Source organism: Macaca mulatta, chromosome 11 (assembly GCF_049350105.2).
Source record: "Macaca mulatta isolate MMU2019108-1 chromosome 11, T2T-MMU8v2.0, whole genome shotgun sequence".
In the NCBI taxonomy this organism is placed as follows: domain Eukaryota; kingdom Metazoa; phylum Chordata; class Mammalia; order Primates; family Cercopithecidae; genus Macaca; species Macaca mulatta.
In genome coordinates this window covers 39,826,958-40,980,390 of record NC_133416.1, presented here as the reverse complement: position 1 = coordinate 40,980,390, position 1,153,433 = coordinate 39,826,958, and positions in this window count along the sequence as shown.

The following is a 1,153,433-nucleotide window of genomic DNA, read 5'->3' as shown; positions in this document are numbered from 1 at the left end:
ACCATAGCCCTCTATGGGCTTCCAAATATCACTTTGCCAATTACACAAGAACTGTCTTAGCGAAAGGCTTCTTGATGGGAAAGCTGTAACTCTGTGAGATGATTTCACAGAACACAAAGAAGTTTCTCAGAAAGCTTCTTTCTCTTTGTTATCGGAGGATATTTCCTTTGGGCCTATAGTCTTCAAAGGGTTCCGAAATATCTGTTCTCAGATTCCACAGAAATAAGGCTAGCAAAGAGATCTACGAAACACAGATGTAACTCTGTGAGATGAATTAACAAAACACTAAGCAGTTTCTCAGAAAGCTTCTTTCCAGATTTCATCTGAGGATATTTCCTTTTTCACCATAGCCCACTAAGGGCTTCCAAATATCACTCTGCCAATTCCACAAGAACTGTCTTAGCGAAAGACTTCTGGAGGCGAAAGGTGTAACTCTTTGAGATGATTTCACAGAACACAAAGAAGTTTCTCAGAAAGCTTCTTTCTCTTTGTTATCGGAGGATATTTCCTTTGGCCCCATAGTCTTCAAAGGGATCCGAAATATCTGTTCTCAGATTCCACAGAAATAAGGCTAGCAAAGAAATCTACGAAACACACATGTAACTCTGTAAGATGAATTCACAGAACACTAAGCAGTTTCTCAGAAAGCTTCTTTCCAGATTTCATCTGAGGATATTTCCTTTTTCACCATAGCCCTCTATGGGCTTCCAAATATCACTTTGCCAATTCCACAAGAACTGTCTTAGCGAAAGGCTTCTTGAGGGGAAAGCTATAACTCTGTGAGATGATTTCACAGAACACAAAGAAGTTTCTCAGAAAGCTTCTTTCTCTTTGTTATCGGAGGATATTTCCTTTGGCCCTATAGTCTTCAAAGGGATCCGAAATATCTGTTTTCAGATTCCACAGAAATAAGGCTAGAAAAGAGATCTACGAAACACACATGTAACTCTGTGAGATGAATTCACAGAACACTAAGCAGTTTCTCAGAAAGCTTCTTTCCAGATTTCATCTGATGACATTTCCTTTTTCACCATAGCCCTCTATGGGCTTCCAAATATCACTTTGCCAATTCCACAAGAACTGTCTTAGTGAAAGGCTTCTTGAGGGGAAAGCTGTAACTCTGTGAGATGATTACACAGAACACAAAGAAGTTTCTCAGAAAGCTTCTTTCTCTTTGTTATCGGAGGTTATTTCCTTTGGCCCTATAGTCTTCTAAGGGATCCGAAATATCTGTTTTCAGATTCCACAGAAATAAGGCTAGCAAAGAGATCTACGAAACACAGACGTAACTCTGTGAGATGAATTCACAGAACACTAAGCAGTTTCTCAGAAAGCTTCTTTCCAGATTTCATCTGAGAATATTTCCTATTTCACCATAGCCCTCTAGGGGCTTCCAAATATCACTTTGCCAATTCCACAAGAACTGTCTTAGCGAAAGGCTTCTTGAGGGGAAAGCTGTAACTCTGTGAGATGATTTCACAGAACACAAAGAAGTTTCTCAGAAAGCTTCTTTCTCTTTGTTATCGGAGGATATTTCCTTTGGGCCTATAGTCTTCAAAGGGTTCCGAAATATCTGTTCTCAGATTCCACAGAAATAAGGCTAGCAAAGAGATCTAGGAAACACAGATGTAACTCTGTGAGATCAATTCACAGCACACTAAGCAGTTTCTCAGAAAGCTTCTTTCCAGATTTCATCTGAGGATATTTCCTTTTTCACCATAGACCTCTACGGGCTTCCAAATATCACTTTGCCAATTCCACAAGAACTGTCTTAGCGAAAGGCTTCTTGAGGGGAAAGCTGTAACTCTGTGAGATGATTTCACAGAACACAAAGAAGTTTCTCAGAAAGCTTCTTTCTCTTTGTTATCGGAGGATATTTCCTTTGGGCCTATAGTCTTCAAAGGGTTCCGAAATATCTGTTCTCAGATTCCACAGAAATAAGGCTAGCAAAGAGATCTACGAAACACAGATGTAACTCTGTGAGATGAATTCACAGAACACTAAGCAGTTTCTCAGAAAGCTTCTTTCCAGATTTCATCTGAGGATATTTCCTTTTTTAACATAGCCCTCTATGGGCTTCCAAATATCACTTTGCCAATTCCACAAGAACTGTCTTAGCGAAAGGCTTCTTGAGGGGAAAGCTGTAACTCTGTGAGATGATTTCACAGAACACAAAGAAGTTTCTCAGAAAGCTTCTTTCTCTTTGTTATCGGAGGATATTTCCTTTGGCCCTATAGTCTTCTAAGGGATCCGAAATATCTGTTTTCAGATTCCACAGAAATAAGGCTAGCAAAGAGATCTACGAAACACAGATGTAACTCTGTGAGATGAATTCACAGAACACTAAGCAGTTTCTCAGAAAGCTTCTTTCCAGATTTCATCTGAGGATATTTCCTTTTTCACCATAGCCCTCTATGGGCTTCCAAATATCACTTTGCCAATTACACAAGAACTGTCTTAGCGAAAGGCTTCTTGAGGGGAAAGCTGTAACTCTGTGAGATGATTTCACAGAACACAAAGAAGTTTCTCAGAAAGCTTCTTTCTCTTTGTTATCGGAGGATATTTCCTTTGGGCCTATAGTCTTCAAAGGGTTCCGAAATATCTGTTCTCAGATTCCACATAAATAAGGCTAGCAAAGAGATCTATGAAACACAGATGTAACTCTGTGAGATGAATTCACAGAACACTAAGCAGTTTCTCAGAAAGCTTCTTTCCAGATTTCATCTGATGACATTTCCTTTTTCACCATAGCCCTCTATGGGCTTCCAAATATCACTTTGCCAATTCCACAAGAACTGTCTTAGCGAAAGGCTTCTTGAGGGGAAAGCTGTAACTCTGTGAGATGATTACACAGAACACAAAGAAGTTTCTCAGAAAGCTTTCTCTTTGTTATCGGAGGTTATTTCCTTTGGCCCTATAGTCTTCTAAGGGATCCGTATTATCTGTTTTCAGATTCCACAGAAATAAGGCTAGCAAAGAGATCTACGAAACACAGACGTAACTCTGTGAGATGAATTCACAGAACACAAAGCAATTTCTCAGAAAGCTTCTTTCCAGATTTCATCTGGGAATATTTCCTTTTTCACCATAGCCCTCTAGGGGCTTCCAAATATCACTTTGCCAATTCCACAAGAACTGTCTTAGCGAAAGGCTTCTAGAGGGGAAAGCTGTAACTCTGTGAGATGATTTCACAGAACACAAAGAAGTTTCTCAGAAAGCTTCTTTCTCTTTGTTATCGGAAGATATTTCCTTTGGGCCTATAGTCTTCAAAGGGTTCCGAAATATCTGTTCTCAGATTCCACAGAAATAAGGCTAGCAAAGAGATCTACGAAACACAGATGTAACTCTGTGAGATCAATTCACAGCACACTAAGCAGTTTCTCAGAAAGCTTCTTTCCAGATTTCATCTGAGGATATTTCCTTTTTCACCATAGACCTCTACGGGCTTCCAAATATCACTTTGCCAATTCCACAAGAACTGTCTTAGCGAAAGGCTTCTTGAGGGGAAAGCTGTAACTCTGTGAGATGATTTCACAGAACACAAAGAAGTTTCTCAGAAAGCTTCTTTCTCTTTGTTATCGGAGGATATTTCCTTTGGGCCTATAGTCTTCAAAGGGTTCCGAAATATCTGTTCTCAGATTCCACAGAAATAAGGCTAGCAAAGAGATCTACGAAACACAGATGTAACTCTGTGAGAGGAATTCACAGAACACTAAGCAGTTTCTCAGAAAGCTTCTTTCCAGATTTCATCTGAGGATATTTCCTTTTTCACCATAGCCCTCTAAGGGCTTCCAAATATCACTCTGCCAATTCCACAAGAACTGTCTTAGCGAAAGACTTCTGGAGGCGAAAGGTGTAACTCTTTGAGATGATTTCACAGAACACAAAGAAGTTTCTCAGAAAGCTTCTTTCTCTTTGTTATCGGAGGATATTTCCTTTGGCCCTATAGTCTTCAAAGGGATCCGAAATATCTGTTCTCAGATTCCACAGAAATAAGGCTAGCAAAGAGATCTACGAAACACACATGTAACTCTGTAAGATGAATTCACAGAACACTAAGCAGTTTCTCAGAAAGCTTCTTTCCAGATTTCATCTGAGGATATTTCCTTTTTCACCATAGCCCTCTATGGGCTTCCAAATATCACTTTGCCAATTCCACAAGAACTGTCTTAGCGAAAGGCTTCTTGAGGGGAAAGCTATAACTCTGTGAGATGATTTCACAGAACACAAAGAAGTTTCTCAGAAAGCTTCTTTCTCTTTGTTATCGGAGGATATTTCCTTTGGCCCTATAGTCTTCAAAGGGATCCGAAATATCTGTTCTCAGATTCCACAGAAATAAGGCTAGCAAAGAGATCAATGAAACACACATGTAACTCTGTGAGATGAATTCACAGAACACTAAGCAGTTTCTCAGAAAGCTTCTTTCCAGATTTCATCTGATGACATTTCCTTTTTCACCATAGCCCTCTATGGGCTTCCAAATATCACTTTGCCAATTCCACAAGAACTGTCTTAGCGAAAGGCTTCTTGAGGGGAAAGCTGTAACTCTTTGAGATCATTACACAGAACACAAAGAAGTTTCTCAGAAAGCTTCTTTCTCTTTGTTATCGGAGGTTATTTCCTTTGGCCCTATAGTCTTCTAAGGGATCCGAAATATCTGTTTTCAGATTCCACAGAAATAAGGCTAGCAAAGAGATCTACGAAACACAGACGTAACTCTGTGAGATGAATTCACAGAACACTAAGCAGTTTCTCAGAAAGCTTCTTTCCAGATTTCATCTGAGAATATTTCCTATTTCACCATAGCCCTCTAGGGGCTTCCAAATATCACTTTGCCAATTCCACAAGAACTGTCTTAGCGAAAGGCTTCTTGAGGGGAAAGCTGTAACTCTGTGAGATGATTTCACAGAACACAAAGAAGTTTCTCAGAAAGCTTCTTTCTCTTTGTTATCGGAGGATATTTCCTTTGGGCCTATAGTCTTCAAAGGGTTCCGAAATATCTGTTCTCAGATTCCACAGAAATAAGGCTAGCAAAGAGATCTACGAAACACAGATGTAACTCTGTGAGATCAATTCACAGCACACTAAGCAGTTTCTCAGAGAGCTTCTTTCCAGATTTCATCTGAGGATGTTTCCTTTTTCACCATAGACCTCTACGGGCTTGCAAATATCACTTTGCCAATTCCACAAGAACTGTCTTAGCGAAAGGCTTCTTGAGGGGCAAGCTGTAACTCTGTGAGATGATTTCACAGAACACAAAGAAGTTTCTCAGAAAGCTTCTTTCTCTTTGTTATCGGAGGTTATTTCCTTTGGCCCTATAGTCTTCTAAGGGATCCGAAATATCTGTTTTCAGATTCCACAGAAATAAGGCTAGCAAAGAGATCTACGAAACACAGATGTAACTCTGTGAGATGAATTAACAAAACACTAAGCAGTTTCTCAGAAAGCTTCTTTCCTGATTTCATCTGAGAATATTTCCTATTTCACCATAGCCCTCTATGGGCTTCCAAATATCACTTTGCCAATTCCACAAGAACTGTCTTAGCGAAAGGCTTCTTGAGGGGAAAGCTATAACTCTGTGAGATGATTTCACAGAACACAAAGAAGTTTCTCAGAAAGCTTCTTTCTCTTTGTTATCGGTGGATATTTCCTTTGGGCCTATAGTCTTCAAAGGGTTCCGAAATATCTGTTCTCAGATTCCACAGAAATAAGGCTAGCAAAGAGATCTACGAAACACACATGTAACTCTGTGAGATGAATTCACAGAACACTAAGCAGTTTCTCAGAAAGCTTCTTTCCAGATTTCATCTGAGGTTATTTCCTTTTTCACCATAGCCCTCTATGGGCTTCCAAATATCACTTTGCCAATTCCACAAGAACTGTCTTAGCGAAAGGCTTCTTGAGGGGAAAGCTGTAACTCTGTGAGATGATTTCACAGAACACAAAGAAGTTTCTCAGAAAGCTTCTTTCTCTTTGTTATCGGAGGTTATTTCCTTTGGCCCTATAGTCTTCAAAGGGATCCGAAATATCTGTTCTCAGATTCCACAGAAATAAGGCTAGCAAAGAGATCTACGAAACACAGATGTAACTCTGTGAGGTCAATTCACAGAACACTAAGCAGTTTCTCAGAAACCTTCTTTCCAGATTTCATGTGAGGATATTTCCTTTTTCATCATAGCCCTCTAAGGGCTTCCAAATATCACTTTGCCAATTCCACAAGAACTGTCTTAGCGAAAGGCTTCTTGAGGGGAAAGCTGTAACTCTGTGAGATGATTTCACAGAACACAAAGAAGTTTCTCAGAAAGCTTCTTTCTCTTTGTTATCGGAGGTTATTTCCTTTGGCCCTATAGTCTTCTAAGGGATCCGAAATATCTGTTTTCAGATTCCACAGAAATAAGGCTAGCAAAGAGATCTACGAAACACAGATGTAACTCTGTGAGATGAATTCACAGAACACTAAGCAGTTTCTCAGAAAGCTTCTTTCCAGATTTCAACTGAGAATATTTCCTATTTCACCATAGCCTTCTATGGGCTTCCAAATATCACTTTGCCAATTCCACAAGAACTGTCTTAGCGAAAGGCTTCTTGAGGGGAAAGCTATAACTCTGTGAGATGATTTCACAGAACGCAAAGAAGTTTCTCAGAAAGCTTCTTTCTCTTTGTTATCGGAGGATATTTCCTTTGGGCCTATAGTCTTCAAAGGTTTCCGAAATATCTGTTCTCAGATTCCACAGAAATAAGGCTAGCAAAGAGATCTACGAAACACAGATGTAACTCTGTGAGAGGAAGTCACAGAACACTAAGCAGTTTCTCAGAAAGCTTCTTTCCAGATTTCATCTGGGAATATTTCCTTTTTCACCATAGCCCTCTAGGGGCTTCCAAATATCACTTTGCCAATTCCACAAGAACTGTCTTAGCGAAAGGCTTCTTTAGGGGAAAGCTGTAACTCTGTGAGATGATTTCACAGAACACAAAGAAGTTTCTCAGAAAGCTTCTTTCTCTTTGTTATCGGAAGATATTTCCTTTGGGCCTATAGTCTTCAAAGGGTTCCGAAATATCTGTTCTCAGATTCCACAGAAATAAGGCTAGCAAAGAGATCTACGAAACACAGATGTAACTCTGTGAGATCAATTCACAGCACACTAAGCAGTTTCTCAGAAAGCTTCTTTCCAGATTTCATCTGAGGATATTTCCTTTTTCACCATAGACCTCTACGGGCTTCCAAATATCACTTTGCCAATTCCACAAGAACTGTCTTAGCGAAAGGCTTCTTGAGGGGAAAGCTGTAACTCTGTGAGATGATTTCACAGAACACAAAGAAGTTTCTCAGAAAGCTTCTTTCTCTTTGTTATCGGAGGATATTTCCTTTGGGCCTATAGTCTTCAAAGGGTTCCGAAATATCTGTTCTCAGATTCCACAGAAATAAGGCTAGCAAAGAGATCTACGAAACACAGATGTAACTCTGTGAGAGGAATTCAGAGAACACTAAGCAGTTTCTCAGAAAGCTTCTTTGCAGATTTCATCTGAGGATATTTCCTTTTTCACCATAGCCCTCTAAGGGCTTCCAAATATCACTCTGCCAATTCCAGAAGAACTGTCTTAGCGAAAGACTTCTGGAGGCGAAAGGTGTAACTCTTTGAGATGATTTCACAGAACACAAAGAAGTTTCTCAGAAAGCTTCTTTCTCTTTGTTATCGGAGGATATTTCCTTTGGCCCTATAGTCTTCAAAGGGATCCGAAATATCTGTTCTCAGATTCCACAGAAATAAGGCTAGCAAAGAGATCTACGAAACACACATGTAACTCTGTAAGATGAATTCACAGAACACTAAGCAGTTTCTCAGAAAGCTTCTTTCCAGATTTCATCTGAGGATATTTCCTTTTTCACCATAGCCCTCTATGGGCTTCCAAATATCACTTTGCCAATTCCACAAGAACTGTCTTAGCGAAAGGCTTCTTGAGGGGAAAGCTATAACTCTGTGAGATGATTTCACAGAACACAAAGAAGTTTCTCAGAAAGCTTCTTTCTCTTTGTTATCGGAGGATATTTCCTTTGGCCCTATAGTCTTCAAAGGGATCCGAAATATCTGTTCTCAGATTCCACAGAAATAAGGCTAGCAAAGAGATCTACGAAACACACATGTAACTCTGTGAGATGAATTCACAGAACACTAAGCAGTTTCTCAGAAAGCTTCTTTCCAGATTTCATCTGAGGATATTTCCTTTTTCACCATAGCCCTCTAGGGGCTTCTAAATATCACTTTGCCAATTCCACAAGAACTGTCTTAGCGAAAGGCTTCTTGAGGGGAAAGCTATAACTCTGTGGGATGATTTCACAGAACACAAAGAAGTTTCTCAGAAAGCTTCTTTCTCTTTGTTATCGGAGGATATTTCCTTTGGCCCTATAGTCTTCAAAGGGATCCGAAATATCTGTTTTCAGATTCCACAGAAATAAGGCTAGCAAAGAGATCTACGAAACACAGATGTAACTCTGTGAGATGAATTCACAGAACACTAAGCAGTTTCTCAGAAAGCTTCTTTCCAGATTTCATCTGAGAATATTTCCTATTTCACCATAGCCCTCTATGGGCTTCCAAATATCACTTTGCCAATTCCACAAGAACTGTCTTAGCGAAAGGCTTCTTGAAGGGAAAACTGTAACTCTGTGAGATGATTTCACAGAACAAAAAGAAGTTTCTCAGAAAGCTTCTTTCTCTTTGTTATCGGAGGATATTTCCTTTGGGCCTATAGTCTTCAAAGGGTTCCGAAATATCTGTTCTCAGATTCCACAGAAATAAGGCTAGCAAAGAGATCTTCGAAACACAGATGTAACTCTGTGAGATGAATTCACAGAACACTAAGCAGTTTCTCAGAAAGCTTCTTTCCAGATTTCATCTGAGGATATTTCCTTTTTTACCATAGCCCTCTATGGGCTTCCAAATATCACTTTGCCAATTCCACAAGAACTGTCTTAGCGAAAGGCTTCTGGAGGGGAAAGCTGTAACTCTGTGAGATGATTTCACAGAACACAAAGAAGTTTCTCAGAAAGCTTCTTTCTCTTTGTTATCGGTGGATATTTCCTTTGGCCCTATAGTCTTCAAAGGGATCCGAAATATCTGTTCTCAGATTCCACATAAATAAGGCTAGCAAAGAGATCTACGAAACACACATGTAACTCTGTGAGATGAATTCACAGTACACTAAGCAGTTTCTCAGAAAGCTTCTTTCCAGATTTCATCTGAGGATATTTCCTTTTTCAACATAGCCCTCTATGGGCTTCCAAATATCACTTTGCCAATTCCACAAGAACTGTCTTAGCGAAAGGCTTCTTGAGGGGAAAGCTGTAACTCTGTGAGATGATTTCACAGAACACAAAGAAGTTTCTCTGAAAGCTTCTTTCTCTTTGTTATCGGAGGTTATTTCCTTTGGCCCTATAGTCTTCTAAGGGATCCGAAATATCTGTTTTCAGATTCCACAGAAATAAGGCTAGCAAAGAGATCTACGAAACACAGATGTAACTCTGTGAGATGAATTCACAGAACACTAAGCAGTTTCTCAGAAAGCTTCTTTCCAGATTTCATCTGAGGATATTTCCTTTTTCACCATAGCCCTCTATGGGCTTCCAAATATCACTTTGCCAATTCCACAAGAACTGTCTTAGCGAAAGGCTTCTTGAGGGGAAAGCTGTAACTGTGTGAGATGATTTCACAGAACACAAAGAAGTTTCTCAGAAAGCTTCTTTCTCTTTGTTATCGGAGGATATTTCCTTTGGGCCTATAGTCTTCAAAGGGTTCCGAAATATCTGTTCTCAGATTCCACAGAAATAAGGCTAGCAAAGAGATCTACGAAACACAGATGTAACTCTGTGAGAGGAATTCACAAAACACTAAGCAGTTTCTCAGAAAGCTTCTTTCCAGATTTCATCTGAGGATATTTCCTTTTTCACCATAGCCCTCTAAGGGCTTCCAAATATCACTCTGCCAATTCCACAAAAACTGTCTTAGCGAAAGACTTCTGGAGGCGAAAGGTGTAACTCTTTGAGATGATTTCACAGAACACAAAGAATTTTCTCAGAAAGCTTCTTTCTCTTTGTTAACGGAGGATATTTCCTTTGGCCCTATAGTCTTCAAAGGGATCCGAAATATCTGTTCTCAGATTCCACAGAAATAAGGCTAGCAAAGAGATCTACGAAACACACATGTAACTCTGTAAGATGAATTCACAGAACACTAAGCAGTTTCTCAGAAAGCTTCTTTCCAGATTTCATCTGAGGATATTTCCTTTTTCACCATAGCCTTCTATGGGCTTCCAAATATCACTTTGCCAATTCCACAAGAACTGTCTTAGCGAAAGGCTTCTTGAGGGGAAAGCTATAACTCTGTGAGATGATTTCACAGAACACAAAGAAGTTTCTCAGAAAGCTTCTTTCTCTTTGTTATCGGAGGATATTTCCTTTGGCCCTATAGTCTTCAAAGGGATCCGAAATATCTGTTCTCAGATTCCACAGAAATAAGGCTAGCAAAGAGATCTACGAAACACACATGTAACTCTGTGAGATGAATTCACAGAACACTAAGCAGTTTCTCAGAAAGCTTCTTTCCAGATTTCATCTGATGACATTTCCTTTTTCACCATAGCCCTCTATGGGCTTCCAAATATCACTTTGCCAATTCCACAAGAACTGTCTTAGTGAAAGGCTTCTTGAGGGGAAAGCTGTAACTCTGTGAGATGATTACACAGAACACAAAGAAGTTTCTCAGAAAGCTTCTTTCTCTTTGTTATCGGAGGTTATTTCCTTTGGCCCTATAGTCTTCTAAGGGATCCGAAATATCTGTTTTCAGATTCCACAGAAATAAGGCTAGCAAAGAGATCTACGAAACACAGACGTAACTCTGTGAGATGAATTCACAGAACACTAAGCAGTTTCTCAGAAAGCTTCTTTCCAGATTTCATCTGAGAATATTTCCTATTTCACCATAGCCCTCTAGGGGCTTCCAAATATCACTTTGCAAATTCCACAAGAACTGTCTTAGCGAAAGGCTTCTTGAGGGGAAAGCTGTAACTCTGTGAGATGATTTCACAGAACACAAAGAAGTTTCTCAGAAAGCTTCTTTCTCTTTGTTATCGGAGGTTATTTCCTTTGGCCCTATAGTCTTCTAAGGGATCCGAAATATCTGTTTTCAGATTCCACAGAAATAACGCTAGCAAAGAGATCTACGAAACACAGATGTAACTCTGTGAGATGAATTCACAGAACACTAAGCAGTTTCTCAGAAAGCTTCTTTCCAGATTTCATCTGAGGATATTTCCTTTTTCACCATAGCCCTCTATGGGCTTCCAAATATCACTTTGCCAATTACACAAGAACTGTCTTAGCGAAAGGCTTCTTGAGGGGAAAGCTGTAACTGTGTGAGATGATTTCACAGAACACAAAGAAGTTTCTCAGAAAGCTTCTTTCTCTTTGTTATCGGAGGATATTTCCTTTGGGCCTATAGTCTTCAAAGGGTTCTGAAATATCTGTTCTCAGATTCCACAGAAATAAGGCTAGCAAAGAGATCTACGAAACACAGATGTAACTCTGTGAGATGAATTAACAAAACACTAAGCAGTTTCTCAGAAAGCTTCTTTCCAGATTTCATCTGAGGATATTTCCTTTTTCACCATAGCCCACTAAGGGCTTCCAAATATCACTCTGCCAATTCCACAAGAACTGTCTTAGCGAAAGACTTCTGGAGGCGAAAGGTGTAACTCTTTGAGATGATTTCACAGAACACAAAGAAGTTTCTCAGAAAGCTTCTTTCTCTTTGTTATCGGAGGATATTTCCTTTGGCCCCATAGTCTTCAAAGGGATCCGAAATATCTGTTCTCAGATTCCACAGAAATAAGGCTAGCAAAGAAATCTACGAAACACACATGTAACTCTGTAAGATGAATTCACAGAACACTAAGCAGTTTCTCAGAAAGCTTCTTTCCAGATTTCATCTGAGGATATTTCCTTTTTCACCATAGCCCTCTATGGGCTTCCAAATATCACTTTGCCAATTCCACAAGAACTGTCTTAGCGAAAGGCTTCTTGAGGGGAAAGCTATAACTCTGTGAGATGATTTCACAGTACACAAAGAAGTTTCTCAGAAAGCTTCTTTCTCTTTGTTATCAGAGGATATTTCCTTTGGCCCTATAGTCTTCAAAGGGATCCGAAATATCTGTTCTCAGATTCCACAGAAATAAGGCTAGCAAAGAGATCTACGAAACACACATGTAACTCTGTGAGATGAATTCACAGAACACTAAGCAGTTTCTCAGAAAGCTTCTTTCCAGATTTCATCTGATGACATTTCCTTTTTCACCATAGCCCTCTATGGGCTTCCAAATATCACTTTGCCAATTCCACAAGAACTGTCTTAGTGAAAGGCTTCTTGAGGGGAAAGCTGTAACTCTGTGAGATGATTACACAGAACACAAAGAAGTTTCTCAGAAAGCTTCTTTCTCTTTGTTATCGGAGGTTATTTCCTTTGGCCCTATAGTCTTCTAAGGGATCCGAAATATCTGTTTTCAGATTCCACAGAAATAAGGCTAGCAAAGAGATCTACGAAACACAGACGTAACTCTGTGAGATGAATTCACAGAACACTAAGCAGTTTCTCAGAAAGCTTCTTTCCAGATTTCATCTGAGAATATTTCCTATTTCACCATAGCCCTCTAGGGGCTTCCAAATATCACTTTGCAAATTCCACAAGAACTGTCTTAGCGAAAGGCTTCTTGAGGGGAAAGCTGTAACTCTGTGAGATGATTTCACAGAACACAAAGAAGTTTCTCAGAAAGCTTCTTTCTCTTTGTTATCGGAGGATATTTCCTTTGGGCGTATAGTCTTCAAAGGGTTCCGAAATATCTGTTCTCAGATTCCACAGAAATAAGGCTAGAAAAGAGATCTACGAAACACAGATGTAACTCTGTGAGATCAATTCACAGCACACTAAGCAGTTTCTCAGAAAGCTTCTTTCCAGATTTCATCTGAGGATATTTCCTTTTTCACCATAGACCTCTACGGGCTTCCAAATATCACTTTGCCAATTCCACAAGAACTGTCTTAGCGAAAGGCTTCTTGAGGGGAAAGCTGTAACTCTGTGAGATGATTTCACAGAACACAAAGAAGTTTCTCAGAAAGCTTCTTTCTCTTTGTTATCGGAGGATATTTCCTTTGGGCCTATAGTATTCAAAGGGTTCCGAAATATCTGTTCTCAGATTCCACAGAAATAAGGCTAGCAAAGAGATCTACGAAACACACATGTAACTCTGTGAGATGAATTCACAGAACACTAAGCAGTTTCTCAGAAAGCTTCTTTCCAGATTTCATCTGAGGATATTTACTTTTTCACCATAGACTTCTACGGGCTTCCAAATATCACTTTGCCAATTCCACAAGAACTGTCTTAGCGAAAGGCTTCTTGAGGGGAAAGCTGTAACTCTGTGAGATGATTACACAGAACACAAAGAAGTTTCTCAGAAAGCTTCTTTCTCTTTGTTATCGGAGGTTATTTCCTTTGGCCCTATAGTCTTCTAAGGGATCCGAAATATCTGTTTTCAGATTCCACAGAAATAAGGCTAGCAAAGAGATCTACGAAACACAGACGTAACTCTGTGAGATGAATTCACAGAACACTAAGCAGTTTCTCAGAAAGCTTCTTTCCAGATTTCATCTGAGAATATTTCCTATTTCACCATAGCCCTCCAGGGGCTTCCAAATATCACTTTGCCAATTCCACAAGAACTGTCTTAGCGAAAGGCTTCTTGAGGGGAAAGCTGTAACTCTGTGAGATGATTTCACAGAACACAAAGAAGTTTCTCAGAAAGCTTCTTTCTCTTTGTTATCGGAGGATATTTCCTTTGGGCCTATAGTCTTCAAAGGGTTCCGAAATATCTGTTCTCAGATTCCACAGAAATAAGGCTAGCAAAGAGATCTACGAAACACAGATGTAACTCTGTGAGATCAATTCACAGCACACTAAGCAGTTTCTCAGAAAGCTTCTTTCCAGATTTCATCTGAGGATATTTCCTTTTTCACCATAGACCTCTACGGGCTTCCAAATATCACTTTGCCAATTCCACAAGAACTGTCTTAGCGAAAGGCTTCTTGAGGGGAAAGCTGTAACTCTGTGAGATGATTTCACAGAACACAAAGAAGTTTCTCAGAAAGCTTCTTTCTCTTTGTTATCGGAGGATATTTCCTTTGGGCCTATAGTCTTCAAAGGGTTCCGAAATATCTGTTCTCAGATTCCACAGAAATAAGGCTAGCAAAGAGATCTACGAAACACAGATGTAACTCTGTGAGATGAATTCACAGAACACTAAGCAGTTTCTCAGAAAGCTTCTTTCCAGATTTCATCTGAGGATATTTCCTTTTTTAACATAGCCCTCTATGGGCTTCCAAATATCACTTTGCCAGTTCCACAAGAACTGTCTTAGCGAAAGGCTTCTTGAGGGGAAAGCTGTAACTCTGTGAGATGATTTCACAGAACACAAAGAAGTTTCTCAGAAAGCTTCTTTCTCTTTGTTATCGGAGGTTATTTCCTTTGGCCCTATAGTCTTCTAAGGGATCCGAAATATCTGTTTTCAGATTCCACAGAAATAAGGCTAGCAAAGAGATCTACGAAACACAGACGTAACTCTGTGAGATGAATTCACAGAACACTAAGCAGTTTCTCAGAAAGCTTCTTTCCAGATTTCATCTGAGAATATTTCCTATTTCACCATAGCCCTCTAAGGGCTTCCAAATATCACTTTGCCAATTCCACAAGAACTGTCTTAGCGAAAGGCTTCTTGAGGGGAAAGCTGTAACTCTGTGAGATGATTTCACAGAACACAAAGAAGTTTCTCAGAAAGCTTCTTTCTCTTTGTTATCGGAGGATATTTCCTTTGGGCCTATAGTCTTCAAAGGGTTCCGAAATATCTGTTCTCAGATTCCACAGAAATAAGGCTAGCAAAGAGATCTACGAAACACAGATGTAACTCTGTGAGATCAATTCACAGCACACTAAGCAGTTTCTCAGAAAGCTTCTTTCCAGATTTCATCTGAGGATATTTCCTTTTTTAACATAGCCCTCTATGGGCTTCCAAATATCACTTTGCCAATTCCATAAGAACTGTCTTAGCGAAAGGCTTCTTGAGGGGAAAGCTGAAACTCTGTGAGATGATTTCACAGAACACAAAGAAGTTTCTCAGAAAGCTTCTTTCTCCTTGTTATCGGAGGATATTTCCTTTGGCCCTATAGTCTTCTAAGGGATCCGAAATATCTGTTTTCAGATTCCACAGAAATAAGGCTAGCAAAGAGATCTACGAAACACAGATGTAACTCTGTGAGATGAATTCACAGAACACTAAGCAGTTTCTCAGAAAGCTTCTTTCCAGATTTCATCTGAGGATATTTCCTTTTTCACCATAGCCCTCTATGGGCTTCCAAATATCACTTTGCCAATTACACAAGAACTGTCTTAGCGAAAGGCTTCTTGAGGGGAAAGCTGTAACTCTGTGAGATGATTTCACAGAACACAAAGAAGTTTCTCAGAAAGCTTCTTTCTCTTTGTTATCGGAGGATATTTCCTTTGGGCCTATAGTCTTCAAAGGGTTCCGAAATATCTGTTCTCAGATTCCACATAAATAAGGCTAGCAAAGAGATCTACGAAACACAGATGTAACTCTGTGAGATGAATTCACAGAACACTAAGCAGTTTCTCAGAAAGCTTCTTTCAAGATTTCATCTGAGGATATTTCCTTTTTTACCATAGCCCTCTATGGGCTTCCAAATATCACTTTGCCAATTCCACAAGAACTGTCTTAGCGAAAGGCTTCTGGAGGGGAAAGCTGTAACTCTGTGAGATGATTTCACAGAACACAAAGAAGTTTCTCAGAAAGCTTCTTTCTCTTTGTTACCGGAGGATATTTCCTTTGGCCCTATAGTCTTCAAAGGGATCCGAAATATCTGTTCTCAGATTCCACAGAAATAAGGCTAACAAAGAGATCTACGAAACACACATGTAACTCTGTGAGATGAATTCACAGAACACTAAGCAGTTTCTCCGAAAGCTTCTTTCCAGATTTCATCTGAGGGTATTTCCCTTTTCAACATAGCCCTCTATGGGTTTCCAAATATCACTTTGCCAATTCCACAAGAACTGTCTTAGAGAAGGGCTTCTTGAGGGGAAAGCTGTAACTCTGTGAGATGATTTCACAGAACACAAAGAAGTTTCTCAGAAATCTTCTTTCTCTTTGTTATCGGAGGTTATTTCCTTTGGCCCTATAGTCTTCAAAGGGATCCGAAATATCTGTTTTCAGATTCCACAGAAATAAGGCTAGCAAAGAGATCTACGAAACACAGATGTAACTCTGTGAGATGAATTCACAGAACACTAAGCAGTTTCTCAGAAAGCTTCTTTCCAGATTTCATCTGAGAATATTTCCTATTTCACCATAGCCCTCTATGGGCTTCCAAATATCACTTTGCCAATTCCACAAGAACTGTCTTAGCGAAAGGCTTCTTGAGGGGAAAGCTGTAACTCTGTGAGATGATTTCACAGAACACAAAGAAGTTTCTCAGAAAGCTTCTTTCTCTTTGTTATCGGAGGATATTTCCTTTGGCCCTATAGTCTTCAAAGGGATCCGAAATATCTGTTCTCAGATTCCACAGAAATAAGGCTAGCAAAGAGATCTACGAAACACAGATGTAACTCTGTGAGATGAATTCACAGAACACTAAGCAGTTTCTCAGAAAGCTTCTTTCCAGATTTCATCTGAGGATATTTCCTTTTTTACCATAGCCCTCTATGGGCTTCCAAATATCACTTTGCCAATTCCACAAGAACTGTCTTAGCGAAAGGCTTCTGGAGGGGAAAGCTGTAACTCTGTGAGATGATTTCACAGAACACAAAGAAGTCTCTCAGAAAGCTTCTTTCTCTTTGTTATCGGAGGATATTTCCTTTGGCCCTATAGTCTTCAAAGGGATCCGACATATCTGTTCTCAGATTCCACAGAAATAAGGCTAGCAAAGAGATCTAGGAAACACACATGTAACTCTGTGAGATGAATTCACAGAACACTAAGCAGTTTCTCAGAAAGCTTCTTTCCAGATTTCATCTGAGGATATTTCCTTTTTTAACATAGCCCTCTATGGGCTTCCAAATATCACTTTGCCAATTCCACAAGAACTGTCTTAGCGAAAGGCTTCTTGAGGGGAAAGCTGTAACTCTTTGAGATCATTACACAGAACACAAAGAAGTTTCTCAGAAAGCTTCTTTCTCTTTGTTATCGGAGGTTATTTCCTTTGGCCCTATAGTCTTCTAAGGGATCCGAAATATCTGTTTTCAGATTCCACAGAAATAAGGCTAGCAAAGAGATCTACGAAACACAGACGTAACTCTGTGAGATGAATTCACAGAACACTAAGCAGTTTCTCAGAAAGCTTCTTTCCAGATTTCATCTGAGAATATTTCCTATTTCACCATAGCCCTCTAGGGGCTTCCAAATATCACTTTGCCAATTCCACAAGAACTGTCTTAGCGAAAGGCTTCTTGAGGGGAAAGCTGTAACTCTGTGAGATGATTTCACAGAACACAAAGAAGTTTCTCAGAAAGCTTCTTTCTCTTTGTTATCGGAGGATATTTCCTTTGGGCCTATAGTCTTCAAAGGGTTCCGAAATATCTGTTCTCAGATTCCACAGAAATAAGGCTAGCAAAGAGATCTACGAAACACAGATGTAACTCTGTGAGATGAATTCACAGCACACTAAGCAGTTTCTCAGAAAGCTTCTTTCCAGATTTCATCTGAGGATATTTCCTTTTTCACCATAGACCTCTACGGGCTTGCAAATATCACTTTGCCAATTCCACAAGAACTGTCTTAGCGAAAGGCTTCTTGAGGGGCAAGCTGTAACTCTGTGAGATGATTTCACAGAACACAAAGAAGTTTCTCAGAAAGCTTCTTTCTCTTTGTTATCGGAGGTTATTTCCTTTGGCCCTATAGTCTTCAAAGGGATCCGAAATATCTGTTCTCAGATTCCACAGAAATAAGGCTAGCAAAGAGATCTACAAAACACAGATGTAACTCTGTGAGGTCAATTCACAGAACACTAAGCAGTTTCTCAGAAAGCTTCTTTCCAGATTTCATGTGAGGATATTTCCTTTTTCACCATAGCCCTCTAAGGGCTTCCAAATATCACTTTGCCAATTCCACAAGAACTGTCTTAGCGAAAGGCTTCTTGAGGGGAAAGCTGTAACTCTGTGAGATGATTTCACAGAACACAAAGAAGTTTCTCAGAAAGCTTCTTTCTCTTTGTTATCGGAGGTTATTTCCTTTGGCCCTATAGTCTTCTAAGGGATCCGAAATATCTGTTTTCAGATTCCACAGAAATAAGGCTAGCAAAGAGATCTACGAAACACAGATGTAACTCTGTGAGATGAATTCACAGAACACTAAGCAGTTTCTCAGAAAGCTTCTTTCCAGATTTCAACTGAGAATATTTCCTATTTCACCATAGCCTTCTATGGGCTTCCAAATATCACTTTGCCAATTCCACAAGAACTGTCTTAGCGAAAGGCTTCTTGAGGGGAAAGCTATAACTCTGTGAGATGATTTCACAGAACGCAAAGAAGTTTCTCAGAAAGCTTCTTTCTCTTTGTTATCGGAGGATATTTCCTTTGGGCCTATAGTCTTCAAAGGGTTCCGAAATATCTGTTCTCAGATTCCACAGAAATAAGGCTAGCAAAGAGATCTACGAAACACAGATGTAACTCTGTGAGAGGAATTCACAGAACACTAAGCAGTTTCTCAGAAAGCTTCTTTCCAGATTTCATCTGAGGATATTTCCTTTTTCACCATAGCCCTCTATGGGCTTCCAAATATCACTTTGCCAATTCCACAAGAACTGTCTTAGCGAAAGGCTTCTGGAGGCGAAAGCTGTAACTCTGTGAGATGATTTCACAGAACTCAAAGAAGTTTCTCAGAAAGCTTCTTTCTCTTTGTTATCGGAGGATATTTCCTTTGGCCCTATAGTCTTCAAAGGGATCCGAAATATCTGTTCTCAGATTCCACAGAAAGAAGGCTAGCAAAGAGATCTACGAAACACACATGTAACTCTGTGAGATGAATTCACAGAACACTAAGCAGTTTCTCAGAAAGCTTCTTTCCAGATTTCATCTGAGGATATTTCCTTTTTCACCATAGCCCTCTAGGGGCTTCCAAATATCACTTTGCCAATTCCACAAGAACTGTCTTAGCGAAAGGCTTCTTGAGGGGAAAGCTATAACTCTGTGGGATGATTTCACAGAACACAAAGAAGTTTCTCAGAAAGCTTCTTTCTCTTTGTTATCGGAGGATATTTCCTTTGGCCCTATAGTCTTCAAAGGGATCCGAAATATCTGTTTTCAGATTCCACAGAAATAAGGCTAGCAAAGAGATCTACGAAACACAGATGTAACTCTGTGAGATGAATTCACAGAACACTAAGCAGTTTCTCAGAAAGCTTCTTTCCAGATTTCATCTGAGAATATTTCCTATTTCACCATAGCCCTCTATGGGCTTCCAAATATCACTTTGCCAATTCCACAAGAACTGTCTTAGCGAAAGGCTTCTTGAAGGGAAAACTGTAACTCTGTGAGATGATTTCACAGAACAAAAAGAAGTTTCTCAGAAAGCTTCTTTCTCTTTGTTATCGGAGGATATTTCCTTTGGGCCTATAGTCTTCAAAGGGTTCCGAAATATCTGTTCTCAGATTCCACAGAAATAAGGCTAGCAAAGAGATCTTCGAAACACAGATGTAACTCTGTGAGATGAATTCACAGAACACTAAGCAGTTTCTCAGAAAGCTTCTTTCCAGATTTCATCTGAGGATATTTCCTTTTTTACCATAGCCCTCTATGGGCTTCCAAATATCACTTTGCCAATTCCACAAGAACTGTCTTAGCGAAAAGCTTCTGGAGGGGAAAGCTGTAACTCTGTGAGATGATTTCACAGAACACAAAGAAGTTTCTCAGAAAGCTTCTTTCTCTTTGTTATCGGTGGATATTTCCTTTGGCCCTATAGTCTTCAAAGGGATCCGAAATATCTGTTCTCAGATTCCACAGAAATAAGGCTAGCAAAGAGATCTACGAAACACACATGTAACTCTGTGAGATGAATTCACAGAACACTAAGCAGTTTCTCAGAAAGCTTCTTTCCAGATTTCATCTGAGGATATTTCCTTTTTCAACATAGCCCTCTATGGGCTTCCAAATATCACTTTGCCAATTCCACACGAACTGTCTGAGCGAAAGGCTTCTTGAGGGGAAAGCTGTAACTCTGTGAGATGATTTCACAGAACACAAAGAAGTTTCTCAGAAAGCTTCTTTCTCTTTGTTATCGGAGGTTATTTCCTTTGGCCCTATAGTCTTCTAAGGGATCCGAAATATCTGTTTTCAGATTCCACAGAAATAACGCTAGCAAAGAGATCTACGAAACACAGACGTAACTCTGTGAGATGAATTCACAGAACACTAAGCAGTTTCTCAGAAAGCTTCTTTCCAGATTTCATCTGAGGATATTTCCTTTTTCACCATAGCCCTCTATGGGCTTCCAAATATCACTTTGCCAATTACACAAGAACTGTCTTAGCGAAAGGCTTCTTGAGGGGAAAGCTGTAACTGTGTGAGATGATTTCACAGAACACAAAGAAGTTTCTCAGAAAGCTTCTTTCTCTTTGTTATCGGAGGATATTTCCTTTGGGCCTATAGTCTTCAAAGGGTTCCGAAATATCTGTTCTCAGATTCCACAGAAATAAGGCTAGCAAAGAGATCTACGAAACACAGATGTAACTCTGTGAGAGGAATTCACAAAACACTAAGCAGTTTCTCAGAAAGCTTCTTTCCAGGTTTCATCTGAGGATATTTCCTTTTTCACCATAGCCCTCTAAGGGCTTCCAAATATCACTCTGCCAATTCCACAAGAACTGTCTTAGCGAAAGACTTCTGGAGGCGAAAGGTGTAACTCTTTGAGATGATTTCACAGAACACAAAGAAGTTTCTCAGAAAGCTTCTTTCTCTTTGTTATCGGAGGATATTTCCTTTGGCCCTATAGTCTTCTAAGGGATCCGAAATATCTGTTCTCAGATTCCACAGAAATAAGGCTAGCAAAGAGATCTACGAAACACAGATGTAACTCTGTAAGATGAATTCACAGAACACTAAGCAGTTTCTCAGAAAGCTTCTTTCCAGATTTCATCTGAGGATATTTCCTTTTTCACCATAGCCTTCTATGGGCTTCCAAATATCACTTTGCCAATTCCACAAGAACTGTCTTAGCGAAAGGCTTCTTGAGGGGAAAGCTATAACTCTGTGAGATGATTTCACAGAACACAAAGAAGTTTCTCAGAAAGCTTCTTTCTCTTTGTTATCGGAGGATATTTCCTTTGGCCCTATAGTCTTCAAAGGGATCCGAAATATCTGTTCTCAGATTCCACAGAAATAAGGCTAGCAAAGAGATCTACGAAACACACATGTAACTCTGTGAGATGAATTCACAGAACACTAAGCAGTTTCTCAGAAAGCTTCTTTCCAGATTTCATCTGATGACATTTCCTTTTTCACCATAGCCCTCTATGGGCTTCCAAATATCACTTTGCCAATTCCACAAGAACTGTCTTAGTGAAAGGCTTCTTGAGGGGAAAGCTGTAACTCTGTGAGATGATTACACAGAACACAAAGAAGTTTCTCAGAAAGCTTCTTTCTCTTTGTTATCGGAGGTTATTTCCTTTGGCCCTATAGTCTTCTAAGGGATCCGAAATATCTGTTTTCAGATTCCACAGAAATAAGGCTAGCAAAGAGATCTACGAAACACAGACGTAACTCTGTGAGATGAATTCACAGAACACTAAGCAGTTTCTCAGAAAGCTTCTTTCCAGATTTCATCTGAGAATATTTTCTATTTCACCATAGCCCTCTAGGGGCTTCCAAATATCACTTTGCAAATTCCACAAGAACTGTCTTAGCGAAAGGCTTCTTGAGGGGAAAGCTGTAACTCTGTGAGATGATTTCACAGAACACAAAGAAGTTTCTCAGAAAGCTTCTTTCTCTTTGTTATCGGAGGTTATTTCCTTTGGCCCTATAGTCTTCTAAGGGATCCGAAATATCTGTTTTCAGATTCCACAGAAATAACGCTAGCAAAGAGATCTACGAAACACAGATGTAACTCTGTGAGATGAATTCACAGAACACTAAGCAGTTTCTCAGAAAGCTTCTTTCCAGATTTCATCTGAGGATATTTCCTTTTTCACCATAGCCCTCTAAGGGCTTCCAAATATCACTCTGCCAATTCCAGAAGAACTGTCTTAGCGAAAGACTTCTGGAGGCGAAAGGTGTAACTCTTTGAGATGATTTCACAGAACACAAAGAAGTTTCTCAGAAAGCTTCTTTCTCTTTGTTATCGGAGGATATTTCCTTTGGCCCTATAGTCTTCAAAGGGAGCCGAAATATCTGTTCTCAGATTCCACAGAAATAAGGCTAGCAAAGAGATCTACGAAACACACATGTAACTCTGTAAGATGAATTCACAGAACACTAAGCAGTTTCTCAGAAAGCTTCTTTCCAGATTTCATCTGAGGATATTTCCTTTTTCACCATAGCCCTCTATGGGCTTCCAAATATCACTTTGCCAATTCCACAAGAACTGTCTTAGCGAAAGGCTTCTTGAGGGGAAAGCTATAACTCTGTGAGATGATTTCACAGAACACAAAGATGTTTCTCAGAAAGCTTCTTTCTCTTTGCTATCGGAGGATATTTCCTTTGGCCCTATAGTCTTCAAAGGGATCCGAAATATCTGTTCTCAGATTCCGCAGAAATAAGGCTAGCAAAGAGATCTACGAAACACACATGTAACTCTGTGAGAAGAATTCACAGAACACTAAGCAGTTTCTCAGAAAGCTTCTTTCCAGATTTCATCTGATGACATTTCCTTTTTCACCATAGCCCTCTATGGGCTTCCAAATATCACTTTGCCAATTCCACAAGAACTGTCTTAGTGAAAGGCTTCTTGAGGGGAAAGCTGTAACTCTGTGAGATGATTACACAGAACACAAAGAAGTTTCTCAGAAAGCTTCTTTCTCTTTGTTATCGGAGGTTATTTCCTTTGGCCCTATAGTCTTCTAAGGGATCCGAAATATCTGTTTTCAGATTCCACAGAAATAAGGCTAGCAAAGAGATCTACGAAACACAGACGTAACTCTGTGAGATGAATTCACAGAACACTAAGCAGTTTCTCAGAAAGCTTCTTTCCAGATTTCATCTGAGAATATTTCCTATTTCACCATAGCCCTCTATGGGCTTCCAAATATCACTTTGCCAATTCCACAAGAACTGTCTTAGCGAAAGGCTTCTTGAGGGGAAAGCTGTAACTCTGTGAGATGATTTCACAGAACACAAAGAAGTTTCTCAGAAAGCTTCTTTCTCTTTGTTATCGGAGGATATTTCCTTTGGGCCTATAGTCTTCAAAGGGTTCCGAAATATCTGTTCTCAGATTCCACAGAAATAAGGCTAGCAAAGAGATCTACGAAACACAGATGTAACTCTGTGAGATCAATTCACAGCACACTAAGCAGTTTCTCAGAAAGCTTCTTTCCAGATTTCATCAGAGGATATTTCCTTTTTCACCATAGACCTCTACGGGCTTCCAAATATCACTTTGCCAATTCCACAAGAACTGTCTTAGCGAAAGGCTTCTTGAGGGGAAATCTGTAACTCTGTGAGATGATTTCACAGAACACAAAGAAGTTTCTCAGAAAGCTTCTTTCTCTTTGTTATCGGAGGATATTTCCTTTGGGCCTATAGTCTTCAAAGGGTTCCGAAATATCGGTTCTCAGATTCCACAGAAATAAGGCTAGCAAAGAGATCTACGAAACACAGATGTAACTCTGTGAGATGAATTCACAGAACACTAAGCAGTTTCTCAGAAAGCTTCTTTCCAGATTTCATCTGAGGATATTTCCTTTTTTAACATAGCCCTCTATGGGCTTCCAAATATCACTTTGCCAATTCCACAAGAACTGTCTTAGCGAAAGGCTTCTTGAGGGGAAAGCTGTAACTCTGTGAGATGATTTCACAGAACACAAAGAAGTTTCTCAGAAAGCTTCTTTCTCTTTGTTATCGGAGGATATTTCCTTTGGCCCTATAGTCTTCTAAGGGATCCGAAATATCTGTTTTCAGATTCCACAGAAATAAGGCTAGCAAAGAGATCTACGAAACACAGATGTAACTCTGTGAGATGAATTCACAGAACACTAAGCAGTTTCTCAGAAAGCTTCTTTCCAGATTTCATCTGAGGATATTTCCTTTTTCACCATAGCCCTCTATGGGCTTCCAAATATCACTTTGCCAATTACACAAGAACTGTCTTAGCGAAAGGCTTCTTGAGGGAAAGCTGTAACTCTGTGAGATGATTTCACAGAACACAAAGAAGTTTCTCAGAAAGCTTCTTTCTCTTTGTTATCGGAGGATATTTCCTTTGGGCCTATAGTCTTCAAAGGGTTCCGAAATATCTGTTCTCAGATTCCACATAAATAAGCCTAGCAAAGAGATCTACGAAACACAGATGTAACTCTGTGAGATGAATTCACAGAACACTAAGCAGTTTCTCAGAAAGCTTCTTTCCAGATTTCATCTGATGACATTTCCTTTTTCACCATAGCCCTCTATGGGCTTCCAAATATCACTTTGCCAATTCCACAAGAACTGTCTTAGCGAAAGGCTTCTTGAGGGGAAAGCTGTAACTCTGTGAGATGATTACACAGAACACAAAGAAGTTTCTCAGAAAGCTTCTTTCTCTTTGTTATCGGAGGTTATTTCCTTTGGCCCTATAGTCTTCTAAGGGATCCGAAATATCTGTTTTCAGATTCCACAGAAATAAGGCTAGCAAAGAGATCTACGAAACACAGACGTAACTCTGTGAGATGAATTCACAGAACACTAAGCAGTTTCTCAGAAAGCTTCTTTCCAGATTTCATCTGGGAATATTTCCTTTTTCACCATAGCCTTCTAGGGGCTTCCAAATATCACTTTGCCAATTCCACAAGAACTGTCTTAGCGAAAGGCTTCTTGAGGGGAAAGCTGTAACTCTGTGAGATGATTTCACAGAACACAAAGAAGTTTCTCAGAAAGCTTCTTTCTCTTTGTTATCGGAGGATATTTCCTTTGGGCCTATAGTCTTCAAAGGGTTCCGAAATATCTGTTCTCAGATTCCACAGAAATAAGGCTAGCAAAGAGATCTACGAAACACAGATGTAACTCTGTGAGATCAATTCACAGCACACTAAGCAGTTTCTCAGAAAGCTTCTTTCCAGATTTCATCTGAGGATATTTCCTTTTTCACCATAGACCTCTACGGGCTTCCAAATATCACTTTGCCAATTCCACAAGAACTGTCTTAGCGAAAGGCTTCTTGAGGGGAAAGCTGTAACTCTGTGAGATGATTTCACAGAACACAAAGAAGTTTCTCAGAAAGCTTCTTTCTCTTTGTTATCGGAGGATATTTCCTTTGGGCCTATAGTCTTCAAAGGGTTCCGAAATATCTGTTCTCAGATTCCACAGAAATAAGGCTAGCAAAGAGATCTACGAAACACAGATGTAACTCTGTGAGATGAATTCACAGAACACTAAGCAGTTTCTCAGAAAGCTTCTTTCCAGATTTCATCTGAGGATATTTCCTTTTTTAACATAGCCCTCTATGGGCTTCCAAATATCACTTTGCCAGTTCCACAAGAACTGTCTTAGCGAAAGGCTTCTTGAGGGGAAAGCTGTAACTCTGTGAGATGATTTCACAGAACACAAAGAAGTTTCTCAGAAAGCTTCTTTCTCTTTGTTATCGGAGGTTATTTCCTTTGGCCCTATAGTCTTCTAAGGGATCCGAAATATCTGTTTTCAGATTCCACAGAAATAAGGCTAGCAAAGAGATCTACGAAACACAGACGTAACTCTGTGAGATGAATTCACAGAACACTAAGCAGTTTCTCAGAAAGCTTCTTTCCAGATTTCATCTGAGAATATTTCCTATTTCACCATAGCCCTCTAAGGGCTTCCAAATATCACTTTGCCAATTCCACAAGAACTGTCTTAGCGAAAGGCTTCTTGAGGGGAAAGCTGTAACTCTGTGAGATGATTTCACAGAACACAAAGAAGTTTCTCAGAAAGCTTCTTTCTCTTTGTTATCGGAGGATATTTCCTTTGGGCCTATAGTCTTCAAAGGGTTCCGAAATATCTGTTCTCAGATTCCACAGAAATAAGGCTAGCAAAGAGATCTACGAAACACAGATGTAACTCTGTGAGATCAATTCACAGCACACTAAGCAGTTTCTCAGAAAGCTTCTTTCCAGATTTCATCTGAGGATATTTCCTTTTTCACCATAGACCTCTACGGGCTTCCAAATATCACTTTGCCAATTCCACAAGAACTGTCTTAGCGAAAGGCTTCTTGAGGGGAAATCTGTAACTCTGTGAGATGATTTCACAGAACACAAAGAAGTTTCTCAGAAAGCTTCTTTCTCTTTGTTATCGGAGGATATTTCCTTTGGGCCTATAGTCTTCAAAGGGTTCCGAAATATCGGTTCTCAGATTCCACAGAAATAAGGCTAGCAAAGAGATCTACGAAACACAGATGTAACTCTGTGAGATGAATTCACAGAACACTAAGCAGTTTCTCAGAAAGCTTCTTTCCAGATTTCATCTGAGGATATTTCCTTTTTTAACATAGCCCTCTATGGGCTTCCAAATATCACTTTGCCAATTCCACAAGAACTGTCTTAGCGAAAGGCTTCTTGAGGGGAAAGCTGTAACTCTGTGAGATGATTTCACAGAACACAAAGAAGTTTCTCAGAAAGCTTCTTTCTCTTTGTTATCGGAGGATATTTCCTTTGGCCCTATAGTCTTCTAAGGGATCCGAAATATCTGTTTTCAGATTCCACAGAAATAAGGCTAGCAAAGAGATCTACGAAACACAGATGTAACTCTGTGAGATGAATTCACAGAACACTAAGCAGTTTCTCAGAAAGCTTCTTTCCAGATTTCATCTGAGGATATTTCCTTTTTCACCATAGCCCTCTATGGGCTTCCAAATATCACTTTGCCAATTACACAAGAACTGTCTTAGCGAAAGGCTTCTTGAGGGGAAAGCTGTAACTCTGTGAGATGATTTCACAGAACACAAAGAAGTTTCTCAGAAAGCTTCTTTCTCTTTGTTATCGGAGGATATTTCCTTTGGGCCTATAGTCTTCAAAGGGTTCCGAAATATCTGTTCTCAGATTCCACATAAATAAGCCTAGCAAAGAGATCTACGAAACACAGATGTAACTCTGTGAGATGAATTCACAGAACACTAAGCAGTTTCTCAGAAAGCTTCTTTCCAGATTTCATCTGATGACATTTCCTTTTTCACCATAGCCCTCTATGGGCTTCCAAATATCACTTTGCCAATTCCACAAGAACTGTCTTAGCGAAAGGCTTCTTGAGGGGAAAGCTGTAACTCTGTGAGATGATTACACAGAACACAAAGAAGTTTCTCAGAAAGCTTCTTTCTCTTTGTTATCGGAGGTTATTTCCTTTGGCCCTATAGTCTTCTAAGGGATCCGAAATATCTGTTTTCAGATTCCACAGAAATAAGGCTAGCAAAGAGATCTACGAAACACAGACGTAACTCTGTGAGATGAATTCACAGAACACTAAGCAGTTTCTCAGAAAGCTTCTTTCCAGATTTCATCTGGGAATATTTCCTTTTTCACCATAGCCTTCTAGGGGCTTCCAAATATCACTTTGCCAATTCCACAAGAACTGTCTTAGCGAAAGGCTTCTTGAGGGGAAAGCTGTAACTCTGTGAGATGATTTCACAGAACACAAAGAAGTTTCTCAGAAAGCTTCTTTCTCTTTGTTATCGGAGGATATTTCCTTTGGGCCTATAGTCTTCAAAGGGTTCCGAAATATCTGTTCTCAGATTCCACAGAAATAAGGCTAGCAAAGAGATCTACGAAACACAGATGTAACTCTGTGAGATCAATTCACAGCACACTAAGCAGTTTCTCAGAAAGCTTCTTTCCAGATTTCATCTGAGGATATTTCCTTTTTCACCATAGACCTCTACGGGCTTCCAAATATCACTTTGCCAATTCCACAAGAACTGTCTTAGCGAAAGGCTTCTTGAGGGGAAAGCTGTAACTCTGTGAGATGATTTCACAGAACACAAAGAAGTTTCTCAGAAAGCTTCTTTCTCTTTGTTATCGGAGGATATTTCCTTTGGGCCTATAGTCTTCAAAGGGTTCCGAAATATCTGTTCTCAGATTCCACAGAAATAAGGCTAGCAAAGAGATCTACGAAACACAGATGTAACTCTGTGAGATGAATTCACAGAACACTAAGCAGTTTCTCAGAAAGCTTCTTTCCAGATTTCATCTGAGGATATTTCCTTTTTTAACATAGCCCTCTATGGGCTTCCAAATATCACTTTGCCAGTTCCACAAGAACTGTCTTAGCGAAAGGCTTCTTGAGGGGAAAGCTGTAACTCTGTGAGATGATTTCACAGAACACAAAGAAGTTTCTCAGAAAGCTTCTTTCTCTTTGTTATCGGAGGTTATTTCCTTTGGCCCTATAGTCTTCTAAGGGATCCGAAATATCTGTTTTCAGATTCCACAGAAATAAGGCTAGCAAAGAGATCTACGAAACACAGACGTAACTCTGTGAGATGAATTCACAGAACACTAAGCAGTTTCTCAGAAAGCTTCTTTCCAGATTTCATCTGAGAATATTTCCTATTTCACCATAGCCCTCTAAGGGCTTCCAAATATCACTTTGCCAATTCCACAAGAACTGTCTTAGCGAAAGGCTTCTTGAGGGGAAAGCTGTAACTCTGTGAGATGATTTCACAGAACACAAAGAAGTTTCTCAGAAAGCTTCTTTCTCTTTGTTATCGGAGGATATTTCCTTTGGGCCTATAGTCTTCAAAGGGTTCCGAAATATCTGTTCTCAGATTCCACAGAAATAAGGCTAGCAAAGAGATCTACGAAATACAGATGTAACTCTGTGAGATCAATTCACAGCACACTAAGCAGTTTCTCAGAAAGCTTCTTTCCAGATTTCATCTGAGGATATTTCCTTTTTCACCATAGACCTCTACGGGCTTCCAAATATCACTTTGCGAATTCCACAAGAACTGTCTTAGCGAAAGGCTTCTTGAGGGGAAAGCTGTAACTCTGTGAGATGATTTCACAGAACACAAAGAAGTTTCTCAGAAAGCTTCTTTCTCTTTGTTATCGGAGGATATTTCCTTTGGGCCTATAGTCTTCAAAGGGTTCCGAAATATCTGTTCTCAGACTCCACAGAAATAAGGCTAGCAAAGAGATCTACGAAACACAGATGTAACTCTGTGAGATGAATTCACAGAACACTAAGCAGTTTCTCAGAAAGCTTCTTTCCAGATTTCATCTGAGGATATTTCCTTTTTTAACATAGCCCTCTATGGGCTTCCAAATATCACTTTGCCAATTCCACAAGAACTGTCTTAGCGAAAGGCTTCTTGAGGGGAAAGCTGTAACTCTGTGAGATGATTTCACAGAACACAAAGAAGTTTCTCAGAAAGCTTCTTTCTCCTTGTTATCGGAGGATATTTCCTTTGGCCCTATAGTCTTCTAAGGGATCCGAAATATCTGTTTTCAGATTCCACAGAAATAACGCTAGCAAAGAGATCTACGAAACACAGATGTAACTCTGTGAGATGAATTCACAGAACACTAAGCAGTTTCTCAGAAAGCTTCTTTCCAGATTTCATCTGAGGATATTTCCTTTTTCACCATAGCCCTCTATGGGCTTCCAAATATCACTTTGCGAATTACACAAGAACTGTCTTAGCGAAAGGCTTCTTGAGGGGAAAGCTGTAACTCTGTGAGATGATTTCACAGAACACAAAGAAGTTTCTCAGAAAGCTTCTTTCTCTTTGTTATCGGAGGATATTTCCTTTGGGCCTATAGTCTTCAAAGGGTTCCGAAATATCTGTTCTCAGATTCCACATAAATAAGGCTAGCAAAGAGATCTACGAAACACAGATGTAACTCTGTGAGATGAATTCACAGAACACTAAGCAGTTTCTCAGAAAGCTTCTTTCAAGATTTCATCTGAGGATATTTCCTTTTTTACCATAGCCCTCTATGGGCTTCCAAATATCACTTTGCCAATTCCACAAGAACTGTCTTAGCGAAAGGCTTCTGGAGGGGAAAGCTGTAACTCTGTGAGATGATTTCACAGAACACAAAGAAGTTTCTCAGAAAGCTTCTTTCTCTTTGTTACCGGAGGATATTTCCTTTGGCCCTATAGTCTTCAAAGGGATCCGAAATATCTGTTCTCAGATTCCACAGAAATAAGGCTAGCAAAGAGATCTACGAAACACACATGTAACTCTGTGAGATGAATTCACAGAACACTAAGCAGTTTCTCAGAAAGCTTCTTTCCAGATTTCATCTGAGGATATTTCCTTTTTCAACATAGCCCTCTATGGGTTTCCAAATATCACTTTGCCAATTCCACAAGACCTGTCTTAGAGAAGGGCTTCTTGAGGGGAAAGCTGTAACTCTGTGAGATGATTTCACAGAACACAAAGAAGTTTCTCAGAAAGCTTCTTTCTCTTTGTTATCGGACGTTATTTCCTTTGGCCCTATAGTCTTCTAAGGGATCCGAAATATCTGTTTTCAGATTCCACAGAAATAAGGCTAGCAAAGAGATCTACGAAACACAGATGTAACTCTGTGAGATGAATTCACAGAACACTAAGCAGTTTCTCAGAAAGCTTCTTTCCAGATTTCATCTGAGGATATTTCCTTTTTCACCATAGCCCTCTATGGGCTTCCAAATATCACTTTGCCAATTCCACAAGAACTGTCTTAGCGAAAGGCTTCTTGAGGGGAAAGCTATAACTCTGTGAGATGATTTCACAGATCACAAAGAAGTTTCTCAGAAAGCTTCTTTCTCTTTGTTATCGGAGGATATTTCCTTTGGCCCTATAGTCTTCTAAGGGATCCGAAATATCTGTTCTCAGATTCCACAGAAATAAGGCTAGCAAAGAGATCTACGAAACACAGATGTAACTCTGTGAGATGAATTCACAGAACACTAAGCAGTTTCTCAGAAAGCTTCTTTCCAGATTTCATGTGAGGATATTTCCTTTTTCACCATAGCCCTCTAAGGGCTTCCAAATATCACTTTGCCAATTCCACAAGAACTGTCTTAGCGAAAGGCTTGTTGAGGGGAAAGCTGTAACTCTGTGAGATGATTTCACAGAACACAAAGAAGTTTCTCAGAAAGCTTCTTTCTCTTTGTTATCGGAGGTTATTTCCTTTGGACCTATAGTCTTCTAAGGAATCCGAAATATCTGTTTTCAGATTCCACAGAAATAACGCTAGCAAAGAGATCTACGAAACACAGATGTAACTCTGTGAGATGAATTCACAGAACACTAAGCAGTTTCTCAGAAATCTTCTTTCCTGGTTTCATCTGAGAATATTTCCTATTTCACCATAGCCCTCTATGGGCTTCCAAATATCACTTTGCCAATTCCACAAGAACTGTCTTAGCGAAAGGCTTCTTGAGGGGAAAGCTATAACTCTGTGAGATGATTTCACAGAACACAAAGAAGTTTCTCAGAAAGCTTCTTTCTCTTTGTTATCGGAGGATATTTCCTTTGGCCCTATAGTCTTCAAAGGGATCCGAAATATCTGTTCTCAGATTCCACAGAAATAAGGCTAGCAAAGAGATCTACGAAACACACATGTAACTCTGTGAGATGAATTCACAGAACACTAAGCAGTTTCTCAGAAAGCTTCTTTCCAGATTTCATCTGAGGATATTTCCTTTTTTAACATAGCCCTGTATGGGCTTCCAAATATCACTTTGCCAATTCCACAAGAACTGTCTTAGCGAAAGGCTTCTTGAGGGGAAAGCTATAACTCTGTGAGATGATTTCACAGAACACAAAGAAGTTTCTCAGAAAGCTTCTTTCTCTTTGTTATCGGAGGTTATTTCCTTTGGCCCTATAGTCTTCTAAGGGATCCGAAATATCTGTTTTCAGATTCCACAGAAATAAGGCTAGCAAAGAGATCTACGAAACACAGATGTAACTCTGTGAGATGAATTCACAGAACACTAAGCAGTTTCTCAGAAAGCTTCTTTCCAGATTTCATCTGAGGATATTTCCTTTTTCACCATAGCCCTCTATGGGCTTCCAAATATCACTTTGCCAATTCCACAAGAACTGTCTTAGCGAAAGGCTTCTTGAGGGGAAAGCTATAACTCTGTGAGATGATTTCACAGAACACAAAGAAGTTTCTCAGAAAGCTTCTTTCTCTTTGTTATCGGAGGTTATTTCCTTTGGCCTTATAGTCTTCTAAGGGATCCGAAATACCTGTTTTCAGATTCCACAGAAATAAGGCTAGCAAAGAGATCTACGAAACACAGATGTAACTCTGTGAGATGAATTCACAGAACACTAAGCAGTGTTTCAGAAAGCTTCTTTCCAGATTTTATCTGCGATATTTCCTTTTTCACCATAGCCCTCTATGGGCTTACAAATATCACTTTGCCAATTCCACAAGAACTGTCTTAGCGAAAGGCTTCTTGAGGGGAAAGCTGTAACTCTGTGAGATGATTTCACAGAACACAAAGAAGTTTCTCAGAAAGCTTCTTTCTCTTTGTTATCGGAGGATATTTCCTTTGGGCCTATAGTCTTCAAAGGGTTCCGAAATATCTGTTCTCAGATTCCACAGAAATAAGGCTAGCAAAGAGATCTACGAAACACAGATGTAACTCTGTGAGATCAATTCACAGCACACTAAGCAGTTTCTCAGAAAGCTTCTTTCCAGATTTCATCTGAGGATATTTCCTTTTTCACCATAGACCTCTACGGGCTTCCAAATATCACTTTGCCAATTCCACAAGAACTGTCTTAGCGAAAGGCTTCTGGAGGGGAAAGCTGTAACTCTGTGAGATGATTTCACAGAACACAAAGAAGTTTCTCAGAAAGCTTCTTTCTCTTTGTTATCGGAGGATATTTCCTTTGGGCCTATAGTCTTCAAAGGGTTCCGAAATATCTGTTCTCAGATTCCACAGAAATAAGGCTAGCAAAGAGATCTACGAAACACAGATGTAACTCTGTGAGATGAATTCACAGAACACTAAGCAGTTTCTCAGAAAGCTTCTTTCCAGATTTCATCTGAGGATATTTCCTTTTTTAACATAGCCCTCTATGGGCTTCCAAATATCACTTTGCCAGTTCCACAAGAACTGTCTTAGCGAAAGGCTTCTTGAGGGGAAAGCTGTAACTCTGTGAGATGATTTCACAGAACACAAAGAAGTTTCTCAGAAAGCTTCTTTCTCTTTGTTATCGGAGGTTATTTCCTTTGGCCTTATAGTCTTCTAAGGGATCCGAAATATCTGTTTTCAGATTCCACAGAAATAAGGCTAGCAAAGAGATCTACGAAACACAGACGTAACTCTGTGAGATGAATTCACAGAACACTAAGCAGTTTCTCAGAAAGCTTCTTTCCAGATTTCATCTGAGAATATTTCCTATTTCACCATAGCCCTCTAAGGGCTTCCAAATATCACTTTGCCAATTCCACAAGAACTGTCTTAGCGAAAGGCTTCTTGAGGGGAAAGCTGTAACTCTGTGAGATGATTTCACAGAACACAAAGAAGTTTCTCAGAAAGCTTCTTTCTCTTTGTTATCGGAGGATATTTCCTTTGGGCCTATAGTCTTCAAAGGGTTCCGAAATATCTGTTCTCAGATTCCACAGAAATAAGGCTAGCAAAGAGATCTACGAAATACAGATGTAACTCTGTGAGATCAATTCACAGCACACTAAGCAGTTTCTCAGAAAGCTTCTTTCCAGATTTCATCTGAGGATATTTCCTTTTTCACCATAGACCTCTACGGGCTTCCAAATATCACTTTGCCAATTCCACAAGAACTGTCTTAGCGAAAGGCTTCTTGAGGGGAAAGCTGTAACTCTGTGAGATGATTTCACAGAAGACAAAGAAGTTTCTCAGAAAGCTTCTTTCTCTTTGTTATCGGAGAATATTTCCTTTGGGCCTATAGTCTTCAAAGGGTTCCGAAATATCTGTTCTCAGATTCCACAGAAATAAGGCTAGCAAAGAGATCTACGAAACACAGATGTAACTCTGTGAGATGAATTCACAGAACACTAAGCAGTTTCTCAGAAAGCTTCTTTCCAGATTTCATCTGAGGATATTTCCTTTTTTAACATAGCCCTCTATGGGCTTCCAAATATCACTTTGCCAATTCCACAAGAACTGTCTTAGCGAAAGGCTTCTTGAGGGGAAAGCTGTAACTCTGTGAGATGATTTCACAGAACACAAAGAAGTTTCTCAGAAAGCTTCTTTCTCCTTGTTATCGGAGGATATTTCCTTTGGCCCTATAGTCTTCTAAGGGATCCGAAATATCTGTTTTCAGATTCCACAGAAATAAGGCTAGCAAAGAGATCTACGAAACACAGATGTAACTCTGTGAGATGAATTCACAGAACACTAAGCAGTTTCTCAGAAAGCTTCTTTCCAGATTTCATCTGAGGATATTTCCTTTTTCACCATAGCCCTCTATGGGCTTCCAAATATCACTTTGCCAATTCCACAAGAACTGTCTTAGCGAAAGGCTTCTTGAGGGGAAAGCTGTAACTCTGTGAGATGATTTCACAGAACACAAAGAAGTTTCTCAGAAAGCTTCTTTCTCTTTGTTATCGGAGGATATTTCCTTTGGGCCTATAGTCTTCAAAGGGTTCCGAAATATCTGTTCTCAGATTCCACATAAATAAGGCTAGCAAAGAGATCTACGAAACACAGATGTAACTCTGTGAGATGAATTCACAGAACACTAAGCAGTTTCTCAGAAAGCTTCTTTCAAGATTTCATCTGAGGATATTTCCTTTTTTACCATAGCCCTCTATGGGCTTCCAAATATCACTTTGCCAATTCCACAAGAACTGTCTTAGCGAAAGGCTTCTGGAGGGGAAAGCTGTAACTCTGTGAGATGATTTCACAGAACACAAAGAAGTTTCTCAGAAAGCTTCTTTCTCTTTGTTACCGGAGGATATTTCCTTTGGCCCTATAGTCTTCAAAGGGATCCGAAATATCTGTTCTCAGATTCCACAGAAATAAGGCTAGCAAAGAGATCTACGAAACACACATGTAACTCTGTGAGATGAATTCACAGAACACTAAGCAGTTTCTCAGAAAGCTTCTTTCCAGATTTCATCTGAGGGTATTTCCCTTTTCAACATAGCCCTCTATGGGTTTCCAAATATCACTTTGCCAATTCCACAAGAACTGTCTTAGAGAAGGGCTTCTTGAGGGGAAAGCTGTAACTCTGTGAGATGATTTCACAGAACACAAAGAAGTTTCTCAGAAATCTTCTTTCTCTTTGTTATCGGAGGTTATTTCCTTTGGCCCTATAGTCTTCAAAGGGATCCGAAATATCTGTTTTCAGATTCCACAGAAATAAGGCTAGCAAAGAGATCTACGAAACACAGATGTAACTCTGTGAGATGAATTCACAGAACACTAAGCAGTTTCTCAGAAAGCTTCTTTCCAGATTTCATCTGAGAATATTTCCTATTTCACCATAGCCATCTATGGGCTTCCAAATATCACTTTGCCAATTCCACAAGAACTGTCTTAGCGAAAGGCTTCTTGAGGGGAAAGCTGTAACTCTGTGAGATGATTTCACAGAACACAAAGAAGTTTCTCAGAAAGCTTCTTTCTCTTTGTTATCGGAGGATATTTCCTTTGGGCCTATAGTCTTCAAAGGGTTCCGAAATATCTGTTCTCAGATTCCACAGAAATAAGGCTAGCAAAGAGATCTACGAAACACAGATGTAACTCTGTGAGATGAATTCACAGAACACTAAGCAGTTTCTCAGAAAGCTTCTTTCCAGATTTCATCTGAGGATATTTCCTTTTTTACCATAGCCCTCTATGGGCTTCCAAATATCACTTTGCCAATTCCACAAGAACTGTCTTAGCGAAAGGCTTCTGGAGTGGAAAGCTGTAACTCTGTGAGATGATTTCACAGAACACAAAGAAGTCTCTCAGAAAGCTTCTTTCTCTTTGTTATCGGAGGATATTTCCTTTGGCCCTATAGTCTTCAAAGGGATCCGACATATCTGTTCTCAGATTCCACAGAAATAAGGCTAGCAAAGAGATCTAGGAAACACACATGTAACTCTGTGAGATGAATTCACAGAACACTAAGCAGTTTCTCAGAAAGCTTCTTTCCAGATTTCATCTGAGGATATTTCCTTTTTTAACATAGCCCTCTATGGGCTTCCAAATATCACTTTGCCAATTCCACAAGAACTGTCTTAGCGAAAGGCTTCTTGAGGGGAAAGCTGTAACTCTGTGAGATGATTTCACAGAACACAAAGAAGTTTCTCAGAAAGCTTCTTTCTCTTTGTTATCGGAGGTTATTTCCTTTGGCCCTATAGTCTTCTAAGGGATCCGAAATATCTGTTTTCAGATTCCACAGAAATAACGCTAGCAAAGAGATCTACGAAACACAGATGTAACTCTGTGAGATGAATTCACAGAACACTAAGCAGTTTCTCAGAAAGCTTCTTTCCAGATTTCATCTGAGGATATTTCCTTTTTCACCATAGCCCTCTATGGGCTTCCAAATATCACTTTGCGAATTACACAAGAACTGTCTTAGCGAAAGGCTTCTTGAGGGGAAAGCTGTAACTCTGTGAGATGATTTCACAGAACACAAAGAAGTTTCTCAGAAAGCTTCTTTCTCTTTGTTATCGGAGGATATTTCCTTTGGGCCTATAGTCTTCAAAGGGTTCCGAAATATCTGTTCTCAGATTCCACATAAATAAGGCTAGCAAAGAGATCTACGAAACACAGATGTAACTCTGTGAGATGAATTCACAGAACACTAAGCAGTTTCTCAGAAAGCTTCTTTCAAGATTTCATCTGAGGATATTTCCTTTTTTACCATAGCCCTCTATGGGCTTCCAAATATCACTTTGCCAATTCCACAAGAACTGTCTTAGCGAAAGGCTTCTGGAGGGGAAAGCTGTAACTCTGTGAGATGATTTCACAGAACACAAAGAAGTTTCTCAGAAAGCTTCTTTCTCTTTGTTACCGGAGGATATTTCCTTTGGCCCTATAGTCTTCAAAGGGATCCGAAATATCTGTTCTCAGATTCCACAGAAATAAGGCTAGCAAAGAGATCTACGAAACACACATGTAACTCTGTGAGATGAATTCACAGAACACTAAGCAGTTTCTCAGAAAGCTTCTTTCCAGATTTCATCTGAGGATATTTCCTTTTTCAACATAGCCCTCTATGGGTTTCCAAATATCACTTTGCCAATTCCACAAGACCTGTCTTAGAGAAGGGCTTCTTGAGGGGAAAGCTGTAACTCTGTGAGATGATTTCACAGAACACAAAGAAGTTTCTCAGAAAGCTTCTTTCTCTTTGTTATCGGACGTTATTTCCTTTGGCCCTATAGTCTTCTAAGGGATCCGAAATATCTGTTTTCAGATTCCACAGAAATAAGGCTAGCAAAGAGATCTACGAAACACAGATGTAACTCTGTGAGATGAATTCACGGAACACTAAGCAGTTTCTCAGAAAGCTTCTTTCCAGATTTCATCTGAGGATATTTCCTTTTTCACCATAGCCCTCTATGGGCTTCCAAATATCACTTTGCCAATTCCACAAGAACTGTCTTAGCGAAAGGCTTCTTGAGGGGAAAGCTATAACTCTGTGAGATGATTTCACAGAACACAAAGAAGTTTCTCAGAAAGCTTCTTTCTCTTTGTTATCGGAGGATATTTCCTTTGGCCCTATAGTCTTCAAAGGGATCCGAAATATCTGTTCTCAGATTCCACAGAAATAAGGCTAGCAAAGAGATCTACGAAACACAGATGTAACTCTGTGAGATGAATTCACAGAACACTAAGCAGTTTCTCAGAAAGCTTCTTTCCAGATTTCATGTGAGGATATTTCCTTTTTCACCATAGCCCTCTAAGGGCTTCCAAATATCACTTTGCCAATTCCACAAGAACTGTCTTAGCGAAAGGCTTCTTGAGGGGAAAGCTGTAACTCTGTGAGATGATTTCACAGAACACAAAGAAGTTTCTCAGAAAGCTTCTTTCTCTTTGTTATCGGAGGTTATTTCCTTTGGACCTATAGTCTTCTAAGGAATCCGAAATATCTGTTTTCAGATTCCACAGAAATAACGCTAGCAAAGAGATCTACGAAACACAGATGTAACTCTGTGAGATGAATTCACAGAACACTAAGCAGTTTCTCAGAAATCTTCTTTCCTGGTTTCATCTGAGAATATTTCCTATTTCACCATAGCCCTCTATGGGCTTCCAAATATCACTTTGCCAATTCCACAAGAACTGTCTTAGCGAAAGGCTTCTTGAGGGGAAAGCTATAACTCTGTGAGATGATTTCACAGAACACAAAGAAGTTTCTCAGAAAGCTTCTTTCTCTTTGTTATCGGAGGATATTTCCTTTGGCCCTATAGTCTTCAAAGGGATCCGAAATATCTGTTCTCAGATTCCACAGAAATAAGGCTAGCAAAGAGATCTACGAAACACACATGTAACTCTGTGAGATGAATTCACAGAACACTAAGCAGTTTCTCAGAAAGCTTCTTTCCAGATTTCATCTGAGGATATTTCCTTTTTTAACATAGCCCTGTATGGGCTTCCAAATATCACTTTGCCAATTCCACAAGAACTGTCTTAGCGAAAGGCTTCTTGAGGGGAAAGCTATAACTCTGTGAGATGATTTCACAGAACACAAAGAAGTTTCTCAGAAAGCTTCTTTCTCTTTGTTATCGGAGGTTATTTCCTTTGGCCCTATAGTCTTCTAAGGGATCCGAAATATCTGTTTTCAGATTCCACAGAAATAAGGCTAGCAAAGAGATCTACGAAACACAGATGTAACTCTGTGAGATGAATTCACAGAACACTAAGCAGTTTCTCAGAAAGCTTCTTTCCAGATTTCATCTGAGGATATTTCCTTTTTCACCATAGCCCTCTATGGGCTTCCAAATATCACTTTGCCAATTCCACAAGAACTGTCTTAGCGAAAGGCTTCTTGAGGGGAAAGCTATAACTCTGTGAGATGATTTCACAGAACACAAAGAAGTTTCTCAGAAAGCTTCTTTCTCTTTGTTATCGGAGGTTATTTCCTTTGGCCTTATAGTCTTCTAAGGGATCCGAAATACCTGTTTTCAGATTCCACAGAAATAAGGCTAGCAAAGAGATCTACGAAACACAGATGTAACTCTGTGAGATGAATTCACAGAACACTAAGCAGTGTCTCAGAAAGCTTCTTTCCAGATTTTATCTGCGATATTTCCTTTTTCACCATAGCCCTCTATGGGCTTACAAATATCACTTTGCCAATTCCACAAGAACTGCCTTAGCGAAAGGCTTCTTGAGGGGAAAGCTGTAACTCTGTGAGATGATTTCACAGAACACAAAGAAATTTCTCAGAAAGCTTCTTTCTCTTTGTTATCGGAGGTTATTTCCTTTGGCCCTATAGTCTTCTAAGGGATCCGAAATATCTGTTCTCAGATTCCACAGAAATAAGGCTAGCAAAGAGATCTACGAAACACAGATGTAACTCTGTGAGATGAATTCACAGAACACTAAGCAGTTTCTCAGAAAGCTTCTTTCCAGATTTCATCTGAGAATATTTCCTATTTCACCATAGCCCTCTATGGGCTTCCAAATATCACTTTGCCAATTCCACAAGAACTGTCTTAGCGAAAGGCTTCTTGAGGGGAAAGCTGTAACTCTGTGAGATGATTTCACAGAACACAAAGAAGTTTCTCAGAAAGCTTCTTTCTCTTTGTTATCGGAGGATATTTCCTTTGGGCCTATAGTCTTCAAAGGGTTCCGAAATATCTGTTCTCAGATTCCACATAAATAAGGCTAGCAAAGAGATCTACGAAACACAGATGTAACTCTGTGAGATGAATTCACAGAACACTAAGCAGTTTCTCAGAAAGCTTCTTTCCAGATTTCATCTGATGACATTTCCTTTTTCACCATAGCCCTCTATGGGCTTCCAAATATCACTTTGCCAATTCCACAAGAACTGTCTTAGCGAAAGGCTTCTTGAGGGGAAAGCTGTAACTCTGTGAGATGATTACACAGAACACAAAGAAGTTTCTCAGAAAGCTTCTTTCTCTTTGTTATCGGAGGATATTTCCTTTGGCCCTATAGTCTTCTAAGGGATCCGAAATATCTGTTTTCAGATTCCACAGAAATAAGGCTAGCAAAGAGATCTACGAAACACAGACGTAACTCTGTGAGATGAATTCACAGAACACTAAGCAGTTTCTCAGAAAGCTTCTTTCCAGATTTCATCTGAGAATATTTCCTATTTCACCATAGCCCTCTAGGGGCTTCCAAATATCACTTTGCCAATTCCACAAGAACTGTCTTAGCGAAAGGCTTCTTGAGGGGAAAGCTGTAACTCTGTGAGATGATTTCACAGAACACAAAGAAGTTTCTCAGAAAGCTTCTTTCTCTTTGTTATCGGAGGATATTTCCTTTGGGCCTATAGTCTTCAAAGGGTTCCGAAATATCTGTTCTCAGATTCCACAGAAATAAGGCTAGCAAAGAGATCTACGAAACACAGATGTAACTCTGTGAGATCAATTCACAGCACACTAAGCAGTTTCTCAGAAAGCTTCTTTCCAGATTTCATCTGAGGATATTTCCTTTTTTAACATAGCCCTCTATGGGCTTCCAAATATCACTTTGCCAATTCCACAAGAACTGTCTTAGCGAAAGGCTTCTTGAGGGGAAAGCTGTAACTCTGTGAGATGATTTCACAGAACACAAAGAAGTTTCTCAGAAAGCTTCTTTCTCTTTGTTATCGGAGGTTATTTCCTTTGGCCCTATAGTCTTCTAAGGGATCCAAAATATCTGTTTTCAGATTCCACAGAAATAACGCTAGCAAAGAGATCTACGAAACACAGATGTAACTCTGTGAGATGAATTCACAGAACACTAAGCAGTTTCTCAGAAAGCTTCTTTCCAGATTTCATCTGAGGATATTTCCTTTTTCACCATAGCCCTCTATGGGCTTCCAAATATCACTTTGCGAATTACACAAGAACTGTCTTAGCGAAAGGCTTCTTGAGGGGAAAGCTGTAACTCTGTGAGATGATTTCACAGAACACAAAGAAGTTTCTCAGAAAGCTTCTTTCTCTTTGTTATCGGAGGATATTTCCTTTGGGCCTATAGTCTTCAAAGGGTTCCGAAATATCTGTTCTCAGATTCCACATAAATAAGGCTAGCAAAGAGATCTACGAAACACAGATGTAACTCTGTGAGATGAATTCACAGAACACTAAGCAGTTTCTCAGAAAGCTTCTTTCAAGATTTCATCTGAGGATATTTCCTTTTTTACCATAGCCCTCTATGGGCTTCCAAATATCACTTTGCCAATTCCACAAGAACTGTCTTAGCGAAAGGCTTCTGGAGGGGAAAGCTGTAACTCTGTGAGATGATTTCACAGAACACAAAGAAGTTTCTCAGAAAGCTTCTTTCTCTTTGTTACCGGAGGATATTTCCTTTGGCCCTATAGTCTTCAAAGGGATCCGAAATATCTGTTCTCAGATTCCACAGAAATAAGGCTAGCAAAGAGATCTACGAAACACACATGTAACTCTGTGAGATGAATTCACAGAACACTAAGCAGTTTCTCAGAAAGCTTCTTTCCAGATTTCATCTGAGGGTATTTCCCTTTTCAACATAGCCCTCTATGGGTTTCCAAATATCACTTTGCCAATTCCACAAGAACTGTCTTTGAGAAGGGCTTCTTGAGGGGAAAGCTGTAACTCTGTGAGATGATTTCACAGAACACAAAGAAGTTTCTCAGAAAGCTTCTTTCTCTTTGTTGTCGGAGGTTATTTCCTTTGGCCCTATAGTCTTCTAAGGGATCCGAAGTATCTGTTTTCAGATTCCACAGAAATAAGGCTAGCAAAGAGATCTACGAAACACAGATGTAACTCTGTGAGATGAATTCACGGAACACTAAGCAGTTTCTCAGAAAGCTTCTTTCCAGATTTCATCTGAGGATATTTCCTTTTTCACCATAGCCCTCTATGGGCTTCCAAATATCACTTTGCCAATTCCACAAGAACTGTCTTAGCGAAAGGCTTCTTGAGGGGAAAGCTATAACTCTGTGAGATGATTTCACAGAACACAAAGAAGTTTCTCAGGAAGCTTCTTTCTCTTTGTTATCGGAGGATATTTCCTTTGGCCCTATAGTCTTCAAAGGGATCCGAAATATCTGTTCTCAGATTCCACAGAAATAAGGCTAGCAAAGAGATCTACGAAACACAGATGTAACTCTGTGGGATGAATTCACAGAACACTAAGCAGTTTCTCAGAAAGCTTCTTTCCAGATTTCATGTGAGGATATTTCCTTTTTCACCATAGCCCTCTAAGGGCTTCCAAATATCACTTTCCCAATTCCACAAGAACTGTCTTAGCGAAAGGCTTCTTGAGGGGAAAGCTGTAACTCTGTGAGATGATTTCACAGAACACAAAGAAGTTTCTCAGAAAGCTTCTTTCTCTTTGTTATCGGAGGTTATTTCCTTTGGACCTATAGTCTTCTAAGGAATCAGAAATATCTGTTTTCAGATTCCACAGAAATAACGCTAGCAAAGAGATCTACGAAACACAGATGTAACTCTGTGAGATGAATTCACAGAACACTAAGCAGTTTCTCAGAAATCTTCTTTCCTGGTTTCATCTGAGAATATTTCCTATTTCACCATAGCCCTCTATGGGCTTCCAAATATCACTTTGCCAATTCCACAAGAACTGTCTTAGCGAAAGGCTTCTTGAGGGGAAAGCTATAACTCTGTGAGATGATTTCACAGAACACAAAGAAGTTTCTCAGAAAGCTTCTTTCTCTTTGTTATCGGAGGATATTTCCTTTGGCCCTATAGTCTTCAAAGGGATCCGAAATATCTGTTCTCAGATTCCACAGAAATAAGGCTAGCAAAGAGATCTACGAAACACACATGTAACTCTGTGAGATGAATTCACAGAACACTAAGCAGTTTCTCAGAAAGCTTCTTTCCAGATTTCATCTGAGGATATTTCCTTTTTTAACATAGCCCTCTATGGGCTTCCAAATATCACTTTGCCAATTCCACAAGAACTGTCTTAGCGAAAGGCTTCTTGAGGGGAAAGCTATAACTCTGTGAGATGATTTCACAGAACACCAAGAAGTTTCTCAGAAAGCTTCTTTCTCTTTGTTATCGGAGGTTATTTCCTTTGGCCCTATAGTTTTCTAAGGGATCCGAAATATCTGTTTTCAGATTCCACAGAAATAAGGCTAGCAAAGAGATCTACGAAACACAGATGTAACTCTGTGAGATGAATTCACAGAACACTAAGCAGTTTCTCAGAAAGCTTCTTTCCAGATTTCATCTGAGGATATTTCCTTTTTCACCATAGCCCTCTAAGGGCTTCCAAATATCACTTTGCCAATTCCACAAGAACTGCCTTAGCGAAAGGCTTCTTGAGGGGAAAGCTGTAACTCTGTGAGATGATTTCACAGAACACAAAGAAGTTTCTCAGAAAGCTTCTTTCTCTTTGTTATCGGAGGTTATTTCCTTTGGCCCTATAGTCTTCTAAGGGATCCGAAATATCTGTTTTCAGATTCCACAGAAATAAGGCTAGCAAAGAGATCTACGAAACACAGATGTAACTCTGTGAGATGAATTCACAGAACACTAAGCAGTTTCTCAGAAAGCTTCTTTCCAGATTTCATCTGAGAATATTTCCTATTTCACTATAGCCCTCTATGGGCTTCCAAATATCACTTTGCCAATTCCACAAGAACTGTCTTAGCGAAAGGCTTCTTGAAAGGAAAGCTATAACTCTGTGAGATGATTTCACAGAACACAAAGAAGTTTCTCAGAAAGCTTCTTTCTCTTTGTTATCGGAGGATATTTCCTTTGGGCCTATAGTCTTCAAAGGGTTACGAAATATCTGTTCTCAGATTCCACAGAAATAAGGCTAGCAAAGAGATCTACGAAACACAGATGTAACTCTGTGAGATGAATTCACAGAACACTAAGCAGTTTCTCGGAAAGCTTCTTTCCAGATTTCATCTGAGGATATTTCCTTTTTTACCATAGCCCTCTATGGGCTTCCAAATATCACTTTGCCAATTCCACAAGAACTGTCTTAGCGAAAGGCTTCTGGAGGGGAAAGCTGTAACTCTGTGAGATGATTTCACAGAACACAAAGAAGTTTCTCAGAAAGCTTCTTTCTCTTTGTTATCGGAGGATATTTCCTTTGGCCCTATAGTCTTCAAAGGGATCCGAAATATCTGTTCTCAGATTCCACAGAAATAAGGCTAGCAAAGAGATCTACGAAACACACATGTAACTCTGTGAGATGAATTCACAGAACACTAAGCAGTTTCTCAGAAAGCTTCTTTCCAGATTTCATCTGAGGATATTTCCTTTTTTAACATAGCCCTCTATGGGCTTCCAAATATCACTTTGCCAATTCCACAAGAACTGTCTTAGCGAAAGGCTTCTTGAGGGTAAAGTTGTAACTCTGTGAGATGATTTCACAGAACACAAATAAGTTTCTCAGAAAGCTTCTTTCTCTTTGTTATCGGAGGTTATTTCCTTTGGCCCTGTAGTCTTCTAAGGGATCCGAAATATCTGTTTTCAGATTCCACAGAAATAAGGCTAGCAAAGAGATCTACGAAACACACATGTAACTCTGTGAGATGAATTCACAGAACACTAAGCAGTTTCTCAGAAAGCTTCTTTCCAGATTTCATCTGAGGATATTTCCTTTTTCAACATAGCCCTCTATGGGTTTCCAAATATCACTTTGCCAATTCCACAAGAACTGTCTTAGAGAAGGGCTTCTTGAGGGGAAAGCTGTAACTCTGTGAGATGATTTCACAGAACACAAAGAAGTTTCTCAGGAAGCTTCTTTCTCTTTGTTATTGGAGGTTATTTCCTTTGGTCCTATAGTCTTCTAAGGGATCCGAAATATCTGTTCTCAGATTCCACAGAAATAAGGCTAGCAAAGAGATCTACGAAACACAGATGTAACTCTGTGAGATGAATTCATGGAACACTAAGCAGTTTCTCAGAAAGCTTCTTTCCAGATTTCATCTGAGGATATTTCCTTTTTCACCATAGCCCTCTATGGGCTTCCAAATATCACTTTGCCAATTCCACAAGAACTGTCTTAGCGAAAGGCTTCTTGAGGGGAAAGCTATAACTCTGTGAGATGATTTCACAGAACACAAAGAAGTTTCTCAGGAAGCTTCTTTCTCTTTGTTATCGGAGGATATTTCCTTTGGCCCTATAGTCTTCAAAGGGATCCGAAATATCTGTTCTCAGATTCCACAGAAATAAGGCTAGCAAAGAGATCTACGAAACACAGATGTAACTCTGTGAGATGAATTCACAGAACACTAAGCAGTTTCTCAGAAAGCTTCTTTCCAGATTTCATGTGAGGATATTTCCTTTTTCACCATAGCCCTCTAAGGGCTTCCAAATATCACTTTGCCAATTCCACAAGAACTGTCTTAGCGAAAGGCTTCTTGAGGGGAAAGCTGTAACTCTGTGAGATGATTTCACAGAACACAAAGAAGTTTCTCAGAAAGCTTCTTTCTCTTTGTTATCGGAGGATATTTCCTTTGGGCCTATAGTCTTCAAAGGGTTCCGAAATATCTGTTCTCAGATTCCACAGAAATAAGGCTAGCAAAGAGATCTACGAAACACAGATGTAACTCTGTGAGATGAATTCACAGAACACTAAGCAGTTTCTCAGAAAGCTTCTTTCCAGATTTCATCTGAGGATATTTCCTTTTTCACCATAGGCCTCTATGGGCTTCCAAATATCACTTTGCCAATTCCACAAGAACTGTCTTTGCGAAAGGCTTCTTGAGGGTAAAGCTATAACTCTGTGAGATGATTTCACAGAACACAAAGAAGTTTCTCAGAAAGCTTCTTTCTCTTTGTTATCGGAGGATATTTCCTTTGGCCCTATAGTCTTCAAAGGGATCCGAAATATCTGTTCTCAGATTCCACAGAAATAAGGCTAGCAAAGAGATCTACGAAACACACATGTAACTCTGTGAGATGAATTCACAGAACACTAAGCAGTTTCTCAGAAAGCTTCTTTCCAGATTCCATCTGATGACATTTCCTTTTTCACCATAGCCCTCTATGGGCTTCCAAATATCACTTTGCCAATTCCACAAGAACTGTCTTAGCGAAAGGCTTCTTGAGGGGAAAGCTGTAACTCTGTGAGATGATTACACAGAACACAAAGAAGTTTCTCAGAAAGCTTCTTTCTCTTTGTTATCGGAGGTTATTTCCTTTGGCCCTATAGTCTTCTAAGGGATCCGAAATATCTGTTTTCAGATTCCACAGAAATAACGCTAGCAAAGAGATCTACGAAACACAGGCGTAACTCTGTGAGATGAATTCACAGAACACTAAGCAGTTTCTCAGAAAGCTTCTTTCCAGATTTCATCTGAGAATATTTCCTATTTCACCATAGCCCTCTAGGGGCTTCCAAATATCACTTTGCCAATTCCACAAGAACTGTCTTAGCGAAAGGCTTCTGGAGGGGAAAGCTGTAACTCTGTGAGATGATTTCACAGAACACAAAGAAGTTTCTCAGAAAGCTTCTTTCTCTTTGTTATCGGAGGATATTTCCTTTGGGACTATAGTCTTCAAAGGGTTCCGAAATATCTGTTCTCACATTCCACAGAAATAAGGCTAGCAAAGAGATCTACGAAACACAGATGTAACTCTGTGAGACGAATTCACAGAACACTAAGCAGTTTCTCAGAAAGCTTCTTTCCAGATTTCATCTGAGGATATTTCCTTTTTCACCATAGCCCTCTAGGGGCTTCCAAATATCACTTTGCCAATTCCAGAAGAACTGTCTTAGCGAAAGGCTTCTTGAGGGGAAAGCTGTAACTCTGTGAGATGATTTCACAGAACACAAAGAAGTTTCTCAGAAAGCTTCTTTCTCTTTGTTATCGGAGGTTATTTCCTTTGGCCCTATAGTCTTCTAAGGGATCCGAAATATCTGTTTTCAGATTCCACAGAAATAAGGCTAGCAAAGAGATCTATGAAACACAGATGTAACTCTGTGAGATGAATTCACAGAACACTAAGCAGTTTCTCAGAAAGCTTCTTTCCTGATTTCATCTGAGAATATTTCCTATTTCATCATAGCCCTCTATGGGCTTCCAAATATCACTTTGCCAATTCCACAAGAACTGTCTTAGCGAAAGGCTTCTTGAGAGGAAAGCTGTAACTCTGTGAGATGATTTCACAGAACACAAATAAGTTTCTCAGAAAGCTTCTTTCTCTTTGTTATCGGAGGTTATTTCCTTTGGCCCTGTAGTCTTCTAAGGGATCCGAAATATCTGTTTTCAGATTCCACAGAAATAAGGCTAGCAAAGAGATCTACGAAACACACATGTAACTCTGTGAGATGAATTCACAGAACACTAAGCAGTTTCTCAGAAAGCTTCTTTCCAGATTTCATCTGAGGATATTTCCTTTTTCAACATAGCCCTCTATGGGTTTCCAAATATCACTTTGCCAATTCCACAAGAACTGTCTTAGAGAAGGGCTTCTTGAGGGGAAAGCTGTAACTCTGTGAGATGATTTCACAGAACACAAAGAAGTTTCTCAGAAAGCTTCTTTCTCTTTGTTATCGGAGGTTATTTCCTTTGGCCCTATAGTCTTCTAAGGGATCCGAAATATCTGTTCTCAGATTCCACAGAAATAAGGCTAGCAAAGAGATCTACGAAACACAGATGTAACTCTGTGAGATGAATTCACGGAACACTAAGCAGTTTCTCAGAAAGCTTCTTTCCAGATTTCATCTGAGGATATTTCCTTTTTCACCGTAGCCCTCTATGGGCTTCCAAATATCACTTTGCCAATTCCACAAGAACTGTCTTAGCGAAAGGCTTCTTGAGGGGAAAGCTATAACTCTGTGAGATGATTTCACAGAACACAAAGAAGTTTCTCAGGAAGCTTCTTTCTCTTTGTTATCGGAGGATATTTCCTTTGGCCCTATAGTCTTCAAAGGGATCCGAAATATCTGTTCTCAGATTCCACAGAAATAAGGCTAGCAAAGAGATCTACGAAACACAGATGTAACTCTGTGAGATGAATTCACAGAACACTAAGCAGTTTCTCAGAAAGCTTCTTTCCAGATTTCATGTGAGGATATTTCCTTTTTCACCATAGCCCTCTAAGGGCTTCCAAATATCACTTTGCCAATTCCACAAGAACTGTCTTAGCGAAAGGCTTCTTGAGGGGAAAGCTGTAACTCTGTGAGATGATTTCACAGAACACAAAGAAGTTTCTCAGAAAGCTTCTTTCTCTTTGTTATCGGAGGATATTTCCTTTGGGCCTATAGTCTTCTAAGGGATCCGAAATATCTGTTCTCAGATTCCACAGAAATAAGGCTAGCAAAGAGATCTACGAAACACAGATGTAACTCTGTGAGATGAATTCACAGAACACTAAGCAGTTTCTCAGAAAGCTTCTTTCCAGATTTCATCTGAGGATATTTCCTTTTTCACCATAGCCCTCTATGGGCTTCCAAATATCACTTTGCCAATTCCACAAGAACTGTCTTAGCGAAAGGCTTCTTGAGGGGAAAGCTATAACTCTGTGAGATGATTTCACAGAACACAAAGAAGTTTCTCAGAAAGCTTCTTTCTCTTTGTTATCGGAGGATATTTCCTTTGGCCCTATAGTCTTCAAAGGGATCCGAAATATCTGTTCTCAGATTCCACAGAAATAAGGCTAGCAAAGAGATCTACGAAACACACATGTAACTCTGTGAGATGAATTCACAGAACACTAAGCAGTTTCTCAGAAAGCTTCTTTCCAGATTTCATCTGATGACATTTCCTTTTTCACCATAGCCCTCTATGGGCTTCCAAATATCACTTTGCCAATTCCACAAGAACTGTCTTAGCGAAAGGCTTCTTGAGGGGAAAGCTGTAACTCTGTGAGATGATTACACAGAACACAAAGAAGTTTCTCAGAAAGCTTCTTTCTCTTTGTTATCGGAGGTTATTTTCTTTGGCCCTATAGTCTTCTAAGGGATCCGAAATATCTGTTTTCAGATTCCACAGAAATAACGCTAGCAAAGAGATCTACGAAACACAGACGTAACTCTGTGAGATGAATTCACAGAACACTAAGCAGTTTCTCAGAAAGCTTCTTTCCAGATTTCATCTGAGAATATTTCCTATTTCACCATAGCCCTCTAGGGGCTTCCAAATATCACTTTGCCAATTCCACAAGAACTGTCTTAGCGAAAGGCTTCTGGAGGGGAAAGCTGTAACTCTGTGAGATGATTTCACAGAACACAAAGAAGTTTCTCAGAAAGCTTCTTTCTCTTTGTTATCGGAGGATATTTCCTTTGGGACTATAGTCTTCAAAGGGTTCCGAAATATCTGTTCTCAGATTCCACAGAAATAAGGCTAGCAAAGAGATCTACGAAACACAGATGTAACTCTGTGAGATGAATTCACAGAACACTAAGCAGTTTCTCAGAAAGCTTCTTTCCAGATTTCATCTGAGGATATTTCCTTTTTCACCATAGACCTCTATGGGCTTCCAAATATCACTTTGCCAATTCCACAAGAACTGTCTTAGCGAAAGGCTTCTTGAGGGGAAAGCTGTAACTCTGTGAGATGATTTCACAGAACACAAAGAAGTTTCTCAGAAAGCTTCTTTCTCTTTGTTATCGGAGGTTATTTCCTTTGGCCCTATAGTCTTCTAAGGGATCCGAAATATCTGTGTTCAGATTCCACAGAAATAAGGCTAGCAAAGAGATCTACGAAACACAGATGTAACTCTGTGAGATGAATTCACAGAACACTAAGCAGTTTCTCAGAAAGCTTCTTTCCTGATTTCATCTGAGAATATTTCCTATTTCACCATAGCCCTCTATGGGCTTCCAAATATCACTTTGCCAATTCCACAAGAACTGTCTTAGCGAAAGGCTTCAAGAAGGGAAAGCTGTAACTCTGTGAGATGATTTCACAGAACACAAAGAAGTTTCTCAGAAAGCTTCTTTCTCTTTGTTATCGGAGGTTATTTCCTTTGGCCCTATAGTCTTCTAAGGGATCCGAAATATCTGTTTTCAGATTCCACAGAAATAAGGCTAGCAAAGAGATCTACGAAACACAGATGTAACTCTGTGAGATGAATTCACAGAACACTAAGCAGTTTCTCAGAAAGCTTCTTTCCAGATTTCATCTGAGAATATTTCCTATTTCACTATAGCCCTCTATGGGCTTCCAAATATCACTTTGCCAATTCCACAAGAACTGTCTTAGCGAAAGGCTTCTTGAGAGGAAAGCTGTAACTCTGTGAGATGATTTCACAGAACACAAAGAAGTTTCTCAGAAAGCTTCTTTCTCTTTGTTATCGGAGGATATTTCCTTTGGGCCTATAGTCTTCAAAGGGTTACGAAATATCTGTTCTCAGATTCCACAGAAATAAGGCTAGCAAAGAGATCTACGAAACACAGATGTAACTCTGTGAGATGAATTCACAGAACACTAAGCAGTTTCTCAGAAAGCTTCTTTCCAGATTTCATCTGAGGATATTTCCTTTTTTACCATAGCCCTCTATGGGCTTCCAAATATCACTTTGCCAATTCCACAAGAACTGTCTTAGCGAAAGGCTTCTGGAGGGGAAAGCTGTAACTCTGTGAGATGATTTCACAGAACACAAAGAAGTTTCTCAGAAAGCTTCTTTCTCTTTGTTATCGGAGGATATTTCCTTTGGCCCTATAGTCTTCAAGGGGATCCGAAATATCTGTTCTCAGATTCCACAGAAATAAGGCTAGCAAAGAGATCTACGAAACACACATGTAACTCTGTGAGATGAATTCACAGAACACTAAGCAGTTTCTCAGAAAGCTTCTTTCCAGATTTCATCTGAGGATATTTCCTTTTTTAACATAGCCCTCCATGGGCTTCCAAATATCACTTTGCCAATTCCACAAGAACTGTCTTAGCGAAAGGCTTCTTGAGGGGAAAGCTGTAACTCTGTGAGATGATTTCACAGAACACAAATAAGTTTCTCAGAAAGCTTCTTTCTCTTTGTTATCGGAGGTTATTGTCTTTGGCCCTATAGTCTTCTAAGGGATCCGAAATATCTGTTTTCAGATTCCACAGAAATAACGCTAGCAAAGAGATCTACGAAACACAGACGTAACTCTGTGAGATGAATTCACAGAACGCTAAGCAGTTTCTCAGAAAGCTTCTTTCCAGATTTCATCTGAGAATATTTCCTATTTCACCATAGCCCTCTAGGGGCTTCCAAATATCACTTTGCCAATTCCACAAGAACTGTCTTAGCGAAAGGCTTCTGGAGGGGAAAGCTGTAACTCTGTGAGATGATTTCACAGAACACAAAGAAGTTTCTCAGAAAGCTTCTTTCTCTTTGTTATCGGAGGATATTTCCTTTGGGACTATAGTCTTCAAAGGGTTCCGAAATATCTGTTCTCAGATTCCACAGAAATAAGGCTAGCAAAGAGATCTACGAAACACAGATGTAACTCTGTGAGATGAATTCACAGAACACTAAGCAGTTTCTCAGAAAGCTTCTTTCCAGATTTCATCTGAGGATATTTCCTTTTTCACCATAGACCTCTATGGGCTTCCAAATATCACTTTGCCAATTCCACAAGAACTGTCTTAGCGAAAGGCTTCTTGAGGGGAAAGCTGTAACTCTGTGAGATGATTTCACAGAACACAAAGAAGTTTCTCAGAAAGCTTCTTTCTCTTTGTTATCGGAGGTTATTTCCTTTGGCCCTATAGTCTTCTAAGGGATCCGAAATATCTGTGTTCAGATTCCACAGAAATAAGGCTAGCAAAGAGATCTACGAAACACAGATGTAAGTCTGTGAGATGAATTCACAGAACACTAAGCAGTTTCTCAGAAAGCTTCTTTCCTGATTTCATCTGAGAATATTTCCTATTTCACCATAGCCCTCTATGGGCTTCCAAATATCACTTTGCCAATTCCACAAGAACTGTCTTAGCGAAAGGCTTCTTAAGGGGAAAGCTATAACTCTGTGAGATGATTTCACAGAACACAAAGAAGTTTCTCAGAAAGCTTCTTTCTCTTTGTTATCGGAGGATATTTCCTTTGGGCCTATAGTCTTCAAAGGGTTCCGAAATATCTGTTCTCAGATTCCACAGAAATAAGGCTAGCAAAGAGATCTACGAAACACACATGTAACTCTGTGAGATGAATTCACAGAACACCAAGCAGTTTCTAAGAAAGCTTCTTTCCAGATTTCATCTGAGGATATTTCCTTTTTCACCATAGCCCTCTATGGGCTTCCAAATATCACTTTGCCAATTCCACAAGAACTGTCTTAGCGAAAGGCTTCTGGAGGGGAAAGCTGTAACTCTGTGAGATGATTTCACAGAACACAAAGAAGTTTCTCAGAAAGCCTCTTTCTCTTTGTTATCGGAGGATATTTCCTTTGGCCCTATAGTCTTCAAAGGGATCCGAAATATCTGTTCTCAGATTCCACAGAAATAAGGCTAGCAAAGAGATCTACGAAACACACATGTAACTCTGTGAGATGAATTCACAGAACACTAAGCAGTTTCTCAGAAAGCTTCTTTCCAGATTTCATCTGAGGATATTTCCTTTTTCACCATAGCCCTCTATGGGCTTCCAAATATCACTTTGCCAATTCCACAAGAACTGTCTTAGCGAAAGGCTTCTTGAGGGGAAAGCTGTAACTCTGTGAGATGATTTCACAGAACACAAACACGTTTCTCAGAAAGCTTCTTTCTCTTTGTTATCAGAGGTTATTTCCTTTGGCCCTATAGTCTTGTAAGGGATCCGAAATATCTGTTTTCAGATTCCACAAAAATAAGGCTAGCAAAGAGATCTACGAAACACAGATGTAACACTGTGAGATGAATTCACAGAACACTAAGCAGTTTCTCGGAAAGCTTCTTTCCAGATTTCATCTGAGGATATTTCCTTTTTCACCATAGCCCTCTATGGGCTTCCAAATATCACTTTGCCAATTCCACAAGAACTGCCTTAGCGAAAGGCTTCTTGAGGGGAAAGCTGTAACTCTGTGAGATGATTTCACAGAACACAAAGAAGTTTCTCAGAAAGCTTCTTTCTCTTTGTTATCGGAGGTTATTTCCTTTGGCCCTATAGTCTTCTAAGGGATCCGAAATATCTGTTTTCAGATTCCACAGAAATAAGGCTAGCAAAGAGATCTACGAAACACAGATGTAACTCTGTGAGATGAATTCACAGAACACTAAGCAGTTTCTCAGAAAGCTTCTTTCCAGATTTCATCTGAGAATATTTCCTATTTCACTATAGCCCTCTATGGGCTTCCAAATATCACTTTGCCAATTCCACAAGAACTGTCTTAGCGAAAGGCTTCTTGAGAGGAAAGCTGTAACTCTGTGAGATGATTTCACAGAACACAAAGAAGTTTCTCAGAAAGCTTCTTTCTCTTTGTTATCGGAGGATATTTCCTTTGGGCCTATAGTCTTCAAAGGATTACGAAATATCTGTTCTCAAATTCCACAGAAATAAGGCTAGCAAAGAGATCTACGAAACACAGATGTAACTCTGTGAGATGAATTCACAGAACACTAAGCAGTTTCTCAGAAAGCTTCTTTCCAGATTTCATCTGAGGATATTTCCTTTTTTACCATAGCCCTCTATGGGCTTCCAAATATCACTTTGCCAATTCCACAAGAACTGTCTTAGCGAAAGGCTTCTGGAGGGGAAAGCTGTAACTGTGTGAGATGATTTCACAGAACACAAAGAAGTTTCTCAGAAAGCTTCTTTCTCTTTGTTATCGGAGGATATTTCCTTTGGCCCTATAGTCTTCAAAGGGATCTGAAATATCTGTTCTCAGACTCCACAGAAATAAGGCTAGCAAAGAGATCTACGAAACACAGATGTAACTCTGTGAGATGAATTCACAGAACACTAAGCAGTTTCTCAGTAAGCTTCTTTCCAGATTTCATCTGAGGATATTTCCTTTTTCAACATAGCCCTCTATGGGCTTCCAAATATCACTTTGCCAATTCCACAAGAACTGTCTTAGCGAAAGGCTTCTTGAGGGGAAAGCTGTAACTCTGTGAGATGATTTCACAGAACACAAATAAGTTTCTCAGAAAGCTTCTTTCTCTTTGTTATCGGAGGTTATTTCCTTTGGCCCTGTAGTCTTCTAAGGGATCCGAAATATCTGTTTTCAGATTCCACAGAAATAAGGCTAGCAAAGAGATCTACGAAACACACATGTAACTCTGTGAGATGAATTCACAGAACACTAAGCAGTTTCTCAGAAAGCTTCTTTCCAGATTTCATCTGAGGATATTTCCTTTTTCAACATAGCCCTCTATGGGTTTCCAAATATCACTTTGCCAATTCCACAAGAACTGTCTTAGAGAAGGGCTTCTTGAGGGGAAAGCTGTAACACTGTGAGATGATTTCACAGAACACAAAGAAGTTTCTCAGAAAGCTTCTTTCTCTTTGTTATCGGAGGTTATTTCCTTTGGCCCTATAGTCTTCTAAGGGATCCGAAATATCTGTTCTCAGATTCCACAGAAATAAGGCTAGCAAAGAGATCTACGAAACACAGATGTAACTCTGTGAGATGAATTCACGGAACACTAAGCAGTTTCTCAGAAAGCTTCTTTCCAGTTTTCATCTGAGGATATTTCCTTTTTCACCATAGCCCTCTATGGGCTTCCAAATATCACTTTGCCAATTCCACAAGAACTGTCTTAGCGAAAGGCTTCTTGAGGGGAAAGCTATAACTCTGTGAGATGATTTCACAGAACACAAAGAAGTTTCTCAGGAAGCTTCTTTCTCTTTGTTATCGGAGGATAATTCCTTTGGCCCTATAGTCTTCAAAGGGATCCGAAATATCTGTTCTCAGATTCCACAGAAATAAGGCTAGCAAAGAGATCTACGAAACACAGATGTAACTCTGTGAGATGAATTCACAGAACACTAAGCAGTTTCTCAGAAAGCTTCTTTCCAGATTTCATGTGAGGATATTTCCTTTTTCACCATAGCCCTCTAAGGGCTTCCAAATATCACTTTGCCAATTCCACAAGAACTGTCTTAGCGAAAGGCTTCTTGAGGGGAAAGCTGTAACTCTGTGAGATGATTTCACAGAACACAAAGAAGTTTCTCAGAAAGCTTCTTTCTCTTTGTTATCGGAGGATATTTCCTTTGGGCCTATAGTCTTCAAAGGGTTCCGAAATATCTGTTCTCAGATTCCACAGAAATAAGGCTAGCAAAGAGATCTACGAAACACACATGTAACTCTGTGAGATGAATTCACAGAACACCAAGCAGTTTCTCAGAAAGCTTCTTTCCAGATTTCATCTGAGGATATTTCCTTTTTCACCATAGCCCACTATGGGCTTCCAAATATCACTTTGCCAATTCCACAAGAACTGTCTTAGCGAAAGGCTTCTTGAGGGGAAAGCTGTAACTCTGTGAGATGATTTCACAGAACACAAAGAAGTTTCTCAGAAAGCTTCTTTCTCTTTGTTATCGGAGGATATTTCCTTTGGCCCTATAGTCTTCAAAGGGATCCGAAATATCTGTTCTCAGATTCCACAGAAATAAGGCTAGCAAAGAGATCTACGAAACACACATGTAACTCTGTGAGATGAATTCACAGAACACTAAGCAGTTTCTCAGAAAGCTTCTTTCCAGATTTCATCTGAGGATATTTCCTTTTTCACCATAGCCCTCTATGGGCTTCCAAATATCACTTTGCCAATTACACAAGAACTGTCTTAGCGAAAGGCTTCTTGAGGGGAAAGCTATAACTCTGTGAGATGATTTCACAGAACACAAAGAAGTTTCTCAGAAAGCTTCTTTCTCTTTGTTATCGGAGGATATTTCCTTTGGCCCAATAGTCTTCTAAGGGATCCGAAATACCTGCTTTCAGATTCCACAGAAATAAGGCTAGCAAAGAGATCTACGAAACACAGATGTAACTCTGTGAGATGAATTCACAGAACACTAAGCAGTGTCTCAGAAAGCTTCTTTCCAGATTTCATCTGAGGATATTTCCTTTTTTACCATAGCCCTCTAGGGGCTTCCAAATATCACTTTGCCAATTCCACAAGAACTGCCTTAGCGAAAGGCTTCTTGAGGGGAAAGCTGTAACTCTGTGAGATGATTTCACAGAACACAAAGAAGTTTCTCAGAAAGCTTCTTTCTCTTTGTTATCGGGGGTTATTTCCTTTGGCCCTATAGTCTTCTAAGGGATCCGAAATATCTGTTTTCAGATTCCACAGAAATAAGGCTAGCAAAGAGATCTACGAAACACAGATGTAACTCTGTGAGATGAATTCACAGAACACTAAGCAGTTTCTCAGAAAGCTTCTTTCCAGATTTCATCTGAGGATATTTCCTATTTCAACATAGCCCTCTATGGGCTTCCAAATATCACTTTGCCAATTCCACAAGAACTGTCTTAGCGAAAGGCTTCTTGAGGGGAAAGCTGTAACTCTGTGAGATGATTTCACAGAACACAAAGAAGTTTCTCAGAAAGCTTCTTTCTCTTTGTTATCGGAGGATATTTCCTTTGGGCCTATAGTCTTCAAAGGGTTCCGAAATATCTGTTCTCAGATTCCACAGAAATAAGGCTAGCAAAGAGATCTACGAAACACAGATGTAACTCTGTGAGATGAATTCACAGAACACTAAGCAGTTTCTCAGAAAGCTTCTTTCCAGATTTCATCTGAGGATATTTCCTTTTTCACCATAGCCCTCTATGGGCTTCCAAATATCACTTTGCCAATTCCACAAGAACTGTCTTAGCGAAAGGCTTCTTGAGGGGAAAGCTATAACTCTGTGAGATGATTTCACAGAACACAAAGAAGTTTCTCAGAAAGCTTCTTTCTCTTTGTTATCGGAGGATATTTCCTTTGGCCCTATAGTCTTCAAAGGGATCCGAAATATCTGTTATCAGATTCCACAGAAATAAGGCTAGCAAAGAGATCTACGAAACACACATGTAACTCTGTGAGATGAATTCACAGAACACTAAGCAGTTTCTCAGAAAGCTTCTTTCCAGATTTCATCTGATGACATTTCCTTTTTCACCATAGCCCTCTATGGGCTTCCAAATATCACTTTGCCAATTCCACAAGAACTGTCTTAGCGAAAGGCTTCTTGAGGGGAAAGCTGTAACTCTGTGAGATGATTACACAGAACACTAAGAAGTTTCTCAGAAAGCTTCTTTCTCTTTGTTATCGGAGGTTATTTTCTTTGGCCCTATAGTCTTCTAAGGGATCCGAAATATCTGTTTTCAGATTCCACAGAAATAACGCTAGCAAAGAGGTCTACGAAACCCAGACGTAACTCTGTGAGATGAATTCACAGAACACTAAGCAGTTTCTCAGAAAGCTTCTTTCCAGATTTCTTCTGAGAATATTTCCTATTTCACCATAGCCCTCTAGGGGCTTCCAAATATCACTTTGCCAATTCCACAAGAACTGTCTTAGCGAAAGGCTTCTGGAGGGGAAAGCTGTAACTCTGTGAGATGATTTCACAGAACACAAAGAAGTTTCTCAGAAAGCTTCTTTCTCTTTGTTATCGGAGGATATTTCCTTTGGGACTATAGTCTTCAAAGGGTTCCGAAATATCTGTTCTCAGATTCCACAGAAATAAGGCTAGCAAAGAGATCTACGAAACACAGATGTAACTCTGTGAGATGAATTCACAGAACACTAAGCAGTTTCTCAGAAAGCTTCTTTCCAGATTTCATCTGAGGATATTTCCTTTTTCACCATAGACCTCTATGGGCTTCCAAATATCACTTTGCCAATTCCACAAGAACTGTCTTAGCGAAAGGCTTCTTGAGGGGAAAGCTGTAACTCTGTGAGATGATTTCACAGAACACAAAGAAGTTTCTCAGAAAGCTTCTTTCTCTTTGTTATCGGAGGATATTTCCTTTGGGCCTATAGTCTTCAAAGGGATCCGAAATATCTGTTCTCAGATTCCACAGAAATAAGGCTAGCAAAGAGATCTACGAAACACACATGTAACTCTGTGAGATGAATTCACAGAACACTAAGCAGTTTCTCAGAAAGCTTCTTTCCAGATTTCATCTGAGGATATTTCCTTTTTCACCATAGCCCTCTATGGGCTTCCAAATATCACTTTGCCAATTCCACAAGAACTGTCTTAGCGAAAGGCTTCTTGAGGGGAAAGCTGTAACTCTGTGAGATGATTTCACAGAACACAAAGAAGTTTCTCAGAAAGCTTCTTTCTCTTTGTTATCGGAGGTTATTTCCTTTGGCCCTATAGTCTTCTAAGGGATCCGAAATATCTGTTTTCAGATTCCACAGAAATAAGGCTAGCAAAGAGATCTACGAAACACAGATGTAACTCTGTGAGATGAATTCACAGAACACTAAGCAGTTTCTCAGAAAGCTTCTTTCCAGATTTCATCTGAGGATATTTCCTTTTTCACCATAGTCATCTAGGGGCTTCGAAATATCACTTTGCCAATTCCACAAGAACTGTCTTAGCGAAAGGCTTCTTGAGGGGAAAGCTATAACTCTGTGAGATGATTTCACAGAACACAAAGAAGTTTCTCAGAAAGCTTCTTTCTCTTTGTTATCGGAGGATATTTCCTTTGGCCCTATAGTCTTCTAAGGGATCCGAAATACCTGTTTTCAGATTCCACAGAAATAAGGCTAGCAAAGAGATCTACGAAACACAGATGTAACTCTGTGAGATGAATTCACAGAACACTAAGCAGTGTCTCAGAAAGCTTCTTTCCAGATTTCATCTGAGGATATTTCCTTTTTCACCATAGCCCTCTATGGGCTTCCAAATATCACTTTGCCAATTCCACAAGAACTGCCTTAGCGAAAGGCTTCTTGAGGGGAAAGCTCTAATTCTGTGAGATGATTTCACAGAACACAAAGAAGTTTCTCAGAAAGCTTCTTTCTCTTTGTTATCGGAGGTTATTTCCTTTGGCCCTATAGTCTTCTAAGGGATCCGAAATATCTGTTTTCAGATTCCACAGAAATAAGGCTAGCAAAGAGATCTACGAAACACAGATGTAACTCTGTGAGATGAATTCACAGAACACTAAGCAGTTTCTCAGAAAGCTTCTTTCCAGATTTCATCTGAGAATATTTCCTTTTTCACCATAGCCCTCTATGGGCTTCCAAATATCACTTTGCCAATTCCACAAGAACTGTCTTAGCGAAAGGCTTCTTGAGGGGAAAGCTGTAACTCTGTGAGATGATTTCACAGAACACCAAGAAGTTTCTCAGAAAGCTTCTTTCTCTTTGTTATCGGAGGATATTTCCTTTGGGCCTATAGTCTTCAAAGGGTTCCGAAATATCTGTTCTCAGATTCCACAGAAATAAGGCTAGCAAAGAGATCTACGAAACACAGATGTAACTCTGTGAGATGATTTCACAGAACACTAAGCAGTTTCTCAGAAAGCTTCTTTCCAGATTTCATCTGAGGATATTTCCTTTTTTAACATAGCCCTCTATGGGCTTCCAAATATCACTTTGCCAATTCCACAAGAACTGTCTTAGCGAAAGGCTTCTTGAGGGGAAAGCTGTAACTCTGTGAGATGATTTCACAGAACACAAAGAAGTTTCTCAGAAAGCTTCTTTCTCTTTGTTATCGGAGGTTATTTCCTTTGGCCCTATAGTCTTCTAAGGGATCCGAAATATCTGTTTTCAGATTCCACAGATATAAGGCTAGCAAAGAGATTTACGAAACACAGATGTAACCCTGTGAGATGAATTCACAGAACACTAAGCAGTTTCTCAGAAAGCTTCTTTCCAGATTTCATCTGAGGATATTTCCTTTTTCACCATAGCCCTCTATGGGCTTCCAAATATCACTTTGCCAATTACACAAGAACTGTCTTAGCGAAAGGCTTCTTGAGGGGAAAGCTGTAACTCTGTGAGATGATTTCACAGAACACAAAGAAGTTTCTCAGAAAGCTTCTTTCTCTTTGTTATCGGAGGATATTTCCTTTGGGCCTATAGTCTTCAAAGGGTTCCGAAATATCTGTTCTCAGATTCCACATAAATAAGGCTAGCAAAGAGATCTACGAAACACAGACGTAACTCTGTGAGATGAATTCACAGAACACTAAGCAGTTTCTCAGAAAGCTTCTTTCCAGATTTCATCTGAGGATATTTCCTTTTTTACCATAGCCCTCTATGGGCTTCCAAATATCACTTTGCCAATTCCACAAGAACTGTCTTAGCGAAAGGCTTCTGGAGGGGAAAGCTGTAACTCTGTGAGATGATTTCACAGAACACAAAGAAGTTTCTCAGAAAGCTTCTTTCTCTTTGTTATCGGAGGATATTTCCTTTGGCCCTATAGTCTTCAAAGGGATCCGAAATATCTGTTCTCAGATTCCACAGAAATAAGGCTAGCAAAGAGATCTACGAAACACACGTGTAACTCTGTGAGATGAATTCACAGAACACTAAGCAGTTTCTCAGAAAGCTTCTTTCCAGATTTCATCTGAGGATATTTCCTTTTTCAACATAGCCCTCTATGGGTTTCCAAATATCACTTTGCCAATTCCACAAGAACTGTCTTAGAGAAGGGCTTCTTGAGGGGAAAGCTGTAACTCTGTGAGATGATTTCACAGAACACAAAGAAGTTTCTCAGAAAGCTTCTTTCTCTTTGTTATCGGAGGTTATTTCCTTTGGCCCTATAGTCTTCAAAGGGATCCGAAATATCTGTTTTCAGATTCCACAGAAATAAGGCTAGCAAAGAGATCTACGAAACACAGATGTAACTCTGTGAGATGAATTCACAGAACACTAAGCAGTTTCTCAGAAAGCTTCTTTCCAGATTTCATCTGAGAATATTTCCTATTTCACCATAGCTCTCTAAGGGCTTCCAAATATCACTTTGCCAATTCCACAAGAACTGTCTTAGCGAAAGGCTTCTTGAGGGGAAAGCTGTAACTCTTTGAGATGATTTCACAGAACACAAAGAAGTTTCTCAGAAAGCTTCTTTCTCTTTGTTATCGGAGGATATTTCCTTTGGGCCTATAGTCTTCAAAGGGTTCCGAAATATCTGTTCTCAGATTCCACAGAAATAAGGCTAGCAAAGAGATCTACGAAACACAGATGTAACTCTGTGAGATGAATTCACAGAACACTAAGCAGTTTCTCAGAAAGCTTCTTTCCAGATTTCATCTGAGGATATTTCCTTTTTTACCATAGCCCTCTATGGGCTTCCAAATATCACTTTGCCAATTCCACAAGAACTGTCTTAGCGAAAGGCTTCTGGAGGGGAAAGCTGTAACTCTGTGAGATGATTTCACAGAACACAAAGAAGTCTCTCAAAAGCTTCTTTCTCTTTGTTATCGGAGGATATTTCCTTTGGCCCTATAGTCTTCAAAGGGATCCGACATATCTGTTCTCAGATTCCACAGAAATAAGGCTAGCAAAGAGATCTAGGAAACACACATGTAACTCTGTGAGATGAATTCACAGAACACTAAGCAGTTTCTCAGAAAGCTTCTTTCCAGATTTCATTTGAGGATATTTCCTTTTTTAACATAGCCCTCTATGGGCTTCCAAATATCACTTTGCCAATTCCACAAGAACTGTCTTAGCGAAAGGCTTCTGGAGGGGAAAGCTGTAACTCTGTGAGATGATTTCACAGAACTCAAAGAAGTTTCTCAGAAAGCTTCTTTCTCTTTGTTATCGGAGGTTATTTCCTTTGGCCCTATAGTCTTCTAAGGGATCCGAAATATCTGTTTTCAGATTCCACAGAAATAACGCTAGCAAAGAGATCTACGAAACACAGATGTAACTCTGTGAGATGAATTCACAGAACACTAAGCAGTTTCTCAGAAAGCTTCTTTCCAGATTTCATCTGAGGATATTTCCTTTTTCACCATAGCCCTCTATAGGCTTCCAAATATCACTTTGCGAATTACACAAGAACTGTCTTAGCGAAAGGCTTCTTGAGGGGAAAGCTGTAACTCTGTGAGATGATTTCACAGAACACAAAGAATTTCTCAGAAAGCTTCTTTCTCTTTGTTATCGGAGGATATTTCCTTTGGGCCTATAGTCTTCAAAGGGTTCCGAAATATCTGTTCTCAGATTCCACATAAATAAGGCTAGCAAAGAGATCTACGAAACACACATGTAACTCTGTGAGATGAATTCACAGAACACTAAGCAGTTTCTCAGAAAGCTTCTTTCAAGATTTCATCTGAGGATATTTCCTTTTTTACCATAGCCCTCTATGGGCTTGCAAATATCACTTTGCCAATTCCACTAGAACTGTCTTAGCGAAAGGCTTCTGGAGGGGAAAGCTGTAACTCTGTGAGATGATTTCACAGAACACAAAGAAATTTCTCAGAAAGCTTCTTTCTCTTTGTTACCGGAGGAAATTTCCTTTGGCCCTATAGTCTTCAACGGGATCCGAAATATCTGTTCTCAGATTCCACAGAAATAAGGCTAGCAAAGAGATCTACGAAACACAGATGTAACTCTGTGAGATGAATTCACAGAACACTAAGCAGTTTCTCAGAGGCTTCTGGAGGGGAAAGCTGTAACTCTGTGAGATGATTTCACAGAACACAAAGAAGTTTCTCAGAAAGCTTCTTTCTCTTTGTTATCGGAGGATATTTCCTTTGGGACTATAGTCTTCAAAGGGTTCCGAAATATCTGTTCTCAGATTCCACAGAAATAAGGCTAGCAAAGAGATCTACGAAACACAGATGTAACTCTGTGAGATGAATTCACAGAACACTAAGCAGTTTCTCAGAAAGCTTCTTTCCAGATTTCATCTGAGGATATTTCCTTTTTCACCATAGACCTCTATGGGCTTCCAAATATCACTTTGCCAATTCCACAAGAACTGTCTTAGCGAAAGGCTTCTTGAGGGGAAAGCTGTAACTCTGTGAGATGATTTCACAGAACACAAAGAAGTTTCTCAGAAAGCTTCTTTCTCTTTGTTATCGGAGGATATTTCCTTTGGGCCTATAGTCTTCAAAGGGATCCGAAATATCTGTTCTCAGATTCCACAGAAATAAGGCTAGCAAAGAGATCTACGAAACACACATGTAACTCTGTGAGATGAATTCACAGAACACTAAGCAGTTTCTCAGAAAGCTTCTTTCCAGATTTCATCTGAGGATATTTCCTTTTTCACCATAGCCCTCTATGGGCTTCCAAATATCACTTTGCCAATTCCACAAGAACTGTCTTAGCGAAAGGCTTCTTGAGGGGAAAGCTGTAACTCTGTGAGATGATTTCACAGAACACAAAGAAGTTTCTCAGAAAGCTTCTTTCTCTTTGTTATCGGAGGTTATTTCCTTTGGCCCTATAGTCTTCTAAGGGATCCGAAATATCTGTTTTCAGATTCCACAGAAATAAGGCTAGCAAAGAGATCTACGAAACACAGATGTAACTCTGTGAGATGAATTCACAGAACACTAAGCAGTTTCTCAGAAAGCTTCTTTCCAGATTTCATCTGAGGATATTTCCTTTTTCACCATAGTCATCTAGGGGCTTCCAAATATCACTTTGCCAATTCCACAAGAACTGTCTTAGCGAAAGGCTTCTTGAGGGGAAAGCTATAACTCTGTGAGATGATTTCACAGAACACAAAGAAGTTTCTCAGAAAGCTTCTTTCTCTTTGTTATCGGAGGATATTTCCTTTGGCCCTATAGTCTTCTAAGGGATCCGAAATACCTGTTTTCAGATTCCACAGAAATAAGGCTAGCAAAGAGATCTACGAAACACAGATGTAACTCTGTGAGATGAATTCACAGAACACTAAGCAGTGTCTCAGAAAGCTTCTTTCCAGATTTCATCTGAGGATATTTCCTTTTTCACCATAGCCCTCTATGGGCTTCCAAATATCACTTTGCCAATTCCACAAGAACTGCCTTAGCGAAAGGCTTCTTGAGGGGAAAGCTCTAATTCTGTGAGATGATTTCACAGAACACAAAGAAGTTTCTCAGAAAGCTTCTTTCTCTTTGTTATCGGAGGTTATTTCCTTTGGCCCTATAGTCTTCAAAGGGATCCGAAATATCTGTTTTCAGATTCCACAGAAATAAGGCTAGCAAAGAGATCTACGAAACACAGATGTAACTCTGTGAGATGAATTCACAGAACACTAAGCAGTTTCTCAGAAAGCTTCTTTCCAGATTTCATCTGAGAATATTTCCTTTTTCACCATAGCCCTCTATGGGCTTCCAAATATCACTTTGCCAATTCCACAAGAACTGTCTTAGCGAAAGGCTTCTTGAGGGGAAAGCTGTAACTCTGTGAGATGATTTCACAGAACACCAAGAAGTTTCTCAGAAAGCTTCTTTCTCTTTGTTATCGGAGGATATTTCCTTTGGGCCTATAGTCTTCAAAGGGTTCCGAAATATCTGTTCTCAGATTCCACAGAAATAAGGCTAGCAAAGAGATCTACGAAACACAGATGTAACTCTGTGAGATGATTTCACAGAACACTAAGCAGTTTCTCAGAAAGCTTCTTTCCAGATTTCATCTGAGGATATTTCCTTTTTTAACATAGCCCTCTATGGGCTTCCAAATATCACTTTGCCAATTCCACAAGAACTGTCTTAGCGAAAGGCTTCTTGAGGGGAAAGCTGTAACTCTGTGAGATGATTTCACAGAACACAAAGAAGTTTCTCAGAAAGCTTCTTTCTCTTTGTTATCGGAGGTTATTTCCTTTGGCCCTATAGTCTTCTAAGGGATCCGAAATATCTGTTTTCAGATTCCACAGATATAAGGCTAGCAAAGAGATTTACGAAACACAGATGTAACCCTGTGAGATGAATTCACAGAACACTAAGCAGTTTCTCAGAAAGCTTCTTTCCAGATTTCATCTGAGGATATTTCCTTTTTCACCATAGCCCTCTATGGGCTTCCAAATATCACTTTGCCAATTACACAAGAACTGTCTTAGCGAAAGGCTTCTTGAGGGGAAAGCTGTAACTCTGTGAGATGATTTCACAGAACACAAAGAAGTTTCTCAGAAAGCTTCTTTCTCTTTGTTATCGGAGGATATTTCCTTTGGGCCTATAGTCTTCAAAGGGTTCCGAAATATCTGTTCTCAGATTCCACATAAATAAGGCTAGCAAAGAGATCTACGAAACACAGACGTAACTCTGTGAGATGAATTCACAGAACACTAAGCAGTTTCTCAGAAAGCTTCTTTCCAGATTTCATCTGAGGATATTTCCTTTTTTACCATAGCCCTCTATGGGCTTCCAAATATCACTTTGCCAATTCCACAAGAACTGTCTTAGCGAAAGGCTTCTGGAGGGGAAAGCTGTAACTCTGTGAGATGATTTCACAGAACACAAAGAAGTTTCTCAGAAAGCTTCTTTCTCTTTGTTACCGGAGGATATTTCCTTTGGCCCTATAGTCTTCAAAGGGATCCGAAATATCTGTTCTCAGATTCCACAGAAATAAGGCTAGCAAAGAGATCTACGAAACACACATGTAACTCTGTGAGATGAATTCACAGAACACTAAGCAGTTTCTCAGAAAGCTTCTTTCCAGATTTCATCTGAGGATATTTCCTTTTTCAACATAGCCCTCTATGGGTTTCCAAATATCACTTTGCCAATTCCACAAGAACTGTCTTAGAGAAGGGCTTCTTGAGGGGAAAGCTGTAACTCTGTGAGATGATTTCACAGAACACAAAGAAGTTTCTCAGAAAGCTTCTTTCTCTTTGTTATCGGAGGTTATTTCCTTTGGCCCTATAGTCTTCAAAGGGATCCGAAATATCTGTTTTCAGATTCCACAGAAATAAGGCTAGCAAAGAGATCTACGAAACACAGATGTAACTCTGTGAGATGAATTCACAGAACACTAAGCAGTTTCTCAGAAAGCTTCTTTCCAGATTTCATCTGAGAATATTTCCTATTTCACCATAGCTCTCTAAGGGCTTCCAAATATCACTTTGCCAATTCCACAAGAACTGTCTTAGCGAAAGGCTTCTTGAGGGGAAAGCTGTAACTGTTTGAGATGATTTCACAGAACACAAAGAAGTTTCTCAGAAAGCTTCTTTCTCTTTGTTATCGGAGGATATTTCCTTTGGGCCTATAGTCTTCAAAGGGTTCCGAAATATCTGTTCTCAGATTCCACAGAAATAAGGCTAGCAAAGAGATCTACGAAACACAGATGTAACTCTGTGAGATGAATTCACAGAACACTAAGCAGTTTCTCAGAAAGCTTCTTTCCAGATTTCATCTGAGGATATTTCCTTTTTTACCATAGCCCTCTATGGGCTTCCAAATATCACTTTGCCAATTCCACAAGAACTGTCTTAGCGAAAGGCTTCTGGAGGGGAAAGCTGTAACTCTGTGAGATGATTTCACAGAACACAAAGAAGTCTCTCAAAAGCTTCTTTCTCTTTGTTATCGGAGGATATTTCCTTTGGCCCTATAGTCTTCAAAGGGATCCGACATATCTGTTCTCAGATTCCACAGAAATAAGGCTAGCAAAGAGATCTAGGAAACACACATGTAACTCTGTGAGATGAATTCACAGAACACTAAGCAGTTTCTCAGAAAGCTTCTTTCCAGATTTCATTTGAGGATATTTCCTTTTTTAACATAGCCCTCTATGGGCTTCCAAATATCACTTTGCCAATTCCACAAGAACTGTCTTAGCGAAAGGCTTCTGGAGGGGAAAGCTGTAACTCTGTGAGATGATTTCACAGAACTCAAAGAAGTTTCTCAGAAAGCTTCTTTCTCTTTGTTATCGGAGGTTATTTCCTTTGGCCCTATAGTCTTCTAAGGGATCCGAAATATCTGTTTTCAGATTCCACAGAAATAACGCTAGCAAAGAGATCTACGAAACACAGATGTAACTCTGTGAGATGAATTCACAGAACACTAAGCAGTTTCTCAGAAAGCTTCTTTCCAGATTTCATCTGAGGATATTTCCTTTTTCACCATAGCCCTCTATAGGCTTCCAAATATCACTTTGCGAATTACACAAGAACTGTCTTAGCGAAAGGCTTCTTGAGGGGAAAGCTGTAACTCTGTGAAATGATTTCACAGAACACAAAGAATTTCTCAGAAAGCTTCTTTCTCTTTGTTATCGGAGGATATTTCCTTTGGGCCTATAGTCTTCAAAGGGTTCCGAAATATCTGTTCTCAGATTCCACATAAATAAGGCTAGCAAAGAGATCTACGAAACACACATGTAACTCTGTGAGATGAATTCACAGAACACTAAGCAGTTTCTCAGAAAGCTTCTTTCAAGATTTCATCTGAGGATATTTCCTTTTTTACCATAGCCCTCTATGGGCTTGCAAATATCACTTTGCCAATTCCACAAGAACTGTCTTAGCGAAAGGCTTCTGGAGGGGAAAGCTGTAACTCTGTGAGATGGTTTCACAGAACACAAAGAAGTTTCTCAGAAAGCTTCTTTCTCTTTGTTACCGGAGGAAATTTCCTTTGGCCCTATAGTCTTCAACGGGATCCGAAATATCTGTTCTCAGATTCCACAGAAATAAGGCTAGCAAAGAGATCTACGAAACACACATGTAACTCTGTGTGATGAATTCACAGAACACTAAGCAGTTTCTCAGAAAGCTTCTTTCCAGATTTCATCTGAGGATATTTCCTTTTTCAACATAGCCCTCTATGGGTTTCCAAATATCACTTTGCCAATTCCACAAGAACTGTCTTAGAGAAGGGCTTCTTGAGGGGAAAGCTGTAACTCTGTGAGATGATTTCACAGAACACAAAGAAGTTTCTCAGAAAGCTTCTTTCTCTTTGTTATCGGAGGTTATTTCCTTTGGCCCTATAGTCTTCTAAGGGATCCGAAATATCTGTTTTCAGATTCCACAGAAATAAGGCTAGCAAAGAGATCTACGAAACACAGATGTAACTCTGTGAGATGAATTCACGGAACACTAAGCAGTTTCTCAGAAAGCTTCTTTCCAGATTTCATCTGAGGATATTTCCTTTTTCACCATAGCCCTCTATGGGCTTCCAAATATCACTTTGCCAATTCCACAAGAACTGTCTCAGCGAAAGGCTTCTTGAGGGGAAAGCTATAACTCTGTGAGATGATTTCACAGAACACAAAGAAGTTTCTCAGGAAGCTTCTTTCTCTTTGTTATCGAAGGATATTTCCTTTGGCCCTATAGTCTTCAAAGGGATCCGAAATATCTGTTCTCAGATTCCACAGAAATAAGGCTAGCAAAGAGATCTACGAAACACAGATGTAACTCTGTGAGATGAATTCACAGAACACTAAGCAGTTTCTCAGAAAGCTTCTTTCCAGATTTCATCTGAGGATATTTCCTTTTTCACCATAGCCCTCTATGGGCTTCCAAATATCACTTTGCCAATTCCACAAGAACTGTCTTAGCGAAAGGCTTCTTGAGGGGAAAGCTGTAACTCTGTGAGATGATTTCACAGAACACAAAGAAGTTTCTCAGAAAGCTTCTTTCTCTTTGTTATCGGAGGTTATTTCCTTTGGACCTATAGTCTTCTAAGGGATCCGAAATATCTGTTTTCAGATTCCACAGAAATAACGCTAGCAAAGAGATCTACGAAACACAGATGTAACTCTGTGAGATGAATTCACAGAACACTAAGCAGTTTCTCAGAAATCTTCTTTCCTGGTTTCATCTGAGAATATTTCCTATTTCACCATAGCCCTCTATGGGCTTCCAAATATCACTTTGCCAATTCCACAAGAACTGTCTTAGCGAAAGGCTTCTTGAGGGGAAAGCTATAACTCTGTGAGATGATTTCACAGAACACAAAGAAGTTTCTCAGAAAGCTTCTTTCTCTTTGTTATCGGAGGATATTTCCTTTGGCCCTATAGTCTTCAAAGGGATCCGAAATATCTGTTCTCAGATTCCACAGAAATAAGGCTAGCAAAGAGATCTACGAAACACACATGTAACTCTGTGAGATGAATTCACAGAACACTAAGCAGTTTCTCAGAAAGCTTCTTTCCAGATTTCATCTGAGGATATTTCCTTTTTTAACATAGCCCTTTATGGGCTACCAAATATCACTTTGCCAATTCCACAAGAACTGTCTTAGCGAAAGGCTTCTTGAGGGGAAAGCTATAACTCTGTGAGATGATTTCACAGAACACAAAGAAGTTTCTCAGAAAGCTTCTTTCTCTTTGTTATCGGAGGTTATTTCCTTTGGCCCTATAGTCTTCTAAGGGATCCGAAATATCTGTTTTCAGATTCCACAGAAATAAGGCTAGCAAAGAGATCTACGAAACACAGATGTAACTCTGTGAGATGAATTCACAGAACACTAAGCAGTTTCTCAGAAAGCTTCTTTCCAGATTTCATCTGAGGATATTTCCTTTTTCACCATAGCCCTCTATGGGCTTCCAAATATCACTTTGCGAATTCCACAAGAACTGTCTTAGCGAAAGGCTTCTGGAGGGGAAAGCTGTAACTCTGTGAGATGATTTCACAGAACACAAAGAAGTTTCTCAGAAAGCTTCTTTCTCTTTGTTATCGGAGGATATTTCCTTTGGCCCTATAGTCTTCAAAGGGATCCGAAATATCTGTTCTCAGATTCCACAGAAATAAGGCTAGCAAAGAGATCTACGAAACACACATGTAACTCTGTGAGATGAATTCACAGAACACTAAGCAGTTTCTCAGAAAGCTTCTTTCCAGATTTCATCTGAGGATATTTCCTTTTTTAACATAGACCTCTATGGGCTTCCAAATATCACTTTGCCAATTCCACAAGAACTGTCTTAGCGAAAGGCTTCATGAAGGGAAAGCTGTAACTCTGTGAGATGATTTCACAGAACACAAAGAAGTTTCTCAGAAAGCTTCTTTCTCTTTGTTATCGGAGGATATTTCCTTTGGCCCTATAGTCTTCAAAGGGATCCGAAATATCTGTTCTCAGATTCCACAGAAATAAGGCTAGCAAAGAGATCTACGAAACACACATGTAACTCTGTGAGATGAATTCACAGAACACTAAGCAGTTTCTCAGAAAGCTTCTTTCCAGATTTCATCTGAGGATATTTCCTTTTTCAACATAGCCCTCTATGGGCTTCCAAATATCACTTTGCCAATTCCACAAGAACTGTCTTAGCGAAAGGCTTCTTGAGGGGAAAGCTGTAACTCTGTGAGATGATTTCACAGAACACAAAGAAGTTTCTCAGAAAGCTTCTTTCTCTTTGTTATCGGAGGTTATTTCCTTTGGCCCTATAGTCTTCTAAGGGATCCGAAATATCTGTTTTCAGATTCCACAGAAATAACGCTAGCAAAGAGATCTACGAAACACAGATGTAACTCTGTGAGATGAATTCACAGAACACTAAGCAGTTTCTCAGAAAGCTTCTTTCCAGATTTCATCTGAGGATATTTCCTTTTTCACCATAGCCCTCTATGGGCTTCCAAATATCACTTTGCCAATTACACAAGAACTGTCTTAGCGAAAGGCTTCTTGAGGGGAAAGCTGTAACTCTGTGAGATGATTTCACAGAACACAAAGAAGTTTCTCAGAAAGCTTCTTTCTCTTTGTTATCGGAGGATATTTCCTTTGGGCCTATAGTCTTCAAAGGGTTCCGAAATATCTGTTCTCAGATTCCACAGAAATAAGGCTAGCAAAGAGATCTACGAAACACAGATGTAACTCTGTGAGAGGAATTCACAGAACACTAAGCAGTTTCTCAGAAAGCTTCTTTCCAGATTTCATCTGAGGATATTTCCTTTTTCACCATAGCCCTCTAAGGGCTTCCAAATATCACTTTGCCAATTCCACAAGAACTGTCTTAGCGAAAGGCTTCTTGAGGGGAAAGCTGTAACTCTGTGAGATGATTTCACAGAACACAAAGAAGTTTCTCAGAAAGCTTCTTTCTCTTTGTTATCGGAGGTTATTTCCTTTGACCCTATAGTCTTCTAAGGGATCCGAAATATCTGTTTTCAGATTCCACAGAAATAAGGCTAGCAAAGAGATCTACGAAACACAGATGTAACTCTGTGAGATGAATTCACAGAACACTAAGCAGTTTCTCAGAAAGCTTCTTTCCAGATTTCAACTGAGAATATTTCCTATTTCACCATAGCCCTCTAAGGGCTTCCAAATATCACTTTGCCAATTCCACAAGAACTGTCTTAGCGAAAGGCTTCTTGAGGGGAAAGCTATAACTCTGTGAGATGATTTCACAGAACGCAAAGAAGTTTCTCAGAAAGCTTCTTTCTCTTTGTTATCGGAGGATATTTCCTTTGGGCCTATAGTCTTCAAAGGGTTCCGAAATATCTGTTCTCAGATTCCACAGAAATAAGGCTAGCAAAGAGATCTACGAAACACAGATGTAACTCTGTGAGAGGAATTCACAGAACACTAAGCAGTTTCTCAGAAAGCTTCTTTCCAGATTTCATCTGAGGATATTTCCTTTTTCACCATAGCCCTCTATGGGCTTCCAAATATCACTTTGCCAATTCCACAAGAACTGTCTTAGCGAAAGGCTTCTGGAGGCGAAAGCTGTAACTCTGTGAGATGATTTCACAGAACTCAAAGAAGTTTCTCAGAAAGCTTCTTTCTCTTTGTTATCGGAGGATATTTCCTTTGGCCCTATCGTCTTCAAAGGGATCCGAAATATCTGTTCTCAGATTCCACAGAAATAAGGCTAGCAAAGAGATCTACGAAACACACATGTAACTCTGTGAGATGAATTCACAGAACACTAAGCAGTTTCTCAGAAAGCTTCTTTCCAGATTTCATCTGAGGATATTTCCTTTTTCACCATAGCCCTCTAGGGGCTTCCAAATATCACTTTGCCAATTCCACAAGAACTGTCTTAGCGAAAGGCTTCTTGAGGGGAAAGCTATAACTCTGTGGGATGATTTCACAGAACACAAAGAAGTTTCTCAGAAAGCTTCTTTCTCTTTGTTATCGGAGGATATTTCCTTTGGCCCTATAGTCTTCTAAGGGATCCGAAATATCTGTTTTCAGATTCCACAGATATAAGGCTAGCAAAGAGATCTACGAAACACAGATGTAACTCTGTGAGATGAATTCACAGAACACTAAGCAGTTTCTCAGAAAGCTTCTTTCCAGATTTCATCTGAGAATATTTCCTATTTCACCATAGCCCTCTATGGGCTTCCAAATATCACTTTGCCAATTCCACAAGAACTGTCTTAGCGAAAGGCTTCTTGAAGGGAAAACTGTAACTCTGTGAAATGATTTCACAGAACACAAAGAAGTTTCTCAGAAAGCTTCTTTCTCTTTGTTATCGGAGGATATTTCCTTTGGGCCTATAGTCTTCAAAGGGTTCCGAAATATCTGTTCTCAGATTCCACAGAAATAAGGCTAGCAAAGAGATCTACGAAACACAGATGTAACTCTGTGAGATGAATTCACAGAACACTAAGCAGTTTCTCAGAAAGCTTCTTTCCAGATATCATCTGAGGATATTTCCTTTTTTACCATAGTCCTCTATGGGCTTCCCAATATCACTTTGCCAATTCCACAAGAACTGTCTTAGCGAAAGGCTTCTGGAGGGGAAAGCTGTAACTCTGTGAGATGATTTCACAGAACACAAAGAAGTTTCTCAGAAAGCTTCTTTCTCTTTGTTATCGGAGGATATTTCCTTTGGCCCTATAGTCTTCAAAGGGATCCGAAATATCTGTTCTCAGATTCCACAGAAATAAGGCTAGCGAAGAGATCTACGAAACACACATGTAACTCTGTGAGATGAATTCACAGAACACTAAGCAGTTTCTCAGAAAGCTTCTTTCCAGATTTCATCTGAGGATATTTCCTTTTTCAACATAGCCCTCTATGGGCTTCCAAATATCACTTTGCCAATTCCACAAGAACTGTCTTAGCGAAAGGCTTCTTGAGGGGAAAGCTGTAACTCTGTGAGATGATTTCACAGAACACAAAGAGGTTTCTCAGAAAGCTTCTTTCTCTTTGTTATCGGAGGTTATTTCCTTTGGCCCTATAGTCTTCAAAGGGTTCCGAAATATCTGTTCTCAGATTCCACAGAAATAACGCTAGCAAAGAGATCTACGAAACACAGATGTAACTCTGTGAGAGGAATTCACAGAACACTAAGCAGTTTCTCAGAAAGCTTCTTTCCAGATTTCATCTGAGGATATTTCCTTTTTCACCATAGCCCTCTATGGGCTTCCAAATATCACTTTGCCAATTCCACAAGAACTGTCTTAGCGAAAGGCTTCTGGAGGCGAAAGCTGTAACTCTGTGAGATGATTTCACAGAACTCAAAGAAGTTTCTCAGAAAGCTTCTTTCTCTTTGTTATCGGAGGATATTTCCTTTGGCCCTATCGTCTTCAAAGGGATCCGAAATATCTGTTCTCAGATTCCACAGAAATAAGGCTAGCAAAGAGATCTACGAAACACACATGTAACTCTGTGAGATGAATTCACAGAACACTAAGCAGTTTCTCAGAAAGCTTCTTTCCAGATTTCATCTGAGGATATTTCCTTTTTCACCATAGCCCTCTAGGGGCTTCCAAATATCACTTTGCCAATTCCACAAGAACTGTCTTAGCGAAAGGCTTCTTGAGGGGAAAGCTATAACTCTGTGGGATGATTTCACAGAACACAAAGAAGTTTCTCAGAAAGCTTCTTTCTCTTTGTTATCGGAGGATATTTCCTTTGGCCCTATAGTCTTCTAAGGGATCCGAAATATCTGTTTTCAGATTCCACAGATATAAGGCTAGCAAAGAGATCTACGAAACACAGATGTAACTCTGTGAGATGAATTCACAGAACACTAAGCAGTTTCTCAGAAAGCTTCTTTCCAGATTTCATCTGAGAATATTTCCTATTTCACCATAGCCCTCTACGGGCTTCCAAATATCACTTTGCCAATTCCACAAGAACTGTCTTAGCGAAAGGCTTCTTGAAGGGAAAACTGTAACTCTGTGAAATGATTTCACAGAACACAAAGAAGTTTCTCAGAAAGCTTCTTTCTCTTTGTTATCGGAGGATATTTCCTTTGGGCCTATAGTCTTCAAAGGGTTCCGAAATATCTGTTCTCAGATTCCACAGAAATAAGGCTAGCAAAGAGATCTACGAAACACAGATGTAACTCTGTGAGATGAATTCACAGAACACTAAGCAGTTTCTCAGAAAGCTTCTTTCCAGATTTCATCTGAGGATATTTCCTTTTTTACCATAGCCCTCTATGGGCTTCCCAATATCACTTTGCCAATTCCACAAGAACTGTCTTAGCGAAAGGCTTCTGGAGGGGAAAGCTGTAACTCTGTGAGATGATTTCACAGAACACAAAGAAGTTTCTCAGAAAGCTTCTTTCTCTTTGTTATCGGAGGATATTTCCTTTGGCCCTATAGTCTTCAAAGGGATCCGAAATATCTGTTCTCAGATTCCACAGAAATAAGGCTAGCGAAGAGATCTACGAAACACACATGTAACTCTGTGAGATGAATTCACAGAACACTAAGCAGTTTCTCAGAAAGCTTCTTTCCAGATTTCATCTGAGGATATTTCCTTTTTCAACATAGCCCTCTATGGGCTTCCAGATATCACTTTGCCAATTCCACAAGAACTGTCTTAGCGAAAGGCTTCTTGAGGGGAAAGCTGTAACTCTGTGAGATGATTTCACAGAACACAAAGAGGTTTCTCAGAAAGCTTCTTTCTCTTTGTTATCGGAGGTTATTTCCTTTGGCCCTATAGTCTTCAAAGGGTTCCGAAATATCTGTTCTCAGATTCCACAGAAATAACGCTAGCAAAGAGATCTACGAAACACAGATGTAACTCTGTGAGAGGAATTCACAGAACACTAAGCAGTTTCTCAGAAAGCTTCTTTCCAGATTTCATCTGAGGATATTTCCTTTTTCACCATAGCCCTCTATGGGCTTCCAAATATCACTTTGCCAATTCCACAAGAACTGTCTTAGCGAAAGGCTTCTGGAGGCGAAAGCTGTAACTCTGTGAGATGATTTCACAGAACTCAAAGAAGTTTCTCAGAAAGCTTCTTTCTCTTTGTTATCGGAGGATATTTCCTTTGGCCCTATAGTCTTCAAAGGGATCCGAAATATCTGTTCTCAGATTCCACAGAAATAAGGCTAGCAAAGAGATCTACGAAACACAGATGTAACTCTGTGAGATGAATTCACAGAACACTAAGCAGTTTCTCAGAAAGCTTCTTTCCAGATTTCATCTGAGAATATTTCCTATTTCACCATAGCCCTCTATGGGCTTCCAAATATCACTTTGCCAATTCCACAAGAACTGTCTTAGCGAAAGGCTTCTTGAAGGGAAAACTGTAACTCTGTGAGATGATTTCACAGAACACAAAGAAGTTTCTCAGAAAGCTTCTTTCTCTTTGTTATCGGAGGATATTTCCTTTGGGCCTATAGTCTTCAAAGGGTTCCGAAATATCTGTTCTCAGATTCCACAGAAATAAGGCTAGCAAAGAGATCTACGAAACACAGATGTAACTCTGGAAGAGGAATTCACAGAACACTAAACAGTTTCTCAGAAAGCTTCTTTACAGATTTCATCTGAGGATATTTCCTTTTTCACCATAGCCCTCTAAGGGCTTCCAAATATCACTCTGCCAATTCCACAAGAACTGTCTTAGCGAAAGACTTCTGGAGGCGAAAGGTGTAACTCTTTGAGATGATTTCACAGAACACAAAGAAGTTTCTCAGAAAGCTTCTTTCTCTTTGTTATCGGAGGATATTTCCTTTGGCCCTATAGTCTTCAAAGGATCCGAAATATCTGTTCTCAGATTCCACAGAAATAAGGCTAGCAAAGAGATCTACGAAACACACATGTAACTCTGTGAGATGAATTCACAGAACACTAAGCAGTTTCTCAGAAAGCTTCTTTCCAGATTTCATCTGAGGATATTTCCTTTTTCACCATAGCCCTCTATGGGCATCCAAATATCACTTTGCCAATTCCACAAGAACTGTCTTAGCGAAAGGCTTCTTGAGGGGAAAGCTATAACTCTGTGAGATGATTTCACAGAACACTAAGAAGTTTCTCAGAAAGCTTCTTTCTCTTTGTTATCGGAGGATATTTCCTTTGGCCCTATAGTCTTCAAAGGGATCCGAAATATCTGTTCTCAGATTCCACAGAAATAAGGCTAGCAAAGAGATCTACGAAACACACATGTAACTCTGTGAGATGAATTCACAGAACACTAAGCAGTTTCTCAGAAAGCTTCTTTCCAGATTTCATCTGAGGATATTTCCTTTTTCACCATAGCCCTCTATGGGCTTCCAAATATCACTTTGCCAATTCCACAAGAACTGTCTTAGCGAAAGGCTTCTTGAGGGGAAAGCTGTAACTCTGTGAGATGATTACACAGAACACAAAGAAGTTTCTCAGAAAGCTTCTTTCTCTTTGTTATCGGAGGTTATTTCCTTTGGCCCTATAGTCTTCTAAGGTATCCGAAATATCTGTTTTCAGATTCCACAGAAATAAGGCTAGCAAAGAGATCTACGAAACACAGACGTAACTCTGTGAGATGAATTCACAGAACACTAAGCAGTTTCTCAGAAAGCTTCTTTCCAGATTTCATCTGAGAATATTTCCTATTTCACCATAGCCCTCTAGGGGCTTCCAAATATCACTTTGCCAATTCCACAAGAACTGTCTTAGCGAAAGGCTTCTTGAGGGGAAAGCTGTAACTCTGTGAGATGATTTCACAGAACACAAAGAAGTTTCTCAGAAAGCTTCTTTCTCTTTGTTATCGGAGATTATTTCCTTTGGGCCTATAGTCTTCAAAGGGTTCCGAAATATCTGTTCTCAGATTCCACAGAAATAAGGCTAGCAAAGAGATCTACGAAACACAGATGTAACTCTGTGAGATCAATTCACAGAACACTAAGCAGTTTCTCGAAAGCTTCTTTCCAGATTTCATCTGAGGATATTTCCTTTTTCACCATAGCCCTCTATGGGCTTCCAAATATCACTTTGCCAATTCCACAAGAACTGTCTTAGCGAAAGGCTTCTTGAAGGGAAAACTGTAACTCTGTGAGATGATTTCACAGAACACAAAGAAGTTTCTCAGAAAGCTTCTTTCTCTTTGTTATCGGAGGATATTTCCTTTGGGCCTATAGTCTTCAAAGGGTTCCGAAATATCTGTTCTCAGATTCCACAGAAATAAGGCTAGCAAAGAGATCTACGAAACACAGATGTAACTCTGTGAGATGAATTCACAGAACACTAAGCAGTTTCTCAGAAAGCTTCTTTCCAGATTTCATCTGAGGATATTTCCTTTTTTACCATAGCCCTCTATGGGCTTCCCAATATCACTTTGCCAATTCCACAAGAACTGTCTTAGCGAAAGGCTTCTGGAGGGGAAAGCTGTAACTCTGTGAGATGATTTCACAGAACAGAAAGAAGTTTCTCAGAAAGCTTCTTTCTCTTTGTTATCGGAGGATATTTCCTTTGGCCCTATAGTCTTCAAAGGGATCCGAAATATCTGTTCTCAGATTCCACAGAAATAAGGCTAGCAAAGAGATCTACGAAACACACATGTAACTCTGTGAGATGAATTCACAGAACACTAAGCAGTTTCTCAGAAAGCTTCTTTCCAGATTTCATCTGAGGATATTTCCTTTTTCAACATAGCCCTCTATGGGCTTCCAAATATCACTTTGCCAATTCCACAAGAACTGTCTTAGCGAAAGGCTTCTTGAGGGGAAAGCTGTAACTCTGTGAGATGATTTCACAGAACACAAAGAAGTTTCTCAGAAAGCTTCTTTCTCTTTGTTATCGGAGGTTATTTCCTTTGGCCCTATAGTCTTCTAAGGGATCCGAAATATCTGTTTTCAGATTCCACAGAAATAACGCTAGCAAAGAGATCTACGAAACACAGATGTAACTCTGTGAGATGAATTCACAGAACACTAAGCAGTTTCTCAGAAAGCTTCTTTCCAGATTTCATCTGAGGATATTTCCTTTTTCACCATAGCCCTCTATGGGCTTCCAAATATCACTTTGCCAATTCCACAAGAACTGTCTTAGCGAAAGGCTTCTTGAGGGGAAAGCTGTAACTCTGTGAGATGATTTCACAGAACACAAAGAAGTTTCTCAGAAAGCTTCTTTCTCTTTGTTATCGGAGGTTATTTCCTTTGGCCCTATAGTCTTCTAAGGGATCCGAAATATCTGTTTTCAGATTCCACAGAAATAACGCTAGCAAAGAGATCTACGAAACACAGATGTAACTCTGTGAGATGAATTCACAGAACACTAAGCAGTTTCTCAGAAAGCTTCTTTCCATATTTCATCTGAGGATATTTCCTTTTTCACCATAGCCCTCTATGGGCTTCCAAATATCACTTTGCCAATTCCACAAGAACTGTCTTAGCGAAAGGCTTCTTGAGGGGAAAGCTGCAACTCTGTGAGATGATTTCACAGAACACAAAGAAGTTTCTCAGAAAGCTTCTTTCTCTTTGTTATCGGAGGATATTTCCTTTGGGCCTATAGTCTTCAAAGGGTTCCGAAATATCTGTTCTCAGATTCCACAGAAATAAGGCTAGCAAAGAGATCTACGAAACACAGATGTAACTCTGTGAGAGGAATTCACAGAACACTAAGCAGTTTCTCAGAAAGCTTCTTTCCAGATTTCATCTGAGGATATTTCCTTTTTCACCATAGCCCTCTAAGGGCTTCCAAATATCACTTTGCCAATTCCACAAGAACTGTCTTAGCGAAAGGCTTCTTGAGGGGAAAGCTGTAACTCTGTGAGATGATTTCACAGAACACAAAGAAGTTTCTCAGAAAGCTTCTTTCTCTTTGTTATCGGAGGTTATTTCCTTTGGCCCTATAGTCTTCTAAGGGATCCGAAATATCTGTTTTCAGATTCCACAGAAATAAGGCTAGCAAAGAGATCTACGAAACACAGATGTAACTCTGTGAGATGAATTCACAGAACACTAAGCAGTTTCTCAGAAAGCTTCTTTCCAGATTTCAACTGAGAATATTTCCTATTTCACCATAGCCCTCTACGGGCTTCCAAATATCACTTTGCCAATTCCACAAGAACTGTCTTAGCGAAAGGCTTCTTGAGGGGAAAGCTATAACTCTGTGAGATGATTTCACAGAACGCAAAGAAGTTTCTCAGAAAGCTTCTTTCTCTTTGTTATCGGAGGATATTTCCTTTGGGACTATAGTCTTCAAAGGGTTCCGAAATATCTGTTCTCACATTCCACAGAAATAAGGCTAGCAAAGAGATCTATGCAACACAGATGTAACTCTGTGAGAGGAATTCACAGAACACTAAGCAGTTTCTCAGAAAGCTTCTTTCCAGATTTCATCTAAGGATATTTCCTTTTTCACCATAACCCTCTATGGGCTTCCAAATATCACTTTGCCAATTCCACAAGAACTGTCTTAGCGAAAGGCTTCTGGAGGCGAAAGCTGTAACTCTGTGAGATGATTTCACAGAACTCAAAGAAGTTTCTCAGAAAGCTTCTTTCTCTTTGTTATCGGAGGATATTTCCTTTGGCCCTATAGTCTTCAAAGGGATCCGAAATATCTGTTCTCAGATTCCACAGAAATAAGGCTAGCAAAGAGATCTACGAAACACAGATGTAACTCTGTGAGATGAATTCACAGAACACTAAGCAGTTTCTCAGAAAGCTTCTTTCCAGATTTCATCTGAGAATATTTCCTATTTCACCATAGCCCTCTATGGGCTTCCAAATATCACTTTGCCAATTCCACAAGAACTGTCTTAGCGAAAGGCTTCTTGAAGGGAAAACTGTAACTCTGTGAGATGATTTCACAGAACACAAAGAAGTTTCTCAGAAAGCTTCTTTCTCTTTGTTATCGGAGGATATTTCCTTTGGGCCTATAGTCTTCAAAGGGTTCCGAAATATCTGTTCTCAGATTCCACAGGAATAAGGCTAGCAAAGAGATCTACGAAACACAGATGTAACTCTGTGAGATGAATTCACAGAACACTAAGCAGTTTCTCAGAAAGCTTCTTTCCAGATTTCATCTGAGGATATTTCCTTTTTTACCATAGCCCTCTATGGGCTTCCAAATATCACTTTGCCAATTCCACAAGAACTGTCTTAGCGAAAGGCTTCTGGAGGGGAAAGCTGTAACTCTGTGAGATGATTTCACAGAACAGAAAGAAGTTTCTCAGAAAGCTTCTTTCTCTTTGTTATCGGAGGATATTTCCTTTGGCCCTATAGTCTTCAAAGGGATCCGAAATATCTGTTCTCAGATTCCACAGAAATAAGGCTAGCAAAGAGATCTACGAAACACACATGTAACTCTGTGAGATGAATTCACAGAACACTAAGCAGTTTCTCAGAAAGCTTCTTTCCAGATTTCATCTGAGGATATTTCCTTTTTCAACATAGCCCTCTATGGGCTTCCAAATATCACTTTGCCAATTCCACAAGAACTGTCTTAGCGAAAGGCTTCTTGAGGGTAAAGCTGTAACTCTGTGAGATGATTTCACAGAACACAGAGAAGTTTCTCAGAAAGCTTCTTTCTCTTTGTTATCGGAGGTTATTTCCTTTGGCCCTATAGTCTTCTAAGGGATCCGAAATATCTGTTTTCAGATTCCACAGAAATAACGCTAGCAAAGACATCTACGAAACACAGATGTAACTCTGTGAGATGAATTAACAGAACACTAAGCAGTTTCTCAGAAAGCTTCTTTCCAGATTTCATCTGAGGATATTTCCTTTTTCACCATAGCCCTCTACGGGCTTCCAAATATCACTTTGCCAATTACACAAGAACTGTCTTAGCGAAAGGCTTCTTGAGGGGAAAGCTGTAACTCTGTGAGATGATTTCACAGAACACAAAGAAGTTTCTCAGAAAGCTTCTTTCTCTTTGTTATCGGAGGATATTTCCTTTGGGCCTATAGTCTTCAAAGGGTTCCGAAATATCTGTTCTCAGATTCCACAGAAATAAGGCTAGCAAAGAGATCTACGAAACACAGATGTAACTCTGTGAGAGGAATTCACAGAACACTAAGCAGTTTCTCAGAAAGCTTCTTTACAGATTTCATCTGAGGATAATTCCTTTTTCACCATAGCCCTCTAAGGGCTTCCAAATATCACTCTGCCAATTCCACAAGAACTGTCTTAGCGAAAGACTTCTGGAGGCGAAAGGTGTAACTCTTTGAGATGATTTCACAGAACACAAAGAAGTTTCTCAGAAAGCTTCTTTCTCTTTGTTATCGGAGGATATTTCCTTTGGCCCTATAGTCTTCAAAGGGATCCGAAATATCTGTTCTCAGATTCCACAGAAATAAGGCTAGCAAAGAGATCTACGAAACACACATGTAACTCTGTGAGATGAATTCACAGAACACTAAGCAGTTTCTCAGAAAGCTTCTTTCCAGATTTCATCTGAGGATATTTCCTTTTTCACCATAGCCCTCTATGGGCTTCCAAATATCACTTTGCCAATTCCACAAGAACTGTCTTAGCGAAAGGCTTCTTGAGGGGAAAGCTGTAACTCTGTGAGATGATTACACAGAACACAAAGAAGTTTCTCAAAAAGCTTCTTTCTCTTTGTTATCGGAGGTTATTTCCATTGGCCCTATAGTCTTCTAAGGGATCCGAAATATCTGTTTTCAGATTCCACAGAAATAAGGCTAGCAAACAGATCTACGAAACACAGACGTAACTCTGTGAGATGAATTCACAGAACACTAAGCAGTTTCTCAGAAAGCTTCTTTCCAGATTTCATCTGAGAATATTTCCTATTTCACCATAGCCCTCTAGGGGCTTCCAAATATCACTTTGCCAATTCCACAAGAACTGTCTTAGCGAAAGGCTTCTTGAGGGGAAAGCTGTAACTCTGTGAGATGATTTCACAGAACACAAAGAAGTTTCTCAGAAAGCTTCTTTCTCTTTGTTATCGGAGATTATTTCCTTTGGGCCTATAGTCTTCAAAGGGTTCCGAAATATCTGTTCTCAGATTCCACAGAAATAAGGCTAGCAAAGAGATCTACGAAACACAGATGTAACTCTGTGAGATCAATTCACAGAACACTAAGCAGTTTCTCAGAAAGCTTCTTTCCAGATTTCATCTGAGGATATTTCCTTTTTCACCATAGACCTCTATGGGCTTCCAAATATCACTTTGCCAATTCCACAAGAACTGTCTTAGCGAAAGGCTTCTTGAGGGGAAAGCTGTAACTCTGTGAGATGATTTCACAGAACACAAAGGAGTTTCTCAGAAAGCTTCTTTCTCTTTGTTATCGGAGGTTATTTCCTTTGGCCCTATAGTCTTCTAAGGGATCCGAAATATCTGTTTTCAGATTCCACAGAAATAAGGCTAGCAAAGAGATCTACGAAACACAGATGTAACTCTGTGAGATGAATTCACAAAACACTAAGCAGTTTCTCAGAAAGCTTCTTTCCTGATTTCATCTGAGAATATTTCCTATTTCACCATAGCCCTCTATGGGCTTCCAAATATCACTTTGCCAATTCCACAAGAACTGTCTTAGCGAAAGGCTTCTTGAGGGGAAAGCTATAACTCTGTGAGATGATTTCACAGAACACAAAGAAGTTTCTCAGAAAGCTTCTTTCTCTTTGTTATCGGTGGATATTTCCTTTGGGCCTATAGTCTTCAAAGGCTTCCGAAATATCTGTTCTCAGATTCCACAGAAATAAGGCTAGCAAAGAGATCTACGAAACACACATGTAACTCTGTGAGATGAATTCACAGAACACTAAGCAGTTTCTCAGAAAGCTTCTTTCCAGATTTCATCTGAGGATATTTCCTTTTTCACCATAGCCCTCTATGGGCTTCCAAATATCACTTTGCCAATTCCACAAGAACTGTCTTAGCGAAAGGCTTCTTGAGGGGAAAGCTGTAACTCTGTGAGATGATTTCACAGAACACAAAGAAGTTTCTCAGAAAGCTTCTTTCTCTTTGTTATCGGAGGTTATTTCCTTTGGCCCTATAGTCTTCAAAGGGATCCGAAATATCTGTTCTCAGATTCCACAGAAATAAGGCTAGCAAAGAGATCTACGAAACACACATGTAACTCTGTGAGATGAATTCACAGAACACTAAGCAGTTTCTCAGAAAGCTTCTTTCCAGATTTCATGTGAGGATATTTCCTTTTTCACCATAGCCCTCTAAGGGCTTCCAAATATCACTTGGCCAATTCCACAAGAACTGTCTTAGCGAAAGGCTTCTTGAGGGGAAAGCTGTAACTCTGTGAGATGATTTCACAGAACACAAAGAAGTTTCTCAGAAAGCTTCTTTCTCTTTGTTATCGGAGGTTATTTCCTTTGGCCCTATAGTCTTCTAAGGGATCCGAAATATCTGTTTTCAGATTCCAAGAAATAAGGCTAGCAAAGAGATCTACGAAACACAGATGTAACTCTGTGAGATGAATTCACAGAACACTAAGCAGTTTCTCAGAAAGCTTCTTTCCAGATTTCAACTGAGAATATTTCCTATTTCACCATAGCCTTCTATGGGCTTCCAAATATCACTTTGCCAATTCCACAAGAACTGTCTTAGCGAAAGGCTTCTTGAGGGGAAAGCTATAACTCTGTGAGATGATTTCACAGAACGCAAAGAAGTTTCTCAGAAAGCTTCTTTCTCTTTGTTATCGGAGGATATTTCCTTTGGGCCTATAGTCTTCAAAGGGTTCCGAAATATCTGTTCTCAGATTCCACAGAAATAAGGCTAGCAAAGAGATCTACGAAACACAGATGTAACTCTGTGAGAGGAATTCACAGAACACTAAGCAGTTTCTCAGAAAGCTTCTTTCCAGATTTCATCTGAGGATATTTCCTTTTTCACCATAGCCCTCTATGGGCTTCCAAATATCACTTTGCCAATTCCACAAGAACTGTCTTAGCGAAAGGCTTCTGGAGGCGAAAGCTGTAACTCTGTGAGATGATTTCACAGAACTCAAAGAAGTTTCTCAGAAAGCTTCTTTCTCTTTGTTATCGGAGGATATTTCCTTTGGCCCTATAGTCTTCAAAGGGTTCCGAAATATCTGTTCTCAGATTCCACAGAAATAAGGCTAGCAAAGAGATCTACGAAACACACATGTAACTCTGTGAGATGAATTCACAGAACACTAAGCAGTTTCTCAGAAAGCTTCTTTCCAGATTTCATCTGAGGATATTTCCTTTTTTACCATAGCCCTCTATGGGCTTCCAAATATCACTTTGCCAATTCCACAAGAACTGTCTTAGCGAAAGGCTTCTGGAGGGGAAAGCTGTAACTCTGTGAGATGATTTCACAGAACACAAAGAAGTTTCTCACAAAGCTTCTTTCTCTTTGTTATCGGTGGATATTTCCTTTGGCCCTATAGTCTTCAAAGGTATCCGAAATATCTGTTCTCAGATTCCACAGAAATAAGGCTAGCAAAGAGATCTACGAAACACACATGTAACTCTGTGAGATGAATTCACAGAACACTAAGCAGTTTCTCAGAAAGCTTCTTTCCAGATTTCATCTGAGGATATTTCCTTTTTCAACATAGCCCTCTATGGGCTTCCAAATATCACTTTGCCAATTCCACAAGAACTGTCTTAGCGAAAGGCTTCTTGAGGGGAAAGCTGTAACTCTGTGAGATGATTTCACAGAACACAAAGAAGTTTCTCAGAAAGCTTCTTTCTCTTTGTTATCGGAGGTTATTTCCTTTGGCCCTATAGTCTTCTAAGGGATCCGAAATATCTGTTTTCAGATTCCACAGAAATAACGCTAGCAAAGAGATCTACGAAACACAGATGTAACTCTGTGAGATGAATTCACAGAACACTGAGCAGTTTCTCAGAAAGCTTCTTTCCAGATTTCATCTGAGGATATTTCCTTTTTCACCATAGCCCTCTATGGGCTTCCAAATATCACTTTGCCAATTACACAAGAACTGTCTTAGCGAAAGGCTTCTTGAGGGGAAAGCTGTAACTGTGTGAGATGATTTCACAGAACACAAAGAAGTTTCTCAGAAAGCTTCTTTCTCTTTGTTATCGGAGGATATTTCCTTTGGGCCTATAGTCTTCAAAGGGTTCCGAAATATCTGTTCTCAGATTCCACAGAAATAAGGCTAGCAAAGAGATCTACGAAACACAGATGTAACTCTGTGAGAGGAATTCACAGAACACTAAGCAGTTTCTCAGAAAGCTTCTTTCCAGATTTCATCTGAGGATATTTCCTTTTTCACCATAGCCCTCTAAGGGCTTCCAAATATCACTCTGCCAATTCCACAAGAACTGTCTTAGCGAAAGACTTCTGGAGGCGAAAGGTGTAACTCTTTGAGATGATTTCACAGAACACAAAGAAGTTTCTCAGAAAGCTTCTTTCTCTTTGTTATCGGAGGATATTTCCTTTGGCCCTATAGTCTTCAAAGGGATCCGAAATATCTGTTCTCAGATTCCACAGAAATAAGGCTAGCAAAGAGATCTACGAAACACACATGTAACTCTGTAAGATGAATTCACAGAACACTAAGCAGTTTCTCAGAAAGCTTCTTTCCAGATTTCATCTGAGGATATTTCCTTTTTCACCATAGCCCTCTATGGGCTTCCAAATATCACTTTGCCAATTCCACAAGAACTGTCTTAGCGAAAGGCTTCTTGAGGGGAAAGCTATAACTCTGTGAGATGATTTCACAGAACACAAAGAAGTTTCTCAGAAAGCTTCTTTCTCTTTGTTATCGGAGGATATTTCCTTTGGCCTTATAGTCTTCAAAGGGATCCGAAATATCTGTTCTCAGATTCCACAGAAATAAGGCTAGCAAAGAGATCTACGAAACACACATGTAACTCTGTGAGATGAATTCACAGAACACTAAGTAGTTTCTCAGAAAGCTTCTTTCCAGATTTCATCTGATGACATTTCCTTTTTCACCATAGCCCTCTATGGGCTTCCAAATATCACTTTGCCAATTCCACAAGAACTGTCTTAGCGAAAGGCTTCTTGAGGGGAAAGCTGTAACTCTGTGAGATGATTACACAGAACACAAAGGAGTTTCTCAGAAAGCTTCTTTCTCTTTGTTATCGGAGGTTATTTCCTTTGGCCCTATAGTCTTCTAAGGGATCCGAAATATCTGTTTTCAGATTCCACAGAAATAAGGCTAGCAAAGAGATCTACGAAACACAGACGTAACTCTGTGAGATGAATTCACAGAACACTAAGCAGTTTCTCAGAAAGCTTCTTTCCAGATTTCATCTGAGAATATTTCCTATTTCACCATAGACCTCTAGGGGCTTCCAAATATCACTTTGCCAATTCCACAAGAACTGTCTTAGCGAAAGGCTTCTTGAGGGGAAAGCTGTAACTCTGTGAGATGATTTCACAGAACACAAAGAAGTTTCTCAGAAAGCTTCTTTCTCTTTGTTATCGGAGGATATTTCCTTTGGGCCTATAGTCTTCAAAGGGTTCCGAAATATCTGTTCTCAGATTCCACAGAAATAAGGCTAGCAAAGAGATCTACGAAACACAGATGTAACTCTGTGAGATCAATTCACAGCACACTAAGCAGTTTCTCAGAAAGCTTCTTTCCAGATTTCATCTGAGGATATTTCCTTTTTCACCATAGACCTCTACGGGCTTCCAAATATCACTTTGCCAATTCCACAAGAACTGTCTTAGCGAAAGGCTTCTTGAGGGGAAAGCTGTAACTCTGCGAGATGATTTCACAGAACACAAAGAAGTTTCTCAGAAAGCTTCTTTCTCTTTGTTATCGGAGGATATTTCCTTTGGGCCTATAGTCTTCAAAGGGTTCCGAAATATCTGTTCTCAGATTCCACAGAAATAAGGCTAGCAAAGAGGTCTACGAAACACAGATGTAACTCTGTGAGATGAATTCACAGAACACTAAGCAGTTTCTCAGAAAGCTTCTTTCCAGATTTCATCTGAGGATATTTCCTTTTTTAACATAGCCCTCTATGGGCTTCCAAATATCACTTTGCCAATTCCACAAGAACTGTCTTAGCGAAAGGCTTCTTGAGGGGAAAGCTGTAACTCTGTGAGATGATTTCACAGAACACAAAGAAGTTTCTCAGAAAGCTTCTTTCTCTTTGTTATCGGAGGATATTTCCTTTGGCCCTATAGTCTTCTAAGGGATCCGAAATATCTGTTTTCAGATTCCACAGAAATAAGGCTAGCAAAGAGATCTACGAAACACAGATGTAACTCTGTGAGATGAATTCACAGAACACTAAGCAGTTTCTCAGAAAGCTTGTTTCCAGATTTCATCTGAGGATATTTCCTTTTTCACCATAGCCCTCTATGGGCTTCCAAATATCACTTTGCCAATTCCACAAGAACTGTCTTAGCGAAAGGCTTCTTGAGGGGAAAGCTATAACTCTGTGAGATGATTTCACAGAACACAAAGAAGTTTCTCAGAAAGCTTCTTTCTCTTTGTTATCGGAGGATATTTCCTTTGGGCCTATAGTCTTCAAAGGGTTCCGAAATATCTGTTCTCAGATTCCACATAAATAAGGCTAGCAAAGAGATCTACGAAACACAGATGTAACTCTGTGAGATGAATTCACAGAACACTAAGCAGTTTCTCAGAAAGCTTCTTTCCAGATTTCATCTGATGACATTTCCTTTTTCACCATAGCCCTCTATGGGCTTCCAAATATCACTTTGCCAATTCCACAAGAACTGTCTTAGCGAAAGGCTTCTTGAGGGGAAAGCTGTAACTCTGTGAGATGATTACACAGAACACAAAGAAGTTTCTCAGAAAGCTTCTTTCTCTTTGTTATCGGAGGTTATTTCCTTTGGCCCTATAGTCTTCTAAGGGATCCGAAATATCTGTTTTCAGATTCCACAGAAATAAGGCTAGCAAAGAGATCTACGAAACACAGACGTAACTCTGTGAGATGAATTCACAGAACACTAAGCAGTTTCTCAGAAAGCTTCTTTCCAGATTTCATCTGAGAATATTTCCTTTTTCACCGTAGCCCTCTAGGGGCTTCCAAATATCACTTTGCCAATTCCACAAGAACTGTCTTAGCGAAAGGCTTCTGGAGGGGAAAGCTGTAACTCTGTGAGATGATTTCACAGAACACAAAGAAGTTTCTCAGAAAGCTTCTTTCTCTTTGTTATCGGAGGATATTTCCTTTGGGCCTATAGTCTTCAAAGGGTTCCGAAATATCTGTTCTCAGATTCCACAGAAATAAGGCTAGCAAAGAGATCTACGAAACACAGATGTAACTCTGTGAGATCAATTCACAGCACACTAAGCAGTTTCTCAGAAAACTTCTTTACAGATTTCATCTGAGGATATTTCCTTTTTCACCATAGACCTCTACGGGCTTCCAAATATCACTTTGCGAATTCCACAAGAACTGTCTTAGCGAAAGGCTTCTTGAGGGGAAAGCTGTAACTCTGTGAGATGATTTCACAGAACACAAAGAAGTTTCTCAGAAAGCTTCTTTCTCTTTGTTATCGGAGGATATTTCCTTTGGGCCTATAGTCTTCAAAGGGTTCCGAAATATCTGTTCTCAGATTCCACAGAAATAAGGCTAGCAAAGAGATCTACGAAACACAGATGTAACTCTGTGAGAGGAATTCACAGAACACTAAGCAGTTTCTCAGAAAGCTTCTTTCCAGATTTCATCTGAGGATATTTCCTTTTTCACCATAGCCCTCTAAGGGCTTCCAAATATCACTCTGCCAATTCCACAAGAACTGTCTTAGCGAAAGACTTCTGGAGGTGAAAGGTGTAACTCTTTGAGATGATTTCACAGAACACAAAGAAGTTTCTCAGAAAGCTTCTTTCTCTTTGTTATCGGAGGATATTTCCTTTGGCCCTATAGTCTTCAAAGGGATCCGAAATATCTGTTCTCAGATTCCACAGAAATAAGGCTAGCAAAGAGATCTACGAAACACACATGTAACTCTGTGAGATGAATTCACAGAACACTAAGCAGTTTCTCAGAAAGCTTCTTTCCAGATTTCATCTGATGACATTTCCTTTTTCACCATAGCCCTCTATGGGCTTCCAAATATCACTTTGCCAATTCCACAAGAACTGTCTTAGCGAAAGGCTTCTTGAGGGGAAAGCTGTAACTCTGTGAGATGATTACACAGAACACAAAGAAGTTTCTCAGAAAGCTTCTTTCTCTTTGTTATCGGAGGTTATTTCCTTTGGCCCTATAGTCTTCTAAGGGATCCGAAATATCTGTTTTCAGATTCCACAGAAATAAGGCTAGCAAAGAGATCTACGAAACACAGACGTAACTCTGTGAGATGAATTCACAGAACACTAAGCAGTTTCTCAGAAAGCTTCTTTCCAGATTTCATCTGAGAATATTTCCTATTTCACCATAGCCCTCTAGGGGCTTCCAAATATCACTTTGCCAATTCCACAAGAACTGTCTTAGCGAAAGGCTTCTTGAGGGGAAAGCTGTAACTCTGTGAGATGATTTCACAGAACACAAAGAAGTTTCTCAGAAAGCTTCTTTCTCTTTGTTATCGGAGGATATTTCCTTTGGGCCTATAGTCTTCAAAGGGTTCCGAAATATCTGTTCTCAGATTCCACAGAAATAAGGCTAGCAAAGAGATCTACGAAACACAGATGTAACTCTGTGAGATCAATTCACAGCACACTAAGCAGTTTCTCAGAAAGCTTCTTTCCAGATTTCATCTGAGGATATTTCCTTTTTCACCATAGACCTCTACGGGCTTCCAAATATCACTTTGCCAATTCCACAAGAACTGTCTTAGCGAAAGGCTTCTTGAGGGGAAAGCTGTAACTCTGTGAGATGATTTCACAGAACACAAAGAAATTTCTCAGAAAGCTTCTTTCTCTTTGTTATCGGAGGATATTTCCTTTGGGCCTATAGTCTTCAAAGGGTTCCGAAATATCTGTTCTCAGATTCCACAGAAATAAGGCTAGCAAAGAGATCTACGAAACACAGATGTAACTCTGTGAGATGAATTCACAGAACACTAAGCAGTTTCTCAGAAAGCTTCTTTCCAGATTTCATCTGAGGATATTTCCTTTTTTAACATAGCCCTCTATGGGCTTCCAAATATCACTTTGCCAATTCCACAAGAACTGTCTTAGCGAAAGGCTTCTTGAGGGGAAAGCTGTAACTCTGTGAGATGATTTCACAGAACACAAAGAAGTTTCTCAGAAAGCTTCTTTCTCTTTGTTATCGGAGGTTATTTCCTTTGGACCTATAGTCTTCTAAGGGATCCGAAATATCTGTTTTCAGATTCCACAGAAATAAGGCTAGCAAAGAGATCTACGAAACACAGATGTAACTCTGTGAGATGAATTCACAGAACACTAAGCAGTTTCTCAGAAAGCTTCTTTCCAGATTTCATCTGAGGATATTTCCTTTTTCACCATAGCCCTCTATGGGCTTCCAAATATCACTTTGCCAATTCCACAAGAACTGTCTTAGCGAAAGGCTTCTTGAGGGGAAAGCTATAACTCTGTGAGATGATTTCACATAACACAAAGAAGTTTCTCAGAAAGCTTCTTTCTCTTTGTTATCGGAGGTTATTTCCTTTGGCCTTATAGTCTTCTAAGGGATCCGAAATACCTGTTTTCAGATTCCACAGAAATAAGGCTAGCAAAGAGATCTACGAAACACAGATGTAACTCTGTGAGATGAATTCACAGAACACTAAGCAGTGTCTCAGAAAGCTTCTTTCCAGATTTTATCTGCGATATTTCCTTTTTCACCATAGCCCACTATGGGCTTACAAATATCACTTTGCCAATTCCACAAGAACTGCCTTAGCGAAAGGCTTCTTGAGGGGAAAGCTGTAACTCTGTGAGATGATTTCACAGAACACAAAGAAATTCCTCAGAAAGTTTCTTTCTCTTTGTTATCGGAGGTTATTTCCTTTGGCCCTATAGTCTTCTAAGGGATCCGAAATATCTGTTCTCAGATTCCACAGAAATAAGGCTAGCAAAGAGATCTACGAAACACAGATGTAACTCTGTGAGATGAATTCACAGAACACTAAGCAGTTTTCAGAAAGCTTCTTTCCAGATTTCATCTGATGACATTTCCTTTTTCACCATAGCCCTCTATGGGCTTCCAAATATCACTTTGCCAATTCCACAAGAACTGTCTTAGCGAAAGGCTTCTTGAGGGGAAAGCTGTAACTCTGTGAGATGATTTCACAGAACACAAAGAAGTTTCTCAGAAAGCTTCTTTCTCTTTGTTATCGGAGGATATTTCCTTTGGGCCTATAGTCTTCAAAGGGTTCCGAAATATCTGTTCTCAGATTCCACAGAAATAAGGCTAGCAAAGAGATCTACGAAACACAGATGTAACTCTGTGAGAGGAATTCACAGAACACTAAGCAGTTTCTCAGAAAGCTTCTTTCCAGATTTCATCTGAGGACATTTCCTTTTTCACCATAGCCCTCTAAGGGCTTCCAAATATCACTCTGCCAATTCCACAAGAACTGTCTTAGCGAAAGACTTCTGGAGGTGAAAGGTGTAACTCTTTGAGATGATTTCACAGAACACAAAGAAGTTTCTCAGAAAGCTTCTTTCTCTTTGTTATCGGAGGATATTTCCTTTGGCCCTATAGTATTCAAAGGGATCCGAAATATCTGTTCTCAGATTCCACAGAAATAAGGCTAGCAAAGAGATCTACGAAACACACATGTAACTCTGTGAGATGAATTCACAGAACACTAAGCAGTTTCTCAGAAAGCTTCTTTCCAGATTTCATCTGATGACATTTCCTTTTTCACCATAGCCCTCTATGGGCTTCCAAATATCACTTTGCCAATTCCACAAGAACTGTCTTAGCGAAAGGCTTCTTGAGGGGAAAGCTGTAACTCTGTGAGATGATTACACAGAACACAAAGAAGTTTCTCAGAAAGCTTCTTTCTCTTTGTTATCGGAGGTTATTTCCTTTGGCCCTATAGTCTTCTAAGGGATCCGAAATATCTGTTTTCAGATTCCACAGAAATAAGGCTAGCAAAGAGATCTACGAAACACAGACGTAACTCTGTGAGATGAATTCACAGAACACTAAGCAGTTTCTCAGAAAGCTTCTTTCCAGATTTCATCTGAGAATATTTCCTATTTCACCATAGCCCTCTAGGGGCTTCCAAATATCACTTTGCCAATTCCACAAGAACTGTCTTAGCGAAAGGCTTCTTGAGGGGAAAGCTGTAACTCTGTGAGATGATTTCACAGAACACAAAGAAGTTTCTCAGAAAGCTTCTTTCTCTTTGTTATCGGAGGATATTTCCTTTGGGCCTATAGTCTTCAAAGGGTTCCGAAATATCTGTTCTCAGATTCCACAGAAATAAGGCTAGCAAAGAGATCTACGAAACACAGATGTAACTCTGTGAGATCAATTCACAGCACACTAAGCAGTTTCTCAGAAAGCTTCTTTCCAGATTTCATCTGAGGATATTTCCTTTTTCACCATAGACCTCTACGGGCTTCCAAATATCACTTTGCCAATTCCACAAGAACTGTCTTAGCGAAAGGCTTCTTGAGGGGAAAGCTGTAACTCTGTGAGATGATTTCACAGAACACAAAGAAATTTCTCAGAAAGCTTCTTTCTCTTTGTTATCGGAGGATATTTCCTTTGGGCCTATAGTCTTCAAAGGGTTCCGAAATATCTGTTCTCAGATTCCACAGAAATAAGGCTAGCAAAGAGATCTACGAAACACAGATGTAACTCTGTGAGATGAATTCACAGAACACTAAGCAGTTTCTCAGAAAGCTTCTTTCCAGATTTCATCTGAGGATATTTCCTTTTTTAACATAGCCCTCTATGGGCTTCCAAATATCACTTTGCCAATTCCACAAGAACTGTCTTAGCGAAAGGCTTCTTGAGGGGAAAGCTGTAACTCTGTGAGATGATTTCACAGAACACAAAGAAGTTTCTCAGAAAGCTTCTTTCTCTTTGTTATCGGAGGTTATTTCCTTTGGACCTATAGTCTTCTAAGGGATCCGAAATATCTGTTTTCAGATTCCACAGAAATAAGGCTAGCAAAGAGATCTACGAAACACAGATGTAACTCTGTGAGATGAATTCACAGAACACTAAGCAGTTTCTCAGAAAGCTTCTTTCCAGATTTCATCTGAGGATATTTCCTTTTTCACCATAGCCCTCTATGGGCTTCCAAATATCACTTTGCCAATTCCACAAGAACTGTCTTAGCGAAAGGCTTCTTGAGGGGAAAGCTATAACTCTGTGAGATGATTTCACAGAACACAAAGAAGTTTCTCAGAAAGCTTCTTTCTCTTTGTTATCGGAGGATATTTCCTTTGGCCTTATAGTCTTCTAAGGGATCCGAAATACCTGTTTTCAGATTCCACAGAAATAAGGCTAGCAAAGAGATCTACGAAACACAGATGTAACTCTGTGAGATGAATTCACAGAACACTAAGTAGTGTCTCAGAAAGCTTCTTTCCAGATTTTATCTGCGATATTTCCTTTTTCACCATAGCCCACTATGGGCTTACAAATATCACTTTGCCAATTCCACAAGAACTGCCTTAGCGAAAGGCTTCTTGAGGGGAAAGCTGTAACTCTGTGAGATGATTTCACAGAACACAAAGAAATTCCTCAGAAAGTTTCTTTCTCTTTGTTATCGGAGGTTATTTCCTTTGGCCCTATAGTCTTCTAAGGGATCCGAAATATCTGTTCTCAGATTCCACAGAAATAAGGCTAGCAAAGAGATCTACGAAACACAGATGTAACTCTGTGAGATGAATTCACAGAACACTAAGCAGTTTTCAGAAAGCTTCTTTCCAGATTTCATCTGATGACATTTCCTTTTTCACCATAGCCCTCTATGGGCTTCCAAATATCACTTTGCCAATTCCACAAGAACTGTCTTAGCGAAAGGCTTCTTGAGGGGAAAGCTGTAACTCTGTGAGATGATTACACAGAACACAAAGAAGTTTCTCAGAAAGCTTCTTTCTCTTTGTTATCGGAGGTTATTTCCTTTGGCCCTATAGTCTTCTAAGGGATCCGAAATATCTGTTTTCAGATTCCACAGAAATAAGGCTAGCAAAGAGATCTACGAAACACAGACGTAACTCTGTGAGATGAATTCACAGAACACTAAGCAGTTTCTCAGAAAGCTTCTTTCCAGATTTCATCTGAGAATATTTCCTATTTCACCATAGCCCTCTAGGGGCTTCCAAATATCACTTTGCCAATTCCACAAGAACTGTCTTAGCGAAAGGCTTCTTGAGGGGAAAGCTGTAACTCTGTGAGATGATTTCACAGAACACAAAGAAGTTTCTCAGAAAGCTTCTTTCTCTTTGTTATCGGAGGATATTTCCTTTGGGCCTATAGTCTTCAAAGGGTTCCGAAATATCTGTTCTCAGATTCCACAGAAATAAGGCTAGCAAAGAGATCTACGAAACACAGATGTAACTCTGTGAGATCAATTCACAGCACACTAAGCAGTTTCTCAGAAAGCTTCTTTCCAGATTTCATCTGAGGATATTTCCTTTTTCACCATAGACCTCTACGGGCTTCCAAATATCACTTTGCCAATTCCACAAGAACTGTCTTAGCGAAAGGCTTCTTGAGGGGAAAGCTGTAACTCTGTGAGATGATTTCACAGAACACAAAGAAGTTTCTCAGAAAGCTTCTTTCTCTTTGTTATCGGAGGATATTTCCTTTGGGCCTATAGTCTTCAAAGGGTTCCGAAATATCTGTTCTCAGATTCCACAGAAATAAGGCTAGCAAAGAGATCTACGAAACACAGATGTAACTCTGTGAGAGGAATTCACAGAACACTAAGCAGTTTCTCAGAAAGCTTCTTTCCAGATTTCATCTGAGGATATTTCCTTTTTCACCATAGCCCTCTAAGGGCTTCCAAATATCACTCTGCCAATTCCACAAGAACTGTCTTAGCGAAAGACTTCTGGAGGTGAAAGGTGTAACTCTTTGAGATGATTTCACAGAACACAAAGAAGTTTCTCAGAAAGCTTCTTTCTCTTTGTTATCGGAGGATATTTCCTTTGGCCCTATAGTCTTCAAAGGGATCCGAAATATCTGTTCTCAGATTCCACAGAAATAAGGCTAGCAAAGAGATCTACGAAACACACATGTAACTCTGTGAGATGAATTCACAGAACACTAAGCAATTTCTCAGAAAGCTTCTTTCCAGATTTCATCTGATGACATTTCCTTTTTCACCATAGCCCTCTATGGGCTTCCAAATATCACTTTGCCAATTCCACAAGAACTGTCTTAGCGAAAGGCTTCTTGAGGGGAAAGCTGTAACTCTGTGAGATGATTACACAGAACACAAAGAAGCTTCTCAGAAAGCTTCTTTCTCTTTGTTATCGGAGGTTATTTCCTTTGGCCCTATAGTCTTCTAAGGGATCCGAAATATCTGTTTTCAGATTCCACAGAAATAAGGCTAGCAAAGAGATCTACGAAACACAGACGTAACTCTGTGAGATGAATTCACAGAACACTAAGCAGTTTCTCAGAAAGCTTCTTTCCAGATTTCATCTGAGAATATTTCCTATTTCACCATAGCCCTCTAGGGGCTTCCAAATATCACTTTGCCAATTCCACATGAACTGTCTTAGCGAAAGGCTTCTTGAGGGGAAAGCTGTAACTCTGTGAGATGATTTCACAGAACACAAAGAAGTTTCTCAGAAAGCTTCTTTCTCTTTGTTATCGGAGGATATTTCCTTTGGGCCTATAGTCTTCAAAGGGTTCCGAAATATCTGTTCTCAGATTCCACAGAAATAAGGCTAGCAAAGAGATCTACGAAACACAGATGTAACTCTGTGAGATCAATTCACAGCACACTAAGCAGTTTCTCAGAAAGCTTCTTTCCAGATTTCATCTGAGGATATTTCCTTTTTCACCATAGACCTCTACGGGCTTCCAAATATCACTTTGCCAATTCCACAAGAACTGTCTTAGCGAAAGGCTTCTTGAGGGGAAAGCTGTAACTCTGTGAGATGATTTCACAGAACACAAAGAAGTTTCTCAGAAAGCTTCTTTCTCTTTGTTATCGGAGGATATTTCCTTTGGGCCTATAGTCTTCAAAGGGTTCCGAAATATCTGTTCTCAGATTCCACAGAAATAAGGCTAGCAAAGAGATCTACGAAACACAGATGTAACTCTGTGAGATGAATTCACAGAACACTAAGCAGTTTCTCAGAAAGCTTCTTTCCAGATTTCATCTGAGGATATTTCCTTTTTTAACATAGCCCTCTATGGGCTTCCAAATATCACTTTGCCAATTCCACAAGAACTGTCTTAGCGAAAGGCTTCTTGAGGGGAAAGCTGTAACTCTGTGAGATGATTTCACAGAACACAAAGAAGTTTCTCAGAAAGCTTCTTTCTCTTTGTTATCGGAGGTTATTTCCTTTGGACCTATAGTCTTCTAAGGAATCCGAAATATCTGTTTTCAGATTCCACAGAAATAACGCTAGCAAAGAGATCTACGAAACACAGATGTAACTCTGTGAGATGAATTCACAGAACACTAAGCAGTTTCTCAGAAAGCTTCTTTCCAGATTTCATCTGAGGATATTTCCTTTTTTAACATAGCCCTCTATGGGCTTCCAAATATCACTTTGCCAATTCCACAAGAACTGTATTAGCGAAAGGCTTCTTGAGGGGAAAGCTGTAACTCTGTGAGATGATTTCACAGAACACAAAGAAGTTTCTCAGAAAGCTTCTTTCTCTTTGTTATCGGAGGTTATTTCCTTTGGACCTATAGTCTTCTAAGGAATCCGAAATATCTGTTTTCAGATTCCACAGAAATAACGCTAGCAAAGAGATCTACGAAACACAGATGTAACTCTGTGAGATGAATTCACAGAACACTAAGCAGTTTCTCAGAAATCTTCTTTCCTGGTTTCATCTGAGAATATTTCCTATTTCACCATAGCCCTCTATGGGCTTCCAAATATCACTTTGCCAATTCCACAAGAACTGTCTTAGCGAAAGGCTTCTTGAGGGGAAAGCTATAACTCTGTGAGATGATTTCACAGAACACAAAGAAGTTTCTCAGAAAGCTTCTTTCTCTTTGTTATCGGAGGATATTTCCTTTGGCCCTATAGTCTTCAAAGGGATCCGAAATATCTGTTCTCAGATTCCACAGAAATAAGGCTAGCAAAGAGATCTACGAATCACACATGTAACTCTGTGAGACGAATTCACAGAACACTAAGCAGTTTCTCAGAAAGCTTCTTTCCAGATTTCATCTGAGGATATTTCCTTTTTTAACATAGCCCTCTATGGGCTTCCAAATATCACTTTGCCAATTCCACAAGAACTGTCTTAGCGAAAGGCTTCTTGAGGGGAAAGCTATAACTCTGTGAGATGATTTCACAGAACACAAAGAAGTTTCTCAGAAAGCTTCTTTCTCTTTGTTATCGGAGGTTATTTCCTTTGGCCCTATAGTCTTCTAAGGGATCCGAAATATCTGTTTTCAGATTCCACAGAAATAAGGCTAGCAAAGAGATCTACGAAACACAGATGTAACTCTGTGAGATGAATTCACAGAACACTAAGCAGTTTCTCAGAAAGCTTCTTTCCAGATTTCATCTGAGGATATTTCCTTTTTCACCATAGCCCTCTATGGGCTTCCAAATATCACTTTGCCAATTCCACAAGAACTGTCTTAGCGAAAGGCTTCTTGAGGGGAAAGCTATAACTCTGTGAGATGATTTCACAGAACACAAAGAAGTTTCTCAGAAAGCTTCTTTCTCTTTGTTATCGGAGGTTATTTCCTTTGGCCTTATAGTCTTCTAAGGGATCCGAAATACCTGTTTTCAGATTCCACAGAAATAAGGCTAGCAAAGAGATCTACGAAACACAGATGTAACTCTGTGAGATGAATTCACAGAACACTAAGCAGTGTCTCAGAAAGCTTCTTTCCAGATTTTATCTGCGATATTTCCTTTTTCACCATAGCCCACTATGGGCTTACAAATATCACTTTGCCAATTCCACAAGAACTGCCTTAGCGAAAGGCTTCTTGAGGGGAAAGCTGTAACTCTGTGAGATGATTTCACAGAACACAAAGAAATTTCTCAGAAAGCTTCTTTCTCTTTGTTATCGGAGGTTATTTCCTTTGGCCCTATAGTCTTCTAAGGGATCCGAAATATCTGTTCTCAGATTCCACAGAAATAAGGCTAGCAAAGAGATCTACGAAACACAGATGTAACTCTGTGAGATGAATTCACAGAACACTAAGCAGTTTCTCAGAAAGCTTCTTTCCAGATTTCATCTGAGAATATTTCCTATTTCACCATAGCCCTCTATGGGCTTCCAAATATCACTTTGCCAATTCCACAAGAACTGTCTTAGCGAAAGGCTTCTTGAGGGGAAAGCTGTAACTCTGTGAGATGATTTCACAGAACACAAAGAAGTTTCTCAGAAAGCTTCTTTCTCTTTGTTATCGGAGGATATTTCCTTTGGGCCTATAGTCTTTAAAGGGATCCGAAATATCTGTTTTCAGATTCCACAGAAATAAGGCTAGCAAAGAGATCTACGAAACACAGATGTAACTCTGTGAGATGAATTCACAGAACACTAAGCAGTTTCTCAGAAAGCTTCTTTCCAGATTTCTTCTGAGGATATTTCCTTTTTCACCATAGCCCTCTATGGGCTTCCAAATATCACTTTGCCAATTACACAAGAACTGTCTTAGCGAAAGGCTTCTTGAGGGGAAAGCTGTAACTCTGTGAGATGATTTCACAGAACACAAAGAAGTTTCTCAGAAAGCTTCTTTCTCTTTGTTATCGGAGGATATTTCCTTTGGGCCTATAGTCTTCAAAGGGTTCCGAAATATCTGTTCTCAGATTCCACATAAATAAGGCTAGCAAAGAGATCTACGAAACATTGATGTAACTCTGTGAGATGAATTCACAGAACACTAAGCAGTTTTCAGAAAGCTTCTTTCCAGATTTCATCTGATGACATTTCCTTTTTCACCATAGCCCTCTATGGGCTTCCAAATATCACTTTGCCAATTCCACAAGAACTGTCTTAGCGAAAGGCTTCTTGAGGGGAAAGCTGTAACTCTGTGAGATGATTACACAGAACACAAAGAAGTTTCTCAGAAAGCTTCTTTCTCTTTGTTATCGGAGGTTATTTCCTTTGGCCCTATAGTCTTCTAAGGGATCCGAAATAACTGTTTTCAGATTCCACAGAAATAAGGCTAGCAAAGAGATCTACGAAACACAGACGTAACTCTGTGAGATGAATTCACAGAACACTAAGCAGTTTCTCAGAAAGCTTCTTTCCAGATTTCATCTGAGAATATTTCCTATTTCACCATAGCCCTCTAGGGGCTTCCAAATATCACTTTGCCAATTCCACAAGAACTGTCTTAGCGAAAGGCTTCTTGAGGGGAAAGCTGTAACTCTGTGAGATGATTTCACAGAACACAAAGAAGTTTCTCAGAAAGCTTCTTTCTCTTTGTTATCGGAGGATATTTCCTTTGGGCCTATAGTCTTCAAAGGGTTCCGAAATATCTGTTCTCAGATTCCACAGAAATAAGGCTAGCAAAGATATCTACGAAACACAGATGTAACTCTGTGAGATCAATTCACAGCACACTAAGCAGTTTCTCAGAAAGCTTCTTTCCAGATTTCATCTGAGGATATTTCCTTTTTCACCATAGACCTCTACGGGCTTCCAAATATCACTTTGCCAATTCCACAAGAACTGTCTTAGCGAAAGGCTTCTTGAGGGGAAAGCTGTAACTCTGTGAGATGATTTCACAGAACACAAAGAAGTTTCTCAGAAAGCTTCTTTCTCTTTGTTATCGGAGGATATTTCCTTTGGGCCTATAGTCTTCAAAGGGTTCCGAAATATCTGTTCTCAGATTCCACAGAAATAAGGCTAGCAAAGAGATCTACGAAACACAGATGTAACTCTGTGAGATGAATTCACAGAACACTAAGCAGTTTCTCAGAAAGCTTTTTTCCAGATTTCATCTGAGGATATTTCCTTTTTTAACATAGCCCTCTATGGGCTTCCAAATATCACTTTGCCAATTCCACAAGAACTGTCTTAGCGAAAGGCTTCTTGAGGGGAAAGCTGTAACTCTGTGAGATGATTTCACAGAACACAAAGAAGTTTCTCAGAAAGCTTCTTTCTCTTTGTTATCGGAGGATATTTCCTTTGGCCCTATAGTCTTCTAAGGGATCCGAAATATCTGTTTTCAGATTCCACAGAAATAAGGCTAGCAAAGAGATCTACGAAACACAGATGTAACTCTGTGAGATGAATTCACAGAACACTAAGCAGTTTCTCAGAAAGCTTCTTTCCAGATTTCATCTGAGGATATTTCCTTTTTCACCATAGCCCTCTATGGGCTTCCAAATATCACTTTGCCAATTACACAAGAACTGTCTTAGCGAAAGGCTTCTTGAGGGGAAAGCTGTAACTCTGTGAGATGATTTCACAGAACACAAAGAAGTTTCTCAGAAAGCTTCTTTCTCTTTGTTATCGGAGGATATTTCCTTTGGGCCTATAGTCTTCAAAGGGTTCCGAAATATCTGTTCTCAGATTCCACATAAATAAGGCTAGCAAAGAGATCTACGAAACACAGATGTAACTCTGTGAGATGAATTCACAGAACACTAAGCAGTTTCTCAGAAAGCTTCTTTCAAGATTTCATCTGAGGATATTTCCTTTTTTACCATAGCCCTCTATGGGCTTCCAAATATCACTTTGCCAATTCCACAAGAACTGTCTTAGCGAAAGGCTTCTGGAGGGGAAAGCTGTAACTCTGTGAGATGATTTCACAGAACACAAAGAAGTTTCTCAGAAAGCTTCTTTCTCTTTGTTACCGGAGGATATTTCCTTTGGCCCTATAGTCTTCAAAGGGATCCGAAATATCTGTTCTCAGATTCCACAGAAATAAGGCTAGCAAAGAGATCTACGAAACACACATGTAACTCTGTGAGATGAATTCACAGAACACTAAGCAGTTTCTCAGAAAGCTTCTTTCCAGATTTCATCTGAGGATATTTCCTTTTTTACCATAGCCCTCTATGGGCTTCCAAATATCACTTTGCCAATTCCAAAAGAACTGTCTTAGCGAAAGGCTTCTGGAGGGGAAAGCTGTAACTCTGTGAGATGATTTCACAGAACACAAAGAAGTCTCTCAGAAAGCTTCTTTCTCTTTGTTATCGGAGGATATTTCCTTTGGCCCTATAGTCTTCAAAGGGATCCGACATATCTGTTCTCAAATTCCACAGAAATAAGGCTAGCAAAGAGATCTAGGAAACACACATGTAACTCTGTGAGATGAATTCACAGAACACTAAGCAGTTTCTCAGAAAGCTTCTTTCCAGATTTCATCTGAGGATATTTCCTTTTTTAACATAGCCCTCTATGGGCTTCCAAATATCACTTTGCCAATTCCACAAGAACTGTCTTAGCGAAAGGCTTCTTGAGGGGAAAGCTGTAACTCTGTGAGATGATTTCACAGAACACAAAGAAGTTTCTCAGAAAGCTTCTTTCTCTTTGTTATCGGAGGTTATTTCCTTTGGCCCTATAGTCTTCTAAGGGATCCGAAATATCTGTTTTCAGATTCCACAGAAATAACGCTAGCAAAGAGATCTACGAAACACAGATGTAACTCTGTGAGATGAATTCACAGAACACTAAGCAGTTTCTCAGAAAGCTTCTTTCCAGATTTCATCTGAGGATATTTCCTTTTTCACCATAGCCCTCTATGGGCTTCCAAATATCACTTTGCGAATTACACAAGAACTGTCTTAGCGAAAGGCTTCTTGAGGGGAAAGCTGTAACTCTGTGAGATGATTTCACAGAACACAAAGAAGTTTCTCAGAAAGCTTCTTTCTCTTTGTTATCGGAGGTTATTTCCTTTGGCCCTATAGTCTTCTAAGGGTTCCGAAATATCTGTTCTCAGATTCCACATAAATAAGGATAGCAAAGAGATCTACGAAACACAGATGTAACTCTGTGAGATGAATTCACAGAACACTAAGCAGTTTCTCAGAAAGCTTCTTTCAAGATTTCATCTGAGGATATTTCCTTTTTTACCAAAGCCCTCTATGGGCTTCCAAATATCACTTTGCCAATTCCACAAGAACTGTCTTAGCGAAAGGCTTCTTGAGGGGAAAGCTATAACTCTGTGAGATGATTTCACAGAACACAAAGAAGTTTCTCAGGAAGCTTCTTTCTCTTTGTTATCGGAGGATATTTCCTTTGGCCCTATAGTCTTCAAAGGGATCCGAAATATCTGTTCTCAGATTCCACAGAAATAAGGCTAGCAAAGAGATCTACGAAACACAGATGTAACTCTGTGAGATGAATTCACAGAACACTAAGCAGTTTCTCAGAAAGCTTCTTTCCAGATTTCATGTGAGGATATTTCCTTTTTCACCATAGCCCTCTAAGGGCTTCCAAATATCACTTTGCCAATTCCACAAGAACTGTCTTAGCGAAAGGCTTCTTGAGGGGAAAGCTGTAACTCTGTGAGATGATTTCACAGAACACAAAGAAGTTTCTCAGAAAGCTTCTTTCTCTTTGTTATCGGAGGTTATTTCCTTTGGACCTATAGTCTTCTAAGGAATCCGAAATATCTGTTTTCAGATTCCACAGAAATAACGCTAGCAAAGAGATCTACGAAACACAGATGTAACTCTGTGAGATGAATTCACAGAACACTAAGCAGTTTCTCAGAAATCTTCTTTCCTGGTTTCATCTGAGAATATTTCCTATTTCACCATAGCCCTCTATGGGCTTCCAAATATCACTTTGCCAATTCCACAAGAACTGTCTTAGCGAAAGGCTTCTTGAGGGGAAAGCTATAACTCTGTGAGATGATTTCACAGAACACAAAGAAGTTTCTCAGAAAGCTTCTTTCTCTTTGTTATCGGAGGATATTTCCTTTGGCCCTATAGTCTTCAAAGGGATCCGAAATATCTGTTCTCAGATTCCACAGAAATAAGGCTAGCAAAGAGATCTACGAAACACACATGTAACTCTGTGAGATGAATTCACAGAACACTAAGCAGTTTCTCAGAAAGCTTCTTTCCAGATTTCATCTGAGGATATTTCCTTTTTTAACATAGCCCTCTATGGGCTTCCAAATATCACTTTGCCAATTCCACAAGAACTGTCTTAGCGAAAGGCTTCTTGAGGGGAAAGCTATAACTCTGTGAGATGATTTCACAGAACACAAAGAAGTTTCTCAGAAAGCTTCTTTCTCTTTGTTATCGGAGGTTATTTCCTTTGGCCCTATAGTCTTCTAAGGGATCCGAAATATCTGTTTTCAGATTCCACAGAAATAAGGCTAGCAAAGAGATCTACGAAACACAGATGTAACTCTGTGAGATGAATTCACAGAACACTAAGCAGTTTCTCAGAAAGCTTCTTTCCAGATTTCATCTGAGGATATTTCCTTTTTCACCATAGCCCTCTATGGGCTTCCAAATATCACTTTGCCAATTCCACAAGAACTGTCTTAGCGAAAGGCTTCTTGAGGGGAAAGCTATAACTCTGTGAGATGATTTCACAGAACACAAAGAAGTTTCTCAGAAAGCTTCTTTCTCTTTGTTATCGGAGGTTATTTCCTTTGGCCTTATAGTCTTCTAAGGGATCCGAAATACCTGTTTTCAGATTCCACAGAAATAAGGCTAGCAAAGAGATCTACGAAACACAGATGTAACTCTGTGAGATGAATTCACAGAACACTAAGCAGTGTCTCAGAAAGCTTCTTTCCAGATTTTATCTGCGATATTTCCTTTTTCACCATAGCCCACTATGGGCTTACAAATATCACTTTGCCAATTCCACAAGAACTGCCTTAGCGAAAGGCTTCTTGAGGGGAAAGCTGTAACTCTGTGAGATGATTTCACAGAACACAAAGAAATTTCTCAGAAAGCTTCTTTCTCTTTGTTATCGGAGGTTATTTCCTTTGGCCCTATAGTCTTCTAAGGGATCCGAAATATCTGTTCTCAGATTCCACAGAAATAAGGCTAGCAAAGAGATCTACGAAACACAGATGTAACTCTGTGAGATGAATTCACAGAACACTAAGCAGTTTCTCAGAAAGCTTCTTTCCAGATTTCATCTGAGAATATTTCCTATTTCACCATAGCCCTCTATGGGCTTCCAAATATCACTTTGCCAATTCCACAAGAACTGTCTTAGCGAAAGGCTTCTTGAGGGGAAAGCTGTAACTCTGTGAGATGATTTCACAGAACACAAAGAAGTTTCTCAGAAAGCTTCTTTCTCTTTGTTATCGGAGGATATTTCCTTTGGGCCTATAGTCTTCAAAGGGATCCGAAATATCTGTTTTCAGATTCCACAGAAATAAGGCTAGCAAAGAGATCTACGAAACACAGATGTAACTCTGTGAGATGAATTCACAGAACACTAAGCAGTTTCTCAGAAAGCTTCTTTCCAGATTTCATCTGAGGATATTTCCTTTTTCACCATAGCCCTCTATGGGCTTCCAAATATCACTTTGCCAATTCCACAAGAACTGTCTTAGCGAAAGGCTTCTTGAGGGGAAAGCTGTAACTCTGTGAGATGATTTCACAGAACACAAAGAAGTTTCTCAGAAAGCTTCTTTCTCTTTGTTATCGGAGGATATTTCCTTTGGGCCTATAGTCTTCAAAGGGTTCCGAAATATCTGTTCTCAGATTCCACAGAAATAAGGTTAGCAAAGAGATCTACGAAACACAGATGTAACTCTGTGAGATGAATTCACAGAACACTAAGCAGTTTTCAGAAAGCTTCTTTCCAGATTTCATCTGATGACATTTCCTTTTTCACCAGAGCCCTCTATGGGCTTCCAAATATCACTTTGCCAATTCCACAAGAACTGTCTTAGCGAAAGGCTTCTTGAGGGGAAAGCTGTAACTCTGTGAGATGATTACACAGAACACAAAGAAGTTTCTCAGAAAGCTTCTTTCTCTTTGTTATCGGAGGTTATTTCCTTTGGCCCTATAGTCTTCTAAGGGATCCGAAATATCTGTTTTCAGATTCCACAGAAATAAGGCTAGCAAAGAGATCTACGAAACACAGACGTAACTCTGTGAGATGAATTCACAGAACACTAAGCAGTTTCTCAGAAAGCTTCTTTCCAGATTTCATCTGAGAATATTTCCTATTTCACCATAGCCCTCTAGGGGCTTCCAAATATCACTTTGCCAATTCCACAAGAACTGTCTTAGCGAAAGGCTTCTTGAGGGGAAAGCTGTAACTCTGTGAGATGATTTCACAGAACACAAAGAAGTTTCTCAGAAAGCTTCTTTCTCTTTGTTATCGGAGGATATTTCCTTTGGGCCTATAGTCTTCAAAGGGTTCCGAAATATCTGTTCTCAGATTCCACAGAAATAAGGCTAGCAAAGAGATCTACGAAACACAGATGTAACTCTGTGAGATCAATTCACAGCACACTAAGCAGTTTCTCAGAAAGCTTCTTTCCAGATTTCATCTGAGGATATTTCCTTTTTCACCATAGACCTCTACGGGCTTCCAAATATCACTTTGCCAATTCCACAAGAACTGTCTTAGCGAAAGGCTTCTTGAGGGGAAAGCTGTAACTCTGTGAGATGATTTCACAGAACACAAAGAAGTTTCTCAGAAAGCTTCTTTCTCTTTGTTATCGGAGGATATTTCCTTTGGGCCTATAGTCTTCAAAGGGATCCGAAATATCTGTTTTCAGATTCCACAGAAATAAGGCTAGCAAAGAGATCTACGAAACACAGATGTAACTCTGTGAGATGAATTCACAGAACACTAAGCAGTTTCTCAGAAAGCTTCTTTCCAGATTTCATCTGAGGATATTTCCTTTTTCACCATAGCCCTCTATGGGCTTCCAAATATCACTTTGCCAATTACACAAGAACTGTCTTAGCGAAAGGCTTCTTGAGGGGAAAGCTGTAACTCTGTGAGATGATTTCACAGAACACAAAGAAGTTTCTCAGAAAGCTTCTTTCTCTTTGTTATCGGAGGATATTTCCTTTGGGCCTATAGTCTTCAAAGGGTTCCGAAATATCTGTTCTCAGATTCCACAGAAATAAGGCTAGCAAAGAGATCTACGAAACACAGATGTAACTCTGTGAGATGAATTCACAGAACACTAAGCAGTTTTCAGAAAGCTTCTTTCCAGATTTCATCTGATGACATTTCCTTTTTCACCATAGCCCTCTATGGGCTTCCAAATATCACTTTGCCAATTCCACAAGAACTGTCTTAGCGAAAGGCTTCTTGAGGGGAAAGCTGTAACTCTGTGAGATGATTACACAGAACACAAAGAAGTTTCTCAGAAAGCTTCTTTCTCTTTGTTATCGGAGGTTATTTCCTTTGGCCCTATAGTCTTCTAAGGGATCCGAAATATCTGTTTTCAGATTCCACAGAAATAAGGCTAGCAAAGAGATCTACGAAACACAGACGTAACTCTGTGAGATGAATTCACAGAACACTAAGCAGTTTCTCAGAAAGCTTCTTTCCAGATTTCATCTGAGAATATTTCCTATTTCACCATAGCCCTCTAGGGGCTTCCAAATATCACTTTGCCAATTCCACAAGAACTGTCTTAGCGAAAGGCTTCTTGAGGGAAAAGCTGTAACTCTGTGAGATGATTTCACAGAACACAAAGAAGTTTCTCAGAAAGCTTCTTTCTCTTTGTTATCGGAGGTTATTTCCTTTGGGCCTATAGTCTTCAAAGGGTTCCGAAATATCTGTTCTCAGATTCCACAGAAATAAGGCTAGCAAAGAGATCTACGAAACACAGATGTAACTCTGTGAGATCAATTCACAGCACACTAAGCAGTTTCTCAGAAAGCTTCTTTCCAGATTTCATCTGAGGATATTTCCTTTTTCACCATAGACCTCTACGGGCTTCCAAATATCACTTTGCCAATTCCACAAGAACTGTCTTAGCGAAAGGCTTCTTGAGGGGAAAGCTGTAACTCTGTGAGATGATTTCACAGAACACAAAGAAGTTTCTCAGAAAGCTTCTTTCTCTTTGTTATCGGAGGATATTTCCTTTGGGCCTATAGTCTTCAAAGGGTTCCGAAATATCTGTTCTCAGATTCCACAGAAATAAGGCTAGCAAAGAGATCTACGAAACACAGATGTAACTCTGTGAGATCAATTCACAGCACACTAAGCAGTTTCTCAGAAAGCTTCTTTCCAGATTTCATCTGAGGATATTTCCTTTTTCACCATAGACCTCTACGGGCTTCCAAATATCACTTTGCCAATTCCACAAGAACTGTCTTAGCGAAAGGCTTCTTGAGGGGAAAGCTGTAACTCTGTGAGATGATTTCACAGAACACAAAGAAGTTTCTCAGAAAGCTTCTTTCTCTTTGTTATCGGAGGTTATTTCCTTTGGCCTTATAGTCTTCTAAGGGATCCGAAATATCTGTTTTCAGATTCCACAGAAATAACGCTAGCAAAGAGATCTACGAAACACAGATGTAACTCTGTGAGATGAATTCACAGAACACTAAGCAGTTTCTCAGAAAGCTTCTTTCCAGATTTCATCTGAGGATATTTCCTTTTTCACCATAGCCCTCTATGGGCTTCCAAATATCACTTTGCGAATTACACAAGAACTGTCTTAGCGAAAGGCTTCTTGAGGGGAAAGCTGTAACTCTGTGAGATGATTTCACAGAACACAAAGAAGTTTCTCAGAAAGCTTCTTTCTCTTTGTTATCGGAGGATATTTCCTTTGGGCCTATAGTCTTCAAAGGGTTCCGAAATATCTGTTCTCAGATTCCACATAAATAAGGCTAGCAAAGAGATCTACGAAACACAGATGTAACTCTGTGAGATGAATTCACAGAACACTAAGCAGTTTCTCAGAAAGCTTCTTTCCAGATTTCATCTGAGGATATTTCCTTTTTTACCAAAGCCCTCTATGGGCTTCCAAATATCACTTTGCCAATTCCACAAGAACTGTCTTAGCGAAAGGCTTCTGGAGGGGAAAGCTGTAACTCTGTGAGATGATTTCACAGAACACAAAGAAGTTTCTCAGAAAGCTTCTTTCTCTTTGTTACCGGAGGATATTTCCTTTGGCCCTATAGTCTTCAAAGGGATCCGAAATATCTGTTCTCAGATTCCACAGAAATAAGGCTAGCAAAGAGATCTACGAAACACACATGTAACTCTGTGAGATGAATTCACAGAACACTAAGCAGTTTCTCAGAAAGCTTCTTTCCAGATTTCATCTGAGGATATTTCCTTTTTCAACATAGCCCTCTATGGGTTTCCAAATATCACTTTGCCAATTCCACAAGAACTGTCTTAGAGAAGGGCTTCTTGAGGGGAAAGCTGTAACTCTGTGAGATGATTTCACAGAACACAAAGAAGTTTCTCAGAAAGCTTCTTTCTCTTTGTTATCGGAGGTTATTTCCTTTGGCCCTATAGTCTTCTAAGGGATCCGAAATATCTGTTTTCAGATTCCACAGAAATAAGGCTAGCAAAGAGATCTACGAAACACAGATGTAACTCTGTGAGATGAATTCACGGAACACTAAGCAGTTTCTCAGAAAGCTTCTTTCCAGATTTCATCTGAGGATATTTCCTTTTTCACCATAGCCCTCTATGGGCTTCCAAATATCACTTTGCCAATTCCACAAGAACTGTCTTAGCGAAAGGCTTCTTGAGGGGAAAGCTATAACTCTGTGAGATGATTTCACAGAACACAAAGAAGTTTCTCAGGAAGCTTCTTTCTCTTTGTTATCGGAGGATATTTCCTTTGGCCCTATAGTCTTCAAAGGGATCCGAAATATCTGTTCTCAGATTCCACAGAAATAAGGCTAGCAAAGAGATCTACGAAACACACATGTAACTCTGTGAGATGAATTCACAGAACACTAAGCAGTTTCTCAGAAAGCTTCTTTCCAGATTTCATGTGAGGATATTTCCTTTTTCACCATAGCCCTCTAAGGGCTTCCAAATATCACTTTGCCAATTCCACAAGAACTGTCTTAGCGAAAGGCTTCTTGAGGGGAAAGCTGTAACTCTGTGAGATGATTTCACAGAACACAAAGAAGTTTCTCAGGAAGCTTCTTTCTCTTTGTTATCGGAGGTTATTTCCTTTGGACCTATAGTCTTCTAAGGAATCCGAAATATCTGTTTTCAGATTCCACAGAAATAACGCTAGCAAAGAGATCTACGAAACACAGATGTAACTCTGTGAGATGAATTCACAGAACACTAAGCAGTTTCTCAGAAATCTTCTTTCCTGGTTTCATCTGAGAATATTTCCTATTTCACCATAGCCCTCTATGGGCTTCCAAATATCACTTTGCCAATTCCACAAGAACTGTCTTAGCGAAAGGCTTCTTGAGGGGAAAGCTATAACTCTGTGAGATGATTTCACAGAACACAAAGAAGTTTCTCAGAAAGCTTCTTTCTCTTTGTTATCGGAGGATATTTCCTTTGGCCCTATAGTCTTCAAAGGGATCCGAAATATCTGTTCTCAGATTCCACAGAAATAAGGCTAGCAAAGAGATCTACGAAACACACATGTAACTCTGTGAGATGAATTCACAGAACACTAAGCAGTTTCTCAGAAAGCTTCTTTCCAGATTTCATCTGAGGATATTTCCTTTTTTAACATAGCCCTCTATGGGCTTCCAAATATCACTTTGCCAATTCCACAAGAACTGTCTTAGCGAAAGGCTTCTTGAGGGGAAAGCTATAACTCTGTGAGATGATTTCACAGAACACAAAGAAGTTTCTCAGAAAGCTTCTTTCTCTTTGTTATCGGAGGTTATTTCCTTTTGCCCTATAGTCTTCAAAGGGATCCGAAATATCTGTTTTCAGATTCCACAGAAATAAGGCTAGCAAAGACATCTACGAAACACAGATGTAACTCTGTGAGATGAATTCACAGAACACTAAGCAGTTTCTCAGAAAGCTTCTTTCCAGATGTCATCTGAGGATATTTCCTTTTTCACCATAGCCCTCTATGGGCTTCCAAATATCACTTTGCCAATTCCACAAGAACTGTCTTAGCGAAAGGCTTCTTGAGGGGAAAGCTATAACTCTGTGAGATGATTTCACAGAACACAAAGAAGTTTCTCAGAAAGCTTCTTTCTCTTTGTTATCGGAGGTTATTTCCTTTGGCCCTATAGTCTTCTAAGGGATCCGAAATATCTGTTTTCAGATTCCACAGAAATAAGGCTAGCAAAGAGATCTACGAAACACAGATGTAACTCTGTGAGATGAATTCACAGCACACTAAGCAGTTTCTCAGAAAGCTTCTTTCCAGATTTCATCTGAGAATATTTCCTATTTCACTATAGCCCTCTATGGGCTTCCAAATATCACTTTGCCAATTCCACAAGAACTGTCTTAGCGAAAGGCTTCTTGAGAGGAAAGCTGTAACTCTGTGAGATGATTTCACAGAACACAAAGAAGTTTCTCAGAAAGCTTCTTTCTCTTTGTTATCGGAGGATATTTCCTTTGGGCCTATAGTCTTCAAAGGCTTCCGAAATATCTGTTCTCAGATTCCACAGAAATAAGGCTAGCAAAGAGATCTACGAAACACAGATGTAACTCTGTGAGATGAATTCACAGAACACTAAGCAGTTTCTCAGAAAGCTTCTTTCCAGATTTCATCTGAGGATATTTCCTTTTTCACCATAGACCTCTATGGGCTTCCAAATGTCACTTTGCCAATTCCACAAGAACTGTCTTAGCGAAAGGCTTCTTGAGGGGAAAGCTGTAACTCTGTGAGATGATTTCACAGAACACAAAGAAGTTTCTCAGAAAGCTTCTTTCTCTTTGTTATCGGAGGTTATTTCCTTTGGCCCTATAGTCTTCTAAGGGATCCGAAATATCTGTTTTCAGATTCCACAGAAATAAGGCTAGCAAAGAGATCTACGAAACACAGATGTAACTCTGTGAGATGAATTCACAGAACACTAAGCAGTTTCTCAGAAAGCTTCTTTCCTGATTTCATCTGAGAATATTTCCTATTTCATCATAGCCCTCTATGGGCTTCCAAATATCACTTTGCCAATTACACAAGAACTGTCTTAGCGAAAGGCTTCTTGAGAGGAAAGCTGTAACTCTGTGAGATGATTTCACAGAACACAAAGAAGTTTCTCAGAAAGCTTCTTTCTCTTTGTTATCGGAGGATATTTCCTTTGGGCCTATAGTCTTCAAAGGGTTACGAAATATCTGTTCTCAGATTCCACAGAAATAAGGCTAGCAAAGAGATCTACGAAACACAGATGTAACTCTGTGAGATGAATTCACAGAACACTAAGCAGTTTCTCAGAAAGCTTCTTTCCAGATTTCATCTGAGGATATTTCCTTTTTTACCATAGCCCTCTATGGGCTTCCAAATATCACTTTGCCAATTCCACAAGAACTGTCTTAGCGAAAGGCTTCTGGAGGGGAAAGCTGTAACTCTGTGAGATGATTTCACAGAACACAAAGAAGTTTCTCAGAAAGCTTCTTTCTCTTTGTTATCGGAGGATATTTCCTTTGGCCCTAGAGTCTTCAAAGGGATCCGAAATATCTGTTCTCAGATTCCACAGAAATAAGGCTAGCAAAGAGATCTACGAAACACACATGTAACTCTGTGAGATGAATTCACAGAACACTAAGCAGTTTCTCAGAAAGCTTCTTTCCAGATTTCATCTGATGACATTTCCTTTTTCACCATAGCGCTCTATGGGCTTCCAAATATCACTTTGCCAATTCCACAAGAACTGTCTTAGCGAAAGGCTTCTTGAGGGGAAAGCTGTAACTCTGTGAGATGATTACACAGAACACAAAGAAGTTTCTCAGAAAGCTTCTTTCTCTTTGTTATCAGAGGTTATTTCCTTTGGCCCTATAGTCTTCTAAGGGATCCGAAATATCTGTTTTCAGATTCCACAGAAATAACGCTAGCAAAGAGATCTACGAAACACAGACGTAACTCTGTGAGATGAATTCACAGAACACTAAGCAGTTTCTCAGAAAGCTTCTTTCCAGATTTCATCTGAGAATATTTCCTATTTCACCATAGCCCTCTAGGGGCTTCCAAATATCACTTTGCCAATTCCACAAGAACTGTCTTAGCGAAAGGCTTCTGGAGGGGAAAGCTGTAACTCTGTGAGATGATTTCACAGAACACAAAGAAGTTTCTCAGAAAGCTTCTTTCTCTTTGTTATCGGAGGATATTTCCTTTGGGACTATAGTCTTCAAAGGGTTCCGAAATATCTGTTTTCAGATTCCACAGAAATAAGGCTAGCAAAGAGATCTACGAAACACAGATGTAACTCTGTGAGATGAATTCACAGAACACTAAGCAGTTTCTCAGAAAGCTTCTTTCCAGATTTCATCTGAGGATATTTCCTTTTTCACCATAGACCTCTATGGGCTTCCAAATGTCACTTTGCCAATTCCACTAGAACTGTCTTAGCGAAAGGCTTCTGGAGGGGAAAGCTGTAACTCTGTGAGATGATTTCACAGAACACAAAGAAGTTTCTCAGAAAGCTTCTTTCTCTTTGTTATCGGAGGTTATTTCCTTTGGCCCTATAGTCTTCTAAGGGATCCGAAATATCTGTTTTCAGATTCTACAGAAATAAGGCTAGCAAAGAGATCTACGAAACACAGATGTAACTCTGTGAGATGAATTCACAGAACACTAAGCAGTTTCTCAGAAAGCTTCTTTCCTGATTTCATCTGAGAATATTTCCTATTTCATCATAGCCCTCTATGGGCTTCCAAATATCACTTTGCCAATTCCACAAGAACTGTCTTAGCGAAAGGCTTCTTGTGGGGAAAGCTATAACTCTGTGAGATGATTTCACAGAACACAAAGAAGTTTCTCAGAAAGCTTCTTTCTCTTTGTTATCGGAGGTTATTTCCTTTGGCCCTATAGTCTTCTAAGGGATCCGAAATACCTGTTTTCAGATTCCACAGAATAAGGCTAGCAAAGAGATCTACGAAACACAGATGTAACTCTGTGAGATGAATTCACAGAACACTAAGCAGTGTCTCAGAAAGCTTCTTTCCAGATTTCATCTGAGGATATTTCCTTTTTCACCATAGCCCTCTATGGGCTTCCAAATATCACTTTGCCAATTCCACAAGAACTGCCTTAGCGAAAGGCTTCTTGAGGGGAAAGCTGTAACTCTGTGAGATGATTTCACAGAACACAAAGAAGTTTCTCAGAAAGCTTCTTTCTCTTTGTTATCGGAGGTTATTTCCTTTGGCCCTATAGTCTTCTAAGGGATCCGAAATATCTGTTTTCAGATTCCACAGAAATAAGGCTAGCAAAGAGATCTACGAAACACAGATGTAACTCTGTGAGATGAATTCACAGAACACTAAGCAGTTTCTCAGAAAGCTTCTTTCCAGATTTCATCTGAGAATATTTCCTATTTCACTATAGCCCTCTATGGGCTTCCAAATATCACTTTGCCAATTCCACAAGAACTGTCTTAGCGAAAGGCTTCTTGAGAGGAAACCTGTAACTCTGTGAGATGATTTCACAGAACACAAAGAAGTTTCTCAGAAAGCTTCTTTCTCTTTGTTATCGGAGGATATTTCCTTTGGGCCTATAGTCTTCAAAGGGTTACGAAATATCTGTTCTCAGATTCCACAGAAATAAGGCTAGCATTGAGATCTACGAAACACAGATGTAACTCTGTGAGATGAATTCACGGAACACTAAGCAGTTTCTCAGAAAGCTTCTTTCCAGATTTCATCTGAGGATATTTCCTTTTTCACCATAGCCCTCTATGGGCTTCCAAATATCACTTTGCCAATTCCACAAGAACTGTCTTAGCGAAAGGCTTCTTGAGGGGAAAGCTGTAACTCTGTGAGATGATTACACAGAACACAAAGGAGTTTCTCAGAAAGCTTCTTTCTCTTTGTTATCGGAGGTTATTTCCTTTGGCCCTATAGTCTTCTAAGGTATCCGAAATATCTGTTTTCAGATTCCACAGAAATAAGGCTAGCAAAGAGATCTACGAAACACAGACGTAACTCTGTGAGATGAATTCACAGAACACTAAGCAGTTTCTCAGAAAGCTTCTTTCCAGATTTCATCTGAGGATATTTCCTTTTTCACCATAGCCCTCTATGGGCTTCCAAATATCACTTTGCCAATTCCACAAGAACTGTCTTAGCGAAAGGCTTCTTGAGGGGAAAGCTGTAACTCTGTGAGATGATTTCACAGAACACAAAGAAGTTTCTCAGAAAGCTTCTTTCTCTTTGTTATCGGAGGATATTTCCTTTGGGCCTATAGTCTTCAAAGGGTTCCGAAATATCTGTTCTCAGATTCCACATAAATAAGGCTAGCAAAGAGATCTACGAAACACAGATGTAACTCTGTGAGATGAATTCACAGAACACTAAGCAGTTTCTCAGAAAGCTTCTTTCCAGATTTCATCTGATGACATTTCCTTTTTCACCATAGCCCTCTATGGGCTTCCAAATATCACTTTGCCAATTCCACAAGAACTGTCTTAGCGAAAGGCTTCTTGAGGGGAAAGCTGTAACTCTGTGAGATGATTTCACAGAACACAAAGAAGTTTCTCAGAAAGCTTCTTTCCAGATTTCATCTGAGGATATTTCCTTTTTCACCATAGCCCTCTAAGGGCTTCCAAATATCACTCTGCCAATTCCACAAGAACTGTCTTAGCGAAAGACTTCTGGAGGTGAAAGGTGTAACTCTTTGAGATGATTTCACAGAACACAAAGAAGTTTCTCAGAAAGCTTCTTTCTCTTTGTTATCGGAGGATATTTCCTTTGGCCCTATAGTCTTCAAAGGGATCCGAAATATCTGTTCTCAGATTCCACAGAAATAAGGCTAGCAAAGAGATCTACGAAACACACATGTAACTCTGTGAGATGAATTCACAGAACACTAAGCAGTTTCTCAGAAAGCTTCTTTCCAGATTTCATCTGATGACATTTCCTTTTTCACCATAGCCCTCTATGGGCTTCCAAATATCACTTTGCCAATTCCACAAGAACTGTCTTAGCGAAAGGCTTCTTGAGGGGAAAGCTGTAACTCTGTGAGATGATTACACAGAACACAAAGAATTTTCTCAGAAAGCTTCTTTCTCTTTGTTATCGGAGGTTATTTCCTTTGGCCCTATAGTCTTCTAAGGGATCCGAAATATCTGTTTTCAGATTCCACAGAAATAAGGCTAGCAAAGAGATCTACGAAACACAGACGTAACTCTGTGAGATGAATTCACAGAACACTAAGCAGTTTCTCAGAAAGCTTCTTTCCAGATTTCATCTGAGAATATTTCCTATTTCACCATAGCCCTCTAGGGGCTTCCAAATATCACTTTGCCAATTCCACAAGAACTGTCTTAGCGAAAGGCTTCTTGAGGGGAAAGCTGTAACTCTGTGAGATGATTTCACAGAACACAAAGAAGTTTCTCAGAAAGCTTCTTTCTCTTTGTTATCGGAGGATATTTCCTTTGGGCCTATAGTCTTCAAAGGGTTCCGAAATATCTGTTCTCAGATTCCACAGAAATAAGGCTAGCAAAGAGATCTACGAAACACAGATGTAACTCTGTGAGACCAATTCACAGCACACTAAGCAGTTTCTCAGAAAGCTTCTTTCCAGATTTCATCTGAGGATATTTCCTTTTTCACCATAGACCTCTACGGGCTTCCAAATATCACTTTGCCAATTCCACAAGAACTGTCTTAGCGAAAGGCTTCTTGAGGGGAAAGCTGTAACTCTGTGAGATGATTTCACAGAACACAAAGAAGTTTCTCAGAAAGCTTCTTTCTCTTTGTTATCGGAGGATATTTCCTTTGGGCCTATAGTCTTCAAAGGGTTCCGAAATATCTGTTCTCAGATTCCACAGAAATAAGGCTAGCAAAGAGATCTACGAAACACAGATGTAACTCTGTGAGATGAATTCACAGAACACTAAGCAGTTTCTCAGAAAGCTTCTTTCCAGATTTCATCTGAGGATATTTCCTTTTTTAACATAGCCCTCTATGGGCTTCCAAATATCACTTTGCCAATTCCACAAGAACTGTCTTAGCGAAAGGCTTCTTGAGGGGAAAGCTGTAACTCTGTGAGATGATTTCACAGAACACAAAGAAGTTTCTCAGAAAGCTTCTTTCTCTTTGTTATCGGAGGTTATTTCCTTTGGACCTATAGTCTTCTAAGGAATCCGAAATATCTGTTTTCAGATTCCACAGAAATAACGCTAGCAAAGAGATCTACGAAACACAGATGTAACTCTGTGAGATGAATTCACAGAACACTAAGCAGTTTCTCAGAAAGCTTCTTTCCAGATTTCATCTGAGGATATTTCCTTTTTTAACATAGCCCTCTATGGGCTTCCAAATATCACTTTGCCAATTCCACAAGAACTGTCTTAGCGAAAGGCTTCTTGAGGGGAAAGCTGTAACTCTGTGAGATGATTTCACAGAACACAAAGAAGTTTCTCAGAAAGCTTCTTTCTCTTTGTTATCGGAGGTTATTTCCTTTGGACCTATAGTCTTCTAAGGAATCCGAAATATCTGTTTTCAGATTCCACAGAAATAACGCTAGCAAAGAGATCTACGAAACACAGATGTAACTCTGTGTGATGAATTCACAGAACACTAAGCAGTTTCTCAGAAATCTTCTTTCCTGGTTTCATCTGAGAATATTTCCCATTTCACCATAGCCCTCTATGGGCTTCCAAATATCACTTTGCCAATTCCACAAGAACTGTCTTAGCGAAAGGCTTCTTGAGGGGAAAGCTATAACTCTGTGAGATGATTTCACAGAACACAAAGAAGTTTCTCAGAAAGCTTCTTTCTCTTTGTTATCGGAGGATATTTCCTTTGGCCCTATAGTCTTCAAAGGGATCCGAAATATCTGTTCTCAGATTCCACAGAAATAAGGCTAGCAAAGAGATCTACGAATCACACATGTAACTCTGTGAGATGAATTCACAGAACACTAAGCAGTTTCTCAGAAAGCTTCTTTCCAGATTTCATCTGAGGATATTTCCTTTTTTAACATAGCCCTCTATGGGCTTCCAAATATCACTTTGCCAATTCCACAAGAACTGTCTTAGCGAAAGGCTTCTTGAGGGGAAAGCTATAACTCTGTGAGATGATTTCACAGAACACAAAGAAGTTTCTCAGAAAGCTTCTTTCTCTTTGTTATCGGAGGTTATTTCCTTTGGCCCTATAGTCTTCTAAGGGATCCGAAATATCTGTTTTCAGATTCCACAGAAATAAGGCTAGCAAAGAGATCTACGAAACACAGATGTAACTCTGTGAGATGAATTCACAGAACACTAAGCAGTTTCTCAGAAAGCTTCTTTCCAGATTTCATCTGAGGATATTTCCTTTTTCACCATAGCCCTCTATGGGCTTCCAAATATCACTTTGCCAATTCCACAAGAACTGTCTTAGCGAAAGGCTTCTTGAGGGGAAAGCTATAACTCTGTGAGATGATTTCACAGAACACAAAGAAGTTTCTCAGAAAGCTTCTTTCTCTTTGTTATCGGAGGATATTTCCTTTGGCCCTATAGTCTTCAAAGGGATCCGAAATATCTGTTCTCAGATTCCACAGAAATAAGGCTAGCAAAGAGATCTACGAAACACACATGTAACTCTGTGAGATGAATTCACAGAACACTAAGCAGTTTCTCAGAAAGCTTCTTTCCAGATTTCATCTGATGACATTTCCTTTTTCACCATAGCCCTCTATGGGCTTCCAAATATCACTTTGCCAATTCCACAAGAACTGTCTTAGCGAAAGGCTTCTTGAGGGGAAAGCTGTAACTCTGTGAGATGATTACACAGAACACAAAGAAGTTTCTCAGAAAGCTTCTTTCTCTTTGTTATCGGAGGTTATTTCCTTTGGCCCTATAGTCTTCTAAGGGATCCGAAATATCTGTTTTCAGATTCCACAGAAATAAGGCTAGCAAAGAGATCTACGAAACACAGACGTAACTCTGTGAGATGAATTCACAGAACACTAAGCAGTTTCTCAGAAAGCTTCTTTCCAGATTTCATCTGAGAATATTTCCTATTTCACCATAGCCCTCTAGGGGCTTCCAAATATCACTTTGCCAATTCCACAAGAACTGTCTTAGCGAAAGGCTTCTTGAGGGGAAAGCTGTAACTCTGTGAGATGATTTCACAGAACACAAAGAAGTTTCTCAGAAAGCTTCTTTCTCTTTGTTATCGGAGGATATTTCCTTTGGGCCTATAGTCTTCAAAGGGTTCCGAAATATCTGTTCTCAGATTCCACAGAAATAAGGCTAGCAAAGAGATCTACGAAACACAGATGTAACTCTGTGAGATCAATTCACAGCACACTAAGCAGTTTCTCAGAAAGCTTCTTTCCAGATTTCATCTGAGGATATTTCCTTTTTCACCATAGACCTCTACGGGCTTCCAAATATCACTTTGCCAATTCCACAAGAACTGTCTTAGCGAAAGGCTTCTTGAGGGGAAAGCTGTAACTCTGTGAGATGATTTCACAGAACACAAAGAAGTTTCTCAGAAAGCTTCTTTCTCTTTGTTATCGGAGGATATTTCCTTTGGGCCTATAGTCTTCAAAGGGTTCCGAAATATCTGTTCTCAGATTCCACAGAAATAAGGCTAGCAAAGAGATCTACGAAACACAGATGTAACTCTGTGAGATGAATTCACAGAACACTAAGCAGTTTCTCAGAAAGCTTCTTTCCAGATTTCATCTGAGGATATTTCCTTTTTTAACATAGCCCTCTATGGGCTTCCAAATATCACTTTGCCAATTCCACAAGAACTGTCTTAGCGAAAGGCTTCTTGAGGGGAAAGCTGTAACTCTGTGAGATGATTTCACAGAACACAAAGAAGTTTCTCAGAAAGCTTCTTTCTCTTTGTTATCGGAGGTTATTTCCTTTGGACCTATAGTCTTCTAAGGAATCCGAAATATCTGTTTTCAGATTCCACAGAAATAACGCTAGCAAAGAGATCTACGAAACACAGATGTAACTCTGTGAGATGAATTCACAGAACACTAAGCAGTTTCTCAGAAAGCTTCTTTCCAGATTTCATCTGAGGATATTTCCTTTTTTAACATAGCCCTCTATGGGCTTCCAAATATCACTTTGCCAATTCCACAAGAACTGTCTTAGCGAAAGGCTTCTTGAGGGGAAAGCTGTAACTCTGTGAGATGATTTCACAGAACACAAAGAAGTTTCTCAGAAAGCTTCTTTCTCTTTGTTATCGGAGGTTATTTCCTTTGGACCTATAGTCTTCTAAGGAATCCGAAATATCTGTTTTCAGATTCCACAGAAATAACGCTAGCAAAGAGATCTACGAAACACAGATGTAACTCTGTGTGATGAATTCACAGAACACTAAGCAGTTTCTCAGAAATCTTCTTTCCTGGTTTCATCTGAGAATATTTCCCATTTCACCATAGCCCTCTATGGGCTTCCAAATATCACTTTGCCAATTCCACAAGAACTGTCTTAGCGAAAGGCTTCTTGAGGGGAAAGCTATAACTCTGTGAGATGATTTCACAGAACACAAAGAAGTTTCTCAGAAAGCTTCTTTCTCTTTGTTATCGGAGGATATTTCCTTTGGCCCTATAGTCTTCAAAGGGATCCGAAATATCTGTTCTCAGATTCCACAGAAATAAGGCTAGCAAAGAGATCTACGAATCACACATGTAACTCTGTGAGATGAATTCACAGAACACTAAGCAGTTTCTCAGAAAGCTTCTTTCCAGATTTCATCTGAGGATATTTCCTTTTTTAACATAGCCCTCTATGGGCTTCCAAATATCACTTTGCCAATTCCACAAGAACTGTCTTAGCGAAAGGCTTCTTGAGGGGACAGCTATAACTCTGTGAGATGATTTCACAGAACACAAAGAAGTTTCTCAGAAAGCTTCTTTCTCTTTGTTATCGGAGGTTATTTCCTTTGGCCCTATAGTCTTCTAAGGGATCCGAAATATCTGTTTTCAGATTCCACAGAAATAAGGCTAGCAAAGAGATCTACGAAACACAGATGTAACTCTGTGAGATGAATTCACAGAACACTAAGCAGTTTCTCAGAAAGCTTCTTTCCAGATTTCATCTGAGGATATTTCCTTTTTCACCATAGCCCTCTATGGGCTTCCAAATATCACTTTGCCAATTCCACAAGAACTGTCTTAGCGAAAGGCTTCTTGAGGGGAAAGCTATAACTCTGTGAGATGATTTCACAGAACACAAAGAAGTTTCTCAGAAAGCTTCTTTCTCTTTGTTATCGGAGGTTATTTCCTTTGGCCTTATAGTCTTCTAAGGGATCCGAAATACCTGTTTTCAGATTCCACAGAAATAAGGCTAGCAAAGAGATCTACGAAACACAGATGTAACTCTGTGAGATGAATTCACAGAACACTAAGCAGTGTCTCAGAAAGCTTCTTTCCAGATTTTATCTGCGATATTTCCTTTTTCACCATAGCCCACTATGGGCTTACAAATATCACTTTGCCAATTCCACAAGAACTGCCTTAGCGAAAGGCTTCTTGAGGGGAAAGCTGTAACTCTGTGAGATGATTTCACAGAACACAAAGAAATTTCTCAGAAAGCTTCTTTCTCTTTGTTATCGGAGGTTATTTCCTTTGGCCCTATAGTCTTCTAAGGGATCCGAAATATCTGTTCTCAGATTCCACAGAAATAAGGCTAGCAAAGAGATCTACGAAACACAGATGTAACTCTGTGAGATGAATTCACAGAACACTAAGCAGTTTCTCAGAAAGCTTCTTTCCAGATTTCATCTGAGAATATTTCCTATTTCACCATAGCCCTCTATGGGCTTCCAAATATCACTTTGCCAATTCCACAAGAAATGTCTTAGCGAAAGGCTTCTTGAGGGGAAAGCTGTAACTCTGTGAGATGATTTCACAGAACACAAAGAAGTTTCTCAGAAAGCTTCTTTCTCTTTGTTATCGGAGGATATTTCCTTTGGGCCTATAGTCTTCAAAGGGATCCGAAATATCTGTTTTCAGATTCCACAGAAATAAGGCTAGCAAAGAGATCTACGAAACACAGATGTAACTCTGTGAGATGAATTCACAGAACACTAAGCAGTTTCTCAGAAAGCTTCTTTCCAGATTTCATCTGAGGATATTTCCTTTTTCACCATAGCCCTCTATGGGCTTCCAAATATCACTTTGCCAATTACACAAGAACTGTCTTAGCGAAAGGCTTCTTGAGGGGAAAGCTGTAACTCTGTGAGATGATTTCACAGAACACAAAGAAGTTTCTCAGAAAGCTTCTTTCTCTTTGTTATCGGAGGATATTTTCTTTGGGCCTATAGTCTACAAAGGGTTCCGAAATATCTGTTCTCAGATTCCACATAAATAAGGCTAGCAAAGGGATCTACGAAACACAGATGTAACTCTGTGAGATGAATTCACAGAACACTAAGCAGTTTTCAGAAAGCTTCTTTCCAGATTTCATCTGATGACATTTCCTTTTTCACCATAGCCCTCTATGGGCTTCCAAATATCACTTTGCCAATTCCACAAGAACTGTCTTAGCGAAAGGCTTCTTGAGGGGAAAGCTGTAACTCTGTGAGATGATTACACAGAACACAAAGAAGTTTCTCAGAAAGCTTCTTTCTCTTTGTTATCGGAGGTTATTTCCTTTGGCCCTATAGTCTTCTAAGGGATCCGAAATATCTGTTTTCAGATTCCACAGAAATAAGGCTAGCAAAGAGATCTACGAAACACAGACGTAACTCTGTGAGATGAATTCACAGAACACTAAGCAGTTTCTCAGAAAGCTTCTTTCCAGATTTCATCTGAGAATATTTCCTATTTCACCATAGCCCTCTAGGGACTTCCAAATATCACTTTGCCAATTCCACAAGAACTGTCTTAGCGAAAGGCTTCTTGAGGGGAAAGCTGTAACTCTGTGAGATGATTTCACAGAACACAAAGAAGTTTCTCAGAAAGCTTCTTTCTCTTTGTTATCGGAGGATATTTCCTTTGGGCCTATAGTCTTCAAAGGGTTCCGAAATATCTGTTCTCAGATTCCACAGAAATAAGGCTAGCAAAGAGATCTACGAAACACAGATGTAACTCCGTGAGATCAATTCACAGCACACTAAGCAGTTTCTCAGAAAGCTTCTTTCCAGATTTCATCTGAGGATATTTCCTTTTTCACCATAGACCTCTACGGGCTTCCAAATATCACTTTGCCAATTCCACAAGAACTGTCTTAGCGAAAGGCTTCTTGAGGGGAAAGCTGTAACTCTGTGAGATGATTTCACAGAACACAAAGAAGTTTCTCAGAAAGCTTCTTTCTCTTTGTTATCGGAGGATATTTCCTTTGGGCCTATAGTCTTCAAAGGGTTCCGAAATATCTGTTCTCAGATTCCACAGAAATAAGGCTAGCAAAGAGATCTACGAAACACAGATGTAACTCTGTGAGAGGAATTCACAGAACACTAAGCAGTTTCTCAGAAAGCTTCTTTCCAGATTTCATCTGAGGATATTTCCTTTTTCACCATAGCCCTCTAAGGGCTTCCAAATATCACTCTGCCAATTCCACAAGAACTGTCTTAGCGAAAGACTTCTGGAGGTGAAAGGTGTAACTCTTTGAGATGATTTCACAGAACACAAAGAAGTTTCTCAGAAAGCTTCTTTCTCTTTGTTATCGGAGGATATTTCCTTTGGCCCTATAGTCTTCAAAGGGATCCGAAATATCTGTTCTCAGATTCCACAGAAATAAGGCTAGCAAAGAGATCTACGAAACACACATGTAACTCTGTGAGATGAATTCACAGAACACTAAGCAGTTTCTCAGAAAGCTTCTTTCCAGATTTCATCTGATGACATTTCCTTTTTCACCATAGCCCTCTATGGGCTTCCAAATATCACTTTGCCAATTCCACAAGAACTGTCTTAGCGAAAGGCTTCTTGAGGGGAAAGCTGTAACTCTGTGAGATGATTACACAGAACACAAAGAAGTTTCTCAGAAAGCTTCTTTCTCTTTGTTATCGGAGGTTATTTCCTTTGGCCCTATAGTCTTCTAAGGGATCCGAAATATCTGTTTTCAGATTCCACAGAAATAAGGCTAGCAAAGAGATCTACGAAACACAGACGTAACTCTGTGAGATGAATTCACAGAACACTAAGCAGTTTCTCAGAAAGCTTCTTTCCAGATTTCATCTGAGAATATTTCCTATTTCACCATAGCCCTCTAGGGGCTTCCAAATATCACTTTGCCAATTCCACAAGAACTGTCTTAGCGAAAGGCTTCTTGAGGGGAAAGCTGTAACTCTGTGAGATGATTTCACAGAACACAAAGAAGTTTCTCAGAAAGCTTCTTTCTCTTTGTTATCGGAGGATATTTCCTTTGGGCCTATAGTCTTCAAAGGGTTCCGAAATATCTGTTCTCAGATTCCACAGAAATAAGGCTAGCAAAGAGATCTACGAAACACAGATGTAACTCTGTGAGATCAATTCACAGCACACTAAGCAGTTTCTCAGAAAGCTTCTTTCCAGATTTCATCTGAGGATATTTCCTTTTTCACCATAGACCTCTACGGGCTTCCAAATATCACTTTGCCAATTCCACAAGAACTGTCTTAGCGAAAGGCTTCTTGAGGGGAAAGCTGTAACTCTGTGAGATGATTTCACAGAACACAAAGAAGTTTCTCAGAAAGCTTCTTTCTCTTTGTTATCGGAGGATATTTCCTTTGGCCCTATAGTCTTCTAAGGGATCCGAAATATCTGTTCTCAGATTCCACAGAAATAAGGCTAGCAAAGAGATCTACGAAACACACATGTAACTCTGTGAGATGAATTCACAGAACACTAAGCAGTTTCTCAGAAAGCTTCTTTCCAGATTTCATCTGATGACATTTCCTTTTTCACCATAGCCCTCTATGGGCTTCCAAATATCACTTTGCCAATTCCACAAGAACTGTCTTAGCGAAAGGCTTCTTGAGGGGAAAGCTGTAACTCTGTGAGATGATTACACAGAACACAAAGAAGTTTCTCAGAAAGCTTCTTTCTCTTTGTTATCGGAGGTTATTTCCTTTGGCCCTATAGTCTTCTAAGGGATCCGAAATATCTGTTTTCAGATTCCACAGAAATAAGGCTAGCAAAGAGATCTACGAAACACAGACGTAACTCTGTGAGATGAATTCACAGAACACTAAGCAGTTTCTCAGAAAGCTTCTTTCCAGATTTCATCTGAGAATATTTCCTATTTCACCATAGCCCTCTAGGGGCTTCCAAATATCACTTTGCCAATTCCACAAGAACTGTCTTAGCGAAAGGCTTCTTGAGGGGAAAGCTGTAACTCTGTGAGATGATTTCACAGAACACAAAGAAGTTTCTCAGAAAGCTTCTTTCTCTTTGTTATCGGAGGATATTTCCTTTGGGCCTATAGTCTTCAAAGGGTTCCGAAATATCTGTTCTCAGATTCCACAGAAATAAGGCTAGCAAAGAGATCTACGAAACACAGATGTAACTCTGTGAGATCAATTCACAGCACACTAAGCAGTTTCTCAGAAAGCTTCTTTCCAGATTTCATCTGAGGATATTTCCTTTTTCACCATAGACCTCTACGGGCTTCCAAATATCACTTTGCCAATTCCACAAGAACTGTCTTAGCGAAAGGCTTCTTGAGGGGAAAGCTGTAACTCTGTGAGATGATTTCACAGAACACAAAGAAGTTTCTCAGAAAGCTTCTTTCTCTTTGTTATCGGAGGATATTTCCTTTGGGCCTATAGTCTTCAAAGGGTTCCGAAATATCTGTTCTCAGATTCCACAGAAATAAGGCTAGCAAAGAGATCTACGAAACACAGATGTAACTCTGTGAGATGAATTCACAGAACACTAAGCAGTTTCTCAGAAAGCTTCTTTCCAGATTTCATCTGAGGATATTTCCTTTTTTAACATAGCCCTCTATGGGCTTCCAAATATCACTTTGCCAATTCCACAAGAACTGTCTTAGCGAAAGGCTTCTTGAGGGGAAAGCTGTAACTCTGTGAGATGATTTCACAGAACACAAAGAAGTTTCTCAGAAAGCTTCTTTCTCTTTGTTATCGGAGGTTATTTCCTTTGGACCTATAGTCTTCTAAGGAATCCGAAATATCTGTTTTCAGATTCCACAGAAATAACGCTAGCAAAGAGATCTACGAAACACAGATGTAACTCTGTGAGATGAATTCACAGAACACTAAGCAGTTTCTCAGAAAGCTTCTTTCCAGATTTCATCTGAGGATATTTCCTTTTTTAACATAGCCCTCTATGGGCTTCCAAATATCACTTTGCCAATTCCACAAGAACTGTCTTAGCGAAAGGCTTCTTGAGGGGAAAGCTGTAACTCTGTGAGATGATTTCACAGAACACAAAGAAGTTTCTCAGAAAGCTTCTTTCTCTTTGTTATCGGAGGTTATTTCCTTTGGACCTATATTCTTCTAAGGAATCCGAAATATCTGTTTTCAGATTCCACAGAAATAACGCTAGCAAAGAGATCTACGAAACACAGATGTAACTCTGTGAGATGAATTCACAGAACACTAAGCAGTTTCTCAGAAATCTTCTTTCCTGGTTTCATCTGAGAATATTTCCTATTTCACCATAGCCCTCTATGGGCTTCCAAATATCACTTTGCCAATTCCACAAGAACTGTCTTAGCAAAAGGCTTCTTGAGGTGAAAGCTATAACTCTGTGAGATGATTTCACAGAACACAAAGAAGTTTCTCAGAAAGCTTCTTTCTCTTTGTTATCGGAGGATATTTCCTTTGGCCCTATAGTCTTCAAAGGGATCCGAAATATCTGTTCTCAGATTCCACAGAAATAAGGCTAGCAAAGAGATCTACGAATCACACATGTAACTCTGTGAGATGAATTCACAGAACACTAAGCAGTTTCTCAGAAAGCTTCTTTCCAGATTTCATCTGAGGATATTTCCTTTTTTAACATAGCCCTCTATGGGCTTCCAAATATCACTTTGCCAATTCCACAAGAACTGTCTTAGCGAAAGGCTTCTTGAGGGGAAAGCTATAACTCTGTGAGATGATTTCACAGAACACAAAGAAGTTTCTCAGAAAGCTTCTTTCTCTTTGTTATCGGAGGTTATTTCCTTTGGCCCTATAGTCTTCTAAGGGATCCGAAATATCTGTTTTCAGATTCCACAGAAATAAGGCTAGCAAAGAGATCTACGAAACACAGATGTAACTCTGTGAGATGAATTCACAGAACACTAAGCAGTTTCTCAGAAAGCTTCTTTCCAGATTTCATCTGAGGATATTTCCTTTTTCACCATAGCCCTCTATGGGCTTCCAAATATCACTTTGGCAATTCCACAAGAACTGTCTTAGCGAAAGGCTTCTTGAGGGGAAAGCTATAACTCTGTGAGATGATTTCACAGAACACAAAGAAGTTTCTCAGAAAGCTTCTTTCTCTTTGTTATCGGAGGTTATTTCCTTTGGCCTTATAGTCTTCTAAGGGATCCGAAATACCTGTTTTCAGATTCCACAGAAATAAGGCTAGCAAAGAGATCTACGAAACACAGATGTAACTCTGTGAGATGAATTCACAGAACACTAAGCAGTGTCTCAGAAAGCTTCTTTCCAGATTTTATCTGCGATATTTCCTTTTTCACCATAGCCCACTATGGGCTTACAAATATCACTTTGCCAATTCCACAAGAACTGCCTTAGCGAAAGGCTTCTTGAGGGGAAAGCTGTAACTCTGTGAGATGATTTCACAGAACACAAAGAAATTTCTCAGAAAGCTTCTTTCTCTTTGTTATCGGAGGTTATTTCCTTTGGCCCTATAGTCTTCTAAGGGATCCGAAATATCTGTTCTCAGATTCCACAGAAATAAGGCTAGCAAAGAGATCTACGAAACACAGATGTAACTCTGTGAGATGAATTCACAGAACACTAAGCAGTTTCTCAGAAAGCTTCTTTCCAGATTTCATCTGAGAATATTTCCTATTTCACCATAGCCCTCTATGGGCTTCCAAATATCACTTTGCCAATTCCACAAGAACTGTCTTAGCGAAAGGCTTCTTGAGGGGAAAGCTGTAACTCTGTGAGATGATTTCACAGAACACAAAGAAGTTTCTCAGAAAGCTTCTTTCTCTTTGTTATCGGAGGATATTTCCTTTGGGCCTATAGTCTTCAAAGGGATCCGAAATATCTGTTTTCAGATTCCACAGAAATAAGGCTAGCAAAGAGATCTACGAAACACAGATGTAACTCTGTGAGATGAATTCACAGAACACTAAGCAGTTTCTCAGAAAGCTTCTTTCCAGATTTCATCTGAGGATATTTCCTTTTTCACCATAGCCCTCTATGGGCTTCCAAATATCACTTTGCCAATTACACAAGAACTGTCTTAGCGAAAGGCTTCTTGAGGGGAAAGCTGTAACTCTGTGAGATGATTTCACAGAACACAAAGAAGTTTCTCAGAAAGCTTCTTTCTCTTTGTTATCGGAGGATATTTCCTTTGGGCCTATAGTCTTCAAAGGGTTCCGAAATATCTGTTCTCAGATTCCACATAAATAAGGCTAGCAAAGAGATCTACGAAACACACATGTAACTCTGTGAGATGAATTCACAGAACACTAAGCAGTTTTCAGAAAGCTTCTTTCCAGATTTCATCTGATGACATTTCCTTTTTCACCAAAGCCCTCTATGGGCTTCCAAATATCACTTTGCCAATTCCACAAGAACTGTCTTAGCGAAAGGCTTCTTGAGGGGAAAGCTGTAACTCTGTGAGATGATTACACAGAACACAAAGAAGTTTCTCAGAAAGCTTCTTTCTCTTTGTTATCGGAGGTTATTTCCTTTGGCCCTATAGTCTTCTAAGGGATCCGAAATATCTGTTTTCAGATTCCACAGAAATAAGGCTAGCAAAGAGATCTACGAAACACAGACGTAACTCTGTGAGATGAATTCACAGAACACTAAGCAGTTTCTCAGAAAGCTTCTTTCCAGATTTCATCTGAGAATATTTCCTATTTCACCATAGCCCTCTAGGGGCTTCCAAATATCACTTTGCCAATTCCACAAGAACTGTCTTAGCGAAAGGCTTCTTGAGGGGAAAGCTGTAACTCTGTGAGATGATTTCACAGAACACAAAGAAGTTTCTCAGAAAGCTTCCTTCTCTTTGTTATCGGAGGATATTTCCTTTGGGCCTATAGTCTTCAAAGGGTTCCGAAATATCTGTTCTCAGATTCCACAGAAATAAGGCTAGCAAAGAGATCTACGAAACACAGATGTAACTCTGTGAGATCAATTCACAGCACACTAAGCAGTTTCTCAGAAAGCTTCTTTCCAGATTTCATCTGAGGATATTTCCTTTTTCACCATAGACCTCTACGGGCTTCCAAATATCACTTTGCCAATTCCACAAGAACTGTCTTAGCGAAAGGCTTCTTGAGGGGAAAGCTGTAACTCTGTGAGATGATTTCACAGAACACAAAGAAGTTTCTCAGAAAGCTTCTTTCTCTTTGTTATCGGAGGATATTTCCTTTGGCCCTATAGTCTTCTAAGGGATCCGAAATATCTGTTTTCAGATTCCACAGAAATAAGGCTAGCAAAGAGATCTACGAAACACAGATGTAACTCTGTGAGATGAATTCACAGAACACTAAGCAGTTTCTCAGAAAGCTTCTTTCCAGATTTCATCTGAGGATATTTCCTTTTTCACCATAGCCCTCTATGGGCTTCCAAATATCACTTTGCCAATTCCACAAGAACTGTCTTAGCGAAAGGCTTCTTGAGGGGAAAGCTGTAACTCTGTGAGATGATTTCACAGAACACAAAGAAGTTTCTCAGAAAGCTTCTTTCTCTTTGTTATCGGAGGATATTTCCTTTGGGCCTATAGTCTTCAAAGGGTTCCGAAATATCTGTTCTCAGATTCCACATAAATAAGGCTAGCAAAGAGATCTACGAAACACAGATGTAACTCTGTGAGATGAATTCACAGAACACTAAGCAGTTTCTCAGAAAGCTTCTTTCAAGATTTCATCTGAGGATATTTCCTTTTTTACCATAGCCCTCTATGGGCTTCCAAATATCACTTTGCCAATTCCACAAGAACTGTCTTAGCGAAAGGCTTCTTGAGGGGAAAGCTGTAACTCTGTGAGATGATTTCACAGAACACAAAGAAGTTTCTCAGAAAGCTTCTTTCTCTTTGTTACCGGAGGATATTTCCTTTGGCCCTATAGTCTTCAAAGGGATCCGAAATATCTGTTCTCAGATTCCACAGAAATAAGGCTAGCAAAGAGATCTAGGAAACACACATGTAACTCTGTGAGATGAATTCACAGAACACTAAGCAGTTTCTCAGAAAGCTTCTTTCCAGATTTCATCTGAGGATATTTCCTTTTTTACCATAGCCCTCTATGGGCTTCCAAATATCACTTTGCCAATTCCAAAAGAACTGTCTTAGCGAAAGGCTTCTGGAGGGGAAAGCTGTAACTCTGTGAGATGATTTCACAGAACACAAAGAAGTCTCTCAGAAAGCTTCTTTCTCTTTGTTATCGGAGGATATTTCCTTTGGCCCTATAGTCTTCAAAGGGATCCGAAATATCTGTTCTCAAATTCCACAGAAATAAGGCTAGCAAAGAGATCTAGGAAACACACATGTAACTCTGTGAGATGAATTCACAGAACACTAAGCAGTTTCTCAGAAAGCTTCTTTCCAGATTTCATCTGAGGATATTTCCTTTTTTAACATAGCCCTCTATGGGCTTCCAAATATCACTTTGCCAATTCCACAAGAACTGTCTTAGCGAAAGGCTTCTTGAGGGGAAAGCTGTAACTCTGTGAGATGATTTCACAGAACACAAAGAAGTTTCTCAGAAAGCTTCTTTCTCTTTGTTATCGGAGGTTATTTCCTTTGGCCTTATAGTCTTCTAAGGGATCCGAAATATCTGTTTTCAGATTCCACAGAAATAACGCTAGCAAAGAGATCTACGAAACACAGATGTAACTCTGTGAGATGAATTCACAGAACACTAAGCAGTTTCTCAGAAAGCTTCTTTCCAGATTTCATCTGAGGATATTTCCTTTTTCACCATAGCCCTCTATGGGCTTCCAAATATCACTTTGCGAATTACACAAGAACTGTCTTAGCGAAAGGCTTCTTGAGGGGAAAGCTGTAACTCTGTGAGATGATTTCACAGAACACAAAGAAGTTTCTCAGAAAGCTTCTTTCTCTTTGTTATCGGAGGATATTTCCTTTGGGCCTATAGTCTTCAAAGGGTTCCGAAATATCTGTTCTCAGATTCCACATAAATAAGGCTAGCAAAGAGATCTACGAAACACAGATGTAACTCTGTGAGATGAATTCACAGAACACTAAGCAGTTTCTCAGAAAGCTTCTTTCAAGATTTCATCTGAGGATATTTCCTTTTTTACCAAAGCCCTCTATGGGCTTCCAAATATCACTTTGCCAATTCCACAAGAACTGTCTTAGCGAAAGGCTTCTGGAGGGGAAAGCTGTAACTCTGTGAGATGATTTCACAGAACACAAAGAAGTTTCTCAGAAAGCTTCTTTCTCTTTGTTACCGGAGGATATTTCCTTTGGCCCTATAGTCTTCAAAGGGATCCGAAATATCTGTTCTCAGATTCCACAGAAATAAGGCTAGCAAAGAGATCTACGAAACACACATGTAACTCTGTGAGATGAATTCACAGAACACTAAGCAGTTTCTCAGAAAGCTTCTTTCCAGATTTCATCTGAGGATATTTCCTTTTTCAACATAGCCCTCTATGGGTTTCCAAATATCACTTTGCCAATTCCACAAGAACTGTCTTAGAGAAGGGCTTCTTGAGGGGAAAGCTGTAATTCTGTGAGATGATTTCACAGAACACAAAGAAGTTTCTCAGAAAGCTTCTTTCTCTTTGTTATCGGAGGTTATTTCCTTTGGCCCTATAGTCTTCTAAGGGATCCGAAATATCTGTTTTCAGATTCCACAGAAATAAGGCTAGCAAAGAGATCTACGAAACACAGATGTAACTCTGTGAGATGAATTCACGGAACACTAAGCAGTTTCTCAGAAAGCTTCTTTCCAGATTTCATCTGAGGATATTTCCTTTTTCACCATAGCCCTCTATGGGCTTCCAAATATCACTTTGCCAATTCCACAAGAACTGTCTTAGCGAAAGGCTTCTTGAGGGGAAAGCTATAATTCTGTGAGATGATTTCACAGAACACAAAGAAGTTTCTCAGGAAGCTTCTTTCTCTTTGTTATCGGAGGATATTTCCTTTGGCCCTATAGTCTTCAAAGGGATCCGAAATATCTGTTCTCAGATTCCACAGAAATAAGGCTAGCAAAGAGATCTACGAAACACACATGTAACTCTGTGAGATGAATTCACAGAACACTAAGCAGTTTCTCAGAAAGCTTCTTTCCAGATTTCATGTGAGGATATTTCCTTTTTCACCATAGCCCTCTAAGGGCTTCCAAATATCACGTTGCCAATTACACAAGAACTGTCTTAGCGAAAGGCTTCTTGAGGGGAAAGCTGTAACTCTGTGAGATGATTTCACAGAACACAAAGAAGTTTCTCAGGAAGCTTCTTTCTCTTTGTTATCGGAGGTTATTTCCTTTGGACCTATAGTCTTCTAAGGAATCCGAAATATCTGTTTTCAGATTCCACAGAAATAACGCTAGCAAAGAGATCTACGAAACACAGATGTAACTCTGTGAGATGAATTCACAGAACACTAAGCAGTTTCTCAGAAATCTTCTTTCCTGGTTTCATCTGAGAATATTTCCTATTTCACCATAGCCCTCTATGGGCTTCCAAATATCACTTTGCCAATTCCACAAGAACTGTCTTAGCGAAAGGCTTCTTGAGGGGAAAGCTATAACTCTGTGAGATGATTTCACAGAACACAAAGAAGTTTCTCAGAAAGCTTCTTTCTCTTTGTTATCGGAGGATATTTCCTTTGGCCCTATAGTCTTCAAAGGGATCCGAAATATCTGTTCTCAGATTCCACAGAAATAAGGCTAGCAAAGAGATCTACGAAACACAGATGTAACTCTGTGAGATGAATTCACAGAACACTAAGCAGTTTCTCAGAAAGCTTCTTTCCAGATTTCATCTGAGGATATTTCCTTTTTTAACATAGCCCTCTATGGGCTTCCAAATATCACTTTGCCAATTCCACAAGAACTGTCTTAGCGAAAGGCTTCTTGAGGGGAAAGCTATAACTCTGTGAGATGATTTCACAGAACACAAAGAAGTTTCTCAGAAAGCTTCTTTCTCTTTGTTATCGGAGGTTATTTCCTTTGGCCCTATAGTCTTCTAAGGGATCCGAAATATCTGTTTTCAGATTCCACAGAAATAAGGCTAGCAAAGAGATCTACGAAACACAGATGTAACTCTGTGAGATGAATTCACAGAACACTAAGCAGTTTCTCAGAAAGCTTCTTTCCAGATGTCATCTGAGGATATTTCCTTTTTCACCATAGCCCTCTATGGGCTTCCAAATATCACTTTGCCAATTCCACAAGAACTGTCTTAGCGAAAGGCTTCTTGAGGGGAAAGCTATAACTCTGTGAGATGATTTCACAGAACACAAAGAAGTTTCTCAGAAAGCTTCTTTCTCTTTGTTATCGGAGGTTATTTCCTTTGGCCTTATAGTCTTCTAAGGTATCCGAAATACCTGTTTTCAGATTCCACAGAAATAAGGCTAGCAAAGAGATCTACGAAACACAGATGTAACTCTGTGAGATGAATTCACAGAACACTAAGCAGTGTCTCAGAAAGCTTCTTTCCAGATTTCATCTGAGGATATTTCCTTTTTCACCATAGCCCTCTATGGGCTTCCAAATATCACTTTGCCAATTCCACAAGAACTGCCTTAGCGAAAGGCTTCTTGAGGGGAAAGCTGTAACTCTGTGAGATGATTTCACAGAACACAAAGAAGTTTCTCAGAAAGCTTCTTTCTCTTTGTTATCGGAGGTTATTTCCTTTGGCCCTATAGTCTTCTAAGGGATCCGAAATATCTGTTTTCAGATTCCACAGAAATAAAGCTAGCAAAGAGATCTACGAAACACAGATGTAACTCTGTGAGATGAATTCACAGAACACTAAGCAGTTTCTCAGAAAGCTTCTTTCCAGATTTCATCTGAGAATATTTCCTATTTCACTATAGCCCTCTATGGGCTTCCAAATATCACTTTGCCAATTCCACAAGAACTGTCTTAGCGAAAGGCTTCTTGAGAGGAAAGCTGTAACTCTGTGAGATGATTTCACAGAACACAAAGAAGTTTCTCAGAAAGCTTCTTTCTCTTTGTTATCGGAGGATATTTCCTTTGGGCCTATAGTCTTCAAAGGGTTACGAAATATCTGTTCTCAGATTCCACAGAAATAAGGCTAGCAAAGAGATCTACGAAACACAGATGTAACTCTGTGAGATGAATTCACAGAACACTAAGCAGTTTCTCAGAAAGCTTCTTTCCAGATTTCATCTGAGGATATTTCCTTTTTCACCATAGACCTCTATGGGCTTCCAAATGTCACTTTGCCAATTCCACAAGAACTGTCTTAGCGAAAGGCTTCTTGAGGGGAAAGCTGTAACTCTGTGAGATGATTTCACAGAACACAAAGAAGTTTCTCAGAAAGCTTCTTTCTCTTTGTTATCGGAGGTTATTTCCTTTGGCCCTATAGTCTTCTAAGGGATCCGAAATATCTGTTTTCAGATTCCACAGAAATAAGGCTAGCAAAGAGATCTACGAAACACAGATGTAACTCTGTGAGATGAATTCACAGAACACTAAGCAGTTTCTCAGAAAGCTTCTTTCCTGATTTCATCTGAGAATATTTCCTATTTCATCATAGCCCTCTATGGGCTTCCAAATATCACTTTGCCAATTCCACAAGAACTGTCTTAGCGAAAGGCTTCTTGAGAGGAAAGCTGTAACTCTGTGAGATGATTTCACAGAACACAAAGAAGTTTCTCAGAAAGCTTCTTTCTCTTTGTTATCGGAGGATATTTCCTTTGGGCCTATAGTCTTCAAAGGGTTACGAAATATCTGTTCTCAGATTCCACAGAAATAAGGCTAGCAAAGAGATCTACGAAACACAGATGTAACTCTGTGAGATGAATTCACAGAACACTAAGCAGTTTCTCAGAAAGCTTCTTTCCAGATTTCATCTGAGGATATTTCCTTTTTTACCATAGCCCTCTATGGGCTTCCAAATATCACTTTGCCAATTCCACAAGAACTGTCTTAGCGAAAGGCTTCTTGAGGGGAAAGCTGTAACTCTGTGAGATGATTTCACAGAACACAAAGAAGTTTCTCAGAAAGCTTCTTTCTCTTTGTTATCGGAGGATATTTCCTTTGGCCCTATAGTCTTCAAAGGGATCCGAAATATCTGTTCTCAGATTCCACAGAAATAAGGCTAGCAAAGAGATCTACGAAACACAGATGTAACTCTGTGAGATGAATTCACAGAACACTAAGCAGTTTCTCAGAAAGCTTCTTTCCAGATTTCATCTGAGGATATTTCCTTTTTTAACATAGCCCTCTATGCGCTTCCAAATATCACTTTGCCAATTCCACAAGAACTGTCTTAGCGAAAGGCTTCTTGAGGGGAAAGCTGTAACTCTGTGAGATGATTTCACAGAACACAAATAAGTTTCTCAGAAAGCTTCTTTCTCTTTGTTATCGGAGGTTATTTCCTTTGGCCCTGTAGTCTTCTAAGGGATCCGAAATATCTGTTTTCAGATTCCACAGAAATAAGGCTAGCAAAGAGATCTACGAAACACACATGTAACTCTGTGAGATGAATTCACAGAACACTAAGCAGTTTCTCAGAAAGCTTCTTTCCAGATTTCATCTGAGGATATTTCCTTTTTCAACATAGCCCTCTATGGGTTTCCAAATATCACTTTGCCAATTCCACAAGAACTGTCTTAGAGAAGGGCTTCTTGAGGGGAAAGCTGTAACTCTGTGAGATGATTTCACAGAACACAAAGAAGTTTCTCAGAAAGCTTCTTTCTCTTTGTTATCGGAGGTTATTTCCTTTGGCCCTATAGTCTTCTAAGGGATCCGAAATATCTGTTCTCAGATTCCACAGAAATAAGGCTAGCAAAGAGATCTACGAAACACAGATGTAACTCTGTGAGATGAATTCACGGAACACTAAGCAGTTTCTCAGAAAGCTTCTTTCCAGATTTCATCTGAGGATATTTCCTTTTTCACCATAGCCCTCTATGGGCTTCCAAATATCACTTTGCCAATTCCACAAGAACTGTCTTAGCGAAAGGCTTCTTGAGGGGAAAGCTATAACTCTGTGAGATGATTTCACAGAACACAAAGAAGTTTCTCAGGAAGCTTCTTTCTCTTTGTTATCGGAGGATATTTCCTTTGGCCCTATGGTCTTCAAAGGGATCCGAAATATCTGTTCTCAGATTCCACAGAAATAAGGCTGGCAAAGAGATCTACGAAACACAGATGTAACTCTGTGAGATGAATTCACAGAACACTAAGCAGTTTCTCAGAAAGCTTCTTTCCAGATTTCATGTGAGGATATTTCCTTTTTCACCACAGCCCTCTAAGGGCTTCCAAATATCACTTTGCCAATTCCACAAGAACTGTCTTAGCGAAAGGCTTCTTGAGGGGAAAGCTGTAACTCTGTGAGATGATTTCACAGAACACAAAGAAGTTTCTCAGAAAGCTTCTTTCTCTTTGTTATTGGAGGATATTTCCTTTGGGCCTATAGTCTTCAAAGGGTTCCGAAATATCTGTTCTCAGATTCCACAGAAATAAGGCTAGCAAAGAGATCTACGAAACACAGATGTAACTCTGTGAGATGAATTCACAGAACACTAAGCAGTTTCTCAGAAAGCTTCTTTCCAGATTTCATCTGAGGATATTTCCTTTTTCACCATAGCCCTCTATGGGCTTCCAAATATCACTTTGCCAATTCCACAAGAACTGTCTTAGCGAAAGGCTTCTTGAGGGGAAAGCTATAACTCTGTGAGATGATTTCACAGAACATAAAGAAGTTTCTCAGAAAGCTTCTTTCTCTTTGTTATCGGAGGATATTTCCTTTGGCCCTATAGTCTTCAAAGGGATCCGAAATATCTGTTCTCAGATTCCACAGAAATAAGGCTAGCAAAGAGATCTACGAAACACACATGTAACTCTGTGAGATGAATTCACAGAACACTAAGCAGTTTCTCAGAAAGCTTCTTTCCAGATTTCATCTGATGACATTTCCTTTTTCACCATAGCCCTCTATGGGCTTCCAAATATCACTTTGCCAATTCCACAAGAACTGTCTTAGCGAAAGGCTTCTTGAGGGGAAAGCTGTAACTCTGTGAGATGATTACACAGAACACAAAGAAGTTTCTCAGAAAGCTTCTTTCTCTTTGTTATCGGAGGTTATTTTCTTTGGCCCTATAGTCTTCTAAGGGATCCGAAATATCTGTTTTCAGATTCCACAGAAATAACGCTAGCAAAGAGATCTACGAAACACAGACGTAACTCTGTGAGATGAATTCACAGAACACTAAGCAGTTTCTCAGAAAGCTTCTTTCCAGATTTCATCTGAGAATATTTCCTATTTCACCATAGCCCTCTAGGGGCTTCCAAATATCACTTTGCCAATTCCACAAGAACTGTCTTAGCGAAAGGCTTCTGGAGGGGAAAGCTGTAACTCTGTGAGATGATTTCACAGAACACAAAGAAGTTTCTCAGAAAGCTTCTTTCTCTTTGTTATCGGAGGATATTTCCTTTGGGACTATAGTCTTCAAAGGGTTCCGAAATATCTGTTCTCAGATTCCACAGAAATAAGGCTAGCAAAGAGATCTACGAAACACAGATGTAACTCTGTGAGATGAATTCACAGAACACTAAGCAGTTTCTCAGAAAGCTTCTTTCCAGATTTCATCTGAGGATATTTCCTTTTTCACCATAGACCTCTATGGGCTTCCAAATATCACTTTGCCAATTCCACAAGAACTGTCTTAGCGAAAGGCTTCTTGAGGGGAAAGCTGTAACTCTGTGAGATGATTTCACAGAACACAAAGAAGTTTCTCAGAAAGCTTCTTTCTCTTTGTTATCGGAGGTTATTTCCTTTGGCCCTATAGTCTTCTAAGGGATCCGAAATATCTGTGTTCAGATTCCACAGAAATAAGGCTAGCAAAGAGATCTACGAAACACAGATGTAACTCTGTGAGGTGAATTCACAGAACACTAAGCAGTTTCTCAGAAAGCTTCTTTCCTGATTTCATCTGAGAATAATTCCTATTTCACCATAGCCCTCTATGGGCTTCCAAATATCACTTTGCCAATTCCACAAGAACTGTCTTAGCGAAAGGCTTCATGAAGGGAAAGCTGTAACTCTGTGAGATGATTTCACAGAACACAAAGAAGTTTCTCAGAAAGCTTCTTTCTCTTTGTTATCGGAGGATATTTCCTTTGGCCCTGTAGAATTCAAAGGGATCCGAAATATCTGTTCTCAGATTCCACAGAAATAAGGCTAGCAAAGAGATCTACGAAACACAGATGTATCTCTGTGAGATGAATTCACAGAACACTAAGCAGTTTCTCAGAAAGCTTCTTTCCAGATTTCATCTGAGGATATTTCCTTTTTCACCATAGCCCTCTATGGGCTTCCAAATATCACTTTGCCAATTCCACAAGAACTGTCTTAGCGAAAGGCTTCTTGAGGGGAAAGCTGTAACTCTGTGAGATGATTTCACAGAACACAAAGAAGTTTCTCAGAAAGCTTCTTTCTCTTTGTTATCGGAGGATATTTCCTTTGGCCCTATAGTCTTCAAAGGGATCCGAAATATCTGTTCTCAGATTCCACAGAAATAAGGCTAGCAAAGAGATCTACGAAACACACATGTAACTCTGTGAGATGAATTCACAGAACACTAAGCAGTTTCTCAGAAAGCTTCTTTCCAGATTTCATCTGATGACATTTCCTTTTTCACCATAGCGCTCTATGGGCTTCCAAATATCACTTTGCCAATTCCACAAGAACTGTCTTAGTGAAAGGCTTCTTGAGGGGAAAGCTGTAACTCTGTGAGATGATTACACAGAACACAAAGAAGTTTCTCAGAAAGCTTCTTTCTCTTTGTTCTCGGAGGTTATTTCCTTTGGCCCTATAGTCTTCTAAGGGATCCGAAATATCTGTTTTCAGATTCCACAGAAATAACGCTAGCAAAGAGATCTACGAAACACAGACGTAACTCTGTGAGATGAATTCACAGAACACTAAGCAGTTTCTCAGAAAGCTTCTTTCCAGATTTCATCTGAGAATATTTCCTATTTCACCATAGCCCTCTAGGGGCTTCCAAATATCACTTTGCCAATTCCAGAAGAACTGTCTTAGCGAAAGGCTTCTTGAGGGGAAAGCTGTAACTCTGTGAGATGATTTCACAGAACACAAAGAAGTTTCTCAGAAAGCTTCTTTCTCTTTGTTATCGGAGGATATTTCCTTTGGGACTATAGTCTTCAAAGGGTTCCGAAATATCTGTTTTCAGATTCCACAGAAATAAGGCTAGCAAAGAGATCTACGAAACACAGATGTAACTCTGTGAGATGAATTCACAGAACACTAAGCAGTTTCTCAGAAAGCTTCTTTCCAGATTTCATCTGAGGATATTTCCTTTTTCACCATAGCCCTCTATGGGCTTCCAAATATCACTTTGCCAATTCCACAAGAACTGTCTTAGCGAAAGGCTTCTGGAGGGGAAAGCTGTAACTCTGTGAGATGATTTCACAGAACACAAAGAAGTTTCTCAGAAAGCTTCTTTCTCTTTGTTATCGGAGGTTATTTCCTTTGGCCCTATAGTCTTCTAAGGGATCCGAAATATCTGTTTTCAGATTCCACAGAAATAAGGCTAGCAAAGGGATCTACGAAACACAGATGTAACTCTGTGAGATGAATTCACAGAACACTAAGCAGTTTCTCAGAAAGCTTCTTTCCAGATTTCATCTGAGGATATTTCCTTTTTCACCATAGCCCTCTAGGGGCTTCCAAATATCACTTTGCCAATTCCACAAGAACTGTCTTAGCGAAAGGCTTCTTGAGGGGAAAGCTGTAACTCTGTGAGATGATTACACAGAACACAAAGAAGTTTCTCAGAAAGCTTCTTTCTCTTTGTTATCGGAGGTTATTTTCTTTGGCCCTATAGTCTTCTAAGGGATCCGAAATATCTGTTTTCAGATTCCACAGAAATAACGCTAGCAAAGAGATCTACGAAACACAGACGTAACTCTGTGAGATGAATTCACAGAACACTAAGCAGTTTCTCAGAAAGCTTCTTTCCAGATTTCATCTGAGAATATTTCCTATTTCACCATAGCCCTCTAGGGGCTTCCAAATATCACTTTGCCAATTCCACAAGAACTGTCTTAGCGAAAGGCTTCTGGAGGGGAAAGCTGTAACTCTGTGAGATGATTTCACAGAACACAAAGAAGTTTCTCAGAAAGCTTCTTTCTCTTTGTTATCGGAGGATATTTCCTTTGGGACTATAGTCTTCAAAGGGTTCCGAAATATCTGTTCTCAGATTCCACAGAAATAAGGCTAGCAAAGAGATCTACGAAACACAGATGTAACTCTGTGAGATGAATTCACAGAACACTAAGCAGTTTCTCAGAAAGCTTCTTTCCAGATTTCATCTGAGGATATTTCCTTTTTCACCATAGACCTCTATGGGCTTCCAAATATCACTTTGCCAATTCCACAAGAACTGTCTTAGCGAAAGGCTTCTTGAGGGGAAAGCTGTAACTCTGTGAGATGATTTCACAGAACACAAAGAAGTTTCTCAGAAAGCTTCTTTCTCTTTGTTATCGGAGGTTATTTCCTTTGGCCCTATAGTCTTCTAAGGGATCCGAAATATCTGTGTTCAGATTCCACAGAAATAAGGCTAGCAAAGAGATCTACGAAACACAGATGTAACTCTGTGAGGTGAATTCACAGAACACTAAGCAGTTTCTCAGAAAGCTTCTTTCCTGATTTCATCTGAGAATATTTCCTATTTCACCATAGCCCTCTATGGGCTTCCAAATATCACTTTGCCAATTCCACAAGAACTGTCTTAGCGAAAGGCTTCATGAAGGGAAAGCTGTAACTCTGTGAGATGATTTCACAGAACACAAAGAAGTTTCTCAGAAAGCTTCTTTCTCTTTGTTATCGGAGGATATTTCCTTTGGCCCTATAGAATTTAAAGGGATCCGAAATATCTGTTCTCAGATTCCACAGAAATAAGGCTAGCAAAGAGATCTACGAAACACAGATGTATCTCTGTGAGATGAATTCACAGAACACTAAGCAGTTTCTCAGAAAGCTTCTTTCCAGATTTCATCTGAGGATATTTCCTTTTTCACCATAGCCCTCTATGGGCTTCCAAATATCACTTTGCCAATTCCACAAGAACTGTCTTAGCGAAAGGCTTCTTGAGGGGAAAGCTGTAACTCTGTGAGATGATTTCACAGAACACAAAGAAGTTTCTCAGAAAGCTTCTTTCTCTTTGTTATCGGAGGATATTTCCTTTGGCCCTATAGTCTTCAAAGGGATCCGAAATATCTGTTCTCAGATTCCACAGAAATAAGGCTAGCAAAGAGATCTACGAAACTCACATGTAACTCTGTGAGATGAATTCACAGAACACTAAGCAGTTTCTCAGAAAGCTTCTTTCCAGATTTCATCTGATGACATTTCCTTTTTCACCATAGCGCTCTATGGGCTTCCAAATATCACTTTGCCAATTCCACAAGAACTGTCTTAGCGAAAGGCTTCTTGAGGGGAAAGCTGTAACTCTGTGAGATGATTACACAGAACACAAAGAAGTTTCTCAGAAAGCTTCTTTCTCTTTGTTCTCGGAGGTTATTTCCTTTGGCCCTATAGTCTTCTAAGGGATCCGAAATATCTGTTTTCAGATTCCACAGAAATAACGCTAGCAAAGAGATCTACGAAACACAGACGTAACTCTGTGAGATGAATTCACAGAACACTAAGCAGTTTCTCAGAAAGCTTCTTTCCAGATTTCATCTGAGAATATTTCCTATTTCACCATAGCCCTCTAGGGGCTTCCAAATATCACTTTGCCAATTCCACAAGAACTGTCTTAGCGAAAGGCTTCTGGAGGGGAAAGCTGTAACTCTGTGAGATGATTTCACAGAACACAAAGAAGTTTCTCAGAAAGCTTCTTTCTCTTTGTTATCGGAGGATATTTCCTTTGGGACTATAGTCTTCAAAGGGTTCCGAAATATCTGTTTTCAGATTCCACAGAAATAAGGCTAGCAAAGAGATCTACGAAACACAGATGTAACTCTGTGAGATGAATTCACAGAACACTAAGCAGTTTCTCAGAAAGCTTCTTTCCAGATTTCATCTGAGGATATTTCCTTTTTCACCATAGACCTCTATGGGCTTCCAAATGTCACTTTGACAATTCCACAAGAACTGTCTTAGCGAAAGGCTTCTGGAGGGGAAAGCTGTAACTCTGTGAGATGATTTCACAGAACACAAAGAAGTTTCTCAGAAAGCTTCTTTCTCTTTGTTATCGGAGGTTATTTCCTTTGGCCCTATAGTCTTCTAAGGGATCCGAAATATCTGTTTTCAGATTCTACAGAAATAAGGCTAGCAAAGAGATCTACGAAACACAGATGTAACTCTGTGAGATGAATTCACAGAACACTAAGCAGTTTCTCAGAAAGCTTCTTTCCTGATTTCATCTGAGAATATTTCCTATTTCATCATAGCCCTCTATGGGCTTCCAAATATCACTTTGCCAATTCCACAAGAACTGTCTTAGCGAAAGGCTTCTTGATGGGAAAGCTATAACTCTGTGAGATGATTTCACAGAACACAAAGAAGTTTCTCAGAAAGCTTCTTTCTCATTGTTATCGGAGAATATTTCCTTTGGGCCTATAGTCTTCAAAGGGTTCCGAAATATCTGTTCTCAGATTCCACAGAAATAAGGCTAGCAAAGAGATCTACGAAACACACATGTAACTCTGTGAGATGAATTCACAGAACACCAAGCAGTTTCTCAGAAAGCTTCTTTCCAGATTTCAGCTGAGGATATTTCCTTTTTCACCATAGCCCTCTATGGGCTTCCAAATATCACTTTGCCAATTCCACAAGAACTGTCTTAGCGAAAGGCTTCTGGAGGGGAAAGCTGTAACTCTGTGAGATGATTTCACAGAACACAAAGAAGTTTCTCAGAAAGCTTCTTTCTCTTTGTTATCGGAGGTTATTTCCTTTGGCCCTATAGTCTTCTAAGGGATCCGAAATATCTGTTTTCAGATTCCACAGAAATAAGGCTAGCAAAGGGATCTACGAAACACAGATGTAACTCTGTGAGATGAATTCACAGAACACTAAGCAGTTTCTCAGAAAGCTTCTTTCCAGATTTCATCTGAGGATATTTCCTTTTTCACCATAGCCCTCTAGGGGCTTCCAAATATCACTTTGCCAATTCCACAAGAACTGTCTTAGCGAAAGGCTTCTTGTGGGGAAAGCTATAACTCTGTGAGATGATTTCACAGAACACAAAGAAGTTTCTCAGAAAGCTTCTTTCTCTTTGTTATCGGAGGTTATTTCCTTTGGCCCTATAGTCTTCTAAGGGATCCGAAATACCTGTTTTCAGATTCCACAGAATAAGGCTAGCAAAGAGATCTACGAAACACAGATGTAACTCTGTGAGATGAATTCACAGAACACTAAGCAGTGTCTCAGAAAGCTTCTTTCCAGATTTCATCTGAGGATATTTCCTTTTTCACCATAGCCCTCTATGGGCTTCCAAATATCACTTTGCCAATTCCACAAGAACTGCCTTAGCGAAAGGCTTCTTGAGGGGAAAGCTGTAACTCTGTGAGATGATTTCACAGAACACAAAGAAGTTTCTCAGAAAGCTTCTTTCTCTTTGTTATCGGAGGTTATTTCCTTTGGCCCTATAGTCTTCTAAGGGATCCGAAATATCTGTTTTCAGATTCCACAGAAATAAGGCTAGCAAAGAGATCTACGAAACACACATGTAACTCTGTGAGATGAATTCACAGAACACTAAGCAGTTTCTCAGAAAGCTTCTTTCCTGATTTCATCTGAGAATATTTCCTATTTCATCATAGCCCTCTATGGGCTTCCAAATATCACTTTGCCCATTCCACAAGAACTGTCTTAGCGAAAGGCTTCTTGAGAGGAAAGCTGTAACTCTGTGAGATGATTTCACAGAACACAAAGAAGTTTCTCAGAAAGCTTCTTTCTCTTTGTTATCGGAGGATATTTCCTTTGGGCCTATAGTCTTCAAAGGGTTACGAAATATCTGTTCTCAGATTCCACAGAAATAAGGCTAGCAAAGAGATCTACGAAACACAGATGTAACTCTGTGAGATGAATTCACAGAACACTAAGCAGTTTCTCAGAAAGCTTCTTTCCAGATTTCATCTGAGGATATTTCCTTTTTTACCATAGCCCTCTATGGGCTTCCAAATATCACTTTGCCAATTCCACAAGAACTGTCTTAGCGAAAGGCTTCTGGAGGGGAAAGCTGTAACTCTGTGAGATGATTTCACAGAACACAAAGAAGTTTCTCAGAAAGCTTCTTTCTCTTTGTTATCGGAGGATATTTCCTTTGGCCCTATAGTCTTCAAGGGGATCCGAAATATCTGTTCTCAGATTCCACAGAAATAAGGCTAGCAAAGAGATCTACGAAACACACATGTAACTCTGTGAGATGAATTCACAGAACACTAAGCAGTTTCTCAGAAAGCTTCTTTCCAGATTTCATCTGAGGATATTTCCTTTTTAACATAGCCCTCTATGGGCTTCCAAATATCACTTTGCCAATTCCACAAGAACTGTCTTAGCGAAAGGCTTCTTGAGGGGAAAGCTGTAACTCTGTGAGATGATTTCACAGAACACAAATAAGTTTCTCAGAAAGCTTCTTTCTCTTTGTTATCGGAGGTTATTTCCTTTGGCCCTGTAGTCTTCTAAGGGATCCGAAATATCTGTTTTCAGATTCCACAGAAATAAGGCTAGCAAAGAGATCTACGAAACACACATGTAACTCTGTGAGATGAATTCACAGAACACTAAGCAGTTTCTCAGAAAGCTTCTTTCCAGATTTCATCTGAGGATATTTCCTTTTTCAACATAGCCCTCTATGGGTTTCCAAATATCACTTTGCCAATTCCACAAGAACTGTCTTAGAGAAGGGCTTCTTGAGGGGAAAGCTGTATCTCTGTGAGATGATTTCACAGAACACAAAGAAGTTTCTCAGAAAGATTCTTTCTCTTTGTTATCGGAGGTTATTTCCTTTGGCCCTATAGTCTTCTAAGGGATCCGAAATATCTGTTCTCAGATTCCACAGAAATAAGGCTAGCAAAGAGATCTACGAAACACAGATGTAACTCTGTGAGATGAATTCACGGAACACTAAGCAGTTTCTCAGAAAGCTTCTTTCCAGATTTCATCTGAGGATATTTCCTTTTTCACCATAGCCCTCTATGGGCTTCCAAATATCACTTTGCCAATTCCACAAGAACTGTCTTAGCGAAAGGCTTCTTGAGGGGAAAGCTATAACTCTGTGAGATGATTTCACAGAACACAAAGAAGTTTCTCAGGAAGCTTCTTTCTCTTTGTTATTGGAGGATATTTCCTTTGGGCCTATAGTCTTCAAAGGGTTCCGAAATATCTGTTCTCAGATTCCACAGAAATAAGGCTAGCAAAGAGATCTACGAAACACAGATGTAACTCTGTGAGATGAATTCACAGAACACTAAGCAGTTTCTCAGAAAGCTTCTTTCCAGATTTCATCTGAGGATATTTCCTTTTTCACCATAGCCCTCTATGGGCTTCCAAATATCACTTTGCCAATTCCACAAGAACTGTCTTAGCGAAAGGCTTCTTGAGGGGAAAGCTATAACTCTGTGAGATGATTTCACAGAACACAAAGAAGTTTCTCAGAAAGCTTCTTTCTCTTTGTTATCGGAGGATATTTCCTTTGGCCCTATAGTCTTCAAAGGGATACGAAATATCTGTTCTCAGATTCCACAGAAATAAGGCTAGCAAAGAGATATACGAAACACACATGTAACTCTGTGAGATGAATTCACAGAACACTAAGCAGTTTCTCAGAAAGCTTCTTTCCAGATTTCATCTGATGACATTTCCTTTTTCACCATAGCCCTCTATGGGCTTCCAAATATCACTTTGCCAATTCCACAAGAACTGTCTTAGCGAAAGGCTTCTTGAGGGGAAAGCTGTAACTCTGTGAAATGATTACACAGAACACAAAGAAGTTTCTCAGAAAGCTTCTTTCTCTTTGTTATCGGAGGTTATTTTCTTTGGCCCTATAGTCTTCTAAGGGATCCGAAATATCTGTTTTCAGATTCCACAGAAATAACGCTAGCAAAGAGATCTACGAAACACAGACGTAACTCTGTGAGATGAATTCACAGAACACTAAGCAGTTTCTCAGAAAGCTTCTTTCCAGATTTCATCTGAGAATATTTCCTATTTCACCATAGCCCTCTAGGGGCTTCCAAATATCACTTTGCCAATTCCACAAGAACTGTCTTAGCGAAAGGCTTCTGGAGGGGAAAGCTGTAACTCTGTGAGATGATTTCACAGAACACAAAGAAGTTTCTCAGAAAGCTTCTTTCTCTTTGTTATCGGAGGATATTTCCTTTGGGACTATAGTCTTCAAAGGGTTCCGAAATATCTGTTCTCAGATTCCACAGAAATAAGGCTAGCAAAGAGATCTACGAAACACAGATGTAACTCTGTGAGATGAATTCACAGAACACTAAGCAGTTTCTCAGAAAGCTTCTTTCCAGATTTCATCTGAGGATATTTCCTTTTTCACCATAGACCTCTATGGGCTTCCAAATATCACTTTGCCAATTCCACAAGAACTGTCTTAGCGAAAGGCTTCTTGAGGGGAAAGCTGTAACTCTGTGAGATGATTTCACAGAACACAAAGAAGTTTCTCAGAAAGCTTCTTTCTCTTTGTTATCGGAGGTTATTTCCTTTGGCCCTATAGTCTTCTAAGGGATCCGAAATATCTGTGTTCAGATTCCACAGAAATAAGGCTAGCAAAGAGATCTACGAAACACAGATGTAACTGTGTGAGGTGAATTCACAGAACACTAAGCAGTTTCTCAGAAAGCTTCTTTCCTGATTTCATCTGAGAGTATTTCCTATTTCACCATAGCCCTCTATGGGCTTCCAAATATCACTTTGCCAATTCCACAAGAACTGTCTTAGCGAAAGGCTTCATGAAGGGAAAGCTGTAACTCTGTGAGATGATTTCACAGAACACAAAGAAGTTTCTCAGAAAGCTTCTTTCTCTTTGTTATCGGAGGATATTTCCTTTGGCCCTATAGAATTCAAAGGGATCCGAAATATCTGTTCTCAGATTCCACAGAAATAAGGCTAGCAAAGAGATCTACGAAACACAGATGTATCTCTGTGAGATGAATTCACAGAACACTAAGCAGTTTCTCAGAAAGCTTCTTTCCAGATTTCATCTGAGGATATTTCCTTTTTCACCATAGCCCTCTATGGGCTTCCAAATATCACTTTGCCAATTCCACAAGAACTGTCTTAGCGAAAGGCTTCTTGAGGGGAAAGCTGTAACTCTGTGAGATGATTTCACAGAACACAAAGAAGTTTCTCAGAAAGCTTCTTTCTCTTTGTTATCGGAGGATATTTCCTTTGGCCCTATAGTCTTCAAAGGGATCCGAAATATCTGTTTTCAGATTCCACAGAAATAAGGCTAGCAAAGAGATCTACGAAACACACATGTAACTCTGTGAGATGAATTCACAGAACACTAAGCAGTTTCTCAGAAAGCTTCTTTCCAGATTTCATCTGATGACATTTCCTTTTTCACCATAGCGCTCTATGGGCTTCCAAATATCACTTTGCCAATTCCACAAGAACTGTCTTAGCGAAAGGCTTCTTGAGGGGAAAGCTGTAACTCTGTGAGATGATTACACAGAACACAAAGAAGTTTCTCAGAAAGCTTCTTTCTCTTTGTTATCGGAGGTTATTTCCTTTGGCCCTATAGTCTTCTAAGGGATCCGAAATATCTGTTTTCAGATTCCACAGAAATAACGCTAGCAAAGAGATCTACGAAACACAGACGTAACTCTGTGAGATGAATTCACAGAACACTAAGCAGTTTCTCAGAAAGCTTCTTTCCAGATTTCATCTGAGAATATTTCCTATTTCACCATAGCCCTCTAGGGGCTTCCAAATATCACTTTGCCAATTCCAGAAGAACTGTCTTAGCGAAAGGCTTCTTGAGGTAAAAGCTGTAACTCTGTGAGATGATTTCACAGAACACAAAGAAGTTTCTCAGAAAGCTTCTTTCTCTTTGTTATCGGAGGATATTTCCTTTGGGACTATAGTCTTCAAAGGGTTCCGAAATATCTGTTTTCAGATTCCACAGAAATAAGGCTAGCAAAGAGATCTACGAAACACAGATGTAACTCTGTGAGATGAATTCACAGAACACTAAGCAGTTTCTCAGAAAGCTTCTTTCCAGATTTCATCTGAGGATATTTCCTTTTTCACCATAGACCTCTATGGGCTTCCAAATGTCACTTTGCCAATTCCACAAGAACTGTCTTAGCGAAAGGCTTCTGGAGGGGAAAGCTGTAACTCTGTGAGATGATTTCACAGAACACAAAGAAGTTTCTCAGAAAGCTTCTTTCTCTTTGTTATCGGAGGTTATTTCCTTTGGCCCTATAGTCTTCTAAGGGATCCGAAATATCTGTTTTCAGATTCTACAGAAATAAGGCTAGCAAAGAGATCTACGAAACACAGATGTAACTCTGTGAGATGAATTCACAGAACACTAAGCAGTTTCTCAGAAAGCTTCTTTCCTGATTTCATCTGAGAATATTTCCTATTTCATCATAGCCCTCTATGGGCTTCCAAATATCACTTTGCCAATTCCACAAGAACTGTCTTAGCGAAAGGCTTCTTGAGGGGAAAGCTATAACTCTGTGAGATGATTTCACAGAACACAAAGAAGTTTCTCAGAAAGCTTCTTTCTCATTGTTATCGGACGATATTTCCTTTGGGCCTATAGTCTTCAAAGGGTTCCGAAATATCTGTTCTCAGATTCCACAGAAATAAGGCTAGCAAAGAGATCTACGAAACACACATGTAACTCTGTGAGATGAATTCACAGAACACCAAGCAGTTTCTCAGAAAGCTTCTTTCCAGATTTCATCTGAGGATATTTCGTTTTTCAACATAGCCCTCTATGGGCTTCCAAATATCACTTTGCCAATTCCACAAGAACTGTCTTAGCGAAAGGCTTCTGGAGGGGAAAGCTGTAACTCTGTGAGATGATTTCACAGAACACAAAGAAGTTTCTCAGAAAGCTTCTTTCTCTTTGTTATCGGAGGTTATTTCCTTTGGCCCTATAGTCTTCTAAGGGATCCGAAATATCTGTTTTCAGATTCCACAGAAATAAGGCTAGCAAAGGGATCTACGAAACACAGATGTAACTCTGTGAGATGAATTCACAGAACACTAAGCAGTTTCTCAGAAAGCTTCTTTCCAGATTTCATCTGAGGATATTTCCTTTTTCACCATAGCCCTCTATGGGCTTCCAAATATCACTTTGCCAATTCCACAAGAACTGCCTTAGCGAAAGGCTTCTTGAGGGGAAAGCTGTAACTCTGTGAGATGATTTCACAGAACACAAAGAAGTTTCTCAGAAAGCTTCTTTCTCTTTGTTATCGGAGGTTATTTCCTTTGGCCCTATAGTCTTCTAAGGGATCCGAAATATCTGTTTTCAGATTCCACAGAAATAAGGCTAGCAAAGAGATCTACGAAACACAGATGTAACTCTGTGAGATGAATTCACAGAACACTAAGCAGTTTCTCAGAAAGCTTCTTTCCAGATTTCATCTGAGAATATTTCCTATTTCACCATAGCCCTCTACGGGCTTCCAAATATCACTTTGCCAATTCCACAAGAACTGTCTTAGCGAAAGGCTTCTTGAGAGGAAAGCTGTAACTCTGTGAGATGATTTCACAGAACACAAAGAAGTTTCTCAGAAAGCTTCTTTCTCTTTGTTATCGGAGGATATTTCCTTTGGGCCTATAGTCTTCAAAGGGTTACGAAATATCTGTTCTCAGATTCCACAGAAATAAGGCTAGCAAAGAGATCTACGAAACACAGATGTAACTCTGTGAGATGAATTCACGGAACACTAAGCAGTTTCTCAGAAAGCTTCTTTCCAGATTTCATCTGAGGATATTTCCTTTTTCACCATAGCCCTCTATGGGCTTCCAAATATCACTTTGCCAATTCCACAAGAACTGTCTTAGCGAAAGGCTTCTTGAGGGGAAAGCTATAACTCTGTGAGATGATTTCACAGAACACAAAGAAGTTTCTCAGGAAGCTTCTTTCTCTTTGTTATCGGAGGATATTTCCTTTGGCCCTATAGTCTTCAAAGGGATCCGAAATATCTGTTCTCAGATTCCACAGAAATAAGGCTAGCAAAGAGATCTACGAAACACAGATGTAACTCTGTGAGATGAATTCACAGAACACTAAGCAGTTTCTCAGAAAGCTTCTTTCCAGATTTCATGTGAGGATATTTCCTTTTTCACCATAGCCCTCTAAGGGCTTCCAAATATCACTTTGCCAATTCCACAAGAACTGTCTTAGGGAAAGGCTTCTTGAGGGGAAAGCTGTAACTCTGTGAGATGATTTCACAGAACACAAAGAAGTTTCTCAGAAAGCTTCTTTCTCTTTGTTATCGGAGGATATTTCCTTTGGGCCTATAGTCTTCAAAGGGTTCCGAAATATCTGTTCTCAGATTCCACAGAAATAAGGCTAGCAAAGAGATCTACGAAACACAGATGTAACTCTGTGAGATGAATTCACAGAACACTAAGCAGTTTCTCAGAAAGCTTCTTTCCAGATTTCATCTGAGGATATTTCCTTTTTCACCATAGCCCTCTATGGGCTTCCAAATATCACTTTGCCAATTCCACAAGAACTGTCTTAGCGAAAGGCTTCTTGAGGGGAAAGCTATAACTCTGTGAGATGATTTCACAGAACACAAAGAAGTTTCTCAGAAAGCTTCTTTCTCTTTGTTATCGGAGGATATTTCCCTTGGCCCTATAGTCTTCAAAGGGATCCGAAATATCTGTTCTCAGATTCCACAGAAATAAGGCTAGCAAAGAGATCTACGAAACACACATGTAACTCTGTGAGATGAATTCACAGAACACTAAGCAGTTTCTCAGAAAGCTTCTTTCCAGATTTCATCTGATGACATTTCCTTTTTCACCATAGCCCTCTATGGGCTTCCAAATATCACTTTGCCAATTCCACAAGAACTGTCTTAGCGAAAGGCTTCTTGAGGGGAAAGCTGTAACTCTGTGAGATGATTACACAGAACACAAATAAGTTTCTCAGAAAGCTTCTTTCTCTTTGTTATCGGAGGTTATTTTCTTTGGCCCTATAGTCTTCTAAGGGATCCGAAATATCTGTTTTCAGATTCCACAGAAATAACGCTAGCAAAGAGATCTACGAAACACAGACGTAACTCTGTGAGATGAATTCACAGAACACTAAGCAGTTTCTCAGAAAGCTTCTTTCCAGATTTCATCTGAGAATATTTCCTATTTCACCATAGCCCTCTAGGGGCTTCCAAATATCACTTTGCCAATTCCACAAGAACTGTCTTAGCGAAAGGCTTCTGGAGGGGAAAGCTGTAACTCTGTGAGATGATTTCACAGAACACAAAGAAGTTTCTCAGAAAGCTTCTTTCTCTTTGTTATCGGAGGATATTTCCTTTGGGACTATAGTCTTCAAAGGGTTCCGAAATATCTGTTCTCAGATTCCACAGAAATAAGGCTAGCAAAGAGATCTACGAAACACAGATGTAACTCTGTGAGATGAATTCACAGAACACTAAGCAGTTTCTCAGAAAGCTTCTTTCCAGATTTCATCTGAGGATATTTCCTTTTTCACCATAGACCTCTATGGGCTTCCAAATATCACTTTGCCAATTCCACAAGAACTGTCTTAGCGAAAGGCTTCTTGAGGGGAAAGCTGTAACTCTGTGAGATGATTTCACAGAACACAAAGAAGTTTCTCAGAAAGCTTCTTTCTCTTTGTTATCGGAGGTTATTTCCTTTGGCCCTATAGTCTTCTACGGGATCCGAAATATCTGTGTTCAGATTCCACAGAAATAAGGCTAGCAAAGAGATCTACGAAACACAGATGTAACTCTGTGAGATGAATTCACAGAACACTAAGCAGTTTCTCAGAAAGCTTCTTTCCTGATTTCATCTGAGAATATTTCCTATTTCACCATAGCCCTCTATGGGCTTCCAAATATCACTTTGCCAATTCCACAAGAACTGTCTTAGCGAAAGGCTTCTTGAGGGGAAAGCTATAACTCTGTGAGATGATTTCACAGAACACAAAGAAGTTTCTCAGAAAGCTTCTTTCTCTTTGTTATCGGAGGATATTTCCTTTGGGCCTATAGTCTTCAAAGGGTTCCGAAATATCTGTTCTCAGATTCCACAGAAATAAGGCTAGCAAAGAGATCTACGAAACACACATGTAACTCTGTGAGATGAATTCACAGAACACCAAGCAGTTTCTCAGAAAGCTTCTTTCCAGATTTCATCTGAGGATATTTCCTTTTTCACCATAGCCCTCTATGGGCTTCCAAATATCACTTTGCCAATTCCACAAGAACTGTCTTAGCGAAAGGCTTCTTGAGGGGAAAGCTGTAACTCCGTGAGATGATTTCACAGAACACAAACAAGTTTCTCAGAAAGCTTCTTTCTCTTTGTTATCGGAGGATATTTCCTTTGGCCCTATAATCTTCAAAGGGATCCGAAATATCTGTTCTCAGATTCCACAGAAATAAGGCTAGCAAAGAGATCTACGAAACACACATGTAACTCTGTGAGATGAATTCACAGAACACTAAGCAGTTTCTCAGAAAGCTTCTTTCCAGATTTCATCTGATGACATTTCCTTTTTCACCATAGCCCTCTATGGGCTTCCAAATATCACTTTGCCAATTCCACAAGAACTGTCTTAGCGAAAGGCTTCTTGAGGGGAAAGCTGTAACTCTGTGAGATGATTACACAGAACACAAAGAAGTTTCTCAGAAAGCTTCTTTCTCTTTGTTATCGGAGGTTATTTTCTTTGGCCCTATAGTCTTCTAAGGGATCCGAAATATCTGTTTTCAGATTCCACAGAAATAACGCTAGCAAAGAGATCTACGAAACACAGACGTAACTCTGTGAGATGAATTCACAGAACACTAAGCAGTTTCTCAGAAAGCTTCTTTCCAGATTTCATCTGAGAATATTTCCTATTTCAACATAGCCCTCTAGGGGCTTCCAAATATCACTTTGCCAATTCCACAAGAACTGTCTTAGAAAAGGCTTCTGGAGGGGAAAGCTGTAACTCTGTGAGATGATTTCACAGAACACAAAGAAGTTTCTCAGAAAGCTTCTTTCTCTTTGTTATCGGAGGATATTTCCTTTGGGACTATAGTCTTCAAAGGGTTCCGAAATATCTGTTCTCAGATTCCACAGAAATAAGGCTAGCAAAGAGATCTACGAAACACAGATGTAACTCTGTGAGATGAATTCACAGAACACTAAGCAGTTTCTCAGAAAGCTTCTTTCCAGATTTCATCTGAGGATATTTCCTTTTTCACCATAGACCTCTATGGGCTTCCAAATGTCACTTTGCCAATTCCACAAGAACTGTCTTAAGGAAAGGCTTCTTGAGGGGAAAGCTGTAACTCTGTGAGATGATTTCACAGAACACAAAGAAGTTTCTCAGAAAGCTTCTTTCTCTTTGTTATCGGAGGTTATTTCCTTTGGCCCTATAGTCTTCTAAGGGATCCGAAATATCTGTTTTCAGATTCCACAGAAATAAGGCTAGCAAAGAGATCTACGAAACACAGATGTAACTCTGTGAGATGAATTCACAGAACACTAAGCAGTTTCTCAGAAAGCTTCTTTCCTGATTTCATCTGAGAATATTTCCTATTTCATCATAGCCCTCTATGGGCTTCCAAATATCACTTTGCCAATTCCACAAGAACTGTCTTAGCGAAAGGCTTCTTGAGGGGAAAGCTATAACTCTGTGAGATGATTTCACAGAACACAAAGAAGTTTCTCAGAAAGCTTCTTTCTCTTTGTTATCGGAGGATATTTCCTTTGGGACTATAGTCTTCAAAGGGTTCCGAAATATCTGTTCTCGGATTCCACAGAAATAAGGCTAGCAAAGAGATCTACGAAACACACATGTAACTCTGTGAGATGAATTCACAGAACACCAAGCAGTTTCTCAGAAAGCTTCTTTCCAGATTTCATCTGAGGATATTTCCTTTTTCACCATAGCCCTCTATGGGCTTCCAAATATCACTTTGCCAATTCCACAAGAACTGTCTTAGCGAAAGGCTTCTGGAGGGGAAAGCTGTAACTCTGTGAGATGATTTCACAGAACACAAAGAAGTTTCTCAGAAAGCTTCTTTCTCTTTGTTATCGGAGGTTATTTCCTTTGGCCCTGTAGTCTTCTAAGGGATCCGAAATATCTGTTTTCAGATTCCACAGAAATAAGGCTAGCAAAGGGATCTACGAAACACAGATGTAACTCTGTGAGATGAATTCACAGAACTCTAAGCAGTTTCTCAGAAAGCTTCTTTCCAGATTTCATCTGAGGATATTTCCTTTTTCACCATAGCCCTCTAGGGGCTTCCAAATATCACTTTGCCAATTCCACAAGAACTGTCTTAGCGAAAGGCTTCTTGTGGGGAAAGCTATAACTCTGTGAGATGATTTCACAGAACACAAAGAAGTTTCTCAGAAAGCTTCTTTCTCTTTGTTATCGGAGGTTATTTCCTTTGGCCCTATAGTCTTCTAAGGGATCCGAAATACCTGTTTTCAGATTCCACAGAATAAGGCTAGCAAAGAGATCTACGAAACACAGATGTAACTCTGTGAGATGAATTCACAGAACACTAAGCAGTGTCTCAGAAAGCTTCTTTCCAGATTTCATCTGAGGATATTTCCTTTTTCACCATAGCCCTCTATGGGCTTCCAAATATCACTTTGCCAATTCCACAAGAACTGCCTTAGCGAAAGGCTTCTTGAGGGGAAAGCTGTAACTCTGTGAGATGATTTCACAGAACACAAAGAAGTTTCTCAGAAAGCTTCTTTCTCTTTGTTATCGGAGGTTATTTCCTTTGGCCCTATAGTCTTCTAAGGGATCCGAAATATCTGTTTTCAGATTCCACAGAAATAAGGCTAGCAAAGAGATCTACGAAACACAGATGTAACTCTGTGAGATGAATTCACAGAACACTAAGCAGTTTCTCAGAAAGCTTCTTTCCAGATTTCATCTGAGAATATTTCCTATTTCACCATAGCCCTCTACGGGCTTCCAAATATCACTTTGCCAATTCCACAAGAACTGTCTTAGCGAAAGGCTTCTTGAGAGGAAAGCTGTAACTCTGTGAGATGATTTCACAGAACACAAAGAAGTTTCTCAGAAAGCTTCTTTCTCTTTGTTATCGGAGGATATTTCCTTTGGGCCTATAGTCTTCAAAGGGTTACGAAATATCTGTTCTCAGATTCCACAGAAATAAGGCTAGCAAAGAGATCTACGAAACACAGATGTAACTCTGTGAGATGAATTCACGGAACACTAAGCAGTTTCTCAGAAAGCTTCTTTCCAGATTTCATCTGAGGATATTTCCTTTTTCACCATAGCCCTCTATGGGCTTCCAAATATCACTTTGCCAATTCCACAAGAACTGTCTTAGCGAAAGGCTTCTTGAGGGGAAAGCTATAACTCTGTGAGATGATTTCACAGAACACAAAGAAGTTTCTCAGGAAGCTTCTTTCTCTTTGTTATCGGAGGATATTTCCTTTGGCCCTATAGTCTTCAAAGGGATCCGAAATATCTGTTCTCAGATTCCACAGAAATAAGGCTAGCAAAGAGATCTACGAAACACAGATGTAACTCTGTGAGATGAATTCACAGAACACTAAGCAGTTTCTCAGAAAGCTTCTTTCCAGATTTCATGTGAGGATATTTCCTTTTTCACCATAGCCCTCTAAGGGCTTCCAAATATCACTTTGCCAATTCCACAAGAACTGTCTTAGGGAAAGGCTTCTTGAGGGGAAAGCTGTAACTCTGTGAGATGATTTCACAGAACACAAAGAAGTTTCTCAGAAAGCTTCTTTCTCTTTGTTATCGGAGGATATTTCCTTTGGGCCTATAGTCTTCAAAGGGTTCCGAAATATCTGTTCTCAGATTCCACAGAAATAAGGCTAGCAAAGAGATCTACGAAACACAGATGTAACTCTGTGAGATGAATTCACAGAACACTAAGCAGTTTCTCAGAAAGCTTCTTTCCAGATTTCATCTGAGGATATTTCCTTTTTCACCATAGCCCTCTATGGGCTTCCAAATATCACTTTGCCAATTCCACAAGAACTGTCTTAGCGAAAGGCTTCTTGAGGGGAAAGCTATAACTCTGTGAGATGATTTCACAGAACACAAAGAAGTTTCTCAGAAAGCTTCTTTCTCTTTGTTATCGGAGGATATTTCCCTTGGCCCTATAGTCTTCAAAGGGATCCGAAATATCTGTTCTCAGATTCCACAGAAATAAGGCTAGCAAAGAGATCTACGAAACACACATGTAACTCTGTGAGATGAATTCACAGAACACTAAGCAGTTTCTCAGAAAGCTTCTTTCCAGATTTCATCTGATGACATTTCCTTTTTCACCATAGCCCTCTATGGGCTTCCAAATATCACTTTGCCAATTCCACAAGAACTGTCTTAGCGAAAGGCTTCTTGAGGGGAAAGCTGTAACTCTGTGAGATGATTACACAGAACACAAATAAGTTTCTCAGAAAGCTTCTTTCTCTTTGTTATCGGAGGTTATTTTCTTTGGCCCTATAGTCTTCTAAGGGATCCGAAATATCTGTTTTCAGATTCCACAGAAATAACGCTAGCAAAGAGATCTACGAAACACAGACGTAACTCTGTGAGATGAATTCACAGAACACTAAGCAGTTTCTCAGAAAGCTTCTTTCCAGATTTCATCTGAGAATATTTCCTATTTCACCATAGCCCTCTAGGGGCTTCCAAATATCACTTTGCCAATTCCACAAGAACTGTCTTAGCGAAAGGCTTCTGGAGGGGAAAGCTGTAACTCTGTGAGATGATTTCACAGAACACAAAGAAGTTTCTCAGAAAGCTTCTTTCTCTTTGTTATCGGAGGATATTTCCTTTGGGACTATAGTCTTCAAAGGGTTCCGAAATATCTGTTCTCAGATTCCACAGAAATAAGGCTAGCAAAGAGATCTACGAAACACAGATGTAACTCTGTGAGATGAATTCACAGAACACTAAGCAGTTTCTCAGAAAGCTTCTTTCCAGATTTCATCTGAGGATATTTCCTTTTTCACCATAGACCTCTATGGGCTTCCAAATATCACTTTGCCAATTCCACAAGAACTGTCTTAGCGAAAGGCTTCTTGAGGGGAAAGCTGTAACTCTGTGAGATGATTTCACAGAACACAAAGAAGTTTCTCAGAAAGCTTCTTTCTCTTTGTTATCGGAGGTTATTTCCTTTGGCCCTATAGTCTTCTACGGGATCCGAAATATCTGTGTTCAGATTCCACAGAAATAAGGCTAGCAAAGAGATCTACGAAACACAGATGTAACTCTGTGAGATGAATTCACAGAACACTAAGCAGTTTCTCAGAAAGCTTCTTTCCTGATTTCATCTGAGAATATTTCCTATTTCACCATAGCCCTCTATGGGCTTCCAAATATCACTTTGCCAATTCCACAAGAACTGTCTTAGCGAAAGGCTTCTTGAGGGGAAAGCTATAACTCTGTGAGATGATTTCACAGAACACAAAGAAGTTTCTCAGAAAGCTTCTTTCTCTTTGTTATCGGAGGATATTTCCTTTGGGCCTATAGTCTTCAAAGGGTTCCGAAATATCTGTTCTCAGATTCCACAGAAATAAGGCTAGCAAAGAGATCTACGAAACACACATGTAACTCTGTGAGATGAATTCACAGAACACCAAGCAGTTTCTCAGAAAGCTTCTTTCCAGATTTCATCTGAGGATATTTCCTTTTTCACCATAGCCCTCTATGGGCTTCCAAATATCACTTTGCCAATTCCACAAGAACTGTCTTAGCGAAAGGCTTCTTGAGGGGAAAGCTGTAACTCCGTGAGATGATTTCACAGAACACAAACAAGTTTCTCAGAAAGCTTCTTTCTCTTTGTTATCGGAGGATATTTCCTTTGGCCCTATAATCTTCAAAGGGATCCGAAATATCTGTTCTCAGATTCCACAGAAATAAGGCTAGCAAAGAGATCTACGAAACACACATGTAACTCTGTGAGATGAATTCACAGAACACTAAGCAGTTTCTCAGAAAGCTTCTTTCCAGATTTCATCTGATGACATTTCCTTTTTCACCATAGCCCTCTATGGGCTTCCAAATATCACTTTGCCAATTCCACAAGAACTGTCTTAGCGAAAGGCTTCTTGAGGGGAAAGCTGTAACTCTGTGAGATGATTACACAGAACACAAAGAAGTTTCTCAGAAAGCTTCTTTCTCTTTGTTATCGGAGGTTATTTTCTTTGGCCCTATAGTCTTCTAAGGGATCCGAAATATCTGTTTTCAGATTCCACAGAAATAACGCTAGCAAAGAGATCTACGAAACACAGACGTAACTCTGTGAGATGAATTCACAGAACACTAAGCAGTTTCTCAGAAAGCTTCTTTCCAGATTTCATCTGAGAATATTTCCTATTTCAACATAGCCCTCTAGGGGCTTCCAAATATCACTTTGCCAATTCCACAAGAACTGTCTTAGAAAAGGCTTCTGGAGGGGAAAGCTGTAACTCTGTGAGATGATTTCACAGAACACAAAGAAGTTTCTCAGAAAGCTTCTTTCTCTTTGTTATCGGAGGATATTTCCTTTGGGACTATAGTCTTCAAAGGGTTCCGAAATATCTGTTCTCAGATTCCACAGAAATAAGGCTAGCAAAGAGATCTACGAAACACAGATGTAACTCTGTGAGATGAATTCACAGAACACTAAGCAGTTTCTCAGAAAGCTTCTTTCCAGATTTCATCTGAGGATATTTCCTTTTTCACCATAGACCTCTATGGGCTTCCAAATGTCACTTTGCCAATTCCACAAGAACTGTCTTAAGGAAAGGCTTCTTGAGGGGAAAGCTGTAACTCTGTGAGATGATTTCACAGAACACAAAGAAGTTTCTCAGAAAGCTTCTTTCTCTTTGTTATCGGAGGTTATTTCCTTTGGCCCTATAGTCTTCTAAGGGATCCGAAATATCTGTTTTCAGATTCCACAGAAATAAGGCTAGCAAAGAGATCTACGAAACACAGATGTAACTCTGTGAGATGAATTCACAGAACACTAAGCAGTTTCTCAGAAAGCTTCTTTCCTGATTTCATCTGAGAATATTTCCTATTTCATCATAGCCCTCTATGGGCTTCCAAATATCACTTTGCCAATTCCACAAGAACTGTCTTAGCGAAAGGCTTCTTGAGGGGAAAGCTATAACTCTGTGAGATGATTTCACAGAACACAAAGAAGTTTCTCAGAAAGCTTCTTTCTCTTTGTTATCGGAGGATATTTCCTTTGGGACTATAGTCTTCAAAGGGTTCCGAAATATCTGTTCTCGGATTCCACAGAAATAAGGCTAGCAAAGAGATCTACGAAACACACATGTAACTCTGTGAGATGAATTCACAGAACACCAAGCAGTTTCTCAGAAAGCTTCTTTCCAGATTTCATCTGAGGATATTTCCTTTTTCACCATAGCCCTCTATGGGCTTCCAAATATCACTTTGCCAATTCCACAAGAACTGTCTTAGCGAAAGGCTTCTGGAGGGGAAAGCTGTAACTCTGTGAGATGATTTCACAGAACACAAAGAAGTTTCTCAGAAAGCTTCTTTCTCTTTGTTATCGGAGGTTATTTCCTTTGGCCCTGTAGTCTTCTAAGGGATCCGAAATATCTGTTTTCAGATTCCACAGAAATAAGGCTAGCAAAGGGATCTACGAAACACAGATGTAACTCTGTGAGATGAATTCACAGAACTCTAAGCAGTTTCTCAGAAAGCTTCTTTCCAGATTTCATCTGAGGATATTTCCTTTTTCACCATAGCCCTCTAGGGGCTTCCAAATATCACTTTGCCAATTCCACAAGAACTGTCTTAGCGAAAGGCTTCTTGTGGGGAAAGCTATAACTCTGTGAGATGATTTCACAGAACACAAAGAAGTTTCTCAGAAAGCTTCTTTCTCTTTGTTATCGGAGGTTATTTCCTTTGGCCCTATAGTCTTCTAAGGGATCCGAAATACCTGTTTTCAGATTCCACAGAATAAGGCTAGCAAAGAGATCTACGAAACACAGATGTAACTCTGTGAGATGAATTCACAGAACACTAAGCAGTGTCTCAGAAAGCTTCTTTCCAGATTTCATCTGAGGATATTTCCTTTTTCACCATAGCCCTCTATGGGCTTCCAAATATCACTTTGCCAATTCCACAAGAACTGCCTTAGCGAAAGGCTTCTTGAGGGGAAAGCTGTAACTCTGTGAGATGATTTCACAGAACACAAAGAAGTTTCTCAGAAAGCTTCTTTCTCTTTGTTATCGGAGGTTATTTCCTTTGGCCCTATAGTCTTCTAAGGGATCCGAAATATCTGTTTTCAGATTCCACAGAAATAAGGCTAGCAAAGAGATCTACGAAACACAGATGTAACTCTGTGAGATGAATTCACAGAACACTAAGCAGTTTCTCAGAAAGCTTCTTTCCAGATTTCATCTGAGAATATTTCCTATTTCACTATAGCCCTCTATGGGCTTCCAAATATCACTTTGCCAATTCCACAAGAACTGTCTTAGCGAAAGGCTTCTTGAGAGGAAAGCTGTAACTCTGTGAGATGATTTCACAGAACACAAAGAAGTTTCTCAGAAAGCTTCTTTCTCTTTGTTATCGGAGGATATTTCCTTTGGGCCTATAGTCTTCAAAGGGTTCCGAAATATCTGTTCTCAGATTCCACAGAAATAAGGCTAGCAAAGAGATCTACGAAACACAGATGTAACTCTGTGAGATGAATTCACGGAACACTAAGCAGTTTCTCAGAAAGCTTCTTTCCAGATTTCATCTGAGGATATTTCCTTTTTCACCATAGCCCTCTATGGGCTTCCAAATATCACTTTGCCAATTCCACAAGAACTGTTTTAGCGAAAGGCTTCTTGAGGGTAAAGCTGTAACTCTGTGAGATGATTTCACAGAACACAAAGAAGTTTCTCAGAAAGCTTCTTTCTCTTTGTTATCGGAGGATATTTCCTTTGGCCCTATAGTCTTCAAAGGGATCCGAAATATCTGTTCTCAGATTCCACAGAAATAAGGCTAGCAAAGAGATCTACGAAACACACATGTAACTCTGTGAGATGAATTCACAGAACACTAAGCAGTTTCTCAGAAAGCTTCTTTCCAGATTTCATCTGATGACATTTCCTTTTTCACCATAGCCCTCTATGGGCTTCCAAATATCACTTTGCCAATTCCACAAGAACTGTCTTAGCGAAAGGCTTCTTGAGGGGAAAGCTGTAACTCTGTGAGATGATTACACAGAACACAAAGAAGTTTCTCAGAAAGCTTCTTTCTCTTTGTTATCGGAGGTTATTTTCTTTGGCCCTATAGTCTTCTAAGGGATCCCAAATATCTGTTTTCAGATTCCACAGAAATAACGCTAGCAAAGAGATCTACGAAACACAGACGTAACTCTGTGAGATGAATTCACAGAACACTAAGCAGTTTCTCAGAAAGCTTCTTTCCAGATTTCATCTGAGAATATTTCCTATTTCACCATAGCCCTCTAGGGGCTTCCAAATATCACTTTGCCAATTCCACAAGAACTGTCTTAGCGAAAGGCTTCTGGAGGGGAAAGCTGTAACTCTGTGAGATGATTTCACAGAACACAAAGAAGTTTCTCAGAAAGCTTCTTTCTCTTTGTTATCGGAGGATATTTCCTTTGGGACTATAGTCTTCAAAGGGTTCCGAAATATCTGTTCTCAGATTCCACAGAAATAAGGCTAGCAAAGAGATCTACGAAACACAGATGTAACTCTGTGAGATGAATTCACAGAACACTAAGCAGTTTCTCAGAAAGCTTCTTTCCAGATTTCATCTGAGGATATTTCCTTTTTCACCATAGACCTCTATGGGCTTCCAAATATCACTTTGCCAATTCCACAAGAACTGTCTTAGCGAAAGGCTTCTTGAGGGGAAAGCTGTAACTCTGTGAGATGATTTCACAGAACACAAAGAAGTTTCTCAGAAAGCTTCTTTCTCTTTGTTATCGGAGGTTATTTCCTTTGGCCCTATAGTCTTCTAAGGGATCCGAAATATCTGTGTTCAGATTCCACAGAAATAAGGCTAGCAAAGAGATCTACGAAACACAGATGTAACTCTGTGAGATGAATTCACAGAACACTAAGCAGTTTCTCAGAAAGCTTCTTTCCTGATTTCATCTGAGAATATTTCCTATTTCACCATAGCCCTCTATGGGCTTCCAAATATCACTTTGCCAATTCCACAAGAACTGTCTTAGCGAAAGGCTTCTTGAGGGGAAAGCTATAACTCTGTGAGATGATTTCACAGAACACAAAGAAGTTTCTCAGAAAGCTTCTTTCTCTTTGTTATCGGAGGATAATTCCTTTGGGCCTATAGTCTTCAAAGGGTTCCGAAATATCTGTTCTCAGATTCCACAGAAATAAGGCTAGCAAAGAGATCTACGAAACACACATGTAACTCTGTGAGATGAATTCACAGAACACCAAGCAGTTTCTCAGAAAGCTTCTTTCCAGATTTCATCTGAGGATATTTCCTTTTTCACCATAGCCCTCTATGGGCTTCCAAATATCACTTTGCCAATTCCACAAGAACTGTCTTAGCGAAAGGCTTCTTGAGGGGAAAGCTGTAACTCTGTGAGATGATTTCACAGAACACAAAGAAGTTTCTCAGAAAGCTTCTTTCTCTTTGTTATCGGAGGATATTTCCTTTGGCCCTATAGTCTTCAAAGGGATCCGAAATATCTGTTCTCAGATTCCACAGAAATAAGGCTAGCAAAGAGATCTACGAAACACACATGTAACTCTGTGAGATGAATTCACAGAACACTAAGCAGTATCTCAGAAAGCTTCTTTCCAGATTTCATCTGAGGATATTTCCTTTTTCACCATAGCCCTCTATGGGCTTCCAAATATCACTTTGCCAATTCCACAAGAACTGTCTTAGCGAAAGGCTTCTTGAGGGGAAAGCTGTAACTCTGTGAGATGATTTCACAGAACACAAACAAGTTTCTCAGAAAGCTTCTTTCTCTTTGTTATCGGAGGATATTTCCTTTGGCCCTATAATCTTCAAAGGGATCCGAAATATCTGTTCTCAGATTCCACAGAAATAAGGCTAGCAAAGAGATCTACGAAACACACATGTAACTCTGAGAGATGAATTCACAGAACACTAAGCAGTTTCTCAGAAAGCTTCTTTCCAGATTTCATCTGATGACATTTCCTTTTTCACCATAGCCCTCTATGGGCTTCCAAATATCACTTTGCCAATTCCACAAGAACTGTCTTAGCGAAAGGCTTCTTGAGGGGAAAGCTGTAACTCTGTGAGATGATTACACAGAACACAAAGAAGTTTCTCAGAAAGCTTCTTTCTCTTTGTTATCGGAGGTTATTTTCTTTGGCCCTATAGTCTTCTAAGGGATCCGAAATATCTGTTTTCAGATTCCACAGAAATAACGCTAGCAAAGAGATCTACGAAACACAGACGTAACTCTGTGAGATGAATTCACAGAACACTAAGCAGTTTCTCAGAAAGCTTCTTTCCAGATTTCATCTGAGAATATTTCCTATTTCACCATAGCCCTCTAGGGGCTTCCAAATATCACTTTGCCAATTCCACAAGAACTGTCTTAGAAAAGGCTTCTGGAGGGGAAAGCTGTAACTCTGTGAGATGATTTCACAGAACACAAAGAAGTTTCTCAGAAAGCTTCTTTCTCTTTGTTATCGGAGGATATTTCCTTTGGGACTATAGTCTTCAAAGGGTTCCGAAATATCTGTTCTCAGATTCCACAGAAATAAGGCTAGCAAAGAGATCTACGAAACACAGATGTAACTCTGTGAGATGAATTCACAGAACACTAAGCAGTTTCTCAGAAAGCTTCTTTCCAGATTTCATCTGAGGATATTTCCTTTTTCACCATAGACCTCTATGGGCTTCCAAATATCACTTTGCCAATTCCACAAGAACTGTCTTAGCGAAAGGCTTCTTGAGGGGAAAGCTGTAACTCTGTGAGATGATTTCACAGAACACAAAGAAGTTTCTCAGAAAGCTTCTTTCTCTTTGTTATCGGAGGTTATTTCCTTTGGCCCTATAGTCTTCTAAGGGATCCGAAATATCTGTGTTCAGATTCCACAGAAATAAGGCTAGCAAAGAGATCTACGAAACACAGATGTAACTCTGTGAGATGAATTCACAGAACACTAAGCAGTTTCTCAGAAAGCTTCTTTCCTGATTTCATCTGAGAATATTTTCTATTTCACCATAGCCCTCTATGGGCTTCCAAATATCACTTTGCCAATTCCACAAGAACTGTCTTAGCGAAAGGCTTCTTGAGGGGAAAGCTATAACTCTGTGAGATGATTTCACAGAACACAAAGAAGTTTCTCAGAAAGCTTCTTTCTCTTTGTTATCGGAGGATATTTCCTTTGGGCCTTTAGTCTTCAAAGGGTTCCGAAATATCTGTTCTCAGATTCCACAGAAATAAGGCTAGCAAAGAGATCTACGAAACACACATGTAACTCTGTGAGATGAATTCACAGAACACCAAGCAGTTTCTCAGAAAGCTTCTTTCCAGATTTCATCTGAGGATATTTCCTTTTTCACCATAGCCCTCTATGGGCTTCCAAATATCACTTTGCCAATTCCACAAGAACTGTCTTAGCGAAAGGCTTCTTGAGGGGAAAGCTGTAACTCTGTGAGATGATTTCACAGAACACAAAGAAGTTTCTCAGAAAGCTTCTTTCTCTTTGTTATCGGAGGATATTTCCTTTGGCCCTATAATCTTCAAAGGGATCCGAAATATCTGTTCTCAGATTCCACAGAAATAAGGCTAGCAAAGAGATCTACGAAACACACATGTAACTCTGTGAGATGAATTCACAGAACACTAAGCAGTTTCTCAGAAAGCTTCTTTCCAGATTTCATCTGAGGATATTTCCTTTTTCACCATAGCCCTCTATGGGCTTCCAAATATCACTTTGCCAATTCCACAAGAACTGTCTTAGCGAAAGGCTTCTTGAGGGGAAAGCTGTAACTCTGTGAGATGATTTCACAGAACACAAAGAAGTTTCTCAGAAAGCTTCTTTCTCTTTGTTATCGGAGGTTATTTCCTTTGGCCCTATAGTCTTGTAAGGGATCCGAAATATCTGTTTTCAGATTCCACAGAAATAAGGCTACCAAAGAGATCTACGAAACACAGATGTAACACTGTGAGATGAATTCACAGAACACTAAGCAGTGTCTCAGAAAGCTTCTTTCCAGATTTCATCTGAGGATATTTCCTTTTTCACCATAGCCCTCTATGGGCTTCCAAATATCACTTTGCCAATTCCACAAGAACTGCCTTAGCGAAAGGCTTCTTGAGGGGAAAGCTGTAACTCTGTGAGATGATTTCACAGAACACAAAGAAGTTTCTCAGAAAGCTTCTTTCTCTTTGTTATCGGAGGTTATTTCCTTTGGCCCTATAGTCTTCTAAGGGATCCGAAATATCTGTTTTCAGATTCCACATAAATAAGGCTAGCAAAGAGATCTACGAAACACAGATGTAACTCTGTGAGATGAATTCACAGAACACTAAGCAGTTTCTCAGAAAGCTTCTTTCCAGATTTCATCTGAGGATATTTCCTTTTTTACCATAGCCCTCTATGGGCTTCCAAATATCACTTTGCCAATTCCACAAGAACTGTCTTAGCGAAAGGCTTCTGGAGGGGAAAACTGTAACTCTGTGAGATGATTTCACAGAACACAAAGAAGTTTCTCAGAAAGCTTCTTTCTCTTTGTTACCGGAGGATATTTCCTTTGGCCCTATAGTCTTCAAAGGGATCCGAAATATCTGTTCTCAGATTCCACAGAAATAAGGCTAGCAAAGAGATCTACGAAACACACATGTAACTCTGTGAGATGAATTCACAGAACACTAAGCAGTTTCTCAGAAAGCTTCTTTCCAGATTTCATCTGAGGATATTTCCTTTTTCAACATAGCCCTCTATGGGTTTCCAAATATCACTTTGCCAATTCCACAAGAACTGTCTTAGAGAAGGGCTTCTTGAGGGGAAAGCTGTAACTCTGTGAGATGATTTCACAGAACACAAAGAAGTTTCTCAGAAAGCTTCTTTCTCTTTGTTATCGGAGGTTATTTCCTTTGGCCCTATAGTCTTCAAAGGGATCCGAAATATCTGTTTTCAGATTCCACAGAAATAAGGCTAGCAAAGAGATCTACGAAACACAGATGTAACTCTGTGAGATGAATTCACAGAACACTAAGCAGTTTCTCAGAAAGCTTCTTTCCAGATTTCATCTGAGAATATTTCCTATTTCACCATAGCCCTCTATGGGCTTCCAAATATCACTTTGCCAATTCCACAAGAACTGTCTTAGCGAAAGGCTTCTTGAGGGGAAAGCTGTAACTCTGTGAGATGATTTCACAGAACACAAAGAAGTTTCTCAGAAAGCTTCTTTCTCTTTGTTATCGGAGGATATTTCCTTTGGGCCTATAGTCTTCAAAGGGTTCCGAAATATCTGTTCTCAGATTCCACAGAAATAAGGCTAGCAAAGAGATCTACGAAACACAGATGTAACTCTGTGAGATGAATTCACAGAACACTAAGCAGTTTCTCAGAAAGCTTCTTTCCAGATTTCATCTGAGGATATTTCCTTTTTTACCATAGCCCTCTATGGGCTTCCAAATATCACTTTGCCAATTCCACAAGAACTGTCTTAGCGAAAGGCTTCTGGAGGGGAAAGCTGTAACTCTGTGAGATGATTTCACAGAACACAAAGAAGTCTCTCAGAAAGCTTCTTTCTCTTTGTTATCGGAGGATATTTCCTTTGGCCCTATAGTCTTCAAAGGGATCCGACATATCTGTTCTCAGATTCCACAGAAATAAGGCTAGCAAAGAGATCTAGGAAACACACATGTAACTCTGTGAGATGAATTCACAGAACACTAAGCAGTTTCTCAGAAAGCTTCTTTCCAGATTTCATCTGAGGATATTTCCTTTTTTAACATAGCCCTCTATGGGCTTCCAAATATCACTTTGCCAATTCCACAAGAACTGTCTTAGGGAAAGGCTTCTGGAGGGGAAAGCTGTAACTCTGTGAGATGATTTCACAGAACACAAAGAAGTTTCTCAGAAAGCTTCTTTCTCTTTGTTATCGGAGGTTATTTCCTTTGGCCCTATAGTCTTCTAAGGGATCCGAAATATCTGTTTTCAGATTCCACAGAAATAAGGCTAGCAAAGAGATCTACGAAACACAGATGTAACTCTGTGAGATGAATTCACAGAACACTAAGCAGTTTCTCAGAAAGCTTCTTTCCAGATTTCATCTGAGGATATTTCCTTTTTTACCATAGCCCTCTATGGGCTTCCAAATATCACTTTGCCAATTCCACAAGAACTGTCTTAGCGAAAGGCTTCTGGAGGGGAAAACTGTAACTCTGTGAGATGATTTCACAGAACACAAAGAAGTTTCTCAGAAAGCTTCTTTCTCTTTGTTACCGGAGGATATTTCCTTTGGCCCTATAGTCTTCAAAGGGATCCGAAATATCTGTTCTCAGATTCCACAGAAATAAGGCTAGCAAAGAGATCTACGAAACACACATGTAACTCTGTGAGATGAATTCACAGAACACTAAGCAGTTTCTCAGAAAGCTTCTTTCCAGATTTCATCTGAGGATATTTCCTTTTTCAACATAGCCCTCTATGGGTTTCCAAATATCACTTTGCCAATTCCACAAGAACTGTCTTAGAGAAGGGCTTCTTGAGGGGAAAGCTGTAACTCTGTGAGATGATTTCACAGAACACAAAGAAGTTTCTCAGAAAGCTTCTTTCTCTTTGTTATCGGAGGTTATTTCCTTTGGCCCTATAGTCTTCAAAGGGATCCGAAATATCTGTTTTCAGATTCCACAGAAATAAGGCTAGCAAAGAGATCTACGAAACACAGATGTAACTCTGTGAGATGAATTCACAGAACACTAAGCAGTTTCTCAGAAAGCTTCTTTCCAGATTTCATCTGAGAATATTTCCTATTTCACCATAGCCCTCTATGGGCTTCCAAATATCACTTTGCCAATTCCACAAGAACTGTCTTAGCGAAAGGCTTCTTGAGGGGAAAGCTGTAACTCTGTGAGATGATTTCACAGAACACAAAGAAGTTTCTCAGAAAGCTTCTTTCTCTTTGTTATCGGAGGATATTTCCTTTGGGCCTATAGTCTTCAAAGGGTTCCGAAATATCTGTTCTCAGATTCCACAGAAATAAGGCTAGCAAAGAGATCTACGAAACACAGATGTAACTCTGTGAGATGAATTCACAGAACACTAAGCAGTTTCTCAGAAAGCTTCTTTCCAGATTTCATCTGAGGATATTTCCTTTTTTACCATAGCCCTCTATGGGCTTCCAAATATCACTTTGCCAATTCCACAAGAACTGTCTTAGCGAAAGGCTTCTGGAGGGGAAAGCTGTAACTCTGTGAGATGATTTCACAGAACACAAAGAAGTCTCTCAGAAAGCTTCTTTCTCTTTGTTATCGGAGGATATTTCCTTTGGCCCTATAGTCTTCAAAGGGATCCGACATATCTGTTCTCAGATTCCACAGAAATAAGGCTAGCAAAGAGATCTAGGAAACACACATGTAACTCTGTGAGATGAATTCACAGAACACTAAGCAGTTTCTCAGAAAGCTTCTTTCCAGATTTCATCTGAGGATATTTCCTTTTTTAACATAGCCCTCTATGGGCTTCCAAATATCACTTTGCCAATTCCACAAGAACTGTCTTAGGGAAAGGCTTCTGGAGGGGAAAGCTGTAACTCTGTGAGATGATTTCACAGAACACAAAGAAGTTTCTCAGAAAGCTTCTTTCTCTTTGTTATCGGAGGTTATTTCCTTTGGCCCTATAGTCTTCTAAGGGATCCGAAATATCTGTTTTCAGATTCCACAGAAATAAGGCTAGCAAAGAGATCTACGAAACACAGATGTAACTCTGTGAGATGAATTCACAGAACACTAAGCAGTTTCTCAGAAAGCTTCTTTCCAGATTTCATCTGAGGATATTTCCTTTTTCACCATAGCCCTCTATAGGCTTCCAAATATCACTTTGCGAATTACACAAGAACTGTCTTAGCGAAAGGCTTCTTGAGGGGAAAGCTGTAACTCTGTGAGATGATTTCACAGAACACAAAGAAGTTTCTCAGAAAGCTTCTTTCTCTTTGTTATCAGAGGATATTTCCTTTGGGCCTATAGTCTTCAAAGGGTTCCGAAATATCTGTTCTCAGATTCCACATAAATAAGGCTAGCAAAGAGATCTACGAAACACAGATGTAACTCTGTGAGATGAATTCACAGAACACTAAGCAGTTTCTCAGAAAGCTTCTTTCAAGATTTCATCTGAGGATATTTCCTTTTTTACCATAGCCCTCTATGGGCTTCCAAATATCACTTTGCCAATTCCACAAGAACTGTCTTAGCGAAAGGCTTCTGGAGGGGAAAGCTGTAACTCTGTGAGATGATTTCACAGAACACAAAGAAGTTTCTCAGAAAGCTTCTTTCTCTTTGTTACCGGAGGATATTTCCTTTGGCCCTATAGTCTTCAAAGGGATCCGAAATATCTGTTCTCAGATTCCACAGAAATAAGGCTAGCAAAGAGATCTACGAAACACACATGTAACTCTGTGTGATGAATTCACAGAACACTAAGCAGTTTCTCAGAAAGCTTCTTTCCAGATTTCATCTGAGGATATTTCCTTTTTCAACATAGCCCTCTATGGGTTTCCAAATATCACTTTGCCAATTCCACAAGAACTGTCTTAGAGAAGGGCTTCTTGAGGGGAAAGCTGTAACTCTGTGAGATGATTTCACAGAACACAAAGAAGTTTCTCAGAAAGCTTCTTTCTCTTTGTTATCGGAGGTTATTTCCTTTGGCCCTATAGTCTTCTAAGGGATCCGAAATATCTGTTTTCAGATTCCACAGAAATAAGGCTAGCAAAGAGATCTACGAAACACAGATGTAACTCTGTGAGATGAATTCACGGAACACTAAGCAGTTTCTCAGAAAGCTTCTTTCCAGATTTTATCTGAGGATATTTCCTTTTTCACCATAGCCCTCTATGGGCTTCCAAATATCACTTTGCCAATTCCACAAGAACTGTCTCAGCGAAAGGCTTCTTGAGGGGAAAGCTATAACTCTGTGAGATGATTTCACAGAACACAAAGAAGTTTCTCAGGAAGCTTCTTTCTCTTTGTTATCGAAGGATATTTCCTTTGGCCCTATAGTCTTCAAAGGGATCCGAAATATCTGTTCTCAGATTCCACAGAAATAAGGCTAGCAAAGAGATCTACGAAACACAGATGTAACTCTGTGAGATGAATTCACAGAACACTAAGCAGTTTCTCAGAAAGCTTCTTTCCAGATTTCATGTGAGGATATTTCCTTTTTCACCATAGCCCTCTAAGGGCTTCCAAATATCACTTTGCCAATTCCACAAGAACTGTCTTAGCGAAACGCTTCTTGAGGGGAAAGCTGTAACTCTGTGAGATGATTTCACAGAATACAAAGAAGTTTCTCAGAAAGCTTCTTTCTCTTTGTTATCGGAGGTTATTTCCTTTGGACCTATAGTCTTCTAAGGGATCCGAAATATCTGTTTTCAGATTCCACAGAAATAACGCTAGCAAAGAGATCTACGAAACACAGATGTAACTCTGTGAGATGAATTCACAGAACACTAAGCAGTTTCTCAGAAATCTTCTTTCCTGGTTTCATCTGAGAATATTTCCTATTTCACCATAGCCCTCTATGGGCTTCCAAATATCACTTTGCCAATTCCACAAGAACTGTCTTAGCGAAAGGCTTCTTGAGGGGAAAGCTATAACTCTGTGAGATGATTTCACAGAACACAAAGAAGTTTCTCAGAAAGCTTCTTTCTCTTTGTTATCGGAGGATATTTCCTTTGGCCCTATAGTCTTCAAAGGGATCCGAAATATCTGTTCTCAGATTCCACAGAAATAAGGCTAGCAAAGAGATCAACGAAACACACATGTAACTCTGTGAGATGAATTCACAGAACACTAAGCAGTTTCTCAGAAAGCTTCTTTCCAGATTTCATCTAAGGATATTTCCTTTTTTAACATAGCCCTCTATGGGCTTCCAAATATCACTTTGCCAATTCCACAAGAACTGTCTTAGCGAAAGGCTTCTACAGGGGAAAGCTATAACTCTGTGAGATGATTTCACAGAACACAAAGAAGTTTCTCAGAAAGCTTCTTTCTCTTTGTTATCGGAGGTTATTTCCTTTGGCCCTATAGTCTTCTAAGGGATCCGAAATATCTGTTTTCAGATTCCACAGAAATAAGGCTAGCAAAGAGATCTACGAAACACAGATGTAACTCTGTGAGATGAATTCACAGAACACTAAGCAGTTTCTCAGAAAGCTTCTTTCCAGATTTCATCTGAGGATATTTCCTTTTTCACCATAGCCCTCTATGGGCTTCCAAATATCACTTTGCCAATTCCACAAGAACTGTCTTAGCGAAAGGCTTCTGGAGGGGAAAGCTGTAACTCTGTGAGATGATTTCACAGAACACAAAGAAGTTTCTCAGAAAGCTTCTTTCTCTTTGTTATCGGAGGATATTTCCTTTGGCCCTATAGTCTTCAAAGGGATCCGAAATATCTGTTCTCAGATTCCACAGAAATAAGGCTAGCAAAGAGATCTACGAAACACACATGTAACTCTGTGAGATGAATTCACAGAACACTAAGCAGTTTCTCAGAAAGCTTCTTTCCAGATTTCATCTGAGGATATTTCCTTTTTTAACATAGACCTCTATGGGCTTCCAAATATCACTTTGCCAATTCCACAAGAACTGTCTTAGCGAAAGGCTTCATGAAGGGAAAGCTGTAACTCTGTGAGATGATTTCACAGAACACAAAGAAGTTTCTCAGAAAGCTTCTTTCTCTTTGTTATCGGAGGATATTTCCTTAGGCCCTATAGAATTCAAAGGGATCCGAAATATCTGTTCTCAGATTCCACAGAAATAAGGCTAGCAAAGAGATCTACGAAACACAGATGTAACTCTGTGAGATGAATTCACAGAACACTAAGCAGTTTCTCAGAAAGCTTCTTTCCAGATTTCATCTGAGGATATTTCCTTTTTCACCATAGCCCTCTATGGGCTTCCAAATATCACTTTGCCAATTCCACAAGAACTGTCTTAGCGAAAGGCTTCTTGAGGGGAAAGCTGTAACTCTGTGAGATGATTTCACAGAACACAAAGAAGTTTCTCAGAAAGCTTCTTTCTCTTTGTTATCGGAGGATATTTCCTTTGGCCCTATAGTCTTCAAAGGGATCCGAAATATCTGTTCTCAGATTCCACAGAAATAAGGCTAGCAAAGAGATCTACGAAACACACATGTAACTCTGTGAGATGAATTCACAGAACAATAAGCAGTTTCTCAGAAAGCTTCTTTCCAGATTTCATCTGATGACATTTCCTTTTTCACCATAGCCCTCTATGGGCTTCCAAATATCACTTTGCCAATTCCACAAGAACTGTCTTAGCGAAAGGCTTCTTGAGGGGAAAGCTGTAACTATGTGAGATGATTACACAGAACACAAAGAAGTTTCTCAGAAAGCTTCTTTCTCTTTGTTATCGGAGGTTATTTCCTTTGGCCCTATAGTCTTCTAAGGGATCCGAAATATCTGTTTTCATATTCCACAGAAGTAAGGCTAGCAAAGAGATCTACGAAACACAGACGTAACTCTGTGAGATGAATTCACAGAACACTAAGCAGTTTCTCAGAAAGCTTCTTTCCAGATTTCATCTGAGAATATTTCCTATTTCACCATAGCCCTCTAGGGGCTTCCAAATATCACTTTGCCAATTCCAGAAGAACTGTCTTAGCGAAAGGCTTCTTGAGGGGAAAGCTATAACTCTGTGAGATGATTTCACAGAACACAAAGAAGTTTCTCAGAAAGCTTCTTTCTCTTTGTTATCGGAGGATATTTCCTTTGGGCCTATAGTCTTCAAAGGGTTCCGAAATATCTGTTCTCAGATTCCACAGAAATAAGGCTAGCAAAGAGATCTACGAAACACACATGTAACTCTGTGAGATGAATTCACAGAACACCAAGCAGTTTCTCAGAAAGCTTCTTTCCAGATTTCATCTGAGGATATTTCCTTTTTCACCATAGCCCTCTAGGGGCTTCCAAATATCACTTTGCCAATTCCACAAGAACTGTCTTAGCGAATGGCTTCTTGAGGGGAAAGCTATAACTCTGTGAGATGATTTCACAGAACACAAAGAAGTTTCTCAGAAAGCTTCTTTCTCTTTGTTATCGGAGGTTATTTCCTTTGGCCCTATAGTCTTCTAAGGGATCCGAAATACCTGTTTTCAGATTCCACAGAAATAAGGCTAGCAAAGAGATCTACGAAACACAGATGTAACTCTGTGAGATGAATTCACAGAACACTAAGCAGTGTCTCAGAAAGCTTCTTTCCAGATTTCATCTGAGGATATTTCCTTTTTCACCATAGCCCTCTATGGGCTTCCAAATATCACTTTGCCAATTCCATAAGAACTGCCTTAGCGAAAGGCTTCTTGAGGGGAAAGCTGTAACTCTGTGAGATGATTTCACAGAACACAAAGAAGTTTCTCAGAAAGCTTCTTTCTCTTTGTTATCGGAGGTTATTTCCTTTGGCCCTATAGTCTTCTAAGGGATCCGAAATATCTGTTTTCAGATTCCACAGAAATAAGGCTAGCAAAGAGATCTACGAAACACAGATGTAACTCTGTGAGATGAATTCACAGAACACTAAGCAGTTTCTCAGAAAGCTTCTTTCCAGATTTCATCTGAGAATATTTCCTATTTCACAATAGCCCTCTATGGGCTTCCAAATATCACTTTGCCAATTCCACAAGAACTGTCTTAGCGAAAGGCTTCTTGAGAGGAAAGCTGTAACTCTGTGAGATGATTTCACAGAACACAAAGAAGTTTCTCAGAAAGCTTCTTTCTCTTTGTTATCGGAGGATATTTCCTTTGGGCCTATAGTCTTCAAAGGGTTACGAAATATCTGTTCTCAGATTCCACAGAAATAAGGCTAGCAAAGAGATCTACGAAACACAGATGTAACTCTGTGAGATGAATTCACAGAACACTAAGCAGTTTCTCAGAAAGCTTCTTTCCAGATTTCATCTGAGGATATTTCCTTTTTTACCATAGCCCTCTATGGGCTTCCAAATATCACTTTGCCAATTCCACAAGAACTGTCTTAGCGAAAGGCTTCTGGAGGGGAAAGCTGTAACTCTGTGAGATGATTTCACAGAACACAAAGAAGTTTCTCAGAAAGCTTCTTTCTCTTTGTTATCGGAGGATATTTCCTTTGGCCCTATAGTCTTCAAAGGGATCCGAAATATCTGTTCTCAGATTCCACAGAAATAAGGCTAGCAAAGAGATCTACGAAACACACATGTAACTCTGTGAGATGAATTCACAGAACACTAAGCAGTTTCTCAGAAAGCTTCTTTCCAGATTTCATCTGAGGATATTTCCTTTTTTAACATAACCCTCTATGGGCTTCCAAATATCACTTTGCCAATTCCACAAGAACTGTCTTAGCGAAAGGCTTCTTGAGGGGAAAGCTGTAATTCTGTGAGATGATTTCACAGAACACAAATAAGTTTCTCAGAAAGCTTCTTTCTCTTTGTTATCGGAGGTTATTTCCTTTGGCCCTGTAGTCTTCTAAGGGATCCGAAATATCTGTTTTCAGATTCCACAGAAATAAGGCTAGCAAAGAGATCTACGAAACACACATGTAACTCTGTGAGATGAATTCACAGAACACTAAGCAGTTTCTCAGAAAGCTTCTTTCCAGATTTCATCTGAGGATATTTCCTTTTTCAACATAGCCCTCTATGGGTTTCCAAATATCACTTTGCCAATTCCACAAGAACTGTCTTAGAGAAGGGCTTCTTGAGGGGAAAGCTGTAACTCTGTGAGATGATTTCACAGAACACAAAGAAGTTTCTCAGAAAGCTTCTTTCTCTTTGTTATCGGAGGTTATTTCCTTTGGCCCTATAGTCTTCTAAGGGATCCGAAATATCTGTTCTCAGATTCCACAGAAATAAGGCTAGCAAAGAGATCTACGAAACACAGATGTAACTCTGTGAGATGAATTCACGGAACACTAAGCAGTTTCTCAGAAAGCTTCTTTCCAGATTTCATCTGAGGATATTTCCTTTTTCACCATAGCCCTCTATGGGCTTCCAAATATCACTTTGCCAATTCCACAAGAACTGTCTTAGCGAAAGACTTCTTGAGGGGAAAGCTATAACTCTGTGAGATGATTTCACAGAACACAAAGAGGTTTCTCAGGAAGTTTCTTTCTCTTTGTTATCGGAGGATATTTCCTTTGGCCCTATAGTCTTCAAAGGGATCCGAAATATCTGTTCTCAGATTCCACAGAAATAAGGCTAGCAAAGAGATCTACGAAACACAGATGTAACTCTGTGAGATGAATTCACAGAACACTAAGCAGTTTCTCAGAAAGCTTCTTTCCAGATTTCATGTGAGGATATTTCCTTTTTCACCATAGCCCTCTAAGGGCTTCCAAATATCACTTTGCCAATTCCACAAGAACTGTCTTAGCGAAAGGCTTCTGGAGGGGAAAGCTGTAACTCTGTGAGATGATTTCACAGAACACAAAGAAGTTTCTCAGAAAGCTTCTTTCTCTTTGTTATCGGTGGATATTTCCTTTGGGCCTATAGTCTTCAAAGGGTTCCGAAATATCTGTTCTCAGATTCCACAGAAATAAGGCTAGCAAAGAGATCTACGAAACACAGATGTAACTCTGTGAGATGAATTCACAGAACACTAAGCAGTTTCTCAGAAAGCTTCTTTCCAGATTTCATCTGAGGATATTTCCTTTTTCACCATAGCCCTCTATGGGCTTCCAAATATCACTTTGCCAATTCCACAAGAACTGTCTTAGCGAAAGGCTTCTGGAGGGGAAAGCTATAACTCTGTGAGATGATTTCACAGAACACAAAGAAGTTTCTCAGAAAGCTTCTTTCTCTTTGTTATCGGAGGATATTTCCTTTGGCACTATAGTCTTCAAAGGGATGCGAAATATCTGTTCTCAGATTCCACAGAAATAAGGCTAGCAAAGAGATCTACGAAACACACATGTAACTCTGTGAGATGAATTCACAGAACACTAAGCAGTTTCTCAGAAAGCTTCTTTCCAGATTTCATCTGATGACATTTCCTTTTTCACCATAGCCCTCTATGGGCTTCCAAATATCACTTTGCCAATTCCACAAGAACTGTCTTAGCGAAAGGCTTCTTGAGGGGAAAGCTGTAACTCTGTGAGATGATTACACAGAACACAAAGAAGTTCCTCAGAAAGCTTCTTTCTCTTTGTTATCGGAGGTTATTTTCTTTGGCCCTATAGTCTTCTAAGGGATCCGGAATATCTGTTTTCAGATTCCACAGAAATAACGCTAGCAAAGAGATCTACGAAACACAGACGTAACTCTGTGAGATGAATTCACAGAACACTAAGCAGTTTCTCAGAAAGCTTCTTTCCAGATTTCATCTGAGAATATTTCCTATTTCACCATAGCCCTCTAGGGGCTTCCAAATATCACTTTGCCAATTCCACAAGAACTGTCTTAGCGAAAGGCTTCTGGAGGGGAAAGCTGTAACTCTGTGAGATGATTTCACAGAACACAAAGAAGTTTCTCAGAAAGCTTCTTTCTCTTTGTTATCGGAGGATATTTCCTTTGGGACTATAGTCTTCAAAGGGTTCCGAAATATCTGTTCTCAGATTCCACAGAAATAAGGCTAGCAAAGAGATCTACGAAACACACATGTAACTCTGTGAGATGAATTCACAGAACACTAAGCAGTTTCTCAGAAAGCTTCTTTCCAGATTTCATCTGAGGATATTTCCTTTTTTAACATAGCCCTCTATTGGCTTCCAAATATCACTTTGCCAATTCCACAAGAACTGTCTTAGCGAAAGGCTTCTTGAGGGGAAAGCTGTAACTCTGTGAGATGATTTCACAGAACACAAAGAAGTTTCTCAGAAAGCTTCTTTCTCTTTGTTATCGGAGGTTATTTCCTTTGTCCCTATAGTCTTCTAAGGGATCCGAAATATCTGTTTTCAGATTCCACAGAAATAAGGCTAGCAAAGAGATCTACGAAACACAGATGTAACTCTGTGAGATGAATTCACAGAACACTAAGAAGTTTCTCAGAAATCTTCTTTCCTGGTTTCATCTGAGAATATTTCCTATTTCACCATAGCCCTCTATGGGCTTCCAAATATCACTTTGCCAATTCCACAAGAACTGTCTTAGCGAAAGGCTTCTTGAGGGGAAAGCTATAACTCTGTGAGATGATTTCACAGAACACAAAGAAGTTTCTCAGAAAGCTTCTTTCTCTTTGTTATCGGAGGATATTTCCTTTGGGCCTATAGTCTTCAAAGGGTTCCGAAATATCTGTTCTCAGATTCCACAGAAATAACGCTAGCAAAGAGATCTACGAAACACACATGTAACTCTGTGAGATGAATTCACAGAACACCAAGCAGTTTCTCAGAAAGCTTCTTTCCAGATTTCATGTGAGGATATTTCCTTTTTCACCATAGCCCTCTATGGGCTTCCAAATATCACTTTGCCAATTCCACAAGAACTGTCTTAGCGAAAGGCTTCTGGAGGGGAAAGCTGTAATTCTGTGAGATGATTTCACAGAACACAAAGAAGTTTCTCAGAAAGCTTCTTTCTCTTTGTTATCGGAGGTTATTTCCTTTGGCCCTATAGTCTTCTAAGGGATCCGAAATACCTGTTTTCAGATTCCACAGAAATAAGGCTAGCAAAGAGATCTACGAAACACAGATGTAACTCTGTGAGATGAATTCACAGAACACTAAGCAGTGTCTCAGAAAGATTCTTTCCAGATTTCATCTGAGGATATTTCCTTTTTCACCATAGCCCTCTATGGGCTTCCAAATATCACTTTGCCAATTCCACAAGAACTGCCTTAGCGAAAGGCTTCTTGAGGGGAAAGCTGTAACTCTGTGAGATGATTTCACAGAACACAAAGAAGTTTCTCAGAAAGCTTCTTTCTCTTTGTTATCGGAGGTTATTTCCTTTGGCCCTATAGTCTTCTAAGGGATCCGAAATATCTGTTTTCAGATTCCACAGAAATAAGGCTAGCAAAGAGATCTACGAAACACAGATGTAACTCTGTGAGATGAATTCACAGAACACTAAGCAGTTTCTCAGAAAGCTTCTTCCAGATTTCATCTGAGAATATTTCCTATTTCACAATAGCCCTCTATGGGCTTCCAAATATCACTTTGCCAATTCCACAAGAACTGTCTTAGCGAAAGTCTTCTTGAGAGGAAAGCTGTAACTCTGTGAGATGATTTCACAGAACACAAAGAAGTTTCTCAGAAAGCTTCTTTCTCTTTGTTATCGGAGGATATTTCCTTTGGGCCTATAGTCTTCAAAGGGTTACGAAATATCTGTTCTCAGATTCCACAGAAATAAGGCTAGCAAAGAGATCTACGAAACACAGATGTAATTCAGTGAGATGAATTCACAGAACACTAAGCAGTTTCTCAGAAAGCTTCTTTCCAGATTTCATCTGAGGATATTTCCTTTTTTACCATAGCCCTCTAAGGGCTTCCAAATATCACTTTGCCAATTCCACAAGAACTGTCTTAGCGAAAGGCTTCTGGAGGGGAAAGCTGTAACTCTGTGAGATGATTTCACAGAACACAAAGAAGTTTCTCAGAAAGCTTCTTTCTCTTTGTTATCGGAGGATATTTCCTTTGGCCCTATAGTCTTCAAAGGGATCCGAAATATCTGTTCTCAGATTCCACAGAAATAAGGCTAGCAAAGAGATCTACGAAACACACATGTAACTCTGTGAGATGAATTCACAGAACACTAAGCAGTTTCTCAGAAAGCTTCTTTCCAGATTTCATCTGAGGATATTTCCTTTTTTAACATAGCCCTCTATGGGCTTCCAAATATCACTTTGCCAATTCCACAAGAACTGTCTTAGCGAAAAGCTTCTTGAGGGGAAAGCTGTAACTCTGTGAGATGATTTCACAGAACACAAATAAGTTTCTCAGAAAGCTTCTTTCTCTTTGTTATCGGAGATTATTTCCTTTGGCCCTATAGTCTTCTAAGGGATCCGAAATATCTGTTTTCAGATTCCACAGAAATAACGCTAGCAAAGAGATCTACGAAACACAGATGTAACTCTGTGAGATGAACACACAGAACACTAAGCAGTTTCTCAGAAAGCTTCTTTCCAGATTTCATCTGAGGATATTTCCTTTTTCACCATAGCCCTCTATGGGCTTCCAAATATCACTTTGCCAATTCCACAAGAACTGTCTTAGCGAAAGTCTTCTTGAGAGGAAAGCTGTAACTCTGTGAGATGATTTCACAGAACACAAAGAAGTTTCTCAGAAAGCTTCTTTCTCTTTGTTATCGGAGGATATTTCCTTTGGGCCTATAGTCTTCAAAGGGTTACGAAATATCTGTTCTCAGATTCCACAGAAATAAGGCTAGCAAAGAGATCTACGAAACACAGATGTAATTCAGTGAGATGAATTCACAGAACACTAAGCAGTTTCTCAGAAAGCTTCTTTCCAGATTTCATCTGAGGATATTTCCTTTTTTACCATAGCCCTCTAAGGGCTTCCAAATATCACTTTGCCAATTCCACAAGAACTGTCTTAGCGAAAGGCTTCTGGAGGGGAAAGCTGTAACTCTGTGAGATGATTTCACAGAACACAAAGAAGTTTCTCAGAAAGCTTCTTTCTCTTTGTTATCGGAGGATATTTCCTTTGGCCCTATAGTCTTCAAAGGGATCCGAAATATCTGTTCTCAGATTCCACAGAAATAAGGCTAGCAAAGAGATCTACGAAACACACATGTAACTCTGTGAGATGAATTCACAGAACACTAAGCAGTTTCTCAGAAAGCTTCTTTCCAGATTTCATCTGAGGATATTTCCTTTTTTAACATAGCCCTCTATGGGCTTCCAAATATCACTTTGCCAATTCCACAAGAACTGTCTTAGCGAAAAGCTTCTTGAGGGGAAAGCTGTAACTCTGTGAGATGATTTCACAGAACACAAATAAGTTTCTCAGAAAGCTTCTTTCTCTTTGTTATCGGAGATTATTTCCTTTGGCCCTATAGTCTTCTAAGGGATCCGAAATATCTGTTTTCAGATTCCACAGAAATAACGCTAGCAAAGAGATCTACGAAACACAGATGTAACTCTGTGAGATGAACACACAGAACACTAAGCAGTTTCTCAGAAAGCTTCTTTCCAGATTTCATCTGAGGATATTTCCTTTTTCACCATAGCCCTCTATGGGCTTCCAAATATCACTTTGCCAATTCCACAAGAACTGTCTTAGCGAAAGGCTTCTTGAGGGAAAAGCTGTAACTCTGTGAGATGATTTCACAGAACACAAAGAAGTTTCTCAGAAAGCTTCTTTCTCTTTGTTATCGGAGGATATTTCCTTTGGCCCTATAGTCTTCAAAGGGATCCGAAATATCTGTTCTCAGATTCCACAGAAATAAGGCTAGCATAGAGATCTACGAAACACACATGTAACTCTGTGAGATGAATTCACAGAACACTAAGCAGTTTCTCAGAAAGCTTCTTTCCAGATTTCATCTGAGGATATTTCCTTTTTCACCATAGCCCTCTATGGGCTTCCAAATATCACTTTCCCAATTCCACAAGAACTGTCTTAGCGAAAGGCTTCTTGAGGGGAAAGCTGTAACTCTGTGAGATGATTTCACAGAACACAAAGAAGTTTCTCAGAAAGCTTCTTTCTCTTTGTTATCGGAGGTTATTTCCTTTGTCCCTATAGTCTTCTAAGGGATCCGAAATATCTGTTTTCAGATTCCACAGAAATAAGGCTAGCAAAGAGATCTACGAAACACAGATGTAACTCTGTGAGATGAATTCACAGAACACTAAGAAGTTTCTCAGAAATCTTCTTTCCTGGTTTCATCTGAGAATATTTCCTATTTCACCATAGCCCTCTATGGGCTTCCAAATATCACTTTGCCAATTCCACAAGAACTGTCTTAGCGAAAGGCTTCTTGAGGGGAAAGCTATAACTCTGTGAGATGATTTCACAGAACACAAAGAAGTTTCTCAGAAAGCTTCTTTCTCTTTGTTATCGGAGGATATTTCCTTTGGGCCTATAGTCTTCAAAGGGTTCCGAAATATCTGTTCTCAGATTCCACAGAAATAACGCTAGCAAAGAGATCTACGAAACACACATGTAACTCTGTGAGATGAATTCACAGAACACCAAGCAGTTTCTCAGAAAGCTTCTTTCCAGATTTCATGTGAGGATATTTCCTTTTTCACCATAGCCCTCTATGGGCTTCCAAATATCACTTTGCCAATTCCACAAGAACTGTCTTAGCGAAAGGCTTCTGGAGGGGAAAGCTGTAATTCTGTGAGATGATTTCACAGAACACAAAGAAGTTTCTCAGAAAGCTTCTTTCTCTTTGTTATCGGAGGTTATTTCCTTTGGCCCTATAGTCTTCTAAGGGATCCGAAATACCTGTTTTCAGATTCCACAGAAATAAGGCTAGCAAAGAGATCTACGAAACACAGATGTAACTCTGTGAGATGAATTCACAGAACACTAAGCAGTGTCTCAGAAAGATTCTTTCCAGATTTCATCTGAGGATATTTCCTTTTTCACCATAGCCCTCTATGGGCTTCCAAATATCACTTTGCCAATTCCACAAGAACTGCCTTAGCGAAAGGCTTCTTGAGAGGAAAGCTGTAACTCTGTGAGATGATTTCACAGAACACAAAGAAGTTTCTCAGAAAGCTTCTTTCTCTTTGTTATCGGAGGTTATTTCCTTTGGCCCTATAGTCTTCTAAGGGATCCGAAATATCTGTTTTCAGATTCCACAGAAATAAGGCTAGCAAAGAGATCTACGAAACACAGATGTAACTCTGTGAGATGAATTCACAGAACACTAAGCAGTTTCTCAGAAAGCTTCTTCCAGATTTCATCTGAGAATATTTCCTATTTCACAATAGCCCTCTATGGGCTTCCAAATATCACTTTGCCAATTCCACAAGAACTGTCTTAGCGAAAGGCTTCTTGAGAGGAAAGCTGTAACTCTGTGAGATGATTTCACAGAACACAAAGAAGTTTCTCAGAAAGCTTCTTTCTCTTTGTTATCGGAGGATATTTCCTTTGGGCCTATAGTCTTCAAAGGGTTACGAAATATCTGTTCTCAGATTCCACAGAAATAAGGCTAGCAAAGAGATCTACGAAACACAGATGTAATTCAGTGAGATGAATTCACAGAACACTAAGCAGTTTCTCAGAAAGCTTCTTTCCAGATTTCATCTGAGGATATTTCCTTTTTTACCATAGCCCTCTAAGGGCTTCCAAATATCACTTTGCCAATTCCACAAGAACTGTCTTAGCGAAAGGCTTCTGGAGGGGAAAGCTGTAACTCTGTGAGATGATTTCACAGAACACAAAGAAGTTTCTCAGAAAGCTTCTTTCTCTTTGTTATCGGAGGATATTTCCTTTGGCCCTATAGTCTTCAAAGGGATCCGAAATATCTGTTCTCAGATTCCACAGAAATAAGGCTAGCAAAGAGATCTACGAAACACACATGTAACTCTGTGAGATGAATTCACAGAACACTAAGCAGTTTCTCAGAAAGCTTCTTTCCAGATTTCATCTGAGGATATTTCCTTTTTTAACATAGCCCTCTATGGGCTTCCAAATATCACTTTGCCAATTCCACAAGAACTGTCTTAGCGAAAAGCTTCTTGAGGGGAAAGCTGTAACTCTGTGAGATGATTTCACAGAACACAAATAAGTTTCTCAGAAAGCTTCTTTCTCTTTGTTATCGGAGATTATTTCCTTTGGCCCTATAGTCTTCTAAGGGATCCGAAATATCTGTTTTCAGATTCCACAGAAATAACGCTAGCAAAGAGATCTACGAAACACAGATGTAACTCTGTGAGATGAATACACAGAACACTAAGCAGTTTCTCAGAAAGCTTCTTTCCAGATTTCATCTGAGGATATTTCCTTTTTCACCATAGCCCTCTATGGGCTTCCAAATATCACTTTGCCAATTCCACAAGAACTGTCTTAGCGAAAGGCTTCTTGAGGGAAAAGCTGTAACTCTGTGAGATGATTTCACAGAACACAAAGAAGTTTCTCAGAAAGCTTCTTTCTCTTTGTTATCGGAGGATATTTCCTTTGGCCCTATAGTCTTCAAAGGGATCCGAAATATCTGTTCTCAGATTCCACAGAAATAAGGCTAGCATAGAGATCTACGAAACACACATGTAACTCTGTGAGATGAATTCACAGAACACTAAGCAGTTTCTCAGAAAGCTTCTTTCCAGATTTCATCTGAGGATATTTCCTTTTTCACCATAGCCCTCTATGGGCTTCCAAATATCACTTTGCCAATTCCACAAGAACTGCCTTAGCGAAAGGCTTCTTGAGGGGAAAGCTGTAACTCTGTGAGATGATTTCACAGAACACAAAGAAGTTTCTCAGAAAGCTTCTTTCTCTTTGTTATCGGAGGTTATTTCCTTTGGCCCTATAGTCTTCTAAGGGATCCGAAATATCTGTTTTCAGATTCCACAGAAATAAGGCTAGCAAAGAGATCTACGAAACACAGATGTAACTCTGTGAGATGAATTCACAGAACACTAAGCAGTTTCTCAGAAAGCTTCTTTCCAGATTTCATCTGAGAATATTTCCTATTTCACAATAGCCCTCTATGGGCTTCCAAATATCACTTTGCCAATTCCACAAGAACTGTCTTAGCGAAAGGCTTCTTGAGAGGAAAGCTGTAACTCTGTGAGATGATTTCACAGAACACAAAGAAGTTTCTCAGAAAGCTTCTTTCTCTTTGTTATCGGAGGATATTTCCTTTGGGCCTATAGTCTTCAAAGGGTTACGAAATATCTGTTCTCAGATTCCACAGAAATAAGGCTAGCAAAGAGATCTACGAAACACAGATGTAACTCTGTGAGATGAATTCCCAGAACACTAAGCAGTTTCTCAGAAAGCTTCTTTCCAGATTTCATCTGAGGATATTTCCTTTTTTACCATAGCCCTCTATGGGCTTCCAAATATCACTTTGCCAATTCCACAAGAACTGTCTTAGCGAAAGGCTTCTGGAGGGGAAAGCTGTAACTCTGTGAGATGATTTCACAGAACACAAAGAAGTTTCTCAGAAAGCTTCTTTCTCTTTGTTATCGGAGGATATTTCCTTTGGCCCTATAGTCTTCAAAGGGATCCGAAATATCTGTTCTCAGATTCCACAGAAATAAGGCTAGCAAAGAGATCTACGAAACACACATGTAACTCTGTGAGATGAATTCACAGAACACTAAGCAGTTTCTCAGAAAGCTTCTTTCCAGATTTCATGTGAGGATATTTCCTTTTTCACCATAGCCCTCTAAGGGCTTCCAAATATCACTTTGCCAATTCCACAAGAACTGTCTTAGCGAAAGGCTTCTTGAGGGGAAAGCTGTAACTCTGTGAGATGATTTCACAGAACACAAAGAAGTTTCTCAGAAAGCTTCTTTCTCTTTGTTATCGGAGGATATTTCCTTTGGGCCTATAGTCTTCAAAGGGTTCCGAAATATCTGTTCTCAGATTCCACAGAAATAAGGCTAGCAAAGAGATCTACGAAACACAGATGTAACTCTGTGAGATGAATTCACAGAACACTAAGCAGTTTCTCAGAAAGCTTCTTTCCAGATTTCATCTGAGGATATTTCCTTTTTCACCATAGCCCTCTATGGGCTTCCAAATATCACTTTGCCAATTCCACAAGAACTGTCTTAGCGAAAGGCTTCTGGAGGGGAAAGCTATAACTCTGTGAGATGATTTCACAGAACACAAAGAAGTTTCTCAGAAAGCTTCTTTCTCTTTGTTATCGGAGGATATTTCCTTTGGCACTATAGTCTTCAAAGGGATCCGAAATATCTGTTCTCAGATTCCACAGAAATAAGGCTAGCAAAGAGATCTACGAAACACACATGTAACTCTGTGAGATGAATTCACAGAACACTAAGCAGTTTCTCAGAAAGCTTCTTTCCAGATTTCATCTGATGACATTTCCTTTTTCACCATAGCCCTCTATGGGCTTCCAAATATCACTTTGCCAATTCCACAAGAACTGTCTTAGCGAAAGACTTCTTGAGGGGAAAGCTGTAACTCTGTGAGATGATTACACAGAACACAAAGAAGTTCCTCAGAAAGCTTCTTTCTCTTTGTTATCGGAGGTTATTTTCTTTGGCCCTATAGTCTTCTAAGGGATCCGGAATATCTGTTTTCAGATTCCACAGAAATAACGCTAGCAAAGAGATCTACGAAACACAGACGTAACTCTGTGAGATGAATTCACAGAACACTAAGCAGTTTCTCAGAAAGCTTCTTTCCAGATTTCATCTGAGGATATTTCCTATTTCACCATAGCCCTCTAGGGGCTTCCAAATATCACTTTGCCAATTCCACAAGAACTGTCTTAGCGAAAGGCTTCTGGAGGGGAAAGCTGTAACTCTGTGAGATGATTTCACAGAACACAAAGAAGTTTCTCAGAAAGCTTCTTTCTCTTTGTTATCGGAGGATATTTCCTTTGGGACTATAGTCTTCAAAGGGTTCCGAAATATCTGTTCTCAGATTCCACAGAAATAAGGCTAGCAAAGAGATCTACGAAACACACATGTAACTCTGTGAGATGAATTCACAGAACACTAAGCAGTTTCTCAGAAAGCTTCTTTCCAGATTTCATCTGAGGATATTTCCTTTTTTAACATAGCCCTCTATTGGCTTCCAAATATCACTTTGCCAATTCCACAAGAACTGTCTTAGCGAAAGGCTTCTTGAGGGGAAAGCTGTAACTCTGTGAGATGATTTCACAGAACACAAAGAAGTTTCTCAGAAAGCTTATTTCTCTTTGTTATCGGAGGTTATTTCCTTTGTCCCTATAGTCTTCTAAGGGAACCGAAATATCTGTTTTCAGATTCCACAGAAATAAGGCTAGCAAAGAGATCTACGAAACACAGATGTAACTCTGTGAGATGAATTCACAGAACACTAAGAAGTTTCTCAGAAATCTTCTTTCCTGGTTTCATCTGAGAATATTTCCTATTTCACCATAGCCCTCTATGGGCTTCCAAATATCACTTTGCCAATTCCACAAGAACTGTCTTAGCGAAAGGCTTCTTGAGGGGAAAGCTATAACTCTGTGAGATGATTTCACAGAACACAAAGAAGTTTCTCAGAAAGCTTCTTTCTCTTTGTTATCGGAGGATATTTCCTTTGGGCCTATAGTCTTCAAAGGGTTCCGAAATATCTGTTCTCAGATTCCACAGAAATAACGCTAGCAAAGAGATCTACGAAACACACATGTAACTCTGTGAGATGAATTCACAGAACACCAAGCAGTTTCTCAGAAAGCTTCTTTCCAGATTTCATGTGAGGATATTTCCTTTTTCACCATAGCCCTCTATGGGCTTCCAAATATCACTTTGCCAATTCCACAAGAACTGTCTTAGCGAAAGGCTTCTGGAGGGGAAAGCTGTAACTCTGTGAGATGATTTCACAGAACACAAAGAAGTTTCTCAGAAAGCTTCTTTCTCTTGGTTATCGGAGGATATTTCCTTTGGCCCTATAGTCCTCAAAGGGATCCGAAATATCTGTTCTCAGATTCCATAGAAATAAGGCTAGCAAAGAGATCTACGAAACACACATGTAACTCTGTGAGATGAATTCACAGAACACTAAGCAGTTTCTCAGAAAGCTTCTTTCCAGATTTCATCTGAGGATATTTCCTTTTTCACCATAGCCCTCTAGGGGCTTCCAAATATCACTTTGCCAATTCCACAAGAACTGTCTTAGCGAAAGGCTTCTTGAGGGGAAAGCTGTAACTCTGTGAGATGATTTCACAGAACACAAAGAAGTTTCTCAGAAAGCTTCTTTCTCTTTGTTATCGGAGATTATTTCCTTTGGCCCTATAGTCTTCTAAGGGATCCGAAATATCTGTTTTCAGATTCCACAGAAATAACGCTAGCAAAGAGATCTACGAAACACAGATGTAACTCTGTGAGATGAATACACAGAACACTAAGCAGTTTCTCAGAAAGCTTCTTTCCAGATTTCATCTGAGGATATTTCGTTTTTCACCATAGCCCTCTATGGGCTTCCAAATATCACTTTGCCAATTCCACAAGAACTGTCTTAGCGAAAGGCTTCTTGAGGGAAAAGCTGTAACTCTGTGAGATGATTTCACAGAACACAAAGAAGTTTCTCAGAAAGCTTCTTTCTCTTTGTTATCGGAGGATATTTCCTTTGGCCCTATAGTCTTCAAAGGGATCCGAAATATCTGTTCTCAGATTCCACAGAAATAAGGCTAGCAAAGAGATCTACGAAACACACATGTAACTCTGTGAGATGAATTCACAGAACACTAAGCAGTTTCTCAGAAAGCTTCTTTCCAGATTTCATCTGAGGATATTTCCTTTTTTAACATAGACCTCAATGGGCTTCCAAATATCACTTTGCCAATTCCACAAGAACTGTCTTAGCGAAAGGCTTCATGAAGGGAAAGCTGTAACTCTGTGAGATGATTTCACAGAACACAAAGAAGTTTCTCAGAAAGCTTCTTTCTCTTTGTTATCGGAGGATATTTCCTTTGGCCCTATAGAATTCAAAGGGATCCGAAATATCTGTTCTCAGATTCCACAGAAATAAGGCTAGCAAAGAGATCTACGAAACACAGATGTAACTCTGTGAGATGAATTCACAGAACACTAAGCAGTTTCTCAGAAAGCTTCTTTCCAGATTTCATCTGAGGATATTTCCTTTTTCACCATAGCCCTCTATGGGCTTCCAAACATCACTTTGCCAATTCCACAAGAACTGTCTTAGCGAAAGGCTTCTTGAGGGGAAAGCTGTAACTCTGTGAGATGATTTCACAGAACACAAAGAAGTTTCTCAGAAAGCTTCTTTCTCTTTGTTATCGGAGGATATTTCCTTTGGCCCTATAGTCTTCAAAGGGATCCGAAATATCTGTTCTCAGATTCCACAGAAATAAGGCTAGCAAAGAGATCTACGAAACACACATGTAACTCTGTGAGATGAATTCACAGAACAATAAGCAGTTTCTCAGAAAGCTTCTTTCCAGATTTCATCTGATGACATTTCCTTTTTCACCATAGCCCTCTATGGGCTTCCAAATATCACTTTGCCAATTCCACAAGAACTGTCTTAGCGAAAGGCTTCTTGAGGGGAAAGCTGTAACTCTGTGAGATGATTACACAGAACACAAAGAAGTTTCTCAGAAAGCTTCTTTCTCTTTGTTATCGGAGGTTATTTCCTTTGGCCCTATAGTCTTCTAAGGGATCCGAAATATCTGTTTTCAGATTCCACAGAAATAAGGCTAGCAAAGAGATCTACGAAACACAGACGTAACTCTGTGAGATGAATTCACAGAACACTAAGCAGTTTCTCAGAAAGCTTCTTTCCAGATTTCATCTGAGAATATTTCCTATTTCACCATAGCCCTCTAGGGGCTTCCAAATATCACTTTGCCAATTCCAGAAGAACTGTCTTAGCGAAAGGCTTCTTGAGGGGAAAGCTATAACTCTGTGAGATGATTTCACAGAACACAAAGAAGTTTCTCAGAAAGCTTCTTTCTCTTTGTTATCGGAGGATATTTCCTTTGGGCCTATAGTCTTCAAAGGGTTCCGAAATATCTGTTCTCAGATTTCACAGAAATAAGGCTAGCAAAGAGATCTACGAAACACACATGTAACTCTGTGAGATGAATTCACAGAACAACAAGCAGTTTCTCAGAAAGCTTCTTTCCAGATTTCATCTGAGGATATTTCCTTTTTCACCATAGCCCTCTAGGGGCTTCCAAATATCACTTTGCCAATTCCACAAGAACTGTCTTAGCGAATGGCTTCTTGAGGGGAAAGCTATAACTCTGTGAGATGATTTCACAGAACACAAAGAAGTTTCTCAGAAAGCTTCTTTCTCTTTGTTATCGGAGGTTATTTCCTTTGGCCCTATAGTCTTCTAAGGGATCCGAAATACCTGTTTTCAGATTCCACAGAAATAAGGCTAGCAAAGAGATCTACGAAACACAGATGTAACACTGTGAGATGAATTCACAGAACACTAAGCAGTGTCTCAGAAAGCTTCTTTCCAGATTTCATCTGAGGATATTTCCTTTTTCACCATAGCCCTCTATGGGCTTCCAAATATCACTTTGCCAATTCCACAAGAACTGCCTTAGCGAAAGGCTTCTTGAGGGGAAAGCTGTAACTCTGTGAGATGATTTCACAGAACACAAAGAAGTTTCTCAGAAAGCTTCTTTCTCTTTGTTATCGGAGGTTATTTCCTTTGGCCCTATAGTCTTCTAAGGGATCCGAAATATCTGTTTTCAGATTCCACAGAAATAAGGCTAGCAAAGAGATCTACGAAACACAGATGTAACTCTGTGAGATGAATTCACAGAACACTAAGCAGTTTCTCAGAAAGCTTCTTTCCAGATTTCATCTGAGAATATTTCCTATTTCACAATAGCCCTCTATGGGCTTCCAAATATCACTTTGCCAATTCCACAAGAACTGTCTTAGCGAAAGGCTTCTTGAGAGGAAAGCTGTAACTCTGTGAGATGATTTCACAGAACACAAAGAAGTTTCTCAGAAAGCTTCTTTCTCTTTGTTATCGGAGGATATTTCCTTTGGGCCTATAGTCGTTAAAGGGTTACGAAATATCTGTTCTCAGATTCCACAGAAATAAGGCTAGCAAAGAGATCTACGAAACACAGATGTAACTCTGTGAGATGAATTCACAGAACACTAAGCAGTTTCTCAGAAAGCTTCTTTCCAGATTTCATCTGAGGATATTTCCTTTTTTACCATAGCCCTCTATGGGCTTCCAAATATCACTTTGCCAATTCCACAAGAACTGTCGTAGCGAAAGGCTTCTGGAGGGGAAAGCTGTAACTCTGTGAGATGATTTCACAGAACACAAAGAAGTTTCTCAGAAAGCTTCTTTCTCTTTGTTATCGGAGGATATTTCCTTTGGCCCTATAGTCTTCAAAGGGATCCGAAATATCTGTTCTCAGATTCCACAGAAATAAGGCTAGCAAAGAGATCTACGAAACACACATGTAACTCTGTGAGATGAATTCACAGAACACTAAGCAGTTTCTCAGAAAGCTTCTTTCCAGATTTCATCTGAGGATATTTCCTTTTTTAACATAACCCTCTATGGGCTTCCAAATATCACTTTGCCAATTCCACAAGAACTGTCTTAGCGAAAGGCTTCTTGAGGGGAAAGCTGTAACTCTGTGAGATGATTTCACAGAACACAAATAAGTTTCTCAGAAAGCTTCTTTCTCTTTGTTATCGGAGGTTATTTCCTTTGGCCCTGTAGTCTTCTAAGGGATCCGAAATATCTGTTTTCAGATTCCACAGAAATAAGGCTAGCAAAGAGATCTACGAAACACACATGTAACTCTGTGAGATGAATTCACAGAACACTAAGCAGTTTCTCAGAAAGCTTCTTTCCAGATTTCATCTGATGACATTTCCTTTTTCACCATAGCCCTCTATGGGCTTCCAAATATCACTTTGCCAATTCCACAAGAACTGTCTTAGCGAAAGGCTTCTTGAGGGGAAAGCTGTAACTCTGTGAGATGATTACACAGAACACAAAGAAGTTCCTCAGAAAGCTTCTTTCTCTTTGTTATCGGAGGTTATTTTCTTTGGCCCTATAGTCTTCTAAGGGATCCGAAATATCTGTTTTCAGATTCCACAGAAATAACGCTAGCAAAGAGATCTACGAAACACAGACGTAACTCTGTGAGATGAATTCACAGAACACTAAGCAGTTTCTCAGAAAGCTTCTTTCCAGATTTCATCTGAGAATATTTCCTATTTCACCATAGCCCTCAAGGGGCTTCCAAATATCACTTTGCCAATTCCACAAGAACTGTCTTAGCGAAAGGCTTCTGGAGGGGAAAGCTGTAACTCTGTGAGATGATTTCACAGAACACAAAGAAGTTTCTCAGAAAGCTTCTTTCTCTTTGTTATCGGAGGATATTTCCTTTGGGACTATAGTCTTCAAAGGGTTCCGAAATATCTGTTCTCAGATTCCACAGAAATAAGGCTAGCAAAGAGATCTACGAAACACAGATGTAACTCTGTGAGATGAATTCACAGAACACTAAGCAGTTTCTCAGAAAGCTTCTTTCCAGATTTCATCTGAGGATATTTCCTTTTTCACCATAGACCTCTATGGGCTTCCAAATATCACTTTGCCAATTCCACAAGAACTGTCTTAGCGAAAGGCTTCTTGAGGGGAAAGCTGTAACTCTGTGAGATGATTTCACAGAACACAAAGAAGTTTCTCAGAAAGCTTCTTTCTCTTTGTTATCGGAGGTTATTTCCTTTGGCCCTATAGTCTTCTAAGGGATCCGAAATATCTGTGTTCAGATTCCACAGAAATAAGGCTAGCAAAGAGATCTACGAAACACAGATGTAACTCTGTGAGATGAATTCACAGAACACTAAGCAGTTTCTCAGAAAGCTTCTTTCCTGATTTCATCTGAGAATATTTCCTATTTCACCATAGCCCTCTATGGGCTTCCAAATATCACTTTGCCAATTCCACAAGAACTGTCTTAGCGAAAGGCTTCTTGAGGGGAAAGCTATAACTCTGTGAGATGATTTCACAGAACACAAAGAAGTTTCTCAGAAAGCTTCTTTCTCTTTGTTATCGGAGAATATTTCCTTTGGGCCTATAGTCTTCAAAGGGTTCCGAAATATCTGTTCTCAGATTCCACAGAAATAAGGCTAGCAAAGAGATCTACGAAACACACATGTAACTCTGTGAGATGAATTCACAGAACACCAAGCAGTTTCTCAGAAAGCTTCTTTCCAGATTTCATCTGAGGATATTTCCTTTTTCACCATAGCCCTCTATGGGCTTCCAAATATCACTTTGCCAATTCCACAAGAACTGTCTTAGCGAAAGGCTTCTTGAGGGGAAAGCTGTAACTCTGTGAGATGATTTCACAGAACACAAAGAAGTTTCTCAGAAAGCTTCTTTCTCTTTGTTATCGGAGGATATTTCCTTTGGCCCTATAGTCTTCAAAGGGATCCGAAATATCTGTTCTCAGATTCCACAGAAATAAGGCTAGCAAAGAGATCTACGAAACACACATGTAACTCTGTGAGATGAATTCACAGAACACTAAGCAGTTTCTCAGAAAGCTTCTTTCCAGATTTCATCTGAGGATATTTCCTTTTTCACCATAGCCCTCTATGGGCTTCCAAATATCACTTTGCCAATTCCACAAGAACTGTCTTAGCGAAAGGCTTCTTGAGGGGAAAGCTGTAACTCTGTGAGATGATTTCACAGAACACAAAGAAGTTTCTCAGAAAGCTTCTTTCTCTTTGTTATCGGAGGTTATTTCCTTTGGCCCTATAGTCTTCTAAGGGATCCGAAATATCTGTTTTCAGATTCCACAGAAATAAGGCTAGCAAAGAGATCTACGAAACACACATGTAACTCTGTGAGATGAATTCACAGAACACTAAGCAGTTTCTCAGAAAATTCTTTCCAGATTTCATCTGAGGATATTTCCTTTTTCACCATAGCCCTCTAGGGGCTTCCAAATATCACTTTGCCAATTCCACAAGAACTGTCTTAGCGAAAGGCTTCTTGAGGGGAAAGCTATAACTCTGTGAGATGATTTCACAGAACACAAAGAAGTTTCTCAGAAAGCTTCTTTCTCTTTGTTATCGGAGGTTATTTCCTTTGGCCCTATAGTCTTCTAAGGGATCCGAAATACCTGTTTTCAGATTCCACAGAAATAAGGCTAGCAAAGAGATCTAGGAAACACAGATGTAACTCTGTGAGATGAATTCACAGAACACTAAGCAGTGTCTCAGAAAGCTTCTTTCCAGATTTCATCTGAGGATATTTCCTTTTTCACCATAGCCCTCTATGGGCTTCCAAATATCACTTTGCCAATTCCACAAGAACTGCCTTAGCGAAAGGCTTCTTGAGGGGAAAGCTGTAACTCTGTGAGATGATTTCACAGAACACAAAGAAGTTTCTCAGAAAGCTTCTTTCTCTTTGTTATCGGAGGTTATTTCCTTTGGCCCTATAGTCTTCTAAGGGATCCGAAATATCTGTTTTCAGATTCCACAGAAATAAGGCTAGCAAAGAGATCTATGAAACACAGATGTAACTCTGTGAGATGAATTCACAGAACACTAAGCAGTTTCTCAGAAAGCTTCTTTCCAGATTTCATCTGAGGATATTTCCTTTTTTACCATAGCCCTCTAGGGGCTTCCAAATATCACTTTGCCAATTCCATAAGAACTGCCTTAGCGAAAGGCTTCTTGAGGGGAAAGCTGTAACTCTGTGAGATGATTTCACAGAACACAAAGAAGTTTCTCAGAAAGCTTCTTTCTCTTTGTTATCGGAGGTTATTTCCTTTGGCCCTATAGTCTTCTAAGGGATCCGAAATATCTGTTTTCAGATTCCACAGAAATAAGGCTAGCAAAGAGATCTACGAAACACAGATGTAACTCTGTGAGATGAATTCACAGAACACTAAGCAGTTTCTCAGAAAGCTTCTTTCCAGATTTCATCTGAGGATATTTCCTATTTCACCATAGCCCTTTAAGGGCTTCCAAATATCACTTTGCCAATTCCACAAGAACTGTCTTAGCGAAAGGCTTCTTGAGGAGAAAGCTGTAACTCTGTGAGATGATTTCACAGAACACAAAGAAGTTTCTCAGAAAGCTTCTTTCTCTTTGTTATCGGAGGTTATTTCCTTTGGCCCTATAGTCTTCTAAGGGATCCGAAATATCTGTTTTCAAATTCCACAGAAATAAGGCTAGCAAAGAGATCTACGAAACACACATGTAACTCTGTGAGATGAATTCACAGAACACTAAGCAGTTTCTCAGAAAGCTTCTTTCCAGATTTCATGTGAGGATATTTCCTTTTTCACCATAGCCCTCTAAGGGCTTCCAAATATCACATTGCCAATTCCACAAGAACTATCTTAGCGAAAGGCTTCTTGAGGGGAAATCTGTAACTCTGTGAGATGATTTCACAGAACACAAAGAAGTTTCTCAGAAAGCTTCTTTCTCCTTGTTATCGGAGGTTATTTCCTTTGGCCCAATAGTCTTCTAAGGGATCCGAAATATCTGTTTTCAGATTCCACAGAAATAAGGCTAGCAAAGAGATCTACGAAACACAGATGTAACTCTGTGAGATGAATTCACAGAACACTAAGCAGTTTCTCAGAAATCTTCTTTCCTGGTTTCATCTGAGAATATTTCCTATTTCACCATAGCCCTCTAAGGGCTTCCAAATATCACTTTGCCAATTCCACAAGAACTGTCTTAGCGAAAGGCTTCTTGAGGGGAAAGCTATAACTCTGTGAGATGATTTCACAGAACACAAAGAAGTTTCTCAGAAAGCCTCTTCTCTTTGTTATCGGAGGATATTTCCTTTGGCCCTATAGTCTTCAAAGGGATCCGAAATATCTGTTCTCAGATTTCACAGAAATAAGGCTAGCAAAGAGATCTACGAAACACACATGTAACTCTGTAAGATGAATTCACAGAACACTAAGCAGTTTCTCAGAAAGCTTCTTTCCAGATTTCATCTGATGACATTTCCTTTTTCACCATAGCCCTCTATGGGCTTCCAAATATCACTTTGCCAATTCCACAAGAACTGTCTTAGCGAAAGGCTTCTTGAGGGGAAAGCTGGAACTCTGTGAGATGATTACACAGAACATAAAGAAGTTTCTCAGAAAGCTTCTTTCTCTTTGTTATCGGAGGTTATTTCCTTTGGCCCTATAGTCTTCTAAGGGATCCGAAATATCTGTTTTCAGATTCCACAGAAATAACGCTAGCAAAGAGATCTACGAAACACAGACGTAACTCTGTGAGATGAATTCACAGAACACTAAGCAGTTTCTCAGAAAGCTTCTTTCCAGATTTCATCTGAGAATATTTCCTATTTCACCATAGCCCTCAAGGGGCTTCCAAATATCACTTTGCCAATTCCACAAGAACTGTCTTAGCGAAAGGCTTCTTGAGGGGAAAGCTGTAACTCTGTGAGATGATTTCACAGAACACAAAGAAGTTTCTCAGAAAGCTTCTTTCTCTTTGTTATCGGAGGTTATTTCCTTTGGCCCTGTAGTCTTCTAAGGGATCCGAAATATCTGTTTTCAGATTCCACAGAAATAAGGCTAGCAAAGAGATCTACGAAACACACATGTAACTCTGTGAGATGAATTCACAGAACACTAAGCAGTTTCTCAGAAAGCTTCTTTCCAGATTTCATCTGAGGATATTTCCTTTTTCAACATAGCCCTCTATGGGTTTCCAAATATCACTTTGCCAATTCCACAAGAACTGTCTTAGAGAAGGGCTTCTTGAGGGGAAAGCTGTAACTCTGTGAGATGATTTCACAGAACACAAAGAAGTTTCTCAGAAAGCTTCTTTCTCTTTGTTATCGGAGGTTATTTCCTTTGGCCCTATAGTCTTCTAAGGGATCCGAAATATCTGTTCTCAGATTCCACAGAAATAAGGCTAGCAAAGAGATCTAGGAAACACAGATGTAACTCTGTGAGATGAATTCACGGAACACTAAGCAGTTTCTCAGAAAGCTTCTTTCCAGATTTCATCTGAGGATATTTCCTTTTTCACCATAGCCCTCTATGGGCTTCCAAATATCACTTTGCCAATTCCACAAGAACTGTCTTAGCGAAAGGCTTCTTGAGGGGAAAGCTATAACTCTGTGAGATGATTTCACAGAACACAAAGAAGTTTCTCAGGAAGCTTCTTTCTCTTTGTTATCGGAGGATATTTCCTTTGGCCCTATAGTCTTCAAAGGGATCCGAAATATCTGTTTTCAGATTCCACAGAAATAACGCTAGCAAAGAGATCTACGAAACACAGACGTAACTCTGTGAGATGAATTCACAGAACACTAAGCAGTTTCTCAGAAAGCTTCTTTCCAGATTTCATCTGAGAATATTTCCTATTTCACCATAGCCCTCAAGGGGCTTCCAAATATCACTTTGCCAATTCCACAAGAACTGTCTTAGCGAAAGGCTTCTGGAGGGGAAAGCTGTAACTCTGTGAGATGATTTCACAGAACACAAAGAAGTTTCTCAGAAAGCTTCTTTCTCTTTGTTATCGGAGGATATTTCCTTTGGGACTATAGTCTTCAAAGGGTTCCGAAATATCTGTTCTCAGATTCCACAGAAATAAGGCTAGCAAAGAGATCTACGAAACACAGATGTAACTCTGTGAGATGAATTCACAGAACACTAAGCAGTTTCTCAGAAAGCTTCTTTCCAGATTTCATCTGAGGATATTTCCTTTTTCACCATAGACCTCTATGGGCTTCCAAATATCACTTTGCCAATTCCACAAGAACTGTCTTAGCGAAAGGCTTCTTGAGGGGAAAGCTGTAACTCTGTGAGATGATTTCACAGAACACAAAGAAGTTTCTCAGAAAGCTTCTTTCTCTTTGTTATCGGAGGTTATTTCCTTTGGCCCTATAGTCTTCTAAGGGATCCGAAATATCTGTTTTCAGATTCCACAGAAATAAGGCTAGCAAAGAGATCTACGAAACACAGATGTAACTCTGTGAGATGAATTCACAGAACACTAAGCAGTTTCTCAGAAAGCTTCTTTCCAGATTTCATCTGAGGATATTTCCTATTTCACCATAGCCCTCTAAGGGCTTCCAAATATCACTTTGCCAATTCCACAAGAACTGTCTTAGCGAAAGGCTTCTTGAGGGGAAAGCTGTAACTCTGTGAGATGATTTCACAGAACACAAAGAAGTTTCTCAGAAAGCTTCTTTCTCTTTGTTATCGGAGGTTATTTCCTTTGGTCCTATAGTCTTCTAAGGGATCCGAAATATCTGTTTTCAGATTCCACAGAAATAAGGCTAGCAAAGAGATCTACGAAACACACATGTAACTCTGTGAGATGAATTCACAGAACACTAAGCAGTTTCTCAGAAAGCTTCTTTCCAGATTTCATGTGAGGATATTTCCTTTTTCACCATAGCCCTCTAAGGGCTTCCAAATATCACTTTGCCAATTCCACAAGAACTATCTTAGCGAAAGGCTTCTTGAGGGGAAATCTGTAACTCTGTGAGATGATTTCACAGAACACAAAGAAGTTTCTCAGAAAGCTTCTTTCTCTTTGTTATCGGAGGTTATTTCCTTTGGCCCAATAGTCTTCTAAGGGATCCGAAATATCTGTTTTCAGATTCCACAGAAATAAGGCTAGCAAAGAGATCTACGAAACACAGATGTAACTCTGTGAGATGAATTCACAGAACACTAAGCAGTTTCTCAGAAATCTTCTTTCCTGGTTTCATCTGAGAATATTTCCTATTTCACCATAGCCCTCTAAGGGCTTCCAAATATCACTTTGCCAATTCCACAAGAACTGTCTTAGCGAAAGGCTTCTTGAGGGGAAAGCTATAACTCTGTGAGATGATTTCACAGAACACAAAGAAGTTTCTCAGAAAGCTTCTTCTCTTTGTTATCGGAGGATATTTCCTTTGGCCCTATAGTCTTCAAAGGGATCCGAAATATCTGTTCTCAGATTTCACAGAAATAAGGCTAGCAAAGAGATCTACGAAACACACATGTAACTCTGTAAGATGAATTCACAGAACACTAAGCAGTTTCTCAGAAAGCTTCTTTCCAGATTTCATCTGATGACATTTCCTTTTTCACCATAGCCCTCTATGGGCTTCCAAATATCACTTTGCCAATTCCACAAGAACTGTCTTAGCGAAAGGCTTCTTGAGGGGAAAGCTGGAACTCTGTGAGATGATTACACAGAACATAAAGAAGTTTCTCAGAAAGCTTCTTTCTCTTTGTTATCGGAGGTTATTTCCTTTGGCCCTATAGTCTTCTAAGGGATCCGAAATATCTGTTTTCAGATTCCACAGAAATAACGCTAGCAAAGAGATCTACGAAACACAGACGTAACTCTGTGAGATGAATTCACAGAACACTAAGCAGTTACTCAGAAAGCTTCTTTCCAGATTTCATCTGAGAATATTTCCTATTTCACCATAGCCCTCAAGGGGCTTCCAAATATCACTTTGCCAATTCCACAAGAACTGTCTTAGCGAAAGGCTTCTGGAGGGGAAAGCTGTAACTCTGTGAGATGATTTCACAGAACACAAAGAAGTTTCTCAGAAAGCTTCTTTCTCTTTGTTATCGGAGGATATTTCCTTTGGGACTATAGTCTTCAAAGGGTTCCGAAATTTCTGTTCTCAGATTCCACAGAAATAAGGCTAGCAAAGAGATCTACGAAACACAGATGTAACTCTGTGAGATGAATTCACAGAACACTAAGCAGTTTCTCAGAAAGCTTCTTTCCAGATTTCATCTGAGGATATTTCCTTTTTCACCATAGACCTCTATGGGCTTCCAAATATCACTTTGCCAATTCCACAAGAACTGTCTTAGCGAAAGGCTTCTTGAGGGGAAAGCTGTAACTCTGTGAGATGATTTCACAGAACACAAAGAAGTTTCTCAGAAAGCTTCTTTCTCTTTGTTATCGGAGGTTATTTCCTTTGGCCCTATAGTCTTCTAAGGGATCCGAAATATCTGTGTTCAGATTCCACAGAAATAAGGCTAGCAAAGAGATCTACGAAACACAGATGTAACTCTGTGAGATGAATTCACAGAACACTAAGCAGTTTCTCAGAAAGCTTCTTTCCTGATTTCATCTGAGAATATTTCCTATTTCACCATAGCCCTCTATGGGCTTCCAAATATCACTTTGCCAATTCCACAAGAACTGTCTTAGCGAAAGGCTTCTTGAGGGGAAAGCTATAACTCTGTGAGATGATTTCACAGAACACAAAGAAGTTTCTCAGAAAGCTTCTTTCTCTTTGTTATCGGAGGATATTTCCTTTGGGCCTATAGTCTTCAAAGGGTTCCGAAATATCTGTTCTCAGATTCCACAGAAATAAGGCTAGCAAAGAGATCTACGAAACACACATGTAACTCTGTGAGATGAATTCACAGAACACCAAGCAGTTTCTCAGAAAGCTTCTTTCCAGATTTCATCTGAGGATATTTCCTTTTTCACCATAGCCCTCTATGGGCTTCCAAATATCACTTTGCCAATTCCACAAGAACTGTCTTAGCGAAAGGCTTCTTGAGGGGAAAGCTGTAACTCTGTGAGATGATTTCACAGAACACAAAGAAGTTTCTCAGAAAGCTTCTTTCTCTTTGTTATCGGAGGATATTTCCTTTGGCCCTATAGTCTTCAAAGGGATCCGAAATATCTGTTCTCAGATTCCACAGAAATAAGGCTAGCAAAGAGATCTACGAAACACACATGTAACTCTGTGAGATGAATTCACAGAACACTAAGCAGTTTCTCAGAAAGCTTCTTTCCAGATTTCATCTGAGGATATTTCCTTTTTCACCATAGCCGTCTATGGGCTTCCAAATATCACTTTGCCAATTCCACAAGAACTGTCTTAGCGAAAGGCTTCTTGAGGGGAAAGCTGTAACTCTGTGAGATGATTTCACAGAACACAAAGAAGTTTCTCAGAAAGCTTCTTTCTCTTTGTTATCGGAGGTTATTTCCTTTGGCCCTATAGTCTTCTAAGGGATCCGAAATATCTGTTTTCAGATTCCACAGAAATAAGGCTAGCAAAGAGATCTACGAAACACACATGTAACTCTGTGAGATGAATTCACAGAACACTAAGCAGTTTCTCAGAAAATTCTTTCCAGATTTCATCTGAGGATATTTCCTTTTTCACCATAGCCCTCTAGGGGCTTCCAAATATCACTTTGCCAATTCCACAAGAACTGTCTTAGCGAAAGGCTTCTTGAGGGGAAAGCTATAACTCTGTGAGATGATTTCACAGAACACAAAGAAGTTTCTCAGAAAGCTTCTTTCTCTTTGTTATCGGAGGTTATTTCCTTTGGCCCTATAGTCTTCTAAGGGATCCGAAATACCTGTTTTCAGATTCCACAGAAATAAGGCTAGCAAAGAGATCTACGAAACACAGATGTAACTCTGTGAGATGAATTCACAGAACACTAAGCAGTGTCTCAGAAAGCTTCTTTCCAGATTTCATCTGAGGATATTTCCTTTTTCACCATAGCCCTCTATGGGCTTCCAAATATCACTTTGCCAATTCCACAAGAACTGCCTTAGCGAAAGGTTTCTTGAGGGGAAAGCTGTAACTCCGTGAGATGATTTCACAGAACACAAAGAAGTTTCTCAGAAAGCTTCTTTCTCTTTGTTATCGGAGGATATTTCCTTTGGGCCTATAGTCTTCAAAGGGTTCCGAAATATCTGTTCTCAGATTCCACAGAAAGAAGGCTAGCAAAGAGATCTACGAAACACACATGTAACTCTGTGAGATGAATTCACAGAACACCAAGCAGTTTCTCAGAAAGCTTCTTTCCAGATTTCATCTGAGGATATTTCCTTTTTCACCATAGCCCTCTATGGGCTTCCAAATATCACTTTGCCAATTCCACAAGAACTGTCTTAGCGAAAGGCTTCTTGAGGGGAAAGCTGTAACTCTGTGAGATGATTTCACAGAACACAAAGAAGTTTCTCAGAAAGCTTCTTTCTCTTTGTTATCGGAGGATATTTCCTTTGGCCCTATAGTCTTCAAAGGGATCCGAAATATCTGTTCTCAGATTCCACAGAAATAAGGCTAGCAAAGAGATCTACGAAACACACATGTAACTCTGTGAGATGAATTCACAGAACACTAAGCAGTTTCTCAGAAAGCTTCTTTCCAGATTTCATCTGAGGATATTTCCTTTTTCACCATAGCCCTCTATGGGCTTCCAAATATCACTTTGCCAATTCCACAAGAACTGTCTTAGCGAAAGGCTTCTTGAGGGGAAAGCTGTAACTCTGTGAGATGATTTCACAGAACACAAAGAAGTTTCTCAGAAAGCTTCTTTCTCTTTGTTATCGGAGGTTATTTCCTTTGGCCCTATAGTCTTCTAAGGGATCCGAAATATCTGTTTTCAGATTCCACAGAAATAAGGCTAGCAAAGAGATCTACGAAACACACATGTAACTCTGTGAGATGAATTCACAGAACACTAAGCAGTTTCTCAGAAAATTCTTTCCAGATTTCATCTGAGGATATTTCCTTTTTCACCATAGCCCTCTAGGGGCTTCCAAATATCACTTTGCCAATTCCACAAGAACTGTCTTAGCGAAAGGCTTCTTGAGGGGAAAGCTATAACTCTGTGAGATGATTTCACAGAACACAAAGAAGTTTCTCAGAAAGCTTCTTTCTCTTTGTTATCGGAGGTTATTTCCTTTGGCCCTATAGTCTTCTAAGGGATCCGAAATACCTGTTTTCAGATTCCACAGAAATAAGGCTAGCAAAGAGATCTACGAAACACAGATGTAACTCTGTGAGATGAATTCACAGAACACTCAGCAGTGTCTCAGAAAGCTTCTTTCCAGATTTCATCTGAGGATATTTCCTTTTTCACCATAGCCCTCTATGGGCTTCCAAATATCACTTTGCCAATTCCACAAGAACTGCCTTAGCGAAAGGCTTCTTGAGGGGAAAGCTGTAACTCTGTGAGATGATTTCACAGAACACAAAGAAGTTTCTCAGAAAGCTTCTTTCTCTTTGTTATCGGAGGTTATTTCCTTAGGCCCTATAGTCTTCTAAGGGATCCGAAATATCTGTTTTCAGATTCCACAGAAATAAGGCTAGCAAAGAGATCTATGAAACACAGATGTAACTCTGTGAGATGAATTCACAGAACACTAAGCAGTTTCTCAGAAAGCTTCTTTCCAGATTTCATCTGAGGATATTTCCTTTTTTACCATAGCCCTCTAGGGGCTTCCAAATATCACTTTGCCAATTCCATAAGAACTGCCTTAGCGAAAGGCTTCTTGAGGGGAAAGCTGTAACTCTGTGAGATGATTTCACAGAACACAAAGAAGTTTCTCAGAAAGCTTCTTTCTCTTTGTTATCGGAGGTTATTTCCTTTGGCCCTATAGTCTTCTAAGGGATCCGAAATATCTGTTTTCAGATTCCACAGAAATAAGGCTAGCAAAGAGATCTACGAAACACAGATGTAACTCTGTGAGATGAATTCACAGAACACTAAGCAGTTTCTCAGAAAGCTTCTTTCCAGATTTCATCTGAGGATATTTCCTATTTCACCATAGCCCTTTAAGGGCTTCCAAATATCACTTTGCCAATTCCACAAGAACTGTATTAGCGAAAGGCTTCTTGAGGGGAAAGCTGTAACTCTGTGAGATGATTTCACAGAACACAAAGAAGTTTCTCAGAAAGCTTCTTTCTCTTTGTTATCGGAGGTTATTTCCTTTGGCCCTATAGTCTTCTAAGGGATCCGAAATATCTGTTTTCAGATTCCACAGAAATAAGGCTAGCAAAGAGATCCACGAAACACACATGTAACTCTGTGAGATGAATTCACAGAACACTAAGCAGTTTCTCAGAAAGCTTCTTTCCAGATTTCATATGAGGATATTTCCTTTTTCACCATAGCCCTCTAAGGGCTTCCAAATATCACTTTGCCAATTCCACAAGAACTATCTTAGCGAAAGGCTTCTTGAGGGGAAATCTGTAACTCTGTGAGATGATTTCACAGAACACAAAGAAGTTTCTCAGAAAGCTTCTTTCTCTTTGTTATCGGAGGTTATTTCCTTTGGCCCAATAGTCTTCTAAGGGATCCGAAATATCTGTTTTCAGATTCCACAGAAATAAGGCTAGCAAAGAGATCTACGAAACACAGATGTAACTCTGTGAGATGAATTCACAGAACACTAAGCAGTTTCTCAGAAATCTTCTTTCCTGGTTTCATCTGAGAATATTTCCTATTTCACCATAGCCCTCTAAGGGCTTCCAAATATCACTTTGCCAATTCCACAAGAACTGTCTTAGCGAAAGGCTTCTTGAGGGGAAAGCTATAACTCTGTGAGATGATTTCACAGAACACAAAGAAGTTTCTCAGAAAGCTTCTTCTCTTTGTTATCGGAGGATATTTCCTTTGGCCCTATAGTCTTCAAAGGGATCCGAAATATCTGTTCTCAGATTTCACAGAATTAAGGCTAGCAAAGAGATCTACGAAACACACATGTAACTCTGTAAGATGAATTCACAGAACACTAAGCAGTTTCTCAGAAAGCTTCTTTCCAGATTTCATCTGATGACATTTCCTTTTTCACCATAGCCCTCTATGGGCTTCCAAATATCACTTTGCCAATTCCACAAGAACTGTCTTAGCGAAAGGCTTCTTGAGGGGAAAGCTGGAACTCTGTGAGATGATTACACAGAACATAAAGAAGTTTCTCAGAAAGCTTCTTTCTCTTTGTTATCGGAGGTTATTTCCTTTGGCCCTATAGTCTTCTAAGGGATCCGAAATATCTGTTTTCAGATTCCACAGAAATAACGCTAGCAAAGAGATCTACGAAACACAGACGTAACTCTGTGAGATGAATTCACAGAACACTAAGCAGTTTCTCAGAAAGCTTCTTTCCAGATTTCATCTGAGAATATTTCCTATTTCACCATAGCCCTCAAGGGGCTTCCAAATATCACTTTGCCAATTCCACAAGAACTGTCTTAGCGAAAGGCTTCTGGAGGGGAAAGCTGTAACTCTGTGAGATGATTTCACAGAACACAAAGAAGTTTCTCAGAAAGCTTCTTTCTCTTTGTTATCGGAGGATATTTCCTTTGGGACTATAGTCTTCAAAGGGTTCCGAAATATCTGTTCTCAGATTCCACAGAAATAAGGCTAGCAAAGAGATCTACGAAACACAGATGTAACTCTGTGAGATGAATTCACAGAACACTAAGCAGTTTCTCAGAAAGCTTCTTTCCAGATTTCATCTGAGGATATTTCCTTTTTCACCATAGACCTCTATGGGCTTCCAAATATCACTTTGCCAATTCCACAAGAACTGTCTTAGCGAAAGGCTTCTTGAGGGGAAAGCTGTAACTCTGTGAGATGATTTCACAGAACACAAAGAAGTTTCTCAGAAAGCTTCTTTCTCTTTGTTTTCGGAGGTTATTTCCTTTGGCCCTATAGTCTTCTAAGGGATCCGAAATATCTGTGTTCAGATTCCACAGAAATAAGGCTAGCAAAGAGATCTACGAAACACAGATGTAACTCTGTGAGATGAATTCACAGAACACTAAGCAGTTTCTCAGAAAGCTTCTTTCCTGATTTCATCTGAGAATATTTCCTATTTCACCATAGCCCTCTATGGGCTTCCAAATATCACTTTGCCAATTCCACAAGAACTGTCTTAGCGAAAGGCTTCTTGAGGGGAAAGCTATAACTCTGTGAGATGATTTCACAGAACACAAAGAAGTTTCTCAGAAAGCTTCTTTCTCTTTGTTATCGGAGGATATTTCCTTTGGGCCTATAGTCTTCAAAGGGTTCCGAAATATCTGTTCTCAGATTGCACAGAAATAAGGCTAGCAAAGAGATCTACGAAACACACATGTAACTCTGTGAGATGAATTCACAGAACACCAAGCAGTTTCTCAGAAAGCTTCTTTCCAGATTTCATCTGAGGATATTTCCTTTTTCACCATAGCCCTCTATGGGCTTCCAAATATCACTTTGCCAATTCCACAAGAACTGTCTTAGCGAAAGGCTTCTTGAGGGGAAAGCTGTAACTCTGTGAGATGATTTCACAGAACACAAAGAAGTTTCTCAGAAAGCTTCTTTCTCTTTGTTATCGGAGGATATTTCCTTTGGCCCTATAGTCTTCAAAGGGATCCGAAATATCTGTTCTCAGATTCCACAGAAATAAGGCTAGCAAAGAGATCTACGAAACACACATGTAACTCTGTGAGATGAATTCACAGAACACTAAGCAGTTTCTCAGAAAGCTTCTTTCCAGATTTCATCTGAGGATATTTCCTTTTTCACCATAGCCCTCTATGGGCTTCCAAATATCACTTTGCCAATTCCACAAGAACTGTCTTAGCGAAAGGCTTCTTGAGGGGAAAGCTGTAACTCTGTGAGATGATTTCACAGAACACAAAGAAGTTTCTCAGAAAGCTTCTTTCTCTTTGTTATCGGAGGTTATTTCCTTTGGCCCTATAGTCTTCTAAGGGATCCGAAATATCTGTTTTCAGATTCCACAGAAATAAGGCTAGCAAAGAGATCTACGAAACACACATGTAACTCTGTGAGATGAATTCACAGAACACTAAGCAGTTTCTCAGAAAATTCTTTCCAGATTTCATCTGAGGATATTTCCTTTTTCACCATAGCCCTCTAGGGGCTTCCAAATATCACTTTGCCAATTCCACAAAAACTGTCTTAGCGAAAGGCTTCTTGAGGGGAAAGCTATAACTCTGTGAGATGATTTCACAGAACACAAAGAAGTTTCTCAGAAAGCTTCTTTCTCTTTGTTATCGGGGGTTATTTCCTTTGGCCCTATAGTCTTCTAAGGGATCCGAAATACCTGTTTTCAGATTCCACAGAAATAAGGCTAGCAAAGAGATCTACGAAACACAGATGTAACTCTGTGAGATGAATTCACAGAACACTAAGCAGTGTCTCAGAAAGCTTCTTTCCAGATTTCATCTGAGGATATTTCCTTTTTCACCATAGCCCTCTATGGGCTTCCAAATATCACTTTGCCAATTCCACAAGAACTGCCTTAGCGAAAGGCTTCTTGAGGGGAAAGCTGTAACTCTGTGAGATGATTTCACAGAACACAAAGAAGTTTCTCAGAAAGCTTCTTTCTCTTTGTTATCGGAGGTTATTTCCTTTGGCCCTATAGTCTTCTAAGGGATCTGAAATATCTGTTTTCAGATTCCACAGAAATAAGGCTAGCAAAGAGATCTATGAAACACAGATGTAACTCTGTGAGATGAATTCACAGAACACTAAGCAGTTTCTCAGAAAGCTTCTTTCCAGATTTCATCTGAGGATATTTCCTTTTTTACCATAGCCCTCTAGGGGCTTCCAAATATCACTTTGCCAATTCCATAAGAACTGCCTTAGCGAAAGGCTTCTTGAGGGGAAAGCTGTAACTCTGTGAGATGATTTCACAGAACACAAAGAAGTTTCTCAGAAAGCTTCTTTCTCTTTGTTATCGGAGGTTATTTCCTTTGGCCCTATAGTCTTCTAAGGGATCCGAAATATCTGTTTTCAGATTCCACAGAAATAAGGCTAGCAAAGAGATCTACGAAACACAGATGTAACTCTGTGAGATGAATTCACAGAACACTAATCAGTTTCTCAGAAAGCTTCTTTCCAGATTTCATCTGAGGATATTTCCTATTTCACCATAGCCCTCTAAGGGCTTCCAAATATCACTTTGCCAATTCCACAAGAACTGTCTTAGCGAAAGGCTTCTTGAGGGGAAAGCTGTAACTCTGTGAGATGATTTCACAGAACACAAAGAAGTTTCTCAGAAAGCTTCTTTCTCTTTGTTATCGGAGGTTATTTCCTTTGGCCCTATAGTCTTCTAAGGGATCCGAAATATCTGTTTTCAGATTCCACAGAAATAAGGCTAGCAAAGAGATCTACGAAACACACATGTAACTCTGTGAGATGAATTCACAGAACACTAAGCAGTTTCTCAGAAAGCTTCTTTCCAGATTTCATGTGAGGATATTTCCTTTTTCACCATAGCCCTCTAAGGGCTTCCAAATATCACTTTGCCAATTCCACAAGAACTATCTTAGCGAAAGGCTTCTTGAGGGGAAATCTGTAACTCTGTGAGATGATTTCACAGAACACAAAGAAGTTTCTCAGAAAGCTTCTTTCTCTTTGTTATCGGAGGTTATTTCCTTTGGCCCAATAGTCTTCTAAGGGATCCGAAATATCTGTTTTCAGATTCCACAGAAATAAGGCTAGCAAAGAGATCTACGAAACACAGATGTAACTCTGTGAGATGAATTCACAGAACACTAAGCAGTTTCTCAGAAATCTTCTTTCCTGGTTTCATCTGAGAATATTTCCTATTTCACCATAGCCCTCTAAGGGCTTCCAAATATCACTTTGCCAATTCCACAAGAACTGTCTTAGCGAAAGGCTTCTTGAGGGGAAAGCTATAACTCTGTGAGATGATTTCACAGAACACAAAGAAGTTTCTCAGAAAGCTTCTTCTCTTTGTTATCGGAGGATATTTCCTTTGGCCCTATAGTCTTCAAAGGGATCCGAAATATCTGTTCTCAGATTTCACAGAAATAAGGCTAGCAAAGAGATCTACGAAACACACATGTAACTCTGTAAGATGAATTCACAGAACACTAAGCAGTTTCTCAGAAAGCTTCTTTCCAGATTTCATCTGATGACATTTCCTTTTTCACCATAGCCCTCTATGGGCTTCCAAATATCACTTTGCCAATTCCACAAGAACTGTCTTAGCGAAAGGCTTCTTGAGGGGAAAGCTGTAACTCTGTGAGATGATTACACAGAACATAAAGAAGTTTCTCAGAAAGCTTCTTTCTCTTTGTTATCGGAGGTTATTTCCTTTGGCCCTATAGTCTTCTAAGGGATCCGAAATATCTGTTTTCAGATTCCACAGAAATAACGCTAGCAAAGAGATCTACGAAACAAAGACGTAACTCTGTGAGATGAATTCACAGAACACTAAGCAGTTTCTCAGAAAGCTTCTTTCCAGATTTCATCTGAGAATATTTCCTATTTCATAATAGCCCTCTAGGGGCTTCCAAATATCACTGCCAATTCCACAAGAACTGTCTTAGCGAAAGGCTTCTTGAGGGGAAAGCTGTAACTCTGTGAGATGATTTCACAGAACACAAAGAAGTTTCTCAGAAAGCTTCTTTCTCTTTGTTATCGGAGGATATTTCCTTTGGGACTATAGTCTTCAAAGGGTTCCGAAATATCTGTTCTCAGATTCCACAGAAATAAGGCTAGCAAAGAGATCTACGAAACACAGATGTAACTCTGTGAGATGAATTCACAGAACACTAAGCAGTTTCTCAGAAAGCTTCTTTCCAGATTTCATCTGAGGATATTTCCTTTTTCACCATAGACCTCTATGGGCTTCCAAATATCACTTTGCCAATTCCACAAGAACTGTCTTAGCGAAAGGCTTCTTGAGGGGAAAGCTATAACTCTGTGAGATGATTTCACAGAACACAAAGAAGTTTCTCAGAAAGCTTCTTTCTCTTTGTTATCGGAGGATATTTCCTTTGGCCCTATAGTCTTCAAAGGGATCCGAAATATCTGTTCTCAGATTCCACAGAAATAAGGCTAGCAAAGAGATCTACGAAACACACATGTAACTCTGTGAGATGAATTCACAGAACACCAAGCAGTTTCTCAGAAAGCTTCTTTCCAGATTTCATCTGAGGATATTTCCTTTTTCACCATAGCCCTCTATGGGCTTCCAAATATCACTTTGCCAATTCCACAAGAACTGTCTTAGCGAAAGGCTTCTGGAGGGGAAAGCTGTAACTCTGTGAGATGATTTCACAGAACACAAAGAAGTTTCTCAGAAAGCTTCTTTCTCTTTGTTATCGGAGGATATTTCCTTTGGCCCTATAGTCTTCAAAGGGATCCGAAATATCTGTTCTCATATTCCACAGAAATAAGGCTAGCAAAGAGATCTACGAAACACACATGTAACTCTGTGAGATGAATTCACAGAACACTAAGCAGTTTCTCAGAAAGCTTCTTTCCAGATTTCATCTGAGGATATTTCCTTTTTCACCATAGCCCTCTATGGGCTTCCAAATATCACTTTGCCAATTCCACAAGAACTGTCTTAGCGAAAGGCTTCGTGAGGGGAAAGCTGTAACTCTGTGAGATGATTTCACAGAACACAAAGAAGTTTCTCAGAAAGCTTCTTTCTCTTTGTTATCGGAGGTTATTTCCTTTGGCCCTATAGTCTTCTAAGGGATCCGAAATATCTGTTCTCAGATTCCACAGAAATAAGGCTAGCAAAGAGATCTACGAAACACAGATGTAACTCTGTGAGATGAATTCACAGAACACTAAGCAGTTTCTCAGAAAGCTTCTTTCCAGATTTCATCTGAGGATATTTCCTTTTTCACCATAGCCCTCTAGGGGCTTCCAAATATCACTTTGCCAATTCCACAAGAACTGTCTTAGCGAAAGGCTTCTTGAGGGGAAAGCTATAACTCTGTGAGATGATTTCACAGAACACAAAGAAGTTTCTCAGAAAGCTTCTTTCTCTTTGTTATCGGAGGTTATTTCCTTTGGCCCTATAGTCTTCTAAGGGATCCGAAATACCTGTTTTCAGATTCCACAGAAATAAGGCTAGCAAAGAGATCTACGAAACACAGATGTAACTCTGTGAGATGAATTCACAGAACACTAAGCAGTGTCTCAGAAAGCTTCTTTCCAGATTTCATCTGAGGATATTTCCTTTTTCACCATAGCCCTCTATGGGCTTCCAAATATCACTTTGCCAATTCCACAAGAACTGCCTTAGCGAAAGACTTCTTGAGGGGAAAGCTGTAACTCTGTGAGATGATTTCACAGAACACAAAGAAGTTTCTCAGAAAGCTTCTTTCTCTTTGTTATCGGAGGTTATTTCCTTTGGCCCTATAGTCTTCTAAGGGATCCGAAATATCTGTTTTCAGATTCCACAGAAATAAGGCTAGCAAAGAGATCTACGAAACACAGATGTAACTCTGTGAGATGAATTCACAGAACACTAAGCAGTTTCTCAGAAAGCTTCTTTCCTGGTTTCATCTGAGAATATTTCCTATTTCACCATAGCCCTCTATGGGCTTCCAAATATCACTTTGCCAATTCCACAAGAACTGTCTTAGCGAAAGGCTTCTTGAGGGGAAAGCTGTAACTCTGTGAGATGATTTCACAGAACACAAAGAAGTTTCTCAGAAAGTTTCTTTCTCTTTGTTATCGGAGGATATTTCCTTTGGCCCCATAGTCTTCAAAGGGATCCGAAATATCGGTTCTCAGATTCCACAGAAATAAGGCTAGCAAAGAGATCTACGAAACACAGATGTAACTCTGTGAGATGAATTCACAGACCACTAAGCAGTTTCTCAGAAAGCTTCTTTCCAGATTTCATCTAAGGATATTTCCTTTTTTAACATAGCCCTCTATGGGCTTCCAAATATCACTTTGCCAATTCCACAAGAACTGTCTTAGCGAAAGGCTTCTTGAGGGGAAAGCTGTAACTCTGTGAGATGATTTCACAGAACACAAAGAAGTTTCTCAGAAAGCTTCTTTCTCTTTGTTATCGGAGGTTATTTCCTTTGGCCCTATAGTCTTCTAAGGGATCCGAAATATCTGTTTTCAGATTCCACAGAAATAAGGCTAGCAAAGAGATCTACGAAACACAGATGCAACTCTGTGAGATGAATTCACAGAACACTAAGCAGTTTCTCAGAAAGCTTCTTTCCAGATTTCATCTGAGGATATTTCCTTTTTCACCATAGCCCTCTAGGGGCTTCCAAATATCACTTTGCCAATTCCACAAGAACTGTCTTAGCGAAAGGCTTCTTGAGGGGAAAGCTATAACTCTGTGAGATGATTTCACAGAACACAAAGAAGTTTCTCAGAAAGCTTCTTTCTCTTTGTTATCGGAGGTTATTTCCTTTGGCCCTATAGTCTTCTAAGGGATCCGAAATACCTGTTTTCAGATTCCACAGAAATAAGGCTAGCAAAGAGATCTACGAAACACAGATGTAACTCTGTGAGATGAATTCACGGAACACTAAGCAGTTTCTCAGAAAGCTTCTTTCCAGATTTCATCTGAGGATATTTCCTTTTTCACCATAGCGCTCTATGGGCTTCCAAATATCACTTTGCCAATTCCACAAGAACTGTCTTAGCGAAAGGCTTCTTGAGGGGAAAGCTATAACTCTGTGAGATGATTTCACAGAACACAAAGAAGTTTCTCAGGAAGCTTCTTTCTCTTTGTTATCGGAGGATATTTCCTTTGGCCCTATAGTCTTCAAAGGGATCCGAAATATCTGTTCTCAGATTCCACAGAAATAAGGCTAGCAAAGAGATCTACGAAACACAGATGTAACTCTGTGAGATGAATTCACAGAACACTAAGCAGTTTCTCAGAAAGCTTCTTTCCAGATTTCATGTGAGGATATTTCCTTTTTCACCATAGCCCTCTAAGGGCTTCCAAATATCACTTTGCCAATTCCACAAGAACTGTCTTAGCGAAAGGCTTCTTGAGGGGAAAGCTGTAACTCTGTGAGATGATTTCACAGAACACAAAGAAGTTTCTCAGAAAGCTTCTTTCTCTTTGTTATCGGAGGTTATTTCCTTTGGCCCTATATTCTTCTAAGGGATCCGAAATATCTGTTTTCTGATTCCACAGAAATAAGGCTAGCAAAGAGATCTACGAAACACAGATGTAACTCTGTGAGATGAATTCACAGAACACTAAGCAGTTTCTCAGAAATCTTCTTTCCTGGTTTCATCTGAGAATATTTCCTATTTCACCATAGCCCTCTATGGGCTTCCAAATATCACTTTGCCAATTCCACAAGAACTGTCTTAGCGAAAGGCTTCTTGAGGGGAAAGCTATAACTCTGTGAGATGATTTCACAGAACACAAAGAAGTTTCTCAGAAAGCTTCTTTCTCTTTCTTATCGGAGGATATTTCCTTTGGCCCTATAGTCTTCAAAGGGATCCGAAATATCTGTTCTCAGATTCCACAGAAATAAGGCTAGCAAAGAGATCTACGAAACACACATGTAACTCTGTGAGATGAATTCACAGAACACTAAGCAGTCTCTCAGAAAGCTTCTTTCCAGATTTCATCTGAGGATATTTCCTTTTTCACCATAGCCCTCTATGGGCTTCCAAATATCACTTTGCCAATTCCACAAGAACTGTCTTAGCGAAAGGCTTCTTGAGGGGAAAGCTGTAACTCTGTGAGATGATTTCACAGAACACAAAGAAGTTTCGCAGAAAGCTTCTTTCTCTTTGTTATCGGAGGTTATTTCCTTTGGCCCTATAGTCTTCTAAGGGATCCGAAATATCTGTTTTCAGATTCCACAGAAATAAGGTTAGCAAAGAGATCTACGAAACACAGATGTAACTCTGTGAGATGAATTCACAGAACACTAAGCAGTTTCTCAGAAAGCTTCTTTCCAGATTTCATCTGAGGATATTTCCTTTTTCACCATAGCCCTCTAGGGGCTTCCAAATATCACTTTGCCAATTCCACAAGAACTGTCTTAGCGAAAGGCTTCTTGAGGGGAAAGCTGTAACTCTGTGAGATGATTTCACAGAACACAAAGAAGTTTCTCAGAAAGCTTCTTTCTCTTTGTTATCGGAGGTTATTTCCTTTGGCCCTATAGTCTTCTAAGGGATCCGAAATACCTGTTTTCAGATTCCACAGAAATAAGGCTAGCAAAGAGATCTACGAAACACAGATGTAACTCTGTGAGATGAATTCACAGAACACTAAGCAGTTTCACAGAAAGCTTCTTTCCAGATTTCATCTGAGGATATTTCCTTTTTTAACATAGCCCTCTATGGGCTTCCAAATATCACTTTGCCAATTCCACAAGAACTGTCTTAGCGAAAGGCTTCTTGAGGGGAAAGCTGTAACTCTGTGAGATGATTTCACAGAACACAAAGAAGTTTCTCAGAAAGCTTCTTTCTCTTTGTTATCGGAGGTTATTTCCTTTGGCCCTATAGTCTTCTAAGGGATCCGAAATATCTGTTTTCAGATTCCACAGAAATAACGCTAGCAAAGAGATCTACGAAACACAGATGTAACTCTGTGAGATGAATTCACAGAACACTAAGCAGTTTCTCAGAAAGCTTCTTTCCAGATTTCATCTGAGGATATTTCCTTTTTCAACATAGCCCTCTATGGGCTTCCAAATATCACTTTGCCAATTACACAAGAACTGTCTTAGCGAAAGGCTTCTTGAGGGGAAAGCTGTAACTCTGTGAGATGATTTCACAGAACACAAAGAAGTTTCTCAGAAAGCTTCTTTCTCTTTGTTATCGGAGAATATTTCCTTTGGGCCTATAGTCTTCAAAGGGTTCCGAAATATCTGTTCTCAGATTCCACAGAAATAAGGCTAGCAAAGAGATCTACGAAACACAGATGTAACTCTGTGAGATGAATTCACAGAACACTAAGCAGTTTCTCAGAAAGATTCTTTCAAGATTTCATCTGAGGATATTTCCTTTTTTACCATAGCCCTCTATGGGCTTCCAAATATCACTTTGCCAATTCCACAAGAACTGTCTTAGCGAAAGGCTTCTGGAGGGGAAAGCTGTAACTCTGTGAGATGATTTCACAGAACACAAAGAAGTTTCTCAGAAAGATTCTTTCTCTTTGTTACCGGAGGATATTTCCTTTGGCCCTATAGTCTTCAAAGGGATCCGAAATATCTGTTCTCAGATTCCACAGAAATAAGGCTAGCAAAGAGATCTATGAAACACACATGTAACTCTGTGAGATGAATTCAGAGAACACTAAGCAGTTTCTCAGAAAGCTTCTTTCCAGATTTCATCTGAGGATATTTACTTTTTCAACATAGCCCTCTGTGGGTTTCCAAATATCACTTTGCCAATTCCACAAGAACTGTCTTAGAGAAGGGCTTCTTGAGGGGAAAGCTGTAACTCTGTGAGATGATTTCACAGAACACAAAGAAGTTTCTCAGAAAGCTTCTTTCTCTTTGTTATCGGAGGTTATTTCCTTTGGCCCTATAGTCTTCTAAGGGATCCGAAATATCTGTTCTCAGATTCCACAGAAATAAGGCTAGCAAAGAGATCTACGAAACACAGATGTAACTCTGTGAGATGAATTCACGGAACACTAAGCAGTTTCTCAGAAAGCTTCTTTCCAGATTTCATCTGAGGATATTTCCTTTTTCACCATAGCCCTCTATGGGCTTCCAAATATCACTTTGCCAATTCCACAAGAACTGTCTTAGCGAAAGGCTTCTTGAGGGGAAAGCTATAACTCTGTGAGATGATTTCACAGAACACAAAGAAGTTTCTCAGGAAGCTTCTTTCTCTTTGTTATCGGAGGATATTTCTTTGGCCCTATAGTCTTCAAAGGGATCCGAAATATCTGTTCTCAGATTCCACAGAAATAAGGCTAGCAAAGAGATCTACGAAACACAGATGTAACTCTGTGAGATGAATTCACAGAACACTAAGCAGTTTCTCAGAAAGCTTCTTTCCAGATTTCATGTGAGGATATGTCCTTTTTCACCATAGCCCTCTAAGGGCTTCCAAATATCACTTTGCCAATTCCACAAGAACTGTCTTAGCGAAAGGCTTCTTGAGGGGAAAGCTGTAACTCTGTGAGATGATTTCACAGAACACAAAGAAGTTTCTCAGAAAGCTTCTTTCTCTTTGTTATCGGAGGTTATTTCCTTTGGCCCTATAGTCTTCTAAGGGATCCGAAATATCTGTTTTCAGATTCCACAGAAATAAGGCTAGCAAAGAGATCTACGAAACACAGATGTAACTCTGTGAGATGAATTCACAGAACACTAAGCAGTTTCTCAGAAATCTTCTTTCCTGGTTTCATCTGAGAATATTTCCTATTTCACCATAGCCCTCTATGGGCTTCCAAATATCACTTTGCCAATTCCACAAGAACTGTCTTAGCGAAAGGCTTCTTGAGGGGAAAGCTACAACTCTGTGAGATGATTTCACAGAACACAAAGAAGTTTCTCAGAAAGCTTCTTTCTCTTTGTTATCGGAGGATATTTCCTTTGGCCCTATAGTCTTCAAAGGGATCCGAAATATCTGTTCTCAGTTTCCACAGAAATAAGGCTAGCAAAGAGATCTACGAAACACACATGTAACTGTGTGAGATGAATTCACAGAACACTAAGCAGTTTCTCAGAAAGCTTCTTTCCAGATTTCATCTGAGGATATTTCCTTTTTCACCATAGCCCTCTATGGGCTTCCAAATATCACTTTGCCAATTTCAAAAGAACTGTCTTAGCGAAAGGCTTCTTGAGGGGAAAGCTGTAACTCTGTGAGATGATTTCACAGAACACAAAGAAGTTTCTCAGAAAGCTTCTTTCTCTTTGTTATGGGAGGTTATTTCCTTTGGCCCTATAGTCTTCTAAGGGATCCGAAATATCTGTTTTCAGATTCCACAGAAATAAGGCTAGCAAAGAGATCTACGAAACACAGATGTAACTCTGTGAGATGACTTCACAGAACACTAAGCAGTTTCTCAGAAAGCTTCTTTCCAGATTTCATCTGAGGATATTTCCTTTTTCACCATAGCCCTCTAGGGGCTTCCAAATATCACTTTGCCAATTCCACAAGAACTGTCTTAGCGAAAGGCTTCTTGAGGGGAAAGCTGTAACTCTGTGAGATGATTTCACAGAACACAAAGAAGTTTCTCAGAAAGCTTCTTTCTCTTTGTTATCGGAGGTTATTTCCTTTGGCCCTATAGTCTTCTAAGGGATCCGAAATACCTGTTTTCAGATTCCACAGAAATAAGGCTAGCAAAGAGATCTACGAAACACAGATGTAACTCTGTGAGATGAATTCACAGAACACTAAGCAGTGTCTCAGAAAGCTTCTTTCCAGATTTCATCTGAGGATATTTCCTTTTTCACCATAGCCCTCTATGGGCTTTCAAATATCACTTTGCCAATTCCACAAGAACTGCCTTAGCGAAAGGCTTCTTGAGGGGAAAGCTGTAACTCTGTGAGATGATTTCACAGAACACAAAGAAGTTTCTCAGAAAGCTTCTTTCTCTTTGTTATCGGAGGATATTTCCTTTGGGCCTATAGTCTTCAAAGGGTTCCGAAATATCTGTTCTCAGATTCCACAGAAATAAGGCTAGCAAAGAGATCTACGAAACACAGATGTAACTCTGTGAGATGAATTCACAGAACACTAAGCAGTTTCTCAGAAAGCTTCTTTCCAGATTTCATCTGAGGATATTTCCTTTTTCACCATAGCCCTCTATGGGCTTCCAAATATCACTTTGCCAATTCCACAAGAACTGTCTTAGCGAAAGGCTTCTGGAGGGGAAAGCTGTAACTCTGTGAGATGATTTCACAGAACACAAAGAAGTTTCTCAGAAAGCTTCTTTCTCTTTGTTATCGGAGGATATTTCCTTTGGCCCTATAGTCTTCAAAGGGTTCCGAAATATCTGTTCTCAGATTCCACAGAAATAAGGCTAGCAAAGTGATCTACGAAACACAGATTGAACTCTGTGAGATGAATTCACAGAACACTAAGCAGTTTCTCAGAAAGCTTCTTTCCAGATTTCATCTGAGGATATTTCCTTTTTTACCATAGCCCTCTATGGGCTTCCAAATATCACTTTGCCAATTCCACAAGAACTGTCTTAGCGAAAGGCTTCTTGAGGGGAAAGCTGTAACTCTGTGAGATGATTTCACAGAACACAAAGAAGTTTCTCAGAAAGCTTCTTTCTCTTTGTTACCGGAGGATATTTCCTTTGGCCCTATAGTCTTCAAAGGGATCCGAAATATCTGTTCTCAGATTCCACAGAAATAAGGCTAGCAAAGAGATCTACGAAACACACATGTAACTCTGTGAGATGAATTCACAGAACACTAAGCAGTTTCTCAGAAAGCTTCTTTCCAGATTTCATGTGAGGATATTTCCTTTTTCACCATAGCCCTCTAAGGGCTTCCAAATATCACTTTGCCAATTCCACAAGAACTGTCTTAGCGAAAGGCTTCTTGAGGGGAAAGCTGTAACTCTGTGAGATGATTTCACAGAACACAAAGAAGTTTCTCAGAAAGCTTCTTTCTCTTTGTTATCGGAGGTTATTTCCTTTGGCCCTATAGTCTTCTAAGGGATCCGAAATATCTGTTTTCAGATTCCACAGAAATAAGGCTAGCAAAGAGATCTACGAAACACAGATGTAACTCTGTGAGATGAATTCACAGAACACTAAGCAGTTTCTAAGAAATCTTCTTTCCTGGTTTCATCTGAGAATATTTCCTATTTCACCATAGCCCTCTATGGGCTTCCAAATATCACTTTGCCAATTCAACAAGAACTGTCTTAGCGAAAGGCTTCTTGAGGGGAAAGCTATAACTCTGTGAGATGATTTCACAGAACACAAAGAAGTTTCTCAGAAAGCTTCTTTCTCTTTGTTATCGGAGGATATTTCCTTTGGCCCTATAGTCTTCAAAGGGATCCGAAATATCTGTTCTCAGATTCCACAGAAATAAGGCTAGCAAAGAGATCTACGAAACACACATGTAACTCTGTGAGATGAATTCACAGAACACTAAGCAGTTTCTCAGAAAGCTTCTTTCCAGATTTCATCTGAGGATATTTCCTTTTTCACCATAGCCCTCTATGGGCTTCCAAATATCACTTTGCCAATTCCACAAGAACTGTCTTAGCGAAAGGCTTCTTGAGGGGAAAGCTGTAACTCTGTGAGATGATTTCACAGAACACAAAGAAGTTTCTCAGAAAGCTTCTTTCTCTTTGTTATCGGAGGTTATTTCCTTTGGCCCTATAGTCTTCTAAGGGATCCGAAATATCTGTTTTCAGATTCCACAGAAATAAGGTTAGCAAAGAGATCTACGAAACACAGATGTAACTCTGTGAGATGAATTCACAGAACACTAAGCAGTTTCTCAGAAAGCTTCTTTCCAGATTTCATCTGAGGATATTTCCTTTTTCACCATAGCCCTCTAGGGGCTTCCAAATATCACTTTGCCAATTCCACAAGAACTGTCTTAGCGAAAGGCTTCTTGAGGGGAAAGCTGTAACTCTGTGAGATGATTTCACAGAACACAAAGAAGTTTCTCAGAAAGCTTCTTTCTCTTTGTTATCGGAGGTTATTTCCTTTGGCCCTATAGTCTTCTAAGGGATCCGAAATACCTGTTTTCAGATTCCACAGAAATAAGGCTAGCAAAGAGATCGACGAAACACAGATGTAACTCTGTGAGATGAATTCACAGAACACTAAGCAGTTTCTCAGAAAGCTTCTTTCCAGATTTCATCTGAGGATATTTCCTTTTTTACCGTAGCCCTCTATGGGCTTCCAAATATCACTTTGCCAATTCCACAAGAACTGTCTTAGCGAAAGGCTTCTGGAGGGGAAATCTGTAACTCTGTGAGATGATTTCACAGAACACAAAGAAGTTTCTCAGAAAGCTTCTTTCTCTTTGTTATCGGAGGATATTTCCTTTGGCCCTATAGTCTTCAAAGGGATCCGAAATATCTGTTCTCAGATTCCACAGAAATAAGGCTAGCAAAGAGATCTACGAAACACACATGTAACTCTGTGAGATGAATTCACAGAACACTCAGCAGTTTCTCAGAAAGCTTCTTTCCAGATTTCATCTGAGGATATTTCCTTTTTTAACATAGCCCTCTATGGGCTTCCAAATATCACTTTGCCAATTCCACAAGAACTGTCTTAGCGAAAGGCTTCTTGAGGGGAAAGCTGTAAGTCTGTTAGATGATTTCACAGAACACAAAGAAGTTTCTCAGAAAGCTTCTTTCTCTTTGTTATCGGAGGTTATTTCCTTTGGCCCTATAGTCTTCTAAGGGATCCGAAATATCTGTTTTCAGATTCCACAGAAATAACGCTAGCAAAGAGATCTACGAAACACAGATGTAACTCTGTGAGATGAATTCACAGAAGACTAAGCAGTTTCTCAGAAAGCTTCTTTCCAGATTTCATCTGAGGATATTTCCTTTTTCACCATAGCCCTCTATGGGCTTCCAAATATCACTTGGCCAATTCCACAAGAACTGTCTTAGCGAAAGGCTTCTTGAGGGGAAAGCTGTAACTCTGTGAGATGATTTCACAGAACACAAAGAAGTTTCTCAGAAAGCTTCTTTCTCTTTGTTATCGGAGGATATTTCCTTTGGGCCTATAGTCTTCAAAGGGTTCCGAAATATCTGTTCTCAGATTCCACAGAAATAAGGCTAGCAAAGAGATCTACGAAACACACATGTAACTCTGTGAGATGAATTCACAGAACACTAAGCAGTTTCTCAGAAAGCTTCTTTCCAGATTTCATCTGAGGACATTTCCTTTTTCACCATAGCCCTCTATGGGCTCCAAATATCACTTTGCCAATTCCACAAGAACTGTCTTAGCGAAAGGCTTCTTGAGGGGAAAGCTGTAACTCTGTGAGATGATTTCACAGAACACAAAGAAGTTTCTCAGAAAGCTTCTTTCTCTTTGTTATCGGAGGTTATTTCCTTTGGCCCTATAGTCTTCTAAGGGATCCGAAATATCTGTTTTCAGATTCCACAGAAATAAGGCTAGCAAAGAGATCTACGAAACACAGATGTAACTCTGTGAGATGACTTCACAGAACACTAAGCAGTTTCTCAGAAAGCTTCTTTCCAGATTTCTTCTGAGGATATTTCCTTTTTCACCATAGCCCTCTAGGGGCTTCCAAATATCACTTTGCCAATTCCACAAGAACTGTCTTAGCGAAAGGCTTCTTGAGGGGAAAGCTGTAACTCTGTGAGATGATTTCACAGAACACAAAGAAGTTTCTCAGAAAGCTTCTTTCTCTTTGTTATCGGAGGTTATTTCCTTTGGCCCTATAGTCTTCTAAGGGATCCGAAATACCTGTTTTCAGATTCCACAGAAATAAGGCTAGCAAAGAGATCTACGAAACACAGATGTAACTCTGTGGGATGAATTCACAGAACACTAAGCAGTGTCTCAGAAAGCTTCTTTCCAGATTTCATCTGAGGATATTTCCTTTTTCACCATAGCCCTCTATGGGCTTCCAAATATCACTTTGCCAATTCCACAAGAACTGCCTTAGCGAAAGGCTTCTTGAGGGGAAAGCTGTAACTCTGTGAGATGATTTCACAGAACACAAAGAAGTTTCTCAGAAAGCTTCTTTCTCTTTGTTATCGGAGGTTATTTCCTTTGGCCCTATAGTCTTCTAAGGGATCCGAAATATCTGTTTTCAGATTCCACAGAAATAACGCTAGCCAAGAGATCTACGAAACACAGATGTAACTCTGTGAGATGAATTCACAGAACACTAAGCAGTTTCTCAGAAAGCTTCTTTCCAGATTTCATCTGAGAATATTTCCTATTTCACCATAGCCCTCTATGGGCTTCCAAATATCACTTTGCCAATTCCAGAAGAACTGTCTTAGCGAAAGGCTTCTTGAGGGGAAAGCTGTAACTCTGTGAGATGATTTCACAGAACACAAAGAAGTTTCTCAGAAAGCTTCTTTCTCTTTGTTATCGGAGGATATTTCCTTTGGGCCTATAGTCTTCAAAAGGTTCCGAAATATCTGTTCTCAGATTCCACAGAAATAAGGCTAGCAAAGAGAGCTACGAAACACAGATGTAACTCTGTGAGATGAATTCACAGAACACTAAGCAGTTTCTCAGAAAGCTTCTTTCCAGATTTCATCTGAGGATATTTCCTTTTTCACCATAGCCCTCTATGGGCTTCCAAATATCACTTTGCCAATTCCACAAGAACTGTCTTAGCGAAAGGCTTCTTGAGGGGAAAGCTGTAACTCTGTGAGATGATTTCACAGAACACAAAGAAGTTTCTCAGAAAGCTTCTTTCTCTTTGTTATCGGAGGATATTTCCTTTGGCCCTATAGTCTTCAAAGGGTTCCGAAATATCTGTTCTCAGATTCCACAGAAATCAGGCTAGCAAAGTGATCTACGAAACACAGATGTAACTCTGTGAGATGAATTCACAGAACACTAAGCAGTTTCTCAGAAAGCTTCTTTCCAGATTTCATCTGAGGATATTTCCTTTTTTACCATAGCCCTCTATGGGCTTCCAAATATCACTTTGCCAATTCCACAAGAACTGTCTTAGCGAAAGGCTTATGGAGGGGAAAGCTGTAACTCTGTGAGATGATTTCACAGAACACAAAGAAGTTTCTCAGAAAGCTTCTTTCTCTTTGTTACCGGAGGATATTTCCTTTGGCCCTATAGTCTTCAAAGGGATCCGAAATATCTGTTCTCAGATTCCACAGAAATAAGGCTAGCAAAGAGATCTACGAAACACACATGTAACTCTGTGAGATGAATTCACAGAACACTAAGCAGTTTCTCAGAAAGCTTCTTTCCAGATTTCATCTGAGGATATTTCCTTTTTCACCATAGCCCTCTATGGGCTTCCAAATATCACTTTGCCAATTCCACAAGAACTGTCTTAGAGAAGGGCTTCTTGAGGGGAAAGCTGTAACTCTGTGAGATGATTTCACAGAACACAAAGAAGTTTCTCAGAAAGCTTCTTTCTCTTTGTTATCGGAGGTTATTTCCTTTGGCCCTATAGTCTTCTAAGGGATCCGAAATATCTGTTTTCAGATTCCACAGAAATAAGGCTAGCAAAGAGATCTACGAAACACAGATGTAACTCTGTGAGATGAATTCACGGAACACTAAGCAGTTTCTCAGAAAGCTTCTTTCCAGATTTCATCTGAGGATATTTCCTTTTTCACCATAGCCCTCTATGGGCTTCCAAATATCACTTTGCCAATTCCACAAGAACTGTCTTAGCGAAAGGCTTCTTGAGGGGAAAGCTATAACTCTGTGAGATGATTTCACAGAACACAAAGAAGTTTCTCAGGAAGCTTCTTTCTCTTTGTTATCGGAGGATCTTTCCTTTGGCCCTATAGTCTTCAAAGGGATCCGAAATATCTGTTCTCAGATTCCACAGAAATAAGGCTAGCAAAGAGATCTACGAAACACAGATGTAACTCTGTGAGATGAATTCACAGAACACTAAGCAGTTTCTCAGAAAGCTTCTTTCCAGATTTCATGTGAGGATATTTCCTTTTTCACCATAGCCCTCTAAGGGCTTCCAAATATCACTTTGCCAATCCAAAAGAACTGTCTTAGCGAAAGGCTTCTTGAGGGGAAAGCTGTAACTCTGTGAGATGATTTCACAGAACACAAAGAAGTTTCTCAGAAAGCTTCTTTCTCTTTGTTATCGGAGGTTATTTCCTTTGGCCCTATAGTCTTCTAAGGGATCCGAAATATCTGTTTTCAGATTCCACAGAAATAACGCTAGCAAAGAGACCTACGAAACACAGATGTAACTCTGTGAGATGAATTCACAGAACACTAAGCAGTTTCTCAGAAAGCTTCTTTCCAGATTTCATCTGAGGATATTTCCTTTTTCACCATAGCCCTCTATGGGCTTCCAAATATCACTTTGCCAATTCCACAAGAACTGTCTTAGCGAAAGGCTTCTTGAGGGGAAAGCTGTAACTCTGTGAGATGATTTCACAGAACACAAAGAAGTTTCTCAGAAAGCTTCTTTCTCTTTGTTATCGGAGGATATTTCCTTTGGCCCTATAGTCTTCAAAGGGATCCGAAATATCTGTTCTCAGATTCCACAGAAATAAGGCTAGCAAAGAGATCTACGAAACACACATGTAACTCTGTGAGATGAATTCACAGAACACTAAGCAGTTTCTCAGAAAGCTTCTTTCCAGATTTCATCTGAGGATATTTCCTTTTTCACCATAGCCCTCTATGGGCTCCAAATATCACTTTGCCAATTCCACAAGAACTGTCTTAGCGAAAGGCTTCTTGAGGGGAAAGCTGTAACTCTGTGAGATGATTTCACAGAACACAAAGAAGTTTCTCAGAAAGCTTCTTTCTCTTTGTTATCGGAGGTTATTTCCTTTGGCCCTATAGTCTTCTAAGGGATCCGAAATATCTGTTTTCAGATTCAACAGAAATAAGGCTAGCAAAGAGATCTACGAAACACAGATGTAACTCTGTGAGATGACTTCACAGAACACTAAGCAGTTTCTCAGAAAGCTTCTTTCCAGATTTCATCTGAGGATATTTCCTTTTTCACCATAGCCCTCTAGGGGCTTCCAAATATCACTTTGCCAATTCCACAAGAACTGTCTTAGCGAAAGGCTTCTTGAGGGGAAAGCTGTAACTCTGTGAGATGATTTCACAGAACACAAAGAAGTTTCTCAGAAAGCTTCTTTCTCTTTGTTATCGGAGGTTATTTCCTTTGGCCCTATAGTCTTCTAAGGGATCCGAAATACCTGTTTTCAGATTCCACAGAAATAAGGCTAGCAAAGAGATCTACGAAACACAGATTGAACTCTGTGAGATGAATTCACAGAACACTAAGCAGTGTCTCAGAAAGCTTCTTTCCAGATTTCATCTGAGGATATTTCCTTTTTCACCATAGCCCTCTATGGGCTTCCAAATATCACTTTGCCAATTCCACAAGAACTGCCTTAGCGAAAGGCTTCTTGAGGGGAAAGCTGTAACTCTGTGAGATGATTTCACAGAACACAAAGAAGTTTCTCAGAAAGCTTCTTTCTCTTTGTTATCGGAGGTTATTTCCTTTGGCCCTATAGTCTTCTAAGGGATCCGAAATATCTGTTTTCAGATTCCACAGAAATAAGGCTAGCAAAGAGATCTACGAAACACAGATGTAACTCTGTGAGATGAATTCACAGAACACTAAGCAGTTTCTCAGAAAGGTTCTTTCCAGATTTCATCTGAGAATATTTCCTATTTCACCATAGCCCTCTATGGGCTTCCAAATATAACTTTGCCAATTCCAGAAGAACTGTCTTAGCGAAAGGCTTCTTGAGGGGAAAGCTGTAACTCTGTGAGATGATTTCACAGAACACAAAGAAGTTTCTCAGAAAGCTTCTTTCTCTTTGTTATCGGAGGATATTTCCTTTGGGCCTATAGTCTTCAAAGGGTTCCGAAATATCTGTTCTCAGATTCCACAGAAATAAGGCTAGCAAAGAGATCTACGAAACACAGATGTAACTCTGTGAGATGAATTCACAGAACACTAAGCAGTTTCTCAGAAAGCTTCTTTCCAGATTTCATCTGAGGATATTTCCTTTTTCACCATAGCCCTCTATGGGCTTCCAAATATCACTTTGCCAATTCCAGAAGAACTGTCTTAGCGAAAGGCTTCTTGAGGGGAAAGCTGTAACTCTGAGAGATGATTTCACAGAACACAAAGAAGTTTCTCAGAAAGCTTCTTTCTCTTTGTTATCGGAGGATATTTCCTTTGGCCCTATAGTCTTCAAAGGGTTCCGAAATATCTGTTCTCAGATTCCACAGAAATAAGGCTAGCAAAGTGATCTACGAAACACAGATGTAACTCTGTGAGATGAATTCACAGAACACTAAGCAGTTTCTCAGAAAGCTTCTTTCCAGATTTCATCTGAGGATATTTCCTTTTTTACCATAGCCCTCTATGGGCTTCCAAATATCACTTTGCCAATTCCACAAGAACTGTCTTAGCGAAAGGCTTCTGGAGGGGAAAGCTGTAACTCTGTGAGATGATTTCACAGAACACAAAGAAGTTTCTCAGAAAGCTTCTTTCTCTTTGTTATCGGAGGATATTTCCTTGGGCCTATAGTCTTCAAAGGGTTCCGAAATATCTGTTCTCAGATTCCACAGAAATAAGGCTAGCAAAGAGATCTACGAAACACAGATGTAACTCTGTTAGATGAATTCAAAGAACACTAAGCAGTTTCTCAGAAAGCTTCTTTCTCTTTGTTATCGGAGGTTATTTCCTTTGGCCCTATAGTCTTCTAAGGGATCCGAAATATCTGTTTTCAGATTCCACAGAAATAAGGCTAGCAAAGAGATCTACGAAACACAGATGTAACTCTGTGAGATGAATTCACAGAACACTAAGCAGTTTCTCAGAAAGCTTCTTTCCAGATTTCATCTGAGGATATTTCCTTTTTCACCATAGCCCTCTATGGGCTTCCAAATATCACTTTGCCAATTCCACAAGAACTGTCTTAGCGAAAGGCTTCTTGAGGGGAAAGCTGTAACTCTGTGAGATGATTTCACAGAACACAAAGAAGTTTCTCAGAAAGCTTCTTTCTCTTTGTTATCGGAGGTTATTTCCTTTGGCCCTATAGTCTTCTAAGGGATCCGAAATATCTGTTTTCAGATTCCACAGAAATAAGGCTAGCAAAGAGATCTACGAAACACAGATGTAACTCTGTGAGATGAATTCACAGAACACTAAGCAGTTTCTCAGAAAGCTTCTTTCCAGATTTCATCTGAGGATATTTCCTTTTTCACCATAGCCCTCTAGGGGCTTCCAAATATCACTTTGCCAATTCCACAAGAACTGTCTTAGCGAAAGGCTTCTTGAGGGGAAAGCTATAACTCTGTGAGATGATTTCACAGAACACAAAGAAGTTTCTCAGAAAGCTTCTTTCTCTTTGTTATCGGAGGTTATTTCCTTTGGCCTATAGTCTTCTAAGGGATCCGAAATACCTGTTTTCAGATTCCACAGAAATAAGGCTAGCAAAGAGATCTACGAAACACAGATGTAACTCTGTGAGATGAATTCAAAGAACACTAAGCAGTTTCTCAGAAAACTTCTTTCCAGATTTCATCTGAGAATATTTCCTATTTCACCATAGCCCTCTATGGGCTTCCATATATCACTTTGCCAATTCCACAAGAACTGTCTTAGCGAAAGGCTTCTGGAGGGGAAAGCTGTAACTCTGTGAGATGATTTCACAGAACACAAAGAAGTTTCTCAGAAAGCTTCTTTCTCTTTGTTATCGGAGGATATTTCCTTTGGCCCTATAGTCTTCAAAGGGATCCGAAATATCTGTTCTCAGATTCCACAGAAATAAGGTTAGCAAAGAGATCTACGAAACACACATGTAACTCTGTGAGATGAATTCACAGAACACTAAGCAGTTTCTCAGAAAGCTTCTTTCCAGAATTCATCTGAGGATATTTCCTTTTTCACCATAGCCCTCTATGGGCTTCCAAATATCACTTTGCCAATTCCACAAGAACTGTGTTAGCGAAAGGCTTCTTGAGGGGAAAGCTGTAACTCTGTGAGATGATTTCACAGAACACAAAGAAGTTTCTCAGAAAGCTTCTTTCTCTTTGTTATCGGAGGTTATTTCCTTTGGCCCTATAGTCTTCTAAGGGATCCGAAATATCTGTTTTCAGATTCCACAGAAATAACGCTAGCAAAGAGATCTACGAAACACAGATGTAACTCTGTGAGATGAATTCACAGAACACTAAGCAGTTTCTCAGAAAGCTTCTTTCCAGATTTCATCTGAGGATATTTCCTTTTTCACCATAGCCCTCTATGGGCTTCCAAATATCACTTTGCAAATTCCACAAGAACTGTCTTAGCGAAAGGCTTCTTGAGGGGAAAGCTGTAACTCTGTGAGATGACTTCACAGAACACAAAGAAGTTTCTCAGAAAGCTTCTTTCTCTTTGTTATCGGAGGATATTTCCTTGGGCCTATAGTCTTCAAAGGGTTCCGAAATATCTGTTCTCAGATTCCACAGAAATAAGGCTAGCAAAGAGATCTACGAAACACAGATGTAACTCTGTTAGATGAATTCAAAGAACACTAAGCAGTTTCTCAGAAAGCTTCTTTCTCTTTGTTATCGGAGGTTATTTCCTTTGGCCCTATAGTCTTCTAAGGGATCCGAAATATCTGTTTTCAGATTCCACAGAAATAAGGCTAGCAAAGAGATCTACGAAACACAGATGTAACTCTGTGAGATGAATTCACAGAACACAAAGCAGTTTCTCAGAAAGCTTCTTTCCAGATTTCATCTGAGGATATTTCCTTTTTCACCATAGCCCTCTATGGGCTTCCAAATATCACTTTGCCAATTCCACAAGAACTGTCTTAGCGAAAGGCTTCTTGAGGGGAAAGCTGTAACTCTGTGAGATGATTTCACAGAACACAAAGAAGTTTCTCAGAAAGCTTCTTTCTCTTTGTTATCGGAGGATATTTCCTTTGGCCCTATAGTCTTCAAAGGGTTCCGAAATATCTGTTCTCAGATTCCACAGAAATAAGGCTAGCAAAGTGATCTACGAAACACAGATGTAACTCTGTGAGATGAATTCACAGAACACTAAGCAGTTTCTCAGAAAGCTTCTTTCCAGATTTCATCTGAGGATATTTCCTTTTTTACCATAGCCCTCTATGGGCTTCCAAATATCACTTTGCCAATTCCACAAGAACTGTCTTAGCGAAAGGCTTCTGGAGGGGAAAGCTGTAACTCTGTGAGATGATTTCACAGAACACAAAGAAGTTTCTCAGAAAGCTTCTTTCTCTTTGTTATCGGAGGATATTTCCTTGGGCCTATAGTCTTCAAAGGGTTCCGAAATATCTGTTCTCAGATTCCACAGAAATAAGGCTAGCAAAGAGATCTACGAAACACAGATGTAACTCTGTTAGATGAATTCAAAGAACACTAAGCAGTTTCTCAGAAAGCTTCTTTCTCTTTGTTATCGGAGGTTATTTCCTTTGGCGCTATAGTCTTCTAAGGGATCCGAAATATCTGTTTTCAGATTCCACAGAAATAAGGCTAGCAAAGAGATCTACGAAACACAGATGTAACTCTGTGAGATGAATTCACAGAACACTAAGCAGTTTCTCAGAAAGCTTCTTTCCAGATTTCATCTGAGGATATTTCCTTTTTCACCATAGCCCTCTAGGGGCTTCCTAATATCACTTTGCCAATTCCACAAGAACTGTCTTAGCGAAAGGCTTCTTGAGGGGAAAGCTATAACTCTGTGAGATGATTTCACAGAACACAAAGAAGTTTCTCAGAAAGCTTCTTTCTCTTTGTTATCGGAGGTTATTTCCTTTGGCCCTATAGTCTTCTAAGGGATCCGAAATATCTGTTTTCAGATTCCACAGAAATAAGGCTAGCAAAGAGATCTACGAAACACAGATGTAACTCTGTGAGATGAATTCACAGAACACTAAGCAGTTTCTCAGAAAGCTTCTTTCCAGATTTCATCTGAGGATATTTCCTTTTTCACCATAGCCCTCTATGGGCTTCCAAATATCACTTTGCCAATTCCACAAGAACTGTCTTAGCGAAAGGCTTCTTGAGGGGAAAGCTGTAACTCTGTGAGATGATTTCACAGAACACAAAGAAGTTTCTCAGAAAGCTTCTTTCTCTTTGTTATCGGAGGTTATTTCCTTTGGCCCTATAGTCTTCTAAGGGATCCGAAATATCTGTTTTCAGATTCCACAGAAATAAGGCTAGCAAAGAGATCTACGAAACACAGATGTAACTCTGTGAGATGAATTCACAGAACACTAAGCAGTTTCTCAGAAAGCTTCTTTCCAGATTTCATCTGAGGATATTTCCTTTTTCACCATAGCCCTCTAGGGGCTTCCAAATATCACTTTGCCAATTCCACAAGAACTGTCTTAGCGAAAGGCTTCTTGAGGGGAAAGCTATAACTCTGTGAGATGATTTCACAGAACACAAAGAAGTTTCTCAGAAAGCTTCTTTCTCTTTGTTATCGGAGGTTATTTCCTTTGGCCTATAGTCTTCTAAGGGATCCGAAATACCTGTTTTCAGATTCCACAGAAATAAGGCTAGCAAAGAGATCTACGAAACACAGATGTAACTCTGTGAGATGAATTCAAAGAACACTAAGCAGTTTCTCAGAAAACTTCTTTCCAGATTTCATCTGAGAATATTTCCTATTTCACCATAGCCCTCTATGGGCTTCCATATATCACTTTGCCAATTCCACAAGAACTGTCTTAGCGAAAGGCTTCTGGAGGGGAAAGCTGTAACTCTGTGAGATGATTTCACAGAACACAAAGAAGTTTCTCAGAAAGCTTCTTTCTCTTTGTTATCGGAGGATATTTCCTTTGGCCCTATAGTCTTCAAAGGGATCCGAAATATCTGTTCTCAGATTCCACAGAAATAAGGTTAGCAAAGAGATCTACGAAACACACATGTAACTCTGTGAGATGAATTCACAGAACACTAAGCAGTTTCTCAGAAAGCTTCTTTCCAGAATTCATCTGAGGATATTTCCTTTTTCACCATAGCCCTCTATGGGCTTCCAAATATCACTTTGCCAATTCCACAAGAACTGTGTTAGCGAAAGGCTTCTTGAGGGGAAAGCTGTAACTCTGTGAGATGATTTCACAGAACACAAAGAAGTTTCTCAGAAAGCTTCTTTCTCTTTGTTATCGGAGGTTATTTCCTTTGGCCCTATAGTCTTCTAAGGGATCCGAAATATCTGTTTTCAGATTCCACAGAAATAACGCTAGCAAAGAGATCTACGAAACACAGATGTAACTCTGTGAGATGAATTCACAGAACACTAAGCAGTTTCTCAGAAAGCTTCTTTCCAGATTTCATCTGAGGATATTTCCTTTTTCACCATAGCCCTCTATGGGCTTCCAAATATCACTTTGCAAATTCCACAAGAACTGTCTTAGCGAAAGGCTTCTTGAGGGGAAAGCTGTAACTCTGTGAGATGACTTCACAGAACACAAAGAAGTTTCTCAGAAAGCTTCTTTCTCTTTGTTATCGGAGGATATTTCCTTGGGCCTATAGTCTTCAAAGGGTTCCGAAATATCTGTTCTCAGATTCCACAGAAATAAGGCTAGCAAAGAGATCTACGAAACACAGATGTAACTCTGTTAGATGAATTCAAAGAACACTAAGCAGTTTCTCAGAAAGCTTCTTTCTCTTTGTTATCGGAGGTTATTTCCTTTGGCCCTATAGTCTTCTAAGGGATCCGAAATATCTGTTTTCAGATTCCACAGAAATAAGGCTAGCAAAGAGATCTACGAAACACAGATGTAACTCTGTGAGATGAATTCACAGAACACAAAGCAGTTTCTCAGAAAGCTTCTTTACAGATTTCATCTGAGGATATTTCCTTTTTCACCATAGCCCTCTAGGGGCTTCCTAATATCACTTTGCCAATTCCACAAGAACTGTCTTAGCGAAAGGCTTCTTGAGGGGAAAGCTATAACTCTGTGAGATGATTTCACAGAACACAAAGAAGTTTCTCAGAAAGCTTCTTTCTCTTTGTTATCGGAGGTTATTTCCTTTGGCCCTATAGTCTTCTAAGGGATCCGAAATATCTGTTTTCAGATTCCACAGAAATAAGGCTAGCAAAGAGATCTACGAAACACAGATGTAACACTGTGAGATGAATTCACAGAACACTAAGCAGTTTCTCAGAAATCTTCTTTCCTGGTTTCATCTGAGAATATTTCCTATTTCACCATAGCCCTCTATGGGCTTCCAAATATCACTTTGCCAATTCCACAAGAACTGTCTTAGCGAAAGTCTTCTTGACGGGAAAGCTATAACTCTGTGAGATGATTTCACAGAACACAAAGAAGTCTCTCAGAAAGCTTCTTTCTCTTTGTTATCGGAGGATATTTCCTTTGGCCCTATAGTCTTCAAAGGGATCCGAAATATCTGTTCTCAGATTCCACAGAAATAAGGCTTGCAAAGAGATCTACGAAACACACATGTAACTCTGTGAGATGAATTCACAGAACACTAAGCAGTTTCTCAGAAAGCTTCTTTCCAGATTTCATCTGAGGATATTTCCTTTTTCACCATAGCCCTCTATGGGCTTCCAAATATCACTTTGCCAATTCCAGAAGAACTGTCTTAGCGAAAGGCTTCTTGAGGGGAAAGCTGTAACTCTGTGAGATGATTTCACAGAACACAAAGAAGTTTCTCAGAAAGCTTCTTTCTCTTTGTTATCGGAGGTTATTTCCTTTGGCCCTATAGTCTTCTAAGGGATCCGAAATATCTGTTTTCAGATTCCACAGAAATAAGGCTAGCAAAGAGATCTACGAAACACAGATGTAACTCTGTGAGATGAATTCACAGAACACTAAGCAGTTTCTCAGAAAGCTTATTTCCAGATTTCATATGAGGATATTTCCTTTTTCACCATAGCCCTCTAGGGGCTTCCTAATATCACTTTGCCAATTCCACAAGAACTGTCTTAGCGAAAGGCTTCTTGAGGGGAAAGCTATAACTCTGTGAGATGATTTCACAGAACACAAAGAAGTTTCTCAGAAAGCTTCTTTCTCTTTGTTATCGGAGGTTATTTCCTTTGGCCCTATAGTCTTCTAAGGGATCCGAAATATCTGTTTTCAGATTCCACAGAAATAAGGCTAGCAAAGAGATCTACGAAACACAGATGTAACTCTGTGAGATGAATTCACAGAACACTAAGCAGTTTCTCAGAAATCTTCTTTCCTGGTTTCATCTGAGAATATTTCCTATTTCACCATAGCCCTCTATGGGCTTCCAAATATCACTTTGCCAATTCCACAAGAACTGTCTTAGCGAAAGTCTTCTTGAGGGGAAAGCTATAACTCTGTGAGATGATTTCACAGAACGCAAAGAAGTTTCTCAGAAAGCTTCTTTCTCTTTGTTATCGGAGGATATTTCCTTTGGCCCTATAGTCTTCAAAGGGATCCGAAATATCTGTTCTCAGATTCCACAGAAATAAGGCTTGCAAAGATATCTACGAAACACACATGTAACTCTGTGAGATGAATTCACAGAACACTAAGCAGTTTCTCAGAAAGCTTCTTTCCAGATTTCATCTGAGGATATTTCCTTTTTCACCATAGCCCTCTATGGGCTTCCAAATATCACTTTGCCAATTCCACAAGAACTGTCTTAGCGAAAGGCTTCTTGAGGGGAAAGCTGTAACTCTGTGAGATGATTTCACAGAACACAAAGAAGTTTCTCAGAAAGCTTCTTTCTCTTTGTTATCGGAGGTTATTTCCTTTGGCCCTATAGTCTTCTAAGGGATCCGAAATATCTGTTTTCAGATTCCACAGAAATAAGGCTAGCAAAGAGATCTACGAAACACAGATGTAACTCTGTGAGATGAATTCACAGAACACTAAGCAGTTTCTCAGAAAGCTTCTTTCCAGATTTCATCTGAGGATATTTCCTTTTTCACCATAGCCCTCTAGGGGCTTCCAAATATCACTTTGCCAATTCCACAAGAACTGTCTTAGCGAAAGGCTTCTTGAGGGGAAAGCTATAACTCTGTGAGATGATTTCACAGAACACAAAGAAGTTTCTCAGAAAGCTTCTTTCTCTTTGTTATCGGAGGTTATTTCCTTTGGCCCTATAGTCTTCTAAGGGATCCGAAATACCTGTTTTCAGATTCCACAGAAATAAGGCTAGCAAAGAGATCTACGAAACACAGATGTAACTCTGTGAGATTAATTCACAGAACACTAAGCAGTTTCTCAGAAAGCTTCTTTCCAGATTTCATCTGAGGATATTTCCTTTTTCACCATAGCCCTCTATGGGCTTCCAAATATCACTTTGCCAGTTCCACAAGAACTGTCTTAGCGAAAGGCTTCTTGAGGGGAAAGCTGTAACTCTGTGAGATGATTTCACAGAACACAAAGAAGTTTCTCAGAAAGCTTCTTTCTCTTTGTTATCGGAGGTTATTTCCTTTGGCCCTATAGTCTTCAAAGGGATCCGAAATATCTGTTTTCAGATTCCACAGAGATAAGGCTAGCAAAGAGATCTACGAAACACAGATGTAACTCTGTTAGATGAATTCAAAGAACACTAAGCAGTTTCTCAGAAAGCTTCTTTCTCTTTGTTATCGGAGGTTATTTCCTTTGGCCCTATAGTCTTCTAAGGGATCCGAAATATCTGTTTTCAGATTCCACAGAAATAAGGCTAGCAAAGAGATCTACGAAACACAGATGTAACTCTGTGAGATGAATTCACAGAACACTAAGCAGTTTCTCAGAAAGCTTCTTTCCAGATTTCATCTGAGGATATTTCCTTTTTCACCATAGCCCTCTAGGGGCTTCCTAATATCACTTTGCCAATTCCACAAGAACTGTCTTAGCGAAAGGCTTCTTGAGGGGAAAGCTATAACTCTGTGAGATGATTTCACAGAACACAAAGAAGTTTCTCAGAAAGCTTCTTTCTCTTTGTTATCGGAGGTTATTTCCTTTGGCCCTATAGTCTTCTAAGGGATCCGAAATATCTGTTTTCAGATTACACAGAAATAAGGCTAGCAAAGAGATCTACGAAACACAGATGTAACTCTGTGAGATGAATTCACAGAACACTAAGCAGTTTCTCAGAAATCTTCTTTCCTGGTTTCATCTGAGAATATTTCCTATTTCACCATAGCCCTCTATGGGCTTCCAAATATCACTTTGCCAATTCCACAAGAACTGTCTTAGCGAAAGTCTTCTTGAGGGGAAAGCTATAATTCTGTGAGATGATTTCACAGAACGCAAAGAAGTTTCTCAGAAAGCTTCTTTCTCTTTGTTATCGGAGGATATTTCCTTTGGCCCTATAGTCTTCAAAGGGATCCGAAATATCTGTTCTCAGATTCCACAGAAATAAGGCTTGCAAAGATATCTACGAAACACACATGTAACTCTGTGAGATGAATTCACAGAACACTAAGCAGTTTCTCAGAAAGCTTCTTTCCAGATTTCATCTGAGGATATTTCCTTTTTCACCATAGCCCTCTATGGGCTTCCAAATATCACTTTGCCAATTCCACAAGAACTGTCTTAGCGAAAGGCTTCTTGAGGGAAAAGCTGTAACTCTGTGAGATGATTTCACAGAACACAAAGAAGTTTCTCAGAAAGCTTCTTTCTCTTTGTTATCGGAGGTTATTTCCTTTGGCCCTATAGTCTTCTAAGGGATCCGAAATATCTGTTTTCAGATTCCACAGAAATAAGGCTAGCAAAGAGATCTACGAAACACAGATGTAACTCTGTGAGATGAATTCACAGAACACTAAGCAGTTTCTCAGAAAGCTTCTTTCCAGATTTCATCTGAGGATATTTCCTTTTTCACCATAGCCCTCTAGGGGCTTCCAAATATCACTTTGCCAATTCCACAAGAACTGTCTTAGCGAAAGGCTTCTTGAGGGGAAAGCTATAACTCTGTGAGATGATTTCACAGAACACAAAGAAGTTTCTCAGAAAGCTTCTTTCTCTTTGTTATCGGAGGTTATTTCCTTTGGCCCTATAGTCTTCTAAGGGATCCGAAATACCTGTTTTCAGATTCCACAGAAATAAGGCTAGCAAAGAGATCTACGAAACACAGATGTAACTCTGTGAGATTAATTCACAGAACACTAAGCAGTTTCTCAGAAAGCTTCTTTCCAGATTTCATCTGAGGATATTTCCTTTTTCACCATAGCCCTCTATGGGCTTCCAAATATCACTTTGCCAGTTCCACAAGAACTGTCTTAGCGAAAGGCTTCTTGAGGGGAAAGCTGTAACTCTGTGAGATGATTTCACAGAACACAAAGAAGTTTCTCAGAAAGCTTCTTTCTCTTTGTTATCGGAGGTTATTTCCTTTGGCCCTATAGTCTTCAAAGGGATCCGAAATATCTGTTTTCAGATTCCACAGAGATAAGGCTAGCAAAGAGATCTACGAAACACAGATGTAACTCTGTGAGATGAATTCACAGAACACTAAGCAGTTTCTCAGAAAACTTCTTTCCAGATTTCATCTGAGGATATTTCCTGTTTCACCATAGCCCTCTATGGGCTTCCAAATATCACTTTGCCAATTCCACAAGAACTGTCTTAGCGAAAGGCTTCTGGAGGGGAAAGCTGTAACTCTGTGAGATGATTTCACAGAACACAAAGAAGTTTCTCAGAAAGCTTCTTTCTCTTTGTTATCGGAGGATATTTCCTTTGGCCCAATAGTCTTCAAAGGGATCCGAAATATCTGTTCTCAGATTCCACAGAAATAAGGTTAGCAAAGAGATCTACGAAACAAACATGTAACTCTGTGAGATGAATTCACAGAACACTAAGCAGTTTCTCAGAAAGCTTCTTTCCAGAATTCATCTGAGGATATTTCTTTTTTCACCATAGCCCTCTATGGGCTTCCAAATATCACTTTGCAAATTCCACAAGAACTGTGTTAGCGAAAGGCTTCTTGAGGGGAAAGCTGTAACTCTGTGAGATGATTTCACAGAACACAAAGAAGTTTCTCAGAAAGCTTCTTTCTCTTTGTTATCGGAGGTTATTTCCTTTGGCCCTATAGTCTTCTAAGGGATCCGAAATATCTGTTTTCAGATTCCACAGAAATAACGCTAGCAAAGAGATCTACGAAACACAGATGTAACTCTGTGAGATGAATTCACAGAACACTAAGCAGTTTCTCAGAAAGCTTCTTTCCAGATTTCATCTGAGGATATTTCCTTTTTCACCATAGCCCTCTATGGGCTTCCAAATATCACTTTGCAAATTCCAAAAGAACTGTCTTAGCGAAAGGCTTTTTGAGGGGAAAGCTGTAACTCTGTGAGATGATTTCACAGAACACAAAGAAGTTTCTCAGAAAGCTTCTTTCTCTTTGTTATCGGAGGATATTTCCTTTGGGCCTATAGTCTTCAAAGGGTTCCGAAATATCTGTTCTCAGATTCCACAGAAATAAGGCTAGCAAAGAGATCTACGAAACACAGATGTAACTCTGTTAGATGAATTCACAGAACACTAAGCAGTTTCTCAGAAAGCTTCTTTCCAGATTTCATCTGAGGATATTTCCTTTTTCACCATAGCCCTCTTTGGGCTTCCAAATATCACTTTGCCAATTCCACAAAACTGTCTTAGCGAAAGACTTCTTGAGGGGAAAGCTGTAACTCTGTGAGATGATTTCACAGAACACAAAGAAGTTACTCAGAAGGCTTCTTTCTCTTTGGTATCGGAGGATATTTCCTTTGGCCCTATAGTCTTCAAAGGGATCCGAAATATCTGTTCTCAGATTCCACAGAAATAAGGCTAGCAAAGAGATCTACGAAACACACATGTAACTCTGTGAGATGAATTCACAGAACACTAAGCAGTTTCTCAGAAAGCTTCTTTCCAGATTTCATCTGAGGATATTTCCTTTTTCACCATAGCCCTCTAGGGGCTTCCAAATATCACTTTGCCAATTCCACAAGAACTGTCTTAGCGAAAGGCTTCTTGAGGGGAAAGCTATAACTCTGTGAGATGATTTCACAGAACACAAAGAAGTTTCTCAGAAAGCTTCTTTCTCTTTGTTATCGGAGGTTATTTCCTTTGGCCCTATAGTCTTCTAAGGGATCCGAAATACCTGTTTTCAGATTCCACAGAAATAAGGCTAGCAAAGAGATCTACGAAACACAGATGTAACTCTGTGAGATTAATTCACAGAACACTAAGCAGTTTCTCAGAAAGCTTCTTTCCAGATTTCATCTGAGGATATTTCCTTTTTCACCATAGCCCTCTATGGGCTTCCAAATATCACTTTGCCAGTTCCACAAGAACTGTGTTAGCGAAAGGCTTCTTGAGGGGAAAGCTGTAACTCTGTGAGATGATTTCACAGAACACAAAGAAGTTTCTCAGAAAGCTTCTTTCTCTTTGTTATCGGAGGTTATTTCCTTTGGCCCTATAGTCTTCAAAGGGATCCGAAATATCTGTTTTCAGATTCCACAGAGATAAGGCTAGCAAAGAGATCTACGAAACACAGATGTAACTCTGTGAGATGAATTCACAGAACACTAAGCAGTTTCTCAGAAAACGTCTTTCCAGATTTCATCTGAGGATATTTCCTGTTTCACCATAGCCCTCTATGGGCTTCCAAATATCACTTTGCCAATTCCACAAGAACTGTCTTAGCGAAAGGCTTCTGGAGGGGAAAGCTGTAACTCTGTGAGATGATTTCACAGAACACAAAGAAGTTTCTCAGAAAGCTTCTTTCTCTTTGTTATCGGAGGATATTTCCTTTGGGCCTATAGTCTTCAAAGGGTTCCGAAATATCTGTTCTCAGATTCCACAGAAATAAGGCTAGCAAAGAGATCTACGAAACACAGATGTAACTCTGTTAGATGAATTCACAGAACACTAAGCAGTTTCTCAGAAAGCTTCTTTCCAGATTTCATCTGAGGATATTTCCTTTTTCACCATAGCCCTCTTTGGGCTTCCAAATATCACTTTGCCAATTCCACAAAACTGTCTTAGCGAAAGACTTCTTGAGGGGAAAGCTGTAACTCTGTGAGATGATTTCACAGAACACAAAGAAGTTACTCAGAAGGCTTCTTTCTCTTTGTTATCGGAGGATATTTCCTTTGGCCCTATAGTCTTCAAAGGGATCCGAAATATCTGTTCTCAGATTCCACAGAAATAAGGCTAGCAAAGAGATCTACGAAACACACATGTAACTCTGTGAGATGAATTCACAGAACACTAAGCAGTTTCTCAGAAAGCTTCTTTCCAGATTTCATCTGAGGATATTTCCTTTTTCAACATAGCCCTCTATGGGCTTCCAAATATCACTTTGCCAATTCCACAAGAACTGCCTTAGAGAAGGGCTTCTTGAGGGGAAAGCTGTAACTCTGTGAGATGATTTCACAGAACACAAAGAAGTTTCTCAGAAAGCTTCTTTCTCTTTGTTATCGGAGGTTATTTCCTTTGGCCCTATAGTCTTCTAAGGGATCCGAAATATCTGTTTTCAGATTCCACAGAAATAAGGCTAGCAAAGAGATCTACGAAACACAGATTGAACTCTGTGAGATGAATTCACAGAACACTAAGCAGTTTCTCAGAAAGCTTCTTTCCAGATTTCATCTGAGGATATTTCCTTTTTTACCATAGCCCTCTATGGGCTTCCAAATATCACTTTGCCTATTCCACAAGAACTGTCTTAGCGAAAGGCTTCTTCAGGGGAAAGCTATAACTCTGTGAGATGATTTCACAGAACACAAAGAAGTTTCTCAGGAAGCTTCTTTCTCTTTGTTATCGGAGGATATTTCCTTTGGCCCTATTGTCTTCAAAGGGATCCGAAATATCTGTTCTCAGATTCCACAGAAATAAGGCTAGCAAAGAGATCTACGAAACACACATGTAACTCTGTGAGATGAATTCACAGAACACTAAGCAGTTTCTCAGAAAGCTTCTTTCCAGATTTCATCTGAGGATATTTCCTTTTTCACCATAGCCCTCTAAGGGCTTCCAAATATCACTTTGCCAATTCCACAAGAACTGTCTTAGCGAAAGGCTTCTTGAGGGGAAAGCTGTAACTCTGTGAGATGATTTCACAGAACACAAAGAAGTTTCTCAGAAAGCTTCTTTCTCTTTGTTATCGGAGGTTATTTCCTTTGGCCCTATAGTCTTCTAAGGGATCCGAAATATCTGTTTTCAGATTCGACAGAAATGAGGCTAGCAAAGAGATCTACGAAACACAGATGTAACTCTGTGAGATGAATTCACAGAACACTAAGCAGTTTCTCAGAAATCTTCTTTCCTGGTTTCAACTGAGAATATTTCCTATTTCACCATAGCCCTCTATGGGCTTCCAAATATCACTTTGCCAATTCCACAAGAACTGTCTTAGCGAAAGGCTTCTTGAGGGGAAAGCTATAACTCTGTGAGATGATTTCACAGAACTCAAAGAAGTTTCTCAGAAAGCTTCTTTCTCTTTGTTATCGGAGGATATTTCCTTTGGCCCTATAGTCTTCGAAGGGATCCGAAATATCTGTTCTCAGATTCCACAGAAATAAGGCTAGCAAAGAGATCTACGAAACACACATGTAACTCTGTGAGATGAATTCACAGAACACTAAGCAGTTTCTCAGAAAGCTTCTTTCCAGATTTCATCTGAGGATATTTCCTTTTTCACCATAGCCCTCTATGGGCTTCCAAATATCACTTTGCCAATTCCACAAGAACTGTCTTAGCGAAAGGCTTCTTGAGGGGAAAGCTGTAACTCTGTGAGATGATTTCACAGAACACAAAGAAGTTTCTCAGAAAGCTTCTTTCTCTTTGTTATCGGAGGTTATTTCCTTTGGCCCTATAGTCTTCTAAGGGATCCGAAATACCTGTTTTCAGATTCCACAGAAATAAGGCTAGCAAAGAGATCTACGAAACACAGATGTAACTCTGTGAGATGAATTCACAGAACACTAAGCAGTGTCTCAGAAAGCTTCTTTCCAGATTTCATCTGAGGATATTTCCTTTTTCACCATAGCCCTCTATGGGCTTCCAAATCTCACTTTGCCAATTCCACAAGAACTGCCTTAGCGAAAGGCTTCTTGAGGGGAAAGCTGTAACTCTGTGAGATGATTTCACAGAACACAAAGAAGTTTCTCAGAAAGCTTCTTTCTCTTTGTTATCGGAGGTTATTTCCTTTGGCCCTATAGTCTTCTAAGGGATCCGAAATATCTGTTTTCAGATTCCACAGAAATAAGGCTAGCAAAGAGATCTACGAAACACAGATGTAACTCTGTGAGATGAATTCACAGAACACTAAGCAGTTTCTCAGAAAGGTTCTTTCCAGATTTCATCTGAGAATATTTCCTATTTCACCATAGCCCTCTATGGGCTTCCAAATATCACTTTGCCAATTCCACAAGAACTGTCTTAGCGAAAGGCTTCTTGAGGGGAAAGCTGCAACTCTGTGAGATGATTTCACAGAACACAAAGAAGTTTCTCAGAAAGCTTCTTTCTCTTTGTTATCGGAGGATATTTCCTTTGGGCCTATAGTCTTCAAAGGGTTCCGAAATATCTGTTCTCAGATTCCACAGAAATAAGGCTAGCAAAGAGATCTACGAAACACAGATGTAACTCTGTGAGATGAATTCACAGAACACTAAGCAGTTTCTCAGAAAGCTTCTTTCCAGATTTCATCTGAGGATATTTCCTTTTTCACCATAGCCCTCTATGGGCTTCCAAATATCACTTTGCCAATTCCACAAGAACTGTCTTAGCGAAAGGCTTCTTGAGGGGAAAGCTGTAACTCTGTGAGATGATTTCACAGAACACAAAGAAGTTTCTCAGGAAGCTTCTTTCTCTTTGTTATCGGAGGATATTTCCTTTGGCCCTATTGTCTTCAAAGGGATCCGAAATATCTGTTCTCAGATTCCACAGAAATAAGGCTAGCAAAGAGATCTACGAAACACACATGTAACTCTGTGAGATGAATTCACAGAACACTAAGCAGTTTCTCAGAAAGCTTCTTTCCAGATTTCATCTGAGGATATTTCCTTTTTCACCATAGCCCTCTAAGGGCTTCCAAATATCACTTTGCCAATTCCACAAGAACTGTCTTAGCGAAAGGCTTCTTGAGGGGAAAGCTGTAAGTCTGTGAGATGATTTCACAGAACACAAAGAAGTTTCTCAGAAAGCTTCTTTCTCTTTGTTATCGGAGGATATTTCCTTTGGGCCTATAGTCTTCAAAGGGTTCCGAAATATCTGTTCTGAGATTCCACAGAAATAAGGCTAGCAAAGAGATCTACGAAACACAGATGTAACTCTGTGAGATGAATTCAGAAAACACAAAGCAGTTTCTCAGAAAGCTTCTTTCCAGATTTCATCTGAGGGTATTTCCTTTTTTACCATAGCCCTCTATGGGCTTCCAAATATCACTTTGCCAATTCCACAAGAACTGTCTTAGCGAAAGGCTTCTGGAGGGGAAAGCTGTAACTCTGTGAGATGATTTCACAGAACACAAAGAAGTTTCTCAGAAAGCTTCTTTCTCTTTGTTATCGGAGGATATTTCCTTTGGCCCTATAGTCTTCAAAGGGATCCGAAATATCTGTTCTCAGATTCCACAGAAATAAGGCTAGCAAAGAGATCTACGAAACACAGATGTAACTCTGTGAGATGAATTCACAGAACACTAAGCAGTTTCTCAGAAAGCTTCTTTCCAGATTTCATCTGTGGATATTTCCTTTTTCAACATAGCCCTCTATGGGCTTCCAAATATCACTTTGCCAATTCCACAAGAACTGTCTTAGCGAAAGGCTTCTTGAGGGGAAAGCTGTAACTCTGTGAGATGATTTCACAGAACACAAAGAAGTTTCTCAGAAAGCTTCTTTCTCTTTGTTATCGGAGGTTATTTCCTTTGGCCCTATAGTCTTCTAAGGGATCCGAAATATCTGTTTTCAGATTCCACAGAAATAAGGCTAGCAAAGAGATCTACGAAACACACATGTAACTCTGTGAGATGAATTCACAGAACACTAAGCAGTTTCTCAGAAAGCTTCTTTCCAGATTTCATCTGAGGATATTTCCTTTTTCAACATAGACCTCTATGGTCTTCCAAATATCACTTTGCCAATTCCACAAGAACTGTCTTAGCGAAAGGCTTCTTGAGGGGAAAGCTATAACTCTGTGAGATGATTTCACAGAACACAAAGAAGTTTCTCAGGAAGCTTCTTTCTCTTTGTTATCGGAGGATATTTCCTTTGGCCCTATAGTCTTCAAAGGGATCCGAAATATCTGTTCTCAGATTCCACAGAAATAAGGCTAGCAAAGAGATCTACGAAACACACATGTAACTCTGTGAGATGAATTCACAGAACACTAAGCAGTTTCTCAGAAAGCTTCTTTCCAGATTTCATGTGAGGATATTTCCTTTTTCACCATAGCCCTCTAAGGGCTTCCAAATATCACTTTGCCAATTCCACAAGAACTGTCTTAGCGAAAGGCTTCTTGAGGGGAAAGCTGTAACTCTGTGATATGATTTCACAGAACACAAAGAAGTTTCTCAGAAAGCTTCTTTCTCTTTGTTATCGGAGGATATTTCCTTTGGGCCTATAGTCTTCAAAGGGTTCCGAAATATCTGTTCTCAGATTCCACAGAAATAAGGCTAGCAAAGAGATCTACGAAACACAGATGTAACTCTGTGAGATGAATTCACAGAACACTAAGCAGTTTCTCAGAAAGCTTCTTTCCAGATTTCATCTGAGGATATTTCCTTTTTCACCATAGCCCTCTTCGGGCTTCCAAATATCACTTTGCCAATTCCACAAGAACTGTCTTAGCGAAAGGCTTCTGGAGGTTAAAGCTGTAACTCTGTGAGATGATTTCACAGAACACAAAGAAGTTTCTCAGAAAGCTTCTTTCTCTTTGTTATCGGAGGATATTTCCTTTGGCCCTATAGTCTTCAAAGGGATCCGAAATATCTGTTCTCAGATTCCACAGAAATAAGGCTAGCAAAGAGATCTACGAAACACAGATGTAACTCTGTGAGATGAATTCACAGAACACTAAGCAGTTTCTCAGAAAGCTTCTTTCCAGATTTCATCTGAGGATATTTCCTTTTTCAACATAGCCCTCTATGGGCTTCCAAATATCACTTTGCCAATTCCACAAGTACTGTCTTAGAGAAGGGCTTCTTGAGGGGAAAGCTGTAACTCTGTGAGATGATTTCACAGAACACAAAGAAGTTTCTCAGAAAGCTTCTTTCTCTTTGTTATCGGAGGTTATTTCCTTTGGCCCTATAGTCTTCTAAGGGATCCGAAATATCTGTTTTCAGATTCCACAGAAATAAGGCTAGCAAAGAGATCTACGAAACACAGATGTAACTCTGTGAGATGAATTCACAGAACACTAAGCAGTTTCTCAGAAAGCTTCTTTCCAGATTTCATCTGAGGATATTTCCTTTTTCACCATAGCCCACTATGGGCTTCCAAATATCACTTTGCCAATTCCACAAGAACTGTCTTAGCGAAAGGCTTCTTGAGGGGAAAGCTATAACTCTGTGAGATGATTTCACAGAACACAAAGAAGTTTCTCAGGAAGCTTCTTTCTCTTTGTTATCGGAGGATATTTCCTTTGGCCCTATTGTCTTCTAAGGGATCCGAAATATCTGTTTTCAGATTCCACAGAAATAAGGCTAGCAAAGAGATCTACGAAACACAGATGTAACTCTGTGAGATGAATTCACAGAACACTAAGCAGTTTCTCAGAAATCTTCTTTCCAGATTTCATCTGAGGATATTTCCTTTTTCACCATAGCCCTCTAAGGGCTTCCAAATATCACTTTGCCAATTCCACAAGAACTGTCTTAGCGAAAGGCTTCTTGAGGGGAAAGCTATAACTCTGTGAGATGATTTCACAGAACACAAAGAAGTTTCTCAGAAAGCTTCTTTCTCTTTGTTATCGGAGGATATTTCCTTTGGGCCTATAGTCTTCAAAGGGTTCCGAAATATCTGTTCTCAGATTCCACAGAAATAAGGCTAGCAAAGAGGTCTACGAAACACAGATGTAACTCTGTGAGATGAATTCACAGAACACAAAGCAGTTTCTCAGAAAGCTTCTTTCCAGATTTCATCTGAGGATATTTCCTTTTTTACCATAGCCCTCTATGGGCTTCCAAATATCACTTTGCCAATTCCACAAGAACTGTCTTAGCGAAAGGCTTCTGGAGGGGAAAGCTGTAACTCTGTGAGATGATTTCACAGAACACAAAGAAGTTTCTCAGAAAGCTTCTTTCTCTTTGTTATCGGAGGATATATCCTTTGGCCCTATAGTCTTCAAAGGGATCCGAAATATCTGTTCTCAGATTCCACAGAAATAAGGCTAGCAAAGAGATCTACGAAACACACATGTAACTCTGTGAGATGAATTCACAGAACACTAAGCAGTTTCTCAGAAAGCTTCTTTCCAGATTTCATCTGTGGATATTTCCTTTTTCAACATAGCCCTCTATGGGCTTCCAAATATCACTTTGCCAATTCCACAAGAACTGTCTTAGCGAAAGGCTTCTTGAGGGGAAAGCTGTAACTCTGTGAGATGATTTCACAGAACACAAAGAAGTTTCTCAGAAAGCTTCTTTCTCTTTGTTATCGGAGGTTATTTCCTTTGGCCCTATAGTCTTCTAAGGGATCCGAAATATATGTTTTCAGATTCCACAGAAATAAGGCTAGCAAAGAGATCTACGAAACACACATGTAACTCTGTGAGATGAATTCACAGAACACTAAGCAGTTTCTCAGAAAGCTTCTTTCCAGATTTCATCTGAGGATATTTCCTTTTTCAACATAGCCCTCTATGGGCTTCCAAATATCTCTTTGCCAATTCCACAAGAACTGTCTTAGAGAAGGGCTTCTTGAGGGGAAAGCTGTAACTCTGTGAGATGATTTCACAGAACACAAAGAAGTTTCTCAGAAAGCTTCTTTCTCTTTGTTATCGGAGGTTATTTCCTTTGGCCCTATAGTCTTCTAAGGGATCCGAAATATCTGTTTTCAGATTCCACAGAAATAAGGCTAGCAAAGAGATCTACGAACACACATGTAACTCTGTGAGATGAATTCACGGAACACTAAGCAGTTTCTCAGAAAGCTTCTTTCCAGATTTCATCTGAGGATATTTCCTTTTTCAACATAGCCCTCTATGGGCTTCCAAATATCACTTTGCCAATTCCACAAGAACTGTCTTAGCGAAAGGCTTCTTGAGGGGAAAGCTGTAACTCTGTGAGATGATTACACAGAACACAAAGAAGTTTCTCAGAAAGCTTCTTTCTCTTTGTTATCGGAGGTTATTTCCTTTGGCCCTATAGTCTTCTAAGGGATCCGAAATATCTGTTTTCAGATTCCACAGAAATAAGGCTAGCAAAGAGATCTACGAAACACAGATGTAACTCTGTGAGATGACTTCACAGAACACTAAGCAGTTTCTCAGAAAGCTTCTTTCCAGATTTCATCTGAGGATATTTCCTTTTTCACCATAGCCCTCTAGGGGCTTCCAAATATCACTTTGCCAATTCCACAAGAACTGTCTTAGCGAAAGGCTTCTTGAGGGGAAAGCTGTAACTCTGTGAGATGATTTCACAGAACACAAAGAAGTTTCTCAGAAAGCTTCTTTCTCTTTGTTATCGGAGGTTATTTCCTTTGGCCCTATAGTCTTCTAAGGGATCCGAAATACCTGTTTTCAGATTCCACAGAAATAAGGCTAGCAAAGAGATCTACGAAACACAGATGTAACTCTGTGAGATGAATTCACAGAACACTAAGCAGTTTCTCAGAAAGCTTCTTTCCAGATTTCATCTGAGGATATTTCCTTTTTCACCATAGCCCTCTATGGGCTTCCAAATATCACTTTGCCAATTCCACAAGAACTGTCTTAGCGAAAGGCTTCTTGAGGGGAAAGCTGTAACTCTGTGAGATGATTTCACAGAACACAAAGAAGTTTCTCAGAAAGCTTCTTTCTCTTTGTTATCGGAGGATATTTCCTTTGGGCCTATAGTCTTCAAAGGGTTCCGAAATATCTGTTCTCAGATTCCACAGAAATAAGGCTAGCAAAGAGATCTACGAAACACACATGTAACTCTGTGAGATGAATTCACAGAACACTAAGCAGTTTCTCAGAAAGCTTCTTTCCAGATTTCATCTGAGGATATTTCCTTTTTCACCATAGCCCTCTAAGGGCTTCCAAATATCACTTTGCCAATTCCACAAGAACTGTCTTAGCGAAAGGCTTCTTGAGGGGAAAGCTGTAAGTCTGTGAGATGATTTCACAGAACACAAAGAAGTTTCTCAGAAAGCTTCTTTCTCTTTGTTATCGGAGGTTATTTCCTTTGGCCCTATAGTCTTCTAAGGGATCCGAAATATCTGTTTTCAGATTCCACAGAAATAAGGCTAGCAAAGAGATCTACGAAACACAGATGTAACTCTGTGAGATGAATTCACAGAACACTAAGCAGTTTCTCAGAAATCTTCTTTCCTGGTTTCATCTGAGAATATTTCCTATTTCACCATAGCCCTCTATGGGCTTCCAAATATCACTTTGCCAATTCCACAAGAACTGTCTTAGCGAAAGGCTTCTTGAGGGGAAAGCTATAACTCTGTGAGATGATTTCACAGAACACAAAGACGTTTCTCAGAAAGCTTCTTTCTCTTTGTTATCGGAGGATATTTCCTTTGGGCCTATAGTCTTCAAAGGGTTCCGAAATATCTGTTCTCAGATTCCACAGAAATAAGGCTAGCAAAGAGATCTACGAAACACAGATGTAACTCTGTGAGATGAATTCAGAAAACACAAAGCAGTTTCTCAGAAAGCTTCTTTCCAGATTTCATCTGAGGATATTTCCTTTTTTACCATAGCCCTCTATGGGCTTCCAAATATCACTTTGCCAATTCCACAAGAACTGTCTTAGCGAAAGGCTTCTGGAGGGGAAAGCTGTAACTCTGTGAGATGATTTCACAGAACACAAAGAAGTTTCTCAGAAAGCTTCTTTCTCTTTGTTATCGGAGGATATTTCCTTTGGCCCTATAGTCTTCAAAGGGATCCGAAATATCTGTTCTCAGATTCCACAGAAATAAGGCTAGCAAAGAGATCTACGAAACACACATGTAACTCTGTGAGATGAATTCACAGAACACTAAGCAGTTTCTCAGAAAGCTTCTTTCCAGATTTCATCTGTGGATATTTCCTTTTTCAACATAGCCCTCTATGGGCTTCCAAATATCACTTTGCCAATTCCACAAGAACTGTCTTAGCGAAAGGCTTCTTGAGGGGAAAGCTGTAACTCTGTGAGATGATTTCACAGAACACAAAGAAGTTTCTCAGAAAGCTTCTTTCTCTTTGTTATCGGAGGTTATTTCCTTTGGCCCTATAGTCTTCTAAGGGATCCGAAATATCTGTTTTCAGATTCCACAGAAATAAGGCTAGCAAAGAGATCTACGAAACACAGATGTAACTCTGTGAGATGAATTCACAGAACACTAAGCAGTTTCTCAGAAAGCTTCTTTCCAGATTTCATCTGAGGATATTTCCTTTTTCAACATAGCCCTCTATGGTCTTCCAAATATCACTTTGCCAATTCCACAAGAACTGTCTTAGCGAAAGGCTTCTTGAGGGGAAAGCTATAACTCTGTGAGATGATTTCACAGAACACAAAGAAGTTTCTCAGGAAGCTTCTTTCTCTTTGTTATCGGAGGATATTTCCTTTGGCCCTATAGTCTTCAAAGGGATCCGAAATATCTGTTCTCAGATTCCACAGAAATAAGGCTAGCAAAGAGATCTACGAAACACACATGTAACTCTGTGAGATGAATTCACAGAACACTAAGCAGTTTCTCAGAAAGCTTCTTTCCAGATTTCATGTGAGGATATTTCCTTTTTCACCATAGCCCTCTAATGGCTTCCAAATATCACTTTGCCAATTCCACAAGAACTGTCTTAGCGAAAGGCTTCTTGAGGGGAAAGCTGTAACTCTGTGAGATGATTTCACACAACACAAAGAAGTTTCTCAGAAAGCTTCTTTCTCTTTGTTATCGGAGGATATTTCCTTTGGGCCTATAGTCTTCAAAGGGTTCCGAAATATCTGTTCTCAGATTCCACAGAAATAAGGCTAGCAAAGAGATCTACGAAACACAGATGTAACTCTGTGAGATGAATTCACAGAACACTAAGCAGTTTCTCAGAAAGCTTCTTTCCAGATTTCATCTGAGGATATTTCCTTTTTCACCATAGCCCTCTTCGGGCTTCCAAATATCACTTTGCCAATTCCACAAGAACTGTCTTAGCGAAAGGCTTCTGGAGGGGAAAGCTGTAACTCTGTGAGATGATTTCACAGAACACAAAGAAGTTACTCAGAAAGCTTCTTTCTCTTTGTTATCGGAGGATATTTCCTTTGGCCCTATAGTCTTCAAAGGGATCCGAAATATCTGTTCTGAGATTCCACAGAAATAAGGCTAGCAAAGAGATCTACGAAACACACATGTAACTCTGTGAGATGAATTCACAGAACACTAAGCAGTTTCTCAGAAAGCTTCTTTCCAGATTTCATCTGAGGATATTTCCTTTTTCAACATAGCCCTCTATGGGCTTCCAAATATCACTTTGCCAATTCCACAAGTACTGTCTTAGAGAAGGGCTTCGTGAGGGGAAAGCTGTAACTCTGTGAGATGATTTCACAGAACACAAAGAAGTTTCTCAGAAAGCTTCTTTCTCTTTGTTATCGGAGGTTATTTCCTTTGGCCCTATAGTCTTCTAAGGGATCCGAAATATCTGTTTTCAGATTCCACAGAAATAAGGCTAGCAAAGAGATCTACGAAACACAGATGTAACTCTGTGAGATGAATTCACAGAACACTAAGCAGTTTCTCAGAAAGCTTCTTTCCAGATTTCATCTGAGGATATTTCCTTTTTCACCATAGCCCTCTATGGGCTTCCAAATATCACTTTGCCAATTCCACAAGAACTGTCTTAGCGAAAGGCTTCTTGAGGGGAAAGCTATAACTCTGTGAGATGATTTCACAGAACACAAAGAAGTTTCTCAGGAAGCTTCTTTCTCTTTGTTATCGGAGGATATTTCCTTTGGCCCTATTGTCTTCTAAGGGATCCGAAATATCTGTTTTCAGATTCCACAGAAATAAGGCTAGCAAAGAGATCTACGAAACACAGATGTAACTCTGTGAGATGAATTCACAGAACACTAAGCAGTTTCTCAGAAATCTTCTTTCCAGATTTCATCTGAGGATATTTCCTTTTTCACCATAGCCCTCTAAGGGCTTCCAAATATCACTTTGCCAATTCCACAAGAACTGTCTTAGCGAAAGGCTTCTTGAGGGGAAAGCTATAACTCTGTGAGATGATTTCACAGAACACAAAGAAGTTTCTCAGAAAGCTTCTTTCTCTTTGTTATCGGAGGATATTTCCTTTGGGCCTATAGTCTTCAAAGGGATCCGAAATATCTGTTTTCAGATTCCACAGAAATAAGGCTAGCAAAGAGATCTACGAAACACACATGTAACTCTGTGTGATGAATTCACAGAACACTAAGCAGTTTCTCAGAAAGCTTCTTTCCAGATTTCATGTGAGGATATTACCTTTTTCACCATAGCCCTCTAAGGGCTTCAAAATATCACTTTGCCAATTCCACAAGAACTGTCTTAGCGAAAGGCTTCTTGAGGGGAAAGCTGTAACTCTGTGAGATGATTTCACAGAACACAAAGAAGTTTCTCAGAAAGCTTCTTTCTCTTTGTTATCGGAGGATATTTCCTTTGGCCCTATAGTCTTCAAAGGGATCCGAAATATCTGTTCTCAGATTCCACAGAAATAAGGCTAGCAAAGAGATCTACGAAACACACATGTAACTCTGTGAGATGAATTCACAGAACACTAAGCAGTTTCTCAGAAAGCTTCTTTCCAGATTTCATCTGTGGATATTTCCTTTTTCAACATAGCCCTCTATGGGCTTCCAAATATCACTTTGCCAATTCCACAAGAACTGTCTTAGCGAAAGGCTTCTTGAGGGGAAAGCTGTAACTCTGTGAGATGATTTCACAGAACACAAAGAAGTTTCTCAGAAAGCTTCTTTCTCTTTGTTATCGGAGGTTATTTCCTTTGGCCCTATAGTCTTCTAAGGGATCCGAAATATCTGTTTTCAGATTCCACAGAAATAAGGCTAGCAAAGAGATCTACGAAACACACATGTAACTCTGTGAGATGAATTCACAGAACACTAAGCAGTTTCTCAGAAAGCTTCTTTCCAGATTTCATCTGAGGATATTTCCTTTTTCAACATAGCCCTCTATGGGCTTCCAAATATCACTTTGCCAATTCCACAAGAACTGTCTTAGAGAAGGGCTTCTTGAGGGGAAAGCTGTAACACTGTGAGATGATTTCACAGAACACAAAGAAGTTTCTCAGAAAGCTTCTTTCTCTTTGTTATCGGAGGTTATATCCTTTGGCCCTATAGTCTTCTAAGGGATCCGAAATATCTGTTTTCAGATTCCACAGAAATAAGGCTAGCAAAGAGATCTACGAAACACACATGTAACTCTTTGAGATGAATTCACGGAACACTAAGCAGTTTCTCAGAAAGCTTCTTTCCAGATTTCATCTGAGGATATTTCCTTTTTCAACATAGCCCTCTATGGGCTTCCAAATATCACTTTGCCAATTCCACAAGAACTGTCTTAGCGAAAGGCTTCTTGAGGGGAAAGCTGTAACTCTGTGAGATGATTTCACAGAACACAAAGAAGTTTCTCAGAAAGCTTCTTTCTCTTTGTTATCGGAGGTTATTTCCTTTGGCCCTATAGTCTTCTAAGGGATCCGAAATATCTGTTTTCAGATTCCACAGAAATAAGGCTAGCAAAGAGATCTACGAAACACAGATGTAACTCTGTGAGATGACTTCACAGAACACTAAGCAGTTTCTCAGAAAGCTTCTTTCCAGATTTCATCTGAGGATATTTCCTTTTTCACCATAGCCCTCTAGGGGCTTCCAAATATCACTTTGCCAATTCCACAAGAACTGTCTTAGCGAAAGGCTTCTTGAGGGGAAAGCTGTAACTCTGTGAGATGATTTCACAGAACACAAAGAAGTTTCTCAGAAAGCTTCTTTCTCTTTGTTATCGGAGGTTATTTCCTTTGGCCCTATAGTCTTCTAAGGGATCCGAAATACCTGTTTTCAGATTCCACAGAAATAAGGCTAGCAAAGAGATCTACGAAACACAGATGTAACTCTGTGAGATGAATTCACAGAACACTAAGCAGTGTCTCAGAAAGCTTCTTCCCAGATTTCATCTGAGGATATTTCCTTTTTCACCATAGCCCTCTATGGGCTTCCAAATCTCACTTTGCCAATTCCACAAGAACTGCCTTAGCGAAAGGCTTCTTGAGGGGAAAGCTATAACTCTGTGAGATGATTTCACAGAACACAAAGAAGTTTCTCAGAAAGCTTCTTTCTCTTTGTTATCGGAGGTTATTTCCTTTGGCCCTATAGCCTTCTAAGGGATCCGAAATATCTGTTTTCAGATTCCACAGAAATAAGGCTAGCAAAGAGATCTACGAAACACAGATGTAACTCTGTGAGATGAATTCACAGAACACTAAGCAGTTTCTCAGAAAGCTTCTTTCCAGATTTCATCTGAGGATATTTCCTTTTTCACCATAGCCCTCTATGGGCTTCCAAATATCACTTTGCCAATTCCACAAGAACTGTCTTAGCGAAAGGCTTCTTGAGGGGAAAGCTGTAACTCTGTGAGATGATTTCACAGAACACAAAGAAGTTTCTCAGAAAGCTTCTTTCTCTTTGTTATCGGAGGATATTTCCTTTGGGCCTATAGTCTTCAAAGGGTTCCGAAATATCTGTTCTCAGATTCCACAGAAATAAGGCTAGCAAAGAGATCTACGAAACACACATGTAACTCTGTGAGATGAATTCACAGAACACTAAGCAGTTTCTCAGAAAGCTTCTTTCCAGATTTCATCTGAGGATATTACCTTTTTCACCATAGCCCTCTAAGGGCTTCCAAATATCACTTTGCCAATTCCACAAGAACTGTCTTAGCGAAAGGCTTCTTGAGGGGAAAGCTGTAAGTCTGTGAGATGATTTCACAGAACACAAAGAAGTTTCTCAGAAAGCTTCTTTCTCTTTGTTATCGGAGGTTATTTCCTTTGGCCCTATAGTCTTCTAAGGGATCCGAAATATCTGTTTTCAGATTCCACAGAAATAAGGCTAGCAAAGAGATCTACGAAACACAGATGTAACTCTGTGAGATGAATTCACAGAACACTAAGCAGTTTCTCAGAAAGCTTCTTTCCAGATTTCATCTGAGGATATTTCCTTTTTTACCATAGCCCTCTATGGGCTTCCAAATATCACTTTGCCAATTCCACAAGAACTGTCTTAGCGAAAGGCTTCTGGAGGGGAAAACTGTAACTCTGTGAGATGATTTCACAGAACACAAAGAAGTTTCTCAGAAAGCTTCTTTCTCTTTGTTATCGGAGGTTATTTCCTTTGGCCCTATAGTCTTCAAAGGGATCCGAAATATCTGTTCTCAGATTCCACAGAAATAAGGCTAGCAAAGAGATCTACGAAACACACATGTAACTCTGTGAGATGAATTCGCAGAACACTAAGCAGTTTCTCAGAAAGCTTCTTTCCAGATTTCATGTGAGGATATTACCTTTTTCACCATAGCCCTCTAAGGGCTTCAAAATGTCACTTTGCCAATTCCACAAGAACTGTCTTAGCGAAAGGCTTCTTGAGGGGAAAGCTGTAACTCTGTGAGATGATTTCACAGAACACAAAGAAGTTTCTCAGAAAGCTTCTTTCTCTTTGTTATCGGAGGATATTTCCTTTGGCCCTATAGTCTTCAAATGGATCCGAAATATCTGTTCTCAGATTCCACAGAAATAAGGCTAGCAAAGAGATCTACGAAACACACATGTAACTCTGTGAGATGAATTCACAGAACACTAAGCAGTTTCTCAGAAAGCTTCTTTCCAGATTTCATCTGTGGATATTTCCTTTTTCAACATAGACCTCTATGGGCTTCCAAATATCACTTTGCCAATTCCACAAGAACTGTCTTAGCGAAAGGCTTCTTGAGGGGAAAGCTGTAACTCTGTGAGATGATTTCACAGAACACAAAGAAGTTTCTCAGAAAGCTTCTTTCTCTTTGTTATCGGAGGTTATTTCCTTTGGCCCTATAGTCTTCTAAGGGATCCGAAATATCTGTTTTCAGATTCCACAGAAATAAGGCTAGCAAAGAGATCTACGAAACACACATGTAACTCTGTGAGATGAATTCACAGAACACTAAGCAGTTTCTCAGAAAGCTTCTTTCCAGATTTCATCTGAGGATATTTCCTTTTTCAACATAGCCCTCTATGGGCTTCCAAATATCACTTTGCCAATTCCACAAGAACTGTCTTAGAGAAGGGCTTCTTGAGGGGAAAGCTGTAACTCTGTGAGATGATTTCACAGAACACAAAGAAGTTTCTCAGAAAGCTTCTTTCTCTTTGTTATCGGAGGTTATTTCCTTTGGCCCTATAGTCTTCTAAGGGATCCGAAATATCTGTTTTCAGATTCCACAGAAATAAGGCTAGCAAAGAGATCTACGAAACACACATGTAACTCTTTGAGATGAATTCACGGAACACTAAGCAGTTTCTCAGAAAGCTTCTTTCCAGATTTCATCTGAGGATATTTCCTTTTTCAACATAGCCCTCTATGGGCTTCCAAATATCACTTTGCCAATTCCACAAGAACTGTCTTAGCGAAAGGCTTCTTGAGGGGAAAGCTGTAACTCTGTGAGATGATTTCACAGAACACAAAGAAGTTTCTCAGAAAGCTTCTTTCTCTTTGTTATCGGAGGTTATTTCCTTTGGCCCTATAGTCTTCTAAGGGATCCGAAATATCTGTTTTCAGATTCCACAGAAATAAGGCTAGCAAAGAGATCTACGAAACACACATGTAACTCTGTGAGATGAATTCACAGAACACTAAGCAGTTTCTCAGAAAGCTTCTTTCCAGATTTCATCTGAGGATATTTCCTTTTTCACCATAGCCCTCTAGGGGCTTCCAAATATCACTTTGCCAATTCCACAAGAACTGTCTTAGCGAAAGGCTTCTTGAGGGGAAAGCTGTAACTCTGTGAGATGATTTCACAGAACACAAAGAAGTTTCTCAGAAAGCTTCTTTCTCTTTGTTATCGGAGGTTATTTCCTTTGGCCCTATAGTCTTCTAAGGGATCCGAAATACCTGTTTTCAGATTCCACAGAAATAAGGCTAGCAAAGAGATCTACGAAACACAGATGTAACTCTGTGAGATGAATTCACAGAACACTAAGCAGTGTCTCAGAAAGCTTCTTCCCAGATTTCATCTGAGGATATTTCCTTTTTCACCATAGCCCTCTATGGGCTTCCAAATCTCACTTTGCCAATTCCACAAGAACTGCCTTAGCGAAAGGCTTCTTGAGGGGAAAGCTATAACTCTGTGAGATGATTTCACAGAACACAAAGAAGTTTCTCAGAAAGCTTCTTTCTCTTTGTTATCGGAGGTTATTTCCTTTGGCCCTATAGCCTTCTAAGGGATCCGAAATATCTGTTTTCAGATTCCACAGAAATAAGGCTAGCAAAGAGATCTACGAAACACAGATGTAACTCTGTGAGATGAATTCACAGAACACTAAGCAGTTTCTCAGAAAGCTTCTTTCCAGATTTCATCTGAGGATATTTCCTTTTTCACCATAGCCCTCTATGGGCTTCCAAATATCACTTTGCCAATTCCACAAGAACTGTCTTAGCGAAAGGCTTCTTGAGGGGAAAGCTGTAACTCTGTGAGATGATTTCACAGAACACAAAGAAGTTTCTCAGAAAGCTTCTTTCTCTTTGTTATCGGAGGATATTTCCTTTGGGCCTATAGTCTTCAAAGGGTTCCGAAATATCTGTTCTCAGATTCCACAGAAATAAGGCTAGCAAAGAGATCTACGAAACACACATGTAACTCTGTGAGATGAATTCACAGAACACTAAGCAGTTTCTCAGAAAGCTTCTTTCCAGATTTCATCTGAGGATATTACCTTTTTCAATATAGCCCTCTAAGGGCTTCCAAATATCACTTTGCCAATTCCACAAGAACTGTCTTAGCGAAAGGCTTCTTGAGGGGAAAGCTGTAAGTCTGTGAGATGATTTCACAGAACACAAAGAAGTTTCTCAGAAAGCTTCTTTCTCTTTGTTATCGGAGGTTATTTCCTTTGGCCCTATAGTCTTCTAAGGGATCCGAAATATCTGTTTTCAGATTCCACAGAAATAAGGCTAGCAAAGAGATCTACGAAACACAGATGTAACTCTGTGAGATGAATTCACAGAACACTAAGCAGTTTCTCAGAAAGCTTCTTTCCAGATTTCATCTGAGGATATTTCCTTTTTTACCATAGCCCTCTATGGGCTTCCAAATATCACTTTGCCAATTCCACAAGAACTGTCTTAGCGAAAGGCTTCTGGGGGGGAAAACTGTAACTCTGTGAGATGATTTCACAGAACACAAAGAAGTTTCTCAGAAAGCTTCTTTCTCTTTGTTATCGGAGGTTATTTCCTTTGGCCCTATAGTCTTCAAAGGGATCCGAAATATCTGTTCTCAGACTCCACAGAAATAAGGCTAGCAAAGAGATCTACGAAACACACATGTAACTCTGTGAGATGAATTCACAGAACACTAAGCAGTTTCTCAGAAAGCTTCTTTCCAGATTTCATCTGTGGATATTTCCTTTTTCAACATAGCCCTCTATGGGCTTCCAAATATCACTTTGCCAATTCCACAAGAACTGTCTTAGCGAAAGGCTTCTTGAGGGGAAAGCTGTAACTCTGTGAGATGATTTCACAGAACACAAAGAAGTTTCTCAGAAAGCTTCTTTCTCTTTGTTATCGGAGGTTATTTCCTTTGGCCCTATAGTCTTCTAAGGGATCCGAAATATCTGTTTTCAGATTCCACAGAAATAAGGCTAGCAAAGAGATCTACGAAACACAGATGTAACTCTGTGAGATGAATTCACAGAACACTAAGCAGTTTCTCAGAAAGCTTCTTTCCAGATTTCATCTGAGGATATTTCCTTTTTCACCATAGCCCTCTATGGGCTTCCAAATATCACTTTGCCAATTCCACAAGAACTGTCTTAGCGAAAGGCTTCTTGAGGGGAAAGCTGTAACTCTGTGAGATGATTTCACAGAACACAAAGAAGTTTCTCAGGAAGCTTCTTTCTCTTTGTTATCGGAGGATATTTCCTTTGGCCCTATTGTCTTCTAAGGGATCCGAAATATCTGTTTTCAGATTCCACAGAAATAAGGCTAGCAAAGAGATCTACGAAACACAGATGTAACTCTGTGAGATGAATTCACTGAACACAAAGGAAGTTTCTCAGAAATCTTCTTTCCAGATTTCATCTGAGGATATTTCCTTTTTCACCATAGCCCTCTAAGGGCTTCCAAATATCACTTTGCCAATTCCACAAGAACTGTCTTAGCGAAAGGCTTCTTGAGGGGAAAGCTATAACTCTGTGAGATGATTTCACAGAACACAAAGAAGTTTCTCAGAAAGCTTCTTTCTCTTTGTTATCGGAGGATATTTCCTTTGGGCCTATAGTCTTCAAAGGGTTCCGAAATATCTGTTCTCAGATTCCACAGAAATAAGGCTAGCAAAGAGATCTACGAAACACAGATGTAACTCTGTGAGATGAATTCACAGAACACAAAGCAGTTTCTCAGAAAGCTTCTTTCCAGATTTCATCTGAGGATATTTCCTTTTTTACCATATCCCTCTATGGGCTTCCAAATATCACTTTGCCAATTCCACAAGAACTGTCTTAGCGAAAGGCTTCTGGAGGGGAAAGCTGTAACTCTGTGAGATGATTTCACAGAACACAAAGAAGTTTCTCAGAAAGCTTCTTTCTCTTTGTTATCGGAGGATATTTCCTTTGGCCCTATTGTCTTCAAAGGGATCCGAAATATCTGTTTTCAGATTCCACAGAAATAAGGCTAGCAAAGAGATCTACGAAACACACATGTAACTCTGTGAGATGAATTCACAGAACACTAAGCAGTTTCTCAGAAAGCTTCTTTCCAGATTTCATCTGTGGATATTTCCTTTTTCAACATAGCCCTCTATGGGCTTCCAAATATCACTTTGCCAATTCCACAAGAACTGTCTTAGCGAAAGGCTTCTTGAGGGGAAAGCTGTAACTCTGTGAGATGATTTCACAGAACACAAAGAAGTTTCTCAGAAAGCTTCTTTCTCTTTGTTATCGGAGGTTATTTCCTTTGGCCCTATAGTCTTCTAAGGGATCCGAAATATCTGTTTTCAGATTCCACAGAAATAAGGCTAGCAAAGAGATCTACGAAACACACATGTAACTCTGTGAGATGAATTCACAGAACACTAAGCAGTTTCTCAGAAAGCTTCTTTCCAGATTTCATCTGAGGATATTTCCTTTTTCAACATAGCCCTCTATGGGCTTCCAAATATCACTTTGCCAATTCCACAAGAACTGTCTTAGAGAAGGGCTTCTTGAGGGGAAAGCTGTAACTCTGTGAGATGATTTCACAGAACACAAAGAAGTTTCTCAGAAAGCTTCTTTCTCTTTGTTATCGGAGGTTATTTCCTTTGGCCCTATAGTCTTCTAAGGGATCCGAAATATCTGTTTTCAGATACCACAGAAATAAGGCTAGCAAAGAGATCTACGAAACACACATGTAACTCTGTGAGATGAATTCACGGAACACTAAGCAGTTTCTCAGAAAGCTTCTTTCCAGATTTCATCTGAGGATATTTCCTTTTTCACCATAGCCCTCTATGGGCTTCCAAATATCACTTTGCCAATTCCACAAGAACTGTCTTAGCGAAAGGCTTCTTGAGGGGAAAGCTATAACTCTGTGAGATGATTTCACAGAACACAAAGAAGTTTCTCAGGAAGCTTCTTTCTCTTTGTTATCGGAGGATATTTCCTTTGGCCCTATAGTCTTCAAAGGGATCCGAAATATCTGTTCTCAGATTCCACAGAAATAAGGCTAGCAAAGAGATCTACGAAACACACATGTAACTCTGTGAGATGAATTCACAGAACACTAAGCAGTTTCTCAGAAAGCTTCTTTCCAGATTTCATGTGAGGATATTTCCTTTTTCACCATAGCCCTCTAATGGCTTCCAAATATCACTTTGCCAATTCCACAAGAACTGTCTTAGCGAAAGGCTTCTTGAGGGGAAAGCTGTAACTCTGTGAGATGATTTCACACAACACAAAGAAGTTTCTCAGAAAGCTTCTTTCTCTTTATTATCGGAGGATATTTCCTTTGGGCCTATAGTCTTCAAAGGGTTCCGAAATATCTGTTCTCAGATTCCACAGAAATAAGGCTAGCAAAGAGATCTACGAAACACAGATGTAACTCTGTGAGATGAATTCACAGAACACTAAGCAGTTTCTCAGAAAGCTTCTTTCCAGATTTCATCTGAGGATATTTCCTTTTTCACCATAGCCCTCTTCGGGCTTCCAAATATCACTTTGCCAATTCCACAAGAACTGTCTTAGCGAAAGGCTTCTGGAGGGGAAAGCTGTAACTCTGTGAGATGATTTCACAGAACACAAAGAAGTTACTCAGAAAGCTTCTTTCTCTTTGTTATCGGAGGATATTTCCTTTGGCCCTAGAGTCTTCAAAGGGATCCGAAATATCTGTTCTGAGATTCCACAGAAATAAGGCTAGCAAAGAGATCTACGAAACACACATGTAACTCTGTGAGATGAATTCACAGAACACTAAGCAGTTTCTCAGAAAGCTTCTTTCCAGATTTCATCTGAGGATATTTCCTTTTTCAACATAGCCCTCTATGGGCTTCCAAATATCACTTTGCCAATTCCACAAGTACTGTCTTAGAGAAGGGCTTCTTGAGGGGAAAGCTGTAACTCTGTGAGATGATTTCACAGAACACAAAGAAGTTTCTCAGAAAGCTTCTTTCTCTTTGTTATCGGAGGTTATTTCCTTTGGCCCTATAGTCTTCTAAGGGATCCGAAATATCTGTTTTCAGATTCCACAGAAATAAGGCTAGCAAAGAGATCTACGAAACACAGATGTAACTCTGTGAGATGAATTCACAGAACACTAAGCAGTTTCTCAGAAAGCTTCTTTCCAGATTTCATCTGAGGATATTTCCTTTTTCACCATAGCCCTCTATGGGCTTCCAAATATCACTTTGCCAATTCCACAAGAACTGTCTTAGCGAAAGGCTTCTGGAGGGGAAAGCTGTAACTCTGTGAGATGATTTCACAGAACACAAAGAAGTTTCTCAGAAAGCTTCTTTCTCTTTGTTATCGGAGGATATTTCCTTTGGCCCTATTGTCTTCTAAGGGATCCGAAATATCTGTTTTCAGATTCCACAGAAATAAGGCTAGCAAAGAGATCTACGAAACACAGATGTAACTCTGTGAGATGAATTCAGAGAACACTAAGCAGTTTCTCAGAAATCTTCTTTCCAGATTTCATCTGAGGATATTTCCTTTTTCACCATAGCCCTCTAAGGGCTTCCAAATATCACTTTGCCAATTCAACAAGAACTGTCTTAGCGAAAGGCTTCTTGAGGGGAAAGCTATAACTCTGTGAGATGATTTCACAGAACACAAAGAAGTTTCTCAGAAAGCTTCTTTCTCTTTGTTATCGGAGGATATTTCCTTTGGGCCTCTAGTCTTCAAAGGGTTCCGAAATATCTGTTCTCAGATTCCACAGAAATAAGGCTAGCAAAGAGGTCTACGAAACACAGATGTAACTCTGTGAGATGAATTCACAGAACACAAAGCAGTTTCTCAGAAAGCTTCTTTCCAGATTTCATCTGAGGATATTTCCTTTTTTACCATAGCCCTCTATGGGCTTCCAAATATCACTTTGCCAATTCCACAAGAACTGTCTTAGCGAAAGGCTTCTGGAGGGGAAAGCTGTAACTCTGTGAGATGATTTCACAGAACACAAAGAAGTTTCTCAGAAAGCTTCTTTCTCTTTGTTATCGGAGGATATTTCCTTTGGCCCTATAGTCTTCAAAGGGATCCGAAATATCTGTTCTCAGATTCCACAGAAATAAGGCTAGCAAAGAGATCTACGAAACACACATGTAACTCTGTGAGATGAATTCACAGAACACTAAGCAGTTTCTCAGAAAGCTTCTTTCCAGATTTTATCTGTGGATATTTCCTTTTTCAACATAGCCCTCTATGGGCTTCCAAATATCACTTTGCCAATTCCACAAGAACTGTCTTAGCGAAAGGCTTCTTGAGGGGAAAGCTGTAACTCTGTGAGATGATTTCACAGAACACAAAGAAGTTTCTCAGAAAGCTTCTTTCTCTTTGTTATCGGAGGTTATTTCCTTTGGCCCTATAGTCTTCTAAGGGATCCGAAATATCTGTTTTCAGATTCCACAGAAATAAGGCTAGCAAAGAGATCTACGAAACACACATGTAACTCTGTGAGATGAATTCACAGAACACTAAGCAGTTTCTCAGAAAGCTTCTTTCCAGATTTCATCTGAGGATATTTCCTTTTTCAACATAGCCCTCTATGGGCTTCCAAATATCACTTTGCCAATTCCACAAGAACTGTCTTAGAGAAGGGCTTCTTGGGGGAAAGCTGTAACTCTGTGAGATGATTTCACAGAACACAAAGAAGTTTCTCAGAAAGCTTCTTTCTCTTTGTTATCGGAGGTTATTTCCTTTGGCCCTATAGTCTTCTAAGGGATCCGAAATATCTGTTTTCAGATTCCACAGAAATAAGGCTAGCAAAGAGATCTACGAAACACACATGTAACTCTGTGAGATGAATTCACGGAACACTAAGCAGTTTCTCAGAAAGCTTCTTTCCAGATTTCATCTGAGGATATTTCCTTTTTCAACATAGCCCTCTATGGGCTTCCAAATATCACTTTGCCAATTCCACAAGAACTGTCTTAGCGAAAGGCTTCTTGAGGGGAAAGCTGTAACTCTGTGAGATGATTTCACAGAACACAAAGAAGTTTCTCAGAAAGCTTCTTTCTCTTTGTTATCGGAGGTTATTTCCTTTGGCCCTATAGTCTTCTAAGGGATCCGAAATATCTGTTTTCAGATTCCACAGAAATAAGGCTAGCAAAGAGATCTACGAAACACAGATGTAACTCTGTGAGATGACTTCACAGAACACTAAGCAGTTTCTCAGAAAGCTTCTTTCCAGATTTCATCTGAGGATATTTCCTTTTTCACCATAGCCCTCTAGGGGCTTCCAAATATCACTTTGCCAATTCCACAAGAACTGTCTTAGCGAAAGGCTTCTTGAGGGGAAAGCTGTAACTCTGTGAGATGATTTCACAGAACACAAAGAAGTTTCTCAGAAAGCTTCTTTCTCTTTGTTATCGGAGGTTATTTCCTTTGGCCCTATAGTCTTCTAAGGGATCCGAAATACCTGTTTTCAGATTCCACAGAAATAAGGCTAGCAAAGAGATCTACGAAACACAGATGTAACTCTGTGAGATGAATTCACAGAACACTAAGCAGTGTCTCAGAAAGCTTCTTTCCAGATTTCATCTGAGGATATTTCCAATTTCACCATAGCCCTCTATGGGCTTCCAAATCTCACTTTGCCAATTCCACAAGAACTGCCTTAGCGAAAGGCTTCTTGAGGGGAAAGCTGTAACTCTGTGAGATGATTTCACAGAACACAAAGAAGTTTCTCAGAAAGCTTCTTTCTCTTTGTTATCGGAGGTTATTTCCTTTGGCCCTATAGTCTTCTAAGGGATCCGAAATATCTGTTTTCAGATTCCACAGAAATAAGGCTAGCAAAGAGATCTACGAAACACAGATGTAACTCTGTGAGATGAATTCACAGAACACTAAGCAGTTTCTCAGAAAGCTTCTTTCCAGATTTCATCTGAGGATATTTCCTTTTTCACCATAGCCCTCTATGGGCTTCCAAATATCACTTTGCCAATTCCACAAGAACTGTCTTAGCGAAAGGCTTCTTGAGGGGAAAGCTGTAACTCTGTGAGATGATTTCACAGAACACAAAGAAGTTTCTCAGAAAGCTTCTTTCTCTTTGTTATCGGAGGATATTTCCTTTGGGCCTATAGTCTTCTAAGGGATCCGAAATATCTGTTTTCAGATTCCACAGAAATAAGGCTAGCAAAGAGATCTACGAAACACAGATGTAACTCTGTGAGATGAATTCACAGAACACTAAGCAGTTTCTCAGAAATCTTCTTTCCTGGTTTCATCTGAGAATATTTCCTATTTCACCATAGCCCTCTAGGGGCTTCCAAATATCACTTTGCCAATTCCACAAGAACTGTCTTAGCGAAAGGCTTCTTGAGGGGAAAGCTATAACTCTGTGAGATGATTTCACAGAACACAAAGACGTTTTTCAGAAAGCTTCTTTCTCTTTGTTATCGGAGGATATTTCCTTTGGGCCTATAGTCTTCAAAGGGTTCCGAAATATCTGTTCTCAGATTCCACAGAAATAAGGCTGGCAAAGAGATCTACGAAACACAGATGTAACTCTGTGAGATGAATTCAGAAAACACAAAGCAGTTTCTCAGAAAGCTTCTTTCCAGATTTCATCTGAGGATATTTCCTTTTTTACCATAGCCCTCTATGGGCTTCCAAATATCACTTTGCCAATTCCACAAGAACTGTCTTAGCGAAAGGCTTCTGGAGGGGAAAGCTGTAACTCTGTGAGATGATTTCACAGAACACAAAGAAGTTTCTCAGAAAGCTTCTTTCTCTTTGTTATCGGAGGATATTTCCTTTGGCCCTATAGTCTTCAAAGGGATCCGAAATATCTGTTCTCAGATTCCACAGAAATAAGGCTAGCAAAGAGATCTACGAAACACACATGTAACTCTGTGAGATGAATTCACAGAACACTAAGCAGTTTCTCAGAAAGCTTCTTTCCAGATTTCATCTGTGGATATTTCCTTTTTCAACATAGCCCTCTATGGGCTTCCAAATATCACTTTGCCAATTCCACAAGAACTGTCTTAGCGAAAGGCTTCTTGAGGGGAAAGCTGTAACTCTGTGAGATGATTTCACAGAACACAAAGAAGTTTTTCAGAAAGCTTCTTTCTCTTTGTTATCGGAGGTTATTTCCTTTGGCCCTATAGTCTTCTAAGGGATCCGAAATATCTGTTTTCAGATTCCACAGAAATAAGGCTAGCAAAGAGATCTACGAAACACAGATGTAACTCTGTGAGATGAATTCACAGAACACTAAGCAGTTTCTCAGAAAGCTTCTTTCCAGATTTCATCTGAGGATATTTCCTTTTTCAACATAGCCCTCTATGGTCTTCCAAATATCACTTTGCCAATTCCACAAGAACTGTCTTAGCGAAAGGCTTCTTGAGGGGAAAGCTATAACTCTGTGAGATGATTTCACAGAACACAAAGAAGTTTCTCAGGAAGCTTCTTTCTCTTTGTTATCGGAGGATATTTCCTTTGGCCCTATAGTCTTCAAAGGGATCCGAAATATCTGTTCTCAGATTCCACAGAAATAAGGCTAGCAAAGAGATCTACGAAACACACATGTAACTCTGTGAGATGAATTCACAGAACACTAAGCAGTTTCTCAGAAAGCTTCTTTCCAGATTTCATGTGAGGATATTTCCTTTTTCACCATAGCCCTCTAATGGCTTCCAAATATCACTTTGCCAATTCCACAAGAACTGTCTTAGCGAAAGGCTTCTGGAGGGGAAAGCTGTAACTCTGTGAGATGATTTCACAGAACACAAAGAAGTTTCTCAGAAAGCTTCTTTCTCTTTGTTATCGGAGGATATTTCCTTTGGGCCTATAGTCTTCAAAGGGTTCCGAAATATCTGTTCTCAGATTCCACAGAAATAAGGCTGGCAAAGAGATCTACGAAACACAGATGTAACTCTGTGAGATGAATTCACAGAACACTAAGCAGTTTCTCAGAAAGCTTCTTTCCAGATTTCATCTGAGGATATTTCCTTTTTCACCATAGCCCTCTTCGGGCTTCCAAATATCACTTTGCCAATTCCACAAGAACTGTCTTAGCGAAAGGCTTCTGGAGGGGAAAGCTGTAACTCTGTGAGATGATTTCACAGAACACAAAGAAGTTACTCAGAAAGCTTCTTTCTCTTTGTTATCGGAGGATATTTCCTTTGGCCCTATAGTCTTCAAAGGGATCCGAAATATCTGTTCTGAGATTCCACAGAAATAAGGCTAGCAAAGAGATCTACGAAACACACATGTAACTCTGTGAGATGAATTCACAGAACACTAAGCAGTTTCTCAGAAAGCTTCTTTCCAGATTTCATCTGAGGATATTTCCTTTTTCAACATAGCCCTCTATGGGCTTCCAAATATCACTTTGCCAATTCCACAAGTACTGTCTTAGAGAAGGGCTTCTTGAGGGGAAAGCTGTAACTCTGTGAGATGATTTCACAGAACACAAAGAAGTTTCTCAGAAAGCTTCTTTCTCTTTGTTATCGGAGGTTATTTCCTTTGGCCCTATAGTCTTCTAAGGGATCCGAAATATCTGTTTTCAGATTCCACAGAAATAAGGCTAGCAATGAGATCTACGAAACACAGATGTAACTCTGTGAGATGAATTCACAGAACACTAAGCAGTTTCTCAGAAAGCTTCTTTCCAGATTTCATCTGTGGATATTTCCTTTTTCAACATAGCCCTCTATGGGCTTCCAAATATCACTTTGCCAATTCCACAAGAACTGTCTTAGCGAAAGGCTTCTTGAGGGGAAAGCTGTAACTCTGTGAGATGATTTCACAGAACACAAAGAAGTTTCTCAGAAAGCTTCTTTCTCTTTGTTATCGGAGGTTATTTCCTTTGGCCCTATAGTCTTCTAAGGGATCCGAAATATCTGTTTTCAGATTCCACAGAAATAAGGCAAGCAAAGAGATCTACGAAACACACATGTAACTCTGTGAGATGAATTCACAGAACACTAAGCAGTTTCTCAGAAAGCTTCTTTCCAGATTTCATCTGAGGATATTTCCTTTTTCAACATAGCCCTCTATGGGCTTCCAAATATCACTTTGCCAATTCCACAAGAACTGTCTTAGAGAAGGGCTTCTTGAGGGGAAAGCTGTAACTCTGTGAGATGATTTCACAGAACACAAAGAAGTTTCTCAGAAAGCTTCTTTCTCTTTGTTATCGGAGGTTATTTCCTTTGGCCCTATAGTCTTCTAAGGGATCCGAAATATCTGTTTTCAGATTCCACAGAAATAAGGCTAGCAAAGAGATCTACGAAACACACATGTAACTCTGTGAGATGAATTCACGGAACACTAAGCAGTTTCTCAGAAAGCTTCTTTCCAGATTTCATCTGAGGATATTTCCTTTTTCAACATAGCCCTCTATGGGCTTCCAAATATCACTTTGCCAATTCCACAAGAACTGTCTTAGCGAAAGGCTTCTTGAGGGGAAAGCTGTAACTCTGTGAGATGATTTCACAGAACACAAAGAAGTTTCTCAGAAAGCTTCTTTCTCTTTGTTATCGGAGGATATTTCCTTTGGCCCTATAGTCTTCTAAGGGATCCGAAATATCTGTTTTCAGATTCCACAGAAATAAGGCTAGCAAAGAGATCTACGAAACACAGATGTAACTCTGTGAGATGACTTCACAGAACACTAAGCAGTTTCTCAGAAAGCTTCTTTCCAGATTTCATCTGAGGATATTTCCTTTTTCACCATAGCCCTCTAGGGGCTTCCAAATATCACTTTGCCAATTCCACAAGAACTGTCTTAGCGAAAGGCTTCTTGAGGGGAAAGCTGTAACTCTGTGAGATGATTTCACAGAACACAAAGAAGTTTCTCAGAAAGCTTCTTTCTCTTTGTTATCGGAGGTTATTTCCTTTGGCCCTATAGTCTTCTAAGGGATCCGAAATACCTGTTTTCAGATTCCACAGAAATAAGGCTAGCAAAGAGATCTACGAAACACAGATGTAACTCTGTGAGATGAATTCACAGAACACTAAGCAGTGTCTCAGAAAGCTTCTTTCCAGATTTCATCTGAGGATATTTCCTTTTTCACCATAGCCCTCTATGGGCTTCCAAATCTCACTTTGCCAATTCCACAAGAACTGCCTTAGCGAAAGGCTTCTTGAGGGGAAAGCTGTAACTCTGTGAGATGATTTCACAGAACACAAAGAAGTTTCTCAGAAAGCTTCTTTCTCTTTGTTATCGGAGGTTATTTCCTTTGGCCCTATAGTCTTCTAAGGGATCCGAAATATCTGTTTTCAGATTCCACAGAAATAAGGCTAGCAAAGAGATCTACGAAACACAGATGTAACTCTGTGAGATGAATTCACAGAACACTAAGCAGTTTCTCAGAAAGCTTCTTTCCAGATTTCATCTGAGGATATTTCCTTTTTCACCATAGCCCTCTATGGGCTTCCAAATATCACTTTGCCAATTCCACAAGAACTGTCTTAGCGAAAGGCTTCTTGAGGGGAAAGCTGTAACTCTGTGAGATGATTTCACAGAACACAAAGAAGTTTCTCAGAAAGCTTCTTTCTCTTTGTTATCGGAGGATATTTCCTTTGGGCCTATAGTCTTCAAAGGGTTCCGAAATATCTGTTCTCAGATTCCACAGAAATAAGGCTAGCAAAGAGATCTACGAAACACACATGTAACTCTGTGAGATGAATTCACAGAACACTAAGCAGTTTCTCAGAAAGCTTCTTTCCAGATTTCATCTGAGGATATTACCTTTTTCACCATAGCCCTCTAAGGGCTTCCAAATATCACTTTGCCAATTCCACAAGAACTGTCTTAGCGAAAGGCTTCTTGAGGGGAAAGCTGTAAGTCTGTGAGATGATTTCACAGAACACAAAGAAGTTTCTCAGAAAGCTTCTTTCTCTTTGTTATCGGAGGTTATTTCCTTTGGCCCTATAGTCTTCTAAGGGATCCGAAATATCTGTTTTCAGATTCCACAGATATAAGGCTAGCAAAGAGATCTACGAAACACAGATGTAACTCTGTGAGATGAATTCACAGAACACTAAGCAGTTTCTCAGAAATCTTCTTTCCTGGTTTCATCTGAGAATATTTCCTATTTCACCATAGCCCTCTATGGGCTTCCAAATATCACTTTGCCAATTCCACAAGAACTGTCTTAGCGAAAGGCTTCTTGAGGGGAAAGCTATAACTCTGTGAGATGATTTCACAGAACACAAAGACGTTTCTCAGAAAGCTTCTTTCTCTTTGTTATCGGAGGATATTTCCTTTGGGCCTATAGTCTTCAAAGGGTTCCGAAATATCTGTTCTCAGATTCCACAGAAATAAGGCCAGCAAAGAGATCTACGAAACACAGATGTAACTCTGTGAGATGAATTCAGAAAACACAAAGCAGTTTCTCAGAAAGCTTCTTTCCAGATTTCATCTGAGGATATTTCCTTTTTTACCATAGCCCTCTATGGGCTTCCAAATATCACTTTGCCAATTCCACAAGAACTGTCTTAGCGAAAGGCTTCTGGAGGGGAAAGCTGTAACTCTGTGAGATGATTTCACAGAACACAAAGAAGTTTCTCAGAAAGCTTCTTTCTCTTTGTTATCGGAGGATAATTCCTTTGGGCCTATAGTCTTCAAAGGGATCCGAAATATCTGTTCTCAGATTCCACAGAAATAAGGCTAGCAAAGAGATCTACGAAACACACATGTAACTCTGTGAGATGAATTCACAGAACACTAAGCAGTTTCTCAGAAAGCTTCTTTCCAGATTTCATCTGTGGATATTTCCTTTTTCAACATAGCCCTCTATGGGCTTCCAAATATCACTTTGCCAATTCCACAAGAACTGTCTTAGCGAAAGGCTTCTTGAGGGGAAAGCTGTAACTCTGTGAGATGATTTCACAGAACACAAAGAAGTTTCTCAGAAAGCTTCTTTCTCTTTGTTATCGGAGGTTATTTCCTTTGGCCCTATAGTCTTCTAAGGGATCCGAAATATCTGTTTTCAGATTCCACAGAAATAAGGCTAGCAAAGAGATCTACGAAACACAGATGTAACTCTGTGAGATGAATTCACAGAACACTAAGCAGTTTCTCAGAAAGCTTCTTTCCAGATTTCATCTGAGGATATTTCCTTTTTCACCATAGCCCTCTATGGGCTTCCAAATATCACTTTGCCAATTCCACAAGAACTGTCTTAGCGAAGGGCTTCTTGAGGGGAAAGCTATAACTCTGTGAGATGATTTCACAGAACACAAAGAAGTTTCTCAGGAAGCTTCTTTCTCTTTGTTATCGGAGGATATTTCCTTTGGCCCTATTGTCTTCTAAGGGATCCGAAATATCTGTTTTCAGATTCCACAGAAATAAGGCTAGCAAAGAGATCTACGAAACACAGATGTAACTCTGTGAGATGAATTCACAGAACACTAAGCAGTTTCTCAGAAATATTCTTTCCAGATTTCATCTGAGGATATTTCCTTTTTCACCATAGCCCTCTAAGGGCTTCCAAATATCACTTTGCCAATTCCACAAGAACTGTCTTAGCGAAAGGCTTCTTGAGGGGAAAGCTATAACTCTGTGAGATGATTTCACAGAACACAAAGAAGTTTCTCAGAAAGCTTCTTTCTCTTTGTTATCGGAGGATATTTCCTTTGGGCCTATAGTCTTCAAAGGGTTCCGAAATATCTGTTCTCAGATTCCACAGAAATAAGGCTAGCAAAGAGGTCTACGAAACACAGATGTAACTCTGTGAGATGAATTCACAGAACACAAAGCAGTTTCTCAGAAAGCTTCTTTCCAGATTTCATCTGAGGATATTTCCTTTTTTACCATAGCCCTCCATGGGCTTCCAAATATCACTTTGCCAATTCCACAAGAACTGTCTTAGCGAAAGGCTTCTGGAGGGGAAAGCTGTAACTCTGTGAGATGATTTCACAGAACACAAAGAAGTTTCTCAGAAAGCTTCTTTCTCTTTGTTATCGGAGGATATTTCCTTTGGGCCTATAGTCTTCAAAGGGATCCGAAATATCTGTTCTCAGATTCCACAGAAATAAGGCTAGCAAAGAGATCTACGAAACACACATGTAACTCTGTGAGATGAATTCACAGAACACTAAGCAGTTTCTCAGAAAGCTTCTTTCCAGATTTCATCTGTGGATATTTCCTTTTTCAACATAGCCCTCTATGGGCTTCCAAATATCACTTTGCCAATTCCACAAGAACTGTCTTAGCGAAAGGCTTCTTGAGGGGAAAGCTGTAACTCTGTGAGATGATTTCACAGAACACAAAGAAGTTTCTCAGAAAGCTTCTTTCTCTTTGTTATCGGAGGTTATTTCCTTTGGCCCTATAGTCTTCTAAGGGATCCGAAATATCTGTTTTCAGATTCCACAGAAATAAGGCTAGCAAAGAGATCTACGAAACACACATGTAACTCTGTGAGATGAATTCACAGAACACTAAGCAGTTTCTCAGAAAGCTTCTTTCCAGATTTCATCTGAGGATATTTCCTTTTTCAACATAGCCCTCTATGGGCTTCCAAATATCACTTTGCCAATTCCACAAGAACTGTCTTAGAGAAGGGCTTCTGGAGGGGAAAGCTGTAACTCTGTGAGATGATTTCACAGAACACAAAGAAGTTTCTCAGAAAGCTTCTTTCTCTTTGTTATCGGAGGTTATTTCCTTTGGCCCTATAGTCTTCTAAGGGATCCGAAATATCTGTTTTCAGATACCACAGAAATAAGGCTAGCAAAGAGATCTACGAAACACACATGTAACTCTGTGAGATGAATTCACGGAACACTAAGCAGTTTCTCAGAAAGCTTCTTTCCAGATTTCATCTGAGGATATTTCCTTTTTCACCATAGCCCTCTATGGGCTTCCAAATATCACTTTGCCAATTCCACAAGAACTGTCTTAGCGAAAGGCTTCTTGAGGGGAAAGCTATAACTCTGTGAGATGATTTCACAGAACACAAAGAAGTTTCTCAGGAAGCTTCTTTCTCTTTGTTATCGGAGGATATTTCCTTTGGCCCTATAGTCTTCAAAGGGATCCGAAATATCTGTTCTCAGATTCCACAGAAATAAGGCTAGCAAAGAGATCTACGAAACACACATGTAACTCTGTGAGATGAATTCACAGAACACTAAGCAGTTTCTCAGAAAGCTTCTTTCCAGATTTCATGTGAGGATATTTCCTTTTTCACCATAGCCCTCTAATGGCTTCCAAATATCACTTTGCCAATTCCACAAGAACTGTCCTAGCGAAAGGCTTCTTGAGGGGAAAGCTGTAACTCTGTGAGATGATTTCACAGAACACAAAGAAGTTACTCAGAAAGCTTCTTTCTCTTTGTTATCGGAGGATATTTCCTTTGGCCCTATAGTCTTCAAAGGGATCCGAAATATCTGTTCTGAGATTCCACAGAAATAAGGCTAGCAAAGAGATCTACGAAACACACATGTAACTCTGTGAGATGAATTCACAGAACACTAAGCAGTTTCTCAGAAAGCTTCTTTCCAGATTTCATCTGAGGATATTTCCTTTTTCAACATAGCCCTCTATGGGCTTCCAAATATCACTTTGCCAATTCCACAAGTACTGTCTTAGAGAAGGGCTTCTTGAGGGGAAAGCTGTAAGTCTGTGAGATGATTTCACAGAACACAAAGAAGTTTCTCAGAAAGCTTCTTTCTCTTTGTTATCGGAGGTTATTTCCTTTGGCCCTATAGTCTTCTAAGGGATCCGAAATATCTGTTTTCAGATTCCACAGAAATAAGGCTAGCAAAGAGATCTACGAAACACAGATGTAACTCTGTGAGATGAATTCACAGAACACTAAGCAGTTTCTCAGAAAGCTTCTTTCCAGATTTCATCTGAGGATATTTCCTTTTTCACCATAGCCCACTATGGGCTTCCAAATATCACTTTGCCAATTCCACAAGAACTGTCTTAGCGAAAGGCTTCTTGAGGGGAAAGCTATAACTCTGTGAGATGATTTCACAGAACACAAAGAAGTTTCTCAGAAAGCTTCTTTCTCTTTGTTATCGGAGGATATTTCCTTTGGGCCTATAGTCTTCAAAGGGATCCGAAATATCTGTTCTCAGATTCCACAGAAATAAGGCTAGCAAAGAGATCTACGAAACACACATGTAACTCTGTGAGATGAATTCACAGAACACTAAGCAGTTTCTCAGAAAGCTTTTTTCCAGATTTCATCTGTGGATATTTCCTTTTTCCACATAGCCCTCTAAGGGCTTCCAAATATCACTTTGCCAATTCCACAAGAACTGTCTTAGCGAAAGGCTTCTTGAGGGGAAAGCTGTAACTCTGTGAGATGATTTCACAGAACACAAAGAAGTTTCTCAGAAAGCTTCTTTCTCTTTGTTATCGGAGGTTATTTCCTTTGGCCCTATAGTCTTCTAAGGGATCCGAAATATCTGTTTTCAGATTCCACAGAAATAAGGCTAGCAAAGAGATCTACGAAACACAGATGTAACTCTGTGAGATCAATTCACAGAACACTAAGCAGTTTCTCAGAAAGCTTCTTTCCAGATTTCATCTGAGGATATTTCCTTTTTCACCATAGTCCTCTATGGGCTTCCAAATATCACTTTGCCAATTCCACAAGAACTGTCTTAGCGAAAGGCTTCTGGAGGGGAAAGCTATAACTCTGTGAGATGATTTCACAGAACACAAAGAAGTTTCTCAGGAAGCTTCTTTCTCTTTGTTATCGGAGGATATTTCCTTTGGCCCTATTGTCTTCAAAGGGATCCGAAATATCTGTTCTCAGATTCCACAGAAATAAGGCTAGCAAAGAGATCTACGAAACACAGATGTAACTCTGTGAGATGAATTCACAGAACACTAAGCAGTTTCTCAGAAAGCTTCTTTCCAGATTTCATCTGAGGATATTTCCTTTTTCACCATAGCCCTCTTCGGGCTTCCAAATATCACTTTGCCAATTCCACAAGAACTGTCTTAGCGAAAGGCTTCTGGAGGGGAAAGCTGTAACTCTGTGAGATGATTTCACAGAACACAAAGAAGTTACTCAGAAAGCTTCTTTCTCTTTGTTATCGGAGGATATTTCCTTTGGCCCTATAGTCTTCAAAGGGATCCGAAATATCTGTTCTCAGATTCCACAGAAATAAGGCTAGCAAAGAGATCTACGAAACACACATGTAACTCTGTGAGATGAATTCACAGAACACTAAGCAGTTTCTCAGAAAGCTTCTTTCCAGATTTCATCTGAGGATATTTCCTTTTTCAACATAGCCCTCTACGGGCTTCCAAATATCACTTTGCGAATTCCACAAGTACTGTCTTAGAGAAGGGCTTCTTGAGGGGAAAGCTGTAACTCTGTGAGATGATTTCACAGAACACAAAGAAGTTTCTCAGAAAGCTTCTTTCTCTTTGTTATCGGAGGTTATTTCCTTTGGCCCTATAGTCTTCTAAGGGATCCGAAATATCTGTTTTCAGATTCCACAGAAATAAGGCTAGCAAAGAGATCTACGAAACACAGATGTAACTCTGTGAGATGAATTCACAGAACACTAAGCAGTTTCTCAGAAAGCTTCTTTCCAGATTTCATCTGAGGATATTTCTTTTTTCACCATAGCCCTCTATGGGCTTCCAAATATCACTTTGCCAATTCCACAAGAACTGTCTTAGCGAAAGGCTTCTTGAGGGGAAAGCTATAACTCTGTGAGATGATTTCACAGAACACAAAGAAGTTTCTCAGGAAGCTTCTTTCTCTTTGTTATCGGAGGATATTTCCTTTGGCCCTATTGTCTTCAAAGGGATCCGAAATATCTGTTCTCAGATTCCACAGAAATAAGGCTAGCAAAGAGATCTACGAAACACACATGTAACTCTGTGAGATGAATTCACAGAACACTAAGCAGTTTCTCAGAAAGCTTCTTTCCAGATTTCATCTGAGGATATTTCCTTTTTCACCATAGCCCTCTAAGGGCTTCCAAATATCACTTTGCCAATTCCACAAGAACTGTCTTAGCGAAAGGCTTCTTGAGGGGAAAGCTGTAACTCTGTGAGATGATTTCACAGAACACAAAGAAGTTTCTCAGAAAGCTTCTTTCTCTTTGTTATCGGAGGTTATTTCCTTTGGCCCTATAGTCTTCTAAGGGATCCGAAATATCTGTTTTCAGATTCCACAGAAATAAGGCTAGCAAAGAGATCTACGAAACACAGATGTAACTCTGTGAGATGAATTCACAGAACACTAAGCAGTTTCTCAGAAATCTTCTTTCCTGGTTTCATCTGAGAATATTTCCTATTTCACCATAGCCCTCTATGGGCTTCCAAATATCACTTTGCCAATTCCACAAGAACTGTCTTAGCGAAAGGCTTCTGGAGGGGAAAGCTGTAACTCTGTGAGATGATTTCACAGAACACAAAGCAGTTTCTCAGAAAGCTTCTTTCTCTTTGTTATCGGAGGATATTTCCTTTGGGCCTATAGTCTTCAAAGGGATCCGAAATATCTGTTCTCAGATTCCACAGAAATAAGGCTAGCAAAGAGATCTACGAAACACACATGTAACTCTGTGAGATGAATTCACAGAACACTAAGCAGTTTCTCAGAAAGCTTCTTTCCAGATTTCATCTGTGGATATTTCCTTTTTCAACATAGCCCTCTATGGGCTTCCAAATATCACTTTGCCAATTCCACAAGAACTGTCTTAGCGAAAGGCTTCTTGAGGGGAAAGCTGTAACTCTGTGAGATGATTTCACAGAACACAAAGAAGTTTCTCAGGAAGCTTCTTTCTCTTTGTTATCGGAGGTTATTTCCTTTGGCCCTATAGTCTTCTAAGGGATCCGAAATATCTGTTTTCAGATTCCACAGAAATAAGGCTAGCAAAGAGATCTACGAAACACACATGTAACTCTGTGAGATGAATTGACAGAACACTAAGCAGTTTCTCAGAAAGCTTCTTTCCAGATTTCATCTGAGGATATTTCCTTTTTCAACATAGCCCTCTATGGGCTTCCAAATATCACTTTGCCAATTCCACAAGACCTGTCTTAGAGAAGGGCTTCTTGAGGGGAAAGCTGTAACTCTGTGAGATGATTTCACAGAACACAAAGAAGTTTCTCAGAAAGCTTCTTTCTCTTTGTTATCGGAGGTTATTTCCTTTGGCCCTATAGTCTTCTAAGGGATCCGAAATATCTGTTTTCAGATTCCACAGAAATAAGGCTAGCAAAGAGATCTACGAAACACACATGTAACTCTGTGAGATGAATTCACGGAACACTAAGCAGTTTCTCAGAAAGCTTCTTTCCAGATTTCATCTGAGGATATTTCCTTTTTCACCATAGCCCTCTATGGGCTTCCAAATATCACTTTGCCAATTCCACAAGAACTGTCTTAGCGAAAGGCTTCTTGAGGGGAAAGCTATAACTCTGTGAGATGATTTCACAGAACACAAAGAAGTTTCTCAGGAAGCTTCTTTCTCTTTGTTATCGGAGGATATTTCCTTTGGCCCTATAGTCTTCAAAGGGATCCGAAATATCTGTTCTCAGATTCCACAGAAATAAGGCTAGCAAAGAGATCTACGAAACACACATGTAACTCTGTGAGATGAATTCACAGAACACTAAGCAGTTTCTCAGAAAGCTTCTTTCCAGATTTCATCTGAGGATATTTCCTTTTTCACCATAGCCCTCTAAGGGCTTCCAAATATCACTTTGCCAATACCACAAGAACTGTCTTAGCGAAAGGCTTCTTGAGGGGAAAGCTGTAACTCTGTGAGATGATTTCACAGAACACAAAGAAGTTTCTCAGAAAGCTTCTTTCTCTTTGTTATCGGAGGTTATTTCCTTTGGCCCTATAGTCTTCTAAGGGATCCGAAATATCTGTTTTCAGATTCCACAGAAATAAGGCTAGCAAAGAGATCTACGAAACACAGATGTAACTCTGTGAGATGAATTCACAGAACACTAAGCAGTTTCTCAGAAATCTTCTTTCCTGGTTTCATCTGAGAATATTTCCTATTTCACCATAGCCCTCTATGGGCTTCCAAATATCACTTTGCCAATTCCACAAGAACTGTCTTAGCGAAAGGCTTCTTGAGGGGAAAGCTATAACTCTGTGAGATGATTTCACAGAACGCAAAGAAGTTTCTCAGAAAGCTTCTTTCTCTTTGTTATCGGAGGATATTTCCTTTGGGCCTATAGTCTTCAACGGGTTCCGAAATATCTGTTCTCAGATTCCACAGAAATAAGGCTAGCAAAGAGATCTACGAAACACAGATGTAACTCTGTGAGAGGAATTCACAGAACACTAAGCAGTTTCTCAGAAAGCTTCTTTCCAGATTTCATCTGAGGATATTTCCTTTTTCACCATAGCCCTCTACGGCTTCCAAATATCACTTTGCCAATTCCACAAGAACTGTCTTAGCGAAAGGCTTCTGGAGGCGAAAGCTGTAACTCTGTGAGATGATTTCACAGAACACAAAGAAGTTTCTCAGAAAGCTTCTTTCTCTTTGTTATCGGAGGATATCTCCTTTGGCCCTATAGTCTTCAAAGGGATCCGAAATATCTGTTCTCAGATTCCACAGAAATAAGGCTAGCAAAGAGATCTACGAAACACACATGTAACTCTGTAAGATGAATTCACACAACACTAAGCAGTTTCTCACAAAGCTTCTTTCCAGATTTCATCTGAGGATATTTCTTTTTTCACCATAGCCCTCTATGGGCTTCCAAATATCACTTTGCCAATTCCACAAGAACTGTCTTAGCGAAAGGCTTCTTGAGGGGAAAGCTGTAACTCTGTGAGATGATTTCACAGAACACAAAGAAGTTTCTCAGAAAGCTTCTTTCTCTTTGTTATCGGAGGATATTTCCTTTGGGCCTATAGTCTTCAAAGGGTTCCGAAATATCTGTTCTCAGATTCCACAGAAATAAGGCTAGCAAAGAGATCTACGAAACACAGATGTAACTCTGTGAGATGAATTCACAGAACACTAAGCAGTTTCTCAGAAAGCTTCTTTCCAGATTTCATCTGAGGATATTTCCTTTTTCACCATAGCCCTCTTCGGGCTTCCAAATATCACTTTGCCAATTCCACAAGAACTGTCTTAGCGAAAGGCTTCTGGAGGGGAAAGCTGTAACTCTGTGAGATGATTTCACAGAACACAGAGAAGTTACGCAGAAAGCTTCTTTCTCTTTGTTATCGGAGGATATTTCCTTTGGCCCTATAGTCTTCAAAGGGATCCGAAATATCTGTTCTCAGATTCCACAGAAATAAGGCTAGCAAAGAGATCTACGAAACACACATGTAACTCTGTGAGATGAATTCACAGAACACTAAGCAGTTTCTCAGAAAGCTTCTTTCCAGATTTCATCTGAGGATATTTCCTTTTTCACCATAGCCCTCTATGGGCTTCCAAATATCACTTTGCCAATTCCACAAGTACTGTCTTAGAGAAGGGCTTCTTGAGGGGAAAGCTGTAACTCTGTGAGATGATTTCACAGAACACAAAGAAGTTTCTCAGAAAGCTTCTTTCTCTTTGTTATCGGAGGTTATTTCCTTTGGCCCTATAGTCTTCTAAGGGATCCGAAATATCTGTTTTCAGATTCCACAGAAATAAGGCTAGCAAAGAGATCTACGAAACACAGATGTAACTCTGTGAGATGAATTCACAGAACACTAAGCAGTTTCTCAGAAAGCTTCTTTCCAGATTTCATCTGAGGATATTTCCTTTTTCACCATAGCCCTCTATGGGCTTCCAAATATCACTTTGCCAATTCCACAAGAACTGTCTTAGCGAAAGGCTTCTTGAGGGGAAAGCTATAACTCTGTGAGATGATTTCACAGAACACAAAGAAGTTTCTCAGGAAGCTTCTTTCTCTTTGTTATCGGAGGATATTTCCTTTGGCCCTATTGTCTTCAAAGGGATCCGAAATATCTGTTCTCAGATTCCACAGAAATAAGGCTAGCAAAGAGATCTACGAAACACACATGTAACTCTGTGAGATGAATTCACAGAACACTAAGCAGTTTCTCAGAAAGCTTCTTTCCAGATTTCATCTGAGGATATTTCCTTTTTCACCATAGCCCTCTAAGGGCTTCCAAATATCACTTTGCCAATTCCACAAGAACTGTCTTAGCGAAAGGCTTCTTGAGGGGAAAGCTGTAACTCTGTGAGATGATTTCACAGAACACAAAGAAGTTTCTCAGAAAGCTTCTTTCTCTTTGTTATCGGAGGTTATTTCCTTTGGCCCTATAGTCTTCTAAGGGATCCGAAATATCTGTTTTCAGATTCCACAGAAATAAGGCTAGCAAAGAGATCTACGAAACACAGATGTAACTCTGTGAGATGAATTCACAGAACACTAAGCAGTTTCTCAGAAATCTTCTTTCCTGGTTTCATCTGAGAATATTTCCTATTTCACCATAGCCCTCTATGGGCTTCCAAATATCACTTTGCCAATTCCACAAGAACTGTCTTAGCGAAAGACTTCTTGAGGGGAAAGCTATAACTCTGTGAGATGATTTCACAGAACACAAAGAAGTTTCTCAGAAAGCTTCTTTCTCTTTGTTATCGGAGGATATTTCCTTTGGGCCTATAGTCTTCAAAGGGTTCCGAAATATCTGTTCTCAGATTCCACAGAAATAAGGTTAGCAAAGAGGTCTACGAAACACAGATGTAACTCTGTGAGATGAATTCACAGAACACAAAGCAGTTTCTCAGAAAGCTTCTTTCCAGATTTCATCTGAGGATATTTCCTTTTTTACCATAGCCCTCTATGGGCTTCCAAATATCACTTTGCCAATTCCACAAGAACTGTCTTAGCGAAAGGCTTCTGGAGGGGAAAGCTGTAACTCTGTGAGATGATTTCACAGAACACAAAGAAGTTTCTCAGAAAGCTTCTTTCTCTTTGTTATCGGAGGATATTTCCTTTGGCCCTATAGTCTTCAAAGGGATCCGAAATATCTGTTCTCAGATTCCACAGAAATAAGGCTAGCAAAGAGATCTACGAAACACACATGTAACTCTGTGAGATGAATTCACAGAACACTAAGCAGTTTCTCAGAAAGCTTCTTTCCAGATTTCATCTGTGGATATTTCCTTTTTCAACATAGCCCTCTATGGGCTTCCAAATATCACTTTGCCAATTCCACAAGAACTGTCTTAGCGAAAGGCTTCTTGAGGGGAAAGCTGTAACTCTGTGAGATGATTTCACAGAACACAAAGAAGTTTCTCAGAAAGCTTCTTTCTCTTTGTTATCGGAGGTTATTTCCTTTGGCCCTATAGTCTTCTAAGGGATCCGAAATATCTGTTTTCAGATTCCACAGAAATAAGGCTAGCAAAGAGATCTACGAAACACACATGTAACTCTGTGAGATGAATTCACAGAACACTAAGCAGTTTCTCAGAAAGCTTCTTTCCAGATTTCATCTGAGGATATTTCCTTTTTCACCATAGCCCTCTAAGGGCTTCCAAATATCACTTTGCCAATTCCACAAGAACTGTCTTAGCGAAAGGCTTCTTGAGGGGAAAGCTGTAACTCTGTGAGATGATTTCACAGAACACAAAGAAGTTTCTCAGAAAGCTTCTTTCTCTTTGTTATCGGAGGTTATTTCCTTTGGCCCCATAGTCTTCTAAGGGATCCGAAATATCTGTTTTCAGATTCCACAGAAATAAGGCTAGCAAAGAGATCTACGAAACACAGATGTAACTCTGTGAGATGAATTCACAGAACACTAAGCAGTTTCTCAGAAATCTTCTTTCCTGGTTTCATCTGAGAATATTTCCTATTTCACCATAGCCCTCTATGGGCTTCCAAATATCACTTTGCAATTCCACAAGAACTGTCTTAGCGAAAGGCTTCTTGAGGGGAAAGCTATAACTCTGTGAGATGATTTCACAGAACGCAAAGAAGTTTCTCAGAAAGCTTCTTTCTCTTTGTTATCGGAGGATATTTCCTTTGGGCCTATAGTCTTCAAAGGGTTCCGAAATATCTGTTCTCAGATTCCACAGAAATAAGGCTAGCAAAGAGATCTACGAAACACAGATGTAACTCTGTGAGAGGAATTCACAGAACACTAAGCAGTTTCTCAGAAAGCTTCTTTCCAGATTTCATCTGAGGATATTTCCTTTTTCACCATAGCCCTCTAAGGGCTTCCAAATATCACTTTGCCAATTCCACAAGAACTGTCTTAGCGAAAGGCTTCTGGAGGCGAAAGCTGTAACTCTGTGAGATGATTTCACAGAACACAAAGAAGTTTCTCAGAAAGCTTCTTTCTCTTTGTTATCGGAGGATATTTCCTTTGGCCCAATAGTCTTCAAAGGGATCCGAAATATCTGTTCTCAGATTCCACAGAAATAAGGCTAGCAAAGAGATCTACGAAACACACATGTAACTCTGTAAGATGAATTCACAGAACACTAAGCAGTTTCTCAGAAAGCTTCTTTCCAGATTTCATCTGAGGATATTTCTTTTTTCACCATAGCCCTCTATGGGCTTCCAAATATCACTTTGCCAATTCCACAAGAACTGTCTTAGCGAAAGGCTTCTTGAGGGGAAAGCTGTAACTCTGAGAGATGATTTCATAGAACACAAAGAAGTTTCTCAGAAAGCTTCTTTCTCTTTGTTATCGGAGGTTATTTCCTTTGGCCCTATAGTCTTCTAAGGGATCCGAAATATCTGTTTTCAGATTCCACAGAAATAAGGCTAGAAAAGAGATCTACGAAACACAGATGTAACTCTGTGAGATGAATTCACAGAACACTAAGCAGTTTCTCAGAAAGCTTATTTCCTGATTTCATCTGAGGATATTTCCTATTTCACCATAGCCCTCTATGGGCTTCCGAATATCACTTTGCCAATTCCACAAGAACTGTCTTACCGAAAGCCTTCTTGAGGGGAAAGCTATAACTCTGTGAGATGATTTCACAGAACACAAAGAAGTTTCTCAGAAAGCTTCTTTCTCTTTGTTATCGGAGGATATTTCCTTTGGGCCTATAGTCTTCAAAGGGATCCGAAATATCTGTTCTCAGATTCCACAGAAATAAGGCTAGCAAAGAGATCTACGAAACACACATGTAACTCTGTGAGATGAATTCACAGAACACTAAGCAGTTTCTCAGAAAGCTTTTTTCCAGATTTCATCTGTGGATATTTCCTTTTTCCACATAGCCCTCTATGGGCTTCCAAATATCACTTTGCCAATTCCACAAGTACTGTCTTAGAGAAGGGCTTCTTGAGGGGAAAGCTGTAAGTCTGTGAGATGATTTCACAGAACACAAAGAAGTTTCTCAGAAAGCTTCTTTCTCTTTGTTATCGGAGGTTATTTCCTTTGGCCCTATAGTCTTCTAAGGGATCCGAAATATCTGTTTTCAGATTCCACAGAAATAAGGCTAGCAAAGAGATCTACGAAACACAGATGTAACTCTGTGAGATGAATTCACAGAACACTAAGCAGTTTCTCAGAAAGCTTCTTTCCAGATTTCATCTGAGGATATTTCCTTTTTCACCATAGCCCTCTAGGGGCTTCCAAATATCACTTTGCCAATTGCAAAAGAACTGTCTTAGCGAAAGGCTTCTTGAGGGGAAAGCTATAACTCTGTGAGATGATTTCACAGAACACAAAGAAGTTTCTCAGGAAGCTTCTTTCTCTTTGTTATCGGAGGATATTTCCTTTGGCCCTATTGTCTTCTAAGGGATCCGAAATATCTGTTTTCAGATTCCACAGAAATAAGGCTAGCAAAGAGATCTACGAAACACAGATGTAACTCTGTGAGATGAATTCACAGAACACTAAGCAGTTTCTCAGAAATCTTCTTTCCAGATTTCATCTGAGGATATTTCCTTTTTCACCATAGCCCTCTAAGGGCTTCCAAATATCACTTTGCCAATTCCACAAGAACTGTCTTAGCGAAAGGCTTCTTGAGGGGAAAGCTATAACTCTGTGAGATGATTTCACAGAACACAAAGAAGTTTCTCAGAAAGCTTCTACTCTTTGTTATCGGAGGATATTTCCTTTGGGCCTATAGTCTTCAAAGGGTTCCGAAATATCTGTTCTCAGATTCCACAGAAATAAGGCTAGCAAAGAGGTCTACGAAACACAGATGTAACTCTGTGAGATGAATTCACAGAACACAAAGCAGTTTCTCAGAAAGCTTCTTTCCAGATTTCATCTGAGGATATTTCCTTTTTTACCATAGCCCTCTATGGGCTTCCAAATATCACTTTGCCAATTCCACAAGAACTGTCTTAGCGAAAGGCTTCTGGAGGGGAAAGCTGTAACTCTGTGAGATGATTTCACAGAACACAAAGAAGTTTCTCAGAAAGCTTCTTTCTCTTTGTTATCGGAGGATATTTCCTTTGGCCCTATAGTCTTCAAAGGGATCCGAAATATCTGTTTTCAGATTCCACAGAAATAAGGCTAGCAAAGAGATCTACGAAACACACATGTAACTCTGTGAGATGAATTCACAGAACACTAAGCAGTTTCTCAGAAAGCTTCTTTCCAGATTTCATCTGTGGATATTTCCTTTTTCAACATAGCCCTCTAAGGGCTTCCAAATATCACTTTGCCAATTCCACAAGAACTGTCTTAGCGAAAGGCTTCTTGAGGGGAAAGCTGTAACTCTGTGAGATGATTTCACAGAACACAAAGAAGTTTCTCAGAAAGCTTCTTTCTCTTTGTTATCGGAGGTTATTTCCTTTGGCCCTATAGTCTTCTAAGGGATCCGAAATATCTGTTTTCAGATTCCACAGAAATAAGGCTAGCAAAGAGATCTACGAAACACACATGTAACTCTGTGAGATGAATTCACAGAACACTAAGCAGTTTCTCAGAAAGCTTCTTTCCAGATTTCATCTGAGGATATTTCCTTTTTCAACATAGCCCTCTAAGGGCTTCCAAATATCACTTTGCCAATTCCACAAGAACTGTCTTAGCGAAAGGCTTCTTGAGGGGAAAGCTGTAACTCTGTGAGATGATTTCACAGAACACAAAGAAGTTTCTCAGAAAGCTTCTTTCTCTTTGTTATCGGAGGTTATTTCCTTTGGCCCTATAGTCTTCTAAGGGATCCGAAATATCTGTTTTCAGATTCCACAGAAATAAGGCTAGCAAAGAGATCTACGAAACACAGATGTAACTCTGTGAGATGAATTCACAGAACACTAAGCAGTTTCTCAGAAATCTTCTTTCCTGGTTTCATCTGAGAATATTTCCTATTTCACCATAGCCCTCTATGGGCTTCCAAATATCACTTTGCAATTCCACAAGAACTGTCTTAGCGAAAGGCTTCTTGAGGGGAAAGCTATAACTCTGTGAGATGATTTCACAGAACGCAAAGAAGTTTCTCAGAAAGCTTCTTTCTCTTTGTTATCGGAGGATATTTCCTTGGGGCCTATAGTCTTCAAAGGGTTCCGAAATATCTGTTCTCAGATTCCACAGAAATAAGGCTAGCAAAGAGATCTACGAAACACAGATGTAACTCTGTGAGATGAATTCACAGAACACTAAGTAGTTTCTCAGAAAGCTTGTTTCCTGATTTCATCTGAGGATATTTCCTATTTCACCATAGCCCTCTATGGGCTTCCGAATATCACTTTGCCAATTCCACAAGAACTGTCTTACCGAAAGCCTACTTGAGGGGAAAGCTATAACTCTGTGAGATGATTTCACAGAACACAAAGAAGTTTCTCAGAAAGCTTCTTTCTCTTTGTTATCGGAGGATATTTCCTTTGGGCCTATAGTCTTCAAAGGGATCCGAAATATCTGTTCTCAGATTCCACAGAAATAAGGCTAGCAAAGAGATCTACGAAACACACATGTAACTCTGTGAGATGAATTCACAGAACACTAAGCAGTTTCTCAGAAAGCTTCTTTCCAGATTTCATCTGAGGATATTTCCTTTTTCACCATAGCCCTCTAAGGGCTTCCAAATATCACTTTGCCAATACCACAAGAACTGTCTTAGCGAAAGGCTTCTTGAGGGGAAAGCTGTAACTCTGTGAGATGATTTCACAGAACACAAAGAAGTTTCTCAGAAAGCTTCTTTCTCTTTGTTATCGGAGGTTATTTCCTTTGGCCCTATAGTCTTCTAAGGGATCCGAAATATCTGTTTTCAGATTCCACAGAAATAAGGCTAGCAAAGAGATCTACGAAACACAGATGTAACTCTGTGAGATGAATTCACAGAACACTAAGCAGTTTCTCAGAAATCTTCTTTCCTGGTTTCATCTGAGAATATTTCCTATTTCACCATAGCCCTCTATGGGCTTCCAAATATCACTTTGCCAATTCCACAAGAACTGTCTTAGCGAAAGGCTTCTTGAGGGGAAAGCTATAACTCTGTGAGATGATTTCACAGAACGCAAAGAAGTTTCTCAGAAAGCTTCTTTCTCTTTGTTATCGGAGGATATTTCCTTTGGGCCTATAGTCTTCAACGGGTTCCGAAATATCTGTTCTCAGATTCCACAGAAATAAGGCTAGCAAAGAGATCTACGAAACACAGATGTAACTCTGTGAGAGGAATTCACAGAACACTAAGCAGTTTCTCAGAAAGCTTCTTTCCAGATTTCATCTGAGGATATTTCCTTTTTCACCATAGCCCTCTACGGCTTCCAAATATCACTTTGCCAATTCCACAAGAACTGTCTTAGCGAAAGGCTTCTGGAGGCGAAAGCTGTAACTCTGTGAGATGATTTCACAGAACACAAAGAAGTTTCTCAGAAAGCTTCTTTCTCTTTGTTATCGGAGGATATTTCCTTTGGCCCTATAGTCTTCAAAGGGATCCGAAATATCTGTTCTCAGATTCCACAGAAATAAGGCTAGCAAAGAGATCTACGAAACACACATGTAACTCTGTAAGATGAATTCACACAACACTAAGCAGTTTCTCACAAAGCTTCTTTCCAGATTTCATCTGAGGATATTTCTTTTTTCACCATAGCCCTCTATGGGCTTCCAAATATCACTTTGCCAATTCCACAAGAACTGTCTTAGCGAAAGGCTTCTTGAGGGGAAAGCTGTAACTCTGTGAGATGATTTCACAGAACACAAAGAAGTTTCTCAGAAAGCTTCTTTCTCTTTGTTATCGGAGGATATTTCCTTTGGGCCTATAGTCTTCAAAGGGTTCCGAAATATCTGTTCTCAGATTCCACAGAAATAAGGCTAGCAAAGAGATCTACGAAACACAGATGTAACTCTGTGAGATGAATTCACAGAACACTAAGCAGTTTCTCAGAAAGCTTCTTTCCAGATTTCATCTGAGGATATTTCCTTTTTCACCATAGCCCTCTTCGGGCTTCCAAATATCACTTTGCCAATTCCACAAGAACTGTCTTAGCGAAAGGCTTCTGGAGGGGAAAGCTGTAACTCTGTGAGATGATTTCACAGAACACAGAGAAGTTACGCAGAAAGCTTCTTTCTCTTTGTTATCGGAGGATATTTCCTTTGGCCCTATAGTCTTCAAAGGGATCCGAAATATCTGTTCTCAGATTCCACAGAAATAAGGCTAGCAAAGAGATCTACGAAACACACATGTAACTCTGTGAGATGAATTCACAGAACACTAAGCAGTTTCTCAGAAAGCTTCTTTCCAGATTTCATCTGAGGATATTTCCTTTTTCACCATAGCCCTCTATGGGCTTCCAAATATCACTTTGCCAATTCCACAAGTACTGTCTTAGAGAAGGGCTTCTTGAGGGGAAAGCTGTAACTCTGTGAGATGATTTCACAGAACACAAAGAAGTTTCTCAGAAAGCTTCTTTCTCTTTGTTATCGGAGGTTATTTCCTTTGGCCCTATAGTCTTCTAAGGGATCCGAAATATCTGTTTTCAGATTCCACAGAAATAAGGCTAGCAAAGAGATCTACGAAACACAGATGTAACTCTGTGAGATGAATTCACAGAACACTAAGCAGTTTCTCAGAAAGCTTCTTTCCAGATTTCATCTGAGGATATTTCCTTTTTCACCATAGCCCTCTATGGGCTTCCAAATATCACTTTGCCAATTCCACAAGAACTGTCTTAGCGAAAGGCTTCTTGAGGGGAAAGCTATAACTCTGTGAGATGATTTCACAGAACACAAAGAAGTTTCTCAGGAAGCTTCTTTCTCTTTGTTATCGGAGGATATTTCCTTTGGCCCTATTGTCTTCAAAGGGATCCGAAATATCTGTTCTCAGATTCCACAGAAATAAGGCTAGCAAAGAGATCTACGAAACACACATGTAACTCTGTGAGATGAATTCACAGAACACTAAGCAGTTTCTCAGAAAGCTTCTTTCCAGATTTCATCTGAGGATATTTCCTTTTTCACCATAGCCCTCTAAGGGCTTCCAAATATCACTTTGCCAATTCCACAAGAACTGTCTTAGCGAAAGGCTTCTTGAGGGGAAAGCTGTAACTCTGTGAGATGATTTCACAGAACACAAAGAAGTTTCTCAGAAAGCTTCTTTCTCTTTGTTATCGGAGGTTATTTCCTTTGGCCCTATAGTCTTCTAAGGGATCCGAAATATCTGTTTTCAGATTCCACAGAAATAAGGCTAGCAAAGAGATCTACGAAACACAGATGTAACTCTGTGAGATGAATTCACAGAACACTAAGCAGTTTCTCAGAAATCTTCTTTCCTGGTTTCATCTGAGAATATTTCCTATTTCACCATAGCCCTCTATGGGCTTCCAAATATCACTTTGCCAATTCCACAAGAACTGTCTTAGCGAAAGACTTCTTGAGGGGAAAGCTATAACTCTGTGAGATGATTTCACAGAACACAAAGAAGTTTCTCAGAAAGCTTCTTTCTCTTTGTTATCGGAGGATATTTCCTTTGGGCCTATAGTCTTCAAAGGGTTCCGAAATATCTGTTCTCAGATTCCACAGAAATAAGGTTAGCAAAGAGGTCTACGAAACACAGATGTAACTCTGTGAGATGAATTCACAGAACACAAAGCAGTTTCTCAGAAAGCTTCTTTCCAGATTTCATCTGAGGATATTTCCTTTTTTACCATAGCCCTCTATGGGCTTCCAAATATCACTTTGCCAATTCCACAAGAACTGTCTTAGCGAAAGGCTTCTGGAGGGGAAAGCTGTAACTCTGTGAGATGATTTCACAGAACACAAAGAAGTTTCTCAGAAAGCTTCTTTCTCTTTGTTATCGGAGGATATTTCCTTTGGCCCTATAGTCTTCAAAGGGATCCGAAATATCTGTTCTCAGATTCCACAGAAATAAGGCTAGCAAAGAGATCTACGAAACACACATGTAACTCTGTGAGATGAATTCACAGAACACTAAGCAGTTTCTCAGAAAGCTTCTTTCCAGATTTCATCTGTGGATATTTCCTTTTTCAACATAGCCCTCTATGGGCTTCCAAATATCACTTTGCCAATTCCACAAGAACTGTCTTAGCGAAAGGCTTCTTGAGGGGAAAGCTGTAACTCTGTGAGATGATTTCACAGAACACAAAGAAGTTTCTCAGAAAGCTTCTTTCTCTTTGTTATCGGAGGTTATTTCCTTTGGCCCTATAGTCTTCTAAGGGATCCGAAATATCTGTTTTCAGATTCCACAGAAATAAGGCTAGCAAAGAGATCTACGAAACACACATGTAACTCTGTGAGATGAATTCACAGAACACTAAGCAGTTTCTCAGAAAGCTTCTTTCCAGATTTCATCTGAGGATATTTCCTTTTTCACCATAGCCCTCTAAGGGCTTCCAAATATCACTTTGCCAATTCCACAAGAACTGTCTTAGCGAAAGGCTTCTTGAGGGGAAAGCTGTAACTCTGTGAGATGATTTCACAGAACACAAAGAAGTTTCTCAGAAAGCTTCTTTCTCTTTGTTATCGGAGGTTATTTCCTTTGGCCCCATAGTCTTCTAAGGGATCCGAAATATCTGTTTTCAGATTCCACAGAAATAAGGCTAGCAAAGAGATCTACGAAACACAGATGTAACTCTGTGAGATGAATTCACAGAACACTAAGCAGTTTCTCAGAAATCTTCTTTCCTGGTTTCATCTGAGAATATTTCCTATTTCACCATAGCCCTCTATGGGCTTCCAAATATCACTTTGCAATTCCACAAGAACTGTCTTAGCGAAAGGCTTCTTGAGGGGAAAGCTATAACTCTGTGAGATGATTTCACAGAACGCAAAGAAGTTTCTCAGAAAGCTTCTTTCTCTTTGTTATCGGAGGATATTTCCTTTGGGCCTATAGTCTTCAAAGGGTTCCGAAATATCTGTTCTCAGATTCCACAGAAATAAGGCTAGCAAAGAGATCTACGAAACACAGATGTAACTCTGTGAGATGAATTCACAGAACACTAAGCAGTTTCTCAGAAAGCTTCTTTCCAGATTTCATCTGAGGATATTTCCTTTTTCACCATAGCCCTCTAAGGGCTTCCAAATATCACTTTGCCAATTCCACAAGAACTGTCTTAGCGAAAGGCTTCTGGAGGCGAAAGCTGTAACTCTGTGAGATGATTTCACAGAACACAAAGAAGTTTCTCAGAAAGCTTCTTTCTCTTTGTTATCGGAGGATATTTCCTTTGGCCCAATAGTCTTCAAAGGGATCCGAAATATCTGTTCTCAGATTCCACAGAAATAAGGCTAGCAAAGAGATCTACGAAACACACATGTAACTCTGTAAGATGAATTCACAGAACACTAAGCAGTTTCTCAGAAAGCTTCTTTCCAGATTTCATCTGAGGATATTTCTTTTTTCACCATAGCCCTCTATGGGCTTCCAAATATCACTTTGCCAATTCCACAAGAACTGTCTTAGCGAAAGGCTTCTTGAGGGGAAAGCTGTAACTCTGAGAGATGATTTCATAGAACACAAAGAAGTTTCTCAGAAAGCTTCTTTCTCTTTGTTATCGGAGGTTATTTCCTTTGGCCCTATAGTCTTCTAAGGGATCCGAAATATCTGTTTTCAGATTCCACAGAAATAAGGCTAGAAAAGAGATCTACGAAACACAGATGTAACTCTGTGAGATGAATTCACAGAACACTAAGCAGTTTCTCAGAAAGCTTATTTCCTGATTTCATCTGAGGATATTTCCTATTTCACCATAGCCCTCTATGGGCTTCCGAATATCACTTTGCCAATTCCACAAGAACTGTCTTACCGAAAGCCTTCTTGAGGGGAAAGCTATAACTCTGTGAGATGATTTCACAGAACACAAAGAAGTTTCTCAGAAAGCTTCTTTCTCTTTGTTATCGGAGGATATTTCCTTTGGGCCTATAGTCTTCAAAGGGATCCGAAATATCTGTTCTCAGATTCCACAGAAATAAGGCTAGCAAAGAGATCTACGAAACACACATGTAACTCTGTGAGATGAATTCACAGAACACTAAGCAGTTTCTCAGAAAGCTTTTTTCCAGATTTCATCTGTGGATATTTCCTTTTTCCACATAGCCCTCTATGGGCTTCCAAATATCACTTTGCCAATTCCACAAGTACTGTCTTAGAGAAGGGCTTCTTGAGGGGAAAGCTGTAAGTCTGTGAGATGATTTCACAGAACACAAAGAAGTTTCTCAGAAAGCTTCTTTCTCTTTGTTATCGGAGGTTATTTCCTTTGGCCCTATAGTCTTCTAAGGGATCCGAAATATCTGTTTTCAGATTCCACAGAAATAAGGCTAGCAAAGAGATCTACGAAACACAGATGTAACTCTGTGAGATGAATTCACAGAACACTAAGCAGTTTCTCAGAAAGCTTCTTTCCAGATTTCATCTGAGGATATTTCCTTTTTCACCATAGCCCTCTATGGGCTTCCAAATATCACTTTGCCAATTGCAAAAGAACTGTCTTAGCGAAAGGCTTCTTGAGGGGAAAGCTATAACTCTGTGAGATGATTTCACAGAACACAAAGAAGTTTCTCAGGAAGCTTCTTTCTCTTTGTTATCGGAGGATATTTCCTTTGGCCCTATTGTCTTCTAAGGGATCCGAAATATCTGTTTTCAGATTCCACAGAAATAAGGCTAGCAAAGAGATCTACGAAACACAGATGTAACTCTGTGAGATGAATTCACAGAACACTAAGCAGTTTCTCAGAAATCTTCTTTCCAGATTTCATCTGAGGATATTTCCTTTTTCACCATAGCCCTCTAAGGGCTTCCAAATATCACTTTGCCAATTCCACAAGAACTGTCTTAGCGAAAGGCTTCTTGAGGGGAAAGCTATAACTCTGTGAGATGATTTCACAGAACACAAAGAAGTTTCTCAGAAAGCTTCTACTCTTTGTTATCGGAGGATATTTCCTTTGGGCCTATAGTCTTCAAAGGGTTCCGAAATATCTGTTCTCAGATTCCACAGAAATAAGGCTAGCAAAGAGGTCTACGAAACACAGATGTAACTCTGTGAGATGAATTCACAGAACACAAAGCAGTTTCTCAGAAAGCTTCTTTCCAGATTTCATCTGAGGATATTTCCTTTTTTACCATAGCCCTCTATGGGCTTCCAAATATCACTTTGCCAATTCCACAAGAACTGTCTTAGCGAAAGGCTTCTGGAGGGGAAAGCTGTAACTCTGTGAGATGATTTCACAGAACACAAAGAAGTTTCTCAGAAAGCTTCTTTCTCTTTGTTATCGGAGGATATTTCCTTTGGCCCTATAGTCTTCAAAGGGATCCGAAATATCTGTTTTCAGATTCCACAGAAATAAGGCTAGCAAAGAGATCTACGAAACACACATGTAACTCTGTGAGATGAATTCACAGAACACTAAGCAGTTTCTCAGAAAGCTTCTTTCCAGATTTCATCTGTGGATATTTCCTTTTTCAACATAGACCTCTAAGGGCTTCCAAATATCACTTTGCCAATTCCACAAGAACTGTCTTAGCGAAAGGCTTCTTGAGGGGAAAGCTGTAACTCTGTGAGATGATTTCACAGAACACAAAGAAGTTTCTCAGAAAGCTTCTTTCTCTTTGTTATCGGAGGTTATTTCCTTTGGCCCTATAGTCTTCTAAGGGATCCGAAATATCTGTTTTCAGATTCCACAGAAATAAGGCTAGCAAAGAGATCTACGAAACACACATGTAACTCTGTGAGATGAATTCACAGAACACTAAGCAGTTTCTCAGAAAGCTTCTTTCCAGATTTCATCTGAGGATATTTCCTTTTTCAACATAGCCCTCTAAGGGCTTCCAAATATCACTTTGCCAATTCCACAAGAACTGTCTTAGCGAAAGGCTTCTTGAGGGGAAAGCTGTAACTCTGTGAGATGATTTCACAGAACACAAAGAAGTTTCTCAGAAAGCTTCTTTCTCTTTGTTATCGGAGGTTATTTCCTTTGGCCCTATAGTCTTCTAAGGGATCCGAAATATCTGTTTTCAGATTCCACAGAAATAAGGCTAGCAAAGAGATCTACGAAACACAGATGTAACTCTGTGAGATGAATTCACAGAACACTAAGCAGTTTCTCAGAAATCTTCTTTCCTGGTTTCATCTGAGAATATTTCCTATTTCACCATAGCCCTCTATGGGCTTCCAAATATCACTTTGCAATTCCACAAGAACTGTCTTAGCGAAAGGCTTCTTGAGGGGAAAGCTATAACTCTGTGAGATGATTTCACAGAACGCAAAGAAGTTTCTCAGAAAGCTTCTTTCTCTTTGTTATCGGAGGATATTTCCTTGGGGCCTATAGTCTTCAAAGGGTTCCGAAATATCTGTTCTCAGATTCCACAGAAATAAGGCTAGCAAAGAGATCTACGAAACACAGATGTAACTCTGTGAGATGAATTCACAGAACACTAAGTAGTTTCTCAGAAAGCTTGTTTCCTGATTTCATCTGAGGATATTTCCTATTTCACCATAGCCCTCTATGGGCTTCCGAATATCACTTTGCCAATTCCACAAGAACTGTCTTACCGAAAGCCTACTTGAGGGGAAAGCTATAACTCTGTGAGATGATTTCACAGAACACAAAGAAGTTTCTCAGAAAGCTTCTTTCTCTTTGTTATCGGAGGATATTTCCTTTGGGCCTATAGTCTTCAAAGGGATCCGAAATATCTGTTCTCAGATTCCACAGAAATAAGGCTAGCAAAGAGATCTACGAAACACACATGTAACTCTGTGAGATGAATTCACAGAACACTAAGCAGTTTCTCAGAAAGCTTTTTTCCAGATTTCATCTGTGGATATTTCCTTTTTCCACATAGCCCTCTAAGGGCTTCCAAATATCACTTTGCCAATTCCACAAGAACTGTCTTAGCGAAAGGCTTCTTGAGGGGAAAGCTGTAACTCTGTGAGATGATTTCACAGAACACAAAGAAGTTTCTCAGAAAGCTTCTTTCTCTTTGTTATCGGAGGTTATTTCCTTTGGCCCTATAGTCTTCTAAGGGATCCGAAATATCTGTTTTCAGATTCCACAGAAATAAGGCTAGCAAAGAGATCTACGAAACACAGATGTAACTCTGTGAGATCAATTCACAGAACACTAAGCAGTTTCTCAGAAAGCTTCTTTCCAGATTTCATCTGAGGATATTTCCTTTTTCACCATAGTCCTCTATGGGCTTCCAAATATCACTTTGCCAATTCCACAAGAACTGTCTTAGCGAAAGGCTTCTTGAGGGGAAAGCTATAACTCTGTGAGATGATTTCACAGAACACAAAGAAGTTTCTCAGGAAGCTTCTTTCTCTTTGTTATCGGAGGATATTTCCTTTGGCCCTATTGTCTTCAAAGGGATCCGAAATATCTGTTCTCAGATTCCACAGAAATAAGGCTAGCAAAGAGATCTACGAAACACAGATGTAACTCTGTGAGATGAATTCACAGAACACTAAGCAGTTTCTCAGAAAGCTTCTTTCCAGATTTCATCTGAGGATATTTCCTTTTTCACCATAGCCCTCTTCGGGCTTCCAAATATCACTTTGCCAATTCCACAAGAACTGTCTTAGCGAAAGGCTTCTGGAGGGGAAAGCTGTAACTCTGTGAGATGATTTCACAGAACACAAAGAAGTTACTCAGAAAGCTTCTTTCTCTTTGTTATCGGAGGATATTTCCTTTGGCCCTATAGTCTTCAAAGGGATCCGAAATATCTGTTCTCAGATTCCACAGAAATAAGGCTAGCAAAGAGATCTACGAAACACACATGTAACTCTGTGAGATGAATTCACAGAACACTAAGCAGTTTCTCAGAAAGCTTCTTTCCAGATTTCATCTGAGGATATTTCCTTTTTCAACATAGCCCTCTGCGGGCTTCCAAATATCACTTTGCGAATTCCACAAGTACTGTCTTAGAGAAGGGCTTCTTGAGGGGAAAGCTGTAACTCTGTGAGATGATTTCACAGAACACAAAGAAGTTTCTCAGAAAGCTTCTTTCTCTTTGTTATCGGAGGTTATTTCCTTTGGCCCTATAGTCTTCTAAGGGATCCGAAATATCTGTTCTCAGATTCCACAGAAATAAGGCTAGCAAAGAGATCTACGAAACGCACATGTAACTCTGTGAGATGAATTCACAGAACACTAAGCAGTTTCTCAGAAAGCTTCTTTCCAGATTTCATCTGTGGATATTTCCTTTTTCAACATAGCCCTCTATGGGCTTCCAAATATCACTTTGCCAATTCCACAAGAACTGTCTTAGCGAAAGGCTTCTTGAGGGGAAAGCTGTAACTCTGTGAGATGATTTCACAGAACACAAAGAAGTTTCTCAGGAAGCTTCTTTCTCTTTGTTATCGGAGGTTATTTCCTTTGGCCCTATAGTCTTCTAAGGGATCCGAAATATCTGTTTTCAGATTCCACAGAAATAAGGCTAGCAAAGAGATCTACGAAACACACATGTAACTCTGTGAGATGAATTGACAGAACACTAAGCAGTTTCTCAGAAAGCTTCTTTCCAGATTTCATCTGAGGATATTTCCTTTTTCAACATAGCCCTCTATGGGCTTCCAAATATCACTTTGCCAATTCCACAAGACCTGTCTTAGAGAAGGGCTTCTTGAGGGGAAAGCTGTAACTCTGTGAGATGATTTCACAGAACACAAAGAAGTTTCTCAGAAAGCTTCTTTCTCTTTGTTATCGGAGGTTATTTCCTTTGGGCCTATAGTCTTCAAAGGGTTCCGAAATATCTGTTCTCAGATTCCACAGAAATAAGGCTAGCAAAGAGATCTACGAAACACAGATGTAACTCTGTGAGATGAATTCACAGAACACTAAGCAGTTTCTCAGAAAGCTTCTTTCCAGATTTCATCTGAGGATATTTCCTTTTTCACCATAGCCCTCTTCGGGCTTCCAAATATCACTTTGCCAATTCCACAAGAACTGTCTTAGCGAAAGGCTTCTGGAGGGGAAAGCTGTAACTCTGTGAGATGATTTCACAGAACACAAAGAAGTTACGCAGAAAGCTTCTTTCTCTTTGTTATCGGAGGATATTTCCTTTGGCCCTATAGTCTTCAAAGGGATCCGAAATATCTGTTCTCAGATTCCACAGAAATAAGGCTAGCAAAGAGATCTACGAAACACACATGTAACTCTGTGAGATGAATTCACAGAACACTAAGCAGTTTCTCAGAAAGCTTCTTTCCAGATTTCATCTGAGGATATTTCCTTTTTCACCATAGCCCTCTATGGGCTTCCAAATATCACTTTGCCAATTCCACAAGTACTGTCTTAGAGAAGGGCTTCTTGAGGGGAAAGCTGTAACTCTGTGAGATGATTTCACAGAACACAAAGAAGTTTCTCAGAAAGCTTCTTTCTCTTTGTTATCGGAGGTTATTTCCTTTGGCCCTATAGTCTTCTAAGGGATCCGAAATATCTGTTTTCAGATTCCACAGAAATAAGGCTAGCAAAGAGATCTACGAAACACAGATGTAACTCTGTGAGATGAATTCACAGAACACTAAGCAGTTTCTCAGAAAGCTTCTTTCCAGATTTCATCTGAGGATATTTCCTTTTTCACCATAGCCCTCTATGGGCTTCCAAATATCACTTTGCCAATTCCACAAGAACTGTCTTAGCGAAAGGCTTCTTGAGGGGAAAGCTATAACTCTGTGAGATGATTTCACAGAACACAAAGAAGTTTCTCAGGAAGCTTCTTTCTCTTTGTTATCGGAGGATATTTCCTTTGGCCCTATTGTCTTCAAAGGGATCCGAAATATCTGTTCTCAGATTCCACAGAAATAAGGCTAGCAAAGAGATCTACGAAACACACATGTAACTCTGTGAGATGAATTCACAGAACACTAAGCAGTTTCTCAGAAAGCTTCTTTCCAGATTTCATCTGAGGATATTTCCTTTTTCACCATAGCCCTCTAAGGGCTTCCAAATATCACTTTGCCAATTCCACAAGAACTGTCTTAGCGAAAGGCTTCTTGAGGGGAAAGCTGTAACTCTGTGAGATGATTTCACAGAACACAAAGAAGTTTCTCAGAAAGCTTCTTTCTCTTTGTTATCGGAGGTTATTTCCTTTGGCCCTATAGTCTTCTAAGGGATCCGAAATATCTGTTTTCAGATTCCACAGAAATAAGGCTAGCAAAGAGATCTACGAAACACAGATGTAACTCTGTGAGATGAATTCACAGAACACTAAGCAGTTTCTCAGAAATCTTCTTTCCTGGTTTCATCTGAGAATATTTCCTATTTCACCATAGCCCTCTATGGGCTTCCAAATATCACTTTGCCAATTCCACAAGAACTGTCTTAGCGAAAGACTTCTTGAGGGGAAAGCTATAACTCTGTGAGATGATTTCACAGAACACAAAGAAGTTTCTCAGAAAGCTTCTTTCTCTTTGTTATCGGAGGATATTTCCTTTGGGCCTATAGTCTTCAAAGGGTTCCGAAATATCTGTTCTCAGATTCCACAGAAATAAGGCTAGCAAAGAGGTCTACGAAACACAGATGTAACTCTGTGAGATGAATTCACAGAACACAAAGCAGTTTCTCAGAAAGCTTCTTTCCAGATTTCATCTGAGGATATTTCCTTTTTTACCATAGCCCTCTATGGGCTTCCAAATATCACTTTGCCAATTCCACAAGAACTGTCTTAGCGAAAGGCTTCTGGAGGGGAAAGCTGTAACTCTGTGAGATGATTTCACAGAACACGAAGAAGTTTCTCAGAAAGCTTCTTTCTCTTTGTTATCGGAGGATATTTCCTTTGGCCCTATAGTCTTCAAAGGGATCCGAAATATCTGTTCTCAGATTCCACAGAAATAAGGCTAGCAAAGAGATCTACGAAACACACATGTAACTCTGTGAGATGAATTCACAGAACACTAAGCAGTTTCTCAGAAAGCTTCTTTCCAGATTTCATCTGTGGATATTTCCTTTTTCAACATAGCCCTCTATGGGCTTCCAAATATCACTTTGCCAATTCCACAAGAACTGTCTTAGCGAAAGGCTTCTTGAGGGGAAAGCTGTAACTCTGTGAGATGATTTCACAGAACACAAAGAAGTTTCTCAGAAAGCTTCTTTCTCTTTGTTATCGGAGGTTATTTCCTTTGGCCCTATAGTCTTCTAAGGGATCCGAAATATCTGTTTTCAGATTCCACAGAAATAAGGCTAGCAAAGAGATCTACGAAACACACATGTAACTCTGTGAGATGAATTCACAGAACACTAAGCAGTTTCTCAGAAAGCTTCTTTCCAGATTTCATCTGAGGATATTTCCTTTTTCACCATAGCCCTCTAAGGGCTTCCAAATATCACTTTGCCAATTCCACAAGAACTGTCTTAGCGAAAGGCTTCTTGAGGGGAAAGCTGTAACTCTGTGAGATGATTTCACAGAACACAAAGAAGTTTCTCAGAAAGCTTCTTTCTCTTTGTTATCGGAGGTTATTTCCTTTGGCCCTATAGTCTTCTAAGGGATCCGAAATATCTGTTTTCAGATTCCACAGAAATAAGGCTAGCAAAGAGATCTACGAAACACAGATGTAACTCTGTGAGATGAATTCACAGAACACTAAGCAGTTTCTCAGAAATCTTCTTTCCTGGTTTCATCTGAGAATATTTCCTATTTCACCATAGCCCTCTATGGGCTTCCAAATATCACTTTGCAATTCCACAAGAACTGTCTTAGCGAAAGGCTTCTTGAGGGGAAAGCTATAACTCTGTGAGATGATTTCACAGAACGCAAAGAAGTTTCTCAGAAAGCTTCTTTCTCTTTGTTATCGGAGGATATTTCCTTTGGGCCTATAGTCTTCAAAGGGTTCCGAAATATCTGTTCTCAGATTCCACAGAAATAAGGCTAGCAAAGAGATCTACGAAACACAGATGTAACTCTGTGAGAGGAATTCACAGAACACTAAGCAGTTTCTCAGAAAGCTTCTTTCCAGATTTCATCTGAGGATATTTCCTTTTTCACCATAGCCCTCTAAGGGCTTCCAAATATCACTTTGCCAATTCCACAAGAACTGTCTTAGCGAAAGGCTTCTGGAGGCGAAAGCTGTAACTCTGTGAGATGATTTCACAGAACACAAAGAAGTTTCTCAGAAAGCTTCTTTCTCTTTGTTATCGGAGGATATTTCCTTTGGCCCAATAGTCTTCAAAGGGATCCGAAATATCTGTTCTCAGATTCCACAGAAATAAGGCTAGCAAAGAGATCTACGAAACACACATGTAACTCTGTAAGATGAATTCACAGAATACTAAGCAGTTTCTCAGAAAGCTTCTTTCCAGATTTCATCTGAGGATATTTCTTTTTTCACCATAGCCCTCTATGGGCTTCCAAATATCACTTTGCCAATTCCACAAGAACTGTCTTAGCGAAAGGCTTCTTGAGGGGAAAGCTGTAACTCTGAGAGATGATTTCATAGATCACAAAGAAGTTTCTCAGAAAGCTTCTTTCTCTTTGTTATCGGAGGTTATTTCCTTTGGCCCTATAGTCTTCTAAGGGATCCGAAATATCTGTTTTCAGATTCCACAGAAATAAGGCTAGAAAAGAGATCTACGAAACACAGATGTAACTCTGTGAGATGAATTCACAGAACACTAAGCAGTTTCTCAGAAAGCTTATTTCCTGATTTCATCTGAGGATATTTCCTATTTCACCATAGCCCTCTATGGGCTTCCGAATATCACTTTGCCAATTCCACAAGAACTGTCTTACCGAAAGCCTTCTTGAGGGGAAAGCTATAACTCTGTGAGATGATTTCACAGAACACAAAGAAGTTTCTCAGAAAGCTTCTTTCTCTTTGTTATCGGAGGATATTTCCTTTGGGCCTATAGTCTTCAAAGGGATCCGAAATATCTGTTCTCAGATTCCACAGAAATAAGGCTAGCAAAGAGATCTACGAAACACACATGTAACTCTGTGAGATGAATTCACAGAACACTAAGCAGTTTCTCAGAAAGCTTTTTTCCAGATTTCATCTGTGGATATTTCCTTTTTCCACATAGCCCTCTATGGGCTTCCAAATATCACTTTGCCAATTCCACAAGAACTGTCTTAGCGAAAGGCTTCTTGAGGGGAAAGCTGTAACTCTGTGAGATGATTTCACAGAACACAAAGAAGTTTCTCAGAAAGCTTCTTTCTCTTTGTTATCGGAGGTTATTTCCTTTGGCCCTATAGTCTTCTAAGGGATCCGAAATATCTGTTTTCAGATTCCACAGAAATAAGGCTAGCAAAGAGATCTACGAAACACACATGTAACTCTGTGAGATGAATTCACAGAACACTAAGCAGTTTCTCAGAAAGCTTCTTTCCAGATTTCATCTAAGGATATTTCCTTTTTCAACATAGCCCTCTATGGGCTTCCAAATATCACTTTGCCAATTCCACAAGAACTGTCTTAGAGAAGGGCTTCTTGAGGGGAAAGCTGTAACTCTGTGAGATGATTTCACAGAACACAAAGAAGTTTCTCAGAAAGCTTCTTTCTCTTTGTTATCGGAGGTTATTTCCTTTGGCCCTATAGTCTTCTAAGGGATCCGAAATATCTGTTTTCAGATTCCACAGAAATAAGGCTAGCAAAGAGATCTACGAAACACACATGTAACTCTGTGAGATGAATTCACGGAACACTAAGCAGTTTCTCAGAAAGCTTCTTTCCAGATTTCATCTGAGGATATTTCCTTTTTCACCATAGCCCTCTATGGGCTTCCAAATATCACTTTGCCAATTCCACAAGAACTGTCTTAGCGAAAGGCTTCTTGAGGGGAAAGCCATAACTCTGTGAGATGATTTCACAGAACACAAAGAAGTTTCTCAGGAAGCTTCTTTCTCTTTGTTATCGGAGGATATTTCCTTTGGCCCTATAGTCTTCAAAGGGATCCGAAATATCTGTTCTCAGATTCCACAGAAATAAGGCTACCAAAGAGATCTACGAAACACACATGTAACTCTGTGAGATGAATTCACAGAACACTAAGCAGTTTCTCAGAAAGCTTCTTTCCAGATTTCATCTGAGGATATTTCCTTTTTCACCATAGCCCTGTATGGGCTTCCAAATATCACTTTGCCAATTCCACAAGAACTGTCTTAGCGAAAGGCTTCTGGAGGCGAAAGCTGTAACTCTGTGAGATGATTTCAAAGAACACAAAGAAGTTTCTCAGAAAGCTTCTTTCTCTTTGTTATCGGAGGATATTTCCTTTGGCCCTATAGTCTTCAAAGGGATCCGAAATATCTGTTCTCAGATTCCACAGAAATAAGGCTAGCAAAGAGATCTACGAAACACAGATGTAACTCTGTGAGAGGAATTCACAGAACACTAAGCAGTTTCTCAGAAAGCTTCTTTCCAGAATTCATCTGAGGATATTTCCTTTTTCACCATAGCCCTCTATGGGCTTCCAAATATCACTTTGCCAATTCCACAAGAACTGTCTTAGCGAAAGGCTTCTGGAGGCGAAAGCTGTAACTCTGTGAGATGATTTCACAGAACACAAAGAAGTTTCTCAGAAAGCTTCTTTCTCTTTGTTATCGGAGGATATTTCCTTTGGCCCTATAGTCTTCAAAGGGATCCGAAATATCTGTTCTCAGATTCCACAGAAATAAGGCTAGCAAAGAGATCTACGAAACACACATGTAACTCTGTAAGATGAATTCACAGAACACTAAGCAGTTTCTCAGAAAGCTTCTTTCCAGATTTCATCTGAGGATATTTCTTTTTTCACAATAGCCCTCTATGGGCTTCCAAATATCACTTTGCCAATTCCACAAGAACTGTCTTAGCGAAAGGCTTCTTGAGGGGAAAGCTGTAACTCTGAGAGATGATTTCATAGAACACAAAGAAGTTTCTCAGAAAGCTTCTTTCTCTTTGTTATCGGAGGTTATTTCCTTTGGCCCTATAGTCTTCTAAGGGATCCGAAATATCTGTTTTCAGATTCCACAGAAATAAGGCTAGAAAAGAGATCTACGAAACACAGATGTAACTCTGTGAGATGAATTCACAGAACACTAAGCAGTTTCTCAGAAAGCTTGTTTCCTGATTTCATCTGAGGATATTTCCTATTTCACCATAGCCCTCTATGGGCTTCCAAATATCACTTTGCCAATTCCACAAGAACTGTCTCACCGAAAGGCTTCTTGAGGGGAAAGCTATAACTCTGTGAGATGATTTCACAGAACAGAAAGAAGTTTCGCAGAAAGCTACTTTCTCTTTGTTATCGGAGGATATTTCCTTTGGGCCTATAGTCTTCAAAGGGTTCCGAAATATCTGTTCTCAGATTCCACAGAAATAAGGCTAGCAAAGAGATCTACGAAACACAGATGTAACTCTGTGAGATAAATTCACAGAACACTAAGCAGTTTCTCAGAAAGCTTCTTTCCAGATTTCATCTGAGGATATTTCCTTTTTCACCATAGCCCTCTATGAGCTTCCTAATATCAATTTGCCAATTCCACAAGAACTGTCTTAGCGAAAGTCTTCTTGAGGGGAAAGCTGTAACTCTGTGAGATGATTTCACAGAACACAAAGAAGTTTCTCAGAAAGCTTCTTACTCTTTGTTATCGGAGGATATTTCCTTTGGCCCTTTAGTCTTCAAAGGGATCAGAAATATCTGTTCTCAGATTGCACAGAAATAAGGCTAGCAAAGAGATCTACGAAACACAGATGTAACTCTGTGAGATGAATTCACAGAACACTAAGCAGTTTCTCAGAAAGCTTCTTTCCTGATTTCATCTGAGAATATTTCCTATTTCACCATAGCCCTCTATGGGCTTCCAAATATCACTTTGCCAATTCCACAAGAACTGTCTTAGCGAAAGGCTTCTTGAGGGGAAAGCTATAACTCTGTGAGATGATTTCACAGAAAACAAAGAAGTTTCTCAGAAAGCTTCTTTCTCTTTGTTATCGGAGGATATTTCCTTTGGGCCTATAGTCTTCAAAGGGTTCCGAAATATCTGTTCTCAGATTCCACAGAAATAAGGCTAGCAAAGAGATCTACGAAACACACATGTAACTCTGTGAGATGAATTCACAGAACACTAAGCAGTTTCTCAGAAAGCTTCTTTCCAGATTTCATCTGAGGATATTTCCTTTTTCACCATAGCCCTCTATGGGCTTCCAAATATCACTTTGCCAATTCCACAAGAACTGTCTTAGCGAAAGGCTTCTTGAGGGGAAAGCTGTAACTCTGTGAGATGATTTCACAAAACACAAAGAAGTTTCTCAGAAAGCTTCTTTCTCTTTGTTATCGGAGGTTATTTCCTTTGGCCCTATAGTCTTCTAAGGGATCCGAAATACCTGTTTTCAGATTCCACAGAAATAAGGCTAGCAAAGAGATCTACGAAACACAGACGTAACTCTGTGAGATGAATTCACAGAACACTAAGCAGTTTCTCAGAAAGCTTCTTTCCAGATTTCATCTGAGAATATTTCCTATTTCACCATAGCCCTCTAGGGGCTTCCAAATATCACTTTGCCAATTCCACAAGAACTGTCTTAGCGAAAGGCTTCTTGAGGGGAAAGCTGTAACTCTGTGAGATGATTTCACAGAACACAAAGAAGTTTCTCAGAAAGCTTCTTTCTCTTTGTTATCGGAGGATATTTCCTTTGGGCCTATACTCTTCAAAGGGTTCCGAAATATCTGTTCTCAGATTCCACAGAAATAAGGCTAGCAAAGAGATCTACGAAACACAGATGTAACTCTGTGAGATGAATTCACAGAACACTAAGCAGTTTCTCAGAAAGCTTCTTTCCAGATTTCATCTGAGGATATTTCCTTTTTCACCATAGCCCTCTAGGGGCTTCCAAATATCACTTTGCCAATTCCACAAGAACTGTCTTAGCGAAAGGCTTCTTGAGGGGAAAGCTGTAACTCTGTGAGATGATTTCACAGAACACAAAGAAGTTTCTCAGAAAGCTTCTTTCTCTTTGTTATCGGAGGTTATTTCCTTTGGCCCTATAGTCTTCAAAGGGATCAGAAATATCTGTTCTCAGATTCCACAGAAATAAGGCTAGCAAAGAGATCTACGAAACAAACATGTAACTCTGTGAGATGAATTCACAGAACACTAAGCAGTTTCTCAGAAAGCTTCTTTCCAGATTTCATCTGAGGATATTTCCTTTTTCACCATAGCCCTCTATGAGCTTCTTAATATCAATTTGCCAATTCCACAAGAACTGTCTTAGCGAAAGGCTTCTTGAGGGGAAAGCTATAACTCTGTGAGATGATTTCACAGAACACAAAGAAGTTTCTCAGAAAGCTTCTTTCTCTTTGTTATCGGAGGATATTTCCTTTGGCCCTATAGTCTTCAAAGGGATCCGAAATATCTGTTCTCAGATTCCACAGAAATAAGGCTAGCAAAGAGATCTACGAAACACACATGTAACTCTGTAAGATGAATTCACAGAACACTAAGCAGTTTCTCAGAAAGCTTCTTTCCAGATTTCATCTGAGGATATTTCCTTTTTCACCATAGCCCCCTATGGGCTTCCAAATATCACTTTGCCAATTCCACAAGAACTGTCTTAGCGAAAGGCTTCTTGAGGGGAAAGCTGTATCTCTGTGAGACGATTTCACAGAACACAAAGAAGTTTCTCAGAAAGCTTCTTTCTCTTTGTTATTGGAGGTTATTTCCTTTGGCCCTATAGTCTTCTAAGGGATCCGAAATATCTGTTTTCAGATTCAACAGAAATAAGGCTAGCAAAGAGATCTACGAAACACAGATGTAACTCTGTGAGATGAATTCACAGAACACTAAGCAGTTTCTCAGAAAGCTTCTTTCCAGATTTCATCTGAGTATATTTCCTTTTTCACCATAGCCCTCTAGGGGCTTCCAAATATCAGTTTGCCAATTCCACAAGAACTGTCTTAACGAAAGGCTTCTTGAGGGGAAAGCTATAACCCTGTGAGATGATTTCACAGAACACAAAGAAGTTTCTCAGAAAGCTTCTTTCTCTTTGTTATCGGAGGTTATTTCCTTTGGCCCTATAGTCTTCTAAGGGATCCGAAATACCTGTTTTCAGATTCCACAGAAATAAGGCTAGCAAAGAGATCTACGAAACACAGATGTAACTCTGTGAGATGAATTCACAGAACACTAAGCAGTTTCTCAGAAAGCTTCTTTCCAGATTTCATCTGAGGATATTTCCTTTTTCACCATAGCCCTCTATGGGCTTCCAAATATCACTTTGCCAATTCCACAAGAACTGTCTTAGCGAAAGGCTTCTTGAGGGGAAAGCTTAACTCTGTGAGATGATTTCACAGAACACAAAGAAGTTTCTCAGAAAGCTTCTTTCTCTTTGTTATCGGAGGTTATTTCCTTTGGCCCTATAGTCTTCTAAGGGATCTGAAATATCTGTTCCCAGATTCCACAGAAATAAGGCTAGCAAAGAGATCTACGAAACACAGATGTAACTCTGTGAGATGAATTCACAGAACACTAAGCAGTTTCTCAGAAAGCTTCTTTCCAGATTTCATCTGAGGATATTTCCTTTTTCAACATAGCCCTCTATGGGCTTCCAAATATCACTTTGCCAATTCCACAAGAACTGTCTTAGAGAAGGGCTTCTTGAGGGGAAAGCTGTAACTCTGTGAGATGATTTCACAGAACACAAAGAAGTTTCTCAGAAAGCTTCTTTCTCTTTGTTATCGGAGGTTATTTCCTTTGGCCCTATAGTCTTCTAAGGGATCCGAAATATCTGTTTTCAGATTCCACAGAAATAAGGCTAGCAAAGAGATCTACGAAACACAGATGTAACTCTGTGAGATGAATTCACAGAACACTAAGCAGTTTCTCAGAAAGCTTCTTTCCAGATTTCATCTGAGGATATTTCCTTTTTCACCATAGCCCTCTATGGGCTTCCAAATATCACTTTGCCAATTCCACAAGAACTGTCTTAGCGAAAGGCTTCTTGAGGGGAAAGCTATAACTCTGTGAGATGATTTCACAGAACACAAAGAAGTTTCTCAGAAAGCTTCTTTCTCTTTGTTATCGGAGGATATTTCCTTTGGCCCTATAGTCTTCTAAGGGATCCGAAATACCTGTTTTCAGATTCCACAGAAATAGGCTAACAAAGAGATCTACGAAACACACATGTAACTCTGTGAGATGAATTCACAGAACACTAAGCAGTTTCTCAGAAAGCTTGTTTCCTGATTTCATCTGAGGATATTTCCTATTTCACCATAGCCCTCTATGGGCTTCGGAATATCACTTTGCAAATTCCACAAGAACTGTCTTACCGAAAGGCTTCTTGAGGGGAAAGCTATAACTCTGTGAGATGATTTCACAGAACACAAAGAAGTTTCTCAGAAAGCTTCTTTCTCTTTGTTATCGGAGGATATTTCCTTTGGGCCTATAGTCTTCTAAGGGATCCGAAATATCTGTTCTCAGATTCCACAGAAATAAGGCTAGCAAAGAGATCTACGAAACACAGATGTAACTCTGTGAGATAAATTCACAGAACACTAAGCAGTTTCTCAGAAAGCTTCTTTCCAGATTTCATCTGAGGATATTTCCTTTTTCACCATAGCCCTCTATGAGCTTCCTAATATCAATTTGCCAATTCCACAAGAACTGTCTTAGCGAAAGTCTTCTTGAGGGGAAAGCTGTAACTCTGTGAGATGATTTCACAGAACACAAAGAAGTTTCTCAGAAAGCTTCTTACTCTTTGTTATCGGAGGATATTTCCTTTGGCCCTATAGTCTTCAAAGGGATCAGAAATATCTGTTCTCAGATTCCACAGAAATAAGGCTAGCAAAGAGATCTACGAAACACACATGTAACTCTGTGAGATGAATTCACAGAACACTAAGCAGTTTCTCAGAAAGCTTCTTTCCAGATTTCATCTGAGGATATTTCCTTTTTCACCATAGCCCTCTATGAGCTTCCTAATATCAATTTGCCAATTCCACAAGAACTGTCTTAGCGAAAGGCTTCTTGAGGGGAAAGTTGTAACTCTGTGAGATGATTTCACAGAACACAAAGAAGTTTCTCAGAAAGCTTCTTTCTCTTTGTTATCGGAGGATATTTCCTTTGGCCCTATTGTCTTCAAAGGGATCCGAAATATCTGTTCTCAGATTCCACAGAAATAAGGCTAGCAAAGAGATCTACGAAACACACATGTAACTCTGTGAGATGAATTCACAGAACACTAAGCAGTTTCTCAGAAAGCTTCTTTCCAGATTTCATCTGAGAATATTTCCTATTTCACCATAGCCCTCTAGGGGCTTCCAAATATCACTTTGCCAATTCCACAAGAACTGTCTTAGCGAAAGGCTTCTTGAGGGGAAAGCTATAACTCTGTGAGATGATTTCACAGAACACAAAGAAGTTTCTCAGAAAGCTTCTTTCTCTTTGTTATCGGAGGATATTTCCTTTGGGCCTATAGTCTTCAAAGGGTTCCCAAATATCTGTTCTCAGATTCCACAGAAATAAGGCTAGCAAAGAGATCTACGAAACACAGATATAACACTGTGAGATGAATTCACAGAACACTAAGCAGTTTCTCAGAAAGCTTCTTTCCAGATTTCATCTGAGGATATTTCCTTTTTCACCATAGCCCTCTATGGGCTTCCAAATATCACTTTGCCAATTCCACAAGAACTGTCTTAGCGAAAGGCTTCTTGAGGGGAAAGCTGTAACTCTGTGAGATGATTTCACAGAACACAAAGAAGTTTCTCAGAAAGCTTCTTTCTCTTTGTTATCGGAGGATATTTCCTTTGGCCCTATAGTCTTCAACGGGATCCGAAATATCTGTTCTCAGATTCCACAGAAATAAAGCTAGCAAAGAGAACTACGAAACACACATGTAACTCTGTGAGATGAATTCACAGAACACTAAGTAGTTTCTCAGAAAGCTTCTTTCCAGATTTCATCTGAGGATATTTCCTTTTTCACCATAGCCCTCTATGGACTTCCAAATATCACTTTGCCAATTCCACAAGAACTGTCTTAGCGAAAGGCTTCTTGAGGGGAAAGCTGTAACTCTGTGAGATGATTTCACAGAACACAAAGAAGTTTCTCAGAAAGCTTCTTTCTCTTTGTTATCGGAGGTTATTTCCTTTGGCCCTATAGTCTTCTAAGGGATCCTAAATATCTGTTTTCAGATTCCACAGAAATAAGGCTAGCAAAGAGATCTACGAAACAGAGATGTAACTCTGTGAGATGAATTCACAGAACACTAAGCAGTTTCTCAGAAAGCTTCTTTCCTGATTTCATCTGAGGATATTTCCTTTTTCACCATAGCCCTCTAGGGGCTTCCAAATATCACTTTGCCAATTCCACAAGAACTGTCTTAGCGAAAGGCTTCTTGAGGGGAAAGCTGTAACTCTGTGAGATGATTTCACAGAACACAAAGAAGTTTCTCAGAAAGCTTCTTTCTCTTTGTTATCGGAGGTTATTTCCTTTGGCTCTATAGTCTTCTAAGGGATCCGAAATACCTGTTTTCAGAGTTCCACAGAAATAGGCTAGCAAAGAGATCTACGAAACACACATGTAACTCTGTGAGATGAATTCACAGAACACTAAGCAGTTTCTCAGAAAGCTTGTTTCCTGATTTCATCTGAGGATATTTCCTATTTCACCATAGCCCTCTATGGGCTTCCGAATATCACTTTGCAAATTCCACAAGAACTGTCTTACCGAAAGGCTTCTTGAGGGGAAAGCTATAACTCTGTGAGATGATTTCACAGAACACAAAGAAGTTTCTCAGAAAGCTTCTTTCTCTTTGTTATCGGAGGATATTTCCTTTGGGCCTATAGTCTTCAAAGGGATCAGAAATATCTGTTCTCAGATTCCACAGAAATAAGGCTAGCAAAGAGATCTACGAAACACAGATGTAACTCTGTGAGATAAATTCACAGAACACCAAGCAGTTTCTCAGAAAGCTTCTTTCCAGATTTCATCTGAGGATATTTCCTTTTTCACCTTAGCCCTCTATGAGCTTCCTAATATCAATTTGCCAATTCCACAAGAACTGTCTTAGCGAAAGTCTTCTTGAGGGGAAAGCTGTAACTCTGTGAGATGATTTCACAGAACACAAAGAAGTTTCTCAGAAAGCTTCTTACTCTTTGTTATCGGAGGATATTTCCTTTGGCCCTACAGTCTTCAAAGGGATCAGAAATATCTGTTCTCAGATTCCACAGAAATAAGGCTAGCAAAGAGATCTACGAAACAAACATGTAACTCTGTGAGATGAATTCACAGAACACTAAGCAGTTTCTCAGAAAGCTTCTTTCCAGATTTCATCTGAGGATATTTCCTTTTTCACCATAGCCCTCTATGAGCTTCCTAATATCAATTTGCCAATTCCACAAGAACTGTCTTAGCGAAAGGCTTCTTGAGGGGAAAGCTGTAACTCTGTGAGATGATTTCACAGAACACAAAGAAGTTTCTCAGAAAGCTTCTTTCTCTTTGTTATCGGAGGATATTTCCTTTGGGCCTATAGTCTTCAAAGGGTTCCGAAATATCTGTTCTCAGATTCCACAGAAATAAGGCTAGCAAAGAGATCTATGAAACACAGATGTAACTCTGTGAGATGAATTCAGAGAACACTAAGCAGTTTCTCAGAAACCTTCTTTCCAGATTTCATCTGAGGATATTTCCTTTTTCACCATAGCCTTCTTTGGGCTTCCAAATATCACTTTGCCAATTTCCACAAGAACTGTCTTAGCGAAAGGCTTCTGGAGGGGAAAGCTGTAACTCTGTGAGATGATTTCACAGAACACAAAGAAGTTACTCAGGAAGCTTCTTTCTCTTTGTTATCGGAGGATATTTCCTTTGGCCCTATAGTCTTCAAAGGGATCCGAAATATCTGTTCTCAGATTCCACAGAAATAAGGCTAGCAAAGAGATCTACGAAACACACATGTAACTCTGTGAGATGAATTCACAGAACACTAAGCAGTTTCTCAGAAAGCTTCTTTCCAGATTTCATTGATTATATTTCCTTTTTCAACATAGCCCTCTATGGGCTTCCAAATATCACTTTGCCAATTCCACAAGAACTGTCTTAGAGAAGGGCTTCTTGAGGGGAAAGCTGTAACTCTGTGAGATGATTTCACAGAACACAAAGAAGTTTCTCAGAAAGCTTCTTTCTCTTTGTTATCGGAGATTATTTCCTTTGGCCCTATAGTCTTCTAAGGGATCCGAAATATCTGTTTTCAGATTCCACAGAAATAAGGCTAGCAAAGAGATCTACGAAACACAGATGTAACTCTGTGAGATGAATTCACAGAACACTAAGCAGTTTCTCAGAAAGCTTCTTTCCAGATTTCATCTGAGGATATTTCCTTTTTCACCATAGCCCTCTATGGGCTTCCAAATATCACTTTGCCAATTCCACAAGAACTGTCTTAGCGAAAGGCTTCTTGAGGGGAAAGCTATAACTCTGTGAGATGATTTCACAGAACACAAAGAAGTTTCTCAGAAAGCTTCTTTCTCTTTGTTATCGGAGGATATTTCCTTTGGCCCTATAGTCTTCTAAGGGATCCGAAATACCTGTTTTCAGATTCCACAGAAATAGGCTAGCAAAGAGATCTACGAAACACACATGTAACTCTGTGAGATGAATTCACAGAACACTAAGCAGTTTCTCAGAAAGCTTGTTTCCTGATTTCATCTGAGGATATTTCCTATTTCACCATAGCCCTCTATGGGCTTCGGAATATCACTTTGCAAATTCCACAAGAACTGTCTTACCGAAAGGCTTCTTGAGGGGAAAGCTATAACTCTGTGAGATGATTTCACAGAACACAAAGAAGTTTCTCAGAAAGCTTCTTTCTCTTTGTTATCGGAGGATATTTCCTTTGGGCCTATAGTCTTCAAAGGGATCCGAAATATCTGTTCTCAGATTCCACAGAAATAAGGCTAGCAAAGAGATCTACGAAACACAGATGTAACTCTGTGAGATAAATTCACAGAACACTAAGCAGTTTCTCAGAAAGCTTCTTTCCAGATTTCATCTGAGGATATTTCCTTTTTCACCATAGCCCTCTATGAGCTTCCTAATATCAATTTGCCAATTCCACAAGAACTGTCTTAGCGAAAGTCTTCTTGAGGGGAAAGCTGTAACTCTGTGAGATGATTTCACAGAACACAAAGAAGTTTCTCAGAAAGCTTCTTACTCTTTGTTATCGGAGGATATTTCCTTTGGCCCTATAGTCTTCAAAGGGATCAGAAATATCTGTTCTCAGATTCCACAGAAATAAGGCTAGCAAAGAGATCTACGAAACACACATGTAACTCTGTGAGATGAATTCACAGAACACTAAGCAGTTTCTCAGAAAGCTTCTTTCCAGATTTCATCTGAGGATATTTCCTTTTTCACCATAGCCCTCTATGAGCTTCCTAATATCAATTTGCCAATTCCACAAGAACTGTCTTAGCGAAAGGCTTCTTGAGGGGAAAGTTGTAACTCTGTGAGATGATTTCACAGAACACAAAGAAGTTTCTCAGAAAGCTTCTTTCTCTTTGTTATCGGAGGATATTTCCTTTGGCCCTATTGTCTTCAAAGGGATCCGAAATATCTGTTCTCAGATTCCACAGAAATAAGGCTAGCAAAGAGATCTACGAAACACACATGTAACTCTGTGAGATGAATTCACAGAACACTAAGCAGTTTCTCAGAAAGCTTCTTTCCAGATTTCATCTGAGAATATTTCCTATTTCACCATAGCCCTCTAGGGGCTTCCAAATATCACTTTGCCAATTCCACAAGAACTGTCTTAGCGAAAGGCTTCTTGAGGGGAAAGCTATAACTCTGTGAGATGATTTCACAGAACACAAAGAAGTTTCTCAGAAAGCTTCTTTCTCTTTGTTATCGGAGGATATTTCCTTTGGGCCTATAGTCTTCAAAGGGTTCCCAAATATCTGTTCTCAGATTCCACAGAAATAAGGCTAGCAAAGAGATCTACGAAACACAGATATAACACTGTGAGATGAATTCACAGAACACTAAGCAGTTTCTCAGAAAGCTTCTTTCCAGATTTCATCTGAGGATATTTCCTTTTTCACCATAGCCCTCTATGGGCTTCCAAATATCACTTTGCCAATTCCACAAGAACTGTCTTAGCGAAAGGCTTCTTGAGGGGAAAGCTGTAACTCTGTGAGATGATTTCACAGAACACAAAGAAGTTTCTCAGAAAGCTTCTTTCTCTTTGTTATCGGAGGATATTTCCTTTGGCCCTATAGTCTTCAACGGGATCCGAAATATCTGTTCTCAGATTCCACAGAAATAAAGCTAGCAAAGAGAACTACGAAACACACATGTAACTCTGTGAGATGAATTCACAGAACACTAAGTAGTTTCTCAGAAAGCTTCTTTCCAGATTTCATCTGAGGATATTTCCTTTTTCACCATAGCCCTCTATGGACTTCCAAATATCACTTTGCCAATTCCACAAGAACTGTCTTAGCGAAAGGCTTCTTGAGGGGAAAGCTGTAACTCTGTGAGATGATTTCACAGAACACAAAGAAGTTTCTCAGAAAGCTTCTTTCTCTTTGTTATCGGAGGTTATTTCCTTTGGCCCTATAGTCTTCTAAGGGATCCTAAATATCTGTTTTCAGATTCCACAGAAATAAGGCTAGCAAAGAGATCTACGAAACAGAGATGTAACTCTGTGAGATGAATTCACAGAACACTAAGCAGTTTCTCAGAAAGCTTCTTTCCTGATTTCATCTGAGGATATTTCCTTTTTCACCATAGCCCTCTAGGGGCTTCCTAATATCACTTTGCCAATTCCACAAGAACTGTCTTAGCGAAAGGCTTCTTGAGGGGAAAGCTGTAACTCTGTGAGATGATTTCACAGAACACAAAGAAGTTTCTCAGAAAGCTTCTTTCTCTTTGTTATCGGAGGTTATTTCCTTTGGCTCTATAGTCTTCTAAGGGATCCGAAATACCTGTTTTCAGAGTTCCACAGAAATAGGCTAGCAAAGAGATCTACGAAACACACATGTAACTCTGTGAGATGAATTCACAGAACACTAAGCAGTTTCTCAGAAAGCTTGTTTCCTGATTTCATCTGAGGATATTTCCTATTTCACCATAGCCCTCTATGGGCTTCCGAATATCACTTTGCAAATTCCACAAGAACTGTCTTACCGAAAGGCTTCTTGAGGGGAAAGCTATAACTCTGTGAGATGATTTCACAGAACACAAAGAAGTTTCTCAGAAAGCTTCTTTCTCTTTGTTATCGGAGGATATTTCCTTTGGGCCTATAGTCTTCAAAGGGATCAGAAATATCTGTTCTCAGATTCCACAGAAATAAGGCTAGCAAAGAGATCTACGAAACACAGATGTAACTCTGTGAGATAAATTCACAGAACACCAAGCAGTTTCTCAGAAAGCTTCTTTCCAGATTTCATCTGAGGATATTTCCTTTTTCACCTTAGCCCTCTATGAGCTTCCTAATATCAATTTGCCAATTCCACAAGAACTGTCTTAGCGAAAGTCTTCTTGAGGGGAAAGCTGTAACTCTGTGAGATGATTTCACAGAACACAAAGAAGTTTCTCAGAAAGCTTCTTACTCTTTGTTATCGGAGGATATTTCCTTTGGCCCTACAGTCTTCAAGGGATCAGAAATATCTGTTCTCAGATTCCACAGAAATAAGGCTAGCAAAGAGATCTACGAAACAAACATGTAACTCTGTGAGATGAATTCACAGAACACTAAGCAGTTTCTCAGAAAGCTTCTTTCCAGATTTCATCTGAGGATATTTCCTTTTTCACCATAGCCCTCTATGAGCTTCCTAATATCAATTTGCCAATTCCACAAGAACTGTCTTAGCGAAAGGCTTCTTGAGGGGAAAGCTGTAACTCTGTGAGATGATTTCACAGAACACAAAGAAGTTTCTCAGAAAGCTTCTTTCTCTTTGTTATCGGAGGATATTTCCTTTGGGCCTATAGTCTTCAAAGGGTTCCGAAATATCTGTTCTCAGATTCCACAGAAATAAGGCTAGCAAAGAGATCTATGAAACACAGATGTAACTCTGTGAGATGAATTCAGAGAACACTAAGCAGTTTCTCAGAAACCTTCTTTCCAGATTTCATCTGAGGATATTTCCTTTTTCACCATAGCCTTCTTTGGGCTTCCAAATATCACTTTGCCAATTTCCACAAGAACTGTCTTAGCGAAAGGCTTCTGGAGGGGAAAGCTGTAACTCTGTGAGATGATTTCACAGAACACAAAGAAGTTACTCAGGAAGCTTCTTTCTCTTTGTTATCGGAGGATATTTCCTTTGGCCCTATAGTCTTCAAAGGGATCCGAAATATCTGTTCTCAGATTCCACAGAAATAAGGCTAGCAAAGAGATCTACGAAACACACATGTAACTCTGTGAGATGAATTCACAGAACACTAAGCAGTTTCTCAGAAAGCTTCTTTCCAGATTTCATTGATTATATTTCCTTTTTCAACATAGCCCTCTATGGGCTTCCAAATATCACTTTGCCAATTCCACAAGAACTGTCTTAGAGAAGGGCTTCTTGAGGGGAAAGCTGTAACTCTGTGAGATGATTTCACAGAACACAAAGAAGTTTCTCAGAAAGCTTCTTTCTCTTTGTTATCGGAGATTATTTCCTTTGGCCCTATAGTCTTCTAAGGGATCCGAAATATCTGTTTTCAGATTCCACAGAAATAAGGCTAGCAAAGAGATCTACGAAACACAGATGTAACTCTGTGAGATGAATTCACAGAACACTAAGCAGTTTCTCAGAAAGCTTCTTTCCAGATTTCATCTGAGGATATTTCCTTTTTCACCATAGCCCTCTATGAGCTTCCTAATATCAATTTGCCAATTCCACAAGAACTGTCTTAGCGAAAGGCTTCTTGAGGGGAAAGCTGTAACTCTGTGAGATGATTTCACAGAACACAAAGAAGTTTCTCAGAAAGCTTCTTTCTCTTTGTTATCGGAGGATATTTCCTTTGGGCCTATAGTCTTCAAAGGGTTCCGAAATATCTGTTCTCAGATTCCACAGAAATAAGGCTAGCAAAGAGATCTATGAAACACAGATGTAACTCTGTGAGATGAATTCAGAGAACACTAAGCAGTTTCTCAGAAACCTTCTTTCCAGATTTCATCTGAGGATATTTCCTTTTTCACCATAGCCTTCTTTGGGCTTCCAAATATCACTTTGCCAATTTCCACAAGAACTGTCTTAGCGAAAGGCTTCTGGAGGGGAAAGCTGTAACTCTGTGAGATGATTTCACAGAACACAAAGAAGTTACTCAGGAAGCTTCTTTCTCTTTGTTATCGGAGGATATTTCCTTTGGCCCTATAGTCTTCAAAGGGATCCGAAATATCTGTTCTCAGATTCCACAGAAATAAGGCTAGCAAAGAGATCTACGAAACACACATGTAACTCTGTGAGATGAATTCACAGAACACTAAGCAGTTTCTCAGAAAGCTTCTTTCCAGATTTCATTGATTATATTTCCTTTTTCAACATAGCCCTCTATGGGCTTCCAAATATCACTTTGCCAATTCCACAAGAACTGTCTTAGAGAAGGGCTTCTTGAGGGGAAAGCTGTAACTCTGTGAGATGATTTCACAGAACACAAAGAAGTTTCTCAGAAAGCTTCTTTCTCTTTGTTATCGGAGATTATTTCCTTTGGCCCTATAGTCTTCTAAGGGATCCGAAATATCTGTTTTCAGATTCCACAGAAATAAGGCTAGCAAAGAGATCTACGAAACACAGATGTAACTCTGTGAGATGAATTCACAGAACACTAAGCAGTTTCTCAGAAAGCTTCTTTCCAGATTTCATCTGAGGATATTTCCTTTTTCACCATAGCCCTCTATGGGCTTCCAAATATCACTTTGCCAATTCCACAAGAACTGTCTTAGCGAAAGGCTTCTTGAGGGGAAAGCTATAACTCTGTGAGATGATTTCACAGAACACAAAGAAGTTTCTCAGAAAGCTTCTTTCTCTTTGTTATCGGAGGATATTTCCTTTGGCCCTATAGTCTTCTAAGGGATCCGAAATACCTGTTTTCAGATTCCACAGAAATAGGCTAGCAAAGAGATCTACGAAACACACATGTAACTCTGTGAGATGAATTCACAGAACACTAAGCAGTTTCTCAGAAAGCTTGTTTCCTGATTTCATCTGAGGATATTTCCTATTTCACCATAGCCCTCTATGGGCTTCGGAATATCACTTTGCAAATTCCACAAGAACTGTCTTACCGAAAGGCTTCTTGAGGGGAAAGCTATAACTCTGTGAGATGATTTCACAGAACACAAAGAAGTTTCTCAGAAAGCTTCTTTCTCTTTGTTATCGGAGGATATTTCCTTTGGGCCTATAGTCTTCAAAGGGATCCGAAATATCTGTTCTCAGATTCCACAGAAATAAGGCTAGCAAAGAGATCTACGAAACACAGATGTAACTCTGTGAGATAAATTCACAGAACACTAAGCAGTTTCTCAGAAAGCTTCTTTCCAGATTTCATCTGAGGATATTTCCTTTTTCACCATAGCCCTCTATGAGCTTCCTAATATCAATTTGCCAATTCCACAAGAACTGTCTTAGCGAAAGTCTTCTTGAGGGGAAAGCTGTAACTCTGTGAGATGATTTCACAGAACACAAAGAAGTTTCTCAGAAAGCTTCTTACTCTTTGTTATCGGAGGATATTTCCTTTGGCCCTATAGTCTTCAAAGGGATCAGAAATATCTGTTCTCAGATTCCACAGAAATAAGGCTAGCAAAGAGATCTACGAAACACACATGTAACTCTGTGAGATGAATTCACAGAACACTAAGCAGTTTCTCAGAAAGCTTCTTTCCAGATTTCATCTGAGGATATTTCCTTTTTCACCATAGCCCTCTATGAGCTTCCTAATATCAATTTGCCAATTCCACAAGAACTGTCTTAGCGAAAGGCTTCTTGAGGGGAAAGTTGTAACTCTGTGAGATGATTTCACAGAACACAAAGAAGTTTCTCAGAAAGCTTCTTTCTCTTTGTTATCGGAGGATATTTCCTTTGGCCCTATTGTCTTCAAAGGGATCCGAAATATCTGTTCTCAGATTCCACAGAAATAAGGCTAGCAAAGAGATCTACGAAACACACATGTAACTCTGTGAGATGAATTCACAGAACACTAAGCAGTTTCTCAGAAAGCTTCTTTCCAGATTTCATCTGAGAATATTTCCTATTTCACCATAGCCCTCTAGGGGCTTCCAAATATCACTTTGCCAATTCCACAAGAACTGTCTTAGCGAAAGGCTTCTTGAGGGGAAAGCTATAACTCTGTGAGATGATTTCACAGAACACAAAGAAGTTTCTCAGAAAGCTTCTTTCTCTTTGTTATCGGAGGATATTTCCTTTGGGCCTATAGTCTTCAAAGGGTTCCCAAATATCTGTTCTCAGATTCCACAGAAATAAGGCTAGCAAAGAGATCTACGAAACACAGATATAACACTGTGAGATGAATTCACAGAACACTAAGCAGTTTCTCAGAAAGCTTCTTTCCAGATTTCATCTGAGGATATTTCCTTTTTCACCATAGCCCTCTATGGGCTTCCAAATATCACTTTGCCAATTCCAGAAGAACTGTCTTAGCGAAAGGCTTCTTGAGGGGAAAGCTGTAACTCTGTGAGATGATTTCACAGAACACAAAGAAGTTTCTCAGAAAGCTTCTTTCTCTTTGTTATCGGAGGATATTTCCTTTGGCCCTATAGTCTTCAACGGGATCCGAAATATCTGTTCTCAGATTCCACAGAAATAAAGCTAGCAAAGAGAACTACGAAACACACATGTAACTCTGTGAGATGAATTCACAGAACACTAAGTAGTTTCTCAGAAAGCTTCTTTCCAGATTTCATCTGAGGATATTTCCTTTTTCACCATAGCCCTCTATGGACTTCCAAATATCACTTTGCCAATTCCACAAGAACTGTCTTAGCGAAAGGCTTCTTGAGGGGAAAGCTGTAACTCTGTGAGATGATTTCACAGAACACAAAGAAGTTTCTCAGAAAGCTTCTTTCTCTTTGTTATCGGAGGTTATTTCCTTTGGCCCTATAGTCTTCTAAGGGATCCTAAATATCTGTTTTCAGATTCCACAGAAATAAGGCTAGCAAAGAGATCTACGAAACAGAGATGTAACTCTGTGAGATGAATTCACAGAACACTAAGCAGTTTCTCAGAAAGCTTCTTTCCTGATTTCATCTGAGGATATTTCCTTTTTCACCATAGCCCTCTAGGGGCTTCCAAATATCACTTTGCCAATTCCACAAGAACTGTCTTAGCGAAAGGCTTCTTGAGGGGAAAGCTGTAACTCTGTGAGATGATTTCACAGAACACAAAGAAGTTTCTCAGAAAGCTTCTTTCTCTTTGTTATCGGAGGTTATTTCCTTTGGCTCTATAGTCTTCTAAGGGATCCGAAATACCTGTTTTCAGAGTTCCACAGAAATAGGCTAGCAAAGAGATCTACGAAACACACATGTAACTCTGTGAGATGAATTCACAGAACACTAAGCAGTTTCTCAGAAAGCTTGTTTCCTGATTTCATCTGAGGATATTTCCTATTTCACCATAGCCCTCTATGGGCTTCCGAATATCACTTTGCAAATTCCACAAGAACTGTCTTACCGAAAGGCTTCTTGAGGGGAAAGCTATAACTCTGTGAGATGATTTCACAGAACACAAAGAAGTTTCTCAGAAAGCTTCTTTCTCTTTGTTATCGGAGGATATTTCCTTTGGGCCTATAGTCTTCAAAGGGATCAGAAATATCTGTTCTCAGATTCCACAGAAATAAGGCTAGCAAAGAGATCTACGAAACACAGATGTAACTCTGTGAGATAAATTCACAGAACACCAAGCAGTTTCTCAGAAAGCTTCTTTCCAGATTTCATTGATTATATTTCCTTTTTCAACATAGCCCTCTATGGGCTTCCAAATATCACTTTGCCAATTCCACAAGAACTGTCTTAGAGAAGGGCTTCTTGAGGGGAAAGCTGTAACTCTGTGAGATGATTTCACAGAACACAAAGAAGTTTCTCAGAAAGCTTCTTTCTCTTTGTTATCGGAGATTATTTCCTTTGGCCCTATAGTCTTCTAAGGGATCCGAAATATCTGTTTTCAGATTCCACAGAAATAAGGCTAGCAAAGAGATCTACGAAACACAGATGTAACTCTGTGAGATGAATTCACAGAACACTAAGCAGTTTCTCAGAAAGCTTCTTTCCAGATTTCATCTGAGGATATTTCCTTTTTCACCATAGCCCTCTATGGGCTTCCAAATATCACTTTGCCAATTCCACAAGAACTGTCTTAGCGAAAGGCTTCTTGAGGGGAAAGCTATAACTCTGTGAGATGATTTCACAGAACACAAAGAAGTTTCTCAGGAAGCTTCTTTCTCTTTGTTATCGGAGGATATTTCCTTTGGCCCTATTGTCTTCAAAGGGATCCGAAATATCTGTTCTCAGATTCCACAGAAATAAGGCTAGCAAAGAGATCTACGAAACACACATGTAACTCTGTGAGATGAATTCACAGAACACTAAGCAGTTTCTCAGAAAGCTTCTTTCCAGATTTCATCTGAGAATATTTCCTTTTTCACCACAGCCCTCTATGGGCTTCCAAATATCACTTTGCCAATTCCACAAGAACTGTCTTAGCGAAAGGCTTCTTGAGGGGAAAGCTGTAACTCTGTGAGATGATTTCACAGAACACAAAGAAGTTTCTCAGAAAGCTTCTTTCTCTTTGTTATCGGAGGTTATTTCCTTTGGCCCTATAGTCTTCTAAGGGATCCGAAATATCTGTTTTCAGATTCCACAGAAATAAGGCTAGCAAAGAGATCTACGAAACACAGATGTAACTCTGTGAGATGAATTCACAGAACACTAAGCAGTTTCTCAGAAAGCTTCTTTCCTGATTTCATCTGAGAATATTTCCTATTTCACCATAGCCCTCTAAGGGCTTCCAAATATCACTTTGCCAATTCCACAAGAACTGTCTTAGCGAAAGGCTTCTTGAGGGGAAAGCTATAACTCTGTGAGATGATTTCACAGAACACAAAGAAGTTTCTCAGAAAGCTTCTTTCTCTTTGTTATCGGAGGATATTTCCTTGGGCCTATAGTCTTCAAAGGGTTCCGAAATATCTGTTCTCAGATTCCACAGAAATAAGGCTAGCAAAGAGATCTACGAAACACAGATGTAACTCTGTGAGATGAATTCACAGAACACTAAGCAGTTTCTCAGAAAGCTTCTTTCCAGATTTCATCTGAGGATATTTCCTTTTTCACCATAGCCCTCTATGGGCTTCCAAATATCACTTTGCCAATTCCACAAGAACTGTCTTAGCGAAAGGCTTCTGGAGGGGAAAGCTGTAACTCTGTGAGATGATTTCACAGAACACAAAGAAGTTTCTCAGAAAGCTTCTTTCTCTTTGTTATCGGAGGATATTTCCTTTGGCCCTATAGTCTTCAAAGGGATCCGAAATATCTGTTCTCAGATTCCACAGAAATAAGGCTAGCAAAGAGATCTACGAAACACACATGTAACTCTGTGAGATGAATTCACAGAACACTAAGCAGTTTCTCAGAAAGCTTCTTTCCAGATTTCATCTGAGGATATTTCCTTTTTCACCATAGCCCTCTATGGACTTCCAAATATCACTTTGCCAATTCCACAAGAACTGTCTTAGCGAAAGGCTTCTTGAGGGGAAAGCTGTAACTCTGTGAGATGATTTCACAGAACACAAAGAAGTTTCTCAGAAAGCTTCTTTCTCTTTGTTATCGGAGGTTATTTCCTTTGGCCCTATAGTCTTCTAAGGGATCCGAAATATCTGTTTTCTGATTCCACAGAAATAAGGCTAGCAAAGAGATCTACGAAACACAGATGTAACTCTGTGAGATGAATTCACAGAACACTAAGCAGTTTCTCAGAAAGCTTCTTTCCAGATTTCATCTGAGGATATTTCCTTTTTCACCGTAGCCCTCTAGGGGCTTCCAAATATCACTTTGCCAATTCCACAAGAACTGTCTTAGCGAAAGGCTTCTTGAGGGGAAAGCTGTAACTCTGTGAGATGATTTCACAGAACACAAAGATGTTTCTCAGAAAGCTTCTTTCTCTTTGTTATCGGAGGTTATTTCCTTTGGCCCTATAGTATTCTAAGGGATCCGAAATACCTGTTTTCAGATTCCACAGAAATAGGCTAGCAAAGAGATCTACGAAACACACATGTAACTCTGTGAGATGAATTCACAGAACACTAAGCAGTTTCTCAGAAAGCTTGTTTCCTGATTTCATCTGAGGATATTTCCTATTTCACCATAGCCCTCTATGGGCTTCCGAATATCACTTTGCAAATTCCACAAGAATTGTCTTACCGAAAGACTTCTTGAGGGGAAAGCTATAACTCTGTGAGATGATTTCACAGAACACAATGAAGTTTCTCAGAAAGCTTCTTTCTCTTTGTTATCGGAGGATATTTCCTTTGGGCCTATAGTCTTCAAAGGGTTCCGAAATATCTGTTCTCAGATTCCACAGAAATAAGGCTAGCAAAGAGATCTACGAAACACACATGTAACTCTGTGAGATGAATTCACAGAACACTAAGCAGTTTCTCAGAAAGCTTCTTTCCAGATTTCATCTGAGGATATTTCCTTTTTCACCATAGCCCTCTATGGGCTTCCAAATATCACTTTGCCAATTCCATAAGAACTGTCTTAGCGAAAGGCTTCTTGAGGGGAAAGCTGTAACTCTGTGAGATGATTTTACAAAACACAAAGAAGTTTCTCAGAAAGCTTCTTTCTCTTTGTTATCGGAGGTTATTTCCTTTGGCCCTATAGTCTTCTAAGGGATCCGAAATATCTGTTTTCAGATTCCACAGAAATAAGGCTAGCAAAGAGATCTACGAAACACAGACGTAACTCTGTGAGATGAATTCACAGAACACTAAGCAGTTTCTCAGAAAGCTTCTTTCCAGATTTCATCTGAGAATATTTCCTATTTCACCATAGCCCTCTAGGGGCTTCCAAATATCACTTTGCCAATTCCACAAGAACTGTCTTAGCGAAAGGCTTCTTGAGGGGAAAGCTGTAACTCTGTGAGATGATTTCACAGAACACAAAGAAGTTTCTCAGAAAGCTTCTTTCTCTTTGTTATCGGAGGATATTTCCTTTGGGCCTATAGTCTTCAAAGGGTTCCGAAATATCTGTTCTCAGGTTCCACAGAAATAAGGCTAGCAAAGAGATCTACGAAACACAGATGTAACTCTGTGAGATGAATTCACAGAACACTAAGCAGTTTCTCAGAAAGCTTCTTTCCAGATTTCATCTGAGGATATTTCTTTTTTCACCATAGCCCTCTAGGGGCTTCCAAATATCACTTTGCCAATTCCACAAGAACTGTCTTAGCGAAAGGCTTCTTGAGGGGAAAGATGTAACTCTGTGAGATGATTTCACAGAACACAAAGAAGTTTCTCAGAAAGCTTCTTTCTCTTTGTTATCGGAGGTTATTTCTTTTGGCCCTATAGTCTTCTAAGGGATCCGAAATACCTGTTTTCAGATTCCACAGAAATAAGGCTAGCAAAGAGATCTACGAAACACAGATGTAACTCTGTGAGATGAATTCACTGAACACTAAGCAGTTTCTCGGAAAGCTTCTTTCCAGATTTCATCTGAGGATATTTCCTTTTTCACCATAGCCCTCTACGGGCTTCCAAATATCACTTTGCCAATTCCACAAGAACTGTCTTAGCGAAAGGCTTCTTGAGGGGAAAGCTATAATTCTGTGAGATGATTTCACAGAACACAAAGAAGTTTCTCAGAAAGCTTCTTTCTCTTTGTTATCGGAGGATATTTCCTTTGGCCCTATAGTCTTCAAAGGGATCCGAAATATCTGTTCTCAGATTCCACAGAAATAGGCTAGCAAAGAGATCTACGAAACACACATGTAACTCTGTGAGATGAATTCACAGAACACTAAGCAGTTTCTCAGAAAGCTTCTTTCCAGATTTCATCTGAGGATATTTCCTTTTTCACCATAGCCCTCTAAGGGCTTCCAAATATCACTTTGCCAATTCCACAAGAACTGTCTTAGCGAAAGGCTTCTTGAGGGGAAAGCTGTAACTCTGTGAGATGATTTCACAGAACACAAAGAAGTTTCTCAGAAAGCTTCTTTCTCTTTGTTATCGGAGGTTATTTCCTTTGGCCCTATAGTCTTCTTAGGGATCCGAAATATCTGTTTTCAGATTCCACAGAAATAAGGCTAGCAAAGAGATCTACGAAACACAGATGTAACTCTGTGAGATGAATTCACAGAACACTAAGCAGTTTCTCAGAAAGCTTCTTTCCAGATTTCATCTGAGAATATTTCCTATTTCACCATAGCCCTCTAAGGGCTTCCAAATATCACTTTGCCAATTCCACAAGAACTGTCTTAGCGAAAGGCTTCTTGAGGGGAAAGCTGTAACTCTGTGAGATGATTTCACAGAACACAAAGAAGTTTCTCAGAAAGCTTCTTTCTCTTTGTTATCGGAGGATATTTCCTTTGGGCCTATAGTCTTCAAAGGGTTCCGAAATATCTGTTCTCAGATTCCACAGAAATAAGGCTAGCAAAGAGATCTACGAAACACAGATGTAACTCTGTGAGATGAATTCACAGAACACTAATCAGTTTCTCAGAAAGCTTCTTTCCAGATTTCATCTGAGGATATTTCCTTTTTCACCATAGCCCTCTATGGGCTTCCAAATATCACTTTGCCAATTCCACAAGAACTGTCTTAGCGAAAGGCTTCTGGAGGGGAAAGCTGTAACTCTGTGAGATGATTTCACAGAACACAAAGAAGTTTCTCAGAAAGCTTCTTTCTCTTTGTTATCGGAGGATATTTCCTTTGGCCCTATAGTCTTCAAAGGGATCCGAAATATCTGTTCTCAGATTCCACAGAAATAAGGCTAGCAAAGAGATCTACGAAACACACATGTAACTCTGTGAGATGAATTCACTGAACACTAAGCAGTTTCTCGGAAAGCTTCTTTCCAGATTTCATCTGAGGATATTTCCTTTTTCACCATAGCCCTCTACGGGCTTCCAAATATCACTTTGCCAATTCCACAAGAACTGTCTTAGCGAAAGGCTTCTTGAGGGGAAAGCTATAATTCTGTGAGATGATTTCACAGAACACAAAGAAGTTTCTCAGAAAGCTTCTTTCTCTTTGTTATCGGAGGATATTTCCTTTGGCCCTATAGTCTTCAAAGGGATCCGAAATATCTGTTCTCAGATTCCACAGAAATAGGCTAGCAAAGAGATCTACGAAACACACATGTAACTCTGTGAGATGAATTCACAGAACACTAAGCAGTTTCTCAGAAAGCTTCTTTCCAGATTTCATCTGAGGATATTTCCTTTTTCACCATAGCCCTCTAAGGGCTTCCAAATATCACTTTGCCAATTCCACAAGAACTGTCTTAGCGAAAGGCTTCTTGAGGGGAAAGCTGTAACTCTGTGAGATGATTTCACAGAACACAAAGAAGTTTCTCAGAAAGCTTCTTTCTCTTTGTTATCGGAGGTTATTTCCTTTGGCCCTATAGTCTTCTTAGGGATCCGAAATATCTGTTTTCAGATTCCACAGAAATAAGGCTAGCAAAGAGATCTACGAAACACAGATGTAACTCTGTGAGATGAATTCACAGAACACTAATCAGTTTCTCAGAAAGCTTCTTTCCAGATTTCATCTGAGGATATTTCCTTTTTCACCATAGCCCTCTATGGGCTTCCAAATATCACTTTGCCAATTCCACAAGAACTGTCTTAGCGAAAGGCTTCTGGAGGGGAAAGCTGTAACTCTGTGAGATGATTTCACAGAACACAAAGAAGTTTCTCAGAAAGCTTCTTTCTCTTTGTTATCGGAGGATATTTCCTTTGGCCCTATAGTCTTCAAAGGGATCCGAAATATCTGTTCTCAGATTCCACAGAAATAAGGCTAGCAAAGAGATCTACGAAACACAGATGTAACTCTGTGAGATGAATTCACAGAACACTAAGCAGTTTCTCAGAAAGCTTCTTTCCAGATTTCATCTGAGGATATTTCCTTTTTCAACATAGCCCTCTATGGGCTTCCAAATATCACTTTGCCAATTCCACAAGAACTGTCTTAGCGAAAGGCTTCTTGAGGGGAAAGCTGTAACTCTGTGAGATGATTTCACAGAACACAAAGAAGTTTCTCAGAAAGCTTCTTTCTCTTTGTTATGGGAAGTTATTTCCTTTGGCCCTATAGTCTTCAAAGGGTTCCGAAATATCTGTTCTCAGATTCCACAGAAATAACGCTAGCAAAGAGATCTACGAAACACAGATGTAACTCTGTGAGATGAATTCACAGAACACTAAGCAGTTTCTCAGAAAGCTTCTTTCCAGATTTCATCTGAGGATATTTCCTTTTTTACCATAGCCCTCTATGGGCTTCCAAATATCACTTTGCCAATTCCACAAGAACTGTCTTAGCGAAAGGCTTCTGGAGGGGAAAGCTGTAACTCTGTGAGATGATTTCACAGAACACAAAGAAGTTTCTCAGAAAGCTTCTTTCTCTTTGTTACCGTAGGATATTTCCTTTGGCCCTATAGTCTTCAAAGGGATACGAAATATCTGTTCTCAGATTCCACAGAAATAAGGCTAGCAAAGAGATCTACGAAACACACATGTAACTCTGTGAGATGAATTCACAGAACACTAAGCAGTTTCTCAGAAAGCTTCTTTCCAGATTTCATCTGAGGATATTTCCTTTTTCACCATAGCCCTCTAAGGGCTTCCAAATATCACTTTGCCAATTCCACAAGAACTGTCTTAGCGAAAGGCTTCTTGAGGAGAAAGCTGTAACTCTGTGAGATGATTTCACAGAACACAAAGAAGTTTCTCAGAAAGCTTCTTTCTCTTTGTTATCGGAGGTTATTTCCTTTGGCCCTATAGTCTTCTAAGGGATCCGAAATATCTGTTTTGAGATTCCACAGAAATAAGGCTAGCAAAGAGATCTACGAAACACAGATGTAACTCTGTGAGATGAATTCACAGAACACTAAGCAGTTTCTCAGAAATCTTCTTTCCTGGTTTCATCTGAGAATATTTCCTATTTCACCATAGCCCTCTATGGGCTTCCAAATATCACTTTGCCAATTCCACAAGAACTGTCTTAGCGAAAGGCTTCTTGAGGGGAAAGCTATAACTCTGTGAGATGATTTCACAGAACACAAAGAAGTTTCTCAGGAAGCATCTTTCTGTTTGTTATCGGCGGATATTTCCTTTGGGTCTATAGTCTTCAAAGGGTTCCGAAATATCTGTTCTCAGATTCCACAGAAATAAGGCTAGCAAAGAGATCTACGAAACACAGATGTAACTCTGTGAGAGGAATTCACAGAACACTAAGCAGTTTCTCAGAAAGCTTCTTTCCAGATTTCATCTGAGGATATTTCCTTTTTCACCATAGCCCTCTATGGGCTTCCAAATATCACTTTGCCAATTCCACAAGAACTGTCTTAGCGAAAGGCTTCTGGAGGCGAAAGCTGTAACTCTGTGAGATGGTTTCACAGAACACAAAGAAGTTTCTCAGAAAGCTTCTTTCTCTTTGTTATCGGAGGATATTTCCTTTGGCCCTATAGTCTTCAAAGGGATCCGAAATATCTGTTCTCAGATTCCACAGAAATAAGGCTAGCAAAGAGATCTACGAAACACACATGTAACTCTGTAAGATGAATTCACAGAACACTAAGCAATTTCTCAGGAAGCTTCTTTCCAGATTTCATCTGAGGATATTTCCTTTTTCACCATAGCCCTCTATGGGCTTCCAAATATCACTTTGCCAATTCCACAAGAACTGTCTTAGCCAAAGGCTTCTTGAGGGGAAAGCTGTAACTCTGAGAGATGATTTCACAGAACACAAAGAAGTCTCTCAGAAAGCTTCTTTCTTTTTGTTATCGGAGGTTATTTCCTTTGGCCCTATAGTCTTCTAAGGGATCCGAAATATCTGTTTTCAGATTCCACAGAAATAAGGCTAGAAAAGAGATCTACGAAACACAGATGTAACTCTGTGAGATGAATTCACAGAACACTAAGCAGTTTCTCAGAAAGCTTGTTTCCTGATTTCATCTGAGGATATTTCCTTTTTCACCATAGCCCTCTATGAGCTTCCTAATATCAATTTGCCAATTCCACAAGAACTGTCTTAGCGAAAGTCTTCTTGAGGGGAAAGCTGTAACTCTGTGAGATGATTTCACAGAACACAAAGAAGTTTCTCAGAAAGCTTCTTTCTCTTTGTTATCGGAGGATATTTCCTTTGGCCCTATAGTCTTCAAAGGGATCAGAAATATCTGTTCTCAGATTCCACAGAAATAAGGGTAGCAAAGAGATCTACGAAACAAACATGTAACTCTGTGAGATGAATTCACAGAACACTAAGCAGTTTCTCAGAAAGCTTCTTTCCAGATTTCATCTGAGGATATTTCCTTTTTCACCATAGCCCTCTATGAGCTTCCTAATATCAATTTGCCAATTCCACAAGAACTGTCTTAGCGAAAGGCTTCTTGAGGGGAAAGCTGTAACTCTGTGAGATGATTTCACAGAACACAAAGAAGTTTCTCAGAAAGCTTCTTTCTCTTTGTTATCGGAGGTCATTTCCTTTGGCCCTATAGTCTTCTAAGGGATCCGAAATATCTGTTTTCAGATTCCACAGAAATAAGGCTAGCAAAGAGATCTACGAAACACAGATGTAACTCTGTGAGATGAATACACAGAACACTAAGCAGTTTCTCAGAAAGCTTCTTTCCAGTTTCATCTGAGGATATTTCCTTTTTCACCATAGCCCTCTATGGGCTTCCAAATATCACTTTGCCAATTCCAGAAGAACTGTCTTAGCGAAAGGCTTCTTGAGGGGAAAGCTATAACTCTGTGAGATGATTTCACAGAACACAAAGAAGTTTCTCAGAAAGCTTCTTTCTCTTTGTTATCGGAGGATATTTCCTTTGGCCCTATAGTCTTCAACGGGATCCGAAATATCTGTTCTCAGATTCCACAGAAATAAGGCTAGCAAAGAGATCTACGAAACACACATGTAACTCTGTGAGATGAATTCACAGAACACTAAGCAGTTTCTCGGAAAGCTTCTTTCCAGATTTCATCTGAGGATATTTTTTTTTCACCATAGCCCTCTACGGGCTTCCAAATATCACTTTGCCAATTCCACAAGAACTGTCTTAGCGAACGGCTTCTTGAGGGGAAAGCTATAACTCTGTGAGATGATTTCACAGAACACAAAGAAGTTTCTCAGAAAGCTTCTTTCTCTTTGTTATCGGAGGATATTTCCTTTGGGCCTATAGTCTTCAAAGGGTTCCGAAATATCTGTTCTCAGATTCCACAGAAATAAGGCTAGCAAAGAGATCTACGAAACACAGATGTAACTCTGTGAGATGAATTCACAGAACACAAAGCAGTTTCTCAGAAAGCTTCTTTCCAGATTTCATATGAGGATATTTACTTTTTTACCATAGCCCTCTATGGGCTTCCAAATATCACTTTGCCAATTCCACAAGAACTGTCTTAGCGAAAGGCTTCTGGAGGGGAAAGCTGTAACTCTGTGAGATGATTTCACAGAACACAAAGAAGTTTCTCAGAAAGCTTCTTTCTCTTTGTTATCGGAGGTTATTTCCTTTGGCCCTATAGTCTTCAAAGGGATCCGAAATATCTGTTCTCAGATTCCACAGAAATAAGGCTAGCAAAGAGATCTACGAAACACAGATGTAACTCTGTGAGATGAATTCACGGAACACTAAGCAGTTTCTCAGAAAGCTTCTTTCCAGATTTCATCTGAGGATATTTCCTTTTTCACCATAGCCCTCTATGGGCTTCCAAATATCACTTTGCCAATTCCACAAGAACTGTCTTAGCGAAAGGCTTCTTGAGGGGAAAGCTATAACTCTGTGAGATGGTTTCACAGAACACAAAGAAGTTTCTCAGGAAGCTTCTTTCTCTTTGTTATCGGAGGATATTTCCTTTGGCCCTATAGTCTTCACAGGGATCCGAAATATCTGTTCTCAGATTCCACAGAAATAAGGCTAGCAAAGAGATCTACGAAACACACATGTAACTCTGTGAGATGAATTCACAGAACACTAAGCAGTTTCTCAGAAAGCTTCTTTCCAGATTTCATGTGAGGATATTTCCTTTTTCACCATAGCCCTCTAAGGGCTTCCAAATATCACTTTGCCAATTCCACAAGAACTGTCTTAGCGAAAGGCTTCTTGAGGGGAAAGCTATAACTCTGTGAGATGATTTCACAGAACACAAAGAAGTTTCTCAGAAAGCTTCTTTCTCTTTGTTATCGGAGGTTATTTCCTTTGGCCGTATAGTCTTCTAAGGGATCCGAAATATCTGTTTTCAGATTCCACAGAAATAAGGCTAGCAAAGAGATCTACGAAACACAGATGTAACTCTGTGAGATGAATTCACAGAACACTAAGCAGTTTCTCAGAAATCTTCTTTCCTGGTTTCATCTGAGAATATTTCCTATTTCACCATAGCCCTCTATGGGCTTCCAAATATCACTTTGCCAATTCCACAAGAACTGTCTTAGCGAAAGGCTTCTTGAGGGGAAAGCTATAACTCTGTGAGATGACTTCACAGAACACAAAGAAGTTTCTCAGAAAGCTTCTTTCTCTTTGTTATCGGAGGATATTTCCTTTGGGCCTATAGTCTTCAAAGGGTTCCGAAATATCTGTTCTCAGATTCCACAGAAATAAGGCTAGCAAAGAGATCTACGAAACAGAGATGTAACTCTGTGAGAGGAATTCACAGAACACTAAGCAGTTTCTCAGAAAGCTTCTTTCCAGATTTCATCTGAGGATATTTCCTTTTTCACCATAGCCCTCTATGGGCTTCCAAATATCACTTTGCCAATTCCACAAGAACTGTCTTAGCGAAAGGCTTCTGGAGGCGAAAGCTGTAACTCTGTGAGATGATTTCACAGAACACAAAGAAGTTTCTCAGAAAGCTTCTTTCTCTTTGTTATCGGAGGATATTTCCTTTGGCCCTATAGTCTTCAAAGGGATCCGAAATATCTGTTCTCAGATTCCACAGAAATAAGGCTAGCAAAGAGATCTACGAAACACACATGTAACTCTGTGAGATGAATTCACAGAACACTAAGCAGTTTCTCAGAAAGCTTCTTTCCAGATTTCATCTGAGGATATTTCCTTTTTCAACATAGCCCTCTATGGGCTTCCAAATATCACTTTGCCAATTCCACAAGAACTGTCTTAGCGAAAGGCTTCTTGAGGGGAAAGCTGTAACTCTGTGAGATGATTTCACAGAACACAAAGAAGTTTCTCAGAAAGCTTCTTTCTCTTTGTTATCGGAGGTTATTTCCTTTGGCCCTATAGTCTTCTAAGGGATCCGAAATATCTGTTTTCAGATTCCACAGAAATAACGCTAGCAAAGAGATCTACGAAACACAGATGTAACTCTGTGAGATGAATTCACAGAACACTAAGCAGTTTCTCAGAAAGCTTCTTTCCAGATTTCATCTGAGGATATTTCCTTTTTCACCATAGCCCTTTATGGGCTTCCAAATATCACTTTGCCAATTCCACAAGAACTGTCTTAGCGAAAGGCTTCTTGAGGGGAAAGCTGTAACTCTGTGAGATGATTTCACAGAACACAAAGAAGTTTCTCAGAAAGCTTCTTTCTCTTTGTTATCGGAGGATATTTCCTTTGGGCCTATAGTCTTCAAAGGGTTCCGAAATATCTGTTCTCAGATTCCACAGAAATAAGGCTAGCAAAGAGATCTACGAAACACAGATGTAACTCTGTGAGATGAATTCACAGAACACTAAGCAGTTTCTCAGAAAGCTTCTTTCCAGATTTCATCCGAGGATATTTCCTTTTTTACCATAGCCCTCTATGGGCTTCCAAATATCACTTTGCCAATTCCACAAGAACTGTCTTAGCGAAAGGCTTCTGGAGGGGAAAGCTGTAACTCTGTGAGATGATTTCACAGAACACAAAGAAGTTTCTCAGAAAGCTTCTTTCTCTTTGTTACCGGGGGATATTTCCTTTGGCCCTATAGTCTTCAAAGGGATCCGAAATATCTGTTTTCAGATTCCACAGAAATAAGGCTAGCAAAGAGATCTACGAAACACAGATGTAACTCTGTGAGATGAATTCACAGAACACTAAGCAGTTTCTCAGAAAGCTTCTTTCCAGATTTCATCTGAGGATATTTCCTTTTTCAACATAGCCCTCTATGGGCTTCCAAATATCACTTTGCCAATTCCACAAGAACTGTCTTAGAGAAGGGTTTCTTGAGGGGAAAGCTGTAACTCTGTGAGATGATTTCACAGAACACAAAGAAGTTTCTCAGAAAGCTTCTTTCTCTTTGTTATCGGAGGTTATTTCCTTTGGCCCTATAGTCTTCTAAGGGATCCGAAATATCTGTTTTCAGATTCCACAGAAATAAGGCTAGCAAAGAGATCTACGAAACACCGATGTAACTCTGTGAGATGAATTCACAGAACACTAAGCAGTTTCTCAGAAAGCTTCTTTCCAGATTTCATCTGAGGATATTTCCTTTTTCACCAAAGCCCTCTATGGGCTTCCAAATATCACTTTGCCAATTCCACAAGAACTGTCTTAGCGAAAGGCTTCTTGAGGGGTAAGCTATAACTCTGTGAGATGATTTCACAGAACACAAAGAAGTTTCTCAGGAAGCTTCTTTCTCTTTGTTATCGGAGGATATTTCCTTTGGCCCTATAGTCTTCAAAGGGATCCGAAATATCTGTTCTCAGATTCCACAGAAATAAGGCTAGCAAAGAGATCTACGAAACACACATGTAACTCTGTGAGATGAATTCACAGAACACTAAGCAGTTTCTCAGAAAGCTTCTTTCCAGATTTCATCTGAGAATATTTCCTATTTCACCATAGCCCTCTATGGGCTTCCAAATATCACTTTGCCAATTCCACAAGAACTGTCTTAGCGAAAGGCTTCTTGAGGGGAAAGCTATAACTCTGTGAGATGATTTCACAGAACACAAAGAAGTTTCTCAGAAAGCTTCTTTCTCTTTGTTATCGGAGGATATTTCCTTTGGGCCTATAGTCTTCAAAGGGTTCCGAAATATCTGTTCTCAGATTCCACAGAAATGAGGCTAGCAAAGAGATCTACGAAACACCGATGTAACTCTGTGAGATGAATTCACAGAACACTAAGCAGTTTCTCAGAAAGCTTCTTTCCAGATTTCATCTGAGGATATTTCCTTTTTCACCATAGCCCTCTATGGGCTTCCAAATATCACTTTGCCAATTCCACAAGAACTGTCTTAGCGAAAGGCTTCTTGAGGGGTAAGCTATAACTCTGTGAGATGATTTCACAGAACACAAAGAAGTTTCTCAGGAAGCTTCTTTCTCTTTGTTATCGGAGGATATTTCCTTTGGCCCTATAGTCTTCAAAGGGATCCGAAATATCTGTTCTCAGATTCCACAGAAATAAGGCTAGCAAAGAGATCTACGAAACACACATGTAACTCTGTGAGATGAATTCACAGAACACTAAGCAGTTTCTCAGAAAGCTTCTTTCCAGATTTCATCTGAGGATATTTCCTTTTTCACCATAGCCCTCTAAGGGCTTCCAAATATCACTTTGCCAATTCCACAAGAACTGTCTTAGCGAAAGGCTTCTTGAGGGGAAAGCTGTAACTCTGTGAGATGATATCACAGAACACAAAGAAGTTTCTCAGAAAGCTTCTTTCTCTTTGTTATCGGTGGTTATTTCCTTTGGCCCTATAGTCTTCTAAGGGATCCGAAATATCTGTTTTCAGATTCCACAGAAATAAGGCTAGCAAAGAGATCTACGAAACACAGATGTAACTCTTTGAGATGAATTCACAGAACACTAAGCAGTTTCTCAGAAATCTTCTTTCCTGGTTTCATCTGAGAATATTTCCTATTTCACCATAGCCCTCTATGGGCTTCCAAATATCACTTTGCCAATTCCACAAGAACTGTCTTAGCGAAAGGCTTCTTGAGGGGAAAGCTATAACTCTGTGAGATGATTTCACAGAACACAAAGAAGTTTCTCAGAAAGCTTCTTTCTCTTTGTTATCGGAGGATATTTCCTTTGGGCCTATAGTCTTCAAAGGGTTCCGAAATATCTGTTCTCAGATTCCACAGAAATGAGGCTAGCAAAGAGATCTACGAAACACAGATGTAACTCTGTGAGATGAATTCACAGAACACAAAGCAGTTTCTCAGAAAGCTTCTTTCCAGATTTCATCTGAGGATATTTCCTTTTTTACCATAGCCCTCTATGGGCTTCCAAATATCACTTTGCCAATTCCACAAGAACTGTCTTAGCGAAAGGCTTCTGGAGGGGAAAGCTGTAACTCTGTGAGATGATTTCACAGAACACAAAGAAGTTTCTCAGAAAGCTTCTTTCTCTTTGTTATTGGAGGATATTTCCTTTGGCCCTATAGTCTTCAAAGGGATCCGAAATATCTGTTCTCAGATTCCACAGAAATAAGGCTAGCAAAGAGATCTACGAAACACACATGTAACTCTGTGAGATGAATTCACAGAACACTAAGCAGTTTCTCAGAAAGCTTCTTTCCAGATTTCATCTGAGGATATTTCCTTTTTCAACATAGCCCTCTATGGGCTTCCAAATATCACTTTGCCAATTCCACAAGAACTGTCTTAGCGAAAGGCTTCTTGAGGGGAAAGCTGTAACTCTGTGAGATGATTTCACAGAACACAAAGAAGTTTCTCAGAAAGCTTCTTTCTCTTTGTTATCGGAGGTTATTTCCTTTGGCCCTATAGTCTTCTAAGGGATCCGAAATATCTGTTTTCAGATTCCACAGAAATAACGCTAGCAAAGAGATCTACGAAACACAGATGTAACTCTGTGAGATGAATTCACAGAACACTAAGCAGTTTCTCAGAAAGCTTCTTTCCAGATTTCATCTGAGGATATTTCCTTTTTCACCATAGCCCTCTATGGGCTTCCAAATATCACTTTGCCAATTCCACAAGAACTGTCTTAGCGAAAGGCTTCTTGAGTGGAAAGCTGTAACTCTGTGAGATGATTTCACAGAACACAAAGAAGTTTCTCAGAAAGCTTCTTTCTCTTTGTTATCGGAGGATATTTCCTTTGGGCCTATAGTCTTCAAAGGGTTCCGAAATATCTGTTCTCACATTCCACAGAAATAAGGCTAGCAAAGAGATCTACCAAACGCAGATGTAACTCTGTGAGATGAATTCACAGAACACTAAGCAGTTTCTCAGAAAGCTTCTTTCCAGATTTCATCTGAGGATATTTCCTTTTTTACCATAGCCCTCTATGGGCTTCCAAATATCACTTTGCCAATTCCACAAGAACTGTCTTAGCGAAAGGCTTCTGGAGGGGAAAGCTGTAACTCTGTGAGATGATTTCACAGAACACAAAGAAGTTTCTCAGAAAGCTTCTTTCTCTTTGTTACCGGAGGATATTTCCTTTGGCCCTATAGTCTTCAAAGGGATCAGAAATATCTGTTCTCAGATTCCACAGAAATAAGGCTAGCAAAGAGATCTACGAAACACAGATGTAACTCTGTGAGATGAATTCAGGGAACACTAAGCAGTTTCTCAGAAATCTTCTTTCCAGATTTCATCTGAGGATATTTCCTTTTTCACCATAGCCCTCTATGGGCTTCCAAATATCACTTTGCCAATTCCACAAGAACTGTCTTAGCGATAGGCTTCTTGAGGGGAAAGCTATAACTCTGTGAGATGATTTCACAGAACACAAAGAAGTTTCTCAGGTAGCTTCTTTCTCTTTGTTATCGGAGGATATTTCCTTTGGCCCTATAGTCTTCAAAGGGATCCGAAATATCTGTTCTCAGATTCCACAGATATAAGGCTAGCAAAGAGATCTACGAAACACACATGTAACTCTGTGAGATGAATTCACAGAACACTAAGCAGTTTCTCAGAAAGCTTCTTTCCAGATTTCATGTGAGGATATTTCCTTTTTCACCATAGCCCTCTAAGGGCTTCCAAATATCACTTTGCCAATTCCACAAGAACTGTCTTAGCGAAAGGCTTCTTGAGGGGAAAGCTATAACTCTGTGAGATGATTTCACAGAACACATAGATGTTTCTCAGAAAGCTTCTTTCTCTTTGTTATCGGAGGATATTTCCTTTGGGCCTATAGTCTTCAAAGGGTTCCGAAATATCTGTTCTCAGATTCCACAGAAATAAGGCTAGCAAAGAGATCTACGAAACACAGAGGTAACTCTGTGAGAGGAATTCACAGAACACTAAGCAGTTTCTCAGAAAGCTTCTTTCCAGATTTCATCTGAGGATATTTCCTTTTTCACCGTAGCCCTCTATGGGCTTCCAAATATCACTTTGCCAATTCCACAAGAACTGTCTTAGCGAAAGGCTTCTGGAGGCGAAAGCTGTAACTCTGTGAGATGATTTCACAGAACACAAAGAAGTTTCTCAGAAAGCTTCTTTCTCTTTGTTATCAGAGGATATTTCCTTTGGCCCTATAGTCTTCAAAGGGATCTGAAATATCTGTTCTCAGATTCCACAGAAATAAGGCTAGCAAAGAGATCTACGAAACACACATGTAACTCTGTAAGATGAATTCACAGAACACTAAGCAGTTTCTCAGAAAGCTTCTTTTCAGATTTCATCTGAGGATATTTCCTTTTTCACCATAGCCCTCTATGGGCTTCCAAATATCACTTTGCCAATTCCACAAGAACTGTCTTAGCGAAAGGCTTCTTGAGGGGAAAGCTGTAACTCTGAGAGATGATTTCACAGAACACAAAGAAGTTTCTCAGAAAGCTTCTTTCTCTTTGTTATCGGAGGTTATTTCCTTTGGCCCTATAGTCTTCTAAGGGATCCGAAATATCTGTTTTCAGATTCCACAGAAATAAGGCTAGAAAAGAGATCTACGAAACACAGATGTAACTCTGTGAGATGAATTCACAGAACACTAAGCAGTTTCTCAGAAAGCTTGTTTCCTGATTTCATCTGAGGATATTTCCTATTTCACCATAGCCCTCTATGGGCTTCCGAATATCACTTTGCCAATTCCACAAGAACTGTCTTACCGAAAGGCTTCTTGAGGGGAAAGCTATAACTCTGTGACATGATTTCACAGAACACAAAGAAGTTTCTCAGAAAGCTTCTTTCTCTTTGTTATCGGAGGATATTTCCTTTGGGCCTATAGTCTTCAAAGGTATCCGAAATATCTGTTCTCAGATTCCACAGAAATAAGGCTAGCAAAGAGATCTACGAAACACAGATGTAACTCTGTGAGATAAATTCACAGAACACTAAGCAGTTTCTCAGAAAGCTTCTTTCCAGATTTCATCTGAGGATATTTCCTTTTTCACCATAGCCCTCCATGAGCTTCCTAATATCAATTTGCCAATTCCACAAGAACTGTCTTAGCGAAAGTCTTCTTGAGGGGAAAGCTGTAACTCTGTGAGATGATTTCACAGAACACAAAGAAGTTTCTCAGAAAGCTTCTTTCTCTTTGTTATCGGAGGATATTTCCTTTGGCCCTATAGTCTTCAAAGGGATCCGAAATATCTGTTCTCAGATTCCACAGAAATAAGGCTAGCAAAGAGATCTACGAAACAAACATGTACTCTGTGAGATGAATTCACAGAACACTAAGCAGTTTCTCAGAAAGCTTCTTTCCAGATTTCATCTGAGGATATTTCCTTTTTCACCATAGCCCTCTATGGGCTTCCAAATATCACTTTGCCAATTCCACAAGAACTGTCTTAGCGAAAGGCTTCTTGAGGGGAAAGCTGTAACTCTGTGAGATGATTTCACAGAACACAAAGAAGTTTCTCAGAAAGCTTCTTTCTCTTTGTTATCGGAGGATATTTCCTTTGGCCCTATAGTCTTCAAGGGGATCCGAAATATCTCTTCTCAGATTCCACAGCAATAAGGCTAGCAAAGAGATCTAGGAAACACACATGTAACTCTGTGAGATGAATTCACAGAACACTAAGCAGTTTCTCAGAAAGCTTCTTTCCAGATTTCATCTGAGGATATTTCCTTTTTCAACATAGCCCTCTATGGGCTTCCAAATATCACTTTGCCAATTCCACAAGAACTGTCTTAGAGAAGGGCTTCTTGAGGGGAAAGCTGTAACTCTGTGAGATGATTTCACAGAACACAAAGAAGTTTCTCAGAAAGCTTCTTTCTCTTTGTTATCGGAGGTTATTTCCTTTGGCCCTATAGTCTTCTAAGGGATCCGAAATATCTGTTTTCAGATTCCACAGAAATAAGGCTAGCAAAGAGATCTACGAAACACAGATGTAACTCTGTAAGATGAATTCACAGAACACTAAGCAGTTTCTCAGAAAGCTTCTTTCCAGATTTCATCTGAGGATATTTCCTTTTTCACCATAGCCCTCTATGAGCTGCCTAATATCAATTTGCCAATTCCACAAGAACTGTCTTAGCGAAAGTCTTCTTGAGGGGAAAGCTGTAACTCTGTGAGATGATTTCACAGAACACAAAGAAGTTTCTCAGAAAGCTTCTTTCTCTTTGTTATCGGAGGATATTTCCTTTGGCCCTATAGTCTTCAAAGGGATCCGAAATATCTGTTCTCAGATTCCACAGAAATAAGGCTAGCAAAGAGATCTACGAAAGAAACATGTAACTCTGTGAGATGAATTCACAGAACACTAAGCAGTTTCTCAGAAAGCTTCTTTCCAGATTTCATCTGAGGATATTTCCTTTTTCAACATAGCCCTCTATGAGCTTCCTAATATCAATTTGCCAATTCCACAAGAACTGTCTTAGCGAAAGGCTTCTTGAGGGGAAAGCTGTAACTCTGTGAGATGATTTCACAGAACACAAAGAAGTTTCTCAGAAAGCTTCTTTCTCTTTGTTATCGGAGGATATTTCCTTTGGGCCTATAGTCTTCAAAGGGATCCGAAATATCTGTTCTCAGATTCCACAGAAATAAGGCTAGCAAAGAGATCTACGAAATACACATGTAACTCTGTGAGATGAATTCACAGAACACTAAGCAGTTTCTCAGAAAGCTTCTTTCCAGATTTCATCTGAGGATATTTTTTTTTCACCATAGCCCTCTATGGGCTTCCAAATATCACTTTGCCAATTCCACAAGAACTGTCTTAGCGAAAGGCTTCTTGAGGGGAAAGCTGTAACTCTGTGAGATGATTTCACAGAACACAAAGAAGTTTCTCAGAAAGCTTCTTTCTCTTTGTTATCGGAGGATATTTCCTTTGGGCCTATAGTCTTCAAAGGGTTCCGAAATATCTGTTCTCAGATTCCACAGAAATAAGGCTAGCAAAGAGATCTACGAAACACAGATGTAACTCTGTGAGATGAATTCACAGAACACTAAGCAGTTTCTCAGAAAGCTTCTTTCCAGATTTCATCTGAGGATATTTCCTTTTTCACCATAGCCCTCTATGGGCTTCCAAATATCACTTTGCCAATTCCACAAGAACTGTCTTAGCGAAAGGCTTCTGGAGGGAAAAGCTGTAACTCTGTGAGATGATTTCACAGAACACAAAGAAGTTTCTCAGAAAGCTTCTTTCTCTTTGTTATCGGAGGATATTTCCTTTGGGCCTATAGTCTTCAAAGGGATCCGAAATATCTGTTCTCAGATTCCACAGAAATAAGGCTAGCAAAGAGATCTACGAAACACACATGTAACTCTGTGAGATGAATTCACAGAACACTAAGCAGTTTCTCAGAAAGCTTCTTTCCAGATTTCATCTGAGGATATTTCCTTTTTCACCATAGCCCTCTAAGGGCTTCCAAATATCACTTTGCCAATTCCACAAGAACTGTCTTAGCGAAAGGCTTCTTGAGGGGAAAGCTGTAACTCTGTGAGATGATTTCTCAGAACACAAAGAAGTTTCTCAGAAAGCTTCTTTCTCTTTGTTATCGGAGGTTATTTCCTTTGGCCCTATAGTCTTCTAAGGGATCCGAAATATCTGTTTTCAGATTCCACAGAAATAAGGCTAGCAAAGAGATCTACGAAAAACAGATGTAACTCTGTGAGATGAATTCACAGAACACTAAGCAGTTTCTCAGAAAGCTTCTTTCCAGATTTCATCTGCGGATATTTCCTTTTTCACCATAGCCCTCTATGGGCTTCCAAATATCACTTTGCCAATTCCACAAGAACTGTCTTAGCGAAAGGCTTCTTGAGGGGAAAGCTATAACTCTGTGAGATGATTTCACAGAACACAAAGAGGTTTCTCAGGAAGCTTCTTTCTCTTTGTTATCGGAGGATATTTCCTTTGGCCCTATAGTCTTCAAAGGGATCCGAAATATCTGTTCTCAGATTACACAGAAATAAGGCTAGCAAAGAGATCTACGAAACACACATGTAACTCTGTGAGATGAATTCACAGAACACTAAGCAGTTTCTCAGAAAGCTTCTTTCCAGATTTCATCTGAGGATATTTCCTTTTTCACCATAGCCCTCTAAGGGCTTCCAAATATCACTTTGCCAATTCCACAAGAACTGTCTTAGCGAAAGGCTTCTGGAGGCGAAAGCTGTAACTCTGTGAGATGATTTCACAGAACACAAAGACGTTTCTCAGAAAGCTTCTTTCTCTTTGTTATCGGAGGATATTTCCTTTGGCCCTATAGTCTTCAAAGGGATCCGAAATATCTGTTCTCAGATTCCACAGAAATAAGGCTAGCAAAGAGATCTACGAAACACACATATAACTCTGTAAGATGAATTCACAGAACACTAAGCAGTTTCTCAGAAAGCTTCTTTCCAGATTTCATCTAAGGATATTTCCTTTTTCACCATAGCCCTCTATGGGCTTCCAAATATCACTTTGCCAATTCCACAAGAACTGTCTTAGCGAAAGGCTTCTGGAGGCGAAAGCTGTAACTCTGTGAGAAGATTTCACAGAACACAAAGAAGTTTCTCAGAAAGCTTCTTTCTCTTTGTTATCGGAGGATATTTCCTTTGGCCCTATAGTCTTCAAAGGGATCCGAAATATCTGTTCTCAGATTCCACAGAAATAAGGCTAGCAAAGAGATCTACGAAACACACATATAACTCTGTAAGATGAATTCACAGAACACTAAGCAGTTTCTCAGAAAGCTTCTTTCCAGATTTCATCTGAGGATATTTCCTTTTTCACCATAGCCCTCTATGAGCTTCCTAATATCAATTTGCCGATTCCACAAGAACTGTCTTAGCGAAAGTCTTCTTGAGGGGAAAGCTGTAACTCTGTGAGATGATTTCACAGAACACAAAGAAGTTTCTCAGAAAGCTTCTTTCTCTTTGTTATCAGAGGTCATTTCCTTTGGCCCTATAGTCTTCTAAGGGATCCGAAATATCTGTTTTCAGATTCCACAGAAATAAGGCTAGCAAAGAGATCTACGAAACACAGATGTAACTCTGTGAGATGAATTCACAGAACACTAAGCAGTTTCTCAGAAAGCTTCTTTCCAGATTTCATCTGAGGATATTTCCTTTTTCACCATAGCCCTCTATGGGCTTCCAAATATCACTTTGCCAATTCCACAAGAACTGTCTTAGCGAAAGGCTTCTTGAGGGGAAAGCTATAACTCTGTGAGATGATTTCACAGAACACAAAGAAGTTTCTCAGAAAGCTTCTTTCTCTTTGTTATCGGAGGATATTTCCTTTGGCCCTATAGTCTTTAAAGGGATCCGAAATATCTGTTCTCAGATTCCACAGAAATAAGGCTAGCAAAGAGATCTACGAAACACACATGTAACTCTGTGAGATGAATTCACAGAACACTAAGCAGTTTCTCAGAAAGCTTCTTTCCAGATTTCATCTGAGGATATTTCCTTTTTCACCATAGCCCTCTATGGGCTTCCAAATATCACTTTGCCAATTCCACAAGAACTGTCTTAGCGAAAGGCTTCTTGAGGGGAAAGCTGTAACTCTGTGAGATGATTTCACAGAACACAAAGAAGTTTCTCAGAAAGCTTCTTTCTCTTTGTTATTGGAGGTTATTTCCTTTGGCCCTATAGTCTTCAAAGGGATCCGAAATATCTGTTTTCAGATTCCACAGAAATAAGGCTAGCAAAGAGATCTACGAAACACAGATGTAACTCTGTGAGATGAATTCACAGAACACTAAGCAGTTTCTCAGAAAGCTTCTTTCCAGATTTCATCTGAGAATATTTCCTATTTCACCATAGCCCTCTATGGGCTTCCAAATATCACTTTGCCAATTCCACAAGAACTGTCTTAGCGAAAGGCTTCTTGAGGCGAAAGCTGTAACTCTGTGAGATGATTTCACAGAACACAAAGAAGTTTCTCAGAAAGCTTCTTTCTCTTTGTTATCGGAGGATATTTCCTTTGGGCCTATAGTCTTCAAAGGGTTCCGAAATATCTGTTCTCAGATTCCACAGAAATAAGGCTAGCAAAGAGATCTACGAAACACAGATGTAACTCTGTGAGATGAATTCACAGAACACTAAGCAGTTTCTCAGAAAGCTTCTTTCCAGATTTCATCTGAGGATATTTCCTTTTTCACCATAGCCCTCTATGGGCTTCCAAATATCACTTTGCCAATTCCACAAGAACTGTCTTAGCGAAAGGCTTCTGGAGGGGAAAGCTGTAACTCTGTGAGATGATTTCACAGAACACAAAGAAGTTTCCCAGAAAGCTTCTTTCTCTTTGTTATCGGAGGATATTTCCTTTGGCCCTATTGTCTTCAAAGGGATCCGAAATATCTGTTCTCAGATTCCACAGAAATAAGGCTAGCAAAGAGATCTACGAAACACACATGTACCTCTGGGAGATGAATTCACAGAACACTAAGCAGTTTCTCAGAAAGCTTCTTTCCAGATTTCATCTGAGGATACTTCCTTTTTCACCATAGCCCTCTATGGTCTTCCAAATATCACTTTGCCTATTCCACAAGTACTGTCTTAGCGAAAGGCTTCTTGAGGGGAAAGCTGTAATTCTGTGAGATGATTTCACAGAAGACAAAGAAGTTTCTCAGAAAGCTTCTTTCTCTTTGTTATCGGAGGATATTTCCTTTGGCCCTATAGTCTTCAAAGGGATCCGAAATATCTGTTCTCAGATTCCACAGAAATAAGGCTAGCAAAGAGTTCTACGAAACACAGATGTAACTCTGTGAGATGAATTCACAGAACACTAAGCAGTTTCTCAGAAAGCTTCTTTCCAGATTTCATCTGAGGATATTTCCTTTTTCACCATAGCCCTCTATGGGCTTCCAAATATCACTTTGCCAATTCCACAAGAACTGTCTTAGCGAAAGGCTTCTTGAGGGGAAAGCTGTAACTCTGTGAGATGATTTCACAGAACACAAAGAAGTTTCTCAGAAAGCTTCTTTCTCTTTGTTATCGGAGGTTATTTCCTTTGGCCCTATAGTCTTCTAAGGGATCCGAAATATCTGTTTTCAGATTCCACAGAAATAAGGCTAGCAAAGAGATCTACGAAACACAGATGTAACTCTGTGAGATGAATTCACAGAACACTAAGCATTTTCTCAGAAAGCTTCTTTCCAGATTTCATCTGAGGATATTTCCTTTTTCACCATAGCCCTCTATGGGCTTCCAAATATCACTTTGCCAATTCCACAAGAACTGTCTTAGCGAAAGGCTTCTTGAGGGGAAAGCTATAACTCTGTGAGATGATTTCACAGAACACAAAGAAGTTTCTCAGAAAGCTTCTTTCTCTTTGTTATCGGAGGATATTTCCTTTGGCCCTATAGTCTTCAAAGGGTTCCGAAATATCTGTTCTCAGATTCCACAGAAATAAGGCTAGCAAAGAGATCTACGAAACACACATGTAACTCTGTGAGATGAATTCACAGAACACTAAGCAGTTTCTCAGAAAGCTTCTTTCCAGATTTCATCTGAGGATATTTTTTTTTCACCATAGCCCTCTATGGGCTTCCAAATATCACTTTGCCAATTCCACAAGAACTGTCTTAGCGAAAGGCTTCTTGAGGGGAAAGCTGTAACTCTGTGAGATGATTTCACAGAACACAAAGAAGTTTCTCAGAAAGCTTCTTTCTCTTTGTTATCGGAGGTTATTTCCTTTGGCCCTATAGTCTTCAAAGGGATCCGAAATATCTGTTTTCAGATTCCACAGAAATAAGGCTAGCAAAGAGATCTACGAAACACAGATGTAACTCTGTGAGATGAATTCACAGAACACTAAGCAGTTTCTCAGAAATCTTCTTTCCTGGTTTCATCTGAGAATATTTCCTATTTCACCATAGCCCTCTATGGGCTTCCAAATATCACTTTGCCAATTCCACAAGAACTGTCTTAGCGAAAGGCTTCTTGAGGGGAAAGCTATAACTCTGTGAGATGATTTCACAGAACACAAAGAAGTTTCTCAGGAAGCTTCTTTCTCTTTGTTATCGGAGGATATTTCCTCTGGCCCTATAGTCTTCAAAGGGATCCGAAATATCTGTTCTCAGATTCCACAGAAATAAGGCTAGCAAAGAGATCTACGAAACACACATGTAACTCTGTGAGATGAATTCACAGAACACTAAGCAGTTTCTCAGAAAGCTTCTTTCCAGATTTCATCTGAGGATATTTTTTTTTCACCATAGCCCTCTATGGGCTTCCAAATATCACTTTGCCAATTCCACAAGAACCGTCTTAGCGAAAGGCTTCTTGAGGGGAAAGCTGTAACTCTGTGAGATGATTTCACAGAACACAAAGAAGTTTCTCAGAAAGCTTCTTTCTCTTTGTTATCGGAGGTTATTTCCTTTGGCCCTATAGTCTTCAAAGGGATCCGATATATCTGTTTTCAGATTCCACAGAAATAAGGCTAGCAAAGAGATCTACGAAACACAGATGTAACTCTGTGAGATGAATTCACAGAACACTAAGCAGTTTCTCAGAAAGCTTCTTTCCAGATTTCATCTGAGAATATTTCCTATTTCACCATAGCCCTCTATGGGCTTCCAAATATCACTTTGCCAATTCCACAAGAACTGTCTTAGCGAAAGGCTTCTTGAGGGGAAAGCTGTAACTCTGTGAGATGATTTCACAGAACACAAAGAAGTTTCTCAGAAAGCTTCTTTCTCTTTGTTATCGGAGGATATTTCCTTTGGGCCTATAGTCTTCAAAGGGTTCCGAAATATCTGTTCTCAGATTCCACAGAAATAAGGCTAGCAAAGAGATCTACGAAACACAGATGTAACTCTGTGAGATGAATTCACAGAACACTAAGCAGTTTCTCAGAAAGCTTCTTTCCAGATTTCATCTGAGGATATTTCCTTTTTCACCATAGCCCTCTATGGGCTTCCAAATATCACTTTGCCAATTCCACAAGAACTGTCTTAGCGAAAGGCTTCTGGAGGGGAAAGCTGTAACTCTGTGAGATGATTTCACAGAACACAAAGAAGTTTCCCAGAAAGCTTCTTTCTCTTTGTTATCGGAGGATATTTCCTTTGGCCCTATTGTCTTCAAAGGGATCCGAAATATCTGTTCTCAGATTCCACAGAAATAAGGCTAGCAAAGAGATCTACGAAACACACATGTACCTCTGGTAGATGAATTCACAGAACACTAAGCAGTTTCTCAGAAAGCTTCTTTCCAGATTTCATCTGAGGATACTTCCTTTTTCACCATAGCCCTCTATGGTCTTCCAAATATCACTTTGCCTATTCCACAAGTACTGTCTTAGCGAAAGGCTTCTTGAGGGGAAAGCTGTAATTCTGTGAGATGATTTCACAGAAGACAAAGAAGTTTCTCAGAAAGCTTCTTTCTCTTTGTTATCGGAGGATATTTCCTTTGGCCCTATAGTCTTCAAAGGGATCCGAAATATCTGTTCTCAGATTCCACAGAAATAAGGCTAGCAAAGAGTTCTACGAAACACAGATGTAACTCTGTGAGATGAATTCACAGAACACTAAGCAGTTTCTCAGAAAGCTTCTTTCCAGATTTCATCTGAGGATATTTCCTTTTTCACCATAGCCCTCTATGGGCTTCCAAATATCACTTTGCCAATTCCACAAGAACTGTCTTAGCGAAAGGCTTCTTGAGGGGAAAGCTGTAACTCTGTGAGATGATTTCACAGAACACAAAGAAGTTTCTCAGAAAGCTTCTTTCTCTTTGTTATCGGAGGTTATTTCCTTTGGCCCTATAGTCTTCTAAGGGATCCGAAATATCTGTTTTCAGATTCCACAGAAATAAGGCTAGCAAAGAGATCTACGAAACACAGATGTAACTCTGTGAGATGAATTCACAGAACACTAAGCATTTTCTCAGAAAGCTTCTTTCCAGATTTCATCTGAGGATATTTCCTTTTTCACCATAGCCCTCTATGGGCTTCCAAATATCACTTTGCCAATTCCACAAGAACTGTCTTAGCGAAAGGCTTCTTGAGGGGAAAGCTATAACTCTGTGAGATGATTTCACAGAACACAAAGAAGTTTCTCAGAAAGCTTCTTTCTCTTTGTTATCGGAGGATATTTCCTCTGGCCCTATAGTCTTCAAAGGGATCCGAAATATCTGTTCTCAGATTCCACAGAAATAAGGCTAGCAAAGAGATCTACGAAACACACATGTAACTCTGTGAGATGAATTCACAGAACACTAAGCAGTTTCTCAGAAAGCTTCTTTCCAGATTTCATCTGAGGATATTTTTTTTTCACCATAGCCCTCTATGGGCTTCCAAATATCACTTTGCCAATTCCACAAGAACCGTCTTAGCGAAAGGCTTCTTGAGGGGAAAGCTGTAACTCTGTGAGATGATTTCACAGAACACAAAGAAGTTTCTCAGAAAGCTTCTTTCTCTTTGTTATCGGAGGTTATTTCCTTTGGCCCTATAGTCTTCAAAGGGATCCGATATATCTGTTTTCAGATTCCACAGAAATAAGGCTAGCAAAGAGATCTACGAAACACAGATGTAACTCTGTGAGATGAATTCACAGAACACTAAGCAGTTTCTCAGAAAGCTTCTTTCCAGATTTCATCTGAGAATATTTCCTATTTCACCATAGCCCTCTATGGGCTTCCAAATATAACTTTGCCAATTCCACAAGAACTGTCTTAGCGAAAGGCTTCTTGAGGGGAAAGCTGTAACTCTGTGAGATGATTTCACAGAACACAAAGAAGTTTCTCAGAAAGCTTCTTTCTCTTTGTTATCGGAGGATATTTCCTTTGGGCCTATAGTCTTCAAAGGGTTCCGAAATATCTGTTCTCAGATTCCACAGAAATAAGGCTAGCAAAGAGATCTACGAAACACAGATGTAACTCTGTGAGATGAATTCACAGAACACTAAGCAGTTTCTCAGAAAGCTTCTTTCCAGATTTCATCTGAGGATATTTCCTTTTTCACCATAGCCCTCTATGGGCTTCCAAATATCACTTTGCCAATTCCACAAGAACTGTCTTAGCGAAAGGCTTCTGGAGGGGAAAGCTGTAACTCTGTGAGATGATTTCACAGAACACAAAGAAGTTTCCCAGAAAGCTTCTTTCTCTTTGTTATCGGAGGATATTTCCTTTGGCCCTATTGTCTTCAAAGGGATCCGAAATATCTGTTCTCAGATTCCACAGAAATAAGGCTAGCAAAGAGATCTACGAAACACACATGTACCTCTGGGAGATGAATTCACAGAACACTAAGCAGTTTCTCAGAAAGCTTCTTTCCAGATTTCATCTGAGGATACTTCCTTTTTCACCATAGCCCTCTATGGTCTTCCAAATATCACTTTGCCTATTCCACAAGTACTGTCTTAGCGAAAGGCTTCTTGAGGGGAAAGCTGTAATTCTGTGAGATGATTTCACAGAAGACAAAGAAGTTTCTCAGAAAGCTTCTTTATCTTTGTTATCGGAGGATATTTCCTTTGGCCCTATAGTCTTCAAAGGGATCCGAAATATCTGTTCTCAGATTCCACAGAAATAAGGCTAGCAAAGAGTTCTACGAAACACAGATGTAACTCTGTGAGATGAATTCACAGAACACTAAGCAGTTTCTCAGAAAGCTTCTTTCCAGATTTCATCTGAGGATATTTCCTTTTTCACCATAGCCCTCTATGGGCTTCCAAATATCACTTTGCCAATTCCACAAAAACTGTCTTAGCGAAAGGCTTCTTGAGGGGAAAGCTGTAACTCTGTGAGATGATTTCACAGAACACAAAGAAGTTTCTCAGAAAGCTTCTTTCTCTTTGTTATCGGAGGTTATTTCCTTTGGCCCTATAGTCTTCTAAGGGATCCGAAATATCTGTTTTCAGATTCCACAGAAATAAGGCTAGCAAAGAGATCTACGAAACACAGATATAACTCTGTGAGATGAATTCACAGAACACTAAGCATTTTCTCAGAAAGCTTCTTTCCAGATTTCATCTGAGGATATTTCCTTTTTCACCATAGCCCTCTATGGGCTTCCAAATATCACTTTGCCAATTCCACAAGAACTGTCTTAGCGAAAGGCTTCTTGAGGGGAAAGCTATAACTCTGTGAGATGATTTCACAGAACACAAAGAAGTTTCTCAGAAAGCTTCTTTCTCTTTGTTATCGGAGGATATTTCCTTTGGGCCTATAGTCTTCAAAGGGTTCCGAAATATCTGTTCTCAGATTCCACAGAAATAAGGCTAGCAAAGAGATCTACGAAACACACATGTAACTCTGTGAGATGAATTCACAGAACACTAAGCAGTTTCTCAGAAAGCTTCTTTCCAGATTTCATCTCAGGATATTTTTTTTTCACCATAGCCCTCTATGGGCTTCCAAATATCACTTTGCCAATTCCACAAGAACTGTCTTAGCGAAAGGCTTCTTGAGGGGAAAGCTGTAACTCTGTGAGATGATTTCACAGAACACAAAGAAGTTTCTCAGAAAGCTTCTTTCTCTTTGTTATCGGAGGTTATTTCCTTTGGCCCTATAGTCTTCAAAGGGATCCGAAATATCTGTTTTCAGATTCCACAGAAATAAGGCTAGCAAAGAGATCTACGAAACACAGATGTAACTCTGTGAGATGAATTCACAGAACACTAAGCAGTTTCTCAGAAATCTTCTTTCCTGGTTTCATCTGAGAATATTTCCTATTTCACCATAGCCCTCTATGGGCTTCCAAATATCACTTTGCCAATTCCACAAGAACTGTCTTAGCGAAAGGCTTCTTGAGGGGAAAGCTATAACTCTGTGAGATGATTTCACAGAACACAAAGAAGTTTCTCAGGAAGCTTCTTTCTCTTTGTTATCGGAGGATATTTCCTCTGGCCCTATAGTCTTCAAAGGGATCCGAAATATCTGTTCTCAGATTCCACAGAAATAAGGCTAGCAAAGAGATCTACGAAACACACATGTAACTCTGTGAGATGAATTCACAGAACACTAAGCAGTTTCTCAGAAAGCTTCTTTCCAGATTTCATCTGAGGATATTTTTTTTTCACCATAGCCCTCTATGGGCTTCCAAATATCACTTTGCCAATTCCACAAGAACCGTCTTAGCGAAAGGCTTCTTGAGGGGAAAGCTGTAACTCTGTGAGATGATTTCACAGAACACAAAGAAGTTTCTCAGAAAGCTTCTTTCTCTTTGTTATCGGAGGTTATTTCCTTTGGCCCTATAGTCTTCAAAGGGATCCGATATATCTGTTTTCAGATTCCACAGAAATAAGGCTAGCAAAGAGATCTACGAAACACAGATGTAACTCTGTGAGATGAATTCACAGAACACTAAGCAGTTTCTCAGAAAGCTTCTTTCCAGATTTCATCTGAGAATATTTCCTATTTCACCATAGCCCTCTATGGGCTTCCAAATATCACTTTGCCAATTCCACAAGAACTGTCTTAGCGAAAGGCTTCTTGAGGGGAAAGCTGTAACTCTGTGAGATGATTTCACAGAACACAAAGAAGTTTCTCAGAAAGCTTCTTTCTCTTTGTTATCGGAGGATATTTCCTTTGGGCCTATAGTCTTCAAAGGGTTCCGAAATATCTGTTCTCAGATTCCACAGAAATAAGGGTAGCAAAGAGATCTACGAAACACAGATGTAACTCTGTGAGATGAATTCACAGAACACTAAGCAGTTTCTCAGAAAGCTTCTTTCCAGATATCATCTGAGGATATTTCCTTTTTCAACATAGCCCTCTATGGGCTTCCAAATATCACTTTGCCAATTCCACAAGAACTGTCTTAGAGAAGGGCTTCTTGAGGGGAAAGCTGTAACTCTGTGAGATGATTTCACAGAACACAAAGAAGTTTCTCAGAAAGCTTCTTTCTCTTTGTTATCGGAGGTTATTTCCTTTGGCCCTATAGTCTTCTAAGGGATCCGAAATATCTGTTTTCAGATTCCACAGAAATAAGGCTAGCAAAGAGATCTACGAAACACAGATGTAACTCTGTGAGATGAATTCACAGAACACTAAGCAGTTTCTCAGAAAGCTTCTTTCCAGATTTCATCTGAGGATATTTCCTTTTTCACCATAGCCCTCTATGGGCTTCCAAATATCACTTTGCCAATTCCACAAGAACTGTCTTAGCGAAAGGCTTCTTGAGGGGAAAGCTATAACTCTGTGAGATGATTTCACAGAACACAAAGAAGTTTCTCAGGAAGCTTCTTTCTCTTTGTTATCGGAGGATATTTCCATTGGACCTATAGTCTTCAAAGGGATCCGAAATATCTGTTCTCAGATTCCACAGAAATAAGGCTAGCAAAGAGATCTACGAAACACACATGTAACTCTGTGAGATGAATTCACAGAACACTAAGCAGTTTCTCAGAAAGCTTCTTTCCAGATTTCATCTGAGGATATTTCCTTTTTCACCATAGCCCTCTAAGGGCTTCCAAATATCACTTTGCCAATTCCACAAGAACTGTCTTAGCGAAAGGCTTCTTGAGGGGAAAGCTGTAACTCTGTGAGATGATTTCACAGAACACAAAGAAGTTTCTCAGAAAGCTTCTTTCTCTTTGTTATCGGAGGTTATTTCCTTTGGCCCTATAGTCTTCTAAGGGATCCGAAATATCTGTTTTCAGATTCCACAGAAATAAGGCTAGCAAAGATATCTACGAAACACACATGTAACTCTGTGAGATGAATTCACAGAACACTAAGCAGTTTCTCAGAAAGCTTCTTTCCAGATTTCATCTGAGGATATTTCCTATTTCACCATAGCCCTCTATGGGCTTCCAAATATCACTTTGCCAATTCCACAAGAACTCTCTTAGCGAAAGGCTTCTTGAGGGGAAAGCTATAACTCTGGGAGATGATTTCACAGAACACAAAGAAGTTTCTCAGAAAGCTTCTTTCTCTTTGTTATCGGAGGATATTTCCTTTGGGCCTATAGTCTTCAAAGGGTTCCGAAATATCTGTTCTCAGATTCCACAGAAATAAGGCTAGCAAAGAGATCTACGAAACACAGATGTAACTCTGTGAGATGAATTCACAGAACACAAAGCAGTTTCTCAGAAAGCTTCTTTCCAGATTTCATCTGAGGATATTTCCTTTTTCACCATAGCCCTCTATGGGCTTCCAAATATCACTTTGCCAATTCCACAAGAACTGTCTTAGCGAAAGGCTTCTGGAGGCGAAAGCTGTAACTCTGTGAGATGATTTCTCAAAACACAAAGAAGTTTCTCAGAAAGCTTCTTTCTCTTTGTTATCGGAGGATATTTCCTTTGGCCCTATAGTCTTCAAAGGGATCCGAAATATCTGTTCTCAGATTCCACAGAAATAAGGCTAGCAAAGAGATCTACGAAACACACATATAACTCTGTAAGATGAATTCACAGAACACTAAGCAGTTTCTCAGAAAGCTTCTTTCCAGATTTCATCTGAGGATATTTCCTTTTTCACCATAGCCCTCTATGAGCTTCCTAATATCAATTTGCCAATTCCACAAGAACTGTCTTAGCGAAAGTCTTCTTGAGGGGAAAGCTGTAACTCTGTGAGATGATTTCACAGAACACAAAGAAGTTTCTCAGAAAGCTTCTTTCTCTTTGTTATCGGAGGATATTTCCTTTGGCCCTATAGTCTTCAAAGGGATCCGAAATATCTGTTCTCAGATTCCACAGAAATAAGGCTAGCAAAGAGATCTACGAAACACACATGTAACTCTGTGAGATGAATTCACAGAACACTAAGCAGTTTCTCAGAAAGCTTCTTTCCAGATATCATCTGAGGATATTTCCTTTTTCAACATAGCCCTCTATGGGCTTCCAAATATCACTTTGCAATTCCACAAGAACTGTCTTAGAGAAGGGCTTCTTGAGGGGAAAGCTGTAACTCTGTGAGATGATTTCACAGAACACAAAGAAGTTTCTCAGAAAGCTTCTTTCTCTTTGTTATCGGAGGTTATTTCCTTTGGCCCTATAGTCTTCTAAGGGATCCGAAATATCTGTTTTCAGATTCCACAGAAATAAGGCTAGCAAAGAGATCTACGAAACACAGATGTAACTCTGTGAGATGAATTCACAGAACACTAAGCAGTTTCTCAGAAAGCTTCTTTCCAGATTTCATCTGAGGATATTTCCTTTTTCACCATAGCCCTCTATGGGCTTCCAAATATCACTTTGCCAATTCCACAAGAACTGTCTTAGCGAAAGGCTTCTTGAGGGGAAAGCTATAACTCTGTGAGATGATTTCAAAGAACACAAAGAAGTTTCTCAGGAAGCTTCTTTCTCTTTGTTATCGGAGGTTATTTCCTTTGGCCCTATAGTCTTCTAAGGGATCCGAAATATCTGTTTTCAGATTCCACAGAAATAAGGCTAGCAAAGAGATCTACGAAACACAGATGTAACTCTGTGAGATGAATTCACAGAACACTAAGCAGTTTCTCAGAAATCTTCTTTCCTGGTTTCATCTGAGAATATTTCCTATTTCACCATAGCCCTCTATGGGCTTCCAAATATCACTTTGCCAATTCCACAAGAACTGTCTTAGCGAAAGGCTTCTTGAGGGGAAAGCTATAACTCTGTGAGATGATTTCACAGAACACAAAGAAGTTTCTCAGAAAGCTTCTTTCTCTTTGTTATCGGAGGATATTTCCTTTGGGCCTATAGTCTTCAAAGGGTTCCGAAATATCTGTTTTCAGATTCCACAGAAATAAGGCTAGCAAAGAGATCTACGAAACACAGATGTAACTCTGTGAGATGAATTCACAGAACACAAAGCAGTTTCTCAGAAAGCTTCTTTCCAGATTTCATCTGAGGATATTTCCTTTTTCACCATAGCCCTCTATGGGCTTCCAAATATCACTTTGCCAATTCCACAAGAACTGTCTTAGCGAAAGGCTTCTGGAGGCGAAAGCTGTAACTCTGTGAGATGATTTCACAGAACACAAAGAAGTTTCTCAGAAAGCTTCTTTCTCTTTGTTATCGGAGGATATTTCCTTTGGCCCTATAGTCTTCAAAGGGATCCGAAATATCTGTTCTCAGATTCCACAGAAATAAGGCTAGCAAAGAGATCTACGAAACACACATATAACTCTGTAAGATGAATTCACAGAACACTAAGCAGTTTCTCAGAAAGCTTCTTTCCAGATTTCATCTGAGGATATTTCCTTTTTCACCATAGCCCTCTATGGGCTTCCAAATATCACTTTGCCAATTCCACAAGAACTGTCTTAGCGAAAGGCTTCTGGAGGCGAAAGCTGTAACTCTGTGAGATGATTTCACAGAACACAAAGAAGTTTCTCAGATAGCTTCTTTCTCTTTGTTATCGGAGGATATTTCCTTTGGCCCTATAGTCTTCAAAGGGATCCGAAATATCTGTTCTCAGATTCCACAGAAATAAGGCTAGCAAAGAGATCTACGAAACACACATATAACTCTGTAAGATGAATTCACAGAACACTAAGCAGTTTCTCAGAAAGCTTCTTTCCAGATTTCATCTGAGGATATTTCCTTTTTCACCATAGCCCTCTATGAGCTTCCTAATATCAATTTGCCAATTCCACAAGAACTGTCTTAGCGAAAGTCTTCTTGAGGGGAAAGCTGTAACTCTGTGAGATGATTTCACAGAACACAAAGAAGTTTCTCAGAAAGCTTCTTTCTCTTTGTTATCAGAGGTCATTTCCTTTGGCCCTATAGTCTTCTAAGGGATCCGAAATATCTGTTTTCAGATTCCACAGAAATAAGGCTAGCAAAGAGATCTACGAAACACAGATGTAACTCTGTGAGATGAATTCACAGAACACTAAGCAGTTTCTCAGAAAGCTTCTTTCCAGATTTCATCTGAGGATATTTCCTTTTTCACCATAGCCCTCTATGGGCTTCCAAATATCACTTTGCCAATTCCACAAGAACTCTCTTAGCGAAAGGCTTCTTGAGGGGAAAGCTATAACTCTGGGAGATGATTTCACAGAACACAAAGAAGTTTCTCAGAAAGCTTCTTTCTCTTTGTTATCGGAGGATATTTCCTTTGGCCCTATAGTCTTCAAAGGGATCCGAAATATCTGTTCTCAGATTCCACAGAAATAAGGCTAGCAAAGAGATCTACGAAACACACATGTAACTCTGTGAGATGAATTCACAGAACACTAAGCAGTTTCGCAGAAAGCTTCTTTCCAGATTTCATCTGAGGATATTTCCTTTTTCACCATAGCCCTCTATGGGCTTCCAAATATCACTTTGCCAATTCCACAAGAACTGTCTTAGCGAAAGGCTTCTGGAGGGGAAAGCTGTAACTCTGTGAGATGATTTCACAGAACACAAAGAAGTTTCTCAGAAAGCTTCTTTCTCTTTGTTATCGGAGGTTATTTCCTTTGGCCCTATAGTCTTCAAAGGGATCCGAAATATCTGTTTTCAGATTCCACAGAAATAAGGCTAGCAAAGAGATCTACGAAACACAGATGTAACTCTGTGAGATGAATTCACAGAACACTAAGCAGTTTCTCAGAAAGCTTCTTTCCAGATTTCATCTGAGAATATTTCCTATTTCACCATAGACCTCTATGGGCTTCCAAATATCACTTTGCCAATTCCACAAGAACTGTCTTAGCGAAAGGCTTCTTGAGGCGAAAGCTGTAACTCTGTGAGATGATTTCACAGAACACAAAGAAGTTTCTCAGAAAGCTTCTTTCTCTTTGTTATCGGAGGATATTTCCTTTGGGCCTATAGTCTTCAAAGGGTTCCGAAATATCTGTTCTCAGATTCCACAGAAATAAGGCTAGCAAAGAGATCTACGAAACACAGATGTAACTCTGTGAGATGAATTCACAGAACACTAAGCAGTTTCTCAGAAAGCTTCTTTCCAGATTTCATCTGAGGATATTTCCTTTTTCACCATAGCCCTCTATGGGCTTCCAAATATCACTTTGCCAATTCCACAAGAACTGTCTTAGCGAAAGGCTTCTGGAGGGGAAAGCTGTAACTCTGTGAGATGATTTCACAGAACACAAAGAAGTTTCTCAGAAAGCTTCTTTCTCTTTGTTATCGGAGGATATTTCCTTTGGCCCTATAGTCTTCAAAGGGATCCGAAATATCTGTTCTCAGATTCCACAGAAATAAGGCTAGCAAAGAGATCTACGAAACACACATGTACCTCTGGGAGATGAATTCACAGAACACTAAGCAGTTTCTCAGAAAGCTTCTTTCCAGATTTCATCTGAGGATACTTCCTTTTTCACCATAGCCCTCTATGGTCTTCCAAATATCACATTGCCTATTCCACAAGTACTGTCTTAGCGAAAGGCTTCTTGAGGGGAAAGCTGTAACTCTGTGAGATGATTTCACAGAAGACAAAGAAGTTTCTCAGAAAGCTTCTTTCTCTTTGTTATCGGAGGATATTTCCTTTGGCCCTATAGTCTTCAAAGGGATCCGAAATATCTGTTCTCAGATTCCACAGAAATAAGGCTAGCAAAGAGATCTACGAAACAAACATGTACTCTGTGAGATGAATTCACAGAACACTAAGCAGTTTCTCAGAAAGCTTCTTTCCAGATTTCATCTGAGGATATTTCCTTTTCAACATAGCCCTCTATGGGCTTCCAAATATCACTTTGCCAATTCCACAAGAACTGTCTTAGCGAAAGGCTTCTTGAGGGGAAAGCTGTAACTCTGTGAGATGATTTCATAGAACACAAAGAAGTTTCTCAGAAAGCTTCTTTCTCTTTGTTATCGGAGGTTATTTCCTTTGGCCCTATAGACTTCTAAGGGATCCGAAATATCTGTTTTCAGATTCCACAGAAATAAGGCTAGCAAAGAGATCTACGAAACACAGATGTAACTCTGTGAGATGAATTCACAGAACACTAACCAGTTTCTCAGAAAGCTTCTTTCCTGATTTCATCTGAGAATATTTCCTATTTCACCATAGCCCTCTATGGGCTTCCAAATATCACTTTGCGAATTCCACAAGAACTGTCTTAGCGAAAGGCTTCTTGAGGGGAAAGCTGTAACTCTGTGAGATGATTTCACAGAACACAAAGAAGTTTCTCAGAAAGCTTCTTTCTCTTTGTTATCGGAGGTTATTTCCTTTGGCCCTATAGTCTTCAAAGGGATCCGAAATATCTGTTTTCAGATTCCACAGAAATAAGGCTAGCAAAGAGATCTACGAAACACAGATGTAACTCTGTGAGATGAATTCACAGAACACTAAGCAGTTTCTCAGAAAGCTTCTTTCCAGATTTCATCTGAGAATATTTCCTATTTCACCATAGCCCTCTATGGGCTTCCAAATATCACTTTGCCAATTCCACAAGAACTGTCTTCGCGAAAGGCTTCTTGAGGCGAAAGCTGTAACTCTGTGAGATGATTTCACAGAACACAAAGAAGTTTCTCAGAAAGCTTCTTTCTCTTTGTTATCGGAGGATATTTCCTTTGGCCCTATAGTCTTCAAAGGGTTCCGAAATATCTGTTCTCAGATTCCACAGAAATAAGGCTAGCAAAGAGATCTACGAAACACAGATGTAACTCTGTGAGATGAATTCACAGAACACTAAGCAGTTTCTCAGAAAGCTTCTTTCCAGATTTCATCTGAGGATATTTCCTTTTTCACCATAGCCCTCTATGGGCTTCCAAATATCACTTTGCCAATTCCACAAGAACTGTCTTAGCGAAAGGCTTCTGGAGGGGAAAGCTGTAACTCTGTGAGATGATTTCACAGAACACAAAGAAGTTTCTCAGAAAGCTTCTTTCTCTTTGTTATCGGAGGATATTTCCTTTGGCCCTATAGTCTTCAAAGGGATCCGAAATATCTGTTCTCAGATTCCACAGAAATAAGGCTAGCAAAGAGATCTACGAAACACACATGTACCTCTGGGAGATGAATTCACAGAACACTAAGCAGTTTCTCAGAAAGCTTCTTTCCAGATTTCATCTGAGGATACTTCCTTTTTCACCATAGCCCTCTATGGTCTTCCAAATATCACTTTGCCTATTCCACAAGTACTGTCTTAGCGAAAGGCTTCTTGAGGGGAAAGCTGTAACTCTGTGAAATGATTTCACAGAAGACAAAGAAGTTTCTCAGAAAGCTTCTTTCTCTTTGTTATCGGAGGATATTTCCTTTGGCCCTATAGTCTTCAAAGGGATCCGAAATATCTGTTCTCAGATTCCACAGAAATAAGGCTAGCAAAGAGATCTACGAAACAAACATGTACTCTGTGAGATGAATTCACAGAGCACTAAGCAGTTTCTCAGAAAGCTTCTTTCCAGATTTCATCTGAGGATATTTCCTTTTTCAACATAGCCCTCTATGGGCTTCCAAATATCACTTTGCCAATTCCACAAGAACTGTCTTAGCGAAAGGCTTCTTGAGGGGAAAGCTGTAACTCTGTGAGATGATTTCATAGAACACAAAGAAGTTTCTCAGAAAGCTTCTTTCTCTTTGTTATCGCAGGTTATTTCCTTTGGCCCTATAGACTTCTAAGGGATCGGAAATATCTGTTTTCAGATTCCACAGAAATAAGGCTAGCAAAGAGATCTACGAAACACAGATGTAACTCTGTGAGATGAATTCACAGAACACTAAGCAGTTTCTTAGAAAGCTTCTTTCCTGATTTCATCTGAGAATATTTCCTATTTCACCATAGCCCTCTATGGGCTTCCAATATCACTTTGCCAATTCCACAAGAACTGTCTTAGCGAAAGGCTTCTTGAGGGGAAAGCTGTAGCTCTGTGAGATGATTTCACAGAACACAAAGAAGTTTCTCAGAAAGCTTCTTTCTCTTTGTTATCGGAGGATATTTCCTTTGGCCCTATAGTCTTCTAAGGGATCCGAAATATCTGTTTTCAGATTCCACAGAAATAAGGCTAGCAAAGAGATCTACGAAACACAGATGTAACTCTGTGAGATGAATTCACAGAACACTAAGCAGTTTCTCAGAAAGCTTCTTTCCAGATTTCATCTGAGGATATTTCCTTTTTCACCATAGCCCTCTATGGGCTTCCAAATATCACTTTGCCAATTCCACAAGAACTGTCTTAGCGAAAGGCTTCTTGAGGGGAAAGCTGTAACTCTGTGAGATGATTTCACAGAACACAAAGAAGTTTCTCAGAAAGCTTCTTTCTCTTTGTTATCGGAGGTTATTTCCTTTGGCCCTATAGTCTTCTAAGGGATCCGAAATATCTGTTTTCAGATTCCACAGAAATAAGGCTAGCAAAGAGATCTACGAAACACAGATGTAACTCTGTGAGATGAATTCACAGAACACTAAGCAGTTTCTCAAAAAGCTTCTTTCCAGATTTCATCTGAGGATATTTCCTTTTTCACCATAGCCCTCTATGGGCTTCCAAATATCACTTTGCCAATTCCACAAGAACTGTCTTAGCGAAAGGCTTCTTGAGGGGAAAGGTGTAACTCTGTGAGATGATTTCACAGAACACAAAGAAGTTTCTCAGAAAGCTTCTTTCTCTTTGTTATCGGAGGTTATTTCCTTTGGCCCTATAGTCTTCTAAGGGATCCGAAATATCTGTTTTCAGATTCCACAGAAATAAGGCTAGCAAAGAGTTCTACGAAACACAGATGTAACTCCGTGAGATGAATTCACAGAACACTAAGCAGTTTCTCAGAAAGCTTCTTTCCAGATTTCATCTGAGGATATTTCCTTTTTCACCATAGCCCTCTATGGGCTTCCAAATATCACTTTGCCAATTCCACAAGAACTGTCTTAGCGAAAGGCTTCTTGAGGGGAAAGCTATAACTCTGTGAGATGATTTCACAGAACACAAAGAAGTTTCTCAGAAAGCTTCTTTCTCTTTGTTATCGGAGGATATTTCCTTTGGCCCTATAGTCTTCAATTGATCCGAAATATCTGTTCTCAGATTCCACAGAAATAAGGCTAGCAAAGAGATCTACGAAACACACATGTAACTCTGTGAGATGAATTCACAGAACACTAAGCAGTTTCTCAGAAAGCTTCTTTCCAGATTTCATCTGAGGATATTTCCTTTTTCACCATAGCCCTCTTTGGGCTTCCAAATATCACTTTGCCAATTCCACAAGAACTGTCTTAGCGAAAGGCTTCTTGAGGGGAAAGCTGTAACTCTGTGAGATGATTTCACAGAACACAAAGAAGTTTCTCAGAAAGCTTCTTTCTCTTTGTTATCGGAGGTTATTTCCTTTGGCCCTATAGTCTTCTAAGGGATCCGAAATATCTGTTTTCAGATTCCACAGAAATAAGGCTAGCAAAGAGATCTACGAAACACAGATGTAACTCTGTGAGATGAATTCACAGAACACTAAGCAGTTTCTCAGAAAGCTTCTTTCCAGATTTCATCTGAGGATATTTCCTTTTTCACCATAGCCCTCTATGGGCTTCCAAATATCACTTTGCCAATTCCACAAGAACTGTCTTAGCGAAAGGCTTCTTGAGGGGAAAGCTATAACTCTGTGAGATGATTTCACAGAACACAAAGAAGTTTCTCAGAAAGCTTCTTTCTCTTTGTTATCGGAGGATATTTCCTTTGGCCCTATAGTCTTCAAAGGGTTCCGAAATATCTGTTCTCAGATTCCACAGAAATAAGGCTAGCAAAGAGATCTACGAAACACAGATGTAACTCTGTGAGATGAATTCACAGACCACTAAGCAGTTTCTCAGAAAGCTTCTTTCCAGATTTCATCTGAGGATATTTTTTTTTCACCATAGCCCTCTATGGGCTTCCAAATATCACTTTGCCAATTCCACAAGAACTGTCTTAGCGAAAGGCTTCTTGAGGGGAAAGCTGTAACTCTGTGAGATGATTTCACAGAACACAAAGAAGTTTCTCAGAAAGCTTCTTTCTCTTTGTTATCGGAGGTTATTTCCTTTGGCCCTATAGGCTTCAAAGGGATCCGAAATATCTGTTTTCAGATTCCACAGAAATAAGGCTAGCAAAGAGATCTACGAAACACAGATGTAACTCTGTGAGATGAATTCACAGAACACTAAGCAGTTTCTCAGAAAGCTTCTTTCCAGATTTCATCTGAGAATATTTCCTATTTCACCATAGCCCTCTATGGGCTTCCAAATATCACTTTGCCAATTCCACAAGAACTGTCTTAGCGAAAGGCTTCTTGAGGGGAAAGCTGTAACTCTGTGAGATGATTTCACAGAACACAAAGAAGTTTCTCAGAAAGCTTCTTTCTCTTTGTTATTGGAGGACATTTCCTTTGGGCCTATAGTCTTCAAAGGGTTCCGAAATATCTGTTCTCAGATTCCACAGAAATAAATCTAGCAAAGAGATCTACGAAACACAGATGTAACTCTGTGAGATGAATTCACAGAACACTAAGCAGTTTCTCAGAAAGCTTCTTTCCAGATTTCCTCTGAGGATATTTCCTTTTTCACCATAGGCCTCTATGGGCTTCCAAATATCACTTTGCCAATTCCACAAGAACTGTCTTAGCGAAAGGCTTCTGGAGGGGAAAGCTGTAACTCTGAGAGATGATTTCACAGAACACAAAGAAGTTTCTCAGAAAGCTTCTTTCTCTTTGTTATCGGAGGATATTTCCTTTGGCCCTATAGTCTTCAAAGGGATCCGAAATATCTGTTCTCAGATTCCACAGAAATAAGGCTAGCAAAGAGATCTACGAAACACACATGTAACTCTGTGAGATGAATTCACAGAACACTAAGCAGTTTCTCAGAAAGCTTCTTTCCAGATTTCATCTGAGGATATTTCCTTTTTCAACATAGCCCTCTATGGGCTTCCAAATATCACTTTGCCAATTCCACAAGAACTGTCTTAGAGAAGGGCTTCTTGAGGGGAAAGCTGTAACTCTGTGAGATGATTTCACAGAACACAAAGAAGTTTCTCAGAAAGCTTCTTTCTCTTTGTTATCGGAGGTTATTTCCTTTGGCCCCATAGTCTTCTAAGGGATCCGAAATATCTGTTTTCAGATTCCACAGAAATAAGGCTAGCAAAGAGATCTACGAAACACAGATGTAACTCTGTGAGATGAATTCACAGAACACTAAGCAGTTTCTCAGAAATCTTCTTTCCAGATTTCATCTGAGGATATTTCCTTTTTCACCATAGCCCTCTATGAGCTTCCTAATATCAATTTGCCAATTCCACAAGAACTGCCTTAGCGAAAGACTTCTTGAGGGGAAAGCTGTAACTCTGTGAGATGATTTCACAGAACACAAAGAAGTTTCTCAGAAAGCTTCTTTCTCTTTGTTATCGGAGGATATTTCCTTTGGCCCTATAGTCTTCAAAGGGATCAGAAATATCTGTTCTCAGATTCCACAGAAATAAGGCTAGCAAAGAGATCTACGAAACAAACATGTAACTCTGTGAGATGAATTCACAGAACACTAAGCAGTTTCTCAGAAAGCTTCTTTCCAGATTTCATCTGAGGATATTTCCTTTTTCACCATAGCCCTCTATGAGCTTCCTAATATCAATTTGCCAATTCCACAAGAACTGCCTTAGCGAAAGACTTCTTGAGGGGAAAGCTGTAACTCTGTGAGATGATTTCACAGAACACAAAGAAGTTTCTCAGAAAGCTTCTTTCTCTTTGTTATCGGAGGTCATTTCCATTGGCCCTATAGTCTTCTAAGGGATCCGAAATATCTGTTTTCAGATTCCACAGAAATAAGGCTAGCAAAGAGATCTACGAAACACAGATGTAACTCTGTGAGATGAATTCACAGAACACTAATCAGTTTCTCAGAAAGCTTCTTTCCAGATTTCATCTGAGGATATTTCCTTTTTCACCATAGCCCTCTATGGGCTTCCAAATAACACTTTGCCAATTCCACAAGAACTGTCTTAGCGAAAGGCTTCTTGAGGGGAAAGCTATAACTCTGTGAGATGATTTCACAGAACACAAAGAAGTTTCTCAGAAAGCTTCTTTCTCTTTGTTATCGGAGGATATTTCCTTTGGCCCTATAGTCTTCAAAGGGATCCGAAATATCTGTTCTCAGATTCCACAGAAATAAGGCTAGCAAAGAGATCTACGAAACACACATGTAACTCTGTGAGATGAATTCACAGAACACTAAGCAGTTTCTCAGAAAGCTTCTTTCCAGATTTCATCTGAGGATATTTTTTTTTCACCATAGCCCTCTATGGGCTTCCAAATATCACTTTGCCAATTCCACAAGAACTGTCTTAGAGAAGGGCTTCTTGAGGGGAAAGCTGTAACTCTGTGAGATGATTTCACAGAACCAAAGAAGTTTCTCAGAAAGCTTCTTTCTCTTTGTTATCGGAGGTTATTTCCTTTGGCCCTATAGTCTTCTAAGGGATCCGAAATATCTGTTTTCAGATTCCACAGAAATAAGGCTAGCAAAGAGATCTACGAAACACAGATGTAACTCTGTGAGATGAATTCACAGAACACTAAGCAGTTTCTCAGAAATCTTCTTTCCTGGTTTCATCTGAGAATATTTCCTATTTCACCATAGCCCTCTATGGGCTTCCAAATATCACTTTGCCAATTCCACAAGAACTGTCTTAGTGAAAGGCTTCTTGAGGGGAAAGCTATAACTCTGTGAGATGATTTCACAGAACACAAAGAAGTTTCTCAGAAAGCTTCTTTCTCTTTGTTATCGGAGGATATTTCCTTTGGGCCTATAGTCTTCAAAGGGTTCCGAAATATCTGTTCTCAGATTCCACAGAAATAAAGCTAGCAAAGAGATCTACGAAACACAGATGTAACTCTGTGAGATGAATTCACAGAACACAAAGCAGTTTCTCAGAAAGCTTCTTTCCAGATTTCATCTGAGGATATTTCCTTTTTCACCATAGCCCTCTAGGGGCTTCCAAATATCACTTTGCCAATTCCACAAGAACTGTCTTAGCGAAAGGCTTTTGGAGGCGAAAGCTGTAACTCTGTGAGATGATTTCACAGAACACAAAGAAGTTTCTCAGAAAGCTTCTTTCTCTTTGTTATCGGAGGATATTTCCTCTGGCCCTATAGTCTTCAAAGGGTTCCGAAATATCTGTTCTCAGATTCCACAGAAATAAGGCTAGCAAAGAGATCTACGAAACACACATGTAACTCTGTAAGATGAATTCACAGAACACTAAGCAGTTTCTCAGAAAGCTTCTTTCCAGATTTCATCTGAGGATATTTCCTTTTACACCATAGCCCTCTATGGGCTTCCAAATATCACTTTGCCAATTCCACAAGAACTGTCTTAGCGAAAGGCTTCTTGAGGGGAAAGCTGTAACTCTGAGAGATGATTTCACAGAACACAAAGAAGTTTCTCAGAAAGCTTCTTTCTCTTTGTTATCGGAGGTTATTTCCTTTGGCCCTATAGTCTTCTAAGGGATCCGAAATATCTGTTTTCAGATTCCACAGAAATAAGGCTAGAAAAGAGATCTACGAAACACAGATGTAACTCTGTGAGATGAATTCACAGAACACTAAGCAGTTTCTCAGAAAGCTTGTTTCCTGATTTCATCTGAGGATATTTCCTATTTCACCATAGCCCTCTATGGGCTTCCGAATATCACTTTGCCAATTCCACAAGAACTGTCTTACCGAAAGGCTTCTTAAGGGGAAAGCTATAACTCTGTGAGATGATTTCACAGAACACAAAGAAGTTTCTCAGAAAGCTTCTTTCTCTTTGTTATCGGAGGATATTTCCTTTGGGCCTATAGTCTTCAAAGGGATCCGAAATATCTGTTCTCAGATTCCACAGAAATAAGGCTAGCAAAGAGATCTACGAAACACAGATGTAACTCTGTGAGATAAATTCACAGAACACTAAGCAGTTTCTCAGAAAGCTTCTTTCCAGATTTCATCTGAGGATATTTCCTTTTTCACCATAGCCCTCTATGAGCTTCCTAATATCAATTTGCCAATTCCACAAGAACTGTCTTAGCGAAAGTCTTCTTGAGGGGAAAGCTGTAACTCTGTGAGATGATTTCACAGAACACAAAGAAGTTTCTCAGAAAGCTTCTTTCTCTTTGTTATCGGAGGATATTTCCTTTGGCCCTATAGTCTTCAAAGGGATCAGAAATATCTGTTCTCAGATTCCACAGAAATAAGGCTAGCAAAGAGATCTACGAAACAAACATGTAACTCTGTGAGATGAATTCACAGAACACTAAGCAGTTTCTCAGAAAGCTTCTTTCCAGATTTCATCTGAGGATATTTCCTTTTTCACCATAGCCCTCTATGAGCTTCCTAATATCAATTTGCCAATTCCACAAGAACTGCCTTAGCGAAAGACTTCTTGAGGGGAAAGCTGTAACTCTGTGAGATGATTTCACAGAACACAAAGAAGTTTCTCAGAAAGCTTCTTTCTCTTTGTTATCGGAGGTCATTTCCATTGGCCCTATAGTCTTCTAAGGGATCCGAAATATCTGTTTTCAGATTCCACAGAAATAAGGCTAGCAAAGAGATCTACGAAACACAGATGTAACTCTGTGAGATGAATTCACAGAACACTAATCAGTTTCTCAGAAAGCTTCTTTCCAGATTTCATCTGAGGATATTTCCTTTTTCACCATAGCCCTCTATGGGCTTCCAAATAACACTTTGCCAATTCCACAAGAACTGTCTTAGCGAAAGGCTTCTTGAGGGGAAAGCTATAACTCTGTGAGATGATTTCACAGAACACAAAGAAGTTTCTCAGAAAGCTTCTTTCTCTTTGTTATCGGAGGATATTTCCTTTGGCCCTATAGTCTTCAAAGGGATCCGAAATATCTGTTCTCAGATTCCACAGAAATAAGGCTAGCAAAGAGATCTACGAAACACACATGTAACTCTGTGAGATGAATTCACAGAACACTAAGCAGTTTCTCAGAAAGCTTCTTTCCAGATTTCATCTGAGGATATTTTTTTTTCACCATAGCCCTCTATGGGCTTCCAAATATCACTTTGCCAATTCCACAAGAACTGTCTTAGCGAAAGGCTTCTTGAGGGGAAAGCTGTAACTCTGTGAGATGATTTCACAGAACACAAAGAAGTTTCTCAGAAAGCTTCTTTCTCTTTGTTATCGGAGGTTATTTCCTTTGGCCCTATAGTCTTCAAAGGGATCCGATATATCTGTTTTCAAATTCCACAGAAATAAGGCTAGCAAAGAGATCTACGAAACACAGATATAACTCTGTGAGATGAATTCACAGAACACTAAGCAGTTTCTCAGAAAGCTTCTTTCCAGATTTCATCTGAGAATATTTCCTATTTCACCATAGCCCTCTATGGGCTTCCAAATATCACTTTGCCAATTCCACAAGAACTGTCTTAGCGAAAGGCTTCTTGAGGGGAAAGCTGTAACTCTGTGAGATGATTTCACAGAACACAAAGAAGTTTCTCAGAAAGCTTCTTTCTCTTTGTTATCAGAGGATATTTCCTTTGGGTCTATAGTCTTCAAAGGGTTCCGAAATATCTGTTCTCAGATTCCACAGAAATAAGGCTAGCAAAGAGATCAACGAAACACAGATGTAACTCTGTGAGATGAATTCACAGAACACTAAGCAGTTTCTCAGAAAGCTTCTTTCCAGATTTCATCTGAGGATATTTCCTTTTTCACCATAGCCCTCTATGGGCTTCCAAATATCACTTTGCCAATTCCACAAGAACTGTCTTAGCGAAAGGCTTCTGGAGGGGAAAGCTGTAACTCTGTGAGATGATTTCACAGAACACAAAGAAGTTTCTCAGAAAGCTTCTTTCTCTTTGTTATCGGAGGATATTTCCTTTGGCCCTATAGTCTTCAAAGGGATCCGAAATATCTGTTCTCAGATTCCACAGAAATAAGGCTAGCAAAGAGATCTACGAAACACACATGTAACTCTGTGAGATGAATTCACAGAACACTAAGCAGTTTCTCAGAAAGCTTCTTTCCAGATATCATCTGAGGATATTTCCTTTTTCAACATAGCCCTCTATGGGCTTCCAAATATCACTTTGCCAATTCCACAAGAACTGTCTTAGCGAAAGGCTTCTTGAGGGGAAAGCTATAACTCTGTGAGATGATTTCACAGAACACAAAGAAGTTTCTCAGGAAGCTTCTTTCTCTTTGTTATCGGAGGATATTTCCTTTGGACCTATAGTCTTCAAAGGGATCCAAAATATCTGTTCTCAGATTCCACAGAAATAAGGCTAGCAAAGAGATCTACGAAACACACATGTAACTCTGTGAGATGAATTCACAGAACACTAAGCAGTTTCTCAGAAAGCTTCTTTCCAGATTTCATCTGAGGATATTTCCTTTTTCACCATAGCCCTCTAAGGGCTTCCAAATATCACTTTACCAATTCCACAAGAACTGTCTTAGCGAAAGGCTTCTTGAGGGGAAAGCTGTAACTCTGTGAGATGATTTCACAGAACACAAAGAAGTTTCTCAGAAAGCTTCTTTCTCTTTGTTATCGGAGGTTATTTCCTTTGGCCCTATAGTCTTCCAAGGGATCCGAAATATCTGTTTTCAGATTCCACAGAAATAAGGCTAGCAAAGAGATCTACGAAACACAGATGTAACTCTGTGAGATGAATTCACAGAACACTAAGCAGTTTCTCAGAAATCTTCTTTCCTGGTTTCATCTGAGAATATTTCCTATTTCACCATAGCCCTCTATGGGCTTCCAAATATCACTTTGCCAATTCCACAAGAACTGTCTTAGCGAAAGGCTTCTTGAGGGGAAAGCTATAACTCTGTGAGATGATTTCACAGAACACAAAGAAGTTTCTCAGAAAGCTTCTTTCTCTTTGTTATCGGAGGATATTTCCTTTGGGCCTATAGTCTTCAAAGGGTTCCGAAATATCTGTTCTCAGATTCCACAGAAATAAGGCCAGCAAAGAGATCTACGAAACACAGATGTAACTCTGTGAGATGAATTCACAGAACACAAAGCAGTTTCTCAGAAAGCTTCTTTCCAGATTTCATCTGAGGATATTTCCTTTTTCACCATAGCCCTCTATGGGCTTCCAAATATCACTTTGCCAATTCCACAAGAACTGTCTTAGCGAAAGGCTTCTGGAGGCGAAAGCTGTAACTCTGTGAGATGATTTCTCAGAACACAAAGAAGTTTCTCAGAAAGCTTCTTTCTCTTTGTTATCGGAGGATATTTCCTTTGGCCCTATAGTCTTCAAAGGGATCCGAAATATCTGTTCTCAGATTCCACAGAAATAAGGCTAGCAAAGAGATCTACGAAACACACATATAACTCTGTAAGATGAATTCACAGAACACTAAGCAGTTTCTCAGAAAGCTTCTTTCCAGATTTCATCTGAGGATATTTCCTTTTTCACCATAGCCCTCTATGAGCTTCCTAATATCAATTTGCCAATTCCACAAGAACTGTCTTAGCGAAAGTCTTCTTGAGGGGAAAGCTGTAACTCTGTGAGATGATTTCACAGAACACAAAGAAGTTTCTCAGAAAGCTTCTTTCTCTTTGTTATCGGAGGATATTTCCTTTGGCCCTATAGTCTTCAAAGGGATCCGAAATATCTGTTCTCAGATTCCACAGAAATAAGGCTAGCAAAGAGATCTACGAAACACACATGTAACTCTGTGAGATGAATTCACAGAACACTAAGCAGTTTCTCAGAAAGCTTCTTTCCAGATTTCATCTGAGGATATTTCCTTTTTCACCATAGCCCTCTATGGGCTTCCGAATATCACTTTGCCAATTCCACAAGAACTGACTTAGCGAAAGGCTTCTTGAGGGGAAAGCTGTAACTCTGTGAGATGATTTCACAGAACACAAAGAAGTTTCTCAGAAACCATCTTTCTCTTTGTTATCGGAGGATATTTCCTTTGGCCCTATAGTCTTCAAAGGGATCCGAAATATCTGTTCTCAGATTCCACAGAAAGAAGGCTAGCAAAGAGATCTACGAAACACACATGTAACTCTGTGAGATGAATTCACAGAACACTAAGCAGTTTCTCAGAAAGCTTCTTTCCAGATTTCATCTGAGGATATTTCCTTTTTCACCATAGCCCTCTAAGGGCTTCCAAATATCACTTTGCCAATTCCACAAGAACTGTCTTAGCGAAAGGCTTCTTGAGGGGAAAGCTGTAACTCTGTGAGATGATTTCACAGAACACAAGGAAGTTTCTCAGAAAGCTTCTTTCTCTTTGTTATCGGAGGTTATTTCCTTTGGCCCTATAGTCTTCTAAGGGATCCGAAATATCTGTTTTCAGATTCCACAGAAATAAGGCTAGCAAAGAGATCTACGAAACACAGATGTAACTCTGTGAGATGAATTCACAGAACACTAAGCAGTTTCTCAGAAATCTTCTTTCCTGGTTTCATCTGAGAATATTTCCTATTTCACCATAGCCCTCTATGGGCTTCCAAATATCACTTTGCCAATTCCACAAGAACTGTCTTAGCGAAAGGCTTCTTGAGGGGAAAGCTATAACTCTGTGAGATGATTTCACAGAACACAAAGAAGTTTCTCAGAAAGCTTCTTTCTCTTTGTTATCGGAGGATATTTCCTTTGGGCCTATAGTCTTCAAAGGGTTCCGAAATATCTGTTCTCAGATTCCACAGAAATAAGGCTAGCAAAGAGATATACGAAACACAGATGTAACACTGTGAGATGAATTCACAGAACACTAAGCAGTTTCTCAGAAAGCTTCTTTCCAGATTTCATCTGAGGATATTTCCTTTTTCACCATAGCCCTCTATGGGCTTCCAAATATCACTTTGCCAATTCCACAAGAACTGTCTTAGCGAAAGGCTTCTTGAGGGGAAAGCTGTAACTCTGTGAGATGATTTCACAGAACACAAAGAAGTTTCTCAGAAAGCTTCTTTCTCTTTGTTATCGGAGGATATTTCCTTTGGCCCTATAGTCTTCAAAGGGATCCGAAATATCTGTTCTCAGATTCCACAGAAATAAGGCTAGCAAAGAGATCTATGAAACACACATGTAACTCTGTGAGATGAATTCACAGAACACTAAGCAGTTTCTCAGAAAGCTTCTTTCCAGATATCATCTGAGGATATTTCCTTTTTCAACATAGCCCTCTATGGGCTTCCAAATATCACTTTGCCAATTCCACAAGAACTGTCTTAGAGAAGGGCTTCTTGAGGGGAAAGCTGTAACTCTGTGAGATGATTTCACAGAACACAAAGAAGTTTCTCAGAAAGCTTCTTTCTCTTTGTTATCGGAGGTTATTTCCTTTGGCCCTATAGTCTTCTAAGGGATCCGAAATATCTGTTTTCAGATTCCACAGAAATAAGGCTAGTAAAGAGATCTACGAAACACAGATGTAACTCTGTGAGATGAATTCACAGAACACTAAGCAGTTTCTCAGAAAGCTTCTTTCCAGATTTCATCTGAGGATATTTCCTTTTTCACCATAGCCCTCTATGGGCTTCCAAATATCACTTTGCCAATTCCACAAGAACTGTCTTAGCGAAAGGCTTCTTGAGGGGAAAGCTATAACTCTGTGAGATGATTTCACAGAACACAAAGAAGTTTCTCAGAAAGCTTCTTTCTCTTTGTTATCGGAGGATATTTCCTTTGGCCCTATAGTCTTCAAAGGGATCCGAAATATCTGTTCTCAGATTCCACAGAAATAAGGCTAGCAAAGAGATCTACGAAACACACATGTAACTCTGTGAGATGAATTCACAGAACACTAAGCAGTTTCTCAGAAAGCTTCTTTCCAGATTTCATCTGAGGATATTTCCTTTTTCACCATAGCCCTCTATGGGCTTCCAAATATTACTTTGCCAATTCCACAAGAACTGTCTTAGCGAAAGGCTTCTTGAGGGGAAAGCTGTAACTCTGTGAGATGATTGCACAGAACACAAAGAAGTTTCTCAGAAAGCTTCTTTCTCTTTGTTATCGGAGGTTATTTCCTTTGGCCCTATAGTCTTCTAAGGGATCCGAAATATCTGTTTTCAGATTCCACAGAAATAAGGGTAGCAAAGAGATCTACGAAACACAGATGTAACTCTGTGAGATGAATTCACAGAACACTAAGCAGTTTCTCAGAAAGCTTCTTTCCAGATTTCATCTGAGGATATTTCCTTTTTCAACATAGCCCTCTATGGGCTTCCAAATATCACTTTGCCAATTCCACAAGAACTGTCTTAGCGAAAGGCTTCTGGAGGGGAAAGCTGTAACTCTGTGAGATGATTTCACAGAACACAAAGAAGTTTCTCAGAAAGCTTCTTTCTCTTTGTTATCGGAGGATATTTCCTTTGGCCCTATAGTCTTCAAAGGGATCCGAAATATCTGTTCTCAGATTCCACAGAAATAAGGCTAGCAAAGAGATCTACGAAACACACATGTAACTCTGTGAGATGAATTCACAGAACACTAAGCAGTTTCTCAGAAAGCTTCTTTCCAGATATCATCTGAGGATATTTCCTTTTTCAACATAGCCCTCTATGGGCTTCCAAATATCACTTTGCCAATTCCACAAGAACTGTCTTAGAGAAGGGCTTCTTGAGGGTAAAGCTGTAACTCTGTGAGATGATTTCACAGAACACAAAGAAGTTTCTCAGAAAGCTTCTTTCTCTTTGTTATCGGAGGTTATTTCTTTTGGCCCTATAGTCTTCTAAGGGATCCGAAATATCTGTTTTCAGATTCCACAGAAATAAGGCTAGCAAAGAGATCTACGAAACACAGTTGTAACTCTGTGAGATGAATTCACAGAACACTAAGCAGTTTCTCAGAAATCTTCTTTCCTGGTTTCATCTGAGAATATTTCCTATTTCACCATAGCCCTCTATGGGCTTCCAAATATCACTTTGCCAATTCCACAAGAACTGTCTTAGCGAAAGGCTTCTTGAGGGGAAAGCTATAACTCTGTGAGATGATTTCACAGAACACAAAGAAGTTTCTCAGAAAGCTTCTTTCTCTTTGTTATCGGAGGATATTTCCTTTGGGCCTATAGTCTTCAAAGGGTTCCGAAATATCTGTTCTCAGATTCCACAGAAATAAGGCTAGCAAAGAGATCTACGAAACACAGATGTAAATCTGTGAGATGAATTCACAGAACACAAAGCAGTTTCTCAGAAAGCTTCTTTCCAGATTTCATCTGAGGATATTTCCTTTTTCACCATAGCCCTCTATGGGCTTCCAAATATCACTTTGCCAATTCCACAAGAACTGTCTTAGCGAAAGGCTTCTGGAGGCGAAAGCTGTAACTCTGTGAGATGATTTCACAGAACACAAAGAGGTTTCTCAGAAAGCTTCTTTCTCTTAGTTATCGGAGGATATTTCCTTTGGCCCTATAGTCTTCTAAGGGATCCGAAATATCTGTTTTCAGATTCCACAGAAATAAGGCTAGCAAAGAGATCTACGAAACACAGATGTAACTCTGTGAGATGAATTCACAGAACACTAAGCAGTTTCTCAGAAAGCTTCTTTCCAGATTTCATCTGAGGATATTTCCTTTTTCACCATAGCCCTCTATGGGCTTCCAAATATCACTTTGCCAATTCCACAAGAACTGTCTTAGCGAAAGGCTTCTTGAGGGGAAAGCTATAACTCTGTGAGATGATTTCACAGAACACAAAGAAGTTTCTCAGAAAGCTTCTTTCTCTTTGTTATCGGAGGATATTTCCTTTGGCCCTATAGTCTTCAAAGGGATCCGAAATATCTGTTCTCAGATTCCACAGAAATAAGGCTAGCAAAGAGATCTACGAAACACACATGTAACTCTGTGAGATGAATTCACAGAACACTAAGCAGTTTCTCAGAAAGCTTCTTTCCAGATTTCATCTGAGGATATTTCCTTTTTCACCATAGCCCTCTATGGGCTTCCAAATATCACTTTGCCAATTCCACAAGAACTGTCTTAGCGAAAGGCTTCTTGAGGGGAAAGCTGTAACTCTGTGAGATGATTTCACAGAACACAAAGAAGTTTCTCAGAAAGCTTCTTTCTCTTTGTTATCGGAGGTTATTTCCTTTGGCCCTATAGTCTTCAAAGGGATCCGAAATATCTGTTTTCAGATTCCACAGAAATAAGGCTAGCAAAGAGATCTACGAAACACAGATGTAACTCTGTGAGATGAATTCACAGAACACTAAGCAGTCTCTCAGAAAGCTTCTTTCCAGATTTCATCTGAGAATATTTCCTATTTCACCATAGCCCTCTATGGGCTTCCAAATATCACTTTGCCAATTCCACAAGAACTGTCTTAGCGAAAGGCTTCTTGAGGCGAAAGCTGTAACTCTGTGAGATGATTTCACAGAACACAAAGAAGTTTCTCAGAAAGCTTCTTTCTCTTTGTTATCGGAGGATATTTCCTTTGGGCGTATAGTCTTCAAAGGGTTCCGAAATATCTGTTCTCAGATTCCACAGAAATAAGGCTAGCAAAGAGATCTACGAAACACAGATGTAACTCTGTGAGATGAATTCACAGAACACTAAGCAGTTTCTCAGAAAGCTTCTTTCCAGATTTCATCTGAGGATATTTCCTTTTTCACCATAGCCCTCTATGGGCTTCCAAATATCACTTTGCCAATTCCACAAGAACTGTCTTAGCGAAAGGCTTCTTGAGGGGAAAGCTGTAACTCTGTGAGATGATTTCACAGAACACAAAGAAGTTTCTCAGAAAGCTTCTTTCTCTTTGTTATCGGAGGATATTTCCTTTGGCCCTATAGTCTTCAAAGGGATCCGAAATATCTGTTCTCAGATTCCACAGAAATAAGGCTAGCAAAGAGATCTACGAAACACACATGTACCTCTGGGAGATGAATTCACAGAACACTAAGCAGTTTCTCAGAAAGCTTCTTTCCAGATTTCATCTGAGGATACTTCCTTTTTCACCATAGCCCTCTATGGTCTTCCAAATATCACTTTGCCTATTCCACAAGTACTGTCTTAGCGAAAGGCTTCTGGAGGGGAAAGCTGTAACTCTGTGAGATGATTTCACAGAAGACAAAGAAGTTTCTCAGAAAGCTTCTTTCTCTTTGTTATCGGAGGATATTTCCTTTGGCCCTATAGTCTTCAAAGGGATGCGAAATATCTGTTCTCAGATTCCACAGAAATAAGGCTAGCAAAGAGATCTACGAAACAAACATGTAACTCTGTGAGATGAATTCACAGAACACTAAGCAGTTTCTCAGAAAGCTTCTTTCCAGATTTCATCTGAGGATATTTCCTTTTTCACCATAGCCCTCTATGGACTTCCAAATATCACTTTGCCAATTCCACAAGAACTGTCTTAGCGAAAGGCTTCTTGAGGCGAAAGCTGTAACTCTGTGAGATGATTTCACAGAACACAAAGAAGTTTCTCAGAAAGCTTCTTTCTCTTTGTTATCGGAGGTTATTTCCTTTGGCCCTATAGTCTTCTAAGGGATCCGAAATATCTGTTTTCAGATTCCACAGAAATAAGGCTAGCAAAGAGTTCTACGAAACACAGATGTAACTCTGTGAGATGAATTCACAGAACACTAAGCAGTTTCTCAGAAAGCTTCTTTCCAGATTTCATCTGAGGATATTTCCTTTTTCACCATAGCCCTCTATGGGCTTCCAAATATCACTTTGCCAATTCCACAAGAAGTGTCTTAGCGAAAGGCTTCTTGAGGGGAAAGCTGTAACTCTGTGAGATGATTTCATAGAACACAAAGAAGTTTCTCAGAAAGCTTCTTTCTCTTTGTTATCGGAGGTTATTTCCTTTGGCCCTATAGTCTTCTAAGGGATCCGAAATATCTGTTTTCAGATTCCACAGAAATAACGCTAGCAAAGAGATCTACGAAACACAGATGTAACTCTGTGAGATGAATTCACAGAACACTAAGCAGTTTCTCAGAAAGCTTCTTTCCAGATTTCATCTGAGGATATTTCCTTTTTCACCATAGCCCTCTATGGGCTTCCAAATATCACTTTGCCAATTCCACAAGAACTGTCTTAGCGAAAGGCTTCTTGAGGGGAAAGCTGTAACTCTGTGAGATGATTTCACAGAACACAAAGACGTTTCTCAGAAAGCTTCTTTCTCTTTGTTATCGGAGGTTATTTCCTTTGGCCCTATAGTCTTCTAAGGGATCCGAAATATCTGTTTTCAGATTCCACAGAAATAAGGCTAGCAAAGAGTTCTACGAAACACAGATGTAACTCTGTGAGATGAATTCACAGAACACTAAGCAGTTTCTCAGAAAGCTTCTTTCCAGATTTCATCTGAGGATATTTCCTTTTTCACCATAGCCCTCTATGGGCTTCCAAATATCACTTTGCCAATTCCACAAGAACTGTCTTAGCGAAAGGATTCTTGAGGGGAAAGCTATAACTCTGTGAGATGATTTCACAGAACACAAAGAAGTTTCTCAGAAAGCTTCTTTCTCTTTGTTATCGGAGGATATTTCCTTTGGCCCTATAGTCTTCAAAGGGATCCGAAATATCTGTTCTCAGATTCCACAGAAATAAGGCTAGCAAAGAGATCTACGAAACACACATGTAACTCTGTGAGATGAATTCACAGAACACTAAGCAGTTTCTCAGAAAGCTTCTTTCCAGATTTCATCTGAGGATATTTCCTTTTTCACCATAGCCCTCTATGGGCTTCCAAATATCACTTTGCCAATTCCACAAGAACTGTCTTAGCGAAAGGCTTCTTGAGGGGAAAGCTGTAACTCTGTGAGATGATTTCACAGAACACAAAGAAGTTTCTCAGAAAGCTTCTTTCTCTTTGTTATCGGAGGTTATTTCCTTTGGCCCTATAGTCTTCTAAGGGATCCGAAATATCTGTTTTCAGATTCCACAGAAATAAGGCTAGCAAAGAGATCTACGAAACACAGATGTAACTCTGTGAGATGAATTCACAGAACACTAAGCAGTTTCTCAGAAAGCTTCTTTCCAGATTTCATCTGAGGATACTTCCTTTTTCTCCATAGCCCTCTATGGGCTTCCAAATATCACCTTGCCTCTTCCACAAGTACTGTCTTAGCGAAAGGCTTCTGGAGAGGAAAGCTGTAACTCTGTGAGATGATTTCACAGAAGACAAAGAAGTTTCTCAGAAAGCTTCTTTCTCTTTGTTATCGGAGGATATTTCCTTTGGCCCTATAGTCTTCAAAGGGATCCGAAATATCTGTTCTCAGATTCCACAGAAATAAGGCTAGCAAAGAGATCTACGAAACACACATGTAACTCTGTGAGATGAATTCACAGAACACTAAGCAGTTTCTCAGAAAGCTTCTTTCCAGATTTCATCTGAGGATATTTCCTTTTTCAACATAGCCCTCTATGGGCTTCCAAATATCACTTTGCCAATTCCACAAGAACTGTCTTAGCGAAAGGCTTCTGGAGGGGAAAGCTGTAACTCTGTGAGATGATTTCACAGAACACAAAGAAGTTTCTCAGAAAGCTTCTTTCTCTTTGTTATCGGAGGATATTTCCTTTGGCCCTATAGTCTTCAAAGGGATCCGAAATATCTGTTCTCAGATTCCACAGAAATAAGGCTAGCAAAGAGATCTACGAAACACACATGTAACTCTGTGAGATGAATTCACAGAACACTAAGCAGTTTCTCAGAAAGCTTCTTTCCAGATATCATCTGAGGATATTTCCTTTTTCAACATAGCCCTCTATGGGCTTCCAAATATCACTTTGCCAATTCCACAAGAACTGTCTTAGAGAAGGGCTTCTTGAGGGTAAAGCTGTAACTCTGTGAGATGATTTCACAGAACACAAAGAAGTTTCTCAGAAAGCTTCTTTCTCTTTGTTATCGGAGGTTATTTCTTTTGGCCCTATAGTCTTCTAAGGGATCCGAAATATCTGTTTTCAGATTCCACAGAAATAAGGCTAGCAAAGAGATCTACGAAACACAGTTGTAACTCTGTGAGATGAATTCACAGAACACTAAGCAGTTTCTCAGAAATCTTCTTTCCTGGTTTCATCTGAGAATATTTCCTATTTCACCATAGCCCTCTATGGGCTTCCAAATATCACTTTGCCAATTCCACAAGAACTGTCTTAGCGAAAGGCTTCTTGAGGGGAAAGCTATAACTCTGTGAGATGATTTCACAGAACACAAAGAAGTTTCTCAGAAAGCTTCTTTCTCTTTGTTATCGGAGGATATTTCCTTTGGGCCTATAGTCTTCAAAGGGTTCCGAAATATCTGTTCTCAGATTCCACAGAAATAAGGCTAGCAAAGAGATCTACGAAACACAGATGTAACTCTGTGAGATGAATTCACAGAACACAAAGCAGTTTCTCAGAAAGCTTCTTTCCAGATTTCATCTGAGGATATTTCCTTTTTCACCATAGCCCTCTATGGGCTTCCAAATATCACTTTGCCAATTCCACAAGAACTGTCTTAGCGAAAGGCTTCTGGAGGCGAAAGCTGTAACTCTGTGAGATGATTTCACAGAACACAAAGAGGTTTCTCAGAAAGCTTCTTTCTCTTAGTTATCGGAGGATATTTCCTTTGGCCCTATAGTCTTCAAAGGGATCCGAAATATCTGTTCTCAGATTCCACAGAAATAAGGCTAGCAAAGAGATCTACGAAACACACATATAACTCTGTAAGATGAATTCACAGAACACTAAACAGTTTCTCAGAAAGCTTCTTTCCAGATTTCATCTGAGGATATTTCCTTTTTCACCATAGCCCTCTATGAGCTTCCTAATATCAATTTGCCAATTCCACAAGAACTGTCTTAGCGAAAGTCTTCTTGAGGGGAAAGCTGTAACTCTGTGAGATGATTTCACAGAACACAAAGAAGTTTCTCAGAAAGCTTCTTTCTCTTTGTTATCGGAGGATATTTCCTTTGGCCCTATAGTCTTCAAAGGGATCAGAAATATCTGTTCTCAGATTCCACAGAAATAAGGCTGGCAAAGAGATCTACGAAAGAAACATGTAACTCTGTGAGATGATTTCACAGAACACTAAGCAGTTTCTCAGAAAGCTTCTTTCCAGATTTCATCTGAGGATATTTCCTTTTTCACCATAGCCCTCTATGAGCTTCCTAATATCAGTTTGCCAATTCCACAAGAACTGTCTTAGCGAAAGGCTTCTTGAGGGGAAAGCTGTAACTCTGTGAGATGATTTCACAGAACACAAAGAAGTTTCTCAGAAAGCTTCTTTCTCTTTGTTATCGGAGGTCATTTCCTTTGGCCCTATAGTCTTCTAAGGGATCCGAAATATCTGTTTTCAGATTCCACTGAAATAAGGCTAGCAAAGAGATCTACGAAACACAGATGTAACTCTGTGAGATGAATTCACAGAACACTAAGCAGTTTCTCAGAAAGCTTCTTTCCAGATTTCATCTGAGGATATTTCCTTTTTCACCATAGCCCTCTATGGGCTTCCAAATATCACTTTGCCAATTCCACAAGAACTGTCTTAGCGAAAGGCTTCTTGAGGGGAAAGCTATAACTCTGTGAGATGATTTCACAGAACACAAAGAAGTTTCTCAGAAAGCTTCTTTCTCTTTGTTATCGGAGGATATTTCCTTTGGCCCTATAGTCTTCAAAGGGATCCGAAATATCTGTTCTCAGATTCCACAGAAATAAGGCTAGCAAAGAGATCTACGAAACACACATGTAACTCTGTGAGATGAATTCACAGAACACTAAGCAGTTTCTCAGAAAGCTTCTTTCCAGATTTCATCTGAGGATATTTCCTTTTTCACCATAGCCCTCTATGGGCTTCCAAATATCACTTTGCCAATTCCACAAGAACTGTCTTAGCGAAAGGCTTCTTGAGGGGAAAGCTGTAACTCTGTGAGATGATTTCACAGAACACAAAGAAGTTTCTCAGAAAGCTTCTTTCTCTTTGTTATCGGAGGTTATTTCCTTTGGCCCTATAGTCTTCAAAGGGATCCGAAATATCTGTTTTCAGATTCCACAGAAATAAGGCTAGCAAAGAGATCTACGAAACACAGATGTAACTCTGTGAGATGAATTCACAGAACACTAAGCAGTCTCTCAGAAAGCTTCTTTCCAGATTTCATCTGAGAATATTTCCTATTTCACCATAGCCCTCTATGGGCTTCCAAATATCACTTTGCCAATTCCACAAGAACTGTCTTAGCGAAAGGCTTCTTGAGGCGAAAGCTGTAACTCTGTGAGATGATTTCACAGAACACAAAGAAGTTTCTCAGAAAGCTTCTTTCTCTTTGTTATCGGAGGATATTTCCTTTGGGCCTATAGTCTTCAAAGGGTTCCGAAATATCTGTTCTCAGATTCCACAGAAATAAGGCTAGCAAAGAGATCTACGAAACACAGATGTAACTCTGTGAGATGAATTCACAGAACACTAAGCAGTTTCTCAGAAAGCTTCTTTCCAGATTTCATCTGAGGATATTTCCTTTTTCACCATAGCCCTCTATGGGCTTCCAAATATCACTTTGCCAATTCCACAAGAACTGTCTTAGCGAAAGGCTTCTTGAGGGGAAAGCTGTAACTCTGTGAGATGATTTCACAGAACACAAAGAAGTTTCTCAGAAAGCTTCTTTCTCTTTGTTATCGGAGGATATTTCCTTTGGCCCTATAGTCTTCAAAGGGATCCGAAATATCTGTTCTCAGATTCCACAGAAATAAGGCTAGCAAAGAGATCTACGAAACACACATGTACCTCTGGGAGATGAATTCACAGAACACTAAGCAGTTTCTCAGAAAGCTTCTTTCCAGATTTCATCTGAGGATACTTCCTTTTTCACCATAGCCCTCTATGGTCTTCCAAATATCACTTTGCCTATTCCACAAGTACTGTCTTAGCGAAAGGCTTCTGGAGGGGAAAGCTGTAACTCTGTGAGATGATTTCACAGAAGACAAAGAAGTTTCTCAGAAAGCTTCTTTCTCTTTGTTATCGGAGGATATTTCCTTTGGCCCTATAGTCTTCAAAGGGATCCGAAATATCTGTTCTCAGATTCCACAGAAATAAGGCTAGCAAAGAGATCTACGAAACAAACATGTAACTCTGTGAGATGAATTCACAGAACACTAAGCAGTTTCTCAGAAAGCTTCTTTCCAGATTTCATCTGAGGATATTTCCTTTTTCACCATAGCCCTCTATGGGCTTCCAAATATCACTTTGCCAATTCCACAAGAAGTGTCTTAGCGAAAGGCTTCTTGAGGGGAAAGCTGTAACTCTGTGAGATGATTTCATAGAACACAAAGAAGTTTCTCAGAAAGCTTCTTTCTCTTTGTTATCGGAGGTTATTTCCTTTGGCCCTATAGTCTTCTAAGGGATCCGAAATATCTGTTTTCAGATTCCACAGAAATAACGCTAGCAAAGAGATCTACGAAACACAGATGTAACTCTGTGAGATGAATTCACAGAACACTAAGCAGTTTCTCAGAAAGCTTCTTTCCAGATTTCATCTGAGGATATTTCCTTTTTCACCATAGCCCTCTATGGGCTTCCAAATATCACTTTGCCAATTCCACAAGAACTGTCTTAGCGAAAGGCTTCTTGAGGGGAAAGCTGTAACTCTGTGAGATGATTTCACAGAACACAAAGAAGTTTCTCAGAAAGCTTCTTTCTCTTTGTTATCGGAGGTTATTTCCTTTGGCCCTATAGTCTTCTAAGGGATCCGAAATATCTGTTTTCAGATTCCACAGAAATAAGGCTAGCAAAGAGTTCTACGAAACACAGATGTAACTCTGTGAGATGAATTCACAGAACACTAAGCAGTTTCTCAGAAAGCTTCTTTCCAGATTTCATCTGAGGATATTTCCTTTTTCACCATAGCCCTCTATGGGCTTCCAAATATCACTTTGCCAATTCCACAAGAAGTGTCTTAGCGAAAGGCTTCTTGAGGGGAAAGCTGTAACTCTGTGAGATGATTTCATAGAACACAAAGAAGTTTCTCAGAAAGCTTCTTTCTCTTTGTTATCGGAGGTTATTTCCTTTGGCCCTATAGTCTTCTAAGGGATCCGAAATATCTGTTTTCAGATTCCACAGAAATAACGCTAGCAAAGAGATCTACGAAACACAGATGTAACTCTGTGAGATGAATTCACAGAACACTAAGCAGTTTCTCAGAAAGCTTCTTTCCAGATTTCATCTGAGGATATTTCCTTTTTCACCATAGCCCTCTATGGGCTTCCAAATATCACTTTGCCAATTCCACAAGAACTGTCTTAGCGAAAGGCTTCTTGAGGGGAAAGCTGTAACTCTGTGAGATGATTTCACAGAACACAAAGAAGTTTCTCAGAAAGCTTCTTTCTCTTTGTTATCGGAGGTTATTTCCTTTGGCCCTATAGTCTTCTAAGGGATCCGAAATATCTGTTTTCAGATTCCACAGAAATAAGGCTAGCAAAGAGTTCTACGAAACACAGATGTAACTCTGTGAGATGAATTCACAGAACACTAAGCAGTTTCTCAGAAAGCTTCTTTCCAGATTTCATCTGAGGATATTTCCTTTTTCACCATAGCCCTCTATGGGCTTCCAAATATCACTTTGCCAATTCCACAAGAACTGTCTTAGCGAAAGGATTCTTGAGGGGAAAGCTATAACTCTGTGAGATGATTTCACAGAACACAAAGAAGTTTCTCAGAAAGCTTCTTTCTCTTTGTTATCGGAGGATATTTCCTTTGGCCCTATAGTCTTCAAAGGGATCCGAAATATCTGTTCTCAGATTCCACATAAATAAGGCTAGCAAAGAGATCTACGAAACACACATGTAACTCTGTGAGATGAATTCACAGAACACTAAGCAGTTTCTCAGAAAGCTTCTTTCCAGATTTCATCTGAGGATATTTCCTTTTTCACCATAGCCCTCTATGGGCTTCCAAATATCACTTTGCCAATTCCACAAGAACTGTCTTAGCGAAAGGCTTCTTGAGGGGAAAGCTGTAACTCTGTGAGATGATTTCACAGAACACAAAGAAGTTTCTCAGAAAGCTTCTTTCTCTTTGTTATCGGAGGTTATTTCCTTTGGCCCTATAGTCTTCTAAGGGATCCGAAATATCTGTTTTCAGATTCCACAGAAATAAGGCTAGCAAAGAGATCTACGAAACACAGATGTAACTCTGTGAGATGAATTCACAGAACACTAAGCAGTTTCTCAGAAAGCTTCTTTCCAGATTTCATCTGAGGATACTTCCTTTTTCTCCATAGCCCTCTATGGGCTTCCAAATATCACTTTGCCTCTTCCACAAGTACTGTCTTAGCGAAAGGCTTCTGGAGAGGAAAGCTGTAACTCTGTGAGATGATTTCACAGAAGACAAAGAAGTTTCTCAGAAAGCTTCTTTCTCTTTGTTATCGGAGGATATTTCCTTTGGCCCTATAGTCTTCAAAGGGATCCGAAATATCTGTTCTCAGATTCCACAGAAATAAGGCTAGCAAAGAGATCTACGAAACACACATGTAACTCTGTGAGATGAATTCACAGAACACTAAGCAGTTTCTCAGAAAGCTTCTTTCCAGATTTCATCTGAGGATATTTCCTTTTTCAACATAGCCCTCTATGGGCTTTCAAATATCACTTTGCCAATTCCACAAGAACTGTCTTAGCGAAAGGCTTCTTGAGGGGAAAGCTGTAACTCTGTGAGATGATTTCACAGAACACAAAGAAGTTTCTCAGAAAGCTTCTTTCTCTTTGTTATCGGAGGTTATTTCCTTTGGCCCTATAGTCTTCTAAGGGATCCGAAATATCTGTTTTCAGATTCCACAGAAATAAGGCTAGCAAAGAGATCTACGAAACACAGATGTAACTCTGTGAGATGAATTCACAGAAAACAAAGCAGTTTCTCAGAAAGCTTCTTTCCAGATTTCATCTGAGGATATTTCCTTTTTCACCATAGCCCTCTATGGGCTTCCAAATATCACTTTGCCAATTCCACAAGAACTGTCTTAGCGAAAGGCTTCTGGAGGGGAAAGCTGTAACTCTGTGAGATGATTTCACAGAACACAAAGAAGTTTCTCAGAAAGCTTCTTTCTCTTTGTTATCGGAGGATATTTCCTTTGGCCCTATAGTCTTCAAAGGGATCCGAAATATCTGTTCTCAGATTCCACAGAAATAAGGCTAGCAAAGAGATCTACGAAACACACATGTAACTCTGGGAGATGAATTCACAGAACACTAAGCAGTTTCTCAGAAAGCTTCTTTCCAGATTTCATCTGAGGATACTTCCTTTTTCTCCATAGCCCTCTATGGGCTTCCAAATATCACTTTGCCTCTTCCACAAGTACTGTCTTAGCGAAAGGCTTCTGGAGAGGAAAGCTGTAACTCTGTGAGATGATTTCACAGAAGACAAAGAAGTTTCTCAGAAAGCTTCTTTCTCTTTGTTATCGGAGGATATTTCCTTTGGCCCTATAGTCTTCAAAGGGATCCGAAATATCTGTTCTCAGATTCCACAGAAATAAGGCTAGCAAAGAGATCTACGAAACACACATGTAACTCTGTGAGATGAATTCACAGAACACTAAGCAGTTTCTCAGAAAGCTTCTTTCCAGATTTCATCTGAGGATATTTCCTTTTTCAACATAGCCCTCTATGGGCTTTCAAATATCACTTTGCCAATTCCACAAGAACTGTCTTAGCGAAAGGCTTCTTGAGGGGAAAGCTGTAACTCTGTGAGATGATTTCACAGAACACAAAGAAGTTTCTCAGAAAGCTTCTTTCTCTTTGTTATCGGAGGTTATTTCCTTTGGCCCTATAGTCTTCTAAGGGATCCGAAATATCTGTTTTCAGATTCCACAGAAATAAGGCTAGCAAAGAGATCTACGGAACACAGATGTAACTCTGTGAGATGAATTCACAGAACACTAAGCAGTTTCTCAGAAAGCTTCTTTCCTGATTTCATCTGAGAATATTTCCTATTTCACCATAGCCCTCTATGGGCTTCCAAATATCACTTTGCCAATTCCACAAGAACTGTCTTAGGGAAAGGCTTCTTGAGGGGAAAGCTATAACTCTGTGAGATGATTTCACAGAACACAAAGAAGTTTCTCAGAAAGCTTCTTTCTCTTTGTTATCGGAGGATATTTCCTTTGGGCCTATAGGCTTCAAAGGGTTCGGAAATATCTGTTCTCAGATTCCACAGAAATAAGGCTAGCAAAGGGATCTACGAAACACAGATGTAACTCTGTGAGATGAATTCACAGAACACTAAGCAGTTTCTCAGAAAGCTTCTTTCCAGATTTCATCTGAGGATATTTCCTTTTTCACCATAGCCCTCAATGGGCTTCCAAATATCACTTTGCCAATTCCACAAGAACTGTCTTAGCGAAAGGCTTCTTGAGGGGAAAGCTGTAAATCTGTGAGATGATTTCACAGAACACAAAGAAGTTTCTCAGAAAGCTTCTTTCTCTTTGTTATCGGAGGTTATTTCCTTTGGCCCTATAGTCTTCTAAGGGATCCGAAATATCTGTTCTCAGATTCCACAGAAATAAGGCGAGCAAAGAGATCTACGAAACACACATGTAACTCTGGGAGATGAATTCACAGAACACTAAGCAGCTTCTCAGAAAGCTTCTTTCCAGATTTCATCTGAGGATATTTCCTTTTTCACCATAGCCCTCTAAGGGCTTCCAAATATCACTTTGCCAATTCCACAAGAACTGTCTTAGCGAAAGGCTTCTTGAGGGGAAAGCTGTAACTCTGTGAGATGATTTCACAGAACACAAAGAAGTTTCTCAGAAAGCTTCTTTCTCTTTGTTATCGGAGGATATTTCCTTTGGCCCTATAGACTTCAAAGGGATCCGAAATAGCTGTTCTCAGATTCCACAGAAATAAGGCTAGGAAAGAGATCTAAGAAACACAGATGTAACTCTGTGAGATGAATTCACAGAACACTAAGCAGTTTCTCAGAAAGCTTCTTTCCAGATTTCATCTGAGGATATTTCCTTTTTCACCATAGCCCTCTATGGGCTTCCAAATATCACTTTGCCAATTCTCAAGAACTGTCTTAGCAAAAGGCTTCTTGTGGGGAAAGCTATAACTCTGTGAGATGATTTCACAGAACACAAAGAAGTTTCTCAGAAAGCTTCTTTCTCTTTGTTATCGGAGGATATTTCCTTTGGCCCTATAGTCTTCAAAGGGATCCGAAATATCTGTTCTCAGATTCCACAGAAATAAGGCTAGCAAAGAGATCTACGAAACACAGATGTAACTCTGTGAGATGGATTCACAGAACACTAAGCAGTTTCTCAGAAAGCTTCTTTCCAGATTTCATCTGAGGATATTTCCTTTTTCACCATAGCCCTCTATGGGCTTCAAAATATCACTTTGCCAATTCCACAAGAACTGTCTTAGCGAAAGGCTTCTTGAGGGGAAAGCTATAACTCTGTGTGATGATTTCACAGAACACAAAGAAGTTTCTCAGAAAGCTTCTTTCTCTTTGTTATCGGAGGATATTTCCTTTGCCCCTATAGTCTTCAAAGGGATCCGAAATATCTGTTCTCAGATTCCACAGAAATAAGGCTAGCAAAGAGATCTACGAAACACAGATGTAACTCTGTGAGATGAATTCACAGAACACTAAGCAGTTTCTCAGAAATCTTCTTTCCTGGTTTCATCTGAGAATATTTCCTATTTCACCATAGCCCTCTATGGGCTTCCAAATATCACTTTGCCAATTCCACAAGAACTGTCTTAGCGAAAGGCTTCTTGAGGGGAAAGCTATAACTCTGTGAGATGATTTCACAGAACACAAAGAAGTTTCTCAGAAAGCTTCTTTCTCTTTGTTATCGGAGGATATTTCCTTTGGGCCTATAGTCTTCAAAGGGTTCCGAAATATCTGTTCTCAGATTCCACAGAAATAAGGCTAGCAAAGAGATCTACGAAACACAGATGTAACTCTGTGAGATGAATTCACAGAACACTAAGCAGTTTCTCAGAAAGCTTCTTTCCAGATTTCATCTGAGGATATTTCCTTTTTCACCATAGCCCTCTATGGGCTTCCAAATATCACTTTGCCAATTCCACAAGAACTGTCTTAGCGAAAGGCTTCTGGAGGCGAAAGCTGTAACTCTGTGAGATGATTTCATAGAACACAAAGAAGTTTCTCAGAAAGCTTCTTTCTCTTTGTTATCGGAGGATATTTCCTTTGGCCCTATAGTCTTCAAAGGGATCCGAAATATCTGTTCTCAGATTCCACAGAAATAAGGCTAGCAAAGAGATCTACGAAACACACATATAACTCTGTAAGATGAATTCACAGAACACTAAGCAGTTTCTCAGAAAGCTTCTTTCCAGATTTCATCTGAGGATATTTCCTTTTTCACCATAGCCCTCTATGGGCTTCCAAATATCACTTTGCCAATTCCACAAGAACTGTCTTAGCGAAAGGCTTCTTGAGGGGAAAGCTGTAACTCTGAGAGATGATTTCACAGAACAGAAAGAAGTTTCTCAGAAAGCTTCTTTCGCTTTGTTATCGGAGGATATTTCCTTTGGCCCTATAGTCTTCTAAGGGATCCGAAATATCTGTTTTCAGATTCCACAGAAATAAGGCTAGCAAAGAGATCTACGAAACACACATGTAACTCTGTGAGATGAATTCACAGACCACTAAGCAGTTTCTCAGAACACTTCTTTCCAGATTTCATCTGAGGATATTTCCTTTTTCACCATAGCCCTCAATGGGCTTCCAAATATCACTTTGCCAATTCCACAAGAACTGTCTTAGCGAAAGGCTTCTTGAGGGGAAAGCTGTAACTCTGTGAGATGATTTCACAGAACACAAAGAAGTTTCTCAGAAAGCTTCTTTCTCTTTGTTATCGGAGGTTATTTCCTTTGGCCCTATAGTCTTCAAAGGGATCCGAATTATCTGTTTTCAGATTCCAGAGAAATAAGGCTAGCAAAGAGATCTACGAAACACAGATGTAACTCTGTGAGATGAATTCACAGAACACTAAGCAGTTTCTCATAAAGCTTCTTTCCAGATTTCATCTGAGAATATTTCCTATTTCACCATAGCCCTCTATGGGCTTCCAAATATCACTTTGCCAATTCCACAAGAACTGTCTTAGCGAAAGGCTTCTTGAGGGGAAAGCTGTAACTCTGTGAGATGATTTCACAGAACACAAAGAAGTTTCTCAGAAAGCTTCTTTCTCTTTGTTATCGGAGGATATTTCCTTTGGGCCTATAGTCTTCAAAGGGTTCCGAAATATCTGTTCTCAGATTCCACAGAAATAAGGCTAGCAAAGAGATCTACGAAACACAGATGTAACTCTGTGAGATGAATTCACAGAACACAAAGCAGTTTCTCAGAAAGCTTCTTTCCATATTTCATCTGAGGATATTTCCTTTTTCACCATAGCCCTCTATGGGCTTCCAAATATCACTTTGCCAATTCCACAAGAACTGTCTTAGCGAAAGGCTTCTGGAGGGGAAAGCTGTAACTCTGTGAGATGATTTCACAGAACACAAAGAAGTTTCTCAGAAAGCTTCTTTCTCTTTGTTATCGGAGGATATTTCCTTTGGCCCTATAGTCTTCAAAGGGATCCGAAATATCTGTTCTCAGATTCCACAGAAATAAGGCTAGCAAAGAGATCTACGAAACACACTTGTAACTCTGGGAGATGAATTCACAGAACACTAAGCAGTTTCTCAGAAAGCTTCTTTCCAGATTTCATCTGAGGATACTTCCTTTTTCTCCATAGCCCTCTAAGGGCTTCCAAATATCACTTTGCCTCTTCCACAATTACTGTCTTAGCGAAAGGCTTCTGGAGAGGAAAGCTGTAACTCTGTGAGATGATTTCACAGAAGACAAAGAAGTTTCTCAGAAAGCTTCTTTCTCTTTGGTATCGGAGGATATTTCCTTTGGCCCTATAGTCTTCAAAGGGATCCGAAATATCTGTTCTCAGATTCCACAGAAATAAGGCTAGCAAAGAGATCTACGAAACACACATGTAACTCTGTGAGATGAATTCACAGAACACTAAGCAGTTTCTGAGAAAGCTTCTTTCCAGATTTCATCTGAGGATATTTCCTTTTTCAACATAGCCCTCTATGGGCTTTCAAATATCACTTTGCCAATTCCACAAGAACTGTCTTAGCGAAAGGCTTCTTGAGGGGAAAGCTGTAACTCTGTGAGATGATTTCATAGAACACAAAGAAGTTTCTCAGAAAGCTTCTTTCTCCTTGTTATCGGAGGTTATTTCCTTTGGCCCTATAGTCTTCTAATGGATCCGAAATATCTGTTTTCAGATTCCACAGAAATAAGGCTAGCAAAGAGATCTACGAAACACAGATGTAACCCTGTGAGATGAATTCACAGAACACTAAGCAGTTTCTCAGAAAGCTTCTTTCCTGATTTCATCTGAGAATATTTCCTATTTCACCATAGCCCTCTATGGGCTTCCAAATATCACTTTGCCAATTCCACAAGAACTGTCTTAGCGAAAGGCTTCTTGAGGGGAAAGCTATAACTCTGTGAGATGATTTCACAAAACACAAAGAAGTTTCTCAGAAAGCTTCTTTCTCTTTGTTATCGGAGGATATTTCCTTTGGGCCTATAGGCTTCAAAGGGTTCGGAAATATCTGTTCTCAGATTCCACAGAAATAAGGCTAGCTAAGAGATCTACGAAACACAGATGTAACTCTGTGAGATGAATTCACAGAACACTAAGCAGTTTTTCAGAAAGCTTCTTTCCAGATTTCATCTGAGGATATTTCCTTTTTCACCATAGCCCTCTATGGGCTTCCAAATATCACTTTGCCAATTCCACAAGAACTGTCTTAGCGAAAGGCTTCTTGAGGGGAAAGCTGTAAATCTGTGAGATGATTTCACAGAACACAAAGAAGTTTCTCAGAAAGCTTCTTTCTCTTTGTTATCGGAGGTTATTTCCTTTGGCCCTATAGTCTTCTAAGGGATCTGAAATATCTGTTTTCAGATTCCACAGAAATAAGGCTAGCAAAGAGATCTACGAAACACAGATGTAACTCTGTGAGATGAATTCACAGAACACTAAGCAGTTTCTCAGAAAGCTTCTTTCCAGATTTCATCTGAGGATATTTCCTTTTTGACCATAGCCCTCTAAGGGCTTCCAAATATCACTTTGCCAATTCCACAAGAACTGTCTTAGCGAAAGGCTTCTTGAGGGGAAAGCTGTAACTCTGTGAGATGATTTCACAGAACACAAAGAAGTTTCTCAGAAAGCTTCTTTCTCTTTGTTATCGGAGGTTATTTCCTTTGGCCCTATTGTCTTCTAAGGGATCCGAAATATCTGTTTTCAGATTCCACAGAAATAAGGCTAGAAAAGAGATCTACGAAACACAGATATAACTCTGTGAGATGAATTCACAGAACACTAAGCAGTTTCTCAGAAAGCTTCTTTCCTGAATTCATCTGAGGATATTTCCTATTTCACCATAGCACTCTATGGGCTTCCGAATATCACTTTGCCAATTCCACAAGAATTGTCTTACCGAAAGGCTTCTTGAGGGGAAAGCTATAACTCTGTGAGATGATTTCACAGAACACAAAGAAGTTTCTCAGAAAGCTTCTTTCTCTTTGTTATCGGAGGATATTTCCTTTGGGCCTATAGTCTTCAAAGGGATCCGAAATATCTGTTCTCAGATTCTTCAGAAATAAGGCTAGCAAAGAGATCCACGAAACACAGATGTAACTCTGTGAGATGAATTCACAGAACACTAAGCAGTTTCTCAGAAAGCTTCTTTCCAGATTTCATCTGAGGATATTTCCTTTTTCACCATAGCCCTCTATGGGCTTCCGAATATCACTTTGCCAATTCCACAAGAACTGTCTTAGCGAAAGGCTTCTTGAGGGGAAAGCTGTAACTCTGTGAGATGATTTCACAGAACACAAAGAAGTTTCTCAGAAAGCTTCTTTCTCTTTGTTATCGGAGTTTATTTCCTTTGGCCCTATAGTCTTCTAAGGGATCCGAAATATCTGTTTTCAGATTCCACAGAAATAAGGCTAGCAAAGAGATCTACGAAACAGAGATGTAACTCTGTGAGATGAATTCACAGAACACTAAGCAGTTTCTCAGAAAGCTTCTTTCCAGATTTCATCTGAGGATATTTCCTTTTTCACCATAGCCCTCTATGGGCTTCCAAATATCACTTTGCCAATTCCACAAGAACTGTCTTAGCGTAAGGCTTCTTGAGGGGAAAGCTGTAACTCTGTGAGATGATTTCACAGAACACAAAGAAGTTTCTCAGAAAGCTTCTTTCTCTTTGTTATCGGAGGTTATTTCCTTTGGCCCTATAGTCTTCAAAGGGATCCGAAATATCTGTTTCAGATTCCACAGAAATAAGGCTAGCAAAGAGTTCTACGAAACACAGATGTAACTCTGTGAGATGAATTCACAGAACACTAAGCAGTTTCTGAGAAAGCTTCTTTCCAGATTTCATCTGAGGATATTTCCTTTTTCACCATAGCCCTCTATGGGCTTCCAAATACCACTTTGCCAATTCCACAAGAACTGTCTTAGCGAAAGGCTTCTTGAGGGGAAAGCTGTAACTCTGTGAGATGATTTCACAGAACACAAAGAAGTTTCTCAGAAAGCTTCTTTCTCTTTGTTATCGGAGGATATTTCCTTTGGCCCTATAGACTTCAAAGGGATCCGAAATAGCTGTTCTCAGATTCCACAGAAATAAGGCTAGCAAAGAGATCTAAGAAACACAGATGTAACTCTGTGAGATGAATTCACAGAACACTAAGCAGTTTCTCAGAAAGCTTCTTTCCAGATTTCATCTGAGGATATTTCCTTTTTCACCATAGCCCTCTATGGGCTTCCAAATATCACTTTGCCAATTCTCAAGAACTGTCTTAGCAAAAGGCTTCTTGTGGGGAAAGCTATAACTCTGTGAGATGATTTCACAGAACACAAAGAAGTTTCTCAGAAAGCTTCTTTCTCTTTGTTATCGGAGGATATTTCCTTTGGCCCTATAGTCTTCAAAGGGATCCGAAATATCTGTTCTCAGATTCCACAGAAATAAGGCTAGCAAAGAGATCTACGAAACACAGATGTAACTCTGTGAGATGGATTCACAGAACACTAAGCAGTTTCTCAGAAAGCTTCTTTCCAGATTTCATCTGAGGATATTTCCTTTTTCACCATAGCCCTCTATGGGCTTCCAAATATCACTTTGCCAATTCCACAAGAACTGTCTTAGCGAAAGGCTTCTTGAGGGGAAAGCTATAACTCTGTGTGATGATTTCACAGAACACAAAGAAGTTTCTCAGAAAGCTTCTTTCTCTTTGTTATCGGAGGATATTTCCTTTGCCCCTATAGTCTTCAAAGGGATCCGAAATATCTGTTCTCAGATTCCACAGAAATAAGGCTAGCAAAGAGATCTACGAAACACACATGTAACTCTGTGAGATGAATTCACAGAACAGTAAGCAGTTTCTCAGAAATCTTCTTTCCTGGTTTCATCTGAGAATATTTCCTATTTCACCATAGCCCTCTATGGGCTTCCAAATATCACTTTGCCAATTCCACAAGAACTGTCTTAGCGAAAGGCTTCTTGAGGGGAAAGCTATAACTCTGTGAGATGATTTCACAGAACACAAAGAAGTTTCTCAGAAAGCTTCTTTCTCTTTGTTATCGGAGGATATTTCCTTTGGGCCTATAGTCTTCAAAGGGTTCCGAAATATCTGTTCTCAGATTCCACAGAAATAAGGCTAGCAAAGAGATCTACGAAACACAGATGTAACTCTGTGAGATGAATTCACAGAACACTAAGCAGTTTCTCAGAAAGCTTCTTTCCAGATTTCATCTGAGGATATTTCCTTTTTCACCATAGCCCTCTATGGGCTTCCAAATATCACTTTGCCAATTCCACAAGAACTGTCTTAGCGAAAGGCTTCTGGAGGCGAAAGCTGTAACTCTGTGAGATGATTTCATAGAACACAAAGAAGTTTCTCAGAAAGCTTCTTTCTCTTTGTTATCGGAGGATATTTCCTTTGGCCCTATAGTCTTCAAAGGGATCCGAAATATCTGTTCTCAGATTCCACAGAAATAAGGCTAGCAAAGAGATCTACGAAACACACATATAACTCTGTAAGATGAATTCACAGAACACTAAGCAGTTTCTCAGAAAGCTTCTTTCCAGATTTCATCTGAGGATATTTCCTTTTTCACCATAGCCCTCTATGGGATTCCAAATATCACTTTGCCAATTCCACAAGAACTGTCTTAGCGAAAGGCTTCTTGAGGGGAAAGCTGTAACTCTGAGAGATGATTTCACAGAACAGAAAGAAGTTTCTCAGAAAGCTTCTTTCGCTTTGTTATCGGAGGATATTTCCTTTGGCCCTATAGTCTTCTAAGGGATCCGAAATATCTGTTTTCAGATTCCACAGAAATAAGGCTAGCAAAGAGGTCTACGAAACACACATGTAACTCTGTGAGATGAATTCACAGAACACTAAGCAGTTTCTCAGAACACTTCTTTCCAGATTTCATCTGAGGATATTTCCTTTTTCACCATAGCCCTCAATGGGCTTCAAAATATCACTTTGCCAATTCCACAAGAACTGTCTTAGCGAAAGGCTTCTTGAGGGGAAAGCTGTAACTCTGTGAGATGATTTCACAGAACACAAAGAAGTTTCTCAGAAAGCTTCTTTCTCTTTGTTATCGGAGGTTATTTCCTTTGGCCCTATAGTTTTCAAAGGGATCCGAAATATCTGTTTTCAGATTCCAGAGAAATAAGGCTAGCAAAGAGATCTACGAAACACAGATGTAACTCTGTGAGATGAATTCACAGAACACTAAGCAGTTTCTCATAAAGCTTCTTTCCAGATTTCATCTGAGAATATTTCCTATTTCACCATAGCCCTCTATGGGCTTCCAAATATCACTTTGCCAATTCCACAAGAACTGTCTTAGCGAAAGGCTTCTTGAGGGGAAAGCTGTAACTCTGTGAGATGATTTCACAGAACACAAAGAAGTTTCTCAGAAAGCTTCTTTCTCTTTGTTATCGGAGGATATTTCCTTTGGGCCTATAGTCTTCAAAGGGTTCCGAAATATCTGTTCTCAGATTCCACAGAAATAAGGCTAGCAAAGAGATCTACGAAACACAGATGTAACTCTGTGAGATGAATTCACAGAACACAAAGCAGTTTCTCAGAAAGCTTCTTTCCATATTTCATCTGAGGATATTTCCTTTTTCACCATAGCCCTCTATGGGCTTCCAAATATCACTTTGCCAATTCCACAAGAACTGTCTTAGCGAAAGGCTTCTGGAGGGGAAAGCTGTAACTCTGTGAGATGATTTCACAGAACACAAAGAAGTTTCTCAGAAAGCTTCTTTCTCTTTGTTATCGGAGGATATTTCCTTTGGCCCTATAGTCTTCAAAGGGATCCGAAATATCTGTTCTCAGATTCCACAGAAATAAGGCTAGCAAAGAGATCTACGAAACACACTTGTAACTCTGGGAGATGAATTCACAGAACACTAAGCAGTTTCTCAGAAAGCTTCTTTCCAGATTTCATCTGAGGATACTTCCTTTTTCTCCATAGCCCTCTAAGGGCTTCCAAATATCACTTTGCCTCTTCCACAAGTACTGTCTTAGCGAAAGGCTTCTGGAGAGGAAAGCTGTAACTCTGTGAGATGATTTCACAGAAGACAAAGAAGTTTCTCAGAAAGCTTCTTTCTCTTTGTTATCGGAGGATATTTCCTGTGGCCCTATAGTCTTCAAAGGGATCCGAAATATCTGTTCTCAGATTCCACAGAAATAAGGCTAGCAAAGAGATCTACGAAACACACATGTAACTCTGTGAGATGAATTCACAGAACACTAAGCAGTTTCTGAGAAAACTTCTTTCCAGATTTCATCTGAGGATATTTCCTTTTTCAACATAGCCCTCTATGGGCTTTGAAATATCACTTTGCCAATTCCACAAGAACTGTCTTAGCGAAAGGCTTCTTGAGGGGAAAGCTGTAACTCTGTGAGATGATTTCATAGAACACAAAGAAGTTTCTCAGAAAGCTTCTTTCTCCTTGTTATCGGAGGTTATTTCCTTTGGCCCTATAGTCTTCTAAGGGATCCGAAATATCTGTTTTCAGATTCCACAGAAATAAGGCTAGCAAAGAGATCTACGAAACACAGATGTAACCCTGTGAGATGAATTCACAGAACACAAAGCAGTTTCTCAGAAAGCTTCTTTCCTGATTTCATCTGAGAATATTTCCTATTTCACCATAGCCCTCTATGGGCTTATAAATATCACTTTGCCAATTCCACAAGAACTGTCTTAGCGAAAGGCTTCTTGAGGGGAAAGCTATAACTCTGTGAGATGATTTCACAAAACACAAAGAAGTTTCTCAGAAAGCTTCTTTCTCTTTGTTATCGGAGGATATTTCCTTTGGGCCTATAGGCTTCAAAGGGTTCGGAAATATCTGTTCTCAGATTCCACAGAAATAAGGCTAGCAAAGAGATCTACGAAACACAGATGTAACTCTGTGAGATGAATTCATAGAACACTAAGCAGTTTCTCAGAAAGCTTCTTTCCAGATTTCATCTGAGGATATTTCCTTTTTCACCATAGCCCTCTATGGGCTTCCAAATATCACTTTGCCAATTCCACAAGAACTGTCTTAGCGAAAGGCTTCTTGAAGGGAAAGCTGTAAATCTGTGAGATGATTTCACAGAACACAAAGAAGTTTCTCAGAAAGCTTCTTTCTCTTTGTTATCGGAGGTTATTTCCTTTGGCCCTATAGTCTTCTAAGGGATCTGAAATATCTGTTTTCAGATTCCACAGAAATAAGGCTAGCAAAGAGATCTACGAAACACAGATGTAACTCTGTGAGATGAATTCACAGAACACTAAGCAGTTTCTCAGAAAGCTTCTTTCCAGATTTCATCTGAGGATATTTCCTTTTTCACCATAGCCCTCTAAGGGCTTCCAAATATCACTTTGCCAATTCCACAAGAACTGTCTTAGCGAAAGGCTTCTTGAGGGGAAAGCTGTAACTCTGTGAGATGATTTCACAGAACACAAAGAAGTTTCTCAGAAAGCTTCTTTCTCTTTGTTATCGGAGGTTATTTCCTTTGGCCCTATAGTCTTCTAAGGGATCCGAAATATCTGTTTTCAGATTCCACAGAAATAAGGCTAGAAAAGAGATCTACGAAACACAGATGTAACTCTGTGAGATGAATTCACAGAACACTAAGCAGTTTCTCAGAAAGCTTCCTTCCTGAATTCATCTGAGGATATTTCCTATTTCACCATAGCACTCTATGGGCTTCCGAATATCACTTTGCCAATTCCACAAGAATTGTCTTACCGAAAGGCTTCTTGAGGGGAAAGCTATAACTCTGTGAGATGATTTCACAGAACACAAAGAAGTTTCTCAGAAAGCTTCTTTCTCTTTGTTATCGGAGGATATTTCCTTTGGGCCTATAGTCTTCAAAGGGATCCGAAATATCTGTTCTCAATTTCCACAGAAATAAGGCTAGCAAAGAGATCTACGAAACACAGATGTAACTCTGTGAGATAAATTCAGAGAACACTAAGCAGTTTCTCAGAAAGCTTCTTTCCAGATTTCATCTGAGGATATTTCCTTTTTCACCATAGCCCTCTATGAGCTTCCTAATATCAATTTGCCAATTCCACAAGAACTGTCTTAGCGAAAGGCTTCTTGAGGGGAAAGCTGTAACTCTGTGAGATGATTTCACAGAACACAAAGAAGTTTCTCAGAAAGCTTCTTTCTCTTTGTTATCGGAGGATATTTCTTTGGCCCTATAGTCTTCAAAGGGATCCGAAATATCTGTTCTCAGATTCCACAGAAATAAGGCTAGCAAAGAGATCCAGGAAACACAGATGTAACTCTGTGAGATGAATTCACAGAACACTAAGCAGTTTCTCAGAAAGCTTCTTTCCAGATTTCATCTGAGGATATTTCCTTTTTCACCATAGCCCTCTATGGGCTTCCAAATATCACTTTGCCAATTCCACAAGAACTGTCTTAGCGAAAGGCTTCTTGAGGGGAAAGCTGTAACTCTGTGAGATGATTTCACAGAACACAAAGAAGTTTCTCAGAAAGCTTCTTTCTCTTTGTTATCGGAGGTTATTTCCTTTGGCCCTATAGTCTTCTAAGGGATCCGAAATATCTGTTCTCAGATTCCACAGAAATAAGGCGAGCAAAGAGATCTACGAAACACACATGTAACTCTGGGAGATGAATTCACAGAACACTAAGCAGTTTCTCAGAAAGCTTCTTTCCAGATTTCATCTGAGGATATTTCCTTTTTCACCATAGCCCTCTAAGGGCTTCCAAATATCACTTTGCCAATTCCACAAGAACTGTCTTAGCGAAAGGCTTCTGGAGCGGAAAGCTGTAACTCTGTGAGATGATTTCACAGAACACAAAGAAGTTTCTCAGAAAGCTTCTTTCTCTTTGTTATCGGAGGTTATTTACTTTGGCCCTATTGTCTTCTAAGGGATCCGAAATATCTGTTTTCAGATTCCACAGAAATAAGGCTAGAAAAGAGATCTACGAAACACAGATGTAACTCTGTGAGATGAATTCACAGAACACTAATCAGTTTCTCAGAAAGCTTCTTTCCTGAATTCATCTGAGGATATTTCCTATTTCACCATAGCCCTCTATGGGCTTCCGAATATCACTTTGCCAATTCCACAAGAATTGTCTTACCGAAAGGCTTCTTGAGGGGAAAGCTATAACTCTGTGAGATGATTTCACAGAACACAAAGAAGTTTCTCAGAAAGCTTCTTTCTCTTTGTTATCGGAGGATATTTCCTTTGGGCCTATAGTCTTCAAAGGGATCCGAAATATCTGTTCTCAGATTCCACAGAAATAAGGCTAGCAAAGAGATCTACGAAACACAGATGTAACTCTGTGAGATAAATTCACAGAACACTAAGCAGTTTCTCAGAAAGCTTCTTTCCAGATTTCATCTGAGGATATTTCCTTTTTCACCATAGCCCTCTATGAGCTTCCTAATATCAATTTGCCTATTCCACAAGAACTGTCTTAGCGAAAGTCTTCCTGAGGGGAAAGCTGTAACTCTGTGAGATGAATTCACAGAACACAAAGAAGTTTCTCAGAAAGCTTCTTTCTCTTTGTTATCGGAGGATATTTCCTTTGGCCCTATAGTCATCAAAGGGATCCGAAATATCTGTTCTCAGATTCCACAGAAATAAGGCTAGCAAAGAGATCCAGGAAACACAGATTTAACTCTGTGAGATGAATTCACAGAACACTAAGCAGTTTCTCAGAAAGCTTCTTTCCAGATTTCATCTGAGGATATTTCCTTTTTCACCATAGCCCTCTATGGGCTTCCAAATATCACTTTGCCAATTCCACAAGAACTGTCTTAGCGAAAGGCTTCTTGAGGGGAAAGCTGTAACTCCGTGAGATGATTTCACAGAACACAAAGAAGTTTCTCAGAAAGCTTCTTTCTCTTTGTTATCGGAGGATATTTCCTTTGGCCCTATAGTCTTCAAAGGGATCCGAAATATCTGTTCTCAGATTCCACAGAAATAAGGCTAGCAAAGAGATCCACGAAACACAGATGTAACTCTGTGAGATGAATTCACAGAACACTAAGCAGTTTCTCAGAAAGCTTCTTTCCAGATTTCATCTGAGGATATTTCCTTTTTCACCGTAGCCCTCTAGGGGCTTCCAAATATCACTTTGCCAATTCCACAAGAACTGTCTTAGCGAAAGGCTTCTGGAGGGGAAAGCTGTAACTCTGTGAGATGATTTCACAGAACACAAAGAAGTTTCTCAGAAAGCTTCTTTCTCTTTGTTATCGGAGGATATTTCCTTTGGCCCTATAGTCTTCTAAGGGATCCGAAATATCTGTTCTCAGATTCCACAGAAATAAGGCTAGCAAAGAGATCTACGAAACACACATGTAACTCTGTGAGATGAATTCACAGAACACTAAGCAGTTTCTCAGAAAGCTTCTTTCCAGATTTCATCTGAGGATATATCCTTTTTCACCATAGCCCTCTACGGGCTTCCAAATATCACTTTGCCAATTCCACAAGAACTGTCTTAGCGAAAGGCTTCTTGAGGGGAAAGCTGTAACTCTGTGAGATGATTTCACAGAACACAAAGAAGTTTCTCAGAAAGCTTCTTTCTCTTTGTTATCGGAGGATATTTCCTTTGGGCCTATAGTCTTCAAAGGGTTCCGAAATATCTGTTCTCAGATTCCAGAGAAATAAGGCTAGCAAAGAGATCTACGAAACACACATGTAACTCTGTGAGATGAATTCACAGAACACAAAGCAGTTTCTCAGAAAGCTTCTTTCCATATTTCATCTGAGGATATTTCCTTTTTCACCATAGCCCTCTATGGGCTTCCAAATATCACTTTGCCAATTCCACAAGAACTGTCTTAGCGAAAGGCTTCTGGAGGGGAAAGCTGTAACTCTGTGAGATGATTTCACAGAACACAAAGAAGTTTCTCAGAAAGCTTCTTTCTCTTTGTTATCGGAGGATATTTCCTTTGGCCCTATAGTCTTCAAAGGGATCCGAAATATCTGTTCTCAGATTCCACAGAAATAAGGCTAGCAAAGAGATCTACGAAACACACTTGTAACTCTGGGAGATGAATTCACAGAACACTAAGCAGTTTCTCAGAAAGCTTCTTTCCAGATTTCATCTGAGGATACTTCCTTTTTCTCCATAGCCCTCTAAGGGCTTCCAAATATCACTTTGCCTCTTCCACAAGTACTGTCTTAGCGAAAGGCTTCTGGAGAGGAAAGCTGTAACTCTGTGAGATGATTTCACAGAAGACAAAGAAGTTTCTCAGAAAGCTTCTTTCTCTTTGTTATCGGAGGATATTTCCTGTGGCCCTATAGTCTTCAAAGGGATCCGAAATATCTGTTCTCAGATTCCACAGAAATAAGGCTAGCAAAGAGATCTACGAAACACACATGTAACTCTGTGAGATGAATTCACAGAACACTAAGCAGTTTCTGAGAAAGCTTCTTTCCAGATTTCATCTGAGGATATTTCCTTTTTCAACATAGCCCTCTATGGGCTTTGAAATATCACTTTGCCAATTCCACAAGAACTGTCTTAGCGAAAGGCTTCTTGAGGGGAAAGCTGTAACTCTGTGAGATGATTTCATAGAACACAAAGAAGTTTCTCAGAAAGCTTCTTTCTCCTTGTTATCGGAGGTTATTTCCTTTGGCCCTATAGTCTTCTAAGGGATCCGAAATATCTGTTTTCAGATTCCACAGAAATAAGGCTAGCAAAGAGATCTACGAAACACAGATGTAACCCTGTGAGATGAATTCACAGAACACTAAGCAGTTTCTCAGAAAGCTTCTTTCCTGATTTCATCTGAGAATATTTCCTATTTCACCATAGCCCTCTATGGGCTTCCAAATATCACTTTGCCAATTCCACAAGAACTGTCTTAGCGAAAGGCTTCTTGAGGGGAAAGCTATAACTCTGTGAGATGATTTCACAAAACACAAAGAAGTTTCTCAGAAAGCTTCTTTCTCTTTGTTATCGGAGGATATTTCCTTTGGGCCTATAGGCTTCAAAGGGTTCGGAAATATCTGTTCTCAGATTCCACAGAAATAAGGCTAGCAAAGAGATCTACGAAACACAGATGTAACTCTGTGAGATGAATTCATAGAACACTAAGCAGTTTCTCAGAAAGCTTCTTTCAGGTTTCATCTGAGGATATTTCCTTTTTCACCATAGCCCTCTATGGGCTTCCAAATATCACTTTGCCAATTCCACAAGAACTGTCTTAGCGAAAGGCTTCTTGAGGGGAAAGCTGTAAATCTGTGAGATGATTTCACAGAACACAAAGAAGTTTCTCAGAAAGCTTCTTTCTCTTTGTTATCGGAGGTTATTTCCTTTGGCCCTATAGTCTTCTAAGGGATCTGAAATATCTGTTTTCAGATTCCACAGAAATAAGGCTAGCAAAGAGATCTACGAAACACAGATGTAACTCTGTGAGATGAATTCACAGAACACTAAGCAGTTTCTCAGAAAGCTTCTTTCCAGATTTCATCTGAGGATATTTCCTTTTTCACCATAGCCCTCTAAGGGCTTCCAAATATCACTTTGCCAATTCCACAAGAACTGTCTTAGCGAAAGGCTTCTTGAGGGGAAAGCTGTAACTCTGTGAGATGATTTCACAGAACACAAAGAAGTTTCTCAGAAAGCTTCTTTCTCTTTGTTATCGGAGGTTATTTCCTTTGGCCCTATAGTCTTCTAAGGGATCCGAAATATCTGTTTTCAGATTCCACAGAAATAAGGCTAGCAAAGAGATCTACGAAACACAGATGTAACCCTGTGAGATGAATTCACAGAACACTAAGCAGTTTCTCAGAAAGCTTCTTTCCTGATTTCATCTGAGAATATTTCCTATTTCACCATAGCCCTCTATGGGCTTCCAAATATCACTTTGCCAATTCCACAAGAACTGTCTTAGCGAAAGGCTTCTTGAGGGGAAAGCTATAACTCTGTGAGATGATTTCACAAAACACAAAGAAGTTTCTCAGAAAGCTTCTTTCTCTTTGTTATCGGAGGATATTTCCTTTGGGCCTATAGGCTTCAAAGGGTTCGGAAATATCTGTTCTCAGATTCCACAGAAATAAGGCTAGCAAAGAGATCTACGAAACACAGATGTAACTCTGTGAGATGAATTCATAGAACACTAAGCAGTTTCTCAGAAAGCTTCTTTCAGGTTTCATCTGAGGATATTTCCTTTTTCACCATAGCCCTCTATGGGCTTCCAAATATCACTTTGCCAATTCCACAAGAACTGTCTTAGCGAAAGGCTTCTTGAGGGGAAAGCTGTAAATCTGTGAGATGATTTCACAGAACACAAAGAAGTTTCTCAGAAAGCTTCTTTCTCTTTGTTATCGGAGGTTATTTCCTTTGGCCCTATAGTCTTCTAAGGGATCTGAAATATCTGTTTTCAGATTCCACAGAAATAAGGCTAGCAAAGAGATCTACGAAACACAGATGTAACTCTGTGAGATGAATTCACAGAACACTAAGCAGTTTCTCAGAAAGCTTCTTTCCAGATTTCATCTGAGGATATTTCCTTTTTCACCATAGCCCTCTAAGGGCTTCCAAATATCACTTTGCCAATTCCACAAGAACTGTCTTAGCGAAAGGCTTCTTGAGGGGAAAGCTGTAACTCTGTGAGATGATTTCACAGAACACAAAGAAGTTTCTCAGAAAGCTTCTTTCTCTTTGTTATCGGAGGTTATTTCCTTTGGCCCTATAGTCTTCTAAGGGATCCGAAATATCTGTTTTCAGATTCCACAGAAATAAGGCTAGAAAAGAGATCTACGAAACACAGATGTAACTCTGTGAGATGAATTCACAGAACACTAAGCAGTTTCTCAGAAAGCTTCCTTCCTGAATTCATCTGAGGATATTTCCTATTTCACCATAGCACTCTATGGGCTTCCGAATATCACTTTGCCAATTCCACAAGAATTGTCTTACCGAAAGGCTTCTTGAGGGGAAAGCTATAACTCTGTGAGATGATTTCACAGAACACAAAGAAGTTTCTCAGAAAGCTTCTTTCTCTTTGTTATCGGAGGATATTTCCTTTGGGCCTATAGTCTTCAAAGGGATCCGAAATATCTGTTCTCAATTTCCACAGAAATAAGGCTAGCAAAGAGATCTACGAAACACAGATGTAACTCTGTGAGATAAATTCAGAGAACACTAAGCAGTTTCTCAGAAAGCTTCTTTCCAGATTTCATCTGAGGATATTTCCTTTTTCACCATAGCCCTCTATGAGCTTCCTAATATCAATTTGCCAATTCCACAAGAACTGTCTTAGCGAAAGTCTTCTTGAGGGGAAAGCTGTAACTCTGTGAGATGATTTCACAGAACACAAAGAAGTTTCTCAGAAAGCTTCTTTCTCTTTGTTATCGGAGGATATTTCTTTGGCCCTATAGTCTTCAATGGGATCCGAAATATCTGTTCTCAGATTCCACAGAAATAAGGCTAGCAAAGAGATCCAGGAAACACAGATGTAACTCTGTGAGATGAATTCACAGAACACTAAGCAGTTTCTCAGAAAGCTTCTTTCCAGATTTCATCTGAGGATATTTCCTTTTTCACCATAGCCCTCTATGGGCTTCCAAATATCACTTTGCCAATTCCACAAGAACTGTCTTAGCGAAAGGCTTCTTGAGGGGAAAGCTGTAACTCTGTGAGATGATTTCACAGAACACAAAGAAGTTTCTCAGAAAGCTTCTTTCTCTTTGTTATCGGAGGTTATTTCCTTTGGCCCTATAGTCTTCTAAGGGATCCGAAATATCTGTTCTCAGATTCCACAGAAATAAGGCGAGCAAAGAGATCTACGAAACACACATGTAACTCTGGGAGATGAATTCACAGAACACTAAGCAGTTTCTCAGAAATCTTCTTTCCAGATTTCATCTGAGGATATTTCCTTTTTCACCATAGCCCTCTAAGGGCTTCCAAATATCACTTTGCCAATTCCACAAGAACTGTCTTAGCGAAAGGCTTCTGGAGCGGAAAGCTGTAACTCTGTGAGATGATTTCACAGAACACAAAGAAGTTTCTCAGAAAGCTTCTTTCTCTTTGTTATCGGAGGTTATTTACTTTGGCCCTATTGTCTTCTAAGGGATCCGAAATATCTGTTTTCAGATTCCACAGAAATAAGGCTAGAAAAGAGATCTACGAAACACAGATGTAACTCTGTGAGATGAATTCACAGAACACTAATCAGTTTCTCAGAAAGCTTCTTTCCTGAATTCATCTGAGGATATTTCCTATTTCACCATAGCCCTCTATGGGCTTCCGAATATCACTTTGCCAATTCCACAAGAATTGTCTTACCGAAAGGCTTCTTGAGGGGAAAGCTATAACTCTGTGAGATGATTTCACAGAACACAAAGAAGTTTCTCAGAAAGCTTCTTTCTCTTTGTTATCGGAGGATATTTCCTTTGGGCCTATAGTCTTCAAAGGGATCCGAAATATCTGTTCTCAGATTCCACACAAATAAGGCTAGCAAAGAGATCTACGAAACACAGATGTAACTCTGTGAGATAAATTCACAGAACACTAAGCAGTTTCTCAGAAAGCTTCTTTCCAGATTTCATCTGAGGATATTTCCTTTTTCACCATAGCCCTCTATGAGCTTCCTAATATCAATTTGCCTATTCCACAAGAACTGTCTTAGCGAAAGTCTTCTTGAGGGGAAAGCTGTAACTCTGTGAGATGAATTCACAGAACACAAAGAAGTTTCTCAGAAAGCTTCTTTCTCTTTGTTATCGGAGGATATTTCCTTTGGCCCTATAGTCATCAAAGGGATCCGAAATATCTGTTCTCAGATTCCACAGAAATAAGGCTAGCAAAGAGATCCAGGAAACACAGATTTAACTCTGTGAGATGAATTCACAGAACACTAAGCAGTTTCTCAGAAAGCTTCTTTCCTGATTTCATCTGAGGATATTTCCTTTTTCACCATAGCCCTCTATGGGCTTCCAAATATCACTTTGCCAATTCCACAAGAACTGTCTTAGCGAAAGGCTTCTTGAGGGGAAAGCTGTAACTCCGTGAGATGATTTCACAGAACACAAAGAAGTTTCTCAGAAAGCTTCTTTCTCTTTGTTATCGGAGGATATTTCCTTTGGCCCTATAGTCTTCAAAGGGATCCGAAATATCTGTTCTCAGATTCCACAGAAATAAGGCTAGCAAAGAGATCCACGAAACACAGATGTAACTCTGTGAGATGAATTCACAGAACACTAAGCAGTTTCTCAGAAAGCTTCTTTCCAGATTTCATCTGAGGATATTTCCTTTTTCACCGTAGCCCTCTAGGGGCTTCCAAATATCACTTTGCCAATTCCACAAGAACTGTCTTAGCGAAAGGCTTCTGGAGGGGAAAGCTGTAACTCTGTGAGATGATTTCACAGAACACAAAGAAGTTTCTCAGAAAGCTTCTTTCTCTTTGTTATCGGAGGATATTTCCTTTGGCCCTATAGTCTTCTAAGGGATCCGAAATATCTGTTCTCAGATTCCACAGAAATAAGGCTAGCAAAGAGATCTACGAAACACACATGTAACTCTGTGAGATGAATTCACAGAACACTAAGCAGTCTCTCAGAAAGCTTCTTTCCAGATTTCATCTGAGGATATATCCTTTTTCACCATAGCCCTCTACGGGCTTCCAAATATCACTTTGCCAATTCCACAAGAACTGTCTTAGCGAAAGGCTTCTTGAGGGGAAAGCTGTAACTCTGTGAGATGATTTCACAGAACACAAAGAAGTTTCTCAGAAAGCTTCTTTCTCTTTGTTATCGGAGGTTATTTCCTTTGGCCCTATAGTCTTCTAAGGGATCCGAAATATCTGTTTTCAGATTCCACAGAAATAAGGCTAGAAAAGAGATCTACGAAACACAGATGTAACTCTGTGAGATGAATTCACAGAACACTAAGCAGTTTCTCAGAAAGCTTCTTTCCTGATTTCATCTGAGGATATTTCCTATTTCACCAAAGCCCTCTATGGGCTTCCAAATATCACTTTGCCAATTCCACAAGAACTGTCTTACCGAAAGGCTTCTGGAGGGGAAAGCTATAACTCTGTGAGATGATTTCACAGAACACAAAGAGGTTTCTCAGAAAGCTTCTTTCTCTTTGTTATCGGAGGATATTTCCTTTGACCTTATAGTCTTCTAAGGGATCCGAAATATCTGTTCTCAGATTCCACAGAAATAAGGCTAGCAAAGAGATCTACGAAACACAGATGTAACTCTGTGAGATAAATTCACAGAACAGTAAGCAGTTTCACAGAAAGCTTCTTTCCAGATTTCATCTGAGGATATTTCCTTTTTCACCATAGCCCTCTATGAGCTTCCTAATATCAATTTGCCAATTCCACAAGAACTGTCTTAGCGAAAGGCTTCTTGAGGGGAAAGCTGTAACTCTGTGAGATGATTTCACAGAACACAAAGAAGTTTCTCAGAAAGCTTCTTTCTCTTTGTTATCGGAGGATATTTCCTTTGGCCCTATAGTCTTCAAAGGGATCCGAAATATCTGTTCTCAGATTCCACAGAAATAAGGCTAGCAAAGAGATCTCCGAAACACAGATGTAACTCTGTGAGATGGATTCACAGAACACTAAGCAGTTTCTCAGAAAGCTTCTTTCCAGATTTCATCTGAGGATATTTCCTTTTTCACCATAGCCCTCTATGGGCTTCCAAATATCACTTTGCCAATTCCACAAGAACTGTCTTAGCGAAAGGCTTCTTGAGGGGAAAGCTGTAACGCTGTGAGATGATTTCACAGAACACAAAGAAGTTTCTCAGAAAGCTTCTTTCTCTTTGTTATCGGAGGATATTTCCTTTGGCCCTATAGTCTTCAAAGGGATCCGAAATATCTGTTCTCAGATTCCACAGAAATAAGGCTAGCAAAGAGATCCACGAAATACAGATGTAACTCTGTGAGATGAATTAACAGAACACTAAGCAGTTTCTCAGAAAGCTTCTTTCCAGATTTCATTTGAGGATATTTCCTATTTCACCTTAGCCCTCTATGGGCTTCCAAATATCACTTTGCCAATTCCACAAGAACTGTCTTACCGAAAGGCTTCTTGAGGGGAAAGCTATAACTCTGTGAGATGACTTCACAGAACACAAAGAAGTTTCTCAGAAAGCTTCTTTCTCTTTGTTATCGGAGGATATTTCCTTTGGCCCTATAGACTTCAAAGGGATCCGAAATAGCGGTTCTCAGATTCTACAGAAATAAGGCTAGCAAAGAGATCTAAGAAACAGAGATGTAACTCTGTGAGATGAATTCACAGAACACTAAGCAGTTTCTCAGAAAGCTTCTTTCCAGATTTCATCTGAGGATATTTCCTTTTTCACCATAGCCCTCTATGGGCTTCCAAATATCACTTTGCCAATTCCACAAGAACTGTCTTAGCGAAAGGCTTCTTGTGGGGAAAGCTATAACTCTGTGAGATGATTTCACAGAACACAAAGAAGTTTCTCAGAAAGCTTCTTTCTCTTTGTTATCGGAGGATATTTCCTTTGGCCCTATAGTCTTCAAAGGCATCCGAAATATCTGTTCTCAGATTCCACAGAAATAAGGCTAGCAAAGAGATCTACGAAACACAGATGTAACTCTGTGAGATGGATTCACAGAACACTAAGCAGTTTCTCAGAAAGCTTCTTTCCAGATTTCATCTGAGGATATTTCCTTTTTCACCATAGCCCTCTATGGGCTTCCAAATATCACTTTGCCAATTCCACAAGAACTGTCTTAGCGAAAGGCATCTTGAGGGGAAAGCTGTAACTGTGTGAGATGATTTCACAGAACACAAAGAAGTTTCTCAGAAAGCTTCTTTCTCTTTGTTATCGGAGGATATTTCCTTTGGCCCTATAGTCTTCAAAGGGATCCGAAATATCTGTTCTCATCTTCTTCAGAAATAAGGCTAGCAAAGAGATCCACGAAACACAGATGTAACTCTGTGAGATGAATTCACAGAACACTAAGCAGTTTCTCAGAAAGCTTCTTTCCAGATTTCATCTGAGGATATTTCCTTTTTCACCATAGCCCTCTAGGGGCTTCCAAATATCACTTTGCCAATTCCACAAGAACTGTCTTAGCGAAAGGCTTCTTGAGGGGAAAGCTGTAACTCTGTGAGATGATTTCACAGAACACAAAGAAGTTTCTCAGAAAGCTTCTTTCTCTTTGTTATCGGAGGATATTTCCTTTGGCCCTATAGTCTTCAAAGGGATCCGAAATATCTGTTCTCAGATTCCACAGAAATAAGGCTAGCAAAGAGATCTACGAAACACAGATGTAACTCTGTGAGATGAATTCACAGAACACTAAGCAGTTTCTCAGAAAGCTTCTTTCCAGATTTCATCTGAGGATATTTTCTTTTTCACCATAGCCCTCTAGGGGCTTCCAAATATCACTTTGCCAATTCCACAAGAACTGTCTTAGCGAAAGGCTTCTGGAGGGGAAAGCTGTAACTCTGTGAGATGATTTCACAGAACACAAAGAAGTTTCTCAGAAAGCTTCTTTCTCTTTGTTATCGGAGGATATTTCCTTTGGCCCTATAGTCTTCAAAGGGATCCGAAATATCTGTTCTCAGATTCCACAGAAATAAGGCTAGCAAAGAGATCTACGAAACACACATGTAACTCTGTGAGATGAATTCACAGAACACTGAGCAGTTTCTCAGAAAGCTTCTTTCCAGATTTCATCTGAGGATATATCCTTTTTAACCATAGCCCTCTACGGGCTTCCAAATATCACTTTGCCAATTCCACAAGAACTGTCTTAGCGAAAGGCTTCTTGAGGGGAAAGCTGTAACTCTGTGAGATGATTTCACAGAACACAAAGAAGTTTCTCAGAAAGCTTCTTTCTCTTTGTTATGGGAGGATATTTCCTTTGGCCCTATAGTCTTCAAAAGGATCCGAAATATCTGTTCTCAGATTCCATAGAAATAAGGCTAGCAAAGAGATCTACGAAACACAGATGTAACTCAGTGAGATGAATTCACAGAACACTAAGCAGTTTCTCAGAAAGCTTCGTTCCAGATTTCATCTGAGGATATTTCCTTTTTCACCATAGCCCTCTAGGGGCTTCCAAATATCACTTTGCCAATTCCACAAGAACTGTCTTAGCGAAAGGCTTCTTGAGGGGAAAGCTGTAACTCTGTGAGATGATTTCACAGAACACAAAGAAGTTTCTCAGAAAGCTTCTTTCTCTTTGTTATCGGAGGATATTTCCTTTGGCCCTATAGTCTTCAAAGGGATCCGAAATATCTGTTCTCAGATTCCACAGAAATAAGGCTAGCAAAGAGATCCACGAAATACAGATGTAACTCTGTGAGATGAATTAACAGAACACTAAGCAGTTTCTCAGAAAGGTTCTTTCCAGATTTCATATGAGGATATTTCCTATTTCACCATAGCCCTCTATGGGCTTCCAAATATCACTTTGCCAATTCCACAAGAACTGTCTTACCGAAAGGCTTCTTGAGGGGAAAGCTATAACTCTGTGAGATGACTTCACAGAACACAAAGAAGTTTCTCAGAAAGCTTCTTTCTCTTTGTTATCGGAGGATATTTCCTTTGGCCCTATAGTCTTCAAAGGGATCCAAAATATCTGTTCTCAGTTTCAACAGAAATGAGGCTAGCAAAGAGATCTACGAAACATAGATGTCACTCTGTGAGATGAATTCACAGAACACTAAGCAGTTTCTCAGAAATCTTCTTTCCAGATTTCATCTGAGGATATTTCCTTTTTCACCATAGCCCTCTATGGGCTTCCAAATATCACTTTGCCAATTCCACAAGAACTGTCTTAGCGAAAGGCTTCTTGAGGGGAAAGCTGTAACTCTTTGAGATGATTTCACAGAACACAAACAAGTTTCTCAGAAAGCTTCTTTCTCTTTGTTATCGGAGGATATTTCCTTTGGCCCTATAGTCTTCAAAGGGATCCGAAATATCTGTTCTCAGATTCCACAGAAATAAGGCTAGCAAAGAGATCTACGAAACACACATGTAACTCTGTGAGATGAATTCACAGAACACTGAGCAGTTTCTCAGAAAGCTTCTTTCCAGATTTCATCTGAGGATATATCCTTTTTAACCATAGCCCTCTACGGGCTTCCAAATATCACTTTGCCAATTCCACAAGAACTGTCTTAGCGAAAGGCTTCTTGAGGGGAAAGCTGTAACTCTGTGAGATGATTTCACAGAACACAAAGAAGTTTCTCAGAAAGCTTCTTTCTCTTTGTTATCGGAGGTTATTTCCTTTGGCCCTATAGTCTTCTAAGGGATCCGAAATATCTGTTTTCAGATTCCACAGAAATAAGGCTAGAAAAGAGATCTACGAAACACAGATGTAACTCTGTGAGATGAATTCACAGAACACTAAGCAGTTTCTCAGAAAGCTTCTTTCCTGATTTCATCTGAGGATATTTCCAATTTCAACATAGCCCTCTATTGGTTTCCAAATATCACTTTGCCAATTCCACAAGAACTGTCTTACCGAAAGGCTTCTTGAGGGGAAAGCTATAACTCTGTGAGATGACTTCACAGAACACAAAGAAGTTTCTCAGAAAGCTTCTTTCTCTTTGTTATAGGAGGATATTTCCTTTGGCCCTATAGTCTTCAAAGGGATCCGAAATATCTGTTCTCAGTTTCAACAGAAATGAGGCTAGCAAAGAGATCTACGAAACATAGATGTAACTCTGTGAGATGAATTCACAGAACACTAAGCAGTTTCTCAGAAAGCTTCTTTCCAGATTTCATCTGAGGATATTTCCTTTTTCACCATAGCCCTCTATGGGCTTCCAAATATCACTTTGCCAATTCCACAAGAACTGTCTTAGCGAAAGGCTTCTTGAGGGGAAAGCTGTAACTCTGTGAGATGATTTCACAGAACACAAAGAAGTTTCTCAGAAAGCTTCTTTCTCTTTGTTATCGGAGGATATTTCCTTTGGCCCTCTAGACTTCAAAGGGATCCGAAATAGCTGTTCTCAGATTCAACAGAAATAAGGCTAGCAAAGAGATCTAAGAAACACAGATGTAACTCTGTGAGATGAATTCACAGAACACTAAGCAGTTTCTCAGAAAGCTTCTTTCCAGATTTCATCTGAGGATATTTCCTTTTTCACCATAGCCCTCTATGGGCTTCCAAATATCACTTTGCCAATTCCACAAGAACTGTCTTATCAAAAGGCTTCTTGTGGGGAAAGCTATAACTCTGTGAGATGATTTCACAGAACACAAAGAAGTTTCTCAGAAAGCTTCTTTCTCTTTGTTATCGGAGGATATTTCCTTTGGCCCTATAGTCTTCAAAGGGATCCGAAATATCTGTTCTCAGATTCCACAGAAATAAGGCTAGCAAAGAGATCTACGAAACACAGATGTAACTCTGTGAGATGGATTCACAGAACACTAAGCAGTTTCTCAGAAAGCTTCTTTCCAGATTTCATCTGAGGATATTTCCTTTTTCACCATAGCCCTCTAGGGGCTTCCAAATATCACTTTGCCAATTCCACAAGAACTGTCTAAGCGAAAGGCTTCTGGAGGGGAAAGCTGTAACTCTGTGAGATGATTTCACAGAACACAAAGAAGTTTCTCAGAAAGCTTCTTTCTCTTTGTTATCGGAGGATATTTCCTTTGGCCCTATAGTCTTCAAAGGGATGCGAAATATCTGTTCTCAGATTCCACAGAAATAAGGCTAGCAAAGAGATCTACGAAACACAGATGTAACTCTGTGAGATGAATTCACAGAACACTAAGCAGTTTCTCAGAAAGCTTCTTTCCAGATTTCATCTGAGGATATTTCCTTTTTCACCATAGCCCTCTATGGGCTTCCAAATATCACTTTGCCAATTCCACAAGAACTGTCTTAGCGAAAGGCTTCTTGAGGGGAAAGCTGTAACTCTGTGAGATGATTTCACAGAACACAAAGAAGTTTCTCAGAAAGCTTCTTTCTCTTTGTTATCGGAGGTTATTTCCTTTGGCCCTATAGTCTTCTAAGGGATCCGAAATATCTGTTTTCAGATTCCACAGAAATAAGGCTAGCAAAGAGTTCTACGAAACACAGATGTAACTCTGTGAGATGAATTCACAGAACACTAAGCAGTTTCTCAGAAAGCTTCTTTCCAGATTTCATTTGAGGGTATTTCCTTTTTCACCATAGCCCTCTATGGGCTTCCAAATACCACTTTGCCAATTCCACAAGAACTGTCTTAGCGAAAGGCTTCTTGAGGGGAAAGCTGTAACTCTGTGAGATGATTTCACAGAACACAAAGAAGTTTCTCAGAAAGCTTCTTTCTCTTTGTTATCGGAGGATATTTCCTTTGGCCCTATAGACTTCAAAGGGATCCGAAATAGCTGTTCTCAGATTCCACAGAAATAAGGCTTGCAAAGAGATCTAAGAAACACAGATGTAACTCTGTGAGATGAATTCACAGAACACTAAGCAGTTTCTCAGAAAGCTTCTTTCCAGATTTCATCTGAGGATATTTCCTTTTTCACCATAGCCCTCTATGGGCTTCTAAATATCACTTTGCCAATTCTCAAGAACTGTCTTAGCAAAAGGCTTCTTGTGGGGAAAGCTATAACTCTGTGAGATGATTTCACAGAACACAAAGAAGTTTCTCAGAAAGCTTCTTTCTCTTTGTTATCGGAGGATATTTCCTTTGGCCCTATAGTCTTCAAAGGGATCCGAAATATCTGTTCTCAGATTCCACAGAAATAAGGCTAGCAAAGAGATCTACGAAACAAACATGTAACTCTGGGAGATGGATTCACAGAACACTAAGCAGTTTCTCAGAAAGCTTCTTTCCAGATTTCATCTGAGGATATTTCCTTTTTCACCATAGCCCTCTATGGGCTTCCAAATATCACTTTGCCAATTCCACAAGAACTGTCTTAGCGAAAGGCTTCTTGAGGGGAAAGCTATAACTCTGTGTGATGATTTCACAGAACACAAAGAAGTTTCTCAGAAAGCTTCTTTCTCTTTGTTATCGGAGGATATTTCCTTTGGCCCTATAGTCTTCAAAGGGATCCGAAATATCTGTTCTCAGATTCCACAGAAATAAGGCTAGCAAAGAGATCTACGAAACACACATGTAACTCTGTGAGATGAATTCACAGAACAGTAAGCAGTTTCTCAGAAAGCTTCTTTCCAGATTTCATCTGAGGATATTTTTTTTTCACCATAGCCCTCTATGGGCTTCCAAATATCACTTTGCCAATTCCACAAGAACTGTCTTAGCGAAAGGCTTCTTGAGGGGAAAGCTGTAACTCTGTGAGATGATTTCACAGAACACAAAGAAGTTTCTCAGAAAGCTTCTTTCTCTTTGTTATCGGAGGTTATTTCCTTTGGCCCTATAGTCTTCTAAGGGATCCGAAATATCTGTTTTCAGATTCCACAGAAATAAGGCTAGCAAAGAGATCTACGAAACACAGATGTAACTCTGTGAGATGAATTCACAGAACACTAAGCAGTTTCTCAGAAATCTTCTTTCCTGGTTTCATCTGAGAATATTTCCTATTTCACCATAGCCGTCTATGGGCTTCCAAATATCACTTTGCCAATTCCACAAGAACTGTCTTAGCGAAAGGCTTCTTGAGGGGAAAGCTATAACTCTGTGAGATGATTTCACAGAACACAAAGAAGTTTCTCAGAAAGCTTCTTTCTCTTTGTTATCGGAGGATATTTCCTTTGGGCCTATAGTCTTCAAAGGGTTCCGAAATATCTGTTCTCAGATTCCACAGAAATAAGGCTAGCAAAGAGATCTACGAAACACAGATGTAACTCTGTGAGATGAATTCACAGAACACTAAGCAGTTTCTCAGAAAGCTTCTTTCCAGATTTCATCTGAGGATATTTCCTTTTTCACCATAGCCCTCTATGGGCTTCCAAATATCACTTTGCCAATTCCACAAGAACTGTCTTAGCGAAAGGCTTCTGGAGGCGAAAGCTGTAACTCTGTGAGATGATTTCATAGAACACAAAGAAGTTTCTCAGAAAGCTTCTTTCTCTTTGTTATCGGAGGATATTTCCTTTGGCCCTATAGTCTTCAAAGGGATCCGAAATATCTGTTCTCAGATTCCACAGAAATAAGGCTAGCAAAGAGATCTACGAAACACACATATAACTCTGTAAGATGAATTCACAGAACACTAAGCAGTTTCTCAGAAAGCTTCTTTCCAGATTTCATCTGAGGATATTTCCTTTTTCACCATAGCCCTCTATGGGCTTCCAAATATCACTTTGCCAATTCCACAAGAACTGTCTTAGCGAAAGGCTTCTTGAGGGGAAAGCTGTAACTCTGAGAGATGATTTCACAGAACAGAAAGAAGTTTCTCAGAAAGCTTCTTTCGCTTTGTTATCGGAGGATATTTCCTTTGGCCCTATAGTCTTCTAAGGGATCCGAAATATCTGTTTTCAGATTCCACAGAAATAAGGCTAGCAAAGAGATCTACGAAACACACATGTAACTCTGTGAGATGAATTCACAGAACACTAAGCAGTTTCTCAGAAAACTTCTTTCCAGATTTCATCTGAGGATATTTCCTTTTTCACCATAGCCCTCAATGGGCTTCCAAATATCACTTTGCCAATTCCACAAGAACTGTCTTAGCGAAAGGCTTCTTGAGGGGAAAGCTGTAACTCTGTGAGATGATTTCACAGAACACAAAGAAGTTTCTCAGAAAGCTTCTTTCTCTTTGTTATCGGAGGTTATTTCCTTTGGCCCTATAGTCTTCAAAGGGATCCGAAATATCTGTTTTCAGATTCCAGAGAAATAAGGCTAGCAAAGAGATCTACGAAACACAGATGTAACTCTGTGAGATGAATTCACAGAACACTAAGCAGTTTCTCATAAAGCTTCTTTCCAGATTTCATCTGAGAATATTTCCTATTTCACCATAGCCCTCTATGGGCTTCCAAATATCACTTTGCCAATTCCACAAGAACTGTCTTAGCGAAAGGCTTCTTGAGGGGAAAGCTGTAACTCTGTGAGATGATTTCACAGAACACAAAGAAGTTTCTCAGAAAGCTTCTTTCTCTTTGTTATCGGAGGATATTTCCTTTGGGCCTATAGTCTTCAAAGGGTTCCGATATATCTGTTCTCAGATTCCACAGAAATAAGGCTAGCAAAGAGATCTACGAAACACAGATGTAACTCTGTGAGATGAATTCACAGAACACAAAGCAGTTTCTCAGAAAGCTTCTTTCCATATTTCATCTGAGGATATTTCCTTTTTCACCATAGCCCTCTATGGGCTTCCAAATATCACTTTGCCAATTCCACAAGAACTGTCTTAGCGAAAGGCTTCTGGAGGGGAAAGCTGTAACTCTGTGAGATGATTTCACAGAACACAAAGAAGTTTCTCAGAAAGCTTCTTTCTCTTTGTTATCGGAGGATATTTTCTTTGGCCCTATAGTCTTCAAAGGGATCCGAAATATCTGTTCTCAGATTCCACAGAAATAAGGCTAGCAAAGAGATCTACGAAACACACATGTAACTCTGGGAGATGAATTCACAGAACACTAAGCAGTTTCTCAGAAAGCTTCTTTCCAGATTTCATCTGAGGATACTTCCTTTTTCTCCATAGCCCTCTAAGGGCTTCCAAATATCACTTTGCCTCTTCCACAAGTACTGTCTTAGCGAAAGGCTTCTGGAGAGGAAAGCTGTAACTCTGTGAGATGATTTCACAGAAGACAAAGAAGTTTCTCAGAAAGCTTCTTTCTCTTTGTTATCGGAGGATATTTCCTTTGGCCCTATAGTCTTCAAAGGGATCCGAAATATCTGTTCTCAGATTCCACAGAAATAAGGCTAGCAAAGAGATCTACGAAACACAGATGTAACTCTGTGAGATGAATTCACAGAACACTAAGCAGTTTCTGAGAAAGCTTCTTTCCAGATTTCATCTGAGGATATTTCCTTTTTCAACATAGCCCTCTATGGGCTTTCAAATATCACTTTGCCAATTCCACAAGAACTGTCTTAGCGAAAGGCTTCTTGAGGGGAAAGCTGTAACTCTGTGAGATGATTTCATAGAACACAAAGAAGTTTCTCAGAAAGCTTCTTTCTCCTTGTTATCGGAGGTTATTTCCTTTGGCCCTATAGTCTTCTAAGGGATCCGAAATATCTGTTTTCAGATTCCACAGAAATAAGGCTAGCAAAGAGATCTACGAAACACAGATGTAACTCTGTGAGATGAATTCACAGAACACTAAGCAGTTTCTCAGAAAGCTTCTTTCCTGATTTCATCTGAGAATATTTCCTATTTCACCATAGCCCTCTATGGGCTTCCAAATATCACTTTGCCAATTCCACAAGAACTGTCTTAGCGAAAGGCTTCTTGAGGGGAAAGCTGTAACTCTGTGAGATGATTTCACAGAACACAAAGAAGTTTCTCAGAAAGCTTCTTTCTCTTTGTTATCGGAGGTTATTTCCTTTGGCCCTATAGTCTTCTAAGGGATCCGAAATATCTGTTTTCAGATTCCACAGAAATAAGGCTAGAAAAGAGATCTACGAAACACAGATGTAACTCTGTGAGATGAATTCACAGAACACTAAGCAGTTTCTCAGAAAGCTTCTTTCCTGAATTCATCTGAGGATATTTCCTATTTCACCATAGCACTCTATGGGCTTCCGAATATCACTTTGCCAATTCCACAAGAATTGTCTTACCGAAAGGCTTCTTCAGGGGAAAGCTATAACTCTGTGAGATGATTTCACAGAACACAAAGAAGTTTCTCAGAAAGCTTCTTTCTCTTTGTTATCGGAGGATATTTCCTTTGGGCCTATAGTCTTCAAAGGGATCCGAAATATCTGTTCTCAGATTCCACAGAAATAAGGCTAGCAAAGAGATCTACGAAACACAGATGTAACTCTGTGAGATAAATTCAGAGAACACTAAGCAGTTTCTCAGAAAGCTTCTTTCCAGATTTCATCTGAGGATATTTCCTTTTTCACCATAGCCCTCTATGAGCTTCCTAATATCAATTTGCCAATTCCACAAGAACTGTCTTAGCGAAAGTCTTCTTGAGGGGAAAGCTGTAACTCTGTGAGATGATTTCACAGAACACAAAGAAGTTTCTCAGAAAGCTTCTTTCTCTTTGTTATCGGAGGATATTTCTTTGGCCCTATAGTCTTCAAAGGGATCCGAAATATCTGTTCTCAGATTCCACAGAAATAAGGCTAGCAAAGAGATCCAGGAAACACAGATGTAACTCTGTGAGATGAATTCACAGAACACTAAGCAGTTTCTCAGAAAGCTTCTTTCCAGATTTCATCTGAGGATATTTCCTTTTTCACCATAGCCCTCTATGGGCTTCCAAATATCACTTTGCCAATTCCACAAGAACTGTCTTAGCGAAAGGCTTCTTGAGGGGAAAGCTGTAACTCTGTGAGATGATTTCACAGAACACAAAGAAGTTTCTCAGAAAGCTTCTTTCTCTTTGTTATCGGAGGTTATTTCCTTTGGCCCTATAGTCTTCTAAGGGATCCGAAATATCTGTTCTCACATTCCACAGAAATAAGGCGAGCAAAGAGATCTACGAAACACACATGTAACTCTGTGAGATGAATTCACAGAACACTAAGCAGTTTCTCAGAAAGCTTCTTTCCAGATTTCATCTGAGGATATATCCTTTTTCACCATAGCCCTCTACGGGCTTCCAAATATCACTTTGCCAATTCCACAAGAACTGTCTTAGCGAAAGGCTTCTTGAGGGGAAAGCTGTAACTCTGTGAGATGATTTCACAGAACACAAAGAAGTTTCTCAGAAAGCTTCTTTCCCTTTGTTATCGGAGGTTATTTCCTTTGGCCCTATAGTCTTCTAAGGGATCCGAAATATCTGTTTTCAGATTCCACAGAAATAAGGCTAGAAAAGAGATCTCCGAAACACAGATGTAACTCTGTGAGATGAATTCACAGAACACTAAGCAGTTTCTCAGAAAGCTTCTTTCCTGATTTCATCTGAGGATATTTCCTTTTTCACCATAGCCCTCTATGGGCTTCCAAATATCACTTTGCCAATTCCACAAGAACTGTCTTAGCGAAAGGCTTCTTGAGGGGAAAGCTGTAACGCTGTGAGATGATTTCACAGAACACAAAGAAGTTTCTCAGAAAGCTTCTTTCTCTTTGTTATCGGAGGATATTTCCTTTGGCCCTATAGTCTTCAAAGGGATCCGAAATATCTGTTCTCAGATTCCACAGAAATAAGGCTAGCAAAGAGATCCACGAAATACAGATGTATCTCTGTGAGATGAATTAACAGAACACTAAGCAGTTTCTCAGAAAGCTTCTTTCCAGATTTCATTTGAGGATATTTCCTATTTCACCTTAGCCCTCTATGGGCTTCCAAATATCACTTTGCCAATTCCACAAGAACTGTCTTACCGAAAGGCTTCTTGAGGGGAAAGCTATAACTCTGTGAGATGATTTCACAGAACACAAAGAAGTTTCTCAGAAAGCTTCTTTCTCTTTGTTATCGGAGGATATTTCCTTTGGCCCTATAGTCTTCAAAGGCATCCGAAATATCTGTTCTCAGATTCCACAGAAATAAGGCTAGCAAAGAGATCTACGAAACACAGATGTAACTCTGTGAGATGGATTCACAGAACACTAAGCAGTTTCTCAGAAAGCTTCTTTCCAGATTTCATCTGAGGATATTTCCTTTTTCACCATAGCCCTCTATGGGCTTCCAAATATCACTTTGCCAATTCCACAAGAACTGTCTTAGCGAAAGGCTTCTTTAGGGGAAAGCTGTAACTGTGTGAGATGATTTCACAGAACACAAAGAAGTTTCTCAGAAAGCTTCTTTCTCTTTGTTATCGGAGGATATTTCCTTTGGCCCTATAGTCTTCAAAGGGATCCGAAATATCTGTTCTCAGATTCTTCAGAAATAAGGCTAGCAAAGAGATCCACGAAACACAGATGTAACTCTGTGAGATGAATTCACAGAACACTAAGCAGTTTCTCAGAAAGCTTCTTTCCAGATTTCATCTGAGGATATTTCCTTTTTCACCATAGCCCTCTATGGGCTTCCGAATATCACTTTGCCAATTCCACAAGAACTGTCTTAGCGAAAGGCTTCTTGAGGGGAAAGCTGTAACTCTGTGAGATGATTTCACAGAACACAAAGAAGTTTCTCAGAAAGCTTCTTTCTCTTTGTTATCGGAGGATATTTCCTTTGGCCCTATAGTCTTCAAAGGGATCCGAAATATCTGTTCTCAGATTCCACAGAAATAAGGCTAGCAAAGAGATCTACGAAACACAGATGTAACTCTGTGAGATGAATTCACAGAACACTAAGCAGTTTCTCAGAAAGCTTCTTTCCAGATTTCATCTGAGGATATTTTCTTTTTCACCATAGCCCTCTAGGGGCTTCCAAATATCACTTTGCCAATTCCACAAGAACTGTCTTAGCGAAAGGCTTCTGGAGGGGAAAGCTGTAACTCTGTGAGATGATTTCACAGAACACAAAGAAGTTTCTCAGAAAGCTTCTTTCTCTTTGTTATCGGAGGATATTTCCTTTGGCCCTATAGTCTTCAAAGGGATCCGAAATATCTGTTCTCAGATTCCACAGAAATAAGGCTAGCAAAGAGATCTACGAAACACACATGTAACTCTGTGAGATGAATTCACAGAACACTGAGCAGTTTCTCAGAAAGCTTCTTTCCAGATTTCATCTGAGGATATATCCTTTTTAACCATAGCCCTCTACGGGCTTCCAAATATCACTTTGCCAATTCCACAAGAACTGTCTTTGCGAAAGGCTTTTTGAGGGGAAAGCTGTAACTCTGTGAGATGATTTCACAGAACACAAAGAAGTTTCTCAGAAAGCTTCTTTCTCTTTGTTATGGGAGGATATTTCCTTTGGCCCTATAGTCTTCAAAAGGATCCGAAATATCTGTTCTCAGATTCCATAGAAATAAGGCTAGCAAAGAGATCTACGAAACACAGATGTAACTCTGTGAGATGAATTCACAGAACACTAAGCAGTTTCTCAGAAAGCTTCGTTCCAGATTTCATCTGAGGATATTTCCTTTTTCACCATAGCCCTCTAGGGGCTTCCAAATATCACTTTGCCAATTCCACAAGAACTGTTTTAGCGAAAGGCTTCTTGAGGGGAAAGCTGTAACTCTGTGAGATGATTTCACAGAACACAAAGAAGTTTCTCAGAAAGCTTCTTTCTCTTTGTTATCGGAGGATATTTCCTTTGGCCCTATAGTCTTCAAAGGGATCCGAAATATCTGTTCTCAGATTCCACAGAAATAAGGCTAGCAAAGAGATCCACGAAATACAGATGTAACTCTGTGAGATGAATTAACAGAACACTAAGCAGTTTCTCAGAAAGGTTCTTTCCAGATTTCATATGAGGATATTTCCTATTTCACCATAGCCCTCTATGGGCTTCCAAATATCACTTTGCCAATTCCACAAGAACTGTCTTACCGAAAGGCTTCTTGAGGGGAAAGCTATAACTCTGTGAGATGACTTCACAGAACACAAAGAAGTTTCTCAGAAAGCTTCTTTCTCTTTGTTATCGGAGGATATTTCCTTTGGCCCTATAGTCTTCAAAGGGATCCAAAATATCTGTTCTCAGTTTCAACAGAAATGAGGCTAGCAAAGAGATCTACGAAACATAGATGTCACTCTGTGAGATGAATTCACAGAACACTAAGCAGTTTCTCAGAAAGCTTCTTTCCAGATTTCATCTGAGGATATTTCCTTTTTCACCATAGCCCTCTATGGGCTTCCAAATATCACTTTGCCAATTCCACAAGAACTGTCTTAGCGAAAGGCTTCTTGAGGGGAAAGCTGTAACTCTTTGAGATGATTTCACAGAACACAAACAAGTTTCTCAGAAAGCTTCTTTCTCTTTGTTATCGGAGGATATTTCCTTTGGCCCTATAGTCTTCAAAGGGATCCGAAATATCTGTTCTCAGATTCCACAGAAATAAGGCTAGCAAAGAGATCTACGAAACACACATGTAACTCTGTGAGATGAATTCACAGAACACTGAGCAGTTTCTCAGGAAGCTTCTTTCCAGATTTCATCTGAGGATATATCCTTTTTAACCATAGCCCTCTACGGGCTTCCAAATATCACTTTGCCAATTCCACAAGAACTGTCTTAGCGAAAGGCTTCTTGAGGGGAAAGCTGTAACTCTGTGAGATGATTTCACAGAACACAAAGAAGTTTCTCAGAAAGCTTCTTTCTCTTTGTTATCGGAGGTTATTTCCTTTGGCCCTATAGTCTTCTAAGGGATCCGAAATATCTGTTTTCAGATTCCACAGAAATAAGGCTAGAAAAGAGATCTACGAAACACAGATGTAACTCTGTGAGATGAATTCACAGAACACTAAGCAGTTTCTCAGAAAGCTTCTTTCCTGATTTCATCTGAGGATATTTCCAATTTCACCATAGCCCTCTATTGGTTTCCAAATATCACTTTGCCAATTCCACAAGAACTGTCTTACCGAAAGGCTTCTTGAGGGGAAAGCTATAACTCTGTGAGATGACTTCACAGAACACAAAGAAGTTTCTCAGAAAGCTTCTTTCTCTTTGTTATCGGAGGATATTTCCTTTGGCCCTATAGTCTTCAAAGGGATCCGAAATATCTGTTCTCAGTTTCAACAGAAATGAGGCTAGCAAAGAGATCTACGAAACATAGATGTAACTCAGTGAGATGAATTCACAGAACACTAAGCAGTTTCTCAGAAAGCTTCGTTCCAGATTTCATCTGAGGATATTTCCTTTTTCACCATTGCCCCCTAGGGGCTTCCAAATATCACTTTGCGAATTCCACAAGAACTGTCTTAGCGAAAGGCTTCTTGAGGGGAAAGCTGTAACTCTGTGAGATGATTTCACAGAACACAAACAAGTTTCTCAGAAAGCTTCTTTCTCTTTGTTATCGGAGGATATTTCCCTTGGCCCTATAGTCTTCAAAGGGATCCAAAATATCTGTTCTCAGTTTCAACAGAAATGAGGCTAGCAAAGAGATCTACGAAACATAGATGTAACTCTGTGAGATGAATTCACAGAACACTAAGCAGTTTCTCAGAAAGCTTCTTAACAGATTTCATCTGAGGATATTTCCTTTTTCACCATAGCCCTCTATGGGCTTCCAAATATCACTTTGCCAATTCCATAAGAACTGTCTTAGCGAAAGGCTTCTTGTGGGGAAAGCTATAACTCTGTGAGATGATTTCACAGAACACAAAGAAGTTTCTCAGAAAGCTTCTTTCTCTTTGTTATCGGAGGATATTTCCTTTGGCCCTGTAGTCTTCAAAGGGATCCGAAATATCTGTTCTCAGATTCCACAGAAATAAGGCTAGCAAGGAGATCTACGAAACACAGATGTAACTCTGTGAGATGGATTCACAGAGCACTAAGCAGTTTCTCAGAAAGCTTCTTTCCAGATTTCATCTGAGGATATTTCCTTTTTCACCATAGCCCTCTATGGGCTTCCAAATATCACTTTGCCAATTCCACAAGAACTGTCTTAGCGAAAGGCTTCTTGAGGGGAAAGCTGTAACTCTGTGAGATGATTTCACAGAACACAAAGAAGTTTCTCAGAAAGCTTCTTTCTCTTTGTTATCGGAGGATATTTCCTTTGGCCCTATAGTCTTCAAAGGGATCCGAAATATCTGTTCTCAGATTCCACAGAAATAAGGCTAGCAAAGAGATCTACGAAACACAGATGTAACTCAGTGAGATGAATTCACAGAACACTAAGCAGTTTCTCAGAAAGCTTCTTTCCAGATTTCATCTGAGGATATTTCCTTTTTCACCATAGCCCTCTATGGGCTTCCAAATATCACTTTGCCAATTCCACAAGAACTGTCTTAGCGAAAGGCTTATGGAGGGGAAAGCTGTAACTCTGTGAGATGATTTCACAGAACACAAAGAAGTTTCTCAGAAAGCTTCTTTCTCTTTGTTATCGGAGGATATTTCCTTTGGCCCTATAGTCTTCAAAGGGATCCGAAATATCTGTTCTCAGATTCCACAGAAATAAGGCTAGCAAAGAGATCCACGAAATACAGATGTAACTCTGTGAGATGAATTAACAGAACACTACGCAGTTTCCCAGAAAGCTTCTTTCCAGATTTCATTTGAGGATATTTCCTATTTCACCATAGCCCTCTAAGGGCTTCCAAATATCACTTTGCCAATTCCACAAGAACTGTCTTACCGAAAGGCTTCTTGAGGGGAAAGCTATAACTCTGAGATGACTTCACAGAACACAAAGAAGTTTCTCAGAAAGCTTCTTTCTCTTTGTTATCGGAGGATATTTCCTTTGGCCCTATAGTCTTCAAAGGGATCCGAAATATCTGTTCTCAGTTTCAACAGAAATGAGGATAGCAAAGAGATCTACGAAACATAGATGTAACTCTGTGAGATGAATTCACAGAACACTAAGCAGTTTCTCAGAAAGCTTCTTTCCAGATTTCATCTGAGGATATTTCCTTTTTCACCATAGCCCTCTATGGGCTTCCAAATATCACTTTGCCAATTCCACAAGAACTGTCTTAGCGAAAGGCTTCTTGAGGGGAAAGCTGTAACTCTGTGAGATGATTTCACAGAACACAAAGAAGTTTCTCAGAAAGCTTCTTTCTCTTTGTTATCGGAGGATATTTCCTTTGGCCCTATAGACTTCAAAGGGATCCGAAATAGCTGTTCTCAGATTCCACAGAAATAAGGCTAGCAAAGAGATCTAAGAAATAGAGATGTAACTCTGTGAGATGAATTCACAGAACACTAAGCAGTTTCTCAGAAAGCTTCTTTCCAGATTTCATCTGAGGATATTTCCTTTTTCACCATAGCCCTCTATGGGCTTCCAAATATCACTTTGCCAATTCCACAAGAACTGTCTTAGCGAAAGGCTTCTTGTGGGGAAAGCTATAACTCTGTGAGATGATTTCACAGAACAAAAAGAAGTTTCTCAGAAAGCTTCTTTCTCTTTGTTATCGGTGGATATTTCCTTTGGCCCTATAGTCTTCAAAGGGATCCGAAATATCTGTTCTCAGATTCCACAGAAATAAGGCTAGCAAAGAGATCCACGAAATACAGATGTAACTCTGTGAGATGAATTAACAGAACACTAAGCAGTTTCTCAGAAAGCTTCTTTCCAGATTTCATTTGAGGATATTTCTTCTTTCACCATAGCCCTCTATGGGCTTCCAAATATCACTTTGCAATTCCACAAGAACTGTCTTACCGAAAGGCTTCTGGAGGCGAAAGCTGTAACTCTGTGAGATGATTTCACAGAACACAAAGAAGTTTCTCAGAAAGCTTCTTTCTCTTTGTTATCGGAGGATATTTCCTTTGGCCCTAGAGTCTTCAAAGGGATCCGAAATATCTGTTCTCAGATTCCACAGAAATAAGGCTAGCAAAGAGATCTACGAAACACAGATGTAACTCTTTGAGATGAATTCACAGAACACTAAGCAGTTTCTTAGAAAGCTTCTTTCCAGATTTCATCTGAGGATATTTCCTTTTTCACCTTCGCCCTCTATGGGCTTCCAAATATCACTTTGCCAATTCCACAAGAACTGTCTTAGCGAAAGGTTTCTTGAGGGGAAAGCTGTAACTCTGTGAGATGATTTCACAAAACACAAAGAAGTTTCTCAGAAAGCTTCTTTCTCTTTGTTATCGGAGGATATTTCCTTTGGCCCTATAGTCTTCAAAGGGATCCGAAATATCTGTTCTCAGATTCCACAGAAATAAGGCTAGCAAAGAGATCTACGAAACACTGATGTAACTCTGTGAGATGAATTCACAGAACACTAAGCAGTTTCTCAGAAAGCTTCTTTCCAGATTTCATCTGAGCATATTTCCTTTTTCACCATAGCCCTCTATGGGCTTCCAAATATCACTTTGCCAATTTCACAAGAACTGTCTCAGCGAAAGGCTTCCTGAGGCGAAAGCTGTAACTCTGTGAGATGATTTCACAGAACACAAAGAAGTTTCTCAGAAAGCTTCTTTCTCTTTGTTATCGGAGGATATTTCCTTTGGCCCTATAGTCTTCAAAGGGATCCGAAATATCTGTTCTCAGATTCCACAGAAATAAGGCTAGCAAAGAGATCCAGGAAATACAGATGTAACTCTGTGAGATGAATTAACAGAACACTAAGCAGTTTCTCAGAAAGCTTCTTTCCAGATTTCATCTGAGGATATTTCCTTTTTCACCATAGCCCTCTATGGGCTTCCAAATATCACTTTGCCAATTTCACAAGAACTGTCTCAGCGAAAGGCTTCCTGAGGCGAAAGCTGTAACTCTGTGAGATGATTTCACAGAACACAAAGAAGTTTCTCAGAAAGCTTCTTTCTCTTTGTTATCGGAGGATATTTCCTTTGGCCCTATAGTCTTCAAAGGGATCCGAAATATCTGTTCTCAGATTCCACAGAAATAAGGCTAGCAAAGAGATCCAGGAAATACAGATGTAACTCTGTGAGATGAATTAACAGAACACTAAGCAGTTTCTCAGAAAGCTTCTTTCCAGATTTCATCTGAGGATATTTCCTTTTTCACCATAGCCCTCTATGGGCTTCCAAATATCACTTTGCCAATTCCACAAGAACTGTCTTATCGAAAGGCTTCTTGTGGGGAAAGCTATAACTCTGTGAGATGATTTCACAGAACACAAAGAAGTTTCTCAGAAAGCTTCTTTCTCTTTGTTATCGGAGGATATTTCCTTTGGCCCCATAGTCTTCAAAGGGATCCGAAATATCTGTTCTCAGATTCCACAGAAATAAGGCTAGAAAAGAGATCTACGAAACACAGATGTAACTCTGTGAGATGGATTCACAGAACACTAAGCAGTTTCTCAGAAAGCTTCTTTCCAGATTTCATCTGAGGATATTTCCTTTTTCACCATAGCCCTCTATGGGCTTCCAAATATCACTTTGCCAATTCCACAAGAACTGTCTTAGCGAAAGGCTTCTTGAGGGGAAAGCTGTAACTCTGTGAGATGATTTCACAGAACACAAAGAAGTTTCTCAGAAAGCTTCTTTCTCTTTGTTATCGGAGGATATTTCCTTTGGCCCTATAGACTTCAAAGGGATCCGAAATAGCTGTTCTCAGATTCCACAGAAATAAGGCTAGCAAAGACATCTAAGAAATAGAGATGTAACTCTGTGAGATGAATTCACAGAACACTAAGCAGTTTCTCAGAAAGCTTCTTTCCAGATTTCATCTGAGGATATTTCCTTTTTCACCATAGCCCTCTATGGGCTTCCAAATATCACTTTGCCAATTCCACAAGAACTGTCTTAGCGAAAGGCTTCTTGTGGGGAAAGCTATAACTCTGTGAGATGATTTCACAGAACACAAAGAAGTTTCTCAGAAAGCTTCTTTCTCTTTGTTATCGGAGGATATTTCCTTTGGCCCTATAGTCTTCAAAGGGATCCGAAATATCTGTTCTCAGATTCCACAGAAATAAGGCTAGCAAAGAGATCCACGAAATACAGATGTAACTCTGTGAGATGAATTCACAGAACACTAAGCAGTTTCTCAGAAAGCTTCTTTCCAGATTTCATTTGAGGATATTTCCTATTTCACCATAGCCCTCTATGGGCTTCCAAATATCACTTTGCCAATTCCACAAGAACTGTCTTACCGAAAGGCTTCTTGAGGGGTAAGCTGTAACTCTGTGAGATGATTTCACAGAACACAAAGAAGTTTCTCAGAAAGCTTCTTTCTCTTTGTTATCGGAGGATATTTCCTTTGGCCCTAGAGTCTTCAAAGGGATCCGAAATATCTGTTCTCAGATTCCACAGAAATAAGGCTAGCAAAGAGATCTACGAAACACAGATGTAACTCTGTGAGATGAATTCACAGAACACTAAGCAGTTTCTTAGAAAGCTTCTTTCCAGATTTCATCTGAGGATATTTCCTTTTTCACCTTAGCCCTCTATGGGCTTCCAAATATCACTTTGCCAATTCCACAAGAACTGTCTTACCGAAAGGTTTCTTGAGGGGAAAGCTGTAACTCTGTGAGATGATTTCACAAAACACAAAGAAGTTTCTCAGAAAGCTTCTTTCTCTTTGTTATCGGAGGTTATTTCCTTTGGCCCTATAGTCTTCAAAGGGATCCGAAATATCTGTTCTCAGATCCACAGAAATAAGGCTAGCAAAGAGATCTACGAAACACTGATGTAACTCTGTGAGATGAATTCACAGAACACTAAGCAGTTTCTCAGAAAGCTTCTTTCCAGATTTCATCTGAGGATATTTCCTTTTTCACCATAGCCCTCTAAGGGCTTCCTAATATCACTTTGCCAATTCCACAAGAACTGTGTTACCGAAAGGCTTCTTGAGGTGAAAGCTATAACTCTGTGAGATGACTTCAGAGAACACAAGGAAGTTTCTCAGAAAGCTTCTTTCTCTTTGTTATCGGAGGATATTTCCTTTGGCCCTATAGTCTTCAAAGGGATCCGAAATATCTGTTCTCAGATTCCACAGAAATAAGGCTAGCAAAGAGATCCACGAAATACAGATGTAACTCTGTGAGATGAATTAACAGAACACTAAGCAGTTTCTCAGAAAGCTTCTTTCCAGATTTCATCTGAGGATATTTTCTATTTCACCATAGCCCTCTATGGGCTTCCAAATATCACTTTGCCAATTCCACAAGAACTGTCTTACCGAAAGGCTTCTTGAGGGGAAAGCTATAACTCTGTGAGATGATTTCACAGAACACAAAGAAGTTTCTCAGAAAGCTTCTTTCTCTTTGTTATCGGAGGATATTTCCTTTGGCCCTATAGTCTTCAAAGGGATCCGAAATATCTGTTCTCAGATTCCACAGAAATAAGGCTAGCAAAGAGATCTACGAAACAGAGATGTAACTCTGTGAGATGGATTCACAGAACACTAAGCAGTTTCTCAGAAAGCTTCTTTCCAGATTTCCTCTGAGGATATTTCCTTTTTCACCATAGCCCTCTATGGGCTTCCAAATATCACTTTGCCAATTTCACAAGAACTGTCTCAGCGAAAGGCTTCTTGAGGCGAAAGCTGTAACTCTGTGAGATGATTTCACAGAACACAAAGAAGTTTCTCAGAAAGCTTCTTTCTCTTTGTTATCGGAGGATATTTCCTTTGGCCCTATAGTCTTCAAAGGGATCCGAAATATCTGTTCTCAGATTCCACAGAAATAAGGCTAGCAAAGAGATCCAGGAAATACAGATGTAACTCTGTGAGATGAATTAACAGAACACTAAGCAGTTTCTCAGAAAGCTTCTTTCCAGATTTCATCTGAGGATATTTCCTTTTTCACCATAGCCCTCTATGGGCTTCCAAATATCACTTTGCCAATTCCACAAGAACTGTCTTATCGAAAGGCTTCTTGTGGGGAAAGCTATAACTCTGTGAGATGATTTCACAGAACACAAAGAAGTTTCTCAGAAAGCTTCTTTCTCTTTGTTATCGGAGGATATTTCCTTTGGCCCCATAGTCTTCAAAGGGATCCGAAATATCTGTTCTCAGATTCCACAGAAATAAGGCTAGAAAAGAGATCTACGAAACACAGATGTAACTCTGTGAGATGGATTCACAGAACACTAAGCAGTTTCTCAGAAAGCTTCTTTCCAGATTTCATCTGAGGATATTTCCTTTTTCACCATAGCCCTCTATGGGCTTCCAAATATCACTTTGCCAATTCCACAAGAACTGTCTTAGCGAAAGGCTTCTTGAGGGGAAAGCTGTAACTCTGTGAGATGATTTCACAGAACACAAAGAAGTTTCTCAGAAAGCTTCTTTCTCTTTGTTAGCAGAGGATATTTCCTTTGGCCCTATAGTCTTCAAAGGGATCCGAAATATCTGTTCTCAGATTCCACAGAAATAAGGCTAGCAAAGAGATCTACGAAACACAGATGTAACTCTGTGAGGTGAATTCACAGAACCCTAGGCAGTCTCTCAGAAAGCTTCTTTCCAGATTTCATCTGAGGATATTTCCTTTTTCACCATAGCCCTCTATGGGCTTCCAAATATCACTTTGCCAATTCCACAAGAACTGTCTTAGCGAAAGGCTTCTTGAGGGGAAAGCTATAACTCTGTGAGATGATTTCAAAGAACACAAAGAAGTTTCTCAGAAAGCTTCTTTCTCTTTGTTATCGGAGGATATTTCCTTTGGCCCAAGAGTCTTCAAAGGGATCCGAAATATCTGTTCTCAGATTCCACAGAAATAAGGCTAGCAAAGAGATCCACGAAATACAGATGTAACTCTGTGAGATGAATTAACAGAACACTAAGCAGTTTCTCAGAAAGCTTCTTTCCAGATTTCATCTGAGGATATTTCCTATTTCACCATAGCCCTCTATGGGCTTCCAAATATCACTTTGCCAATTCCACAAGAACTGTCTTACCGAAAGGCTTCTTGATGGGAAAGCTATAACTCTGTGAGATGATTTCACAGAACACAAAGAAGTTTCTCAGAAAGCTTCTTTCTCTTTGTTATCGGAGGATATTTCCTTTGGCCCTATAGTCTTCAAAGGGATCCGAAATATCTGTTCTCAGATTCCACAGAAATAAGGCTAGCAAAGAGATCTACGAAACACAGATGTAACTCTGTGAGATGGATTCACAGAACACTAAGCAGTTTCTCAGAAAGCTTCTTTCCAGATTTCCTCTGAGGATATTTCCTTTTTCACCATAGACCTCTATGGGCTTCCAAATATCACCTTGCCAATTTCACAAGAACTGTCTCAGCGAAAGGCTTCTTGAGGGGAAAGCTGTAACTCTGTGAGATGATTTCACAGAACACAAAGAAGTTTCTCAGAAAGCTTCTTTCTCTTTGTTATCGGAGGATATTTCCTTTGGCCCTAGAGTCTTCAAAGGGATCCGAAATATCTGTTCTCAGATTCCACAGAAATAAGGCTAGCAAAGAGATCCAGGAAATACAGATGTAACTCTGTGAGATGAATTAACAGAACACTAAGCAGTTTCTCAGAAAGCTTCTTTCCAGATTTCATCTGAGGATATTTCCTTTTTCACCATAGCCCTCTATGGGCTTCCAAATATCACTTTGCCAATTCCACAAGAACTGTCTTAGCGAAAGGCTTCTTCTGGGGAAAGCTATAACTCTGTGAGACGATTTCACAGAACACAAAGAAGTTTCTCAGAAAGCTTCTTTCTCTTTGTTATCGGAGGATATTTCCTTTGGCCCTATAGTCTTCAAAGGGATCCGAAATATCTGTTCTCCGATTCCACAGAAATAAGGCTAGCAAAGAGTTCTACGAAACACAGATGTAACTCTGTCAGATGAATTAACAGAACACTAAGCAGTTTCTCAGAAAGCTTCTTTCCAGATTTCATCTGAGGATATTTCCTTTTTCACCATAGCCCTCTATGGGCTTCCAAATATCACTTTGCCAATTCCACAAGAACTGTCTTAGCGAAAGGCTTCTTGAGGGGAAAGCTGTAACTCTGTGAGATGATTTCACAGAACACAAAGAAGTTTCTCAGAAAGCTTCTTTCTCTTTGTTATCGGAGGATATTTCCTTTGGCCCTATAGTCTTCAAAGGGATCCGAAATGTCTGTTCTCAGATTCCACAGAAATAAGGCTAGCAAAGAGATGTACGAAACACAGATGTAACTCTGTGAGATGAATTCACAGAATACTAAGCAGTTTCTCAGAAAGCTTCTTTCCAGATTTCATCTGAGGATATTTCCTTTTTCACCATTGCCCTCTATGGGCTTCCAAATATCACTTTGCCAATTCCTCAAGAACTGTCTTAGGGAAAGGCTTCTTGAGGGGAAAGCTGTAACTCTGTGAGATTATTTCACAGAACACAAAGAAGTTTCTCAGAAAGCTTCTTTCTCTTTGTTATCGGAGGATATTTCCTTTGGCCCTATAGTCTTCAAAGGGATCCGAAATATCTGTTCTCAGATTCCACAGAAATAACGCTAGCAAAGAGATCTACGAAACACACATGTAACTCTGTGAGATGAATTCACAGAACACTAAGCAGTTTCTCAGAAAGCTTCTTTCCAGATTTCATCTGAGGATATTTCCTTTTTCACCATAGCCCTCTATAGGCTTCCAAATATCACTTTGCTAATTCCACAAGAACTGTCTTAGCGAAAGGCTTCTTGAGGGGAAAGCTGTAACTCTGTGAGATGATTTCACAGAACACAAAGAAGTTTCTCAGAAAGCTTCTTTCTCTTTGTTATCGGAGGTTATTTCCTTTGGCCCTATAGTCTTCTAAGGGATCCGAAATATCTGTTTTCAGATTCCACAGAAATAAGGCTAGCAAAGAGATCTACGAAACACAGATGTAACTCTGTGAGATGAATTCACAGAACACTAAGCAGTTTCTCAGAAAGCTTCTTTCCTGATTTCATCTGAGGATATATCCTATTTCACCATAGCCCTCTATGGGCTTTCAAATATCACTTTGCCAATTCCACAAGAACTGTCTTACCGAAAGCCTTCTTGAGGGGGAAGCTATAACTCTGTGAGATGATTTCACAGAACACAAAGAAGTTTCTCAGAAAGCTTCTTTCTCTTTGTTATCGGAGGATATTTCCTTTGACCCTATAGTCTTCAAAGGGATCCGAAATATCTGTTCTCAGATTCCACAGAAATAAGGCTAACAAAGAGACCTACGAAACACAGATGTAACTCTGTGAGATAAATTCACAGTACACTAAGCAGTTTCTCAGAAAGCTTCTTTCCAGATTTCATCTGAGGATATTTCCTTTTTCACAGTAGCCCTCTATGGGCTTCATAATATCATTTTGCCAATTCCAGAAGAACTGTCTTAGCGAAAGGCTTCTTGAGGGGAAAGCTGTAACTCTGTGAGATGATTTCACAGAACACAAAGAAGTTTCTCAGAAAGCTTCTTTCTCTTTGTTATCGGAGGATATTTCCTTTGGCCCTATAGTCTTCAAAGGGATCCGAAATGTCTGTTCTCAGATTCCACAGAAATAAGGCTAGCAAAGAGATCTACGTAACACAGATGTAACTCTGTGAGATGGATTCACAGAACACTAAGCAGTTTCTCAGAAAGCTTCTTTCCAGATTTCATCTGAGGATATTTCCTTTTTCACCATAGCCCTCTATGGGCTTCCAAATATCACTTTGCCAATTTCACGAGAACTGTCTTAGCGAAAGACTTCTTGAGTGGAAAGCTGTAACTCTGTGAGATGATTTCACAGAACACAAAGAAGTTTCTCAGAAAGCTTCTTTCTCTTTGTTATCGGAGGATATTTCCTTTGGCCCTATAGTCTTCAAAGGGATCCGAAATATCTGTTCTCAGATTCCACAGAAATAAGGCTAGCAAAGAGATCCAGGAAATACAGATGTAACTCTGTGAGATGAATTCACAGAACACTAAGCAGTTTCTCAGAAAGCTTCTTTCCAGATTTCATCTGAGGATATTTCCTATTTCACCATAGCCCTCTATGGGCTTCCAAATATCACTTTGCCAATTCCACAAGAACTGTCTTACCGAAAGGCTTCTTGAGGGGAAAGCTATAACTCTGTGAGATGATTTCACAGAACACAAAGAAGTTTCTCAGAAAGCTTCTTTCTCTTTGTTATCGGAGGATATTTCCTTTGGCACTATAGTCTTCAAAGGGATCCGAAATATCTGTTCTCAGATTCCACAGAAATAAGGCTAGCAAAGAGATCTACGAAACACAGATGTAACTCTGTGAGATGAATTCACAGAACACTAAGCAGTTTCTCAGAAAGCTTCTTTCCAGATTTCATCTGAGGATATTTCCTTTTTCACCATAGCCCTCTATGGGCTTCCAAATATCACTTTGCCAATTCCACAAGAACTGTCTTAGCGAAAGGCTTCTTGAGGGGAAAGCTGTAACTCTGTGAGATGATTTCACAGAACACAAAGAAGTTTCTCAGAAAGCTTCTTTCTCTTTGTTATCGGAGGATATTTCCTTTGGCCCTATAGTCTTCAAAGGGATCCGAAATATCTGTTCTCAGATTCCACAGAAATAAGACTAGCAAAGAGATCTACGAAACACACATGTAACACTGTGAGATGAATTCACAGAACACTAAGCAGTTTCTCAGAAAGCTTCTTTCCAAATTTCATCTGAGGATATTTCCTTTTTCACCATAGCCCTCTATGGGCTTCCAAATATCACTTTGCCAATTCCACAAGAACTGTCTTAGCGAAAGGCTTCTTGAGGGGAAAGCTGTCACTCTGTGAGATGATTTCACAGAACACAAAGACGTTTCTCAGAAAGCTTCTTTCTCTTTGTTATCGGAGGTTATTTCCTTTGGCCCTATAGTCTTCTAAGGGATCCGAAATATCTGTTTTCAGATTCCACAGAAATAAGGCTAGCAAAGAGATCTACGAAACACAGATGTAACTCTGTGAGATGAATTCACAGAACACTAAGCAGTTTCTCAGAAAGCTTCTTTCCTGATTTCATCTGAGGATATTTCCTTTTTCACCATAGCCCTCTACGGGCTTCCAAATATCACTTTGCCAATTCCACAAGAACTGTCTTAGCGAAAGGCTTCTTGAGGGGAAAGCTGTAACTCTGTGAGATGATTTCAAAGAACACAAAGAAGTTTCTCAGAAAGCTTCTTTCTCTTTGTTATCGGAGGATATTTCCTTTGGCCCTATAGTCTTCAAAGGGATCCGAAATATCTGTTCTCAGATTCCACAGAAATAAGGCTAGCAAAGAGATCTACGAAACACACATGTAACACTGTGAGATGAATTCACAGAACACTAAGCAGTTTCTTAGAAAGCTTCTTTCCAGATTTCATCTGAGGATATTTCCTTTTTCACCATAGCCCTCTATGGGCTTCCAAATATCACTTTGCCAATTCCACAAGAACTGTCTTAGCGAAAGGCTTCTTGAGGGGAAAGCTGTAACTCTGTGAGATGATTTCACAGAACACAAAGAAGTTTCTCAGAAAGCTTCTTTCTCTTTGTTATCGGAGGATATTTCCTTTGGCCCTATAGTCTTCAAAGGGATCCGAAATATCTGTTCTCAGATTCCACAGAAATAAGACTAGCAAAGAGATCTACGAAACACAGATGTAACTCTGTGAGATGAATTCACAGAACACTAAGCAGTTTCTCAGAAAGCTTCTTTCCAGATTTCATCTGAGGATATTTCCTTTTTCACCATAGCCCTCTATGGGCTTCCAAATATCACTTTGCCAATTCCACAAGAACTGTCTTAGCGAAAGGCTTCTTGAGGGGAAAGCTGTCTCTCTGTGAGATGATTTCACAGAACACAAAGACGTTTCTCAGAAAGCTTCTTTCTCTTTGTTATCGGAGGTTATTTCCTTTGGCCCTATAGTTTTCTAAGGGATCCGAAATATCTGTTTTCAGATTCCAAAGAAATAAGGCTAGCAAAGAGATCTATGAAACACAGATGTAACTCTGTGAGATGAATTCACAGAACACTAAGCAGTTTCTCAGAAAGCTTCTTTCCTGATTTCATCTGAGGATATTTCCTTTTTCACCATAGCCCTCTATGGGCTTCCAAATATCACTTTGCCAATTCCACAAGAACTGTCTTAGCGAAAGGCTTCTTGAGGGGAAAGCTGTAACTCTGTGAGATGATTTCACAGAACACAAAGAAGTTTCTCAGAAAGCTTCTTTCTCTTTGTTATCGGAGGATATTTCCTTTGGCCCTATAGTCTTCAAAGGGATCCGAAATATCTGTTCTCAGATTCCACAGAAATAAGGCTAGCAAAGAGATCTACGAAACACAAATGTAACTCTGTGAGATGAATTAACAGAACACTAAGCAGTTTCTCAGAAAGCTTCTTTCCAGATTTCATCTGAGGATATTTCCTATTTCACCATAGCCCTCTATGGGCTTCCAAATATCACTTTGCCAATTCCACAAGAACTGTCTTACCGAAAGGCTTCTTGAGGGGAAAGCTATAACTCTGTGAGATGATTTCACAGAACACAAAGAAGTTTCTCAGAAAGCTTCTTTCTCTTTGTTATCGGAGGATATTTCCTTTGGCCCTATAGTCTTCAAAGGGATCCGAAATATCTGTTCTCAGATTCCACAGAAATAAGGCTGGCAAAGAGATCTACGAAACGCACATGTAACTCTGTGAGAAAAATTCACAGAACACTAAGCAGTTTCTCAGAAAGCTTCTTTCCAGATTTCATCTGAGGATATTTACTTTTTCACCATAGCCCTCTATGGGCTTCCTAATATCAATTTGCCAATTCTACAAGAACTGTCTTAGTGAAAGGCTTCTTGAGGGGAAAGCTGTAACTCTGTGAGACGATTTCACAGAACACAAAGAAGTTTCTCAGAAAGCTTCTTTCTCTTTGTTATCGGAGGATATTTCCTTTGGCCCTATAGTCTTCAAAGGGATCCGAAATATCTGTTCTCAGATTCCACAGAAAGAAGTCTAGCAAAGAGATCTACGAAACACAGATGTAACTCTGTGAGATGAATTCACAGAACACTAAGCAGTTTCTCAGAAAGCTTCTTTCCAGATTTCATCTGAGGATATTTCCTTTTTCACCATAGCCCTCTATGGGCTTCCAAATATCACTTTGCCAATTCCACAAGAACTGTCTTAGCGAAAGGCTTCTTGAGGGGAAGGCTGTAACTCTGTGAGATGATTTCACAGAACACAAAGAAGTTTCTCAGAAAGCTTCTTTCTCTTTGTTATCGGAGGATATTTCCTTTGGCCCTATAGTCTTCAAAGGGATCCAAAATATCTGTTCTCAGATTCCACAGAAATAAGGCTAGCAAAGAGATCTACGAAACACACATGTAACTCTGTGAGACGAATTCACAGAACACTAAGCAGTTTCTCAGAAAGCTTCTTTCCAGATTTCATCTGAGGATATTTCCTTTTTCACCATAGCCCTCTATGAGCTTCCAAATATCACTTTGCCAATTCCACAAGAACTGTCTTAGCGAAAGGCTTCTTGAGTGGAAAGCTGTCACTCTGTGAGATGATTTCACAGAACACAAAGAAGTTTCTCAGAAAGCTTCTTTCTCTTTTTTATCGGAGGTTATTTCCTTTGGCCCTATAGTCTTCTAAGGGATCCGAAATATCTGTTCTCAGATTCCACAGAAATAAGGCTAGCAAAGAGATCTACGAAACACAGATGTAACCCTGTGAGATGAATTCACAGAATACTAAGCAGTTTCTCAGAAAGCTTCTTTCCTGATTTCATCTGAGGATATTTCCTTTTTCACCATAGCCCTCTAAGGGCTTCCAAATATCACTTTGCCAATTCCACAAGAACTGTCTTAGCGAAAGGCTTCTTGAGGGGAAAGCTGTAACTCTGTGAGATGATTTCACAGAACACAAAGAAGTTTCTCAGAAAGCTTCTTTCTCTTTGTTATCGGAGGATATTTCCTTTGGCCCTATAGTCTTCAAAGGGATCCGAAATATCTGTTCTCAGATTCCACAGAAATAAGGCTAGCAAAGAGATCTACGAAACACAGATGTAACTCTGTGAGATGGATTCACAGAACACTAAGCAGTTTCTCAGAAAGCTTCTTTCCAGATTTCATCTGAGGATATTTCCTTTTTAACCATAGCCCTCTATGGGCTTCCAAATATCACTTTGCCAATTTCACAAGAACTGTCTTAGCGAAAGGCTTCTTGAGGGGAAAGCTGTAACTCTGTGAGATGATTTCACAGAACACAAAGAAGTTTCTCAGAAAGCTTCTTTCTCTTTGTTATCGGAGGATATTTCCTTTGGCCCTATAGTCTTCAAAGGGATCCGAAATATCTGTTCTCAGATTCCACAGAAATAAGGCTAGCAAAGAGATCCACGAAATACAGATGTAACTCTGTGAGATGAATTCACAGAACACTAAGCAGTTTCTCAGAAAGCTTCTTTCCAGATGTCATCTGAGGATATTTCCTTTTTCACCATAGCCCTCTATGGGCTTCCAAATATCACTTTGCCAATTCCACAAGAACTGTCTTAGCGAAAGGCTTCTTGTGGAGAAAGCTATAACTCTGTGAGATGATTACACAGAACACAAAGAAGTTTCTCAGAAAGCTTCTTTCTCTTTGTTATCGGAGGATATTTCCTTTGGCCCTATAGTCTTCAAAGGGATCCGAAATATCTGTTCTCAGATTCCACAGAAATAAGGCTAGCAAAGAGATCTACGAAACACAGATGTAACTCTGTGAGATGAATTCACAGAACACTAAGCAGTTTCTCAGAAAGCTTCTTTCCAGATTTCATCTGAGGATATTTCCTTTTTCACCATAGCCCTCTATGGGCTTCCAAATATCACTTTGCCAATTCCACAAGAACTGTCTTAGCGAAAGGCTTCTGGAGGCGAAAGCTGTAACTCTGTGAGATGATTTCACAGAACACAAAGAAGTTTCTCAGAAAGCTTCTTTCTCTTTGTTATCGGAGGATATTTCCTTTGGCCCTATAGTCTTCAAAGGGATCCGAAATAGCTGTTCTCAGATTCCACAGAAATAAGGCTAGCAAAGAGATCTACGAAACACAGATGTAACTCTGTGAGATGAATTCACAGAACACTAAGCAGTTTCTCAGAAAGCTTCTTTCCAGATTTCATCTGAGGATATTTCCTTTTTCACCATAGCCCTCTATGGGCTTCCAAATATCTCTTTGCCAATTCCACAAGAACTGTCTTAGCGAAAGGCTTCTTGAGGGGAAGGCTGTAACTCTGTGAGATGATTTCACAGAACACAAAGAAGTTTCTCAGAAAGCTTCTTTCTCTTTGTTATCGGAGGATATTTCCTTTGGCCCTATAGTCTTCAAAGGGATCCAAAATATCTGTTCTCAGATTCCACAGAAATAAGGCTAGCAAAGAGATCTACGAAACACACAAGTAACTCTGTGAGACGAATTCACAGAACACTAAGCAGTTTCTCAGAAAGCTTCTATCCAGATTTCATCTGAGGATATTTCCTATTTCACCATAGCCCTCTATGGGCTTCCAAATATCACTTTCCCAATTCCACAAGAACTGTATTATCGAAAGGCTTCTTGAGGGGAAAGCTGTAACTCTGTGAGATGATTTCACAGAACACAAAGAAGTTTCTCAGAAAGCTTCTTTCTCTTTGTTATCGGAGGATATTTCCTTTGGCCCTATAGTCTTCAAAGGGATCCGAAATATCTGTTCTCAGATTCCACAGAAATAAGGCTAGCAAAGAGATCTACGAAACACAGATGTAACTCTGTGAGATGGATTCACAGAACACTAAGCAGTTTCTCAGAAAGCTTCTTTCCAGATTTCATCTGAGGATATTTCCTTTTTAACCATAGCCCTCTATGGGCTTCCAAATATCACTTTGCCAATTTCACAAGAACTGTCTTAGCGAAAGGCTTCTTGAGGCGAAAGCTGTAACTCTGTGAGATGATTTCAAAGAACACAAAGAAGTTTCTCAGAAAGCTTCTTTCTCTTTGTTATCGGAGGATATTTCCTTTGGCCCTATAGTCTTCAAAGGGATCCGAAATATCTGTTCTCAGATTCCACGGAAATAAGGCTAGCAAAGAGATCTACGAAACACACATGTAACACTGTGAGATGAATTCACAGAACACTAAGCAGTTTCTTAGAAAGCTTCTTTCCAGATTTCATCTGAGGATATTTCCTTTTTCACCATAGCCCTCTATGGGCTTCCAAATATCACTTTGCCAATTCCACAAGAACTGTCTTAGCGAAAGGCTTCTTGAGGGGAAAGCTGTAACTCTGTGAGATGATTTCACAGAACACAAAGAAGTTTCTCAGAAAGCTTCTTTCTCTTTGTTATCGGAGGATATTTCCTTTGGCCCTATAGTCTTCAAAGGGATCCGAAATATCTGTTCTCAGATTCCACAGAAATAAGGCTAGCAAAGAGATCTACGAAACACAAATGTAACTCTGTGAGATGAATTAACAGAACACTAAGCAGTTTCTCAGAAAGCTTCTTTCCAGATTTCATCTGAGGATATTTCCTATTTCACCATAGCCCTCTATGGGCTTCCAAATATCACTTTGCCAATTCCACAAGAACTGTCTTACCGAAAGGCTTCTTGAGGGGAAAGCTATAACTCTGTGAGATGATTTCACAGAACACAAACAAGTTTCTCAGAAAGCTTCTTTCTCTTTGTTATCGGAGGATATTTCCTTTGGCCCTATAGTCTTCAAAGGGATCCGAAATATCTGTTCTCAGATTCCACAGAAATAAGGCTAGCAAAGAGATCTACGAAACACACATGTAACTCTGTGAGAAAAATTCACAGAACACTAAGCAGTTTCTCAGAAAGCTTCTTTCCAGATTTCATCTGAGGATATTTACTTTTTCACCATAGCCCTCTATGGGCTTCCTAATATCAATTTGCCAATTCTACAAGAACTGTCTTAGCGAAAGGCTTCTTGAGGGGAAAGCTGTAACTCTGTGAGACGATTTCACAGAACACAAAGAAGTTTCTCAGAAAGCTTCTTTCTCTTTGTTATCGGAGGATATTTCCTTTGGCCCTATAGTCTTCAAAGGGATCCAAAATATCTGTTCTCAGATTCCACAGAAATAAGGCTAGCAAAGAGATCTACGAAACACACATGTAACTCTGTGAGACGAATTCACAGAACACTAAGCAGTTTCTCAGAAAGCTTCTTTCCAGATTTCATCTGAGGATATTTCCTTTTTCACCATAGCCCTCTATGAGCTTCCAAATATCACTTTGCCAATTCCACAAGAACTGTCTTAGCGAAAGGCTTCTTGAGTGGAAAGCTGTCACTCTGTGAGATGATTTCACAGAACACAAAGAAGTTTCTCAGAAAGCTTCTTTCTCTTTGTTATCGGAGGTTATTTCCTTTGGCCCTATAGTCTTCTAAGGGATCCGAAATATCTGTTCTCAGATTCCACAGAAATAAGGCTAGCAAAGAGATCTACGAAACACAGATGTAACCCTGTGAGATGAATTCACAGAACACTAAGCAGTTTCTCAGAAAGCTTCTTTCCTGATTTCATCTGAGGATATTTCCTTTTTCACCATAGCCCTCTAAGGGCTTCCAAATATCACTTTGCCAATTCCACAAGAACTGTCTTAGCGAAAGGCTTCTTGAGGGGAAAGCTGTAACTCTGTGAGATGATTTCACAGAACACAAAGAAGTTTCTCAGAAAGCTTCTTTCTCTTTGTTATCGGAGGATATTTCCTTTGGCCCTATAGTCTTCAAAGGGATCCGAAATATCTGTTCTCAGATTCCACAGAAATAAGGCTAGCAAAGAGATCTACGAAACACAGATGTAACTCTGTGAGATGGATTCACAGAACACTAAGCAGTTTCTCAGAAAGCTTCTTTCCAGATTTCATCTGAGGATATTTCCTTTTTAACCATAGCCCCTATGGGCTTCCAAATATCACTTTGCCAATTTCACAATAACTGTCTTAGCGAAAGGCTTCTTGAGGGGAAAGCTGTAACTCTGTGAGATGATTTCACAGAACACAAAGAAGTTTCTCAGAAAGCTTCTTTCTCTTTGTTATCGGAGGATATTTCCTTTGGCCCTATAGTCTTCAAAGGGATCCGAAATATCTGTTTTCAGATTCCAAAGAAATAAGGCTAGCAAAGAGATCTACGAAACACAGATGTAACTCTGTGAGATGAATTCACAGAACACTAAGCAGTTTCTCAGAAAGCTTCTTTCCAGATTTCATCTGAGGATATTTCCTTTTTCACCATAGCCCTCTATGGGCTTCCAAATATCACTTTGCCAATTCCACAAGAACTGTCTTAGCGAAAGGCTTCTTGAGGGGAAAGCTGTAACTCTGTGAGATGATTTCACAGAACACAAAGAAGTTTCTCAGAAAGCTTCTTTCTCTTTGTTATCGGAGGATATTTCCTTTGGCCCTATAGTCTTCAAAGGGATCCGAAATAGCTGTTCTCAGATTCCACAGAAATAAGGCTAGCAAAGAGATCTACGCAACACACATGTAACTCTGTGAGATGAATTCACAGAACACTAAGCAGTTTCTCAGAAAGCTTCTTTCCAGATTTCATCTGAGGATATTTCCTTTTTCAACTTAGCCCTCTATGGGCTTCCAAATATCTCTTTGCCAATTCCACAAGAACTGTCTTAGCGAAAGGCTTCTTGAGGGGAAGGCTGTAACTCTGTGAGATGATTTCACAGAACACAAAGAAGTTTCTCAGAAAGCTTCTTTCTCTTTGTTATCGGAGGATATTTCCTTTGGCCCTATAGTCTTCAAAGGGATCCAAAATATCTGTTCTCAGATTCCACAGAAATAAGGCTAGCAAAGAGATCTACGAAACACACATGTAACTCTGTGAGACGAATTCACAGAACACTAAGCAGTTTCTCAGAAAGCTTCTTTCCAGATTTCATCTGAGGATATTTCCTATTTCACCATAGCCCTCTATGGGCTTCCAAATATCACTTTGCCAATTCCACAAGAACTGTCTTAGCGAAAGGCTTCTTGAGGGGAAAGCTGTAACTCTGTGAGATGATTTCACAGAACACAAAGAAGTTTCTCAGAAAGCTTCTTTCTCTTTGTTATCGGAGGATATTTCCTTTGGCCCTATAGTCTTCAAAGGGATCCGAAATATCTGTTCTCAGATTCCACAGAAATAAGGCTAGCAAAGAGATCTACGAAACACAGATGTAACTCTGTGAGATGGATTCACAGAACACTAAGCAGTTTCTCAGAACGCTTCTTTCCAGATGTCATCTGAGGATATTTCCTATTTCACCATAGCCCTCTATGGGCTTCCAAATATCACTTTCCCAATTCCACAAGAACTGTCTTATCGAAAGGCCTCTTGAGGGGAAAGCTGTAACTCTGTGAGATGATTTCACAGAACACAAAGAAGTTTCTCAGAAAGCTTCTTTCTCTTTGTTATCGGAGGATATTTCCTTTGGCCCTATAGTCTTCAAAGGGATCCGAAATATCTGTTCTCAGATTCCACAGAAATAAGGCTAGCAAAGAGATCTACGAAACACAGATGTAACTCTGTGAGATGGATTCACAGAACACTAAGCAGTTTCTCAGAAAGCTTCTTTCCAGATTTCATCTGAGGATATTTCCTTTTTAACCATAGCCCTCTATGGGCTTCCAAATATCACTTTGCCAATTTCACAAGAACTGTCTTAGCGAAAGGCTTCTTGAGGGGAAAGCTGTAACTCTGTGAGATGATTTCACAGAACACAAAGAAGTTTCTCAGAAAGCTTCTTTCTCTTTGTTATCGGAGGATATTTCCTTTGGCCCTATAATCTTCAAAGGGATCCGAAATATCTGTTCTCAGATTCCACAGAAATAAGGCTAGCAAAGAGATCCACGAAATACAGATGTAACTCTGTGAGATGAATTCACAGAACACTAAGCAGTTCCTCAGAAAGCTTCTTTCCAGTTGTCATCTGAGGATATTTCCTTTTTCACCATAGCCCTCTATGGGCTTCCAAATATCACTTTGCCAATTCCACAAGAACTGTCTTAGCGAAAGGCTTCTTGTTGAGAAAGCTATAACTCTGTGAGATGATTTCACAGAACACAAAGAAGTTTCTCAAAAAGCTTCTTTCTCTTTGTTATCGGAGGATATTTCCTTTGGCCCTATAGTCTTCAAAGGGATCCGAAATATCTGTTCTCAGATTCCACAGAAATAAGGCTAGCAAAGAGATCTACGAAACACAGATGTACTTCTGTGAGATGAATTCACAGAACACTAAGCAGTTTCTCAGAAAGCTTCTTTCCAGATTTCATCTGAGGATATTTCCTTTTTCACCATAGCCCTCTATGGGCTTCCAAATATCACTTTGCCAATTCCACAAGAACTGTCTTAGCGAAAGGCTTCTTGAGGGGAAAGCTGTAACTCTGTGAGATGATTTCACAGAACACAAAGAAGTTTCTCAGAAAGCTTCTTTCTCTTTGTTATCGGAGGATATTTCCTTTGGCCCTATAGTCTTCAAAGGGATCCGAAATAGCTGTTCTCAGATTCCACAGAAATAAGGCTAGCAAAGAGATCTACGCAACACACATGTAACTCTGGGAGATGAATTCACAGAACACTAAGCAGTTTCTCAGAAAGCTTCTTTCCAGATTTCATCTGAGGATATTTCCTTTTTCACCATAGCCCTCTATGGGCTTCCAAATATCACTTTGCCAATTCCACAAGAACTGTCTTAGCGAAAGGCTTCTTGAGGGGAAGGCTGTAACTCTGTGAGATGATTTCACAGAACACAAAGAAGTTTCTCAGAAAGCTTCTTTCTCTTTGTTATCGGAGGATATTTCCTTTGGCCCTATAGTCTTCAAAGGGATCCAAAATATCTGTTCTCAGATTCCACAGAAATAAGGCTAGCAAAGAGATCTACGAAACACACAAGTAACTCTGTGAGACGAATTCACAGAACACTAAGCAGTTTCTCAGAAAGCTTCTTTCCAGATTTCATCTGAGGATATTTCCTTTTTCACCATAGCCCTCTATGGGCTTCCAAATATCACTTTCCCAATTCCACAAGAACTGTCTTATCGAAAGGCTTCTTGAGGGGAAAGCTGTAACTCTGTGAGATGATTTCACAGAACACAAAGAAGTTTCTCAGAAAGCTTCTTTCTCTTTGTTATCGGAGGATATTTCCTTTGGCCCTATAGTCTTCAAAGGGATCCGAAATATCTGTTCTCAGATTCCACAGAAATAAGGCTAGCAAAGAGATCTACGAATCACAGATGTAACTCTGTCAGATGGATTCACAGAACACTAAGCAGTTTCTCAGAAAGCTTCTTTCCAGATTTCATCTGAGGATATTTCCTTTTTAACCATAGCCCTCTATGGGCTTCCAAATATCACTTTGCCAATTTCACAAGAACTGTCTTAGCGAAAGGCTTCCTGAGGGGAAAGCTGTAACTCTGTGAGATGATTTCACAGAACACAAAGAAGTTTCTCAGAAAGCTTCTTTCTCTTTGTTATCGGAGGATATTTCCTTTGGCCCTATAGTCTTCAAAGGGATCCGAAATATCTGTTCTCAGATTCCACAGAAATAAGGCTAGCAAAGAGATCTACGAAACACAGATGTAACTCTGTGAGATGAATTCACAGAACACTAAGCAGTTTCTCAGAAAGCTTCTTTCCAGATTTCATCTGAGGATATTTCCTTTTTCACCATAGCCCTCTATGGGCTTCCAAATATCACTTTGCCAATTCCACAAGAACTGTCTTAGCGAAAGGCTTCTTGAGGGGAAAGCTGTAACTCTGTGAGATGATTTCACAGAACACAAAGAAGTTTCTCAGAAAGCTTCTTTCTCTTTGTTATCGGAGAATATTTCCTTTGGTCCTATAGTCTTCAAAGGGATCCGAAATATCTGTTCTCAGATTCCACAGAAATAAGGCTAGCAAAGAGATCTACGAAACACACATGTAACTCTGTGAGATGAATTCACAGATCCCTAAGTAGTTTCTCAGAAAGCTTCTTTCCAGATTTCATCTGAGGATATTTCCTTTTTCACACCATAGCCCTCTATGGGCTTCCAAATATCACTTTGCCAATTCCACAAAACTGTCTTAGCGAAAGGCTTCTTGAGGGGAAAGCTGTAACTCTGTGAGATGATTTCACAGAACACAAAGAGGTTTATCAGAAAGCTTCTTTCTCTTTGTTATCGGAGGATATTTCCTTTGGCCCTATAGTCTTCAAAGGGATCTGAAATATCTGTTCTCAGATTCCACAGAAATAAGGCTAGCAAAGAGATCTACGAAACACAGATGTAACTCTGTGAGATGGATTCACAGAACACTAAGCAGTTTCTCAGAAAGCTTCTTTCCAGATTTCATCTGAGGATATTTCCTTTTTCACCATAGCCCTCTATGGGCTTCCTAATATCAATTTGCCAATTCCACAAGAACTGTCTTAGCGAAAGGCTTCTTGAGGGGAAAGCTGTAACTCTGTGAGATGATTTCACAGAACACAAAGAAGTTTCTCAGAAAGCTTCTTTCTCTTTGTTATCGGAGGATATTTCCTTTGGCCCTATAGTCTTCAAAGGGATCCGAAATATCTGTTCTCAGATTCCACAGAAATAAGGCTAGCAAAGAGATCTACGAAACACAGATGTAACTCTGTGAGATGAATTCACAGAACACTAAGCAGTTTCCCAGAAAGCTTCTTTCCAGATTTCATCTGAGGATATTTCCTTTTTCACCATAGCCCTCTATGGGCTTCCAAATATCACTTTGCCAATTCCACAAGAACTGTCTTAGCGAAAGGCTTCTACAGGGGAAAGCTGTAACTCTGTGAGACGATTTCACAGAACACAAAGAAGTTTCTCAGAAAGCTTCTTTCTCTTTGTTATCGGAGGATATTTCCTTTGGCCCTATGGTCTTCAAAGGGATCCGAAATATCTGTTCTCAGATTCCACAGAAATAAGGCTAGCAAAGAGATCCACGAGATACAGATGTAACTCTGTGAGATGAATTAACAGAACACTAAGCAGTTTCTCAGAAAGCTTCTTTCCAGATTTCATCTGAGGATATTTCCTTTTTCACCATAGCCCTCTATGGGCTTCCAAATATCACTTTGCCAATTCCACAAGAACTGTCTTAGCGAAAGGTTTCTTGTGGGGAAAGCTATAACTCTGTGAGATGATTTCACAGAACACAAAGAAGTTTCTCAGAAAGCTTCTTTCTCTTTGTTATCGGAGGATATTTCCTTTGGCCCTATAGTCTTCAAAGGGATCCGAAATATCTGTTCTCAGATTCCACAGAAATAAGGCTAGTAAAGAGATCTACGAAACACAGATGTAACTCTGTGAGATGAATTCACAGAACACTAAGCAGTTTCTCAGAAAGCTTCTTTCCAGATTTCATCTGAGGATATTTCCTTTTTCACCATAGCCCTCTATGGGCTTCCAAATATCACTTTGCCAATTCCACAAGAACTGTCTTAGCGAAAGGCTTCTTGAGGGGAAAGCTGTAACTCTGTGAGATGATTTCACAGAACACAAAGAAGTTTCTCAGAAAGCTTCTTTCTCCTTGTTATCGGAGGATATTTCCTTTGGCCCTATAGTCTTCAAAGGGATCCGAAATATCTGTTCTCAGATTCCACAGAAATAAGGCTAGCAAAGAGATCTACGAAACATAGATGTAACTCTGTGAGATGATTTCACAGAACACTAAGCAGTTTCTCAGAAAGCTTCTTTCCAGATTTCATCTGAGGATATTTCCTTTTTCACCGTAGCCCACTATGGGCTTCCAAATATTACTTTGCCAATTCCACAAGAACTGTCTTAGCGAAAGGCTTCTACAGGGGAAAGCTGTAACTCTGTGAGACGATTTCACAGAACACAAAGAAGTTTCTCAGAAAGCTTCTTTCTCTTTGTTAGCGGAGGATATTTCCTTTGGCCCTATAGTCTCCAAAGGGATCCGAAATATCTGTTTTCAGAATCCACAGAAATAAGGCTAGCAAAGAGATCCACGAAATACAGATGTAACTCTGTGAGATGAATTCACAGAACACTAAGCAGTTTCTCAGAAAGCTTCTTTCCAGATTTCATCTGAGGATATGTCCTTTTTCACCACAGCCCTCTATGGGCTTCCAAATATCACTTTGCCAATTCCACAAGAACTGTCTTAGCGAAAGGCTTGTTGAGGGGAAAGCTGTAACTCTGTGAGATGATTTCACAGAACACAAAGAAGTTTCTCAGAAAGCTTCTTTCTCTTTGTTAGCGGAGGATATTTCCTTTGGCCCTATAGTCTCCAAAGGGATCCGAAATATCTGTTCTCAGATTCCACAGAAATAAGGCTAGCAAAGAGATCCACGAAATACAGATGTAACTCTGTGAGATGAATTAACAGAACACTAAGCAGCTTCTCAGAAAGCTTCTTTCCAGATTTCATCTGAGGATATTTCCTATTTCACCATAGCCCTCTATGGGCTTCCAAATATCACTTTGCCAATTCCACAAGAACTGTCTTACCGAAAGGCTTCTTGAGGGGAAAGCTATAACTCCGTGAGATGATTTCACAGAACACAAAGAAGTTTCTCAGAAAGCTTCTTTCTCTTTGTTATCGGAGGATATTTCCTTTGGGCCTATAGTCTTCAAAGGGATCCGAAATATCTGTTCTCAGATTCCACCGAAATAAGGCTAGCAAAGAGATCTACGAAACACAGATGTAACTCTGTGAGATAAATTCACAGAACACTAAGCAGTTTCTCAGAAAGCTTCTTTCCAGATTTCATCTGAGGATATTTCCTTTTTCACCATAGCCCTCTATGGGCTTCCTAATATCAATTTGCCAATTCCACAAGAACTGTCTTAGTGAAAGGCTTCTTGAGGGGAAAGCTGTAACTCTGTGAGATGATTTCACAGAACACAAAGAAGTTTCTCAGAAAGCTTCTTTCTCTTTGTTATCGGAGGATATTTCCTTTGGCCCTATAGTCTTCAAAGGGATCCGAAATATCTGTTCTCAGATTCCAGAGAAATAAGGCTAGCAAAGAGATCCACGAAATACAGATGTAACTCTGTGAGATGAATTAACAGAACACTAAGCAGTTTCTCAGAAAGCTTCTTTCCAGATTTCATCTGAGGATATTTCCTTTTTCACCATAGCCCTCTATGGGCTTCCAAATATCACTTTGCCAATTCCACAAGAACTGTCTTAGCGAAAGGCTTCTTGTGGGGAAAGCTATAACTCTGTGAGATGATTTCACAGAACACAAAGAAGTTTCTCAGAAAGCTTCTTTCTCTTTGTTATGGGAGGATATTTCCTTTGGCCCTATAGTCTTCAAAGGGATCCGAAATATCTGTTCTCAGATTCCACAGAAATAAGGCTAGCAAAGAGATCTACGAAACACAGATGTAACCCTGTGAGATGAATTCACAGAACACTAAGGAGTTTCTCAGAAAGCTTCTTTCCAGATTTCATCTGAGGATATTTCCTATTTCACCATAGCCGTCTATGGGCTTCCAAGTATCACTTTGCCAATTCCACAAGAACTGTCTTACCGAAAGGCTTCTTGAGGGGAAAGCTATAACTCTGTGAGATGATTTCACAGAACACAAAGAAGTTTCTCAGAAAGCTTCTTTCTCTTTGTTATCGGAGGATATTTCCTTTGGCCCTATAGTCTTCAAAGGGATCCGAAATATCTGTTCTCAAATTCCACAGAAAAAAGGCTAGCAAAGAGATATACGAAATACAGATGTAACTCTGTGAGATGAATTCACAGAACACTAAGCAGTTTCTCAGAAAGCTTCTTTCCAGATTTCATCTGAGGATATTTCCTTTTTCACCGTAGCCCTCTAAGGGCTTCCAAATGTCACTTTGCCAATTCCACAAGAACTGTGTTAGCGAATGGCTTCTTGAGGGGAAAGCTGTAACTCTGTGAGATGATTTCACAGAACACAAAGAAGTTTTTCAGAAAGCTTCTTTCTCTTTGTTATCGGAGGATATTTCCTTTGGCCCTATAGTCTTCAAAGGGATCCGAAATATCTGTTCTCAGATTCCACAGAAATAAGGCTTGCAAAGAGATCTACGAAACACAGATGTAACTCTGTGAGATGAATATACAGAACACTAAGCAGTTTCTCAGAAAGCTTCTTTCCAGATTTCATCTGAGGATATTTCCTTTTTCACCATAGCCCTCTATGGGCTTCCAAATATCACTTTGTCAATTCCACAAGAACTGTCTTAGCGAAAGGCTTCTTGTGGGGAAAGCTATAACTCTGTGAGATGATTTCACAGAACACAAAGAAGTTTCTCAGAAAGCTTCTTTCTCTTTGTTATGGGAGGATATTTCCTTTGGCCCTATAGTCTTCAAAGGGATCCGAAATATCTGTTCTCAGATTCCACAGAAATAAGGCTAGCAAAGAGATCTACGAAACACAGATGTAACTCTGTGAGATGAATTCACAGAACACTAAGCAGTTTCTCAGAAAGCTTCTTTCCAGATTTCATCTGAGGATATTTGCTTTTTCACCATAGCCCTCTATGGGCTTCCAAATATCACTTTGCCAATTCCACAAGAACTGTCTTAGCGAAAGGCTTCTTGAGGGGAAAGCTGTAACTCTGTGAGATGATTTCACAGAACACAAAGAAGTTTCTCAGAAAGCTTCTTTCTCTTTGTTATCGGAGGATATTTCCTTTGGCCCTATAGTCTTCAAAGGGATCCAAAATATCTGTTCTCAGATTCCACAGAAATAAGGCTAGCAAAGAGATCTACGAAACACACATGTAACTCTGTGAGACGAATTCACAGAACACTAAGCAGTTTCTCAGAAAGCTTCTTTCCAGATTTCATCTGAGGATATTTCCTTTTTCACCATAGCCCTCTATGGGCTTCCAAATATCACTTTCCCAATTCCACAAGAACTGTCTTATCGAAAGGCTTCTTGAGGGGAAAGCTGTAACTCTGTGAGATGATTTCACAGAACACAAAGAAGTTTCTCAGAAAGCTTCTTTCTCTTTGTTATCGGAGGATATTTCCTTTGGCCCTATAGTCTTCAAAGGGATCCGAAATATCTGTTCTCAGATTCCACAGAAATAAGGCTAGCAAAGAGATCTACGAAACACACATGTAACTCTGTGAGATGAATTCACAGAACACTAAGCAGTTTCTCAGAAAGCTTCTTTCCAGATTTCATCTGAGGATATTTCCTTTTTCACCGTAGCCCTCTATGGGCTTCCAAATATCACTTTGCCAATTCCACAAGAACTGTCTTAGCGAAAGGCTTCTTGAGGGGAAAGCTGTAACTCTGTGAGATGATTTCACAGAACACAAAGAAGTTTCTCAGAAAGCTTCTTTCTCTTTGTTATCGGAGAATATTTCCTTTGGCCCTATAGTCTTCAAAGGGATCCGAAATATCTGTTCTCAGATTCCACAGAAATAAGGCTAGCAAAGAGATCTACGAAACACACATGTAACTCTGTGAGATGAATTCACAGAACACTAAGTAGTTTCTCAGAAAGCTTCTTTCCAGATTTCATCTGAGGATATTTCCTTTTTCACACCATAGCCCTCTATGGGCTTCCAAATATCACTTTGCCAATTCCACAAAACTGTCTTAGCGAAAGGCTTCTTGAGGGGAAAGCTGTAACTCTGTGAGATGATTTCACAGAACACAAAGAGGTTTATCAGAAAGCTTCTTTCTCTTTGTTATCGGAGGTTATTTCCTTTGACCCTATAGTCTTCTAAGGGATCCGAAATATCTGTTTTCAGATTCCACAGAAATAAGGCTAGCAAAGAGATCTACGAAACACACATGTAACTCTGTGAGATGAATTCACAGAACACAAAGCAGTTTCTCAGAAAGCTTCTTTCCTGATTTCATCTGAGGATATTTCCTTTTTCACCATAGCCCTCTATGGGCTTCCAAATATCACTTTGCCAATTCCACAAGAACTGTCTTAGCGAAAGGCTTCTTGAGGGGAAAGCTGTAACTCTGTGAGATGATTTCACAGAACACAAAGAAGTTTCTCAGAAAGCTTCTTTCTCTTTGTTATCGGAGGATATTTCCTTTGGCCCTATAGTCTTCAAAGGGATCCGAAATATCTGTTCTCAGATTCCACAGAAATAAGGCTAGCAAAGAGATCCACGAAATACAGATGTAACGCTGTGAGATGAATTAACAGAACACTAAGCAGTTTCTCAGAAAGCTTCTTTCCAGATTTCATCTGAGGATATTTCCTATTTCACCGTAGCCCTCTATGGGCTTCCAAATATCACTTTGCCAATTCCACAAGAGCTGTCTTACCGAAAGGCTTCTTGAGGGGAAAGCTGTAACTCTGTGAGATGATTTCACAGAACACAAAGAAGTTTCTCAGAAAGCTTCTTTCTCTTTGTTATCGGAGGATATTTCCTTTGGCCCTATAGTCTTCAAAGGGATCCGAAATCTCTGTTCTCAGATTCCACAGAAATAAGGCTAGCAAAGAGATCGACGAAACACAGATGTAACTCTGTGAGATGAATTCACAGAACACTAAGCAGTTTCTCAGAAAGCTTCTTTCCAGATTTCATCTGAGGATATTTCCTTTTTCACCATAGCCCTCTATGGGCTTCCAAATATCACTTTGCCAATTCCACAAGAACTGTCTTAGCGAAAGGCTTCTTGAGGGGAAAGCTGTAACTCTCTGAGATGATTTCACAGAACACAAAGAAGTTTCTCAGAAAGCTTCTTTCTCCTTGTTATCGGAGGATATTTCCTTTGGCCCTATAGTCTTCAAAGGGATCCGAAATATCTGTTCTCAGATTCCACAGAAATAAGGCTAGCAAAGAGATCTACGAAATATAGATGTAACTCTGTGAGATGATTTCACAGAACACTAAGCAGTTTCCCAGAAAGCTTCTTTCCAGATTTCATCTGAGGATATTTCCTTTTTCACCGTAGCCCTCTATGGGCTTCCAAATATTACTTTGCCAATTCCACAAGAACTGTCTTAGCGAAAGGCTTCTACAGGGGAAAGCTGTAACTCTGTGAGACGATTTCACAGAACACAAAGAAGTTTCTCAGAAAGCTTCTTTCTCTTTGTTAGCGGAGGATATTTCCTTTCGCCCTATAGTCTTCAAAGGGATCCGAAATATCTGTTTTCAGAATCCACAGAAATAAGGCTAGCAAAGAGATCCACGAAATACAGATGTAACTCTGTGAGATGAATTCACAGAACACTAAGCAGTTTCTCAGAAAGCTTCTTTCCAGATTTCATCTGAGGATATGTCCTTTTTCACCACAGCCCTCTATGGGCTTCCAAATATCACTTTGCCAATTCCACAAGAACTGTCTTAGCGAAAGGCTTGTTGAGGGGAAAGCTGTAACTCTGTGAGATGATTTCACAGAACACAAAGAAGTTTCTCAGAAAGCTTCTTTCTCTTTGTTAGCGGAGGATATTTCCTTTGGCCCTATAGTCTCCAAAGGGATCCGAAATATCTGTTCTCAGATTCCACAGAAATAAGGCTAGCAAAGAGATCCACGAAATACAGATGTAACTCTGTGAGATGAATTCACAGAACACTAAGCAGTTTCTCAGAAAGCTTCTTTCCAGATTTCATCTGAGGATATTTCCTATTTCACCATAGCCCTCTATGGGCTTCCAAATATCACTTTGCCAATTCCACAAGAACTGTCTTACCGAAAGGCTTCTAGAGGGGAAAGCTATAACTCCGTGAGATGATTTCACAGAACACAAAGAAGTTTCTCAGAAAGCTTCTTTCTCTTTGTTATCGGAGGATATTTCCTTTGGGCCTATAGTCTTCGAAGGGATCCGAAATATCTGTTCTCAGATTCCACAGAAATAAGGCTAGCAAAGAGTTCTACGAAACACAGATGTAACTCTGTGAGATAAATTCACAGAACACTAAGCAGTTTCTCAGAAAGCTTCTTTCCAGATTTCATCTGAGGATATTTCCTTTTTCACCATAGCCCTCTATGGGCTTCCTAATATCAATTTGCCAATTCCACAAGAACTGTCTTAGCGAAAGGCTTCTTGAGGGGAAAGCTGTAACTCTGTGAGGTGATTTCACAGAACACAAAGAAGTTTCTCAGAAAGCTTCTTTCTCTTTGTTATCGGAGGATATTTCCTTTGGCCCTATAGTCTTCAAAGGGAACCGAAATATCTGTTCTCAGATTCCACAGAGATAAGGCTAGCAAAGAGATCTACGAAACACAGCTGTAACTCTGTGAGATGGATTCACAGAACACTAAGCAGTTTCCCAGAAAGCTTCTTTCCAGATTTCATCTGAGGATATTTCCTTTTTCACCATAGCCCTCTATGGGCTTCCAAATATCACTTTGCCAATTCCACAAGAACTGTCTTAGCGAAAGGCTTCTTCAGGGGAAAGCTGTAACTCTGTGAGACGATTTCACAGAACACAAAGAAGTTCCTCAGAAAGCTTCTTTCTCTTTGTTATCGGAGGATATTTCCTTTGGCCCTATAGTCTTCAAAGGGATCCGAAATATCTGTTCTCAGATTCCACAGAAATAAGGCTAGCAAAGAGATCAACGAAATACAGATGTAACTCTGTGAGATGAATTCACAGAACACTAAGCAGTTTCTCAGAAAGCTTCTTTCCAGATTTCATCTGAGGATATTTCCTAATTCACCATAGCCCTCTATGGGCTTCCAAGTATCACTTTGCCAATTCCACAAGAACTGTCTTACCGAAAGGCTTCTTGAGGGGAAAGCTGTAACTCTGTGAGATGATTTCACAGAACACAAAGAAGTTTCTCAGAAAGCTTCTTTCTCTTTGTTATCGGAGAATATTTCCTTTGGCCCTATAGTCTTCAAAGGGATCCGAAATATCTGTTCTCAGATTCCACAGAAATAAGGCTAGCAAAGAGATCTACGAAACACACATGTAACTCTGTGAGATGAATTCATAGAACACTAAGTAGTTTCTCAGAAAGCTTCTTTCCAGAATTCATCTGAGGATATTTCCTTTTTCACACCATAGCCCTCTATGGGCTTCCAAATATCACTTTGCCAATTCCACAAAACTGTCTTAGCGAAAGGCTTCTTGAGGGGAAAGCTGTAACTCTGTGAGATGATTTCACAGAACACAAAGAGGTTTATCAGAAAGCTTCTTTCTCTTTGTTATCGGAGGTTATTTCCTTTGACCCTATAGTCTTCTAAGGGATCCGAAATATCTGTTTTCAGATTCCACAGAAATAAGGCTAGCAAAGAGATCTACGAAACACACATGTAACTCTGTGAGATGAATTCACAGAACACAAAGCAGTTTCTCAGAAAGCTTCTTTCCTGATTTCATCTGAGGATATTTCCTTTTTCACCATAGCCCTCTATGGGCTTCCAAATATCACTTTGCCAATTCCACAAGAACTGTCTTAGCGAAAGGCTTCTTGAGGGGAAAGCTGTAACTCTGTGAGATGATTTCACAGAACACAAAGAAGTTTCTCAGAAAGCTTCTTTCTCTTTGTTATCGGAGGATATTTCCTTTGGCCCTAAAGTCTTCAAAGGGATCCGAAATATCTGTTCTCAGATTCCACAGAAATAAGGCTAGCAAAGAGATCCACGAAATACAGATGTAACGCTGTGAGATGAATTAACAGAACACTAAGCAGTTTCTCAGAAAGCTTCTTTCCAGATTTCATCTGAGGATATTTCCTATTTCACCGTAGCCCTCTATGGGCTTCCAAATATCACTTTGCCAATTCCACAAGAACTGTCTTACCGAAAGGCTTCTTGAGGGGAAAGCTGTAACTCTGTGAGATGATTTCACAGAACACAAAGAAGTTTCTCAGAAAGCTTCTTTCTCTTTGTTATCGGAGGATATTTCCTTTGGCCCTATAGTCTTCAAAGGGATCCGAAATCTCTGTTCTCAGATTCCACAGAAATAAGGCTAGCAAAGAGATCGACGAAACACAGATTTAACTCTGTGAGATGAATTCACAGAACACTAAGCAGTTTCTCAGAAAGCTTCTTTCCAGATTTCATCTGAGGATATTTCCTTTTTCACCATAGCCCTCTATGGGCTTCCAAATATCACTTTGCCAATTCCACAAGAACTGTCTTAGCGAAAGGCTTCTTGAGGGGAAAGCTGTAACTCTGTGAGATGATTTCACAGAACACAAAGAAGTTTCTCAGAAAGCTTCTTTCTCCTTGTTATCGGAGGATATTTCCTTTGGCCCTATAGTCTTCAAAGGGATCCGAAATATCTGTTCTCAGATTCCACAGAAATAAGGCTAGCAAAGAGATCTACGAAATATAGATGTAACTCTGTGAGATGATTTCACAGAACACTAAGCAGTTTCCCAGAAAGCTTCTTTCCAGATTTCATCTGAGGATATTTCCTTTTTCACCGTAGCCCTCTATGGGCTTCCAAATATTACTTTGCCAATTCCACAAGAACTGTCTTAGCGAAAGGCTTCTACAGGGGAAAGCTGTAACTCTGTGAGACGATTTCACAGAACACAAAGAAGTTTCTCAGAAAGCTTCTTTCTCTTTGTTAGCGGAGGATATTTCCTTTCGCCCTATAGTCTTCAAAGGGATCCGAAATATCTGTTTTCAGAATCCACAGAAATAAGGCTAGCAAAGAGATCCACGAAATACAGATGTAACTCTGTGAGATGAATTCACAGAACACTAAGCAGTTTCTCAGAAAGCTTCTTTCCAGATTTCATCTGAGGATATGTCCTTTTTCACCACAGCCCTCTATGGGCTTCCAAATATCACTTTGCCAATTCCACAAGAACTGTCTTAGCGAAAGGCTTGTTGAGGGGAAAGCTGTAACTCTGTGAGATGATTTCACAGAACACAAAGAAGTTTCTCAGAAAGCTTCTTTCTCTTTGTTAGCGGAGGATATTTCCTTTGGCCCTATAGTCTCCAAAGGGATCCGAAATATCTGTTCTCAGATTCCACAGAAATAAGGCTAGCAAAGAGATCCACGAAATACAGATGTAACTCTGTGAGATGAATTAACAGAACACTAAGCAGTTTCTCAGAAAGCTTCTTTCCAGATTTCATCTGAGGATATTTCCTATTTCACCATAGCCCTCTATGGGCTTCCAAATATCACTTTGCCAATTCCACAAGAACTGTCTTACCGAAAGGCTTCTTGAGGGGAAAGCTATAACTCCGTGAGATGATTTCACATAACACAAAGAAGTTTCTCAGAAAGCTTCTTTCTCTTTGTTATCAGAGGATATTTCCTTTGGGCCTATAGTCTTCAAAGGGATCCGAAATATCTGTTCTCAGATTCCACAGAAATAAGGCTAGCAAAGAGATCTACGAAACACAGATGTAACTCTGTGAGATAAATTCACAGAACACTAAGCAGTTTCTCAGAAAGCTTCTTTCCAGATTTCATCTGAGGATATTTCCTTTTTCACCATAGCCCTCTATGGGCTTCCTAATATCAATTTGCCAATTCCACAAGAACTGTCTTAGCGAAAGGCTTCTTGAGGGGAAAGCTGTAACTCTGTGAGGTGATTTCACAGAACACAAAGAAGTTTCTCAGAAAGCTTCTTTCTCTTTGTTATCGGAGGATATTTCCTTTGGCCCTATAGTCTTCAAAGGGAACCGATATATCTGTTCTCAGATTCCACAGAGATAAGGCTAGCAAAGAGATCTACGAAACACAGCTGTAACTCTGTGAGATGGATTCACAGAACACTAAGCAGTTTCCCAGAAAGCTTCTTTCCAGATTTCATCTGAGGATATTTCCTTTTTCACCATAGCCCTCTATGGGCTTCCAAATATCACTTTGCCAATTCCACAAGAACTGTCTTAGCGAAAGGCTTCTACAGGGGAAAGCTGTAACTCTGTGAGACGATTTCACAGAACACAAAGAAGTTCCTCAGAAAGCTTCTTTCTCTTTGTTATCGGAGGATATTTCCTTTTGCCCTATAGTCTTCAAAGGGATCCGAAATATCTGTTCTCAGATTCCACAGAAATAAGGCTAGCAAAGAGATCAACGAAATACAGATGTAACTCTGTGAGATGAATTCACAGAACACTAAGCAGTTTCTCAGAAAGCTTCTTTCCAGATTTCATCTGAGGATATTTCCTATTTCACCATAGCCCTCTATGGGCTTCCAAGTATCACTTTGCCAATTCCACAAGAACTGTCTTACCGAAAGGCTTCTTGAGGGGAAAGCTATAACTCTGTGAGATGATTTCACAGAACACAAAGAAGTTTCTCAGAAAGCTTCTTTCTCTTTGTTATCGGAGGATATTTCCTTTGGCCCTATAGTCTTCAAAGGGATCCGAAATATCTGTTCTCAAATTCCACAGAAAAAAGGCTAGCAAAGAGATATACGAAATACAGATGTAACTCTGTGAGATGAATTCACAGAACACTAAGCAGTTTCTCAGAAAGCTTCTTTCCAGATTTCATCTGAGGATATTTCCTTTTTCACCGTAGCCCTCTAAGGGCTTCCAAATGTCACTTTGCCAATTCCACAAGAACTGTCTTAGCGAATGGCTTCTTGAGGGGAAAGCTGTAACTCTGTGAGATGATTTCACAGAACACAAAGAAGTTTCTCAGAAAGCTTCTTTCTCTTTGTTATCGGAGGATATTTCCTTTGGCCCTATAGTCTTCAAAGGGATCCGAAATATCTGTTCTCAGATTCCACAGAAATAAGGCTTGCAAAGAGATCTACGAAACACAGATGTAAATCTGTGAGATGAATATACAGAACACTAAGCAGTTTCTCAGAAAGCTTCTTTCCAGATTTCATCTGAGGATATTTCCTTTTTCACCATAGCCCTCTATGGGCTTCCAAATATCACTTTGCCAATTCCACAAGAACTGTCTTAGCGAAAGGCTTCTTCAGGGGAAAGCTGTAACTCTGTGAGATGATTTCACAGAACACAAAGAAGTTTCTCAGAAAGCTTCTTTCTCTTTGTTATCGGAGGATATTTCCTTTGGCCCTATAGTCTTCAAAGGGATCCGAAATATCTGTTCTCAGATTCCAGAGAAATAAGGCTAGCAAAGACATCCACGAAATACAGATGTAACTCTGTGAGATGAATTAACAGAACACTAAGCAGTTTCTCAGAAAGCTTCTTTCCAGATTTCATCTGAGGATATTTCCTTTTTCACCATAGCCCTCTATGGGCTTCCAAATATCACTTTGCCAATTCCACAAGAACTGTCTTAGCGAAAGGCTTCTTGTGGGGAAAGCTATAACTCTGTGAGATGATTTCACAGAACACAAAGAAGTTTCTCAGAAAGCTTCTTTCTCTTTGTTATGGGAGGATATTTCCTTTGGCCCTATAGTCTTCAAAGGGATCCGAAATATCTGTTCTCAGATTCCACAGAAATAAGGCTAGCAAAGAGATCTACGAAACACACATGTAACTCTGTGAGATGAATTCACAGAACACTAAGCAGTTTCTCAGAAAGCTTCTTTCCAGATTTCATCTGAGGATATTTGCTTTTTCACCCTAGCCCTCTATGGGCTTCTAATATCACTTTGCCAATTCCACAAGAACTGTCTTAGCGAAAGGCTTCTTGAGGGGAAAGCTGTAACTCTGTGAGATGATTTCACAGAACACAAAGAAGTTTCTCAGAAAGCTTCTTTCTCTTTGTTATCGGAGGATATTTCCTTTGGCCCTATAGTCTTCAAAGGGATCCGAAATATCTGTTCTCAGATTCCAGAGAAATAAGGCTAGCAAAGAGATCCACGAAACACAGATGTAACTCTGTGAGATGGATTCACAGAACACTAAGCAGTTTCTCAGAAAGCTTCTTTCCAGATTTCATCTGAGGATATTTCCTTTTTCACCATAGCCCTCTATGGGCTTCCAAATATCACTTTGCCAATTCCACAAGAACTGTCTTAGCCAAAGACTTCTTGTGGGGAAAGCTATAACTCTGTGAGATGATTTCACAGAACACAAAGAAGTTTCTCAGAAAGCTTCTTTCTCTTTGTTATCGGAGTATATTTCCTTTGGCCCTATAGTCTTCAAAGGGATCCGAAATATCTGTTCTCAGATTCCACAGAAATAAGGCTAGCAAAGAGATCTACGAAACACAGATGTAACTCTGTGAGATGAATTCACAGAACACTAAGCAGTTTCTCAGAAAGCTTCTTTCCAGATTTCATCTGAGGATATTTCCTTTTTCACCATAGCCCTCTATGGGCTTCCAAATATCACTTTGCCAATTCCACAAGAACTGTCTTAGCGAAAGGCTTGTTGAGGGGAAAGCTGTAACTCTGTGAGACGATTTCACAGAACACAAAGAAGTTTCTCAGAAAACTTCTTTCTCTTTGTTAGCGGAGGATATTTCCTTTGGCCCTATAGTCTTCAAAGGGATCCGAAATATCTGTTCTCAGATTCCACAGAAATAAGGCTAGCAAAGAGATCCACGAAATACAGATGTAACTCTGTGAGATGAATTCACAGAACACTAAGCAGTTTCTCAGAAAGCTTCTTTCCAGATTTCATCTGAGGATATTTCCTATTTCACCATAGCCCTCTATGGGCTTCCAAATATCACTTTGCCAATTCCACAAGAACTGTCTTAGGAAAGGCTTCTTGAGGGGAAAGCTGTAACTCTGTGAGATGATTTCACAGAACACAAAGAAGTTTCTCAGAAAGCTTCTTTCTCTTTGTTATCGGAGGATATTTCCTTTGGCCCTATAGTCTTCAAAGGGATCCGAAATATCTGTTCTCAGATTCCACAGAAATAAGGCTAGCAAAGAGATCAACGAAATACAGATGTAACTCTGTGAGATGAATTCACAGAACACTAAGCAGTTTCTCAGAAAGCTTCTTTCTAGATTTCATCTGAGGATATTTCCTATTTCACCATAGCCCTCTATGGGCTTCCAAGTATCACTTTGCCAATTCCACAAGAACTGTCTTACCGAAAGGCTTCTTGAGGGGAAAGCTATAACTCTGTGAGATGATTTCACAGAACACAAAGAAGTTTCTCAGAAAGCTTCTTTCTTTTTTTATCGGAGGATATTTCCTTTGGCCCTATAGTCTTCAAAGGGATCCGAAATATCTGTTCTCAAATTCCACAGAAAAAAGGCTAGCAAAGAGATATACGAAATACAGATGTATCTCTGTGAGATGAATTCACAGAACACTAAGCAGTTTCTCAGAAAGCTTCTTTCCAGATTTCATCTGAGGATATTTCCTTTTTCACCGTAGCCCTCTAAGGGCTTCCAAATGTTACTTTGCCAATTCCACAAGAACTGTCTTAGCGAATGGCTTCTTGAGGGGAAAGCTGTAACTCTGTGAGATGATTTCACAGAACACAAAGAAGTTTCTCAGAAAGCTTCTTTCTCTTTGTTATCGGAGGATATTTCCTTTGGCCCTATAGTCTTCAAAGGGATCCGAAATATCTGTTCTCAGATTCCACAGAAATAAGGCTTGCAAAGAGATCTACGAAACACAGATGTAACTCTGTGAGATGAATATACAGAACACTAAGCAGTTTCTCAGAAAGCTTCTTTCCAGATTTCATCTGAGGATATTTCCTTTTTCACCATAGCCCTCTATGGGCTTCCAAATATCACTTTGTCAATTCCACAAGAACTGTCTTAGCGAAAGGCTTCTTGAGGGGAAAGCTGTAACTCTGTGAGATGATTTCACAGAACACAAAGAAGTTTCTCAGAAAGCTTCTTTCTCTTTGTTATCGGAGGATATTTCCTTTGGCCCTATAGTCTTCAAAGGGATCCGAAATATCTGTTCTCAGATTCCAGAGAAATAAGGCTAGCAAAGAGATCCACGAAATACAGATGTAACTCTGTGAGATAAATTAACAGAACACTAAGCAGTTTCTCAGAAAGCTTCTTTCCAGATTTCATCTGAGGATATTTCCTTTTTCACCATAGCCCTCTATGGGCTTCCAAATATCACTTTGCCAATTCCACAAGAACTGTCTTAGCGAAAGGCTTCTTGTGGGGAAAGCTATAACTCTGTGAGATGATTTCACAGAACACAAAGAAGTTTCTCAGAAAGCTTCTTTCTCTTTGTTATCGGAGGATATTTCCTTTGGCCCTATAGTCTTCAAAGGGATCCGAAATATCTGTTCTCAGATTCCACAGAAATAAGGCTAGCAAAGAGATCTACGAAACACAGATGTAACTCTGTGAGATGAATTCACAGAACACTAAGCAGTTTCTCAGAAAACTTCTTTCCAGATTTCATCTGAGGATATTTGCTTTTTCACCCTAGCCCTCTATGGGCTTCTAATATCACTTTGCCAATTCCACAAGAACTGTCTTAGCGAAAGGCTTCTTGAGGGGAAAGCTGTAACTCTGTGAGATGATTTCACAGAACACAAAGAAGTTTCTCAGAAAGCTTCTTTCTCTTTGTTATCGGAGGATATTTCCTTTGGCCCTATAGTCTTCAAAGGGATCCGAAATATCTGTTCTCAGATTCCACAGAAATAAGGCTAGCAAAGAGATCTACGAAACACAGATGTAACTCTGTGAGATGGATTCACAGAACACTAAGCAGTTTCTCAGAAAGCTTCTTTCCAGATTTCATCTGAGGATATTTCCTTTTTCACCATAGCCCTCTATGGGCTTCCAAATATCACTTTGCCAATTACACAAGAACTGTCTTAGCGAAAGGCTTCTTGAGGGGAAAGCTGTAACTCTGTGAGATGATTTCACAGAACACAAAGAAGTTTCTCAGAAAGCTTCCTTCTCTTTGTTATCGGAGGATATTTCCTTTGGCCCTATAGTCTTCAAAGGGATCCGAAATATCTGTTCTCAGATTCCAGAGAAATAAGGCTAGCAAAGAGATCCACGAAATACAGATGTAACTCTGTGAGATGAATTAACAGAACACTAAGCAGTTTCTCAGAAAGCTTCTTTCCAGATTTCATCTGAGGATATTTCCTTTTTCACCATAGCCCTCTATGGGCTTCCAAATATCACTTTGCCAATTCCACAAGAACTGTCTTAGCCAAAGACTTATTGTGGGGAAAGCTATAACTCTGTGAGATGATTTCACAGAACACAAAGAAGTTTCTCAGAAAGCTTCTTTCTCTTTGTTATCGGAGGATATTTCCTTTGGCCCTATAGTCTTCAAAGGGATCCGAAATATCTGTTCTCAGATTCCACAGAAATAAGGCTAGCAAAGAGATCTACGAAACACAGATGTAACTCTGTGAGATGAATTCACAGAACACTAAGCAGTTTCTCAGAAAGCTTCTTTCCAGATTTCATCTGAGGATATTTCCTTTTTCACCATAGCCCTCTATGGGCTTCCAAATATCACTTTGCCAATTCCACAAGAACTGTCTTAGGAAAGGCTTCTTGAGGGGAAAGCTGTAACTCTGTGAGATGATTTCACAGAACACAAAGAAGTTTCTCAGAAAGCTTCTTTCTCTTTGTTATTGGAGGTTATTTCCTTTGCCCCTATAGTCTTCTAAGGGATCCGAAATATCTCTTTTCAGATTGCACAGAAATAAGGCTAGCAAAGAGATCTACGAAACGCAGATGTAACTCTGTGAGATGAATTAACAGAACACTAAGCAGTTTCTCAGAAAGCTTCTTTCCAGATTTCATCTGAGGATATGTCCTATTTCACCATAGCCCTCTATGGGCTTCCAAATATCACTTTGCCAATTCCACAAGAACTGTCTTAGCGAAAGGTTTCTTGTGGGGAAAGCTATAACTCTGTGAGATCATTTCACAGAACACAAAGAAGTTTCTCAGAAAGCTTCTTTCTCTTTGTTATCGGAGGATATTTCCTTTGGCCCTATAGTCTTCAAAGGGATCCGAAATATCTGTTCTCAGATTCCACAGAAATAAGGCTAGCAAAGAGATCTACGAAACACAGATGTAACTCTGTGAGATGAATTCACAGAACACTAAGCAGTTTCTCTGAAAGCTTCTTTCCAGATTTCATCTGAGGATATTTCCTTTTTCACCGTAGCCCTCTATGGGCTTCCAAATTTCACTTTGCCAATTCCACAAGAACTGTCTTAGCGAAAGGCTTCTTGAGGGGAAAGCTATAACTCTGTGAGATGATTTCACAGAACACAAAGAAGTTTCTCAGAAAGCTTCTTTCTCCTTGTTATCGGAGGATATTTCCTTTGGCCCTATAGTCTTCAAAGGGATCCGAAATATCTGTTCTCAGATTCCACAGAAATAAGGCTAGCAAAGAGATCTACGAAACACAGATGTAACTCTGTGAGATGAATTCACAGAACACTAAGGAGTTTCCCAAAAAGCTTCTTTCCAGATTTCATCTGAGGATATTTCCTTTTTCACCATAGCCCTCTATGGGCTTCCAAATATTACTTTGCCAATTCCACAAGAACTGTCTTAGCGAAAGGCTTCTACAGGGGAAAGCTGTAACTCTGTGAGACGATTTCACAGAACACAAAGAAGTTTCTCAGAAAGCTTCTTTCTCTTTGTTATCGGAGGATATTTCCTTTGGCCCTATAGTCTTCAAAGGGATCCGAAATATCTGTTCTCAGATTCCACAGAAATAAGGCTAGCAAAGAGATCCACGAAATACAGATGTAACTCTGTGAGATGAATTCACAGAACACTAAGCAGTTTCTCAGAAAGCTTCCTTCCAGATTTCATCTGAGGATATTTCCTATTTCACCATAGCCCTCTATGGGCTTCCAAGTATCACTTTGCCAATTCCACAAGAACTGTCTTACCGAAAGGCTTCTTGAGGGGAAAGCTATAACTCTGTGAGATGATTTCACAGAACACAAAGAAGTTTCTCAGAAAGCTTCTTTCTCTTTGTTATCGGAGGATATATCCTTTGGCCCTATAGTCTTCAAAGGGATCCGAAATATCTGTTCTCAGATTCCACAGAAAAAAGGCTAGCAAAGAGATATACGAAATACAGATGTAACTCTGTGAGATGAATTCACAGAACACTAAGCAGTTTCTCAGAAAGCTTCTTTCCAGATTTCATCTGAGGATATTTCCTTTTTCACCATAGCCCTCTAAGGGCTTCCAAATGTCACTTTGCCAATTCCACAAGAACTGTCTTAGCGAAAGGCTTCTTGAGGGGAAAGCTGTAACTCTGTGAGATGATTTCACAGAACACAAAGAAGTTTCTCAGAAAGCTTCTTTCTCTTTGTTATCGGAGGATATTTCCTTTGGCCCTATAGTCTTCAAAGGGATCCGAAATATCTGTTCTCAGATTCCACAGAAATAAGGCTTGCAAAGAGATCTACGAAACACAGATGTAACCCTGTGAGATGAATATACAGAACACTAAGCAGTTTCTCAGAAAGCTTCTTTCCAGATTTCATCTGAGGATATTTCCTTTTTCACCATAGCCCTCTATGGGCTTCCAAATATCACTTTGTTAATTCCACAAGAACTGTCTTAGCGAAAGGCTTCTTGAGGGGAAAGCTGTAACTCTGTGAGATGATTTCACAGAACACAAAGAAATTTTTCAGAAAGCTTCTTTCTCTTTGTTATCGGAGGATATTTCCTTTGGCCCTATAGTCTTCAAAGGGATCCGAAATATCTGTTCTCAGATTCCAGAGAAATAAGGCTAGCAAAGAGATCCACGAAATACAGATGTAACTCTGTGAGATGAATTAACAGAACACTAAGCAGTTTCTCAGAAAGCTTCTTTCCAGATTTCATCTGAGGATATTTACTCTTTCACCATAGCCCTCTATGGGCTTCCAAATATCACTTTGTTAATTCCACAAGAACTGTCTTAGCGAAAGGCTTCTTGTGGGGAAAGCTATAACTCTGTGAGATGATTTCACAGAACACAAAGAAGTTTCTCAGAAAGCTTCTTTCTCTTTGTTATCGGAGGATATTTCCTTTGGCCCTAGAGTCTTCAAAGTGATCCGAAATATCTGTTCTCAGATTCCACAGAAATAAGGCTAGCAAAGAGATCTACGAAACACAGATGTAACTCTGTGAGATGAATTCACAGAACACTAAGCAGTTTCTCAGAAAGCTTCTTTCCAGATTTCATCTGAGGATATTTCCTTTTTCACCATAGCCCTCTATGGGCTTCCAAATATCACTTTGCCAATTCCACAAGAACTGTCTTAGCGAAAGGCTTCTTGAGGGGAAAGCTGTAACTCTGTGAGATGATTTCACAGAACACAAAGAAGTTTCTCAGAAAGCTTCTTTCTCTTTGTTATCGGAGGATATTTCCTTTGGCCCTATAGTCTTCAAAGGGATCCGAAATATCTGTTCACAGATTCCACAGAAATAAGGCTAGCAAAGAGATCTACGAAACACAGATGTAACTCAGTGAGATGGATTCACAGAACACTAAGCAGTTTCTCAGAAAGCTTCTTTCCAGATTTCATCTGAGGATATTTCCTTTTTCACCATAGCCCTCTATGCGCTTCCAAATATCACATTGCCAATTTCACAAGAACTGTCTTAGCGAAAGGCTTCTTGAGGGGAAAGCTGTAACTCTGTGAGATGATTTCACAGAACACAAAGAAGTTTCTCAGAAAGCTTCTTTCTCTTTGTTATCGGAGGATATTTCCTTTGGCCCTATAGTCTTCAAAGGGATCCGAAATATCTGTTCTCAGATTCCAGAGAAATAAGGCTAGCAAAGAGATCCACGAAATACAGATGTAACTCTGTGAGATGAATTCACAGAACACTAAGCAGTTTCTCAGAAAGCTTCTTTCCAGATTTCATCTGAGGATATTTCCTTTTCCCCATAGCCCTCTATGGGCTTCCAAATATCACTTTGCCAATTCCACAAGAACTGTCTTAGCGAAAGGCTTCTTGTGCGGAAAGCTATAATTCTGTGAGATGATTTCACAGAACACAAAGAAGTTTCTCAGAAAGCTTCTTTCTCTTTGTTATCGGAGGATATTTCCTTTGGCCCTATAGTCTTCAAAGGGATCCGAAATATCTGTTCTCAGATTCCACAGAAATAAGGCTAGCAAAGAGATCTACGAAACACAGATGTAACTCTGTGAGATGAATTCACAGAACACTAAGCAGTTTCTCAGAAAGCTTCTTTCCAGATTTCATCTGAGGATATTTCCTTTTTCACCATAGCCCTCTATGGGCTTCCAAATATCACTTTGCCAATTCCACAAGAACTGTCTTAAGGAAAGGCTTCTTGAGGGGAAAGCTGTAACTCTGTGAGATGATTTCACAGAACACAAAGAAGTTTCTCAGAAAGCTGCTTTCTCTTTGTTATACGGAGGATATTTCCTTTGGCCCTATAGTCTTCAAAGGGATCCGAAATATCTGTTCTCAGATTCCACAGAAATAAGGCTAGCAAAGAGATCTACGAAACACACATGTAACTCTGTGAGATGAATTCACAGAACACTAAGCAGTTTCTGAGAAAGCTTCTTTCCAGATTTCATCTGAGGATATTTCCTATTTCACCATAGCCCTCTATGGGCTTCCAAATATCACTTTGCCAATTCCACAAGAAGTGTCTTAGCGAAAGGCTTCTTGAGGGGAAAGCTGTAACTCTGTCAGATGATTTCACAGAACACAAAGAAGTTTCTCAGAAAGCTTCTTTCTCTTTGTTATCGGAGGATATTTCCTTTGGTCCTATAGTCTTCAAAGGGATCCGAAATATCTGTTCTCAGATTCCACAGAAATAAGGCTTGCAAAGAGATCTACGAAACACAGATGTAACCCTGTGAGATGAATATACAGAACACTAAGCAGTTTCTCAGAAAGCTTCTTTCCAGATTTCATCTGAGGATATTTCCTTTTTCACCATAGCCCTCTATGGGCTTCCAAATATCACTTTGTTAATTCCACAAGAACTGTCTTAGCGAAAGGCTTCTTGAGGGGAAAGCTGTAACTCTGTGAGATGATTTCACAGAACACAAAGAAATTTTTCAGAAAGCTTCTTTCTCTTTGTTATCGGAGGATATTTCCTTTGGCCCTATAGTCTTCAAAGGGATCCGAAATATCTGTTCTCAGATTCCAGAGAAATAAGGCTAGCAAAGAGATCCACGAAATACAGATGTAACTCTGTGAGATGAATTAACAGAACACTAAGCAGTTTCTCAGAAAGCTTCTTTCCAGATTTCATCTGAGGATATTTACTCTTTCACCATAGCCCTCTATGGGCTTCCAAATATCACTTTGTTAATTCCACAAGAACTGTCTTAGCGAAAGGCTTCTTGTGGGGAAAGCTATAACTCTGTGAGATGATTTCACAGAACACAAAGAAGTTTCTCAGAAAGCTTCTTTCTCTTTGTTATCGGAGGATATTTCCTTTGGCCCTAGAGTCTTCAAAGTGATCCGAAATATCTGTTCTCAGATTCCACAGAAATAAGGCTAGCAAAGAGATCTACGAAACACAGATGTAACTCTGTGAGATGAATTCACAGAACACTAAGCAGTTTCTCAGAAAGCTTCTTTCCAGATTTCATCTGAGGATATTTCCTTTTTCACCATAGCCCTCTATGGGCTTCCAAATATCACTTTGCCAATTCCACAAGAACTGTCTTAGCGAAAGGCTTCTTGAGGGGAAAGCTGTAACTCTGTGAGATGATTTCACAGAACACAAAGAAGTTTCTCAGAAAGCTTCTTTCTCTTTGTTATCGGAGGATATTTCCTTTGGCCCTATAGTCTTCAAAGGGATCCGAAATATCTGTTCTCAGATTCCACAGAAATAAGGCTAGCAAAGAGATCTACGAAACACAGATGTAACTCAGTGAGATGGATTCACAGAACACTAAGCAGTTTCTCAGAAAGCTTCTTTCCAGATTTCATCTGAGGATATTTCCTTTTTCACCATAGCCCTCTATGCGCTTCCAAATATCACATTGCCAATTTCACAAGAACTGTCTTAGCGAAAGGCTTCTTGAGGGGAAAGCTGTAACTCTGTGAGATGATTTCACAGAACACAAAGAAGTTTCTCAGAAAGCTTCTTTCTCTTTGTTATCGGAGGATATTTCCTTTGGCCCTATAGTCTTCAAAGGGATCCGAAATATCTGTTCTCAGATTCCAGAGAAATAAGGCTAGCAAAGAGATCCACGAAATACAGATGTAACTCTGTGAGATGAATTCACAGAACACTAAGCAGTTTCTCAGAAAGCTTCTTTCCAGATTTCATCTGAGGATATTTCCTTTTCCCCATAGCCCTCTATGGGCTTCCAAATATCACTTTGCCAATTCCACAAGAACTGTCTTAGCGAAAGGCTTCTTGTGCGGAAAGCTATAATTCTGTGAGATGATTTCACAGAACACAAAGAAGTTTCTCAGAAAGCTTCTTTCTCTTTGTTATCGGAGGATATTTCCTTTGGCCCTATAGTCTTCAAAGGGATCCGAAATATCTGTTCTCAGATTCCACAGAAATAAGGCTAGCAAAGAGATCTACGAAACACAGATGTAACTCTGTGAGATGAATTCACAGAACACTAAGCAGTTTCTCAGAAAGCTTCTTTCCAGATTTCATCTGAGGATATTTCCTTTTTCACCATAGCCCTCTATGGGCTTCCAAATATCACTTTGCCAATTCCACAAGAACTGTCTTAAGGAAAGGCTTCTTGAGGGGAAAGCTGTAACTCTGTGAGATGATTTCACAGAACACAAAGAAGTTTCTCAGAAAGCTGCTTTCTCTTTGTTATACGGAGGATATTTCCTTTGGCCCTATAGTCTTCAAAGGGATCCGAAATATCTGTTCTCAGATTCCACAGAAATAAGGCTAGCAAAGAGATCTACGAAACACACATGTAACTCTGTGAGATGAATTCACAGAACACTAAGCAGTTTCTGAGAAAGCTTCTTTCCAGATTTCATCTGAGGATATTTCCTATTTCACCATAGCCCTCTATGGGCTTCCAAATATCACTTTGCCAATTCCACAAGAAGTGTCTTAGCGAAAGGCTTCTTGAGGGGAAAGCTGTAACTCTGTCAGATGATTTCACAGAACACAAAGAAGTTTCTCAGAAAGCTTCTTTCTCTTTGTTATCGGAGGATATTTCCTTTGGTCCTATAGTCTTCAAAGGGATCCGAAATATCTGTTCTCAGATTCCACAGAAATAAGGCTAGCAAAGAGATCTACGAAACACACATGTAATTCTGTGAGATGTATTCACAGAACACTAAGCAGTTTCTCAAAAAGCTTCTTTCCAGATTTCATCTGAGGATATTTCCTTTTTCACCATAGCCCTCTATGGGCTTCCAAATATCACTTTGCCAATTCCACAAGAACTGTCTTAGCAAAAGGCTTCTTGAGGGGAAAGCTGTAACTCTGTGAGATGATTTCTCAGAACACAAAGAGGTTTCTCAGAAAGCTTCTTTCTCTTTGTTATCGGAGGTTATTTCCTTTGGCCCTATAGTCTTCTAAGGGATCCGAAATATCTGTTTTCAGATTCCACAGAAATAAGGCTAGCAAAGAGATCTACGAAACACAGATGTAACTCTGTGAGATGAATTCACAGAACACTAAGCAGTTTCTCAGAAAGCTTCTTTCCTGATTTCATCTGAGGATATTTCCTTTTTCACCGTAGCCCTCTAAGGGCTTCCAAATGTCACTTTGCCAATTCCACAAGAACTGTCTTAGCGAAAGGCTTCTTGAGGGGAAAGCTGTAACTCTGTGAGATGATTTCACAGAACACAAAGAAGTTTCTCAGAAAGTTTCTTTCTCTTTGTTATCGGAGGATATTTCCTTTGGCCCTATAGTCTTCAAAGGGATCCGAAATATCTGTTCTCAGATTCCACATAAATAAGGCTTGCAAAGAGATCTACGAAACACAGATGTAACTCTGTGAGATGAATATACAGAACACTAAGCAGTTTCTCAGAAAGCTTCTTTCCAGATTTCATCTGAGGATATTTCCTTTTTCACCATAGCCCTCTATGGGCTTCCAAATATCACTTTGTCAATTCCACAAGAACTGTCTTAGCGAAAGGCTTCTTGAGGGGAAAGCTGTAACTCTGTGAGATGATTTCACAGAACACAAAGAAGTTTCTCAGAAAGCTTCTTTCTCTTTGTTATCGGAGGATATTTCCTTTGGCCCTATAGTCTTCAAAGGGATCCGAAATATCTGTTCTCAGATTCCAGAGAAATAAGGCTAGCAAAGAGATCCACCAAGTACAGATGTAACTCTGTGAGATGAATTAACAGAACACTAAGCAGTTTCTCAGAAAGCTTCTTTCCAGATTTCATCTGAGGATATTTCCTTTTTCACCATAGCCCTCTATGGGCTTCCAAATATCACTTTCCCAATTCCACAAGAACTGTCTTAGCGAAAGGCTTCTTGTGGGGAAAGCTATAACTCTGTGAGATGATTTCACAGAACACAAAGAAGTTTCTCAGAAAGCTTCTTTCTCTTTGTTATCGGAGGATATTTCCTTTGGCCCTATAGTCTTCAAAGGGATCCGAAATATCTGTTCTCAGATTCCACAGAAATAAGGCTAGCAAAGAGATCTACGAAACACAGATGTAACTCTGTGAGATGAATTCACAGAACACTAAGCAGTTTCTCAGAAAGCTTCTTTCCAGATTTCATCTGAGGATATTTGCTTTTTCACCATAGCCCTCTATGGGCTTCCAAATATCACTTTGCCAATTCCACAAGAACTGTCTTAGCGAAAGGCTTCTTGAGGGGAAAGCTGTAACTCTGTGAGATGATTTCACAGAACACAAAGAAGTTTCTCAGAAAGCTTCTTTCTCTTTGTTATCGGAGGATATTTCCTTTGGCCCTATAGTCTTCAAAGGGATCCGAAATATCTGTTCTCAGATTCCACAGAAATAAGGCTTGCAAAGAGATCTACGAAACACAGATGTAACCCTGTGAGATGAATATACAGAACACTAAGCAGTTTCTCAGAAAGCTTCTTTCCAGATTTCATCTGAGGATATTTCCTTTTTCACCATAGCCCTCTATGGGCTTCCAAATATCACTTTGTTAATTCCACAAGAACTGTCTTAGCGAAAGGCTTCTTGAGGGGAAAGCTGTAACTCTGTGAGATGATTTCACAGAACACAAAGAAATTTTTCAGAAAGCTTCTTTCTCTTTGTTATCGGAGGATATTTCCTTTGGCCCTATAGTCTTCAAAGGGATCCGAAATATCTGTTCTCAGATTCCAGAGAAATAAGGCTAGCAAAGAGATCCACGAAATACAGATGTAACTCTGTGAGATGAATTAACAGAACACTAAGCAGTTTCTCAGAAAGCTTCTTTCCAGATTTCATCTGAGGATATTTACTCTTTCACCATAGCCCTCTATGGGCTTCCAAATATCACTTTGCCAATTCCACAAGAACTGTCTTAGCGAAAGGCTTCTTGTGGGGAAAGCTATAACTCTGTGAGATGATTTCACAGAACACAAAGAAGTTTCTCAGAAAGCTTCTTTCTCTTTGTTATCGGAGGATATTTCCTTTGGCCCTAGAGTCTTCAAAGTGATCCGAAATATCTGTTCTCAGATTCCACAGAAATAAGGCTAGCAAAGAGATCTACGAAACACAGATGTAACTCTGTGAGATGAATTCACAGAACACTAAGCAGTTTCTCAGAAAGCTTCTTTCCAGATTTCATCTGAGGATATTTCCTTTTTCACCATAGCCCTCTATGGGCTTCCAAATATCACTTTGCCAATTCCACAAGAACTGTCTTAGCGAAAGGCTTCTTGAGGGGAAAGCTGTAACTCTGTGAGATGATTTCACAGAACACAAAGAAGTTTCTCAGAAAGCTTCTTTCTCTTTGTTATCGGAGGATATTTCCTTTGGCCCTATAGTCTTCAAAGGGATCCGAAATATCTGTTCTCAGATTCCACAGAAATAAGGCTAGCAAAGAGATCTACGAAACACAGATGTAACTCAGTGAGATGGATTCACAGAACACTAAGCAGTTTCTCAGAAAGCTTCTTTCCAGATTTCATCTGAGGATATTTCCTTTTTCACCATAGCCCTCTATGCGCTTCCAAATATCACATTGCCAATTTCACAAGAACTGTCTTAGCGAAAGGCTTCTTGAGGGGAAAGCTGTAACTCTGTGAGATGATTTCACAGAACACAAAGAAGTTTCTCAGAAAGCTTCTTTCTCTTTGTTATCGGAGGATATTTCCTTTGGCCCTATAGTCTTCAAAGGGATCCGAAATATCTGTTCTCAGATTCCAGAGAAATAAGGCTAGCAAAGAGATCCACGAAATACAGATGTAACTCTGTGAGATGAATTCACAGAACACTAAGCAGTTTCTCAGAAAGCTTCTTTCCAGATTTCATCTGAGGATATTTCCTTTTCCCCATAGCCCTCTATGGGCTTCCAAATATCACTTTGCCAATTCCACAAGAACTGTCTTAGCGAAAGGCTTCTTGTGCGGAAAGCTATAATTCTGTGAGATGATTTCACAGAACACAAAGAAGTTTCTCAGAAAGCTTCTTTCTCTTTGTTATCGGAGGATATTTCCTTTGGCCCTATAGTCTTCAAAGGGATCCGAAATATCTGTTCTCAGATTCCACAGAAATAAGGCTAGCAAAGAGATCTACGAAACACAGATGTAACTCTGTGAGATGAATTCACAGAACACTAAGCAGTTTCTCAGAAAGCTTCTTTCCAGATTTCATCTGAGGATATTTCCTTTTTCACCATAGCCCTCTATGGGCTTCCAAATATCACTTTGCCAATTCCACAAGAACTGTCTTAAGGAAAGGCTTCTTGAGGGGAAAGCTGTAACTCTGTGAGATGATTTCACAGAACACAAAGAAGTTTCTCAGAAAGCTGCTTTCTCTTTGTTATACGGAGGATATTTCCTTTGGCCCTATAGTCTTCAAAGGGATCCGAAATATCTGTTCTCAGATTCCACAGAAATAAGGCTAGCAAAGAGATCTACGAAACACACATGTAACTCTGTGAGATGAATTCACAGAACACTAAGCAGTTTCTGAGAAAGCTTCTTTCCAGATTTCATCTGAGGATATTTCCTATTTCACCATAGCCCTCTATGGGCTTCCAAATATCACTTTGCCAATTCCACAAGAAGTGTCTTAGCGAAAGGCTTCTTGAGGGGAAAGCTGTAACTCTGTCAGATGATTTCACAGAACACAAAGAAGTTTCTCAGAAAGCTTCTTTCTCTTTGTTATCGGAGGATATTTCCTTTGGTCCTATAGTCTTCAAAGGGATCCGAAATATCTGTTCTCAGATTCCACAGAAATAAGGCTAGCAAAGAGATCTACGAAACACACATGTAATTCTGTGAGATGTATTCACAGAACACTAAGCAGTTTCTCAAAAAGCTTCTTTCCAGATTTCATCTGAGGATATTTCCTTTTTCACCATAGCCCTCTATGGGCTTCCAAATATCACTTTGCCAATTCCACAAGAACTGTCTTAGCAAAAGGCTTCTTGAGGGGAAAGCTGTAACTCTGTGAGATGATTTCTCAGAACACAAAGAGGTTTCTCAGAAAGCTTCTTTCTCTTTGTTATCGGAGGTTATTTCCTTTGGCCCTATAGTCTTCTAAGGGATCCGAAATATCTGTTTTCAGATTCCACAGAAATAAGGCTAGCAAAGAGATCTACGAAACACAGATGTAACTCTGTGAGATGAATTCACAGAACACTAAGCAGTTTCTCAGAAAGCTTCTTTCCTGATTTCATCTGAGGATATTTCCTTTTTCACCGTAGCCCTCTAAGGGCTTCCAAATGTCACTTTGCCAATTCCACAAGAACTGTCTTAGCGAAAGGCTTCTTGAGGGGAAAGCTGTAACTCTGTGAGATGATTTCACAGAACACAAAGAAGTTTCTCAGAAAGTTTCTTTCTCTTTGTTATCGGAGGATATTTCCTTTGGCCCTATAGTCTTCAAAGGGATCCGAAATATCTGTTCTCAGATTCCACATAAATAAGGCTTGCAAAGAGATCTACGAAACACAGATGTAACTCTGTGAGATGAATATACAGAACACTAAGCAGTTTCTCAGAAAGCTTCTTTCCAGATTTCATCTGAGGATATTTCCTTTTTCACCATAGCCCTCTATGGGCTTCCAAATATCACTTTGTCAATTCCACAAGAACTGTCTTAGCGAAAGGCTTCTTGAGGGGAAAGCTGTAACTCTGTGAGATGATTTCACAGAACACAAAGAAGTTTCTCAGAAAGCTTCTTTCTCTTTGTTATCGGAGGATATTTCCTTTGGCCCTATAGTCTTCAAAGGGATCCGAAATATCTGTTCTCAGATTCCAGAGAAATAAGGCTAGCAAAGAGATCCACCAAGTACAGATGTAACTCTGTGAGATGAATTAACAGAACACTAAGCAGTTTCTCAGAAAGCTTCTTTCCAGATTTCATCTGAGGATATTTCCTTTTTCACCATAGCCCTCTATGGGCTTCCAAATATCACTTTCCCAATTCCACAAGAACTGTCTTAGCGAAAGGCTTCTTGTGGGGAAAGCTATAACTCTGTGAGATGATTTCACAGAACACAAAGAAGTTTCTCAGAAAGCTTCTTTCTCTTTGTTATCGGAGGATATTTCCTTTGGCCCTATAGTCTTCAAAGGGATCCGAAATATCTGTTCTCAGATTCCACAGAAATAAGGCTAGCAAAGAGATCTACGAAACACAGATGTAACTCTGTGAGATGAATTCACAGAACACTAAGCAGTTTCTCAGAAAGCTTCTTTCCAGATTTCATCTGAGGATATTTGCTTTTTCACCATAGCCCTCTATGGGCTTCCAAATATCACTTTGCCAATTCCACAAGAACTGTCTTAGCGAAAGGCTTCTTGAGGGGAAAGCTGTAACTCTGTGAGATGATTTCACAGAACACAAAGAAGTTTCTCAGAAAGCTTCTTTCTCTTTGTTATCGGAGGATATTTCCTTTGGCCCTATAGTCTTCAAAGGGATCCGAAATATCTGTTCTCAGATTCCACAGAAATAAGGCTAGCAAAGAGATCTACGAAACACAGATGTAACTCTGTGAGATGGATTCACAGAACACTAAGCAGTTTCTCAGAAAGCTTCTTTCCAGATTTCATTTGAGGATATTTCCTTTTTCACCATAGCCCTCTATGGGCTTCCAAATATCACTTTGCCAATTTCACAAGAACTGTCTTAGCGAAAGGCTTCTTGAGGGGAAAGCTGTAACTCTGTGAGATGATTTCACAGAACACAAAGAAGTTTCTCAGAAAGCTTCTTTCTCTTTGTTATCGGAGGATATTTCCTTTGGCCCTATAATCTTCAAAGGGATCCGAAATATCTGTTCTCAGATTCCAGAGAAATAAGGCTAGCAAAGAGATCCACGAAATACAGATGTAACTCTGTGAGATGAATTAACAGAACACTAAGCAGTTTCTCAGAAAGCTTCTTTCCAGATTTCATCTGAGGATATTTCCTTTTTCACCATAGCCCTCTATGGGCTTCCAAATATCACTTTCCAATTCCACAAGAACTGTCTTAGCGAAAGGCTTCTTGTGTGGAAAGCTATAACTCTGTGAGATGATTTCACAGAACACAAAGAAGTTTCTCAGAAAGCTTCTTTCTCTTTGTTATCGGAGGATATTTCCTTTGGCCCTATAGTCTTCAAAGGGATCCGAAATATCTGTTCTCAGATTCCACAGAAATAAGGCTAGCAAAGAGATCTACGAAACACAGATGTAACTCTGTGAGATGAATTCACAGAACACTAAGCAGTTTCTCAGAAAGCTTCTTTCCAGATTTCATCTGAGGATATTTCCTTTTTCACCATAGCCCCCTATGGGCTTCCAAATATCACTTTGCCAATTCCACAAGAACTGTCTTAGCGAAAGGCTTCTTGAGGGGAAAGCTGTAACTCTGTGAGATGATTTCACAGAACACAAAGAAGTTTCTCAGAAAGCTTCTTTCTCTTTGTTATCGGAGGATATTTCCTTTGGTCCTGTAGTCGTCAAAGGGATCCGAAATATCTGTTTTCAGATTCCACAGAAATAAGGCTAGCAAAGAGATCTACGAAACACACATGTAACTCTGTGAGATGGATTCACAGAACACTAAGCAGTTTCCCAGAAAGCTTCTTTCCAGATTTCATCTGAGGATATTTCCTTTTTCACCGTAGCCCTCTATGGGCTTCCAAATATCACTTTGCCAATTCCACAAGAACTGTCTTAGCGAAAGGCTTCTACAGGGGAAAGCTGTAACTCAGTGAGACGATTTCACAGAACACAAAGAAGTTTCTCAGAAAACTTCTTTCTCTTTGTTAGCGTAGGAGATTTCCTTTGGCCCTATAGTCTTCAAAGGGATCCGAAATATCTGTTCTCAGATTCCACAGAAATAAGGCTAGCAAAGAGATCAACGAAATACCGATGTAACTCTGTGAGATGAATTCACAGAACACTAAGCAGTTTCTCAGAAAGCTTCTTTCCAGATTTCATCTGAGGATATTTCCTTTTTCACCATAGCCCTCTATGGGCTTCCAAATATCACTTTGCCAATTCCACAAGAACTGTCTTAGCGAAAGGCTTGTTGAGGGGAAAGCTGTAACTCTGTGAGATGATTTCACAGAACACAAAGAAGTTTCTCAGAAAGCTTCTTTCTCTTTGTTATCGGAGGATATTTCCTTTGGCCCTATAGTCTTCAAAGGGATCCGAAATATCTGTTCTCAGATTCCACAGAAATAAGGCTAGCAAAGAGATCTACGAAACACACATGTAACTCTGTGAGATGGATTCACAGAACACTAAGCAGTTTCTCAGAAAGCTTCTTTCCAGATTTCATCTGAGGATATTTCCTTTTTCACCATAGCCCTCTATGGGCTACCAAATATCACTTTGCCAATTTCACAAGAACTGTCTTAGCGAAAGGCTTCTTGAGGGGAAAGCTGTAACTCTGTGAGATGATTTCACAGAACTCAAAGAAGTTTCTCAGAAAGCTTCTTTCTCTTTGTTATCGGAGGATATTTCCTTTGGCCCTATAGTCTTCAAAGGGATCCGAAATATCTGTTCTCAGATTCCACAGAAATAAGGCTAGCAAAGAGATCTACGAAACACAGATGTAACTCTGTGAGACGAATTCACAGAACACTAAGCAGTTTCCCAGAAAGCTTCTTTCCAGATTTCATCTGAGGATATTTCCTTTTTCACCATAGCCCTCTATGGGCTTCCAAATATCACTTTGCCAATTCCACAAGAACTGTCTTAGCGAAAGGCTTCTACAGGGGAAAGCTGTAACTCTGTGAGATGATTTCACAGAACACAAAGAAGTTTCTCAGAAAACTTCTTTCTCTTTGTTAGCGGAGGATATTTCCTTTGGCCCTATAGTCTTCAAAGGGATCCGAAATATCTGTTCTCAGATTCCACAGAAATAAGGCTAGCAAAGAGATCCACGAAATACAGATGTAACTCTGTGAGATGAATTCACAGAACACTAAGCTGTTTCTCAGAAAGCTTCTTTCCTGATTTCATCTGAGGATATTTCCTTTTTCACCGTAGCCCTCTAAGGGCTTCCAAATGTCACTTTGCCAATTCCACAAGAACTGTCTTAGCGAAAGGCTTCTTGAGGGGAAAGCTGTAACTCTGTGAGATGATTTCACAGAACACAAAGAAGTTTCTCAGAAAGCTTCTTTCTCTTTGTTATCGGAGGATATTTCCTTTGGCCCTATAGTCTTCAAAGGGATCCGAAATATCTGTTCTCAGATTCCACATAAATAAGGCTAGCAAAGAAATCTACGAAACACAGATGTAACTCTGTGAGATGGATTCACAGAACACTAAGCAGTTTCCCAGAAAGCTTCTTTCCAGATTTCATCTGAGGATGTTTCCTTTTTCACCATAGCCCTCTATGGGCTTCCAAATATCACTTTGCCAATTCCACAAGAACTGTCTTAGCGAAAGGCTTCTACAGGGGAAAGCTGTAACTCTGTGAGACGATTTCACAGAACACAAAGAAGTTTCTCAGAAAACTTCTTTCTCTTTGTTAGCGGAGGATATTTCCTTTGGCCCTATAGTCTTCAAAGGGATCCGAAATATCTGTTCTCAGATTCCACAGAAATAAGGCTAGCAAAGAGATCCACGAAATACAGATGTAACTCTGTGAGATGAATTCACAGAACACTAAGCAGTTTCTCAGAAAGCTTCTTTCCAGATTTCATCTGAGGATATTTCCTTTTTCACCATAGCCCTCTATGGGCTTCCAAATATCACTTTGCCAATTCCACAAGAACTGTCTTAGCGAAAGGCTTCTTGAGGGGAAAGCTGTAACTCTGTGAGATGATTTCACAGAACACAAAGAAGTTTCTCAGAAAGCTTCTTTCTCTTTGTTATCGGAGGATATTTCCTTTGGCCCTATAGGCCCCAAAGGGATCCGAAATATCTGTTCTCAGATTCCACAGAAAGAAGGCTAGCCAAGAGATCTACGAAACACAGATGTAACTCTGTGAGATGAATTCACAGAACACTAAGCAGTTTCTCAGAAAGCTTCTTTCCAGATTTCATCTGAGGATATTTCCTTTTTCACCAGCGCCCTCTATGGGCTTCCCAATATCACTTTGCCAATTCCACAAGAAGTGTCTTAGCGAAAGGCTTCTTGAGGGGAAAGCTGTAACTCTGTGAGATGATTTCACAGAACACAAAGAAGTTTCTCAGAAAGCTTCTTTCTCTTTGTTATCGGAGGATATTTCGTTTGGCCCTATAGTCTTCAAAGGGATCCGAAATATCTGTTCTCAGATTCCACAGAAATAAGGCTAGCAAAGAGATCCACGAAATACAGATGTAACTCTGTGAGATGAATTCACAGAACACTAAGCAGTTTCTCTGAAAGCTTCTTTCCAGATTTCATCTGAGGATATTTCCTATTTCACCATAGCCCTCTATGGGCTTCCAAATATCACTTTACCAATTCCACAAGAACTGTATTAGCGAAAGGCTTCTTGAGGGGAAAGCTGTAACTCTGTGAGATGATTTCACAGAACACAAAGAAGTTTCTCAGAAAGCTTCTTTCTCTTTGTTATCGGAGGATATTTCCTTTGGCCCTATAGTCTTCAAAGGGATCCGAAATATCTGTTCTGAGATTCCACAGAAATAAGGCTAGCAAAGAGATCTACGAAACACAGATGTAACTCTGTGAGATGAATTCACAGAACACTAAGCAGTTTCTCAGAAAGATTCTTTCCAGATTTCATCTGAGGATATTTCCTTTTTCACCATAGCCCTCTATGGGCTTCCAATATCACTTTGCCAATTCCACAAGAACTGTCTTAGCGAAAGGCTTCTTGAGGGGAAAGCTGTAACTCTGTGAGATGATTTCACAGAACACAAAGAAGTTTCTTAGAAAGCTTCTTTCTCCTTGTTATCGGAGGATATTTCCTTTGGCCGTATAGTCTTCAAAGGGATCCGAAATATCTGTCCTCAGATTCCACAGAAATAAGGCTTGCAAAGAGATCTACGAAACACAGATGTAACTCTGTGAGATGAATTCACAGAACACTAAGCAGTTTCTCAGAAAGCTTCTTTCCAGATTTCATCTGAGGATATTTCCTTTTTCACCAGCGCCCTCTATGGGCTTCCAAATATCACTTTGCCAATTCCACAAGAACTGTCTTAGCGAAAGGCTTCTTGAGGGGAAAGCTGTAACTCTGTGAGATGATTTCACAGAACACAAAGAAGTTTCTGAGAAAGCTTCTTTCTCTTTGTTATCGGAGGTTATTTCCTTTGGCCCTATAGTCTTCAAAGGGATCCGAAATATCTGTTCTCAGATTCCAGAGAAATAAGGCTAGCAAAGAGATCCACGAAATACAGATGTAACTCTGTGAGATGAATTAACAGAACACTAAGCAGTTTCTCTGAAAGCTTCTTTCCAGATTTCATCTGAGGATATTTCCTTTTTCACCATAGCCCTCTATGGGCTTCCAAATATCACTTTGCCAATTCCACAAGAACTGTCTTACCGAAAGGCTTCTTGAGGGGAAAGCTGTAACTCTGTGAGATGATTTCACAGAACACAAAGAAGTTTCTCAGAAAGCTTCTTTCTCTTTGTTATCGGAGGATATTTCCTTTGGCCCTATAGTCTTCAAAGGGATCCGAAATATCTGTTCTCAGATTCCACAGAAATAAGGCTAGCAAAGAGATCTACGAAACACAGATGTAACTCTGTGAGATGAATTCACAGAACACTAAGCAGTTTCTCACAAAGCTTCTTTCCAGGTTTCATCAGAGGATATTTCCTTTTTCACCATAGCCCTCTATGGGCTTCCAAATATCACTTTGCCAATTCCACAAGAACTGTCTTAGCGAAAGGCTTCTTGAGGGGAAAGCTGTAACTCTGTGAGATGATTTCACAGAACACAAAGAAGTTTCTCAGAAAGCTTATTTCTCTTTTTAATCGGAGGATATTTCCTTTGGCCCTATAGTCTTCAAAGGGATCCGAAATATCTCTTCTCAGATTCAACAGAAATAAGGCTAGCAAAGAGATCCACGAAATACAGATGTAACTCTGTGAGTGGAAGTCACACATCACAGAGTAGTTTCTCACAAAGCTTCTTTCCAGATTTCATCTGAGGATATTTCCTTTTTCACCATAGCCCTCTATGGGCTTCAAAATATCACTTTGCCCATTCTACAAGAACTGTCTTAGCGAAAGGCTTCTTGAGGGGAAAGCTGTAACTCTGTGAGATGATTTCACAGAACACAAAGAAGTTTCTCAGAAAGCTTCTTTCTCTTTGTTATCGGAGGTTAGTTCCTTTGGCCCTATAGTCTTCAAAGGGATCCGAAATATCTGTTCTCAGATTCCACAGAAATAAGGCTAGCAAGGAGATCTACGAAACACAGATGTAACTCTGTGAGATGAATTCACAGAACACTAAGCAGTTTCTCAGAAAGCTTCTTTCCAGATTTCATCTGAGGATATTTCCTTTTTCACCAGCGCCCTCTATGGGCTTCCCAATATCACTTTGCCAATTCCACAAGAACTGTCTTAGCGAAAGGCTTCTTGAGGGGAAAGCTGTAACTCTGTGAGATGATTTCACAGAACACAAAGAAGTTTCTCAGAAAGCTTCTTTCTCTTTGTTATCGGAGGATATTTCCTTTGGCCCTATAGTCTTCAAAGGGATCCGAAATATCTGTTCTCAGATTCCACAGAAATAAGGCTAGCAAAGAGATCCACGAAATACAGATGTAACTCGGTGAGATGAATTCACAGAACACTAAGCAGTTTCTCTGAAAGCTTCTTTCCAGATTTCATCTGAGGATATTTCCTATTTCACCATAGCCCTCTATGAGCTTCCAAATATCACTTTACCAATTCCACAAGAACTGTATTAGCGAAAGGCTCCTTGAGGGGAAAGCTGAAACTCTGTGAGATGATTTCACAGAACACAAAGAAGTTTCTCAGAAAGCTTCTTTCTCTTTGTTATCGGAGGATATTTCCTTTGGCCCTATAGTCTTCAAAGGGATCCGAAATATCTGTTCTCAGATTCCACAGAAATAAGGCTAGCAAAGAGATCTACGAAACACAGATGTAACTCTGTGAGATGAATTCACAGAACACTAAGCAGTTTCTCAGAAAGCTTCTTTCCAGATTTCATCTGAGGATATTTCCTTTTTCACCATAGCCCTCTATGGGCTTCCAATATCACTTTGCCAATTCCACAAGAACTGTCTTAGCGAAAGGCTTCTTGAGGGGAAAGCTGTAACTCTGTGAGATGATTTCACAGAACACAAAGAAGTTTCTCAGAAAGCTTCTTTCTCTTCGTTATCGGAGGGTATTTCCTTTGGCCCTATAGTCTTCAAAGGGATCCGAAATATCTGTTCTCAGATTCAACAGAAATAAGGCTAGCAAAGAGATCCACGCAATACAGATGTAACTCTGTGAGTGGAAGTCACACATCACAGAGTAGTTTCTCAGAAAGCTTCTTTCCAGATTTCATCTGAGTATATTTCCTTTTTCACCATAGCCCTCTATGGGCTTCCAAATATCACTTTGCCAATTCCACAAGAACTGTCTTAGCGAAAGTCTTATTGAGGGGAAAGCTGTAACTCTGTGAGATGATTTCACAGAACACAAAGAAGTTTCTCAGAAAGCTTCTTTCTCTTTGTTATCGGAGGATATTTCCTTTGGCCCTCTAGTCCCCAAAGGGATCCGAAATATCTGTTCTCAGATTCCACAGAAATAAGGCTAGCAAAGAGATCCACGAAATACAGATGTAAGTCTGTGAGTGGAATTCACACATCACAGAGCAGTTTCTCAGAAAGATTCTTTCCAGATTTCATCTGAGGATATTTCCTTTTTCACCATAGCCCTCTATGGGCTTCCAAATATCACTTTGCCAATTCCACAAGAACTATCTTAGCGAAAGGCTTCTTGGGGGGAAAGCTGTAACTCTGTGAGATGATTTCACAGAACACAAAGAAGTTTCTCAGAAAGCTTCTTTCTCTTTGTTATCGGAGGATATTTCCTTTGGCCCTATAGTCCCCAAAGGGATCCGAAATATCTGTTCTCAGATTCCACAGAAATAAGGCTAGCAAAGAGATCCACGAAATACAGATGTGAGTCTGTGAGTGGAAGTCACACATCACAGAGCAGTTTCTCAGAAAGATTCTTTCCAGATTTCATCTGAGGATATTTCCTTTTTCACCAGCGCCCTCTATGGGTTTCCCAATATCACTTTGCCAATTCCACAAGAACTGTCTTAGCGAAAGGCTTCTTGAGGGGAAAGCTGTAACTCTGTGAGATGATTTCACAGAACACAAAGAAGTTTCTGAGAAAGCTTCTTTCTCATTGTTATCGGAGGATATTTCCTTTGGCCCTATAGTCTTCAAAGGGATCCGAAATATCTGTTCTCAGATTCCACAGAAATAAGGCTAGCAAAGTGAACCCCGAAATACAGATGTAACTCTGTGAGATGAATTCACAGAACACTAAGCAGTTTCTCTGAAAGCTTCTTTCCAGATTTCATCTGAGGATATTTCCTATTTCACCATAGCCCTCTATGGGCTTCCAAATATCACTTTGCCAATTCCACAAGAACTGTCTAAGCGAAAGGCTTCTTGAGGGGAAAGCTGTAACTCTGTGAGATGATTTCACAGAACACAAAGAAGTTTCTCAGAAAGCTTCTTTCTCTTTGTTATCGGAGGATATTTCCTTTGGCCCTATAGTCATCAAAGGGATCCGAAATATCTGTTCTCAGATTCTACAGAAATAAGGCTAGCAAAGAGATCTACGAAACACAGATGTAACTCTGTAAGATGAATTCACAGAACACTAAGCAGTTTCTCTGAAAGCTTCTTTCCAGATTTCATCTGAGGATATTTCCTTTTTCACCATAGCCCTCTATGAGCTTCCAAATATCACTTTGCCAATTCCACAAGAACTGTCTTACCGAAAGGCTTCTTGAGGGGAAAGCTGTAAATCTGTGAGATGATTTCACAGAACACAAAGAAGTTTCTCAGAAAGCTTCTTTCTCTTTGTTATCAGAGGATATTTCCTTTGGCCCTATAGTCTTCCAAGGGATCCGAATATCTGTTCTCAGATTCCACAGAAATAAGGCTAGCAAAGGAATCCACAAAATACAGATGTAACTCTGTGAGATGAATTAACAGAACACTAAGCAGTTTCTCAGAAAGCTTCTTTCCAGATTTCATCTGAGGATATTTGCTTTTTCACCATAGCCCTCCATGGGCTTCCAATATCACTTTGCCAATTCCACAAGAACTGTCTTAGCGAACGGCTTCTTGAGGGGAAAGCTGTAACTCTGTGAGATGATTTCACAGAACACAAAGAAGTTTCTCAGAAAGCTTCTTTCTCTTTGTTATCGGAGGATATTTCCTTTGGCCCTATAGTCTTCAAAGGCATCCGAAATATCTGTTCTCAGATTCCACAGAAATAAGGCTAGCAAAGAGATCTACGAAACACAGATGTAACTCTGTGAGATGAATTCACAGAACACTAAGCAGTTTCTCAGAAAGCTTCTTTCCAGATTTCATCTGAGGATATTTCCTTTTTCACCATAGACCTCTAAGGGCTTCCAAATATCACTTTGCCAATTCCACAAGAACTGTCTTAGCGAAAGGCTTCTTGAGGGGAAAGCTGTAACTCTGTGAGATGATTTCACAGAACACAAAGAAGTTTCTCAGAAAGCTTCTTTCTCTTTGTTATCGGAGGATATTTCCTTTGGCCCTATAGTCTTCAAAGGGATCCGAAATATCTGTTCTCAGATTCCACAGAAAGAAGGCTAGCAAAGAGATCCACGAAATACAGATGTAACTCTGTCAGATGAGTTTACAGAACACTAAGCAGTTTCTGAGAAAGCTTCTTTCCAGATTTCATCTGAGGATATTTCCTTTTTCACCATTGCCCTGTAGGGGTTGCAAATATCACTTTGCCAATTCCACAAGAAGTGTCTTAGCGAAAGGCTTCTTTAGGGGAAAGCTGTAACTCTGTGAGATGATTTCACAGAAGACAAAGAAGTTTCTCAGAAAGCTTCTTTCTCTTTGTTATCGGAGGATATTTCCTTTGGCCCTATAGTCTTCAAAGGGATCCGAAATATCTGTTCTCAGATTCCACAGAAATAAGGCTAGCAAAGAGATCCACCAAATACAGATGTAACTCTGTGAGTGGAAGTCACACATCACAGAGCAGTTTCGCAGAAAGCTTCTTTCCAGATTTCTTCTGAGGATATTTCCTATTTCACCACAGCCCTCTATGGGCTTCCAAATATCACTTTGCCAATTCCACAAGAACTGTCTTAGCGATAGGCTTCTTGAGGGGAAAGCTGTAACTCTGTGAGATAATTTCACAGAACACAAAGAAGTTTTTCAGAAAGCTTCTTTCTCTTTGTTATCGGAGGATATTTCCTTTGGCCCTATAGTCTTCAAAGGGATCCGAAATATCTGTTCTCAGATTCCACAGAAATAAGGCTAGCAAAGAGATCTACGAAACACAGATGTAACTCTGTGAGATGAATTCACAGAACACTAAGCAGTTTCTCAGAAACCTTCTTTCCAGATTTCATCTGAGGATATTTCCTTTTTCCCGATCGCCCTCTATGGGCTTCCAAATATCACTTTGCCAATTCCACAAGAACTGTCTTAGCGAAAGGCTTCTTGAGGGAAAAGCTGTAACTCTGTGAGATGATTTCACAGAACACAAAGAAGTTTCTCAAAAAGCTTCTTTCTCTTTGTGATCGGAGGATACTTCCTTTGGCCCTATAGTCTTCAAAGGGATCCGAAATATCTGTTCTCAGATTCCACAGAAATAAGGCTAGCAAAGAGATCCACGAAATACAGATGTAACTCTGTGAGATGAATTCACAGAACACTAAGCAGTTTCTCAGAAAGCTTCTTTCCAGATTTCATCTGATGATATTTCCTATTTCACCATAGCCCTCTATGGGCTTCCAAATATCACTTTGCCAATTCCACAAGAACTGTCTTAGCGAAAGGCTTCTTGAAGGGAAAGCTGTAAATCTGTGAGATGATTTCACAGAATACAAAGAAGTTTCTCAGAAAGCTTCTTTCTCTTTCTTATCGGAGGATATTTCCTTTGGCCCTATAGTCTTCAAAGGGATCCGAAATATCTGTTCTCAGATTCCACAGAAATAAGTCTAGCAAAGAGATCTACGAAACACAGATGTATCTCTGTGAGATGAATTCACAGAACACTAAGCAGTTTCTCACAAAGCTTCTTTCCAGATTTCATCTGAGGATATTTCCTTTTTCACCATAGCCCTCTATGGGCTTCCAAATATCACTTTGCCAATTCCACAAGAACTGTCTTAGCGAATGGCTTCTTGAGGGGAAAGCTGTAACTCTGTGAGATGATTTCACAAAACACAAAGAAGTTTCTAAGAAAGCTTCTTTCTCTTTGTTATCGGAGGATATTTCCTTTGGCCCTATAGTCTTCAAAGGGATCCGAAATATCTGTTCTCAGATTCCACAGAAATAAGGCTAGCAAAGAGATCCACGAAATACAGATGTAACTCTGTGAGATGAATTCAAAGAACACTAAGCAGATTCTCAGAAAGCTTCTTTCCAGATTTCATCTGAGGATATTTGCTTTTTCAGCATAGCCCTCTAGGGGCTTCCAAATATCACTTTGCCAATTCCTCAAAAACTCTCTTAGCGAAAGGCTTCTTGTGGGGAAAGCTGTAACTCTGAGACATGATTTCACAGAACACAAAGAAGTTTCTCAGAAAGCTTCTTTCTCTTTGTTATCGGCGGATATTTCCTTTGGCCCTATAGTCTTCAAAGGGATCCGAAATATCTGTTCTCAGATTCCACAGAAATAAGGCTAGCAAAGAGATCCACGAAATACAGATGTAACTCTGTGAGATGAATTCACAGAACACTAAGCAGTTTCTCAGAAAGCTTCTTTCCAGATTTCATCTGAGGATATTTGCTTTTTCACCATAGCCCTCTATGGGCTTCTAATATCACTTTGCCAATTCCACAAGAACTGTCTTAGCGAAAGGCTTCTTGAGGGGAAAGCTGTAACTCTGTGAGATGATTTCACAGAACACAAAGAAGTTTCTCAGAAAGCTTCTTTCTCTTTGTTATCGGAGGATATTTCCTTTGGCCCTATAGTCTTCAAAGGAATCCGAAATATCTGTTCTCAGATTCCACAGAAAGAAGGCGAGCAAAGAGATCTACGAAACACAGATGTAACTCTGTGAGATGGATTCACAGAACACTAAGCAGTTTCTCAGAAAGCTTCTTTCCAGATTTCATCTGAGGATATTTCCTTTTTCACCATAGCCCTCTATGGGCTTCCAAATATCACTTTGCCAATTTCACAAGAACTGTCTTAGCGAAAGGCTTCTTGAGGGGAAAGCTGTAACTCTGTGAGATGATTTCACAGAACACAAAGAAGTTTCTCAGAAAGCTTCTTTCTCTTTGTTATCGGAGGATATTTCCTTTGGCCCTATAGTCTTCAAAGGGATCCGAAATATCTGTTCTCAGATTCCAGAGAAATAAGGCTAGCAAAGAGATCCACGAAATACAGATGTAACTCTGTGAGATGAATTAACAGAACACTAAGCAGTTTCTCAAAAAGCTTCTTTCCAGATTTCATCTGAGGATATTTCCTTTTTCACCATAGCCCTCTATGGGCTTCCAAATATCACTTTGCCAATTCCACAAGAACTGTCTTAGCCAAAGACTTCTTGTGGGGAAAGCTATAACTCTGTGAGATGATTTCACAGAACACAAAGAAGTTTCTCAGAAAGCTTCTTTCTCTTTGTTATCGGAAGATATTTCCTTTGGCCCTATAGTCTTCAAAGGGATCCGAAATATCTGTTCTCAGATTCCACAGAAATAAGGCTAGCAAAGAGATCTACGAAACACAGATGTAACTCTGTGAGATGAATTCACAGAACACTAAGCAGTTTCTCAGAAAGCTTCTTTCCAGATTTCAACTGAGGATATTTCCTTTTTCACCATAGCCCTCTATGGGCTTCCAAATATCACTTTGCCAATTCCACAAGAACTGTCTTAGCGAAAGGCTTGTTGAGGGGAAAGCTGTAACTCTGTGAGACGATTTCACTAACACAAAGAAGTTTCTCAGAAAACTTCTTTCTCTTTGTTAGCGGAGGATATTTCCTTTGGCCCTATAGTCTTCAAAGGGATCCGAAATATCTGTTCTCAGATTCCACAGAAATAAGGCTAGCAAAGAGATCCACGAAATACAGATGTAACTCTGTGAGATGAATTCACAGAACACTAAGCAGTTTCTCAGAAAGCTTCTTTCCAGATTTCATCTGAGGATATTTCCTATTTCACCATAGCCCTCTATGGGCTTCCAAATATCACTTTGCCAATTCCACAAGAACTGTCTTAGGAAAGGCTTCTTGAGGGGAAAGCTGTAACTCTGTGAGATGATTTCACAGAACACAAAGAAGTTTCTCAGAAAGCTTCTTTCTCTTTGTTATCGGAGGATATTTCCTTTGGCCCTATAGTCTTCAAAGGGATCCGAAATATCTGTTCTCAGATTCCACAGAAATAAGGCTAGCAAAGAGATCAACGAAATACAGATGTAACTCTGTGAGATGAATTCACAGAACACTAAGCAGTTTCTCAGAAAGCTTCTTTCTAGATTTCATCTGAGGATATTTCCTATTTCACCATAGCCCTCTATGGGCTTCCAAGTATCACTTTGCCAATTCCACAAGAACTGTCTTACCGAAAGGCTTCTTGAGGGGAAAGCTATAACTCTGTGAGATGATTTCACAGAACACAAAGAAGTTTCTCAGAAAGCTTCTTTCTTTTGTTATCGGAGGATATTTCCTTTGGCCCTATAGTCTTCAAAGGGATCCGAAATATCTGTTCTCAAATTCCACAGAAAAAAGGCTAGCAAAGAGATATACGAAATACAGATGTATCTCTGTGAGATGAATTCACAGAACACTAAGCAGTTTCTCAGAAAGCTTCTTTCCAGATTTCATCTGAGGATATTTCCTTTTTCACCGTAGCCCTCTAAGGGCTTCCAAATGTTACTTTGCCAATTCCACAAGAACTGTCTTAGCGAATGGCTTCTTGAGGGGAAAGCTGTAACTCTGTGAGATGATTTCACAGAACACAAAGAAGTTTCTCAGAAAGCTTCTTTCTCTTTGTTATCGGAGGATATTTCCTTTGGCCCTATAGTCTTCAAAGGGATCCGAAATATCTGTTCTCAGATTCCACAGAAATAAGGCTTGCAAAGAGATCTACGAAACACAGATGTAACTCTGTGAGATGAATATACAGAACACTAAGCAGTTTCTCAGAAAGCTTCTTTCCAGATTTCATCTGAGGATATTTCCTTTTTCACCATAGCCCTCTATGGGTTTCCAAATATCACTTTGTCAATTCCACAAGAACTGTCTTAGCGAAAGGCTTCTTGAGGGGAAAGCTGTAACTCTGTGAGATGATTTCACAGAACACAAAGAAGTTTCTCAGAAAGCTTCTTTCTCTTTGTTATCGGAGGATATTTCCTTTGGCCCTATAGTCTTCAAAGGGATCCGAAATATCTGTTCTCAGATTCCAGAGAAATAAGGCTAGCAAAGAGATCCACGAAATACAGATGTAACTCTGTGAGATGAATTAACAGAACACTAAGCAGTTTCTCAGAAAGCTTCTTTCCAGATTTCATCTGAGGATATTTCCTTTTTCACCATAGCCCTCTATGGGCTTCCAAATATCACTTTGCCAATTCCACAAGAACTGTCTTAGCGAAAGGCTTCTTGTGGGGAAAGCTATAACTCTGTGAGATGATTTCACAGAACACAAAGAAGTTTCTCAGAAAGCTTCTTTCTCTTTGTTATGGGAGGATATTTCCTTTGGCCCTATAGTCTTCAAAGGGATCCGAAATATCTGTTCTCAGATTCCACAGAAATAAGGCTAGCAAAGAGATCTACGAAACACAGATGTAACTCTGTGAGATGAATTCACAGAACACTAAGCAGTTTCTCAGAAAACTTCTTTCCAGATTTCATCTGAGGATATTTGCTTTTTCACCCTAGCCCTCTATGGGCTTCTAATATCACTTTGCCAATTCCACAAGAACTGTCTTAGCGAAAGGCTTCTTGAGGGGAAAGCTGTAACTCTGTGAGATGATTTCACAGAACACAAAGAAGTTTCTCAGAAAGCTTCTTTCTCTTTGTTATCGGAGGATATTTCCTTTGGCCCTATAGTCTTCAAAGGGATCCGAAATATCTGTTCTCAGATTCCACAGAAATAAGGCTAGCAAAGAGATCTACGAAACACAGATGTAACTCTGTGAGATGGATTCACAGAACACTAAGCAGTTTCTCAGAAAGCTTCTTTCCAGATTTCATCTGAGGATATTTCCTTTTTCACCATAGCCCTCTATGGGCTTCCAAATATCACTTTGCCAATTACACAAGAACTGTCTTAGCGAAAGGCTTCTTGAGGGGAAAGCTGTAACTCTGTGAGATGATTTCACAGAACACAAAGAAGTTTCTCAGAAAGCTTCCTTCTCTTTGTTATCGGAGGATATTTCCTTTGGCCCTATAGTCTTCAAAGGGATCCGAAATATCTGTTCTCAGATTCCAGAGAAATAAGGCTAGCAAAGAGATCCACGAAATACAGATGTAACTCTGTGAGATGAATTAACAGAACACTAAGCAGTTTCTCAGAAAGCTTCTTTCCAGATTTCATCTGAGGATATTTCCTTTTTCAACATAGCCCTCTATGGGATTCCAAATATCACTTTGCCAATTCCACAAGAACTGTCTTAGCCAAAGACTTATTGTGGGGAAAGCTATAACTCTGTGAGATGATTTCACAGAACACAAAGAAGTTTCTCAGAAAGCTTCTTTCTCTTTGTTATCGGAGGATATTTCCTTTGGCCCTATAGTCTTCAAAGGGATCCGAAATATCTGTTCTCAGATTCCACAGAAATAAGGCTAGCAAAGAGATCTACGAAACACAGATGTAACTCTGTGAGATGAATTCACAGAACACTAAGCAGTTTCTCAGAAAGCTTCTTTCCAGATTTCATCTGAGGATATTTCCTTTTTCACCATAGCCCTCTATGGGCTTCCAAATATCACTTTGCCAATTCCACAAGAACTGTCTTAGGAAAGGCTTCTTGAGGGGAAAGCTGTAACTCTGTGAGATGATTTCACAGAACACAAAGAAGTTTCTCAGAAAGCTTCTTTCTCTTTGTTATTGGAGGTTATTTCCTTTGCCCCTATAGTCTTCTAAGGGATCCGAAATATCTCTTTTCAGATTGCACAGAAATAAGGCTAGCAAAGAGATCTACGAAACGCAGATGTAACTCTGTGAGATGAATTAACAGAACACTAAGCAGTTTCTCAGAAAGCTTCTTTCCAGATTTCATCTGAGGATATGTCCTATTTCACCATAGCCCTCTATGGGCTTCCAAATATCACTTTGCCAATTCCACAATAACTGTCTTAGCGAAAGGTTTCTTGTGGGGAAAGCTATAACTCTGTGAGATGATTTCACAGAACACAAAGAAGTTTCTCAGAAAGCTTCTTTCTCTTTGTTATCGGAGGATATTTCCTTTGGCCCTATAGTCTTCAAAGGGATCCGAAATATCTGTTCTCAGATTCCACAGAAATAAGGCTAGCAAAGAGATCTACGAAACACAGATGTAACTCTGTGAGATGAATTCACAGAACACTAAGCAGTTTCTCTGAAAGCTTCTTTCCAGATTTCATCTGAGGATATTTCCTTTTTCACCGTAGCCCTCTATGGGCTTCCAAATTTCACTTTGCCAATTCCACAAGAACTGTCTTAGCGAAAGGCTTCTTGAGGGGAAAGCTATAACTCTGTGAGATGATTTCACAGAACACAAAGAAGTTTCTCAGAAAGCTTCTTTCTCCTTGTTATCGGAGGATATTTCCTTTGGCCCTATAGTCTTCAAAGGGATCCGAAATATCTGTTCTCAGATTCCACAGAAATAAGGCTAGCAAAGAGATCTACGAAACACAGATGTAACTCTGTGAGATGAATTCACAGAACACTAAGGAGTTTCCCAAAAAGCTTCTTTCCAGATTTCATCTGAGGATATTTCCTTTTTCACCATAGCCCTCTATGGGCTTCCAAATATTACTTTGCCAATTCCACAAGAACTGTCTTAGCGAAAGGCTTCTACAGGGGAAAGCTGTAACTCTGTGAGACGATTTCACAGAACACAAAGAAGTTTCTCAGAAAGCTTCTTTCTCTTTGTTATCGGAGGATATTTCCTTTGGCCCTATAGTCTTCAAAGGGATCCGAAATATCTGTTCTCAGATTCCACAGAAATAAGGCTAGCAAAGAGATCCACGAAATACAGATGTAACTCTGTGAGATGAATTCACAGAACACTAAGCAGTTTCTCAGAAAGCTTCCTTCCAGATTTCATCTGAGGATATTTCCTATTTCACCATAGCCCTCTATGGGCTTCCAAGTATCACTTTGCCAATTCCACAAGAACTGTCTTACCGAAAGGCTTCTTGAGGGGAAAGCTATAACTCTGTGAGATGATTTCACAGAACACAAAGAAGTTTCTCAGAAAGCTTCTTTCTCTTTGTTATCGGAGGATATATCCTTTGGCCCTATAGTCTTCAAAGGGATCCGAAATATCTGTTCTCAGATTCCACAGAAAAAAGGCTAGCAAAGAGATATACGAAATACAGATGTAACTCTGTGAGATGAATTCACAGAACACTAAGCAGTTTCTCAGAAAGCTTCTTTCCAGATTTCATCTGAGGATATTTCCTTTTTCACCGTAGCCCTCTAAGGGCTTCCAAATGTCACTTTGCCAATTCCACAAGAACTGTCTTAGCGAAAGGCTTCTTGAGGGGAAAGCTGTAACTCTGTGAGATGATTTCACAGAACACAAAGAAGTTTCTCAGAAAGCTTCTTTCTCTTTGTTATCGGAGGATATTTCCTTTGGCCCTATAGTCTTCAAAGGGATCCGAAATATCTGTTCTCAGATTCCACAGAAATAAGGCTTGCAAAGAGATCTACGAAACACAGATGTAACCCTGTGAGATGAATATACAGAACACTAAGCAGTTTCTCAGAAAGCTTCTTTCCAGATTTCATCTGAGGATATTTCCTTTTTCACCATAGCCCTCTATGGGCTTCCAAATATCACTTTGTCAATTCCACAAGAACTGTCTTAGCGAAAGGCTTCTTGATGGGAAAGCTGTAACTCTGTGAGATGATTTCACAGAACACAAAGAAATTTTTCAGAAAGCTTCTTTCTCTTTGTTATCGGAGGATATTTCCTTTGGCCCTATAGTCTTCAAAGGGATCCGAAATATCTGTTCTCAGATTCCAGAGAAATAAGGCTAGCAAAGAGATCCACGAAATACAGATGTAACTCTGTGAGATGAATTAACAGAACACTAAGCAGTTTCTCAGAAAGCTTCTTTCCAGATTTCATCTGAGGATATTTACTCTTTCACCATAGCCCTCTATGGGCTTCCAAATATCACTTTGCCAATTCCACAAGAACTGTCTTAGCGAAAGGCTTCTTGTGGGGAAAGCTATAACTCTGTGAGATGATTTCACAGAACACAAAGAAGTTTCTCAGAAAGTTTCTTTCTCTTTGTTATCGGAGGATATTTCCTTTGGCCCTAGAGTCTTCAAAGTGATCCGAAATATCTGTTCTCAGATTCCACAGAAATAAGGCTAGCAAAGAGATCTACGAAACACAGATGTAACTCTGTGAGATGAATTCACAGAACACTAAGCAGTTTCTCAGAAAGCTTCTTTCCAGATTTCATCTGAGGATATTTCCTTTTTCACCATAGCCCTCTATGGGCTTCCAAATATCACTTTGCCAATTCCACAAGAACTGTCTTAGCGAAAGGCTTCTTGAGGGGAAAGCTGTAACTCTGTGAGATGATTTCACAGAACACAAAGAAGTTTCTCAGAAAGCTTCTTTCTCTTTGTTATCGGAGGATATTTCCTTTGGCCCTATAGTCTTCAAAGGGATCCGAAATATCTGTTCTCAGATTCCACAGAAATAAGGCTAGCAAAGAGATCTACGAAACACAGATGTAACTCAGTTAGATGGATTCACAGAACACTAAGCAGTTTCTCAGAAAGCTTCTTTCCAGATTTCATCTGAGGATATTTCCTTTTTCACCATAGCCCTCTATGCGCTTCCAAATATCACATTGCCAATTTCACAAGAACTGTCTTAGCGAAAGGCTTCTTGAGGGGAAAGCTGTAACTCTGTGAGATGATTTCACAGAACACAAAGAAGTTTCTCAGAAAGCTTCTTTCTCTTTGTTATCGGAGGATATTTCCTTTGGCCCTATAGTCTTCAAAGGGATCCGAAATATCTGTTCTCAGATTCCAGAGAAATAAGGCTAGCAAAGAGATCCACGAAATACAGATGTAACTCTGTGAGATGAATTCACAGAACACTAAGCAGTTTCTCAGAAAGCTTCTTTCCAGATTTCATCTGAGGATATTTCCTTTTCCCCATAGCCCTCTATGGGCTTCCAAATATCACTTTGCCAATTCCACAAGAACTGTCTTAGCGAAAGGCTTCTTGTGGGGAAAGCTATAATTCTGTGAGATGATTTCACAGAACACAAAGAAGTTTCTCAGAAAGCTTCTTTCTCTTTGTTATCGGAGGATATTTCCTTTGGCCCTATAGTCTTCAAAGGGATGCGAAATATCTGTTCTCAGATTCCACAGAAATAAGGCTAGCAAAGAGATCTACGAAACACAGATGTAACTCTGTGAGATGAATTCACAGAACACTAAGCAGTTTCTCAGAAAGCTTCTTTCCAGATTTCATCTGAGGATATTTCCTTTTTCACCATAGCCCTCTATGGGCTTCCAAATATCACTTTGCCAATTCCACAAGAACTGTCTTAAGGAAAGGCTTCTTGAGGGGAAAGCTGTAACTCTGTGAGATGATTTCACAGAACACAAAGAAGTTTCTCAGAAAGCTGCTTTCTCTTTGTTATACGGAGGATATTTCCTTTGGCCCTATAGTCTTCAAAGGGATCCGAAATATCTGTTCTCAGATTCCACAGAAATAAGGCTAGCAAAGAGATCTACGAAACACACATGTAACTCTGTGAGATGAATTCACAGAACACTAAGCAGTTTCTCAGAAAGCTTCTTTCCAGATTTCATCTGAGGATATTTCCTATTTCACCATAGCCCTCTATGGGCTTCCAAATATCACTTTGCCAATTCCACAAGAAGTGTCTTAGCGAAAGGCTTCTTGAGGGGAAAGCTGTAACTCTGTCAGATGATTTCACAGAATACAAAGAAGTTTCTCAGAAAGCTTCTTTCTCTTTGTTATCGGAGGATATTTCCTTTGGTCCTATAGTCTTCAAAGGGATCCGAAATATCTGTTCTCAGATTCCACAGAAATAAGGCTAGCAAAGAGATCTACGAAACACACATGTAATTCTGTGAGATGTATTCACAGAACACTAAGCAGTTTCTCAAAAAGCTTCTTTCCAGATTTCATCTGAGGATATTTCCTTTTTCACCATAGCCCTCTATGGGCTTCCAAATATCACTTTGCCAATTCCACAAGAACTGTCTTAGCAAAAGGCTTCTTGAGGGGAAAGCTGTAACTCTGTGAGATGATTTCTCAGAACACAAAGAGGTTTCTCAGAAAGCTTCTTTCTCTTTGTTATCGGAGGTTATTTCCTTTGGCCCTATAGTCTTCTAAGGGATCCGAAATATCTGTTTTCAGATTCCACAGAAATAAGGCTAGCAAAGAGATCTACGAAACACAGATGTAACTCTGTGAGATGAATTCACAGAACACTAAGCAGTTTCTCAGAAAGCTTCTTTCCTGATTTCATCTGAGGATATTTCCTTTTTCACCGTAGCCCTCTAAGGGCTTCCAAATGTCACTTTGCCAATTCCACAAGAACTGTCTTAGCGAAAGGCTTCTTGAGGGGAAAGCTGTAACTCTGTGAGATGATTTCACAGAACACTAAGCAGTTTCTCAGAAAGCTTCTTTCCAGATTTCATCTGAGGATATTTCCTTTTTCACCATAGCCCTCTATGGGCTTCCAAATATCACTTTGCCAATTACACAAGAACTGTCTTAGCGAAAGGCTTCTTGAGGGGAAAGCTGTAACTCTGTGAGATGATTTCACAGAACACAAAGAAGTTTCTCAGAAAGCTTCCTTCTCTTTGTTATCGGAGGATATTTCCTTTGGCCCTATAGTCTTCAAAGGGATCCGAAATATCTGTTCTCAGATTCCAGAGAAATAAGGCTAGCAAAGAGATCCACGAAATACAGATGTAACTCTGTGAGATGAATTAACAGAACACTAAGCAGTTTCTCAGAAAGCTTCTTTCCAGATTTCATCTGAGGATATTTCCTTTTTCACCATAGCCCTCTATGGGATTCCAAATATCACTTTGCCAATTCCACAAGAACTGTCTTAGCCAAAGACTTATTGTGGGGAAAGCTATAACTCTGTGAGATGATTTCACAGAACACAAAGAAGTTTCTCAGAAAGCTTCTTTCTCTTTGTTATCGGAGGATATTTCCTTTGGCCGTATAGTCTTCAAAGGGATCCGAAATATCTGTTCTCAGATTCCACAGAAATAAGGCTAGCAAAGAGATCTACGAAACACAGATGTAACTCTGTGAGATGAATTCACAGAACACTAAGCAGTTTCTCAGAAAGCTTCTTTCCAGATTTCATCTGAGGATATTTCCTTTTTCACCATAGCCCTCTATGGGCTTCCAAATATCACTTTGCCAATTCCACAAGAACTGTCTTAGGAAAGGCTTCTTGAGGGGAAAGCTGTAACTCTGTGAGATGATTTCACAGAACACAAAGAAGTTTCTCAGAAAGCTTCTTTCTCTTTGTTATTGGAGGTTATTTCCTTTGCCCCTATAGTCTTCTAAGGGATCCGAAATATCTCTTTTCAGATTGCACAGAAATAAGGCTAGCAAAGAGATCTACGAAACGCAGATGTAACTCTGTGAGATGAATTAACAGAACACTAAGCAGTTTCTCAGAAAGCTTCTTTCCAGATTTCATCTGAGGATATGTCCTATTTCACCATAGCCCTCTATGGGCTTCCAAATATCACTTTGCCAATTCCACAATAACTGTCTTAGCGAAAGGTTTCTTGTGGGGAAAGCTATAACTCTGTGAGATGATTTCACAGAACACAAAGAAGTTTCTCAGAAAGCTTCTTTCTCTTTGTTATCGGAGGATATTTCCTTTGGCCCTATAGTCTTCAAAGGGATCCGAAATATCTGTTCTCAGATTCCACAGAAATAAGGCTAGCAAAGAGATCTACGAAACACAGATGTAACTCTGTGAGATGAATTCACAGAACACTAAGCAGTTTCTCTGAAAGCTTCTTTCCAGATTTCATCTGAGGATATTTCCTTTTTCACCGTAGCCCTCTATGGGCTTCCAAATTTCACTTTGCCAATTCCACAAGAACTGTCTTAGCGAAAGGCTTCTTGAGGGGAAAGCTATAACTCTGTGAGATGATTTCACAGAACACAAAGAAGTTTCTCAGAAAGCTTCTTTCTCCTTGTTATCGGAGGATATTTCCTTTGGCCCTATAGTCTTCAAAGGGATCCGAAATATCTGTTCTCAGATTCCACAGAAATAAGGCTAGCAAAGAGATCTACGAAACACAGATGTAACTCTGTGAGATGAATTCACAGAACACTAAGGAGTTTCCCAAAAAGCTTCTTTCCAGATTTCATCTGAGGATATTTCCTTTTTCACCATAGCCCTCTATGGGCTTCCAAATATTACTTTGCCAATTCCACAAGAACTGTCTTAGCGAAAGGCTTCTACAGGGGAAAGCTGTAACTCTGTGAGACGATTTCACAGAACACAAAGAAGTTTCTCAGAAAGCTTCTTTCTCTTTGTTATCGGAGGATATTTCCTTTGGCCCTATAGTCTTCAAAGGGATCCGAAATATCTGTTCTCAGATTCCACAGAAATAAGGCTAGCAAAGAGATCCACGAAATACAGATGTAACTCTGTGAGATGAATTCACAGAACACTAAGCAGTTTCTCAGAAAGCTTCCTTCCAGATTTCATCTGAGGATATTTCCTATTTCACCATAGCCCTCTATGGGCTTCCAAGTATCACTTTGCCAATTCCACAAGAACTGTCTTACCGAAAGGCTTCTTGAGGGGAAAGCTATAACTCTGTGAGATGATTTCACAGAACACAAAGAAGTTTCTCAGAAAGCTTCTTTCTCTTTGTTATCGGAGGATATATCCTTTGGCCCTATAGTCTTCAAAGGGATCCGAAATATCTGTTCTCAGATTCCACAGAAAAAAGGCTAGCAAAGAGATATACGAAATACAGATGTAACTCTGTGAGATGAATTCACAGAACACTAAGCAGTTTCTCAGAAAGCTTCTTTCCAGATTTCATCTGAGGATATTTCCTTTTTCACCGTAGCCCTCTAAGGGCTTCCAAATGTCACTTTGCCAATTCCACAAGAACTGTCTTAGCGAAAGGCTTCTTGAGGGGAAAGCTGTAACTCTGTGAGATGATTTCACAGAACACAAAGAAGTTTCTCAGAAAGCTTCTTTCTCTTTGTTATCGGAGGATATTTCCTTTGGCCCTATAGTCTTCAAAGGGATCCGAAATATCTGTTCTCAGATTCCACAGAAATAAGGCTTGCAAAGAGATCTACGAAACACAGATGTAACCCTGTGAGATGAATATACAGAACACTAAGCAGTTTCTCAGAAAGCTTCTTTCCAGATTTCATCTGAGGATATTTCCTTTTTCACCATAGCCCTCTATGGGCTTCCAAATATCACTTTGTCAATTCCACAAGAACTGTCTTAGCGAAAGGCTTCTTGAGGGGAAAGCTGTAACTCTGTGAGATGATTTCACAGAACACAAAGAAATTTTTCAGAAAGCTTCTTTCTCTTTGTTATCGGAGGATATTTCCTTTGGCCCTATAGTCTTCAAAGGGATCCGAAATATCTGTTCTCAGATTCCAGAGAAATAAGGCTAGCAAAGAGATCCACGAAATACAGATGTAACTCTGTGAGATGAATTAACAGAACACTAAGCAGTTTCTCAGAAAGCTTCTTTCCAGATTTCATCTGAGGATATTTACTCTTTCACCATAGCCCTCTATGGGCTTCCAAATATCACTTTGCCAATTCCACAAGAACTGTCTTAGCGAAAGGCTTCTTGTGGGGAAAGCTATAACTCTGTGAGATGATTTCACAGAACACAAAGAAGTTTCTCAGAAAGTTTCTTTCTCTTTGTTATCGGAGGATATTTCCTTTGGCCCTAGAGTCTTCAAAGTGATCCGAAATATCTGTTCTCAGATTCCACAGAAATAAGGCTAGCAAAGAGATCTACGAAACACAGATGTAACTCTGTGAGATGAATTCACAGAACACTAAGCAGTTTCTCAGAAAGCTTCTTTCCAGATTTCATCTGAGGATATTTCCTTTTTCACCATAGCCCTCTATGGGCTTCCAAATATCACTTTGCCAATTCCACAAGAACTGTCTTAGCGAAAGGCTTCTTGAGGGGAAAGCTGTAACTCTGTGAGATGATTTCACAGAACACAAAGAAGTTTCTCAGAAAGCTTCTTTCTCTTTGTTATCGGAGGATATTTCCTTTGGCCCTATAGTCTTCAAAGGGATCCGAAATATCTGTTCTCAGATTCCACAGAAATAAGGCTAGCAAAGAGATCTACGAAACACAGATGTAACTCAGTTAGATGGATTCACAGAACACTAAGCAGTTTCTCAGAAAGCTTCTTTCCAGATTTCATCTGAGGATATTTCCTTTTTCACCATAGCCCTCTATGCGCTTCCAAATATCACATTGCCAATTTCACAAGAACTGTCTTAGCGAAAGGCTTCTTGAGGGGAAAGCTGTAACTCTGTGAGATGATTTCACAGAACACAAAGAAGTTTCTCAGAAAGCTTCTTTCTCTTTGTTATCGGAGGATATTTCCTTTGGCCCTATAGTCTTCAAAGGGATCCGAAATATCTGTTCTCAGATTCCAGAGAAATAAGGCTAGCAAAGAGATCCACGAAATACAGATGTAACTCTGTGAGATGAATTCACAGAACACTAAGCAGTTTCTCAGAAAGCTTCTTTCCAGATTTCATCTGAGGATATTTCCTTTTCCCCATAGCCCTCTATGGGCTTCCAAATATCACTTTGCCAATTCCACAAGAACTGTCTTAGCGAAAGGCTTCTTGTGGGGAAAGCTATAATTCTGTGAGATGATTTCACAGAACACAAAGAAGTTTCTCAGAAAGCTTCTTTCTCTTTGTTATCGGAGGATATTTCCTTTGGCCCTATAGTCTTCAAAGGGATCCGAAATATCTGTTCTCAGATTCCACAGAAATAAGGCTAGCAAAGAGATCTACGAAACACAGATGTAACTCTGTGAGATGAATTCACAGAACACTAAGCAGTTTCTCAGAAAGCTTCTTTCCAGATTTCATCTGAGGATATTTCCTTTTTCACCATAGCCCTCTATGGGCTTCCAAATATCACTTTGCCAATTCCACAAGAAGTGTCTTAGCGAAAGGCTTCTTGAGGGGAAAGCTGTAACTCTGTCAGATGATTTCACAGAACACAAAGAAGTTTCTCAGAAAGCTTCTTTCTCTTTGTTATCGGAGGATATTTCCTTTGGTCCTATAGTCTTCAAAGGGATCCGAAATATCTGTTCTCAGATTCCACAGAAATAAGGCTAGCAAAGAGATCTACGAAACACACATGTAATTCTGTGAGATGTATTCACAGAACACTAAGCAGTTTCTCAAAAAGCTTCTTTCCAGATTTCATCTGAGGATATTTCCTTTTTCACCATAGCCCTCTATGGGCTTCCAAATATCACTTTGCCAATTCCACAAGAACTGTCTTAGCAAAAGGCTTCTTGAGGGGAAAGCTGTAACTCTGTGAGATGATTTCTCAGAACACAAAGAGGTTTCTCAGAAAGCTTCTTTCTCTTTGTTATCGGAGGTTATTTCCTTTGGCCCTATAGTCTTCTAAGGGATCCGAAATATCTGTTTTCAGATTCCACAGAAATAAGGCTAGCAAAGAGATCTACGAAACACAGATGTAACTCTGTGAGATGAATTCACAGAACACTAAGCAGTTTCTCAGAAAGCTTCTTTCCTGATTTCATCTGAGGATATTTCCTTTTTCACCGTAGCCCTCTAAGGGCTTCCAAATGTCACTTTGCCAATTCCACAAGAACTGTCTTAGCGAAAGGCTTCTTGAGGGGAAAGCTGTAACTCTGTGAGATGATTTCACAGAACACAAAGAAGTTTCTCAGAAAGTTTCTTTCTCTTTGTTATCGGAGGATATTTCCTTTGGCCCTATAGTCTTCAAAGGGATCCGAAATATCTGTTCTCAGATTCCACATAAATAAGGCTTGCAAAGAGATCTACGAAACACAGATGTAACTCTGTGAGATGAATATACAGAACACTAAGCAGTTTCTCAGAAAGCTTCTTTCCAGATTTCATCTGAGGATATTTCCTTTTTCACCATAGCCCTCTATGGGCTTCCAAATATCACTTTGTCAATTCCACAAGAACTGTCTTAGCGAAAGGCTTCTTGAGGGGAAAGCTGTAACTCTGTGAGATGATTTCACAGAACACAAAGAAGTTTCTCAGAAAGCTTCTTTCTCTTTGTTATCGGAGGATATTTCCTTTGGCCCTATAGTCTTCAAAGGGATCCGAAATATCTGTTCTCAGATTCCAGAGAAATAAGGCTAGCAAAGAGATCCACCAAGTACAGATGTAACTCTGTGAGATGAATTAACAGAACACTAAGCAGTTTCTCAGAAAGCTTCTTTCCAGATTTCATCTGAGGATATTTCCTTTTTCACCATAGCCCTCTATGGGCTTCCAAATATCACTTTCCCAATTCCACAAGAACTGTCTTAGCGAAAGGCTTCTTGTGGGGAAAGCTATAACTCTGTGAGATGATTTCACAGAACACAAAGAAGTTTCGCAGAAAGCTTCTTTCTCTTTGTTATCGGAGGATATTTCCTTTGGCCCTATAGTCTTCAAAGGGATCCGAAATATCTGTTCTCAGATTCCACAGAAATAAGGCTAGCAAAGAGATCTACGAAACACAGATGTAACTCTGTGAGATGAATTCACAGAACACTAAGCAGTTTCTCAGAAAGCTTCTTTCCAGATTTCATCTGAGGATATTTGCTTTTTCACCATAGCCCTCTATGGGCTTCCAAATATCACTTTGCCAATTCCACAAGAACTGTCTTAGCGAAAGGCTTCTTGAGGGGAAAGCTGTAACTCTGTGAGATGATTTCACAGAACACAAAGAAGTTTCTCAGAAAGCTTCTTTCTCTTTGTTATCGGAGGATATTTCCTTTGGCCCTATAGTCTTCAAAGGGATCCGAAATATCTGTTCTCAGATTCCACAGAAATAAGGCTAGCAAAGAGATCTACGAAACACAGATGTAACTCAGTTAGATGGATTCACAGAACACTAAGCAGTTTCTCAGAAAGCTTCTTTCCAGATTTCATCTGAGGATATTTCCTTTTTCACCATAGCCCTCTATGCGCTTCCAAATATCACATTGCCAATTTCACAAGAACTGTCTTAGCGAAAGGCTTCTTGAGGGGAAAGCTGTAACTCTGTGAGATGATTTCACAGAACACAAAGAAGTTTCTCAGAAAGCTTCTTTCTCTTTGTTATCGGAGGATATTTCCTTTGGCCCTATAGTCTTCAAAGGGATCCGAAATATCTGTTCTCAGATTCCAGAGAAATAAGGCTAGCAAAGAGATCCACGAAATACAGATGTAACTCTGTGAGATGAATTCACAGAACACTAAGCAGTTTCTCAGAAAGCTTCTTTCCAGATTTCATCTGAGGATATTTCCTTTTCCCCATAGCCCTCTATGGGCTTCCAAATATCACTTTGCCAATTCCACAAGAACTGTCTTAGCGAAAGGCTTCTTGTGGGGAAAGCTATAATTCTGTGAGATGATTTCACAGAACACAAAGAAGTTTCTCAGAAAGCTTCTTTCTCTTTGTTATCGGAGGATATTTCCTTTGGCCCTATAGTCTTCAAAGGGATCCGAAATATCTGTTCTCAGATTCCACAGAAATAAGGCTAGCAAAGAGATCTACGAAACACAGATGTAACTCTGTGAGATGAATTCACAGAACACTAAGCAGTTTCTCAGAAAGCTTCTTTCCAGATTTCATCTGAGGATATTTCCTTTTTCACCATAGCCCTCTATGGGCTTCCAAATATCACTTTGCCAATTCCACAAGAACTGTCTTAAGGAAAGGCTTCTTGAGGGGAAAGCTGTAACTCTGTGAGATGATTTCACAGAACACAAAGAAGTTTCTCAGAAAGCTGCTTTCTCTTTGTTATACGGAGGATATTTCCTTTGGCCCTATAGTCTTCAAAGGGATCCGAAATATCTGTTCTCAGATTCCACAGAAATAAGGCTAGCAAAGAGATCTACGAAACACACATGTAACTCTGTGAGATGAATTCACAGAACACTAAGCAGTTTCTGAGAAAGCTTCTTTCCAGATTTCATCTGAGGATATTTCCTATTTCACCATAGCCCTCTATGGGCTTCCAAATATCACTTTGCCAATTCCACAAGAAGTGTCTTAGCGAAAGGCTTCTTGAGGGGAAAGCTGTAACTCTGTCAGATGATTTCACAGAACACAAAGAAGTTTCTCAGAAAGCTTCTTTCTCTTTGTTATCGGAGGATATTTCCTTTGGTCCTATAGTCTTCAAAGGGATCCGAAATATCTGTTCTCAGATTCCACAGAAATAAGGCTAGCAAAGAGATCTACGAAACACACATGTAATTCTGTGAGATGTATTCACAGAACACTAAGCAGTTTCTCAAAAAGCTTCTTTCCAGATTTCATCTGAGGATATTTCCTTTTTCACCATAGCCCTCTATGGGCTTCCAAATATCACTTTGCCAATTCCACAAGAACTGTCTTAGCAAAAGGCTTCTTGAGGGGAAAGCTGTAACTCTGTGAGATGATTTCTCAGAACACAAAGAGGTTTCTCAGAAAGCTTCTTTCTCTTTGTTATCGGAGGTTATTTCCTTTGGCCCTATAGTCTTCTAAGGGATCCGAAATATCTGTTTTCAGATTCCACAGAAATAAGGCTAGCAAAGAGATCTACGAAACACAGATGTAACTCTGTGAGATGAATTCACAGAACACTAAGCAGTTTCTCAGAAAGCTTCTTTCCTGATTTCATCTGAGGATATTTCCTTTTTCACCGTAGCCCTCTAAGGGCTTCCAAATGTCACTTTGCCAATTCCACAAGAACTGTCTTAGCGAAAGGCTTCTTGAGGGGAAAGCTGTAACTCTGTGAGATGATTTCACAGAACACTAAGCAGTTTCTCAGAAAGCTTCTTTCCAGATTTCATCTGAGGATATTTCCTTTTTCACCATAGCCCTCTATGGGCTTCCAAATATCACTTTGCCAATTACACAAGAACTGTCTTAGCGAAAGGCTTCTTGAGGGGAAAGCTGTAACTCTGTGAGATGATTTCACAGAACACAAAGAAGTTTCTCAGAAAGCTTCCTTCTCTTTGTTATCGGAGGATATTTCCTTTGGCCCTATAGTCTTCAAAGGGATCCGAAATATCTGTTCTCAGATTCCAGAGAAATAAGGCTAGCAAAGAGATCCACGAAATACAGATGTAACTCTGTGAGATGAATTAACAGAACACTAAGCAGTTTCTCAGAAAGCTTCTTTCCAGATTTCATCTGAGGATATTTCCTTTTTCACCATAGCCCTCTATGGGATTCCAAATATCACTTTGCCAATTCCACAAGAACTGTCTTAGCCAAAGACTTATTGTGGGGAAAGCTATAACTCTGTGAGATGATTTCACAGAACACAAAGAAGTTTCTCAGAAAGCTTCTTTCTCTTGTTATCGGAGGATATTTCCTTTGGCCCTATAGTCTTCAAAGGGATCCGAAATATCTGTTCTCAGATTCCACAGAAATAAGGCTAGCAAAGAGATCTACGAAACACAGATGTAACTCTGTGAGATGAATTCACAGAACACTAAGCAGTTTCTCAGAAAGCTTCTTTCCAGATTTCATCTGAGGATATTTCCTTTTTCACCATAGCCCTCTATGGGCTTCCAAATATCACTTTGCCAATTCCACAAGAACTGTCTTAGGAAAGGCTTCTTGAGGGGAAAGCTGTAACTCTGTGAGATGATTTCACAGAACACAAAGAAGTTTCTCAGAAAGCTTCTTTCTCTTTGTTATTGGAGGTTATTTCCTTTGCCCCTATAGTCTTCTAAGGGATCCGAAATATCTCTTTTCAGATTGCACAGAAATAAGGCTAGCAAAGAGATCTACGAAACGCAGATGTAACTCTGTGAGATGAATTAACAGAACACTAAGCAGTTTCTCAGAAAGCTTCTTTCCAGATTTCATCTGAGGATATGTCCTATTTCACCATAGCCCTCTATGGGCTTCCAAATATCACTTTGCCAATTCCACAATAACTGTCTTAGCGAAAGGTTTCTTGTGGGGAAAGCTATAACTCTGTGAGATGATTTCACAGAACACAAAGAAGTTTCTCAGAAAGCTTCTTTCTCTTTGTTATCGGAGGATATTTCCTTTGGCCCTATAGTCTTCAAAGGGATCCGAAATATCTGTTCTCAGATTCCACAGAAATAAGGCTAGCAAAGAGATCTACGAAACACAGATGTAACTCTGTGAGATGAATTCACAGAACACTAAGCAGTTTCTCTGAAAGCTTCTTTCCAGATTTCATCTGAGGATATTTCCTTTTTCACCGTAGCCCTCTATGGGCTTCCAAATTTCACTTTGCCAATTCCACAAGAACTGTCTTAGCGAAAGGCTTCTTGAGGGGAAAGCTATAACTCTGTGAGATGATTTCACAGAACACAAAGAAGTTTCTCAGAAAGCTTCTTTCTCCTTGTTATCGGAGGATATTTCCTTTGGCCCTATAGTCTTCAAAGGGATCCGAAATATCTGTTCTCAGATTCCACAGAAATAAGGCTAGCAAAGAGATCTACGAAACACAGATGTAACTCTGTGAGATGAATTCACAGAACACTAAGGAGTTTCCCAAAAAGCTTCTTTCCAGATTTCATCTGAGGATATTTCCTTTTTCACCATAGCCCTCTATGGGCTTCCAAATATTACTTTGCCAATTCCACAAGAACTGTCTTAGCGAAAGGCTTCTACAGGGGAAAGCTGTAACTCTGTGAGACGATTTCACAGAACACAAAGAAGTTTCTCAGAAAGCTTCTTTCTCTTTGTTATCGGAGGATATTTCCTTTGGCCCTATAGTCTTCAAAGGGATCCGAAATATCTGTTCTCAGATTCCACAGAAATAAGGCTAGCAAAGAGATCCACGAAATACAGATGTAACTCTGTGAGATGAATTCACAGAACACTAAGCAGTTTCTCAGAAAGCTTCCTTCCAGATTTCATCTGAGGATATTTCCTATTTCACCATAGCCCTCTATGGGCTTCCAAGTATCACTTTGCCAATTCCACAAGAACTGTCTTACCGAAAGGCTTCTTGAGGGGAAAGCTATAACTCTGTGAGATGATTTCACAGAACACAAAGAAGTTTCTCAGAAAGCTTCTTTCTCTTTGTTATCGGAGGATATATCCTTTGGCCCTATAGTCTTCAAAGGGATCCGAAATATCTGTTCTCAGATTCCACAGAAAAAAGGCTAGCAAAGAGATATACGAAATACAGATGTAACTCTGTGAGATGAATTCACAGAACACTAAGCAGTTTCTCAGAAAGCTTCTTTCCAGATTTCATCTGAGGATATTTCCTTTTTCACCGTAGCCCTCTAAGGGCTTCCAAATGTCACTTTGCCAATTCCACAAGAACTGTCTTAGCGAAAGGCTTCTTGAGGGGAAAGCTGTAACTCTGTGAGATGATTTCACAGAACACAAAGAAGTTTCTCAGAAAGCTTCTTTCTCTTTGTTATCGGAGGATATTTCCTTTGGCCCTATAGTCTTCAAAGGGATCCGAAATATCTGTTCTCAGATTCCACAGAAATAAGGCTTGCAAAGAGATCTACGAAACACAGATGTAACCCTGTGAGATGAATATACAGAACACTAAGCAGTTTCTCAGAAAGCTTCTTTCCAGATTTCATCTGAGGATATTTCCTTTTTCACCATAGCCCTCTATGGGCTTCCAAATATCACTTTGTCAATTCCACAAGAACTGTCTTAGCGAAAGGCTTCTTGAGGGGAAAGCTGTAACTCTGTGAGATGATTTCACAGAACACAAAGAAATTTTTCAGAAAGCTTCTTTCTCTTTGTTATCGGAGGATATTTCCTTTGGCCCTATAGTCTTCAAAGGGATCCGAAATATCTGTTCTCAGATTCCAGAGAAATAAGGCTAGCAAAGAGATCCACGAAATACAGATGTAACTCTGTGAGATGAATTAACAGAACACTAAGCAGTTTCTCAGAAAGCTTCTTTCCAGATTTCATCTGAGGATATTTACTCTTTCACCATAGCCCTCTATGGGCTTCCAAATATCACTTTGCCAATTCCACAAGAACTGTCTTAGCGAAAGGCTTCTTGTGGGGAAAGCTATAACTCTGTGAGATGATTTCACAGAACACAAAGAAGTTTCTCAGAAAGTTTCTTTCTCTTTGTTATCGGAGGATATTTCCTTTGGCCCTAGAGTCTTCAAAGTGATCCGAAATATCTGTTCTCAGATTCCACAGAAATAAGGCTAGCAAAGAGATCTACGAAACACAGATGTAACTCTGTGAGATGAATTCACAGAACACTAAGCAGTTTCTCAGAAAGCTTCTTTCCAGATTTCATCTGAGGATATTTCCTTTTTCACCATAGCCCTCTATGGGCTTCCAAATATCACTTTGCCAATTCCACAAGAACTGTCTTAGCGAAAGGCTTCTTGAGGGGAAAGCTGTAACTCTGTGAGATGATTTCACAGAACACAAAGAAGTTTCTCAGAAAGCTTCTTTCTCTTTGTTATCGGAGGATATTTCCTTTGGCCCTATAGTCTTCAAAGGGATCCGAAATATCTGTTCTCAGATTCCACAGAAATAAGGCTAGCAAAGAGATCTACGAAACACAGATGTAACTCAGTTAGATGGATTCACAGAACACTAAGCAGTTTCTCAGAAAGCTTCTTTCCAGATTTCATCTGAGGATATTTCCTTTTTCACCATAGCCCTCTATGCGCTTCCAAATATCACATTGCCAATTTCACAAGAACTGTCTTAGCGAAAGGCTTCTTGAGGGGAAAGCTGTAACTCTGTGAGATGATTTCACAGAACACAAAGAAGTTTCTCAGAAAGCTTCTTTCTCTTTGTTATCGGAGGATATTTCCTTTGGCCCTATAGTCTTCAAAGGGATCCGAAATATCTGTTCTCAGATTCCAGAGAAATAAGGCTAGCAAAGAGATCCACGAAATACAGATGTAACTCTGTGAGATGAATTCACAGAACACTAAGCAGTTTCTCAGAAAGCTTCTTTCCAGATTTCATCTGAGGATATTTCCTTTTCCCCATAGCCCTCTATGGGCTTCCAAATATCACTTTGCCAATTCCACAAGAACTGTCTTAGCGAAAGGCTTCTTGTGGGGAAAGCTATAATTCTGTGAGATGATTTCACAGAACACAAAGAAGTTTCTCAGAAAGCTTCTTTCTCTTTGTTATCGGAGGATATTTCCTTTGGCCCTATAGTCTTCAAAGGGATCCGAAATATCTGTTCTCAGATTCCACAGAAATAAGGCTAGCAAAGAGATCTACGAAACACAGATGTAACTCTGTGAGATGAATTCACAGAACACTAAGCAGTTTCTCAGAAAGCTTCTTTCCAGATTTCATCTGAGGATATTTCCTTTTTCACCATAGCCCTCTATGGGCTTCCAAATATCACTTTGCCAATTCCACAAGAAGTGTCTTAGCGAAAGGCTTCTTGAGGGGAAAGCTGTAACTCTGTCAGATGATTTCACAGAACACAAAGAAGTTTCTCAGAAAGCTTCTTTCTCTTTGTTATCGGAGGATATTTCCTTTGGTCCTATAGTCTTCAAAGGGATCCGAAATATCTGTTCTCAGATTCCACAGATATAAGGCTAGCAAAGAGATCTACGAAACACACATGTAATTCTGTGAGATGTATTCACAGAACACTAAGCAGTTTCTCAAAAAGCTTCTTTCCAGATTTCATCTGAGGATATTTCCTTTTTCACCATAGCCCTCTATGGGCTTCCAAATATCACTTTGCCAATTCCACAAGAACTGTCTTAGCAAAAGGCTTCTTGAGGGGAAAGCTGTAACTCTGTGAGATGATTTCTCAGAACACAAAGAGGTTTCTCAGAAAGCTTCTTTCTCTTTGTTATCGGAGGTTATTTCCTTTGGCCCTATAGTCTTCTAAGGGATCCGAAATATCTGTTTTCAGATTCCACAGAAATAAGGCTAGCAAAGAGATCTACGAAACACAGATGTAACTCTGTGAGATGAATTCACAGAACACTAAGCAGTTTCTCAGAAAGCTTCTTTCCTGATTTCATCTGAGGATATTTCCTTTTTCACCGTAGCCCTCTAAGGGCTTCCAAATGTCACTTTGCCAATTCCACAAGAACTGTCTTAGCGAAAGGCTTCTTGAGGGGAAAGCTGTAACTCTGTGAGATGATTTCACAGAACACAAAGAAGTTTCTCAGAAAGTTTCTTTCTCTTTGTTATCGGAGGATATTTCCTTTGGCCCTATAGTCTTCAAAGGGATCCGAAATATCTGTTCTCAGATTCCACATAAATAAGGCTTGCAAAGAGATCTACGAAACACAGATGTAACTCTGTGAGATGAATATACAGAACACTAAGCAGTTTCTCAGAAAGCTTCTTTCCAGATTTCATCTGAGGATATTTCCTTTTTCACCATAGCCCTCTATGGGCTTCCAAATATCACTTTGTCAATTCCACAAGAACTGTCTTAGCGAAAGGCTTCTTGAGGGGAAAGCTGTAACTCTGTGAGATGATTTCACAGAACACAAAGAAGTTTCTCAGAAAGCTTCTTTCTCTTTGTTATCGGAGGATATTTCCTTTGGCCCTATAGTCTTCAAAGGGATCCGAAATATCTGTTCTCAGATTCCAGAGAAATAAGGCTAGCAAAGAGATCCACCAAGTACAGATGTAACTCTGTGAGATGAATTAACAGAACACTAAGCAGTTTCTCAGAAAGCTTCTTTCCAGATTTCATCTGAGGATATTTCCTTTTTCACCATAGCCCTCTATGGGCTTCCAAATATCACTTTCCCAATTCCACAAGAACTGTCTTAGCGAAAGGCTTCTTGTGGGGAAAGCTATAACTCTGTGAGATGATTTCACAGAACACAAAGAAGTTTCGCAGAAAGCTTCTTTCTCTTTGTTATCGGAGGATATTTCCTTTGGCCCTATAGTCTTCAAAGGGATCCGAAATATCTGTTCTCAGATTCCACAGAAATAAGGCTAGCAAAGAGATCTACGAAACACAGATGTAACTCTGTGAGATGAATTCACAGAACACTAAGCAGTTTCTCAGAAAGCTTCTTTCCAGATTTCATCTGAGGATATTTGCTTTTTCACCATAGCCCTCTATGGGCTTCCAAATATCACTTTGCCAATTCCACAAGAACTGTCTTAGCGAAAGGCTTCTTGAGGGGAAAGCTGTAACTCTGTGAGATGATTTCACAGAACACAAAGAAGTGTCTCAGAAAGCTTCTTTCTCTTTGTTATCGGAGGATATTTCCTTTGGCCCTATAGTCTTCAAAGGGATCCGAAATATCTGTTCTCAGATTCCACAGAAATAAGGCTAGCAAAGAGATCTACGAAACACACATGTAACTCTGTGAGATGGATTCACAGAACACTAAGCAGTTTCTCAGAAAGCTTCTTTCCAGATTTCATTTGAGGATATTTCCTTTTTCACCATAGCCCTCTATGGGCTTCCAAATATCACTTTGCCAATTTCACAAGAACTGTCTTAGCGAAAGGCTTCTTGAGGGGAAAGCTGTAACTCTGTGAGATGATTTCACAGAACACAAAGAAGTTTCTCAGAAAGCTTCTTTCTCTTTGTTATCGGAGGATATTTCCTTTGGCCCTATAATCTTCAAAGGGATCCGAAATATCTGTTCTCAGATTCCAGAGAAATAAGGCTAGCAAAGAGATCCACGAAATACAGATGTAACTCTGTGAGATGAATTAACAGAACACTAAGCAGTTTCTCAGAAAGCTTCTTTCCAGATTTCATCTGAGGATATTTCCTTTTTCACCATAGCCCTCTATGGGCTTCCAAATATCACTTTCCAATTCCACAAGAACTGTCTTAGCGAAAGGCTTCTTGTGTGGAAAGCTATAACTCTGTGAGATGATTTCACAGAACACAAAGAAGTTTCTCAGAAAGCTTCTTTCTCTTTGTTATCGGAGGATATTTCCTTTGGCCCTATAGTCTTCAAAGGGATCCGAAATATCTGTTCTCAGATTCCACAGAAATAAGGCTAGCAAAGAGATCTACGAAACACAGATGTAACTCTGTGAGATGAATTCACAGAACACTAAGCAGTTTCTCAGAAAGCTTCTTTCCAGATTTCATCTGAGGATATTTCCTTTTTCACCATAGCCCCCTATGGGCTTCCAAATATCACTTTGCCAATTCCACAAGAACTGTCTTAGCGAAAGGCTTTTTGAGGGGAAAGCTGTAACTCTGTGAGATGATTTCACAGAACACAAAGAAGTTTCTCAGAAAGCTTCTTTCTCTTTGTTATCGGAGGATATTTCCTTTGGTCCTATAGTCGTCAAAGGGATCCGAAATATCTGTTTTCAGATTCCACAGAAATAAGGCTAGCAAAGAGATCTACGAAACACACATGTAACTCTGTGAGATGGATTCACAGAACACTAAGCAGTTTCCCAGAAAGCTTCTTTCCAGATTTCATCTGAGGATATTTCCTTTTTCACCGTAGCCCTCTATGGGCTTCCAAATATCACTTTGCCAATTCCACAAGAACTGTCTTAGCGAAAGGCTTCTACAGGGGAAAGCTGTAACTCAGTGAGACGATTTCACAGAACACAAAGAAGTTTCTCAGAAAACTTCTTTCTCTTTGTTAGCGTAGGAGATTTCCTTTGGCCCTATAGTCTTCAAAGGGATCCGAAATATCTGTTCTCAGATTCCACAGAAATAAGGCTAGCAAAGAGATCCACGAAATACCGATGTAACTCTGTGAGATGAATTCACAGAACACTAAGCAGTTTCTCAGAAAGCTTCTTTCCAGATTTCATCTGAGGATATTTCCTTTTTCACCATAGCCCTCTATGGGCTTCCAAATATCACTTTGCCAATTCCACAAGAACTGTCTTAGCGAAAGGCTTGTTGAGGGGAAAGCTGTAACTCTGTGAGATGATTTCACAGAACACAAAGAAGTTTCTCAGAAAGCTTCTTTCTCTTTGTTATCGGAGGATATTTCCTTTGGCCCGATAGTCTTCAAAGGGATCCGAAATATCTGTTCTCAGATTCCACAGAAATAAGGCTAGCAAAGAGATCTACGAAACACACATGTAACTCTGTGAGATGGATTCACAGAACACTAAGCAGTTTCTCAGAAAGCTTCTTTCCAGATTTCATCTGAGGATATTTCCTTTTTCACCATAGCCCTCTATGGGCTACCAAATATCACTTTGCCAATTTCACAAGAACTGTCTTAGCGAAAGGCTTCTTGAGGGGAAAGCTGTAACTCTGTGAGATGATTTCACAGAACACAAAGAAGTTTCTCAGAAAGCTTCTTTCTCTTTGTTATCGGAGGATATTTCCTTTGGCCCTATAGTCTTCAAAGGGATCCGAAATATCTGTTCTCAGATTCCACAGAAATAAGGCTAGCAAAGAGATCTACGAAACACAGATGTAACTCTGTGAGACGAATTCACAGAACACTAAGCAGTTTCCCAGAAAGCTTCTTTCCAGATTTCATCTGAGGATATTTCCTTTTTCACCATAGCCCTCTATGGGCTTCCAAATACCACTTTGCCAATTCCACAAGAACTGTCTTAGCGAAAGGCTTCTACAGGGGAAAGCTGTAACTCTGTGAGATGATTTCACAGAACACAAAGAAGTTTCTCAGAAAACTTCTTTCTCTTTGTTAGCGGAGGATATTTCCTTTGGCCCTATAGTCTTCAAAGGGATCCGAAATATCTGTTCTCAGATTCCACAGAAATAAGGCTAGCAAAGAGATCCACGAAATACAGATGTAACTCTGTGAGATGAATTCACAGAACACTAAGCTGTTTCTCAGAAAGCTTCTTTCCTGATTTCATCTGAGGATATTTCCTTTTTCACCGTAGCCCTCTAAGGGCTTCCAAATGTCACTTTGCCAATTCCACAAGAACTGTCTTAGCGAAAGGCTTCTTGAGGGGAAAGCTGTAACTCTGTGAGATGATTTCACAGAACACAAAGAAGTTTCTCAGAAAGCTTCTTTCTCTTTGTTATCGGAGGATATTTCCTTTGGCCCTATAGTCTTCAAAGGGATCCGAAATATCTGTTCTCAGATTCCACATAAATAAGGCTAGCAAAGAAATCTACGAAACACAGATGTAACTCTGTGAGATGGATTCACAGAACACTAAGCAGTTTCCCAGAAAGCTTCTTTCCAGATTTCATCTGAGGATATTTCCTTTTTCACCATAGCCCTCTATGGACTTCCAAATATCACTTTGCCAATTCCACAAGAACTGTCTTAGCGAAAGGCTTCTACAGGGGAAAGCTGTAACTCTGTGAGACGATTTCACAGAACACAAAGAAGTTTCTCAGAAAACTTCTTTCTCTTTGTTAGCGGAGGATATTTCCTTTGGCCCTATAGTCTTCAAAGGGATCCGAAATATCTGTTCTCAGATTCCACAGAAATAAGGCTAGCAAAGAGATCCACGAAATACAGATGTAACTCTGTGAGATGAATTCACAGAACACTAAGCAGTTTCTCAGAAAGCTTCTTTCCAGATTTCATCTGAGGATATTTCCTTTTTCACCATAGCCCTCTATGGGCTTCCAAATATCACTTTGCCAATTCCACAAGAACTGTCTTAGCGAAAGGCTTCTTGAGGGGAAAGCTGTAACTCTGTGAGATGATTTCACAGAACACAAAGAAGTTTCTCAGAAAGCTTCTTTCTCTTTGTTATCGGAGGATATTTCCTTTGGCCCTATAGGCCCCAAAGGGATCCGAAATATCTGTTCTCAGATTCCACAGAAAGAAGGCTAGCCAAGAGATCTACGAAACACAGATGTAACTCTGTGAGATGAATTCACAGAACACTAAGCAGTTTCTCAGAATGCTTCTTTCCAGATTTCATCTGAGGATATTTCCTTTTTCACCAGCGCCCTCTATGGGCTTCCCAATATCACTTTGCCAATTCCACAAGAAGTGTCTTAGCGAAAGGCTTCTTGAGGGGAAAGCTGTAACTCTGTGAGATGATTTCACAGAACACAAAGAAGTTTCTCAGAAAGCTTCTTTCTCTTTGTTATCGGAGGATATTTCGTTTGGCCCTATAGTCTTCAAAGGGATCCGAAATATCTGTTCTCAGATTCCACAGAAATAAGGCTAGCAAAGAGATCCACGAAATACAGATGTAACTCTGTGAGATGAATTCACAGAACACTAAGCAGTTTCTCTGAAAGCTTCTTTCCAGATTTCATCTGAGGATATTTCCTATTTCACCATAGCCCTCTATGGGCTTCCAAATATCACTTTACCAATTCCACAAGAACTGTATTAGCGAAAGGCTTCTTGAGGGGAAAGCTGTAACTCTGTGAGATGATTTCACAGAACACAAAGAAGTTTCTCAGAAAGCTTCTTTCTCTTTGTTATCGGAGGATATTTCCTTTGGCCCTATAGTCTTCAAAGGGATCCGAAATATCTGTTCTGAGATTCCACAGAAATAAGGCTAGCAAAGAGATCTACGAAACACAGATGTAACTCTGTGAGATGAATTCACAGAACACTAAGCAGTTTCTCAGAAAGATTCTTTCCAGATTTCATCTGAGGATATTTCCTTTTTCACCATAGCCCTCTATGGGCTTCCAATATCACTTTGCCAATTCCACAAGAACTGTCTTAGCGAAAGGCTTCTTGAGGGGAAAGCTGTAACTCTGTGAGATGATTTCACAGAACACAAAGAAGTTTCTTAGAAAGCTTCTTTCTCCTTGTTATCGGAGGATATTTCCTTTGGCCGTATAGTCTTCAAAGGGATCCGAAATATCTGTCCTCAGATTCCACAGAAATAAGGCTTGCAAAGAGATCTACGAAACACAGATGTAACTCTGTGAGATGAATTCACAGAACACTAAGCAGTTTCTCAGAAAGCTTCTTTCCAGATTTCATCTGAGGATATTTCCTTTTTCACCAGCGCCCTCTATGGGCTTCCAAATATCACTTTGCCAATTCCACAAGAACTGTCTTAGCGAAAGGCTTCTTGAGGGGAAAGCTGTAACTCTGTGAGATGATTTCACAGAACACAAAGAAGTTTCTGAGAAAGCTTCTTTCTCTTTGTTATCGGAGGTTATTTCCTTTGGCCCTATAGTCTTCAAAGGGATCCGAAATATCTGTTCTCAGATTCCAGAGAAATAAGGCTAGCAAAGAGATCCACGAAATACAGATGTAACTCTGTGAGATGAATTCACAGAACACTAAGCAGTTTCTCTGAAAGCTTCTTGCCAGATTTCATCTGAGGATATTTCCTTTTTCACCATAGCCCTCTATGGGCTTCCAAATATCACTTTGCCAATTCCACAAGAACTGTCTTAAGGAAAGGCTTCTTGAGGGGAAAGCTGTAACTCTGTGAGATGATTTCACAGAACACAAAGAAGTTTCTCAGAAAGCTTCTTTCTCTTTGTTATCGGAGGATATTTCCTTTGGCCCTATAGTCTTCAAAGGGATCCGAAATATCTGTTCTCAGATTCCACAGAAATAAGGCTAGCAAAGAGATCTACGAAACACAGATGTAACTCTGTGAGATGAATTCACAGAACACTAAGCAGTTTCTCACAAAGCTTCTTTCCAGGTTTCATCAGAGGATATTTCCTTTTTCACCATAGCCCTCTATGGGCTTCCAAATATCACTTTGCCAATTCCACAAGAACTGTCTTAGCGAAAGGCTTCTTGAGGGGAAAGCTGTAACTCTGTGAGATGATTTCACAGAACACAAAGAAGTTTCTCAGAAAGCTTATTTCTCTTTTTAATCGGAGGATATTTCCTTTGGCCCTATAGTCTTCAAAGGGATCCGAAATATCTCTTCTCAGATTCAACAGAAATAAGGCTAGCAAAGAGATCTACGAAACACAGATGTAACTCTGTGAGATGAATTCACAGAACACTAAGCAGTTTCTCAGAAAGCTTCTTTCCAGATTTCATCTGAGGATATTTCCTTTTTCACCATAGCCCTCTATGGGCTTCCAATATCACTTTGCCAATTCCACAAGAACTGTCTTAGCGAAAGGCTTCTTGAGGGGAAAGCTGTAACTCTGTGAGATGATTTCACAGAACACAAAGAAGTTTCTCAGAAAGCTTCTTTCTCTTCGTTATCGGAGGGTATTTCCTTTGGCCCTATAGTCTTCAAAGGGATCCGAAATATCTGTTCTCAGATTCAACAGAAATAAGGCTAGCAAAGAGATCCACGCAATACAGATGTAACTCTGTGAGTGGAAGTCACACATCACAGAGTAGTTTCTCAGAAAGCTTCTTTCCAGATTTCATCTGAGTATATTTCCTTTTTCACCATAGCCCTCTATGGGCTTCCAAATATCACTTTGCCAATTCCACAAGAACTGTCTTAGCGAAAGTCTTATTGAGGGGAAAGCTGTAACTCTGTGAGATGATTTCACAGAACACAAAGAAGTTTCTCAGAAAGCTTCTTTCTCTTTGTTATCGGAGGATATTTCCTTTGGCCCTCTAGTCCCCAAAGGGATCCGAAATATCTGTTCTCAGATTCCACAGAAATAAGGCTAGCAAAGAGATCCACGAAATACAGATGTAAGTCTGTGAGTGGAATTCACACATCACAGAGCAGTTTCTCAGAAAGATTCTTTCCAGATTTCATCTGAGGATATTTCCTTTTTCACCATAGCCCTCTATGGGCTTCCAAATATCACTTTGCCAATTCCACAAGAACTATCTTAGCGAAAGGCTTCTTGGGGGGAAAGCTGTAACTCTGTGAGATGATTTCACAGAACACAAAGAAGTTTCTCAGAAAGCTTCTTTCTCTTTGTTATCGGAGGATATTTCCTTTGGCCCTATACTCCCCAAAGGGATCCGAAATATCTGTTCTCAGATTCCACAGAAATAAGGCTAGCAAAGAGATCCACGAAATACAGATGTGAGTCTGTGAGTGGAAGTCACACATCACAGAGCAGTTTCTCAGAAAGATTCTTTCCAGATTTCATCTGAGGATATTTCCTTTTTCACCAGCGCCCTCTATGGGTTTCCCAATATCACTTTGCCAATTCCACAAGAACTGTCTTAGCGAAAGGCTTCTTGAGGGGAAAGCTGTAACTCTGTGAGATGATTTCACAGAACACAAAGAAGTTTCTGAGAAAGCTTCTTTCTCATTGTTATCGGAGGATATTTCCTTTGGCCCTATAGTCTTCAAAGGGATCCGAAATATCTGTTCTCAGATTCCACAGAAATAAGGCTAGCAAAGTGATCCCCGAAATACAGATGTAACTCTGTGAGATGAATTCACAGAACACTAAGCAGTTTCTCTGAAAGCTTCTTTCCAGATTTCATCTGAGGATATTTCCTATTTCACCATAGCCCTCTATGGGCTGCCAAATATCACTTTGCCAATTCCACAAGAACTGTCTAAGCGAAAGGCTTCTTGAGGGGAAAGCTGTAACTCTGTGAGATGATTTCACAGAACACAAAGAAGTTTCTCAGAAAGCTTCTTTCTCTTTGTTATCGGAGGATATTTCCTTTGGCCCTATAGTCATCAAAGGGATCCGAAATATCTGTTCTCAGATTCTACAGAAATAAGGCTAGCAAAGAGATCTACGAAACACAGATGTAACTCTGTGAGATGAATTCACAGAACACTAAGCAGTTTCTCTGAAAGCTTCTTTCCAGATTTCATCTGAGGATATTTCCTTTTTCACCATAGCCCTCTATGAGCTTCCAAATATCACTTTGCCAATTCCACAAGAACTGTCTTACCGAAAGGCTTCTTGAGGGGAAAGCTGTAAATCTGTGAGATGATTTCACAGAACACAAAGAAGTTTCTCAGAAAGCTCCTTTCTCTTTGTTATCAGAGGATATTTCCTTTGGCCCTATAGTCTTCCAAGGGATCCGAATATCTGTTCTCAGATTCCACAGAAATAAGGCTAGCAAAGGAATCCACAAAATACAGATGTAACTCTGTGAGATGAATTAACAGAACACTAAGCAGTTTCTCAGAAAGCTTCTTTCCAGATTTCATCTGAGGATATTTGCTTTTTCACCATAGCCCTCCATGGGCTTCCAAATATCACTTTGCCAATTCCACAAGAACTGTCTTAGCGAACGGCTTCTTGAGGGGAAAGCTGTAACTCTGTGAGATGATTTCACAGAACACAAAGAAGTTTCTCAGAAAGCTTCTTTCTCTTTGTTATCGGAGGATATTTCCTTTGGCCCTATAGTCTTCAAAGGCATCCGAAATATCTGTTCTCAGATTCCACAGAAATAAGGCTAGCAAAGAGATCTACGAAACACAGATGTAACTCTGTGAGATGAATTCACAGAACACTAAGCAGTTTCTCAGAAAGCTTCTTTCCAGATTTCATCTGAGGATATTTCCTTTTTCACCATAGACCTCTAAGGGCTTCCAAATATCACTTTGCCAATTCCACAAGAACTGTCTTAGCGAAAGGCTTCTTGAGGGGAAAGCTGTAACTCTGTGAGATGATTTCACAGAACACAAAGAAGTTTCTCAGAAAGCTTCTTTCTCTTTGTTATCGGAGGATATTTCCTTTGGCCCTATAGTCTTCAAAGGGATCCGAAATATCTGTTCTCAGATTCCACAGAAAGAAGGCTAGCAAAGAGATCCACGAAATACAGATGTAACTCTGTCAGATGAGTTTACAGAACACTAAGCAGTTTCTGAGAAAGCTTCTTTCCAGATTTCATCTGAGGATATTTCCTTTTTCACCATTGCCCTGTAGGGGTTACAAATATCACTTTGCCAATTCCACAAGAAGTGTCTTAGCGAAAGGCTTCTTTAGGGGAAAGCTGTAACTCTGTGAGATGATTTCACAGAAGACAAAGAAGTTTCTCAGAAAGCTTCTTTCTCTTTGTTATCGGAGGATATTTCCTTTGGCCCTATAGTCTTCAAAGGGATCCGAAATATCTGTTCTCAGATTCCACAGAAATAAGGCTAGCAAAGAGATCCACCAAATACAGATGTAACTCTGTGAGTGGAAGTCACACATCACAGAGCAGTTTCGCAGAAAGCTTCTTTCCAGATTTCTTCTGAGGATATTTCCTATTTCACCACAGCCCTCTATGGGCTTCCAAATATCACTTTGCCAATTCCACAAGAACTGTCTTAGCGATAGGCTTCTTGAGGGGAAAGCTGTAACTCTGTGAGATAATTTCACAGAACACAAAGAAGTTTCTCAGAAAGCTTCTTTCTCTTTGTTATCGGAGGATATTTCCTTTGGCCCTATAGTCTTCAAAGGGATCCGAAATATCTGTTCTCAGATTCCACAGAAATAAGGCTAGCAAAGAGATCTACGAAACACAGATGTAACTCTGTGAGATGAATTCACAGAACACTAAGCAGTTTCTCAGAAACCTTCTTTCCAGATTTCATCTGAGGATATTTCCTTTTTCCCGATCGCCCTCTATGGGCTTCCAAATATCACTTTGCCAATTCCACAAGAACTGTCTTAGCGAAAGGCTTCTTGAGGGAAAAGCTGTAACTCTGTGAGATGATTTCACAGAACACAAAGAAGTTTCTCAAAAAGCTTCTTTCTCTTTGTGATCGGAGGATATTTCCTTTGGCCCTATAGTCTTCAAAGGGATCCGAAATATCTGTTCTCAGATTCCACAGAAATAAGGCTAGCAAAGAGATCCACGAAATACAGATGTAACTCGGTGAGATGAATTCACAGAACACTAAGCAGTTTCTCAGAAAGCTTCTTTCCAGATTTCATCTGATGATATTTCCTATTTCACCATAGCCCTCTATGGGCTTCCAAATATCACTTTGCCAATTCCACAAGAACTGTCTTAGCGAAAGGCTTCTTGAAGGGAAAGCTGTAAATCTGTGAGATGATTTCACAGAATACAAAGAAGTTTCTCAGAAAGCTTCTTTCTCTTTGTTATCGGAGGATATTTCCTTTGGCCCTATAGTCTTCAAAGGGATCCGAAATATCTGTTCTCAGATTCCACAGAAATAAGTCTAGCAAAGAGATCTACGAAACACAGATGTATCTCTGTGAGATGAATTCACAGAACACTAAGCAGTTTCTCACAAAGCTTCTTTCCAGATTTCATCTGAGGATATTTCCTTTTTCACCATAGCCCTCTATGGGCTTCCAAATATCACTTTGCCAATTCCACAAGAACTGTCTTAGCGAATGGCTTCTTGAGGGGAAAGCTGTAACTCTGTGAGATGATTTCACAAAACACAAAGAAGTTTCTAAGAAAGCTTCTTTCTCTTTGTTATCGGAGGATATTTCCTTTGGCCCTATAGTCTTCAAAGGGATCCGAAATATCTGTTCTCAGATTCCACAGAAATAAGGCTAGCAAAGAGATCCACGAAATACAGATGTAACTCTGTGAGATGAATTCACAGAACACTAAGCAGATTCTCAGAAAGCTTCTTTCCAGATTTCATCTGAGGATATTTGCTTTTTCAGCATAGCCCTCTAGGGGCTTCCAAATATCACTTTGCCAATTCCTCAAAAACTCTCTTAGCGAAAGGCTTCTTGTGGGGAAAGCTGTAACTCTGTGAGATGATTTCACAGAACACAAAGAAGTTTCTCAGAAAGCTTCTTTCTCTTTGTTATCGGCGGATATTTCCTTTGGCCCTATAGTCTTCAAAGGGATCCGAAATATCTGTTCTCAGATTCCACAGAAATAAGGCTAGCAAAGAGATCCACGAAATACAGATGTAACTCTGTGAGATGAATTCACAGAACACTAAGCAGTTTCTCAGAAAGCTTCTTTCCAGATTTCATCTGAGGATATTTGCTTTTTCACCATAGCCCTCTATGGTCTTCCAAATATCACTTTGCCAATTCCACAAGAACTGTCTTAGCGAAAGGCTTCTTGAGGGGAAAGCTGTAACTCTGTGAGATGATTTCACAGAACACAAAGAAGTTTCTCAGAAAGCTTCTTTCTCTTTGTTATCGGAGGATATTTCCTTTGGCCCTATAGTCTTCAAAGGGATCCGAAATATCTGTTCTCAGATTCCACAGAAATAAGGCTAGCAAAGAGATCTACGAAACACAGATGTAACTCTGTGAGATGAATTCACAGAATACTAAGCAGTTTCTCAGAAAGCTTCTATCCAGATTTCATCTGAGGATATTTCCTTTTTCACTATAGCCCTCTATGGGCTTCCAAATACCTCTTGGCCAATTCCATAAAAACTGTCTTAGCGAAAGGCTTCTTGAGTGGAAAGCTGTAACTCTGTGAGATGATTTCACAGAACACAAAGAAGTTTCTCAGAAAGCTTCTTTCTCTTTGTTATCGGAGGATATTTCCTTTGGCCCTGTAGTCTTCCAAGGGATCCGAATATCTGTTCTCAGATTCCACAGAAATAAGGCTAGCAAAGGGATCCACAAAATACAGATGTAACTCTGTGAGATGAATTAACAGAACACTAAGCAGTTTCTCAGAAAGCTTCTTTCCAGATTTCATCTGAGGATATTTGCTTTTTCACCATAGCCCTCCATGGGCTTCCAAATATCACTTTGCCAATTCCACAAGAACTGTCTTAGCGAACGGCTTCTTGAGGGGAAAGCTGTAACTCTGTGAGATGATTTCACAGAACACAAAGAAGTTTCTCAGAAAGCTTCTTTCTCTTTGTTATCGGAGGATATTTCCTTTGGCCCTATAGTCTTCAAAGGGATCCGAAATATCTGTTCTCAGATTCCACAGAAATAAGTCTAGCAAAGAGATCCACGAAATACAGATGTAACACTGTGAGTGGAAGTCACACATCAAAGAGCAGTTTCTCAGAAAGCTTCTTTCCAGATTTCATCTGAGGATATTTGTTTTTTCACCATAGCCCTCTATGGGCTTCCAAATATCACTTTGCCAATTCCACAAGAACTGTATTAGCGAAAGGCTTCTTGCGGGGAAAGCTGTAACTCTGTGAAAAGATTTCACAGAACACAAAGAAGTTTCTCAGAAAGCTTCTTTCTCTTTTTTATCTGAGGATATTTCCTTTGGCCCTATAGTCTTCAAAGGGATCCGAAATATCTGTTCTCAGATTCCACAGAAATAAGGCTAGCAAAGAAATCTACGAAACACAGATGTAACTCTGTGAGATGAATTCACAGAATACTAAGCAGTTTCTCAGAAAGCTTCTTTCCAGATTTCATCTGAGGATATTTCCTTTTTCACCGTACCCCTCTATGGGCTTCCAAATATCACTTTGCCAATTCCACAAGAACTGTCTTAGCGAAAGGCTTCTTGAGGGGAAAGCGGTAACTCTGTGAGATGATTTCACAGAACACAAAGAAGTTTCTCAGAAAGCTTCTTTCTCTTTGTTATCGGAGGATATTTCCTTTGGCCCTATAGTCTTCAAAGGAATCCGAAATATCTGTTCTCAGATTCCACAGAAAGAAGGCGAGCAAAGAGATCCACGAAATACAGATGTAACTCTGTGAGGTGAATTAACAGAACACTAAGCAGTTTCTCAGAAAGCTTCTTTCCAGATTTCATTTGAGGATATTTCCTATTTCACCATAGCTTCTATGGGCTTCCAAATATCACTTTGCCAATTCCACAAGAACTGTCTTACCGAAAGGCTTCTTGAGGGGAAAGCTGTAAGTGTGTGAGATGATTTCACAGAACACAAAGAAGTTTCTCAGAAAGCTTCTTTGTCTTTGTTATCAGAGGATATTTCCTTTGCCCCTATAGTCTTCAAAGGGATCCGAAATATCTGTTCTCAGATTCCACAGAAATAAGGCTAGCAAAGAGACCTACGAAACACAGATGTAACTCTGTGAGATGAATTCACACAACACTAAGCAGTTTCTCAGAAAGCTTCTTTCCAGATTTCATCTGAGGATATTTGCGTTTTCACCATAGCCCTCTATGGGCTTCCAAATATCACTTTGCCAATTGCACAAGAACTGTCTTAGCCAAAGGCTTCTTGAGGGGAAAGCTGTAACTCTGTGAGATGATTTCACAGAACACAAAGAAGTTTCTCAGAAAGCTTCTTTCTCTTTGTTATGGGAGGATATTTCCTTTGGCCCTATAGTCTTCAAAGGGATCCGAAATATCTGTTCTCAGATTCCACAGAAATAAGGCTAGCAAAGAGATCTACGAAACACAGATGTAACTCTGTGAGATGAATTCACAGAACACTAAGCAGTTTCTCAGAAAGCTTCTTTCCAGATTTCATCTGAGGATATTTCCTTTTTCACCATAGCCCTCTATGGGCTTCCAAATATCACTTTGCCAATTCCACAAGAACTGTCTTACCGAAAGGCTTCTTGAGGGAAAAGCTGTAACTCTGTGAGATGATTTCACAGAACACAAAGAAGTTTCTCAGAAAGCTTCTTTCTCTTTGTTATCGGAGAATATTTCCTTTGGCCGTATAGTCTTCAAAGAAATCCGAAATATCTGTTCTCAGATTCCACAGAAATAAGGCTAGCAAAGAGATCCACGAAATACAGATGTAACTCTGTGAGTGGAAGTCACACATCACAGAGCAGTTTCGCAGAAAGCTTCTTTCCAAATTTCATCTGAGGATATTTCCTTTTTCACCAGAGCCCTCTATGGGCTTCCAAATATCACTTTGCCAATTCCACAAGAACTGTCTTAGCGAAAGGCTTCTTCAGGGGAAAGCTGTAACTCTGTGAGATGATTTCACAGAACACAAAGAAGTTTCTCAGAAAGCTTCTTTCTCTTTGTTATCGGAGGATATTTCCTTTGGCCCTATAGTCTTCAAAGGGATCTGAAATATCTGTTCTCAGATTCCACAGAAATAAGACTAGCAAAGAGATCTACGAAACACAGATGTAACTCTGTGAGATAAATTCACAGAACACTAAGCAGTTTCTCAGAAAGCTTCTTTCCAGATTTCATCTGAGGATATTTCCGTTTTCACCATAGCCCTCTATGGGCTTCCAAATATCACTTTGCCAATTCCTTAAGAACTGTCTTAGCGAAAGGCTTCTTGAGGGGAAAGCTGTAACTCTGTGAGATGATTTCACAGAACACAAAGAAGTTTCTCAGAAAGCTTCTTTCTCTTTGTTATCGGAGGATATTTCCTTTGGCCCTATAGTCTTCAAAGGGATCCGAAATATCTGTTCTCAGATTCCACAGAAATAAGGCTAGCAAAGAGACCTACGAAACACAGATGTAACTCTGTGAGATGAATTCACAGAACACTAAGCAGTTTCTCAGAAAGCTTCTTTCCAGATTTCATCTGAGGATATTTCCTATTTCACCATAGCTTCTATGGGCTTCCAAATATCACTTTGCCAATTCCACAAGAACTGTCTTACCGAAAGGCTTCTTGAGGGGAAAGCTGTAACTCTGTGAGATGATTTCACAGAACACAAAGAAGTTTCTCAGAAAGCTTCTTTCTCTTTTTTATCGGAGGATATTTCCTTTCGCCCTATAGTCTTCAAAGGGATACGAAATATCTGTTCTCAGATTCCACATAAAGAAGGCTAGCAAAGAGATCCACGAAATACAGACGTAACTCTGTGAGATGAATTAACAGAACACTAAGCAGTTTCTCAGAAAGCTTCTTTCCATATTTCATCTGAGGATATTACCTTTTTCACCATAGCCCTCTATGGGCTTCCAAATATCACTTTGCCAATTCCACAAGAACTGTCTTAGCGAAAGGCTTCTTGAGGGGAAAGCTGTAACTCTGTGAGATGATTTCACAGAACACAAAGAAGTTTCTCAGAAAGCTTCTTTCTCTTTGTTATCAGAGGATATTTCCTTTGGCCCTATAGTCTTCAAAGGGATCCGAAATATCTGTTCTCAGATTCCACAGAAATAAGGCTAGCAAAGAGATCTACGAAACACAGATGTAACTCTGTGAGATGAATTCACAGAACACTAAGCAGTTTCTCAGAAAGCTTCTTTCCAGATTTCATCTGAGGATATTTCCTTTTTCACCGTAGCCCTCTATGGGCTTCCAAATATCACTTTGCCAATTCCACAAGAACTGTCTTAGCGAAAGGCTTCTTGAGGGGAAAGCTGTAACTCTGTGAGATGATTTCACAGAACACAAAGAAGTTTCTCAGAAAGCTTCTTTCTCTTTGTTATCAGAGGATATTTCCTTTGGCCCTATAGTATTCAAAGGGATCCGAAATATCTGTTCTCAGATTCCACAGAAATAAGGCTAGCAAAGAGACCTACGAAACACAGATGTAATTCTGTGAGATGAATTCACAGAACACTAAGCAGTTTCTCTGAAAGCTTCTTTCCAGATTTCATCTGAGGATATTTCCTTTTTCACCATAGCCCTCTATGGGCTTCCAAATATCACTTTGCCAATTGCAAAAGAACTGTCTTAGCGAAAGGCTTCTTGAGGGGAAAGCTGTAACTCTGTGAGATGATTTCACAGAAAACAAAGAAGTTTCTCAGAAAGCTTCTTTCAATTTGTTATGGGAGGATATTTCCTTTGGCCCTATAGTCTTCAAAGGGATCCGGAATATCAGTTCTCAGATTCCACAGAAATAAGGCTAGCAAAGAGATATACGAAATACAGATGTAACTCTGTGAGATGATTTCACAGAACAGAAAGAAGTTTCTCAGAAAGCTTCTTTCCAGATTTCATCTGAGGATATATCCTTTTTCAACATAGCCCTCTATGGGCTTCCAAATATCACTTTGCCAATTCCACAAGAACTGTCTTACCGAAAGGCTTCTTGAGGGGAAAGCTGTAACTCCGTGAGATGATTTCACAGAACACAAAGAAGTTTCTCAGAAAGCTTCTTTCTCTTTGTTATCGGAGGATATTTCCTTTGGCCCTATAGTCTTCAAAGGGATCCTAAATATCTGTTCTCAGATTCCACAGAAATAAGGCTAGCAAAGAGATCCACGAAATACAGATGTAACTCTGTGAGTGGAAGTCACACATCACAGAGCAGGTTTTCAGAAAGCTTCTTTCCAGATTTCATCTGAGGATATTTCCTTTTTCACCATAGCCCTCTATGGGCTTCCAAATATCACTTTGCCAATTCCACAAGAACTGTCTTAGCGAAAGGCTTCTTGAGGGGAAAGCTGTAACTCTGTGAGATGATTTCACAGAACACAAAGAAGTTTCTCAGAAAGCTTCTTTCTCTTTGTTATCGGAGGATATTTCCGTTGGCCCTATAGTCTTCAAAGGGATCCGAAATATCTGTTCTCAGATTCCACAGAAATAAGGCTAGCAAAGAGATCTACGAAACACAGATGTAACTCTGTGAGATGAATTCACAGAACACTAAGCAGTTTCTCAGAAAGCTTCTTTCCAGATTTCATCTGAGGATATTTCCTTTTTCACCATAGCCCTCCATGGGCTTCCAAATATCACTTTGCCAATTCCACAAGAACTGTCTTAGCGAAAGGTTTCTTGAGCGGAAAGCTGTAACTCTGTGAGATGATTTCACAGAACACAAAGAAGTTTCTCAGAAAGCTTCTTTCTCTTTTTTATCGGAGCATATTTCCTTTCGCCCTATAGTCTTCAAAGGGATACGAAATATCTGTTCTCAGATTCCACAGAAAGAAGGCTAGCAAAGAGATCCACGAAATACAGACGTAACTCTGTGAGATGAATTAACAGAACACTAAGCAGTTTCTCAGAAAGCTTCTTTCCAGATTTCATCTGAGGATATTTCCTTTTTCACCGTAGCCCTCTATGGGCTTCCAAATATCACTTTGCCAATTCCACAAGAACTGTCTTAGCGAAAGGCTTCTTGAGGGGAAAGCTGTAACTCTGTGAGATGATTTCACAGAACACAAAGAAGTTTCTCAGAAAGCTTCTTTCTCTTTGTTATCGGAGGATATTTCCTTTGGCCCTATAGTATTCAAAGGGATCCGAAATATCTGTTCTCAGATTCCACAGAAATAAGGCTAGCAAAGAGACCTACGAAACACAGATGTAACTCTGTGAGATGAATTCACAGAACACTAAGCAGTTTCTCTGAAAGCTTCTTTCCAGATTTCATCTGAGGATATTTGCTTTTTCACCATAGCCCTCTATGGGCTTCCAAATATCACTTTGCCAATTGCAAAAGAACTGTCTTAGCGAAAGGCTTCTTGAGGGGAAAGCTGTAACTCTGTGAGATGATTTCACAGAAAACAAAGAAGTTTCTCAGAAAGCTTCTTTCTCTTTGTTATGGGAGGATATTTCCTTTGGCCCTATAGTCTTCAAAGGGATCCTAAATATCTGTTCTCAGATTCCACAGAAATAAGGCTAGCAAAGAGATCCACGAAATACAGATGTAACTGTTTGAGTGGAAGTCACACATCACAGAGCAGTTTCTCAGAAAGCTTCTTTCCAGATTTCATCTGAGGATATTTGCTTTTTCACCATAGCCCTCTATGGGCTTCCAAATATCACTTTGCCAATTCCACAAGAACTGTCTTAGCGAAAGGCTTCTTGAGTCGAAAGCTGTAACTCTGTGAGATGATTTCACAGAACACAAAGAAGTTTCTCAGAAAGCTTCTTTCTCTTTGTTATCGGAGGATATTTCCTTTGGCCCTATAGTCTTCAAAGGGATCCGGAATATCTGTTCTCAGATTCCAGAGAAATAAGGCTAGCAAAGAGATATACGAAATACAGATGTAACTCTGTGAGATGATTTCACAGAACACAAAGAAGTTTCTCAGAAAGCTTCTTTCCAGATTTCATCTGAGGATATATCCTTTTTCACCATAGCCCTCTATGGGCTTCCAAATATCACTTTGCCAATTCCACAAGAACTGTCTTACCGAAACGCTTCTTGAGGGGAAAGCTGTAACTCTGTGAGATGATTTCACAGAACACAAAGAAGTTTCTCGGAAAGCTTCTTTCTCTTTGTTATCGGAGGATATTTCCTTTGGCCCTATAGTCTTCAAACGGATCCTAAATATCTGTTCTCAGATTCCACAGAAATAAGGCTAGCAAAGAGATCCACGAAATACAGATGTAACACTGTGAGTGGAAGTCACACATCACAGAGCAGTTTTTCAGAAAGCTTCTTTCCAGATTTCATCTGAGGATATTTCCTTTTTCACCATAGCCCTCTATGGGCTTCCAAATATCACTTTGCCAATTCCACAAGAACTGTCTTAGCGAAAGGCTTCTTGAGGGGAAAGCTGTAACTCTGTGAGATGATTTCACAGAACACAAAGAAGTTTCTCAGAAAGCTTCTTTCTCTTTGTTATCAGAGGATATTTCCTTTGCCCCTATAGTCTTCAAAGGGATCCGAAATATCTGTTCTCAGATTCCACAGAAATAAGGCTAGCAAAGAGATCTACGAAACACAGATGTAACTCTGTGAGATGAATTCACAGAACACTAAGCAGTTTCTCAGAAAGCTTCTTTCCAGATTTCATCTGAGGATATTTCCTTTTTCACCGTAGCCCTCTGTGGGCTTCCAAATATCACTTTGCCAATTCCACAAGAACTGTCTTAGCGAAAGGCTTCTTGAGGGGAAAGCTGTAACTCTGTGAGATGATTTCACAGAACACAAAGAAGTTTCTCAGAAAGCTTCTTTCTCTTTGTTATCGGAGGATATTTCCTTTGGCCCTATAGTATTCAAAGGGATCCGAAATATCTGTTCTCAGATTCCACAGAAATAAGGCTAGCAAAGAGACCTACGAAACACAGATGTAATTCTGTGAGATGAATTCACAGAACACTAAGCAGTTTCTCTGAAAGCTTCTTTCCAGATTTCATCTGAGGATATTTGCTTTTTCACCATAGCCCTCTATGGGCTTCCAAATATCACTTTGCCAATTGCAAAAGAACTGTCTTAGCGAAAGGCTTCTTGAGGGGAAAGCTGTAACTCTGTGAGATGATTTCACAGAAAACAAAGAAGTTTCTCAGAAAGCTTCTTTCTCTTTGTTATGGGAGGATATTTCCTTTGGCCCTATAGTCTTCAAAGGGATCCGGAATATCAGTTCTCAGATTCCACAGAAATAAGGCTAGCAAAGAGATATACGAAATACAGATGTAACTCTGTGAGATGATTTCACAGAACAGAAAGAAGTTTCTCAGAAAGCTTCTTTCCAGATTTCATCTGAGGATATATCCTTTTTCACCATAGCCCTCTATGGGCTTCCAAATATCACTTTGCCAATTCCACAAGAACTGTCTTACCGAAAGGCTTCTTGAGGGGAAAGCTGTAACTCCGTGAGATGATTTCACAGAACACAAAGAAGTTTCTCAGAAAGCTTCTTTCTCTTTGTTATCGGAGGATATTTCCTTTGGCCCTATAGTCTTCAAAGGGATCCTAAATATCTGTTCTCAGATTCCACAGAAATAAGGCTAGCAAAGAGATCCACGAAATACAGATGTAACTCTGTGAGTGGAAGTCACACATCACAGAGCAGGTTTTCAGAAAGCTTCTTTCCAGATTTCATCTGAGGATATTTCCTTTTTCACCATAGCCCTCTATGGGCTTCCAAATATGACTTTGCCAATTCCACAAGAACTGTCTTAGCGAAAGGCTTCTTGAGGGGAAAGCTGTAACTCTGTGAGATGATTTCACAGAACACAAAGAAGTTTCTCAGAAAGCTTCTTTCTCTTTGTTATCGGAGGATATTTCCTTAGGCCCTATAGTCTTCAAAGGGATCCGAAATATCTGTTCTCAGATTCCACAGAAATAAGGCTAGCAAAGAGATCTACGAAACACAGATGTAACTCTGTGAGATGAATTCACAGAACACTAAGCAGTTTCTCAGAAAGCTTCTTTCCAGATTTCATCTGAGGATATTTCCTTTTTCACCATAGCCCTCCATGGGCTTCCAAATATCACTTTGCCAATTCCACAAGAACTGTCTTAGCGAAAGGTTTCTTGAGCGGAAAGCTGTAACTCTGTGAGATGATTTCACAGAACACAAAGAAGTTTCTCAGAAAGCTTCTTTCTCTTTTTTATCGGAGCATATTTCCTTTCGCCCTATAGTCTTCAAAGGGATACGAAATATCTGTTCTCAGATTCCACAGAAATAAGGCTAGCAAAGAGACCTACGAAACACAGATGTAACTCTGTGAGATGAATTCACAGAACACTAAGCAGTTTCTCTGAAAGCTTCTTTCCAGATTTCATCTGAGGATATTTGCTTTTTCACCATAGCCCTCTATGGGCTTCCAAATATCACTTTGCCAATTGCAAAAGAACTGTCTTAGCGAAAGGCTTCTTGAGGGGAAAGCTGTAACTCTGTGAGATGATTTCACAGAAAACAAAGAAGTTTCTCAGAAAGCTTCTTTCTCTTTGTTATGGGAGGATATTTCCTTTGGCCCTATAGTCTTCAAAGGGATCCTAAATATCTGTTCTCAGATTCCACAGAAATAAGGCTAGCAAAGAGATCCACGAAATACAGATGTAACTGTTTGAGTGGAAGTCACACATCACAGAGCAGTTTCTCAGAAAGCTTCTTTCCAGATTTCATCTGAGGATATTTGCTTTTTCACCATAGCCCTCTATGGGCTTCCAAATATCACTTTGCCAATTCCACAAGAACTGTCTTAGCGAAAGGCTTCTTGAGTCGAAAGCTGTAACTCTGTGAGATGATTTCACAGAACACAAAGAAGTTTCTCAGAAAGCTTCTTTCTCTTTGTTATCGGAGGATATTTCCTTTGGCCCTATAGTCTTCAAACGGATCCTAAATATCTGTTCTCAGATTCCACAGAAATAAGGCTAGCAAAGAGATCCACGAAATACAGATGTAACTCTGTGAGTGGAAGTCACACATCACAGAGCAGTTTTTCAGAAAGCTTCTTTCCAGATTTCATCTGAGGATATTTGCTTTTTCACCATAGCCCTCTATGGGCTTCCAAATATCACTTTGCCAATTCCACAAGAACTGTCTTAGCGAAAGGCTTCTTGAGGGGAAAGCTGTAACTCTGTGAGATGATTTCACAGAACACAAAGAAGTTTCTCAGAAAGCTTCTTTCTCTTTGTTATCAGAGGATATTTCCTTTGCCCCTATAGTCTTCAAAGGGATCCGAAATATCTGTTCTCAGATTCCACAGAAATAAGGCTAGCAAAGAGATCTACGAAACACAGATGTAACTCTGTGAGATGAATTCACAGAACACTAAGCAGTTTCTCAGAAAGCTTCTTTCCAGATTTCATCTGAGGATATTTCCTTTTTCACCGTAGCCCTCGATGGGCTTCCAAATATCACTTTGCCAATTCCACAAGAACTGTCTTAGCGAAAGGCTTCTTGAGGGGAAAGCTGTAACTCTGTGAGATGATTTCACAGAACACAAAGAAGTTTCTCAGAAAGCTTCTTTCTCTTTGTTATCGGAGGATATTTACTTTGGCCCTATAGTATTCAAAGGGATCCGAAATATCTGTTCTCAGATTCCACAGAAATAAGGCTAGCAAAGAGACCTACGAAACACAGATGTAACTCTGTGAGATGAATTCACAGAACACTAAGCAGTTTCTCTGAAAGCTTCTTTCCAGATTCATCTGAGGATATTTGCTTTTTCACCATAGCCCTCTATGGGCTTCCAAATATCACTTTGCCAATTGCAAAAGAACTGTCTTAGCGAAAGGCTTCTTGACGGGAAAGCTGTAACTCTGTGAGATGATTTCACAGAAAACAAAGAAGTTTCTCAGAAAGCTTCTTTCTCTTTGTTATGGGAGGATATTTCCTTTGGCCCTATAGTCTTCAAAGGGATCCTAAATATCTGTTCTCAGATTCCACAAAAATAAGGCTAGCAAAGAGATCCACGAAATACAGATGTAACTCTGTGAGTGGAAGTCACACATCACAGAGCAGTTTCTCAGAAAGCTTCTTTCCAGATTTCATCTGAGGATATTTGCTTTTTCACCATAGCCCTCTATGGGCTTCCAAATATCACTTTGCCAATTCCACAAGAACTGTCTTAGCGAAAGGCTTCTTGAGGGGAAAGCTGTAACTCTGTGAGATGATTTCACAGAACACAAAGAAGTTTCTCAGAAAGCTTCTTTCTCTTTGTTATCGGAGGATATTTCCTTTGGCCCTATAGTCTTCAAAGGGATCCGGAATATCTGTTCTCAGATTCCACAGAAATAAGGCTAGCAAAGAGATCTACGAAATACAGATGTAACTCTGTGAGATCATTTCACAGAACACAAAGAAGTTTCTCAGAAAGCTTCTTTCCAGATTTCATCTGAGGATATATCCTTTTTCATCATAGCCCTCTATGGGCTTCCAAATATCACTTTGCCAATTCCACAAGAACTGTCTTAGCGAAAGGCTTCTTGAGGGGAAAGCTGTAACTCTGTGAGATGATTTCACAGAACACAAAGAAGTTTCTCAGAAAGCTTCTTTCTCTTTGTTATCGGAGGATATTTCCTTTGGCCCTATAGTCTTCAAAGGGATCCGAAATATCTGTTCTCAGATTCCACAGAAATAAGGCTAGCAAAGACATCTACGAAACACAGATGTAACTCTGTGAGATGAATTCACAGAACACTAAGCAGTTTCTCAGAAAGCTTCTTTCCAGATTTCATCTGAGGATATTTCCTTTTTCACCATAGCCCTCTATGGTCTTCCAAATATCACTTTGCCAATTCCACAAGAACTGTATTAGCGAAAGGCCTCTTGAGGGGAAAGCTGTATCTCTTTGAGATAATTTCACAGAACACAAAGAAGTTTCTCAGAAAGCTTCTTTCTCTTTGTTATCGGAGGATATTTCCTTTGGCCCTATAGTCTACAAAGGGATCCGAAATATCTGTTTTCAGATTCCACAGAAATAAGGCTAGCAAAGAGATCTACGAAACACAGATGTAACTCTGTGAGATGATTTCACAGAACACTAAGCAGTTTCTCTGAAAGCTTCTTTCCAGATTTCATCTGAGGATATTTGCTTTTTCACCATAGCCCTCTATGGGCTTCCAAATATCACTTTGCGAATTGCACAAGAACTGTCTTAGCGAAAGGCTTCTGGAGGGGAAAGCTGGAACTCTGTGAGATGATTTCACAGAACACGAAGAAGTTTCTCAGAAAGCTTCTTTCTCTTTGTTATGGGAGGATATTTCCTTTGGCCCTATAGTCTTCAAAGGGATCCGTAATATCTGTTCTCAGATTCCACAGAAAGAAGGCTACCAAAGAGATCCACGAAATACAGATGTAACTCTGTGAGATGAATTAACTGAACACTAAGCAGTTTCTCAAAAAGCTTCTTTCCAGATTTCATCTGAGGATATTTCCTTTTTCACCATTGCCCTCTATGGGCTTCCAAATATCACTTTGCCAATTCCGCAAGAAGTGTCTTAGCGAAAGGCTTCTTGAGGGGAAAGCTGTAACTCTGTGAGATGATTTCACAGAACACAAAGAAGTTTCTCAGAAAGCTTCTTTCTCTTTGTTATCGGAGGATATTTCCTTTGGCCCTATAGTCTTCAAAGGGATCCGAAATATCTGTTCTGATTCCACAGAAATAAGGCTAGCAAAGAGATCTACGAAACACAGATGTAACTCTGTGAGATGAATTCACAGAACACTAAGCAGTTTCTCTGAAAGCTGATTTCCAGATTTCATCTGAGGATATTTGTTTTTTCAACATAGCCCTCTATGGGCTTCCAAATATCACTTTGCCAATTCCACAAGAACTGTCTTAGCGAAAGGCTTCTTGCGGGGAAAGCTGTAACTCTGTGAAAAGGTTTCACAGAACACAAAGAAGTTTCTCAGAAAGCTTCTTTCTCTTTTTTATCTGAGGATATTTCCTTTGGCCCTATAGTCTTCAAAGGGATCCGAAATATCTGTTCTCAGATTCCACAGAAATAAGGCTAGCAAAGAAATCTACGAAACACAGATGTAACTCTGTGAGATGAATTCACAGAATACTAAGCAGTTTCTCAGAAAGCTTCTTTCCAGATTTCATCTGAGGATATTTCCTTTTTCACCGTACCCCTCTATGGGCTTCCAAATATCACTTTGCCAATTCCACAAGAACTGTCTTAGCGAAAGGCTTCTTGAGGGGAAAGCGGTAACTCTGTGAGATGATTTCACAGAACACAAAGAAGATTCTCAGAAAGCTTCTTTCTCTTTGTTATCGGAGGATATTTCCTTTGGCCCTATAGTCTTCAAAGGAATCCGAAATATCTGTTCTCAGATTCCACAGAAAGAAGGCGAGCAAAGAGATCCACGAAATACAGATGTAACTCTGTGAGGTGAATTAACAGAACACTAAGCAGTTTCTCAGAAAGCTTCTTTCCAGATTTCATTTGAGGATATTTCCTATTTCACCATAGCTTCTATGGGCTTCCAAATATCACTTTGCCAATTCCACAAGAACTGTCTTACCGAAAGGCTTCTTGAGGGGAAAGCTGTAACTCTGTGAGATGATTTCACAGAACACAAAGAAGTTTCTCAGAAAGCTTCTTTCTCTTTGTTATCAGAGGATATTTCCTTTGCCCCTATAGTCTTCAAAGGGATCCGAAATATCTGTTCTCAGATTCCACAGAAATAAGGCTAGCAAAGAGATCTACGAAACACAGATGTAACTCTGTGAGATGAATTCACAGAACACTAAGCAGTTTCTCAGAAAGCTTCTTTCCAGATTTCATCTGAGGATATTTCCTTTTTCACCGTAGCCCTCTATGGGCTTTCAAATATCACTTTGCCAATTCCACAAGAACTGTCTTAGCGAAAGGCTTCTTGAGGGGAAAGCTGTAACTCTGTGAGATGATTTCACAGAACACAAAGAAGTTTCTCAGAAAGCTTCTTTCTCTTTGTTATCGGAGGATATTTCCTTTGGCCCTATAGTCTTCAAAGGGATCCGAAATATCTGTTCTCAGATTCCACAGAAAGAAGGCTAGCAAAGAGATCCACGAAATACAGATGTAACTCTGTGAGATGAATTAACAGAACACTAAGCAGTTTCTCAGAAAGCTTCTTTCCAGATTTCATCTGAGGATATTTCCTTTTTCACCATTGCCCTCTATGGGCTTACAAATATCACTTTGCCAATTCCACAAGAAGTGTCTTAGCGAAAGGCTTCTTTAGGGGAAAGATGTAACTCTGTGAGATGATTTCACAGAACACAAAGAAGTTTCTCAGAAAGCTTCTTTCTCTTTGTTATCGGAGGATATTTCCTTTGGCCCTATAGTCTTCAAAGGGATCCGAAATATCTGTTCTCAGATTCCACAGAAATAAGGCTAGCAAAGAGATCTACGAAACACACATGTAACTCTGTGAGATGAATTCACAGAACACTAAGCAGTTTCTCAGAAAGCTTCTTTCCAGATTTCATCTGAGGATATTTCCTTTTTCACCATAGCCCTCTATGGGCTTCCAAATATCACTTTGCCAATTCCACAAGAACTGTCTTACCGAAAGGCTTCTTGAGGGAAAAGCTGTAACTCGGTGAGATGATTTCACAGAACACAAAGAAGTTTCTCAGAAAGCTTCTTTCTCTTTGTTATCGGAGAATATTTCCTTTGGCCCTATAGTCTTCAAAGAAATCCGAAATATCTGTTCTCAGATTCCACAGAAATAAGGCTAGCAAAGAGATCCACGAAATACAGATGTAACTCTGTGAGTGGAAGTCACACATCACAGAGCAGTTTCGCAGAAAGCTTCTTTCCAAATTTCATCTGAGGATATTTCCTTTTTCACCATAGCCCTCTATGGGCTTCCAAATATCACTTTGCCAATTACACAAGAACTGTCTTAGCGAAAGGCTTCTTCAGGGGAAAGCTGTAACTCTGTGAGATGATTTCACAGAACACAAAGAAGTTTCTCAGAAAGCTTCTTTCTCTTTGTTATCGGAGGATATTTCCTTTGGCCCTTTAGTCTTCAAAGGGATCTGAAATATCTGTTCTCAGATTCCACAGAAATAAGACTAGCAAAGAGATCTACGAAACACAGATGTAACTCTGTGAGATAAATTCACAGAACACTAAGCAGTTTCTCAGAAAGCTTCTTTTCAGATTTCATCTGAGGATATTTCCTTTTTCACCATAGCCCTCTATGGGCTTCCAAATATCACTTTGCCAATTCCACAAGAACTGTCTTACCGAAAGGCTTCTTGAGGGGAAAGCTGTAACTCTGTGAGATGATTTCACAGAACACAAAGAAGTTTCTCAGAAAGCTTCTTTCTCTTTGTTATCGGAGGATATTTACTTTGGCCCTATAGTCTTCAAAGGGATCCGAAATATCTGTTCTCAGATTCCACAGAAATAAGGCTAGCAAAGAGACCTACGAAACACAGATGTAACTCTGTGAGATGAATTCACACAACACTAAGCAGTTTCTCAGAAAGCTTCTTTCCAGATTTCATCTGAGGATATTTGCGTTTTCACCATAGCCCTCTATGGGCTTCCAAATATCACTTTGCCAATTGCACAAGAACTGTCTTAGCCAAAGGCTTCTTGAGGGGAAAGCTGTAACTCTGTGAGATGATTTCACAGAACACAAAGAAGTTTCTCAGAAAGCTTCTTTCTCTTTGTTATCGGAGGATATTTCCTTTGGCCCTATAGTCTTCAAAGGGATCCGAAATATCTGTTCTCAGATTCCACAGAAATAAGGCTAGCAAAGAGATCTACGAAACACAGATGTAACTCTGTGAGATGAATTCACAGAACACTAAGCAGTTTCTCAGAAAGCTTCTTTCCAGATTTCATCTGAGGATATTTCCTTTTTCACCATAGCCCTCTATGGGCTTCCAAATATCACTTTGCCAATTCCACAAGAACTGTCTTACCGAAAGGCTTCTTGAGGGAAAAGCTGTAACTCTGTGAGATGATTTCACAGAACACAAAGAAGTTTCTCAGAAAGCTTCTTTCTCTTTGTTATCGGAGAATATTTCCTTTGGCCCTATAGTCTACAAAGGGATCCGAAATATCTGTTTTCAGATTCCACAGAAATAAGGCTAGCAAAGAGATCTACGAAACACAGATGTAACTCTGTGAGATGATTTCACAGAACACTAAGCAGTTTCTCTGAAAGCTTCTTTCCAGATTTCATCTGAGGATATTTGCTTTTTCACCATAGCCCTCTATGGGCTTCCAAATATCACTTTGCCAATTGCACAAGAACTGTCTTAGCGAAAGGCTTCTGGAGGGGAAAGCTGGAACTCTGTGAGATGATTTCACAGAACACGAAGAAGTTTCTCAGAAAGCTTCTTTCTCTTTGTAATCGGAGGATATTTCCTTTGGCCCTATAGTCTTCAAAGGGATCCGAAATATCTGTTCTGAGATTCCACAGAAAGAAGGCTAGCAAAGAGATCCACGAAATACAGATGTAACTCTGTGAGATGAATTAACTGAACACTAAGCAGTTTCTCAAAAAGCTTCTTTCCAGATTTCATCTGAGGATATTTCCTTTTTCACAATTGCCCTCTATGGGCTTCCAAATATCACTTTGCCAATTCCGCAAGAAGTGTCTTAGCGAAAGGCTTTTTGAGGGGAAAGCTGTAACTCTGTGAGATGATTTCACAGAACACAAAGAAGTTTCTCAGAAAGCTTCTTTCTCTTTGTTATCGGAGGATATTTCCTTTGGCCCTATAGTCTTCAAAGGGATCCGAAATATCTGTTCTCAGATTCCACAGAAATAAGGCTAGCAAAGAGATCTACGAAACACAGATGTAACTCTGTGAGATGAATTCACAGAACACTAAGCAGTTTCTCAGAAAGCTTCTTTCCAGATTTCATCTGAGGATATTTCCTTTTTCACCGTAGCCCTCTATGGGCTTCCAAATATCACTTTGCCAATTCCACAAGAACTGTCTTAGCGAAAGGCTTCTTGAGGGGAAAGCTGTAACTCTGTGAGATGATTTCACAGAACACAAAGAAGTTTCTCAGAAAGCTTCTTTCTCTTTGTTATTGGACGATATTTACTTTGGCCCTATAGTCTTCAAAGGGATCCGAAATATCTGTTCTCAGCCTCCACAGAAATAAGGCTAGCAAAGAGATCCACGAAATACAGATGTAACTCTGTGAGTGGAGGTCACACATCACAGAGCAGTTTCTCAGAAAGCTTCTTTCCAGATTTCATCTGAGGATATTTCCTTTTTCACCATAGCCCTCTATGGGCTTCCAAATATCACTTTGCCAATTCCACAAGAACTGTCTTAGCGAAAGGCTTCTTCAGGGGAAAGCTGCAACTCTGTGAGATGATTTCACAGAACACAAAGAAGTTTCTCAGAAAGCTTGTTTCTCTTTGTTATCGGAGGATATTTCCTTTGGCCCTATAGTCTTCAAAGGGATCCGAAATATCTGTTCTCAGATTCCACAGAAATAAGGCTAGCAAAGAGATCTACGAAACACACATGTAACTCTGTGAGATAAATTCACAGAACACTAAGCAGTTTCTCAGAAAGCTTCTTTCCAGATTTCATCTGAGGATATTTCCTTTTTCACCATAGCCCTCTATGGGCTTCCAAATATCACTTTGCCAATTGCACAAGAACTGTCTTAGCCAAAGGCTTCTTGAGGGGAAAGCTGTAACTCTGTGAGATGATTTCACAGAACACAAAGAAGTTTCTCAGAAAGCTTCTTTCTCTTTGTTATCGGAGGATATTTCCTTTGGCCCTATAGTCTTCAAAGGGGTGCGAAATATCTGTTCTCAGATTCCACAGAAATAAGGCTAGCAAAGAGATCTACGAAATACAGATGTAACTCTGTGAGATGAATTCACAGAACACTAAGCAGTTTCTCAGAAAGCTTCTATCCAGATTTCATCTGAGGATATTTCCTTTTTCACCATAGCCCACAATGGGCTTCCAAATATCACTTTGCCCATTCCACAAACACTGTGTTAGCGAAAGGCTTCTTGAGTGGAAAGCTGTAACTTTGTGAGATGATTTCACAGAACACAAAGAAGTTTCTCAGAAAGCTTCTTTCTCTTTGTTATCGGAGGATATTTCCTTTGGCCATATAGTCTTCAAAGGGATCCGAAATATCTGTTCTCAGATTCCACAGAAATAAGGTTAGCAAAGAGACCTACGAAACACAGATGTAACTCTGTGAGATGAATTCACAGAACACTAAGCAGTTTCTCTGAAAGCTTATTTCCAGATTTCATCTGAGGATATTTGCTTTTTCACCATAGCCCTATATGGGCTTCAAAATATCACTTTGCCAATTGCACAAGAACTGTCTTAGCGAAAGGCTTCTTGAGGGGAAAGCTGTAAATCTGTGAAAAGATTTCACAGAACACAAAGAAGTTTCTCAGAAAGATTCTTTCTCTTTTTTATCTGAGGATATTTCCTTTGGCCCTATAGTCTTCAAAGGGATCCGAAATATCTGTTCTCAGATTCCACAGAAATAAGGCTTGCAAAGAGATCTACGAAACACAGATGTAACTCTGTGAGATGAATTCACAGAACACTAAGCAGTTTCTCAGAAAGCTTCTTTCCAGATTTCATCTGAGGATATTTCCTTTTTCACCGTAGCCCTCTATGGGCTTCCAAATATCACTTTGCCAATTCCACAAGAACTGTCTTAGCGAAAGGCTTCTTGAGGGGAAAGCTGTAACTCTGTGAGATGATTTCACAGAACACAAAGAAGTTTCTCAGAAAGCTTCTTTCTCTTTGTTATCGGAGGATATTTCCTTTGGCCCTATAGTGTTCAAAGGGATCCGAAATATCTGTTCTCAGATTCCACAGAAATAAGGCTAGCAAAGAGACCTACGAAACACAGATGTAACTCTGTGAGATGAATTCACAGAACACTAAGCAGTTTCTCTGAAAGCTTCTTTCCAGATTTCATCTGAGGATATTTGCTTTTTCACCATAGCCCTCTATGGGCTTCCAAATATCACTTTGCCAATTGCAAAAGAACTGTCTTAGCGAAAGGCTTCTTGACGGGAAAGCTGTAACTCTGTGAGATGATTTCACAGAAAACAAAGAAGTTTCTCAGAAAGCTTCTTTCTCTTTGTTATGGGAGGATATTTCCTTTGGCCCTATAGTCTTCAAAGGGATCCTAAATATCTGTTCTCAGATTCCACAGAAATAAGGCTAGCAAAGAGATCCACGAAATACAGATGTAACTCTGTGAGTGGAAGTCACACATCACAGAGCAGTTTCTCAGAAAGCTTCTTTCCAGATTTCATCTGAGGATATTTGCTTTTACACCATAGCCCTGTATGGGCTTCCAAATATCACTTTGCCAATTCCACAAGAACTGTCTTAGCGAAAGGCTTCTTGAGGGGAAAGCTGTAACTCTGTGAGATGATTTCACAGAACACAAAGAAGTTTCTCAGAAAGCTTCTTTCTCTTTGTTATCGGAGGATATTTCCTTTGGCCCTATAGTCTTCAAAGGGATCCGGAATATCTGTTCTCAGATTCCACAGAAATAAGGCTAGCAAAGAGATCTACGAAATACAGATGTAACTCTGAGAGATCATTTCACAGAACACAAAGAAGTTTCTCAGAAAGCTTCTTTCCAGATTTCATCTGAGGATATATCCTTTTTCACCATAGCCCTCTATGGGCTTCCAAATATCACTTTGCCAATAACACAAGAACTGTCTTACCGAAAGGCTTCTTGAGGGGAAAGCTGTAACTCTGTGAGATGATTTCACAGAACACAAAGAAGTTTCTCAGAAAGCTTCTTTCTCTTTGTTATCGGAGGATATTTCCTTTGGCCCTATAGTCTTCAAAGGGATCCGAAATATCTGTTCTCAGATTCCACAGAAATAAGGCTAGCAAAGAGATCTACGAAACACAGATGTAACTCTGTGAGATGAATTCACAGAACACTAAGCAGTTTCTCAGAAAGCTTCTTTCCAGATTTCATCTGAGGATATTTCCTTTTTCACCATAGCCCTCTATGGGCTTCCAAATATCACTTTGCCAATTCCACAAGAACTGTCTTAGCGAAAGGCTTCTTGAGGGGAAAGCTGTAACTCTGTGAGATGATTTCACAGAACACAAAGAAGTTTCTCAGAAAGCTTCTTTCTCTTTGATATCGGAGGATATTTCCTTTGGCCCTATAGTCTTCAAAGGGATCCGAAATATCTGTTCTCAGATTCCACAGAAATAAGGCTAGCAAAGACATCTACGAAACACAGATGTAACTCTGTGAGATGAATTCACAGAACACTAAGCAGTTTCTCAGAAAGCTTCTTTCCAGATTTCATCTGAGGATATTTCCTTTTTCACCATAGCCCTTTATGGTCTTCCAAATATCACTTTGCCAATTCCACAAGAACTGTATTAGCGAAAGGCCTCTTGAGGGGAAAGCTGTATCTCTTTGAGATAATTTCACAGAACACAAAGAAGTTTCTCAGAAAGCTTCTTTCTCTTTGTTATCGGAGGATATTTCCTTTGGCCCTATAGTCTACAAAGGGATCCGAAATATCTGTTTTCAGATTCCACAGAAATAAGGCTAGCAAAGAGATCTACGAAACACAGATGTAACTCTGTGAGATGATTTCACAGAACACTAAGCAGTTTCTCTGAAAGCTTCTTTCCAGATTTCATCTGAGGATATTTGCTTTTTCACCATAGCCCTCTATGGGCTTCCAAATATCACTTTGCCAATTGCACAAGAACTGTCTTAGCGAAAGGCTTCTGGAGGGGAAAGCTGGAACTCTGTGAGATGATTTCACAGAACACGAAGAAGTTTCTCAGAAAGCTTCTTTCTCTTTGTAATCGGAGGATATTTCCTTTGGCCCTATAGTCTTCAAAGGGATCCGAAATATCTGTTCTGAGATTCCACAGAAAGAAGGCTAGCAAAGAGATCCACGAAATACAGATGTAACTCTGTGAGATGAATTAACTGAACACTAAGCAGTTTCTCAAAAAGCTTCTTTCCAGATTTCATCTGAGGATATTTCCTTTTTCACCATTGCCCTCTATGGGCTTCCAAATATCACTTTGCCAATTCCGCAAGAAGTGTCTTAGCGAAAGGCTTCTTGAGGGGAAAGCTGTAACTCTGTGAGATGATTTCACAGAACACAAAGAAGTTTCTCAGAAAGCTTCTTTCTCTTTGTTATCGGAGGATATTTCCTTTGGCCCTATAGTCTTCAAAGGGATCCGAAATATCTGTTCTCAGATTCCACAGAAGTAAGGCTAGCAAAGAGATCTACGAAACACAGATGTAACTCTGTGAGATGAATTCACAGAACACTAAGCAGTTTCTCAGAAAGCTTCTTTCCAGATTTCATCTGAGGATATTTCCTTTTTCACCGTAGCCCTCTATGGGCTTCCAAATATCACTTTGCCAATTCCACAAGAACTGTCTTAGCGAAAGGCTTCTTGAGGGGAAAGCTGTAACTCTGTGAGATGATTTCACAGAACACAAAGAAGTTTCTCAGAAAGCTTCTTTCTCTTTGTTATTGGACGATATTTACTTTGGCCCTATAGTCTTCAAAGGGATCCGAAATATCTGTTCTCAGCCTCCACAGAAATAAGGCTAGCAAAGAGATCCACGAAATACAGATGTAACTCTGTGAGTGGAGGTCACACATCACAGAGCAGTTTCTCAGAAAGCTTCTTTCCAGATTTCATCTGAGGATATTTCCTTTTTCACCATAGCCCTCTATGGGCTTCCAAATATCACTTTGCCAATTCCACAAGAACTGTCTTAGCGAAAGGCTTCTTCAGGGGAAAGCTGCAACTCTGTGAGATGATTTCACAGAACACAAAGAAGTTTCTCAGAAAGCTTCTTTCTCTTTGTTATCGGAGGATATTTCCTTTGGCCCTATAGTCTTCAAAGGGATCCGAAATATCTGTTCTCAGATTCCACAGAAATAAGGCTAGCAAAGAGATCTACGAAACACAGATGTAACTCTGTGAGATAAATTCACAGAACACTAAGCAGTTTCTCAGAAAGCTTCTTTCCAGATTTCATCTGAGGATATTTCCTTTTTCACCATAGCCCTCTATGGGCTTCCAAATATCACTTTGCCAATTGCACAAGAACTGTCTTAGCCAAAGGCTTCTTGAGGGGAAAGCTGTAACTCTGTGAGATGATTTCACAGAACACAAAGAAGTTTCTCAGAAAGCTTCTTTCTCTTTGTTATCGGAGGATATTTCCTTTGGCCCTATAGTCTTCAAAGGGATCCGAAATATCTGTTCTCAGATTCCACAGAAATAAGGCTAGCAAAGAGATCTACGAAATACAGATGTAACTCTGTGAGATGAATTCACAGAACACTAAGCAGTTTCTCAGAAAGCTTCTATCCAGATTTCATCTGAGGATATTTCCTTTTTCACCATAGCCCACAATGGGCTTCCAAATATCACTTTGCCCATTCCACAAACACTGTGTTAGCGAAAGGCTTCTTGAGTGGAAAGCTGTAACTCTGTGAGATGATTTCACAGAACACAAAGAAGTTTCTCAGAAAGCTTCTTTCTCTTTGTTATCGGAGGATATTTCCTTTGGCCCTATAGTCTTCAAAGGGATCCGAAATATCTGTTCTCAGATTCCACAGAAATAAGGCTAGCAAAGAGACCTACGAAACACAGATGTAACTCTGTGAGATGAATTCACAGAACACTAAGCAGTTTCTCTGAAAGCTTATTTCCAGATTTCATCTGAGGATATTTGCTTTTTCACCATAGCCCTATATGGGCTTCAAAATATCATTTTGCCAATTGCACAAGAACTGTCTTAGCGAAAGGCTTCTTGAGGGGGGAGCTGTAAATCTGTGAAAAGATTTCACAGAACACAAAGAAGTTTCTCAGAAAGATTCTTTCTCTTTTTTATCTGAGGATATTTCCTTTGGCCCTATAGTCTTCAAAGGGATCCGAAATATCTGTTCTCAGATTCCACAGAAATAAGGCTAGCAAAGAAATCTACGAAACACAGATGTAACTCTGTGAGATGAATTCACAGAATACTAAGCAGTTTCTCAGAAAGCTTCTTTCCAGATTTCATCTGAGGATATTTCCTTTTTCACCGTACCCCTCTATGGGCTTCCAAATATCACTTTGCCAATTCCACAAGAACTGTCTTAGCGAAAGGCTTCTTGAGGGGAAAGCGGTAACTCTGTGAGATGATTTCACAGAACACAAAGAAGTTTCTCAGAAAGCTTCTTTCTCTTTCTTATCGGAGGATATTTCCTTTGGCCCTATAATCTTCAAAGGGATCCGAACTATCTGTTCTCAGATTCCACAGAAATAAGGCTAGCAAAGAGATCTACGAAACACAGATGTAACTCTCTGAGATGAATTCACAGAACACGAAGCAGTTTCTCAGAAAGCTTCTTTCCAGATTTCATCTGAGGATATTTCCTTTTTCACCATAGCCCTCTATGGGCTTCCAAATATCACATTGCCAATTCCAAAAGTACTGTCTTACCGAAAGGCTTCTTGAGGGGAAAGCTGTAACTCTGTGAGATGATTTCACAGAACACAAAGAAGTTTCTCAGAAAGCTTCTTTCTCTTTGTTATCGGAGGATATTTCCTTTGGCCCTATAGACTTCAAAGGGATCCGAAATATCTGTTCTCAGACTCCACAGAAATAAGGCTAGCAAAGAGATCCACGAAATACAGATGTAACTCTGTGAGTGGAAGTCACACATCACAGATCAGTTTCTCAGAAAGCTTCTTTCCAGATTTCATCTGAGGATATTTCCTTTTTCACCATAGCCCTCTACGGGCTTCCAAATATCACTTTCCCTATTCCACAAGAACTGTCTTAGCGAAAGGCTTCTTCAGGGGAAAGCTGTAACTCTGTGAGATGATTTCACAGAACACAAAGAAGTTTCTCAGAAAGCTTCTTTCTCTTTGTTATCGGAGGATATTTCCTTTGGCCCTATAGTATTCAAAGGGATCTGAAATATCTGTTCTCAGATTCCACAGAAATAAGGCTAGCAAAGAGATCTACGAAACACAGATGTAACTCTGTGAGATAAATTCACAGAACACTAAGCAGTTTCTCAGAAAGCTTCTTTCCAGATTTCATCTGAGGATATTTCCTTTTTCACCGTAGCCCTCTATGGGCTTCCAAATATCACTTTGCCCATTCCACAAGAACTGTCTTAGCGAAAGGCTTCTTGAGGGGAAAGCTGTAACTCTGTGAGATGATTTCACAGAACACAAAGAAGTTTCTCAGAAAGCTTCTTTCTCTTTGTTATCGGAGGATATTTCCTTTGGCCCTATAGTCTTCAGAGGGATCCGAAATATCTGTTCTCAGATTCCACAGAAATAAGGCTAGCAAAGAGACATACGAAATACAGATGTAACTCTGTGAGATGATTTCACAGAACACAAAGAAGTTTCTCAGAAAGCTTCTTTCCAGATTTCATCTGAGGATATTTCCTTTTTCACCATAGCCCTCTATGGGCTTCCAAATATCACTTTGCCAATTCCACAAGAACTGTCTTAGCGAAAGGCTTCTTGAGGGGAAAGCTGTAACTCTGTGAGATGATTTCACAGAACACAAAGAAGTTTCTCAGAAAGATTTTTTCTCTTTGTTATCGGAGGATATTTCCTTTGGCCCTATAGTCTTCAAAGGGATCCGAAATATCTGTTCTCAGATTCCACAGAAAGAAGGCTAGCAAAGAGATCCACGAAATACAGATGTAACTCTGTGAGATGAATTAACAGAACACTAAGCAGTTTCTCAGAAAGCTTCTTTCCAGATTTCTTCTGAGGATATTTCCTTTTTCACCGTAGCCCTCTATGGGCTTCCAAATATCACTTTGCCAATTCCACAAGAACTGTCTTAGCGAAAGGCTTCTTGAGGGGAAAGCTGTAACTCTGTGAGATGATTTCACAGAACACAAAGAAGTTTCTCAGAAAGCTTCTTTCTCTTTGTTATCGGAGGATATTTCCTTTGGCCCTATAGTCTTCAAAGGGATCCGAACTATCTGTTCTCAGATTCCACAGAAATAAGGGAAGCAAAGAGATCTACGAAACACAGATATAACTCTCTGAGATAAATTCACAGAACACTAAGCAGTTTCTCAGAAAGCTTCTTTCCAGATTTCATCTGAGGATATTTCCTTTTTCACCATAGCCCTCTATGGGCTTCCAAATATCACTTTGCCAATTCCACAAGAACTGTCTTACCGAAAGGCTTCTTGAGGGGAAAGCTGTAACTCTGTGAGATGATTTCACAGAACACAAAGAAGTTTCTCAGAAAGCTTCTTTCTCTTTGTTATCGGAGGAAATTTCCTTTGGCCCTATAGACTTCAAAGGGATCCGAAATATCTGTTCTCAGACTCCACAGAAATAAGGCTAGCAAAGAGATCCACGAAATACAGATGTAACTCTGTGAGTGGAAGTCACACATCACAGAGCAGTTTCTTAGAAAGCTTCTTTCCAGATTTCATCTGAGGATATTTCCTTTTTCACCATAGCTCTCTATGGGCTTCCAAATATCACTTTGCCAATTCCACAAGAACTGTCTTAGCGAAAGGCTTCTTCAGGGGAAAGCTGTAACTCTGTGAGATGATTTCACAGAACACAAAGAAGTTTCTCAGAAAGCTTCTTTCTCTTTGTTATCGGAGGATATTAACTTTGGCCCTATAGTCTTCAAAGGGATCCGAAATATCTGTTCTCAGATTCCACAGAAATAAGGCTAGCAAAGAGATCTACGAAACACAGATGTAAATCTGTGAGATAAATTCACAGAACACTAAGCAGTTTCTCAGAAAGCTTCTTTCCAGATTTCATCTGAGGATATTTCCTTTTTCAACGTAGCCCTCTATGGGCTTCCAAATATCACTTTGCCCATTCCACAAGAACTGTCTTAGCGAAAGGCTCCTTGAGTGGAAAGCTGTAACTCTGTGAGATGATTTCACAGAACACAAAGAAGTTTCTCAGAAAGCTTCTTTCTCTTTGTTATGGGAGGATATTTCCTTTGGCCCTATAGTCTTCAAAGGGATCCGGAATATCTGTTCTCAGATTCCACAGAAAAAAGGCTAGCAAAGACATCTACGAAATACACATGTAACTCTGTGAGATGATTTCACAGAACACAAAGAAGTTTCTCAGAAAGCTTCTTTCCAGATTTCATCTGAGGATATATCCTTTTTCAACGTAGCCCTCTATGGGCTTCCAAATATCACTTTGCCCATTCCACAAGAACTGTCTTAGCGAAAGGCTCCTTGAGTGGAAAGCTGTAACTCTGTGAGATGATTTCACAGAACACAAAGAAGTTTCTCAGAAAGCTTCTTTCTCTTTGTTATGGGAGGATATTTCCTTTGGCCCTATAGTCTTCAAAGGGATCCGGAATATCTGTTCTCAGATTCCACAGAAAAAAGGCTAGCAAAGACATCTACGAAATACACATGTAACTCTGTGAGATGATTTCACAGAACACAAAGAAGTTTCTCAGAAAGCTTCTTTCCAGATTTCATCTGAGGATATATCCTTTATCACCATAGCCCTCTATGGGCTTCCAAATATCACTTTGCCAATTCCACAAGAACTGTCTTACCGAAAGGCTTCTTGAGGGGAAAGCTGTAACTCTGAGAGATGATTTCACAGAACACAAAGAAGTTTCTCAGAAAGCTTCTTTCTCTTTGTTATCGGAGGATATTTCCTTTGGCCCTATAGTCTTCAAAGGGATCCGAAATATCTGTTCTCAAATTCCACAGAAATAAGGCTAGCAAAGAGATCCCCGAAATACAGATGTAACTCTGTGAGATGAATTAACAGAACACTAAGCAGTTTCTCAGAAAGCTTCTTTCCAGATTTCATCTGAGGATATTTCCTTTTTCACCGTAGCCCTCTATGGGCTTCCAAATATCACTTTGCCAATTCCACAAGAACTGTCTTAGCGAAAGGCTTCTTGAGGGGAAAGCTGTAACTCTGTGAGATGATTTCACAGAACACAAAGAAGTTTCTCAGAAAACTTCTTTCTCTTTGTTATTGGACGATATTTCCTTTGGCCCTATAGTCTTCAAAGGGATCCGAAATATCTGTTCTCAGACTCCACAGAAAGAAGGCTAGCAAAGAGATCCACGAAATACAGATGTAACTCTGTGAGTGGAGGTCACACATCACAGAGCAGTTTCTCAGAAAGCTTCTTTCCAGATTTCATCTGAGGATATTTCCTTTTTCACCTTAGCCCTCTATGGGGTTCCAAATATCACTTTGCCAATTCCACAAGAACTGTCTTAGCGAAAGGCTTCTCCAGGGGAAAGCTGCAACTCTGTGAGATGACTTCACAGAACACAAAGAAGTTTCTCAGAAAGCTTCTTTCTCTTTGTTATCGGAGGATATTAACTTTGGCCCTATAGTCTTCAAAGGGATCCGAAATATCTGTTCTCAGATTCCACAGAAATAAGGCTAGCAAAGAGATCTACGAAACACAGATGTAAATCTGTGAGATAAATTCACAGAACACTAAGCAGTTTCTCAGAAAGCTTCTTTCCAGATTTCATCTGAGGATATTTCCTTTTTCAACGTAGCCCTCTATGGGCTTCCAAATATCACTTTGCCCATTCCACAAGAACTGTCTTAGCGAAAGGCTCCTTGAGGGGAAAGCTGTAACTCTGTGAGATGATTTCACAGAACACAAAGAAGTTTCTCAGAAAACTTCTTTCTCTTTGTTATTGGACGATATTTCCTTTGGCCCTATAGTCTTCAAAGGGATCCGAAATATCTGTTCTCAGACTCCACAGAAATAAGGCTAGCAAAGAGATCCACGAAATACAGATGTAACTCTGTGGGTGGAGGTCACACATCACAGAGCAGTTTCTCAGAAAGCTTCTTTCCAGATTTCATCTGAGGATATTTCCTTTTTCACCTTAGCCCTCTATGGGGTTCCAAATATCACTTTGCCAATTCCACAAGAACTGTCTTAGCGAAAGGCTTCTCCAGGGGAAAGCTGCAACTCTGTGAGATGATTTCACAGAACACAAAGAAGTTTCTCAGAAAGCTTCTTTCTCTTTGTTATCGGAGTATATATCCTTTGGCCCTATAGCCTTCAAAGGGATCCGAAATATCTGTCCTCAGATTCCACAGAAATAAGACTAGCAAAGAGATCTACGAAACACAGATGTAACTCTGTGAGATGAATTCACAGAACACTAAGCAGTTTCTCAGAAAGCTTCTTTCCAGATTTCATCTGAGGATATTTCCTTTTTCACCGTAGCCCTCTATGGGCTTCCAAATATCACTTTGCCCATTCCACAAGAACTGTCTTAGCGAAAGGCTTCTTGAGGGGAAAGCTGTAACTCTGTGAGATGATTTCACAGAATACAAAGAAGTTTCTCAGAAAGCTTCTTTCTCTTTGTTATCGGAGGATATTTCCTTTGGCCCTATAGTCTTCAAAGGGATCCGAACTATCTGTTCTCAGATTCCATAGAAATAAGGCTAGCAAAGAGATCTACGAAACACAGATGTAACTCTGCGAGATGAATTCAGAGAACACTAAGCAGTTTCTCAGAAAGCTTCTTTCCAGATTTCATCTGAGGATATTTCCTTTTTCACCATAGCCCTCTATGGGCTTCCAAATATCACTTTGCCAATTGCACAAGAACTGTCTTAGCGAAAGGCTTCTTGAGGGGAAAGCTGTAACTCTGTGAGATGATTTCACAGAACACAAAGAAGTTTCTCAGAAAGCTTCTTTCTCTTTGTTATCGGAGGATATTTCCTTTGGCCCTATAGACTTCAAAGGGATCCGAAATATCTGTTCTCAGACTCCACAGAAATAAGGCTAGCAAAGAGATCCACGAAATACAGATGTAACTCTGTGAGTGGAAGTCACACATCACAGAGCAGTTTCTCAGAAAGCTTCATTCCAGATTTCATCTGAGGATATTTCCTTTTTCACCATAGCCCTCTATGGGCTCCCAAATATCACTTTCCCAATTCCACAAGAACTGTCTTAGCGAAAGGCTTCTTCAGGGGAAAGCTGTAACTCTGTGAGATGATTTCACAGAACACAAAGAAGTTTCTCAGAAGGCTTCTTTCTCTTTGTTATCGGAGGATATTAACTTTGGCCCTATAGTCTTCAAAGGGATCCGAAATATCTGTTCTCAGATTCCACAGAAATAAGGCTAGCAAAGAGATCTACGAAACACAGATGTAACTCTGTGAGATAAATTCACAGAACACTAAGCAGTTTCTCAGAAAGCTTCTTTCCAGATTTCATCTGAGGATATTTCCTTTTTCACCGTAGCCCTCTATGGGCTTCCAAATATCACGTTGCCCATTCCACAAGAACTGTCTTAGCGAAAGGCTTCTTTAGGGGAAAGCTGTAACTCTGTGAGATGATTTCACAGAACACAAAGAAGTTTCTCAGAAAGCTTCTTTCTCTTTGTTATCGGAGGATATTTCCTTTGGCCCTATAGTCTTCAAAGGGATCCGAAATATCTGTTCTCAGATTACAAAGAAATAAGGCGAGCAAAGAGACCTACGAAACACAGATGTAACTCTGTGAGATGAATTCACAGAACACTAAGCAGTTTCTCTGAAAGCTTCTTTCCAGATTTCATCTGAGGATATTTCCTTTTTCACAATAGCCCACTATGGGCTTCCAAATATCACTTTGCCAATTGCACAGGAACTGTCTTAGCGAAAGGCTTCTGGAGGGGAAAGCTGTAACTCGGTGAGATGATTTCACAGAACACAAAGAAGTTTCTCAGAAAGCTTCTTTCTCTTTGTTATCGGAGGATATTTCCTTTGGCCCTATAGTCTTCAAAGGGATCAGAAATATCTGCTCTCAGATTCCACAGAAATAAGGCTAGCAAAGAGATCCACGAAATACAGATGTAACACTGTGAGGGGAAGTCACACATCACAGAGCAGTTTCTCAGAAAGCTTCTTTCCAGATTTCATCTGAGGATATTTGCTTTTCACCATAGCCCTCTATGGGCTTCCAAATATCACTTTGCCAATTCCACAAGAACTGTCTTAGCGAAAGGCTTCTTGAGGGGAAAGCTGTAACTCTGTGAAATGATTTCACAGAACACAAAGAAGTTTCTCAGAAAGCTTCTTTCTCTTTGTTATCGGAGGATATTTCCTTTGTCCCTATAGTCTTCAAAGGGATCCGAAATATCTGTTCTCAGATTCCACAGAATTAAGGCTAGCAAAGAAATCTACGAAACACAGATGTAACTCTGTGAGATGAATTCACAGAACACTAAGCAGTTTCTCAGAAAGCTTCTTTCCAGATTTCATCTGAGGATATTTCCTTTTTCACCGTAGCCCTCTATGGGCTTCCAAATATCACTTTGCCCATTCCACAAGAACTGTCTTAGCGAAAGGCTTCTTGAGGGGAAAGCTGTAACTCTGTGAGATGATTTCACAGAATACAAAGAAGTTTCTCAGAAAGCTTCTTTCTCTTTGTTATCGGAGGATATTTCCTTTGGCCCTATAGTCTTCAAAGGGATCCGAACTATCTGTTCTCAGATTCCATAGAAATAAGGCTAGCAAAGAGATCTACGAAACACAGATGTAACTCTGCGAGATGAATTCAGAGAACACTAAGCAGTTTCTCAGAAAGCTTCTTTCCAGATTTCATCTGAGGATATTTCCTTTTTCACCATAGCCCTCTATGGGCTTCCAAATATCACTTTGCCAATTCCACAAGAACTGTCTTACCGAAAGGCTTCTTGAGGGGAAAGCTGTAACTCTGTGAGATGATTTCACAGAACACAAAGAAGTTTCTCAGAAAGCTTCTTTCTCTTTGTTATCGGAGGATATTTCCTTTGGCCCTATAGACTTCAAAGGGATCCGAAATATCTGTTCTCAGACTCCACAGAAATAAGGCTAGCAAAGAGATCCACGAAATACAGATGTAACTCTGTGAGTGGAAGTCACACATCACAGAGCAGTTTCTCAGAAAGCTTCATTCCAGATTTCATCTGAGGATATTTCCTTTTTCACCATAGCCCTCTATGGGCTCCCAAATATCACTTTCCCAATTCCACAAGAACTGTCTTAGCGAAAGGCTTCTTCAGGGGAAAGCTGTAACTCTGTGAGATGATTTCACAGAACACAAAGAAGTTTCTCAGAAGGCTTCTTTCTCTTTGTTATCGGAGGATATTAACTTTGGCCCTATAGTCTTCAAAGGGATCCGAAATATCTGTTCTCAGATTCCACAGAAATAAGGCTAGCAAAGAGATCTACGAAACACAGATGTAACTCTGTGAGATAAATTCACAGAACACTAAGCAGTTTCTCAGAAAGCTTCTTTCCAGATTTCATCTGAGGATATTTCCTTTTTCACCGTAGCCCTCTATGGGCTTCCAAATATCACGTTGCCCATTCCACAAGAACTGTCTTAGCGAAAGGCTTCTTTAGGGGAAAGCTGTAACTCTGTGAGATGATTTCACAGAACACAAAGAAGTTTCTCAGAAAGCTTCTTTCTCTTTGTTATCGGAGGATATTTCCTTTGGCCCTATAGTCTTCAAAGGGATCCGAAATATCTGTTCTCAGATTACAAAGAAATAAGGCGAGCAAAGAGACCTACGAAACACAGATGTAACTCTGTGAGATGAATTCACAGAACACTAAGCAGTTTCTCTGAAAGCTTCTTTCCAGATTTCATCTGAGGATATTTCCTTTTTCACAATAGCCCACTATGGGCTTCCAAATATCACTTTGCCAATTGCACAGGAACTGTCTTAGCGAAAGGCTTCTGGAGGGGAAAGCTGTAACTCGGTGAGATGATTTCACAGAACACAAAGAAGTTTCTCAGAAAGCTTCTTTCTCTTTGTTATCGGAGGATATTTCCTTTGGCCCTATAGTCTTCAAAGGGATCAGAAATATCTGCTCTCAGATTCCACAGAAATAAGGCTAGCAAAGAGATCCACGAAATACAGATGTAACACTGTGAGGGGAAGTCACACATCACAGAGCAGTTTCTCAGAAAGCTTCTTTCCAGATTTCATCTGAGGATATTTGCTTTTCACCATAGCCCTCTATGGGCTTCCAAATATCACTTTGCCAATTCCACAAGAACTGTCTTAGCGAAAGGCTTCTTGAGGGGAAAGCTGTAACTCTGTGAAATGATTTCACAGAACACAAAGAAGTTTCTCAGAAAGCTTCTTTCTCTTTGTTATCGGAGGATATTTCCTTTGTCCCTATAGTCTTCAAAGGGATCCGAAATATCTGTTCTCAGATTCCACAGAATTAAGGCTAGCAAAGAAATCTACGAAACACAGATGTAACTCTGTGAGATGAATTCACAGAACACTAAGCAGTTTCTCAGAATGCTTCTTTCCAGATTTCATCTGAGGATATTTCCTTTTTCACATAGCCCTCTATGGGCTTCCAAATATCACTTTGCCAATTCCACAAGAACTGTCTTACCGAAAGGCTTCTTGAGGGGAAAGCTGTAACTCCGTGAGATGATTTCACAGAACACAAAGAAGTTTCTCAGAAAGCTTCTTTCTCTTTGTTATCGGAGGATATTTCCTTTGGCCCTATAGTCTTCAAAGAGATCCGAAGTATCTGTTCTCAGACTCCACAGAAATAAGGCTAGCAAAGAGATCCACGAAATACAGATGTAACTCGGTGAGTGGAAGTCACACATCACAGAGCAGTTTCTCAGAAAGCTTCTTTCCAGATTTCATCTGAGGATATTTCCTTTTTCACCTTAGCCCTCTATGGGCTTCCAAATATCACTTTGCCAATTCCACAAGAACTGTCTTAGCGAAAGGCTTCTTGAGGGGAAAGCTGAAACTCTGTGAGATGATTTCACAGAACACAAAGAAGTTTCTCAGAAAGCTTCTTTCTCTTTGTAATCGGAGGATATTTCCTTTGGCCCTATAGTCTTCAAAGGGATCTGAAATATCTGTTCTCAGATTCCACAGAAATAAGGCTAGCAAAGAGATCTACGAAACACAGATGTACCTCTGTGATAAAAATTCACAGAAAACTAAGCAGTTTCTCAGAAAGCTTCTTTCCAGATTTCATCTGAGGATATTTCCTTTTTCACCGTAGCCCTCTATGGGCTTCGAAATATCACTTTGCCAATTCCACAAGAACTGTCTTAGCGAAAGGCTTCTTGAGGGGAAAGCTGTAACTCTGTGAGATGATTTCACAGAACACAAAGAAGTTTCTCAGAAAGCTTCTTTCTCTTTGATATCGGAGGATATTTCCTTTGGCCCTATAGTCTTCAAAGGGATCCGAAATTTCTGTTCTCAGATGCCACAGAAATAAGGCTAGCAAAGAGATCTACGAAACACACATGTAACTCTGTGAGATAAATTCGCAGAACACAAAGCAGTTTCTCAGAAAGCTTCTTTCCAGATTTCATCTGTGGATATTTCCTTTTTCTCCATAGCCCTCTAAGGGCTTCCAAATATCACTTTGGCAATTCCACAAGAACTGTCTTAGCGAAAGGCTTCTTTAGGGGAAAGCTGTAACTCTGTGAGATGATTTCACAGAACACAAAGAAGTTTCTCAGAAAGCTTCTTTCTCTTTGTTATCGGAGGATATTTCCTTTGGCCCTATAGTCTTCAAAGGGTTCTGAAATATCTGTTCTCAGATTACACAGAAATAAGGCTAGCAAAGAGACCTACGAAACACAGATGTAACTCTGTGAGATGAATTCACAGAACACTAAGTAGTTTCTCTGAAATCTTCTTTCCAGATTTCATCTGAGGATATTTGCTTTTTCACCATAGCCCTCTATGGGCTTCCAAATATCACTTTGCCAGTTGCACAAGAACTGTCTTAGCGAAAGGCTTCTTGAGGGGAAAGCTGTAACTCTTTGAGATGATTTCACAGAACACAAAGAAGTTTCTCAGAAAGCTTCTTTCTCTTTGTTATCGGAGGATATTTCCTTTGGCCCTATAGTCTTCAAAGGGATCCGAAATATCTGTTCTCAGATTCCACAGAAATAAGGCTAGCAAAGAGATCCACGAAATACAGATGTAACACTGTGAGTGGAAGTCACACATCACAGAGCAGTTTCTCAGAAAGCTTCTTTCCAGATTTCATCTGAGGATATTGCTTTTTCACCATAGTCCTCTATGGGCTTCAAAATATCACTTTGCCAATTCCACAAGAACTGTCTTAGCGAAAGGCTTCTTGAGGGGAAAGCTGTAACTCTGTGAGATGATTTCACAGAACACAAAGAAGTTTCTCAGAAAGCTTCTTTCTCTTTGTTATCGGAGGATATTTCCTTTGGCCCTATAGTCTTCAAAGGGATCCGAAATATCTGTTCTCAGATTCCACAGATATAAGGCTAGCAAAGAGATCCACGAAATACAGATGTAACTCTGTGAGTGGAAGTCACACATCACAGAGCAGTTTCTCAGAAAGCTTCTTTCCAGATTTCATCTGAGGATATTTGCTTTTTCACCATGGCCCTATAAGGGCTTCCAAATATCACTTTGCCAATTCCACAAGAACTGTCTTAGCGAAAGGCTTCTTGAGGGGAAAGCTCTAACTGTGTGAGATGATTTCACAGAACACAAAGAAGTTTCTCAGAAAGCTTCTTTCTCTTTGTTATCGGAGGATATTTCCTTTGGCCCTATAGTCTTCAAAGGGATCCGAAATATCTGTTCTCAGATTCCACAGAAATGAGGCTAGCAAAGAGATCTACGAAATACAGTTGTAACTCTGTGAGATGATTTCACAGAACACAAAGAAGTTTCTCAGAAAGCTTCTTTCTCTTTGTTATCCGAGGATATTTCCTTTGGCCCTATAGTCTTCAAAGGGATCCGAAATATCTGTTCTCAGATTCCTCAGAAATAAGGCTAGCAAAGAGATCTACGAAATACAGATGTAACTCTGTGAGATGAATTCACAGAACACTGAGCAGTTTCTCAGAAAGCTTCTTTCCAGATTTCATCTGAGGATATTTCGTTTTTCACCCTAGCCCTCTATGGGCTTCCAAATATCACTTTGCCAATTCCACAAGAACTGTCTTACCGAAAGGCTTCTTGAGGGGAAAGCTGTAACTCTGTGAGATGATTTCACAGAACACAAAGAAGTTTCTCAGAAAGCTTCTTTCTCTTTGTTATCGGAGGATATTTCCTTTGGCCCTATAGTCTTCAAAGGGATCCGAAATATCTGTTCTCAGATTCCACAGAAATAAGGCTAGCAAATAGATCAACGAAACACTGGTGTAACTCTGTGAGATGAATTCACAGAACACTAAGCAGTTTCTCAGAAACCTTCTTTCCAGATTTCATCTGAGAATATTTCCTTATTCACCATAGCCCTCTAAGGGCTTCCAAATATCACTTTGTCAATTCCACAAGAACTGTCTTAGCGAAAGGCTTCTTGAGGGGAAAGCTGTAACTCTGTGAGATGATTTCACAGAACACAAAGAAGTTTCTCAGAAAGCTTCTTTCTCTTTGTTATCGGAGGATATTTCCTTTGGCCCTATAGTTTTCAAAGGGATCCGAAATATCTGTTCTCAGATTCCACAGAAAGAAGGCTAGCAAAGAGATCCACCAAATACAGATGTAACTCTGTGAGTGGAAGTCACACATCACAGAGCAGTTTCTCAGAAAGCTTCTTTCCAGATTTCATCTGAGGATATTTCCTTTTTCACCATAGCCCTCTATGGGCTTCCAAATATCACTTTGCCAATTCCACAAGAACTGTCTTAGCGAAAGGCTTCTTCAGGGGAAAGCTGTAACTCTGTGAGATGATTTCACAGAACACAAAGAAGTTTCTCAGAAAGCTTCTTTCTCTTTGTTATCGGAGGATATTTCCTTTGGCCCTATAGTCTTCAAAGGGATCCGAAATATCTGTTCTCAGATTCCACAGAAATAAGGCTAGGAAAGAGACCTACGAAACACAGATGTAACTCTGTGAGATGAATTCACAGAACACTAAGCAGTTTCTCTGAAACTTCTTTCCAGATTTCATCTGAGGATATTTGCTTTTTAACCATAGCCCTCTATGGGCTTCCAAATATCACTTTGCCAATTGCACAAGAACTGTCTTAGCGAAAGGCTTCTTGAAGGGAAAGCTGTAACTCTGTGAGATGATTTCACAGAACACAAAGAAGTTTCTCAGAAAGCTTCTTTCTCTTTGTTATCGGAGGATATTTCCTTTGGCCCTATAGTCTTCAAAGGGATCCGAAATTTCTGTTCTCAGATGCCACAGAAATAAGGCTAGCAAAGAGATCTACGAAACACACATGTAACTCTGTGAGATAAATTCGCAGAACACAAAGCAGTTTCTCAGAAAGCTTCTTTCCAGATTTCATCTGTGGATATTTCCTTTTTCTCCATAGCCCTCTAAGGGCTTCCAAATATCACTTTGGCAATTCCACAAGAACTGTCTTAGCGAAAGGCTTCTTTAGGGGAAAGCTGTAACTCTGTGAGATGATTTCACAGAACACAAAGAAGTTTCTCAGAAAGCTTCTTTCTCTTTGTTATCGGAGGATATTTCCTTTGGCCCTATAGTCTTCAAAGGGTTCCGAAATATCTGTTCTCAGATTACACAGAAATAAGGCTAGCAAAGAGACCTACGAAACACAGATGTAACTCTGTGAGATGAATTCACAGAACACTAAGTAGTTTCTCTGAAATCTTCTTTCCAGATTTCATCTGAGGATATTTGCTTTTTCACCATAGCCCTCTATGGGCTTCCAAATATCACTTTGCCAGTTGCACAAGAACTGTCTTAGCGAAAGGCTTCTTGAGGGGAAAGCTGTAACTCTGTGAGATGATTTCACAGAACACAAAGAAGTTTCTCAGAAAGCTTCTTTCTCTTTGTTATCGGAGGATATTTCCTATGGCCCTATAGTCTTCAAAGGGATCCGAAATATCTGTTCTCAGATTCCACAGAAATAAGGCTAGCAAAGAGATCCACGAAATACAGATGTAACACTGTGAGTGGAAGTCACACATCACAGAGCAGTTTCTCAGAAAGCTTCTTTCCAGATTTCATCTGAGGATATTGCTTTTTCACCATAGTCCTCTATGGGCTTCCAAATATCACTTTGCCAATTCCAGAAGAACTGTCTTAGCGAAAGGCTTCTTGAGGGGAAAGCTGTAACTCTGTGAGATGATTTCACAGAACACAAAGAAGTTTCTCAGAAAGCTTCTTTCTCTTTGTTATCGGAGGATATTTCCTTTGGCCCTATAGTCTTCAAAGGGATCCGTAAAAGCTGTCCTCAGATTCCACAGATATAAGGCTAGCAAAGAGATCCACGAAATACAGATGTAACTCTGTGAGTGGAAGTCACACATCACAGAGCAGTTTCTCAGAAAGCTTCTTTCCAGATTTCATCTGAGGATATTTGCTATTTCACCATAGCCCTATAAGGTCTTCCAAATATCACTTTGCCAATTCCACAAGAACTGTCTTAGCGAAAGGCTTCTTGAGGGGAAAGCTCTAACTGTGTGAGATGATTTCACAGAACACAAAGAAGTTTCTCAGAAAGCTTCTTTCTCTTTGTTATCGGAGGATATTTCCTTTGGCCCTATAGTCTTCAAAGGGATCCGAAATATCTGTTCTCAGATTCCACAGAAATAAGGCTAGCAAAGAGATCTACGAAATACAGTTGTAACTCTGTGAGATGATTTCACAGAACACAAAGAAGTTTCTCAGAAAGCTTCTTTCTCTTTGTTATCGGAGGATATTTCCTTTGGCCCTATAGTCTTCAAAGGGATCCGAAATATCTGTTCTCAGATTCCTGAGAAATAAGGCTAGCAAAGAGATCTACGAAATACAGATGTAACTCTGTGAGATGAATTCACAGAACACTGAGCAGTTTCTCAGAAAGCTTCTTTCCAGATTTCATCTGAGGATATTTCCTTTTTCACCCTAGCCCTCTATGGGCTTCCAAATATCACTTTGCCAATTCCACAAGAACTGTCTTACCGAAAGGCTTCTTGAGGGGAAAGCTGTAACTCTGTGAGATGATTTCACAGAACACAAAGAAGTTTCTCAGAAAGCTTCTTTCTCTTTGTTATCGGAGGATATTTCCTTTGGCCCTATAGTCTTGAAAGGGATCCGAAATATCTGTTCTCAGATTCCACAGAAATAAGGCTAGCAAATAGATCAACGAAACACAGGTGTAACTCTGTGAGATGAATTCACAGAACACTAAGCAGTTTCTCAGAAAGCTTCTTTCCAGATTTCATCTGAGGATATTTCCTTATTCACCATAGCCCTCTAAGGGCTTCCAAATATCACTTTGCCAATTCCACAAGAACTGTCTTAGCGAAAGGCTTCTTGAGGGGAAAGCTGTAACTCTGTGAGATGATTTCACAGAACACAAAGAAGTTTCTCAGAAAGCTTCTTTCTCTTTGTTATCGGAGGATATTTCCTTTGGCCCTATAGTCTTCAAAGGGATCCGAAATATCTGTTCTCAGATTCCACAGAAAGAAGGCTAGCAAAGAGATCCACGAAATACAGATGTAACTCTGTGAGTGGAAGTCACACATCACAGAGCAGTTTCTCAGAAAGCTTCTTTCCAGATTTCATCTGAGGATATTTCCTTTTTCACCATAGCCCTCTATGGGCTTCCAAATATCACTTTGCCAATTCCACAAGAACTGTCTTAGCGAAAGGCTTCTTCAGGGGAAAGCTGTAACTCTGTGAGATGATTTCACAGAACACAAAGAAGTTTCTCAGAAAGCTTCTTTCTCTTTGTTATCGGAGGATATTTCCTTTGGCCCTATAGTCTTCAAAGGGATCCGAAATATCTGTTCTCAGATTCCACAGAAAGAAGGCTAGCAAAGAGACCTACGAAACACAGATGTAACTCTGTGAGATGAATTCACAGAACACTAAGCAGTTTCTCTGAAACTTCTTTCCAGATTTCATCTGAGGATATTTGCTTTTTCACCATAGCCCTCTATGGGCTTCCAAATATCACTTTGCCAATTGCAAAAGAACTGTCTTAGCGAAAGGCTTCTTGAGGGGAAAGCTGTAACTCTGTGAGATGATTTCACAGAACACAAAGAAGTTTCTCAGAAAGCTTCTTTCTCTTTGTTATCGGAGGATATTTCCTTTGGCCCTATAGTCTTCAAAGGGATCCGAAATATCTGTTCTCAGATTCCACAGTATTAAGGCTAGCAAAGAGATCCACGAAATACAGATGTAACTCTGTCAGTGGAAGTCACACATCACAGAGCAGTTTCTCAGAAAGCTTCTTTCCAGATTTCATCTGAGGATATTTGCTTTTTCACCATAGCCCTCTAGGGGCTTCCAAATATCACTTTTCCAATTCCACAAGAACTGTCTTAGCGAAAGGCTTCTTGAGGGGAAAGCTGTAACTCTGTGAGATGACTTCACAAAACACAAAGAAGTTTCTCAGAAAGCTTCTTTCTCTTTGTTATCGGAGGATATTTCCTGTGGCCCTAGAGTCTTCAAAGGGATCCGAAATATCTGTTCTCAGATTCCACAGAAATAAGGCTAGCAAAGAGATCCACGAAATACAGATGTAACACTGTGAGTGGAAGTCACACATCACAGAGCAGTTTCTCAGAAAGCTTCTTTCCAGATTTCATCTGAGGATATTGCTTTTTCACCATAGTCCTCTATGGGCTTCCAAATATCACTTTGCCAATTCCACAAGAACTGTCTTAGCGAAAGGCTACTTGAGGGGAAAGCTGTAACTCTGTGAGATGATTTCACAGAACACAAAGAAGTTTCTCAGAAAGCTTCTTTCTCTTTGTTATCGGAGGATATTTCCTTTGGCCCTATAGTCTTCAAAGGGATCCGAAATATCTGTTCTCAGATTCCACAGAAATAAGGCTAGCAAAGAGATCTACGAAATACAGTTGTAACTCTGTGAGATGATTTCACAGAACACAAAGAAGTTTCTCAGAAAGCTCTTTCTCTTTGTTATCGGAGGATAGTTCCTTTGGCCCTATAGTCTTCAAAGGGATCCGAAATATCTGTTCTCAGATTCCTCAGAAATAAGGCTAGCAAAGAGATCTACGAAATACAGATGTAACTCTGTGAGATGAATTCACAGAACACTGAGCAGTTTCTCAGAAAGCTTCTTTCCAGATTTCATCTGAGGATATTTCCTTTTTCACCCTAGCCCTCTATGGGCTTCCAAATATCACTTTGCCAATTCCACAAGAACTGTCTTACCGAAAGGCTTCTTGAGGGGAAAGCTGTAACTCTGTGAGATGATTTCACAGAACACAAAGAAGTTTCTCAGAAAGCTTCTTTCTCTTTGTTATCGGAGGATATTTCCTTTGGCCCTATAGTCTTCAAAGGGATCCGAAATATCTGTTCTCAGATTCCACAGAAATGAGGCTAGCAAATAGATCAACGAAACACAGGTGTAACTCTGTGAGATGAATTCACAGAACACTAAGCAGTTTCTCAGAAAGCTTCTTTCCAGATTTCATCTGAGGATATTTCCTTATTCACCATAGCCCTCTAAGGGCTTCCAAATATCACTTTGCCAATTCCACAAGAACTGTCTTAGCGAAAGGCTTCTTGAGGGGAAAGCTGTAACTCTGTGAGATGATTTCACAGAACACAAAGAAGTTTCTCAGAAAGCTTCTTTCTCTTTGTTATCGGAGGATATTTCCTTTGGCCCTATAGTCTTCAAAGGGATCCGAAATATCTGTTCTCAGATTCCACAGAAAGAAGGCTAGCAAAGAGATCCACGAAATACAGATGTAACTCTGTGAGTGGAAGTCACACATCACAGAGCAGTTTCTCAGAAAGCTTCTTTCCAGATTTCATCTGAGGATATTTCCTTTTTCACCATAGCCCTCTATGGGCTTCCAAATATCACTTTGCCAATTCCACAAGAACTGTCTTAGCGAAAGGCTTCTTCAGGGGAAAGCTGTAACTCTGTGAGATGATTTCACAGAACACAAAGAAGTTTCTCAGAAAGCTTCTTTCTCTTTGTTATCGGAGGATATTTCCTTTGGCCCTATAGTCTTCAAAGGGATCCGAAATATCTGTTCTCAGATTCCACAGAAATAAGGCTAGCAAAGAGACCTACGAAACACAGATGTAACTCTGTGAGATGAATTCACAGAACACTAAGCAGTTTCTCTGAAACTTCTTTCCAGATTTCATCTGAGGATATTTGCTTTTTCACCATAGCCCTCTATGGGCTTCCAAGTATCACTTTGCCAATTGCAAAAGAACTGTCTTAGCGAAAGGCTTCTTGAGGGGAAAGCTGTAACTCTGTGAGATGATTTCACAGAACACAAAGAAGTTTCTCAGAAAGCTTCTTTCTCTTTGTTATCGGAGGATATTTCCTTTGGCCCTATAGTCTTCAAAGGGATCCGAAATATCTGTTCTCAGATTCCACAGTATTAAGGCTAGCAAAGAGATCCACGAAATACAGATGTAACTCTGTCAGTGGAAGTCACACATCACAGAGCAGTTTCTCAGAAAGCTTCTTTCCAGATTTCATCTGAGGATATTTGCTTTTTCACCATAGCCCTCTAGGGGCTTCCAAATATCACTTTTCCAATTCCACAAGAACTGTCTTAGCGAAAGGCTTCTTGAGGGGAAAGCTGTAACTCTGTGAGATGACTTCACAAAACACAAAGAAGTTTCTCAGAAAGCTTCTTTCTCTTTGTTATCGGAGGATATTTCCTGTGGCCCTAGAGTCTTCAAAGGGATCCGAAATATCTGTTCTCAGATTCCACAGAAATAAGGCTAGCAAAGAGATCCACGAAATACAGATGTAACACTGTGAGTGGAAGTCACACATCACAGAGCAGTTTCTCAGAAAGCTTCTTTCCAGATTTCATCTGAGGATATTGCTTTTTCACCATAGTCCTCTATGGGCTTCCAAATATCACTTTGCCAATTCCACAAGAACTGTCTTAGCGAAAGGCTACTTCAGGGGAAAGCTGTAACTCTGTGAGATGATTTCACAGAACACAAAGAAGTTTCTCAGAAAGCTTCTTTCTCTTTGTTATCGGAGGATATTTCCTTTGGCCCTATAGTCTTCAAAGGGATCCGAAATATCTGTTCTCAGATTCCACAGAAATAAGGCTAGCAAAGAGATCCACGAAATACAGATGTAACTCTGTGAGTGGAAGTCACACATCACAGAGCAGTTTCTCAAAAAGCTTCTTTCCAGATTTCATCTGAGGATATTTGCTTTTTCACCATAGCCCTATAAGGGCTTCCAAATATCACTTTGCCAATTCCACAAGAAGTGTCTTAGCGAAAGGCTTCTTGAGGGGAAAGCTCTAACTGTGTGAGATGATTTCACAGAACACAAAGAAGTTTCTCAGAAAGCTTCTTTCTCTTTGTTATCGGAGGATATTTCCTTTGGCCCTATAGTCTTCAAAGGGATCCGAAATATCTGTTCTCAGATTCCACAGAAATAAGGCTAGCAAAGAGATCTACGAAACACAGTTGTAACTCTGTGAGATGATTTCACAGAACACAAAGAAGTTTCTCAGAAAGCTCTTTCTCTTTGTTATCGGAGGATATTTCCTTTGGCCCTATAGTCTTCAAAGGGATCCGAAATATCTGTTCTCAGATTCCTCAGAAATAAGGCTAGCAAAGAGATCTACGAAATACAGATGTAACTCTGTGAGATGAATTCACAGAACACTGAGCAGTTTCTCAGAAAGCTTCTTTCCAGATTTCATCTGAGGATATTTCCTTTTTCACCCTAGCCCTCTATGGGCTTCCAAATATCACTTTGCCAATTCCACAAGAACTGTCTTACCGAAAGGCTTCTTGAGGGGAAAGCTGTAACTCTGTGAGATGATTTCACAGAACACAAAGAAGTTTCTCAGAAAGCTTCTTTCTCTTTGTTATCGGAGGATATTTCCTTTGGCCCTATAGTCTTCAAAGGGATCCGAAATATCTGTTCTCAGATTCCACAGAAATAGGGCTAGCAAATAGATCAACGAAACACAGGTTTAACTCTGTGAGATGAATTCACAGAACACTAAGCAGTTTCTCAGAAAGCTTCTTTCCAGATTTCATCTGAGGATATTTCCTTATTCACCATAGCCCTCTAAGGGCTTCCAAATATCACTTTGCCAATTCCACAAGAACTGTCTTAGCGAAAGGCTTCTTCAGGGGAAAGCTGTAACTCTGTGAGATGATTTCACAGAACACAAAGAAGTTTCTCAGAAAGCTTCTTTCTCTTTGTTATCGGAGGATATTTCCTTTGGCCCTATAGTCTTCAAAGGGATCCGAAATATCTGTTCTCAGATTCCACAGAAATAAGGCTAGCAAAGAGACCTACGAAACACAGATGTAACTCTGTGAGATGAATTCACAGAACACTAAGCAGTTTCTCTGAAACTTCTTTCCAGATTTCATCTGAGGATATTTGCTTTTTCACCATAGCCCTCTATGGGCTTCCAAATATCACTTTGCCAATTGCAAAAGAACTGTCTTAGCGAAAGGCTTCTTGAGGGGAAAGCTGTAACTCTGTGAGATGATTTCACAGAACACAAAGAAGTTTCTCAGAAAGCTTCTTTCTCTTTGTTATCGGAGGATATTTCCTTTGGCCCTATAGTCTTCAAAGGGATCCGAAATATCTGTTCTCAGATTCCACAGTATTAAGGCTAGCAAAGAGATCCACGAAATACAGATGTAACTCTCTCAGTGGAAGTCACACATCACAGAGCAGTTTCTCAGAAAGCTTCTTTCCAGATTTCATCTGAGGATATTTGCTTTTTCACCATAGCCCTCTAGGGGCTTCCAAATATCACTTTTCCAATTCCACAAGAACTGTCTTAGCGAAAGGCTTCTTGAGGGGAAAGCTGTAACTCTGTGAGATGACTTCACAAAACACAAAGAAGTTTCTCAGAAAGCTTCTTTCTCTTTGTTATCGGAGGATATTTCCTGTGGCCCTAGAGTCTTCAAAGGGATCCGAAATATCTGTTCTCAGATTCCACAGAAATAAGGCTAGCAAAGAGATCCACGAAATACAGATGTAACACTGTGAGTGGAAGTCACACATCACAGAGCAGTTTCTCAGAAAGCTTCTTTCCAGATTTCATCTGAGGATATTGCTTTTTCACCATAGTCCTCTTTGGGCTTCCAAATATCACTTTGCCAATTCCACAAGAACTGTCTTAGCGAAAGGCTACTTGAGGGGAAAGCTGTAACTCTGTGAGATGATTTCACAGAACACAAAGAAGTTTCTCAGAAAGCTTCTTTCTCTTTGTTATCGGAGGATATTTCCTTTGGCCCTATAGTCTTCAAAGGGATCCGAAATATCTCTTCTCAGATTCCACAGAAATAAGGCTAGCAAAGAGATCCACGAAATACAGATGTAACTCTGTGAGTGGAAGTCACACATCACAGAGCAGTTTCTCAAAAAGCTTCTTTCCAGATTTCATCTGAGGATATTTGCTTTTTCACCATAGCCCTATAAGGGCTTCCAAATATCACTTTGCCAATTCCACAAGAAGTGTCTTAGCGAAAGGCTTCTTGAGGGGAAAGCTCTAACTGTGTGAGATGATTTCACAGAACACAAAGAAGTTTCTCAGAAAGCTTCTTTCTCTTTGTTATCGGAGGATATTTCCTTTGGCCCTATAGTCTTCAAAGGGATCCGAAATATCTGTTCTCAGATTCCACAGAAATAAGGCTAGCAAAGAGATCTACGAAATACAGTTGTAACTCTGTGAGATGATTTCACAGAACACAAAGAAGTTTCTCAGAAAGCTCTTTCTCTTTGTTATCGGAGGATATTTCCTTTGGCCCTATAGTCTTCAAAGGGATCCGAAATATCTGTTCTCAGATTCCTCAGAAATAAGGCTAGCAAAGAGATCTACGAAATACAGATGTAACTCTGTGAGATGAATTCACAGAACACTGAGCAGTTTCTCAGAAAGCTTCTTTCCAGATTTCATCTGAGGATATTTCCTTTTTCACCCTAGCCCTCTATGGGCTTCCAAATATCACTTTGCCAATTCCACAAGAACTGTCTTACCGAAAGGCTTCTTGAGGGGAAAGCTGTAACTCTGTGAGATGATTTCACAGAACACAAAGAAGTTTCTCAGAAAGCTTCTTTCTCTTTGTTATCGGAGGATATTTCCTTTGGCCCTATATTCTTCAAAGGGATCCGAAATATCTGTTCTCAGATTCCACAGAAATAGGGCTAGCAAATAGATCAACGAAACACAGGTTTAACTCTGTGAGATGAATTCACAGAACACTAAGCAGTTTCTCAGAAAGCTTCTTTCCAGATTTCATCTGAGGATATTTCCTTATTCACCTTAGCCCTCTAAGGGCTTCCAAATATCACTTTGCCAATTCCACAAGAACTGTCTTAGCGAAAGGCTTCTTGAGGGGAAAGCTGTAACTCTGTGAGATGATTTCACAGAACGCAAAGAAGTTTCTCAGAAAGCTTCTTTCTCTTTGTTATCGGAGGATATTTCCTTTGGCCCTATAGTCTTCAAAGGGATCCGAAATATCTGTTCTCAGATTCCACAGAAAGAAGGCTAGCAAAGAGATCCAAGAAATACAGATGTAACTCTGTGAGTGGAAGTCACACATCACAGAGCAGTTTCTCAGAAAGCTTCTTTCCAGATTTCATCTGAGGATATTTCCTTTTTCACCATAGCCCTCTATGGGCTTCCAAATATCACTTTGCCAATTCCACCGGAACTGTCTTAGCGAAAGGCTTCTTCAGGGGAAAGCTGTAACTCTGTGAGATGATTTCACAGAACACAAAGAAGTTTCTCAGAAAGCTTCTTTCTCTTTGTTATCGGAGGATATTTCCTTTGGCCCTATAGTCTTCAAAGGGATCCGAAATATCTGTTCTCAGATTCCACAGAAATAAGGCTAGCAAAGAGACCTACGAAACACAGATGTAACTCTCTGAGATGAATTCACAGAACACTAAGCAGTTTCTCAGAAAGCTTCTTTCCAGATTTCATCTGAGGATATTTCCTTTTTCAACATAGCCCTCTATGGGCTTCCAAATATCACTTTGCCAATTGCACAAGAACTGTCTTAGCGAAAGGCTTCTTGAGGGGAAAGCTGTAACTCTGTGAGATGATTTCACAGAACACAAAGAAGTTTCTCAGAAAGCTTCTTTCTCTTTGTTATCGGAGGATATTTCCTTTGGCACTATAGTCTTCAAAGGGATCCGAAATATCTGTTCTCAGATTCCACAGAAATAAGGCTAGCAAAGAGATCCACGAAATACAGATGTAACACTGTGAGTGGAAGTCACACATCACAGAGCAGTTTCTCAGAAAGCTTCTTTCCAGATTTCATTTGAGGATATTGCTTTTTCACCATAGTCCTCTATGGGCTTCCAAATATCACTTTGCCAATTCAACAAGAACTGTCCTAGCGAAAGGCTTCTTGAGGGGAAAGCTGTAACTCTGTGAGATTATTTCACAGAACACAAAGAAGTTTCTCAGAAAGCTTCTTTCTCTTTGTTATCGGAGGATATTTCCTTTGGCCCTATAGTCTTCAAAGCGATCCGAAATATCTGTTCTCAGATTCCCCAGAAATAAGGCTAGCAAAGAGATCCACGAAATACAGATGTAACTCTGTGAGTGGAAGTCACACATCACAGAGCAGTTTCTCAGAAAGCTTCTTTCCAGATTTCATCTGAGGATATTTGCTTTTTCACCATAGCCCTCTAGGGGCTTCCAAATATCACTTTGCCAAATCCACAAGAACTGTCTTACCGAAAGGCTTCTGGAGGGGAAAGCTGTAACTCTGTGAGATGATTTCACAGAACACAAAGAAATTTCTCAGAAAGCTTCTTTCTCTTTGTTATCGGAGGATATTTCCTTTGGCCCTATAGTATTCAAAGGGATCTGAAATATCTGTTCTCAGATTCCACAGAAATAAGGCTAGCAAAGAGATCTACGAAACACAGATGTAACTCTGTGAGATAAATTCACAGAACACTAAGCAGTTTCTCAGAAAGCTTCTTTCCAGATTTCATCTGAGGATATTTCCTTTTTCACCGTAGCCCTCTATAGGCTTCCAAATATCACTTTGCCCATTCCACAAGAACTGTCTTAGCGAAAGCCTTCTTGAGGGGAAAGCTGTAACTCTGTGAGATGATTTCACAGAACACAAAGAAGTTTCTCAGAAAGCTTCTTTCTCTTTGTTATTGGAGGATATTTCCTTTGGCCCTATAGTCTGCAAAGGGATCCGAACTATCTGTTCTCAGATTCCACAGAAATAAGGCTAGCAAAGAGATCTACGAAACACAGATGTAACTCTCGGAGATGAATTCACAGAACACTAAGCAGTTTCTCAGAAAGCTTCTTTCCAGATTTCATCTGAGGATATTTCCCTTTTCAACATAGCCCTCTATGGGCTTCCAAATATCACTTTGCCAATTCCACAAGAACTGTCTTAGCGAAAGGCTTCTTGAGGGGAAAGCTGTAACTCTGTGAGATGATTTCACAGAACACAAAGAAGTTTCTCAGAAAGCTTCTTTCTCTTTGTTATCGGAGGATATTTCCTTTGGCCCTATAGTCTTCAAAGGGATCCGAAATATCTGTTCTCAGATTCCACAGAAATAAGGCTAGCGAAGAGATCTACGAAACACAGATGTAACTCTGTGAGATGAATTCACAGAACACTAAGCAGTTTCTCAGAAAGATTCTTTCCAGATTTCATCTGAGGATATTTCCTTTTTCACCATAGCCTTCTATGGGCTTCCAAATATCACTTTGCCAATTCCACAAGAACTGTCTTAGCGAAAGGCTTCTGAGGGAAATGCTGTAACTCTGTGAGATGATTTCACAGAACGCAAAGAAGTTTCTCAGAAAGCTTCTTTCTCTTTGTTATCGGAGGATATTTCTTTTGGCCCTATAGTATTCAAAGGGATCCGAAATATCTGTTCTCAGATTCCACAGAAATAAGGGTAGCAAAGAGATCTACGAAACACAGATGTAACTCTGTGAGATGAATTCACAGAACACTAAGCAGTTTCTCAGAAAGCTTCTTTCCAGATTTCATCTGAGGATATTTCCTTTTTCACCCTCGTCCTCTATGGGCTTCCAAATATCACTTTGCCAATTCCACAAGAACTGTCTTAGCGAAAGGCTTCTTGAGGGGAAGGCTGTAACTCTGTGAGATGATTTAACAGAACACAAAGGAGTTTCTCAGAAAGCTTCTTTCTCTTTGTTATGGGAGGATATTTAATTTGGCCCTATAGTCTTCAAAGGGATCCGAAATATCTGTTCTCAGATTCCACAGAAATAAGGCTAACAAAGAGATCTACGACACACAGATGTAACTCTGTGAGATGAATTCACAGAACACTAAGCAGTTTCTCAGAAAGCTTCTTTCCAGATTTCATCTGAGGATATTTCCTTTTTCACCATATCCCTCTATGGGCTTCCAAATATCACTTTGCCAATTCCACAAGAACTGTCTTAGCGAAAGGCTTCTTAAGGGGAATGCTGTAACTCTGTGAGATGATTTCACAGAACACAAAGAAGTTTCTCAGAAAGCTTCTTTCTCTTTTTTATCGGAGGATATTTCCTTTGGCCCCATAGTCTTCAAAGGGATCCGAAATATCTGTTCTCAGATTCCACAGAAATAAGGCTACCAAAGAGATCTACGAAACACAGATGTAAATCTGTGAGATGAATTCACAGAACACTAAGCAGTCTCTCGGAAAGATTTTTTCCCGATTTCATCTGAGGATATTTCCTTTTTCACCATATCCCTCTATGGGCTTCCAAATATCACTTTGCCAATTCCACAGGAACTGTCTTATCGAAAGGCTTCTTGAGGGGAAAGCTGTAACTCTGTGAGATGATTTCACAGAACACAAAGAAGTTTCTCAGAAAGCTTCTTTCTCTTTGTTATCGGAGGATATTTCCCTTGGCCCTACAGTCTTCAAAGGGATCCGAAATATCTGTTCTCAGATTCCACAGAAATAAGGCTAGCAAAGAGACCTACGAAACACAGATGTAACTCTCTGAGATGAATTCACAGAACACTAAGCAGTTTCTCAGAAAGCTTCTTTCCAGATTTCATCTGAGGATATTTCCTTTTTCAACATAGCCCTCTATGGGCTTCCAAATATCACTTTGCCAATTGCACAAGAACTGTCTTAGCGAAAGGCTTCTTTAGGGGAAAGCTGTAACTCTGTGAGATGATTTCACAGAACACAAAGAAGTTTCTCAGAAAGCTTCTTTCTCTTTGTTATCGGAGGATATTTCCTTTGGCACTATAGTCTTCAAAGGGATCCGAAATATCTGTTCTCAGATTCCACAGAAATAAGGCTAGCAAAGAGATCCACGAAATACAGATGTAACACTGTGAGTGGAAGTCACACATCACAGAGCAGTTTCTCAGAAAGCTTCTTTCCAGATTTCATTTGAGGATATTGCTTTTTCACCATAGTCCTCTATGGGCTTCCAAATATCACTTTGCCAATTCAACAAGAACTGTCCTAGCGAAAGGCTTCTTGAGGGGAAAGCTGTAACTCTGTGAGATTATTTCACAGAACACAAAGAAGTTTCTCAGAAAGCTTCTTTCTCTTTGTTATCGGAGGATATTTCCTTTGGCCCTATAGTCTTCAAAGCGATCCGAAATATCTGTTCTCAGATTCCCCAGAAATAAGGCTAGCAAAGAGATCCACGAAATACAGATGTAACTCTGTGAGTGGAAGTCACACATCACAGAGCAGTTTCTCAGAAAGCTTCTTTCCAGATTTCATCTGAGGATATTTGCTTTTTCACCATAGCCCTCTAGGGGCTTCCAAATATCACTTTGCCAAATCCACAAGAACTGTCTTACCGAAAGGCTTCTGGAGGGGAAAGCTGTAACTCTGTGAGATGATTTCACAGAACACAAAGAAATTTCTCAGAAAGCTTCTTTCTCTTTGTTATCGGAGGATATTTCCTTTGGCCCTATAGTATTCAAAGGGATCTGAAATATCTGTTCTCAGATTCCACAGAAATAAGGCTAGCAAAGAGATCTACGAAACACAGATGTAACTCTGTGAGATAAATTCACAGAACACTAAGCAGTTTCTCAGAAAGCTTCTTTCCAGATTTCATCTGAGGATATTTCCTTTTTCACCGTAGCCCTCTATAGGCTTCCAAATATCACTTTGCCCATTCCACAAGAACTGTCTTAGCGAAAGGCTTCTTGAGGGGAAAGCTGTAACTCTGTGAGATGATTTCACAGAACACAAAGAAGTTTCTCAGAAAGCTTCTTTCTCTTTGTTATTGGAGGATATTTCCTTTGGCCCTATAGTCTGCAAAGGGATCCGAACTATCTGTTCTCAGATTCCACAGAAATAAGGCTAGCAAAGAGATCTACGAAACACAGATGTAACTCTCGGAGATGAATTCACAGAACACTAAGCAGTTTCTCAGAAAGCTTCTTTCCAGATTTCATCTGAGGATATTTCCCTTTTCAACATAGCCCTCTATGGGCTTCCAAATATCACTTTGCCAATTCCACAAGAACTGTCTTAGCGAAAGGCTTCTTGAGGGGAAAGCTGTAACTCTGTGAGATGATTTCACAGAACACAAAGAAGTTTCTCAGAAAGCTTCTTTCTCTTTGTTATCGGAGGATATTTCCTTTGGCCCTATAGTCTTCAAAGGGATCCGAAATATCTGTTCTCAGATTCCACAGAAATAAGGCTAGCGAAGAGATCTACGAAACACAGATGTAACTCTGTGAGATGAATTCACAGAACACTAAGCAGTTTCTCAGAAAGATTCTTTCCAGATTTCATCTGAGGATATTTCCTTTTTCACCATAGCCTTCTATGGGCTTCCAAATATCACTTTGCCAATTCCACAAGAACTGTCTTAGCGAAAGGCTTCTGAGGGAAATGCTGTAACTCTGTGAGATGATTTCACAGAACGCAAAGAAGTTTCTCAGAAAGCTTCTTTCTCTTTGTTATCGGAGGATATTTCTTTTGGCCCTATAGTATTCAAAGGGATCCGAAATATCTGTTCTCAGATTCCACAGAAATAAGGGTAGCAAAGAGATCTACGAAACACAGATGTAACTCTGTGAGATGAATTCACAGAACACTAAGCAGTTTCTCAGAAAGCTTCTTTCCAGATTTCATCTGAGGATATTTCCTTTTTCACCCTCGTCCTCTATGGGCTTCCAAATATCACTTTGCCAATTCCACAAGAACTGTCTTAGCGAAAGGCTTCTTGAGGGGAAGGCTGTAACTCTGTGAGATGATTTAACAGAACACAAAGGAGTTTCTCAGAAAGCTTCTTTCTCTTTGTTATGGGAGGATATTTAATTTGGCCCTATAGTCTTCAAAGGGATCCGAAATATCTGTTCTCAGATTCCACAGAAATAAGGCTAACAAAGAGATCTACGACACACAGATGTAACTCTGTGAGATGAATTCACAGAACACTAAGCAGTTTCTCAGAAAGCTTCTTTCCAGATTTCATCTGAGGATATTTCCTTTTTCACCATATCCCTCTATGGGCTTCCAAATATCACTTTGCCAATTCCACAAGAACTGTCTTAGCGAAAGGCTTCTTAAGGGGAATGCTGTAACTCTGTGAGATGATTTCACAGAACACAAAGAAGTTTCTCAGAAAGCTTCTTTCTCTTTTTTATCGGAGGATATTTCCTTTGGCCCCATAGTCTTCAAAGGGATCCGAAATATCTGTTCTCAGATTCCACAGAAATAAGGCTACCAAAGAGATCTACGAAACACAGATGTAAATCTGTGAGATGAATTCACAGAACACTAAGCAGTCTCTCGGAAAGATTTTTTCCCGATTTCATCTGAGGATATTTCCTTTTTCACCATATCCCTCTATGGGCTTCCAAATATCACTTTGCCAATTCCACAGGAACTGTCTTATCGAAAGGCTTCTTGAGGGGAAAGCTGTAACTCTGTGAGATGATTTCACAGAACACAAAGAAGTTTCTCAGAAAGCTTCTTTCTCTTTGTTATCGGAGGATATTTCCCTTGGCCCTACAGTCTTCAAAGGGATCCGAAATATCTGTTCTCAGACTCCACAGAAATAAGGCTAGCAAAGAGATTCACGAAATACAGATGTAACTCTGTGAGTGGAAGTCACACATCACAGAGCAGTTTCTCAGAAAGCTTCTTTCCAGATTTCATCTGAGGATATTGCTTTTTCACCATAGTCCTCTATGGGCTTCCAAATATCACTTTGCCAATTCCACAAGAACTGTCTTAGCGAAAGGCTTCTTGAGGGGAAAGCTGTAACTCTGTGAGATGATTTCACAGAACACAAAGAAGTTTCTCAGAAAGCTTCTTTCTCTTTGTTATCGGAGGATAATTCCTTTGGCCCTATAGTCTTCAAAGCGATCCGAAATATCTGTTCTCAGATTCCACAGAAATAAGGCTAGCAAAGAGATCCACGAAATACAGATGTAACTCTGTGAGTGGAAGTCACACATCACAGAGCAGTTTCTCAGAAAGCTTCTTTCCAGATTTCATCTGAGGATATTTGCTTTTTCACCATAGCCCTCTAGGGGCTTCCAAATATCACTTTGCCAAATCCACAAGAACTGTCTTACCGAAAGGCTTCTTGAGGGGAAAGCTGTAACTCTGTGAGATGATTTCACAGAACACAAAGAAGTTTCTCAGAAAGCTTCTTTCTCTTTGTTATCGGAGGATATTTCCTTTGGCCCTATAGTATTCAAAGGGATCTGAAATATCTGTTCTCAGATTCCACAGAAATAAGGCTAGCAAAGAGATCTACGAAACACTGATGTAACTCTGTGAGATAAATTCACAGAACACTAAGCAGTTTCTCAGAAAGCTTCTTTCCAGATTTCATCTGAGGATATTTCCTTTTTCACCGTAGCCCTCTATGGGCTTCCAAATATCACTTTGCCCATTCCACAAGAACTGTCTTAGCAAACGGCTTCTTGAGGGGAAAGCTGTAACTCTGTGAGATGATTTCACAGAACACAAAGAAGTTTCTCAGAAAGCTTCTTTGTCTTTGTTATCGGAGGATATTTCCTTTGGCCCTATAGTCTTCAAAGGGATCCGAACTATCTGTTCTCAGATTCCACAGAAATAAGGCTAGCAAAGAGATCTACGAAACACAGATGTAACTCTCTGAGATGAATTCACAGAACACTAAGCAGTTTCTCAGAAAGCTTCTTTCCAGATTTCATCTGAGGATAATTCCTTTTTCACCATAGCCCTCTATGGGCTTCCAAATATCACTTTGCCAATTTCACAAGAACTGTCTTACCGAAAGGCTTCTTGAGGGGAAAGCTGTAACTCTGTGAGATTATTTCACAGAACACAAAGAAGTTTCTCAGAAAGCTTCTTTCTCTTTGTTATCGGAGGATATTTCCTTTGGCCCTATAGACTTCAAAGGGATCCGAAATATCTGTTCTCAGACTCCACAGAAATAAGGCTAGCAAAGAGATCCACGAAATACAGATGTAACTCTGTGAGTGGAAGTCACACATCACAGAGCAGTTTCTCAGAAAGCTTCTTTCCAGATTTCATCTGAGGATATTTCCTTTTACACCATAGCCCTCTATGGGCTTCCAAATATCACTTTCCCTATTCCACAAGAACTGTCTTAGCGAAAGGCTTCTTCAGGGGAAAGCTGTAACTCTGTGAGATGATTTCGCAGAACACAAAGAAGTTTCTCAGAAAGCTTCTTTCTCTTTGTTATCGGAGGATATTTCCTTTGGCCCTATAGTATTCAAAGGGATCTGAAATATCTGTTCTCAGATTCCACAGAAATAAGGCTAGCAAAGAGATCTACGAAACACAGATGTAACTCTGTGAGATAAATTCACAGAACACTAAGCAGTTTCTCAGAAAGCTTCTTTCCAGATTTCATCTGAGGATATTTCCTTTTTCACCGTAGCCCTCTATGGGCTTCCAAATATCACTTTGCCCATTCCACAAGAACTGTCTTAGCGAAAGGCTTCTTGAGGGGAAAGCTGTAACTCTGTGAGATGATTTCACAGAACACAAAGAAGTTTCTCAGAAAGCTTCTTTCTCTTTGTTATCGGAGGATATTTCCTTTGGCCCTATAGTCTTCAAAGGGATCCGAACTATGTGTTCTCAGATTCCACAGAAATAAGGCTAGCAAAGAGATATACGAAATACAGATGTAACTCTGTGAGATGATTTCACAGAACACAAAGAAGTTTCTCAGAAAGCTTCTTTCCAGATTTCATCTGAGGATATTTCTTTTTTCACCATAGACCTCTATGGGCTTCCAAATATTACTTTGCCAATTCCACAAGAACTGTCTTAGCGAAAGGCTTCTTGAGGGGAAAGCTGTAACTCTGTGAGATGATTTCACAGAAAACAAAGAAGTTTCTCAGAAAGCTTCTTTCTCTTTGTTATCGGAGGATATTTCCTTTGGCCCTATAGTCTTCAAAGGGATCCGAAATATCTGTTCTCAGATTCCACAGAAAGAAGGCTAGCAAAGAGATCCACGAAATACAGATGTAACTCTGTGAGATGAATTCACAGAACACTAAGCAGTTTCTCAGAAAGCTTCTTTCCAGATTTCATCTGAGGATATTTCCTTTTTCACCGTAGCCCTCTATGGGCTTCCAAATATCACTTTGCCAATTCCACAAGAACTGTCTTAGCGAAAGGCTTCTAGAGGGGAAAGCTGTAACCCTGTGAGATGATTTCACAGAACACAAAGAAGTTTCTCAGAAAGCTTCTTTCTCTTTGTAATCGGAGGATATTTCCTTTGGCCCTATAGTCTTCAAAGGGATCCGAAATATCTGTTCTCAGATTCCACAGAAAGAAGGCTAGCAAAGAGATCCACGAAATACAGATGTAACTCTGTGAGTGGAAGTCACACATCACAGAGCAGTTTCTCAGAAAGCTTCTCTCCAGATTTCATCTGAGGATATTTCCTTTTTCACCATAGCCCTCTAAGGGCTTCCAAATATCACTTTGCCAATTCCACAAGAACTGTCTTAGCGAAAGGCTTCTTGAGGGGAAAGCTGTAACTCTGTGAGATGATTTCACAGAACACAAAGAAGTTTCTCAGAAAGCTTCTTTCTCTTTGTTATCGGAGGATATTTCCTTTGGCCCTATAGTCTTCAAAGGGATCCGAAATATCTGTTCTCAGATTCCACAGAGATAAGGCTAGCAAAGAGATCTACGAAACACAGATGTAACTCTGTGAGATAAATTCACAGAACACTAAGCAGTTTCTCAGAAAGCTTCTTTCCAGATTTCATCTGAGGATATTTCCTTTTTCACCATAGCCCTCTATGGGCTTCCAAATATCACTTTGCCAATTCCACAAGAACTGTTTTAGCGAAAGGCTTCTTGAGGGGAAAGCTGTAACTCTGTGAAATGATTTCACAGAACACAAAGAAGTTTCTCAGAAAGCTTCTTTCTCTTTGTTATCGGAGGATATTTCCTTTGGCCCTATAGTCTTCAAAGGGATCCGAAATATCTGTTCTCAGATTCCACAGAAATAAGGCTAGCAAAGAGATCTACGAAACACAGGTGTAACTCTGTGAGATGAATTCACAGAGAACTAAGCAGTTTCTCAGAAAGCTTCTTTCCAGATTTCATCTGAGGATATTTCCTTTTTCACCATATCCCTCTATGGGCTTCCAAATATCACTTTGCCAATTCCACAAGAACTGTCTTAGCGAAAGGCTTCTTGAGGGGAAAGCTGTAACTCTGTGAGATGATTTCACAGAACACAAAGAAGTTTCTCAGAAAGCTTCTTTCTCTTTGTTATCGGAGGATATTTTCTTTGGCCCTATAGTCTTCAAAGGGATCCGAAATATCTGTTCTCAGATTCCACAGAAATAAGGCTAGCGAAGAGATCTACGAAACACAGATGTAACTCTGTGATATGAATTCACAGAACACTAAGCAGTTTCTCAGAAAGATTCTTTCCAGATTTCATCTGAGGATATTTCCTTTTTCACCATAGCCTTCTATGGGCTTCCAAATATCACTTTGCCAATTCCACAACAACTGTCTTAGCGAAAGGCTTCTTGAGGGAAAAGCTGTAACTCTGTGAGATGATTTCACAGAACACAAAGGAGTTTCTCAGAAAGCTTCTTTCTCTTTGTTATCGGAGGATATTTCCTTTGGCCCTATAGTCTTCAAAGGGATCCGAAATATCTGTTCTCAGATTCCACAGAAATAAGGCTAGCAAAGAGATCTACGACACACAGATGTAACTCTGTGAGATGAATTCACAGAACACTAAGCAGTTTCTCAGAAAGCTTCTTTCCAGATTTCATCTGAGGATATTTCCTTTTTCCCCCTATCCCTCTATGGGCTTCCAAATATCACTTTGCCAATTCCACAAGAACTGTCTTAGCGAAAGGCTTCTTGAGGGGAAAGCTGTAACTCTGTGAGATGATTTCACAGAACACAAAGAAGTTTCTCAGAAAGCTTCTTTCTCTTTTTTATCGGAGGATATTTCCTTTGGCCCCATAGTCTTCAAAGGGATCCGAATTATCTGTTCTCAGATTCCACAGAAATAAGGCTACCAAAGAGATCTACGAAACACAGATGTAAATCTGTGAGATGAATTCACAGAACACTAAGCAGTCTCTCGGAAAGCTTTTTTCCAGATTTCACCTGAGGATATTTCCTTTTTCACCATAACCCTCTATGGGCTTCCAAATATCACTTTGCCAATTCCACAGGAACTGTCTTAGCGAAAGGCTTCTTGAGGGGAAAGCTGTAACTCTGTGAGATGATTTCACAGAACACAAAGAAGTTTCTCAGAAAGCTTCTTTCTCTTTGTTATCGGAGGATATTTCCTTTGGCCCTATAGTCTTCAAAGTTATCCGAAATATCTGTTCTCAGACTCCACAGAAATAAGGCTAGCAAAGAGATTCACGAAATACAGATGTAACTCTGTGAGTGGAAGTCACACATCACAGAGCAGTTTCTCAGAAAGCTTCTTTCCAGATTTCATCTGAGGATATTTCCTTTTTCACCATAGACCTCTATGGGCTTCCAAATATCACTTTGCCAATTCCACAAGAAGTATCTTAGCGAAAGGCTTCTTCAGGGGAAAGCTGTAACTCTGTGAGATGATTTCACAGAACACAAAGAAGTTTCTCAGAAAGCATCTTTCTCTTTGTTATCGGAGGATATTTCCTTTGGCCCTATAGTCTTCAAAGGGATCCGAAATATCTGTTCTCAGATTCCACAGAAATAAGGCTAGCAAAGAGATCTACGAAACACAGATGTAATTCTGTGAGATAAATTCACAGAACACTAAGCAGTTTCTCAGAAAGCTTCTTTCCAGATTTCATTTGAGGATATTTCCTTTTTCTCCATAGCCCTCTATGGGCTTCCAAATATCACTTTGGCAATTCCACAAGAACTGTCTTAGCGAAAGGCTTCTTGAGGGGAAAGCTGTAACTCTGTGAGATGATTTCACAGGACACAAAGAAGTTTCTCAGAAAGCTTCTTTCTCTTTGTTATCGGAGGATATTTCCTTTGGCCCTATAGTCTTCAAAGGGATCCGAAATATCTGTTCTCAGATTCCACAGAAATAAGGCTAGCAAAGAGATCCACGAAATACAGATGTAACACTGTGAGTGGAAGTCACACATCACAGAGCAGTTTCTCAGAAAGCTTCTTTCCAGATTTCATCTGAGGATATTGCTTTTTCACCATAGTCCTCTATGGGCTTCCAAATATCACTTTGCCAATTCCACAAGAACTGTCTTAGCGAAAGGCTTCTTGAGGGGAAAGCTGTAACTCTGTGAGATGATTTCACAGAACACAAAGAAGTTTCTCAGAAAGCTTCTTTCTCTTTGTTATCGGAGGATATTTCCTTTGGCCCTATAGTCTTCAAAGCGATCCGAAATATCTGTTCTCAGATTCCACAGAAATAAGGCTAGCAAAGAGATCCACGAAATACAGATGTAACTCTGTGAGTGGAAGTCACACATCACAGAGCAGTTTCTCAGAAAGCTTCTTTCCAGATTTCATCTGAGGATATTTGCTTTTTCACCATAGCCCTCTAGGGGCTTCCAAATATCACTTTGCCAATTCCACAAGAACTGTCTTAGCGAAAGGCTTCTTGAGGGGAAAGCTGTAACTCTGTGAGATGATTTCACAGAACACAAAGAAGTTTCTCAGAAAGCTTCTTTCTCTTTGTTATCGGAGGATATTTCCTTTGGCCCTATAGTCTTCAAAGGGATCCGAAATATCTGTTCTCAGATTCCACAAAAAAAAAAGGCTAGCAAAGAGATCTACGAAATACAGATGTAACTCTGTGAGTTGATTTCACAGAACACAAAGAAGTTTCTCAGAAAGCTTCTTTCTCTTTGTTATCGGAGGATATTTCCTTTGGCCCTATAGTCTTCAAAGGGATCCGAAATATCTGTTCTCAGGTTCCACAGAAAGAAGACTAGCAAAGATATCCATGAAATACAGTTGTAACTCTGTGAGTGGAAGTCACACATCACAGAGCAGTTTCTCAGAAAGCTTCTTTCCAGATTTCATCTGAGGATATTTCCTTTTTCACCATAGCCCTCTATGGGCTTCCAAATATCACTTTGCCAATTCCAAAAGAACTGTCTTAGCGAAAGGCATCTTGAGGGGAAAGCTGTAACTCTGTGAGATGATTTCACAGAACACAAAGAAGTTTCTCAGAAAGCTTCTTTCTCTTTGTTATCGGAGGATATTTCCTTTGGCCCTATAGTCTTCAAAGGGATCCCAAATATCTGTTCTCAGATTCCACAGAAATAAGGCTAGCAAAGAGATCTACGAAATACAGATGTAACTCTGTGAGATGATTTCACAGAACACAAAGAAGTTTCTCAGAAAGCTTCTTTCTCTTTGTTATCGGAGATATTTCCTTTGGCCCTATACTCTTCAAAGGGATCCGAAATATCTGTTCTCAGATTCCACAGAAATAAGGCTAGCAAAGAGATCTACGAAACACAGATGTAACTCTGAGAGATGAATTCACAGAACACTAAGCAGTTTCTCTGAAAGCTTCTTTCCAGCTTTCATCTGAGGATATTTGCTTTTTCACGGTAGCCCTCTATGGGCTTCCAAATATCACTTTGCCAATTGCACAAGAACTGTCTTAGCGAAAGGCTTTTTGAAGGGAAAGCTGTAACTCTGTGAGATGATTTCACAGAACACAAAGAAGTTTCTCAGAAAGCTTCTTTCTCTTTGTTATCGGAGGATATTTCCTTTGGCCCTATAGTCTTCAAAGGGATCCGAAATATCTGTTCTCAGATTCCGCAGAAATAAGGTAGCAAAGAGATCCACGAAATACAGATGTAACTCTGTCAGTGGAAGTCACACATCACAGAGCAGTTTCTCAGAAAGCTTCTTTCCAGATTTCATCTGAGGATATTTCCTTTTTCACCATAGCCCTCTATGGGCTTCCAAATATCACTTTGACAATTCCACAAGAACTGTCTTAGCGAAAGGCTTCTTGAGGGGAAAGCTGTAACTTTGTGAGATGATTTCACAGAACACAAAGAAGTTTCTCAGAAAGCTTCTTTCTCTTTGTTATCAGAGGATATTTCCTTTGGCCCTATAGTCTTCAAAGGGATCCGAAATATCTCTTCTCAGTTTCCACAGAAATAAGGCTAGCAAAGAGACCTACAAAACACAGATGTAACTCTGTGAGATGAATTCACAGAACACTAAGCAGTTTCTCTGACAGCTTCTTTCCAGATTTCATCTGAGGATATTTCCTTTTTCACCATAGCCCTCTACGGGCTTCCAAATATCACATTGCCAATTCCACAAGAACTGTCTTAGCGAAAGGCTTCTTGAGGGGAAAGCTGTAACTCTGTGAGATGATTTCACAGAACACAAAGAAGTTTCTCAGAAAGCTTCTTTCTCTTTGTTATTGGAGTATATTTCCTTTGTCCCTATAGTCCTCAAAGGTATCCGAAATATCTGTTCTCAGATTCCACAGAAATAAGGCTAGCAAAGAGATCCACGAAATACAGATGTAACTCTGTGAGTGGAAGTCACACATCACAGAGCAGTTTCTCAGAAAGCTTCTTTCCAGATTTCATCTGAGGATATTTCCTTTTTCACCATAGCCCTCTATGGGCTTCCAAATATCACTTTGCCAATTCCACAAGAACTGTCTTGGCGAAAGGCTTCTTGAGGGGAAAGCTGTAACTCTGTGAGATGATTTCACAGAACACAAAGAAGTTTCTCAGAAAACTTCTTTTTCTTTGTTATCGGAGGATATTTCCTTTGGCCCTATAGTCTTCAAAGGGATGCGAAATATCTGTTCTCAGATTCCACAGAAATAAGGCTAGCAAAGAGATCTACGAAACACAGATGAAACTCTGTGAGATGAATTCACAGATCACTAAGCAGTTTCTCAGAAAGCTTCTTTCCAGATTTCATCTGAGGATATTTCCTTTTCCACCATAGCCCTCTATGGGCTTCCAAATATCACTTTGCCAATTCCACAAGAACTGTCTTAGCGAAAGGCTTCTTGAGGGGAAAGCTGTAACTCTGTGAGATGATTTCACAGGACACAAAGAAGTTTCTCAGAAAGCTTCTTTCTCTTTGTTATCGGAGGATATTTCCTCTGGCCCTATATTCTTCAAAGGGATCCGAAATATCTGTTCTCAGATTCCACAGAAAGAAGGCTAGCAAAGAGATCCACGAAATACAGATGTAACTCTGTGAGATGAATTAACAGAACACTAAGCAGTTTCTCAGAAAGCTTCTATCCAGATTTCATCTGAGGATATTTCCTTTTTCACCATAGCACACTGTGGGCTTCCAAATATCACTTTGCCATTTCCATAAAAACTGTCTTAGCGAAAGGCTTCTTGAGTGGGAAGCTGTAACTCTGTGAGATGATTTCACAGAACACAAAGAAGTTTCTCAGAAAGCTTCTTTCTCTTTGTTATCGGAGGATATTTCCTTTGGCCCTATAGTCTTCAAAGGGATCCGAAATATCTGTTCTCAGATTCCACAGAAATAAGTCTAGCAAAGAGATCCACGAAATACAGATGTAACGCTGGAGGTGAATTAACAGAACACTAAGCAGTTTCTCAAAAAGCTTCTTTCCAGATTTCATCTGAGGATATTTCCTTTTTCACCATAGCCCTCTATGGGCTTCCAAATATCACTTTGCCAATTCCACAAGAACTGTCTTAGCGAAAGGCTTCTTCAGGGGAAAGCTGTAACTCTGTGAGATGATTTCACAGAACACAAAGAAGTTTCTCAGAAAGCTTCTTTCTCTTTGTTATCGGAGGATATTTCCTTTGGCCCTATAGTCTTCAAAGGGATCCGAAATATCTGTTCTCAGATTCCACAGAAATAAGGCTAGCAAAGAGATCTACGAAACACAGATGTAACTCTGTGAGATGAATTCACAGAACACTAAGCAGTTTCTCAGAAAGCTTCTTTCCAGATTTCATCTGAGGATATTTCCTTTTTCACCATAGCCCTCTATGGGCTTCCAAATATGACTTTGACAATTCCACAAGAACTGTCTTAGCGAAAGTCTTCTTGAGGGGAAAGCTGTAACTTTGTGAGATGATTTCACAGAACACAAAGAAGTTTCTCAGAAAGCTTCTTTCTGTTTGTTATCGGAATATATTTCCTTTGGCCCTATAGTCTTCAAAGGGATCCGAAATATCTGTTCTCAGATTCCACAGAAATAAGGCTAGCACAGAGACCTACGAAACACAGATGTAACTCTGTGAGATGAATTCACAGAACACTAAGCAGTTTCTCTGAAAGCTTCTTTCCAGATTTCATCTGAGGATATTTCCTTTTTCACCATAGCCCTCTAAGGGCTTCGAAATATCACTTTGCCAATTCACAAGAACTTTCTTACCGAAAGGCTTCTTGAGGGGAAAGCAGTAAGTCTGTGAGATGATTTCACAGAACACAAAGAAGTTTCTCAGAAAGCTTCTTTCTCTTTGTTATCGGAGGATATTTCCTTTGGCCCTATATTCTTCAAAGGGATCCGAAATATCTGTTCTCAGATTCCACAGAAATAAGGCTAGCAAAGAGATCCACGAAATACAGATGTAACTCTGTGAGTGTAAGTCACACATCACAGAGCAGTTTCTCAGAAAGCTTCTTTCCAGATTTCATCTGAGGATATTTCCTTTTTCACCCTAGCCCTCTATGGGCTTGCAAATATCACTTTGCCAATTCCACAAGAACTGTCTTAGCGAAAGGCTTCTTGAGGGGAAAGCTGTAACTCTGTGAGATGATTTCACAGAACACAAAGAAGTTTCTCAGAAAGCTTCTTTCTCTTTGTTATCGGAGGATATTTCCTTTGGCCCTATAGTCTTCAAAGGGATCCGAAATATCTGTTCTCAGATTCCACAGAAATAAGGCTAGCAAAGAGATCCACGAAATACAGATGTAACTCTTGAGATGAATTCAGAGAACACTAAGCAGTTTCTCAGAAAGCTTCTTTCCAGATTTCATCTGAGGATATTTCCTTTTTCACCATAGCCCTCTATGGGCTACCAAATATCACTTTGCCAATTCCACAAGAACTGTCTTAGCGAAAGGCTTCTTGAGGGGAAAGCTGTAACTCTGTGAGTTGATTTCACAGAACACAAAGAAGTTTCTCAGAAAGCTTCTTTCTCTTTGTTATCAGAGGATATTTCCTTTGGCCCTATAGTCTTCAAAGGGATCCGAAATATCTCTTCTCAGTTTCCACAGAAATAAGGCTAGCAAAGAGACCTACAAAACACAGATGTAACTCTGTGAGATGAATTCACAGAACACTAAGCAGTTTCTCTGACAGCTTCTTTCCAGATTTCATCTGAGGATATTTCCTTTTTCACCATAGCCCTCTACGGGCTTCCAAATATCACATTGCCAATTCCACAAGAACTGTCTTAGCGAAAGGCTTCTTGAGGGGAAAGCTGTAACTCTGTGAGATGATTTCACAGAACACAAAGAAGTTTCTCAGAAAGCTTCTTTCTCTTTGTTATCGGAGGATATTTCCTTTGGCCCTATAGTCCTCAAAGGGATCCGAAACATCTGTTCTCAGATTCCACAGAAATAAGGCTAGCAAAGAGATCCACGAAATACAGATGTAACTCTGTGAGTGGAAGTCACACATCACAGAGCAGTTTCTCAGAAAGCTTCTTTCCAGATTTCATCTGAGGATATTTCCTTTTTCACCATAGCCCTATATGGGCTTCCAAATATCACTTTGCCAATTCCACAAGAACTGTCTTAGCGAAAGGCTTCTTGAGGGGAAAGCTGTAACTCTGTGAGATGATTTCACAGAACACAAGGAAGTTTCTCAGAAAACTTCTTTTTCTTTGTTATCGGAGGATATTTCCTTTGGCCCTATAGTCTTCAAAGGGATGCGAAATATCTGTTCTCAGATTCCACAGAAATAAGGCTAGCAAAGAGATCTACGAAACACAGATGTAACTCTGTGAGATGAATTCACAGAACACTAAGCAGTTTCTCAGAAACCTTCTTTCCAGATTTCATCTGAGGATATTTCCTTTTCCACCATAGCCCTCTATGGGCTTCCAAATATCACTTTGCCAATTCCACAAGAACTGTCTTAGCGAAAGGCTTCTTGAGGGGAAAGCTGTAACTCTGTGAGATGATTTCACAGGACACAAAGAAGTTTCTCAGAAAGCTTCTTTCTCTTTGTTATCGGAGGATATTTCCTCTGGCCCTATATTCTTCAAAGGGATCCGAAATATCTGTTCTCAGATTCCACAGAAAGAAGGCTAGCAAAGAGATCCATGAAATACAGATGTAACTCTGTGAGATGAATTAACAGAACACTAAGCAGTTTCTCAGAAAGCTTCTATCCAGATTTCATCTGAGGATATTTCCTTTTTCACCATAGCCCTCTATGGGCTTCCAAATATCACTTTGCCATTTCCATAAAAACTGTCTTAGCGAAAGGCTTCTTGAGTGGGAAGCTGTAACTCTGTGAGATGATTTCACAGAACACAAAGAAGTTTCTCAGAAAGCTTCTTTCTCTTTGTTATCGGAGGATATTTCCTTTGGCCCTATAGTCTTCAAAGGGATCCGAAATATCTGTTCTCAGATTCCACAGAAATAAGGCTAGCAAAGAGATCCACGAAATACAGATGTAACTCTGGAGATGAATTAACAGAACACTAAGCAGTTTCTCAAAAAGCTTCTTTCCAGATTTCATCTGAGGATATTTCCTTTTTCACCATAGCCCTCTATGGGCTTCCAAATATCACTTTGCCAATTTCACAAGAACTGTCTTAGCGAAAGGCTTCTTGAGGGGAAAGCTGTAACTCTGTGAGATGATTTCACAGAACACAAAGAAGTTTCTCAGAAAGCTACTTCCTCTTTGTTATCGGAGGATATTTCCTTTGGCCCTATAGTCTTCAAAGGGATCCGAAATATCTGTTCTCAGATTCCACAGAAATAAGGCTAGCAAAGAGATCCACGAAATACAGATGTAACTCTGTGAGTGGAAGTCACACATCACAGAGCAGTTTCTCTGAAAGCTTCTTTCCACATTTCATCTGTGGATATTTGCTTTTTCACAATAGCCCTCTACGGGCTTCCAAATATCACTTTCCCAATTCCACAAGAACTGTCTTAGCGAAAGGCTTCTTGAGGGTAAAGCTGTAACTCTGTGAGATGATTTCACAGAACACAAAGAAGTTTCTCAGAAAGCTTCTTTCTCTTTGTTATCGGAGGATATTTCCTTTGGTCCTATAGTCTTCAAAGGGATCAGAAATATCTGTTCTCAGATTCCACAGAAATAAGGCTAGGAAAGAGATCTACGAAACACAGATGTAAGTCTGTGAGATGAATTCACAGAACACTAAGCAGTTTCTCAGAAAGCTTCTATCCAGATTTCATCTGAGGATATTTCCTTTTTCACCATAGCCCTCTAGGGGCTTCCAAATATCACTTTGCCAATTCCACAAGAACTGTCTTAGCGAAAGGCTTCTTGAGGGGAAAGCTGTAACTCTGTGTGATGATTTCACAGAATCAAAGAAGTTTCTCAGAAAGCTTCTTTCTCTTTCTTATCGGAGGATATTTCCTTTGGCCCTATAGTCTTCAAAGGGATCCGAAATATCTGTTCTCAGATTCCACAGAAATAAGGCTAGCAAAGATATCTACGAAACACAGATGTAACTCTGTGAGATGAATTAACAGAACACTAAGCAGTTTCTCAGAAAGCTTCTTTCCAGATTTAATCTGAGGATATTTCCTTTCTCACCATAGCCCTCTAGGGGCTTCCAAATATCACTTTGCCAATTCCACAAGAACTGTCTTAGCGAAAGGCTTCTTGAGGGGAAAACTGTAACTCTGTGAGATGATTTCACAGAACACAAAGAAGTTTCTCAGAAAGCTTCTTTCTCTTTGTTTTCGGAGGATATTACCTTTGGCCCTAAAGTCTACAAAGGGATCCGAATTATCTGTTCTCAGATTGCACAGAAATAAGGCTAGCAAAGAGATCCACGAAATACAGATTTAACTCTGTGAAGTGAATTTACACAACACTAAGCAGTTTCTCAGAAAGCTTCTTTCCAGATTTCATCTAGGGATATTTCCTATTTCACCATAGCCCTCTATGGGCTTCCAAATATCACTTTGCCAATTCCACAAGAACTGTCTTACCGAAAGGCTTCTTGAGGGGAAAGCTATAACTCTGTGAGATGATTTCACAGAACACAAAGAAGTTTCTCAGAAAGCTTCTTTCTCTTTGTTATCGGAGGATATTTCCTTTGGCTCTATAGTCTTCAAAGGGATCCGAAATATCTGTTCTCAGATTCCACAGAAACAAGACTAGCAAAGAGATCTACGAAACACAGATGTAACTCTGTGAGATGAATTCACAGAACACTAAGCAGTTTCTCAGAAAGCTTCTTTCCAGATTTCATCTGAGGATATTTCCTTTTTCACCATAGCCCTTTATGGGCTTCCAAATATCACTTTGCCAATTCCACAAGAACTGTCTTAGCGAACGGCTTCTTGAGGGGAAAGCTGAAACTCTGTGAGATGATTTCACAGAAAACAAAGAAGTTTCTCAGAAAGCTTCTTTCTCTTTGTTATCGGAGGATATTTCCTTTGGCCCTATAGTCTTCAAAGGGATCCGAAATATCTGGTCTCAGAATCCACAGAAATAAGGCTTGCAAAGAGATCTACGAAACTCAGATGTAACTCTGTGAGATGAATTCACAGAACACTAAGCAGTTTCTCAGAAGGCTTCTTTCCAGATTTCATCTGAGGATCTTTCCTTGTTCACCATAGCCCTCTATGGGCTTTCAAATATCACTTTGCCAATTCCACAAGAACTGTCTTAGCGAAAGGCTTCTTGAGGGGAAAGCTGTAACTCTGTGAGATGATTTCACAGAACACAAAGAAGTTTCTCCGAAAGCTTCTTTCTCTTTTTTATCGGAGGATATTCCCTTTGGCCCTATAGTCTTCAAAGGGATCCGAAATATCTGTACTCAGATTCCACAGAAATAAGGCTAGCAAAGAGACCTACGAAACACAGATGTAACTCTGTGAGATGAATTCACAGAACACTATGCAGTTTCTCTGAAAGCTTCTTTCCAGATTTCATCTGAGGATATTTCCTTTTTCACCATAGCCCTCTATGGGCTTCCAAATATCACTTTGGCCAATTCCACAAGAACTGTCTTAGCGAAAGGCTTCTTGAGGGGAAAGCTGTAACTCTGTGAGATGATTTCACAGAACACAAAGAAGTTTCTCAGAAAACTTCTTCCTCTTTGTTATCGGAGGATATTTCCTTTTGGCCCTATAGTCTTCAAAGGGATCCGAAATATCTGTTCTCAGATACCACAGAAATAAGGCTAGCAAAGAGATCCAAGAAATACAGATGTAACTCTGTGAGTGGAAGTCAGACATCTCAGAGCAGTTTCTCAGAAAGCTTCTTTCCAGATTTCATCTGAGGATATTTCCTTTTTCACCATAGCCCTCTAAGGGCTTCCAAATATCACTTTGCCAATTCCACAAGAACTGTCTTAGCGAAAGGCTTCTTGAGGGGAAAGGTGTAACTCTGTGAGATGATTTCACAGAACACAAAGAAGTTTCCAAGAAAGCTTCTTTCTCTTTATTATCGGAGGATATTTCCTTTGGCCCTATAGTCTTCAAAGGGATCCGAAATATCTGTTCTCAGATTCCACAGAAATAAGGCTAGCAAAGAGATCTACGAAACACAGATGTAATTCTGTGAGATGAATTAACAGAACACTAAGTAGTCTCTCAGAAAGCTTTTTTCCAGATTTCATCTGAGGATATTTCCTTTTTCACCATAACCCTCTATGGGCTTCCAAATATCACTTTGCCAATTCCACAAGAACTGTCTTAGCGAAAGGCTTCTTGAGGGGAAAGCTGTAACTCTGTGAGATGATTTCACAGAACACAAAGAAGTTTCTCAGAAAGCTTCTTTCTCTTTGTTATCGGAGGATATTTCCTTTGGCCCTATAGTCTTCAAAGGGATCCGAAATATCTGTTCTCAGATTCCACAGAAATAAGGCTAGCAAAGAGATCTACGAAACACAGATGTAACACTGTGAGATGAATTCACAGAACACTAAGCAGTTTCTCAGAAAGCTTCTTATCAGATTTCATCTGAGGATATTTCCTTTTTCACTATAGCCCTCTATGGGCTTCAAAATATCACTTTGCCAATTCCACAAGAACTGTCTTAGCGAAAGGCTTCTTGAGGGGAAAGCTGTAACTCTGTGAGATGATTTCACAGAACACAAAGAAGTTTCTCAGAAAGCTTCTTTCTCTTTGTTATCGGAGGATATTTCCTTTGGCCCTATAGTCTTCAAAGGGATCCGAAATATCTGTTCTCAGATTACACAGAAAAAAGGCTAGCAAAGAGATCTACGAAATACAGATGTAACTCTGTGAGATGAATTCACAGAACACTAAGCAGTTTCTCAGAAAGCTTCCTTCCAGATTTCATCAGAGGATATTTCCTTTTTCACCCTAGCCCTCTATGAGCTTCCAAATATCACTTTGCCAATTCCACAAGAACTGTCTTAGCGAAAGGCTTCTTGAGGGGAAAGCTGTAACTCTGTGAGATGATTTCACAGAACACAAAGAAGTTTCTCAGAAAGCTTCTTTCTCTTTGTTATCGGAGGATATTTCCTTTGGCCCTATAGTCTTCAAAGGGATCCGAAATATCTGTTCTCAGATTCCACAGAAAGAAGGCTAGCAAAGATACCCAAGAAACAGAGATGTAACTCTGTGAGATGAATACACAGAACACTAAGCAGTTTCTCTGAAAGCTTCTTTCCAGATTTCATCTGAGGATATTTCCTTTTTCACCATAGCCCTCTATGGGCTTCCAAATATCACTTTGCCAATTCCACAAGAACTGTCTTAGCGAAAGGCTTCTTGAGGGGAAAGCTGTAACTCTGTGAGATGATTTCACAGAACACAAAGAAGTTTCTCAGAAAGCTTCTTTCTCTTTGTTATCGGAGGATATTTCCTTTGGCCCTATAGTCTTCAAAGGGATCCGAAATATTTGTTCTCAGATTCCACAGAAATAAGGCTAGCAAAGAGATCTACGAAACACAGATGTAACTCTGTGAGATGAATTCACAGAACACTAAGCAGTTTCTCAGAAAGCTTCTTTCCAGATTTCATCTGAGGATATTTCGTTTTTCACCATAGCCCTCTATGGGCTTCCAAATATCACTTTGACAATTCCACAAGAACTGTCTTAGCGAAAGGCTTCTTGAGGGGAAAGCTGTAACTTTGTGAGATGATTTCACAGAACACAAAGAAGTTTCTCAGAAAGCTTCTTTCTCTTTGTTATCGGAGGATATTTCCTTTGGCCCTATAGTCGTCAAAGGGATCCGAAATATCTGTTCTCAGATTCCACAGAAATAAGGCTAGCAAAGAGACCTACGAAACACAGATGTAACTCTGTGAGATGAATTCACAGAACACTAAGCAGTTTCTCTGAAAGCTTCTTTCCAGATTTCATCTGAGGATATTTCCTTTTTCACCATAGCCCTCTAAGGGCTTCGAAATATCACTTTGCCAATTCCACAAGAACTTTCTTACCGAAAGGCTTCTTGAGGGGAAAGCAGTAACTCTGTGAGATGATTTCACAGAACACAAAGAAGTTTCTCAGAAAGCTTCTTTCTCTTTGTTATCGGAGGATATTTCCTTTGGCCCTATAGTCTTCAAAGGGATCCGAAATATCTGTTCTCAGATTCCACAGAAATAAGGCTAGCAAAGAGATCCACGAAATACAGATGTAACTCTGTGAGTGGAAGTCACACATCACAGAGCAGTTTCTCAGAAAGCTTCTTTCCAGATTTCATCTGAGGATATTTCCTTTTTCACCATAGCCCTCTATGGGCTTGCAAATATCACTTTGCCAATTCCACAAGAACTGTCTTAGCGAAAGGCTTCTTGAGGGGAAAGCTGTAACTCTGTGAGATGATTTCACAGAACACAAAGAAGTTTCTCAGAAAGCTTCTTTCTCTTTGTTATCGGAGGATATTTCCTTTGGCCCTGTAGTCTTCAAAGGGATCCGAAATATCTGTTCTCAGATTCCACAGAAATAAGGCTAGCAAAGAGATCCACGAAATACAGATGTAACTCTTGAGATGAATTCAGAGAACACTAAGCAGTTTCTCAGAAAGCTTCTTTCCAGATTTCATCTGAGGATATTTCCTTTTTCACCGTAGCCCTCTATGGGCTACCAAATATCACTTTGCCAATTCCACAAGAACTGTCTTAGCGAAAGGCTTCTTGAGGGGAAAGCTGTAACTCTGTGAGTTGATTTCACAGAACACAAAGAAGTTTCTCAGAAAGCTTCTTTCTCTTTGTTATCAGAGGATATTTCCTTTGGCCCTATAGTCTTCAAAGGGATCCGAAATATCTGTTCTCAGATTACACAGAAAAAAGGGTAGCAAAGAGATCCACGAAATACAGATGTAACTCAGTGAGATGAATTAACAGAACACTAAGCAGTTTCTCAGAAAGCTTCCTTCCAGATTTCATCAGAGGATATTTCCTTTTTCACCCTAGCCCTCTATGAGCTTCCAAATATCACTTTGCCAATTCCACAAGAACTGTCTTAGCGAAAGGCTTCTTGAGGGGAAAGCTGTAACTCTGTGAGATGATTTCACAGATCACAAAGAAGTTTCTCAGAAAGCTTCTTTCTCTTTGTTATCGGAGGATATTTCCTTTGGCCCTATAGTCTTCAAAGGGATCCGAAATATCTGTTCTCAGATTCCACAGAAAGAAGGCTAGCAAAGAGACCCAAGAAACAGAGATGTAACTCTGTGAGATGAATACACAGAACACTAAGCAGTTTCTCTGAAAGCTTCTTTCCAGATTTCATCTGAGGATATTTCCTTTTTCACCATAGCCCTCTATGGGCTTCCAAATATCACTTTGCCAATTCCACAAGAACTGTCTTAGCGAAAGGCTTCTTGAGGGGAAAGCTGTAACTCTGTGAGATGATTTCACAGAACACAAAGAAGTTTCTCAGAAAGCTTCTTTCTCTTTGTTATCGGAGGATATTTCCTTTGGCCCTATAGTCTTCAAAGGGATCCGAAATATTTGTTCTCAGATTCCACAGAAATAAGGCTAGCAAAGAGATCTACGAAACACAGATGTAACTCTGTGAGATGAATTCACAGAACACTAAGCAGTTTCTCAGAAAGCTTCTTTCCAGATTTCATCTGAGGATATTTCGTTTTTCACCATAGCCCTCTATGGGCTTCCAAATATCACTTTGACAATTCCACAAGAACTGTCTTAGCGAAAGGCTTCTTGAGGGGAAAGCTGTAACTTTGTGAGATGATTTCACAGAACACAAAGAAGTTTCTCAGAAAGCTTCTTTCTCTTTGTTATCGGAGGATATTTCCTTTGGCCCTATAGTCGTCAAAGGGATCCGAAATATCTGTTCTCAGATTCCACAGAAATAAGGCTAGCAAAGAGACCTACGAAACACAGATGTAACTCTGTGAGATGAATTCACAGAACACTAAGCAGTTTCTCTGAAAGCTTCTTTCCAGATTTCATCTGAGGATATTTCCTTTTTCACCATAGCCCTCTAAGGGCTTCGAAATATCACTTTGCCAATTCCACAAGAACTTTCTTACCGAAAGGCTTCTTGAGGGGAAAGCAGTAACTCTGTGAGATGATTTCACAGAACACAAAGAAGTTTCTCAGAAAGCTTCTTTCTCTTTGTTATCGGAGGATATTTCCTTTGGCCCTATAGTCTTCAAAGGGATCCGAAATATCTGTTCTCAGATTCCACAGAAATAAGGCTAGCAAAGACATCCACGAAATACAGATGTAACTCTGTGAGTGGAAGTCACACATCACAGAGCAGTTTTTCAGAAAGCTTCTTTCCAGATTTCATCTGAGGATATTTCCTTTTTCACCCTAGCCCTCTATGGGCTTGCAAATATCACTTTGCCAATTCCACAAGAACTGTCTTAGCGAAAGGCTTCTTGAGGGGAAAGCTGTAACTCTGTGAGATGATTTCACAGAAAACAAAGAAGTTTCTCAGAAAGCTTCTTTCTCTTTGTTATCGGAGGATATTTCCTTTGGCCCTATAGTCTTCAAAGGGATCCGAAATATCTGTTCTCAGATTCCACAGAAATAAGGCTAGCAAAGAGATCCACGAAATACAGATGTAACTCTTGAGATGAATTCAGAGAACACTAAGCAGTTTCTCAGAAAGCTTCTTTCCAGATTTCATCTGAGGATATTTCCTTTTTCACCATAGCCCTCTATGGGCTACCAAATATCACTTTGCCAATTCCACAAGAACTGTCTTAGCGAAAGGCTTCTTGAGGGGAAAGCTGTAACTCTGTGAGTTGATTTCACAGAACACAAAGAAGTTTCTCAGAAAGCTTCTTTCTCTTTGTTATCAGAGGATATTTCCTTTGGCCCTATAGTCTTCAAAGGGATCCGAAATATCTCTTCTCAGTTTCCACAGAAATAAGGCTAGCAAAGAGACCTACAAAACACAGATGTAACTCTTTGAGATGAATTCACAGAACACTAAGCAGTTTCTCTGACAGCTTCTTTCCAGATTTCATCTGAGGATATTTCCTTTTTCACCATAGCCCTCTACGGGCTTCCAAATATCACATTGCCAATTCCACTAGAAGTGTCTTAGCGAAAGGCTTCTTGAGGGGAAAGCTGTAACTCTGTGAGATGATTTCACAGAACACAAAGAAGTCTCTCAGAAAGCTTCTTTCTCTTTGTTATCGGAGAATATTTCCTTTGGCCCTATAGTCCTCAAAGGGATCCGAAATATCTGTTCTCAGATTCCACAGAAATAAGGCTAGCAAAGAGATCCACGAAATACAGATGTAACTCTGTGAGTGGAAGTCACACATCACAGAGCAGTTTCTCAGAAAGCTTCTTTCCAGATTTCATCTGAGGATATTTCCTTTTTCACCATAGCCCTCTATGGGCTTCCAAATATCACTTTGCCAATTCCACAAGAACTGTCTTAGCGAAAGGCTTCTTGAGGGGAAAGCTGTAACTCTGTGAGATGATTTCACAGAACACAAAGAAGTTTCTCAGAAAACTTCTTTTTCTTTGTTATCGGAGGATATTTCCTTTGGCCCTATAGTCTTCAAAGGGATGCGAAATATCTGTTCTCAGATTCCACAGAAATAAGGCTAGCAAAGAGATCTACGAAACACAGATGTAACTCTGTGAGATGAATTCACAGAACACTAAGCAGTTTCTCAGAAAGCTTCTTTCCAGATTTCATCTGAGGATATTTCCTTTTCCACCATAGCCCTCTATGGGCTTCCAAATATCACTTTGCCAATTCCACAAGAACTGTCTTAGCGAAAGGCTTCTTGAGGGGAAAGCTGTAACTCTGTGAGATGATTTCACAGGACACAAAGAAGTTTCTCAGAAAGCTTCTTTCTCTTTGTTATCGGAGGATATTTCCTCTGGCCCTATATTCTTCAAAGGGATCCGAAATATCTGTTCTCAGATTCCACAGAAAGAAGGCTAGCAAAGAGATCCACGAAATACAGATGTAACTCTGTGAGATGAATTAACAGAACACTAAGCAGTTTCTCAGAAAGCTTCTATCCAGATTTCATCTGAGGATATTTCCTTTTTCACCATAGCCCTCTATGGGCTTCCAAATATCACTTTGCCATTTCCATAAAAACTGTCTTAGCGAAAGGCTTCTTGAGTGGGAAGCTGTAACTCTGTGAGATGATTTCACAGAACACAAAGAAGTTTCTCAGAAAGCTTCTTTCTCTTTGTTATCGGAGGATATTTCCTTTGGCCCTATAGTCTTCAAAGGGATCCGAAATATCTGTTCTCAGATTCCACAGAAATAAGGCTAGCAAAGAGATCCACGAAATACAGATGTAACTCTGGAGATGAATTAACAGAACACTAAGCAGTTTCTCAAAAAGCTTCTTTCCAGATTTCATCTGAGGATATTTCCTTTTTCACCATAGCCCTCTATGGGCTTCCAAATATCACTTTGCCAATTCCACAAGAACTGTCTTAGCGAAAGGCTTCTTGAGGGGAAAGCTGTAACTCTGTGAGATGATTTCACAGAACAGAAAGAAGTTTCTCAGAAAGCTTCTTTCTCTTTGTTATCGGAGGATATTTCCTTTGGCCCTATAGTCTTCAAAGGGATCCGAAATATCTGTTGTCAGATTCCACAGAAATAAGGCTAGCAAAGAGATCTACGAAACACAGATGTAACTCTGTGAGATGAATTCACAGAACACTAAGCAGTTTCTCAGAAAGCTTCTTTCCAGATTTCATCTGAGGATATTTCCTTTTTCACCATAGCCCTCTATGGGCTTCCAAATATCACTTTGACAATTCCACAAGAACTGTCTTAGCGAAAGGCTTCTTGAGGGGAAAGCTGTACCTTTGTGAGATGATTTCACAGAACACAAAGAAGTTTCTCAGAAAGCTTCTTTCTCTTTGTTATCGGAGGATATTTCCTTTGGCCCTATAGTCGTCAAAGGGATCCGAAATATCTGTTCTCAGATTCCACAGAAATAAGGCTAGCAAAGAGACCTACGAAACACAGATGTAACTCTGTGAGATGAATTCACAGAACACTAAGCAGTTTCTCTGAAAGCTTCTTTCCAGATTTCATCTGAGGATATTTCCTTTTTCACCATAGCCCTCTAAGGGCTTCGAAATATCACTTTGCCAATTCCACAAGAACTTTCTTACCGAAAGGCTTCTTGAGGGGAAAGCAGTAACTATGTGAGATGATTTCACAGAACACAAAGAAGTTTCTCAGTAAGCTTCTTTCTCTTTGTTATCGGAGGATATTTCCTTTGGCCCTATAGTCTTCAAAGGGATCCGAAATATCTGTCCTCAGATTCCACAGAAATAAGGCTAGCAAAGAGATCTACGAAACACAGATGTAACTCTGTGAGATGAATTCACAGAACACTAAGCAGTTTCTCAGAAAGCTTCTTTCCAGATTTCATCTGAGGATATTTCCTTTTTCACCATAGCCCTTTATGGGCTTCCAAGTATCACTTTGCCAATTACACAAGAACTGTCTTAGCGAACGGCTTCTTGAGGGGAAAGCTGTATCTCTGTGAGATGATTTCACAGAAAACAAAGAAGTTTCTCAGAAAGCTTCTTTCTCTTTGTTATCGGGGGATATTTCCTTTGGCCCTATAGTCTTCAAAGGGATCCGAAATATCTGGTCTCAGAATCCACAGAAATAAGGCTTGCAAAGAGATCTACGAAACTCAGATGTAACTCTGTGAGATGAATTCACAGAACACTAAGCAGTTTCTCAGAAGGCTTCTTTCCAGATTTCATCTGAGGATCTTTCCTTGTTCACCATAGCCCTCTATGGGCTTTCAAATATCACTTTGCCAATTCCACAAGAACTGTCTTAGCGAAAGGCTTCTTGAGGGGAAAGCTGTAACTCTGTGAGATGATTTCACAGAACACAAAGAAGTTTCTCAGAAAGCTTCTTTCTCTTTTTTATCGGAGGATATTTCCTTTGGCCCTATAGTCTTCAAAGGGATCCGAAATATCTGTACTCAGATTCCACAGAAATAAGGCTAGCGAAAAGACCTACGAAACACAGATGTAACTCTGTGAGATGAATTCACAGAACACTATGCAGTTTCTCTGAAAGCTTCTTTCCAGATTTCATCTGAGGATATTTCCTTTTTCACCATAGCCCTCTATGGGCTTCCAAATATCACTTTGCCAATTCCACAAGAACTGTCTTAGCGAAAGGCTTCTTGAGGGGAAAGCTGTAACTCTGTGAGATGATTTCACAGAACACAAAGAAGTTTCTCAGAAAGCTTCTTCCTCTTTGTTATCGGAGGATATTTCCTTTGGCCCTATAGTGTTCAAAGGGATCCGAAATATCTGTTCTCAGATTCCACAGAAAGAAGGCTAGCAAAGAGATCCAAGAAATACAGATGTAACTCTGTGAGTGGAAGTCAGACATCTCAGAGCAGTTTCTCAGAAAGCTTCTTTCCAGATTTCATCTGAGGATATTTCCTTTTTCACCATAGCACTCTATGGGCTTCCAAATATCACTTTGCCAATTCCACAAGAACTGTCTTAGCGAAAAGCTTCTTGAGGGGAAAGCTGTAACTCTGTGAGATGATTTCACAGAACACAAAGAAGTTTCTCAGAAAGCTTCTTTGTCTTTGTTATCGGAGGATATTTCCTTTGGCCCTATAGTCTTCAAAGGGATCCGAAATATCTGGTCTCAGATTCCACAGAAATAAGGCTTGCAAAGACATCTACGAAACTCAGATGTAACTCTGTGAGATGAATTCACAGAACACTAAGCAATTTCTCAGAAAGCTTCTTTCCAGATTTCATCTGAGGATATTTCCTTTTTCACCATAGCCCTCTATGGGCTTCCAAATATCACTTTGCCAATTCCACAAGAACTGTCTTAGCGAAAGGCTTCTTGAGTGGAATGCTTTAACTCTGTGAGATGATTTCACAGAACACAAAGAAGTTTCTCAGAAAGCTTCTTTCTCTTTGTTATCGGAGGATATTTCCTTTGGCCCTATAGTCTTCAAAGGGATCCGAAATATCTGTTCTGAGATTCCACAGAAAGAAGGCTAGCAAAGAGATCTACGAAAAACAGATGTAACTCTGTGAGATGAATTCACAGAACACTAAGCAGTTTCTCAGAAAGCTTCTTTCCAGATTTCATTTGAGGATATTTCCTTTCTCACCATAGCCCTCTAGCGGCTTCCAAATATCACTTTGCCAATTCCACAAGAACTGTCTTAGCGAAAGGCTTCTTGAGGGGAAAGCTGTAATTCTGTGAGATGATTTCACAGAACACAAAGAAGTTTCTCAGAAAGCTTCTTTCTCTTTGTTATCGGAGGATATTTCCTTTGGCCCTATAGTCTTCAAAGGGATCCGAAATATCTGTTCTCAGATTCCACAGAAATAAGGCTTGCAAAGAGACCTACGAAACACAGATGTAACTCTGTGAGATGAATTTACAGAACACTAAGCAGTTTCAGAAAGCTTCTTTCCAGATTTCATCTGAGGATATTTCCTTTTTCACCATAGCCCTCTATGGGCTTCCAAATATCACTTTGCGAATTCCACAAGAACTGTCTTAGCGAAAGGCTTCTTGAGGGGAAAGCTGTAACTCTATGAGATGATTTCACAGAATACAAAGAAGTTTCTCAGAAAGCTTCTTTCTCTTTGTTATCGGAGGATATTTCCTTTGGCCCTATATTCTTCAAAGGGATCCGAAATATCTGTTCTCAGATTCCACAGAAATAAGGCTAGCAAAGAGACCTACGAAACACAGATGTAACTCTTTGAGATGAATTCACAGAACACTAAGCAGTTTCTCTGAAAGCTTCTTTCCAGATTTCATCTGAGGATATTTCCTTTTTCACCATAGCACTCTATGGGCTTCCAAATATCACTTTGCCAATTCCACAAGAACTGTCTTAGCGAAAGGCTTCTTGAGGGGAAAGCTGTAACTCTGTGAGATGATTTCACAGAACACAAAGAAGTTTCTCAGAAAGCTTCTTTCTCTTTGTTATCGGAGGATATTTCCTTTGGCCCTATAGTGTTCAAAGGGATCCGAAATATCTGTTCTCAGATTCCACAGAAAGAAGGCTAGCAAAGAGATCCAAGAAATACAGATGTAACTCTGTGAGTGGAAGTCAGACATCTCAGAGCAGTTTCTCAGAAAGCTTCTTTCCAGATTTCATCTGAGGATATTTCCTTTTTCACCATAGCACTCTATGGGCTTCCAAATATCACTTTGCCAATTCCACAAGAACTGTCTTAGCGAAAAGCTTCTTGAGGGGAAAGCTGTAACTCTGTGAGATGATTTCACAGAACACAAAGAAGTTTCTCAGAAAGCTTCTTTGTCTTTGTTATCGGAGGATATTTCCTTTGGCCCTATAGTCTTCAAAGGGATCCGAAATATCTGGTCTCAGATTCCACAGAAATAAGGCTTGCAAAGACATCTACGAAACTCAGATGTAACTCTGTGAGATGAATTCACAGAACACTAAGCAATTTCTCAGAAAGCTTCTTTCCAGATTTTATCTGAGGATATTTCCTTTTTCACCATAGCCCTCTATGGGCTTCCAAATATCACTTTGCCAATTCCACAAGAACTGTCTTAGCGAAAGGCTTCTTGAGTGGAATGCTTTAACTCTGTGAGATGATTTCACAGAACACAAAGAAGTTTCTCAGAAAGCTTCTTTCTCTTTGTTATCTTAGGATATTTCCCTAGCCCTATAGTCTTCAAATGGATCCGAAATATCTGGTCTCAGATTCCACAGAAATAAGGCTTGCAAAGACATCTAAGAAACTCAGATGTAATTCTGTGAGATGAATTCACAGAACACTAAGCAGTTTCTCAGAAAGCTTCTTTCCAGATTTCATCGGAGGATATTTCCTTTTTCACCGTAGCCCTCTATGGGCTTCCAAATATCACTTTGCCAATTCCACAGGAACTGTCTTAGCGAAAGGCTTCTTGAGTGGAATGCTGTAACTCTGTGAGATGATTTCACAGAACACAAAGAAGTTTCTCAGAAAGCTTCTTTCTCTTTTTTATCGGAGGATATTTCCTTTGGCCCTATAATCTTAAAAAGGGATCCGAAATATCTGTTCTCAGATTCCACAGAAATAAGGCTAGCAAAGAGATCTGCGAAACACAGATGTAACTCTGTGAGACGAATTCACAGAACACTAAGCAGTTTCTCAGAAAGCTTCTTTCCAGATTTCATCTGAGGATATTTGCTTTTTCACCATAGCCCTCTATGGGCTTCCAAATATCACTTTGCCAATTCCACAAGAACTGTCTTAGCGAAAGGCTTCTTGAGGGGAAAGCTGTAACTCTGTGAGATGATTTCACAGAACACTAAGCAGTTTCTCTGAAAGCTTCTTTCCAGATTTCATCTGAGGATATTTCCTTTTTCACCATAGCCCTCTATGGGCTTCCAAATATCATTTTGCCAATTCCACAAGAACTGTCTTAGCGAAAAGCTTCTTGAGGGGAAAGCTGTAACTCTGTGAGATGATTTCACAGAACACAAAGAAGTTTCTCAGAAAGCTTCTTTGTCTTTGTTATCGGAGGATATTTCCTTTGGCCCTATAGTCTTCAAAGGGATCCGAAATATCTGTTCTCAGATTCCACAGAAATAAGGCTAGCAAAGAGATCTACGAAACACAGATGTAACTCTGTGAGATGAATTCACAGAACACTAAGCAGTTTCTCAGAAAGCTTCTTTCCAGATTTCATCTGAGGATATTTCCTTTTTCACCCTAGCCCTCTATGGGCTTCCAAATATCACTTTGCCAATTCCAGAAGAACTGTCTTAGCGAAAGTCTTCTTCAGGGGAAAGCTGTAACTCTGTGAGATGATTTCACAGAACACAAAGAAGTTTCTCGGAAAGCTTCTTTCTCTTTGTTATCGGAGGTTATTTCATTTGGCCCTATAGTCTTCTAAGGGATCCGAAATATCTGTTCTCAGATTCCACAGAAATAAGGCTAGCAAAGAGACCTACGAAACACAGATGTAACTCTGTGAGATGAATTGACAGAACACTAAGCAGTTTTTCTGAAAGCTTCTTTCCAGATTTCATCTGAGGATATTTCCGTTTTCACCATAGCCCTCTACGGAATTCCAAATATCACTTTGCCAATTCCACAAGAACTGTCTTAGCGAAAGGCTTCTTGAGGGGAAAGCTGTAACTCTGTGAGATGATTTCATAGAACACAAAGAAGTTTCTCAGAAAGCTTCTTTCTCTTTGTTATCGGAGGATATTTCCTTTGGCCCTATAGTCTTCAAAGGGATCCGAAATATCTGTTCTCAGATTCCACAGAAATAAGGCTAGCAAAGAGGTCTACGAAACACAGATGTAACTCAGTGAGATGAATTCACAGAACACTAAGCAGTTTCTCTGAAAGCTTCTTTCCAGATTTCATCTGAGGATATTTCCTTTTTCACCATAGCCCTCTATGGACTTCCAAATACCACTTTGCCAATTCCACAAGAACTGTCTTAGCGAAAGGCTTCTTGAGGGGAAAGCTGTAACTCTGTGATATGATTTCACAGAACACAAAGAAGTTTCTCAGAAAGCTTCTTTCTCTTTGTTATCGGAGGATATTTCCTTTGGCCCTATAGTCTTCAAAGGGATCCGAAATATCTGTTCTCAGATTGCACAGAAACAAGGCTAGCAAAGAGATCCACGAAATACAGATGTAACTCTGTGAGATGTATTAACAGAACACTAAGCAGTTTCTCAGAAAGCTTCTTTCCAGATTTCATCTGAGGATATTTGCTTTTTCACCATAGACCTCTATGGGCTTCCAAATATCACTTTGCCAATTCCACAAGAACTGTCTTAGCGAAAGGCTTCTTGAGGGGAAAGCTGTAACTCTGTGAGATGATTTCACAGAACACAAAGAAGTTTCTCAGAAAGCTTCTTTCTCTTTGTTATCGGTGGATATTTCCTTTGGCCCTATAGTCTTCAAAGGGATCCGAAATATCTGTTCTCAGATTCCACAGAAATAAGGCTAGCAAAGAGATCTACGAAACACAGATGTAATTCTGTGAGATGAATTAACAGAACACTAAGCAGTCTCTCAGAAAGCTTTTTTCCAGATTTCATCTGAGGATATTTCCTTTTTCACCATAACCCTCTATGGGCTTCCAAATATCACTTTGCCAATTCCACAAGAACTGTCTTAGCGAAAGGCTTCTTGAGGGGAAAGCTGTAACTCTGTGAGATGATTTCACAGAACACAAAGAAGTTTCTCAGAAAGCTTCTTTCTCTTTGTTATCGGAGGATATTTCCTTTGGCCCTATAGTCTTCAAAGGGATCCGAAATATCTGTTCTCAGATTCCACAGAAATAAGGCTAGCAAAGAGATCTACGAAACACAGATGTAACTCTGTGAGATGAATTCACAGAACACTAAGCATTTTCTCAGAAAGCTTCTTATCAGATTTCATCTGAGGATATTTCCTTTTTCACCATAGCCCTCTATGGGCTTCCAAATATCACTTTGCCAATTCCACAAGAACTGTCTTAGCGAAAGGCTTCTTGAGGGGAAAGCTGTAACTCTGTGAGATGATTTCACAGAACACAAAGAAGTTTCTCAGAAAGCTTCTTTCTCTTTGTTATCGGAGGATATTTCCTTTGGCCCTATAGTCTTCAAAGGGATCCGAAATATCTGTTCTCAGATTACACAGAAAAAAGGGTAGCAAAGAGATCCACGAAATACAGATGTAACTCTGTGAGATTAATTAACAGAACACTAAGCAGTTTCTCAGAAAGCTTCCTTCCAGATTTCATCAGAGGATATTTCCTTTTTCACCCTAGCCCTCTATGAGCTTCCAAATATCACTTTGCCAATTCCACAAGAACTGTCTTAGCGAAAGGCTTCTTGAGGGGAAAGCTGTAACTCTGTGAGATGATTTCACAGAACACAAAGAAGTTTCTCAGAAAGCTTCTTTCTCTTTGTTATCGGAGGATATTTCCTTTGGCCCTATAGTCTTCAAAGGGATCCGAAATATCTGTTCTCGGATTCCACAGAAAGAAGGCTAGCAAAGAGACCCAAGAAACAGAGATGTAAGTCTGTGAGATGAATACACAGAACACTAAGCAGTTTCTCTGAAAGCTTCTTTCCAGATTTCATCTGAGGATATTTCCTTTTTCACCATAGCCCTCTATGGGCTTCCAAATATCACTTTGCCAATTCCACAAGAACTGTCTTAGCGAAAGGCTTCTTTAGGGGAAAGCTGTAACTCTGTGAGATGATTTCACAGAACACAAAGAAGTTTCTCAGAAAGCTTCTTTCTCTTTGTTATCGGAGGATATTTCCTTTGGCCCTATAGTCTTCAAAGGGATCCGAAATATTTGTTCTCAGATTCCACAGAAATAAGGCTAGCAAAGAGATCTACGAAACACAGATGTAACTCTGTGAGATGAATTCACAGAACACTAAGCAGTTTCTCAGAAAGCTTCTTTCCAGATTTCATCTGAGGATATTTCGTTTTTCACCATAGCCCTCTATGGGCTTCCAAATATCACTTTGCCAATTCCACAAGAACTGTCTTAGCGAAAGGCTTCTTGAGGGGAAAGCTGTAACTTTGTGAGATGATTTCACAGAACACAAAGAAGTTTCTCAGAAAGCTTCTTTCTCTTTGTTATCGGAGGATATTTCCTTTGGCCCTATAGTCGTCAAAGGGATCCGAAATATCTGTTCTCAGATTCCACAGAAATAAGGCTAGCAAAGAGACCTACGAAACACAGATGTAACTCTGTGAGATGAATTCACAGAACACTAAGCAGTTTCTCTGAAAGCTTCTTTCCAGATTTCATCTGAGGATATTTCCTTTTTCACCATAGCCCTCTAAGGGCTTCGAAATATCACTTTGGCAATTCCACAAGAACTTTCTTACCGAAAGGCTTCTTGAGGGGAAAGCAGTAACTCTGTGAGATGATTTCACAGAACACAAAGAAGTTTCTCAGAAAGCTTCTTTCTCTTTGTTATCGGAGGATATTTCCTTTGGCCCTATAGTCTTCAAAGGGATCCGAAATATCTGTTCTCAGATTCCACAGAAATAAGGCTAGCAAAGAGATCCACGAAATACAGATGTAACTCTGTGAGTGGAAGTCACACATCACAGAGCAGTTTTTCAGAAAGCTTCTTTCCAGATTTCATCTGAGGATATTTCCTTTTTCACCCTAGCCCTCTATGGGCTTGCAAATATCACTTTGCCAATTCCACAAGAACTGTCTTAGCGAAAGGCTTCTTGAGGGGAAAGCTATAACTCTGTGAGATGATTTCACAGAACACAAAGAAGTTTCTCAGAAAGCTTCTTTCTCTTTGTTATCGGAGGATATTTCCTTTGGCCCTATAGTCTTCAAAGGGATCCGAAATATCTGTTCTCAGATTCCACAGAAATAAGGCTAGCAAAGAGATCCACGAAATACAGATGTAACTCTTGAGATGAATTCAGAGAACACTAAGCAGTTTCTCAGAAAGCTTCTTTCCAGATGTCATCTGAGGATATTTCCTTTTTCACCATAGCCCTCTATGGGCTACCAAATATCACTTTGCCAATTCCACAAGAACTGTCTTAGCGAAAGGCTTCTTGAGGGGAAAGCTGTAACTCTGTGAGTTGATTTCACAGAACACAAAGAAGTTTCTCAGAAAGCTTCTTTCTCTTTGTTATCAGAGGATATTTCCTTTGGCCCTATAGTCTTCAAAGGGATCCGAAATATCTCTTCTCAGTTTCCACAGAAATAAGGCTAGCAAAGAGACCTACAAAACACAGATGTAACTCTGTGAGATGAATTCACAGAACACTAAGCAGTTTCTCTGACAGCTTCTTTCCAGATTTCATCTGAGGATATTTCCTTTTTCACCATAGCCCTCTACGGGCTTCCAAATATCACATTGCCAATTCCACTAGAAGTGTCTTAGCGAAAGGCTTCTTGAGGGGAAAGCTGTAACTCTGTGAGATGATTTCACAGAACACAAAGAAGTCTCTCAGAAAGCTTCTTTCTCTTTGTTATCGGAAAATATTTCCTTTGGCCCTATAGTCCTCAAAGGGATCCGAAATATCTGTTCTCAGATTCCACAGAAATAAGGCTAGCAAAGAGATCCACGAAATACAGATGTAACTCTGTGAGTGGAAGTCACACATCACAGAGCAGTTTCTCAGAAAGCTTCTTTCCAGATTTCATCTGAGGATATTTCCTTTTTCACCATAGCCCTCTATGGGCTTCCAAATATCACTTTGCCAATTCCACAAGAACTGTCTTAGCGAAAGGCTTCTTGAGGGGAAAGCTGTAACTCTGTGAGATGATTTCACAGAACACAAAGAAGTTTCTCAGAAAACTTCTTTTTCTTTGTTATCGGAGGATATTTCCTTTGGCCCTATAGCCTTCAATGGGATGCGAAATATCTGTTCTCAGATTCCACAGAAATAAGGCTAGCAAAGAGATCTACGAAACACAGATGTAACTCTGTGAGATGAATTCACAGAACACTAAGCAGTTTCTCAGAAAGCTTCTTTCCAGATTTCATCTGAGGATATTTCCTTTTCCACCATAGCCCTCTATGGGCTTCCAAATATCACTTTGCCAATTCCACAAGAACTGTCTTAGCGAAAGGCTTCTTGAGGGGAAAGCTGTAACTCTGTGAGATGATTTCACAGGACACAAAGAAGTTTCTCAGAAAGCTTCTTTCTCTTTGTTATCGGAGGATATTTCCTCTGGCCCTATATTCTTCAAAGGGATCCGAAATATCTGTTCTCAGATTCCACAGAAAGAAGGCTAGCAAAGAGATCCACGAAATACCGATGTAACTCTGTGAGATGAATTAACAGAACACTAAGCAGTTTCTCAGAAAGCTTCTATCCAGATTTCATCTGAGGATATTTCCTTTTTCACCATAGCCCTCTATGGGCTTCCAAATATCACTTTGCCATTTCCATAAAAACTGTCTTAGCGAAAGGCTTCTTGAGTGGGAAGCTGTAACTCTGTGAGATGATTTCACAGAACACAAAGAAGTTTCTCAGAAAGCTTCTTCCTCTTTGTTATCGGAGGATATTTCCTTTGGCCCTATAGTCTTCAAAGGGATCCGAAATATCTGTTCTCAGATTCCACAGAAATAAGGCTAGCAAAGAGACCTACGAAACACAGATGTAACTCTGTGAGATGAATTCACAGAACACTAAGCAGTTTCTCTGAAAGCTTCTTTCCAGATTTCATCTGAGGATATTTCCTTTTTCACCTTAGCCCTCTAAGGGCTTCGAAATATCACTTTGCCAATTCCACAAGAACTTTCTTACCGAAAGGCTTCTTGAGGGGAAAGCAGTAACTATGTGAGATGATTTCACAGAACACAAAGAAGTTTCTCAGTAAGCTTCTTTCTCTTTGTTTTCGGAGGATATTTCCTCTGGCCCTATAGTCTTCAAAGGGATCCGAAATATCTGTTCTCAGATTCCACAGAAATAAGGCTAGCAAAGAGATCTACGAAACACAGATGTAACTCTGTGAGATGAATTCACAGAACACTAAGCAGTTTCTCAGAAAGCTTCTTTCCAGATTTCATCTGAGGATATTTCCTTTTTCACCATAGCCCTTTATGGGCTTCCAAGTATCACTTTGCCAATTACACAAGAACTGTCTTAGCGAACGGCTTCTTGAGGGGAAAGCTGTAACTCTGCGAGATGATTTCACAGAAAACAAAGAAGTTTCTCAGAAAGCTTCTTTCTCTTTGTTATCGGGGGATATTTCCTTTGGCCCTATAGTCTTCAAAGGGATCCGAAATATCTGGTCTCAGAATCCACAGAAATAAGGCTTGCAAAGAGATCTACGAAACTCAGATGTAACTCTGTGAGATGAATTCACAGAACACTAAGCAGTTTCTCAGAAGGCTTCTTTCCAGATTTCATCTGAGGATCTTTCCTTGTTCACCATAGCCCTCTATGGGCTTTCAAATATCACTTTGCCAATTCCACAAGAACTGTCTTAGCGAAAGACTTCTTGAGGGGAAAGCTGTAACTCTGTGAGATGATTTCACAGAACACAAAGAAGTTTCTCAGAAAGCTTCTTTCTCTTTTTTATCGGAGGATATTTCCTTTGGCCCTATAGTCTTCAAAGGGATCCGAAATATCTGTACTCAGATTCCACAGAAATAAGGCTAGCGAAAAGACCTACGAAACACAGATGTAACTCTGTGAGATGAATTCACAGAACACTATGCAGTTTCTCTGAAAGCTTCTTTCCAGATTTCATCTGAGGATATTTCCTTTTTCACCATAGCCCTCTATGGGCTTCCAAATATCACTTTGCCAATTCCACAAGAACTGTCTTAGCGAAAGGCTTCTTGAGGGGAAAGCTGTAACTCTGTGAGATGATTTCACAGAACACAAAGAAGTTTCTCAGAAAGCTTCTTCCTCTTTGTTATCGGAGGATATTTCCTTTGGCCCTATAGTGTTCAAAGGGATCCGAAATATCTGTTCTCAGATTCCACAGAAATAAGGCTAGCAAAGAGATCCAAGAAATACAGATGTAACTCTGTGAGTGGAAGTCAGACATCTCAGAGCAGTTTCTCAGAAAGCTTCTTTCCAGATTTCATCTGAGGATATTTCCTTTTTCACCATAGCACTCTATGGGCTTCCAAATATCACTTTGCCAATTCCACAAGAACTGTCTTAGCGAAAAGCTTCTTGAGGGGAAAGCTGTAACTCTGTGAGATGATTTCAGAGAACACAAAGAAGTTTCTCAGAAAGCTTCTTTGTCTTTGTTATCGGAGGATATTTCCTTTGGCCCTATAGTCTTCAAAGGGATCCGAAATATCTGGTCTCAGATTCCACAGAAATAAGGCTTGCAAAGACATCTACGAAACTCAGATGTAACTCTGTGAGATGAATTCACAGAACACTAAGCAATTTCTCAGAAAGCTTCTTTCCAGATTTCATCTGAGGATATTTCCTTTTTCACCATAGCCCTCTATGGGCTTCCAAATATCACTTTGCCAATTCCACAAGAACTGTCTTAGCGAAAGGCTTCTTGAGTGGAATGCTGTAACTCTGTGAGATGATTTCACAGAACACAAAGAAGTTTCTCAGAAAGCTTCTTTCTCTTTGTTATCGGAGGATATTTCCTTTGGCCCTATAGTCTTCAAAGGGATCCGAAATATCTGTTCTCAGATTCCACAGAAAGAAGGCTAGCAAAGAGATCTACGAAAAACAGATGTAACTCTGTGAGATGAATTCACAGAACACTAAGCAGTTTCTCAGAAAGCTTCTTTCCAGTTTTCATTTGAGGATATTTCCTTTCTCACCATAGCCCTCTGGCGGCTTCCAAATATCACTTTGCCAATTCCACAAGAACTGTCTTAGCGAAAGGCTTCTTGAGGGGAAAGCTGTAATTCTGTGAGATGATTTCACAGAACACAAAGAAGTTTCTCAGAAAGCTTCTTTCTCTTTGTTATCGGAGGATATTTCCTTTGGCCCTATAGTCTTCAAAGGGATCCGAAATATCTGTTCTCAGATTCCACAGAAATAAGGCTTGCAAAGAGACCTACGAAACACAGATGTAACTCTGTGAGATGAATTTACAGAACACTAAGCAGTTTCAGAAAGCTTCTTTCCAGATTTCATCTGAGGATATTTCCTTTTTCACCATAGCCCTCTATGGGCTTCCAAATATCACTTTGCGAATTCCACAAGAACTGTCTTAGCGAAAGGCTTCTTGAGGGGAAAGCTGTAACTCTATGAGATGATTTCACAGAATACAAAGAAGTTTCTCAGAAAGCTTCTTTCTCTTTGTTATCGGAGGATATTTCCTTTGGCCCTATATTCTTCAAAGGGATCCGAAATATCTGTTCTCAGATTCCACAGAAATAAGGCTAGCAAAGAGATCTACGACACACAGATGTAACTCTTTGAGATGAATTCACAGAACACTAAGCAGTTTCTCTGAAAGCTTCTTTCCAGATTTCATCTGAGGATATTTCCTTTTTCACCATAGCACTCTATGGGCTTCCAAATATCACTTTGCCAATTCCACAAGAACTGTCTTAGCGAAAGGCTTCTTGAGGGGAAAGCTGTAACTCTGTGAGATGATTTCACAGAACACAAAGAAGTTTCTCAGAAAGCTTCTTTCTCTTTGTTATCTTAGGATATTTCCTTTGGCCCTATAGTCTTCAAAGGGATCCGAAATATCTGTTCTCAGATTCCACATAAATAAGGCTAGCAAAGAGATCTGCGAAACTAAGATGTAACTCTGTGAGATGAATTCACAGAACACTAAGCAGTTTCTCAGAAAGCTTCTTTCCAGATTTCATCTGAGGATATTTCCTTTTTCACCATAGCCCTCAATGGGCTTCCAAATATCACTTTGCCAGTTCCACAAGAACTGTCTTAGCGAAAGGCTTCTTGAGGGGAAAGCTGTAACTCTGTGAGATGATTTCACAGAACACAAAGAAGTTTCTCAGAAAGCTTCTTTCTCTTTGTTATAGGAGGATATTTCCTTTGGCCCTATAGTCTTCAAAGGGATCCGAAATATCTGTTCTCAGATTCCACAGAAATAAGGCTAGCAAAGAGATCTACGAAACACAGATGTAACTCTGTGAGATGAATTCACAGAACACTAAGCAGTTTCTCAGAGCTTCTTTCCAGATTTCATCTGAGGATATTTGCTTTTTCACCATAGCCCTCTATGGGCTTCCAAATATCACTTTGCCAATTCCACAAGAACTGTCTTAGCGAAAGGCTTCTTGAGGGGAAAGCTGTAAATCTGTGAGATGATTTCACAGAACACTAAGCAGTTTCTCTGAAAGCTTCTTTCCAGATTTCATCTGAGGATATTTCCTTTTTCACCATAGCACTCTATGGGCTTCCAAATATCATTTTGCCAATTCCACAAGAACTGTCTTAGCGAAAAGCTTCTTGAGGGGAAAGCTGTAACTCTGTGAGATGATTTCACAGAACACAAAGAAGTTTCTCAGAAAGCTTCTTTGTCTTTGTTATCGGAGGATATTTCCTTTGGCCCTATAGTCTTCAAAGGGATCCGAAATATCTGGTCTCAGATTCCACAGAAATAAGGCTTGCAAAGACATCTACGAAACTCAGATGTAACTCTGTGAGATGAATTCACAGAACACTAAGCAATTTCTCAGAAAGCTTCTTTCCAGATTTCATCTGAGGATATTTCCTTTTTCACCATAGCCCTCTATGGGCTTCCAAATATCACTTTGCCAATTCCACAAGAACTGTCTTAGCGAAAGGCTTCTTGAGTGGAATGCTGTAACTCTGTGAGATGATTTCACAGAACACAAAGAAGTTTCTCAGAAAGCTTCTTTCTCTTTGTTATCGGAGGATATTTCCTTTGGCCCTATAGTCTTCAAAGGGATCCGAAATATCTGTTCTCAGATTCCACAGAAAGAAGGCTAGCAAAGAGATCTACGAAAAACAGATGTAACTCTGTGAGATGAATTCACAGAACACTAAGCAGTTTCTCAGAAAGCTTCTTTTCAGATTTCATTTGAGGATATTTCCTTTCTCACCATAGCCCTCTAGCGGCTTCCAAATATCACTTTGCCAATTCCACAAGAACTGTCTTAGCGAAAGGCTTCTTGAGGGGAAAGCTGTAATTCTGTGAGATGATTTCACAGAACACAAAGAAGTTTCTCAGAAAGCTTCTTTCTCTTTGTTATCGGAGGATATTTCCTTTGGCCCTATAGTCTTCAAAGGGATCCGAAATATCTGTTCTCAGATTCCACAGAAATAAGGCTTGCAAAGAGACCTACGAAACACAGATGTAACTCTGTGAGATGAATTTACAGAACACTAAGCAGTTTCAGAAAGCTTCTTTCCAGATTTCATCTGAGGATATTTCCTTTTTCACCATAGCCCTCTATGGGCTTCCAAATATCACTTTGCGAATTCCACAGGAACTGTCTTAGCGAAAGGATTCTTGAGGGGAAAGCTGTAACTCTATGAGATGATTTCACAGAATACAAAGAAGTTTCTCAGAAAGCTTCTTTCTCTTTGTTATCGGAGGATATTTCCTTTGGCCCTATATTCTTTAAAGGGATCCGAAATATCTGTTCTCAGATTCCACAGAAATAAGGCTAGCAAAGAGACCTACGAAACACAGATGTAACTCTTTGAGATGAATTCACAGAACACTAAGCAGTTTCTCTGAAAGCTTCTTTCCAGATTTCATCTGAGGATATTTCCTTTTTCACCATAGCACTCTATGGGCTTCCAAATATCACTTTGCCAATTCCACAAGAACTGTCTTAGCGAAAGGCTTCTTGAGGGGAAAGCTGTAACTCTGTGAGATGATTTCACAGAACACAAAGAAGTTTCTCAGAAAGCTTCTTTCTCTTTGTTTTCGGAGGATATTTCCTTTGGCCCTATAGTCTTCAAAGGGATCCGAAATATCTGGTCTCAGATTCCACAGAAATAAGGCTTGCAAAGACATCTAAGAAACTCAGATGTAATTCTGTGAGATGAATTCACAGAACACTAAGCAGTTTCTCAGAAAGCTTCTTTCCAGATTTCATCGGAGGATATTTCCTTATTCTCCATAGCCCTCTATGGGCTTCCAAATATCACTTTGCCAATTCCACAAGAACTGTCTTAGCGAAAGGCTTCTTGAGGGGAAAGCTGTAACTCTGTGAGATGATTTCACAGAACACAAAGAAGTTTCTCAGAAAGCTTCTTTCTCTTTTTTATCGGAGGACGTTTCCTTTGGCCCTATAATCTTAAAAAGGGATCCGAAATATCTGTTCTCAGATTCCACAGAAATAAGGCTAGCAAAGAGACCTACGAAACACAGATGTAACTCTGTGAGATGAATTCACAGAACACTATGCAGTTTCTCTGAAAGCTTCTTTCCAGATTTCATCTGAGGATATTTCCTTTTTCACCATAGCCCTCTATGGGCTTCCAAATACCACTTTGCCAATTCCACAAGAACTGTCTTAGCGAAAGGCTTCTGGAGGGGAAAGCTGTAACTCTGTGAGATGATTTCACAGAACACAAAGAAGTTTCTCAGAAAGCTTCTTCCTCTTTGTTATCGGAGGATATTTCCTTTGGCCCTACAGTCTTCAAAGGGATCCGAAATATCTGTTCTCAGATTCCACAGAAATAATGCTAGCAAAGAGATCTACGAAACACAGATGTAACTCTGTGAGATGAATTCACAGTACACTAAGCAGTTTCTCTGAAAGCTTCTTTCCAGATTTCATCTGGATATTTCCTTTTTCACCATAGCCCTCTATGGGCTTCCAAATATCACTTTGCCAATTCCACAAGAACTGTCTTAGCGAAAGGCTTCTTGATGGGAAAGCTGTAACTCTGTGAGATGATTTCACAGAACACAAAGAAGTTTCTCAGAAAGCTTCTTTCTCTTTGTTATCGGAGGATATTTCCTTTGGCCCTATAGTCTTCAAAGGGATCCGAAATATCTGTTCTCAGATTCCACAGAAATAAGGCTAGCAAAGAGATCCACGAAACACAGATGTAACTCTGTGAGTGGAAGTCAGACAGCTCAGAGCAGTTTCTCAGAAAGCTTCTTTCCAGATTTCATCTGAGGATATTTGCTTTTTCACCATAGCCCTCTATGGGCTTCCAAATATCACTTTGCCAATTCCACAAGAACAGTCTTAGCGAAAGGCTTCTTGAGGGGAAAGCTGTAACTCTGTGAGATGATTTCACAGAACAAAAAGAAGTTTCTCAGAATGCTTCTTTCTCTTTTTTATCGGGGGATATTTCCTTTGGCCCTATAGTCTTCAAAGGGATCCGAAATATCTGTTCTCAGATTCCACAGAAATAAGGGTAGCAAAGAGATCTACGAAACACAGATGTAACTCTGTGAGATGAATTCACAGAACACTAAGCAGTTTCTCAGAAAGCTTCTATCCAGATTTCATCTGAGGATATTTCCTTTTTCACCCTAGCCTTCTAGGCGCTTCCAAATATCACTTTGCCAATTCCACAAGAACTGTCTTAGCGAAAGGCTTCTTGAGGGGAAAAGTGTAACTCTGTGAGATGATTTCACAGAACACAAAGAAGTTTCTCAGAAAGTTTCTTTCTCTTTGTTATCGGAGGATATTTCCTTTGGCCCTATAGTCTTCAAAGGGATCCTAAATATCTGTTCTCATATTCCATAGAAATAAGGCTAGCAAAGAGATCTACGAAACACAGATGTGACTCTGTGAGATGAATTCACAGAACACTAAGCAGTTTCTCAGAAAGCTTCTTTCCAGATTTCATCTGAGGATATTTCCTTTTTCTCCATAGCCCTCTATGGGCTTCCAAATATCACTTTGCCAATTCCACAAGAACTGTCTTAGCGAAAGGCTTCTTGAGGGGAAAGCTGTAACTCTGTGAGATGATTTCACAGAACACAAAGAAGTTTCTCAGAAAGCTTCTTTCTCTTTTTTATCGGAGGACTTTTCCTTTGGCCCTATAATCTGAAAAAGGGATCCGAAATATCTGTTCTCAGATTCCACAGAAATAAGGCTAGCAAAGAGACCTACGAAACACAGATGTAACTCTGTGAGATGAATTCACAGAACACTAAGCAGTTTCTCTGAAAGCTTCTTTCCAGATTTCATCTGAGGATATTTCCTTTTTCACCATAGCCCTCTATGGGCTTCCAAGTATCACTTTCCAATTCCACAAGAACTGTCTTAGCGAAAGGCTTCTTGAGTGGAATGCTGTAACTCTGTGAGATGATTTCACAGAACACAAAGAAGTTTCTCAGAAAGCTTCTTTCTCTTTGTTATCGGAGGATATTTCCTTTGGCCCTATAGTCTTCAAAGGGATCCGAAATATCTGTTCTCAGATTCCACAGAAAGAAGGCTAGCAAAGAGATCTACGAAACCCCGATGTAACTCTGTGAGACGAATTCACAGAACACTAAGCAGTTTCTCAGAAAGCTTCTTTCCAGATTTCATCTGAGGATATTTCCTTTTTCTCCATAGCCCTCTAAGGGCTTCCAAATATCACTTTGCCAATTCCTCAAGAACTGTCTTAGCGAAAGGCTTCTTGAGGGGAAAGCTGTAACTCTGTGAGATGATTTCACAGAACACAAAGAAGTTTCTCAGAAAGCTTCTTTCTCTTTTTTATCGGAGGACTTTTCCTTTGGCCCTATAATCTTAAAAAGGGATCCGAAATATCTGTTCTCAGATTCCACAGAAAGAAGGCTAGCAAAGAGATCCACGAAATACAGATGTAACTCTGTGAGATGAATTAACAGAACACTAAGCAGTTTCTCAGAAAGCTTCTATCCAGATTTCATCTGAGGATATTTCCTTTTTCACCATAGCCCTCTATGGGCTTCCAAATATCACTTTGCCATTTCCATAAAAACTGTCTTAGCGAAAGGCTTCTTGAGTGGGAAGCTGTAACTCTGTGAGATGATTTCACAGAACACAAAGAAGTTTCTCAGAAAGCTTCTTCCTCTTTGTTATCGGAGGATATTTCCTTTGGCCCTATAGTCTTCAAAGGGATCCGAAATATCTGTTCTCAGATTCCACAGAAATAAGGCTAGCAAAGAGACCTACGAAACACAGATGTAACTCTGTGAGATGAATTCACAGAACACTAAGCAGTTTCTCTGAAAGCTTCTTTCCAGATTTCATCTGAGGATATTTCCTTTTTCACCTTAGCCCTCTAAGGGCTTCGAAATATCACTTTGCCAATTCCACAAGAACTTTCTTACCGAAAGGCTTCTTGAGGGGAAAGCAGTAACTATGTGAGATGATTTCACAGAACACAAAGAAGTTTCTCACTAAGCTTCTTTCTCTTTGTTTTCGGAGGATATTTCCTTTGGCCCTATAGTCTTCAAAGGGATCCGAAATATCTGTTCTCAGATTCCACAGAAATAAGGCTAGCAAAGAGATCTACGAAACACAGATGTAACTCTGTGAGATGAATTCACAGAACACTAAGCAGTTTCTCAGAAAGCTTCTTTCCAGATTTCATCTGAGGATATTTCCTTTTTCACCATAGCCCTTTATGGGCTTCCAAGTATCACTTTGCCAATTACACAAGAACTGTCTTAGCGAACGGCTTCTTGAGGGGAAAGCTGTAACTCTGTGAGATGATTTCACAGAAAACAAAGAAGTTTCTCAGAAAGCTTCTTTCTCTTTGTTATCGGAGGATATTTCCTTTGGCCCTATAGTCGTCAAAGGGATCCGAAATATCTGTTCTCAGATTCCACAGAAATAAGGCTAGCAAAGAGACCTACGAAACACAGATGTAACTCTGTGAGATGAATTCACAGAACACTAAGCAGTTTCTCTGAAAGCTTCTTTCCAGATTTCATCTGAGGATATTTCCTTTTTCACCATAGCCCTCTAAGGGCTTCGAAATATCACTTTGGCAATTCCACAAGAACTTTCTTACCGAAAGGCTTCTTGAGGGGAAAGCAGTAACTCTGTGAGATGATTTCACAGAACACAAAGAAGTTTCTCAGAAAGCTTCTTTCTCTTTGTTATCGGAGGATATTTCCTTTGGCCCTATAGTCTTCAAAGGGATCCGAAATATCTGTTCTCAGATTCCACAGAAATAAGGCTAGCAAAGAGATCCACGAAATACAGATGTAACTCTGTGAGTGGAAGTCACACATCACAGAGCAGTTTTTCAGAAAGCTTCTTTCCAGATTTCATCTGAGGATATTTCCTTTTTCACCCTAGCCCTCTATGGGCTTGCAAATATCACTTTGCCAATTCCACAAGAACTGTCTTAGCGAAAGGCTTCTTGAGGGGAAAGCTATAACTCTGTGAGATGATTTCACAGAACACAAAGAAGTTTCTCAGAAAGCTTCTTTCTCTTTGTTATCGGAGGATATTTCCTTTGGCCCTATAGTCTTCAAAGGGATCCGAAATATCTGTTCTCAGATTCCACAGAAATAAGGCTAGCAAAGAGATCCACGAAATACAGATGTAACTCTTGAGATGAATTCAGAGAACACTAAGCAGTTTCTCAGAAAGCTTCTTTCCAGATTTCATCTGAGGATATTTCCTTTTTCACCATAGCCCTCTATGGGCTACCAAATATCACTTTGCCAATTCCACAAGAACTGTCTTAGCGAAAGGCTTCTTGAGGGGAAAGCTGTAACTCTGTGAGTTGATTTCATAGAACACAAAGAAGTTTCTCAGAAAGCTTCTTTCTCTTTGTTATCAGAGGATATTTCCTTTGGCCCTATAGTCTTCAAAGGGATCCGAAATATCTCTTCTCAGTTTCCACAGAAATAAGGCTAGCAAAGAGACCTACAAAACACAGATGTAACTCTGTGAGATGAATTCACAGAACACTAAGCAGTTTCTCTGACAGCTTCTTTCTAGATTTCATCTGAGGATATTTCCTTTTTCACCATAGCCCTCTACGGGCTTCCAAATATCACATTGCCAATTCCACTAGAAGTGTCTTAGCGAAAGGCTTCTTGAGGGGAAAGCTGTAACTCTGTGAGATGATTTCACAGAACACGAAGAAGTCTCTCAGAAAGCTTCTTTCTCTTTGTTATCGGAGAATATTTCCTTTGGCCCTATAGTCCTCAAAGGGATCCGAAATATCTGTTCTCAGATTCCACAGAAATAAGGCTAGCAAAGAGATCCACGAAATACAGATGTAACTCTGTGAGTGGAAGTCACACATCACAGAGCAGTTTCTCAGAAAGCTTCTTTCCAGATTTCATCTGAGGATATTTCCTTTTTCACCATAGCCCTCTATGGGCTTCCAAATATCACTTTGCCAATTCCACAAGAACTGTCTTAGCGAAAGGCTTCTTGAGGGGAAAGCTGTAACTCTGTGAGATGATTTCACAGAACACAAAGAAGTTTCTCAGAAAACTTCTTTTTCTTTGTTATCGGAGGATATTTCCTTTGGCCCTATAGTCTTCAAAGGGATGCGAAATATCTGTTCTCAGATTCCACAGAAATAAGGCTAGCAAAGAGATCTACGAAACACAGATGTAACTCTGTGAGATGAATTCACAGAACACTAAGCAGTTTCTCAGAAAGCTTCTTTCCAGATTTCATCTGAGGATATTTCCTTTTCCACCATAGCCCTCTATGGGCTTCCAAATATCACTTTGCCAATTCCACAAGAACTGTCTTAGCGAAAGGCTTCTTGAGGGGAAAGCTGTAACTCTGTGAGATGATTTCACAGGACACAAAGAAGTTTCTCAGAAAGCTTCTTTCTCTTTGTTATCGGAGGATATTTCCTCTGGCCCTATATTCTTCAAAGGGATCCGAAATATCTGTTCTCAGATTCCACAGAAAGAAGGCTAGCAAAGAGATCCACGAAATACAGATGTAACTCTGTGAGATGAATTAACAGAACACTAAGCAGTTTCTCAGAAAGCTTCTATCCAGATTTCATCTGAGGATATTTCCTTTTTCACCATAGCCCTCTATGGGCTTCCAAATATCACTTTGCCATTTCCATAAAAACTGTCTTAGCGAAAGGCTTCTTGAGTGGGAAGCTGTAACTCTGTGAGATGATTTCACAGAACACAAAGAAGTTTCTCAGAAAGCTTCTTCCTCTTTGTTATCGGAGGATATTTCCTTTGGCCCTATAGTCTTCAAAGGGATCCGAAATATCTGTTCTCAGATTCCACAGAAATAAGGCTAGCAAAGAGACCTACGAAACACAGATGTAACTCTGTGAGATGAATTCACAGAACACTAAGCAGTTTCTCTGAAAGCTTCTTTCCAGATTTCATCTGAGGATATTTCCTTTTTCACCTTAGCCCTCTAAGGGCTTCGAAATATCACTTTGCCAATTCCACAAGAACTTTCTTACCGAAAGGCTTCTTGAGGGGAAAGCAGTAACTATGTGAGATGATTTCACAGAACACAAAGAAGTTTCTCAGTAAGCTTCTTTCTCTTTGTTTTCGGAGGATATTTCCTTTGGCCCTATAGTCTTCAAAGGGATCCGAAATATCTGTTCTCAGATTCCACAGAAATAAGGCTAGCAAAGAGATCTACGAAACACAGATGTAACTCTGTGAGATGAATTCACAGAACACTAAGCAGTTTCTCAGAAAGCTTCTTTCCAGATTTCATCTGAGGATATTTCCTTTTTCACCATAGCCCTTTATGGGCTTCCAAGTATCACTTTGCCAATTACACAAGAACTGTCTTAGCGAACGGCTTCTTGAGGGGAAAGCTGTAACTCTGTGAGATGATTTCACAGAAAACAAAGAAGTTTCTCAGAAAGCTTCTTTCTCTTTGTTATCGGGGGATATTTCCTTTGGCCCTATAGTCTTCAAAGGGATCCGAAATATCTGGTCTCAGAATCCACAGAAATAAGGCTTGCAAAGAGATCTACGAAACTCAGATGTAACTCTGTGAGATGAATTCACAGAACACTAAGCAGTTTCTCAGAAGGCTTCTTTCCAGATTTCATCTGAGGATCTTTCCTTGTTCACCATAGCCCTCTATGGGCTTTCAAATATCACTTTGCCAATTCCACAAGAACTGTCTTAGCGAAAGACTTCTTGAGGGGAAAGCTGTAACTCTGTGAGATGATTTCACAGAACACAAAGAAGTTTCTCAGAAAGCTTCTTTCTCTTTTTTATCGGAGGATATTTCCTTTGGCCCTATAGTCTTCAAAGGGATCCGAAATATCTGTACTCAGATTCCACAGAAATAAGGCTAGCGAAAAGACCTACGAAACACAGATGTAACTCTGTGAGATGAATTCACAGAACACTATGCAGTTTCTCTGAAAGCTTCTTTCCAGATTTCATCTGAGGATATTTCCTTTTTCACCATAGCCCTCTATGGGCTTCCAAATATCACTTTGCCAATTCCACAAGAACTGTCTTAGCGAAAGGCTTCTTGAGGGGAAAGCTGTAACTCTGTGAGATGATTTCACAGAACACAAAGAAGTTTCTCAGAAAGCTTCTTCCTCTTTGTTATCGGAGGATATTTCCTTTGGCCCTATAGTGTTCAAAGGGATCCGAAATATCTGTTCTCAGATTCCACAGAAATAAGGCTAGCAAAGAGATCCAAGAAATTCAGATGTAACTCTGTGAGTGGAAGTCAGACATCTCAGAGCAGTTTCTCAGAAAGCTTCTTTCCAGATTTCATCTGAGGATATTTCCTTTTTCACCATAGCACTCTATGGGCTTCCAAATATCACTTTGCCAATTCCACAAGAACTGTCTTAGCGAAAAGCTTCTTGAGGGGAAAGCTGTAACTCTGTGAGATGATTTCAGAGAACACAAAGAAGTTTCTCAGAAAGCTTCTTTGTCTTTGTTATCGGAGGATATTTCCTTTGGCCCTATAGTCTTCAAAGGGATCCGAAATATCTGGTCTCAGATTCCACAGAAATAAGGCTTGCAAAGACATCTACGAAACTCAGATGTAACTCTGTGAGATGAATTCACAGAACACTAAGCAATTTCTCAGAAAGCTTCTTTCCAGATTTCATCTGAGGATATTTCCTTTTTCACCATAGCCCTCTATGGGCTTCCAAATATCACTTTGCCAATTCCACAAGAACTGTCTTAGCGAAAGGCTTCTTGAGTGGAATGCTGTAACTCTGTGAGATGATTTCACAGAACACAAAGAAGTTTCTCAGAAAGCTTCTTTCTCTTTGTTATCGGAGGATATTTCCTTTGGCCCTATAGTCTTCAAAGGGATCCGAAATATCTGTTCTCAGATTCCACAGAAAGAAGGCTAGCAAAGAGATCTACGAAAAACAGATGTAACTCTGTGAGATGAATTCACAGAACACTAAGCAGTTTCTCAGAAAGCTTCTTTCCAGATTTCATTTGAGGATATTTCCTTTCTCACCATAGCCCTCTGGCGGCTTCCAAATATCACTTTGCCAATTCCACAAGAACTGTCTTAGCGAAAGGCTTCTTGAGGGGAAAGCTGTAATTCTGTGAGATGATTTCACAGAACACAAAGAAGTTTCTCAGAAAGCTTCTTTCTCTTTGTTATCGGAGGATATTTCCTTTGGCCCTATAGTCTTCAAAGGGATCCGAAATATCTGTTCTCAGATTCCACAGAAATAAGGCTTGCAAAGAGACCTACGAAACACAGATGTAACTCTGTGAGATGAATTTACAGAACACTAAGCAGTTTCAGAAAGCTTCTTTCCAGATTTCATCTGAGGATATTTCCTTTTTCACCATAGCCCTCTATGGGCTTCCAAATATCACTTTGCGAATTCCACAAGAACTGTCTTAGCGAAAGGCTTCTTGAGGGGAAAGCTGTAACTCTATGAGATGATTTCACAGAATACAAAGAAGTTTCTCAGAAAGCTTCTTTCTCTTTGTTATCGGAGGATATTTCCTTTGGCCCTATATTCTTCAAAGGGATCCGAAATATCTGTTCTCAGATTCCACAGAAATAAGGCTAGCAAAGAGACCTACGAAACACAGATGTAACTCTTTGAGATGAATTCACAGAACACTAAGCAGTTTCTCTGAAAGCTTCTTTCCAGATTTCATCTGAGGATATTTCCTTTTTCACCATAGCACTCTATGGGCTTCCAAATATCACTTTGCCAATTCCACAAGAACTGTCTTAGCGAAAGGCTTCTTGAGGGGAAAGCTGTAACTCTGTGAGATGATTTCACAGAACACAAAGAAGTTTCTCAGAAAGCTTCTGTCTCTTTGTTATCTTAGGATATTTCCTTTGGCCCTATAGTCTTCAAAGGGATCCGAAATATCTGTTCTCAGATTCCACAGAAATAAGGCTAGCAAAGAGATCTGCGAAACGAAGATGTAACTCTGTGAGATGAATTCACAGAACACTAAGCAGTTTCTCAGAAAGCTTCTTTCCAGATTTCATCTGAGGATATTTCCTTTTTCACCATAGCCCTCAATGGGCTTGCAAATATCACTTTGCCAATTCCACAAGAACTGTCTTAGCGAAAGGCTTCTTGAGTGGAATGCTGTAACTCTGTGAGATGATTTCACAGAACACAAAGAAGTTTCTCAGAAAGCTTCTTTCTCTTTCTTATCGGAGGATATTTCCTTTGGCCCTATAGTCTTCAAAGGGATCCGAAATATCTGTTCTCAGATTCCACAGAAATAAGGCTAGCAAAGAGATCTACGAAACACAGATGTAACTCTGTGAGATGAATTCACAGAACACTAAGCAGTTTCTCAGAAAGCTTCTTTCCAGATTTCATCTGAGGATATTTCCTTTTTCACCATAGCCCTCTATGGGCTTCCAAATATCACTTTGCCAGTTCCACAAGAACTGTCTTAGCGAAAGGCTTCTTGAGGGGAAAGCTGTAACTCTGTGAGATGATTTCACAGAACACAAAGAAGTTTCTCAGAAAGCTTCTTTCTCTTTGTTATAGGAGGATATTTCCTTTGGCCCTATAGTCTTCAAAGGGATCCGAAATATCTGTTCTCAGATTCCACAGAAATAAGGCTAGCAAAGAGATCTACGAAACACAGATGTAACTCTGTGAGATGAATTCACAGAACACTAAGCAGTTTCTCAGAGCTTCTTTCCAGATTTCATCTGAGGATATTTGCTTTTTCACCATAGCCCTCTATGGGCTTCCAAATATCACTTTGCCAATTCCACAAGAACTGTCTTAGCGAAAGGCTTCTTGAAGGGAAAGCTGTAACTCTGTGAGATGATTTCACAGAACACAAAGAAGTTTCTCAGAAAGCTTCTTTGTCTTTGTTATCGGAGGATATTTCCTTTGGCCCTAGAGTCTTCAAAGGGATCCGAAATATCTGGTCTCAGATTCCACAGAAATAAGGCTTGCAAAGACATCTACGAAACTCATATGTAACTCTGTGAGATGAATTCACAGAACACTAAGCAATTTCTCAGAAAGCTTCTTTCCAGATTTCATCTGAGGATATTTCCTTTTTCACCATAGCCCTCTATGGGCTTCCAAATATCACTTTGCCAATTCCACAAGAACTGTCTTAGCGAAAGGCTTCTTGAGTGGAATGCTGTAACTCTGTGAGATGATTTCACAGAACACAAAGAAGTTTCTCAGAAAGCTTCTTTCTCTTTGTTATCGGAGGATATTTCCTTTGGCCCTATAGTCTTCAAAGGGATCCGAAATATCTGTTCTCAGATTCCACAGAAAGAAGGCTAGCAAAGAGATCTACGAAAAACAGATGTAACTCTGTGAGATGAATTCACAGAACACTAAGCAGTTTCTCAGAAAGCTTCTTTTCAGATTTCATTTGAGGATATTTCCTTTCTCACCATAGCCCTCTAGCGGCTTCCAAATATCACTTTGCCAATTCCACAAGAACTGTCTTAGCGAAAGGCTTCTTGAGGGGAAAGCTGTAATTCTGTGAGATGATTTCACAGAACACAAAGAAGTTTCTCAGAAAGCTTCTTTCTCTTTGTTATCGGAGGATATTTCCTTTGGCCCTATAGTCTTCAAAGGGATCCGAAATATCTGTTCTCAGATTCCACAGAAATAAGGCTTGCAAAGAGACCTACGAAACACAGATGTAACTCTGTGAGATGAATTTACAGAACACTAAGCAGTTTCAGAAAGCTTCTTTCCAGATTTCATGTGAGGATATTTCCTTTTTCACCATAGCCCTCTATGGGCTTCCAAATATCACTTTGCGAATTCCACAAGAACTGTCTTAGCGAAAGGATTCTTGAGGGGAAAGCTGTAACTCTATGAGATGATTTCACAGAATACAAAGAAGTTTCTCAGAAAGCTTCTTTCTCTTTGTTATCGGAGGATATTTCCTTTGGCCCTATATTCTTTAAAGGGATCCGAAATATCTGTTCTCAGATTCCACAGAAATAAGGCTAGCAAAGAGACCTACGAAACACAGATGTAACTCTTTGAGATGAATTCACAGAACACTAAGCAGTTTCTCTGAAAGCTTCTTTCCAGATTTCATCTGAGGATATTTCCTTTTTCACCATAGCACTCTATGGGCTTCCAAATATCACTTTGCCAATTCCACAAGAACTGTCTTAGCGAAAGGCTTCTTGAGGGGAAAGCTGTAACTCTGTGAGATGATTTCACAGAACACAAAGAAGTTTCTCAGAAAGCTTCTTTCTCTTTGTTATCTTAGGATATTTCCTTTGGCCCTATAGTCTTCAAAGGGATCCGAAATATCTGGTCTCAGATTCCACAGAAATAAGGCTTGCAAAGACATCTAAGAAACTCAGATGTAATTTTGTGAGATGAATTCACAGAACACTAAGCAGTTTCTCAGAAAGCTTCTTTCCAGATTTCATCGGAGGATATTTCCTTATTCTCCATAGCCCTCTATGGGCTTCCAAATATCACTTTGCCAATTCCACAAGAACTGTCTTAGCGAAAGGCTTCTTGAGGGGAAAGCTGTAACTCTGTGAGATGATTTCACAGAACACAAAGAAGTTTCTCAGAAAGCTTCTTTCTCTTTTTTATCGGAGGACTTTTCCTTTGGCCCTATAATCTTAAAAAGGGATCCGAAATATCTGTTCTCAGATTCCACAGAAATAAGGCTAGCAAAGAGACCTACGAAACACAGATGTAACTCTGTGAGATGAATTCACAGAACACTAAGCAGTTTCTCTGAAAGCTTCTTTCCAGATTTCATCTGAGGATATTTCCTTTTTCACCATAGCCCTCTATGGGCTTCCAAATACCACTTTGCCAATTCCACAAGAACTGTCTTAGCGAAAGGCTTCTTGAGGGGAAAGCTGTAACTCTGTGAGATGATTTCACAGAACACAAAGAAGTTTCTCAGAAAGCTTCTTCCTCTTTGTTATCGGAGGATATTTCCTTTGGCCCTATAGTCTTCAAAGGGATCCGAAATATCTGTTCTCAGATTCCACAGAAATAAGGCTAGCAAAGAGATCCACGAAATACAGATATAACTCAGTGAGTGGAAGTCAGACATCTCAGAGCAGTTTCTCAGAAAGCTTCTTGCCAGATTTCATCTGAGGATATTTGCTTTTTCACCATAGCCCTCTATGCGCTTCCAAATATCACTTTGCGAATTCCACAAGAACTGTCTTAGCGAAAGGCTTCTTGAGGGGAAAGCTGTAACTCTGTGAGATGATTTCACAGAACACAAAGAAGTTTCTCAGAAAGCTTCTTTCTCTTTGTTATCGGAGGATATTTCCTTTGGCCCTACAGTCTTCAAAGGGATCCGAAATATCTGTTCGCAGATTCCACAGAAATAATGCTAGCAAAGAGATCTACGAAACACAGATGTAACTCTGTGAGATGAATTCACAGTACACTAAGCAGTTTCTCTGAAAGCTTCTTTCCAGATTTCATCTGGATATTTCCTTTTTCACCATAGCCCTCTATGGGCTTCCAAATATCACTTTGCCAATTCCACAAGAACTGTCTTAGCGAAAGGCTTCTTGATGGGAAAGCTGTAACTCTGTGAGATGATTTCACAGAACACAAAGAAGTTTCTCAGAAAGCTTCTTCCTCTTTGTTATCGGAGGATATTTCCTTTGGCCCTATAGTCTTCAAAGGGATCCGAAATATCTGTTCTCAGATTCCACAGAAATAAGGCTAGCAAAGAGATCCACGAAACACAGATGTAACTCTGTGAGTGGAAGTCAGACAGCTCAGAGCAGTTTCTCAGAAAGCTTCTTTCCAGATTTCATCTGAGGATATTTGCTTTTTCACCATAGCCCTCTATGGGCTTCCAAATATCACTTTGCCAATTCCACAAGAACTGTCTTAGCGAAAGGCTTCTTGAGGGGAAAAGTGTAACTCTGTGAGATGATTTCACAGAACACAAAGAAGTTTCTCAGAAAGTTTCTTTCTCTTTGTTATCGGAGGATATTTCCTTTGGCCCTATAGTCTTCAAAGGGATCCTAAATATCTGTTCTCATATTCCATAGAAATAAGGCTAGCAAAGAGATCTACGAAACACAGATGTGACTCTGTGAGATGAATTCACAGAACACTAAGCAGTTTCTCAGAAAGCTTCTTTCCAGATTTCATCTGAGGATATTTCCTTTTTCACCATAGCCCTCTATGGGCTTCCAAATATCACTTTGCCAATTCCACAAGAACTGTCTTAGCGAAAGTCTTCTTGAGGGGAAAGCTGTAACTCTGTGAGATGATTTCACAGAACACAAAGAAGTTTCTCAGAAAGCTTCTTTCTCTTTTTTATCGGAGGACTTTTCCTTTGGCCCTATAATCTGAAAAAGGGATCCGAAATATCTGTTCTCAGATTCCACAGAAATAAGGCTAGCAAAGAGACCTACGAAACACAGATGTAACTCTGTGAGATGAATTCACAGAACACTAAGCAGTTTCTCTGAAAGCTTCTTTCCAGATTTCATCTGAGGATATTTCCTTTTTCACCATAGCCCTCTATGGGCTTCCAAGTATCACTTTGCCAATTCCACAAGAACTGTCTTAGCGAAAGGCTTCTTGAGTGGAATGCTGTAACTCTGTGAGATGATTTCACAGAACACAAAGAAGTTTCTCAGAAAGCTTCTTTCTCTTTGTTATCGGAGGATATTTCCTTTGGCCCTATAGTCTTCAAAGGGATCCGAAATATCTGTTCTCAGATTCCACAGAAAGAAGGCTAGCAAAGAGATCTACGAAACCCAGATGTAACTCTGTGAGACGAATTCACAGAACACTAAGCAGTTTCTCAGAAAGCTTCTTTCCAGATTTCATCTGAGGATATTTCCTTTTTCTCCATAGCCCTCTAAGGGCTTCCAAATATCACTTTGCCAATTCCTCAAGAACTGTCTTAGCGAAAGGCTTCTTGAGGGGAAAGCTGTAACTCTGTGAGATGATTTCACAGAACACAAAGAAGTTTCTCAGAAAGCTTCTTTCTCTTTTTTATCGGAGGACTTTTCCTTTGGCCCTATAATCTTAAAAAGGGATCCGAAATATCTGTTCTCAGATTCCACAGAAAGAAGGCTAGCAAAGAGATCCACGAAATACAGATGTAACTCTGTGAGACGAATTAACAGAACACTAAGCAGTTTCTCAGAAAGCTTCTATCCAGATTTCATCTGAGGATATTTCCTTTTTCACCATAGCCCTCTATGGGCTTCCAAATATCACTTTGCCATTTCCATAAAAACTGTCTTAGCGAAAGGCTTCTTGAGTGGGAAGCTGTAACTCTGTGAGATGATTTCACAGAACACAAAGAAGTTTCTCAGAAAGCTTCTTCCTCTTTGTTATCGGAGGATATTTCCTTTGGCCCTATAGTCTTCAAAGGGATCCGAAATATCTGTTCTCAGATTCCACAGAAATAAGGCTAGCAAAGAGACCTACGAAACACAGATGTAACTCTGTGAGATGAATTCACAGAACACTAAGCAGTTTCTCTGAAAGCTTCTTTCCAGATTTCATCTGAGGATATTTCCTTTTTCACCTTAGCCCTCTAAGGGCTTCGAAATATCACTTTGCCAATTCCACAAGAACTTTCTTACCGAAAGGCTTCTTGAGGGGAAAGCAGTAACTATGTGAGATGATTTCACAGAACACAAAGAAGTTTCTCAGTAAGCTTCTTTCTCTTTGTTTTCGGAGGATATTTCCTTTGGCCCTATAGTCTTCAAAGGGATCCGAAATATCTGTTCTCAGATTCCACAGAAATAAGGCTAGCAAAGAGATCTACGAAACACAGATGTAACTCTGTGAGATGAATTCACAGAACACTAAGCAGTTTCTCAGAAAGCTTCTTTCCAGATTTCATCTGAGGATATTTCCTTTTTCACCATAGCCCTTTATGGGCTTCCAAGTATCACTTTGCCAATTACACAAGAACTGTCTTAGCGAACGGCTTCTTGAGGGGAAAGCTGTAACTCTCTGAGATGATTTCACAGAAAACAAAGAAGTTTCTCAGAAAGCTTCTTTCTCTTTGTTATCGGGGGATATTTCCTTTGGCCCTATAGTCTTCAAAGGGATCCGAAATATCTGGTCTCAGAATCCACAGAAATAAGGCTTGCAAAGAGATCTACGAAACTCAGATGTAACTCTGTGAGATGAATTCACAGAACACTAAGCAGTTTCTCAGAAGGCTTCTTTCCAGATTTCATCTGAGGATCTTTCCTTGTTCACCATAGCCCTCTATGGGCTTTCAAATATCACTTTGCCAATTCCACAAGAACTGTCTTAGCGAAAGACTTCTTGAGGGGAAAGCTGTAACTCTGTGAGATGATTTCACAGAACACAAAGAAGTTTCTCAGAAAGCTTCTTTCTCTTTTTTATCGGAGGATATTTCCTTTGGCCCTATAGTCTTCAAAGGGATCCGAAATATCTGTACTCAGATTCCACAGAAATAAGGCTAGCGAAAAGACCTACGAAACACAGATGTAACTCTGTGAGATGAATTCACAGAACACTATGCAGTTTCTCTGAAAGCTTCTTTCCAGATTTCATCTGAGGATATTTCCTTTTTCACCATAGCCCTCTATGGGCTTCCAAATATCACTTTGCCAATTCCACAAGAACTGTCTTAGCGAAAGGCTTCTTGAGGGGAAAGCTGTAACTCTGTGAGATGATTTCACAGAACACAAAGAAGTTTCTCAGAAAGCTTCTTCCTCTTTGTTATCGGAGGATATTTCCTTTGGCCCTATAGTGTTCAAAGGGATCCGAAATATCTGTTCTCAGATTCCACAGAAATAAGGCTAGCAAAGAGATCCAAGAAATACAGATGTAACTCTGTGAGTGGAAGTCAGACATCTCAGAGCAGTTTCTCAGAAAGCTTCTTTCCAGATTTCATCTGAGGATATTTCCTTTTTCACCATAGCACTCTATGGGCTTCCAAATATCACTTTGCCAATTCCACAAGAACTGTCTTAGCGAAAAGCTTCTTGAGGGGAAAGCTGTAACTCTGTGAGATGATTTCAGAGAACACAAAGAAGTTTCTCAGAAAGCTTCTTTGTCTTTGTTATCGGAGGATATTTCCTTTGGCCCTATAGTCTTCAAAGGGATCCGAAATATCTGGTCTCAGTTTCCACAGAAATAAGGCTTGCAAAGACATCTACGAAACTCAGATGTAACTCTGTGAGATGAATTCACAGAACACTAAGCAGTTTCTCAGAAAGCTTCTTTCCAGATTTCATCTGAGGATATTTCCTTTTTCACCATAGCCCTCTATGGGCTTCCAAATATCACTTTGCCAGTTCCACAAGAACTGTCTTAGCGAAAGGCTTCTTGAGGGGAAAGCTGTAACTCTGTGAGATGATTTCACAGAACACAAAGAAGTTTCTCAGAAAGCTTCTTTCTCTTTGTTATAGGAGGATATTTCCTTTGGCCCTATAGTCTTCAAAGGGATCCGAAATATCTGTTCTCAGATTCCACAGAAACAAGGCTAGCAAAGAGATCTACGAAACACAGATGTAACTCTGTGAGATGAATTCACAGAACACTAAGCAGTTTCTCAGAGCTTCTTTCCAGATTTCATCTGAGGATATTTGCTTTTTCACCATAGCCCTCTATGGGCTTCCAAATATCACTTTGCCAATTCCACAAGAACTGTCTTAGCGAAAGGCTTCTTGAGGGGAAAGCTGTAAATCTGTGAGATGATTTCACAGAACACTAAGCAGTTTCTCTGAAAGCTTCTTTCCAGATTTCATCTGAGGATATTTCCTTTTTCACCATAGCACTCTATGGGCTTCCAAATATCATTTTGCCAATTCCACAAGAACTGTCTTAGCGATAAGCTTCTTGAGGGGAAAGCTGTAACTCTGTGAGATGATTTCACAGAACACAAAGAAGTTTCTCAGAAAGCTTCTTTGTCTTTGTTATCGGAGGATATTTCCTTTGGCCCTATAGTCTTCAAAGGGATCCGAAATATCTGGTCTCAGATTCCACAGAAATAAGGCTTGCAAAGACATCTACGAAACTCAGATGTAACTCTGTGAGATGAATTCACAGAACACTAAGCAATTTCTCAGAAAGCTTCTTTCCAGATTTCATCTGAGGATATTTCCTTTTTCACCATAGCCCTCTATGGGCTTCCAAATATCACTTTGCCAATTCCACAAGAACTGTCTTAGCGAAAGGCTTCTTGAGTGGAATGCTGTAACTCTGTGAGATGATTTCACAGAACACAAAGAAGTTTCTCAGAAAGCTTCTTTCTCTTTGTTATCGGAGGATATTTCCTTTGGCCCTATAGTCTTCAAAGGGATCCGAAATATCTGTTCTCAGATTCCACAGAAAGAAGGCTAGCAAAGAGATCTACGAAAAACAGATGTAACTCTGTGAGATGAATTCACAGAACACTAAGCAGTTTCTCAGAAAGCTTCTTTTCAGATTTCATTTGAGGATATTTCCTTTCTCACCATAGCCCTCTAGCGGCTTCCAAATATCACTTTGCCAATTCCACAAGAACTGTCTTAGCGAAAGGCTTCTTGAGGGGAAAGCTGTAATTCTGTGAGATGATTTCACAGAACACAAAGAAGTTTCTCAGAAAGCTTCTTTCTCTTTGTTATCGGAGGATATTTCCTTTGGCCCTATAGTCTTCAAAGGGATCCGAAATATCTGTTCTCAGATTCCACAGAAATAAGGCTTCCAAAGAGACCTACGAAACACAGATGTAACTCTGTGAGATGAATTTACAGAACACTAAGCAGTTTCAGAAAGCTTCTTTCCAGATTTCATCTGAGGATATTTCCTTTTTCACCATAGCCCTCTATGGGCTTCCAAATATCACTTTGCGAATTCCACAAGAACTGTCTTAGCGAAAGGATTCTTGAGGGGAAAGCTGTAACTCTATGAGATGATTTCACAGAATACAAAGAAGTTTCTCAGAAAGCTTCTTTCTCTTTGTTATCGGAGGATATTTCCTTTGGCCCTATATTCTTTAAAGGGATCCGAAATATCTGTTCTCAGATTCCACAGAAATAAGGCTAGCAAAGAGACCTACGAAACACAGATGTAACTCTTTGAGATGAATTCACAGAACACTAAGCAGTTTCTCTGAAAGCTTCTTTCCAGATTTCATCTGAGGATATTTCCTTTTTCACCATAGCACTCTATGGGCTTCCAAATATCACTTTGCCAATTCCACAAGAACTGTCTTAGCGAAAGGCTTCTTGAGGGGAAAGCTGTAACTCTGTGAGATGATTTCACAGAACACAAAGAAGTTTCTCAGAAAGCTTCTTTCTCTTTGTTATCGGAGGATATTTCCTTTGGCCCTATAGTCTTCAAAGGGATCCGAAATATCTGGTCTCAGATTCCACAGAAATAAGGCTTGCAAAGACATCTAAGAAACTCAGATGTAATTCTGTGAGATGAATTCACAGAACACTAAGCAGTTTCTCAGAAAGCTTCTTTCCAGATTTCATCGGAGGATATTTCCTTATTCTCCATAGCCCTCTATGGGCTTCCAAATATCACTTTGCCAATTCCACAAGAACTGTCTTAGCGAAAGGCTTCTTGAGGGGAAAGGTGTAACTCTGTGAGATGATTTCACAGAACACAAAGAAGTTTCTCAGAAACTTCTTTCTCTTTTTTATCGGAGGACTTTTCCTTTGGCCCTATAATCTTAAAAAGGGATCCGAAATATCTGTTCTCAGATTCCACAGAAATAAGGCTAGCAAAGAAACCTACGAAACACAGATGTAACTCTGTGAGATGAATTCACAGAACACTAAGCAGTTTCTCTGAAAGGTTCTTTCCAGATTTCATCTGAGGATATTTCCTTTTTCACCATAGCCCTCTATGGGCTTCCAAATACCACTTTGCCAATTCCACAAGAACTGTCTTAGCGAAAGGCTTCTTGAGGGGAAAGCTGTAACTCTGTGAGATGATTTCACAGAACACAAAGAAGTTTCTCAGAAAGCTTCTTCCTCTTTGTTATCGGAGGATATTTCCTTTGGCCCTATAGTCTTCAAAGGGATCCGAAATATCTGTTCTCAGATTCCACAGAAATAAGGCTAGCAAAGAGATCCACGAAATACAGATATAACTCAGTGAGTGGAAGTCAGACATCTCAGAGCAGTTTCTCAGAAAGCTTCTTGCCAGATTTCATCTGAGGATATTTGCTTTTTCACCATAGCCCTCTATGCGCTTCCAAATATCACTTTGCGAATTCCACAAGAACTGTCTTAGCGAAAGGCTTCTTGAGGGGAAAGCTGTAACTCTGTGAGATGATTTCACAGAACACAAAGAAGTTTCTCAGAAAGCTTCTTTCTCTTTGTTATCGGAGGATATTTCCTTTGGCCCTACAGTCTTCAAAGGGATCCGAAATATCTGTTCTCAGATTCCACAGAAATAATGCTAGCAAAGAGATCTACGAAACAGAGATGTAACTCTGTGAGATGAATTCACAGTACACTAAGCAGTTTCTCTGAAAGCTTCTTTCCAGATTTCATCTGGATATTTCCTTTTTCACCATAGCCCTCTATGGGCTTCCAATTATCACTTTGCCAATTCCACAAGAACTGTCTTAGCGAAAGGCTTCTTGATGGGAAAGCTGTAACTCTGTGAGATGATTTCACAGAACACAAAGAAGTTTCTCAGAAAGCTTCTTCCTCTTTGTTATCGGAGGATATTTCCTTTGGCCCTATAGTCTTCAAAGGGATCCGAAATATCTGTTCTCAGATTCCACAGAAATAAGGCTAGCAAAGAGATCCACGAAACACAGATGTAACTCTGTGAGAGGAAGTCAGACAGCTCAGAGCAGTTTCTCAGAAAGCTTCTTTCCAGATTTCATCTGAGGATATTTGCTTTTTCACCATAGCCCTCTATGGGCTTCCAAATATCACTTTGCCAATTCCACAAGAACAGTCTTAGCGAAAGGCTTCTTGAGGGGAAAGCTGTAACTCTGTGAGATGATTTCACAGAACAAAAAGAAGTTTCTCAGAATGCTTCTTTCTCTTTTTTATCGGGGGATATTTCCTTTGGCCCTATAGTCTTCAAAGGGATCCGAAATATCTGTTCTCAGATTCCACAGAAATAAGGGTAGCAAAGAGATCTACGAAACACAGATGTAACTCTGTGAGATGAATTCACAGAACACTAAGCAGTTTCTCAGAAAGCTTCTATCCAGATTTCATCTGAGGATATTTCCTTTTTCACCCTAGCCTTCTAGGTGCTTCCAAATATCACTTTGCCAATTCCACAAGAACTGTCTTAGCGAAAGGCTTCTTGAGGGGAAAAGTGTAACTCTGTGAGATGATTTCACAGAACACAAAGAAGTTTCTCAGAAAGTTTCTTTCTCTTTGTTATCGGAGGATATTTCCTTTGGCCCTATAGTCTTCAAAGGGATCCTAAATATCTGTTCTCATATTCCATAGAAATAAGGCTAGCAAAGAGATCTACGAAACACAGATGTGACTCTGTGAGATGAATTCACAGAACACTAAGCAGTTTCTCAGAAAGCTTCTTTCCAGATTTCATCTGAGGATATTTCCTTTTTCTCCATAGCCCTCTATGGGCTTCCAAATATCACTTTGCCAATTCCACAAGAACTGTCTTAGCGAAAGGCTTCTTGAGGGGAAAGCTGTAACTCTGTGAGATGATTTCACAGAACACAAAGAAGTTTCTCAGAAAGCTTCTTTCTCTTTTTTATCGGAGGACTTTTCCTTTGGCCCTATAATCTGAAAAAGGGATCCGAAATATCTGTTCTCAGATTCCACAGAAATAAGGCTAGCAAAGAGACCTACGAAACACAGATGTAACTCTGTGAGATGAATTCACAGAACACTAAGCAGTTTCTCTGAAAGCTTCTTTCCAGATTTCATCTGAGGATATTTCCTTTTTCACCATAGCCCTCTATGGGCTTCCAAGTATCACTTTGCCAATTCCACAAGAACTGTCTTAGCGAAAGGCTTCTTGAGTGGAATGCTGTAACACTGTGAGATGATTTCACAGAACACAAAGAAGTTTCTCAGAAAGCTTCTTTCTCTTTGTTATCGGAGGATATTTCCTTTGGCCCTATAGTCTTCAAAGGGATCCGAAATATCTGTTCTCAGATTCCACAGAAAGAAGGCTAGCAAAGAGATCTACGAAACCCAGATGTAACTCTGTGAGACGAATTCACAGAACACTAAGCAGTTTCTCAGAAAGCTTCTTTCCAGATTTCATCTGAGGATATTTCCTTTTTCTCCATAGCCCTCTAAGGGCTTCCAAATATCACTTTGCCAATTCCTCAAGAACTGTCTTAGCGAAAGGCTTCTTGAGGGGAAAGCTGTAACTCTGTGAGATGATTTCACAGAACACAAAGAAGTTTCTCAGAAAGCTTCTTTCTCTTTTTTATCGGAGGACTTTTCCTTTGGCCCTATAATCTTAAAAAGGGATCCGAAATATCTGTTCTCAGATTCCACAGAAATAAGGCTAGCAAAGAGACCTACGAAACACAGATGTAACTCTGTGAGATGAATTCACAGAACACTAAGCAGTTTCTCTGAAAGCTTCTTTCCAGATTTCATGTGAGGATATTTCCTTTTTCACCATAGCCCTCTATGGGCTTCCAAATATCACTTTGCCAATTCCACAAGAACTGTCTTAGCGAAAGGCTTCTTGAGGGGAAAGCTGTAACTCTGTGAGATGATTTCACAGAACACAAAGAAGTTTCTCAGAAAGCTTCTTCCTCTTTGTTATCGGAGGATATTTCCTTCGGCCCTATAGTCTTCAAAGGGATCCGAAATATCTGTTCTCAGATTCCACAGAAATAAGGCTAGCAAAGAGATCCACGAAATACAGATATAACTCAGTGAGTGGAAGTCAGACATCTCAGAGCAGTTTCTCAGAAAGCTTCTTGCCAGATTTCATCTGAGGATATTTGCTTTTTCACCATAGCCCTCTATGGGCTTCCAAATATCACTTTGCGAATTCCACAAGAACTGTCTTAGCGAAAGGCTTCTTCAGGGGAAAGCTGTAACTCTGTGAGATGATTTCACAGAACACAAAGAAGTTTCTCAGAAAGCTTCTTTCTCTTTGTTATCGGAGGATATTTCCTTTGGCCCTACAGTCTTCAAAGGGATCCGAAATAACTGTTCTCAGATTCCACAGAAATAAGGCTAGCAAAGATATCTACGAAACACAGATGTAACTCTGTGAGATGAATTCACAGAACACTAAGCAGTTTCTCAGAAAGCTTCTATCCAGATTTCATCTGAGGATATTTCCTTTTTCACCATAGCCCTCTAGGGGCTTCCAAATATCACTTTGCCAATTCCACAAGAACTGTCTTAGCGAAAGGCTTCTTGAGGGGAAAGCTGTAACTCTGTGAGATGATTTCACAGAACACAAAGAAGTTTCTCAGAAAGCTTCTTTCTCTTTTTTATCGGAGGATATTTCCTTTGGCCCTATAGTCTTCAAAGGGATCCGAAATATCTGTTCTCAGATTCCACAGAAATAAGGCTAGCAAAGAGACCTACGAAACACAGATGTAACTCTGTGAGATGAATTCACAGAACACTAAGCAGTTTCTCTGAAAGCTTCTTTCCAGATTTCATCTGAGGATATTTCCTTTTTCACCATAGCCCTCTATGGGCTTCCAAATATCACTTTGCCAATTCCACAAGAACTGTCTTAGCGAAAGGCTTCTTGACGGGAAAGCTGTAACTCTGTGAGATGATTTCACAGAACACAAAGAAGTTTCTCAGAAAGCTTCTTCCTCTTTGTTATCGGAGGATATTTCCTTTGGCCCTATAGTCTTCAAAGGGATCCGAAATATCTGTTCTCAGATTCCACAGAAATAAGGCTCGCAAAGATATCCACGAAACACAGATGTAACTCTGTGAGTGGAAGTCAGACATCTCAGAGCAGTTTCTCAGAAAGCTTCTTTCCAGATTTCATCTGAGGATATTTGCTTTTTCACCATAGCCCTCTATGGGCTTCCAAATATCACTTTGCGAATTCCACAAGAACTGTCTTAGGGAAAGGCTTCTTGAGGGGAAAGCTGTAACTCTGTGAGATGATTTCACAGAACACAAAGAAGTTTCTCAGAAAGCTTCTTTCTCTTTGTTATCGGAGGATATTTCCTTTGGCCCTATAGTCTTCAAAGGGATCCGAAATATCTGTTCTCAGATTCCACAGAAATAAGGCTAGCAAAGAGATCTACGAAACACAGATGTAACTCTGTGAGATGAATTCACAGAACACTAAGCAGTTTCTCAGAAAGCTTCTATCCAGATTTCATCTGAGGATATTTCCTTTTTCACCATAGCCCTCTATGGGCTTCCAAATATCACTTTGCCAATTCCACAAGAACTGTCTTAGCGAAAGGCTTCTTGAGGGGAAAGCTGTGACTCTGTGAGATGATTTCACAGAACACAAAGAAGTTTCTCAGAAAGCTTCTTTCTCTTTTTCATCGGAGGATATTTCCTTTGGCCCTATAGTCTTCAAAGGGATCCGAAATATCTGTTCTCAGATTCCACAGAAATAAGGCTAGCAAAGAGACCTACGAAACACAGATGTAACTCTGTGAGATGAATTCACAGAACACTAAGCAGTTTCAGAAAGCTTCTTTCCAGATTTCATGTGAGGATATTTCCTTTTTCATCATAGCCCTCTATGGGCTTCCAAATATCACTTTGCGAATTCCACAAGAAGTGTCTTAGCGAAAGGCTTCTTGAGGGGAAAGCTGTAACTCTGTGAGATGATTTCACAGAACACAAAGAAGTTTCTCAGAAAGCTTCTTTCTCTTTGTTATCGGAGGATATTTCCTTTGGCCCTATCGTCTTCAAAGGGATCCGAAATATCTGTTCTCAGATTCCACAGAAATAAGGCTAGCAAAGAGACCTACGAAACACAGATGTAACTCTGTGATGTGAATTCACAGAACACTAAACAGTTTCTCTGAAAGCTTCTTTCCAGATTTCATGTGAGGATATTTCCTTTTTCATCATAGCCCTCTATGGGCTTCCAAATATCACTTTGCGAATTCCACAAGAAGTGTCTTAGCGAAAGGCTTCTTGAGGGGAAAGCTGTAACTCTGTGAGATGATTTCACAGAACACAAAGAAGTTTCTCAGAAAGCTTCTTTCTCTTTTTTATCGGAGGACATTTCCTTTGGCCCTGTAGTCTTCAAAGGGATCCGAAATATCTGTTCTCAGATTCCACAGAAATAAGGCTAGCAAAGAGACATACGAAACACAGATGTAACACTGTGAGATGAATTCACAGAACACTAAGCAGTTTCTCTGAAAGCTTCTTTCCAGATTTCATCTGAGGATATTTCCTTTTTCACCATAGCCCTCTATGGGCTTCCAAATATCACTTTGCCAATTCCACAAGAACTGTCTTAGCAAAAGGCTTCTTGATGGGAAAGCTGTAACTCTGTGGGATGATTTCACAGAACACAAAGATGTTTCTCAGAAAGCTTCTTTCTCTTTGTTATCGGAAGATATTTCCTTTGGCCCTATAGTCTTCAAAGGGATCCGAAATATCTGTTCTCAGATTCCACAGAAAGAAGGCTAGCAAAGAGATCCACTAAATACAGATGTAACTCAGTGAGTGGAAGTCAGACATCTGAGAGCAGTTTCTCAGAAAGCTTCTTTCCAGGTTTCATCTGAGGATATTTGCTATTTCACCATAGCCCTCTATGGGCTTCCAAATATCACTTTGCGAATTCCACAAGAACTGTCTTAGCGAAAGGCTTCTTGAGGGGAAAGCTGGAACTCTGTGAGATGATTTCACAGAACATAAAGAAGTTTCTCAGAAAGCTTCTTTCTCTTTGTTATCGGAGGATATTTCCTTTGGCCCTATAGTCTTCAAAGGGATCCGAAATATCTGTTCTCAGATTCCACAGAAATAAGGCTAGCAAAGAGACCTACGAAACACAGATGTAACTCTGTGAGATGAATTCACAGAACACTAAGCAGTTTCTCTGAAACCTTCTTTCCAGATTTCATCTGAGGATATTTCCTTTTTCACCATAGCCCTCTATGGGCTTCCAAATATCACTTTGCCAATTCCACAAGAACTGTCTTAGCGAAAGGCTTCTTGAGGGGAAAGCTGTAACTCTGTGAGATGATTTCACAGAACACAAAGAAGTTTCTCAGAAAGCTTCTTCCTCTTTGTTATCGGAGGATATTTCCTTTGGCCCTATGGTCTTCAAAGGGATCCGAAATATCTGTTCTCAGATTCCACAGAAATAAGGCTAGCAAAGAGAACCACGAAATACAGATATAACTCAGTAAGTTGAAGTCAGACATCTCAGAGCAGTTTCTCAGAAAGCTTCTTTCCAGATTTCATCTGAGGATATTTGCTTTTTCACCATAGCCCTCTATGGGCTTCCAAATATCACTTTGCGAATTCCACAAGAACTGTCTTAGCGAAAGGCTTCTTGAGGGAAAGGTGTAACTCTGTGAGATGATTTCACAGAACACAAAGAAGTTTCTCAGAAAGCTTCTTTCTCTTTGTTATCGGAGGATATTTCCTTTGGCCCTATAGTCTTCAAAGGGATCCGAAATATCTGTTCTCAGATTCCACAGAAATAAGGCTAGCAAAGAGATCTACGAAACACAGATGTTACTCTGTGAGATGAATTCACAGAACACTAAGCAGTTTCTCAGAAAGCTTCTATCCAGATTTCATCTGAGGATATTTCCTTTTTCACCATAGCCCTCTAGGGGCTCCCAAATATCACTTTTCCAATTCCACAAGAACTGTCTTAGCGAAAGGCTTCTTGAGGGCAAAGCTGTAACTCTGTGAGATGATTTCACAGAACACAAAGAAGTTTCTCAGGAAGCTTCTTTCTCTTTTTTATCGGAGGATATTTCCTTTGGCCCTATAGTCTTCAAAGGGATCCGAAATATTTGTTCTCAGATTCCACAGAAATAAGGCTAGCAAATAGATCTACGAAACACAGATGTAACTCTGTGAGATGAATTCACAGAACACTAATCAGTTTCTCAGAAAGCTACTTTCCAGATTTCATCTGAGGATATTTCCTTTTTCACCATAGCCCTCTATGGGCTTCCAAATATCACTTTGCCAATTCCACAAGAACTGTCTTAGCGAAAGGCTTCTTGAGTGGAATGCTGTAACTCTGTGAGATGATTTCACAGAACACAAGGAAGTTTCTCAGAAAGCTTCTTTCTCTTTGTTATCGGAGGATATTTCCTTTGGCCCTATAGTCTTCAAAGGGATCCGAAATATCTGTTCTCAGATTTCACAGAAATAAGGCTAGCAAAGAGACCTACGAAACACAGATGTAACTCTTTGAGATGAATTCACAGAACACTAAGCAGTTTCTCTGAAAGCTTCTTTCCAGATTTCATCTGAGGATATTTACTTTTTCACCATAGCCCTCTATGGGCTTCCAAATATCACTTTGCCAATTCCACAAGAACTGTCTTAGCGAAAGGCTTCTTGAGGGGAAAGCTGTAACTCTGTGAGATGATTTCACAGAACACAAAGAAGTTTCTCAGAAAGCTTCTTTCTCTTTGTTATCTTAGGATATTTCCTTTGGCCCTATAGTCTTCAAAGGGATCCGAAATATCTGGTCTCAGATTCCACAGAAATAAGGCTTGCAAAGACATCTAAGAAACTCAGATGTAATTCTGTGAGATGAATTCACAGAACACTAAGCAGTTTCTCAGAAAGCTTCTTTCCAGATTTCATCGGAGGATATTTCCTTTTTCACCGTAGCCCTCTATGGGCTTCCAAATATCACTTTGCCAATTCCACAAGAACTGTCTTAGCGAAAGGCTTCTTGAGTGGAATGCTGTAACTCTGTGAGATGATTTCACAGAACACAAAGAAGTTTCTCAGAAACCTTCTTTCTCTTTGTTATCGGAGGATATTTCCTTTGGCCCTATAGTCTTCAAAGGGATCCGAAATATCTGTTCTCAGATTCCACAGAAAGAAGGCTAGCAAAGAGATCTACGAAACACAGATGTAACTCTGTGAGACGAATTCACAGAACACTAAGCAGTTTCTCAGAAAGCTTCTTTCCAGATTTCATCTGAGGATATTTCCTTATTCTCCATAGCCCTCTATGGGCTTCCAAATATCACTTTGCCAATTCCACAAGAACTGTCTTAGCGAAAGGCTTCTTGAGGGGAAAGCTGTAACTCTGTGAGATGATTTCACAGAACACAAAGAAGTTTCTCAGAAAGCTTCTTTCTCTTTTTTATCGGAGGACTTTTCCTTTGGCCCTATAATCTTAAAAAGGGATCCGAAATATCTGTTCTCAGATTCCACAGAAATAAGGCTAGCAAAGAGATCTGCGAAACTAAGATGTAACTCTGTGAGATGAATTCACAGAACACTAAGCAGTTTCTCAGAAAGCTTCTTTCCAGATTTCATCTGAGGATATTTCCTTTTTCACCATAGCCCTCAATGGGCTTCCAAATATCACTTTGCCAATTCCACAAGAACTGTCTTAGCGAAAGGCTTCTTGAGTGGAACGCTGTAACTCTGTGAGATGATTTCACAGAACACAAAGAAGTTTCTCAGAAAGCTTCTTTCTCTTTCTTATCGGAGGATATTTCCTTTGGCCCTATAGTCTTCAAAGGGATCCGAAATATCTGTTCTCAGATTCCACAGAAATAAGGCTAGCAAAGAGATCTACGAAACACAGATGTAACTCTGTGAGATGAATTCACAGAACACTAAGCAGTTTCTCAGAAAGCTTCTTTCCAGATTTCATCTGAGGATATTTCCTTTTTCACCATAGCCCTCTATGGGCTTCCAAATATCACTTTGCCAATTCCACAAGAACTGTCTTAGCGAAAGGCTTCTTGAGGGGAAAGCTGTAACTCAGTGAGATGATTTCACAGAACACAAAGAAGTTTCTCAGAAAGATTCTTTCTCTTTTTTATCGGAGGATATTTCCTTTGGCCCTGTAGTCTTCAAAGGGATCCGAAATATCTGTACTCAGATTCCACAGAAATAAGGCTAGCAAAGAGAACTACGAAACACAGATGTAACTCTGTGAGATGAATTCACAGAACACTATGCAGTTTCTCTGAAAGCTTCTTTCCAGATTTCATCTGAGGATATTTCCTTTTTCACCATAGCCCTCTATGGGCTTCCAAATATCACTTTGCCAGTTCCACAAGAACTGTCTTAGCGAAAGGCTTCTTGAGGGGAAAGCTGTAACTCTGTGAGATGATTTCACAGAACACAAAGAAGTTTCTCAGAAAGCTTCTTTCTCTTTGTTATAGGAGGATATTTCCTTTGGCCCTATAGTCTTCAAAGGGATCCGAAATATCTGTTCTCAGATTCCACAGAAATAAGGCTAGCAAAGAGATCTACGAAACACAGATGTAACTCTGTGAGATGAATTCACAGAACACTAAGCAGTTTCTCAGAGCTTCTTTCCAGATTTCATCTGAGGATATTTGCTTTTTCACCATAGCCCTCTATGGGCTTCTAAATATCACTTTGCCAATTCCACAAGAACTGTCTTAGCGAAAGGCTTCTTGAGGGGAAAGCTGTAACTCTGTGAGATGATTTCACAGAACACTAAGCAGTTTCTCTGAAAGCTTCTTTCCAGATTTCATCTGAGGATATTTCCTTTTTCACCATAGCACTCTATGGGCTTCCAAATATCATTTTGCCAATTCCACAAGAACTGTCTTAGCGAAAAGCTTCTTGAGGGGAAAGCTGTAACTCTGTGAGATGATTTCACAGAACACAAAGAAGTTTCTCAGAAAGCTTCTTTGTCTTTGTTATCGGAGGATATTTCCTTTGGCCCTATAGTCTTCAAAGGGATCCGAAATATCTGGTCTCAGATTCCACAGAAATAAGGCTTGCAAAGACATCTACGAAACTCAAATGTAACTCTGTGAGATGAATTCACAGAACACTAAGCAATTTCTCAGAAAGCTTCTTTCCAGATTTCATCTGAGGATATTTCCTTTTTCACCATAGCCCTCTATGGGCTTCCAAATATCACTTTGCCAATTCCACAAGAACTGTCTTAGCGAAAGGCTTCTTGAGTGGAATGCTGTAACTCTGTGAGATGATTTCACAGAACACAAAGAAGTTTCTCAGAAAGCTTCTTTCTCTTTGTTATCGGAGGATATTTCCTTTGGCCCTATAGTCTTCAAAGGGATCCGAAATATCTGTTCTCAGATTCCACAGAAAGAAGGCTAGCAAAGAGATCTACGAAAAACAGATGTAACTCTGTGAGATGAATTCACAGAACACTAAGCAGTTTCTCAGAAAGCTTCTTTCCAGATTTCATTTGAGGATATTTTCTTTCTCACCATAGCCCTCTAGCGGCTTCCAAATATCACTTTGCCAATTCCACAAGAACTGTCTTAGCGAAAGGCTTCTTGAGGGGAAAGCTGTAATTCTGTGAGATGATTTCACAGAACACAAAGAAGTTTCTCAGAAAGCTTCTTTCTCTTTGTTATCGGAGGATATTTCCTTTGGCCCTATAGTCTTCAAAGGGATCCGAAATATCTGTTCTCAGATTCCACAGAAATAAGGCTTGCAAAGAGACCTACGAAACACAGATGTAACTCTGTGAGATGAATTTACAGAACACTAAGCAGTTTCTCAGAAAGCTTCTATCCAGATTTCATCTGAGGATATTTCCTTTTTCACCCTAGCCTTCTAGGCGCTTCCAAATATCACTTTGCCAATTCCACAAGAACTGTCTTAGCGAAAGGCTTCTTGAGGGGAAAGCTGTAACTCTGTGAGATGATTTCACAGAACACAAAGAAGTTTCTCAGAAAGCTTCTTTCTCTTTTTTATCGGAGGACTTTTCCTTTGGCCCTATAATCTGAAAAAGGGATCCGAAATATCTGTTCTCAGATTCCACAGAAATAAGGCTAGCAAAGAGACCTACGAAACACAGATGTAACTCTGTGAGATGAATTCACAGAACACTAAGCAGTTTCTCTGAAAGCTTCTTTCCAGATTTCATCTGAGGATATTTCCTTTTTCACCATAGCCCTCTATGGGCTTCCAAATATCACTTTGCCAATTCCACAAGAACTGTCTTAGCGAAAGGCTTCTTGAGGGGAAAGCTGTAACTCTGTGAGATGATTTCACAGAACACAAAGAAGTTTCTCAGAAAGCTTCTTCCTCTTTGTTATCGGAGGATATTTCCTTTGGCCCTATAGTCTTCAAAGGGATCCGAAATATCTGTTCTCAGATTCCACAGAAATAAGGCTAGCAAAGAGATCCACGAAATACAGATATAACTCAGTGAGTGGAAGTCAGACATCTCAGAGCAGTTTCTCAGAAAGCTTCTTGCCAGATTTCATCTGAGGATATTTGCTTTTTCACCATAGCCCTCTATGGGCTTCCAAATATCACTTTGCGAATTCCACAAGAACTGTCTTAGCGAAAGGCTTCTTGTGGGGAAAGCTGTAACTCTGTGAGATGATTTCACAGAACACAAAGAAGTTTCTCAGAAAGCTTCTTTCTCTTTGTTATCGGAGGATATTTCCTTTGGCCCTACAGTCTTCAAAGGGATCCGAAATATCTGTTCTCAGATTCCACAGAAATAATGCTAGCAAAGAGATCTACGAAACACAGATGTAACTCTGTGAGATGAATTCACAGTACACTAAGCAGTTTCTCTGAAAGCTTCTTTCCAGATTTCATCTGGATATTTCCTTTTTCACCATAGCCCTCTATGGGCTTCCAAATATCACTTTGCCAATTCCACAAGAACTGTCTTAGCGAAAGGCTTCTTGATGGGAAAGCTGTAACTCTGTGAGATGATTTCACAGAACACAAAGAAGTTTCTCAGAAAGCTTCTTCCTCTTTGTTATCGGAGGATATTTCCTTTGGCCCTATAGTCTTCAAAGGGATCCGAAATATCTGTTCTCAGATTCCACAGAAATAAGGCTAGCAAAGAGATCCACGAAACACAGATGTAACTCTGTGAGTGGAAGTCAGACAGCTCAGAGCAGTTTCTCAGAAAGCTTCTTTCCAGATTTCATCTGAGGATATTTGCTTTTTCACCATAGCCCTCTATGGGCTTCCAAATATCACTTTGCCAATTCCACAAGAACAGTCTTAGCGAAAGGCTTCTTGAGGGGAAAGCTGTAACTCTGTGAGATGATTTCACAGAACAAAAAGAAGTTTCTCAGAATGCTTCTTTCTCTTTTTTATCGGGGGATATTTCCTTTGGCCCTATAGTCTTCAAAGGGATCCGAAATATCTGTTCTCAGATTCCACAGAAATAAGGGTAGCAAAGAGATCTACGAAACACAGATGTAACTCTGTGAGATGAATTCACAGAACACTAAGCAGTTTCTCAGAAAGCTTCTATCCAGATTTCATCTGAGGATATTTCCTTTTTCACCCTAGCCTTCTAGGCGCTTCCAAATATCACTTTGCCAATTCCACAAGAACTGTCTTAGCGAAAGGCTTCTTGAGGGGAAAAGTGTAACTCTGTGAGATGATTTCACAGAACACAAAGAAGTTTCTCAGAAAGTTTCTTTCTCTTTGTTATCGGAGGATATTTCCTTTGGCCCTATAGTCTTCAAAGGGATCCTAAATATCTGTTCTCATATTCCATAGAAATAAGGCTAGCAAAGAGATCTACGAAACACAGATGTGACTCTGTGAGATGAATTCACAGAACACTAAGCAGTTTCTCAGAAAGCTTCTTTCCAGATTTCATCTGAGGATATTTCCTTTTTCTCCATAGCCCTCTATGGGCTTCCAAATATCACTTTGCCAATTCCACAAGAACTGTCTTAGCGAAAGGCTTCTTGAGGGGAAAGCTGTAACTCTGTGAGATGATTTCACAGAACACAAAGAAGTTTCTCAGAAAGCTTCTTTCTCTTTTTTATCGGAGGACTTTTCCTTTGGCCCTATAATCTGAAAAAGGGATCCGAAATATCTGTTCTCAGATTCCACAGAAATAAGGCTAGCAAAGAGACCTACGAAACACAGATGTAACTCTGTGAGATGAATTCACAGAACACTAAGCAGTTTCTCTGAAAGCTTCTTTCCAGATTTCATCTGAGGATATTTCCTTTTTCACCATAGCCCTCTATGGGCTTCCAAGTATCACTTTGCCAATTCCACAAGAACTGTCTTAGCGAAAGGCTTCTTGAGTGGAATGCTGTAACTCTGTGAGATGATTTCACAGAACACAAAGAAGTTTCTCAGAAAGCTTCTTTCTCTTTGTTATCGGAGGATATTTCCTTTGGCCCTATAGTCTTCAAAGGGATCCGAAATATCTGTTCTCAGATTCCACAGAAAGAAGGCTAGCAAAGAGATCTACGAAACCCAGATGTAACTCTGTGAGACGAATTCACAGAACACTAAGCAGTTTCTCAGAAAGCTTCTTTCCAGATTTCATCTGAGGATATTTCCTTTTTCTCCATAGCCCTCTAAGGGCTTCCAAATATCACTTTGCCAATTCCTCAAGAACTGTCTTAGCGAAAGGCTTCTTGAGGGGAAAGCTGTAACTCTGTGAGATGATTTCACAGAACACAAAGAAGTTTCTCAGAAAGCTTCTTTCTCTTTTTTATCGGAGGACTTTTCCTTTGGCCCTGTAATCTTAAAAAGGGATCCGAAATATCTGTTCTCAGATTCCACAGAAATAAGGCTAGCAAAGAGACCTACGAAACACAGATGTAACTCTGTGAGATGAATTCACAGAACACTAAGCAGTTTCTCTGAAAGCTTCTTTCCAGATTTCATGTGAGGATATTTCCTTTTTCACCATAGCACTCTATGGGCTTCCAAATATCACTTTGCCAATTCCACAAGAACTGTCTTAGCGAAAGGCTTCTTGAGGGGAAAGCTGTAACTCTGTGAGATGATTTCACAGAACACAAAGAAGTTTCTCAGAAAGCTTCTTCCTCTTTGTTATCGGAGGATATTTCCTTTGGCCCTATAGTCTTCAAAGGGATCCGAAATATCTGTTCTCAGATTCCACAGAAATAAGGCTAGCAAAGAGATCCACGAAATACAGATATAACTCAGTGAGTGGAAGTCAGACATCTCAGAGCAGTTTCTCAGAAAGCTTCTTGCCAGATTTCATCTGAGGATATTTGCTTTTTCACCATAGCCCTCTATGGGCTTCCAAATATCACTTTGCGAATTCCACAAGAACTGTCTTAGCGAAAGGCTTCTTCAGGGGAAAGCTGTAACTCTGTGAGATGATTTCACAGAACACAAAGAAGTTTCTCAGAAAGCTTCTTTCTCTTTGTTATCGGAGGATATTTCCTTTGGCCCTACAGTCTTCAAAGGGATCCGAAATAACTGTTCTCAGATTCCACAGAAATAAGGCTAGCAAAGAGATCTACGAAACACAGATGTAACTCTGTGAGATGAATTCACAGAACACTAAGCAGTTTCTCAGAAAGCTTCTATCCAGATTTCATCTGAGGATATTTCCTTTTTCACCATAGCCCTCTAGGGGCTTCCAAATATCACTTTGCCAATTCCACAAGAACTGTCTTAGCGAAAGGCTTCTTGAGGGGAAAGCTGTAACTCTGTGAGATGATTTCACAGAACACAAAGAAGTTTCTCAGAAAGCTTCTTTCTCTTTTTTATCGGAGGATATTTCCTTTGGCCCTATAGTCTTCAAAGGGATCCGAAATATCTGTTCTCAGATTCCACAGAAATAAGGCTAGCAAAGAGACCTACGAAACACAGATGTAACTCTGTGAGATGAATTCACAGAACACTAAGCAGTTTCTCTAAAAGCTTCTTTCCAGATTTCATCTGAGGATATTTCCTTTTTCACTATAGCCCTCTATGGGCTTCCAAATATCACTTTGCCAATTCCACAAGAACTGTCTTAGCGAAAGCCTTCTTGACGGGAAAGCTGTAACTCTGTGAGATGATTTCACAGAACACAAAGAAGTTTCTCAGAAAGCTTCTTCCTCTTTGTTATCGGAGGATATTTCCTTTGGCCCTATAGTCTTCAAAGGGAACCGAAATATCTGTTCTCAGATTCCACAGAAATAAGGCTCGCAAAGATATCCACGAAACACAGATGTAACTCTGTGAGTGGAAGTCAGACATCTCAGAGCAGTTTCTCAGAAAGCTTCTTTCCAGATTTCATCTGAGGATATTTGCTTTTTCACCATAGCCCTCTATGGGCTTCCAAATATCACTTTGCGAATTCCACAAGAACTGTCTTAGCGAAAGGCTTCTTGAGGGGAAAGCTGTAACTCTGTGAGATGATTTCACAGAACACAAAGAAGTTTCTCAGAAAGCTTCTTTCTCTTTGTTATCGGAGGATATTTCCTTTGGCCCTATAGTCTTCAAAGGGATCCGAAATATCTGTTCTCAGATTCCACAGAAATAAGGCTAGCAAAGAGATCTACGAAACACAGATGTAACTCTGTGAGATGAATTCACAGAACACTAAGCAGTTTCTCAGAAAGCTTCTATCCAGATTTCATCTGAGGATATTTCCTTTTTCACCATAGCCCTCTAGGGGCTTCCAAATATCACTTTGCCAATTCCACAAGAACTGTCTTAGCGAAAGGCTTCTTGAGGGGAAAGCTGTGACTCTGTGAGATGATTTCACAGAACACAAAGAAGTTTCTCAGAAAGCTTCTTTCTCTTTTTTATCGGAGGATATTTCCTTTGGCCCTATAGTCTTCAAAGGGATCCGAAATATCTGTTCTCAGATTCCACAGAAATAAGGCTAGCAAAGAGACCTACGAAACACAGATGTAACTCTGTGAGATGAATTCACAGAACACTAAGCAGTTTCAGAAAGCTTCTTTCCAGATTTCATGTGAGGATATTTCCTTTTTCATCATAGCCCTCTATGGGCTTCCAAATATCACTTTGCGAATTCCACAAGAAGTGTCTTAGCGAAAGGCTTCTTGAGGGGAAAGCTGTAACTCTGTGAGATGATTTCACAGAACACAAAGAAGTTTCTCAGAAAGCTTCTTTCTCTTTGTTATCGGAGGATATTTCCTTTGGCCCTATAGTCTTCAAAGGGATCCGAAATATCTGTTCTCAGATTCCACAGAAAGAAGGCTAGCAAAGAGATCCACGAAATACAGATGTAACTCAGTGAGTGGAAGTCAGACATCTGAGAGCAGTTTCTCAGAAAGCTTCTTTCCAGGTTTCATCTGAGGATATTTGCTTTTTCACCATAGCCCTCTATGGGCTTCCAAATATCACTTTGCGAATTCCACAAGAACTGTCTTAGCGAAAGGCTTCTTGAGGGGAAAGCTGGAACTCTGTGAGATGATTTCACAGAACATAAAGAAGTTTCTCAGAAAGCTTCTTTCTCTTTGTTATCGGAGGATATTTCCTTTGGCCCTATAGTCTTCAAAGGGATCCGAAATATCTGTTCTCAGATTCCACAGAAATAAGGCTAGCAAAGAGACCTACGAAACACAGATGTAACTCTGTGAGATGAATTCACAGAACACTAAGCAGTTTCTCTGAAACCTTCTTTCCAGATTTCATCTGAGGATATTTCCTTTTTCACCATAGCCCTCTATGGGCTTCCAAATATCACTTTGCCAATTCCACAAGAACTGTCTTAGCGAAAGGCTTCTTGAGGGGAAAGCTGTAACTCTGTGAGATGATTTCACAGAACACAAAGAAGTTTCTCAGAAAGCTTCTTCCTCTTTGTTATCGGAGGATATTTCCTTTGGCCCTATGGTCTTCAAAGGGATCCGAAATATCTGTTCTCAGATTCCACAGAAATAAGGCTAGCAAAGAGAACCACGAAATACAGATATAACTCAGTAAGTTGAAGTCAGACATCTCAGAGCAGTTTCTCAGAAAGCTTCTTTCCAGATTTCATCTGAGGATATTTGCTTTTTCACCATAGCCCTCTATGGGCTTCCAAATATCACTTTGCGAATTCCACAAGAACTGTCTTAGCGAAAGGCTTCTTGAGGGAAAGGTGTAACTCTGTGAGATGATTTCACAGAACACAAAGAAGTTTCTCAGAAAGCTTCTTTCTCTTTGTTATCGGAGGATATTTCCTTTGGCCCTATAGTCTTCAAAGGGATCCGAAATATCTGTTCTCAGATTCCACAGAAATAAGGCTAGCAAAGAGATCTACGAAACACAGATGTTACTCTGTGAGATGAATTCACAGAACACTAAGCAGTTTCTCAGAAAGCTTCTATCCAGATTTCATCTGAGGATATTTCCTTTTTCACCATAGCCCTCTAGGGGCTTCCAAATATCACTTTTCCAATTCCACAAGAACTGTCTTAGCGAAAGGCTTCTTGAGGGCAAAGCTGTAACTCTGTGAGATGATTTCACAGAACACAAAGAAGTTTCTCAGGAAGCTTCTTTCTCTTTTTTATCGGAGGATATTTCCTTTGGCCCTATAGTCTTCAAAGGGATCCGAAATATTTGTTCTCAGATTCCACAGAAATAAGGCTAGCAAATAGATCTACGAAACACAGATGTAACTCTGTGAGATGAATTCACAGAACACTAATCAGTTTCTCAGAAAGCTTCTTTCCAGATTTCATCTGAGGATATTTCCTTTTTCACCGTAGCCCTCTATGGGCTTCCAAATATCACTTTGCCAATTCCACAAGAACTGTCTTAGCGAAAGGCTTCTTGAGTGGAATGCTGTAACTCTGTGAGATGATTTCACAGAACACAAGGAAGTTTCTCAGAAAGCTTCTTTCTCTTTGTTATCGGAGGATATTTCCTTTGGCCCTATAGTCTTCAAAGGGATCCGAAATATCTGTTCTCAGATTCCACAGAAATAAGGCTAGCAAAGAGACCTACGAAACACAGATGTAACTCTGTGAGATGAATTCACAGAACACTAAGCAGTTTCTCTGAAAGCTTCTTTCCAGATTTCATCTGAGGATATTTCCTTTTTCACCATAGCCCTCTATGGGCTTCCAAATATCACTTTGCCAATTCCACAAGAACTGTCTTAGCGAAAGGCTTCTTGAGGGGAAAGCTGTAACTCTGTGAGATGATTTCACAGAACACAAAGAAGTTTCTCAGAAAGCTTCTTTCTCTTTGTTATCTTAGGATATTTCCTTTGGCCCTATAGTCTTCAAAGGGATCCGAAATATCTGGTCTCAGATTCCACAGAAATAAGGCTTGCAAAGACATCTAAGAAACTCAGATGTAATTCTGTGAGATGAATTCACAGAACACTAAGCAGTTTCTCAGAAAGCTTCTTTCCAGATTTCATCGGAGGATATTTCCTTTTTCACCGTAGCCCTCTATGGGCTTCCAAATATCACTTTGCCAATTCCACAAGAACTGTCTTAGCGAAAGGCTTCTTGAGTGGAATGCTGTAACTCTGTGAGATGATTTCACAGAACACAAAGAAGTTTCTCAGAAAGCTTCTTTCTCTTTGTTATCGGAGGATATTTCCTTTGGCCCTATAGTCTTCAAAGGGATCCGAAATATCTGTTCTCAGATTCCACAGAAAGAAGGCTAGCAAAGAGATCTACGAAACACAGATGTAACTCTGTGAGACGAATTCACAGAACACTAAGCAGTTTCTCAGAAAGCTTCTTTCCAGATTTCATCTGAGGATATTTCCTTATTCTCCATAGCCCTCTATGGGCTTCCAAATATCACTTTGCCAATTCCACAAGAACTGTCTTAGCGAAAGGCTTCTTGAGGGGAAAGCTGTAACTCTGTGAGATGATTTCACAGAACACAAAGAAGTTTCTCAGAAAGCTTCTTTCTCTTTTTTATCGGAGGACTTTTCCTTTGGCCCTATAATCTTAAAAAGGGATCCGAAATATCTGTTCTCAGATTCCACAGAAATAAGGCTAGCAAAGAGATCTGCGAAACTAAGATGTAACTCTGTGAGATGAATTCACAGAACACTAAGCAGTTTCTCAGAAAGCTTCTTTCCAGATTTCATCTGAGGATATTTCCTTTTTCACCATAGCCCTCAATGGGCTTCCAAATATCACTTTGCCAATTCCACAAGAACTGTCTTAGCGAAAGGCTTCTTGAGTGGAATGCTGTAACTCTGTGAGATGATTTCACAGAACACAAAGAAGTTTCTCAGAAAGCTTCTTTCTCTTTCTTATCGGAGGATATTTCCTTTGGCCCTATAGTCTTCAAAGGGATCCGAAATATCTGTTCTCAGATTCCACAGAAATAAGGCTAGCAAAGAGATCTACGAAACACAGATGTAACTCTGTGAGATGAATTCACAGAACACTAAGCAGTTTCTCAGAAAGCTTCTTTCCAGATTTCATCTGAGGATATTTCCTTTTTCACCATAGCCCTCTATGGGCTTCCAAATATCACTTTGCCAATTCCACAAGAACTGTCTTAGCGAAAGGCTTCTTGAGGGGAAAGCTGTAACTCAGTGAGATGATTTCACAGAACACAAAGAAGTTTCTCAGAAAGCTTCTTTCTCTTTTTTATCGGAGGATATTTCCTTTGGCCCTGTAGTCTTCAAAGGGATCCGAAATATCTGTACTCAGATTCCACAGAAATAAGGCTAGCAAAGAGATCTACGAAACACAGATGTAACTCTGTGAGATGAATTCACAGAACACTAAGCAGTTTCTCAGAAAGCTTCTATCCAGATTTCATCTGAGGATATTTCCTTTTTCACCATAGCCCTCTAGGGGCTTCCAAATATCACTTTGCCAATTCCACAAGAACTGTCTTAGCGAAAGGCTTCTTGAGGGGAAAGCTGTGACTCTGTGAGATGATTTCACAGAACACAAAGAAGTTTCTCAGAAAGCTTCTTTCTCTTTTTTATCGGAGGATATTTCCTTTGGCCCTATAGTCTTCAAAGGGATCCGAAATATCTGTTCTCAGATTCCACAGAAATAAGGCTAGCAAAGAGACCTACGAAACACAGATGTAACTCTGTGAGATGAATTCACAGAACACTAAGCAGTTTCAGAAAGCTTCTTTCCAGATTTCATGTGAGGATATTTCCTTTTTCATCATAGCCCTCTATGGGCTTCCAAATATCACTTTGCGAATTCCACAAGAAGTGTCTTAGCGAAAGGCTTCTTGAGGGGAAAGCTGTAACTCTGTGAGATGATTTCACAGAACACAAAGAAGTTTCTCAGAAAGCTTCTTTCTCTTTGTTATCGGAGGATATTTCCTTTGGCCCTATAGTCTTCAAAGGGATCCGAAATATCTGTTCTCAGATTCCACAGAAAGAAGGCTAGCAAAGAGATCCACGAAATACAGATGTAACTCAGTGAGTGGAAGTCAGACATCTGAGAGCAGTTTCTCAGAAAGCTTCTTTCCAGGTTTCATCTGAGGATATTTGCTTTTTCACCATAGCCCTCTATGGGCTTCCAAATATCACTTTGCGAATTCCACAAGAACTGTCTTAGCGAAAGGCTTCTTGAGGGGAAAGCTGGAACTCTGTGAGATGATTTCACAGAACATAAAGAAGTTTCTCAGAAAGCTTCTTTCTCTTTGTTATCGGAGGATATTTCCTTTGGCCCTATAGTCTTCAAAGGGATCCGAAATATCTGTTCTCAGATTCCACAGAAATAAGGCTAGCAAAGAGACCTACGAAACACAGATGTAACTCTGTGAGATGAATTCACAGAACACTAAGCAGTTTCTCTGAAACCTTCTTTCCAGATTTCATCTGAGGATATTTCCTTTTTCACCATAGCCCTCTATGGGCTTCCAAATATCACTTTGCCAATTCCACAAGAACTGTCTTAGCGAAAGGCTTCTTGAGGGGAAAGCTGTAACTCTGTGAGATGATTTCACAGAACACAAAGAAGTTTCTCAGAAAGCTTCTTCCTCTTTGTTATCGGAGGATATTTCCTTTGGCCCTATGGTCTTCAAAGGGATCCGAAATATCTGTTCTCAGATTCCACAGAAATAAGGCTAGCAAAGAGAACCACGAAATACAGATATAACTCAGTAAGTTGAAGTCAGACATCTCAGAGCAGTTTCTCAGAAAGCTTCTTTCCAGATTTCATCTGAGGATATTTGCTTTTTCACCATAGCCCTCTATGGGCTTCCAAATATCACTTTGCGAATTCCACAAGAACTGTCTTAGCGAAAGGCTTCTTGAGGGAAAGGTGTAACTCTGTGAGATGATTTCACAGAACACAAAGAAGTTTCTCAGAAAGCTTCTTTCTCTTTGTTATCGGAGGATATTTCCTTTGGCCCTATAGTCTTCAAAGGGATCCGAAATATCTGTTCTCAGATTCCACAGAAATAAGGCTAGCAAAGAGATCTACGAAACACAGATGTTACTCTGTGAGATGAATTCACAGAACACTAAGCAGTTTCTCAGAAAGCTTCTATCCAGATTTCATCTGAGGATATTTCCTTTTTCACCATAGCCCTCTAGGGGCTTCCAAATATCACTTTTCCAATTCCACAAGAACTGTCTTAGCGAAAGGCTTCTTGAGGGCAAAGCTGTAACTCTGTGAGATGATTTCACAGAACACAAAGAAGTTTCTCAGGAAGCTTCTTTCTCTTTTTTATCGGAGGATATTTCCTTTGGCCCTATAGTCTTCAAAGGGATCCGAAATATTTGTTCTCAGATTCCACAGAAATAAGGCTAGCAAATAGATCTACGAAACACAGATGTAACTCTGTGAGATGAATTCACAGAACACTAATCAGTTTCTCAGAAAGCTTCTTTCCAGATTTCATCTGAGGATATTTCCTTTTTCACCGTAGCCCTCTATGGGCTTCCAAATATCACTTTGCCAATTCCACAAGAACTGTCTTAGCGAAAGGCTTCTTGAGTGGAATGCTGTAACTCTGTGAGATGATTTCACAGAACACAAGGAAGTTTCTCAGAAAGCTTCTTTCTCTTTGTTATCGGAGGATATTTCCTTTGGCCCTATAGTCTTCAAAGGGATCCGAAATATCTGTTCTCAGATTCCACAGAAATAAGGCTAGCAAAGAGACCTACGAAACACAGATGTAACTCTGTGAGATGAATTCACAGAACACTAAGCAGTTTCTCTGAAAGCTTCTTTCCAGATTTCATCTGAGGATATTTCCTTTTTCACCATAGCCCTCTATGGGCTTCCAAATATCACTTTGCCAATTCCACAAGAACTGTCTTAGCGAAAGGCTTCTTGAGGGGAAAGCTGTAACTCTGTGAGATGATTTCACAGAACACAAAGAAGTTTCTCAGAAAGCTTCTTTCTCTTTGTTATCTTAGGATATTTCCTTTGGCCCTATAGTCTTCAAAGGGATCCGAAATATCTGGTCTCAGATTCCACAGAAATAAGGCTTGCAAAGACATCTAAGAAACTCAGATGTAATTCTGTGAGATGAATTCACAGAACACTAAGCAGTTTCTCAGAAAGCTTCTTTCCAGATTTCATCGGAGGATATTTCCTTTTTCACCGTAGCCCTCTATGGGCTTCCAAATATCACTTTGCCAATTCCACAAGAACTGTCTTAGCGAAAGGCTTCTTGAGTGGAATGCTGTAACTCTGTGAGATGATTTCACAGAACACAAAGAAGTTTCTCAGAAAGCTTCTTTCTCTTTGTTATCGGAGGATATTTCCTTTGGCCCTATAGTCTTCAAAGGGATCCGAAATATCTGTTCTCAGATTCCACAGAAAGAAGGCTAGCAAAGAGATCTACGAAACACAGATGTAACTCTGTGAGACGAATTCACAGAACACTAAGCAGTTTCTCAGAAAGCTTCTTTCCAGATTTCATCTGAGGATATTTCCTTATTCTCCATAGCCCTCTATGGGCTTCCAAATATCACTTTGCCAATTCCACAAGAACTGTCTTAGCGAAAGGCTTCTTGAGGGGAAAGCTGTAACTCTGTGAGATGATTTCACAGAACACAAAGAAGTTTCTCAGAAAGCTTCTTTCTCTTTTTTATCGGAGGACTTTTCCTTTGGCCCTATAATCTTAAAAAGGGATCCGAAATATCTGTTCTCAGATTCCACAGAAATAAGGCTAGCAAAGAGATCTGCGAAACTAAGATGTAACTCTGTGAGATGAATTCACAGAACACTAAGCAGTTTCTCAGAAAGCTTCTTTCCAGATTTCATCTGAGGATATTTCCTTTTTCACCATAGCCCTCAATGGGCTTCCAAATATCACTTTGCCAATTCCACAAGAACTGTCTTAGCGAAAGGCTTCTTGAGTGGAATGCTGTAACTCTGTGAGATGATTTCACAGAACACAAAGAAGTTTCTCAGAAAGCTTCTTTCTCTTTCTTATCGGAGGATATTTCCTTTGGCCCTATAGTCTTCAAAGGGATCCGAAATATCTGTTCTCAGATTCCACAGAAATAAGGCTAGCAAAGAGATCTACGAAACACAGATGTAACTCTGTGAGATGAATTCACAGAACACTAAGCAGTTTCTCAGAAAGCTTCTTTCCAGATTTCATCTGAGGATATTTCCTTTTTCACCATAGCCCTCTATGGGCTTCCAAATATCACTTTGCCAATTCCACAAGAACTGTCTTAGCGAAAGGCTTCTTGAGGGGAAAGCTGTAACTCAGTGAGATGATTTCACAGAACACAAAGAAGTTTCTCAGAAAGCTTCTTTCTCTTTTTTATCGGAGGATATTTCCTTTGGCCCTGTAGTCTTCAAAGGGATCCGAAATATCTGTACTCAGATTCCACAGAAATAAGGCTAGCAAAGAGAACTACGAAACACAGATGTAACTCTGTGAGATGAATTCACAGAACACTATGCAGGTTCTCTGAAAGCTTCTTTCCAGATTTCATCTGAGGATATTTCCTTTTTCACCATAGCCCTCTATGGGCTTCCAAATATCACTTTGCCAGTTCCACAAGAACTGTCTTAGCGAAAGGCTTCTTGAGGGGAAAGCTGTAACTCTGTGAGATGATTTCACAGAACACAAAGAAGTTTCTCAGAAAGCTTCTTTCTCTTTGTTATAGGAGGATATTTCCTTTGGCCCTATAGTCTTCAAAGGGATCCGAAATATCTGTTCTCAGATTCCACAGAAATAAGGCTAGCAAAGAGATCTACGAAACACAGATGTAACTCTGTGAGATGAATTCACAGAACACTAAGCAGTTTCTCAGAGCTTCTTTCCAGATGTCATCTGAGGATATTTGCTTTTTCACCATAGCCCTCTATGGGCTTCCAAATATCACTTTGCCAATTCCACAAGAACTGTCTTAGCGAAAGGCTTCTTGAGGGGAAAGCTGTAACTCTGTGAGATGATTTCACAGAACACTAAGCAGTTTCTCTGAAAGCTTCTTTCCAGATTTCATCTGAGGATATTTCCTTTTTCACCATAGCACTCTATGGGCTTCCAAATATCATTTTGCCAATTCCACAAGAACTGTCTTAGCGAAAAGCTTCTTGAGGGGAAAGCTGTAACTCTGTGAGATGATTTCACAGAACACAAAGAAGTTTCTCAGAAAGCTTCTTTGTCTTTGTTATCGGAGGATATTTCCTTTGGCCCTATAGTCTTCAAAGGGATCCGAAATATCTGGTCTCAGATTCCACAGAAATAAGGCTTGCAAAGACATCTACGAAACTCAGATGTAACTCTGTGAGATGAATTCACAGAACACTAAGCAATTTCTCAGAAAGCTTCTTTCCAGATTTCATCTGAGGATATTTCCTTTTTCACCATAGCCCTCTATGGGCTTCCAAATATCACTTTGCCAATTCCACAAGAACTGTCTTAGCGAAAGGCTTCTTGAGTGGAATACTGTAACTCTGTGAGATGATTTCACAGAACACAAAGAAGTTTCTCAGAAAGCTTCTTTCTCTTTGTTATCGGAGGATATTTCCTTTGGCCCTATAGTCTTCAAAGGGATCCGAAATATCTGTTCTCAGATTCCACAGAAAGAAGGCTAGCAAAGAGATCTACGAAAAACAGATGTAACTCTGTGAGATGAATTCACAGAACACTAAGCAGTTTCTCAGAAAGCTTCTTTCCAGATTTCATTTGAGGATATTTCCTTTCTCACCATAGCCCTCTAGCGGCTTCCAAATATCACTTTGCCAATTCCACAAGAACTGTCTTAGCGAAAGGCTTCTTGAGGGGAAAGCTGTAATTCTGTGAGATGATTTCACAGAACACAAAGAAGTTTCTCAGAAAGCTTCTTTCTCTTTGTTATCGGAGGATATTTCCTTTGGCCCTATAGTCTTCAAAGGGATCCGAAATATCTGTTCTCAGATTCCACAGAAATAAGGCTTGCAAAGAGACCTACGAAACACAGATGTAACTCTGTGAGATGAATTTACAGAACACTAAGCAGTTTCAGAAAGCTTCTTTCCAGATTTCATCTGAGGATATTTCCTTTTTCACCATAGCCCTCTATGGGCTTCCAAATATCACTTTGCGAATTCCACAAGAAATGTCTAAGCGAAAGGCTTTTTGAGGGGAAAGCTGTAACTCTATGAGATGATTTCACAGAATACAAAGAAGTTTCTCAGAAAGCTTCTTTCTCTTTGTTATCGGAGGATATTTCCTTTGACCCTATATTCTTTAAAGGGATCCGAAATATCTGTTCTCAGATTCCACAGAAATAAGGCTAGCAAAGAGACCTACGAAACACAGATGTAACTCTTTGAGATGAATTCACAGAACACAAAGAAGTTTCTCAGAAAGCTTCTTTCTCTTTGTTATCTTAGGATATTTCCTTTGGCCCTATAGTCTTCAAAGGGATCCGAAATATCTGGTCTCAGATTCCACAGAAATAAGGCTTGCAAAGACATCTAAGAAACTCAGATGTAATTCTGTGAGATGAATTCACAGAACACTAAGCAGTTTCTCAGAAAGCTTCTTTCCAGATTTCATCGGAGGATATTTCCTTATTCTCCATAGCCCTCTATGGGCTTCCAAATATCACTTTGCCAATTCCACAAGAACTGTCTTAGCGAAAGGCTTCTTGTGGGGAAAGCTGTAACTCTGTGAGATGATTTCACAGAACACAAAGAAGTTTCTCAGAAAGCTTCTTTCTCTTTTTTATCGGAGGACTTTTCCTTTGGCCCTATAATCTTAAAAAGGGATCCGAAATATCTGTTCTCAGATTCCACAGAAATAAGGCTAGCAAAGAGACCTACGAAACACAGATGTAACTCTGTGAGATGAATTCACAGAACACTAAGCAGTTTCTCTGAAAGCTTCTTTCCAGATTTCATCTGAGGATATTTCCTTTTTCACCATAGCCCTCTATGGGCTTCCAAATATCACTTTGCCAATTCCACAAGAAGTGTCTTAGCGAAAGGTTTCTTGAGGGGAAAGCTGTAACTCTGTGAGATGATTTCACAGAACACAAAGAAGTTTCTCAGAAAGCTTCTTCCTCTCTGTTATAGGAGGATATTTCCTTTGGCCCTATAGTCTTCAAAGGGATCCGAAATATCTGTTCTCAGATTCCACAGAAATAAGGCTAGCAAAGAGATCCACGAAATACAGATATAACTCAGTGAGTGGAAGTCAGACATCTCAGAGCAGTTTCTCAGAAAGCTTCTTGCCAGATTTCATCTGAGGATATTTGCTTTTTCACCATAGCCCTCTATGGGCTTCCAAATATCACTTTGCGAATTCCACAAGAACTGTCTTAGCGAAAGGCTTCTTGAGGGGAAAGCTGTAACTCTGTGAGATGATTTCACAGAACACAAAGAAGTTTCTCAGAAAGCTTCTTTCTCTTTGTTATCGGAGGATATTTCCTTTGGCCCTACAGTCTTCAAAGGGATCCGAAATATCTGTTCTCAGATTCCACAGAAATAATGCTAGCAAAGAGATCTACGAAACACAGATGTAACTCTGTGAGATGAATTCACAGTACACTAAGCAGTTTCTCTGAAAGCTTCTTTCCAGATTTCATCTGGATATTTCCTTTTTCACCATAGCCCTCTATGGGCTTCCAAATATCACTTTGCCAATTCCACAAGAACTGTCTTAGCGAAAGGCTTCTTGATGGGAAAGCTGTAACTCTGTGAGATGATTTCACAGAACACAAAGAAGTTTCTCAGAAAGCTTCTTCCTCTTTGTTATCGGAGGATATTTCCTTTGGCCCTATAGTCTTCAAAGGGATCCGAAATATCTGTTCTCAGATTCCACAGAAATAAGGCTAGCAAAGAGATCCACGAAACACAGATGTAACTCTGTGAGTGGAAGTCAGACAGCTCAGAGCAGTTTCTCAGAAAGCTTCTTTCCAGATTTCATCTGAGGATATTTGCTTTTTCACCATAGCCCTCTATGGGCTTCCAAATATCACTTTGCCAATTCCACAAGAACAGTCTTAGCGAAAGGCTTCTTGAGGGGAAAGCTGTAACTCCGTGAGATGATTTCACAGAACAAAAAGAAGTTTCTCAGAATGCTTCTTTCTCTTTTTTATCGGGGGATATTTCCTTTGGCCCTATAGTCTTCAAAGGGATCCGAAATATCTGTTCTCAGATTCCACAGAAATAAGGGTAGCAAAGAGATCTACGAAACACAGATGTAACTCTGTGAGATGAATTCACAGAACACTAAGCAGTTTCTCAGAAAGCTTCTATCCAGATTTCATCTGAGGATATTTCCTTTTTCACCCTAGCCTTCTAGGCGCTTCCAAATATCACTTTGCCAATTCCACAAGAACTGTCTTAGCGAAAGGCTTCTTGAGGGGAAAAGTGTAACTCTGTGAGATGATTTCACAGAACACAAAGAAGTTTCTCAGAAAGTTTCTTTCTCTTTGTTATCGGAGGATATTTCCTTTGGCCCTATAGTCTTCAAAGGGATCCTAAATATCTGTTCTCATATTCCATAGAAATAAGGCTAGCAAAGAGATCTACGAAACACAGATGTGACTCTGTGAGATGAATTCACAGAACACTAAGCAGTTTCTCAGAAAGCTTCTTTCCAGATTTCATCTGAGGATATTTCCTTTTTCACCATAGCCCTCTATGGGCTTCCAAATATCACTTTGCCAATTCCACAAGAACTGTCTTAGCGAAAGGCTTCTTGAGTGGAATACTGTAACTCTGTGAGATGATTTCACAGAACACAAAGAAGTTTCTCAGAAAGCTTCTTTCTCTTTGTTATCGGAGGATATTTCCTTTGGCCCTATAGTCTTCAAAGGGATCCGAAATATCTGTTCTCAGATTCCACAGAAAGAAGGCTAGCAAAGAGATCTACGAAAAACAGATGTAACTCTGTGAGATGAATTCACAGAACACTAAGCAGTTTCTCAGAAAGCTTCTTTCCAGATTTCATTTGAGGATATTTCCTTTCTCACCATAGCCCTCTAGCGGCTTCCAAATATCACTTTGCCAATTCCACAAGAACTGTCTTAGCGAAAGGCTTCTTGAGGGGAAAGCTGTAATTCTGTGAGATGATTTCACAGAACACAAAGAAGTTTCTCAGAAAGCTTCTTTCTCTTTGTTATCGGAGGATATTTCCTTTGGCCCTATAGTCTTCAAAGGGATCCGAAATATCTGTTCTCAGATTCCACAGAAATAAGGCTTGCAAAGAGACCTACGAAACACAGATGTAACTCTGTGAGATGAATTTACAGAACACTAAGCAGTTTCAGAAAGCTTCTTTCCAGATTTCATCTGAGGATATTTCCTTTTTCACCATAGCCCTCTATGGGCTTCCAAATATCACTTTGCGAATTCCACAAGAACTGTCTTAGCGAAAGGCTTTTTGAGGGGAAAGCTGTAACTCTATGAGATGATTTCACAGAATACAAAGAAGTTTCTCAGAAAGCTTCTTTCTCTTTGTTATCGGAGGATATTTCCTTTGGCCCTATATTCTTTAAAGGGATCCGAAATATCTGTTCTCAGATTCCACAGAAATAAGGCTAGCAAAGAGACCTACGAAACACAGATGTAACTCTTTGAGATGAATTCACAGAACACAAAGAAGTTTCTCAGAAAGCTTCTTTCTCTTTGTTATCTTAGGATATTTCCTTTGGCCCTATAGTCTTCAAAGGGATCCGAAATATCTGGTCTCAGATTCCACAGAAATAAGGCTTGCAAAGACATCTAAGAAACTCAGATGTAATTCTGTGAGATGAATTCACAGAACACTAAGCAGTTTCTCAGAAAGCTTCTTTCCAGATTTCATCGGAGGATATTTCCTTATTCTCCGTAGCCCTCTATGGGCTTCCAAATATCACTTTGCCAATTCCACAAGAACTGTCTTAGCGAAAGGCTTCTTGAGGGGAAAGCTGTAACTCTGTGAGATGATTTCACAGAACACAAAGAAGTTTCTCAGAAAGCTTCTTTCTCTTTTTTATCGGAGGACTTTTCCTTTGGCCCTATAATCTTAAAAAGGGATCCGAAATATCTGTTCTCAGATTCCACAGAAATAAGGCTAGCAAAGAGACCTACGAAACACAGATGTAACTCTGTGAGATGAATTCACAGAACACTAAGCAGTTTCTCTGAAAGCTTCTTTCCAGATTTCATCTGAGGATATTTCCTTTTTCACCATAGCCCTCTATGGGCTTCCAAATATCACTTTGCCAATTCCACAAGAACTGTCTTAGCGAAAGGTTTCTTGAGGGGAAAGCTGTAACTCTGTGAGATGATTTCACAGAACACAAAGAAGTTTCTCAGAAAGCTTCTTCCTCTCTGTTATCGGAGGATATTTCCTTTGGCCCTATAGTCTTCAAAGGGATCCGAAATATCTGTTCTCAGATTCCACAGAAATAAGGCTAGCAAAGAGATCCACGAAATACAGATATAACTCAGTGAGTGGAAGTCAGACATCTCAGAGCAGTTTCTCAGAAAGCTTCTTGCCAGATTTCATCTGAGGATATTTGCTTTTTCACCATAGCCCTCTATGGGCTTCCAAATATCACTTTGCGAATTCCACAAGAACTGTCTTAGCGAAAGGCTTCTTGAGGGGAAAGCTGTAACTCTGTGAGATGATTTCACAGAACACAAAGAAGTTTCTCAGAAAGCTTCTTTCTCTTTGTTATCGGAGGATATTTCCTTTGGCCCTACAGTCTTCAAAGGGATCCGAAATATCTGTTCTCAGATTCCACAGAAATAATGCTAGCAAAGAGATCTACGAAACACAGATGTAACTCTGTGAGATGAATTCACAGTACACTAAGCAGTTTCTCTGAAAGCTTCTTTCCAGATTTCATCTGGATATTTCCTTTTTCACCATAGCCCTCTATGGGCTTCCAAATATCACTTTGCCAATTCCACAAGAACTGTCTTAGCGAAAGGCTTCTTGATGGGAAAGCTGTAACTCTGTGAGATGATTTCACAGAACACAAAGAAGTTTCTCAGAAAGCTTCTTCCTCTTTGTTATCGGAGGATATTTCCTTTGGCCCTATAGTCTTCAAAGGGATCCGAAATATCTGTTCTCAGATTCCACAGAAATAAGGCTAGCAAAGAGATCCACGAAACACAGATGTAACTCTGTGAGTGGAAGTCAGACAGCTCAGAGCAGTTTCTCAGAAAGCTTCTTTCCAGATTTCATCTGAGGATATTTGCTTTTTCACCATAGCCCTCTATGGGCTTCCAAATATCACTTTGCCAATTCCACAAGAACAGTCTTAGCGAAAGGCTTCTTGAGGGGAAAGCTGTAACTCCGTGAGATGATTTCACAGAACAAAAAGAAGTTTCTCAGAATGCTTCTTTCTCTTTTTTATCGGGGGATATTTCCTTTGGCCCTATAGTCTTCAAAGGGATCCGAAATATCTGTTCTCAGATTCCACAGAAATAAGGGTAGCAAAGAGATCTACGAAACACAGATGTAACTCTGTGAGATGAATTCACAGAACACTAAGCAGTTTCTCAGAAAGCTTCTATCCAGATTTCATCTGAGGATATTTCCTTTTTCACCCTAGCCTTCTAGGCGCTTCCAAATATCACTTTGCCAATTCCACAAGAACTGTCTTAGCGAAAGGCTTCTTGAGGGGAAAAGTGTAACTCTGTGAGATGATTTCACAGAACACAAAGAAGTTTCTCAGAAAGTTTCTTTCTCTTTGTTATCGGAGGATATTTCCTTTGGCCCTATAGTCTTCAAAGGGATCCTAAATATCTGTTCTCATATTCCATAGAAATAAGGCTAGCAAAGAGATCTACGAAACACAGATGTGACTCTGTGAGATGAATTCACAGAACACTAAGCAGTTTCTCAGAAAGCTTCTTTCCAGATTTCATCTGAGGATATTTCCTTTTTCTCCATAGCCCTCTATGGGCTTCCAAATATCACTTTGCCAATTCCACAAGAACTGTCTTAGCGAAAGGCTTCTTGAGGGGAAAGCTGTAACTCTGTGAGATGATTTCACAGAACACAAACAAGTTTCTCAGAAAGCTTCTTTCTCTTTTTTATCGGAGGACTTTTCCTTTGGCCCTATAATCTGAAAAAGGGATCCGAAATATCTGTTCTCAGATTCCACAGAAATAAGGCTAGCAAAGAGACCTACGAAACACAGATGTAACTCTGTGAGATGAATTCACAGAACACTAAGCAGTTTCTCTGAAAGCTTCTTTCCAGATTTCATCTGAGGATATTTCCTTTTTCACCATAGCCCTCTATGGGCTTCCAAGTATCACTTTGCCAATTCCACAAGAACTGTCTTAGCGAAAGGCTTCTTGAGTGGAATGCTGTAACTCTGTGAGATGATTTCACAGAACACAAAGAAGTTTCTCAGAAAGCTTCTTTCTCTTTGTTATCGGAGGATATTTCCTTTGGCCCTATAGTCTTCAAAGGGATCCGAAATATCTGTTCTCAGATTCCACAGAAAGAAGGCTAGCAAAGAGATCTACGAAACCCAGATGTAACTCTGTGAGACGAATTCACAGAACCCTAAGCAGTTTCTCAGAAAGCTTCTTTCCAGATTTCATCTGAGGATATTTCCTTTTTCTCCATAGCCCTCTAAGGGCTTCCAAATATCACTTTGCCAATTCCTCAAGAACTGTCTTAGCGAAAGGCTTCTTGAGGGGAAAGCTGTAACTCTGTGAGATGATTTCACAGAACACAAAGAAGTTTCTCAGAAAGCTTCTTTCTCTTTTTTATCGGAGGACTTTTCCTTTGGCCCTATAATCTTAAAAAGGGATCCGAAATATCTGTTCTCAGATTCCACAGAAATAAGGCTAGCAAAGAGACCTACGAAACACAGATGTAACTCTGTGAGATGAATTCACAGAACACTAAGCAGTTTCTCTGAAAGCTTCTTTCCAGATTTCATGTGAGGATATTTCCTTTTTCACCATAGCCCTCTATGGGCTTCCAAATATCACTTTGCCAATTCCACAAGAACTGTCTTAGCGAAAGGCTTCTTGAGGGGAAAGCTGTAACTCTGTGAGATGATTTCACAGAACACAAAGAAGTTTCTCAGAAAGCTTCTTCCTCTTTGTTATCGGAGGATATTTCCTTTGGCCCTGTAGTCTTCAAAGGGATCCGAAATATCTGTTCTCAGATTCCACAGAAATAAGGCTAGCAAAGAGATCCACGAAATACAGATATAACTCAGTGAGTGGAAGTCAGACATCTCAGAGCAGTTTCTCAGAAAGCTTCTTGCCAGATTTCATCTGAGGATATTTGCTTTTTCACCATAGCCCTCTATGGGCTTCCAAATATCACTTTGCGAATTCCACAAGAACTGTCTTAGCGAAAGGCTTCTTCAGGGGAAAGCTGTAACTCTGTGAGATGATTTCACAGAACACAAAGAAGTTTCTCAGAAAGCTTCTTTCTCTTTGTTATCGGAGGATATTTCCTTTGGCCCTACAGTCTTCAAAGGGATCCGAAATAACTGTTCTCAGATTCCACAGAAATGAGGCTAGCAAAGAGATCTACGAAACACAGATGTAACTCTGTGAGATGAATTCACAGAACACTAAGCAGTTTCTCAGAAAGCTTCTATCCAGATTTCATCTGAGGATATTTCCTTTTTCACCATAGCCCTCTAGGGGCTTCCAAATATCACTTTGCCAATTCCACAAGAACTGTCTTAGCGAAAGGCTTCTTGAGGGGAAAGCTGTAACTCTGTGAGATGATTTCACAGAACACAAAGAAGTTTCTCAGAAAGCTTCTTTCTCTTTTTTATCGGAGGATATTTCCTTTGGCCCTATAGTCTTCAAAGGGATACGAAATATCTGTTCTCAGATTCCACAGAAATAAGGCTAGCAAAGAGACCTACGAAACACAGATGTAACTCTGTGAGATGAATTCACAGAACACTAAGCAGTTTCTCTGAAAGCTTCTTTCCAGATTTCATCTGAGGATATTTCCTTTTTCACCATAGCCCTCTATGGGCTTCCAAATATCACTTTGCCAATTCCACAAGAACTGTCTTAGCGAAAGGCTTCTTGACGGGAAAGCTGTAACTCTGTGAGATGATTTCACAGAACACAAAGAAGTTTCTCAGAAAGCTTCTTCCTCTTTGTTATCGGAGGATATTTCCTTTGGCCCTATAGTCTTCAAAGGGATCCGAAATATCTGTTCTCAGATTCCACAGAAATAAGGCTCGCAAAGATATCCACGAAACACAGATGTATCTCTGTGAGTGGAAGTCAGACATCTCAGAGCAGTTTCTCAGAAAGCTTCTTTCCAGATTTCATCTGAGGATATTTGCTTTTTCACCATAGCCCTCTATGGGCTTCCAAATATCACTTTGCGAATTCCACAAGAACTGTCTTAGCGAAAGGCTTCTTGAGGGGAAAGCTGTAACTCTGTGAGATGATTTCACAGAACACAAAGAAGTTTCTCAGAAAGCTTCTTTCTCTTTGTTATCGGAGGATATTTCCTTTGGCCCTATAGTCTTCAAAGGGATCCGAAATATCTGTTCTCAGATTCCACAGAAATAAGGCTAGCAAAGAGATCCACGAAATACAGATATAACTCAGTGAGTGGAATTCAGACATCTCAGAGCAGTTTCTCAGAAAGCTTCTTGCCAGATTTCATCTGAGGATATTTGCTTTTTCACCATAGCCCTCTATGGGCTTCCAAATATCACTTTGCGAATTCCAGAAGAACTGTCTTAGCGAAAGGCTTCTTGAGGGGAAAGCTGTAACTCTGTGAGATGATTTCACAGAACACAAAGAAGTTTCTCAGAAAGCTTCTTTCTCTTTGTTATCGGAGGATATTTCCTTTGGCCCTATAGTCTTCAAAGGGATCCGAAATACCTGTTCTCAGATTCCACAGAAATAAGGCTAGCAAAGAGACTTAAGAAACACAGATGTAACTCTGTGAGATGAATTCACAGAACACTAAGCAGTTTCTCTGAAAGCTTCTTTCCAGATTTCATCTGAGGATATTTCCTTTTTCACCATAGCCCTCTATGGGCTTCCAAATATCACTTTGCCAATTCCACAAGAACTGTCTTAGCGAAAGGCTTCTTGATGGGAAAGCTGTAACTCTGTGAGATGATTTCACAGAACACAAAGAAGTTTCTCAGAAAGCTTCTTCCTCTTTGTTATCGGAGGATATTTCCTTTGGCCCTATAGTCTTCAAAGGGATCCGAAATATCTGTTCTCAGATTCCACAGAAATAAGGCTAGCAAAGAGATCTACGAAACACAGATGTAACTCTGTGAGATGAATTCACAGAACACTAAGCAGTTTCTCAGAAAGCTTCTTTCCAGATTTCATCGGAGGATATTTCCTTTTTCACCGTAGCCCTCTATGGGCTTCCAAATATCACTTTGCCAATTCCACAAGAACTGTCTTAGCGAAAGGCTTCTTGAGTGGAATGCTGTAACTCTGTGAGATGATTTCACAGAACACAAAGAAGTTTCTCAGAAAGCTTCTTTCTCTTTGTTATCGGAGGATATTTCCTTTGGCCCTATAGTCTTCAAAGGGATCCGAAATATCTGTTCTCAGATTCCACAGAAAGAAGGCTAGCAAAGAGATCTACGAAACACAGATGTAACTCTGTGAGACGAATTCACAGAACACTAAGCAGTTTCTCAGAAAGCTTCTTTCCAGATTTCATCTGAGGATATTTCCTTATTCTCCATAGCCCTCTATGGGCTTCCAAATATCACTTTGCCAATTCCACAAGAACTGTCTTAGCGAAAGGCTTCTTGAGGGGAAAGCTGTAACTCTGTGAGATGATTTCACAGAACACAAAGAAGTTTCTCAGAAAGCTTCTTTCTCTTTTTTATCGGAGGACTTTTCCTTTGGCCCTATAATCTTAAAAAGGGATCCGAAATATCTGTTCTCAGATTCCACAGAAATAAGGCTAGCAAAGAGATCTGCGAAACTAAGATGTAACTCTGTGAGATGAATTCACAGAACACTAAGCAGTTTCTCAGAAAGCTTCTTTCCAGATTTCATCTGAGGATATTTCCTTTTTCACCATAGCCCTCAATGGGCTTCCAAATATCACTTTGCCAATTCCACAAGAACTGTCTTAGCGAAAGGCTTCTTGAGTGGAATGCTGTAACTCTGTGAGATGATTTCACAGAACACAAAGAAGTTTCTCAGAAAGCTTCTTTCTCTTTCTTATCGGAGGATATTTCCTTTGGCCCTATAGTCTTCAAAGGGATCCGAAATATCTGTTCTCAGATTCCACAGAAATAAGGCTAGCAAAGAGATCTACGAAACACAGATGTAACTCTGTGAGATGAATTCACAGAACACTAAGCAGTTTCTCAGAAAGCTTCTTTCCAGATTTCATCTGAGGATATTTCCTTTTTCACCATAGCCCTCTATGGGCTTCCAAATATCACTTTGCCAATTCCACAAGAACTGTCTTAGCGAAAGGCTTCTTGAGGGGAAAGCTGTAACTCAGTGAGATGATTTCACAGAACACAAAGAAGTTTCTCAGAAAGCTTCTTTCTCTTTTTTATCGGAGGATATTTCCTTTGGCCCTGTAGTCTTCAAAGGGATCCGAAATATCTGTACTCAGATTCCACAGAAATAAGGCTAGCAAAGAGATCTACGAAACACAGATGTAACTCTGTGAGATGAATTCACAGAACACTAAGCAGTTTCTCAGAAAGCTTCTATCCAGATTTCATCTGAGGATATTTCCTTTTTCACCATAGCCCTCTAGGGGCTTCCAAATATCACTTTGCCAATTCCACAAGAACTGTCTTAGCGAAAGGCTTCTTGAGGGGAAAGCTGTGACTCTGTGAGATGATTTCACAGAACACAAAGAAGTTTCTCAGAAAGCTTCTTTCTCTTTTTTATCGGAGGATATTTCCTTTGGCCCTATAGTCTTCAAAGGGATCCGAAATATCTGTTCTCAGATTCCACAGAAATAAGGCTAGCAAAGAGACCTACGAAACACAGATGTAACTCTGTGAGATGAATTCACAGAACACTAAGCAGTTTCAGAAAGCTTCTTTCCAGATTTCATGTGAGGATATTTCCTTTTTCATCATAGCCCTCTATGGGCTTCCAAATATCACTTTGCGAATTCCACAAGAAGTGTCTTAGCGAAAGGCTTCTTGAGGGGAAAGCTGTAACTCTGTGAGATGATTTCACAGAACACAAAGAAGTTTCTCAGAAAGCTTCTTTCTCTTTGTTATCGGAGGATATTTCCTTTGGCCCTATAGTCTTCAAAGGGATCCGAAATATCTGTTCTCAGATTCCACAGAAAGAAGGCTAGCAAAGAGATCCACGAAATACAGATGTAACTCAGTGAGTGGAAGTCAGACATCTGAGAGCAGTTTCTCAGAAAGCTTCTTTCCAGGTTTCATCTGAGGATATTTGCTTTTTCACCATAGCCCTCTATGGGCTTCCAAATATCACTTTGCGAATTCCACAAGAACTGTCTTAGCGAAAGGCTTCTTGAGGGGAAAGCTGGAACTCTGTGAGATGATTTCACAGAACATAAAGAAGTTTCTCAGAAAGCTTCTTTCTCTTTGTTATCGGAGGATATTTCCTTTGGCCCTATAGTCTTCAAAGGGATCCGAAATATCTGTTCTCAGATTCCACAGAAATAAGGCTAGCAAAGAGACCTACGAAACACAGATGTAACTCTGTGAGATGAATTCACAGAACACTAAGCAGTTTCTCTGAAACCTTCTTTCCAGATTTCATCTGAGGATATTTCCTTTTTCACCATAGCCCTCTATGGGCTTCCAAATATCACTTTGCCAATTCCACAAGAACTGTCTTAGCGAAAGGCTTCTTGAGGGGAAAGCTGTAACTCTGTGAGATGATTTCACAGAACACAAAGAAGTTTCTCAGAAAGCTTCTTCCTCTTTGTTATCGGAGGATATTTCCTTTGGCCCTATGGTCTTCAAAGGGATCCGAAATATCTGTTCTCAGATTCCACAGAAATAAGGCTAGCAAAGAGAACCACGAAATACAGATATAACTCAGTAAGTTGAAGTCAGACATCTCAGAGCAGTTTCTCAGAAAGCTTCTTTCCAGATTTCATCTGAGGATATTTGCTTTTTCACCATAGCCCTCTATGGGCTTCCAAATATCACTTTGCGAATTCCACAAGAACTGTCTTAGCGAAAGGCTTCTTGAGGGAAAGGTGTAACTCTGTGAGATGATTTCACAGAACACAAAGAAGTTTCTCAGAAAGCTTCTTTCTCTTTGTTATCGGAGGATATTTCCTTTGGCCCTATAGTCTTCAAAGGGATCCGAAATATCTGTTCTCAGATTCCACAGAAATAAGGCTAGCAAAGAGATCTACGAAACACAGATGTTACTCTGTGAGATGAATTCACAGAACACTAAGCAGTTTCTCAGAAAGCTTCTATCCAGATTTCATCTGAGGATATTTCCTTTTTCACCATAGCCCTCTAGGGGCTTCCAAATATCACTTTTCCAATTCCACAAGAACTGTCTTAGCGAAAGGCTTCTTGAGGGCAAAGCTGTAACTCTGTGAGATGATTTCACAGAACACAAAGAAGTTTCTCAGGAAGCTTCTTTCTCTTTTTTATCGGAGGATATTTCCTTTGGCCCTATAGTCTTCAAAGGGATCCGAAATATTTGTTCTCAGATTCCACAGAAATAAGGCTAGCAAATAGATCTACGAAACACAGATGTAACTCTGTGAGATGAATTCACAGAACACTAATCAGTTTCTCAGAAAGCTTCTTTCCAGATTTCATCTGAGGATATTTCCTTTTTCACCGTAGCCCTCTATGGGCTTCCAAATATCACTTTGCCAATTCCACAAGAACTGTCTTAGCGAAAGGCTTCTTGAGTGGAATGCTGTAACTCTGTGAGATGATTTCACAGAACACAAGGAAGTTTCTCAGAAAGCTTCTTTCTCTTTGTTATCGGAGGATATTTCCTTTGGCCCTATAGTCTTCAAAGGGATCCGAAATATCTGTTCTCAGATTCCACAGAAATAAGGCTAGCAAAGAGACCTACGAAACACAGATGTAACTCTGTGAGATGAATTCACAGAACACTAAGCAGTTTCTCTGAAAGCTTCTTTCCAGATTTCATCTGAGGATATTTCCTTTTTCACCATAGCCCTCTATGGGCTTCCAAATATCACTTTGCCAATTCCACAAGAACTGTCTTAGCGAAAGGCTTCTTGAGGGGAAAGCTGTAACTCTGTGAGATGATTTCACAGAACACAAAGAAGTTTCTCAGAAAGCTTCTTTCTCTTTGTTATCTTAGGATATTTCCTTTGGCCCTATAGTCTTCAAAGGGATCCGAAATATCTGGTCTCAGATTCCACAGAAATAAGGCTTGCAAAGACATCTAAGAAACTCAGATGTAATTCTGTGAGATGAATTCACAGAACACTAAGCAGTTTCTCAGAAAGCTTCTTTCCAGATTTCATCGGAGGATATTTCCTTTTTCACCGTAGCCCTCTATGGGCTTCCAAATATCACTTTGCCAATTCCACAAGAACTGTCTTAGCGAAAGGCTTCTTGAGTGGAATGCTGTAACTCTGTGAGATGATTTCACAGAACACAAAGAAGTTTCTCAGAAAGCTTCTTTCTCTTTGTTATCGGAGGATATTTCCTTTGGCCCTATAGTCTTCAAAGGGATCCGAAATATCTGTTCTCAGATTCCACAGAAAGAAGGCTAGCAAAGAGATCTACGAAACACAGATGTAACTCTGTGAGACGAATTCACAGAACACTAAGCAGTTTCTCAGAAAGCTTCTTTCCAGATTTCATCTGAGGATATTTCCTTATTCTCCATAGCCCTCTATGGGCTTCCAAATATCACTTTGCCAATTCCACAAGAACTGTCTTAGCGAAAGGCTTCTTGAGGGGAAAGCTGTAACTCTGTGAGATGATTTCACAGAACACAAAGAAGTTTCTCAGAAAGCTTCTTTCTCTTTTTTATCGGAGGACTTTTCCTTTGGCCCTATAATCTTAAAAAGGGATCCGAAATATCTGTTCTCAGATTCCACAGAAATAAGGCTAGCAAAGAGATCTGCGAAACTAAGATGTAACTCTGTGAGATGAATTCACAGAACACTAAGCAGTTTCTCAGAAAGCTTCTTTCCAGATTTCATCTGAGGATATTTCCTTTTTCACCATAGCCCTCAATGGGCTTCCAAATATCACTTTGCCAATTCCACAAGAACTGTCTTAGCGAAAGGCTTCTTGAGTGGAATGCTGTAACTCTGTGAGATGATTTCACAGAACACAAAGAAGTTTCTCAGAAAGCTTCTTTCTCTTTCTTATCGGAGGATATTTCCTTTGGCCCTATAGTCTTCAAAGGGATCCGAAATATCTGTTCTCAGATTCCACAGAAATAAGGCTAGCAAAGAGATCTACGAAACACAGATGTAACTCTGTGAGATGAATTCACAGAACACTAAGCAGTTTCTCAGAAAGCTTCTTTCCAGATTTCATCTGAGGATATTTCCTTTTTCACCATAGCCCTCTATGGGCTTCCAAATATCACTTTGCCAATTCCACAAGAACTGTCTTAGCGAAAGGCTTCTTGAGGGGAAAGCTGTAACTCAGTGAGATGATTTCACAGAACACAAAGAAGTTTCTCAGAAAGCTTCTTTCTCTTTTTTATCGGAGGATATTTCCTTTGGCCCTGTAGTCTTCAAAGGGATCCGAAATATCTGTACTCAGATTCCACAGAAATAAGGCTAGCAAAGAGAACTACGAAACACAGATGTAACTCTGTGAGATGAATTCACAGAACACTATGCAGGTTCTCTGAAAGCTTCTTTCCAGATTTCATCTGAGGATATTTCCTTTTTCACCATAGCCCTCTATGGGCTTCCAAATATCACTTTGCCAGTTCCACAAGAACTGTCTTAGCGAAAGGCTTCTTGAGGGGAAAGCTGTAACTCTGTGAGATGATTTCACAGAACACAAAGAAGTTTCTCAGAAAGCTTCTTTCTCTTTGTTATAGGAGGATATTTCCTTTGGCCCTATAGTCTTCAAAGGGATCCGAAATATCTGTTCTCAGATTCCACAGAAATAAGGCTAGCAAAGAGATCTACGAAACACAGATGTAACTCTGTGAGATGAATTCACAGAACACTAAGCAGTTTCTCAGAGCTTCTTTCCAGATGTCATCTGAGGATATTTGCTTTTTCACCATAGCCCTCTATGGGCTTCCAAATATCACTTTGCCAATTCCACAAGAACTGTCTTAGCGAAAGGCTTCTTGAGGGGAAAGCTGTAACTCTGTGAGATGATTTCACAGAACACTAAGCAGTTTCTCTGAAAGCTTCTTTCCAGATTTCATCTGAGGATATTTCCTTTTTCACCATAGCACTCTATGGGCTTCCAAATATCATTTTGCCAATTCCACAAGAACTGTCTTAGCGAAAAGCTTCTTGAGGGGAAAGCTGTAACTCTGTGAGATGATTTCACAGAACACAAAGAAGTTTCTCAGAAAGCTTCTTTGTCTTTGTTATCGGAGGATATTTCCTTTGGCCCTATAGTCTTCAAAGGGATCCGAAATATCTGGTCTCAGATTCCACAGAAATAAGGCTTGCAAAGACATCTACGAAACTCAGATGTAACTCTGTGAGATGAATTCACAGAACACTAAGCAATTTCTCAGAAAGCTTCTTTCCAGATTTCATCTGAGGATATTTCCTTTTTCACCATAGCCCTCTATGGGCTTCCAAATATCACTTTGCCAATTCCACAAGAACTGTCTTAGCGAAAGGCTTCTTGAGTGGAATACTGTAACTCTGTGAGATGATTTCACAGAACACAAAGAAGTTTCTCAGAAAGCTTCTTTCTCTTTGTTATCGGAGGATATTTCCTTTGGCCCTATAGTCTTCAAAGGGATCCGAAATATCTGTTCTCAGATTCCACAGAAAGAAGGCTAGCAAAGAGATCTACGAAAAACAGATGTAACTCTGTGAGATGAATTCACAGAACACTAAGCAGTTTCTCAGAAAGCTTCTTTCCAGATTTCATTTGAGGATATTTCCTTTCTCACCATAGCCCTCTAGCGGCTTCCAAATATCACTTTGCCAATTCCACAAGAACTGTCTTAGCGAAAGGCTTCTTGAGGGGAAAGCTGTAATTCTGTGAGATGATTTCACAGAACACAAAGAAGTTTCTCAGAAAGCTTCTTTCTCTTTGTTATCGGAGGATATTTCCTTTGGCCCTATAGTCTTCAAAGGGATCCGAAATATCTGTTCTCAGATTCCACAGAAATAAGGCTTGCAAAGAGACCTACGAAACACAGATGTAACTCTGTGAGATGAATTTACAGAACACTAAGCAGTTTCAGAAAGCTTCTTTCCAGATTTCATCTGAGGATATTTCCTTTTTCACCATAGCCCTCTATGGGCTTCCAAATATCACTTTGCGAATTCCACAAGAAATGTCTAAGCGAAAGGCTTTTTGAGGGGAAAGCTGTAACTCTATGAGATGATTTCACAGAATACAAAGAAGTTTCTCAGAAAGCTTCTTTCTCTTTGTTATCGGAGGATATTTCCTTTGACCCTATATTCTTTAAAGGGATCCGAAATATCTGTTCTCAGATTCCACAGAAATAAGGCTAGCAAAGAGACCTACGAAACACAGATGTAACTCTTTGAGATGAATTCACAGAACACAAAGAAGTTTCTCAGAAAGCTTCTTTCTCTTTGTTATCTTAGGATATTTCCTTTGGCCCTATAGTCTTCAAAGGGATCCGAAATATCTGGTCTCAGATTCCACAGAAATAAGGCTTGCAAAGACATCTAAGAAACTCAGATGTAATTCTGTGAGATGAATTCACAGAACACTAAGCAGTTTCTCAGAAAGCTTCTTTCCAGATTTCATCGGAGGATATTTCCTTATTCTCCATAGCCCTCTATGGGCTTCCAAATATCACTTTGCCAATTCCACAAGAACTGTCTTAGCGAAAGGCTTCTTGTGGGGAAAGCTGTAACTCTGTGAGATGATTTCACAGAACACAAAGAAGTTTCTCAGAAAGCTTCTTTCTCTTTTTTATCGGAGGACTTTTCCTTTGGCCCTATAATCTTAAAAAGGGATCCGAAATATCTGTTCTCAGATTCCACAGAAATAAGGCTAGCAAAGAGACCTACGAAACACAGATGTAACTCTGTGAGATGAATTCACAGAACACTAAGCAGTTTCTCTGAAAGCTTCTTTCCAGATTTCATCTGAGGATATTTCCTTTTTCACCATAGCCCTCTATGGGCTTCCAAATATCACTTTGCCAATTCCACAAGAAGTGTCTTAGCGAAAGGTTTCTTGAGGGGAAAGCTGTAACTCTGTGAGATGATTTCACAGAACACAAAGAAGTTTCTCAGAAAGCTTCTTCCTCTCTGTTATCGGAGGATATTTCCTTTGGCCCTATAGTCTTCAAAGGGATCCGAAATATCTGTTCTCAGATTCCACAGAAATAAGGCTAGCAAAGAGATCCACGAAATACAGATATAACTCAGTGAGTGGAAGTCAGACATCTCAGAGCAGTTTCTCAGAAAGCTTCTTGCCAGATTTCATCTGAGGATATTTGCTTTTTCACCATAGCCCTCTATGGGCTTCCAAATATCACTTTGCGAATTCCACAAGAACTGTCTTAGCGAAAGGCTTCTTGAGGGGAAAGCTGTAACTCTGTGAGATGATTTCACAGAACACAAAGAAGTTTCTCAGAAAGCTTCTTTCTCTTTGTTATCGGAGGATATTTCCTTTGGCCCTACAGTCTTCAAAGGGATCCGAAATATCTGTTCTCAGATTCCACAGAAATAATGCTAGCAAAGAGATCTACGAAACACAGATGTAACTCTGTGAGATGAATTCACAGTACACTAAGCAGTTTCTCTGAAAGCTTCTTTCCAGATTTCATCTGGATATTTCCTTTTTCACCATAGCCCTCTATGGGCTTCCAAATATCACTTTGCCAATTCCACAAGAACTGTCTTAGCGAAAGGCTTCTTGATGGGAAAGCTGTAACTCTGTGAGATGATTTCACAGAACACAAAGAAGTTTCTCAGAAAGCTTCTTCCTCTTTGTTATCGGAGGATATTTCCTTTGGCCCTATAGTCTTCAAAGGGATCCGAAATATCTGTTCTCAGATTCCACAGAAATAAGGCTAGCAAAGAGATCCACGAAACACAGATGTAACTCTGTGAGTGGAAGTCAGACAGCTCAGAGCAGTTTCTCAGAAAGCTTCTTTCCAGATTTCATCTGAGGATATTTGCTTTTTCACCATAGCCCTCTATGGGCTTCCAAATATCACTTTGCCAATTCCACAAGAACAGTCTTAGCGAAAGGCTTCTTGAGGGGAAAGCTGTAACTCCGTGAGATGATTTCACAGAACAAAAAGAAGTTTCTCAGAATGCTTCTTTCTCTTTTTTATCGGGGGATATTTCCTTTGGCCCTATAGTCTTCAAAGGGATCCGAAATATCTGTTCTCAGATTCCACAGAAATAAGGGTAGCAAAGAGATCTACGAAACACAGATGTAACTCTGTGAGATGAATTCACAGAACACTAAGCAGTTTCTCAGAAAGCTTCTATCCAGATTTCATCTGAGGATATTTCCTTTTTCACCCTAGCCTTCTAGGCGCTTCCAAATATCACTTTGCCAATTCCACAAGAACTGTCTTAGCGAAAGGCTTCTTGAGGGGAAAAGTGTAACTCTGTGAGATGATTTCACAGAACACAAAGAAGTTTCTCAGAAAGTTTCTTTCTCTTTGTTATCGGAGGATATTTCCTTTGGCCCTATAGTCTTCAAAGGGATCCTAAATATCTGTTCTCATATTCCATAGAAATAAGGCTAGCAAAGAGATCTACGAAACACAGATGTGACTCTGTGAGATGAATTCACAGAACACTAAGCAGTTTCTCAGAAAGCTTCTTTCCAGATTTCATCTGAGGATATTTCCTTTTTCACCATAGCCCTCTATGGGCTTCCAAATATCACTTTGCCAATTCCACAAGAACTGTCTTAGCGAAAGGCTTCTTGAGTGGAATACTGTAACTCTGTGAGATGATTTCACAGAACACAAAGAAGTTTCTCAGAAAGCTTCTTTCTCTTTGTTATCGGAGGATATTTCCTTTGGCCCTATAGTCTTCAAAGGGATCCGAAATATCTGTTCTCAGATTCCACAGAAAGAAGGCTAGCAAAGAGATCTACGAAAAACAGATGTAACTCTGTGAGATGAATTCACAGAACACTAAGCAGTTTCTCAGAAAGCTTCTTTCCAGATTTCATTTGAGGATATTTCCTTTCTCACCATAGCCCTCTAGCGGCTTCCAAATATCACTTTGCCAATTCCACAAGAACTGTCTTAGCGAAAGGCTTCTTGAGGGGAAAGCTGTAATTCTGTGAGATGATTTCACAGAACACAAAGAAGTTTCTCAGAAAGCTTCTTTCTCTTTGTTATCGGAGGATATTTCCTTTGGCCCTATAGTCTTCAAAGGGATCCGAAATATCTGTTCTCAGATTCCACAGAAATAAGGCTTGCAAAGAGACCTACGAAACACAGATGTAACTCTGTGAGATGAATTTACAGAACACTAAGCAGTTTCAGAAAGCTTCTTTCCAGATTTCATCTGAGGATATTTCCTTTTTCACCATAGCCCTCTATGGGCTTCCAAATATCACTTTGCGAATTCCACAAGAACTGTCTTAGCGAAAGGCTTTTTGAGGGGAAAGCTGTAACTCTATGAGATGATTTCACAGAATACAAAGAAGTTTCTCAGAAAGCTTCTTTCTCTTTGTTATCGGAGGATATTTCCTTTGGCCCTATATTCTTTAAAGGGATCCGAAATATCTGTTCTCAGATTCCACAGAAATAAGGCTAGCAAAGAGACCTACGAAACACAGATGTAACTCTTTGAGATGAATTCACAGAACACAAAGAAGTTTCTCAGAAAGCTTCTTTCTCTTTGTTATCTTAGGATATTTCCTTTGGCCCTATAGTCTTCAAAGGGATCCGAAATATCTGGTCTCAGATTCCACAGAAATAAGGCTTGCAAAGACATCTAAGAAACTCAGATGTAATTCTGTGAGATGAATTCACAGAACACTAAGCAGTTTCTCAGAAAGCTTCTTTCCAGATTTCATCGGAGGATATTTCCTTATTCTCCGTAGCCCTCTATGGGCTTCCAAATATCACTTTGCCAATTCCACAAGAACTGTCTTAGCGAAAGGCTTCTTGAGGGGAAAGCTGTAACTCTGTGAGATGATTTCACAGAACACAAAGAAGTTTCTCAGAAAGCTTCTTTCTCTTTTTTATCGGAGGACTTTTCCTTTGGCCCTATAATCTTAAAAAGGGATCCGAAATATCTGTTCTCAGATTCCACAGAAATAAGGCTAGCAAAGAGACCTACGAAACACAGATGTAACTCTGTGAGATGAATTCACAGAACACTAAGCAGTTTCTCTGAAAGCTTCTTTCCAGATTTCATCTGAGGATATTTCCTTTTTCACCATAGCCCTCTATGGGCTTCCAAATATCACTTTGCCAATTCCACAAGAACTGTCTTAGCGAAAGGTTTCTTGAGGGGAAAGCTGTAACTCTGTGAGATGATTTCACAGAACACAAAGAAGTTTCTCAGAAAGCTTCTTCCTCTCTGTTATCGGAGGATATTTCCTTTGGCCCTATAGTCTTCAAAGGGATCCGAAATATCTGTTCTCAGATTCCACAGAAATAAGGCTAGCAAAGAGATCCACGAAATACAGATATAACTCAGTGAGTGGAAGTCAGACATCTCAGAGCAGTTTCTCAGAAAGCTTCTTGCCAGATTTCATCTGAGGATATTTGCTTTTTCACCATAGCCCTCTATGGGCTTCCAAATATCACTTTGCGAATTCCACAAGAACTGTCTTAGCGAAAGGCTTCTTGAGGGGAAAGCTGTAACTCTGTGAGATGATTTCACAGAACACAAAGAAGTTTCTCAGAAAGCTTCTTTCTCTTTGTTATCGGAGGATATTTCCTTTGGCCCTACAGTCTTCAAAGGGATCCGAAATATCTGTTCTCAGATTCCACAGAAATAATGCTAGCAAAGAGATCTACGAAACACAGATGTAACTCTGTGAGATGAATTCACAGTACACTAAGCAGTTTCTCTGAAAGCTTCTTTCCAGATTTCATCTGGATATTTCCTTTTTCACCATAGCCCTCTATGGGCTTCCAAATATCACTTTGCCAATTCCACAAGAACTGTCTTAGCGAAAGGCTTCTTGATGGGAAAGCTGTAACTCTGTGAGATGATTTCACAGAACACAAAGAAGTTTCTCAGAAAGCTTCTTCCTCTTTGTTATCGGAGGATATTTCCTTTGGCCCTATAGTCTTCAAAGGGATCCGAAATATCTGTTCTCAGATTCCACAGAAATAAGGCTAGCAAAGAGATCCACGAAACACAGATGTAACTCTGTGAGTGGAAGTCAGACAGCTCAGAGCAGTTTCTCAGAAAGCTTCTTTCCAGATTTCATCTGAGGATATTTGCTTTTTCACCATAGCCCTCTATGGGCTTCCAAATATCACTTTGCCAATTCCACAAGAACAGTCTTAGCGAAAGGCTTCTTGAGGGGAAAGCTGTAACTCCGTGAGATGATTTCACAGAACAAAAAGAAGTTTCTCAGAATGCTTCTTTCTCTTTTTTATCGGGGGATATTTCCTTTGGCCCTATAGTCTTCAAAGGGATCCGAAATATCTGTTCTCAGATTCCACAGAAATAAGGGTAGCAAAGAGATCTACGAAACACAGATGTAACTCTGTGAGATGAATTCACAGAACACTAAGCAGTTTCTCAGAAAGCTTCTATCCAGATTTCATCTGAGGATATTTCCTTTTTCACCCTAGCCTTCTAGGCGCTTCCAAATATCACTTTGCCAATTCCACAAGAACTGTCTTAGCGAAAGGCTTCTTGAGGGGAAAAGTGTAACTCTGTGAGATGATTTCACAGAACACAAAGAAGTTTCTCAGAAAGTTTCTTTCTCTTTGTTATCGGAGGATATTTCCTTTGGCCCTATAGTCTTCAAAGGGATCCTAAATATCTGTTCTCATATTCCATAGAAATAAGGCTAGCAAAGAGATCTACGAAACACAGATGTGACTCTGTGAGATGAATTCACAGAACACTAAGCAGTTTCTCAGAAAGCTTCTTTCCAGATTTCATCTGAGGATATTTCCTTTTTCTCCATAGCCCTCTATGGGCTTCCAAATATCACTTTGCCAATTCCACAAGAACTGTCTTAGCGAAAGGCTTCTTGAGGGGAAAGCTGTAACTCTGTGAGATGATTTCACAGAACACAAACAAGTTTCTCAGAAAGCTTCTTTCTCTTTTTTATCGGAGGACTTTTCCTTTGGCCCTATAATCTGAAAAAGGGATCCGAAATATCTGTTCTCAGATTCCACAGAAATAAGGCTAGCAAAGAGACCTACGAAACACAGATGTAACTCTGTGAGATGAATTCACAGAACACTAAGCAGTTTCTCTGAAAGCTTCTTTCCAGATTTCATCTGAGGATATTTCCTTTTTCACCATAGCCCTCTATGGGCTTCCAAGTATCACTTTGCCAATTCCACAAGAACTGTCTTAGCGAAAGGCTTCTTGAGTGGAATGCTGTAACTCTGTGAGATGATTTCACAGAACACAAAGAAGTTTCTCAGAAAGCTTCTTTCTCTTTGTTATCGGAGGATATTTCCTTTGGCCCTATAGTCTTCAAAGGGATCCGAAATATCTGTTCTCAGATTCCACAGAAAGAAGGCTAGCAAAGAGATCTACGAAACCCAGATGTAACTCTGTGAGACGAATTCACAGAACCCTAAGCAGTTTCTCAGAAAGCTTCTTTCCAGATTTCATCTGAGGATATTTCCTTTTTCTCCATAGCCCTCTAAGGGCTTCCAAATATCACTTTGCCAATTCCTCAAGAACTGTCTTAGCGAAAGGCTTCTTGAGGGGAAAGCTGTAACTCTGTGAGATGATTTCACAGAACACAAAGAAGTTTCTCAGAAAGCTTCTTTCTCTTTTTTATCGGAGGACTTTTCCTTTGGCCCTATAATCTTAAAAAGGGATCCGAAATATCTGTTCTCAGATTCCACAGAAATAAGGCTAGCAAAGAGACCTACGAAACACAGATGTAACTCTGTGAGATGAATTCACAGAACACTAAGCAGTTTCTCTGAAAGCTTCTTTCCAGATTTCATGTGAGGATATTTCCTTTTTCACCATAGCCCTCTATGGGCTTCCAAATATCACTTTGCCAATTCCACAAGAACTGTCTTAGCGAAAGGCTTCTTGAGGGGAAAGCTGTAACTCTGTGAGATGATTTCACAGAACACAAAGAAGTTTCTCAGAAAGCTTCTTCCTCTTTGTTATCGGAGGATATTTCCTTTGGCCCTGTAGTCTTCAAAGGGATCCGAAATATCTGTTCTCAGATTCCACAGAAATAAGGCTAGCAAAGAGATCCACGAAATACAGATATAACTCAGTGAGTGGAAGTCAGACATCTCAGAGCAGTTTCTCAGAAAGCTTCTTGCCAGATTTCATCTGAGGATATTTGCTTTTTCACCATAGCCCTCTATGGGCTTCCAAATATCACTTTGCGAATTCCACAAGAACTGTCTTAGCGAAAGGCTTCTTCAGGGGAAAGCTGTAACTCTGTGAGATGATTTCACAGAACACAAAGAAGTTTCTCAGAAAGCTTCTTTCTCTTTGTTATCGGAGGATATTTCCTTTGGCCCTACAGTCTTCAAAGGGATCCGAAATAACTGTTCTCAGATTCCACAGAAATGAGGCTAGCAAAGAGATCTACGAAACACAGATGTAACTCTGTGAGATGAATTCACAGAACACTAAGCAGTTTCTCAGAAAGCTTCTATCCAGATTTCATCTGAGGATATTTCCTTTTTCACCATAGCCCTCTAGGGGCTTCCAAATATCACTTTGCCAATTCCACAAGAACTGTCTTAGCGAAAGGCTTCTTGAGGGGAAAGCTGTAACTCTGTGAGATGATTTCACAGAACACAAAGAAGTTTCTCAGAAAGCTTCTTTCTCTTTTTTATCGGAGGATATTTCCTTTGGCCCTATAGTCTTCAAAGGGATACGAAATATCTGTTCTCAGATTCCACAGAAATAAGGCTAGCAAAGAGACCTACGAAACACAGATGTAACTCTGTGAGATGAATTCACAGAACACTAAGCAGTTTCTCTGAAAGCTTCTTTCCAGATTTCATCTGAGGATATTTCCTTTTTCACCATAGCCCTCTATGGGCTTCCAAATATCACTTTGCCAATTCCACAAGAACTGTCTTAGCGAAAGGCTTCTTGACGGGAAAGCTGTAACTCTGTGAGATGATTTCACAGAACACAAAGAAGTTTCTCAGAAAGCTTCTTCCTCTTTGTTATCGGAGGATATTTCCTTTGGCCCTATAGTCTTCAAAGGGATCCGAAATATCTGTTCTCAGATTCCACAGAAATAAGGCTCGCAAAGATATCCACGAAACACAGATGTATCTCTGTGAGTGGAAGTCAGACATCTCAGAGCAGTTTCTCAGAAAGCTTCTTTCCAGATTTCATCTGAGGATATTTGCTTTTTCACCATAGCCCTCTATGGGCTTCCAAATATCACTTTGCGAATTCCACAAGAACTGTCTTAGCGAAAGGCTTCTTGAGGGGAAAGCTGTAACTCTGTGAGATGATTTCACAGAACACAAAGAAGTTTCTCAGAAAGCTTCTTTCTCTTTGTTATCGGAGGATATTTCCTTTGGCCCTATAGTCTTCAAAGGGATCCGAAATATCTGTTCTCAGATTCCACAGAAATAAGGCTAGCAAAGAGATCCACGAAATACAGATATAACTCAGTGAGTGGAATTCAGACATCTCAGAGCAGTTTCTCAGAAAGCTTCTTGCCAGATTTCATCTGAGGATATTTGCTTTTTCACCATAGCCCTCTATGGGCTTCCAAATATCACTTTGCGAATTCCAGAAGAACTGTCTTAGCGAAAGGCTTCTTGAGGGGAAAGCTGTAACTCTGTGAGATGATTTCACAGAACACAAAGAAGTTTCTCAGAAAGCTTCTTTCTCTTTGTTATCGGAGGATATTTCCTTTGGCCCTATAGTCTTCAAAGGGATCCGAAATACCTGTTCTCAGATTCCACAGAAATAAGGCTAGCAAAGAGACTTAAGAAACACAGATGTAACTCTGTGAGATGAATTCACAGAACACTAAGCAGTTTCTCTGAAAGCTTCTTTCCAGATTTCATCTGAGGATATTTCCTTTTTCACCATAGCCCTCTATGGGCTTCCAAATATCACTTTGCCAATTCCACAAGAACTGTCTTAGCGAAAGGCTTCTTGATGGGAAAGCTGTAACTCTGTGAGATGATTTCACAGAACACAAAGAAGTTTCTCAGAAAGCTTCTTCCTCTTTGTTATCGGAGGATATTTCCTTTGGCCCTATAGTCTTCAAAGGGATCCGAAATATCTGTTCTCAGATTCCACAGAAATAAGGCTAGCAAAGAGATCCATGAAACACAGATGTAACTCTGTGAGTGGAAATCAGACAGCTCAGAGCAGTTTCTCAGAAAGCTTCTTTCCAGATTTCATCTGAGGATATTTGCTTTTTCACCATAGCCCTCTATGGGCTTCCAAATATCACTTTGCCAATTCCACAAGAACAGTCTTAGCGAAAGGCTTCTTGAGGGGAAAGCTGTAACTCTGTGAGATGATTTCACAGAACAAAAAGAAGTTTCTCAGAATGCTTCCTTCTCTTTTTTATCGGGGGATATTTCCTTTGGCCCTATAGTCTTCAAAGGGATCCGAAATATCTGTTCTCAGATTCCACAGAAATAAGGGTAGCAAATAGGTCTACGAAACACAGATGTAACTCTGTGAGATGAATTCACAGAACACTAAGCAGTTTCTCAGAAAGCTTCTATCCAGATTTCATCTGAGGATATTTCCTTTTTCACCCTAGCCTTCTAGGCGCTTCCAAATATCACTTTGCCAATACCACAAGAACTGTCTTAGCGAAAGGCTTCTTGAGGGGAAAAGTGTAGCTCTGTGAGATGATTTCACAGAACACAAAGAAGTTTCTCAGAAAGTTTCTTTCTCTTTGTTATCGGAGGATATTTCCCTTGGCCCTATAGTCTTCAAAGGGATCCTAAATATCTGTTCTCATATTCCATAGAAATAAGGCTAGCAAAGAGATCTACGAAACACAGATGTGACTCTGTGAGATGAATTCACAGAACACTAAGCAGTTTCTCAGAAAGCTTCTTTCCAGATTTCATCTGAGGATATTTCCTTTTTCTCCATAGCCCTCTATGGGCTTCCAAATATCACTTTGCCAATTCCACAAGAACTGTCTTAGCGAAAGGCTTCTTGAGGGGAAAGCTGTAACTCTTTGAGATGATTTCACAGAACACAAAGAAGTTTCTCAGAAAGCTTCTTTCTCTTTTTTATCGGAGGACTTTTCCTTTGGCCCTATAATCTGAAAAAGAGATCCGAAATATCTGTTCTCCGATTCCACAGAAATAAGGCTAGCAAAGAGACCTACGAAACACAGATGTAACTCTGTGAGATGAATTCACAGAACACTAAGCAGTTTCTCTGAAAGCTTCTTTCCAGATTTCATCTGAGGATATTTCCTTTTTCACCATAGCCCTCTATGGGCTTCCAAATATCACTTTGCCAATTCCACAAGAACTGTCTTAGCGAAAGGCTTCTTGAGTGGAATGCTGTAACTCTGTGAGATGATTTCACAGAACACAAAGAAGTTTCTCAGAAAGCTTCTTTCTCTTTGTTATCGGAGGATATTTCCTTTGGCCCTATAGTCTTCAAAGGGATCCGAAATATCTGTTCTCAGATTCCACAGAAATAAGGCTAGCAAAGAGATCTACGAAACACAGATGTAACTCTGTGAGACGAATTCACAGAACACTAAGCAGTTTCTCAGAAAGCTTCTTTCCAGATTTCATCTGAGGATATTTCCTTTTTCTCCATAGCCCTCTAAGGGCTTCCAAATATCACTTTGCCAATTCCTCAAGAACTGTCTTAGCGAAAGGCTTCTTGAGGGGAAAGCTGTAACTCTGTGAGATGATTTCACAGAACACAAAGAAGTTTCTCAGAAAGCTTCTTTCTCTTTTTTATCGGAGGACTTTTCCTTTGGCCCTATAATCTTAAAAAGGGATCCGAAATATCTGTTCTCAGATTCCATAGAAATAAGGCTAGCAAAGAGACCTACGAAACACAGATGTAACTCTGTGAGATGAATTCACAGAACACTAAGCAGTTTCTCAGAAAGCTTCTTTCCAGATTTCATGTGAGGATATTTCCTTTTTCACCATAGCCCTCTATGGGCTTCCAAATATCACTTTGCCAATTCCACAAGAACTGTCTTAGCGAAAGGCTTCTTGAGGGGAAAGCTGTAACTCTGTGAGATGATTTCACAGAACACAAAGAAGTTTCTCAGGAAGCTCCTTCCTCTTTGTTATCGGAGGATATTTCCTTTGGCCCTATAGTCTTCAAAGGGATCCGAAATATCTGTTCTCAGATTCCACAGAAATAAGGCTAGCAAAGAGATCCACGAAATACAGATATAACTCAGTGAGTGGAAGTCAGACATCTCAGAGCAGTTTCTCAGAAAGCTTCTTGCCAGATTTCATCTGAGGATATTTGCTTTTTCACCATAACCCTCTATGGGCTTCCAAATATCACTTTGCGAATTCCACAAGAACTGTCTTAGCGAAAGGCTTCTTCAGGGGAAAGCTGTAACTCTGTGAGATGATTTCACAGAACACAAAGAAGTTTCTCAGAAAGCTTCTTTCTCTTTGTTATCGGAGGATATTTCCTTTGGCCCTACAGTCTTCAAAGGGATCCGAAATAACTGTTCTCAGATTCCACAGAAATAAGGCTAGCAAAGAGATCTACGAAACACAGATGTAACTCTGTGAGATGAATTCACAGAACACTAAGCAGTTTCTCAGAAAGCTTCTATCCAGATTTCATCTGAGGATATTTCCTTTTTCACCATAGCCCTCTAGGGGCTTCCAAATATCACTTTGCCAATTCCACAAGAACTGTCTTAGCGAAAGACTTCTTGAGGGGAAAGCTGTAACTCTGTGAGATGATTTCACAGAACACAAAGAAGTTTCTCAGAAAGCTTCTTTCTCTTTTTTATCGGAGGATATTTCCTTTGGCCCTATAGTCTTCAAAGGGATCCGAAATATCTGTTCTCAGATTCCACAGAAATAAGGCTAGCAAAGAGACCTACGAAACACAGATGTAACTCTGTGAGATGAATTCACAGAACACTAAGCAGTTTCTCTGAAAGCTTCTTTCCAGATTTCATCTGAGGATATTTCCTTTTTCACCATAGCCCTCTATGGGCTTCCAAATATCACTTTGCCAATTCCACAAGAACTGTCTTAGCGAAAGGCTTCTTGATGGGAAAGCTGTAACTCTGTGAGATGATTTCACAGAACACAAAGAAGTTTCTCAGAAAGCTTCTTCCTCTTTGTTATCGGAGGATATTTCCTTTGGCCCTATAGTCTTCAAAGGGATCCGAAATATCTGTTCTCAGATTCCACAGAAATAAGGCTCGCAAAGATATCCACGAAACACAGATGTAACTCTGTGAGTGGAAGTCAGACATCTCAGAGCAGTTTCTCAGAAAGCTTCTTTCCAGATTTCATCTGAGGATATTTGCTTTTTCACCATAGCCCTCTATGGGCTTCCAAATATCACTTTGCGAATTCCACAAGAACTGTCTTAGCGAAAGGCTTCTTGAGGGGAAAGCTGTAACTCTGTGAGATGATTTCACAGAACACAAAGAAGTTTCTCAGAAAGCTTCTTTCTCTTTGTTATCGGAGGATATTTCCTTTGGCCCTATAGTCTTCAAAGGGATCCGAAATATCTGTTCTCAGATTCCACAGAAATAAGGCTAGCAAAGAGATCTATGAAACACAGATGTAACTCTGTGAGATGAATTCACAGAACACTAAGCAGTTTCTCAGAAAGCTTCTATCCAGATTTCATCTGAGGATATTTCCTTTTTCACCATAGCCCTCTAGGGGCTTCCAAATATCACTTTGCCAATTCCACAAGAACTGTCTTAGCGAAAGGCTTCTTGAGGGGAAAGCTGTGACTCTGTGAGATGATTTCACAGAACACAAAGAAGTTTCTCAGAAAGCTTCTTTCTCTTTTTTATCAGAGGATATTTCCTTTGGCCCTATAGTCTTCAAAGGGATCCGAAATATCTGTTCTCAGATTCCACAGAAATAAGGCTAGCAAAGAGACCTACGAAACACAGATGTAACTCTGTGAGATGAATTCACAGAACACTAAGCAGTTTCAGAAAGCTTCTTTCCAGATTTCATGTGAGGATATTTCCTTTTTCATCATAGCCCTCTATGGGCTTCCAAATATCACTTTGCGAATTCCACAAAAACTGTCTTAGCGAAAGGCTTCTTGAGGGGAAAGCTGTAACTCTGTGAGATGATTTCACAGAACACAAAGAAGTTTCTCAGAAAGCTTCTTTCTCTTTGTTATCGGAGGATATTTCCTTTGGCCCTATAGTCTTCAAAGGGATCCGAAATATCTGTTCTCAGATTCCACAGAAATAAGGCTAGCAAAGAGACCTACGAAACGCAGATGTAACTCTGTGATGTGAATTCACAGAACACTAAACAGTTTCTCTGAAAGCTTCTTTCCAGATTTCATCTGAGGATATTTCCTTTTTCACCATAGCACTCTATGGGCTTCCAAATATCACTTTGCCAATTCCACAAGAACTGTCTTAGCGAAAGGCTTCTTGAGGGGCAAGCTGTAACTCTGTGAGATGATTTCACAGAACACAAAGAAGTTTCTCAGAAAGCTTCTTTCTCTTTGTTATCGGAGGATATTTCCTTTGGCCCTATAGTCTCCAAAGGGATCCGAAATATCTGGTCTCAGATTCCACAGAAATAAGGCTTGCAAAGACATCTAAGAAACTCAGATGTAACTCTGTGAGATGACTTCACAGAACACTAATCAGTTTCTCAGAAAGCTTCTTTCCAGATTTCATCTGAGGATATTTCCTATTTCACCATAGCCCTCTAAGGGCTTCCAAATATCACTTTGCCAATTCCACAAGAACTGTCTTAGCGAAAGGCTTCTTGAGTGGAATGCTGTAACTCTGTGAGATGATTTCACAGAACACAAAGAAGTTTCTCAGAAAGCTTCTTTCTCTTTCTAATGGGAGGATATTTCCTTTGGCCCTATAGTCTTCAAAGGGATCCGAAATATCTGTCCTCAGATTCCACAGAAAGAAGGCTAGCAAAGAGATCTACGAAACACAGATGTAACTCTGTGAGACGAATTCACAGAACACTAAGCAGTTTCTCAGAAAGCTTCTTTCCAGATTTCATCTGAGGATATTTCCTTTTTCACCATAGCCCTCTATGGGCTTCCAAATATCACTTTGCCAATTCCACAAGAACTGTCTTAGCAAAAGGCTTCTTGATGGGAAAGCTGTAACTCTGTGGGATGATTTCACAGAACACAAAGATGTTTCTCAGAAAGCTTCTTTCTCTTTGTTATCGGAGGATATTTCCTTTGGCCCTATAGTCTTCAAAGGGATCCGAAATATCTGTTCTCAGATTCCACAGAAAGAAGGCTAGCAAAGAGATCCACGAAATACAGATGTAACTCAGTGAGTGGAAGTCAGACATCTCAGAGCAGTTTCTCAGAAAGCTTCTTTCCAGGTTTCATCTGAGGATATTTGCTTTTTCACCATAGCCCTCTATGGGCTTCCAAATATCACTTTGCGAATTCCACAAGAACTGTCTTAGCGAAAGGCTTCTTGAGGGGAAAGCTGGAACTCTGTGAGATGATTTCACAGAACACAAAGAAGTTTCTCAGAAAGCTTCTTTCTGTTTGTTATCGGAGGATATTTCCTTTGGCCCTATAGTCTTCAAAGGGATCCGAAATATCTGTTCTCAGATTCCACAGAAATAAGGCTAGCAAAGAGACCTACGAAACACAGATGTAACTCTGTGAGATGAATTCACAGAACACTAAGCAGTTTCTCTGAAAGCTTCTTTCCAGATATCATCTGAGGATATTTCCTTTTTCACCATAGCCCTCTATGGGCTTCCAAATATCACTTTGCCAATTCCACAAGAACTGTCTTAGCGAAAGGCTTCTTGAGGGGAAAGCTGTAACTCTGTGAGATGATTTCACAGAACACAAAGAAGGTTCTCAGAAAGCTTCTTCCTCTTTGTTATCGGAGGATATTTCCTTTGGCCCTATGGTCTTCAAAGGGATCCGAAATATCTGTTCTCAGATTCCACAGAAATAAGGCTAGCAAAGAGAACCACGAAATACAGATATAACTCAGTAAGTTGAAGTCAGACATCTCAGAGCAGTTTCTCAGAAAGCTTCTTTCCAGATTTCATCTGAGGATATTTGCTTTTTCACCATAGCCCTCTATGGGCTTCCAAATATCACTTTGCGAATTCCAGAAAAACTGTCTTAGCGAAAGGCTTCTTGAGGGAAAGGTGTAACTCTGTGAGATGATTTCACAGAACACAAAGAAGTTTCTCAGAAAGCTTCTTTCTCTTTGTTATCGGAGGATATTTCCTTTGGCCCTATAGTCTTCAAAGGGATCCGAAATATCTCTTCTCAGATTCCACAGAAAGAAGGCTAGCAAAGAGATCTACGAAACACAGATGTAACTCTGTGAGATGAATTCACAGAACACTAAGCAGTTTCTCAGAAAGCTTCTATCCAGATTTCATCTGAGGATATTTCCTTTTTCACCATAGCCTTCTAGGTGCTTCCAAATATCACTTTGCCAATTCCACAAGAACCGTCTTAGCGAAAGGCTTCTTGAGGGGAAAGCTGTAACTCTGTGAGATGATTTCACAGAACACAAAGAAGTTTCTCAGAAAGCTTCTTTCTCTTTGTTATCGGAGGATATTTCCTTTGGCCCTATTGTCTTCAAAGGGATCCGAAATATCTGTTCTCATATTCCACAGAAATAAGGCTAGCAAAGAGATCTACGAAACACAGATGTAACTCTGTGAGATGAATTTTCAGAACACTAAGCAGTTTCAGAAAGCTTCTTTCCAGATTTCATCTGAGGATATTTCCTTTTTCACCATAGCCCTCTATGGGCTTCCAAATATCACTTTGCGAATTCCACAAGAACTGTCTTAGCGAAAGGCTTCTTGAGGGGAAAGCTGTAACTCTGTGAGATGATTTCACAGAACACAAAGAAGTTTCTCAGAAGCTTCTTTCTCTTTGTTATCGGAGAATATTTCCTTTGGCCCTATAGTCTTCAAAGGGATCCGAAATATCTGTTCTCAGATTCCACAGAAAGAAGGCTAGCAAAGAGATCTACGAAACACAGACGTAACTCTGTGAGATGAATTCACAGAACACTAAGCAGTTTCTCAGAAAGCTTCTTTCCAGATTTCATCTGAGGATATTTCCTTTCTCACCATAGCCATCTAGGGGCTTCCAAATATCACTTTGCCAATTCCACAAGAACTGTCTTAGCGAAAGGCTTCTTGAGGGGAAAGCTGTAACTCTGTGAGATGATTTCACAGAACACAAAGAAGTTTCTCAGAAAGCTTCTTTCTCTTTGTTATCGGAGGATATTTCCTTTGGCCCTATAGTCTTCAAAGGGATCCGAAATATCTGTTCTCAGATTCCACAGAAATAAGGCTAGCAAAGAGATCTACGAAACACAGATGTAACTCTGTGAGATGAATTTACAGAACACTAAGCAGTTTCAGAAAGCTTCCTTCCAGATTTCATCTGAGGATATTTCCTTTTTCACCATAGTCCTCTATGGGCTTCCAATTATCACTTTGCCAATTCCACAAGAACTGTCTTAGCGAAAGGCTTCTTGAGGGGAAAGCTGTAACTCTGTGAGATGATTTCACAGAACACAAAGAAGTTTCTCAGAAAGCTTCTTCCTCTTTGTTATCGGAAGATATTTCCTTTGGCCCTATAGTCTTCAAAGGGATCCCAAATATCTGTTCTCAGATTCCACAGAAATAAGGCTAGCAAAGAGATCCACGAAATACAGATGTAACTCTGTGAGTGGAAGTCAGACATCTCAGAGCAGTTTCTCAGAAAGCTTCTTTCCAGATTTCATCTGAGGATATTTGCTTTTTCACCATAGCCCTCTATGGGCTTCCAAATATCACTTTGCCAATTCCACAAGAACTGTCTTAGCGAAAGGCTTCTTGAGGGGAAAGCTGTAACTCTGTGAGATGATTTCACAGAACACAAAGAAGTTTCTCAGAAAGCTTCTTTCTCTTTGTTATCGGAGGATATTTCCTTTGGCCCTATAGTCTTCACAGGGATCCGAAATATCTGTTCTCAGATTCCACAGAAATAAGGCTAGCAAAGAGATCTACGAAACACAGATGTAACTCTGTGAGGTGAATTCACAGAACACTAAGCAGTTTCTCAGAAAGCTTCTATCCAGATTTCATCTGAGGAAATTCCCTTTTCACCCTAGCCTTCTAGGTGCTTCCAAATATCACTTTGCCAATTCCACAAGAACTGTCTTAGCGAAAGGCTTCTTGAGGGGAAAGCTGTAACTCTGTGAGATGATTTCACAGAACTCAAAGAAGTTTCTCAGAAAGCTTCTTTCTCTTTGTTATCGGAGGATATTTCCTTTGGCCCTATTGTCTTCAGAGGGATCCGAAATATCTGTTCTTATATTCCACAGAAATAAGGCTAGCAAAGAGATCTACGAAACACAGATGTAACTCTGTGAGATGAATTTACAGAACACTAAGCAGTTTCAGAAAGCTTCTTTCCAGATTTCATCTGAGGATATTTCCTTTTTCACCATAGCCCTCTATGGGCTTCCAAATATCACTTTGCCAATTCCACAAGAACTGTCTTAGCGAAAGGCTTCTTGAGGGGAAAGCTGTAACTCTGTGAGATGATTTCACAGAACACAAAGAGGTTTCTCAGAAAGCTTCTTTCTCTTTGTTATCGGAGGATATTTCCTTTGGCCATATAGTCTTCAAAGGGATCCGAAATATCTGTTCTCAGATCCCACAGAAATAAGGCTAGCAAAGAGACCTACGAAACACATATGTAACTCTGTGAGATGAATTCACAGAACACTAAGCAGTTTCTCTGCAAGCTTCTTTCCAGATTTCATCTGAGGATAATTCCTTTTTCACCATAGCACTCTATGGGCTTCCAAATATCACTTTGCCAATTCCACAAGAACTGTCTTAGCGAAAGGCTTCTTGAGGGGAAAGCTGTAACTCTGTGAGATGATTTCACAGAACACAAAGAAGTTTCTCAGAAAGCTTCTTTCTCTTTGTTATCGGAGGATATTTCCTTTGGCCCTATAGTCTTCAAAGGGATCCGAAATATCTGTTCTCAGATTCCACAGAAATAAGGCTAGCAAAGAGATCTACGAAACACAGATGTAACTCTGTGAGATGAATTCACAGAACACTAAGCAGTTTCTCAGAAAGCTTCTATCCAGATTTCATCTGAGGATATTTCCTTTTTCACCATAGCCCTCTATGGTCTTCCAAATATCACTTTGCTAATTCCACAAGAACTGTCTTAGCGAAAGGCTTCCTGAGGGGAAAGCTGTAACTCTGTGAGATGATTTCACAGAACACAAAGAAGTTTCTCAGAAAGCTTCTTTTTCTTTTTTATCGGAGGATATTTCCTTTGGCCCTATAGTCTTCAAAGGGATCCGAAATATCTGTTCTCAGATTCCACAGAAAGAAGGCTAGCAAAGAGATCTACGAAACACAGATGTAACTCTGTGAGATGAATGTACAGAACACTAAGCAGTTTCAGAAAGCTTCTTTCCAGATTTCATCTGAGGATATTTCCTTTTTCACCATAGCACTCTATGGGCTTCCAAATATCACTTTGCCAATTCCACAAGAACTGTCTTAGCGAAAGGCTTCTTGAGGGGCAAGCTGTAACTCTGTGAGATGATTTCACAGAACACAAAGAAGTTTCTCAGAAACCTTCTTTCTCTTTGTTATCGGAGGATATTTCCTTTGGCCCTATAGTCTTCAAAGGGATCCGAAATATCTGTTCTCAGATTCCACAGAAATAAGGCTAGCAAAGAGATCCACGAAACACAGATGTAACTCAGTGAGTGGAAGTCAGGCATCTCAGAGCAGTTTCTCAGAAATCTTCTTTCCACGTTTCATCTGAGGATATTTGCTTTTTCACCATAGCCCTCTATGGGCTTACAAATATCACTTTGCCAATTCCACAAGAACTGTCTTAGCGAAAGGCTTCTTGAGGGGAAAGCTGTAACTCTGTGAGATGATTTCACAGAACACAAGAAGTTTCTCAGAAAGCTTCTTTCTCTTTGTTATCGGAGGATATTTCCTTTGGCCCTATAGTCTTCAAAGGGATCCGAAATATCTGTTCTCAGATTCCACAGAAATAAGGCTAGCAAAGAGATCTACGAAACACAGATGTAACTCTGTGAGATGATTCACAGAACACTAAGCAGTTTCTCTGAAAGCTTGTTTCCAGATTTCATCTGAGGATATTTCCTTTTTCACCATAGCCCTCTATGGGCTTCCAAATATCACTTTGCCAATTCCACAAGAACTGTCTTAGCGAAAGGCTTCTTGAGGGGAAAGATGTAACTATGTGAGATGGTTTCACAGAACACAAAGAAGTTTCTCAGAAAGCTTCTTTCTCTTTGTTATCGGAGGATATTTCCTTTGGCCCTATAGTCTTCAAAGGGATCCGAAATATCTGTTCTCAGATTCCACAGAAATAAGGCTAGCAAAGAGATCTAGGAAACACAGATGTAACTCTGTGAGATGAATTTACAGAACACTAAGCAGTTTCAGAAAGCTTCTTTCCAGATTTCATCTGAGGATATTTCCTTTTTCACCATAGCCCTCTATGGTCTTCCAATTATCACTTTGCCAATTCCACAAGAACTGTCTTAGCGAAAGGCTTCTTGAGGGGAAAGCTCTAACTCTGTGAGATCATTTCACAGAACACAAAGAAGTTTCTCAGAAAGCTTCTTCCTCTTTGTTATCGGAGGATATTTCCTTTGGCCCTATAGTCTTCAAAGGGATCCGAAATATGTGTTCTCAGATTCCACAGAAATAAGGCTAGCAAAGAGATCCACGAAATACAGATGTAACTCTGTGAGTGGAAGTCAGACATCTCAGAGCAGTTTCTCAGAAAGCTTCTTTCCAGATTTCATCTGAGGATATTTGCTTTTTCACCATAGCCCTCTATGGGCTTCCAAATATCACTTTGCCAATTCCACAAGAACTGTCTTAGCTAAAGGCTTCTTGAGGGGAAAGCTGTAACTCTGTGAGATGATTTCACAGAACACAAAGAAGTTTCTCAGAAAGCTTCTTTCTCTTTGTTATCGGAGGATATTTCCTTTGGCCCTATAGTCTTCAAAGGGATCCGAAATATCTGTTCTCAGATTCCACAGAAATAAGGCTAGCAAAGAGATCTACGAAACACAGATGTAACTCTGTGAGATGAATTCACAGAACACTAAGCAGTTTCTCAGAAAGCTTCTATCCAGATTTCATCTGAGGATATTTCCTTTTTCACCATAGCCTTCTAGGTGCTTCCAAATATCACTTTGCCAATTCCACAAGAACTGTCTTAGCGAAAGGCTTCTTGAGGGGAAAGCTGTAACTCTGTGAGATGATTTCACAGAACACAAAGAAGTTTCTCAGAAAGCTTCTTTCTCTTTGTTATTGGAGGATATTTCCTTTGGCCCTATTGTCTTCAAAGGGATCCGAAATATCTGTTCTCATATTCCACAGAAATAAGGCTAGCAAAGAGATCTACGAAACACAGATGTAACTCTGTGAGATGAATTTACAGAACACTAAGCAGTTTCAGAAAGCGTCTTTCCAGATTTCATCTGAGGATATTTCCTTTTTCACCATAGTCCTCTATGGGCTTCCAAATATCACTTTGCGAATTCCACAAGAACTGTCTTAGCGAAAGGCTTCTTGAGGGGAAAGCTGTAACTCTGTGAGATGATTTCACAGAACACAAAGAAGTTTCACAGAAAGGTTCTTTCTCTTTGTTATCGGAGGATATTTCCTTTGGCCCTCTAGTCTTCAAAGGGATCCGAAATATCTGGTCTCAGATTCCACAGAAATAAAGCTTGCAAAGACATCTACGAAACTCAGATGTAACTCTGTGAGATGAATTCACAGAACACTAAGCAGTTTCTCAGAAAGCTTATTTCCAGATTTCATCTGAGGATATTTCCTTTTTCACCATAGCCCTCTATGGGCTTCCAAATATCACTTTGCCAATTCCAAAAGAACAGTCTTAGCTAAAGGCTTCTTGAGGGGAAAGCTGTAACTCTGTGAGATGATTTCACAGAACTCAAAGAAGTTTCTCAGAAAGCTTCTTTCTCTTTGTTATCGGAGGATATTTCCTTTGGCCCTATAGTCTTCAAAGGGATCCGAAATATCTGGTCTCAGATTCCACAGAAATAAAGCTTGCAAAGACATCTACGAAACTCAGATGTAACTCTGTGAGATGAATTCACAGAACACGAAGCAGTTTCTCAGAAAGCTTCTTTCCAGATTTCATCTGAGGATATTTCCTTTTTCACCATAGCCCTCTAAGGGCTTCCAAATATCTCTTTGCCAATTCCACAAGAACTGTCTTAGCGAAAGGCTTCTTGAGTGGAATGCTGTAACTCTGTGAGATGATTTCACAGAACACAAAGAAGTTTCTCAGAAAGCTTCTTTCTCTTTGTTATCGGAGGATATTTCCTTTGGCCCTATAGTCTTCAAAGGGATCCGAAATATCTGTTCTCAGATTCCACAGAAATAAGGCTAGCAAAGAGATCTACGAAACACAGATGTAACTCTGTGAGATGAATTTACAGAACACTAAGCAGTTTCAGAAAGCTTCTTTCCAGATTTCATCTGAGGATATTTCCTTTTTCACCATAGCCCTCTATGGTCTTCCAATTATCACTTTGCCAATTCCACAAGAACTGTCTTAGCGAAAGGCTTCTTGAGGGGAAAGCTGTAACTCTGTGAGATGATTTCACAGAACACAAAGAAGTTTCTCAGAAAGCTTCTTTCTCTTTGTTATCGGAGGATATTTCCTTTGGCCCTATAGTCTTCAAAGGGATCCGAAATATCTGTTCTCAGATTCCACAGAAAGAAGGCTAGCAAACAGATCTACGAAACACAGATGTAACTCTGTGAGATGAATTTACAGAACACTAAGCAGTTTCAGAAAGCTTCTTTCCAGATTTCATCTGAGGATATTTCCTTTTTCATCATAGCCCTCTACGGGGTTCCAAATATCACTTTGCGAATTCCACAAGAACTGTCTTAGCGAAAGGCTTCTTGAGGGGAAAGCTGTAACTCTGTGAGATGATTTCACAGAACACAAAGAAGTTTCTCAGAAAGCTTCTTTGACTTTGTTATCGGAGGATATTTCCTTTGGCCCTATAGTCTTCAAAGGGATCCGAAATATCTGGTCTCAGATTCCACAGAAATAAGGCTTGCAAAGACATCTAAGAAACTCAGATGTAACTCTGTGAGATGAATTCACAGAACACTAAGCAGTTTCTCAGAAAGCTTCTTTCCAGATTTCATCTGAGGATATTTCCTTTTTCAGCATAGCCCTCTATGGGCTTCCAAATATCACTTTGCCAATTCCATAAGAACTGTATTAGCGAAAGGCTTCTTGAGTGGAATGCTGTAACTCTGTGAGATGATTTCACAGAACACAAAGAAGTTTCTCAGAAAGCTTCTTTCTCTTTGTTATCGGAGGATATTTCGTTTGGCCCTATAGTCTTCAAAGGGATCCGAAATATCTGTTCTCAGATTCCACAGAAAGAAGGCTAGCAAAGAGATCTACGAAACACAGATTTAACTCTGTGAGACGAATTCACAGAACACTAAGCAGTTTCTCAGAAAGCTTCTTTCCAGATTTCATCTGAGGGTATTTCCTTTTTCACCATAGCCCTCTATGGGCTTCCAAATATCACTTTGCCAATTCCACAAGAACTGTCTTAGCGAAAGGCTTCTTGAGGGGAAAGCTGTAACTCTGTGAGATGATTTCACAGAACAAAGAAGTTTCTCAGAAAGCTTCTTTCTCTTTTTTATCGGAGGACATTTCCTTTGGCCCTATAGTCTTCAAAGGGATCCGAAATATCTGTTCTCAGATTCCACAGAAATAAGGCTAACAAATAGACATACGAAACACAGATGTAACTCTGTGAGATGAATTCACAGAACACTAAGCAGTTTCTCTCAAAGCTTCTTTCCAGATTTCATCTGAGGATATTTCCTTTTCCACCGTAGCCCTCTATGGGCTTCCAAATATCACTTTCCCAATTCCACAAGAACTGTCTTAGCGAAAGGCTTCTTGATGGGAAAGCTGTAACTCTGTGGGATGATTTCACAGAACACAAAGAAGTTTCTCAGAAAGCTGCTTCCTCTTTGTTATCGGAGGATATTTCCTTTGGCCCTATAGTCTTCAAAGGGATCTGAAATATCTGTTCTCAGATTCCACAGAAATAAGGCTAGCAAAGAGATAAACGAAATACAGATGTAACTCAGTGAGTGGAAGTCAGACATCTCAGAGCAGTTTCTCAGAAAGCTTCTTTCCAGGTTTCATCTGAGGATATTTGCTTTTTCACCATAGCCCTCTATGGGCTTCCAAATATGACTTTGCCAATTCCACAAGAACTGTCTTAGCGAAAGGCTTCTTGAGGGGAAAGCTGTAACTCTGTGAGATGATTTCACAGAACACAAAGAAGTTTCTCAGAAAGCTTCTTTCTCTTTGTTATCGGAGGATATTTCCTTTGGCCCTATAGTCTTCAAAGGGATCCGAAATATCTGTTCTCAGATTCCACAGAAATAAGGCTAGCAAAGAGATCTACGAAACACAGATGTAACTCTGTGAGATGAATTTACAGAACACTAAACAGTTTCAGAAAGCTTCCTTCCAGATTTCATCTGAGGATATTTCCTTTTTCACCATAGCCCTCTATGGGCTTCCAATTATCACTTTGCCAATTCCACAAGAACTGTCTTAGCGAAAGGCTTCTTGAGGGGAAAGCTGTAACTCTGTGAGATGATTTCACAGAACACAAAGAAGTTTCTCAGAAAGCTTCTTCCTCTTTGTTATCGGAAGATATTTCCTTTGGCCCTATAGTCTTCAAAGGGATCCCAAATATCTGTTCTCAGATTCCACAGAAATAAGGCTAGCAAAGAGATCCACGAAATACAGATGTAACTCTGTGAGTGGAAGTCAGACATCTCAGAGCAGTTTCTCAGAAAGCTTCTTTCCAGATTTCATCTGAGGATATTTGCTTTTTCACCATAGCCCTCTATGGGCTTCCAAATATCACTTTGCCAATTCCACAAGAACTGTCTTAGCGAAAGGCTTCTTGAGGGGAAAGCTGTAACTCTGTGAGATGATTTCACAGAACACAAAGAAGTTTCTCAGAAAGCTTCTTTCTCTTTGTTATCGGAGGATATTTCCTTTGGCCCTATAGTCTTCACAGGGATCCGAAATATCTGTTCTCAGATTCCACAGAAATAAGGCTAGCAAAGAGATCTACGAAACACAGATGTAACTCTGTGAGATGAATTCACAGAACACTAAGCAGTTTCTCAGAAAGCTTCTATCCAGATTTCATCTGAGGAAATTCCCTTTTCACCCTAGCCTTCTAGGTGCTTCCAAATATCACTTTGCCAATTCCACAAGAACTGTCTTAGCGAAAGGCTTCTTGAGGGGAAAGCTGTAACTCTGTGAGATGATTTCACAGAACTCAAAGAAGTTTCTCAGAAAGCTTCTTTCTCTTTGTTATCGGAGGATATTTCCTTTGGCCCTATTGTCTTCAGAGGGATCCGAAATATCTGTTCTTATATTCCACAGAAATAAGGCTAGCAAAGAGATCTACGAAACACAGATGTAACTCTGTGAGATGAATTTACAGAACACTAAGCAGTTTCAGAAAGCTTCTTTCCAGATTTCATCTGAGGATATTTCCTTTTTCACCATAGCCCTCTATGGGCTTCCAAATATCACTTTGCCAATTCCACAAGAACTGTCTTAGCGAAAGGCTTCTTGAGGGGAAAGCTGTAACTCTGTGAGATGATTTCACAGAACACAAAGAGGTTTCTCAGAAAGCTTCTTTCTCTTTGTTATCGGAGGATATTTCCTTTGGCCATATAGTCTTCAAAGGGATCCGAAATATCTGTTCTCAGATCCCACAGAAATAAGGCTAGCAAAGAGACCTACGAAACACATATGTAACTCTGTGAGATGAATTCACAGAACACTAAGCAGTTTCTCTGCAAGCTTCTTTCCAGATTTCATCTGAGGATAATTCCTTTTTCACCATAGCACTCTATGGGCTTCCAAATATCACTTTGCCAATTCCACAAGAACTGTCTTAGCGAAAGGCTTCTTGAGGGGAAAGCTGTAACTCTGTGAGATGATTTCACAGAACACAAAGAAGTTTCTCAGAAACCTTCTTTCTCTTTGTTATCGGAGGATATTTCCTTTGGCCCTATAGTCTTCAAAGGGATCCGAAATATCTGTTCTCAGATTCCACAGAAATAAGGCTAGCAAAGAGATCTACGAAACACAGATGTAACTCTGTGAGATGAATTCACAGAACACTAAGCAGTTTCTCAGAAAGCTTCTATCCAGATTTCATCTGAGGATATTTCCTTTTTCACCATAGCCCTCTATGGTCTTCCAAATATCACTTTGCTAATTCCACAAGAACTGTCTTAGCGAAAGGCTTCCTGAGGGGAAAGCTGTAACTCTGTGAGATGATTTCACAGAACACAAAGAAGTTTCTCAGAAAGCTTCTTTCTCTTTTTTATCGGAGGATATTTCCTTTGGCCCTATAGTCTTCAAAGGGATCCGAAATATCTGTTCTCAGATTCCACAGAAAGAAGGCTAGCAAAGAGATCTACGAAACACAGATGTAACTCTGTGAGATGAATGTACAGAACACTAAGCAGTTTCAGAAAGCTTCTTTCCAGATTTCATCTGAGGATATTTCCTTTTTCACCATAGCACTCTATGGGCTTCCAAATATCACTTTGCCAATTCCACAAGAACTGTCTTAGCGAAAGGCTTCTTGAGGGGCAAGCTGTAACTCTGTGAGATGATTTCACAGAACACAAAGAAGTTTCTCAGAAACCTTCTTTCTCTTTGTTATCGGAGGATATTTCCTTTGGCCCTATAGTCTTCAAAGGGATCCGAAATATCTGTTCTCAGATTCCACAGAAAGAAGGCTAGCAAAGAGATCCACGAAATACAGATGTAACTCAGTGAGTGGAAGTCAGACATCTCAGAGCAGTTTCTCAGAAATCTTCTTTCCAGGTTTCATCTGAGGATATTTGCTTTTTCACCATAGCCCTCTATGGGCTTACAAATATCACTTTGCCAATTCCACAAGAACTGTCTTAGCGAAAGGCTTCTTGAGGGGAAAGCTGTAACTCTGTGAGATGATTTCACAGAACACAAAGAAGTTTCTCAGAAAGCTTCTTTCTCTTTGTTATCGGAGGATATTTCCTTTGGCCCTATAGTCTTCAAAGGGATCCGAAATATCTGTTCTCAGATTCCACAGAAATAAGGCTAGCAAAGAGATCCACGAAATACAGATGTAACTCTGTGAGTGGAAGTCAGACATCTCAGAGCAGTTTCTCAGAAAGCTTCTTCCCAGATTTCATCTGAGGATATTTGCTTTTTCACCATAGCCCTCTATGGGCTTCCAAATATCACTTTGCCAATTCCACAAGAACTGTCTTAGCGAAAGGCTTCTTGAGGGGAAAGCTGTAACTCTGTGAGATGATTTCACAGAACACAAAGAAGTTTCTCAGAAAGCTTCTTTCTCTTTTTTATCGGAGGATATTTCCTTTGGCCCTATAGTCTTCAAAGGGATCCGAAATATCTGTTCTCAGATTCCACAGAAATAAGGCTAGCAAAGAGATCTACGAAACACAGATGTAACTCTGTGAGATGAATTCACAGAACACTAAGCAGTTTCTCAGAAAGCTTCTATCCAGATTTCATCTGAGGATATTTCCTTTTTCACCATAGCCTTCTAGGTGCTTCCAAATATCACTTTGCCAATTCCACAAGAACTGGCTTAGCGAAAGGCTTCTTGAGGGGAAAGCTGTAACTCTGTGAGATGATTTCACAGAACACAAAGAAGTTTCTCAGAAAGCTTCTTTCTCTTTGTTATCGGAGGATATTTCCTTAGGCCCTATTGTCTTCAAAGGGATCCGAAATATCTGTTCTCATATTCCACAGAAATAAGGCTAGCAAAGAGATCTACGAAACACAGATGTAACTCTGTGAGATGAATTTTCAGTACACTAAGCAGTTTCAGAAAGCTTCTTTCCAGATTTCATCTGAGGATATTTCCTTTTTCACCATAGCCCTCTATGGGCTTCCAAATATCAGTTTGCGAATTCCACAAGAACTGTCTTAGCGAAAGGCTTCTTGAGGGGAAAGCTGTAACTCTGTGAGATGATTTCACAGAACACAAAGAAGTTTCTCAGAAAGCTTCTTTCTCTTTGTTATCGGAGGATATTTCCTTTGGCCCTATAGTCTTCAAAGGGATCCGAAATGTCTGTTCTCAGATTCCTCAGAAATAAGGCTAGCAAAGAGACCTACGAAACACAGATGTAACTCTGTGAGATGAATTCACAGAACAGTAAGCAGTTTCTCTGAAAGCTTCTTTCCAGATTTCATCTGAGGATATTTCCTTTTTCACCATAGCACTCTATGGGCTTCCAAATATCACTTTGCCAATTCCACAAGAACTGTCTTAGCGAAAGGCTTCTTGAGGGGAAAGCTGTAACTCTGTGAGATGATTTCACAGAACACAAAGAAGTTTCTCAGAAAGCTTCTTTCTCTTTGTTATCGGAGGATATTTCCTTTGGCCCTATAGTCTTCAAAGGGATCCGAAATACCTGGTCTCAGATTCCACAGAAATAAAGCTTGCAAAGACATCTACGAAACTCAGATGTAACTCTGTGAGATGAATTCACAGAACACTAAGCAGTTTCTCAGAAAGCTTCTTTCCAGATTTCATCTGAGGATATTTCCTTTTTCACCATAGCCCTCTATGGGCTTCCAAATATCACTTTGCCAATTCCACAAGAACTGTCTTAGCGAAAGGCTTCTTGAGTGGAATGGTGTAACTCTGTGAGATGATTTCACAGAACACAAAGAAGTTTCTCAGAAAGCTTCTTTCTCTTTGTTATCGGAGGATATTTCCTTTGGCCCTATAGTCTTCAAAGGGATCCGAAATATCTGTTCTCAGATTCCACAGAAATAAGGCTAGCAAAGAGATCTAGGAAACACAGATGTAACTCTGTGAGATGAATTTACAGAACACTAAGCAGTTTCAGAAAGCTTCTTTCCAGATTTCATCTGAGGATATTTCCTTTTTCACCATAGCCCTCTATGGTCTTCCAATTATCACTTTGCCAATTCCACAAGAACTGTCTTAGCGAAAGGCTTCTTGAGGGGAAAGCTCTAACTCTGTGAGATCATTTCACAGAACACAAAGAAGTTTCTCAGAAAGCTTCTTCCTCTTTGTTATCGGAGGATATTTCCTTTGGCCCTATAGTCTTCAAAGGGATCCGAAATATTTGTTCTCAGATTCCACAGAAATAAGGCTAGCAAAGAGATCCACGAAATACAGATGTAACTCTGTGAGTGGAAGTCAGACATCTCAGAGCAGTTTCTCAGAAAGCTTCTTTCCAGATTTCATCTGAGGATATTTGCTTTTTCACCATAGCCCTCTATGGGCTTCCAAATATCACTTTGCCAATTCCACAAGAACTGTCTTAGCGAAAGGCTTCTTGAGGGGAAAGCTGTAACTCTGTGAGATGATTTCACAGAACACAAAGAAGTTTCTCAGAAAGCTTCTTTCTCTTTGTTATTGGAGGATATTTCCTTTGGCCCTATTGTCTTCAAAGGGATCCGAAATATCTGTTCTCATATTCCACAGAAATAAGGCTAGCAAAGAGATCTACGAAACACAGATGTAACTCTGTGAGATGAATTTACAGAACACTAAGCAGTTTCAGAAAGCGTCTTTCCAGATTTCATCTGAGGATATTTCCTTTTTCACCATAGTCCTCTATGGGCTTCCAAATATCACTTTTCGAATTCCACAAGAACTGTCTTAGCGAAAGGCTTCTTGAGGGGAAAGCTGTAACTCTGTGAGATGATTTCACAGAACACAAAGAAGTTTCACAGAAAGGTTCTTTCTCTTTGTTATCGGAGGATATTTCCTTTGGCCCTATAGTCTTCAAAGGGATCCGAAATATCTGGTCTCAGATTCCACAGAAATAAAGCTTGCAAAGACATCTACGAAACTCAGATGTAACTCTGTGAGATGAATTCACAGAACACTAAGCAGTTTCTCAGAAAGCTTATTTCCAGATTTCATCTGAGGATATTTCCTTTTTCACCATAGCCCTCTATGGGCTTCCAAATATCACTTTGCCAATTCCAAAAGAACAGTCTTAGCTAAAGGCTTCTTGAGGGGAAAGCTGTAACTCTGTGAGATGATTTCACAGAACTCAAAGAAGTTTCTCAGAAAGCTTCTTTCTCTTTGTTATCGGAGGATATTTCCTTTGGCCCTATAGTCTTCAAAGGGATCCGAAATATCTGGTCTCAGATTCCACAGAAATAAAGCTTGCAAAGACATCTACGAAACTCAGATGTAACTCTGTGAGATGAATTCACAGAACACGAAGCAGTTTCTCAGAAAGCTTCTTTCCAGATTTCATCTGAGGATATTTCCTTTTTCACCATAGCCCTCTATGGGCTTCCAAATATCTCTTTGCCAATTCCACAAGAACTGTCTTAGCGAAAGGCTTCTTGAGTGGAATGCTGTAACTCTGTGAGATGATTTCACAGAACACAAAGAAGTTTCTCAGAAAGCTTCTTTCTCTTTGTTATCGGAGGTTATTTCCTTTGGCCCTATAGTCTTCAAAGGGATCCGAAATATCTGTTCTCAGATTCCACAGAAATAAGGCTAGCAAAGAGATCTACGAAACACAGATGTAACTCTGTGAGATGAATTTACAGAACACTAAGCAGTTTCAGAAAGCTTCTTTCCAGATTTCATCTGAGGATATTTCCTTTTTCACCATAGCCCTCTATGGTCTTCCAATTATCACTTTGCCAATTCCACAAGAACTGTCTTAGCGAAAGGCTTCTTGAGGGGAAAGCTGTAACTCTGTGAGATGATTTCACAGAACACAAAGAAGTTTCTCAGAAAGCTTCTTTCTCTTTGTTATCGGAGGATATTTCCTTTGGCCCTATAGTCTTCAAAGGGATCCGAAATATCTGTTCTCAGATTCCACAGAAAGAAGGCTAGCAAACAGATCTACGAAACACAGATGTAACTCTGTGAGATGAATTTACAGAACACTAAGCAGTTTCAGAAAGCTTCTTTCCAGATTTCATCTGAGGATATTTCCTTTTTCATCATAGCCCTCTACGGGGTTCCAAATATCACTTTGCGAATTCCACAAGAACTGTCTTAGCGAAAGGCTTCTTGAGGGGAAAGCTGTAACTCTGTGAGATGATTTCACAGAACACAAAGAAGTTTCTCAGAAAGCTTCTTTGACTTTGTTATCGGAGGATATTTCCTTTGGCCCTATAGTCTTCAAAGGGATCCGAAATATCTGGTCTCAGATTCCACAGAAATAAGGCTTGCAAAGACATCTAAGAAACTCAGATGTAACTCTGTGAGATGAATTCACAGAACACTAAGCAGTTTCTCAGAAAGCTTCTTTCCAGATTTCATCTGAGGATATTTCCTTTTTCAGCATAGCCCTCTATGGGCTTCCAAATATCACTTTGCCAATTCCATAAGAACTGTATTAGCGAAAGGCTTCTTGAGTGGAATGCTGTAACTCTGTGAGATGATTTCACAGAACACAAAGAAGTTTCTCAGAAAGCTTCTTTCTCTTTGTTATCGGAGGATATTTCGTTTGGCCCTATAGTCTTCAAAGGGATCCGAAATATCTGTTCTCAGATTCCACAGAAAGAAGGCTAGCAAAGAGATCTACGAAACACAGATTTAACTCTGTGAGACGAATTCACAGAACACTAAGCAGTTTCTCAGAAAGCTTCTTTCCAGATTTCATCTGAGGGTATTTCCTTTTTCACCATAGCCCTCTATGGGCTTCCAAATATCACTTTGCCAATTCCACAAGAACTGTCTTAGCGAAAGGCTTCTTGAGGGGAAAGCTGTAACTCTGTGAGATGATTTCACAGAACAAAGAAGTTTCTCAGAAAGCTTCTTTCTCTTTTTTATCGGAGGACATTTCCTTTGGCCCTATAGTCTTCAAAGGGATCCGAAATATCTGTTCTCAGATTCCACAGAAATAAGGCTAACAAATAGACATACGAAACACAGATGTAACTCTGTGAGATGAATTCACAGAACACTAAGCAGTTTCTCTCAAAGCTTCTTTCCAGATTTCATCTGAGGATATTTCCTTTTCCACCGTAGCCCTCTATGGGCTTCCAAATATCACTTTCCCAATTCCACAAGAACTGTCTTAGCGAAAGGCTTCTTGATGGGAAAGCTGTAACTCTGTGGGATGATTTCACAGAACACAAAGAAGTTTCTCAGAAAGCTGCTTCCTCTTTGTTATCGGAGGATATTTCCTTTGGCCCTATAGTCTTCAAAGGGATCTGAAATATCTGTTCTCAGATTCCACAGAAATAAGGCTAGCAAAGAGATAAACGAAATACAGATGTAACTCAGTGAGTGGAAGTCAGACATCTCAGAGCAGTTTCTCAGAAAGCTTCTTTCCAGGTTTCATCTGAGGATATTTGCTTTTTCACCATAGCCCTCTATGGGCTTCCAAATATGACTTTGCCAATTCCACAAGAACTGTCTTAGCGAAAGGCTTCTTGAGGGGAAAGCTGTAACTCTGTGAGATCATTTCACAGAACACAAAGACGTTTCTCAGAAAGCTTCTTTCTCTTTTTTATCGGAGGATATTTCCTTTGGGCCTATAGTCTTCAAAGGGATCCGAAATATCTGTTCTCAGATTCCACAGAAATAAGGCTAGCAAAGAGACCTACGAAACACAGATGTAACTCTGTGAGATGAATTCACAGAACACTAAGCAGTTTCTCTGAAAGCTTCTTTCCAGATTTCATCTGAGGATATTTGCTTTTTCACCATAGCCCTCTATGGGCTTACAAATATCACTTTGCCAATTCCACAAGAACTGTCTTAGCGAAAGGCTTCTTGAGGGGAAAGCTGTAACTCTGTGAGATGATTTCACAGAACACAAAGAAGTTTCTCAGAAAGCTTCTTTCTCTTTGTTATCGCAGGGTATTTCCTTTGGCCCTATAGTCTTCAAAGGAATCCGAAATATCTGTTCTCAGATTCCACAGAAAGAAGGCTAGCAAAGAGATCTACGAAAAACAGATGTAACTCTGTGAGATGAATTCACAGAGCACTAAGCAGTTTCTCAGAAAGCTTCTTTCCACATTTCATCTGAGGATATTTCCTTTCTCACCATAGCCCTCTAGGGGCTTCCAAATATCACTTTGCCAATTCCACAGGAACTGTCTTAGTGAAAGGCTTCTTGAGGGGAAAGCTGTAACTCTGTGTGATGATTTCACAGAACACAAAGAAGTTTCTCAGAAAGCTTCTTTCTCTTTGTTATCGGAGGATATTTCCTTTGGCCCTATTGTCTTCAAAGGGATCCGAAATATCTGTTCTCATATTCCACAGAAATAAGGCTAGCAAAGAGATCTACGAAACACAGATGTAACTCTGTGAGATGAATTTACAGAACACTAAGCAGTTTCAGAAAGCGTCTTTCCAAATTTCATCTGAGGATATTTCCTTTTTCACCCTAGCCTTCTAGGTGCTTCCAAATATCACTTTGCCAATTCCACAAGAACTGTCTTAGCGAAAGGCTTCTTGAGGGGAAAGCTGTAACTCTGTGAGATGATTTCACAGAATACAAAGAATTTTCTCAGACAGCTTGTTTCTCTTTGTTATCGGAGGATATTTCCTTTGGCCCTATAGTCTTCAAAGGGATCCTAAATATCTGTTCTCAGATCCCACAGAAATAAGGCTAACAAAGAGACCTACGAAACACAGATGTAACTCTGTGAGATGAATTCACAGAACACTAAGCAGTTTCTCTGAAAGCTTCTTTCCAGATTTCATCTGAGGATATTTCCTTTTTCACCATAGCACTCTATGGGCTTCCAAATATCACTTTGCCATTTCCACAAGAACTGTCTTAGCGAAAGGCTTCTTGAGGGGAAAGCTGTAACTCGGTGAGATGATTTCACAGAACACAAAGAAGTTTCTCAGAAAGCTTCTTTCTCTTTGTTATCGGAGGATATTTCCTTTGGCCCTATAGTCTTCAAAGGGATCCGAAATATCTGGTCTCAGATTCCACAGAAATAAGGCTTGCAAAGACATCTACGAAACTCAGATGTAACTCTGTGAGATTAATTCACAGAACACTAAGCAGTTTCTCAGAAAGCTTCCTTCCAGATTTCATCTGAGGATATTTCCTTTTTCACCATAGCCCTCTATGGGCTTCCAAATATCACTTTGCCAATTCCACAAGAACTGTCTTAGCGAAAGGCTTCTTGAGTGGAATGCTGTAACTCTGTGAGATGATTTCACAGAACACAAAGAAGTTTCTCAGAAAGCTTCTTTCTCTTTGTTATCGGAGGATATTTCCTTTGGCCCTATAGTCTTCAAAGGGATCCGAAATATCTGTTCTCAGATTCCACAGAAAGAAGGCTAGCAAAGAGATCTACGATACACAGATGTAACTCTGTGAGACGAATTCACAGAACACTAAGCAGTTTCTCAGAAAGCTTCTTTCCAGATTTCATCTGAGGATATTTCCTTTTTCACCTTAGCCCTCTATGGGCTTCCAAATATCACTTTGCCAATTCCACAAGAACTGTCTTAGCGAAAGGCTTCTTGAGGGGAAAGCTGTAACTCTGTGAGATGATTTCACAGAACAGAAAGAAGTTTCTCAGAAAGCTTCTTCCTCTTTGTTATCGGAGGATATTTCCTTTGGCCCTATAGTCTTCAAAGGGATCCGAAATATCTGTTCTCAGATTCCCCAGAAATAAGGCTAGCAAAGAGATCCACGAAATACAGATGTAACTCTGTGAGTGGAAGTCAGACATCTCAGAGCAGTTTCTCAGAAAGCTTCTTTCCAGATTTCATCTGAGGATAATTGCTTTTTCACCACAGCCCTCTATGGGCTTCCAAATATCACTTTGCCAATTCCACGAGAACTGTCTTAGCGAAAGGCTTCTTGAGGGGAAAGCTGTAACTCTGTGAGATGATTTCACAGAACACAAAGAAGTTTCTCAGAAAGCTTCTTTCTCTTTGTTATCGGAGGATATTTCCTTTGGCCCTATAGTCTTCAAAGGGATCCGAAATATCTGTTCTCAGATTCCACAGAAATAAGGCTAGCAAAGAGATCTACGAAACACAGATGTAACTCTGTGAGATGAATTCACAGAACACTAAGCAGTTTCTCAGAAAGCTTCTATCCAGATTTCATCTGAGGATATTTCCTTTTTCACCATAGCCTTCTAGGTGCTTCCAAATATCACTTTGCCAATTCCACAAGAACTGTCTTAGCGAAAGGCTTCTTGAGGGGAAAGCTGTAACTCTGTGAGATGATTTCACAGAACACAAAGAAGTTTCTCAGAAAGCTTCTTTCTCTTTGTTATCGGAGGACATTTCCTTTGGCGCTATTGTCTTCAATGGGATCCGAAATATCTGTTCTCATATTCCACAGAAATAAGGCTAGCAAAGAGATCTACGAAACACAGATGTAACTCTGTGAGATGAATTTACAGAACACTAAGCAGTTTCAGAAAGCGTCTTTCCAGATTTCATCTGAGGATATTTCCTTTTTCACCATAGCCCTCTATGGGCTTCCAAATATCACTTTGCCAATTCCACAAGAACTGTCTTAGCGAAAGGCTTCTTGAGTGGAATGCTGTAACTCTGTGAGATGATTTCACAGAACACAAAGAAGTTTCTCAGAAAGCTTCTTTCTCTTTCTTATCGGAGGATATTTCCTTTGGCCCTATAGTCTTCAAAGGGATCCGACATATCTGTTCTCAGATTCCACAGAAAGAAGGCTAGCAAAGAGATCTACGAAAAACAGATGTAACTCTGTGAGACGAATTCGCAGAACACTAAGCAGTTTCTCAGAAAGCTTCTTTCCAGATTTCATCTGAGGATATTTCCTTTTTCACCCTAGCCCTCTATGGGCTTCCAAATATTACTTTGCCAATTACACAAGAACTGTCTTACCGAAAGGCTTCTTGAAGGGAAAGCTATAACTCTGTGAGATGAATTCACAGAACACTAAGCAGTTTCTCAGAAAGCTTCTTTCCAGATTTCATCTGAGGATATTTCCTATTTCACCATAGCCCTCTATGGGCTTCCAAATATTACTTTGCCAATTACACAAGAACTGTCTTACCGAAAGGCTTCTTGAAGGGAAAGCTATAACTCTGTGAGATGAATTCACAGAACACTAAGCAGTTTCTCAGAAAGCTTCTTTCCAGATTTCATCTGAGGATATTTCCTTTTTCTCCATAGCCCTCTATGGGCTTCCAAATATCACTTTGCCAATTCCACAAGAAATTTTAGCGAAAGGCTTCTTGAGGGGAAAGCTGTAACTCTGTGAGATGATTTCACAGAACACAAAGAAGTTTCTCAGAAAGCTTCTTCCTCTTTGTTATCTGAGGATATTTCCTTTGGCCCTATAGTGTTCAAAGGGATCCGAAATATCTGTTCTCAGATTCCACAGAAATAAGGCTAGCAAAGAGATCCACGAAATACAGATGTAACTCTGTGAGTGGAAGTCAGACATCTCAGAGCAGTTTCTCAGAAAGCTTCTTTCCAGATTTCATCTGAGGATATTTGCTTTTTTACCATAGCCCTCTATGGGCTTCCAAATATCACTTTGCCAATTCCACAAGAACTGTCTTAGCGAAAGGCTTCTTGAGTGGAATGCTGTAACTCTGTGAGATGATTTCACAGAACACAAAGAAGTTTCTCAGAAAGCTTCTTTCTCTTTGTTATCGGAGGATATTTCCTTTGGCCCTATAGTCTTCAAAGAGATCCCAAATATCTGTTCTCAGATTCCACAAAAAGAAGGCTAGCAAAGAGATCTACGAAACACAGATGTAACTCTGTGAGATGAATTCACAGAAAACTAAGCAGTTTCTCAGAAAGCTTATTTCCAGATTTCATCTGAGGATATTTCCTATTTCACCATAGCCCTCTATGGGCTTCCAAATATCACTTTGCCAATTCCACAAGAACTGTCTTATCGAAAGGCTTCTTGAAGGGAAAGCTATAACTCTGTGAGATGATTTCACAGAACACAAAGAAGTTTCTCAGAAAGCTTCTTCCTCTTTGTTATCGGAGGATATTTCCTTTGGCCCTATAGTCTTCAAAGGGATCCGAAATATCTGTTCTCAGATTCCACAGAAATAAGGCTAGCAAAGAGACATACGAAACACAGATGTAACTCTGTGAGATGAATTCACAGAACACTAAGCAGTTTCTCTGAAAGCTTCTTTCCAGATTTCATCTGAGGATATTTCCTTTTTCGCCATAGCCCTCTTTGGGCTTCCAAATATCACTTTGCCAATTCCACAAAAACTGTCTTAGCGAAAGGCTTCTTGATGGGAAAGCTGTAACTCTGTGGGATGATTTCACAGAACACAAAGAAGTTTCTCAGAAAGCTTCTTCCTCTTTGTTATCGGAGGATATTTCCTTTGGCCCTATAGTCTTCAATGGGATCCGAAATATCTGTTCTCAGATTCCACAGAAATAAGGCTAGCAAAGAGATCCACGAAATACAGATGTAATTCAGTGAGTGGAAGTCAGACATCTCAGAGCAGTTTCTCAGAAAGCTTCTTTCCAGGTTTCATCTGAGGATATTTGCTTTTTCAACATAGCCCTCTATGGGCTTCCAAATATCACTTTGCGAATTCCACAAGAACTGTCTTAGCGAAAGGCTTCTTGAGGGGAAAGCTGTAACTCTGTGAGATGATTTCACAGAACACAAAGAAGTTTCTCAGAAAGCTTCTTTCTCTTTGTTATCGGAGGATATTTCCTTTGGCCCTATAGTCTTCAAAGGGATCCGAAATATCTGTTCTCAGATTCCACAGAAATAAGGCTAGCAAAGAGATCCACGAAATACAGATGTAACTCTGTGAGTGGAAGTCAGACATCTCAGAGCAGTTTCTCAGAAAGCTTCTTTCCAGATTTCATCCGAGGATATTTGCTTTTTCACCATAGCCCTCTATGGGCTTCCAAATATCACTTTGCCAATTCCACAAGAACTGTCTTAGCGAAAGGCTTCTTGATGGGAAAGCTGTAACTCTGTGGGATGATTTCACAGAACACAAAGAAGTTTCTCAGAAAGCTTCTTCCTCTTTGTTATCGGAAGATATTTCCTTTGGCCCTATAGTCTTCAAAGGGATCCGAAATATCTGTTCTCAGATTCCACAGAAAGAAGGTTAGCAAGGAGACCTACGAAACACAGATGTAACTCTGTGAGATGAATTCACAGAGCACTAAGCAGTTTCTCAGAAAGCTTCTTTCCAGATTTCATCTGAGGATATTTCCTTTCTCACCATAGCCCTCTAGGGGCTTCCAAATATCACTTTGCCAATTCCACAAGAACTGTCTTAGTGAAAGGCTTCTTGAGGGGAAAGCTGTAACTCTGTGAGATGATTTCACAGAACACAAAGAAGTTTCTCAGAAAGCTTCTTTCTCTTTGTTATCGGAGGATATTTCCTTTGGCCCTATAGTCTTCAAAGGGATCCGAAATATCTGTTCTCAGATTCCACAGAAATAAGGCTAGCAAAGAGATCTACGAAACACAGATGTAACTCTGTGAGATGAATTTACAGAACACTAAGCAGTTTCAGAAAGCTTCTTTCCAGATTTCATCTGAGGATATTTCCTTTTTCATCATAGCCCTCTACGGGCTTCCAAATATCACTTTGCGAATTCCACAAGAACTGTCTTAGCGAAAGGCTTCTTGAGGGGAAAGCTGTAACTCTGTGAGATGATTTCACAGAACACAAAGAAGTTTCTCAGAAAGCTTCTTTCTCTTTTTTATCGGAGGACATTTCCTTTGGCCCTATAGTCTTCAAAGGGATCCGAAATATCTGTTATCAGATTCCACAGAAATAAGGCTAGCAAAGAGACATACGAAACACAGATGTAACTCTGTGAGATGAATTCACAGAACACTAAGCAGTTTCTCTCAAAGCTTCTTTCCAGATTTCATCTGAGGATATTTCCTTTTTCACCATAGCCCTCTATTGGCTTCCAAATATCACTTTCCCAATTCCACAAGAACTGTCTTAGCGAAAGGCTTCTTGATGGGAAAGCTGTAACTCTGTGGGATGATTTCACAGAATACAAAGAAGATTCTCAGAAAGCTGCTTCCTCTTTGTTATCGGAGGATATTTCCTTTGGCCCTATAGTCTTCAAAGGGATCCGAAATATCTGTTCTCAGATTCCACAGAAATAAGGCTAGCAAAGAGATCCACGAAATACAGATGTAACTCAGTGAGTGGAAGTCAGACATCTCAGAGCAGTTTCTCATAAAGCTTCTTTCCAGGTTTCATCTGAGGATATTTGCTTTTTCACCATAGCCCTCTATGGGCTTCCAAATATCACTTTGCGAATTCCACAAGAACTGTGTTAGCGAAAGGCTTCTTGAGGGGAAAGCTGTAACTCTGTGAGATGATTTCACAGAACACAAAGACGTTTCTCAGAAAGCTTCTTTCTCTTTTTATCGGAGGATATTTCCTTTGGCCCTATAGTCTTCAAAGGGATCCGAAATATCTGTTCTCAGATTCCACAGAAATAAGGCTAGCAAAGAGACCTACGAAACACAGATGTAACTCTGTGAGATGAATTCACAGAACACTAAGCAGATTCTCTGAAAGCGTCTTTCCAGATTTCATCTGAGGATATTTCCTTTTTCACCATAGCCCTCTATGGGCTTCCAAATATCACTTTGCCAATTCCACAAGAACTGTCTTAGCGAAAGGCTTCTTGAGGGGAAAGCTGAAACTCTGTGAGATGATTTCACAGAACACAAAGAAGTTTCTCAGAAAGCTTCTTTCTCTTTTTTATCGGAGGATATTTGCTTTGGCCCTATAGCCTTCAAAGGGATCCGAAATGTCTGTTCTCAGATTCCACAGAAATAAGGCTAGCAAAGAGACCTACGAAACACAGATGTAGCTCTGTGAGTGGAAGTCGCACATCACAGAGCAGTTTCTCATAAAGCTTCTTTCCAGATTTCATCTGAGGATATTTCCTTTTTCACCATAGCCCTCTATGGGCTTCCAAATATCACTTTGCAAATTCCACAAGAACTGTCTTAGCGAAAGGATTCTTGATGGGAAAGCTGTAACTCTGTGAGATGATTTCAGAGAACACAAAGAAGTTTCTCAGAAAGCTTCTTCCTCTTTGTTATCGGAGGATATTTCCTTTGGCCTTATAGTCTTCAAAGGGATCCGAAATATCTGTTCTCAGATTCCACAGAAATAAGGCTAGCAAAGAGATCCACGAAATACAGATGTAACTCTGTGAGCGGAAGTCAGACATCTCAGAGCAGTTTCTCAGAAAGCTTCTTTCCAGATTTCATCTGAGGATATTTGCTTTTTCACCATAGCCCTCTATGGGCTTCCAAATATCACTTTGCCAATTCCACAAGAACTGTCTTAGCGAAAGGCTTCTTGAGGGGAAAGCTGTAACTCTGTGAGATGATTTCACAGAACACAAAGAAGTTTCTCAGAAAGCTTCTTTCTCTTTGTTATCGGAGGATATTTCCTTTGGCCCTATAGTCTTCAAAGGGATCCGAAATATCTGATCTCAGATTCCACAGAAATAAGGCTAGCAAAGAGATCTACGAAACACAGATGTAACTCTGTGAGATGAATTCACAGAACACTAAGCAGTTTCTCTGAAAGCTTCTATCCAGATTTCAGCTGAGGATATTTCCTTTTTCAACATAGCCCTCTAGGGGCTTCCAAATATCACTTTGCCAATTCCACAAGAACTGTCTTAGCGAAAGGCTTCTTGAGGGGAAAGCTGTAACTCTGTGAGATGATATCACAAAACACAAAGAAGTTTCTCAGAAAGCTTCTTTTTCTTTGTTATCGGAGGATATTTCCTTTGGCCCTATAGTCTTCAAAGGGATCCTAAATATCTGATCTCAGATTCCACAGAAATAAGGCTAGCAAAGAGATCTACGAAACACAGATGTAACTCTGTGAGATGAATTCACAGAACACTAAGCAGTTTCTCAGAAAGCTTCTTTCCAGATTTCATCTGAGGATATTTCCTATTTCACCATAGCCCTCTATGGGCTTCCAAATATTACTTTGCCAATTCCACAAGAACTGTCTTACCGAAAGGCTTCTTGAAGGGAAAGCTATAACTCTGTGAGATGATTTCACAGAACACAAAGAAGTTTCTCAGAAAGCTTCCTTCTCTTTGTTATCTGAGGATATTTCCTTTGGCCCTACAGTGTTCAAAGGGATCGGAAATATCTGTTCTCAGATTCCACAGAAATAAGGATAGCAAAGAGATCCACGAAATACAAACGTAACTCTGTGAGTGGAAGTCAGACATCTCAGAGCAGTTTCTCAGAAAGCTTCTTTCCAGATTTCATCTGAGGATATTTGCTTTTTTACCATAGCCCTCTATGGGCTTCCAAATATCAATTTGCCAATTCCACAAGAACTGTCTTAGCGAAAGGCTTCTTGAGGGGAAAGCTGTAACTCTGTGAGATGATTTCACGGAACACAAAGAAGGTTCTCAGAAAGCTTCTTCCTCTTTGTTATCGGAGGATATTTCCTTTGGCCCTATAGTCTTCAAAGGGATCCGAAATATCTGTTCTCAGATTCCACAGAAATAAGGCTAGCAAAGAGATCTACGAAACACAGATGTAACTCTGTGAGATGAATTCACACAACACTAAGCAGTTTCTCAGAAAGCTTCCTTCCAGATTTCATCTGAGGATATTTCCTTTTTCACCATAGCCCTCTATGGGCTTCCAAATATCACTTTGCCAATTCCACAAGAACTGTCTTAGCGAAAGGCTTCTTGAGTGGAATGCTGTAACTCTGTGAGATGATTTCACAGAACACAAAGAAGTTTCTCAGAAAGCTTCTTTCTCTTTGTTATCGGAGGATATTTCCTTTGGCCCTATAGTCTTCAAAGGGATCCGAAATATCTGTTCTCAGATTCCACAGAAAGAAGGCTAGCAAAGAGATCTACGAAACACAGATGTAACTCTGTGAGACGAATTCACAGAACAATAAGCAGTTTCTCAGAAAGCTTCTTTCCAGATTTCATCTGAGGATATTTCCTTTTTCACCATAGACCTCTATGGGCTTCCAAATATCACTTTGCCAATTCCACAAGAACTGTCTTAGCGAAAGGCTTCTTGAGGGGAAAGCTGTAACTCTGTGAGATGATTTCACAGAACACAAAGAAGTTTCTCAGAAAGCTTCTTTCTCTTTTTTATCGGAGGACATTTCCTTTGACCCTATAGTCTTCAAAGGGATCCGAAATATCTGTTCTCAGATTCCACAGAAATAAGGCTAGCAAAGAGACATACGAAACACAGATGTAACTCTGTGAGATGAATTCACAGAACACTAAGCCGTTTCTCTCAAAGCTTCTTTCCAGATTTCATCTGAGGATATTTCCTTTTTCAACATAGCCCTCTATGGGCTTCCAAATATCACTTTCCCAATTCCACAAGAACTGTCTTAGCGAAAGGCTTCTTGATGGGAAAGCTGTAACTCTGTGGGATGATTTCACAGAACACAAAGAAGTTTCTCAGAAAGCTGCTTCCTCTTTGTTATCGGAGGATATTTCCTTTGGCCCTATAGTCATCAAAGGGATCCGAAATATCTGTTCTCAGATTCCACAGAAATGAGGCTAGCAAAGAGATCCACGAAATACAGATGTAACTCAGTGAGTGGAAGTCAGACATCTCAGAGCAGTTTCTCAGAAAGCTTCTTTCCAGGTTTCATCTGAGGATATTTTCTTTTTCAACATAGCCCTCTATGGGCTTCCAAATATCACTTTGCGAATTCCACAAGAACTGTCTTAGCGAAAGGCTTCTTGAGGGGAAAGCTGTAACTCTGTGAGATGATTTCACAGAACACAAAGAAGTGTCTCAGAAAGCTTCTTTCTCTTTGTTATCGGAGGATATTTCCTTTGGCCCTATAGTCTTCAAAGGGATCCGAAATATCTGTTCTCAGATTCCACAGAAATAAGGCTAGCAAAGAGATCTACGAAACACAGATGTAACTCTGTGAGATGAATTCACAGAACACTAAGCAGTTTCTCAGAAAGCTTCTATCCAGATTTCATCTGAGGATATTTCCTTTTTCACCATAGCCTTCTAGGTGCTTCCAAATATCACTTTGCCAATTCCACAAGAACTGTCTTAGCGAAAGGATTCTTGATGGGAAAGCTGTAACTCTGTGAGATGATTTCACAGAACACAAAGAAGTTTCTCAGAAAGCTTCTTTCTCTTTGTTATGGGAGGATATTTCCTTTGGCCCTATTGTCTTCAAAGGGATCCGAAATATCTGTTCTCATATTCCACAGAAATAAGGCTAGCAAAGAGATCTACGAAACACAGATGTAACTCTGTGAGATGAATTTTCAGAACACTAAGCAGTTTCAGAAAGCTTCTTTCCAGATTTCATCTGAGGATATATCCTTTTTCACCATAGCCCTCTATGGGCTTCCAAATATCACTTTGCGAATTCCACAAGAACTGTCTTAGCAAAAGGCTTCTGGAGGGGAAAGCTGTAACTCTGTGAGATGATTTCACAGAACACAAAGAAGTTTCTCAGAAAGCTTCTTTCTCTTTGTTATCGGAGGATATTTCCTTTGGCCCTATAGTCTTCAAAGGGATCCGAAATATCTGGTCTCAGATTCCACAGAAATAAGTCTTGCAAAGACATCTACGAAACTCAGATGTAACTCTGTGAGATGAATTCACAGAACACTAAGCAGTTTCTCAGAAAGCTTCTTTCCAGATTACATCTGAGGATATTTCCTTTTTCACCATAGCCCTCTATGGGCTTCCAAATATCACTTTGCCAATTCCACAAGAACTGTCTTAGCGAAAGGCTTCTTGAGTGGAATGCTGTAACTCTGTGAGATGATTTCACAGAACACAAAGAAGTTTCTCAGAAAGCTTCTTTCTCTTTGTTATCGGAGGATATTTCCTTTGGCCCTATAGTCTTCAAAGGGATCCGAAATATCTGTTCTCAGATTCCACAGAAATAAGGCTAGCAAAGAGAACTACGAAACACAGATGTAACTCTGTGAGATGAATTTACAGAACACTAAGCAGTTTCAGAAAGCTTCTTTCCAGATTTCATCTGAGGATATTTCCTTTTTCACCATAGCCCTCTATGGGCTTCCAATTATCACTTGGCCAATTCCACAAGAACTGTCTTAGCGAAAGGCTTCTTGAGGGGAAAGCTGTAACTCTGTGAGATGATTTCACAGAACACAAAGAAGTTTCTCAGAAAGCTTCTTCCTCTTTGTTATCGGAGGATATTTCCTTTGGCCCAATAGACTTCAAAGGGATCCGAAATATCTGTTCTCAGATTCCACAGAAATAAGGCTAGCAAAGAGATCCACGAAATACAGATGTAACTCTGTGAGTGGAAGTCAGACATCTCAGAGCAGTTTCTCATAAAGCTTCTTTCCAGATTTCATCTGAGGATATTTGCTTATTCACCATAGCCCTCTAGGGGTTCCAAATATCACTTTGCCAATTCCACAAGAACTGTCTTAGCGAAAGGCTTCTTGAGGGGAAAGCTGTAACTCTGTGAGATGATTTCACAGAACACAAAGAAGTTTCTCAGAAAGCTTCTTTCTCTTTGTTATCGGAGGATATTTCCTTTGGCCCTATAGTCTTCAAAGGGATCCGAAATATCTGTTCTCAGATCCCACAGAAATAAGGCTAACAAAGAGACTTCCGAAACACAGATGTAACTCTGTGAGATGAATTCACAGAACACTAAGCAGTTTCTCTGAAAGCTTCCTTCCAGATTTCATCTGAGGATATTTCCTTTTTCACCATAGCCCTCTATGGGCTTCCAAATATCACTTTGCCAATTCCACAAGAACTGTCTTAGCGAAAGGCTTCTTGAGTGGAATGCTGTAACTCTGTGAGATGATTTCACAGAACACAAAGAAGTTTCTCAGAAAGCTTCTTTCTCTTTGTTATCGGAGGATATTTCCTTTGGCCCTATAGTCTTCAAAGGGATCCAAAATATCTGTTCTCAGATTCCACAGAAAGAAGGCTAGCAAAGAGATCTACGAAACACAGATGTAACTCTGTGAGACGAATTCACAGAACACTAAGCAGTTTCTCAGAAAGCTTCTTTCCAGATTTCATCTGAGGATATTTCCTTTTTCACCATAGCCCTCTATGGGCTTCCAAATATCACTTTGCCAATTCCACAAGAACTGTCTTAGCGAAAGGCTTCTTGAGGGGAAAGCTGTAACTCTGTGAGATGATTTCACAGAACACAAAGAAGTTTCTGAGAAAGCTTCTTTCTCTTTTTTATCGGAGGACATTTCCTTTGACCCTATAGTCTTCAAAGGGATCCGAAATATCTGTTCTGAGATTCCACAGAAATAAGGCTAGCAAAGAGACATACGAAACACAGATGTAACTCTGTGAGATGAATTCACAGAACACTAAGCCGTTTCTCTCAAAGCTTCTTTCCAGATTTCATCTGAGGATATTTCCTTTTTCACCATAGCCCTCTATGGGCTTCCAAATATCACTTTCCCAATTCCACAAGAACTGTCTTAGCGAAAGGCTTCTTGATGGGAAAGCTGTAACTCTGTGGGATGATTTCACAGAACACAAAGAAGTTTCTCAGAAAGCTGCTTCCTCTTTGTTATCGGAGGATATTTCCTTTGGCCCTATAGTCATCAAAGGGATCCGAAATATCTGTTCTCAGATTCCACAGAAATGAGGCTAGCAAAGAGATCCACGAAATACAGATGTAACTCAGTGAGTGGAAGTCAGACATCTCAGAGCAGTTTCTCAGAAAGCTTCTTTCCAGGTTTCATCTGAGGATATTTTCTTTTTCAACATAGCCCTCTATGGGCTTCCAAATATCACTTTGCGAATTCCACAAGAACTGTCTTAGCGAAAGGCTTCTTGAGGGGAAAGCTGTAACTCTGTGAGATGATTTCACAGAACACAAAGAAGTGTCTCAGAAAGCTTCTTTCTCTTTGTTATCGGAGGATATTTCCTTTGGCCCTATAGTCTTCAAAGGGATCCGAAATATCTGTTCTCAGATTCCACAGAAATAAGGCTAGCAAAGAGATCTACGAAACACAGATGTAACTCTGTGAGATGAATTCACAGAACACTAAGCAGTTTCTCAGAAAGCTTCTATCCAGATTTCATCTGAGGATATTTCCTTTTCACCATAGCCTTCTAGGTGCTTCCAAATATCACTTTGCCAATTCCACAAGAACTGTCTTAGCGAAAGGCTTCTTGATGGGAAAGCTGTAACTCTGTGAGATGATTTCACAGAACACAAAGAAGTTTCTCAGAAAGCTTCTTTCTCTTTGTTATGGGAGGATATTTCCTTTGGCCCTATTGTCTTCAAAGGGATCCGAAATATCTGTTCTCATATTCCACAGAAATAAGGCTAGCAAAGAGATCTACGAAACACAGATGTAACTCTGTGAGATGAATTTTCAGAACACTAAGCAGTTTCAGAAAGCTTCTTTCCAGATTTCATCTGAGGATATATCCTTTTTCACCATAGCCCTCTATGGGCTTCCAAATATCACTTTGCGAATTCCACAAGAACTGTCTTAGCAAAAGGCTTCTGGAGGGGAAAGCTGTAACTCTGTGAGATGATTTCACAGAACTCAAAGAAGTTTCTCAGAAAGCTTCTTTCTCTTTGTTATCGGAGGATATTTCCTTTGGCCCTATAGTCTTCAAAGGGATCCGAAATGTCTGTTCTCAGATTCCACAGAAATAAGGCTAGCAAAGAGACCTACGAAACACAGATGTAACTCTGTGAGATGAATTCACAGAACACTAAGCAGTTTCTCTGAAAGCTTCTTTCCAGATTTCATCTGAGGATATTTCCTTTTTCACCATAGCACTCTAAGGGCTTCCAAATATCACTTTGCCAATTCCACAAGAACTGTCTTAGCGAAAAGCTTCTTGAGGGGAAAGCTGTAACTCTGTGAGATGATTTCACAGAACACAAAGAAGTTTCTCAGAAAGCTTCTTTCTCTTTGTTATCGGAGGATATTTCCTTTGGCCCTATAGTCTTCAAAGGGATCCGAAATATCTGGTCTCAGATTCCACAGAAATAAGTCTTGCAAAGACATCTACGAAACTCAGATGTAACTCTGTGAGATGAATTCACAGAACACTAAGCAGTTTCTCAGAAAGCTTCTTTCCAGATTACATCTGAGGATATTTCCTTTTTCACCATAGCCCTCTATGGGCTTCCAAATATCACTTTGCCAATTCCACAAGAACTGTCTTAGCGAAAGGCTTCTTGAGTGGAATGCTGTAACTCTGTGAGATGATTTCACAGAACACAAAGAAGTTTCTCAGAAAGCTTCTTTCTCTTTGTTATCGGAGGATATTTCCTTTGGCCCTATAGTCTTCAAAGGGATCCGAAATATCTGTTCTCAGATTCCACAGAAATAAGGCTAGCAAAGAGAACTACGAAACACAGATTTAACTCTGTGAGATGAATTTACAGAACACTAAGCAGTTTCAGAAAGCTTCTTTCCAGATTTCATCTGAGGATATTTCCTTTTTCACCATAGCCCTCTATGGGCTTCCAATTATCACTTGGCCAATTCCACATGAACTGTCTTAGCGAAAGGCTTCTTGAGGGGAAAGCTGTAACTCTGTGAGATGATTTCACAGAACACAAAGAAGTTTCTCAGAAAGCTTCTTCCTCTTTGTTATCGGAGGATATTTCCTTTGGCCCAATAGACTTCAAAGGGATCCGAAATATCTGTTCTCAGATTCCACAGAAATAAGGCTAGCAAAGAGATCCACGAAATACAGATGTAACTCTGTGAGTGGAAGTCAGACATCTCAGAGCAGTTTCTCATAAAGCTTCTTTCCAGATTTCATCTGAGGATATTTGCTTTTTCACCATAGCCCTCTAGGGGTTCCAAATATCACTTTGCCAATTCCACAAGAACTGTCTTAGCGAAAGGCTTCTTGAGGGGAAAGCTGTAACTCTGTGAGATGATTTCACAGAACACAAAGAAGTTTCTCAGAAAGCTTCTTTCTCTTTGTTATCGGAGGATATTTCCTTTGGCCCTATAGTCTTCAAAGGGATCCGAAATATCTGTTCTCAGATCCCACAGAAATAAGGCTAACAAAGAGACTTCCGAAACACAGATGTAACTCTGTGAGATGAATTCACAGAACACTAAGCAGTTTCTCTGAAAGCTTCTTTCCAGATTTCATCTGAGGATATTTCCTTTTTCACCATAGCACTCTATGGGCTTCCAAATATCACTTTGCGAATTCCACAAGAACTGTCTTAGCGAAAGGCTTCTTGAGGGGAAAGCTGTAACTCTGTGAGATGATTTCACAGAACACAAAGAAGTTTCTCAGAAAGCTTCTTTCTCTTTGTTATCGGAGGATATTTCCTTTGGCCCTATAGTCTTCAAAGGGATCCGAAATATCTGGTCTCAGATTCCACAGAAATAAGGCTTGCAAAGACATCTACGAAACTCAGATGTAACTCTGTGAGATGAATTCACAGAACACTAAGCAGTTTCTCAGAAAGCTTCTTTACAGATTTCATCTGAGGATATTTCCTTTTTCACCATAGCCCTCTATGGGCTTCCAAATATCACTTTGCCATTTCCACAAGAACTGTCTTAGCGAAAGGCTTCTTGAGTGGAATGCTGTAACTCTGTGATATGATTTCACAGAACACAAAGAAGTTTCTCAGAAAGCTTCTTTCTCTTTGTTATCGGAGGATATTTCCTTTGGCCCTATAGTCTTCAAAGGGATCCGAAATATCTGTTCTCAGATTCCACAGAAAGAAGGCTAGCAAAGAGATCTACGAAACACAGATGTAACTCTGTGAGATGAATTCACAGAGCACTAAGCAGTTTCTCAGAAAGCTTCTTTCCAGATTTCATCTGAGGATATTTCCTTTCTCACCATAGCCCTCTAGGGGCATCCAAATATCACTTTGCCAATTCCACAAGAACTGTCTTAGTGAAAGGCTTCTTGAGGGGAAAGCTGTAACTCTGTGAGATGATTTCACAGAACACAAAGAAGTTTCTCAGAAAGCTTCTTTCTCTTTGTTATCGGAGGATATTTCCTTTGGCCCTATAGTCTTCAAAGGGATCCGAAATATCTGTTCTCAGATTCCACAGAAATAAGGCTAGCAAAGAGATCTACGAAACACAGATGTAACTCTGTGAGATGAATTTACAGAACACTAAGCAGTTTCAGAAAGCTTCTTTCCAGATTTCATCTGAGGATATTTCCTTTTTCATCATAGCCCTCTACGGGCTTCCAAATATCACTTTGCGAATTCCACAAGAACTGTCTTAGTGAAAGTCTTCTTGAGGGGAAAGCTGTAACTCTGTGAGATGATTTCACAGAACACAAAGAAGTTTCTCAGAAAGCTTCTTTCTCTTTGTTATCGGAGGATATTTCCTTTGGCCCTATAGTCTTCAAAGGGATCCGAAATATCTGTTCTCAGATTCCACAGAAATAAGGCTAGCAAAGAGATCTACGAAACACAGACGTAACTCTGTGAGACGAATTCACAGAACACTAAGCAGTTTCTCAGAAAGCTTCTTTCCACATTTCATCTGAGGATATTTCCTTTTTCACCATAGCCCTCTATGGGCTTCCAAATATCACTTTGCCAATTCCACAAGAACTGTCTTAGCGAAAGGCTTCTTGAGGGGAAAGCTGTAACTCTGTGAGATGATTTCACAGAACACAAAGAAGTTTCTCAGAAAGCTTCTTTCTCTTTTTTATCGGAGGACATTTCCTTTGGCCCTATAGTCTTCAAAGGGATCCGAAATATCTGTTCTCAGATTCCACAGAAATAAGGCTAGCAAAGAGACATACGAAACACAGATGTAACTCTGTGAGATGAATTCACAGAACACTAAGCCGTTTCTCTCAAAGCTTCTTTCCAGATTTCATCTGAGGATATTTCCTTTTTCACCATAGCCCTCTATGGTCTTCCAAATATCACTTTCCCAATTCCACAAGAACTGTCTTAGCGAAAGACTTCTTGATGGGAAAGCTGTAACTCTGTGGGATGATTTCACAGAACACAAAGAAGTTTCTCAGAAAGCTGCTTCCTCTTTGTTATCGGAGGATATTTCCTTTGGCCCTATAGTCTTCAAAGGGATCTGAAATATCTGTTCTCAGATTCCACAGAAAGAAGGCTAGCAAAGAGATCCACGAAATACAGATGTAACTCAGTGAGTGGAAGTCAGACATCTCAGAGCAGTTTCTCAGAAAGCTTCTTTCCAGGTTTCATCTGAGGATATTTGCTTTTTCACCATAGCCCTCTATGGGCTTTCCTAATATCACTTTGCGAATTCCACAAGAACTGTCTTAGCGAAAGGCTTCTTGAGGGGAAAGCTGTAACTCTGTGAGATGATTTCACAGAACACAAAGAAGTTTCTCAGAAAGCTTCTTTCTCTTTTTTATCGGAGGATATTTCCTTTGGCCTTACAGTCTTCAAAGGGCTCCGAAATATCTGTTCTCAGATTCCACAGAAATAAGGCTAGCAAAGAGACCTACGAAACACAGATGTAACTCTGTGAGATGAATTCACAGAACACTAAGCAGTTTCTCTGAAAACTTCTTTCCAGATTTCATCTGAGGATATTTCCTTTTTCACCATAGCCCTCTATGGGCTTCCAAATATCACTTTGCCAATTCCACAAGAACTGTCTTAGCGAAAGGCTTCTTGAGGGGAAAGCTGTAACTCTGTGAGATGATTTCACAGAACACAAAGAAGTTTCTCAAAAAGCTTCTTCCTCTTTGTTATCGGAGGATATTTCCTTTGGCCCTATAGTCTTCAAAGGGATCCGAAATATCTGTTCAAAGATTCCACAGAAATAAGGCTAGCAAAGAGATCCACGAAATACAGATGTAACTCTGTGAGTGGAAGTCAGACATCTCAGAGCAGTTTCTCAGAAAGCTTCTTTCCAGATTTCATCTGAGGATAATTGCTTTTTCACCATAGCCCTCTATGGGCTTCCAAATATCACTTTGCCAATTCCACAAGAACTGTCTTAGCGAAAGGCTTCTTGAGGGGAAAGCTGTAACTCTGTGAGATGATTTCACAGAACACAAAGAAGTTTCTCAGAAAGCTTCTTTCTCTTTGTTATCGGAGGATATTTCCTTTGGCCCTATAGTCTTCAAAGGGATCCGAAATATCTGTTCTCAGATTCCACAGAAAGAAGGCTAGCAAAGAGATCTACGAAACACAGATGTAACTCTGTGAGATGAATTCACAGAACACTAAGCAGTTTCTCAGAATGCTTCTATCCAGATTTCATCTGAGGATATTTCCTTTTTCACCATAGCCTTCTAGGTGCTTCCAAATATCACTTTGCCAATTCCACAAGAACTGTCTTAGCGAAAGGCTTCTTGAGGGGAAAGCTGTAACTCTGTGAGATGATTTCACAGAACACAAAGAAGTTTCTCAGAAAGCTTCTTTCTCTTTGTTATCGGAGGATATTTCCTTTGGACCTGTTGTCTTCAAAGGGATCCGAAATATCTGTTCTCATATTCCACAGAAATAAGTCTAGCAAAGAGATCTACGAAACACAGATGTAACTCTGTGAGATGAATTTACAGAACACTAAGCAGTTTCAGAAAGCTTCTTTCCAGATTTCATCTGAGGATATTTGCTTTTTCACCATAGCCCTCTATGGGCTTCCAAATATCACTTTGCGAATTCCACAAGAACTGTCTTAGCGAAAGGCTTCTTGAGGGGAAAGCTGTAACTCTGTGAGATGATTTCACAGAACACAAAGAAGTTTCTCAGAAAGCTTCTTTCTCTTTGTTATCGGAGGATATTTCCTTTGGCCCTAGAGTCTTCAAAGGGATCCGAAATATCTGTTCTCAGATTCCACAGAAATAAGGCTAGCAAAGAGACCTACGAAACACAGATGTAACTCTGTGAGATGAATTCACAGAACACTAAGCAGTTTCTCTGAAAGCTTCTTTCCAGATTTCATCTGAGGATATTTCCTTTTTCACCACAGCACTCTATGGGCTTCCAAATATCACTTTGCCAATTCCACAAGAACTGTCTTAGCGAAAGGCTTCTTGAGGGGAAAGCTGTAACTCTGTGACATGATTTCACAGAACACAAAGAAGTTTCTCAGAAAGCTTCTTTCTCTTTGTTATCGGAGTATATTTCCTTTGGCCCTATAGTCTTCAAAGGGATCCGAAATATCTGGTCTCAGATTCTACAGAAATAAGGCTTGCAAAGACATCTACGAAACTCAGATGTAACTCTGTGAGATGAATTCACAGAACACTAAGCAGTTTCTCAGAAAGCTTCTCTCCAGATTTCATCTGAGGATATTTCCTTTTTCACCATAGCCCTCTATGGGCTTCCAAATATCACTTTGCCAATTCCACAAGAACTGTCTTAGCGAAAGGCTTCTTGAGTGGAATGCTGTAACTCTGTGAGATGATTTCACAGAACACAAAGAAGTTTCTCAGAAAGCTTCTTTCTCTTTCTTATCGGAGGATATTTCCTTTGGCCCTATAGTCTTCAAAGGGATCCGAAATATCTGTTCTCAGATTCCACAGAAAGAAGGCTAGCAAAGAGATCTCCGAAAAACAGATGTAACTCTGTGAGACGAATTCACAGAACACTAAGCAGATTCTCAGAAAGCTTCTTTCCAGATTTCATCTGAGGATATTTCCTTTTTCACCATAGCCCTCTACGGGCTTCCAAATATCACTTTGCCAATTCCACAAGAACTGTCTTAGCGAAAGGCTTCTTGAGGGGAAAGCTGTAACTCTGTGAGATGATTTCACAGAACACAAAGAAGTTTCTCAGAAAGCTTCTTTCGGTTTTTTATCGGAGGACTATTCCTTTGGCCCTATAATCTTCAAAGGGATCCGAAATGTCTGTTCTCAGATTCCACAGAAATAAGGCTAGCAAAGAGACCTACGAAACACAGATGTAACTCTGTGAGATGAATTCACAGAACACTAAGCAGTTTCTCTGAAAGCTTCTTTCCAGATTTCATCTGAGGATATTTCCTTTTTCACCATAGCACTCTATGGGCTTCCAAATATCACTTTGCCAATTCCACAAGAACTGTCTTAGCGAAATTCTCTTGAGGGGAAAGCTGTAACTCTGTGAGATGATTTCACAGAACACAAAGAAGTTTCTCAGAAAGCTTCTTTCTCTTTGTTATCGGAGGATATTTCCTTTGGCCCTATAGTCTTCAAAGGGATCCGAAATATCTGGTCTCAGATTCCACAGAAATAAGTCTTGCAAAGACATCTACGAAACTCAGATGTAACTCTGTGAGATGAATTCACAGAACACTAAGCAGTTTCTCAGAAAGCATCTTTCCAGATTTCATCTGAGGATATTTCCTTTTTCACCATAGCCCTCTATGGGCTTCCAAATATCACTTTGCCAATTCCACAAGAACTGTCTTAGCGAAAGGCTTCTTGAGTGGAATGCTGTAAGTCTGTGAGATGATTTCACAGAACACAAAGAAGTTTCTCAGAAAGCTTCTTTCTCTTTGTTATCGGAGGATATTTCCTTTGGCCCTATAGTCTTCAAAGGGATCCGAAATATCTGTTCTCAGATTCCACAGAAATAAGGCTAGCAAAGAGACCTACGAAACACAGATGTAACTCTGTGAGATGAATTCCCAAAACACTAAGCAGTTTCTCTGAAAGCTTCTTTCCAGATTTCATGTGAGGATATTTCCTTTTTCACCATAGCCCTCTATGGACTTCCAAATATCACTTTTCCAATTCCACGAGAACTGTCTTAGCGAAAGGCTTCTTGAGGGGAAAGCTGTAACTCTGTGAGATGATTTCACAGAACACAAAGAAGTTTCACAGAAAGCTTCTTTCTCTTTGTTATCGGAGGATATTTCCTTTGGCCCTATAGTCTTCAAAGGGATCCGAAATATCTGTTCTCAGATTCCACAGAAATAAGGCTAGCAAAGAGATCTACGAAACACAGATGTAACTCTGTGAGATGAATTCACAGAACACTAAGCAGTTTCTCAGAAAGCTACTTTCCAGATTTCATCTGAGGATATTTCCTTTTTCACCATAGCCCTCTATGGGCTTCCAAATATCACTTTGCCAATTCCACAAGAACTGTCTTAGCGAAAGGCTTCTTGAGGGGAAAGCTGTAACTCCGTGAGATGATTTCACAGAACACAAAGAAGTTTCTCAGAAAGCTTCTTTCTCTTTGTTATCGGAGGATATTTCCTTTGGCCCTATAGTCTTCAAAGGGATCCGAAATCTCTGTTTTCAGATTCCACAGAAAGAAGGCTAGCAAAGAGATCCACGAAATACAGATGTAAGTCTGTGAGATGAATTCACAGAACACTAAGCAGTTTCTCAGCAAGCTTCTTTCCAGATTTCATCTGAGGATATTTCCTTTTTCACCATAGCACTCGATGGGCTTCCAAATGTCACTTTGCAAATTCCACAAGAACTGTCTTAGAGAAAGGCGTCTTCAGGGGAAGGCTGTAACTCTGTGAGATGATTTCACAGAACACAAAGAAGTTTCTCAGAAAGCTTCTTTCTCTTTGTTATCGGAGGATATTTCCTTTGGCCCTATAGTCTTCAAAGGGATCCGAAATATCTGTTCTCAGATTCCACAGAAATAAGGCTAGCAAAGAGATCTACGAAATACAGATGTAACTCTGAGAGGTGAATTCACAGAACACTAAGCAGTTTCTCAGACAGCTTCTTTCCAGATTTCATCTGAGGATATTTCCTTTTTCACCATAGCCCTCTATGGGCTTCCAAATATCACTTTGCCAATTCCACAAGAACTGTCTTAGAGAAAGGCTTCTTGAGGGGATAGCTGTAACTCTGTGAGATGATTTCACAGAACACAAAGAAGTTTCTCAGAAAGCTTCTTTCTCTTTCTTATCGGAGGATATTTCCTTTGGCCCTATATTCATCAAAAGGATCCGAAATATCTGTTCTCAGATTCCACAGAAATAAGGCCAGCAAGGAGATCTACGAAACACAGATGTAACTCTGTGAGATGAATTCACAGAACACTAAGCAGTTTCTCAGAAAGCTTCTTTCCAGATTTCATCTGAGGATATTTCCTTTTTCACAATAGCCCTCTAGGGGCTTCCAAATATCACTTTGCCAATTCCACAAGAACTGACTTAGCGAAAGGTTTCTTGAGGGGAAAGCTGCAACTCTGTGAGATGATTTCACAGAACACAAAGAAGTTTCTAAGAAAGCTTCTTTCTCTTTGTTATCGGAGGATATTTCCTTTGGCCCTATAGTCTTCAAAGGGATCCGAAATATCTGTTCTCAGATTCCACATAAATAAGGGTAGCAAATAGATCCACGAAACAAAGATGTAACTCTGTGAGTGGAAGTCACACATCACTGAGCAGTTTCTTAGAAAGCTTCTTTCCAGATATCATCTGAGGATATTTCCTTTTTCACCATAGCCCTCTGTGGGCTTCCAAATATCACTTTGCCAATTCCACAAGAACTGTCTTAGCGAAAGGCTTCTTGAGGGGAAAGGTGTAACTCTGTGAGATGATTTCACAGAACACAAAGAAGTTTCTCAGAAAGCTTCTTTCTCTTTGTTATCGGAGGATATTTCCTTTGGCCCTATAGTCTTCAAAGGGATCCGAAATATCTGTTGTCAGATTCCACAGAAAGAAAGATAGCAAAGAGATCCACGAAATACAGATGTAACTCTGTGAGATGAATTCACAGAACACTAAGCAGTTTCTCAGAAAGCTTCTTTCCAGATTTCATCTGAGGATATTTCCTTTTTCACCATAGCCCTCTATGGGCTTCCAAATATCACTTTGCCAATTCCACAAGAACTGTCTTAGCGAAAGGCTTCTTGAGGGGATAGCTGTAACTCTGTGAGATGATTTCACAGAACACAAAGAAGTTTCTCAAAAAGCTTCTTTCTCTTTCTTATCGGAGGATATTTCCTTTGGCCCTATATTCTTCAAAAGGATCCGAAATATCTGTTCTCAGATTCCACAGAAATAAGGCAAGCAAAGAGATCTACGAAACACAGATGTAACTCTGTGAGATGAATTCACAGAACACTAAGCAGTTTCTCAGAAAGCTTCTTTCCAGATTTCATCTGAGGATATTTCCTTTTTCACAATAGCCCTCTAGGGGCTTCCAAATATCACTTTGCCAATTCCACAAGAACTGTCTTAGCGAAAGGTTTCTTGAGGGGAAAGCTGCAACTCTATGAGATGATTTCACAGAACACAAAGTAGTTTCTAAGAAAGCTTCTTTCTCTTTGTTATCGGAGGATATTTCCTTTGGCCCTATAGTCTTCAAAGGGTTCCGAAATATCTGTTCTCAGATTCCACATAAATAAGGCTAGCAAATAGATCCACGAAACAAAGATGTAACTCTGTGAGTGGAAGTCACACATCACTGAGCAGTTTCTTAGAAAGCTTCTTTCCAGATTTCATCTGAGGATATTTCCTTTTTCACCATAGCCCTCTGTTGGATTCCAAATATCACTTTGCCAATTCCACAAGAACTGTCTTAGCGAAAGGCTTCTTGAGGGGAAAGCTGTAACTCTGTGAGATGATTTCACTGAACACAAAGAAGTTTCTCAGAAAGCTTCTATCTCTTTGTTATCGGAGGATATTTCCTTTGGCCCTATAGTCTTCAAAGGGATCCGAAATATCTGTTCTCAGATTCCACAGAAATAAGGCTAGCAAAGAGATCTACGAAACACAGATGTAACTCTGTGAGGTTAATTCACAGAACACTAAGCAGTTTCTCAGAAAGCTTCTTTCCAGATTTCATCTGAGGATATTTCCTTTTTCACCGTAGCCCTCTATGGGCTTCCAAATATCACTTTGCCAATTCCACAAGAACTGTCTTAGCGAAAGGCTTCTTGAGGGGAAAGCTGTAACTCTGTGAGATGATCTCACAGAACACAAAGAAGTTTCTCAGAAAGCTTCTTTCTCTTTGTTATCGGAGGATATTTCCTTTTGCCCTATACTCTCTAAAGGGATCCGAAATATCTGTTCTCAGATTCCACAGAAATAAGGCTAGCAAAGAGATCTACGAAACACAGATGTAACTCTGTGAGATGAATTCACAGAACACTAAGCAGTTTCTCAGAAAGCATCTTTCCAGATTTCATCTGAGGATATTTCCTTTTTCACCATAGCCCTCTATGGGCTTCCAAATATCACTTTGCCAATTCCACAAGAACTGTCTTAGCGAAAGGCTTCTTGAGGGGAAAGCTGTAACTCTGTGAGATGATTTCACAGAACACAAAGAAGTTTCTCAGAAAGCTTCTTTCTCTTTGTTATCGGAAAATATTTCCTTGGCCCTATAGTCTTCACTGGGATCCCAAATATCTGTTCTCAGATTCCACAGAAATAAGGCTAGCAAAGAGACCTATGAACCACAGATGTAACTCTGTGAGATGAATTCCCAAAACACTAAGCAGTTTCTCTGAAAGCTTCTTTCCAGATTTCATGTGAGGATATTTCCTTTTTCACCATAGCCCTCTATGGGCTTCCAAATATCACTTTGCCAATTCCACAAGAACTGTCTTAGCGAAAGGCTTCTTGAGGGGAAAGCTGTAACTCTGTGAGATGATTTCACAGAACACAAAGAAGTTTCTCAGAAAGCTTCTTTCTCTTTGTTATCGGAGGATATTTCCTTTGGCCCTATAGTCTTCAAAGGGATCCGAAATATCTGTTCTCAGATTCCACAGAAAGAAGGCTAGCAAAGAGATCCACGAAATACAGATGTAACTCTGTGAGATGAATTAACAAAACACTAAGCAGTTTCTCAGAAAGCTTCTTTCAAGATTTCATCTGAGGATATTTGCTTTTTCACCATAGCCCTCTATAGGCTTCCAAATATCACTTTGCCAATTCCACAAGAACTGTCTTAGCGAAAGGCTTCTTGAGGGGAAATTGTAACTCTGGGAGGTGATTTCACAGAACACAAAGAAGTTTCTCAGAAAGCTTCTTTCTCTTTCTTATCGGAGGATATTTCCTTTGGCCCTATAGTCTTCAAAGGGATCCGAAATATCTGTTCTCAGATTCCACAGAAAGAAGGCGAGCAAAGAGATCTACGAAACACAGATGTAACTCTGTGAGATGAATTTACAGAACACTAAGCAGTTTCTGAAAGCTTCTTTCCAGATTTCATCTGAGGATATTTCCTTTTTCACCATAGCCCTCTAAGGGCTTCCAAATATCACTTTGCCAATTCCACAAGAACTGTCTTAGCGAAAGGCTTCTTGAGGGGAAAGCTGTAACTCTGTGAGATGATTTCAAAGAACACAAAGAAGTTTCTCAGAAAGCTTCTTTCTCTTTTTTATCGGAGGATATTTCCTTTGGCCCTATAGTCTTCAAAGGGATCCGAAATATCTGTTCTCAGATTCCACAGAAATAATGCTAGCAAAGAGACCTACGAAACACAGATGTAACTCTGTGAGATGAATTCACAGAACACTAAGCAGATTCTGAAAGCTTCTTTCCAGATTTCATCTGAGGATATTTCCTTTTTCACCATAGCCCTCTATGGGCTTCCAAATATCACTTAGCCAATTCCACAAGAACTGTCTTAGCGAAAGGCTTCTTGAGGGGAAAGCTGTAACTCTGTGAGATGATTTCAGAGAACACAAAGAAGTTTCTCAGAAAGCTTCTTTCTCTTTTTTATCGGAGGATATTTCCTTTGGCCCTATAGTCTTCAAAGGGATCTGAAATATCTGTTCTCAGATTTCACAGAAATAATGCTAGCAAAGAGACCTACGAAACACAGATGTAACTCTGTGAGATGAATTCACAGAACACTAAGCAGTTTCTCTGAAAGCTTCTTTCCAGATTTCATCTGAGGATATTTCCTTTTTCACCATAGCCCTCTATGGGCTTCCAAATATCACTATGCCAATTCCACAAGAACTGTCTTAGCGAAAGGCTTCTTGAGGGGAAAGCTGTAACTCTGTGAGATGATTTCACAGAACACAAAGAAGTTTCTCAGAAAGCTTCTTTCTCTTTGTTATCGGAGAATAATTCCTTGGCCCTATAGTCTTCAATGGGATCCCAAATATCTGTTCTCAGATTCCACAGAAAATAGGCTAGCAAAGAGACCTATGAAACACAGATGTAACTCTGTGAGATGAATTCCCAAAACACTAAGCAGTTTCTCTGAAAGCTTCTTTCCAGATTTCATGTGAGGATATTTCCTTTTTCACCATAGCCCTCTATGGGCTTCCAAATATCACTTTGCCAATTCCACAAGAACTGTCTTAGCGAAAGGCTTCTTGAGGGGAAAGCTGTAACTCTGTGAGATGATTTCACAGAATACAAAGAAGTTTCTCAGAAAGCTTCTTTCTCTTTGTTATCGGAGGATATTTCCTTTGGCCCTATAGTCTTCAAAGGGATCCGAAATATCTGTTCTCAGATTCCACAGAAAGAAGGCTAGCAAAGAGATCCACGAAATACAGATGTAACTCTGTGAGATGAATTAACAAAACACTAAGCAGTTTCTCAGAAAGCTTCTTTCAAGATTTCATCTGAGGATATTTGCTTTTTCACCATAGCCCTCTATAGGCTTCCAAATATCACTTTGCCAATTCCACAAGAACTGTCTTAGCGAAAGGCTTCTTGAGGGGAAATTGTAACTCTGTGAGATGATTTCACAGAACACAAAGAAGTTTCTCAGAAAGCTTCTTTCTCTTTGTTATCGGAGGATATTTCCTTTGGCCCTATAGTCATCAAAGGGATCCGAAATATCTGTTCTCAGATTCCACAGAAAGAAGGCGAGCAAAGAGATCTACGAAACACAGATGTAACTCTGTGAGATGAATTCACAGAACACTAAGCAGTTTCTCAGAAAGCTTCTATCCAGATTTCATCTGAGGATATTTCCTTTTTCACCATAGCCCTCTATGGGCTTCCAAATATCACTTTGCCAATTCCACAAGAACTGTCTTAGCGAAAGGCTTCTTGAGGGGAAAGCTGTAACTCTGTGAGATGATTTCACCGAACACAAAGAAGTTTCTCAGAAAGCTTCTTTCTCTTTGTTATCGGAGGATATTTCCTTTGGCCCTATAGTCTTCAATGGGATCCGAAATATCTGTTCTCAGATTCCACAGAAATAAGGCTAGCAAAGAGACCTACGAAACACAGATGTAACTCTGTGAGATGAATTCCCAAAACACTAAGCAGTTTCTCTGAAAGTTTCTTTCCAGTTTTCATCTGAGGATATTTCCTTTTTCACCATAGCGCTCTATGGGCTTCCAAATATCACTTTGCCAATTCCACAAGAACTGTCTTAGCGATAGGCTTCTTGAGGGGAAAGCTGTAACTCTGTGAGATGATTTCACAGAACACAAAGAAGTTTCTCAGAAAGCTTCTTTCTCTTTGTTATCGGAGGATATTTCCTTTGGCCCTATAGTCTTCAAAGGGATCCGAAATATCTGTTCTCAGATTCCACAGAAATAAGGCTAGCAAAGAGATCTACAAAACACAGATGTAACTCTGTGAGATGAATTCACAGAACACTAAGCAGTTTCTCAGAAAGCTTCTTTCCAGATTTCATCTGAGGATATTTCCTTTTTCACCGTAGCCCTATATGGGCTTCCAAATATCACTTTGCCAATTCCACAAGAACTGTCTTAGCGAAAGACTTCTTGAGGGGAAAGCTGTAACTCCGTGAGATGATTTCACAGAACACAAAGAAGTTTCTCAGAAAGCTTCTTTCTCTTTGTTATCGGAGGATATTTCCTTTGGCCCTATAGTCTTCAAAAGGATCCGAAATATCTGTTCTCAGATTCCACAGAAATAAGGCTAGCAAAGAGATCTACGAAACACAGATGTAACTCTGTGAGATGAATTCACAGAACACTAAGCAGTTTCTCAGAAAGCTTCTTTCCAGATTTCATCTGAGGATATTTCCTTTTTCACCATAGCCCTCTATGGGCTTCCAAATGTCACTTTGCAAATTCCACAAGAACTGTCTTAGAGAAAGGCGTCTTCAGGGGAAGGCTAAAACTCTGTGAGATGATTTCACAGAACACAAAGAAGTTTCTCAGAAAGCTTCTTTCTCTTTGTTATCGGAGGATATTTCCTTTGGCCCTATAGTCTTCAAAGGGATCCGAAATATCTGTTCTCAGATTCTACAGAAATAAGGCTAGCAAAGAGATCTACGAAAGACAGATGTAACTCTGTGAGGTGAATTCACACAACACTAAGCAGTTTCTCAGAAAGCTTCTTTCCAGATTTCATCTGAGGATATTTCCTTTTTCACCATAGCCCTTATGGGCTTCCAAATATCACTTTGCCAATTCCACAAGAACTGTCTTAGCGAAAGGCTTCTTGAGGGGAAAGCTGTAACCCTGTTAGATGATCTCACAGAACACAAAGAAGTTTCTCAGAAAGCTTCTTTCTCTTTGTTATAGGAGGATATTACCTTTGGCCCTATAGTCTTCAAAGGGATCCGAAATATCTGTTCTCAGATTCCACAGAAAGAAGGCTAGCAAAGAGATCCACGAAATAAAGATGTAACTCTGTGAGATGAATTCACAGAACACTAAGTAGTTTCTCAGAAAGCTTCTTTCCAGATTTCATCTGAGGATATTTCCTTTTTCACCACAGCCCTCTATGGGCTTCCAAATATCACTTTGCCAATTCCACAAGAACTGTCTTAGCGAAAGGCTTCTTGAGGGGATAGCTGTAACTCTGTGAGATGATTTCGCAGAACACAAAGAAGTTTCTCGGAAAGCTTCTTTCTCTTTCTTATCGGAGGATATTTCCTTTGGCCCTATACTCTCCAAAGGGATCCGAAATATCTGTTCTCAGATTCCACAGAAATAAGGCTAGCAAAGAGATCTACGAAACACAGACGTAACTCTGTGAGATGAATTCACAGAACACTAAGCAGTTTCTCAGAAAGCTTCTTTTCAGATTTCATCTGAGGATTATTCCTTTTTCACCATAGCCCTCTATGGGCTTCCAAATATCACTTTGCCAATTCCACAAGAACTGTCTTAGCGAAAGGCTTCTTGAGGGGAAAGCTGTAACTCTGTGAGATGATTTCACAGAACACAAAGAAGTTTCTCAGAAAGCTTCTTTCTCTTTGTTATCGGAGGATGTTTCCTTTGGCCCTATAGTCTTCAAAGGGATCCGAAATATCTGTTCTCAGATTCCACAGAAAGAAGTCTAGCAAAGAGATCTACGAAACACAGATGTAACTCTGTGAGATGAATTCACAGAACACTAAGCAGTTTCTCAGAAAGCTTCTTTCCAGATTTCATCTCAGGATATTTCCTTTTTCACCATAGCCCTCTAAGAGCTTCCAAATATCAGTTTGCCAATTCCACAAGAACTGTCTTCGCGAAAGGCTTCTTGAGGGGAAAGCTGTAACTCTGTGAGAGGATTTCACGGAACAGAAAGAAGTTTCTGAGAAAGCTTCTTTCTCTTTGTTATCGGAGGATATTTCCTTTGGTCCTATAGTCTTCAAAGGGATCCGAAATATCTGTTCTCAGATTCCACAGAAATAAGGCTAGCAAAGAGATCTACGAAACACAGATGTAACTCTGTGAGATGAATTCACAGAACACTAAGCAGTTTCTCAGAAAGCTTCTTTCCAGATTTCATCTGAGGATATTTCCTTTTTCACCATAGCCCTCTATGGGCTTCCAAATATCACTTTGCCAATTCCACAAGAACTGTCTTAGCGAAAGGCTTCTTGAGGGGAAAGCTGTAACTCTGTGAGATGATTTCACAGAACACAAAGAAGTTTCTCAGAAAGCTTCTTTCTCTTTGTTATCGGAGGATATTTCCTTTGGCCCTATAATCTTCAAAGGGATCCGAAATATCTGTTCTCAGATTCCACAGGAATAAGGCTAGCAAAGAGATCTACGAAACACAGATATAACTCTGTGAGATGAATTCACAGAACACTAAGCAGTTTCTCAGAAAGCTTCTTTCCAGATTTCATCTGAGGATATTTCCTTTTTCAACATAGCCCTCTATGTGGTTCCAAATATCACTTTGCCAATTCCACAAGAACTGTCTTAGAGAAAGGCTTCTTGAGGGGAAAGCTGTATAACTCTATGAGAACATTTCACAGAACACAAAAAAGTTTCTCAGAAAGCTTCTTTCACTTTGTTATCGGAGGATATTTCCTTTGGCCCTATAGTCTTCAAAGGGATCCGAAATATCTGTTCTCAGTTTCCACAGAAAGAAGGCTAGCAAAGAGATACACGAAATAAAGATGTAACTCTGAGAGTGGAAGTCACACATCACAGAGCAGTTTCTCAGAAAGCTTCTTTCCAGATTTCATCTGAGGCTATTTCCTTTTTCACCCTAGCCCTCTATGGGCTTCCAAATATCACTTTGCCAATTCCACAAGAACTGTCTTAGCGAAAGGCTTCTTGAGGGGAAAGCTGTAACTCTGTGAGATGATTTCACAGAACACAAAGAAGTTTCTCAGAAAGCTTCTTTCTCTTTGTTATCGGAGGATATTTCCTTTGGCCCTATAGTCTTCAAAGGGATCCGAAATATCTGTTCTCAGATTCCACAGAAAGAAGGCTAGCAAAGAGATCCACGAAATACAGATGTAACTCTGTGAGATGAACTAACCAAACACTAAGCAGTTTCTCAGAAAGCTTCTTTCAAGATTTCATCTGAGGATATTTGCTTTTTCACCATAGCCCTCTATAGGCTTCCAAATATCACTTTGCCAATTCCACAAGAACTGTCTTAGCGAAAGGCTTCTTGAGGGGAAAGCTGTAACTCTGTGAGATGATTTCACAGAACACAAAGAAGTTTCTCAGAAAGCTTCTTTCTCTTTCTTATCGGAGGATATTTCCTTTGGCCCTATAGTCTTCAAAGGGATCCGAAATATCTGTTCTCAGATTCCACAGAAATAAGGCGAGCAAAGAGATCTACGAAACACAGATGTAACTCTGTGAGATGAATACACAGAACACTAAGCAGTTTCTCAGAAAGCTTCTATCCAGATTTCATCTGAGGATATTTCCTTTTTCACCATAGCCCTCTATGGGAGTCCAAATATCACTTTGCCAATTCCACAAGAACTGTCTTAGCGAAAGGCTTCTTGAGGGGAAAGATGTAACTCAGTGAGATGATTTCACAGAACACAAAGAAGTTTCTCAGAAAGCTTCTTTCTCTTTGTTATCGGAGGATATTTCCTTTGGCCCTATAATCTTCAAAGGGATCCGAAATATCTGTTCTCAGATTCCACAGAAATAAGGCTAGCAAAGAGATCTACGAAACACAGATATAACTCTGTGAGATGAATTCACAGAACACTAAGCAGTTTCTCAGAAAGCTTCTTTCCAGATTTCATCTGAGGATATTTCCTTTTTCAACATAGCCCTCTATGGGGTTCCAAATATCACTTTGCCAATTCCACAAGAACTGTCTTAGAGAAAGGCTTCATGAGGGGAAAGCTGTATAACTCTGTGAGATCATTTCACAGAACACAAAAAAGTTTCTCAGAAAGCTTCTTTCACTTTGTTATCAGAGGATATTTCCTTTGGCCCTATAGTCTTCAAAGGGATCCGAAATATCTGTTCTCAGTTTCCACAGAAAGAAGCCTAGCAAAGAGATACACGAAATAAAGATGTAACTCTGAGAGTGGAAGTCACACATCACAGAGCAGTTTCTCAGAAAGCTTCTTTCCAGATTTCATCTGAGGGTATTTCCTTTTTCTCCCTAGCCCTCTATGGGCTTCCAAATATCACTTTGCCAATTCCACAAGAACTGTCTTAGCGAAAGGCTTCTTGAGGGGAAAGCTGTAACTCTGTGACATGATTTCACAGAACACAAAGAAGTTTCTCAGAAAGCTTCTTTCTCTTTGTTATCGGAGGATATTTCCTTTGGCCCTATAGTCTTCAAAGGGATCCGAAATATCTGTTCTCAGATTCCACAGAAAGAAGGCTAGCAAAGAGATCCACGAAATACAGATGTAACTCTCTGAGATGAATTAACAAAACACTAAGCAGTTTCTCAGAAAGCTTCTTTCAAGATTTCATCTGAGGATATTTGCTTTTTCACCATAGCCCTCTATAGGCTTCCAAATATCACTTTGCCAATTCCACAAGAACTGTCTTAGCGAAAGGCTTCTTGAGGGGAAAGCTGTAACTCTGTGAGATGATTTCACAGAACACAAAGAAGTTTCTTAGAAAGCTTCTTTCTCTTTCTTATCGGAGGATATTTCCTTTGGCCCTATAGTCTTCAAAGGGATCCGAAATATCTGTTCTCAGATTCCACAGAAAGAAGGCTCGCAAAGAGATCTACGAAACACAGATGTAACTCTGTGAGATGAATTCACAGAACACTAAGCAGTTTCTCAGAAAGCTTCTATCCAGATTTCATCTGAGGATATTTGCTTTTTCACCATAGCCCTCTATAGGCTTCCAAATATCACTTTGCCAATTCCACAAGAACTGTCTTAGCGAAAGGCTTCTTGAGGGGAAATTGTAACTCTGGGAGGTGATTTCACAGAACACAAAGAAGTTTCTCAGAAAGCTTCTTTCTCTTTCTTATCGGAGGATATTTCCTTTGGCCCTATAGTCTTCAAAGGGATCCGAAATATCTGTTCTCAGATTCCACAGAAAGAAGGCGAGCAAAGAGATCTACGAAACACAGATGTAACTCTGTGAGATGAATTTACAGAACACTAAGCAGTTTCTGAAAGCTTCTTTCCAGATTTCATCTGAGGATATTTCCTTTTTCACCATAGCCCTCTAAGGGCTTCCAAATATCACTTTGCCAATTCCACAAGAACTGTCTTAGCGAAAGGCTTCTTGAGGGGAAAGCTGTAACTCTGTGAGATGATTTCAAAGAACACAAAGAAGTTTCTCAGAAAGCTTCTTTCTCTTTTTTATCGGAGGATATTTCCTTTGGCCCTATAGTCTTCAAAGGGATCCGAAATATCTGTTCTCAGATTCCACAGAAATAATGCTAGCAAAGAGACCTACGAAACACAGATGTAACTCTGTGAGATGAATTCACAGAACACTAAGCAGATTCTCTGAAAGCTTCTTTCCAGATTTCATCTGAGGATATTTCCTTTTTCACCATAGCCCTCTATTGGCTTCCAAATATCACTTTGCCAATTCCACAAGAACTGTCTTAGCGAAAGGCTTCTTGACGGGAAAGCTGTAACTCTGTGAGATGATTTCACCGAACACAAAGAAGTTTCTCAGAAAGCTTCTTTCTCTTTGTTATCGGAGGATATTTCCTTTGGCCCTATAGTCTTCAAAGGGATCCGAAATATCTGTTCTCAGATTCCACAGAAATAAGGCTAGCAAAGAGATCTACGAAACACAGATGTAACTCTGTGAGATGAATTCACAGAACACTAAGCAGATTCTCAGAAAGCTTCTTTCCAGATTTCATCTGAGGATATTTCCTTTCTCACCATAGCCCTCTAGGGGCTTCCAAATATCACTTTGCCAATTCCACAAGAACTGTCTTAGCGAAAGGCTTCTTGAGGGGACAGCTGTAACTCTGTGAGATGATTTCACAGAACACAAAGAAGTTTCTCAGAAAGCTTCTTCCTCTTTGTTATTGGAGGATATTTCCTTTGGCCCTATAGTCTTCAAAGGGATCCGAAATATCGGTTCTCAGATTCCACAGAAATAAGGCTAGCAAAGAGATCTACGAAACACAGATGTAACTCTGTGAGATGAATTTACAGAACACTAAGCAGTTTCTGAAAGCTTCTTTCCAGATTTCATCTGAGGATATTTCCTTTTTCACCATAGCCCTCTATGGGCTTCCAAATATCACTTAGCCAATTCCACAAGAACTGTCTTAGCGAAAGGCTTCTTGAGGGGAAAGCTGTAACTCTGTGAGATGATTTCAGAGAACACAAAGAAGTTTCTCAGAAAGCTTCTTTCTCTTTTTTATCGGAGGATATTTCCTTTGGCCCTATAGTCTTCAAAGGGATCTGAAATATCTGTTCTCAGATTTCACAGAAATAATGCTAGCAAAGAGACCTACGAAACACAGATGTAACTCTGTGAGATGAATTCACAGAACACTAAGCAGTTTCTCTGAAAGCTTCTTTCCAGATTTCATCTGAGGATATTTCCTTTTTCACCATAGCCCTCTATGGGCTTCCAAATATCACTATGCCAATTCCACAAGAACTGTCTTAGCGAAAGGCTTCTTGAGGGGAAAGCTGTAACTCTGTGAGATGATTTCACAGAACACAAAGAAGTTTCTCAGAAAGCTTCTTTCTCTTTGTTATCGGAGAATATTTCCTTGGCCCTATAGTCTTCAATGGGATCCCAAATATCTGTTCTCAGATTCCACAGAAAATAGGCTAGCAAAGAGACCTATGAAACACAGATGTAACTCTGTGAGATGAATTCCCAAAACACTAAGCAGTTTCTCTGAAAGCTTCTTTCCAGATTTCATGTGAGGATATTTCCTTTTTCACCATAGCCCTCTATGGGCTTCCAAATATCACTTTGCCAATTCCACAAGAACTGTCTTAGCGAAAGGCTTCTTGAGGGGAAAGCTGTAACTCTGTGAGATGATTTCACAGAATACAAAGAAGTTTCTCAGAAAGCTTCTTTCTCTTTGTTATCGGAGGATATTTCCTTTGGCCCTATAGTCTTCAAAGGGATCCGAAATATCTGTTCTCAGATTCCACAGAAAGAAGGCTAGCAAAGAGATCCACGAAATACAGATGTAACTCTGTGAGATGAATTAACAAAACACTAAGCAGTTTCTCAGAAAGCTTCTTTAAAGATTTCATCTGAGGATATTTGCTTTTTCACCATAGCCCTCTATAGGCTTCCAAATATCACTTTGCCAATTCCACAAGAACTGTCTTAGCGAAAGGCTTCTTGAGGGGAAATTGTAACTCTGTGAGATGATTTCACAGAACACAAAGAAGTTTCTCAGAAAGCTTCTTTCTCTTTCTTATCGGAGGATATTTCCTTTGGCCCTATAGTCATCAAAGGGATCCGTAATATCTGTTCTCAGATTCCACAGAAAGAAGGCGAGCAAAGAGATCTACGAAACACAGATGTAACTCTGTGAGATGAATTCACAGAACACTAAGCAGTTTCTCAGAAAGCTTCTATCCAGATTTCATCTGAGGATATTTCCTTTTTCACCATAGCCCTCTATGGGCTTCCAAATATCACTTTGCCAATTCCACAAGAACTGTCTTAGCGAAAGGCTTCTTGAGGGGAAAGCTGTAACTCTGTGAGATGATTTCACCGAACACAAAGAAGTTTCTCAGAAAGCTTCTTTCTCTTTGTTATCGGAGGATATTTCCTTTGGCCCTATAGTCTTCAATGGGATCCGAAATATCTGTTCTCAGATTCCACAGAAATAAGGCTAGCAAAGAGACCTACGAAACACAGATGTAACTCTGTGAGATGAATTCCCAAAACACTAAGCAGTTTCTCTGAAAGCTTCTTTCCAGTTTTCATCTGAGGATATTTCCTTTTTCACCATAGCGCTCTATGGGCTTCCAAATATCACTTTGCCAATTCCACAAGAACTGTCTTAGCGATAGGCTTCTTGAGGGGAAAGCTGTAACTCTGTGAGATGATTTCACAGAACACAAAGAAGTTTCTCAGAAAGCTTCTTTCTCTTTGTTATCGGAGGATATTTCCTTTGGCCCTATAGTCTTCAAAGGGATCCGAAATATCTGTTCTCAGATTCCACAGAAATAAGGCTAGCAAAGAGATCTACAAAACACAGATGTAACTCTGTGAGATGAATTCACAGAACACTAAGCAGTTTCTCAGAAAGCTTCTTTCCAGATTTCATCTGAGGATATTTCCTTTTTCACCATAGCCCTATATGGGCTTCCAAATATCACTTTGCCAATTCCACAAGAACTGTCTTAGCGAAAGACTTCTTGAGGGGAAAGCTGTAACTCCGTGAGATGATTTCACAGAACACAAAGAAGTTTCTCAGAAAGCTTCTTTCTCTTTGTTATCGGAGGATATTTCCTTTGGCCCTATAGTCTTCAAAGGGATCTGAAATATCTGTTCTCAGATTCCACAGAAATAAGGCTAGCAAAGAGATCTACGAAACACAGATGTAACTCTGTGAGATGAATTCACAGAACACTAAGCAGTTTCTCAGAAAGCTTCTTTCCAGATTTCATCTGAGGATATTTCCTTTTTCACCATAGCCCTCTATGGGCTTCCAAATGTCACTTTGCAAATTCCACAAGAACTGTCTTAGAGAAAGGCGTCTTCAGGGGAAGGCTAAAACTCTGTGAGATGATTTCACAGAACACAAAGAAGTTTCTCAGAAAGCTTCTTTCTCTTTGTTATCGGAGGATATTTCCTTTGGCCCTATAGTCTTCAAAGGGATCCGAAATATCTGTTCTCAGATTCTACAGAAATAAGGCTAGCAAAGAGATCTACGAAAGACAGATGTAACTCTGTGAGGTGAATTCACACAACACTAAGCAGTTTCTCAGAAAGCTTCTTTCCAGATTTCATCTGAGGATATTTCCTTTTTCACCATAGCCCTTATGGGCTTCCAAATATCACTTTGCCAATTCCACAAGAACTGTCTTAGCGAAAGGCTTCTTGAGGGGAAAGCTGTAACCCTGTTAGATGATCTCACAGAACACAAAGAAGTTTCTCAGAAAGCTTCTTTCTCTTTGTTATAGGAGGATATTACCTTTGGCCCTATAGTCTTCAAAGGGATCCGAAATATCTGTTCTCAGATTCCACAGAAAGAAGGCTAGCAAAGAGATCCACGAAATAAAGATGTAACTCTGTGAGATGAATTCACAGAACACTAAGCAGTTTCTCAGAAAGCTTCTTTCCAGATTTCATCTGAGTATATTTCCTTTTTCACCACAGCCCTCTATGGGCTTCCAAATATCACTTTGCCAATTCCACAAGAACTGTCTTAGCGAAAGGCTTCTTGAGGGGATAGCTGTAACTCTGTGAGATGATTTCGCAGAACACAAAGAAGTTTCTCGGAAAGCTTCTTTCTCTTTCTTATCGGAGGATATTTCCTTTGGCCCTATACTCTCCAAAGGGATCCGAAATATCTGTTCTCAGATTCCACAGAAATAAGGCTAGCAAAGAGATCTACGAAACACAGACGTAACTCTGTGAGATGAATTCACAGAACACTAAGCAGTTTCTCAGAAAGCTTCTTTTCAGATTTCATCTGAGGATTATTCCTTTTTCACCATAGCCCTGTATGGGCTTCCAAATATCACTTTGCCAATTCCACAAGAACTGTCTTAGCGAAAGGCTTCTTGAGGGGAAAGCTGTAACTCTGTGAGATGATTTCACAGAACACAAAGAAGTTTCTCAGAAAGCTTCTTTCTCTTTGTTATCGGAGGATGTTTCCTTTGGCCCTATAGTCTTCAAAGGGATCCGAAATATCTGTTCTCAGATTCCACAGAAAGAAGTCTAGCAAAGAGATCTACGAAACACAGATGTAACTCTGTGAGATGAATTCACAGAACACTAAGCAGTTTCTCAGAAAGCTTCTTTCCAGATTTCATCTCAGGATATTTCCTTTTTCACCATAGCCCTCTAAGAGCTTCCAAATATCAGTTTGCCAATTCCACAAGAACTGTCTTCGCGAAAGGCTTCTTGAGGGGAAAGCTGTAACTCTGTGAGAGGATTTCACGGAACAGAAAGAAGTTTCTGAGAAAGCTTCTTTCTCTTTGTTATCGGAGGATATTTCCTTTGGTCCTATAGTCTTCAAAGGGATCCGAAATATCTGTTCTCAGATTCCACAGAAATAAGGCTAGCAAAGAGATCTACGAAACACAGATGTAACTCTGTGAGATGAATTCACAGAACACTAAGCAGTTTCTCAGAAAGCTTCTTTCCAGATTTCATCTGAGGATATTTCCTTTTTCACCATAGCCCTCTATGGGCTTCCAAATATCACTTTGCCAATTCCACAAGAACTGTCTTAGCGAAAGGCTTCTTGAGGGGAAAGCTGTAACTCTGTGAGATGATTTCACAGAACACAAAGAAGTTTCTCAGAAAGCTTCTTTCTCTTTGTTATCGGAGGATATTTCCTTTGGCCCTATAATCTTCAAAGGGATCCGAAATATCTGTTCTCAGATTCCACAGGAATAAGGCTAGCAAAGAGATCTACGAAACACAGATATAACTCTGTGAGATGAATTCACAGAACACTAAGCAGTTTCTCAGAAAGCTTCTTTCCAGATTTCATCTGAGGATATTTCCTTTTTCAACATAGCCCTCTATGTGGTTCCAAATATCACTTTGCCAATTCCACAAGAACTGTCTTAGAGAAAGGCTTCTTGAGGGGAAAGCTGTATAACTCTATGAGATCATTTCACAGAACACAAAAAAGTTTCTCAGAAAGCTTCTTTCACTTTGTTATCGGAGGATATTTCCTTTGGCCCTATAGTCTTCAAAGGGATCCGAAATATCTGTTCTCAGTTTCCACAGAAAGAAGGCTAGCAAAGAGATACACGAAATAAAGATGTAACTCTGAGAGTGGAAGTCACACATCACAGAGCAGTTTCTCAGAAAGCTTCTTTCCAGATTTCATCTGAGGCTATTTCCTTTTTCACCCTAGCCCTCTATGGGCTTCCAAATATCACTTTGCCAATTCCACAAGAACTGTCTTAGCGAAAGGCTTCTTGAGGGGAAAGCTGTAACTCTGTGAGATGATTTCACAGAACACAAAGAAGTTTCTCAGAAAGCTTCTTTCTCTTTGTTATCGGAGGATATTTCCTTTGGCCCTATAGTCTTCAAAGGGATCCGAAATATCTGTTCTCAGATTCCACAGAAAGAAGGCTAGCAAAGAGATCCACGAAATACAGATGTAACTCTGTGAGATGAACTAACAAAACACTAAGCAGTTTCTCAGAAAGCTTCTTTCAAGATTTCATCTGAGGATATTTGCTTTTTCACCATAGCCCTCTATAGGCTTCCAAATATCACTTTGCCAATTCCACAAGAACTGTCTTAGCGAAAGGCTTCTTGAGGGGAAAGCTGTAACTCTGTGAGATGATTTCACAGAACACAAAGAAGTTTCTCAGAAAGCTTCTTTCTCTTTCTTATCGGAGGATATTTCCTTTGGCCCTATAGTCTTCAAAGGGATCCGAAATATCTGTTCTCAGATTCCACAGAAATAAGGCTAGCAAAGAGATCTACGAAACACAGATGTAACTCTGTGAGATGAATACACAGAACACTAAGCAGTTTCTCAGAAAGCTTCTATCCAGATTTCATCTGAGGATATTTCCTTTTTCACCATAGCCCTGTATGGGAGTCCAAATATCACTTTGCCAATTCCACAAGAACTGTCTTAGCGAAAGGCTTCTTGAGGGGAAAGATGTAACTCAGTGAGATGATTTCACAGAACACAAAGAAGTTTCTCAGAAAGCTTCTTTCTCTTTGTTATCGGAGGATATTTCCTTTTGCCCTATAATCTTCAAGGGGATCCGAAATATCTGTTCTCAGATTCCACAGAAATAAGGCTAGCAAAGAGATCTACGAAACACAGATATAACTCTGTGAGATGAATTCACAGAACACTAAGCAGTTTCTCAGAGAGCTTCTTTCCAGATTTCATCTGAGGATATTTCCTTTTTCAACATAGCCCTCTATGGGGTTCCAAATATCACTTTGCCAATTCCACAAGAACTGTCTTAGAGAAAGGCTTCATGAGGGGAAAGCTGTATAACTCTGTGAGATCATTTCACAGAACACAAAAAAGTTTCTCAGAAAGCTTCTTTCACTTTGTTATCAGAGGATATTTCCTTTGGCCCTATAGTCTTCAAAGGGATCCGAAATATCTGTTCTCAGTTTCCACAGAAAGAAGCCTAGCAAAGAGATACACGAAATAAAGATGTAACTCTGAGAGTGGAAGTCACACATCACAGAGCAGTTTCTCAGAAAGCTTCTTTCCAGATTTCATCTGAGGGTATTTCCTTTTTCTCCCTAGCCCTCTATGGGCTTCCAAATATCACTTTGCCAATTCCACAAGAACTGTCTTAGCGAAAGGCTTCTTGAGGGGAAAGCTGTAACTCTGTGAGATGATTTCACAGAACACAAAGAAGTTTCTCAGAAAGCTTCTTTCTCTTTGTTATCGGAGGATATTTCCTTTGGCCCTATAGTCTTCAAAGGGATCCGAAATATCTGTTCTCAGATTCCACAGAAAGAAGGCTAGCAAAGAGATCCACGAAATACAGATGTAACTCTCTGAGATGAATTAACAAAACACTAAGCAGTTTCTCAGAAAGCTTCTTTCAAGATTTCATCTGAGGATATTTGCTTTTTCACCATAGCCCTCTATAGGCTTCCAAATATCACTTTGCCAATTCCACAAGAACTGTCTTAGCGAAAGGCTTCTTGAGGGGAAAGCTGTAACTCTGTGAGATGATTTCACAGAACACAAAGAAGTTTCTTAGAAAGCTTCTTTCTCTTTCTTATCGGAGGATATTTCCTTTGGCCCTATAGTCTTCAAAGGGATCCGAAATATCTGTTCTCAGATTCCACAGAAAGAACGCTCGCAAAGAGATCTACGAAACACAGATGTAACTCTGTGAGATGAATTCACAGAACACTAAGCAGTTTCTCAGAAAGCTTCTATCCAGATTTCATCTGAGGATATTTCCTTTTTCACCGTAGCCCTCTATGGGCTTCCAAATATCACTTTGCCAATTCCACAAGAACTGTCTTAGCGAAAGGCTTCTTGAGGGGATAGCTGTAACTCTGTGAGATGATTTCACCGAACACAAAGAAGTTTCTCAGAAAGCTTCTTTCTCTTTGTTATCGGAGGATATTTCCTTTGGCCCCATAGTCTTCAAAGGGATCCGAAATATCTGTTCTCAGATTCCACAGAAATAAGGCTAGCAAAGAGATCTACGAAACACAGATGTAACTCTGTGAGATGAATTCACAGAACACTAAGCAGTTTCTCAGAAAGCTTCTTTCCAGATTTCATCTGAGGATATTTCCTTTCTCACCATAGCCCTCTAGGGGCTTCCAAATATCACTTTGCCAATTCCACAAGAACTGTCTTAGCGAAAGGCTTCTTGAGGGGAAAGCTGTAACTCTGTGAGATGATTTCACAGAACACAAAGCAGTTTCTCAGAAAGCTTCTTTCTCTTTGTTATCGGAGGATATTTCCTTTGGCCCTATAGTCTTCAAAGTTATCCGATATATCTGTTCTCAGATTCCACAGAAATAGGGCTAGCAAAGAGATCTACGAAACACAGATGTAATTCTGTGAGATGAATTCACAGAACACTAAGCAGTTTCTCAGAAAGCTTCCTTCCAGATTTCATCTGAGGATATTTCCTTTTTCACCATAGCCCTCTATGGGCTTCCCAATATCACTTTGCCAATTCCACAAGAACTGTCTTAGCGAAAGGCTTCTTGAGGGGAAAGCTGTAACTCTGTGAGATGATTTCACAGAACACAAAGAAGTTTCTCAGAAAGCTTCTTTCTCTTTTTTATCGTAGGATATTTCCTTTGGCCCTATAGTCTTCAAAGGTATCCGAAATATCTGTTCTCAGATTCCACAGAAATAAGGCTAGCAAAGAGATCCACGAAATACAGATGTAACTCTGTGAGATGAATTCACAGAACACTAAGCAGTTTCTCAGAAAGCTTCTTTCCAGATTTCATCTGAGTATATTTCCTTTTTCACCATAGCCCTCTAGGGGCTTCCAAATATCACTTTGCCAATTCCACAAGAACTGTCTTAGCGAAAGGCTTCTTGAGGGGAAAGCTGTAACTCTGTGAGATGATTTCACAGAACACAAAGAAGTTTCTCAGAAAGCTTCTTTCTCTTTGTTATCGGAGGATATTTCCTTTGGCCCTATAGTCTTCAAAGGGATCCGAAATATCTGTTCTCAGATTCCACAGAAAGAAGGCTAGCAAAGAGATCTACGAAACACAGATGTAACTCTGTGAGATGAATTCACAGAACACTAAGCAGTTTCTCAGAAAGCTTCTTTACAGATTTCATCTGAGGATATTTCCTTTTTCACCATAGCCCCCTAGGGGCTTCCAAATATCACTTTGCCAATTCCACAAGAACTGTCTTAGCAAAAGGCTTCTTGAGGGGAAAGCTGTAACTCTGTTAGATGATCTCACAGAACACAAAGAAGTTTCTCAGAAAGCTTCTTTCTCTTTGTTATCGGAGGATATTTCCTTTGACCCTATATTCTTCAAAGGGATCCGAAATATCTGTTCTCAGATTCCACAGAAAGAAGGCTAGCAAAGAGATCCACGAAATACAGATGTATCTCTGTGAGATGAATTCACAGAACACTAAGCAGTTTCTCAGAAAGCTTCTTTCCAGATTTCATCTGAGGATATTTCCTTTTTCACCATAGCCCTCTTTGGGCTTCCAAATATCACTTTGCCAATTCCACAAGAACTGTCTTAGCGAAAGACTTCTTGAGGGGATAGCTGTAACTCTGTGAGATGATTTCGCAGAACACAAAGAAGTTTCTCAGAAAGTTTCTTTCTCTTTGTTATCGGAGGATATTTCCTTTGGCCCTATACTCTCCAAAGGGATCCGAAATATCAGTTCTCAGATTCCACAGAAATAAGGCTAGCAAAGAGATCTACGAAACACAGATGTAACTCTGTGAGATGAATTCACAGAACACTAAGCAGATTCTCAGAAAGCTTCTTTCCAGATTTCATCTGAGGATATTTCCTTTCTCACCATAGCCCTCTAAGAGCTTCCAAATATCAGTTTGCCAATTCCACAAGAACTGTCTTCGCGAAAGGCTTCTTGAGGGGAAAGCTGTAACTCTGTGAGAGGATTTTACGGAACAGAAAGAAGTTTCTGAGAAAGCTTCTTTCTCTTTGTTATCGGAGGATATTTCCTTTGGCCCTATAGTCTTCAAAGGGATCCGAAATATCTGTTCTCAGATTCCACAGAAAGAAGGCTAGCAAAGAGATCTACGAAACACAGATGTAACTCTGTGAGATGAATTCACAGAACACTAAGCAGTTTCTCAGAAAGCTTCTTTCCAGATTTCATCTGAGGATATTTCCTTTTTCACCATAGCCCTCTATGGGCTTCCAAATATCACTTTGCCAATTCCACAAGAACTGTCTTAGCGAAAGGCTTCTTGAGGGGAAAGCTGTAACTCTGTGAGATGATTTCACAGAACACAAAGAAGTTTCTCAGAAAGCTTCTTTCTCTTTGTTATCGGAGGATATTTCCTTTGGCCCTATAATCTTCAAAGGGATCCGAAATATCTGTTCTCAGATTCCACAGAAATAAGGCTAGCAAAGAGATCTACGAAACACAGATATAACTCTGTGAGATGAATTCACAGAACACTAAGCAGTTTCTCAGAAAGCTTCTTTCCAGATTTCATCTGAGGATATTTCCTTTTTCAACATAGCCCTCTATGGGGTTCCAAATATCACTTTGCCAATTCCACAAGAACTGTCTTAGAGAAAGGCTTCTTGAGGGGAAAGCTGTATAACTCTGTGAGATCATTTCACAGAACACAAAAAAGTTTCTCAGAAAGCTTCTTTCACTTTGTTATCGGAGGATATTTCCTTTGGCCCTATAGTCTTCAAAGGGATCCGAAATATCTGTTCTCAGTTTCCACAGAAAGAAGCCTAGCAAAGAGATACACGAAATAAAGATGTAACTCTGAGAGTGGAAGTCACACATCACAGAGCAGTTTCTCAGAAAGCTTCTTTCCAGATTTCATCTGAGGCTATTTCCTTTTTCACCCTAGCCCTCTATGGGCTTCCAAATATCACTTTGCCAATTCCACAAGAACTGTCTTAGCGAAAGGCTTCTTGAGGGGAAAGCTGTAACTCTGTGAGATGATTTCACAGAACACAAAGAAGTTTCTCAGAAAGCTTCTTTCTCTTTGTTATCGGAGGATATTTCCTTTGGCCCTATAGTCTTCAAAGGGATCCGAAATATCTGTTCTCAGATGCCACAGAAAGAAGGCTAGCAAAGAGATCCACGAAATACAGATGTAACTCTGTGAGATGAATTCACAAAACACTAAGCAGTTTCTCAGAAAGCTTCTTTCAAGATTTCATCTGAGGATATTTGCTTTTTCACCATAGCCCTCTATAGGCTTCCAAATATCACTTTGCCAATTCCACAAGAACTGTCTTAGCGAAAGGCTTCTTGAGGGGAAAGCTGTAACTCTGTGAGATGATTTCACAGAACACAAAGATGTTTCTCAGAAAGCTTCTTTCTCTTTGTTATCGGAGGATATTTCCTTTGGCCCTATAGTCTTCAAAGGGATCCGAAATATCTGTTCTCAGATTCCACAGAAAGAAGGCGAGCAAAGAGATCTAAGAAACACAGATGTAACTCTGTGAGATGAATTCACAGAACACTAAGCAGTTTCTCAGAAAGCTTCTATCCAGATTTCATCTGAGGATATTTCCTTTTTCACCATAGCCCTCTATGGGCTTCCAAATATCACTTTGCCAATTCCACAAGAACTGTCTTAGCGAAAGGTTTCTTGAGGGGAAAGCTGTAACTCTGTGAGATGATTTCACCGAACACAAAGAAGTTTCTCAGAAAGCTTCTTTCTCTTTGTTATCGGAGGATATTTCCTTTGGCCCCATAGTCTTCAAAGGGATCCGAAATATCTGTTCTCAGATTCCACAGAAATAAGGCTAGCAAAGAGATCTACGAAACACAGATGTAACTCTGTGAGATGAATTCACAGAACACTAAGCAGTTTCTCAGAAAGCTTCTTTCCAGATTTCATCTGAGGATATTTCCTTTCTCACCATAGCCCTCTAGGGGCTTCCAAATATCACTTTTCCAATTCCACAAGAACTGTCTTAGCGAAAGGCTTCTTGAGGGGAAAGCTGTAACTCTGTGAGATGATTTCACAGAACACAAAGCAGTTTCTCAGAAAGTTTCTTTCTCTTTGTTATCGGAGGATATTTCCTTTGGCCCTATAGTCTTCAAAGTTATCCGATATATCTGTTCTCAGATTCCACAGAAATAGGGCTAGCAAAGAGATCTACGAAACACAGATGTAATTCTGTGAGATGAATTCACAGAACACTAAGCAGTTTCTCAGAAAGCTTCCTTCCAGATTTCATCTGAGGATATTTCCTTTTTCACCATAGCCCTCTATGGGCTTCCCAATATCACTTTGCCAATTCCACAAGAACTGTCTTAGCGAAAGGCTTCTTGAGGGGAAAGCTGTAACTCTTTGAGATGATTTCACAGAACACAAAGTAGTTTCTCAGAAAGCTTCTTTCTCATTGTTATCGGAGGATATTTCCTTTGGCCCTACAGTCTTCAAAGGGATCCGAAATATCTGTTCTCAGATTCCACAGAAATAAGGCTAGCAAAGAGATCTACGAAACAGATGTAACTCTGTGAGATGAATTCACAGAACACTAAGCAGTTTCTCAGAAAGCTTCTATCCAGATTTCATCTGAGGATATTTCCTTTTTCACCATAGCCCTCAATGGGCTTCCAAATATCACTTTGCCAATTCCACAAAAACTGTCTTAGCGAAAGGCTTCTTCAGTGGAAAGCTGTAACTCTGTGAGATGATTTCACAGAACACAAAGAAGTTTCTCAGAAAGCTTCTTTCTCTTTGTTATCGGGGGATATTTCCTTTGGCCCTATAGTCTTCAAAGGTATACGAAATATCTATTCTCAGATTCCACAGAAAGAAGGCTAGCAAAGAGATCCATGAAATACAGATGTAACTCTGTGAGATGAATTCACAGAACACTAAGCAGTTTCTCAGAAAGCTTCTTTCCAGATTTCATCTGAGGATATTTCCTTTTTCACCATAGCCCTCTAAGGGCTTCCAAATATCACTTTGCCAATTCCACAAGAACTGTCTTACCGAAAGGCTTCTTGAGGGGAAAGCTGTAACTCTGTGAGATGATTTCACAGAACACAAAGAAGTTTCTCAGAAAGCTTCTTTCTCTTTGTTATCAGAGGATATTTCCTTTGGCCCTATAGTCTTCAAAGGGATCCGAAATATCTATTCTCAGATTCCACAGAAAGAAGGCTAGCAAAGAGATCCATGAAATACAGATGTAACTCTGTGAGATGAATTCACAGAACACTAAGCAGTTTCTCAGAAAGCTTCTTTCCAGATTTCATCTGAGGATATTTCCTTTTTCACCATAGCCCTCTAAGGGCTTCCAAATATCACTTTGCCAATTCCACAAGAACTGTCTTACCGAAAGGCTTCTTGAGGGGAAAGCTGTAACTCTGTGAGATGATTTCACAGAACACAAAGAAGTTTCTCAGAAAGCTTCTTTCTCTTTGTTATCGGAGGATATTTCCTTTGGCCCTATAGTCTTCAAAGGGATCCGAAATATCTGTTCTCAGATTCCACAGAAAGAAGGCTAGCAAAGAGATCTACGAAACACAGATGTAACTCTGTGAGATGAATTCACAGAACACTGAGCAGTTTCTCAGAAAGCTTCTTTGCAGATTTCATCTGAGGATATTTCCTTTTTCATCATAGCCCTCTATGGGCTTCCAAATATCACTTTGCCAATTCCACAAGAACTGTCTTAGCGAAAGGCTTCTTGAGGGGAAAGCTGTAACTCGGTGAGATGATTTCACAGAACACAAAGAAGTTTCTCAGAAAGCTTCTTTCTCTTTGTTATCGGAGGATATTTCCTTTGGCCCTATAGTCTTCAAAGGGATCCGAAATATCTGTTCTCAGATTCCACAGAAAGAAGGCTAGCAAAGAGATCTACGAAACACAGATGTAACTCTGTGAGATGAATTCACAGAACACTAAGCAGTTTCTCCGAAAGCTTCTTTCCAGATTTCATCTGAGGATATTTCCTTTTTCACCATAGCCCTCTATGGGCTTCCAAATATCACTTTGCCAATTCCACAAGAACTGACTTAGCGAAAGGCTTCTTGAGGGGAAAGCTGTAACTCTGTGAGATGATTTCACAGAACACAAAGAAGTTTCTCAGAAGGCTTCTTTCTCTTTGTTATCGGAGGATATTTCCTTTGGCCCTATAGTCTTCAAAGGGATCCGAAATATCTGTTCTCAGATTCCACAGAAATAAGGCTAGCAAAGAGATCTACGAAACACAGATGTAACTCTGTGAGATGAATTCAGAACACTAAGCAGATTCTCAGAAAGCTTCTATCCAGATTTCATCTGAGGATATTTCCTTTTTCACCATAGCCCTCTATGGGCTTCCAAATAAAACTTTGCCAATTCCACAAAAACTGTCTTAGCGAAAGGCTTCTTGAGTGGAAAGCTGTAACTCTGTGAGATGATTTCACAGAACACAAAGAAGTTTCTCAGAAAGCTTCTTTCTCTTTGTTGTCGGAGGATATTTCCTTTGGCCCTATACTCTTCAAAGGGATCCGATATATCTGTTCTCAGATTCCACAGAAATAGGGCTAGCAAAGAGATCTACGAAACACAGATGTAACTCTGTGAGATGAATTCACAGAACACTAAGCAGTTTCTCAGAAAGCTTCTTTCCAGATTTCATCTGAGGATATTTCCTTTTTCACCATAGCCCTCTAAGGGCTTCCAAATATCACTTTGCCAATTCCACAAGAACTGTCTTAGCGAAAGGCTTCTTGAGGGGAAAGCTGTAACTCTGTGAGATGATTTCACAGAACCCAAAGAAGTTTCTCAGAAAGCTTCTTTCTCTTTGTTATCGGAGGATATTTCCTTTGGCCCTATAGTCTTCAAAGGGATCCGAAATATCTGTTCTCAGATTCCACAGAAATAAGGCTAGCAAAGAGATCTACGAAACAGATGTAACTCTGTGAGATGAATTCACAGAACACTAAGCAGTTTCTCAGAAAGCTTCTATCCAGATTTCATGTGAGGATATTTCCTTTTTCACCATAGCCCTCAATGGGCTTCCAAATATCACTTTGCCAATTCCACAAAAACTGTCTTAGCGAAAGGCTTCTTGAGTGGAAAGCTGTAACTCTGTGAGATGATTTCACAGAACACAAAGAAGTTTCTCAGAAAGCTTCTTTCTCTTTGTTATCGGAGGATATTTCCTTTGGCCCTATAGTCTTCAAAGGGATACGAAATATCTGTTCTCAGATTCCACAGAAAGAAGGCTAGCAAAGAGATCCATGAAATACAGATGTAACTCTGTGAGATGAATTCACAGAACACTAAGCAGTTTCTCAGAAAGCTTCTTTCCAGATTTCTTCTGAGGATATTTCCTTTTTCACCATAGCCCTCTAAGGGCTTCCAAATATCACTTTGCCAATTCCACAAGAACTGTCTTAGCGAAAGGCTTCTTGAGGGGAAAGCTGTAACTCTGTGAGATGATTTCACAGAACACAAAGAAGTTTCTCAGAAACCTTCTTTCTCTTTGTTATCGGAGGATATTTCCTTTGGCCCTATAGTCTTCAAAGGGATCCGAAATATCTGTTCTCAGATTCCACAGAAAGAAGGCTAGCAAAGAGATCTACGAAACACAGATGTAACGCTGTGAGATGAATTCACAAAACACTAAGCAGTTTCTCAGAAAGCTTCTTTCCAGATTTCATCTGAGGATATTTCCTTTTTCACCATAGCCCTCTATGGGCTTCCAAATATCACTTTGCCAATTCCACAAGAACTGTCTTAGCGAAAGGCTTCTTGAGGAGAAAGCTGTAACTCTGTGAGATGATTTCACAGAACACAAAGAAGTTTCTCAGAAAGGTTCTTTCTCTTTGTTATCGGAGGATATTTCCTTTGGCCCTATAGTCTTCAAAGGGATCCGAAATATCTGTTCTCAGATTCCACAGAAATAAGGTTAGCAAAGAGATCTTCGAAACACTGATTTAACTCTGTGAGACGAATTCACAGAACACTAAGCAGTTTCTCTGAAAGCTTCTTTCCAGATTTCATCTGAGGATATTTCCTTTTTCACCATAGCCCTCTATGGGCTTCCAAATATCACTTTGCCAATTCCACAAGAACTGTCTTAGCGAAAGCCTTCTTGAGGGGAAAGCTGTAACTCTGTGAGATGATTTCACAGAACACAAAGAAGTTTCTCAGAAAGCTTCTTTCTCTTTGTTATCGGAGGATATTTCCTTTGGCCCTATAGTCTTCAAAGGGATCCGAAATATCTGTTCTCAGATTCCACAGAAATAAGTCTAGCAAAGAGATCCACGAAATACAGATGTAACTCTGTGAGATGAATTAACAGAACACTAAGCTGTTTCTCAGAAAGCTTCTTTTCAGATTTCATCTGAGGATATTTGCTTTTTCACCATAGCCCTCTAAGGGCTTCCAAATATCACTTTGCCAATTCCACAAGAACTGTCTTAGCGAAAGGCTTCTTGAGGGGAAAGCTGTAACTCTGTGAGATGATTTCACAGAACTCAAAGAAGTTTCTCAGAAACCTTCTTTCTCTTTGTTACCGGAGGTTATTTCCTTTGGCCCTATAGTCTTCAAAGGGATCCGAAATATCTGTTCTCAGATTACACAGAAATAAGGCTAGCAAAGAGATCTACGAAACACAGATGTAACTCTGTGAGATGAATTCACGGAACACTGAGCAGTTTCTCAGAAAGCTTCTTTCCAGATTTCATCTGAGGATATTTCCTTTTTCACCGTAGCCCTCTATGGGCTTCCAAATATCACTTTGCCAATTCTACAACAACTGTCTTAGCGAAAGGCTTCTTCAGGGGAAAGCTGTAACTCTGTGAGATGATTTCACAGAACACAAAGAAGTTTCTCAGAAAGCTTCTTTCTCTTTGTTATCGGAGGATATTTCCTTTGGCCCTATAGTCTTCAAAGGGATCCGAAATATCTGTTCTCAGATTCCACAGAAATAAGGCTAGCAAAGAGATCTACGAAACACAGATGTAACTCTGTTAGATGAATTCACAGAACACTAAGCAGTTTCTCAGAAAGCTTCTTTCCAGATTTCATCTGAGGATATTTCCTTTTTCACCATAGCCCTCTATGGGCTTCCAAATATCACTTTGCCAATTCCACAAGAACTGTCTTAGCGAAAGTCTTCTTGACGGGAAAGCTGTAACTCTGTGAGATGATTTCACAGAACACAAAGAAGTTTCTCAGAAAGCTTCTTTCTCTTTGTTATCGGAGGATATTTCCTTTGGCCCTATAGTCTTCAAAGGGATCCGAAATATCTGTTCTCAGATTCCACAGAAAGAAGGCTAGCAAAGATATCCACGAAATACAGATGTAACTCTGTGAGTGGAAGTCACACATCACAGAGCAGTTTCTCACAAAGCTTCTTTCCAGATTTCATCTGAGGATATTTCCTTTTTCACCATAGCCCTCTATGGGCTTCCAAATATCACTTTGCCAATTCCACAAGAACTGTCTTAGCGAAAGGCTTCTTGAGGGGAAAGCTGTAACTCTGTGAGATGATTTCACAGAACACAAAGAAGTTTCTCAGAAAGCTTCTTTCTCTTTGTTATCGGAGGATATTTCCTTTGGCCCTATAGTCTTCAAAGGGATCCGAAATATCTGTTCTCAGATTCCACAGAAATAAGGCTAGCAAAGAGACCTACGAAACACAGATGTAATTCTGTGAGATGAATTCACAGAACACTAAGCAGTTTCTCAGAAAGCTTCTTTCCAGATTTCATCTGAGGATATTTCCTTTTTCACCTTAGCCCTCTATGGGCTTCCAAATATCACTTTGCCAATTCCACAAGAACTGTCTTAGCGAAAGGCTTCTTGAGGGGAAAGCTGTAACTCTGTGAGATGATTTCACAGAACACAAAGACGTTTCTCAGAAAGCTTCTTTCTCTTTGTTAACGGAGGATATTTCCTTTGGCCCTATAGTCTTCAAAGGGATCCGAAATATCTGTTCTCAGATTCCACAGAAATAAGGCTAGCAAAGAGATCCATGAAATACAGATGTAACTCTGTGAGATGAATTCACAGAACACTAAGCAGTTTCTCAGAAAGCTTCTTTCCAGATTTCATCTGAGGATATTTCCTTTTTCACCATAGCCCTCTAAGGGCTTCCAAATATCACTTTGCCAATTCCACAAGAACTGTCTTAGCGAAAGGCTTCTTGAGGGGAAAGCTGTAACTCTGTGAGATGATTTCACAGAACACAAAGAAGTTTCTCAGAAAGCATCTTTCTCTTTGTTATCGGAGGATATTTCCTTTGGCCCTATAGTCTTCAAAGGGATCCGATATATCTGTTCTCAGATTCCACTGAAATAGGGCTAGCAAAGAGATCTACGAAACACAGATGTAACTCTGTGAGATGAATTCACAGAACACTAAGCAGTTTCTCAGAAAGCTTCTTTCCAGATTTCATCTGAGGATAATTCCTTTTTCACCATAGCCATCTATGGGCTTCCAAATATCACTTTGCCAATTCCACAAGAACTGTCTTAACGAAAGTCTTCTTGAGGGGAAAGCTGTAACTCCGTGAGATGATTTCACAGAACACAAAGAAGTTTCTCAGAAAGCTTCTTTCTCTTTGTTATCGGGGGATATTTCCTTTGGCCCTATAGTCCTCAAAGGGATCCGAAATATCTGTTCTCAGATTCCACAGAAATAAGGCTAGCAAAGAGATCTACGAAACACAGATGTAACTCTGTGAGATGAATTCACAGAACACTGAGCAGTTTCTCAGAAAGCTTCTTTCCAGATTTCATCTGAGGATATTTCCTTTTTCACCGTAGCCCTCTATGGGCTTCCAAATATCACTTTGCCAATTCTACAAGAACTGTCTTAGCGAAAGGCTTCTTCAGGGGAAAGCTGTAACTCTGTGAGATGATTTCACAGAACACAAAGAAGTTTCTCAGAAAGCTTCTTTCTCTTTGTTATCGGAGGATATTTCCTTTGGCCCTATAGTCTTCAAAGGGATCCGAAATATCTATTCTCAGATTCCACAGAAATAAGGCTAGCAAAGAGACCTACGAAACACAGGTGTAACTCTGTGAGATGAATTCACAGAACACTAAGCAGTTTCTTAGAAAGCTTCTTTCCAGATTTCATCTGAGGATATTTCCTTTTTCACCATAGCCCTCAATGGGCTTCCAAATATCACTTTGCCAATTCCACAAGAACTGTCTTAGCGAAAGGCTTCTTGAGGGGAAAGCTGTAACTCTGTGAGATGATTTCACAGAACACAAAGAAGTTTCTCAGAAAGCTTCTTTCTCTTTGTTATCGGAGGATATTTCCTTTGGCCCTATAGTCTTCAAAGGGATCCGAAATATCTGTTCTCAGATTCCACAGAAAAAAGGCTAGTAAAGAGATCTACGAAACACAGATGTAACTCTGTGAGATGAATTCACAGAACACTAAGCAGTTTCTCTGAAAGCTTCTTTACAGATTTCATCTGAGGATATTTGCTTTTTCACTATAGCCCTCTATGGGCTTCCAAATATCACTTTGCCAATTCCACAAGAACTGTCTTAGCGAAAGTCTTCTTGAGGGGAAAGCTGTAACTCTGTGAGATGATTTCACAGAACACAAAGAAGTTTCTCAGAAAGCTTCTTTCTCTTTGTTATCGGAGGATATTTCCTTTGGCCCAATGGTCTTCAAAGGGATCGGAAATATCTGTTCTCAGATTTCACAGAAATAAGGCTAGCAAAGAGATCTACGAAACACAGATGTAACTCTGTGAGATGAATTCACAGAACACTAAGCAGTTTCTCAGAAAGCTTCTTTCCAGATTTCATCTGAGGATATTTCCTTTTTCACCATAGCCCTCTATGGGCTTCCAAATATCACTTTGCCACTTCCACAAGAACTGTCTTAGCGAAAGGCTACTTGAGGGGAAAGCTGTAACTCTGTGAGATGATTTCACAGAACACAAAGAAGTTTCTCAGAAAGCTTCTTTCTCTTTGTTATCGGAGGATATTTCCTTTGGCCCTATAGTCTTCAAAGGGATCCGAAATATCTGTTCTCAGATTCCACAGAAATAAGGCTAGCAAAGAGATCTACGAAACACAGATGTAACTCTGTTAGATGAATTCACAGAACACTAAGCAGTTTCTCAGAAAGCTTCTTTCCAGATTTCATCTGAGGATATTTCCTTTTTCACCATAGCCCTCTATGGGCTTCCAAATATCACTTTGCCAATTCCACAAGAACTGTCTTAGCGAAAGTCTTCTTGAGGGGAAAGCTGTAACTCTGTGAGATGATTTCACAGAACACAAAGAAGTTTCTCAGAAAGCTTCTTTCTCTTTGTTATCGGAGGATATTTCCTTTGGCCCTATAGTCTTCAAAGGGATCCGAAATATCTGTTCTCAGATTCCACAGAAAGAAGGCTAGCAAAGAGATCCACGAAATACAGATGTAACTCTGTGAGTGGAAGTCACACATCACAGAGCAGTTTCTCACAAAGCTTCTTTCCAGATTTCATCTGAGGATATTTCCTTTTTCACCATAGCCCTCGATGGGCTTCCAAATATCACTTTGCCAATTCCACAAGAACTGTCTTAGCGAAAGGCTTCTTGAGGGGAAAGCTGTAACTCTGTGAGATGATTTCACAGAACACAAAGAAGTTTCTCAGAAAGCTTCTTTCTCTTTGTTATCGGAGGATATTTCCTTTGGCCCTATAGTCTTCAAAGGGATCCGAAATATCTGTTCTCAGATTCCACAGAAATAAGGCTAGCAAAGAGACCTACGAAACACAGATGTAATTCTGTGAGATGAATTCACAGAACACTAAGCAGTTTCTCAGAAAGCTTCTTTCCAGATTTCATCTGAGGATATTTCCTTTTTCACCTTAGCCCTCTATGGGCTTCCAAATATCACTTTGCCAATTCCACAAGAACTGTCTTAGCGAAAGGCTTCTTGAGGGGAAAGCTGTAACTCTGTGAGATGATTTCACAGAACACAAAGACGTTTCTCAGAAAGCTTCTTTCTCTTTGTTAACGGAGGATATTTCCCTTGGCCCTATAGTCTTCAAAGGGATCCGAAATATCTGTTCTCAGATTCCACAGAAATAAGGCTAGCAAAGAGATCCATGAAATACAGATGTAACTCTGTGAGATGAATTCACAGAACACTAAGCAGTTTCTCAGAAAGCTTCTTTCCAGATTTCATCTGAGGATATTTCCTATTGCACCATAGCCCTCTAAGGGCTTCCAAATATCACTTTGCCAATTCCACAAGAACTATCTTAGCGAAAGGCTTCTTGAGGGGAAAGCTGTAACTCTGTGAGATGATTTCACAGAACACAAAGAAGTTTCTCAGAAAGCTTCTTTCTCTTTGTTATCGGAGGATATTTCCTTTGGCCCTATAGTCTTCAAAGGGATCCGAAATATCTGTTCTCAGATTCCACAGAAATAAGACTAGCAAAGAGATCTACGAAACACAGATGTAACTCTGTGAGATGAATTCACAAAACACTAAGCAGTTTCTCAGAAAGCTTCTTTCCAGATTTCATCTGAGGATATTTCCTTTTTCACCATAGCCCTCTAAGGGCTTCCAAATATCACTTTGCCAATTCCACAAGAACTGTCTTAGCGAAAGGCTTCTTGAGGGGAAAGCTGTAACTCTGTGAGATGATTTCACAGAACACAAAGAAGTTTCTCAGAAGGCTTCTTTCTCTTTGTTATCGGAGGATATTTCCTTTGGCCCTATAGTCTTCAAAGGGATCCGAAATATCTGTTCTCAGATTCCACAGAAATAAGGCTAGCAAAGAGATCTACGAAACACAGATGTAACTCGGTGAGATGAACTCAGAACACTAAGCAGTTTCTCAGAAAGCTTCTATCCAGATTTCATCTGAGGATATTTCCTTTTTCACCATAGCCCTCTATGGGCTTCCAAATAAAACTTTGCCAATTCCACAAAAACTGTCTTAGCGAAAGGCTTCTTGAGTGGAAAGCTGTAACTCTGTGAGATGATTTCACAGAACACAAAGAAGTTTCTCAGAAAGCATCTTTCTCTTTGTTATCGGAGGATATTTCCTTTGGCCCTATAGTCTTCAAAGGGAACCGATATATCTGTTCTCAGATTCCACTGAAATAGGGCTAGCAAAGAGATCTACGAAACACAGATGTAACTCTGTGAGATGAATTCACAGAACACTAAGCAGTTTCTCAGAAAGCTTCTTTCCAGATTTCATCTGAGGATAATTCCTTTTTCACCATAGCCATCTATGGGCTTCCAAATATCACTTTGCCAATTCCACAAGAACTGTCTTAACGAAAGTCTTCTTGAGGGGAAAGCTGTAACTCCGTGAGATGATTTCACAGAACACAAAGACGTTTCTCAGAAAGCTTCTTTCTCTTTGTTATCGGAGGATATTTCCTTTGGCCCAATGGTCTTCAAAGGGATCGGAAATATCTGTTCTCAGATTTCACAGAAATAAGGCTAGCAAAGAGATCTACGAAACACAGATGTAACTCTGTGAGATGAATTCACAGAACACTAAGCAGTTTCTCAGAAAGCTTCTTTCCAGATTTCATCTGAGGATATTTCCTTTTTCACCATAGCCCTCTATGGGCTTCCAAATATCACTTTGCCACTTCCACAAGAACTGTCTTAGCGAAAGGCTTCATGAGGGGAAAGCTGTAACTCTGTGAGATGATTTCACAGAACACAAAGAAGTTTCTCAGAAAGCTTCTTTCTCTTTGTTATCGGAGGATATTTCCTTTGGCCCTATAGTCTTCAAAGGGATCCGAAATATCTGTTCTCAGATTCCACAGAAATAAGGCTAGCAAAGAGATCTACGAAACACAGATGTAACTCTGTGAGATGAATTCACAGAACACTAAGCAGTTTATCAGAAAGCTTCTTTCCAGATTTCATCTGAGGATATTTCCTTTTTCACCATAGCCCTCTATGGGCTTCCAAATATCACTTTGCCAATTCCACAAGAACTGTCTTAGCGAAAGGCTTCTTGAGGGGAAAGCTGTAACTCTGTGAGATGATTTCACAGAACACAAAGAAGTTTCTCAGAAAGCTTCTTTCTCTTTGTTATCGGAGGATATTTCCTTTGGCCCTATAGTCTTCAAAGGGATCCGAAATATCTGTTCTCAGATTCCACAGAAAGAAGGCTAGCAAAGAGATCCACGAAATACAGATGTAACTCACTGAGTGGAAGTCACACATCACAGAGCAGTTTCTCACAAAGCTTCTTTCCAGATTTCATCTGAGGATATTTCCTTTTTCACCATAGCCCTCTATGGGCTTCCAAATATCACTTTGCCAATTCCACAAGAACTGTCTTAGCGAAAGGCTTCTTGAGGGGAAAGCTGTAACTCTGTGAGATGATTTCACAGAACACAAAGAAGTTTCTCAGAAAGCTTCTTTCTCTTTGTTATCGGAGGATATTTCCTTTGGCCCTATAGTCTTCAAAGGGATCCGAAATATCTGTTCTCAGATTCCACAGAAATAAGGCTAGCAAAGAGATCTACGAAACACAGATGTAACTCGTTGAGATGAACTCAGAACACTAAGCAGTTTCTCAGAAAGCTTCTATCCAGATTTCATCTGAGGATATTTCCTTTTTCACCATAGCCCTCTATGGGCTTCCAAATAAAACTTTGCCAATTCCACAAAAACTGTCTTAGCGAAAGGCTTCTTGAGTGGAAAGCTGTAACTCTGTGAGATGATTTCACAGAACACAAATAAGTTTCTCAGAAAGCTTCTTTCTCTTTGTTATCGGAGGATATTTCCTTTGGCCCTATAGTCTTCAAAGGGATCCGATATATCTGTTCTCAGATTCCACTGAAATAGGGCTAGCAAAGAAATCTACGAAACACAGATGTAACTCTGTGAGATGAATTCACAGAACACTAAGCAGTTTCTCAGAAAGCTTCTTTCCAGATTTCATCTGAGGATATTTCCTTTTTCACCATAGCCCTCTATGGGCTTCCAAATATCACTTTGCCAATTCCACAAGAACTGTCTTAGCGAAAGGCTTCTTGAGGGGAAAGCTGTAACTCTGTGAGATGATTTAACAGAACACAAAGAAGTTTCTCAGAAAGCTTCTTTCTCTTTGTTATCGGAGGATATTTCCTTTGGCCCTATAGTCTTCAAAGGGATACGAAATATCTGTTCTCAGATTCCACAGAAATAAGGCTAGCAAAGAGATCCATGAAATACAGATGTAACTCTGTGAGATGAATTCACAGAACACTAAGCAGTTTCTCAGAAAGCTTCTTTCCAGATTTCATCTGAGGATATTTCCTTTTTCACCATAGCCCTCTAAGGGCTTCCAAATATCACCTTGCCAATTCCACAAGAACTGTCTTAGCGAAAGGCTTCTTGAGGGGAAAGCTGTAACTCTGTGAGATGATTTCACAGAACTCAAAGAAGTTTCTCAGAAACCTTCTTTCTCTTTGTTATCGGAGGATATTTCCTTTGGCCCTATAGTCTTCAAAGGGATCCGAAATATCTGTTCTCAGATTCCACAGAAAGAAGGCTAGCAAAGAGATCTACGAAACACAGATGTAACTCTGTGAGATGAATTCACAGAACACTAAGCAGTTTCTCAGAAAGCTGCTTTCCAGATTTCATCTGAGGATATTTCCTTTTTCACCATAGCCCTCTAAGGGCTTCCAAATATCACTTTGCCAATTCCACAAGAACTGTCTTAGCGAAAGGCTTCTTGAGAAGAAAGCTGTAACTCTGTGAGATGATTTCACAGAACACAAAGAAGTTTCTCAGAAAGGTTCTTTCTCTTTGTTATCGGAGGATATTTCCTTTGGCCCTATAGTCTTCAAAGGGATCCGAAATATCTGTTCTCAGATTCCACAGAAATAAGGCTAGCAAAGAGATCTACGAAACACTGATGTAACTCTGTGAGATGAATTCACAGAACACTAAGCAGTTTCTCTGAAAGCTTCTTTCCAGGTTTCATCTGAGGATATTTCCTTTTTCACCATAGCCCTCTATGGGCTTCCAAATATCACTTTGCCAATTCCACAAGAACTGTCTTAGCGAAAGGCTTCTTGAGGGGAAAGCTGTAACTCTGTGAGATGATTTCACAGAACACAAAGAAGTTTCTCATAAAGCTTCTTTCTCTTTGTTATCGGAGGATATTTCCTTTGGCCCTATAGTCTTCAAAGGGATCCGAAATATCTGTTCTCAGATTCCACAGAAATAAGACTAGCAAAGAGATCCACGAAATACAGTTGTAACTCTGTGAGATGAATTAACAGAACACTAAGCAGTTTCTCTGAAAGCTTCTTTCCAGATTTCATCTGAGGATATTTGCTTTTTCACCATAGCCCTCTATGGGCTTCCAAATATCACTTTGCCAATTCCACAAGAACTGTCTTAGCGAAAGGCTTCTTGACTGGAAAGCTGTAACTCTGTGAGATGATTTCACAGAACACAAAGAAGTTTCTCAGAAAGCTTCTTTCTCTTTGTTATCGGAGGTTATTTCCTTTGGCCCTATAGTCTTCAAAGGGATCCGAAATATCTGTTCTCAGATTCCACAGAAAGAAGGCTTGCAAAGAGATCTACGAAACACAGCTGTAACTCTGTGAGATGAATTCACAGAACACTAAGCAGTTTCTCAGAAAGCTTCTTTCCAGATTTCATCTGAGGATATTTCCTTTTTCACCATAGCCCTCTATGGGCTTCCAAATATCACTTTGCCAATTCCACAAGAACTGTCTTAGCGAAAGGCTTCTTGAGGGGAAAGCTGTAACTCTGTGAAATGATTTCACAGAACACAAAGAAGTTTCTCAGAAAGCTTCTTTCTCTTTGTTATCGGAGGATATTTCCTTTGGCCCTATAGTCTTCAAAGGGATCCGAAATATCTGTTCTCAGATTCCACAGAAAGAAGGCTAGCAAAGAGATCTACGAAACACAGATGTAACTCTGTGAGATGAATTCACAGAACACTGAGCAGTTTCTCAGAAAGCTTCTTTCCAGATTTCATCTCAGGATATTTCCTTTTTCACCATAGCCCTCTATGGGCTTCCAAATATCACTTTGCCAATTCTACAAGAACTGTCTTAGCGAAAGGCTTCTTGAGGGGAAAGCTGTAACTCTGTGAGATGATTTCACAGAACACAAAGAAGTTTCGCAGAAAGCTTCTTTCTCTTTCTTATCGGAGGATAATTCCTTTGGCCCTATAGTCTTCAAAGGGATCCGAAATATCTATTCTCAGATTCCACAGAAATAAGGCTAGCAAAGAGATCTACGAAACACAGGTGTAACTCTGTGAGATGAATTCACAGAACACTAAGCAGTTTCTTAGAAAGCTTCTTTCCAGATTTCATCTGAGGATATTTCCTTTTTCACCATAGCCCTCTATGGGCTTCCAAATATCACTTTGCCAATTCCACAAGAACTGTCTTAGCGAAAGGCTTCTTGAGGGGAAAGCTGTAACTCTGTGAGATGATTTCACAGAACACAAAGAAGTTTCTCAGAAAGCTTCTTTCTCTTTGTTATCGGAGGATATTTCCTTTGGCCCTATAGTCTTCAAAGGGATCCGAAATATTTGTTCTCAGATTCCACAGAAATAAGACTAGCAAAGAGATCCACGAAATACAGTTGTAACTCTGTGAGATGAATTAACAGAACACTAAGCAGTTTCTCAGAAAGCTTCTTTCCAGATTTCATCTGAGGATATTTGCTTTTTCACCATAGCCCTCTATGGGCTTCCAAATATCAATTTGCCAATTCCACAAGAACTGTCTTAGCGAAAGGCTTCTTGAGGGGAAAGCTGTAACTCTGTGAGATGATTTCACAGAACACAAAGAAGTTTCTCAGAAAGCTTCTTTCTCTTTGTTATCGGAGGTTATTTCCTTTGGCCCTATAGTCTTCAAAGGGATCCAAAATATCTGTTCTCAGATTCCACAGAAAGAAGGCTAGCAAAGAGATCTACGAAACACAGCTGTAACTCTGTGAGATGAATTCACAGAACACTAAGCAGTTTCTCAGAAAGCTTCTTTCCAGATTTCATCTGAGGATATTTCCTTTTTCACCATAGCCCTCTATGGGCTTCCAAATATCACTTTGCCAATTCCACAAGAACTGTCTTAGCGAAAGGCTTCTTGAGGGGAAAGCTGTAACTCTGTGAAATGATTTCACAGAACACAAAGAAGTTTCTCAGAAAGCTTCTTTCTCTTTGTTATCGGAGGATATTTCCTTTGGCCCTATAGTCTTCAAAGGGATCCGAAATATCTGTTCTCAGATTAAACAGAAATAAGGCTAGCAAAGAGATCTACGAAACACAGATGTAACTCTGTGAGATGAATTCACAGAACACTGAGCAGTTTCTCAGAAAGCTTCTTTCCAGATTTCATCTCAGGATATTTCCTTTTGCACCATAGCCCTCTATGGGCTTCCAAATATCACTTTGCCAATTCTACAAGAACTGTCTTAGCGAAAGGCTTCTTCAGGGGAAAGCTGTAACTCTGTGAGATGATTTCACAGAACACAAAGAAGTTTCTCAGAAAGCTTCTTTCTCTTTGTTATCGGAGGATATTTCCTTTGGCCCTATAGTCTTCAAAGGGTTCCGAAATATCTATTCTCAGATTCCACAGAAATAAGGCTAGCAAAGAGATCTACGAAACACAGGTGTAACTCTGTGAGATGAATTCACAGAACACTAAGCAGTTTCTTAGAAAGCTTCTTTCCAGATTTCATCTGAGGATATTTCCTTTTTCACCATAGCCCTCTATGGGCTTCCAAATATCACTTTGCCAATTCCACAAGAACTGTCTTAGCGAAAGGCTTCTTGAGGGGAAAGCTGTAACTCTGTGAGATGATTTCACAGAACACAAAGAAGTTTCTCAGAAAGCTTCTTTCTCTTTGTTATCGGAGGATATTTCCTTTGGCCCTATAGTCTTCAAAGGGATCCGAAATATCTGTTCTCAGATTCCACAGAAAAAAGGCTAGCAAAGAGATCTACGAAAGACAGATGTAACTCTGTGAGATGAATTCACAGAACACTAAGCAGTTTCTCTGAATGCTTCTTTACAGATTTCATCTGAGGATATTTCCTTTTTCACCATAGCCCTCTATGGGCTTCCAAATATCACTTTGCCAATTCCACAAGAACTGTCTTAGCGAAAGTCTTCTTGAGGGGAAAGCTGTAACTCTGTGAGATGATTTCACAGAACACAAAGAAGTTTCTCAGAAAGCTTCTTTCTCTTTGTTATCGGAGGATATTTCCTTTGGCCCTATAGTCTTCAAAGGGATCCGAAATATCTGTTCTCAGATTTCACAGAAATAAGGCTAGCAAAGAGATCTACGAAACACAGATGTAACTCTGTGAGATGAATTCACAGAACACTAAGCAGTTTCTCAGAAAGCTTCTTTCCAGATTTCATCTGAGGATATTTCCTTTTTCAACATAGCCCTCTATGGGCTTCCAAATATCACTTTGCCAATTCCACAAGAACTGTCTTAGCGAAAGGCTTCTTGAGGGGAAAGCTGTGACTCTGTGAGATGATTTCACAGAACACAAAGAAGTTTCTCATAAAGCTTCTTTCTCTTTGTTATCGGAGGTTATTTCCTTTGGCCCTATAGTCTTCAAAGGGATCCGAAATATCTGTTCTCAGATTCCACAGAAATAAGGCTAGCAAAGAGATCTATGAAACACAGATGTAACTCTGTGAGATGAATTCACAGAACACTAAGGAGTTTCTCAGAAAGCTTCTTTCCAGATTTCATCTGAGGATATTTCCTTTCTCACCATAGCCCTCTATGGGCTTCCAAATATCACTTTGCCAATTCCACAAGAACTGTCTTAGCGAAAGGCTTCTTGAGGGGAAAGCTGTAACTCTGTGAGATGATTTCACAGAACACAATGAAGTTTCTCAGAAAGCTTCTTTCTCTTTGTTATCGGAGGATATTTCCTTTGGCCCTATAGTCTTCAAAGGGATCCGAAATATCTGTTCTCAGATTCCACAGAAATAAGGCTAGCAAAGAGATCTACGAAACACAGATGTAACTCTGTGAGATGACTTCACAGAACACTGAGCAGTTTCTCAGAAAGCTTCTTTCCAGATTTCATTTGAGGATATTTCCTTTTTCTCCATAGCCCTCTATGGGCTTCCAAATATCACTTTGCCAATTCTACAAGAACTGTCTTAGCGAAAGGCTTCTTGACGGGAAAGCTGTAACTCTGTGAGATGATTTCACAGAACACAAAGAAGTTTCTCAGAAAGCTTCTTTCTCTTTGTTATCGGAGGATATTTCCATTGGCCCTATAGTCTTCAAAGGGATCCGAAATATCTGTTCTCAGATTCCACAGAAATAAGGCTAGCAAAGAGATCTACGAAACACAGGTGTAACTCTGTGAGATGAATTCACAGAACACTAAGCAGTTTCTTAGAAAGCTTCTTTCCAGATTTCATCTGAGGATATTTCCTTTTTCACCATAGCCCTCTATGGGCTTCCAAATATCACTTTGCCAATTCCACAAGAACTGTCTTAGCGAAAGGCTTCTTGAGGGGAAAGCTGTAACTCTGTGAGATGATTTCACAGAACACAAAGAAGTTTCTCAGAAAGCTTCTTTCTCTTTGTTATCGGAGGATATTTCCTTTGGCCCTATAGTCTTCAAAGGGATCCGAAATATCTGTTCTCAGATTCCACAGAAAAAAGGCTAGCAAAGAGATCTACGAAACACAGATGTAACTCTGTGAGATGAATTCACAGAACACTAAGCAGTTTCTCAGAAAGCTTCTTTCCAGATTTCATCTGAGGATATTTCCTTTTTCACCATAGCCCTCTATGGGCTTCCAAATATCACTTTGCCAATTCCAGAAGAACTGTCTTAGAGAAAGGCTTCTTGAGGGGAACGCTGTAACTCTGTGAGATGATTTCACAGAAAACAAAGAAGTTTCTCAGAAAGCTTCTTTCTCTTTGTTATCGGAGGATATTTCCTTTGGCCCTATAGTCTTCAAAGGGATCCGATATATCTGTTCTCAGATTCCACAGAAATAAGGCTAGCAAAGAGATCTACGAAACACAGATGTAACTCTGTGAGATGAATTCACAGAACACTAAGCAGTTTCTCAGAAAGCTTCTTTCCAGATTTCATCTGAGGATATTTCCTTTTTCACCCTAGCCCTCTATGGGCTTCCAAATATCACTTTGCCAATTCCACAAGAACTGTCTTAGCGAAAGGTTTCTTGAGGGGAAACTGTAACTCTGTGAAATGATTTCACAGAACACAAAGAAGTTTCTCAGAAAGCTTCTTTCTCTTTGTTATCGGAGGATATTTCCTTTGGCCCTATAGTCTTCAAAGGGATCCGAAATATCTGTTATCAGATTCCACAGAAATAAGGCTAGCAAAGAGATCTACGAAACACAGATGTAACTCTGTGAGATGAATTCACAGAACACTAAGCAGTTTCTCAGAAAGCTTCTATCCAGATTTCATCTGAGGATATTTCCTTTTTCACCATAGCCCTCAATGGGCTTCCAAATATCACTTTGCCAATTCCACAAAAACTGTCTTAGCGAAAGGCTTCTTGAGTGGAAAGCTGTAGCTCTGTGAGATGATTTCACAGAACACAAAGAAGTTTCTCAGAAAGCTTCTTTCTCTTTGTTATCGGAGGATATTTCCTTTGGCCCTATAGTCTTCAAAGGGATACGAAATATCTGTTCTCAGATTCCACAGAAAGAAGGCTAGCAAAGAGATCTACGAAACACAGGTGTAACTCTGTGAGATGAATTCACAGAACACTAAGCAGTTTCTTAGAAAGCTTCTTTCCAGATTTCATCTGAGGATATTTCCTTTTTCACCATAGCCCTCTATGGGCTTCCAAATATCACTTTGCCAATTCCACAAGAACTGTCTTAGCGAAAGGCTTCTTGAGGGGAAAGCTGTAACTCTGTGAGATGATTTCACAGAACACAAAGAAGTTTCTCAGAAAGCTTCTTTCTCTTTGTTATCGGAGGTTATTTCCTTTGGCCCTATAGTCTTCAAAGGGATCCGAAATATCTGTTCTCAGATTCCACAGAAAGAAGGCTAGCAAAGAGATCTACGAAACACAGATGTAACTCTGTGAGATGAATTCACAGAACACTAAGGAGTTTCTCAAAAAGCTTCTTTCCAGATTTCATCTGAGGATATTTCCTTTTTCACCATAGCCCTCTATGGGCTTCCAAATATCACTTTGCCAATTCCACAAGAACTGTCTTAGCGAAAGGCTTCTTGAGGGGAAAGCTGTAACTCTGTGAGATGATTTCACAGAACACAAAGAAGTTTCTCAGAAAGCTTCTTTCTCTTTGTTATCGGAGGATATTTCCTTTGGCCCTATAGTCTTCAAAGGGATCCGAAATATCTGTTCTCAGATTCCACAGAAATAAGGCTAGCAAAGAGATGTACGAAACACAGATGTAACTCTGTGAGATGAATTCACAGAACACTGAGTAGTTTCTCAGAAAGCTTCTTTCCAGATTTCATCTGAGGATATTTCCTTTTTCACCATAGCCCTCTATGGGCTTCCAAATATCACTTTGCCATTCTACAAGAACTGTCTTAGCGAAAGGCTTCTTGAGGGGAGAAGCTGTAACTCTGTGAGATGATTTCACAGAACACAAAGAAGTTTCTCAGAAAGCTTCTTTCTCTTTGTTATCGGAGGATATTTCCATTGGCCCTATAGTCTTCAAAGGGATCCGAAATATCTATTCTCAGATTTCACAGAAATAAGGCTAGCAAAGAGACCTACGAAACACAGGTGTAACTCTGTGAGATGAATTCACAGAACACTAAGCAGTTTCTTAGAAAGCTTCTTTCCAGATTTCATCTGAGGATATTTCCTTTTTCACCATAGCCCTCAATGGGCTTCCAAATATCACTTTGCCAATTCCACAAGAACTGTCTTAGCGAAAGGCTTCTTGAGGGGAAAGCTGTAACTCTGTGAGATGATTTCACAGAACACAAAGAAGTTTCTCAGAAAGCTTCTTTCTCTTTGTTATCGGAGGATATTTCCTTTGGCCCTATAGTCTTCAAAGGGATCCGAAATATCTGTTCTCAGATTCCACAGAAAAAAGGCTAGTAAAGAGATCTACGAAACACAGATGTAACTCTGTGAGATGAATTCACAGAACACTAAGCAGTTTCTCTGAAAGCTTCTTTACAGATTTCATCTGAGGATATTTGCTTTTTCACTATAGCCCTCTATGGGCTTCCAAATATCACTTTGCCAATTCCACAAGAACTGTCTTAGCGAAAGTCTTCTTGAGGGGAAAGCTGTAACTCTGTGAGATGATTTCACAGAACACAAAGAAGTTTCTCAGAAAGCTTCTTTCTCTTTGTTATCGGAGGATATTTCCTTTGGCCCAATGGTCTTCAAAGGGATCGGAAATATCTGTTCTCAGATTTCACAGAAATAAGGCTAGCAAAGAGATCTACGAAACACAGATGTAACTCTGTGAGATGAATTCACAGAACACTAAGCAGTTTCTCAGAAAGCTTCTTTCCAGATTTCATCTGAGGATATTTCCTTTTTCACCATAGCCCTCTATGGGCTTCCAAATATCACTTTGCCACTTCCACAAGAACTGTCTTAGCGAAAGGCTACTTGAGGGGAAAGCTGTAACTCTGTGAGATGATTTCACAGAACACAAAGAAGTTTCTCAGAAAGCTTCTTTCTCTTTGTTATCGGAGGATATTTCCTTTGGCCCTATAGTCTTCAAAGGGATCCGAAATATCTGTTCTCAGATTCCACAGAAATAAGGCTAGCAAAGAGATCTACGAAACACAGATGTAACTCTGTTAGATGAATTCACAGAACACTAAGCAGTTTCTCAGAAAGCTTCTTTCCAGATTTCACCTGAGGATATTTCCTTTTTCACCATAGCCCTCTATGGGCTTCCAAATATCACTTTGCCAATTCCACAAGAACTGTCTTAGCGAAAGTCTTCTTGAGGGGAAAGCTGTAACTCTGTGAGATGATTTCACAGAACACAAAGAAGTTTCTCAGAAAGCTTCTTTCTCTTTGTTATCGGAGGATATTTCCTTTGGCCCTATAGTCTTCAAAGGGATCCGAAATATCTGTTCTCAGATTCCACAGAAAGAAGGCTAGCAAAGAGATCCATGAAATACAGATGTAACTCTGTGAGTGGAAGTCACACATCACAGAGCAGTTTCTCACAAAGCTTCTTTCCAGATTTCATCTGAGGATATTTCCTTTTTCACCATAGCCCTCTATGGGCTTCCAAATATCACTTTGCCAATTCCACAAGAACTGTCTTAGCGAAAGGCTTCTTGAGGGGAAAGCTGTAACTCTGTGAGATGATTTCACAGAACACAAAGAAGTTTCTCAGAAAGCTTCTTTCTCTTTGTTATCGGAGGATATTTCCTTTGGCCCTATAGTCTTCAAAGGGATCCGAAATATCTGTTCTCAGATTCCACAGAAATAAGGCTAGCAAAGAGACCTACGAAACACAGATGTAATTCTGTGAGATGAATTCACAGAACACTAAGCAGTTTCTCAGAAAGCTTCTTTCCAGATTTCATCTGAGGATATTTCCTTTTTCACCTTAGCCCTCTATGGGCTTCCAAATATCACTTTGCCAATTCCACAAGAACTGTCTTAGCGAAAGGCTTCTTGAGGGGAAAGCTGTAACTCTGTGAGATGATTTCACAGAACACAAAGACGTTTCTCAGAAAGCTTCTTTCTCTTTGTTAACGGAGGATATTTCCCTTGGCCCTATAGTCTTCAAAGGGATCCGAAATATCTGTTCTCAGATTCCACAGAAATAAGGCTAGCAAAGAGATCCATGAAATACAGATGTAACTCTGTGAGATGAATTCACAGAACACTAAGCAGTTTCTCAGAAAGCTTCTTTCCAGATTTCATCTGAGGATATTTCCTATTGCACCATAGCCCTCTAAGGGCTTCCAAATATCACTTTGCCAATTCCACAAGAACTATCTTAGCGAAAGGCTTCTTGAGGGGAAAGCTGTAACTCTGTGAGATGATTTCACAGAACACAAAGAAGTTTCTCAGAAAGCTTCTTTCTCTTTGTTATCGGAGGATATTTCCTTTGGCCCTATAGTCTTCAAAGGGATCCGAAATATCTGTTCTCAGATTCCACAGAAATAAGACTAGCAAAGAGATCTACGAAACACAGATGTAACTCTGTGAGATGAATTCACAAAACACTAAGCAGTTTCTCAGAAAGCTTCTTTCCAGATTTCATCTGAGGATATTTCCTTTTTCACCATAGCCCTCTAAGGGCTTCCAAATATCACTTTGCCAATTCCACAAGAACTGTCTTAGCGAAAGGCTTCTTGAGGGGAAAGCTGTAACTCTGTGAGATGATTTCACAGAACACAAAGAAGTTTCTCAGAAGGCTTCTTTCTCTTTGTTATCGGAGGATATTTCCTTTGGCCCTATAGTCTTCAAAGGGATCCGAAATATCTGTTCTCAGATTCCACAGAAATAAGGCTAGCAAAGAGATCTACGAAACACAGATGTAACTCGGTGAGATGAACTCAGAACACTAAGCAGTTTCTCAGAAAGCTTCTATCCAGATTTCATCTGAGGATATTTCCTTTTTCACCATAGCCCTCTATGGGCTTCCAAATAAAACTTTGCCAATTCCACAAAAACTGTCTTAGCGAAAGGCTTCTTGAGTGGAAAGCTGTAACTCTGTGAGATGATTTCACAGAACACAAAGAAGTTTCTCAGAAAGCATCTTTCTCTTTGTTATCGGAGGATATTTCCTTTGGCCCTATAGTCTTCAAAGGGATCCGATATATCTGTTCTCAGATTCCACTGAAATAGGGCTAGCAAAGAGATCTACGAAACACAGATGTAACTCTGTGAGATGAATTCACAGAACACTAAGCAGTTTCTCAGAAAGCTTCTTTCCAGATTTCATCTGAGTATAATTCCTTTTTCACCATAGCCATCTATGGGCTTCCAAATATCACTTTGCCAATTCCACAAGAACTGTCTTAACGAAAGTCTTCTTGAGGGGAAAGCTGTAACTCCGTGAGATGATTTCACAGAACACAAAGAAGTTTCTCAGAAAGCTTCTTTCTCTTTGTTATCGGAGGATATTTCCTTTGGCCCTATAGTCTTCAAAGGGATCCGAAATATCTGTTCTCAGATTTCACAGAAATAAGGCTAGCAAAGAGATCTATGAAACACAGATGTAAATATGTGAGATGAATTCACAGAACACTAAGCAGTTTCTCAGAAAGCTTCTTTCCAGATTTCATCTGAGGATATTTCCTTTTTCACCATAGCCCTCTATGGGCTTCCAAATATCACTTCGCCAATTCCACAAGAACTGTCTTAGCGAAAGGCTTCTTGAGGGGAAAGCTGTAACTCTGTGAGATGATTTCACAGAACACAAAGAAGTTTCTCAGAAAGCTTCTTTCTCTTTGTTATCGGAGGATATTTCCTTTGGCCCTATAGTCTTCAAAGGGATCCGAAATATCTGTTCTCAGATTCCACAGAAATAAGGCTAGCAAAGAGATCTACGAAACACAGATGTAACTCTGTGAGATGAATTCACAGAACACTAAGCAGTTTCTCAGAAAGCTTCTTTCCAGATTTCATCTGAGGATATTTCCTTTTTCACCATAGCCCTCTATGGGCTTCCAAATATCACTTTGCCAATTCCACAAGAACTGTCTTAGCGAAAGTCTTCTTGAGGGGAATGCTGTAACTCTGTGAGATGATTTCACAGAACACAAAGACGTTTCTCAGAAAGCTTCTTTCTCTTTGTTATCGGAGGATATTTCCTTTGGCCCAATGGTCTTCAAAGGGATCGGAAATATCTGTTCTCAGATTTCACAGAAATAAGGCTAGCAAAGAGATCTACGAAACACAGATGTAACTCTGTGAGATGAATTCACAGAACACTAAGCAGTTTCTCAGAAAGCTTCTTTCCAGATTTCATCTGAGGATATTTCCTTTTTCACCATAGCCCTCTATGGGCTTCCAAATATCACTTTGCCACTTCCACAAGAACTGTCTTAGCGAAAGGCTTCTTGAGGGGAAAGCTGTAACTCTGTGAGATGATTTCACAGAACACAAAGAAGTTTCTCAGAAAGCTTCTTTCTCTTTGTTATCGGAGGATATTTCCTTTGGCCCTATAGTCTTCAAAGGGATCCGAAATATCTGTTCTCAGATTCCACAGAAATAAGGCTAGCAAAGAGATCTACGAAACACAGATGTAACTCTGTGAGATGAATTCACAGAACACTAAGCAGTTTATCAGAAAGCTTCTTTCCAGATTTCATCTGAGGATATTTCCTTTTTCACCATAGCCCTCTATGGGCTTCCAAATATCACTTTGCCAATTCCACAAGAACTGTCTTAGCGAAAGGCTTCTTGAGGGGAAAGCTGTAACTCTGTGAGATGATTTCACAGAACACAAAGAAGTTTCTCAGAAAGCTTCTTTCTCTTTGTTATCGGAGGATATTTCCTTTGGCCCTATAGTCTTCAAAGGGATCCGAAATATCTGTTCTCAGATTCCACAGAAAGAAGGCTAGCAAAGAGATCCACGAAATACAGATGTAACTCACTGAGTGGAAGTCACACATCACAGAGCAGTTTCTCACAAAGCTTCTTTCCAGATTTCATCTGAGGATATTTCCTTTTTCACCATAGCCCTCTATGGGCTTCCAAATATCACTTTGCCAATTCCACAAGAACTGTCTTAGCGAAAGGCTTCTTGAGGGGAAAGCTGTAACTCTGTGAGATGATTTCACAGAACACAAAGAAGTTTCTCAGAAAGCTTCTTTCTCTTTGTTATCGGAGGATATTTCCTTTGGCCCTATAGTCTTCAAAGGGATCCGAAATATCTGTTCTCAGATTCCACAGAAATAAGGCTAGCAAAGAGATCTACGAAACACAGATGTAACTCGTTTAGATGAACTCAGAACACTAAGCAGTTTCTCAGAAAGCTTCTATCCAGATTTCATCTGAGGATATTTCCTTTTTCACCATAGCCCTCTATGGGCTTCCAAATAAAACTTTGCCAATTCCACAAAAACTGTCTTAGCGAAAGGCTTCTTGAGTGGAAAGCTGTAACTCTGTGAGATGATTTCACAGAACACAAATAAGTTTCTCAGAAAGCTTCTTTCTCTTTGTTATCGGAGGATATTTCCTTTGGCCCTATAGTCTTCAAAGGGATCCGATATATCTGTTCTCAGATTCCACTGAAATAGGGCTAGCAAAGAAATCTACGAAACACAGATGTAACTCTGTGAGATGAATTCACAGAACACTAAGCAGTTTCTCAGAAAGCTTCTTTCCAGATTTCATCTGAGGATATTTCCTTTTTCACCATAGCCCTCTATGGGCTTCCAAATATCACTTTGCCAATTCCACAAGAACTGTCTTAGCGAAAGGCTTCTTGAGGGGAAAGCTGTAACTCTGTGAGATGATTTAACAGAACACAAAGAAGTTTCTCAGAAAGCTTCTTTCTCTTTGTTATCGGAGGATATTTCCTTTGGCCCTATAGTCTTCAAAGGGATACGAAATATCTGTTCTCAGATTCCACAGAAATAAGGCTAGCAAAGAGATCCATGAAATACAGATGTAACTCTGTGAGATGAATTCACAGAACACTAAGCAGTTTCTCAGAAAGCTTCTTTCCAGATTTCATCTGAGGATATTTCCTTTTTCACCATAGCCCTCTAAGGGCTTCCAAATATCACCTTGCCAATTCCACAAGAACTGTCTTAGCGAAAGGCTTCTTGAGGGGAAAGCTGTAACTCTGTGAGATGATTTCACAGAACTCAAAGAAGTTTCTCAGAAACCTTCTTTCTCTTTGTTATCGGAGGATATTTCCTTTGGCCCTATAGTCTTCAAAGGGATCCGAAATATCTGTTCTCAGATTCCACAGAAAGAAGGCTAGCAAAGAGATCTACGAAACACAGATGTAACTCTGTGAGATGAATTCACAGAACACTAAGCAGTTTCTCAGAAAGCTGCTTTCCAGATTTCATCTGAGGATATTTCCTTTTTCACCATAGCCCTCTAAGGGCTTCCAAATATCACTTTGCCAATTCCACAAGAACTGTCTTAGCGAAAGGCTTCTTGAGAAGAAAGCTGTAACTCTGTGAGATGATTTCACAGAACACAAAGAAGTTTCTCAGAAAGGTTCTTTCTCTTTGTTATCGGAGGATATTTCCTTTGGCCCTATAGTCTTCAAAGGGATCCGAAATATCTGTTCTCAGATTCCACAGAAATAAGGCTAGCAAAGAGATCTACGAAACACTGATGTAACTCTGTGAGATGAATTCACAGAACACTAAGCAGTTTCTCTGAAAGCTTCTTTCCAGGTTTCATCTGAGGATATTTCCTTTTTCACCATAGCCCTCTATGGGCTTCCAAATATCACTTTGCCAATTCCACAAGAACTGTCTTAGCGAAAGGCTTCTTGAGGGGAAAGCTGTAACTCTGTGAGATGATTTCACAGAACACAAAGAAGTTTCTCATAAAGCTTCTTTCTCTTTGTTATCGGAGGATATTTCCTTTGGCCCTATAGTCTTCAAAGGGATCCGAAATATCTGTTCTCAGATTCCACAGAAATAAGACTAGCAAAGAGATCCACGAAATACAGTTGTAACTCTGTGAGATGAATTAACAGAACACTAAGCAGTTTCTCTGAAAGCTTCTTTCCAGATTTCATCTGAGGATATTTGCTTTTTCACCATAGCCCTCTATGGGCTTCCAAATATCACTTTGCCAATTCCACAAGAACTGTCTTAGCGAAAGGCTTCTTGAGGGGAAAGCTGTAACTCTGTGAGATGATTTCACAGAACACAAAGAAGTTTCTCAGAAAGCTTCTTTCTCTTTGTTATCGGAGGTTATTTCCTTTGGCCCTATAGTCTTCAAAGGGATCCGAAATATCTGTTCTCAGATTCCACAGAAAGAAGGCTTGCAAAGAGATCTACGAAACACAGCTGTAACTCTGTGAGATGAATTCACAGAACACTAAGCAGTTTCTCAGAAAGCTTCTTTCCAGATTTCATCTGAGGATATTTCCTTTTTCACCATAGCCCTCTATGGGCTTCCAAATATCACTTTGCCAATTCCACAAGAACTGTCTTAGCGAAAGGCTTCTTGAGGGGAAAGCTGTAACTCTGTGAAATGATTTCACAGAACACAAAGAAGTTTCTCAGAAAGCTTCTTTCTCTTTGTTATCGGAGGATATTTCCTTTGGCCCTATAGTCTTCAAAGGGATCCGAAATATCTGTTCTCAGATTCCACAGAAAGAAGGCTAGCAAAGAGATCTACGAAACACAGATGTAACTCTGTGAGATGAATTCACAGAACACTGAGCAGTTTCTCAGAAAGCTTCTTTCCAGATTTCATCTCAGGATATTTCCTTTTTCACCATAGCCCTCTATGGGCTTCCAAATATCACTTTGCCAATTCTACAAGAACTGTCTTAGCGAAAGGCTTCTTCAGGGGAAAGCTGTAACTCTGTGAGATGATTTCACAGAACACAAAGAAGTTTCGCAGAAAGCTTCTTTCTCTTTGTTATCGGAGGATATTTCCTTTGGCCCTATAGTCTTCAAAGGGATCCGAAATATCTATTCTCAGATTCCACAGAAATAAGGCTAGCAAAGAGATCTACGAAACACAGGTGTAACTCTGTGAGATGAATTCACAGAACACTAAGCAGTTTCTTAGAAAGCTTCTTTCCAGATTTCATCTGAGGATATTTCCTTTTTCACCATAGCCCTCTATGGGCTTCCAAATATCACTTTGCCAATTCCACAAGAACTGTCTTAGCGAAAGGCTTCTTGAGGGGAAAGCTGTAACTCTGTGAGATGATTTCACAGAACACAAAGAAGTTTCTCAGAAAGCTTCTTTCTCTTTGTTATCGGAGGATATTTCCTTTGGCCCTATAGTCTTCAAAGGGATCCGAAATATTTGTTCTCAGATTCCACAGAAATAAGACTAGCAAAGAGATCCACGAAATACAGTTGTAACTCTGTGAGATGAATTAACAGAACACTAAGCAGTTTCTCAGAAAGCTTCTTTCCAGATTTCATCTGAGGATATTTGCTTTTTCACCATAGCCCTCTATGGGCTTCCAAATATCACTTTGCCAATTCCACAAGAACTGTCTTAGCGAAAGGCTTCTTGAGGGGAAAGCTGTAACTCTGTGAGATGATTTCACAGAACACAAAGAAGTTTCTCAGAAAGCTTCTTTCTCTTTGTTATCGGAGGTTATTTCCTTTGGCCCTATAGTCTTCAAAGGGATCCAAAATATCTGTTCTCAGATTCCACAGAAAGAAGGCTAGCAAAGAGATCTACGAAACACAGCTGTAACTCTGTGAGATGAATTCACAGAACACTAAGCAGTTTCTCAGAAAGCTTCTTTCCAGATTTCATCTGAGGATATTTCCTTTTTCACCATAGCCCTCTATGGGCTTCCAAATATCACTTTGCCAATTCCACAAGAACTGTCTTAGCGAAAGGCTTCTTGAGGGGAAAGCTGTAACTCTGTGAAATGATTTCACAGAACACAAAGAAGTTTCTCAGAAAGCTTCTTTCTCTTTGTTATCGGAGGATATTTCCTTTGGCCCTATAGTCTTCAAAGGGATCCGAAATATCTGTTCTCAGATTAAACAGAAATAAGGCTAGCAAAGAGATCTACGAAACACAGATGTAACTCTGTGAGATGAATTCACAGAACACTGAGCAGTTTCTCAGAAAGCTTCTTTCCAGATTTCATCTCAGGATATTTCCTTTTGCACCATAGCCCTCTATGGGCTTCCAAATATCACTTTGCCAATTCTACAAGAACTGTCTTAGCGAAAGGCTTCTTCAGGGGAAAGCTGTAACTCTGTGAGATGATTTCACAGAACACAAAGAAGTTTCTCAGAAAGCTTCTTTCTCTTTGTTATCGGAGGATATTTCCTTTGGCCCTATAGTCTTCAAAGGGTTCCGAAATATCTATTCTCAGATTCCACAGAAATAAGGCTAGCAAAGAGATCTACGAAACACAGGTGTAACTCTGTGAGATGAATTCACAGAACACTAAGCAGTTTCTTAGAAAGCTTCTTTCCAGATTTCATCTGAGGATATTTCCTTTTTCACCATAGCCCTCTATGGGCTTCCAAATATCACTTTGCCAATTCCACAAGAACTGTCTTAGCGAAAGGCTTCTTGAGGGGAAAGCTGTAACTCTGTGAGATGATTTCACAGAACACAAAGAAGTTTCTCAGAAAGCTTCTTTCTCTTTGTTATCGGAGGATATTTCCTTTGGCCCTATAGTCTTCAAAGGGATCCGAAATATCTGTTCTCAGATTCCACAGAAAAAAGGCTAGCAAAGAGATCTACGAAAGACAGATGTAACTCTGTGAGATGAATTCACAGAACACTAAGCAGTTTCTCTGAATGCTTCTTTACAGATTTCATCTGAGGATATTTCCTTTTTCACCATAGCCCTCTATGGGCTTCCAAATATCACTTTGCCAATTCCACAAGAACTGTCTTAGCGAAAGTCTTCTTGAGGGGAAAGCTGTAACTCTGTGAGATGATTTCACAGAACACAAAGAAGTTTCTCAGAAAGCTTCTTTCTCTTTGTTATCGGAGGATATTTCCTTTGGCCCTATAGTCTTCAAAGGGATCCGAAATATCTGTTCTCAGATTTCACAGAAATAAGGCTAGCAAAGAGATCTACGAAACACAGATGTAACTCTGTGAGATGAATTCACAGAACACTAAGCAGTTTCTCAGAAAGCTTCTTTCCAGATTTCATCTGAGGATATTTCCTTTTTCAACATAGCCCTCTATGGGCTTCCAAATATCACTTTGCCAATTCCACAAGAACTGTCTTAGCGAAAGGCTTCTTGAGGGGAAAGCTGTGACTCTGTGAGATGATTTCACAGAACACAAAGAAGTTTCTCATAAAGCTTCTTTCTCTTTGTTATCGGAGGTTATTTCCTTTGGCCCTATAGTCTTCAAAGGGATCCGAAATATCTGTTCTCAGATTCCACAGAAATAAGGCTAGCAAAGAGATCTATGAAACACAGATGTAACTCTGTGAGATGAATTCACAGAACACTAAGGAGTTTCTCAGAAAGCTTCTTTCCAGATTTCATCTGAGGATATTTCCTTTCTCACCATAGCCCTCTATGGGCTTCCAAATATCACTTTGCCAATTCCACAAGAACTGTCTTAGCGAAAGGCTTCTTGAGGGGAAAGCTGTAACTCTGTGAGATGATTTCACAGAACACAATGAAGTTTCTCAGAAAGCTTCTTTCTCTTTGTTATCGGAGGATATTTCCTTTGGCCCTATAGTCTTCAAAGGGATCCGAAATATCTGTTCTCAGATTCCACAGAAAGAAGGCTAGCAAAGAGATCTACGAAACACAGATGTAACTCTGTGAGATGACTTCACAGAACACTGAGCAGTTTCTCAGAAAGCTTCTTTCCAGATTTCATTTGAGGATATTTCCTTTTTCTCCATAGCCCTCTATGGGCTTCCAAATATCACTTTGCCAATTCTACAAGAACTGTCTTAGCGAAAGGCTTCTTGACGGGAAAGCTGTAACTCTGTGAGATGATTTCACAGAACACAAAGAAGTTTCTCAGAAAGCTTCTTTCTCTTTGTTATCGGAGGATATTTCCATTGGCCCTATAGTCTTCAAAGGGATCCGAAATATCTGTTCTCAGATTCCACAGAAATAAGGCTAGCAAAGAGATCTACGAAACACAGGTGTAACTCTGTGAGATGAATTCACAGAACACTAAGCAGTTTCTTAGAAAGCTTCTTTCCAGATTTCATCTGAGGATATTTCCTTTTTCACCATAGCCCTCTATGGGCTTCCAAATATCACTTTGCCAATTCCACAAGAACTGTCTTAGCGAAAGGCTTCTTGAGGGGAAAGCTGTAACTCTGTGAGATGATTTCACAGAACACAAAGAAGTTTCTCAGAAAGCTTCTTTCTCTTTGTTATCGGAGGATATTTCCTTTGGCCCTATAGTCTTCAAAGGGATCCGAAATATCTGTTCTCAGATTCCACAGAAAAAAGGCTAGCAAAGAGATCTACGAAACACAGATGTAACTCTGTGAGATGAATTCACAGAACACTAAGCAGTTTCTCAGAAAGCTTCTTTCCAGATTTCATCTGAGGATATTTCCTTTTTCACCATAGCCCTCTATGGGCTTCCAAATATCACTTTGCCAATTCCAGAAGAACTGTCTTAGAGAAAGGCTTCTTGAGGGGAAAGCTGTAACTCTGTGAGATGATTTCACAGAAAACAAAGAAGTTTCTCAGAAAGCTTCTTTCTCTTTGTTATCGGAGGATATTTCCTTTGGCCCTATAGTCTTCAAAGGGATCCGATATATCTGTTCTCAGATTCCACAGAAATAAGGCTAGCAAAGAGATCTACGAAACACAGATGTAACTCTGTGAGATGAATTCACAGAACACTAAGCAGTTTCTCAGAAAGCTTCTTTCCAGATTTCATCTGAGGATATTTCCTTTTTCACCCTAGCCCTCTATGGGCTTCCAAATATCACTTTGCCAATTCCACAAGAACTGTCTTAGCGAAAGGTTTCTTGAGGGGAAACTGTAACTCTGTGAAATGATTTCACAGAACACAAAGAAGTTTCTCAGAAAGCTTCTTTCTCTTTGTTATCGGAGGATATTTCCTTTGGCCCTATAGTCTTCAAAGGGATCCGAAATATCTGTTCTCAGATTCCACAGAAATAAGGCTAGCAAAGAGATCTACGAAACACAGATGTAACTCTGTGAGATGAATTCACAGAACACTAAGCAGTTTCTCAGAAAGCTTCTATCCAGATTTCATCTGAGGATATTTCCTTTTTCACCATAGCCCTCTAGGGGCTTCCAAATATCACTTTGCCAATTCCACAAAAACTGTCTTAGCGAAAGGCTTCTTGAGTGGAAAGCTGTAGCTCTGTGAGATGATTTCACAGAACACAAAGAAGTTTCTCAGAAAGCTTCTTTCTCTTTGTTATCGGAGGATATTTCCTTTGGCCCTATAGTCTTCAAAGGGATACGAAATATCTGTTCTCAGATTCCACAGAAAGAAGGCTAGCAAAGAGATCTACGAAACACAGGTGTAACTCTGTGAGATGAATTCACAGAACACTAAGCAGTTTCTTAGAAAGCTTCTTTCCAGATTTCATCTGAGGATATTTCCTTTTTCACCATAGCCCTCTATGGGCTTCCAAATATCACTTTGCCAATTCCACAAGAACTGTCTTAGCGAAAGGCTTCTTGAGGGGAAAGCTGTAACTCTGTGAGATGATTTCACAGAACACAAAGAAGTTTCTCAGAAAGCTTCTTTCTCTTTGTTATCGGAGGTTATTTCCTTTGGCCCTATAGTCTTCAAAGGGATCCGAAATATCTGTTCTCAGATTCCACAGAAAGAAGGCTAGCAAAGAGATCTACGAAACACAGATGTAACTCTGTGAGATGAATTCACAGAACACTAAGGAGTTTCTCAAAAAGCTTCTTTCCAGATTTCATCTGAGGATATTTCCTTTTTCACCATAGCCCTCTATGGGCTTCCAAATATCACTTTGCCAATTCCACAAGAACTGTCTTAGCGAAAGGCTTCTTGAGGGGAAAGCTGTAACTCTGTGAGATGATTTCACAGAACACAAAGAAGTTTCTCAGAAAGCTTCTTTCTCTTTGTTATCGGAGGATATTTCCTTTGGCCCTATAGTCTTCAAAGGGATCCGAAATATCTGTTCTCAGATTCCACAGAAATAAGGCTAGCAAAGAGATCTACGAAACACAGATGTAACTCTGTGAGATGAATTCACAGAACACTGAGTAGTTTCTCAGAAAGCTTCTTTCCAGATTTCATCTGAGGATATTTCCTTTTTCACCATAGCCCTCTATGGGCTTCCAAATATCACTTTGCCAATTCTACAAGAACTGTCTTAGCGAAAGGCTTCTTGAGGGGAGAAGCTGTAACTCTGTGAGATGATTTCACAGAACACAAAGAAGTTTCTCAGAAAGCTTCTTTCTCTTTGTTATCGGAGGATATTTCCATTGGCCCTATAGTCTTCAAAGGGATCCGACATATCTATTCTCAGATTCCACAGAAATAAGGCTAGCAAAGAGATCTACGAAACACAGGTGTAACTCTGTGAGATGAATTCACAGAACACTAAGCAGTTTCTTAGAAAGCTTCTTTCCAGATTTCATCTGAGGATATTTCCTTTTTCACCATAGCCCTCTATGGGCTTCCAAATATCACTTTGCCAATTCCACAAGAACTGTCTTAGCGAAAGGCTTCTTGAGGGGAAAGCTGTAACTCTGTGAGATGATTTCACAGAACACAAAGAAGTTTCTCAGAAAGCTTCTTTCACTTTGTTATCGGAGGATATTTCCTTTGGCCCTATAGTCTTCAAAGGGATCCGAAATATCTGTTCTCAGATACCACAGAAAAAAGGCTAGCAAAGAGATCTACGAAACACAGATGTAACTCTGTGAGATGAATTCACAGAACACTAAGCAGTTTCTCAGAACGCTTCTTTCCAGATTTCATCTGAGGATATTTCCTTTTTCACCATAGCCCTCTATGGGCTTCCAAATATCACTTTGCCAATTCCACAAGAACTGTCTTAGCGAAAGTCTTCTTGAGGGGAAAGCTGTAACTCTGTGAGATGATTTCACAGAACACAAAGAAGTTTCTCAGAAAGCTTCTTTCTCTTTGTTATCGGAGGATATTTCCTTTGGCCCTATAGTCTTCAAAGGGATCCGAAATATCTGTTCTCAGATTCCACAGAAATAAGGCTAGCAAAGAGATCTACGAAACATAGATGTAACTCTGTGAGATGAATTCACAGAACACTAAGCAGTTTCTCAGAAAGCTTCTTTCCAGATTTCATCTGAGGATATTTCCTTTTTCACCATAGCCCTCTATGGGCTTCCAAATATCACTTTGCCAATTCCACAAGAACTGTCTTAGCGAAAGGCTTCTTGAGGGGAATGCTGTAACTCTGTGAGATGATTTCACAGAACACAAAGAAGTTTCTCAGAAAGCTTCTTTCTCTTTGTTATCGGAGGATATTTCCTTTGGCCCTATAGTCTTCAAAGGGATCCGAAATATCTGTTCTCAGATTCCACAGAAAGAAGGCTAGCAAAGAGATCTACGAAACACAGATGTAACTCTGTGAGATGAATTCACAGAACACTAAGCAGTTTCTCAGAAAGCTTCTTTCCAGATTTCATCTGAGGATATTTCCTTTTTCACCATAGCCCTCTATGGGCTTCCAAATATCACTTTGCCAATTCCACAAGAACTGTCTTAGCGAAGGCTTCTTGAGGGGAAAGCTGTAACTCTGTGAGATGATTTCACAGAACACAAAGAAGTTTCTCAGAAAGCTTCTTTCTCTTTGTTATCGGAGGATATTTCCTTTGGCCCTATAGTCTTCAAAGGGATCCGAAATATCTGTTCTCAGATTCCACAGAAATAAGGCTAGCAAAGAGATCTACGAAACACAGATGTAACTCTGTGAGATGAATTCACAGAACACTAAGCAGTTTCTCAGAAAGCTTCTTTCCAGATTTCATTTGAGGATATTTCCTTTTTCACCATAGCCCTCTATGTGTTTCCAAATATCACTTTGCCAATTCCACAAGAACTGTCTTGGCGAAAGGCTTCTTGAGGGGAAAGCTGTAAATCTGTGAGATGATTTCACAGAACACAAAGAAGTTTCTCAGAAAGCTTCTTTCTCTTTGTTATCGGAGGATATTTCCTTTGGCCCTATAGTCTTCAAAGGGATCCGAAATATCTGTTCTCAGATTCCACAGAAATAAGGCTAGCAAAGAGATCTACGAAACACAGATGTAACTCTGTGAGAGGAATTCACAGAACACTAAGCACTTTCTCAGAAAGCTTCTTTCCAGATTTCATCTGAGGATATTTACTTTTTCACCATAGCCCTCTATGGGCTTCCAAATATCACTTTGCCAATTCCACAAGAACTGTCTTAGCGAAAGGCTTCTTGAGGGGACAGCTGTAAATCTGTGAGACGATTTCACAGAACACAAAGAAGTTTCTCAGAAAGCTTCTCTCTCTTTGTTAACGGAGGATATTTCATTTGGCCTTATAGTCTTCAAAGGGATCCGAAATATCTGTTCTCAGATTCCACAGAAATAAGGCTAGCAAAGAGATCTACGAAACACAGATGTAACTCTGTGAGATGAATTCACAGAACACTAAGCAGTTTCTCAGAAAGCTTCTTTCCAGATTTCATTTGAGGATATTTCCCTTTTCACCATAGCCCTCTATGGGTTTCCAAATATCACTTTGCCAATTCCACAAGAACTGTCTCAGCGAAAGGCTTCTTGAGGGGAAAGCTGTAACTCTGTGAGATGATTTCACAGAACACAAAGAAGTTTCTCAGAAAGCTTCTTTCTCTTTGTTATCGGAGGATATTTCCTTTGGCCCTATAGTCTTCAAAGGGATCCGAAATATCTGTTCTCAGATTCCACAGAAATAAGGCTAGCAAATAGATCCACGAAATGCAGATGTAACTCTGTGAGTGGAAGTCACACATCACAGAGCAGTTTCTCAGAAAGCTTCTTTCCAGATTTCATCTGAGGATATTTCCTTTTTCACCATAGCCCTCTATGGGCTTCCAAATATCACTTTGCCAATTCCACAAGAACTGCCTTAGCGAAAGGCTTCTTGAGTGGAAAGTTGTAAATCTGTGAGATGATTTCACAGAACACAAAGAAGTTTTTCAGAAAGCTTCTTTCTCTTTGTTATCGGAGGATATTTCCTTTGGCCCTATAGTCTTCAAAGGGATCCGAAATATCTGTTTCAGATTCCACAGAGATAAGGCTAGCAAAGAGATCTACGAAACACAGATGTAACTCTGTGAGATGAATTCACAGAACACTAAGCAGTTTCTCAGAAAGCTTCTTTCCAGATTCCATCTGAGGATATTTCCTTTTTCACCATAGCCCTCTATGGGCTTCCAAATATCTCTTTGCCAATTCCACAAGAACTGTCTTAGCGAAAGGCTTCTTGAGGGGAAAGCTGTAACTCTGTGAGATGATTTCACAGAACACAAAGAAGTTCCTCAGAAAGCTTCTTTCTCTTTGTTATCGGAGGATATTTCCTTTGGCCCTGTAGTCTTCAAAGGGATCCGAAATATCTGTTCTCAGATTAAACAGAAATAAGGCTAGCAAAGAGATCTACGAAACACAGATGTAACTCTGTGAGATGAATTCACAGAACACTAAGCAGTTTCTCAGAAAGCTTCTATCCAGATTTCATCTGAGGATATTTCCTTTTTCACCATAGCCCTCAATAGGCTTCCAAATATCACTTTGCCAATTCCACAAAAACTGTCTTAGCGAAAGGCTTCTTGAGTGGAAAGCTGTAACTCTGTGAGATGATTTCACAGAACACAAAGAAGTTTCTCAGAAAGCTTCTTTCTCTTTGTTATCGGAGGATATTTCCTTTGGCCCTATAGTCTTCAAAGGGATCCGAAATATCTGTTCTCAGATTCCACAGAAAGAAGGCTAGCAAAGACATCTACGAAACACAGATGTAACTCTGTGAGATGAATTCACAGAACACTAAGCAGTTTCTCAGAAAGCTTCTTTCCAGATTTCATCTGAGGATATTTCCTTTTTCACCATAGCCCTCTATGGGCTTCCAAATATCACTTTGCCAATTCCACAAGAACTGTCTTAGCGAAAGGCTTCTTGAGGGGAAAGCTGTAACTCTGTGAGATGATTTCACAGAACACAAAGAAGTTTCTCAGAAAGCTTCTTTCTCTTTGTTATCGGAGGATATTTCCTTTGGCCCTATAGTCTTCAAAGGGATCCGAAATATCTGTTCTCAGATTCCACAGAAATAAGGCTAGCAAAGAGATCTACGAAACACAGATGTAACTCTGTGAGAGGAATTCACAGAACACTAAGCACTTTCTCAGAAAGCTTCTTTCCAGATTTCATCTGAGGATATTTACTTTTTCACCATAGCCCTCTATGGGCTTCCAAATATCACTTTGCCAATTCCACAAGAACTGTCTTAGCGAAAGGCTTCTAGAGGGGAACGCTGTAAATCTGTGAGATGATTTCACAGAACACAAAGAAGTTTCTCAGAAAGCTTCTTTCTCTTTGTTATCGGAGGATATTTCCTTTGGCCTTATAGTCTTCAAAGGGATCCGAAATATCTGTTCTCAGATTCCACAGAAATAAGGCTAGCAAAGAGATCTACGAAACACAGATGTAACTCTGTGAGATGAATTCACAGAACACTAAGCAGTTTCTCAGAAAGCTTCTTTCCAGATTTCATTTGAGGATATTTCCCTTTTCACCATAGCCCTCTATGGGTTTCCAAATATCACTTTGCCAATTCCACAAGAACTGTCTTAGCGAAAGGCTTCTTGAGGGGAAAGCTGTAACTCTGTGAGATGATTTCACAGAACACAAAGAAGTTTCTCAGAAAGCTTCTTTCTCTTTGTTATCGGAGGATATTTCCTTTGGCCCTATAGTCTTCAAAGGGATCCGAAATATCTGTTCTCAGATTCCACAGAAATAAGGCTAGCAAAGAGATCCACGAAATACAGATGTAACTCTGTGAGTGGAAGTCACACATCACAGAGCAGTTTCTCAGAAAGCTTCTTTCCAGATTTCATCTAAGGATATTTCCTTTTTCACCATAGCCCTCTATGTGCTTCCAAATATCACTTTGCCAATTCCACAAGAACTGTCTTAGCGAAAGGCTTCTTGAGTGGAAAGTTGTAAATCTGTTAGATGATTTCACAGAACACAAAGAAGTTTCTCAGAAAGCTTCTTTCTCTTTGTTATCGGAGGATATTTCCTTTGGCCCTATAGTCTTCAAAGGGATCCGAAATATCTGTTTCAGATTCCACAGATATAAGGCTAGCAAAGAGATCTACGAAACACAGATGTAACTCTGTGAGATGAATTCACAGAACACTAAGCAGTTTCTCAGAAAGCTTCTTTCCAGATTTCATCTGAGGATATTTCCTTTTTCACCATAGCCCTCTATGGGCTTCCAAATATCTCTTTGCCAATTCCACAAGAACTGTCTTAGCGAAAGGCTTCTTGAGGGGAAAGCTGTAACTCTGTGAGATGACTTCACAGAACACAAAGAAGTTTCTCAGAAAGCTTCTTTCTCTTTGTTATCGGAGGATATTTCCTTTGGCCCTGTAGTCTTCAAAGGGATCCGAAATATCTGTTCTCAGATTCCACAGAAATAAGGCTAGCAAAGAGATCTACGAAACACAGATGTAACTCTGTGAGATGAATTCACAGAACACTAAGCAGTTTCTCAGAAAGCTTCTATCCAGATTTCATCTGAGGATATTTCCTTTTTCACCATAGCCCTCAATGGGCTTCCAAATATCACTTTGCCAATTCCACAAAAACTGTCTTAGCGAAAGGCTTCTTGAGTGGAAAGCTGTAACTCTGTGAGATGATTTCACAGAACACAAAGAAGTTTCTCAGAAAGCTTCTTTCTCTTTGTTATCGGAGGATATTTCCTTTGGCCCTATAGTCTTCAAAGGGATCCGAAATATCTGTTCTCAGATTCCACAGAAATAAGGCTAGCAAAGAGATCTACGAAACACAGATGTAACTCTGTGAGAGGAATTCACAGAACACTAAGCACTTTCTCAGAAAGCTTCATTCCAGATTTCATCTGAGGATATTTACTTTTTCACCATAGCCCTCTATGGGCTTCCAAATATCACTTTGCCAATTCCACAAGAACTGTCTTAGCGAAAGGCTTCTAGAGGGGAACGCTGTAAATCTGTGAGATGATTTCACAGAACACAAAGAAGTTTCTCAGAAAGCTTCTTTCTCTTTGTTATCGGAGGATATTTCCTTTGGCCTTATAGTCTTCAAAGGGATCCGAAATATCTGTTCTCAGATTCCACAGAAATAAGGCTAGCAAAGAGATCTACGAAACACAGATGTAACTCTGTGAGATGAATTCACAGAACACTAAGCAGTTTCTCAGAAAGCTTCTTTCCAGATTTCATTTGAGGATATTTCCCTTTTCACCATAGCCCTCTATGGGTTTCCAAATATCACTTTGCCAATTCCACAAGAACTGTCTTAGCGAAAGGCTTCTTGAGGGGAAAGCTGTAACTCTGTGAGATGATTTCACAGAACACAAATAAGTTTCTCAGAAAGCTTCTTTCACTTTGTTATCGGAGGATATTTCCTTTGGCCCTATAGTCTTCAAAGGGATCCGAAATATCTGTTCTCAGATTCCACAGAAATAAGGCTAGCAAAGAGATCCACGAAATACAGATGTAACTCTGTGAGTGGAAGTCACACATCACAGAGCAGTTTCTCAGAAAGCTTCTTTCCAGATTTCATCTGAGGATATTTCCTTTTTCACCATAGCCCTCTATGGGCTTCCAAATATCACTTTGCCAATTCCACAAGAACTGTCTTAGCGAAAGGCTTCTTGAGTGGAAAGTTGTAAATCTGTTAGATGATTTCACAGAACACAAAGAAGTTTCTCAGAAAGCTTCTTTCTCTTTGTTATCGGAGGATATTTCCTTTGGCCCTATAGTCTTCAAAGGTATCCGAAATATCTGTTTCAGATTCCACAGATATAAGGCTAGCAAAGAGATCTACGAAACACAGATGTAACTCTGTGAGATGAATTCACAGAACACTAAGCAGTTTCTCAGAAAGCTTCTTTCCAGATTTCATCTGAGGATATTTCCTTTTTCACCATAGCCCTCTATGGGCTTCCAAATATCTCTTTGCCAATTCCACAAGAACTGTCTTAGCGAAAGGCTTCTTGAGGGGAAAGCTGTAACTCTGTGAGATGACTTCACAGAACACAAAGAAGTTTCTCAGAAAGCTTCTTTCTCTTTGTTATCGGAGGATATTTCCTTTGGCCCTGTAGTCTTCAAAGGGATCCGAAATATCTGTTCCCAGATTCCACAGAAATAAGGCTAGCAAAGAGATCTACGAAACACAGATGTAACTCTGTGAGATGAATTCACAGAACACTAAGCAGTTTCTCAGAAAGCTTCTATCCAGATTTCATCTGAGGATATTTCCTTTTTCACCATAGCCCTCAATGGGCTTCCAAATATCACTTTGCCAATTCCACAAAAACTGTCTTAGCGAAAGGCTTCTTGAGTGGAAAGCTGTAACTCTGTGAGATGATTTCACAGAACACAAAGAAGTTTCTCAGAAAGCTTCTTTCTCTTTGTTATCGGAGGATATTTCCTTTGGCCCTATTGTCTTCAAAGGGATCCGAAATATCTGTTCTCAGATTCCACAGAAATAAGGCTAGCAAAGAGATCTACGAAACACAGATGTAACTCTGTGAGAGGAATTCACAGAACACTAAGCACTTTCTCAGAAAGCTTCATTCCAGATTTCATCTGAGGATATTTACTTTTTCACCATAGCCCTCTATGGGCTTCCAAATATCACTTTGCCAATTCCACAAGAACTGTCTTAGCGAAAGGCTTCTAGAGGGGAACGCTGTAAATCTGTGAGATGATTTCACAGAACACAAAGAAGTTTCTCAGAAAGCTTCTTTCTCTTTGTTATCGGAGGATATTTCCTTTGGCCTTATAGTCTTCAAAGGGATCCGAAATATCTGTTCTCAGATTCCACAGAAATAAGGCTAGCAAAGAGATCTACGAAACACAGATGTAACTCTGTGAGATGAATTCACAGAACACTAAGCAGTTTCTCAGAAAGCTTCTTTCCAGATTTCATTTGAGGATATTTCCCTTTTCACCGTAGCCCTCTATGGGTTTCCAAATATCACTTTGCCAGTTCCACAAGAACTGTCTTAGCGAAAGGCTTCTTGAGGGGAAAGCTGTAACTCTGTGAGATGATTTCACAGAACACAAATAAGTTTCTCAGAAAGCTTCTTTCTCTTTGTTATCGGAGGATATTTCCTTTGGCCCTATAGTCTTCCAAGGGATCCGAAATATCTGTTCTCAGATTCCACAGAAATAAGGCTAGCAAAGAGATCCACGAAATACAGATGTAACTCTGTGAGTGGAAGTCACACATCACAGAGCAGTTTCTCAGAAAGCTTCTTTCCAGATTTCATCTGAGGATATTTCCTTTTTCACCATAGCCCTCTATGGGCTTCCAAATATCACTGTGCCAATTCCACAAAAACTGTCTTAGCGAAAGGCTTCTTGAGTGGAAAGCTGTAACTCTGCGAGATGATTTCACAGAACACAAAGAAGTTTCTCAGAAAGCTTCTTTCTCTTTGTTATCGGAGGATATTTCCTTTGGCCCTATAGTCTTCAAAGGGATCCGAAATATCTGTTCTCAGATTCCACAGAAAGAAGGCTAGCAAAGACATCTACGAAACTAAGATGTAACTCTGTGAGGTGAATTCACAGAACACTAAGCAGTTTCTCAGAAAGCTTCTTTCCAGATTTCATCTGAGGATATTTCCTTTTTCACCATAGCCCTCTATGGGCTTCCAAATATCACTTTGCCAATTCCACAAGAACTGTCTTAGCGAAAGGCTTCTTGAGGGGAAAGCTGTAACTCTGTGAGATGATTTCACAGAACACAAAGAAGTTTCTCAGAAAGCTTCTTTCTCTTTGTTATCGGAGGATATTTCCTTTGGCCCGATAGTCTTCAAAGGGATCCGAAATATCTGTTCTCAGATTCCACAGAAATAAGGCTAGCAAAGAGATCTACGAAACACAGATGTAACTCTGTGAGAGGAATTCACAGAACACTAAGCACTTTCTCAGAAAGCTTCATTCCAGATTTCATCTGAGGATATTTACTTTTTCACCATAGCCCTGCATGGGCTTCCAAATATCACTTTGCCAATTCCACAAGAACTGTCTTAGCGAAAGGCTTCTAGAGGGGAACGCTGTAAATCTGTGAGATGATTTCACAGAACACAAAGAAGTTTCTCAGAAAGCTTCTTTCTCTTTGTTATCGGAGGATATTTCCTTTGGCCTTATAGTCTTCAAAGGGATCCGAAATATCTGTTCTCAGATTCCACAGAAATAAGGCTAGCAAAGAGATCTACGAAACACAGATGTAACTCTGTGAGATGAATTCAGAGAACACTAAGCAGTTTCTCAGAAAGCTTCTTTCCAGATTTCATTTGAGGATATTTCCCTTTTCACCATAGCCCTCTATGGGTTTCCAAATATCACTTTGCCAATTCCACAAGAACTGTCTTAGCGAAAGGCTTCTTGAGGGGAAAGCTGTAACTCTGTGAGATGATTTCACAGAACACCAATAAGTTTCTCAGAAAGCTTCTTTCTCTTTGTTATCGGAGGATATTTCCTTTGGCCCTATAGTCTTCAAAGGGATCCGAAATATCTGTTCTCAGATTCCACAGAAATAAGGCTAGCAAAGAGATCCACGAAATACAGATGTAACTCTGTGAGTGGAAGTCACACATCACAGAGCAGTTTCTCAGAAAGCTTCTTTCCAGATTTCATCTGAGGATATTTCCTTTTTCACCATAGCCCTCTATGGGCTTCCAAATATCACTGTGCCAATTCCACAAGAACTGTCTTAGCGAAAGGCTTCTTGAGTGGAAAATTGTAAATCTGTGAGATGATTTCACAGAACACAAAGAAGTTTCTCAGAAAGCTTCTTTCTCTTTGTTATCGGAGGATATTTCCTTTGGCCCTATAGTCTTCAAAGGGATCCGAAATATCTGTTTCAGATTCCACAGAGATAAGGCTAGCAAAGAGATCTACGAAACACAGATGTAACTCTGTGAGATGAATTCACAGAACACTAAGCAGTTTCTCAGAAAGCTTCTTTCCAGATTTCATCTGAGGATATTTCCTTTTTCACCATAGCCCTCTATGGGCTTCCAAATATCACTTTGCCAATTCCACAAGAACTGTCTTAGCGAAAGGCTTCTTGAGTGGAAAGTTGTAAATCTGTTAGATGATTTCACAGAACACAAAGAAGTTTCTCAGAAAGCTTCTTTCTCTTTGTTATCGGAGGATATTTCCTTTGGCCCTATAGTCTTCAAAGGTATCCGAAATATCTGTTTCAGATTCCACAGATATAAGGCTAGCAAAGAGATCTACGAAACACAGATGTAACTCTGTGAGATGAATTCACAGAACACTAAGCAGTTTCTCAGAAAGCTTCTTTCCAGATTTCATCTGAGGATATTTCCTTTTTCACCATAGCCCTCTATGGGCTTCCAAATATCTCTTTGCCAATTCCACAAGAACTGTCTTAGCGAAAGGCTTCTTGAGGGGAAAGCTGTAACTCTGTGAAATGACTTCACAGAACACAAAGAAGTTTCTCAGAAAGCTTCTTTCTCTTTGTTATCGGAGGATATTTCCTTTGGCCCTGTAGTCTTCAAAGGGATCCGAAATATCTGTTCCCAGATTCCACAGAAATAAGGCTAGCAAAGAGATCTACGAAACACAGATGTAACTCTGTGAGATGAATTCACAGAACACTAAGCAGTTTCTCAGAAAGCTTCTATCCAGATTTCATCTGAGGATATTTCCTTTTTCACCATAGCCCTCAATGGGCTTCCAAATATCACTTTGCCAATTCCACAAAAACTGTCTTAGCGAAAGGCTTCTTGAGTGGAAAGCTGTAACTCTGTGAGATGATTTCACAGAACACAAAGAAGTTTCTCAGAAAGCTTCTTTCTCTTTGTTATCGGAGGATATTTCCTTTGGCCCTATAGTCTTCAAAGGGATCCGAAATATCTGTTTCAGATTCCACAGAGATAAGGCTAGCAAAGAGATCTACGAAACACAGATGTAACTCTGTGAGATGAATTCACAGAACACTAAGCAGTTTCTCAGAAAGCTTCTTTCCAGATTTCATCTGAGGATATTTCCTTTTTCACCATAGCCCTCTATGGGCTTCCAAATATCACTTTGCCAATTCCACAAGAACTGTCTTAGCGAAAGGCTTCTTGAGTGGAAAGTTGTAAATCTGTTAGATGATTTCACAGAACACAAAGAAGTTTCTCAGAAAGCTTCTTTCTCTTTGTTATCGGAGGATATTTCCTTTGGCCCTATAGTCTTCAAAGGTATCCGAAATATCTGTTTCAGATTCCACAGATATAAGGCTAGCAAAGAGATCTACGAAACACAGATGTAACTCTGTGAGATGAATTCACAGAACACTAAGCAGTTTCTCAGAAAGCTTCTTTCCAGATTTCATCTGAGGATATTTCCTTTTTCACCATAGCCCTCTATGGGCTTCCAAATATCTCTTTGCCAATTCCACAAGAACTGTCTTAGCGAAAGGCTTCTTGAGGGGAAAGCTGTAACTCTGTGAGATGACTTCACAGAACACAAAGAAGTTTCTCAGAAAGCTTCTTTCTCTTTGTTATCGGAGGATATTTCCTTTGGCCCTGTAGTCTTCAAAGGGATCCGAAATATCTGTTCCCAGATTCCACAGAAATAAGGCTAGCAAAGAGATCTACGAAACACAGATGTAACTCTGTGAGATGAATTCACAGAACACTAAGCAGTTTCTCAGAAAGCTTCTATCCAGATTTCATCTGAGGATATTTCCTTTTTCACCATAGCCCTCAATGGGCTTCCAAATATCACTTTGCCAATTCCACAAAAACTGTCTTAGCGAAAGGCTTCTTGAGTGGAAAGCTGTAACTCTGTGAGATGATTTCACAGAACACAAAGAAGTTTCTCAGAAAGCTTCTTTCTCTTTGTTATCGGAGGATATTTCCTTTGGCCCTATAGTCTTCAAAGGGATCCGAAATATCTGTTCTCAGATTCCACAGAAATAAGGCTAGCAAAGAGATCTACGAAACACAGATGTAACTCTGTGAGAGGAATTCACAGAACACTAAGCACTTTCTCAGAAAGCTTCATTCCAGATTTCATCTGAGGATATTTACTTTTTCACCATAGCCCACTATGGGCTTCCAAATATCACTTTGCCAATTCCACAAGAACTGTCTTAGCGAAAGGCTTCTAGAGGGGAACGCTGTAAATCTGTGAGATGATTTCACAGAACACAAAGAAGTTTCTCAGAAAGCTTCTTTCTCTTTGTTATCGGAGGATATTTCCTTTGGCCTTATAGTCTTCAAAGGGATCCGAAATATCTGTTCTCAGATTCCACAGAAATAAGGCTAGCAAAGAGATCTACGAAACACAGATGTAACTCTGTGAGATGAATTCACAGAACACTAAGCAGTTTCTCAGAAAGCTTCTTTCCAGATTTCATTTGAGGATATTTCCCTTTTCACCATAGCCCTCTATGGGTTTCCAAATATCACTTTGCCAATTCCACAAGAACTGTCTTAGCGAAAGGCTTCTTGAGGGGAAAGCTGTAACTCTGTGAGATGATTTCACAGAACACAAATAAGTTTCTCAGAAAGCTTCTTTCACTTTGTTATCGGAGGATATTTCCTTTGGCCCTATAGTCTTCAAAGGGATCCGAAATATCTGTTCTCAGATTCCACAGAAATAAGGCTAGCAAAGAGATCCACGAAATACAGATGTAACTCTGTGAGTGGAAGTCACACATCACAGAGCAGTTTCTCAGAAAGCTTCTTTCCAGATTTCATCTGAGGATATTTCCTTTTTCACCATAGCCCTCTATGGGCTTCCAAATATCACTTTGCCAATTCCACAAGAACTGTCTTAGCGAAAGGCTTCTTGAGTGGAAAGTTGTAAATCTGTTAGATGATTTCACAGAACACAAAGAAGTTTCTCAGAAAGCTTCTTTCTCTTTGTTATCGGAGGATATTTCCTTTGGCCCTATAGTCTTCAAAGGTATCCGAAATATCTGTTTCAGATTCCACAGATATAAGGCTAGCAAAGAGATCTACGAAACACAGATGTAACTCTGTGAGATGAATTCACAGAACACTAAGCAGTTTCTCAGAAAGCTTCTTTCCAGATTTCATCTGAGGATATTTCCTTTTTCACCATAGCCCTCTATGGGCTTCCAAATATCTCTTTGCCAATTCCACAAGAACTGTCTTAGCGAAAGGCTTCTTGAGGGGAAAGCTGTAACTCTGTGAGATGACTTCACAGAACACAAAGAAGTTTCTCAGAAAGCTTCTTTCTCTTTGTTATCGGAGGATATTTCCTTTGGCCCTGTAGTCTTCAAAGGGATCCGAAATATCTGTTCCCAGATTCCACAGAAATAAGGCTAGCAAAGAGATCTACGAAACACAGATGTAACTCTGTGAGATGAATTCACAGAACACTAAGCAGTTTCTCAGAAAGCTTCTATCCAGATTTCATCTGAGGATATTTCCTTTTTCACCATAGCCCTCAATGGGCTTCCAAATATCACTTTGCCAATTCCACAAAAACTGTCTTAGCGAAAGGCTTCTTGAGTGGAAAGCTGTAACTCTGTGAGATGATTTCACAGAACACAAAGAAGTTTCTCAGAAAGCTTCTTTCTCTTTGTTATCGGAGGATATTTCCTTTGGCCCTATTGTCTTCAAAGGGATCCGAAATATCTGTTCTCAGATTCCACAGAAATAAGGCTAGCAAAGAGATCTACGAAACACAGATGTAACTCTGTGAGAGGAATTCACAGAACACTAAGCACTTTCTCAGAAAGCTTCATTCCAGATTTCATCTGAGGATATTTACTTTATCACCATAGCCCTCTATGGGCTTCCAAATATCACTTTGCCAATTCCACAAGAACTGTCTTAGCGAAAGGCTTCTAGAGGGGAACGCTGTAAATCTGTGAGATGATTTCACAGAACACAAAGAAGTTTCTCAGAAAGCTTCTTTCTCTTTGTTATCGGAGGATATTTCCTTTGGCCTTATAGTCTTCAAAGGGATCCGAAATATCTGTTCTCAGATTCCACAGAAATAAGGCTAGCAAAGAGATCTACGAAACACAGATGTAACTCTGTGAGATGAATTCACAGAACACTAAGCAGTTTCTCAGAAAGCTTCTTTCCAGATTTCATTTGAGGATATTTCCCTTTTCACCATAGCCCTCTATGGGTTTCCAAATATCACTTTGCCAGTTCCACAAGAACTGTCTTAGCGAAAGGCTTCTTGAGGGGAAAGCTGTAACTCTGTGAGATGATTTCACAGAACACAAATAAGTTTCTCAGAAAGCTTCTTTCTCTTTGTTATCGGAGGATATTTCCTTTGGCCCTATAGTCTTCCAAGGGATCCGAAATATCTGTTCTCAGATTCCACAGAAATAAGGCTAGCAAAGAGATCCACGAAATACAGATGTAACTCTGTGAGTGGAAGTCACACATCACAGAGCAGTTTCTCAGAAAGCTTCTTTCCAGATTTCATCTGAGGATATTTCCTTTTTCACCATAGCCCTCTATGGGCTTCCAAATATCACTGTGCCAATTCCACAAAAACTGTCTTAGCGAAAGGCTTCTTGAGTGGAAAGCTGTAACTCTGCGAGATGATTTCACAGAACACAAAGAAGTTTCTCAGAAAGCTTCTTTCTCTTTGTTATCGGAGGATATTTCCTTTGGCCCTATAGTCTTCAAAGGGATCCGAAATATCTGTTCTCAGATTCCACAGAAAGAAGGCTAGCAAAGACATCTACGAAACTAAGATGTAACTCTGTGAGATGAATTCACAGAACACTAAGCAGTTTCTCAGAAAGCTTCTTTCCAGATTTCATCTGAGGATATTTCCTTTTTCACCATAGCCCTCTATGGGCTTCCAAATATCACTTTGCCAATTCCACAAGAACTGTCTTAGCGAAAGGCTTCTTGAGGGGAAAGCTGTAACTCTGTGATATGATTTCACAGAACACAAAGAAGTTTCTCAGAAAGCTTCTTTCTCTTTGTTATCGGAGGATATTTCCTTTGGCCCGATAGTCTTCAAAGGGATCCGAAATATCTGTTCTCAGATTCCACAGAAATAAGGCTAGCAAAGAGATCTACGAAACACAGATGTAACTCTGTGAGAGGAATTCACAGAACACTAAGCACTTTCTCAGAAAGCTTCATTCCAGATTTCATCTGAGGATATTTACTTTTTCACCATAGCCCTGCATGGGCTTCCAAATATCACTTTGCCAATTCCACAAGAACTGTCTTAGCGAAAGGCTTCTAGAGGGGAACGCTGTAAATCTGTGAGATGATTTCACAGAACACAAAGAAGTTTCTCAGAAAGCTTCTTTCTCTTTGTTATCGGAGGATATTTCCTTTGGCCTTATAGTCTTCAAAGGGATCCGAAATATCTGTTCTCAGATTCCACAGAAATAAGGCTAGCAAAGAGATCTACGAAACACAGATGTAACTCTGTGAGATGAATTCAGAGAACACTAAGCAGTTTCTCAGAAAGCTTCTTTCCAGATTTCATTTGAGGATATTTCCCTTTTCACCATAGCCCTCTATGGGTTTCCAAATATCACTTTGCCAATTCCACAAGAACTGTCTTAGCGAAAGGCTTCTTGAGGAGAAAGCTGTAACTCTGTGAGATGATTTCACAGAACACCAATAAGTTTCTCAGAAAGCTTCTTTCTCTTTGTTATCGGAGGATATTTCCTTTGGCCCTATAGTCTTCAAAGGGATCCGAAATATCTGTTCTCAGATTCCACAGAAATAAGGCTAGCAAAGAGATCCACGAAATACAGATGTAACTCTGTGAGTGGAAGTCACACATCACAGAGCAGTTTCTCAGAAAGCTTCTTTCCAGATTTCATCTGAGGATATTTCCTTTTTCACCATAGCCCTCTATGGGCTTCCAAATATCACTGTGCCAATTCCACAAGAACTGTCTTAGCGAAAGGCTTCTTGAGTGGAAAATTGTAAATCTGTGAGATGATTTCACAGAACACAAAGAAGTTTCTCAGAAAGCTTCTTTCTCTTTGTTATCGGAGGATATTTCCTTTGGCCCTATAGTCTTCAAAGGGATCCGAAATATCTGTTTCAGATTCCACAGAGATAAGGCTAGCAAAGAGATCTACGAAACACAGATGTAACTCTGTGAGATGAATTCACAGAACACTAAGCAGTTTCTCAGAAAGCTTCTTTCCAGATTTCATCTGAGGATATTTCCTTTTTCACCATAGCCCTCTATGGGCTTCCAAATATCACTTTGCCAATTCCACAAGAACTGTCTTAGCGAAAGGCTTCTTGAGGGGAAAGCTGTAACTCTGTGAGATGATTTCACAGAACACAAAGAAGTTTCTCAGAAAGCTTCTTTCTCTTTGTTATCGGAGGATATTTCCTTTAGCCCTGTAGTCTTCAAAGGGATCCGAAATATCTGTTCTCAGATTCCACAGAAATAAGGCTAGCAAAGAGATCTACGAAACACAGATGTAACTCTGTGAGATGAATTCACAGAACACTAAGCAGTTTCTCAGAAAGCTTCTATCCAGATTTCATCTGAGGATATTTCCTTTTTCACCATAGCCCTCAATGGGCTTCCAAATATCACTTTGCCAATTCCACAAAAACTGTCTTAGCGAAAGGCTTCTTGAGTGGAAAGCTGTAACTCTGTGAGATGATTTCACAGAACACAAAGAAGTTTCTCAGAAAGCTTCTTTCTCTTTGTTATCGGAGGATATTCCCTTTGGCCCTATAGTCTTCAAAGGGATCCGAAATATCTGTTCTCAGATTCCACAGAAAGAAGGCTAGCAAAGAGATCCACGAAATACAGATGTAACCCTGTGAGTGGAAGTCACAAATCACAGAGTAGTTTCTCAGAAAGCTTCTTTCCAGATTTCATCTGAGGATATTTCCTTTTTCACCATAGCCCTCTAAGGGCTTCCAAATATCACTTTGCCTATTCCACAAGAACTGTCTTAGCGAAAGGCTTCTTGACGGGAAGCTGTAACTCTGTGAGATGATTTCACAGAACACAAAGAAGTTTCTCAGAAAGCTTCTTTCTCTTTGTTATTGGAGGATAATTCCCTTGGCCCTATAGTATTCATAGGGATCCGAAATATCTGTTCTCAGATTCCACAGAAATAAGGCTAGCAAAGAGATCTACGAAACACAGATGTAACTCTGTGAGATGAATTCAAAGAACACTAAGCAGTTTCTCAGAAAGCTTCTTTCCAGATTTCATCTGTGGATATTTCCTTTTTCACCATAGCCCTCTATGGGCTTCCAAATATCACTTTGCCAATTCCACAAGAACTGACTTAGCGAAAGGCTTCTTGAGGGGAAAGCTGTAACTCTGTGAGATGATTTCACAGAACACAAAGAAGTTTCTCAGAAAGCTTCTTTCTCTTTGTTATCGGAGGATATTTCCTTTGGCCCTATAGTCTTCAAAGGGATCCGAAATATCTGTTCTCAGATTCCACAGAAATAAGGCTAGCAAAGAGATCTACGAAACACAGATGTAACTCTGTGAGATGAACTCAGAACACTAAGCAGTTTCACAGAAAGCTTCTATCCAGATTTCATCTGAGGATATTTCCGTTTTCACCATAGCCCTCTATGGGCTTCCAAATATCACTTTGCCAATTCCACAAAAACTGTCTTAGCGAAAGGCTTCTTGAGGAGAAAGCTGTAACTCTGTGAGATGATTTCACAGAACACAAAGAAGGTTCTCAGAAAGCTTCTTTCTCTTTGTTATCGGAGGATAATTCCTTTGGCCCTATAGTCTTCAAAGGGATCCGATATATCTGTTCTCAGATTCCACAGAAATAGGGCAAGCAAAGAGATCTACGAAAAACAGATGTAACTCTGTGAGATGAATTCACAGAACACTAAGCAGTTTCTCAGAAAGCTTCTTTCCAGATTTCATCTGAGGATATTTCCTTTTTCACCATAGCCCTCTATGGGCTTCCAAATATCACTTTGCCAATTCCACAAGAACTGTCTTAGCGAAAGGCTTCTTGGGGGAAAGCTGTAACTCTGTGAGATGATTTCACAGAACACAAAGAAGTTTCTCAGAAAGCTTCTTTCTCTTTGTTATCGGAGGATATTTCCTTTGGCCCTATAGTCTTCAAAGGGATCCGAAATATCTGTTCTCAGATTCCACAGAAATAAGGCTAGCAAAGAGATCTACGAAACACAGATGTAACTCTGTGAGATGAATTCACAGAACACTAAGCAGTTTCTCAGAAAGCTTCTTTCCAGATTTCATCTGAGGATATTTCCTTTTTTACCATAGCCCTCTAAGGGCTTCCATATATCACTTTGCCAATTCCACAAGAACTGTCTTAGCGAAAGTCTTCTTGAGGGGAAAGCTGTAACTCTGTGAGATGATTTCACAGAACACAAAGAAGTTTCTCAGAAAGCTTCTTTCTCTTTGTTATCGGAGGATATTTCCTTTGGCCCTATAGTCTTCAAAGGGATCCGAAATGTCTGTTCTCAGATTCCACAGAAAGAAGGCTAGCAAAGAGATCCACGAAATACAGATGTAACTCTGTGAGATGAATTCACAGAACACTAAGCAGTTTCTCAGAAAGCTTCTTTCCAGATTTCATCTGAGGATATATCCTTTACTACCATAGCCCTCTATGGGCTTCCAAATATCACTTTGCCAATTCCACAAGAACTGTCTTAGCGAAAGGCTTCTTGAGGGGAAAGCTGTAACTCTGTGAGATGATTTCACAGAACACAAAGAAGTTTCTCAGAAAGCTTCTTTCTCTTTGTTATCGGAGGATATTTCCTTTGGCCCTATAGTCTTCAAAGAGATCCGAAATGTCTGTTCTCAGATTCCACAGAAAGAAGGCTAGCAAAGAGATCCACGAAATACAGATGTAACTCTGTGAGAGGAATTAACAGAACACTAAGCAGTTTCTCAGAAAGATTCTTTCCAGATTTCATCTGTGGATATTTCCTTTTTCACCATAGCCCTCTATGGGCTTCCAAATATCACTTTGCCAATTCCACAAGAACTGACTTAGCGAAAGGCTTCTTGAGGGGAAAGCTGTAACTCTGTGAGATGATTTCACAGAACACAAAGAAGTTTCTCAGAAAGCTTCTTTCTCTTTGTTATCGGAGGATATTTCCTTTGGCCCTATAGTCTTCAAAGGGATCCGAAATATCTGTTCTCAGATTCCACAGAAATAAGGCTAGCAAAGAGATCTACGAAACACAGATGTAACTCTGTGAGATGAACTCAGAACACTAAGCAGTTTCACAGAAAGCTTCTATCCAGATTTCATCTGAGGATATTTCCTTTTTCACCATAGCCCTCTATGGGCTTCCAAATATCACTTTGCCAATTCCACAAAAACTGTCTTAGCGAAAGGCTTCTTGAGGGGAAAGCTGTAACTCTGTGAGATGATTTCACAGAACACAAAGAAGGTTCTCAGAAAGCTTCTTTCTCTTTGTTATCGGAGGATAATTCCTTTGGCCCTATAGTCTTCAAAGGGATCCGACATATCTGTTCTCAGATTCCACAGAAATAGGGCAAGCAAAGAGATCTACGAAACACAGATGTAACTCTGTGAGATGAATTCACAGAACACTAAGCAGTTTCTCAGAAAGCTTCTTTCCAGATTTCATCTGAGGATATTTCCTTTTTCACCATAGCCCTCTATGGGCTTCCAAATATCACTTTGCCAATTCCACAAGAACTGTCTTAGCGAAAGGCTTCTTGGGGGAAAGCTGTAACTCTGTGAGATGATTTCACAGAACACAAAGAAGTTTCTCAGAAAGCTTCTTTCTCTTTGTTATCGGAGGATATTTCCTTTGGCCCTATAGTCTTCAAAGGGATCCGAAATATCTGTTCTCAGATTCCACAGAAATAAGGCTAGCAAAGAGATCTACGAAACACAGATGTAACTCTGTGAGATGAATTCACAGAACACTAAGCAGTTTCTCAGAAAGCTTCTTTCCAGATTTCATCTGAGGATATTTCCTTTTTTACCATAGCCCTCTAAGGGCTTCCATATATCACATTGCCAATTCCACAAGAACTGTCTTAGCGAAAGTCTTCTTGAGGGGAAAGCTGTAACTCTGTGAGATGATTTCACAGAACACAAAGAAGTTTCTCAGAAAGCTTCTTTCTCTTTGTTATCGGAGGATATTTCCTTTGGCCCTATAGTCTTCAAAGGGATCCGAAATGTCTGTTCTCAGATTCCACAGAAAGAAGGCTAGCAAAGAGATCCACGAAATACAGATGTAACTCTGTGAGATGAATTCACAGAACACTAAGCAGTTTCTCAGAAAGCTTCTTTCCAGATTTCATCTGAGGATATATCCTTTATTACCATAGCCCTCTATGGGCTTCCAAATATCACTTTGCCAATTCCACAAGAACTGTCTTAGCGAAAGGCTTCTTGAGGGGAAAGCTGTAACTCTGTGAGATGATTTCACAGAACACAAAGAAATTTCTCAGAAAGCTTCTTTCTCTTTGTTATCGGAGGATATTTCCTTTGGCCCTATAGTCTTCAAAGAGATCCGAAATGTCTGTTCTCAGATTCCACAGAAAGAAGGCTAGCAAAGAGATCCACGAAATACAGATGTAACTCTGTGAGAGGAATTAACAGAACACTAAGCAGTTTCTCAGAAAGATTCTTTCCAGATTTCATCTGAGAATATTTCCTATTTCACCATAGCCCTCTATGGGCTTCCAAATATCACTTTGCCAATTCCACAAGAACTGTCTTACCGGAAGGCTTCTTGAGGGGAAAGCTATAACTCTGTGAGATGATTTCACAGGACACAAAGAAGTTTCTCAGAAAGCTTCTTTCTCTTTGTTATCGGAGGATATTTCCTTTGGCCCTATAGTCTTCAAAGGGATCCGAAATATCTGTTCTCAGATTCCACAGAAATAAGGCTAGCAAAGAGATCTACGAAACACAGATGTAACTCTGTGAGATGAATTCACAGAACACTAAGGAGTTTCTCAGAAAGCATCTTTCCAGATTTCATCTGAAGATATTTCCTTTTTCACCATAGCCCTCTATGGGCTTCCAAATATCACTTTGCCAATTCCACAAGAACTGTCTTAGCGAAAGGCTTCTTGAGGGGAAAGCTGTAACTCTGTGAGATGATTTCACAGAACACAAAGAAGTTTCTCAGAAAGCTTCTTTCTCTTTGTTATCGGAGGATATTTCCTTTGGCCCTTTAGTCTTCAAAGGGATCCGAAATATCTGTTCTCAGATTCCACAGAAATAAGGCTAGCAAAGAGATCTACGAAACACAGATGTAACTCTGTGAGATGAACTCAGAACACTAAGCAGTTTCACAGAAAGCTTCTATCCAGGTTTCATCTGAGGATATTTCCTTTTTCACCATAGCCCTCTATGGGCTTCCAAATATCACTTTGCCAATTCCACAAGAACTGTCTTAGCGAAAGGCTTCTTGAGTGGAAAGTTGTAACTCTGTGAGATGATTTCACAGAACACAAAGAAGTTTCTCAGAAAGCTTCTTTCTCTTTGTTATCGGAGGATATTTCCTTTGGCCCTATAGTCTTCAAAGGGATCCGAAATATCTGTTCTCAGATTCCACAGAAAGAAGGCTAGCAAAGAGATCTACGAAACACAGATGTAACTCTGTGAGATGAATTCACAGAACACTAAGCAGTTTCTCAGAAAGCTTCTTTCCACATTTCATCTGAGGATATTTCCTTTTTCACCATAGCCCTCTATGGGCTTCCAAATATCACTTTGCCAATTCCACAAGAACTGTCTTAGCGAAAGGCTTCTTGAGGGGAAAGCTGTAACTCTGTGAGATGATTTCACAGAACACAAAGAAGTTTCTCAGAAAGCTTCTTTCTCTTTGTTATCGGAGGATATTTCCTTTGGCCCTGTAGTCTTCAAAGGGATCCGAAATATCTGTTCTCAGATTCCACAGAAATAAGGCTAGCAAAGAGATCTACGAAACACAGATGTAACTCTGTGAGATGAATTCACAGAACACTAAGCAGTTTCTCAGAAAGCTTCTATCCAGATTTCATCTGAGGATATTTCCTTTTTCACCATAGCCCTCAATGGGCTTCCAAATATCACTTTGCCAATTCCACAAAAACTGTCTTAGCGAAAGGCTTCTTGAGTGGAAAGCTGTAACTCTGTGAGATGATTTCACAGAACACAAAGAAGTTTCTCAGAAAGCTTCTTTCTCTTTGTTATCGGAGGATATTTCCTTTGGCCCTATAGTCTTCAAAGGGATCCGAAATATCTGTTCTCAGATTCCACAGAAAGAAGGCTAGCAAAGAGATCCAAGAAATACAGATGTAACTCTGTGAGTGGAAGTCACACATCACAGAGCAGTTTCTCAGAAAGCTTCTTTCCAGATTTCATCTGAGGATATTTCCTTTTTCACCATAGCCCTCTATGGGCTTCCAAATATCACTTTGCCAATTCCACAAGAGCTGTCTTAGCGAAAGGCTTCTTGACGGGAAAGCTGTAACTCTGTGAGATGATTTCACAGAACACAAAGAAGGTTCTCAGAAAGCTTCTTTCTCTTTGTTATCGGAGGATATTTCCTTTGGCCCTATAGTCTTCAAAGGGATCCGATATATCTGTTCTCAGATTCCACAGAAATAGGGCTAGCAAAGAGATCTACGAAACACAGATGTAACTCTGTGAGATGAATTCACAGAACACTAAGCAGTTTCTCAGAAAGCTTCTTTCCAGATTTCATCTGAGGATATTTCCTTTTTCACCATAGCCCTCTATGGGCTTCCAAATATCACTTTGCCAATTCCACAAGAACTGTCTTAGCGAAAGGCTTCTTAGGGGAAAGCTGTAACTCTGTGAGATGATTTCACAGAACACAAAGAAGTTTCTCAGAAAGCTTCTTTCTCTTTGTTATCGGAGGATATTTCCTTTGGCCCTATAGTCTTCAAAGGGATCCGAAATATCTGTTCTTGGATTCCACAGAAATAAGGCTAGCAAAGAGATCTACGAAACACAGATGTAACTCTGTGAGATGAATTCACAGAACACTAAGCAGTTTCTCAGAAAGCTTCTTTCCAGATTTCATCTGAGGATATTTCCTTTTTTACCATAGCCCTCTATGGGCTTCCAAATATCACTTTGCCAATTCCACAAGAACTGTCTTAGCGAAAGGCTTCTTGAGGGGAAAGCTGTAACTCTGTGAGATGATTTCACAGAACACAAAGAAGTTTCTCAGAAAGCTTCTTTCTCTTTGTTATCGGAGGATATTTCCTTTGGCCCTATAGTCTTCAGAGGGATCCGAAATATCTGTTCTCAGATTCCACAGAAAGAAGGCTAGCAAAGAGATCCACGAAATACAGATGTAACTCTGTGAGATGAATTCACAGAACACTAAGCAGTTTCTCAGAAAGCTTCTTTCCAGATTTCATTTGAGGATATATCCTTTATTACCATAGCCCTCTATGGGCTTCCAAATATCACTTTGCCAATTCCACAAGAACTGTCTTAGCGAAAGGCTTCTTGAGGGGAAAGCTGTAACTCTGTGAGATGATTTCACAGAACACAAAGAAGTTTCTCAGAAAGCTTCTTTCTCTTTGTTATCGGAGGATATTTCCTTTGGCCCTATAGTCTTCAAAGAGATCCGAAATGTCTGTTCTCAGATTCCACAGAAAGAAGGCTAGCAAAGAGATCCACGAAATACAGATGTAACCCTGTGAGATGAATTAACAGAACACTAAGCAGTTTCTCAGAAAGCTTCTTTCCAGATTTCATCTGAGGATATTTCCTATTTCACCATAGCCCTCTATGGGCTTCCAAATATCACTTTGCCAATTCCACAAGAACTGTCTTACCGGAAGGCTTCTTGAGGGGAAAGCTATAACTCTGTGAGATGATTTCACAGGACACAAAGAAGTTTCTCAGAAAGCTTCTTTCTCTTTGTTATCGGAGGATATTTCCTTTGGCCCTATAGTCTTCAAAGGGATCTGAAATATCTGTTCTCAGATTCCACAGAAATAAGGCTAGCAAAGAGATCTACGAAACACAGATGTAACTCTGTGAGATGAATTCACAGAACACTAAGGAGTTTCTCAGAAAGCATCTTTCCAGATTTCATCTGAGGATATTTCCTTTTTCACCATAGCCCTCTATGGGCTTCCAAATATCACTTTGCCAATTCCACAAGAACTGTCTTAGCGAAAGGCTTCTTGAGGGGAAAGCTGTAACTCTGTGAGATGATTTCACAGAACACAAAGAAGTTTCTCAGAAAGCTTCTTTCTCTTTGTTATCGGAGGATATTTCCTTTGGCCCTATAGTCTTCAAAGGGATCCGAAATATCTGTTCTCAGATTCCACAGAAATAAGGCTAGCAAAGAGATCTACGAAACACAGATGTAACTCTGTGAGAGGAATTCACAGAACACTAAGCACTTTCTCAGAAAGCTTCATTCCAGATTTCATCTGAGGATTTTTACTTTTTCACCGTAGCCCTCTATGGGCTTCCAAATATCACTTTGCCAATTCCACAAGAACTGTCTTAGCGAAAGGCTTCTAGAGGGGAATGCTGTAAATCTGTGAGATGATTTCACAGAACACAAAGAAGTTTCTCAGAAAGCTTCTTTCTCTTTGTTATCGGAGGATATTTCCTTTGGCCTTATAGTCTTCAAAGGGATCCGAAATATCTGTTCTCAGATTCCACAGAAATAAGGCTAGCAAAGAGATCTACGAAACACAGATGTAACTCTGTGAGATGAATTCACAGAACACTAAGCAGTTTCTCAGAAAGCTTCTTTCCAGATTTCATTTGAGGATATTTCCCTTTTCACCATAGCCCTCTATGGGTTTCCAAATATCACTTTGCCAATTCCACAAGAACTGTCTTAGCGAAAGGCTTCTTGAGGGGAAAGCTGTAACTCTGTGAGATGATTTCACAGAACACAAATAAGTTTCTCAGAAAGCTTCTTTCTCTTTGTTATCGGAGGATATTTCCTTTGGCCCTATAGTCTTCAAAGGGATCCGAAATATCTGTTCTCAGATTCCACAGAAATAAGGCTAGCAAAGAGATCCACGAAATACAGATGTAACTCTGTGAGTGGAAGTCACACATCACAGAGCAGTTTCTCAGAAAGCTTCTTTCCAGATTTCATCTGAGGATATTTCCTTTTTCACCATAGCCCTCTATGGGCTTCCAAATATCACTGTGCCAATTCCACAAAAACTGTATTATCGAAAGGCTTCTTGAGTGGAAAGCTGTAACTCTGTGAGATGATTTCACAGAACACAAAGAAGTTTCTCAGAAAGCTTCTTTCTCTTTGTTATCGGAGGATATTTCCTTTGGCCCTATAGTCTTCAAAGGGATCCGAAATATCTGTTCTCAGATTCCACAGAAAGAAGGCTAGCAAAGACATCTACGAAACACAGATGTAACTCTGTGACATGAATTCACAGAACACTAAGCAGTTTCTCAGAAAGCTTCTTTCCAGATTTCATCTGAGGATATTTCCTTTTTCACCATAGCCCTCTATGGGCTTCCAAATATCACTTTGCCAATTCCACAAGAACTGTCTTAGCGAAAGGCTTCTTGAGGGGAAAGCTGTAACTCTGTGAGATGATTTCACAGAACACAAAGAAGTTTCTCAGAAAGCTTCTTTCTCTTTGTTATCGGAGGATATTTCCTTTGGCCCTATAGTCTTCAAAGGGATCCGAAATATCTGTTCTCAGATTCCACAGAAATAAGGCTAGCAAAGAGATCTACGAAACACAGATGTAACTCTGTGAGAGGAATTCACAGAACACTAAGCACTTTCTCAGAAAGCTTCATTCCAGAATTCATCTGAGGATATTTACTTTTTCACCATAGCCCTCTATGGGCTTCCAAATATCACTTTGCCAATTCCACAAGAACTGTCTTAGCGAAAGGCTTCTAGAGGGGAACGCTGTAAATCTGTGAGATGATTTCACAGAACACAAAGAAGTTTCTCAGAAAGCTTCTTTCTCTTTGTTATCGGAGGATATTTCCTTTGGCCTTATAGTCTTCAAAGGGATCCGAAATATCTGTTCTCAGATTCCACAGAAATAAGGCTAGCAAAGAGATCTACGAAACACAGATGTAACTCTGTGAGATGAATTCAGAGAACACTAAGCAGTTTCTCAGAAAGCTTCTTTCCAGATTTCATTTGAGGATATTTCCCTTTTCACCATAGCCCTCTATGGGTTTCCAAATATCACTTTGCCAATTCCACAAGAACTGTCTTAGCGAAAGGCTTCTTGAGGGGAAAGCTGTAACTCTGTGAGATGATTTCACAGAACACAAATAAGTTTCTCAGAAAGCTTCTTTCTCTCTGTTATCGGAGGATATTTCCTTTGGCCCTATAGACTTCAAAGGGATCCGAAATATCTGTTCTCAGATTCCACAGAAATAAGGCTAGCAAAGAGATCCACGAAATACAGATGTAACTCTGTGAGTGGAAGTCACACATCACAGAGCAGTTTCTCAGAAAGCTTCTTTCCAGATTTCATCTGAGGATATTTCCTTTTTCACCATAGCCCTCTATGGGCTTCCAAATATCACTGTGCCAATTCCACAAGAACTGTCTTAGCGAAAGGCTTCTTGAGTGGAAAGTTGTAACTCTGTGAGATGATTTCACAGAACACAAAGAAGTTTCAAAGAAAGCTTCTTTCTCTTTGTTATCGGAGGATTTTTCCTTTGGCCCTATAGTCTTCAAAGGGATCCGAAATATCTGTTCTCAGATTCCACATAAATAAGGCTAGCAAAGAGATCCATGAAATACAGATGTAACTCTGTGAGATGAATTCACAGAACACTAAGCAGTTTCTCAGAAAGCTTCTTTCCAGATTTCATCTGAGGATATTTCCTTTTTCACCATAGCCCTCTAGGAGCTTCCAAATATCACTTTGCCAATTCCACAAGAACTGTCTTAGCGAAAGGCTTCTTGAGGGGAAAGCTGTAACTCTGTGAGATGATTTCACAGAACACAGAGAAGTTTCTCAGAAAGCTTCTTTCTCTTTGTTATCGGAGGATATTTCCTTTGGCCCTATAGTCTTCAAAGGGATCCGAAATATCTGTTCTCAGATTCCACAGAAATAAGGCTAGCAAAGAGATCTACGAACCACACATGTAACTCTGTGAGATGAATTCACAGAACATTAAGCAGTTTCTCAGAAAGCTTCTTTCCAGATTTCATCTGAGGATATTTGCTTTTTCACCATAGCCCTCTATGGGCTTCCAAATATCACTTTGCCAATTCCACAAGAACTGTCTTAGCGAAAGGCTTCTTGAGGGGAAAGCTGTAACTCTGTGAGATGATTTCACAGAACACAAAGAAGTTTCTCAGAAAGCTTCTTTCTCTTTGTTATCAGAGGATATTTCCTTTGGCCCTATAGTCTTCAAAGGGATCCGAAATATCTGTTCTCAGATTCCACAGAAATAAGGCTAGAAAAGACATCTACGAAACACAGATGTAACTCTGTGAGATGAATTCACAGAACACTAAGCAGTTTCTCAGAAAGCTTCTATCCAGATTTCATCTGAGGATATTTCCTTTTTCACCATAGCCCTCAATGGGCTTCCAAATATCACTTTGCGAATTCCACAAAAACTGTCTTAGCGAACGGCTTCTTGAGGGGAAAGCTGTAACTCTGTGAGATGATTTCACAGAACACAAAGAAGTTTCTCAGAAAGCTTCTTTCGCTTTGTTATCGGAGGATATTTCCTTTGGCCCTATAATCTTCAAAGGGATATGAAATATCTGTTCTCAGATTCCACAGAAAGAAGGCTAGCAAAGAGATCCATGAAATACAGATGTAACTCTGTGAGATGAATTCACAGAACCCTAAGCAGTTTCTCAGAAAGCTTCTTTCCAGATTTTATCTGAGGATATTTCCTTTTTCACCATAGCCCTCTAGGAGCTTCCAAATATCACTTTGCCAATTCCACAAGAACTGTCTTAGCGAAAGGCTTCTTTAGGGGAAAGCTGTAACTCTGTGAGATGATTTCACAGAACACAAAGAAGTTTCTCAGAAACCTTCTTTCTCTTTGTTATCGGAGGATATTTCCTCTGGCCCTATAGTCTTCAAAGGGATCCGAAATATGTGTTCTCAGATTCCACAGAAAGAAGGCTAGCAAAGAGATCTACGAAACACAGATGTAACTCTGTGAGATGAATTCACAGAACACTAAGCAGTTTCTCAGAAAGCTTCTTTCCAGATTTCATCTGAGGATATTTCCTTTTTCACCATAGCCCTCTATGGGCTTCCAAATATCACTTTGCCAATTCCACAAGAACTGTCTTAGCGAAAGGCTTCTTGAGAAGAAAGCTGTAACTCTGTGAGATGATTTCACAGAACACAGAGAAGTTTCTCAGAAAGCTTCTTTCTCTTTGTTATCGGAGGATATTTCCTTTGGCCCTATAGTCTTCAAAGGGATCCGAAATATCTGTTCTCAGATTCCACAGAAAGAAGGCTAGCAAAGAGATCTACGAAACACAGATGTAACTCTGTGAGATGAATTCACAGAACACTAAGCAGTTTCTCTGAAAGCTTCTTTCCAGATTTCATCTGAGGATATTTCCTTTTTTACCATAGCCCTCTATGGGCTTCCAAATATCACTTTGCCAATTCCACAAGAACTGTCTTAGCGAAAGGCTTCTTGAGGGGAAAGCTGTAACTCTGTGCGATGATTTCACAGAACACAAAGAAGTTTCTCAGAAAGCTTCTTTCTCTTTGTTATCGGAGGATATTTCCTTTGGCCCTATAGTCTTCAAAGGGATCCGAAATATCTGTTCTCAGATTCCACAGAAATAAGACTAGCAAAGAGATCCACGAAATACAGATGTAACTCTGTGAGATGAATTTACAGAACACTAAGCAGTTTCTCAGAAAGCTTCTTTCCAGATTTCATCTGAGGATATTTGCTTTTTCACCATAGCCCTCTATGGGCTTCCAAATATCACTTTGCCAATTCCACAAGAACTGTCTTAGCGAAAGGCTTCTTGAGGGGAAAGCTGTAACTCTGTGAGATGATTTCACAGAACACAAAGAAGTTTCTCAGAAAGCTTCTTTCTCTTTGTTATCGGAGGATATTTCCTTTGGCCCTATAGTCTTCAAAGGGATCCGAAATATCTGTTCTCAGATTCCACAGAAATAAGGCTAGCAAAGAGATCAACGAAACACAGATGTAATTCTGTGAGATGAATTCACAGAACACTAAGGAGTTTCTCAGAAAGCATCTTTCCAGATTTCATCTGAGGATATTTCCTTTTTCACCATACCCCTCTATGGGCTTCCAAATATCACTTTTCCATTTCCACAAGAACTGTCTTAGCGAAAGGCTTCTTGAGGGGAAAGCTGTAACTCTGTGAGATGATTTCACAGAACACAAAGAAGTTTCTCAGAAAGCTTCTTTCTCTTTGTTATCGGAGGATATTTCCTTTGGCCCTATAGTCTTCAAAGGGATCCGAAATATCTGTTCTCAGATTCCACAGAAATAAGGCTAGCAAAGAGATCTACGAAACACAGATGTAACTCTGTGAGATGAACTCAGAACACTAAGCAGTTTCACAGAAAGCTTCTATCCAGATTTCATCTGAGGATATTTCCTTTTTCACCATAGCCCTCAATGGGCTTCCAAATATCACTTTGCCAATTCCACAAGAACTGTCTTAGCGAAAGGCTTCTTGAGTGGAAAGTTGTAACTCTGTGAGATGATTTCACAGAACACAAAGAAGTTTCTCAGAAAGCTTCTTTCTCTTTGTTATCGGAGGATATTTCCTTTGGCCCTATAGTCTTCAAAGGGATCCGAAATGTCTGTTCTAAGATTCCACAGAAATAAGACTAGCAAAGAGATCCACGAAATACAGATGTAACTCTGTGAGATGAATTTACAGAACACTAAGCAGTTTCTCAGAAAGCTTCTTTCCAGATTTCATCTGAGGATATTTGCTTTTTCACCATAGCCCTCTATGGGCTTCCAAATATCACTTTGCCAATTCCACAAGAACTGTCTTAGCGAAAGGCTTCTTGAGGGGAAAGCTGTAACTCTGTGAGATGATTTCACAGAACACAAAGAAGTTTCTCAGAAAGCTTCTTTCTCTTTGTTATCGGAGGATATTTCCTTTGGCCCTATAGTCTTCAAAGGGATCCGAAATATCTGTTCTCAGATTCCACAGAAATAAGACTAGCAAAGAGATCCACGAAATACAGATGTAACTCTGTGAGATGAATTTACAGAACACTAAGCAGTTTCTCAGAAAGCTTCTTTCCAGATTTCATCTGAGGATATTTGCTTTTTCACCATAGCCCTCTATGGGCTTCCAAATATCACTTTGCCAATTCCACAAGAACTGTCTTAGCGAAAGGCTTCTTGAGGGGAAAGCTGTAACTCTGTGAGATGATTTCACAGAACACAAAGAAGTTTCTCAGAAAGCTTCTTTCTCTTTGTTATCAGAGGATAATTCCTTTGGCCCTATAGTCTTCAAAGGGATCCGATATATCTGTTCTCAGATTCCACAGAAATAGGGCTGCAAAGAGATCTACGAAACACAGATGTAACTCTGTGAGATGAATTCACAGAACACTAAGCAGTTTCTCAGAAAGCTTCTTTCCAGATTTCATCTGAGGATATTTCCTTTTTCACCATAGCCCTCTATGGGCTTCCAAATATCACTTTGCCAATTCCACAAGAACTGTCTTACCGAAAGGCTTCTTGAGGGGAAAGCTATAACTCTGTGAGATGATTTCACAGGACACAAAGAAGTTTCTCAGAAAGCTTCTTTCTCTTTGTTATCGGAGGATATTTCCTTTGGCCCTATAGTCTTCAAAGGGATCCGAAATATCTGTTCTCAGATTCCACAGAAAGAAGGCTAGCAAAGAGATCTACGAAACACAGATGTAACTCTGTGAGATGAATTCACAGAACACTAAGGAGTTTCTCAGAAAGCATCTTTCCAGATTTCATCTGAGGATATTTCCTTTTTCACCATAGCCCTCTATGGGCTTCCAAATATCACTTTGCCAATTCCACAAGAACTGTCTTAGCGAAAGGCTTCTTGAGGGGAAAGCTGTAACTCTGTGAGATGATTTCACAGAACACAAAGAAGTTTCTCAGAAAGCTTCTTTCTCTTTGTTATCGGAGGATATTTCCTTTGGCCCTATAGTCTTCAAAGGGATCCGAAATATCTGTTCTCAGATTCCACAGAAATAAGGCTAGCAAAGAGATCTACGAAACACAGATGTAACTCTGTGAGATGAACTCAGAACACTAAGCAGTTTCACAGAAAGCTTCTATCCAGATTTCATCTGAGGATATTTCCTTTTTCACCATAGCCCTCTAAGGGCTTCCAAATATCACTTTGCCAATTCCACAAGAACTGTCTTAGCGAAAGGCTTCTTGAGTGGAAAGTTGTAACTCTGTGAGATGATTTCACAGAACACAAAGAAGTTTCTCAGAAAGCTTCTTTCTCTTTGTTATAGGAGGATATTTCCTTTGGCCCTATAGTCTTCAAAGGGATCCGAAATATCTGTTCTCAGATTCCACAGAAATAAGGCTAGCAAAGAGATCTACGAAACACAGATGTAACTCTGTGAGATGAATTCACAGAACACTAAGCAGTTTCTCAGAAAGCTTCTTTCCAGATTTCATCTGAGGATATTTCCTTTTTCACCATAGCCCTCTATGGGCTTCCAAATATCAGTTTGCCAATTCCACAAGAACTGTCTTAGCGAAAGGCTTCTTGAGGGGAAAGCTGTAACTCTGTGAGATGATTTCACAGAACACAAAGAAGTTTCTCAGAAAGCTTCTTTCTCTTTGTTATCGGAGGATATTTCCTTTGGCCCTGTAGTCTTCAAAGGGATCCGAAATATCTGTTCTCAGATTCCACAGAAATAAGGCTAGCAAAGAGATCTACGAAACACAGATGTAACTCTGTGAGATGAATTCACAGAACACTAAGCAGTTTCTCAGAAAGCTTCTATCCAGATTTCATCTGAGGATATTTCCTTTTTCACCATAGCCCTCAATGGGCTTCCAAATATCAGTTTGCCAATTCCACAAAAACTGTCTTAGCGAAAGGCTTCTTGAGTGGAAAGCTGTAACTCTGTGAGATGATTTCACAGAACACAAAGAAGTTTCTCAGAAAGCTTCTTTCTCTTTGTTATCGGAGGATATTTCCTTTGGCCCTATAGTCTTCAAAGGGATCCGAAATATCTGTTCTCAGATTCCACAGAAAGAAGGCTAGCAAAGAGATCCAAGAAATACAGATGTAACTCAGTGAGTGGAAGTCACACATCACAGAGCAGTTTCTCAGAAAGCTTCTTTCCAGATTTCATCTGAGGATATTTCCTTTTTCACCATAGCCCTCTATGGGCTTCCAAATATCACTTTGCCAATTCCACAAGAACTGTCTTAGCGAAAGGCTTCTTGAGGAGAAAGCTGTAACTCTGTGAGATGATTTCACAGAACACAAACAAGTTTCTCAGAAAGCTTCTTTCTCTTTGTTATCGGAGGATATTTCCTTTGGCCCTATAGTCTTCAAAGGGATCCGAAATATCTGTTCTCAGATTCCACAGAAATAAGGCCAGCAAAGAGATCAACGAAACACAGATGTAATTCTGTGAGATGAATTCACAGAACACTAAGGAGTTTCTCAGAAAGCATCTTTCCAGATTTCATCTGAGGATATTTCCTTTTTCACCATACCCCTCTATGGGCTTCCAAATATCACTTTTCCAATTCCACAAGAACTGTCTTAGCGAAAGGCTTCTTGAGGGGAAAGCTGTAACTCTGTGAGATGATTTCACAGAACACAAAGAAGTTTCTCAGAAAGCTTCTTTCTCTTTGTTATCGGAGGATATTTCCTTTGGCCCTATAGTCTTCAAAGGGATCCGAAATATCTGTTCTCAGATTCCACAGAAATAAGGCTAGCAAAGAGATCTACGAAACACAGATGTAACTCTGTGAGATGAACTCAGAACACTAAGCAGTTTCACAGAAAGCTTCTATCCAGATTTCATCTGAGGATATTTCCTTTTTCACCATAGCCCTCAATGGGCTTCCAAATATCACTTTGCCAATTCCACAAGAACTGTCTTAGCGAAAGGCTTCTTGAGTGGAAAGTTGTAACTCTGTGAGATGATTTCACAGAACACAAAGAAGTTTCTCAGAAAGCTTCTTTCTCTTTGTTATCGGAGGATATTTCCTTTGGCCCTATAGTCTTCAAAGGGATCCGAAATATCTGTTCTCAGATTCCACAGAAATAAGACTAGCAAAGAGATCCACGAAATACAGATGTAACTCTGTGAGATGAATTTACAGAACACTAAGCAGTTTCTCAGAAAGCTTCTTTCCAGATTTCATCTGAGGATATTTGCTTTTTCACCATAGCCCTCTATGGGCTTCCAAATATCACTTTGCCAATTCCACAAGAACTGTCTTAGCGAAAGGCTTCTTGAGGGGAAAGCTGTAACTCTGTGAGATGATTTCACAGAACACAAAGAAGTTTCTCAGAAAGCTTCTTTCTCTTTGTTATCGGAGGATATTTCCTTTGGCCCTATAGTCTTCAAAGGGATCCGAAATATCTGTTCTCAGATTCCACAGAAATAAGGCTAGCAAAGAGATCTACGAAACACAGATGTAACTCTGTGAGATGAACTCAGAACACTAAGCAGTTTCACAGAAAGCTTCTATCCAGATTTCATCTGAGGATATTTCCTTTTTCACCATAGCCCTCAATGGGCTTCCAAATATCACTTTGCCAATTCCACAAGAACTGTCTTAGCGAAAGGCTTCTTGAGTGGAAAGTTGTAACTCTGTGAGATGATTTCACAGAACACAAAGAAGTTTCTCAGAAAGCTTCTTTCTCTTTGTTATCGGAGGATATTTCCTTTGGCCCTATAGTCTTCAAAGGGATCCGAAATATCTGTTCTCAGATTCCACAGAAATAAGACTAGCAAAGAGATCCACGAAATACAGATGTAACTCTGTGAGATGAATTTACAGAACACTAAGCAGTTTCTCAGAAAGCTTCTTTCCAGATTTCATCTGAGGATATTTGCTTTTTCACCGTAGCCCTCTATGGGCTTCCAAATATCACTTTGCCAATTCCACAAGAACTGTCTTAGCGAAAGGCTTCTTGAGGGGAAAGCTGTAACTCTGTGAGATGATTTCACAGAACACAAAGAAGTTTCTCAGAAAGCTTCTTTCTCTTTGTTATCGGAGGATAATTCCTTTGGCCCTATAGTCTTCAAAGGGATCCGTTATATCTCTTCTCAGATTCCACAGAAATAGGGCTGCAAAGAGATCTACGAAACACAGATGTAACTCTGTGAGATGAATTCACAGAACACTAAGCAGTTTCTCAGAAAGCTTCTTTCCAGATTTCATCTGAGGATATTTCCTTTTTCACCATAGCCCTCTATGGGCTTCCAAATATCACTTTGCCAATTCCACAAGAACTGTCTTAGCGAAAGGCTTCTTGAGGGGAAAGCTGTAACTCTGTGAGATGATTTCACAGAACACAAAGAAGTTTCTCAGAAAGCTTCTTTCTCTTTGTTATCGGAGGATATTTCCATTGGCCCTATAGTCTTCAAAGGGATCCGAAATATCTGTTCTCAGATTCCACAGAAATAAGGCTAGCAAAGAGATCTACGAAACACAGATGTAACTCTGTGAGATGAATTCACAGAACACTAAGCAGTTTCTCAGAAGCTTCTTTCCAGATTTCATCTGAGGATATTTCCTTTTTTACCATAGCCCTCTAAGGGCTTCCAAATATCACTTTGCCAATTCCACAAGAACTGTCTTAGCGAAAGTCTTCTTGAGGGGAAAGCTGTAACTCTGTGAGATGATTTCACAGAACACAAAGAAGTTTCTCAGAAAGCTTCTTTCTCTTTGTTATCGGAGGATATTTCCTTTGGCCCTATAGTCTTCAAAGGGATCCGAAATGTCTGTTCTCAGATTCCACAGAAAGAAGGCTAGCAAAGATATCCACGAAATACAGATGTAACTCTGTGAGATGAATTCACAGAACACTAAGCAGTTTCTCAGAAAGCTTCTTTCCAGATTTCATCTGAGGATATATCCTTTATTACCATAGCCCTCTATGGGCTTCAAATATCACTTTGCCAATTCCACAAGAACTGTCTTAGCGAAAGGCTTCTTGAGGGGAAAGCTGTAACTCTGTGAGATGATTTCACAGAACACAAAGGAGTTTCTCAGAAAGCTTCTTTCTCTTTGTTATCGGAGGATATTTCCTTTGGCCCTATAGTCTTCAAAGAGATCCGATATGTCTGTTCTCAGATTCCACACAAAGAAGGCGAGCAAAGAGATCCACGAAATACAGATGTAACTCTGTGAGATGAATTAACAGAACACTAAGCAGTTTCTCAGAAAGATTCTTTCCAGATTTCATCTGAGGATATTTCCTATTTCACCATAGCCCTCTATGGGCTTCCAAATATCACTTTGCCAATTCCACAAGAACTGTCTTACCCAAAGGCTTCTTGAGGGGAAAGCTATAACTCTGTGAGATGATTTCACAGGACACAAAGAAGTTTCTCAGAAAGCTTCTTTCTCTTTGTTATCGGAGGATATTTCCTTTGGCCCTATAGTCTTCAAAGGGATCCGAAATATCTGTTCTCAGATTCCACAGAAATAAGGCTAGCAAAGAGATCTACGAAACACAGATGTAACTCTGTGAGATGAATTCACAGAATACTAAGGAGTTTCTCAGAAAGCATCTTTCCAGATTTCATCTGAGGATATTTCCTTTTTCACCATAGCCCTCTATGGGCTTCCAAATATCACTTTGCCAATTCCACAAGAACTGTCTTAGCGAAAGGCTTCTAGAGGGGAAAGCTGTAACTCTGTGAGATGATTTCACAGAACACAAATAAGTTTCTCAGAAAGCTTCTTTCTCTTTGTTATCGGAGGATATTTCCTTTGGCCCTATAGTCTTCAAAGGGATCCGAAATATCTGTTCTCAGATTCCACAGAAATAAGGCTAGCAAAGAGATCTACGAAACACAGATGTAACTCTGTGAGATGAACTCAGAACACTAAGCAGTTTCACAGAAAGCTTCTATCCAGATTTCATCTGAGGATATTTCCTTTTTCACCATAGCCCTCAATGGGCTTCCAAATATCACTTTGCCAATTCCACAAGAACTGTCTTAGCGAAAGGCTTCTTGAGTGGAAAGTTGTAACTCTGTGAGATGATTTCACAGAACACAAAGAAGTTTCTCAGAAAGCTTCTTTCTCTTTGTTATCGGAGGATATTTCCTTTGGCCCTATAGTCTTCAAAGGGATCCGAAATATCTGTTCTCAGATTCCACAGAAATAAGACTAGCAAAGAGATCCACGAAATACAGATGTAACTCTGTGAGATGAATTTACAGAACACTAAGCAGTTTCTCAGAAAGCTTCTTTCCAGATTTCATCTGAGGATATTTGCTTTTTCACCATAGCCCTCTATGGGCTTCCAAATATCACTTTGCCAATTCCACAAGAACTGTCTTAGCGAAAGGCTTCTTGAGGGGAAAGCTGTAACTCTGTGAGATGATTTCACAGAACACAAAGAAGTTTCTCAGAAAGCTTCTTTCTCTTTGTTATCGGAGGATATTTCCTTTGGCCCTATAGTCTTCAAAGGGATCCGAAATATCTGTTCTCAGATTCCACAGAAATAAGGCTAGCAAAGAGATCTACGAAACACAGATGTAACTCTGTGAGATGAACTCAGAACACTAAGCAGTTTCACAGAAAGCTTCTATCCAGATTTCATCTGAGGATATTTCCTTTTTCACCATAGCCCTCAATGGGCTTCCAAATATCACTTTGCCAATTCCACAAGAACTGTCTTAGCGAAAGGCTTCTTGAGTGGAAAGTTGTAACTCTGTGAGATGATTTCACAGAACACAAAGAAGTTTCTCAGAAAGCTTCTTTCTCTTTGTTATCGGAGGATATTTCCTTTGGCCCTATAGTCTTCAAAGGGATCCGAAATATCTGTTCTCAGATTCCACAGAAATAAGACTAGCAAAGAGATCCACGAAATACAGATGTAACTCTGTGAGATGAATTTACAGAACACTAAGCAGTTTCTCAGAAAGCTTCTTTCCAGATTTCATCTGAGGATATTTGCTTTTTCACCGTAGCCCTCTATGGGCTTCCAAATATCACTTTGCCAATTCCACAAGAACTGTCTTAGCGAAAGGCTTCTTGAGGGGAAAGCTGTAACTCTGTGAGATGATTTCACAGAACACAAAGAAGTTTCTCAGAAAGCTTCTTTCTCTTTGTTATCGGAGGATAATTCCTTTGGCCCTATAGTCTTCAAAGGGATCCGTTATATCTCTTCTCAGATTCCACAGAAATAGGGCTGCAAAGAGATCTACGAAACACAGATGTAACTCTGTGAGATGAATTCACAGAACACTAAGCAGTTTCTCAGAAAGCTTCTTTCCAGATTTCATCTGAGGATATTTCCTTTTTCACCATAGCCCTCTATGGGCTTCCAAATATCACTTTGCCAATTCCACAAGAACTGTCTTAGCGAAAGGCTTCTTGAGGGGAAAGCTGTAACTCTGTGAGATGATTTCACAGAACACAAAGAAGTTTCTCAGAAAGCTTCTTTCTCTTTGTTATCGGAGGATATTTCCATTGGCCCTATAGTCTTCAAAGGGATCCGAAATATCTGTTCTCAGATTCCACAGAAATAAGGCTAGCAAAGAGATCTACGAAACACAGATGTAACTCTGTGAGATGAATTCACAGAACACTAAGCAGTTTCTCAGAAGCTTCTTTCCAGATTTCATCTGAGGATATTTCCTTTTTTACCATAGCCCTCTAAGGGCTTCCAAATATCACTTTGCCAATTCCACAAGAACTGTCTTAGCGAAAGTCTTCTTGAGGGGAAAGCTGTAACTCTGTGAGATGATTTCACAGAACACAAAGAAGTTTCTCAGAAAGCTTCTTTCTCTTTGTTATCGGAGGATATTTCCTTTGGCCCTATAGTCTTCAAAGGGATCCGAAATGTCTGTTCTCAGATTCCAGAGAAAGAAGGCTAGCAAAGATATCCACGAAATACAGATGTAACTCTGTGAGATGAATTCACAGAACACTAAGCAGTTTCTCAGAAAGCTTCTTTCCAGATTTCATCTGAGGATATATCCTTTATTACCATAGCCCTCTATGGGCTTCAAATATCACTTTGCCAATTCCACAAGAACTGTCTTAGCGAAAGGCTTCTTGAGGGGAAAGCTGTAACTCTGTGAGATGATTTCACAGAACACAAAGAAGTTTCTCAGAAAGCTTCTTTCTCTTTGTTATCGGAGGATATTTCCTTTGGCCCTATAGTCTTCAAAGAGATCCGATATGTCTGTTCTCAGATTCCACACAAAGAAGGCGAGCAAAGAGATCCACGAAATACAGATGTAACTCTGTGAGATGAATTAACAGAACACTAAGCAGTTTCTCAGAAAGATTCTTTCCAGATTTCATCTGAGGATATTTCCTATTTCACCATAGCCCTCTATGGGCTTCCAAATATCACTTTGCCAATTCCACAAGAACTGTCTTACCCAAAGGCTTCTTGAGGGGAAAGCTATAACTCTGTGAGATGATTTCACAGGACACAAAGAAGTTTCTCAGAAAGCTTCTTTCTCTTTGTTATCGGAGGATATTTCCTTTGGCCCTATAGTCTTCAAAGGGATCCGAAATATCTGTTCTCAGATTCCACAGAAATAAGGCTAGCAAAGAGATCTACGAAACACAGATGTAACTCTGTGAGATGAATTCACAGAATACTAAGGAGTTTCTCAGAAAGCATCTTTCCAGATTTCATCTGAGGATATTTCCTTTTTCACCATAGCCCTCTATGGGCTTCCAAATATCACTTTGCCAATTCCACAAGAACTGTCTTAGCGAAAGGCTTCTAGAGGGGAAAGCTGTAACTCTGTGAGATGATTTCACAGAACACAAAGAAGTTTCTCAGAAAGCTTCTTTCTCTTTGTTATCGGAGGATATTTCCTTTGGCCCTATAGTCTTCAAAGGGATCCGAAATATCTGTTCTCAGATTCCACAGAAATAAGGCTAGCAAAGAGATCTACGAAACACAGATGTAACTCTGTGAGATGAACTCAGAACACTAAGCAGTTTCACAGAAAGCTTCTATCCAGATTTCATCTGAGGATATTTCCTTTTTCACCATAGCCCTCTATGGGCTTCCAAATATCACTTTGCCAATTCCACAAGAACTGTCTTAGCGAAAGGCTTCTTGAGTGGAAAGTTGTAACTCTGTGAGATGATTTCACAGAACACAAAGAAGTTTCTCAGAAAGCTTCTTTCTCTTTGTTATCGGAGGATATTAACTTTGGCCCAATAGTCTTCAAAGGGATCCGAAATATCTGTTCTCAGATTCCACAGAAATAAGGGTAGCAAAGAGATCTACGAAACACAGATGTAACTCTGTGAGATGAATTCACAGAACACTAAGCAGTTTCTCAGAAAGCTTCTTTCCAGATTTCATCTGAGGATATTTCCTTTTTTACCATAGCCCTCTATGGGCTTCCAAATATCACTTTGCCAATTCCACAAGAACTGTCTTAGCGAAAGGCTTCTTGAGGGGAAAGCTGTAACTCTGTGAGATGATTTCACAGAACACAAAGAAGTTTCTCAGAAAGCTTCTTTCTCTTTGTTATCGGAGGATATTTCCTTTGGCCCTATAGTCTTCAAAGGGATCCGAAATATCTGTTCTCAGATTCCACAGAAATAAGGCTAGCAAAGAGATCTACGAAACACAGATGTAACTCTGTGAGATGAACTCAGAACACTAAGCAGTTTCACAGAAAGCTTCTATCCAGATTTCATCTGAGGATATTTCCTTTTTCACCATAGCCCTCAATGGGCTTCCAAATATCACTTTGCCAATTCCACAAGAACTGTCTTAGCGAAAGGCTTCTTGAGTGGAAAGTTGTAACTCTGTGAGATGATTTCACAGAACACAAAGAAGTTTCTCAGAAAGCTTCTTTCTCTTTGTTATCGGAGGATATTTCCTTTGGCCCTATAGTCTTCAAAGGGATCCGAAATATCTGTTCTCAGATTCCACAGAAATAAGACTAGCAAAGAGATCCACGAAATACAGATGTAACTCTGTGAGATGAATTTACAGAACACTAAGCAGTTTCTCAGAAAGCTTCTTTCCAGATTTCATCTGAGGATATTTGCTTTTTCACCATAGCCCTCTATGGGCTTCCAAATATCACTTTGCCAATTCCACAAGAACTGTCTTAGCGAAAGGCTTCTTGAGGGGAAAGCTGTAACTCTGTGAGATGATTTCACAGAACACAAAGAAGTTTCTCAGAAAGCTTCTTTCTCTTTGTTATCGGAGGATAATTCCTTTGGCCCTATAGTCTTCAAAGGGATCCGTTATATCTCTTCTCAGATTCCACAGAAATAGGGCTGCAAAGAGATCTACGAAACACAGATGTAACTCTGTGAGATGAATTCACAGAACACTAAGCAGTTTCTCAGAAAGCTTCTTTCCAGATTTCATCTGAGGATATTTCCTTTTTCACCATAGCCCTCTATGGGCTTCCAAATATCACTTTGCCAATTCCACAAGAACTGTCTTAGCGAAAGGCTTCTTGGGGGAAAGCTGTAACTCTGTGAGATGATTTCACAGAACACAAAGAAGTTTCTCAGAAAGCTTCTTTCTCTTTGTTATCGGAGGATATTTCCATTGGCCCTATAGTCTTCAAAGGGATCCGAAATATCTGTTCTCAGATTCCACAGAAATAAGGCTAGCAAAGAGATCTACGAAACACAGATGTAACTCTGTGAGATGAATTCACAGAACACTAAGCAGTTTCTCAGAAAGCTTCTTTCCAGATTTCATCTGAGGATATATCCTTTATTACCATAGCCCTCTATGGGCTTCAAATATCACTTTGCCAATTCCACAAGAACTGTCTTAGCGAAAGGCTTCTTGAGGGGAAAGCTGTAACTCTGTGAGATGATTTCACAGAACACAAAGAAGTTTCTCAGAAAGCTTCTTTCTCTTTGTTATCGGAGGATATTTCCTTTGGCCCTATAGTCTTCAAAGAGATCCGATATGTCTGTTCTCAGATTCCACAGAAAGAAGGCGAGCAAAGAGATCCACGAAATACAGATGTAACTCTGTGAGATGAATTAACAGAACACTAAGCAGTTTCTCAGAAAGATTCTTTCCAGATTTCATCTGAGGATATTTCCTATTTCACCATAGCCCTCTATGGGCTTCCAAATATCACTTTGCCAATTCCACAAGAACTGTCTTACCCAAAGGCTTCTTGAGGGGAAAGCTATAACTCTGTGAGATGATTTCACAGGACACAAAGAAGTTTCTCAGAAAGCTTCTTTCTCTTTGTTATCGGAGGATATTTCCTTTGGCCCTATAGTCTTCAAAGGGATCCGAAATATCTGTTCTCAGATTCCACAGAAATAAGGCTAGCAAAGAGATCTACGAAACACAGATGTAACTCTGTGAGATGAATTCAAAGAACACTAAGGAGTTTCTCAGAAAGCATCTTTCCAGATTTCATCTGAGGATATTTCCTTTTTCACCATAGCCCTCTATGGGCTTCCAAATATCACTTTGCCAATTCCACAAGAACTGTCTTAGCGAAAGGCTTCTTGAGGGGAAAGCTGTAACTCTGTGAGATGATTTCACAGAACACAAAGAAGTTTCTCAGAAAGCTTCTTTCTCTTTGTTATCGGAGGATATTTCCTTTGGCCCTTTAGTCTTCAAAGGGATCCGAAATGTCTCTTCTCAGATTCCACAGAAATAAGGCTAGCAAAGAGATCTACGAAACACAGATGTAACTCTGTGAGATGAACTCAGAACACTAAGCAGTTTCACAGAAAGCTTCTATCCAGATTTCATCTGAGGATATTTCCTTTTTCACCATAGCCCTCTATGGGCTTCCAAATATCACTTTGCCAATTCCACAAGAACTGTCTTAGCGAAAGGCTTCTTGAGTGGAAAGTTGTAACTCTGTGAGATGATTTCACAGAACACAAAGAAGTTTCTCAGAAAGCTTCTTTCTCTTTGTTATCGGAGGATATTTCCTTTGGCCCTATAGTCTTCAAAGGGATCCGAAATATCTGTTCTCAGATTCCACAGAAAGAAGGCTAGCAAAGAGATCTACGAAACACAGATGTAACTCTGTGAGATGAATTCACAGAACACTAAGCAGTTTCTCAGAAAGCTTCTTTCCACATTTCATCTGAGGATATTTCCTTTTTCACCATAGCCCTCTATGGGCTTCCAAATATCACTGTGCCAATTCCACAAAAACTGTCTTATCGAAAGGCTTCTTGAGTGGAAAGCTGTAACTCTGTGAGATGATTTCACAGAACACAAAGAAGTTTCTCAGAAAGCTTCTTTCTCTTTGTTATCGGAGGATATTTCCTTTGGCCCTATAGTCTTCAAAGGGATCCGAAATATCTGTTCTCAGATTCCACAGAAAGAAGGCTAGCAAAGACATCTACGAAACACAGATGTAACTCTGTGACATGAATTCAGAGAACACTAAGCAGTTTCTCAGAAAGCTTCTTTCCAGATTTCATCTGAGGATATTTCCTTTTTCACCATAGCCCTCTATGGGCTTCCAAATATCACTTTGCCAATTCCACAAGAACTGTCTTAGCGAAAGGCTTCTTGAGGGGAAAGCTGTAACTCTGTGAGATGATTTCACAGAACACAAAGAAGTTTCTCAGAAAGCTTCTTTCTCTTTGTTATCGGAGGATATTTCCTTTGGCCCTATAGTCTTCAAAGGGATCCGAAATATCTGTTCTCAGATTCCACAGAAATAAGGCTAGCAAAGAGATCTACGAAACACAGATGTAACTCTGTGAGAGGAATTCACAGAACACTAAGCACTTTCTCAGAAAGCTTCATTCCAGAATTCATCTGAGGATATTTACTTTTTCACCATAGCCCTCTATGGGCTTCCAAATATCACTTTGCCAATTCCACAAGAACTGTCTTAGCGAAAGGCTTCTAGAGGGGAACGCTGTAAATCTGTGAGATGATTTCACAGAACACAAAGAAGTTTCTCAGAAAGCTTCTTTCTCTTTGTTATCGGAGGATATTTCCTTTGGCCTTATAGTCTTCATAGGGATCCGAAATATCTGTTCTCAGATTCCACAGAAATAAGGCTAGCAAAGAGATCTACGAAACACAGATGTAACTCTGTGAGATGAATTCAGAGAACACTAAGCAGTTTCTCAGAAAGCTTCTTTCCAGATTTCATTTGAGGATATTTCCCTTTTCACCATAGCCCTCTATGGGTTTCCAAATATCACTTTGCCAATTCCACAAGAACTGTCTTAGCGAAAGGCTTCTTGAGGGGAAAGCTGTAACTCTGTGAGATGATTTCACAGAACACAAATAAGTTTCTCAGAAAGCTTCTTTCTCTTTGTTATCGGAGGATATTTCCTTTGGCCCTATAGTCTTCAAAGGGATCCGAAATATCTGTTCTCAGATTCCACAGAAATAAGGCTAGCAAAGAGATCCACGAAATACAGATGTAACTCTGTGAGTGGAAGTCACACATCACAGAGCAGTTTCTCAGAAAGCTTCTTTCCAGATTTCATCTGAGGATATTTCCTTTTTCACCATAGCCCTCTATGGGCTTCCAAATATCACTGTGCCAATTCCACAAGAACTGTCTTAGCGAAAGGCTTCTTGAGTGGAAAGTTGTAACTCTGTGAGATGATTTCACAGAACACAAAGAAGTTTCAAAGAAAGCTTCTTTCTCTTTGTTATCGGAGGATTTTTCCCTTGGCCCTATAGTCTTCAAAGGGATCCGAAATATCTGTTCGTAGATTCCACAGAAATAAGGCTAGCAAAGAGATCTACGAAACACAGATGTAACTCTGTGAGATGAATTCACAGAACACTAAGCAGTTTCTCAGAAAGCTTCTTTCCAGATTTCATCTGAGGATATTTCCTTTTTTACCATAGCCCTCTATGGGCTTCCAAATATCACTTTGCCAATTCCACAAGAACTGTCTTAGCGAAAGGCTTCTTGAGGGGCAAGCTGTAACTCTGTGAGATGATTTCACAGAACACAAAGAAGTTTCTCAGAAAGCTTCTTTCTCTTTGTTATCGGAGGATATTTCCTTTGGCCCTATAGTCTTCAAAGGGATCCGAAATGTCTGTTCTCAGATTCCACAGAAATAAGACTAGCAAAGAGATCCACGAAATACAGATGTAACTCTGTGAGATGAATTTACAGAACACTAAGCAGTTTCTCAGAAAGCTTCTTTCCAGATTTCATCTGAGGATATTTGCTTTTTCACCATAGCCCTCTATGGGCTTCCAAATATCACTTTGCCAATTCCACAAGAACTGTCTTAGCGAAAGGCTTCTTGAGGGGAAAGCTGTAACTCTGTGAGATGATTTCACAGAACACAAAGAAGTTTCTCAGAAAGCTTCTTTCTCTTTGTTATCGGAGGATATTTCCTTTGGCCCTATAGTCTTCAAAGGGATCCGAAATATCTGTTCTCAGATTCCACAGAAATAAGGCTAGCAAAGAGATCTACGAAACACAGATGTAACTCTGTGAGATGAACTCAGAACACTAAGCAGTTTCACAGAAAGCTTCTATCCAGATTTCATCTGAGGATATTTCCTTTTTCACCATAGCCCTCAATGGGCTTCCAAATATCACTTTGCCAATTCCACAAGAACTGTCTTAGCGAAAGGCTTCTTGAGTGGAAAGTTGTAACTCTGTGAGATGATTTCACAGAACACAAAGAAGTTTCTCAGAAAGCTTCTTTCTCTTTGTTATCGGAGGATATTTCCTTTGGCCCTATAGTCTTCAAAGGGATCCGAAATATCTGTTCTCAGATTCCACAGAAATAAGACTAGCAAAGAGATCCACGAAATACAGATGTAACTCTGTGAGATGAATTTACAGAACACTAAGCAGTTTCTCAGAAAGCTTCTTTCCAGATTTCATCTGAGGATATTTGCTTTTTCACCGTAGCCCTCTATGGGCTTCCAAATATCACTTTGCCAATTCCACAAGAACTGTCTTAGCGAAAGGCTTCTTGAGGGGAAAGCTGTAACTCTGTGAGATGATTTCACAGAACACAAAGAAGTTTCTCAGAAAGCTTCTTTCTCTTTGTTATCGGAGGATAATTCCTTTGGCCCTATAGTCTTCAAAGGGATCCGTTATATCTCTTCTCAGATTCCACAGAAATAGGGCTGCAAAGAGATCTACGAAACACAGATGTAACTCTGTGAGATGAATTCACAGAACACTAAGCAGTTTCTCAGAAAGCTTCTTTCCAGATTTCATCTGAGGATATTTCCTTTTTCACCATAGCCCTCTATGGGCTTCCAAATATCACTTTGCCAATTCCACAAGAACTGTCTTAGCGAAAGGCTTCTTGAGGGGAAAGCTGTAACTCTGTGAGATGATTTCACAGAACACAAAGAAGTTTCTCAGAAAGCTTCTTTCTCTTTGTTATCGGAGGATATTTCCATTGGCCCTATAGTCTTCAAAGGGATCCGAAATATCTGTTCTCAGATTCCACAGAAATAAGGCTAGCAAAGAGATCTACGAAACACAGATGTAACTCTGTGAGATGAATTCACAGAACACTAAGCAGTTTCTCAGAAGCTTCTTTCCAGATTTCATCTGAGGATATTTCCTTTTTTACCATAGCCCTCTAAGGGCTTCCAAATATCACTTTGCCAATTCCACAAGAACTGTCTTAGCGAAAGTCTTCTTGAGGGGAAAGCTGTAACTCTGTGAGATGATTTCACAGAACACAAAGAAGTTTCTCAGAAAGCTTCTTTCTCTTTGTTATCGGAGGATATTTCCTTTGGCCCTATAGTCTTCAAAGGGATCCGAAATGTCTGTTCTCAGATTCCAGAGAAAGAAGGCTAGCAAAGATATCCACGAAATACAGATGTAACTCTGTGAGATGAATTCACAGAACACTAAGCAGTTTCTCAGAAAGCTTCTTTCCAGATTTCATCTGAGGATATATCCTTTATTACCATAGCCCTCTATGGGCTTCAAATATCACTTTGCCAATTCCACAAGAACTGTCTTAGCGAAAGGCTTCTTGAGGGGAAAGCTGTAACTCTGTGAGATGATTTCACAGAACACAAAGAAGTTTCTCAGAAAGCTTCTTTCTCTTTGTTATCGGAGGATATTTCCTTTGGCCCTATAGTCTTCAAAGAGATCCGATATGTCTGTTCTCAGATTCCACACAAAGAAGGCGAGCAAAGAGATCCACGAAATACAGATGTAACTCTGTGAGATGAATTAACAGAACACTAAGCAGTTTCTCAGAAAGATTCTTTCCAGATTTCATCTGAGGATATTTCCTATTTCACCATAGCCCTCTATGGGCTTCCAAATATCACTTTGCCAATTCCACAAGAACTGTCTTACCCAAAGGCTTCTTGAGGGGAAAGCTATAACTCTGTGAGATGATTTCACAGGACACAAAGAAGTTTCTCAGAAAGCTTCTTTCTCTTTGTTATCGGAGGATATTTCCTTTGGCCCTATAGTCTTCAAAGGGATCCGAAATATCTGTTCTCAGATTCCACAGAAATAAGGCTAGCAAAGAGATCTACGAAACACAGATGTAACTCTGTGAGATGAATTCACAGAATACTAAGGAGTTTCTCAGAAAGCATCTTTCCAGATTTCATCTGAGGATATTTCCTTTTTCACCATAGCCCTCTATGGGCTTCCAAATATCACTTTGCCAATTCCACAAGAACTGTCTTAGCGAAAGGCTTCTAGAGGGGAAAGCTGTAACTCTGTGAGATGATTTCACAGAACACAAAGAAGTTTCTCAGAAAGCTTCTTTCTCTTTGTTATCGGAGGATATTTCCTTTGGCCCTATAGTCTTCAAAGGGATCCGAAATATCTGTTCTCAGATTCCACAGAAATAAGGCTAGCAAAGAGATCTACGAAACACAGATGTAACTCTGTGAGATGAACTCAGAACACTAAGCAGTTTCACAGAAAGCTTCTATCCAGATTTCATCTGAGGATATTTCCTTTTTCACCATAGCCCTCTATGGGCTTCCAAATATCACTTTGCCAATTCCACAAGAACTGTCTTAGCGAAAGGCTTCTTGAGTGGAAAGTTGTAACTCTGTGAGATGATTTCACAGAACACAAAGAAGTTTCTCAGAAAGCTTCTTTCTCTTTGTTATCGGAGGATATTAACTTTGGCCCAATAGTCTTCAAAGGGATCCGAAATATCTGTTCTCAGATTCCACAGAAATAAGGGTAGCAAAGAGATCTACGAAACACAGATGTAACTCTGTGAGATGAATTCACAGAACACTAAGCAGTTTCTCAGAAAGCTTCTTTCCAGATTTCATCTGAGGATATTTCCTTTTTTACCATAGCCCTCTATGGGCTTCCAAATATCACTTTGCCAATTCCACAAGAACTGTCTTAGCGAAAGGCTTCTTGAGGGGAAAGCTGTAACTCTGTGAGATGATTTCACAGAACACAAAGAAGTTTCTCAGAAAGCTTCTTTCTCTTTGTTATCGGAGGATATTTCCTTTGGCCCTATAGTCTTCAAAGGGATCCGAAATATCTGTTCTCAGATTCCACAGAAATAAGGCTAGCAAAGAGATCTACGAAACACAGATGTAACTCTGTGAGATGAACTCAGAACACTAAGCAGTTTCACAGAAAGCTTCTATCCAGATTTCATCTGAGGATATTTCCTTTTTCACCATAGCCCTCAATGGGCTTCCAAATATCACTTTGCCAATTCCACAAGAACTGTCTTAGCGAAAGGCTTCTTGAGTGGAAAGTTGTAACTCTGTGAGATGATTTCACAGAACACAAAGAAGTTTCTCAGAAAGCTTCTTTCTCTTTGTTATCGGAGGATATTTCCTTTGGCCCTATAGTCTTCAAAGGGATCCGAAATATCTGTTCTCAGATTCCACAGAAATAAGACTAGCAAAGAGATCCACGAAATACAGATGTAACTCTGTGAGATGAATTTACAGAACACTAAGCAGTTTCTCAGAAAGCTTCTTTCCAGATTTCATCTGAGGATATTTGCTTTTTCACCATAGCCCTCTATGGGCTTCCAAATATCACTTTGCCAATTCCACAAGAACTGTCTTAGCGAAAGGCTTCTTGAGGGGAAAGCTGTAACTCTGTGAGATGATTTCACAGAACACAAAGAAGTTTCTCAGAAAGCTTCTTTCTCTTTGTTATCGGAGGATAATTCCTTTGGCCCTATAGTCTTCAAAGGGATCCGTTATATCTCTTCTCAGATTCCACAGAAATAGGGCTGCAAAGAGATCTACGAAACACAGATGTAACTCTGTGAGATGAATTCACAGAACACTAAGCAGTTTCTCAGAAAGCTTCTTTCCAGATTTCATCTGAGGATATTTCCTTTTTCACCATAGCCCTCTATGGGCTTCCAAATATCACTTTGCCAATTCCACAAGAACTGTCTTAGCGAAAGGCTTCTTGGGGGAAAGCTGTAACTCTGTGAGATGATTTCACAGAACACAAAGAAGTTTCTCAGAAAGCTTCTTTCTCTTTGTTATCGGAGGATATTTCCATTGGCCCTATAGTCTTCAAAGGGATCCGAAATATCTGTTCTCAGATTCCACAGAAATAAGGCTAGCAAAGAGATCTACGAAACACAGATGTAACTCTGTGAGATGAATTCACAGAACACTAAGCAGTTTCTCAGAAAGCTTCTTTCCAGATTTCATCTGAGGATATATCCTTTATTACCATAGCCCTCTATGGGCTTCAAATATCACTTTGCCAATTCCACAAGAACTGTCTTAGCGAAAGGCTTCTTGAGGGGAAAGCTGTAACTCTGTGAGATGATTTCACAGAACACAAAGAAGTTTCTCAGAAAGCTTCTTTCTCTTTGTTATCGGAGGATATTTCCTTTGGCCCTATAGTCTTCAAAGAGATCCGATATGTCTGTTCTCAGATTCCACAGAAAGAAGGCGAGCAAAGAGATCCACGAAATACAGATGTAACTCTGTGAGATGAATTAACAGAACACTAAGCAGTTTCTCAGAAAGATTCTTTCCAGATTTCATCTGAGGATATTTCCTATTTCACCATAGCCCTCTATGGGCTTCCAAATATCACTTTGCCAATTCCACAAGAACTGTCTTACCCAAAGGCTTCTTGAGGGGAAAGCTATAACTCTGTGAGATGATTTCACAGGACACAAAGAAGTTTCTCAGAAAGCTTCTTTCTCTTTGTTATCGGAGGATATTTCCTTTGGCCCTATAGTCTTCAAAGGGATCCGAAATATCTGTTCTCAGATTCCACAGAAATAAGGCTAGCAAAGAGATCTACGAAACACAGATGTAACTCTGTGAGATGAATTCAAAGAACACTAAGGAGTTTCTCAGAAAGCATCTTTCCAGATTTCATCTGAGGATATTTCCTTTTTCACCATAGCCCTCTATGGGCTTCCAAATATCACTTTGCCAATTCCACAAGAACTGTCTTAGCGAAAGGCTTCTTGAGGGGAAAGCTGTAACTCTGTGAGATGATTTCACAGAACACAAAGAAGTTTCTCAGAAAGCTTCTTTCTCTTTGTTATCGGAGGATATTTCCTTTGGCCCTTTAGTCTTCAAAGGGATCCGAAATGTCTCTTCTCAGATTCCACAGAAATAAGGCTAGCAAAGAGATCTACGAAACACAGATGTAACTCTGTGAGATGAACTCAGAACACTAAGCAGTTTCACAGAAAGCTTCTATCCAGATTTCATCTGAGGATATTTCCTTTTTCACCATAGCCCTCTATGGGCTTCCAAATATCACTTTGCCAATTCCACAAGAACTGTCTTAGCGAAAGGCTTCTTGAGTGGAAAGTTGTAACTCTGTGAGATGATTTCACAGAACACAAAGAAGTTTCTCAGAAAGCTTCTTTCTCTTTGTTATCGGAGGATATTTCCTTTGGCCCTATAGTCTTCAAAGGGATCCGAAATATCTGTTCTCAGATTCCACAGAAAGAAGGCTAGCAAAGAGATCTACGAAACACAGATGTAACTCTGTGAGATGAATTCACAGAACACTAAGCAGTTTCTCAGAAAGCTTCTTTCCACATTTCATCTGAGGATATTTCCTTTTTCACCATAGCCCTCTATGGGCTTCCAAATATCACTGTGCCAATTCCACAAAAACTGTCTTATCGAAAGGCTTCTTGAGTGGAAAGCTGTAACTCTGTGAGATGATTTCACAGAACACAAAGAAGTTTCTCAGAAAGCTTCTTTCTCTTTGTTATCGGAGGATATTTCCTTTGGCCCTATAGTCTTCAAAGGGATCCGAAATATCTGTTCTCAGATTCCACAGAAAGAAGGCTAGCAAAGACATCTACGAAACACAGATGTAACTCTGTGACATGAATTCAGAGAACACTAAGCAGTTTCTCAGAAAGCTTCTTTCCAGATTTCATCTGAGGATATTTCCTTTTTCACCATAGCCCTCTATGGGCTTCCAAATATCACTTTGCCAATTCCACAAGAACTGTCTTAGCGAAAGGCTTCTTGAGGGGAAAGCTGTAACTCTGTGAGATGATTTCACAGAACACAAAGAAGTTTCTCAGAAAGCTTCTTTCTCTTTGTTATCGGAGGATATTTCCTTTGGCCCTATAGTCTTCAAAGGGATCCGAAATATCTGTTCTCAGATTCCACAGAAATAAGGCTAGCAAAGAGATCTACGAAACACAGATGTAACTCTGTGAGAGGAATTCACAGAACACTAAGCACTTTCTCAGAAAGCTTCATTCCAGAATTCATCTGAGGATATTTACTTTTTCACCATAGCCCTCTATGGGCTTCCAAATATCACTTTGCCAATTCCACAAGAACTGTCTTAGCGAAAGGCTTCTAGAGGGGAACGCTGTAAATCTGTGAGATGATTTCACAGAACACAAAGAAGTTTCTCAGAAAGCTTCTTTCTCTTTGTTATCGGAGGATATTTCCTTTGGCCTTATAGTCTTCATAGGGATCCGAAATATCTGTTCTCAGATTCCACAGAAATAAGGCTAGCAAAGAGATCTACGAAACACAGATGTAACTCTGTGAGATGAATTCAGAGAACACTAAGCAGTTTCTCAGAAAGCTTCTTTCCAGATTTCATTTGAGGATATTTCCCTTTTCACCATAGCCCTCTATGGGTTTCCAAATATCACTTTGCCAATTCCACAAGAACTGTCTTAGCGAAAGGCTTCTTGAGGGGAAAGCTGTAACTCTGTGAGATGATTTCACAGAACACAAATAAGTTTCTCAGAAAGCTTCTTTCTCTTTGTTATCGGAGGATATTTCCTTTGGCCCTATAGTCTTCAAAGGGATCCGAAATATCTGTTCTCAGATTCCACAGAAATAAGGCTAGCAAAGAGATCCACGAAATACAGATGTAACTCTGTGAGTGGAAGTCACACATCACAGAGCAGTTTCTCAGAAAGCTTCTTTCCAGATTTCATCTGAGGATATTTCCTTTTTCACCATAGCCCTCTATGGGCTTCCAAATATCACTGTGCCAATTCCACAAGAACTGTCTTAGCGAAAGGCTTCTTGAGTGGAAAGTTGTAACTCTGTGAGATGATTTCACAGAACACAAAGAAGTTTCAAAGAAAGCTTCTTTCTCTTTGTTATCGGAGGATTTTTCCCTTGGCCCTATAGTCTTCAAAGGGATCCGAAATATCTGTTCGTAGATTCCACAGAAATAAGGCTAGCAAAGAGATCTACGAAACACAGATGTAACTCTGTGAGATGAATTCACAGAACACTAAGCAGTTTCTCAGAAAGCTTCTTTCCAGATTTCATCTGAGGATATTTCCTTTTTTACCATAGCCCTCTATGGGCTTCCAAATATCACTTTGCCAATTCCACAAGAACTGTCTTAGCGAAAGGCTTCTTGAGGGGCAAGCTGTAACTCTGTGAGATGATTTCACAGAACACAAAGAAGTTTCTCAGAAAGCTTCTTTCTCTTTGTTATCGGAGGATATTTCCTTTGGCCCTATAGTCTTCAGAGGGATCCGAAATGTCTGTTCTCAGATTCCACAGAAAGAAGGCTAGCAAAGAGATCCACGAAATACAGATGTAACTCTGTGAGATGAATTCACAGAACACTAAGCAGTTTCTCAGAAAGCTTCTTTCCAGATTTCATTTGAGGATATATCCTTTATTACCATAGCCCTCTATGGGCTTCCAAATATCACTTTGCCAATTCCACAAGAACTGTCTTAGCGAAAGGCTTCTTGAGGGGAAAGCTGTAACTCTGTGAGATGATTTCACAGAACACAAAGAAGTTTCTCAGAAAGCTTCTTTCTCTTTGTTATCGGAGGATATTTCCTTTGGCCCTATAGTCTTCAAAGAGATCCGAAATGTCTGTTCTCAGATTCCACAGAAGGAAGGCTAGCAAAGAGATCCACGAAATACAGATGTAACTCTGTGAGATGAATTAACAGAACACTAAGCAGTTTCTCAGAAAGATTCTTTCCAGATTTCATCTGAGGATATTTCCTATTTCACCATAGCCCTCTATGGGCTTCCAAATATCACTTTGCCAATTCCACAAGAACTGTCTTACCGGAAGGCTTCTTGAGGGGAAAGCTATAACTCTGTGAGATGATTTCACAGGACACAAAGAAGTTTCTCAGAAAGCTTCTTTCTCTTTGTTATCGGAGGATATTTCCTTTGGCCCTATAGTCTTCAAAGGGATCCGAAATATCTGTTCTCAGATTCCACAGAAATAAGGCTAGCAAAGAGATCTACGAAACACAGATGTAACTCTGTGAGATGAATTCACAGAACACTAAGGAGTTTCTCAGAAAGCATCTTTCCAGATTTCATCTGAGGATATTTCCTTTTTCACCATAGCCCTCTATGGGCTTCCAAATATCACTTTGCCAATTCCACAAGAACTGTCTTAGCGAAAGGCTTCTTGAGGGGAAAGCTGTAACTCTGTGAGATGATTTCACAGAACACAAAGAAGTTTCTCAGAAAGCTTCTTTCTCTTTGTTATCGGAGGATATTTCCTTTGGCCCTATAGTCTTCAAAGGGATCCGAAATATCTGTTCTCAGATTCCACAGAAATAAGGCTAGCAAAGAGATCCATGAAATACAGATGTAACTCTGTGAGATGAATTCACAGAACACTAAGCAGTTTCTCAGAAAGCTTCTTTCCAGATTTCATCTGAGGATATTTCCTTTTTCACCATAGCCCTCTAGGAGCTTCCAAATATCACTTTGCCAATTCCACAAGAACTGTCTTAGCGAAAGGCTTCTTGAGGGGAAAGCTGTAACTCTGTGAGATGATTTCACAGAACACAAAGAAGTTTCTCAGAAACCTTCTTTCTCTTTGTTATCGGAGGATATTTCCTTTGGCCCTATAGTCTTCAAAGGGATCCGAAATATCTGTTCTCAGATTCCACAGAAATAAGACTAGCAAAGAGATCCACGAAATACAGATGTAACTCTGTGAGATGAATTTACAGAACACTAAGCAGTTTCTCAGAAAGCTTCTTTCCAGATTTCATCTGAGGATATTTGTTTTTTCACCATAGCCCTCTATGGGCTTCCAAATATCACTTTGCCAATTCCACAAGAACTGTCTTAGCGAAAGGCTTCTTGAGGGGAAAGCTGTAACTCTGTGAGATGATTTCACAGAACACAGAGAAGTTTCTCAGAAAGCTTCTTTCTCTTTGTTATCGGAGGATATTTCCTTTGGCCCTATAGTCTTCAAAGGGATCCGAAATATCTGTTCTCAGATTCCACAGAAATAAGGCTAGCAAAGAGATCTACGAACCACACATGTAACTCTGTGAGATGAATTCACAGAACACTAAGCAGTTTCTCAGAAAGCTTCTTTCCAGATTTCATCTGAGGATATTTGCTTTTTCACCATAGCCCTCTATGGGCTTCCAAATATCACTTTGCCAATTCCACAAGAACTGTCTTAGCGAAAGGCTTCTTGAGGGGAAAGCTGTAACTCTGTGAGATGATTTCACAGAACACAAAGAAGTTTCTCAGAAAGCTTCTTTCTCTTTGTTATCAGAGGATATTTCCTTTGGCCCTATAGTCTTCAAAGGGATCCGAAATATCTGTTCTCAGATTCCACAGAAATAAGGCTAGAAAAGACATCTACGAAACACAGATGTAACTCTGTGAGATGAATTCACAGAACACTAAGCAGTTTCTCAGAAAGCTTCTATCCAGATTTCATCTGAGGATATTTCCTTTTTCACCATAGCCCTCAATGGGCTTCCAAATATCACTTTGCGAATTCCACAAAAACTGTCTTAGCGAAAGGCTTCTTGAGGGGAAAGCTGTAACTCTGTGAGATGATTTCACAGAACACAAAGAAGTTTCACAGAAAGCTTCTTTCGCATTGTTATCGGAGGATATTTCCTTTGGCCCTATAGTCTTCAAAGGGATATGAAATATCTGTTCTCAGATTCCACAGAAAGAAGGCTAGCAAAGAGATCCATGAAATACAGATGTAACTCTGTGAGATGAATTCACAGAACACTAAGCAGTTTCTCAGAAAGCTTCTTTCCAGATTTCATCTGAGGATATTTCCTTTTTCACCATAGCCCTCTAGGAGCTTCCAAATATCACTTTGCCAATTCCACAAGAACTGTCTTAGCGAAAGGCTTCTTTAGGGGAAAGCTGTAACTCTGTGAGATGATTTCACAGAACACAAAGAAGTTTCTCAGAAACCTTCTTTCTCTTTGTTATCGGAGGATATTTCCTCTGGCCCTATAGTCTTCAAAGGGATCCGAAATATGTGTTCTCAGATTCCACAGAAAGAAGGCTAGCAAAGAGATCTACGAAGCACAGATGTAACTCTGTGAGATGAATTCACAGAACACTAAGCAGTTTCTCAGAAAGCTTCTTTCCAGATTTCATCTGAGGATATTTCCTTTTTCACCGTAGCCCTCTATGGGCTTCCAAATATCACTTTGCCAATTCCACAAGAACTGTCTTAGCGAAAGGCTTCTTGAGAAGAAAGCTGTAACTCTGTGAGATGATTTCACAGAACACAGAGAAGTTTCTCAGAAAGCTTCTTTCTCTTTGTTATCGGAGGATATTTACTTTGGCCCTATAGTCTTCAAAGGGATCCGAAATATCTGTTCTCAGATTCCACAGAAAGAAGGCTAGCAAAGAGATCTACGAAACACTGATGTAACTCTGTGAGATGAATTCACAGAACACTAAGCAGTTTCTCTGAAAGCTTCTTTCCAGATTTCATCTGAGGATATTTCCTTTTTTACCATAGCCCTCTATGGGCTTCCAAATATCACTTTGCCAATTCCACAAGAACTGTCTTAGCGAAAGGCTTCTTGAGGGGAAAGCTGTAACTCTGTGCGATGATTTCACAGAACACAAAGAAGTTTCTCAGAAAGCTTCTTTCTCTTTGTTATCGGAGGATATTTCCTTTGGCCCTATAGTCTTCAAAGGGATCCGAAATATCTGTTCTCAGATTCCACAGAAATAAGACTAGCAAAGAGATCCACGAAATACAGATGTAACTCTGTGAGATGAATTTACAGAACACTAAGCAGTTTCTCAGAAAGCTTCTTTCCAGATTTCATCTGAGGATATTTGCTTTTTCACCATAGCCCTCTATGGGCTTCCAAATATCACTTTGCCAATTCCACAAGAACTGTCTTAGCGAAAGGCTTCTTGAGGGGAAAGCTGTAACTCTGTGAGATGATTTCACAGAACACAAAGAAGTTTCTCAGAAAGCTTCTTTCTCTTTGTTATCGGAGGATATTTCCTTTGGCCCTATAGTCTTCAAAGGGATCCGAAATATCTGTTCTCAGATTCCACAGAAATAAGACTAGCAAAGAGATCCACGAAATACAGATGTAACTCTGTGAGATGAATTTACAGAACACTAAGCAGTTTCTCAGAAAGCTTCTTTCCAGATTTCATCTGAGGATATTTGCTTTTTCACCATAGCCCTCTATGGGCTTCCAAATATCACTTTGCCAATTCCACAAGAACTGTCTTAGCGAAAGGCTTCTTGAGGGGAAAGCTGTAACTCTGTGAGATGATTTCACAGAACACAAAGAAGTTTCTCAGAAAGCTTCTTTCTCTTTGTTATCAGAGGATAATTCCTTTGGCCCTATAGTCTTCAAAGGGATCCGATATATCTGTTCTCAGATTCCACAGAAATAGGGCTGCAAAGAGATCTACGAAACACAGATGTAACTCTGTGAGATGAATTCACAGAACACTAAGCAGTTTCTCAGAAAGCTTCTTTCCAGATTTCATCTGAGGATATTTCCTTTTTCACCATAGCCCTCTATGGGCTTCCAAATATCACTTTGCCAATTCCACAAGAACTGTCTTACCGAAAGGCTTCTTGAGGGTAAAGCTATAACTCTGTGAGATGATTTCACAGGACACAAAGAAGTTTCTCAGAAAGCTTCTTTCTCTTTGTTATCGGAGGATATTTCCTTTGGCCCTATAGTCTTCAAAGGGATCCGAAATATCTGTTCTCAGATTCCACAGAAAGAAGGCTAGCAAAGAGATCTACGAAACACAGATGTAACTCTGTGAGATGAATTCACAGAACACTAAGGAGTTTCTCAGAAAGCATCTTTCCAGATTTCATCTGAGGATATTTCCTTTTTCACCATAGCCCTCTATGGGCTTCCAAATATCACTTTGCCAATTCCACAAGAACTGTCTTAGCGAAAGGCTTCTTGAGGGGAAAGCTGTAACTCTGTGAGATGATTTCACAGAACACAAAGAAGTTTCTCAGAAAGCTTCTTTCTCTTTGTTATCGGAGGATATTTCCTTTGGCCCTATAGTCTTCAAAGGGATCCGAAATATCTGTTCTCAGATTCCACAGAAATAAGGCTAGCAAAGAGATCTACGAAACACAGATGTAACTCTGTGAGATGAACTCAGAACACTAAGCAGTTTCACAGAAAGCTTCTATCCAGATTTCATCTGAGGATATTTCCTTTTTCACCATAGCCCTCTATGGGCTTCCAAATATCACTTTGCCAATTCCACAAGAACTGTCTTAGCGAAAGGCTTCTTGAGTGGAAAGTTGTAACTCTGTGAGATGATTTCACAGAACACAAAGAAGTTTCTCAGAAAGCTTCTTTCTCTTTGTTATCGGAGGATATTTCCTTTGGCCCTATAGTCTTCAAAGGGATCCGAAATATCTGTTCTCAGATTCCACAGAAATAAGAGTAGCAAAGAGATCTACGAAACACAGATGTAACTCTGTGAGATGAATTCACAGAACACTAAGCAGTTTCTCAGAAAGCTTCTTTCCAGATTTCATCTGAGGATATTTCCTTTTTCACCATAGCCCTCTTTGGGCTTCCAAATATCAGTTTGCCAATTCCACAAGAACTGTCTTAGCGAAAGGCTTCTTGAGGGGAAAGCTGTAACTCTGTGAGATGATTTCACAGAACACAAAGAAGTTTCTCAGAAAGCTTCTTTCTCTTTGTTATCGGAGGATATTTCCTTTGGCCCTGTAGTCTTCAAAGGGATCCGAAATATCTGTTCTCAGATTCCACAGAAATAAGGCTAGCAAAGAGATCTACGAAACACAGATGTAACTCTGTGAGATGAATTCACAGAACACTAAGCAGTTTCTCAGAAAGCTTCTATCCAGATTTCATCTGAGGATATTTCCTTTTTCACCATAGCCCTCAATGGGCTTCCAAATATCACTTTGCCAATTCCACAAAAACTGTCTTAGCGAAAGGCTTCTTGAGTGGAAAGCTGTAACTCTGTGAGATGATTTCACAGAACACAAAGAAGTTTCTCAGAAAGCTTCTTTCTCTTTGTTATCGGAGGATATTTCCTTTGGCCCTATAGTCTTCAAAGGGATCCGAAATATCTGTTCTCAGATTCCACAGAAAGAAGGCTAGCAAAGAGATCCAAGAAATACAGATGTAACTCAGTGAGTGGAAGTCACACATCACAGAGCAGTTTCTCAGAAAGCTTCTTTCCAGATTTCATCTGAGGATATTTCCTTTTTCACCATAGCCCTCTATGGGCTTCCAAATATCACTTTGCCAATTCCACAAGAACTGTCTTAGCGAAAGGCTTCTTGAGGAGAAAGCTGTAACTCTGTGAGATGATTTCACAGAACACAAACAAGTTTCTCAGAAAGCTTCTTTCTCTTTGTTATAGGAGGATATTTCCTTTGGCCCTATAGTCTTCAAAGGGATCCGAAATATCTGTTCTCAGATTCCACAGAAATAAGGCTAGCAAAGAGATCAACGAAACACAGATGTAATTCTGTGAGATGAATTCACAGAACACTAAGGAGTTTCTCAGAAAGCATCTTTCCAGATTTCATCTGAGGATATTTCCTTTTTCACCATACCCCTCTATGGGCTTCCAAATATCACTTTTCCAATTCCACAAGAACTGTCTTAGCGAAAGGCTTCTTGAGGGGAAAGCTGTAACTCTGTGAGATGATTTCACAGAACACAAAGAAGTTTCTCAGAAAGCTTCTTTCTCTTTGTTATCGGAGGATATTTCCTTTGGCCCTATAGTCTTCAAAGGGATCCGAAATATCTGTTCTCAGATTCCACAGAAATAAGGCTAGCAAAGAGATCTACGAAACACAGATGTAACTCTGTGAGATGAACTCAGAACACTAAGCAGTTTCACAGAAAGCTTCTATCCAGATTTCATCTGAGGATATTTCCTTTTTCACCATAGCCCTCAATGGGCTTCCAAATATCACTTTGCCAATTCCACAAGAACTGTCTTAGCGAAAGGCTTCTTGAGTGGAAAGTTGTAACTCTGTGAGATGATTTCACAGAACACAAAGAAGTTTCTCAGAAAGCTTCTTTCTCTTTGTTATCGGAGGATATTTCCTTTGGCCCTATAGTCTTCAAAGGGATCCGAAATGTCTGTTCTAAGATTCCACAGAAATAAGACTAGCAAAGAGATCCACGAAATACAGATGTAACTCTGTGAGATGAATTTACAGAACACTAAGCAGTTTCTCAGAAAGCTTCTTTCCAGATTTCATCTGAGGATATTTGCTTTTTCACCATAGCCCTCTATGGGCTTCCAAATATCACTTTGCCAATTCCACAAGAACTGTCTTAGCGAAAGGCTTCTTGAGGGGAAAGCTGTAACTCTGTGAGATGATTTCACAGAACACAAAGAAGTTTCTCAGAAAGCTTCTTTCTCTTTGTTATCGGAGGATATTTCCTTTGGCCCTATAGTCTTCAAAGGGATCCGAAATATCTGTTCTCAGATTCCACAGAAATAAGACTAGCAAAGAGATCCACGAAATACAGATGTAACTCTGTGAGATGAATTTACAGAACACTAAGCAGTTTCTCAGAAAGCTTCTTTCCAGATTTCATCTGAGGATATTTGCTTTTTCACCATAGCCCTCTATGGGCTTCCAAATATCACTTTGCCAATTCCACAAGAACTGTCTTAGCGAAAGGCTTCTTGAGGGGAAAGCTGTAACTCTGTGAGATGATTTCACAGAACACAAAGAAGTTTCTCAGAAAGCTTCTTTCTCTTTGTTATCAGAGGATAATTCCTTTGGCCCTATAGTCTTCAAAGGGATCCGATATATCTGTTCTCAGATTCCACAGAAATAGGGCTGCAAAGAGATCTACGAAACACAGATGTAACTCTGTGAGATGAATTCACAGAACACTAAGCAGTTTCTCAGAAAGCTTCTTTCCAGATTTCATCTGAGGATATTTCCTTTTTCACCATAGCCCTCTATGGGCTTCCAAATATCACTTTGCCAATTCCACAAGAACTGTCTTACCGAAAGGCTTCTTGAGGGGAAAGCTATAACTCTGTGAGATGATTTCACAGGACACAAAGAAGTTTCTCAGAAAGCTTCTTTCTCTTTGTTATCGGAGGATATTTCCTTTGGCCCTATAGTCTTCAAAGGGATCCGAAATATCTGTTCTCAGATTCCACAGAAAGAAGGCTAGCAAAGAGATCTACGAAACACAGATGTAACTCTGTGAGATGAATTCACAGAACACTAAGCAGTTTCTCAGAAAGCATCTTTCCAGATTTCATCTGAGGATATTTCCTTTTTCACCATAGCCCTCTATGGGCTTCCAAATATCACTTTGCCAATTCCACAAGAACTGTCTTAGCGAAAGGCTTCTTGAGGGGAAAGCTGTAACTCTGTGAGATGATTTCACAGAACACAAAGAAGTTTCTCAGAAAGCTTCTTTCTCTTTGTTATCGGAGGATATTTCCTTTGGCCCTATAGTCTTCAAAGGGATCCGAAATATCTGTTCTCAGATTCCACAGAAATAAGGCTAGCAAAGAGATCTACGAAACACAGATGTAACTCTGTGAGATGAACTCAGAACACTAAGCAGTTTCACAGAAAGCTTCTATCCAGATTTCATCTGAGGATATTTCCTTTTTCACCATAGCCCTCTATGGGCTTCCAAATATCACTTTGCCAATTCCACAAGAACTGTCTTAGCGAAAGGCTTCTTGAGTGGAAAGTTGTAACTCTGTGAGATGATTTCACAGAACACAAAGAAGTTTCTCAGAAAGCTTCTTTCTCTTTGTTATCGGATGATATTTCCTTTGGCCCTATAGTCTTCAAAGGGATCCGAAATATCTGTTCTCAGATTCCACAGAAATAAGGCTAGCAAAGAGATCTACGAAACACAGATGTAACTCTGTGAGATGAATTCACAGAACACTAAGCAGTTTCTCAGAAAGCTTCTTTCCAGATTTCATCTGAGGATATTTCCTTTTTCACCATAGCCCTCTATGGGCTTCCAAATATCAGTTTGCCAATTCCACAAGAACTGTCTTAGCGAAAGGCTTCTTGAGGGGAAAGCTGTAACTCTGTGAGATGATTTCACAGAACACAAAGAAGTTTCTCAGAAAGCTTCTTTCTCTTTGTTATCGGAGGATATTTCCTTTGGCCCTGTAGTCTTCAAAGGGATCCGAAATATCTGTTCTCAGATTCCACAGAAATAAGGCTAGCAAAGAGATCTACGAAACACAGATGTAACTCTGTGAGATGAATTCACAGAACACTAAGCAGTTTCTCAGAAAGCTTCTATCCAGATTTCATCTGAGGATATTTCCTTTTTCACCATAGCCCTCAATGGGCTTCCAAATATCACTTTGCCAATTCCACAAAAACTGTCTTAGCGAAAGGCTTCTTGAGTGGAAAGCTGTAACTCTGTGAGATGATTTCACAGAACACAAAGAAGTTTCTCAGAAAGCTTCTTTCTCTTTGTTATCGGAGGATATTTCCTTTGGCCCTATAGTCTTCAAAGGGATCCGAAATATCTGTTCTCAGATTCCACAGAAAGAAGGCTAGCAAAGAGATCCAAGAAATACAGATGTAACTCAGTGAGTGGAAGTCACACATCACAGAGCAGTTTCTCAGAAAGCTTCTTTCCAGATTTCATCTGAGGATATTTGCTTTTTCACCATAGCCCTCTATGGGCTTCCAAATATCACTTTGCCAATTCCACAAGAACTGTCTTAGCGAAAGGCTTCTTGAGGGGAAAGCTGTAACTCTGTGAGATGATTTCACAGAACACAAATAAGTTTCTCAGAAAGCTTCTTTCTCTTTGTTATCGGAGGATATTTCCTTTGGCCCTATAGTCTTCAAAGGGATCCGAAATATCTGTTCTCAGATTCCACAGAAATAAGGCTAGCAAAGAGATCTACGAAACACAGATGTAACTCTGTGAGATGAACTCAGAACACTAAGCAGTTTCACAGAAAGCTTCTATCCAGATTTCATCTGAGGATATTTCCTTTTTCACCATAGCCCTCAATGGGCTTCCAAATATCACTTTGCCAATTCCACAAGAACTGTCTTAGCGAAAGGCTTCTTGAGTGGAAAGTTGTAACTCTGTGAGATGATTTCACAGAACACAAAGAAGTTTCTCAGAAAGCTTCTTTCTCTTTGTTATCGGAGGATATTTCCTTTGGCCCTATAGTCTTCAAAGGGATCCGAAATATCTGTTCTCAGATTCCACAGAAATAAGACTAGCAAAGAGATCCACGAAATACAGATGTAACTCTGTGAGATGAATTTACAGAACACTAAGCAGTTTCTCAGAAAGCTTCTTTCCAGATTTCATCTGAGGATATTTGCTTTTTCACCATAGCCCTCTATGGGCTTCCAAATATCACTTTGCCAATTCCACAAGAACTGTCTTAGCGAAAGGCTTCTTGAGGGGAAAGCTGTAACTCTGTGAGATGATTTCACAGAACACAAAGAAGTTTCTCAGAAAGCTTCTTTCTCTTTGTTATCGGAGGATAATTCCTTTGGTCCTATAGTCTTCAAAGGGATCCGTTATATCTCTTCTCAGATTCCACAGAAATAGGGCTGCAAAGAGATCTACGAAACACAGATGTAACTCTGTGAGATGAATTCACAGAACACTAAGCAGTTTCTCAGAAAGCTTCTTTCCAGATTTCATCTGAGGATATTTCCTTTTTCACCATAGCCCTCTATGGGCTTCCAAATATCACTTTGCCAATTCCACAAGAACTGTCTTAGCGAAAGGCTTCTTGGGGGAAAGCTGTAACTCTGTGAGATGATTTCACAGAACACAAAGAAGTTTCTCAGAAAGCTTCTTTCTCTTTGTTATCGGAGGATATTTCCATTGGCCCTATAGTCTTCAAAGGGATCCGAAATATCTGTTCTCAGATTCCACAGAAATAAGGCTAGCAAAGAGATCTACGAAACACAGATGTAACTCTGTGAGATGAATTCACAGAACACTAAGCAGTTTCTCAGAAGCTTCTTTCCAGATTTCATCTGAGGATATTTCCTTTTTTACCATAGCCCTCTAAGGGCTTCCAAATATCACTTTGCCAATTCCACAAGAACTGTCTTAGCGAAAGTCTTCTTGAGGGGAAAGCTGTAACTCTGTGAGATGATTTCACAGAACACAAAGAAGTTTCTCAGAAAGCTTCTTTCTCTTTGTTATCGGAGGATATTTCCTTTGGCCCTATAGTCTTCAAAGGGATCCGAAATGTCTGTTCTCAGATTCCACAGAAAGAAGGCTAGCAAAGATATCCACGAAATACAGATGTAACTCTGTGAGATGAATTCACAGAACACTAAGCAGTTTCTCAGAAAGCTTCTTTCCAGATTTCATCTGAGGATATATCCTTTATTACCATAGCCCTCTATGGGCTTCAAATATCACTTTGCCAATTCCACAAGAACTGTCTTAGCGAAAGGCTTCTTGAGGGGAAAGCTGTAACTCTGTGAGATGATTTCACAGAACACAAAGAAGTTTCTCAGAAAGCTTCTTTCTCTTTGTTATCGGAGGATATTTCCTTTGGCCCTATAGTCTTCAAAGAGATCCGATATGTCTGTTCTCAGATTCCACAGAAAGAAGGCGAGCAAAGAGATCCACGAAATACAGATGTAACTCTGTGAGATGAATTAACAGAACACTAAGCAGTTTCTCAGAAAGATTCTTTCCAGATTTCATCTGAGGATATTTCCTATTTCACCATAGCCCTCTATGGGCTTCCAAATATCACTTTGCCAATTCCACAAGAACTGTCTTACCCAAAGGCTTCTTGAGGGGAAAGCTATAACTCTGTGAGATGATTTCACAGGACACAAAGAAGTTTCTCAGAAAGCTTCTTTCTCTTTGTTATCGGAGGATATTTCCTTTGGCCCTATAGTCTTCAAAGGGATCCGAAATATCTGTTCTCAGATTCCACAGAAATAAGGCTAGCAAAGAGATCTACGAAACACAGATGTAACTCTGTGAGATGAATTCACAGAACACTAAGGAGTTTCTCAGAAAGCATCTTTCCAGATTTCATCTGAGGATATTTCCTTTTTCACCATAGCCCTCTATGGGCTTCCAAATATCACTTTGCCAATTCCACAAGAACTGTCTTAGCGAAAGGCTTCTAGAGGGGAAAGCTGTAACTCTGTGAGATGATTTCACAGAACACAAAGAAGTTTCTCAGAAAGCTTCTTTCTCTTTGTTATCGGAGGATATTTCCTTTGGCCCTATAGTCTTCAAAGGGATCCGAAATATCTGTTCTCAGATTCCACAGAAATAAGGCTAGCAAAGAGATCTACGAAACACAGATGTAACTCTGTGAGATGAACTCAGAACACTAAGCAGTTTCACAGAAAGCTTCTATCCAGATTTCATCTGAGGATATTTCCTTTTTCACCATAGCCCTCTATGGGATTCCAAATATCACTTTGCCAATTCCACAAGAACTGTCTTAGCGAAAGGCTTCTTGAGTGGAAAGTTGTAACTCTGTGAGATGATTTCACAGAACACAAAGAAGTTTCTCAGAAAGCTTCTTTCTCTTTGTTATCGGAGGATATTAACTTTGGCCCTATAGTCTTCAAAGGGATCCGAAATATCTGTTCTCAGATTCCACAGAAATAAGGGTAGCAAAGAGATCTACGAAACACAGATGTAACTCTGTGAGATGAATTCACAGAACACTAAGCAGTTTCTCAGAAAGCTTCTTTCCAGATTTCATCTGAGGATATTTCCTTTTTTACCATAGCCCTCTATGGGCTTCCAAATATCACTTTGCCAATTCCACAAGAACTGTCTTAGCGAAAGGCTTCTTGAGGGGAAAGCTGTAACTCTGTGAGATGATTTCACAGAACACAAAGAAGTTTCTCAGAAAGCTTCTTTCTCTTTGTTATCGGAGGATATTTCCTTTGGCCCTATAGTCTTCAAAGGGATCCGAAATATCTGTTCTCAGATTCCACAGAAATAAGGCTAGCAAAGAGATCTACGAAACACAGATGTAACTCTGTGAGATGAACTCAGAACACTAAGCAGTTTCACAGAAAGCTTCTATCCAGATTTCATCTGAGGATATTTCCTTTTTCACCATAGCCCTCAATGGGCTTCCAAATATCACTTTGCCAATTCCACAAGAACTGTCTTAGCGAAAGGCTTCTTGAGTGGAAAGTTGTAACTCTGTGAGATGATTTCACAGAACACAAAGAAGTTTCTCAGAAAGCTTCTTTCTCTTTGTTATCGGAGGATATTTCCTTTGGCCCTATAGTCTTCAAAGGGATCCGAAATATCTGTTCTCAGATTCCACAGAAATAAGACTAGCAAAGAGATCCACGAAATACAGATGTAACTCTGTGAGATGAATTTACAGAACACTAAGCAGTTTCTCAGAAATCTTCTTTCCAGATTTCATCTGAGGATATTTGCTTTTTCACCATAGCCCTCTATGGGCTTCCAAATATCACTTTGCCAATTCCACAAGAACTGTCTTAGCGAAAGGCTTCTTGAGGGGAAAGCTGTAACTCTGTGAGATGATTTCACAGAACACAAAGAAGTTTCTCAGAAAGCTTCTTTCTCTTTGTTATCGGAGGATATTTCCTTTGGCCCTATAGTCTTCAAAGGGATCCGAAATGTCTGTTCTCAGATTCCACAGAAAGAAGGCTAGCAAAGAGATCCACGAAATACAGATGTAACTCTGTGAGATGAATTCACAGAACACTAAGCAGTTTCTCAGAAAGCTTCTTTCCAGATTTCATCTGAGGATATATCCTTTATTACCATAGCCCTCTATGGGCTTCAAATATCACTTTGCCAATTCCACAAGAACTGTCTTAGCGAAAGGCTTCTTGAGGGGAAAGCTGTAACTCTGTGAGATGATTTCACAGAACACAAAGAAGTTTCTCAGAAAGCTTCTTTCTCTTTGTTATCGGAGGATATTTCCTTTGGCCCTATAGTCTTCAAAGAGATCCGATATGTCTGTTCTCAGATTCCACAGAAAGAAGGCGAGCAAAGAGATCCACGAAATACAGATGTAACTCTGTGAGATGAATTAACAGAACACTAAGCAGTTTCTCAGAAAGATTCTTTCCAGATTTCATCTGAGGATATTTCCTATTTCACCATAGCCCTCTATGGGCTTCCAAATATCACTTTGCCAATTCCACAAGAACTGTCTTACCCAAAGGCTTCTTGAGGGGAAAGCTATAACTCTGTGAGATGATTTCACAGGACACAAAGAAGTTTCTCAGAAAGCTTCTTTCTCTTTGTTATCGGAGGATATTTCCTTTGGCCCTATAGTCTTCAAAGGGATCCGAAATATCTGTTCTCAGATTCCACAGAAATAAGGCTAGCAAAGAGATCTACGAAACACAGATGTAACTCTGTGAGATGAATTCACAGAACACTGAGCAGTTTCTCAGAAAGCTTCTATCCAGATTTCATCTGAGGATATTTCCTTTTTCACCATAGCCCTCAATGGGCTTCCAAATATCACTTTGCCAATTCCACAAAAACTGTCTTAGCGAAAGGCTTCTTGAGTGGAAAGCTGTAACTCTGTGAGATGATTTCACAGAACACAAAGAAGTTTCTCAGAAAGCTTCTTTCTCTTTGTTATCGGAGGATATTTCCTTTCGCCCTATAGTCTTCAAAGGGATCCGAAATATCTGTTCTCAGATTCCACAGAAAGAAGGCTAGCAAAGAGATCCAAGAAATACAGATGTAACTCAGTGAGTGGAAGTCACACATCACAGAGCAGTTTCTCAGAAAGCTTCTTTCCAGATTTCATCTGAGGATATTTCCTTTTTCACCATAGCCCTCTATGGGCTTCCAAATATCACTTTTCCAATTCCACAAGAACTGTCTTAGCGAAAGGCTTCTTGAGGGGAAAGCTGTAACTCTGTGAGATGATTTCACAGAACACAAAGAAGTTTCTCAGAAAGCTTCTTTCTCTTTGTTATCGGAGGATATTTCTTTTGGCCCTATAGTCTTCAAAGGGATCCGAAATATCTGTTCTCAGATTCCACAGAAATAAGGCTAGCAAAGAGATCTACGAAACACAGATGTAATTCTGTGAGATGAATTCACAGAACACTAAGGAGTTTCTCAGAAAGCATCTTTCCAGATTTCATCTGAGGATATTTCCTTTTTCACCATACCCCACTATGGGCTTCCAAATATCACTTTGCCAATTCCACAAGAACTGTCTTAGCGAAAGGCTTCTTGAGGGGAAAGCTGTAACTCTATGAGATGATTTCACAGAACACAAAGAAGTTTCTCAGAAAGCTTCTTTCTCTTTGTTATCGGAGGATATTTACTTTGGCCCTATAGTCTTCAAAGGGATCCGAAATATCTGTTCTCAGATTCCACAGAAATAACGCTAGCAAAGAGATCTACGAAACACAGATGTAACTCTGTGAGATGAACTCAGAACACTAAGCAGTTTCACAGAAAGCTTCTATCCAGATTTCATCTGAGGATATTTCCTTTTTCACCATAGCCCTCTACGGGCTTCCAAATATCACTTTGCCAATTCCACAAGAACTGTCTTAGCGAAAGGCTTCTTGAGTGGAAAGTTGTAACTCTGTGAGATGATTTCACAGAACACAAAGAAGTTTCTCAGAAAGCTTCTTTCTCTTTGTTATCGGAGGATATTTCCTTTGGCCCTACAGTCTTCAAAGGGATCCGAAATATCTGTTCTCAGATTCCACAGTAATAAGACTAGCAAAGAGATCCACGAAATACAGATGTAACTCTGTGAGATGAATTTACAGAACACTAAGCAGTTTCTCAGAAAGCTTCTTTCCAGATTTCATCTGAGGATATTTGCTTTTTCACCATAGCCCCCTATGGGCTTCCAAATATCACTTTGCCAATTCCACAAGAACTGTCTTAGCGAAAGGCTTCTTGAGGGGAAAGCTGTAACTCTGTGAGATGATTTCACAGAACACAAAGAAGTTTCTCAGAAAGCTTCTTTCTCTTTGTTATCGGAGGATAATTCCTTTGGCCCTATAGTCTTCAAAGGGATCCGTTATATCTCTTCTCAGATTCCACAGAAATAGGGCTGCAAAGAGATCTACGAAACACAGATGTAACTCTGTGAGATGAATTCACAGAACACTAAGCAGTTTCTCAGAAAGCTTCTTTCCACATTTCATCTGAGGATATTTCCTTTTTCACCATAGCCCTCTATGGGCTTCCAAATATCACTTTGCCAATTCCACAAGAACTGTCTTAGCGAAAGGCTTCTTGGGGGAAAGCTGTAACTCTGTGAGATGATTTCACAGAACACAAAGAAGTTTCTCAGAAAGCTTCTTTCTCTTTGTTATCGGAGGATATTTCCATTGGCACTATAGTCTTCAAAGGGATCCGAAATATCTGTTCTCAGATTCCACAGAAATAAGGCTAGCAAAGAGATCTACGAAACACAGATGTAACTCTGTGAGATGAATTCACAGAACACTAAGCAGTTTCTCAGAAAGCTTCTTTCCAGATTTCATCTGAGGATATTTCCTTTTTTACCATAGCCCTCTAAGGGCTTCCAAATATCACTTTGCCAATTCCACAAGAACTCTCTTAGCGAAAGTCTTCTTGAGGGGAAAGCTGTAACTCTGTGAGATGATTTCACAGAACACAAAGAAGTTTCTCAGAAAGCTTCTTTCTCTTTGTTATCGGAGGATATTTCCTTTGGCCCTATAGTCTTCAAAGGGATCCGAAATGTCTGTTCTCAGATTCCACAGAAAGAAGGCTAGCAAAGAGATCCACGAAATACAGATGTAACTCTGTGAGATGAATTCACAGAACACTAAGCAGTTTCTCAGAAAGCTTCTTTCCAGATTTCATCTGCGGATATATCCTTTATTACCATAGCCCTCTATGGGCTTCAAATATCACTTTGCCAATTCCACAAGAACTGTCTTAGCGAAAGGCTTCTTGAGGGGAAAGCTGTAACTCTGTGAGATGATTTCACAGAACACAAAGAAGTTTCTCAGAAAGCTTCTTTCTCTTTGTTATCGGAGGATATTTCCTTTGGCCCTATAGTCTTCAAAGAGATCCGATATGTCTGTTCTCAGATTCCACAGAAATAAGGCTAGCAAAGAGATCCACGAAATACAGATGTAACTCTGTGAGATGAATTAACAGAACACTAAGCAGTTTCTCAGAAAGATTCTTTCCAGATTTCATCTGAGGATATTTCCTATTTCACCATAGCCCTCTATGGGCTTCCAAATATCACTTTGCCAATTCCACAAGAACTGTCTTACCCAAAGGCTTCTTGAGGGGAAAGCTATAACTCTGTGAGATGATTTCACAGGACACAAAGAAGTTTCTCAGAAAGCTTCTTTCTCTTTGTTATCGGAGGATATTTCCTTTGGCCCTATAGTCTTCAAAGGGATCCGAAATATCTGTTCTCAGATTCCACAGAAATAAGGCTAGCAAAGAGATCTACGAAACACAGATGTAACTCTGTGAGATGAATTCACAGAACACTAAGGAGTTTCTCAGAAAGCATCTTTCCAGATTTCATCTGAGGATATTTCCTTTTTCACCATAGCCCTCTATGGGCTTCCAAATATCACTTTGCCAATTCCACAAGAACTGTCTTAGCGAAAGGCTTCTAGAGGGGAAAGCTGTAACTCTGTGAGATGATTTCACAGAACACAAAGAAGTTTCTCAGAAAGCTTCTTTCTCTTTGTTATCGGAGGATATTTCCTTTGGCCCTATAGTCTTCAAAGGGATCCGAAATATCTGTTCTCAGATTCCACAGAAATAAGGCTAGCAAAGAGATCTACGAAACACAGATGTAACTCTGTGAGATGAACTCAGAACACTAAGCAGTTTCACAGAAAGCTTCTATCCAGATTTCATCTGAGGATATTTCCTTTTTCACCATAGCCCTCTATGGGCTTCCAAATATCACTTTGCCAATTCCACAAGAACTGTCTTAGCGAAAGGCTTCTTGAGGGGAAAGCTGTAACTCTGTGAGATGATTTCACAGAACACAAAGAAGTTTCTCAGAAAGCTTCTTTCTCTTTGTTATCGGAGGATATTTCCTTTGGCCCTGTAGTCTTCAAAGGGATCCGAAATATCTGTTCTCAGATTCCACAGAAATAAGGCTAGCAAAGAGATCTACGAAACACAGATGTAACTCTGTGAGATGAATTCACAGAACACTAAGCAGTTTCTCAGAAAGCTTCTATCCAGATTTCATCTGAGGATATTTCCTTTTTCACCATAGCCCTCAATGGGCTTCCAAATATCACTTTGCCAATTCCACAAAAACTGTCTTAGCGAAAGGCTTCTTGAGTGGAAAGCTGTAACTCTGTGAGATGATTTCACAGAACACAAAGAAGTTTCTCAGAAAGCTTCTTTCTCTTTGTTATCGGAGGATATTTCCTTTCGCCCTATAGTCTTCAAAGGGATCCGAAATATCTGTTCTCAGATTCCACAGAAAGAAGGCTAGCAAAGAGATCCAAGAAATACAGATGTAACTCAGTGAGTGGAAGTCACACATCACAGAGCAGTTTCTCAGAAAGCTTCTTTCCAGATTTCATCTGAGGATATTTCCTTTTTCACCATAGCCCTCTATGGGCTTCCAAATATCACTTTTCCAATTCCACAAGAACTGTCTTAGCGAAAGGCTTCTTGAGGGGAAAGCTGTAACTCTGTGAGATGATTTCACAGAACACAAAGAAGTTTCTCAGAAAGCTTCTTTCTCTTTGTTATCGGAGGATATTTCTTTTGGCCCTATAGTCTTCAAAGGGATCCGAAATATCTGTTCTCAGATTCCACAGAAATAAGGCTAGCAAAGAGATCTACGAAACACAGATGTAATTCTGTGAGATGAATTCACAGAACACTAAGGAGTTTCTCAGAAAGCATCTTTCCAGATTTCATCTGAGGATATTTCCTTTTTCACCATACCCCACTATGGGTTTCCAAATATCACTTTGCCAATTCCACAAGAACTGTCTTAGCGAAAGGCTTCTTGAGGGGAAAGCTGTAACTCTATGAGATGATTTCACAGAACACAAAGAAGTTTCTCAGAAAGCTTCTTTCTCTTTGTTATCGGAGGATATTTACTTTGGCCCTATAGTCTTCAAAGGGATCCGAAATATCTGTTCTCAGATTCCACAGAAATAAGGCTAGCAAAGAGATCTACGAAACACAGATGTAACTCTGTGAGATGAACTCAGAACACTAAGCAGTTTCACAGAAAGCTTCTATCCAGATTTCATCTGAGGATATTTCCTTTTTCACCATAGCCCTCTATGGGCTTCCAAATATCACTTTGCCAATTCCACAAGAACTGTCTTAGCGAAAGGCTTCTTGAGTGGAAATTTGTAACTCTGTGAGATGATTTCACAGAACACAAAGAAGTTTCTCAGAAAGCTTCTTTCTCTTTGTTATCGGAGGATATTTCCTTTGGCCCTACAGTCTTCAAAGGGATCCGAAATATCTGTTCTCAGATTCCACAGTAATAAGACTAGCAAAGAGATCCACGAAATACAGATGTAACTCTGTGAGATGAATTTACAGAACACTAAGCAGTTTCTCAGAAAGCTTCTTTCCAGATTTCATCTGAGGATATTTGCTTTTTCACCATAGCCCTCTATGGGCTTCCAAATATCACTTTGCCAATTCCACAAGAACTGTCTTAGCGAAAGGCTTCTTGAGGGGAAAGCTGTAACTCTGTGAGATGATTTCACAGAACACAAAGAAGTTTCTCAGAAAGCTTCTTTCTCTTTGTTATCGGAGGATAATTCCTTTGGCCCTATAGTCTTCAAAGGGATCCGTTATATCTCTTCTCAGATTCCACAGAAATAGGGCTGCAAAGAGATCTACGAAACACAGATGTAACTCTGAGAGATGAATTCACAGAACACTAAGCAGTTTCTCAGAAAGCTTCTTTCCACATTTCATCTGAGGATATTTCCTTTTTCACCATTGCCCTCTATGGGCTTCCAAATATCACTTTGCCAATTCCACAAGAACTGTCTTAGCGAAAGGCTTCTTGGGGGAAAGCTGTAACTCTGTGAGATGATTTCACAGAACACAAAGAAGTTTCTCAGAAAGCTTCTTTCTCTTTGTTATCGGAGGATATTTCCTTTGGCCCTATAGTCTTCAAAGGGATCCGAAATATCTGTTCTCAGATTCCACAGAAATAAGGCTAGCAAAGAGATCTACGAAACACAGATGTAACTCTGTGAGATGAATTCACAGAACACTAAGCAGTTTCTCAGAAAGCTTCTTTCCAGATTTCATCTGAGGATATTTCCTTTTTTACCATAGCCCTCTAAGGGCTTCCAAATATCACTTTGCCAATTCCACAAGAACTGTCTTAGCGAAAGTCTTCTTGAGGGGAAAGCTGTAACTCTGTGAGATGATTTCACAGAACACAAAGAAGTTTCTCAGAAAGCTTCTTTCTCTTTGTTATCGGAGGATATTTCCTTTGGCCCTATAGTCTTCAAAGGGATCCGAAATGTCTGTTCTCAGATTCCACAGAAAGAAGGCTAGCAAAGAGATCCACGAAATACAGATGTAACTCTGAGAGATGAATTCACAGAACACTAAGCAGTTTCTCAGAAAGCTTCTTTCCAGATTTCATCTGCGGATATATCCTTTATTACCATAGCCCTCTATGGGCTTCAAATATCACTTTGCCAATTCCACAAGAACTGTCTTAGCGAAAGGCTTCTTGAGGGGAAAGCTGTAACTCTGTGAGATGATTTCACAGAACACAAAGAAGTTTCTCAGAAAGCTTCTTTCTCTTTGTTATCGGAGGATATTTCCTTTGGCCCTATAGTCTTCAAAGAGATCCGATATGTCTGTTCTCAGATTCCACAGAAAGAAGGCGAGCAAAGAGATCCACGAAATACAGATGTAACTCTGTGAGATGAATTAACAGAACACTAAGCAGTTTCTCAGAAAGATTCTTTCCAGATTTCATCTGAGGATATTTCCTATTTCACCATAGCCCTCTATGGGCTTCCAAATATCACTTTGCCAATTCCACAAGAACTGTCTTACCCAAAGGCTTCTTGAGGGGAAAGCTATAACTCTGTGAGATGATTTCACAGGACACAAAGAAGTTTCTCAGAAAGCTTCTTTCTCTTTGTTATCGGAGGATATTTCCTTTGGCCCTATAGTCTTCAAAGGGATCCGAAATATCTGTTCTCAGATTCCACAGAAATAAGGCTAGCAAAGAGATCTACGAAACACAGATGTAACTCTGTGAGATGAATTCACAGAACACTAAGGAGTTTCTCAGAAAGCATCTTTCCAGATTTCATCTGAGGATATTTCCTTTTTCACCATAGCTCTCTATGGGATTCCAAATATCACTTTGCCAATTCCACAAGAACTGTCTTAGCGAAAGGCTTCTAGAGGGGAAAGCTGTAACTCTGTGAGATGATTTCACAGAACACAAAGAAGTTTCTCAGAAAGCTTCTTTCTCTTTGTTATCGGAGGATATTTCCTTTGGCCCTATAGTCTTCAAAGGGATCCGAAATATCTGTTCTCAGATTCCACAGAAATAAGGCTAGCAAAGAGATCTACGAAACACAGATGTAACTCTGTGAGATGAACTCAGAACACTAAGCAGTTTCACAGAAAGCTTCTATCCAGATTTCATCTGAGGATATTTCCTTTTTCACCATAGCCCTCTATGGGCTTCCAAATATCACTTTGCCAATTCCACAAGAACTGTCTTAGCGAAAGGCTTCTTGAGGGGAAAGCTGTAACTCTGTGAGATGATTTCACAGAACACAAAGAAGTTTCTCAGAAAGCTTCTTTCTCTTTGTTATCGGAGGATATTTCCTTTGGCCCTGTAGTCTTCAAAGGGATCCGAAATATCTGTTCTCAGATTCCACAGAAATAAGGCTAGCAAAGAGATCTACGAAACACAGATGTAACTCTGTGAGATGAATTCACAGAACACTAAGCAGTTTCTCAGAAAGCTTCTATCCAGATTTCATCTGAGGATATTTCCTTTTTCACCATAGCCCTCAATGGGCTTCCAAATATCACTTTGCCAATTCCACAAAAACTGTCTTAGCGAAAGGCTTCTTGAGTGGAAAGCTGTAACTCTGTGAGATGATTTCACAGAACACAAAGAAGTTTCTCAGAAAGCTTCTTTCTCTTTGTTATCGGAGGATATTTCCTTTCGCCCTATAGTCTTCAAAGGGATCTGAAATATCTGTTCTCAGATTCCACAGAAAGAAGGCTAGCAAAGAGATCCAAGAAATACAGATGTAACTCAGTGAGTGGAAGTCACACATCACAGAGCAGTTTCTCAGAAAGCTTCTTTCCAGATTTCATCTGAGGATATTTCCTTTTTCACCATAGCCCACTATGGGCTTCCAAATATCACTTTTCCAATTCCACAAGAACTGTCTTAGCGAAAGGCTTCTTGAGGGGAAAGCTGTAACTCTGTGAGATGATTTCACAGAACACAAAGAAGTTTCTCAGAAAGCTTCTTTCTCTTTGTTATCGGAGGATATTTCTTTTGGCCCTATAGTCTTCAAAGGGATCCGAAATATCTGTTCTCAGATTCCACAGAAATAAGGCTAGCAAAGAGATCTACGAAACACAGATGTAATTCTGTGAGATGAATTCACAGAACACTAAGGAGTTTCTCAGAAAGCATCTTTCCAGATTTCATCTGAGGATATTTCCTTTTTCACCATACCCCACTATGGGCTTCCAAATATCACTTTGCCAATTCCACAAGAACTGTCTTAGCGAAAGGCTTCTTGAGGGGAAAGCTGTAACTCTATGAGATGATTTCACAGAACACAAAGAAGTTTCTCAGAAAGCTTCTTTCTCTTTGTTATCGGAGGATATTTACTTTGGCCCTATAGTCTTCAAAGGGATCCGAAATATCTGTTCTCAGATTCCACAGAAATAAGGCTAGCAAAGAGATCTACGAAACACAGATGTAACTCTGTGAGATGAACTCAGAACACTAAGCAGTTTCACAGAAAGCTTCTATCCAGATTTCATCTGAGGATATTTCCTTTTTCACCATAGCCCTCTATGGGCTTCCAAATATCACTTTGCCAATTCCACAAGAACTGTCTTAGCGAAAGGCTTCTTGAGTGGAAAGTTGTAACTCTGTGAGATGATTTCACAGAACACAAAGAAGTTTCTCAGAAAGCTTCTTTCTCTTTGTTATCGGAGGATATTTCCTTTGGCCCTACAGTCTTCAAAGGGATCCGAAATATCTGTTCTCAGATTCCACAGTAATAAGACTAGCAAAGTGATCCACGAAATACAGATGTAACTCTGTGAGATGAATTTACAGAACACTAAGCAGTTTCTCAGAAAGCTTCTTTCCAGATTTCATCTGAGGATATTTGCTTTTTCACCATAGCCCTCTATGGGCTTCCAAATATCACTTTGCCAATTCCACAAGAACTGTCTTAGTGAAAGGCTTCTTGAGGGGAAAGCTGTAACTCTGTGAGATGATTTCACAGAACACAAAGAAGTTTCTCAGAAAGCTTCTTTCTCTTTGTTATCGGAGGATATTTCCTTTGGCCCTGTAGTCTTCAAAGGGATCCGAAATATCTGTTCTCAGATTCCACAGAAATAAGGCTAGCAAAGAGATCTACGAAACACAGATGTAACTCTGTGAGATGAATTCACAGAACACTAAGCAGTTTCTCAGAAAGCTTCTATCCAGATTTCATCTGAGGATATTTCCTTTTTCACCATAGCCCTCAATGGGCTTCCAAATATCACTTTGCCAATTCCACAAAAACTGTCTTAGCGAAAGGCTTCTTGAGTGGAAAGCTGTAACTCTGTGAGATGATTTCACAGAACACAAAGAAGTTTCTCAGAAAGCTTCTTTCTCTTTGTTATCGGAGGATATTTCCTTTCGCCCTATAGTCTTCAAAGGGATCCGAAATATCTGTTCTCAGATTCCACAGAAAGAAGGCTAGCAAAGAGATCCAAGAAATACAGATGTAACTCAGTGAGTGGAAGTCACACATCACAGAGCAGTTTCTCAGAAAGCTTCTTTCCAGATTTCATCTGAGGATATTTCCTTTTTCACCGTAGCCCACTATGGGCTTCCAAATATCACTTTTCCAATTCCACAAGAACTGTCTTAGCGAAAGGCTTCTTGAGGGGAAAGCTGTAACTCTGTGAGATGATTTCACAGAACACAAAGAAGTTTCTCAGAAAGCTTCTTTCTCTTTGTTATCGGAGGATATTTCTTTTGGCCCTATAGTCTTCAAAGGGATCCGAAATATCTGTTCTCAGATTCCACAGAAATAAGGCTAGCAAAGAGATCTACGAAACACAGATGTAATTCTGTGAGATGAATTCACAGAACACTAAGGAGTTTCTCAGAAAGCATCTTTCCAGATTTCATCTGAGGATATTTCCTTTTTCACCATACCCCACTATGGGCTTCCAAATATCACTTTGCCAATTCCACAAGAACTGTCTTAGCGAAAGGCTTCTTGAGGGGAAAGCTGTAACTCTATGAGATGATTTCACAGAACACAAAGAAGTTTCTCAGAAAGCTTCTTTCTCTTTGTTATCGGAGGATATTTACTTTGGCCCTATAGTCTTCAAAGGGATCCGAAATATCTGTTCTCAGATTCCACAGAAATAAGGCTAGCAAAGAGATCTACGAAACACAGATGTAACTCTGTGAGATGAACTCAGAACACTAAGCAGTTTCACAGAAAGCTTCTATCCAGATTTCATCTGAGGATATTTCCTTTTTCACCATAGCCCTCTATGGGCTTCCAAATATCATTTTGCCAATTCCACAAGAACTGTCTTAGCGAAAGGCTTCTTGAGTGGAAAGTTGTAACTCTGTGAGATGATTTCACAGAACACAAAGAAGTTTCTCAGAAAGCTTCTTTCTCTTTGTTATCGGAGGATATTTCCTTTGGCCCTACAGTCTTCAAAGGGATCCGAAATATCTGTTCTCAGATTCCACAGTAATAAGACTAGCAAAGAGATCCACGAAATACAGATGTAACTCTGTGAGATGAATTTACAGAACACTAAGCAGTTTCTCAGAAAGCTTCTTTCCAGATTTCATCTGAGGATATTTGCTTTTTCACCATAGCCCTCTATGGGCTTCCAAATATCACTTTGCCAATTCCACAAGAACTGTCTTAGCGAAAGGCTTCTTGAGGGGAAAGCTGTAACTCTGTGAGATGATTTCACAGAACACAAAGAAGTTTCTCAGAAAGCTTCTTTCTCTTTGTTATCGGAGGATAATTCCTTTGGCCCTATAGTCTTCAAAGGGATCCGTTATATCTCTTCTCAGATTCCACAGAAATAGGGCTGCAAAGAGATCTACGAAACACAGATGTAACTCTGTGAGATGAATTCACAGAACACTAAGCAGTTTCTCAGAAAGCTTCTTTCCACATTTCATCTGAGGATATTTCCTTTTTCACCCTAGCCCTCTATGGGATTCCAAATATCACTTTGCCACTTCCACAAGAACTGTCTTAGCGAAAGGCTTCTTGAGGGGAAAGCTGTAACTCTGTGAGATGATTTCACAGAACACAAAGAAGTTTCTCAGAAAGCTTCTTTCTCTTTGTTATCGGAGGATATTTCCTTTGGCCCTATAGTCTTCAAAGGGATCGGAAATATCTGTTCTCAGATTTCACAGAAATAAGGCTAGCAAAGAGATCTACGAAACACAGATGTAAATCTGTGAGATGAATTCACAGAACACTAAGCAGTTTCTCAGAAAGCTTCTTTCCAGATTTCATCTGAGGATATTTCCTTTTTCACCCTAGCCCTCTATGGGATTCCAAATATCACTTTGCCACTTCCACAAGAACTGTCTTAGCGAAAGGCTTCTTGAGGGGAAAGCTGTAACTCTGTGAGATGATTTCACAGAACACAAAGAGGTTTCAAAGAAAGCTTCTTTCTCTTTGTTATCGGAGGATATTTCCTTTGGCCCTACAGTCTTCAAAAGGGATCCGAAATATCTGTTCTCAGATTCCACAGAAATAAGGCTAGCAAAGAGATCTACGAAACACAGATGTAACTCTGTGAGATGAATTCACAGAACACTAAGCAGTTTCTCAGAAAGCTTCTATCCAGATTTCATCTGAGGATATTTCCTTTTTCACCATAGCCCTCTAAGGGCTTCCAAATATCACTTTGCCAATTCCACAAATACTGTCTTAGCGAAAGGCTTCTTGAGTGGAAAGCTGTAACTCTGTGAGATGATTTCACAGAACACAAAGAAGTTTCTCAGAAAGCTTCTTTCTCTTTGTTATCGGAGGATATTTCCTTTGGCCCTATAGTCTTCAAAGGGATCCGAAATATCTGTTCTCAGATTCCACAGAAAGAAGGCTAGCAAAGAGATCCATGAAATACAGATGTAACTCTGTGAGTGGAAGTCACACATCACAGAGCAGTTTCTCAGAAAGCTTCTTTCCAGATTTCATCTGAGGATATTTCCTTTTTCACCATAGCCCTCTAGAAGATTCCAAATATCACTTTGCCAATTCCACAAGAACTGTCTTAGCGAAAGGCTTCTTGAGGGGAAAGCTGTAACTCTGTGAGATGATTTCACAGAACACAAAGAAGTTTCTCAGAAAGCTTCTTTCTCTTTGTTATCGGAGGATATTTCTTTTGGCCCTATAGTCTTCAAAGGGATCCGAAATATCTGTTCTCAGATTCCACAGAAATAAGGCTAGCAAAGAGATCTACGAAACACAGATGTAATTCTGTGAGATGAATTCACAGAACACTAAGGAGTTTCTCAGAAAGCATCTTTCCAGATTTCATCTGAGGATATTTCCTTTTTCACCATACCCCACTATGGGCTTCCAAATATCACTTTGCCAATTCCACAAGAACTGTCTTAGCGAAAGGCTTCTTGAGGGGAAAGCTGTAACTCTATGAGATGATTTCACAGAACACAAAGAAGTTTCTCAGAAAGCTTCTTTCTCTTTGTTATCGGAGGATATTTACTTTGGCCCTATAGTCTTCAAAGGGATCCGAAATATCTGTTCTCAGATTCCACAGAAATAAGGCTAGCAAAGAGATCTACGAAACACAGATGTAACTCTGTGAGATGAACTCAGAACACTAAGCAGTTTCACAGAAAGCTTCTATCCAGATTTCATCTGAGGATATTTCCTTTTTCACCATAGCCCTCTATGGGCTTCCAAATATCACTTTGCCAATTCCACAAGAACTGTCTTAGCGAAAGGCTTCTTGAGTGGAAAGTTGTAACTCTGTGAGATGATTTCACAGAACACAAAGAAGTTTCTCAGAAAGCTTCTTTCTCTTTGTTATCGGAGGATATTTCCTTTGGCCCTACAGTCTTCAAAGGGATCCGAAATATCTGTTCTCAGATTCCACAGTAATAAGACTAGCAAAGTGATCCACGAAATACAGATGTAACTCTGTGAGATGAATTTACAGAACACTAAGCAGTTTCTCAGAAAGCTTCTTTCCAGATTTCATCTGAGGATATTTGCTTTTTCACCATAGCCCTCTATGGGCTTCCAAATATCACTTTGCCAATTCCACAAGAACTGTCTTAGTGAAAGGCTTCTTGAGGGGAAAGCTGTAACTCTGTGAGATGATTTCACAGAACACAAAGAAGTTTCTCAGAAAGCTTCTTTCTCTTTGTTATCGGAGGATATTTCCTTTGGCCCTGTAGTCTTCAAAGGGATCCGAAATATCTGTTCTCAGATTCCACAGAAATAAGGCTAGCAAAGAGATCTACGAAACACAGATGTAACTCTGTGAGATGAATTCACAGAACACTAAGCAGTTTCTCAGAAAGCTTCTATCCAGATTTCATCTGAGGATATTTCCTTTTTCACCATAGCCCTCAATGGGCTTCCAAATATCACTTTGCCAATTCCACAAAAACTGTCTTAGCGAAAGGCTTCTTGAGTGGAAAGCTGTAACTCTGTGAGATGATTTCACAGAACACAAAGAAGTTTCTCAGAAAGCTTCTTTCTCTTTGTTATCGGAGGATATTTCCTTTCGCCCTATAGTCTTCAAAGGGATCCGAAATATCTGTTCTCAGATTCCACAGAAAGAAGGCTAGCAAAGAGATCCAAGAAATACAGATGTAACTCAGTGAGTGGAAGTCACACATCACAGAGCAGTTTCTCAGAAAGCTTCTTTCCAGATTTCATCTGAGGATATTTCCTTTTTCACCGTAGCCCACTATGGGCTTCCAAATATCACTTTTCCAATTCCACAAGAACTGTCTTAGCGAAAGGCTTCTTGAGGGGAAAGCTGTAACTCTGTGAGATGATTTCACAGAACACAAAGAAGTTTCTCAGAAAGCTTCTTTCTCTTTGTTATCGGAGGATATTTCTTTTGGCCCTATAGTCTTCAAAGGGATCCGAAATATCTGTTCTCAGATTCCACAGAAATAAGGCTAGCAAAGAGATCTACGAAACACAGATGTAATTCTGTGAGATGAATTCACAGAACACTAAGGAGTTTCTCAGAAAGCATCTTTCCAGATTTCATCTGAGGATATTTCCTTTTTCACCATACCCCACTATGGGCTTCCAAATATCACTTTGCCAATTCCACAAGAACTGTCTTAGCGAAAGGCTTCTTGAGGGGAAAGCTGTAACTCTATGAGATGATTTCACAGAACACAAAGAAGTTTCTCAGAAAGCTTCTTTCTCTTTGTTATCGGAGGATATTTACTTTGGCCCTATAGTCTTCAAAGGGATCCGAAATATCTGTTCTCAGATTCCACAGAAATAAGGCTAGCAAAGAGATCTACGAAACACAGATGTAACTCTGTGAGATGAACTCAGAACACTAAGCAGTTTCACAGAAAGCTTCTATCCAGATTTCATCTGAGGATATTTCCTTTTTCACCATAGCCCTCTATGGGCTTCCAAATATCATTTTGCCAATTCCACAAGAACTGTCTTAGCGAAAGGCTTCTTGAGTGGAAAGTTGTAACTCTGTGAGATGATTTCACAGAACACAAAGAAGTTTCTCAGAAAGCTTCTTTCTCTTTGTTATCGGAGGATATTTCCTTTGGCCCTACAGTCTTCAAAGGGATCCGAAATATCTGTTCTCAGATTCCACAGTAATAAGACTAGCAAAGAGATCCACGAAATACAGATGTAACTCTGTGAGATGAATTTACAGAACACTAAGCAGTTTCTCAGAAAGCTTCTTTCCAGATTTCATCTGAGGATATTTGCTTTTTCACCATAGCCCTCTATGGGCTTCCAAATATCACTTTGCCAATTCCACAAGAACTGTCTTAGCGAAAGGCTTCTTGAGGGGAAAGCTGTAACTCTGTGAGATGATTTCACAGAACACAAAGAAGTTTCTCAGAAAGCTTCTTTCTCTTTGTTATCGGAGGATAATTCCTTTGGCCCTATAGTCTTCAAAGGGATCCGTTATATCTCTTCTCAGATTCCACAGAAATAGGGCTGCAAAGAGATCTACGAAACACAGATGTAACTCTGTGAGATGAATTCACAGAACACTAAGCAGTTTCTCAGAAAGCTTCTTTCCACATTTCATCTGAGGATATTTCCTTTTTCACCATAGCCCTCTATGGGCTTCCAAATATCACTTTGCCAATTCCACAAGAACTGTCTTAGCGAAAGGCTTCTTGGGGGAAAGCTGTAACTCTGTGAGATGATTTCACAGAACACAAAGAAGTTTCTCAGAAAGCTTCTTTCTCTTTGTTATCGGAGGATATTTCCATTGGCCCTATAGTCTTCAAAGGGATCCGAAATATCTGTTCTCAGATTCCACAGAAATAAGGCCAGCAAAGAGATCTACGAAACACAGATGTAACTCTGTGAGATGAATTCACAGAACACTAAGCAGTTTCTCAGAAAGCTTCTTTCCAGATTTCATCTGAGGATATTTCCTTTTTTACCATAGCCCTCAAAGGGCTTCCAAATATCACTTTGCCAATTCCACAAGAACTGTCTTAGCGAAAGTCTTCTTGAGGGGAAAGCTGTAACTCTGTGAGATGATTTCACAGAACACAAAGAAGTTTCTCAGAAAGCTTCTTTCTCTTTGTTATCGGAGGATATTTCCTTTGGCCCTATAGTCTTCAAAGGGATCCGAAATGTCTGTTCTCAGATTCCACAGAAAGAAGGCTAGCAAAGAGATCCACGAAATACAGATGTAACTCTGTGAGATGAATTCACAGAACACTAAGCAGTTTCTCAGAAAGCTTCTTTCCAGATTTCATCTGCGGATATATCCTTTATTACCATAGCCCTCTATGGGCTTCAAATATCACTTTGCCAATTCCACAAGAACTGTCTTAGCGAAAGGCTTCTTGAGGGGAAAGCTGTAACTCTGTGAGATGATTTCACAGAACACAAAGAAGTTTCTCAGAAAGCTTCTTTCTCTTTGTTATCGGAGGATATTTCCTTTGGCCCTATAGTCTTCAAAGAGATCCGATATGTCTGTTCTCAGATTCCACAGAAAGAAGGCGAGCAAAGAGATCCACGAAATACAGATGTAACTCTGTGAGATGAATTAACAGAACACTAAGCAGTTTCTCAGAAAGATTCTTTCCAGATTTCATCTGAGGATATTTCCTATTTCACCATAGCCCTCTATGGGCTTCCAAATATCACTTTGCCAATTCCACAAGAACTGTCTTACCCAAAGGCTTCTTGAGGGGAAAGCTATAACTCTGTGAGATGATTTCACAGGACACAAAGAAGTTTCTCAGAAAGCTTCTTTCTCTTTGTTATCGGAGGATATTTCCTTTGGCCCTATAGTCTTCAAAGGGATCCGAAATATCTGTTCTCAGATTCCACAGAAATAAGGCTAGCAAAGAGATCTACGAAACACAGATGTAACTCTGTGAGATGAATTCACAGAACACTAAGGAGTTTCTCAGAAAGCATCTTTCCAGATTTCATCTGAGGATATTTCCTTTTTCACCATAGCCCTCTATGGGCTTCCAAATATCACTTTGCCAATTCCACAAGAACTGTCTTAGCGAAAGGCTTCTAGAGGGGAAAGCTGTAACTCTGTGAGATGATTTCACAGAACACAAAGAAGTTTCTCAGAAAGCTTCTTTCTCTTTGTTATCGGAGGATATTTCCTTTGGCCCTATAGTCTTCAAAGGGATCCGAAATATCTGTTCTCAGATTCCACAGAAATAAGGCTAGCAAAGAGATCTACGAAACACAGATGTAACTCTGTGAGATGAACTCAGAACACTAAGCAGTTTCACAGAAAGCTTCTATCCAGATTTCATCTGAGGATATTTCCTTTTTCACCATAGCCCTCTATGGGCTTCCAAATATCACTTTGCCAATTCCACAAGAACTGTCTTAGCGAAAGGCTTCTTGAGTGGAAAGTTGTAACTCTGTGAGATGATTTCACAGAACACAAAGAAGTTTCTCAGAAAGCTTCTTTCTCTTTGTTATCGGAGGATATTTCCTTTGGCCCTATAGTCTTCAAAGGGATCCGAAATATCTGTTCTCAGATTCCACAGAAATAAGGGTAGCAAAGAGATCTACGAAACACAGATGTAACTCTGTGAGATGAATTCACAGAACACTAAGCAGTTTCTCAAAAAGCTTCTTTCCAGATTTCATCTGAGGATATTTCCTTTTTCACCATAGCCCTCTATGGGCTTCCAAATATCACTTTGCCAATTCCACAAGAACTGTCTTAGCGAAAGGCTTCTTGAGGAGAAAGCTGTAACTCTGTGAGATGATTTCACAGAACACAAAGAAGTTTCTCAGAAAGCTTCTTTCTCTTTGTTATCGGAGGATATTTCCTTTGGCCCTGTAGTCTTCAAAGGGATCCGAAATATCTGTTCTCAGATTCCACAGAAATAAGGCTAGCAAAGAGATCTACGAAACACAGATGTAACTCTGTGAGATGAATTCACAGAACACTAAGCAGTTTCTCAGAAAGCTTCTATCCAGATTTCATCTGAGGATATTTCCTTTTTCACCATAGCCCTCTATGGGCTTCCAAATATCACTTTGCCAATTCCACAAAAACTGTCTTAGCGAAAGGCTTCTTGAGTGGAAAGCTGTAACTCTGTGAGATGATTTCACAGAACACAAAGAAGTTTCTCAGAAAGCTTCTTTCTCTTTGTAATCGGAGGATATTTCCTTTCGCCCTATAGTCTTCAAAGGGATCCGAAATATCTGTTCTCAGATTCCACAGAAAGAAGGCTAGCAAAGAGATCCAAGAAATACAGATGTAACTCAGTGAGTGGAAGTCACACATCACAGAGCAGTTTCTCAGAAAGCTTCTTTCCAGATTTCATCTGAGGATATTTCCTTTTTCTCCATAGCCCTCTATGGGCTTCCAAATATCACTTTGCCAATTCCACAAGAACTGTCTTAGCGAAAGGCTTCTTGAGGGGAAAGCTGTAACTCTGTGAGATGATTTCACAGAACACAAAGAAGTTTCTCAGAAAGCTTCTTTCTCTTTGTTATCGGAGGATATTTCCTTTGGCCCTATAGTCTTCAAAGGGATCCGAAATATCTGTTCTCAGATTCCACAGAAATAAGGCTAGCAAAGAGATCTACGAAACACAGATGTAATTCTGTGAGATGAATTCACAGAACACTAAGGAGTTTCTCAGAAAGCATCTTTCCAGATTTCATCTGAGGATATTTCCTTTTTCACCATACCCCTCTATGGGCTTCCAAATATCACTTTGCCAATTCCACAAGAACTGTCTTAGCGAAAGGCTTCTTGAGGGGAAAGCTGTAACTCTATGAGATGATTTCACAGAACACAAAGAAGTTTCTCAGAAAGCTTCTTTCTCTTTGTTATCGGACGATATTTACTTTGGCCCTATAGTCTTCAAAGGGATCCGAAATATCTGTTCTCAGATTCCACAGAAATAAGGGTAGCAAAGAGATCTACGAAACACAGATGTAACTCTGTGAGATGAACTCAGAACACTAAGCAGTTTCACAGAAAGCTTCTATCCAGATTTCATCTGAGGATATTTCCTTTTTCACCATAGCCCTCTATGGGCTTCCAAATATCACTTTGCCAATTCCACAAGAACTGTCTTAGCGAAAGGCTTCTTGAGTGGAAAGTTGTAACTCTGTGAGATGATTTCACAGAACACAAAGAAGTTTCTCAGAAAGCTTCTTTCTCTTTCTTATCGGAGGATGTTTCCTTTGGCCCTATAGTCTTCAAAGGGATCCGAAATATCTGTTCTCAGATTCCACAGAAATAAGGCTAGCAAAGAGATCTACGAAACACAGATGTAACTCTGTGAGATGAATTCACAGAACACTAAGCAGTTTCTCAGAAAGCTTCTATCCAGATTTCATCTGAGGATATTTCCTTTTTCACCTTAGCCCTCAATGGGCTTCCAAATATCACTTTGCGAATTCCACAAAAACTGTCTTAGCGAAAGGCTTCTTGAGTGGAAAGCTGTAACTCTGTGAGATGATTTCACAGAACACAAAGAAGTTTCTCAGAAATCTTCTTTCGCTTTGTTATCGGAGGATATTTCCTTTGGCCCTATAGTCTTCAAAGGGATCCGAAATATCTGTTCTCAGATTCCACAGAAAGAAGGCTAGCAAAGAGATCTACGAAACACAGATGTAACTCTGTGAGATGAATTCACAGAACACTAAGCAGTTTCTCAGAAAGCTTCTTTCCAGATTTCATCTGAGGATATTTCCTTTTTCACCATAGCCCTCTATGGGCTTCCAAATATCACTTTGCCAATTCCTCAAGAACTGTCTTAGCGAAAGGCTTCTTGAGGGGAAAGCTGTAACTCTGTGAGATGATTTCACAGAACACAAAGTAGTTTCTCAGAAAGCTTCTTTCTCTTTGTTATCGGAGGTTATTTCCTTTGGCCCTATAGTCTTCAAAGGGATCCGAAATATCTGTTCTCAGATTCCACAGAAAGAAGGCTAGCAAAGAGATCTACGAAACGCAGATGTAACTCTGTGAGTGGAAGTCACACATCACAGAGCAGTTTCTCAGAAAGCTTCTTTCCAGATTTCATCTGAGGATATTTCCTTTTTCACCATAGCACTCTATGGGCTTCCAAATATCACTTTGCCAATTCCACAAGAACTGTCTTAGCGAAAGGCTTCTTGACGGGAAAGCTGTAACTCTGTGAGATGATTTCACAGAACACAAAGAAGTTTCTCAGAAAGCTTCTTTCTCTTTGTTATCGGAGGATATTTCCTTTGGCCCTATAGTCTTCAAAGGGATCCGAAATATCTGTTCTCAGATTCCACAGAAATAAGGCTAGCAAAGAGATCTACGAAAAACAGATGTAACTCTGTGAGATGAATTCACAGAACACTAAGCAGTTTCTCAGAAAGCTTCTTTCCAGATTTCATCTGAGGATATTTCCTTTTTCACCATAGCCCTCTATGGGCTTCCGAATATCACTTTGCCAATTCCACAAGAACTGACTTAGCGAAAGGCTTCCTGAGGGGAAAGCTGTAACTCTGTGAGATGATTTCACAGAACACAAAGAAGTTTCTCAGAAAGCTTCTTTCTCTTTGTTATCGGAGGATATTTCCTTTGGCCCTATAGTCTTCAAAGGGATCCGAAATATCTGTTCTCAGATTCCACAGAAATAAGGCTAGCAAAGAGATCTACGAAACACAGATGTAACTCTGTGAGATGAACTCAGAACACTAAGCAGTTTCACAGAAACCTTCTATCCAGATTTCATCTGAGGATATTTCCTTTTTCACCATAGCCCTCTATGGGCTTCCAAATATCACTTTGCCAATTCCACAAAAACTGTCTTAGCGAAAGGCTTCTTGAGTGGAAAGCTGTAACTCTGTGAGATGATTTCACAGAACACAAAGAAGGTTCTCAGAAAGCTTCTTTCTCTTTGTTATCGGAGGATATTTCCTTTGGCCCTATAGTCTTCAAAGGGATCCGATATATCTGTTCTCAGATTCCACAGAAATAGGGCTAGCAAAGAGATCTACGAAACACAGATGTAACTCTGTGAGATGAATTCACAGAACACTAAGCAGTTTCTCAGAAAGCTTCTTTCCAGATTTCATCTGAGGATATTTCCTTTTTCACCATAGCCCTCTATGGGCTTCCAAATATCACTTTGCCAATTCCACAAGAACTGTCTTAGCGAAAGGCTTCTTGAGGGGAAAGCTGTAACTCTGTGAGATGATTTCACAGAACACAAAGAAGTTTCTCAGAAAGCTTCTTTCTCTTTGTTATCGGAGGATATTTCCTTTGGCCCTATAGTCTTCAAAGGGATCCGAAATATCTGTTCTCAGATTCCACAGAAATAAGACTAGCAAAGAGATCCACGAAATACAGATGTAACTCTGTGAGATGAATTTACAGAACACTAAGCAGTTTCTCAGAAAGCTTCTATCCAGATTTCATCTGAGGATATTTCCTTTTTCACCATAGCCCTCTAAGGGCTTCCAAATATCACTTTGCCAATTCCACAAATACTGTCTTAGCGAAAGGCTTCTTGAGTGGAAAGCTGTAACTCTGTGAGATGATTTCACAGAACACAAAGAAGTTTCTCAGAAAGCTTCTTTCTCTTTGTTATCGGAGGATATTTCCTTTGGCCCTATAGTCTTCAAAGGGATCCGAAATATCTGTTCTCAGATTCCACAGAAAGAAGGCTAGCAAAGAGATCCATGAAATACAGATGTAACTCTGTGAGTGGAAGTCACACATCACAGAGCAGTTTCTCAGAAAGCTTCTTTCCAGATTTCATCTGAGGATATTTCCTTTTTCACCATAGCCCTCTAGGGGATTCCAAATATCACTTTGCCAATTCCACAAGAACTGTCTTAGCGAAAGGCTTCTTGAGGGGAAAGCTGTAACTCTGTGAGATGATTTCACAGAACACAAAGAAGTTTCTCAGAAACCTTCTTTCTCTTTGTTATCGGAGGATATTTCCTTTGGCCCTATAGTCTTCAAAGGGATCCGAAATATCTGTTCTCAGATTCCACAGAAAGAAGGCTAGCAAAGAGATCTACGAAACACAGATGTAACTCTGTGAGATGAATTCACAGAACACTAAGGAGTTTCACAGAAAGCATCTTTCCAGATTTCATCTGAGGATATTTCCTTTTTCACCATAGCCCTCTATGGGCTTCCAAATATCACTTTGCCAATTCCACAAGAACTGTCTTAGCGAAAGGCTTCTTGAGGGGAAAGCTGTAACTCTGTGAGATGATTTCACAGAACACAAAGAAGTTTCTCAGAAAGCTTCTTTCTCTTTGTTATCGGAGGATATTTCCTTTGGCCCTATAGTCTTCAAAGGGATCCGAAATATCTGTTCTCAGATTCCACGGAAATAAGGCTAGCAAAGAGATCTACGAAACACAGATGTAACTCTGTGAGATGAACTCAGAACACTAAGCAGTTTCACAGAAAGCTTCTATCCAGATTTCATCTGAGGATATTTCCTTTTTCACCATAGCCCTCTATGGGCTTCCAAATATCACTTTGCCAATTCCACAAGACTGTCTTAGCGAAAGGCTTCTTGAGTGCAAAGTTGTAACTCTGTGAGATGATTTCACAGAACACAAAGAAGTTTCTCAGAAAGCTTCTTTCTCTTTGTTATCGGAGGATATTTCCTTTGGCCCTATAGTCTTCAAAGGGATCCGAAATATCTGTTCTCAGATTCCACAGAAATAAGGGTAGCAAAGAGATCTACGAAACACAGATGTAACTCTGTGAGATGAATTCACAGAACACTAAGCAGTTTCTCAGAAAGCTTCTTTCCAGATTTCATCTGAGGATATTTCCTTTTTCACCATAGCCCTCTATGGGCTTCCAAATATCACTTTGCCAATTCCACAAGAACTGTCTTAGCGAAAGGCTTCTTGAGGGGAAAGCTGTAACTCTGTGAGATGATTTCACAGAACACAAAGAAGTTTCTCAGAAAGCTTCTTTCTCTTTGTTATCGGAGGATATTTCCTTTGGCCCTGTAGTCTTCAAAGGGATCCGAAATATCTGTTCTCAGATTCCACAGAAATAAGGCTAGCAAAGAGATCTACGAAACACAGATGTAACTCTGTGAGATGAATTCACAGAACACTAAGCAGTTTCTCAGAAAGCTTCTATCCAGATTTCATCTGAGGATATATCCTTTTTCACCATAGCCCTCAATGGGCTTCCAAATATCACTTTGCCAATTCCACAAAAACTGTCTTAGCGAAAGGCTTCTTGAGTGGAAAGCTGTAACTCTGTGAGATAATTTCACAGAACACAAAGAAGTTTCTCAGAAAGCTTCTTTCTCTTTGTTATCGGAGGATATTTCCTTTGGCCCTATAGTCTTCAAAGGGATCCGTAATATCTGTTCTCAGATTCCACAGAAAGAAGGCTAGCAAAGAGATCCAAGAAATACAGATGTAACTCAGTGAGAGGAAGTCACACATCACAGAGCAGTTTCTCAGAAAGCTTCTTTCCAGATTTCATCTGAGGATATTTCCTTTTTCACCATAGCCCTCTATGGGCTTCCAAATATCACTTTGCCAATTCCACAAGAACTGTCTTAGCGAAAGGCTTCTTGAGGGGAAAGCTGTAACTCTGTGAGATGATTTCACAGAACACAAAGAAGTTTCTCAGAAAGCTTCTTTCTCTTTGTTATCGGAGGATATTTCCTTTGGCCCTATAGTCTTCAAAGGGATCCGAAATATCTGTTCTCAGATTCCACAGAAATAAGACTAGCAAAGAGATCCACGAAATACAGATGTAACTCTGTGAGATGAATTTACAGAACACTAAGCAGTTTCTCAGAAAGCTTCTTTCCAGATTTCATCTGAGGATATTTGCTTTTTCACCATAGCCCTCTATGGGCTTCCAAATATCACTTTGCCAATTCCACAAGAACTGTCTTAGCGAAAGGCTTCTTGAGGGGAAAGCTGTAACTCTGTGAGATGATTTCACAGAACACAAAGTAGTTTCTCAGAAAGCTTCTTTCTCTTTGTTATCGGAGGTTATTTCCTCTGGCTCTATAGTCTTCAAAGGGATCCGAAATATCTGTTCTCAGATTCCACAGAAAGAAGGCTAGCAAAGAGATCTACGAAACACAGATGTAACTCTGTGAGATGAATTCACAGAACACTAAGCAGTTTCTCAGAAAGCTTCTTTCCAGATTTCATCTGAGGATATTTCCTTTTTCACCATAGCCCTCTATGGGCTTCCAAATATCACTTTGCCAATTCCACAAGAACTGTCTTAGCGAAAGGCTTCTTGAGGAGAAAGCTGTAACTCTGTGAGATGATTTCACAGAACACAAAGAAGTTTCTCAGAAAGCTTCTTTCTCTTTGTTATCGGAGGATATTTCCTTTGGCCCTATAGTCTTCAAAGGGATCGGAAATATCTGTTCTCAGATTTCACAGAAATAAGGCTAGCAAAGAGATCTACGAAACACAGATGTAAATCTGTGAGATGAATTCACAGAACACTAAGCAGTTTCTCAGAAAGCTTCTTTCCAGATTTCATCTGAGGATATTTCCTTTTTCACCCTAGCCCTCTATGGGATTCCAAATATCACTTTGCCACTTCCACAAGAACTGTCTTAGCGAAAGGCTTCTTGAGGGGAAAGCTGTAACTCTGTGAGATGATTTCACAGAACACAAAGAGGTTTCAAAGAAAGCTTCTTTCTCTTTGTTATCGGAGGATATTTCCTTTGGCCCTACAGTCTTCAAAAGGGATCCGAAATATCTGTTCTCAGATTCCACAGAAATAAGGCTAGCAAAGAGATCTACGAAACACAGATGTAACTCTGTGAGATGAATTCACAGAACACTAAGCAGTTTCTCAGAAAGCTTCTATCCAGATTTCATCTGAGGATATTTCCTTTTTCACCATAGCCCTCTAAGGGCTTCCAAATATCACTTTGCCAATTCCACAAATACTGTCTTAGCGAAAGGCTTCTTGAGTGGAAAGCTGTAACTCTGTGAGATGATTTCACAGAACACAAAGAAGTTTCTCAGAAAGCTTCTTTCTCTTTGTTATCGGAGGATATTTCCTTTGGCCCTATAGTCTTCAAAGGGATCCGAAATATCTGTTCTCAGATTCCACAGAAAGAAGGCTAGCAAAGAGATCCATGAAATACAGATGTAACTCTGTGAGTGGAAGTCACACATCACAGAGCAGTTTCTCAGAAAGCTTCTTTCCAGATTTCATCTGAGGATATTTCCTTTTTCACCATAGCCCTCTAGGGGATTCCAAATATCACTTTGCCAATTCCACAAGAACTGTCTTAGCGAAAGGCTTCTTGAGGGGAAAGCTGTAACTCTGTGAGATGATTTCACAGAACACAAAGAAGTTTCTCAGAAACCTTCTTTCTCTTTGTTATCGGAGGATATTTCCTTTGGCCCTATAGTCTTCAAAGGGATCCGAAATATCTGTTCTCAGATTCCACAGAAAGAAGGCTAGCAAAGAGATCTACGAAACACAGATGTAACTCTGTGAGATGAATTCACAGAACACTAAGGAGTTTCACAGAAAGCATCTTTCCAGATTTCATCTGAGGATATTTCCTTTTTCACCATAGCCCTCTATGGGCTTCCAAATATCACTTTGCCAATTCCACAAGAACTGTCTTAGCGAAAGGCTTCTTGAGGGGAAAGCTGTAACTCTGTGAGATGATTTCACAGAACACAAAGAAGTTTCTCAGAAAGCTTCTTTCTCTTTGTTATCGGAGGATATTTCCTTTGGCCCTATAGTCTTCAAAGGGATCCGAAATATCTGTTCTCAGATTCCACGGAAATAAGGCTAGCAAAGAGATCTACGAAACACAGATGTAACTCTGTGAGATGAACTCAGAACACTAAGCAGTTTCACAGAAAGCTTCTATCCAGATTTCATCTGAGGATATTTCCTTTTTCACCATAGCCCTCTATGGGCTTCCAAATATCACTTTGCCAATTCCACAAGACTGTCTTAGCGAAAGGCTTCTTGAGTGCAAAGTTGTAACTCTGTGAGATGATTTCACAGAACACAAAGAAGTTTCTCAGAAAGCTTCTTTCTCTTTGTTATCGGAGGATATTTCCTTTGGCCCTATAGTCTTCAAAGGGATCCGAAATATCTGTTCTCAGATTCCACAGAAATAAGGGTAGCAAAGAGATCTACGAAACACAGATGTAACTCTGTGAGATGAATTCACAGAACACTAAGCAGTTTCTCAGAAAGCTTCTTTCCAGATTTCATCTGAGGATATTTCCTTTTTCACCATAGCCCTCTATGGGCTTCCAAATATCACTTTGCCAATTCCACAAGAACTGTCTTAGCGAAAGGCTTCTTGAGGGGAAAGCTGTAACTCTGTGAGATGATTTCACAGAACACAAAGAAGTTTCTCAGAAAGCTTCTTTCTCTTTGTTATCGGAGGATATTTCCTTTGGCCCTGTAGTCTTCAAAGGGATCCGAAATATCTGTTCTCAGATTCCACAGAAATAAGGCTAGCAAAGAGATCTACGAAACACAGATGTAACTCTGTGAGATGAATTCACAGAACACTAAGCAGTTTCTCAGAAAGCTTCTATCCAGATTTCATCTGAGGATATATCCTTTTTCACCATAGCCCTCAATGGGCTTCCAAATATCACTTTGCCAATTCCACAAAAACTGTCTTAGCGAAAGGCTTCTTGAGTGGAAAGCTGTAACTCTGTGAGATGATTTCACAGAACACAAAGAAGTTTCTCAGAAAGCTTCTTTCTCTTTGTTATCGGAGGATATTTCCTTTGGCCCTATAGTCTTCAAAGGGATCCGAAATATCTGTTCTCAGATTCCACAGAAAGAAGGCTAGCGAAGAGATCCAAGAAATACAGATGTAACTCAGTGAGAGGAAGTCACACATCACAGAGCAGTTTCTCAGAAAGCTTCTTTCCAGATTTCATCTGAGAATATTTCCTTTTTCACCATAGCCCTCTATGGGCTTCCAAATATCACTTTGCCAATTCCACAAGAACTGTCTTAGCGAAAGGCTTCTTGAGGGGAAAGCTGTAACTCTGTGAGATGATTTCACAGAACACAAAGAAGTTTTTCAGAAAGCTTCTTTCTCTTTGTTATCGGAGGATATTTCCTTTGACCCTATAGTCTTCAAAGGGATCCGAAATATCTGTTCTCAGATTCCACAGAAATAAGGCTAGCAAAGAGATCTACGAAACACAGATGTAACTCTGTGAGATGAATTCACAGAACACTAAGCAGTTTCTCAGAAAGCTTCTTTCCAGATTTCATCTGAGGATATTTCCTTTTTCACCATAGCCCTCTATGGGCTTCCAAATATCACTTTGCCAATTCCACAAGAACTGTCTTAGCGAAAGGCTTCTTGAGGGGAAAGCTGTAACTCTGTGAGATGATTTCACAGAACACAAAGAAGTTTCTCAGAAAGCTTCTTTCTCTTTGTTATCGGAGGATATTTCCTTTGGCCCTGTAGTCTTCAAAGGGATCCGAAATATCTGTTCTCAGATTCCACAGAAATAAGGCTAGCAAAGAGATCTACGAAACACAGATGTAACTCTGTGAGATGAATTCACAGAACACTAAGCAGATTCTCAGAAAGCTTCTATCCAGATTTCTTCTGAGGATATTTCCTTTTTCACCATAGCCCTCAAGGGGCTTCCAAATATCACTTTGCCAATTCCACAAAAACTGTCTTAGCGAAAGGCTTCTTGAGTGGAAAGCTGTAACTCTGTGAGATGATTTCACAGAACACAAAGAAGTTTCTCAGAAAGCTTCTTTCTCTTTGTTATCGGAGGATATTTCCTTTGGCCCTATAGTCTTCAAAGGGATCCGAAATATCTGTTCTCAGATTCCACAGAAAGAAGGCTAGCAAAGAGATCCAAGAAATACAGATGTAACTCTGTGAGTGGAAGTCACACATCACAGAGCAGTTTCTCAGAAAGCTTCTTTCCAGATTTCATCTGAGGATATTTCCTTTTTGAACATAGCCCTCTATGGGCTTCCAAATATCACTTTGCCAATTCCACAAGAACTGTCTTAGCGAAAGGCTTCTTGACGGGAAAGCTGTAACTCTGTGTGATGATTTTACAGAACACAAGAAGTTTCTCAGAAAGCTTCTTTCTCTTTGTTATCGGAGGATATTTCCTTTGGCCCTATAGTCTTCAAAGGGATCCAAAATATCTGTTCTCAGATTCCACAGAAATAAGGCTAGCAAAGAGATCTACGAAACACAGATGTAACTCTGTGAGATGAATTCACAGAACACTAAGCAGTTTCTCAGAAAGCTTCTTTCCAGATTTCATCTGAGGATATTTCCTTTTTCACCATAGCCCTCTATGGGCTTCCGAATATCACTTTGCCAATTCCACAAGAACTGTCTTAGCGAAAGGCTTCTTGAGGGGAAAGCTGTAACTCTGTGAGATGATTTCACAGAACACAAAGAAGTTTCTCAGAAAGCTTCTTTCTCTTTGTTATCGGAGGATATTTCCTTTGGCCCTATAGTCTTCAAAGGGATCCGAAATATCTGTTCTCAGATTCCACAGAAATAAGGCTAGCAAAGAGATCTACGAAACACAGATGTAACTCTGTGAGATGAATTCACAGAACACTAAGCAGTTTCTCAGAAAGCTTCTATCCAGATTTCATCTGAGGATATTTCCTTTTTCACCATAGCCCTCAATGGGCTTCCATATATCACTTTGCGAATTCCACAAAAACTGTCTTAGCGAAAGGCTTCTTGAGTGGAAAGCTGTAACTCTGTGAGATGATTTCACAGAACACAAAGAAGTTTCTCAGAAAGCTTCTTTCGCTTTGTTATCGGAGGATATTTCCTTTGGCCCTATAGTCTTCAAAGGGATACGAAATATCTGTTCTCAGATTCCACAGAAAGAAGGCTAGCAAAGAGATCCATGAAATACAGATGTAACTCTGTGAGATGAATTCACAGAACAGTAAGCAGTTTCTCAGAAAGCTTCTTTCCAGATTTCATCTGAGGATATTTCCTTTTTCACCATAGACCTCTAGGGGCTTCCAAATATCACTTTGCCAATTCCACAAGAACTGTCTTAGCGAAAGGCTTCTTGAGGAGAAAGCTGTAACTCTGTGAGATGATTTCACAGAACACAAAGAAGTTTCTCAGAAAACTTCTTTCTCTTTGTTATCGGAGGATATTTCCTTTGGCCCTATAGTCTTCAAAGGGATCCGAAATATCTGTTCTCAGATTCCACAGAAAGAAGGCTAGCAAAGAGATCTACGAAACGCAGATGTAACTCTGTGAGATGAATTCACAGAACACTAAGCAGTTTCTCAGAAAGCTTCTTTCCAGATTTCATCTGAGGATATTTCCTTTTTCACCATAGCCCTCTATGGGCTTCCGAATATCACTTTGCCAATTCCACAAGAACTGACTTAGCGAAAGGCTTCCTGAGGGGAAAGCTGTAACTCTGTGAGATGATTTCACAGAACACAAAGAAGTTTCTCAGAAAGCTTCTTTCTCTTTGTTATCGGAGGATATTTCCTTTGGCCCTATAGTCTTCAAAGGGATCCGAAATATCTCTTCTCAGAGTCCACAGAAATAAGGCTAGCAAAGAGATCTACGAAACACAGATGTAACTCCGTGAGATGAACTCAGAACACTAAGCAGTTTCACAGAAACCTTCTATCCAGATTTCATCTGAGGATATTTCCTTTTTCACCATAGCCCTCTATGGGCTTCCAAATATCACTTTGCCAATTCCACAAAAACTGTCTCAGCGAAAGGCTTCTTGAGTGGAAAGCTGTAACTCTGTGAGATGATTTCACAGAACACAAAGAAGGTTGTCAGAAAGCTTCTTTCTCTTTGTTATCGGAGGATATTTCCTTTGGCCCTATAGTCTTCAAAGGGATCCGATATATCTGTTCTCAGATTCCACAGAAATAGGGCTAGCAAAGAGATCTACGAAACACAGATGTAACTCTGTGAGATGAATTCACAGAACACTAAGCAGTTTCTCAGAAAGCTTCTTTCCAGATTTCATCTGAGGATATTTCCTTTTTCACCATAGCCCTCTATGGGCTTCCAAATATCACTTTGCGAATTCCACAAGAACTGTCTTAGCGAAAGGCTTCTTGAGGGGAAAGCTGTAACTCTGTGAGATGATTTCACAGAACACAAAGAAGTTTCTCAGAAAGCTTCTTTCTCTTTGTTATCGGAGGATATTTCCTTTGGCCCTATAGTCTTCAAAGGGATCCGAAATATCTGTTCTCAGATTCCACAGAAATAAGACTAGCAAAGAGATCCACGAAATACAGATGTAACTCTGTGAGATGAATTTACAGAACACTAAGCAGTTTCTCAGAAAGCTTCTTTCCAGTTTTCATCTGAGGATATTTGCTTTTTCACCATAGCCCTCTATGGGCTTCCAAATATCACTTTGCCAATTCCACAAGAACTGTCTTAGCGAAAGGCTTCTTGAGGGGAAAGCTGTAACTCTGTGAGATGATTTCACAGAACACAAAGTAGTTTCTCAGAAAGCTTCTTTCTCTTTGTTATCGGAGGTTATTTCCTTTGGCCCTATAGTCTTCAAAGGGATCCGAAATATCTGTTCTCAGATTCCACAGAAAGAAGGCTAGCAAAGAGATCTACGAAACACAGATGTAACTCTGTGAGATGAATTCACAGAACACTAAGCACTTTCTCAGAAAGCTTCTTTCCAGATTTCATCTGAGGATATTTCCTTTTTCACCATAGCCCTCTAGGGGTTCCAAATATCACTTTGCCAATTCCACAAGAACTGTCTTAGCGAAAGGCTTCTTGAGGAGAAAGCTGTAACTCTGTGAGATGATTTCACAGAACACAAAGAAGTTTCTCAGAAAGCTTCTTTCTCTTTGTTATCGGAGGATATTTCCTTTGGCCCTATAGTCTTCAAAGGGATCGGAAATATCTGTTCTCAGATTTCACAGAAATAAGGCTAGCAAAGAGATCTACGAAACACAGATGTAAATCTGTGAGATGAATTCACAGAACACTAAGCAGTTTCTCAGAAAGCTTCTTTCCAGATTTCATCTGAGGATATTTCCTTTTTCACCCTAGCCCTCTACGGGCTTCCAAATATCACTTTGCCACTTCCAAAAGAACTGTCTTAGCGAAAGGCTTCTTGAGGGGAAAGCTGTAACTCTGTGAGATGATTTCACAGAACACAAAGAAGTTTCAAAGAAAGCTTCTTTCTCTTTGTTATCGGAGGATATTTCCTTTGGCCCTACAGTCTTCAAAGGGATCCGAAATATCTGTTCTCAGATTCCACAGAAATAAGGCTAGCAAAGAGATCTACGAAACACAGATGTAACTCTGTGAGATGAATTCACAGAACACTAAGCAGTTTCTCAGAAAGCTTCTATCCAGATTTCATCTGAGGATATTTCCTTTTTCACCATAGCCCTCTAAGGGCTTCCAAATATCACTTTGCCAATTCCACAAAAACTGTCTTAGCGAAAGGCTTCTTGAGTGGAAAGCTGTAACTCTGTGAGATGATTTCACAGAACACAAAGAAGTTTCTCAGAAAGCTTCTTTCTCTTTGTTATCGGAGGATATTTCCTTTGGCCCTATAGTCTTCAAAGGAATCCGAAATATCTGTTCTCAGATTCCACAGAAAGAAGGCTAGCAAAGAGATCCACGAAATACAGATGTAACTCTGTGAGTGGAAGTCACACATCACAGAGCAGTTTCTCAGAAAGCTTCTTTCCAGATTTCATCTGAGGATATTTCCTTTTTCACCATAGCCCTCTAGGGGCTTCCAAATATCACTTTGCCAATTCCACAAGAACTGTCTTAGCGAAAGGCTTCTTGAGGGGAAAGCTGTAACTCTGTGAGATGATTTCACAGAACACAAAGAAGTTTCTCAGAAACCTTCTTTCTCTTTGTTATCGGAGGATATTTCCTTTGGCCCTATAGTCTTCAAAGGGATCCGAAATATCTGTTCTCAGATTCCACAGAAAGAAGGCTAGCAAAGAGATCTACGAAACACAGATGTAACTCTGTGAGATGAATTCACAGAACACTAAGCAGTTTCTCAGAAAGCTTCTTTCCAGATTTCATCTGAGGATATTTCCTTTTTCACCATATCCCTCTATGGGCTTCCAAATATCACTTTGCCAATTCCACAAGAACTGTCTAAGCGAAAGGCTTCTTGAGGAGAAAGCTGTAACTCTGTGAGATGATTTCACAGAACACAGAGAAGTTTCTCAGAAAGCTTCTTTCTCTTTGTTATCGGAGGATATTTCCTTTGGCCCTATAGTCTTCAAAAGGATCCGAAATATCTGTTCTCAGATTCCACAGAAATAAGGCTAGCAAAGAGATCTACGAAACACAGATGTAACTCTGTGAGATGAATTCACAGAACACTAAGCAGTTTCTCAGAAAGCTTCTATCCAGATTTCATCTGAGGATATTTCCTTTTTCACCATAGCCCTCAAAGGGCTTCCAAATATCACTTTGCCAATTCCACAAAAACTGTCTTAGCGAAAGGCTTCTTGAGTGGAAAGCTGTAACTCTGTGAGATGATTTCACAGAACACAAAGAAGTTTCTCAGAAAGCTTCTTTCTCTTTGTTATCACAGGATATTTCCTTTGGCCCTATCGTCTTCAAAGGGATCCGAAATATCTGTTCTCAGATTCCACCGAAAAAGGCTACCAAAGAGATCCACGAAATACAGATGTAACTCTGTGAGTGGAAGTCACACATCACAGAGCAGTTTCTCAGAAAGCTTCTTTCCAGATTTCATCTGAGGATATTTCCTTTTTCACCATAGCCCTCTAGGGACTTCCAAATATCACTTTGCCAATTCCACAATAACTGTCTTAGCGAAAGGCTTCTTGAGGGGAAAGCTGTAACTCTGTGAGATGATTTCACAGAACACAAAGAAGTTTCTCAGAAAGCTTCTTTCTCTTTGTTATCGGAGGATATTTCCTTTGGCCCTATAGTCTTCAAAGGGATCCGAAATATCTGTTCTCAGATTCCACAGAAAGAAGGCTAGCAAAGAGATCTACGAAACACAGATGTAACTCTGTGAGATGAATTCACAGAACACTAAGCAGTTTCTCAGAAAGCTTCTTTCCAGATTTCATCTGAGGATATTTCCTTTTTCACCATAGCCCTCTAGGGGCTTCCAAATATCACTTTGCCAATTCCACAAGAACTGTCTTAGCGAAAGGCTTCTTGATGAGAAAGCTGTAACTCTGTGAGATGATTTCACAGAACACAGAGAAGTTTCTCAGAAAGCTTCTTTCTCTTTGTTATCGGAGGATATTTCCTTTGGCCCTATAGTCTTCAAAGGGATCCGAAATATCTGTTCTCAGATTCCACAGAAATAAGGCTAGCAAAGAGATCTACGAAACACAGATGTAACTCTGTGAGATGAATTCACAGAACACTAAGCAGTTTCTCAGAAAGCTTCTTTCCAGATTTCATCTGAGGATATTTCCTTTTTTACCATAGCCCTCTAAGGGCTTCCAAATATCACTTTGCCAATTCCACAAGAACTGTCTTAGCGAAAGTCTTCTTGAGGGGAAAGCTCTAACTCTGTGAGATGATTTCACAGAACACAAAGAAGTTTCTCAGAAAGCTTCTTTCTCTTTGTTATCGGAGGATATTTCCTTTGGCCCTATAGTCTTCAAAGGGATCCGAAATATCTGTTCTCAGATTCCACAGAAATAAGGCTAGCAAAGAGATCTACGAAACACAGATGTAACTCTGTGAGATGAATTTACAGAACACTAAGCAGTTTCAGAAAGCTTCTTTCCAGATTTCATCTGAGGATATTTCCTTTTTCATCATAGCCCTCTATGGGCTTCCAAATATCATTTTGCGAATTCCACAAGAACTGTCTTAGCGAAAGGCTTCTTGAGGAGAAAGCTGTAACTCTGTGAGATGATTTCACAGAACACAGAGAAGTTTCTCAGAAAGCTTCTTTCTCTTTGTTATCGGAGGATATTTCCTTTGGCCCTATAGTCTTCAAAGGGATCCGAAATATCTGTTCTCAGATTCCACAGAAATAAGGCTAGCAAAGAGATCTACGAAACACAGATGTAACTCTGTGAGATGAATTCACAGAACACTAAGCAGTTTCTCAGAAAGCTTCTTTCCAGATTTCATCTGAGGATATTTCCTTTTTTACCATAGCCCTCTAAGGGCTTCCAAATATCACTTTGCCAATTCCACAAGAACTGTCTTAGCGAAAGTCTTCTTGAGGGGAAAGCTGTAACTCTGTGAGATGATTTCACAGAACACAAAGAAGTTTCTCAGAAAGCTTCTTTCTCTTTGTTATCGGAGGATATTTCCTTTGGCCCTATAGTCTTCAAAGGGATCCGAAATATCTGTTCTCAGATTCCACAGAAATAAGGCTAGCAAAAAGATCTACGAAACACAGATGTAACTCTGTGAGATGAATTTACAGAACACTAAGCAGTTTCAGAAAGCTTCTTTCCAGATTTCATCTGAGGATATTTCCTTTTTCATCATAGCCCTCTATGGGCTTCCAAATATCACTTTGCGAATTCCACAAGAACTGTCTTAGCGAAAGGCTTCTTGAGGGGAAAGCTGTAACTCTGTGAGATGATTTCACAGAACACAAAGAAGTTTCTCAGAAAGCTTCTTTCTCTTTGTTATCGGAGGATATTTCCTTTGCCCCTATAGTCTTCAAAGGGATCCGAAATATCTGTTCTCAGATTCCACAGAAAGAAGGCTAGCAAAGAGATCTACGAAACACAGATGTAACTCTGTGAGATGAATTCACAGAACACTAAGCAGTTTCTCAGAAAGCTTCTTTCCAGATTTCATCTGAGGATATTTCCTTTTTCACCATAGCCCTCTAGGGGCTTCCAAATATCACTTTGCCAATTCCACAAGATCTGTCTTAGCGAAAGGCTTCTTGAGGGGAAAGCTGTAACTCTGTGAGATGATTTCACAGAACACAAAGAAGTTTCTCAGAAACCTTCTTTCTCTTTGTTATCGGAGGATATTTCCTTTGGCCCTATAGTCTTCAAAGGGATCCGAAATATCTGTTCTCAGATTCCACAGAAAGAAGGCTAGCAAAGAGATCTACGAAACACAGATGTAACTCTGTGAGATGAATTCACAGAACACTAAGCAGTTTCTCAGAAAGCTTCTATCCAGATTTCATCTGAGGATATTTCCTTTTTCACCATAGCCCTCTATGGGCTTCCAAATATCACTTTGCCAATTCCACAAGAACTGTCTTAGCGAAAGGCTTCTTGAGGAGAAAGCTGTAACTCTGTGAGATGATTTCACAGAACACAGAGAAGTTTCTCAGAAAGCTTCTTTCTCTTTGTTATCGGAGGATATTTTCTTTGGCCCTATAGTCTTCAAAGGGATCCGAAATATCTGTTCTCAGATTCCACTGAAATAAGGCTAGCAAAGAGATCTACGAAACACAGATGTAACTCTGTGAGATGAATTCACAGAACACTAAGCAGTTTCTCAGAAAGCTTCTATCCAGATTTCATCTGAGGATATTTCCTTTTTCACCATAGCCCTCTAGGGACTTCCAAATATCACTTTGCCAATTCCACAAGAACTGTCTTAGCGAAAGGCTTCTTGAGGGGAAAGCTGTAACTCTGTGAGATGATTTCACAGAACACAAAGAAGTTTCTCAGAAAGCTTCTTTCTCTTTGTTATCGGAGGATATTTCCTTTGGCCCTATAGTCTTCAAAGGGATCCGAAATATCTGTTCTCAGATTCCACAGAAACATGGCTAGCAAAGAGATCTACGAAACACAGATGTAACTCTGTGAGATGAATTCACAGAACACTAAGCAGTTTCTCAGAAAACTTCTTTCCAGATTTCATCTGAGGATATTTCCTTTTTCACCATAGCCCTCTAGGGGCTTCCAAATATCACTTTGCCAATTCCACAAGAACTGTCTTAGCGAAAGGCTTCTTGAGGAGAAAGCTGTAACTCTGTGAGATGATTTCACAGAACACAGAGAAGTTTCTCAGAAAGCTTCTTTCTCTTTGTTATCGGAGGATATTTCCTTTGGCCCTATAGTCTTCAAAGGGATCCGAAATATCTGTTCTCAGATTCCACAGAAATAAGGCTAGCAAAGAGATCTACGAAACACAGATGTAACTCTGTGAGATGAATTCACAGAACACTAAGCAGTTTCTCAGAAAGCTTCTTTCCAGATTTCATCTGAGGATATTTCCTTTTTTACCATAGCCCTCTAAGGGCTTCCAAATATCACTTTGCCAATTCCACAAGAACTGTCTTAGCGAAAGTCTTCTTGAGGGGAAAGCTGTAACTCTGTGAGATGATTTCACAGAACACAAAGAAGTTTCTCAGAAAGCTTCTTTCTCTTTGTTATCGGAGGATATTTCCTTTGGCCCTATAGTCTTCAAAGGGATCCGAAATATCTGTTCTCAGATTCCACAGAAATAAGGCTAGCAAAGAGATCTACGAAACACAGATGTAACTCTGTGAGATGAATTTACAGAACACTAAGCAGTTTCAGAAAGCTTCTTTCCAGATTTCATCTGAGGATATTTCCTTTTTCATCATTGCCCTCTATGGGCTTCCAAATATCACTTTGCGAAATCCACAAGAACTGTCTTAGCGAAAGGCTTCTTGAGGGGAAAGCTGTAACTCTGTGAGATGATTTCACAGAACACAAAGAAGTTTCTCAGAAAGCTTCTTTCTCTTTGTTATCGGAGGATATTTCCTTTGGCCCTATAGTCTTCAAAGGGATCCGAAATATCTGTTCTCAGATTCCACAGAAAGAAGGCTAGGAAAGAGATCTACGAAACACAGATGTAACTCTGTGAGATGAATTCACAGAACACTAAGCAGTTTCTCAGAAAGCTTCTTTCCAGATTTCATCTGAGGATATTTCCTTTTTCACCATAGCCCTCTAGGGGCTTCCAAATATCACTTTGCCAATTCCACAAGAACTGTCTTAGCGAAAGGCTTCTTGAGGGGAAAGCTGTAACTCTGTGAGATGATTTCACAGAACACAAAGAAGTTTCTCAGAAACCTTCTTTCTCTTTGGTATCGGAGGATATTTCCTTTGGCCCTATAGTCTTCAAAGGGATCCGAAATATCTGTTCTCAGATTCCACAGAAAGAAGGCTAGCAAAGAGATCTACGAAACACAGATGTAACTCTGTGAGATGAATTCACAGAACACTAAGCAGTTTCTCAGAAAGCTTCTTTCCAGATTTCATCTGAGGATATTTCCTTTTTCACCATAGCCCTCTAGGGGCTTCCAAATATCACTTTGCCAATTCCACAAGAACTGTCTTAGCGAAAGGCTTCTTGAGGAGAAAGCTGTAACTCTGTGAGATGATTTCACAGAACACAGAGAAGTTTCTCAGAAAGCTTCTTTCTCTTTGTTATCGGAGGATATTTCCTTTGGCCCTATAGTCTTCAAAGGGATCCGAAATATCTGTTCTCAGATTCCACAGAAATAAGGCTAGCAAAGAGATCTACGAAACACAGATGTAACTCTGTGAGATGAATTCACAGAACACTAAGCAGTTTCTCAGAAAGCTTCTTTCCAGATTTCATCTGAGGATATTTCCTTTTTTACCATAGCCCCCTAAGGGCTTCCAAATATCACTTTGCCAATTCCACAAGAACTGTCTTAGCGAAAGTCTTCTTGAGGGGAAAGCTGTAACTCTGTGAGATGATTTCACAGAACACAAAGAAGTTTCTCAGAAAGCTTCTTTCTCTTTGTTATCGGAGGATATTTCCTTTGGCCCTATAGTCTTCAAAGGGATCCGAAATATCTGTTCTCAGATTCCACAGAAATAAGGCTAGCAAAGAGATCTACGAAACACAGATGTAACTCTGTGAGATGAATTTACAGAACACTAAGCAGTTTCAGAAAGCTTCTTTCCAGATTTCATCTGAGGATATTTCCTTTTTCATCATAGCCCTCTATGGGCTTCCAAATATCACTTTGCGAATTCCACAAGAACTGTCTTAGCGAAAGGCTTCTTGAGGAGAAAGCTGTAACTCTGTGAGATGATTTCACAGAACACAGAGAAGTTTCTCAGAAAGCTTCTTTCTCTTTGTTATCGGAGGATATTTCCTTTGGCCCTATAGTCTTCAAAGGGATCCGAAATATCTGTTCTCAGATTCCACAGAAATAAGGCTAGCAAAGAGATCTACGAAACACAGATGTAACTCTGTGAGATGAATTCACAGAACACTAAGCAGTTTCTCAGAAAGCTTCTTTCCAGATTTCATCTGAGGATATTTCCTTTTTTACCATAGCCCTCTAAGGGCTTCCAAATATCACTTTGCCAATTCCACAAGAACTGTCTTAGCGAAAGTCTTCTCGAGGGGAAAGCTGTAACTCTGTGAGATGATTTCACAGAACACAAAGAAGTTTCTCAGAAAGCTTCTTTCTCTTTGTTATCGGAGGATATTTCCTTTGGCCCTGTAGTCTTCAAAGGGATCCGAAATATCTGTTCTCAGATTCCACAGAAATAAGGCTAGCAAAGAGATCTACGAAACACAGATGTAACTCTCTGAGATGAATTTACAGAACACTAAGCAGTTTCAGAAAGCTTCTTTCCAGATTTCATCTGAGGATATTTCCTTTTTCATCATAGCCCTCTATGGGCTTCCAAATATCACTTTGCGAATTCCACAAGAACTGTCTTAGCGAAAGGCTTCTTGAGGGGAAAGCTGTAACTCTGTGAGATGATTTCACAGAACACAAAGAAGTTTCTCAGAAAGCTTCTTTCTCTTTGTTATCGGAGGATATTTCCTTTGGCCCTATAGTCTTCAAAGGGATCCGAAATATCTGTTCTCAGATTCCACAGAAAGAAGGCTAGGAAAGAGATCTACGAAACACAGATGTAACTCTGTGAGATGAATTCACAGAACACTAAGCAGTTTCTCAGAAAGCTTCTTTCCAGATTTCATCTGAGGATATTTCCGTTTTCACCATAGCCCTCTAGGGGCTTCCAAATATCACTTTGCCAATTCCACAAGAACTGTCTTAGCGAAAGGCTTCTTGAGGGGAAAGCTGTAACTCTGTGAGATGATTTCACAGAACACAAAGAAGTTTCTCAGAAACCTTCTTTCTCTTTGTTATCGGAGGATATTTCCTTTGGCCCTATAGTCTTCAAAGGGATCCGAAATATCTGTTCTCAGATTCCACAGAAAGAAGGCTAGCAAAGAGATCTACGAAACACAGATGTAACTCTGTGAGATGAATTCACAGAACACTAAGCAGTTTCTCAGAAAGCTTCTATCCAGATTTCATCTGAGGATATTTCGTTTTTCACCATAGCCCTCTATGGGCTTCCAAATATCACTTTGCCAATTCCACAAGAACTGTCTTAGCGAAAGGCTTCTTGAGGAGAAAGCTGTAACTCTGTGAGATGATTTCACAGAACACAGAGAAGTTTCTCAGAAAGCTTCTTTCTCTTTGTTATCGGAGGATATTTCCTTTGGCCCTATAGTCTTCAAAGGGATCCGAAATATCTGTTCTCAGATTCCACAGAAATAAGGCTAGCAAAGAGATCTACGAAACACAGATGAAACTCTGTGAGATGAATTCACAGAACACTAAGCAGTTTCTCAGAAAGCCTCTTTCCAGATTTCATCTGAGGATATTTCCTTTTTCACCATAGCCCTCAAAGGGCTTCCAAATATCACTTTGCCAATTCCACAAAAACTGTCTTAGCGAAAGGCTTCTTGAGTGGAAAGCTGTAACTCTGTGAGATGATTTCACAGAACACAAAGAAGTTTCTGAAAGCTTCTTTCTCTTTGTTATCGGAGGATATTTCCTTTGGCCCTATAGTCTTCAAAGGGATCCGAAATATCTGTTCTCAGATTCCACAGAAAGAAGGCTAGCAAAGAGATCCACGAAATACAGATGTAACTCTGTGAGTGGAAGTCACACATCACAGAGCAGTTTCTCAGAAAGCTTCTTTCCAGATTTCATCTGAGGATATTTCCTTTTTCACCATAGCCCTCTAGGGGCTTCCAAATATCACTTTGCCAATTCCACAAGAACTGTCTTAGCGAAAGGCTTCTTGAGGGGAAAGCTGTAACTCTGTGAGATGATTTCACAGAACACAAAGAAGTTTCTCAGAAACCTTCTTTCTCTTTGTTATCGGAGGATATTTCCTTTGGCCCTATAGTCTTCAAAGGGATCCGAAATATCTGTTCTCAGATTCCACAGAAAGAAGGCTAGCAAAGAGATCTACGAAACACAGATGTAACTCTGTGAGATGAATTTACAGAACACTAAGCAGTTTCAGAAAGCTTCTTTCCAGATTTCATCTGAGGATATTTCCTTTTTCATCATAGCCCTCTATGGGCTTCCAAATATCACTTTGCGAATTCCACAAGAACTGTCTTAGCGAAAGGCTTCTTCAGGGGAAAGCTGTAACTCTGTCAGATGATTTCACAGAACACAAAGAAGTTTCTCAGAAAGCTTCTTTCTCTTAGTTATCGGAGGATATTTCCTTTGGCCCTATAGTCTTCAAAGGGATCCGAAATATCTGTTCTCAGATTCCACAGAAAGAAGGCTAGCAAAGAGATCTACGAAACACAGATGTAACTCTGTGAGATGAATTCACAGAACACTAAGCAGTTTCTCAGAAAGCTTCTTTCCAGATTTCATCTGAGGATATTTCCTTTTTCACCATAGCCCTCTAGGGGCTTCCAAATATCACTTTGCCAATTCCACAAGAACTGTCTTAGCGAAAGGCTTCTTGAGGGGAAAGCTGTAACTCTGTGAGATGATTTCACAGAACACAAAGAAGTTTCTCAGAAACCTTCTTTCTCTTTATTATCGGAGGATATTTCCTTTGGCCCTATAGTCTTCAAAGGGATCCGAAATATCTGTTCTCAGATTCCACAGAAAGAAGGCTAGCAAAGAGATCTACGAAACACAGATGTAACTCTGTGAGATGAATTCACAGAACACTAAGCAGTTTCTCAGAAAGCTTCTATCCAGATTTCATCTGAGGATATTTCCTTTTTCACCATAGCCCTCTATGGGCTTCCAAATATCACTTTGCCAATTCCACAAGAACTGTCTTAGCGAAAGGCTTCTTGAGGAGAAAGCTGTAACTCTGTGAGATGATTTCACAGAACACAGAGAAGTTTCTCAGAAAGCTTCTTTCTCTTTGTTATCGGAGGATATTTCCTTTGGGTCTATAGTCTTCAAAGGGATCCGAAATATCTGTTCTCAGATTCCACAGAAATAAGGCTAGCAAAGAGATCTACGAAACACTGATGTAACTCTGCGAGATGAATTCACAGAACACTAAGCAGTTTCTCTGAAAGCTTCTTTCCAGATTTCATCTGAGGATATTTCCTTTTTCACCATAGCCCTCTATGGGCTTCCAAATATCACTTTGCCAATTCCACAAGAACTGTCTTAGCGAAAGGCTTCTTGAGGGGAAAGCTGTAACTCTGTGAGATGATTTCACAGAACACAAAGAAGTTTCTCAGAAAGCTTCTTTCTCTTTGTTATCGGAGGATATTTCCTTTGGCCCTATAGTCTTCAATGGGATCCAAAATATCTGTTCTCAGATTCCACAGAAATAAGACTAGCAAAGAGATCCACGAAATACAGATGTAACTCTGTGAGATGAATTTACAGAACACTAAGCAGTTTCTCAGAAAGCTTCTTTCCAGATTTCATCTGAGGATATTTCCTTTTTCACCATAGCCCTCTATGGGCTTCCAAATATCACTTTGCCAATTCCACAAGAACTGTCTTAGCGAAAGGCTTCTTGAGGGGAAAGCTGTAACTCTGTGAGATGATTTCACAGAACACAAAGTAGTTTCTCAGAAAGCTTCTTTCTCTTTGTTATCGGAGGTTATTTCCTTTGGCCCTATAGTCTTCAAAGGGATCCGAAATATCTGTTCTCAGATTCCACAGAAAGAAGGCTAGCAAAGAGATCTACGAAACACAGATGTAACTCTGTGAGTGGAAGTCACACATCACAGAGCAGTTTCTCAGAAAGCTTCTTTCCAGATTTCATCTGAGGATATTTCCTTTTTCACCATAGCCCTCTAGGGGCTTCCAAATATCACTTTGCCAATTCCACAAGAACTGTCTTAGCGAAAGGCTTCTTGACGGGAAAGCCATAACTCTGTGAAATGATTTCACAGAACACAAAGAAGTTTCTCAGAAAGCTTCTTTCTCTTTGTTATCGGAGGATATTTCCTTTGGCCCTATAGTCTTCAAAGGGATCCGAAATATCTGTTCTCAGATTCCACAGAAATAAGGCTAGCAAAGAGATCTACGAAACACAGATGTAACTCTGTGAGATGAATTCACAGAACACTAAGCAGTTTCTCAGAAAGCTTCTTTCCAGATTTCATCTGAGGATATTTCCTTTTTCACCATAGCCCTCTATGGGCTTCCGAATATCACTTTGCCAATTCCACAAGAACTGACTTAGCGAAAGGCTTCTTGAGGGGAAAGCTGTAACTCTGTGAGATGATTTCACAGAACACAAAGAAGTTTCTCAGAAAGCTTCTTTCTCTTTGTTATCGGAGGATATTTCCTTTGGCCCTATAGTCTTCAAAGGGATCCGAAATATCTGTTCTCAGATTCCACAGAAATAAGGCTAGCAAAGAGATCTACGAAACACAGATGTAATTCTGTGAGATGAACTCAGAACACTAAGCAGTTTCACAGAAAGCTTCTATCCAGATTTCATCTGAGGATATTTCCTTTTTCACCATAGCCCTCTATGGGCTTCCAAATATCACTTTGCCAATTCCACAAAAACTGTCTTAGCGAAAGGCTTCTTGAGTGGAAAGCTGTAACTCTGTGAGATGATTTCACAGAACACAAAGAAGGTTCTCAGAAAGCTTCTTTCTCTTTGTTATCGGAGGATATTTCCTTTGGCCCTATAGTCTTCAAAGGGATCCGAAATATCTGTTCTCAGATTCCACAGAAATAAGACTAGCAAAGAGATCCTCGAAATACAGATGTAACTCTGTGAGATGAATTCACAGAACACTAAGCAGTTTCTCAGAAAGCTTCTTTCCAGATTTCATCTGAGGATATTTGCTTTTTCACCATATCCCTCTATGGGCTTCCAAATATCACTTTGCCAATTCCACAAGAACTGTCTTAGCGAAAGGCTTCTTGAGGGGAAAGCTGTAACTCTGTGAGATGATTTCACAGAACACAAAGTAGTTTCTCAGAAAGCTTCTTTCTCTTTGTTATCGGAGGTTATTTCCTTTGGCCCTATAGTCTTCAAAGGGATCCGAAATATCTGTTCTCAGATTCCACAGAAAGAAGGCTAGCAAAGAGATCTACGAAACACAGATGTAACTCTGTGAGATGAATTCACAGAACACTAAGCAGTTTCTCAGAAAGCTTCTTTCCAGATTTCATCTGAGGATATTTCCTTTTTCACCATAGCCCTCTATGGGCTTCCAAATATCACTTTGCCAATTCCACAAGAACTGTCTTAGCGAAAGGCTTCTTGAGGAGAAAGCTGTAACTCTGTGAGATGATTTCACAGAACACAAAGAAGTTTCTCAGAAAGCTTCTTTCTCTTTGTTATCGGAGGATATTTCCTTTGGCCCTATAGTCTTCAAAGGGATCGGAAATATCTGTTCTCAGATTTCACAGAAATAAGGCTAGCAAAGAGATCTACGAAACACAGATATAAATCTGTGAGATGAATTCACAGAACACTAAGCAGTTTCTCAGAAAGCTTCTTTCCAGATTTCATCTGAGGATATTTCCTTTTTCACCATAGCCCTCTATGGGCTTCCAAATATCACTTTGCCACTTCCAGAAGAACTGTCTTAGCGAAAGGCTTCTTGAGGGGAAAGCTGTAACTCTGTGAGATGATTTCACAGAACACAAAGAAGTTTCAAAGAAAGCTTCTTTCTCTTTGTTATCGGAGGATATTTCCTTTGGCCCTATACTCTTCAAAGGGATCCGAAATATCTGTTCTCAGATTCCACAAAAATAAGGCTAGCAAAGAGATCTACGAAACACAGATGTAACTCTGTGAGATGAATTCACAGAACACTAAGCAGTTTCTCAGAAAGCTTCTATCCAGATTTCATCTGAGGATATTTCCTTTTTCACCATAGCCCTCAAAGGGCTTCCAAATATCACTTTGCCAATTCCACAAAAACTGTCTTAGCAAAAGGCTTCTTGAGTGGAAAGCTGTAACTCTGTGAGATGATTTCACAGAACACAAAGAAGTTTCTCAGAAAGCTTCTTTCTCTTTGTTATCGGAGGATATTTCCTTTGGCCCTATAGTCTTCAAAGGGATCCGAAATATCTGTTCTCAGATTCCACAGAAAGAAGGCTAGCAAAGAGATCCACGAAATACAGATGTAACTCTGTGAGTCGAAGTCACACATCACAGAGTAGTTTCTCAGAAAGCTTCTTTCCAGATTTCATCTGAGGATATTTCCTTTTTCACCATAGCACTCTATGGGCTTCCAAATATCACTTTGCCAATTCCACAAGAACTGTCTTAGCGAAAGGCTTCTTGACGGGAAAGCTGTAACTCTGTGAGATGATTTCACAGAACACAAAGAAGTTTCTCAGAAAGCTTCTTTCTCTTTGTTATCGGAGGATATTTCCTTTGGCCCTATAGTCTTCAAAGGGATCCGAAATATCTGTTCTCAGATTCCACAGAAAGAAGGCTAGCAAAGAGATCTACGAAACACAGATGTAACTCTGTGAGATGAACTCAGAACACTAAGCAGTTTCACAGAAAGCTTCTATCCAGATTTCATCTGAGGATATTTCCTTTTTCACCATAGCCCTCTATGGGCTTCCAAATATCACTTTGCCAATTCCACAAGAACTGTCTTAGCGAAAGGCTTCTTGAGGGGAAAGCTGTAACTCTGTGAGATGATTTCACAGAACACAAAGAAGTTTCTCAGAAAGCTTCTTTCTCTTTGTTATCGGAGGATATTTCCTTTGGCCCTATAGTCTTCAAAGGGATCCGAAATGTCTGTTCTCAGATTCCACAGAAAGAAGGCTAGCAAAGAGATCCAAGAAATACAGATGTAACTCTGTGAGATGAATTCACAGAACACTAAGCAGTTTCTCAGAAAGCTTCTTTCCAGATTTCATCTGAGGATATATCCTTTTTCACCATAGCCCTCTATGGGCTTCCAAATATCACTTTGCCAATTCCACAAGAACTGTCGTAGCGAAAGGCTTCTTTGGGGAAAGCTGTAACTCTGTGAGATGATTTCACAGAACACAAAGAAGTTTCTCAGAAAGCTTCTTTCTCTTTGTTATCGGAGGATATTTCCTTTGGCCCTATAGTCTTCAAAGGGATCCGAAATATCTGTTCTCAGATTCCACAGAAATAAGGTTAGCAAAGAGAGCTATGAAACACAGATGTAACTCTGTGAGATGAATTCACAGAACACTAAGCAGTTTCTCAGAAAGCTTCTTTCCAGATTTCATCTGAGGATATTTCCTTTTTTACCATAGCACTCTATGGGCTTCTAAATATCACTTTGCCAATTCCACAAGAACTGTCTTAGCGAAAGGCTTCTTGAGGGGAAAGCTGTAACTCTGTGAGATGATTTCACAGAACACAAAGAAGTTTCTCAGAAAGCTTCTTTCTCTTTGTTATCGGAGGATATTTCCTTTGGCCCTATAGTCTTCAAAGGGATCCGAAATGTCTGTTCTCAGATTCCACAGAAAGAAGGCTAGCAAAGAGATCCACGAAATACAGATGTAACTCTGTGAGATGAATTCACAGAACACTAAGCAGTTTCTCAGAAAGCTTCTTTTCAGATTTCATCTGAGGATATATCCTTTATTACCATAGCCCTCTATGGGCTTCCAAATATCACTTTGCCAATTCCACAAGAACTGTCTTAGCGAAAGGCTTCTTGAGGGGAAAGCTGTAACTCTGTGAGATGATTTCACAGAACACAAAGAAGTTTCTCAGAAAGCTTCTTTCTCTTTGTTATCGGAGGATATTTCCTTTGGCCCTATAGTCTTCAAAGAGATCCGAAATGTCTGTTCTCAGATTCCACAGAAAGAAGGCTAGCAAAGAGATCCACGAAATACAGATGCAACTCTGTGAGATGAATTAACAGAACACTAAGCAGTTTCTCAGAAAGCTTCTATCCAGATTTCATCTGAGGATATTTCCTTTTTCACCATAGCCCTCTATGGGCTTCCAAATATCACTTTGCCAATTCCACAAGAACTGTCTTAGCGAAAGGCTTCTTGAGGAGAAAGCTGTAACTCTGTGAGATGATTTCACAGAACACAGAGAAGTTTCTCAGAAAGCTTCTTTCTCTTTGTTATCGGAGGATATTTCCTTTGGCCCTATAGTCTTCAAAGGGATCCGAAATATCTGTTCTCAGATTCCACAGAAATAAGGCTAGCAAAGAGATCTACGAAACACAGATGTAACTCTGTGAGATGAATTCACAGAACACTAAGCAGTTTCTCAGAAAGCTTCTATCCAGATTTCATCTGAGGATATTTCCTTTTTCACCATAGCCCTCAAAGGGCTTCCAAATATCACTTTGCCAATTCCACAAAAACTGTCTTAGCGAAAGGCTTCTTGAGTGGAAAGCTGTAACTCTGTGAGATGATTTCACAGAACACAAAGAAGTTTCTCAGAAAGCTTCTTTCTCTTTGTTATCGGAGGATATTTCCTTTGGCCCTATAGTCTTCAAAGGGATCCGAAATATCTGTTCTCAGATTCCACAGAAAGAAGGCTAGCAAAGAGATCCACGAAATACAGATGTAACTCTGTGAGTGGAAGTCACACATCACAGAGCAGTTTCTCAGAAAGCTTCTTTCCAGATTTCATCTGAGGATATTTCCTTTTTCACCATAGCCCTCTAGGGGCTTCCAAATATCACTTTGCCAATTCCACAAGAACTGTCTTAGCGAAAGGCTTCTTGAGGGGAAAGCTGTAACTCTGTGAGATGATTTCACAGAACACAAAGAAGTTTCTCAGAAACCTTCTTTCTCTTTGTTATCGGAGGATATTTCCTTTGGCCCTATAGTCTTCAAAGGGATCCGAAATATCTGTTCTCAGATTCCACAGAAATAAGGCTAGCAAAGAGATCTACGAAACACAGATGTAACTCTGTGAGATGAATTCACAGAACACTAAGCAGTTTCTCAGAAAGCTTCTTTGCAGATTTCATCTGAGGATATTTCCTTTTTCACCATAGCCCTCTATGGGCTTCCAAATATCACTTTGCCAATTCCACAAGAACTGTCTTAGCGAAAGGCTTCTTGAGGAGAAAGCTGTAACACTGTGAGATGATTTCTCAGAACACAGAGAAGTTTCTCAGAAAGCTTCTTTCTCTTTGTTATCGGAGGATATTTCCTTTGGCCCTATATTCTTCAAAGGGATCCGAAATATCTGTTCTCAGATTCCACAGAAATAAGGCTAGCAAAGAGATCTACGAACCACTGATGTAACTCTGTGAGATGAATTCACAGAACACTAAGCAGTTTCTCTGAAAGCTTCTTTCCAGATTTCATCTGAGGATATTTCCTTTTTCACCATAGCCCTCTTTGGGCTTCCAAATATCACTTTGCCAATTCCACAAGAACTGTCTTAGCGAAAGGCTTCTTGAGGGGAAAGCTGTAACTCTGTGAGATGATTTCACAGAACACAAAGTAGTTTCTCAGAAAGCTTCTTTCTCTTTGTTATCGGAGGTTATTTCCTTTGGCCATATAGTCTTCAAAGGGATCCGAAATATCTGTTCTCAGATTCCACAGAAAGAAGGCTAGCAAAGAGATCTACGAAACACAGATGTAACTCTGTGAGTGGAAGTCACACATCACAGAGCAGTTTCTCAGAAAGCTTCTTTCCAGATTTCATCTGAGGATATTTCCTTTTTCACCATAGCCCTCTATGGGCTTCCAAATATCACTTTGCCAATTCCACAAGAACTGTCTTAGCGAAAGGCTTCTTGACGGGAAAGCTGTAACTCTGTGAGATGATTTCACAGAACACAAAGAAGTTTCTCAGAAAGCTTCTTTCTCTTTGTTATCGGAGGATATTTCCTTTGGCCCCATAGTCTTCAAAGGGATCCGAAATATCTGTTCTCAGATTCCACAGAAATAAGGCTAGCAAAGAGATCTACGAAACACAGATGTAACTCTGTGAGATGAATTCACAGAACACTAAGCAGTTTCTCAGAAAGCTTCTTTCCAGATTTCATCTGAGGATATTTCCTTTTTCACCATAGCCCTCTATGGGCTTCCGAATATCACTTTGCCAATTCCACAAGAACTGACTTAGCGAAAGGCTTCTTGAGGGGAAAGCTGTAACTCTGTGAGATGATTTCACAGAACACAAAGAAGTTTCTCAGAAAGCTTCTTTCTCTTTGTTATCGGAGGATATTTCCTTTGGCCCTATAGTCTTCAAAGGGATCCGAAATATCTGTTCTCAGATTCCACAGAAATAAGGCTAGCAAAGAGATCTACGAAACACAGATGTAACTCTGTGAGATGAACTGAGAACACTAAGCAGTTTCACAGAAAGCTTCTATCCAGATTTCATCTGAGGATATTTCCTTTTTCACCATAGCCCTCTATGGGCTTCCAAATATCACTTTGCCAATTCCACAAAAACTGTCTTAGCGAAAGGCTTCTTGAGTGGAAAGCTGTAACTCTGTGAGATGATTTCACAGAACACAAAGAAGGTTCTCAGAAAGCTTCTTTCTCTTTGTTATCGGAGGATATTTCCTTTGGCCCTATAGTCTTCAAAGGGATCCGAAATATCTGTTCTCAGATTCCACAGAAATAAGGCTAGCAAAGAGATCTACGAAACACAGATGTAACTCTGTGAGATGAATTAACAGAACACTAAGCAGTTTCTCAGAAAGCTTCTTTCCAGATTTCATCTGAGGATATTTGCTTTTTCACCATAGCCCTCTAAGGGCTTCCAAATATCACTTTGCCAATTCCACATGACCTGCCTTAGCGAAAGGCTTCTTGAGGGGAAAGCTGTAACTCTGTGAGATGATTTCACAGAACACAAAGAAGTTTCTCAGAAAGCTTCTTTCTCTTTGTTATCGGAGGATATTTCCTTTGGCCCTATATCTTCAAAGGGATCCGAAATATCTGTTCTCAGATTCCACAGAAAGAAGGCTAGCAAAGACATCCAAGAAACAAAGATGTAACTTTGTGAGTGGAAGTCACACATCACAGTGCAGTTTCTCAGAAAGCTGCTTTCCAGATTTCATCTGAGGATATTTGCTTTTTCACCATAGCCGTCTAGGGACTTCCAAATATCACTTTCCCAATTCCACAGGAACTGTCTTAGCGAAAGGCTTCTTGAGGGGAAAGCTGTAACTCTGTGAGATGATTTCACAGAACACAAAGAAGTTTCTCAGAAAGCTTCTTTCTCTTTGTTATCGGAGGATATTTCCTTTGGCCCTATAGTCTTCAAAGGGATCCGAAATATCAGTTCTCAGATTCCACAGATATAAGGCTAGCAAAGAGATCCACGAAATACAGATGTAACTCTTAGAGTGGAAGTCACACATCACAGAGCAGTTTCTCAGAAAGCTTCTTTCCAGATTTCATCTGAGGATATTTCCTTTTTCACCATAGCCCTCTAAGGGCTTCCAAATATCACTTTGCCAATTCCACAAGAACTGTCTTAGCGAAAGGCTTCTTGAGGGGAAAGCTGTAACTCTGTGAGATGGTTTCACAGAACTCAAAGAAGTTTCTCAGAAAGCTTCTTTCTCTTTGTTATCGGAGCATATTTCCTTTGGCCCTATTGTCTTCAAAGGGATCCGAAATATCTGTTCTCAGATTCCACAGAAAGAAGGCTAGCAAAGAGATCTACGAAACACAGATGTAACTCTGTGAGATGAATTGACAGAACACTAAGCAATTTCTCAGAAAGCTTCTTTCCAGATTTCATCTGAGGATATTTCCTTTTTCACCATAGCCCTCTATGGGCTTCCAAATATCACTTTGCCAATTCCACAAAAACTGTCTTAGCGAAAGGCTTCTTGAGGGGAAAGCTGTAACTCTGTGAGATGGTTTCACAGAACACAAAGAAGTTTCTCAGAAAGCTTCTTTCTCTTTGTTATCGGAGGATATTTCCTTTGGCCCTATAGTCTTCAAAGGGATCCGAAATATCTGTTCTCAGATTCCACAGAAATAAGGCTAGCAAAGAGATCTACGAAACACAGATGTAACTCTGTGAGATGAATTCACAGAACACTAAGCAGTTTCTCAGAAAGCTTCTTTCCAGATTTCATCTGAGGATATTTCCTTTTTCACCATAGCCCTCTATGGGCTTCCAAATATTACTTTGCCAATTCCACAAGAACTGTCTTAGCGAAAGGCTTCTTGAGGGGAAAGCTGTAACTCTGTGAGATGATTTCACAGAACACAAAGAAGTTTCTCAGAAAGCTTCTTTCTCTTTGTTATCGGAGGATATTTCCTTTGGCCCTAGAGTCTTCAAAGGGATCCGAAATATCTGCTCTCAGATACCACAGAAATAAGGCTAGCAAAGAGACGTACGAAACACAGATGTAACTCTGTGAGATGAATTAACAGAACACTAAGCAGTTTCTCAGAAAGCTTCTTTCCAGATTTCATCTGAGGATATTTCCTTTTTCACCATAGCCCTCTATGGGCTTCCAAATATCACTTTGCCAATTCCACATGAACTGCCTTAGCGAAAGGCTTCTTGAGGGGAAAGCTGTAACTCTGTGAGATGATTTCACAGAACACAAAGAAGTTTCTCAGAAAGCTTCTTTCTCCTTGTTATCGGAGGATATTTCCTTTGGCCCTATAGTATTCAAAGGGATCCGAAATATGTGTTCTCAGATTCCACAGAAAGAAGGCTAGCAAAGAGATCTACGAAACACAGATGTAACTCTGTGAAATGAATTAACAGAACACTAAGCAGTTTCTCAGAAAGCTTCTTTCCAGATTTCATCTGAGGATATTTCTTTTTTCACCATAGCCCTCTACGGGCTTCCAAATATCACTTTGAAAATTCAACAAGAACTGTCTTAGCGAAAGGCTTCTTGAAGAGAAAGCTGTAACTCTGTGAGATGGTTTCACAGAACACAAAGACGTTTCTCAGAAAGCTTCTTTCTCTTTGTTATCGGAGGATATTTCCTTTGGCCCTATAGTCTTCAAAGGGATCCGAAATATCTGTTCTCAGATTCCACAGAAAGAAGGCTAGCAAAGAGATCTACGAAACACAGATGTAACTCTGTGAGATGAATTAACAGAACACTAAGCAATTTCTCAGAAAGCTTCTTTCCAGATTTCATCCGAGGATATTTCCTTTTTCACCATAGCCCTCTATGGGCTTCCAAATATCACTTTGCCAATTCCACAAAAACTGTCTTAGCGAAAGGTTTCTTGAGGGGAAAGCTGTAACTCTGTGAGATGGTTTCACAGAACACAAAGAAGTTTCTCAGAAAGCTTCTTTCTCTTTGTTATCGGAGGATATTTCCTTTGGCCCTATAGTCTTCAAAGGGATCCGAAATATCTGTTCTCAGATTCCACAGAAATAAGGCTAGCAAAGAGATCTACGAAACACAGATGTAACTCTGTGAGATGAATTCACAGAACACTAAGCAGTTTCTCAGAAAGCTTCTTTCCAGATTTCATCTGAGGATATTTCCTTTTTCACCATAGCCCTCTATGGGCTTCCAAATATCACTTTGCCAATTCCACATGAACTGCCTTAGCGAAAGGCTTCTTGAGGGGAAAGCTGTAACTCTGTGAGATGATTTCACAGAACACAAAGAAGTTTCTCAGAAAGCTTCTTTCTCCTTGTTATCGGAGGATATTTCCTTTGGCCCTATAGTCTTCAAAGGGATCCGAAATATCTGTTCTCAGATTCCACAGAAAGAAGGCTAGCAAAGAGATCTACGAAACACAGATGTAACTCTGTGAAATGAATTAACAGAACACTAAGCAGTTTCTCAGAAAGCTTCTTTCCAGATTTCATCTGAGGATATTTCTTTTTTCACCATAGCCCTCTACGGGCTTCCAAATATCACTTTGAAAATTCAACAAGAACTGTCTTAGCGAAAGGCTTCTTGAAGAGAAAGCTGTAACTCTGTGAGATGGTTTCACAGAACACAAAGACGTTTCTCAGAAAGCTTCTTTCTCTTTGTTATCGGAGGATATTTCCTTTGGCGCTATAGTCTTCAAAGGGATCCGAAATATCTGTTCTCAGATTCCACAGAAAGAAGGCTAGCAAAGAGATCCACGAAATACAGATGTAACACTGTGAGATGAATTCACAGAACACTAAGCAGTTTCTCAGAAAGCTTCTTTCCAGATTTCATCTGAGGATATTTCCTTTTTCACCATAGCCCTCTACGGGCTTCCAAATATCACTTTGCCAATTCCACAAGTACTGTCATAGCGATAGGCTTCTTGAGGGGAAAGCTGTAACTCGGTGAGATGATTTCACTGAACACAAAGAAGTTTCTCAGAAAGCTTCTTTCTCTTTGTTATCGGAGGATATTTCCTTTGACCCTATAGACTCCAAAGGGATCCGAAATATCTGTTCTCAGATTCCACAAAATTGAGGCTAGCAAAGAGATCTACGAAACACAGATGTAACTCAGTGAGCTGAATTCACAGAACACTAAGCAGTTTCTCAGAAAGCTTCTTTCCAGATTTCATCTGAGGATATTTCCTTTTTCAATAGCCCTCTATGGGCTTCCAAATATCACTTTGCCAATTCCACAAGAACTGTCTTAGCGAAAGGCTTCTTGAGGGGAAAGCTGTAACTCTGTGAGATGATTTCACAGAACACAAAGAAGTTTCTCAGAAAGCTTCTTTCTCTTTGTTATCGGAGGATATTTCCTTTGGCCCTATAGTCTTCAAAGGGATCCGAAATATCTGTTCTCAGATTCCACAGAAATAAGGCTAGCAAAGAGATCTACGAAACACAGATGTAACTCTGTGAGATGAATTCACAGAACACTAAGCAGTTTCTCAGAAAGCTTCTTTCCAGATTTCATCTGAGGATATTTCCTTTTTCACCATAGCCCTCTAAGGGTTTCCAAATATCACTTTGCCAATTCCACAAGAACTGTCTTAGCGAAAGGCTTCTTGAGGGGAAAGCTGTAACTCTGTGAGATGATTTCACAGAACACAAAGAAGTTTCTGAGAAAGCTTCTTTCTCTTTGCTATCGGAGGATATTTCCTTTGGCCCTATAGTCTTCAAAGGGATTCGAAATATCTGTTCTCAGATTCCACAGAAATAAGGCTAGCAAGGAGAGCTATGAAACACAGATAAAACTCTGTGAGATGAATTCACAGAACACTAAGCAGTTTCTCAGAAAGCTTCTTTCCAGATTTCATCTGAGGATATTTCCTTTTTCACCATAGCCCTCTATGGGTTCCCAAATATCACTTTGCCAAATCCACAATAACTGTCTTAGAGAAAGGCCTCTTGAGGGGAAAGCTGTATAACTCTGTGAGATGATTTCACAGAATACGAAGAAGTTTCTCAGAAAGCTTCTTTCTCTTTGTTATCGGAGGATATTTCCTTTGGCCCTATAGTCTTCAAAGTGATCCGAAATATCTGTTCTCAGATTCCACAGAAAGAAGGCTAGCAAAGAGATCTACGAAACACAGATGTAACTCTGTGAGATGAATTAACAGAACACTAAGCAATTTCTCAGAAAGCTTCTTTCCAGATTTCATTCGAGGATATTTCCTTTTTCACCATAGCCCTCTATGGGCTTCCAAATATCACTGCCAATTCCACAAAAACTGTCTTAGCGAAAGGCTTCTTGAGGGGAAAGCTGTAACTCTGTGAGATGGTTTCACAGAACACAAAGAAGTTTCTCAGAAAGCTTCTTTCTCTTTGTTATCGGAGGATATTTCCTTTGGCCCTATAGTCTTCAAAGGGATCCGAAATATCTTTTCTCAGATTCCACAGAAATAAGGCTAGCAAAGAGATCTACGAAACACAGATGTAACTCTGTGAGATGAATTCACAGAACACTAAGCAGTTTCTCAGAAATCTTCTTTCCAGATTTCATCTGAGGATATTTCCTTTTTCACCATAGCCCTCTATGGGCTTCCAAATATTACTTTGCCAATTCCACAAGAACTGTCTTAGCGAAAGGCTTCTTGAGGGGAAAGCTGTAACTCTGTGAGATGATTTCACAGAACACAAAGAAGTTTCTCAGAAAGCTTCTTTCTCTTTGTTATCGGAGGATATTTCCTTTGGCCCTAGAGTCTTCAAAGGGATCCGAAATATCTGCTCTCAGATTCCACAGAAATAAGGCTAGCAAAGAGATCTACGAAACACAGATGTAACTCTGTGAGATGAATTAACAGAACACTAAGCAGTTTCTCAGAAAGCTTCTTTCCAGATTTCATCTGAGGATATTTGCTTTTTCACCATAGCCCTCTAAGGGCTTCCAAATATCACTTTGCCAATTCCACATGAACTGCCTTAGGGAAAGGCTTCTTGAGGGGAAAGCTGTAACTCTGTGAGATGATTTCACAGAACACAAAGAAGTTTCTCAGAAAGCTTCTTTCTCTTTGTTATCGGAGGATATTTCCTTTGGCCCTATAGTCTTCAAAGGGATCCGAAATATCTGTTCTCAGATTCCACAGAAAGAAGGCTAGCAAAGACATCCAAGAAACAAAGATGTAACTTTGTGAGTGGAAGTCACATATCACAGAGCAGTTTCTCAGAAAGCTGCTTTCCAGTTTTCATCTGAGGATATTTGCTTTTTCACCATAGCCGTCTAGGGACTTCCAAATATCACTTTGCCAATTCCACAAGAACTGTCTTAGCGAAAGGCTTCTTGAGGGGAAAGCTGTAACTCTGTGAGATGATTTCACAGAACACAAAGAAGTTTCTCAGAAAGCTTCTTTCTCTTTGTTATCGGAGGATATTTCCTTTGGCCCTATAGTCTTCAAAGGGATCCGAAATATCTGTTCTCAGATTCCACAGATATAAGGCTAGCAAAGAGATCCACGAAATACAGATGTAACTCTTAGAGTGGAAGTCACACATCACAGAGCAGTTTCTCAGAAAGCTTCTTTCCAGATTTCATCTGAGGATATTTCCTTTTTCACAATAGCCCTCTATGGGCTTCCAAATATCACTTTGCCAATTCCACAAGAACTGTCTTAGCGAAAGGCTTCTTGAGGGGAAAGCTGTAACTCTGTGAGATGATTTCACAGAACACAAAGAAGTTTCTCAGAAAGCTTCTTTCTCTTTGTTATCGGAGGATATTTCCTTTGGCCCTATAGTCTTCAAAGGGATCCGAAATATCTGTTCTCAAATTCCACAGAAATAAGGCAAGCAAAGAGATCTACGAAACACAGATGTAACTCTGTGAGATGAATTAACAGAACACTAAGCAGTTTCTCAGAAAGCTTCTTTCCAGATTTCATCTGAGGATATTTCCTTTTTCACCATAGCCCTCTAAGGTCTTCCAAATATCACTTTGCCAATTCCACAAGAACTGTCTTAGCGAAAGACTTCTTGAGGGGAAAGCTGTAACTCTGTGAGATGGTTTCACAGAACTCAAAGAAGTTTCTCAGAAAGCTTCTTTCTCTTTGTTATCGGAGGATATTTCCTTTGGCCCTATTGTCTTCAAAGGGATCCGAAATATCTGTTCTCAGATTCCACAGAAAGAAGGCTAGCAAAGAGATCTACGAAACACAGATGTAACTCTGTGAGATGAATTAACAGAACACTAAGCAATTTCTCAGAAAGCTTCTTTCCAGATTTCATCTGAGGATATTTCCTTTTTCACCATAGCCCTCTATGGGCTTCCAAATATCACTTTGCCAATTCCACAAGAACTGTCTTAGCGAAAGGCTTCTTGAGGTGAAAGCTGTAACTCTGTGAGATGGTTTCACAGAACACAAAGAAGTTTCTCAGAAAGCTTCTTTCTCTTTGTTATCGGAGGATATTTCCTTTGGCCCTATAGTCTTCAAAGGGATTCGAAATATCTGTTCTCAGATTCCACAGAAATAAGGCTAGCAAAGAGACGTACGAAACACAGATGTAACTCTGTGAGATGAATTCACAGAACACTAAGCAGTTTCTCAGAAAGCTTCTTTCCAGATTTCATCTGAGGATATTTCCTTTTTCACCATAGCCCTCTATGGGTTCCCAAATATCACTTTGCCAAATCCACAATAACTGTCTTAGAGAAAGGCCTCTTGAGGGGAAAGCTGTATAACTCTGTGAGATGATTTCACAGAATACGAAGAAGTTTCTCAGAAAGCTTCTTTCTCTTTGTTATCGGAGGATATTTCCTTTGGCCCTATAGTCTTCAAAGTGATCCGAAATATCTGTTCTCAGATTCCACAGAAAGAAGGCTAGCAAAGAGATCTACGAAACACAGATGTAACTCTGTGAGATGAATTAACAGAACACTAAGCAATTTCTCAGAAAGCTTCTTTCCAGATTTCATTCGAGGATATTTCCTTTTTCACCATAGCCCTCTATGGGCTTCCAAATATCACTGCCAATTCCACAAAAACTGTCTTAGCGAAAGGCTTCTTGAGGGGAAAGCTGTAACTCTGTGAGATGGTTTCACAGAACACAAAGAAGTTTCTCAGAAAGCTTCTTTCTCTTTGTTATCGGAGGATATTTCCTTTGGCCCTATAGTCTTCAAAGGGATCCGAAATATCTTTTCTCAGATTCCACAGAAATAAGGCTAGCAAAGAGATCTACGAAACACAGATGTAACTCTGTGAGATGAATTCACAGAACACTAAGCAGTTTCTCAGAAAGCTTCTTTCCAGATTTCATCTGAGGATATTTCCTTTTTCACCATAGCCCTCTATGGGCTTCCAAATATTACTTTGCCAATTCCACAAGAACTGTCTTAGCGAAAGGCTTCTTGAGGGGAAAGCTGTAACTCTGTGAGATGATTTCACAGAACACAAAGAAGTTTCTGAGAAAGCTTCTTTCTCTTTGCTATCGGAGGATATTTCCTTTGGCCCTATAGTCTTCAAAGGGATTCGAAATATCTGTTCTCAGATTCCACAGAAATAAGGCTAGCAAGGAGAGCTATGAAACACAGATAAAACTCTGTGAGATGAATTCACAGAACACTAAGCAGTTTCTCAGAAAGCTTCTTTCCAGATTTCATCTGAGGATATTTCCTTTTTCACCATAGCCCTCTATGGGTTCCCAAATATCACTTTGCCAAATCCACAATAACTGTCTTAGAGAAAGGCCTCTTGAGGGGAAAGCTGTATAACTCTGTGAGATGATTTCACAGAATACGAAGAAGTTTCTCAGAAAGCTTCTTTCTCTTTGTTATCGGAGGATATTTCCTTTGGCCCTATAGTCTTCAAAGTGATCCGAAATATCTGTTCTCAGATTCCACAGAAAGAAGGCTAGCAAAGAGATCTACGAAACACAGATGTAACTCTGTGAGATGAATTAACAGAACACTAAGCAATTTCTCAGAAAGCTTCTTTCCAGATTTCATTCGAGGATATTTCCTTTTTCACCATAGCCCTCTATGGGCTTCCAAATATCACTGCCAATTCCACAAAAACTGTCTTAGCGAAAGGCTTCTTGAGGGGAAAGCTGTAACTCTGTGAGATGGTTTCACAGAACACAAAGAAGTTTCTCAGAAAGCTTCTTTCTCTTTGTTATCGGAGGATATTTCCTTTGGCCCTATAGTCTTCAAAGGGATCCGAAATATCTTTTCTCAGATTCCACAGAAATAAGGCTAGCAAAGAGATCTACGAAACACAGATGTAACTCTGTGAGATGAATTCACAGAACACTAAGCAGTTTCTCAGAAAGCTTCTTTCCAGATTTCATCTGAGGATATTTCCTTTTTCACCATAGCCCTCTATGGGCTTCCAAATATTACTTTGCCAATTCCACAAGAACTGTCTTAGCGAAAGGCTTCTTGAGGGGAAAGCTGTAACTCTGTGAGATGATTTCACAGAACACAAAGAAGTTTCTCAGAAAGCTTCTTTCTCTTTGTTATCGGAGGATATTTCCTTTGGCCCTAGAGTCTTCAAAGGGATCCGAAATATCTGCTCTCAGATTCCACAGAAATAAGGCTAGCAAAGAGATCTACGAAACACAGATGTAACTCTGTGAGATGAATTAACAGAACACTAAGCAGTTTCTCAGAAAGCTTCTTTCCAGATTTCATCTGAGGATATTTGCTTTTTCACCATAGCCCTCTAAGGGCTTCCAAATATCACTTTGCCAATTCCACATGAACTGCCTTAGGGAAAGGCTTCTTGAGGGGAAAGCTGTAACTCTGTGAGATGATTTCACAGAACACAAAGAAGTTTCTCAGAAAGCTTCTTTCTCTTTGTTATCGGAGGATATTTCCTTTGGCCCTATAGTCTTCAAAGGGATCCGAAATATCTGTTCTCAGATTCCACAGAAAGAAGGCTAGCAAAGACATCCAAGAAACAAAGATGTAACTTTGTGAGTGGAAGTCACATATCACAGAGCAGTTTCTCAGAAAGCTGCTTTCCAGTTTTCATCTGAGGATATTTGCTTTTTCACCATAGCCGTCTAGGGACTTCCAAATATCACTTTGCCAATTCCACAAGAACTGTCTTAGCGAAAGGCTTCTTGAGGGGAAAGCTGTAACTCTGTGAGATGATTTCACAGAACACAAAGAAGTTTCTCAGAAAGCTTCTTTCTCTTTGTTATCGGAGGATATTTCCTTTGGCCCTATAGTCTTCAAAGGGATCCGAAATATCTGTTCTCAGATTCCACAGATATAAGGCTAGCAAAGAGATCCACGAAATACAGATGTAACTCTTAGAGTGGAAGTCACACATCACAGAGCAGTTTCTCAGAAAGCTTCTTTCCAGATTTCATCTGAGTATATTTCCTTTTTCACAATAGCCCTCTATGGGCTTCCAAATATCACTTTGCCAATTCCACAAGAACTGTCTTAGCGAAAGGCTTCTTGAGGGGAAAGCTGTAACTCTGTGAGATGATTTCACAGAACACAAAGAAGTTTCTCAGAAAGCTTCTTTCTCTTTGTTATCGGAGGATATTTCCTTTGGCCCTATAGTCTTCAAAGGGATCCGAAATATCTGTTCTCAAATTCCACAGAAATAAGGCAAGCAAAGAGATCTACGAAACACAGATGTAACTCTGTGAGATGAATTAACAGAACACTAAGCAGTTTCTCAGAAAGCTTCTTTCCAGATTTCATCTGAGGATATTTCCTTTTTCACCATAGCCCTCTAAGGTCTTCCAAATATCACTTTGCCAATTCCACAAGAACTGTCTTAGCGAAAGGCTTCTTGAGGGGAAAGCTGTAACTCTGTGAGATGGTTTCACAGAACTCAAAGAAGTTTCTCAGAAAGCTTCTTTCTCTTTGTTATCGGAGGATATTTCCTTTGGCCCTATTGTCTTCAAAGGGATCCGAAATATCTGTTCTCAGATTCCACAGAAAGAAGGCTAGCAAAGAGATCTACGAAACACAGATGTAACTCTGTGAGATGAATTAACAGAACACTAAGCAATTTCTCAGAAAGCTTCTTTCCAGATTTCATCTGAGGATATTTCCTTTTTCACCATAGCCCTCTATGGGCTTCCAAATATCACTTTGCCAATTCCACAAGAACTGTCTTAGCGAAAGGCTTCTTGAGGTGAAAGCTGTAACTCTGTGAGATGGTTTCACAGAACACAAAGAAGTTTCTCAGAAAGCTTCTTTCTCTTTGTTATCGGAGGATATTTCCTTTGGCCCTATAGTCTTCAAAGGGATTCGAAATATCTGTTCTCAGATTCCACAGAAATAAGGCTAGCAAAGAGACGTACGAAACACAGATGTAACTCTGTGAGATGAATTCACAGAACACTAAGCAGTTTCTCAGAAAGCTTCTTTCCAGATTTCATCTGAGGATATTTCCTTTTTCACCATAGCCCTCTATGGGCTTCCAAATATCACTTTGCCAATTCCACATGAACTGCCTTAGTGAAAGGCTTCTTGAGGGGAAAGCTGTAACTCTGTGAGATGATTTCACAGAACACAAAGAAGTTTCTCAGAAAGCTTCTTTCTCTTTGTTATCGGAGGATATTTCCTTTGGCCCTATAGTCTTCAAAGGGATTCGAAATATCTGTTCTCAGATTCCACAGAAATAAGGCTAGCAAGGAGAGCTACGAAACACAGATATAACTCTGTGAGATGAATTCACAGAACACTAAGCAGTTTCTCAGAAAGCTTCTTTCCAGATTTCATCTGAGGATATTTCCTTTTTCACCATAGCCCTCTAAGGGGTCCCAAATATCACTTTGCCAAATCCACAATAACTGTCTTAGAGAAAGGCCTCTTGAGGGGAAAGCTGTATAACTCTGTGAGATGATTTCACAGAATACGAAGAAGTTTCTCAGAAAGCTTCTTTCTCTTTGTTATCGGAGGATATTTCCTTTGGCCCTATAGTCTTCAAAGGGATCCGAAATATCTGTTCTCAGATTCCACAGAAAGAAGGCTAGCAAAGAGATCTACGAAACACAGATGTAACTCTGTGAGATGAATTCACAGAACACTAAGCAATTTCTCAGAAAGCTTCTTTCCAGATTTCATTCGAGGATATTTCCTTTTTCACCATAGCCCTCTATGGGCTTCCAAATATCACTTTGCCAATTCCACAAAAACTGTCTTAGCGAAAGGCTTCTTGAGGGGAAAGCTGTAACTCTGTGAGATGATTTCACAGAACACAAAGAAGTTTCTCAGAAAGCTTCTTTCTCTTAGTTATCGGAGGATATTTCCTTTGGCCCTATAGTCTTCAAAGGGATCCGAAATATCTGTTCTCAGATTCCACAGAAATAAGGCTAGCAAAGAGATCTACGAAACACAGATGTAACTCTGTGAGATGAATTCACAGAACACTAAGCTGTTTATCAGAAAGCTTCTTTCCAGATTTCATCTGAGGATATTTGCTTTTTCACCATAGCCCTCTATGGGCTTCCAAATATCACTTTGCCAATTCCACAAGAACTGTCTTAGCGAAAGGCTTCTTGAGGGGAAAGCTGTAACTCTGTGAGATGATTTCACAGAACACAAAGAAGTTTCTCAGAAAGCTTCTTTCTCTTTTTTATCAGAGGATATTTCCTTTGGCCCTAGAGTCTTCAAAGGGATCCAGAATATCTGTTCTCAGATTCCACAGAAATAAGTCTAGCAAAGAGATCTACGAAACACAGATGTAACTCTGTGAGATGAATTCACAGAACACTAAGCAGTTTCTCTGAAAGCTTCTTTCCAGATTTCATCTGAGGATATTTCCTTTTTCACCATAGCCCTCTATGGGCTTCCAAATATCACTTTGCCAATTCCACAAGAACTGTCTTAGCGAAAGGCTTCTTGAGGGGAAAGCTGTAACTCTGTGAGATGATTTCACAGAACACAAAGAAATTTCTCAGAAAGCTTCTTTCTCTTTGTTATCGGAGGATATTTCCTTTGGCCCTATACTCTTCAAAGGGATCCGAAATATCTGTTCTCAGATTCCACAGAAATAAGGCTAGCAAAGAGATCCTCGAAATACAGATGTAACTCTGTGAGATGAATTCACAGAACACTAAGCAGTTTCTCAGAATGTTTCTATCCAGATTTCAATTGAGGATATTTCCTTTTTCACCATAGCCCTCTATGGGCTTCCAAATATCACTTTGCCAATTCCAAAAAAACTGTCTTAGCGAAAGGCTTCTAGAGGGGAAAGCTGTAACTCTGTGAGATGATTTCACAGAACACAAAGAAGTTTCTCAGAAAGCTTCTTTCTCTTTGTTATCGGAGGATATTTCCTTTGGCCCTATAATCTTCAAAGGGATCCGAAATATCTGTTCTCAGATTCCACAGATATAAGGCTAGCAAAGAAATCCACGAAATACAGATGTAACTCTTAGAGTGGAAGTCACACATCACAGAGCAGTTTCTCAGAAAGCTTCTTTCCAGATTTCATCTGACGATATTTCCTTTTTCACCGTAGCCCTCTATGGGCTTCCAAATATCACTTTGCCAATTCCGCAAGAACTGTCTTAGCGAAAGGCTTCTTGAGGGGAAAGCTGTTACTCTGTGAGATGGTTTCACAGAACACAAAGAAGTTTCTCAGAAAGCTTCTTTCTCTTTGTTATCGGAGGATATTTCCTTTGGCCCTATAATCTTCAAAGGGATCCGAAATATCTGTTCTCAGATTCCACAGAAATAAGGCTAGCAAATAGATCTACGAACACAGATGTAACTCTGTGAGATGAATTCACAGAACACTAAGCAGTTTCTCAGAAAGCTTCTTTCCAGATTTCATCTGAGGATATTTCCTTTTTCACCATAGCCCTCTATGGGCTTCCAAATATCACTTTGCCAATTCCACAGGAACTGTCTTAGCGAAAGGCTTCTTGAGGGGAAAGCTGTAACTCTGTGAGATGATTTCACAGAACACAAAGAAGTTTCTCAGAAAACTTCTTTCTCTTTGTTATCGGAAGATATTTCCTTTGGCCCTATAGTCTTCATATTGATCCGAAATATCTGTTCTCAGATACCACAGAAAGAAGGCTAGCAAAGAGATCCTCGAAATACAGATGTAACTCTGTGAGATGAATTAACAGAACACTAAGCAGTATCTCAGAAAGCTTCTTTCCAGATTTCATCTGAGGATATTTCCTTTTTCACCATAGCCCTCTATGGGCTTCCAAATATCACTTTGCCAATTCCAGAAGAACTGTCTTAGCGAAAGGCTTCTTGAGGGGAAAGCTGTAACTCTGTGAGATGATTTCACAGAACACAAAGAAGTTTCTCCGAAAGCTTCTTTCTCTTTGTTATCGGAGGATATTTCCTTTGGCCCTATTGTCTTCAAAGGGATCAGAAATATCTGTTCTCAGATTCCACAGAAAAAAGGCTAGCAAAGAGATCCTCGAAATACAGATGTAACTCTGTGAGATGAATTCACAGAACACTAAGCAGTTTCTCAGAAGGCTTCTATCCAGATTTCATCTGAGGATATTTCCTTTTTTCACCATAGCCCCCTATGGGCTTCCTAATATCACTTTGCCAATTCCACAAAAACTGTCTTAGCGAAAGGCTTCTTGAGTGGAAAGCTGTAACTCTGTGAGATGATTTCACAGAACACAAAGAAGTTTCTGAGAAAGCTTCTTTCTCTTTGTTATCGGAGGATATTTCCTTTGGCCCTATAGTCTTCAAAGGGATCCGAAATATCTGTTTTCAGATTCCACAGAAAGAAGGCTAGCAAAGAGATCTACGAAACACAGATATAACTCTGTGAGATGAATTAACAAAACACTAAGCAGTTTCTCAGAAAGCTTCTTTCCAGATTTCATCTGAGGATATTTCCTTTTTCACCATAGCCCTCTATGGGCTTCAAAATATCACTTTGCCAATTCCACAAGAACTGTCTTAGAGAAAGGCTTCTTGAGGGGAAAGCTGTATAACTCTGTGAGATGATTTCACAGACACAAAGAAGTTTCTCAGAAAGCTTCTTTCTTTTGTTATCGGAGGATATTTCCTTTGGCCCTATAGTCTTCAAAGGGATCCGAAATATCTGTTCTCAGATTCCACAGAAAGAAGGCTAGCAAAGAGAGCTACGATAGACAGATATAACTCTGTGAGATGAATTCACAGAACACTAAGCAGTTTCTCAGAAAGCATCTTTCCAGATTTCATCTGAGGATATTTCCTTTTTCACCATAGCCCTCTATGGGCTTCCAAATATCACTTTGCCAATTCCACAAGAACTGTCATAGCGAAAGGCTTCTTGAGGGGAAAGCTGTAACTCTGTGTAATGATTTCACTGAACACAAAGAAGTTTCTCAGAAAGCTTCTTTCTCTTTGTTATCGGAGGATATTTCCTTTGGCCCTATAGTCTTCAAAGGGATCCGAAATATCTGTTCTCAGATTCCACAGAAAGAAGGCTAGCAAAGAGATCTACGAAACACAGATGTAACTCTGTGAGATGAATTCACAGAACACTAAGCAGTTTCTCAGAAAGCTTCTTTCCAGATTTCATCTGAGGATATTTCCTTTTTCACCATAGCCCTCTCTGGGCTTCCAAATATCACTTTGCCAATTCCACAAGAACTGTCTTAGCGAAACGCTTCTTGAGGGGAAAGCTGTAACTCTGTGAGATGATTTCACAGAACTCGAAGAAGTTTCTCAGAAAACTTCTTTCTCTTTGTTATCGGAGGATATTTCCTTTGGCCCTAGAGTCTTCAAAGGGATCCGAAATATCTGTTCTCAGATTCCACAGAAATAAGGCTAGCAAAGAGATCTACGAAACACAGATGTAACTCTGTGAGATGAATTCACAGAACACTAAGCAGTTTCTCAGCAAGCTTCTTTCCATATTTCTTCTGAGGATATTTCCTTTTTCACCATAGCCCTCTATGGGCTTCCAAATATCACTTTGCCAATTCCACAAGAACTGTCTTAGCGAAAGGCTTCTTGAAGGGAAAGCTGTAACTCTGTGAGATGATTTCACAGAACACAAAGAAGTTTCTCAGAAAGCTTCTTTCTCTTTGTTATCGGAGGATATTTCCTTTGGCCCTATAGTCTTCAAAGGGATCCGAAATATCTGTTCTCAGATTCCACAGAAATAAGGCTAGCAAAGAGATCCACGAAATGCAGATGTAACTCTGTGAGTGGAAGTCACACATCACAGAGCAGTTTATCAGAAAGCTTCTTTCCAGATTTTATCTGAGGATATTTGCTTTTTCACCATAGCCCTCTATGGGCTTCCAAATATCACTTTGCCAATTCCACAAGAACTGTCTTAGCGAAAGGCTTCTAGAGGGGAAAGCTGTAACTCTGTGAGATGATTTCACAGAACACAAAGAAGTTTCTCAGAAAGCTTCTTTCTCTTTGTTATCGGAGGATATTTCCTTTGGCCCTATAGTCTTCAAAGGGATCCGAAATATCTGTTCTCAGACTCCACAGATATAAGGCTAGCAAAGAGATCTACGAAACACAGACGAAACTCTGTGAGATGAATTCAAAGAACACTAAGCAGTTTCTCATTAAGCTTCTTTCCAGATTTCATCTGAGGATATTTCCTTTTTCACCGTAGCCCTCTATGGGCTTCCAAATATCACTTTGCCAATTCCACAAGAACTGTCTTAGGGAAAGGTTTCTTGAGGGGAAAGCTGTAACTCTGTGAGATGATTTCACAGAACACAAAGAAGTTTCTCAGAAAGCTGCTTTCTCTTTGTTATCGGAGGATATTTCCTTTGGACCTATAGACTTCAAAGGGATCCGAAATATCTGTTCTCAGATTCCACAGAAAGAAGGCTAGCAAAGAGATCTACGAAACACAGATGTAACTCTCCTAGATGATTCACAGAACACTAAGCAGTTTCTCTGAAAGCCTCTTTCCAGATTTCATCTGAGGATATTTGCTTTTTCACCATAGCCCTCATTGGGCTTCCAAATATCACTTTGCCAATTCCACAAGAACTGTCTTAGCGAAAGGCTTCTGGAGGGGAAAGCTGTAACTCTGTGAGATGATTTCACAGAACACAAAGAAGTTTCTCAGAAAGCTTCTTTCTCTTTGTTATCGGAGGATATTTCCTTTGGCCCTATCGTCTTCAAAGGGATCCGAAATATCTGTTCTCAGATTCCAGAGAAAGAAGACTAGCAAAGAGATCTACGAAACACAGATGTAACTCTGTGAGATGATTCACAGAACACTAAGCAGTTTCTCTGAAAGCCTCTTTCCAGATTTCATCTGAGGATATTTCCTTTTTCACCATAGCCCTCTAAGGTCCTCCAAATATCACTTTGCCAATTCCACAAGAACTGTCTTAGCGATAGGCTTCTTGAGGGGAAAGCTGTAACTCTGTGAGATGATTTCACAGAACACAAAGAAGTTTCTCAGAAAGCTTCTTTCTCTTTGTTATCGGAGGATATTTCCTTTGGCCCTATAGACTTCAAAGGGATCCGAAATATCTGTTCTCAGATTCCACAGAAATAAGGCTAACAAAGAGATGCACGAAATGCAGATGTAACTCTGTGAGTGGAAGTCACACATCACAGAGCAGTTTATCAGAAAGCTTCTTTCCAGATTTCATCTGAGGATATTTGCTTTTTCACCATAGCCCTCTATGGACTTCCAAATATCACTTTGCCAATTCCACAAGAACTGTCTTCCCGAAAGGCTTCTTGAGGGGAAAGCTGTAACTCTGTGAGATGATTTCACAGAACACAAAGAAGTTTCTCAGAAAGCTTCTTTCTCTTTGTTATCGGAGGATATTTCCTTTGGCCCTATAGTCTTCAAAGGGATCCGAAATATCTGTTCTCAGATTCCACAGAAAGAAGGCTAGCAAAGAGATCTACGAAACACAGATGTAACTCTGTGAGATGAATTCACAGAACACTAAGCAGTTTCTCAGAAAGCTTCTTTCCAGATTTCATCTGAGGATATTTCCTTTTTCACCATAGCCCTCATTGGGCTTCCAAATATCACTTTGCCAATTCCACAAGAACTGTCTTAGGGAAAGGCTTCTTGAGGGGAAAGCTGTAACTCTGTGAGATGATTTCACAGAACACAAAGAAGTTTCTCAGAAAGCTTCTTTCTCTTTGTTATCACAGGATATTTCCTTTGGCCCTATCGTCTTCAAAGGGATCCGAAATATCTGTTCTCAGATTCCAGAGAAAAAAGGCTAGCAAAGAGATCTACGAAACACAGATGTAACTCTGTGAGATGATTCACAGAACACTAAGCAGTTTCTCTGAAAGCCTCTTTCCAGATTTCATCTGAGGATATTTCCTTTTTCACCGTAGCCCTCTATGGGCTTCAAAATATCACTTTGCCAATTCCACAAGAACTGTCTTAGCGAAAGGCTTCTTGAGGGGAAAGCTGTAACTCTGTGAGATGGTTTCACAGAACACAAAGAAGTTTCTCAGAAAGCCCCTTCCTCTTTGTTTTCGGAGGATATTTCCTTTGGCCCTATAGTCTTCAAAGGGATCCGAAATATCTGTTCTCAGATTCCACAGACAGAAGGCTAGCAAAGAGATCCACGAAATACAGATGTAACTCTGTGAGATGAATTCACAGAACACTAAGCAGTTTCTCCGAAAGCTTCTTTCCAGATTTCATCTGAGGATATTTCCTTTTTCACCATAGCCCTCTATGGGCTTCCAAATATCACTTTGCCAATTCCACAAGAACTGTCTTAGCGAAAGGCTTCTTGAGGGGAAAGCTGTAACTCTGTGAGATGGTTTCACAGAACACAAAGAAGTTTCTCAGAAAGCTTCTTTCTCTTTGTTATCGGAGGATATTTCCTTTGGCCCTATAGTCTTCAAGGGGATCCGAAATATCTGTTCTCAGATTCCACAGAAAGAAGGCTAGCAGAGAGATCTACGAAACACTGATGTAACTCTGTGAGATGAATTCACAGAACACTAAGCAGTTTCTCAGAAAGCTTCTTTCCAGATTTCATCTGAGGATATTTCCTTTTTCACCATAGCCCTCTATGGGCCTCCAAATATCACTTTGCCAATTCCACAAGAACTGTCTTAGCGAAAGGCTTCTTGAGGAGAAAGCTGTAACTCTGTGAGATGATTTCACAGAACACAAAGAAGTTTCTCAGAAAGCTTCTTTCTCTTTGTTATCGGAGGATATTTCCTTTGGCCCTATAGTCTTCAAAGGGATCCGAAATATCTGTTCTCAGATTCCACAGAAATAAGGCTAGCAAAGAGATCTACGAAACACAGATGTAACTCTGTGAGATGAATTCACAGAACACTAAGCAGTTTCTCAGAAAGCTTCTTTCCAGATTTCATCTGAGGATATTTCCTTTTTCACCATAGCCCTCTATGGGCTTCCAAATATTGCTTTGCCAATTCCACAAGAACTGTCTTAGCGAAAGGCTTCTTCAGGGGAAAGCTGTAACTCTGTGAGATGATTTCACAGAACACAAAGAAGTTTCTCAGAAAGCTTCTTTCTCTTTGTTATCGGAGGATATTTCCTTTGGCCCTACAGTCTTCAAAGGCATCCGAAATATCTGTTCTCAGATTCCACAGAAATAAGGCTAGCAAAGAGATCTAGGAAACACAGATGTAACTCTGTGAGATGAATTCACAGAACACTAAGCAGTTTCTCAGAAAGCTTCTATCCAGATTTCATCTGAGGATATTTCCTTTTTCACCATAGCCCTCTATGGGCTTCCAAATATCACTTTGCCAATTCCACAAGAACTGTCTTAGCGAAAGGCTTCTTGAGGGGAAAGCTGTAACTCTGTGAGATGATTTCACAGAACACAAAGAAGTTTCTCAGAAAGCTTCTTTCTCTTTGTTATCGGAGGATATTTCCTTGGCCCTATAGTCTTCAAAGGGATCCAAAATATCTGTTCTCAGATCCCACAGAAATAAGTCTAGCAAAGAGATCTACGAAACACAGATGTAACTCTGTGAGATGAATTCACAGAACACTAAGCAGTTTCTCTCAAAGCTTCTTTCCAGATTTCATCTGAGGATATTTCCTTTTTCACCATAGCCCTCTATGGGCTTCCAAATATCACTTTGCCAATTCCACAAGAACTGTCTTAGCGAAAGGCTTCTTGAGGGGAAAGCTGTAACTCTGTGAGATGATTTCACAGAACACAAAGAAGTTTATCAGAAAGCTTCTTTCTCTTTGTTATCGGAGGATATTTCCTTTGGCCCTATAGACTTCAAAGGGATCCGAAATATCTGTTCTCAGATTCCACAGAAATAAGGCTAGCAAAGAGATGTACGAAATGCAGATGTAACTCTGTGAGTGGAAGTCACACATCACAGAGCAGTTTATCAGAAAGCTTCTTTCCAGATTTCATCTGAGGATATTTGCTTTTTCACCATAGCCCTCTATGGACTTCCAAATATCACTTTGCCAATTCCACAAGAACTGTCTTAGCGAAAGGCTTCTTGAGGGGAAAGCTGTAACTCTGTGAGATGATTTCACAGAACACAAAGAAGTTTCTCAGAAAGCTTCTTTCTCTTTGTTATCGGAGGGTATTTCCTTTGGCCCTATAGTCTTCAAAGGGATCCGAAATATCTGTTCTCAGATTCCACAGAAAGAAGGCTAGCAAAGAGATCTACGAAACACAGATGTAACTCTGTGAGATGAATTCACAGAACACTAAGCAGTTTCTCAGAAAGCTTCTTTCCAGTTTTCATCTGAGGATATTTCCTTTTTCACCCTAGCCCTCATTGGGCTTCCAAATATCACTTTGCCAATTCCACAAGAACTGTCTTAGCGAAAGGCTTCTTGAGGGGAAAGCTGTAACTCTGTGAGATGATTTCACATAACACAAAGAAGTTTCTCAGAAAGCTTCTTTCTCTTTGTTATCGCAGGATATTTCCTTTGGCCCTATCGTCTTCAAAGGGATCCGAAATATCTGTTCTCAGATTCCAGAGAAAAAAGGCTAGCTAAGAGATCTACGAAACACAGATGTAACTCTGTGAGATGATTCACAGAACACTAAGCAGTTTCTCTGAAAGCCTCTTTCCAGATTTCATCTGAGGATATTTCTTTTTTCACCGTAGCCCTCTATGGGCTTCAAAATATCACTTTGCCAATTCCACAAGAACTGTCTTAGCGAAAGGCTTCTTGAGGGGAAAGCTGTAACTCTGTGAGATGGTTTCACAGAACACAAAGAAGTTTCTCAGAAAGCCCCTTTCTCTTTGTTTTCGGAGGATATTTCCTTTGGCCCTATAGTCTTCAAAGGGATCCGAAATATCTGTTCTCAGATTCCACAGACAGAAGGCTAGCAAAGAGATCCACGAAATACAGATGTAACTCTGTGAGATGAATTCACAGAACACTAAGCAGTTTCTCAGAAAGCTTCTTTCCAGATTTCATCTGAGGATATTTCCTTTTTCACCATAGCCCTCTATGGGCTTCCAAATATCACTTTGCCAATTCCACAAGAACTGTCTTAGCGAAAGGCTTCTTGAGGGGAAAGCTGTAACTCTGTGAGATGATTTCACAGAACACAAAGAAGTTTCTGAGAAAGCTTCTTTCTCTTTGTTATCGGAGGATATTTCCTTTGGCCCTATAGTCTTCAAAGGGATCCGAAATATCTGTTCTCAGATTCCACAGAAATAAGGCTAGCAAAGAGATCTACGAAACACAGATGTAACTCTGTGAGATGAATTCACAGAACACTAAGCAGTTTCTCAGAAAGCTTCTTTCCAGATTTCATCTGAGGATATTTCCTTTTTCATCCTAGCCCTCTATGGGCTTCCAAATATCGCTTTGCCAATTCCACAAGAACTGTCTTAGCGAAAGGCTTCTTCAGGGGAAAGCTGTAACTCTGTCAGATGATTTCACAGAACACAAAGAAGTTTCTCAGAAAGCATCTTTCTCTTTATTATCGGAGGATATTTCCTTTGGCACTATAGTCTTCAAAGGGATCCGAAATACCTGTTCTCAGATTCCACAGAAAGAAGGCTAGCAAAGAGATCTACGAAACACAGATGTAACTCTGTGAGATGAATTCACAGAACACTAAGCAGTTTCTCAGAAAGCTTCTTTCCAGATTTCATCTGAGGATATTTCCTTTTTCACCCTAGCCCTCTATGGGCTTCCAAATATCGCTTTGCCAATTCCACAAGAACTGTCTTAGCGAAAGGCTTCTTGAGGGGAAAGCTGTAACTCTGTGAGATGATTTCACAGAACACAAAGAAGTTTCTCAGAAACCTTCTTTCTCTTTGTTATCGGAGGTTATTTCCTTTGGCCCTATAGTCTTCAAAGGGATCCGAAATATCTGTTCTCAGATTCCACAGAAAGAAGGCTAGCAAAGAGACCTACGAAACACAGATGTAACTCTCTGAGATGATTCACAGAACACTAAGCAGTTTCTCTGAAAGCCTCTTTCCAGATTTCATCTGAGGATATTTCCTTTTTCACCATAGCCCTCTATGGGCTTCCAAATATCACTTTGCCAATTCCACAAGAACTGTCTTAGCGAAAGGCTTCTTGAGGGGAAAGCTGTAACTCTGTGAGATGGTTTCACAGAACACAAAGAAGTTTCTCAGAAAGCTTCTTTCTCTTTGTTATCAGAGGATATTTCCTTTGGCCCTATAGTCTTCAAAGGGATCCGAAATATTTGTTCTCAGATTCCACAGAAAGAAGGCTAGCAAAGAGATCCACGAAATACAGATGTAACTCTGTGAGATGAATTCACAGAACACTAAGCAGTTTCTCAGAGAGCTTCTTTCCAGATTTCATCTGAGGATATTTCCTTTTTCACCATAGCCCTCTATGGGCTTCCAAATATCACTTTGCCAATTCCACAAGAACTGTCTTAGCGAAAGGCTTCTTGAGGGGAAAGCTGTAACTCTGTGAGATGATTTCACAGAACACAAAGAAGTTTCTCAGAAAGCTTCTTTCTCTTTGTTATCGGAGGATATTTCCTTTGGCCCTACAGTCTTCAAAGGGATCCGAAATATCTGTTCTCAGATTCCACAGAAAGAAGGCTAGCAAAGAGATCTAGGAAACACAAATGTAACTCTGTGAGATGAATTCACAGAACACTAAGCAGTTTCTCAGAAAGCTTCTATCCAGATTTCATCTGAGGATATTTCCTTTTTCACCATAGCACTCTATGGGCTTCCAAATATCACTTTGCCAATTCCACAAAAACTGTCCTAGCGAAAGTCTTCTTGTTGGAAAGCTGTAACTCTGTGAGATGATTTCACAGAACACAAAGAAGATTCTCAGAAAGCTTCTTTCTCTTTGTTATCGGAGGATATTGCCTTTGGCCCTATAGTCTTCAAAGGGATCCGAAATATCTGTTCTCAGACTCCACAGAAAGAAGGCTAGCAAAGAGATCCACGAAATACAGATGTAACTCTGTGAGATGAATTAACAAAACACAAAGCAGTTTCTCAGAAAGCTTCTTTCCAGTTTTCATCTGAGGATATTTCCTTTTTCACCGTAGCCCTCTATGGGCTTCCAAATATCACTTTGCCAATTCCACAAGAACTGTCTTAGCGAAAGGCTTCTTGAGGGGAAAGCTGTAACTCTCTGAGATGATTTCACAGAACACAAAGAAGTTTCTCAGAAAGCTTCTTTCTCTTTGTTATCGGAGGATATTTCCTTTGGCCCTATAGTCTTCAAAGTGATCCGAAATATCTGTTCTCAGATTCCACAGAAATAAGGCTAGCAAAGAGATCTACGAAACACAGATGTAACTCTGTGAGATAAATTCACAGAACACTAAGCAGTTTCTCTGAAAGCTTCTTTCCAGATTTCATCTGAGGATATTTCCTTTTTCACCATAGCCCTCTATGGGCTTCCAAATATCACTTTGCCAATTCCACAAGAACTGTCTTAGCGAAAGGCTTCTTGAGGGGAAAGCTGTAACTCTGTGAGATGATTTCACAGAACACAAAGAAGTTTCTCAGAAAGCTTCTTTCTCTTTGTTATCGGAGGATATTTCCTTTGGCCCTATAGTCTTCAAAGGGATCCGAAATATCTGTTCTCAGATTCCACAGAAATAAGGCTAGCAAAGAGATCTACGAAACACAGATGTAACTCTGTGAGATGAATTCACAGAACACTAAGCAGTTTCTCTGAAAGCTTCTATCCAGATTTCATCTGAGGATATTTCCTTTTTCAAAATAGCCCTCTATGGGCTTCCAAATATCACTTTGCCAATTCCACAAGAACAGTCTTAGCGAAAGGCTTCTTGAGGGGAAAGCTGTAACTCTGTGAGATGATTTCACAGAACACAAAGAAGTTTCTCAGAATGCTTCTTTCTCTTTGTTATCGGAGGATATTTCCTTTGGCCCTAGAGTCTTCAAAGGGATCCGAAATATCTGCTCTCAGATTCCACAGAAATAAGGCTAGCAAAGAGATCTACGAAACACAGATGTAACTCTGTGAGATGAATTCACTGAACACTAAGCAGTTTCTCAGAAAGCTTCTTTCCAGATTTCATCTGAGGATATTTCCTTTTTCACCATAGCCCTCTATGGGCTTCCAAATATCACTTTGCCAATTCCACAAGAACTGTCTTAGCGAAAGGCTTCTTGAGGGGAAAGCTGTAACTCTGTGAGATGATTTCACAGAACACAAAGAAGTTTCTCAGAAAGCTTCTTTCTCTTTGTTATCGGAGGATATTTCCTTTGGCCCTATAGTCTTCAAAGGGATCCGAAATATCTGTTCTCAGATTCCACAGAAATAAGGCTAGCAAAGAGATCCACGAAATGCAGATGTAACTCTGTGAGTGGAAGTCACACATCACAGAGCAGTTTCTCAGAAAGCTTCTTTCCAGATTTCATCTGAGGATATTTGCTTTTTCACCATAGCCCTCTATGGGCTTCCAAATATCACTTTTCCAATTCCACAAGAACTGTCTTAGCGAAAGGCTTCTTGAGGGGAAAGCTGTAACTCTGTGAGATGATTTCACAGAACACAAAGAAGTTTCTCAGAAAGCTTCTTTCTCTTTGTTATCGGAGGATATTTCCTTTGGCCCTATAGTCTTCAAAGGGATCCGAAATATCTGTTCTCAGATTCCACAGAAATAAGGCTATCAAAGAGATCCACGAAATGCAGATGTAACTCTGTGAGTGGAAGTCACACATCACAGAGCAGTTTATCAGAAAGCTTCTTTCCAGATTTCATCTGAGGATATTTGCTTTTTCACCATAGCCCTCTATGGGCTTCCAAATATCACTTTGCCAATTCCACAAGAACTGTCTTAGCGAAAGGCTTCTTGAGGGGAAAGCTGTAACTCTGTGAGATGATTTCACAGAACACAAAGAAGTTTCTCAGAAAGCTTCTTTCTCTTTGTTATCGGAGGATATTTCCTTTGGCCCTATAGTCTTCAAAGGGATCCGAAGTATCTGTTCTCAGATTCCACAGAAATAAGGCTAGCAAAGAGATCTACTAAACACTGATGTAACTCTGTGAGATGAATTCACAGAACACTAAGCAGTTTCTCAGAAAGCTTCTTTCCAGATTTCATCTGAGGATATTTCCTTTTTCACCCTAGCCCTCTATGGGCTTCCAAATATCACTTTGCCAATTCCACAAGAACTGTCTTTGCGAAAGGCTTCTTCAGGGGAAGCTGTAACTCTGTGAGATGATTTCACAGAACACAAAGAAGTTTCTCAGAAAGCTTCTTTCTCTTTCTTATCGGAGGATATTTCCTTTGGCCCTATAGTCTTCAAAGGGATCCGAAATATCTGTTCTCAGATCCCACAGAAATAAGTCTAGCAAAGAGATCTACGAAACACAGATGTAACTCTGTGAGATGAATTCACAGAACACTAAGCAGTTTCTCTGAAAGCTTCTTTCCAGATTTCATCTGAGGATATTTCCTTTTTCACCATAGCCCTCTACGGGCTTCCAAATAATACTTTGCCAATTCCAGAAGAACTGTCTTAGCGAAAGGCTTCTTGAGGGGAAAGCTGTAACTCTGTGTGATGATTTCACAGAACACAAAGAAGTTTCTCAGAAAGCTTCTTTCTCTTTGTTATCGGAGGATATTTCCTTTGGCCCTATAGTCTTCAAAGGGATCCGAAATATCTGTTCTCAGATTCCACAGAAATAAGGCTAGCAAAGAGATCTACGAAACACAGATGTAACTCTGTGAAATGAATTCACAGAAAACTAAGCAGTTTCTCAGAAAGCTTCTTTCCAGATTTCATCTGAGGATATTTCCTTTTTCACCATAGCCCTCTATGGGCTTCCAAATATCACTTTGCCCATTCCACAAGAACTGTCTTAGCGAAAGGCTTCTTGAGGGGAAAGCTGTAACTCTGTGAGATGATTTCACAGAACACAAAGAAGTTTCTCAGAAAGCTTCTTTCTCTTTGTTATCGGAGGATATTTCCTTTGGCACTATAGTCTTCAAAGGGATCTGAAATATCTGTTCTCAGATTCCACAGAAATAAGGCTAGCAAAGAGATGTACGAAAAAAAGATGTAACTCTGTGAGATGAATTCACAGAACACTAAGCAGTTTCTCAGAAAGCTTCTTTCCAGATTTCATCTGAGGATATTTCCTTTTTCACCCTAGCCCTCTATGGGCTTCCAAATATCGCTTTGCCAATTCCACAAGAACTGTCTTAGCGAAAGGCTTCTTGAGGGGAAAGCTGTAACTCTGTGAGATGATTTCACAGAACACAAAGAAGTTTCTCAGAAACCGTCTTTCTCTTTGTTATCGGAGGATATTTCCTTTGGCCCTATAGTCTTCAAAGGGATCCGAAATATCTGTTCTCAGATTCCACAGAAATAAGGCTAGCAAAGAGATCTACGAAACACAGATGTAACTCTATGAGATGATTCACAGAACACTAAGCAGTTTCTCTGAAAGCCTCTTTCCAGATTTCATCTGAGGATATTTCCTTTTTCACCATAGCCCTCTATGGGCTTCCAAATATCACTTTGCCAATTCCACAAGAACTGTCTTAGCGAAAGGCTTCTTTAGGGGAAAGCTGTAACTCTGTGAGATGGTTTCACAGAACACAAAGAAGTTTCTCAGAAAGCTTCTTTCTCTTTGTTATCAGAGGATATTTCCTTTGGCCCTATAGTCTTCAAAGGGATCCGAAATATCTGTTCTCAGATTCCACAGAAAGAAGGCTAGCAAAGAGATCCACGAAAAACAGATGTAACTATGTTAGATGAATTCACAGAACACTAAGCAGTTTCTCAGAAAGCTTCTTTCCAGATTTCATCTGAGGATATTTCCTTTTTCACCATAGCCCTCTATGGGCTTCCAAATATCACTTTGCCAATTCCACAAGAACTGTCTTAGCGAAAGGCTTCTTGAGGGGAAAGCTGTAACTCTGTGAGATGATTTCGCAGAACACAAAGAAGTTTCTCAGAAAGCTTCTTTCTCTTTGTTATCGGAGGATATTTCCTTTGGCCCTATAGTCTTCAAAGGGATCCGAAATATCTGTTCTCAGATTCCACAGAAATAAGGCTAGCAAAGAGATCTACGAAGCAAAGATGTAACTCTGTGAGATGAATTCACAGAACACTAAGCAGTTTCTCTGAAAGCTTCTTTCCAGATTTCATCTGAGGATATTTCCTTTTTCACCATAGCCCTCTATGGGCTTCCAAATATCACTTTGCCAATTCCACAAGAACTGTCTTAGCGAAAGGCTTCTTGAGGGGAAAGCTGTAACTCTCTGAGATGATTTCACAGAACACAAAGAAGTTTCTCAGAAAGCTTCTTTCTCTTTGTTATCGGAGGATATTTCCTTTGGCCCTATAGTCTTCAAAGGGATCCGAAATATCTGTTCTCAGATTCCACAGAAATAAGGCTAGCAAAGAGATCTACGAAACACAGATGTAACTCTGTGAGATGAATTCACAGAACACTAAGCAGTTTCTCAGAAAGCTTCTTTCCAGATTTCATCTGAGGATATTTGCTTTTTCACCATAGCCCTCTATGGGCTTCCAAATATCACTTTGCCAATTCCACAAGAACTGTCTTAGCGAAAGGCTTCTTGAGGGGAAAGCTGTAACTCTGTGAGATGATTTCACAGAACACAAAGAAGTTTCTCAGAAAGCTTCTTTCTCTTTGTTATCGGAGGATATTTCCTTTGGCCCTATAGTCTTCAAAGGGATCCGAAATATCAGTTCTCAGATCCCACAGAAATAAGGCTAGGAAAGAGATCTACGAAACACAGATGTAACTCTGTGAGATGAATTCACAGAACACTAAGCAGTTTCTCAGAAAGCTTCTTTCCAGATTTCATCTGAGGATATTTCCTTTTTCACCCTAGCCCTCTATGGGCTTCCAAATATCACTTTGCCAATTCCACAAGAACTGTCTTAGCGAAAGGCTTCTTGAGGGGAAAGCTGTAACTCTGTGAGATGATTTCACAGAACACAAAGAAGTTTCTCAGAAAGCTTCTTTCTCTTTGTTATCGGAGGATATTTCCTTTGGCCCTATAGTCTTCAAAGAGATCCGAAATATCTGTTCTCAGATTCCACAGAAATAAGGCTAGCAAAGAGATCTACGAAACACAGATGTAACTCTGTGAGATGAATTCACAGAACACTAAGCAGTTTCTCAGAAAGCTTCTTTCCAGATTTCATCTGAGGATAATTCCTTTTTCACCCTAGCCCTCTATGGGCTTCCAAATATCACTTTGCCAATTCCACAAGAACTGTCTTAGCGAAAGGCTTCTTGAGGGGAAAGCTGTAACTCTGTGAGATGATTTCACAGAACACAAAGAAGTTTCTCAGAAAGCTTCTTTCTCTTTGTTATCGGAGGATATTTCCATTGGCCCTATAGTCTTCAAATGGATCCGAAATATCTGTTCTCAGATTCCACAGAAATAAGGCTAGCAAAGAGATCTACGAAACACAGATGTAACTCTGTGAGATGAATTAACAGAACACTAAGCAGTTTCTCAGAAAGCTTCTTTCCAGATTTCATCTGAGGATATTTCCTTTTTCACCATAGCCCTCTATGGGCTTCCAAATATCACTTTGCCAATTCCACAAGAAGTGTCTTAGCGAAAGGCTTCTTGAGGGGAAAGCTGTAACTCTGTGAGATGATTTCACAGAACACAAAGAAGTTTCTAAGAAAGCTTCTTTCTCTTTGTTATTGGAGGATATTTCCTGAGGCCGTAGAGTCTTCAAAGGGATCCGAAATACCTGCTCTCAGATTCCAGAGAAATAAGGCTAGCAAAGAGATCTACGAAACACAGATGTAACTCTGTGAGATGAATTCACAGAACACTAAGCAGTTTCTCAGAAAGCTTCTTTCCAGATTTCATCTGAGGATATTTCCTTTTTCACCATAGCCCTCTATGGGCTTCCAAATATCACTTTGCCAATTTCACAAGAAATGTCTTAGCGAAAGGCTTCTTGAGGGGAAAGCTGTAACTCTGTGAGATGATTTCACAGTACACAAAGAAGTTTCTCAGAAAGCTTCTTTCTCTTTGTTATCGGAGGATATTTTTCTTTGGCCCTATATTCTTCAAAGGGATCCGAAATATCTGTTCTCACATTCCACAGAAATAAGGCTAGCAAAGAGATCCACGAATTGCAGATGTAACTCTGTGAGTGGAAGTCACACATCACAGAGCAGTTTATCACAAAGCTTCTTTCCAGATTTCATCTGAGGATATTTGCTTTTTCACCGTAGCCCTCTATGGGCTTCCAAATATCACTTTGCCAATTCCACAAGAACAGTCTGAGCAAAAGGCTTCTTGAGGGGAAAGCTGTAACTCTGTGAGATGGTTTCACAGAACACAAAGAAGTTTCTCAGAGAGCTTCTTTCTCTTTGTTATCAGAGGATATTTCCTTTGGCCCTATAGTCTTCAAAGGGATCCGAAATATCTGTTCTCAGATTCCACAGAAATAAGGCTAGCAAAGAGATCTACGAAACACAGATGTAACTCTGTGAGATGAATTAACAGAACACTAAGCAGTTTCTCTGAAAGCTTCTTTCCAGATTTCATCTGAGGATATTTCCTTTTTCACCATAGCCCTCTATGGGCTTCCAAATATCACTTTGCCTTTTCCACAAGAACTGTCTTAGCGAAAGGCTTCTTGAGGGGAAAGCTGTAACTCTGTGAGATGGTTTCACAGAACACAAAGAAGTTTCTAAGAAAGCTTCTTTCTCTTTGTTATCGGAGGATATTTCCTTTGGCCATATAGTCTTCAAAGGGATCCGAAATATCTGTTCTCAGATTCCACAGAAATAAGGCTAGCAAAGAGATGTACGAAACACAGGTGTAACTCTGTGAGATGAATTCACAGAACACTAAGCAGTTTCTTAGAAAGCTTCTTTCCAGATTTCATCTGAGGATATTTCCTTTTTCACCATAGCCCTCTATGGGCTTCCAAATATCACTTTGCCAATTCCACAAGAACTGTCTTAGCGAAAGGCTTCTTGAGGGGAAAGCTGTAACTCTGTGAGATGATTTCACAGTACACAAAGAAGTTTCTCAGAAAGCTTCTTTCTCTTTGTTATCGGAGGATATTTCCTTTGGCCCTATAGTCTTCAAAGGGATCCGAAATATCTGTTCTCAGATTCGACAGAAATAAGGCTAGCAAAGAGATCCACGAAATGCAGATGTAACTCTGTGAGTGGAAGTCACACATCACAGAGCAGTTTATCAGAAAGCTTCTTTCCAGATTTCATCTGAGGATATTTGCTTTTTCAACGTAGCCCTCTATGGGCTTGCAAATATCACTTTGCCAATTCCACAAGAACTGTCTTAGCGAAAGGCTTGTTGCGGGTAAAGCTGTAACTCTGTGAGATGATTTCACAGAACACAAAGAAGTTTCTCAGAAAGCTTCTTTCTCTTTGTTATCGGAGGACATTTCCTTTGGCCCTATAGTCTTCAAAGGGATCCGAAATATCTGTTCTCAGATTCCACAGAAATAAGGCTAGCAAAGAGATCTACGAAACACAGATGTAACTCTGTGAGATGAATTAACAAAACACTAAGCAGTTTCTCAGAAAGCTTCTTTCCAGATTTCATCTGAGGATATTTCCTTTTTCACCATAGCCCTCTAAGGGCTTCCAAATATCACTTTGCCAATTCCACAAGAACTGTCTTAGCGAAAGGCTTCTTGAGGGGAAAGCTGTAACTCTGTGAGATGATTTCACAGAACACAAAGAAGTTTCTCAGAAAGCTTCTTTCTCTTTGTTATCGGAGGATATTTCCATTGGCCCTATAGTCTTCAAAGGGATCCGAAATATCTGTTCTCAGATTCCACAGAAATAAGGCTAGCAAAGAGATCTACGAAACACAGATGTAACTCTGTGAGATGAATTCACAGAACACTAAGCAGTTTCTCAGAAAGCTTCTTTCCAGATTTCTTCTGAGGATATTTCCTTTTTCACCCTAGCCCTCTATGGGCTTCCAAATATCACTTTGCCAATTCCACAAGAACTGTCTTAGCGAAAGGCTTCTTGAGAGGAAAGCTGTAACTCTGTGAGATGATTTCACAGAACACAAACAAGTTTCTAAGAAAGCTTCTTTCTCTTTGTTATCGGAGGATATTTCCAGAGGCCCTAGAGTCTTCAAAGGGATCCGAAATACCTGCTCTCAGATTCCACAGAAATAAGGCTAGCAAAGAGATCTACGAAACACAGATGTAACTCTGTGAGATGAATTCGCAGAACACTAAGCAGTTTCTCAGAAAGCTTCTTTCCAGATTTCATCTGAGGATATTTCCTTTTTCACCATAGCCCTCTATGGGTTTCCAAATATCACTTTGCCAATTCCACAAGAAATGTCTTAGCGAAAGGCTTCTTGAGGGGAAAGCTGTAACTCTGTGAGATGATTTCACAGAACACAAAGAAGTTTCTCAGAAAGCTTCTTTCTCTTTGTTATCGGCGGATATTTGCTTTGGCCCTATAGTCTTCAAAGGGATCCGAAATATCTGTTCTCACATTCCACAGAAATAAGGCTAGCAAAGAGATCCACGAATTGCAGATGTAACTCTGTGAGTGGAAGTCACACATCACAGAGCAGTTTATCAGAAAGCTTCTTTCCAGATTTCATCTGAGGATATTTGCTTTTTCACCGTAGCCCTCTATGGGCTTCCAAATATCACTTTGCCAATTCCACAAGAACAGTCTTAGCGAAAGGCTTCTTGAGGGGAAAGCTGTAACTTTGTGAGATGATTTTACAGTACACAAAGAAGTTTCTCAGAAAGCTTCTTTCTCTTTGTTATCGGCGGATATTTGGTTTGGCCCTATAGTCTTCAAAGGGATCCGAAATATCTGTTCTCACATTCCACAGAAATAAGGCTAGCAAAGATATTCACGAATTGCAGATGTAACTCTGTGAGTGGAAGTCTCACATCACAGAGCAGTTTATCAGAAAGCTTCTTTCCAGATTTCATCTGAGGATATTTGCTTTTTCACCGTAGCCCTCTATGGGCTTCCAAATATCACTTTGCCAATTCCACAAAAACTGTCTTAGCGAAAGGCTTCCTGAGGGGAAAGCTGAACTCTGTGAGATGGTTTCACAGAACATAAAGAAGTTTCTCAGAAAGCTTCCTTCTCTTTGTTATCGGAGGATATTTCCTTTGGCCCTATAGTCTTCAAAGGGATTCGAAATATCTGTTCTCAGATTCCACAGTAAGAAGGCTAGCAAAGAGATCTACGAAACACAGATGTAACTCTGTGAGAAGAATTAACAGAACACTAAGCAGTTTCTCTGAAAGCTTCTTTCCAGATTTCATCTGAGGATATTTCCTTTTTCACCATAGCCCTCTAAGGGGTTCCAAATATCACTTTGGCTTTTCCACTAGAACTGTCTTAGCGAAAGGCTTCTTGAGGGGAAAGCTGTAACGCTGTGAGATGGTTTCACAGAACACAAAGAAGTTTCTCAGAAAGCTTCTTTCTCTTTGTTATCGGAGGATATTTCCTTTGGCCATATAGTCTTCAGAGGGATCCGAAATATCTGTTCTCAGATTCCACAGAAATAAGGCTAGCTAAGAGATCTACGAAACACAGGTGTAACTCTGTGAGATGAATTCACAGAACACTAAGCAGTTTCTCAGAAAACTTCTTTCCAGATTTCATCTGGGGATATTTCCTTTTTCACCATAGCCCTCTATGGGCTTCCAAATATCACTTTGCCCATTCCACAAGAACTGTCTTAGCGAAAGGCTTCTTGAGGGGAAAGCTGTAACTCTGTGAGATGATTTCACAAAACACAAAGAAGTTTCTCAGAAAGCTTCTTTCTCTTTGTTATCGGAGGATATTTCCATTGGCCCTATAGTCTTCAAAGGGATCCGAAATATCTGTTCTCAGATTCCACAGAAATAAGGCTAGCAAAGAGATCTACGAAGCACAGATGTAACTCTGTGAGATGAATTCACAGAACACTAAGCAGTTTCTCAGAAAGCTTCTTTCCAGATTTCTTCTGAGGATATTTCCTTTTTCACCCTAGCCCTCTATGGGCTTCCAAATATCACTTTGCCAATTCCACAAGAACTGTCTTAGCGAAAGGCTTCTTGAGAGGAAAGCTGTAACTCTGTGAGATGATTTCACAGAACACAAAGAAGTTTCTAAGAAAGCTTCTTTCTCTTTGTTATCGGAGGATATTTCCAGAGGCCCTAGAGTCTTCAAAGGGATCCGAAATACCTGCTCTCAGATTCCACAGAAATAAGGCTAGCAAAGAGATCTACGAAACACAGATGTAACTCTGTGAGATGAATTCGCAGAACACTAAGCAGTTTCTCAGAAAGCTTCTTTCCAGATTTCATCTGAGGATATTTCCTTTTTCACCATAGCCCTCTATGGGCTTCCAAATATCACTTTGCCAATTCCACAAGAAATGTCTTAGCGAAAGGCTTCTTGAGGGGAAAGCTGTAACTCTGTGAGATGATTTCACAGAACACAAAGAAGTTTCTCAGAAAGCTTCTTTCTCTTTGTTATCGGCGGATATTTGCTTTGGCCCTATAGTCTTCAAAGGGATCCGAAATATCTGTTCTCACATTCCACAGAAATAAGGCTAGCAAAGAGATCCACGAATTGCAGATGTAACTCTGTGAGTGGAAGTCACACATCACAGAGCAGTTTATCAGAAAGCTTCTTTCCAGATTTCATCTGAGGATATTTGCTTTTTCACCGTAGCCCTCTATGGGCTTCCAAATATCACTTTGCCAATTCCACAAGAACAGTCTTAGCGAAAGGCTTCTTGAGGGGAAAGCTGTAACTTTGTGAGATGATTTTACAGTACACAAAGAAGTTTCTCAGAAAGCTTCTTTCTCTTTGTTATCGGCGGATATTTGGTTTGGCCCTATAGTCTTCAAAGGGATCCGAAATATCTGTTCTCACATTCCACAGAAATAAGGCTAGCAAAGAGATTCACGAATTGCAGATGTAACTCTGTGAGTGGAAGTCACACATCACAGAGCAGTTTATCAGAAAGCTTCTTTCCAGATTTCATCTGAGGATATTTGCTTTTTCACCGTAGCCCTCTATGGGCTTCCAAATATCACTTTGCCAATTCCACAAAAACTGTCTTAGCGAAAGGCTTCCTGAGGGGAAAGCTGAACTCTGTGAGATGGTTTCACAGAACACAAAGAAGTTTCTCAGAAAGCTTCCTTCTCTTTGTTATCGGAGGATATTTCCTTTGGCCCTATAGTCTTCAAAGGGATCCGAAATATCTGTTCTCAGATTCCACAGAAAGAAGGCTAGCAAAGAGATCTACGAAACACAGATGTAACTCTGTGAGATGAATTAACAGAACACTAAGCAGTTTCTCTGAAAGCTTCTTTCCAGATTTCATCTGAGGATATTTCCTTTTTCACCATAGCCCTCTATGGGCTTCCAAATATCACTTTGCCTTTTCCACTAGAACTGTCTTAGCGAAAGGCTTCTTGAGGGGAAAGCTGTAACGCTGTGAGATGGTTTCACAGAACACAAAGAAGTTTCTCAGAAAGCTTCTTTCTCTTTGTTATCGGAGGATATTTCCTTTGGCCATATAGTCTTCAGAGGGATCCGAAATATCTGTTCTCAGATTCCACAGAAATAAGGCTAGCTAAGAGATCTACGAAACACAGGTGTAACTCTGTGAGATGAATTCACAGAACACTAAGCAGTTTCTCAGAAAACTTCTTTCCAGATTTCATCTGGGGATATTTCCTTTTTCACCATAGCCCTCTATGGGCTTCCAAATATCACTTTGCCCATTCCACAAGAACTGTCTTAGCGAAAGGCTTCTTGAGGGGAAAGCTGTAACTCTGTGAGATGATTTCACAAAACACAAAGAAGTTTCTCAGAAAGCTTCTTTCTCTTTGTTATCGGAGGATATTTCCTTTGGCCCTATAGTCCTCAAAGCGATCCGAAATATCTGGTCTCAGATTCCACAGAAATAAGGCTAGCAAAGAGATCTACGAAACACAGATGTAACTCTGTGAGATGAATTCACAGAACACTAAGCAGTTTCTCAGAAAGCTTCTTTCCAGATTTCATCTGAGGATATTTCCTTTTTCACCATAGCCCTCTAAGGGCTTCCAAATATCACTTTGCCAATTCCACAAGAACTGTCTTAGCGAAAGGCTTCTTGAGTGGAAAGCTGTAACTCTGTGAGATGGTTTCACAGAACACAAAGAAGTTTCTCAGAAAGCTTCTTTCTCTTTCTTATCGGAGGATATTTCCTTTGGCCCTATAGTCTTCAAAGGGTTCCGAAATATCTGTTCTCAGATTCCACAGAAATAAGGCTAGCAGAGAGATCTACGAAACACAGATGTAACTCTGTGAGATGATTCACAGAACACTAAGCAGTTTCTCTGAAAGTCTCTTTCCAGATTTCATCTGAGGATATTTCCTTTTTCACCATAGCCCTCTATGGGCTTCCAAATATCACTTTGCCAATTCCACAAGAACTGTCTTAGCGAAAGGCTTCTTGAGGGGAAAGCTGTAACTCTGTGAGATGGTTTCACAGAACACAAAGAAGTTTCTCAGAAAGCTTCTTTCTCTTTGTTATCGGAGGATGTTTCCTTTGGCCCTATAGTCTTCAAAGGGATCCGAAATATCTGTTCTCAGATTCCACAGAAAGAAGGCTAGCAAAGAGATCCACGAAATGCAGATGTAACTCTGTGAGATGAATTCACAGAACACTAAGCAGTTTCTCAGAAAACTTCTTTCCAGATTTCATCTGAGGATATTTCCTTTTTCATCATAGCCCTCTATGGGCTTCCAAATATCACTTTGCCCATTCCGCAAGAACTGTCTTAGCGAAAGGCTTCTTGAGGGGAAAGCTGTAACTCTGTGAGATGATTTCACAGAACACAAAGAAGTTTCTCCGAAAGCTTCTTTCTCTTTGTTATCGGAGGATATTTCCTTTGACCCTATAGTCTTCAAAGGGATCCGAAATATCTGTTCTCAGATTCCACAGAAATAAGGCTAGCAAAGAGATCTACGAAACACAGATGTAACTCTGTGAGATGAATTCACAGAACACTAAGCAGTTTCCCAGAAAGCTTTTTTCCAGATTTCATCTGAGGATATTTCCTTTTTCACCCTAGCCCTCTATGGGCTTTCAAATATCACTTTGCCAGTTCCACAAGAACTGTCTTAGCGAAAGGCTTCTTGAGGGGAAAGCTGTAACTCTGTGAGATGATTTCACAGAACACAAAGAAGTTTCTCAGAAAGCTTCTTTCTCTTTGTTATCGGAGGATATTTCCTTTGGCCCTATAGTCTTCAAAGGGATCCGAAATATCTGTTCTCAGATTCCACAGAAATAAGGCTATCAAAGAGATCCACGAAATGCAGATGTAACACTGTAAGTGGAAGTCACACGTCACAGAGCAGTTTATCAGAAAGCTTCTTTCCAGATTTCATCTGAGGATATTTGCTTTTTCATCGTAGCCCTCTATGTGCTTCCAAATATCACTTTGCCAATTCCAGAAGAACTGTCTTAGCGAAAGGCTTCTTGAGGGGAAAGCTGTAACTCTGTGAGATGATTTCACAGAACACAAAGAAGTTTCTCAGAAAGCTTCTTTCTCTTTGTTATCGGAGGATATTTCCTTTGGCCCTTTAGTCTTCAAAGGGATCCGAAATATCTGTTCTCAGATTCCACAGAAATAAGGCTAGCAAAGAGACCTACGAAACAGAGATGTAACTCTGTGAGATGAATTCACAGAACACTAAGCAGTTTCTCAGAAAGCTTCTTTCCAGACTTCATCTGAGGATATTTCCTTTTTCACCATAGACCTCTATGGGCTTCCAAATATCACTTTGCCAATTCCACAAGAACTGTCTTAGCGAAAGGCTTCTTCAGGGGAAAGCTGTAACTCTGTGAGATGGTTTCACAGAACACAAAGAAGTTTCTCAGAAAGCTTCTTTCTCTTTGTTATCGGAGGATATTTCCTTTGGCCCTATAGTCTTCAAAGGGATCCGAAATATCTGTTCTCAGATTCCACAGAAATAAGGCTAGCAAAGAGATCTATGAAACACAGATGTAACTCTGTGAGATGAATTCACAGAACACTAAGCAGTTTCTCAGAAAGCTTCTTTCCAGATTTCATCTGAGGATATTTCCGTTTTCACCATAGCCCTCTATGGGCTTCCAAATATCACTTTGCCAATTCCACAAGAACTGTCATAGCGAAAGGCTTCTTGAGGGGAAAGCTGTAACTCTGTGAGATGGTTTCACAGAACACAAAGAAGTTTCTCAGAAAGCTTCTTTCTCTTTGTTATCGGAGGATATTTCCTTTGGCCCTATAGACTTCAAAGGGTTCCGAAATATCTGTCCTCAGATTCCACAGAAATAAGGCTAGCAAAGAGATCCACGAAATACAGATGTAACTCTGTGAGATGAATTCACAGAACACTAAGCAGTTTCTCTGAAAGCTTCTTTCCAGATTTCATCTGAGGATATTTCCTTTTTCACCATAGCCCTCTATGGGCTTCCAAATATCACTTTGCCAATTCCACAAGAACTGTCTTAGCGAAAGTCTTCTTGAGGGGAAAGCTGTAACTCTGTGAGATGATTTCACAGAACACAAAGAAGTTTCTCAGAAAGCTTCTTCCTCTTTGTTATCGAAGGATATTTCCTTTGGCCCTATAGTCTTCAAATGGATCCGATATATCTGTTCTCAGATTCCACAGATATAAGGCTAGCAAAGAGATCCACGAAAAGCAGAATGTAACTCTGTGAGTGGAAGTCACACATCACAGAGCAGTTTATCAGAAAGCTTCTTTCCAGATTTCATCTGAGGATATTTGCGTTTTCATCGTAGCCCTCTATGGGCTTCCAAATATCACTTTGCCAATTCCACAAGAACTGTCTTAGCGAAAGGCTTCTTGAGGGGAAAGCTGTAACTCTGTGAGATGATTTCACAGAACACAAAGAAGTTTCTCAGAAAGCTTCTTTCTCTTTGTTATCGGAGGACATTTCCTTTGGCCCTATAGTCTTCAAAGGGATCCGAAATATCTGTTCTCAGATTCCACAGAAATAAGGCTATCAAAGAGATCCACGAAATGCAGATGTAACACTGTAAGTGGAAGTCACACGTCACAGAGCAGTTTATCAGAAAGCTTCTTTCCAGATTTCATCTGAGGATACTTGCTTTTTCATCGTAGCCCTCTATGGGCTTCCAAATATCACTTTGCCAATTCCACAAGAACTGTCTTAGCGAAAGGCTTCTTGAGGGGAAAGCTGTAACTCTGTGAGATGATTTCACAGAACACGAAGAAGTTTCTCAGAAAGCTTCTTTCTCTTTGTTATCGGAGGATATTTCCTTTGGCCCTATAGTCTTCAAAGGGATCCGAAATATCTGTTCTCAGATTCCACAGAAATAAGGCTAGCAAAGAGATCAACGAAACAGAGATGTAACTCTGTGAGATGAATTCACAGAACACTAAGCAGTTTCTCAGAAAGCTTCTTTCCAGATTTCATCTGAGGATATTTCCTTTTTCACCATAGCCCTCTATGGGCTTCCAAATATCACTTTGCCAATTCCACAAGAACTGTCTTAGCGAAAGGCTTCTTGAGGGGAAAGCTGTAACTCTGTGAGATGATTTCACAGAACACAAAGAAGTTTCTCAGAAAGCTTCTTTCTCTTTGTTATCGGAGGATATTTCCTTTGGCCCTATAGTCTTCAAAGGGATCCGAAATATCTGTTCTCAGATTCCACAAAAATAAGGCTAGCAAAGAGATCTACGAAACAGAGATGTAACTCTGTGAGATGAATTCACAGAACACTAAGCAGTTTCTCTGAAAGCCTCTTTCCAGATTTCATCTGAGGATATTTCCTTTTTCACCATAGCCCTCTAAGGGCATCCAAATATCACTTTGCCAATTCCAAAAGAACTGTCTTAGCGAAAGGCTTCTTGAGTGGAAAGCTGTAACTCTGTGAGATGATTTCACAGAACACAAAGAAGTTTCTCTCAAAGCTTCTTTCTCTTTGTTATCGGAGGATATTTCTTTTGGCCCTATAGTCTTCAAAGGGATCCGAAATATCTGTTCTCAGATTCCACAGAAATAAGGCTAGCAAAGAGATCTACGAAACAGAGATGTAACTCTGTGAGATGAATTCACAGAACACTAAGCAGTTTCTCAGAAAGCTTCTTTCCAGATTTCATCTGAGGATATTTCCTTTTTCACCATAGCCCTCTATGGGCTTCCAAATATCACTTTGCCAATTCCAGAAGAACTGTCTTAGCGAAAGGCTTCTTGAGGGGAAAGCTGTAACTCTGTGAGATGATTTCACAGAACACAAAGAAGTTTCTCAGAAAGCTTCTTTCTCTTTGTTATCGGAGGATATTTCCTTTGGCCCTTTAGTCTTCAAAGGGATCCGAAATATCTGTTCTCAGATTCCACAGAAATAAGGCTAGCAAAGAGATCTACGAAACACAGATGTAACTCTGTGAGATGAATTCACAGAACACTAAGCAGTTTCTCAGAAAGCTTCTTTCCAGATTTCATCTGAGGATATTTCCTTTTTCACCATAGACCTCTATGGGCTTCCAAATATCATTTTGCCAATTCCACAAGAACTGTCTTAGCGAAAGGCTTCTTCAGGGGAAAGCTGTAACTCTGTGAGATGGTTTCACAGAACACAAAGAAGTTTCTCAGAAAGCTTCTTTCTCTTTGTTATCGGAGGATATTTCCTTTGGCCCTATACTCTTCTAAGGGATCCGAAATATCTGTTCTCAGATTCCACAGAAATAAGGCTAGCAAAGAGATCTACGAAACACAGATGTAACTCTGAGAGATGAATTCACAGAACACTAAGCAGTTTCTCAGAAAGCTTCTTTCCAGATTTCATCTGAGGATATTTCCGTTTTCACCATAGCCCTCTATGGGCTTCCAAATATCACTTTGCCAATTCCACAAGAACTGTCATAGCGAAAGGCTTCTTGAGGGGAAAGCTGTAACTCTGTGAGATGGTTTCACAGAACACAAAGAAGTTTCTCAGAAAGCTTCTTTCTCTTTGTTATCGGAGGATATTTCCTTTGGCCCTATAGACTTCAAAGGGATCCGAAATATCTGTCCTCAGATTCCACAGAAATAAGGCTAGCAAAGAGATCCACGAAATACAGATGTAACTGTGTGAGATGAATTCACAGAACACTAAGCAGTTTCTCTGAAAGCTTCTTTCCAGATTTCATCTGAGGATATTTCCTTTTTCACCATAGCCCTCTATGGGCTTCCAAATATCACTTTGCCAATTCCACAAGAACTGTCTTAGCGAAAGGCTTCTTGAGGGGAAAGCTGTAACTCTGTGAGATGATTTCACAGAACACAAAGAAGTTTCTCAGAAAGCTTCTTCCTCTTTGTTATCGGAGGATATTTCCTTTGGCCCTATAGTCTTCAAAGGGATCCGATATATCTGTTCTCAGATTCCACAGATATAAGGCTAGCAAAGAGATCCACGAAAAGCAGATGTAACTCTGTGAGTGGAAGTCACACATCACAGAGCAGTTTATCAGAAAGCTTCTTTCCAGATTTCATCTGAGGATATTTGCGTTTTCATCGTAGCCCTCTATGGGCTTCCAAATATCACTTTGCCAATTCCACAAGAACTGTCTTAGCGAAAGGCTTCTTGAGGGGAAAGCTGTAACTCTGTGAGATGATTTCACAGAACACAAAGAAGTTTCTCAGAAAGCTTCTTTCTCTTTGTTATCGGAGGACATTTCCTTTGGCCCTATAGTCTTCAAAGGGATCCGAAATATCTGTTCTCAGATTCCACAGAAATAAGGCTATCAAAGAGATCCACGAAATGCAGATGTAACACTGTAAGTGGAAGTCACATGTCACAGAGCAGTTTATCAGAAAGCTTCTTTCCAGATTTCATCTGAGGATACTTGCTTTTTCATCGTAGCCCTCTATGGGCTTCCAAATATCACTTTGCCAATTCCACAAGAACTGTCTTAGCGAAAGGCTTCTTGAGGGGAAAGCTGTAACTCTGTGAGATGATTTCACAGAACACGAAGAAGTTTCTCAGAAAGCTTCTTTCTCTTTGTTATCGGAGGATATTTCCTTTGGCCCTATAGTCTTCAAAGGGATCCGAAATATCTGTTCTCAGATTCCACAGAAATAAGGCTAGCAAAGAGATCTACGAAACAGAGATGTAACTCTGTGAGATGAATTCACAGAACACTAAGCAGTTTCTCAGAAAGCTTCTTTCCAGATTTCATCTGAGGATATTTCCTTTTTCACCATAGCCCTCTATGGGCTTCCAAATATCACTTTGCCAATTCCAGAAGAACTGTCTTAGCGAAAGGCTTCTTGAGGGGAAAGCTGTAACTCTGTGAGATGATTTCACAGAACACAAAGAAGTTTCTCAGAAAGCTTCTTTCTCTTTGTTATCGGAGGATATTTCCTTTGGCCCTATAGTCTTCAAAGGGATCCGAAATATCTGTTCTCAGATTCCACAGAAATAAGTCTAGCAAAGAGATCCACGAAATGCAGATGTAACTCTGTAAGTGGAAGTCACACGTCACAGAGCAGTTTATCAGAAAGCTTCTTTCCAGATTTCATCTGAGGATATTTGCTTTTTCACCATAGCCCTCTATGGGCTTCCAAATATCACTTTGCCAATTCCACAAGAACTGTCTTAGCGAAAGGCTTCTTGAGGGGAAAGCTGTAACTCTGTGAGATGATTTCACAGAACACAAAGAAGTTTCTCAGAAAGCTTCTTTCTCTTTGTTATCGGAGGATATTTCCTTTGGCCCTATAGTCTTCAAAGGGATCCGAAATATCTGTTCTCAGATTCCACAGAAATAAGGCTAGCAAAGAGATCTACGAAACACAGATGTAACTCTGTGAGATGAATTCACAGAACACTAAGCAGTTTCTCTGAAAGCCTCTTTCCAGATTTCATCTGAGGATATTTCCTTTTTCACCATAGCCCTCTAAGGGCATCCAAATATCACTTTGCCAATTCCACAAGAACTGTCTTAGCGAAAGGCTTCTTGAGGGGAAAGCTGTAACTCTGTGAGATGATTTCACAGAACACAAAGAAGTTTCTCAGAAAGCTTCTTTCTCTTTGTTATCGGAGGATATTTCCTTTGGCCCTATAGTCTTCAAAGGGATCCGAAATATCTGTTCTCAGATTCCACAGAAATAAGGCTAGCAAAGAGATCTACGAAACACAGATGTAACTCTGTGAGATGAATTCACAGAACACTAAGCAGTTTCTCAGAAAGCTTCTTTCCAGATTTCATCTGAGGATATTTGCTTTTTCAACCTAGCCCTCTATGGGATTCCAAATATCACTTTGCCAATTCCACAAGAACTGTCCTAGCGAAAGGCTTCTTGAGGGGAAAGCTGTAACTCTGTGAGATGATTTCACAGAACACAAAGAAGTTTCTCAGAAAGCTTCTTTCTCTTTGTTATCGGAGGATATTTCCTTTGGCCCTATAGTCTTCAAAGGGATCCGAAATATCTGTTCTCAGATTCCACAGATATAAGGCTAGCAAAGAGATCCACGAATTGCAGATGGAACTCTGTGAGTGGAAGTCACACATCACAGAGCAGTTTATCAGAAAGCTTCTTTCCAGATTTCATCTGAGGATATTTGCTTTTTCAACGTAGCCCTCTATGGGCTTCCAAATATCACTTTGCCAATTCCACAAGAACTGTCTTAGCGAAAGGCTTCTTGAGGGGAAAGCTTAACTCTGTGAGATGATTTCACAGAACACAAAGAAGTTTCTCAGAAAGCTTCTTTCTCTTTGTTATCGGAGGATATTTCCTTTGACCTTATAGTCTTCAAAGGGATCCGAAATATCTGTTCTCAGATTCCACAGAAATAAGGCTAGCAAAGAGATCCACGAAATGCAGATGTAACTCTGTAAGTGGAAGTCACACGTCACAGAGCAGTTTATCAGAAAGCTTCTTTCCAGGTTTCATCTGAGGATATTTGCTTTTTCACCATAGCCCTCTATGGTCTTCCAAATATCACTTTGCCAATTCCACAAGAACTGTCTTAGCGAAAGGCTACTTGAGGGGAAAGCTGTAACTCTGTGAGATGATTTCACAGAACACAAAGAAGTTTCTCAGAAAGCTTCTTTCTCTTTGTTATCCGAGGATATTTCCTTTGGCCCTATAGTCTTCAAAGGGATCCGAAATATCTGTTCTCAGATTCCAGAGAAAGAAGGCTAGCAAAGAGATCTAAGAAACACAGATGTAACTCTGTGAGATGAATTCACAGAACACTAAGCAGTTTCTCTGAAAGCCTCTTTCCAGATTTCATCTGAGGATATTTCCTTTTTCACCATAGCCCTCTAAGGGCATCCAAATATCACTTTGCCAATTCCACAAGAACTGTCTTAGCGAAAGGCTTCTTGAGTGGAAAGCTGTAACTCTGTGAGATGATTTCACAGAACACAAAGAAGTTTCTCAGAAAGCTTCTTTCTCTTTGTTATCGGAGGATATTTCCTATGGCCCTATAGTCTTCAAAGGGATCCGAAATATCTGTTCTCAGATTCCACAGAAATAAGGCTAGCAGAGAGATCTACGAAACACAGATGTAACTCTGTGAGATGATTCACAGAACACTAAGCAGTTTCTCTGAAAGTCTCTTTCCAGATTTCATCTGAGGATATTTCCTTTTTCACCATAGCCCTCTATGGGCTTCCAAATATCACTTTGCCAATTCCACAAGAACTGTCTTAGCGAAAGGCTTCTTGAGGGGAAAGCTGTAACTCTGTGAGATGGTTTCACAGAACACAAAGAAGTTTCTCAGAAAGCTTCTTTCTCTTTGTTATCGGAGGATGTTTCCTTTGGCCCTATAGTCTTCAAAGGTATCCGAAATATCTGTTCTCAGATTCCACAGAAAGAAGGCTAGCAAAGAGATCCACGAAATACAGATGTAACTCTGTGAGATGAATTCACCGAACACTAAGCAGTTTCTCAGAAAACTTCTTTCCAGATTTCATCTGAGGATATTTCCTTTTTCATCATAGCCCTCTATGGGCTTCCAAATATCACTTTGCCCATTCCACAAGAACTGTCTTAGCGAAAGGCTTCTTGAGGGGAAAGCTGTAACTCTGTGAGATGATTTCACAGAACACAAAGAAGTTTCTCAGAAAGCTTCTTTCTCTTTGTTATCGGAGGATATTTCCTTTGACCCCATAGTCTTCAAAGGGATCCGAAATATCTGTTCTCAGATTCCACAGAAATAAGGCTAGCAAAGAGATCTACGAAACACACATGTAACTCTGTGAGATGAATTCACAGAACACTAAGCAGTTTCCCAGAAAGCTTTTTTCCAGATTTCATCTGAGGATATTTCCTTTTTCACCCTAGCCCTCTATGGGCTTTCAAATATCACTTTGCCAGTTCCACAAGAACTGTCTTAGCGATAGGCTTCTTGAGGGGAAAGCTGTAACTCTGTGAGATGATTTCACAGAACACAAAGAAGTTTCTCAGAAAGCTTCTTTCTCTTTGTTATCGGAGGATATTTCCTTTGGCCCTATAGTCTTCAAAGGGATCCGAAATATCTGTTCTCAGATTCCACAGAAAAAAGGCTAGCAAAGAGATCTACGAAACACAGATGTAACTCTGTGAGTTGAATTCACAGAACACTAAGCAGTTTCTCAGAAAGCTTCTTCCCAGATTTCATCTGAGGATATTTCCTTTTTCACCATAGCCGTCTAAGGGCTTCCAAATATCACTTTGCCAATTCCAAAAGAACTGTCTTAGCGAAAGGCTTCTTGAGGGGAAAGCTGTAACTCTGTGAGATGGTTTCACAGAACACAAAGAAGTTTCTCAGAAAGCTTCTTTCTCTTTGTTATCGGAGGATATTTCCTTTGGCCCTATAGTGTTCAAAGGGATCCGAAATACCTGTTCTCAGATTCCACAGAAAGAAGGCTAGCAAAGAGATCTACGAAACACAGATGTAACTCTGTGAGATGAATTCACAGAACACTAAGCAGTTTCTCAGAAAGCTTCTTTCCAGATTTCATCTGAGGATATTTCCTTTTTCACCATAGCCCTCTATGGGCTTCCAAATATCACTTTGCCAATTCCACAAGAACTGTCTTAGCGAAAGGCTTCTTGAGGGGAAAGCTGTAACTCTGTGAGATGGTTTCACAGAACACAAAGAAGTTTCTCAGAAAGCTTCTTTCTCTTTTTTATCGGAGGATATTTCCTTTGACCCTATAGACTTCAAAGGGATCCGAAATATCTGTTCTCGGATTCCACAGAAATAAGGCTAGCAAAGAGATCCACGAAATACAGATGTAACTCTGTGAGATGAATTCACAGAACACTAAGCAGTTTCTCAGAAAGCTTCTTTCCAGATTTCATCTGAGGATATTTCCTTTTTCACCATAGCCCTCTATGGTCTTCCAAATATCACTTTGCCAATTCCACAAGAACTGTCTTAGCGAAAGGCTTCTTGAGGGGAAAGCTGTAACTCTGTGAGATGATTTCACAGAACACAAAGAAGTTTCTCAGAAAGCTTCTTCCTCTTTGTTATCGGAGGATATTTCCTTTGGCCCTATAGTCTTCAAAGGGATCCGAAATATCTGTTCTCAGATTCCACAGATATAAGGCTAGCAAAGAGATCCACGAAATGCAGATGTAACTCTGTGAGTGGAAGTCACACATCACAGAGCAGTTTATCAGAAAGCTTCTTTCCAGATTTCATCTGAAGATATTTGCTTTTTCATCGTAGCCCTCTATGGGCTTCCAAATATCACTTTGCCAATTCCACAAGAACTGTCTTAGCGAAAGGCTTCTTGAGGGGAAAGCTGTAACTCTGTGAGATGATTTCACAGAACACAAAGAAGTTTCTCAGAAAGCTTCTTTCTCTTTGTTATCGGAGGATATTTCCTTTGGCCCTATAGTCTTCAAAGGGATCCGAAATATCTGTTCTCAGATTCCACAGAAATAAGGCTATCAAAGAGATCCACGAAATGCAGATGTAACACTGTAAGTGGAAGTCACACGTCACAGAGCAGTTTATCAGAAAGCTTCTTTCCAGATTTCGTCTGAGGATATTTGCTTTTTCATCGTAGCCCTCTATGGGCTTCCAAATATCACTTTGCCAATTCCACAAGAACTGTCTTAGCGAAAGGCTTCTTGAGGGGAAAGCTGTAACTCTGTGAGATGATTTCACAGAACACAAAGAAGTTTCTCAGAAAGCTTCTTTCTCTTTGTTATCGGAGGATATTTCCTTTGGCCCTATAGTCTTCAAAGGGATCCGAAATATCTGTTCTCAGATTCCACAGAAATAAGGCTAGCAAAGAGATCTACGAAACAGAGACGTAACTCTGTGAGATGAATTCACAGAACACTAAGCAGTTTCTCAGAAAGCTTCTTTCCAGATTTCATCTGAGGATATTTCCTTTTTCACCATAGCCCCCTATGGGCTTCCAAATATCACTTTGCCAATTCCAGAAGAACTGTCTTAGCGAAAGGCTTCTTGAGGGTAAAGCTGTAACTCTGTGAGATGATTTCACAGAACACAAAGAAGTTTCTCAGAAAGCTTCTTTCTCTTTGTTATCGGAGGATATTTCCTTTGGCCATATAGTCTTCAAAGGGATCCGAAATATCTGTTCTCAGATTCCACAGAAATAAGGCTAGCAAAGAGATCTACGAAACACAGATGTAACTCTGTGAGCTGAATTCACAGAACACTAAGCAGTTTCTCTGAAAGCCTCTTTCCAGATTTCATCTGAGGATATTTCCTTTTTCACCATAGCCCTCTAAGGGCATCCAAATATCACTTTGCCAATTCCACAAGAACTGTCTTAGCGAAAGGCTTCTTGAGTGGAAAGCTGTATCTCTGTGAGATGATTTCACAGAACACAAAGAATTTTCTCAGAAAGCTTCTTTCTCTTTGTTATCGGAGGATATTTCCTTTGGCCCTATAGTCTTCAAAGGGATCCGAAATATCTCTTCTCAGATTCCACAGAAATAAGGCTAGCAAAGAGATCTACGAAACACAGATGTAACTCTGTAAGATGAATTCACAGAACACTAAGCAGTTTCTCAGAAAGCTTCTTTCCAGATTTCATCTGAGGATATTTGCTTTTTCAACCTAGCCCTCTATGGGCTTCCAAATATCACTTTGCCAATTCCACAAGAACTGTCTTAGCGAAAGGCTTCTTGAGGGGAAAGCTGTAACTCTGTGAGATGATTTCACAGAACACAAAGAAGTTTCTCAGAAAGCTTCTTTCTCTTTGTTATCGGAGGATATTTCCTTTGGCCCTATAGTCTTCAAAGGGATCCGAAATATCTGTTCTCAGATTCCACAGAAATAAGGCTAGCAAAGAGATCCACGAAATGCAGATGTAACTCTGTAAGTGGAAGTCACACGTCACAGAGCAGTTTATCAGAAAGCTTCTTTCCAGATTTCATCTGAGGATATTTGTTTTTCACCATAGCCCTCTATGGGCTTCCAAATATCACTTTGCCAATTCCACAAGAACTGTCTTAGCGAAAGGCTTCTTGAAGGGAAAGCTGTAACTCTGTGAGATGATTTCACAGAACACAAAGAAGTTTCTCAGAAAGCTTTTTTCTCTTTGTTATCGGAGGATATTTCCTTTGGCCCTATAGTCTTCAAAGGGATCCGAAATATCTGTTCTCAGATTCCACAGAAATAAGGCTAGCAAAGAGATCTACGAATCAGAGATGTAACTCTGTGAGATGAATTCACAGAACACTAAGCAGTTTCTCAGAAAGCTTCTTTCCAGATTTCATCTGAGGATATTTCCTTTTTCACCATAGCCCCCTTTGGGCTTCCAAATATCACTTTGCCAATTCCAGAAGAACTGTCTTAGCGAAAGGCTTCTTGAGGGGAAAGCTGTAACTCTGTGAGATGATTTCACAGAACACAAAGAAGTTTCTCAGAAAGCTTCTTTCTCTTTGTTATCGGAGGATATTTCCTTTGGCCCTATAGTCTTCAAATGGATCCGAAATATCTGTTCTCAGATTCCACAGAAATAAGGCTAGCAAAGAGATCTACGAATCAGAGATGTAACTCTGTGAGATGAATTCACAGAACACTAAGCAGTTTCTCAGAAAGCTTCTTTCCAGATTTCATCTGAGGATATTTCCTTTTTCACCATAGCCCCCTATGGGCTTCCAAATATCACTTTGCCAATTCCAGAAGAACTGTCTTAGCGAAAGGCTTCTTGAGGGGAAAGCTGTAACTCTGTGAGATGATTTCACAGAACACAAAGAAGTTTCTCAGAAAGCTTCTTTCTCTTTGTTATCGGAGGATATTTCCTTTGGCCCTATAGTCTTCAAAGGGATCCGAAATATCTTTTCTCAGATTCCACAGAAATAAGGCTAGCAAAGAGATCTACGAAACACAGATGTAACTCTGTGAGATGAATTCACAGAACACTAAGCAGTTTCTCTGAAAGCCTCTTTCCAGATTTCATCTGAGGATATTTCCTTTTTCACCACAGCCCTCTAAGGGCATCCAAATATCACTTTGCCAATTCCACAAGAACTGTCTTAGCGAAAGGCTTCTTGAGGGGAAAGCTGTAACTCTGTGAGATGATTTCACAGAACACAAAGAAGTTTCTCAGAAAGCTTCTTTCTCTTTGTTATCGGAGGATATTTCCTTTGGCCCTATAGTCTTCAAAGGGATCCGAAATATCTGTTCTCAGATTCCACAGAAAAAAGGCTAGCAAAGAGATCTACGAAACACAGATGTAACTCTGTGAGTTGAATTCACAGAACACTAAGCAGTTTCTCAGAAAGATTCTTCCCAGATTTCATCTGAGGATATTTCCTTTTTCACCATAGCCGTCTAAGGTCTTCCAAATATCATTTTGCCAATTCCAAAAGAACTGTCTTAGCGAAAGGCTTCTTGAGGGGAAAGCTGTAACTCTGTGAGATGGTTTCACAGAACACAAAGAAGTTTCTCAGAAAGCTTCTTTCTCTTTGATATCGGAGGATATTTCCTTTGGCCCTATAGTCTTCAAAGGGATCCGAAATATCTGTTCTCAGATTCCACAGAAAGAAGGCTAGCAAAGAGATCTACGAAACAGAGATGTAACTCTGTGAGATGAATTCACAGAACACTAAGCAGTTTCTCAGAAAGCTTCTTTCCAGATTTCATCTGAGGATATTTCCTTTTGCGCCATAGGCCTCTATGGGCTTCCAAATATCACTTTGCCAATTCCACAAGAACTGTCTTAGCGAAAGGCTTCTTGAGGGGAAAGCTGTAACTCTGTGAGATGGTTTCACAGAACACAAAGAAGTTTCTCAGAAAGCTTCTTTCTCTTTTTTATCGGAGGATATTTCCTTTGGCCCTATAGACTTCAAAGGGATCCGAAATATCTGTTCTCGGATTCCACAGAAATAAGGCTAGCAAAGAGATCCACGAAATACAGATGTAACTCTGTGAGATGAATTCACAGAACACTAAGCAGTTTCTCAGAAAGCTTCTTTCCAGATTTCATCTGAGGATATTTCCTTTTTCACCATAGCCCTCTATGGTCTTCCAAATATCACTTTGCCAATTCCACAAGAACTGTCTTAGCGAAAGGCTTCTTGAGGGGAAAGCTGTAACTCTGTGAGATGATTTCACAGAACACAAAGAAGTTTCTCAGAAAGCTTCTTCCTCTTTGTTATCGGAGGATATTTCCTTTGGCCCTATAGTCTTCAAAGGGATCCGAAATATCTGTTCTCAGATTCCACAGATATAAGGCTAGCAAAGAGATCCACGAAATGCAGATGTAACTCTGTGAGTGGAAGTCACACATCACAGAGCAGTTTATCAGAAAGCTTCTTTCCAGATTTCATCTGAGGATATTTGCTTTTTCATCGTAGCCCTCTATGGGCTTCCAAATATCACTTTGCCAATTCCACAAGAACTGTCTTAGCGAAAGGCTTCTTGAGGGGAAAGCTGTAACTCTGTGAGATGATTTCACAGAACACAAAGAAGTTTCTCAGAAAGCTTCTTTCTCTTTGTTATCGGAGGATATTTCCTTTGGCCCTATAGTCTTCAAAGGGATCCGAAATATCTGTTCTCAGATTCCACAGAAATAAGGCTATCAAAGAGATCCACGAAATGCAGATGTAACACTGTAAGTGGAAGTCACACGTCACAGAGCAGTTTATCAGAAAGCTTCTTTCCAGATTTCGTCTGAGGATATTTGCTTTTTCATCGTAGCCCTCTATGGGCTTCCAAATATCACTTTGCCAATTCCACAAGAACTGTCTTAGCGAAAGGCTTCTTGAGGGGAAAGCTGTAACTCTGTGAGATGATTTCACAGAACACAAAGAAGTTTCTCAGAAAGCTTCTTTCTCTTTGTTATCGGAGGATATTTCCTTTGGCCCTTTAGTCTTCAAAGGGATCCGAAATATCTGTTCTCAGATTCCACAGAAATAAGGCTAGCAAAGAGATCTACGAAACAGAGACGTAACTCTGTGAGATGAATTCACAGAACACTAAGCAGTTTCTCAGAAAGCTTCTTTCCAGATTTCATCTGAGGATATTTCCTTTTTCACCATAGCCCTCTATGGGCTTCCAAATATCACTTTGCCAATTCCAGAAGAACTGTCTTAGCGAAAGGCTTCTTGAGGGTAAAGCTGTAACTCTGTGAGATGATTTCACAGAACACAAAGAAGTTTCTCAGAAAGCTTCTTTCTCTTTGTTATAGGAGGATATTTCCTTTGGCCATATAGTCTTCAAAGGGATCCGAAATATCTGTTCTCAGATTCCACAGAAATAAGGCTAGCAAAGAGATCTACGAAACACAGATGTAACTCTGTGAGCTGAATTCACAGAACACTAAGCAGTTTCTCTGAAAGCCTCTTTCCAGATTTCATCTGAGGATATTTCCTTTTTCACCATAGCCCTCTAAGGGCATCCAAATATCACTTTGCCAATTCCACAAGAACTGTCTTAGCGAAAGGCTTCTTGAGTGGAAAGCTGTAACTCTGTGAGATGATTTCACAGAACACAAAGAATTTTCTCAGAAAGCTTCTTTCTCTTTGTTATCGGAGGATATTTCCTTTGGCCCTATAGTCTTCAAAGGGATCCGAAATATCTCTTCTCAGATTCCACAGAAATAAGGCTAGCAAAGAGATCTACGAAACACAGATGTAACTCTGTGAGATGAATTCACAGAACACTAAGTAGTTTCTCAGAAAGCTTCTTTCCAGATTTCATCTGAGGATATTTGCTTTTTCAACCTAGCCCTCTATGGGCTTCCAAATATCACTTTGCCAATTCCACAAGAACTGTCTTAGCGAAAGGCTTCTTGAGGGGAAAGCTGTAACTCTGTGAGATGATTTCACAGAACACAAAGAAGTTTCTCAGAAAGCTTCTTTCTCTTTGTTATCGGAGGATATTTCCTTTGGCCCTATAGTCTTCAAAGGGATCCGAAATATCTGTTCCCAGATTCCACAGATATAAGGCTAGCAAAGAGATCCACGAATTGCAGATGTAACTCTGTGAGTGGAAGTCACACATCACAGAGCAGTTTATCAGAAAGCTTCTTTCCAGATTTCATCTGAGGATATTTGCTTTTTCACCGTAGCCCTCTATGGGCTTCCAAGTATCACTTTGCCAATTCCACAAGAACTGTCTTAGCGAAAGGCTTCTTGAGGGGAAAGCTGTAACTCTGTGAGATGATTTCACAGAACACAAAGAAGTTTCTCAGAAAGCTTCTTTCTCTTTGTTATCGGAGGATATTTCCTTTGGCCCTATAGTCTTCAAAGGGATCCGAAATATCTGTTCTCAGATTCCACAGAAATAAGGCTAGCAAAGAGATTTACGAAACAGAGATGTAACTCTGTGAGATGAATTCACAGAACACTAAGCAGTTTCTCAGAAAGCTTCTTTCCAGATTTCATCTGAGGATATTTCCTTTTTCACCATAGACCTCTAAGGGCTTCCAAATATCACTTTGCCAATTCCAGAAGAACTGTCTTAGCGAAAGGCTTCTTGAGGGGAAAGCTGTAACTCTGTGAGATGGTTTCACAGAACACAAAGAAGTTTCTCAGAAAGCTTCTTTCTCTTTGTTATCGGAGGATATTTCCTTTGGCCCTATAGTCTTCAAAGGGATCCGAAATATCTCTTCTCAGATTCCACAGAAAGAAGGCTAGCAAAGAGATCTACGAAACACAGATGTAACTCTGTGAGATGAATTCACAGAACACTAAGCAGTTTCTCAGAAAGCTTCTTTCCAGATTTCATCTGAGGATATTTCCTTTTTCACCATAGCCCTCTATGGGCTTCCAAATATCACTTTGCCAATTCCACAAGAACTGTCTTAGCGAAAGGCCTCTTGAGGGGAAAGCTGTAACTCTGTGAGATGGTTTCACAGAACACAAAGAAGTTTCTCAGAAATCTTCTTTCTCTTTGTTATCGGAGGATATTTCCTTTGGCCCTATAGACTTCAAAGGGATCCGAAATATCTGTTCTCAGATTCCACAGAAATAAGGTTAGCAAAGAGATCCACGAAATACAGATGTAACTCTGTGAGATGAATTCACAGAACACTAAGCAGTTTCTCAGAAAGCTTCTTTCCAGATTTCATCTGAGGATATTTCCTTTTTCACCATAGCCCTCTATGGGCTTCCAAATATCACTTTGCCAATTCCACAAGAACTGTCTTAGCGAAAGGCTTCTTGAGGGGAAAGCTGTAACTCTGTGAGATGATTTCACAGAACACAAAGAAGTTTCTCAGAAAGTTTCTTCCTCTTTGTTATCGGAGGATATTTCCTTTGGCCCTATAGTCTTCAAAGGGATCCGAAATATCTGTTCTCAGATTCCACAGATATAAGGCTAGCAAAGAGATCCACGAAATGCAGATGTAACTCTGTGAGTGGAAGTCACACATCACAGAGCAGTTTATCAGAAAGCTTCTTTCCAGATTTCATCTGAGGATATTTGCTTTTTCATCGTAGCCCTCTATGGGCTTCCAAATATCACTTTGCCAATTCCACAAGAACTGTCTTAGCGAAAGGCTTCTTGAGGGGAAAGCTGTAACTCTGTGAGATGATTTCACAGAACACAAAGAAGTTTCTCAGAAAGCTTCTTTCTCTTTGTTATCGGAGGATATTTCCTTTGGCCCTATAGTCTTCAAAGGGATCCGAAATATCTGTTCTCAGATTCCACAGAAATAAGGCTATCAAAGAGATCCACGAAATGCAGATGTAACACTGTAAGTGGAAGTCACACGTCACAGAGCAGTTTATCAGAAAGCTTCTTTCCAGATTTCATCTGAGGATAATTGCTTTTTCATCGTAGCCCTCTATGGGCTTCCAAATATCACTTTGCCAATTCCACAAGAACTGTCTTAGCGAAAGGCTTCTTGAGGGGAAAGCTGTAACTCTGTGAGATGATTTCACAGAACACAAAGAAGTTTCTCAGAAAGCTTCTTTCTCTTTGTTATCGGAGGATATTTCCTTTGGCCCTATAGTCTTCAAAGGGATCCGAAATATCTGTTCTCAGATTCCACAGAAATAAGGCTAGCAAAGAGATCCACGAAATGCAGATGTAACTCTGTAAGTGGAAGTCACACGTCACAGAGCAGTTTATCAGAAAGCTTCTTTCCAGATTTCATCTGAGGATATTTGCTTTTTCACCATAGCCCTCTATGGGCTTCCAAATATCACTTTGCCAATTCCACAAGAACTGTCTTAGCGAAAGGCTTCTTGAGGGGAAAGCTGTAACTCTGTGAGATGATTTCACAGAACACAAAGAAGTTTCTCAGAAAGCTTCTTTCTCTTTGTTATCGGAGGATATTTCCTTTGGCCCTATAGTCTTCAAAGGGATCCGAAATATCTGTTCTCAGATTCCACAGAAATAAGGCTAGCAAAGAGATCTACGAATCAGAGATGTAACTCTGTGAGATGAATTCACAGAACACTAAGCAGTTTCTCAGAAAGCTTCTTTCCAGATTTCATCTGAGGATATTTCCTTTTTCACCATAGCCCCCTATGGGCTTCCAAATATCACTTTGCCAATTCCAGAAGAACTGTCTTAGCGAAAGGCTTCTTGAGGGGAAAGCTGTAACTCTGTGAGATGATTTCACAGAACACAAAGAAGTTTCTCAGAAAGCTTCTTTCTCTTTGTTATCGGAGGATATTTCCTTTGGCCCTATAGTCTTCAAAGGGATCCGAAATATCTTTTCTCAGATTCCACAGAAATAAGGCTAGCAAAGAGATCTACGAAACACATATGTAACTCTGTGAGATGAATTCACAGAACACTAAGCAGTTTCTCTGAAAGCCTCTTTCCAGATTTCATCTGAGGATATTTCCTTTTTCACCACAGCCCTCTAAGGGCATCCAAATATCACTTTGCCAATTCCACAAGAACTGTCTTAGCGAAAGGCTTCTTGAGGGGAAAGCTGTAACTCTGTGAGATGATTTCACAGAACACAAAGAAGTTTCTCAGAAAGCTTCTTTCTCTTTGTTATCGGAGGATATTTCCTTTGGCCCTATAGTCTTCAAAGGGATCCGAAATATCTGTTCTCAGATTCCACAGAAAAAAGGCTAGCAAAGAGATCTACGAAACACAGATGTAACTCTGTGAGTTGAATTCACAGAACACTAAGCAGTTTCTCAGAAAGATTCTTCCCAGATTTCATCTGAGGATATTTCCTTTTTCACCATAGCCGTCTAAGGGCTTCCAAATATCATTTTGCCAATTCCAAAAGAACTGTCTTAGCGAAAGGCTTCTTGAGGGGAAAGCTGTAACTCTGTGAGATGGTTTCACAGAACACAAAGAAGTTTCTCAGAAAGCTTCTTTCTCTTTGATATCGGAGGATATTTCCTTTGGCCCTATAGTCTTCAAAGGGATCCGAAATACCTGTTCTCAGATTCCACAGAAAGAAGGCTAGCAAAGAGATCTACGAAACACAGATGTAACTCTGTGAGATGAATTCACAGAACACTAAGCAGTTTCTCAGAAAGCTTCTTTCCAGATTTCATCTGAGGATATTTCCTTTTGCGCCATAGGCCTCTAAGGGCTTCCTAATATCACTTTGCCAATTCCAGAAGAACTGTCTTAGCGAAAGGCTTCTTGAGGGGAAAGCTGTAACTCTGTGAGAAGGTTTCACAGAACACAAAGAAGTTTCTCAGAAAGCTTCTTTCTCTTTTTTATCGGAGGATATTTCCTTTGGCCCTATAGACTTCAAAGGGATCCGAAATATCTGTTCTCGGATTCCACAGAAATAAGGCTAGCAAAGAGATCCACGAAATACAGATGTAACTCTGTGAGATGAATTCACAGAACACTAAGCAGTTTCTCAGAAAGCTTCTTTCCAGATTTCATCTGAGGATATTTCCTTTTTCACCATATCCCTCTATGGTCTTCCAAATATCACTTTGCCAATTCCACAAGAACTGTCTTAGCGAAAGGCTTCTTGAGGGGAAAGCTGTAACTCTGTGAGATGATTTCACAGAACACAAAGAAGTTTCTCAGAAAGCTTCTTTCTCTTTGTCATCGGAGGATATTTCCTTTGGCCCTATAGTCTCCAAAGGGATCCGAAATATCTGTTCTCAGATTCCACAGAAATAAGGCTATCAAAGAGATCCACGAAATGCAGATGTAACACTGTAAGTGGAAGTCACACGTCACAGAGCAGTTTATCAGAAAGCTTCTTTCCAGATTTCGTCTGAGGATATTTGCTTTTTCATCGTAGCCCTCTATGGGCTTCCAAATATCACTTTGCCAATTCCACAAGAACTGTCTTAGCGAAAGGCTTCTTGAGGGGAAAGCTGTAACTCTGTGAGATGATTTCACAGAACACAAAGAAGTTTCTCAGAAAGCTTCTTTCTCTTTGTTATCGGAGGATATTTCCTTTGGCCCTATAGTCTTCAAAGGGATCCGAAATATCTGTTCTCAGATTCCACAGAAATAAGGCTAGCAAAGAGATCTACGAAACAGAGACGTAACTCTGTGAGATGAATTCACAGAACACTAAGCAGTTTCTCAGAAAGCTTCTTTCCAGATTTCATCTGAGGATATTTCCTTTTTCACCATAGCCCTCTATGGGCTTCCAAATATCACTTTGCCAATTCCAGAAGAACTGTCTGAGCGAAAGGCTTCTTGAGGGTAAAGCTGTAACTCTGTGAGATGATTTCACAGAACACAAAGAAGTTTCTCAGAAAGCTTCTTTCTCTTTGTTATCGGAGGATATTTCCTTTGGCCATATAGTCTTCAAAGGGATCCGAAATATCTGTTCTCAGATTCCACAGAAATAAGGCTAGCAAAGAGATCTACGAAACACAGATGTAACTCTGTGAGCTGAATTCACAGAACACTAAGCAATTTCTCTGAAAGCCTCTTTCCAGATTTCATCTGAGGATATTTCCTTTTTCACCATAGCCCTCTAAGGGCATCCAAATATCACTTTGCCAATTCCACAAGAACTGTCTTAGCGAAAGGCTTCTTGAGTGGAAAGCTGTATCTCTGTGAGATGATTTCACAGAACACAAAGAATTTTCTCAGAAAGCTTCTTTCTCTTTGTTATCGGAGGATATTTCCTTTGGCCCTATAGTCTTCAAAGGGATCCGAAATATCTCTTCTCAGATTCCACAGAAATAAGGCTAGCAAAGAGATCTACGAAACACAGATGTAACTCTGTGAGATGAATTCACAGAACACTAAGCAGTTTCTCAGAAAGCTTCTTTCCAGATTTCATCTGAGGATATTTGCTTTTTCAACCTAGCCCTCTATGGGCTTCCAAATATCACTTTGCCAATTCCACAAGAACTGTCTTAGCGAAAGGCTTCTTGAGGGGAAAGCTGTAACTCTGTGAGATGATTTCACAGAACACAAAGAAGTTTCTCAGAAAGCTTCTTTCTCTTTGTTATCGGAGGATATTTCCTTTGGCCCTATAGTCTTCAAAGGGATCCAAAATATCTGTTCTCAGATTCCACAGAAATAAGGCTAGCAAAGAGATCCACGAAATGCAGATGTAACTCTGTAAGTGGAAGTAACACGTCACAGAGCAGTTTATCAGAAAGCTTCTTTCCAGATTTCATCTGAGGATATTTGCTTTTTCACCATAGCCCTCTATGGGCTTCCAAATATCACTTTGCCAATTCCACAAGAACTGTCTTATCGAAAGGCTTCTTGAGGGGAAAGCTGTAACTCTGTGAGATGATTTCACAGAACACAAAGAAGTTTCTCAGAAAGCTTTTTTCTCTTTGTTATCGGAGGATATTTCCTTTGGCCCTATAGTCTTCAAAGGGATCCGAAATATCTGTTCTCAGATTCCACAGAAATAAGGCTAGCAAAGAGATCTACGAATCAGAGATGTAACTCTGTGAGATGAATTCACAGAACACTAAGCAGTTTCTCAGAAAGCTTCTTTGCAGATTTCATCTGAGGATATTTCCTTTTTCACCATAGCCCCCTTTGGGCTTCCAAATATCACTTTGCCAATTCCAGAAGAACTGTCTTAGCGAAAGGCTTCTTGAGGGGAAAGCTGTAACTCTGTGAGATGATTTCACAGAACACAAAGAAGTTTCTCAGAAAGCTTCTTTCTCTTTGTTATCGGAGGATATTTCCTTTGGCCCTATAGTCTTCAAAGGGATCCGAAATATCTGTTCTCAGATTCCACAGAAATAAGTCTAGCAAAGAGATCTACGAAACACAGATGTAACTCTGTGAGATGAATTCACAGAACACTAAGCAGTTTCTCTGAAAGCCTCTTTCCAGATTTCATCTGAGGATATTTCCTTTTTCACCATAGCCCTCTATGGGCTTCCAAATATCACTTTGCCAATTCCACAAGAACTGTCTTAGCGAAAGGCTTCTTGAGTGGAAAGCTGTAACTCTGTGAGATGATTTCACAGAACACAAAGAAGTTTCTCAGAAAGCTTCTTTCTCTTTGTTATCGGAGGATATTTCCTTTGGCCCTATAGTCTTCAAAGGGATCCGAAATATCTGTTCTCGGATTCCACACAAATAAGGCTAGCAAAGAGATCTACGAAACACAGATGTAACTCTGTGAGCTGAATTCACAGAACACTAAGCAGTTTCTCTGAAAGCCTCTTTCCAGATTTCATCTGAGGATATTTCCTTTTTCACCATAGCCCTCTAAGGGCATCCAAATATCACTTTGCCAATTCCACAAGAACTGTCTTAGCGAAAGGCTTCTTGAGTGGAAAGCTGTATCTCTGTGAGATGATTTCACAGAACACAAAGAATTTTCTCAGAAAGCTTCTTTCTCTTTGTTATCGGAGGATATTTCCTTTGGCCCTATAGTCTTCAAAGGGATCCGAAATATCTGTTCTCAGATTCCACAGAAATAAGGCTAGCAAAGAGATCTACGAAACACAGATGTAACTCTGTGAGATGAATTCACAGAACACTAAGCAGTTTCTCAGAAAGCTTCTTTCCAGATTTCATCTGAGGATATTTGCTTTTTCAACCTAGCCCTCTATGGGCTTCCAAATATCACTTTGCCAATTCCACAAGAACTGTCTTAGCGAAAGGCTTCTTGAGGGGAAAGCTGTAACTCTGTGAGATGATTTCACAGAACACAAAGAAGTTTCTCAGAAAGCTTCTTTCTCTTTGTTATCGGAGGATATTTCCTTTGGCCCTATAGTCTTCAAAGGGATCCGAAATATCTGTTCTCAGATTCCACAGAAATAAGGCTAGCAAAGAGATCCACGAAATGCAGATGTAACTCTGTAAGTGGAAGTCACACGTCACAGAGCAGTTTATCAGAAAGCTTCTTTCCAGATTTCATCTGAGGATATTTGCTTTTTCACCATAGCCCTCTATGGGCTTCCAAATATCACTTTGCCAATTCCACAAGAACTGTCTTAGCGAAAGGCTTCTTGAGGGGAAAGCTGTAACTCTGTGAGATGATTTCACAGAACACAAAGAAGTTTCTCAGAAAGCTTTTTTCTCTTTGTTATCGGAGGATATTTCCTTTGGCCCTATAGTCTTCAAAGGGATCCGAAATATCTGTTCTCAGATTCCACAGAAATAAGGCTAGCAAAGAGATCTACGAATCAGAGATGTAACTCTGTGAGATGAATTCACAGAACACTAAGCAGTTTCTCAGAAAGCTTCTTTCCAGATTTCATCTGAGGATATTTCCTTTTTCACCATAGCCCCCTTTGGGCTTCCAAATATCACTTTGCCAATTCCAGAAGAACTGTCTTAGCGAAAGGCTTCTTGAGGGGAAAGCTGTAACTCTGTGAGATGATTTCACAGAACACAAAGAAGTTTCTCAGAAAGCTTCTTTCTCTTTGTTATCGGAGGATATTTCCTTTGGCCCTATAGTCTTCAAAGGGATCCGAAATATCTGTTCTCAGATTCCACAGAAGTAAGGCTAGCAAAGAGATCTACGAAACACAGATGTAACTCTGTGAGATGAATTCACAGAACACTAAGCAGTTTCTCTGAAAGCCTCTTTCCAGATTTCATCTGAGGATATTTCCTTTTTCACCATATCCCTCTAAGGGCATCCAAATATCACTTTGCCAATTCCACAAGAACTGTCTTAGCGAAAGGCTTCTTGAGTGGAAAGCTGTAACTCTGTGAGATGATTTCACAGAACACAAAGAAGTTTCTCAGAAAGCTTCTTTCTCTTTGTTATCGGAGGATATTTCCTTTGGCCCTATAGTCTTCAAAGGGATCCGAAATATCTGTTCTCAGATTCCACAGAAATAAGGCTAGCAAAGAGATCTACGAAACACAGATGTAACTCTGTGAGGTGAATTCACAGAACACTAAGCAGTTTCTCAGAAAGCTTCTTTCCAGATTTCATCTGAGGATATTTGCTTTTTCAACCTAGCCCTCTATGGGCTTCCACATATCACTTTGCCAATTCCACAAGAACTGTCTTAGCGAAAGGCTTCTTGAGGGGAAAGCTGTAACTCTGTGAGATGATTTCACAGAACACAAAGAAGTTTCTCAGAAAGCTTCTTTCTCTTTGTTATCGGAGGATATTTCCTTTGGCCCTATAGTCTTCAAAGGGATCCGAAATATCTGTTCTCAGATTCCACAGATATAAGGCTAGCAAAGAGATCCACGAATTGCAGATGTAACTCTGTGAGTGGAAGTCACACATCACAGAGCAGTTTATCAGAAAGCTTCTTTCCAGATTTCATCTGAGGATATTTGCTTTTTCACCGTAGCCCTCTATGGGCTTCCAAATATCACTTTGCCAATTCCACAAGAACTGTCTTAGCGAAAGGCTTCTTGAGGGGAAAGCTGTAACTCTGTGAGATGATTTCACAGAACACAAAGAAGTTTCTCAGAAAGCTTCTTTCTCTTTGTTATCGGAGGATATTTCCTTTGGCCCTATAGTCTTCAAAGGGATCCGAAATATCTGTTCTCAGATTCCACAGAAATAAGGCTAGCAAAGAGATCCACGAAATGCAGATGTAACTCTGTAAGTGGAAGTCACACGTCACAGAGCAGTTTATCAGAAAGCTTCTTTCCAGATTTCATCTGAGGATATTTGCTTTTTCACCATAGCCCTCTATGGGCTTCCAAATATCACTTTGCCAATTCCACAAGAACTGTCTTAGCGAAAGGCTTCTTGAGGGGAAAGCTGTAACTCTGTGAGATGATTTCACAGAACACAAAGAAGTTTCTCAGAAAGCTTCTTTCTCTTTGTTATCGGAGGATATTTCCTTTGGCCCTATAGTCTTCAAAGGGATCCGAAATATCTGTTCTCAGATTCCACAGAAATAAGGCTAGCAAAGAGATCTACGAATCAGAGATGTAACTCTGTGAGATGAATTCACAGAACACTAAGCAGTTTCTCAGAAAGCTTCTTTCCAGATTTCATCTGAGGATATTTCCTTTTTCACCATAGCCCCCTATGGGCTTCCAAATATCACTTTGCCAATTCCAGAAGAACTGTCTTAGCGAAAGGCTTCTTGAGGGGAAAGCTGTAACTCTGTGAGATGATTTCACAGAACACAAAGAAGTTTCTCAGAAAGCTTCTTTCTCTTTGTTATCGGAGGATATTTCCTTTGGCCCTATAGTCTTCAAAGGGATCCGAAATATCTTTTCTCAGATTCCACAGAAATAAGGCTAGCAAAGAGATCTACGAAACACAGATGTAACTCTGTGAGATGAATTCACAGAACACTAAGCAGTTTCTCTGAAAGCCTCTTTCCAGATTTCATCTGAGGATATTTCCTTTTTCAGCACAGCCCTCTAAGGGCATCCAAATATCACTTTGCCAATTCCACAAGAACTGTCTTAGCGAAAGGCTTCTTGAGGGGAAAGCTGTAACTCTGTGAGATGATTTCACAGAACACAAAGAAGTTTCTCAGAAAGCTTCTTTCTCTTTGTTATCGGAGGATATTTCCTTTGGCCCTATAGTCTTCAAAGGGATCCGAAATATCTGTTCTCAGATTCCACAGAAAAAAGGCTAGCAAAGAGATCTACGAAACACAGATGTAACTCTGTGAGTGGAAGTCACACATCACAGAGCAGTTTATCAGAAAGCTTCTTTCCAGATTTCATCTGAGGATATTTGCTTTTTCACCGTAGCCCTCTATGGGCTTCCAAATATCACTTTGCCAATTCCACAAGAACTGTCTTAGCGAAAGGCTTCTTTAGGGGAAAGCTGTAACTCTGTGAGATGATTTCACAGAACACAAAGAAGTTTCTCAGAAAGCTTCTTTCTCTTTGTTATCGGAGGATATTTCCTTTGGCCCTATAGTCTTCAAAGGGATCCGAAATATCTGTTCTCAGATTCCACAGAAATAAGGCTAGCAAAGAGATCTACGAAACACAGATGTAACTCTGTGAGGTGAATTCACAGAACACTAAGCAGTTTCTCAGAAAGCTTCTTTCCAGATTTCATCTGAGGATATTTGCTTTTTCAACCTAGCCCTCAATGGGCTTCCACATATCACTTTGCCAATTCCACAAGAACTGTCTTAGCGAAAGGCTTCTTGAGGGGAAAGCTGTAACTCTGTGAGATGATTTCACAGAACACAAAGAAGTTTCTCAGAAAGCTTCTTTCTCTTTGTTATCGGAGGATATTTCCTTTGGCCCTATAGTCTTCAAAGGGATCCGAAATATCTGTTCTCAGATTCCACAGAAATAAGGCTAGCAAAGAGATCTACGAAACACAGATGTAACTCTGTGAGGTGAATTCACAGAACACTAAGCAGTGTCTCAGAAAGCTTCTTTCCAGATTTCATCTGAGGATATTTGCTTTTTCAACCTAGCCCTCTATGGGCTTCCACATATCACTTTGCCAATTCCACAAGAACTGTCTTAGCGAAAGGCTTCTTGAGGGGAAAGCTGTAACTCTGTGAGATGATTTCACAGAACACAAAGAAGTTTCTCAGAAAGCTTCTTTCTCTTTGTTATCGGAGGATATTTCCTTTGGCCCTATAGTCTTCAAAGGGATCCGAAATATCTGTTCTCAGATTCCACAGATATAAGGCTAGCAAAGAGATCCACGAATTGCAGATGTAACTCTGTGAGTGGAAGTCACACATCACAGAGCAGTTTATCAGAAAGCTTCTTTCCAGATTTCATCTGAGGATATTTGCTTTTTCACCGTAGCCCTCTATGGGCTTCCAAATATCACTTTGCCAATTCCACAAGAACTGTCTTAGCGAAAGGCTTCTTGAGGGGAAAGCTGTAACTCTGTGAGATGATTTCACAGAACACAAAGAAGTTTCTCAGAAAGCTTCTTTCTCTTTGTTATCGGAGGATATTTCCTTTGGCCCTATAGTCTTCAAAGGGATCCGAAATATCTGTTCTCAGATTCCACAGAAATAAGGCTAGCAAAGAGATCCACGAAATGCAGATGTAACTCTGTGAGTGGAAGTCACACGTCACAGAGCAGTTTATCAGAAAGTTTCTTTCCAGGTTTCATCTGAGGATATTTGCTTTTTCACCATAGCCCTCTATGGGCTTCCAAATATCACTTTGCCAATTCCACAAGAACTGTCTTAGCGAAAGGCTTCTTGAGGGGAAAGCTGTAACTCTGTGAGATGATTTCACAGAACACAAAGAAGTTTCTCAGAAAGCTTCTTTCTCTTTGTTATCGGAGGATATTTCCTTTGGCCCTATAGTCTTCAAAGGGATCCGAAATATCTGTTCTCAGATTCCACAGAAAGAAGGCTAGCAAAGAGATCCACGACATACAGTTGTAACTCTGTGAGATGAATTCACAGAACACTAAGCAGTTTCTCAGAAAGCTTCTTTCCAGATTTCATCTGAGGATATTTCCTTTTTCACCATAGCCCCCTATGGGCTTCCAAATATCACTTTGCCAATTCCAGAAGAACTGTCTTAGCGAAAGGCTTCTTGAGGGGAAAGCTGTAACTCTGTGAGATGATTTCACAGAACACAAAGAAGTTTCTCAGAAAGCTTCTTTCTCTTTGTTATCGGAGGATATTTCCTTTGGCCCTATAGTCTTCAAAGGGATCCGAAATATCTTTTCTCAGATTCCACAGAAATAAGGCTAGCAAAGAGATCTACGAAACACAGATGTAACTCTGTGAGATGAATTCACAGAACACTAAGCAGTTTCTCTGAAAGCCTCTTTCCAGATTTCATCTGAGGATATTTCCTTTTTCACCACAGCCCTCTAAGGGCATCCAAATATCACTTTGCCAATTCCACAAGAACTGTCTTAGCGAAAGGCTTCTTGAGTGGAAAGCTGTAACTCTGTGAGTTGATTTCACAGAACACAAAGAAGTTTCTCAGAAAGCTTCTTTCTCTTTGTTATCGGAGGATATTTCCTTTGGCCCTATAGTCTTCAAAGGGATCCGAAATATCTGTTCTCAGATTCCACAGAAATAAGGCTAGCAAAGAGATCTAAGAAACACAGATGTAACTCTGTGAGATGAATTCACAGAACACTAAGCAGTTTCTCAGAAAGCTTCTTTCCAGATTTCATCTGAGGATATTTCCTTTTTCAACGTAGCCCTCTATGGGCTTCCAAATATCACTTTGCCAATTCCACAAGAACTGTCTTAGCGAAAGGCTTCTTGAGGGGAAAGCTGTAACTCTGTGAGATGATTTCACAGAACACAAAGAAGTTTCTCAGAAAGCTTCTTTCTCTTTGTTATCGGAGGATATTTCCTTTGGCCCTATAGTCTTCAAAGGGATCCGAAATATGTGTTCTCAGATTCCACAGATATAAGGCTAGCAAAGAGATCCACGAAATGCAGATGTAACTCTGTGAGTGGAAGTCACACATCACAGAGCAGTTTATCAGAAAGCTTCTTTCCAGATTTCATCTGAGGATATTTTCTTTTTCACCGTAGCCCTTTATGGGCTTCCAAATATCACTTTGCCAATTCCACAAGAACTGTCCTGGCGAAAGGCTTCTTGAGGGGAAAGCTGTAACTCTGTGAGATGATTTCACAGAACACAAAGAAGTTTCTCAGAAAGCTTCTTTCTCTTTGTTATCGGAGGATATTTCCTTTGGCCCTATAGTCTTCAAAGGGATCCGAAATATCTGTTCTCAGATTCCACAGAAATAAGGCTAGCAAAGAGATCCACGAAATGCAGATGTAACTCTGTGAGATGAATTCACAGAACACTAAGCAGTTTCTCAGAAAGCTTCTTTCCAGATTTCATCTGAGGATATTTGCTTTTTCACCATAGCCCTCTATGGGCTTCCAAATATCACTTTGCGAATTCCACAAGAACTGTCTTAGCGAAAGGCTTCTTGAGGGGAAAGCTGTAACTCTGTGAGATGATTTCACAGAACACAAAGAAGTTTCTCAGAAACCTTCTTTCTCTTTGTTATCGGAGGATATTTCCTTTGGCCCTATAGTCTTCAAAGGGATCCGAAATATCTGTTCTCAGATTCCACAGAAATAAGGCTAGCAAAGAGATCTACGAAACACAGATGTAACTCTGTGAGATGAATTCACAGAACACTAAGCAGTTTCTCAGAAAGCTTCTTTCCAGATTTCATCTGAGGATATTTCCTTTTTCACCATAGCCCTCTAGGGGCTTCCAAATATCACTTTGCCAATTCCACAAGAACTGTCTTAGCGAAAGGCTTCTTGAGGGAAAAGCTGTAACTCTGTGAGATGATTTCACAGAACACAAAGAAGTTTCTCAGAAAGCTTCTTTCTCTTTGTTATCGGAGGATATTTCCTTTGGCCCTATAGTCTTCAGAGGGATCCGAAATATCTTTTCTCAGATTCCACAGAAATAAGGCTAGCAAAGAGATCTACGAAACACAGATGTAACTCTGTGAGATGAATTCACAGAACACTAAGCAGTTTCTCTGAAAGCCTCTTTCCAGATTTCATCTGAGGATATTTCCTTTTTCAGCACAGCCCTCTAAGGGCATCCAAATATCACTTTGCCAATTCCACAAGAACTGTCTTAGCGAAAGGCTTCTTTAGGGGAAAGCTGTAACTCTGTGAGATGATTTCACAGAACACAAAGAAGTTTCTCAGAAAGCTTCTTTCTCTTTGTTATCGGAGGATATTTCCTTTGGCCCTATAGTCTTCAAAGGGATCCGAAATATCTGTTCTCAGATTCCACAGAAATAAGGCTAGCGAAGAGATCTACGAAACACAGATGTAACTCTGTGAGTGGAAGTCACACATCACAGAGCAGTTTATCAGAAAGCTTCTTTCCAGATTTCATCTGAGGATATTTGCTTTTTCACCGTAGCCCTCTATGGGCTTCCAAATATCACTTTGCCAATTCCACAAGAACTGTCTTAGCGAAAGGCTTCTTGAGGGGAAAGCTGTAACTCTGTGAGATGATTTCACAGAACACAAAGAAGTTTCTCAGAAAGCTTCTTTCTCTTTGTTATCGGAGGATATTTCCTTTGGCCCTATAGTCTTCAAAGGGATCCGAAATATCTGTTCTCAGATTCCACAGAAATAAGGCTAGCAAAGAGATCTACGAAACAGAGATGTAACTCTGTGAGATGAATTCACAGAACACTAAGCAGTTTCTCAGAAAGCTTCTTTCCAGATTTCATCTGAGGATATTTCCTTTTTCACCATAGACCTCTAAGGGCTTCCAAATATCACTTTGCCTATTCTAGAAGAACTGTCTTAGCGAAAGGCTTCTTGAGGGGAAAGCTGTAACTCTGTGAGATGGTTTCACAGAACACAAAGAAGTTTCTCAGAAAGCTTCTTTCTCTTTGTTATCGGAGGATATTTCCTTTGGCCCTATAGTCTTCAAAGGGATCCGAAATATCTCTTCTCAGATTCCACAGGAAGAAGGCTAGCAAAGAGATCTACGAAACACAGATGTAACTCTGTGAGATGAATTCACAGAACACTAAGCAGTTTCTCAGAAAGCTTCTTTCCAGATTTCATCTGAGGATATTTCCTTTTTCACCATTGCCCTCTATGGGCTTCCAAATATCACTTTGCCAATTCCACAAGAACTGTCTTAGCGAAAGGCCTCTTGAGGGGAAAGCTGTAACTCTGTGAGATGGTTTCACAGAACACAAAGAAGTTTCTCAGAAATCTTCTTTCTCTTTGTTATCGGAGGATATTTCCTTTGGCCCTATAGACTTCAAAGGGATCCGAAATATCTGTTCTCAGATTCCACAGAAATAAGGTTAGCAAAGAGATCCACGAAATACAGATGTAACTCTGTGAGATGAATTCACAGAACACTAAGCAGTTTCTCAGAAAGTTTCTTTCCAGATTTCATCTGAGGATATTTCCTTTTTCACCATAGCCCTCTATGGGCTTCCAAATATCACTTTGCCAATTCCACAAGAACTGTCTTAGCGAAAGGCTTCTTGAGGGGAAAGCTGTAACTCTGTGAGATGATTTCACAGAACACAAAGAAGTTTCTCAGAAAGTTTCTTCCTCTTTGTTATCGGAGGATATTTCCTTTGGCCCTATAGTCTTCAAAGGGATCCGAAATATCTGTTCTCAGATTCCACAGAAATAAGGCTAGCAAAGAGATCCACGAAATGCAGATGTAACTCTGTGAGTGGAAGTCACACATCACAGAGCAGTTTATCAGAAAGCTTCTTTCCAGATTTCATCTGAGGATATTTGCTTTTTCATCGTAGCCCTCTATGGGCTTCCAAATATCACTTTGCCAATTCCACAAGAACTGTCTTAGCGAAAGGCTTCTTGAGGGGAAAGCTGTAACTCTGTGAGATGATTTCACAGAATACAAAGAAGTTTCTCAGAAAGCTTCTTTCTCTTTGTTATCGGAGGATATTTCCTTTGGCCCTATAGTCTTCAAAGGGATCCGAAATATCTGTTCTCAGATTCCACAGAAATAAGGCTATCAAAGAGATCCACGAAATGCAGATGTAACACTGTAAGTGGAAGTCACACGTCACAGAGCAGTTTATCAGAAAGCTTCTTTCCAGATTTCATCTGAGGATACTTGCTTTTTCATCGTAGCCCTCTATGGGCTTCCAAATATCACTTTGCCAATTCCACAAGAACTGTCTTAGCGAAAGGCTTCTTGAGGGGAAAGCTGTAACTCTGTGAGATGATTTCACAGAACACGAAGAAGTTTCTCAGAAAGCTTCTTTCTCTTTGTTATCGGAGGATATTTCCTTTGGCCCTATAGTCTTCAAAGGGATCCGAAATATCTGTTCTCAGATTCCACAGAAATAAGGCTAGCAAAGAGATCTACGAAAGAGAGATGTAACTCTGTGAGATGAATTCACAGAACACTAAGCAGTTTCTCAGAAAGCTTCTTTCCAGATTTCATCTGAGGATATTTGCTTTTTCACCATAGCCCTCTATGGGCTTCCAAATATCACTTAGCCAATTCCAGAAGAACTGTCTTAGCGAAAGGCTTCTTGAGGGGAAAGGTGTAACTCTGTGAGATGATTTCACAGAACACAAAGAAGTTTCTCAGAAAGCTTCTTTCTCTTTGTTATCGGAGGATATTTCCTTTGGCCCTATAGTCTTCAAAGGGATCCGAAATATCTGTTCTCAGATTCCACAGAAATAAGGCTAGCAAAGAGATCTACGAAACACAGATGTAACTCTGTGAGATGAATTCACAGAACACTAAGCAGTTTCTCTGAAAGCCTCTTTCCAGATTTCATCTGAGGATATTTCCTTTTTCACCATAGCCCTCTAAGGGCATCCAAATATCACTTTGCCAATTCCACAAGAACTGTCTTAGCGAAAGGCTTCTTGAGTGGAAAGCTTTAACTCTGTGAGATGATTTCACAGAACACAAAGAAGTTTCTCAGAAAGCTTCTTTCTCTTTGTTATCGGAGGATATTTCCTTTGGCCCTATAGTCTTCAAAGGGATCCGAAATATCTGTTCTCAGATTCCACAGAAATAAGGCTAGCAAAGAGATCTACGAAACACAGATGTAACTCTGTGAGGTGAATTCACAGAACACTAAGCAGTTTCTCAGAAAGCTTCTTTCCAGATTTCATCTGAGGATATTTGCTTTTTCAACCTAGCCCTCAATGGGCTTCCACATATCACTTTGCCAATTCCACAAGAACTGTCTTAGCGAAAGGCTTCTTGAGGGGAAAGCTGTAACTCTGTGAGATGATTTCACAGAACACAAAGAAGTTTCTCAGAAAGCTTCTTTCTCTTTGTTATCGGAGGATATTTCCTTTGGCCCTATAGTCTTCAAAGGATCCGAAATATCTGTTCTCAGATTCCACAGATATAAGGCTAGCAAAGAGATCCACGAATTGCAGATGTAACTCTGTGAGTGGAAGTCACACATCACAGAGCAGTTTATCAGAAAGCTTCTTTCCAGATTTCATCTGAGGATATTTGCTTTTTCACCGTAGCCCTCTATGGGCTTCCAAATATCACTTTGCCAATTCCACAAGAACTGTCTTAGCGAAAGGCTTCTTGAGGGGAAAGCTGTAACTCTGTGAGATGATTTCACAGAACACAAAGAAGTTTCTCAGAAAGCTTCTTTCTCTTTGTTATCGGAGGATATTTCCTTTGGCCCTATAGTCTTCAAAGGGATCCAAAATATCTGTTCTCAGATTCCACAGAAATAAGGCTAGCAAAGAGATCCACGAAATGCAGATGTAACTCTGTAAGTGGAAGTCACACGTCACAGAGCAGTTTATCAGAAAGCTTCTTTCCAGATTTCATCTGAGGATATTTGCTTTTTCACCATAGCCCTCTATGGGCTTCCAAATATCACTTTGCCAATTCCACAAGAACTGTCTTAGCGAAAGGCTTCTTGAGGGGAAAGCTGTAACTCTGTGAGATGATTTCACAGAACACAAAGAAGTTTCTCAGAAAGCTTCTTTCTCTTTTTTATCGGAGGATATTTCCTTTGGCCCTATAGTCTTCAAAGGGATCCGAAATATCTGTTCTCAGATTCCACAGAAATAAGGCTAGCAAAGAGATCTACGAATCAGAGATGTAACTCTGTGAGATGAATTCACAGAACACTAAGCAGTTTCTCAGAAAGCTTCTTTCCAGATTTCATCTGAGGATATTTCCTTTTTCACCATAGCCCCCTATGGGCTTCCAAATATCACTTTGCCAATTCCAGAAGAACTGTCTTAGCGAAAGGCTTCTTGAGGGGAAAGCTGTAACTCTGTGAGATGATTTCACAGAACACAAAGAAGTTTCTCAGAAAGCTTCTTTCTCTTTGTTATCGGAGGATATTTCCTTTGGCCCTATAGTCTTCAAAGGGATCCGAAATATCTGTTCTCAGATTCCACAGAAGTAAGGCTAGCAAAGAGATCTACGAAACACTGATGTAACTCTGTGAGATGAATTCACAGAACACTAAGCAGTTTCTCTGAAAGCCTCTTTCCAGATTTCATCTGAGGATATTTCCTTTTTCACCATACCCTTCTAAGGGCATCCAAATATCACTTTGCCAATTCCACAAGAACTGTCTTAGCGAAAGGCTTCTTGAGTGGAAAGCTGTAACTCTGTGAGATGATTTCACAGAACACAAAGAAGTTTCTCAGAAAGCTTCTTTCTCTTTGTTATCGGAGGATATTTCCTTTGGCCCTATAGTCTTCAAAGGGATCCGAAATATCTGTTCTCAGATTCCACAGAAATAAGGCTAGCAAAGAGATCTACGAAACACAGATGTAACTCTGTGAGGTGAATTCACAGAACACTAAGCAGTTTCTCAGAAAGCTTCTTTCCAGATTTCATCTGAGGATATTTGCTTTTTCAACCTAGCCCTCTATGGGCTTCCACATATCACTTTGCCAATTCCACAAGAACTGTCTTAGCGAAAGGCTTCTTGAGGGGAAAGCTGTAACTCTGTGAGATGATTTCACAGAACACAAAGAAGTTTCTCAGAAAGCTTCTTTCTCTTTGTTATCGGAGGATATTTCCTTTGGCCCTATAGTCTTCAAAGGGATCCGAAATATCTGTTCTCAGATTCCACAGATATAAGGCTAGCAAAGAGATCCACGAATTGCAGATGTAACTCTGTGAGTGGAAGTCACACATCACAGAGCAGTTTATCAGAAAGCTTCTTTCCAGATTTCATCTGAGGATATTTGCTTTTTCACCGTAGCCCTCTCTGGGCTTCCAAATATCACTTTGCCAATTCCAGAAGAACTGTCTTAGCGAAAGGCTTTTTGAGGGGAAAGCTGTAACTCTGTGAGATGATTTCACAGAACACAAAGAAGTTTCTCAGAAAGCTTCTTTCTCTTTGTTATAGGAGGATATTTCCTTTGGCCCTATAGTCTTCAAAGGGATCCGAAATATCTGTTCTCAGATTCCACAGAAATAAGGCTAGCAAAGAGATCCACGAAATGCAGATGTAACTCTGTAAGTGGAAGTCACACATCACAGAGCAGTTTATCAGAAAGCTTCTTTCCAGATTTCATCTGAGGATATTTGCTTTTTCACCATAGCCCTCTATGGGCTTCAAAATATCACTTTGCCAATTCCACAAGAACTGTCTTAGCGAAAGGCTTCTTGAGGGGAAAGCTGTAACTCTGTGAGATGATTTCACAGAACACAAAGAAGTTTCTCAGAAAGCTTCTTTCTCTTTGTTATCGGAGGATATTTCCTTTGGCCCTATAGTCTTCAAAGGGATCCGAAATATCTGTTCTCAGATTCCACAGAAAGAAGGCTAGCAAAGAGATCCACGACATACAGTTGTAACTCTGTGAGATGAATTCACAGAACACTAAGCAGTTTCTCAGAAAGCTTCTTTCCAGATTTCATCTGAGGATATTTCCTTTTTCACCATAGCCCTCTAGGGGCTTCCAAATATCACTTTGCCAATTCCAGAAGAACTGTCTTAGCGAAAGGCTTCTTGAGGGGAAAGCTGTAACTCTGTGAGATGATTTCACAGAACACAAAGAAGTTTCTCAGAAAGCTTCTTTCTCTTTGTTATCGGAGGATATTTCCTTTGGCCCTATAGTCTTCAAAGGGATCCGAAATATCTTTTCTCAGATTCCACAGAAATAAGGCTAGCAAAGAGATCTACGAAACACAGATGTAACTCTGTGAGATGAATTCACAGAACACTAAGCAGTTTCTCTGAAAGCCTCTTTCCAGATTTCATCTGAGGATATTTCCTTTTTCACCACAGCCCTCTAAGGGCATCCAAATATCACTTTGCCAATTCCACAAGAACTGTCTTAGCGAAAGGCTTCTTGAGTGGAAAGCTGTAACTCTGTGAGATGATTTCACAGAACACAAAGAAGTTTCTCAGAAAGCTTCTTTCTCTTTGTTATCGGAGGATATTTCCTTTGGCCCTATAGTCTTCAAAGGGATCCGAAATATCTGTTCTCAGATTCCACAGAAATAAGGCTAGCAAAGAGATCTAAGAAACACAGATGTAACTCTGTGAGATGAATTCACAGAACACTAAGCAGTTTCTCAGAAAGCTTCTTTCCAGATTTCAACTGAGGATATTTCCTTTTTCAACGTAGCCCTCTATGGGCTTCCAAATATCACTTTGCCAATTCCACAAGAACTGTCTTAGCGAAAGGCTTCTTGAGGGGAAAGCTGTAACTCTGTGAGATGATTTCACAGAACACAAAGAAGTTTCTCAGAAAGCTTCTTTCTCTTTGTTATCGGAGGATATTTCCTTTGGCCCTATAGTCTTCAAAGGGATCCGAAATATGTGTTCTCAGATTCCACAGATATAAGGCTAGCAAAGAGATCCACGAAATGCAGATGTAACTCTGTGAGTGGAAGTCACACATCACAGAGCAGTTTATCAGAAAGCTTCTTTCCAGATTTCATCTGAGGATATTTTCTTTTTCACCGTAGCCCTTTATGGGCTTCCAAATATCACTTTGCCAATTCCACAAGAACTGTCCTGGCGAAAGGCTTCTTGAGGGGAAAGCTGTAACTCTGTGAGATGATTTCACAGAACACAAAGAAGTTTCTCAGAAAGCTTCTTTCTCTTTGTTATCGGAGGATATTTCCTTTGGCCCTATAGTCTTCAAAGGGATCCGAAATATCTGTTCTCAGATTCCACAGAAATAAGGCTAGCAAAGAGATCCACGAAATGCAGATGTAACTCTGTGAGATGAATTCACAGAACACTAAGCAGTTTCTCAGAAAGCTTCTTTCCAGATTTCATCTGAGGATATTTGCTTTTTCACCATAGCCCTCTATGGGCTTCCAAATATCACTTTGCCAATTCCACAAGAACTGTCTTAGCGAAAGGCTTCTTGAGGGGAAAGCTGTAACTCTGTGAGATGATTTCACAGAACACAAAGAAGTTTCTCAAAAACCTTCTTTCTCTTTGTTATCGGAGGATATTTCCTTTGGCCCTATAGTCTTCAAAGGGATCCGAAATATCTGTTCTCAGATTCCACAGAAATAAGGCTAGCAAAGAGATCTACGAAACACAGATGTAACTCAGTGAGATGAATTCACAGAACACTAAGCAGTTTCTCAGAAAGCTTCTTTCCAGATTTCATCTGAGGATATTTCCTTTTTCACCATAGCCCTCTATGGGCTTCCAAATATCACTTTGCCAATTCCAGAAGAACTGTCTTAGCGAAAGGCTTCTTGAGGGGAAAGCTGTAACTCTGTGAGATGATTTCACAGAACACAAAGAAGTTTCTCAGAAAGCTTCTTTCTCTTTGTTATCGGAGGATATTTCCTTTGGCCCTATAGTCTTCAAAGGGATCCGAAATATCTGTTCTCAGATTCCACAGAAATAAGGCTAGCAAAGAGATCTACGAAACACAGATGTAACTCTGTGAGGTGAATTCACAGAACACTAAGCAGTTTCTCAGAAAGCTTCTTTCCAGATTTCATCTGAGGATATTTGCTTTTTCAACCTAGCCCTCTATGGGCTTCCACATATCACTTTGCCAATTCCACAAGAACTGTCTTAGCGAAAGGCTTCTTGAGGGGAAAGCTGTAACTCTGTGAGATGATTTCACAGAACACAAAGAAGTTTCTCAGAAAGCTTCTTTCTCTTTGTTATCGGAGGATATTTCCTTTGGCCCTATAGTCTTCAAAGGGATCCGAAATATCTGTTCTCAGATTCCACAGATATAAGGCTAGCAAAGAGATCCACGAATTGCAGATGTAACTCTGTGAGTGGAAGTCACACATCACAGAGCAGTTTATCAGAAAGCTTCTTTCCAGATTTCATCTGAGGATATTTGCTTTTTCACCGTAGCCCTCTATGGGCTTCCAAATATCACTTTGCCAATTCCACAAGAACTGTCTTAGCGAAAGGCTTCTTGAGGGGAAAGCTGTAACTCTGTGAGATGATTTCACAGAACACAAAGAAGTTTCTCAGAAAGCTTCTTTCTCTTTGTTATCGGAGGATATTTCCTTTGGCCCTATAGTCTTCAAAGGGATCCGAAATATCTGTTCTCAGATTCCACAGAAATAAGGCTAGCAAAGAGATCCACGAAATGCAGATGTAACTCTGTAAGTGGAAGTCACACGTCACAGAGCAGTTTATCAGAAAGCTTCTTTCCAGATTTCATCTGAGGATATTTGCTTTTTCACCATAGCCCTCTATGGGCTTCAAAATATCACTTTGCCAATTCCACAAGAACTGTCTTAGCGAAAGGCTTCTTGAGGGGAAAGCTGTAACTCTGTGAGATGATTTCACAGAACACAAAGAAGTTTCTCAGAAAGCTTCTTTCTCTTTGTTATCGGAGGATATTTCCTTTGGCCCTATAGTCTTCAAAGGGATCCGAAATATCTGTTCTCAGATTCCACAGAAAGAAGGCTAGCAAAGAGATCCACGACATACAGTTGTAACTCTGTGAGATGAATTCACAGAACACTAAGCAGTTTCTCAGAAAGCTTCTTTCCAGATTTCATCTGAGGATATTTCCTTTTTCACCATAGCCCCCTATGGGCTTCCAAATATCACTTTGCCAATTCCAGAAGAACTGTCTTAGCGAAAGGCTTCTTGAGGGGAAAGCTGTAACTCTGTGAGATGATTTCACAGAACACAAAGAAGTTTCTCAGAAAGCTTCTTTCTCTTTGTTATCGGAGGATATTTCCTTTGGCCCTATAGTCTTCAAAGGGATCCGAAATATCTTTTCTCAGATTCCACAGAAATAAGGCTAGCAAAGAGATCTACGAAACACAGATGTAACTCTGTGAGATGAATTCACAGAACACTAAGCAGTTTCTCTGAAAGCCTCTTTCCAGATTTCATCTGAGGATATTTCCTTTTTCACCACAGCCCTCTAAGGGCATCCTAATATCACTTTGCCAATTCCACAAGAACTGTCTTAGCGAAAGGCTTCTTGAGTGGAAAGCTGTAACTCTGTGAGATGATTTCACAGAACACAAAGAAGTTTCTCAGAAAGCTTCTTTCTCTTTGTTATCGGAGGATATTTCCTTTGGCCCTATAGTCTTCAAAGGGATCCGAAATATCTGTTCTCAGATTCCACAGAAATAAGGCTAGCAAAGGGATCTAAGAAACACAGATGTAACTCTGTGAGATGAATTCACAGAACACTAAGCAGTTTCTCAGAAAGCTTCTTTCCAGATTTCATCTGAGGATATTTCCTTTTTCAACGTAGCCCTCTATGGGCTTCCAAATATCACTTTGCCAATTCCACAAGAACTGTCTTAGCGAAAGGCTTCTTGAGGGGAAAGCTGTAACTCTGTGAGATGATTTCACAGAACACAAAGAAGTTTCTCAGAAAGCTTCTTTCTCTTTGTTATCGGAGGATATTTCCTTTGGCCCTATAGTCTTCAAAGGGATCCGAAATATGTGTTCTCAGATTCCACAGATATAAGGCTAGCAAAGAGATCCACGAAATGCAGATGTAACTCTGTGAGTGGAAGTCACACATCACAGAGCAGTTTATCAGAAAGCTTCTTTCCAGATTTCATCTGAGGATATTTGCTTTTTCACCATAGCCCTCTATGGGCTTCCAAATATCACTTTGCCAATTCCACAAGAACTGTCTTAGCGAAAGGCTTCTTGAGGGGAAAGCTGTAACTCTGTGAGATGATTTCACAGAACACAAAGAAGTTTCTCAGAAAGCTTCTTTCTCTTTGTTATCGGAGGATATTTCCTTTGGCCCTATAGTCTTCAAAGGGATCCGAAATATCTGTTCTCAGATTCCACAGAAATAAGGCTATCAAAGAGATCCACGAAATGCAGATGTAACACTGTAAGTGGAAGTCACACGTCACAGAGCAGTTTATCAGAAAGCTTCTTTCCAGATTTCATCTGAGGATACTTGCTTTTTCATCGTAGCCCTCTATGGGCTTCCAAATATCACTTTGCCAATTCCACAAGAACTGTCTTAGCGAAAGGCTTCTTGAGGGGAAAGCTGTAACTCTGTGAGATGATTTCACAGAACACGAAGAAGTTTCTCAGAAAGCTTCTTTCTCTTTGTTATCGGAGGATATTTCCTTTGGCCCTATAGTCTTCAAAGGGATCCGAAATATCTGTTCTCAGATTCCACAGAAATAAGGCTAGCAAAGAGATCTACGAAAGAGAGATGTAACTCTGTGAGATGAATTCACAGAACACTAAGCAGTTTCTCAGAAAGCTTCTTTCCAGATTTCATCTGAGGATATTTCCTTTTTCACCATAGCCCTCTATGGGCTTCCAAATATCACTTAGCCAATTCCAGAAGAACTGTCTTAGCGAAAGGCTTCTTGAGGGGAAAGCTGTAACTCTGTGAGATGATTTCACAGAACACAAAGAAGTTTCTCAGAAAGCTTCTTTCTCTTTGTTATCGGAGGATATTTCCTTTGGCCCTATAGTCTTCAAAGGGATCCGAAATATCTGTTCTCAGATTCCACAGAAATAAGGCTAGCAAAGAGATCTACGAAACACAGATGTAACTCTGTGAGATGAATTCACAGAACACTAAGCAGTTTCTCTGAAAGCCTCTTTCCAGATTTCATCTGAGGATATTTCCTTTTTCACCATAGCCCTCTAAGGGCATCCAAATATCACTTTGCCAATTCCACAAGAACTGTCTTAGCGAAAGGCTTCTTGAGTGGAAAGCTTTAACTCTGTGAGATGATTTCACAGAACACAAAGAAGTTTCTCAGAAAGCTTCTTTCTCTTTGTTATCGGAGGATATTTCCTTTGGCCCTATAGTCTTCAAAGGGATCCGAAATATCTGTTCTCAGATTCCACAGAAATAAGGCTAGCAAAGAGATCTACGAAACACAGATGTAACTCTGTGAGGTGAATTCACAGAACACTAAGCAGTTTCTCAGAAAGCTTCTTTCCAGATTTCATCTGAGGATATTTGCTTTTTCAACCTAGCCCTCAATGGGCTTCCACATATCACTTTGCCAATTCCACAAGAACTGTCTTAGCGAAAGGCTTCTTGAGGGGAAAGCTGTAACTCTGTGAGATGATTTCACAGAACACAAAGAAGTTTCTCAGAAAGCTTCTTTCTCTTTGTTATCGGAGGATATTTCCTTTGGCCCTATAGTCTTCAAAGGGATCCGAAATATCTGTTCTCAGATTCCACAGAAATAAGGCTAGCAAAGAGATCCACGAATTGCAGATGTAACTCTGTGAGTGGAAGTCACACATCACAGAGCAGTTTATCAGAAAGCTTCTTTCCAGATTTCATCTGAGGATATTTGCTTTTTCACCGTAGCCCTCTATGGGCTTCCAAATATCACTTTGCCAATTCCACAAGAACTGTCTTAGCGAAAGGCTTCTTGAGGGGAAAGCTGTAACTCTGTGAGATGATTTCACAGAACACAAAGAAGTTTCTCAGAAAGCTTCTTTCTCTTTGTTATCGGAGGATATTTCCTTTGGCCCTATAGTCTTCAAAGGGATCCAAAATATCTGTTCTCAGATTCCACAGAAATAAGGCTAGCAAGGAGATCCACGAAATGCAGATGTAACTCTGTAAGTGGAAGTCACACGTCACAGAGCAGTTTATCAGAAAGCTTCTTTCCAGATTTCATCTGAGGATATTTGCTTTTTCACCATAGCCCTCTATGGGCTTCCAAATATCACTTTGCCAATTCCACAAGAACTGTCTTAGCGAAAGGCTTCTTGAGGGGAAAGCTGTAACTCTGTGAGATGATTTCACAGAACACAAAGAAGTTTCTCAGAAAGCTTCTTTCTCTTTGTTATCGGAGGATATTTCCTTTGGCCCTATAGTCTTCAAAGGGATCCGAAATATCTGTTCTCAGATTCCACAGAAATAAGGCTAGCAAAGAGATCTACGAATCAGAGATGTAACTCTGTGAGATGAATTCACAGAACACTAAGCAGTTTCTCAGAAAGCTTCTTTCCAGATTTCATCTGAGGATATTTCCTTTTTCACCATAGCCCCCTCTGGGCTTCCAAATATCACTTTGCCAATTCCAGAAGAACTGTCTTAGCGAAAGGCTTCTTGAGGGGAAAGCTGTAACTCTGTGAGATGATTTCACAGAACACAAAGAAGTTTCTCAGAAAGCTTCTTTCTCTTTGTTATCGGAGGATATTTCCTTTGGCCCTATAGTCTTCAAAGGGATCCGAAATATCTGTTCTCAGATTCCACAGAAATAAGGCTAGCAAAGAGATCTACGAAACACTGATGTAACTCTGTGAGATGAATTCACAGAACACTAAGCAGTTTCTCTGAAAGCCTCTTTCCAGATTTCATCTGAGGATATTTCCTTTTTCACCATACCCCTCTAAGGGCATCCAAATATCACTTTGCCAATTCCACAAGAACTGTCTTAGCGAAAGGCTTCTTGAGTGGAAAGCTGTAACTCTGTGAGATGATTTCACAGAACACAAAGAAGTTTCTCAGAAAGCTTCTTTCTCTTTGTTATCGGAGGATATTTCCTTTGGCCCTATAGTCTTCAAAGGGATCCGAAATATCTGTTCTCAGATTCCACAGAAATAAGGCTAGCAAAGAGATCTACGAAACACAGATGTAACTCTGTGAGGTGAATTCACAGAACACTAAGCAGTGTCTCAGAAAGCTTCTTTCCAGATTTCATCTGAGGATATTTGCTTTTTCAACCTAGCCCTCTATGGGCTTCCACATATCACTTTGCCAATTCCACAAGAACTGTCTTAGCGAAAGGCTTCTTGAGGGGAAAGCTGTAACTCTGTGAGATGATTTCACAGAACACAAAGAAGTTTCTCAGAAAGCTTCTTTCTCTTTGTTATCGGAGGATATTTCCTTTGGCCCTATAGTCTTCAAAGGGATCCGAAATATCTGTTCTCAGATTCCACAGATATAAGGCTAGCAAAGAGATCCACGAATTGCAGATGTAACTCTGTGAGTGGAAGTCACACATCACAGAGCAGTTTATCAGAAAGCTTCTTTCCAGATTTCATCTGAGGATATTTGCTTTTTCACCGTAGCCCTCTATGGGCTTCCAAATATCACTTTGCCAATTCCACAAGAACTGTCTTAGCGAAAGGCTTCTTGAGGGGAAAGCTGTAACTCTGTGAGATGATTTCACAGAACACAAAGAAGTTTCTCAGAAAGCTTCTTTCTCTTTGTTATCGGAGGATATTTCCTTTGGCCCTATAGTCTTCAAAGGGATCCGAAATATCTGTTCTCAGATTCCACAGAAATAAGGCTAGCAAAGAGATCCACGAAATGCAGATGTAACTCTGTAAGTGGAAGTCACACGTCACAGAGCAGTTTATCAGAAAGTTTCTTTGCAGATTTCATCTGAGGATATTTGCTTTTTCACCATAGCCCTCTATGGGCTTCCAAATATCACTTTGCCAATTCCACAAGAACTGTCTTAGCGAAAGGCTTCTTGAGGGGAAAGCTGTAACTCTGTGAGATGATTTCACAGAACACAAAGAAGTTTCTCAGAAAGCTTCTTTCTCTTTGTTATCGGAGGATATTTCCTTTGGCCCTATAGTCTTCAAAGGGATCCGAAATATCTGTTCTCAGATTCCACAGAAAGAAGGCTAGCAAAGAGATCCACGACATACAGTTGTAACTCTGTGAGATGAATTCACAGAACACTAAGCAGTTTCTCAGAAAGCTTCTTTCCAGATTTCATCTGAGGATATTTCCTTTTTCACCATAGCCCCCTATGGGCTTCCAAATATCACTTTGCCAATTCCAGAAGAACTGTCTTAGCGAAAGGCTTCTTGAGGGGAAAGCTGTAACTCTGTGAGATGATTTCACAGAACACAAAGAAGTTTCTCAGAAAGCTTCTTTCTCTTTGTTATCGGAGGATATTTCCTTTGGCCCTATAGTCTTCAAAGGGATCCGAAATATCTTTTCTCAGATTCCACAGAAATAAGGCTAGCAAAGAGATCTACGAAACACAGATGTAACTCTGTGAGATGAATTCACAGAACACTAAGCAGTTTCTCTGAAAGCCTCTTTCCAGATTTCATCTGAGGATATTTCCTTTTTCACCACAGCCCTCTAAGGGCATCCAAATATCACTTTGCCAATTCCACAAGAACTGTCTTAGCGAAAGGCTTCTTGAGTGGAAAGCTGTAACTCTGTGAGATGATTTCACAGAACACAAAGAAGTTTCTCAGAAAGCTTCTTTCTCTTTGTTTTCGGAGGATATTTCCTTTGGCCCTATAGTCTTCAAAGGGATCCGAAATATCTGTTCTCAGATTCCACAGAAATAAGGCTAGCAAAGAGATCTAAGAAACACAGATGTAACTCTGTGAGATGAATTCACAGAACACTAAGCAGTTTCTCAGAAAGCTTCTTTCCAGATTTCATCTGAGGATATTTCCTTTTTCAACGTAGCCCTCTATGGGCTTCCAAATATCACTTTGCCAATTCCACAAGAACTGTCTTAGCGAAAGGCTTCTTGAGGGGAAAGCTGTAACTCTGTGAGATGATTTCACAGAACACAAAGAAGTTTCTCAGAAAGCTTCTTTCTCTTTGTTATCGGAGGATATTTCCTTTGGCCCTATAGTCTTCAAAGGGATCCGAAATATGTGTTCTCAGATTCCACAGATATAAGGCTAGCAAAGAGATCCACGAAATGCAGATGTAACTCTGTGAGTGGAAGTCACACATCACAGAGCAGTTTATCAGAAAGCTTCTTTCCAGATTTCATCTGAGGATATTTTCTTTTTCACCGTAGCCCTTTATGGGCTTCCAAATATCACTTTGCCAATTCCACAAGAACTGTCCTGGCGAAAGGCTTCTTGAGGGGAAAGCTGTAACTCTGTGAGATGATTTCACAGAACACAAAGAAGTTTCTCAGAAAGCTTCTTTCTCTTTGTTATCGGAGGATATTTCCTTTGGCCCTATAGTCTTCAAAGGGATCCGAAATATCTGTTCTCAGATTCCACAGAAATAAGGCTAGCAAAGAGATCCACGAAATGCAGATGTAACTCTGTGAGATGAATTCACAGAACACTAAGCAGTTTCTCAGAAAGCTTCTTTCCAGATTTCATCTGAGGATATTTGCTTTTTCACCATAGCCCTCTATGGGCTTCCAAATATCACTTTGCGAATTCCACAAGAACTGTCTTAGCGAAAGGCTTCTTGAGGGGAAAGCTGTAACTCTGTGAGATGATTTCACAGAACACAAAGAAGTTTCTCAGAAACCTTCTTTCTCTTTGTTATCGGAGGATATTTCCTTTGGCCCTATAGTCTTCAAAGGGATCCGAAATATCTGTTCTCAGATTCCACAGAAATAAGGCTAGCAAAGAGATCTACGAAACACAGATGTAACTCTGTGAGATGAATTCACAGAACACTAAGCAGTTTCTCAGAAAGCTTCTTTCCAGATTTCATCTGAGGATATTTCCTTTTTCACCATAGCCCTCTAGGGGCTTCCAAATATCACTTTGCCAATTCCAGAAGAACTGTCTTAGCGAAAGGCTTCTTGAGGGGAAAGCTGTAACTCTGTGAGATGATTTCACAGAACACAAAGAAGTTTCTCAGAAAGCTTCTTTCTCTTTGTTATCGGAGGATATTTCCTTTGGCCCTATAGTCTTCAAAGGGATCCGAAATATCTTTTCTCAGATTCCACAGAAATAAGGCTAGCAAAGAGATCTACGAAACACAGATGTAACTCTGTGAGATGAATTCACAGAACACTAAGCAGTTTCTCTGAAATCCTCTTTCCAGATTTCATCTGAGGATATTTCCTTTTTCAGCACAGCCCTCTAAGGGCATCCAAATATCACTTTGCCAATTCCACAAGAACTGTCTTAGCGAAAGGCTTCTTTAGGGGAAAGCTGTAACTCTGTGAGATGATTTCACAGAACACAAAGAAGTTTCTCAGAAAGCTTCTTTCTCTTTGTTATCGGAGGATATTTCCTTTGGCCCTATAGTCTTCAAAGGGATCCGAAATATCTGTTCTCAGATTCCACAGAAATAAGGCTAGCGAAGAGATCTACGAAACTCAGATGTAACTCTGTGAGTGGAAGTCACACATCACAGAGCAGTTTATCAGAAAGCTTCTTTCCAGATTTCATCTGAGGATATTTGCTTTTTCACCGTAGCCCTCTATGGGCTTCCAAATATCACTTTGCCAATTCCACAAGAACTGTCTTAGCGAAAGGCTTCTTGAGGGGAAAGCTGTAACTCTGTGAGATGATTTCACAGAACACAAAGAAGTTTCTCAGAAAGCTTCTTTCTCTTTGTTATCGGAGGATATTTCCTTTGGCCCTATAGTCTTCAAAGGGATCCGAAATATCTGTTCTCAGATTCCACAGAAATAAGGCTAGCAAAGAGATCTACGAAACAGAGATGTAACTCTGTGAGATGAATTCACAGAACACTAAGCAGTTTCTCAGAAAGCTTCTTTCCAGATTTCATCTGAGGATATTTCCTTTTTCACCATAGACCTCTAAGGGCTTCCAAATATCACTTTGCCAATTCCAGAAGAACTGTCTTAGCGAAAGGCTTCTTGAGGGGAAAGCTGTAACTCTGTGAGATGGTTTCACAGAACACAAAGAAGTTTCTCAGAAAGCTTCTTTCTCTTTGTTATCGGAGGATATTTCCTTTGGCCCTATAGTCTTCAAAGGGATCCGAAATATCTCTTCTCAGATTCCACAGGAAGAAGGCTAGCAAAGAGATCTACGAAACACAGATGTAACTCTGTGAGATGAATTCACAGAACACTAAGCAGTTTCTCAGAAAGCTTCTTTCCAGATTTCATCTGAGGATATTTCCTTTTTCACCATTGCCCTCTATGGGCTTCCAAATATCACTTTGCCAATTCCACAAGAACTGTCTTAGCGAAAGGCCTCTTGAGGGGAAAGCTGTAACTCTGTGAGATTTTTTCACAGAACACAAAGAAGTTTCTCAGAAATCTTCTTTCTCTTTGTTATCGGAGGATATTTCCTTTGGCCCTATAGAATTCAAAGGGATCCGAAATATCTGTTCTCAGATTCCACAGAAATAAGGTTAGCAAAGAGATCCACGAAATACAGATGTAACTCTGTGAGATGAATTCACAGAACACTAAGCAGTTTCTCAGAAAGCTTCTTTCCAGATTTCATCTGAGGATATTTCCTTTTTCACCATAGCCCTCTATGGGCTTCCAAATATCACTTTGCCAATTCCACAAGAACTGTCTTAGCGAAAGGCTTCTTGAGGGGAAAGCTGTAACTCTGTGAGATGATTTCACAGAACACAAAGAAGTTTCTCAGAAAGTTTCTTCCTCTTTGTTATCGGAGGATATTTCCTTTGGCCCTATAGTCTTCAAAGGGATCCGAAATATCTGTTCTCAGATTCCACAGAAATAAGGCTAGCAAAGAGATCCACGAAATGCAGATGTAACTCTGTGAGTGGAAGTCACACATCACAGAGCAGTTTATCAGAAAGCTTCTTTCCAGATTTCATCTGAGGATATTTGCTTTTTCATCGTAGCCCTCTATGGGCTTCCAAATATCACTTTGCCAATTCCACAAGAACTGTCTTAGCGAAAGGCTTCTTGAGGGGAAAGCTGTAACTCTGTGAGATGATTTCACAGAATACAAAGAAGTTTCTCAGAAAGCTTCTTTCTCTTTGTTATCGGAGGATATTTCCTTTGGCCCTATAGTCTTCAAAGGGATCCGAAATATCTGTTCTCAGATTCCACAGAAATAAGGCTATCAAAGAGATCCACGAAATGCAGATGTAACACTGTAAGTGGAAGTCACACGTCACAGAGCAGTTTATCAGAAAGCTTCTTTCCAGATTTCATCTGAGGATACTTGCTTTTTCATCGTAGCCCTCTATGGGCTTCCAAATATCACTTTGCCAATTCCACAAGAACTGTCTTAGCGAAAGGCTTCTTGAGGGGAAAGCTGTAACTCTGTGAGATGATTTCACAGAACACGAAGAAGTTTCTCAGAAAGCTTCTTTCTCTTTGTTATCGGAGGATATTTCCTTTGGCCCTATAGTCTTCAAAGGGATCCGAAATATCTGTTCTCAGATTCCACAGAAATAAGGCTAGCAAAGAGATCTACGAAAGAGAGATGTAACTCTGTGAGATGAATTCACAGAACACTAAGCAGTTTCTCAGAAAGCTTCTTTCCAGATTTCATCTGAGGATATTTCCTTTTTCACCATAGCCCTCTATGGGCTTCCAAATATCACTTAGCCAATTCCAGAAGAACTGTCTTAGCGAAAGGCTTCTTGAGGGGAAAGGTGTAACTCTGTGAGATGATTTCACAGAACACAAAGAAGTTTCTCAGAAAGCTTCTTTCTCTTTGTTATCGGAGGATATTTCCTTTGGCCCTATAGTCTTCAAAGGGATCCGAAATATCTGTTCTCAGATTCCACAGAAATAAGGCTAGCAAAGAGATCTACGAAACACAGATGTAACTCTGTGAGATGAATTCACAGAACACTAAGCAGTTTCTCTGAAAGCCTCTTTCCAGATTTCATCTGAGGATATTTCCTTTTTCACCATAGCCCTCTAAGGGCATCCAAATATCACTTTGCCAATTCCACAAGAACTGTCTTAGCGAAAGGCTTCTTGAGTGGAAAGCTTTAACTCTGTGAGATGATTTCACAGAACACAAAGAAGTTTCTCAGAAAGCTTCTTTCTCTTTGTTATCGGAGGATATTTCCTTTGGCCCTATAGTCTTCAAAGGGATCCGAAATATCTGTTCTCAGATTCCACAGAAATAAGGCTAGCAAAGAGATCTACGAAACACAGATGTAACTCTGTGAGGTGAATTCACAGAACACTAAGCAGTTTCTCAGAAAGCTTCTTTCCAGATTTCATCTGAGGATATTTGCTTTTTCAACCTAGCCCTCAATGGGCTTCCACATATCACTTTGCCAATTCCACAAGAACTGTCTTAGCGAAAGGCTTCTTGAGGGGAAAGCTGTAACTCTGTGAGATGATTTCACAGAACACAAAGAAGTTTCTCAGAAAGCTTCTTTCTCTTTGTTATCGGAGGATATTTCCTTTGGCCCTATAGTCTTCAAAGGATCCGAAATATCTGTTCTCAGATTCCACAGATATAAGGCTAGCAAAGAGATCCACGAATTGCAGATGTAACTCTGTGAGTGGAAGTCACACATCACAGAGCAGTTTATCAGAAAGCTTCTTTCCAGATTTCATCTGAGGATATTTGCTTTTTCACCGTAGCCCTCTATGGGCTTCCAAATATCACTTTGCCAATTCCACAAGAACTGTCTTAGCGAAAGGCTTCTTGAGGGGAAAGCTGTAACTCTGTGAGATGATTTCACAGAACACAAAGAAGTTTCTCAGAAAGCTTCTTTCTCTTTGTTATCGGAGGATATTTCCTTTGGCCCTATAGTCTTCAAAGGGATCCAAAATATCTGTTCTCAGATTCCACAGAAATAAGGCTAGCAAAGAGATCCACGAAATGCAGATGTAACTCTGTAAGTGGAAGTCACACGTCACAGAGCAGTTTATCAGAAAGCTTCTTTCCAGATTTCATCTGAGGATATTTGCTTTTTCACCATAGCCCTCTATGGGCTTCCAAATATCACTTTGCCAATTCCACAAGAACTGTCTTAGCGAAAGGCTTCTTGAGGGGAAAGCTGTAACTCTGTGAGATGATTTCACAGAACACAAAGAAGTTTCTCAGAAAGCTTCTTTCTCTTTGTTATCGGAGGATATTTCCTTTGGCCCTATAGTCTTCAAAGGGATCCGAAATATCTGTTCTCAGATTCCACAGAAATAAGGCTAGCAAAGAGATCTACGAATCAGAGATGTAACTCTGTGAGATGAATTCACAGAACACTAAGCAGTTTCTCAGAAAGCTTCTTTCCAGATTTCATCTGAGGATATTTCCTTTTTCACCATAGCCCCCTATGGGCTTCCAAATATCACTTTGCCAATTCCAGAAGAACTGTCTTAGCGAAAGGCTTCTTGAGGGGAAAGCTGTAACTCTGTGAGATGATTTCACAGAACACAAAGAAGTTTCTCAGAAAGCTTCTTTCTCTTTGTTATCGGAGGATATTTCCTTTGGCCCTATAGTCTTCAAAGGGATCCGAAATATCTGTTCTCAGATTCCACAGAAATAAGGCTAGCAAAGAGATCTACGAAACACTGATGTAACTCTGTGAGATGAATTCACAGAACACTAAGCAGTTTCTCTGAAAGCCTCTTTCCAGATTTCATCTGAGGATATTTCCTTTTTCACCATACCCCTCTAAGGGCATCCAAATATCACTTTGCCAATTCCACAAGAACTGTCTTAGCGAAAGGCTTCTTGAGTGGAAAGCTGTAACTCTGTGAGATGATTTCACAGAACACAAAGAAGTTTCTCAGAAAGCTTCTTTCTCTTTGTTATCGGAGGATATTTCCTTTGGCCCTATAGTCTTCAAAGGGATCCGAAATATCTGTTCTCAGATTCCACAGAAATAAGGCTAGCAAAGAGATCTACGAAACACAGATGTAACTCTGTGAGGTGAATTCACAGAACACTAAGCAGTTTCTCAGAAAGCTTCTTTCCAGATTTCATCTGAGGATATTTGCTTTTTCAACCTAGCCCTCTATGGGCTTCCAAATATCACTTTGCCAATTCCACAAGAACTGTCTTAGCGAAAGGCTTCTTGAGGGGAAAGCTGTAACTCTGTGAGATGATTTCACAGAACACAAAGAAGTTTCTCAGAAAGCTTCTTTCTCTTTGTTATCGGAGGATATTTCCTTTGGCCCTATAGTCTTCAAAGGGATCCGAAATATCTGTTCTCAGATTCCACAGATATAAGGCTAGCAAAGAGATCCACGAATTGCAGATGTAACTCTGTGAGTGGAAGTCACACATCACAGAGCAGTTTATCAGAAAGCTTCTTTCCAGATTTCATCTGAGGATATTTGCTTTTTCACCGTAGCCCTCTATGGGCTTCCAAATATCACTTTGCCAATTCCAGAAGAACTGTCTTAGCGAAAGGCTTCTTGAGGGGAAAGCTGTAACTCTGTGAGATGATTTCACAGAACACAAAGAAGTTTCTCAGAAAGCTTCTTTCTCTTTGTTATAGGAGGATATTTCCTTTGGCCCTATAGTCTTCAAAGGGATCCGAAATATCTGTTCTCAGATTCCACAGAAATAAGGCTAGCAAAGAGATCCACGAAATGCAGATGTAACTCTGTAAGTGGAAGTCACACATCACAGAGCAGTTTATCAGAAAGCTTCTTTCCAGATTTCATCTGAGGATATTTGCTTTTTCACCATAGCCCTCTATGGGCTTCAAAATATCACTTTGCCAATTCCACAAGAACTGTCTTAGCGAAAGGCTTCTTGAGGGGAAAGCTGTAACTCTGTGAGATGATTTCACAGAACACAAAGAAGTTTCTCAGAAAGCTTCTTTCTCTTTGTTATCGGAGGATATTTCCTTTGGCCCTATAGTCTTCAAAGGGATCCGAAATATCTGTTCTCAGATTCCACAGAAAGAAGGCTAGCAAAGAGATCCACGACATACAGTTGTAACTCTGTGAGATGAATTCACAGAACACTAAGCAGTTTCTCAGAAAGCTTCTTTCCAGATTTCATCTGAGGATATTTCCTTTTTCACCATAGCCCTCTAGGGGCTTCCAAATATCACTTTGCCAATTCCAGAAGAACTGTCTTAGCGAAAGGCTTCTTGAGGGGAAAGCTGTAACTCTGTGAGATGATTTCACAGAACACAAAGAAGTTTCTCAGAAAGCTTCTTTCTCTTTGTTATCGGAGGATATTTCCTTTGGCCCTATAGTCTTCAAAGGGATCCGAAATATCTTTTCTCAGATTCCACAGAAATAAGGCTAGCAAAGAGATCTACGAAACACAGATGTAACTCTGTGAGATGAATTCACAGAACACTAAGCAGTTTCTCTGAAAGCCTCTTTCCAGATTTCATCTGAGGATATTTCCTTTTTCACCACAGCCCTCTAAGGGCATCCAAATATCACTTTGCCAATTCCACAAGAACTGTCTTAGCGAAAGGCTTCTTGAGTGGAAAGCTGTAACTCTGTGAGATGATTTCACAGAACACAAAGAAGTTTCTCAGAAAGCTTCTTTCTCTTTGTTATCGGAGGATATTTCCTTTTTCACCATAGCCCTCTATGGGCTTCCAAATATCACTTTGCCAATTCCAGAAGAACTGTCTTAGCGAAAGGCTTCTTGATGGGAAAGCTGTAACTCTGTGAGATGGTTTCACAGAACACAAAGAAGTTTCTCAGAAAGCTTCTTTCTCTTTGTTATCGGAGGATATTTCCTTTGGCCCTATAGTCTTCAAAGGGATCCGAAATATCTCTTCTCAGATTCCACAGAAAGAAGGCTAGCAAAGAGATCTACGAAACACAGATGTAACTCTGTGAGATGAATTCACAGAACACTAAGCAGTTTCTCAGAAAGCTTCTTTCCAGATTTCATCTGAGGATATTTCCTTTTTCACCATAGCCCTCTATGGGCTTCCAAATATCACTTTGCTAATTCCAGAAGAACTGTCTTAGCGAAAGGCTTCTTGAGGGGAAAGCTGTAACTCTGTGAGATGGTTTCACAGAACACAAAGAAGTTTCTCAGAAAGCTTCTTTCTCTTTGTTATCGGAGGATATTTCCTTTGGCCCTATAGTCTTCAAAGGGATCCGAAATATCTGTTCTCAGATTCCACAGAAATAAGGCTAGCAAAGAGATCCACGAAATACAGATGTAACTCTGTGAGATGAATTCACAGAACACTAAGCAGTTTCTCAGAAAGCTTCTTTCCAGATTTCATCTGAGGATATTTCCTTTTTCACCATAGCCCTCTATGGTCTTCCAAATATCACTTTGCCAATTCCACAACAACTGTCTTAGCGAAAGGCTTCTTGAGGGGAAAGCTGTAACTCTGTGAGATGATTTCACAGAACACAAAGAAGTTTCTCAGAAAGCTTCTTTCTCTTTGTTATCGGAGGATATTTCCTTTGGCCCTATAGTCTTCAAAGGGATCCGAAATATCTGTTCTCAGATTCCACAGAAATAAGGCTATCAAAGAGATCCACGAAATGCAGATGTAACACTGTAAGTGGAAGTCACACGTCACAGAGCAGTTTATCAGAAAGCTTCTTTCCAGATTTCATCTGAGGATACTTGCTTTTTCATCGTAGCCCTCTATGGGCTTCCAAATATCACTTTGCCAATTCCACAAGAACTGTCTTAGCGAAAGGCTTCTTGAGGGGAAAGCTGTAACTCTGTGAGATGATTTCACAGAACACGAAGAAGTTTCTCAGAAAGCTTCTTTCTCTTTGTTATCGGAGGATATTTCCTTTGGCCCTATAGTCTTCAAAGGGATCCGAAATATCTGTTCTCAGATTCCACAGAAATAAGGCTAGCAAAGAGATCTAGGAAACAGAGATGTAACTCTGTGAGATGAATTCACAGAACACTAAGCAGTTTCTCAGAAAGCTTCTTTCCAGATTTCATCTGAGGATATTTCCTTTTTCACCATAGCCCTCTATGGGCTTCCAAATATCACTTTGCCAATTCCAGAAGAACTGTCTTAGCGAAAGGCTTCTTGAGGGGAAAGCTGTAACTCTGTGAGATGATTTCACAGAACACAAAGAAGTTTCTCAGAAAGCTTCTTTCTCTTTGTTATCGGAGGATATTTCCTTTGGCCCGATAGTCTTCAAAGGGATCCGAAATATCTGTTCTCAGATTCCACAGAAATAAGGCTAGCAAAGAGATCTACGAAACACAGATGTAACTCTGTGAGATGAATTCGCAGAACACTAAGCAGTTTCTCTGAAAGCCTCTTTCCAGATTTCATCTGAGGATATTTCCTTTTTCACCATAGCCCTCTAAGGGCATCCAAATATCACTTTGCCAATTCCACAAGAACTGTCTTAGCGAAAGGCTTCTTGAGTGGAAAGCTGTAACTCTGTGAGATGATTTCACAGAACACAAAGAAGTTTCTCAGAAAGCTTCTTTCTCTTTGTTATCGGAGGATATTTCCTTTGGCCCTATAGTCTTCAAAGGGATCCGAAATATCTGTTCTCAGATTCCACAGAAATAAGGCTAGCAAAGAGATCTACGAAACACAGATGTAACTCTGTGAGATGAATTCACAGAACACTAAGCAGTTTCTCAGAAAGCTTCTTTCCAGATTTCATCTGAGGATATTTGCTTTTTCAACCTAGCCCTCTATGGGCTTCCACATATCACTTTGCCAATTCCACAAGAACTGTCTTAGCGAAAGGCTTCTTGAGGGGAAAGCTGTAACTCTGTGAGATGATTTCACAGAACACAAAGAAGTTTCTCAGAAAGCTTCTTTCTCTTTGTTATCGGAGGATATTTCCTTTGGCCCTATAGTCTTCAAAGGGATCCGAAATATGTGTTCTCAGATTCCACAGATATAAGGCTAGCAAAGAGATCCACGAATTGCAGATGTAACTCTGTGAGTGGAAGTCACACATCACAGAGCAGTTTATCAGAAAGCTTCTTTCCAGATTTCATCTGAGGATATTTGCTTTTTCACCGTAGCCCTCTATGGGCTTCCAAATATCACTTTGCCAATTCCACAAGAACTGTCTTAGCGAAAGGCTTCTTGAGGGGAAAGCTGTAACTCTGTGAGATGATTTCACAGAACACAAAGAAGTTTCTCAGAAAGCTTCTTTCTCTTTGTTATCGGAGGATATTTCCTTTGGCCCTATAGTCTTCAAAGGGATCCGAAATATCTGTTCTCAGATTCCACAGAAATAAGGCTAGCAAAGAGATCCACGAAATGCAGATGTAACTCTGTAAGTGGAAGTCACACGTCACAGAGCAGTTTATCAGAAAGCTTCTTTCCAGATTTCATCTGAGGATATTTCTTTTTTCACCATAGCCGTCTAAGGGCTTCCAAATATCACTTTGCCAATTCCACAAGAACTGTCTTAGCGAAAGGCTTCTTGAGGGGAAAGCTGTAACTCTGTGAGATGGTTTCACAGAACACAAAGAAGTTTCTCAGAAAGCTTCTTTCTCTTTGTTATCGGATTATATTTCCTTTGGCCCTATAGTCTTCAAAGGGATCCGAAATATCTGTTCTCAGATTCCACAGAAAGAAGGCTAGCAAAGAGATCTACGAAACACAGATGTAACTCTGTGAGATGAATTCACAGAACACTAAGCAGTTTCTCAGAAAGCTTCTTTCCAGATTTCATCTGAGGATATTTCCTTTTTCACCATAGCCCTCTATGGGCTTCCAAATATCACTTTGCCAGTTCCACAAGAACTGTCTTAGCGAAAGGCTTCTTGAGGGGAAAGCTGTAACTCTGTGAGATGATTTCACAGAACACAAAGAAGTTTCTCAGAAAGCTTCTTTCTCTTTGTTATCGGAGGATATTTCCTTTGGCCCTATAGTCTTCAAAGGGATCCGAAATATCTGTTCTCAGATTCCACAGAAATAAGGCTAGCAAAGAGATCTACGAAACACAGATGTAACTCTGTGAGATGAATTCACAGAACACTAAGCAGTTTCTCAGAAAGCTTCTTTCCAGATTTCATCTGAGGATATTTCTTTTTTCACCATAGCCGTCTAAGGGCTTCCAAATATCACTTTGCCAATTCCAAAAGAACTGTCTTAGCGAAAGGCTTCTTGAGGGGAAAGCTGTAACTCTGTGAGATGGTTTCACAGAACAGAAAGAAGTTTCTCAGAAAGCTTCTTTCTCTTTGTTATCGGAGGATATTTCCTTTGGCCCTATAGTCTTCAAAGGGATCCGAAATATCTGTTCTCAGATTCCACAGAAAGAAGGCTAGCAAAGAGATCTACGAAACACAGATGTAACTCTGTGAGATGAATTCACAGAACACTAAGCAGTTTCTCAGAAAGCTTCTTTCCAGATTTCATCTGAGGATATTTCCTTTTTCACCATAGCCCTCTATGGGCTTCCAAATATCACTTTGCCAATTCCACAAGAACTGTCTTAGCGAAAGGCTTCTTGAGGGGAAAGCTGTAACTCTGTGAGATGGTTTCACAGAACACAAAGAAGTTTCTCAGAAAGCTTCTTTCTCTTTGTTATCGGAGAATATTTCCTTTGGCCCTATAGACTTCAAAGGGATCCGAAATATCTGTTCTCAGATTCCACAGAAATAAGGCTAGCAAGGAGATCCAGGAAATACAGATGTAACTCTGTGAGATGAATTCACAGAACACTAAGCAGTTTCTCAGAAAGCTTCTTTCCAGATTTCATCTGAGGATATTTCCGTTCTCACCATAGCCCTCTATGGGCTTCCAAATATCACTCTGCCTATTCCACAAGAACTGTCTTAGCGAAAGGCTTCTTGAGGGGAAAGTTGTAACTCTGTGAGATGGTTACACAGAACACAAAGAAGTTTCTCAGAAAGCTTCTTTCTCTTTGTTATCGGAGGATATTTCCTTTGGCCATATAGTCTTCAAAGGGATCCGAAATATCTGTTCTCAGATTCCACAGAAATAAGGCTAGCAAAGAGATCTACGAAACACAGATGTAACTCAGTGAGATGAATTCACAGAACACTAAGCAGTTTCTTAGAAAGCTTCTTTCCAGATTTCATCTGAGGATATTTCCTTTTTCACCATAGCCCTCTATGGGCTTCCAAATATCACTTTGCCAATTCCACAAGAACTGTCTTAGCGAAAGGCTTCTTGAGGGGAAAGCTGTAACTCTGTGAGATGATTTCACAGTACACAAAGAAGTTTCTCAGAAAGCTTCTTTCTCTTTGTTATCGGAGGATATTTCCTTTGGCCCTATGGTCTTCAAAGGGATCCGAAATATCTGTTCTCAGATTCCACAGATATAAGGCTAGCAAAGAGATCCACGAAATGCAGATGTAACTCTGTGAGTGGAAGTCACACATCACAGAGCAGTTTATCAGAAAGCTTCTTTCCAGATTTCATCTGAGGATATTTGCTTTTTCATCGTAGCTCTCTATGGGCTTCCAAATATCACTTTGCCAATTCCACAAGAACTGTCTTAGCGAAAGGCTTCTTGAGGGGAAAGCTGTAACTCTGTGAGATGATTTCACAGAACACGAAGAAGTTTCTCAGAAAGCTTCTTTCTCTTTGTTATCGGAGGATATTTCCTTTGGCCCTATAGTCTTCAAAGGGATCCGAAATATCTGTTCTCAGATTCCACAGAAATAAGGCTAGCAAAGAGATCCACGAAATGCAGATGTAACTCTGTAAGTGGAAGTCACACGTCACAGAGCAGTTTATCAGAAAGCTTCTTTCCAGATTTCATCTGAGGATATTTGCTTTTTCACCATAGCCCTCTATGGGCTTCCAAATATCACTTTGCCAATTCCACAAGGACTGTCTTAGCGAAAGGCTTCTTGAGGGGAAAGCTGTAACTCTGTGAGATGGTTTCACAGAACACAAAGAAGTTTCTCAGAAAGCTTCTTTCTCTTTGTTATCGGAGGATATTTCCTTTGGCCCTATAGTCTTCAAAGGGATCCGAAATATCTGTTCTCAGATTCCACAGAAATAAGGCTAGCAAAGAGATCTACGAAACACAGATGTAACTCTGTGAGATGATTCACAGAACACTAAGCAGTTTCTCAGAAAACTTCTTTCCAGATTTCATCTGAGGATATTTCCTTTTTCACCATAGCCCTCTATGGGCTTCCAAATATCACTTTGCCCATTCCAAAAGAACTGTCTTAGCGAAAGGCTTCTTGAGGGGAAAGCTGTAACTCTGTGAGATGATTTCACAGAACACAAAGAAGTTTCTCAGAAAGCTTCTTTCTCTTTGTTATCGGAGGATATTTCCTTTGACCCTATAGTCTTCAAAGGGATCCGAAATATCTGTTCTAAGATTCCACAGAAAGAAGGCTAGCAAAGAGATCTACGAAACACAGATGTAACTCTGTGAGATGAATTCACAGAACACTAAGCAGTTTCTCAGAAAGCTTTTTTCCAGATTTCATCTGAGGATATTTCCTTTTTCACCCAAGCCCTCTATGGGCTTCCAAATATCACTTTGCCAGTTCCACAAGAACTGTCTTAGCGAAAGGCTTCTTGAGGGGAAAGCTGTAACTCTGTGAGATGATTTCACAGAACACAAAGAAGTTTCTCAGAAAGCTTCTTTCTCTTTGTTATCGGAGGATATTTCCTTTGGCCCTATAGTCTTCAAAGGGATCCGAAATATCTGTTCTCAGATTCCACAGAAATAAGGCTAGCAAAGAGATCTACGAAACACAGATGTAACTCTGTGAGATGAATTCACAGAACACTAAGCAGTTTCTCAGAAAGCTTCTTTCCAGATTTCATCTGAGGATATTTCTTTTTTCACCATAGCCGTCTAAGGGCTTCCAAATATCACTTTGCCAATTCCAAAAGAACTGTCTCAGCGAAAGGCTTCTTGAGGGGAAAGCTGTAACTATGTGAGATGGTTTCACAGAACACAAAGAAGTTTCTCAGAAAGCTTCTTTCTCTTTGTTATCGGAGGATATTTCCTTTGGCCCTATAGTCTTCAAAGGGATCCGAAATATCTGTTCTCAGATTCCACAGAAAGAAGGCTAGCAAAGAGATCTACGAAACACTGATGTAACTCTTGAGATGAATTCACAGAACACTAAGCAGTTTCTCAGAAAGCTTCTTTCCAGATTTCATCTGAGGATATTTCCTTTTTCACCATAGCCCTCTATGGGCTTCCAAATATCACTTTGCCAATTCCACAAGAACTGTCTTAGCCAAAGGCTTCTTGAGGGGAAAGCTGTAACTCTGTGAGATGGTTTCACAGAACACAAAGAAGTTTCTCAGAAAGCTTCTTTCTCTTTGTTATCGGAGGATATTTCCTTTGGCCCTATAGACTTCAAAGGGATCCGAAATATCTGTTCTCAGATTCCACAGAAATAAGGCTAGCAAAGAGATCCACGAAATACAGATGTAACTCTGTGAGATGAATTCACAGAACACTAAGCAGATTCTCAGAGAGCTTCTTTCCAGATTTCATCTGAGGATATTTCCGTTTTCACCATAGCCCTCTATGGGCTTCCAAATATCACTCTGCCTATTCCACAAGAACTGTCTTATCGAAAGGCTTCTTGAGGGGAAAGCTGTAACTCTGTGAGATGGTTTCACAGAACACAAAGAAGTTTCTCAGAAAGCTTCTTTCTCTTTGTTATCGGAGGATATTTCCTTTGGCCATATAGTCTTCAAAGGGATCCGAAATATCTGTTCTCAGATTCCACAGAAATAAGGCTAGCAAAGAGATCTACGAAACACAGATGTAACTCTGTGAGATGAATTCACAGAACACTAAGCAGTTTCTTAGAAAGCTTCTTTCCAGATTTCATCTGAGGATATTTCCTTTTTCACCATAGCCCTCTATGGGCTTCCAAATATCACTTTGCCAATTCCACAAGAACTGTCTTAGCGAAAGACTTCTTGAGGGGAAAGCTGTAACTCTGTGAGATGATTTCACAGTACACAAAGAAGTTTCTCAGAAAGCTTCTTTCTCTTTGTTATCGGAGGATATTTCCTTTGGCCCTATGGTCTTCAAAGGGATCCGAAATATCTGTTCTCAGATTCCACAGATATAAGGCTAGCAAAGAGATCCACGAAATGCAGATGTAACTCTGTGAGTGGAAGTCACACATCACAGAGCAGTTTATCAGAAAGCTTCTTTCCAGATTTCATCTGACGATATTTGCTTTTTCATCGTAGCTCTCTATGGGCTTCCAAATATCACTTTGCCAATTCCACAAGAACTGTCTTAGCGAAAGGCTTCTTGAGGGGAAAGCTGTAACTCTGTGAGATGATTTCACAGAACACGAAGAAGTTTCTCAGAAAGCTTCTTTCTCTTTGTTATCGGAGGATATTTCCTTTGGCCCTATAGTCTTCAAAGGGATCCGAAATATCTGTTCTCAGATTCCACAGAAATAAGGCTAGCAAAGAGATCTACGAAACACAGATGTAACTCTGTGAGATGAATTCACAGAACACTAAGCAGTTTCTTAGAAAGCTTCTTTCCAGATTTCATCTGAGGATATTTTCTTTTTCACCATAGCCCTCTATGGGCTTCCAAATATCACTTTGCCAATTCCACAAGAACTGTCTTAGCGAAAGGCTTCTTGAGGGGAAAGCTGTAACTCTGTGAGATGATTTCACAGTACACAAAGAAGTTTCTCAGAAAGCTTCTTTCTCTTTGTTATCGGAGGATATTTCCTTTGGCCCTATGGTCTTCAAAGGGATCCGAAATATCTGTTCTCAGATTCCACAGATATAAGGCTAGCAAAGAGATCCACGAAATGCAGATGTAACTCTGTGAGTGGAAGTCACACATCACAGAGCAGTTTATCAGAAAGCTTCTTTCCAGATTTCATCTGAGGATATTTGCTTTTTCATCGTAGCTCTCTATGGGCTTCCAAATATCACTTTGCCAATTCCACAAGAACTGTCTTAGCGAAAGGCTTCTTGAGGGGAAAGCTGTAACTCTGTGAGATGATTTCACAGAACACGAAGAAGTTTCTCAGAAAGCTTCTTTCTCTTTGTTATCGGAGGATATTTCCTTTGGCCCTATAGTCTTCAAAGGGATCCGAAATATCTGTTCTCAGATTCCACAGAAATAAGGCTAGCAAAGAGATCCACGAAATGCAGATGTAACTCTGTGAGTGGAAGTCACACGTCACAGAGCAGTTTATCAGAAAGCTTCTTTCCAGATTTCTTCTGAGGATATTTGCTTTTTCACCCTAGCCCTCTATGGGCTTCCAAATATCACTTTGCCAATTCCACAAGAACTGTCTTAGCGAAAGGCTTCTTGAGGGGAAAGCTGTAACTCTGTGAGATGGTTTCACAGAACACAAAGAAGTTTCTCAGAAAGCTTCTTTCTCTTTGTTATCGGAGGATATTTCCCTAGCCCTATAGTCTTCAAAGGGATCCGAAATATCTGTTCTCAGATTCCAGAGAAAGAAGGCTAGCAAAGAGATCTACGAAACACAGATGTAACTCTGTGAGATGAATTAACAGAACACTAAGCAGTTTCTCAGAAAGCTTCTTTCCAGATTTCATCTGAGGATATTTCCTTTTTCACCATAGCCCTCTATGGGCTTCCAAATATCACTTTGCCAATTCCAGAAGAACTGTCTTAGCGAAAGGCTTCTTGAGGGGAAAGCTGTAACTCTGTGAGATGATTTCACAGAACACAAAGAAGTTTCTCAGAAAGCTTCTTTCTCTTTGTTATCGGAGGATATTTCCTTTGGCCCTATACACTTCAAAGGGATCCGAAATATCTGTTCTCAGATTCCACAGAAATAAGGCTAGCAAAGAGATCTACGAAACACAGATGTAACTCTGTGAGATGATTCACAGAACACTAAGCAGTTTCTCTGAAAGCCTCTTTCCAGATTTCATCTGAGGATACTTCCTTTTTCACCATAGCCCTCTATGGGCTTCCAAATATCACTTTGCCAATTCCACAAGAACTGTCTTAGCGAAAGGCTTCTTGAGGGGAAAGCTGTAATTCTGTGAGATGGTTTCACAGAACACAAAGAAGTTTCTCAGAAAGCTTCTTTCTCTTTGTTATCGGAGGATATTTCCTTTGGCCCTATAGTCTTTAAAGGGATCCGAAATATCTGTTCTCATATTCCCCAGAAAGAAGGCTAGCAAAGAGATCCACGAAATACAGATGTAACTCTGTGAGATGAATTCACAGAACACTAAGCAGTTTCTCAGAAAGCTTCTTTCCAGATTTCAACTGAGGATATTTCCTTTTTCACCATAGCCCTCTATGGGCTTCCAAATATCACTTTGCCAATTCCACAAGAACTGTCTTAGCGAAAGGCTTCTTGAGGGGAAAGCTGTAACTCTGTGAGATGATTTCACAGAACACAAAGAAGTTTCTCAGAAAGCTTCTTTCTCTTTGTTATCGGAGGATATTTCCATTGGCCCTATAGTCTTCAAAGGGATCCGAAATATCTGTTCTCAGATTCCACAGAAATAAGGCTAGCAAAGAGATCTACGAAACAAAGATGTAACTCTGTGAGATGAATTCACAGAACACTAAGCAGTTTCTTAGAAAGCCTCTTTCCAGATTTCATCTGAGGATATTTCCTTTTTCACCATAGCCCTCTAAGGGCCTCCAAATATCACTTTGCCAATTCCACAAGAACTGTCTTAGCGAAAGGCTTCTTCAGGGGAAAGCTGTAACTCTGTGAGATGATTTCACAGAACACAAAGAAGTTTCTCAGAAAGCTTCTTTCTCTTTGTTATCGGAGGATATTTCCTTTGGCCCTATAGTCTTCAAAGGGATCCGAAATATCTGTTCTCAGATTCCACAGAAATAAGGCTAGCAAAGAGATCTACGAAACACAGATGTAACTCTGTGAGATGAATTCACAGAACACTAAGCAGTTTCTCAGAAAGCTTCTTTCCAGATTTCATCTGAGGATATTTCCTTTTTCGTCATAGCCCTCTATGGGCTTCCAAATATCACTTTGCCCATTCCACAAGAACTGTCTTAGCGAAAGGCTTCTTGAGGGGAAAGCTGTAACTCTGTGAGATGATTTCACAGAACACAAAGAATTTTCTCAGAAAGCTTCTTTCTCTTTGTTATCGTAGGATATTTCCAGTGGCCCTAGAGTCTTCAAAGGGATCCGAAATACCTGCTCTCAGATTCCACAGAAAGAAGGCTAGCAAAGAGATCTACGAAACACAGATGTAACTCTGTGAGATGAATTCACAGAACACTAAGCAGTTTCTCTGAAAGCCTCTTTCCAGATTTCATCTGAGGATATTTCCTTTTTCACCATAGCCCTCTAAGGGCATCCAAATATCACTTTGCCAATTCCACAAGAACTGTCTTAGCGAAAGTCTTCTTGAGGGGAAAGCTGTAACTCTGTGAGATGATTTCACAGAACACAAAGAAGATTCTCAGAAAGCTTCTTTCTCTTTGTTATCGGAGGATATTTCCTTTGGCCCTGTAGTCTTCAAAGGGATCCGAAATATCTGATCTCAGATTCCACAGAAATAAGGCTAGCAAAGAGATCTACGAAACACAGATGTAACTCTGTGAGATTAATTCACAGAACACTAAGCAGTTTCTCAGAAAGCTTCTTTCCAGATATCATCTGAGGATATTTCTTTTTCACCATAGCCCTCTATGGTCTTCCAAATATCACTTTGCAATTCCACAAGAACTGTCTTAGCGAAAGTCTTCTTGAGGGCAAAGCTGTAACTCTGTGAGATGATTTCACAGAACACAAAGAAGTTTCTCAGAAAGCTTCTTTCTCTTTGTTATCGGAGGATATTTCCCTAGCCCTATAGTCTTCAAAGGGATCCGAAATATCTGTTCTCAGATTCCAGAGAAAGAAGGCTAGCAAAGAGATCTATGAAACACAGATGTAACTCTGTGAGATGAATTAACAGAACACTAAGAAGTTTCTCAGAAAGCTTCTTTCCAGATTTCATCTGAGGATATTTCCTTTTTCACCATAGCCCTCTATGGGCTTCCAAATATCACTTTGCCAATTCCACAAGAAGTGTCTTAGCGAAAGGCTTCTTGAGGGGAAAGCTGTAACTCTGTGAGATGATTTCACAGAACACAAAGAAGTTTCTCAGAAAGCTTCTTTCTCTTTGTTATCGGAGGATATTTCCTTTGGCCCTATACACTTCAAAGGGATCCGAAATATCTGTTCTCAGATTCCACAGAAATAAGGCTAGCAAAGAGATCCACGAAATGCCGATGTAACTCTGTGAGTGGAAGTCACAAAACACAGAGCAGTTTATCAGAAAGCTTCTTTCCAGATTTCATCTGAGGATATTTGCTTTTTCACCATAGCCCTCTATGGGCTTCCAAATATCACTTTGCCAATTCCACAAGAAGTGTCTTAGCGAAAGGCTTCTTGAGGGGAAAGCTGTAACTCTGTGAGATGATTTCACAGAACACAAAGAAGTTTCTCAGAAAGCTTCTTTCTCTTTGTTATCGGAGGATATTTCCTTTGGCCCTATACACTTCAAAGGGATCCGAAATATCTGTTCTCAGATTCCACAGAAATAAGGCTAGCAAAGAGATCTACGAAACACAGATGTAACTCTGTGAGATGATTCACAGAACACTAAGCAGTTTCTCTGAAAGCGTCTTTCCAGATTTCATCTGACGATATTTCCTTTTTCACCATAGCCCTCTATGGGCTTCCAAATATCACTTTGCCCATTCCACAAGAACTGTCTTAGCGAAAGGCTTCTTGAGGGGAAAGCTGTAACTCTGTGAGATGATTTCACAGAACACAAAGAAGTTTCTCAGAAAGCTTCTTTCTCTTTGTTATCAGAGGATATTTCCTTTGGCCCTATAGTCTTCAAAGGGATCCAAAATATCTGTTCTCAGATCCCACAGAAATAAGTCTAGCAAAGAGATCTACGAAACACAGATGTAACTCTGTGAGATGAATTCACAGAACACTAAGCAGTTTCTCTGAAAGCTTCTTTCCAGATTTCATCTGAGGATATTTCCTTTTTCACCATAGCCCTCTAAGGGCATCCAAATATCACTTTGCCAATTCCACAAGAACTGTCTTAGCGAAAGGCTTCTTGAGGGGAAAGCTGTAACTCTGTGAGATGATTTCACAGAACACAAAGAAGTTTCTCAGAAAGCTTCTTTCTCTTTGTTATCAGAGGATATTTCCTTTGGCCCTATAGTCTTCAAAGGGATCCAAAATATCTGTTCTCAGATCCCACAGAAATAAGTCTAGCAAAGAGATCCACGAAACACAGATGTAACTCTCTGAGATGAATTCACAGAACACTAAGCAGTTTCTCTGAAAGCTTCTTTCCAGATTTCATCTGAGGATATTTCCTTTTTCACCATAGCCCTCTAAGGGCATCCAAATATCACTTTGCCAATTCCACAAGAACTGTCTTAGCGAAAGGCTTCTTCAGGGGAAAGCTGTAACTCTGTGAGATGATTTCACAGAACACAAAGAAGTTTCTCAGAAACCTTCTTTCTCTTTGTTATCAGAGGATATTTCCTTTGGCCCTGTAGTCTTCAAAGGGATCCGAAATATCTGTTCTCAGATTCCACAGAAATAAGGCTAGCAAAGATATCTACGAAACACTGATGTAACTCTGTGAGATGAATTCACAGAACACTAAGCAGTTTCTCAGAAAGCTTCTTTCCAGATTTCATCTGAGGATATTTCTTTTTCACCATAGCCCTCTATGGTCTTCCAAATATCACTTTGCAATTCCACAAGAACTGTCTTAGCGAAAGGCTTCTTGAGGGGAAAGCTGTAACTCTGTGAGATGGTTTCACAGAACACAAATGAATTTCTCAGAAAGCTTCTTTCTCTTTGTTATCGGAGTATAATTCCTTTGGCCCTATAGTCTTCAAAGGGATCCGAAATATCTGTTCTCAGATTCCACAGAAATAAGGCTAGCAAAGAGATCTACGAAACACAGATGTAACTCTGTGAGATGATTCACAGAACACTAAGCAGTTTCTCTGAAAGCCTCTTTCCAGATTTCATCTGAGGATATTTCCTTTTTCACCATAGCCCTCTATGGGCTTCCAAATATCACTTTTCCAATTCTACAAGAACTGTCTTAGCGAAAGGCTTCTTGAGGGGAAAGCTGTAACTATGTGAGATGGTTTCACAGAACACAAAGAAGTTTCTCAGAAAGCTTCTTTCTCTTTGTTATCGGAGGATATTTCCTTTGGCCCTATAGTCTTCAAAGGGATGCGAAATATCTGTTCTCAGATTCCACAGAAAGAAGGCTAGCAAAGAGATCCACGAAATACAGTTGTAACTCTGTGAGATGAATTCACAGAACACTAAGCAGTTTCTCAGAAAGCTTCTTTCCAGATTTCATCTGAGGACATTTCCTTTTTCACCATAGCCCTCTATGGGCTTCCAAATATCACTTTGCCCATTCCACAAGAACTGTCTTCGCGAAAGGCTTCTTGAGGGGAAAGCTGTAACTCTGTGAGATGATTTCACAGAACACAAAGAAGTTTCTCAGAAAGCTTCTTTCTCTTTGTTATCAGAGGATATTTCCTTTGGCCCTATAGTCTTCAAAGGGATCCGAAATATCTGTTCTCAGATTCCACAGAAAGAAGGCTAGCAAAGAGATCCACGAAATGCAGATGTAACTCTGTAAGTGGAAGTCACACATCACAGAGCAGTTTATTAGAAAGCTTCTTTCCAGATTTCATCTGAGGATATTTGCTTTTTCACCATAGCCCTCTATGGGCTTCCAAATATCACCTTGCGAATTCCACAACAACTGTCTTAGCGAAAGGCTTCTTGACGGGAAAGCTGTAACTCTGTGAGATGATTTCACAGAACACAAAGAAGTTTCTCAGAAAGCTTCTTTCTCTTTTTTATCGCAGGATATTTCCTTTGGCCCTATATTCTTCAAAGGGATCCGAAATATCTGTTCTCAGATTCCACAGAAATAAGGCTAGCAAAGAGATCCACGAAATGCCGATGTAACTCTGTGAGTGGAAGTCACAAAACACAGAGCAGTTTATCAGAAAGCTTCTTTCCAGATTTCATCTGAGGATATTTGCTTTTTCACCATAGCCCTCTATGGGCTTCCAAATATCACTTTGCCAATTCCACAAGAAGTGTCTTAGCGAAAGGCTTCTTGAGGGGAAAGCTGTAACTCTGTGAGATGATTTCACAGAACACAAAGAAGTTTCTCAGAAAGCTTCTTTCTCTTTGTTATCGGAGGATATTTCCTTTGGCCCTATACACTTCAAAGGGATCCGAAATATCTGTTCTCAGATTCCACAGAAATAAGGCTAGCAAAGAGATCTACGAAACACAGATGTAACTCTGTGAGATGATTCACAGAACACTAAGCAGTTTCTCTGAAAGCGTCTTTCCAGATTTCATCTGACGATATTTCCTTTTTCACCATAGCCCTCTATGGGCTTCCAAATATCACTTTGCCCATTCCACAAGAACTGTCTTAGCGAAAGGCTTCTTGAGGGGAAAGCTGTAACTCTGTGAGATGATTTCACAGAACACAAAGAAGTTTCTCAGAAAGCTTCTTTCTCTTTGTTATCAGAGGATATTTCCTTTGGCCCTATAGTCTTCAAAGGGATCCAAAATATCTGTTCTCAGATCCCACAGAAATAAGTCTAGCAAAGAGATCTACGAAACACAGATGTAACTCTGTGAGATGAATTCACAGAACACTAAGCAGTTTCTCTGAAAGCTTCTTTCCAGATTTCATCTGAGGATATTTCCTTTTTCACCATAGCCCTCTAAGGGCATCCAAATATCACTTTGCCAATTCCACAAGAACTGTCTTAGCGAAAGGCTTCTTGAGGGGAAAGCTGTAACTCTGTGAGATGATTTCACAGAACACAAAGAAGTTTCTCAGAAAGCTTCTTTCTCTTTGTTATCAGAGGATATTTCCTTTGGCCCTATAGTCTTCAAAGGGATCCAAAATATCTGTTCTCAGATCCCACAGAAATAAGTCTAGCAAAGAGATCCACGAAACACAGATGTAACTCTCTGAGATGAATTCACAGAACACTAAGCAGTTTCTCTGAAAGCTTCTTTCCAGATTTCATCTGAGGATATTTCCTTTTTCACCATAGCCCTCTAAGGGCATCCAAATATCACTTTGCCAATTCCACAAGAACTGTCTTAGCGAAAGGCTTCTTCAGGGGAAAGCTGTAACTCTGTGAGATGATTTCACAGAACACAAAGAAGTTTCTCAGAAACCTTCTTTCTCTTTGTTATCAGAGGATATTTCCTTTGGCCCTGTAGTCTTCAAAGGGATCCGAAATATCTGTTCTCAGATTCCACAGAAATAAGGCTAGCAAAGATATCTACGAAACACTGATGTAACTCTGTGAGATGAATTCACAGAACACTAAGCAGTTTCTCAGAAAGCTTCTTTCCAGATTTCATCTGAGGATATTTCTTTTTCACCATAGCCCTCTATGGTCTTCCAAATATCACTTTGCAATTCCACAAGAACTGTCTTAGCGAAAGGCTTCTTGAGGGGAAAGCTGTAACTCTGTGAGATGGTTTCACAGAACACAAATGAATTTCTCAGAAAGCTTCTTTCTCTTTGTTATCGGAGTATAATTCCTTTGGCCCTATAGTCTTCAAAGGGATCCGAAATATCTGTTCTCAGATTCCACAGAAATAAGGCTAGCAAAGAGATCTACGAAACACAGATGTAACTCTGTGAGATGATTCACAGAACACTAAGCAGTTTCTCTGAAAGCCTCTTTCCAGATTTCATCTGAGGATATTTCCTTTTTCACCATAGCCCTCTATGGGCTTCCAAATATCACTTTTCCAATTCTACAAGAACTGTCTTAGCGAAAGGCTTCTTGAGGGGAAAGCTGTAACTATGTGAGATGGTTTCACAGAACACAAAGAAGTTTCTCAGAAAGCTTCTTTCTCTTTGTTATCGGAGGATATTTCCTTTGGCCCTATAGTCTTCAAAGGGATGCGAAATATCTGTTCTCAGATTCCACAGAAAGAAGGCTAGCAAAGAGATCCACGAAATACAGTTGTAACTCTGTGAGATGAATTCACAGAACACTAAGCAGTTTCTCAGAAAGCTTCTTTCCAGATTTCATCTGAGGACATTTCCTTTTTCACCATAGCCCTCTATGGGCTTCCAAATATCACTTTGCCCATTCCACAAGAACTGTCTTCGCGAAAGGCTTCTTGAGGGGAAAGCTGTAACTCTGTGAGATGATTTCACAGAACACAAAGAAGTTTCTCAGAAAGCTTCTTTCTCTTTGTTATCAGAGGATATTTCCTTTGGCCCTATAGTCTTCAAAGGGATCCGAAATATCTGTTCTCAGATTCCACAGAAAGAAGGCTAGCAAAGAGATCCACGAAATGCAGATGTAACTCTGTAAGTGGAAGTCACACATCACAGAGCAGTTTATTAGAAAGCTTCTTTCCAGATTTCATCTGAGGATATTTGCTTTTTCACCATAGCCCTCTATGGGCTTCCAAATATCACCTTGCGAATTCCACAACAACTGTCTTAGCGAAAGGCTTCTTGACGGGAAAGCTGTAACTCTGTGAGATGATTTCACAGAACACAAAGAAGTTTCTCAGAAAGCTTCTTTCTCTTTTTTATCGCAGGATATTTCCTTTGGCCCTATATTCTTCAAAGGGATCCGAAATATCTGTTCTCAGATTCCACAGAAATAAGGCTAGCAAAGAGATCCACGAAATGCCGATGTAACTCTGTGAGTGGAAGTCACAAAACACAGAGCAGTTTATCAGAAAGCTTCTTTCCAGATTTCATCTGAGGATATTTGCTTTTTCACCATAGCCCTCTATGGGCTTCCAAATATCACTTTGCCAATTCCACAAGAAGTGTCTTAGCGAAAGGCTTCTTGAGGGGAAAGCTGTAACTCTGTGAGATGATTTCACAGAACACAAAGAAGTTTCTCAGAAAGCTTCTTTCTCTTTGTTATCGGAGGATATTTCCTTTGGCCCTATACACTTCAAAGGGATCCGAAATATCTGTTCTCAGATTCCACAGAAATAAGGCTAGCAAAGAGATCTACGAAACACAGATGTAACTCTGTGAGATGATTCACAGAACACTAAGCAGTTTCTCTGAAAGCCTCTTTCCAGATTTCATCTGAGGATATTTCCTTTTTCACCATAGCCCTCTATGGGCTTCCAAATATCACTTTGCCCATTCCACAAGAACTGTCTTAGCGAAAGGCTTCTTGAGGGGAAAGCTGTAACTCTGTGAGATGATTTCACAGAACACAAAGAAGTTTCTCAGAAAGCTTCTTTCTCTTTGTTATCGGAGGATATTTCCATTGGCCCTATAGTCTTCAAAGGGATCCGAAATATCTGTTCTCAGATTCCACAGAAATAAGGCTAGCAAAGAGATCTACGAAACACAGATGTAACTCTGTGAGATGAATTCACAGAACACTAAGCAGTTTCTCAGAAAGCTTCTTTCCAGATTTCATCTGAGGATATTTCCTTTTTCACCCTAGCCCTCTATGGGCTTCCAAATATCACTTTGCCAATTCCACAAGAACGGTCTTAGCGAAAGGCTTCTTCAGGGGAAAGCTGTAACTCTGTGAGATGATTTCACAGAACACAAAGAAGTTTCTCAGAAAGCTTCTTTCTCTTTGTTATCAGAGGATATTTCCTTTGGCCCTATAGTCTTCAAAGGGATCCAAAATATCTCTTCTCAGATCCCACAGAAATAAGTCTAGCAAAGAGATCTACGAAACACAGATGTAACTCTGTGAGATGAATTCACAGAACACTAAGCAGTTTCTCTGAAAGCTTCTTTCCAGATTTCATCTGAGGATATTTCCTTTTTCACCATAGCCCTCTAAGGGCATCCAAGTATCACTTTGCCAATTCCACAAGAACTGTCTTAGCGAAAGGCTTCTTGAGGGGAAAGCTGTAACTCTGTGAGATGATTTCACAGAACACAAAGAAGTTTCTCAGAAACCTTCTTTCTCTTTGTTATCGGAGGATATTTCCTTTGGCCCTGTAGTCTTCAAAGGGATCCGAAATATCTGTTCTCAGATTCCACAGAAATAAGGCTAGCAAAGAGATCTACGAAACACTGATGTAACTCTGTGAGATGAATTCACAGAACACTAAGCAGTTTCTCAGAAAGCTTCTTTCCAGATTTCATCTGAGGATATTTCCTTTTTCACCATAGCCCTCTATGGTCTTCCAAATATCACTTTGCAATTCCAGAAGAACTGTCTTAGCGAAAGGCTTCTTGAGGGGAAAGCTGTAACTCTGTGAGATGATTTCACAGAACACAAAGAAGTTTCTCAGAAAGCTTCTTTCTCTTTGTTATCAGAGGATATTTCCTTTGGCCCTATAGTCTTCAAAGGGATCCGAAATATCTGTTCTCAGATTCCACAGAAATAAGGCTAGCAAAGAGATCTATGAAACACAGATGTAACTCTGTTAGATGAATTCACAGAACACTAAGCAGTTTCTCAGAAAGCTTCTTTCCAGATTTCATCTGAGGATATTTCCTTTTTCGTCATAGCCCTCTATGGGCTTCCAAATATCACTTTGCCAATTCCACAAGAACTGTCTTAGTGAAAGGCTTCTTGAGGGGAAAACTGTAACTCTGTGAGATGATTTCACAGAACACAAAGAAGTTTCTCAGAAAGCTTCTTTCTCTTTGTTATCGTAGGATATTTCCTGTGGCCCTAGAGTCTTCAAAGGGATCCGAAATATCTGTTCTCAGATTCCACAGAAATAAGGCTAGCAAAGAGATCCACGAAATGCCGATGTAACTCTGTGAGTGGAAGTCACAAAACACAGAGCAGTTTATCAGAAAGCTTCTTTCCAGATTTCATCTGAGGATATTTGCTTTTTCACCATAGCCCTCTATGGGCTTCCAAATATCACTTTGCCAATTCCACAAGAACTGTCTTAACGAAAGGCTTCTTGAGGGGAAAGCTGTAACTCTGTGAGATGATTTCACAGAACACAAAGAAGTTTCTCAGAAAGCTTCTTTCTCTTTGTTATCGGAGGATATTTCCCTAGCCCTATAGTCTTCAAAGGGATCCGAAATATCTGTTCTCAGATTCCAGAGAAAGAAGGCAAGCCAAGAGATCTACGAAACACAGATGTAACTCTGTGAGATGAATTAACAGAACGCTAAGCAGTTTCTCAGAAAGCTTCTTTCCAGATTTCATCTGAGGATATTTCCTTTTTCACCATAGCCCTCTATGGGCTTCCAAATATCACTTTGCCAATTCCACAAGAAGTGTCTTAGCGAAAGGCTTCTTGAGGGGAAAGCTGTAACTCTGTGACATGATTTCACAGAACACAAAGAAGTTTCTCAGGAAGCTTCTTTCTCTTTGTTATCGGAGGATATTTCCTTTGGCCCTATACACTTCAAAGGGATCCGAAATATCTGTTCTCAGATTCCACGGAAATAAGGCTAGCAAAGAGATCTACGAAACACAGATGTAACTCTGTGAGATGATTCACAGAACACTAAGCAGTTTCTCTGAAAGCCTCTTTCCAGATTTCATCTGAGGATATTTCCTTTTTCACCATAGCCCTCTATGGGCTTCCAAATATCACTTTGCCCATTCCACAAGAACTGTCTTAGCGAAAGGCTTCTTGAGGGGAAAGCTGTAACTCTGTGAGATGGTTTCACAGAACACAAAGAAGTTTCTCAGAAAGCTTCTTTCTCTTTGTTATCAGAGGATATTTCCTTTGGCCCTATAGTCTTCAAAGGGATCCGAAATATCTGTTCTCATATTCCCCAGAAAGAAGGCTAGCAAAGAGATCCACGAAATACAGATGTAACTCTGTGAGATGAATTCACAGAACACTAAGCAGTTTCTCAGAAAGCTTCTTTCCAGATTTCAACTGAGGATATTTCCTTTTTCGCCATAGCCCTCTATGGGCTTCAAATATCACTTTGCCAATTCCACAAGAACTGTCTTAGCGAAAGGCTTCTTGAGGGGAAAGCTGTAACTCTGTGAGATGATTTCACAGAACACAAAGAAGTTTCTCAGAAAGCTTCTTTCTCTTTGTTATCGGAGGATATTTCCATTGGCCCTATAGTCTTCAAAGGGATCCGAAATATCTGTTCTCAGATTCCACAGAAATAAGGCTAGCAAAGAGATCTACGAAACACAGATGTAACTCTGTGAGATGAATTCACAGAACACTAAGCAGTTTCTCAGAAAGCTTCTTTCCAGATTTCATCTGAGGATATTTCCTTTTTCACCCTAGCCCTCTATGGGCTTCCAAATATCACTTTGCCAATTCCACAAGAACGGTCTTAGCGAAAGGCTTCTTCAGGGGAAAGCTGTAACTCTGTGAGATGATTTCACAGAACACAAAGAAGTTTCTCAGAAAGCTTCTTTCTCTTTGTTATCAGAGGATATTTCCTTTGGCCCTATAGTCTTCAAAGGGATCCAAAATATCTGTTCTCAGATCCCACAGAAATAAGTCTAGCAAAGAGATCTATGAAACACAGATGTAACTCTGTGAGATGAATTCACAGAACACTAAGCAGTTTCTCTGAAAGCTTCTTTCCAGATTTCATCTTAGGATATTTCCTTTTTCACCATAGCCCTCTAAGGGCATCCAAATATCACTTTGCCAATTCCACAAGAACTGTCTTAGCGAAAGGCTTCTTGAGGGGAAAGCTGTAACTCTGTGAGATGATTTCACAGAACACAAAGAAGTTTCTCAGAAACCTTCTTTCTCTTTGTTATCGGAGGATATTTCCTTTGGCCCTGTAGTCTTCAAAGGGATCCGAAATATCTGTTCTCAGATTCCACAGAAATAAGGCTAGCAAAGAGATCTACGAAACACTGATGTAACTCTGTGAGATGAATTCACAGAACACTAAGCAGTTTCTCAGAAAGCTTCTTTCCAGATTTCATCTGAGGATATTTCTTTTTCACCATAGCCCTCTATGGTCTTCCAAATATCACTTTGCAATTCCACAAGAACTGTCTTAGCGAAAGGCTTCTTGAGGGGAAAGCTGTAACTCTGTGAGATGATTTCACAGAACACAAATGAATTTCTCAGAAAGCTTCTTTCTCTTTGTTATCGGAGTATATTTCCTTTGGCCCTATAGTCTTCAAAGGGATCCGAAATATCTGTTCTCAGATTCCACAGAAATAAGGCTAGCAAAGAGATCTACGAAACACAGATGTAACTCTGTGAGATAATTCACAGAACACTTAGCAGTTTCTCTGAAAGCCTCTTTCCAGATTTCATCTGAGGATATTTCCTTTTTCACCATAGCCCTCTATGGGCTTCCAAATATCACTTTGCCAATTCCACAAGAACTGTCTTAGCGAAAGGCTTCTTGAGGGGAAAGCTGTAACTATGTGAGATGGTTTCACAGAACACAAAGAAGTTTCTCAGAAAGCTTCTTTCTCTTTGTTATCGGAGGATATTTCCTTTGGCCCTATAGTCTTCAAAGGGATCCGAAATATCTGTTCTCAGATTCCACAGAAAGAAGGCTAGCAAAGAGATCCACGAAATACAGTTGTAACTCTGTGAGATGAATTCACAGAACACTAAGCAGTTTCTCAGAAAGCTTCTTTCCAGATTTCATCTGAGGATATTTCCTTTTTCACCATAGCCCTCTATGGGCTTCCAAATATCACTTTGCCAATTCCACAAGAACTGTCTTCGCGAAAGGCTTCTTGAGGGGAAAGCTGTAACTCTGTGAGATGATTTCACAGAACACAAAGAAGTTTCTCAGAAAGCTTCTTTCTCTTTGTTATCGGAGGATATTTCCTTTGGCCCAATAGTCTTCAAAGGGATCCGAAATATCTGTTCTCATATTCCACAGAAATAAGGCTAGCAAAGATATCCACGAAATGCAGATGTAACTCTGTAAGTGGAAGTCACACATCACAGAGCAGTTTATCAGAAAGCTTCTTTCCAGATTTCATCTGAGGATATTTCCTTTTTCACCATAGCCCTCTATGGGCTTCCAAATATCACTTTGCCAATTCCACAAGAACTGTCTTAGCGAAAGGCTTCTTGAGGGGAAGGCTGTAACTCTGTGAGATGATTTCACAGAACACAAAGAAGTTTCTCAGAAAGCTTCTTTCTCTTTGTTATCGGAGGATATTTCCTGTGGCCCTAGAGTCTTCAAAGGGATCCGAAATATCTGCTCTCAGATTCCACAGAAATAAGGCTAGCAAAGAGATCTACGAAACACAGATGTAACTCTGTGAGATGAATTCACAGAACACTAAGCAGTTTCTCAGAAAGCTTCTTTCCAGATTTCATCTGAGGATATTTCCTTTTTCAACATAGCCCTCTATGGTCTTCCAAATATCACTTTGCAATTCAACAAGAACTGTCTTAGCGAAAGGCTTCTTGAGGGGAAAGCTGTAACTCTGTGAGATGATTTCACAGAACACAAAGAAGTTTCTCAGAAAGCTTCTTTCTCTTTGTTATCGGAGGATATTTCCTTTGGCCCTATAGTCTTCAAAGGGATCCGAAATATCTGTTCTCAGATTCCACAGAAATAAGGCTAGCAAAGAGATCTACGAAACACAGATGTAACTCTGTGAGATGATTCACAGAACACTAAGCAGTTTCTCTGAAAGCTTCTTTCCAGATTTCATCTGAGGATATTTCCTTTTTCACCATAGCCCTCTATGGGCTTCCAAATATCACTTTGCCAATTCCACAAGAACTGTCTTAGCGAAAGGCTTCTTGAGGGGAAAGATGTAACTATGTGAGATGGTTTCACAGAACACAAAGAAGTTTCTCAGAAAGCTTCTTTCTCTTTGTTATCGGAGGATATTTCCTTTGGCCCTATAGTCTTCAAAGGGATCCGAAATATCTGTTCTCAGATTCCACAGAAAGAAGGCTAGCAAAGAGATCCACGAAATACAGTTGTAACTCTGTGAGATGAATTCACAGAACACTAAGCAGTTTCTCAGAAAGCTTCTTTCCAGATTTCATCTGAGGATATTTCCTTCTTCACCATAGCCCTCTTTGGGCTTCCAAATATCACTTTGCCAATTCCACAAGAACTGTCTTAGCGAAAGGCTTCTTGAGGGGAAAGCTGTAACTCTGTGAGATGATTTCACAGAACACAAAGAAGTTTCTCAGAAAGCTTCTTTCTCTTTGTTATCGGAGGATATTTCCTTTGGCCCTATAGTCTTCAAAGGGATCCGAAATATCTGTTCTCAGATTCCACAGAAAGAAGGCTAGCAAAGAGATCTACGAAACACAGATGTAACTCTGTGAGATGAATTCACAGAACACTAAGCAGTTTCGCAGAAAGCTTCTTTCCAGATTTCATCTGAGGATATTTCCTTTTTCACCATAGCCCTCTATGGGCTTCCAAATATCACTTTGCCAATTCCACAAGAACTGTCTTAGCGAAAGGCTTCCTCAGGGGAAAGCTGTAACTCTGTGAGATGATTTCACAGAACACAAAGAAGTTTCTCAGAAAGCTTCTTTCTCTTTGTTATCGGAGGATATTTCCTTTGGCCCAATAGTCTTCAAAGGGATCCGAAATATCTGTTCTCATATTCCACAGAAATAAGGCTAGCAAAGAGATCCACGAAATGCAGATGTAACTCTGTAAGTGGAAGTCACACATCACAGAGCAGTTTATCAGAAAGCTTCTTTCCAGATTTCATCTGAGGATATTTCCTTTTTCACCATAGCCCTCTATGGGCTTCCAAATATCACTTTGCCAATTCCACAAGAACTGTCTTAGCGAAAGGCTTCTTGAGGGGAAGGCTGTAACTCTGTGAGATGATTTCACAGAACACAAAGAAGTTTCTCAGAAAGCTTCTTTCTCTTTGTTATCGGAGGATATTTCCTGTGGCCCTAGAGTCTTCAAAGGGATCCGAAATATCTGCTCTCAGATTCCACAGAAATAAGGCTAGCAAAGAGATCTACGAAACACAGATGTAACTCTGTGAGATGAATTCACAGAACACTAAGCAGTTTCTCAGAAAGCTTCTTTCCAGATTTCATCTGAGGATATTTCCTTTTTCAACATAGCCCTCTATCGTCTTCCAAATATCACTTTGCAATTCCACAAGAACTGTCTTAGCGAAAGGCTTCTTGAGGGGAAAGCTGTAACTCTGTGAGATGATTTCACAGAACACAAAGAAGTTTCTCAGAAAGCCTCTTTCTCTTTGTTATCGGAGGATATTTCCTTTGGCCCTATAGTCTTCAAAGGGATCCGAAATATCTGTTCTCAGATTCCACAGAAATAAGGCTAGCAAAGAGATCTACGAAACACAGATGTAACTCTGTGAGATGATTCACAGAACACTAAGCAGTTTCTCTGAAAGCTTCTTTCCAGATTTCATCTGAGGATATTTCCTTTTTCACCATAGCCCTCTATGGGCTTCCAAATATCACTTTGCCAATTCCACAAGAACTGTCTTAGCGAAAGGCTTCTTGAGGGGAAAGATGTAACTATGTGAGATGGTTTCACAGAACACAAAGAAGTTTCTCAGAAAGCTTCTTTCTCTTTGTTATCGGAGGATATTTCCTTTGGCCCTATAGTCTTCAAAGGGATCCGAAATATCTGTTCTCAGATTCCACAGAAAGAAGGCTAGCAAAGAGATCCACGAAATACAGTTGTAACTCTGTGAGATGAATTCACAGAACACTAAGCAGTTTCTCAGAAAGCTTCTTTCCAGATTTCATCTGAGGATATTTCCTTCTTCACCATAGCCCTCTTTGGGCTTCCAAATATCACTTTGCCAATTCCACAAGAACTGTCTTAGCGAAAGGCTTCTTGAGGGGAAAGCTGTAACTCTGTGAGATGATTTCACAGAACACAAAGAAGTTTCTCAGAAAGCTTCTTTCTCTTTGTTATCGGAGGATATTTCCTTTGGCCCTATAGTCTTCAAAGGGATCCGAAATATCTGTTCTCAGATTCCACAGAAAGAAGGCTAGCAAAGAGATCTACGAAACACAGATGTAACTCTGTGAGATGAATTCACAGAACACTAAGCAGTTTCGCAGAAAGCTTCTTTCCAGATTTCATCTGAGGATATTTCCTTTTTCACCCTAGCCCTCTATGGGCTTCCAAATATCACTTTGCCAATTCCACAAGAACTGTCTTAGCGAAAGGCTTCCTCAGGGGAAAGCTGTAACTCTGTGAGATGATTTCACAGAACACAAAGAAGTTTCTCAGAAAGCTTCTTTCTCTTTGTTATCAGAGGATATTTCCTTTGGCCCTATAGTCTTCAAAGGGATCTAAAATATCTGTTCTCAGATTCCACAGAAATAAGTCTAGCAAAGAGATCTACGAAACACAGATGTAACTCTGTGAGATGAATTCACAGAACACTAAGCAGTTTCTCTGAAAGCTTCTTTCCAGATTTCATCTGAGGATATTTCCTTTTTCACCATAGCCCTCTATGGGCTTCCAAATATCACTTCTCCAATTCCACAAGAACTGTCTTGGCGAAAGGCTTCTTGAGGGGAAAGCTGTAACTCTGTGAGATGATTTCACAGAACACAAAGAAGTTTCTCAGAAAGCTTCTCTTTGTTATCGTAGGATATTTCCTTTGGCCCTATAGTCTTCAAACGGATCCAAAATATCTGTTCTCAGACCCCTCAGAAAGAAGGCTAGCAAAGAGATCCAAGAAATACAGATGTAACTCTGTGAGATGAATTAACAAAACACTAAGCAGTTTCTCAGAAAGCTTCTTTCCAGATTTCATCTGAGGATATTTCCTTTTTCACCATAGCCCTCTATGGGCTTCCAAATATCACTTTGCCAATTCCACAAGAACAGTCTTAGCGAAAGGCTTCTTGAGGGGAAAGCTGTAACTCTGTGAGATGACTTCACAGAACACAAAGAAGTTTCTCAGAAAGCTTCTTTCTCTTTGTTATCGGAGGATATTTCCTTTGGCCCTATAGTCTTCAAAGGGATCCGAAATATCTGTTCTTAGATTCCACAGAAAGAAGGCTAGCAAAGAGATCTACGAAACACAGATGTAACTCTGTGAGATGAATTCACAGAACACTAAGCAGTTTCTCAGAAAGCTTCTTTCCAGATTTCATCTGAGGATATTTCCTTTTTCACCATAGCCCTCTATGGGCTTCCAAATATCACTTTTCTAATTCCACTAGAACTGTCTTAGCCTAAGGCTTCTTGAGGGGAAAGCTGTAACTCTGTGAGATGATTTCACAGAAAACAAAGAAGTTTCTCAGAAAGCTTCTTTCTCTTTGTTATCGGAGGATATTTCCTTTGGCCCTATAGTCTTCAAAGGGATCCGAAATATCTGTTCTCAGATTCCACAGAAATAAGGCTAGCAAACACATCCACGAAACAAAGATGTAACTCTGTGAGTGGAAGTCACACATCACAGAGCAGTTTCTCAGAAAGCTTCTTTCCAGATTTCATCTGAGGATATTTGCTTCTTCACCATAGCCCTCTATGTACTTCCAAATATCACTTTGCCAATTCCACAAGAACTGTCTTAGCGAAAGGCTTCTTGAGGGGAAAGCTGTAACTCTGTAGATGATTTCTCAGAACACAAAGAAGTTTCTCAGAAAGCTTCTTTCTCTTTGTTATCGGAGGATATTTCCTTTGGCCCTATAGTCTTCAAAGGGATCCGAAATATCTGTTCTCAGATTCCACAGAAAGAAGGCTAGCAAAGAGATTCACGAAACACAGATGTAACTCTGTGAGATGAATTCACAGAACACTAAACAGTTTCTCAGAAAGCTTCTTTCCAGATTTCATCTGAGGATATTTCCTTTTTCACCATAGCCCTCTATGGGCTTCCAAATATCACTTTGCCAATTCCACAAGAACTGTCTTTGCGTAAGGCTTCTTCAGGGGAAAGCTGTAACTCTGTGAGATGATTTCACAGAACACAAAGAAGTTTCTCAGAAAGCTTCTTTCTCTTTGTTATCGGAGGATATTTCCTTTGGCCGTATAGTCTTCAAAGGGATCCGAAATATCTGTTCTCAGATTCCACAGAAAGAAGGCTAGCAAAGAGATCCACGAAACACAGACGTAACTCTGTGAGATGAATTCACAGAACACTAAGCAGTTTCTCAGAAAGCTTCTTTCCAGATTTCATCTGAGGATATTTCCTTTTTCACCATAGCCCTCTATGGGCTTCCAAATATCACTTTGCCTATTCCACAAGAACTGTCTTAGCGAAAGGCTTCTTGTGGGGAAAGCTGTAACTCTGTGAGATGATTTCACAGAACACAAAGAAGTTTCTCAGAAAGCTTCTTTCTCTTTGTTATCGGAGGATATTTCCTTTGGCCCAATAGTCTTCAAAGGGATCCGAAATATCTGTTCTCAGATTCCACAGAAAGAAGGCTAGCAAAGAGATCCACGAAACACAGATGTAAGTCTGTGAGATGAATTCACAGAACACTAAGCAGTTTCTATGAAAGCTTCTTTCCAGATTTCATCTGAGGATATTTCCTTTTTCACCATAGCCCTCTATGGGCTGCCAAATATCACTTTGCCAATTCCATAAGAACTGTCTTAGCGAAAGGCTTCTTGAGGGGAAAGCTGTAACTCTGTGAGATGATTTCACAGAACACAAAGAAGTTTCTCAGAAAGCTTCTTTCTCTTTGTTATCGGAGGATATTTCCTTTGGCCCTATAGTCTTCAGAGGGATCCGAAATATCTGTTCTCAGATTCCACAGAAATAAGGCTAGCAAAGAGATCTACGAAACACAGATGTAACTCTGTGAGATGAATTCACAGAACACTAAGCAGTTTCTCAGAAAGCTTCTATCCAGATTTCATCTGAGGATATTTCCTTTTTCACCATAGCCCTCTATGGGCTTCCAAATATCACTTTGCCAATTCCACAAAAACTGTCTTAGCGAAAGGCTTCTTGAGGGGAAAGCTGTAACTCTCTGAGATGATTTCAAAGATCACAAAGAAGTTTCTCAGAAAGCTTCGTTCTCTTTGTTATCGTAGGATATTTCCTTTGGCCCTATAGTCTTCAAAGGGATCCAAAATATCTGTTCTCAGACTCCACAGAAAGAAGGCTACCAAAGAGATCCACGAAATACAGATGTAACTCTGTGAGATGAATTAACAAAACACTAAGCAGTTTCTCAGAAAGCTTCTTTCCAGATTTCATCTGAGGATATTTCCTTTTTCACCATAGCCCTCTATGGGCTTCCAAATATCACTTTGCCAATTCCACAAGAACAGTCTTAGCGAAAGGCTTCTTGAGGGGAAAGCTGTAACTCTGTGAGATGACTTCACAGAACACAAAGAAGTTTCTCAGAAAGCTTCTTTCTCTTTGTTATCGGAGGATATTTCCTTTGGCCCTATAGTCTTCAAAGGGATCCGAAATATCTGTTCTCAGATTCCACAGAAAGAAGGCTAGCAAAGAGATCTACGAAACACAGATGTAACTCTGTGAGATGAATTCACAGAACACTAAGCAGTTTCTCAGAAAGCTTCTTTCCAGATTTCATCTGAGGATATTTCCTTTTTCACCATAGCCCTCTATGGGCTTCCAAATATCACTTTTCTAATTCCACTAGAACTGTCTTAGCCTAAGGCTTCTTGAGGGGAAAGCTGTAACTCTGTGAGATGATTTCACAGAACACAAAGAAGTTTCTCAGAAAGCTTCTTTCTCTTTGTTATCGGAGGATATTTCCTTTGGCCCTATAGTCTTCAAAGGGATCCGAAATATCTGTTCTCAGATTCCACAGAAATAAGGCTAGCAAAGACATCCACGAAACAAAGATGTAACTCTGTGAGTGGAAGTCACACATCACAGAGCAGTTTCTCAGACAGCTTCTTTCCAGATTTCATCTGAGGATATTTGCTTCTTCACCATAGCCCTCTATGTACTTCCAAATATCACTTTGCCAATTCCACAAGAACTGTCTTAGGGAAAGGCTTCTTGAGGGGAAAGCTGTAACTCTGTAGATGATTTCACAGAACACAAAGAAGTTTCTCAGAAAGCTTCTTTCTCTTTGTTATCGGAGGATATTTCCTTTGGCCCTATATTCTTCAAAGGTGTCCGAAATATCTGTTCTCAGATTCCACAGAAATAAGGCTAGGAAAGAGATCTACGAAACACAGATATAACTCTGTGAGATGAATTCACAGAACACTAAGCAGTTTCTCAGAAAGCTTCTTTCCAGATTTCATCTGAGGATATTTCCTTTTTCACCATAGCGCTCTATGGGCTTCCAAATATCACTTTGCCAATTCCACAAGAACTGTCTTAGAGAAAGGCTTCTTGAGGGGAAAGCTGTATAACTCTGTGAGATGATTTCACAGAACACAAAGAAGTTTCTCAGAAAGCTTCTTTCTCTTTGTTATCGGAGGATATTTCCTTTGGCCCTATAGTCTTCAAAGGGATCCGAAATATCTGTTCTCAGATTCCACAGAAATAAGGCTAGCAAAGAGATCCACGAAATACAGATGTAACTCTGAGAGTGGAAGTCACACATCACAGAGCAGTTTCTCAGAAAGCTTCTTTCCAGAATTCATCTGAGGATATTTCCTTTTTCACCATAGCCCTCTATGGGCTTCCAAATATCACTTTGCCAGTTCCAGAAGAACTGTCTTAGCGAAAGGCTTCTTCAGGGGAAAGCTGTAACTCTGTGAGATGATTTCACAGAACACAAAGAAGTTTCTCAGAAAGCTTCTTTCTCTTTGTTATCGGAGGATATTTCCTTTGGCCCTATAGTCTTCAAAGGGATCCGAAATATCTGTTCTCAGATTCCACAGAAATAAGGCTAGCAAAGAGATTCACGAAACACAGATGTAACTCTGTGAGATGAATTCACAGAACACTAAACAGTTTCTCAGAAAGCTTCTTTCCAGATTTCATCTGAGGATATTTCCTTTTTCACCATAGCCCTCTATGGGCTTCCAAATATCACTTTGCCAATTCCACAAGAACTGTCTTTGCGTAAGGCTTCTTCAGCGGAAAGCTGTAACTCTGTGAGATGATTTCACAGAACACAAAGAAGTTTCTCAGAAAGCTTCTTTCTCTTTGTTATCGGAGGATATTTCCTTTGGCCGTATAGTTTTCAAAGGGATCCGAAATATCTGTTCTCAGATTCCACAGAAAGAAGGCTAGCAAAGAGATCCACGAAATACAGATGTAACTCTGTGAGATGAATGAACAGAACACTAAGCAGTTTCTCAGAAAGCTTCTTTCCAGATATCATCTGAGGATATTTCCTTTTTCACCATAGCCCTCTATGGGCTTCCAAATATCACTTTGCCTATTCCACAAGAACTGTCTTAGCAAAAGGCTTCTTGTGGGGAAAGCTGTAACTCTGTGAGATGATTTCACAGAACACAAAGAAGTTTCTCAGAAAGCTTCTTTCTCTTTGTTATCGGAGGATATTTCCTTTGGCCCTGAAGTCTTCAAAGGGATCCGAAATATCTGTTATCAGATTCCACAGAAATAAGGCTAGCAAAAGGATCTACGAAACACTGATGTAACTCTGTGAGATGAATTCACAGAACACTAAGCAGTTTCTCAGAAAGCTTCTTTCCAGTTTTCATCTGAGGATATTTCTTTTTCACCATAGCCCTCTATGGTCTTCCAAATATCACTTTGCAATTCCACAAGAACTGTCTTAGCGAAAGGCTTCTTGAGGGGAAAGCTGTAACTCTGTGAGATGATTTCACAGAACACAAAGAAGTTTCTCAGAAAGCTTCTTTCTCTTTGTTATCGGAGTATATTTCCTTTGGCCCTCTAGTCTTCAAAGGGATCCGAAATATCTGTTCTCAGATTCCACAGAAATAAGGCTAGCAAAGAGATCTACGAAACACAGATGTAACTCTGTGAGATGAATTCACAGAACACTAAGCAGTTTCTCTGAAAGCCTCTTTCCAGATTTCATCTGTGGATATTTCCTTTTTCACCATCGCCCTCTAAGGGCATCCAAATATCACTTTGCCAATTCCACAAGTCCTGTCTTAGCGAAAGGCTTCTTGAGTGGAAAGCTGTAACTCTGTGAGATGATTTCACAGAACACAAAGAAGTTTCTCAGAAAGCTTCTTTCTCTTTGTTATCGGAGGATATTTCCTTTGGCCCTATAGTCTTCAAAGGGATCCGAAATATCTGTTCTCAGATTCCAGAGAAAGAAGGCTAGCAAAGAGATCTAGGAAACACAGATGTAACTCTGTGAGATGAATTAACAGAACACTAAGCTGTTTCTCAGAAAGCTTCTTTCCAGATTTCATCTGAGGATATTTCCTTTTTCACCATAGCCCTCTATGGGCTTCCAAATATCACTTTGCCAATTCCACAAGAAGTGTTTAGCGAAAGGCTTCTTGAGGGGAAAGCTGTAACTCTGTGAGATGATTTCACAGAACACAAAGAAGTTTCTCAGAAAGCTTCTTTCTCTTTGTTATCGGAGGATATTTCCTTTGGCCCTATACACTTCAAAGGGATCCGAAATATCTGCTCTCAGATTCCACAGAAATAAGGCTAGCAAAGAGATCTACGAAACACAGATGTAACTCTGTGAGATGATTCACAGAAAACTAAGCAGTTTCTCTGAAAGCCTCTTTCCAGATTTCATCTGAGGATATTTCCTTTTTCACCATAGCCCTCTATGGGCTTCCAAATATCACTTTGCCAATTCCACAAAAACTGTCTTAGCGAAAGGCTTCTTCAGGGGAAAGCTGTAACTCTGTGAGATGGTTTCACAGAACACAAAGAAGTTTCTCAGAAAGCTTCTTTCTCTTTGTTATCGGAGGATATTTCCTTTGGCCCTATAGTCTTCAAAGGGATCCGAAATATCTGTTCTCATATTCCACAGAAAGAAGGCAAGCAAAGAGATCCACGAAATACAGATGTAACTCTGTGGGATGAATTCACAGAACACTAAGCAGTTTCTCAGAAAGCTTCTTTCCAGATTTCAACTGAGGATATTTCCTTTTTCACCATAGCCCTCTATGGGTTTCCAAATATCACTTTGCCAATTCCAGAAGAACTGTCTTAGCGAAAGGCTTCTTTAGGGGAAAGCTGTAACTCTGTGAGATGATTTCACAGAACACAAAGAAGTTTCTCAGAAAGCTTCTTTCTCTTTGTTATCGGAGGATATTTCCTTTGGCCCTATAGTCTTCAAAGGGATCCGAAATATCTGTTCTCAGATTCCACAGAAATAAGGCAAGCAAAGAGATCTACGAAACACAGATGTAACTCTGTGAGATGAATTCAGAGAACACTAAGCAGTTTCTCTGAAAGCTTCTTTCCAGATTTCATCTGAGGATATTTCCTTTTTCACCATAGCCCTCTAAGGGCCTCCAAATATCACTTTGCCAATTCCACAAGAACTGTCTTAGCGAAAGGCTTCTTCAGGGGATAGCTGTAACTCTGTGAGATGATTTCACAGAACACAAAGAAGTTTCTCAGAAAGCTTCTTTCTCTTTGTTATCGGAGGATATTTCCTTTGGCCCTATAGTCTTCAAAGGGATCCGAAATATCTGTTCCCAGATTCCACAGAAATAAGGCTAGCAAAGAGATCTACGAAACACAGATGTAACTCTGTGAGATGAATTCAAAGAACACTAAGCAGTTTCTCAGAAAGCTTCTTTCCAGATTTCATCTGAGGATATTTCCTTTTTCGTCATAGCCCTCTATGGGCTTCCAAATATCACTTTGCCAATTCCACAAGAACTGTCTTAGCGAAAGGCTTCTTGAGGGGAAAGCTGTAACTCTGTGAGATGATTTTACAGAACACAAAGAAGTTTCTCAGAAAGCTTCTTTCTCTTTGTTATCGGAGGATATTTCCTGTGGCCCTAGAGTCTTCAAAGGGATCCGAAATACCTGCTCTCAGATTCCACAGAAATAAGGCTAGCAAAGAGATCTACGAAACACAGATGTAACTCTGTGAGATGAATTCACAGAACACTAAGCAGTTTCTCTGAAAGCCTCTTTCCAGATTTCATCTGAGGATATTTCCTTTTTCACCATAGCCCTCTAAGGGCATCCAAATATCACTTTGCCAATTCCACAAGAACTGTCTTAGCGAAAGGCTTCTTGAGGGGAAAGCTGTAACTCTGTGAGATGATTTCACAGAACACAAAGAAGTTTCTTAGAAAGCTTCTTTCTCTTTGTTATCGGAGGATATTTCCTTTGGCCCTATAGTCTTCAAAGGGATCCGAAATATCTGTTCTCAGTTTCAACAGAAATAAGGCTACCAAAGAGATCTACGAAACACTGATGTAACTATGTGAGATGAATTCACAGAACACTAAGCAGTTTCTCAGAAAGCTTCTTTCCAGATTTCATCTGAGGATATTTCTTTTTCACCATAGCCCTCTATGGTCTTCCAAATATCACTTTGCAATTCCACAAGAACAGTCTTAGCGAAAGGCTTCTTGAGGGGAAAGCTGTAACTCTGTGAGATGATTTCACAGAACACAAAGAAGTTTCTCAGAAAGCTTCTTTCTCTTTGTTATCGGAGGATATTTCCTTTGGCCCTATAGTCTTCAAAGGGATCCGAAATATCTGTTCTCAGATTCCACAGAAATAAGGCTAGCAAAGAGATCTTCGAAACACAGATGTAACTCTGTGAGATGATTCACAGAACACTAAGCAGTTTCTCTGAAAGCCTCTTTCCAGATTTCATCTGAGGATATTTCCTTTTTCACCATAGCCCTCTATGGGCTTCCAAATATCACTTTGCCAATTCCACAAGAACTGTCTTAGCGAAAGGCTTCTTGAGGGGAAAGCTGTAACTATGTGAGATGGTTTCACAGAACACAAAGAAGTTTCTCAGAAAGCTTCTTTCTCTTTGTTATCGGAGGATATTTCCTTTGGCCCTATAGTCTTCAAAGGGATCCGAAATATCTGTTCTCAGATTCCACAGAAAGAAGGCTAGCAAAGAGATCCACGAAATACAGTTGTAACTCTGTGAGATGAATTCACAGAACACTAAGCAGTTTCTCAGAAAGCTTCTTTCCAGATTTCATCTGAGGATATTTCCTTTTTCGTCATAGCCCTCTATGGGCTACCAAATATCACTTTGCCAATTCCACAAGAACTGTCTTAAGGAAAGGCTTCTTGAGGGGAAAGCTGTAACTCTGTGAGATGATTTCACAGAACACAAAGAAGTTTCTCAGAATGCTTCTTTCTCTTTGTTATCGGAGGATATTTCCTGTGGCCCTAGAGTCTTCAAAGGGATCCGAAATACCTGCTCTCAGATTCCACAGAAATAAGGCTAGCAAAGAGATCTACGAAACACAGATGTAACTCTGTGAGATGAATTCACAGAACACTAAGCAGTTTCTCTGAAAGCCTCTTTCCAGATTTCATCTGAGGATATTTCCTTTTTCACCATAGCCCTCTAAGGGCATCCAAATATCACTTTGCCAATTCCACAAGAACTGTCTTAGCGAAAGGCTTCTTGAGGGGAAAGCTGTAACTCTGTGAGATGATTTCACAGAACACAAAGAAGTTTCTCAGAAAGCTTCTTTCTCTTTGTTATCGGAGGATATTTCCTTTGGCCCTATAGTCTTCAAAGGGATCCGAAATATCTGTTCTCAGATTCCACAGAAATAAGGCTAGCAAAGAGATCTAGGAAACACAGATGTAACTCTGTGAGATGAATTCACAGAACACTAAGCAGTTTCTCAGAAAGCTTCTTTCCAGATTTCATCTGAGGATATTTCCTTTTTCTACATAGCCCTCTATGGGCTTCCAAATATCACTTTGCCAATTCCACAAGAACTGTCTTAGCGAAAGGCTTCTTGAGGGGAAGGCTGTAACTCTGTGAGATGATTTCACAGAACACAAAGAAGTTTCTCAGAAAGCTTCTTTCTCTTTGTTATCGGAGGATATTTCCTGTGGCCCTAGAGTCTTCAAAGGGATCCGAAATATCTGCTCTCAGATTGCACAGAAATAAGGCTAGCAAAGAGATCTACGAAACACAGATGTAACTCTGTGAGATGAATTCACAGAACACTAAGCAGTTTCTCAGAAAGCTTCTTTCCAGATTTCATCTGAGGATATTTCCTTTTTCAACATAGCCCTCTATGGTCTTCCAAATATCACTTTTCAATTCCACAAGAACTGTCTTAGCGAAAGGCTTCTTGAGGGGAAAGCTGTAACTCTGTGAGATGATTTCACAGAACACAAAGAAGTTTCTCAGAAAGCTTCTTTCTCTTTGTTATCGGAGGATATTTCCTTTGGCCCTATAGTCTTCAAAGGGATCCGAAATATCTGTTCTCAGATTCCACAGAAAGAAGGCTAGCAAAGAGATCTACGAAACACAGATGTAACTCTGTGAGATGATTCACAGAACACTAAGCAGTTTCTCTGAAAGCCTCTTTCCAGATTTCATCTGAGGATATTTCCTTTTTCACCATAGCCCTCTATGGGCTTCCAAATATCACTTTGCCAATTCCACAAGAACTGTCTTAGCGAAAGGGTTCTTGAGGGGAAAGATGTAACTATGTGAGATGGTTTCACAGAACACAAAGAAGTTTCTCAGAAAGCTTCTTTCTCTTTGTTATCGGAGGATATTTCCTTTGGCCCTATAGTCTTCAAAGGGATCCGAAATATCTCTTCTCAGATTCCACAGAAAAAAGGCTAGCAAAGAGATCCACGAAATACAGTTGTAACTCTGTGAGATGAATTCACAGAACACTAAGCAGTTTCTCAGAAAGCTTCTTTCCAGATTTCATCTGAGGATATTTCCTTTTTCACCATAGCCCTCTATGGGCTTCCAAATATCACTTTGCCAATTCCACAAGAACTGTCGTAGCGAAAGGCTTCTTGAGGGGAAAGCTGTAACTCTGTGAGATGATTTCACAGAACACAAAGAAGTTTCTCAGAAAACTTCTTTTTCTTTGTTTTCGGAGGATATTTCCTTTGGCCCTATAGTCTTCAAAGGGATCCGAAATATCTGTTCTCAGATTCCACAGAAATAAGGCTAGCAAAGAGATCTACGAAACACAGATGTAACTCTGTGAGATGAATTCACAGAAAACTAAGCAGTTTCTCAGAAAGCTTCTTTCCAGACTTCATCTGAGGATATTTCCTTTTTAACCCTAGCCCACTATGGGCTTCCAAATATCACTTTGCCAATTCCACAAGAACTGTCTTAGCGAAAGGCTTCTTCAGGAGAAAGCGGTAACTCTGTGAGATGATTTCACAGAACACAAAGAAGTTTCTCAGAAAGCTTCTTTCTCTTTGCTCTCAGAGGATATTTCCTTTGGCCCTATAGTCTTCAAAGGGATCCAAAATATCTGTTCTCAGATCCTACAGAAATAAGTCTAGCAAAGAGATCTACGAAACACAGATGTAACTCTGTGAGATGAATTCACAGAACACTAAGCAGTTTCTCAGAAAGCTTCTTTCCAGATTTCATCTGAGGATATTTCCTTTTTCAACATAGCCCTCTATGGGCTTCCAAATATCACTTTGCCAATTCCAGAAGAACTGTCTTAGCGAAAGGCTTCTTCAGGGGAAAGCTGTAACTCTGTGAGATGATTTCACAGAACACAAAGAAGTTTCTCAGAAAGCTTCTTTCTCTTTGTTATCGGAGGATATTTCCTTTGGCCCTATAGTCTTCAAAGGGATCCGAAATATCTGTTCTCAGATTCCACAGAAATAAGGCTAGCAAAGAGATTCACGAAACACAGATGTAACTCTGTGAGATGAATTCACAGAACACTAAACAGTTTCTCAGAAAGCTTCTTTCCAGATTTCATCTGAGGATATTTCCTTTTTCACCATAGCCCTCTATGGGCTGCCAAATATCACTTTGCCAATTCCACAAGAACTGTCTTTGCGTAAGGCTTCTTCAGGGGAAAGCTGTAACTCTGTGAGATGATTTCACAGAACACAAAGAAGTTTCTCAGAAAGCTTCTTTCTCTTTGTTATCGGAGGATATTTCCTTTGGCCGTATAGTCTTCAAAGGGATCCGAAATATCTGTTCTCAGATTCCACAGAAAGAAGGCTAGCAAAGAGATCCACGAAATACAGATGTAACTCTGTGAGGTGAATGAACAGAACACTAAGCAGTTTCTCAGAAAGCTTCTTTCCAGATTTCATCTGAGGATATTTCCTTTTTCACCATAGCCCTCTATGGGCTTCCAAGTATCACTTTGCCTATTCCACAAGAACTGTCTTAGCGAAAGGCTTCTTGTGGGGAAAGCTGTAACTCTGTGAGATGATTTCACAGAACACAAAGAAGTTTCTCAGAAAGCTTCTTTCTCTTTGTTATCGGAGGATATTTCCTTTGGCCCAATAGTCTTCAAAGGGATCCGAAATATCTGTTCTCAGATTCCACAGAAAGAAGGCTAGCAAAGAGATCCACGAAACACAGATGTAACTCTGTGAGATGAATTCACAGAACACTAAGCAGTTTCTCTGAAAGCTTCTTTCCAGATTTCATCTGAAGATATTTCCTTTTTCACGATAGCCCTCTATGGGCTTCCAAATATCACTTTGCCAATTCCACAAGAACTGTCTTAGCGAAAGGCTTCTTGAGGGGAAAGCTGTCACTCTGTGAGATGATTTCACAGAACACAAAGAAGTTTCTCAGAAAGCTTCTTTCTCTTTGTTATCGGAGGATATTTCCTTTGGCCCTATAGTCTTCAAAGGGATCCGAAATATCTGTTCTCAGATTCCACAGAAATAAGGCTAGCAAAGAGATCTACGAAACACAGATGTAACTCTGTGAGATGAATTCACAGAACACTAAGCAGTTTCTCAGAAAGCTTCTATCCAGATTTCATCTGAGGATATTTCCTTTTTCACCATAGCCCTCTATGGGCTTCCAAATATCACTTTGCCAATTCCACAAAAACTGTCATAGCGAAAGGCTTCTTGAGGGGAAAGCTGTAACTCTGTGAGATGATTTCAAAGATCACAAAGAAGTTTCTCAGAAAGCTTCTTTCTCTTTGTTATCGTAGGATATTTCCTTTGGCCCTATAGTCTTCAAAGGGATCCAAAATATCTGTTCTCAGACTCCACAGAAAGAAGGCTAGCAAAGAGATCCACGAAATACAGATGTAACTCTCTGAGATGAATTAACAAAACAATAAGCAGTTTCTCAGAAAGCTTCTTTCCAGATTTCATCTGAAGATATTTCCTTTTTCACCATAGCCCTCTAAGGGCTTAAAATATCACTTTGCCAATTCCACAAGAACAGTCTTAGCGAAAGGCTTCTTGAGGGGAAAGCTGTAACTCTGTGAGATGACTTCACAGAACACAAAGAAGTTTCTCAGAAAGCTTCTTTCTCTTTGTTATCGGAGGATATTTCCTTTGGCCCTATAGTCTTCAAAGGGATCCGAAATATCTGTTCTCAGATTCCACAGAAATAAGGCTAGCAAAGAGATCTACGAAACACAGATGTAACTCTGTGAGATGAATTCACAGAACACTAAGCAGTTTCTCAGAAAGCTTCTTTCCAGATTTCATCTGAGGATATTTCCTTTTTCACCGTAGCCCTCTATGGGCTTCCAAATATCACTTTGCCAATTCCACAAGAACTGTCTTAGCGAAAGGCTTCTTGAGGGGAAAGCTGTAACTCTGTGAGATGATTTCACAGAACACAAAGAAGTTTCTCAGAAAGCTTCTTTCTCTTTGTAATCGGAGGATATTTCCTTTGGCCCTATAGTCTTCAAAGGGATCCGCAATATCTGTTCTCAGATTCCACAGAAAGAAGGCTAGCAAAGAGATCTACGAAACACAGATGTAACTCTGTGAGATGAATTCACAGAACACTGAGCAGTTTCTCAGAAAGCTTCTTTCCAGATTTCATCTGAGGATATTTCCTTTTTCACTATAGCCCTCTATGGGCTTCCAAATATCACTTTTCTAATTCCACAAGAACTGTCTTAGCCTAAGGCTTCTTGAGGGGAAAGCTGTAACTCTGTGAGATGATTTCACAGAACACAAAGAAGTTTCTCAGAAAGCTTCTTTCTCTTTGTTATCGGAGGATATTTCCTTTGGCCCTATAGTCTTCAAAGAGATCCGAAATATCTGTTCTCAGATTCCACAGAAAGAAGGCTAGCAAAGACATCCACGAAACAAAGATGTAACTCTGCGAGTGGAAGTCACACATCACAGAGCAGTTTCTCAGAAAGCTTCTTTCCAGATTTCATCTGAGGATATTTCCTTTTTCACCATAGCCCTCTATGGGCTTCCAAATATCACTTTGCCAATTCCAGAAGAACTGTCTTAGCGAAAGGATTCTTCAGGGGAAAGCTGTAACTCTGTGAGATGATTTCACAGAACACAAAGAAGTTTCTCAGAAAGCTTCTTTCTCTTTGTTATCGGAGGATATTTCCTTTGGCCCTATAGTCTTCAAAGGGATCCGAAATATCTGTTCTCATATTCCACAGAAATAAGGCTAGCAAAGAGATTCACGAAATACAGATGTAACTCTGTGAGATGAATTCACAGAACACTAAGCAGTTTCTCAGAAAGCTTCTTTCCAGATTTCATCTGAGGATATTTGCTTCTTCACCATAGCCCTCTATGGGCATCCAAATATCACTTTGCCAATTCCACAAGAACTGTCTTAGCGTAAGGCTTCTTCAGGGGAAAGCTGTAACTCTGTAGATGATTTCACAGAACACAAAGAAGTTTCTCAGAAAGCTTCTTTCTCTTTGTTATCGGAGGATATTTCCTTTGGCCGTATAGTCTTCAAAGGGATCCGAAATATCTGTTCTCAGATTCCACAGAAAGAAGGCTAGCAAAGAGATCCACGAAATACAGATGTAACTCTGTGAGATGAATTCACAGAACACTAAGCAGTTTCTCAGAAATCTTCTTGCCAGATTTCATCTGAGGATATTTCCTTTTTCACCATAGCGCTCTATGGGCTTCCAAATATCACTTTGCCAATTCCACAAGAACTGTCTTAGCGAAATGCTTCTTGAAGGGAAAGCTGTATAACTCTGTGAGATGATTTCAAGAACACAAAGAAGTTTCTCAGAAAGCTTCTTTCTCTTTGTTATCGGAGGATATTTCCTTTGGCCCTATAGTCTTCAAAGGGATCCGAAATATCTGTTCTCAGATTCCACAGAAATAAAGCTAGCAAAGAGATCCACGAAATACAGATGTAACTCTGAGAGTGGAAGTCACACATCACAGAGCAGTTTCTCAGAAAGCTTCTTTCCAGATTTCATCTGAGGATATTTCCTTTTTCACCATAGCCCTCTAGGGGCTTCCAAATATCACTTTGCCAATTCCAGAAGAACTGTCTTAGCGAAAGGCTTCTTCAGGGGAAAGCTGGAACTCTGTGAGATGATTTCACAGAACACAAAGAAGTTTCTCAGAAAGCTTCTTTCTCTTTGTTATCGGAGGATATTTCCTTTGGCCCTATAGTCTTCAAAGGGATCCGAAATATCTGTTCTCAGATTCCACAGAAATAAGGCTAGCAAAGAGATTCACGAAACACAGATGTAACTCTGTGAGATGAATTCACAGAACACTAAGCAGTTTCTCAGAAAGCTTCTTTCCAGATTTCATCTGAGGATATTTCCTTTTTCATCATAGCCCTCTATGGGCTTCCAAATATCACTTTGCCAATTCCACAAGAACTGTCTTTGCGTAAGGCTTCTTCAGGAGAAAGCTGTAACTCTGTGAGATGATTTCACAGAACACAAAGAAGTTTCTCAGAAAGCTTCTTTCTCTTTGTTATCGGAGGATATTTCCTTTGGCAGTATAGTCTTCAAAGGGATCCGAAATATCTGTTCTCAGATTCCACAGAAAGAAGGCTAGCAAAGAGATCCACGAAATACAGATGTAACTCTGTGAGATGAATGAACAGAACACTAAGCAGTTTCTCAGAAAGCTTCTTTCCAGATTTCATCTGAGGATATTTCCTTTTTCACCATAGCCCTCTATGGGCTTCCAAATATCACTTTGCCTATTCCACAAGAACTGTCTTAGCGAAAGGCTTCTTGTGGGGAAAGCTGTAACTCTGTGAGATGATTTCACAGAACACAAAGAAGTTTCTCAGAAAGCTTCTTTCTCTTTGTTATAGGAGGATATTTCCTGTGGCCCTAGAGTCTTCAAAGGGATCCGAAATACCTGCTCTCAGATTCCACAGAAATTAGGCTAGCAAAGAGATCTACGAAACACAGATGTAACTCGGTGAGATGAATTCACAGAACACTAAGCAGTTTCTCTGAAAGCCTCTTTCCAGATTTCATCTGAGGATATTTCCTTTTTCACCATAGCCCTCTAAGGGCATCCAAATATCACTTTGCCAATTCCACAAGAACTGTCTTAGCGAAAGGCTTCTTGAGGGGAAAGATGTAACTCTGTGAGATGATTTCACAGAACACAAAGAAGTTTCTCAGAAAGCTTCTTTCTCTTTGTTATCGGAGGATATTTCCTTTGGCCCTGTAGTCTTCAAAGGGATCCGAAATATCTGTTCTCAGATTCCACAGAAATAAGGCTAGCAAAGAGATCTAGGAAACACAGATGTAACTCTGTGAGATGAATTCACAGAACACTAAGCAGTTTCTCAGAAAGCTTCTTTCCAGATTTCATCTGAGGATATTTCTTTTTCACCATAGCCCTCTATGGTCTTCCAAATATCACTTTGCAATTCCACAAGAACTGTCTTAGCGAAAGGCTTCTTGAGGGGAAAGCTGTAACTCTGTGAGATGATTTCACAGAACACAAAGAAGTTTCTCAGAAAGCTTCTTTCTCTTTGTTATCGGAGTATATTTCCTTTGGCCCTATAGTTTTCAAAGGGATCCGAAATATCTGTTCTCAGATTCCACAGAAATAAGGCTAGCAAAGAGATCTACGAAACACAGATGTAACTCTGTGAGATGATTCACAGAACACTAAGCAGTTTCTCTGAAAGCCTCTTTCCAGATTTCATCTGAGGATATTTCCTTTTTCACCATAGCCCTCTATGGGCCTCCAAATATCACTTTGCCAATTCCACAAGAACTGTCTTAGCGAAAGGCTTCTTGAGGGGAAAGCTGTAACTATGTGAGATGGTTTCACAGAACACAAAGAAGTTTCTCAGAAAGCTTCTTTCTCTTTGTTATCGGAGGATATTTCCTTTGGCCCTATAGTCTTCAAAGGGATCCGAAATATCTGTTCTCAGATTCCACAGAAAGAAGGCTAGCAAAGAGATCCACGAAATACAGTTGTAACTCTGTGACGTGAATTCACAGAACACTAAGCATTTTCTCAGAAAGCTTCTTTCCAGATTTCATCTGAGGATATTTCGTTTTTCACCATAGCCCTCTATCGCCTTCCAAATATCACTTTGCCAATTCCACAAGAACTGTCTTAGCGAAAGGCTTCTTGAGGGGAAAGCTGTAACTCTGTGAGATGATTTCACAGAACACAAAGAAGTTTCTCAGAAAGCTTCTTTCTCTTTGTTATCAGAGGATATTTCCTTTGGCCCTATAGTCTTCAAAGGGATCCGAAATATCTGTTCTCAGATTCCACAGAAATAAGGCTAGCAAAGAGATCTACGAAACACAGATGTAACTCTGTGAGATGAATTCACAGAACACTAAGCAGTTTCTCAGAAAGCTTCTTTCCAGATTTCATCTGAGGATATTTCCTTTTTCGTCATAGCCCTCCATGGGCTTCCAAATATCACTTTGCCAATTCCACAAGAACTGTCTTAGTGAAAGGCTTCTTGAGGGGAAAGCTGTAACTCTGTGAGATGATTTCACGGAACACAAAGAAGTTTCTCAGAAAGCTTCTTTCTCTTTGTTATCGGAGGATATTTCCTTTGGCCCTATAGTCTTGAAAGGGATCCGAAATATCTGTTCTCAGATTCCACAGAAATAAGGCTAGCAAAGAGATCTACGAAACACAGATGTAACTCCGTGAGATGAATTCACAGAACACTAAGCAGTTTCTCAGAAAGCTTCTTTCCAGATTTCTATTGAGGATATTTCCTTTTTCAACATAGCCCTCTATGGGCTTCCAAATATCACTTTGCCAATTCCACAAGAACTGTCTTAGCGAAAGGCTTCTTGAGGGGAAAGCTGTAACTCTGTGAGATGATTTCACAGAACACAAAGAAGTTTCTCAGAAAACTTCTTTCTCTTTGTTATCAGAGGATATTTCCTTTGGCCCTATAGTCTTCAAAGAGATCCGAAATATCTGGTCTCAGATTCCACAGAAAGAAGGCTAGCAAAGAGATCCACGAAATACAGATGTAACTCTGTGAGATGAATTCACAGAACACTAAGCAGTTTCTCAGAAGGCTTCTTTAGAGATTTCATCTGAGGATATTTCCTATTTCACCATAGCCCGCTATGGGCTTCCAAATATCACTTTGCCAATTCCACAAGAACTGTCTTAGCGAAAGGCTTCTTGAGGGGAAAGCTATAACTCTGGGAGATGATTTCACAGAACACAAAGAAGTTTCTCAGAAAGCTTCTCTCTCTTTGTTATCGGAGGATATTTCCTTTGGCCCTATAGTCTTCAAAGGGATCCGAAATATCTGTTCTCAGATTCCACAGAAATAAGGCTAGCAAAGAGATCCACGAAATGCAGATGTAACTCTGTAAGTGGAAGTCACACATCACAGAGCAGTTTATCAGAAAGCTTCTTTCCAGATTTCATCTGAGGATATTTCCTTTTTCACCATAGACCTCTATGGGCTTCCAAATATCACTTTGCCAATTCCACAAGAACTGTCTTAGCGAAAGGCTTCTTGAGGGGAAAGCTGTAACTCTGTGAGATGTTTTCACAGAACACAAAGAAGTTTCTCAGAAAGCTTCTTTCTCTTTGTTATCGGAGGATATTTCCTTTGGCCCTTTAGTCTTCAAAGGGATCCGAAATATCTGTTCTCAGATTCCACAGAAATAAGGCTAGCAAAGAGATCCACGAAATGCCGATGTAACTCTGTGAGTGGAAGTCACACATCACAGAGCAATTTATCAGAAAGCTTCTTTCCAGATTTCATCTGAGGATATTTGCTTTTTCACCATAGCCCTCTATGGGCTTCCAAATATCACTTTGCCAATTCCACAAGAACTGTCTTTGCGTAAGGCTTCTTCAGGGGAAAGCTGTAACTCTGTGAGATGATTTCACAGAACACAAAGAAGTTTCTCAGAAAGCTTCTTTCTCTTTGTTATCGGAGGATATTTCCTTTGGCCCAATAGTCTTCAAAGGGATCCTAAATATCTGTTCTCAGATTCCACAGAAAGAAGGCTAGCAAAGAGATCCACGAAATACAGATGTAAATCTGTGAGATGAATTCAGAGAACACTAAGCAGTTTCTCTGAAAGCCTCTTTCCAGATTTCATCTGAGGATATTTCCTTTTTCACCATAGCCCTCTAAGGGCCTCCAAATATCACTTTGCCAATTCCACAAGAACTGTCTTAGCGAAAGGCTTCTTGAGGGGAAAGCTGTAACTCTGTGAGATGATTTCACAGAACACAAAGAAGTTTCTCAGAAAGCTTCTTTCTCTTTGTTATCGGAGGATATTTCCTTTGGCCCTATAGTCTTCAAAGGGATCCGAAATATCTGTTCTCAGATTCCACAGAAAGAAGGCTAGCAAGGAGATCTACGAAACACAGATGTATCTCTGTGAGATGAATTCACAGAACACTAAGCAGGTTCTCAGAAAGCTTCTTTCCAGATTTCATCTGAGGATATTTCCTTTTTCACCATAGCCCTCTATGGGCTTCCAAATATCACTTTGCCAATTCCACAAGAACTGTCTTAGCGAAAGGCTTCTTGAGGGGAAAGCTGTAACTCTGTGAGATGATTTCACAGAACACAAAGAAGTTTCTCAGAAAGCTTCTTTCTCTTTGTTATCGGAGGATATTTCCTTTGGCCCAATAGTCTTCAAAGGGATCCGAAATATCTGTTCTCAGATTCCACAGAAAGAAGGCTAGCAAAGAGATCCACGAAACACAGATGTAACTCTGTGAGATGAATTCACAGAACACTAAGCAGTTTCTCTGAAAGCTTCTTTCCAGATTTCATCTGAAGATATTTCCTTTTTCACGATAGCCCTCTATGGGCTTCCAAATATCACTTTGCCAATTCCACAAGAACTGTCTTAGCGAAAGGCTTCTTGAGGGGAAAGCTGTCACTCTGTGAGATGATTTCACAGAACACAAAGAAGTTTCTCAGAAAGCTTCTTTCTCTTTGTTATCGGAGGATATTTCCTGTGGCCCTAGAGTCTTCAAAGGGATCCGAAATATCTGTTCTCAGATTCCACAGAAATAAGGCTAGCAAAGAGATCTACGAAACACAGATGTAACTCTGTGAGATGAATTCACAGAACACTAAGCAGTTTCTCTGAAAGCCTCTTTCCAGATTTCATCTCTGGATATTTCCTTTTTCACCATAGCCCTCTAAGGGCATCCAAATATCACTTTGCCAATTCCACAAGACCTGTCTTAGCGAAAGGCTTCTTGTGGGGAAAGCTGTAACTCTGTGAGATGATTTCACAGAACACAAAGAAGTTTCTCAGACAGCTTCTTTCTCTTTGTTATCGGAGGATATTTCCTTTGGCCCTATAGTCTTGAAAGGGATCCGAAATATCTGTTCTCAGATTCCACAGAAATAAGGCTAGCAAAGAGATCTACGAAACACAGATGTAACTCCGTGAGATGAATTCACAGAACACTAAGCAGTTTCTCAGAAAGCTTCTTTCCAGATTTCTATTGAGGATATTTCCTTTTTCAACATAGCCCTCTATGGGCTTCCAAATATCACTTTGCCTATTCCACAAGAACTGTCTTAGCGAAAGGCTTCTTGAGGGGAAAGCTGTAACTCTGTGAGATGATTTCACAGAACACAAAGAAGTTTCTCAGAAAGCTTCTTTCTCTTTGTTATCGGAGGATATTTCCTTTGGCCCTATAGTCTTCAAAGGGATTCGAAATATCTGTTCTCAGATTCCACAGAAATAAGGCTAGCAAAGAGATCCACGAAATGCAGATGTAACTCTGTAAGTGGAAGTCACACATCACAGAGCAGTTTATCAGAAAGCTTCTTTCCAGATTTCATCTGAGGATATTTCCTTTTTCACCATAGCCCTCTATGGGCTTCCAAAAATCACTTTGCCAATTCCACAAGAACTGTCTTTGCGTAAGGCTTCTTCAGGGAAAAGCTGTAACTCTGTGAGATGATTTCACAGAACACAAAGAAGTTTCTCAGAAAGCTTCTTTCTCTTTGTTATCGGAGGATATTTCCTTTGGCCCTATAGTCTTCAAAGGGATCTGAAATATCTGTTCTCAGATTCCACAGAAAGAAGGCTAGCAAAGAGATCCACGAAACACAGATGTAACTCTGTGAGATGAATGAACAGAACACTAAGCAGTTTCTCAGAAAGCTTCTTTCCAGATTTCATCTGAGGATATTTCCTTTTTCACCATAGCCCTCTATGGGCTTCCAAATATCACTTTGCCTATTCCACAAGAACTGTCTTAGCGAAAGGCTTCTTCAGGAGAAAGCTGTAACTCTGTGAGATGATTTCACAGAACACAAAGAAGTTTCTCAGAAAGCTTCTTTCTCTTTATTATCGGAGGATATTTCCTTTGGCCCAATAGTCTTCAAAGGGATCCGAAATATCTGTTCTCAGATTCCACAGAAAGAAGGCTAGCAAAGAGATCCACGAAATACAGATGTAACTCTGTGAGATGAATTCACAGAACACTAAGCAGTTTCTCAGAAAGCTTCTTTCCAGATTTCATCTGAGGATATTTCCTTTTTCACCATAGCCCTCTATGCGCTTCCAAATATCACTTTGCCAATTCCACAAGAACTGTCTTAGCGAAAGGCTTCTTGAGGGGAAAGCTGTAACTCTGTGAGATGATTTCACAGAACACAAAGAAGTTTCTCAGAAAGCTTCTTTCTCTTTGTAATCGGAGGATATTTCCTTTGGCCCTATAGTCTTCAAAGGGATCCGAAATATCTGTTCTCTGATTCCACAGAAAGAAGGCTAGCAAAGAGATCTACGAAACACAGATGTAACTCTGTGAGATGAATTCACAGAACACTGAGCAGTTTCTCAGAAAGCTTCTTTCCAGATTTCATCTGAGGATATTTCCTTTTTCACCATAGCCCTCTATGGGCTTCCAAATATCACTTTTCTAATTCCACAAGAACTGTCTTAGCCTAAGGCTTCTTGAGGGGAAAGCTGTAACTCTGTGAGATGATTTCACAGAACACAAAGAAGTTTCTCAGAAAGCTTCTTTCTCTTTGTTATCGGAGGATATTTCCTTTGGCCCTATAGTCTTCAAAGAGATCCGAAATATCTGTTCTCAGATTCCACAGAAAGAAGGCTAGCAAAGACATCCACGAAACAAAGATGTAACTCTGCGAGTGGAAGTCACACATCACAGAGCAGTTTCTCAGAAAGCTTCTTTCCAGATTTCATCTGAGGATATTTCCTTTTTCACCATAGCCCTCTATGGGCTTCCAAATATCACTTTGCCAATTCCAGAAGAACTGTCTTAGCGAAAGGATTCTTCAGGGGAAAGCTGTAACTCTGTGAGATGATTTCACAGAACACAAAGAAGTTTCTCAGAAAGCTTCTTTCTCTTTGTTATCGGAGGATATTTCCTTTGGCCGTATAGTCTTCAAAGGGATCCGAAATATCTGTTCTCAGATTCCACAGAAATAAGGCTAGCAAAGAGATCCACGAAATACAGATGTAACTCTGTGAGATGAATTCACAGAACACTAAGCAGTTTCTCAGAAAGCTTCTTTCCAGATTTCATCTGAGGATATTTGCTTCTTCACCATAGCCCTCTATGGGCATCCAAATATCACTTTGCCAATTCCACAAGAACTGTCTTAGCGTAAGGCTTCTTCAGGGGAAAGCTGTAACTCTGTAGATGATTTCACAGAACACAAAGAAGTTTCTCAGAAAGCTTCTTTCTCTTTGTTATCGGAGGATATTTCCTTTGGCCGTATAGTCTTCAAAGGGATCCGAAATATCTGTTCTCAGATTCCACAGAAAGAAGGCTAGCAAAGAGATCCACGAAATACAGATGTAACTCTGTGAGATGAATTCACAGAACACTAAGCAGTTTCTCAGAAATCTTCTTGCCAGATTTCATCTGAGGATATTTCCTTTTTCACCATAGCGCTCTATGGGCTTCCAAATATCACTTTGCCAATTCCACAAGAACTGTCTTAGCGAAATGCTTCTTTAGGGAAAGCTGTATAACTCTGTGAGATGATTTCAAGAACACAAAGAAGTTTCTCAGAAAGCTTCTTTCTCTTTGTTATCGGAGGATATTTCCTTTGGCCCTATAGTCTTCAAAGGGATCCGAAATATCTGGTCTCAGATTCCACAGAAATAAGGCTAGCAAAGAGATCCACGAAATACAGATGTAACTCTGAGAGTGGAAGTCACACATCACAGAGCAGTTTCTCAGAAAGCTTCTTTCCAGATTTCATCTGAGGATATTTCCTTTTTCACCATAGCCCTCTAGGGGCTTCCAAATATCACTTTGCCAATTCCAGAAGAACTGTCTTAGCGAAAGGCTTCTTCAGGGGAAAGCTGTAACTCTGTGAGATGATTTCACAGAACACAAAGAAGTTTCTCAGAAAGCTTCTTTCTCTTTGTTATCGGAGGATATTTCCTTTGGCAGTATAGTCTTCAAAGGGATCCGAAATATCTGTTCTCAGATTCCACAGAAAGAAGGCTAGCAAAGAGATCCACGAAATACAGATGTAACTCTGTGAGATGAATGAACAGAACACTAAGCAGTTTCTCAGAAAGCTTCTTTCCAGATTTCATCTGAGGATATTTCCTTTTTCACCATAGCCCTCTATGGGCTTCCAAATATCACTTTGCCTATTCCACAAGAACTGTCTTAGCGAAAGGCTTCTTGAGGGGAAAGCTGTAACTCTGTGAGATGATTTCACAGAACACAAAGAAGTTTCTCAGAAAGCTTCTTTCTCTTTGTTATCGGAGGATATTTCCTTTGGCCCTATAGTCTTCAAAGGGATCCGAAATATCTGTTCTCAGATTCCACAGAAATAAGGCTAGCAAAGAGATCCACGAAATGCAGATGTAACTCTGTAAGTGGAAGTCACACATCACAGAGCAGTTTATCAGAAAGCTTCTTTCCAGATTTCATCTGAGGATATTTCCTTTTTCACCATAGACCTATATGGGCTTCCAAATATCACTTTGCCAATTCCACAAGAACTGTCTTAGCGAAAGGCTTCTTGAGGGAAAAGCTGTAACTCTGTGAGATGATTTCAAAGATCACAAAGAAGTTTCTCAGAAAGCTTCGTTCTCTTTGTTATCGTAGGATATTTCCTTTGGCCCTATAGTCTTCAAATGGATCCAAAATATCTGTTCTCAGACTCCACAGAAAGAAGGCTAGCAAAGAGATCCACGAAATACAGATGTAACTCTGTGAGATGAATTCACAAAACACTAAGCAGTTTCTCAGAAAGCTTCTTTCCAGATTTCATCTGAGGATATTTCCTTTTTCACCATAGCCCTCTATGGGCTTCCAAATATCACTTTGCCAATTCCACAAGAACAGTCTTAGCGAAAGGCTTCTTGAGGGGAAAGCTGTAACTCTGTGAGGTGACTTCACAGAACACAAAGAAGTTTCTCAGAAAGCTTCTTTCTCTTTGTTATCGGAGGATATTTCCTTTGGCCCTATAGTCTTCAAAGGGATCCGAAATATCTGTTCTCAGATTCCACAGAAATAAGGCTAGCAAAGAGATCTACGAAACACAGATGTAACTCTGTGAGATGAATTCACAGAACACTAAGCAGTTTCTCAGAAAGCTTCTTTCCAGATTTCATCTGAGGATATTTCCTTTTTCACCATAGCCCTCTATGGGCTTCCAAATATCACTTTTCTAATTCCACTAGAACTGTCTTAGGCTAAGGCTTCTTGAGGGGAAAGCTGTAACTCTGTGAGATGATTTCACAGAACACAAAGAAGTTTCTCAGAAAGCTTCTTTCTCTTTGTTATCAGAGGATATTTCCTTTGGCCCTATAGTCTTCAAAGGGATCCGAAATATCTGTTCTCAGATTCCACAGAAATAAGGCTAGCAAAAACATCCACGAAACGAAGATGTAACTCTGTGAGTTGAAGTCACACATCACAGAGCAGTTTCTCAGAAAGCTTTTTTCCAGATTTCATCTGAGGATATTTGCTTCTTCACCATAGCCCTCTATGTACTTCCAAATATCACTTTGCCAATTCCACAAGAACTGTCTTAGCGAAAGGCTTCTTGAGGGGAAAGCTGTAACTCTGTGAGATGATTTCACAGAACACAAAGAAGTTTCTCAGAAAGCTTCTTTCTCTTTGTTATCGGAGGATATTTCCTTTGGCCCTATAGTCTTCAAAGGGATCCGAAATATCTGTTCTCAGATTCCACAGAAAGAAGGCTAGCAAAGAGATCTACGAAACACAGATGTAACTCTGTGAGATGAATTCACAGAACACTAAGCAGTTTCTCAGAAAGCTTCTTTCCAGATTTCATCTGAGAATATTTCCTTTTTCACCATAGCCCTCTATGGGCTTCCAAATATCACTTTTCTAATTCCACAAGAACTGTCTTAGCCTAAGGCTTCTTGAGGGGAAAGCTGTAACTCTGTGAGATGATTTCACAGAACACAAAGAAGTTTCTCAGAAAGCTTCTTTCTCTTTGTTATCGGAGGATATCTTCTTTCTCTTTGTTATCGGAGGATATTTCCTTTGGCCCTTTAGTCTTCAAAGGGATCCGAAATATCTGTTCTCAGATTCCACAGAAATAAGGCTAGCAAAGAGATCCACGAAATGCCGATGTAACTCTGTGAGTGGAAGTCACACATCACAGAGCAATTTATCAGAAAGCTTCTTTCCAGATTTCATCTGAGGATATTTGCTTTTTCACCATAGCCCTCTATGGGCTTCCAAATATCACTTTGCCAATTCCACAAGAACTGTCTTAGCGAAAGGCTTCTTGAGGGGAAAGCTGTAACTCTGTGAGATGATTTCACAGAACACAAAGAAGTTTCTCAGAAAGCTTCTTTCTCTTTGTTATCGGAGGATATTTCCTTTGGTCCTATAGTCTTCAAAGGGATCCGAAATATCTGTTCTCAGATTCCACAGAAATAAGGCTAGCAAAGAGATTCACGAAACACAGATGTAACTCTGTGAGATGAATTCACAGAACACTAAGCAGTTTCTCAGAAAGCTTCTTTCCAGATTTCATCTGAGGATATTTCCTTTTTCACCATAGCCCTCTATGGGCTTCCAAATATCACTTTGCCAATTCCACAAGAACTGTCTTTGCGTAAGGCTTCTTCAGGGGAAAGCTGTAACTCTGTGAGATGATTTCACAGAACACAAAGAAGTTTCTCAGAAAGCTTCTTTCTCTTTGTTATCGGAGGATATTTCCTTTGGCAGTATAGTCTTCAAAGGGATCCGAAATATCTGTTCTCAGATTCCACAGAAAGAAGGCTAGCAAAGAGATCCACGAAATACAGATGTAACTCTGTGAGATGAATGAACAGAACACTAAGCAGTTTCTCAGAAAGCTTCTTTCCAGATTTCATCTGAGGATATTTCCTTTTTCACCATAACCCTCTATGGGCTTCCAAATATCACTTTGCCTATTCCACAAGAACTGTCTTAGCGAAAGGCTTCTTGAGGGGAAAGCTGTAACTCTGTGAGATGATTTCACAGAACACAAAGAAGTTTCTCAGAAAGCTTCTTTCTCTTTGTTATCGGAGGATATTTCCTTTGGCCCAATAGTCTTCAAAGGGATCCTAAATATCTGTTCTCAGATTCCACAGAAAGAAGGCTAGCAAAGAGATCCACGAAATACAGATGTAACTCTGTGAGATGAATTCAGAGAACACTAAGCAGTTTCTCTGAAAGCCTCTTTCCAGATTTCATCTGAGGATATTTCCTTTTTCACCATAGCCCTCTAAGGGCCTCCAAATATCACTTTGCCAATTCCACAAGAACTGTCTTAGCGAAAGGCTTCTTGAGGGGAAAGCTGTAACTCTGTGAGATGATTTCACAGAACACAAAGAAGTTTCTCAGAAAGCTTCTTTCTCTTTGTTATCGGAGGATATTTCCTTTGGCCCTATAGTCTTCAAAGGGATCCGAAATATCTGTTCTCAGATTCCACAGAAAGAAGGCTAGCAAGGAGATCTACGAAACACAGATGTATCTCTGTGAGATGAATTCACAGAACACTAAGCAGGTTCTCAGAAAGCTTCTTTCCAGATTTCATCTGAGGATATTTCCTTTTTCACCATAGCCCTCTACGGGCTTCCAAATATCACTTTGCCAATTCCACAAGAACTGTCTTAGCGAAAGGCTTCTTGAGGGGAAAGCTGTAACTCTGTGAGATGATTTCACAGAACACAAAGAAGTTTCTCAGAAAGCTTCTTTCTCTTTGTTATCAGAGGATATTTCCTTTGGCCCTATAGTCTTCAAAGGGATCCGAAATATCTGTTCTCAGATTCCACAGAAATAAGGCTAGCAAAGAGATCTACGAAACACGGATGTAACTCTGTGAGATGAATTCACAGAACACTAAGCAGTTTCTCAGAAAGCTTCTTTGAGATTTCATCTGAGGATATTTCCTTTTTCGTCATAGCCCTCTATGGGCTTCCAAATATCACTTTGCCAATTCCACAAGAACTGTCTTAGTGAAAGGCTTCTTGAGGGGAAAGCTGTAACTCTGTGAGATGATTTCACGGAACACAAAGAAGTTTCTCAGAAAGCTTCCTTCTCTTTGTTATCGGAGGATATTTCCTGTGGCCCTAGAGTCTTCAAAGGGATCCGAAATATCTGTTCTCAGATTCCACAGAAATAAGGCTAGCAAAGAGATCTACGAAACACAGATGTAACTCTGTGAGATGAATTCACAGAACACTAAGCAGTTTCTCTGAAAGCCTCTTTCCAGATTTCATCTCTGGATATTTCCTTTTTCACCATAGCCCTCTAAGGGCATCCAAATATCACTTTGCCCATTCCACAAGACCTGTCTTAGCGAAAGGCTTCTTGTGGGGAAAGCTGTAACTCTGTGAGATGATTTCACAGAACACAAAGAAGTTTCTCAGAAAGCTTCTTTCTCTTTGTTATCGGAGGATATTTCCTTTGGCCCTATAGTCTTGAAAGGGATCCGAAATATCTCTTCTCAGATTCCACAGAAATAAGGCTAGCAAAGAGATCTACGAAACACAGATGTAACTCCGTGAGATGAATTCACAGAACACTAAGCAGTTTCTCAGAAAGCTTCTTTCCAGATTTCTGTTGAGGATATTTCCTTTTTCAACATAGCCCTCTATGGGCTTCCAAATATCACTTTGCCAATTCCACAAGAACTGTCTTAGCGAAAGGCTTCTTGAGGGGAAAGCTGTAACTCTGTGAGATGATTTCACAGAGCACAAAGAAGTTTCTCAGAAAGCTTCTTTCTCTTTGTTATCGGAGGATATTTCCTTTGGCCCTATAGTCTTCAAAGGGATCCGAAATATCTGTTCTCAGATTCCACAGAAATAAGGCTAGCAAAGAGATCCACGAAATGCAGATGTAACTCTGTAAGTGGAAGTCACACATCACAGAGCAGTTTATCAGAAAGCTTCTTTCCAGATTTCATCTGAGGATATTTCCGTTTTCACCATAGCCCTCTATGGGCTTCCAAATATCACTTTGCCAATTCCACAAGAACTGTCTTAGCGAAAGGCTTCTTGAGGGGAAAGCTGTAACTCTGTGAGATGATTTCACAGAACACAAAGAAGTTTCTCAGAAACCTTCTTTCTCTTTGTTATCGGAGGATATTTCCTTTGGCCCTGTAGTCTTCAAAGGGATCCGAAATATCTGTTCTCAGATTCCACAGAAATAAGGCTAGCAAAGAGATCCACGAAATGCCGATGTAACTCTGTGAGTGGAAGTCACACATCACAGAGCAATTTATCAGAAAGCTTCTTTCCAGATTTCATCTGAGGATATTTGCTTTTTCACCATAGCCCTCTATGGGCTTCCAAATATCACTTTGCCAATTCCACAAGAACTGTCTTAGCGAAAGGCTTCTTGAGGGGAAAGCTGTAACTCTGTGAGATGATTTCACAGAACACAAAGAAGTTTCTCAGAAAGCTTCTTTCTCTTTGTTATCGGAGGATATTTCCCTAGCCCTATAGTCTTCAAAGGGATCCGAAATATCTGTTCTCAGATTCCAGAGAAAGAAGGCTAGCAAAGAGATCTACGAAACACAGATGTAACTCTGTGAGATGAATTCACAGAACACTAAGCAGTTTCTCAGAAAGCTTCTATCCAGATTTCATCTGAGGATATTTCCTTTTTCACCATAGCCCTCTATGGGCTTCCAAATATCACTTTGCCAATTCCACAAGAAGTGTTTAGCGAAAGGCTTCTTGAGGGGAAAGCTGTAACTCTGTGAGATGATTTCACTGAACACAGAGAAGTTTCTCAGAAAGCTTCTTTCTCTTTGTTATCGGAGGATATTTCCTTTGGCCCTATACACTTCAAAGGGATCCGAAATATCTGCTCTCAGATTCCACAGAAATAAGGCTAGCAAAGAGATCTACGAAACACAGATGTAACTCTGTGAGATGATTCACAGAAAACTAAGCAGTTTCTCTGAAAGCCTCTTTCCAGATTTCATCTGAGGATATTTCCTTTTTCACCATAGCCCTCTATGGGCTTCCAAATATCACTTTGCCAATTCCACAAGAACTGTCTTAGCGAAAGGCTTCTTGAGGGGAAAGCTGTAACTCTGTGAGATGGTTTCACAGAACACAAAGAAGTTTCTCAGAAAGCTTCTTTCTCTTTGTTATCGGAGGATATTTCCTTTGGCCCTATAGTCTTCAAAGGGATCCGAAATATCTGTTCTCATATTCTTCAGAAAGAAGGCTAGCAAAGAGATCCACGAAATACAGATGTAACTCTGTGGGATGAATTCACAGAACACTAAGCAGTTTCTCAGAAAGCTTCTTTCCAGATTTCATCTGAGGATATTTCCTTTTTCACCATAGCCCTCTATGGGCTTCCAAATATCACTTTGCCAATTCCACAAGAACTGTCTTAGCGAAAGGCTTCTTGAGGGGAAAGCTGTAACTCTGTGAGATGATTTCACAGAACACAAAGAAGTTTCTCAGAAAGCTTCTTTCTCTTTGTTATCGGAGGATATTTCCTTTGGCCCTATAGTCTTCAAAGGGATCCGAAATATCTGTTCTCAGATTCCACAGAAATAAGGCAAGCAAAGAGATCTACGAAACACAGATGTAACTCTGTGAGATGAATTCAGAGAACACTAAGCAGTTTCTCTGAAAGCCTCTTTCCAGATTTCATCTGAGGATATTTCCTTTTTCACCATAGCCATCTAAGGGCCTCCAAATATCACTTTGCCAATTCCACAAGAACTGTCTTAGCGAAAGGCTTCTTGAGGGGAAAGCTGTAACTCTGTGAGATGATTTCAAAGAACACAAAGAAGTTTCTCAGAAAGCTTCTTTCTCTTTGTTATCGGAGGATATTTCCTGTGGCCCTAGAGTCTTCAAAGGGATCCGAAATACCTGCTCTCAGATTCCACAGAAATAAGGCTAGCAAAGAGATCTACGAAACACAGATGTAACTCTGTGAGATGAATTCACAGAACACTAAGCAGTTTCTCTGAAAGCCTCTTTCCAGATTTCATATGAGGATATTTCCTTTTTCACCATAGCCCTCTAAGGGCATCCAAATATCACTTTGCCAATTCCACAAGAACTGTCTTAGCGAAAGGCTTCTTGAGGGGAAAGCTGTAACTCTGTGAGATGATTTCACAGAACACAAAGAAGTTTCTCAGAAAGCTTCTTTCTCTTTGTTATCGGAGGATATTTCCTTTGGCCCTATAGTCTTCAAAGGGATCCGAAATATCTGTTCTCAGATTCCACAGAAATAAGGCTAGCAAAGAGATCTACGAAACACAGATGTAACTCTGTGAGATGAATTCACAGAACACTAAGCAGTTTCTCAGAAAGCTTCTTTCCAGATTTCATCTGAGGATATTTCCTTTTTCACCATAGCCCTCTATGGGCTTCCAAATATCACTTTGCCAATTCCACAAGAACTGTCTTAGCGAAAGGCTTCTTGAGGGGAAAGCTGTAACTCTGTGAGATGATTTCACAGAACACAAAGAAGTTTCTCAGAAAACTTCTTTTTCTTTGTTATCGGAGGATATTTCCTTTGGCCCTATAGTCTTCAAAGGGATCCGAAATATCTGTTCTCAGATTCCACAGAAAGAAGGCTAGCAAAGAGATCTACGAAACACAGATGTAACTCTGTGAGATGAATTCACAGAACACTAAGCAGTTTCTCAGAAAGCTTCTTTCCAGATTTCATCTGAGGATATTTCCTTTTTCACCCTAGCCCTCTATGGGCTTCCAAATATCACTTTTCTAATTCCACTAGAACTGTCTTAGCGAAAGGCTTCTTGAGGGGAAAGCTGTAACTCTGTGAGATGATTTCACAGAACACAAAGAAGTTTCTCAGAAAGCTTCTTTCTCTTTGTTATCGGAAGATATTTCCTTTGGCGCTATAGTCTTCAAAGGGATCCGAAATATCTGTTCTCAGATTCCACAGAAATAAGGCCAGCAAAGAGATCTACGAAACACAGATGTAACTCTGTGAGATGAATTCCGAGAACACTAAGCAGTTTCTCTGAAAGCCTCTTTCCAGATTTCATCTGAGGATATTTCCTTTTTCACCATAGCCCTCTATGGGCTTCCAAATATCACTTTTCTAATTCCACTAGAACTGTCTTAGCCTAAGGCTTCTTGAGGGGAAAGCTGTAACTCTGTGAGATGATTTCACAGAACACAAAGAAGTTTCTCAGAAAGCTTCTTTCTCTTTGTTATCGGAGGATATTTCCTTTGGCCCTATAGTCTTCAAAGGGATCCGAAATATCTGTTCTCAGATTCCACAGAAAGAAGGCTAGCAAAGAGATCTACGAAACACAGATGTAACTCTGTGAGATGAATTCACAGAACACTAAGCAGTTTCTCAGAAAGCTTCTTTCCAGATTTCATCTGAGGATATTTCCTTTTTCACCCTAGCCCTCTATGGGCTTCCAAATATCACTTTTCTAATTCCACTAGAACTGTCTTAGCGAAAGGCTTCTTGAGGGGAAAGCTGTAACTCTGTGAGATGATTTCACAGAACACAAAGAAGTTTCTCAGAAAGCTTCTTTCTCTTTGTTATCGGAAGATATTTCCTTTGGCGCTATAGTCTTCAAAGGGATCCGAAATATCTGTTCTCAGATTCCACAGAAATAAGGCCAGCAAAGAGATCTACGAAACACAGATGTAACTGTGTGAGATGAATTCCGAGAACACTAAGCAGTTTCTCTGAAAGCCTCTTTCCAGATTTCATCTGAGGATATTTCCTTTTTCACCATAGCCCTCTATGGGCTTCCAAATATCACTTTTCTAATTCCACTAGAACTGTCTTAGCCTAAGGCTTCTTGAGGGGAAAGCTGTAACTCTGTGAGATGATTTCACAGAACACAAAGAAGTTTCTCAGAAAGCTTCTTTCTCTTTGTTATCGGAGGATATTTCCTTTGGCCGTATAGTCTTCAAAGGGATCCGAAATATCTGTTCTCAGATTCCACAGAAATAAGGCTAGCAAAGACATCCACGAAACAAAGATGTAACTCTGTGAGTGGAAGTCACACATCACAGAGCAGTTTCTCAGAAAGCTTCTTTCCAGATTTCATCTGAGGATATTTGCTTCTTCACCATAGCCCTCTATGTACTTCCAAATATCACTTTGCCAATTCCACAAGAACTGTCTTACGAAAGGCTTCTTGAGGGGAAAGCTGTAACTCTGTAGATGATTTCACAGAACACAAAGAAGTTTCTCAGAAAGCTTCTTTCTCTTTGTTATCGGAGGATATTTCCTTTGGCCCTATATTCTTCAAAGGTGTCCGAAATATCTGTTCTCAGATTCCACAGAAATAAGGCTAGGAAAGAGATCTACGAAACACAGATATAACTCTGTGAGATGAATTCACAGAACACTACGCAGTTTCTCAGAAAGCTTCTTTCCAGATTTCATCTGAGGATATTTCCTTTTTCACCGTAGCGCTCTATGGGCTTCCAAATATCACTTTGCCAATTCCACAAGAACTGTCTTAGAGAAAGGCTTCTTGAGGGGAAAGCTGTATAACTCTCTGAGATGATTTCACAGAACACAAAGAAGTTTCTCAGAAAGCTTCTTTCTCTTTGTTATCGGAGGATATTTCCTTTGGCCCTATAGTCTTCAAAGGGATCCGAAATATCTGTTCTCAGATTCCAAAGAAATAAGGCTAGCAAAGAGATCCAGGAAATACAGATGTAACTCTGAGAGTGGAAGTCACACATCACAGAGTAGTTTCTCAGAAAGCTTCTTTCCAGATCTCATCTGAGGATATTTCCTTTTTCACCATAGCCCTCTATGGGCTTCCAAATATCACTTTGCCAATTCCAGAAGAACTGTCTTAGCGAAAGGCTTCTTCAGGGGAAAGCTGTAACTCTGTGAGATGATTTCACAGAACACAAAGAAGTTCCTCAGAAAGCTTCTTTCTCTTTGTTATCGGAGGATATTTCCTTTGTCCCTATAGTCTTCAAAGGGATCCGAAATATCTGTTCTCAGATTCCACAGAAATAAGGCTAGCAAAGAGATTCACGAAACACAGATGTAACTCTGTGAGATGAATTCACAGAACACTAAACAGTTTCTCAGAAAACTTCTTTCCAGATTTCATCTGAGGATATTTCCTTTTTCACCATAGCCCTCTATGGGCTTCCAAATATCACTTTGCCAATTCCACAAGAACTGTCTTTTCGTAAGGCTTCTTCAGGGGAAAGCTGTAACTCTGTGAGATGATTTCACAGAACACAAAGAAGTTTCTCAGAAAGCTTCTTTCTCTTTGTTATCGGAGGATATTTCCTTTGGCCGTATAGTCTTCAAAGGGATCCGAAATATCTGTTCTCAGATTCCACAGAAAGAAGGCTAGCAAAGAGATCCACGAAATACAGATGTAACTCTGTGAGATGAATGAACAGAACACTAAGCAGTTTCTCAGAAAGCTTCTTTCCAGATTTCATCTGAGGATATTTCCTTTTTCACCATAGCCCTCTATGGGCTTCCAAATATCACTTTGCCTATTCCACAAGAACTGTCTTAGCGAAAGGCTTCTTGTGGGGAAAGCTGTAACTCTGTGAGATGATTTCACAGAACACAAAGAAGTTTCTCAGAAAGCTTCTTTCTCTTTGTTATCGGAGGATATTTCCTTTGGCCCAATAGTCTTCAAAGGGATCCGAAATATCTGTTCTCAGATTCCACAGAAAGAAGGCTAGCAAAGAGATCCACGAAACACAGATGTAACTCTGTGAGATGAATTCACAGAACACTAAGCAGTTTCTCTGAAAGCTTCTTTCCAGATTTCATCTGAGGATATTTCGTTTTTCACCATAGCCCTCTATGGGCTTCCAAATATCACTTTGCCAATTCCACAAGAACTGTCTTAGCGAAAGGCTTCTTGAGGGGAAAGCTGTAACTCTGTGAGATGATTTCACAGAACACAAAGAAGTTTCTCAGAAAGCTTCTTTCTCTTTTTTATCGGAGGATATTTCCTTTGGCCCTATAGTCTTCAAAGGGATCCGAAATATCTGTTCTCAGATTCCACAGAAATAAGGCTAGCAAAGAGATCTACGAAACACAGATGTAACTCTGTGAGATGAATTCACAGAACACTAAGCAGTTTCTCAGAAAGCTTCTATCCAGATTTCATCTGAGGATATTTCCTTTTTCACCATAGCCCTCTATGGGCTTCCAAATATCACTTTGCCAATTCCACAAAAACTGTCTTAGCGAAAGGCTTCTTGAGGGGAAAGCTGTAACTCTGTGAGATGATTTCAAAGATCTCAAAGAAGTTTCTCAGAAAGCTTCGTTCTCTTTGTTATCGTAGGATATTTCCTTTGGCCCTATAGTCTTCAAAGGGATCCAAAATATCAGTTCTCAGGCTCCACAGAAAGAAGGCTAGCAAAGAGATCCACGAAATACAGATGTAACTCTGTGAGATGAATTCACAAAGCACTAAGCAGTATCTCAGAAAGCTTCTTTCCAGATTTCATCTGAGGATATTTCCTTTTTCACCATAGCCCTCTATGGGCTTCCAAATATCACTTTGCCAATTCCACAAGAACAGTCTTAGCGAAAGGCTTCTTGAGCGGAAAGCTGTAACTCTGTGAGGTGACTTCACAGAACACAAAGAAGTTTCTCAGAAAGCTTCTTTCTCTTTGTTATCGGAGGATATTTCCTTTGGCCCTATAGTCTTCAAAGGGATCCGAAATATATGTTCTCAGATTCCACAGAAATAAGGCTAGCAAAGAGATCTACGAAACACAGATGTAACTCTGTGAGATGAATTCACAGAACACTAAGCAGTTGCTCAGAAAGCTTCTTTCCAGATTTCATCTGAGGATATTTCCTTTTTCACCATAGCCCTCTATGGGCTTCCAAATATCACTTTTCTAATTCCACTAGAACTGTCTTAGCCTAAGGCTTCTTGAGGGGAAAGCTGTAACTCTGTGAGATGATTTCACAGAACACAAAGAAGTTTCTCAGAAAGCTTCTTTCTCTTTGTTATCAGAGGATATTTCCTTTGGCCCTATAGTCTTCAAAGGGATCCGAAATATCTGTTCTCAGATTCCACAGAAATAAGGCTAGCAAAAACATCCACGAAACAAAGATGTAACTCTGTGAATGGAAGTCACACATCACAGAGCAGTTTCTCAGAAAGCTTCTTTCCAGATTTCATCTGAGGATATTTCCTTTTTCACCATAGCCCTCTATGGGCTTCCAAATATCACTTTGCCTATTCCACAAGAACTGTCTTAGCGAAAGGCTTCTTGTGGGGAAAGCTGTAACTCTGTAGATGATTTCACAGAACACAAAGAAGTTTCTCAGAAAGCTTCTTTCTCTTTGTTATCGGAGGATATTTCCTTTGGCCCTATATTCTTCAAAGGTGTCCGAAATATCTGTTCTCAGATTCCACAGAAATAAGGCTAGGAAAGAGATCTACGAAACACAGATATAACTCTGTGAGATGAATTCACAGAACACTACGCAGTTTCTCAGAAAGCTTCTTTCCAGATTTCATCTGAGGATATTTCCTTTTTCACCATAGCGCTCTATGGGCTTCCAAATATCACTTTGCCAATTCCACAAGAACTGTCTTAGCGAAAGGCTTCTTGAGGGGAAAGCTGTAACTCTGTAGATGATTTCACAGAACACAAAGAAGTTTCTCAGAAAGCTTCTTTCTCTTTGTTATCGGAGGATATTTCCTTTGGCTCTATATTCTTCAAAGGTGTCCGAAATATCTGTTCTCAGATTCCACAGAAATAAGGCTAGGAAAGAGATCTACGAAACACAGATGTAACTCTGTGAGATGAATGAACAGAACACTAAGCAGTTTCTCAGAAAGCTTCTTTCCAGATTTCATCTGAGGATATTTCCTTTTTCACCATAGCCCTCTATGGGCTTCCAAATATCACTTTGCCTATTCCACAAGAACTGTCTTAGCGAAAGGCTTCTTGTGGGGAAAGCTGTAACTCTGTGAGATGATTTCACAGAACACAAAGAAGTTTCTCAGAAAGCTTCTTTCTCTTTGTTATCGGAGGATATTTCCTTTGGCCCAATAGTCTTCAAAGGGATCCGAAATATCTGTTCTCAGATTCCACAGAAAGAAGGCTAGCAAAGAGATCCACGAAACACAGATGTAACTCTGTGAGATGAATTCACAGAACACTAAGCAGTTTCTCTGAAAGCTTCTTTCCAGATTTCATCTGAGGATATTTCGTTTTTCACCATAGCCCTCTATGGGCTTCCAAATATCACTTTGCCAATTCCACAAGAACTGTCTTAGCGAAAGGCTTCTTGAGGGGAAAGCTGTAACTCTGTGAGATGATTTCACAGAACACAAAGAAGTTTCTCAGAAAGCTTCTTTCTCTTTTTTATCGGAGGATATTTCCTTTGGCCCTATAGTCTTCAAAGGGATCCGAAATATCTGTTCTCAGATTCCACAGAAATAAGGCTAGCAAAGAGATCTACGAAACACAGATGTAACTCTGTGAGATGAATTCACAGAACACTAAGCAGTTTCTCAGAAAGCTTCTATCCAGATTTCATCTGAGGATATTTCCTTTTTCACCATAGCCCTCTATGGGCTTCCAAATATCACTTTGCCAATTCCACAAAAACTGTCTTAGCGAAAGGCTTCTTGAGGGGAAAGCTGTAACTCTGTGAGATGATTTCAAAGATCACAAAGAAGTTTCTCAGAAAGCTTCTTTCTCTTTGTTATCGGAGGATATTTCCTTTGGCCCTATAGTCTTCAAAGGGATCCGAAATATCTGTTCTCAGATTCCACAGAAATAAGGCTAGCAAAGAGATCTACGAAACACAGATGTAACTCTGTGAGATGAATTCACAGAACACTAAGCAGTTGCTCAGAAAGCTTCTTTCCAGATTTCATCTGAGGATATTTCCTTTTTCACCATAGCCCTCTATGGGCTTCCAAATATCACTTTTCTAATTCCACTAGAACTGTCTTAGGCTAAGGCTTCTTGAGGGGAAAGCTGTAACTCTGTGAGATGATTTCACAGAACACAAAGAAGTTTCTCAGAAAGCTTCTTTCTCTTTGTTATCAGAGGATATTTCCTTTGGCCCTATAGTCTTCAAAGGGATCCGAAATATCTGTTCTCAGATTCCACAGAAATAAGGCTAGCAAAAACATCCAGGAAACAAAGATGTAACTCTGTGAGTGGAAGTCACACATCACAGAGCAGTTTCTCAGAAAGCTTTTTTCCAGATTTCATCTGAGGATATTTGCTTCTTCACCATAGCCCTCTATGTACTTCCAAATATCACTTTGCCAATTCCACAAGAACTGTCTTAGCGAAAGGCTTCTTGAGGGGAAAGCTGTAACTCTGTGAGATGATTTCACAGAACACAAAGAAGTTTCTCAGAAAGCTTCTTTCTCTTTGTTATCGGAGGATATTTCCTTTGGCCCTATAGTCTTCAAAGGGATCAGAAATATCTGTTCTCAGATTCCACAGAAAGAAGGCTAGCAAAGAGATCTACGAAACACAGATGTAACTCTGTGAGATAAATTCACAGAACACTAAGCAGTTTCTCAGAAAGCTTCTTTCCAGATTTCATCTGAGAATATTTCCTTTTTCACCATAGCCCTCTATGGGCTTCCAAATATCACTTTTCTAATTCCACAAGAACTGTCTTAGCCTAAGGCTTCTTGAGGGGAAAGCTGTAACTCTGTGAGATGATTTCACAGAACACAAAGAAGTTTCTCAGAAAGCTTCTTTCTCTTTGTTATCGGAGGATATTTCCTTTGGCCCTATAGTCTTCAAAGAGATCCGAAATATCTGTTCTCAGATTCCACAGAAAGAAGGCTAGCAAAGACATCCACGAAAAAAGATGTAACTCTGCGAGTGGAAGTCACACATCACAGAGCAGTTTCTCAGAAAGCTTCTTTCCAGATTTCATCTGAGGATATTTCCTTTTTCACCATAGCCCTCTATGGGCTTCCAAATATCACTTTGCCTATTCCACAAGAACTGTCTTAGCGAAAGGCTTCTTGTGGGGAAAGCTGTAACTCTGTGAGATGATTTCACAGAACACAAAGAAGTTTCTCAGAAAGCTTCTTTCTCTTTGTTATCGGAGGATATTTCCTTTGGCCCAATAGTCTTCAAAGGGATCCGAAATATCTGTTCTCAGATTCCACAGAAAGAAGGCTAGCAAAGAGATCCACGAAACACAGATGTAACTCTGTGAGATGAATTCACAGAACACTAAGCAGTTTCTCTGAAAGCTTCTTTCCAGATTTCATCTGAGGATATTTCGTTTTTCACCATAGCCCTCTATGGGCTTCCAAATATCACTTTGCCAATTCCACAAGAACTGTCTTAGCGAAAGGCTTCTTGAGGGGAAAGCTGTAACTCTGTGAGATGATTTCACAGAACACAAAGAAGTTTCTCAGAAAGCTTCTTTCTCTTTGTTATCGGAGGATATTTCCTTTGGCCCTATAGTCTTCAAAGGGATCCGAAATATCTGTTCTCAGATTCCACAGAAATAAGGCTAGCAAAGAGATCTACGAAACACAGATGTAACTCTGTGAGATGAATTCACAGAACACTAAGCAGTTTCTCAGAAAGCTTCTATCCAGATTTCATCTGAGGATATTTCCTTTTTCACCATAGCCCTCTATGGGCTTCCAAATATCACTTTGCCAATTCCACAAAAACTGTCTTAGCGAAAGGCTTCTTGAGGGGAAAGCTGTAACTCTGTGAGATGATTTCAAAGATCTCAAAGAAGTTTCTCAGAAAGCTTCGTTCTCTTTGTTATCGTAGGATATTTCCTTTGGCCCTATAGTCTTCAAAGGGATCCAAAATATCTGTTCTCAGACTCCACAGAAAGAAGGCTAGCAAAGAGATCCACGAAATACAGATGTAACTCTGTGAGATGAATTCACAAAGCACTAAGGAGTTTCTCAGAAAGCTTCTTTCCAGATTTCATCTGAGGATATTTCCTTTTTCACCATAGCCCTCTATGGGCTTCCAAATATCACTTTGGCAATTCCACAAGAACTGTCTTAGCGAAAGGCTTCTTGAGGGGAAAGCTGTAACTCTGTGAGATGATTTCACAGAACACAAAGAAGTTTCTCAGAAAGCTTCTTTCTCTTTGTTATCGGAGGATATTTCCTTTGGCCCTATAGTCTTCAAAGGGATCCGAAATATCTGTTCTCAGATTCCACAGAAAGAAGGCTAGCAAAGAGATCTACGAAACACAGATGTAACTCTGTGAGATGAATTCACAGAACACTAAGCAGTTTCTCAGAAAGCTTCTTTCCAGATTTCATCTGAGGATATTTCCTTTTTCACCATAGCCCTCTAAGGTCTTCCAAATATCACTTTTCTAATTCCACAAGAACTGTCTTAGCCTAAGGCTTCTTGAGGGTAAAGCTGTAACTCTGTGAGATGATTTCACAGAACACAAAGAAGTTTCTCAGAAACCTTCTTTCTCTTTGTTATCGGAGGATATTTCCTTTGGCCCTATAGTCTTCAAAGAGATCCGAAATATCTGTTCTCAGATTCCACAGAAAGAAGGCTAGCAAAGACATCCACGAAACAAAGATGTAACTCTGCGAGTGGAAGTCACACATCACAGAGCAGTTTCTCAGAAAGCTTCTTTCCAGATTTCATCTGAGGATATTTGCTTCTTCACCATAGCCTTCTATGTACTTCCAAATATCATTTTGACAATTCCAGAAGAACTGTCTTAGCGAACGGCTTCTTGAGGGGAAAGCTGTAACTCTGTAGATGATTTCACAGAACACAAAGAAGTTTCTCAGAAAGCTTCTTTCTCTTTGTTATCGGAGGATATTTCCTTTGGCCCTATAGTCTTCAAAGGGAACCGAAATATCTGTTCTCAGATTCCACAGAAATAAGGCTAGCAAAGAGATCTACGAAACACAGATGTAACTCTGCGAGATGAATTCACAGAACACTAAGCAGTTTCTCTGAAAGCTTCTTTCCAGATTTCATCTGAGGATATTTCCTTTTTCACCATAGCCCTCTATGGGCTTCCAAATATCACTTTGGCAATACCACAAGAACTGTCTTAGTGAAAGGCTTCTTGAGGGTAAAGCTGTAACTCTGTGAGATGATTTCACAGAACACAAAGAAGTTTCTCAGAAAGCTTCTTTCTCTTTGTTATCGGAGGATATTTCCTTTGGCCCTATACTCTTCAAAGGGATCCGAAATATCTGTTCTCAGATTCCACAGAAATAAGGCTAGCAAAGAGATCTACGAAACACAGATGTAACTCTGTGAGATGAATTCACAGAACACTAAGCAGTTTCTCAGAAAGCTTCTTTCCAGATTTTATCTGAGGATATTTCCTTTTTCACAATAGCCCTCTATGGGCTTCCAAATATCACTTTGCCAATTCCACAAGAACTGTCTTAGCGAAAGGCTTCTAGAGTGGAAAGCTGTGACTCTGTGAGATGATTTCACAGAACACAAAGAAGTTTCTCAGAAAGCTTCTTTCTCTTTGTTATCGGAGGATATTACCTTTGGCCCTATAGTCTCCAAAGGAATCCGAACTATCTCTTCTCAGATTCCACAGAAATAAGGCTAGCAAAGAGAACTACGAAACACAGATATAACTCTGTGAGATGAATTCACAGAACACTAAGCAGTTTCTCAGAAAGCTTCTTTCCAGATTTCATCTGAGGATATTTCCTTTTTCACCATAGCCCTCGATGGGCTTCCAAATATCACTTGCCAATTCCACAAGAACTGTCTTAGAGAAAGGCTTCTTGAGGGGAAAGCTGTATAACTCTGTGAGATGATTTCACAGAACACAAAGAAGTTTCTCAGAAAGCTTCTTTCTCTTTGTTATCGGAGGATATTTCCTTTGGCCCTATAGTCTTCAAAGGGATCCGAAATATCTGTTCTCAGATTCCACAGAAATAAGGCTAGCAAAGAGATCTACGAAACACAGATGTAACTCTGTGAGATGAAGTCACAGACACTAAGCAGTTTCTCAGAAAGCTTCTTTCCAGATTTCATCTGAGGATATTTCCTTTTTCACCATAGCCCTCTATGGTCTTCCAAATATCACTTTTCTAATTCCACTAGAACTGTCTTAGCCTAAGGCTTCTCGAGGGGAAAGCTGTAACTCTGTGAGATGATTTCACAGAACACAAAGAAGTTTCTCAGAAAGCTTCTTTCTCTTTGTTATCAGAAGATATTTCCTTTGGCCCTATAGACTTCAAAGGGATCCGAAATATCTGTTCTCAGATTCCACAGAAATAAGGCTAGCAAAAACATCCACGAAACAAAGATGTAACTCTGTGAGTGGAAGTCACACATCACAGAGCAGTTTCTCAGAAAGCTTCTTTCCAGATTTCATCTGAGGATATTTGCTTCTTCACCATAGCCCTCTATGTTCTTCCAAATATCACTTTGCCAATTCCACAAGAACTGTCTTAGTGAAAGGCTTCTTGAGGGGAATGCTGTAACTCTGTAGATGATTTCATAGAACACAAAGAAGTTTCTCAGAAAGCTTCTTTCTCTTTGTTATCGGAGGATATTTCTTTTGGCCCTATATTCTTCAAAGGTGTCCGAAATATCTGTTCTCAGATTCCACAGAAATAAGGCTAGGAAAGAGATCTACGAAACACAGATATAACTCTGTGAGATGAATTCACAGAACACTAAGCAGTTTCTCAGAAAGCTTCTTTCCAGATTTCATCTGAGGATATTTCCTTTTTCACCATAGCCCTCTATGGGCTTCCAAATATCACTTTGCCAATTCCAGAAGAACTGTCTTAGCGAAAGGCTTCTTCAGGGGAAAGCTGTAACTCTGTGAGATGATTTCACAGAAAACAAAGAAGTTTCTCAGAAAGCTTCTTTCTCTTTGTTATCGGAGGATATTTCCTTTGGCCCTATAGTCTTCAAAGGGATCCGAAATATCTGTTCTCAGATTCCACAGAAATAAGGCTAGCAAAGAGATTCACGAAACACAGATGTAACTCTGTGAGATGAATTCACAGAACACTAAACAGTTTCTCAGAAAGCTTCTTTCCAGATTTCATCTGAGAATATTTCCTTTTTCACCATAGCCTTCTATGGGCTTCCAAAAATCACTTTGCCAATTCCACAAGAACTGTCTTTGCGTAAGGCTTCTTCAGGGGAAAGCTGTAACTCTGTGAGATGATTTCACAGAACACAAAGAAGTTTCTCAGAAAGCTTCTTTCTCTTTGTTATCGGAGGATATTTCCTTTGGCCCTATAGTCTTCAAAGGGATCCGAAATATCTGTTCTCAGATTCCACAGAAAGAAGGCTAGCAAAGAGATCCACGAAATACAGATGTAACTCTGTGAGATGAATGAACAGAACACTAAGCAGTTTCTCAGAAAGCTTCTTTCCAGATTTCATCTGAGGATATTTCCTTTTTCACCATAGCCCTCTATGGGCTTCCAAATATCACTTTGCCTATTCCACAAGAACTGTCTTAGCGAAAGGCTTCTTGTGGGGAAAGCTGTAACTCTGTGAGATGATTTCACAGAACACAAAGAAGTTTCTCAGAAAGCTTCTTTCTCTTTGTTATCGGAGGATATTTCCTTTGGCCCAATAGTCTTCAAAGGGATCCGAAATATCTGTTCTCAGATTCCACAGAAAGAAGGCTAGCAAAGAGATCCAGGAAATACAGATGTAACTCTGTGAGATGAATTCACAGAACACTAAGCAGTTTCTCAGAAAGCTTCTTTCCAGATTTCATCTGAGGATATTTCCTTTTTCACCATAGCCCTCTATGGGCTTCCAAATATCACTTTGGCAATTCCACAAGAACTGTCTTAGCGAAAGGCTTCTTGAGGGGAAAGCTGTAACTCTGTGAGATGATTTCACAGAACACAAAGAAGTTTCTCAGAAAGCTTCTTTCTCTTTGTTATCGGAGGATATTTCCTTTGGCCCTATAGTCTTCAAAGGGATCCGAAATATCTGTTCTCAGATTCCACAGAAAGAAGGCTAGCAAAGAGATCTACGAAACACAGATGTAACTCTGTGATATGAATTCACAGAACACTAAGCAGTTTCTCAGAAAGCTTCTTTCCAGATTTCATCTGAGGATATTTCCTTTTTGACCATAGCCCTCTATGGGCTTCCAAATATCACTTTTCTAATTCCACAAGAACTGTCTTAGCCTAAGGCTTCTGAGGGGAAAGCTGTAACTCTGTGAGATGATTTCACAGAACACAAAGAAGTTTCTCAGAAAGCTTCTTTCTCTTTGTTATCGGAGGATATTTCCTTTGGCCCTATAGTCTTCAAAGAGATCCGAAATATCTGTTCTCAGATTCCACAGAAAGAAGGCTAGCAAAGACATCCACGAAACAAAGATGTAACTCTGCGAGTGGAAGTCACACATCACAGAGCAGTTTCTCAGAAAGCTTCTTTCCAGATTTCATCTGAGGATATTTCCTTTTTCACCATAGCCCTCTATGGGCTTCCAAATATCACTTTGCCAATTCCACAAGAACTGTCTTAGCGAAAGGATTCTTCAGGGGAAAGCTGTAACTCTGTGAGATGATTTCACAGAACACAAAGAAGTTTCTCAGAAAGCTTCTTTCTCTTTGTTATCGGAGGATATTTCCTTTGGCCCTATAGTCTTCAAAGGGATCCGAAATATCTGTTCTCAGATTCCACAGAAATAAGGCTAGCAAAGAGATCCACGAAATACAGATGTAACTCTGTGAGATGAATTCACAGAACACTAAGCAGTTTCTCAGAAAGCTTCTTTCCAGATTTCATCTGAGGATATTTGCTTCTTCACCATAGCCCTCTATGGGCATCCAAATATCACTTTGCCAATTCCACAAGAACTGTCTTAGCGTAAGGCTTCTTCAGGGGAAAGCTGTAACTCTGTAGATGATTTCACAGAACACAAAGAAGTTTCTCAGAAAGCTTCTTTCCCTTTGTTATCGGAGGATATTTCCTTTGGCCGTATAGTCTTCAAAGGGACCCGAAATATCTGTTCTCAGATTCCACAGAAAGAAGGCTAGCAAAGAGATCCACGAAATACAGAAAACTCTGTGAGATGAATACACGGAACACTAAGCAGTTTCTCAGAAATCTTCTTGCCAGATTTCATCTGAGGATATTTCCTTTTTCACCATAGCGCTCTATGGGCTTACAAATATCACTTTGCCAATTCCACAAGAACTGTCTTAGCGAAAGGCTTCTTGAGGGGAAAGCTGTATAACTCTGTGAGATGATTTCACAGAACACAAAGAAGTTTCTCAGAAAGCTTCTTTCTCTTTGTTATCGGAGGATATTTCCTTTGGCCCTATAGTCTTCAAAGGGATCCGAAATATCTGTTCTCAGATTCCACAGAAATAAGGCTAGCAAAGAGATCCACGAAATACAGATGTAACTCTGAGAGTGGAAGTCACACATCACAGAGCAGTTTCTCAGAAAGCTTCTTTCCAGATTTCATCTGAGGATATTTCCTTTTTCACCATAGCCCTCTAGGGGCTTCCAAATATCACTTTGCCAATTCCAGAAGAACTGTCTTAGCGAAAGGCTTCTTCAGGGGAAAGCTGTAACTCTGTGAGATGATTTCACAGAACACAAAGAAGTTTCTCAGAAAGCTTCTTTCTCTTTGTTATCGGAGGATATTTCCTTTGGCCCTATAGTCTTCAAAGGGATCCGAAATATCTGTTCTCAGATTCCACAGAAATAAGGCTAGGAAAAAGATTCACGAAACACAGATGTAACTCTGTGAGATGAATTCACAGAACACTAAGCAGTTTCTCAGAAAGCTTCTTTCCAGATTTCATCTGAGGATATTTCCTTTTTCACCATAGCCCTCTATGGGCTTCCAAATATCACTTTGCCAATTCCACAAGAACTGTCTTTGCGTAAGGCTTCTTCAGGGGAAAGCTGTAACTCTGTGAGATGATTTCACAGAACACAAAGAAGTTTCTCAGAAAGCTTCTTTCTCTTTGTTATCGGAGGATATTTCCTTTGGCAGTATAGTCTTCAAAGGGATCCGAAATATCTGTTCTCAGATTCCACAGAAAGAAGGCTAGCAAAGAGATCCACGAAATACAGATGTAACTCTGTGAGATGAATGAACAGAACACTAAGCAGTTTCTCAGAAAGCTTCTTTCCAGATTTCATCTGAGGGTATTTCCTTTTTCACCATAGCCCTCTATGGGCTTCCAAATATCACTTTGCCTATTCCACAAGAACTGTTTTAGCGAAAGGCTTCTTGTGGGGAAAGCTGTAACTCTGTGAGATGATTTCACAGAACACAAAGAAGTTTCTCAGAAAGCTTCTTTCTCTTTGTTATCGGAGGATATTTCCTTTGGCCCAATAGTCTTCAAAGGGATCCGAAATATCTGTTCTCAGATTCCACAGAAAGAAGGCTAGCAAAGAGATCCACGAAATACAGATGTAACTCTGTGAGATGAATTCACAGAACACTAAGCAGTTTCTCAGAAAGCTTCTTTCCAGATTTCATCTGAGGATATTTCCTTTTTCACCATAGCCCTCTATGTGCTTCCAAATATCATTTTGGCAATTCCACAAGAACTGTCTTAGCGAAAGGCTTTTTGAGGGGAAAGCTGTAACTCTGTGAGATGATTTCACAGAACACAAAGAAGTTTCTCAGAAAGCTTCTTTCTCTTTGTTATCGGAGGATATTTCCTTTGGCCCTATAGTCTTCAAAGGGATCCGAAATATCTGTTCTCAGATTCCAGAGAAAAAAGGCTAGCAAGGAGATCTACGAAACACAGATGTAACTCTGTGAGATGAATTCACAGAACAGTAATCAGTTTCTCAGAAGGCTTCTATCCAGATTTCATCAGAGGATATTTCCTTTTTCACCATAGCCCTCTATGGGCTTCCAAATATCACTTTTCCAATTCCACAGGAACTGTCTTAGCTTAAGGTTTCTTGAGATGAAAGCTGTAACTCTGTGAGATGATTTCACAGAACACAAAGAAGTTTCTCAGAAAGCTTCTTTCTCTTTGTTATCGGAGGATATTTCCTTTGGCCCTATAGTCTTCAAAGGGATCCGAAATATCTGTTCTCAGATTCCACAGAAATAAGGCTAGCAAAGAGATCTACGAAACACAGATGTAACTCTGCGAGATGAATTCACAGAACACTAAGCAGTTTCTCTGAAAGCTTCTTTCCAGATTTCATCTGAGGATACTTCCTTTTTCACCATAGCACTCTATGGGCTTCCAAATATCACTTTGCCAATTCCACAAGAACTGTCTTAGCGAAAGGCTTCTTGAGGGGAAAGCTGTAACTCTGTGAGATGATTTCACAGAACACAAAGAAGTTTCTCAGAAAGCTTCTTTCTCTTTGTTGTCGGAGGATATTTCCTTTGGCCCTATAGTCTTCAAAGGGATCCGAAATATCTGTTCTCAGATTCCACAGAAATAAGGCTATCAAAGAGATCTACGAAACACAGATGTAACTCTGTGAGATGAATTCACAGAACACTAAGCAGTTTCTCAGAAAGCTTCTATCCAGATTTCTTCTGAGGATATTTCCTTTTTCACCATAGCCCTCCATGGGCTTCAAAATATCACTTTGCCAATTCAACAAAAACTGTCCTTGCGAAAGGCTTCTAGAGTGGAAAGCTGTAACTCCGTGAGATGATTTCACAGAACACAAAGAAGTTTCTCAGAAAGCTTCTTTCTCTTTGTTATCGGAGCATATTTCCTTTGGCCCTATAGTCTCCAAAGGAATCCGAAATATCTGTTCTCAGATTCCACAGAAATAAGGTTAGCAAAGAGATCTATGAAACAGAGATGTAACTCTGTGAGATGAATTCACAGAACACTAAGCAGTTTCTCAGAAAGCTTCTTTCCAGATTTCATCTGAGGATATTTCCTTTTTCACCATAGCCCTCTATGGGCTTCCAAATATCACTTTGCCAATTACACAAGAACTGTCTTACCGAAAGGCCTCTTCAGGGGAAAGCTGTAATTCTGTGAGATGATTTCACAGAACACAAAGAAGTTTCTCAGAAACCTTCTTTCTCTCTGTTATCGGAGGATATTTTCTTTGGCCCCATAGACTTCAAAGGGATCCGAAATATCTGTTCTCAGATTCCACAGAAATAAGTCTAGCAAAGAGATCTACGAAACACAGATGTAACTCTGTGAGATGAATTCACAGAACACTAAGCAGTTTCTCTGAAAGCATCCTTCCAGATTTCATCTGAGGATATTTCCTTTTTCACCATAGCCCTCTATGGGCTTCCAAATATCACTTTGCCAATTCCACAAGAACTGTCTTAGCGAAAGGCTTCTTGAAGGGAAAGCTGTAACTCTGTGACATGATTTCACAGAACACAAAGAAGTTTCTCAGAAAGCTTCTTTCTCTTTGTTATCGGAGGATATTTCCTTTGGCCCTATAGTCTTCAAAGGGATCCGAAATATCTGTTCTCAGATTCCACAGAAGGAAGGCTAGCAAAGAGATCCACGAAATACAGATGTAACTCTGTGAGATGAATGAACAGAACACTAAGCAGTTTCTCAGAAAGCTTCTTTCCAGATTTCATCTGAGGATATTTCCTTTTTCACCATAGCCCTCTATGTGCTTCCAAATATCATTTTGGCAATTCCACAAGAACTGTCTTAGCGAAAGGCTTCTTGAGGGGAAAGCTGTAACTCTGTGAGATGATTTAACAGAACACAAAGAAGTTTCTCAGAAAGCTTCTTTCTCTTTGTTATCGGAGGATATTTCCTTTGGCCCTATAGTCTTCAAAGGGATCCGAAATATCTGTTCTCAGATTCCACAGAAAGAAGGCTAGCAAAGAGATATACGAAACACAGATGTAACTCTGTGAGATGAATTCACAGAACACTAAGCAGTTTCTCAGAAAGCTTCTTTCCAGATTTCATCTGAGGATATTTCCTTTTTCACCATAGCCCTCTAAGGGCTTCCAAATATCACTTTTCTAATTCCACAAGAACTGTCTTAGCCTAAGGCTTCTTGAGGGGAAAGCTGTAACTCTGTGAGATGATTTCACAGAACACAAAGAAGTTTCTCAGAAAGCTTCTTTCTCTTTGTTATCGGAGGATATTTCCTTTGGCCCTATAGTCGTCAAAGAGATCCGAAATATCTGTTCTCAGATTCCACAGAAAGAAGGCTAGCAAAGACATCCACGAAACAAAGATGTAACTCTGCGAGTGGAAGTCACACATAACAGAGCAGTTTCTCAGAAAGCTTCTTTCCAGATTTCATCTGAGGATATTTGCTTCTTCACCATAGCCCTCTATGTACTTCCAAATATCATTTTGCCAATTCCACAAGAACTGTCTTAGCGAAAGGCTTCTTGAGGGGAAAGCTGTAACTCTGTAGATGATTTCACAGAACACAAAGAAGTTTCTCAGAAAGCTTCTTTCTCTTTGTTATCGGAGGATATTTCCTTTGGCCCTATAGTCTTCAAAGGGAACCGAAATATCTGTTCTCAGATTCCACAGAAATAAGGTTAGCAAAGAGATCTACGAAACACAGATGTAAGTCTGCGAGATGAATTCACAGAACACTAAGCAGTTTCTCTGAAAGCTTCTTTCCAGATTTCATCTGAGGATATTTCCTTTTTCACCATAGCCCTCTATGGGCTTCCAAATATCACTTTGCCAATTCCACAAGAACTGTCTTAGCGAAAGGCTTCTTGAGGGGAAAGCTGTAACTCTGTGAGATGATTTCACAGAACACAAAGAAGTTTCTCAGAAAGCTTCTTTCTCTTTGTTATCGGAGGATATTTCCTTTGGCCCTATACTCTTCAAAGGGATCCGAAATATCTGTTCTCAGATTCCACAGAAATAAGGCTAGCAAAGAGATCTACGAAACACAGATGTAACTCTGTGAGATGAATCCACAGAACACTAAGCAGTTTCTCAGAAAGCTTCTTTCCAGATTTCATCTGAGGATATTTCCTTTTTCACCATAGCCCTCTATGGGCTTCCAAATATCACTTTGCCAATTCCACAAGAACTGTCTTAGCGAAAGGCTTCCTGAGGGGAAAGCTGTAACTCTGTGAGATGATTTCACAGAACACAAAGAAGTTTCTCAGAAAGCTTCTTTCTCTTTGTTATCGGAGGATATTTCCTTTGGCCCTATATTCTTCAAAGGTATCCGAAATATCTGTTCTCAGATTCCAGAGAAAAAAGGCTAGCAAGGAGATCTACGAAACACAGATGTAACTCTGTGAGATGAATTCACAGAACAGTAATCAGTTTCTCAGAAGGCTTCTATCCAGATTTCATCAGAGGATATTTCCTTTTTCACCATAGCCCTCTATGGGCTTCCAAATATCACTTTTCCAATTCCACAGGAACTGTCTTAGCTTAAGGTTTCTTGAGATGAAAGCTGTAACTCTGTGAGATGATTTCACAGAACACAAAGAAGTTTCTCAGAAAGCTTCTTTCTCTTTGTTATCGGAGGATATTTCCTTTGGCCCTATAGTCTTCAAATGGATCCGAAATATCTGTTCTCAGATTCCACAGAAATAAGGCTAGCCAAGAGATCTACGAAACACAGATGTAACTCTGCGAGATGAATTCACAGAACACTAAGCAGTTTCTCTGAAAGCTTCTTTCCAGATTTCATCTGAGGATACTTCCTTTTTCACCATAGCGCTCTATGGGCTTCCAAATATCACTTTGCCAATTCCACAAGAACTGTCTTAGCGAAAGGCTTCTTGAGGGGAAAGCTGTAACTCTGTGAGATGATTTCACAGAACACAAAGAAGTTTCTCAGAAAGCTTCTTTCTCTTTGTTGTCGGAGGATATTTCCTTTGGCCCTATAGTCTTCAAAGGGATCCGAAATATCTGTTCTCAGATTCCACAGAAATAAGGCTATCAAAGAGATCTACGAAACACAGATGTAACTCTGTGAGATGAATTCACAGAACACTAAGCAGTTTCTCAGAAAGCTTCTATCCAGATTTCTTCTGAGGATATTTCCTTTTTCACCATAGCCCTCCATGGGCTTCAAAATATCACTTTGCCAATTCAACAAAAACTGTCCTTGCGAAAGGCTTCTAGAGTGGAAAGCTGTAACTCCGTGAGATGATTTCACAGAACACAAAGAAGTTTCTCAGAAAGCTTCTTTCTCTTTGTTATCGGAGCATATTTCCTTTGGCCCTATAGTCTCCAAAGGAATCCGAAATATCTGTTCTCAGATTCCACAGAAATAAGGTTAGCAAAGAGATCTATGAAACAGAGATGTAACTCTGTGAGATGAATTCACAGAACACTAAGCAGTTTCTGAGAAAGCTTCTTTCCAGATTTCATCTGAGGATATTTCCTTTTTCACCATAGCCCTCTAGGGGCTTCAAAATATCACTTTGCCAATTCCACAAGAACTGTCTTAGCGAAAGGCTTCTTGAGGGTAAAGCTGTAACTCTGTGAGATGATTTCACAGAACACAAAGAAGTTTCTCAGAAAGCTTCTTTCTCTTTGTTATCGGAGGATATTTCCTTTGGCCCTATAGTCTTCAAAGGGATCCGAAATATCTGTTCTCAGATTCCACAGAAATAAGGCTAGCAAAGAGATCTACGAAACACAGATGTAACTCTGTGAGATGAATTCACAGAACACTAAGCAGTTTCTCAGAAAGCTTCTTTCCAGATTTCATCTGAGGATATTTCCTTTTTCACCATAGCCCTCTATGGGCTTCCAAATATCACTTTGCCAATTCCACAAGAACTGTCTTACCGAAAGGCCTCTTCAGGGGAAAGCTGTAATTCTGTGAGATGATTTCAAAGAACACAAAGAAGTTTCTCAGAAACCTTCTTTCTCTCTGTTATCGGAGGATATTTCCTTTGGCCCCATAGACTTCAAAGGGATCCGAAATATCTGTTCTCAGATTCCACAGAAATAAGTCTAGCAAAGAGATCTACGAAACACAGATGTAACTCTGTGAGATGAATTCACAGAACACTAAGCAGTTTCTCTGAAAGCTTCCTTCCAGATTTCATCTGAGGATATTTCCTTTTTCACCATAGCCCTCTATGGGCTTCCAAATATCACTTTGCCAATTCCACAAGAACTGTCTTAGCGAAAGGCTTCTTGAAGGGAAAGCTGTAACTCTGTGACATGATTTCACAGAACACAAAGAAGTTTCTCAGAAAGCTTCTTTCTCTTTGTTATCCGAGGATATTTCCTTTGGCCCTATAGTCTTCAAAGGGATCCGAAATATCTGTTCTCAGATTCCACAGAAAGAAGGCTAGCAAAGAGATCCACGAAATACCGATGTAACTCTGTGAGATGAATTTACAGAACACTAAGCAGTTTCTCAGAAAGCTTCTTTCCAGATTTCATCTGAGGATATTTCCTATTTCACCATAGCCCTCTAAGGGCTTCCAAATATCACTTTGCCAATTCCACAAGAACTGTCTTACCGAAAGTCTTCTTGAGGGGAAAGGTATAACTCTGTGAGATGATTTCACAGAACACAAAGAAGTTTCTCAGAAAGCTTCTTTCTCTTTGTTATCGGAGGATATTTCCTTTGGCCCTATAGTCTTCAAAGGGATCCGAAATATCTGTTCTCAGATTCCACAGAAATAAGGCTAGCAAAGAGATCCACGAAATGCAGATGAAACTCTGTGAGTGGAAGTCACACATCACAGAGCAGTTTCTCAGAAAGCTTCTTTCCAGATTTCATCTGAGGATATTTGCTTTTTCAAAATAGCCCTCTATGGGATTCCAAATATCACTGTGCCAATTCCACAAGATCTGTCTTAGCGTAAGGCTTCTTGAGGGGAAAGCTGTAACTCTGTGAGATGATTTCACAGAACACAAAGAAGTTTCTCAGAAAGCTTCTTTCTCTTTCTTATCGGAGGATATTTCCTTTGGCCCTATAGTCTTCAAAGGGATCTGAAATATCTGTTCTCAGATACCACAGAAATAAGGCTAGCAAACAGATCTACGAAACACAGATGTAACTCTGTGAGATGAATTCACAGAACACTAAGCAGTTTCTCAGAAAGCTTCTTTCCAGATTTTATCTGAGGATATTTCCTTTTTCACCATAGCCCTCTATGGGCTTCCAAATATCACTTTGCCGATTCCACAAGAACTGTCTTAGCGAAAGGCTTCTTGAGGGGAAAGCTGTAACTCTGTGAGATGATTTCACAGAACACAAAGAAATTTCTCAGAAAGCTTCTTTCTCTTTGTTATCGGAGGATATTTCCTTTGGCCCTATAGTCTTCAAAGGGATCCGAAATATCTGTTCTCAGATTCCACAGAAATAAGGCTAGCAAAGAGATCCACGAAATACAGATGTAACTCTGTGAGTGGAAGTCACACATCACAGAGCAGTTTCTCAGAAAGCTTCTTTCCAGATTTCATCTGAGGATATTTCCTTTTTCACCATAGCCCTCTATGGGCTTCCAAATATCACTTTGCCAATTCCACAAGAACTGTCTTAGCGAAAGGCTTCTTCAGGCGAAAGCTGTAACTCTGTGAGATGATTTCACAGAACACAAAGAAGTTTCTCAGAAAACTTCTTTCTCTTTGTTATCGGAGGATATTTCCTTTGGCCCTATTGTCTTCAAAGGGATCCGAAATATCTGTTCTCAGATTCCACAGAAATAAGGCTAGCTAAGAAATCTACGAAACACAGATGTAACTCTGTGAGATGAATTCACAGAACACTAAGCAGTTTCTCTGAAAGCTTCTTTCCAGATTTCATCTGAGGATATTTCCTTTTTCACCATAGCCCTCTATGGGCTTCCAAATATCACTTTGCCAATTCCACAAGAACTGTCTTAGCGAAAGGCTTCTTGAGGGGAAAGCTGTAACTCTGTGAGATGATTTCACAGAACACAAAGAAGTTTCTCAGAAAGCTTCTTTCTCTTTGTTATCGGAGGATATTTCCTTTGGCCCTATAGTCTTCAAAGGGATCCGAAATATCTGTTCTCAGATTCCACAGAAAGAAGGCTAGCAAAGAGATCCACGAAATACAGATGTAACTCTGTGAGATGAATTTACAGAACACTAAGCAGTTTCTCAGAAAGCTTCTTTCCAGATTTCATCTGAGGATATTTCCTATTTCACCATAGCCCTCTACGGGCTTCCAAATATCACTTTGCCAGTTCCACAAGAACTGTCTTACCGAAAGTCTTCTTGAGGGGAAAGCTGTAACTCTGTGAGATGATTTCACAGAACACAAAGAAGTTTCTCAGAAAGCTTCTTTCTCTTTGTTATCGGAGGATATTTCCTTTGGCCCTATAGTCTTCAAAGGGATCCGAAATATCTGTTCTCAGATTCCACAGAAATAAGGCTAGCAAAGAGATCCACGAAATGCAGATGAAACTCTGTGAGTGGAAGTCACACATCACAGAGCAGTTTCTCAGAAAGCTTCTTTCCAGATTTCATCTGAGGATATTTGCTTTTTCAAAATAGCCCTTTATGGGCTTCCAAATATCACTGTGCCAATTCCACAAGATCTGTCTTAGCGAAAGGCTTCTTGAGGGGAAAGCTGTAACTCTGTGAGATGATTTCACAGAACACAAAGAAGTTTCTCAGAAAACTTCTTTCTCTTTGTTATCGGAGGATATTTCCTTTGGCCCTATTGTCTTCAAAGGGATCCGAAATATCTGTTCTCAGATTCCACAGAAATAAGGCTAGCTAAGAAATCTACGAAACACAGATGTAACTCTGTGAGATGAATTCACAGAACACTAAGCAGTTTCTCTGAAAGCTTCTTTCCAGATTTCATCTGAGGATATTTCCTTTTTCACCATAGCCCTCTATGGGCTTCCAAATATCACTTTGCCAATTCCACAAGAACTGTCTTAGCGAAAGGCTTCTTGAGGGGAAAGCTGTAACTCTGTGAGATGATTTCACAGAACACAAAGAAGTTTCTCAGAAAGCTTCTTTCTCTTTGTTATCGGAGGATATTTCCTTTGGCCCTATAGTCTTCAAAGGGATCCGAAATATCTGTTCTCAGATTCCACAGAAAGAAGGCTAGCAAAGAGATCCACGAAATACAGATGTAACTCTGTGAGATGAATTTACAGAACACTAAGCAGTTTCTCAGAAAGCTTCTTTCCAGATTTCATCTGAGGATATTTCCTATTTCACCATAGCCGTCTAAGGGCTTCCAAATATCACTTTGCCAGTTCCACAAGAACTGTCTTACCGAAAGTCTTCTTGAGGGGAAAGCTGTAACTCTGTGAGATGATTTCACAGAACACAAAGAAGTTTCTCAGAAAGCTTCTTTCTCTTTGTTATCGGAGGATATTTCCTTTGGCCCTATAGTCTTCAAAGGGATCCGAAATATCTGTTCTCAGATTCCACAGAAATAAGGCTAGCAAAGAGATCCACGAAATGCAGATGAAACTCTGTGAGTGGAAGTCACACATCACAGAGCAGTTTCTCAGAAAGCTTCTTTCCAGATTTCATCTGAGGATATTTGCTTTTTCAAAATAGCCCTTTATGGGCTTCCAAATATCACTGTGCCAATTCCACAAGATCTGTCTTAGCGAAAGGCTTCTTGAGGGGAAAGCTGTAACTCTGTGAGATGATTTCACAGAACACAAAGAAGTTTCTCAGAAAGCTTCTTTCTCTTTCTTATCGGAGGATATTTCCTTTGGCCCTATAGTCTTCAAAGGGATCTGAAATATCTGTTCTCAGATTCCACAGAAATAAGGCTAGCAAACAGATCTACGAAACACAGATGTAACTCTGTGAGATGAATTCACAGAACACTAAGCAGTTTCTCAGAAAGCTTCTTTCCAGATTTCATCTGAGGATATTTCCTTTTTCACCATAGCCCTCTATGGGCTTCCAAATATCACTTTGCCAATTCCACAAGAACTGTCTTAGCGAAAGTCTTCTTGAGGGGATAGCTGTAACTCTGTGAGATGATTTCACAGAACACAAAGAAGTTTCTCAGAAAGCTTCTTTCTCTTTGTTATCGGAGGATATTTCCTTTGGCCCTATAGTCTTCAAAGGGATCCCAAATATCTGTTCTCAGATTCCACAGAAATAAGGCTAGCAAAGAGATCTACGAAACACAGATGTAACTCTGTGAGATGAATTCACAGAACACTAAGCAGTTTCTCTGAAAGCTTCTTTCCAGATTTCATCTGAGGATATTTCCTTTTTCACCCTAGCCCTCTATGGGCTTCCAAATATCACTTGGCCAATTCCACAAGAACTGTCTTAGCGAAAGGCTTCTTGAGGGGAAAGCTGTAACTCTGTGAGATGATTTCACAGAACACAAAGAAGTTTCTCAGAAAGCTTCTTTCTCTTTGTTATCGGAGGATATTTCCTTTGGCCCTATAGTCTTCAAAGGGATCCGAAATATCTGTTCTCAGATTCCACAGAAATAAGGCTAGCAAAGAGATCCACGAAATACAGATGTAACTCTTGAGATGAATTCACAGAACACTAAGCAGTCTCTCAGAAAGCTTCTTTCCAGATTTCATCTGAGGATATTTCCTTTTTCACCATAGTCCTCTATGGGCTACCAAATATCACTTTGCCAATTCCACAAGAACTGTCTTAGCGAAAGGCTTCTTGAGGGGAAAGCTGTAACTCTGTGAGTTGATTTCACAGAACACAAAGAAGTTTCTCAGAAAGCTTCTTTCTCTTTGTTATCGGAGGATATTTCCTTTGGCCCTATAGTCTTCAAAGGGATCCGAAATATCTCTTCTCAGATTCCACAGAAATAAGGCTAGCAAAGAGACCTACGAAACACAGATGTAACTCTGTGAGATGAATTCACAGAACACTAATCAGTTTCTCTGAAAGCTTCTTTCCAGATTTCATCTGAGGATATTTCCTTTTTCACCATAGCCCTCTAAGGCTTCCAAATATCACATTGCCAATTCCACCAGAACTGTCTTAGCGAAAGGCTTCTTGAGGGGAAAGCTGTAACTCTGTGAGATGATTTCACAGAACACAAAGAAGTTTCTCAGAAACCTTCTTTCTCTTTGTTATCGGAGGATATTTCCTTTGGCCCTATAGTCTTCAAAGGGATCCGAAATATCTGTTCTCAGATTCCACAGAAATAAGGATAGCAAAGAGATCCACGAAATACAGATGTAACTCTGTGAGTGGAAGTCACACATCACAGAGCAGTTTCTCAGAAAGCTTCTTTCCAGATTTCATCTGAGGATATTTCCTTTTTCACCATAGCCCTCTATGGGCTTCCAAATATCACTTTGCCAATTCCACAAGAACTGTATTAGCGAAAGGCTTCCTGAGGGGAAAGCTGTAACTCGGTGAGATGATTTCACAGAACACAAAGAAGTTTCTCAGAAAGCATCTTTCTCTTTGTTATCGGAGGATATTTCCTTTGGCCCTATAGTCTTCAAAGGGATCCGAAATATCTGTTCTCAGATTCCACAGAAATAAGGCTAGCAAAGAGATCCACGAAATACAGATGTAACTCTGTGAGTGGAAGTCACACATCACAGAGCAGTTTCTCAGAAAGCTTCTTTCCAGATTTCATCTGAGGATATTTCCGTTTTCACCATAGCCCTCTATGGGCTTCCAAATATCACTTTGTCAATTCCACAAGAACTGTATTAGCGAAAGGCTTCTTGAGGGGAAAGCTGTAACTCTGTGAGATGATTTCACAGAACACAAAGAAGTTTCTCAGAAAGCATCTTTCTCTTTGTTATCGGAGGATATTTCCTTTGGCCCTATTGTCTTCAAAGGGATCCGAAATATCTGTTCTCAGATTCCACAGAAATAAGGCTTGCAAAGAGATCTACGAAACACAGATGTAACTCTGTTAGATGAATTAACAGAACACTAAGCAGTTTCTCTGAAAGCTTCTTTCCAGATTTCATCTGAGGATATTTCCTTTTTAACCATAGCCCTCAATGGGCTTCCAAATATCACTTTGCCAATTCCACAAGAACTGTCCTAGCGAAAGGCTTCTTGAGAGGAAAGCTGTAACTCTGTGAGATGATTTCACAGAACACAAAGAAGTTCCTCAGAAAGCTTCTTTCTCTTTCTTATCGGAGGATATTTCCTTTGGCCCTATAGTCTTCAAAGAGGTCCGAAATATCTGTTCTCAGATTCCACAGAAATAAGGCTAGCAAAGAGATTTACGAAACACTGATGTAACTCTGTGAGATGAATTCACAGAACACTAAGCAGTCTCTCAGAAAGCTTCTTTCCAGATTTCATCTGAGGATATTTCCTTTTTCACCATAGCCCTCTATGGGCTTCCAAATATCACTTTGCCAATTCCACAAGAACTGTCTTATCGAAAGGCTTCTTCAGGGGTAAGCTGTAACTCTGTGAGATGATTTCACAGAACACAAAGAAGTTTCTCAGAAAGCTTCTTTCTCTTTGTTTTCGGAGGATATTTCCTTTGGCCCTATAGTCTTCACTTTCTCAGAAAGCTTCTTTCCAGATTTCATCTGAGGATATTTCCTTTTTCACCATAGCCCTCTATGGGCTTCCAAATATCACTTTGCCAATTCCACAAGAAATGTCTTAGCGAAAGGCTTCTTGAGGGGAAAGCTGTAACTCTGTGAGATGATTTCACAGAACACAAAGAAGTTTCTCAGAAAGCTTCTTTCTCTTTGTTATCGGAGGATATTTCCTTTGGCCCTATAGTCTTCAAAGGGATCCGAAATATCTGTTCTCAGATTCCACAGAAATAAGGCTAGCAAAGAGATCCACGAAATACAGATGTAACTCTGTGAGTGGAAGTCACACATCACAGAGCAGTTTCTCAGAAAGCTTCTTTCCAGATTTCATCTGAGGATATTTCCGTTTTCACCATAGCCCTCTATGGGCTTCCAAATATCACTTTGCCAATTCCACAAGAACTGTATTAGCGAAAGGCTTCTTGAGGGGAAAGCTGTAACTCTGTGAGATGATTTCACAGAACACAAAGAAGTTTCTCAGAAAGCATCTTTCTCTTTGTTATCGGAGGATATTTCCTTTGGCCCTATTGTCTTCAAAGGGATCCGAAATATCTGTTCTCAGATTCCACAGAAATAAGGCTTGCAAAGAGATCTACGAAACACAGATGTAACTCTGTTAGATGAATTAACAGAACACTAAGCAGTTTCTCTGAAAGCTTCTTTCCAGATTTCATCTGAGGATATTTCCTTTTTAACCATAGCCCTCAATGGGCTTCCAAATATCACTTTGCCAATTCCACAAGAACTGTCCTAGCGAAAGGCTTCTTGAGAGGAAAGCTGTAACTCTGTGAGATGATTTCACAGAACACAAAGAAGTTCCTCAGAAAGCTTCTTTCTCTTTCTTATCGGAGGATATTTCCTTTGGCCCTATAGTCTTCAAAGAGGTCCGAAATATCTGTTCTCAGATTCCACAGAAATAAGGCTAGCAAAGAGATTTACGAAACACTGATGTAACTCTGTGAGATGAATTCACAGAACACTAAGCAGTCTCTCAGAAAGCTTATTTCCAGATTTCATCTGAGGATATTTCCTTTTTCACCATAGCCCTCTATGGGCTTCCAAATATCACTTTGCCAATTCCACAAGAACTGTCTTATCGAAAGGCTTCTTCAGGGGTAAGCTGTAACTCTGTGAGATGATTTCACAGAACACAAAGAAGTTTCTCAGAAAGCTTCTTTCTCTTTGTTTTCGGAGGATATTTCCATTGGCCCTATAGTCTTCACTTTCTCAGAAAGCTTCTTTCCAGATTTCATCTGAGGATATTTCCTTTTTCACCATAGCCCTCTATGGGCTTCCAAATATCACTTTGCCAATTCCACAAGAAATGTCTTAGCGAAAGGCTTCTTGAGGGGAAAGCTGTAACTCTGTGAGATGATTTCACAGAACACAAAGAAGTTTCTCAGAAAGCTTCTTTCTCTTTGTTATCGGAGGATATTTCCTTTGGCCCTATAGTATTCAAAGGGATCCGAAATATCTGTTCTCAGATTCCACAGAAATAAGGCTAGCAAAGAGACATACGAAACACAGATGTAACTCTGTGAGATGAATTCACAGAACACTAAGCAGTTTTTCTGAAAGCTTCTTTCCAGATTTCATCTGAGGACATTTCCTTTTTCACCCTAGCCCTCTATGGGCTTCCAAATATCACTTTGCCATTTCCACAAGAACTGTCTTAGCGAAAGGCTTCTTGAGGGGAAAGCTGTAACTCTGTGAGATGATTTCACAGAACACAAAGAAGTTTCTCAGAAAGCTTCTTTCTATTTGTTATCGGAGGATATTTCCTTTGGCCCTATAGTCTTCAAAGGGATCCGAAATATCTGTTATCAGATTCCACAGAAATAAGGCTAGCAAAGTGATCCACGATATACAGATGTAACTCTGTGAGTGGAAGTCACACATCACAGAGCAGTTTCTCAGAAAGCTTCTTTCCAGATTTCATCTGAGGATATTTCCTTTTTCACCATAGCCCTTTATGGGCTTCCAAATATCACTTTGCCAATTCCACAAGAACTGTCTTAGCGAAAGGCTTCTTGAGGGGAAAGCTGTAACTCTGTGAGATGATTTCACAGAACACAAAGAAGTTTCTCAGAAAGCTTCTTTCTCTTTGTTATCGGAGGATATTTCCTTTGGCCCTATAGTCTTCAAAGGGATCCGAAATATCTGTTCTCAGATTCCACAGAAATAAGGCTAGCAAAGAGATCTACGAAACACAGATGTAACTCTGTGAGATGAATTCACAGAACACTAAGCAGTTTCTCAGAAAGCTTCTTTCCAGATTTCATCTGAGGATATTTCCTTTTTCACCCTAGCCCTCTATGGGCTTCCAAATATCACTTTGCCAATTCCAGAAGAACTGTCTTAGCGAAAGTCTTCTTCAGGGGAAAGCTGTAACTCTGTGAGATGATTTCACAGAACACAAAGAAGTTTCTCGGAAAGCTTCTTTCTCTTTGTTATCGGAGGATATTTCATTTGGCCCTATAGTCTTCAAAGGGATCCGAAATATCTGTTCTCAGATTCCACAGAAATAAGGCTAGCAAAGAGACCTACGAAACACAGATGTAACTCTGTGAGATGAATTGACAGAACACTAAGCAGTTTCTCTGAAAGCTTCTTTCCAGATTTCATCTGAGGATATTTCCGTTTTCACCATAGCCCTCTACGGAATTCCAAATATCACTTTGCCAATTCCACAAGAACTGTCTTAGCGAAAGGCTTCTTGAGGGGAAAGCTGTAACTCTGTGAGATGATTTCATAGAACACAAAGAAGTTTCTCAGAAAGCTTCTTTCTCTTTGTTATCGGAGGATATTTCCTTTGGCCCTATAGTCTTCAAAGGGATCCGAAATATCTGTTCTCAGATTCCACAGAAATAAGGCTAGCAAAGAGGTCTACGAAACACAGATGTAACTCTGTGAGATGAATTCACAGAACACTAAGCAGTTTCTCTGAAAGCTTCTTTCCAGATTTCATCTGAGGATATTTCCTTTTTCACCATAGCCCTCTATGGACTTCCAAATACCACTTTGCCAATTCCACAAGAACTGTCTTAGCGAAAGGCTTCTTGAGGGGAAAGCTGTAACTCTGTGAGATGATTTCACAGAACACAAAGAAGTTTCTCAGAAAGCTTCTTTCTCTTTGTTATCGGAGGATATTTCCTTTGGCCCTATAGTCTTCAAAGGGATCCGAAATATCTGTTCTCAGATTGCACAGAAACAAGGCTAGCAAAGAGATCCACGAAATACAGATGTAACTCTGTGAGATGTATTAACAGAACACTAAGCAGTTTCTCAGAAAGCTTCTTTCCAGATTTCATCTGAGGATATTTGCTTTTTCACCATAGACCTCTATGGGCTTCCAAATATCACTTTGCCAATTCCACAAGAACTGTCTTAGCGAAAGGCTTCCTGAGGGGAAAGCTGTAACTCTGTGAGATGATTTCACAGAACACAAAGAAGTTTCTCAGAAAGCTTCTTTCTCTTTGTTATCGGAGGATATTTCCTTTGGCCCTATAGTCTTCAAAGGGATCCGAAATATCTGTTCTCAGATTCCACAGAAATAAGGCTAGCAAAGAGATGTACGAAACGCAGATGTAACTCTGTGAGATGAATTCACAGAATACTAAGCAGTTTCTCAGAATGCTTCTTTCCAGATTTCATCTGAGGATATTTCCTTTCTCACCATAGCCCTCTAGGGGATTCCAAATATCACTTTGCCAATTCCACAAGAACTGGCTTAACGAAAGGCTTCTTGAGGGGAAAGCTGTAACTCTGTGAGATGATTTCACAGAACACAAAGAAGTTTCTCAGAAAGCTTCTTTCTCTTTGTTATCGGAGGATATTTCCATTGGCCCTATAGTCTTCAAAGGGATCCGAAATATCTGTTCTCAGATTCTACAGAAATAAGGCTAGCAAAGAGATCTACGAAACACAGATGTAACTCTCTGAGATGAATTCACAGAACACTAAGCAGTTTCTCAGAAAGCTTCTATCCAGATTTCATCTGAGGATATTTCCTTTTTCACCATAGACCTCTATGGGCTTCAAATATCACTTTGCCCATTCCACAAAAACTGTCCTAGTGAACGGCTTCTTGAGTGGAAAGCTGTAACTCTGTGAGATGATTTCACAGAACACAAAGAAGTTTCTCGGAAAGCTTCTTTCTCTTTGTTATCGGAGGATATTTCCTTTGGCCCTATAGTCTTCAAAATGATCCGAAATATCTGTTCTCAGATTCCACAGAAAGAAAGCTAGCAAAGAGATCCACGAAATACAGATGTAACTCTGTGAGATGAATTAACAGAACACTAAGCAGTTTCTCTGAAAGCTTCTTTCCAGATTTCATCTGAGGATATTTCCTTTTTCACCATAGCCCTCTATGGGCTTCCAAATATCACTTTGCCAATACCACAAGAACTGTCTTAGCGAAAGGCTTCTTGAGGGGAAACTGTAACTCTGTGAGATGATTTCACAGAACACAAAGGAATTTCTCAGAAAGCTTCTTTCTCTTTGTTATCGGAGGATATTTCCTTTGGCCCTATAGTCTTCAAAGGGATCCGAAATATCTGTTCTCAGATTCCAATGAAAGAAGGCTAGCAAAGAGATCTACGAAACACAGATGTAACTCTGTGAGATGAATTCACAGAACACTAAGCAGTTTCTCAGAAAGCTTCTTTCCAGATTTCATCTGAGGATATTTCCTTTTTCACCATAGCCCTCTATAGGCTTCCAAATATCACTTTGCCAATTCCACAAGAACTGTCTTAGCGAAAGGCTTCTTGAGGGGAAAGCTGTAACTCTGTGAGATGATTTCACAGAACACAAAGAAATTTCTCAGAAAGCTTCTTTCTCTTTGTTATCGGAGGATATTTCCTTTGGCCCTATAGTCTTCAAAGTGATCCGAAATATCTGTTCTCAGATTCCACAGAAAAAAGGCTAGCAAAGAGACCTACGAAAAACAGATGTAACTCTGTGAGATGAATTCACAGAACACTAAGCAGTTTCTCTGAAAACTTCTTTCCAGATTTCATCTGAGGATATTTCCTTTTTCACCATAGCCCTCTATGGGCTTCCAACTATCACTTTGCCAATTCCACAAGAACTGTCTTAGCAAAGGCTTCTTGAGGGGAAAGATGTAACTCTGTGAGATGATTTCACAGAACACAAAGAAGTTTCTCAGAAAGCTTCTTTCTCTTTGTTATCGGAGGATATTTCCTTTGGCCCTATACTCTTCAAAGGGATCCGAAATATCTGTTCTCAGATTCCACAGAAAGAAGGCTAGCAAAGAGATCTACGAAACACAGATGTAACTCTGTGAGATGAATTCACAGAACACTAAGCAGTTTCTCAGAAAGCTTCTATCGAGATTTCATCTGAGGAGATTTCCTTTTTCACCATATACCTCTATGGGCTTCAAATATCACTTTGCCAATTCCACAAAAACTGTCCTAGTGAAAGGCTTCTTGAGTGGAAAGCTGTAACTCTGTGAGATGATTTCACAGAACACAAAGAAGTTTCTCGGAAAGCTTCTTTCTGTTTGTTATCGGAGGATATTTCCTTTGGCCCTATAGTCTTCAAAATGATCCGAAATATCTGTTCTCAGATTCCACAGAAAGAAAGCTAGCAAAGAGATCCACGAAATACAGATGTAACTCTGTGAGATGAATTAACAGAACACTAAGCAGTTTCTCTGAAAGCTTCTTTCCAGATTTCATCTGAGGATATTTCCTTTTTCACCATAGCCCTCTATGGGCGTCCAAATATCACTTTGCCAATTCCACAAGAACTGTGTTAGCGAAAGGCTTCTTGAGGGGAAAGCTGTAACTCTGTGAGATGATTTCACAGAACCCAAAGGAGTTTCTCAGAAAGCTTCTTTCTCTTTGTTATCGGAGGATATATCCTTTGGCCCTATAGTCTTCAAAGGGATCCGAAATATCTGTTCTCAGATTCCAATGAAAGAAGGCTAGCAAAGAGATCTACGAAACACAGATGTAACTCTGTGAGATGAATTCACAGAACACTAAGCAGTTTCTCAGAAAGCTTCTTTCCAGATTTCATCTGAGGATATTTCCTTTTTCACCATAGCCCTCTATGGGCTTCCAAATATCACTTTGCCAATTCCACAAGAACTGTCTTAGCGAAAGGCTTCTTGAGGGGAAAGCTGTAACTCTGTGAGATGATTTCACAGAACACAAAGAAGTTTCTCAGAAAGCTTCTTTCTCTTTGTTATCGGAGGATATTTCCTTTGGTCCTATAGTCTTCAAAGTGATCCGAAATATCTCTTCTCAGATTCCACAGAAAAAAGGCTAGCAAAGAGACCTACGAAAAACCGATGTAACTCTGTGAGATGAATTCACAGAACACTAAGCAGTTTCTCTGAAAACTTCTTTCCAGATTTCATCTGAGGATATTTCCTTTTTCACCATAGCCCTCTATGGGCTTCCAAATATCACTTTGCCAATTCCCCAAGAACTGTCTTAGCGAAAGGCTTCTTGAGGGGAAAGGTGTAACTCTGTGAGATGATTTCACAGAACACAAAGAAGTTTCTCAGAAAGCTTCTTTCTCTTTGTTATCGGAGGATATTTCCTTTGGCCCTATAGTCTTCAAAGGGATCCGAAATATCTGTTCTCAGATTCCACAGAAATAAGGCTAGCAAAGAGACCTACGAAACACAGATGTAACTCTGTGAGATGAATTCACAAAACACTAAGCAGTTTCTCTGAAAGCTTCTTTTCAGATTTCATCTGAGGATATTTCCTTTTTCACCATAGCCCTCTATGGGCTTCCAAATATCACTTTGCCAATACCACAAGAACTGTCTTATCAAAGGCTTCTTGAGGGGAAAACTGTAACTCTGTGAGATGATTTCACAGAACACAGAGAAGTTTCTCAGAAAGCTTCTTTCTCTTTGTTATCGGAGGATATTTCCTTTGGCCATATAATCTTCAAAGGGATCCGAAATATCTGTTCTCAGATTCCACAGAAATAAGGCTAGCAAATAGATCCACGAAACAAAGATGTAACTCTTTGAGTGGAAGTCACACATCACTGAGCAGTTTCTCAGAAAGCTTCTTTCCAGATTTCATCTGAGGATATTTGCATTTTCACCATTGCCCTCTATGGGCTTCCAAATATCACTTTGCCAATTCCCCAAGAACTGTCTTAGCGAAAGGCTTCTTGAGGGGAAAGCTGTAACTCTGTGAGATGATTTCACAGAACACAAAGAAGTTTCTCAGAAAGCTTCTTTCTCTTTGTTATCGGAGGATATTTCCTTTGGCCCTATAGTCTACAAAGGGATCCGAAATATCTGTTATCAGATTCCACAGAAATAAGGCTAGCAAAGAGATCTACGAAACACAGATGTAAATCTGTGAGATGAATTCACAGAACACTAAGCAGTTTCTCAGGAAGCTTCTATCCAGATTTCATCTGAGGATATTTCCTTTTTCACCGTAGCCCTCTATGGGCTTCCAAATATCACTTTGCCAATTCCACAAGAACTGTCTTAGCGAAAGGCTTCTTGAGGGGAAAGCTGTAACTCTGTGAGATGATTTCACAGAACACAAAAAAGTTTCTCAGAAAGCTTCTTTCTCTTTGTTATCGGAGGATATTTCCTTAGGCCCTATAGTCTTAAAAGGGATCCGAAATATCTGTTCTCAGATTCCACAGGAAGAAGGCTAGCAAAGAGATCCACGAAATACAGATGTAACTCTGTGAGATGAATTCACAGAACACTAAGCAGGTTCTCAGAAAGCTTCTTTCCAGATTTCATCTGAGGATATTTCCTATTTCACCATATTCCTCTATGGGCTTCCAAATATCACTTTGCCAATTCCACAAGAACTGTCTTACCGAAAGGCTTCTTGAGGGGAAAGCTATAACTCTGTGAGATGATTTCACAGAACACAAAGAAGTTTCTCAGAAAGCTTCTTTCTCTTTGTTATCGGAGGATATTTCCTTTGGCCCTATAGTCTTCAAAGGGATCCGAAATATCTGTTCTCAGATTCCACAGAAATAAGGCTACCAAAGAGATCTACGAAACACAGATGTAACTCCGTGAGATGAATTCACAGAACACTAAGCAGTTTCTCAGAAAGCTTATTTCCAGATTTCATCTGAGGATATTTCCTTTTTCACCCTAGCCCTCTATAGGCTTCCAAATATCACTTTGCCAATTCCACAAGAACTGTCTTAGCGAAAGGCTTCTTGAGGCGAAAGCTGTAACTCTGTGAGATGTTTTCACAGAACACAAAGAAGTTTCTCAGAAAGCTTCTTTCTCTTTGTTATCGGAGGATGTTACCTTTGGCCCTACAGTCTTCAAAGGGATCCGAAATATCTGTTCTCAGATTCCAATGTAAGAAGGCTAGCAAAGAGATCTACGAAACACAGATGTAACTCTGTGAGATGAATTCAAGGAACACTAAGCAGTTTCTCAGAAAGCTTCTTTCCAGATTTCATCTGAGGATATTTGCTTTTTCACCATAGCCCTCTATGGGCTTCCAAATATCACTTTGCCAATTCCACAAGAACTGTCTTAGCGAAAGGCTTCTTGAGTGGAAAGCTGTAACTCTGTGAGATGATTTAACAGAACACAAAGAAGTTTCTCAGAAAGCTTCTTTCTCTTTGTTATCGGAGGATATTTCCTTTGGCCCTATAGTCTTCAAAGGGATCCGAAATATCTGTTCTCAGATTCCAATGAAAGAAGGCTAGGAAAGAGATCTACGAAACACAGATGTAACTCTGTGAGATGAATTCACAGAACACTAAGCAGTTTCTCAGAAAGCTTCTTTCCAGATTTCATCTGAGGATATTTGCTTTTTCACCATAGCCCTCTATGGGCTTCCAAATATCACTTTCCCAATTCCACAAGAACTGTCTTAGCAAAGGCTTCTTGAGGGGAAAGCTGTAACTCTGTGAGATGATTTCACAGAACACAAAGAAGTTTCTCAGAAAGCTTCTTTCTCTTTGTTATCGGAGGATATTTCCTTAGGCCCTATAGTCTTCAAAGGGATCCGAAATATCTGTTCTCAGATTCCACAGAAAGAAGGCTAGCAAAGAGATCCACGAAATACAGATGTAACTCTGTGAAATGAATTTACAGAACACTAAGCAGTTTCTCAGAAAGCTTCTTTCCAGATTTCTTCGAAGGATATTTCCAATTTCAACATAGCCCTCTATGGGCTTCCAAATATCACTTTGCCAATTCCACAAGAACTGTCTTACCGAAAGGCTTCTTGAGGGGAAAGCTATAACTCTGTGAGATGATTTCACAGAACACAAAGAAGTTTCTCAGAAAGCTTCTTTCTCTTTGTTATCGGAGGATATTTCCTTTGGCCCTATAGTCTTCAAAGGGATCCGAAATATCTGTTCTCAGATTCCACAGAAATAAGGCTAGCAAAGAGATCTACGAAACACAGATGTAACTCTGTGAGATGAATTCACAGAACACTAAGCAGTTTCTCAGAAAGCTTCTTTCCAGATTTCATCTGAGGATATTTCCTTTTTCACCATAGCCCTTTATGGGCTTCCAAATATCACTTTGCCAATTCCACAAGAACTGTCTTAGCGAAAGGCTTCTTGAGGGGAAAGCTGTAACTCTGTGAGATGATTTCACAGAAAACAAAGAAGTTTCTCAGAAAGCTTCTTTCTCTTTGTTATCGGAGGATATTTCCTTTGGCCCTATAGTCTTCAAAGTTATCCGAAATATCTGGTCTCAGATTCCACAGAAATAAGGCTTGCAAGGAGATCTACGAAACTCAGATGTAACTCTGTGAGATGAATTCACAGAACACTAAGCAGTTTCTCAGAAAGCTTCTTTCCAGATTTCATCTGAGGATATTTCCTTTTTCACCGTAGCCCTCTATGGGCTTCCAAATATCACTTTGCCAATTCCACAAGAACTGTCTTAGCGAAAGGCTTCTTGAGTGGAATGCTGTAACTCTGTGAGATGATTTCACAGAACACAAAGAAGTTTCTCAGAAAGCTTCTTTCTCTTTGTTATCGGAGGATATTTCCTTTGGCCCTATAGTCTTCAAAGGGATCCGAAATATCTGTTCTCAGATTCCACAGAAAGAAGGCTAGCAAAGAGATCTACGAAACACAGATGTAACTCTGTGAGATGAATTCACAGAACACTAAGAAGTTTCTCAGAAGGCTTCTTTCCAGATTTCATCTGAGGATCTTTCCTTTTTCACCATAGCCCTGTATGGGCTTCCAAATATCACTTTGCCAATTCCACAAGAACTGTCTTAGCGAAAGGCTTCTTGAGGGGAAAGCTGTAACTCTGTGAGATGATTTCACAGAACACAAAGAAGTTTCTCAGAAAGCTTCTATCTCTTTTTTATCGGAGGATATTTCCTTTGGCCCTATAGTCTTCAAAGGGATCCGAAATATCTGTACTCAGATTCCACAGAAATAAGGCTAGCAAAGAGACCTACGAAACACAGATGTAACTGTGTGAGATGAATTCACAGAACACTAAGCAGTTTCTCTGAAAGCTTCTTTCCAGATTTCATCTGAGGATATTTGCTTTTTCACCATAGCCCTCTATGGGCTTCCAAATATCACTTTGCCAATTCCACAATAACTGTCTTAGCGAAAGGCTTCTTGAGGGGAAAGCTGTAACTCTGTGAGATGATTTCACAGAACACAAAGAAGTTTCTCAGAAAGCTTCTTTCTCTTTGTTATGGGAGGATATTTCCTTTGGCCCTATAGTCTTCAAAGGGATCCGAAATATCTGTTCTCAGATTCCACAGAAATAAGGCTAGCAAAGAGATCTACGAAACACAGATGTAACTCTGTGAGATGAATTCACAGAACACTAAGCAGTTTCTCAGAAAGCTTCTTTCCAGATTTCATCTGAGGATATTTCCTTTTTCAACATAGCCCTCTATGGGCTTCCAAATATCACTTTGCCAATTCCACAGGAACTGTCTTAGCGAAAGGCTTCTTGAGCGGAAAGCTGTAACTCTGTGAGATGATTTCACAGAACACAAAGAAGTTTCTCAGAAAGCTTCTTTCTCTTTGTTATCGGAGGATATTTCCTTTGGACCTATAGTCTTCAATGGGATCCGAAATATCTGTTCTCAGATTCCACAGAAAGAAGGCTAGCAAAGAGATCCACGAAATACAGATGTAACTCTGTGAAATGAATTTACAGAACACTAAGCAGTTTCTCAGAAAGCTTCTTTCCAGATTTCATCTGAGGATATTTCCTTTTTCACCATAGCCCTCTATGGGCTTCCAAATATCACTTTGCCAATTCCACAAGAACTGTCTTACCGAAAGGCTTCTTGAGGGGAAAGCTATAACTCTGTGAGATGATTTCACAGAACACAAAGAAGTTTCTCAGAAAGCTTCTTTCTCTTTGTTATCGGAGGATATTTCCTTTGGCCCTATAGTCTTCAAAGGGATCCGAAATATCTGTTCTCAGATTCCACAGAAATAAGGCTAGCAAAGAGATCTACGAAACACAGATGTAACTCTGTGAGATGAATTCACAAAACACTAAGCAGTTTCTCAGAAAGCTTCTTTCCAGATTTCATCTGAGAATATTTCCTTTTTCACCATAGCCCTCTATGGGCTTCCAAATATCACTTTGCCAATTCCACAAGAACTGTCTTAGCGAAAGGCTTCTTGAGGGGAAAGCTGTAACTCTGTGAGATGATTTCACAGAACACAAAGAAGTTTCTCAGACAGCTTCTTTCTCTTTGTTTTCGGAGGATATTTCCTTTGACCCTATAGCCTTCAAAGGGATCCGAAATATCTGTTCTCAGATTCCACAGAAATAAGGCTAGCAAAGAGATCCACGAAATACAGATGTAACTATGTGAGATGAATTAACAGAACACTAAGCAGTTTCTCAGAAAGCTTCTTTCCAGATTTCATCTGAGGATATTTCCTTTTTCACCATAGCCCTCTATGGGATTCCAAATATCACTTTGCCAATTCCACAAGAACTGTCTTAGCAAAAGGCTTCTTGAGGGGAAAGCTGTAACTCTGTGAGATGATTTCACTGAACAGAAGAAGATTCTCAGAAAGCTTCTTTCTCTTTGTTATCGGAGGATATTTCCTTTGGCCCTATAGTCTTCAAAGGGATCCGAAATATCTGTTCTCAGATTCCACAGAAATAAGGCTAGCAAAGAGATCTACGAAACACAGATGTAACTCTGTGAGATGAATTCACAGAACACTAAGCAGTTTCTCAGAAAGCTTCTATCCAGATTTCACCTGAGGATATTTCCTTTTTCACCATAGCCCTCTATGGGCTTCCAAATATCACTTTGCCAATTCCACAAGAACTGTCTTAGCGAAAGGCTTCTTCAGTGGAATGCTGTAACTCTGTGAGATGATTTCACAGAACACAAAGTAGTATCTCAGAAAGCTTCTTTCTCTTTCTTATCGGAGGATATTTCCTTGGGCCCTGTAGTCTTCAAAGGGATCCGAAATATCTGTTCTCAGTTTCCACAGAAATAAGGCTAGCAAAGATATCTACGAAACACAGATGTAACTCTGTGAGATGAATTCACAGAACACTAAGCAGTTTCTCAGAAAGCTTCTTTCCAGATTTCATCTGAGGATATTTCCTTTTTCACCATAGCCCTCTAGGGGCTTCCAAATATCACTTTGCCAATTCCACAAGAACTGTCTTAGCGATAGGCTTCTTGAGGGGAAAGCTGTAACTCTGTGAGATGATTTCACAGAACACAAAGAAGTTTCTCAGAAAGTTTCTTTCTCTTTTTTAGCGGAGGATATTTCCTTTGGCCCTACAGTCTTCAAAGGGATCCGAAATATCTGTTCTCATATTCCACAGAAATAAGGCTAGCAAAGAGACCTACGAAACACAGATGTAAATCTGTGAGATGAATTCACAGAACACTAAGCAGTATCTCTGAAAGCTTCTTTCCAGATTTCATCTGAGGATATTTCCTTTTTCACCATAGCCCTCTATGGGCTTCCAAATATCACTTTGCCAATTCCACAAGAACTGTCTTAGCGAAAGGCTTCTTGATGGGAAACCTGTAACTCTGTGAGATGATTTCACAGAACACAAAGAAGTTTCTCAGAAACCTTCTTCCTCTTTGTTATCGGAGGATATTTCCTTTGGCCCTATAGTCTTCAAAGGGATCCGAAATATCTGTTCTCAGATTCCACAGAAATAAGGCTAGCAAAGAGATCCACGAAATACAGATGTAACTCTGTGAGTGGAAGTCAGACATCTCCGAGCAGTTTCTCAGAAAGCTTCTTTCCAGATTTCATCTGAGGATATTTGCTTTTTCACCATAGCCCTCTATGGGCTTCCAAATATCACTTTGCCAATTCCACAAGAACTGTCTTAGCAAAAGGCTTCTTGAGGGGAAAGCTGTAACTCTGTGAGATGATTTCACAGAACACAAAGAAGTTTCTCCGAACGCTTCTTTCTCTTTGTTATGGGAGGATATTTCCTTTGGCCCTATAGTCTTCAAAGGGATCCGAAATATCTGTTCTCAGATTCCACAGAAATAAGGCTAGCAAAGAGATCTACGAAACTCAGATGTAACTCTGTGAGATGAATTCACAGAACACTAAGCAGTTTCTCAGAAAGCTTCTTTCCAGATTTCATCTGAGGATATTTCCTTTTTCACCATAGCCCTCTATGGGCTTCCAAATATCACTTTGCCAATTCCACAAGATCTGTCTTAGCGAAAGGCTTCTTCAGGGGAAAGCTGTAACTCTGTGAGATGATTTTACAGAACACAAAGAAGTTTCTCAGAAAGCTTCTTTCTCTTTGTTATCGGAGGATATTTCCTTTGGCCCTATAGTCTTCAAAGGGATCCAAAATATCTGTTCTCAGATTCCACAGAAATAAGGCTAGGAAAGTGATCTACGAAACACAGATGTAACTCTGTGAGATGAATTCACAGAACACTAAGCAGTTTCTCTGAAAGCTTCTTTCCAGATTTCATCTGAGGATATTTCCTTTTTCTCCTTAGCCCTCTATGGGCTTCCAAATATCACTTTGCCAATTCCACAAGAACTGTCTTAGCGAAAGGCTTCTTGAGGGGAAAGCTGTAACTCGGTGAGATGATTTCACAGAACACAAAGAAGTTTCTCAGAATGCTTCTTTCTCTTTGTTATCGGAGGATATTTCCTTTGACCCTATAGTCTTCAAAGGGATCCGAAATATCTGTTCTCAGATTCCACAGAAATAAGGCTAGCAAAGAGATCTACGAAACACAGATGTAACTCTGTGAGATGAATTCACAGAACACTAAGCAGTTTCTGAGAAAGCTTCTTTCCAGATTTCATCTGAGGATATTTCCTTTCTCACCATACACCTCTAGGGGCTTCCAAATATCACTTTGCCAATTCCACAAGAACTGTCTTAGCGAAAGGCTTCGTGAGGGGAAAGCTGTAACTCTGTGAGATGATTTCACAGAACACAAAGAAGTTTCTCAGAAAGATTCTTTCTCTTTGTTATCGGAGGATATTTCCTTTGGCCCTATACTCTTCAAAGGGATCCGAAATATCTGTTCTCAGATTCCACAGAAATAAGGCTAGCAAAGAGATCTACTAAACACAGATGTAACTCTGTGAGATGAATTTACAGAACACTAAGCAGTTTCAGAAAGCTTCTTTCCAGATTTCATCTGAGGATATTTCCTTTTTCACCATAGCCCTCTATGGGCTTCCAAATATCACTTTGCGAATTCCACAAGAACTGTCTTAGCGAAAGGCTTCTTGAGGGGAAAGCTGTAACTCTGTGAGATGATTTCACAGAACACAAAGAAGTTTCTCAGAAAGCTTCTTCCTCTTTGTTATCGGAGGATATTTCCTTTGGCCCTATAGTCTTCAAAGGGATCCGAAATATCTGTTCTCAGATTCCACAGAAATAAGGCTAGCAAAGAGATCCACGAAATACAGATATAACTCAGTGAGTGGAAGTCAGACATCTCAGAGCAGTTTCTCAGAAAGCTTCTTTCCAGATTTCATCTGAGGATATTTCGTTTTTCACCATAGCCCTCTATGGGCTTCCAAATATCACTTTGCCAATTCCACAAGAACTGTCTTAGCGAAAGGCTTCTTGAGGGGAAAGCTGTAACTCTGTGAGATGATTTCACAGAACACAAAGAAGTTTCTCAGAAAGTTTCTTTCTCTTTTTTATCGGAGGATATTTCCTTTGGCCCTATAGTCTTCAAAGGGATCCGAAATATCTGTTCTCAGATTCCACAGAAATAAGGCTACCAAAGAGATCTACGAAACACAGATGTAACTCTGTGAGATGAATTCACAGAACACTAAGCAGTTTCTCAGAAAGCTTCTATCCAGATTTCATCTGAGGATATTTCCTTTTTCACCATAGCCTTCTAGGTGCTTCCAAATATCACTTTGCCATTTCCACAAGAACTGTCTTAGAGAAAGGCTTCTGGAGGGGAAAGCTGTAACTCTGTGAGATGATTTCACAGAACACAAAGAAGTTTCTCAGAAAGCTTCTTTCTCTTTGTTATCGGAGGATATTTCCTTTGACCCTATTGTCTTCAAAGGGATCCGAAATATCTGTTCTCATATTCCACAGAAATAAGGCTAGCAAAGAGATCTACGAAACACAGATGTAACTCTGTGAGATGAATTTACAGAACACTAAGCAGTTTCAGAAAGCTTCCTTCCATATTTCATCTGAGGATATTTCCTTTTTCACCATAGCCCTCTATGGGCTTCCAAATATCACTTTGCGAATTCCACAAGAACTGTCTTAGAGAAAGGCTTCTTGAGGGGAAAGCTGTAACTCTGTGAGATGATTTCACAGAGCACAAAGAAGTTTCTCAGAAAGCTTCTTTCTCTTTGTTATCGGAGGATATTTCCTTTGGCCCTATAGTCTTCAAAGGGATCCGAAATATCTGTTCTCATATTCCAGAGAAATAAGGCTAGTAAAGAGATCTACGAAACACAGATGTAACTCTGTGAGATGAATTTACAGAACACTAAGCAGTTTCAGAAAGCTTCTTTCCAGATTTCATCTGAGGATATTTCCTTTTTCACCATAGCCCTCTATGGGCTTCCAAATATCACTTTGCGAATTCCACAAGAACTGTCTTAGCGAAAGGCTTCTTGAGGGGAAAGCTGTAACTCTGTGAGATGATTTCACAGAACACAAAGAAGTTTCTCAGAAAGCTTCTTTCTCTTTGTTATCGGAGGATATTTCCTTTGGCCCTATAGTCTTCAAAAGGATCCGAAATATCTGGTCTCAGATTCCACAGAAATAAGGCTTGCAAAGAGATCTACGAAACTCAGATGTAACTCTGTGAGATGAATTCACAGAACACTAAGCAGTTTCTCAGAAATCTTCTTTCCAGATTTCATCTGAGGATATTTCCTTTTTCACCATAGCCCTCTATGGGCTTCCAAATATCACTTTGCCAATTCCACAAGAACTGTCTTAGCCAAAGGCTTCTTGATGGGAAAGGTGTAACTCTGTGGGATGATTTCACAGAACACAAAGAAGTTTCTCAGAAAGCTTCTTCCTCTTTGTTATCGGAGGATATTTCCTTTGGCCCTATAGTCTTCAAAGACATCCGAAATATCTGTTCTCAGATTCCACAGAAATAAGGCTAGCAAAGAGATCCACGAAATACAGATATAACTCAGTGAGTGGAAGTCACACATCTCAGAGCAGTTTCTCAGAAAGCTTCTTTCCAGATTTCATCTGAGGATATTTCCTTTTTCACCATAGCCCTCTATGGGCTTCCAAATATCACTTTGCGAATTCCACAAGAACTGTCTTAGCGAAAGGCTTCTTGAGGGGAAAGCTGTAACTCTGTGAGATGATTTCACAGAACACAAAGAAGTTTCTCAGAAAGTTTCTTTCTCTTTTTTATCGGAGGATATTTCCTTTGGCCCTATTGTCTTCAAAGGGATCCGAAATATCTGTTCTCAGATTCCACAGAAATAAGGCTAGCAAAGAGATCTACGAAACACAGATGTAACTCTGTGAGATGAATTCACAGAACACTAAGCAGTTTCTCAGAAATCTTCTTTCCAGATTTCATCTGAGGATATTTCCTTTTTCACCATAGCCTTCTAGGTGCTTCCAAATATCACTTTGCCATTTCCACAAGAACTGTCTTAGCGAAAGGCTTCTGGAGGGGAAAGCTGTAACTCTGTGAGATGATTTCACAGAACACAAAGAAGTTTCTCAGAAAGCTTCTTTCTCTTTGTTATCGGAGGATATTTCCTTTGGCCCTATTGTCTTCAAAGGGATCCGAAATATCTGTTCTCATATTCCACAGAAATAAGGCTAGCAAAGAGATCTACGAAACACAGATGTAACTCTGTGAGATAAATTTACAGAACACTAAGCAGTTTCAGAAAGCTTCCTTCCATATTTCATCTGAGGATATTTCCTTTTTCACCATAGCCCTCTTTGGGCTTCCAAATATCACTTTGCGAATTCCACAAGAACTGTCTTAGCGAAAGGCTTCTTGAGGGGAAAGCTGTAACTCTGTGAGATGATTTCACAGAACACAAAGTAGTTTCTCAGGAAGCTTCTTTCTCTTTGTTATCGCAGGATATTTCCTTTGGCCCTATAGTCTTCAAAGGGATCCGAAATATCTGTTCTCAGATTCCACAGAAATAAGGCTAGCAAAGAGACCTACGAAACACAGATGTAACTCTGTGAGATGAATTCACAGAACACTAAGCAGTTTCTCTGAAAGCTTCTTTCCAGATTTCATCTGAGGATATTTCCTTTTTCACCATAGCACTCTATGGGCTTCCAAATATCACTTTGCCAATTCCACAAGAACTGTCTTAGCGAAAGGCTTCTTGAGGGGAAAGCTGTAACTCTGTGAGATGATTTCACAGAACACAAAGAAGTTTCTCAGAAAGCTTCTTTCTCTTTGTTATCGGAGGATATTTCCTTTGGCCCTATAGTCTTCAAAGGGATCCGAAATATCTGGTCTCACATTCCATAGAAATAAGGCTTGCAAAGACATCTTAGAAACTCAGATGTAACTCTGTGAGATGAATTCACAGAACACTAAGCAGTTTCTCAGAAAGCTTCTTTCCAGATTTCATCTGAGGATATTTCCTTTTTCACCATAGCCCTCTATGGGCTTCCAAATATCACTTTCCCAATTCCACAAGAACTGTCTTAGCGAAAGGCTTCTTGAATGGAATGCTGTAACTCTGTGAGATGATTTCACAGAACACAAAGAAGTTTCTCAGAAAGCCTCTTTCTCTTTGTTATCGGAGGATATTTCCTTTGGCCCTATATTCTTCAAAGGGATCCGAAATATCTGTTCTCAGATTCCACAGAAATAAGGCTAGCAAAGAGACCTACGAAACACAGATGTAACTCTGTGAGATGAATTCACAGAACTCTAAGCAGTTTCTCTGAAAGCTTCTTTCCAGATTTCATCTGAGGATATTTCCTTTTTCACCATAGCACTCTATGGGCTTCCAAATATCACTTTGCCAATTCCACAAGAACTGTCTTAGCGAAAGGCTTCTTAAGGGGAAAGCTGTAACTCTGTGAGATGATTTCACAGAACACAAAGAAGTTTCTCAGAAAACTTCTTTCTCTTTGTTATCGGAGGATATTTCCTTTGGCCCTATAGTCTTCAAAGGGATCCGAAATATCTGTTCTCATATTCCACAGAAATAAGGCTAGCAACGAGATCTACGAAACACAGATGTAACTCTGTGAGATGAATTCACAGAACACTAAGCAGTTTCAGAAAGCTTCTTTCCATATTTCATCTGAGGATATATCCTTTTTCACCATAGCCCTCTATGGGCTTCCAAATATCACTTTGCGAATTCCACAAGAACTGTCTTAGCGAAAGGCTTCTTGAGGGGAAAGCTGTAACTCTGTGAGATGATTTCACAGAACACAAAGAAGTTTCTCAGGAAGCTTCTTTCTCTTTGTTATCGGAGGATATTTCCTTTGGCCCAATAGTCTTCAAAGGGATCCGAAATATCTGTTCTCAGATTCCACAGAAATAAGGCTAGCAAAGAGACCTACGAAACACAGATGTAACTCTGTGAGATGAATTCACAGAACACTAAGCAGTTTCTCTGAAAGCTTCTTTCCAGATTTCATCTGAGGATATTTCCTTTTTCACCATAGCACTCTATGGGCTTCCAAATATCACTTTGCCAATTCCACAAGAACTGTCTTAGCGAAAGGCTTCTTGAGGGGAAAGCTGTAACTCTGTGAGATGATTTCACAGAACACAAAGAAGTTTCTCAGAAAGCTTCTTTCTCTTTGTTATCGGAGGATATTTCCTTTGGCCCTATAGTCTTCAAAGGGATCCGAAATATCTGTTCTCAGATTCCACAGAAATAAGGCTAGCAAAGAGACCTACGAAACACAGATGTAACTCTGTGAGATGAATTCACAGAACACTAAGCAGTTTCTGTGAAAGCTTCTTTCCAGATTTCATCTGAGGATATTTCCTTTTTCACCATAGCACTCTATGGGCTTCCAAATATCACTTTGCCAATTCCAAAAGAACTGTCTTAGCGAAAGGCTTCTTGAGGGGAAAGCTGTAACTCTGTGAGATGATTTCACAGAACACAAAGAAGTTTCTCAGAAAGCTTCTTTCTCTTTGTTATCGGAGGATATTTCCTTTGGCCCTATAGTCTTCAAAGGGATCCGAAATATCTGTTCTCAGATTCCACAGAAATAAGGCTAGCAAAGAGATCCACGAAATACAGATGTAACTCAGTGAGTGGAAGTCAGACATCTCAGAGCAGTTTCTCAGAAAGCTTCTTTCCAGATTTCATCTGAGGATATTTGCTTTTTCACCATAGCCCTCTATGGTCTTCCAAATATCACTTTGCCAATTCCACAAGAACTGTCGTAGCAAAAGGCTTCTTGAGGGGAAAGCTGTACCTCTGTGAGATGATTTCACAGAACACAAAGAAGTTTCTCAGAAAGCTTCTTTCTCTTTTTTATCGGAGGATATTTCCTTTGGCCCTATACTCTTCAAAGGGATCCGAAATATCTGTTCTCAGATTCCACAGAAATAAGGCTAGCAAAGAGACCTACGAAACACAGATGTAACTCTGTGAGATGAATTCACAGAACACTAAGCAGTTTCTCTGAAAGCTTCTTTCCAGATTTCATCTGAGGATATTTCCTTTTTCACCATAGCACTCTATGGGCTTCCAAATATCACTTTGCCAATTCCACAAGAACTGTCTTAGCGAAAGGCTTCTTGAGGGGAAAGCTGTAACTCTGTGAGATGATTTCACAGAACACAAAGAAGTTTCTCAGAAAGCTTCTTTCTCTTTGTTATCGGAGGATATTTCCTTTGGCCCTATAGTCTTCAAAGGGATCCGAAATATCTGGTCTCACATTCCATAGAAATAAGGCTTGCAAAGACATCTTAGAAACTCAGATGTAACTCTGTGAGATGAATTCACAGAACACTAAGCAGTTTCTCAGAAAGCTTCTTTCCAGATTTCATCTGAGGATATTTCCTTTTTCACCATAGCCCTCTATGGGCTTCCAAATATCACTTTGCCAATTCCACAAGAACTGTCTTAGCGAAAGGCTTCTTAAGGGGAAAGCTGTAACTCTGTGAGATGATTTCACAGAACACAAAGAAGTTTCTCAGAAAACTTCTTTCTCTTTGTTATCGGAGGATATTTCCTTTGGCCCTATAGTCTTCAAAGGGATCCGAAATATCTGTTCTCATATTCCACAGAAATAAGGCTAGCAACGAGATCTACGAAACACAGATGTAACTCTGTGAGATGAATTCACAGAACACTAAGCAGTTTCAGAAAGCTTCTTTCCATATTTCATCTGAGGATATATCCTTTTTCACCATAGCCCTGTATGGGCTTCCAAATATCACTTTGCGAATTCCACAAGAACTGTCTTAGCGAAAGGCTTCTTGAGGGGAAAGCTGTAACTCTGTGAGATGATTTCACAGAACACAAAGAAGTTTCTCAGGAAGCTTCTTTCTCTTTGTTATCGGAGGATATTTCCTTTGGCCCAATAGTCTTCAAAGGGATCCGAAATATCTGTTCTCAGATTCCACAGAAATAAGGCTAGCAAAGAGACCTACGAAACACAGATGTAACTCTGTGAGATGAATTCACAGAACACTAAGCAGTTTCTCTGAAAGCTTCTTTCCAGATTTCATCTGAGGATATTTCCTTTTTCACCATAGCACTCTATGGGCTTCCAAATATCACTTTGCCAATTCCACAAGAACTGTCTTAGCGAAAGGCTTCTTGAGGGGAAAGCTGTAACTCTGTGAGATGATTTCACAGAACACAAAGAAGTTTCTCAGAAAGCTTCTTTCTCTTTGTTATCGGAGGATATTTCCTTTGGCCCTATATTCTTCAAAGGGATCCGAAATATCTGTTCTCAGATTCCACAGAAATAAGGCTAGCAAAGAGACCTACGAAACACAGATGTAACTCTGTGAGATGAATTCACAGAACACTAAGCAGTTTCTCTGAAAGCTTCTTTCCAGATTTCATCTGAGGATATTTCCTTTTTCACCATAGCACTCTATGGGCTTCCAAATATCACTTTGCCTATTCCACAAGAACTGTCTTAGCGAAAGGCTTCTTAAGGGGAAAGCTGTAACTCTGTGAGATGATTTCACAGAACACAAAGAAGTTTCTCAGAAAACTTCTTTCTCTTTATTATCGGAGGATATTTCCTTTGGCCCTATAGTCTTCAAAGGGATCCGAAATATCTGTTCTCATATTCCACAGAAATAAGGCTAGCAACGAGATCTACGAAACACAGATGTAACTCTGTGAGATGAATTCACAGAACACTAAGCAGTTTCAGAAAGCTTCTTTCCATATTTCATCTGAGGATATATCCTTTTTCAGCATAGCCCTCTATGGGCTTCCAAATATCACTTTGCGAATTCCACAAGAACTGTCTTAGCGAAAGGCTTCTTGAGGGGAAAGCTGTAACTCTGTGAGATGATTTCACAGAACACAAAGAAGTTTCTCAGGAAGCTTCTTTCTCTTTGTTATCGGAGGATATTTCCTTTGGCCCAATAGTCTTCAAAGGGATCCGAAATATCTGTTCTCAGATTCCACAGAAATAAGGCTAGCAAAGAGACCTACGAAACACAGATGTAACTCTGTGAGATGAATTCACAGAACACTAAGCAGTTTCTCTGAAAGCTTCTTTCCAGATTTCATCTGAGGATATTTCCTTTTTCACCATAGCACTCTATGGGCTTCCAAATATCACTTTGCCAATTCCACAAGAACTGTCTTAGCGAAAGGCTTCTTGAGGGGAAAGCTGTAACTCTGTGAGATGATTTCACAGAACACAAAGAAGTTTCTCAGAAAGCTTCTTTCTCTTTGTTATCGGAGGATATTTCCTTTGGCCCTATAGTCTTCAAAGGGATCCGAAATATCTGTTCTCAGATTCCACAGAAATAAGGCTAGCAAAGAGACCTACGAAACACAGATGTAACTCTGTGAGATGAATTCACAGAACACTAAGCAGTTTCTGTGAAAGCTTCTTTCCAGATTTCATCTGAGGATATTTCCTTTTTCACCATAGCACTCTATGGGCTTCCAAATATCACTTTGCCAATTCCAAAAGAACTGTCTTAGCGAAAGGCTTCTTGAGGGGAAAGCTGTAACTCTGTGAGATGATTTCACAGAACACAAAGAAGTTTCTCAGAAAGCTTCTTTCTCTTTGTTATCGGAGGATATTTCCTTTGGCCCTATAGTCTTCAAAGGGATCCGAAATATCTGTTCTCAGATTCCACAGAAATAAGGCTAGCAAAGAGATCCACGAAATACAGATGTAACTCAGTGAGTGGAAGTCAGACATCTCAGAGCAGTTTCTCAGAAAGCTTCTTTCCAGATTTCATCTGAGGATATTTGCTTTTTCACCATAGCCCTCTATGGTCTTCCAAATATCACTTTGCCAATTCCACAAGAACTGTCGTAGCAAAAGGCTTCTTGAGGGGAAAGCTGTACCTCTGTGAGATGATTTCACAGAACACAAAGAAGTTTCTCAGAAAGCTTCTTTCTCTTTTTTATCGGAGGATATTTCCTTTGGCCCTATACTCTTCAAAGGGATCCGAAATATCTGTTCTCAGATTCCACAGAAATAAGGCTAGCAAAGAGACCTACGAAACACAGATGTAACTCTGTGAGATGAATTCACAGAACACTAAGCAGTTTCTCTGAAAGCTTCTTTCCAGATTTCATCTGAGGATATTTCCTTTTTCACCATAGCACTCTATGGGCTTCCAAATATCACTTTGCCAATTCCACAAGAACTGTCTTAGCGAAAGGCTTCTTGAGGGGAAAGCTGTAACTCTGTGAGATGATTTCACAGAACACAAAGAAGTTTCTCAGAAAGCTTCTTTCTCTTTGTTATCGGAGGATATTTCCTTTGGCCCTATAGTCTTCAAAGGGATCCGAAATATCTGGTCTCACATTCCATAGAAATAAGGCTTGCAAAGACATCTTAGAAACTCAGATGTAACTCTGTGAGATGAATTCACAGAACACTAAGCAGTTTCTCAGAAAGCTTCTTTCCAGATTTCATCTGAGGATATTTCCTTTTTCACCATAGCCCTCTATGGGCTTCCAAATATCACTTTGCCAATTCCACAAGAACTGTCTTAGCGAAAGGCTTCTTGAATGGAATGCTGTAACTCTGTGAGATGATTTCACAGAACACAAAGAAGTTTCTCAGAAAGCCTCTTTCTCTTTGTTATCGGAGGATATTTCCTTTGGCCCTATATTCTTCAATGGGATCCGAAATATCTGTTCTCAGATTCCACAGAAATAAGGCTAGCAAAGAGACCTACGAAACACATATGTAACTCTGTGAGATGAATTCACAGAACACTAAGCAGTTTCTCTGAAAGCTTCTTTCCAGATTTCATCTGAGGATATTTCCTTTTTCACCATAGCACTCTATGGGCTTCCAAATATCACTTTGCCAATTCCACAAGAACTGTCTTAGCGAAAGGCTTCTTAAGGGGAAAGCTGTAACTCTGTGAGATGATTTCACAGAACACAAAGAAGTTTCTCAGAAAACTTCTTTCTCTTTGTTATCGGAGGATATTTCCTTTGGCCCTATAGTCTTCAAAGGGATCCGAAATATCTGTTCTCATATTCCACAGAAATAAGGCTAGCAACGAGATCTACGAAACACAGATGTAACTCTGTGAGATGAATTCACAGAACACTAAGCAGTTTCAGAAAGCTTCTTTCCATATTTCATCTGAGGATATATCCTTTTTCACCATAGCCCTCTATGGGCTTCCAAATATCACTTTGCGAATTCCACAAGAACTGTCTTAGCGAAAGGCTTCTTGAGGGGAAAGCTGTAACTCTGTGAGATGATTTCACAGAACACAAAGAAGTTTCTCAGGAAGCTTCTTTCTCTTTGTTATCGGAGGATATTTCCTTTGGCCCAATAGTCTTCAAAGGGATCCGAAATATCTGTTCTCAGATTCCACAGAAATAAGGCTAGCAAAGAGACCTACGAAACACAGATGTAACTCTGTGAGATGAATTCACAGAACACTAAGCAGTTTCTCTGAAAGCTTCTTTCCAGATTTCATCTGAGGATATTTCCTTTTTCACCATAGCACTCTATGGGCTTCCAAATATCACTTTGCCAATTCCACAAGAACTGTCTTAGCGAAAGGCTTCTTGAGGGGAAAGCTGTAACTCTGTGAGATGATTTCACAGAACACAAAGAAGTTTCTCAGAAAGCTTCTTTCTCTTTGTTATCGGAGGATATTTCCTTTGGCCCTATAGTCTTCAAAGGGATCCGAAATATCTGTTCTCAGATTCCACAGAAATAAGGCTAGCAAAGAGACCTACGAAACACAGATGTAACTCTGTGAGATGAATTCACAGAACACTAAGCAGTTTCTGTGAAAGCTTCTTTCCAGATTTCATCTGAGGATATTTCCTTTTTCACCATAGCACTCTATGGGTTTCCAAATATCACTTTGCCAATTCCAAAAGAACTGTCTTAGCGAAAGGCTTCTTGAGGGGAAAGCTGTAACTCTGTGAGATGATTTCACAGAACACAAAGAAGTTTCTCAGAAAGCTTCTTTCTCTTTGTTATCGGAGGATATTTCCTTTGGCCCTATAGTCTTCAAAGGGATCCGAAATATCTGTTCTCAGATTCCACAGAAATAAGGCTAGCAAAGAGATCCACGAAATACAGATGTAACTCAGTGAGTGGAAGTCAGACATCTCAGAGCAGTTTCTCAGAAAGCTTCTTTCCAGATTTCATCTGAGGATATTTGCTTTTTCACCATAGCCCTCTATGGGCTTCCAAATATCACTTTGCCAATTCCACAAGAACTGTCGTAGCAAAAGGCTTCTTGAGGGGAAAGCTGTAACTCTGTGAGATGATTTCACAGAACACAAAGAAGTTTCTCAGAAAGCTTCTTTCTCTTTTTTATCGGAGGATATTACCTTTGGCCCTATAGTCTTCAAAAGGATCCGAAATATCTGATCTCAGATTCCACAGAAATAAGGCTAGCAAAGAGATCTACGAAACACAGATGTAACTCTGTGAGATGAATTCACAGAACACTAAGCAGTTTCTCAGAAAGCTTCTTTCCAGATTTCATCTGAGGATATTTCCTTTTTCTCCTTAGCCCTCTATGGGCTTCCAAATATCACTTTGCGAATTCCACAAGAACTGTCTTAGCGAAAGGCTTCTTGAAGGGAAAGCTGTAACTCTGTGAGATGATTTCACAGAACACAAAGAAGTTTCTCAGAAAGCTTCTTTCTCTTTGTTATCGGAGGATATTTCCTTTGGCCCTATAGTCTTCAAAAGGATCCGAAATATCTGGTCTCAGATTCCACAGAAATAAGGCTTGCAAAGAGATCTACGAAACTCAGATGTAACTCTGTGAGATGAATTCACAGAACACTAAGCAGTTTCTCAGAAAGCTTCTTTCCAGATTTCATCTGAGGATATTTCCTTTTTCACCATAGGCCTCTATGGGCTTCCAAATATCACTTTGCCAATTCCACAAGAACTGTCTTAGCGAAAGGCTTCTTGATGGGAAAGGTGTAACTCTGTGGGATGATTTCACAGAACACAAAGGAGTTTCTCAGAAAGCTTCTTCCTCTTTGTTATCGGAGGATATTTCCTTTGGCCCTATAGTCTTCAAAGGGATCCGAAATATCTGTTCTCAGATTCCAATGAAAGAAGGCTAGCAAAGAGATCCACGAAATACAGATATAACTCAGTGAGTGGAAGTCAGACATCTCAGAGCAGTTTCTCACAAAGCTTCTTTCCAGATTTCATCTGAGGATATTTCCTTTTTCACCATAGCCCTCTATGGGAATCCAAATATCACTTTGCCAATTCCAAAAGAACTGTCTTAGCGAAAGGCTTCTTGAGGGGAAAGCTGTAACTCTGTGAGATGATTTCACAGAACACAAAGAAGTTTCTCAGAAAGTTTCTTTCTCTTTTTTATCGGAGGATATTTCCTTTGGCCCTATAGTCTTCAAAGGGATCAGAAATATCTGTTCTCAGATTCCACAGAAATAAGGCTAGCAAAGAGATCTACGAAACACAGATGTAACTCTGTGAGATGAATTCACAGAACACTAAGCAGTTTCTCAGAAAGCTTCTATCCTGATTTCATCTGAGGATATTTCCTTTTTCACCATAGCCTTCTAGGTGCTTCCAAATATCACTTTGCCATTTCCACAAGAACTGTCTTAGCGAAAGGCTTCTGGAGGGGAAAGCTGTAACTCTGTGAGATGATTTCACAGAACACAAAGAAGTTTCTCAGAAAGCTTCTTTCTCTTTGTTATCAGAGGATATTTCCTTTGGCCCTATTGTCTTCAAAGGGATCCGAAATATCTGTTCTCATATTCCACAGAAATAAGGCTAGCAAAGAGATCTACGAAACACAGATGTAACTCGGTGAGATGAATTTACAGAACACTAAGCAGTTTCAGAAAGCGTCCTTCCATATTTCATCTGAGGATATTTCCTTTTTCACCATAGCCCTCCATGGGCTTCCAAATATCACTTTGCGAATTCCACAAGAACTGTCTTAGCGAAAGGCTTCTTGAGGGGAAAGCTGTAACTCTGTGAGATGATTTCACAGAACACAAAGAAGTTTCTCAGAAAGCTTCTTTCTCTTTCTTATCGGAGGATATTTCCTTTGGCCCTATAGTCTTCAAAAGGATCCGAAATATCTGGTCTCAGATTCCACAGAAATAAGGCTTGCAAAGAGATCTACGAAACTCAGATGTAACTCTGTGAGATGAATTCACAGAACACTAAGCAGTTTCTCAGAAATCTTCTTTCCAGATTTCATCTGAGGATATTTCCTTTTTCACCATAGCCCTCTATGGGCTTCCAAATATCACTTTGCCAATTCCACAAGAACTGTCTTAGCGAAAGGGTTCTTGATGGGAAAGGTGTAACTCTGTGGGATGATTTCACAGAACACAAAGAAGTTTCTCAGAAAGCTTCTTCCTCTTTGTTATCGGAGGATATTTCCTTTGGCCCTATAGTCTTCAAAGGGATCCGAAATATCTGTTCTCAGATTCCACAGAAATAAGGCTAGCAAAGAGATCCACGAAATACAGATATAACTCAGTGAGTGGAAGTCACACATCTCAGAGCAGTTTCTCAGAAAGCTTCTTTCCAGATTTCATCTGAGGATATTTCCTTTTTCACCATAGCCCTCTATGGGCTTCCAAATATCACTTTGCCAATTCCACAAGAACTGTCTTAGCGAAAGGCTTCTTGAGGGGAAAGCTGTAACTCTGTGAGATGATTTCACAGAACACAAAGAAGTTTCTCAGAAAGTTTCTTTCTCTTTTTTATCGGAGGATATTTCCTTTGGCCCTATAGTCTTCAAAGGGATCCGAAATATCTGTTCTCAGATTCCACAGATATAAGGCTAGCAAAGAGATCTACGAAACACAGATGTAACTCTGTGAGATGAATTCACAGAACACTAAGCAGTTTCTCAGAAATCTTCTTTCCAGATTTCATCTGAGGATATTTCCTTTTTCACCATAGCCTTCTAGGTGCTTCCAAATATCACTTTGCCATTTCCACAAGAACTGTCTTAGCGAAAGGCTTCTGGAGGGGAAAGCTGTAACTCTGTGAGATGATTTCACAGAACACAAAGAAGTTTCTCAGAAAGCTTCTTTCTCTTTGTTATCGGAGGATATTTCCTTTGGCCCTATTGTCTTCAAAGGGATCCGAAATATCTGTTCTCATATTCCACAGAAATAAGGCTAGCAAAGAGATCTACGAAACACAGATGTAACTCTGTGAGATAAATTTACAGAACACTAAGCAGTTTCAGAAAGCTTCCTTCCATATTTCATCTGAGGATATTTCCTTTTTCACCATAGCCCTCTATGGGCTTCCAAATATCACTTTGCGAATTCCACAAGAACTGTCTTAGCGAAAGGCTTCTTGAGGGGAAAGCTGTAACTCTGTGAGATGATTTCACAGAACACAAAGAAGTTTCTCAGGAAGCTTCTTTCTCTTTGTTATCGCAGGATATTTCCTTTGGCCCTATAGTCTTCAAAGGGATCCGAAATATCTGTTCTCAGATTCCACAGAAATAAGGCTAGCAAAGAGACCTACGAAACACAGATGTAACTCTGTGAGATGAATTCACAGAACACTAAGCAGTTTCTCTGAAAGCTTCTTTCCAGATTTCATCTGAGGATATTTCCTTTTTCACCATAGCACTCTATGGGCTTCCAAATATCACTTTGCCAATTCCACAAAAACTGTCTTAGCGAAAGGCTTCTTAAGGGGAAAGCTGTAACTCTGTGAGATGATTTCACAGAACACAAAGAAGTTTCTCAGAAAACTTCTTTCTCTTTGTTATCGGAGGATATTTCCTTTGGCCCTATAGTCTTCAAAGGGATCCGAAATATCTGTTCTCATATTCCACAGAAATAAGGCTAGCAACGAGATCTACGAAACACAGATGTAACTCTGTGAGATGAATTCACAGAACACTAAGCAGTTTCAGGAAGCTTCTTTCCATATTTCATCTGAGGATATATCCTTTTTCACCATAGCCCTCTATGGGCTTCCAAATATCACTTTGCGAATTCCACAAGAACTGTCTTAGCTAAAGGCTTCTTGAGGGGAAAGCTGTAACTCTGTGAGATGATTTCACAGAACACAAAGAAGTTTCTCAGGAAGCTTCTTTCTCTTTGTTATCGGAGGATATTTCCTTTGGCCCAATAGTCTTCAAAGGGATCCGAAATATCTGTTCTCAGACTCCACAGAAATAAGGCTAGCAAAGAGACCTACGAAACACAGATGTAACTCTGTGAGATGAATGCACAGAACACTAAGCAGTTTCTCTGAAAGCTTCTTTCCAGATTTCATCTGAGGATATTTCCTTTTTCACCATAGCACTCTATGGGCTTCCAAATATCACTTTGCCAATTCCACAAGAACTGTCTTAGCGAAAGGCTTCTTGAGGGGAAAGCTGTAACTCTGTGAGATGATTTCACAGAACACAAAGAAGTTTCTCAGAAAGCTTCTTCCTCTTTGTTATCGGAGGATATTTCCTTTGGCCCTATAGTCTTCAAAGGGATCCGAAATATCTGTTCTCAGATTCCACAGAAACAAGGCTAGCAAAGAGATCCACGAAATACAGATGTAATTCTGTGAGTGGACGTCAGACATCTCAGAGCAGTTTCTCAGAAAGCTTCTTTCCAGATTTCATCTGAGGATATTTCCTTTTTCACCATAGCCCTCTGTGGGCTTCCAAATATCACTTTGCCAATTCCACAAGAACTGTCTTAGCGAAAGGCTTCTTGAGGGGAAAGCTGTAACTCTGTGAGATGATTTCACAGAACACAAAGAAGTTTCTCAGAAAGCTTCTTTCTCTTTTTTATCGGAGGATATTTCCTTTGGCCCTATAGTCTTCAAAGGGATCCGAAATATCTGTTCTCAGATTCCACAGAAATAAGGCTAGCAAAGAGATCTACGAAACACAGATGTAACTCTGTGAGATGAATTCACAGAACACTAAGCAGTTTCTCAGAAAGCTTCTATCCAGATTTCATCTGAGGATATTTCCTTTTTCACCCTAGCCTTCTAGGTGCTTCCAAATATCACTTTGCCATTTCCACAAGAACTGTCTTAGCGAAAGGCTTCTTGAGGGGAAAGCAGTAACTCTGTGAGATGATTTCACAGAACACAAAGAAGTTTCTCAGAAAGCTTCTTTCTCTTTGTTATCGGAGGATATTTCCTTTGGCCCTATAGTCTTCAAAGGGATCCGAAATATCTGTTCTCAGATTCCACAGAAAGAAGGCTAGCAAAGAGATCCACGAAATACAGATGTAACTCAGTGAGTGGAAGTCAGACATCTCAGAGCAGTTTCTCAGAAAGCTTCTTTCCAGGTTTCATCTGAGGATATTTGCTTTTTCACCATAGCCCTCTATGGGCTTCCAAATATCACTTTGCGAATTCCACAAGAAATGTCTTAGTGCAAGGCTTCTTGAGGGGAAAGCTGTAACTCTGTGAGGTGATTTCACAGAACACAAAGAAGTTTCTCAGAAAGCTTCTTTCTCTTTTTTATCGGAGGATATTTCCTTTGGCCCTATAGTCTTCAAAGGGATCCGAAATATCTGTTCTCAGATTCCACAGAAATAAGGCTAGCAAAGAGACCTACGAAACACAGATGTAACTCTGTGAGATGAATTCACAGAACACTAAGCAGTTTCTCTGAAAGCTTCTTTCCAGGTTTCATCTGAAGATATTTCCTTTTTCACCATAGCCCTCTATGGGCTTCCAAATATCACTTTGCCAATTCCACAAGAACTGTCTTAGCGAAAGGCTTCTTGAGGGGAAAGCTGTAACTCTGTGAGATGATATCACAGAACACAAAGAAGTTTCTCAGAAAGCTTCTTCCTCTTTGTTATCGGAGGATATTTCCTTTGGCCCTATAGTCTTCAAAGGGATCCGAAATATCTGTTCTCAGATTCCACAGAAATAAGGCTAGCAAAGAGATCCACTAAATACAGATGTAACTCTGTGAGTGGAAGTCAGACATCTCAGAGCAGTTTCTCAGAAAGCTTCTTTCCAGATTTCATCTGAGGATATTTCCTTTTTCACCATAGCCCTCTATGGGCTTCCAAATATCACTTTGCCAATTCCACAAGAACTGTCTTAGCGAAAGGCTTCTTGAGGGGAAAGCTGTAACTCTGTGAGATGATTTCACAGAACACAAAGAAGTTTCTCAGAAAGCTTCTTTCTCTTTTTTATCGGAGTATATTTCCTTTGGCCCTATAGTCTTCAAAGGGGTCCGAAATATCTGTTCTCAGATTCCACAGAAATAAGGCTAGCAAAGAAATCTACGAAACACAGATGTAAATCTGTGAGATGAATTCACAGAACACTAAGCAGTTTCTCTGAAAGCTTCTATCCAGATTTCATCTGAGGATATTTCCTTTTTCACCATAGCCCTCTATGGGCTTCCAAATATCACTTTGCGAATTCCACAAGAACTGTCTTAGCGAAAGGCTTCTTGAGGGGAAAGCTGTAACTCTGTGAGATGATTTCACAGAACACAAAGAAGTTTCTCAGAAAGCTTCTTTCTCTTTGTTATCGGAGGACATTTCCTTTGGCCCTATAGTCTTCAAAGGGATCCGAAATATCTGTTCTCAGATTCCACAGAAATAAGGCTAACAAAGAGACCTACGAAACACAGATGTAACTCTGTGAGATGAATTCACAGAACACTTAGCAGTTTCTCTGAAAGCTTCTTTCCAGATTTCATCTGAGGATATTTCCTTTTTCACCATAGCACTCTATGGGCTTCCAAATATCACTTTGCCAATTCCACAAGAACTGTCTTAGCGAAAGGCTTCTTGAGGGGAAAGCTGTAACTCTGTGGGATGATTTCACAGAACACAAAGAAGTTTCTCAGAAAGCTTCTTCCTCTTTGTTATCGGAGGATATTTCCTTTGGCCCTATAGTCTTCAAAGGGATCCGAAATATCTGTTCTCAGATTCCACAGAAATAAGGCTAGCAAAGAGACCTACGAAACACAGATGTAACTCTGTGAGATGAATTCACAGAACACTAAGCAGTTTCTCTGAAAGCTTCTTTCCAGGTTTCATCTGAAGATATTTCCTTTTTCACCATAGCCCTCTATGGGCTTCCAAATATCACTTTGCCAATTCCACAAGAACTGTCTTAGCGAAAGGCTTCTTGAGGGGAAAGCTGTAACTCTGTGAGATGATATCACAGAACACAAAGAAGTTTCTCAGAAAGCTTCTTCCTCTTTGTTATCGGAGGATATTTCCTTTGGCCCTATAGTCTTCAAAGGGATCCGAAATATCTGTTCTCAGATTCCACAGAAAGAAGGCTAGCAAAGAGATCCACGAAATACAGATGTAACTCTGTGAGTGGAAGTCAGACATCTCAGAGCAGTTTCTCAGAAAGCTTCTTTCCAGATTTCATCTGAGGATATTTCCTTTTTCACCATAGCCCTCTATGGGCTTCCAAATATCACTTTGCCAATTCCACAAGAACTGTCTTAGCGAAAGGCTTCTTGAGGGGAAAGCTGTAACTCTGTGAGATGATTTCACAGAACACAAAGAAGTTTCTCAGAAAGCTTCTTTCTCTTTTTTATCGGAGGATATTTCCTTTGGCCCTATAGTCTTCAAAGGGGTCCGAAATATCTGTTCTCAGATTCCACAGAAATAAGGCTAGCAAAGAGATCTACGAAACACAGATGTAAATCTGTGAGATGAATTCACAGAACACTAAGCAGTTTCTCTGAAAGCTTCTATCCAGATTTCATCTGAGGATATTTCCTTTTTCACCATAGCCCTCTATGGGCTTCCAAATATCACTTTGCGAATTCCACAAGAACTGTCTTAGCGAAAGGCTTCTTGAGGGGAAAGCTGTAACTCTGAGAGATGATTTCACAGAACACAAAGAAGTTTCTCAGAAAGCTTCTTTCTCTTTTTTAACGGAGGACATTTCCTTTGGCCCTATAGTCTTCAAAGGGATCCGAAATATCTGTTCTCAGATTCCACAGAAATAAGGCTAACAAAGAGACCTACGAAACACAGATGTAACTCTGTGAGATGAATTCACAGAACACTTAGCAGTTTCTCTGAAAGCTTCTTTCCAGATTTCATCTGAGGATATTTCCTTTTTCACCATAGCACTCTATGGGCTTCCAAATATCACTTTGCCAATTCCACAAGAACTGTCTTAGCGAAAGGCGTCTTGAGGGGAAAGCTGTAACTCTGTGGGATGATTTCACAGAACACAAAGAAGTTTCTCAGAAAGCTTCTTCCTCTTTGTTATCGGAGGATATTTCCTTTGGCCCTATAGTCTTCAAAGGGATCCGAAATATCTGTTCTCAGATTCCAAGGAAATAAGGCTAGCAAACAGATCCACGAAATACAGATGTAACTCAGTGAGTGGAAGTCAGACATCTCAGAGCAGTTTCTCAGAAAGCTTCTTTCCAGGTTTCATCTGAGGATATTTGCTTTTTCACCGTAGCCCTCTATGGGCTTCCAAATATCACTTTGCGAATTCCACAAGAAATGTCTTAGCGAAAGGCTTCTTGAGGGGAAAGCTGTAACTCTGTGAGATGATTTCACAGAACACAAAGAAGTTTCTCAGAAAGCCTCTTTCTCTTTGTTATCGGAGGATATTTCCTTTGGCCCTATATTCTTCAAAGGGATCCGAAATATCTGTTCTCAGATTCCACAGAAATAAGGCTAGCAAAGAGTCCTACGAAACACATATGTAACTCTGTGAGATGAATTCACAGAACACTAAGCAATTTCTCTGAAAGCTTCTTTCCAGATTTCATCTGAGGATAGTTCCTTTTTCACCATAGCACTCTATGGGCTTCCAAATATCACTTTGCCAATTCCACAAGAACTGTCTTAGCGAAAGGCTTCTTGAGGGGAAAGCTGTAACTCTGTGAGATGATTTCACAGAACACAAAGAAGTTTCTCAGAAAGCTTCTTTCTCTTTGTTATCGGAGGATATTTCCTTTGGCCCTATAGTCTTCAAAGGTATCCGAAATATCTGGTCTCAGATTCCATAGAAATAAGGCTTGCAAAGACATCTAAGAAACTCAGATGTAACTCTGTGAGATGAATTCACAGAACACTAAGCAGTTTCTCAGAAAGCTTCTTTCCAGATTTCATCTGAGGATATTTCCTTTTTCACCATAGCCCTCTATGGGCTTCCAAATATCAGTTTGCCAATTCCACAAGAACTGTCTTAGCGAAAGGCTTCTTGAATGGAATGCTGTAACTCTGTGAGATGATTTCACAGAAAACAAAGAAGTTTCTCAGAAAGCTTCTTTCTCTTTCTTATCGGAGGATATTTCCTTTGGCCCTATAGTCTTCAAAGGGATCCGAAATATCTGTTCTCAGATTCCACAGAAAGAAGGCTAGCAAAGAGATCTACGAAACACAAATGTAACTCTGTGAGACGAATTCACAGAACACTAAGCAGTTTCTCAGAAAGCTTCTTTCCAGATTTCACCTGAGGATATTTCCTTTTTCACCATAGCCCTCTATGGGCTTCCAAATATCACTTTCTAATTCCACAAGAACTGTCTTAGCGAAAGGCTTCTTGAGGGGAAAGCTGTAACTCTGTGAGATGATTTCACAGAACACAAAGAAGTTTCTCAGAAAGCTTCTTTCTCTTTTTTATCGGAGGACATTTCCTTTGTCCCTATAGTCTTCAAAGGGATCCGAAATATCTGTTCTCAGATTCCACAGAAATAAGGCTAGCAAAGAGACATACGAAACACAGATGTAACTCTGTGAGATGAATTCACAGAACACTAAGTAGTTTCCCAGAAAGCTTCTTTCAAGATTTCATCTGCGGATATTTGCTTTTTCACCATAGCCCTCTATAGGCTTCCAAATATCACTTTGCCAATTCCACAAGAACTTTCTTACCGAAAGGCTTTTGACTGGAAAGCTGTAACTCTGTGAGATGATTTCACAGAACACAAAGAAGTTTCTCAGAAAGCTTCTTTCTCTTTGTTATCGTAGGATATTTCCTTTGGCCCTATAGTCTTCAAAGGGATCCGAAATATCTGTTCTCAGATTCCACAGAAAGAAGGCTAGCAAAGAGATCTACGAAACACAGATGTAACTCTGTGAGATGAATGAACAGAACCCTAAGCAGTTTCTCAGAAAGCTTCTTTCCAGATTTCATATGAGGATATTTCCTTTTTCACCATAGCCCTCTATGGGCTTCCAAATATCTCTTTGCCAATTCGACAAGAACTGTCTTAGCGAAAGGCTTCTTGAGGTGAAAGCTGTAACTCTGTGAGAGGATTTCACAGAACACAAAGAAGTTTCTCAGAAAGCTTCTTTCTCTTTGTTATCGGAGGATATTTCCTTTGGCCCTATAATCTTCAAAGGGATCCGAAATATCTGTTCTCAGATTCCACAGAAATAAGGCTAGCAAAGAGATCCACGAAATACACATGTAACTCTGTGAGTGGAAGTCACACATCACAGAGCAGTTTCTCAGAAAGTTTCTTTCCAGATTTAATCTGAGGATATATGCTTTATCACCATAGCCCTCTATAGGCTTCCAAATATCACTTTGCCAATTCCACAAGAACTGTCTTAGCGAAAGGCTTCTTGAGGGGATAGCTGTAACTCTGTGAGATGATTTCACAGAACACAAAGAAGTTTCTCAGAAAGCTTCTTTCTCTTTCTTATCGGAGGATATTTCCGTTGGCCCTATATTCTTCCAAAGGATCCGAAATATCTGTTCTCAGATTCCACAGAAATAAGGCAAGCAAAGAGATCTACGAAACACAGATGTAACTCTGGGAGATGAATTCACAGAACACTAAGCAGTTTCTCTGCAAGCTTCTTTCCAGATTTCATCTGAGGATATTTCCTTTTTCACAATAGCCCTCTAGGGGCTTCCAAATATCACTTTGCCAATTCCACAAGAACTGTCTTAGCGAAAGGTTTCTTTAGGGGAAAGCTGTAACTCTGTGAGATGATTTCACAGAACACAAAGAAGTTTCTCAGAAAGCTTCTTTCTCTTTGTTATCGGAGGATATTTCCTTTGGCCCTATAGACTTCAAAGGGATCGGAAATATCTGTTCTCAGATTCCCCATAAATAAGGCTAGCAAATAGATCCACGAAACAAAGATGTAACTCTTTGAGTGGAAGTCACACATCACTGAGCAGTTTCTCAGAAAGCTTCTTTCCAGATTTCATCTGAGGATATTTCCTTTTTCACCATAGCCCTCTGTGGGCTTCCAAATATCACTTTGCCAATTCCACAAGAACTGTCTTAGCGAAAGACTTCTTGAAGGGAAAGCTGTAACTCTGTGAGATGATTTCACAGAACACAAAGAAGTTTCTCAGAAAGCTTCTTTCTCTTTGTTATCGGAGGATGTTTCCTTTGGCCCTATAGTCTTCAAAGGGATCCGAAATATCTGTTCTCAGATTCCACAGAAAGAAGGCTAGCAAAGAGATCTACGAAACACAGATGTAACTCTGTGAGACGAATTCACAGAACACTAAGCAGTTTCTCAGAAAGCTTCTTTCCAGATTTCATCTGAGGATATTTCCTTTTTCACCATAGCCCTCTAAGGGCTTCCAAATATCAGTTTACCAATTCCACAAGAACTGTCTTCGCGAAAGGCTTCTTGAGGGGAAAGCTGTAACTCTGTGAGAGGATTTCACGGAACACAAAGAAGTTTCTGGGAAAGCTTCTTTCTCTTTGTTATCGGAGGATATTTCCTTTGGCCCTATAGTCTTCAAAGGGATCTGAAATATCTGTTCTCAGATTCTACAGAAAGAAGGCTAGCAAAGAGATCTACGAAACACAGATGTAACTCTGTGAGATGAATTCACAGAACACTAAGCAGTTTCTCAGAAAGCTTCTTTCCAGATTTCATCTGAGGATATTTCCTTTTTCACCGTAGCCCTCTATGGGCTTCCAAATATCACTTTGCCAATTCCACAAGTACTGTCTTAGAGAAAGGCTTCTTGAGGGGAAAGCTGTATAACTCTGTGAGATGATTTCACAGAACACAAAAAAGTTTCTCAGAAAGCTTCTTTCACTTTGTTATCAGAGGATATTTCCTTAGACCCTAGAGTCTTCAAAGGGATCCGAAATATCTGTTCTCAGATTCCACAGAAATAAGGCTAGCAAAGAGATCCACGAAATACAAATGTAACTCTGAGAGTGGAAGTCACACATCACAGAGCAGTTTCTCAGAAAGCTTCTTTCCAGATTTCATCTGAGGATATTTCCTTTTTCAACAAAGCCCTCTATGGGCTTCCAAATATCACTTTGCTAATTCCAGAAGAACTGTCTTAGCGAAAGGCTTCTTCAGGGGAAAGCTGTAAGTCTGTGAGATGATTTCACAAAACACAACGAAGTTTCTCAGAAAGCTTCTTTCTGTTTGTTATCGGAGGATATTTCCTTTGGCCCTATAGTCTTCAAAGGGATCCGAAATATCTGTTCTCAGATTGCACAGTGATAAGGCTAGCAAAGAGATCCACGAAATACAGATGTAACTCTGTGAGATGAATTAACAGAACACTAAGCAGTTTCTCAGAAAGCTTCTTTCCAGATTAAATATGAGGATATTTCCTTTTTCAACATAGCCCTCTATGGGCTTCCAAATATCACTTTGCCAATTCCACAAGAACTGTCTTAGCGAAAGATTTCTTGAGGGGAAAGCTGTAACTCTGTGAGATGATTTCAGAGAACACAAAGAAGTTTCTCAGAAAGCTTCTTTCTCTTTGTTATCGGAGGATATTTCCTTTGGCCGTATAGTCTTCAAAGGGATCCGAATTATCTGTTCTCAGATTACACAGAAAGAAGGCTAGCAAAGAGATCCACGAAATACAGATGTAACTCTGTGAGATGAATTAACAGAACACTAAGCAGTTTCTCAGAAAGCTTCTTTCAAGATTTCATCTGAGGATATTTGCTTTTTCACCATAGCCCTCTATAGGCTTCCAAATATCACTTTGCCAATTCCACAAGAACTGTCTTAGCGAAAGGCTTCTTGAGGGGAAAGCTGTAACTCTGTGAGATGATTTCACAGAACACAAAGAAGTTTCTCAGAAAGCTTCTTTCTCTTTGTTATCGGAGGATGTTTCCTTTGGCCCTATAGTCTTCAAAGGGATCCGAAATATCTGTTCTCAGATTCCACAGAAAGAAGGCTAGCAAAGAGATCTACGAAACACAGATGTAACTCTGTGAGACGAATTCACAGAACACTAAGCAGTTTCTCAGAAAGCTTCTTTCCAGATTTCATCTGAGGATATTTCCTTTTTCACCATAGCCCTCTAAGGGCTTCCAAATATCAGTTTGCCAATTCCACAAGAACTGTCTTCGCGAAAGGCTTCTTGAGGGGAAAGCTGTAACTCTGTGAGAGGATTTCACGGAACACAAAGAAGTTTCTGGGAAAGCTTCTTTCTCTTTGTTATCGGAGCATATTTCCTTTGGCCCTATAGTCTTCAAAGGGATCTGAAATATCTGTTCTCAGATTCCACAGAAAGAAGGCTAGCAAAGAGATCTACGAAACACAGATGTAACTCTGTGAGATGAATTCACAGAACACTAAGCAGTTTCTCAGAAAGCTTCTTTCCAGATTTCATCTGAGGATATTTCCTTTTTCACCATAGCCCTCTATGGGCTTCCAAATATCACTTTGCCAATTCCACAAGTACTGTCTTAGAGAAAGGCTTCTTGAGGGGAAAGCTGTATAACTCTGTGAGATGATTTCACAGAACACAAAAAAGTTTCTCAGAAAGCTTCTTTCACTTTGTTATCAGAGGATATTTCCTTAGACCCTAGAGTCTTCAAAGGGATCCGAAATATCTGTTCTCAGATTCCACAGAAATAAGGCTAGCAAAGAGATCCACGAAATACAAATGTAACTCTGAGAGTGGAAGTCACACATCACAGAGCAGTTTCTCAGAAAGCTTCTTTCCAGATTTCATCTGAGGATATTTCCTTTTTCAACAAAGCCCTCTATGGGCTTCCAAATATCACTTTGCTAATTCCAGAAGAACTGTCTTAGCGAAAGGCTTCTTCAGGGGAAAGCTGTAAGTCTGTGAGATGATTTCACAAAACACAAAGAAGTTTCTCAGAAAGCTTCTTTCTCTTTGTTATCGGAGGATATTTCCTTTGGCCCTATAGTCTTCAAAGGGATCCGAAATATCTGTTCTCAGATTGCACAGTGATAAGGCTAGCAAAGAGATCCACGAAATACAGATGTAACTCTGTGAGATGAATTAACAGAACACTAAGCAGTTTCTCAGAAAGCTTCTTTCCAGATTTCATATGAGGATATTTCCTTTTTCAACATAGCCCTCTATGGGCTTCCAAATATCACTTTGCCAATTCCACAAGAAAAGTCTTAGCGAAAGATTTCTTGAGGGGAAAGCTGTAACTCTGTGAGATGATTTCAGAGAACACAAAGAAGTTTCTCAGAAAGCTTCTTTCTCTTTGTTATCGGAGGATATTTCCTTTGGCCGTTTATTCTTCAAAGGGATCCGAATTATCTGTTCTCAGATTACACAGAAAGAAGGCTAGCAAAGAGATCCACGAAATACAGATGTAACTCTGTGAGATGAATTAACAGAACACTAAGCAGTTTCTCAGAAAGCTTCTTTCAAGATTTCATCTGAGGATATTTGCTTTTTCACCATAGCCCTCTATAGGCTTCCAAATATCACTTTGCCAATTCCACAAGAACTGTCTTAGCGAAAGGCTTCTTGACGGGAAAGCTGTAACTCTGTGAGATGATTTCAAAGAACACAAAGAAGTTTCTCAGAAAGCTTCTTTCTCTTTGTTATCGGAGGATATTTCCTTTGGCCCTATAGTCTTCAAAGGGATCCGAAATATCTGTTCTCAGATTCCACAGAAATAAGGCTAGCAAAGAGATCTACGAAACACAGATGTAACTCTGTGAGATGAATTCACAGAACACTAAGCAGTTTCTCAGAAAGCTTCTTTCCAGATTTCATCTGAGGATAATTCCTTTTTTACCATAGCCCTCTATGGGCTTCCAAATATCACTTTTCCAATTCCACAAGAACTGTCTTAGCGAAAGGCTTCTTGAGGGGAAAGCTGTAACTCTGTGAGATGATTTCACAGAACACAAAGAAGTTTCTCAGAAAGCTTCTTTCTCTTTGTTATCGGAGGATATTTCCTTTGGCCCTATAGTCTTCAAAGGGATCTGAAATATCTGTTCTCTGATTCCACATAAATAAGGCTAGCAAATAGATCCACGAAACAAAGATGTAACTCTTTGAGTGGAAGTCACACATCACTGAGCATTTTCTCAGAAAGCTTCTTTCCAGATTTCATCTGAGGATATTTCCTTTTTCACCATAGCCCTCTGTGGGCTTCCAAATATCACTTTGCCAATTCCACAAGAACTGTCTTAGCGAAAGGCTTCTTGAGGGGAAAGCTGTAACTCTCTGAGATGATTTCACAGAACACAAAGAAGTTTCTCAGAAAGCTTCTTTCTCTTTGTTATCGGAGGATGTTTCCTTTGGCCCTATAGTCTTCAAAGGGATCCGAAATATCTGTTCTCAGATTCCACAGAAAGAAGGCTAGCAAAGAGATCCACGAAATACAGATGTAACTCTGTGAGATGAATTAACAGAACACTAAGCAGTTTCCCAGAAAGCTTCTTTCAAGATTTCATCTGAGGATATTTGCTTTTTCACCATAGCCCTCTATGGGCTTCCAAATATCACTTTGCCAATTCCACAAGAACTTTCTTACCGAAAGGCTTTTGACTGGAAAGCTGTAACTCTGTGAGATGATTTCACAGAACACAAAGAAGTTTCTCAGAAAGCTTCTTTCTCTTTGTTATCGGAGGATATTTCCTTTGGCCCTATAGTCTTCAAAGGGATCCGAAATATCTGTTCTCAGATTCCACAGAAATAAGGCTAGCAAAGAGATCTACGAAACACAGATGTAACTCTGTTAGATGAATGCACAGAACCCTAAGCAGTTTCTCAGAAAGCTTCTTTCCAGATTTCATATGAGAATATTTCCTTTTTCACCATAGCCCTCTATGGGCTTCCAAATATCTCTTTGCCAATTCCACAAGAACTGTCTTAGCGAAAGGCTTCTTGAGGTGAAAGCTGTAACTCTGTTTGAGGATTTCACAGAACACAAAGAAGTTTCTCAGAAAGCTTCTTTCTCTTTGTTATCGGAGGATATTTCCTTTGGCCCTATAATCTTCAAAGGGATCCGAAATATCTGTTCTCAGATTCCACAGAAATAAGGCTAGCAAAGAGATGCACGAAATACACATGTAACTCTGTGAGTGGAAGTCACACATCACAGAGCAGTTTCTCAGAAAGCTTCTTTCCCGATTTAATCTCAGGATATTTCCTATTTCACCATAGCCCTCTATGGGCTTCCAAATATCACTTTGCCAATTCCACAAGAACTGTCTTAGCGAAAGGCTTCTTGAGGGGAAAGCTGTAACTCTGTGAGATGATTTCACAGAACACAAAGAAGTTTCTCAGAAAGCTTCTTTCTCTTTGTTATCTTAGGATATTTCCTTTGGCCCTATAGTCTTCAAAGGGATCCGAAATATCTGATCTCAGATTCCACAGAAATAAGGCTAGCAAAGAGATCCACGAAATACAGATGTAACTCTGTGAGATGAATTAACAGAACACTAAGCAGTTTCTCAGAAAGCTTCTTTCAAGATTTCATCTGAGGATATTTGCTTTTTCACCATAGCCCTCTATAGGCTTCCAAATATCACTTTGCCAATTCCACAAGAACTGTCTTAGCGAAAGGCTTCTTGAGGGGATAGCTGTAACTCTGTGAGATGATTTCACAGAACACAAAGAAGTTTCTCAGAAAGCTTCTTTCTCTTTCTTATCGGAGGATATTTCCGTTGGCCCTATATTCTTCCAAAGGATCCGAAATATCTGTTCTCAGATTCCACAGAAATAAGGCAAGCAAAGAGATCTACGAAACACAGATGTAACTCTGGGAGATGAATTCACAGAACACTAAGCAGTTTCTCAGAAAGCTTCTTTCCAGATTTCATCTGAGGATATTTCCTTTTTCACCAAAGCCCTCTAGGGGCTTCCAAATATCACTTTGCCAATTCCACAAGAACTGTCTTAGCGAAAGGTTTCTTGAGGGGAAAGCTGTAACTCTGTGAGATGATTTCACAGAACACAAAGAAGTTTCTCAGAAAGCTTCTTTCTCTTTGTTATCGGAGGATATTTCCTTTGGCCCAATAGTCTTCAAAGGGATCCGAAATATCTGTTCTCAGATTCCACATAAATAAGGCTAGCAAATAGATCCACGAAACAAAGATGTAACTCTTTGAGTGGAAGTCACACATCACTGAGCAGTTTCTCAGAAAGCTTCTTTCCAGATTTCATCTGAGGATATTTCCTTTTTCACCATAGCCCTCTGTGGGCTTCCAAATATCACTTTGCCAATTCCACAAGAACTGTCTTAGCGAAAGGCTTCTTGAGGGGAAAGCTGTAACTCTGTGAGAGGATTTCACGGAACACAAAGAAGTTTCTGAGAAAGCTTCTTTCTCTTTGTTATCGGAGGATATTTCCTTTGGCCCTATAGTCTTCAAAGGGATCCGAAATATCTGTTCTCAGATTCCACAGAAAGAAGGCTAACAAAGAGATCTACGAAACACAGATGTAACTCTGTGAGATGAATTCACAGAACACTAAGCAGTTTCTCAGAAAGCTTCTTTCCAGATTTCATCTGAGGATATTTCCTTTTTCACCATAGCCCTCTATGGGCTTCCAAATATCACTTTGCCAATTCCACAAGAACTGTCTTAGCGAAAGGCTTCTTGAGAGGAAAGCTGTAACTCTGTGAGATGCTTTCAAAGAACACAAAGAAGTTTCTCAGAAAGCTTCTTTCTCTTTGTTATCGGAGGATATTTCCTTTGGCCCTATAGTCTTCAAAGGGATCCGAAATATCTGTTCTCATATTCCAGAGAAACAATGCTAGCAAACAGACCTACGAAACACAGATGTAACTCTGTGAGATGAATTCACAGAACACTAAGCAGTTTCTCTGAAAGCTTCTTTCCAGATTTCATCTGAGGATATTTCCTTTTTCATCATAGCCCTCTATGGGCTTCCAAATATCACTTTGCCAATTCCACAAGAACTGTCTTAGCGAAAGGCTTCTTGACGGGAAAGCTGTAACTCTGTGAGATGATTTCACAGAACACAAAGAAGTTTCTCAGAAAGCTTCTTTCTCTTTGTTATCGGAGGATGTTTCCTTTGGACCTATAGTCTTCAATGGGATCTGAAATATCTGTTCTCAGATTCCACAGAAATAGGGCTAGCAAAGAGACCTACGAAACACAGATGTAACTCTGTGAGATGAATTCCCAAAACACTAAGCAGTTTCTCTGAAAGCTTCTTTCCAGATTTCATCTGAGGATATTTCCTTTTTCACCATAGCCCTCTATGGGCTTCCAAATATCACTTTGCCAATTCCACAAGAACTGTCTTAGCGAAAGGCTTCTTGAGGGGAAAGCTGTAACTCTGTGAGATGATTTCACAGAACACAAAGAAGTTTCTCAGAAAGCTTCTTTCTCTTTGTTATCGGAGGATATTTCCTTTGGCCCTATAGTCTTCAAGGGGATCCGAAATATCTGTTCTCAGATTCCACATAAATAAGGCTAGCAAATAGATCCACGAATCAAAGATGTAACTCTTTGAGTGGAAGTCACACATCACTGAGCAGTTTCTCAGAAAGTTTCTTTCCAGATTTCATCTGAGGATATTTCCTTTTTCACCATAGCCCTCTATGGGCTTCCAAATATCACTTTGCGAATTCCACAAGAACTGTCTTAGCGAAAGGCTTCTTGAGGGGAAAGCTGTAACTCTGTGAGATGATTTCACAGAACACAAAGAAGTTTCTCAGAAAGCTTCTTTCTCTTTGTTATCGGAGGATGTTTCCTTTGGCCCTATACTCTTCAAAGGGATCCGAAATATCTGTTCTCAGATTTCACAGAAAGAAGGCTAGCAAAGAGATCTACGAAACACAGATGTAACTCTGTGAGATGAATTAAGAGAACACTAAGCAGTTTCTCAGAAAGCTTCTTTCCAGATTTCATCTGAGGATATTTCCTTTTTCACCATAGCCCTCTAAGGGCTTCCAAATATCAGTTTGCAAATTCCACAAGAACTGTCTTCGCGAAAGGCTTCTTGAGGGGAAAGCTGTAACTCTTTGAGAGGATTTCACGGAACACAAAGAAGTTTCTGAGAAAGCTTCTTTCTCTTTGTTATCGGAGGATATTTCCTTTGGCCCTATAGTCTTCAAAGGGATCCGAAATATCTGTTCTCAGATTCCACAGAAAGAAGGCTAGCAAAGAGATCTACGAAACACAGATGTAACTCTGTGAGATGAATTCACAGAACACTAAGCAGTTTCTCAGAAAGCTTCTTTCCAGATTTCATCTGAGGATATTTCCTTTTTCACCATAGCCCTCTATGGGCTTCCAAATATCACTTTGCCAATTCCACAAGAACTGTCTCAGAGAAAGGCTTCTTGAGGGGAAAGCTGTATAACTCTGTGAGATGATTTCACAGAACACAAAAAAGTTTCTCAGAAAGCTTCTTTCACTTTGTTATCGGAGGATATTTCCTTTGGCCCTATAGTCTTCAAAGGGATCCGAAATATCTGTTCTCAGATTCCACAGAAATAAGGCTAGCAAAGAGATACACGAAATACAGATGTAACTCTGAGAGTGGAAGTCACACATCACAGAGCAGTTTCTCAGAAAGCTTCTTTCCAGATTTCATCTGAGGATATTTCCTTTTTCACCATAGCCCTCTATGGGCCTCCAAATATCGCTTTGACAATTACAGAAGAACTGTCTTAGCGAAAGGCTTCTTCAGTGGAAAGCTGTAACTCTGTGAGATGATTTCACAGAACACAAAGAAGTTTCTCAGAAAGCTTCTTTCTCTTTGTTATCGGAGGATATTTCCTTTGGCCTATAGTCTTCAAAGGGATCCGAATTATCTGTTCTCAGATTACACAGAAAGAAGGCTAGCAAAGAGATCCACGAAATACAGATGTAACTCTGTGAGATGAATTAACAGAACACTAAGCAGTTTCTCAGAAAGCTTCTTTCAAGATTTCATCTGAGGATATTTGCTTTTTCACCATAGCCCTCTATAGGCTTCCAAATATCACTTTGCCAATTCCACAAGAACTGTCTTAGCGAAAGGCTTCTTGAGGGGAAAGCTGTAACTCTGTGAGATGATTTCAAAGAACACAAAGAAGTTTCTCAGAAAGCTTCTTTCTCTTTGTTATCGGAGGATATTTCCTTTGGCCCTATAGTCTTCAAAGGGATCCGAAATATCTGTTCTCAGATTCCACAGAAGGAAGGCTAGCAAAGAGATCTACGAAACACAGATGTAACTCTGTGAGATGAATTCACAGAACACTAAGCAGTTTCTCAGAAAGCTTCTTTCCAGATTTCATCTGAGGATATTTCCTTTTTCACCATAGCCTTCTATGGGCTTCCAAATATCACTTTGCCAATTCCACAAGAACTGTCTTAGCGAAAGGCTTCTTGAGGGGAATGCTGTAACTCTGTGAGATCATTTCACAGAACACAAAGAAGTTTCTCAGAAAGCTTCTTTCTCTTTTTTATCGGAGGATATTTCCTTTGGCCCTATAGTCTTCAAAGGGATCCGAAATATCTGTTCTCAGATTCCACAGAAATAAGGCTAGCAAAAGGACCCACGAAACACAGATGTAACTCTGTGAGATGAATTCACATAACACTTAGCAGTTTCTCTGAAAGCTTCTTTCCAGATTTCATCTGAGGATATTTCCTTTTTCACCATAGCCCTCTATGGGCTTCCAAATATCACTTTGCCAATTACACAAGAACTGTCTTAGCGAAAGGCTTCTTGATGGGAAAGCTGTAACTCTGTGAGTTGATTTCACAGAACACAAAGAAGTTTCTCAGAAAGCTTCTTCCTCTTTGTTATTGGAGGATATTTCCTTTGGCCCTATAGTCTTCAAAGGGATCCGAAATATATGTTCTCAGATTCCACAGAAATAAGGCTAGCAAAGAGATCCACGAAATACAGACGTAACTCTGTGAGTGGAAGTCAGACATCTCAGAGCAGTTTCTCAGAAAGCTTCTTTACAGATTTCATCTGAGGATATTTGCTTTTTCACCATAACCCTCTATGGGCTTCCAAATATCACTTTGCCAATTCCACAAGAACTGTCTTAGCGAAAGGCTTCTTGAGGGGAAAGCTGTATCTCTGTGAGATGATTCCACAGAACACAAAGAAGTTTCTCAGAAAGCTTCTTCCTCTTTGTTATCGTAGGATATTTCCTTTGGCCCTATAGTCTTCAAAGGGATCCGAAATATCTGTTCTCAGATTCCACAGAAATAAGGCTAACAAAGAGATCTACGAAACACAGATGTAACTCTGTGAGATGAATTTACAGAACACTAAGCACTTTCAGAAAGCTTCTTTCAGATTTCATCTGAGGATATTTCCTTTTTCACCATAGCCCTCAATGGGCTTCCAAATATCACTTAGCCAATTCCACAAGAACTGTCTTAGCGAAAGGCTTCTTGAGGGGAAAGCTGTAACTCTGTGAGATGATTTCAAAGAACACAAAGAAGTTCTCAGAAAGCTTCTTTCTCTTTGTTATCAGAGGATGTTTCCTTTGGCCCTATAGTCTTCAATGGGATCTGAAATATCTGTTCTCAGATTCCACAGAAATAAGGCTAGCAAAGAGACCTACGAAACACAGATGTAACTCTGTGAGATGAATTCCCAAAACACTAAGCAGTTTCTCTGAAAGCTTCTTTCCAGATTTCATCTGAGGATATTTCCTTTTTCACCATAGCCCTCTATGGGCTTCCAAATATCACTTTGCCAATTCCACAAGAACTGTCTTAGCGAAAGGCTTCTTGAGGGGAAAGCTGTAACTCTGTGAGATGATTTCACAGAACACAAAGAAGTATCTCAGAAAGCTTCTTTCTCTTTGTTATCGGAGGATATTTCCTTTGGCCCTATAGTCTTCAAGGGGATCCGAAATATCTGTTCTCAGATTCCACATAAATAAGGCTAGCAAATAGATCCACGAATCAAAGATGTAACTCTTTGAGTGGAAGTCACACATCACTGAGCAGTTTCTCAGAAAGTTTCTTTCCAGATTTCATCTGAGGATATTTCCTTTTTCACCATAGCCCTCTGTGGGCTTCCAAATATCACTTTGCCAATTCCACAAGAACTGTCTTAGCGAAAGGCTTCTTGAGGGGAAAGCTGTAACTCTGTGAGATGATTTCACAGAACACAAAGAAGTTTCTCAGAAAGCTTCTTTCTCTTTGTTATCGGAGGATATTTCCTTTGGCCCTATAGTCTTCAAAGGGATCCGAAATATCTGTTCTCAGATTCCACAGAAATAAGGCTAGCAAAGAGATCTACGAAACACAGATGTAACTCTGTGAGATGAATTCACAGAACACTAAGCAGTTTCTCAGAAAGCTTCTTTCCAGATTTCATCTGAGGATATTTCCTTTTTCACCATAGCCCTCTATGGGCTTCCAAATGTCACTTTGCCAATTCCACAAGAACTGTCTTAGCGAAAGGCTTCTTGAGGGGAAAGCTGTAACTCTGTTAGATGACCTCACAGAGCACAAAGAAGTTTCTCAGAAAGCTTCTTTCTCTTTGTTATAGGAGGATATTTCCTTTGGCCCTATAGTCTTCAAAGGGATCCGAAATATCTGTTCTCAGATTCCACAGAAAGAAGGCTAGCAAAGAGATCCAAGAAATACAGATGTAACTCTGTGAGATGAATTCACAGAACACTAAGCAGTTTCTCAGAAAGCTTCTTTCCGGATTTCATCTGAGGATATTTCCTTTTTCTCCGTAGCCCTCTATGGGCTTCCAATTATCATTTTGCCAATTCCACAAGAACTGTCTTAGCGAAAGGCTTCTTGAGGGGATAGCTGTAACTCTGTGAGATGATTTCGCAGAACACAAAGTAGTTTCTCAGAAAGCTTCTTTCTCTTTCTTATCGGAGGATATTTCCTTTGGCCCTATAGTCTTCAAAGGGATCCGAAATATCTGTTCTCAGATTCCACAGAAAGAAGGCTAGCAAAGAGATCCACGAAAAACAGATGTAACTCTGTGAGATGAATTCACAGAACACTAAGCAGTTTCTCAGAAAGCTTCTTTCCAGATTTCATCTGAGGATATTTCCTATTTCACCATAGCCCGCTATGGGCTTCCAAATATCACTTTGCCAATTCCACAAGAACTGTCTTAGCGAAAGGCATCTTCAGGGGAAAGCTATAACTCTGTGAGATGATTTCACAGAACACAAAGAAGTTTCTCAGAAAGCTTCTTTCTCTTTGTTATCAGAGGATATTTCCTTTGGCCCTATAGTCTTCAAAGGGATCCGAAATATCTGTTCTCAGATTCCACAGAAATAACGCTAGCAAAGGGTCTACGAAACACAGATGTAACTCTGTGAGATGAATTAATAGAACACTAAGCAGTTTCTCAACAAGCTTCTTTCCAGATTTCATCTGAGGATATTTCCTTTTTCACCATAGCCCTCTATGGGCTTCCAAATGTCACTTTGCAAATTCCACAAGAACTGTCTTAGAGAAAGGCGTCTTCAGGGGGAGGCTGTAACTCTGTGAGATGATTTCACAGAACACAAAGAAGTTTCTCAGAAAGCTTCTTTCTCTTTGTTATCGGAGGATATTTCCTTTGGCCCTATAGTCTTCAAAGGGATCCGAAATATCTGTTCTCTGATTCCACAGAAATAAGGCTAGCAAAGAGATCTACGAAAGACAGATGTAACTCTGTGAGGTGAATTCACAGAACACTAAGCAGTTTCTCAGAAAGCTTATTTCCAGATTTCATCTGAGGATATTTCCTTTTTCACCATAGCCCTCTATGGGCTTCCAAATATCACTTTGCCAATTCCACAAGAACTGTCTTAGCGAAAGGCTTCTTGAGGGGAAAGCTGTAACTCTGTTACATGATCTCACAGAGCACAAAGAAGTTTTTCAGAAAGCTTCTTTCTCTTTGTTATAGGAGGATATTTCCTATGGCCCTATAGTCTTCAAAGGGATCCGAAATATTTGTTCTCAGATTCCACAGAAAGAATGCTAGCAAAGAGATCCACGAAATACAGATGTAACTCTGTGAGATGAATTCACAGAACACTAAGCAGTTTCTCAGAAAGCTTCTTTCCAGATTTCATCTGAGGATATTTCCTTTTTCACCTTAGCCCTCTATAGGGTTCCAAATATCACTTTGCCAATTCCACAAGAACTGTCTTAGCGAAAGGCTTCTTGAGGGGATAGCTGTAACTCTGTGAGATGATTTCGCAAAACACAAAGAAGTTTCTCAGAAAGCTTCTTTCTCTTTCTTCTCGGAGGATATTTCCTTTGGCCCTATAGTCTTCAAAGGGATCCGAAATATCTGTTCTCAGATTCCACAGAAAGAAGGCTAGCAAAGAGATCCACGAAATACAGATGTAACTCTGTGAGATGAATTCACAGAACACTAAGCAGTTTCTCAGAAAGCTTCTTTCCAGATTTCATCTGAGGATATTTCCTATTTCACCATAGCCCGCTATGGGCTTCCAAATATCACTTTGCCAATTCCACAAGAACTGTCTTAGCGAAAGGCTTCTTGAGGGGAATGCTGTAACTCTGTGAGATCATTTCACAGAACACAAAGAAGTTTCTCAGAAAGCTTCTTTCTCTTTTTTATCGGAGGATATTTCCTTTGGCCCTATAGTCTTCAAAGGGATCCGAAATATCTGTTCTCAGATTCCACAGAAATAAGGCTAGCAAAAGGACCCACGAAACACAGATGTAACTCTGTGAGATGAATTCACATAACACTAAGCAGTTTCTCTGAAAGCTTCTTTCCAGATTTCATCTGAGGATATTTCCTTTTTCACCATAGCCCTCTATGGGCTTCCAAATATCACTTTGCCAATTACACAAGAACTGTCTTAGCGAAAGGCTTCTTGATGGGAAAGCTGTAACTCTGTGAGTTGATTTCACAGAACACAAAGAAGTTTCTCAGAAAGCTTCTTCCTCTTTGTTATTGGAGGATATTTCCTTTGGCCCTATAGTCTTCAAAGGGATCCGAAATATATGTTCTCAGATTCCACAGAAATAAGGCTAGCAAAGAGATCCACGAAATACAGACGTAACTCTGTGAGTGGAAGTCAGACATCTCAGAGCAGTTTCTGAGAAAGCTTCTTTCCAGATTTCTTCTGAGGATATTTGCTTTTTCACCATAGCCCTCTATGGGCTTCCAAATATCACTTTGCCAATTCCACAAGAACTGTCTTAGCGAAAGGCTTCTTGAGGGGAAAGCTGTATCTCTGTGAGATGATTCCACAGAACACAAAGAAGTTTCTCAGAAAGCTTCTTCCTCTTTGTTATCGTAGGATATTTCCTTTGGCCCTATAGTCTTCAAAGGGATCCGAAATATCTGTTCTCAGATTCCACAGAAATAAGGCTAACAAAGAGATCTACGAAACACAGATGTAACTCTGTGAGATGAATTTACAGAACACTAAGCACTTTCAGAAAGCTTCTTTCAGATTTCATCTGAGGATATTTCCTTTTTCACCATAGCCCTCAATGGGCTTCCAAATATCACTTAGCCAATTCCACAAGAACTGTCTTAGCGAAAGGCTTCTTGAGGGGAAAGCTGTAACTCTGTGAGATGATTTCAAAGAACACAAAGAAGTTTCTCAGAAAGCTTCTTTCTCTTTGTTATCGGAGGATGTTTCCTTTGGCCCTATAGTCTTCAATGGGATCTGAAATATCTGTTCTCAGATTCCACAGAAATAAGGCTAGCAAAGAGACCTACGAAACACAGATGTAACTCTGTGAGATGAATTCCCAAAACACTAAGCAGTTTCTCTGAAAGCTTCTTTCCAGATTTCATCTGAGGATATTTCCTTTTTCACCATAGCCCTCTATGGGCTTCCAAATATCACTTTGCCAATTCCACAAGAACTGTCTTAGCGAAAGGCTTCTTGAGGGGAAAGCTGTAACTCTGTGAGATGATTTCACAGAACACAAAGAAGTTTCTCAGAAAGCTTCTTTCTCTTTGTTATCGGAGGATATTTCCTTTGGCCCTATAGTCTTCAAGGGGATCCGAAATATCTGTTCTCAGATTCCACATAAATAAGGCTAGCAAATAGATCCACGAATCAAAGATGTAACTCTTTGAGTGGAAGTCACACATCACTGAGCAGTTTCTCAGAAAGTTTCTTTCCAGATTTCATCTGAGGATATTTCCTTTTTCACCATAGCCCTCTGTGGGCTTCCAAATATCACTTTGCCAATTCCACAAGAACTGTCTTAGCGAAAGGCTTCTTGAGGGGAAAGCTGTAACTCTGTGAGATGATTTCACAGAACACAAAGAAGTTTCTCAGAAAGCTTCTTTCTCTTTGTTATCGGAGGATATTTCCTTTGGCCCTATAGTCTTCAAAGGGATCCGAAATATCTGTTCTCAGATTCCACAGAAATAAGGCTAGCAAAGAGATCTACGAAACACAGATGTAACTCTGTGAGATGAATTCACAGAACACTAAGCAGTTTCTCAGAAAGCTTCTTTCCAGATTTCATCTGAGGATATTTCCTTTTTCACCATAGCCCTCTATGGGCTTCCAAATGTCACTTTGCCAATTCCACAAGAACTGTCTTAGCGAAAGGCTTCTTGAGGGGAAAGCTGTAACTCTGTTAGATGACCTCACAGAGCACAAAGAAGTTTCTCAGAAAGCTTCTTTCTCTTTGTTATAGGAGGATATTTCCTTTGGCCCTATAGTCTTCAAAGGGATCCGAAATATCTGTTCTCAGATTCCACAGAAAGAAGGCTAGCAAAGAGATCCAAGAAATACAGATGTAACTCTGTGAGATGAATTCACAGAACACTAAGCAGTTTCTCAGAAAGCTTCTTTCCAGATTTCATCTGAGGATATTTCCTTTTTCTCCGTAGCCCTCTATGGGCTTCCAAATATCATTTTGCCAATTCCACAAGAACTGTCTTAGCGAAAGGCTTCTTGAGGGGATAGCTGTAACTCTGTGAGATGATTTCGCAGAACACAAAGTAGTTTCTCAGAAAGCTTCTTTCTCTTTCTTATCGGAGGATATTTCCTTTGGCCCTATAGTCTTCAAAGGGATCCGAAATATCTGTTCTCAGATTCCACAGAAAGAAGGCTAGCAAAGAGATCCACGAAATACAGATGTAACTCTGTGAGATGAATTCACAGAACACTAAGCAGTTTCTCAGAAAGCTTCTTTCCAGATTTCATCTGAGGATATTTCCTATTTCACCATAGCCCGCTATGGGCTTCCAAATATCACTTTGCCAATTCCACAAGAACTGTCTTAGCGAAAGGCTTCTTCAGGGGAAAGCTATAACTCTGTGAGATGATTTCACAGAACACAAAGAAGTTTCTCAGAAAGCTTCTTTCTCTTTGTTATCAGAGGATATTTCCTTTGGCCCTATAGTCTTCAAAGGGATCCGAAATATCTGTTCTCAGATTCCACAGAAATAACGCTAGCAAAGGGTCTACGAAACACAGATGTAACTCTGTGAGATGAATTAACAGAACACTAAGCAGTTTCTCAGAAAGCTTCTTTCCAGATTTCATCTGAGGATATTTCCTTTTTCACCATAGCCCTCTATGGGCTTCCAAATGTCACTTTGCAAATTCCACAAGAACTGTCTTAGAGAAAGGCGTCTTCAGGGGGAGGCTGTAACTCTGTGAGATGATTTCACAGAACACAAAGAAGTTTCTCAGAAAGCTTCTTTCTCTTTGTTATCGGAGGATATTTCCTTTGGCCCTATTGTCTTCAAAGGGATCCGAAATATCTGTTCTCTGATTCCACAGAAATAAGGCTAGCAAAGAGATCTACGAAACACAGATGTAACTCTGTGAGGTGAATTCACAGAACACTAAGCAGTTTCTCAGAAAGCTTCTTTCCAGATTTCATCTGAGGATATTTCCTTTTTCACCATAGTCCTCTATGGGCTTCCAAATATCACTTTGCCAATTCCACAAGAACTGTCTTAGCGAAAGGCTTCTTGAGGGGAAAGCTGTAACTCTGTGAGATGATCTCACAGAGCACAAAGAAGTTTTTCAGAAAGCTTCTTTCTCTTTGTTATAGGAGGATATTTCCTATGGCCCTATAGTCTTCAAAGGGATCCGAAATATTTGTTCTCAGATTCCACAGAAAGAATGCTAGCAAAGAGATCCACGAAATACAGATGTAACTCTGTGAGATGAATTCACAGAACACTAAGCAGTTTCTCAGAAAGCTTCTTTCCAGATTTCATCTGAGGATATTTCCTTTTTCACCTTAGCCCTCTATAGGGTTCCAAATATCACTTTGCCAATTCCACAAGAACTGTCTTAGCGAAAGGCTTCTTGAGGGGATAGCTGTAACTCTGTGAGATGATTTCGCAAAACACAAAGAAGTTTCTCAGAAAGCTTCTTTCTCTTTCTTCTCGGAGGATATTTCCTTTGGCCCTATAGTCTTCAAAGGGATCCGAAATATCTGTTCTCAGATTCCACAGAAAGAAGGCTAGCAAAGAGATCCACGAAATACAGATGTAACTCTGTGAGATGAATTCACAGAACACTAAGCAGTTTCTCAGAAAGCTTCTTTCCAGATTTCATCTGAGGATATTTCCTATTTCACCATAGCCCGCTATGGGTTTCCAAATATCACTTTGCCAATTCCACAAGAAGTGTCTTAGCGAAAGGCTTCTTCAGGGGAAAGTTATAACTCTGTGAGATGATTTCACAGAACACAAAGAAGTTTCTCAGAAAGCTTATTTCTCTTTGTTATCGGAGGATATTTCCTTTGGCCCTATAGTCTTCAAAGGGATCCGAAATATCTGTTCTCAGATTCCACAGAAATAAGGCTAGCAAAGAGATCTACGAAAGACAGATGTAACTCTGTGAGGTGAATTCACAGAACACTAAGCAGTTTCTCAGAAAGCTTCTTTCCAGATTTCATCTGAGGATATTTCCTTTTTCACCATAGCCCTCTATGGGCTTCCAAATGTCACTTTGCCAATTCCACAAGAACTGTCTTAGCGAAAGGCTTCTTGAGGGGAAAGCTGTAACTCTGTTAGATGACCTCACAGAGCACAAAGAAGTTTCTCAGAAAGCTTCTTTCTCTTTGTTATAGGAGGATATTTCCTTTGGCCCTATAGTCTTCAAAGGGATCCGAAATATCTGTTCTCAGATTCCACAGAAAGAAGGCTAGCAAAGAGATCCAAGAAATACAGATGTAACTCTGTGAGATGAATTCACAGAACACTAAGCAGTTTCTCAGAAAGCTTCTTTCCAGATTTCATCTGAGGATATTTCCTTTTTCTCCGTAGCCCTCTATGGGCTTCCAAATATCATTTTGCCAATTCCACAAGAACTGTCTTAGCGAAAGGCTTCTTGAGGGGATAGCTGTAACTCTGTGAGATGATTTCGCAGAACACAAAGTAGTTTCTCAGAAAGCTTCTTTCTCTTTCTTATCGGAGGATATTTCCTTTGGCCCTATAGTCTTCAAAGGGATCCGAAATATCTGTTCTCAGATTCCACAGAAAGAAGGCTAGCAAAGAGATCCACGAAATACAGATGTAACTCTGTGAGATGAATTCACAGAACACTAAGCAGTTTCTCAGAAAGCTTCTTTCCAGATTTCATCTGAGGATATTTCCTATTTCACCATAGCCCGCTATGGGCTTCCAAATATCACTTTGCCAATTCCACAAGAACTGTCTTAGCGAAAGGCTTCTTCAGGGGAAAGCTATAACTCTGTGAGATGATTTCACAGAACACAAAGAAGTTTCTCAGAAAGCTTCTTTCTCTTTGTTATCAGAGGATATTTCCTTTGGCCCTATAGTCTTCAAAGGGATCCGAAATATCTGTTCTCAGATTCCACAGAAATAACGCTAGCAAAGGGTCTACGAAACACAGATGTAACTCTGTGAGATGAATTAACAGAACACTAAGCAGTTTCTCAGAAAGCTTCTTTCCAGATTTCATCTGAGGATATTTCCTTTTTCACCATAGCCCTCTATGGGCTTCCAAATGTCACTTTGCAAATTCCACAAGAACTGTCTTAGAGAAAGGCGTCTTCAGGGGGAGGCTGTAACTCTGTGAGATGATTTCACAGAACACAAAGAAGTTTCTCAGAAAGCTTCTTTCTCTTTGTTATCGGAGGATATTTCCTTTGGCCCTATTGTCTTCAAAGGGATCCGAAATATCTGTTCTCTGATTCCACAGAAATAAGGCTAGCAAAGAGATCTACGAAACACAGATGTAACTCTGTGAGGTGAATTCACAGAACACTAAGCAGTTTCTCAGAAAGCTTCTTTCCAGATTTCATCTGAGGATATTTCCTTTTTCACCATAGTCCTCTATGGGCTTCCAAATATCACTTTGCCAATTCCACAAGAACTGTCTTAGCGAAAGGCTTCTTGAGGGGAAAGCTGTAACTCTGTGAGATGATCTCACAGAGCACAAAGAAGTTTTTCAGAAAGCTTCTTTCTCTTTGTTATAGGAGGATATTTCCTATGGCCCTATAGTCTTCAAAGGGATCCGAAATATTTGTTCTCAGATTCCACAGAAAGAATGCTAGCAAAGAGATCCACGAAATACAGATGTAACTCTGTGAGATGAATTCACAGAACACTAAGCAGTTTCTCAGAAAGCTTCTTTCCAGATTTCATCTGAGGATATTTCCTTTTTCACCTTAGCCCTCTATAGGGTTCCAAATATCACTTTGCCAATTCCACAAGAACTGTCTTAGCGAAAGGCTTCTTGAGGGGATAGCTGTAACTCTGTGAGATGATTTCGCAAAACACAAAGAAGTTTCTCAGAAAGCTTCTTTCTCTTTCTTCTCGGAGGATATTTCCTTTGGCCCTATAGTCTTCAAAGGGATCCGAAATATCTGTTCTCAGATTCCACAGAAAGAAGGCTAGCAAAGAGATCCACGAAATACAGATGTAACTCTGTGAGATGAATTCACAGAACACTAAGCAGTTTCTCAGAAAGCTTCTTTCCAGATTTCATCTGAGGATATTTCCTATTTCACCATAGCCCGCTATGGGTTTCCAAATATCACTTTGCCAATTCCACAAGAAGTGTCTTAGCGAAAGGCTTCTTCAGGGGAAAGTTATAACTCTGTGAGATGATTTCACAGAACACAAAGAAGTTTCTCAGAAAGCTTATTTCTCTTTGTTATCGGAGGATATTTCCTTTGGCCCTATAGTCTTCAAAGGGATCCGAAATATCTGTTCTCAGATTCCACAGAAATAAGGCTAGCAAAGAGATCTACGAAAGACAGATGTAACTCTGTGAGGTGAATTCACAGAACACTAAGCAGTTTCTCAGAAAGCTTCTTTCCAGATTTCATCTGAGGATATTTCCTTTTTCACCATAGCCCTCTATGGGCTTCCAAATGTCACTTTGCCAATTCCACAAGAACTGTCTTAGCGAAAGGCTTCTTGAGGGGAAAGCTGTAACTCTGTTAGATGATCTCACAGAGCACAAAAAAGTTTCTCAGAAAGCTTCTTTCTCTTTGTTATAGGAGGATATTTCCTTTGGCCCTATAGTCTTCAAAGGGATCCGAAATATCTTTTCTCAGATTCCACAGAAAGAAGGCTAGCAAAGAGATCCACGAAATACAGATGTTACTCTGTGAGATGAATTCACAGAACACTAAGCAGTTTCTCAGAAAGCTTCTTTCCAGATTTCATCTGAGGATATTTCCTTTTTCACCATAGCCCTCTATGGGCTTCCAAATATCATTTTGCCAATTCCACAAGAACTGTCTTAGCGAAAGGCTTCTTGAGGGGATAGCTGTAACTCCGTGAGATGATTTCGCAGAACACAAAGAAGTTTCTCAGAAAGCTTCTTTCTCTTTCTTATCGGAGGATATTTCCTTTGGCCCTACAGTCTTCAAAGGGATCCGAAATATCTGTTCTCAGATTCCACAGAAAGAAGGCTAGCAAAGAGATCCACGAAATACAGATGTAACTCTGTGAGATGAATTCACAGAACTCTAAGCAGTTTCTCAGAAAGCTTCTTTCCAGATTTCATCTGAGGATATTTCCTATTTCACCATAGCCCGCTATGGGCTTCCAAATATCACTTTGCCAATTCCACAAGAACTCTCTTAGCAAAAGGCTTCTTCAGGGGAAAGCTATAACTCTGTGAGATGATTTCACAGAACACAAAGAAGTTTCTCAGAAAGCTTCTTTCTCTTTGTTATCGGAGGATATTTCCTTTGGCCCTATAGTCTTCAAAGGGATCCGAAATATCTGTTCTCAGATTCCACAGAAATAAGGCTAGCAAAAGGACCCACGAAACACAGATGTAACTCTGTGAGATGAATTCACATAACACTAAGCAGTTTCTCTGAAAGCTTCTTTCCAGATTTCATCTGAGGATATTTCCTTTATCACCATAGCCCTCTATGGGCTTCCAAATATCACTTTGCCAATTACACAAGAACTGTCTTAGCGAAAGGCTTCTTGATGGGAAAGCTGTAACTCTGTGAGTTGATTTCACAGAACACAAAGAAGTTTCTCAGAAAGCTTCTTCCTCTTTGTTATTGGAGGATATTTCCTTTGGCCCTATAGTCTTCAAAGGGATCCGAAATATATGTTCTCAGATTCCACAGAAATAAGGCTAGCAAAGAGATCCACGAAATACAGACGTAACTCTGTGAGTGGAAGTTAGACATCTCAGAGCAGTTTCTCAGAAAGCTTCTTTCCAGATTTCATCTGAGGATATTTGCTTTTTCACCATAGCCCTCTATGGGCTTCCAAATATCACTTTGCCAATTCCACAAGAACTGTCTTAGCGAAAGGCTTCTTGAGGGGAAAGCTGTATCTCTGTGAGATGATTCCACAGAACATAAAGAAGTTTCTCAGAAAGCTTCTTCCTCTTTGTTATCGTAGGATATTTCCTTTGGCCCTATAGTCTTCAAAGGGATCCGAAATATCTGTTCTCAGATTCCACAGAAATAAGACTAACAAAGAGATCTACGAAACACAGATGTAACTCTGTGAGATGAATTTACAGAACACTAAGCACTTTCAGAAAGCTTCTTTCAGATTTCATCTGAGGATATTTCCTTTTTCACCATAGCCCTCAATGGGCTTCCAAATATCACTTAGCCAATTCCACAAGAACTGTCTTAGCGAAAGGCTTCTTGAGGGGAAAGCTGTAACTCTGTGAGATGATTTCAAAGAACACAAAGAAGTTTCTCAGAAACCTTCTTTCTCTTTGTTATCGGAGGATATTTCCTTTGGCCCTATAGTCTTCAAAGGGATCCGAAATATCTGTTCTCAGATTCCACAGAAATAATGCTAGCAAAGAGACCTACGAAACACAGATGTAACTCTGTGAGATGAATTCACAGAACACTAAGCAGTTTCTCTGAAAGCTTCTTTCCAGATTTCATCTGAGGATATTTCCTTTTTCACCGTAGCCCTCTATGGGCTTCCAAATATCACTTTGCCAATTCCACAGGAACTGTCTTAGCGAAAGGCTTCTTGAGGGGAAAGCTGTAACTCTGTGAGATGATTTCACAGAACACAAAGAAGTTTCTCAGAAAGCTTCTTTCTCTTTGTTATCGGAGGATATTTCCTTTGGCCCTATATTCTTCAAAGGGATCCGAAATATCTGTTCTCAGTTACCACAGAAATAAGGCTAGCAAAGAGACCTAAGAAACACAGATGTAACTCTGTGAGATGAATTCCCAAAACACTAAGCAGTTTCTCTGAAAGCTTCTTTCCAGATTTCATCTGAGGATATTTCCTTTTTCACCATAGCCCTCTATGGGCTTCCAAATGTCACTTTGCCAATTCCACAAGAACTGTCTTAGCGAAAGGCTTCTTGAGGGGAAAGCTGTAACTCTGTGAGATGATTTCACAGAACACAAAGAAGTTTCTTAGAAAGCTTCTTTCTCTTTGTTATCGGAGGATATTTCCTTTGGCCCTATAGTCTTCAAAGGGATCCGAAATATCTGTTCTCAGATTCCACAGAAATAAGGCTAGCAAAGAGATCTACGAAACACAGATGTAACTCTGTGAGATGAATTAACAGAACACTAAGCAGTTTCTCAGAAAGCTTCTTTCAAGATTTCATCTGAGGATATTTGCTTTTTCACCATAGCCCTCTATAGGCTTCCAAATATCACTTTGCCAATTCCACAAGAACTGTCTTAGCGAAAGGCTTCTTGAGGGGAAAGCTGTAACTCTGTGAGATGATTTCACAGAACACAAAGAAGTTTCTCAGAAAGCTTCTTCCTCTTTGTTATCGGAGGAGATTTCCTTTGGCCCTATAGTCTTCAAAGGGATCCGAAATATCTGTTCTCAGATTCCAGAGAAATAAGGCTAGCAAAGAGATCTACGAAACACAGATGTAACTCTGTGAGATGAATTCACAGAACACTAAGCAGTTTCAGAAAGCTTCTTTCAAGATTTCATCTGAGGATATTTCCTTTTTCACCATAGCCCTCTATGGGCTTCCAAATATCACTTAGCCAATTCCACAAGAACTGTCTTAGCGAAAGGCTTCTTGAGGGGAAAGCTGTAACTCTGTGAGATGATTTCAAAGAACACAAAGAAGTTTCTCAGAAAGCTTCTTTCTCTTTGTTATCGGAGGATATTTCCTATGGCCCTATAGTCTTCAAAGGGATCCGAAATATCTGTTCTCAGATTCCACAGAAATAAGGCTAGCAAAGAGACCTACGAAACACAGATGTAACTCTGTGAGATGAATTCACAGAACACTAAGCAGTTTCTCTGAAAGCTTCTTTCCAGATTTCATCTGAGGATATTTCCTTTTTCATCATAGCCCTCTATGGGTTTCCAAATATCACTTTGCCAATTCCACAAGAACTGTCTTAGCGAAAGGCTTCTTGACGGGAAAGCTGTAACTCTCTGAGATGATTTCACAGAACACAAAGAAGTTTCTCAGAAAGCTTCTTTCTCTTTGTTATCGGAGAATATTTCCTTTGGCCCTATAGTCTTCAAAGGGATCCGAAATATCTGTTCTCAGATACCACAGAAATAAGGCTAGCAAACAGATCTACGAAACACAGATGTAACTCTGTGAGATGATTTCACAGAACACAAAGAAGTTTTCCAGAAAGCTTCTTCCTCTTTGTTATCGGAGGATATTTCCTTTGGCCCTATAGTCTTCAAAGGGATCCGAAATATCTGTTCTCAGATTCCACAGAAATAATGCTAGCAAAGAGACCTACGAAACACAGATGTATCTCTGTGAGATGAATTCACAGAACACTAAGCAGTTTCTCTGAAAGCTTCTTTCCAGATTTCATCTGAGGATATTTCCTTTTTCACCATAGCCCTCTATGGGCTTCCAAATATCACTTAGCCAATTCCACAAGAACTGTCTTAGCGAAAGGCTTCTTGAGGGGAAAGCTGTAACTCTGTGAGATGATTTCAAAGAACACAAAGAAGTTTCTCAGAAAGCTTCTTTCTCTTTGTTATCGGAGGATATTTCCTATGGCCCTATAGTCTTCAAAGGGATCCGAAATATCTGTTCTCAGATTCCACAGAAATAAGGCTAGCAAAGAGACCTACGAAACACAGATGTAACTCTGTGAGATGAATTCACAGAACACTAAGCAGTTTCTCTGAAAGCTTCTTTCCAGATTTCATCTGAGGATATTTCCTTTTTCATCATAGCCCTCTATGGGTTTCCAAATATCACTTTGCCAATTCCACAAGATCTGTCTTAGCGAAAGGCTTCTTGACGGGAAAGCTGTAACTCTGTGAGATGATTTCACAGAACACAAAGAAGTTTCTCAGAAAGCTTCTTTCTCTTTGTTATCGGAGAATATTTCCTTTGGCCCTATAGTCTTCAAAGGGATCCGAAATATCTGTTCTCAGATTCCACAGAAATAAGGCTAGCAAAGAGATCTACGAAACACAGATGTAACTCTGTGAGATGATTTCACAGAACACAAAGAAGTTTTCCAGAAAGCTTCTTCCTCTTTGTTATCGGAGGATATTTCCTTTGGCCCTATAGTCTTCAAAGGGATCCGAAATATCTGTTCTCAGATTCCACAGAAATAATGCTAGCAAAGAGACCTACGAAACACAGATGTATCTCTGTGAGATGAATTCACAGAACACTAAGCAGTTTCTCTGAAAGCTTCTTTCCAGATTTCATCTGAGGATATTTCCTTTTTCACCATAGCCCTCTATGGGCTTCCAAATATCAGTTTGCCAATTCCACAAGAACTGTCTTAGCGAAAGGCTTCTTGACGGGAAAGCTGTAACTCTGTGAGATGATTTCACAGAACACAAAGAAGTTTCTCAGAAAGCTTCTTTCTCTTTGTTATCGGAGGATATTTCCTTTGGCCCTATGGTCTTCAATGGGATCCGAAATATCTGTTCTCAGATTCCACAGAAATAAGGCTAGCAAAGAGACCTACGAAACACAGATGTAACTCTGTGAGATGAATTTCCAAAACACTAAGCAGTTTCTCTGAAAGCTTCTTTCCAGATTTCATCTGAGGATATTTCCTTTTTCACCATTGCCCTCTATGGGCATCCAAATATCACTTTTCCAATTCCACAAGAACTGTCTTAGCGAAAGGCTTCTTGAGGGGAAAGCTGTAACTCTGTGAGATGATTTCACAGAACACAAACAAGTTTCTCAGAAAGCTTCTTTCTCTTTGTTATCGGAGGATATTTCCTTTGGCCCTATAGTCTTCAAAGGGATCCGAAATATCTGTTCTCAGATTACACAGAAAGAAGGCTAGCAAAGAGATCCACGAAATACACATGTAACTCTGTGAGATGAATTAACAGAACACTAAGCAGTTTCTCAGAAAGCTTCTTTCAAGATTTCATCTGAGGATATTTGCTTTTTCACCATAGCCCTCTATAGGCTTCCAAATATCACTTTGCCAATTCCACAAGAACTGTCTTAGCGAAAGGCTTCTTGAGGGGAAAGCTGTAACTCTGTGAGATGATTTCACAGAACACAAAGAAGTTTCTCAGAAAGCTTCTTCCTCTTTGTTATCGGAGGATATTTCCTTTGGCCCTATAGTCTTCAAAAGGATCCGAAATATCTGTTCTCAGATTCCACAGAAATAAGGCTAGCAAAGAGACCTACGAAACACAGATGTAACTCTGTGAGATGAATTCCGAAAACACTAAGCAGTTTCTCTGAAAGCTTCTTTCCAGATTTCATCTGAGGATATTTCCTTTTTCACCATAGCCCTCTATGGGCTTCCAAATATCACTTTTCCAATTCCACAAGAACTGTCTTAGCGAAAGGCTTCTTGAGGGGAAAGCTGTAACTCTGTGAGATGATTTCACAGAACACAAAGAAGTTTCTCAGAAAGCTTCTTTCTCTTTGTTATCGGAGGATATTTCCTTTGGCCCTATAGTCTTCAAAGGGATCCGAAATATCTGTTCTCAGATTCCACAAAAATAAGGCTAGCAAATAGATCCACGAAACAAAGATGTAACTCTTTGAGTGGAAGTCACACATCACTGAGCAGTTTCTCAGAAAGCTTCTTTCCAGATTTCATCTGAGGATATTTCCTTTTTCAGCAAAGCCCTCTGTGGGCTTCCAAATATCACTTTTCCAATTCCACAAGAACTGTCTTAGCGAAAGGCTTCTTGAGGGGAAAGCTGTAACTCTGTGAGATGATTTCACAGAACACATAGAAGTTTCTCAGAAAGCTTCTTTCTCTTTGTTATCGGAGGATGTTTCCTTTGGCCCTATAGTCTTCAAAGGGATCCGAAATATCTGTTCTCAGATTCCACAGAAAGAAGGCTAGCAAAGAGATCTACGAAACACAGATGTAACTCTGTGAGATGAATTCACAGAACACTAAGCAGTTTCTCAGAAAGCTTCTTTCCCGATTTCATCTGAGGATATTTCCTTTTTCACCATAGTCCTCTAGGGGCTTCCAAATATCACTTTTCCAATTCCACAAGAACTGTCTTAGCGAAAGGCTTCTTGAGGGGAAAGCTGTAACTCTGTGAGATGATTTCACCGAACACAAAGAAGTTTTTCAGAAAGCTTCTTTCTCTTTGTTATCGGAGGATATTTCCTTTGGCCCTATAGTCTTCAAAGGGATCCGAAATATCTGTTCTCAGATTCCACAGAAATAAGCCTAGCAAAGAGATCTACGAAACACAGATGTAACTGTGTGAGATGAATTCACAGAACACTAAGCAGTTTCTCAGAAAGCTTCTTTCCAGATTTCATCTGAAGATATTTCCTTTCTCACCATAGCCCTCTGGGGCTTCCAAATATCCCTTTGCCAATTCAACAAGTACTGTCTTAGCGAAAGGCTTCTTGAGGGGAAAGCTGTAACTCTGTGAGATGATTTCACGGAACACAAAGAAGTTTCTCGGAAAGCTTCTTCCTCTTTGTTATCGGAGGATATTTCCTTTGGCCCTATAGTCTTCAAAGGGATCCGAAATATCTGTTCTCAGATTCCACAGAAATAAGGCTAGCAAAGAAATCTATGAAACACAGATGAAACTCTGTGAGATGAATTTACAGAACACTAAGCAGTTTCAGTAAGCTTCTCCCCAGATTTCATCTGAGGATATTTCCTTTTTCACCATAGCCCTCTATGGGCTTCCAAATATCACTTAGCCAATTCCACAAGAACTGTCTTAGCGAAAGGCTTCTTGAGGGGAAAGCTGTAACTCTGTGAGATGATTTCAAAGAACACAAAGAAATTTCTCAGAAAGCTTCTTTCTCTTTGTTATCGGAGGATATTTCCTTTGGCCCTATAGTCTTCAAAGGGATCCGAAATATCTGTTCTCAGATTCCACAGAAATAAGGCTAGCAAAGAGACCTACGAAACACAGATGTAACTCTGTGAGATGAATTCACAGAACACTAAGCAGTTTCTCTGAAAGCTTCTTTCCAGATTTCATCTGAGGATATTTACTTTTTCATCATAGCCCTATATGGGTTTCCAAATATCACTTTGCCAATTGCACAAGAACTGTCTTAGCGAAAGGCTTCTTGACGGGAAAGCTGTAACTCTGTGAGATGATTTCACAGAACACAAAGAAGTTTCTCAGAAAGCTTCTTTCTCTTTGTTATCGGAGGATATTTCCTTTGGCCCTATAGTCTTCAATGGGATCCGAAATATCTGTTCTCAGATTCCACAGAAATAAGGCTAGCAAAGAGACCTACGAAACACAGATGTAACTCTGTGAGATGAATTCCGAAAACACTAAGCAGTTTCTCTGAAAGCTTCTTTCCAGATTTCATCTGAGGATATTTCCTTTTTCACCATAGCCCTCTATGGGCTTCCAAATATCACTTTTCCAATTCCACAAGAACTGTCTTAGCGAAAGGCTTCTTGAGGGGAAAGCTGTAACTCTGTGAGATGATTTCACAGAACACAAAGAAGTTTCTCAGAAAGCTTCTTTCTCTTTGTTATCGGAGGATATTTCCTTTGGCCCTATAGTCTTCAAAGGGATCCGAAATATCTGTTCTCAGATTCCACATAAATAAGGCTAGCAAATAGATCCACGAAACAAAGATGTAACTCTTTGAGTGGAAGTCACACATCACTGAGCAGTTTCTCAGAAAGCTTCTTTCCAGATTTCATCTGAGGATATTTCCTTTTTCAGCAAAGCCCTCTGTGAGCTTCCAAATATCACTTTTCCAATTCCACAAGAACTGTCTTAGCGAAAGGCTTCTTGAGGGGAAAGCTGTAACTCTGTGAGATGATTTCACAGAACACAAAGAAGTTTCTCAGAAAGCTTCTTTCTCTTCGTTATCGGAGTATGTTTCTTTGGCCCTATAGTCTTCAAAGGGATCCGAAATATCTGTTCTCAGATTCCACAGAAATAAGGCTAGCAAAGAGATCTACGAAACACAGATGTAACTCTGTGAGATGAATTCACAGAACACTAAGCAGTTTCTCAGAAAGCTTATTTCCAGATTTCATCTGAGGATATTTCCTTTTTCACCATAGCCCTCTAAGGGCTTCCAAATATCAGTTTGCCAATTCCACAAGAACTGTCTTCGCGAAAGGCTTCTTGAGGGGAAAGCTGTAACTCTGTGAGAGGATTTCACGGAACACAAAAAAGTTTCTGAGAAAGCTTCTTTCTCTTTGTTATCGGAGGATATTTCCTTTGGCCCTATAGTCTTCAAAGGGATCCGAAATATCTGTTCTCAGATTCCACAGAAATAAGGCTAGCAAAGAGACCTACGAAACACAGATGTAACTCTGTGAGATGAGTTCCCAAAACACTAAGCAGTTTCTCTGAAAGCTTCTTTCCAGATTTCATCTGAGGATATTTCCTTTTTCACCATAGCCCTCTATGGGCTTCCAAATATCACTTTTCCAATTCCTCAAGAACTGTCTTAGCGAAAGGCTTCTTGAGGGGAAAGCTGTAACTCCGGGAGATGATTTCACAGAACACAAAGAAGTTTCTCAGAAAGCTTCTTTCTCTTTGTTATCGGAGGATATTTCCTTTGGCCCTATATTCTTCAAAGGGATCCGAAATATCTGTTCTCAGATTCCACAGAAAGAAGGCTAGCAAGGAGATCCACGAAATACAGATGTAACTCTGTGAGATGAATTCACAGAACACTAAGCAGTTTCTCAGAAAGCTTCTTTCCAGATTTCATCTGAGGATATTTCCTATTTCACCGTAGCCCGCTTTGGGCTTCCAAATATCACTTTGCCAATTCCACAAGAACTGTCTTAGCGAAAGGCTTCTTGAGGGGAAACCTATAACTCTGTGAGATGATTTCACAGAACACAAAGAAGTTTCTCAGAAAGCTTCTTTCTCTTTGTTATCGGAGGATATTTCCTTTGGCCCTATAGTCCTCAAAGGGATCCGAAATATCTGTTCTCAGATTCCACAGAAATAAGGCTAGCAAAGAGATCTACGAAACACAGATGTAACTCTGTGAGATGAATTCACAGAACACTAAGCAGTTTCTCAGAAAGCTTCTTTCCAGATTTCATCTGAGGATATTTCCTTTTTCACCATAGCCCTCTATGGGCTTCCAAATGTCACTTTTCAAATTCCACAAGAACTGTCTTAGAGAAAGGCGTCTTCAGGGGAAGGCTGTAACTCTGTGAGATGATTTCACAGAACACAAAGAAGTTTCTCAGAAAGCTTCTTTCTCTTTCTTATCGGAGGATATTTCCTTTGGCCCTATATTCTTCAAAAGGATCCGAAATATCTGTTCTCAGATTCCACAGAAGTAAGGCAAGCAAAGAGATCTACGAAACACAGATGTAACTCTGGGAGATGAATTCACAGAACACTAAGCAGTTTCTCATAAAGTTTCTTTCCAGATTTCATCTGAGGATATTTCCTTTTTCACAATAGCCCTCTAGGGGCTTCCAAATTTCACTTTGCCAATTCCACAAGAACTGTCTTAGCGAAAGGCTTCTTGAGGGGAAAGCTGTAACTCTGTGAGATGATCTCACAGGACACAAAGAAGTTTCTCAGAAAGCTTCTTTCTCTTTGTTATCGGAGGATATTTCCTTTTGCCCTATACTCTCCAAAGGGATCCGAAATATCTGTTCTCAGATTCCACAGAAATAAGGCTAGCAAAGAGATCTACGAAACACAGATGTAACTCTGTGAGATGAATTCACAGAACACTAAGCAGTTTCTCAGAAAGCATCTTTCCAGATTTCATCTGAGGATATTTCCTTTTTCACCATAGCCTTCTATGGGCTTCCAAATATCACTTTGCCAATTCCACAAGAACCGTCTTAGCGAAAGGCTTCTTGAGGGGAAAGCTGTAACTCTGTGAGATGATTTCACAGAACACAAAGAAGTTTCTCAGAAAGCTTCTTTCTCTTTGTTATCGGAGGATATTTCCTTTGGCCCTATAGTCTTCAAAGGGATCCGAAATATCTGTTCTCAGATTCCACAGAAATAAGGCTAGCAAAGAGATCTACGAAACACAGATGTAACTCTGTGAGATGAATTAAGAGAACACTAAGCAGTTTCTCAGAAAGCTTCTTTCCAGATTTCATCTGAGGATATTTCCTTTTTCACCATAGCCCTCTATGGGCTTCCAAATATCACTTTGCCAGTTCCACAAGAACTGTCTTAGCCAAAGGCTTCTTGAGGGGAAAGCTGTAACTCTGTAAGATGATTTCACAGAACACAAAGAAGTTTCTCAGAAAGCTTCTTTCTCTTTGTTATCGGAGGATATTTCCTTTGGCCTTATAGTCTTCAAAGGGATCCGAAATATCTGTTCTCAGATTCCACAGAAATAAGGCTAGCAAAGAGATCTACGAAACACAGATATAACTCTGTGAGATGAATTCACAGTACACTAAGCAGTTTCTCAGAAAGCTTCTTTCCAGATTTCATCTGATCATATTTCCTTTTTCATCATAGCCCTCTATGTGGTTCCAAATATCACTTTGCCAATTCCACAAGAACTGTCTTAGAGAAAGGCTTCTTGAGGGGAAAGCTGTATAACTCTGTGAGATGATTTCACAGAACACAAAAAAGTTTCTCAGAAAGCTTCTTTCACTTTGTTATCGGAGGATATTTCCTTTGGCCCTATAGTCTTCAAAGGGATCCGAAATATCTGTTCACAGATTCCACAGAAATAAGGCTAGCAAAGAGATCCACGGAATACAGATGTAACTCTGAGAGTGGAAGTCACACATCACAGAGCAGTTTCTCAGAAAGCTTCTTTCCAGATTTCATCTGAGGATATTTCCTTTTTCAAAAAAGCCCTCTATGGGCTTCCAAATATCACTTTGCTAATTCCAGAAGAACTGTCTTAGCGAAAGGCTTCTTCAGGGGAAAGCTGTAACTCTGTGAGATGATTTCACAGAACACAAAGAAGTTTCTCAGAAAGCTTCTTTCTCTTTGTTATCGGAGGATATTTCCTTTGGCCCTATAGTCTTCAAAGGGATCCGAAATATCTGTTCTCAGATTCCACAGAAAGAAGGCTAGCAAAGAGATCCACGAAATACAGATGTAACTCTGTGAGATGAATTAACAGAACACTAAGCAGTTTCCCAGAAAGCTTCTTTCAAGATTTCATCTGAGGATATTTGCTTTTTCACCATAGCCCTCTATAGGCTTCCAAATATCACTTTGCCAATTCCACAAGAACTGTCTTACCGAAAGGCTTTTGACTGGAAAGCTGTAACTCTGTGAGATGATTTCACAGAACACAAAGAAGTTTCTCAGAAAGCTTCTTTCTCTTTGTTATCGGAGGATATTTCCTTTGGCCCTATAGTCTTCAAAGGGATCCGAAATATCTGTTCTCAGATTCCACATAAATAAGGCTAGCAAATAGATCCACGAAACAAAGATGTAACTCTTTGAGTGGAAGTCACACATCACTGAGCAGTTTCTCAGAAAGCTTCTTTCCAGATTTCATCTGAGGATATTTCCTTTTTCAGCAAAGCCCTCTGTGGGCTTCCAAATATCACTTTTCCAATTCCACAAGAACTGTCTTAGCGAAAGGCTTCTTGAGGGGAAAGCTGTAACTCTGTGAGATGATTTCACAGAACACAAAGAAGTTTCTCAGAAAGCTTCTTTCTCTTCGTTATCGGAGGATGTTTCCTTTGGCCCTATAGTCTTCAAAGGGATCCGAAATATCTGTTCTCAGATTCCACAGAAATAAGGCTAGCAAAGAGATCTACGAAACACAGATGTAACTCTGTGAGATGAATTCACAGAACACTAAGCAGTTTCTCAGAAAGCTTATTTCCAGATTTCATCTGAGGATATTTCCTTTTTCACCATAGCCCTCTAAGGGCTTCCAAATATCAGTTTGCAATTCCACAAGAACTGTCTTCGCGAAAGGCTTCTTGAGGGGAAAGCTGTAACTCTGTGAGAGGATTTCACGGAACACAAAGAAGTTTCTGAGAAAGCTTCTTTCTCTTTGTTATCGGAGGATATTTCCTTTGGCCCTATAGTCTTCAAAGGGATCCGAAATATCTGTTCTCAGATTCCACAGAAATAAGGCTAGCAAAGAGACCTACGAAACACAGATGTAACTCTGTGAGATGAATTCCCAAAACACTAAGCAGTTTCTCTGAAAACTTCTTTCCAGATTTCATCTGAGGATATTTCCTTTTTCACCATAGCCCTATATGGTCTTCCAAATATCACTTTTCCAATTCCTCAAGAACTTTTTTAACGAAAGGCTTCTTGAGGGGAAAGCTGTAACTCTGTGAGATGATTTCACAGAACACAAACAAGTTTCTCAGAAAGCTTCTTTCTCTTTGTTATCGGAGGATATTTCCTTTGGCCCTATAGTCTTCAAAGGGATCCGAAATATCTGTTCTCAGATTCCACAGAAATAAGGCTAGCAAAGAGATCTACGAAACACAGATGTAACTCTGTGAGATGAATTCAAAGAACACTAAGCAGTTTCTCAGAAAGCTTCTTTCCAGATTTCATCTGAGGATATTTCCTTTTTCACCATAGCCCTCTATGGGCTTCCAAATATCACTTTGCCAATTCCACAAGAACTGTCTTAGCGAAAGGCTTCTTGAGGGGAAAGCTGTAACTCCGGGAGATGATTTCACAGAACACAAAGAAGTTTCTCAGAAAGCTTCTTTCTCTTTGTTATCGGAGGATATTTCCTTTGGCCCTATATTCTTCAAAGGGATCCGAAATATCTGTTCTCAGATTCCACAGAAAGTAGGCTAGCAAGGAGATCCACGAAATACAGATGTAACTCTGTGAGATGAATTCACAGAACACTAAGCAGTTTCTCAGAAAGCTTCTTTCCAGATTTCATCTGAGGATATTTCCTATTTCACCGTAGCCCGCTTTGGGCTTCCAAATATCACTTTGCCAATTCCACAAGAACTGTCTTAGCGAAAGGCTTCTTGAGGGGAAAGCTATAACTCTGTGAGATGATTTCACAGAACACAAAGAAGTTTCTCAGAAAGCTTCTTTCTCTTTGTTATCGGAGGATATTTCCTTTGGCCCTATAGTCCTCAAAGGGATCCGAAATATCTGTTCTCAGATTCCACAGAAATAAGGCTAGCAAAGAGATCTACGAAACACAGATGTAACTCTGTGAGATGAATTCACAGAACACTAAGCAGTTTCTCAGAAAGCTTCTTTCCAGATTTTATCTGAGGATATTTCCTTTTTCACCATAGCCCTCTATGGGCTTCCAAATGTCACTTTTCAAATTCCACAAGAACTGTCTTAGAGAAAGGCGTCTTCAGGGGAAGGCTGTAACTCTGTGAGATGATTTCACAGAACACAAAGAAGTTTCTCATTAAGCTTCTTTCTCTTTCTTATAGGAGGATATTTCCTTTGGCCCTATATTCTTCAAAAGGATCCGAAATATCTGTTCTCAGATTCCACAGAAGTAAGGCAAGCAAAGAGATCTACGAAACACAGATGTAACTCTGGGAGATGAATTCACAGAACACTAAGCAGTTTCTCATAAAGTTTCTTTCCAGATTTCATCTGAGGATATTTCCTTTTTCACAATAGCCCTCTAGGGGCTTCCAAATTTCACTTTGCCAATTCCACAAGAACTGTCTTAGCGAAAGGCTTCTTGAGGGGAAAGCTGTAACTCTGTGAGATGATTTCACAGAACACAAAAAAGTTTCTCAGAAAGCTTCTTTCACTTTGTTATCGGAGGATATTTCCTTTGGCCCTATAGTCTTCAAAGGGATCCGAAATATCTGTTCACAGATTCCACAGAAATAAGGCTAGCAAAGAGATCCACGAAATACAGATGTAACTCTGAGAGTGGAAGTCACACATCACAGAGCAGTTTCTCAGAAAGCTTCTTTCCAGATTTCATCTGAGGATATTTCCTTTTTCAACAAAGCCCTCTATGGGCTTCCAAATATCACTTTGCTAATTCCAGAAGAACTGTCTTAGCGAAAGGCTTCTTCAGGGGAAAGCTGTAACTCTGTGAGATGATTTCACAGAACACAAAGAAGTTTCTCAGAAAGCTTCTTTCTCTTTGTTATCGGAGGATATTTCCTTTGGCCCTATAGTCTTCAAAGGGATCCGAAATATCTGTTCTCAGATTCCACAGAAAGAAGGCTAGCAAAGAGATCCACGAAATACAGATGTAACTCTGTGAGATGAATTAACAGAACACTAAGCAGTTTCCCAGAAAGCTTCTTTCAAGATTTCATCTGACGATATTTGCTTTTTCACCATAGCCCTCTATAGGCTTCCAAATATCACTTTGCCAATTCCACAAGAACTGTCTTACCGAAAGGCTTTTGACTGGAAAGCTGTAACTCTGTGAGATGATTTCACAGAACACAAAGAAGTTTCTCAGAAAGCTTCTTTCTCTTTGTTATCGGAGGATATTTCCTTTGGCCCTATAGTCTTCAAAGGGATCCGAAATATCTGTTCTCAGATTCCACAGAAATAAGGCTAGCAAAGAGATCTACGAAACACAGATGTAACTCTGTGAGATGAATTCACAGAACACTAAGCAGTTTCTCAGAAAGCTTCTTTCCAGATTTCATATGAGGATATTTCCTTTTTCACCATAGCCCTCTATGGGCTTCCAAATATCTCTTTGCCAATTCCACAAGAACTGTCTTAGCGAAAGTAATCTTGAGGTGAAAGCTGTAACTCTGTGAGAGGATTTCAGAGAACACAAAGAAGTTTCTCAGAAAGCTTCTTTCTCTTTGTTATCGGAGGATATTTCCTTTGGCCCTATAATCTTCAAAGGGATCCGAAATATCTGTTCTCAGATTCCACAGAAATAAGGCTAGCAAAGAGATCCACGAAATACACATGTAACTCTGTGAGTGGAAGTCACACATCACAGAGCAGTTTCTCAGAAAGCTTCTTTCCAGATTTCATCTGAGGATATTTCCTTTTTCACCATAGCCCTCTATGGGCTTCCAAATATCACTTTGCCAATTCCACAAGAACTGTCTTAGCGAAAGGCTTCTTGAGGGGAAAGCTGTAACTCTGTGAGAGGATTTCAGAGAACACAAAGAAGTTTCTCAGAAAGCTTCTTTCTCTTTGTTATCGGAGGATATTTCCTTTGGCCCTATAATCTTCAAAGGGATCCGAAATATCTGTTCTCAGATTCCACAGAAATAAGGCTAGCAAAGAGATCCACGAAATACACATGTAACTCTGTGAGTGGAAGTCACACATCACAGAGCAGTTTCTCAGAAAGCTTCTTTCCAGATTTCATCTGAGGATATTTTCTTTTTCACCATAGCCCTCTATGGGCTTCCAAATATCACTTTGCCAATTCCACAAGAACTGTCTTAGCGAAAGGCTTCTTGAGGGGAAAGCTGTAACTCTGTGAGATGATTTCACAGAACACAAAGAAGTTTCTCAGAAAGCTTCCTTCTCTTTGTTATCGGAGGATATTTCCTTTGGCCCTATAGTCTTCAAAGGGATCCGAAATATCTGTTCTCAGATTCCACAGAAATAAGGCTAGCAAAGAGATCCACGAAATGCAGATGTAACTCTGAGAGTGGAAGTCACACATCACAGAGCAGTTTCTCAGAAAGCTTCTTTCCAGATTTCACCTGAGGATATTTCCTTTTTCACCATAGCCCTCTATGGGCTTCCAAATATCACTTTGCCAATTCCACAAGAACTGTCTTAGCGACAGGCTTCTTGAGGGGAAAGCTGTAACTCTGTGAGATGATTTCACAGAACACAAAGAAGTTTCTCAGAAAGCTTCTTTCTCTTTGTTATCGGAGCATATTTCCTTTGGCCCTATAGTCTTCAAAGGGATCCGAAATATCTGTTCTCAGATTCCACAGAAATAAGGCTAGCAAAGAGATCTACGAAACACAGATGTAACACTGTGAGATGAATTAACAGAACACTAAGCAGTTTCTCAGAAAGCTTCTTTCCCGATTTTATCTGAGGATATTTCCTTTTTCACCATAGCCCTCTATGGGCTTCCAAATATCACTTTGCCAATTCCACAAGAACTGTCTTAGCGAAAGGGTTCTTGAGGGGAAAGCTGTAACTCTGTGAGATGATTTCACAGAACACAAAGAAGTTTCTCAGAAAGCTTCTTTCTCTTTGTTATCGGAGGATATTTCCTTTGGCCCTATAGTCTTCAAAGGGATCCGAAATATCTGTTCTCAGATTCCACAGAAATAAGGCTAGCAAAGAGATACACGAAATACAGATGTAACTCTGAGAGTGGAAGTCACACATCACAGAGCAGTTTCCCAGAAAGCTTCTTTCCAGATTTCATCTGAGGATATTTCCTTTTTCACCAAAGCCCTCTATGGGCTTCCAAATATCACTTTGCTAATTGCAGAAGAACTGTCTTAGCGAAAGGCTTCTTCAGGAGAAAGCTGTAACTCTGTGAGATGATTTCACAGAACACAAAGAAGTTTCTCAGAAAGCTTCTTTCTCTTTGTTATCGGAGGATATTTCCTTTGGCCCTATAGTCTTCAAAGGGATCCGAAATATCTGTTCTCAGATTCCACATAAATAAGGCTAGCAAATAGATCCACGAAACAAAGATGTAACTCTTTGAGTGGAAGTCACACATCACTGAGCAGTTTCTCAGAAAGCTTCTTTCCAGATTTCATCTGAGGATATTTCCTTTTTCAGCAAAGCCCTCTGTGAGCTTCCAAATATCACTTTTCCAATTCCACAAGAACTGTCTTAGCGAAAGGCTTCTTGAGGGGAAAGCTGTAACTCTGTGAGATGATTTCACAGAACACAAAGAAGTTTCTCAGAAAGCTTCTTTCTCTTCGTTATCGGAGGATGTTTCCTTTGGCCCTATAGTCTTCAAAGGGATCCGAAATATCTGTTCTCAGATTCCACAGAAATAAGGCTAGCAAAGAGATCTACGAAACACAGATGTAACTCTGTGAGATGAATTCACAGAACACTAAGCAGTTTCTCAGAAAGCTTATTTCCAGATTTCATCTGAGGATATTTCCTTTTTCACCATAGCCCTCTAAGGGCTTCCAAATATCAGTTTGCCAATTCCACAAGAACTGTCTTCGCGAAAGGCTTCTTGAGGGGAAAGCTGTAACTCTGTGAGAGGATTTCACGGAACACAAAAAAGTTTCTGAGAAAGCTTCTTTCTCTTTGTTATCGGAGGATATTTCCTTTGGCCCTATAGTCTTCAAAGGGATCCGAAATATCTGTTCTCAGATTCCACAGAAATAAGGCTAGCAAAGAGATCCACGAAATACAGATGTAACTCTGAGAGTGGAAGTCACACATCACAGAGCAGTTTCTCAGAAAGCTTCTTTCCAGATTTCATCTGAGGATATTTCCTTTTTCAACAAAGCCCTCTATGGGCTTCCAAATATCACTTTGCTAATTCCAGAAGAACTGTCTTAGCGAAAGGCTTCTTCAGGGGAAAGCTGTAACTCTGTGAGATGATTTCACAGAACACAAAGAAGTTTCTCAGAAAGCTTCTTTCTCTTTGTTATCGGAGGATATTTCCTTTGGCCCTATAGTCTTCAAAGGGATCCGAAATATCTGTTCTCAGATTCCACAGAAAGAAGGCTAGCAAAGAGATCCACGAAATACAGATGTAACTCTGTGAGATGAATTAACAGAACACTAAGCAGTTTCCCAGAAAGCTTCTTTCAAGATTTCATCTGACGATATTTGCTTTTTCACCATAGCCCTCTATAGGCTTCCAAATATCACTTTGCCAATTCCACAAGAACTGTCTTACCGAAAGGCTTTTGACTGGAAAGCTGTAACTCTGTGAGATGATTTCACAGAACACAAAGAAGTTTCTCAGAAAGCTTCTTTCTCTTTGTTATCGGAGGATATTTCCTTTGGCCCTATAGTCTTCAAAGGGATCCGAAATATCTGTTCTCAGATTCCACAGAAATAAGGCTAGCAAAGAGATCTACGAAACACAGATGTAACTCTGTGAGATGAATTCACAGAACACTAAGCAGTTTCTCAGAAAGCTTCTTTCCAGATTTCATATGAGGATATTTCCTTTTTCACCATAGCCCTCTATGGGCTTCCAAATATCTCTTTGCCAATTCCACAAGAACTGTCTTAGCGAAAGTAATCTTGAGGTGAAAGCTGTAACTCTGTGAGAGGATTTCAGAGAACACAAAGAAGTTTCTCAGAAAGCTTCTTTCTCTTTGTTATCGGAGGATATTTCCTTTGGCCCTATAATCTTCAAAGGGATCCGAAATATCTGTTCTCAGATTCCACAGAAATAAGGCTAGCAAAGAGATCCACGAAATACACATGTAACTCTGTGAGTGGAAGTCACACATCACAGAGCAGTTTCTCAGAAAGCTTCTTTCCAGATTTCATCTGAGGATATTTCCTTTTTCACCATAGCCCTCTATGGGCTTCCAAATATCACTTTGCCAATTCCACAAGAACTGTCTTAGCGAAAGGCTTCTTGAGGGGAAAGCTGTAACTCTGTGAGAGGATTTCAGAGAACACAAAGAAGTTTCTCAGAAAGCTTCTTTCTCTTTGTTATCGGAGGATATTTCCTTTGGCCCTATAATCTTCAAAGGGATCCGAAATATCTGTTCTCAGATTCCACAGAAATAAGGCTAGCAAAGAGATCCACGAAATACACATGTAACTCTGTGAGTGGAAGTCACACATCACAGAGCAGTTTCTCAGAAAGCTTCTTTCCAGATTTCATCTGAGGATATTTTCTTTTTCACCATAGCCCTCTATGGGCTTCCAAATATCACTTTGCCAATTCCACAAGAACTGTCTTAGCGAAAGGCTTCTTGAGGGGAAAGCTGTAACTCTGTGAGATGATTTCACAGAACACAAAGAAGTTTCTCAGAAAGCTTCCTTCTCTTTGTTATCGGAGGATATTTCCTTTGGCCCTATAGTCTTCAAAGGGATCCGAAATATCTGTTCTCAGATTCCACAGAAATAAGGCTAGCAAAGAGATCCACGAAATGCAGATGTAACTCTGAGAGTGGAAGTCACACATCACAGAGCAGTTTCTCAGAAAGCTTCTTTCCAGATTTCATCTGAGGATATTTCCTTTTTCAACAAAGCCCTCTATGGGCTTCCAAATATCACTTTGCTAATTCCAGAAGAACTGTCTTAGCGAAAGGCTTCTTCAGGGGAAAGCTGTAACTCTGTGAGATGATTTCACAGAACACAAAGAAGTTTCTCAGAAAGCTTCTTTCTCTTTGTTATCGGAGGATATTTCCTTTGGCCCTATAGTCTTCAAAGGGATCCGAAATATCTGTTCTCAGATTCCACAGAAAGAAGGCTAGCAAAGAGATCCACGAAATACAGATGTAACTCTGTGAGATGAATTAACAGAACACTAAGCAGTTTCCCAGAAAGCTTCTTTCAAGATTTCATCTGACGATATTTGCTTTTTCACCATAGCCCTCTATAGGCTTCCAAATATCACTTTGCCAATTCCACAAGAACTGTCTTACCGAAAGGCTTTTGACTGGAAAGCTGTAACTCTGTGAGATGATTTCACAGAACACAAAGAAGTTTCTCAGAAAGCTTCTTTCTCTTTGTTATCGGAGGATATTTCCTTTGGCCCTATAGTCTTCAAAGGGATCCGAAATATCTGTTCTCAGATTCCACAGAAATAAGGCTAGCAAAGAGATCTACGAAACACAGATGTAACTCTGTGAGATGAATTCACAGAACACTAAGCAGTTTCTCAGAAAGCTTCTTTCCAGATTTCATATGAGGATATTTCCTTTTTCACCATAGCCCTCTATGGGCTTCCAAATATCTCTTTGCCAATTCCACAAGAACTGTCTTAGCGAAAGTAATCTTGAGGTGAAAGCTGTAACTCTGTGAGAGGATTTCAGAGAACACAAAGAAGTTTCTCAGAAAGCTTCTTTCTCTTTGTTATCGGAGGATATTTCCTTTGGCCCTATAATCTTCAAAGGGATCCGAAATATCTGTTCTCAGATTCCACAGAAATAAGGCTAGCAAAGAGATCCACGAAATACACATGTAACTCTGTGAGTGGAAGTCACACATCACAGAGCAGTTTCTCAGAAAGCTTCTTTCCAGATTTCATCTGAGGATATTTCCTTTTTCACCATAGCCCTCTATGGGCTTCCAAATATCACTTTGCCAATTCCACAAGAACTGTCTTAGCGAAAGGCTTCTTGAGGGGAAAGCTGTAACTCTGTGAGAGGATTTCAGAGAACACAAAGAAGTTTCTCAGAAAGCTTCTTTCTCTTTGTTATCGGAGGATATTTCCTTTGGCCCTATAATCTTCAAAGGGATCCGAAATATCTGTTCTCAGATTCCACAGAAATAAGGCTAGCAAAGAGATCCACGAAATACACATGTAACTCTGTGAGTGGAAGTCACACATCACAGAGCAGTTTCTCAGAAAGCTTCTTTCCAGATTTCATCTGAGGATATTTCCTTTTTCACCATAGCCCTCTATGGGCTTCCAAATATCACTTTGCCAATTCCACAAGAACTGTCTTAGCGAAAGGCTTCTTGAGGGGAAAGCTGTAACTCTGTGAGATGATTTCACAGAACACAAAGAAGTTTCTCAGAAAGCTTCCTTCTCTTTGTTATCGGAGGATATTTCCTTTGGCCCTATAGTCTTCAAAGGGATCCGAAATATCTGTTCTCAGATTCCACAGAAATAAGGCTAGCAAAGAGATCCACGAAATGCAGATGTAACTCTGAGAGTGGAAGTCACACATCACAGAGCAGTTTCTCAGAAAGCTTCTTTCCAGATTTCACCTGAGGATATTTCCTTTTTCACCATAGCCCTCTATGGGCTTCCAAATATCACTTTGCCAATTCCACAAGAACTGTCTTAGCGACAGGCTTCTTGAGGGGAAAGCTGTAACTCTGTGAGATGATTTCACAGAACACAAAGAAGTTTCTCAGAAAGCTTCTTTCTCTTTGTTATCGGAGCATATTTCCTTTGGCCCTATAGTCTTCAAAGGGATCCGAAATATCTGTTCTCAGATTCCACAGAAATAAGGCTAGCAAAGAGATCTACGAAACACAGATGTAACACTGTGAGATGAATTAACAGAACACTAAGCAGTTTCTCAGAAAGCTTCTTTCCCGATTTTATCTGAGGATATTTCCTTTTTCACCATAGCCCTCTATGGGCTTCCAAATATCACTTTGCCAATTCCACAAGAACTGTCTTAGCGAAAGGGTTCTTGAGGGGAAAGCTGTAACTCTGTGAGATGATTTCACAGAACACAAAGAAGTTTCTCAGAAAGCTTCTTTCTCTTTGTTATCGGAGGATATTTCCTTTGGCCCTATAGTCTTCAAAGGGATCCGAAATATCTGTTCTCAGATTCCACAGAAATAAGGCTAGCAAAGAGATACACGAAATACAGATGTAACTCTGAGAGTGGAAGTCACACATCACAGAGCAGTTTCCCAGAAAGCTTCTTTCCAGATTTCATCTGAGGATATTTCCTTTTTCACCAAAGCCCTCTATGGGCTTCCAAATATCACTTTGCTAATTGCAGAAGAACTGTCTTAGCGAAAGGCTTCTTCAGGAGAAAGCTGTAACTCTGTGAGATGATTTCACAGAACACAAAGAAGTTTCTCAGAAAGCTTCTTTCTCTTTGTTATCGGAGGATATTTCCTTTGGCCCTATAGTCTTCAAAGGGATCCGAAATATCTGTTCTCAGATTCCACATAAATAAGGCTAGCAAATAGATCCACGAAACAAAGATGTAACTCTTTGAGTGGAAGTCACACATCACTGAGCAGTTTCTCAGAAAGCTTCTTTCCAGATTTCATCTGAGGATATTTCCTTTTTCAGCAAAGCCCTCTGTGAGCTTCCAAATATCACTTTTCCAATTCCACAAGAACTGTCTTAGCGAAAGGCTTCTTGAGGGGAAAGCTGTAACTCTGTGAGATGATTTCACAGAACACAAAGAAGTTTCTCAGAAAGCTTCTTTCTCTTCGTTATCGGAGGATGTTTCCTTTGGCCCTATAGTCTTCAAAGGGATCCGAAATATCTGTTCTCAGATTCCACAGAAATAAGGCTAGCAAAGAGATCTACGAAACACAGATGTAACTCTGTGAGATGAATTCACAGAACACTAAGCAGTTTCTCAGAAAGCTTATTTCCAGATTTCATCTGAGGATATTTCCTTTTTCACCATAGCCCTCTAAGGGCTTCCAAATATCAGTTTGCCAATTCCACAAGAACTGTCTTCGCGAAAGGCTTCTTGAGGGGAAAGCTGTAACTCTGTGAGAGGATTTCACGGAACACAAAAAAGTTTCTGAGAAAGCTTCTTTCTCTTTGTTATCGGAGGATATTTCCTTTGGCCCTATAGTCTTCAAAGGGATCCGAAATATCTGTTCTCAGATTCCACAGAAATAAGGCTAGCAAAGAGACCTACGAAACACAGATGTAACTCTGTGAGATGAGTTCCCAAAACACTAAGCAGTTTCTCTGAAAGCTTCTTTCCAGATTTCATCTGAGGATATTTCCTTTTTCACCATAGCCCTCTATGGGCTTCCAAATATCACTTTTCCAATTCCTCAAGAACTGTCTTAGCGAAAGGCTTCTTGAGGGGAAAGCTGTAACTCCGGGAGATGATTTCACAGAACACAAAGAAGTTTCTCAGAAAGCTTCTTTCTCTTTGTTATCGGAGGATATTTCCTTTGGCCCTATATTCTTCAAAGGGATCCGAAATATCTGTTTTCAGATTCCACAGAAAGAAGGCTAGCAAGGAGATCCACGAAATACAGATGTAACTCTGTGAGATGAATTCACAGAACACTAAGCAGTTTCTCAGAAAGCTTCTTTCCAGATTTCATCTGAGGATATTTCCTATTTCACCGTAGCCCGCTTTGGGCTTCCAAATATCACTTTGCCAATTCCACAAGAACTGTCTTAGCGAAAGGCTTCTTGAGGGGAAACCTATAACTCTGTGAGATGATTTCACAGAACACAAAGAAGTTTCTCAGAAAGCTTCTTTCTCTTTGTTATCGGAGGATATTTCCTTTGGCCCTATAGTCCTCAAAGGGATCCGAAATATCTGTTCTCAGATTCCACAGAAATAAGGCTAGCAAAGAGATCTACGAAACACAGATGTAACTCTGTGAGATGAATTCACAGAACACTAAGCAGTTTCTCAGAAAGCTTCTTTCCAGATTTCATCTGAGGATATTTCCTTTTTCACCATAGCCCTCTATGGGCTTCCAAATGTCACTTTTCAAATTCCACAAGAACTGTCTTAGAGAAAGGCGTCTTCAGGGGAAGGCTGTAACTCTGTGAGATGATTTCACAGAACACAAAGAAGTTTCTCAGAAAGCTTCTTTCTCTTTCTTATCGGAGGATATTTCCTTTGGCCCTATATTCTTCAAAAGGATCCGAAATATCTGTTCTCAGATTCCACAGAAGTAAGGCAAGCAAAGAGATCTACGAAACACAGATGTAACTCTGGGAGATGAATTCACAGAACACTAAGCAGTTTCTCATAAAGTTTCTTTCCAGATTTCATCTGAGGATATTTCCTTTTTCACAATAGCCCTCTAGGGGCTTCCAAATTTCACTTTGCCAATTCCACAAGAACTGTCTTAGCGAAAGGCTTCTTGAGGGGAAAGCTGTAACTCTGTGAGATGATCTCACAGGACACAAAGAAGTTTCTCAGAAAGCTTCTTTCTCTTTGTTATCGGAGGATATTTCCTTTTGCCCTATACTCTCCAAAGGGATCCGAAATATCTGTTCTCAGATTCCACAGAAATAAGGCTAGCAAAGAGATCTACGAAACACAGATGTAACTCTGTGAGATGAATTCACAGAACACTAAGCAGTTTCTCAGAAAGCATCTTTCCAGATTTCATCTGAGGATATTTCCTTTTTCACCATAGCCTTCTATGGGCTTCCAAATATCACTTTGCCAATTCCACAAGAACCGTCTTAGCGAAAGGCTTCTTGAGGGGAAAGCTGTAACTCTGTGAGATGATTTCACAGAACACAAAGAAGTTTCTCAGAAAGCTTCTTTCTCTTTGTTATCGGAGGATATTTCCTTTGGCCCTATAGTCTTCAAAGGGATCCGAAATATCTGTTCTCAGATTCCACAGAAATAAGGCTAGCAAAGAGATCTACGAAACACAGATGTAACTCTGTGAGATGAATTAAGAGAACACTAAGCAGTTTCTCAGAAAGCTTCTTTCCAGATTTCATCTGAGGATATTTCCTTTTTCACCATAGCCCTCTATGGGCTTCCAAATATCACTTTGCCAGTTCCACAAGAACTGTCTTAGCCAAAGGCTTCTTGAGGGGAAAGCTGTAACTCTGTAAGATGATTTCACAGAACACAAAGAAGTTTCTCAGAAAGCTTCTTTCTCTTTGTTATCGGAGGATATTTCCTTTGGCCTTATAGTCTTCAAAGGGATCCGAAATATCTGTTCTCAGATTCCACAGAAATAAGGCTAGCAAAGAGATCTACGAAACACAGATATAACTCTGTGAGATGAATTCACAGTACACTAAGCAGTTTCTCAGAAAGCTTCTTTCCAGATTTCATCTGATCATATTTCCTTTTTCATCATAGCCCCCTATGTGGTTCCAAATATCACTTTGCCAATTCCACAAGAACTGTCTTAGAGAAAGGCTTCTTGAGGGGAAAGCTGTATAACTCTGTGAGATGATTTCACAGAACACAAAAAAGTTTCTCAGAAAGCTTCTTTCACTTTGTTATCGGAGGATATTTCCTTTGGCCCTATAGTCTTCAAAGGGATCCGAAATATCTGTTCACAGATTCCACAGAAATAAGGCTAGCAAAGAGATCCACGGAATACAGATGTAACTCTGAGAGTGGAAGTCACACATCACAGAGCAGTTTCTCAGAAAGCTTCTTTCCAGATTTCATCTGAGGATATTTCCTTTTTCAAAAAAGCCCTCTATGGGCTTCCAAATATCACTTTGCTAATTCCAGAAGAACTGTCTTAGCGAAAGGCTTCTTCAGGGGAAAGCTGTAACTCTGTGAGATGATTTCACAGAACACAAAGAAGTTTCTCAGAAAGCTTCTTTCTCTTTGTTATCGGAGGATATTTCCTTTGGCCCTATAGTCTTCAAAGGGATCCGAAATATCTGTTCTCAGATTCCACAGAAAGAAGGCTAGCAAAGAGATCCACGAAATACAGATGTAACTCTGTGAGATGAATTAACAGAACACTAAGCAGTTTCCCAGAAAGCTTCTTTCAAGATTTCATCTGAGGATATTTGCTTTTTCACCATAGCCCTCTATAGGCTTCCAAATATCACTTTGCCAATTCCACAAGAACTGTCTTACCGAAAGGCTTTTGACTGGAAAGCTGTAACTCTGTGAGATGATTTCACAGAACACAAAGAAGTTTCTCAGAAAGCTTCTTTCTCTTTGTTATCGGAGGATATTTCCTTTGGCCCTATAGTCTTCAAAGGGATCCGAAATATCTGTTCTCAGATTCCACATAAATAAGGCTAGCAAATAGATCCACGAAACAAAGATGTAACTCTTTGAGTGGAAGTCACACATCACTGAGCAGTTTCTCAGAAAGCTTCTTTCCAGATTTCATCTGAGGATATTTCCTTTTTCAGCAAAGCCCTCTGTGGGCTTCCAAATATCACTTTTCCAATTCCACAAGAACTGTCTTAGCGAAAGGCTTCTTGAGGGGAAAGCTGTAACTCTGTGAGATGATTTCACAGAACACAAAGAAGTTTCTCAGAAAGCTTCTTTCTCTTCGTTATCGGAGGATGTTTCCTTTGGCCCTATAGTCTTCAAAGGGATCCGAAATATCTGTTCTCAGATTCCACAGAAATAAGGCTAGCAAAGAGATCTACGAAACACAGATGTAACTCTGTGAGATGAATTCACAGAACACTAAGCAGTTTCTCAGAAAGCTTATTTCCAGATTTCATCTGAGGATATTTCCTTTTTCACCATAGCCCTCTAAGGGCTTCCAAATATCAGTTTGCAATTCCACAAGAACTGTCTTCGCGAAAGGCTTCTTGAGGGGAAAGCTGTAACTCTGTGAGAGGATTTCACGGAACACAAAGAAGTTTCTGAGAAAGCTTCTTTCTCTTTGTTATCGGAGGATATTTCCTTTGGCCCTATAGTCTTCAAAGGGATCCGAAATATCTGTTCTCAGATTCCACAGAAATAAGGCTAGCAAAGAGACCTACGAAACACAGATGTAACTCTGTGAGATGAATTCCCAAAACACTAAGCAGTTTCTCTGAAAACTTCTTTCCAGATTTCATCTGAGGATATTTCCTTTTTCACCATAGCCCTATATGGTCTTCCAAATATCACTTTTCCAATTCCTCAAGAACTTTTTTAACGAAAGGCTTCTTGAGGGGAAAGCTGTAACTCTGTGAGATGATTTCACAGAACACAAACAAGTTTCTCAGAAAGCTTCTTTCTCTTTGTTATCGGAGGATATTTCCTTTGGCCCTATAGTCTTCAAAGGGATCCGAAATATCTGTTCTCAGATTCCACAGAAATAAGGCTAGCAAAGAGATCTACGAAACACAGATGTAACTCTGTGAGATGAATTCAAAGAACACTAAGCAGTTTCTCAGAAAGCTTCTTTCCAGATTTCATCTGAGGATATTTCCTTTTTCACCATAGCCCTCTATGGGCTTCCAAATATCACTTTGCCAATTCCACAAGAACTGTCTTAGCGAAAGGCTTCTTGAGGGGAAAGCTGTAACTCCGGGAGATGATTTCACAGAACACAAAGAAGTTTCTCAGAAAGCTTCTTTCTCTTTGTTATCGGAGGATATTTCCTTTGGCCCTATATTCTTCAAAGGGATCCGAAATATCTGTTCTCAGATTCCACAGAAAGTAGGCTAGCAAGGAGATCCACGAAATACAGATGTAACTCTGTGAGATGAATTCACAGAACACTAAGCAGTTTCTCAGAAAGCTTCTTTCCAGATTTCATCTGAGGATATTTCCTATTTCACCGTAGCCCGCTTTGGGCTTCCAAATATCACTTTGCCAATTCCACAAGAACTGTCTTAGCGAAAGGCTTCTTGAGGGGAAAGCTATAACTCTGTGAGATGATTTCACAGAACACAAAGAAGTTTCTCAGAAAGCTTCTTTCTCTTTGTTATCGGAGGATATTTCCTTTGGCCCTATAGTCCTCAAAGGGATCCGAAATATCTGTTCTCAGATTCCACAGAAATAAGGCTAGCAAAGAGATCTACGAAACACAGATGTAACTCTGTGAGATGAATTCACAGAACACTAAGCAGTTTCTCAGAAAGCTTCTTTCCAGATTTCATCTGAGGATATTTCCTTTTTCACCATAGCCCTCTATGGGCTTCCAAATGTCACTTTTCAAATTCCACAAGAACTGTCTTAGAGAAAGGCGTCTTCAGGGGAAGGCTGTAACTCTGTGAGATGATTTCACAGAACACAAAGAAGTTTCTCATTAAGCTTCTTTCTCTTTCTTATCGGAGGATATTTCCTTTGGCCCTATATTCTTCAAAAGGATCCGAAATATCTGTTCTCAGATTCCACAGAAGTAAGGCAAGCAAAGAGATCTACGAAACACAGATGTAACTCTGGGAGATGAATTCACAGAACACTAAGCAGTTTCTCATAAAGTTTCTTTCCAGATTTCATCTGAGGATATTTCCTTTTTCACAATAGCCCTCTAGGGGCTTCCAAATTTCACTTTGCCAATTCCACAAGAACTGTCTTAGCGAAAGGCTTCTTGAGGGGAAAGCTGTAACTCTGTGAGATGATTTCACAGAACACAAAAAAGTTTCTCAGAAAGCTTCTTTCACTTTGTTATCGGAGGATATTTCCTTTGGCCCTATAGTCTTCAAAGGGATCCGAAATATCTGTTCACAGATTCCACAGAAATAAGGCTAGCAAAGAGATCCACGAAATACAGATGTAACTCTGAGAGTGGAAGTCACACATCACAGAGCAGTTTCTCAGAAAGCTTCTTTCCAGATTTCATCTGAGGATATTTCCTTTTTCAACAAAGCCCTCTATGGGCTTCCAAATATCACTTTGCTAATTCCAGAAGAACTGTCTTAGCGAAAGGCTTCTTCAGGGGAAAGCTGTAACTCTGTGAGATGATTTCACAGAACACAAAGAAGTTTCTCAGAAAGCTTCTTTCTCTTTGTTATCGGAGGATATTTCCTTTGGCCCTATAGTCTTCAAAGGGATCCGAAATATCTGTTCTCAGATTCCACAGAAAGAAGGCTAGCAAAGAGATCCACGAAATACAGATGTAACTCTGTGAGATGAATTAACAGAACACTAAGCAGTTTCCCAGAAAGCTTCTTTCAAGATTTCATCTGACGATATTTGCTTTTTCACCATAGCCCTCTATAGGCTTCCAAATATCACTTTGCCAATTCCACAAGAACTGTCTTACCGAAAGGCTTTTGACTGGAAAGCTGTAACTCTGTGAGATGATTTCACAGAACACAAAGAAGTTTCTCAGAAAGCTTCTTTCTCTTTGTTATCGGAGGATATTTCCTTTGGCCCTATAGTCTTCAAAGGGATCCGAAATATCTGTTCTCAGATTCCACAGAAATAAGGCTAGCAAAGAGATCTACGAAACACAGATGTAACTCTGTGAGATGAATTCACAGAACACTAAGCAGTTTCTCAGAAAGCTTCTTTCCAGATTTCATATGAGGATATTTCCTTTTTCACCATAGCCCTCTATGGGCTTCCAAATATCTCTTTGCCAATTCCACAAGAACTGTCTTAGCGAAAGTAATCTTGAGGTGAAAGCTGTAACTCTGTGAGAGGATTTCAGAGAACACAAAGAAGTTTCTCAGAAAGCTTCTTTCTCTTTGTTATCGGAGGATATTTCCTTTGGCCCTATAATCTTCAAAGGGATCCGAAATATCTGTTCTCAGATTCCACAGAAATAAGGCTAGCAAAGAGATCCACGAAATACACATGTAACTCTGTGAGTGGAAGTCACACATCACAGAGCAGTTTCTCAGAAAGCTTCTTTCCAGATTTCATCTGAGGATATTTCCTTTTTCACCATAGCCCTCTATGGGCTTCCAAATATCACTTTGCCAATTCCACAAGAACTGTCTTAGCGAAAGGCTTCTTGAGGGGAAAGCTGTAACTCTGTGAGAGGATTTCAGAGAACACAAAGAAGTTTCTCAGAAAGCTTCTTTCTCTTTGTTATCGGAGGATATTTCCTTTGGCCCTATAATCTTCAAAGGGATCCGAAATATCTGTTCTCAGATTCCACAGAAATAAGGCTAGCAAAGAGATCCACGAAATACACATGTAACTCTGTGAGTGGAAGTCACACATCACAGAGCAGTTTCTCAGAAAGCTTCTTTCCAGATTTCATCTGAGGATATTTTCTTTTTCACCATAGCCCTCTATGGGCTTCCAAATATCACTTTGCCAATTCCACAAGAACTGTCTTAGCGAAAGGCTTCTTGAGGGGAAAGCTGTAACTCTGTGAGATGATTTCACAGAACACAAAGAAGTTTCTCAGAAAGCTTCCTTCTCTTTGTTATCGGAGGATATTTCCTTTGGCCCTATAGTCTTCAAAGGGATCCGAAATATCTGTTCTCAGATTCCACAGAAATAAGGCTAGCAAAGAGATCCACGAAATGCAGATGTAACTCTGAGAGTGGAAGTCACACATCACAGAGCAGTTTCTCAGAAAGCTTCTTTCCAGATTTCACCTGAGGATATTTCCTTTTTCACCATAGCCCTCTATGGGCTTCCAAATATCACTTTGCCAATTCCACAAGAACTGTCTTAGCGACAGGCTTCTTGAGGGGAAAGCTGTAACTCTGTGAGATGATTTCACAGAACACAAAGAAGTTTCTCAGAAAGCTTCTTTCTCTTTGTTATCGGAGCATATTTCCTTTGGCCCTATAGTCTTCAAAGGGATCCGAAATATCTGTTCTCAGATTCCACAGAAATAAGGCTAGCAAAGAGATCTACGAAACACAGATGTAACACTGTGAGATGAATTAACAGAACACTAAGCAGTTTCTCAGAAAGCTTCTTTCCCGATTTTATCTGAGGATATTTCCTTTTTCACCATAGCCCTCTATGGGCTTCCAAATATCACTTTGCCAATTCCACAAGAACTGTCTTAGCGAAAGGGTTCTTGAGGGGAAAGCTGTAACTCTGTGAGATGATTTCACAGAACACAAAGAAGTTTCTCAGAAAGCTTCTTTCTCTTTGTTATCGGAGGATATTTCCTTTGGCCCTATAGTCTTCAAAGGGATCCGAAATATCTGTTCTCAGATTCCACAGAAATAAGGCTAGCAAAGAGATACACGAAATACAGATGTAACTCTGAGAGTGGAAGTCACACATCACAGAGCAGTTTCCCAGAAAGCTTCTTTCCAGATTTCATCTGAGGATATTTCCTTTTTCACCAAAGCCCTCTATGGGCTTCCAAATATCACTTTGCTAATTGCAGAAGAACTGTCTTAGCGAAAGGCTTCTTCAGGAGAAAGCTGTAACTCTGTGAGATGATTTCACAGAACACAAAGAAGTTTCTCAGAAAGCTTCTTTCTCTTTGTTATCGGAGGATATTTCCTTTGGCCCTATAGTCTTCAAAGGGATCCGAAATATCTGTTCTCAGATTGCACAGTAATAAGGCTAGCAAAGAGATACCCGAAATACAGATGTAACTCTGTGAGATGAATTAACAGAACACTAAGCAGATTCTCAGAAAGCTTCTTTCCAGATTTCATCTGAGGATATTTCCTTTTTCAACATAGCCCTCTAAGGGCTTCCAAATATCACTTTGCCAATTCCACAAGAACTGTCTTAGCGAAAGGCTTCTTGAGGGGAAAGCTGTAACTCCGTGAGATGATTTCACAGAACACAAAGAAGTTTCTCAGAAAGCTTCTTTCTCTTTGTTATCGGAGGATATTTCCTTTGGCCCTATAGTCTTCAAAGGGATCCGAAATATCTGTTCTCAGATTCCACAGAAAGAAGGCTAGCAAAGAGATCCTCGAAATACAGATGTAACTCTGTGAGATGAATTAACAGAACACTAAGCAGTTTCTCAGAAAGCTTCTTTCAAGATTTCATCTGAGGATATTTGCTTTTTCACCATAGCCCTCTATAGGCTTCCAAATATCACTTTGCCAATTCCACAAGAACTGTCTTACCAAAAGGCTTTTGACTGGAAAGCTGTAACTCTGTGAGATGATTTCACAGAACACAAAGAAGTTTCTCAGAAAGCTTCTTTCTCTTTGTTATCGGAGGATATTTCCTATGGCCCTATAGTCTTCAAAGGGATCTGAAATATCTGTTCTCATTTCCACAGAAATAAGGCTAGCAGAGAGATCTACGAAACACAGATGTAACTCTGTGAGATGAATTCACAGAACACTAAGCAGTTTCTCAGAAAGCTTCTTTCCAGATTTCATATGAGGATATTTCCTTTTTCACAATAGCCCTCTAGGGGCTTCCAAATATCACTTTGCCAATTCCACAAGAACTGTCTTAGCGAAAGGCTTCATGAGGTGAAAGCTGTAAGTCTGTGAGAGGATTTCACAGAACACAAAGAAGTTTCTCAGAAAGCTTCTTTCTCTTTGTTATCAGAGGATATTTCCTTTGGCCCTATAATCTTCAAAGGGATCCGAAATATCTGTTCTCACATTCCACAGAAATAAGGCTAGCAAAGAGATCCACGAAATACAGATGTAACTCTGTGAGTGGAAGTCACACATCACAGAGCAGTTTCTCAGAAAGCTTCTTTCCAGATTTCATCTGAGGATATTTGCTTTTTCAATATAGCCCTCTATGGGCTTCCAAATATCACTTTGCCAATTCCACAAGAACTGTCTTAGCGAAAGGCTTCTTGAGGGGAAAGCTGTAACTCTGTGAGATGATTTCACAGAACACAAAGAAGTTTCTCAGAAAGCTTCTTTCTCTTTGTTATCGGAGGATATTTCCTTTGGCCCTATAGTCTTCAAAGGGATCCGAAATATCTGTTCTCAGATTCCACAGAAATAAGGCTAGCCAAGAGACCTACGAAACACAGATGTAACTCTGTGAGATGAATTCACAGAACACTAAGCAGTTTCTCTGAAAGCTTCTTTCCAGATTTCATCTGAGGATATTTCCTTTTACACCATAGCCCTCTATGGGTTTCCAAATATCACTTTGCCAATTCCACAAGAACTGTCTTAGCGAAAGGCTTCTTGAGGGGAAAGCTGTAACTCTGTGAGATGATTTCACAGAACACAAAGAAGTTTCTCAGAAAGCTTCTTTCTCTTTGTTATCGGAGGATATTTCCTTTGGCCCTATAGTCTTCAAAGGGATCGGAAATATCTGTTCTCAGATTCCACAGAAATAAGGCTAGCAAAGAGATCCACGAAATACAGATGTAACTCTGTGAGATGAATTAACAGAACACTAAGCAGTTTCTCAGAAAGCTTCTTTCCAGATTTCATCTGAGGATATTTCCTGTTTCACCCTAGCCCTCTAAGGGTTCCAAATATCACTTTGCCAATTCCAAAAGAACTGTCTTCGAGAAAGGCTTCTTGAGGGGAAAGCTATAACTCTGTGAGATGATTTCACAGAACACAAAGAAATTTCTCAGAAAGCTTCTTTCTCTTTGTTATCGGAGGATATTTCCTTTGACCCTATAGTCTTCAAAGGGATCCGAAATATCTGTTCTCAGATTCCTCAGAAATAAGGCTAGCAAAGAGATCTATGAAACACAGATGTAACTCTGTGAGATGAATTCACAGAACTCTAAACAGTTTCTCAGAAAGCTTCTTTCCAGATTTCATCTGAGGATATTTCCTTTTTCATCGTAGCCCTCTATGGGCTTCCAAATATCACTTTGCGAATTCCACAAGAACTGTCTTAGCGAAAGGCTTCTTGAGGGGAAAGCTGAAACTCTGTGAGATGATTTCACAGAACACAAAGAAGTTTCTCAGAAAGCTTCTTTCTCTTTGTTATCGGAGGATATTTCCTTTGGCCCTATAGGCTCCAAAGGGATCCGAAATATCTGTTCTCAGATTCCACAGAAAGAAGGCTAGCAAAGAGATCCAGGAAATACAGATGTAACTCTGTGGGGTGAATTAACAGAACAATAAGCAGTTTCTCAGAAAGCTTCTTTTCTGATTTCATCTGATTATATTTCCTTTTTCACCATAGCCCTCTATGGGCTTCCAAATATCTCTTTGCCAATTCCACAAGAACTGTCTTAGCGAAAGTAATCTTGAGGTGAAAGCTGTAACTCTGTGAGAGGATTTCAGAGAACACAAAGAAGTTTCTCAGAAAGCTTCTTTCTCTTTGTTATCGGAGGATATTTCCTTTGGCCCTATAATCTTCAAAGGGATCCGAAATATCTGTTCTCAGATTCCACAGAAATAAGGCTAGCAAAGAGATCCACGAAATACACATGTAACTCTGTGAGTGGAAGTCACACATCACAGAGCAGTTTCTCAGAAAGCTTCTTTCCAGATTTCATCTGAGGATATTTCCTTTTTCACCATAGCCCTCTATGGGCTTCCAAATATCACTTTGCCAATTCCACAAGAACTGTCTTAGCGAAAGGCTTCTTGAGGGGAAAGCTGTAACTCTGTGAGAGGATTTCAGAGAACACAAAGAAGTTTCTCAGAAAGCTTCTTTCTCTTTGTTATCGGAGGATATTTCCTTTGGCCCTATAATCTTCAAAGGGATCCGAAATATCTGTTCTCAGATTCCACAGAAATAAGGCTAGCAAAGAGATCCACGAAATACACATGTAACTCTGTGAGTGGAAGTCACACATCACAGAGCAGTTTCTCAGAAAGCTTCTTTCCAGATTTCATCTGAGGATATTTTCTTTTTCACCATAGCCCTCTATGGGCTTCCAAATATCACTTTGCCAATTCCACAAGAACTGTCTTAGCGAAAGGCTTCTTGAGGGGAAAGCTGTAACTCTGTGAGATGATTTCACAGAACACAAAGAAGTTTCTCAGAAAGCTTCCTTCTCTTTGTTATCGGAGGATATTTCCTTTGGCCCTATAGTCTTCAAAGGGATCCGAAATATCTGTTCTCAGATTCCACAGAAATAAGGCTAGCAAAGAGATCCACGAAATGCAGATGTAACTCTGAGAGTGGAAGTCACACATCACAGAGCAGTTTCTCAGAAAGCTTCTTTCCAGATTTCACCTGAGGATATTTCCTTTTTCACCATAGCCCTCTATGGGCTTCCAAATATCACTTTGCCAATTCCACAAGAACTGTCTTAGCGACAGGCTTCTTGAGGGGAAAGCTGTAACTCTGTGAGATGATTTCACAGAACACAAAGAAGTTTCTCAGAAAGCTTCTTTCTCTTTGTTATCGGAGCATATTTCCTTTGGCCCTATAGTCTTCAAAGGGATCCGAAATATCTGTTCTCAGATTCCACAGAAATAAGGCTAGCAAAGAGATCTACGAAACACAGATGTAACACTGTGAGATGAATTAACAGAACACTAAGCAGTTTCTCAGAAAGCTTCTTTCCCGATTTTATCTGAGGATATTTCCTTTTTCACCATAGCCCTCTATGGGCTTCCAAATATCACTTTGCCAATTCCACAAGAACTGTCTTAGCGAAAGGGTTCTTGAGGGGAAAGCTGTAACTCTGTGAGATGATTTCACAGAACACAAAGAAGTTTCTCAGAAAGCTTCTTTCTCTTTGTTATCGGAGGATATTTCCTTTGGCCCTATAGTCTTCAAAGGGATCCGAAATATCTGTTCTCAGATTCCACAGAAATAAGGCTAGCAAAGAGATACACGAAATACAGATGTAACTCTGAGAGTGGAAGTCACACATCACAGAGCAGTTTCCCAGAAAGCTTCTTTCCAGATTTCATCTGAGGATATTTCCTTTTTCACCAAAGCCCTCTATGGGCTTCCAAATATCACTTTGCTAATTGCAGAAGAACTGTCTTAGCGAAAGGCTTCTTCAGGAGAAAGCTGTAACTCTGTGAGATGATTTCACAGAACACAAAGAAGTTTCTCAGAAAGCTTCTTTCTCTTTGTTATCGGAGGATATTTCCTTTGGCCCTATAGTCTTCAAAGGGATCCGAAATATCTGTTCTCAGATTGCACAGTAATAAGGCTAGCAAAGAGATACACGAAATACAGATGTAACTCTGTGAGATGAATTAACAGAACACTAAGCAGATTCTCAGAAAGCTTCTTTCCAGATTTCATCTGAGGATATTTCCTTTTTCAACATAGCCCTCTAAGGGCTTCCAAATATCACTTTGCCAATTCCACAAGAACTGTCTTAGCGAAAGGCTTCTTGAGGGGAAAGCTGTAACTCCGTGAGATGATTTCACAGAACACAAAGAAGTTTCTCAGAAAGCTTCTTTCTCTTTGTTATCGGAGGATATTTCCTTTGGCCCTATAGTCTTCAAAGGGATCCGAAATATCTGTTCTCAGATTCCACAGAAAGAAGGCTAGCAAAGAGATCCTCGAAATACAGATGTAACTCTGTGAGATGAATTAACAGAACACTAAGCAGTTTCTCAGAAAGCTTCTTTCAAGATTTCATCTGAGGATATTTGCTTTTTCACCATAGCCCTCTATAGGCTTCCAAATATCACTTTGCCAATTCCACAAGAACTGTCTTACCAAAAGGCTTTTGACTGGAAAGCTGTAACTCTGTGAGATGATTTCACAGAACACAAAGAAGTTTCTCAGAAAGCTTCTTTCTCTTTGTTATCGGAGGATATTTCCTATGGCCCTATAGTCTTCAAAGGGATCTGAAATATCTGTTCTCATTTCCACAGAAATAAGGCTAGCAGAGAGATCTACGAAACACAGATGTAACTCTGTGAGATGAATTCACAGAACACTAAGCAGTTTCTCAGAAAGCTTCTTTCCAGATTTCATATGAGGATATTTCCTTTTTCACAATAGCCCTCTAGGGGCTTCCAAATATCACTTTGCCAATTCCACAAGAACTGTCTTAGCGAAAGGCTTCATGAGGTGAAAGCTGTAAGTCTGTGAGAGGATTTCACAGAACACAAAGAAGTTTCTCAGAAAGCTTCTTTCTCTTTGTTATCAGAGGATATTTCCTTTGGCCCTATAATCTTCAAAGGGATCCGAAATATCTGTTCTCACATTCCACAGAAATAAGGCTAGCAAAGAGATCCACGAAATACAGATGTAACTCTGTGAGTGGAAGTCACACATCACAGAGCAGTTTCTCAGAAAGCTTCTTTCCAGATTTCATCTGAGGATATTTGCTTTTTCAATATAGCCCTCTATGGGCTTCCAAATATCACTTTGCCAATTCCACAAGAACTGTCTTAGCGAAAGGCTTCTTGAGGGGAAAGCTGTAACTCTGTGAGATGATTTCACAGAACACAAAGAAGTTTCTCAGAAAGCTTCTTTCTCTTTGTTATCGGAGGATATTTCCTTTGGCCCTATAGTCTTCAAAGGGATCCGAAATATCTGTTCTCAGATTCCACAGAAATAAGGCTAGCAAAGAGATCCACGAAATACAGATGTAACTCTGTGAGATGAATTAACAGAACACTAAGCAGTTTCTCAGAAAGCTTCTTTCCAGATTTCATCTGAGGATATTTCCTGTTTCACCCTAGCCCTCTAAGGGTTCCAAATATCACTTTGCCAATTCCAAAAGAACTGTCTTCGAGAAAGGCTTCTTGAGGGGAAAGCTATAACTCTGTGAGATGATTTCACAGAACACAAAGAAATTTCTCAGAAAGCTTCTTTCTCTTTGTTATCGGAGGATATTTCCTTTGACCCTATAGTCTTCAAAGGGATCCGAAATATCTGTTCTCAGATTCCTCAGAAATAAGGCTAGCAAAGAGATCTAGGAAACACAGATGTAACTCTGTGAGATGAATTCACAGAACTCTAAACAGTTTCTCAGAAAGCTTCTTTCCAGATTTCATCTGAGGATATTTCCTTTTTCATCGTAGCCCTCTATGGGCTTCCAAATATCACTTTGCGAATTCCACAAGAACTGTCTTAGCGAAAGGCTTCTTCAGGGGAAAGCTGTAACTCTGTGAGTTGATTTCACAGAACACAAAGAAGTTTCTCAGAAAGCTTCTTTCTCTTTGTTATCGGAGGATATTTCCTTTCGCCCTATAGTCTTCAAAGGGATCCGAAATATCTGTTCTCAGATTCCACAGAAATAAGGCTAGCAAAGAGATCTACGAAACACAGATGTAACTCTGGGAGATGAATTTACAGAACACTAAGCAGTTTCTCAGAAAGCTTCTTTCCAGATTTCATCTGAGGATATTTCCTTTTTCAGAATAGCCATCCATGGGCTTCCAAATATCACTTTGCCAATTCCACAAGAACTGTCTTAGCGAAAGGGTTCTTGAGGGTAAAGCTGTAACTCTGTGAGATGATTTCACAGAACACAAAGAAGGATCTCAGAAAGCTTCTTTCTCTTTGTTATCGGAGCATATTTCCTTTGGCCCTATAGTCTTCAAAGGGATCCGAAATATCTGTTCTCAGTTTCCACAGAAATAAGGCTAGCAAAGAGATCCACGAAATACAGATGTAACTCTGTGAGATGAATTAACAGAACACTAAGCAGTTTCTCAGAAATCTTCTTTCCAGATTTAATCTGAGGATATTTCCTATTTCACCATAGCCCTCTATGTGCTTCCAAATATCACTTTGCCAATTCCACAAGAACTGTCGTTGCGAAAGGCTTCTTGAGGGGAAAGCTGTAACTCTGTGAGATGATTTCACAGAACACAAAGAAGTTTCTCAGAAAGCTTCTTTCTCTTTGTTATCGGAGGATATTTCCTTTGGCCCTATAGTCTTCAAAGGGATCCGAAATATCTGTTCTCAGATTCCACAGAAATAAGGCTTGCAAAGAGATCCACGAAATACAGATGTAACTCTGTGAGATGAATTCACAGAACACTAAGCAGTTTCTCAGAAAGCTTCTTTCCAGATTTCATCTGAGGATATTTCCTTTTTCAGCATAGCCCTCTATGGGCTTCCAAATATCACTTTGCCAATTCCACAAGAACTGTCTTAGCGAAAGGCTTCTTGAGGGGAAAGCTGTAACTCTGTGAGATGATTTCACAGAACACAGAGAAGTTTCTCAGAAAGCTTCATTCTCTTTGTTATCGGAGGATATTTCCTTTGGCCCTATAGTCTTCAAAGGGATCCGAAATATCTCTTCTCAGATTCCACAGAAATAAGGCTAGCAAAGAGATACACGAAATACAGATGTAACTCTGTGAGATGAATTAACAGAACACTAAGCAGTTTCTCAGAAAGCTTCTTTCAAGATTTCATCTGAGGATATTTGCTTTTTCACCGTAGCCCTCTATAGGCTTCCAAATATCACTTTGCCAATTCCACAAGAACTGTCTTAGCGAAAGGCTTCTTCAGGGGAAAGCTGTAACTCTGTGAGTTGATTTCACAGAACACAAAGAAGTTTCTCAGAAAGCTTCTTTCTCTTTGTTATCGGAGGATATTTCCTTTGGCCCTATAGGCTTCAAAGGGATCCGAAATATCTGTTCTCAGATTCCACAGAAATAAGGCTAGCAAAGAGATCTACGAAACACAGATGTAACTCTGTTAGATGAATTCACAGAACACTAAGCAGTTTCTCAGAAAGCTTCTTTCCAGATTTCATATGAGGATATTTCCTTTTTCACTATAGCCCTCTAGGGGCTTCCAAATATCACTTTGCCAATTCCACAAGAACTGTCTTAGCGAAAGGCTTCTTGATGTGAAAGCTGTAACTCTGTGAGAGGATTTCACAGAACACAAAGAAGTTTCTCAGAAAGCTTCTTTCTCTTTGTTATCAGAGGATATTTCCTTTGGCCCTATAATCTTCAAAGGGATCCGAAATATCTGTTCTCAGATTCCACAGAAATAAGGCTAGCAAAGAGATCCACGAAATACAGATGTAACACTGTGAGTGGAAGTCACACATCACAGAGCAGTTTCTCAGAAAGCTTCTTTCAAGATTTCATCTGAGGATATTTGCTTTTTCACCCTAGCCCTCTATGGGCTTCCAAATATCACTTTGCCAATTCCACAAGAACTGTCTTAGCGAAAGGCTTCTTGAGGGGAAAGCTGTAACTCTGTGAGATGATTTCACAGAACACCAAGAAGTTTCTCAGAAAGCTTCTTTCTCTTTGTTATCGGAGGATATTTCCTTTGGCCGTATAGTCTTCAAAGGGATCCGAAATATCTGTTCTCAGATTCCACAGAAATAAGGCTAGCCAAGAGACCTACGAAACACAGATGTAACTCTGTGAGATGAATTCACAGAACACTAAGCAGTTTCTCTGAAAGCTTCTTTCCAGATTTCGTCTGAGGATATTTCCTTTTTCACCATAGCCCTCTATGGGTTTCCAAATATCACTTTGCCAATTCCACAAGAACTGTCTTAGCGAAAGGCTTCTTGAGGGGAAAGCTGTAACTCTGTGAAATGATTTCACAGAACACAAAGAAGTTTCTCAGAAAGCTTCTTTCTCTTTGTTATCGGAGGATATTTCCTTTGGCCCTATAGTCTTCAGAGGGATCGGAAATATCTGTTCTCAGATTCCACAGAAATAAGGCTAGTAAAGAGATCCACGAAATACAGATGTAACTCTGTGAGATGAATTAACGGAACACTAAGCAGTTTCTCAGAAAGCTTCTTTCCAGATTTCATCTGAGGATATTTGCTTTTTCACCATAGCCCTCTATGGGCTTCCAAATATCACTTTGCCAATTCCAAAAGAACTGTCTTCGAGAAAGGCTTCTTGAGGGAAAAGCTATAACTCTGTGAGATGATT